The sequence below is a fragment of the Lactuca virosa genome, chromosome 5, assembly GCF_052849685.1.
Source record: "Lactuca virosa cultivar CGN04683 chromosome 5, Lactuca_virosa_CGN04683_v6, whole genome shotgun sequence".
Classification (NCBI taxonomy): domain Eukaryota; kingdom Viridiplantae; phylum Streptophyta; class Magnoliopsida; order Asterales; family Asteraceae; genus Lactuca; species Lactuca virosa.
The window spans coordinates 173,562,771-174,716,203 of record NC_136430.1 but is presented as its reverse complement, the minus strand read 5'-3'; the positions used below and the strand labels follow the sequence as shown (position 1 = coordinate 174,716,203).

General features: G+C 38.2%; 6 protein-coding genes, 2 non-coding genes and 2 pseudogenes across 9 annotated transcripts; 5 read left to right on the top strand and 5 right to left on the bottom strand.

Annotated features, from left to right (window-relative positions):
- Positions 1-109,045: 109,045 nt before the first annotated feature.
- On the bottom strand, positions 109,046-111,744 carry LOC145112431 (uncharacterized). Of its 2 annotated transcripts, XR_013710527.1 has the most exons (3): positions 111,024-111,744; positions 109,286-110,004; positions 109,046-109,213 (listed from the first exon to the last, which is right to left on the bottom strand). XR_013710527.1 is itself a non-coding variant. In XM_079048594.1 (2 exons), exons 1-2 carry the CDS (start codon positions 111,412-111,414, stop codon positions 109,943-109,945), a joined length of 453 nt encoding a protein of 150 aa, XP_078904720.1. In that variant the 5' UTR covers positions 111,415-111,744; the 3' UTR covers positions 109,046-109,942. The 2 variants fall into 2 exon arrangements, 1 of the variants encoding a protein (XP_078904720.1); XM_079048594.1 differs by having other exon boundaries at positions 109,046-110,004.
- Positions 111,745-232,577: 120,833 nt separating this feature from the next.
- On the bottom strand, positions 232,578-233,084 carry LOC145112050 (uncharacterized). Its single transcript, XM_079048262.1, has one exon. The coding sequence runs from the start codon at positions 233,082-233,084 to the stop codon at positions 232,578-232,580; it is 507 nt and encodes a 168-aa protein (XP_078904388.1).
- Positions 233,085-321,422: 88,338 nt separating this feature from the next.
- LOC145118327 (small nucleolar RNA R71) lies at positions 321,423-321,528 on the top strand. Its single transcript, XR_013713283.1, has one exon. It is a non-coding gene; the product is annotated as a small nucleolar RNA R71 (small nucleolar RNA).
- A 21,420-nt stretch (positions 321,529-342,948) lies between these two features.
- On the top strand, positions 342,949-346,831 carry LOC145112049 (dirigent protein 18 pseudogene; annotated as a pseudogene).
- A 132,682-nt stretch (positions 346,832-479,513) lies between these two features.
- Positions 479,514-480,111, bottom strand: LOC145116200 (flowering-promoting factor 1-like protein 3). Its single transcript, XM_079052553.1, has one exon. The coding sequence runs from the start codon at positions 480,073-480,075 to the stop codon at positions 479,752-479,754; it is 324 nt and encodes a 107-aa protein (XP_078908679.1). The 5' UTR covers positions 480,076-480,111; the 3' UTR covers positions 479,514-479,751.
- Positions 480,112-485,427: 5,316 nt separating this feature from the next.
- LOC145112048 (flowering-promoting factor 1-like protein 3) lies at positions 485,428-487,015 on the bottom strand (annotated as a pseudogene).
- Positions 487,016-858,961: 371,946 nt separating this feature from the next.
- LOC145115270 (ubiquitin carboxyl-terminal hydrolase 18-like) lies at positions 858,962-863,410 on the top strand. Its single transcript, XM_079051531.1, has 11 exons — positions 858,962-859,545; positions 859,912-860,065; positions 860,150-860,238; positions 860,326-860,411; positions 860,505-860,667; positions 860,760-860,883; positions 860,967-861,124; positions 861,199-861,283; positions 861,394-861,606; positions 861,776-861,837; positions 862,451-863,410. Exons 1-11 carry the CDS (start codon positions 859,238-859,240, stop codon positions 863,145-863,147), a joined length of 2,139 nt encoding a protein of 712 aa, XP_078907657.1. The 5' UTR covers positions 858,962-859,237; the 3' UTR covers positions 863,148-863,410.
- A 58,170-nt stretch (positions 863,411-921,580) lies between these two features.
- Positions 921,581-925,701, top strand: LOC145113395 (putative cyclic nucleotide-gated ion channel 14). Its single transcript, XM_079049496.1, has 7 exons — positions 921,581-921,852; positions 921,961-922,507; positions 922,609-922,821; positions 923,085-923,386; positions 923,511-923,622; positions 924,257-924,493; positions 924,695-925,701. Exons 1-7 carry the CDS (start codon positions 921,824-921,826, stop codon positions 925,460-925,462), a joined length of 2,208 nt encoding a protein of 735 aa, XP_078905622.1. The 5' UTR covers positions 921,581-921,823; the 3' UTR covers positions 925,463-925,701.
- A 7,138-nt stretch (positions 925,702-932,839) lies between these two features.
- LOC145118058 (small nucleolar RNA R71) lies at positions 932,840-932,946 on the bottom strand. Its single transcript, XR_013713042.1, has one exon. It is a non-coding gene; the product is annotated as a small nucleolar RNA R71 (small nucleolar RNA).
- Positions 932,947-934,784: 1,838 nt separating this feature from the next.
- LOC145112044 (uncharacterized) lies at positions 934,785-935,972 on the top strand. Its single transcript, XM_079048256.1, has one exon. The coding sequence runs from the start codon at positions 934,785-934,787 to the stop codon at positions 935,970-935,972; it is 1,188 nt and encodes a 395-aa protein (XP_078904382.1).
- The last annotated feature ends 217,461 nt before the right edge of the window (positions 935,973-1,153,433 follow it).

Genomic DNA, 1,153,433 nt, shown 5'->3' with positions numbered 1-1,153,433 from the left:
ATTTCCATTATGGTGAAAATTGCCCTTGTTGCACTTGGGGAGATTACCAGCATAAGGCTTAGCTGGTGCAGGGTTAGCAGGAACAGCAGCAGGTACAGTAGCAGCATTGACTGCTACTAGTTGTTGCTTCTTTGAGGATTTCCGTGAAGACTTGCCCTTCCTCTTGTTCCATCCTTTCTTCTTGCTGTTGTTGTTGTTATTGTTGTTGTTGTTGTTTCCCTTTGGTTGTTCTGGTGAAGCAACCACCGAGTTTTGACGGGCTCCGTGGCCAATAAGAGATTGTGCCAGCTCTTTGGCACAGTCAAAGGTAACAGGCTTTGAAGCTAAGACACTTGATTGAATCTGGGGCGACAATCCCCGAATATATCTCTCGATCTTTTTGCTCTCTAGAGCAACCATTTCTGGACAAAGAATTGCCAAGTCATAGAATCTATTGGTATAGGTTGTTACGTCCGAACCAACCATTGTAAGACCCCAGAGCTCTTGCTCGAGTTTATGAATTTCCCCTCGCGGACAGTATTCCCGCATCAGCATAGTTTTTTAGTTCTCCCAGCTTATCGAGTTAGCCACTACCAGAGTCAGTGACTTAACATGACCATTCCACCATGTTAAGGATCTATCCGAAAAGGTACAAACAACGAACTTAACCTTACTACCCTCCGGGTAGGAGCATATTTCAAAAATTGCTTCTGTCTTCTCAATCCACTGTCTTAACGCCATAACTCCTCCAGTCCCGTTAAAGGTCCTGGGTTTGGCGTTCGAGAAATCTTTATAAGTACACTCTCTCGAGTGCCCACGAATCTCACCATGATTAGAAGGATGTGCACCAGCTCCTGACCCACTAGCACCAGGAGTGTTGATATGAGACATGGCAGCTGCAATGGCTGCCGTGACCGCCGCTTGAAACATAGTAGCGTCGAATTGAGGAGGTGGTGGCGGAGGTGGTGTCGGTGCTTCATTGACATTGTTACGTCTTGGATTTCTCCGAGGAGGCATCTTTTACTATAAAAGTTAAAAGATAAAAAAGGTAGTAAGATATCAAGAGTGAATATGAATTTGATATCTCTGAACTTAAACATTTAGTTCAACATGAATCTTGTAAGGAATCAGATATAGAGTCTACTACAAGTACAACTTGCAATAGGATGATATGAAATTGAGTGGTTATTTTTCAAGGGAATTCCATGATTCTCTTCTAGCTCTGCATCTTGTCCTTGATGGGGAAAGTACGGGTCTCCAGGTAGATGAAATCCAGCCATTGTTATCTAAGAGAGAATAGGGATAAGAGATATAGAATATAGTTAGTAACGATAGCTTAAGGATACAAGTTTCTACGAGAGAGACTTACAGTTAACAAGTAATGTATTATGTATGACTTGTTCTAGCTATTACTATAACTATAAAGTGTATACTAATTATATATAACTTGGGTATAATCGACCTTCGATTAAATGACCCGGCTCTAAATCCACAACCAAACAAGGAACAAGAAATGAAGCTAGATCACATATTCTAAGTCTATATAACTTTAATTATATATAACTGTAATATACCCTTAATATTTATAGTTCTACCCTCAATTGTTCTATTGTTTTCGCATGTTTGTTATTAGTACATAGTGCCTAAAATACCCCTATAGTATTTTAATATTTATGTTCTGTTCTATAGTTCTTCTGAATATGTATGGTTGGTAAGTTTTAGACATGCCGCAACACCACTATCACTCCCAAACACATGTTGGTCATATCTCAAATCAATATAGTTGACCAGGCTATATTAATCCTAGATATGATTACATAACTGCCCAGGTTTGACTGTAATGTCCAACATCCAAATACTTTTAAGTTCTTATGACTGTGATACTGTACTTGTAGGTATGAGTGTTAGTATACTTCTTGTAAAAATACTTAAATTTTTAAAAAGTATAATTGTAGTCAGAGCTCTCAGCCCCATTGTATTTATAGTCTATATATCTTTTATGGATTGATATACTGAGTTCACTATAAACAATGCTCTGATACCAATCTGTCACACCCCCAAACCAGACGGCGGAAACGCCCGGGGGTGGATGACTTCATTTCTAGTATCACAACACATGCAATATAGTAATCAAAGTACAAACAACCATTGTAATTAAAAAGTATAAGTATTTACATGTGTTTCATCATTATATATATTGAAACCAAAATAGTTTTACACAAGAAGACTAGACTCAAAATAGCTCCATCTTCTCAAAAGCTCGGGGAGTATCTGTCTACTGGTTCCCTGAGAATACAAGTAATTTGAAAAGAGAGTATCAACATAAAGTTGAGTGATCCCAAAAATCATTTATGTTTGAAAGAATGTTTTCTGTTTCTTGAATATGTATACTGTTCCAGAAAATCCTGTATTTTCTACTGTATATGAAAAGTAGTTTTAATCTCATAAAACCGATCTATTTGTAAACCAATGTTCTGTATTAGTATTCCTTTTGTAAAACTTGTAATGTGAGTGCGTCTGGCTTCACCAGCTGTTATTGTAAACTGTAATATAATACTGTAAATTGTATCTTCTAAAACTAGTACTTTTAAAATGTACTTATGTTTAGTTAATTACACACTAACGTATTGTTAATATCTTTTTAATGAATTATTATAACCATACTGACTAGATGACCTGACCCAACACATTGAAGGCGTTGAAAGCTGTTTATAACAACTGTCACTCGTAGGCGTGTATGCCTGACTGTAGCTAGCAGTCTGAGTGCGGGGTTGTTAATCCCAATATAGATCTATACACACATTGTTTCGATCCCCGACTGGATATTCTGGTTATAATGTCAGGACTTTAACTATATTGTTTAATTGAATTAAACAACCTGTATCAAATGACTCATAAAAAGCATATAAACGTTACATGTATAATAGTTCGGAAAACCCAATCATTCTGAAATAAATGATTGACAGTATGTTCTTGAATTAGTATTCTTAACATGTATATGAAAGATCTATACTCTTGTTTAGTTTTGAATAAACCTTTGTTCTTGTAAAACAATGTACTTTAGTATAATTGAATCGTGAATTAATGTTCTGTGAATCATAAATTATACCTATTATAATTTATATGTACTTTCTGAATTGATACTGAGTATTCATGAATGCAACCCCTTGCTCAACACGTTACAAAGGATATTTGAACTGAATGAAATAGATTTTTTACTTATATACATATACAAATATATATAAGTAAAATTTAAATGACACTCGGACAAATAATCGATACTTATAATCCCACATCCAAACAAGGAAATGGAACCAAATGGGTTATCAGTCCTAAGCCTTTTAAATTTTATTTATATAAATATATATATATATATATATATATATATATATATATATATATATATATATATATATATATATATATATATATATATATATGTATCATTTCTGGGAAAATATAAGTTTATAAAAACATTTAAAAGAAATTTAATATTTTGAATACTTTTGATGATTTAATGTCATTTTAATACAATCTTTGAAACCGATTGAATTAATGATAATTGAAATTTATTTTGATAAGATATTTGAAACCTTTTGTTTATAACACAAAATCTTTGTGTTAGACTTGTATCCCCCCCCCCCCTAAAAACAGTAATAACTATGAAAATATGGGGGTCTGAACTCACCTTTTGGAGGGTGATTCAAATGATGATTTGTTATTGAATGTTTAGTTCCACAAGTGAAATCCCACAACAAAACAAGTCTTATATAGTTATTTGTATAACATATATGCATCCAATTAGCTAATATAATCATAGGAATGATTGGAAATTGGACTAATTTGTAAGTATAACTTACAAATTGCAGTGTTAGAAGCTAAAATGGAATCTGATAGGTGTTCACGGCCAAGAGAGGGGTGTTCACGGCCCTAGCTTGAAGGGTTCACGGCCCAATGTTCTTGAATGATTGAAGAACACTTGATGATCCTAAGCACGTTTCTAAGAAGATTCAATGGTTTTCAGGTGCTTGTTCTTCGTGTTCTTCGCGTGTTCTTCGTGAAAAGTAGATTAATTTAACGAGTTTCAATCTAATATAAGAAGATTGAAAGAAGTTCTTGAAGTGTTAACAAGATCAAGAAATGATACCTATTAGATCTTGTGAAGAACTAGTGATTATTGCTTGAATATGATGAGAAGGGATGAATATAACATGTTCTTGAGGAGAGAGGTTGTTCTTTGTGTTCTTGGCTGATGATACTTGAGAGAAAATGGCTTGGAAGGGTGTTTGATACTGTAAAAAATGAAGAAAAATCGGTTGAAATGATTATATATGCGAGGGTTCACGGTCCGAGGGGTTCACGGCCGTGAAACTCGTATACGGTTCGAAGTCGGTTGGCCGAGAAGAGTTTACGATTGCGAGTTTGCAGCCCGAAGCCGTTCACGGCCTCGTTTATGGGTGAAGTGTTCCCGGTCCGAGGTGGGTGTACGGTCCGAAGGAAAAGAATACAATGCATGCGAGACTTCTCGGTTTTTAAGCATTTCTCTTCCTAATTGAACCAAAATTATTTTAAGGATTTTTAATAAACAAAGGTTATTATTTTAACCTTAATAAAAACCCAAAACAATAACGAAGACTTTAGTTGACCCAAGTTTGACTTTGGATGACTAGAGTTGACTTTACAAAGAGAAAATAACGGGATGTTACAAATGTGAACTGTACGAAACTGAGTTCTTATGGTAACCAAAGGCCGTAGGTTACCAGACTTATCCTGGCAAGGACTTTCGAATAGTCTACAAGGGATCGTGCTCCTGGTGTCCTAGAAGTTGAGTTTCTGGGCCTTAAGAGTTGGCTCTATAGTCGCCAAGGTTGAGGATGCGTGTGGTGTAGCTGACCTTATGAGTCTTAGGTTACCTTGGGGGTTTTCTTCCTATGGAATCCCAAGCTAGAGGTAGGTCGACCTCTACCGTTCGTTGATGTTGGACGAACTAGTCTCTGATTCGGGGTAGGGAGTATCGATTCTTGAGGATGAGTTTTGTTTGACTTCTTAGTAGTCAGTGGTGCTATGGGAAATTCGTCTTTCCTCCTTATGCGTCAGATAGGTGTTTCCTGTGGTTAGGGACTTGGTCTGATGTTTCCTTTATCTATTATATCGTTCTTGTGATCAGACACTATCTGTTTTTGTGACCGTGCTAAGTGGTATCGAGGGTTTGGTTATTGGGGTGGTTCCAGGAGTCGGGGTGATTCTAACTCCGCTTAGCACATGGTTGAGGTTTCCAAAGGGATTCTGGGAATATCTGGGGGAAGGTTGTAAGCCTTTCGGATTCCCTTGATGTCTTTTGTTTCTTGATTTCAATATTTATTAGGGCTAGGAAAGAGCGTGGTATTTCTTACATACAGACTTATGCGTCTGGTTGCTAGGGATTTGTCGTTACCGGTTGGAAGAGTTTTGTTATCCGGTTGTGTAAGACATAAGTTTCTTTGCAGTGCTCGAAGTTTGTAAGGTGAGAATCAAGCCAGTCTGTGCCAGTTGATGACATTGGACTCCTTATTATAACAGGTGTTACGTCGATTGGGAAGTAATGGTTGTTAGGAATGACAGGGTGTTCTACGTTCATGTTCTTATCATTACTTGTTTCGTTTTTGTTGTTACTATTGCGTCTATTTTGTTTCTGCTTTCTGGGTGTTTTAGAAATACGAGAGCGCTGATATAAAGCAATGGGATTCGTAATCTAAATTATGCTAGGTTTTTCTATTATAGATGGGTGTGACCTAACCATACATACTTAGGATTTAAAGGATAATCGACTGCGTGGTCCTGTCCTAATCATCATACAGACCAGGTACATGAAAATAAGGCGGGATCACACACTCTTAGTTTGTGGGATCCTAACTATATATGATACTAACGTTCATATGGAAACATCATGGTCCACTCGCATGGATCTCTAGCCTCTCCGTGATTTACAGGATTTGCTCGAATGAGGAAATAGTTTTCGATTATGTTTTTAATTGGAAAAACCTTTTTGTGAAAGTTTGATGCATAAAGTTTATCGTTTGAAACGTACCAAAATCTCGGTAGGGTTCCTTGTCGCCTCTTCTTGTCTAGTTGTCAACTCCTCCGTCATTCATATCTGTGGGACAATCTCTCTTGAAATGTCCTGCTGCACCACATTTGTGACATATTGGACTTACGTCTGAGTTGAGGATCGGAGTGACGCATGGGGCCGGGGCCCTACAGTAGCGGAGGGTGTGCCCCATCTTGTTGCACCTTCTGCAACGAAATTTCTGGCAGGCTCCCCGATGATGGTATTTGCACTTGTTGCAGCGTGGAATGTTCCCAAGATATGATTTTCTCGATGTGGGAGGAGTAGGGTTAGTAGGGGTAGGGACTGCTCCCGCTTGTTGCCTTTTGGTAAGCCTCTGAGTCGAACTGCCTCCTTCTTCGAACTTTCGTTTCGTGTTCTTAGGTTTACGTTTTGGAGTGCATTGGTGAGTTGTCCTTCGTTGGTTTCCTTGGCTGTTGTTACGGTTGAAATTATAGACACCGCTTCCATTTTTTTTTGTGTTGATGTCATTGAAATGTGCCATGACAGCTGCCACGATAGCTGTTACAGTGGCTTGGAAAGTGGCGGAATCTATTCGTAGAACCGATGCATCGTCGGGGTGCTGGTTATTTCCATGAGAACACATGATTCTGTTGCATGCGAGAAGTGAGCTTCTAAGTAATCGTGGTTAATTCTAATAGAGTTTACTCTTATAATCTTAACGTGTTGGTGTATGATGCTCAATGCGTCGACCTACATCCCCATGATGTAGTTATGGTAGAGAATAGAAATATATATATATATATATATATATATATATATATATATATATATATATATTGTACGGTGTTAAGTTTATCAAAATAGCACATAGTTAGCAATATAGTTAGCGGATTTGATTATATGGGTTCTTCGAGGGCGTACTCCTCTTGGCTTACTACTACTGGATGTGGTTTAAGACGTTATAAACCTAGGGCGAGTAGTGTGGTGATTTCCTTATGCTGAAATGGTGCACAAAGTGCTCGGGCATTTTACTCATTTCATGCGCGAATGCTTTCCGCTCTTTGTTTTGCTAAGGTTGTCCTAGTCTCATTTGTACTCGGATGTTCGTCTCAGGGTGGTCACTTCCTCCTTTTTGGAGTGTAGTCGGTCCGTGCGGTTCTCTAGTTCTACTTGTTGGTCCCTGATGAGATTAAAACGTTTAGATCGATAAGATTCTTAAATAAATAAATCGAGAACACAATGAAAATAATAACACTAGCTGAATCAATGCTTGTGTCGAATGATTAATCAGTCACGACCTCAGAAGAACTCTATGAAGAATTGCTACTGTAGAGGTGTGCTAGCGTTACAATACGATCAAAAGAGTAAAAACTATGAAAAGCGTACATACTAAGGTGCATGTATGCACTATATAAAGTAAACCCTAATAAATGTAAACGGCTGGACAGGCCCATAACCGAGAACATAATAGACCTAGAGAAAAGGCCCAATGACGCAACACTTCAAGACCCAACAATCTCCCCCTTTGCGTCAATTGAGGCGAGACATTACTTCTGCTGAACCTGTGTGGTCTTCTTTACGGTTTTGAACAGCTTCGGTATGATAGCAAGAATAGTGCGTTGAAAGTTGATATACCACCGAAGCATGTCATTGAAAATCTTATTCTCTGCATCATCATTTGATTTACATCTGTTGATTATATCCATAATATGTTCGAGAGCAACAGTGGAAAACAAATGTTTGTCTGTCAAGGCGAACATGCACTTTAGTGGAGTAGCCGAACCTCCAATATCTTTAGTAAGCATCACTGTTAGATGTTCAATGTCAATCTTGCCCATACGCATCTTATTCACATCACTAGCTTTACCAATGGGTTTGACAATGGGGTTCTTCCTCAGAGCAGAAGTGTCACACCTCCGAACCAGACAGCGGAAACGTCCGGGGGCTCGTGTGACTAACAATTGAAAAACCATCACAATGAATATACATGAATCATAACACGATCATCACCAACATTACATAATACAACTAGCATTGTTTACATCAAGTACATTGTTAAATTACATAAGTTCAAATTGTTAAAAGTACGATAAGTGCTATTACATAAAACAAAACCATGCACACTTGCAAATCTTCCAGCTTAACGATTACCAGAGAATACGAGTTATTTTGAAAACGGTCAACATATATAATGTTGGTGAGTTCATAAGTATTCTTGAGTAAAAGTCTTTGTATCTTTCATAAAAACCCAGATAATCCGATATTTTTCTATAAAATGTCTGAAATGTTGTGAAAATCAAGTATAAATGCATGTGTGAATTTCATAGTTATAGCTTATAAAAGAGTAGTTTAGTTTCATTGTATTGTGAATAAATAATAAATGTATATGAATAATTTCCCCCAGAAAATCCGATATTTTCTGTTTTATAACAATGTCTAGATTCCTGTATTGTTAAATAAGTTGTTTTGCATTGACACAATTGAAGAGTTTATCTTCGAAAGTTTACTTTTGGTATTGAATCCGTATATGAGCCATTATAACCATGCATGATAATGTCTAGGTCGTCCGTCTTGGTATTTTTCCAAATGTCGGTCTTGCTAAGGATGTTGTCGCCCTAGACTGGCCTAGTCTAGCTGTAGCCAACAGCTAAGGCATGGGGGGGTCACCCCGTATAGATCTATACACAAACTCCTGCTTAACATGTAAGTGGTAAATGGGCCACAAAAGCCCAATAAACATGTAATCCATAACTTAGGCCCAAATTTATATGTAAGTGGGTCGCAAGACCCAATAAACATGTCATGGAAAAACATTGGGCTCAATATACACTTAATTGGGCCCTTAGGGTCCAATGGCCAAGTAACGTGTATATTAGGCCCAATAAATAGTTATTGTTGTATTACGCTCGTTTTGTTTTATTCCGTTGTTTGTTTTGGCTCGAAGTCCACTAGATTGGTGATAAAAATCTTCTTTTTGTAAAAACGACGTTTTTGGCCAATAATCCTCAAAATTTTAAATTAGGCCCAAAGTTTTGTAAAAATGACACTTTAGTCCATAATTTATAAAAGTTTGCAAGTTTGTCCCAAATGTCTATAAATTTACGGCTTTAACCCAAAATGTTATATTTTCACATTTAGAACCCTGTTTCGCAGAAAAATACATTTTCAGCCCCTTGTTTGTAAAAGTTTACACTTTCGGCCCAATTTTTGGAAAACTTTACATTTTTGGTCCAATTTGAAAGTAAATGATATTTTCACCTCTAAATTTGGTTTATTTACGTTTATGACTCAAACTTTGGCCAAATAACATTTTTAACCCCAAAACTTCATTTTTTTCGCAAATTGGACCCAAAACCGTGAGGCCCAAAATTTTTGGCCCATTAAGCTCAAATTTTGCATTTTTGGCCCTTTTCAAAGTATGTTTTGCATAAAAATACCTTTTTATACATGTAGGACCTGTTTGGCCCTTTTAAAAACAAAAATTTTCACTTTTTACCCTTATCTTTTGTTTTCTGGACAATTTTGACCTTTAACAAGGTTTTTATTGAATTCTTTTGCATCTTAAACATGTATTCACTTTTGGCTTGATAATGTAATGTATATCATGTCATAGTTCGTAGACCTTTGTTAAATAATACTTAAAGTTTCGAGATTTGCTAAGATCTAACCCATTATTACCAAACAAACTAAGAATTCACACAAAACATGCATATAACACATACATCTACACATTTTACTTGCATTCTCCCCCAAAAAATCATATGAAAACCGAAAACAAGGGGGTATGAACTCACCTTTTGCTTGATATTTCGGTTTTTGAAGAAGAAGTGGAAAAGATGAAGTGATTTCGGCCCTAACAACTCCCTTGAGTAGATCTCGAACTTAAGAAGATTTCTAGGAGTATGATCACCAAAAACATTGTTTAAAAGAGTGATATATCATGAAGATGGAGTTATAAAACTTGAATGTGTAAAGGCTTACCAAGAATTATGATTATCTTCTGAAAATCCTCTTGAAACCTAAGCAAAATCTTGAGAATTTTGGAGGAAGTAGATGGATGATTCTTGAGAGAAATGGAGAGAATTTGGTGTAATGTGTGTGTGTGTGTGTGTTTGTTGTCTTCGGCCGAGAGTAGAAGAGGAGAGGGGAGAGAGAGGGGTGAGGTGACTAGCTTGGTCACATGGTGGTTTTAAGCCTTGATGCATGTTGGATATTATGGAGGTGGAACCTCCAAAGTCAACCCCCTTAATTCTCCTCTTTTTTTTGTTCATACATGGGCCGAGATTTTGGGCCAAGAAGAAAGGGTGGAGTAGATTGGGCCCATTAACTTTAGCTAGGATATTTGGATCCTAAACATAAAACTTTTCAGCACATTGGGCTCTTGGAAGCATTCACGGCCCAATTAGAATAAAAGAATGGGCTTATGGCTCACTAAGGTTAATTAGATTAGTTATGGCCCAATAAGGCCCATTAGGGTTAGAATGAATCATTCTAGACCCAAATGGTCCAAACTGTTTTAGATTTATGAATTGGGTCCAATTAGGATCCAATTAGGGCTTCTAAGTCCAATAAAGTTGAATTGGGTACTTATTGGTCCATTAGGCCCAATAAGGAACTCCTAGTCCAATATGGACTTAAACCATTGATTTTAGGACTTCAGACTCTTTGATGAACATGAATGGTGAATCTAAATGAGCATTGAGTGAGATTTACTTAGAGTATATGTTTTATAATAGATGAATGGTGACACATGAATAGAAATTCCTAGCTAAAATGCCAGTTGTGACATCACCCCCCGTTAGAGGGAATTTTGTCCCGAAATTCTTTTGAAAACTAGGATCGTGAAGGAAGGAATAAGTGAGGGTGCTTTTGCTTCATCTGGTCTTCACGTTCACACGTGATTTTCAGTCCGCGTTTTGCGCTCCATCGAACCTTCACGATCGGGATGCCACTTTGCTTTGTACGCTTCACCTCCCTGTCCATAATCTCGACTGGTTCTTCGACGAAGAGGAGATTCTCGTTTATCTCTATCTCTTCCAAAGGAACAACAAGGGTTTCATCTGATAAACACTTTTTCAGATTCGAAATGTGGAACACTAGGTGCACGTTGCTGAGCTCGATGGGTAGCTGCAGCTTGTAAGCCACTGGACCAATCCGGGCAAGAATCTCGAACGGTCCAATGTACCGCGGGTTCAGTTTTCCTCTTTTCCCAAATCGAATCATTCCTTTACAAGGAGAGACCTTTAACAACACGCGATCCCCGAATTGAAATTCTAGCGGCTTTCGCCGCTTGTCAGCATAGCTCTTTTGTCGGTCTCGCGATGCTTGAAGTCGAGCTTTAATTTTGACTATCTTCTCGGTTGTTTCACAAATGATTTCGGGTCCTATAAGAGCACTGGCTAGCGATTGCCCTTTTGCTAGTTGAGTGTTACCCACCTCGGCCCAGCATAGGGGCGATCTACATTTACGACCATAAAGAGCCTCGAAGGGAGCAACCTTGATGCTCGTATGGTAACTGTTGTTATAAGAGAATTCGATCAGAAGCAAGTGGGAATCCCATGATTTGCCGAAGTCAATCACGCAAGCTCGGAGCATATCCTCGAGTGTCTGGATGGTACGCTCACTCTGACCATCCGTCTGTGGGTGGTAGGCGGTGCTAATATCTAGTTGTGTTCCTATTGCCTTCTGAAGAGATTGCCAGAATCTTGAAGTAAATCTGCTATCTCGATCCGAGATAATAGGTACTGGCACTCCATGGAGTTTCACGACCTCCTTGATGTAGATTCGGGTCAGCTTTTCCATCTTGTAGGATTCTTTTATTGGCAGTAAATGAGCGGATTTTGTTAACCTATCGATAATTACCCAGATAGCATCCAATCCGTCTGTTGTCTTTGGAATTTTGGTCACGAAGTCCATAGTAATCCTTTCCCATTTCCAATCGGGTATCATTGGTTGTTGCAATAGTCCCGAGGGCTTTTGGTATTCCACTTTCACCTTGGCGCAAGTAAGACACTTGCCCACGAAAGTAGTTATCTCTGCCTTCATATTAGGCCACCAATATTGCTGCTTGATATCCAAATACATTTTATTTGACCCCGGATGAATAGAATATCGCGTCTTGTGGGCTTCATGCATGACTATCTCTCTGAATCCCCTAATTTTGGGAACCCAAATTCTATTCATGAAATAGTGGGTTCCGTTGTCTTTAACTTCGAGCTCCTTCTCCATTCCTCGTAGCGATTCACTATCGACATTCTCTGGCTTCAATGCATCCAATTGAGATTCCTTGATCTGTGAAACTAGATGAGATTGGATGGTGATTGACAGAGTCTTCACACGACGATTTGAATACTCCTTTTTGCTCAGGGCATCAGCTACCACGTTAGCCTTGCCGGGATGATATTGATCTCACACTCATAATCGTTTAACAACTCAACCCATCTTCGCTGCCTCATGCTTAGTTCCTTTTGATTTAGAATGTGCTGGAGGCTCTTGTGATCTGTAAAGATGGTGCACTTGGTACCATAGAGGTAGTGCCTCCAAATTTTTAAGGCGAAGACCACCGCCCCCACTATCAAATAGGATGCATGCATACGAGTTGTTAAGTAGGAACGTACCGTGACAACGGCTGGGTCCTGCACTACTTCACCCTGACCCATTGTCAGCACTCTCCCTACTACTTCTGCCCCTTGATTGTTCGCGTTGGGGCAGTTTCGCCTGAAATTACTGGTCTTCCCACATCAGTAACAGGTATAGCTGGCTCCAGCATTGGTGTTGTTGTTATTGTTGTTGTTGTTGTTGTTGTTGTTGTTTGTCATCTGGTTCTGTCGGAGTTGAGTCCTACAATACTTTACAGTATGGCCCTTCCGGTTGCACCTTGTGCAACTCATCTCTGTGCACTCTCCATGATGGTGGAAGTTGCATTTGTTACACTTGGGAAGAATTCCTGAATACTGCTTTGAATTATTTGGCATGGATGAGGCTGGAGCATGTGGTGTGGTGGTAGCTTGTGTTGCAGCATGGACAGACACCGTTTGTTGCTTGTTAGACAATTCTGAGTTTTGCTTTCCTTTTCTCTTGTTGTTTCTCCCCTTCTTGTTATCTTCTTCCTTCTTAACCTCCGCTTCCACTGTTTTGGCACCCTTCTTATTGCCATGATCAAACAGTTTCTTGGCCAGTCTCTTGGTGGTATCAAACGTCTCAGGGTTTGCCGCAATGACATTCCCTTGGATAGGTGCAGTCAATCCCTAGATAAACCTCTCAATATTTTTCCCTTCTGAGGTGATCATTCCGGGACACAGAAGAGATAGTTCGCTAAACCGGGATATGTATGCGTCGATATTGGAGTTTTGAACCGTGAGGTTCCACAACTCTTGTTCCATCTTCTGAATCTCACCTCTAGGACAGTATTCCTCTAACAACATCTCCTTCAGCTCTTCCCAGGGCATCGCGTTCGCCACCGGAAGTGTCATGGCCTCTACGTGGCCATTCCACTAGGAGAGAGCTTGGTCAATGAACGTGCAGGCTGCGAACTTGACCTTACACTCATCCGGACATTCGCAGATTTCGAAGACGGATTCTACCTTCTCGATCCATCTCTTCATGGCTATTACGCCTCCTGTCCCATTAAAGGTCCGAGGTTTGGTGTTGGTGAAGTCCTTGTAGGTGCATGCTCGTGCGGCTCCGTGGTTTGACCCTTGATTGGTGCTTCCGGCTCCCTACCCGTTGCCTTCTCTGTTGTTTCCATTGCGAATCTGCGCAAGTGTTGCAGTGACAGCAGCGGACACTGCTTCGTGGAATGCAATTGAGTTTATCTCAGGTGGGGTCGGTGTTTCGTTGTTTCCACGGTTGGGTCTTTGAGGCATCTTTCTGTCATGGAATGGAAAGATGTTGAGTGCCTATTGTTTTGCATGTTTGTGATCCTATATACTAGGGGTATAGCGTGTGCATTTAAGTAATTTCATGCATTAACATAAAACAAGGGAAATAAAACAAATAGCAGATGACAGCGTCATGATAAATCATTTTCATTAATACTAATAGTTTTGATACATGAAAATTTGCCAGAAGGCATACAGTACATGAGGAAAATATAAAATCTGGCAGCATAACGATTCTATGAGTAGTGTGATCACTTAAACATAGAGTCGGTAGTACATGACATAGTATGCCTAAGAGAAACCTAATACTAACGATAGCTACTGCTGGTACTACTCATGGTGGGATGTGCCAGGGGGTGGTGCTGAGGAAGTGGAGGCTCCCTGAAGGCGAGCCACCTGTCGCTCTGCGTCTCGAAGTCGAGCCTCCCGCCTCACCTACCTCATGTGGAACTCCCGGATAACCTCTCGCGTTTCCCTCAAACTCATAGTCGGTATCGGTGTACTCGTCGGGTCCCACGTCATGGGCTCCCCTTGTCCCCCTTGAGGACCCTCTTCAAGCACTCCTTGAGCCACTAGTGCTTGGTAGAAGTGCACCCCTTGATGTTCATCATCCATGGTGACTGCATGAGAGTGCGGGAACAAGTCATGTTTTGATTATTCCTATAGTATATTTTTAGTTATTTAAGTTTTGGGTTCCCTAGAGTTTTTGGAGAGTAAGGTAGGCTATTGGATTCATTTCCCGCTATGATTACTCCCGAACACATGTTGGTCATATTCTGAATAAATATAGTTGATCAAGCTATATTTATCCCTAATATGACTACATAACTGCCCAAGTTTAATCATAGTGTTCCATTTCCTCCAGAAGCTTTTATTAGATGTGGTTAGATTATTATCCTAGTATGCGCACATAAGTGTGAGATTTATGTTTTGTTCAGAGTTATTTAGTCCCATTGTGTTAATAGTTCCATATCATGTATGGTTAGATATGCTAGTTCACTATAAACATTGCTCTGATACCAACCTGTCACACCCCCGAACCAGACGGCGGAAATGTCCTGGGGCTCGTGTGACTAACAATTGAATAATCATCACAATGAATATACATGAATCATAACACGATCATCACCAACATTACATAATACAAGCAGCATTGTTTACATCAAGTACATTGTTAAATTACATATGTTCAAATTGTTAAAAGTACGATAAGTGCTGTTACATAAAACAAAACCATACACACTTGCAAATCTTCCAGCTTAACAATTACCTGAGAATACAAGTTATTTTGACAACGGTCAACCTATATAATGTTGGTGAGTTCATAAGTATGTTTGAGTAAAAGTCTTTGTATCTTTCATAAAAACCCAGAAAATACGATATTTTCTGTAAAATGTCTGAAATGTTGTGAAAATCAAGTATAAATGCATGTGTGAATTTCATAGTTATAGCTTATAAAAGAGTAGTTTAGTTTCATTGTATTGTGAATAAATAATAAATGTATATGAATAATTTCCCCTAGAAAATCCGATATTTTATGTTTTATAACAATGTCTAGATTCTTGTATTGTTAAATAAGTTGTTTTGCATTGACACAATCGAAGAGTTTATCTTCGAAAGTTTACTTTGGGTATTGAATCCCTATATGAGCCGTTATAACAATGCATGATAATGTCTAGGTCGTCCGTCTTGGTATTTTTCCAAATGTCGGTCTTGCTAAGGATGTTGTCGCCCTAGACTGGCCTAGTCTAGCTGTAGCGAACAGCTAAGGCGTGGGGGGTCACCCCGTATAGATCTATACACAAACTCCCGCTTTCCTACCAAGAAACTATGATTATAACTACAGGCTACGATTGTACACTCAGAGGTGCCAACCGATATGTCTCACTAGATTCTCAACCCCTTTTTGTATTATGTTTATTGTTTACGTATAGGTGGTATGTTTTTGTATTCGAAAGGTACATATATAGGTATATGACTTTTAATGATTACACAAAGGATTAGTTACGGCATACTAACAAGTGAAGTTTCCATTCCAAGCCCTATTAGCATGTAAATAGACGACAAAGGCCCAATAGCATGAAAAATGGTAATTTAGGCCCAATAGGCATCTAAATGGGCCACAAAAGCCAAATAAACATGTAATCCATAACTTAGGCCCAAATTTACATGTAAGTGGGTCGCAAGACCCAATAAACATGTCATGGAATAACATTGGGCTCTATATACACTTAATTGGGCTCTTAGGGTCCAATGGCCAAGTAACGTGTATATTAGGCCCAATAAATAGTTATTGTTGTATTTCGCTCGTTTTGTTTTATTCCGTTGTTTGTTTTGGCTCAAAGTTCAATATATTGGTAATAAAAATCTTCTTTTTGTAAAAATGACGTTTTTGGCCAATAATCCTCAAAATTTTAAATTAGGCCCAAAGTTTTGTAAAAATGACACTTTAGTCCATAATTTATAAAAGTTTGCAACTTTCTCCCAAATGTCTATAAATTTACGGTTTTAACCCAAAATGTTATATTTTCACATTTAGAACCCTGTTTCGCAGAAAAATACATTTTCAGCCCCTTGTTTGTAAAAGTTTACACTTTCGGCCCAATTTTTGGAAAACTTTACATTTTTGGTCCAATTTGAAAATAAATGATAGTTTCACCTCTAAATTTGGTTTATTTACGTTTACGACTCAAACTTTGGCCAAATAACATTTTTAACCCCAAAACTTCATTTTTTCGTAAATTGGGCCCAAAACCGTGAGGCCCAAATGTTTTGGCCCATTAAGCTAAAATTTGCATTATTGGCCCTTTTAAAAGTATGTTTTGCATAAAAATACCTTTTTATACATGTAGGACCTGCATGGCCCTTTTAAAAACAGAATTTTTCACTTTTTTCCCTTATCTTTTGTTTTCTTGACAATTTTGACCTTTAACAAGGTTTTTGTTGAATTCTTTTGCATCTTAAACATGTATTCACTTTTGGCTTGATAATGTAATGTATATCATGTCATAGTTCGTAGATCTTTGTTAAATAATACTTAAAGTTTCGAGATTTGCTAAGACCTAACCCATTATTACCAAACAAACTAAGAATTCACACAAAACATGCATATAACACATAGATCTACACATTTTAGTTGCATTCTCCCCCAAAAAATCATATGAAAACCGAAAACAAGGGGGTATGAACTCACCTTTTGCTTGATGTTTCGGTTTTTGAAGAAGAAGTGGAAAAGATGAAGTGATTTTCGGCCCTAGCAACTCCCTTGAGTAGATCTCGAACTTAAGAAGATTTCTAGGAGTATGATCACCAAAAACATTGTTTAAAACAGTGATCTATCATGAAGATGGAGTTATAATACTTGAATGTGTAAAGGCTTACCAAGAATGATGATTATCTTGTGAAAATCCTCTTGAAACCTAAGCAAAATCTTGAGAATTTTGGAGAATGTAGATGGATGATTCTTGAGAGAAATGGAGAGAATTTGGTGTAATGTGCATGTGTGTTTGTTGTCTTCGGCCGAGAGTAGAAGAGGAGAGGGGAGAGAGAGGGGTGAGGTGACTAGCTTGGTTGCATGGTGGTTTTAAGCCTTGATGCATGTTGGATATTATGGAGGTGGCACCTCCAAAGTCAACCCCCTTAATTCTCCTCTTTTTCTTTTTTTTTTGTTCATACATGGGCCGAGATTTTGGGCCAAGAAGAAAGGGTGGAGTAGATTGGGCCCATTAACTTTAGCTAGGATATTTAGATCCTAAACATAAATTTTTTTGGCCCATTGGGCTCTTGGAAGCATTCACGGCCCAATTAGAATAAAAGAATGGGCTTATGGCTCACTAAGGTTAATTGGATTAGTTATGGCCCAATAAGGCCCCTTAGGGTTAGAATGAATCATTCTAGACCCAAATGGTCCAAACTGTTTTAGAGTTATGAATTGGGTCCAATTAGGATCCAATTAGGGCTTCTAAGACCAATAAAGTTGAATTGGGTACTTATTTGTCCATTAGGCCCAATAAGGAACTCCTAGTCCAATATGGACTTAAACCATGGATCTTAGGGCTTTAGACTCTTTGATGAACATGAATGGTGAATCTAAATGAGCATTGAGTGAGGTTTAGTTAGAGTATATGTTTTACAATAGATGAATGGCTACACAGGAATAGAATTTCCTAGCTAAAATGCCAGTTGTGACAAGAAGCAATTTCCTGGTCAAGCTTTGCTACTTCATGAATATACGAAACCAACATTCTCTTTATGTGATCAAGAATGGGTTCGTACTTCTGCTCATTTGACAACAAAATGTTAGTCAACAGAATCTAGTCATGAGGATTGAGATTCGGTAGATCAGCAAGAGAAATGTCATGAGCCGAATCTTCAGAACCATGAGTAACCCGGAATTTCACATTGATGAATTTCCCCGCGGCAACAGGCTTCATAACCTTGACCAAAGTAATCTTCTTTTCGCTCCAGGTCAAATACTGAGGTTGCGAGAAAGCCAGATAATAATCAATCAAGTCTCTGTCAACCTTCGGGTCAGGTGAAGGAACTACAACAATTGGCTCAAAACAGTGAAAGAAGAATGCCCTTTGGATGATCGGCATATCGAATTTCAAGTCTTTAGAATTTACCAAGTCAAACGAGATGACTGGTTCAAGCCAATGAGTACTTGGGGATTCAATCGCTTCTTTCAGCAGATTTTCCAATGTTCATACTGGAAAGAGAGATTTACGTCGTTCCAAAATGTCATGGGCATCTTTATCTTTCCTTTCCCTCTCTTTGGTTTCACGGGTCTGATTTAACAACTCATTTTGATTCACATCTTCTTTTTCTCTACTTTCACCAACAATCTTCTTTCCTTTATCTTGAACAGTTGAACCCGAAGCCTCATTATCCTTCGGTTCTGTGGTGACACTTGGTTTAACAGGAGGAGGTGGAGGATTTTTGGTTGTTGGAGTTTGGCTTTTGGGGTTTTGTTTTGGTGGATCTTGACTTGCTTCTCCCCTTGTTTTGGAGGAACGTCCGCCTCTGAAACACCCTCGATTCTGCAGAGAAGTGCAAGAGTTGGACGTAACTTTTCAGCCAAACGTATCCTGATGGTGATGGTGACAACCGTATCATGAGCATCCAGGAGATCGACCAGAAGAGTATGAACATCACTAACATAGGTTTTCACCACTGCACGTTCGGCCTTGAGATCATCAATCTCCTTCTTCGCTTGTAAAAGCTTGACAGATTGAGTTTTGATCAGAGTAGTTTGTCGATCTAGCTCATCCATCACTTTATTTTCAAAAGCTAGATCAGCCTGGAGTTTGTCTAAACAAGAGTTGATAGACGTAGTGAGTTCCAAGTGATCATTTTGGATGTCAGAGCGAAGAGATTCAAACTTAGTTAGTTGGGCTTGGAGAGACGAAACAAGCCTTTCGACAGAAGAAGTCACTATGGTTACATGTTGCTGTGACTCAGCTTTTAGAGACTGTAAGTGGATACTAAAGCTTTGATAGCAGCATCAGAATATGCCGAAGAAGAGGACTGAGATGAAGAGGCGAGCAAAGTATCAAGCTTCTCATTTAACTCCTTGAGATACCTCTTGGTGACAGGAGCATCATCATCGTCATCACTTTGAACAGTTTAGGGACTGTAGTAAAAAGTGTCAAACTCCATATCAGCTCCACCGAGAATAGTATCAGATTCGTCTGAGTGGATTGGTGATAAACGTTTTGAGGTAATGGGGGTTTCAACACCTAAAGTTTTTGCCCCTGCATCAGATGCCTTGACAGGAGGTGTAGGTACAGTAGAAGTGGTCATGGTGGTTGATTCGGTGAATAATGGTGGTGGTAGAGGTGTAGAGGTAGGAATTTGAGTGGAAGTTGGAGGAGGGCATGGAGCGATTGAAATCGGAACAATAGTGTGCTGAGGAGAAGGAGGTGGAGATGGAACAGTGTTAGTAAGAATTACCTATGGAGAGACTTCTCGGACCGAATCATCAGACTTATCTTGCTCTGGGTCTTGTTCAACTTCAACATCTTGATTTGAAGGAATGTAGTCACTGTCACTAGAGGATGGAGTCTTCTCCTTGGCTGCCATCTTTTTCAGCTTTCGATTCTTAGGAGTCGAAGGGTCTACAGTGGAACCCTTTCTCTTCTTTGGTGTGACAGGTTTAGAAGAAGGCCCTTCTTGAATTTCCTTCCTCGAATCCCCTTTCTTGTCCCGTTTGGTTGGTTTATCAGCCATATCAAGCGATTATTGCATCTCTAAGGTTAACGTTCTTGGTCTTGAGGATGGAAGCTTTTTGTACTCATTGATTAGCTTGCTGGCCTTTGAAACACACTGATACATGGACTTCGGAATTGAACTGACAAAAGCAAATTTGGTGAAATCAGCCACAATGATTTTTGTGGTGTGAAACGTAACAATTGTAGACTTTAAGGAATCTGCCATAACTGGAACTTGGAACTTCTCCATTGCTCGCTATGTGATAAGCATCCAGAATCTCCCACAAGAAATCTTAGTGTGACGAGATGAAGAGTTCAAACTTTGAATCAACTGAGCCCAGAGAACCGACCCATAGTCAAGGTTGATTCCATGATACAGACCATAGAGAATGGTCATGAAACCCTTGCTAGCCCCATCAGAACCTACAACATGTTCAGAAAAACTCTTCGATAGAAGAGTGAACAATCCATTCCATTGAGGAGGAAGACAGGATTTCTTAACCTTGGTAATTGTAGTGATAATGTCGTTGTACCCCATGTTATAGAATGTCACACCCCCAGACAAAAACGACGGAAACGTCCGGAGGCGGGTGACTTCATTGTGCAATATCATAACAATTGAATATAAATGAAACATGGCAAATGCACACATCATACATCAATATCACAAACTTACATTGTTTTTACAAATTGTTCATGTTCTTGAAATACACAAAGAGACAACATTGAATAAATTCCAAATTACAACAAAATGATCTTAAATCCTCATGTCACTGAAATGCTTATTGATTTCCTGAGAATACAAGTCGTTTGAAAAGCGTCAACATAAAATATTGTGATGAGTTCATAAGCATTTTGTATAAAAATCTGTAGCAGTTGGAAAACCAGAAAATCCCATATTTTCTTATCAAATGGTTGTAAGTCGTGCTTCTAATCAAGTATAGTTGCATGTGTGTTTTAGTTTATCGTTCTACGAAATCGTATAAAATTGTTTTCCCCCAGAAAATCCTATATTTTCTGATGTATAGATGGTGGTCTTAAAACCCTAAGACTGTGTGACAAAAGCTTTGTTTATATTACTCAGAACAATAGTTGTCAATAATCGAAAAGTGCAACTTGAGTAATTTTCTAAAAGCATACTGTTATATTCTTAGTGAGTCGTTATAACCATACTAATATGACGGAGTGCCTGTTCTGACGTTCTTCAGGCGACGGTTTTCTTTAAGACATTTTTCACCCTAGACTGGCCGGTCTAGCTGTAGCGAACAGCGAAGGTGCGGGATGTCAACCCCGTATAGATCTATACACAAATTCCCGCTCCCCCTCCAGGAGACTCTGGTTATAACTCTTACAGGACTTTAAGCGTACACTATTATTTATATATATATAGGCACTATGAAGATTCGTCTGACTAGAATACTAACAGATTTTTGGGCAATCGTTGTAATCCATTATTTATTACATAAATAACAATGGTGTACTTGTTGACTAGATATTTTGTTTTCGTTTATGGAAAATATTCCTTTATAAATCAGGCTTGTCAAAATGACTCAAATTCTTGATGTTGGCAAAATGGTCCTTCAATTTATAATTTATCAAATAAGACTCATATTTGTCAAAAGGTGGTGCAAAGCTATGTGATTTGTTGGAAGTGGTCCATTTCCTCCAAAATACTCGTTTAAGCAATTTTTGGTGTAAGTACTTAGGATTTTTGTCATAAAGTTTTGTAACTGGTATTTTGTAACATTCTAGTTCTCATCTCTTATACATAAGTTGTGAAATAAGCATTAAAATCTCGAGACTTGCTCAAGTTTTCGAGTGCTAGGAGCCTTCATAATTTTTATACATATTAATTAGGATACATGCATAGTAAGCAATTAACTCAAAGTTTAAAACATGGTTTTGACTTGAATTCTCCCCTCAAAAACAAATAAAATCTCGAAAAAGTAGGGGTATGAAGCTCACCCTGAGTTGGTTGATGAATTGGTTGGAGTGATGGGATGAAGATCTCAAGCCTAAGCTCTTGGATGAGTTGAGGAACTTCCTGGGAAGGAATGTTGTCCTAAGGGTTTTTATCACATATTATTTTGAATAAAATAATATGACTTTTTCTTGCAAAAGATGTAAAATACTAGATTAATGGAATATCTTACCTAACACCTTAAGGAGCACTGGAAGAGTTGAGCTTTAACAAAATCCTTGCTTTTGGTCTTGGATGAAGTATTTGAGAGAATATAAGGGAAGTTGGTGAGTGACTTCCATTTGAGGCATCCACATTATTGGTGCTAGGCTCTCAAACTCCAAGCAATCAACCACTACTAAAAGGTATGTAACTCTACTAGCTTATTATGTTTTTAAAGTTCCTCATGCCATGCTAGTTAGGTTAAGAACCTTGGAAAACAAATTTGCATGTATCTTAGTAAAATATAGACCGAAGGTTTCTAGGGTTGCATGTACACCATAGGAGTGTTAAAATGCTCAAAACCCATCAGTGGTATCAGAGCCTAGGCTTGTTTTCTTGATACTTGATGCAAATTGTTGAAAAAAGTGGTAAAATATGCAGTCTGCTAAAGGAACTGGCCGAGTCCATGGGGGGACTCGACGAGTCCATGCCTAAAATCATCCTACTTGTCGAGTAGGCTCATGCACTCGACGAGTAGAATGCCTAGAATGCAGCTTTTCGAGTTTTGCTCCTGGAAATGGACTAGAAACATTACCCTAAACTGTTTTGGTCTTATAAAACTTGTTTTAGATGGTGTAATGGTTATGCTAATCCATTTTCAATAGCTATTATCAAAATTTCAAGTCTTATATGTGTTTTTTATGATTCTTGAAATTGTTGATATGAACATTCATGCACTTATGAGTTTAGAAGATCATAGGAATTATTTGCAACTTGCTTGGTAGTTTAATTCTTGATCATTATGTGTTTTAATGGAATCCATAATTTGTCCTCAAGTTATGGATTACCAAAAGTCATTCTTTTAAGGTCCATTAATAAACACATAGGTTATATAAAATGAAAAGTCTCTCATTTTAATAAACCATTAACTCATAAGTTATGAAAGATGAAAAGTTTTGAAAGTTACAAAACTTGCCCTCAAGTTTTGGAACATGTAAAGTCTCACACATTTTAGTAAACTTTAGTTCCAACCCCTAGAATTTTAAAAGTTAAAATTCAACCCTTATACTTTATAATATTATAAGTTAATAATATCTATATATGTATAAGAACAAGTCGTTTTACCGTTAGTAGGCCTCTTCACGAAGCCGGTCTATAAGGGGGGTATAAGGTTGTTGCCTATAAAATGGCAGCTTAATGAGTGTCCACTCTCACCCACCGCTTCATTGACTGGTGGAGGTTCGTTAGCCGAACGGGTAGCACAATGACTTTAATCCTCATTAAAATTATGATGAATGTAAAGTAACTAAATATTTTATAAATTCCCAATCTTAGTTACTTTAGGAAAATGTGAATAAGGTGCTAACCCATGAAATTACACTTTGCACTTTGATTAAGTCATTAGTGGAGCGTGTGTGGTTAACCGGCACATTAACTTGGACTTAACAAGGTAGGAAAAGGGTGTCTTCAGGTTTATCATAGGTCGATGGAGCGCGTGAGGTTAACCGGCACATCGATTTAGTGATAAACATTAAGAGTACCAAGTAATTTGCATGGTTACTTCACACCTTGTTTTGTGATCCTCGGCATCCCAGTCACAAAACTTGAAGGGAACACTCGAGATTGAAACATGCCATTGAAAAGTTCAATGAATCTCAAAGAATCTAGGAGTTTCAAAACCAATTAAAACCTAATAATTTATTTCGTTTTTCATGGTGGAAATTGGTGAATCGGCATTCACCTACCTTCAAATATTTTATAGCTTGGATTACGACATCTCTCTTCTAAGTTATAAAATATTGTATTGGGTCCTAGCCTTAATATTACATTTGGGTGTGTTATTAAGGACTATCTTTATATCTAATCTAAACTTGTCTTTCTTCTTTTTCAGATGTCTTCCAACAATGCTGCTTCTGGCTCAAACCATACCGGCTCCTTCTCTCTCATGAACCTCTTTGGGAGAGTCATCTTCGATGGTCCAACTTTATGGATTGGATCCAGAACATCAGGATGGTCACCCGTTACGAGGACAAGGAATATGTCCTCGACAAGGAGCTTAAGGAACTTAATGAGTCGACTTCTACTCCTGAGGAGATCGCTGAATACCAGGCACATGAGAGAGATGCCACCAAAGTGGCATGTATCATGTTGGCCACAATGACAGCCGAGCTCCAAAAGTCATATGAGGACTATTACCCTTTTGAGATGCACCAGGACTTGATCGACCGCTACCATCATAGTGCTCGTCAAGAGCGGTATGAAATCATCTCCTCCATGATAACAACCCGGATGAAGGATGGTGAACCCATCACGGGCCACATGCAGAAAATGCAAAGGTATGTGGACTGTTTGCTGAAACTGAATGTGAACTTCCCAGAGGAGTTGGCAATTGATATCATTTTGCACTCCTTATCTTCGTGTTATGATCAATTCCGAATAACATACCACATGAACAAGGAGTAAGTTACACTCAGCAAACTTCAAGGACTTCTGAAGACCTTCGAAAGTGGTCTTAAAGGTAAATCGTTTGTTACTACTTCTACTCCTACCAATGCACCTGTTATGGCTATCGGGAGAGGTAAAGGGAAGAAGAGGAAGAGCCCTTCGAAGGGTACCAAGGGAAAGTCCCTTGATGGCTCCTCTTCAAGTGGAACCAAGAAAGGTTCTGTCACTCCTTCTGCCAACCCTAATGAGGCTGAATACTTCTATTGCCATGAAAAGGCACACTGGAAGCGAAACTGCCCAAAGTACTCACAAGATGTTAAGGATGGGAAAGTGAAACCCAACCATCCAGGTATTTACACTATATTGTCTAATAACTCACCCTGTTCTAACTCTTGGTTCCTTGATACAGGTTGGGGTATTCACATATGTTCTGATTTGCAGGGACTAAGAAGAAGTGAGAATGTGGAGAATGGGAAGATAAACTTGATCATGGGGAATAGGAAAGTTACACCTGTCACCAAGATTGGAGTTTATTCTTTATTGCTAAGTAGTGGGTTAACATTAGATTTGAATAAATGTTGTTACTCGCCTGAAATGGCAAGAAATATTATTTCCTTTCATGGTTTGTACAAACAAGGTTTTAGCTTTTCGTTTGATAATGAATGTGGTGGTATTAATGCTTTCTTTAATAATGTTCTTTATTTTAAAGCATTACCTTATGATGGTGTGTATGAAACTGTGTCGGTTGTAGATAACCTAGGAAATAATGTGTTGTGTATCGATTCTTCCACTAGTTTGGATAAAGAAACATTATGTCATTATCGTCTTGGACATGTAAGCAAGAAACGCATAGGCTAACTCCAAAAGGATGGATTCTAGGAGTCATTTGACCTAAAGTCGGATCATAGTTGTGAATCTTGTCTGCTTGGGAAAATGACAAAGTCACCCTTCACTGGTACTTGTGCTAGGGGTGAAGGTTTGTTGGATCTTGTACACACAGATGTGTGTGGACCCTTCAGAACCTGCACACGGGATGCTAACCTCTTCTATGTGACTTTTAGTGATGATTTTAGTAGATATGGATATGTCTACTTAATCAAGCATAAGTCAGAAACCTTTGAAAAGTTCAAGGAGTTTAAACATGAAGTGGAGAATCAGTTGGACAGGAACATTAAGATGCTGCGATCCGATCGAGGTGGTGAGTATCTTAGTAGAGAGTTCCTTGACTATGTTAAGGAATGTGGGATTGACTCACGATTGACACCTCCCAGGACACCGCAGTTGAATGGTATGGCTGAGAGGCGTAATCGAACCTTGTTGGATGTGGTTCGTTCCATGATGAGTTCACCTTCACTACCAATCTCATTTTCGGGGTATGCCTTAGAGACTGCTGCCCATATCCTTAATCTAGTCCCTATAAAGAAGGTTGCCAAAACACCTCACGAGATGTGGACTGGAAAAGTTCCCAATCTAGACCACATCAAGATCTGGGGTTGCGAGGCTTTCGTGAGGCGTGGGAATCACGATAAGCTCGAACCTCGAAGTGAGAGGTGTATTTTCATCGGCTACCCACAGAGATCATTTGATTACCTTTTCTACAGACTCAGTGATAATGTGGTCTTTGTAGCAAGGAGAGTAGTCTTTCGAGAGAGAGAGAGTTCATAAGCCAAGGAAACAGTGGGAGGCAAATTGACCTTGAATTAATTCAAGAGTCAAGTGGTGAAGGAACCTCAAACCCTAGCAATCAACCTGAGGAGGAAACTCCTATTGATCTGACAGGTGAGTCTGTACCTCTGAGGCGTTCCACGAGAGTTAGGAATGCACCTGAGCATTACTATGGTTTCCATATTACTGTGGAAGGTGATACACTTATCAGTGATAGCACACTGGTAAGTCTGGATAAACCTAACAGCTACACGAAAGCCATGGCAGGCCCTGAAGCTACTAAATGGAAAGAGGCTATGGACAGCGAGATACAATCCATGTATGACAATCAAGTTTGGAACATGGTTGACAATGTACCAGGTCGAAAGACAGTCGGGTGCAAATGGATCTTCAAGAAGAAGACTGACATGGATGGTAATGTGCACACTTATAAGGCGCGACTGGTTGCAAAGGGATTTTCTCAAACTCCGGGAGTTGATTATGATGAGACCTTTTCACCACTAGCAAAGATTAAGTCTATTAGGGTTATGTTACCCATTGCTGCATTTCATGATTATGAAATATGGCAAATGGATGTCAAAACCGCTTTCCTTAATGGAAAGTTGCTTGAGGATGTTTACATGAGTCAGCCAGAGGGTTTTGTCAGTACAGAGTACCCTAATAGAATGTGTAAGCTTGAGAAATCCATCTATGGATTGAAACAAGCACCTCGCAGATGGAATCTTTGTTTCGATGAGAAAGTCAAAGAGTTTGGCTTTTCGAGGAGCGAAGATGAGTCTTGTGTATATGTCAATGCTAGTGGGAGTATAGTTAGCTTTTTGGTATTGTATGTGGATGACATACTACTCATAGGAAATGACATCCCAACTCTGCAGGAAGTGAAGTCCTGGCTTGGGAAGTGTTTCGCTATGAAGGACCTTGGTGAAGCTGCCTATATCCTAGGGATAAGGATTTTGTGAGACAGGAGTAAAAGATTAATTGGACTTAGTCAGAGCACCTATGTGGATAAAGTGTTGAAAAGGTTCAACATGCAGAACTCCAAGAAAGGTGAGTTACCGATCCAGAGTAATGCCAGACTGAGTAAGACTCAGAGCCCGAGTACAAAGGCTGAGATAGCAGAGATGAGTCGAGTTCCGTATGCTTACGCTGTAGGCTCGATCATGTATTCTATGACTTGTATTCGTCCTGATGTGGCCTTTTCATTGAGCATGGTCAGCAGATATCACGGGAATCCTGGCAAGGATCACTGGACTGCGGTAAAGAACATTCTCAAGTACCTGCGGAGGACTAAGGATTGGGTCCTTACACTCGGTGGGAGTGATGACTTGAGAGTAATAGGGTATAGGGATGCTAGCTTTCAGACTAATAAGGATAATTTCCGCTCTCAGTCAGGTTGGGTCTTTACCTTAAACGGAGGAGCAATTTCTTGGAAAAGTTACAAGCAGGAGACAGTGGCTGATTCAACTTGCAAATCAGAGTATATAGCGGCAAGCGAGGCAGCAAAGGAGGCTATATGGCTAAAGAACTTCATTGGAGACCTTGGAGTTGTACCAACTATAAAGGAGCCTATGGAGATTTTCTGTGACAGCAATAGTGCGGTTGCCTTAGCCAAGGAACCAAGAGATCATGGCAGATCCAGACACATTGACAGAAAATATCACTTCATCAGACATCGAATAGAAGAAGGACTCCTCGTGGCAAAGAGGGTATCATCGGATGAGAGCCCAGCAGATCCCCTCACGAAGGGACTGAGTAGGGTTAAGCATCGCCAGCATGCGAGGCGCATAGGGCTGAAGGATGATATTAGTTTTAGTAATTAGATAGCTTTAAAAATTTGTAAAGTGTAATTCACATTTGATGATAAATAAAAGTTGTTGTTTATTTATAAGTAAAGTGTTGCTATCTTCTGTCAATCATTTACTATCATTTCATTTTACATGTTTTGACTTCTAGAATAATTATGTTATGGTATATCATATTATTCAAATTCTCCACAGTCGGTCATATGTTGGAAGTAGATATGAATCAAGACTGTCATGAGTTCGCTTGTAGATGTCTAAGTTGTTGGACATAGCAAGAGTTGCTATAACACTCATGAGTGCTCATAAGTTCTGAGTATTGGATTCAACCCACGCTCACTTGTATCACTTCATGAAATTTATCTCGAGTGATCGTGAGACGGTAATATCATATAAGTCTTCAAACCTAGAGATATGAGTTATTGACTATGAGTTGGTTATACATTGATTGTATGAAAACACATTGGTAACTCGATGTTATAAAACGTGCCTTTGTGTATGATTCAACAAGTAGTAGAACAAGCATATGAGTCGAAGTTTATTTGTTCCTTCTTGGATTAGAAGCGATATCTAGGCCCCTCGATGATTTTGTGTTGACCCATGTACCGGGCCCGGTCAGAACTAAATTGATTTGTTCAGTTAAGTTCTATGTCAAACAAATAGGAAATCGGGAAACAAACTGTTGTACAATAAGTAAGACATTGTTCCATGTATTTGTCCGGCTGATATCTAGAACAGAGGATTATATGATCCCTTATCTAAAAATGGCGCTTCATAGTTCATCGGAGTTTTAAGAGCTATGATTGTCGGTCGGTTCCTGAAGTCATGCTTGCGATTATAGTTATTAGACTTATCCAAGTGGGAGACTGTTGGATAAGGTGTCTAAGTCCATAACTATATTTGAGATGTACTTGACCCGACCTGGCATGATCCATTTGGGTTGCACTTCACCCGAACAATTTATATGCATAATCTTTTGAGAATAGTATAAGTTATGATTTATTAATATATTATAAATTCTAATATATTAATATGAAATCATATTATTTAACTAGTATTAATCTAAAATTAATTTAGAATTAATTTGGTGATCAAAAGTGTGACTAATTAAATATGGACTCTTGTATTTATATAGTGTGGGCTAATGCTTATTTAGAATGGGCTAGGCTTGCATGGTATGTCCATGGATAGTCCATGGAGCTTTAACCCATTGATCTCATGGAAATGAAAAGTCATGGGTATTAGGGTTTACATGGATGTAACCCTAATCCACCACACTATATAAAGGAGTCCTTGGCACTTGATTTGGCACTAGTTGTGTGTAAGAACTAAGGGTGGCGATTTCTAGAAGTGTTCTAACTATTCTCTCAAGTTTCCACGGTTTGTGGTGATTTGTGACTTCCATTTGAGGCATCCACATTATTGGTGCTAGGCTTTCAAACTCCAAGCAATCAACCACTACTAAAAGGTATGTAATTCTACCAGCTTATTATGTTTTTAAAGTTCCCCATGCCATGCTAGTTAGGTTAAGAACCTTGGAAAACAAATTTTCATGTATCTTAGTAAAACATAGATCCAAGGTTTCTAGGGTTGCATGTACACCATAGGAGTGTTAGAATGCTTAAAACCCATCACTTGCATGGGTTACTGTGAACTGCATGGGAAATGGGAATTACATCCCATCATAAAGTCAACCCTCTTCTCTACCTTAGGATTCCTTTTATAAACATTGGATTTTATTTTATGTAAATATGTTTTAAATAATGAAATTTGGAATAAAATAGGGGTTTAAGGGGTCTAAGTTATGAAAAATACGAGTTTGGTGGGATTCCCAACGTCAAAATACCTCAAAATGATGAAATGGTCCGGAATGGTTTGAAATCCAGAGCCAAATGGTGAATTCCGGAGTCAAGGCATGAGTTCCAAAGTTAAACCCATTGTTCCGGAGCTCCTCTGGGATTTCTGGAGTCGCCAGCATCTTCCGGAGTCGAGGGTTGCGAAGTCAGACTCTATCCGGAGTCCTTTTCCTGCGCGCGCTCCGAAGTGTACGAGGCATTCCGGAGTGGATTCCCTTCCGAGAGAGCTGGTCCGGATCATGCGAGATTGTCCGGCTGAGGAAATTCCGGAGCCAAATCTGAAGGTTCCGAAGTGGGGGTCCGAATTCGCTCATCACATTCCGGAGTCAATAGAGGGTTCCGGAGCAGGTGAAGTTCCGAACTAGGGTGGGTTCCGGACCGAGAAAGGAGACTCCGAAATGAAAAGTGTATTCCAAAATGGGCTCGATCTTTCAAGTTTTCCCCTTTCATTTTGAGTTGATTTTGACTAAGGAAAACTACATAGGGAGATTTGAGATACATGGAGAGATTTGAGATACATGGAGAGATTTGGGAGAGATTTGAGATACTTAGAGAGATTTAGGAGAGATTTGAGATACTTAGAGAGATTTGGGAGAGATTTGGGATATGAAAATGCTTTGCATTATAACAATACATGGTTCACTAGGATCCTTAATGTAAACTTATATGTTAGCACAAGTCTTACAACAGTTGATGTTTACGTGAGAAATAGAATTTCCTAGCTAAAATGCTAGTTGTGACATCATCCCCCCGTTAGAGGGAATTTCGTCCCGAAATTCTTATGAAAGGTAGGATCATAAATGAGAGAGTAAGTGAGGTTACTTCTGCTTCATCTGGTCTTCGCGTTCCCAAGTGAATTCCGGTCCACGCCTAGCGTTCCATCGAACCTTCACAATCGGAATGCGACTCTGTTTTGTGCGCTTTACTTCCCTATCCATTATCTCGACTGGTTCTTCGACGAACAGGAGATTCTCGTTTATCTCAATCTCTTCTAGAGGAATAACAAGGGTTTCATCTGACAAGCACCTTTTCAAAATTGACACGTGGAACACGGAGTGTACGTTGCTGAGCTCCGATGGTAGCTGCAGCTTATAGGCCACCGGACCAATTCGGGAAAGAATATTGAATGGTCCAATGTATCGCGGGTTTAATTTTCCCCGTTTCCCAAAATGGATCATCCATTTCCAGGGAGAGACCTTTAATGGCACTCGATCTCTGACTTGGAACTCCAGGGGTTTTCGTCGTTTGTCAGCGTAACTCTTTTGTCGGTCTCGTGATGCTTGGAGTCGGGCTTTGATTTGGATTATCTTCTCTGTAGTTTCTCGAATAATTTCTGGTCCTGTAAGGGTGATACTTGATGATTTCCCTTTGACCAGTTGTGTGTCACCCACTTCAGCCGAACAGAAGGGCGATGTGTACTTCCGGCCATACAAGGCCTCGAAGGGAGCGACACCTATGCTTGTGTGATAGCTGTTGTTATAGGAAAATTCAACCAGGGGTAGGTGGGTATCCCAGGCTTTGCCAAAATCAATTACACATGCTCGAAGCATGTCCTCTAGAGTCTGAATGGTTCGCTCGCTTTGGCCATCAGTCTGAGGGTGGTAGGCAGTGCTCATATCCAGTTGGGTTCCCAATGCTTTCTGGAGCGACTGCTAAAAACTAGAGGTGAATCTACTATCCCGATCCGAGATAATAGATATGGGGACTCCGTGAAGTCTCACCACCTCTTTCAGGTATATTCGCGTTAGCCTTTCAATTTTGTATGTCTCCTTTATTAGTAGGAAATGGGCGGATTTTGTTAGTCGGTCAACGATCACCCAGATAGCATCCAGACCGTCTGCCGTCTTGGGTAATTTGGTTATAAAATCCTTTGTTATCCTCACCCATTTCCACTCAGGTATTTCGGGTTGCGGAAGTAGACCCGAGGGCTTCTGATACTCCACTTTAACTTTGGCACAAGTGAGACACTTGCCAACGTAAGTGGTAATCTCCGCTTTCATGTTCGGCCACCAATGATGTTGTTTGATATCCAGGTACATCTTGTCGAAACCCGGATGGATAGAGTACCTTGTTTAGTGAGCCTCATTCATTATCACGTCCCGAAATCCACCGAACATCGGTGTCCAGATTCGGTCCATAAGATAATAGGCCCCGTCTTCTTTGACCGTCAGATTCTTCTCCATTCCGCGTAATGCCTCATTGGCGACGTTTTCTGGCTTCATAGCTTCCCGCTGAGCCTCCTTGATTTGTGCGGATAGATGGGAATGGACGGTTATTGTTAACGTCTTTACTCAGCGACCCGAGTATCCCTTTCGACTTAAGGCATCGGCTACCACATTTGCTTTGCCTGGATGGTACTTGATTTCGCACTCACAGTTGTTTAGCAGTTCGACCCATCTCCGTTGTCTCATGTTCAATTCCTTTTGATTCAGAATGTGCTGGAGGCTCTTGTGGTCTGTGAAAATAGTGCACTTTGTACCATACAGGTAGTGTCTCCAAATCTTTAAAGCAAAAGACCACAGCTCCCAGCTCGAGGTCATGGGTGGTATCGTTTAATTCGTGGGTCTTTAGTTGCCTTGATGCGTAAGCTATCTCCTTTCCTCGTTGCATAAGCACACAACCCAACCCTTGATTAGAAGCATCACAGTATACTACGAAGGCCTCCGTTCCTTCTGGCAAGGACAGCACTGGAGCGCTGCAGAGGGCTTGTTTCAGGGTTTGGAAGGCAGTTTTTTATTGGTCATTCCAATGGAAAGGTACACCCTTCTGGGTGAGAGTGGTGAGAGGCTTGGTGATTTTAGAAAAATTCTGGATGAACCTTCGGTAATAACCAGCAAGGCCTAAAAATTGTTGGATTTCGGTTGGGGTTCCTGGGGTTGCCCAGCCCTCAATAGCCTTGATCTTGGTAGGGTCCACATGTATTCCCTCTTTACTGACTACATGACCCAAAAATTCCACCCTGCGAATCCAGAACTCGCATATAAAAAACTTTACGTAAAGCTTCTCTACTCTCAACGTTTCCAAAATTTTTCTTAAATGTTGGCTGTGCTCTTCCTTACTCTTAGAGTAGACGAGTATATCATCGATGAAAAAAATAACGAAGTTGTCGAGGAACGGCCGACAGACTCTGTTCATCAGGTCCATGAAGGCTGATGGTGCGTTTGTGAGACCAAAAGGCATGACTACGAATTCGAAATGCCCATAACGGGTTCAGAAGGCAATCTTTGGGATATCCTCCTCTCGGACTCTTAGTTGATGGTATCCGGACCTCAGATCTATCTTGGAAAAGTAACTGGCTCCTTGGAGCTGATCGAATAGATCATCGATTCGGGGAAGTGGGTATGGATTCTTGACGGTGAGCTTGTTTAATTCTTGATAATCTATACACATTCTGAAAGATCCGTCTTTCTTCTAGACAAACAGGACCGGAGCTCCCCAAGGTGAAAAACTCAGCCTGATGAATCCTTTGTCGAGAAGCTCGCTTAGTTGACTAGATAACTCTTGCATCTCGGCAGGAGCTAACCTGTAGGGTGATTTGGCGATTGGAGTGGCTCCAGGTACATGATCGATTCGGAACTCGTCCTGGCGCTCGGGAGGGACTCCTGGCAAATCCTCGGGAAATACGTCAGGAAAGTCACGTACTTCAGGAATGTCGTTAATGTTTTTCTCCTCCTTTGTTTTATCCACGACATGAGCAAGAAAGGCGTGATTAGTTTTATGCAAGCACTTTTGGGCTTGGATGCAAGAAACGAGCCGGAGGTTTGAGTCGGGTTTATCGCCATAAACTATTAGGGCTTTGTCGTTGTGTAGGTGAAGGCGAACGGCCTTCTCGTGACACATAATTTCAGCATGCTGGGGGCTTAACCAATCCATGCCAACAATTACATCAAAGCTTCTAATATTAACAGGCATCAAACTGATTGGGAAGGAGTGATAATTTAACGTTAGTGTGAAACCTACGTAGATATCGTTGGTTGATTCTGTTTTACCGTTGGCGATTTCTACCGTATAAGTTTCGTTCAATTTGTGAGGATTTTCATTGAGTAGGTGTTTGAATTCGTGACTTACGAAGCTTCGCTCAGCACCACTATCAAATAAAATGCACGCATAAGAGTTGTTGAGGGGAAACGTATCAATCACCACTGTTGGATCTTACACCGCCTCTCCTTGCCCCATGGTTAGGACCCTTCCAGCATTCTGATTGTTGTTCTTGGGGCAGTTGCATTTAAAATGGCCGGTTTCCCCGCATCCGTAACATGCGCAGCTGGCTCCGGCGTTGTTGTCATTGGGCTGCTTGTTTTGTTGTGGGGGCATCTTGCAATACCAGACAGTGTGTTCTTTTCAATTTCAGTTGGTGCATTGGAAATCCTTGCATGCCCCGTAGTGGTGATAGTTACACTTGTCACATTTGGGATTGGAACCCGCGTATGACTTTGTTGGCGCTGTTGTCGTTGAGGCTGGGACGATTGGGGCTGGTGCTGCTAGAGCGGTAGCAGAATGGACTGCTACTGTCTGTGGTTTCTTGGATGGCCCTGAATTCTGTCGCCCCTTACGCCTATTCTCCCAGTTTTTCTTGTTCCCACCTTCTTGTTTTCTTTCTCCCTCGGGTACCTTGGTACTTTTCTTATCGCTGTGATCATAAAGCTTTTTGGCTAGGCGCTTCGCACTGTCATAGGTCTTGGGTTTTGAGGCAATCACGTTACCTTGAATGAGAGGTGTCAATCCCCAGATGAAACGTTCGACTTTCTTTCCCTCAGAAGTAATCATACCAGGACACAAAAGCATGGGTTCATTAAACCTTGACATGTACGCGTCGATGTCCGAGTTCTGCACTGTAAGGTTCCACAGTTCTTGCTCGAGTTTTTGTGCCTCTCCTTGGGGACAGTACTCGGCGATTAATATTTCCTTGAGTTCTTCCCAGGACATGGCGTTTGCAACGGGAAGTGTCGTGGCCTCAATGTGTCTGTTCCACCATGACAATGCCTGGTCAATGAAAGTACAGGCAACAAATTTAACTTTACTCCCTTCCGGACATTCGCATATCTCGAACACCGACTCAACCTTCTCGATCCATCGTTTCAAAGCTATGACTCCTCCAGTCTCGTTGAAAGTGTGGGGTCAGGAATTGGCAAAGTCCTTATAGGTACAGGCTTTTACATGCCCTTGATTCATCCCTTGATGGGAACTTCCCGTCCCTTGGCCATTTCCACCACCATTATTTTCGTTTTGAATGTGAGCTAGAGCCGCTGTTACTGCAGCTGAAACTGCCGCTTGAAAGGCCGTTGAGTTCATCTCCGGCGGGGGCGGCGGTGGTGGTGTTGTGTTGTTATTCCTATGGGTTGATCTCCTCGGCATATTTCTATCATGGATCAGAAGGACAATGAATATCCAATATACTTTATTTCACGATTTCTTGTTTATAGAATAGTATCGGTGATTTGGTTGCGTACAAGCAAGTGTGTGCATAAAATCAACATGTAATAATAGTGATAAAGCACATAACAGGTAACACATCATAGGAAAATAGACACCTCCATTTTTCATTGATAATAATTCCTTGAGTACATGAAAAATTGCCTATATAAGGCATACGATACATGAAGTGAAATAAAATCTAATAGAGTAACGACTCCATGAGTAGTGTAATCACTTAATCATGTCGTCGGTAGTACATATAGTAGTGCACAGAAGAAAATTGATATGGTAGCAAATAAACAGGTACTAGTTGCGACGAGTAGGGTCTGGTGGTGCTGACGATGAGGTAGACGCGCCTTGAAGTCTCGCCAGATGGTGTTCGTCATCCCTAAGCCGGGCTTCCAATGCTTCCTGGCACGCTTGGTAGTCCCTAACTACCTCATGTTTCATCCTCTTCGCGCGCTCAACCGCAGCCCTCATGGCTACCATTTGGCCAGCGGTTGCCTGTGTCTGCTCGCCAATGTCGCGTGTCTTCCTTACTATCACTGGAAGGGCTCGGTCTGCTGGTCCACCATGACTCAGGTCGTATTAGTCCCGGTTCATCCCAAATGGAGGTCATACTCCTTTTGGACGACTCCACCTCCGAATCTTGTGCGCCTATGGAGGCGTAGGACCATTGGGACCCATCCTGTATGGGGGTACCCTTGCCATATAGGGCGGATTGATAACTTTGGACTCAGCGTCTGAGTCATATGCGTCGCTGCCATCCTCCTCCTCCTCCGAGTCGGCTACTGGTTCCGCTGGTCCTCCCAAAGGCTCCTCCTCCTCGGGCTCCTCTTCTGGTTCTTTATCGGGCTCTTCCTCTGGCTCCTCCTCGGGTTCTTCCTTGGGCTCTAACCATCCGCCATTCCCCTGATTGGGATAGTAAGGGTCTCCGGGGAGGTGATAGCCTGCCATGTCGTCTGTGCAAGAATATATGAGTACGTGAAAATAAATAGAATGTCAAAATACTTCTATAGTATTTTAATCATTTTAGGTTTGGTCCTTAAAACTTTAGGATAACGAGTTGGGAAGCTTTAGACTTTTTGCAACACCACTAGCACTCCCGAACACATGTTGGTCATATCTCAAATAAATATACTTGATCAGGCTATATTTATCCCAGAGATGATTACATAACTGCCCAGGTTTGACTGTAGTGTTCAACCTTTAAGTTATCTTGTTTGTTCTTGTTATTATATGGTCCTAGCAAGTATGTATACTTTTAGTTAGAGTGTTTTAGTCACATTGTATTTATAGTTGTATATCTTGTATGGCTATATATACTAGTTCACTATAAACAATGCTTTGATACCAATCTGTCACACCCCCGGACCAGAACGGCGGAAACGTCCGGAGGCGGGTGAATTCATTGTGCAGTATCATAACAATTGAATATAAATGAAACATAACAAATCCACACATCATACATCAATATCACAAACTTACATTGTTTTTACAAATTGATCATGTTCTTGAAATACACAAAGAGACAACATTGAATAAATTCCAAATTACAACAAAATGATCTTGAATCCTCATGTCACTGACCTGCTTATTGATTTCCTGAGAATACAAGTCGTTTGAAAAGCGTCAACATAAAATATGTTGGTGAGTTCATAATCATTTTGTATAAAAATCTGTAGTAGTTGGAAAACCAAAAAATCACATATTTTCTTATCAAATGGTTGTAAGTCTTGCTTCTAATCAAGTATAGTTGCATGTGTGTTTTAGTTTATCGTTCTATGAAATCGAATAAAATTATTTTCCCCCAGAAAATCCTATATTTTCTGATGTATAGATGGTGGCCTTAAAACCCTAAGACTGTGTGACAAAAGCTTCGTTTATAGTACTCAGAACAATAGTTGTCAATATTCGAAAAGTGTAACTTGAGTAATTTTCTAAAAGCATACTGTTATATTCTTAGTGAGTCGTTATAACTATACTAGTATGACGGAGTGCCTGTTTTGACGTTCTTCAGGCGTCGGTTTTGTTTAAGACATTTGTCACCCTAGACTGGCCGGTCTAGTTATAACGAACAAAGAAGGTGCGGGGTGTCAACCCCGTATAGATCTATACACAAATTCCCGCTCCCCCTCCAGGAGACTCTGGTTATAGCTCTTACAGGACTTTAAGCGTACACTATTATATATATATATATATATATATATATATATATATATATATATATATATATATATATATATATATATATATATATATATATATATATATATATATATATATAGGTACTGTGAAGATTCGTCTGACTAGAATACTAAAATTTTTTTGGGCAATCGTTGTAATCCATTATTTATTACATAAATAACAATGGTGTACTTGTTGACTAGATATTTTGTTTTCGTTTATGGAAAATATTCCTTTGTAAATCAGGCTTGTCAAAATGACTCAAATTCTTGATGTTGGCAAAATGGTCCTTCAATTTATAATTTATCAAATAAGACTCATATTTGTCAAAACGTGGTGCAAAGCTATGTGATTTGTTTGAAGTGGTCCATTTCCTCCAAAATACTCGTTTAACCAATTTTTGACGTAAATACTTAGGATTTTTGTCATATAGTTTTGTAATTGGTATTTTATAACCTTCTAGTTCTCATCTCTTATACATAAGTTGTGAAATAAGCATTAAACTCTCGAGACTTGCTCAAGTTTTCAAGTTCTAGGAGCCTTCATAATTTTTATACATATAAATTAGCATACATGCATAGTAAGCAATTAACTCAAAGTTTAAAACATAGTTTTGACTTGCATTCTCCCCCCAAAAACAAACAAAATCTTGAAAAAGTGGGGGTATGAAGCTCACCTTGAATTGGTTGATGAATTGGTTGGAGTGATGGGATGAAGATCTCAAGCCTAAGCTCTTGGATGAGTTGAGGAACTTCCTGGGAATGAATGTTGTCCTAAGGGTTTTTATCACATATTACTATGAATAAAATAATATGACTTTTTCTTGAAAAAGATTTAAATACTAGATTAATGGAATATCTTACCTAACACCTTAAGGAGCACTGGAAGAGTTGAGCCTTAACAAAATCCTTGCTTTTGGTGTTGGATGAAGTATTTAAGAGAGTATAAGGGAAGTGGGAGAAGTGGAGAAGTTTAAAATCTCCCACTGTCGTTGCTTTAAGAGGATAAGGAAAAAAGGGAGAAGCGATAGGTGCATGGAAATCTATTGGTTCAAACATTGTTATTTGGTGGTTCTTGCATGGGTTACTGTGAACTGCATGGGAAATGGGAATTACATCCCATCATAAAGTCAACCCTCTTTTCTACCTTAGGATTCCTTTTATAAACTTTGGGTTTTATTTTATGTAAATATGTTTAAAATAATCAAATTAGGCATAAAATAGGGGTTTAAGGGGTCTAAGTTATAAAAAATACGAGTTTGGTGGGATTCCCGACGTAAAAATACCTCAAAATGATGAAATGGTCCGAAATGGTTCAAAATCCGGAGCCAAATGGTGAATTCCGGAGTCAAGGCATAAGTTCCAAAGTTAAACCCATTGTTCCGGAGCTCCTCTGAGATTTCCGGAGTCTCCAGCATCTTCCGGAGTCGAGGGTTGCGAAATCAGACTCTATCTGGAGTCCTTTTCCTGCGCGTGCTCCGAAGTGTACGAGGCATTCCGGAGTGGATAGCCTTCCGAGAGAGCTGGTCCGGATCATGCGAGATTGTCCGGCTGAGGAAATTCCGAAGCCAAATCTGAAGGTTCCAAAGTGGGGGTCCGAATTCGCTCATCACATTCCGGAGTCAATAGATGGTTCCAGAGCAGGTGAAGTTCCGAACTAGGGGGGTTCCGGACCGAGAAAGGAGACTCCGAAATGAAAAGTGTATTCCAAAATGGGCTCGATCTGTCAAGTTTTCCCCTTTCATTTTGAGTTGATTTTGACTAAGGAAAACTACATAGGGAGATTTGAGATACATGGAGAGATTTGAGAGAGATTTGAGATACATGGAGAGATTTGGGAGAGATTTGAGATACTTAGAGAGATTTGGGAGGGATTTGGGATATGAAAATGTTTTGCATTATAACAATACATGGTTCATTAGGATCCTTAATGTAAACTTTAATGTGTTAGCACAAGTCTTACAACAGTTGATGTTTACATGAGAAACAGAATTTGCTAGCTAAAATGCTAGTTGTGACATAGAACATCTCAACGAGTTCTACAGTGGAAATCGAGTCGGGGTTTACCAGTGAATCCACAGAAGGTAGCCCTAAAAGTGAACAGAATCGAGCCTTCGAGACTGAAGTCTTCTTATCAAAAATCTGAAATAAAATTCTTTCATCTGCCTTGATTGATTTTGCAGAAGATTAAACTTGAGAAAGTAGTGACATTGGAACACTTTCGACTTTGGTAAGGGCATTCACCAATAGAGAGTATTTCAGACATTCGACTATCTATAGCATGTAGGGATCATAGGAGTACGGCACCAAGTTGATAACCAGATTCTGGTTGGGCTTGATTGAAAGGTAAGAAGATTGAGCCGTGTTGTCTTGAATGGAAGAAGAATCTGCCATTGATGAAGCTTGGGGAGGGAGATGAATAGTGTAAGAGAAGAAATTGCTTTGGGAAGGTTGTAAAGTTGAGAACAGAATGGAGGAAAATCCTTTATATGATTTCCAGAAGAGAGAAAGTTTCCTTAATGATGATGGCGTGACGTAGTGAAATGACGCCGAAAAAGTTGCGATTTGACAACTGTCGTTCACCAAATGGCATATCAGGCGGCGTGATGATAGGGTTGACGATTCAAATTCACGCGCCCTTTTTAAAATCTTATCCATTCATCTTCTCTTTAGAGCAACCAATCGTTTTAAATTCCCTATCGAAACCAATTCTCCCATTTCTCCTTATATGCCAAAAAGACTGATTGAGCAACTGTCACTTCTTTAATAATAAGACCACCATTATGTTGTAGAAGCAAAACAACAATTTAGAAAATTACCAATGAAACAACGAACCAGAATTTGGAAGATCATAAAGAACTTCGTGCAATAGTGTGCCAAAGAAAAAGAAATAAAGTAAGTTATTTATGTGGGATATTAGTGATGTCTTTTAAAGACACAAAATTGTGGATCCCGGGTACGAATCTCTTCCTTCAAAGTCAAGAGAGACTAAGAAGTGTCTGTGTGGTTTCCCATTGAAGTACGATCAAATGCTTGTTAAGAAGCAATGAAAGGCATCTTTTCAAGATTCGGTTATAAGGGTGGCTTTTGCTTCACCTGAACTACGGACCTTGATATAAGACCGAAAGTCAAGTGAAGTACTTGTGTGGCCAGTGTAGCCAAAAACATCAAGTACGTGGGTTCATTTTTCGGTGACTTGGTGATAGTTTAGAAATCTCAAAAAAAAAATTAAAACTGAATCTTTTGGGTAGATATGTCTTTGTGTTGGAACATTTCATTAAGATCTCATAAAGTAAAATAAATAGATTTCATGGTACCGACCACAAATGTGGTTTCGTTAATACATGGATGAAAGCTAGAACATTTGATTGTTCACCGTCAATTATGTTTAGGTATTTGATTGTGGGTTTCACTTAGTACGTGGTGAAACGAAACTAAGATTATTAACACAGATTTTGTGTAACCATAAACCTCAGTGCTAAATGCTGAGAGTCTCAGGGGTTACGATTATGAAGCGTAATGAGATGGAGAAAAGGATGAAGGTGGTTAAAGAACCGAAAGTACCTCTGCTATATAATTAGGACCGAGCAGATAACTCTTAACTCATGGAGAGAAGAGTAAGGTAGCTCGTGACTTAAGTGATATTTGTAGCCTGATTGGGAAGAAACGGTTTGTATATACCGAATCAGTAAGGCTTCACTTGGAGTCTGTGAGGCTTTGGTCAACATGCAGCAGCATGCTTCTAGGGACACTTAGCTAGTATACAGAGTAAGAATATATACCTTCCCCATGGTTCATGGTTGAGACACGCAACAATTTTGATAGAATCCAAAAAGAAATGAAATAATAAAAAATGTTTTTGAGTTTTTGATGACATAAAAACAAAAACGGAAAAATATTTTTGTATTTTGGATTTTTCTGTTAAAGACATAAAAAACAGAAAAAAAATATTTTTGTATTTTAAATTTTTCTGAAAAAGACATAAAAACAAAAAGGAAAAAATAAGGGTACAAAAAGTATACACAAAGAATCAGCCGAACGGTCCCCTTTGAATAGATGAGGCGAAATAGACCGAGCGTTCGGTTCAATTTGGTTACCGAAAAATCCTGAACCGAAATAGACCGAGTGTTCGCTCTATTTCGCTTGTTAAATTTTAAAGAGGCGAAAGCAAAAGTGAAGCTTAAGGAAGCGAAGATGGGTTCGGTACAGATTCAGCTTCCATCATTCCTAAGCCTTGGATAATTCTATTGAATGTTGCTTAAGGCAAAGCTTTCGTGAAAATATCAGCCAATTGATCAGCAGATCGAACAAAGTGAACTTCGACATTACCATCTTCTACGTGATCCTTGATGAAGTGATATCGCAATGCAATATGTTTCGTCTTAGAATCCTGCACTGGGTTGTGACAAATACGGTTTGCACCTTCCGAGTCACAATACAGGGGAATTTTCTTCATATATTCAGGCCATAATCCCTGAGTTGGCTTTGGATCCAAACGACCTGTGAGGTGCACGATGCTGCTGCAATGTATTAAGCTTCGGCAGTGTATAGGGATACACAAGTTTGTTTCTTCGACTGCCAGCTAACAAGTTTACCATCAAGAAATTTACAACCTCTAGTTGTGCTCTTTCGGTCTTGAACACATCCTCCAAGATCGACATCAGAAAATGCTTGAACAAAGAAGCCTTATTTTGATGGATACCATATTCCGAGAGACGAAGTTCGCTTCAGATATCTGAGGATGTTCTTAACATCCACCATGTGAGGTTCGCGTGGATTAGCTTGAAACCTGGCACAATAACAAACCGAAAACCTGATATCCGGTCTACTAGCTGTAAGATACATTAGTGAGCCAATTATCTGACGATAAAGGGTCATGTCAGCAGCTGGTTTTTCCAAGGATGGTGTCAGCTTCGTTCCGAAAGCCATTGGAACTTTCACTTTTGAGTCTCCCATCCTGCCGAACTTTGCCAGTAAAGTCTTTTTGTAAGCCTCCTGATTGATAAAAATGCCTTATGGTCCCTATCTTATGTTCATGCCAAGGAAAAAGTTAATTGGACCAATTGAGCTCATCTCAAATTTAGTCTCCATCAATTTTCGGAATTCAGCAGTTAAGCTGGGATTTTTGGAACCGAAAATGATGTCATCGACATAAATTTGGACTATCATTAGGTGGTCACCCTCTTTCTTGCGAAAGAAGGTTTGGTCAACCGAACCTTGTTTGAATTTAGACATTTTCAAAAAACGAGTTAAAGTTTCATACCAGGCTCGAGGGGCTTGCTTCAGACCGTAAACTGCTTTGTCAATAATGTAGAAATGATCATGATATTTCTCATTTATGAAACCCGGTGGTTGTTCAACATATACAATTTCTTCCAATTCCCCATTCAGCAAAGCACACTTAACATCCATTTGAAAAACTTCAAAATTCTTGTGTGCTGTGTATGCCAGAAAGATACACACGGATTCTAACCTTGCAACTGGAGTGAAGGTTTCTTCATAATCGATCCCTTCTTCTTGACAATAACCTTTCACTACCAGTCTCGCTTTCTTCCATATCACATTCCCTTCCTTATCCATCTTATTACGGAATACCCATTTTAAACCAATGACAGATGTATCCTTCGGAGTTGGAATCAGTCTCCAAACTCGTCTCAAACTTGTTGAGTTCGTCTTGCATAGCCTGTACCCAATCAGAATGATCAAGTGCAGTGTAGACAATTTTCGGTTCTATCTTGGAGACGAACGAATTAAACATGCAATATTCCACTTGAGAGAATAAAGCAGTTTGTTTCACTTTAATTTTAGAACGAGTGAGGATTCCCTCAGATGATTCACCAATCACTTGTGTTTTCGAATGATCCTTTTTCCATTTAGTGAGAGGAGGGTAATTGGGATCATAGGCAGGATCTAGTTCAGCATTTATTTCCTCTTCGAATTCCGATTGAAGGTCTGAATCGTCATTTGGATTTTGATTCTCCCCCTCGAATGATAAGACGGATTCAGCATCAGGTTCAGAATTCTCCCCCTCGAATGGACTATCATGGATCATGGATGGAGATGGGTTCTCCCCCTGGAGAGGCGAATCCGGTTTTCTTGATGGAGACGAATCCTCCCATTGCAGTGGCGTACTATCTTTTGGAGTGTTACCAGTTGGCGTGTTTGAAGCATGAGGTTCGGTTGGACTCTGGGGTTCGCTTTCCATGTCTTTTGCAGCGTCATCTATTATCTTCTTTAGGTTATCGATTTTGTTATTGGCTGCATTCGTTTCAGAGTGGATGGCCTTTTCTGGTTCGTCGAAAAGCATCATGTACTCTTCAAACATGTTGGATATCGGTACAGTGACTTTACCAGTAACAGGAAAAATTTCCTCCATTGTACCTTCGTTTGATTGAAATTTCTTCATGTAATTATCATCAAACGTGACATAATAGGTTTCTTCTATCTTCTTTGATCTTTTGTTGAGAACCCTATATGCCTTGGAGGTTAGAGAATATCCCAAGAAAATCCCTTCATCAGCTTTCACATAAAAAAAATTCGGTTCTCTTTGGAGTTGAAGATGAAACATCTGGAACCGAAGACATGAAAAAACTTTACGTTAGGTTTGCGATTATTAAGAATTTCATAAAGGATCGGTTCTGTGTATAGAAAGCAGCAGCGATAGCATTGGCCCAGAAATACAGAGGAAGAGGAGCGAAACTGAGCATAGTTCAGGCTGCTTCACACAAGGATCGGTTGCGTCTTTCGACAACTCCATTCTGCTGAGGAGTGTAAGGAGCAAAGAAATTGTGTGTGACTCCCTTTTCGGCTAGAAATTCTTCAAACTCTTTGTTCTTGAATTCCAATCCGTTTTCGCTTCTGATGTTACGAAGTTTCTTTTGCAACTGAACTTCTACTTGCCTTATAAAGTTCTTCAGCTTTGGAGTAGCCTCTGATTTCTATTTAAGAAAATATACCCAAGTGAAATGGGAAAAATCATCAACAATAAAAATTATAAACTTAATACCGCTGATACTCTCAATTGCAGATGGTCCACATAGGTCAATATGAAGAAGCTCAAGAGGCTCGACGATCTTTGTATTTACTAGAGTTGGGTGGCTCTTTCTGCTTTGCTTTCCCATTTCACATGCAGTGCATAGATGCTCCTTATCAAATTTTCAAGAGGGGAAAACCTCTCACATGATCACAAAGTACGCGCTTGTTGATATCTTTGAAGTTGAGGTGTGAGAGTCTTCGGTGACATAACCAGCTCTCATCAAAGTGAGCCTTAGTTAGTAGACATGCAGCAGGCTTCCCTCGCATCAGATTTAGATTCATTGGATACATCTCGCCTTTGCGCTGTGACTTTAGTAGAACCGTTTTTGTTTTCTTCTCTATAATTTCTGATCCTTCATCATCGAACGAAACGTTCAGACCCGTTCCCACAACCAATTGTGAAACACTGATTAGGTTGTGTTCTAATCCTTCCACATGGGCAACTTTGCGGATTGAGAAATCTCCATTTGTAATCATCCCGTAGCCTTTTATCGTGCCATAAGAATTGTTTCCATATTTAACACATCCACCATCTTCGAGAGACCGAAACTCCCTTAGCTCTTCCTTCCTCCCTGTCATGTGACGCGAGCAGCCACTATCAATATACCATTCTTTGTCGAACTGCTCGTCACGTATAATCTGCAAAAATCAAGCAGATTTAGGAACCCAAATTTGTTTGGGTCCTTGTGAGCCATTTACTGAACAAGGAAAAGCAACAGAAAGATCAACCATATACATTCGTTTTATTAAACTGGTTTCGTGTTTTCTCTTAATGGTAAAAACTTTTATTTTGTTATTTTCTTTGTTTGAATCATTTTGTTTTTCTTTATGTTGATTCTTAACAACTCCTTTCGTATTTTTCCTAGGGTTAGTAGCCTTCTTCTTTATTTGCTTTTCTGAATCGGAGACGAGCTTTCCCTTTCCTTTAACATCCTTGAGAGGAGTTTGATTCGGTTGAGAGCGAGGATGGTTGGTTATCGAAATGAGCTTTCTTGGTGATAATGACCTGTGAGCAAGTTGGCCCTTTTGTTTCTGTGAAGCACAAGAATGACAATGAGAGCACTGCTTGGGTTTCACCTGCGAATTTACTTTCTCCCTTTGGGAGGAAGACTTTTCTGTATGCACATAATTAGAGTTCTGGGATTGCCAAAACTGCTTCCTTTCGTTGAGATTTTTCTGATATCTCCTGTTTCGTTTACGCTTTTGCTCTGCAAGTTTTGTGGAAGTTTTGTGAATATTCACATTCGGTTTTGGTTTTCTTGCATGAGTTTCGCTCCTTACTGTCTGAGATTCGCTTGTCCTTTTGGTCTCGCTTTTAGCTTCTTTTCTACCACTTGTACTTCCTTTAGCAAAGCTATATGGCTTATTGATTGGTTCAGCCACGTATCTGCCTTTCACTCTCCACGAGGTTCGTTCTGATAATCCTTTCGTTTCATCAGCATTATCTATCGGGGCAGACCAAAAGTACTCTTCACAGCCATCAGCATTATCTTCATCTACCAAGGATGTTAGCTCAACAGTTTGCTTCTTGGTAACTCTGGTGGTGGTGTACACTTGATTTGGTACAGTTTGTACCTTTCGGTATACCACAGCCTTTTCTTTCAGTACTTTGTTCTGATCTTTAGACGATCGAGCGAACTCAACAGAGTTTTCAGATATAAGGACTTTTGCTGGTTCAGGTTCGGTTTTAACAAATTCAGAACAGTCAACCTCATCCTCTAGAGAAATTTCACTCATTTCATTGTCCTCGTCAAATTCAGATGTATTTTCAATATCAATCTTTTTATCTGAACTTAACCTTGAGCTCGATGAATCAAACTTTTGAACAGTTTCGGTCTTTATTTTTAATTTATCATTTTTATCCAGCAAGTTTCTAAGCATGTCCTTGTGGTCCTTAGACTTAATAAATGACTCAATTTTGTCCAGTCCAATCCTGTAGGCTTCAGAGGTTTCTTCTGGTGAAACGATTGATTCACATTTATAGCAATCAGCATCTATTTCGTCTTCCTTTAATTCAAGGAAAGGCAAAATCATTTTGTGAATCTTTTTGCCAATATCGCAATTTAAATGCAACTAAGTAATATTTGTTTAAAGACGTTTAGCAATTAAACAAAAAATATTTCTTTGTTTCAAAATTTTCAAATTGTCTCTTTGCAAATATATCAATTCATCTCTTACCCTAACCAACTCTAACTCCTTCTGCTCTATCCACATCCTTCGCTCCTCACTCTTGGACGACACCCTGCTAATTTGATCAGTTAGGTTAGCATTTGTGAGGCGAGTTTGTTTTAGGCTACCACTTAGATTAGAAAATTTAGATTTTAAATCATTTAATTCCTTTTCATAGTTAGAAACGGGTATTTTGAGTGTTATGAGAATAAAATTTACCTTCTTGATCAACTGATCACATTCGTTGATCTGCTCTCCAACTGGTTTTGCTATAAAGCATCTATCCTCCCTCTCTTTCGCTTCATCATCCCCTCCATCTGTAGTGTAACCTCTCATTTGTGACACTCCAGCCATCACCATTAGACACTTTCATGCTAAACCAGAACCTTCTTCTTTTGCTACGAATGCCTTGCCATAAGTGGGTTTGCATACTTCCTCATCTTTCGAATCAGTAGACCAGATCTCTACTCCACCGAACTTGTTTTCTTCAGCATTTTCCTGCACAATTAGCACATGCATGGATTTATCGTTAGACTTCTTTTTATTGGCTTCTTCAAGCTTACGAGTGTGGTAAGCTTCATCGTCTTCATTCTCTTTCTTCTCATTCATTCTTCTCAACATGCACTCTTTTTCTAGATGGTTTCTGCCATGACAATAATTGTAGTCATAGCCCAAATCACCCACAAGTTTGCTCTCTTTCTTTTCTTATTCTTTCTGAAGAGAACTTTTAATCTCCTCATTCGCCTTCTCCGAACTATAGCTTCCCTACCAGTTTCGGTTCTTGGCTAGGAACTTCTTTCTTGCAAACCGCTTGGGATTGGATACCATCAGTGCATATTCTTCATCTGTCAGATCACATTCAGAAAGGTTAGATTTTGTTTCTAGTTCAATCAAATTCTTACCCTTTGAGATAAGAGCTAATGATCCCATTCCGGAAACCACTTTCGTTTCCTTGGTCACAATGCTTTCATGAGACTTGAGAATTCCCACGAGCTTTGCCAAAGAATAAGATTTAAACTGTTCATGAGCTTTAACAATTGAAACCACAGCCATCCATTCTGGCTTCAGACCGTTCATAAAGGTGACTTTCTGCTTGATCACCTCTCTGCCAATTCCATGCTTGATCATATTGTTGAGTAGATGGTTGTAATGATCGAATGTTTAAATGAGACTTTCATCTTGGTTTTGCTTGAAGTCACCGAACTGTGAAAGCAGAAGAGTTTGAGTAGAATGTTCGAGATCCTCATCGGTGGAATACAACTCCTTAAGACGATCCCAAATCTCCTTTGCAGTGGTACATGCACTCACCAGATGAAAGGTGTCAGATTGTAAAGCGAATCTGATCATCCTCATTGCTTTTATGTTGCTAAGCAGCTTATCCTTCTCGTCTTGAGTAACTTCTTTCACGTCAATCATCAGCTGATTATACTCATTTTGAGTCTTGATGGTTCTTCTGGTTCCAGTATGAGAAAAAGGATCCACGGTTATTGCTTCCCAGATTAAATATTTGTTGTCCTCTGAACCCAGGACATAATCTTCAAAGTGAAGAGCCCAGACTTCATACTCTTGAGTATACAAGATTGGAATCCTTGTAGTCGATCCAATGCTGTTGGAGATGTTAATGGGATTAGTTTGAGATTCTTCGTGAGACATAATGACTTGATATGTTTACCTGTCAAGAATCAGACTTGTAAAGCGGTATTAGGGCAATATCGAGATCTATGAACAACGTCAATGAAGAGATGACGGCTCAACAGATTCAATAAAAGTGAAAACCCTAAAAATATTCTTTAAACAGAAGATATGCGTATGATTTACACAGTCTCCTGCTCTGATACCAATTGATGAGATTAAAACGTTTAGATCGATAAGACTCTTAAACAAATAAATCAAGAACACAATGAAAATAATAACACCAGATGAATCAATGCTTGTGTCGAATGATTAATCAGTCACGACCTCAGAAGAACTCTATGAAGAATTGCTATTGTAGAGGTGTGCTAGGGTTACAATACGATCAAAAGAGTAAAAACTATGAAAAGCGTACATATTAAGGTGCATACATGCACTATATAAAGTAAACCCTAATAAATGTAAATGGTTGGACATGCCCATAACCGAGAACAAAATAGACCTAGACAAAAGGCCCAATGACGCAACACTTCAAGACCCAACAGTCCCATAAAGCTTCGTAATGTTGTTCTTGTTATTCGTGGGGAAGTTGGATTTACATTGTCGTATATCGAACCTCGCCTTCGGTATCCATTTGTCCACAATGGAGAGTCGTAACTGAGAGTCTAGACGGATCACTTGTGGCCCATATGGGGTGGTACTGTGATTGTGAGGGTGTTGGGGATCGGAGCACGGTGTACATCGATTGTGGATGGGATTGGCTTTTGTGGGAATGCATCATGAACCTGGTAGGAGTCAATCACTAAGCTTGTCTTTGCGTGGGTATTGTTTTGTTACTAGGTACGTCTATTCCAGGGGCACCTATATTGGGTGTTTACGTATCAGGGAAGAGAGAGGTGAAGAGTCTCTTGCCTATTCTCAATAGGGTAAAGCTCGCTAAGGGTTTCGTCGGCGCTTTCATCCTTGCTTGGCTCCTAGTCGGAATCCTCCCTTCCATAATTCATCTCTTGGTATTCCTTAGGATCCACCTCTGAGTTTTCCCTATGAACTTCTTTTGGTCCCTCCTTGACCCATCCGCAAGTTACCGTGACAGGGTAGTAGAGGTCTTGGTGAGGAATTTCAACTATGTTGCTTGTGCGAGAATAGGGGTATGAGAAATACTGAGAAGAGTTAGGTGTGGGGGGTTTATGGTATCCTAAAATACTCCTATAGTATTTTCAATTTGATGTTCGATTCTAATGTTCTCTTGTATGTATAGTTGGTAGGTTTTAGGTTTGTTGCAACACCACCATCACTCCCAAGCACATGTTGGTCATATCTCAAATAAGTATAGTTGATCAGGCTATATTTATCCCAGATATGATTACATAACTGCCTAGGTTTGATTGTAGTGTTCAACCTTTAGTTACTTTTGTTTTCTTCTCGTTATGATATTGTGCTAGTAAGTATGTATACTTTTATAGAATACTTATATCTTTAAAGTATACTTTTAGGCAGAGTGTTTTAGTCTCATTGTATTTATAGTTGTATATCTTGTATTGCTAGATATACTAGTTCACTATAAACAATGCTCTGATACCAATCTGTCACACCCCCGGACCAAACGGCGGAAACGACCGGAGGCGGGTGACTTCATTGTGCAGTATCATAACAATTGAATATAAATGAAACATAGCAAATCCAAACATCATACATTCAGATAACAAACTTACATTATTTACATATCGTATTTGTTCTTCAAATTACACAAAAGAGACATAAGTAAATATGTTCCAACTATAGTAAAATAATCCTGAATCTGCGTCCCTTTAACCTGCTTACTAGATCCCTAAGAATACAAGTCGTTTTGAAAAGCGTCAACTAAAAAGTTGGAGAGTTCATAAGCATTTTTGTATAGAAATAGTTTTACACTTGTTTATAATTGTTCTCGTTGTACTTTCAGAAAATCCGATGTTTTCTATAAAATCGTTTGAAGTCTTGCTCTGAAATCATGGATATATGCATGTATGTCATTACTTTTTATTCATCCTTATAAGGAGTGATTTTTGGAAAGTAATATAATTTACAAAGGCGAGCTGTATTTGTGAGTAGTTCTTTTGAGTAGTAATAACAAATAGTTTCCAGAAAATTCCCTGTTTTCTAAAAGAAAGATAGTTGTAAATCTTGTTTTATTATCAAGTATAATTGAGCGTGCGTTTTAGTTTATCGTTTTCGAAATCGTATAAAATCGTTTACTCCAGAAAATCCTATATTTTCTTCTATAAAATAATCGTAGGTTCTGTTTCCAATTTAGTATCCTTGCATATGTGTGTGTTAGTTTATCGTTTTCAAAATCGTATACAATCGTTTTCCCAGAAATCCTATATTTTCTAATGTGTAATATAGTAGTATTAAAACCCTAATACTTGAGATGTGAAAGAAATCAACATGGCGATTGTGGACATTCCGCGAAATGTAAATGGACGGTCAACACAACAAATGCGGACAATCACTACCATGCATAGGGGCAGTCAACACAATGTGCCAATTTATTTATGAGGTTTTCCTTACATAAATTTCTAAATACATTAACATATTCTAGTGAGTCGTTAGAACCATACTAATATGACGGAGACCTGTCTTGGCGTTTCTTAGGCGCCCGCGTTTGATTAAAGACATTTGTCACCCTAGACTGGCCGGTCTAGCTGTAGCGAACAGCGAAGGTGCGTGGTGTCAACCCCGTATAGATCTATACACAAATTCCCGCTCTCCCTCCAAGAGACTCTGGTTATAACTCTTTACAGGACTTTAGACGTACACTAATATATTTATATTTAGGTACTTTTGAGACTCGTCTTCACTAGAATACCAACTGGTTTTCGAGCAAATCGATGAGATCCGTTATTTAATAAATAACATTAATTGTGCTAGTTGACTAGGTTTATGATTTTCGTTTATTGAGGATAATCTGCTTGGAATCATAATTATCGAAAATGACCCGAAATTATCGGTATTGGCAAAAATGGCCCTTCCTTTTATAAATTAGCAAATAAGATCCATTTTTGTCAAAAGGTGTCATAAGTGGTTCAAAACTAGGTGAATTGTCGAAAATGGCCCATTTCTTCTAAAATATTCATTTTAGACTTATATTTATGAAAATATTCAAAAAGGCCCTTGTTTATCCAAAAATTCCATTTTGGTCCGTTAAAATTTGAGATGTTCAATAATTCTTCAATTTTATTCCATTTTCCAAAATGGTCCTTATATATATGTGGTCGAAAATGGTCCCCAAAATATTATTATTTCCATATTTACCCACTTTCAAAATATTGTGTTCAACAACTTGTTTAAGCACATTTTTGAAGCAAATCCTTAAGGTTCTTGACATAACAACTTATGATCAATAATCCATAAACATAATAGTTTTTGTGTTCTAACATATAATTGGTGATATATAGTTCAAAACCTTGAGACTTGCTAAAAATCTCGAGTTCTTGAACCATTAGATGGAGTTCATAACTTTAAGCATATAAATCATAACATACATGCATAAACAAGCACTTATACTAAGATTTCACAAGACCCTTGACTTGTATTCTCCCCCAAAAACAATGAAAACTCAAAAGATAGGGGTATGAAGCTCACCTTGGGTAGAAGATGGTGTAGTTGAAGAGATGAGGTGAGAATTTGGAGCCTAGAACACTTGAAGTGTTGGATGAACTCCTTGAGGAAATTGCTATCATATGGTTATGAACACATAAATTTATGTGTGAGTAGAAGATTTAAAATGGCTAAATGTATGAAACATTTACTAAGCATGAATTTATTACCAAAGACTAGGAAGAATGGTGAAGAAATGGCTTCTGGAGTTCTTGGTTGATTTCTTGAGAGAGTCCACGAAGGTTTACAGAATGTGAAATGAATTTGTGAAATGAGGGAGGGAGTTTACGCTCTATTATGTGGGAATATGAAATGGGATGTGATGTTTGCTTGGTTTACTACTGGGTAATACATAGATTACTGAGTTTTGTATTGGAAATAGCCACTTACAGCTAATAAGCACTGTAAACGTATTTGAGTTGAAAGGAGTTTATGGTCTAAATGGACCATAAACTAAGGTTCACGGCCAAGATGCCTCCTAGTGAGGTGTTCACGGTCATATACTTCATATCCTTAAAGTGTTTATGCACTTAAAGTGATTCCCTTTAGAGTTCACGGCCAAAAGCTTTCCTAGGGTGGTTCTCACGGCCTAGCTTTGGCTTCTTATGGTGTTCACGGTCTAGACTAATGACCTTAGGGTGGTTCACGGCCAAAAGGGATCCACTAGATGTAGTTTACGGCCATGGAATCTTCTTGGGGTGTGTTCATGGTCAAGAATGTATATAATACTTTAATGTATATGACCAATATTTTGACGTAATTTAAATCTCTTATTATTTGCGTTAGCTTAGGAGGCTTTAGGGTAGTATAATTCTCAAAAACATTATATTACCAAAGCATAATAATAGCATAGCTACAACTATTACATATACGGGACTCCTATTGCTTGGTTTCTAGACTTGAAAATTTCCAGTTGTGACAGACTTGATTCGTGAGGTCCATAAATGCAGCGGGGGCATTTGTTAGACCGAAGGGCATCACAACAAATTCGTAATGACCATATCGAGTTCGAAAGGCGGTGTTTGGAATGTCCTCTTCCTGAACTCGAAGTTGGTGATCACCGGATCTCAGATCTATTTTTGAGAAATAACTAGCCCTTTGAAGCTGGTCAAATAGATCGTCGATTCGTGGAAGTGGGTACCGATTTTTGATGGTGAGCTTGTTCAGTTCCCTATTGTCAATGCACATCTTGAGGTCGATTCGAAATTCGACTTGCCTTTCTGGGGGTATTCCCAGAAGATCTTCAGGAAATACATCCGGGAAGTCGCATGCCACTCGAATATCTTTAATGTTTACTTCTTCCTTGGTCTTATCCACAACATGAGTGAGGAATGCGTAGTTTTTCTTGTGTAGGCACTTTTGTGCCTTGATGCACGAGATAAGGCAAAGATTGGCGCCAGGTTTATCACCATAGATTATTAGGGTTTCGTGATTGGGGAGATGAAGGCGAACGACCTTCTCGCGACACATAATATCAGCATGATGAGGGCTTAACCAATCCATGCGGATTATCACATCAAAACTCCTAATATTTACTGGCATCAAATCTAATTGAAAAGAGTGATTGTTTAGTGTTAATGTGCACCCTACATAGATATCTTTGGTTGTTTCAGTTTTTCCATTAGCCATTTCCACCGTGAAGGCTTCGTTGAGCTTCTGGGGTTGTTGATTTAGTAAGTGTTTGAATTTATTACTAACGAAACTTCGCTCCGCCCCACTATCGAATAAGATGCATGCGTATGTGTTTTAAGTAGGAACGTACCAGTAACAACTGTTGGGTCCTGAACTGGTTCACCTTGACCCAATGCCAATACCCTTCCTGATGTTCCTCCCCCTGGTTGTTTGCTTTGGGGCAGTCGCGCTTGAAATGACCAGTTCCTCCACACCCATAGCAGGTGTAACTGGCCCCAACATTGTTGTTATTGCTACTGTTGTTGTGATTATTATTGTTGTTGTGGTTTGACTGTTGGTTCTGTTGAGGCTGAGTTGTACAGTATCTTGCAGTGTGACCCTTTCGGTTGCAACTTGTGCAATGCATCTCCCTGCATTCTCCGTGATGGTGGAAATTGCATTTGCTGCACTTGGGTAGGGTCCCTGAGTATTGTTTGGGAGCATTTGGTGTGGATGAGGTTGGAGCATGTGGTGTTGTGGTAGCTTGAGTAGCAGCATGGACAGCCACTGTTTGTTGCTTCTTTGATGACTCTGAGTTTTGTCTCCCCTTTCGCTTGTTGTTCTTACGCTTCTTGTTATCACCTTCCTTTTTAACTTCCGCTTCCCCTACTTTGGCACCCTTTTTGTTGCCATGGTCGTATAGTTTCTTGGCTAGTCTCTTTGCACTATCATACGTGGTCGAGTTTGCTGCTATCACATTCCCTTGGATTGGCGCGGTCAATCCCCAAATAAATCTTTCAATCTTCTTCCCTTCAGATATGATGATTCCTGGACACAAGAGAGACAGCTCACTAAACCTTGATATGTAAGCATCGATGTCAGAGTTTTGAACTGTGAGGTTCCACAGATCTTGCTCTATTTTCTGGATTTATCCCCTTGGACAGTACTCGGCCAACAACATTTCCTTAAGCTCCTCCCATGGCATAGCGTTTGCCACCGGGAGTGTCATGGCCTCCACGTGACCATTCCACCAAGAGAGAGCTTGATCGGCGAATGTGCAGGCCGCAAACTTGACTTTGCACTCCTCTAGACATCTGCAGATCTCAAACACTGATTCCACCTTTTCTATCCATCTTTTCAGTGTTATTACGCCTCCCGTCCCGTTGAAGGTTCGAGGCTTGGCGTTTGTGAAGTCTTTGTAGGTACATGTTCTTGTGGGTCCGTGATTTGTTCCCTGATTTGTGCTTCCAGTTCCCTTCCCATTACCTCCACCGTTGTTTCCGTTTTGAATCTGTGCCAGTGTTGTGTGACCGCAGCTGACACTGCCGCTTGGAATGCGGCTAAGTTTATTTCTGGTGGCGTCGGTGTCGTGTTGTTTCTGTGGTTTGGTCTTTGAGGCATCTTTCTGTCATGGAACGGAAAGATGTTGAGTATCCAATGTATTTAGTTTCACGATTTCTTGGTTATAGCACAGTGTCAGTGATTTGGTTATTTATAAGTGAGTAAATGCATATAATCAACATGTAGTAAAAGTAATAGAACACATAGAAGATAACAACATCATGATAAAATATATAGCCGTTTTCATTTATGATAATCTTTGAGTACATGAAAATTTGCCTACATAAGGCATACAATACACGTAGTGGAATAAAATTTGACAGAGTAACGACTCCATGAGTAGTGTAGTCACTTAATCATGTAGTCGATATACATAAGGTAGTACATAAAAGAAAACCATAACGGTGGTACGTGAATGGGTACTAGTTGTGACGGGATGTGTCTGGTGGTGCTGACGAGGTAGATGCGCCCTGAAGTCTAGCCAGGTGGTGTTCGGCGGCCCGAAGCCGGGCTTCCAATGTTGTCTGGCGCGCCTGGTAGTCCCTGACTACTTCATGTGTCATCCTCTCCGTGCGCTCAACTGCGGCTCTCATGGCGACCATCTGACCAACAGTTGCCTGCGCCTGCTCACCGATATCGCGTGTCCTCCTTACTATCACAGGCAAGGCTCGGTCGACGGGTCCACCGTGACTCAAGTCGTAATAGTCCTAGTTCATACCAAATGGGGGTCGCACCCTTTGCTGGCAGCTCCATCTCCAGTTGTCGTGTGCCCATGGGGGCGTAGGACCATTGGGGGCCCATCCTGTATGGGGGCACCCTGGCCATGTACGAAGGATTGATGACTTCGGACCCCGTGTCCGAGTCATCAGTGTCGCTACCATCAGCCTCCTCCTCGTCTGAGTCAGCTACCGGTTCTCCTATAGGATCTTCATCGGGCTCTTCCTCTGGTTCTTCCTCTGGCTCCAACCATCCACCATTCCACTGGTTGGGGAAATAAGGATCTCCAGGATGATGAAATCCGGCCATAGTGTCTACACGAGGGGTAGGAGACGTGTAAGAAGAGTACGTATATAACATTTTAAAATACTCCTATAGTATTTTAATTATTTAAGTTTGAGTTCCTTAGAGGTTTTGGATACGAGGTAAGCTTCTAGATCCATTTCCCGCCATAATTACCCCCAAACACATGTTGGTCATATTTTGAATAAATATAGTTGATCAGGCTATACTTATCCCCAATATGACTACATAACTGTCCAGGTTTAATCACGGTGTTCAATTTCCTCCAGAGACTTTTAGTGTTATAGTTTTAATGTATACCTGGGTATCATTTTATTCAGAGTGTTTTAGTCCCATTGTATTTATAGTTGCATATCGTGTATGATTAGATATGCCAGTTCACTATAAACAATGCTCTGATACCAATCTGTCACACCCCCGAACCAGACGGCGGAAACGTATGGGGGCTTGGGTGACTTCATCTTGTAATATCATCACAATGTATATAACTGAAACAAGACAACACCATCGTCATATATATCAAAATACAACCAACATTGTTTACATCAAGTATAGTATCATAAATTACATGCCAAAATATTCAATGTATGATGGTAACAAAATACGACAAATTCCACATGTTCTTGTTGACCTTTCTGCTTAACGATTCCCTGAGAATACAAGTTATTTTGAAAATGTCAACATACATATTGTTGGTGAGTTCATAAGCATGTTTGAATGAAAAGTTTTGTATTATTCGTAAAACACCAGAAAATCTGATATTTTATGTAATATGGTTTGAAAGTGATGTATCAAAATCAAGTATTAATGCATGTGTGTATTCTGTTTTTGTGGAATGTATATAGACATTTAATCCGAAAAAAATATTCCTGTATTTTCTGTTGTAAGTAGAAGGTATTGTTTAACTGTATGTTTCCCCAGAAAATCCGATATTTTCTGTTTATAAAAGTGTCGTGGTCTCAAAACCCTAAGACCGATTATCAGTGTATGTATGTTTTCGTTTCGACAAGATTTTATATGTATTCCGTAAAATTATGATGTAGAGAATCTCTATGTGAACCGTTTTAACCATACTTGATTATGACGAATTCACATGTCGTGGCGTTTTCAGGCGCCGGCCTGTTTAAGGTAAGGTTTGTCACCCTAGACTCGCCTAGTCTAACTGTAGCGAACAGCTCAGGTGTGGGGTGTCACCCCTATAGATATATACACAAACTCTCGCTCTCCCTCCACGAGACTCTGGTTATAACTACAGGCTACGATTGTACACTCGCAATGTGTCAACCGACATGTCTCACTAGATCCTTAACTAAGTTTACATGAATATTGTGTTATGTTATGTATAATGTTTCCGTGTACGTTTTATGATTGAAAACTCCAACGAGTATGTATGTGAATGTACGAGGCCCAACAGACATGTAAAACGACAACTAGGGCCCACTAAACATGTAAGTTATTTCCAGGCCCAATAAGCATGTAAATGGACCACTAAGGCCGAATAAATATGTAATGTATAGTCCAGGCCCAATAAGCATGTAAATGGACCATTAAGGCCCAATAAACATGTAATGTATAGTCCAGGCCCAATAATCATGTAAATGGGCCACTAAGGCCCAATAAACATGTATTGTATACTCTAGGCCGAATAAGCATGTAAATGGACCACTAAGGTCCAATAAACACGTAATGTATACTCTAGGCCCAATAAGCATGTAAATGGACCACTAAGGCCTAATAAACATGAAATGTAAGTATTAGGCCCAATAATCATCTAATCGATGTATTTAGTTAGTTTCTTATTACATTGTTTGTTTTAGCTCGATTGTTTTCCAAAATGAAATAAAAAGCCCACTTTTTGTAATGATGACAGTTTTGGCCCATTAAGCCGAAAATTTACAATTTAGGCACCTTTTTGATAACATTGACACTTTAGGTCCCTTAAGACCAAAAGTTTACATTTATGGGCTTATTTCTATTAAAATGACATTTTTAGCCCACTTTTGTTAAGAATAACATTTTCGGCCCAATATTATATAAAAATTGCTATTTTTGGCCCAATTATATAAAAATTGACATTTTCGGCCCATTTTTATAAAAATTGACATTTTCGGCCCAATTTAATAAAAATGGCAATTTCAGCCCTTTTTAACCGAAAAACAACATTTTTGGCTCAAATTTGTTTAAAATGACAATTTAGTCCACAAAAGTCATAATTTTTCCAAATTTGGCCCATAAAACCGTGAAGGCCCAATTTAAGCCCATTTTGTGAAACATTTACTCTTTTGGCCCTTTTTAAAACCATAATATCATAAAGACCCATTTTTATACAAAAATGACTCTTTGGTCCTTGAAAAACCGTAAGTATCATAAAAGCTTCATCTTTTTGTTCATTTGTCAAAAATGGTCCCTTTACAAGATTTTGTTTAGTTTTTCAACATCCTTAACATTTTTAACACTTTCATCTTTATGGTAAGTTGCATAAAGTGTTTTAGTTTACAAATATTGTCAAGATTTGATAGAGTTTTCGAGACTTATGAAGTTTCTTCACATAATCACAATATATAACTTAGAAAACACACATAAACATGCACAAATACATAGATATATCACATAAACAACTTGTATCCTCCCCCAAAACATAGTAAAACTGAAAATAAGGGGTATGAACTCACTTTTGGTTGTTGTTCTCGGTTTGATGAAGAGTTTGAAGAAGGTTTTCGGCCCTAGATGATTCATTGAGGAGATTTTCGAAATCAATGAAGGTCAAGAGCATAGATCATGAAATGATGTGGGTTAAGAAGAGATTTTTGATGTAATCTTGAAGTTAAACCATAGGTTTAAACAAGAACTTACCAAGAGTGATGAACTTTGATGAAGAGCTCTTGATCTTTCACAAGGCACCCTCGAAAATTTGGAGATATGGGGAGAGATTTCTTGATGTTCTAGAGAGCTTTTTGGTGGAGTTGGAATGAAACAAAATGAGGGTGGTGGGACTAGAAGAAGAGAGGGGAGAAAGATTAGTGGCTATTACATGGTGGTTAACAACCTTGGACCTAGAAACATGGGGGTTAATGTGCATAGATTGCCATTACACAATAATGATGTGTCAAGTTATTAATAATCTTATTTTTTTTATAAAAAACGAGAATGGAAGGGAGGGAAAAAGAAAATGGATCTTGGGCTTGAATTTGGTTCATGACCGAGAATTTGAAGCCTAACAATAAAATTTTCGGCCCATTAGGGCCCAATAGGAGCTTACGGTCCAAAAGAGGCCCATGAATATAGTTTACGGCCCATTAGGGCTTATGAAACCATCTATGGCCCATCATGGCCCATTAGAGATAAAATGAATCATTCTAGGCCAATATGGACCAAAATACTTTAGTTTCGAGGCTTGGGTCCAATTAGAGCCCAAAATAGGGTTCCTTGGTCCGAAATAGTCAAATTGAAGGTTTATTGGTCCATTAGGCCCAATAAGAGGATCCTAGTCCATAATAAACTTGAAATGGAATTTTTAGGGTTTTAAACCCATAGTTGACTATGTGAGATGTATTGAATTAGGTTTTGGACTTCACGAGCGAGTTTTGATTCAATGCTTTGCTTTTGGAATGAACATTTGTACATAATATCAAATTAGAACTTCAGTTGCATAAGAGTTCATTACTTGAATACAGAATTTCCTAGCCAAAAATGCTAGTTGTAACAGTTTAAAAAGTACAAAAAAGCATGAATTTTGATATATTTTTTAATTTTTTTCTATAAAAAAATAGACCTTAACTTTTCAACAAAGAAAATGAAGTGAGTTTTTTTCTATATCATCAGGGATCTCTTTGGAAAAAGGACGAAAAATCGTGAACAATGGTATACTCGGTTTTTTTTTGAATAAAAAACATGGCCTAAAAAAATTTTAAACGAAAAAAAGGAAGTGAGTTTTGTTATAATCTGGTGCATGTGCGTCCATTCTAAAAGTCTACAACCATTTATTTTGTTGTTGATCGCTTTAAATTTCGACGCTTTGGATTGGTTCCCTGGTTCCTTGATTAATAATGGTTCTCTATTGAACTTTTTCCTATATATATATATATATATATATATATATATATATATATATATATATATATATATATATATATATATTGGATTAGGTGTCTAAGCCCATAACTATTTTGGTATGTACTTGACCCGATTGTTAGCATGGTCTTTTTAGGTTGCCTTCACCATGGAAACTGATAGGATGAATTAAGGAGAAAGAGGATTAATTATGATTTATTAATATATTATGAGAATAATATATTAAAGGAGAAATCATATTGTTTAATTAATATTGGTCAAAAATTAATTAAGAATTAATTTTGTGGTCAAAAGAGATTAATTGAACTTAAGGGACTGGAGTTGTAATTATAAGATAATTGCAATTGGGCTATGGATCACCTTGGAACATAGGTTGGACAAATTCTATGGGAAGCCCATAAGGAATTCGTCCAAGGGGTGTTCTAGAAGGAGTCCATGGGCTGCTTAGGGCCTAAGCAGTCAAATTAGGGTTTCCTAGTTGAAAACTGTAATAGCCTACCTATATAAGGAACCCCTAAGTCCCCAAAAACATGGCTGACTCTTGGAGAAAACCCTAGAACGTTTTTATGCCTCCTCATTCTCCTTCTTCTTCATCCTTATTGCTTATGGTGTTTGTGACTACATTAGAGGTGCAACATTTGAGGCACTAAGCTTTCAGAAGTCAAGATCAAGAAGGATTCTGATTGTTATTACTACAAAACAATCAAGGTAAAGATCTAAACCCATTTATTATGATGATATCGATTATTATATTCGAGATCTAGGGTTTATGATCTTTGGATAATTATTGCATGTTCATTAGACAAACTAGATCCAAAGCTTTAGGGTTTGCATGTACACCATAGGATTGATGTAGTGCTCAAAACCCATCAATGGTATCAGAGCCTAGGCTGTTTGTTTGATGTATTTAATGCTTAATTGTTTATTGCTTGCTTGAAAATCAGTTTTTAAGGTTTCTGACTGGCAGACTCGCCGAGTCCATGAATGGACTCGATGAGTAGGTCCTACTCGACGAGTTCCATTGTGGACTCGACGATTCCAGGGCTCTGGTGACAGGATTTTCGATTTTTCTGCCAAATTTTGTTGAGGATAATTGCCAAAACTCGTTTTTCTTGCCTAAATCCAATTTTTTAAATTTGGAATGGTTATCCTCATCAAAATTGATGGATTTGGTTAAATATGGATAATATAGGATTATTATAAGTCAAATATTTAACCTAGCAACATTGAAAAGTTTCAATTTACACCCTTTAGGTTTTATAGTTTAAATTTGAACTCAAAAAGTTTTAGTTTTGAAATTTAAATAGTTAGACCCTAATATTTTGAAAGGTTTCAAAATTTGTCCTCAAGTTTTGGAATTTAAAATTTAAATTAAAAGGTATTAATTTTGAAATATTAAATTCTAAGACCCTAGATTTTGAAAAATTCAAATTACGCCCTTATGGTTTTATTAAGTTAATTAAGTGTATAATTAAAAGAGAGTTAATAAATCCATAATGATTTGGTTTATATTTAATTAAATTAAAAGTATAATTTATTGAATTAGACCACCTAGTATTTTAAAAGTGTAAAATACACCCTTATACTATATATAAAATTAAAAGTCTAATATTATATATGTATGAGTAAAGAGTCAGTCTTACCGTTAGTAGGCCTCATTCACGAAGCTGGTCTATAACAGGTATTTAAGGAAGCGGCCTATAAAATGACCGCCATTGGGTATCCATTCTTACCCACCGCACTCTTGACTAGTGGAGGGTCGTTAGCCTAACGGGTAGGATAGGACACAACCTGCCATTATAAGTATAATGAAATACGAAGTAACTAAACGCTTTTATAAATTCCCAAATCGTAGTTACTTTAGGAAAGGTGAATTTGATGAAACTCCATGGAATTACACTTTCTACCCTTGTTGAGACAATTAGTGGAGCGTGTGTGGTTAACCGGCACACTAAGTTAGGAATGGCATTGGTATCGAAGGGTGACTCGATGTTTGTCATAGATCAATGGAGCGTGTGTGGCTAACCGGCACATTGATTAGGTGATAATGAAATTGAGTGCACCACGTACATTTGCATGGTTATTCACACCTTATTTGTGATCCTCGGCATCCCAGTCACAAATGAAGGCATAATCGAGATTAAACATGCCATTGAAAAGTTCAATGAATCTCAAAAGATCTAGGAGTTTCAATTCATTTAAAACTTAAACCTTCAATTTTCGTTTTTCATGGTGGAAATTGGTAAATCGTCATTTACCTACCTTCAAATGTTCTGCGATTTGGATTACGGCATCCCTCTTCCAAGTTGTAGAATATTGTGTTGGGTCCTAGCCTTAGTATCTCATTTGGGTGTTTTATTAAGGACTCAATCAACTAACTTGAATTTCTCCCGTTTTGTAGATGTCAAAATCTAACAACTATGGTCTTCCTGAATCCATTGGAAAACGTTTTCCACTTGAAGATGGTGTTCCACGATTGGATTGTGGAAATGGAAATCATGCTTCACTTCCTCCACCTCCTCCAATAATTCTCCCTAACCTACATGTTTGAAGACTTGAAAAGTTCAAGGTCACTCAAGCCCTATTGGCGAGCAAGCATGAAGATGGAAAGTTTGTATGTGCTCATGTCTTGGATATGAAGTTGCATATTGATAGATTGGGAATGTTGGGTGTCGAAGTCTCTAGGAAGCTGGCTGTTGAATTGGTTCTTCAATCGCTTCCTGACTCATATAGTGAGTTCATTAGAGAGTACTATATGATGGACCACGACATGACCCTCATTGATTTGACTTATTTGCTTGTTGATGCTGAATCATAAATGATCTGGCGGACTGGTCAAGAAAATTTGTCTGGTAAATCAATGTCTCAACCTTCTATGGACAATGGCAACATTGGAAGTCCAGAAACGTTTTCTCTATGCAAGAGAAAGGCTAAGTCTGAAATAGTCCATTTGTCACACCCCAAAACCGGAACGGCGGAAACGTTCTGGGGTGGAGGACGTCATGTTTAGTATCACAAGTCATGCATGTTGGGTTATGAGCATTCTAACACTCCTAAGTGTACATGCAACCCTAAATACATTGGATCTATGTTTTCTCTATTATACATACAATTATGAACATCCAAGGTATTATCCTAATCTAGCATACAAAATAATAAATATAACAAGATAGAATACATACCTCTTTGATGTAGAATGTCTTCATGAAGCTTGAGTGCCTAATGCCCCAAGTGTGACACCTCAAATGGTTCACACAACAGCAAATACACTTGGAATAACTTGAGAGAAACTTGAACACTCCTTAAAATCGTCTAGCCCTCACACTCACACATTAGTGCACGATTTCTTGAGCCATGGGATTCTTTTATATGGTGGCTATTAGGGTTACACCATGTAACTCATAACTTTACCCATTCCTTATGCTCCATGGAGTATACATGGGTCACCCCATGGACTTAGTCCAACATAAGGAATCTTGGATCACAAGCCCACATATATAAGAATGAATGATTTACACAATCAACCCATATATTTAATTAGTCTCCTTTTGATCACTTAATTAATTCCAAATTAATTCTTGATCAATACTAATTAAATAACCTTATTAACATATTAGAACTTATAATATATTAACAAACCTTAAGTGTTATTTCTCTCATTATAGTCTATCCAAATGCATGATGCCATGCAACCCAAATGGACCATGCCGGGTCGGGTCAAGTCTTACCAATTATAGTTATGGACTTAGACATTAATCCAGCAGTCTCCCACTTGGATAAGTCTAAAACTATTATTGTGTATGACTTCAGGAACCGATCAGCAATCGTAGCTCTCAAAAGCTTCTGTCGAACTCTGACCTTGTCAATGAACTCTGACCTTTGTCAATGACTTGTCCATTAGATAAGGGATCATATATTCCTCCATTCTAGATATCATATGGACTGAGACATGGATTATCAATCATTCTCTCTGTCCATTTGTTGTTTCCCGATTTCCGATTCATGATGACTGACTGATTGAACAAATCAAATCAGTCCCGGCTTGGCCAAGCACTCACATGTATCATCTTTAAATCATCGAGGGGCCCACAGATATCGCTTTTATCCCGAAGGTAAATGGAATGGATAAACTTCGACTCATATGGCTTGTTCTACTACTTGTTGAATCATACACAAAGGCACGTTTTATAACATCGAGTTACCAATGCGTTTTCGTGCAATCAATGTATAACCAACTCATAGTAACAACTCATATCTCTAGGTTTGAAGAATATAAGATATTATCGTCTCATGATCACTCGTGATAAAATCCATGAAGTGATTCAAATGAGCGCGGGTTGAATCCAATACTCAGAACTTATGAGCACTCATGAGTGTTGTAGCACCACGTTGTCCACCAACTTGGACCTCTACAAACCAACCCATGACAGTCTTGATTCATATCTACTTCCAATATATGACCGACTGTGGATGGTTTGAATAACTTAATCATTCAGGAAGAGCGACTTAGTTATTCTGGAAGTCAAAACATGCAAAGTGAAACACAAGAATAAATGAATCAAATATGGTATCAAACCCTATGAATATAAATAAACACTTTTATTTATCACCATACTGATTACTCATTATTCATTGTTTCGGTTTTATCAACTTTATACTTGAATTTAAAACAATAGTTGTCCCATGCTCCAAGCATGTACACTATGTTTTCTAAACACTAGTCATGCCATACACCAAGTATGCATACTATGTTTGTCTATGATCTTTACTTTGTAAAATAGATCAATTGAACATCACTCCAATGATCCTCTTTTCACAGTCCCAAATCCTTACTGCAAATGCAAGAATTCCAAATTCATGCCATTTACTGAAATCTGTTAGATTCTAAACTTATATGCATTGATATATGCATTGATCCTCTTAATGATTATGCACGAAGTCAGAAAGACTTGACAACAATCATTACAGAGCATTCCAAAGGAGATCAGCTCCTTGGAAATATCCTTCTTTCATTAAGTTTCCTAATCTTACACAGATTGAATAATTTCTAACTTTGAAACATTTCCATATTCCATTTTGACTATCACTTCTGAACAAGAGTTGCCTCCTTACAGATTATGTCAATATGGTCCTTCCAGAATTAACATTATACTTCCAACTGTCCTTGAGCAACCAATCTTTGGTAAACCTTAGATTGTCCTCGACAATTGCTTAATCATTTTAGTCATATCCAATTCTAGACCTTTTCCCTTCATAATGCCCCAGGCATTTGGAAAATTTTAGAAAGGATGAATATAGCACATGTAATCGATCCTATATCCGAAGCATATGGGACACGATTCATGATGTCTCACATAAAGACTAAACCAGTCTTTTGCTATAATATTTCCATTTCAATTTGCCAAGTTCTCAATATTCAGATTATGAAAAGGGATGTCGTAATCATAATCAAATTTTAGAATGCAAATAATGGACCCATATATAGAATTTCCTTATGTTGAGCCATTCCAACATGAAATTCATATATATATCCTTGATTAAATACGATTAAAATCTCAATCTAAGCTTTTAGAATTGAAATGAAGTATAATTTCCTCTCCCTTAATTATAGCAAAACAACTTTTTCAACCCCTGCAACCTCACGAATTGAAACTTTTGTTTTCTATAATTAACATTGCTAACTTGCAACCTTTGTCATAATTATCATGCTCCCACTAACATGATGATTATTAGCATAACACTTATGCTCCCACTAGCTTTGACATGTACTGACTTTCTTACCAAAGTTCAGATTTCTGATACTAGATTGTTTTGATAAAACTTTATCAAAATCATACACCTCTCTTAGATAGCTCACATGTGTGTCTAAACAATTTTAGAACTATGAAAAGGGATGCCGTAATCATAGTCTCAATTGTTTAGACCTTTGCCACTTCTCACAAGTCCATGTTAGTGTGTCGGTAAACCACACACGCTCCACTAACGACTTTGAGAATGCAAATATCACAATTGCTATCTAGCTAAAATCTACTTAGTGAAAGTGTTTCCTCACCATCATTTTCATGAATCGGAGAGAAACCTTATGACCCTTAGATTTAATAGTGTATGTGTTCTTATCCATGTGAATTTGTCAAAACCATAATCACAAGACAAGGTTAGTGACAAATCCAAACTCATATTGATTAAACTTGTGCAATCTTAAATTCTTGCCATTTGGCAGCTCAGGTGCCTGCCATTGCTTCCAAGTAGTTGTGCAACCAATTCAGAACTCTCAGAACTCCTATGCAAAGCCAACTTGAATAGGCACAGAAATTTCAACACGATAGGTTATAAACCTCAAGTCGTGTGCTAGTGAAGGACTTTAGGTTTTATTCTTGATTAAGTGTTGAAACTTTCAAGAGCTTTAAGACTCCCACTGTCCTCTTGACATATAAGACTCCCTTGTCAAATATTCAAGAGGTAGTGCGGATTCTTTATCAAGACTAACACTTTACACAATTGGCCTAAGTTGGTCTCTGTTTTATCCAAAACATCACAACTTACCAATTTCAAATGTACAAGAGTAGATAACCTTTTACTCTTACATTTGACTAGTGTTAACAAACTCTCTTTAAGATATGTCACTCAAGTTACAATCTTGGAGTATGACTCTAAGAATTGTTTTGGAACGAAGTATGACTCATCTTTTTGATTTAACCATTTCAACAATTCATGACTCCTCTTCTTAGTCATAAGAATGCACTAAGATGACTTTAGAGGACCAATTGTGATATGGTATCTTAATCATTAAGATGATCATAAACATGATACTAAAGTACTCTCCCATCTGTTCAGATTTGAGAAACTTTTATCTTTCTGCCATACTTTGATTCTTCTTATTCGTTCTGTCTCACATTGAAACTTCTCCAATGCTACAGACTTATACTTAAACTTATAAGTATAACCATATTTACTGAACTTAAGTAAATCATGACGAATAGTCTTCTTGATCTTTTGTGGTGGACTTGACCAGTGCACAAGAATGTGTACTCGATCCCTTAGTCCTTTCCTTATTCACATAAGGAATTAGTCTTAATTCTCCAAGCTGAAAGTTCTCATTCATCATACTATACAACTTGCATGATTCCAAGTTTCGGTCCAATTGAACCTTGGGTGATGAGAATCTTTCCTTATTTGGTAATATTAGACACTACCACAACCGAAAGAATCAAATCCATTTTTCCAATATTGCTATCACATATTGACAAGTCGGGAGAGTTGGGTGTCAAAGTCTTGAGAAAGTTGGTGGCTCAACTACTTTCTAAGTCACATAGTGAGTTCTTTTGGGAATCCTATGAAACAGACTAAGACAAGACCCTTAATGATCTTATCTATTTGCTAAGATCAACTTCCTAAAACGCTATGGACATTGACAATGATGACATTGGATATCCAGTAAAGCTCTCTCTTCCTAATGGAAAGGGATCGGCCATAGTCAACTCGGTTGACCCAATGGTAAAGAGAGAGGCGAAGTCTGAGATAGTCCCATTATCAAGGGTCCATAGGTAACTATTGCCAAAGGAAGGGGCATTGGTTACGAAGCTGTCAAATTTACCTAAGGATGTTAAAGTCAATAAGTTTGGCTCTACTTCAGGTAAAGTCCATTGTCTAACTCTATTAAGTACATGCTGATTCTGATCGCGAAGATGGATTTCAATCGCATGGTTCGGTGATCAGAATTTTGGGCTATTACTTAAGAGTTATGATATTTATATTGCTTAGGAATAGATAGCAACAAGGTTTTCATATGGATTGTAAGGATAAGTTTTTCCGCAAAGTTTTAAAATAAAAGAAAAAGGTTTTGATTTTATTTATTTTAAGTATCCTTACAATGGCATTTGTGAAAAGTTGTTGCTTATAAGATTCCATTGATAGCAATATAAATATCATAACTCTTAAGTAATAGCCCAAAATTCTGATCACCGAACCATGCGATTGAAATCCATCTTCGCGATCAGAATCAGCATGTACTTAATAGAGTTAGACAATGGACTTTACCTGAAGTAGAGCCAAACTTATTGACTTTAACATCCTTAGGTAAATTTGGCAGCTTCGTAACCAATGCCCCTTCCTTTGGCAATAGTTACCTATGGACCCTTGATAATGGGACTATCTCAGACTTCGCCTCTCTCTTTACCATTGGGTCAACCGAGTTGACTATGGCCGATCCCTTTCCATTGGGAAGAGAGAGCTTTACTGGATATCCAATGTCATCATTGTCAATGTCCATAGCGTTTTAGGAAGTTGATCTTAGCAAATAGATAAGATCATTAAGGGTCTTGTCTTAGTCTGTTTCATAGGATTCCCAAAAGAACTCACTATGTGACTTAGAAAGTAGTTGAGCCACCAACTTTCTCAAGACTTTGACACCCAACTCTCCCGACTTGTCAATATGTGACTACATCTCCAAGATGTGATCACACCTAGACCTTGCCTTGCCAATAGGGCTTGAGTGACCTTAAACTTTTTAGGAACTTGTGGGTTAGGGAGAATATTTGGAGGAGGTGAAAGAAGTATGATATCCATGGGACATCATCTTCATTTAGGAAAGCTTGTTTCAAGAGATTTGGGAAGATCATAAATGTCTAGACCAGACATCTTTTTGGGAGATATTCAAGATAGTTGATTTAAAGTCCTTAATATGACACCCAATATGAAATATTAAGGCTAGGACCCAACAAACTATTTTATAACTTAGAAGAGGGATGTCGTAATCCAAGCTATAAAATATTTGAAGGTAGGTGAATGACGATTCACCAATTTCCACCATGAAAAACGAAATAATTTATTAGGTTTTAATTGGATTTAAAAGTCCTAGATCTTTGAGATTCATTGAACTGTTCAAAGGCATGTTTCAATCTTGAGTGTGCCCTTCAGGTTTTGTGACTGGGATGCCGAGGATCACAAAACAAGGTGTGAATAACCATGCAAATATACTTGGTACCCTTAATATTTACCCCTTAATCAGTGTGCCGGTTAACCACACATGCTCCACCGATACTATGATAAATATTAAGTTACCCTTTGCCTACCTTGTTAAGTCTAGGTTAGTGTGCCGGTTAACCACACACGCTCCACTAACGACTTAAGCAAAGTGCAAAGTGTAATTTCATGGGTTAGCACCAAATTCACATTTTCCTAAGTAACAAAGATTGGGTATTAATAAGAGTTTAGTTACTTAGTATTTATCATTAATACTTTTAATGAAAGGAGAATTATAGTCCTTGTCCTACCCGTTCGGCTAACGACCCTCCACCAGTCAAGGAAGCGGTGGGTGAGAGTGGACACCCATTAAACTGCCATTTTATAGGCAGTAACCTTATACCCCCCTTATAGACCGGCTTCGTGAATGAGGCCTACTAACGGTAAGACTGACTTTACTCTTATACATATATATAAATATTATTAACTTATAATATTATAAAGTATAAGGGTTGAGTTTTAACTTTTAAAATTCTAAGGGCTAACTTGGAATTAAAGTATTCATAAGTGAAAACTTTTCAAATTCCAAAACTTGAGGGCAAGTTTTGAAACTATTCAAAACTAATTAATTCCATAACTTATGAGTTTAAAGTAGTTTTAATTAAAAAAAAAACTCTTCAAGTTCCATATCTTGAGGACAAGTTATGGAAGACTTTAAACTAATTAATAAAAAAAAAATTGTAACTTATGGAACTAATTAAGGTTACACTTTTTTTTTAATTTAATGAAGAGACTCTTGAACCTCCATAACTTGAGGACAAGTTATGGAGTCATAAAACCATTTAAGTAGAACTAGACTCTTCATTTTGTAACATTTGCCAACTTTTATGAGTTTTATGATTCTTAAATGTGACTTTTCATATAACTTGAGGACAAGTTACAAAAACACACTTTGGAATCAACTCTTAGATTAACATGGATTGAAAACAACTATTTCACACAACTTTTCTATTAATCTAAGAACCTCATAAGAACAAGATAATTCAAATCATCAATCTTCAAGAAATTAGCATGAACATACAAACTAATACAAATCTTGAAATTATGACAATTATCTTAGAAATTGGATTAGCATGAACATTACCACATCAAAAACAAGTTTATAAGTCCAAAAACATCTTAGGGTAATGTTCCTAGTCCAATTCCAGCCAAAACAATCGAATATATGCATCCAACTCGATTTTTCAGCTACTTTTGCAAGTATAACAAGAAAACAAGCCTAGGCTCTGATACCACTGTTGGGTTATGAGCATTCTAACACTCCTAAGTGTACATGCAACCCTAAATACCTTGGATCTATGTTTTCTCTATTATACATACAATTATGAATATCCAAGGTATTATCCTAATCTAGCATACAAAATAATAAATATAACAAGATAGAATACATACCTCTTTGATGTAGAATGTCTTCATGAAGCTTGAGTGCCTAGTGCCCCAAGTGTGACACCTCAAATGGTTCACACAACACCAAATACACTTGGAATAACTTGAGAGAAACTTGAACACTCCTTAAAATCGTCTAGCCCTCACACTCACACATTAGTGCACGATTTCTTGAGCCATGGGATTCTTTTATATGGTGGCTATTAAGGTTACACCATGTAACTCATAACTTTACCCATTCCTTATGCTCCATGGATTTTAACCTCCATGGAGTATCCATGGGTCACCCCATGGACTTAGTCCAACGTAAGGAATCTTGGATCACAAGCCCACATATATAAGAATGAATGATTTACACAATCAACCCATATATTTAATTAGTCTCCTTTTGATCACTTAATTAATTCCAAATTAATTCTTGATCAATACTAATTAAATAACCTTATTAGTATATTAGAACTTATAATATATTAACCAACCTTAAGTGTTATTTCTCTCATTATAGTCTATCCAAATGCATGATGCCATGCAACCCAAATGGACCATGCCGGGTCGGGTCAAGTCTTACCAATTATAGTAATGGACTTAGAGATTAATCCAACAATGCATCATAGTAAGCAAAGTTATAAACAACCATTTCATTAGAAAGAAGTGTTTACAAAGTATGTGATTCACATAAGATAGAATACATAGCAATTAACAAAAAGACATGAAGCTATACTGCTCCATCTTCTGAATCCCAGTGCGCGAACCTGTCTACTGGTCTCCTGAGAATACAAGTTACTTTGAAAGCATAGATCAGCATTTAAGCTGATGAGTTCATAAGATTTTAGTGATGTAAGTGAGTAGTAAGAAAGTTGTAGAAAGTTGTAGTAAGTTGTAGTAAGTTCTGTTTAGAAAAGTTTGTCTGTTCCTCCAGGAAATCCTATATTTCCTGCTTTGATGAAAGATAAGTAAAAATGACTCTACAGTCCTTTCTGTGAGTACTAAATGGATACAAGTTATATAAAACCCAGAGTAAACAAACAATCGATTGTGTGTATCTGCCCTAAGCCCATAACCAAAAAGGAACAGGAAATGAGGCGGAAGACACACATCTCATTGTTTGTTAGATCATCGTTGTATATAACCCTGGCGTTTCCACTTGGTACTCACGGAGTTAACTGAAATAGTTCCTTTAGTTTGATGAAAAGATTCCTTAAGAAAACCCTTATTTCTTAATATAAAATGGTAACCACAATAGTTCCTTCTATAATCACTTAGTTTATACTAGCTATATATAATCTAATATCGACAGATAGTTAATTGTGTGAATCTGCCCTAAGCCCACAACCAAACAAGGAACAGGGAATGAGGCGGAAAAGCACACATCAGACTACCTATCGGATATTGATTATATATAACCCTGGTGTATAAACTAGGGTATTATAGAATTAACCACTTAAGGTCCTTTAAGTTATATTGGTTTAATCAAAATGGATTAAACCCTTTACTGGTAAGTTTCTAGTTTTGTATACCAAAAGTTCTTGTTTGAAAAGTATGTTTGTGTATTAGAAAACGGTGTATTGAATTAGTGTCCTATGACCTGGACCATACCCGGTACCCCTTATGATTACTTAGTGTATACAGAAACATATATATCTAAGATCAGATAGATAGTAGGCTGGGTGTATCTGCTCTAAGCCCACAACCAAACAAGGAACAGGAAATAAAGCGGAAAGCACACATCCTACTACATGTCGGATCCGATTAATATATATCCCTGAATGCATACACTAAGGAATCATAAAGTTAGCATTATAGGCCCCCTTCTATTGAATGTACTAGACTCGACTGTTCTGTGTGTCGGTTGTAAAATGTAAGTTTTCCCTAGTTTATAACTATCTTGACTCGAAAATAGTTTATATCAACTTTCAAGAGGACCGTCACAAAATGAAAGTATTTGGAAAAATATAAGTACACAGTTGTCTTTTGAATTGACATCCTGACGTACTTATTACCTTAAAACATGTTTGTTTTATTAAGGTCATAATGTGATGAATAGAACCCATACTATACGCTCTCCCTGCAAGAGATTCTGGGAACCAAACACGACTTCCGCAAACCAGTTGATAGGCCGTGTAAATCCACATTAAAGTTATTTGATCCAGTATACCCAATATAACTATCACTAATTGCCTAGAACAATGAGTTAGTGATTCATTAGTATTATTAGATCCTGTAGTTGTCCCATGCTATAGCACCTTATTATGTTGTTCTGTTATAGTATCTTAGTATGTTCTCGTTATAGTATCTTAGTATCCTCTACTATCTAGCATCTTAGTATCTTCTAGTTATAGTATGAACTGAACCCCTAAACTATACCCCTTATAGTTTACTAGTAATTTACTTGGACTGTTGTTGAAAAGACTCATTTTTCTACTAAGTTATCTGGTACTTTAAAAATGGAGTTTTGTTAAACTATAAAGTAACATAACTTTAAAAGAGTTTTTGAAATGTTTTGACCACTTATAAATGACATAAGCAATCCTTTTTAAAATGTTTATAACAAACAATTACACAATTATCATTGTGTTCAACTTGTATGCCCCCCCCCCCTTAAAAGCATTTAAAACAGTTTAAAAGATTGATTACAGGGGTATGAACGCACCTTATGTGGGTGATTCAAAGGAATATGCGCGTAAGGATGAGAAGTTCCACGAATGAAGTCTCGAGACTTAAGGAGTCCTAAATGACATATAATGGCATATATATTGACATAAATATGGTGTTTAGAAGCAACCAAATGCAAGAAAACACCTTACGGGACTAGGAAACACTTTGACCAAGCGTTGGAATCACATGTGATTCCATTTAAGGGAGTGTACGGCCACTTTGAGGAGTGTGCGGCCATGGGTGTGCGGCCAGGGAATGTGCGGCTGCACACTCGTGGTAATGAGTGCATAAAAACTTTTTCCAATGGTAGGGAGGCTTGTAGGACTAATGCTCATCAAGTGTTGAAGCTAGAAAGGCACTTTGGAGGCCCTTAAGCACTAAACAAAGAGGTGTACAGCCACATGGAGTGTGTGCGGCCGCACACTCCTTGATGATCATGGTTTGGACGTTTTCTAAGGGTCATATCTAGTAAGTAACAAGCTCAGGGGATGGTACTTACAATATAGAAGCCTTTAGAGGTGTTTTTAGGGTGTTTTGAGGGGTGTACGGTCACACCTGGGTGTGCGGCCGCACACACCATATGTTCTTGAGTTCTGGGCATTTTTAAGGACTTAAACTAGTGTTCTAAACAAGATTCAAGCATAAGGGAAGAGTAATTACGATCCGGAGGCTCGAGAAGGCTCAAAATCACCAAGAACAAGTGTGTGTTCTTGGTGAAATGGATGAAGATTTGAAGATCTAGCCAAAATATGATTTTCAATGGATGAAATCAAAGGATGTTATTAGTTTAAAACGATTAACAACAAATCAAGGGAAGAACACTTACAATCTTGAAGATCTAGGTTGAAAATCGGATGGTAGTTGAGAGAGAAATCGAGTTCTAGGCTTAGGAGTGTGAAAAGGGATGAAAGAAGGCTGAGTTCTACTTTTGTACACGTGAGTGTGCTTCCAGGAGAGGGGTGTGCGGCCGGACACCCAAGAGTGCGGTCGTACACTCCTTATGTTGGAGTGTAAGGCTTGATTTTGGTGCTAGAAGTGTACGTGATCCATTCCTATACTCGAGACGTGAATGTATTGATCTTTGAACCTTTAAACGGACTCTAATCAAGGCTAAACGATAGCAGAAATGAGTCTGACACTCAGCTGAGTTGAATGGCTAAACTGATAAAGCAAAACAATTTCGGGTTGTCACATCATCCCCCCGTTAGATGGAATTTCGTCCCGAAATTAGCTTTCTTAGCCGTACAACTGGGGTTGCGCTCCTCTGATTTGCAGAATACCCACTCGTAGACCTGACAACTTTGCCCTAATGTCCATGATAGGATTCATACTCGGTCCATCTATCATTACCTCATGTATACAAGTCGTAAATAATTAGGATTAGTTAGACGGTCGGATGTGCGACTCTGCCCCAGGTCCACAACCAAACAAGGAACAGGAGATAGGGCGGAAACACACATACTAGATCTGCGTAATCATAATCATATACCAACCTCGTGTATACACTAAATAGTGATAGGTGGGTTGTATTCGTCCTTAGCCTCTATGCTCGAACTTGGTCAGCTGGACGAGTGGTATTTCGGAAAGGTCTGTGGGACATACGACGGCAAGGTTTCGGAAGACAAAGTACTCTTCGCATGAGTACCTCGGGGTTTAGAATACGAAAGGCAAAACTGGGGTTTAGGTCAGACTGTCGTTACGAATGACGAAGGTTTCGTGAACTTGACGGTCGAGGTGATATGAACATATGAACTTAGTATGGTGAGGACCACGCCGACTCATCACGAATGGTAGTAACAGACTCTTTATTGAACAAAGTTTTGGCCTATTTGAAAGAAACGTTTGTTATACGATGATGTACTTCCCTAGTGTGTTCGAAAATGTACTCTTTGTAACTGTTCTAGTGCTTTCTGTTTTCCTCTTGTTGTTAACACTTCTACGTATCGTACCGCGATGTGCGCGTACATACCGTGAAAGTGCTTTGATAACTAGTGTCGATAATTTAAACTACGATCCTCCTTGGTACCACTACGATCGCCTGGAATATACAAGTTATGAATAATTAAGATGAATTGGACGGTCGACTGAGTAACTCTGCCTCAAATCCACAACCAAACAAGGAACAGGAATTAAGGCGGAATCACTCACTCTAAGTCTATAAAATCTTAGCTATGCACAACCCTAACGTACATACTAAGCCATCATAGCTTCTCAGAACAGATCCCTTAGTTCTCTTGAATACTGTGACTTATTTCAATAAGTGAGTTATTATAATTACTTTTACATGTTATCCCCAAGTTTTAATCTTATATAAATATAAATAAAATTTTCAAAGTAATTACTATTTCGAAAACATACCGCTGCTCGCTGGCGACTCCGAGGTCGATTCTTCTGCGGTGATCATCAGAATTCGTCCATCCGCTCCTGAGTTCCTTGTTATCGGGCAGTCCTCTTGGTAGTGTCCAGTCTCACCACAGCCATAGCAGGCTTGGTTTTCTTCAACTCCGGGGACTTGGGAGATCGGTTGAGCCGGTGCCCTACAGAAACGGACTGTGTGTCCCTTTCTGTGGTAGTTCAGGCACTGCATTTCCCAACATACTTCGGTGTGGTGATAGTTGCACTTACCACACTTCGGGAGGGTTCCAGCATATCGACTGACAGGTGCTGGAGTAGCAGGTGTTGTGGCGGCGTACATAGTACTCGTTTGTTCCTCCTGCGGGGTGTCCTGTGTTGTTCGCTTCTTCTTCCTCTTGTTCCCCGACTTCGATTTATAGTCCTCTTCCCTCGATGACTCAGGAACGGGGACTTCCACACCATGGCAGACTCTGTGGTCGATGAGTCGCTGAGCCAGGCATTTAGCACTATCGAATGTGGTTGGGTTAGAAGACAACACATCTCCTTGGGTCGGGGGAGATAGACCCCATATGTATCTTTCTATCTTCTTGCTCTCCGGGGTAACCATCCGGGGGCATAGTGCCGCTAGATCGCTGAACCGGTCAGTATAGGCCACTATGTCTGAGCCGACCATCGTGAGCTCCCACAGTTCTTGTTCCAGCTTTTGAACTTCGCCCAACGGGAAGTATTCTGCCAGCATTAACTCTTTTTGGTTCTCCCAACCTATTGAGTTAGCCACTGATAGGGTCAGTGACTTTATATAGCTGTTCCACCATGTCAGGGCTCTGTTAGAGAAGGTGCAGGCAGCAAACTTCACTTTGCTCCCTTCAGGGCACAAACAGATTTCGAAGACCGAATCTGTTTTCTCGAACCATCGCATCAGAGCTATGACTCCGCCATTCTTATCGAAGGAAATGGGTTTGCAGTTTATGAAGTCTTTATACGAACACTCCCTTAGGTGTTCGTGAGAAACTCCGGGGCTGGTTACGTGGGTACCGCTTCCAGATCCGAGGGTACCACCTTCGCCGAAATGAGCTAGAGCAGTTGCCACTGCGGAGGATATCGTTGCTTGAAGAGCAGCAGGATCGAATTGCGACGGAGGAGTTGGAGTTATCGGAGTAGTGCGTCTGTTTGGTCTGCGAGGAGGTATCTTTGCTAAAAGAATACTAAGATGAGATGGAATAAGTCTAAAGCAGTGGACATAAGCCGAAAGTTGAAAGACAAGGTTATCCTAGTTCTGAGTGTATCGGGTCCTGACTTCCACAGGGTTTTGGGAATAATTCATAAAAGAGTCTATACCAAATAAACTTTATGAATTTGAAATGGCTATCCTGGAATGAATATTTGTTACCTGAATAACTGTTACCAGCTGCATGTAAGAAAATAATCCTAACACATAATGTGAGCAGTGTTTCCACTAACTCATTAAGTTAACAAGATTATTATTTATTAGTGTGACGCATAAGACGTTTTGGTTACTTCGGTTGATCCTTCTTTGAAAGCTTCTCCTGAACCTGATCTTGTTCCTCTCTGGCTCTTCTGTTGTCTACTATGAGGAAGTGGTTACATCTATCTGGGTTTGTCATGCGAGAATGGATGTGTATAAAGAATCTATGAGATTAAGGGAAACATTATGGGGTGATCCTTACAGAGTCCTCCTATAATTACGCAATGTATACAAGTTTCATATAATTCAAGACTAAATAGACCTTCTAATAAGTGATCCTACTCCAAAACCACAACCAAACAAGGAACAGGTAGTGAAGCGTAGATCACAAATTCTAAGTCTATAAAACCTCAATTATATATAACCTTGGGAGTATACATTGCAAGATTATAGACCTATCCGTAAGGGTCTTTTAAGTTATCACATAAGTTATTCATATAGTGCCTAAAATACTCGTATAGTATTTTAATGTAATGAACTTGGTATGTTTTAAACTTGTTATCGCGTTATAGTATCATAGAATACTCCTATAGTATTCTAACTCTATGTACTTGATCTAGTATTCTCTTGACTAGTATTAGGTAAGTTTTAAGCCCGCTGCAACACCACATCACTCCCAAACACATGTCGGTCACATCTCGAATGAATATAGTTGATCAGGCTATATTGATTCTAGCTATGATTACATAACTGTCTAGGTTTGACCATAGTGTTCAACCTTTAACTTCTTCTGTTCTGTTCTTCTTGTGATACTTGTTCTAGTACGTATATATGTATAAGCAAGTACGTATAATTTTATAAGGTATACTTATATATTTAGAATATATTCTTATCCAGAGCAGTTCGGCCCCATTGTATTTATAGTTGTATATCTTTTATCGGTTGATATACTTAGTTCACTATAAACAATGCTCTGATACCAATCTGTCACACCCCAAAACCGAAACGGCGGAAACGTTCTGGGGGGAGGACGTCATGTTTAGTATCGCAAGTCATGCATCATAGTAAGAAAAGTAATAAACAACCATTTCATTAGAAAGAAAGTGTTTACAAAGTATGTGATTCACATAAGATAGAATACATAGCAATTAACAAAAAGACATTAAGCTATACTGCTCCATCTTCTGAATCCCAGTGCGTGAACCTGTCTACTGGTCTCCTGAGAATACAAGTTATTTTGAAAGCGTAGATCAGCATTTAAGCTGGTGAGTTCATAAGATTTTAGTGATGTAAGTGAGTAGTAAGAAAGTTGTAGAAAGTTGTAGTAAGTTGTAGTAAGTTCTGTTTAGAAAAGTTTGCCTGTTCCTCCAGGAAATCCTATATTTCCTGCTTTGATGAAAGATAAGTAAAAATGACTCTACAGTCCTTTCTATGAGTACTAAATGGATACAAGTTATATAAAACCCAGAGTAAACAAACAATCGATTGTGTATATCTGCCCTAAGCCCACAACCAAATAAGGAACAGGAAATGAGGCGGAAGACACATGTCCCATTGTTTGTTAGATCATCGTTGTATATAACCCTAGTGTTTCCACTTGGTACTCACGGAGTTAACTGAAATAGTTCCTTTAGTTTGATGAAAAGATTCCTTAAGAAAACCCTTATTTCTTAATATAAAATGGTAACCACAATAGTTCCTTCTATAATCACTTAGTTTATACTAGCTATATATAATCTAATATCGAACAGATAGTTAATTGTGTGAATCTGCCTTAAGCCCACAACCAAACAAGGAACAGGGGATGAGGCGGAAAGCACACATCCAACTACCTATCGGATATTGATTATATATAACCCTGGTGTATAAACTAAGGTATTATAGAATTAACCACTTAAGGTCCTTTAAGTTATATTGGTTTAACAAAATGGATTAAACCCTTTACTGGTAAGTTTCTAGTTTTGTATACCAAAAGTTCTTGTTTGAAAAGTATGTTTGTGTACTAGAAAACGGTGTATTGAATTAGTGTCCTATGACCTGGACCATACCTTGTACCCCTTATGATTACTTAGTGTATACGGAAACATATATATATATCTAAGATCGGATAGATAGTAGGCTGGGTGTATCTGCTCTAAGCCCACAACCAAACAAGGAACATGAAATGAAGCGGGAAGCACACATCCTACTACCTGTCGGTTCCGATTAATATATATATCCCTGAATGCATACACTAAGGAATCATAAAGTTAGCATTATAGGCCCCCTTCTACTGAATGTACTAGACTCGACTGTTCTGTGTGTCAGTTGTAAAATGTAAGTTTTCCCTAGTTTATAACTATCTTGACTCGAAAATAGTTTATATCAACTTTTAAGGTCAGAATGTGATGAATAGAACCCATACGCTCTCCCTGCAAGAGATTCTGGGAACCAAACACGACTTCCGCAAACCAGTTGCTAGGCAGTGTAAATCCACATTAAAGTTATTTGATCTGGTATACCCAATATAACTATCACTAATTGCCTAGAACAATGAGTTGGTGATTCATTGGTATTATTAGATCCTGTAGTTGTCCCATGCTATAGCACCTTATTATGTTGTTCTGTTATAGTATCTTAGTATGTTCTCGTTATAGTATCTTAGTATCCTCTAGTATCTAGCATCTTAGTATCTTCTAGTTATAGTATGAACTGAACCCCTAAACTATACCCCTTATATTTTACTAGTAATTTACTTGGACTGTTGTTGAAAAGACTCATTTTTTTACTAAGTTATGCTGTTACTTTAAAAATGGAGTTTTGTTAAACTATAAAGTAACATAACTTTAAAACAGTTTTTGAAATGTTTTGACCACTTATAATTGACATAAGCAATCCTTTTTAAAATGTTTATAACAAACAATTACACAATTATCATTGTGTTCAACTTGTATTCCCCCCCCCCCTTAAAAGCATTTAAAACAGTTTAAAAGATTGATTACAGGGGTATGAACTCACCTTATGTGGGTGATTCAAATGAATATGCGCGTAAGGATGAGAAGTTCCACGAATAAAGTCCCGAGACTTAACAAGTCCTAAATGACATATAATGGCATATATTGACATAAATATAGTGTTTAGAAGCAACCAAATGCAAGAAAACACCTTACGGGACTCGGAAACACTTTGACCAAGTGTTGGAATCACATGTGATTCCATTTAAGGGAGTGTACGGCCACTTTGAGGAGTGTGTGGCCATGGGTGTGTGGCCAGGGAGTGTGCGGCCGCACACTCATGGTAATGAGTGCACAAAAACGTTTTCCAATGGTAGGGAGGCTTGTAGGACTAATGCTCATCAAGTGTTAATGCTAGAAAGGCACTTTGGAGGCCCTTAAGGACTAAACAAAGGGGTGTACGGCCACATGGAGTGTGTGCGGCCGCACACTCCTTGATGATCATGGTTTGGACGTTTTCTAAGGGTCATATCTAGTAAGTAACAAGCTCAGGGGATGGTACTTACAATATAGGAGCCTTTAGGGGTGTTTTTAGGGTGTTTTGAGGGGTGTACGGCCACACCTGGGTGTGCGGCCGCACACACCATATGTTCTTGAGTTCTGGGCATTTTAAAGGACTTAAACTAGTGTTCTAAACAAGATTCAAGCATAAGGGAAGAGTACTTACGATCCGAAGGCTCGAGAAGGCTCAAAATCACCAAGAACAAGTGTGTGTTCTTGGTGAAATGGATGAAGATTTGAAGATCTAGCCAAAATATGAATTCCAATGGATGAAATCAAAGGATGTTATTAGTTTAATAGGATTAACAACAAATCAAGGGAAGAACACTTACAATCTTGAAGATCTAGGTTGAAAATCGGATGGTAGTTGAGAGAGAAATCGAGTTATAGGCTTAGGAGTGTGAAAAGGGATGAAAGAAGGTTGAGTTCTACCTTTGTACGTGTGAGTGTGCTGCCAGGAGAGGGGTGTGCGGCCGTACACTCCTTATGTTGGAGTGTAAGGCTTGATTTTGGTGCTAGAAGTGTACGCGATCCATTCCTATACTCGAGACTTGAATAGACTGAGCTTTGAACCTTTAAACGGACTCTAAACAAGGCTAAACGATAGTAGAAATGAGTCTGACAATCAGCTGAGTTGACTGGCTGAACTGATAAAGCAAAAAAATTTCGGGTTGTCACACCCTTGTGCCATTCCCAAAGAATCTGTGTGTTTCTACTGCCAAGAGAAGGGGCATTGGTTACGAAGCTGCCCTAACTACTTGAGAGATCTAAGAGATGGGACAGTCAAGATGTATGACTCTACTTCAGGTAAAATCCACTATCTAACTCTATTAAGTTCCTGTTTATAGATATTTAATACATGATGTGATATGATTACATTTTGATGTTTTGTAGGATCGAAGAAAAGAAAGGAAGCTTAAAGGAAGAGTGAGCTGAATTTGATCGCGAAGAAATGGATTTCGATCGCATGATTCGATGATCAGATTTTTGAGCTGCTGCTTAGAGTTATGATAGATTGCTTAGGAATGTGTAATAAGCATAGTTTTCATTTGAATTGCGTTGTAAGGACAAGTTTTTCCGCGTTTTATAAATAAATGAGATTTTGAATTGTATCTTATTTATTTATCCTTGCAATGTTATTATTGAAAATTGATGCTTGTGTGTTTCTACTATAAGCAATATTAAATGGATGTGATTCTTAGTTGTGTTATTTATGGTAGTGTCGTAATTTTCTAAGTAAGGAAAGATTCTCATCGCCCAAGTTTCAATTGGACAGAAGCTTGGAATCTGTAACGCCCGTGTTTCTAGGCTAGGCATTAATATTGACGTAATAGTCTAGGTTAACCTTTGTAACTCGTTTCGAAGAAATGAAAAGGAATTATCTGATTATTATGTGAATATTATGTGTTTTATGCTTAATTATTAGGATTTAATTAATTAAGAATAAAAATGAGCGTCGAAAATAAATATTAGATAAAGCCGATATCTATTAAGAAAGTTGTAGTGGTCGTGACAAGGATTTCAGATATATAAAGAATACCGAAATCCGAGTTATAACGAAGAAGTTATGACCTGTCGAAGTTCCGCGACAAAACCAGCACGGTGCCGAATGACGTAAAAAGTGAGTTTTTTGATAAACTACTTTTTAGCCTTAGTGATCTAAATGAAAGTCGAAGTGTTCGTTAAACCGAGAGTATGCATAAAATGAACGCCCAAATCTGACTTCGTATGAGAAAGTTGTGATTTTTCTAAGTTTCAGCTTAGCAGTAGACAGCTAAGAACTCGAATTTTAGATCGAGTGATTTTTAGCTGACACAACCTAAACGAGAATCGAAGGTCTCGTCAATAGTAGTACAACGGTAAAAAGACAGACGAAAACGGACTTCGGATGAAGAAGTTATGAATTTTTAACGGATTTCCTGTCCCGGTCTATTAAAAATAAGAATATTAAAATTAAATTCAAAATTAGCCGAAGAAGTCTAAACGAAAGTTGTAGAGCGTAAATTTACCTACACGTGCATATAAAGAACGTCAAAAACGGAGCCCGTATGCGAAAATTATGGATTTTAGAAGTTTTGGCACAAAAATCAAGAAAAAACATGAATCCGAGAAATTTCGCATGGTCATGCTTCGGCCACGTCACCCTCGCTCGTAGCGCGCCACGTCTCCGAATTGCTTAGTCACCCGAGGCCAGCTGGCGAGGCGTGTCGCATTCTTCCCGGGTCCGAGCTCGGTCCAGTAGGCGTCCGACGTGTGTCGCGGTGACTCCTCGCATCCGAAGCCGCCTCGCCTCCGTCCGACGCGTGCCCTCCTGACGTGTTCGAGCTTCACAGGCGCGCCACCTTCCACTCATCGGACCATAGACCTCGGTCCAATCAGAAGCCAACACCTGGAGCCTCGCACGTGCGCGCCACCTGCCCCTCGGATCTGCTGACACTTGTTCGCTTCTCAGCCCTCGGATCAGAAGCCTCGCCCCTATAAATAGAATGGTGCGAGACCTCCCAGGTATATTTTGGAAAAGTATCATTTTACACCCCTTAAACAATATTTCTTCGATTCCAACTTCCCCCAAAGCCCCGGTATTATACCAAACACCCAAAACACATCCCGAAGTGCCGGAGAAGCCCGAGAAATTTATCTTTTCGGTTTTGAAGCCCAACCCTCGCAGAGTCCGGTTTCTCAATAAAACTCCCGGTTTTATTAGAAACGATTGTTTTAGGAAACGAAGTGCTGCCCGATTATCATTAAATCATGTGAGTGTATAGTCACTTTCATCTTACACATAGATATGAAGTATTTTATATAAAATACGTGCTATGTGAATATATATTGTTTGTTTTTTTGAGATAGATGTTGAAGGAATGATTTATACAGGTTTTTAAATAATTTAAACTGTATATGTATATTTTTATGTACAAAAATGTTGGGTAAAAAATGGGTAGATGAAATAGTTGGTATGTGATAAAAGATGAGTTGGATAAATGAGATGATCGGTGATATAGATCATGAGATGAGGATGAGTGGTGAAATATGAGAGAATCACTTACCCAAACGTTGGCCCCCGTCATTCAACAGAGTATGGATGACAACCATGGACTATTCTAGATGATCTGTGGAACAATAGCAGGCTCGCAACCTGTAAGTGTGTGAACTATATGTTCATCGGTTGTACTCTAAAAACCCATTGACATGTTTTGCAGGGAGATTCCTGTGAATAATACTGTCGATAAATAAGAGCTATGGACTTAGCACATGTTGTATAAACCCTGGCAGCTATGGACTTAGTGCCTGTTGTATAAACCCTGGCGACGATGTGATTTCGTGCCTATTCCTTAGGATGAATCCTTAGGAATGATTGATAGTTGATTCTTAGGGTAAATCCTTAAGAAATAAATAAGATAATGGGGTTGGGTAATTTGGTTGATTGTTTGATGTTTAAGCATAATAAATTTATTTATTGTTGGTTGAAAACCCTATATGCTCACCAGGCTCCCAAGCCTGACCCACTCAGTTTGTTTGTATCACAGGTATCAATACAAAGTTACTTTACACTGAGAGATTAAAAGAGATGTAGATCACTAGTGTAAGTGAATGTAAGTTCTGTTTATGCTTATGTTTCTGTATTGACGATGATATCCCAATGGTTTAAATGAATAAAATACATTTCTTCGGAAATGATTTGATAATATAATCATCATATTTTTATGGGAACAAATTCCGCAACATCTTTTAAAAGGATTACTCTTATTTTATTTTAAAAACTTAAATTAAATCGGTCTTTTCTGGCCGAGAAATTAGGGGATGTCACAGTTGGTATCAGAGCATTAGTTTAAGCGAACTAGAAATTTGTAGGATTTCTAGACTTAAACTTAGAATGCTAAGTGATGATCGTGAGATGAGTGTCTACCATATTTTAGACACGAGCACTTGTATATTTTAGGAAAGATGCCTAAGATGCTTTTATGTGCTAAATGCTATATGTTTGCCATATATAATATTATTTGTTCGGATCTATGGTCTGTTGCCGACCGGCTCTGGAACCCTTATGTGTTTAGGATTCTAAACGTATGACTATGATATTAGAACTAAAATGTAAACGTTTCGGAGTGATAACGAAGATTTAACGTCTATCAAAAATAAAGATCTAAATTCACCTACGATTGGTGTATAGATCAAAATTGCGAGTACTCAAAGTGGATTCGGAAACGATAATCCGCAGCCTGAGCCAATCACGATGGCTGGGGTACAGGCAATGGTGCGTACGATGTTGGATCAACAGATGGAAGAGACAAAAAGTTTACTTCAACAAAGTAAGGACGAACTTACTGTGCCAGTATGTCAGGAATCTGCTCTTGAGGCAACTATCTGGGTTGCTAAGTCTATTGAAGAAATGATCAATGACAGGACCGCCAACAAGGTTGAAGTTGGCAAGAAGAGGAAATTTGAGGGGTCTTCAAGGTCCAACAAGAGCAACATATTCTCAAAGTCTGGCAAAAGAGGAGGTAGAGGAAAATGGTGTGGGAAGTACAAAAATAAACACTCTAGGAATTATGGTAGGAAGGTGAATTGCTTCAAGTGTGGAGAAATTGGGCATTACGCCGATGAGTGTACGATTCCCAAGGGGGTGTGTTACAGATGTAAGGAAGAAGGCCATATTTCTAAGGACTGCCTGAAGAAAAATGAAATAACAAGGCCAAGCGCACCGCCAACGCCAAGGGAATTTCAGAATATCCTCGATGAAGCAAATAACAACGCTAGGAATTAGAAGTAAAGACTTGATACCCGAAGATCAATTTATGAAGTAGTAATGTGAATAGTAACAAGTGGTTTAGCCTATTAGAGGTATAGTATAGGGTAAACTTGAACCTCTGTGTAATCATATCAAGAAATAATATAAACCCTGGTTTTGTCATCTGATGAATTGAATGACTATGTGAAATTCTTGTATGGTGACTTGGAGAACTGCGAGACAATACTTGGGACGAGTATGAGTAGGTGTGAATGGTAGTAGAGGCCTATACTACCGGAAGCACAGGACTCGTACTTGGATCAGGGAAAGTCACAAGGCTACCAAGGAGCTAGTAATTGATTCCGTCTTGTTCTAGTCTGTCGTTACCATCGTTTCGGTAATGACTAAGAAGATGATTGTTATTCCGACCCTAGAGGTCATATCGAATCGAGTCCGACTAAGATGAGTATGTCACGTGGTTCAAAGGACCAAGTTCGATGTAGCATTTGACTTAAGCCAGAAGATTGAAGTGAAAGATGATCAAAGCGATCAATAGAAGTATCGCGCTCGTTGTTAAAAAAAGTTGGTAGTTAGAAATGATACATGTTGAAATGTGATTGTATCACATTAGAACATGAAGGAAGGTATAGTATGTTCCGGAATTTGTCTCTAAGAGACCTGAGTCTAAGCATTGCATTATACGATGATAGATCATTAGAACATGACCCATCGGTCTGTTACAATAAATGAAGGAAAGTACTCATTCTAAAAAGAAGAAGGAGTCCTCAATAAGGATTTATTTTTTAACTCGAAGGTTACGATTGAAAGTCCTACGGAGATCTGAAGCTTTTTAGGATTAGCTGGATATTACCGAAGGTTTATCCAAGGCATTTCCTCGATCGCTACTCCATTAACAGCTTTGACCCACAAAGGAGCTACTTATACTTGGAATGAGAAGCATAAGGAAGCTTTTAAGAAGTTAAAGAAGAAATTGTGTGAAGCACCGATTCTTTCTTTACCTGAAGGAGTTGATGACTTCGCAGTTTATAGTGATGCCTCTGGAGTTGGGTTAGGTTGTGTTCTAACCTAAAGGGATAAAGTGATAGCGTATGCATCGAGGCAATTAAAAGAGCATGAAAAGAACTACCCCACTCATGATCTGGAGTTGGCAGCGGTAGTATTCGCCTTAAAGATATGGAGGCATTATCTTTATGGTACTAAATGCAAACTTTTCACTGATCATAAGGGTCTTCAATATCTCTTTAATCAGAAGGAATTGAACATGAGGCAACGACGCTGGCTAGAGTTACTCAAGGACTACGACTGTGAGATACTTTACCACCCTGGTAAAGCAAATGTTGTTGCTGATGCTCTCAGTCGGAAGGTAAACCTTGAAAAGAAAAGGCCAGGAGCGTTGAGAATTGAAGTTGTCTAGACAATTGTGGAAAGTATAAAGAAAGCTCAAGAGGAAGCTTTAGAGAAAAATGACCGAAAGGAAGAACGTTTGGGCAAAACGTTAGTGTTTGATACAAACGGTCAAGGACTGAAAGATAGGATTTGGGTACCTAAGACTGGAGGAGTAAGAGATCTTCTAATGGAAGAAGCTCACAAGACCATGTACTCGATTCATCCCGGCAACACGAAAATGTATAGGGATCTAAAACCTTACTACAGGTGGCAGACGATGAAGATCGATGTTGAAAAGTATGTAGCCGAGTATGTAATATGTGCTAGGGTTAAGGCACAACATTAGAAACCGTATGGGAGTTTAGAACCTTTACCTTTACCTATGGGTAAATGGGAAGACATCACTATGGATTTTGTCACTAAACAGTCCAGAACAAAGAACGGTCACGACATGATTTGGGTGGTCGTTGATCGCTTCACTAAGAGTGCGCATTTCATAGCAGCCAACAAGAAATGGTCTATGTATAATCTTGCAAATTCTTATGTGAAGGAAATTGTGAGGCTTCACGGTGTTCCGTTAACGATTGTATCAGATCATGACATTCGTTTTACCTCAAGGTTTTGGAGGAGTCTACAAGAGGAATTGGGTACCAAGTTGTGTTTGAGTACAACTTACCATCCGCAAACCGATGGTCAGAGCGAACGAACAATTCAAACGTTTGAAGATATGCTGAGAGCGTGTACCCTGGAATTCCAAGGTAACTAAGATGAACACTTACCTCTAGTAGAATTTTCCTATAATAATAGTTTCCACTCGAGCATCAAGATGGAACTTTACCAAGCTTTGTATGGAGAAAAGTGTCGAACGCCGTCATGTTGGCTGGAAGCTGGGGAAAAGCAGTTTTTGGGACCTGAAATAGTCCATCAGACTGCTGAAAAGTTGAAAGTGATTAGGGAAAGGATGTTGGCAGCTCAAGATCGACAAAAGAGCTATTCTTACAAGAAAAGACAACTGATATCATTTGAAGTTGGATATTCGGTTTTACTTAAAGTCTCTCCGTGGAAGGGACTTATAAGATTTGGTAAGAGGGGAAAATTGAGTCCAAGGTTTATTGAACCGTTTAAAGTTCTTCAGAGGATTGGGAATCAAGATTACAAGCTAGAATTACCAAAAGAACTAGAGGGTATTCATAATACCTTTTATGTGTGTTATTTGAGAAAGTTCACGGGAGATGTGCCCGACATAATTCCAATTTCTGAATTAAGGTTGGATGAAAACAAGAGGTTAATTGAAGAACCAGAGGCAATCGTTGACCGTAAGACTGAGAAGTTGCGATGCAAATGGTCGATTTAGTGCTTGTGCGTTGGAAACATACGAATGGGCCAAATCTCACATGGGAAACGGAGAGTGACATGATGAGTCGCTACCCGCATTTGTTTGCTGATGTGTGATTCCGGGGACGGAATCATCCTAAGGGGGAGAGAATTGTAACGCCCGTGTTTCTAGGCTAGGCATTAATATTGACGTAATAGTCTATGTTAACCTTTGTAACTCATTTTAAAGAAATGAAAAGGAATTATGTGATTATTATGTGAATATTATGTGTTTTATGCTTAATTATTAGGATTTAATTAATTAAGAATAAAAATGAGCGTCGAAAATAAATATTAGATAAAGCCGATATCTATTAAGAAATTTGTAGTGGTCGTGACAAGGATTCCGTATATATAAAGAATACCGAAATCCGAGTTATAACGAAGAAGTTATGACCTGTCGAAGTTCCGCGACAAAACCGGCACGGTACCGAATGACGTAAAAAGTGAGTTTTTGATAAACTACTTTTTAGCCTTAGTGATCTAAATGAAAGTCATAGTGTTCGTTTAACCGAGAGTATGCATAAAAAGAACGCCCAAATCTGACCTCGTATGAGGAAGTTATGATTTTTCTAAGTTTCAGCTTAGCAGTAGACAGCTAAAAACCCGAATTTTCTAAGTTTCAATTTAGCAATGTAGCAATATTAATTATAGAAAACAAAATTGCAAGGGTTGAAAAGTTGTTTTGCTATAATTAAGGGATAGAATATTATACTTCGTTTCAAAATCTAAAAGCTTGGATCGAGAAATTTTATTCAAATTTAGTCAAAGGACATATATGGATTTTATGTTGAAAAGATTCAACATAAAGGAATCCTATATATGGCAATATTATAGCAAGAAATTGGTAAAGTATCATTTTTTTCGCTATGAATCGTGTCCCATACGCCTTGGGTATAGGATCGATTGCATATGTCATAATACCCAACCATTCTGATTTTCCAAATCCTTGGGGCATTAAGAGGGAAAAGGATCAGAACCAGATTTGACTAAATTGATTAAACAACTGTCAAGGACAGTCTGAGGTTCGCTAAGTATTGTTCGCTTGTGCGCAATTGGAAATAAAATATTGAATGGAACATATTGACGTTATTATGAATAGATAAGACTCTATTAAGAATGAGTTGTCATATGGCAAATATGGAAATGTTTCCATATTGGGAGTTGGACCATAAGAGTTTATGTCTAGATTAGAAAACTTTTATGCAAGAAGGATGTTCAAAGGAATGTACTTTGAATGTGAGACTTCATAGAGTACATTGCAATTTCATTGGAAAAGTTAGAATCTAACATATTCTAGTAGTGGCGAGAATTTTGTGTTCTTACACTAACGATAAGGATTAGGAGTTGTGAAATGAGCATCATTGGAAATGTTTTCAATTGATCTATTTCACAAAGTATGGACCATAGGTAAACAGAGTGTACATGCTTGGTGCATGGGACAACTGTTGTTATAACTCAAGTAATAAGTTGATTATCCGAAACATTATACAATGAATAATGTGTAATCAATATGGTGACTAGATAAAAGGAGTTTTATTTATACTCAAAAGTTTGGGGCCATATTGTATTCGATTATTATTGTGTTTCACTTTGCATGTTTTGACTTCCCAAATAATAAGATTATTCAAACCATCCACAGTCGCTCATACTTTGGAAGTAGGTATGAATGAAGACTGTCGTGAATTGGTTTGTAGATTGTCTAAAATGTATTAGACATAGTAAAAGTTTGCTACAACGTTCATGAGTGCTTATGAATTGAGATTTTTGAGCATTGGATTAAACCCACGCTCGCTTGGATCGCTTCATGGATTTTATCACGAGTGATTTGTGAGACGATAATATCTTATATTCTTAAAACGGAGACGTGTGAGTTATAATTTACAAGTCGGTTGCACATTGATAATATGTAAACGCACCAGTAACTTGGTGTTATAAAACATATTGTTGTGTGTGATTTGATGAGTAGGTACAAGCGAGCATTTGAGTCGAAGTTTATCTGTTCCCTTTACCCAATGTGGGATAAAAGCGATATTTGTGGGCCCCTCGATGATTTAGTGAAGACACCCTAAGCGCTTGGCCAAGCCTGGACTAAAATCCATGTCTCTGTTCATACGATATCTAGAATGGAGGAATATATGATCCCTTATCTAAAGGATACGTTTATGATAAGATCAGAGTTCGACAACGGCTTTTGAAAGCTACGATTGCTGATCAGGATCTGTAGTCATATGCAAAATAGTTATTAGACTTATCCAAGTGGGAGACTATTGGATTAGGTGTCTAAGACCATAACTATTTTGGTATGCACTTGACCCGATTGTGAGCATGGTCCTTTTGGGTTGACTTCACCATAGCAACTGATAGTATGAATTAAGGAGAAAGAGGATTAATTATGATTTATTAATATATTATGATAATAATATATTAAAGGAGAAACCATATTGTTTAATTAATATTGGTCAAGAATTAATTAAGAATTAATTTTGTGGTCAAAAGAGATTAATTGAACTTAGGGGACTGGAATTGTAATTATAAGATAATTGCACTTGGGCTATGGATCACCTTGGAACATAGGTTGGACGAATTATATGGGAAGCCCATAAGGAATTCGTCCAAGGGGTGTTCTAGAAGGAGTCCAAGGGCTGCTTAGGGCCTAAGCAGTCAAATTAGGGTTTCCTAGTTGAAAACCCTAATAGCCTACCTATACAAGGAACCCCTAAGGCCCTAAAAACGTGACTGACTCTTGCAGAAAACCCTAGAACGTTTTTGTGCCTCCTCCTTCTCCTTCTTTTTCATCCTTATTGCTTATGGTGTTTGTGACTCCATTAGAGGTGCAACATTTGAGGCACTAAGCTTTCAGAAGTCAAGATTAAGAAGGATTGTGATTGTTATTAATACATAGCAATCAGGGTAAAGATCTAAACCCTTTTAATATGATAATATCGATTATTATATGCTAGATCTAGAGTTTATGAGCTTTGGATAATTATTGCATGTTCATTAGACAAACTAGATCCAAAGCTTTAGGGTTTACATGTACGCCATAGGATTGATGTAGTGCTCAAAACCCATCAATATATATATATATATATATATATATATATATATATATATATATATATATATATATATATATATATATATAGAGAGAGAGAGAGAGAGAGAGAGGAAGGATCATTTGAGAACCTATATATTCATGAGAACCCGAGAACTAAATTAGGATCGTCGGATCAAAATAATAGAAGGTCAAGATGTCTTGTGACATTTTTGTAAATAATAGAAGAAAAAAGAAACGGGGGTATGTTTATAAAATGACACAAGGGACATTTAAGGAACAACATAATTCATATCCCTTTAATCAGATTAAACTTGTAATCTCCTCTTCTGTCTTCTCTCACACACACACACACACACTCTCTCTCTCTCTCTCATTCTCTCTCTCAATACACGATCTGCCATCATCTTCCGATGACTTGGACTCCGGCGAATTGATCGTCGTTTTCTTCTCTATTCAGAGAAGCTCTATTAAAAAATCCTTCGTTCTTCACCTACTAGAATCTGTTGCAGCAAACCCTAGGTTGAACGAGTTATGGATTTGTTTGGTAGTTCTAGAAATAGAAGTTCACAAGAATCAAACGATCTGCAAAAGTTTATAGCAATCAGATCTAAGTTATTCTCGAGGTCAAACTCATGATCTCTTGTGTATATTCCGAACGACAAAAGTTTACATCGATCTGATCAACTGCAATCTCTAAAATCGAAAAGCTATAATGAAATCGGTAACTCTCTCTCTCTCTAACTCTCACTCTCTCTATCTCTCTCTATCTCTCTACTAAAATTGATTCATGATTTCAGTTTCATTTGATCTCGTCGTCGTCAATCATCTTCCCCCATAGAATGAATCTTCAATTAGCTACCAGATCCTCTACTTCAGTTGCCTGCTCCTCCGCCTCACCTCATCAGGTATACACAAACTACTGTAAAAATGTCTTCGTTTCTTGATTAATTATATGTGTTCTATCGAGTTTATTTTGTAAAAAACTCGATAGCTTAGATGTTAAAATGTCTTTGTGTCTTGATTATATGTTTTAAAATGTCTTAGATTCGTTACCTTGATGTTAACCATTGGTACTGGGTTATTGTTTTAATTTTAAGCATTAGAAACATGCAATGATCTGTGTTTATGTTTTATAGGAAGACATATTAATTGAAATCCAAGTAAAGAGACTGGAGTTCATAATATGACACTAGGAATCAGAGAGATTAAATGACATTCCATTTCATGGCTAATTAATGATGTATTAGAAGCCTAAAATGCCATAGTTGTCAGATCATGAAAAATGAAACTCTAAATCATATTTATCGTCTTTAAAATGTTGATTAAAAATTATATTTATTTTATTAGGTGTTCAGGTGTGCGACCAGCCTCATCTTGTACATGTGAAAAATATGTTAGGATATATTATATAAGGAAAATTTAATGATGATTATTCTGGTATGAAGCAACTTTATGATTTGGGATATTCACCAACTGATTTCACCACTACCCTTTTCAGAATCATAAAGAATCATGACATGGCAGAGTATCTGAAGCCGAAATTTATGAAGTTAACAACTTCAATTTTTAAAAATGTTAAAAGCTTTATTTATAAAATATAATAAATTGAAGGGAACTAGATTTGCACATATGAGGATTTGTGAGGGAGTTGGTTCATATCTTCAATTATGTGGTCTGCTTTCAAAGCTCTATATTGCTTGTATCACAGCTAAAGCAGCATAAGAGCAAGGCAATCACAAAAAAAACTTTCTTTCATGTACTTTCTTTATTTTTTTTATTTGACATTGCGTCTTTTTCTAACGTCTGTAAGTGATCTCAAACTCTAAATCAAGATTTTATTTATACAAAATGAATACCGCAGATTGCTGCAACATTAACATTTATGTAGTTTGTTTATTTCTTGATTTAATATTAGATTTTTGACTACATTCATTACCTGTTTATTCATTTCTTGATTTAATATTAGATTTTTGACTTTTGACTTTTTTTCTCATGGCTTGGGATTCATTACTTCCATTATCATGCTACTTTAATGTTTGTAGTTGTTTTAAATTATCATCGAATAACTGCAGTAGCTTACATTCTTCTTGATGTGGTTTTGTATCACATTGGAGACTTCAACCAGGTCTTGATTTATTATTTTTATTAATACATAATGTAGATATACTATTTTGCTGTTTTGTTTGTCTTTCAAGCTCTCAAATTCATTGGATTGAATTGCAGGCCACAATCTACCAACAGAAAGCCTTAGACATCAATGAGAGAGAACTTTTCATGGATCATCCCGACACCATGAAAAGTTATGGTGACTTGTTATGTTTTATTATCGCCTTCAACATACAAAGTTGGCTCTCAAGTATGTTTTATTTTCATATTTTTGTTCCCGTTATACAACTTGGTTTTCTTACTTACTACAATATTAGGTATGTAGTGATTCACATGTAAATCACAAGTGAATCATATATGAATCACACGTGATTCACATGTAAATCACACGTGATTCACATGTAATTCACATATGAATCACATGTAAATCACAAGTGAGTCAAATATGATTTACATGTGATTCACATGTAAATCACAAGTGAATCATATATAAATTTCATGTGATTCACATGTAATTCACATATGAATCACATTTAATTCACATGTAAATCACAAGTGAGTCAAATATAAATTACATGTGATTCACATGTAAATTACATATGATTTACATATTAATCATATTTGATTCACATGTAAATCACATGTGAATCATATGTGATTCACATATGAATCACATGTGATTCATATGAAAATCAAATGTAATTCACATATAATGTCATATGTAAATGTGATTTATATGTGAATCGCATGTGATTTATATGTGAATCGCATGTAATTCATATTTGAATCACATGTGATTCATATGTTATGCACATGTATTTTTGCGAGTGTTTTTGCATCAATAACTTTTTTTAATTTTCTTGTAGATTTGGAAGAAATCGTTGTGGATATTGAAGAGGTGAAAATGATAAATTGATAAAAATAAGGAAATATTGACACGAAGACATTAAAACGCTTTGAAATTTGTAGTATTTTTTATATTTTATTTTTTATCGAATAAAATACTTGTACTATTACTTTTATAGATTAATTAATAAAAATGAGATTTTTTTATGATTTACTTATGAATATTATAGTATTTTATTGATTTTTAAAAATTTACTTTTTAAAACAAATGCAATTTTTTTGAAAAAATTGCAGTTTTTATTTAAAATGCAGTTTTTTTTTTAAATAATTTCAGTTTTTTCTTTTGAAAAAATTAAAGTTTTCTTTAAAAAAAATTGCATTTTTTTTGAAAAATTTGCAGTTTTTTGAAAAAAATGCTATTTTTTTTTTAAATTGCAGTTTTTTTTTTTGTAAAAAATGAAGTTTTCTTTAAAAAAATTGCAGTTTTTTTTTTTAAAAAGTGAAGTTTCTTTTGAAAAAATTACAGTTTTTTTTAAAGATGCAATTTTTTTAAAAAAAATGTAATGATTTAAAAAAAAATACAGTTTTTTAAAAAAATATTTTTTTTCAATTTTTTTTTAAAAATTCATGTTTTCTGAAAAAAAAAATCTCTATTTTTTTAAAAAAATAATCTGAAATTTGATTTATTATGTTAATTTTTAGAACATTTTATTAATACTTCTAATAACAAAAAAAATTAAACATTAAATGAGATCGATAAGATGAGGATCATGTCCTTAATGACTTAATTTTGATCTAACGCTCCACATTTAGTTCTCGAGAAACTATGAGTTCTCAACCGATCTCACCGCTATATATATATATATATATATATATATATATATATATATATATATATATATATATATATATATATATATATATATATATATATATATCAGTGTTGTAAAAATCCCGACTAGGCCCCGATTAATCTCCGATTAATCCCTAGGCGCTATTCGACCGATTAGAGGATGTGTAGCGATTAATCCATGCATACATAATGAGTGAAGTTGTAGAAAACATCGGAATTTTAACACTTTGAACAAACTTTATCTTAATAGAAAATATTTGATGAATGATTAGTGTTGTATTATTCATATCAACCTATTTTGTTAGTATATTAGTGGTATTTACAAACTTTTGTTATGTTATTAGCATGTTTTATCTTTTACAATTCAAAAAATTTGTAATTAATGGTACCCGATAAATCCCCGCCTAGCCGATTAATCCCTTAACCCTCGTCCACCGATTAGCTAACGTCGAGCGTTTTTTACAACCTTATATATATATATATATATATATATATATATATATATATATATATATATATATATATGGTGAGATTCAATAGAGAAACATAATTACCAAGGAACCAAGGAACCAATCGTGAGCGTCGGAAATCATAATAATCAACGGTCAAGGAAATGGATGTACACTTATGTTAAACGCACACACACCGAATTATACCAAAAAATCCACCTCTTTATCAAAAAACTCACCTCTTTGGTTTTGGATTCATCTTACAAACATACAAGTTTTTTTTGTGAAACTTGTAGGGTTTTTGAACACATGGTGTTGATTTGATGATTTGTTGGAGGAGAAAAACAAGGTATATGGTTTGCAGTTTGAACCATTTTCTAATTTCGTATTATATATGTGTCATATCACACAACCATTTTCTGGAGTTATTTTTGAAAGAGATTGGGGATCTCAATATGGCTTTATCAATGTATAAATCAACCATAATTCGTGAAATTTTTTCTAATTTATCCACATAAGGGCAAATTCGTCCAGATCAGCCACTTTTCCATACTGAACCAATTCCTCCATTTATCCAATAGTGGTAAAAGCTTTCAATTCCCTCTATAAGTTAGACTTTTTGAATTTGTTGATTCTTTAAGACATAATGGACTGAATCGGGTAAAGAGCTTGTTGTTTTGGCTAATTGTTGCGTTTAATAATTGTTTTTTATTAATACATTAACCAATTTCTGATTCTGATCGTGTGTAATATCTATTATAGAACTTGTGTGAAGTGGATTGATTTTACATATATTTATGCAGGTTTTGAAGCGAAGCTCTCGGTCTTGAGTGAGTACACGGATAGTCAATAATTTTAGTATTCATCAAATTTACCCTTTTTGGAATCCAAGCTACTACCATGAGACATTAACAAGGTTTGAAAATGCAAAGTTCCCAAATTGCCCCTCTTGATTTAAGTGGGTTGTTGCCATATGTATGTGGATGTACATGGTTGGGTATTTGAGGTTTTATGTCAGGTAGCAGATCTCGATTAGGATATGACACTAAGATTATTTTGGGTAAGTGATAATTTATTCTATCACATTTTTGAGTTTTGACTCTGTATTTAAATGTAACTGTTGGCTGAATGTGCAATACAAGATTATTTGTATTTGAGTGTCAAGGTAAGCTTGTATTTGGATATCCATACATGTCTATCGGTTGATCTAGATCTGGATGTAATGAAGCTTCGGATCTACATTTTAGTTCTGCAAGTGGTTAATGGGTAAATTTCATGTTTTATTATTCAGTAGTTATAGAAATGCCCTGATCTATATATTTTCTTCATTTGTATAATTTTTTTCTGCTCTGTCGTCAACGTTAACACATAAATGTTCATTTGTTTGTTCAACTAAAGTCAAGTGGGAAGATTTTGTTTTTTATTGAAGGTGTACTATAATATTTTGTATATGATGCAATTTTTAAGTTAAGGTTTATCAATTTTATTTAATTTTTTTCAAATATATTGACTGGATTGTACATGTGTTTTGTAGGTGACTTGGAACGTTTTGTGTCAACGCTGATGGTGGATACAGTAGGCAACTTGTAACTTTTGCCTTCTGTTATGAAGATTTTACTGAATTGGAACTTTTGTGTTAATGACGTGGGTTTTACTGACCCAACAAAAGCAATGTACTTACAATTTTTACTAAAATTAGCAATATGTAACCCATAATGACAATATACTCACATTTTATTAAACAGAGTAGCATCATTCTTACATAATGGTTATACGTATTTTTGGTTATAGTTTTAAAGATTGTATTAACCGCCATCATTCTTACATTTTATAATACATTTTCCATTTTTAATAATAATATGCACAAGTGTGATGCATATTTTTGGTTATAGTTTTGTAAGATTGTATTGAAACAAATGTTTAGATTTTCTATAACCAAGTTGGAATTTAGGCATTCTTCTTCATATAAGATGAATGTATTTTTTTTTATCAAATTTTAATTACTTGATTATATAATTAAAATTTTAATTTACATAATTAATTCATTACATTAGTTGTTGTCCTTCGTTTTCAATGATTGTTCTCGTATTTTGAAGTATATAAACATGGCACATTTCCTTTGACAAAGTTTACATTTTTAATAAACGAGGAGAATATCATGATCATTTTAGGATGGCATCAAAACCATTTAAGAACTATATTAAGGACATCCAACATTAATTTTATTTTTTAATAAGTAGAAAACATTTTTTATGTTGAAAAGTTTAAACTACCAGTAAAAAAAATTAAGGGTATTTAACTGCATACCCTTTTTATAATACAAGTTTGTTCATAACCGTAAGTATGACACTTTATATCAACAAAGGCAAACAAATATAAATGAACGAATATAAACGATTATTAACGAACGAAAATAGACGAATATAATTGCATTCATTGAAAGAAAACTAACTGTCCAAAGAAAAAATAATTGCCCAAATGGAAACTAATCATTACCTCCGCGTGTCATGACCATTAGTACCATATTAACCAAAATGAAATTCCAACAAACACAGATGCGATCAAATGAATTGTCTAACAAACTACTATGTAATACAAATATTTTTAAATAACAATCTTCTTTTACTTTTTAGCCAAAATGTTTATGCACTTTCATTATTACCCATAATATCAAATTACTAACATTTAATTTCATAAAAACAATAGCATACTTATAATTTTTCTCGAAGCAAATTTATAGCCAAAAGGAAAATATTTGCGGTTGCCATTTATATTAATCTATGTCTATCACTTAATAGTAAATGATATTTGTAGATTCATTACATATATTTTTTTTAAAACGGCCTACACATGCACACGAAACACACGATACTGTAACTCCTAAACCTACATATTTTGTCCTTTGTGGGACTTGGACCCTAACCTTTAGTTGAGGGACATCTATTCGTCAACTCTTGATACCATTAGGCCAATTACTCTTTTGTTATTCATTACATTTTTAATAAAACATGTTTCCGAAAAGAAAACTATTTTCCAAAATGAAACTATGTAATCGATCGCCAACTGACGGATAGCAACTAATCGCCAAAATGAAAATATTCAACCCACCGCAATTGTCATCCGCTGCATCGCGCGGGTACCCAACTAGTATATATATATATATATATATATATATATATATATATATATATATATATAAAGCATTTTCTATTTTCATCAACTACAAAGTCTTTAAAGTTGACTTCAACACAGAACCATACCGAATCTCCATGCACATTTAATACAAATATTAATTATCGTCTTTATCACAAATAAATATATAAATTTCCGCTAACTAGTAACGGAATAAAGTCATAAACTATATAACTCTTTTATTATTTAATTGATGGTTTTTCTTTGGAGCTGATAGAAAGAAAATTTAGTTGGTTATACATTTAAGCGTTTTATTTCCCTAATTTATCACTTACCAAAATTAAATTGTTTTTCCAGAAAAATTAAATATTTTCTTACATTTTATTCCTACTATTCTCCTACACATATTAAATGGTGACAAATGGAATAAAATATTGTCATTTTCATTAAATGTGATACATATTAACATTTGATATGATAGGTATATAAATAGAAATAAAATTTATGAGAATATTTAATTTCTTTTATCATAAACTCATCTCTCATCCATTAATCTAATTAGGTGGTTTTTTTTTCTTATTTATCATTTAAACATAAAATCTAACGTAAAATAATTTATTTTCTTATTTATCCATTAAACATAAAAATGCTAAATTGGTGCATTTTTCACAATAATTATTTTTTTATTCTAACCATACACTTAAAAACATCCCTATCAAAAATATATTTTTAATATATTAATTACTAAATACTTTTTTTTGTATTTTTAAATATTTATTTATAAGTTCATTAGTGATATTATTATCTTTAAAGAATTCCAATTTCTATTCACCGATTGCGATGGACACTGCCTAAAACCAATGTTTTCATTCTTTAGTTTTGCTACTAAATTGATAAGTCTTTGTTGCCAATATCCAATATCAAATTTTATTTTTGCTATATCTTAGGTGCGTGTTTACATTACAGTTTATAAACTCCAAAATCAGAAGAAGAATAAATTATCGATGATTCGAAATTCTTAAGTGATAATATGAAACTTAACTAGAATGAATGTTTTTATATCGTCAAATCTTTCTTTTTAATGTCAGTGTTATTTGAGTATATTTGTTTGGAAATGATTTGATATATATTAGTTTGAAACAAATTAATTTTATATAAATATGTATTAGTTATTGGGATTGATAGATAAAAAAAAAGATTAATTTTGTTAGATTTTATATTCAAAGTGACAAATAAGAAAGAAAGAAAAAACACAATTAAATGGATTGATGGATGAGACTTGAGAAGCTTAACTTAGTGGTTGATGAAAAATAAAAAACCACATTAACTTTGTTAACTGATTAATAAGGCGGAGAAAAGGTAACGCTTAATCTAGGTTAAAGTCTCATAATATACTTTTAAGTTTTGAATATGTGAAAAAAAAAATCAAAACAATTTTATTATAAGTCAACGCAAAAGGTTGATGCTCGCAACCCTAACCAGGCCTATCGAACCCGGTCTTCAAGGGTATTCGATGAGGGGGCGTATTTTGACTCACTCAATGAGGGAATCTTGGGGATGTCATGAATGGAACTTACGACCTATCTGTTATTAACTCAAGTCTCCCTCATGTCTTACCAACTAAGGTACACGCTAGACGTTTTTAATAACCAACAAAAAAACTCCTTTTTTTTATCAACGAAAAATTTATAACCAACAAAAAACTAGTGTGATATTAACAAAAAAACACTAACCATCAATTAAATAAAAATAAATCTATGATTATTTTTGAAAAAAAAAAAAAGAACGAGTGCGACTGGAAACTAACGCTTCTAGAACTAGAAACCACAACGAATATGGATTTGAAGCAAAAATCTCAGCTAAAATAGGTTAAGGATGGTGAAAAGAATTTTTGTAACGATCCGATTTTCAATATAAAATTTTCATTTTTATTGGTTCAAATATATTAGAGTATAATTACATTATGTGCAAAACATGATATGAATGCGCGTGTGTACAGTTGAGCCTGAACCTTCTCACAATCCGAAGAAGTACCTGAAAACATTTATAATCATCTCGGTAAACACGAGGCTTAGTGAGTTCCCCAAAATACCATATATCACAATACATATTCATGCTTACAAACGACTCACAACCTTTCACCGATCAATCAATAATATGTGTATTTAGACTTACGTCATGCCTGCCATGTCGTCTTCAACACACGGGTCTATAGGCTCCCGACCTGTCTCCGTTCTGCCGTCAACCTCTATTCTAACCGTAACGAATAATTCAAGTACAATAACATTTAATAACATAGAGGCTATACTTCGACTCTTCTAGTATAGGCACATGGAAACTATCGGTTCTACTCTACTAGCTATTATGTCCTAACATATATATATATATATATATATATATATATATATATATATATATATATATATTGTAACACATAGTATAGTAAGATAACTCACATGGACAGTTACTCAGACGACTAACAGCTATCCCTCCGGCGATACAGGTAACTCGTCTAGCAGGGATTAACCTATAATATTATTATTTATTAATTTATATGAAAATCTGGTATAAGTTAGATTCTTCACTAATTCCAAATATAGTTTCATGGCTATCAAATAAGGATCAACCAGGAAGGACAGTTGGCAGACATGACCATTTCGACATATACCTTTTCTAAAATCCAACAACCAAACCAACGTGTACGTTCTAGACACCTTTCCCATAATTAGACCAAAACAGAGTATTTAACTGGAACTAATGACTAATTTGGTATTTATAGGTTCCTAATAAAAACTATAATTATAAGTTACCCTAAAATCCTAGTAAGCGTAGCTTAACTTACAAAGTTTCTAGTGAAAACCCGGAAATTATGCGGCAGAACACTGACCTGAAAGCTCCTCTTAGTCGGGCTCCAAGATATCTCAGAGCCCCGCTAAAATGCTCAAAAGTCCGAAAAAGTCGGGCTTCTAAAACCAGAGAGAGATGTGAGAGTTGGTGTGAGGAATAAGGGAGGACAATACAACTATTTATAGGAATATGAAGGGGAGGGGGAGGGGGGGGGGGCATCATGCCTATGCGTGGTGATGGCCTATCAGATTCTTGTCACGTGTCACTTGCTGATTTGTCCACATTTCCTTCTTCTAGAACATGCCACGTGTCATTATCTTTGTGGCGCCACATGTCACCCTTATGTGGTGCCACATCGGCTAGTCGGTGGAAGAGCTCGACGCTTTCTTTTCCACGTGGCGCCTCCTGGTGGTGCCATTCATCACAGCAGGCGTTTTCTTGAAATCTTCAAATGGCCATAACGTTCGCATACAAGCTCCCTTTTTGATGTTCTTTATATTCCCGAAATCCTGTCGACGAGCTCTACAACTTTCCTTAAGGTCTCAATAGCTAATTCTCACTCTATTTTAAATTCATTATTTTTATAGAGATTAGGCTATTAAAGTCTGTGCAAAATTCATAAGTCCTTCATGCGAACTCCGTTCTTGACTGTCTCTATATCGATGGATTCGTATATTCAACTATCGTTTAGATTGTTTTGGCTAGTAATCAACCGATTTGATCTTCAATTTCTGTGTCCACACTGTTGCGCCAAAATTTTCAAAAATCGTAACACCCTCATACGAAGTCAAATTTAGACATTTTTTATAAGCACACCCTCGATTTTACAATTACTATGACTTTCGTTTAGATTGCTTGTAACACCCATAAAATTCAAGCCAAATTAAAACTTTTTAATACATTTTAAAACCATCAAGTTATTATAGTTTGTTTTCAAAATAGTTTAGACATACAAACATAACCATATCATATAACCTGAAACTGTAAGCCCGAGAGCTTAGTGAGTTACCCTAAAATACCAACACCATACAAACATAACCATATCATATAACCAATATAGAACAGCATGCATAATGAGTCATCAGCCTGACTGGACTGCCTCACAGGCCTTCAGTCTATCTGGACTGCTCTTCGAGCCTTCGGCACGTCGGGTATGTTGGCCTACAGCACAAAGCAGAACCGCCTCAACCCAACCCCCAATCAAACAAACATGTGCACATAAATATCATACGCTAGCTCATTTCATATAATAGTAAAACCGATCTAACAGATCACCAATCATAGCAACATCCCAATAACCGGGATACAGACCTAACCGGTCACTAACATAGCATCATCCTATAACCAGGACAATAATGCGCACACAGACATCATATAACACTAGCATGTATATATATAACAGTCAAACCGATCTAACAGATCACAAAGCATAGCAACAATGCTATAACCAGGATATCGACCTAACAGGTCACTAACATAGCATCATCCTATATACCAGGTTACCGACCCAACCGGGTCACTAAAGCATAGCATATCACCATCCTAACTACCAGGATATAAATTAGTAAGCATAACATGCAATAATCCGAATACAATCCATAAAGGGCCGGCCTTGGTGCCTTAGACCCTATTGATAAGTGAGGAGAACTCACCTGGCACTGCTGAAGTCCCGCCGATAAAACTCCAGCTGCTGGTTGACAGATTCCCGAACTGTCAACATCAAACAACACCCAATTAATAATTGGGTTCCAAGCCCAAAGTCCAACTCACACACTAAAGGCTCAATAGTCAAGCAATGGGCCAAAGCCCAACATATGGCCCAATTTTCCAAATTGGGCCCACACCCTCATATGGGCCTTACCCTAAGCCCATCAACATATTCTAGTCCATATGATTATTCTTGGATGGCCCATTAATAATCCGATTACCAAAGCCCAAAGGAAAGGCCCAACACAAAGCCCAAGTGAAATTAGGGTTTCATATAAAATGACAATTAGGGTTAAGTGTTTCTCACTTAACCCATTAAGGACTTAATCCATTAAGTCTCTCACTTTACTAAATAAGTCATATGGTGTGATTGGGCTTAATACACAATTCCATTCCAATGGCCCAAATGTGGGTCCCGATAAGTCCAAGCCCCTAATCCTAAAATTAGGGTTTCCACATGAAATTATGATTAGGGTTAAGTGTTTCTTACTTAACCCATTAAGGACTTCATCCATTAAGGACATAATCCATTAAGTCCATTATTGCCTTGAGCTAGTTTGTCAATGATTATTAATTATTATTTTAGGTTTTTAAATAATCTCGTGTGTGTCCCGATTAATTCTCAAAAATAAGGTTTTAAGCCATTAGGATTTTCCAAATCCAAATTAGGGTTTCCTACCCAATACTAGCCCATTAGTCAACCGGTTGGGCTTTTAGGTCACTTTGGGCCTCATTGGTCCCATTAAGATTTTATTAGGTCAATTAGGGCTTTATTGGGCCCCATTAAGCCCACTAGAGTTTCATTAAGCCCATTAGGGTTTCAAGCATCCCAACGAATCAATACCACAATGCAAAGCACACCGCCACCCGACACGGCGGCCAGTGGCGGCAGGAGGCGGCAGCCACCACCTCACGGTGGTGGTTAGGGTTTTCTTTTCCATTATTTCACTTTCTAGTTACATGTTACAATGCTTATACCCAAAATATTCACACACACACTAAATAGACAAACATACACACAGCCACCCTATGGTGGCCGACGGTGGTGCATGGCGGCAGCCACCACCTCACGGTGGTGGTGGTGGCCTTCTTGTGAAATCCGACCAAAAACCACAGCCAAAAACACATACACACATCCTTCTGTTGCGAGATAAACCTAGCCAGCCACCTAGCAGCGATGGTGACACAAGAAGTCTGGCAGCAGCGGCTTAACGGCAACGTCGGCGGCAGCAACGGCTTAACGGCAACGTCGGCGGCAGCAACCACGAACCCCGCAACCGCAAACACGACCGGCTTCTCTCATGTCTACAGCGTTGGTCTTCTTCTTCTACCACCACGGAAATGACGACATCTGATGGCAGCGATGAAACAGTACCAGCAGCAAAAGATCGGTTAGCGGCGGCGCTCGACGGCCCTAGCGATGATGGGGGCATGGCTGAAAGGCGGGGCAGGAGAAGAAAGAGAAGAAGAGGCGTCCGAGGACGCTATCAAACTGCCCAGACGTCGCTCTAGTCGGCTTTCTTCGTTCGTGCATGGCGTCACCGGCAGCAAAGGTGTGACGGCTTCACAATGGGGAGGCAGCAGGCTGCGGTCACAGCAATGGTTCTCCGATCCCTACCCGGTGCAGCTACCCTTGACAGCCCTCGGTGGTCTCTCCCGGCTATGCACAACAACCGGCGACGAATGATGGTGATGATCCGATGGCAAGACGACAGGCGACGAGGTGGCGGCCAAGAAAGAGGATGGAGATGGCGGCTGGTGCTTAGAGGCTTAGGGTTAGGGTATGGACGGGAATGAAAGGCTATATACCCGGCTCCATTAATCTTTGGCCCAAAATGACACAAATGGTCCCCCATTCTCATCTTTTCTTTCAAGCTAATCCATAATTTACGATTTCAACCCTCATCCTTAAAATCCATTACACATTAAGTACGAAATTTACCAAATAGCCCCTATGCCTCCAAAATCTCTTCAAGTGAAGTCCCAATATTTACCCCTTAGTTCCTGCCTTAATAAATATTTGCAAAACTAACCCGGGACTTACATTTTAACCCTTGACTTCTATAAATCTTTACAAAATAAATCCCAGAATTAAACTTTGATCCCCAGAGATTCAAATCCTGCCACTTGGCTTCCGGAAATAAACTCCCAGCTAATTGTTATTTGATTTTGGGCCATAATGACATATAATAATAATACGATTTGCTTCTCGGGTTCCAGCTTATCATTTAATTATTATATTCTAAATGGGATGTTACAATTCTCCCCCACTTAAACCTGATTTCGTCCTCGAAATCGTTGCTTATCATTCCTTACGTGCCAAACAACTTGAACTACTTGGCTACATCCCCGAGCGAAACTCTAGCCTCTCCAAGGCAATCATGTCCAACCCTCGCAGGGTTCTAAAACCAGGAAAATAAACGAACCCGTTAAATTATGACCACATTTATCCAATCCGGAATCTGGAGTCTCGAGATGGTCTGGCTTCTTGTCAGACCGCCCACACTGGATCATTGTCGAGTTTATTGCACTTATCTCCCAACTAGCTACTTAACTGCTAAGATCTCTGGGTTCCCACTCGAAAGCAGATTCACAAACCCCACACTGCTAACTATGATCCCGTTTTTAGATCAACAAGACAATGTTTCCTTTAGTTCCCGAACCATATACATATAATAATCGGCTCATAAGCACAAATACTCATACCTGGCCCAATTAGACGGGTCCAGTCATCCCTAGGATGGAATACCCTTGTATCACACACATGTTTGGTCCAATCAACCCTCGGGTTGAAATATCAAACACGTCAGGTCCACTCAATCGTAGGGTCCGGTCATCGTCACGATGGAATACCCTAGATTGGAATACCACTATATACATAACTCGGGTCTAACCCATAACTTGAAATCCAAGGACCTATCCTTGCATCTCATCCAAAAGTCCTCTGATTCGCCACCACCGAGTAGCACTCATCTGAAATACCGGGTACCGGCCTGGTCGCGGAGCTAAAGGACTCCCACAAAGTTGCCTCACATGACTTCCAAACAAAATCCTTCCCTGGAACTAGTTGCCACTAGTTATCATGCCACTGTGGCTCTAACTACCTCCCGATCCAACCGATCGGGTCCATACGTCGAATCCTGACGTCATCAAGCCCATGCTAAAAGTGATTGCTACCTAACCGATGGTAGCCTTATATCACAAACAATCTTATACGTTCCATTGCTTCCTTGATCCCATAACTATAGTGGCACTCCTACAGTCCTATCACTGTCTCAACCTGATCTAATCCTTCTGGGTAAATCCGAAATCCAATCCGTGGATTTCCATGTCCTCAATGTTGCACCCGAGCTGGTGGGTACTACCGTCCCTTTCACGATCTAACAACGCGCTCATGCTATCTACCAACCAAGTGAAGGCTGTGGCTATACCCACAGTCTTACATCACTCAAGCACTGTCTGCTGCTAGTGAATGCTACGGCTACCCCCGCAGTCTTACAACACTTTCCATATTACCTGATCACTAGTGAATGCTACGGCTACCCCCACAGTCTTACAACACTTTCCACACTACCTGATCGCTAGTGAATGCTACAGCTACCCCCGCAGTCTTACAACACTTCCCACACTACCTGATCGCTAGTGAATGCTACGGCTATCCCCGCAGTCTTACAACACTTTCCATACCAGTCGAACACGCACTCGACCTAACACACAACTGAACTTAATTCATGGCTAGAATCCCAACCTGATCCCTAAATTCTGCTATTAAGCACCGAGAAGACGCGATTCCCATGCTGGGAAGTCTTACCGAACTCCCAACTCACACAACACTCTAACCAAACCGCCACTAGGGTTGTCTTCCTTCCTGAAAACGATGCGAAACATATCCCAGTTTCAAAGCAGATCCTGCTTCTGTATTCCGGGACGATTCTCCCCCACTTAGCTTTGACTAAGTCTTCACAATACATGATAATTTGGAGAATTCCAGACCCTCCTTACTTTCCAACGATCGATCCGATGACAACCAGACCTTTCCAACTAGTGCTTCATTACCAGCCAATCGCAAGTGATCACATACTTCTAAGAACTAGCTGAACACTTCCTGAATCCCAGGGAAACCGACAGTCCCTAAAACTTGAATGATCCCACACTCAAAGCTTGAAGTCCAAAAGATAGATGCTCCAACTAGCATCTCTGCAACGAGCTACTTCCATTGGCGTCGTCCTCCGCTATCAAATAACGGTTACTGAACTACTGAATCCTGACGATGCTGAATAACCATCATGTGGGACCCTGTCTGCAGACCTCCCACATAATACCCCGCTTCCCAAAGTGTTTCAACAATTTTCCCGATTTGGGTCCAGGAATCATATCATTCAGGGCCTCGCACCCTGACTCACTCACCAACTCGATCATCCACAACTGAACCACAATAGTTGAAACAACCTTTGCCCTAAATCGGGCTACAAATTTCTCCCAAGACATAGCCTCCAGTACCAAAGTGCAATAGATTGTACAATCAATGCTTACCGTCCGATACTAGAGATCCAATCCGAACCGGACCTCACAAGATACTCATGCCACATCGACCCACCCGTGCTCACCAGCGCTGAACTACTGTCGCCAATCCCGGCGACCAACTGAACCCGAGCTGAAACACAACCTGATCCTAGGGTCCCAAGTCTGCTCACTCCTTCGAGCTCGAAAACTGAAAGGGCAAAATCCTTGCCCTGGAAGACAACATTCCAATCCTATCAATTAACCATTCTAATTCCAGCTGCATAACTCCAGCTGAACATAATCATTAATCCTTTCCGGAGTCCCCGCGACTCACATTCCGGCCTCGAGCAAACCCCCGAAGCCTCAAATCTAGAAACTAATGTGCTAGACTCTCCCGCTTAACCTGCAGAATGTAACAAGTACAGAACATCTCCCTGATCCCAAGTAACAGCAACCCTCGATTCATCAGAATATGCCCCAGTAACAAGTCCCGGTACTGAAAAGCTTGACCAGCTCCTCCCCCTGCCGTCGTTACAGCTGCTATAGTTGCTGCGGCAACCATCTCGGCAATAGCTGCATAGCGCTCGTTGAAATACTCAACCATGACGGTCTTGATAGACCCAAACATCTCCGGCAACTGTTCCCTGACGACCCCGATCACCTCCTCCGGGATGATCTCACTAACACGGTCCTCTGACAATGCTGGCCTATCCCGGCTGCCAGCTCCCGATCCTGACCCGGATCCGGTCTCAAGACGTCTCGTAATCACCATTCTGATAATACACCAGAGAGATCTCTGATAATCCATACAAATAGAGGGAACCTACTCCCAACCAAACCCTAGGGGTTGTGACTTCCTTGCTACGCGTATGGATCCTGTGCTTTCAGTAGTACGGGCCCATACTACCTTCCACACCTACCAATATTTGTCTCAAGTGTCATCACAACGCCCTAATCAATATACATAATCATGGCGAGCGCTCAATCCTCACTCCTATAGGAATGCTAAATATCTCGTAACTGGCCTACTGGCCTCACACAACCCACCCATCCATGAAACTTCCACCAACCCTGCAGCACTAGTGTATGCTAGCCATACATAAGGCTGGACCCTATAGACTTTCGAATATCCAATCTTACCCTAAGCCCCGATCAATAAGAACAAAACATAAGGCCAAATCAAACATTCTTGGGCTATAAGATATTAGTTATGTACAGCCGTGATGCATACACTAAACAACTACAATAATGATGTCAATCTCATATAAGGAAACCCTAGGCTAGCAGACATCATGTAATCAGGCAATTCTATCATGCAATTCCTGAAGATCCCTAGCCTAGTACTAGCATGTTGTTCTAACATATCACATAATCAAATAACTGTATGGTATTTTGGGGTCTACTTACTGGCTCTGGCTGATCGTACACCCTGCATCCACCTTTACTTATTTTGAAAACCATTTAAAAATTCATTTTAAAATACTTTTCTTGATTTGAGACTGGATTCACACGAGTGTTCCTCCAATTCACTTAAACTAAGGCTCTGATACCAACTTGTAACACCCATAAAATTCAAGCCAAATTAAAACTTTTTAATACATTTTAAAACCATCAAGTTATTATAGTTTGTTTTCAAAATAGTTTAGACATCAGAGTATCCCCAGAATCAATTCATAAAACCATAAAATATGAAGAGCTGTACGATCACGCCTTTTCCTTCCTGCGATCATCTGATGTACCTGAAACAATAAACTGAAACTGTAAGCCCGAGAGCTTAGTGAGTTACCCCAAAATACCAACACCATACAAACATAATCATATCATATAACCAATACAGAACAGCATGCATAATGAGTCATCAGCCTGACTGGACTGCCTCACAAGCCTTCAGTCTATCTGGACTACTCTTCGAGCCTTCGGCACGTCTGAACCGCCACGCAGGGCCTACAGCCTATCCGGACCGCTCGCCGAGTATGTTGGCCTACAGCACAAAGCAGGACCGCCTCAACCCAACCCCCAATCAAACAAACATGTGCACATAAATATCATACGCTAGTTCATTTCATATAACAGTAAAACCGATCTAACAGATCACCAATCATAGCAACATCCCAATAACCAGGATACAGACCTAACCGGTCACTAACATAGCACCATCCTATAACCAGGACAATCATGTGCACATAGACATCATATAACACTAGCATGTATATATATAACAGTCAAACCGATCTAACAGATCACAAAGCATAGCAACAATCCTATAACCAGGATATCGACCTAACAGGTCACTAACATAGCATCATCCTATATACCAGGTTACTGACCCAACCGGGTCACTAAAGCATAACATATCACCATCCTAACTACCAGGATATAAATCAGTAAGCATAACATGCAATAATCCGAATACAATCCATAAAGGGCCGGCCTTGGTGCCTTAGACCCTGTTGATAAGTGAGGAGAACTCATCTGGCACTGCTGAAGTCCCGCCGATAAAACTCCAGCTGCTGGTTGACAGATTCCCGAACTGTCAACATCAAACAACACCCAATTAATAATTGGTTTCCAAACCCAAAGTCCAACTCACACACTAAAGGCTCAATAGTCAAGTAATGGGCATAAGCCCAACATATGACCCAATTTTCCAAATTGGGCCCACACCCTCATATGGGCCTTACCCTAAGCCCATCAACATATTCTAGTCCATATGATTATTCTTGGATGGCCCATTAATAATCCGATTACCAAAGCCCAAAGGAAAGGCCCAACACAAAGCCCAAGTGAAATTAGGGTTTCATATAAAATGACAATTAGGGTTAAGTGTTTCTCACTTAACCCATTAAGGACTTAATCCATTAAGTCTATCACTTTACTAAATAAGTCATATGGTGTGATTGGGCTTAATACACAATTCCATTCCAATGGCCCAAATGTGGGTCCCGATAAGTCCGAGCCCCTAATCCTAAAATTAGGGTTTCCACATGAAATGATGATTAAGGTTAAATGTTTCTTACTTAACCCATTAAGGACTTAATCCATTAAGGACTTAATCCATTAAGTCTATTATTGCCTTAAGCTAGTTGGTCAATGATTATTAATTATTATTTTAGATTATTAAATAATCTCGTGTGTGTCCCGATTAATTCTCAAAATTAAGGTTTTAAGCCATTAGGATTTTCCAAATCCAAATTAGGGTTTCCTACCCAATACTAGCTCATTAGTCAACCGGTTGGGCTTTTAGGTCACTTTGGGCCTCATTGGGCCCATTAAGATTTTATTAGGTCAATTAGGGCTTTATTGGGCCCCATTAAGCCCACTATAGTTTCATTAAGCCCATTAGGGTTTCAAGCATCCCAACGAATCAATACCACAATGCAAAGCACACCGCCACCCGACACGGCGGCCAGTGGCGGCAGGAAGCGGCAGCCACCACCTCACGGTGGTGGTTAGGGTTTTCTTTTCCATTATTTCACTTTCTAGTTACATGTTACAATGCTTATACCCAAAATATTCACACACACACACACACTAAATAGAGAAACATACACACAACCACCCTACGGTGGCCGGCGGTGGTGCATGGCGGCAGCCACCACCTCACGGTGGTGGTGGTGGCCTTCTTGTGAAATCCGACCAAAAACCATAGCCAAAACCAAATGCACACATCCTTCTGTTGCGAGATATACCTAGCCACCCACCTGGCGGCGATGGTGACACAAGAAGTCCGGCAGCAGCGGCTTAACGGCAACGTCGGCGGCAGCAACCACGAACCCCACAGCCGCAAACACGACCGACTTCTCTCACGACCACAACATCGGTCTTCTTCTTCTTCTTCTGCCACGGAAATGACGACATCTGATGGCAGCGATGAAACAGTACCAGCAGCAAAAGATCGGTTAGCGGCGGCTCTCGACGGCCCTAGCGACGATGTCGGCATGGCTGAAAGGCGAGGCAGGAGAAGAAAGAGAAGAAGAGGCGTCCGAGGACGCTATCACACTGCCCAGACGTCGCTCCAGTCAGCTTTCTTCGTTCGCGCATGGCATCACCGGCAGCAAAGGTGTGACGGCTTCACAATGGGGAGGCAGCAGGCTGCGGTCAGAGCAATGGTTCTCCGATCCCTACCCGGTGCAGCTACCCTCGAAAGGCCTCGGTGGTCTCTCCCGGCTACGCACAACAACCGACGACGAATGATGGTGATGATCCGATGGCAAGACGACAGGTGACGAGGTGGCGGCTAAGAAAGAGGACGGAGATGGCGGCTGGTGCTTAGAGGCTTAGGGTTAGGGTATGGACGGGAATGAAAGGCTATATACCCGGCTCCATTAATCTTTGGCCCAAAATGACACAAATGGTCCCCCATTCTCATCTTTTCTTTCAAGCTAATCCATAATTTACGATTTCAACCCTCAGCCTTGAAATCCATTACACATTAAGTACGAAATTTACCAAATAGCCCCTATGCCTCCAAAATCTCTTCAAGTGAAGTCCCAATATTTACCCCTTAGTCCATGCCTTCATAAATATTTGCAAAACTAACCCGGGACTTACATTTTAACCCTTGACTTCTATAAATATTTACAAAATAAATCCCAGAATTACACTTTGATCCCCGGAGATTCAAATCCTGCCACTTGGCTTCTCGAAATAAACTCCCAACTAATTGTTATTTGATTTTGGGCCATAATGACATATAGTAATAATACGATTTGCTTCTCGGGTTCCAGGTTATCATTTAATTATTATATTCTAAATGGGATGTTACATTGCTTAACCTAATAAGTAACCTATCTTTGATTCACTTTTTACGACACGCTTTACCATATAGGGCGGAACGCAAAACTTCGAACAATCATTACTTCTTTATACGAAGTCAGATTTAAGCATTCGATATAATACGTAAATCATATTGACATCTACTACAATTTTATGATGCTTACTTTGGCTAAAAACTAATATATTTCTACCTCGAATTTTATAAACAAACGATTTATATTAAATCCTACTGAAGGGTGAAAATAGAGTGTTACGATTCTGATATCTTTTATGGTATAACAAACCAAACAGTGCAAGAAATGGAATAAGTGGGATTTTGGTTAATTGGGGTATGGACTACTGAACCGATTTTAATTAAAAATAAACTTAGAAGATTTTTTTGGTGAAAATTTCTCAGAAGACAATCGTGAAAGTCCGAGACTATCCCTTAATCTCTTGAAATTCCTTTCTTTAGAAGAGGTTAGCCTTGGAGATCAAGTCGACATTATGTAGTTGTGGTGGTGATCATACCCACTGCCCGGGAGGCTTCACATTTAAATTCCTTAGGCTCTGCTTCAGAATTCACTAACGGAAAGAAAAGAAAGAAAGCAAAAGAAAAGAAAAGAAAGGGGATGATCTTTCTTTCCTTTCTCTCTAATTCCTCCCGACTTGGGAAGACAAATTATAAGGGAAATTAGTATTTTTTTTCCCTTTCTTTTCTCTTTATTTCAATAACTAAACTCAGGAGCAATAATTTTTTTTATAATCCTCCAACTTCCTTTCATTTATCTCCTTAAATGAAAATCGAGAGCAATGTGTTATGCAATATTAGAACATCTTTGAGGTTGACTCTGTGAATATTTTCACCGAATTTCAAGCATCTGACTCTTCTAATAGGGGATGCAACTACTTCTTTATTACCTTATTCCAAAGATAAAAGACTTTCTCTCACTTTCAGATTATATACATATAAACTTTAATGGTTGTATTTATGAAGTTGTTGCTAAAACCTTGGCAAACAGACTCAAGTTGGAGATTAGCTCGGTGATCACTGAAGTTCAGTTTGCTTTCACTAAGGCTTATAACATTGTTGATAGGCCTTTGTTGGCATCGAAACCTTGGCAAAGAGACACCCCTCTCTTTCTTTCTCTTTCTCTTTCTCTCTCTCTCTCTCTCTCTCTCATTTCTTATTTATCATCGCAATGGAGGCTTTACATGTTGTTATTCTTAAAGCGAGAACTCTTATATTTTTTATGGGATCATAACCTCAAATCAAGGCCCTATCGTCCCACATCTTTTCTATGCAGAGGATGATATATTCATTGGTGAGTGGTGTCTATCAAATTTCAAGAATCTTGCTAGAATTTTACATTGTTTCCAACTAGCATCCGAGCTAGAAGTGAACTTCTTTTAGAGAAAGGATTATGGTGTTGGTGTTGATTCATTCCAATTATATCCCATGGCCCAAATTCTTCTTTGTCAACCCACATGATTTTCATTTAGGTAATTAGTGTTTTCTAGGGCAAATATGTTCCTATTAAAGAATTGGTTACCGGTGATTGAAATTTTCCAAAACAAAATTTCATAATGGAAATCTAAAACGCTATTGTTTGGTGGTAGGCCCAATTTTGGGAAATTAGTTCTCGAGATTTTTCCGCTATGCTATTTTTCTATATTCAAGGAGCATTTAAAAGTAATTGAGAAGTTTAAGAGCATTATAAGGAAATTACTTTGGGACGGTACCGGTAAAAGCTTAATAGTTGGGTGATGTGGAAAAAGATTATGGCTCCTAAAAGCAAATGTGGATTACGGGTGGAAGCTTAATGGAATCAAAACATATCCTTACTCACCAAATGCTAGTGGAAACTCAAAACGCAACCATATTGCCTTTGGGTCCAGTTGGTTGAAGCCATTCATGGGTCAACAATATTTACTAAGATTATTTATGATCTCTCTCTACATTCAATATTGATATTAAAGTTTTTATAAATATCAGAGTGGGGCAAGGCAACGCTGCCTTTTTCTACATAATGATTACATGGGATATAGGTCATTGTCTACTCATTTTCCTCAGATGTATAGTTTTGAGGCGGATAAAATAGGAACATTGGCTAGAAAAGAGATATTGTGGGTGACCCCAATTGTTGGATTTGGTCTTGGAAAAGAGAGATCAAGTTGGGAATTAAACTATCCCAACTAATGCATTGTTTAAGTCTAATAAACAAAGTAAGTTTTAGTGATCTTCTGGATAAATGGTTTTAGACAGAAAATTCTTTAGGAGCTTGCTCAATTAAATCTTTAAGAAGATAGTTGGAAATCAAGTCTTGCACAATTGGATATGACATATCTTCTTGGGGTGATTAGGCCACTCCAAATGAAGCACCCCTCTTTTGGTTTTATGTTTAAAATCCATTTTTATCCCATTTCAAAATAATTAAAACTTCATTTGCAGAAGTTTTTCAAAGAGGTTTAAGGGGAGGGTTAACAATTCAAATACCATACATAAGAGAAGTAACCACTATAAATAGTGGCCTTCAAAATGCCTCGAATCATTTAGTCCTTATTCACAACTAGAACTTGAATACATGTTAAAAAGTAGTGGGTTAGACATTGGGAATGCCTAGTTAGTAAGACTGGGACTTCACCACGTTTGTAGTCATGGATTAACTCAATCCTTAAACTATGATGAATTCCCCAAATATCTTTTCAAAAAACATAACTATTTATTGTTAAAACTCTTAATAGCATCTTTTGAATCTTTGAAAATCATTACTCTTAACTCTTCAAAACATTTATCATATATGAACATTTAAATTTCATCATATAGAAAGAATGCAATGCAACATGCAACTACACCCATTCTCATTCTTTTCTTTGTCCTGCTTACCGTTCTTGTTTTGATAGCAATGAAGACTATGACATAGTTAGCACATGCCACCCTACATCATGACTTCTCAAATTTCACCTTATTCTCTTACTGGTCATGGGTGGATTACTAATTCATTAATCACATACAAGAGGTATCTAGCCTCTTATACAACTGGACATGTATAGAATACCACACTACACCTTAGCTCACATGTATAGAATACCACACTACACCTTAGCTCACCTGAACACATTTTTCCATGGACTTTGGAGGGAAGCACAAGTGATTTCCCATCTTAAATGAATGCATAATTATTCATTCTAAAACTCCACTAAAACATTTGACCTTTTTCTCTTTATAAAACTATTCGATGAAATTATTTCCATGAAATGCACAAGTAAATAAGCACATATGTAACACATATTATGTAAGTATGAAAACTGTTTAACTAAATTTCATTATAAAAATATTAAAGTTTTGTTGTTATGGAACATGTATTCGATACTACTCACATTTAATGAAATCCAAGTTATTCTTCCCTCGTTAAGCCTTATACACCTCTTAAATACCACCTACTGTCATTAACACCAATTTGTTATAAATTAAGCAAAATATCTAACACATTTGAGATCATTTCTAATCTTATTTCCCTTATATAAGCTTACACTAAAAATTTGGAAGAAATCGGAGATCAAATGCTAAATTTTTCAAAAAGTTGAGTTTACCAAACAATAGTTTTCATATGCGGTGTGTGAAATAGACTTGATGACCATGGTTCATGGGGTGAGTTAAATGTGCAGGTACCCAACACATGAAGTTTTTCTCATTTGATCTATATACAATGCACTCATGACCTCAAATCACCACCACACTTTACCAATTGACTCATACAGACTAATTAAAAGTTATTAGATTTAGATATATTGAATTAATTCATTCCTTCATTATTAGCTAATCATTAAGACCTATAAATGTCACATAAGATTTACTGCTGGTTATATGAAAAGAACAACACAGCCAAATATCTTAATAGCTTCGAATGACCAATTCATCACAATGACTTATTCAAACTCTTAATTCATCCATAATTCTTCATCTAATACACTTATAAGTTTATAGAGCTCAATAATTGAAATCCATGGGATGGAATTGGGGAATCCATCCATGAAATTACTCAGAAAGCTATATCAAACAGAGGTTGCTTAATTTGATTCACTACATGATTTTTAATGAACAAGAAACACTCTAAATCATATGGGATTTGATTTGAATCATTGAAATCATTGAAATCATGAAATCATACAACTTCCCAAATCAAGGTTCATGGAGTTTTTCTTCCATAAATGGATCTTGAAGCTCAACATATCTAGCAAAACTTCGTTAAAACTAAATTGGAGTTGATTTAATGAAGAATGGGAGTTCTAACATCAAAATAATCCATGAACCTAAAATTTAACATCAGATTATTCACCATTATTAGTTTAGGGTTCAAAGCCAAGCCTTAGGTTCAAAATATAAAGAAAATGAAAGGAGGAGATGATACATTCAAGTGTTAGATCAAAACCCATAGCTTCGCAATAATTTAAATGCTTCGAAATCAATCATGAATTTTCTTTTCCTCATCAAAATCGCCAAGAGTGCTCCACCCTTCTCCAAACATTTTCCCCAAGCAAATGACTGAAGAGACCTCTAACTAGCTCTTATCTTTCACCTTTTAGCATAAATGGCCCCTAACATTCCATTTCCACATTTTTTACACCAGTTAACCAATTTTCTACTAGAACTTCATTTATTCGTACTCAGACCACAATATCACTTACTTCATAGCTATATGCTCCTTGACAAAGTCAACTTTAGTTATTATGTTTGCAAGTTGGAAAAACTATCCCCTCTACATTTAGAATCTAGGTAAAAGCTTCATATGAATTTTACTTTCAATCTTCTTAATAATCATTTAAACTTTTCATGACAAATATTATTTTAATTTATTAAGTTTTACATTTGTTTATTTTATTTATTATTTAATTAAGATTTAAAATTATCCCAAATTAAGGATGTTATAATAAAAGCTAAATATTTTGTGTGGCGGTGTGATCTAGACAGGATCCCTTCCTTACATGATCTTAAAAAGAGAGGGGTCAACATCAATCATTATTGTTGTTGTCTTTATGAAACTGCGGTTGACACTTTGATTCATGTGTTCCTCTCTTTCCCCTTCTTGAAATCACTATGAGAATAAATTACCATATGATGCATCTTGGATGTTGGAATCACTATTAATTCCATCAAAGACCTTCTAAAATTTCCCATGCCAGTAAGTAAATCGGTCTTCAAAAATATGGACATGTCCATAATCATGATTTCTTCTTGGTTGATTATCTAGAGAACTCGGAAATTAATAGCCTTTAACAATAAATCTGCCTCCTTAATGATGCTATTGGAAGATATAAAGACAATGTCTTTTGTTTGGGTGATGAAAAGCACGCATTAAAAAACATCAACTGGAATCTTTGGTTTATTTTTCCTTTTCACGTGCATATAATGTAATCTCCATATTTCTAGCAGCATGTTTGTTTTGTTTTTTAATATATATTTTTCGTTCAAAAAAAATTAGATACAGTACAAAAAGGTTTAAAACAAAATTAACACCAATATAACTAAACGTATTCTAAAAAAATATACTCTAAATGCAGCAATTCAGACACCAAAGGTTGTTCAAAGATTTGGATTAAAGTATTGTATTGAAAAGAATTCCAGACACCAAAGGTGTACTCCTTATATGTATAGATACAAGCAAGATACTTATATATTTGTATCAATTAAGACAAAACTAAGATTCCAAAGATCTCCACGGGTATTGAAGGGTCAAAAGTGGAGATGAGACTACACTACGTCCACAGAATATGTAACACCTATTTTTAGGTATTATTCTTTTGGAAATTAAATTATCTTAAGTCTCGAATTTGTGATTTTGACTGGCCGTGGCGCGGTGGTGGAGATCCATCGCGGCACAACCACATCATAAATTGGCAGCACGGTCAGGTGTCTAAAACAACGCGGTGGCGACTGGGGTCAAAATTCTAAATCTTGGGCCTTGTGCACTATTTAAGCAGAGGAATGGTTAGCGTTTCATCTCATTCTTAGTCTCCACCCTCTAGAGAGAAACCCTAGTTGTTTGTGTGTTCTTGGTGTCTTAGTATATGTTTTCTTGGTCTCTCAAGATCTTGAGTGCTCTTGGAAGAAGAAGGAGGTGGTCATTCTTTGTTGTTGGATTTAGTTTTTATTAGGAGCTGTTCTTCTAAGCATTCTAGGCTTTTAAAAGCTATAAATTTTATACCTTTCTCCTTATTTGGTTGTTGGGCATGCTTAGATGTCCCTTTATGGTAGTTGGAGGAAGATTCTTAGGGTTTTGAGAAACTCCAATACCTTGGTGTGAATTAGTGATGGTTCATAGACATTATGGTCCCATAAAGTCGAGTGCTTGAACTCAAATCAGCTGTGCAAAGACATTTAGGTTATTTTGGTCCCTTTTAGTGGTAGGGTTCAAGATCTATGTCATTAGAGTTTAAGGGATGGATAAAGTTGGAATCTTTATCTATGCATGGATTAAGTCGATTCAAATCTAAGCTTTAGAGCTCTGTGGTTAAGGGTTAAGAGCTTAATACATTAAGCTATCTGGGATGTAAACTACAGCACGGTTATAGTCTGGCCACAACGCGGTTGACTGATGAGACCCATGATTGTTTTATCTATTAGTGACTACGGCACGACCAAAGGGATTGGCCGCAGTGCGGTTGTCGATACTGGTTGACAGTTGACTTTTACTGTTGACTAGTGACTTTTTGACTAGTTGACTTTTAGTCGAACTTAGTAGGTTAAGTAGTAGACTGAGGTTAGGCCTCTATTTGGTTTAATTAGTGTGTGTAGCTAATTCGGTGTGACCGTGAGGATTGTCTTTTCAGCTCTTGGTTCAGGTGAGTCTTCTCACTATATTGTAGGACACCAGGTTTCATGTTAAGCTTGTTGTCTATGTGACTCTTGCATATTGTTATATACTTGTTGGGCTATATCCTTATCGGGTTAGGCCCGAATGTATGTTGGGTTTGGCCGGCTTGACAAAAACATAACTGTTGAACTGTATGTAGTATCTTGGGGAACTCACTAAGCATTGTACTTACGATTTTAATTTTTAAATGTTTATGGTACTTCTGGTAGTAAAGGGAAGGCCACGACGTGATTGCATCACATTTGCTTTTATGGTTTTTACATGTTCTGCACTTTTGATTTTATAACTATGATATTGAATGTCTAGATAATTGGATATTTATTCTTATAAGAATGAAATCAATATGGTTTTCTTTTACTTAAAAAAAATGAAAATTTTGGGTTCAAAATTAGGATGTTACAAATTGGTATCAGAGTCTTGGTTTGATGGATTCAGGTTAGAATTGGGTACGTCTGAACTCAAATTGAGGACTGAGAGAATATTTTTACAAAATGTTTTTCTAAAAAGATTTTCTAAAAAAAGGAAAAGGATGTGATGTGTGCAATCAAGTGGAGCTCAAGTAAGTGATTCTCGGAATAACCATACATGTTCTTATGTTATATGTTTTATAATATGGTATGCATGATTGAAGTTAGAGTAAGGAACTGCCAAAGATTTCATGTTAGAATTCCTTCTTAGGAAAGATGCCTTTTGTGCTTATTATTTTAACTATTAGAGATGCATGGTAGTGTGTAAGTGTAACGTCCCAAATTATAGAATAAAATTTTCATATTTTAAAACAAAACAAAACAACACATTCATTCTGAAAGAGTAATCATTCCACAAGTTTAATAATAAAATTAGAGTAATAAATTCATAGGCATAACATGTCAAAAACATAAATATCGATGCAGTTCGATCATGCCAGACTCTTCCCCTTGCTACCAGAAGTACCTGAAACATTTAAACTTCAAACCATAAGCAAAAATCTTAGTGGGTTCCCCAAAATACCACATACCATATAATTTAGGAACCTAGCCTAACAATAGTGTCCTTCATGCATTCGGGCCCAACCCAACATTCATGCATTCGGGCCCATTCTATTAAACATGTAAACGGTCCTAGCGCAACAGGCCCAACCTAACAAGTATACAAACAAACATGCAAGAGTCACAAACACAATTAGCATAACCTCACGCATAGTGTCCTTCTATATAGTGAGAAGACTCACCTAAATAAAAAGTTGGATATCAATACTCTAAGTCACGCAAAATCAGCTACATGAACCACTTATAAAAATTAGAGGCCACACTTCATTATACCAACTAAAACCACCATGTTTGAATAGAGATCAAAGGAGATTGGTTATCAGTTATCAAGGGTTTGAATTAATTGAATAATTCTAAGTGTGGTATAAGTGTTGTCCTTATATGGATTTGTTTAAGCTATCTTCAATTGTGAAGGTAAGAAAAGGGGATACTGAAAAGGCAAACTTCGAGATAGATCATGGTTGTTAAGGTGAGAGTAAAACCTTTCGGGGCTACTTAGATCAGCAGTATTTGTGACATATGGATTTTAAGGGTTTGCTCATTTTCAATAGAATTGTTATATTGTTCTTTGTCAGATGATTTTGTTTGAGAATCTTTAGCGTGATATAATGAAGGTTTTGGTAAGGTGTAATGTCCTTTCCAATTGGGTAAGTTATGCTTATCCAAACTCATGGGGGATTGTGCACTCAATTTGTTCGATTGTGGAATTGATGTTTCTAGCGGCCAATTTTTTTTAATCGTTTCTAGGTATTAGAAGCTCAGGTGTCATAAGGACATTTTTGAAGTTCCGTATGTATGAACTTATGTTTGCATGAAGTTTAGTGTTGGAATTTCATATCATCAGGGATAGGAGGCTAGGTCGATCCAACCAGGGTTCGGTCTGTGTTGTTTTGGGTAATTTTAGAGTTTTCCTCCGAATTTGGAGATTTCTGTGAGTTAGATGGGCATTGTCGTAAATTTGATAGGATTGTCCAAGTTTTTAATTTTGTTTCATTTGCTAATGAAAGTTCTAGCTTTAGTAGTTTGACGATCTTTGGTTATTTAAATACGATGGCTATACCATATTAGACTTCAGTTGGATGCTGCAAGGAGACTTCATAGGATATATTAAGGTACCAATTTTCAATGTACTTCCTCTTCCAATAGAATGGAAAGACAAGGAATGTTGAGATTCATGGTAACTAGTATGTCCTCTTAGTGAGATACATTGAGGGTACGTGGGAAGTGAGGCAACATATAAGTAAGGTTGTGGTCGGTCCTCGGTAACTTACTTATTAGTAGAATATATTAGATATTTGGCAGGATGTGTTCAACTAATTGGCAGGGGTAGTAAGGGATACCGAATGAGTTTTTGTAGGTTTGTGGGATGACGGTCGAGTACTTATAGGCCCACTGAGTATCTGGCTGTGAGTATTCAGTCCAATAGTGAAATGATGATAAGATCGATGTTATACAGTAAGCTTATCATTCTAATAGGTTAGATGGTTCACGATATATCTTGAATCAATGAATATATGATTTATAAGGGTTGGACCTGATGGTCATGTGTTTGAGACTTTTAGGTCTCGATTCGTTAGTCTTGTTAGCATGGTTGGGTGTTAGGGTATTATAGAAATACTGGAGGCTTAATGTTTAGTTAGTTTTAAATCATGTATTTAATTCGAACAAGGAAGTTTGTTGTACATCTCATGGATGATTTATCAGATGGTCATGCACCTAAGTTGATTTGGGGGCTGGATAACCTGTGAGATGTTGGTTAGTCCATAGTTACGCTCGTAGTAGCGTTGGGTTAGTGATGACATGTCATGAAGTGAAATGTGCATCTTAGGTCTTTTGGGCTTGAATTCCCAGATCTAGGTTTTGTTGGACTTTATGATCAGAATGTTTGAGTGCTCGTTTTAGCATGATATGGTGGTGTTTTTAGTCACGGGCTAGGGGTAGTTATATTCGGTAGAGGATTTTCTGTCCTTATGTATGATTTCTGAGGTTTCAGACCGATGGGTTCCGGTCTTTAGAATTTAGAGTTAGGCTGGATATTGGTTTTAGTATAGATCGCTCAGTTTGAGCGACCTATTAAGGATTTTGGATGTGTCATAAGTACAAAGAAGGGTAATGATTGAGAATTATATAAGTTCAGATGTGGGAATTGTAACGACGTTGTACATGTTATGAGTGATCTCAGGAACCATTTCTTTTTTTAGAGCATAAATTTCAAGTGGTTGGATTTGCGTTGGGTTACTTTCCGTAGTTTTAACCAAAACAAATTTCAAGGAAGAAATCCAATTTAAGTAGGGGAGAGGTGTAACACTTGATTCCAGGAATCATTCTCTTGGAAATTTAGTTATCTTAAGCCTCAAATTTGTTATTTTGAATGGTCTGGCGTGGTCACATCATAAATTGGTGGCGCGGTCATGTGTCCACCGCAGCGTAGTGGCGGCTGCGCTTAGAACCCTAAATCTTGGGACTTGTGTCATATTTACACGATGGGATGACTAGGGATTCTTCACATTCTTAGCCTCCACCATCCAAAGAAAAACTCTAGATGTGTGTGTGTGTGTGTTCTTGGTGTCTTAGTGTGTGTTTCCTTAGTGTTTCAAGATTTTGAGTGCTCTTGCAAGAAGAAGGATGTGGTCGTTCATTGTTGTTGGATTTGGTTGTTGTTAGGAGTTGATCTTCTAAGCATTCCAGGCTTCTGAATGGTTTAAAGTTCATTTATTTCTCCTTATTTGGTTAATGAGCATGCTTAGATGTCTCTTTATGGTCTTTGGAGGAAGATTATTGGAGTATTGAGAACCTACAAGACCTTGGTTTGAATTATTTATGGTTTCTAGAACTTATGGTCTCATACAACTCAGCCGTGCAAAGACTTTTAGGTCATTTTGGTCCCTTTTGGTGTTAGGGTTCAATATCTTGGTCATTAGATGGTAACTGATGGATAAAGCTGGAAAATTTATCCATGTTTGGCTTGAGTCAATTCAGATATGGAATTTGGAGCACTAGAGTTCAGGGTTAAGAGCTTAATAGATTAAGCTGTCTGGGACATAAACCGCATCGCGACCATGGTCCGGCCATGGCATGGTGAACTGATGAGTCCCATGATTCTTTTTTCCTTTAGTGACCATGATACGAGCAAGGGGATTTGAAATATCCAGTTTGCATGTATTTTTTTTATAAGTTAATTATTTAAAATTTTGGAAATTTTGTATGGTAACAACGTGGCCTTGGGTGAGCCACAATGTGCCATTAGCTGAGTAGAAACGCGCTTTTGTGGGATGCCACAAAATGGTAGTATGTTGCCACGACGTGGCATCCAATTTGGGCCAAAACCCTAATCGGGATTGGTGCCCTATTTAAGGGCACTAACTCCTAGGTTTGCCTCATTTAGAAGCCTCCACCCTCTGAGATTTTATCCCATCCAAACTCTAGCCTCCATATGTGTGTTTTAGGTGTGTGAAGTCATCCTTGTGAAGGTTGACGAAAGAAGGAGCTCATCTTGGTGTTTAAGTGCTTGGTTCTAGCATAGATCTTGCATATTCACTTCATTTATGACCTTTTTGGAGGTATAAAGTCTATGCCTTTCTCATTAAAGCATGTTAGGTCTAGGTTTTTACCCACTTGTCTCCATGTTTAGGTTGAGAGGAGTGCATGGATCCCATAAGGTTAGCAACTTTATGGGTAATTAAGGTCCCTTGGTGTATAAATGTCTCAGATATGGTGTTTGTTGGCATATTGATATTCACGCATGAGATTGTGGTGTTATTTCCACATTTTGACCTAAGTTAGAGCTCTAGACTTGCAATAGACATGCATGGTTGAAAAGCATCAATCTTTGTGATTCATTATACCTTAGGAAGCCTTCTGGAAAGTTGGAAGGAGTGGCTTAATGGATTAAGAGCTGAATACATTAAGTTATGGAAGCCCAATTCCCACGACATGACATTCTGGCCGCCACGACATGATGACTTGGGGGTTGCCGATTGTATTGTTATGTAGCACCCACGACGTGGCATATGAGTGGCCACAGTGTCGAGACCTGTCGAGGTTGATTTTGACTGTTCACTTAGACCATTGACTTTGACCATGGTTGACTTTTGATCAATTTAAGCGTTTTAGGGTGTAGACTGAGAGGGTACTCTTTATTCTTGATAGGTGCCTTGTAGGGTCGATCTTCGTTGTGTGAGAGTTGATTTTGACTGCTATCTGTGAGGCGAGTCTTCTCACTATATTTACATGTGTGGTAGTGTATACATTGGACCAACTGGGTCTTATTTTTTAATTGATGTTATATTTGAGATTGAGTTGCTGATAATTCATGCACTGTTGTGAGTCCGTGGGGCTGCTATCAGTCCCTAAGGTTGCTAATAACTCGTAAGGTGTGCTGTTAATCCACAGTGCATGCTGTTAGCCTATTGGCATTGCTGATAATCCCTAGGGTTGGTGAGAGCGCATAGTTTTTATTATGTTTTGTTGTATGTGACACTTTGGGAAACTCACTATAATTTGTGCTTACAGTTGCTGTGTTGAGAGAAAAACTTGGAGACACACTTGAACAAAAGTTAGAACAAGTATAATGCGGAAGAGTTAATCTCAAAGGATCTAAAAGCTCAACAATAATATAGTTAGATAGTTAGAGAGTTAGTTGCGGAAATGTAACGGAAATGGAAATGACAGCAATTGTTATATCAAGAAGACACTTAAGCTGATTCATAACAAGGAATGCATTCACTCCAAGTTAATAAGTAAGATCAAGCTTAGTGATTAAGTCTTAAAGACTTGCTCCGAAGAGGGATTATGACCAGCAGAATTATGATAAGATTTAAGTAAGAAGAGATGAGTGAAGAAAGATAGAGAGATAACTTCAGAATGTGTATTCAGGTAGAATTCATAAGTTATCGGTTCTTCCTGTCCTTGAATACAAAGAGAGTAAGTCTATTTATAGAGACTTAGGAACTACACTAGATTACAACTCTATAAGTAGCCGTGCAAGGCATACTAGATAATAGAGTGTATTACATAAAAGACAAATAAAGTAATCTAGTTAAGTTGACTGCGGTAGCTGACTCCGGTTGCTGATGAACAAGATTGACTCCGGGTGCTGAACCGTTGCGGTAGAAAGATGGTTGCGGTAGCTGAGTTCAAGAGGGTCACTTTTATGATTCAACATGCTGATTAAATGTGTTTCGGGTACTTCAGATGATCGTGAGAAGGCGATGGATTGACTGTACACTCCAACTTACGTCTTTTAAGATTCTGCATGTTTGATACACTGATTTGAGATGATTGTATTTGATACACTTGAGGTTTATCGACTTGGTTTTTATAATAATTGATGTTTTATTTATATTAAAAGTTGAAATATTTCATGGTAAAAATGGGACATTAGAAGTTGGTATCATAGCCCTGGTTTGAAGGATTTTGGAAGAATATTTGTGGGGTTCCAAACCCAAACTAAGGATCTGAATGTTTTATATACCTTACTTCTTTCCCAACAGGGACCCTCAGACAACTCTATCCACATAAGTAGCATACCATCCCTGTCCGACAGGGACCATCATGACTCTTACCGCACTTGCTACATGTGCAGCTCCTCTGACCTTCTGATCTTGAATCAGCGGGTTTGAACCACTTAGTCACCGGTTATGACTAGACTGTCACACCCCCAAACCGGAATGGCAGAAACATTCGGGGGTGGATGACTTTACGTAGTATCATAAAAGTTGAATATTTGTAAAGAAAGTAAACCCAACCATCATAAATATAATAAAACGTTACATTGTTGCATGAATACATGTTTCAAAAGAATATTACAAATATGATGATTTAAAATGTTTTGATAACAGACGCCTTAGCGTTCCTTCTCTAAAAGCTGATGGTTACCTGTATTACGGATTCCCTGAGAAATACAAGTAGTTTTGAAAAAAAGTGTCAACAATTAAGTTGATGAGTTCATAAGCGTTTTTGTACTAAAATTTGTATGTCTTTCGGTAAAAATTACTGAGCGTGTTTTCCAGAAAATCCAATATTTTCTATGTATGTATGATAGTTTGAAAAAGTTCCAAATGCTGGAAGGCAATAGTATCTTTCGTGCTAAAATGATGAAAGTGGATTTATACATATATAATGTAATTACTGAATGCATTTAAGAGTCTCGTAAATCAAAAATATTTCGATACTCCATGTTAGTTTTATAACCATGTTATTGACCCAGACTGCCTGTAACAACGTTCTTCAGGCGTTGCAGTGTTATGACGTTTGTCACCCCAGACCTGCCGGTCTAACTGTAGCTAACAGTTTAGGTGCGGGATTGTCAATCCCGTATAGATCTATACACAAGTATCACGCTCTCCCTACAAGAGATTGTGGTTTATAATACAGGACTTGAAATGCATACTTGAGAGTACGGTGAAGCCGAATGTCTCACAAAAATTTGTATCAATAGATTTACGGAATGAAAAGTCCACATTTCTTGTAAATAAAAGTATTTCCTTTTTATTGTGTTTATGTAAAGATGTCATGAATATTTCGTAAACTATACCTATTATAGTTTTTCAAAAGTGTATTCCATTAGGTGATAAAAACTCGACGTAATACCAACTTTGCATGTAAAGTGTAACGTTGGCATTAATGTTGTTTAACATTTATAAACAGAATGTAGGTAAAGTATTTGAAACCATATATAACGATGTGTATTTGAACATAAGTTTTTCTCGTGTTTCACTTATATTCCTCCCCTAAAACATTAAAAAGACGTGAAAATGTAGGGGTATGAACTCACCTCGAAAGTGTGGTGATTTGAAGAAAACAAGATTTTCTCGGGTGGCACTTCGACCGGAAAGTGGTATATTCCTCGGGAATCTCGGAGCTTCGGACCTTCGTCGGGACTCGGGTACGTAACCGGGGCGTCGGGATAGTTTCGGTAGGCTTGAGAGGGAGTGAATATGGGAGAAAAGGTGTGAAATGGAAAAAGAAACCGGAACCCTCGCATCCTATTTATAGGGGGGCTGCCAGGCTTGGTACGCTGGGCGTACTCCGAAGTACGCGGGGCGTACCTCGTACGCTGGGCGTACCCTCGTACGCGGGGCGTACGTCAGCGATGACGTCACCGGTCTCTGGTCTTCGGATGGGACGGTAGTAGAGGGTGTAGGGGCGATGTTGCCGATCCGAGGCCGTGAATTGGGTACGATGGGCATACTCCGTAGTACGCGGGGCGTAACCCTTCGGATAAGCCTCAAAGTGTGTGCCCAAAACTTTGAAAATCCGTAACTTTTGCATACGAGCTCCGTTTTCGACGTTCTTTATATCCACGCGTAGGTGAGAATATACTCTACAACTTTCGTTTAGACTCCATCGGCTAATTTTGACTTAAATTTTTAATATTATATTTTAAATAGGCCGGGACAGGATAAATCCGTTAAAAATTCATAACTTCTTCATCCAATGTCCGTTTTCGTCTGTCTTTTTACCGTTGTACTACTATTGTCGAGATCTTCAATTCCCGTTTAGGTTGCGTCGGCTAAAAATCGATCGATGTCTATTTCGAGTTTTTAGCTGTCTACTGCTATGTCCGAAACTTAGAAAAATCATAACTTCCTCATACGAAGTCAGATTTGGGCGTTCTTTTTATACACGCTAACGGTTTAACATAATCTACAACTTTCGTTTAGATATCTAAGGCTAATAAGTATTTTATTGAAATTTCACTTTTTACGCTTAACCGTGTTTTACCGGTTGTGTCGCGGATTTTCGATTGGTCATAACTTATTCGTTATAACTCGGATTTGAGTGTTCTTTATATTTATGAAAACCTTGACACAATATCTAACATTTTATGAATCCCAATTGAGACTTTAGAACACTTTATTTTTGACGCTATTTTTAATGATTCCAAAATAGATTACAACATTTGACCTTTGAACAATACATTGACTTGGAATATCGGGTTGTCACATCATCCCCCCGTTAGAGGGAATTTCGTTCTGAAATTTATTCTACATTAAATATTTAATGACTAGGGAAAATATGCGGGTATTTTTGTTTCACTTGATCTTCGCGCTCCCTGGTGTATTCAGGTCCCCGCTTGGCATTCCAACAGAACTTCACAATGGGTATGCGACTTTGTTTAGTTCTTTTAATTTCCCGATCCATGATTTCTACTGGCTCTTCTACGAAGTGGAGACTCTCGTTGATTTCAATTTCGTCCAGGGGATGACGAGGGTCTCATCGGACAAGCACTTCTTTAGGTTCGATACGTGAAAGGTAGGGTGTACGTTATTGAGTTCCTGCGGTAATCGAATTTGTATGCCGCCGGGCCGATCCTGGCAAGGATCTTGAATGGTCCGATATACCTTGGGTTTAGTTTCCCATGTTTTCCAAAACGTATTAATCCCTTCCAGGGTGAGACCTTCAATAGCACCCGGTCCCCAACCTGGAATTCCAAGGGTTTCCGTCTTTTATCCGCATAACTCTTTTGTCTCTCTCTTGAAGCCTTTAGTCGTTCTCCGATTTGGACAATCTTCTCGGTAGTTTCCCTTATGATTTCCGGGCCAGTGAGAGCGCTGTCGAGTACTTGACCTCTATCAAGTTGCGTGTCACCCACTTCAGCCCAACACAGGGGTGATCTGCACTTACGGCCGTAGAGGGCTTCGAATGCAGCAACCTTGATGCTAGTGTGATAGCTATTGTTGTACGAGAACTCAACCAATGGTAAATGGGTATCCCAAGCTTTACCAAAATCGATCACACAAGCTCTTAGCATATCTTCCAAGGTTTGAATGGTTCTCTCACTCTGACCGTCGGTTTGCGGGTGGTAGGCGGTACTCATGTCCAGCCTCATTCCTAGAGATTTTTGTAGTGACTGCCAGAACCTCGAGGTGAATCTACTATCTCGGTCCGAGATAATGGATATTCGTACACCATGCAGTCGTACAATCTCCCTGATGTATGTTCTAGTTAGTTTCTCCAGCTTATCCGTTTCCTTTATTGGTAGGAAGTGTGCAGATTTGGTTAGCCTGTCGACGATCACCCAGATGGTGTCAAGTCCGCTTGCCGTCTTGGGTAACTTGGTTATGAAATCCATGGTTATCCGATCCCACTTCCACTCGGGTATTTCCGGTTGTTGCAATAATCCCGAGGGCTTTTGGTACTCCACTTTGACTTTGGCGCAAGTCAGACATTTGGCTACATAGGTAGCGATTTCAGCTTTCATGTTTAGCCACCAATACAGTTTCTTGAGATCCAGATACATCTTGTCATAACCGGGATGTACGGAGTATCGAGTCTTATGGGCTTCATTCATGACAACATCTCTGAATCCGCCAAACTTCGGCGTTCAGATCCGATTCATGAAGTAACGAACTCCGTCATCCTTGACTTCAAGATTCTTATCCATTCCTCTTAAGGCCTCCCCCGTCACATTTTCGGATTTCAAGGCTTCTATTTGATCTTCCTTGATTTGCATGGACAGGTGTGATTGGATCGTCATGGTTAAGGATTTCACTCGGCGGCCCGAGTATTCCTTTCGGCTGAGGGCATCCGCTACTACATTAGCTTTTCCAGGATGATAACGAATTTCGCATTCGTAATCGTTTAGTAGTTCTACCCATCGTCTTTGCCTCATGTTGAGTTCCTTTTGATTGAGGATGTGCTGGAGGCTCTTATGGTCGGTGAAGACTGTACATTTCGTGCCGTAGAGATAGTGTCTCCAGATCTTTAGAGTGAAAACGACTGCTCCTAGTTCGAGATCGTGCGTGGTATAGTTGACCTCGTGCGTGTTGAGTTGTCTCGAGGCGTATGCGATGACCTTCCCTCGTTGCATTAGGACGCATCCAAGTCCCTGGTTTGACGCATCACAGTAGACTACAAAGTCTTCTGTTCCTTCTGGCAAAGATAATATAGGTGCGCTGCATAGGGCTCGCTTTAGTGTTTGGAATGCAATGTCTTGTTTTTCTCCCCAGCTGAAGGTTACACCCTTCTGAGTCAGATTGGTAAGTGGCTTAGCAATCTTTGAGAAGTTTTGTATGAACCTCTGGTAATACCCAGCGAGGCCCAAGAATTGTCGGATTTCCGTTGGAGTCCTTGGAGTTGTCCAGTTCTTGATTGCCTTGATTTTGGAAGGGTCCACGTGTATCCCCTCCTTGCTGACCACGTGACCTACGAAATCTACTTTCCGAATCCAAAATTCGCACTTTGAGAATTTCGTGTATAGCTTCTCTGTCCTTAATGTTTCCAAGACCTGTCGGAGGTGTTGGCTATGCTCCTCTTTACTCCTTGAATAGATGAGTATATCATCTATGAATACGATCACAAATTTGTCCAGGAAAGGACGACATACTCGGTTCATCAAGTCGATGAATACCGCCGGTGCGTTTGTCAATCCAAAGGGCATCACGACAAGCTCGTAGTGACCATAGCGAGTTCGGAATGCCGTTTTGGGAATGTCTCCTTCTAGGACTCGCAGTTGGTGATACCCAGATCTTAAATCGATCTTCGCGAAGAAGCTTGCTCCTTGTAGTTGGTCGAACAGATCGTCTATGCGCGGTAAGGGATATCGGTTCTTGATCGTGAGTTTGTTCAGTTCCCGATAGTCGATGCACAAGCGAAAAGATCCATCCTTCTTCTTTACGAACAGAACCGGTGCTCCCCAAGGTGAGAAGCTTGGTCTGATGAATCCTTTGCTTAGAAGCTCGTTCAGCTGGCTGGATGATTCCTGCATTTCTGCCGGTGCTAGACGGTATGGCGATTTTGCTACTGGGGTAGCCCTGGGGATCAAGTCGATTATGAACTCGACTTGATGTTCTGGTGGAACTCCTGGAAGATCTTCAGGGAAAATGTCGGGGAAATTGCAGACTTCCGGAATGTCTTTAATGTCTTTCACTTCTCGTTTCTTGTCTACCATATGGGCTAGGAAGGCATGATATTCTTTGCGCAGGTATTTCCGGGCTTTGACGCAAGAGATGATTTGTAAATTGGTACCGGGTTTGTCACCATAGATGACAAGAGTTTCGCCACTTGGCAGATTAAGGCGAACGACCCTTTCGTGACACAGTATATCGGCATGGTGAAGGCTTAACCAATCCATACCGATGATGACATCAAAGCTTCTTATGATGATCGACATTAGATCGATTTGGAAAAAAGTGTTCATTTAGAGCTAGTGTGCAACCTACATACAAATCGTTTATGCTTTCTGTTTTATCGTTTGCCATTTCTACTGTAAATATCTTATTAAGTGCTTGGGGTTTTTGATTAAGTAAGTGTTTGAATTTATGACTCACGAAACTTTTCTCTGCACCACAGTCAAAGAGTATGCATGCATAAATGTTGTTGAAGATAAACGTACCCGTAACCACTGTGGGATCGGCTATTGCCTCGTTCTGCCCTATTGCCAACACTCTTCCTACGCCGCCAACATTCTTTGTCTTAGGGCAATCCCTCTTGTAGTGCCCAGTTTCCCCACACCCATAACATGCCTGGCTCACTCCAGCACCAGGAACTTGGGTGATTGGTCGCGCCGGTGCCTTACAGAAACGGGCAGTGTGCCCTTTCCTGTCGCAGTTTTTACAGTGCATCTCCCGGCAATTCCCGTGGTGATGGTAATTGCATTTGTTGCACTTTGGTAGGTTCCCAACATATTGTTTTACCGGAGTAGGGGTAACAGGGACAGTAGTGGGGGCAGTAGCGGCATGGACCGCCACTATTTGTTTCTTTGATGGTTCTTGCGAAGTTTGACCTTTCCTCTTGTTCCAATACTTCTTCTTGTTGTTGTTGTTGGCATTGCTGTTATTGTTGTTGCTTCCTCTGGTTGGTTCCGGGACGACGATCGTGACATCTTGGTAGACCCCATGATCAACGAGGGACTGTGCCAGTTGTTTGGCACTGTCGAACGTCGTGGGTTTGGAAGCTAGCACACTTCCTCGAAGCTGGGGCGACATCCCCCAGATATACCTTTCCACCTTCTTGCTTTCTAGGGCCATCATCCCTGGGCAAAGTATTGTCAAGTCACTGAACCTATTCGTATAGGTTGTGATGTCCGAGCCCACCATAGTCAGGCCCCAAAGCTCCTGTTCAACCTTCTGAATCTCGCCCCTTGGGCAGTACTCTCGCAGTAGAATTTGTTTCAGGTTCTCCCAACCCATGGAGTTTGCCACCACCAGATTTAGTGACTTAACGTGGCCATTCCACCACGTTAGGGCTCGCTCGGAGAAAATACATGCAGCAAATTTTACTTTGCTCTCTTCGGGGCATGAGCAGATTTCGAATACGGCTTCTGTTTTCTCTATCCATTGGGATAGAGCCACTACTCCCCTGGTTCCATTAAAGGGGATGGGTTTGCTGTTGGAGAAGTCCTTGTAAGTACATTCCCCGGAACGACCCTGGTTTTGGCCATTAGTAGAGCTATTTATTCCTCCTCCTGATCCGTTGTTACTCATTTGTGCCATTACTGCGGTTACGGCAGCTATTACAGCAGCCTGAAAGGTAGTAGCATCCATTGATGGAGGTGGTGGTGGAGGTGGTGTTGGTGCTCCTGTAGTATTGATGCGTCGAGGATTCCTTCTTGGCGGCATGATTCTGCCATAAGTTAAGATACGAATTCTTGATAAGTCTTCAGAAATGAGTATGGAAAGTCTTAGTATTATATGTTTTGCGTTCCGAACATTACCGAAATTTGTAAGTTAATGGAAACTTTCAATAATAAGTGTATGATTTCCTTTGTGTTTTAAGAACTTAATGGAATACTCAAAGAAATAATAAATGCGTGTCAATCTCATTGATATTAATATTTGATACAACGATCAGGAAAATTTGACCTTACTTGGGTCTAGGGTACATCAATGAGAATGGGAAAATTTGACAGCATTCGGGCCCCCGAATTGTGCACTCACAATCCGTCGGGTTTACAAAAAAGAAAGAGTAGCACCAACACTTAGTCGATAAGTATATATACATAGCGCCAGAAGTACACGCTCTACTCTGAGCGGGTAGCACGCTGCGGACCATGGAGTTGTGGAAGTCTGAGCTCGGGCTACTTGACGTTCAGCCTCGATGATGCGCCTCTCCATTGCGGCTTGGATTTTATGGATCTCTCTCACTTCGGCTCTAGCAGCAGTGATGTCCTTATGAAGGGAAAAGGTGTGCTTTATTGTTCGCTCATGGTCTTCGTCCAGACGACGAAGACGTACCGCAGTGACAGCAGCGGTGGCCCCAATGTCCAAGAGTTGGCTGGCATTCGCTCTTGCTTGCTCGCCTTGGTTGGCGATGCGACGAACCATGACAGGGAGTGCCCTGTCAGCCGAACCCCTGTTGCTGAGGTTATAAAAGCCTCGTGCCATGCCGTAGGGTGGGCGTTGCCCTTGTTCCCTATTCCATCGCTTCAGATCCACAGCCCAGCGAGGCGTCGGGCCCTGAAAGTTCCTTTGGGGATTTGCTGCTCCTCGGGGAGGATTGTAGATCTCTGGTTTCGAGTCAGTGCTCCCACCATCTCCTTCCTCTTATGAATCTTCATCTGGGTCTTCCTCGGGATCCTCTTCGGAATCCTCTTCTGGCTCTTCCTCGGGAATCTCTTCGGGATCTTCCTCTGGGTCCTCCTCAATCCATCCTCCATTACCATGGTTAGGGTAGTAGGGATCCCCGGGAATGTGAAATCCTGCCATTATGTCTGGTCGAGAATAGAGGCAAGAGAATTATATAAAAACTTGGGAGTAAAAAGGTAATTTTTGGTAAGTAAAATTTTTATTTATTTGACGATTCCTAATTTCAACTAAATATCGAGGTTCGCACGATTATTATAGTTCTTATGGTTTTATAAAATACTCCTATAGTATTTCAAATTTGTAAGTTTGATTCTACTATTTTCTTTGGTAAGTTTTTGACTTGTTGCTCACTACGACCATTCCTCGACATACGTTGGTCACATCCATGAAAAATATAGTTGATCAGGCTATATTTATTCTCGATCTGATTACATACCCCGAGGCCTAACCGTAGCGTCACAACTTGCCTTAATACTTTTTCTAAAATTTTTGGCTATGATACTAGACCGATGCATGTGTGTACTTATACTTTTATAAAACTAGCATTTTATTTTCTTAAAAGTATAGTTTGCGAAAAAGTTTTGTCAGAGGGTTTTAGTCCCTTTGCATTTATATTTTGTATATCTTATGTGGTTCGATATACTTAGTTCACTATAAACAATGATCTGATACCAATCTGTCACACCCCCAAACCAGAATGGCGGAAACATTCGGGGGCGGATGACTTTACGTAGTATCATAACAGTTGAATATTTGTAAAGAAAGTAAACCGAACCATCATAAATATAATAAAAAGTTACATTGTTGCATGAATACATGTTTCAAAAGAATATTACAAATATGATGATTTAAAATGTTTGATAACAGACGCCTTAGCGTTCCTTCTCCAAAAGCTGATGGTTACCTGTATTACGGATTCCCTGAGAAATACAAGTAGTTTTGAAAAAAAGTGTCAACAATTAAGTTGGTGAGTTCATAACCGTTTTTGTACTAAAATTTGTATGTCTTTCGGTAAAAATTATTGAGCGTGTTTTCCAGAAGATCCAATATTTTCTATGTATGTATGATAGTTTGAAAAACTTCCAAAGGCTGGAAGGCAATAGTATCTTTCGTGCTAAAATGATGAAAGTGGATTTATACATATATAATGTAATTACTAAATGCATTTAAGAGTCTCGTAAATCAAAATATTTCGATACTCCATGTGACTTTTATAGCCATGCTATTGACCCAGACTGCCTGTAACAACGTTCTTCAGGCGTTGCAGTGTTATGACGTTTGTCACCCCAGACCTGCCGGTCTAAATGTAGCTAACAGTTTAGGTGCGGGATTGTTAATCCCGTATAGATCTATACACAAGTATCACGCTCTCCCTACAAGAGATTATGGTTTATAATACATGACTTGAAATGCGTACTTGAGAGTACGGTGAAGCCGAATGTTTCACAAAACTTTGTATCAATAGATTTACGGAATGAAAAGTCCACATTTCTTGTAAATAAAAGTATTTCCTTTTTATTGTGTTTATGTAAAGATGTCATGAATATTTCGTAAACTATACCTATTATAGTTTTTCAAAAGTGTATTCCATTTGGTGATAAAAACTCGACGTAATACCAACTTTGCATGTAAAGTGTAACGTTGGCATTAATGTTGTTTAACATTTATCAACAAAATGTAGGTAAAGTATTTGAAACCATATATAACGATGCGTATTTGAACATAAGTTTTTCTCGTGTTTCACTTGTATTCCCCCCCTAAAACATGAAAAAGACGTGAAAATGTAGGGGTATGAACTCACCTGGAAAGTGTGGTGATTTGAAGAAAACAAGATTTTCTCGGGTGGCACTTCGACCGGAAAGTGGTATATTCCTCGGGAATCTCGGAGCTTCGGACCTTCGTCGGGACTCAGGTACGTAACCGGGGCGTCGGGATAGTTTCGGGAGGCTCGAGAGGGAGAGAATATGGGAGAAAAGGTGTGAAATGGCAAAAGAAACCGGAACCCTCACATCCTATTTATAGGGGGGCTGCCAGGCTTCGTACGCTGGGCGTACTCCGAAGTACGCGGGGCGTACCTCGTACGCGGGGCGTACCCTCGTACGCGGGGCGTATGTCAGCGATGACGTCACCGATCTCTGGTCTTCGGTTGGGACGGTAGTAGAGGATGTAGGGGCGATGTGGCCGATCCGAGGCCGTGAATTGGGTACGATGGGCGTACTCCGAAGTACGCGGGGCGTAACCCTTCGGATAAGCCTCGAAGTGTGTGCCCAAAACTTTGAAAATCCGTAACTTTTGCATACGAGCTCCGTTTTCGACGTTCTTTATATCCACGCGTAGGTGAGAATATACTATACAACTTTCGTTTAGACTCCATCGGCTAATTTTGACTTAAATTTTTAATATTATATTTTAAATAGGCCGGGACAGGATAAATCCGTTAAAAATTCATAACTTCTTCATCCGATGTCCGTTTTCGTCTGTCTTTTTACGGTTGTACTACTATTGTCGAGATCTTCAATTCCCGTTTAGGTTGCGTCGACTAAAAATCGCTCGATCTCTATTTCGAGTTTTTAGCTGTCTACTGCTATGTCCGAAACTTAGAAAAATCATAACTTCCTCATACGAAGTCAGATTTGGGCGTTCTTTTTATACACGCACACGGTTTAACATAATGTACGACTTTTGTTTAGATATCTAAGGCTAAAAAGTATTTTATTGAAATTTCACTTTTTACGCTTAACCGTGTTTTACCGGTTGTGTCGCGGATTTTCGATTGGTCATAACTTCTTCGTTATAACTCGGATTTGAGTGTTCTTTATATTTCTAAAAACCTTGACACAATATCTAACATTTTATGAATCCCAATTGAGACTTTAGAACACTTTATTTTTGATGCTATTTTTAATGATTCCAAAATAGATTACAACATTTGACCTTTGAACAATACATTAACTTGGAATATCGGGTTGTCACATAGACTGGATTCATGTCTCTCCTCTGCGACTCCACCTTAGTCTCTCTCACCTATATCTCACACTCAATCTCCCTCCTTCGAGCATTGGACTTCAGATCAGCCAATATTCGGTACTGAGAGTTTATCCCAAACTCTCTGATATCCCTATTGAGTATGATCAAATACCGGGTCATTGGTGTCTACTCATAGGATGCATGCTCAGGGAAGAACAAGGCTCTCTGGTGGAACATCCTAGAGATCTCAATCATCGACTCTATCATCTATCTGAGCGATAGGTACTCCTAGGAACTAAGATTGCTAGGGTTGAAACTAAGATTGCTATTTGCTTTGTGTATACTATATAGTTGTACATAATTAGGATTATATACCAATTGTACATAAGGATCTGGTTTAAACTTACTTCCTGTTCCTTGTCTGGTTGTGGATTTGGGGTGGAGTCATTTATTCGACTGTCTACAAGTTTGGGTTATGTACAATTGGTATATGTACAACCATTGGTGAGATTAGCGGAGACTTCTTGCTGAGCGGAGCTATGGATGAGAAGGAACATAGGATGAGTACCTAGGAGTTTAGATGTGGCTTCTTTGAGCACATAAGTGTATGTATATCATTGCACTGAGAGCCGAGTGGTTTTCTGACCTAGCACCTTGAGAGGAAGTCTGAGTCAACTACAGATAGGTGTCATATGTAGTATGGGTCCGTACATTTGAAAGCAGAATATCCATATGCGATTTAGAATGAATCTCGAGGGTACTGAGGAAATACTTGGGGTGCGTATAGTCTATGTGTAAGCTTTAGCCTGGTTTTGGCCTTTTCCTTTATGTATTTTAGCATGGTGGTTACTCGAGGTTCAGGCTCTAACAATCCGGAGAGACCAGGTAACTGTGATGATCAGATCCGTAGGATCATTGCCGCAAATATGGCCGTGACGGTTAGGGAGGCTATCTCGAAGGCGTTTTGATCTATCAAGACCTTGATGATCGAGCTGTTTGATGAGCGCTACACTGTCGTTACTGAGGATGCTTCTGCCTTAGCCAACGCAACTGTTTCCATCGTGAGACCGCATGGGGGAGATTCGATGCAGTATCAGGAGTTCAACATTACAAAGCCCCTATATTTTGACGGGTTCAAGGACCCAATTGCGACCATAAGGTCGATTTATGATGTTGAGGGATGCTTTTACACCTGCCCGTGTCCGGATGGTCTGAATGTTCACTTTGTGCTGAACCTACATTGCTTTGGAGTGAAGGACTGGTAGAAGTTTGTGACTGCCGGTTACTCACCCGCGGAGCGGGCCACTTGTGACATCCCCAATTTCACGGCCAGAAAAGACTGATTTGTTTATGCTTTGTTTTAAAATCAGAGTAATCGTTTAAAGATAACGGTTGCGGAATTTGTTCCCAAAACAAAATATGATCAGAATTTATCCAAGCATTTCTTTAAAGAAATGTATTTTCATTAAATAACAAAATCTCGGGATGTCATGTTCCGATACAGACCAAAAGCATAAACAATATAAAATAGACCTTACAACAGTTATTTGTAACTACTGATCTATTATCCAAAATCTCTCGTCAAGTCCACCAACTTGTACTCTTGTGCCATTACGTGTAATGAAAAGAAAACTGAGTGGGTCAGGCTTGGGAACCTGGTGAGCATATAGGATTTTCAACCCACAATGATATAATTATTATATTGAATCATCAAACAATCAACCCAATTACCCATCCCCATTATCTTCTTTATTTCTTAAAGATTACCCTAAGAATCAATTAATCCTCGTTCATTTATTCCTAAGGATTATCCTAGGGAATCGGCATGAAATCCATCGTTGCCAGGGTTTTCTCAACAAACACTATATCCGTAGTTACCAAGCGCTAACTCCATAGTCGCCGGGGTTTATCTCGTTTATTGACAGTATTGGTTCCGAGACATCCTCTAGCAATACATATCAATGGGTTTTTAGATTACACCGGTGAACATCAAGTCCACAACACCTACAAGTTGTGAGCTTGCTAGTGTTCCACAGGATTGTCTAGAATAGTCTGTGGTTGTCATCCCTACTCTGCTGAATGACGGGGGCCATCGTTTGGGTAAAGGTTTCGCTCATTTTTCACCTGTCACCCTCATCTCATGATCTATATCATCTTTCGTCTCATCCTCAAACTCATCTTTCCTCACACACCAACTATTTCATTTACCCATGTTCTACCCAACATATTTGTAGATATAAATTACATATATAGTTTAAATCATAAAAAAAAACCTGTATAAAACATTCATTGAACAACCATCTCATGTAAACAAACAACGTATAAACACATATCACGTATTTCATAGCAAATACTTCATATCTATGCGGTAGAAGAAAGTAACTACACACTCACTTGATTAGACGATTCTCGGATAACACTACGGCTCGTAAAGTAGTATTTCTTCGGTGAAACCGGGGGATCTTCACAAAAACCGGGCTTCTCGCGGGCAGAGTTTCGGCTCGAAAACTTTACTTCTCGGGATCTTCGGGGCTTCGGGTCTCGGGATGATACCGGGGCTTTGGGGGTATAAATTGCACGCAAATCGAGGCAATAAGGAGTGAGAGAGAAGAAATGAGCAACAAATCCCGGAGACCTTGCATTCTATTTATAGGGGGAGGCTGACCCTCCGAACGCAGTGCGTTACCTGAATGAACGCTGCGCGTTCCGCCGTGCGTCATTGCTTACGAACTTCGGACTTGACAGGCGACGAGACAGGCTCTGGGCTCCGAACGCGGGGCGTTCCCCAATTGAACGCGGGGCTTTCCCCCTTTGGGATGCGCGCCTCGAACGTCAGAAAATCATAACTCTCGCATACGATCTCTGATTTTGACGTTCTTTATATCCACGCGTAGGTGAGATTATGCTCTACAACTCTCGTTTAGACTCTGCCGGCTAATTTTGACTTTATTTTTTTTATATTATTTTTAGTAGGCCGGGACACGAAAACTCCGTTAGAAATTCATAACTTCTTCATCTGACGTCTGTTTCCGTCTGTCTTTTTACCGCTGGACTACTAACGATGAGATCTTCGATTATCGTTTAGATTGTTTCGGTCAAATATCACTTGATCTCAATTTTGAGATTTGGGCTGCATACCGCTAAGTCGAAACTTAGAAAAATCATAACTTCCTCATACGAAGTCAGATTTAGACGTTCTTTTTATGCACACTCTCGGTTTAACGAACTCTACGACTTTTGTTTAGACCACTAAGGCTAAATATCTCTCTATCATAAATTCACTATTTACGTCGCGTTGTGTCGTGCCGGTTCTGTCGCGAAACTTCGACAAGTCATAACTTCTTCGTTATAACTCGAATTTCAACATTCTTTATATATTCGGAAACCTTGTAACGTATACTATAACTTAGTTAAGATTAATCCTTTTAAATAATCTTCCATCAAAAAGTCATTTTTTATGCTTATCGTCTATAAATTGACTAGCCCGGATCTACGGGCGTTAAAATTATCTCCCCCTTAGGATGATTATGTCACGAAATCATCAACGAAAATAGGACTTGTATAATGATTCTATACGTTATCTTTTCATCCTAGGTAACTTCTATTTTTCTTCGAATGAGTATTTAACTCTAGGGCTTCCTAACTGCAGACGATGCTCAATCTTGCATCTGCTTTTCGTACTATGTTGGAATTTCAATCATAACTTTCAAGTTACACAATAAGTCCTTATTGTGGACTCCTTCGTCTTCTTAGGATAAATACTTTCCTTTATCTATTGTAACAGACTGATGGGTCATGATCTAATGATCTCTCATCGTATGATGCAACGCTTCGACTCAAGTCTCTTAGAGTCAAATTCCAGAATGGAATATACCTTCCTTCATATTCTAATGCGATATAACCACATTTTAACATGTAGTATTTCTAGCTACTAACTTCTTTAACAACGAGCACGATATAATTGGTCGCATTGATTTCACCCTTCTGACTTAAGTCAGATGTTACATCGAGCTTGGTTCTCCGAACCACGTAACAAACTTATTGTAGTCGGACTCAATTCGTTATGACCACTAGGGTCGAAATAACAACCATCTTACTAGTCATTACCGAAACAATGGTAATGACATACTTGAATAAAACGGAATCAATTACTAGCTTCTTGGTAACCTTGTGACTTTCCCTGATCCAAGCGTGAGTCCAGTGCTTCCATTAGTATAGATCTCTACTACTATTCACACCTACTCATACTCGTCCCAAGTATTGTCTCGTAGTCCCCAAGTCCTAAAATCACAAAACAATTTAACACATACGAATGTGTCCAATTAATCATAAAAATTTTCCTAGACTCTACTAGGACTTCTTCCATGCGTATCTTCAATCATCAATTCTACTTTAACTCGATTGGTGATGGAAATTCCAGACGATGGGACAACTTCGAGAATTTCACCAATCGTTCCACCATCCTGCGAATCGAAGGTGTACCTTAGACGTACCGTACTCCTCTAAACGTTCCGTTATTTTATCAGACATATTCTAAAGGCAAGATACCACCTTCGATATCTTTCGATAGGTGTCACTCAATACATCATAAGCCTTTCATTTCCTCCATTTACTCAATTCTCTATGATTCTTCACCATAACGTTCTATACACCAAAGCAGACGTTCGGTGTATTAAGACGAGAATATAGATAGAGGAAGGTTTAGACGTGTACTCCTCCTTATTATTCCGAAAAATTACATGCCAGTTCTAATATCGTAATTAAACGTTTAGAATCCTGAGGACATAAAATTTCTAGATCCGGTCAGCAACAGACCATAGATCCAAACAAATAATAGCATATAAGGCAAACATATAGCATTTAGCATATAAAAGCATTTTAGGCATCTTTCCTAAAATATACTAGTGCTCGTGTCTAAAATATGGTAGACACTCATCTCACAATCATCGCTTAGCATTCTAAGTTTAAGTCTAGAAATCCTACAAATTTCCTAGTTCGCTTAAACTAATGCTCTGATACCAACGCTGACATCGCCAATTTCACGGCCATAAAAGACCGATTTGTTTATGCTTTGTTTTAAAATCAGAGTAATCGTTTAAAGAAAATGGTTGCAGAATTTGTTCCCAAAACAAAATATGATAAGAATTTATCCAAGCATTTCTTTAAAGAAATGTATTTTCATTAAATAACAAAATCTCGGGATGTCATGTTCCGATACAGACCAAAAGCATAAACAATATAAAATAGACCTTACAACAGTTATTTGTAACTACTGATCTATTATCCAAAATCTCTCGTCAAGTCCACCAACTTGTACTCTTGTGCCATTACCTGTAATCCAAAGAAAACTGAGTGGGTCAGGCTTGGGAGCCTGGTGAGCATATAGGATTTTCAACCCACAATAATATAATTATTATATTGAATCATCAAACAATCAACCCAATTACCCATCCCCATTATCTTCTTTATTTCTTAAAGATTACCCTAAGAAACAACTATTCCTCGTTCATTTATTCCTAAGGAATCGGCATGAAGTCCATCGTTGCCAGGGTTTTCTCAACAGACACTATATCCATAGTTACCAAGCGCTAACTCCATAGTCGCCGGGGTTTATCTCGTTTATTGACAGTATTGGTTCCGAGACATCCTCTAGCAATACATATCAATGGGTTTTTAGATTACACCGGTGAACATCAAGTCCACAACACCTACAAGTTGTGAGCTTGCTAGTGTTCCACAGGATTGTCTAGAATAGTCTGTGGTTGTCATCCCTACTCTGCTGAATGACGGGGGCCATCGTTTGGGTAAAGGTTTCGCTCATTTTTCACCTGTCACCCTCATCTCATGATCTATATCATCTTTCGTCTCATCCTCAAACTCATCTTTCCTCACACACCAACTATTTCATTTACCCATGTTCTACCCAACATATTTGTAGATATAAATTACATATATAGTTTAAATCATAAAAAAAAACCTGTATAAAACATTCATTGAACAACCATCTCATGTAAACAAACAACGTATAAACACATATCACGTATTTCATAGCAAATACTTCATATCTATGCGGTAGAAGAAAGTAACTACACACTCACTTGATTAGACGATTCTCGGATAACACTACGGCTCGTAAAGTAGTATTTCTTCGGTGAAACCGGGGGATCTTCACAAAAACCGGGCTTCTCGCGGGCAGAGTTTCGGCTCGAAAACTTTACTTCTCGGGATCTTCGGGGCTTCGGGTCTCGGGATGATACCGGGGCTTTGGGGGTATAAATTGCACGCAAATCGAGGCAATAAGGAGTGAGAGAGAAGAAATGAGCAACAAATCCCGGAGACCTTGCATTCTATTTATAGGGGGAGGGTGACCCTCCGAACGCAGCGCGTTCCCTGAATAAATACAGCGCGTTCCTCCGCGCATCATTGCTTACGAACTTCGGACTTGACAGGCGACGAGACAGGCTCTGGGCTCTGAACGCGGGGCGTTCCCCAATTGAACGCGGGGCGTTCCCCCTTTGGGATGCGCGCCTCGAACTTCAGAAAATCATAACTCTTGCATACGCTCTCATATTTCGACGTTCTTTATATCCACGAGTAGGTGAGATTATGCTATACAACTCTCGTTTAGACTCCGTCGGCTAATTTTGATTTATTTTTTTTATATTTGTTTTAGTAGGCCGGGACACGAAAACTCCGTTAGAAATTCATAACTTCTTCATCTGACGTCCGTTTCCGTCTGTCTTTTTACCGCTGGACTACTAACGACGAGATCTTCGATTCTCGTTTAGATTGTTTCGGCCAAATATCACTCGATCTCAATTTCGAGATTTGGGCTGCATACCGCTAAGTCGAAACTTAGAAAAATCATAACTTCCTCATACGAAGTCAGATTTCGACGTTCTTTTTATGCACACTCTCGGTTTAACGAACTCTACGACTTTCGTTTAGACCACTAAGGCTAAATATCGCTCTATCATAAATTCAGTACTTACGTCGCGCTCTGTCGTGCCGGTTCTGTCGCGAAACTTCGACAAGTCATAACTTCTTCGTTATAACTCGAATTTCAGCATTCTTTATATATTCGGAAACCTTGTAACGTATACTATAACTTAGTCAATGTTAATCCTTCTAAATAATCGTCCATCAAAAAGTCATTTTTGATGCTTATCGTCTATAAACTGACTAGCCCAGATCTACGGGCGTTACACCACTATAACATGGGAATGATTTGCTGAGATATTTGTGATGAGTATGTTCCTTTGGTGTAGAGGGAACGGCTGGCCCAGGAGTACCTGTTGCTCAGATACACGACAGAGTCGGTGACTGAGATCACTAGGATGGTCCACGATATTTCCCTGTTCTATCCTGAGTACGCATCCTCTGAGTAGACATGGATGAGTTGGTATTTCAGCATGCTCAAGAGGGATATCAGAGAGTTTGAGACGAATTTCCAGGACCAGACATTAGTTGAGATGCAATCCAATGCTAGGAGGAGCGAGATTGATTTGGAGATGATGGTGAGAGAGATTGAGGTGGAGACACAAAGGAGAGCCAGGAGACCAGTCTAGTTGCAGCCGATGACTAAGTGGTTCAAACTCACTGATTTGAGGTCTGGTGGTCAGAGGAGCCTCACTTTCTAACACCCGTGTTGCAGATTAGTTTAGCTTTACATTTTTAGGGGCTAAATATGGATTTTTGGGAAAAAAAACTATATGCCACGACGTGGTGCAAGGATGCCCACGACATGGCATCAAGTAATTGGTTGTGTGTTATATTAAACCGTCACGGCATGACCAAGGGTTTCCATGACGTGGTAGTTGTTCTGGCCCAGTCCCATGATTATTTTAGGGTTTATTCCGTATTTAAACCTCTCTACCTATCCAAGACTAGAAATCCTAACCCTAGCCTCCCTTGTTAAGTGTTGAGCTCTTTGAGGTGTTTTTTTGTATTTTGAGGTGAAACGAAGAAGGTGTTAGTCTAAGGATCAAGCAAAAACTCCTCTCCATATTGGGAATCACTCTCTGGACCATTTATAAGTCCTCGGGTTTCTATCTTGATGATCATATGGTCGTAGATCTAGTTTCTTAGCATATTTTGGTCCATAAGAAAATGGTTGGTGGGTTTAAAATGATAAATGTTGCTACTTTATGACTCTCTTGAGTCCCATGAACAACATATCTTGTAGATCTAGACTCTGCTTGGGGTTCTTGACCTTACATGCGTTTTTGGTCGCTTTTGGCTCATTTTGACCTAAAATGGATCCTAGGCATGTATTGGACATACATGTCTATAAAGCAATCACATGTATGCTAAATCTGGTATTAGAAACTCTTCTGGAGTGGTTAGAGTTTTGGTCAAATTTCTATTTTTTAGAAGGTAGACTTAGAGTTTACCTTGTCTGGATTGTTAAGAGGTGTTTAGCACCCATCTTTTGGCAGTGAGAGCTGTTAGTTGTGGTCAGCGCAACATTGAGATGGGGTTTAGTCAGAACTGTGAATCAGGTGAGTCTTCTCACTATACTTATGGGTCGAAGGCACTAATGTAGGCCCACTATATTGTGTTATGTAGGATGATAGTTGTCTTTATGACTCTTGCATGTATGATTGGGTTGAAATATACCCCAGGGCTGGGCCCATGATTGTATGTTTGGGTTGAAAGAAACCCTAGGGTTGGGCCTATTATTGCATGTTTGGGTTAAAACATACCACAAGTTGGGCCGCAGGGATGGGCCCATAATTGTATGTTGGGTTGGAATATACCATAGGGTTAGTGTAACGTCCGCAATTCCGGGCTAGTCAATTTAGAGACGATGAGCATCAAAAATGAGTTTTTGATGGAAGATTATTTAGAAGGATTAATCTTAACCAAGTTGTAGTATATGTTACAAGGGTTCCGTACATATAAATAACGCCGAAATCCGAGTTATAACGAAGAAGTTATGGCTCGTCGAAGTTTTACGGCAAAACCGGCACGACACCGGGAGACGTAAATAGTAATTTACGGTAGAAGACGTTTTAGCCTTAGTGATCTAAATAAAATTTGTAGTATACGTTAAACCGAGAACATACAAAAAAAGAACGCCCAAATCTGATTTCGTATGAGGATGTTATGAATTTTATAAGATTTGGCATAGAAGTGCACGACCCGAAACTCGAATTTTAGTTCGAGCGGTTTTTGGCCTACGCGACCTAAATGAGAGTTGAAGATCTCATTAATAGGAACTCAACGGTAAAAAGACAGATGAAAACGGAGTCCGTATTTAGAAGTTATGAAATTTACGCGGACATTTAACAGTATAATCTCCTCCTACTGTTAAATTTAAGAGCGGTCGAGAATTAGCCGACGGAGTCTCAATGAAAGTTTTAGATCTTGTTTTTACCTACGCGTGGATATAAAGAATGTCGAGAGTAGAGCTCGTATGTTAAAGATATGGATGAAACTTGGTCCTTACTCTTCGAGTGCGATAAATTCGATACAGTTTTGTAAATCTGAGATAGAATGAGAACTAGCTGACGGCGTCTAAATGAAAGTTGTAGTACTTATAAATACCAACGCGTGGATATATAGAACGTCAAAAATGGAGTTCGTATGAACAAGTTACAAATTATAATATCATATTTACGTATTAAAATAAAGTATAAATCATATATACGTACATATCATTAGAAAGGTATCGACGATGCGGTTATTATAAGACTAGTGTTGAGTACTTTCGACGTTAGTTTAGTACAAATATCGTTAAATCTATTTAAAATAGTATTATGAAGGGGTGTTTAGTCGTTTATATAACTATAAAGTCATTAAGTAATTATGGAGGGTAGTTTTTGTAAATTCAATTACTATAAATAAGGGGCTTGGGCTCTCATATTTCTTGCACCATTCTCTTGATTCAAGAGTCTTTCTCTTCTTACCCCCCGAGCATTTCGGTCCCTCGTGATTCGACTTCTCTTTCTGTAGTTTTAGTATAGTGAGCGCTGAAGCGCTGCACGAATCTTTCTTAGAAAGATTCAGCGACGAAGTTCTGCCCCTACAGAGCCCGACTCCTAGCTAAAACCCCCTTGTAAGTAAGTTATGCTTATCTATTTTAATATAGCTTATATTTAAAATTAGTATTGTTATTATGAACTTATAATAAATATTTGAGCTATTATTATGACTTATATAAGTGTCGTTATAATATCTTTTTAGCTACTCGCGGTACGGGGAATCTGGTTTAAAGGGCCGCATAGGGTTGTTGGATTTCAGAAGTGCTATATGCCAAAATGGTCGTGCCCTCCGGTGTTTTATGTCTGGCCCCTGTCTGTACATAGTGGTTGGAAAGTATTGTTTAAACGCTTATATAATAATAATAATAATAATAATAATAATAATAATAATAATAATAATAATAATAATAATAATAAGACTAATAATTAGTCACGGTAAATATTAGACTAAAATCTAGTGGTAATAATACTAGGTTTCGTCGAAGGAAATTATTTTAAAAGTAAACGAAGCGTTGTCCGAGTACCGAGTCACCACCTTATCAAGTGAGTGCATAGTTACTTTCATCTTACACATAGATATGAAGTATTTTATATAAACTACGTGCTATGTGTGCATATTATCTGTATACTTGTTATCTATGCTGGATGAACGATTTTATACAAGTTTTATATGATTTAAATTGTATATGTATTTATATCTACATAATATGTTGGGTAAAACATGGGTAGATGAAATATGAGTTGGATGATGAGTTGAGAGGTGATATAGACCATGAGATAAGGGTGAGAGGTGGATGATGTGAGAAGCCTTGTTCCCAAATGATGGCCCCGTCATCTAGCAGAGTATGGATGACAACCACGGACTATTCTAGACAGTCCAGTGGAACACTAGCAGGCTCGCAACCTGTAGGTGTTGTGAACGATGTGTTCACCCGGTGTAATCTAAACCTTGCCGATCATGCAGACTTTGTGCCTAAACCTTGGCGATCATGCAGACTTGGTGCCAAAACCCTGGCGACTATGCGGACTTAGTTCCTGTTGTATAAACTCTGGCGACTATGCAGACTTAGTGCCTAAACCCCGGTGATGATGGATTTCGTGCCGATTCCTTAGGATGATCCTTAGGAATGAATGAACAAGAGATAGTTGATTCTTAGGGTAGATCCTTAAGAGTAAATAAGATAATGGGGATGGGTAATTGGGTTGATTGTTTGATGATTAAACATAATAATTATATTATTGTGGGTTGAAGACCCTATGTACTCACCAGGTTTCCCAACCTGACCCACCCAGTTTATTTGTATCACAGGTGTCGATATGAAGTTACTTTACACTGAGAGATTTAAAAGAGATGTAGATCACTAGTGTATATGAATGTAACTTCTGTTTATGCTTATGTTTATGTATTGACGATGACATCCCAAATGTTTTAAAATGAATAGAAGTACATTTCTTCAGAAATGCTTTGATAACGTATTTATCATGTTTTTCTGGGAATAAATTCTGCAAGATTTTTATTAAAAGAAGTACTCTGATTTTTATAAAGCATAAACAAAATCGGTCTTTTCTGGCCGTGAAAATGGGGATGTCACAGTTAGGCCCAACTGTATGTATGGTACGTGGTATTTTGGGGAATTCACTAAGCTTTATGCTAAAGGTTTTGTGGTTTTAACATTTTTAGGTGCTACTTGTTTCAAAAGGAAGGGCCTGACTTGATCGCACTGCATCCCCTGGAGATTTATTTTGCATCGATTGTTCATGATTTTACTTGGATTTTATGAGAATACTCTTACTCTGATTCTCTTTTGGGATAATGAATGAATATTTTTGACTTATTTAAAATGAAAATTTTACTCGGTATTTTTGGGATGTTACACACTTGCAGCAAGTGCGGAAAGGGTCATGAGGGTCTCTGTTAAGAAGGGATGGTATGCTACTTGTGTGGCAAGGAGGGGAACTTTGTGAAGGGTTGCCCAAAGGCTTTATGCGCATATTTTAGCTGCAACCAGATGGGCCATATAAAGGCTGCGTGTTCACTACTTGCATCGAGGTCAATTCAGACTCCTGCTCCTACGACCCTGCGCATTATCAATGTTCGTCAGGGGAAGGAGGAGGCTCCAGAGGCCCTAGTTCAATCCTTTTAGTTAACTGCAGAGGAAGCCAGGGCGGCACCGGATGCCGTTGCTGGTATGTTTTTATTTACATTTATGTTGAGCTATTATATGTATATGCTTATATTAGGCTCATTTTTGGTACTTTCCATGTGAACTATGTACCTGTTTTAGAGCTGTTTGACTCGGGTGCGAGTCGGTCTTTTGTGTTGGCATCCTTTTGTTAATACTTTTGTATTGCACGTAAGGACTTGGATCGACCTTTGAGGATTTACATAGCTGATGATTGCACAATTTCGGCTTCTGATATATATCGGGATTGTGTGTTGGAGATTTTGGTTTCGGATTCACAGATCTTATCCATATTGTGATGGGGAATGTCTGTGTGATTGCCGGTATGGATTGGTTGAGTCGGTTCAAAGCATTGATTGACTGTTAGAGACAATTGGTGACGGTTCGTGACCCTAGTGGCGGACTGCTAACTATTTATGGTGAGGGTACAAGAGTTGGGTCTGATGGGTTTTGATACAAAATATAAGTATGTTTTCATAAAATTCGGTCAATAGAAGCGTTAAAAATAGGAAGTTTATTTTAAGTTTGTAACAAAACCAAACCATCTAGGATCAATTTATAGATGTTAGAATGATACTAAAAAAACAACTAAATAGTGTTTTAGAATGACAACCTTTGAAGCCTTTAAACCCACTTGGTTTTAGGGTGTTGATGAAGATAACAAAAATTCAAGAAAAGAATTTCTCTATGTCTATCCACCATCAAGAGTAAGGCACTCAGAATGCTAGTTCCTTCTTGTATTCTTGAGTGTCTTAAGCCTTTAAGTACTTAACTTAAGTAAGCACTAATGGAGACAAATCAAGAGGGCTTCTAATTCACCAAACATGCTTCAAAAGAGAGAAAGGTGTAGGAAGAGAGCTAATTTTGTTAATAAAAGAGAAGAGAAGAAAAACTAGTGAAAACTAGCCAAAAACCCATGCAAGACACTCTCTTATATACTCATGCAAAAGAAAAAGCAATCCGTTATTATAATGTAAAGTAATGACCTTACTTTAGGGTCATGGGGGACATAAAAAGAAAGTTGACAAGAAACCTCTCTTCTTATAATAATAATTTTGGCCATGCCTTCAAAAAGGCAAACTTGTCTAACTAGTAAAGTAGAAGAATTGTTTAAATTTTATAAACTCAAAGTTTATAAAATATAAACTTTGTCTTTAGGTAAGAGACAAAAGAATTCAACTAGTCCAAAAGTTTTTACATGATTTATTAAATCATACCATATAATATAATAACTAGTTATATTCTATTCTAATTATTATTTTCATAAAACAATAATTATTCCCTAATTAAATACAAGAATTGAAATCATTTATTAATAATCATATTAATAATAAATATACAAAATGTCCCAACTTGATAAAGGTGTGACCCTATATGATCATATATTATTAGCATTGTCACTCAATAATGATTCTTGGGCATATAGATTCAACAATCTCCAACTTGCAAAAGATTCATTTCAAACTAATATAGACAATCAGTGACGTCTAGCAACGGGCTACTGCCCCTAACAATATGTGAAGGGTGTCAAATCATCAACAACCAATTCCAGGAGCTTTAAGCTACAATTGTTACTAAAGGTGTGGTATTAGTTATTCCTTTGTATCAGACATCATGTTGAAAATGAGATATCAATTGCGATCAATCTCATTTACTGTTCAACTTTTAGTAAGACCCTAGATGTCTAACTCTCAACGAATTAGAGGAATAAATCCCATCTTGACTAAATACGCCCATCGTGTAGTCATATCATACCCAACGATGGCCCTTATGACTGCCTTTTATGGAATAACGTTAAACCATGTCAAAGCACTACAATTCCTTCACTTCAAGTCCCAAATATGTATCTCAGGTATAAGAATACAAAGATACAACCTTGATCAAAAATCACTCATGACTACGATCCATAAAGTGATTTTGATGCGGGTCATGTCCAATACTTATTCTCCTAATCAACTGTTGAATCTATATGCCCAAGAATCATTATCGAGTGATATTGCTATTAATAGATGATCCTATAAGGTCACACCTTTATAAAGTTGGCACATTTTGTATATTTATTATTAATATGAGTATTAATAAATGATATCAACTCTTGTATTTAATTAAGGACAATTATTGTTTTGTGAAAATAATAATTATAAGAGAATATAACTACTTATTATGTCATATGATATGATTTAATAAGTCATGTACAAAGTTTTGGACTAGTTGAATCCTTTTGTCTTTTACATAAAGACAATGTTTATATTTTATAAACTTTGAGCTTATAAAATTTGAATAATTCTTCTACTTTACTAGTTAGACAAGTTTGCCTTTTTGAAGGCATGGCCAAAATTATTATTATAAGAAGAGAGGTTATTTGTCAACTTTCTTCTTATGTCCCCCATGCTCCTAATGTAAGGTCATTACTTTAAATTACAGTAAGGGGTTGCTTTTGCTTTCGTATGATTATATAATAGAGTGTCTTGCATAAGTTTTTGGCTAGTTTTTCACTAGTTTTTCTTCTCTTCTCTCTTATTAATGAAATTAGCTCTCTTCCTATACCTTATTCTCTTTTGAAGCAAGTTTGATGAAATATAAGCCCTCTTGAGTTGTCTCCTTTAGTGCTTATTTGAGTTAAGTACTTAAAGGCTTAAGATACTCAAGAATACAAGAAGTAATTATCATTTCAAGTGCCTTACTCTTGATGGTGGATACACATAGAGAAATTATATTCTTAAATTTTTGCTATCTTCATCAACACCCTAAAACCAAGTGGGTTCAAAGGCTTCAAAGGTTGTCATTCTAAAACACTCTTTGGTTTTTTTTATTTCATTTTAACCTCTATAAATGGATCCTAGATGGTTTGGTTTTGTTATAAATTAAAAATAAACTTGTTATTTTTTAACACTTCCGTTGACCGGTTTTTATGAAAAACACGCTTATATTTTGTATCAAAACCCATCATCAAGTACCTACGAAGTTGGTAGCAGCTCTTGCTATTCTCCTTTCTATGAGAATCAACCAATCCACTCATATTAGTCTTACATGATAGATTCTCCCACAACTATGAACGACTATGGACATTTAGAATAACCTAGTTATTCAAGAGTTTAAACATGCTAGTATAGAACACAACAATTATTTAATGAAAGACTCATATCCAATATATCAACTCATTACAATATATGTTGCTTGTATTGTTCCAATATCCAAATACTAAATTTCAATCAAATACATCTACTTATACCAACAAGGCCCTATAACACCGGCTTGGCTTTCATGCTTTAGCTAATGTAGGAGATTTGTTAAGTAGATTTGAAAAACTTGATTTGTATAAACTTCACGAATACCTACATTTCCTGTTATATATATATATATATATATATATATATATATATATATATATATATATATATATATATAAAGAAAACTACTTAACAATGTATTAGATTCTTAAATATGACTTAGATACCAATACTTGCGTAATAGGACTACTCATAATGATAATGAACTATACATTAAGCATCTTTGTATGTGGTTCTCCAAAACACAATGTACTCTAACTCTGATGTATAACTGTAATTAAAATCGACATGAACACACTATCCTTGTAACTTTTCCTTCATTCATGATGAGGACACGCTCAATTGTAACTGAGAGTCATATCAATCTATTTAAAAGTTTAGCACATGTGTAATAGCTTTAAGCATAGCTTTCTTTCAAATACTTTGCAAATTTGGAGTGTTTCTCTAGTTCTCAAAAGTACTTTAGAATAATCATATAAGTTACAATGACATATTCTCGAATTATACTGGTATCAATCAACATGCTCTAAGCATTCGAAATATCTAGTCTTTATGCATGATTATGACAAATATGATTAATCCAGTTGCAACAACATATAGAATAAAATAATATAATCTGGTTCAAAACATTGTACTAGAATTTTAAGGACTGCTCAAAATCATGTTATCTGGTATTTGACAAGATGACTCTCTCAAAGTCCTTTATCTTAAGCTCTTTAAGATCCTTCAAAATTAATCCAATTTTACTTAATCCTTTAAGTTTCCATGATCTATCTATATAGATATTTATTCCAAGAATTAGTATGTTAACTACATATATGACTAGGAATATTACTGCGCTCCCACTAGCTTTATAGAAAACAAAAGATTCATCGTAATTTATAATTAAATCACATTATGTAATTATCTTATAAGAAAGAAGATTCTTACTTTGAGATGTCAGCTTAAATCTAAAAAGATTTTCATTCATGTATGCTTTCTCCTTTGAAATCTCACTTACTCTTTATATTCATAATATATCAAGGAAGATTAATCAAGACCATACTTGATAATCATACACGAATGCATCTTTATTGTGTTTTATTAGTTTTTGATCAACTATTGAGCAGATTTAGCAATAGTTGAAAACTTGATAGTTCCAAACTATGATGCATTTAAATTATGGTTCTTTAGTTCTTAAAGTTCCATATTGCTCCCATTTAGAAAGATAACTTTCTAAGCACTTGTATTCTAGAATGACAATTAATGGGATTGTAGAAACTTCATCCTAAACAATCATTTAGGATAATCTACATAAAAATACAGTTAGTAGATGCTAGAGTGGTTAAGCTTATTGTCTTACAGAAGCTCCATAACTCCATACCATTTAGATAAGGATAAACCACTACATCCTTAGTCTAATGAAAGTATTTAATCTACTTCTTTGGTTGGAAATATATATATTCAATACATATTTGTTGCATTGAGCATAATTCAAATTTTTTTATAAAATAAATAGTTCCTTTAAAAAACATCATATAATGTATTACAAGGTCTATGTTTTATCCTTTTCAAAAACTTGTACTACTGACATTCAACCTGTGGCCAGGTGACCCTATTCCACTAGAGAATTCGAAGGCCACCTCGAACATGAAAACGATAGATCCTAATGACTTGATGATCATGTGCCACAAGAACCATACTAATGACGAGCGAGGGTTTTTGATGGAATGAGTTGTGAATCGATTCCACAAGTCCTAAGATGTTCCAATAAGACTTGGTTTACAAAAATTATTTTCTTTATCACAACGAAAGGTTAATGATGGTGTAATTAAGTTGTATCTCAATCTTCACCATGAAATAATTTGAGCAAATCAAAGGTTTCAACAATAACGAATAAAAGTCGTCAGTGTAATTGACTAAGCATCTATCACCAAATCTATTCATGGATTAAAAAGATTACATATATCACTCATGTATAATACTTTTTCAAATCTTTTGTTCTTTAAGCACTAATAGTTAAAGACACTTGCAAATCATCTTCCTATATAAATAGGTGAAGGGTCCAGTTAGTGGTTTGGTCTAGGCTTTCATTGTAATAGTTTATTTTGAGTCTTTAGTGCATTTAGTGGGTTGTTAGTGTGTTTACGGCCAGCTGGCGAGTTTACGGCCGTAAACCCTGTTTGCGGCCCAAGTCTAGTATAAATAGAGGAGTTGTAGGTCATTGTAAAGTTGTTGATGCCACAGAGTTCACGGTCCATTGTATCGAGTTGTACTAGACGGTTTACAGCAATCAACGTGTGCAAGCTTGATTTCTCTTCTTATGCTACTCTTATTCTGATTGCTTTTGATTGTTTGATTGCTTGATCATTGGTAAAGATCCGTTTGAGGACCGTACAATTGGTATCAGAGCGAAATCGGTGTCAAAGCTTCACTCAATCGAGTTTTCAGTCGTTTGAACGTATACTCTTCACTGTTCGAGATTGGTTTTAGTGTTTTCGTTGTTAAAGGGATTGAATCTACTCCAAAAATCGCGTTTTTGAAGACCTTCTGGGAGTTTACTGCCGACCGTAAACCCAGTTTACAGCTGTAAACTCAAGAACAACCACTGTTGTCGATCGTTTTGACAAAGAACCAGCACAGGCTCCGAATGTCGTGGCGTTAAAACGTGCTAAACTGGCCAAGTCTGCTGAGAAGGGTCAGTTTTTGTTCAAAAGGAGCTCGGATCAGAATGCTCCCGGGGATCAACCAAACATCACCTTTACAGATCTTGGAGAGAATCGCTTCAGGGACGTATATGGTGATAGGTCAGGAATCATCTCATGGGGATTCCACGACGCTCTAAATATGTGGATCGTGAGAAGAAAGAGTGGTAATACTGAACTGTACAAAGATGCTCATGACTTCCACTCTTGGACCAGGATTGACCTTACAGAGTTATCTAAGGCTCCTTTTGCAAATCCTTCCAATGATCCCAAGGCGACACATTTCAAGTTATTTTTGGAAGATCAAGTGGCAAAGGGCTTTCCCTCTATGAAGACTGCAGAGTCGATTATCAAGATATACCCAAGTGTCATTGATCCCAAAACCAATCAACCTCTTCGGTCTGTGATGTGGCCCGCTACTGATCAAGTTAAGCAGATTCCTATCCTTCAGAATCATCCAGATGGATCTCTAAAATCCATGCAATACTAGGTGTTTGATGAAACTACAACTTCTTCTGTCATCAAGCTTAAAGAGGGTTGTATCCGCTTGTATGATAAGAGAGATCTGCTACAGTTCGGAAAGTGGGATATACATCAGCTCTCTCATCATCAGATCAAGGTTGCTAAAGACATTTTTGAGTCCGTTGGTAAGGAGTACACTGCCATGGTTGCTGACATTATCAGAAAAGAAATATGGTATGGAGCTATGGGAAAGTCAGACGTGCTCGTGGTTGATAAAGACTAAGTCCAAGCTAGCACCAAACCAAGGGGGAGATTGAAGGGTCCAGTTAATGGTTTGGTCTAGGCTTTCATTGTAATAGTTTCTTTTTGGATTTTTCAAATTTTCTGAAAAAATAAAACAGAAACAAAATATTTTTGGAATTTTTTAATTTTTTGATTTTTGTTTGGTTTTTGTTTATTTCTCCCCCTAAATTTGTGCATGGGTGAGAATGAAATCACTAAAATGCGCAAATTTAAACTAACCTAACCAAAAAAAAAAAATTAATCCTCAAACCGAATCATTTTCAAAAATCCCACAAGCACATCGAATCGAGCTTTGTTAAAGGGCTTGGTGAACAGGTCTGCTACATTATTAGCAGATGGAACCTATTCTAGCCGAATGAGCGAGCGCTCATAACAGTCTCAGATAAAATGAATTTTGATATCAATGTGCTTGGTTTTGGAATGTTGGACATGATTTTTAGTAATTTGAATCGCAGCCTCATTATCACAATGAATGGGGGTTTCTAGATAGTTCAAACCGTAATCCAACAGTTGATGTTGGATCCAAATAACTTAAGAGCGACAAGCAGATGCAACAACGTATTCCACTTCTGCTGTTGAGGTCGAGACGGTTAGCTGTTTCTTGCACTGCCACGACACCAGCCTATCTCCAAGGAATTGGCACCCTCCTGAAGTAGATTTCCTGTCAAGCTCACAGCCTCCATAATTACTGTCAGGAAAATCATATAAATCAAATTCGGAATTTTTCGGATAACAGAGACCCAATTTTGGGCTGCCTTTGATATACCGAAAAATCCTTTTGACAGCAATAAGATGTGAAAGTTTAGGATTAGCCTGATAACGTGCGCATTGACAAACTGCAAACATGATGTCGGGACTACTTGCAGTAAGATACATCAACGATCCGATCATCGATCTGTAGTGTGTCTGATCTACGGATTCGCCATCAATATCTGGATTCAGCAGCGGTCTTTCGGCCATTGGTGTTGATGCAGGTTTAGCGTCTTGAAACCCGAACTTCTCAAGAATATCTTCCACATATTTAGCTTGATGGAGCAGGATTCCGGTTGAATTTGTTTGACCTGAAGCCCCAGAAACATGGTCATTTCTCCTAATAAACTCAAGAACATTCATCAACCGTAAACTGTGTTCTTGGACCGTAAACAAGGCATCTTCAATAACCGTAAACTAAGCTTCAATAACCGTAAACACTTAGACCGTAAACACCCTAACCGTAATCATCTGACCGTAAACTCAGTTTACGGCCGTAAACATATCAACCGTAAACTCAGTTTACAACCGTAATCATATCAACCGCAAACACATTTCTGATATTATTTTGCTTTAATTTCTGATGGATTCTCAAAGTCAAACCCATTTTCATGAACTGGATACTGTCACGGGTACAACCACACGTATTCCAAGACTGATGTCTGCAGATGGTTTTCCTGAATGGAAATACCGGATTGAAAAGTACATTAAAATGAAAGATTTCAAAGTCTGGAGAAGCATCATCAAAGGTCCTGTCAGAATTACTATGACAGTTGGAGGACAAGTGATTGACAAAGCTGTTGAAAACTACACAGACGATGAATTTGAGAAAGTTGAAGAACAGGAAAGTGCTTTGGCCACTCTGACCATGGCTTTATCTCCTGATATAGCTCAATGTTTCAGAGAGTATACTTCAGCTAAGGATTTGTGGGAAGCCCTGATTGAAGTGTATGAAGGAAATGAAGACATGAAGACATGAAGGAGAGCCGCCAGGATATGTTGCGACAGAAATTCAACATGTTCAACTACATTCCCGGAGAAACCCTGGAGGCACAGCTGCAGCGATTCACAACTCTCACTACTGACATGAACATACATGGGATCTTCTTGACCAAGTCCGAGATAAACAAGAAGCTACTGAATGCTCTCCCAAAGTCATGGGACATGAATGTTGCTGTGATTAAGAAGACCAAGGATCTGAATCGCCTTACTCTTGCTGAAACAATGGCGATCATCAAAGCTTGTGATATTGATGATAAACAGCGAGAGATTAACCATGCGAATTCGTACTCGACTGCAAATCTCGGGATTTCCTCTAACAATGCTCTTTCATCAATCATATCTTCACCAAGTCAAGGATTTGCTGTTGAACAACCTCAAATTCAAACCTTCACTGCTGCATCATCCATGCCTCACCCTCAAAGCCAGCCATTCGTCACACCACAAGCTGTTCCCTCCCCAAATGTGCCAGTTGTAGCCTCTTCCTTAAACACAAAGGAAAGTAGATTGAAGGGTCCAGTTAATGGTTTGGTCTAGGCTTTCATTGTAATAGTTTATTTTGAGTCTTTAGTGCATTTAGTGGGTTGTTAGTGTGTTTACGGCCAGATGGTGAGTTTACGGCCGTAAGCTTGTTTACGGCCGTAAACCCTGTTTGCGGCCCAAGTCTAGTATAAATAGAGGAGTTGTAGTTCATTGTAAGGTTGTTGATGCCACAGAGTTCACGGTCCATTGTATCGAGTTGTACCAGACGTTTTACAGCAATAAACGTGTGCAAGCTTGATTTCTCTTCTTCTTCTACTCTTATTCTGATTGCTTTTGATTGTTTGATTGCTTGATCATTGGTAAAGATCCGTTTGAGGACCTTACAATAGGATTCACATATATCAAATAAATCCAGCTCATTTGCTTTCAAAAATTCCATCCTTTTGAAGTCGATATATGTATTTCTTACTTATATAGTCTTGATGATTATGACATAGATAAGTTTTAATCAAATATCATTTGATTATTTAGGTGTTATGATTAGAACTATAAATTTAGTGAAAGCTTATAGATTTACTACATAAATAACATTATGAGAAAATATTCTTTAACACATAATACATCATTTCAGAACATGAATGTGAACATCAATTAAGTGATAAGTAAATCTAGATTTATTCATATATTTAAACTGTTACATGTTCCTATAAAATAGGTACAAAACATCTATTGTTCAAATAAAGACTATAACAACACTTATTATATCTTCAACACGAAATGCCATTTGTTTGTAATGACTTGATTATTTCTTCCGATCATCAGCACATACTATTAATTATTAGTGTCACCTGAAGTATTACATACTCAAGTGAATTATGGAAAAAAATAAATAGTTCTATCATATAGATATCTGAAGTCTTGTCCAAGTCAGACTTCTCCAGCTCGATGAGATTGGAGAAGCAGTTTCTCTTTTAATGTCTAGTTTCTTCGACAATAGAAACACCATTAATCATTTAAATCCTCTCTTGATTTATGGGTTTATGTTGAAACACTTTTTACTGTTCTGATTGAATATCTACTTCACTTGATGAGACATCTGATATGTTCCATAATTATCCAAGACTTTCTGCATGTGAAGGTTAATTACTCCAATATGATTTGAAACACATCAATATCATCACAATAATACATCCATCAAAGTATCATGATCAGAATGACTAGCTTGCAGAGGTTATTCAGGTATGGGATCTTTCAGTATATACAATTTATATTTATCCTTAAGATAGAACCTCAATATATTATACAAGTTATAGAAATTATAACCATCAAATGTTACTGTCTCTTCAAACTCAACAAGAGAGAGGTTTTGCAGGGCGTAAGAGTATTAACAACTACATATATAACTTAACAAAGTTTCATTTAGTATTTTCAATATTAAGTCTTTAAAAACTAATACCTTTTACTGTTTCTAAAACATTAATTTACTAAAGTCTAGGATCCAAGTAATGAAACAAGTAAATAGTTAGGTGACCTTTATCCCATAAACTTAATCAAACTCGGTACATAGCAATTACCAATTGCATACGATATGTAACTCCTAGATTATGCGGTCGTAAAAAACTATTGCTAAACTTGACACGTTATCCCATTTATGCCTCAGACCTCTCATCCGTAGGTGACCTTTATCACACAAGATTCTGATCAAGTCATCCAAATTCAAAACAACTTGTAGTATTTCAACTAACCAATGACATGGTGACCCTGTAGTAACCAGAAACTACAAAACTACCCTGATCATCATAATACAATCCTAATGACCATGTGACCCTGTGCCACCAAAACCATATAAATGATACTGAGTGTTCTTCAAAAGGACGACCATGACTTGCATTTTTAAGGAAAGGTTTTATATATGTTTTACAATTATAGTTTATAAAAACATGGTCTCGTAAATATTGCATGCATCTAACAATTCTTGTACCCTTTTGTAAAAATTGAAATCGCTTGTTATTGTTGGGTTTTGAGCATTCTAACACTCCTAAGGTGTTCAAGCAACCCTAAATACCTTGGATCTATGTTTTCACTAATTATACATACAAATGGTTTCCAAGGTATTAAACCTACAACTAGCATGCATTTGATATAAACCATATAATATACTAGTTAGGATAACATACCTTTTGATGGATCTTGAAGTCTTGATGTATCTAGCCTTAAGCGCTTAGCCCCAATACTGTGGAAGCCTCAAGTGTAATCACAACACATCATGAACAAAGGATGAACTTGAGAGATAATCTCCATGCACCCAAAACCACCATGAACTCCAAGAATACACTTCTAGCGATTTTGGGCAATGAAGTATGTATTTATATGTGGGATTTCTAGGGTCATGGATATAACCCAAATCCATACCCATGGGTCTTATGATCCATGGTTCATGTGGCCCAACTCTTTACGTATCCATACATAAACTTGGTCCAACATGGATCATAAGCCCAACATATATAAATATAACTAATTGTCATAATTAGTCCCCATAGATTTAATTAGTCTCTTTTGATCACTAAATTAATTCCAAATTAATTCTTGATCAATACTAATTAAAACATATGATTTCATATTAATATATTATAACTTATAATATATTAATAAACCATAAATTACCTTCTCTCAAAAGTCCATCCTAACAAATTGTCCTGATTATATGCAACCCAAATGGACCATACTAAACTCGGGTCGAGTACATACCAATAATAGTTATGGACTTAGACATCTAATACAAAAGTCTCCCACTTAGATAAGTCTAAAACCAAAATACATGAAAAATTGTTATATATAAAATAAACAATTTTAACCAGGAAGTTGCCAAAGACGACATATATGGATATTTCTTTACCAAAAGAAATCCATGCTTGTTTTTCAAAAACCAAAGATTATCAAACATAAAAAAAATTGTAACGTATAAAAGATGGCTCTAATACCACTTGTGGGTCCTTTGAAGGCTTTGAACCCACTTGGTTTTGGGGTGTTGATGAAGATAGAAAAAATTCAAGAATAAAATTTCTCTATGTCTAGCCACCATCAAGAGTAAGGCACTTGGAATGTTAGTTCCTTCTTGTATTCTTGAGTGTCTTAAGCCTTTAAGTACTTAACTCAAATAAGCACTAAAGGAGACAACTCAAGAGGGCTTCTAATTCACCAAACTTGCTTCAAAAGAGAGAAAGGTGTAGGAAGAGAGCTAACTTCATTCATAAGAGATAAGAGAAGAAAAACTAGTGGAAAAATAGCCAAAATCCCATGCAAGACACTCTCTTATATACTCATGCAAAAGAAAAATCAATCCCTTATTATAATGTAAAGTGATGACCTTACTTTAGGGGCATGGGGGACATAAGAAGAAAGTTGACAAGAAACCTCTCTTCTTATAATAATAATTTTGGCCATGCCTTCAAAAAGACAAACTTGTCTAACTAGTAAAGTAGAAGAATTGTTTAAATTTTATAAACTCAAAGTTTATAAAATATAAGCTTTGTCTTTAGGTAAAATACAAACGGATTCAACTAGTCCAAACTTTTGTACATGACTTATTAAATCATACCATATGATATAACAACTAGTTATATTCTCTTATAATTTTTATTTTCACAAAATAATAATTATTTCCTAATTAAATACAAGAATTGATATCATTTATTAATAGTCATATTAATAATAAATATACAAAATGTGCCAATTTGATAAAGGTGTGACCATATAAGATCATATATTATTAACAATGTCACTCAATAATTATTCTTGGTTATATAGATTCAATAGGGTCTGCTTTCTGTTCTGCCGTCAGGGCGAGGCAGTGTCTTCAGCATGGATGTATGGGGTATCTCGTATATATGGTCGATACACGGGTTGAGGAGAAGAAGCCAGTTTCCGATTTTTCGATTGTGAAAGTGTTTCATGATGTTTTCCCTAAGGATTTGCCTAGTTTGCCTCCTGACAGGTAGGTGGAGTTTAGGATCGATCTGATCCCTGGTGCTGCCCCGATTGCCAAGGCGCCATAACGCCTTGCGCCACTCGAGATGCAGGAGTTGTCTTCTCAACTCTACGAGTTGTTGGGCAATGAGTTTATTCGGTTGAGAAGTTTGACGTGGGGGGCACCGATCATTTTGGTCAAGAAGAATTATGGTTCACACCGGATGCGCATTGATTGTCGGGAGTTGAAGAAGCTGACGGTGAAGAACCATTACCCATTTCTGAGGATTGCCGATCTTTTTGATTAGTTGCATGGAACATCTTGGTTTTCCAAGATTGACTTGAGGTCAAGCTACCATCAGATAAGGGTTCATGATGAGGCATTCCGTAGATGGTCTTCCGAACTCGTTATGGGAATTATAAGTGTATGGGGATGCCTTTCAAGCTCACCAACGTACCGGCAGCGTTCATGGATCTCATGAACCAGCTTTGCAGGAATATGTTGGATTAATCATTGATCATTTTTATCGATGATATCTTGGTCTATTCTTAGACCAAGGAGCAGCATGGGGAGCACCTTCATGAGATTCTTGGGGTTCTTAGGGCAGAGAGGTTGTACGTAAAGTTTTCTAAGTGTAAGTTTTGCTTGTGCGAGGTCCGGTTCCTGGCGCACCTCGTCAACTAGAACGGTATTTTGGTCGACCTAGAAAAGATCGAGACGCTTATTCAGTGGGAAGTTCCAAAGACTGCATATAAGATTCGGATTTTCCTTGGACTGGCAGGTTACTACAGGAGATTCATTTGTGACTTCTCCAAGATTGCATTTCCTCTCACAAGGTTGACGAGGAAGGACGTCACTTTTTGTTGGGGGCCTGAGCAGTCGGCATTCGAGACTTTACGACAGTAGCTTTGCTAGGCGCTGATACTTACCCTTCCTAAGGGAGTTGAAGATTTTGTTGTGTACTGTGACACATTGATATTGGGTATGGGTGCAGTTTTAATGCTGAGGGGGTAGGTGATCATTTACACTTCGAGGCAACTGAAGCCTCATGAGGCCATTTATCCTATTGATGATCTTGAGTTAGGGACTTTAGTTTTCGCCCTAAACATTTGGCGGTATTACATGTATGGAGTCCGGTGTACGATTTACACAGACCAAAAGATTATGAGGTATCTCATTGTAATGTCCCAAAATAAGACCCAAAAATTTCATTTTTAATTTAATAAAATTAGTATTCCAAAAACAACATCAATACAATCCCAATAAAATAAGTGTATCAAACATCATCTCGAATCAGAGTAAAACACAAAAGGCAGAACTAGGTGGTGGGTGCTCTCCAATAATCCCGAGCCCTTTCCCTTGGAACTGGAAGTACCTAAAACATAAAATGAAAACCGTAAGCACAAATCTTAGTGAGTTCCCCAAACTACCCCATATTATACATAATAAATCACATACTGGGCCCCCGTGGCCCGCCCTCTATCGGGCCCCGTCCGGTATCGAGTCACACTCGTCTTCGGGCCCCTCCTACCATCGATCCCCGCTCAGTATACAAATCTGTTATTCTTAGTTCCCCGCCTGACATCGAGCCCCGACCGCTATTCACATAGACATACATCACATAATCATACTAACACATATAATGATGCTAAAACAATAGCATACGCTATAATCATCGTGCCTCGCCCGATATCAAACACCGCCTGGTATACATAGCAGCACATATCTCATGAAAGGGTCACGCAGAATCCTAGCATCCTAACAAAAATAACAAGGGCCAACATTGGTGCCTTAGACCCGCTAAACCCAGTGAGGAAACTCACCTCGACTGCTGAATCATACGACTAAATCTTTGGCTGCTGTCCGACGAATCCCTGAGCTATCAATACCAAATAACATACAATTAATAATTGGATTCCAATCCATAACTATCAGTCCATAATTAGGGTAAAAATACCATTTTACCCCTTGCCTAGTTTGGACCAAGACTTAGGCCCAAACCTATAATCCAAAAGGCCCCAAAAAGCAAGTAATCATTTAAGGCCCATACTTGGCCCAATTTTCCAAATTGGAGCCAAACCCTTACATGGTCATTACCCCAAGGCCCACCAATTTTCCAAGTCCAAACACTTAAATTTAGATGGCCCAACAAAACCCTAAGCATCTAAGTCCAAAAGAACGGCCCAAATTCAAAGCCCAAGATGCAAAGCCCATCAGACTGAGTACGCAGGGCGTACTCAACTATACGCTAAGCTTACACGCTTTGCAGCTTGTATGCTACGCGTGCTGGCTTATACGCTTAGGATACTCCTCCTATTCAGCAATCCTTCACATTTAGCCCTTAACCCCTTAAGACATTGCTCCAAAACGTAGATCTGAATTCCTTGAGCTAGATTATCATGTAAAGTTGCTAAATTTACATTCATGCTTGGCTAAATGAAGCTCCTAAGCTTAAAGAGGACGTAATAGGTGACTTAATGCATGCATGTGACGAAAAATCCCATAAAGCTTGCACCTTTATGCCTAAGGAGTCCATAATAAGCTCAGATCTAAAAGAATAAGTCCTTAAAACGTCCCAACTCCTCAAACCAACCCAAAAAGGGATCAAAAGCATAAAAACTAAGATATGAAGAGATCTAAGCGTAGAGAAGACAAGGTTTGAACTTGATACCTGAACAAGCTTGAAACAAGGGTGATGATTCTGGATATATAACCTTCTCACCAAGCAAAATGACCTTCAATCTTCAATACATCCTTCACAAGGAGCAAAACAACCACCAAATTCTTCTGAAGGAGTCAAATGCACAACAATGGAGGCTAAGGGACGATTCTAGGGTTTTGGAGGCTTAGAGACTGGTAAAGAGGACAACCTTAATGACTTAAGGTGCTTATATAAGGAGTATCGCCTTAAATTAGGGTTTCATTAAGTCGTACGTACGCCCCGCATACATAAGTGTACGCCCCGCGTACGTGCCCGGAGTCTCGATCACGCCTCACATCAGTACGTTAAGTGTACCATGTGGTACGTACCACGTACTGGCTTCTCGGCTAATACACTAAGCGTACCATGTGGTATGCCCTGCGTACTACCCAAGAACCAAAAGTATAACTTTTAAAAAATAAAGGGCAATAATGAATTATACCAAGATACAAGTGTTACAATTCTCCCTCACTTGAATCAGACTTCGTCCTCGAAGTCCGCTGCCCGTACAACTCCAGATAGTGCTCCCTCGTTTCATCCTCGGGCTCCCAAGTCCACTCCGAACCCTTGCGGTGCTGCCATTACACCTTCACCAGCTCGACAACCTTGTTCCTCAAGGTTTTCGTCTTCCGATCCAGAAGCGCCACCCGTCTCTCAAAATAATTCAGGCGGTAATCCACCTGAATATCCTCCAATGGTACCACTGCGGAATCATCCACTAAGAAATTCCACAGCTGCGAGATGTGGAACATGCTATGAATCTAACTGATCTTATCTGGAAGATCCAAACGATAAGCAACCCGGCCCACCCGAGCTAAAACCCTGAAAGGACCAATATACCTTGGGCCCAGCTTGCCCCGCTTCCTGAACCAGACGACACCTTTCCATGGTGACACCTTCAAGATAACCATATCCCCCACCTGGAACTCTAAATCTGACTGGCGCCTATCAGTATAACTCTTCTGCCGACTCTGAGCTGTCTGGAGCCTTCTCCTAACCTGATGAATCAGCTCAGTGGTCTTGAGTACCACTTCGGTACCTCCCATAACCCGCTGACCGACCTCGCCCCAACAAATCGGGGTCCTACACTTCCTCCCATAGAGCATCTCGAAAAGAGGTTGATTAATGTTGGCGTGATAACTGTTGTTATATGAAAATTCAACTAACGTAAGATACGTATGCCAACTCCCACTAAAGTCCAGAGCACACGCCCGCAACATATCCTCTAGGGTCTGAATAGTCCACTCACTCTGACCATCGGTCTGTGGATGGAATGCTATGCTGAAATGGAGACGAGTGCCCAACTAATCATGAAACTTCTTCCAAAACCTGAAAGTAAATTGGACATCTCTGTCAGAAACCACCGATACCGACATCCCATGACGTGCCACAACCTCCCTGATATCAATCTTAGTCAACCACTCTGCAGATATACTCTCCTGAATCAGGATGAAATGTGCGCTCTTGGTCAAACGATCCACGATGACCCAAATCGAATCCACTCCGCGCGCAGTCTGGGGTAGCTTTGTGATAAAATCCATGGTGATATCTTACCATTTCCATACGGGAATCTCCAATGGCTGCATCTTGCTGTGAGGTCGCTGGTGCTCGGCCTTGACTTTCCTACAAGTCAAGCACCGCTCCACATACCAAGCCACATCTCGCTTCCTGCAGGGCAACCAATAATTAGGACGAGGATCCTAATACATATTCGTCGCCCCAGGATGAATGGAGAACCTCGACTTGTGAGCCTCCTCCATCAGAATCTGACATACACTGCCACAATACAGAACCCAAACTCGCCAATGTAGAGTCAAGAATCCACGATTATCATAATCGAAAGAAACCAACTAACCCACAATATGCTCGCTCTTTTGGTGCTCTTCCTTCATAGCCTCGACCCAAGCCTCACGAATCCGCTCCAATAATGGAGTAATCATGGTCATCCTCAAACATATTTCTCTGATCGGAGCCGCAACCGCCTTGCGGATGAGAGCATCAGCCACCACATTGGCCTTCCACAGGTGATAAAGGATCTTGCAATCATAATCCTTCACCACATCCAACCATCGACGCTGCCTCATATTCAGATTCGGCTGATCATTCAAGTACCTCAGGATCTTGGGATTCGTGTAAAAAGGACAACGGACCCCATAGAGGTAATGCCACCAAATCTTGAGGGCGAAAACCACGACCCCTAACTTCAAATCTTGTGTCAGATTATTTACCTCATGAGGCCTCAGCTACCTCGAAGCGTAAGCGATCACGCGACCCCTCTGCAACAATAATGCCCCTAATCCTGTGATCAAAGCATCACAATAAACCACGAAATCATCAACACCCTCCGTCAGGGTCAGAATCGGCGCCTAACACAACCGTTTTCTCAAAAGTCTCGAAATCTGCCTGCTACTCAGACCCCCAGTGAAATGTAACCATCTTCTTGGTCAGTCGGGTCATGGGAACAACTATCTTGGAGAAATCCTAGATGAATCTCCGATAATAACCTTCCAAACCAAGAAAACTCCAAATGTCAGATGGAGACCTCAGAACCTCCCACTGCATCATGGCCTCGACCTTGGCTTGATCGACTAGAATACCCTTATGGTAGACAAGGTGCCCCAGGAACTGCACCTCGCACAACTAGAAGTCTCACTTGGATAACTTTGCGAAAAGTCTCTCCTCCTCAAAGTCTCCAGCACTTCCCTCAAGTGCTCCTCGTGTTGCTCCTAACTCTTGGAATAAAACAAGATATCATCGATGAATACAATCACATACTGATCTAGCATCGACTTGCACATGCGGTTCATGAGATCCATGAACGCGGCTGGAGCATTGGTAAGCCCAAAAGGCATCACCACGAACTCCTAATGACCATAACGAGTCCAGAAAGCTGTCTTCTGCATATATTCATCCTGACCTGCATCTCATGATAACCCTGATCGCAAATCAATCTTAGAGAACAAAGATGCACCATAAAGCTAGTCAAAAAGATCATCAATCCTCGGGAGTGGATAACAGTTTTTGGCTGTTATCTTATTCAGCTCCCGGTAGTCGATGCACATACGGTGTGATCCATCCTTCTTCTTCACGAACAAGATTGGTTCTCCCCAAGGCGAACTACTTGGTCAAATAAATCCCTTGTCTAACAGCTCCTGCAGCTGTGTAGACAAGTCCTGCATCTTGGGAGGAGCCAAACGATACAGTGCTTTGGCTATAAGAGCCGCACCAAGAACCAGATCAATCATAAACTTGACCTGCCTCTACGAAGGCACCCTAGGAAAATCCTCCAGAAATACATCCGGGTAGTCTCGCACAATCGACACATCATCCACGGTCACCTTACCCTTATCCCGGGTATCCATGACATAGGCGACATAAACGGAACAACCCTGCTGAAGATAGCGTCTGGCCCTCGCTGCTGAACACAAAATCGGTCCACATTGAGATCTCTCCCCATGAACCACTAACTCTCCCCGACTTGGGGTCTGAACCCGTACCAACTGCTTCTCACAATCGATCACTGCCCTATTAGGGCTCAAGCAATCCATGCCAACGATAACCTTGTTCCCACACAATGGAATGGGAACCAAATACTGCTCACTGAATAACTGAAGAGTACAACTCCGATGAACTCTTGCAACCCGAACAGACCTAACGTCAGTAATCTCAAAATCAAGAGGAAAATCTAGCTTCCCCGGAGCTCCAGCAAATCTCTTGCTAAGCGTAAGCTATACAAAAGATCGGGTAGCCCCCGAATCAAACAATACCAATGCAGAAATACCGTTTACAAGGAACGATCCTAAAATAAAACACATAAACATAAGAAAGCAATTCAGTATAAATAAAGAGATAAGGAAAATATACATACTCTTCACCACATCGGGAGCTGCACGAGCCTCCTCGGCTGCCAGCTGAAAGGCCCTGCTCTTCACAGAAGGCGTATTTGCCCGACCCTGGTGGTTGTCAGTAATATGAAGAGTTGCAAGAGCAGGTAATGACATCGGTCCTGCTGCAGCCAAACTAAGAAAATGGGTCTTCTTGTTTCCCCTCTGATTGCAATGAAAGCAAATCAGATCAGATCCCGGGGTGGTGGTAGCAGTATAATCCCTGCTATAATAACCCGTCTGGCCGCACTTGAAGCAACCAGAACTACCAACCCTACATGGTCCCTCGTGCGCCTTGCCACACTTGCCACATCAGCTACGGCCCTAATGGCCTCTCGATCTAGAATCAGCTACCTTGGATCTTTTGCCCGAACCCTCAGCACTCAGCACAAAATCTGGCTTCCTTTTCTTCTCCATCTCCAGATCAATCTCCCTCTCCCTAGCTCGTGTTATCATATCCTGCAGCTTCTTGTAGCTGGATCAGCTCACAAACTGCGTAATGTCACTCCTCAACATCTCATGATATCAGAGCTTCTTTATCTTCTCATCCGCCACATACTACGGAACAAGAAGCGCCCTCTCCCGAATTATCACAGTGATCTCAGCCACCGTCTCCATAGTATAGCGAATATCCAGAAACTCTCGCGCTAACTGCTACACCTCAATCACCGGTGCAAACTCAGCTCGGAACCTAGTCGAGAAACCATCCCACGTCATCGTATCAACAACATCATCACCTACCGCACCTCCTACCTCCTCCCAACAATCTTGTACCATGTCCTTCAAAAGACAGGAGGCAAGCCTAACCTTTTCCTCATTAGGGAAACTGCTGGTGTGGAAGGCGTTAGCTACGTCCGCTAACCACCTCCGACTCGGTATCGGTTCCTTCTTCCCGTGGTAGTCCAGAGCCCCACATTCCCAAAACTCCCTGAATGTCAAAGAACATGCTCCTACTAGTGCCACCACCTCAGAACGAAATGAGCTCAACCGCTCATCTAGAATCTCCAGAATGCCCTCCTTGACCATGTCAAAGATCATAGGAGTCTGCTCAAGAATGCAACGAGCAATCTCAGACGAGATGAACTCCCTAGTCTGATCATCTAGTTGCTCGACTCTAGAACCTAAGCCCGAGCCCTCTCCAGCACCAGAACAACCAGCAGGTCTGCCTCGCAATGTCACCATACTGAAAATAGACCATATAAACCATTAGAATACGCATCAATATATATATATATATATATATATATATATATATATATATAGGGATGAAGACTCTACAAGCTCCCTGGTTTCATCACAGCTCAAGTACGAATCCTCTGCTTCCAGTAGTACGAGCCTACACTACCATCCACATCTATCCGTACTTTCCTCAACGTTTGCCTTAACTCTACCAAGTCTCTTTATATCCATACAACTTCCCCTATAGATAAGGCACCCAACACTAGATCTCATCCTAGATTTTCTTGGGGCAAACTCCATACCACTCTCCGCCATCCTTTGTAGAAGGAATTCCTGTTGGATAAGGTGTCTAAGTCCATAACTATATTTGGTATGTACTTGACCCAAAAGTTCTATGGTTCATTTGGGTTGCATTTCACTAGAACAATTTGTAAGGATGAACTTTTGAGAAGAGGTTATTTATGATTTATAAATATATTATAAGTTCTAATATATTAATATGAATTCATATTATTTAATTAGCATTAATCAAGAATTAATTTGTAATTAATTTAGTGATCAAAAGAGACTAATTAAATGTAAGGGGTTGATTTGGTAGATCAATGATTCTTAGTGTGGGCCTATGGTTATTTAGGTTGGGCTAAACCAACATGGTTGTCCATGGATAGTCCATGGAGGTTTAACCCGTGGAGCCTAAGTAAGATGAAAGGTCATGCACATTAAGGTTTACATGGATGTAACCCTAATCCTTGCCACAATATATAAGAAGCCCCTTAGCATATGAAATCGGCCACTAGTGATCTTTGGAAGAGCATAGCCGATTTTGTGTGCAAGTAATCTTCTCTCAAGTCCTCCATTGTTGGTGGTGTTTTGTGAAGCATTTGAGGCATCACATTTGGGGTGCTAGGATCTTAAAGGTCCAAGTTAACAAGCTACAAGAAAGGTATGTCATCTAACTAGTTTTTGTTATACAAGTGCTCATGCTTTGTATGCTAGTTAGGATAATGCTTTGGAAAATCAAATTGCATGTATAATTAGAGAAAACATAGATCCAAAGCATTTAGGGTTGTATGTGCACCTTAAGGTTGTTAAAGTAGTCCAAACCCATCAATTCCCGCTAACTCCCTCTAACTAGCTCACGAATACAATTACATACTACTAAAACCATATAATTCTTCGAATGAAAGGTCTCACACTACAACGGTTGGACCCAAACAAGAGTTTCTCAATAGAGTTAACACATAAACTTCTAAAATTATTTAGTTCCCATAGTATGTAACTTAGCATATTCGCTTCCTAGTTAGCTGGAGTTAGTAAGAACTCCTAAAAGCATAAAGCAAGCAACATTCAAGCGTCAAGTAACAAAAATCAAGCATCACCTAATCAAGACACCCTATCACTGGCTAATCAGTACTAGCATGCAAGTCTACAAGCTCATACAACATGCATACAAAGGCATCTCTCCTAGCATTCTATCATGCAAAACTGAAGACATTGATAGTGGGTATGGTTGCAGTTTTAATGCTGAGAGGGCACGTGAACGTTTACACTTCGAGGAAACTGAAGCCTAATGAGGCAATTTATCCTACTGATGACCTTGAGTTGGGGGCTTTAGTTTTCACCCTCAAGATTTGGCGCCATTACATGTATGGAGTCCGGTGATGCATCTGTGTGCAGAATTTCGAGTTTCTTGGCCAAATTGGATTATGATAACTACCCCAAACTGTTTTTTTGAACCATGAAATCTTTTTCTGATATGGTAGTGGTCATGCTTGTCCAATTAAAAGATAATTGTCATAATTTCAAGATTTGTATTAGTTTATATGATTAGGCTAATTTCTTGAAGATTGATGATAGACAAAATTGAAAAAATGGTCCTTATGGTATGCATTTTTTTTGGGGTTTTAGTCCAAACCCCGGCTTTTTTGGCATCGTGGTCCTTTTGGCCATGTTTGTATGCAGATTTGGTCCCTCGTAAAATTAAAATGACTAAAATGCCCTTATTAGATTTATTTTCCATTTTTTTTGTGTAACTATTTTTATATATTAAATAAAGATATGGGCTCTCTCTCTCTCTCATTCTTCTTCTTCTTCTTCTTCTTCTTCTTCTCTCTCTCTCTCTCTCTCTCTCTCTCTCTCTTGTTCATACCTCACCAGACCAACCTTCCCCTTCCTTCTTCTTCTTCACTTATAACCAAGAACCACGCCATCGGAGCAGCTCCCTCCGCTACTCCCATGCCATGGTAAAAACCCACCAACATCGTGTTTATTTTGTCGAGTACAAGAGCCCCAAACATCCCCGACCCTTACTCCTTCCTCCCCTTGTATCAATTTCTTACAGGTTAGTTTCTAAATGTTTCAATTCTTGATTTTCGTATAATAAAATAATTCTCAGATCTTGGTGTATGAATCTTGCAGGATTGTCTCCAGATACTGATTGATTGCAAAGTATGCTAACTCAACAACTGTAAATATACAGCTTCGATGTACTGCTATTATAACTGGTAACCATAAAAGAACCACAGGAAGGAAATGAGGATATGGATCTAGCGGAAGGGGCATGGAGGTATTTTAGCGAAGAGAACTCCATGGATGAAGCTTTGGACCCAGAAATCAAGCGGGCTAATAGTTTCATGGAAGAAATCACCTTAGTTTTCAAACACGATCATTTGCACAAGCTAATTCGGAAACTGATGCTACCCCCACAGCTGATTTGGGTTCAATACACACACACTGAAAAATTAAAAGACACACACCCATACTCGATTTTGTTTTCTGGGTTTTGGAAGAATCTGAGCAATCTTTTATTTGGGAACATGATTTAATAATTTGCGCACCACAACTGGATGGGTAGAGAGTGCAGGTGAGGAATACGAAGACGAAGAAGAATGGGTTGGGGAAGTGGGTTTTTTAGAGAGAGAGAGATAGAGAAAGAGATGTGGGCCCTAAATTAGTTAATTATTTTATTTTTCGTTTAAATTAAATAGAAAAATCATAAAAAAATATATCATAAGGGCATAATAGTCTTTTCAGTTTACTGGGGGACCAAAAACGCAAAGAAACTAGCTCAAAAGGACCACCAATCCAAAAAAGTCGTGGTTTGGACTAAAACCCCAAAAAAAATGCATACCACAGGGACCATTTTTACAGGTTTGTCTTGATGATATGAATTATCTTGTTCTTATGAGTTTAACTAGATCATGTATGTATTATTTGATTATTGTGTTAATTAATATTATGATCTAAATGGTTTTAATGGACTCCATAACTTGTCCTCAAGTTATGGAAAACCAAAACTCTTTTCTTTAAAAGTCATTAAACTCATAAGTTATGGAAATGAAAGGTTTCGAATATTTTCAAAACCAGCCCTCAAGTTTTGGAATTTGTAAAGTCACACTTATGAATACTTTAATTCCTAACCTTAGAATTTTAAAAGTTTAAAATTCAACCCTTACACTATTATAAAATTATAAGTTTAATTATTATTATTATATATATATATATATATATATATATATATATATATATATATATATATATATATGTATAAGACAAGTCAGTGTTACCGTTAGTAGGCCTCATTCACAAAGCCGGTCTTCAAGGGGGGTATAAGGTTACTGCCAATAAAATGGCAGTTTATTGGGTGTCCACTCTCACCCACCGCTTCCTTGACTGGGGAGGGTCGTTAGCCGAACGGGTAGGATTGGACATTAATTCTCGTTAAACGTATAATGAAAATTATAAAGTAACTAAATGTTTTATTAAATTCACAATCTTAGTTACTTTAGGAATAATATGAATTTGATGCTATCCATGAAATTGGACTTTGCACATTGCCAAGTCGTTAGTGGAGCTTGTGTGGTTAACTGGCACACTAACATGGACTAGTAAGGGTGGTAAAGGGTAGCTTGATGTTTGTCATAGATCAATGGAGCGTGTGTGGTTAACTGGCACATTGATTAGGTGATAATTGACTTCAAGTGTACCAAGTAAATTTGCATGGTTATACACACCTTGTTTGTGATCCTCGGTATCCCAGTCACAAACTTGAAGAGGCATAATCGAGATTTAAACATGCCATTGAAAAGTTCAATGAATATCAATAGAAGCTAGGAATTTCAATCCAATTAAAACTTATTAATCAATTTTGTTTTTCATGGTGGAAATTGGTAAATCGTCATTTACCTAGCTTCAAATATTTTGCAAGTTGGTTTACGGAATCTCTCTTCCAATTTGTAAAATATTTTGTTGGGTCCTAGCCTTAATATTTCATTTTGGGTGTTATATTAAGGATTATTATCTAATCTAAACTTTGTCCTTCTTTTTTAGATGTCTTTCAACACTGCTTCTGGCTTAAACCCTAGTGGCTCCTTCTCTCTCATGAACTTGTGTGGGAGAGTTATCTTTGATGGTACCAACTTCAATGACTGGATTAGGAACATCAGCTTGGTCACTCATTATGAGGACAAGGAATATGTCCTCGATAAGGAGCTTAAGGAAATTGATGAGTCTTCTGCTACTCCTCAGGCGATCGCTGAGTTTAGGACTCATGAGAAGGATGCCACCAAGGTATCTTGTATCATGTTGGCCACTATGACAGCTGAACTCCAAAAGTCCTATGAGGAATTCTACCCTTTTGAGATGCACCAAGACTTGATGGAAAGATACCATCAGAGTGCTCGTCAAGAGAGGTATGAAATCATCGCCTCCATGATAACAACAAAGATGAAGGATGATGAACCCATCACGGCCCACTTGCATAAAATGCAAAGATTTGTGGACCGTTTGCTAAAATTGAATGTGAACTTCGATCAGGAGCTGTCTATAGATATCATTCTACACTCCTTACCTCCATGTTATGATCATTTCCGCATGACCTGTCATATGAACAATGAGGAGGTCACACTTAGCAAACTTCAAGGGCTTTTGAGGACTACTGGAACTAGACTCAAAGGTAAATCGGTTGTTACTACTCCTACCACCGCCCCTGTTCTGGCAATCGGACAAGGGAAGGGGAAGAAGAGGAAGGCTCCCTCTAAGAGCCGCGAGGGAAAGTCTCTTAATGGATCCTCTTCAAGTGGCACCAAGGCTGGTTCTACTTGTAACGCTCTGTTCCGAATTGACTCCTAGTATGAGGTTATGGCTCGAAGGTCGGTCACTGTAAGGATTATGACTCTTCGGAAGATAAGATCTTGGCCCATTTGGGTGCGGGTGATGTATTAGAAGTGATCCGGGTGTTCGGTTCGTGTTCTGGAAGCCTAGGGGTATTTCGAAATGTCTTAAGAAAGGTTTAAGTTGTTAGAAGTGTAGGGCTTATTGTCACCTTTCCGTGGATATAAGGATCGTCGGAATCGAGTTTATAACGAAGAAGTTATGGCCTTCGGAAGTTTCGTGGTTTTTAGGCTTAGCCGAGTATGCGGGGCTTACTAGTGAAGAAGGCAGTACGTTGAGCGTACCTTGGAGTACCCTGGGCATACTCACCAGGCTGGTCGCGAAGGTTCCCAGGAGTACGCTGGGCGTACCATATGTACAATGGGCGTACTCCAGTCAGATCAGAACCCTATTTTAGGGTCTTGGACCCTAATTAAGCTCCTTATCTCATAACCTAACCCTAACCTCTTCAGCCTCCATCCCTCTAAACCCTAGAAATCGACCCTTAGCCTCCATTTGAGTGATTCTTGAGCTTTTTGGTGATTTAGTGGGTTTTTGGGTGCTTATTATGGAAGAAGGATTTCCTTGAGGAAGCATTGCTTGGCTTGAAGCTTGTGGATCCAAGACCTAATCATATTGATCTAACTCCAGAAAGTATAAAGTTGAGACCTTGGTGGATTTCTCATGTGGATCTAGTTGGGTTATGACTTGTTATGTTTGGACCTTGAAGAAGAAGGAACTTGGTGATCAAGCTATGGTTGGAGTCAAGCTTCTAGATCTAGAACCTTCATCAACTTTGCAAGATTTTAGAGGTATAAAGTCTCAACCTTGACAAATCTTTCATGTAGATCTAGCTAGTGGTTTTTGGTTATGGTTTTGGTCCCAAGGATGAAGCTTTATGGTTCAAATTCGATTTTTAGGCTTAGGGTTGCCACCCTTGGTGCTAACTAAGTCTCTAAGGCAGAAAGTTGCCATCTTGGAGGTCTTAATGGATTCATGCAAGAGTTATGGTCATTTTCATGGAAGTAGATTGTTATATTTTGATTTTGGTTTCATGTGGGTCATATAAGTCACCAAGTCAGTGACTTTATGGATTAATACGTTAGATAAAGCTCAGATCTGTAATTTGGTCCTTTGGTTTGAAGCACTAAGCACTAAATGGATTTTGTGCATCAGTCATTTGTACGCTTGGCGTACAATGTTGTGCGCAGCACGTACAACCCTTTTGCCCAGTATGCGAAGCGTACAGAAGAGGTACGCTGGGCGTACGCTTTCAGGAGGACTTGGGCCTTAGTGGACTTCGGACCTTTGGGCCCTAATGGTTTTGGGCCTGGACTTGCTGTTTGTTGGGCCTGAATGTATCTTGGGCCAATATTGGATGGGCCTTGTGGCCCAATATAGAAATGGACATCACATTGTAGGCCTTGGTTTGGGCCAATTCTTGGATTAGGTTGTTGTGGGCCTTCGTGGGCCAATTGAGGTCAGGATTATTGACTAAGGAGAATATTGGGCTTTAGAATAAGGTCCATTAGAAAGGTTCGGGCCCAATTTGGAAAATTGGGCCATTGATGGTTTTATGGATATTATTGTGTTGGGCTTTTGTTTTGTTTTGGGCCTTAGTTTTGGATCATACTGGGCCATGGGTAGAATGGTAATTTTACCCCATGCATGGATTAAGGACTATGGTATGGGACCCAATTACTAATTGGGTATATTGATTGGTATTGATAGCTCGGGAAGTGGACAGGGTAGCACCTAAGGATTTCTTTCGGGAAGCTTCTGCATTCGAGGTGAGTCTCCTCACCATACCAATGGGTCTAAGGCACCAAGGCCGGCCCATTATGCATTATGTGATATACTAGTTGATTTCGTGTTATGTGGTATGCTAGTTGATTTCGTTGTATGTGATATGCTACTTGTCTTTGTGATGCTTGCACGGAAGACCTCGGGGGGTTCCCGATGCACTAGGGTGTAAGACCTTGGAGGGTTTCTATGGCATCCTTAGTCAAGACCATGTGAGGGTTTCCATGGCATTGGGCTAAGACCATGTGGGGGTTCCCATGGCACCCGGAGTAAGACCGTGGAGGGTTTCCAGGGCATCCTTATATGTTGTGTGCATGGCTTATGTGATTGATATGGTTTATGTAGCTATTATAGCTAATATGGATTATAGCTAATATGTAGCTATTATAGCTAATATGGATTATGTGGTTATGTGGACTGTGTGGGGTATGCTCTGGGGAACTCACTAAGCTTCATGCTTACGGTGTTTAATTTTGGTTTCAGGTACTTTGTTTTCAAAGGAAGGGAGCCGGCTCGATCGCAGCGCATCACACCATGTTTTCCGCACATGAGATCCTTGGGATTACACTCTGATATTATTTCATGATAACATGTTTTGATTACCGACACTTTAGTTTTGACGTGAGATGTTATTACAGATGTTTTTATACTTATGGTTTTATAATAACTTATTTAAAAAACGAAATTTTTACCCCTGATTTTTGGGTCGTTACAAGTTGGTATCAGAGCCTTGGTTTGAGGGATTCGGACATACTTTCGGGTGAGTCTGAACTCAAACTGAGGATCTGTATAGTTTTCAAAAGGAAATGTTTTTAAGTAAAGAATTTCTAAGAGCTTGAGCGAGGGAGTTATGACTAGTTTTCAGTAGCCTTACTATTTATGTTTAGAAGAGCCCTCAGGATTGCCGAGGGAAGAGAGAGTTGTTGCTGAGGATTTGATTGGACTATCCGTTCGTTGGACTCTGAGGTCTGAGCGTGACATCGCCTTCAAGCATTTGAAGTCATTGATGTTGTTGGGATACAAGAAGTGTTAGCTGGATTTCAGGAAGTGTGCTATTTGGACAGGGATATTTTTGGCGTGCTAGCTTTGGTAAGCACCGGCCGTCAGCAAGGCGAACATTGGAACGTAATGAGGATTGGAATCCTATAATTTTCGTGTGCCGAGTGGACTTAGTTGAATCTAAGTGGGGAGAACCGTCCAGGTATCTAGGTCAGAAGCAAGGGTGAAAGTGATGTAAGACTATGGGGGAGCCGTAACATTTACTAATGGTCAGTTAGGGTATAGTGTTGTAAGACTGCGGAGGAGCCCTAGCATTCACTAGCAGTAGAGAGTGTTGTAACACTACGGGGGTGTCGTAGCTTTCACGGATTCTTTCAGATGATACGGACTAGGGTAGGCTAGTTCGCAAGGTTGTGGGGGATCCACAACTTAGTCAGCATCAGGACCAGGGGTGATTGACCGATCAGTTATCGGGGGTAGAGCCCGGATGGTTATGGGAATTCATGATGGAACCAGTAGAGACTGCTGAGCCAAGGGTTGGATCTTAAGATACAGGATCATGTGGATGATTATTGCATGTCTCAGTAGGGCTATGGATGGGTAGCCCTGATTTTGGATCTCATAAGAACATGGTGGTTGGACCGGGTGCGAGAGTGGTAGTCTCAGGGAATCGGCTAAGGTATTTATTAATTGGTCGAGTAAAGAATGATGGGAAGTCGTGGTACATTGTGCAAATTCCGATTCGAGGATCTCTGGATAGGAGCAGAGTAATAATTCGGATTTGGATAGGAACCCAAACCGTAATTCGTGCAGGATTTTGTTTCAGTGAGATGGGTTGTGGGGCATCTATATGATAAGGGCATCGAGGGCAGAATTTTAGGGTGATGAACGGGTTGGTTTGATGGTAGTTTAAGCCATTTTGATGTGTCTCGGGTGACTCTATCAGTAATGGAGCGACGACATGTCGGGATCAGGAAACGGTAGGTCGAGGGAGACCGGGTATGATGTAAGACTATAGTTATTCTGGTGGTATTCACATTTTTCCGTCAGGTTGTCAGCCTATCACGATCGGATGGATCAAACGGATTGAAGGAGATAGGGCAGTTATGGCTAGACGAGGTATCCTTTGGAGGTCGTAGGGGACTACCACGTGTGTTTTTGGCTTAGCAATTGGGTAGGTTTCCGGTGTTCCGGACAGTTGGCAGACAGGTTGGGACCAGGGAGGTCCCCGGGTGTTCTCCTGGAAAGCATCCATGTGGCAGCAAGAGGAGGACCGACTTCAGTGATTTGGGGTCTGTGTGTGGAATTGCTTGTTATTCGGTAGACGCAGCTGATCGGTGATTTTGTTCTTTAGGAAGCCTCAGAGTATTATGGGTGGAAAGTATTTTGGTTAGCTGGTTTTCCTTTTGGAATCAGTTCGATGATGATTCAATGTGAGCAGTCTGTCAGGGAGACAGACCATCTCGAGACTTCAGATTTTAGATGGAGCAGATGTGACCAGGTTGCAAGGTATTCATTCATCTTTGGGTTCTAGAACCCTGCGAGGGTTGGTTTCAGTTTCCTTGGGAAGGTTGTGGTATTCTCGGGTTTGTGGCGGTGTTGCTCAGGTTGTTTGGTATGACGGGGATATTAATGCATGATTTCGAGGATGAAATCTAATTTAAGTGGGGGAGAGTTGTAACGCCCTGTTCCGAATTGACTCCTAGTATAAGGCTATGGCTCGAAGTTCGGTCACTGTAAGGATTATGACTCTTCGAAATGTAAGATCTAGCCCCATTTGGGTGCGGGTGATGTATTAGAAGTGATCCGGGGTGTTCGATTCGTGTTCTGGAAGCCTATGGGTCCTTCGGTAAAGTGGTAGTTCAGGCTTTTGGGGAAACTAGATTTTTGTTCGGAAGGTCTTAAGAAAGTTTTGAGTTGTTAGAAGTATAGGGCTTCTTGTCACATCTCTATGGATATAAGGATCGTCGGAATCGGGTTTATAACGAAGAAGTTATGGCCTTCGGAAGTTTCGTGGTTTTCAGGCTTAGCCGAGTACGCGGGGCATACACAAAGCGTACGTGGGGTGTACACAAAGCGTACGTGGGACGTACTAGTGAAGAAGGCAGTACGCTGGGCGTACTGACCAGGATGGTCGCGAAGGTTCCCAGGAGTACGCTTGGCGTACCATATGGATGTTGGGCGTACTCCAGTCAGATCAGAACCCTATTTTAGGGTCATGGACCCTATTTTAGCTCCTTATCTCATAACCTAACCCTAACATCTTCAGCCTCCATCCCTCTAAACCCTAGAAATCGACCCTTAGCCTCCATCCCTCTAAACCCTAGAAATCGACCCTATTTTAGCTCCTTATCTCATTTGGGTACTTATTATGGAAGAAGGAGTTCCTTGAGGAAGCATTACTTGGCTTGAAGCTTGTGGATCCAAGACCTAATCATATTGATCTAACTCCAGAAAGTATAAAGTTTGGACCTTGGTGGCTTTCTCATGTTGATCTAGTTGGGTTATGACTTGTTATGTTTGGACCTTGAAGAAGAAGGAACTTGGTGATCAAGCTATGGTTGGAGTCAAGCTTCTAGATCCAGAACCTTCATCAACTTTGCAAGCTTTTGGAGGTATAAAGTCTCAACCTTGACAAATCTTTCATGTAGATCTAGCTAGTGGTTTTTGGTTATGGTTTTGGTCCCAAGGATGAAGCTTTATGGTTCAAATTCGATTTTTAGGCTTAGGGTTGCCACCCTTGGTGCTAACTAAGTCTCTAAGGCAGAAAGTTGCCATCTTGGAGGTCTTAATGGATTCATGCAAGAGTGATGGTCATTTTCAGTGACTTTATGGAATAAGATGTTAGGTAGAGCTCAGATCTGTAATTTGGTCCCTTGGTTTGAAGCATTAAGCACTTAATGGATTTTGTGCATCATTCGTTTGTACGCTGGGCGTACAATGTTGTACGTTGCGCGTACAACCCTTTTGCCCAGTACGCTAAGCGTACAGAAGAGGTAAGCTTGGCATACGCTTTCAGGAGGACTTGGGCCTTAGTGGACTTCGGACCTTTGGGCCCTAATGGTTTTGGGCCTGGACTTGCTGTTTGTTGGGTCTGAATGTATCTTGGGCCAATATTGGAATAGTTGGGCCTATTGGGCCTTGTAGCCCAATATAGAAATGGACTTCACATTGTAGGCCTTGGTTTGGGCCAATTCTTGGATTAGGTTGTTGTCACACCCCCAAACCAAGGACGGAGGAAACGTTCAGGGGTGGAGGACTTCATGTATAGTATCACAACAACGAGTATAATAGTGCGCATAGTAAATACAACCATCATAAATATAATTGAAAAAGTTACACCATAGTATGAGTTTACATGTTTCAAAATGAATTATATTATGATGTCAAAAATGTATAATTTGACGTCTCGCGTCCCATCCTCAAAATGCAGTTGATTACCTGTTTCACTGATTTCCTGAGAATACAAGTAGTTTTGAAAGAGTGTCAACAATTAAGTTGGTGAGTTCATAAGCTTTTGTGTGAAATGTTGGAAGAACCTTTATTGGTAAAATGTACTGTATACATAAGAAAAATCCAATATTTTCCTTATAAAATATTATGCAGTCTTAAATCCTAAGACCAAATGCATGAGTGTGTGTTCGTAATTTAAACGAAGAATGCAGTTTTAAATAGATAAAACCCCTTTTTGTTTTCCTTTTTAATGTAGAATTTCCCGTAAACTTTAAGTGATGTTAACTCCCTATGTGAGTCTCTATAACCATACTACAACCGGATGACCTGTTACAACGTTTTTCAGACGTTAAAATTTGTTATGACTTTTATCACCCGTAGACCTGCAGGTCCCGCTGTAGCTAGCAGCAAGGTGTGGGGTGTCAATCCCAATATAGATCTATACACAATTATCACGCTCTCCCTACAAGAGATTCTAATTATAACTTACAGGAATTTTTAACCCGTACTCTAAGAGTACATTGGAAGTATTGTCTCACAACTTACGTTAACGAGTTTACGTGTAATGTTTGAGTAAAAACCTTTTCTGTGGTGGGAGTGAAATCCCCCTTTGTGTACCAAATTTGTGATATGAATTTCCTAAACCATACCTATTATAGTTTATCATGTAGTAGTTGAAACTCCGATAGTATTGTGGTGAGACCCTTCATGTATATATAATAGTTTAACCAATACATAACTATACTTATTATATTTCATCTTGCATTATTTGTAATTACAAAGGACCCTTATACATGATAGAGTATTTTTTGTTATATAAACATATCACAACAGATAAACACATGCAAAATACAAAGCCATCAAAGGTTACACTTTGCTCAACATGTTACAAAGTGTTATGAATATTGTAAGTTGTTAACTTGTTTTTAACTTTTCTACACTGTTTTAGAAAAGTCATAGAAAAATCATACGAAGTCAAAAACAGAATCCGTAAACTATGAGAGTTTAGAAAATGTGTCTAGTTTATTCATAATTTTTATTATGATTTTTAGAAGTCTCTAACTTGAGTGAAAATGTACAGATTCACAGACTGGTCCGAATTCGTTTCTGAAATGATAGACAGTTTTGTAAAAATCACCATAAATTGTAGAAAAATCCTATGGAGATTTGCAAGTAGTCATTTTAAAGGTATTAACCTGAACTATTTTCATATTAAACAGTTTTGAATGATATTAAGGTTAATATGGTCAAAACAGTCCGTGAATGGAACCAAACTTTCCTGTTGAAAGCTGATGTTTGAGTTTAGTTAAATTTGTGGTGTTTTAACTTGTATTCTCCCCCTAAAACTTGAAGAAAAACATGAAAATGTGGGGGTATGAACTCACCTTGAGTTATTCCCTGAGATGAAGGTGGAAGAAGAAAGGTTTCCAAGTCAAGAACACTTGGGAGATACTTGAAGATTCGAAAATCCTAAGCACAAATATGACGATATTTGTATAAGAGATTCATAATTTGAGTGAAGGAGTGTAGAGTATTCAAATGTAGGATGAATATACTTACCAAGACTGAAGTGAAAAGCTCAAGAACAGCCTTGAAATCTCGAGTTCTAGAGAGGGAAAGTGAGAGAGAGACGTGTTTGCTTTTTGGTGAGAGAGAGTGAGTAAAGTGAAAGGAGATATGAGAGTCTCCAGCTTTTGACGAAGCTATGCAGCTGGAGGAGGGGTGTCAAAGGACAAATAGTTGACTAGGTAGGGAGGAATAGTGACTGAGGGTTGTCCTATGAGGGCATGGGTGTTAACTTGTGTCATACTCTAGATAAAGTCAACACTCCAACACCATATCTTTCTCAAAAGATATTATACTTAGTTTAGGATCTGTAACGCCCGTAGATCCGGGCTAGTCAATTTATAGACGATAAACATCAAAAATGACTTTTTGATGGAAGATTATTTAGAAGGATTAATCTTAACTAAGTTATAGTATACGTTACAAGGTTTCCGAATATATAAAGAATGCTGAAATTCGAGTTATAACGAAGAAGTTATGACTTGTCGAAGTTTCGCGACACAACCGGCACGACACAACGCGACGTAAATAGTGAATTTATGATAGAGCGATATTTAGCCTTAGTGGTCTAAACGAAAGTTGTAGAGTTCGTTAAACCGAGACTGTACATAAAAAGAATGTCTAAATCTGACTTCGTATGAGGAAGTTATGATTTTTCTAAGTTTCGACTTAGCGGTATGTAGCCCAAATCTCGAAATTGAGATCGAGTGATATTTGGCCAAAACAATCTAAATGAGAATCGAAGATCTCGTCGTTAGTAGTCCAGCGGTAAAAAGACAGACGGAAACGGACGTCAGATGAAGAAGTTATGAATTTCTAACGGAGTTTTCGTGTCCCGGCCTACTAAAAATATTATAAAACAAATAAATCAAAATTAGCCAACGGAGTCTATACGAGAGTTGTAGAGCATAATCTCACCTACGTGTGGATATAAAGAACGTCGAAATCGGAGATCCTATGCGAGAGTTATGATTTTCTGAAGTTTGAGGCGCGCATCCCAAAGGGGGAACGCCCCGCGTTCAATTGGGGAACGCCCCGCGTTCGGAGCCCAGAGCCTGTCTCGTCGCCTGTCAAGTCCGAAGTTCGTAAGAAATGATGCACGGCGGAACGCACTGCGTTCATTCAGGGAACGCGCTGCATTCGGAGGGTCAGCCTCCCCCTATAAATAGAATGCAAGGTCTCCGGGATTTGTTGCTCATTTTATCTCTCTCACTCCTTATTGCCTCGATTTGCGTGCAATTTATACCCCCGAAGCCCCGGTATCATCCCGAGACCCGAAGCGAGTCCCGAAGCCCCAAAGATCCCGAGAACTAAAGTTTCCGAGCTGAAACTCTGCCCGCGAGAAGCCCGGTTTTTGTGAAGATCCTCCGGTTTCACCGAAGAAATACTACTTTACTAGCCGTAGTGCTATCCGAGAATCGTCTAATCAAGTGAGTGTGTAGTTACTTTCTTCTACTGCATAGATATGAAGTATTTGCTATAAATTCGTGCTATGTGTTTATACGTTGTTTGTTTACTTGAGATGGTTGTTGAATGAATGTTTTATACAGATTTTTAAATGATTTAAACTATATATGTAATTTATATCTACAAATATGTTGGGTAGAACATGGGTAGATGAAATAGTTGGTGTGTGATGAAAGATTAGTCTGAGGATGAGACGAAAGATGATATAGATCATGAGATGAGGGTGACAGGTGAAAAATGAGTGAAACCTTAACCCAAACGATGGCCCCGTCATTCAGCAGAGTAGGGATGACAACCACGGACTATTCTAGACAATCCTGTGGAACACTAGCAAGCTCGCAACTTCTAGGTGTTGTGGACTTGATGTTCACCGGTGTACTCTAAAAACCCATTGATATGTATTGCTAGAGGATGTCTCGGAACCAATACTGTCAATAAACGAGATAAACCCCGACGACTATGGAGTTAGCGATTGGTAACTACGGATATAGTGTCTGTTGAGAAAACCCTAGCAACGATGGATTTCATGTCGATTCCTTAGGATAATCCTTAAGAATAAATGAACGAGGAATAGTTGATTCTTAGGGTAATCTTTAAGAAATAAAGAAAATAATGGGGATGGGTAATTGGGTTGATTGTTTGATGATTGAATATAATAATTATATTATTGTGGGTTGAAAACCCTATATGCTCACCAGGCTCCCAAGCCTGACCCACTCAGTTTTCTTTGCATTACAGGTAATGGCACAAGAGTATAATTTGGTGGACTTGAAGAGAGATTTTGGATTATAGATCAGTAGTTATAAATAACTGTTTTAAGGTCTATTTTATACTGTTTATGCTTTTGGTCTGTATCGGAACATGACATCCCGAGATTTTGTTATTTAATGAAAATACATTTCTTTAAAGAAATGCTTTGATAAATTCTTATCACACTTTGTTTTGGGAACAAATTCCGCAAATCTTTTAATCAAAGGATTACTCTGATTTTATTAAAAGCATAAATGAAACCGGTCTTTTCTGGCCGTGATTTTGGGGATGTCACGGTTGGTATCAGAGCATTAGTTTAAACGAACTAGGAAATTTGTAGGATTTCTAGACTTAAACTTAGAATGCTAAGCGATGATTGTGAGATGAGTGTCTACCATATTTTAGACACGAGCACTAGTATATTTTAGGAAAGATGCCTAAAATGCTTTTATGTGCTAAATGCTATATGTTTGCCTTATATGCTATTATTTGTTTGGATCTATGGTCTGTTGCCGACCGGATCTAGAAATTCTATGTGCTTAGGATTCTAAACGTTTAATTACGATATTAGAACTGGCATGTAATTTTTCGGAGTAATAAGGAGGATTACACGTCTAAACCTTCCTCTATCTATATTCTCGTCTTGATACACCGAACGTCTGCTTTGGTGTATAGAACGTTATGGTGAAGAATCGTAGAGAATTGAGTAAATGGAGGAAATGAAAGGCTTATGATGTATTGAGTGACACCTATCGAAAGATATCGAAGGTGGTATCTTGCCTTTAGAATATGTCTGATAAAATAACAGAACGTTTAGAGGTGTACGATACGTCTGAGGTACATCTTCGATTGGCAGGATGGTGGAATGATTGGTGAAATTCTCGAATTTGTCCCATCGTCTGGAATTTCCATCACCAATCGAGTTAAAGTAGAATCGATGATTGAAGATACGCATGGAAGAAGTCCTATTAGAGTCTAGGAAAATTTTTATGATTAATTGGACACATTCGTATGTGTTAAATTGTTTTGTAATTTTAGGACTTGGGGACTACGAGACAATACTTGGGACGAGTATGAGTATGTGTGAATAGTAGTAGAGATCTATACTACTGGAAGCACAGGACTCACTCTTGGATCAGGGAAAGTCACAAGGTTACCAAGAAGCTAGTAATTGATTCCGTTTTATTCAAGTATGTCGTTACCATTGTTTCGGTAATGACTAGTAAGATGGTTGTTATTCCGACCCTAGTGGTCATAACGAATTGAGTCCGACTACAATAAGTTTGTTACGTGGTTCGGAGAACCAAGCTCGATGTAACATCTGACTTAAGTCAGAAGGGTGAAATCAGTGCGACCAATTGTATCGCGCTCGTTGTTAAAGAAGTTATTAGCTAGAAATACTACATGTTAAAATGTGGTTATATCGCATTAGAATATGAAGGAAGGTATTTTCCATTCTGGAATTTGACTCTAAGAGACTTGAGTCTAAGCGTTGCATCATATGATGAGAGATCATTAGAGCATGACCCATCGGTCTGTTACAATAGATAAAGGAAAGTATTTATCCTAAGAAGAAGAAGGAGTCCACAATAAGGACTTATTGTGTAACTTGAAAGTTATGATTGAAAGTCCAACATAATACGAAAAGCAGATGCAAGATTGAGCATCGTCTGCAGTCAGGAAGCCCTAGAGTTAAATACTCATTCGAAGAAAAATAGAAGTTACCTAGGATGAAAAGATATAGTATGGAATCATTATACAAATCCTATTTTCGTTGATGATTCCGGGACATAATCATCCTAAGGGGGAGATAATTGTAACGCCCGTAGATCCGGGCTAGTCAATTTACAGACGATAAACATCAAAAATGACTTTTTGATGGAATATTATTTAGAAGGATTAATCTTAACTAAGTTATAGTATACGTTACAAGGTTTTCGAATATATAAAGAATGCTGAAATTCGAGTTATAACGAAGAAGTTATGACTTGTCGAAGTTTCGCGACACAACCGGCACGACACAGCGCGACGTAAATAGTGAATTTATGATAGAGCGATATTTAGCCTTAGTGGTCTAAAGGAAAGTCGTAGAGTTTGTTAAACCGAGAGTGTGCATAAAAAGAACGTCTAAATCTGACTTCATATGAGGAAGTTATGATTTTTCTAAGTTTCGACTTAGCGGTATGCAGCCCAGATCTCGAAATTAAGATCGAGTGATATTTGGCCGAAACAATCTAAACGAGAATCGAAGATCTCGTCGTTAGTAGTCCAGCGGTAAAAAGACAGACGGAAACGGACGTCAGATGAAGAAGTTACGAATTTCTAACGGAGTTTTCGTGTCCCGGCCTACTAAAAATAATATAAAAAAAATAAATTCAAAATTAGCCGACGGAGTCTAAACGAGAGTTGTAGAGCATAATCTCACTTACGCGTGGATATAAAGAACGTCGAAATCGGAGATCATATGCGAGAGTTATGATTTTCTGAAGTTTGAGGCGCGCATCCCAAAGGGGGAACGCCCCGCGTTCAATTGGGGAACGCCTCGCGTTCGGAGCCCAGAGCCTGTCTCGTCGCTTGTCAAGTCCGAAGTTTGTAAGCAATGACGCACGGCGGAACGCGCTGCGTTCGGAGGGTCAGCCTCCCCCTATAAATATAATGCAAGGTCTCCGGGATTTGTTGCTCATTTCTTCTCTCTCACTCCTTATTGCCTCGATTTTTGTGCAATTTATACCCCCGAAGCCTCGAAGATCCCGAGAAGTAAAGTTTCCGAGCCGAAACTCTGCTGGCGAGAAGCTCGGTTTTTGTGAAGATCCCCCGGTTTCACCGAAGAAATACTACTTTACGAGCCGTAGTGCTATCCGAGAATCGTCTAATCAAGTGAGTGTGTAGTTACTTTCTTCTACTGCATAGATATGAAGTATTTGCTATGAGATACGTGCTATGTGTTTATACGTTGTTTGTTTACTTGAGATGGTTGTTGAATGAATGTTGTATACAGATTTTTAAATGATTTAAACTATATATGTAATTTATATCTACAAATATGTTGGGTAGAACATGGGTAGATGAAATAGTTGGTGTGTGATGAAAGATTAGTCTGAGGATGAGACGAAAGATGATATAGATCATGAGATGAGGGTGACAAGTGAAAAATGAGTGAAACCTTAACCCAAACGATGGCCCTGTCTTTTAGCAGAGTAGGGATGACAACCACGGACTATTCTAGACAATCCTGTGGAACACTAGCAAGCTCGCAACTTGTAGGTGTTGTGGACTTGATGTTCACCGGTGTACTCTAAAAACCCATTGATATGTATTGCTAGAGGATGTCTCGGAACCAATACTGTCAATAAACGAGATAAACCCCGGCGACTATGGAGTTAGCGCTTGGTAACTACGGATATAGTGTCTGTTGAGAAAACCCTGACAACGATGGATTTCATGCCGATTCCTTAGGATAATCCTTAAGAATAAATGAACGAGGTGTAGTTGATGCTTAGGGTAATCTTTAAGAAATAAAGAAAATAATGGGGATGGGTAATTGGGTTGATTGTTTGATGATTCAATATAATAATTATATTATTGTGGGTTGAAAACCCTATATGCTCACCAGGCTCCCAAGCCTGACCCACTCAATTTTCTTTGCATTACAGGTAATGGCACAAGAGTATAAGTTGGTGGACTTGACGAGAGATTTTGGATTATAGATCAGTAGTTATAAATAACTGTTGTAAGGTCTATTTTATACTGTTTATGCTTTTGGTCTGTATCGGAACATGACATCCCGAGATTTTGTTATTTAATGAAAATACATTTCTTTAAAGAAATGCTTTAATAAATTCTTATCACACTTTGTTTTGGGAACAAATTCCGCAACTCTTTTAATCAAAGGATTACTCTGATTTTATTTAAAAGCATAAATGAAATCGGTCTTTTATGGCCGTGATTTTGGGGATGTCACAGGATCCCCCTCCTCAAAATGTGATTAATATATGATAATATAGGGTCTCTTAAGTCAAAACACGAGTTTGGGTGAAAATCCCGCGTTAAAATCACGAAAAACGGGTTTAAAACAAAGTTGGGGTCGAAAACCGGGAAGAAGCGGCGAACAGCCGAAGTCAGGAGGCAAGGTTCGGTCCATGGTGCTGAACAACCGAAAGCAGGTTCGGTCCGAGAAGGGTTCAGTTGCGAGGTTAGGACCGAAGATGGTGGGAAGCGAAATAGACCGAACTCTGAAGGAGCGAAATGGACCGAGAGGCGCGCAAGGAGCCGAACCCGAAGGTGACTTCGGTTCTAATAGGGACTTCGGTTCTAATAGGTTTCGGTTCTAATAGGTTTCGGTTCTTTAGCAGTTCGGTCCAGGCAAGTTCGATACTCACTAGGAGTTTCGGTCCATGAGAGGGGTTTCGGTCCAAGAGGCTTCTTAGGGTTTCGCTTCTTAGGGTTTCGCCTCTAAGAGGGTTTCGCTCCTATAGAGCTGTTTTTCTGTTTATCTTCCCGTTTCGAGTTGTTTTTGACTAAATTAAGGGTCGGGATGTCCCGAGTGATTATAAAAAGTTGAGAGAGATTTTTGAGAGAGATTTGGGAGAGATTTCATATTCTTGGAGAGATTTCACATACTTAGAGAGATTTGGGAGAGATTTCACATACTTGGAGAGATTTCATATACTTAGAGAGATTTGGGAGAGATTTCACATACTTGGAGAGATTTGGAAGAGATTTCATATTCTTGGAGAGATTTCACATACTTAGAGAGATTTGGGAGAGATTTCACATACTTGGAGAGATTTGTGAGAGATTTAAGATAGAGAGAGATAGAGCGAGAGAGATTTGAGAGAGACTTCGTTTGTGCCCTTTTTGGATGTTTAGCTTCGCCACCCAAGGTTTGTAAACCTCGCTAAGCCTCGTTATGAATGTTATACGCTCCCGAGGGGGTACATAATAGTGTTTTACCAAGTAGTTTCATCCCTTATCCTGATTAGGGTTTGAGAATTTTGAACATATGAATTTTTCAAGTGGTAACTTCCTATTAAAATAGCGAGTTGTACAGTAATAACATAATGTAAACCCTAACATACAAGGTTAATTGAGTTGACCGGTTTGACTTGTTGACTTTATTTGACTTTAACTTGACCAGAATTTGACGGTTGTCACATCATCCCCCCGTTAGAAAGAATTTTGTCCCGAAATTAACGTTTTGACTGGGACTTCAAGAGTTGGGGAAAAGATGCGGGTATTTTTGTTTCATTTGATCCTCGCGTTCCCGGGTGAATTCAGGTCCTCGTTTTGAATTACAACGGACCTTCACAATAGGAATACAACTTTATTTCGTCCTCTTGATCTCTCGATCCATGATTTCTACCGGTTCTTCTATGAAGTGGAGACTCTCGTTGACCTCGATTTCCTCGAGTGGGATCACAAGAGTCTCGTCATACAAACACTTCTTTAAATTTGACATGTGGAAGGTCGGGTGTACGTTGTTAAGTTCCTGGGGTAGCCGAAGTTTGTAAGCTACCGGGCCAATCCTGGCAAGGATTTCGAACGACCCGATATATCTTGGGTTTAGCTTACCACGTTTACCAAAACGTATCGTTCCTTTCCATGGTGAGACCTTCAGTAGCACCCGGTCCCCAACCTGGAATTCCAAGGGTTTGCGTCGCTTATCGGCGTAGCTCTTTTGTCTATCTCGAGATGCTTTCAGTCTTTCTCGAATTTGAACAATCTTTTCCGTAGTTTCCCTTATGATTTCAGGGCCAGTGAGGGTGCTGTTAGGGACTTGCCCTTTTGCTAACTGTGTATCTCCCACTTCAGCCCAGCACAGTGGTAATCTGCACTTGCGGCCATAAAGAGCTTCAAACGGCGCGACCTTGATGCTGGTATGATAGCTGTTGTTGTATGAGAATTCAATAAGTGGTAAATGGGTATCCCAAGCTTTACTGAAGTCTATCACACACGCTCTTAGCATATCTTCCAGGGTTTGAATAGTTCTTTCGCTCTGCCCGTCAGTTTGAGGATGGTAGGCCGTACTCATGTTTAGCCTTGTCCCTAGAGCTTTTTGTAAGGACTGCCAGAATCGTGAAGTGAATCTACTATCTCTATCAGAGATAATGGATATCGGCACACCATGTAGTCGTACAACCTATTTGATGTACGTCCTAGTCAACTTCTCCATCTTGTCGGTCTCCTTTATTGGCAGGAAGTGCATGGATTTAGTCAATCTATCGACGATTACCCAAATGGTATCAAGACCACATGTTGTCTTAGGCTGTTTGGTTATGAAATCCATGGTTATTCGTTCCAACTTCCATTTGGGTATCGCAGGTTGCTGTAGCAAACCCGAAGGCTTTTGGTACTCTACCTTAACCTTGGCACAAGTCAAACACTTGCTCACGTATGTAGCGATTTCGGCTTTCATGTTCGGCCACCAGTAGAGTTTCTTCAGGTACAGGTACATGTTTTCTGAACCGGGATGTACGGAGTATCGCATTTTGTGTGCTTCATTCAGGACGACGTCCCGGAACCCGCCGAATCTCGGTGTCCAAATTCGGTCCATGAGATAACGAGCTCCGTCGTCCTTGACCTCTAGATTCTTATCCATTCCTCTTAAAGCCTCACCTGCCACATTCTCAGGCTTCAAAGCTTCTAGCTGGGCCTCTTTGTTTTGCATGGATAGGTGCGAATGGATTGTCATTGTTAATGACTTTACTTGGCGACCCGAGTATTCTTTTCGACTTAAGGCGTCAGCTACCACGTTGGCCTTTCCTGGGTGATAACGAATCTCACACTCATAATCATTCAGTAATTCTACCCACCGTCTCTGCCTCATGTTGAGCTCTTTTTGATTGAGGATGTGTTGAAGGCTTTTGTGATCGGTAAAGATGGTACACTTTGTTCCGTAAAGGTGGTGCCTCCAGATCTTTAGGGCGAATACTACTGCTCCCAATTCGAGGTCATACGTGGCATAGTTGACCTCGTGCGTTTTTAATTGCCTCGATGCGTAGGCAATGACCTTTCCTCGTTCCATTAACACACACCCCAGACCCTGGTTTGATGCGTCGCAGTAGACCACAAAGTCTTCAGTTCCCTCGGGTAGGGACAAAATCCGGGCGCTGCACAGGCTTGCTTTAATGTTTGGAAAGCGGTTTATTGTTTCTCTCCCCAGCTGAAGGCCATACTCTTTTGGGTTAGGGTGGTAAGTGGTGTGGCAATCTTGGAGAAGTTCTGGATGAACCTGCGGTAGTAGCCAGCAAGGCCTAAGAATTGGCGGATTTTTGTAGCCGTCCTTGGTGCTGACCAGTTCTCAATCGCCTTGATTTTGGAGGGATCCACGTGTATCCCTTTCTCTCGAACCACATGACCGAGGAAGTCGACTTCTCGGATCCAAAATTCACACTTCGAAAATTTTGCATACAATTTCTCCACCCTTAGAGTCTCCAATACCTGTCGTAGGTGTTGGCTATGCTCTTCCTTACTCTTGGAATAGATCAGTATGTCGTCTATAAAGACAATCACGAACTTGTCTAGGTAAGGCCGGCACACCCGGTTCATTAGATCCATGAATACTGAAGGTGCGTTTGTTAATCCGAAGGGCATTACTACAAACTCATAGTGACTGTACCGAGTTCTGAACGCTGTTTTGGGAACATCCTCCTCCTGAACTCGTAGCTGATGGTATCCCGACCTCAGGTCGATCTTTGAGGAATAAGATGCTCCTTGGAGTTGGTCAAATAGGTTGTCGATTCGGAGCAACGGGTATCGATTTTTTATGGTAAGTTTATTTAGCTCGCGGTAGTCGATGCACATGTGAAACGATCCATCCTTCTTTTTCACAAACAGAATTGGTGCTCCCCAAGGCGAGAAGCTGGGTCTAATGAACCCTTTGCTCAGCAGTTCGTTTAGCTGGCTGGATAGTTCTTGCATCTCGGCTGGCGCTAGACGGTAGGGCGCTCTGGCTATGGGGGTAGCTCTGGGGATTAGGTCGATTCGGAATTTGACTTGTCGTGCGGGTGGAACTCCGGGAAGGTCTTCTGGGAATATGTCAGAGAAATTATAGACCTCTGGAATGACCTTGATGTTTTTCACCTCTTGTTTCTTATCCACGACGTGGGCTAAGAAGGCGTGGTATTCCTTGCGGAGGTACTTTTGGGCTTTGACGCAAGAGATGATTTGTAGGATCGCACTAGGTTTGTCGCCGTAGACGACAAGATTTTCGCCACTCGGCAGATTAAGGCGTACGACCCTTTCGTAACACAGAATGTCAGCACGATTTGAACTTAACCAATCCATGCCAATGATGATGTCAAAACTTTTTATTGAGACTGGCAATGGATCGATTTCGGATGAGTGATTGTCTAGAGTGAGGGTACACCCTGAGTATATGTCATTAGTGCTTTCTGTTTTTCCATTAGCCATCTCTACTACGTATGTATCTTTTAGTGACTGGGGATCTTGTTTTAATAATTGTTTGAATTTGTGGCTAACGAAACTCCTCTCCGCTCCACTATCGAATAATATGCATGCATATGAGTTATTGAGGAGAAACGTACCGGTAACCACCGTGGGATCCTCCCTTGTTTCTCCTTGCCCTATGGCCAAAATCGTTCCGACACCGCTGATGTTTGCATTTCTAGCCTTTAGGCAATCCCTCTTGTAGTGCCCAGTCTCCCCGCAACCGTAACAGGCTCGGCTTGCTCCGGCGTTGGCGGACGGGTTGGCTTGTTGGGCAGATGCCCTGCAGAAACAGGCGGTATGCCCCTTTTTGTTACAGCGGTTGCAGTGCATTTCTCAGCAAGGACCGTTGTGATGAAAGTTGCACTTGTTGCATTTGGGAAGGGCTCCAGCATATTGTCTCAGTGGTGCTGGAGTGAAAGGAGTAGTGGCAGCATGGATGGCAACAGTTTGCTGCTTCTTTGCGGGGCCCTACGCCGGTTGCTTCTTTTTATTATCCCAGAATTTCCTCTTGTTGTTCCCTCGTCGTGCTTGATCGGTGGTGGTTGTCACAGTGGCATGGCTGGCCCGATGATCAATGAGTTGTTGTGCCAACTCCTTCGCATTCTCGAAAGTAGTTGGTCGTGAGGCCAACACACTATTTTGAATCTGGGAAGATAATCCCCAGAGATATCGCTCCACCTTCTTGCTTTCCGGAGTGACCATCGACGGGCAGAGGAGTGCTAGATCATTGAATCGGGAAGTGTAAGCTGTGAGGTCAGAGCCCGTCATCTTGAGGCTCCAAAGTTCCTGTTCTAATTTCTGCACTTCACCCCTTGGGCAATACTCCTTCAGCATCATGGTTTTCAAATCTTCCCAGCTTATCGAATTAGCCACGGCAAGAGTTAGGGATTTTACGTGGCCATTCCACCAAGTAAGGGCCCTGCCGGTGAAAGTGCGAGCTGCGAATTTGACTTTGTTTGCTTCGGGGCATGCACAGATTTCGAAGACATATTCGGTCCTCTCGAACCACTGCATCAAATCGATGACTCCTCCGCTTCCATTGAACGAATCGGGTTCGCCATTAGTAAAGTCCTTGAAGGAACACTCCCTCGAACGCCCTTCGCTATCTCCTTGAGTGGACTTATTAGGACCGCTCTCGGTTCTTCTGGAACCGTCGGTGCTGATTTGGGACATAGCAGCTGCCACCGCAGTTGTGACCGCAACTTGGAACATTATCGGGTCATACTGGGGAGGCAGCGGTGGTGGATTTGTTTGCGTTCCGCCAGTGCGTCTAGCAGATCTACGAGGCGGCATTTTTTCTATTATAGAATCTCAAAGACGAAGTGAGTATATGTCTTTTAGTAATCGTTATCAGTCGGGAGACGCAAAACTAAGTTATTAGTTTTCAAGTATAGTATTTTCCCGATTTTTTTTAATGTTTCAAACAATTCATAGCAGAAGTCTATATAAATAAACTTATGAATTTAGTAGTAATGATTCAAATGAAATCTTGTAATCTTTGTTCCATGCCTGGCCCACTCATAAGACCACCTAATGTATACTAGTTGTGTATAACTAAGGTCCAACAGACCGTCGAACTTAGTGAGTCTGCCTTGAGCCCACAACCAAACAAGGAACAAGATCCAAGGCGGCCTTACCATTTCTAAGTCTATCGCCTCTTGATTATACATAACCTCGAGGTATATATTAAATAATCTCAGAGTTACCGTAAGTAAATCGTTTGTTAATACCATGTTATGCAATTTGAGGTGAACTCCCAATAAAATAAAATGCATGCCAATTTTCATTGATATAATTTAGTACATGATTTTAGGAAAATTTGACCTTATAGAAGGTCTACATTATATCAACGTAACAGAGAATTTTTACAGCACATAGACCCTTTGACTAGTGTAATCACTTAGACGCAGGGTCAAACCTACTTACAGGAAAGAGTAGTCCCAACACATACTCGTAAACCTAGTTTATAACAAAATGTGAGTAGTGCAAGCACTACTCGAGGCGGGTGGTATCAGCTGGTCCATTGTGGCCTTGAGACGAGGTCGAGGCTCCCTGAAGCTCCGCAATTCGGCGTTATGCCGCGATCACTCTCTCCTCGAGAGCCGCTTGCCTTATCTGGTACTCCCTTACTTCCACTCGAGCAGTGGTAAGTTCCTCGATGAGTTGGTCCATGGGGTAGAAGTCTCTTTCCAGGTCCCGGGTACGAGCATCAGATGCATCCACAACAGCGTTGAGGTCCCGAACTTGATTCGCCGTATCTCGATTCTGGTCCCCAAGATTCGTGATCTGCTGGATCACGACTGGGAGGGCTCTGTCAGCTGGTCCCCCATGACTGAGATCGTAGTAACCCCGTTGATCGCCAAATGGTGATCGTTGTCGTTGTTGACGGCTCCATCTCTCGATCATTGTTGCCCAACAGGGCTCGGGCCCGTTGTATCGAAATCGGTTCGCAGGCACCCTGGCGATGTAAGGAGGGTTGATGACTTCCTCCTCCGGCTCCTCTTCTTCTTCTTCGTCCTCCAATTCCTCTTCTTCATTGTCCTCTTCGGGGTCTTCTTCGGGTTCCTCCTCGAATACTTCCTCGGGATCCTCTTCTGGTTCTGCTTCCAACCAACCACCGTTCCCCTGGTTTAGAAAGTAGGGGTCTCCGGGTAAATGAAATCCTGTCATGTCGTCTGTACGAGCAAAGGGAGTGTAAGAGGTACATAATGGATCTTAGAAATATTGTGCTTAGTTAACAAAAATACTCCTATAGTATTTTAACGGTTGTGTTTGATTCTTAACGTGTTTCTTGTATGGATGTTGGTAAGTTGATAGACTTGTTGTCCAGTATAACTATCCCCTGGCATATACTAGTCACTTCTCGGATGAATATAGTTGATCATGCTATATTCCTCCCAGACTTGATTACATATCCCCAGGCATATTCACATTGCACAACTCCTCTATTTTTAACTTTTGCATTTTCCTTAGACGTGATACTATATCGGTATGCATGTATGTACTTATACTTTTTCATAAAAATAACGTTTTTTTATTATTTTTAGAAGTATACTTGTAGGGAAAATCTTTAAATCAGAGAGTCTTAGTCCCTTTGTGTTTATAGTTTGTATATCTTATGTGGTTTGATATACTATGTTCACTATAAAAAATGCTCTGATATCAATCTGTCACACCCCCAAACCAAGGATGGCGGAAACGTTCAGGGGTGGAGGACTTTATGTATAGTATCACAACAACGAGTATAATAGTGCGCATAATAAATACAACCATCATAAATATAATTGAAAAAGTTACACCATAGTATGAGTTTACATGTTTCAAAATCAATTACATTATGATGTCAAAAATGTATAATTTGACGTCTCGCGTCCCATCCTCAAAATGCAGTTGATTACCTGTTTCACTGGTTTCCTGAGAATACAAGTAGTTTTGAAAGAGTGTCAACAATTAAGTTGGTGAGTTCATAAGCTTTTGTGTGAAATGTTGGAAAACCCTTTATTGGTAAAATGTACTGTATACACAAGAAAAATCCAATATTTTCCTTATAAAATATTATGCAGTCTTAAATCCCAAGACCGAATGCATGAGTGTGTGTTCGTAATTTAAACGAAGAATGCAGTTTTAAATAGATAAAACCCCTTTTTGTTTTCCTTTTTAAAGTAGAATTTCCCGTAAACTTTAAGTAATGTTAACTCCCTATGTGAGTCGTTATAACCATACTACAACCGGATGACCTGTTACAACGTTTTTCAGACGTTAAAATTTGTTATAACTTTTGTCACCTGTAGACCTGCAGGTCCCGCTGTAGCTAGCAGCAAGGTGTGGGGTGTCAATCCCAATATAGATCTATACACAATTATCACGCTCTCCCTACAAGAGATTCTAATTATAACTTACAGGAATTTTTAACCCGTACTCTAAGAGTACATTGGAAGTATTGTCTCACAACTTACGTTAACGAGTTTACGTGTAATGTTTGAGTAAAAACCTTTTCTGTGGTGGGAGTGAAATCCCCCTTTGTGTACCAAATTTGTGATATGAATTTCCTAAACCATACCTATTATAGTTTATCATGTAGTAGTTGAAACTCCGATAGTATTGTGGTGAGACCCTTCATGTGTATATAATAGTTTAACCAATACATAACTATACTTATTATATTTCATCTTGCATTATTTGTAATTACAAAGGACCCTTATACATGATAGAGTATTTTTTGTTATATAAACATATCACAACAGATAAACACATGCAAAATACAAAGCCATCAAAGGTTACACTTTGCTCAACATGTTACAAAGTGTTATGAATATTGTAAGTTGTTAACTTGTTTTTAACTTTTCTACACTGTTTTAGAAAAGTCATAGAAAAATCATACGAAGTCAAAAACCGAATCCGTAAACTATGAGAGTTTAGAAAATGTGTCTAGTTTATTCATAATTTTTATTATGATTTTTAGAAGTCTCTAACTTGAGTGAAAATGTTCAGATTCACAGACTGGTCCGAATTCGTTTCTGAAATGATAGACAGTTTTGTAAAAATCACCATAAATTGTAGAAAAATCCTATGGAGATTTGCAAGTAGTCATTTTAAAGGTATTAACCTGAACTATTTTCATATTAAATAGTTTTGAATGATATTAAGTTTAATATGGTCAAAACAGTCCGTGAATGGAACCAAACTTTCCTGTTGAAAGCTGATGTTTGAGTTTAGTTAAATTTGTGGTGTTTTAACTTGTATTCCCCCCCCAAAACTTGAAGAAAAACATGAAAATGTGGGGGTATGAACTCACCTTGAGTTATTCCCTGAGATGAAGGTGGAAGAAGAAAGGTTTCCAAGTCAAGAACACTTGGGAGATACTTGAAGATTCGAAAATCCTAAGCACAAATATGACGATATTTGTATAAGAGATTCATAATTTGAGTGAAGGAGTGTAGAGTATTCAAATGTAGGATGAATATACTTACCAAGACTGAAGTGAAAAGCTCAAGAACAGCCTTGAAATCTCGAGTTCTAGAGAGGGAAAGTGAGAGAGAGACGTGTTTGCTTTTTGGTGAGAGAGAGTGAGTAAAGTGAAAGGAGATATGAGAGTCTCCAGCTTTTGACGCAGCTATGCAGCTGGAGGAGGGGTGTCAAAGGACAAATAGTTGACTAGGTAGGGAGGAATAGTGACTGAGGGTTGTCCTATGAGGGCATGGGTGTTAACTTGTGTCATACTCTAGATAAAGTCAACACTCCAACACCATATCTTTCTCAAAAGATATTGTACTTAGTTTAGGATCCCCCTCCTAAAAATGTGATTAATATATGATAATATAGGGTCTCTTAAGTCAAAACACGAGTTTGGGTGAAAATCCCGCGTTAAAATCACGAAAAACGGGTTTAAAACGAAGTTGGGGTCGAAAACCGGGAAGAAGCTGCGAACAGCCGAAGTCAGGAGGCGAGGTTCGGTCCATGGTGCTGAACAACCGAAAGCAGGTTCGGTCCGAGAAGGGTTCGGTTCGAGGTTAGGACCGAAGGTGGTGGGAAGCAAAATAGACCGAACTCTGAAGGGGCAAAATGGACCGAGAGGCGCGTAAGGAGCCGAACCCGAAGGTGACTTCGGTTCTAATAGGGACTTCGGTTCTAATAGGTTTCGGTTCTTTAGCAGTTCGGTCCAAGCATGTTCGGTTCTCACTAGGAGTTTCGGTCCATGAGAGGGGTTTCGGTCCAAGAGGCTTCTTAGGGTTTCTCTTCTTAGAGGGTTTCTCTCCTATAGAGCTGTTTTTCCGTTTATCTTCCCGTTTCGAGTTGTTTTTGACTAAATTAAGGGTCGGGATGCCCCGATTGATTATAAAAAGTTGAGAGAGATTTTTGAGAGAGATTTGGGAGAGATTTCACATACATGGAGAGATTTCATATACTTAGAGAGATTTGGGAGAGATTTCACATACTTGGAGAGATTTCATATTCTTGGAGAGATTTCACATACTTAGAGAGATTTGGGAGAGATTTCACATACTTGGAGAGATTTGTGAGAGATTTAAGATAGAGAGAGATAGAGCGAGAGAGATTTGAGAGAGACTTCGTTCGTGCCCTTTTTGGATGTTTAGCTTCGCCACGTAAGGTTTGTAAACCTCTCTAAGCCTCGTTATGATAGTTATACGCTCCCGAGGGGGTACATAATAGTGTTTTACCAAGTAGTTTCATCCCTTATCCTGATTAGAGTTTGAGAATTTTGAACATATGAATTTTTCAAGTGATAACTTCCTATTAAAATAGCGAGTTGTACAGTAATAACATAATGTAAACCCTAACATACAAGGTTAATTGAGTTGACCAGTTTGACTTGTTGACTTTATTTGACTTTGACTTGACCAGAATTTGACGGTTGTCACAGTTGTTGTGGGTCTTCGTGGGCCAATTGGGGTCATGATTATTGACTAAGTAGAATATTGGGCTTTAGAATAAGGTCCATTAGACAGGCTCGGGCCCAATTTGGAAAATTGGGCCATTGATGGTTTTATAGACATTATTGTGTTGGGCTTTTCATTTTGTTTGGGCCTTAGTTTTGGATTATACTGGGTCATGGGTAGAATGATAATTTTACCCTATGCATGGATTAAGGATTATGGAATGGGACCCAATTGCTAATTGGGTATATTGATCGGTATTGATAGCTCGGGAAGTGGACAGGGTAGCAGCTAAGAATTTCTTTAGGGAAGCTTCTGCATTCGAGGTGAGTCTCCTCACCATACCAATGGGTCTAAGGCACCAAGGTCGGCCCATTATGCATTATGTGATATGCTTGTTGATTTCGTGCTATGTGGTATGCTAGTTGATTTTGTGGTATGTGATATGCTAGTTGTCTTTGTGATGCTTGCAGGGAAGACCTCAGGGGTTTCCCGAGGCACTAGGGTGTAAGACCTTGCAGGGTTTCCATGGCATCCTTAGTCAAGACCATGTGAGGGTTTCCATGACATTGGGATAAGACCATGTGGGGGTTCCCATGACACCCGGAGTAAGACCTCGGGAGGTATGCTCTGGGGAACTCACTAAGCTTTGTGCTTACGGTTTTTAGTTTTGGTTTCAGGTACTTCGTTTTCAAAGGAAAGCAGTCAGCTCGATCGCAGCGCATCACACCATGTTTTCCGCACATGAGATATTTGGGATGACACTCTGATATTATTTCATGATAACATGTTACGATTACTGACACTTTAGTTTTGATGTGAGATGTTTTTACAGATGTTTTTATACTTATGGTTTTATAATAACTTATTTAAAAAATGAAATTTTTACCCCTGATATTTGGGTCATTACAAGTTGCTATTAGAGCCTTGGTTTGAGGGATTAAGACATACTTTCGGGTGAGTTTGAACTCAAACTGAGGATCTGTAAAGTTTTCAAAAGGAAATGTTTTTAAGTAAAGAATTTCTAAGACAAGAAAGGGTGTGGTGCATGCAATCAGTCGAGCTTAAGTAAGTTTCCCCAGGATACCCATATTTGTTATATGTTATGATTTGATTATGAATCTGTGAATCGCATGCTAGTTAGGGCTAGGGGAGATGCATGTATATGTTGTATGAGCTGGTAGACTTACATGTTAGTGCTGAGTAGTTAGCAATAGCTTGGCCTGATATGGGGTGCTTGTAGCCATGAGGATATTGGATGTCATGCTGGAATGAGAGTGATAATTGGTATTTGTAATTGCAATGTGTATGTTTTGAAAATTATATACGGTTAGGATCTTATAGCCTTAGAATGATTGACTTGGCCTAATTTCCTGTTCCTTGTCTGGTTGTGGTCCTAGGGTAGGGTCTATTATTCGACAGTCTATTAGATCTTATTCTGTGTATAATTTGCATACATAAGGCAGCCGGCAACGAGGGTGGATGTGGACAGCATGGGTCGTGGTTTATGGGCCGAATGTTCTATGATAGTTCGTGGGTCGGGGGTTACCCTAGGGTAAGCCAGGACGAGATTAGTGACATGAGTTACCTGATTGCGAATTGTATATATAGGTAGAATTGTTTGTTTGGAGTATGTGGTTAGTTTTCCGTTGTCTGAATGCTGCTTGCTTTGTGCTTTGTGGGACTTCTAGCAATGCGAGCTAGCTACTAAGTGAATATGCTAGGTCACATGTGGTACAGGTTGGATAATCTCAGAGTGATGGATTTGGCCCTATTGTGCAGCTCTTGTTTGAGTCTAACCGTTCTAGGATTGAGTCTTTTACTTGAACGATTATCTGATCTCTGCTACATGTGGCTATATTCATAAGGTAGGTAGTTGACATTTCTGGGAATCTTTTAGCAGCTGAGGACTGGGTAGGTTGGGAACCTAGGGGGAGCCTAGGAGGTGCTTCGGTGGATATTGTGCTGTTGTTTAGCAGACATTTGGTACATCATGGGAGTAGGTGACTTAGGAGATTCAGGATGATTCCGGCGGAAAGTATGGTTAGGTGTGGAAGGTAGTATTGGGCTCGTACTACTGAAAGCACAGGATCGATACTCGAATCGGGAAAAGTCTTGTAGAATCTAAGAAGCCTGGGAAGGAGAATTCTTGGTTATGATTGGACTGTGGGGATAGCTGCTATGCAAAATGCGGATGAGCACGCAAGGGGAAGGACCAGAGTTTGGTCCCGGCTCCAGTGGTAAGCCAGTTAGCGGAATGATTGCCAAGATTTCGAGTTCGCCTTGTATCCCTTGTATCAGGCGGCAAGGGTTGATTGTGCGACTTATTGCGCATTCGGATTTGAAACTATGTCTGGGAATAGTTTATAGTGTGTTTAGAGTAGAGGTTTCTCCAGCTTCTGTAGTTCAACCGTTGGCGTTTGAGCTGGCGAGTGTGTCAGGGTGCGAGACCCTGAATGATATGGATCTCAGAGCCAAGGACGGAAGATTTATTAAGAGTAACTTAAGGAGAGATATTCAGGTCAGGTGAATTTATTGGAGGGTCTTGGGCGGAGACCCAAGAGTTTGGACCAGCCTTTGAGAGGCCAGCAGGGTCGGATCCAGTGCAACATTTCCAGAAAATGCACGACGAAGTTTCGTTCCAAGGGTTTGGATTGTCATTGGAATCGGAATGAAGTGTTTCATCATGTTCTCAGGGTGGTCGAGGTGACCCAGCAGGAGGTGGTCAGGATCCAACTAGATGTTTGTGAATATTCTATCTTCGACCATTTCCGGTGGATATCGGGTATTTGTATCGCTTGGGAATTGTGATAAGTTGGATCTCGGGTCGGTTTTCTGCTATTGTCTGGATTAGTAAGGGTTGTCAGATGCCATTCAGCATGTCCAGGAATCTTTGAGAGATCTTCAGACGGATGTATCTCACGGAGCGGAATCCGCGTGCACCGTGATTGCTCCGAGTCGTCGTCGGAATCTGTTCAGTGATTTGGGTTGCTACGAGTGTAACAGGTTTGATCACGTTTCAGGGATTGCCCTTAGGGAGCAAGCCGTTATATGTTTTGTTTAGGTGGACGATAAGGAGGTCGACTATCTGACGATTAGGGAGGAGCGGTGAGTGCACCTGCTCCAGTCAATTTCGGAATTTGTTCAAGGGCTTGAGCGAGGGAGTTATGATTAGGTTTCAGTAGCCTTAGTATTTATGTTTGGAAGAGCCATCGGGATTGCCGAGGGAAGAGAGAGTTGTCGCCGAGGATTTGGTTTGACTATCCGTTCGTTGGACTCCAAGGTCTGAGCATGACATCGCCTTCAAGCGTTTGAAGTCATTGATGTTGTTGGGATACAAGAAGTGTTAGCTGGATTTCAGGAAGTGTGTTGTTTGGACAAGGATATTTTTGGCGTGCTAGCTTTGGTAAGCACCGGCCGTCAGCAAGGTAAACATTGGAACGTAGTGAGGATTGGGAATCCTTTAATTTTCTTGTGCCGAGCGGACTTAGTTGAATCTAAGTGGGGGAGAACCGTGCAGGTATCTAGGTCAGAATCAAGGGTGAAAGTGATGTAAGACTATGGGTGAGCCGTAGCATTCACCAATGGTCATTTAGGGTATAGTGTTGTAAGACTGTGGGCGAGCCGTAGCATTCACTAGCAGTAGAGATTGTTGTAAGATTGCGGGGTTGTCGTAGCTTTCACGGATTCTTTCAGATGATACAGACTAGGGTAGGCTAGTTTGCAAGGTTGTTGGGGAGCCCCAGCTTAGTCAGCATCAGGACCAGGGGTGATTGACCGATCAGTTATTCGGGGGCGAGCCCGGATGGTGATGGGAATTCATGATGGAACTAGTAGAGACTGCTGAGCCAAGGGTTGGATCTTCAGATACAGGATCATGTGGATGATTAGTGCATGTCTCATTAGGGCTACGACTGGGTAGCCCTGATTTTGGATCTCATAAGAACATGGTGGTTGGACCGGGTGCGAGACTGGTAGTCTCAGGGAATCGGCTAGGGTATTTATTAATTGGTCGAGTAAAGGATGACGGGAAGTCGTGGTACATTTTGCAAATGCTGATTCAAGGATCTCTGGATAGGAGCAGAGTAATAATTCGGATTTGGATAGGGACCCAAGCCGGAATTCGTGCAGCATTTTGTTTCAGTGAGATTGGTTGTGGGGCATCTATATGCTAAGGTCATCGAGGGCAGAATTTTAGGGTGATGAACGGATTGGTTTTGTCACACCCCTAGCCATCGGCGAAAACACCGGGTGGTGTAACGTCATTCTTCGTATCACAGTTATATAACATACATTGAACAGTACTAAAGAAAATACATACCTTTATTGATAATTGAAAGTGACGTAACTGTTTTTCTAGAACCTATTGCATAATATCCGACTATGGCATACTTCTTAATGAACAGAAAGGTAATAGTAAAACTTCTCATGTTCGAATACATACCAGCTTTTCAAGTTCCTGAAAACACATGCATTTTAAAATACGTCAACATAAAGTTGGTGAGTCCACAGGTTTTGACTCCGTATAAAAATAATACCTTTTCCAAATTCAAAAGTATAGTTTTGAAAGTATCCTTTTGACTCTCCAACATTTAGTATGTATATTAGGTATAATAGATTACTTATCAATTAAGTATTATACCTAAACATTCCTTGAACCTAAGGTATAAGTAGGGGGAAACTTATACTTAACATTAATACTTGTATACGACAAAGTATAATGTTTCTAACAATTTGCTACCATGAGCCTGTAACCGCTGCTATGACATAATACCTCTAATAAAACACACTCATGATTTCCATGATAAATAACACACTCATGATTTCCATGAGAAACAACACTCATGATTTCCATGAGAACAACACCGTACGCTTCATCGACGCCGAAACAATAACAAGTAAAAGGATAGTTCGTCACTTGCTTATGGTTGACTATAGCTAACAATCACAAGTGGGGTGGTCAACCCGTACACTAATTATACACGACTTCCTCGCTCACACAGGATTAACGGTTACAGTTCAGTGGATTTCCGCTAAGATCCCTAATCTTAGTTGATGAATACAATTACTCATGTAGACTTCGACGACTTCCTATAGCTCTAACAACAAAAGCATTTTCATGTCTAAAACCCTAAGTTACTAGACTATGCTTTTAAACAGTACTCCTAACTTCATAACATTTAGGCTGTATAACAACTATAACTTGAAGTAAAACCAGGTTTTATCTTGACATAAAACCAATAACAACAACAACATATAATATACCAAGTTTTATCTTGTCATAAAACTAACAATAACAACATACTTTATAAATTAACATATAGAACTTCCGAATATAACTTCGGAACTATATCGCACACAACATATATATAGAATCCTAAGTATAACTCAATATCTACATAATAACATGCTAACAAGTTGATAATAGTTGTATATATTCAAAATATTATATTTAGAATAACTATATCCCGGTTATTATAACTATCTACGTTGATACTAATAATAACGTATATACAACATTTAGCATGCATTTTACCCCAAAATATTAGAAAGTGGGGCCATGAAACTCACCCTAGTAGCGTGATTTTATGTAATCTAAGCAGAAACGGTCAGCGTACGAGGTCGTCGGGGCTCGGGATGCAAGAGGGCTTCAGCAAATGAGAGAAAGGGAAGAAGTTCAGGTGTAAGAATAGCTGAAGTTGGACCTGCTATTTATATTAAGGATTTTGGACTCTCACGTCGTGAGTTTTATAAGACTCACGTCGTGAGTTATGCATGATCATCCCGTAGACTTGCCATTTACGTCCCTAGCTTCGGAATGTGTCCCTTTGACTCCTCACGGCGTGAATCAATTCTTGATCATGTCGTGAGTTTGGATCTTATCCCCTCGTCGCCTCGTCACACCTTCTAGATTCCGAGATGTGGCAAAATGACTCCTCACCTCGTGAACATCTATGCTCACCTCGTGAGTTTAGTCAGATTAGGGTTTATGACAGCTGTATTTTCGGAAGGTCGTAACTTTTGCATACGAACTCCGTTTTTGACGTTCTTTATATGCACACGTAGGTATTTACGAGTACTACAACTCTATTTTAGACTCCAATAGCTAATTCTAATTCTATTTTAAATTCCTCTTATTATATAGATTTATAGTGTTCGGTTTATCATAACTTCTTCATGCGAAGTTAGATTCAGACGTTCTCTATATTTTTGGAATCGTATGGACGTATACTTTGAGTTGTATCATAAAGAAAGTTCATATTTGTATTAGAGTTTATCATAAACTACATAGCACTCTTATCACACTACTAGTTTAACAAAATCACATTACATGATTGGCATAATCACATGTGATTGTCTATTGAACTATTTTGACTGGTGCTACATTCTCCCCCCGTTAGAATAATTTGGTCCCAAAATTTCTCTTATGGATGGGGTTTTGTCAAACAGTTGGGGGTATTTTTCTTTCATTTGATCTTCACGTTCCCAAGTAAATCCAGGTCCTCGTAAAGAGTTCCATCGAACTTTCACTATGGGAATATGACTTTGCTTTAATCGTTTGACTTCTCGATCCATGATCTCAACAGGTTCTTCTACGAAGTTGAGTTTCGTATTGACTTGTATCTCTTCGAGAGGTATAACAATAGTGTCATCGGATAGACATCTTTTGAGGTTTGATACGTGAAAAACATCGTGCACATTACTTAGTTCTTGAGGCAACTTGAATTGGTATGCGACAGAACCAATTCTTGCTAGAATTTCGAAAGGTCCTATATACCGAATCGAATTATGCCTTTCCAAGGAGAGACCTTCAACATTACTTTACCTCCAACTTGGAATTCTAAAGGCTTATGTCTTACGTCATCATAGCTCTTTTGACGATCACGTGCAACCTTTAATCGATCCTTAATTTGCAATATCTTTTTAGTTGTCTCGTGGATTATTTTTGTCCAGTACGTAGGGTATCGCCGGTACATTCTCTAGCCATCTGTGTATCTCCAACTTCTGCCCAACATATTGGGGAGCGACATTTTCGTCCATACATAGCCTCAAACGGTGCAGCCTTGATGCTGGTGTGATGACTATTGTTGTAGGAAAACTCAATTAACGGTAAATGAGTATCCCACGCATTTCCAAAGTCTATTACACAGGCTCGGAGCATATTTTCTAAAGTCTGAATGGTTCTCTAACTCTGACCATCAGTCTGTGGATGGTAAACTATACTTATATCCAGGCGTGTTCCTAAGGATTTTTGTAGAGATTGCCAAAACCGTGAAGTGAATCTACTATCTCGGTCAGAAATAATAGAATTTGGAACTCCATGCAATCTGATAATTTCCTTAAGATAAACTCTATTCAGCTTCTCCATCTTGTCGTTCTCCTAAATTGGTAAGAAATGGGGGGACTTAGTCAATCTATCGACTATTACCCAAATAGTGTTGAACCCACTAGGAGTTTTAGGTAACTTAGCGATGAAGTCCATTGATATCTGCTCCCATTTCCATTCAGGTATTTCCGGTTGTTGAAGTAAACCTGAAGGCTTTTGATGTTCTGCCTTTACTCTAGAACAAGTCAAACATTTGCTCACATAAGTAGCAATTTTAGCCTTCATGTTTGGCCACCAATAATGTACTTTTAAATCTAAGTACATTTTGTCAGAGCCTGGATGCACGGAGTATCTGGACTTGTGGGCTTCTTCTAAGACCAAGTCCCTGACTCCACCGAACTTAGGCGTCCAAATTCAGTTCATAAAGTGTCGCGTTTCGTCATCTTTTTGTATAAGTTTCTTTTCCATTCATCGCAAAGCTTCGTTCTTGATGTTTTCTTCTTTTAGATCCTCAAGTTGAGCTTCTCTAATTTTTGCGGTAAAGTTAGAATGTATAGTTATAGTTAATGCTCATACCCTACGGGGTTTAATATATTCTTTCCAGCTCAAGGCATCTGCAACCACGTTTGCCTTTCCGGGATGATAACGAATCTCACATTCGTAATCATTCAACAATTTGACCCATCTTCGTTGTCTCATATTAAGATCTGTTTGGTTGAAGATGTGCTGGAGACTCTTGTGGTTGGTAAAAATAGTACACTTAGTACCGTATAAGTAATGTCTCCAAATTTTTAATGCAAAAACTATAGCTCCCAATTCAAGATCATGGGTAGTGTAATTATTCTCATGCACCTTAAGTTCTCGTGATGCATAGGCGATAACTTTTCCTCTTTGCATCAACACACATCCCCCGGTGTTCTCCAGGAAAGCAGCCATGTGGCAGCAAGAGGAGTAGGAGCGACTTCAGTGATTTGGGGTATGTGTGTGGAATTGCTTGTTATTCGCTAGACGCAGTTGATCGGTGATTTTGTTCTTTAGGAAGCCTAAGAGTATTATGGGTGGAAAGTATTTTGGTTAGGCTGGTTTTCCTTTTGGAATCAGTTCGATGATGATTCAATGTGGGCAGTCTGTCAGGGAGACAGACCATCTCGAGACTTCAGATTTTAGATGGAGCAGATGTGATCAGGTTGCAAGGTATTCGTTCATCTTTGGGTTCTAGAACCCTGCGAGGGTTGGTTTTAGTTTCCTTGGGAAGTTTGTGGTATTCTCGGGTTTGTGGCGGTGTTGCTCAGGTTGTCTGGTATGTCGGGGATATTAATGCATGATTTCGAGGATGAAATCTAACTTAAGTGGTGGATAGTTGTAACGCTCTGTTCCGAATTGACTCCTAGTATGAGGCTATGGCTCGAAGGTCGGTCACTGTAAGGATTATAACTCTTGGGAAGGTAAGATCTAGGCCCATTTGGGTGTGGGTGATGTATTAGAAATGATACGGGTGTTCGTTTCATGTGCTGGAAGCCTACGGGTATTTTGGTAAAGTGGCAGTTCAGGCTTTTGGGGAAAATAGATTTTTGTTCGGAAGGTCTTAAGAAAGGTTTGAGTTGTTAGAAGTGTAGGGCTTCTCGTCACCTTTCCGTGGATATAAGGATCGTCAGAATCGGGTTTATAATGAAGAAGTTATGGTCTTCGGAAGTTTCGTGGTTTTCAGGCTTAGCCGAGTATGCGGGGCGTACACAAACCGTACGCGGGGCGTACTAGTGAAGAAGGCAGTACGCTGGGCGTACCTTTGAGTACACTGGGCGTACTGACCAGGATGGTCGCGAAGGTTTCCAGGAGTACGCTGGGCGTACCATATGTACGCGGGGCGTACTCCAGTCAGATCAGAACCCTATTTTAGGGTCTTGGACCCTAATTAAGCTCCTTATCTCACAACCTAACCCTAACATGTCCAGCCTCCATCCCTCTAAACCCTAGAAATCGACCCTTAGCCTCCATTTGAGTGATTCTTGAGCTTTTTGGTGATTTAGTGGGTTTTTGGGTGCTGATTATGGAAGAAGGAGTTCCTTGAGGAAGCATTGCTTGGCTTGAAGCTTGTGGATCCAAGCCCTAATCATATTGATCTAACTCCAGAAAGAATAAAGTTTGGACCTTGGTGGCTTTCTCATGTGGATCTAGTTGGGTTATGACTTGTTATGTTTGGACCTTGAAGAAGAAGGAACTTGGTGATCAAGATATGGTTGGAGTCAAGCTTCTTGATCCAGAACCTTCATCAACTATGCATGCTTTTGGATGTATAAAGTCTCAACCTTGAAAAATCTTTCATGTAGATCTAGCTAGTGGTTTTTGGTTATGGTTTTGGTCCCAAGGATGAAGCTTTATGGTTCAAATTCGATTTTTAGGCTTAGGGTTGCCACCCTTGGTGCTAACTAAGTCTCTAAGACAGAAAGTTGCCATCTTAGAGGTCTTAATGGATTCATGCAAGAGTTATTGTTATTTTCATGGAAGTAGATTGTTATATTTTGATTTTGGGTTCATGTGTCATATAAGTCACGAAGTCAATGACTTTATGGATTAAGACATTAGGTAGAGCTCAGATCTGTAATTTGGTCCCTTGGTTTGAAGCATTAAGCACTTAATGGATTTTGTACATCAGTCGTTTGTACGTTGGGCGTACAATGTTGTACGTTGCGCGTACAACCCTTTTGCCCAGTACGCTAAACGTACAGAAGAGGTATGCTAGGCGTACGCTTTCAGGAGGACTTGGGCATGAGTGGACTTCGGACCTTTGGGCCCTAATGGTTTTGGGCCTGGACTTGCTGTTTGTTGGACCTGAATGTATCTTGGGCCAATATTGGAATAGTTTAGCCTATTGGGCCTTGTGGCCCAATATAGAAATGGACTTCACATTGTAGGCCTTGGTTTGGGCCAATTCTTGGATTAGGTTGTTGTGGGCCTTCGTGGGCCAATTGGGGTCAGGATTATTCACTAAGGAGAATATTGGGCTTTAGAATAAGGTCCATTAGAAAGGTTCGGGCCTAATTTGGAAAATTAGGCCATTGATGTTTTTATGGACATTATTGTGTTGGGCTTTTGTTTTGGTTAGGGCCTTACTTTTGGATCATACTGGGCCATGGGTAGAATGGTAATTTTACCCCATGCATGGATTAAGGATTATGGTATGGGACCCAATTGCTAATTGGGTATATTGATTGGTATTGATATGCTAGTTGATTTCGTATTATCTGGTATGCTAGTTAATTTTGTGGTATGTGTTATGCTAGTTGTCTTTGTGATGCTTGCAGGGAAGACCTCGGGGGTTCCCGAGGCACTAGAGTGTAAGACCTTGGAGGGTTTCCATGGAATCCTTAGTCAAGACCATGTGAGGGTTTCCATGGCATTGGGCTAAGACCATGTGGGGGTTCCCATGGCACCCGGAGTAAGACCCTGGAGGGTTTCCAGGGCATCCTTATATGTTGTGTGCATGGCTTATGTGATTGATATGGTTTATGTAGCTGTTATAGCTAATATGGATTATGTGGTTATGTGGATTGTGTGGGGGTATGCTCTGGGGAACTCACTAAGCTTCGTGCTTATGGTTTTTAGTTTTCGTTTCAGGTACTTCGTTTTCAAAGGAAAGGAGTCTGCTCGATCGCAGCGCATCTCACCATGTTTTCCGCACATGAGATCTTTGGGATTACACTCTGATATTATTTCATGATAACATGTTTCGATTACTGACACTTTAGTTTTGACGTGAGATGTTATTATAGATGTTTTTATACTTATGGTTTTAAAATAACTTTTTAAAAAATGAAATTTTTACCGCTGGTTTTTGGGTCGTTACACTACTGCTCCCTCTTCCATTCCTAACGAAGCAAAGTGTTTCTACTTTCATGATAAAGGGCACTGGAAGCGAAGCTGCCCAAAATACTTGCAGGATGTAAAGGATTGGAAGGTTAAACCCACCCATGCAGGTATTTATACTATTCTATCTAGTAACTCATCACATTCTTGTTCTTGGGTCCTTAATACAGGTTGTGGAATTCACATTTGTTCTGATTTGTAGGGACTACAAAGAAGTAAGGATGTGGATCACGGGAAGATGAACTTGATCATGGGGAATAGGAAGGTTTCACCTGTCACCAAGATTGGAGTTTATTCTTTATTGCTTAGTAGTGGGCTAGAATTAGATTTGAATAATTGTTTCTACTCGTCTGAAATGGCAAGAAATGTTATTTCCTTTCATGGTTTGTACAAACAAGGTTTTAGTTTTTCATTGGATAATGAAATTGGTGCTATTAATGCTTTTTATAATGGTGTATTTTATTTTATTTTAAAGCATTGCCTTGTAATGGTTTATATGAAATTGTGTTGATTATAGACAACTTAGGAAATAATGTGTTGCACATTGATTCTTCCAATGATTTGGATAAGGCATGCTTGTGGCATTGTCGTCTTGGACATGTCAAAAAGAAGCGCATAGGCCAATTCTAAAAGGCTGGAGTCTTGGAGTCATTCGACTTAAGGTCGGATGACACTTGCGAATCTTGTTTCCTTGGAAAGAAGACTAAATCACCCTTCACTGGTACTTGTGAAAGGGGTGAAGGTTTGTTAGATCTCATACACACCGATGTACGTGGACCTTTCAGAACTGCCATAAGGGATGCTGACCGCTTTTATGTGACTTTTACTGATGATTACAGCAGATATGGTTGTATCTACTTAATCAAACATAAGTCAGAAACCTTTGAAAGATTCAAAGAGTTTAAAGAAGAAGTGGAGATCAGCTGGGCAGGAAGATAAAGATGCTCCGATCCGATCGGGGTGGTGAGTATCTTAGTATCGAGTTCCTAGACTATCTTAAGGAATGTGGGATTGTTTCACAATTGACGCCACCTAGGACACCACAGCTTAATGGTGTGGCTGAGAGGTGCAATCGAACCTTGTTGGACATGGTTCGTTCCATGATGATTCGAGCTTCGTTACCTATCTCGTTCTGGGGGTATGCCTTAGAGACTGCCACCCATATCCTTAATCTAGTCCCAACTAAGAAGGTTGCCAAAACACATCACGAGATGTGGATAGGGAAGGTTCCCTCGTTATCACACATCAAGGTTTGGGGTTGCGAGGCTTTCGTGAGACGCGAGACTCACGACAAGCTCGAACCTCGTAGTGAGCGGTGTATTTTCATCGGCTACCCACAGAACTCCTTTGGATATCTCTTCTACAGACCAAGTGACATTGTTTTCTTCGTTGCAGGGAGATGAGTATTTCACGAGAGAGAACACATAGGCCAAGGAAACAGTGGGAGGCAAATTGACCTTGAAGAGCTTCAAGAGTCAAGCGGTGAAGGAAGCTCAAACACTACCAGTCAACCTGAGGAGGAAACTCCCGTTGATCCAGTAAACGAATTCGTACCTCTGAGGCGTTCCAGTAGAGTTAGTGTTCCACCTGTATTATATGGTTTCCATATAGCATCTGAGGGTGATACATTTATCAGTTATAGCACACTGATAAAATTGGATGAACCTAACAATTACAAGGAAGCCATGGCAGGCCCCGAGTCTGCTAAATAGAAAGAGGCGATAGACAGCGAGATTCAGTCCATGTATGAGAATCAAGTGTGGAACTTGGTTGACAATGTACTGGGTCGCGAGATTCAGTCCATGTATGAGAATCAAGTGTGGAACTTGGTTGACAATGTATTGGGTCGTAAGACAATCGGGTGCAAATGGATCTTCAAGAAGAAGACTGGCATGGATGGGAAAGTACACACATATAAGGAGCGACTGGTTGCGAAGGGCTTTACTCAAACTCCGGGAGTTGACTATGATGAGACCTTCTCACCAGTGGCAAAGATTAAGCCTATTAGGGTTATGCTATCCATAGCTGCATTTCATAATTATGAAATATGGCAAATGGATGTCAAAACCGCTTTCCTTAATGGAAAGTTGGCTAAGGATGTTTACATGAGTCAGCCAGAGGGTTTTGTCAATGCAAAGTACCCTAATAGAGTGTGTAAGCTTGAGAAATCCATTTATGGATTGAAACAAGCATCTCGCGGTTGGAATCTTTGTTTCGATGAGAAAGTCAAAGAGTTTGGTTTTTCGAGAAGCGAGGATGAGTCCTTTGTATATGTCAAGGCTAGTGGGAGCATAGTTAGCTTTTTGGTGCTGTATGTGGATGACATACTTCTCATATGAAATGATATCCCAACCTTGTAGGAGGTTAAGTCCTGGCTTGGGAAGTGTTTCGCTCTGAAGGACCTCGGAGAAGCTGCCTATATTCTGGGAATAAGGATATTGAGAGACAGGAGTAAAAGACTAATTGGACTTAGTCAAAGTACCTACTTGGATAAGGTGTTGAAAAGGTTCAACATGATGGATTCCAAGAAAGGTGACTTACCCATCCATGGCAATACCAAACTGAGTAAAACTCAGAGTCCGAGTACAGAGGCCGAGAAAGCCGAGATAAGTCGAGTACCATATGCTTCGGCAGTTGATTCGATCATGTATGTTATGACTTGTACTCGCCCTGATGTGGCCTTTGCTTTGAGCATGGTCAGCAGATATCAAGGGAATCCTAGTAAATCTCATTGGACTGCGGCTAAGAACATTCTTAAGTACCTGCGGAGGACTAAGGATTGGGTCCTTACCCTCGGTGGGAGTGATGACTTGAGAATGGTGGGGTATAGTGACACCAACTTTTAGACCGACAGAGATAATTTCTGCTCTCAGTCGGGCTGGGTATTTACCCTGAATGGAGGAGCAATAACTTGTAAAAGTTCCAAGCAAGAGACAATAGCTGACTTAATGTGCGAATCAGAGTACATAGCAGCAAGCGAGGCGGCAAAGGAGACAATATGGCTGAAGAACTTCATCGGAGACCTTGGACTTGTACCGGCTATAAAGGAGCCTATGGAGATTTTCTGTGATAGCGAGAATGCAGTTGCCTTAGCCAAGGAACCAAGGGATCATGGCAGATCCAAGCACATCGACAGAAAATATCACTTCATAAGACATCGAATAGAAGAAGGACTCATCGTAGAAAATAGGGTATTGTCAGAGGAGAACCCACCAGATCCCCTCACGAAGGGAATGAGTAGGGTTAAGCACTTACAGCATGCGAGGCGCATCGAGCTGAAGGACGATATTAGTTTTAATGATTAGATAGAATTTTTTATAACTTGTAATAGTTGAAATGTAATTGAAATTTGATGATTAAATAAAAGGTGTTTTTTTATTTATAAGTAATGTTACCATATTGTGTCAATCATTAACTATTGTTTCATTTTTTCATGTTTTGACTTCCAGGATAATTAAATTATTCAAAATGTCCACAGTCGATCATACTTTGGAAGTAGGTATTGAGGCAAGACTGTCATGAATTTGGCTTGTAGATTGTCTGAACTGTATTAGACATAGCAAAGTTTGCTACAACATTCATGAATGCTCATAAGGTATGAGTATTGGATTAAACCCTCGCTTACTAGTATCATGTCATGGAGTTTATCTTGAGTGATCGTGAGACGATAATATCATATAAGTCTTCAAACCAAGATATATGAGTTGTTGACTATGAGTTGGTTGTATATTGATAGTGCGAAACCGCATTAGTAACTTGATGTTATAAAACTCACTATTGTGTATGATTTAACAAGTAGTTAGTACAAGCATATACTGGCGAAGTTTATCTGTTCCTTTTAGTCCTTGGAGGATTAAAAGCGATATCTTGGGCCCCTCGATGATTTTGTTTTGACTTATGTGTCGGGACCGGTCAGAACTCAATTGATGTGTTCGATTAAGTTCTATGTCAAACAAATCGGAAATCGGGAAACAAATGTTGGACAATAAGATTGACTATGTTCCATGTATTTTTCTGGCTGATATCTTGAGAACAGAGGATTCTATGATCCCTTATCCAAAATGGCGTGTCACAATTCGATAAAGGCTTTTAAGAGCTATGATTGCTAGTCGGTTCCTGAAGTCGTACTTGCAGTTATAGTTATTAGACTTATCCAAGTGGCAGACTGTTGGATAAGGTGTCTAAGTCCATAACTATATTTGGTATGTACTTGACCCAAAAGTAGCATGGTCCATTTGGGTTGCATTTCACCAGAACAATTTGTAAGGATGGACTTTTGAGAAGAGATTATTAATGATTTATTAATATATTATAAGTTCTAATATATTAATATGAAATCATATTATTTAATTAGTATTGATAAAGAATTAATTTGGAATTAATTTAGTGATCAAAAAGAGACTAATTAAATGTAAGGGGTTGATTTGGTAAATCAATGATTCTTATAGTGTGGGCCTATGGTTATTTAGGTTGGGCTAAACCAACATGGTAGTCCATGGATAGTCCATGGAGGTTTAACCCATGGAGCCTAAGTAAGATGAAAGGTCATGCACATTAGGGTTTACATGGATGTAACCCTAATCCTTGCCACACTATATAAGAAGCCCCTTAGCATATGAAATCGGCCACTAGTGGTCTTTGGAAGAGCATAGTCGATTTTTTGTGCAAGTAATCTTCTCTCAAGTCCTCCATTGTTGGTGGTGTTTTGTGAAGCATTTGAGGCATCACATTTGGGTGCTAGGCTCTTAAAGGTCCAAGTTAACAAGTTACAAGAAAAGTTATGTCATCTAACTAGTTTTTTGTTATACAATTACTCATGCTTTGTATGCTAGTTAGGATAATGCTTTGGAAAATCAAATTGCATGTATAATTAGAGAAAACATAAATCCAAAGCATTTAGGGTTGTATGTGCACCTTAAGGTTGTTAAAGTGCTCCAAACCCATCAATTCCCTCTAACACCCTCTATCTAGCTCACGAATACAATTACATACTACTAAACCATATAATTCTTCGAATGAAAGGTCTCACACTACAACGGTTGGACTCAAACAAGAGTTGCTCAATACAGTTAAAACCTAACCTTCTAAAATTATTTAGTTCCCATAGTATGTAACTTAGCATATTCGCTTCCTAGTTAGCTGAAGTTAGTAAGAACTCCTAAAAGCACAAACCAAGCAGCATTCGAGCGTCAAGTAACAAAAATCAAGCATCACCTAATCAGGACACCCTATCACTGACTAATCAGTACAAGCATGCAAGTCTACAAGCTCATACAACATGCATACAAAGGCATCTCTCCTAGCATTCTATCATGCAAAACTGAACACAATGATATTGGTTATGAGTGCAGTTTTAATGCTGAGGGGGCACATGATCGTTTACACTTCGAGGCAACTGAAGCCTCATGAGGCAATTTATCCTACTGATGATCTTGAGTTGGGGGCTTTAGTTTTCGCCCTTAAGATTTGGCGCCATTACATGTATGGAGTCCGGTGTACCATTTACACAGACCAAAAGAGTCTGAGGTATCTAATTGTAACACCCCAAAATAAGACCCAAAAATTTCATTTTTAATTTCAAAAAATCAGTATTCCAAAAAGAACATCAATACAATCCCAATAAAATAAGTGTATCAAACATCATCTCGAATCAGACTAAAACACAAAAAGCGAACTAGGCGTTGTGTGCTCTGCAATCATTTCGAGCCCTTCCACTTGGAAGTGGAAGTACCTGAAACATAAACTGAAAATCGTAAGCACAAAGCTTAGTGAGTTCCCTAAACTACCCCATACTATACATAATCAATCACATATTAGGCCCCCGCCCGGTATCGATACCCACTCGGCTTTGGGCCCCGCTCGGTATACAATCTGTTATTATTAGGCCCCGCCTGACATTGGGCCCCGCCCGCTATACATATAAACATATGTCACATAATCATACTAACACATACAATGACCCTAAAACAATAGCATACGATACAGTCATCGGGCCTCGCCTGACATTGATCCCCGTTTGGTATACATAGCAGCGTATATCTCATGCAATAGTTATGCAGACTCCTCGCATCCTAACATAAATAACAAGGGTCGGCATTGGTGCCTTAGACCCACTAAACCCAGTGGGGAAACTCACCTCGACTGCTGAATCACACGACTAAATCTCTGGCTGTTGTCCGCAGAATCCCCGAGCTATCAAAACAATTAACATCCAATTAATAATTGGATTCGAATCCATAACTATCAGTCCATAATTAGGGTAAAAGGGCCATTTTACCCCTTACCTAGTTTGGCCCAAGACTTAGGCGCAAACCTATAATCCAAAAGGCCGAAAAACCAAGTAATCATTTAAGGCCCATACTTGGCCTAATTTTCCAAATTGGGCCCAAACCCTTACATGGGTCTTACCCCAAGGCCCACCAATTTTCCTAGTCCAAAAACCTACATTTAGATGGCCAAGCAAGACCCCAATAATCTATGCCCAAAAGAATGGCCCAAACTAGAAGCCCAAGATGCAAAGCCCATCAAACTGAGTACGTAGGGCGTACTCATTTGTACGTTATGCGTACATGCTTTGGGGCTTGTATGCTGCACGTACTAGCTTGTACGCCCAGCGTACTCCTCCTATTTAACCCTCCTTCACATTTAGCCCTTAATCCCTTAAGACATTGCTCCAAAACGTAGATCTGACATCTTTGAGCTGGATTATCATGTAAAGTTGCTAACTTTACGTTCATGCATGGCTCAATGAAGCTCTTAAGCTTAAAAACGACTTAATGGGTGACTTAATGCATGCATGTGACCAAAAATCCCATAAAGCTTGCACCTTTATGCCTAAGGAGTCCATAATATGCTCAGATCTAAAAGAATAAGTCCTTAAAAGGTCCCAACTCCTCAAACCAACCTAGAAAGGGACCAAAAGCATAAAAACTAAGACTACAAGCGCTTTTGCTAGGGAAGGGCGCTATGGAACATATTTTCGTTGTTAATCTGCAATGGATCGTGCTATGGAATGTAGTTCCATAGAAAGGTTGCTACCACATTGTCTACGGAATTAAGTTCCGGTAGCGAGCATGGGTCTTGCTACGGAAACTGTTACCGACTCCAAATCCGTTGGTATTATGCTACCGATATTTCTATAGAAAAAACATTCATAGGAATTTTGCAACAACATCTTTTACGAAAACACTTTCCGTTGCTGCTGCTATGTAATTAATTATCGTGGTTAATATGCAACATAAGTTTTCAACGGAATAAAATTTCATAGTTGCTTTGCTATAGAAGTAGCATTCGTAGCTATTTGTTTGGGAATTCTACTATGGAGTTTGATTTGTGTTGCTTGTTTTGCTATGGAAAAAAAAATTCTAGCTAAGTTGTTAGGCACTAATTTTTGTTAGTTATTTTACATTATAATGTATTATTATGGAATTTATTTTCATAAAGCAGGCCTTCCAACACTCATTCGCAAACCAACAAGCAAAAGAAGAGAAATCAAGGCAAATTGATGTCGTCGTCTTTAAGCAGTAATGTGACACTGTGCGGATGTGCAGATCCTGTTGGTATGTGGACGACATGGACACGAAAAAAATGCTAGTCGGAGGTTCATTGGTTGCACAAACGACAATAATGAAGACATAAATTTTTTAGTTTTTTCATTGGATTAACCCACAACTCCCAAACAAGTGGTATAAATAGAAGATGTATGAATTGAGAGCTCAAGTCAATGATGAACATGTCTTTAATTTAAGTAATTCATGCTTCAAAAATGAAAAACACGACAAAAATAATATTAAAATTCATTTTGTTTACTTAATTCATGCTAAAAAAACGACTAACACGATAACATAAAACGGTACTAAATATCTTCATTAATGTGACAATAACATAAAATGGAACTGAATGACTTCAAATATGTGACAATAAAAGTGCATTCTACTATTCGTATGTATTCTTGTTATCCAATTCCCATTATATCATCAATAAGCTCCAGTAAACATAGCTCTTCAATCATGTGGTGCTTCAAAGAACTTCAATATTGTTTAAAAACACATCATTGTCATCAAGTTCTTCTTCAAGATCAACATCCTGAAACAAAATATTTAAATATGCAAACATTTAGGTATATAATGGAATAAAAAAAACTAATGAAATTGCTAAAATGTAATGAATTAAAAAGGTAATAAAAGGTTGAATTACCTGTAGAGACACAACTACACCATGTGGGTTTGTGATATCAAGTTTTTCCTTATTCATAACTGAAATTCTATAACACAAAGTCAGAAATAAGAAAAGGAATCCAAAATGGGACATAAATTCAGAAATTAGAACATGTAACAAAAATCATTACAACAAATCATTTATGTAATTAAGAGCATAACAGAGGCGGAAATCACTAAATCATAACAACAAATCAAAGTACTTATACAACATCAGATTTATAGCAAAATAAAATCAAAGAAAATAGAAAACTTCGAAAAATGTCAATTCAAGAAATCATGATAACAAAGCTCAAAATATAGATTTATAAAAAAAACACAAAGGCATATTTCAAATCAAAAAAGTCAAATTATATGATGGAATAGATTGAATAGGGAGCACAAAAAGCATCAAAAGTTCAAAAACCAGAAACCACATATAGTGAAAATCAAGATAATCATAACTGCAAAGAACTTAAGTAGATTAAATACCACAATCCAAAAGAAATACAGTATTGTATGATTGTGGGATAACTACAACAAAACTCGAACCACAATAACTTATGTGTCTGCAATAGCAGACGAACAAGCAGCAAAAATTTCAAAAAATAATAATAACTTATCCTAATCGTGATAACTGATGATGAATTTCCAATAAGTCATGATGAAGAAAGCGTCAATTAGTGGATACTCGATTTTTAAAGGAATAGCTGATTAGGGAGTAAGCAATCTGGCCAAGAAGTCGTTAACTAAAGATTAAAGAGAGCGACACATGTATGGAAATACTCAAACTTATAAAGCAAACCATCGATCAATTACTCAAACTTTGAAGTTTTTTCTTATTATGCATTACTCTTTGAAGGAAATTTATAAACAAAATAAATTGGCATTATAAGGAAACAGATGGTCGAAATTACCACTTCCGTCCATGGTACTTTGACAGTTTTAGGATTAATAACTTTTTTTCAATGTTCTAAACACGAACAAATACATCTAGCTTCACAAAGTAAGAATAGAGCAAAGCAATGGCGCCTATCAATGTCAAAAAAGAAACGGAGAGTCGGGTCGCTACGACCCTAGATCTTTCAATAATGTTCCCTAAATAGTGAAAATAGTCAACATATTGCCTATTGTTTTCCTTAATCACTTGAACCTTTTTCGTAATTTGGCGAGGATCTGTGTTTCTAATAGAGATGTGAGAATTTAATGAGGACATGGTTCATCATGCTGGAGTTGTTGATTTGCCTCTTCATCTTCTCTTCTAAGCGCCCAATATCCCTCTTATGTTTTTGTTTACCGCTTCAATTCTACATATAGATCGACCATTTGAGAAAATTTGGCTGAATTTATGTAGATATCAACTATACCTATGCTTAAACGTATGCCCCCAAAATATGTTGCTTAGGTTGGCTCTACTAATGATGAAGGATACAATAAAGGCGTTGTGAGTCACTAACTTACAGCAGAAGCTAGGGCATAGATGGTGAGGAAGACGCTATAAGAAAAATGTAGTTGTTGTGGTGCTCATGGTGGTAAGCATGATAGGCGATGACGATTAGGGCTTTTTTCAATTAGTCCTTTTGGTGTGAAAATTGAAATGACATTTGTTGGAAAAAAGGCTCTATTTTTCAATTCATTTGCCGTATCAGATGGCGAGTTGTGGAGGAGGGAATAAAATTTGATGAAACGGTTAAAACTTATGGGTAAGAAGTTGGAATGAAAATTGATCTAAAATAGTGGAATTGGTTGAAAATAAGAATGAAAAACATATATTAAATTTTATGTTTGCCATTTCTAATTATTATGCCACTAGGAAATATGGATCTTTAACTACATAAATTGTTAAGTATTATTAAATTTATTATTATTTTTAGTGCTTAAGGCTTAGGTTTATGGTTTATTAAGCCATAACCATATGATTATTTCTTAGGTAGGGGTGAGGTATTGGGTGGCAGGTTGTGGTGGTAGGGATGGGGGTGGGGTGTGTTGGGTAGGGGTGACACTTCATATTAGACAACAGAGATTGATTGATGTGGTGAAAGATACATGTACTTAACCCCTAAACGATAATCCTTAAGCCATAAGACTTAATCTATAAACCAAAATCCATAAGCACTTAACCTATAACCCCTAAGCCTAAGCCTTAAGCCTTAAACCATAAGCCTTAAAGGCCTATAACTTAGCTCATGGATTAAGGCTTATGGTTCACGATTGAATGCTTAAGGCTTATGGCTTACGACTTTAATCTTTAAAGCTTAAGCTTATGGCTTATAGCTTATAGTCATGGCTTAAGGTTTTACCCTACCATTGCCTACCCCCACCCTTAACTTATACCTACCCCATACTTACACATATACATACATATATGTGTGTGTATGTGTGTGTGTGTATATATATATATATATATATATATATATATATATATATATACATGTATGGGTTATAACTTAGAGCTTAAAGCTTATGGCTTAAACCTTATGGTTTATTGTTTATAACTTATAGCTTGGGGCTTATGTTGTATAGTTTAGAGATTATGAATTACGGTTTATGGATTAGTTTTTAAGGTTTATGGCTTAGGGCATGTAGCTATATGGCTTATGGCTTGTGGGTTATAGCTTTAAGTTTATGGCTGAGGGCTTAAAGCTTGTTGCTTGTGCTTTATAGGTTATGGTTTATAGCTTGTAACTTATGCTTATCACTTAACGCTTAAAGCTTATAAATTATTATTTGATCTTATGGTTTATGAGTTAGGACTTATGGGTTAAAGCTTATGACATAGGACTTATGGCATAGTGTTTGTGACGTATGGCTTAGGGGTTATGGATTATGTATTATGGTTTATATAGCCTAAGGTTTATAGATTAGGGCTCAAGACTTATGGCTTAAGGCTTCAGGCTCGGGGCTTGTGGCTTATGGATTGTGACTTAGGGCATAAGTCGTATGGCTTAAATCTTTTTGCTTATTATTTATGGTTTATGCTTATGGCTTAAGGCTTGTAGCTTGTGGACTATATGACATATTGAGTTACATTAACTCTACGTTGAAAAGGGGGGGGGGGGGGGGGAGGGTCGTAGAGTGGAAATTATGGATCATGACTTAGGGCTTAAAGCTTAGTGTTTGGGGATCATGAATTATGGCTTATGGCTTATGACATATGGTTCACGGCTAAAGGTGTAGGACTTAAGGCTTACGATATGACTTATGACTCATGGTTTAAATCTTAGGGTTTATGGCTTAACGTTTAGGGCTTATCGTTGATGGATTAAGGTTTAATCCTCAATTGAAGCCTAACACATTAAGGCTTAAGGCTTATGGATTCTGGCTTTTGGCTTAATGCTTAAGGCTTATGAGTTAGAATTATAACTAAGGGATTAAGGCATATGGCTTGTAAGGCTTATGACTTAGGGCTTAGAGTTTAAAAACGGTTCTGACAAGCCCACGCCTACCCTAAGCCACTTCCACCACACGCCTACTCACACATCTACCCATTCCTAGAAGCATACACCCACGCCCATGCCGATGCCTACTCCACCTCACCCTTACACCACTATTCTACCAATTTGCTCCGCGCCCATACACATATGCCTACTACACCTCACCCTTACACTACCCCACCCTAACATCCTTACTCCCATACGCCCATTCCACACCCACCTTATACGATATGACTTATTTAATAACACAAAATATGAAAATTTCATTTTGAATATTATTAAAAAACAAATATTGTGTTTTAAAAAAAATCATAACTTTTACAAGAAGTATCATATATATTTTTGTGACAATGATATTATTTTTTTATATAAGTTTAAAACGTTGACTTTTATAAGTTGTTGCATAAAAATTATTAATATATAAAAAATAATTTTTTTCTTTATATATTACCTTTAATACAATTATAATTTAAAAAATAAATTATTTTAAAAGTCCCGCCTCTCAATCCCTCCAAAATATTTCATCATTTGCACGATATCACGATATCAGTTCCTAATTCACGCCTCAATTATAGGAATCAGGTTTTTTTTTGGTAATCGGTATCATAGGTGTAATCGTGTAGATTGGAATTGAGAAGTCCGGTGAGTTGCTTCTATAGGATCAATCGACCACCACCACTCAACCAGTCAACTTGCAAACTGCGATTAATTAAGCATTAGCGATTCTCCTTTCCCACCCTTCTTCTTCTCTTCTCGCCATTATCGATTAGTTCCACCAAATCCGCAACTCCTCAAATCAATATTGGCAAAGCATTCGCCACCCTATTTTTCATACTATCTTCACGAGTTTTACCCGCAATTAGCATCACGAACCATACCCACCTGATTGTGCAATCCAAATCGATTGAGAAGTGGTCGGAGTTCACCTTCTTCTGGATTTCTAGATCTGCTAGCACATGTTCGTATCAAATTTCTTGCAAGTATTCCTTTTACTTTGTGTTTGTTGCTACTCTATTGATTTATTTTCTCTATTGAGATTCTTTTTCATATGTTTTGCTTGCTGTTGTATAGGTTGTATTTTTTTTGCTGCCCCTATTTTGTGTTTTTCACGTGCTTCTTGTTTCTATTGTTTGATTGGAATAAATCTAATTACACGCGTTCATTGAAGGTACTAATTTCATATGTACATTGTGGAACATTGGTATGCATACATCCTATTTGTTTAAATGCCTAAGTGAGGGTACAGTGGCCACAGAAAGAAAATTTTTAATGGATTAAGAAAGGTGTCATAGTGTATGAGTATCCAAGACACGCATTTTTATCATCTTGTTGTTGACCTATGTTATAGCTTAGGGGTGCGTCAGTTTATATTTTTGTTTGATTTTGTGCTTTTTATACCATCTTTATTAGTATTGTTATTATTTATATGTATTTAATGTATTACATCTTTCATCTCATGTTTGTGTTAGTGTGTGTAGAGAAAGGAAGAGATGGAATGAGTCAATTATTTAACATTCTTTAGACAGGATTGTTAATGAGCTAATTATGGAGTTCATATATTTATTTTTCTTAATGCAGGTGCTTGCTACTTTTTCTCAGTTTGAAATGTTGGTGGAGTCAACAATTTACAATACAATTGAAAGGGTCAATGGTATTGTAAATTAGCATGTAGGGGTATCATTCTTAATCGGTTTCATCTGAGATGTTTGGATATGTTTTTGCTCTGGTGGTGTCATCAAAATTTGTGGGTTTTGATTGGATCGTATATTAAATTCGTTTGTTGTTCTATGCAGATCATTGCTTTATTGGTTTGATGCTTTTTTGGTGAAGCCCCAAAAGTTAATGCCTTTTTGCTATATGTCCCCACAATGGAGTAGTTTTGGTTGCTGTTAAATTTAGAAGTGTCAATTGATTTTTAGTTGGTTACTATTAGTTTGATTCCGTTTACATTCCTGCTACATGCTAATTTTATTTTATTTGTATTTGGCTCATTTGAAAAGGTGATTCCGATGATTAATGGTACAATGGAACTATGCTATATTCCGGAAAAAAATGATGAATTAGAAGAATTGAGGGAGTTTCAGAGTAAACAAAAAGGGAAAAACGAAGAACTTATGGAAATAATGAAAGCCAAAGATCAACAACACAACACAAAACACGATCAAATTGAATGGCAACTACAATCGGCAAAGACGGTTATTAATGCTTTTAAAGAACTGCAAAAATAGTAGATAATGGAGTGTTGAAACCATGGAATCTACTATGGAATATAAACCATGGATTTTGTTAGGGATTCATTACAATGGATTTAGCTAGAGATTTATCACTACGGATTTTGCTAGGGATTCATCACAACAGATTTAGCTAGGGATGATCCAAAAGAATTGGTTTTGCCATCCAGAAAGGGCTAGCGGCGCAGCTTGTTGCCCATTTTCCTTCAATCGATATGTATTGAACAATTATAATTAAGGGAAACAATGATCCAAGCTAGGGATTCATCATCATGGATTTAGTTAGGGATTCATCACCACAGACTTAGCTAGGGATTCATCACCACAGATTTTGCTAGAGATTCCTCACAACAGATTTTGATAGGGATTCATCACAACAAATTTTGCTAGGGATTAACTACAACATACTTTGTGATGGAAGAAGTACATAAAATTTGTGATGGAATCCTACTACGTAATACACGACGAAATATCATCTACAGCGGATTTCATTCCGTTGTTACATTTGCAACGAAATGATTGTTTCCCTAGCAAAACCTCGCTACGGGGTTTTTTGGGACAGAAATCGGTCGTCGCAAATTTCGTCTCTATTTGTCTTTTGCAACAGAATTTCAGCTTTTTGCAACGGATTCCTTCCCTATAAAAATCGAGTTTTTCTTGTAGTGTAAGATATGAAGAGATCTAAGCATGGAGAAGACAAGGTTTGAACTTGATACCTCAATAATCTTGCAAAAAGGGTGATGATTCTGGATCTATAACCTTCTCACCAAGCAAAGCACCTTCAATCTTCTATACTTCCTTCACAAGGAGCAAAACAACCACCAAATTCTTCTTAAGGACTCAAATGCACAATAATGGAGACTAAGGGATGATTTCTAGGGTTCTGGAGGCTGAGAGACTGGTAAAGAAGCCAAACCAAATGAATTAAGGTGCTTATATAGGGTGCATCACCCTAAATTAGGGTTTCATTAAGTCGCACGTACGCCTCACGTACGTACCTGGAGTCCCGATCAAGCCTCGCATCAGTACGCTAAGCGTACCATGTGGTATGCCTCGTGTACTGGCTTCTCGTCTAGTACGCTAAGCATACCATGTGCTACGCCCTACGTACTACCCAAGGACTAAAAGTGAAACTTTTAAATAATAAAGGGCAATAATGAAACATACCACGATCCAAGTGTTACACTGATGGACCAGCCCAACTTGAATATGAGACAATGGAGATGGCTTGACATGGTGAAAGATTATATTAGACAACAGAGATTGATTGATGTGGTGAAAGATATGATTGAGAAATTTTGTACCACCCCAATAAGGCCAACGAGGTGGCCGATGCTCTGAGCCGCATGGCAGTTAGTGCCCCAATTCGGGATCTATGTTTGCAGATGACAGTTGTGACTCTGGTATTGGAGAATATTAGGGATGCGTAGTTGGAGGCTATCAAGGGGGAGACTCAGAAGAGTGAGTGAGTGGTTGGTCAGGTGTCAACTTTTGATATTGATAGCAAGGGTTATTGACGTTACATGGCATGATTTTGGTACCTTATTTTGATGGGACCCGGCAGATTTTAATGGATGAGGCACACAAATTGAAATTTTCTATTCACCCAAGCATAACGAAGATGTATCATGATATGATACACGGCTACTAGTGGCCATGTGTAAAGAGAGATATATCCTGGTTTGTGGAGGGGTGCAGATTTTAATGGATGAGGCACACAAATCACCATGGATTTCATCACGAAATTACTAAAGACTACAAAGGGATTTGATTCTATCTGGCTGATTGTCGATCTTTTGGCCAAGAATGCTCACTTTCAGGCTATTCGGGAGAGTTCTTCGGCCGAGAAATTGGTCAACATCTATGTTTGAGAGGTGGCTTCTCGTCATGGTTTACCTACTTTTATTATGTCAGACCAGGATGTTCATTTCACTTCCATATTTTTGAAGAGGTTCCATGAGGAGTTGGGTACCCAGTTGCATTTCAGCACTGCCTATCATCCACAAACGGACAGGTAGAGTGAGCGAACCGTTTAAACGCTCGAGGATATGTTGATATTTTGCATCATTGACTTTGGTAGGAGTTTTGACTCCTACGTTCCCTTGGTTGAGTTTTCATACAACAACAACCATCATGCCAGCATCGGTATGCCTCCCTTCGAGCTTTTCTATGGGAGGAAATGTCAAACCCAGATTTGTTGGGAAGAGGTTAGACAGAGGGTCATGGAGAACACAAAGATAGTGCTCAATATGATGGAGCTCATACAACGATTCGGACAGAGATTGCAGACAACCCAAAGCCGATAGAACAGTTACACTCACCAATGACTATCGGAGTTGGAGTTCCAAGTCGGGGATATAGTACTCCTGAAGGTGTCGCCTTGGAAGCACGTTATGAGATTTAGGAAATGGGGCAAGATGGGCCCCAATTATATCAGTCTTTTATGGGTTATAGCTAGGGTAGGGAAAGTAGCCTACCGATTAGATTTACCGGATGAGCTCAATCAGATTCATAGCACCTTCCATGCTTCTTAACTTTGGAAGTGTCTCACCAACGAGATAGCTATAGTTCCACTGGATGATATTCAGGTTGATGATCACTTGAATTATGTTGAGCGCCTGGTGGTGATTCTTGACAGGAAGATGAAGGCCTTGCGTAACAAAGAGGTGGTTTTGGTAAATGTGTAGTAGTAGCACCAAAATGGTTCTGAATAGACGTGGGAACCCAAGGAGGAGATGTGTACCCATTACCCTGATTTGTTTACTATAGAGGATTTCGAGGACAAAATCTTATTCAAGTGGAGGAGAACTGTAACATCCATTTTGTGGGTATTCTTTTTGATTAGTTAATCATTTAAAATTTTGGAAATTTTGTATTGCCACGACATGACGTTGGGTGAGCCACGAGGTGGCATTAGTTCAGAAGAAATGCACTTTTTGTGTGATGCCACGATGTGGCAGTATGTTGTCACGACGTGACAGCCAATTTGGGCCAAAACCCTAATTTCAGGATTTGTGCCCTATTTAAGGGAAGTAACTCCTAGCCTCCATATGTGTGTTTCGAGAGTGTGAAGCTATCTTTGTGAAGGTTGAATAAAGAAAGAGATCATCTTGATGTTTGAGTGGTTGGTTCCAGCATAGATGTTTCATCTTCACTTCATTTATGACCTTTTTGGAGGTATAAAGTCTCTCCCTATCTCATTAAATCATGTTAGATTTAGGTTTCTACCCACTTGTCTCCATGTTTGGGTTAAGAGGAATGAATAGATCCTATAAAGTTAGCAACTTTATGGGTTATTGAGGTCCCTTAGTATACATATGCCTCAGATCTAGAGTTTGTTGGCATATTAAGGTTCATGCATGAGATTGTGGTGATATTTCCACATTTTGAAATAAGTTGGAGCTGGACTTGCGTTGGACATGCATGGATGAAAAGCATCAATCTGTGTGATGTATTAAACCTTAAGAAGCCTTCTAGAAAGTTGGAAGGAATGGCTTAACGGATTAAGAGTTGAATATATTAAGTTGTGGAAGCCTAGTTCCCATGACGTGGCATTCTGGCCGGCATAACCTGGCGGCTGGGAGGTTGCCGACTCTTTTGTCGTGTAGCACCCACGACTTGGCATATGAGTGGCCACGGCATGGAGATCTGCTAAGGTTGACTTTGACCGTTGACTTTGACCATGGTTAACTTTTAGTCAACTTATGGGTTTTAGGGTGTAGATTGAGATGGTAATAATTATTGATGTTAGGTGCCTTGTAGGATCCGTCTTGGTTGTGTGAGAGCTGTCGTTTTAGCTGATATCTGCTAGGTGAGGCTTCTCACTATATTTACATGTATGGTAGTGTATACATGCAGACCAGTTGGGTCTTATTTGTTAATTGCTGTTATATGTGAAACCGAGTTGCTAATAATTCTTAGATTGTTGTGAGTCCATGTAACTGCTGACAGTCCCAGGGTTGCTAATAACCCGTGAGGTGTGTTGTTAATCCATAGGGCATGATGTTAGCCCATTGGGATTCCTGATAATCCCCAGGGTTGCTGAGAACCCATAGTTATTTATTATGTTGTGTTGTATGTGATATTTTGGGAAACTCACTAATCTTTGTGCTTAAGTTATGGATTAAATGTGTTTCAAGTACTTCAGACGATCGTGGGAATGCTAAGGCTTGACTGTACACTCTAACTTACAGATTTATGATTATGCATCTTTGATACATGATATGCACAAAAGTACCTACTAGTTTTAAATTTATAACCTAACTAACTTAACTAACTTATGCACCTATAGGCAGTGTACCTAGTCGGATTATAGAATACCTTAGGTAAGTCGGGTGTCGAACACATGGAATGAAATTTAATTTATAAAATATTCAATTTTAATTAGACTAAGAAAACAAACTTAAAGTGGGGGGGGGGGTTACAGAATTTGCAAGCAAGATCATAGGAACTTAATTCAAATTATTACCAAATTAACAAATAAGCAAGCAAATAAAACAAAATTACTTCAAGATAAAAGAGTACTTCTGTTCAGATCCGATTTCCCCTTCTCCTATGTTTGATTTCTAGCGGATGAAATATATTGGTTACCAATTCATTAACTAGTTATTATGATCAAATACCTATATGTATCAATTTATGAATTACCATAAAATGGCCAAGCACGGGTTAAACACAAAATCGATATAACAACAAATTGGACTATGAATGATAAATATAATAGCTACTTTCCTATGATCAAGTTAAACAACCAAGCATAAATTACCATTAATTATGTTCTCTACACTATTACATTTACTATATTTTTTTACTTGATGTAAGATGTGATTAACCCTAGCTCTGATTATTTAATGATCATAAACAATTAGGTAACAAATTCATGCAACTAGATTGATCATCTATCACACAGAACTTGATTAATAAGGAATATAAACAACAACTTCAACATGCTAGGATTTTAATTATCAAACACAAGTAAAAATCAACATATATCATCCATGAATCGAAATCAATGCATAAGGATCCGATTCATCGACACGAAACAGAAGTATAAGGTTTTTAGTCTCTCATAATATCAGAAAAACACACTTAATCAATGCAATTTAAACAAGTAATGAGTAATGCTTAGCAAACTGAATAGATCTATGTAGAATTCTTCTATATCTCTTCAACTCTTTAGCTCCAATCGATTCCTGATCTTCTCCAAGGTTTCCAGAGGGTTGTAGTCGCAATCCCTCTCAGAAAATCCCCCAGAAATCTCTCCATTCAACCTAATGTTCGGATATATATATATATATATATATATATATATATATATATATATATATATATATATATATATATATATATATATATATATATGTTCCATAAACCTGATCACCATGACGTGGTAAGTAGGCACCATGTCGTGGTCTTCCACTAAATCCTGTATTATCCGAGTCAACTCATTGGTTGAGAATCTTCCATTTACCACGTCGTGGTGGATGATCGCCATGTTGTGGTCTTCTGTCTTCAAGCCTTCTATGTATTCGTTTTTTCTTAGCCCACATTTTCCTGTTTCTAGCTCCTCGTTTGCTTCCTTTTCATCCTGAGCATGTCTTTGCTACTACAAAACATATTTCAAATATAATAAGTACCTTATATCCCAAAATAAGCAAAATGGTAGCTAAAAGTATTAAAATATGCACAAAATACATGGTAAAATATGCACATATCAAAATAGCCCACACATGGCTTTTGCTTGCCCTCAAGCAAAACTGATTTTATTATCCTATCATCACATTAAAACCCTAGCTACCAAAATTGCACAAGAGAATCCATTTTGAGCTTCTTCATTACATCAAGACCGCAACGATTTGTGTCTAATTTCCTAAAAACCTCTCCAATCCTAAATACTCACAATCTTCATAAACACTTCCTCACTTCTTTCGAACAACATTCATTTTATGCATCCCTCCTAATATATCCTCATAAATCTTTCTTAACTTCAAGGTAATTTTTGGTTAAGCCCCTAGGCATACATATGGAAAATAACCTAGAAATAAAAAATTACAATAAATAATTACTTGGACAATTGCCTTATTCTTGAGTCTTTGATTTTTGAACTTTTCATCATGATATTTCTTGATCTTCATAGCTTTGTAGACTTTTATTCTCTCAAACTTTTGCAACTATTTTTTTCATTTTTTTTTCACTCAAAACTAAAAATCCTATAAAAACATATGCTTAAGAAAGGGAGCTTAACTTTAACCCTTATTGGTTATAGTTATTAGTATAAAGTGAAATGACTACATAAGCTCTCCTACATACATTTTTGGTACACGAAGCTAAACATATTATGTCCCTCAAACTAAGCAAGGTCGTGTTTTTGTTCCATGATTTCACTAGGATAGGGAAGCCACAAATACACTAGAACATATGTAAACATCGAAACTCGTATTGGATTGTCGCATATAACACTAGCAACCTAGGTCTCAACACAACAATATAGCAAATTGTTTTAAAAAGATTCAGTTTTTTATTACTATTTCAAATCTTTCTATAAATTTTTTCGTAGTCATTTTTAATATTTTTTATTGGTATGCTTGCATTCCTATATTCAACCGCCTACACCACACTTAATTGATGCAATGTCCCCATTGCACACTTAAACAATCAAAGAACATAAAAATAAAGAGGAGGAATTGGAACAAACTCCCCTGAGATAGTAGTAGCGAGATCGAATTCTAAAACTTGTGTGGTTGACATCTCGTATAATGGCTGGAAACAGTACTTCTGAGCCTTCGTCCCGTGAATAAAAATGTACCGGATATAAGTAAACCAAAGAACCATCTTCTAGTAGTGTGCTGAATGTGGGCCGCGACGTGCGAAAGCAACACCACATCATCTTTTCGAGTAAGAAGTCGTTGTGATCGTGAAAAATAAGACGCCACGACGTGGTCTAGTGATGCCATGTCGTGGTGACCGGTCTGCAAGAATTTTCGATTGGGATAGAATCAAATACCACGGCTTGGTCTAGTGATGCCACGGCTTGTTGACTTCTCAGAAGGTCTTCTAGATCCAAAATTTTATGCATCTTTACTTCTTAATGACTTAAGACCATTTACTACCTTTCTTGTTGTAGAATTCTTCAAACTATTCTCTTCATCTTATAGGAACCCCACACATATTCCAAAAATATGGTCTTCAGTTATAATCTTCAAAAATATCTCGCCTTTTATTTTCTTCGATTAAGCTCCTTCATTCTTCACTTTCTTTCAATACTACAAAATAAAATCAAAAGACTAGAGAAACACATCATCATTCGGTTAAACTAAACTAAAGATAAAAATGAAAACAAAAACTAAAAAGAAATCAATTAGAAACAAAAATGCAGACTCTTAAAACTTTGGGTTGCCTCCCGAGAAGCGCTTCTTTTTGAGGAGTCGTAAGTCGGACTCCTTCCCACTCTACGTTGTTGATGCGGTCGGGAGTGAGATCTCCCTTTGCTCCTTTTTATATTTTTATCTTCTCTTGTAAGCTTGTACCCTTCATATGTACGCCTTCTTCGAGTTTTCTTTCTTCTTTTGATCGACGCTTTCTTCATGTTTTCATTTCACCCCTTTGCTTTTTCCTTTCATCTCTGTATACTTCTTTTCATCTTCTTTATGCTCCTCTTTGTCTAACTCCATCTTGGAAATTTGTGGATCTTTTATTTCCTCCTCCCTCTCCTTATCATTTATCTCCCCAATATCACCCGAATCGCTTTCTTCTTTGTTAATTGCTTCCTCTTAAATTGTGGTCGTAGTGAACGCAAACACCTCAAATGTCATAGGAATTGAAGTTCTTGGTTTTGAACATTTTACTTTTTCCACTTTAGGCTTCTACCAAGCTTTCAATTCTTCCTTTATCAATTTCTCTATCCCAACTAGCTCGTTAAGATTTTCTTCTTCCAAAGCATTCACCCCTAACACTTCATCACTAGGCTTGTCATAATTCACTTTTTGATTCATTTCAAAAGTTATTTTTTTCATCTTCTACACGAAGTGTGAGCTTTGAGTCATGGATGTCTATAAGTGCTCTTGCGGTGCTCAAGAATGGTCTTCCTAAGATTATGGGCAGTTCTTCATCTTCTTTCATATCCAATACCACAAAATCAACTAGAAAAATAAATTTTCCAACCTTCACCAATAAATCTTCAATGATCCTGTGTGGATGAATGATTGAGTGATCCGCCATTCGAAGTGTCATCCTTGTGTTTTGTAGTGGTAGTAGATCGAGCTTCTTGTAAAAAGAACAGGGCATAAGATTAATGCCAGCCCCCGAATCGGCTAAAGCATTTATTGAAGTAGAATTGCCAAATTCATAAGGGAAAGTTAATTGGCACGGATCATCCATATTTATTGGCAATCCATCAATTATTGCTGCTGAACATATCTCATTAACCATGATTATGGATGCTTTCTCCAATTCTTTTCGATTATTCATCACATCTTTAGCAAACTTAGGAAGCTTAGCCATGGAATTAAGGAATGGAGCATTAATTGAGATAAATAATATTTGTTACATGAACTTCTTCTGTTCCAGCTCCAGATTATGCTTAAGAGCTCGATATGGGAATGGAAAAGAAGGCTGGTACGAATTTAAAGGAGAAGAATTTTGGTTCTCCAGTAACCACAGCATGGCAGGGTCACCACGACGTGGTGAAGGAACAGAACTCGACTCAGATTTTGCTTTTTGTTCTTCAGGCTTCTCTTCTTCCAAATATGGATCGGGCTGTGTAGTAGCTGCATCATGGATCACTAATGGCTCATAATTAACTTCTTTCTCATTGTAAATCGTCATTACATGAGGTTGTTATTTTTGGTCGGGATTTTTAAGTGGTAACCTCTCATTAACAAGTGTTGTTAATTTCCCAAATTGAGTCTCAATGTTTTTTATGGAAGCTTGATAATTTATCATGGTAGAATCAGTAGCATCATGCCTTTTTTCATAGGCTTCCATAAACCTATTAAGCATTGACTCAAAATCCATCTTCCTCTCACATGGTGGTTTTTCTTTTTGGTAGTTGTTCTATTTGGTAGTAGCCTCGACCGAATTGCCTATACTTCTCGTCCTTTTGCTTCATGTACTCGTTATAAGGCTACCAATCCTTCTTCTTCTTTCTCCAGTCTTCATCATATTTATCACCACTAGAGTAAAACACTTGCGCTTTCTTATTCCCGTGCTTATCCAAATCGCAATCCTTCGTTAAATGCAGTCCATTGCAATTGTCATATCCAACTCTTATGACGTGTATAGATTGATCCAATTTCATCATTTGCCTATCCATATTCTGTAGTTTAGCCATGATTGCAGCTACGTTCTCGTTCCCTCCATCTCCTTTACCTCTTGTAACATCTTTGTGTGGATTATGGTATTCTCGTTAGTGTTTTGAGAATTCTTCAATTAGCTCTTTAATGGTGTCCGGTTCTTTCTTTGTCATTGGTGCTTGAGCATCAAGGAGTTGCCTTGGTGTAACATTCACCCCATCATAGAAAATAGAGAATTCTTGTTTCACTTTCAAGTCATATTGAGGATAATTTCTTAGAAGGAATTTATATCTTTCCCGCGCTTCGTATAATGACTCTTCCATTTCTTGTTGAAAGTTGGCTATCTTCTTCTTGAGTTTAGATAGCTTTGAGGGAGGACTAAATTCCTCGATAAACGCTAAACGAAGGTTGTCCCAAGTCCTTATTGTTCCAGGAGCTAATGACTTCAACCATATCTTTGCATCTCCAGTAAATGTCACGGGAAGCATTCTCAGTAATATTGTATCTCTTGAAACATTTGGGACAGTGAAATAATTAGCAATGTCCAAAACTTCATCGATGTACTTGAAAGCATCTTCATAATCTTTCCTGGAAAAAGGAATGTCCTTGTGCCCCTTGATCTCAAAACCCCTATCAGTTGGAATCTCAGGTGGCACAAGACCTGGACCGTTGTCGTTACGCAACCTTTTCTTGTACTCCCCCATCGTCATGGTCGTGATATCTGACATCTCTTCAACTTCGCTTATTATGTCTTCTTCGGATTTGTCTTCGGTTTCTGGCTCGCATCCTACTTCATTCTTATTTGGAGTTCTTTCGAAGATTTCAAATTTGTCAGATTGGAAAGTGTTGCTAGACTTGCCACCTTTCTTTCGTTTCTTCTTGTGGTAGTTGATTCTGGATCTGGAATTGGAGGAACTATTTGAGTTTTGCATCCTCGGGTCATAAATTACTGAAACGAAAACAAAATAAAAAAACACGTGAAACGAATAACAACAAATAAACTAAAAACTGACTGAAACGTGACGACCACGTGGCAAAGATGACCACGACGTGGTAGCTACTCGGACAGAAAAATTAAAATAAATGCAAAAGTATAACTTTTTGGGGGGTTTTACCCCGCAAAAAGGATCGAATAACTAAAAACAATTAAACTAAAATCAAATAAGCCATTCTCCGGCAACGGCACCAAAAATATGATGTGCACAAAATTACCTACTAGTTTAAAATTTATAACCTAACTAACTTAACTAACTTATGCACCTATAGGCAGTGTACCTAGTCGTATTATAGAATAGCTTAGGTAAGTCAGGTGTCGAACACATGGAACGAAATTTAATTTATAAAATAGTTACTTTTAATTAGACTAAGAAAACAAACTTAAAGTGGGGGTTTTTACTTATTTTCCAAGCAAGATCATAAGAACTTAATTCAAATTATGACCAAACTCACAACTAAGCAAATAAAACGAATTTCTTCAAGATATAAGAGTACGAATGTTCAGATCCGATTTCCCCTTCTCCTATGGTTGATTTCTAATAGATGGAATATATCGATTACCAATTCGATAACTAGTTATTATGATCAAATACCTAGATGTATTAATTTATGAATTACCATGCAATGGTCAAGCAAAGGTTAAACACAACATCGATATAACAACAAATTGGACTATGAATGATAAATATAATAGCTACTTTCCTACGATCAAGTTAAGCAACCAAACACAAATTGCGACTAATTATGCTCTCTACACAGTTAAAGTTACTAGCTTTAATTACCTAATCTAAGATGTGATTAACCTTACCTCTAATTATTTAATAAATATAAACAATTAGGTAACAAATTTATGCAACTAGATTGATCATCTATCACACAAAACTTGATTAATAAGCAATATAAACTAGAACTTCAACATGCTAGGATTTTAATTATCAAACACAAGTAAAATCAACATATATCATCCATAAGTCGAAATCAACACATTAGGATCTGGTTCATCTTCACCAAACACAAGTATAATGTTTTTAGCCTCTCATAGTATAAAAAAACACACTAAATCAATGCAATTTAAACTAGACATGAGTAATGCTTAGCAAACCAAATAGATCTATGTAGAATTCTTCTATATCTCTTCAACCCTTGAGCTCCAATCGATTCTTGATCTTCTCCAAGGTTTCTAGAGGTTTTAGTCGTAATCCCTCTAAAAAAATTGGCCAGAATTAAGTCTCTCCATTCAACCTAATGTTCGGATATATATATATATATATATATATATATATATATATATATATATATATATATATATATATATAGGGCTAGGTTTTAATGTGGATGGACAACTATTGTGTGGACGTGTGGATAATGCTATTTTATGAGAATTACTAAGAGAATATGTTATTTACTAATGTGAATACGTTCAATCTTACAGAACTATTGTTATTTTAATGGATTTTCACTAATTCTAATTTATTTTTGTTCTCATTCATCATTTTTCATTTATTTTTATTCTTACAGAATACGACTCAATAAACATCCTGATTAAATTCTGACAGAATGATAATAATTAAAAATAGTCTATAATAACCTTATAGACGATTTAATTAGTGAAAATGTGTAATAGTTACAATAATTATATAAGATTGAAGGTATTCATATTATCAAACAACAAATTTTCTTTGTCATTTTCACAGAATAGCATTATCCACACGTCCACACAATAGATGTCAATCCACATTTGAACCTAGCTCTCTCTCTCTCTCTCTCTCTCTCTCTATCTATATATATATATATATATATATATATATATATATATATATATATAGGAGTAGGATCAAATGAGAACACCTAAAAGGTTGAGAACGCGAGAACACATCTGGCCCATTTAAATAATTAAATCTAAGGCTATTATCAAACGAGCAATTTATGTAAAATTCTAAAAGTTATAGGTATTAAAGTGTAACTTTAAATGGTGATAAGGGTATTATAGTAATTGGACCTATACCACCGTTAGTTAATTCCTGTAATTCCTCAATCACTCACCTATTTCCTTCCATTTCCCGTCTCTCTCTTCATCTCTCTGTAAACCTAGGTACACCTCCACCGTCTCCATCTGTTCATCATCATCATCTCATCCATACGCCACCAATTTTGCACAGCCCTACATCATTGATCCACAACCATCGCTAGCATCGGGTTTAACCATCAACCTCCATCATCATCTTCGATTCAAGATGAGAAACCCATCAATGTTAAAGATATCTTCATCTCTTAGCCTACCTCCACTACACCTTCGATTTTCGTATCCCTAATCAGACCTGCAAGTAGATTTCCAGTCGGCCTCCTGTAATTCGATCTCAATCAGACCTCCAATCAATTCATGGAAAACTGAGAGGGAGGTGTGTACCTGGTTCAAATCGCAATCGGATATCCGTCTTGAAACACACAAGAAGATGAAATCATTCTGCCTTTCTCTTTCGAACTAGCTATTGTTTCCTGATTTGGGACTCAGATTCATCATTGCTGAAGACAGGTGAAATCCTTCCTTCTTTTGTTCGCTTATATCATTTCAGTTGTAGCATCAATTGTTGGTCGTTTGGTTTAGTTTGATGGCTGGAGTGGTTTAACCAATTAAACTTGCCTTTGGATGATTCATGGATGAATTTGGACATCCTGTACTTCTGAAAGACAATTAAATAAAGGTTGTATTAACCTTTTGTTCACTTATTTTATTGTCAAATAATCTAAAGTTCTTAAGATATAATCTCACACCCACATTATTGTTTCTAGAACTCAGATTCATCATTTCCGAAGATGAAATCATTCCACCTTTCTCTTAAGATTGCAATCAGACATCCATCTTAAACGACACAGGAAAATGAAATTGTTCTTCCTTCAATCGGAATACATTTCAAGCTGCTCTGAGACCGCTTTAATTTGAAAAGATGGTGAGGTTTATAAAGAAGAAAGAGAGAAATGTTTTTCTGAAGATGTGAAGGGATTGTTTGATGAAAGGTTTCAAATTTAGATTTATGAAGGTTTTTGCATGTTCTGTTAAATAAGGGTATTGTACTTGTTAATGATAGAATGTGTATTTATTTATGAATAGCAGTGTATTTATGAATAGCAATGTATTCATGTGTGAATGGTTGTACGTATTTATGAATTTTAGTGTATTCATGTGAATGAGTGTATTTATTTATGATTAGAGGTATGCATTTTATGATAGAATGTGTATTAATTTATGAATAGCAGTGTATTCATTTGTGAATAGAAGTGTATTAATGTATAAATGATTGTATTTATTTATGAATAGTAGTGTATTCATTTCAATTGATGAAAAAGGCATTGAATTATTTGTAATTTGATGTGTATTCATTTGTGATTGGAGTAGTATTTGGTTTTTTGAAGAAACATTTCGTTTGTGAATACAAGTGTATTCATTTGAAATTGGATTTCTATTCATTTTTTTGAAAAACAAAAACGTGAAATAGGAGAATAAAATGATTTTTTTTAGATTTATTTTAAGATTTTAAATAAATTTGACTAAAAACGTTTTTTATATTCCATTAATAAAAAAATAAAAAATTGAATATTTCTTTGTTTTTTGGTAACCGATCCTAAATTTAAGGCAATTTGATTGTATTTGATTTAATTTTAATTTAATTAAAATATACAGTTACTAATATGCCCTTATATATTAATTGGTCCAGAACTGTTCTCGCGTTCTCAACCTTTTAGGTGTTCTCATTTGATCCTCTCCCTATATATATATATATATATATATATATATATATATATATATATATATATATATATATATATATATATATATATATATATATATAGTTTCCATAAAATTGATCACCACGACATGGTAAGTAGGCACCACGTCGTGGTCTTCCACTAAATCCCGTATTCTCCAAGTAAGCTCATTGGTCGAGAATCTTCCATTTACCACGGTATGGTCTTCTGTTTTCAAACCTTCTTTGTCTTCTTTTTGTCTTATCCCACATTTTCCTGCTTCCAGCTCCTCGTTTGCTTCCTATTCATCTTGGGCATGTCTTTGCTACTACAAAATAGATTTCAAACATAATAAGTACCTTATGTCCCAAAATAAGCATAATTGTAGCTAAAAGTATTAGAAATATGGACGAAATACATGGTAACATATGCACATATCAATACCCTGATTTGAGGTGATTGTATTTGATACACTTGGGTTTTATCGACTTGGTTTTTATAATCAGTGGTGTTTTATTTATACTAAAATTTGAAAATTTTAAACGTAAAACCGGGACATTACAAGATTAGTTGCGGCGCGGTCATCGATGGTGATTGATCGTTGACTTTAATTGTTGACCGTTGATTCACATGAATCAAGAGCTGAAAAGATAATCCCCACGGTGACACTGAATTAGCTACACATACTACCTAAACCAAACAGAGGTCTAACCTCATTCTACTACTCAACCTCCTAAGTTTGACTAAAAGTCAAACTAGTCAAAAAGTCAACAGTCAACAATCAAAGTCAACGATCAACCAACACTGATCACTGTGCCGTGTTTGCTGAGTGTTTGCATTCATGGATCCCTGCTTGCTTTTCTGGGTTGTTTGTTAGGAGTTTGATTACCAGTGTTGGGTGTTGGTTTTGAAACTTCGAACCAGGAAGTTTGTTGTAAATCTCTTGGATGATTTATCAGGTGGTCGTGCACCTGAGCTGATTTGGGAGTTGGATATGCTTATTGGGCTGGGCCCGAATGTATGTATGTCTCGGCCCGCTTAACTGAAACATAATCGTTAGGCTATGATCGTTATCTTGTATGGAATGTGGTATCTTAGGGAATTCACTAAGCTTTGTGCTTACAATTTTAAGTTTTAAATGTTTCAGGTACTTCTGCTAGCAAAAGGAAGGGCGCAACGTGATTGCATTACATCTGCTTTTATGGTTTTGAGATGTTCAACACATTTGATTTTATAACTCTGATATTAGATGTCTAGATAATTGGTTATTTATTATTTTAAGAATGAAATCAGTATGGTTTTCTTTTGTATTAAAAAATGAAAATTTTGGGTTGAAAATTGGAACATTATTGAATAGGAACCTTGGACCCAAACTAAATGGCATCTTCATGTGGAAACCTCTAGGAACATAGAGATATAAATTAGTCAAATAAAACCAACATGAGCAACATCATCTCTCATTAATAATGGAAGCAGAAGCACACCAACATCATACACATCTATCACCAGGAATGAACTTGTGAGTTTATTTTCACCTTAAATATAAAACCTATGAGAAACACCTCTGAATTAGAATAACACAATGAAAAATGTTGCACACACCAAGATTAAACCACCCTTATGAACAATCACAAAAGAACACTAACGCCAAGAACATATCATCATACATAATGTGAATCCCTACATGATTTCTAACCCTGAAAAGAAACCACACACCAAACTCAAACTAAAAATATACTATGTGTAAAATATGTCAAAAAAACACAAAAGATTATGAAAAAGTAATCCCTAACCACCCACCTTACGTAAAGCCGCATATATGAGGCGAACAACGCTAAAAGTTCCATTCTAGACTTGGAATTAGGGATGTAAATCGGTCCGGAATTGACCATAACCAGACCGAAACTGGAAGAACCGAATATCGGTTAAGAAAACGAATACAACTAAACGGTTTCAGTTCGGGTTCGGTTCTCTTTTACTATGAAATGTGTTATCTAAGAAGGAGTTCGGTGTTAGAATCAGCTCGGATCGGAACTGAAAGAACTAAAAACCGAAAATGATGGATTGGGGGAATCATACGAAAACCACTAATCGGATCCAACCTGTTATGGTTTCTGTTACGATTCAAATTTGGTTTTCCGGTTAAAACGTTTATCCCTAATAGGAATTTTTACTCAAAACTTAATCCAACTGAATATAGTTAATTGAATTTCATCGGATGTTTTCATTGGACTGGGTCGCCTTTTATTGAATAAAATTGTATTCATCGCCTTCCAAATTGACTAGATGACCATGCGAAACAAGGTCCATATTAAGTTTTTGTTTTTTTGGGTCGTATAGTTTGATCACGAAGCTATCAATTAACTGTTGAAGGTTTTAAAAATGCCCAAGATTGATCTGCTCCAACTCAGTGTCCAATTCCAAATCTGTTTTGAGAAATCACACCTGAAAATGAGGGTGTTAATCCTATTTTGTTTAAATCTCCGGGAAATGAAAATTACTTTGTTTGGTACCCAAGAGTTCCACTTTAACGCGTACCGGTAAGAAATCCTAGTCGAGGAATTACTTCTCTCAAATATTTAAGAGAAAAACAACCATCGTTTCCTCCTAGCCATCGCCAACTATCACTTGTAAAAAGAAAAGTTCTCAAATCATTATATTTGAAAATTGACTTTCTTCCGGTCCATCATTTTTGCTTATTTTCCAATTCTAAGAGGGTGTTTGAGATTGTTTTTCAAAACAACTTATGTGTTTTTGAAAAAACCAATAAGTGAAAAAAAAATATTTGGCAAACTTAAAATCATTTTTTTTCAAAATAACTTTTCTATTAGCTTCAAGAAAAGGATTTTAAAAAGCATGTAGAACATTGACTTTTTAATTTTTTTTTACCGCAATAGTTTCAAAAAGATATTTTAAGTCAATCACTTTTTAACTTATTGACTTATTAGATTTTTTCACCGTAATATATAATTCAAACATTTTTTTCTAAACTTATTTTTATCATCTGTCAATAAACATTTTTAAACTTATTTTTATCATCTGTGAATAAACATTTTTGCCGAAAACAATTTTGGAGTTTAAAGAGCAATCTCAAACACCCTAAGTATACAAACATGAACAGGAGCAATCATTATGGACATGTATTGTATCATAGACTAAACAATAGTTTTCTTTTTCAATGTTGTACAAGAGAGGGAATCAATCTTTAAGGGGAGAATTTCGATCCATGTGTCTTACTAAAAACGAGTTTTTGAGCCATTTCCAACCTTTCTCAAATAAATCAAACATATCAATTCTCATTTCTAAGTCTTCCTGAATCAATACAATAGACCGCCAAACTCCATTATATGACTTTTTTGCAATTGCACCATTATCTTGACCAAAATATTTATGTGTCGAACGAATAACAGAAGACCAAATAGAAGAGCCATTCAATTCGTTCTAACAGTTAGCGAGAAGACAAAGATGTCCACCCATGCCACCCAATAAATCTTTTTTTTTTAGCTTTCAACGAATTAAATTTAGTGACTTGTTTTTTTCTTGTTCTCAACATGCCACCAAAAGGTCAAAGTACGTGAGGATGTTATCATGGATTAGTTTTATTTTAAAGTGTTTCGTATATATTAAGTGGTAATAAGTAGATCATCTTGATTGTGGTACTCAATAACTTGTTTATATGACGGATGTATACAGTTTCACTAAAATATCCAACGAAATAATTTTTAACAATTTATGGAACTATGCGTTAATCTATTATTTGCATACATAATTTTTTTTAAATGTTTGACTTAATTCAATAAATGAATAAACAATTACTAACAAGTTATATGTTATTATATAAATCAGTAAGCTGCCTATTTTTTGATTCATAATTTCAATAATTTAATTACAAAAAATTTCATCGATATTCTTAATTTCAATACTTTAATTACACAAAATTTCATCGATCCTCTAATAAATATTTAAAATATTATCAATAAAAGTAAGTTTAAGCCTCTGAAAAATCACAATCTCTTTACATAAAGTTGTTTCTATTCCTTCTATTTTTTAACTCTATTGGGTATATCCACTGCGATGGAGACAAAAAAGAACATAGGTTTATAGTCAACTTTTGGATGGAACTTAAAAGTCAAAGTAGACAGGGGTTTTAATACGGAATGAGAAAACCAACCTTTTGGAAATGCTGAAATCTTGAAAGATAGAAATAGAAGAAAAATAGGTCAAATGAAGTCTAACGGGAAGTGGGAACCGATTCATCAAATTATTATAATAATATAATATGCACATTAGAGGTTAAACTAAAAAGTATTCATAATAATTTCATATTTTTAAGGATATTATTAAATTAACTATTAGAAGGTTAATAAGAATAACTCTCATTTTTATTTTTTATAAAATGGTTATTTTAATTTAAATAGCTCATTTCAGACTTATTTTTAACATTTCATTGACTAAAAATATTTAATATGTACATATTTTTTATTTTTATAAATTTTTCCAGTTTTTTATTTTTTCATGTCCAAAATATCTATTTCAAAATGTTATCACCCTATTCTAATCAAATTGTTGATTTTAAGCACTTATATCGTTTATATTTATCACTTGGTATGTTTTTTTAACTTTTGAATAAATCACACGAATAGTCTGTGTGTTTTGGGTATTTCGCATATATGATCCCTAACAAATTTGATTAATTTGAATGGTCTTTATGGTTTATTTTTGTCTGTGATGTAGTCTATATCAAATCTGAAATAACTAATTCACCCTTATCAACTTTCTTTTAAATTTATTTATTAGTTGTCTTTTACTTGCACTTTTAAAAAAAGTTTGGTCCATAACCTCCATACCCTAAGTGATATCATTTTCATTGCATCTCACCTAGGTGTGTTCATAAATATCCGCATCCAAATATCCGATTCGAAAAATCCGAAAATCCGATCCAAAATTTCGGATATCCGGTTTTTTGGATATTCGAAATTCAGATATCCTTTTATTCAGATTCGGATTCGGATAATGATTTAAAAAAAAATCGGATATTTCGGATATCCGAAATACATATATTCATAATTTTAGTTATTTTTCAATATCTACTATAATAAATGAAGATAATTTTGCCACATGTCAATCTCTAATGAGTTTTGACATTTGTCATTTTGTGATATTTCTTAAATAAATAATATCCATGTGTCATTTTATGGTTTTTTTTTTCAATTTTTAAAATTAAAATATCATATAATAGTTATACTTATATCTGTAAAGTATCAAATGTAATAAATATTATACTAAATTGTAATTAATATGTTTCTTCATTCCTTACTTCAATATTTTATTTTAAAAAATATTTATTATTTACATTTTAATATTGTATTTTTTTTAATCAACCAGTGTAATATACGGGTTGTACACCTATTTTTTTAATCAATGACTTTCATGTATATTGCAAAATGGCTAATTAAATAAAAAAAGCTAAAGGATTCGTATTTTGATATTTATGGTTGATATCCACGTTAAACCATCATGAGAACATCATTCATCCATACGCTTTTTATATAAAATCAAATTAATCTTTCTAACCTCATGATTTTTACCATTTATCTATTATTTGACAAATCTATATCTATTAGGAATTGAGTGATTAACCAATCAATATATTGTAAAACTTGAAGAACATGTATGATGTTATAAATTATCATGTTTCTTTGTTTTACATATCTCATGTAAATCTAAAATTTTGGAGTCTAAACTTGTGGAGTCCATTATTTGGTTAGTCGTTCTTTTGATGTAGATTTTGTTGATTTATTAGTTAATTTCTTTGATCAGGAATGGTGTTATGGTTTTTAATTTGTTTCATAGTTAATCGTTGTTATTATTTTATAGGTTTGTACTTAATTGTTCTAAAATTACAAATTTCGGATATACGATTTAGGTATCCGAATCTGTATCCGAAATTTTGGATACAGATTCGGATATCAAAAATCCACTATCCGAAATTTCGGATATCCGATTTTGAACACCCCTAATCTCACCCGTTCTATACCTACATGATATATTAATCTCTCTCTCTCTCTCTTTCTCTCTCTCTCTCTCTCTCTCTCTCTCTCTCTCTCTCTCTCTCTCTCTCTCTCTCTCTCTCTCTCTCTCTCTCTTCAAGCACATTAAAATCATCAAAGACATCGGAAACCTCCGTTGACGACTGCCCCTGAAAATCTAACCGTCACCATAATGTTACTCTGCCTCTCTCTCTCTCTTCTCTCCCTCCCTCCCTCCCTCCCTCCCTCTCTCTCTCTCGCTCTCTTTATTTATTTCTTTTTTTTTCTCTCTCTCTCTCTCCCAATATTTTTTACCCCTAAAAGTTCAACGACCACTGTCACTACCTCAATCATCGTCCATCCTTACCAAATTGTGAAACCCTTCACCGTCATCGTCCATCTAGAGCGTCACTTCCAATGTCAGAAAGAACAGATAGTGAGATCTGCAATCAAAATCTATAGAGCGTTTATGTACGCTAATTTCTAAAGGGGGAAAAGTGAAAAAGAATAAAAGAAATATGACAAAGAGAAGGAAATCGAAATTCCAGAAGGTGTCAATATCGAGAATGTATCTTATGACGAAGAATATAATATCCCTTATCCTTCCTCGAAGAAGACTCCCACATCATCTCCAAAGAAGTGTGGCCTAATTATTCCTACTGCTCCCCTGGTGGGGTCTAAATGGAATGGACCATAACAAGGTTTAAATGCAAGCGCCCCTAATGGCTCCTTATGTAGCGAAATCAATGTAAAGGGCTTTATATAACAAAAAAAAGTTCAATGAACTATATAGTACAAAATCAATAACAAAAACACAAAATAATGTTGTCGTCAATCTTATACAAGGTCGGTCCTAGGGAGGTATCGGGTGTACGACCACACATGGCCTACATCGTGAAGGGCCTGAATCTTTAACTTGTTGCTAATTCGTCACTAATCAATTGTTAATTTGTTACTAATCGGTCACAACTCATCGTTATCCGTTTCTAGTATGTTGCAAATTTTTCGGTATCCGCATTAATCTATCATTATCCATCGCTAATTTTAAATTTTTTGGGCCCACTATCACTATTTGCACAATGTCTTTAAAATCAACAGACCGACCATGGTCATAAGTGATCGTTTCTGTGGAAACCCTTTGATTAGGGTACATGTAGTGAGAATATATATATATATATATATATATATATATATATATATATATATATATATATATATATATATATATATATATATATTACAAAGAAGCCCCTATACTATATAAAAAGTGTATAAATAGCAAAAATTACTAATATATAACCATATAACACACCCCCATAGTTGGAGTAGGAGGGCTAGAAACTATCTCTAAAATCCAGGAATAGTTATGGAAGAAGACCCTTTGTAATATATCTACATACTGACTGGCGGATGGTACGTATAAAACATGCACATGACCAATCGCAACATGTTCCCTAACAAAATATAAGTCTATTTCCACATGCTTGGTTCTTTGGCGCTAAAGTGGGTTGAAAGATAAGTACATGGCAGTGCCATTATCACAAAAGACTACAATGGCACGAGAAATGGGGTAATATAACTCAAGAAAGAGGTTTTGAAGCCAATCAGTTTCAGCAACCACATTGGCTACCCCCAGTGCTCGGTTTCAATGCTAGAGCGAAAGACAACATGTTATCGTTTGGAGGACCAGGAGACGAGATTATCGCCAAGAAAGACACACTACCCATATGTGGCCAATGACTAGTGGGACAACTGGCCCAGTCAGCATCGAAATAGGAAACCAAACAAACAACGGATGACGGACGAATATGAAGACCAAGTTAAAGAATGCCCTGAAGGTATTGTAGAATATGCTTGGGATCCAAGAAATGCGGTACCCACAGATCATGCATAAAAAGGCAGACTTGTTATACAACATAAGAGATATCTGGATGAGTAAAAATCAGATATTAATGAGCTTGTACAAGGCTTCGATAAAGAATCAGAACATAAACAAGTTCTCCATCAGCAGAGAGTTTTGATTTTATGTCAGTCAGAGTGCAACATAGATTACACAAAGCCGTATTAGTATGCATAAGAATCTCCTAAGCGAAAGAAGTTTGTGAAACAAAACAACCCAAAGGAATTGTGAGAGGTAGCATTGTCTAAAAAGAAGGATAAAGATCCTAAATTAGACATGGGAAATTCAAAGGATAACTATGAGATGACAGTGGATATGTGAGAAGGATAAGAGGTAGTGAGAATGATGTCATCTACATATAAGAGAAGGTATATAGTGTCAGACATGTCATGGAAATTGAATACAAAGTTGTGTGACTTGCTGCTAAACAACCCAAGAGAGGAGATATAGACAACAAAATGTTGATACCAAGTAAGAGGAGCTTGTTTGAGCCTAAAGAGCCATGCACTGACAACACACATGATCGGGAAACTAAGGGTTGATAGAGCCATGAGGTTGGCTCATATAAACAGTTTTTTCCAGATCGCCATGAAGGAAAGCGTTTTTAACATCAAGTTGGTGAACAATAAATTTGTGAGAAATGGTGATACTAAGAATGGTGTCAATGGCGGATGGTTTGACAACATGACTAAAGGTGTCATTAAAATCAAGATCTGGTTGTTGAGAAAATACTTGAGCAACAAGGAGGCCGTTATAGCGTTCCAGGGAAGATGGAGCTATCAAATTTATGACAACAGAGCCATCGACACCCGATGATGTTGGAAGTTGGACGTTTAGGTACCAGATCCTAAGTGTGGTTAGAGTGCAGTGCTGGCATCTCAGAATCCATGACAAATCGCTAGCAAGGATAACACATGTTGTGAATGGATATGCAAAATAGGAGATACATTAGACATGATAAAAATGCTAAATATTTGCTTTGGTTCCAGAGACCTAATACGGGATCGAGTAACCATATGATCACTGGAGGTAGGAGGTGGCGAAGAAGTTGTGGTAAAGTGTTAGGTCGTTGGAGTTAATGCAGTAACCATAGGATAATTTTAGGTATAAGGTGTTATAATAGCAAGAGAAGAGGATGGAGGAGAAGTGTTAGTTGGAGCAGGCAGAGTAGCTGAAAAAATAGGCAGTTGAGGCAGATCATCATCAGGAGTGAAGAAGTCATTGGCAAATGTAGATGTGGAAGGATGGAAGTCACAATACGGAAAGTGATTTTTATAAAATATGACAGGTTGAGAAATGATAACCTTTTGAGTGATGAGAGCATGAAATATGTAGTCGCGATGATCAGTGTTGAGACTAAGATAGACAAAAACAGAGGAGTGAGCGCAAGTTTATGAGGAGACATGTAATTAGTGTTAGGATAATAAAGACAATCAAACACCCAGAGATGAGCATACGAGGGAAAAAACCAAAAAGAATTTTAGACAGTGTTTAAAACTTGATTGTTGTGGTTGGAAGAATTTTGAAAGTGTGAGTAACGAAATAGAGGGCCTCTACCCGAAACGTGGGTGGTAGAGAGGCGTGAAGGAGAGATGTATGAATGATGTTGTTGAAGGTTCTTATAGTTTGTTCAACTTTCCCATTTTGTTGGGACTCAAAGGGACAATAGAAACATATTTTAATGTCATTAGCTTGAAAAAGATCAAGAAGGGGTTGATTTTTAAACTATCGACCATCATCACATTGGAAAACTTGAATATTTGTTTTAAATTGATTAAGTACATAAGCATGATTTAAAAAAAAATAAACATTGGATTTGACATGTAAAGGAAAAGCCCATAAGAAATGATAAAAACATCTAGAAAGAGAACATAAAACTTAAAACCACCAACAGGTGAAGTCCAGAGATCTGACTGAATAAGTTCAAACGCACGAGTAATTTTAGTGCATGTCAAAGTAAATGGTAAATGTCAATATTTCCCTAACTAGGAAGTATTACATAACGTATATCTACAACTAGAACATGAAATCAAGTTACATAACTAAAGAAAATGAAAAAACAGACAAGCCCGAGAAACCAAGACGATAATGTCAGAGGTCAAAGAAAATCGGAACAAGGGTAGAGGTAGATTCAAACTGAACTGATGAATGGAGAACATGATAAAGATCAGAATCCTTATTGTCACAATGTTGGATCACTTTACCTGTGTTAAGATCCTTCACAATAAAGCCAAGTGGGTCAAATTTGACAGAGACAAAGTTATTAATCGTAAAGCAACAGACAGAAATGAGATTTTTAAATATTTTGCGAGATACGAGAACATTTTTTAACAACAAATGGTTATTTGAGATGGGAAAGAAGTTTGAACAGAAAAATATAACAGGAAGAACAACACCATTTCCAACCATTATATTGAAAGATCATGTATGCTCAAGAGTCATATTAATTTAATATTGCTAATTAACATATGATCTTAAAAAGTTACACTAACAACAACTTGATACAATTGATTATTTATTAGAAATTGATTTTAATAAATATTCATAAAACTCTTTTAATTAGTTAGGAATTATTTATTTCATGAAAATATTAATTTTCAATGGCATATAACATAATATACATCATAAGGTATGATTTATTAAGTCATGTACATTATTTTGGACTATAAAGACTCTTTCGTCTTTTTGCTAAAAGTTGAAGTTTATATCTTATAAGGAGTTATAAGATTTTTATAAACTTCTATTCTCTTTTATACAAAAAAAAAAGATGAGCTAGTTTCTAGAAAACAAGACATGACCTTTTGAATATAATAAGGGAAAGTAAGCATGACTTAAAAGGCATGGGAGACATGTAGATTTTAGGGTATTGAGTGCTTAAAGTGTTAGGAACTCTTGGGTAATAATTTAGCTTTATGAAGACTTTTATACCTTCATTTTTTGGTGGAATTAGCTTTCCCTCCCTCACTCTCTCATTGTTCTTCCAAAGTGTTAGAATAAGTTACTTGCTCTCTTTAAGTCAAATTTTGGATTTGGCTTAAAGCTTAAGAGTTGTGACTAGCATCTCTTCAAGTTTATTCATTGTTGGTGTCTCAAAGGTTCCACATTCTTCATCAACTTCAAGCCTCCCCTTAAGGACCCAAAGAACAACAAAGGTTGTTATTTATTCATCTCCTCTATGGTTGTGCTTTTATCTTTCTATAACTTGCAAGATGATCCTTAGTGGGTTGTAACTTGTTTATTATGTTCGAAAATTTAAGTCTTCCGTTCCCATTTTATGAGTTTATGAATATATTTTTGAACTAAAACCCAACAGTTGGTATCAAGATCCACCTTGCAAGTTTGGTTAGATTTTATGATTTTTTTGAAATCTTAGTTTTTGAAGAATATGGATAACTTGTTTTTGTATAAAAAATAAGTTCATACATATTTTCTTTGACAACTTCTTAATTATTATTTTATGTGACAAAAACTTACATGCACTTTAATTTTGTCACTTAAAGGTGTCTTAGAAAAACAAAGGTTGTTTTATGCTTATGTTTATATGTATTTTAGAGTGTATAAATAAGCATTGGACCATTTGTGTTGTTGTTTGTGTGATTTGGTTAAAAATGGTTTCTAATATTCTTTTATTCATAAAGTATGTAATAAAAGTAGCTAGCTTTTATTCTTGTTATTTTTATGTAATACATTAGTTTTAGACTAGGTTTATTTTATGAAAAATGTAACAAGACGAAGATGGAGGCCATTTCTTGAAAATCCAAGGAGACCCATGGTTTTATGAAGTTTTTATAAAAGTTCATAAATTTTATAAAAATCTTATAAAATTGCAAAAACTTGGTTGTCATTGCAAGTGGGAGCTTGAAGAGCACATGAAAAACAACTTGTATTATTTGGTCCCTTTGTCCATTAGGAAGGACTTGACACTTTTATGTTGGCTCACAAAAGTGTTAACTAGATCAATGTTTGTTTATGTCAAATGCATGCTTGTGTTGTTTATTTTTTATGCAAATATTTTGTATGATTGATAAATTAGATTGTCTATAACTCAAACTATTTTTTTGACAAAATAAACATCATATGGAGTTTGTTTTTCAATTTACAAAATGAGAACATAAGATAATACAAGTTATAACTTTAAAATAAAATCGGTTTTATTAAATCGTTTGAAATAAAAAAATTTGAAATTGTAAAATTAAGTGTAAAATGGTGATTTTATAACTTACTCAAACTCCAAAATATTAATAATAAAAAAGAAGTTTTATTAAGTAATAAATAAGGTACTATATTGCTCAAACGGAAACTTAATATTAGATCTTATCGTTAAAATTGAACCACGTCAAAATATAAAAACAGGATTTTATATTTGAACCTTAAATGTGATTTTTTGAAATTGATATCATGATCTATTGGATGCATGAAATTGTCATGCTCTCATATGTCTTAAAATGGAATAACAAAACATAAAAATCCTTTTCAAAAAGGCAAGTCTATGTCATCCAACTTTAGAAACATTTGCGCACCATTTGTATAATGTTTAGGGGATAAAGGATACCTAACCATTTGTGATATCTTTCGGTGGCCAAAGTATTTTTGCGATTTCTATAACCAATGTATAGGCCAATTATACAAGTCTCTCTACTAGGATGACTTGATTGGAAACCTCTTGTGATAATGTTCACCTAAGCAAGAGTGTTCCAAGGAATAGAAGATACCAAACATGTCAAATTAACAAATAGATTGATAACAGTCTCATACATCTGGGAATTACAAGTTCTGTAATTAATAAAAGCGGTTTACCTTGTTAAAATTAATTAAGTGGGATAAATGTCACCTAACCATTTATTTAATTTGTAACTTAGATCCTAGACTTTAAATAAATAATGTTTTTGGAAACAAAAGGGTATTATTTTTAAAGAATTCAATACTAAATAAAACATTGTTAAAATTTTGTAGATAGCTCCACCAACTACTATAATACATCATCACCCAATGAACATTTGATCTGTACCCGAAAAAGAAAAATTGGGCCACTCAAAGTTTTTGGATTGGCACATAAATTTGACTATCATTTTGAAACAAGAAAAGAAAGAATATGTCCTTGAATCACAAGTCCCCGAAGAACCACCCTCTATCCCAAAGGTTGCACATGATGTTTGGCTTAAGCATGTGGACAACTTACGTGATGTTTCATACCTTATGCTTGCCATAATAATTCCTGATCTTCAGTGGGATCTGAAACTCTTCATTGCCTTTGACATGATTGAACATATCAAGTAGATGTTTGGTCAGCAAGCTAGAACAAAGAGTTTTGAAACTATTGAAGCGCTCCATAGCTGCAAGAAGGAGGAAACTGGGAATGTGAACACACATGTTCTCAAGATGAAAAGCCATCTGGATCACTTGGAGATATTAGGATCTATGTATCGATTAGACTTGGCCATAGACATAATTTTGAATTGCGAATTCATTGCCCAAGTGCTATGATACTTTCATCATGAACTACAACATGAATGGGTGGGATAATCCTATCTCTGAGTTATACGGGATGCTCAAAACTGTGGAGAAAAACATCCCAAGAAACCCCCCACCCCCAAGTGCTTATGATTCGGGAGGGACAAGTCAAGAAGAATAAACAAGGAAAGAGCTTCAAATGGTAGCCACAAGCTGGCAAGGGCAAAGGGAAGAAAGCTCCCCAAAACCCACCACCAAAGAAGAAGGAAAAGGTTGTTAAACATGACACATGCATCGAGTGTGGAGTTGTTGGGCAATGGAAAAGGAATTGTACTAAGTACCTGCTGAGTTGAAGAACAAGAAGGTCGGAGAAGGCACTTCAGATATATCCATTTTCATGATTAAAATGCGATTACCTACTTTTTTGTCTAACACATGGGTATTTGATACTGGTTGTGGAACTCACATATGTAATTCCTTATAGGGGTTTTGAAAGAGTAGGGAACTGGATACAAATAAGATGGTGTTGCATGTTGGCAATGGAGCACGCGTTGTAGTCCAAGAAATAGGAAATTTTGATTTATGTTTACCATTTGGTCTGTATTTGACATTAAACAATGTGTGTTTGATTACTTCTATCACTAGAAATATTATGTTAGTTTCCCGTTTAAGAAAATCTGATTTTAGTTTACAATTTATTGATGATAATATCCATTCCTTCTTGGATGGAATATTCTATTTTGAGGCTAGACCAATAAATGGAATTTATGAATTAAACCTTGATGAAAATTTAAACAATAATTCCCTTTATCATGTTAACACCACAAGGATAAAACAAGGTTTGAACCAAACAAATCTATGGCATTGTTTCCTTGAACACATAAACAAGAAGCGCATATCCCAACTCTAAAAGAGTGGACTTTTGGGTGCTAATGACACTAAGTCATTTGACATATGTGAATCTTGCTTATGTGGCAAGATGAAAAAGTCCCTTTTCTCTGGCACTAGTGAAAGATAAAGTGTTTTATTAGGCATCGTACACACCGATGTGGTCCTTTCAAAAAAATGTCAAGATATGGTGAGAGATATTACATCACCTTCACTAACGACTTCAGTCATTTTGGATATGTTTATTTGATGAAACATATGTTGGATTAGGTGTCTAAGCCCATAACTATAATTTGTATATACTTGAATTGATAGTAGCACAGTCCTTTTGGGTTGCCGTCAAAACTAGCAACTGGACATGATGACTTTTAGAGAGAGAGGATGAATTTATTATTTGGTTAATAAATTGAAATAAATGATTTAGTAATGTATTATGGAAATAATATATTAATTAAAAATCATGTTATTTAATTAATAATTAATTAGAAATTAATTTGGAATTAATTTTGGGATTAAAGGAATTAATTAAAAGTGTAGGGGCTAAAGTGCAATTGTTCAATAGATGAACAAAGGGTTCCAAAACCTTCCCCAAAGGTGGTGGACGGTTTTGGAGGGTATTTTTAGGGTTCCTAGAATATCCTCTAAGATAATTAAAGAGGGGATAATTACCAAATTTGAATTAATAATATTATATTCAAATTAGGGTTATCCATGGCATCCTATCTATACTATAAATAGACCTCTACACCTTGTGATTTTCGGCCACTCTAATCTTAAGAAGGATAGCCAAAATTCTCAAGCCTCCTCACCTCTTTCCTCTTTCATCCTCTTGCTAGTGTTGGGTGTGAACCATTAGAGGCACGACATTTGTGGTGCTTGTTCTCGAAGCTTCAATAACACTAAGAATTTGAATTGTTATTACTATATAACAATCAGAGGTATGTTTACTAACCCTAGAAGTTAATTTTGAAAATTATATAAAATTCCTACGGTTTCCAAATTGATGTTCAAATACTTGTATGTTCAATTAGAGAAAACCTAGATCGGGACAATTATGGTTGCATGCACACATAGGATTGTTTGTTATGCTCAAAACCCATCAGTGCTATCAGATACTTGGCTTGTTTTCTATTGAATTTGATTGCAATTTGTTTGAATTTGATAAATTGGGGTTTATGGCAATTAAAGCCTTTGCACTTAGGGTTTTCGCAATTTAGGGTTTCCTAACCCTAGATTTCAAAATTTTAGATAAGGGTTGTTGTTAGGTCATAAGTTGTGGTTTATACTTTGCTTTTCTTAAGCTATTAGAGTTCTCGGTCTAGGACCGAAAACACCATGTTTGGTGTTGTTTTGAATGAAATCACATGTGATTTCGGTTAGGCTTAATGTTGTTTTGTTTGGGTTTTGGGTTGGGCCTTTGTTATTAAGTCTAGGTATATATTGTGTTATTTTAGCCTTGTAAAGGGTGAGAGTCGTTTTAGGGTGTTACCATAAGCTAAGCACGTGATTTACAGATAGAAACGGAGAGAACTGACGAGTAATCATAATCTTATGTACCAGACTATCATTGAATATAGTGTGCATTGAAGATTCATCTTGTGTTCATTAATCTATATCACCTTTTGTATCATTCACTTGATTGGGATTTCGCACCAGCATAGTGAATCCGATTGATACATAGAGATTTTGGGTTTTACAATTGGTATCAGAGCTAAGGATTGGTATGAATCGGGTTATTGAAAAATATTAACGGTTCTTCTTGGAGCTTCTTGGTGTTTTTGATTTATTTTTGACAAAGTTTATGCCATTGTTCTTCGTGTTCTTCACTATTTTAGGGAGTTTGATCGAATTTGGGAACAAATAATTGAAAATTTTGTGTTTTTAGCAAGTTTTGAGTGTTTTTGGTCAAACATTTGCAAGATCTTGGCGGCAGCTTTGGTCCTGGGTCAAACCCTAGGAGAGCTCAGCGGCCAGCAGCGATTTCGGTCATCATTTTAGGGTTTGCGAAGTTCTCGGTCTCGTCCTCGGTCCACAACCTCATTCTCGGTCCGCAGCCTCGCAGTTCTCGGTGAGGAAAACTTCGGACTTCTCAGCCTTGCTTCTCGGTCAGACTTCTCGGTATTCAGGCTTCTCTGTTTTTAGGATTTCGGTTGAGTGTATTAGGTGCGAGCCTTCTCGATTAGGATTAGAAGCCTCGCATTCTCGGTCTAAAAACCAAGTTTTCGGATTAAAAACCTCGTTTTCGATCCAAAAGCCACGTTTTCGATCAAATAACCTCGTTTTCAGTCCCAGAGCTTCGTATTTGGTCAAAAAGCCACGTATTTGGTCAAAAAGCCACGTATTCGGTCAAATACCCTCGTTTTTGATCTTGAAGCTTCATTCTCGATCTAGAAACTTTTGTTCTCGGTCAAGGTTATTCTTTGGACAAAAAGTTGGACATTTAAGTTTGACATTCAAGTTTGACCCTCAAGTTTGACTTTCAAGTTTGACCCGCAAGTTTGACCTTCACGTTTGACTTTCAACTTTGACTTTCAAGTTTAACCCTCAAGTTTGACTTTCGAGGATTCAAGTCAAAGGGCATTTATTCTGGTTTTTGGTTAAAAACAAATTACTAAATCATATTCATTTTGCTAAATTATGAGTTCTTAAAACAACACAAAAGAGGTAAGTGAAACTTCCTGTACTCAAGCATGTAGTGATAAAATTAAGCATTATCGCGATCAACATGAGTTATTAATTAGGGAAATTGAGGACCTTAATTATGAAGGATACACTCGCAGAAAGGCCCAAAAACCTCTAAAAGAAAAATTAGAGGCCCAAACAAAAGATTTAAAAAGAATTAAGGAAGTATACAACATAAAATGTGAACATTATGATTATGCTCAAGAAAAAATTACCAGTCTAACTGCCGAATTTGATGCATTAAAAGCTAAATATAAAGATGCTGAATTTAACTTTAAGAAATTTGACATGTCAAGTGAGGTAGTTGTGTCTATGATAGAAAAACAGTTAAAATTTAAAGATAATCGGAATAAGAGTCTAGGGTATCACAGTGTTCCACGTCCTTACAATTATAACTACACCCCGCCTCTTGAAACCAATGAGGTAGAGATATCAGCTCAGTTTGGCCAGCCCCCTGTACCAGCTTCAGTTAAGACTGAACAATCCGGCCCAACTGAGAGTATTGAGGTGAGAGATACAAATGCTTCTACTTCGTGTGCAGGTAAAGTAGTGGAAGATGAGAACAAGGAGAAAATAAATAATTATAGTAATGTTAATTCTGTTGATTGTCTAACCAATGCCTCTTTGAACTCTGAATCCGATTGATACATAGAGATTTTGGGTTTTACAATTGGTATCAGAGCTAAGGATTGGTATCAATCGGGTTATTGCAAAATATTAACGGTTTTTCTTGGAGTTTCTTGGTGTTTTTGATTTATTTTTGACAAAGTTTTTGCCATTGTTCTTCGAGTTCTTCACTATTTTAGGGAGTTTGATTGAATTTGGGAACAAATAATTGAAATTTTCGTGTTTTTGGCAAGTTTTAGGTATTTTGGCAAGTTTTGGGTGTTTTTGGTCAAAAATTTGCGAGATCTCGGCGGCAGCTTTGGTCGTCAGTCAAACCCTAGGAGATCTCGTCGGCCAGCAGCGATTTCGGTCATCATTTTAGGGTTTGCGAAGTTCTCGGATTCGTCCTCAGTCCGCAACCTCGTTCTCGGTCCGCAGCCTCGCAGTTCTCGGTGCGATGGTTCTTGGTGAGGTAAACTGCGGACTTCTTGGCATCGCTTCTCGGTCAGACTCCTCGGTATTCAGGCTTCTCAGTTTTCAAGATTTCGGTTGGGTGTATTTGGTGCGAGCCTTCTTGGTTAGGATTAGAAGCCTCGCATTCTCGGTCAAAAAACCAAGTTTTCGATCCAAAAGCCACGTTTTCGATCAAATAACCTCGTTTTCGGTCCTAGAGCTTCGTATTTGGTCAAAAGCCACGTATTCGGTCAAATACCCTCGTTGTTGGTCTTGAAGCTTCATTCTTGGTCTAGAAACTTTTGTTCTCGGTCGAGGTTATTCTTTGGACCAAAAGTTTGACTTTTAAGTTTGACTTTCAAGTTTGACCCTCAAGTTTGACTTTCAAGTTTGACCCTCAAGTTTGACTTTCAAGTTTGACCCTGAAGTTTGACTTTCAAGTTTGACTTTCAAGTTTGACTTTCGAGGATTCAAGTCAAAGGGCATTTATTCTGGTTTTTGGTCAAAAACAAATTACTAAATCATATTCATTTTGGTAAATTATGAGTTCTTACAACAACACAAAAGAGGTAAGTGAAACTTCCTGTGCTCAAGCATGTAGTGATAAAATTAAGCATTATCGTGATCAACATAAGTTAATAATTAGGGAAATTAAGGACCTTAAATATGAAGGATACACTCTCAGAAAGGTTCAAAAACCTTTAAAAGAAAAATTAGAGGCCCACACAAAAGATTTAAAAAGAATTAAGGAAGAATAAAGCATAAAATGTGAACATTATGATTATGCTGAAGAAAAGATTACCAGTCTGACTGCCGAACTTGATGCGTTAAAAGCTAAATATAAAGATGCTGAATTAAACTTTAAGAAATTTGACGTGTCAAGTGAGGTAGTTGTGTCTATGATAGAAAAACACTTAAAATTTAAAGATAATCAGAATAAGAGTCTAGGGTATCACAGTGTTCCACCTCCTTTCAATGATAACTACACCCCGCCTCTTGAAACCAATGAGTTAGAGATATCAGCTCAGTTTGGCCAACCCCCTATACCAGCTTCAGTTAAGACTGAACAATCTGGCCCAACTGAGAGTATTGAGGTGAGCGATACAAACGCTTCTACTTCGTGTGCAGGTAAAGTAGTCGAAGATGAGAACAAGGAGAACATAAATAATTATAGTAATGCTAATTCTGTTGATTGTCTAACCAATGCCTCTTTGAACTCTGAATCCGATTGATAGATAGAGATTTTGGGTTTTACAATTGGTGTCAGAGCTAAGGATTGGTATCAATCGGGTTATTGCAAAATGTTAACGGTTTTTCTTGGAGTTTCTTGGTGTTTTTGATTTATTTTTGACAAAGTTTTTGCCATTGTTCTTCGAGTTATTCACTATTTTAGGGAGTTTGATTGAATTTGGGAACAAATAATTGAAATTTTCGTGTTTTTGGCAAGTTTTGGGTATTTTGGCAAGTTTTGGGTGTTTTTGGTCAAAATTTTGCGAGATCTCGGCGACATCTTTGGTCGTCAGTCATAACCTAGGAGACCTCGGCGGCCAACAACGATTTCGGTCATCATTTTAGGGTTTGCGAAGTTCTCGGTCTCGTCCTCGGTCCGCAACCTCGTTCTCGGTCTGCAGCCTCGCGATTCTTGGTGCGAAGGTTCTCGGTGAGGTAAACTTCGGACTTCTCGGCCTCGCTTCTCGGTATTCAGGCTTGTCAGTTTTCAAGATTTTGGTTGAGTGTATTCGGTGCCAGCCTTCTCGGATAGGATTAGAAGCCTCGCATTCTCGGTCTAAAAACCAAGTTTTCAGATTAAAAGCCTCGTTTTCGATCCAAAAGCCATGTTTTCGATCAAATAACCTTGTTTTCGGTCCTAGAGCTTCGTATTTGGTCAAAAAACCACGTATTCGGTCAAATATCCTTGTTTTTGGTCTTGCAGCTTCATTCTCGATCTAGAAACTTTTGTTCTCGGTCAAGGTTATTCTTTGGACAAAAAGTTTGACTTTCAAGTTTGACCCTAAAGTTTGACTTTCTAGTTTGAGCCTCAAGTTTGACTTTGAAGTTTGACTTTCAAGTTTGACCTTCAAGTTTGACTTTCAATTTTGATTTTCGAGGATTCAAGTTGTAACGACGTAATTTTTCAAAACAATTTTTCATTTTTAAATCATACTTCCAATCACATGGTAATCACAAAACATAATGTATCACTGTGTCAATACAAAACATGTCCCCAGAATCTCAATAACATGAACTCTATGAGTGTGTACGGATCATGCCGGCGCCTTCCCGCGATCCTCGCTCGTACCTGAAACACATAACATAACAACTGTAATCATAAATGCTTAGTGAGTTCCCCAAAATACCACATACCACACATACGCCTTTGCAGGCCATAACTCTGTAGGATCTTCCGATCCATGTGTCTCAGGGACTTCCGTCCCAATTCCGGTAGACCTTCCGGTCCTACCCGTATCGACCTTCCGGTCTGTAACCTCTTGACCTTCCGGTCCATATCATCTTGACCTTCCGGTCCATATTATCTTGACCTTCCGGTCCATATCATCTTGACCTTCCGGTCCATACCATACATAACATACATAGCACATACATATCACATAACCGCATATAGCACATACATCTCATAGCATACAAGACCTTCCGGTCACCCATATCAGATAACCGCGTATAGCACATACATCATAGCATACAAGACCTTCCGGTCACCCATATCACATAATCGCGTATAGCACATACATCATAGCATACAAGACCTTCCGGTCACACATAGGTACCCTTCCAGGTACAGTATAGTGAGAAGACTCACCTCGGGTAACTCGGTAATCTCGAACTCGGTAAAATCTGCTCTAGCCTCCGCCTAATCACATGGAATAAGCACTCTAATCAATACAACTCTCAAGGCTAGACTGTTCCCTCTCTTAGCACTATCAGAAGGCTAAAAGACCATTTTACCCCTCAACGGTCCCAAAAGTCCAATTGTTTGACCAAACCCTAAAAGTCAACAAAAGTCAACTCTCCGGGTTACGCTGCGCGTACCGAACCTGTACGCGGGGCGTACCCGACGACCTTACCGAAACGGGGAACACGACCCCCTACGCCGCGCGTACTGGGATTACGCCCAGCGTAACTCTCAGTTTCAGACTCCTTAGCTTTTGGGGTCTTAAACAGTTAAGACACACGTGCAACTTTCAGATCTGACTACCCCTTAGCCTCTTAATCCATAAAGTTGGTGACTTTAAGCCTTTGCATGGCTGTAAGAGTCACCAACACCCAAATCATTCCACTTCCAACACTTTAAAGCCCATAACTCAAACACGACTCCCTAATGACGACCAAGTTGGGATTTTTATGGATCTACAACACATATATCACTGAAATGGGACAGATCTAGGTCCATGGAGTCCCTTATGCTCATAAAGTCTCCACCTTTGGGACTTTAACCCTAGAAATGGACCATGAAACACCAAACCAAAATAAAGAGGAAAGTTTTGAGCTTCTTACCTCTAAGTGAAGCTCCTTCCTCTGAAGAACTCAGATCCAAGCTTGCACTCCAACTTCTAGCCTTCACAAGAACCTCCTCTTCTTCTTCACTAACACATAAAGGCACTTTTAGCTCAAAACACTCACACACAAGCTTTAGGACGAAGGAAATGCTCTCTTAGGGTTTCTCTCTTTGAAATGGTGGCTGAGGATAAGGCCATATCATTCCTTATATAGTGCACAAGTCTCATTTAGGGTTTGCAGCTGGACCAGTTACGCCCAGCGTAACTTTGGTATGCCCAACGTACCTTAAAGGGTCCGCGTCCATTTCAAGCGCATGAGTACGCGCAACGTACTCTCCAGTACGCCCGACGTACTCATTTGCAACTTTTCCCACTCAGGGACTAATCTTGACAATCTTGACAAAAGAGAATGGTCAAATAGTTGTTCCTGAATTTTGGGATGTTACAATTCTCCCCCACTAGAACCAGACTTCACCCTCGAAGTCTCATGCTGTAAACAACTTCGGATGCTGCTCCCACATCTCTGACTCTGTCTCCTAAGTCAGCTCAGACCCCCTCCGATGTTGCAACTGAACCTGAACCAGGGGCACCTCCTTGTTCCTCAGAACCTTGATCTTCCGATCCCGGATCGCGATTGGTCTCTCAGCATAATTCAGGCTCGCATCCACCTGAATATCCTCCAGCGGTACCACCGCCGACTCGTCGGCTATACACTTCCTCAACAGAGACACGTGGAAGGTATCATGAATCTGGCTCAACTCCGCAGATAGCTCCAACCAATATGCTACCTTGCCCACCCTCGCAGTCACCCTAAACAGACCGATGTACCGGGGCCCCAGCTTGCCCCTCTTCCTGAATCGGATCACTCCTTTCCAAGGGGACACTTTCAGGAGTACGAAGTCCCCCACCTGGAACTCCAGCTCGGATCGTCGCCGATCCGCATAACTCTTTTGACGACTCTGATCCGTCAGTAACCTCTGTCTAACCTGCTGTATCTGCTCTGTCGTCTGAAGCACTATCTCAGTGCTACCCGTCACGCGCTGTCCGACCTCTCCCCAACAAACGGGAGTCCGACACCTCCTCCCATACAACAACTACCTCGGCCTAGTGACACTTAAGTCACGAAGTTCGCTTAACCCTAAGCAAATGCTACCTTCCCAACTGGAGATCGACTCAACCCCGACCTCTATCATCTGATACCTATCGTTCCATGCAACTTGCGGTACCACCCGTAGCTGAGTACTGAACGATACAGGTCTAAGACATCATATGACAACAATATTCCTCAACATGGAACCCACCTCAGAATGCAGAATCTCATCTCGCCTATCCAACGCACCACCAGAGCCAAACTCAACTCGAGAGTTTGGTCCGTCCAAGAGTTGGAACCACTCGTCCCAACGAAGCACTCAACTCAGAACTCATTTCTCGTAACCCATGCGTACCTCACTTATCCCTTTTTTTCGGATTGTGATGACCACACCTCACTCCGACCATAATGACTCCCTATCATTGAGGAGACCCCGGTCTCGCCCCTGGTCCAACCACCAGGTGCCCAAAAACTCATAAATTAGGGCCATCCCATGCCTAAAACTCTTCTGCACCATGCTCTGATCAAAGAGTACTTTATAATGACAACTTCTCGTTGACTAGCATGAACTACGTTTTCCCCGTAGCATCACATCAACTTCTCATTGACTGGTGAGTACTACGGCTTCCTGCGGTATCACCACAACCTCTGACTAGCTAGTACTACGGCTTCCCATAGCATCATAACAACCTCTGACTAGTGGGTACTACGGCTTCCCGTAGTATCATAACAACCTCTAGCATCACAACAACCTCTGACTAGTGAGTACTACGGCTTCCCGTAGCATCACAACAACCTCTGACTAGTGAGTACTACGGCTTCCCGTAGCATCACAACAACCTCTGACTAGTGAGTACTACGGCTTCCCGTGGCATCACAACAACCTCTGACTAGTGAGTACCACGGCTTCCCGTAGCATCACAACAACCTCTGACTAGTGAGTACTATGGCTTCCCGTAGCATCACAACAACCTCTGACTAGTGAGTACTACGGCTTCCCGTAGCATCACAACAACCTCTGACTAGTGAGTACTACGGCTTCCCGTAGCATCACAACAACCTCTGACTGCAATCGTCATTACATAACACCCTTCCCCAGTAGCTCCTGAAGCTGCAAGGATAACTCCTGCGTCTCTGGTGGCGCAAGGCGATAAGGCGCCTTGGCGATAGGCGCTGCCCCCGGTACCAAATCAATGCGGAACTCTACCTGCCTCTCGGGAGGTACACCCGACATCTCCTCGGGAAAAACATCTGGGAACTCACGCACTATCGGAACGTCATCCATCGAACTTGGCCTCCCAGCGGCCTCTCGTGTGTCCATCACATAGGCTACAAACCCGCTGCAGCCCTGCTGCAAACTCTGTCTCGCTCTGGCGGCAGCACAAAACGCCGACTCACATCGGGTACCCTCGCCGTACACCGTAAGTACTCCCCCACTGGGGTCTCGTATCGTCACCAACTGTTGCTCGCAGTCTATGACAGCCCCAAATCGGCTCAACCAATCCATGCCCACTATGACACATACGTCCCCCAACGCCATCGGGACCAGATCTATCGAGAACTCAACGCCGAAGATCTCGAGTACACATCCTCAAATCACATCCGTAGCATACACCGCTCGCTCGTCAGCTATGGAAACTCGTAAAGGTTGTCTCAACGCCTCTCGTCGGCTACTGATGTGTCGACTAAACGCTATCGACACAAATGATCGACTCGCACCCAAGTTAAATAACATTAAGGCAGGTACAGAACTCACAAGAAAAGTACCTATGCATAGCACAATATCTCATCCCATCATAAATCAATAAAGAATACATACCAACCACAACATCGGGTGCTGCGCGGACCTCCTCCGCTGTCAACTGGAAAGCTCTCCCACGAGCCTTCAGTGCCTCGGCCTTCGCTGGCCGAACCTCGGTAACCCTAGCAGCAAGTGCAGATCCTTGTGCTGATCCCTGATGTAGCTGCGGGCACTCGGCCTTTCGATGGCCAGTCTGGTTGCAATGAAAGCAAATCATAAATCCCTTGGGGCAATCCTTGGCGATATGCCCTTCCTTGCCACACTTGTAGCAAGCACCCGATCGACAGACCCCATCATGTCCCTTACCGCACTTCACATAAGTGCGGCCCTTCTGGCCTCCAGATCTCGTATCAGCGGACTTTGCCCGCTTGGTTGCCGGCTGAGACTGTGCCGGCCGCCGATCCATCCTCTGAGACTCGGCCTCCTCCCTGGCCTGAGTCTCCAACTCAATCTCCCTCTTCCGGGCATTTGCCTGAAGCCCAGCAAATGTCCGGTAAGTCGAGTTCGACACGAACTCCCGTATATCCCTCCTCAAATCGCCCAAATACCGGCTCATGCGTGCCTGCTCAGTAGACACCTGCTCAGGGCAGAACATCGTCCTCTCATGAAACTTCCTGGTAACCACAGTAACCGAATCAGTACCGTGCTTGAGGGTCAAGAACTCCTGAACCAACCGTTCCCTCTCCACAGGGGGAACATACTCATCTCTAAACATGATGGTGAACCTCTCCCAGGTCACCGTTGAAATCTCTGCAAGAGTGAAGCTCGCCGTCACGAACTTCCATTAATCCTTCGCTCCCAAGCGAAGCTGGTTCAACGCGAACCGTACCCTCAGATGCTCCGGACATGAACACGTGTAGAAGCATCCCTCGATATCAGCAATCCATCTCATCGCAGCGATCGGATCCCGCGTCCCATCAAACTCTGGTGGCTCCGTGTTGCTGACCCTCGAAGCAACAACGAGTCACCTCCCTGAGGTCTGGCAGCAGCCACTGCTGCAGTAGCCGCAGCCTCAGTCACCGCTGCATACCGCTCATCAAAAGTCTCAATCAATGTGGTCTTGATAGACCCAAACATCTCCGGAATCTCGGCTCGAATCGCCGCTGCCACCTCATCGTGGATCATCTGACGAAGCTCCTCGTCACTCACGCCACTTGGCTCAGGTCTGTGACGTGTCCCAACCATGAGGTCTCTCAATACAACATAATAATATAAGAGACTCGCTCGATCATACTTGCACTCGATCACTCAACCCTACTTGTTCTCTAGTACCCAAAGGATTCTTACTTAGAGTGCGTACTGCTCCGGTGTCTTCAGTAGTACGGGCCCTATACTACCGTCCACACCGCATCAGTATTCAGCCTAAGTCCTCCTCCATGGATCCTAGATCACAAGTACTCTATATCTTATTGGCATAGGCTACCCTTCGGTAGACCTCTCTTCATCTCCTCACTGCTACCTACTCGCTCTCAAGCATCACATAGCAGCAAAATCCTTCCTAGGCTAAGGCATCACAAATCAGGCCACTCTAGTCCTAATATGAATACCTATAGCCTACTCTAGCATGCATATCATATCATAACATATCTCATAACACATAATGTAAGGGTATTTTGGGAAATCACCGTTCAGGCGCTGGCTGATCGTACACACTGCTTCCTTCTGCCTTTCTCAAAATCTTTTACTCTTTTAGAAAAATTGTTTATTTTATGAAAAACTTTCTCAATTCCTCAGTTTGAGTTCAGATTCATCCGAAGATGCACCCGAATCCCTCAAACCAAGGCTCTGATACCAACTTGTAACGACGTAATTTTTCAAAACAATTTTTCATTTTTAAATCATACTTCCAATCACATGGTAATCACAAAACATAATGTATCACTGTGTCAATACAAAACATGTCCCCAGAATCTCAATAACATGAACTCTATGAGTGTGTACGGATCATGCCGGCGCCTTCCCGCGATCCTCGCTCGTACCTGAAACACATAACATAACAACTGTAAGCATAAATGCTTAGTGAGTTCCCCAAAATACCACATACCACACATACGCCTTTCCAGGCCATAACTCTGTAGGATCTTCCGATCCATGTGTCTCAGGGACTTCCGTCCCAATTCCGGTAGACCTTCCGGTCCTACCCGTATCGACCTTCCGGTCTGTAACCTCTAGATCTTCCGGTCCATATCATCTTGACCTTCCGGTCCATATTATCTTGACCTTCCGGTCCATATCATCTTGACCTTCCGGTCCATACCATACATAACATGCATAGCACATACATATCACATAACCGCATATAGCACATACATCTCATAGAATACAAGACCTTCCGGTCACCCATATCACATAACCGCGTATAGCACATACATCATAGCATACAAGACCTTCCGGTCACCCATATCACATAATCGCGTATAGCACATACATCATAGCATACAAGACCTTCTGGTCACACATAGGTACCCTTCCAGGTACAGTATAGTGAGAAGACTCACCTCGGGTAACTCGGTAATCTCGAACTCGGTAAAATCTGCTCTAGCCTCCGCCTAATCACATGGAATAAGCACTCTAATCAATACAACTCTCAAGGCTAGATTGTTCCCTCTCTTAGCACTCTCAGAAGGCTTAAAGACCATTTTACCCCTCAACGGTCCCAAAAGTCCAATTGTTTGACCAAACCCTAAAAGTCAACAAAAGTCAACTCTCCGGGTTACGCTGCGCGTACCGAACCTGTATGCTGGGTGTACCCGGCGACCTCACAGAAACGGGGAACGCGACCCCCTACGCCGCGCGTACTGGGATTACGCCTAGCGTAACTCTCAGTTTCAGACTCCTTAGCTTTTGGGGTCTTAAGCAGTTAAGACACACGTCTAACTTTCAGATCTGACTACCCCTTAGCCTCTTAATCCATAAAGTTGGTGACTTTAAGCCTTTGCATGGCTGTAAGAGTCACCAACACCCAAATCATTCCACTTCCAACACTTTAAAGCCCATAACTCAAACACGACTCCCTAATGACGACCAAGTTGGGATTTTTATGGATCTACAACACATATATCACTGAAATGGGACAGATCTAGGTCCATGGAGTCCCTTATGCTCATAAAGTCTCCACCTTTGGGACTTTAACCCTAGAAATGGACCATGAAACACCAAACCAAAATAAAGAGGAAAGGTCTGAGCTTTTTACCTCTAAGTGAAGTTCCTTCCTCTGAAGAACTCAGATCCAAGCTTGCACTCCAACTTCTAGCCTTCACAAGAACCTCCTCTTCTTCTTCACTAACACATAAAGGCACTTTTAGCTCAAAACACTCACACAAAAGCTTTAGGACGAAGGAAATGCTCTCTTAGGGTTTCTCTCTTTGAAATGGTGGCTGAGGAGAAGGCCATATCATTCCTTATATAGTGCACAAGTCTCATTTAGGGTTTGCATCTGGACCAGTTACGCCCAGCGTAACTTTTGTACGCCCAACGTAACTTTTGTACGCCCAACGTACCTTAAAGGGTCCGCGTCCATTTCAAGCGCATGAGTACGCGCAGCGTACTCTCTAATACGCCCGCCGTACTCATTTGCAACTTTTCCCACTCAGGGACTAATCTTGACAATCTTGACAAAAGAGAAGGGTCAAATAGCTGTTCTTGAATTTCGGGATGTTACACAAGTCAAAGGGAATTTATTTTGGTTTTTGGTCAAAAACTAATTACCAAATCATATTCATTTTGGTAAATTATGAGTTCTTACAACAACAGAAAAGTGGTAAGTCAAACTTCCTGTACTCAAGCCTGTAGTGATAAAATTAAGCATTATCGAGATCAACATGAGTTATTAATTAGGGAAATTGAGGACCTTAAATATGAAGGATACACTCTAAGAAAGGCCCAAAAACCTTTAGAAGAAAAATTAGAGGCCCAAACAAAAGATTTAAAAAGAATTAAGGAAGAATACTGCTTACAATGTGAACATTATTATTATGCTCAAGAGAAGATTACCAGTCCAACTACCGAACTTGATGCATTAAAAGCTAAATATAAATATGCTGAATTTAACTTTAAGAAATTTGACGTGTCAAGTGAGGTAGTTGTGTCTATGATAGAAAAACAGTTAAAATTTAAAGATAATCATAATAAGGGTCTAGGGTATCACAGTGTTCTACCTACATTCAATGATAACTATAGCCCGCCCCTTGAAACCAATAAGGTAGAGATACCTGCTCAGTATGGCCATCCCCCTGTACTAGCTTCAGTTAAGACTAAAGAATCCGACCCAACTGAGAGTATTGAGGTGAGCGATACTAATGCTTCTACTCCGTGTGCAGGTAAAGTAGTGGAAGATGAGAACAAAAAGAACATAAATAATCCTAGTTCTGTTAATTCTGTTGATTGTCTAACCAATGTCTCTTTGAACTCTGTATCCGGTTGATACATAGAGATTTTAGGTTTTACAATTGGTATCAGAGCTAAGGATTGGTATCAATCAGGTTATTACAAAATATTAACAATTTTTCTTGGAGCTTCTTGGTGTTTTTCATTTATTTTTGACAATGTTTTTGCCATTGTTCTTCGTGTTCTTCACTATTTTAGGGAGTTTGATCGAATTTGGAAACAAATAATTGAAAACTACATGTTTTTGGAAACTTTTTGGTGTTTTTGGCTAGTTTTGGGTGTTTTTGGTCAAAAATTTGCGAGATGTCGGCGGCAGCTTAGGTCCTCGGTCAAACCCTAGGAGATCTCGACGGCCAGCAGCGATTTCGGTCATCATTTTAGGGTTTGCAAAGTTCTCGGTCTCGTCCTCAGTCCGCAACCTCGTTCTCGGTCCGTAGCCTCGCGATTCTCGGTGCGATGGTTCTCGGTGAGGTAAACTTCGGACTTCTTGGCATCGCTTCTCGGTCAGACTCCTCGGTAGTCACGCTTCTCAGTTTTTAAGAATTCGGTTGAGTGTATTTGGTGCAAGCCTTCTTGGTTAGGATTAGAAGCCTCACATTCTCGGTCAAAAAACCAAGTTTTCGATCCAAAAGCCACGTTTTCGATCAAATAACCTCGTTTTCGGTCCAAGAACTTCGTATTTGGTCAAAAGCCACGTATTCGGTCAAATACCCTCGTTTTTGGTCTTGAAGCTTCATTCTTGGTCTAGAAACTTTTGTTCTCGGTCGAGGTTATTCTTTGGACCAAAAGTTTGACTTTGAAGTTTGACTTTCAAGTTTGACCCTCAAGTTTGACTTTCAAGTTTGACCCTGAAGTTTGACTTTCAAGTTTGACTTTCGAGGATTCAAGTCAAAGGGCATTTATTCTGGTTTTGGTCAAAAACAAATTACTAAATCATATTCATTTTGGTAAATTATGAGTTCTTACAACAACACAAAAGAGGTAAGTGAAACTTCCTGTGCTCAAGCATGTAGTGATAAAATTAAGCGTTATCGTGATCAACATAAGTTATTAATTAGGGAAATTGAGGACCTTAAATATGAAGGATACACTCTCAGAAAGGCCCAAAAACCTTTAAAAGAAAAATTAGAGGCCCACACAAAAGATTTAAAAAGAATTAAGGAAGAATAAAGCATAAAATGTGAACATTATGATTATGCTGAAGAAAAGATTACTAGTCTAACTGCCAAACTTGATGCATTAAAAGCTAAATATAAAGATGCTGAATTTAACTTTAAGAAATTTGACGTGTCAAGTGAGGTAGTTGTGTCTATGATAGAAAAAACTATTAAAATTTAAAGATAATCACAATAAGAGTGTAGGGTATCAGAGTGTTCCACCTCCTTTCAATGATAACTACACCCCGCCTCTTGAAACCAATGAGGTAGAGATATCAGCTCAGTTTGGCCAGCCCCCTGTACCAGCTTCAATTAAGACTGAACAATCCGGCCCAACTGAGAGTATTGAGGTCAGCGATACAAACGCTTCTACTTCGTGTGCAGGTAAAGTAGTGGAAGATGAGAACAAGGAGAACATAAATATTTATAGTAATGTTAATTCTGTTGATTGTCTAACCAATGCCTCTTTGAACTCTGAATCCGATTGATACATAGAGATTTTGGGTTTTACAATTGGTATCAGAGCTAAGGATTGGTATCAATCGGGTTATTCCAAAGTATTAACGGTTTTTCTTGGAGTTTCTTGGTGTTTTTGATTTATTTTTGACAAAGTTTTTGCCATTGTTCTTCGTGTTATTCACTATTTTAGGGAGTTTGATTGAATTGGGAACAAATAATTGAAATTTTCGTGTTTTTAGCAAGTTTTGGGTATTTTGGCAAGTTTTGAGTGTTTTGGTCAAAAATTTGCGAGTTCTCGGCGGCAGCTTTGGTCGTCAGTCAAACCTTAGGAGATCTCGGCGGCCAACAGCGATTTCGGTCATCACTTTAGCGTTTGCGAAGTTCTCGGTCTCGTCCTCGGTCCGCAACCTCGTTCTCGGTCTGCAGCCTCTCGATTCTTGGTGCGAAGGTTCTCGGTGAGGTAAAATTCAGACTTCTCGGCCTCGCTTCTCGGTCAGGCTTCTCGGTATTCAGGCTTGTCGGTTTTCAAGATTTTGGTTGAGTGTTTCGGTGCGAGCCTTCTCGGATAGGATTAGAAGCCTCGCATTCTCGGTCTAAAAACCAAGTTTTCAGATTAAAAGGCTCGTTTTCGATCCAAAAGCCATGTTTTCGATCAAATAACCTCGTTTTCGGTCCTAGAGCTTCGTATTTGGTCAAAAGCCACGTATTCGGTCAAATACGCTCGTTTTTGGTCTTGAAGCTTCATTCTTGGTCTAGAAACTTTTGTTCTCGGTCGAGGTTATTCTTTGGACCAAAAAATTGACTTTCAAGTTTGACCCTCAAGTTTGACTTTCAAGTTTGACCCTCAAGTTTTACTTTCAAGTTTCACTTTCGAGGATTCAAGTCAAAGGGCATTTATTCTGGTTTTTGGTCAAAAACAAATTACTAAATCATATTCATTTTGGTAAATTATGAGTTCTTACAACAACACAAAAGATGTAAGTCAAACTTCCTGTACTCAAGCATGTAGTGATAAAATTAAGCATTATCGTGATCAACATGAGTTATTAATTAGGGAAATTGACGACCTTAAATATGAAGGATACACTCTCAGAAAGGCCCAAAAACCTTTAGAAGAAAAATTAGAGGCCCAAACAAAAGATTTAAAAAGAATTAAGGAAGAATACTGCTTACAATGTGAACATTATTATTATGCTCAAGAAAAGATTACCAGTCTAACTGCCGAACTTGATGCATTAAAAGCTAAATATAAAGATGCTGAATTTACCTTTAAGAAATTTGACGTGTCAAGTGAGGTAGTTGTGTCTATGATAGAAAAATAGTTAAAATTTAAAGATAATCATAATAAGGGTCTAGGGTATCACAGTGTTCTACCTACATTCAATGATAACTATAGCCCGCCCCTTGAAACCAATAAGGTAGAGATACCTGCTCAGTATAGCCATCCCCTTGTACCAGCTTCAGTTAAGACTAAAGAATACGACCCAACTGAGAGTATTGAGGTGAGCGATACTAATGCTTCTACTCCGTGTGCAGGTAAAGTAGTGGAAGATGAGAACAAAAAGAACATAAATAATTCTAGTTCTGTTAATTATGTTGATTGTCTAACCAATGTCTCTTTGAACTCTGTATCCGATTGATACATAGGGATTTTAGGTTTTACAATTGGTATCAGAGCTAAGGATTGGTATCAATCAGTTTATTGTAAAATATTAACAGTTTTTCTTGGAGCTTCTTGGTGTTTTTCATTTATTTTTGACAATGTTTTTGCCATTGTTCTTCGTGTTCTTCACTATTTTAGGGAGTTTGATCGAATTTGGGAACAAATAATTGAAAACTTCATGTTTTTGGCAAGTTTTTGGTGTTTTTGGCTAGTTTTGGGTGTTTTTGGTCAAAAATTTGCGAGATGTCGGCGGCAGCTTCGGTCCTCGGTCAAACCCTAGGATATCTCGACGGCCAGCAGCGATTTCGGTCATCATTTTAGGGTTTGCAAAGTTCTCGGTCTCGTCCTCAGTCCGCAACCTCGTTCTCGGTCCGCAGCCTTGCGGTTCTCGGTGCGATGGTTCTCGGGGAGGTAAACTTCGGACTTCTTGGCATCGCTTTTCGGTCAGACTCCTCGATATTCAGGCTTCTCGGTTTTCAAGATTTCGGTTGAGTGTATTTGGTGCGAGCCTTCTTGGTTAGGATTAGAAGCCTCGCATTCTCGGTCAAAAAACAAGTTTTCGATCCAAAAGCCACGTTTTCGATCAAATAACCTCCTTTTCGGTCCTAGAGCTTCGTATTTGGTCAAAAGCCACGTATTCGGTTAAATACCCTCATTTTTGGTTTGGAAGCTTCATTCTTGGTCTAGAAACTTTTGTTCTCGGTCGTGGTTATTCTTTGGACCAAAAGTTTGACTTTTAAGTTTGACTTTCAAGTTTGACCCTCAAGTTTGACTTTCAAGTTTGACCCTCAAGTTTGACTTTCAAGTTTGACTTTCAAGGATTCAAGTCAAAGGGCATTTATTCTGGTTTTTGGTCAAAAACAAATTACTAAATCATATTCATTTTGGTAAATTATGAGTTCTTACAACAACACAAAAGAGGTAAGTGAAACTTCCTGTGCTCAAGCATGTAGTGATAAAATTAAGCGTTATCGTGATCAACATAAGTTATTAATTAGGGAAATTGAGGACCTTAAATATGAAGGATACACTCTCAGAAAGGCCCAAAAACCTTTAAAAGAAAAATTAGAGGCCCACACAAAAGATTTAAAAAGAATTAAGGAAGAATAAAGCATAAAATGTGAACATTATGATTATGCTGAAGAAAAGATTACCAGTGTAACTGCCAAACTTGATGCATTAAAAGCTAAATATAAAGATGCTGAATTTAACTTTAAGAAAATTGACGTGTCAAGTGAGGTAGTTGTGTCCATGATAGAAAAACAGTTAAAATTTAAAGATAATCAGAATAAGGGTCTAGGGTATCACAATGTTCCACCTCCTTTCAATGATAACTATACCCCGCCCCTTGAAACCAATGAGGTAGAGATACCTCCTCAGTATGGCCAACCCCCTGTACCAGCTTTAGTTAAGACTGAATAATCCGACCCAACTTAGATTATTGAGGTGAGCGATACTAATGCTTCTACTTCGTGTTCAGGTAAAGTAGTGGAAGATGAGAACAAGGATAACATAAATAATTCTAGTTCTGTTAATTCTGTTGATTGTCTAACCAATGTCTCTTTGAACTCTGAATCCGATTGATACATAGAGATTTTGGGTGTTACATTTGGTATCAGAGCTAAGTATTGGTATCAATCGGGTTATTACAAAATATTAACGGTTTTTCTTGGAGCTTCTTGGTGTTTTTGATTTATTTTCTAGAAAGCATTTGTCATTGCTCTTTGTGTTCTTTACTATTTTAGGGAGTTTGATCGAATATGGGAACAAATAATTGTAAATTTCGTGATTTTGGCAAGTTTTGGGTGTTTTTGGTCAAAAATTTGGGAGATCTCGACGGCAGCATCAGTCGTCGGTCAAACCCTAGGAGATCTCGGCGGCCAGCAGCGATTTCGGTCATCATTTTAGGGTTTGCGAAGTTCTCGGTCTCGTCCTCGGTCCGAAACCTCGTTCTTGGTCCACAGCCTCGCGGTTCTCGGTGCGAAGGTTCTCGGTGAGGTAAACTTTGGTCTTCTCGGCATCGCTTCTCGGTTATACTTCTCAGTATTCAGGCTTCTCGGTTTTTAAGATTTCGGTTGAGTGTATTTGGTGCGAGCCTTATCGGTTAGGATTAGAAGCCTTACATTCTCGCTCTGAAAACCAATTTTTCGGATTAAAAGCCTCGTTTTCGATCCAAAAGCCACGTTTTCGATCAAATAACCTCGTTTTCAGGCCTAGAGCTTCGTATTTGGTCAAAATGCCATGTATTCAGTCAACTACCCTCATTTTCTACTTTGAAGCTTCATTCTCGGTCTAGAAACTTTTATTCTCGGTCAAGGTTATTCTTTAGACAAAAAGTCTGTCTTTCAAGTTTGACCCTCAAATTTGACTTTCAAGTTTGACCCTCAAGTTTGACTTTCAAGTTTGACTTTCAAGTTTAACTTTCAAGTTTGACTTTTAAGTTTGACTTTTGAGGATTCAAGTCAAAGGGCATTTATTATGGTTTTTGGTCAAAAACAAATTACTAAATCATATTCATTTTGGTAAATTATGAGTTCTTACAACAACACAAAAGAGGTAAATGAAACTTCCTGTACTCAAGCCTGTAGTGATAAAATTAAGCATTATCGCGATCAACATGAGTTATTAATTAGGGAAATTAAGGACCTTAAATATGAAGGATACATTCTCATAAAGGCCCAAAAACCTTTAAAAGAAAAATTAGAGGCCCAAACAAAAGATTTAAAAAGAATTAATGAAGAATACAACATAAAATGTGAAGATTATGATAATGCTCAAGAAAAGATTACCAGTCTAACTGCTGAACTTGATGCATTAAAAGCTAAACATAAAGATGCTGAATTTAACTTTAAGAAACTTGACGTGTCAAGTGAGGTAGTTGTGTCCATGATAGAAAAACAGTTAAAATTTAAAGATAATCAGAATAATGGTCTAGGGTATCATAGTGTTCCATCTCCATTCAATGATAAGTATACCCCGCCCCTTGAAACCAATGAGGTAGAGATACCTCCTTAGTATGGCCAGCCCCCCTGTACTAGCTTCAGTTAAGACTGAACAATCCGACCCAACTGAGAGTATTGAGGTGAGCGATACTAATGCTTCTACTTCGTGTTGATGTAAAGTAGTGGAAGATGAGAACAAGGAGAACAAAAATAATTCTAGTTCTGTTAATTGTCTTGATTGTCTAACCAATGTCTCTTTGAACTCTAAATCCGATTGATACATAGAGATATTGGGTTTTACAATTGGTATCAAAGCTAAGGATTGGTATCAATTGGGTTATTGCAAATTATTAACGGTTTTTCTTGGAGCTTCTTGGTGTTTTTGATTTATTTTTGACAAAGTTTTTGCCATTGTTCTTCGTGTTCCTCACTATTTTAGGGAGTTTGATTGAATTTGGGAACAAATAATTGAAAATTTCGTGTTTTTGGCACGTTTTGGGTGTTTTTGGCAAGTTTTTAGGTGTTTTTGGTCAAAACATTCCGCGATCTCGGCGGCAGCTTCGGTCCTCGGTCAAACCCTAGGAGATCTCGGCGGCCAACAGCGATTTCGGTCATCATTTTAGGGTTTGCAAAATTCTCGGTCTCGTCCTCAGTTCGCAACCTCGTTCTCGGTCCGCAGCCTCACGATTTCTGTAAGCGAATGTTCTCGGTGAGGTAACCTTCGGATTTCTCGGCCTCGCTTCTCGGTCAGACTTCTCGGTATTCAGGATTCTCGATTTTCAAGATTTCGGTTGAGTATATTTAGTGCGAGCCTTCTCGGTTAGGATTAGAAGCCTTGCATTCTCTGTCGAAAAACCAAGTTTTCAGATTAAAAGCCTCGTTTTCGATCCAAAAGCCACGTTTTCGATCAAATAACCTCGTTTTCGGTCCAAGAGCTTCGTATTTGGTCAAAAAGCCACGTATTCAGTCAAATACCCTCCTTTTTTGTCTTGAAGCTTCGTTCTCGGTCTAGAAACTTTTGTTCTCGGTCAAGGTTATTCTTTGGACAAAAATTTTGACTTTCAAGTTTGACTTTCAAGTTTGACCCTCAAGTTTGACTTTCAAGTTTGACCCTCAATTTTGACTTTCAAGTTTGGTCTTCAAGTTTGACTTTTAAGTTTGACTTTCATGTTTGACCCTTAACTTTGACTTTCAACTTTGACTTTCGAGGATTCATGTCAAAGGGCATTTATTCTGGTTTTTGGTCAAAAACAAATTACTAAATCATATTCATTTTGGTAAATTATGAGTTCTTACAACAACACAAAAGAGGTAAGTGAAACTTCCTGTTCTCAAGCCTGTAGTGATAAAATTAAGCATTATCGCGATCAACATGAGTTATTAATTAGGGAAATTTAGGACCTTAAATATGAAGGATACACTCTCAGAAAGGCCCTAAAAACTTTAAAAGAAAAATTAGAGGCCCACACAAAGGATTTAAAAAGAATTAAGGAAGAATAAAAACATAAAATGTGAACATTATGATTATGCTCAAGAAAATATTACCAGTCTAACTGCCGAAGTTGATGCATTAAAAGATAAATATAAAGATGTTGAATTTAACTTTAAGAAAATTGACGTGTCAAGTGAGGTAGTTATGTCCATATTAGAAAAACAGTTAAAATTTATAGATAATCAGAATAAGGGTCTAGGGTATCACAGTGCTCCACCTCCTTTCAATGATAACTATATCCCGCCCCTTCAAACCAATGAGGTAGAGATACCTGCTCAGTATGGCCAGTCCCCTGTACCAGCTTCAGTTAATAGTGAACAATCCGGCCCAACTGAGAGTATTGAGGTGAGCGATACTAATGCTTGTACTTCGTGTGCAGGTAAAGTAGTGGAAGATGAGAACAAGGAGAACAAAAATAATTCTAGTTCTGTTAATTCTGTTGATTGTCTAACCAATGTCTCTTTGAACTCTGAATCTGTTGCTTCTAATTCTGTTAATTCTAATAAACCTACTGTTGGTAAATACAGTCCACAAAAACAAGCGAAACAGACTGCTTGTTGTAAGTGTGCTTGTGGGAACAATTAGAGACAACGCATGGGCACGCTACTAGGGACAGGCAGAAACAACTTCTACGTGAAGAAACAGACATGTTTCCACTATGGAACACTTGGATACATTGCCAGAAATTGTCCAAATCGTGCGTATGTTCCCTACTACAAACAAGGTTGGGAGAATGTGCCAAGAGGGAGATTCTCCAAAAGAAACCCTTTGAGGTCACGTTCATGCAATGGTGACTGGAATGCTAAAAATGGCACAAATCAAACTCCCATGGACAAGATGCCAAATTCAAGAGATGGTTCAATTAAACAAAGATCGGTTAGGTCGAAGTTATCTCGACGATCGGTTTCAAGTTCTAAAACGAGTGTTGAGGCATTCATCCGATCAAACAAGAAATGGGTTAAACCAGACTACAGATGGGTACCAAACGTTCACACTCCTAAATTATCTAATAATTCTAACATTTCTTCATCTTTTGTGTCTGATAAACAGGATATGTCATGGGAAAGAATATCTTGTGTAGATAGCAATGGTCAACCTAGTTTCAAAATGGATTGGGTTCCAAAGACCAACTAATCCTCCACTCTGTGCTGGAGCAACTATGGAGGAATATCATCAGACTTCGGTAGGTTGATAGTAGCTCCAGACACATTACAGGAGACATCTCTCAACTACACGACATTCAGAACTTTAATTGAGGGTATGTGTCTGTTGCGGAAAGGAAGAAAGGAAAGGATCACAAATGGGGATCGTACTTAACGATGTGAGGAATTTTTGAACTTGTTAACTTCGTTCCAGAGTTGAAACACAGCTGTGGCTGAATACACTGCTGCATTTGCGTGCTGGTCTCAGGTCATCCGGATGCAACTTCAATTGTTGAATTACGGTTTGAATTCTGTCGACTCTCCTAATTTTTCTTAAAATGATTCGTTTTGAAGTCAATTTTTTAAGTTTGCGCATCTATTTTATGTTATTTCTTCCCCATGCACAAATTAAGGGGGGGGGGGGGGGGGAAATCAAAAATAGAAAAAAAAAATTAAAAAATTCATATAAAAGTTATAAATTAAAAATACCAAAATATGTTTTCTTTCATAAGTGTTCTTGGGAAGTGATATGAAGTTTAATGTTAAAGGGCAATCTGAAATATGTGTAACGCACTAAAACTAAATGGTTTAGACTCTATGTTGAATGTGCTGGTAGGCACGAAGGATTCAAAATGAAAGGACTGGACACTATTGACAATGAAAGGACTTGACAATGTTAACTCATTTGGACTTAGATAGTTACATTTGGACTGACCATATGACGCTCGGATAGATTGAGCAGTGATATAAACAAGGGAGCCTACGAGATACATTAAAGTTACCCATCATCTAGAACTGTGGCTCAACACTTCTTCGAAGTACATAATTATGTCCTTAATTCTGGTACTGATAGGGTGACTGGGGGGTTCTGATAAAGTAGGTTGGTGTGAATTTTTTTTCTTTCTTATCCTCTATGTCAGTCATATGTTGCCCCCTTTGCGTGATTGGAAGAGATCTGACCTGGGACGCAACATATGCACCTCTATTTCTATACATCTCTCTCTTTGCATCTCTCTATCTATCTATGTCAGTCATATGATGTCCCCTTTGCGTGATCGGAAGATCCGATCTGGGACACAACATATGAACCTTTCTATCTCTCTAACCCTCTATCTATGTTAGTCATATGTTATCCCTTTGCGTGATTGGAAGAGATCCGACCTGGGATACAACATATGCATCTTTATATCCATATTCTCTCTCAAATAATTAAGCACACACCTAAAGTAAAGAGCTCTTTTGAATTCCTTGATTGCTAGGGTATGTCGTGAAGTGGGGAACACATTTTAGTGAGCTTAAAATTGAATTGGTTCATGATTAAAAGTTGTATGTAGATCTCGCGGCTGAATTTAAGTGGACAACAATATCCTTGGTCGTCGTAAGCAAAATGGTCCATTTAGGAATATTATTTAGGAATATAATTATAATGTCTTGTCATTTATGATCTGTCCAACTTGTCAATATCCTTTGTGTTTAACTAGACCACAATATTGGTGATTGACCAGAGTTAAACATGCAGGTGTGTGCTGATAAACGATATTGAACTGCTGGCAACTTTGATCCCAAAAAGTTTTAAATTTGGTTATTATTTTTGTTTTTGTTAAACTTGTTCATATTTTTACTCTATGCACAAATTTAGGGGGAGAATTAAAAAAATCAAACAAAAATCATAAAATTTAAAAAATCCAAAAATATGTTTATTTCTGTTTTTATTTTTTTGAAAAAAAATCAAAAATCCAAAAATATTTTATTTTGAGTGTATTTTTAATTTTAATTTTATTTCTTAATTAATTCTATTATGTGCTAAGTTTATTATTACTTTTATTTTTTATCTCAAAGTTTCATTTGTCTTAAAAAAACGAATTCAAAAAAGGGAAGAAGAGACTCAATGAGGTTGTATCAGAATTTTTTGAGCAAGGAGAAGAAACTTGGAAAGGAGTTGATGGTCATTACACTTCAATCTATTTTCACAAGGAATTAAAGGATTAAAACTGTACAAATTGTCAGTTAGGCAGTATCTTTCTAAGAACTGTCGTATTTAAGGAATTAAAAGTTTGAAACTGTACAGATGTCATGGCACCAGGCGATGCACCTCGCAAGGCACGATTATCGTTGAACGTCTCACCAAGGGCCAAGTTAACTTGTTTAACTTGAAAAACTGTATTGAGATCTCTGATCTAGGATATACAAGGGCTAACATCAAAAAGGCCATGAGTAGTTCTACGATACTCAACAAATCGTTGTGCGTTCTTCCGTGTTCACACAGATACTGCGAGTAGTCTCATTTTGAGCCAAGGTTGGGTCCTTGAACAACTGTGATGAGAAGGGTCTTTATGATTCTATGATCCACAAGGACCGTTTAGTCGTAGTTACTTTTCAAGGCGCAACGGTGGTCATTAAAGAACTTTCATTCAAAGGAACTGGAAGTGAAGATTATTTTTCAACATACAACTTTTCAACCCCAGAAGCAAGGTGAAGCTGTATTTGAAGTTATGTGACGAATTGCATTGAAGCCTCCTCAATCAATTTGTTGCTATCTATGAACTTGCTGAAGTGATCTAGAAGAATCAGTCTTTCTGTTATTTTCTCTGAAGTATTTCAAAGCTGAAAGTGTTGATTTTAAAGAACCTTTACAAGAAGCCTCTACACCCAATGTGCGTTCCAAGTCAAATTCTTAAAAGGAAGTCCGACTGGTCAATATGAAGTCATTCATGCATAAATTTATATGTTCATCTTGAATTTGGGAAGAAATCGAAGATAAAAGATGAAGTCAAGAACGAAGAGAAGATTAAAAAGCAAAGAAAGCTATAAACCAAGGGGGAGATTGTTAGGTCTTAAATTGTGGTTTATACTTTGCTTTTCATAAGCTATTAGAGTTCTCGGTCTAGGACCGAAAACACCATGTTCTGGTGTTGTTTGGACCGAAATCACATGTGATTTCGATTAGGCTTAATGTTGTCTTGTTTGGGTTTTGGGCTGGGCCTTTGTTATTAGGTCTAGGTATATATAGTGTTATTTTAGCCTTGTATAGGGTGAGAGACGTTTTTGGGTGTTGCCATAAGCTAAGAACGTGATTTACAGAGAGAAACAAAGAGAACCGAAGTGTAATCAGAATCTTTTGTACCAGACTATCATTGAATATAGTGTTCATTGAAGATTCATCTTGTGTTCTTTATGCTATATCACGTTTTGCATCATTCACTTGATTGTGATTTCGCACCATCATAGTGAATTCGATTGATACATAAAGATTTTGGGTTTTACAGTTGTAATCCTTTCCCTTGACCTACAAGATTTCGATTTTAGGGTTTCCTAAACCTATGATTTTTCAAAATTATGGAAAGGATTTGAAATCCTTGCCTTCCTCCCCAAGATTTGCCAAATTTTCCAAATTAGGGTTTTGGTATGGATTTCTTAATTTTGGCAATTAACTCGTTATTTGATTAACTAGATAACTGCAAGATTTTTTTGATCCCTGCCATATTTTCGAAAATTGTTAGATATGATAGAGATTTTTTATTTTTGGTAATTATCTTCTTAATTATTTAACTAGATAATTGCAAGATTTTGTGGATTAGGTTAAATTATGTTGCTTAATTTAATGGATAATCCTAAAATTAATTTAATAAATTAATTAAATGTTTAATTAACAAATAATTATTAAATCATTTGGTTTAATTTTAAATTAAAATTAAAATTGTTATAATTTTTGAAATTTAGGAATTAAACCTAATATTTTGAAATGTTTATAGTACACCTTATATTATATATAAAATTAAATGTTTAATATTTACTATATGTATAAGACAACTCAGTCGAACTGCTAGTACGCCTCATTCACGAAGCCGATTTATAAGGGGGGTATAAGGAAATTGTCTATGAAATGGTAGTTGAATGGGTGTCCACTCTCACTCACCGCTTCCTTGATTGGTGGAGGGTCGTTAGCTGAACAGGTTTGATAGGACAAATAATTCTCATTAATAAGTATAATGGAATTAATAAAGTAACTAAATGTTTTTATAAAATTTCCAATCTTAGTTACTTTAGGAAAAATGTGAATTTGATGCTAATCCATGAAATTGCACATCGCACTTTATATAAGTCGTTAGTAGAGCGTGTGTGGTTAAACGGCATACTAATATGGACTAATAAAGGGTGGCAATGGGTGTCTTGTAAATTATCACTGGTTTATGGAGCGTGTGTGGTAACCGGCACATTGATTAGATGATAAATGATATCGAGAGTACCAAGCTAATTTTTATGGTTATTCACATCTTTTTTGTGATCCTAGTCATCCCAGTCACAAAGTGAGAGCATAATCGAGATTAAACATGCCATTGAATACTTCAATGAATCTCAAAGATCTAGGAGTTTCATGAGATTGAAATTCGTAAAAGCTTTACCTACCCAAAATAGATTCGAATTTGATTACGGCATCCCTCTTCAAAGTTCGAATCGAAAATATGGATCCTAGCCTTAATTTGAATTTTGAGTTAATATTTAAGGATTAAAATCAACTAACTTGAATTCTCTTTTCTACCTTTATAGATGTCGAGTCAAGACAACCATGGTCTTCCGAATTCTTCTGGAAATGGTATTCCTTCTCTATCTGAAGACGATCTTCCACATGTTTGTTGGGTATTTTGTGTTGCGTCATGGGCTTAGTTTTTGTATATCCGGATTGGGCCTGTCCATCCGTGATTATTAATTAGGGTTAAGCTATATATAGGGCATGCATGTATGCCTTAGATACGATCGTCATTATTATTATTATTGCTTTGTAACCCTAAACACCTCTACAGTCGAAGTTCTTAATCGAGCTCTTTTGAGGTGTTAAAGCTTAATCATTCGACATCAGTTGAACCATTCCTGTGTTCTTTATTACGTAATTTATCGCTTTTCTGCTTAGAATCAATCGATCCTACTAGAACATTGTTCTAACAATTGGTATCAGAGCAGCAGATTGTGTAATCAATACACATTCCATTTGTTTGAAGAATTCTTAAGGGTTTCCGCTTTTATCGAATATAAAGAAGCCGTCTTCTTCCTGTCGACGGTAACTCTTGTGTTTGATAAAACCCTAATCTCAAGTTTACAGGTCTGATTCTAGAAGTTCCAAGGAAAGGCTCATCATGTCTCACGACGATTCACAAACTAATCCCATCAGCATCTCCAACAACATTGGATCCACTACAAGGGTTCCCATTCTTTACACTCAAGACTATGAAGTGTGGGCGCATCACTTTGAAGATTACGTAGTTGGATCTGAAGATAATGGTTATCTTATCTGGGAAGCTATCACGATTGGGCCGTTTGTTCACTGTGGAACGAACAGGACAGTGAAGACTCAAAAAGAATATAATCAGCTTGTGGCGGACGTAGATAAGATGCCACAAGATGAAAAGGACAAGGTGCTATGTAATGTGAAAGCCATGAGAATGATCAGATTCGCATTGCAATCTGACACTTTTCGTTTAGTCGGTTCATGCACAACGGCTAAAGAAATCTGGGATAGGTTAAAAGAACTGTACTCAACCGATGAGGATCTAGAACACTTGATCCAAACCTTGATGCTATCAGAATTTGGAGTTTTCGAACAGAAACCTGAAGAGAAACTAATACAAACCTTCGATCGCTTCAATCATCTCCTTAGCAAGATGATCAAGCATGGTATTGATTGAGCAAAAGGTGACCTTCATGAATGGTTTAAGACCAGAATGGATGGCAGTGGTTTCAACAGTGAAAGCTCATGAACAATTTAAATCATACTCGCTAGCGAAATTGGTGGGTATTCTTAAATCCCATGAAAGCATGGTAACCAAGGAGGCGAAGATAGTTTCGGGTGTGGGATCGCTGGCCCTTGTCTCAAAAGGCAAAAGTGTTGCAGAAGAAGAGGAGGATTCAGATATGTCTGAGTGTGACCTTACAGGCGAAGAATATGCAATGATGGTCACCAACCCAAAGAAGTTTGCACGAAAGAAGTTCCCTGTCAATAAGAACAGAAACTGGCAAGGCAGTTACAGCTCTGAGAAGGTGAAAGAAGAAATGAAGAACACCTCTCAAAAGGATGACGACAAAAAGGAAAGCAAACTTGTAGGAAACTCTGGATTTGATTGCAATTATTGTCATGGAAAGAACCACTTTGCCAAAGATTGCATGTTGAGGAAAATGACTGAGAAAAGGGACGGAGAAGATGATGAGGTGTATTACATGCGAAAGTTGGAAGAAATAAAGAAAAAGAAAGCATCTAATAGCTCAATGAATGCCTTGATTGTGTAGGAAAATATGGATGAAGATGAGTTCGGTGGTGTTGAAGTCTAGTCAACCGATTCTGAGGATGAAGAAGTGAGAAAACCCACACATGGAAGAGCTTACGTGGCGAACGATACTGGTTCGGCTGGAAAATGTTTGATGGTTACTGCTGGAAGACCAACCGAAGGTGAGCTTAAGGAGCCGAACCTAACTGAGGACAAGTGCTTTGCAGCCAAGCCCGTGAGTGAGAAGATCAACGATTGTGATCGGCTGATCAAAAAGGTACAATCCATGCTTGAATCACTTAAAGTTCCCGTAACAAACTATGAAGAAGAATTAAATGAACTAAAATTTAAATTCTCTAACTTAAGTGGTAGTCTCATGCAAACTCGCTTAGCGAACTCTAACCTAACTGACCAACTCAGAAGGGTGTCTTCGAAGAGTGAGGAGAGAAGGATGTGGATTGAGCTGAAGGAGACGGAGTTAACTAGGGCTAGGGATGAAATTATTTATTTGCAACGAGACAATTTAAAGTTTTTGAAACAACGGAATGTTTTTTGCGATTGCTAAACGCTTATATACGAATATTACTCAGTTGCACTTAAATTGTGAAATAGGAAAAAAGATTCACAAGATGATCTTACCCTTCGTTGAATTTAAGGAGGATGAGGTCATCGCTGAGTGTGAATCCATAATGTCCTCAAAAGAGACTTCCATCACTTATAAAATCATACTAGACAAGATAGAGACCTTTATTGACTCTAAGGAACATAAATGTATGCTCAAAAATCTTTTAGATGAAAATGATAGGTTGAAATTTAAGTCCGAGACCATTAAAACATTTGACTCATCTAACGCCAAATTAATTTTAGAACATAAAATGAATATAGAAAACACTTCTGAATTTGATGAGGAAAGTGAGATGAGCGAAATCTCGGTGGAAGATGTGGTTGATTGCTCTGAATTTATGAAGAGCGAAACAGAGAATGAAAAACCACTCATATCTGAGAACTCGGTTGAATATGCTCGCCTGTCAAAGGACAAGCCGCAGAAACTCAAAGAGAAAGCAATGGTCTATCAGAAAGTTCAAACAGTGCCAAATCAAGTATATGCTGTTACAGGGGTCACTGAAAAACAAACAGCAGAATTGAAAATCTTGGTCGACACAGACAATGCTGAAGGGTGCGACGATTATTTCTGGTCAGCCCCTATTGATAATGCAGACGAAACCATCGGCTTATCGGAGCAAACCTCGTGGAGGGTAAGAGGTAGATACGTTGTTGAACCCATCAACAAACCCTCATGTTTTGATAAACCAAGCACGAGTGGAATAAAAGAGATACCAGAAGAACCAATGAAAGCATCTAATGTACCTTCCAAGACAACCAAAACTCAAAAGGAGAAGCCAAAATCAAGCTTCAATATTCATAAATCTCAAAAGCGGTTGGCTGAATAGAAACGCCAAAGAAATCAGAGATACATGAAGAATCTGAATGAGCGAAAACGGTTTTGGCAATCTCAAAACCCTAACCACGTTCCTTCCAAGAAAGAGTCAAATGTCAAAGAAAGTAACAAGCCAAACGGAAAGGAAAGTTTTAGTCCAAGCTCCTATTATTCCAAAGCTCAGAACCGAACATCTAGTTTCGGTTCCAACACCAGAGCTCAGAACCGAACATCCAGTGTCGGTCACAACATCAAGGCTAACAACCGAAAGCCAAGCTTCGGTCCTTCTTGCTACCAACAAAAGCCGAATTCAATGAAGGACATCAAAGGAAAGGGAAAGCTTGATTCAAATTCTGATATCAATAATAAGAAAAAGTCAGCTAACCCTAGGATTCAAAAGAAGATTCCAAAACCATCTAACAACACACCAACTGATACACCACAATTTAAACAAGATAAAAACAAAATCAAGGTGTATACCATCAAAAGAAAAGACGAAACCACTCTAATAAAAAAAACTTATTTTGTTGATCTTTCTGTTGCTATTCCTGTTTCTGTAAAAGACTCACCAGGGCCCAAGAGACTTTGGGTTCCTAAATCTGCTTGAATTTGCAGGTTATAAGTGACGAGCAGTTCGATGACGAATGATACATTGACAGTGGTTGCTCTCGTCACATGACAGGAAGGAGGGAAGAGCTGAGGGAGTTTTGGTCCATTAAGGATGGTGGATGTGTGAAGTATGGAAATAATTCTTTTGGCACAATCAGAGGATATGGAATGGTAACTCACGGATAATTCACAATTCGAAAAGTGGCTTACGTGGAAGGATTGCAGCACAACCTCGTCAGTGTATCTCAATTGGTTGTGGGAACTGGTTTGAAAGTTTCATTCGATGATGAGGGATTAGAAATTATTGAAAAGCAATCCAAAAGAGTTCTGTTGAAGTCTGAACGCAAGGGAGATATGTATCCTTTAAATCTCAACCCAATTCGAGGAAAACCAGCAATATGCCTGCTGTCAAAAGCGAACTCTGATGAAAGCTGGTTATGGCATCGACGCCTATCGCACCTGAACTTCAAAGACATTAATAATTTGGTGCTTGGTGATCATGTTCGAGGCCTTCCTCTTCTCAAGTTTGATAAGGAACACCTGTGTGCAGCGTGTGAGATGGGCAAACAAAGCAGAAAGAGCCATCCTACACGTATCAATACAAAGATTGTTGAAGCTCTTGAACTTCTGCATATTGACTTATGTGGACCTTCGGCTATCGAAAGCATCAGTGGTAGTAAGTTCATTCTTGTCATAGTAGATGATTTTTCACGCTTCACCTGGGTTTTCTTTCTTAAACAGAAATCAGAAGCGACTCCCAATTTGAAGGCGTTTATCAAGCAAGTTGAACTACAGCTGCGAAAGCTGGTGAGGAATATTAGAAGCGACAATGGGCTTGAATTCAAGAATAAAGATTTTGAAGATTTTCTGGCTGAAAAGGGGATATCTCACAACTTCTCGGCCCCCTATACACCACAACAGAATGGAATTGTTGAGAGACGAAACCGTTCCTTATGTGAGGCAGCCCGAACCATGCTAAGCTTCGCTTCTCTTCCGCTATACTTCTGGGTCGATGTAGTTGTAACCGCGTGCTATACTCAGAACCGATCCTTACTTAACAAATGATTCGCCATCACTCCATATGAGATTCTGAACAATCGAAAGCCCAACGTTAAGTTTTTCCATGTGTTTGGTTCAAGATGCTTCATTTTCAATTCTAAAGAGAACCGAAACAAGTTCGACGTCAAAGCCGATGAGGGAATTTTTCTTGGTTATTCACTCAATTCAAAGGCATATAGGATTTTGAATAAACGCTCCAAACGTATTGAAGAATCCTACTATGTAACCTTTGATGACAATTACATGAAGAAAGTTCAAACAAGCGAAAGTACCATGGGGGAAATATTTCCACAATCCGGACAAGTCTCAGTTCCCATTTCCAACTTGTTTGAAGAGTACATAAGACTATTTGATGAAACAGAAAAGGCCATACACTCAGAAGCGAAAGCAACAGACAACAAAATTGACAATCTGAAAAAGATCATCGATGAAGCTGCAAATAAAATGGAAAATGAACCTCCTAAGCTGACTGGTGGTCAACCCTCAACTAACCCTCCAAACAACAACTCAACATTCAAGGGGGAGGGTTTATCTGTACCAAAAACAACCGATTTGTCTTTCGAGGGGGATAATCCAACTCCAACCCCAACCCATAATAGTCCAATCGAGGGGGATAATCCAACATCGACCTCAACCCATAATAGTCCAATCGAGGGGGAGAATCCAACTCCAACCGATGGTGAAAATCCTGAACCTGACATGGCATACGCTTCGCCATTTGAGGGGGAGAATGAGAATACAAATGACGAAGGTGATCAATCAGAATTTGAAGAAGAGGTAAATGCAGAGTTGGATCCTGTCTATGACCCAAATTACCCTCCTCTAATGAAATGGACTAAGGATCATCCCAAAACACAAATAATTGGTGAATCATCTGAGCGAGTTCTCACACGTTCTCAATTGAAAGCGAAACAAACTGCCTTATTCTCTCATGTTGAATTCTGCATGTTTAATTCGTTTGTCTCGAAAATTGAACCAAAGACGGTTAATGCTGCACTTGATCACACTGATTGGGTACAAGCAATGCAAGATGAACTCCATGAGTTTGAACGTAATTGAGTTTGGAGACTGATTCCCACTCCAAAGGATGTTTCTGTGGTCGGCTTAAAATGGGTCTTCAGGAATAAGTTGGATAAAGAGGGCAACGTAATTCGCAATAAAGCTTGGTTGGTGGTAAAGGGATATTGCCAAGAAGAAGGGATAGACTATGAGGAGACCTTCGCTCCTGTAGCAAAGTTGGAATCCGTTAGAATCTTTTTGGCATAAGCTGCAAATAAAAACTTCGAAGTTTTCCAGATGGATGTGAAATGTGCTTTCTTAAATGGAGAACTAGAAGAAACAGTGTATGTTGAGCAACCACCTGGGTTCGTGAACGAGAAATACCCTAATCACTGCTATGTGTTGGATAAAGCTGTATATGGTCTGAAGCAAGCACCGAGAGCCTGGTATGAAACATTAACTCGCTTTATTAAAATGTCGAAATTCAAGCAACGTTCGGTTGACCCAACCTTCTTCCGAAAGAAAGAAGGCGAACATCTAATGATAGTTCAGATTTATGTCGATGACATCATCTTCGGCTGCACGAATCCTAGCTTAACGGCTGAATTCAGGAAGTTGATGGAGACTAAATTTAAAATGAGCGCAATGGGTCCAATTAACTTTTTCCTTGGATTGAATATAAGACAGGGACCAGAAGGCATTTTTATCAACCAGGAGGCCTACACGAAGAACTTGCTGGCGAAGTTTGGTATGACGGGAGATTCGAAGGTGAAGGTTCCCATGGCGTTTGGCACAAAGTTAACACCATCTCTGGAAAAACCTACTGTTGACGTAACACTCTATCGTCAAATGATAGGGTCTCTTATGTATCTAACAGCTAGTAGACCAGACATTATGTTCTCTGTTTGTTATTGTGCCAGGTTTCAAGAAAATCCAAGAGAACCTCATATGGTGGCAGTGAAAAATATTTTCCGTTATCTGAAGCGAACCTCTTCTCTCGGTCTTTGGTACCCTGCTAAATCCAGATTCTTTGTTCAAGCCTTTTCTGACGCCGATCTTGGAGGATGCGGTCTGGACCGAAAAAGCACAACTGGAGGATGCCAATTCCTTGACGGTAAACTTGTTAGCTGGCACTCTAAGAAGCAAACCTGTGTGTCTCTTTCAACAGCCGATGCTGAGTACATAGCTGCAGCATCCTGTACCTCACAAGTGATATGGATACAATGCCAACTAAGAGACTACGGACTGAGTATGAAGAAAATACCTCTCTATTGTGACTCTGAAAGCGCGATAAGAATATGTCACAATCCAGTGCAACACTCAAAGACAAAGCATATTGCACTAAGATACCATTTCATCAAGGACCATGTTGAAGATGGAAACGTGGAAGTACATTTCGTTCGGTCCTCTGATCAAATGGCTGACATCTTCACTAAAGCCTTACCAAAAGCAAGCTTCAATAAAATTCTACAAGGTTTGGGAATGATGGAATCAGAATTGGTACCGAACCCTCAAACCTCTCTCTAAAAATTAGACAAGCGAAATAGAGCGAACGCTCGGTCTATTTCGGTTCCGGATTTTTTGGGAACCGAAATGAACCGAACGCTCGGTCTATTTCGGCTCCATAATTTTCGGGAACCGAACGCTCAGTTTATTTCGGCTCTGAAATTTTAGGGAACCGAAATGAACCGATCGCTTGGCTTATTTCGCTTCATTCCTTTTAAGGTTTGATTTCGGCTGTATACTTTGTAAACACTCTTTTAAATCTTTTTCTTGCTATATTTTCTCTTTTATTTTTTTTTCCAAGAGTTTTTAACATTAATTTCATTTTGTTTATTTTTTTGTTTTTATTATTTTTCAGAAACTTCAAAAATCCAAAAATATTTTGTTTTTATTTTTTTCAGAATATTCAAAATTCCAAAAGGATTTTTCTTTTATTTATCTCTTATTTATCTTCTGTTTCTTTTGTTATGTTTGTTTTGTTTGTGTGGATTGTTTGTCTTTGTTTATTCTCTTTATTAGGTACCAAGTACATTGTTGCTACATAAATTGGAGCTAGGGAAGGTACGACCATTTTAATTTGAACTAGTTAAGTATCCCTAGAAGCATGCTGCTGCATGTAGACCGAAGCCTCTAAGACTATGAGTAAGGCCCTAATGATTCGATCTATACCTATCGTTTCTTCCCAATCAGGCTGCTAAATTCACTCAAGTCATGAGCTACCTTACTCTTCTCAAATGAGTTAAGAGTTTTCTGCTTTGTCACTTTTATATATAGTAGGGGTACTTTCGGTTCCTTAACCACCTCCTCTACCTTCTCCATCAACTTTCGTTTCACCAAGGTAACCCTTGAGACTCTCAGATATTACCACTGAGGTTTATGATTACACAAAATCTGTGTTTATGACCTTAGATGCGTACACCACGTGCTAAGTGAGATCCAAAATCCAACACCAATAATGAATTGACGGTGAATATTTATATTCAAGATCTTACTTGTTACCTAACGAAATGTCATTTTTTTAGTGGTCTTTATGAAATTGTCTAACACCAAGGCATTTCTTCCCAAAAAGATCCAGTTTGGTTTTTGTTTTCGAGATTTTTATACCATCATTAGTCGCAACAAATTATATCCAACCTACTTGTTCAACAGACCACATCGGTCTCACAAGTACTTCATCCAACTTTCGGTCTTATGTTAAGTATCGATGTTCGGTTGAAGTTAAGCCACCCTTTAAACCTATTATTTAAAACGAAGCCTTTCGGTGTTTCTTTACAAACACTCGATCGTATTTTCTCGGGGAACCACACAAGCACTTCAAGTCTCTCTTGACTTTGAAGGAAGAGATTCTTGCTCGGAATCATCTGCTTCATGTCTCATTAAAGACATCACTCACATCCTATACATATTTTGCTTTATTTCTTTATTTTTGACACACTTTTACACGAAAATTCTTTATGATTTTCCAAAATTCTGGTTGATGTTCCTTATGACCCGTTTAAAATTTTGTTTTGGAGCGAAAGTAAATTTGAAAAGACGATATGTGGATAAGCTTTTGAATCATGTCATCAGATAACTATTCAAATTTGGCACGTGAATTTGAAACGACTTCTAAACCCACGGTTCATGACGTCTATCTGGGGAAACCAACCTGTCACATCTCGCTTTTTCAGGCGAGATTTCAGTGATCGTATCATCATTACGGAGATTCTTTCTCTCTCCTGGCAACGGTATATAAAGGGTTTCTCGCACCAATTGTACCTTCTTACCTTCTTCAAACTCTCTCAAATGCACAAGGCGATCTGCAACTGTTCATCTTCTTCCTTACATCAACAATGGCGGAATCATCATCTGTTCAAGATCAAACTGCTTCATCGTCATTTCTCGTGATCAAACCTAATCAGAACATGATCATTCAACTAAACCCCTTTTTGTATAATTCGTACATGCTCCACATTGTTGAATGTCTCAAGTACTCCCCACTGGTTATCGCTCTTACGCAAGTGGAATCTGTTCCCATGTCTCTGCTGTCACAAGTGTATACTACTGCGTCTTACGACAAGAACAAGGAGAGGATCTATTTTCAAATCTTCACTCACAAGGCATCAATTTCGAAAGGCCGATTCTGTTCCCTGTTAAGGCTTGCCGTCGATGCTTCTGTCATCTCTCCTGATTTCATCACTACAACCCAGTTGTTTATGATGCTTTATGAGATGGGGTATACTGATGTTCTTACCACAGTGACGAAGTTTAAGAAGTCGTGTTTGCCGCCACAATGGAATGGGTTACTTACTCTTATCAACAAAGGTTTAGCGGAACTGGTAGCTGGGTCAGATGGCACGAGTAAGGGTTTTCTGACCATTCTCTATGTTCTCTACAATGGTATTAATCTGGATTATGGCTCGATTATTTGGTCGCAACTGGTGCAAAGTCTCAACACCTCAACTAGACATTCAGAGATTTCCTGTGGTCGTTACTGGACCATCGTCACCCGACGGGCCATTGACAACTTACAGATTCCAGTTATGAAAGATGCATTGGTCTCCTCTGTGGCTACTTTTCATACAAAGAAGATTATCTTCTCAGATGCCACCAAGTTTTCTCACATTGGTTCGATACCTGAACCAATGTACATGTGTGTGTCGAGTGAAAGTAATGTGATGGCTGACTACCGGAAGCTTACTCCCAAGGCCCCAAGAGAACTGACTCCTGAACAGAAGGCTGCCTTAGATGATGTGGAAAAGCCAGCAAAGAGAAGGAAGAGGGCAGATCCCAAAAAGGTGGAAACCGAAGGTCCTTCTTCTAAGCCTGTCAAGTCCAAAAAGCGAAAGGCTGAAAAGGCTGATTCTTCGGCTCCAAAGAAAGTTAGGAAGATGGCAAGGAAATCAAAGAGTCCTTCTCCTTCAAGTTCAGATCATACTGAGGAGAAATCGGCTGATGAGGAAGAAGAGGTTCAACATCATGGTTCACCAAGAGGTAATACACATCCTCGTTCTCCAACTCCCACTGAACCACTCAATGACGAAATTCAAACTCCTCTATCTCCACCGAAGACTACTGTTCCAGTTTCGGTTGCTCCAGTTCCACCACCACCACCAGTTAGTACCGTACCAATCTCTACAACTCCTTTACTCCCTCCCATCTTTTCACAAGCAACTACCACAACTACACCTATTTCCACCACTCTAACCGAACCTCCAGTAAACGTCAACGTATCTGATAGGGGGGCTAATACTGAAACCGAAACCCCTGTTACATCCAAACCTCTTTCACCCTCACCCTCAACTGATTCTGGTGCTACTCTCGGTGGTGACAATCTTGAGTTTGACTCAAACTATTACAGTCTTTATTGACTTCCCACTGATGAAGATGAAGAGGCTCCAGTAACCAGACAACAAGTGCAAAGTCTCAATGAAAAGCTTCATCAATTGCTCGCTTCTTCTTCGAAGTATAATGATGTTGTGCTGAAGGCTTTCCTGGACACTGCTTTTGAGCAGTATACATGAGCAATCGATATATCCACAAAGGCGGTTGAAGCATCCGCATCTTCATGTCAGAAGGTTACTACAGGTGTTGCTGAACTCATTCACAGTTCTCAGATCTTTCTTGAATCCCTTAAGGGTCATGCTGATGCGAATGCAGCTAAAGTGAATGCTTCAGTTGACTCTCTCTTAAAGTCACTACAAGGGGAGCAAGCCAAGTTCGAGACTGTTCGTTCTGAAATTCAAGCTGAGAACACTTCTCTTCTTAGTTCAGTGAATTCTCGTCTTGAAAACCTCCATGCTAATTTAGCAAAGGAGAGCGCATTAAGGGAGGATCTTGCTCGTCAAACATCTACCATTGAAGTCCAGAAGGTTCAATTGGCTCAAGTTGAACGGGAGATTTCATTGTTGAAAACTGAGCGTGCTGTTTTTCGGAGTTGTGCTGGCGACGTTCAGAATATGCTGCACAATGTTCTTAATGATCATGATCCGATTCTTATACTGACCATCCGGAATCACCTGACCTCCAAGCTTCTTCCTGCCCTTGAACTTCTACATGAGATGATGGGTGTTTCGGAGCGATTCGTACCTCCAAAACAAGGGGGAGAAGGTGCTCAGAAAACTCAACCAAGGGTCACTATCAAAACAGAACCGAAGGGTAATGAAGCTTCGGGTTCTGGGAATCAAGAAAAGAAGAAAGGACTTGCTGATGATAGTGATGATGAAGAAACTATTGCTGATGCCCTGAAACGGAAGAAAAGGGATAAGGAGTTAGATGAAAACCTTCGGGTTGCAAAGGAAGCAGAAGAGAGGGAGCGAAAGAACAAGGAAGAGCATGATGCCTTAGTTTGCAAAAAGGCTTTGTTTCCTCCTTGGACTAGGGAAACGCTCATCAAAGAAGCGATAGAGTTTCCTAGCATGTACTGGCTGGAACTTGTAGCTTCGTTTGATTGTGAGAATACGAGGGACTCATAGTTTGATATGCCTATAACACGAAAGGCATTTACTTTTCACTGCTTTAATTCAACAGTTCAAGTTCCCTCACCTCACCCTCAAGTTGATCGTGAAATTATCGATTTTTATCTCAAGTTCGGTCAGCCTCAGTATCTGACTTGGAGTGCACAGAAGATTACAACAGTCAAGGTGCTGAAACCTTCGCCTGCAGGGAAGTTTGTTAATGTTAATTTCAAGATAACCCGAGGTTCAGACAACTCGGTTTCTGTGATTTCCCTGGAAGATCTTCCTAACTTGAATCCTCATGATTGGATCTTATTGTACAACATTTTGCTCACTAATGCGAAGGAGTATGAGCCGATCCTAGATCATCTGAAGAGGATGTTGGCTTCCTATGTCCATGAAGTTGCTACAATGGATCAGGAGATTGCTAATGTTTTGAAGAAGAAACCAACTGTGAAGCCAACCGCAAAGCCTGGAGATGTGAACAAGATGAATCTGGGTCAAATTGATTCTACACATCTCACAGTGATGTTCACAAGAGGCGAAGCTAACATATTTCTTTTCGCTCTTGTTGATAAGCATATGTTCTCAACTGACTGCTTGGAGCATATAATCAATATTATCCATCGATGCAAGCAAAACACTGAGTCAGATAAGAAGAACTTCACTAACATGCTTCGGTGGTATATTACTTTTCGTCATACTCTACTGGCCATTATACCGAAGGTGTTCAAGACTGTCAAAAAGTCTTCTATAGCTCAACCAAACTGAGCTCTCGGCTCCATTGACGCAAAGGGGGAGATTGTTGGGTATTTCGTGTTGCGTCATGGGCTTAGTTTTTGTATATCCGGATTGGGCCTGTCCATCCGTAATTATTAATTAGGGTTAAGTTATATATAGTGCATGCATGTATGCCTTAGATACGATCGTCATTATTATTATTATTATTATTGCTTTGTAAACCTAAACACCTCTACAGTCGAAGTTCTTAATCGAGCTCTTTTGAGGTGTTAAAGCTTAATCATTCGACATCAGTTGAACCATTCATGTGTTCTTTATTACGTAATTTATTGCTTTTCTGCTTATAATCAATCGATCCTACTAGAATGTTGTTCGAACAATGTTGATCAAGGTGAAAGAATGTTCCCTTCTTCGAGCAATGGTGGAACTCTAGATCATGATTCTCCAACTCTTCCTCCCCCTCCTCCTCCTCTAGTGACTCTCCCTAAATCATCTTTTCTTCAAGCTGAAAAATACGAAGTTACTCAAGCCATGTTGTCATGTAAACATCAAGATGGAAAGTTATTGTGTGCACATGTTCTGAAAATGAAAGTGTACACTGACAAATTGGGTATGTTAGGCGTCGTTTTCCCAAGGGAGCTAACTAATGACTTGGTTCTGCTTTCGCTTCCTGAGTCATATAGTCAATTCATTAAAGACTACTATATGACTGACCATGACGTGACCATAAATGTTGATTGTTGCTGAAGCAGAAATGCTTAAGGACACAAGTCAAGCAATAATGTTTCAATGATCTGTCTCCTAAATTTCCATGGACATTGACAATGGTCGTCCAAAAGAGGTTTATCTTCCCAATGGAAAGGGATCAGCCATGGTCAAACCGTTTGACCATATGGTAAAGAGAAAGGCTAGTTCTGAGATAGTTCCATGTGAAAATCCAAAAATATTTCTATTACCAACTGAAGGGACATTGGATGTGAAGATGCCCTGACTACCTGAAAGATTGTAGAGATAGTAAAGTCAAGTCGTATGACTTTACTTCAGGTACATCCACTATCTAACTCCATTATTATTTTCCTATTCATAGATTCTTAATAGAAGATGTGATACTCACATTTTGATGTTTTGGAGGATCTAAGAGAAAGAAGGAAGCTTAAGAAGAGTAAATTGAATATGATCGTGAGATATGGATTTCTGTCACATGGTCCGAAAAATCAGATTTTGGATATGACAGTAGATTGCTTAGAAAATGTCTAGATACATAGTTTTCACTTTATGCATTGTAAGGAAAAGTTCCAAATTTTTCCGCTTATTATTAATAAAAGTGAATTTTTTATTTATCTAATTCGCTTATTGTATGTTTCCGTACAATGGCTTTTATGAAAATTGGTGGTTACATTTCTAGCAATGTTAAATATGGATTTGATTCTTAATTATATCATTTGTGGTAATGTCATAATTGACCAAGTGAAAAGGAATTCTCATCACCTAAGTTTCAATTGGGCAGAAACTTGAAGTCATACAATTCGAATTGTGTGATGTATGAGAACCTTGATCATTAGAAGATCATGACTAATTTGTTGATCACAAGTTTATGTGAGTCAAGTGGAGGACTAAAGGATCCAGTACACATTGATGTGGACTATTTAGATCCACCACAAAGGACGATAAGTCTATTCGTCATGGTTTACTAATGGTTCTATAAATATGGTTGTGTTTATAAGATTAAGCATAATTCTAACACTTTGAAATGTTATAAACGTGTAATACAACGAATAAGAAGAATCTGTTAGGCAGAAAGATAAAGGTTTCTCCAATCGGAAAGGAAAGGATAGTATTTTAGTATCATGTTTTATGATCCTCTTAACGATTATGGACCCATGTCACAAATTGATCCTCGAAGAACATCTTTGTACAATTGTTTAACTAAGAAGTGAAATCGGATATTGTTGAAATGGTTCAATCGAGAGATGAGTCATACTTCGTTTCCAATCAAGTTTTAGAGTCATACTCTAGTAACTATAAATCATATCTTGAAGCTTGTTTTGTACTAAGTAGGTTTATAACACCTCATAAAATGTGGAGTAATAATGTTTTCTTACTTTGGCACATTTTGAATTGGTAGTTGTGATGTTTTTGGATTTAAAACAAAGGATGAACTAAGACCTATTCAATGAAGTGTTTTCTTGATAAGAATCCACACTAACTTTTGAATATTTGTTTTGCTCGTCAAGGAATGCACCTTGAGAGAGAAACTTATATGTCAAGAAGTCATAGGGAGTCTTATTGATCTTGAAGAGTTTCATGAGTCTGTCAAGAATAAACCTTTTAGTTATCACTGGTACACGACCTGAGGTTGATAACCTATCGTGTTCAGTTGACACATTCTTGTTTATGTGCACCTTCTTGTTGTGTTGGCAATGCTTATGAGTTCTATGGTTCTCAATTGACTACAAAAGGCAGAGCACGTTGGTTAGTGAAAGTACATTGATCAATATGGGTGAACTGTTTAACGAATAGGAAGCATTGGTAGGCCTTTGTACTACCAGAAGGCAAGGAATTAAGAACAAGTAAATTTCATTCCATGAAAAATAAATTAGAATTTGATTTTTTCATAAAACTTGTCTTATGAATGTAGGTTGGAAATGATAGATTCACATGGATGGGAACACATACACCACAAAATCTAGGTGGCAAAAAGTTTCTCTCTAATTCATGAAAATGATTATGAGGAAAACACTTTCGCTAGTAGATTTTAAAGATTTGATAAATATCATTATGGTTAGTAGTTGTGATAGTTGCAATCACCAACTCGCAATATGATTACGGCATCCCTTTTCATAGTTCGAATTGTGAAAAGTGGAAATGAATTGTTTGAATGTTCAGGACTTATAACTATAAGTTCTGAAAGGGTTTAAACACACACACATACACTATCTAATGAAAGGTGTAAAATCTTGAGAAGTCTAGTTGAATGCTTATCGAAGCATCACGTATCAGAAATCTATACTTTAGTAAGGAAGTTAAAGAGTATTGATTTCTATAAGTCCACCTGATTTCTGGATACATGTCAAAGCTAGTGGGAGCATAATTGTTGTGTTATTGGGAGCATAATTGTTATGCTAAGTGTTGTAAGTTGGCAATATTATTCGTAGGAAACAAAGTTTTCAAATTTGCAAGTTGCAAAGTTTGGAATTGTTTCACTATGATAAGCTTAGGGGAGAGGGAACACATACTTCATTTCAAATTTAAAAGTTTAGATTGAAGTTTTAATAATACTTAGCCTTGGACATATATGCATATCGCGTTGAAATAATTCAACATTGGAAATTCGATATATGGAAATATTATCGCAAGAGGCTGATCAGATATCAGGCTTTATGTAAGAAATTATGTATCGAGTCTCATATGCTTCTGATATAGGATTGATTACATATGCTATAATATTCACCTGTTCTGATTTTTCCAAATGCTTAGGGAATTAAGAGGAAAAAGGACTAGAACTTGGTGTAACTAAAGTTGTTAAACAACTGTCTAGAATATTCTGAGGTTATACCAAAGGATTGGTTTCTTGTGGACAATTGGAAATATAGTATTGGTTGGAAGGACCATAGTGACATGCTTTAGATTGGGATGATTCTTGGTCAAAATTGATGGTCATATGGGAATATGGAAATGTTTCCATAGTGGAAGTTGATGATAAAATCTATATGTGAGTTAGGAACTTTAATGCAAGGAAGGTGTTCAAGGAGTGTATCTTGAATTTGAGACTTCATTACCTTGAAATCGTTTTTAGTTACAAAGTTTCAATGGAGCCTTTTATTGGCATAGTTGGCTAAGTCTCGGTGACTTTGATGTCATGTCGTCACAAAAGGATATTGCATGTAAGGTTGGACTCAAACACATTTATAAGTGACAAGAATTCGGAATTCTTACACGTTCCAATAAGATTTTGGAATTGTGAAATAAGCATCGTTGGAATAATGTCCATTCGATCTGTTCACAAAGGAAGGACCTTCGAGAAACACAATATGCATGTTTATTACATGGCATGACTGATGTTTAATTCAAGTGTTTAGTTGATTACTTGAAACATTATATAATAAATAAAGTATAGTTAATATGGTGATTAAATAATAAGAGTTTTATCTATATTCAATAGTTTTGAGACCATAGTTAATTAGGTTATTATTGTGTTTCACTTCACAGGTTTTACTTCCCGAATAATTGGATTATTCAAACATCCACAGTCGATCATACTTTTGGAAGTAAGTAGTGAATCAAGATTGTCATGAATTGAATTGTAGATTGTCTATGGGGATTAGACATAGCAATGGTTTTGCTACAATGTTCATGAGTACTTGAAAATGGGGATTTTAAGTATTGGATAAACCCACGCTCAGAGAATTACTTCATGGATTTTATCACGAGTAATTTCGAGAAGATAATATCTTATATTCTTGAAACTGAGATATATTAGTTGGTGTTTACAAGTCAGTTGTGCATTGATAATACGTAAACGCATCAGTAACTTGATGTTATAAAACGTATTGTTGTGTATGATCTGATGAGTGAATAGTGCAAGCATACAAGTAGAAGTTTATCCGTTCCTTTTCCCTAAAAGGAAAAGCGATATTTGTGGTCCCCTCTATGATTTGATGATGACATCTAAAGTGCTTGGCCAAGCTTGGACTGAATTGATGTGTTCAATTGGTAGTCTGAATCAGTCGTCATAAATCAGAAATCAGGAAACAAAACTTGGACAATGAGATTGATTATAATCTATGTCTCATGTCCTTACGATATATTGTAGAATGGAGGAATATTTGATCCATTATCTTAGGACACGTAACTGACTGGTTCAGAGTTCGACAACGGCTTTAAGAGCTACAATTTGCTAATCAGTTTTTGAAGTTATATTGGCAACTATAGTTATTTGACTTATCCAAGTGGGAGACTGATGGATTAGGTGTCTTAGCCCATAACTATAATTGGTATATACTTGAATTGATAGTAGCACGGTCTTTTTGGGTTGCCCTCAAAACTAGCAACTCGAGAGGATGACTTTTGGAGAGAGGGGATGAATTTATTATTTTGTTAATAAATCGAAATAAATGACTTATTAATGTATTATGAAAACAATATATTAATTAGAAATCATGTTATTTAATTAATATTTAATCAGAAATTAATTTGGAATTAATTTTGAGATTAAAGGAATTAATTAAAAGTGTAGGGGCTAAAGGGCAATTGTTCAATAGTTGAACAACGGGTTCCAAAACCTTCCCCAAAGGTGGTGGGCGGTTTTGGATGGTATTTTTAGGGTTCCTAAAATATCCTCTACGATAATTAAGGTGGTGGATAATTACCAAATTTGAATTAATAATATTATATTCAAATTAGGGTTATCTAGGGCATCCTATCTGCACTATAAATAAACCTCTACATCTTCTGATTTTTTGCCACTCTAACCCTAATAAGGATAGTTGAAATTCTCAAGCCTCCTCACCTCTCTCCTCTCTCGTCCTCTTGCTAGTGTTGGGTGTGAACCATTAGAGGCACGATATTTGTGGTTCTTGCTCTCGAAGCTTTAACAACACCAACGATTTGAATTGTTATTACTATATAGCAATCAAATGTATGTTTACTAACCATAGAATTTAATTTCGATAATTATATAGAATTCCTAGGGTTTCCGAATTGGTGTTCAAATACTTGTATGTTCAATTAGAGAAAACATAGATCGGGACAATTTGGGTTGAACGCACGCATAGTATTGTTTGTTATGCTCAAAACCCATCAACATAAACATGAAGCATTTGAAAAGTTTAAATTGTTTCAAGTTGAAGTTGAAAATTAACTTGAAAAGACAATCAAAATCCTTCATTCGGAAAGAGGTGGCGAGTACTTGAGCCAAGAGTTCCAAGATCATCTTAGGAGTTGTGGGATTATCTCATAACTTACTCCACCTAGAATACCACATCTTAATGGTGTGACTGAGAGGAGAAATCGGACCTTACTTGATATGGTTTAATCCATGATGAGGATGAGTAGGCTCCCTTTATCTTTTTGGAATTATGCCTTGCTTATCGCAGCTCGTATCTTGAATATGGCGCCAACTAAGAAGGTAGACAAGACACTTTATGAGATGTAGTATGGAAAATCTCCATACCTATCTTATATGAAAGTTTGGGGTTGTGAAGCCTATGTTAGACAAGAAGATTTCAACAAACTCGAGCCTATGTCTACCAAATGCATCTTTAAAAGATATCCTAAGGATTTTTTAGGATATTACTTACACATCCCTAGTGAGAATAAGTTCTTTATTGAATGAAAATCTGAATTCTTAGAACGCAAGTTTCTAATAGATGAAGCAAGTGGGAGGCACGTGGAACTTGAAGAAGATCAAGAACAATAACCCGATGCGACTCAAGTCGGCACTAGTACTAAACAAGAGGTTGTTGAAGATGAAGAGACCATTACTCTTCAACCTGTTGTGTCACACCCCCAAACCAAGGATGGCGGAAACGTCTGGGGGTGGGAATGACTTCATGTACAGTATCATAACAACGAGTATAATAGTGACCAAAGCAAACACAACCATGATAAATATAATTGAAAAGGTTACACCATAGTATGAATTACATGTTTCAAAATCAATTAAATTATGATAAAAAAATGTATTAATTGACGTCTTTGCATCCCATCCTCAAAAGCAGTTGGTTACCTGCTTCACTGATTTCCTGAGAATAAAAGTAGTTTTGAAAGAGTGTCAACAATTAAGTTGGTGAGTTCATAAGCTTTTGGATGTAGAGTTTGAAAACCTTTGTTTGTAAATGTAATGTATACTCAAGAAAAATCCAATATTTTCCTTATAAAATGTTATGTAGTCTTAAATCCCAAGACCGAATGTATGTGTGTGTTTCGTACTTGTAATGATGTATGCAGTTTTAAATATATTTGAATCCAACCCGGTAGATATCGATTATTAATTATATCTTGCTATATAATTTGTAGATTTATGAGATCGATAAAACCCATTTTTAAAGTAGAAATTCCCGTAAACTATATGTGTTGTTAACTCCCTATGTGAGTCGCTATAACCATACTATAACTAGATGAACCTGCTACAACGTTTTTCAGACGTCAGAATGTTATGACATTTGTTACCCGTAGACCTGCAGGTCCCACTGTAGCTAGCAGCAAGGTGGGGGGTGTCAATCCCAATATAGTGTTGGATTAGTGTCTAAGTCCATAACTATTTTGGTATGTACTTGACCCGATGGTGCATGGTCCTTTTGGGTTGCCTTCACCAAAGCAACTTGATAGGATGAACTATGGAGAGAAAGGATTAATTATGATTTATTCATATATTATGAGAATAATATATTAAAGGAGAAATCATATTGTTTAATTAATATTAGTCAAGAATTAATTGATAATTAATTTTGTGGCTAAAAGAGATGATAATTGCATTTGGGCTATGGATCACCTTGGAATAATAGGTTGGACGAATTCTATGGGGAAACCCATTAGAAATCATCCAAGGGATATTCTAAAAGGGTCCATGGGCTGCTTAGGGCTTAAGCAGTCAGATTAGGGTTTCCTAGTTGAAAACCCTAATAGCCTACATGTATATATAGTACCCTTAAGCCTCAAAAACGTGGCTAAGAGTTCCACTAGGGTTTCTGGACGTTTTGGGCAACCTCCTCTCTCTTCATTCTTCATCCTCTTGCTCTTGGTGTTTGTGAGCCATTAGAGGAGTGACACTTGTGACTCTAAGCTTTCTAAAGCCATTACAAGGAGGATTTGAGATTGTTATTGCTACATAACAATTAAGGTATGATCTAAACCCTAATTCATATGTTAATATTGATTATCACATGCTAGATCTAGGGTTTAAAGTCTTGGATGAATTGCATGTACAATAGAGAAACCTAGATCCAAGCATTAGGGTTTGTATGAGCACATAGGATGTTCTTATGGCCTAAACCCATCAGTGGTATCAGAGCCTTGATTGGTTTCTATTGTATTGATGCCTTGGTTATTTGTTCAAGCTTTAAAATCGATTTTTTTGGCTCCCTGACTGATGAACTCGGCGAGTTCCAATGTGGACTCGGCGAGTTGCTCCAACTCGGCGAGTCCATAGAGGAACTCGGCGAGTTCGAGCGTCAGAAAGAGGGAAATTCGGGATTTCTTGCTGTTTTGCTTGAGGATACTTGCCTTAATTGTTTTGGATCTTTAATATTCGAATTTTATCTTATATTTGAGAATATCCTTGATTAAACAAAAGATAATTACCAATTGATTAGATAATAACTTCCTTATATGATTAAAGATTAATTATTTGTATTAATTGGGTAACTTATCTTGCAAGAAATTGAAATTATGTCAAATTTAGATAATCATTAAATTAATTGTTTAATTTAAATTATTTGCTATTTGATCCTTATGTTTTTGAAATGTTTCAAATACTTGCCCTCAAGTTTTGGAATTTAAATTTTGATTAAAAGGTTTGATTTGAAATATTTAAATTCTAAACCCTAATGTTTTGAAATGTTTCAAAACTTGCCCTCAAGTTTTGGAATTTAAAAGTTGATTAAGAGTTTAATTTAGAAATGTTAGATTCTAAAACCCTACTATTGTTTTTAAAAGTTCAACTCACACCCTTATGGTTTTATTAATTAATTAAAGTGTATAATTAAGAGAGATTTAATAAATCCATAAAAGTTTTGGTTTACAATTTAATTAAATTAAAAGTGTAATTATTAAATTTGACCACCAAGTATTTTAAAAGTGTAAAATACACCTTATACTATATATAACATTAAAACTCTAGTATTATATATATATATATATATATATATATATATATATATATATAAGTAAACAGTCAGTCTTACCGTTAGTAGGCCTCATTCACGAAGCTAGTCTATAAGGGGTGTTTAAGGAAATTGCCTATAAAATGGCGATTGAATGGGTATCCACTCTTACCCACCGCAGTCTTGACTAGTGGAGGGTCGTTAGCCGAACGGGTAGGATAGGGCAAACCCTTTCCATTAAAAGTATAATGAAGTATTAAGTAACTAAATGTCTTATACAAAATTCCCAATCTTAGTTACTTTAGACAAAAGTGAATTGATGCAATTCCATGAAATTACACTTTGTGCCCTTGCGAAGACATTAGTGGAGCGTGTGTGGCTAACCGGCACACTAAATGGTACTAAGCAAAGGTAGCAAAGGGTGACTCATTGTTTGTCATAGTTCGGTGGAGCGTGTGTGGTTAACCGGCACATCGAATAGGTGACTGTAACATTGGGGGCACCATGTAAGTTTGCATGGTTATTCACACCCTGTTTTGTGATCCTCGGCATCCCAGTCACAAATCGAGGGGCATATCGAGATTTAAACATGCCATTGAAATGTTCAATGAATCTCAAAAGATCTAGGAATTTTCAATAGATTTAAAACTTAAATTTCTTTTTCGTTTTTCATGGTGGAAATTAGTGAATTGTCATTCACTTACCTTCAAATGTTCTGCAATTTGGGTTACAGCATCCCTCTCCCAAGTTGTAGAGTATTGTGTTGGGTCCTAGCCTTAATATCTCATTTGGGTGATTTATTAAGGACTCAATCAATCAACTAACTTGAATTTTTCTCCCGTTTTGTAGATGTCAAAGTATGACAACTATGGTCTTCCCAAATCCCGTGGAAAAAGCTTTTCACATGAAGATGATATTCCACGATTCGATCGAGGAACACGAGATCATGCTTCACTTCCTCCACCTCCTCCTATTGTTCTCCCTAACCCACAAGTTCAAAAGATTGAAAAGTTCAAACTCACTCAAGCCCTTTTGGCAAGTAAACATGAAGAAGGAAAGTCAGTGTGTGCACACGTCCTAGAGATGAAGTCACACATTGATAGGTTAAGAATGTTGGGATCTATTGTCTGTGAGGAGCTGGATGTTGACTGGGTTCTTCAGTCACTTCCTGACTCATATAGTGAGTTCGTAAGAGAGTACTATATGATGAACCACGACGTAACCCTCATCGATCTCACCTATATGCTTATTGCTGCTGAATCAGCAATTATTTGGCGCACTGGAAAAGCAAAGTTGATTGGTGGATCTGCCTTCCAGACCTCTATGGATATAGGCAATGGCAACGAAAGGCATGCCATGATCGAAAAGTTTGATCATAAGAGAAAGGCAAAGTCAGAAGTAGTTCCGTGTGTTGTTCCAAAAGAGTCAATTTGCTTTTATTGCCAAGAGAAGGGGCATTGGAGACGAAGCTGCCCTATTTACCTAAGAGATCTAAGAGATGGGAGAGTCAAAACGTATGGCTCTACTTTAGGATCGAAGAAAAGAGAGGAATCTTAAGGAAAGAAGTGAGCGGAATCTAATCGTGAAGAAATGGATTTCGATCGCATTACTTGAAGATTAGAATCTTAAGCTACTACTTGGAGTTAGAATAGATTGCTTAGGAATATTTAACAACATAGTTTTTCAGTTGAATTGCATTGTAAGGACAAAATTTTTCCGCAATAATATAAACTTTGATTTTATATTATTTATTTATCCTTGCAATGGCGTGTATGAAAAATTGATGTAAGTTTCTATTATTAGCAATAATGGATTTGATTCTTAATTATGTTATTTGTGGAAAGGTCAAGAATTTACCAAATAAGGAAAGTTTCTCATCGCCCAAGTTTCAATTGGATAGAAACATGGAATCATACAACTTGGTTGCATGATGAATGAGAAATTTCATATTTGGAAATTAGACTAATTCATTGACAAAGTGTTAAGTGAAGGACTAGGAGATCGAGTACACAAGGTTGTGTGTTGATCAAGTCCACCACAAGAGTAACAAAGATATTCGTCATGATTTACTAAGGTTAATTAAATATGATTATACTTATGAGATTAAGTGTAATTCTCAATTGATTGAAAGAGTTTCAATAAATAGCAGAACGAATAAAAAAAATCAAGTAGGCAGAAAGATAAAAGTTTCTCTATTCTAAGAAGAAGGGAGAGTACCTTTTATTATGTTTTATGATAGGTCTTAATGATTAAGAACCATATCTCAATTGATCCTCTAAGTGAGTCTTAGTGCAATTGTATGTCTGAGAAGAGGAATCAAGAAGTGAAGAAATGGTTAAATCAAGAAGTCAATCATACTTCGTTCCAAAAACAAGTCTTAGAGTTAAGATTGTGAATTGAGTGACAAGTCTTAAGAAGGTTTATAACATTCATCAAATGTGAAATTTGAAAAGGTTTTCTTATTCTTGCACAATTGGAAAGTTGTGATGTCTTGGATAAGACAAAGACCAACTAGGGCCAATTTAGTGAAGTGTTTTGTCTTGATAAAAGCTACACTAACTCTTAAATATTTGTTTGTCGAGAAATGTTTATTGACAAAAGAATCTTATATGTCAAGGAGTCAATGGGAGTCTTAATGGTCTTGAAAAGTTTCAAGAACTAATCAAGAATAAACCTTATCGATCATCACTAGCACACGACTTGAGGTTTACAACCTATCGTGTTGACATTATTTTGTTTCTGTGCCATTCCAATTGAGTTAACTATGCATGTGAGTTCTATGAGTTCTCATTTGAATGCATAAAAGGCAAGGACCTTGATCAATGAAAAGTATATTGATAGGAAAGGGTGAGTTGCTTAACTACTTGGAAGACATGGTGGACACTCGTGTTACCATAAGGCAAGAAATCAAGATTGAGAAAGTTCGGTCCATATGAGTTTGGATTTGTCGCAAACTTTGGTTTTGACAAATTCGCATGGATAGGAATACATACACCATTAAAATCTAAGTGTCATAAGATTCCCTCCTTCATGAGAATGACTGTGAGGAAATGCTTTCACTAAGAGAGATTTTAAGAAGATAGTGATTGTGAAATTGTACTCTCGAATTCGATTATGGTTACGGTATCCCTTTCCATAATTCGAATTGTGAGATTTGGCAATTAGTCTGAATTGTTTAGACACACATATGAGCTATCTAAGGCAAAGGTGTATAAGATTAAGAAGCTTAGATAAAGGATTATCAAATCATTAGGTATTAAAAATATGAACTTCAGAAATTCAATAAGTATTGTTTTCTGGAAGTTCAGTTGTTTTCTAAAACATGTCAAAGCTAGTGGGAGCATAAGTGTTATGCTTATATGATAATAATCATCATGATAGTGGGAGCATAAATGTTGTGCTTGTATGATTATTAAGTCAAGTATTGCAAGTTAGCAATATTAATTATAGAAAACAAGAGTTATACTTTGCAAAGTCGTAAGGATTGAATAGTTGTTTTGCTATAATTAAGGGAGAGAATATTGTACTTCGTTTCAAAATCTAAAGCTTAGATTGAGAAATTTTAATAAATTTAGTCAAAGGATACATAGTGTGTTCTTAAATTTCGATTATGATTACGGTATCCCTCTTCATAGTTCGAATTGTAAGAACGAGACACATAAAATAATTATGACAGAAGATTGATAAAGTATCATATCTTTATGTAAGACATTATGCATCATGTCCCATACGCTTAGGGTATAGGATTGATTGCTAGTGCTATTATATTTGACCATTCTAAAATTTTCCAAATGTCTAGCACATTTAGAGGGAAAAAGGACTAGAATCGGTTTTGACTAAAATAATTAAACAACTATCAAAGGACGATCCAAAGCTCGTTGAGGATTGATCGCTTGTGAGTAGTTGGAAGTATGGTATTGGATGACATTATTATGAATAGATAAGATTCTATTAAGAATGAATTGTCATATGGCAAATATGGAAATGTTTCCATATTGGGAGTTGGATATTGAGAATCTGTATCTAGATTAGAAACTTTTATGCAAGAAGGATGTTCAAAGGAATGTACTTTAAGTGAGAGACATCATATCTATAGAATTGTTTCTGATAGAGATTGGCCGAGTCTTGATGATTTTGAGCTGTGACTTTACGAAAGAATCATTGCATAAAATGTTAGAATCTAGCATAAGTAACAAGAATTTGATATTCTTATACTTGTGATAAGGATTGGGAGTTGTGAAATAAATATGATTGGAAATGTGTTCATTTGATCTATTTCACAAAGAAAGGACCATAGGTAAACATTGTGTGCATGCTGAGAGCATGGGACAAGTGTAGTAATAATTCAAGTAAGAAGTTGATTACCCGAAATAACAAATAATGAGTAATCAATATGGTGATTAAATAAAATGTTTTATTTATACCCAGAGTTTGGGGCCATATGGGATTAGTATTATTCTTGTGTTTCACTTTGCATGTTTTGACTTCCTGAATAATTAAATTATTTCAGAATAATCAAATTATTCGAATGGTCCACAGTCGTTCATATGTTGGAAGTAGGTATGAATGAAGACTGTCATGAATTGGTTTGTAGATTGTCTAAAGTGTATTAGACATAAGCAAATGTTTGCTGCAACGTTCATGAGTGCTTATGAATATGATTTGAGCATTGGATTAAACCCACGCTCACTTGGATCACTTCATGGATTTTATCACGAGTGATTGGTGAGACGATAATATCTTATATTCTTGAAACCGAGATGTGTGAGTTGTATCTTGTGAGTCGGTTACACATTGATAATATGTAAACGCACCAGTAACTTGGTGTCATAAAACATATTGTTGTGTGTGATTCGGTAAGTGAGTGCAAGCAAGCATTGAATCAAAGTTTATCCGTTCCTTTTATCCAAAGTAGGATGAAAGCGATATATGTGGGCCCCTCGATGATTTAGTGATGACACCTAAGCGCTTGGCCAAGCCGGGACTAATTTGATGTGTTCATTTGTAGTCTGTTGTCAGTCGTCATAAATCGGAAATCGGGAAACAACTCATAGACAGAGAGAATGATTTAAATCCATGTCTCAGTCTATACGATATCTAGAATGGAGGAATATATGATCCCTTATCTAAAGGACACGCTTCTGATAGGATCAGAGTTGACAGCGGTTTTTTGAAAGCTACGATTGCAGATCAGGATCTGAAGTCGTACGCAGAATAGTTATTAGACTTATCCAAGTGGGAGACTGTTGGATTAGTGTCTAAGTCCATAACTATTTTGGTATGTTCTTGACCCGATGGTGCATGGTCCTTTTGGGTTGCCTTCACCAAAGCAACTTGATAGGATGAACTATGGAGAGAAAGGATTAATTATGATTTATTAATATATTATGAGAATAATATATTAAAGGAGAAATCATATTGTTTAATTAATATTAGTCAAGAATTAATTGATAATTAATTTTGTGGCTAAAAGAGATTAATTAAACTTAAGGGACTGGAACTGTAATTATAAGATAATTGCATTTGGGCTATGGATCACCTTGGAATAATAGGTTGGACGAATTCTATGGGGAAACCCATTAGAAATCGTCCAAGGGATATTCTAAAAGGGTCCATGGGCTGCTTAGGGCTTAAGCAGTCAGATTAGGGTTTCCTAGTTGAAAACCCTAATAGCCTACATGTATATATAGTACCCTTAAGCCCCAAAAACGTGGCTAAGAGTTCCACTAGGGTTTCTGGATGTTTTGGGCAGCCTCCTCTCTCTTCATTCTTCATCCTCTTGCTCTTGGTGTTTGTGAGCCATTAGAGGAGTGACACTTGTGACTCTAAGCTTTCTAAAGCCATTACAAGGAGGATTTGAGATTGTTATTGCTACATAACAATTAAGGTATGATCTAAACCCTAATTCATATGTTAATATTGATTATCACATGCTAGATCTAGGGTTTAAAGTCTTGGATGAATTGCATGTACAATAGAGAAACCTAGATCCAACCATTAGGGTTTGTATGAGCACATAGGATGTTCTTATGGCCTAAACCCATCATATAGATCTATATACAATTATCACGCTCTCCCTACAAGAGACTCTGGTTATAACTTACAGGAATTTTAATCCCGTACTCTAAGAGTACACTGAAGAATTGTCTCACAATTTACGTTAACGAGTTTACGTGTGGTTTGAATGTAAAACCTTTTCTGTGGTGGAAGTAAATCCCCTTTTATGTAGTATGTTTGTAATATAAAATCCATAAAGTATACCTATTATAGTTTATTGTACGTGTTCGAAGTGAATGAAAAACCCTTATCATGAATGACTAATTTCTTTGTATGATGTTAAACTAACAAGAAATACATTCAATATTTACAAACTTATTGTTATACACTTTGCTCAACATGTTACAAAGTGTTGTTAATATTGTAAGTTGTTTAACTAGTTTTTAACTTTTCTGCACTGTTTTAGAAAAATATCAGAAAAATCATACAAAGTTGAAAACTGAATCCGTAAACTCTGAGAGTTTAGAAAATGTGTCTAGTTTGTTCATAATTTTTATTATAATTTTTAGAAGTCTCTAACTTGTGTGAAAAGGTTCAAGTTCACAGACTGGTCCGAAGTTGTTTCTGAAATGATAGGCAGTTTTGTAAAAATCGCCATAAACTGTAGAAAAATCGTATGAACATGTGCAAGTAGTCATTAGAAAGGTATAAACCTGAACTATTTTCACCTTTTACAGTTTTGAAACTAAAGAGTTTAAGATGTTCAAAACAGTCCATGAATGAAACTAAACTTTCCTGTTGAAAGCTGATGTTTGAGTTTAGTTAAGTTTTTGGTGTTTTAACTTGTATTCTCCCCCTAAAACTTGAAGAAAACATGAAAATGTAGGGGTATGAACTCACCTTGAGTGATTCCCTGATATGGATGTTGGAGAAAATAGGTTTCCAAGTCAAGAACACTTGGAGAAAGCTTGAGGATTTGAAGATCCTATGAACCATTAGGACGATATTTGAATAAGAAATCCGAGATTTGAATGTAGGAGTGAAGAATATTCAAGAGTAATGATGAAGAACTTACCAAGAGTGAAGTAGGAACAATTGCTTCCTGGGGAAAATATCGAGTTCTAGAGAGAAAAATGGAAGGAGAAAAAGTATGCTTTTGGAGGATATGGGTGGGGTTTTATAGGTGAAGGTTGAAGATCTATGGATTTGAGTAACAAAATCTGGTGGAGTGTTGGAAGAAAGATATGGATTTGACTAGCTACTTTGGGAATAGTGACATAAAGTTGTCATAGAGTGGGTGATTACCTCTTGAATAAAATCATGAGTCTTAGATATTTTGTAAGAAAAGGTGTTCTAACTCTTCAAGGTTGGCATAAAATAGGAGTTTGGAGAGTTTAAGTCATGAAAATTGCAAGTCTGAGGAAATTTCCGGAGTCAAAATCACTTAAAATCACTAAAAAGTCCTTAATTGACAAAAATCCGAAATGGGGTTCGGATCTGCGAGGGTTCCTGAGTCAATTTGCCAATTCTGAAGTCAAATATGTAAATTCTGAAGCTCATCCTTGGTTCCGGAGTGGAGGTGCGGAGTCAACAGCTTCCGGGGTCGTCTGACTCTTCCGAGATGCAAAGCTTCCAGCGTGCGAATCTTTCCGGAGCGAGGTCTTCCGGAGTTGGGAGGGTTTCTGGAGCATGCGAGATTACCGCTGTTCTCCTTAGAAAGTCCGAAGTCAACAATGTTCTGGAGTCAGGAGGTCCGGAGCGGGATTGTCCGGTTCTTGAGAAGGCATTCCGGACTAAGAGGATTCCGGATCAAGAGGGTTCCGGACCAAGAGGAGAGGCTCCGGAAATGAATAGTGTATTCCAAAATGAGCATGTTCTTTTGGGTTTTCTCCATCCGTTTTGAGCCATTTTCAACAATGGAAGAGATGGGTTAATGTCGGATTTTATGGGAAAGTCTGAGAGAGATTTGGGAGAGATTTGGGAGAGATTTGGGAGAGAGAGAGAGAGAGAGATAGAGATAGAGAGATTGAAAGAAACTTTTCTTGTGTCCTTTAATGGAGTTTTGCTATGTAGCTCTACGATTTTAAACACCGTTACGCCTTGTTATGAATGTAATACAACCCCGAAGGGTACTTAAAGGTGTTTTATCGAGTTATTACATCACTTACTCCTCTTAGGATTTAGATTTTCTGAACATTGGAAACCTCTAAGTGATAACTTTGTATTAAAATAAAGAGTTGCACTTTAGTAAACGTAAAGTTTGCCCTACAATACAAGCACTAGTTGGGTTGACCGGATTTGACTCGTTGACTTTGTTTGACCAAAATTTGATTGTTGTCACATGTTGAAACACAAGGCGTTCGCAGATCCGGTAGAATTCATCAAGAACCTGAGAGATATAGATTTCTCATTGATGAATGTTTCATGATGATGAATGCTGATGAGCCCGTCACCTATTGAAATGAAATGGCAGATCCTGAATCTAACAAATGGCTTGAAGCCATGAGTGTAGAGATGAAATCCATGAGAGAAAACCAAGTCTTGGATTTGGTTGAACTTCCTCCCCAATGTAAGACTGTAGGGAGTAAGTGGGTCCTCAAGAAGAATACAGACATGGATGGCAATTTACACATATTTAAAGAAAGACTTGTTGCTAAAGGATTCACACAAACCAAAGTGATTGATTATGATGAAACCTTTTCACCAGTTGCTAGGATTAAATCTATTAGGATACTACACGCCATAGCCGCATATCATGACTATGAGATATGGAAAATGGACGTAAAAACTGCTTTTCTAAATGTACACTTAGAAGAAGATGTGTATGTGGTTCAACCCGAAGGTTTTGTTGACCAAAAGCATCATAATAAAGTGTGTAAGCTCAAAATATGTATTTATAAGTTAAAGAAAGCATCTCGAAATTGGAATCATTATTTCGATGATGAAATCATAAAGTATGGTTTTGTTAGAAATGAAGATGAATCTTGTGTTTATATGAAAACTAGTGAAAACTCAGTGACCTTCTTGGTTCTATATGTGGATGACATACTTATCATGGGAAATCACATTCCAACTTTACAAGGTGTAAAGGCTTTGTTAGGAAAGTGATTCTCAATGAAGGATCTTGATGAGGCTTAATATATTCCTGGAATCAAATTCTATAGAGATAGATCAAAATGATTAATAGGTTTAAGCCAAAACACATACATTGATTAAGACTTGAAACGTTTCAAGATCGAAAACTCTAAGATAGAATTTGTACCTATGGCACATGTAACTGTACTGAGTTTATCTCAATGTCCTAGCACAAAGGTTGAGCTAGACAAGATGAAAGATGTTTCATATGCTTTGGCAGTTGGATCCATCATGTATGCCATGAATTTCACTAGACCTGATCTTGCTTATGCTATTAGCATGGTAAGAAAATACCAACAAAATCCATGGGAGATTCATTGGATAGTTATGAAGAATATCCTTAAGTACTTGCGTAGAACTAAGGACACGTTCCTCATCTATGGAGGAGTTGAAGAAAGCTTAAGTGTAAAGTGATACATTGATGCTTCATTCACAACAGATTGAGATGATTGTAAGTCACAATCAGGATATGTGTTCATTGTCAATGGGGGTGAAGTGTCTTAGAAGAGCTCTAAGCAAAGTTTTGTAGTACAGTCCACAACAAAGTCAGAATATATCGTTGCTTCGGAAGCTACAAAAGAAGCTGCTTGGATGAAGAAATTTATTGGAGATGTAGGCATGATTCCTTCCATTCAGGATCCCCTGTAAGTCTTTTATGACAATGAGGGTGCTATTGCTTTGGCAAAAGAACCAAAATCACACAAGAAGACTTGGCACATTAGTCGAAGATTCAACTTCATTCGGTATAAAGTTGAAGATGGTGAAATCAATATATGCAAAGTTCACACTGATCAAAATTTGGCGGACCCTTTCACGAAGCCCCTTCCTCAAGCAAAGTTTAAAGGTTATACTCAAGGAATCGGACTTCACTATTCTAGTGATTGGCTTTGATCTTTGTATTAGTGTAGTGGTGTTGATTATGATGGCATGTGCAGAATTAGAAAGATCTAGTGAATCATCATGTAAAATCAAGAACACAAGGAGTAAATAAATCTGTGTAAGCTCATATTAGATCTAGAAAGAATATACAAATGGGTTTGTACAAAGTTTCTCTCTCTAGTCTAACACTCCAAATGGTTCCTTACATAATGGGAGTCACTCACTTCCTATTTATAGGAAAGACTCAACCCATTTACACATATTAGAGGGTAAGCCTAAAACACTACATCCAAGAGTGACTTTGCACCCTAACATTCTCCCCCTCAAAGTTAGGATTGGATGTCCCGGCTTCAGTCTCCAACGAGCTAGCGCGATCAAGACCAAAATCCCCCTCGAAGTAACACCGGTCTTCAAATCCGTAAATGAATATTCGACAAACCCAAGAAGCTTCGAATACCCATCATTAGTTTTGACTATTAGAACATTATGTAACACCATCTATTGTACTGACTATGATATATATGACATATGATCTTTTCATTAAATATTTTTTGTGCTCTTTTTTTAACATGTTTAATCCTTGAGTAAATTTATTCACTCTAATATCCATAGTTGGTTATTAGTGGGGGAGTAATAATGTAGTAAGACTAATATAAATTGGAATGGTTGATAAAGTGTTGTAACCAGTTTCGTAGGTACTTGATAGATAGAACGTATTGGATTGACCCATTCAAGATCACTTCATGGATCGTTATCATAAATGATACGTGATAAAAGGTAATATCTATATATCCTTAACACATGAGATGCATATATAGGACTCGAGTGTGGGGAGTGTTATGCTTTGATGTAGTCAAATGTTATTCTTTAATCAGGCACTTATGAAAGCTATTACCAGGTATGATGTGAACCATGCAAAAGGCGTATGTAGTCAAAACGGGATTTGTTCATCTTATTCATTAAGACTTAGACATCTAAGGCCTGATGTAAAGTTGATCACTTATATGAGATTGACTGCAATCTAGATCTCATGTTCAACATGATGTCTGTAGCAAAGGGATAACTGATAGAATTACCTTATACACCAATTGTAGCTTTGAGCTTCTGGGGATTGGGCTTTGATAGAATTTCACAAAATTTGTATGTTGTTGGGGGCAGTGAAATGTTGCTAGACGTTCACCACTGTCTATATCAATCTAATATGAGTCTTGAGCAAGTGGGAGATTGAAAGATCTTGTATGCTAAAGAGTCATATTAAGATGAAATTGTTGATTAACATATGATCCTATAGAGTCACACTAACAAGAACTTGATAAAATTGATTATTTATTACAAACTGATTCTAATAAATATTTATAATCCTCTTTCAATTAATTAGGAATTGTTTATTTCATGAAAATATTATTTTCAATGACAATTAAGATAATATATATCATAAGGTATGATTAATTAAGTCATGTACATTGTTTTAGACTATAAAGATTATTTTGTCTTTTTTCTAAAAGTTAAAGTTTATATCTTATAAAGAGTTATAAGAATTTTATAAACTTCTCTTCTCTTTGTATACAAAGAAAATGAGCTAGTTTCTAGGAAACAATACATGGTCTTTTGAATATAATAAGGGAAAGTAAGCATGGGTTAAAAGGCATGGGAGACATGTAGGCTTTAGGGTATTGAGTGCTTAAAGTGTTAAGAACTCTTGGGTAATGATTTAGCTTTGTGGAGGCTTTCATGCATTCATTTTTTGTGGCAAACCATAGCTTTCCCTCCCCCTCTCTCATTGTTCTTCAAAAGTGTTAGAAGAAGTTAGTTGCTCTCTTTAAATCTTAAGAGTTGTGACTAGCATCTCTTAAAGTTGGTTCATTTTTGGTGTCTCAAAGGTTCCACTATCTTCATCAACTTCTAGCCTCCCCTTGAGGATCCAAAGAACAACAAAGGTTGTTATTTCTTCATCTCCTCTATGGTTGTGTTTTTATTTTATATAACTTGCAAGATGATCCTTGGTGTGTTGTAGCTTGTTTATTATATTCAAAAATTTAAGTCTTCCGTATGCCATTTTATGAGTTTATGAAACTATTTTTGAACTAAAACCAAACATATATTTTATAGTTATGTGGTGCTAGAGAGTGCATTATACATTGATTAAAAGTCATGTGCGAGCTAGCTCTAGAGTACCTGTAATAGTTGTTGTCTTAGAGAGGTTGAACCATCACATCTTGAAAGGTTGATGCTAGATCGATGTATTTTTGTTAACCAAATTGAGCGGCATGACCTATAAAAGATGCATTTTGTTGATGTTGTGAATCTAGCTGAGTTGGGGCTGGAACAAGAGCATATTGGGGCTGAAAAGCAGATGTGTATAGATGTTGTTGATGAACATACAACTTGATATATTATGACTGTTATAAGGCAGCCAGATAAGTGGGGTGGTGGAGGCTAAAAAGGCTTGTAAGCAAAAGTAAAAGGTTGTTATACAACATCACTAATAGGGGGTGTAGGGTCTACCGAGCTGCTCTAAAGGTACAGGATGGTTGTGGTGGTGGTCCTAGAAGGTGTCGGGGCTATGAAGAGGTTTTCTTGGTATTATTCAGAGCTCCAAAATAGGCTTGAAAGTGTCTCGGAGTAACTTGATCATCTAAAAAATGGTAGACTTAGAGGAAACATTAGTATTACCCCTACAAGCAAATTCTCATTATTTTTTCCATTACTATATTATTTTTTTCGATTTTCCATGAAAGGAAGCGGAGGAGTATAATGCGGTCGTAGATGAAAGAGGAGCATCCATGGAGGGATCAGTTATTTCTTCACACGACTAGTGGATAAGTATGATATTCTTAATCGGGTTGTGCAAAAGTCGGTTTCGACCTAAAACTGAACCCAACCCGAAAATGATCGGTTTCTAAAGTATTGAACCCAAACCGAAACCCAACCCAATGGGTTCGGTTTATCGTTTTTCGGTTTTGGACTCGGTTTCAGGGTTCGGGTTCATTTTTAATTTCTTAAACCAATCCTCACACCATTTCTTAACTCACCTCCAATAATCATTTATCTAAACTTGATGATGGCTACTTTATTGGCCCCTCAAGCGATGTGGGATACAAACCTAAGAGGTAAATAAAGGCTAAAGGTGTGTGTTTACATAGGAGAGTAGATTAGTTGAGTTTAGATATAGGCTGCGATGTGGGATGTTAGACGTAGCTGACAAAAAAAATTGGAGAATACAAATTCGAACCTATCACTTGTCGCATAACGCTCATGTGCCTTAACCAACAAACCACGCTTTTTTGTGTTTAAAACTATAGGAATATATATATATATATATATATATATATATATATATATATATATATATATATATATATATATATATATATATATATATATATATATATATATATAGACACACACACACACAACGCAATACATATATTATATAAAGTTTGGTTTGGTTTAGTTTCTCTCGGTTTTGTACAAACCTAAAACCGAAACGGAACCGAAATTTTCGATTTGTAAATAATACCAACCCAAACCGGCTGTTTATACTTCAGTTTCGGTCTCATCCGTTTTGTAGGTTTTTTGGTTTTCGGGTTTGGTTTTGCTCACACCTAATTCTTAACCATGAGGAAGGATTAAAAAGGATTTGTATTAGTGATCATGTCAACAATACTGTGATACAAAGGCAGAAGTTGTCAAAGAATTTGCATAACTAATTCGACTTCGTCAATTTTTAAGTCACAATCAGCAAGTGCATCTGCTAGATTGTTGAGAGCATGACAAAACTCAGTAATAGATGATGAGCCTTTCTTGGTGTTAAGAAATTATTTTTGCAATTAAAGCATCCCTGACATCTTACTGTTGAGAAAAAACTCATCTAACTTATCCCATGAATCTTTTGCGGTGCAGTTATCACTATAGATTATCTGCAGAAGTTTAGCATCACAAGTAGTATAAAACCAAGATTTAATATAAGAGTCAATAACCGGACGATCCTCTTCATCATCACCTTGAGGTTGGGATTTACCGGTAATATGACCATAAAAGTTGGCTCCCATACACATGTCAAGAAAGTTAGGCGCTAAAGTTTGTATTTGAACCCATCTACGTATAAATTGAAACTGAACTGAGAGTACACATTTGTGAGGAAAAATACCAGTTAACTATTGATGTGCACAAAAGTACCTACTAGCTTTAAATTTATAACCTAACTAACTTAACTAATTTATACACCTAAAGGCAGTGTACCTAGTCAGATTATAGAATTGCTTGGGTAAATCGGGTGTCGAACACAGGGAACATAATTTAATTAATTAAAATAACTACTTTTAATTAAACTAAGAAAACAAACATAAATTGGGGTTTTTACTGATTTTGCAAGATCATAAGAACTTAAATCAAACTATTATCAACTAAACAAGCAAAGAAAACAAATTTACTTCATGAAATAAAGAGTACTTATGTTCAGTTCTTATTTCCCCTTCTCCTATGGTTGATTTCTAGTGGATGGAATATATTGATTACCAATTTGTTAACTAGATATGATGATCAAATATCTGGACATACCAATTTATGAATTACCATGCAATGATCAAGCATAAGTTAAACACCAAATTGATAATGAGCATCAATTGGACTATGCATAATAGTAGTTTCTTTCTTATGATCAAGTTAAGCAACCAAGCACCAATTAAGATTAATTATTCTCTCTAATAAGGTTAAAGATACTAGCTTTAATTACTTTATCTAAGATGTGATTAATCCTAGCTCTAATTATTTAATGATCTTAAACAATTAGGAGACAAATTCATGCAATTAGAATGATCAACTATCACACAGAACTTGATTAATAGGCAATAAAAACTATAACTAAAACATGCTAGGGTTTTAATTATCAAACACAAGTAAAATCAACACTAAGCATCCATAAATCGAAATAAACATGATAATATTAAGTTCATCTTCACCAAAGAGAAGTATAAGCTTTTTAGCCTCTCATAGTAGCAGAAAAACACACAAAATTCATGCAAATTAGATTAGACATGAGTAATGATTAGAAAACCGAATATATCTATGTACATTTCTTCTAAATCTTCTTCAACTTTTGAGCTCCAATTGATTCTCGATATTCTTTTGAGTTTCCAGATGTTTTTATTCACAATTCTCCTCATAAAATCGGTTGGAAGTCTCTCCATTCAACCTAATGATCGAATATATATAGTTTCCTTATGTATGGTCACTACGTTGTGGTTAAGAGTCACCACATTGTGGTCTTCATGAATATCCTATATTCTCCAAGTCAACTCATTGGTCGAGAATCATCCATATGCCATGTTGTGGTTGTCTGTCTTCAAGCCTTCTTTGTCTTGTTTTTACTTTAGCTCTCAATTTCCTGCTTCCAGCTCCTCGTTTGCTTCCTTTTCATCCTGAGCATGTATTTACTACTACAAAACATATTTCAAACTTAATAAGTACCTTTTTTACCAAAATAAACATAATTGTAGCTAAAAGTAATAAGATAGTGTATGAAATATATAGTTAAATATGGACATATGAAAATACCCCACACTTGGCTTTTTCTTTCCCTCAATCAAACCTGATTTTATTGTTATCATACCATCACATTAAAACCCTAGCTACCAACATTTCACAAGACAATCCATTTTAAGCCTCTCCATTACATCAACACCGCAATGCATTTATTTGTGTCTAAGTTTTTCTAAGAACTTCCCCAATCCTAAATACTCACAATCTTCATAAACACTTCCCCACTTCTTTTGAACAACATTCACTTTATGCATCCCTCCGAATATATCCTCTGAAATCTTTCTTAACCTCAAGATAATTTTTGATTAAGCCCCGAAGCATACATATGGAAAAATAACCTTGAAATAAAAATTACAATAAATGACTTATCAAATTGTCTTATTCTTGAGTCTCCGATTTTTGAACGTTTCTTCATGATATTTCTTGATCTTGATGGTTTTGTATACTTTTATTCTCTCAAACTTTTGCAAAAAAAAAAATTTTACTCACTTTTTTCTCACTCAAAACTAAAAATCCTATAAAAAAACATATGCTTAAGCAAGGGAACTTAACTTCAATCCATATTGGTTAGAGGTATTAGTCTAAGGTGCAATGACTACACAAGCTCTCCTGGATACATTTCTAGTACACGATGCTAAACATATTATGGCCCTCAAAATAAGCAAGGTCATATTTTTGTTCCATGATTTCACTAGGACATGGAAGTCACAAATACACTAGAACATATATTGGCTCAAATAAACATCAAAACTCGCGTCGGATCGTCCCACACAATGCTAGCAACCTAGGTCTCAACACAACAATACAACAATTTTTTAACTAGATTTAATTTTTAGTTTATTATTTCAAATCTTTCTAATATATTTGTTTAAATCCTAGTCATTTCAATTTTTTATTAGTATGCTTACATTCCTATATTCGACCCCCTACCCCATACTTAAATGATGCAATGTCCCCATTGCATACTTAAACAATTAAAGAACATAAAATTAAAAATGAAGAATTGGAATAGACTCCCATGGGATAGTAGTGGCGAGATCAAATTCTTGAAAGTGTGTGGAAAATCTTGGACATCTCGTATAATGAATGGAAATAGTACTTCTAGGCTCTTCTCTCATGAATATAAATGTGTCGGATTAAAATAAACCAAAGAACCATCTTCAAAAAGTGTGTTGAACCTCAACAACGACATGGTAAAGAAACGCCACATCGTGGTTTCAATAAAGAATTTGTCATGGTCGCGAAAAATAAGAACGCCACGACATGGTGATAGGTTAGATGCAGTCGTCATAATAACCAATGCCACGACGTGGAGATAATGGCCACATCGTGGTGAATTCTCAGAATGTCATCAAGAGCCAAAATTATGCATCGTTTCTTCTTAATGGCTTAGGACCATTCTCAACCTTTTCTTTCTGTAAAATTATTCAAAACTCTTCTCTTCATTAAGTGGGAACCCCACACTTATTCAAAAAAAAATGGTCTTCAATTATAATCTTCTAAAAATCTCATGGCTTCTTCATCAAATAAGCTTCTTCACTGCTTTACTTTCGTTTAACACTACAAAATAAGATTAAAAGACTTGAGAAACACATGATCATTTGGTTAAACTAAAAATAAAAACCAAAAACTAAAATCTAAAAGCTAAAAAGAAATCAAAAGGAAAAGAAAATGCAAACTCTCAAAACATCGGGTTGCCTCCCGAGAAGAGATTCTTTTTGAGGAGTCATGAGTCGGACTCCTTCCCACTCTACATTGTTGCGGTTAGGGAGTGGGATCTCACTTTTCTCCTTTTGATCTTTCCATTTGCGTTTGTATGCTTGAACTCGTCGAATGTAGGCCTTATTCGAGTTTTCTTTCTTCTTTTGACTGGAGCTTGCATCATGTTTCCTCTTCACCCCTTTTCCTTTCTTTTTCATCTTTTTACTCTTATTCTCATATTCCTTATGATATTTATCTAACTCCATCTTTGTTAGAAATGACTTCTCTAATTCCTCACCCATTTCTTGATCCTTAGGTGTAGTGAACGCGAACACCTCAAATGTCATAGGAATTGAAGTTCTTGGTTTGGAACATTTTACTTTTGCCACATGAGGTTTCTCCCATACTTTCAACTCTTATTCCATCAATTTTTCAATTTCTTCTAGCTCATTAAGGTTTTCTTCTTCCAAATTAGTCATCATTAACACTTTATCTTTTAGTGTGCCATAACTTAACTTTGGATACATTTCAAAAGTAATTTATTCATCTTCCACTCGAAGTGTGAGATTTAAGTCATGAATATCAACGAGGGCTCTTGCGGTACTCAAGAATAGTCTTCCCAAAATTATGGGAAGGTCTTCATCTTCTTTCATGTCTAGAACCACAAAGTAACCGGAAAAAGAATTTTCCCCACTTTCACCAACAAATCTCCAATGATTACACATGGGTTAATAATCGAGTGATTTTCCATTCGAAGTGTCATCTTTGTGTTTTGGAGCATTGGTAGACCGAGCTTCTTGTAGAAAGAATATGGAATAAAATTGATGGTTGCCCCTAAATCAGATAAAGAATTTATGGAAGTAGAATTGCCAAATTCACAAGGAAAATTTAGTTGGCTCGGATCTCCCATTTTGATTGGAAACCTATTGATGATTACACCTAAACATAACTCATTTAGCACAATGTTTGATGCTTTTTCCAAGTCCTTTTGATTAGTAATCACATATTTAGCAAACTTAAGAAGCTTGGCCATGGATTTGAGGAATGTAGCATTAAATGAGAGGGATAGGACTTGTTCCATGAACTTCTTCTATTCTTGCTCCAGATTATGATTAATGGCTCAAGATAGGAATGGTAAGGGAGGCTGATACGAATTTAAAGGAGAATAATTTTTATTTTCCAATGACCACGACGTGGCAAAATCACTACGATGTGGTGAATCATCAGAATACTACTCATATTTTGATTTGATCTTCTCTTCTTCCAACTATTGACCAGGCTGCATAGTAGCTGTAGTATGGATCATGAGTGGCTCAGAATGAACTTCTTCATTAAAAAGCCACCATAACATGAGGTTGTGATTTTGGATCGGGATTTCTAGGAGGTAACCTCTTGTGAACAAGTGTTGTTAATTGGCCTAGTTGATTCTCAATGTTCTTGATGGAAGCTTGATCATTTCTCACATTAGCGTCAGTAGTATTATGTCTTTTTTCAGAGGCTTCCATAAACCTATTAAGTATTGACTCAAAATCCAATTTCTTTTCGGGTGGTGGTTGTTCTTTTTGGTAGTAGCCTTGACCGGTTTGTCTATATTTATCTTTTTTTTGCTTCTTGTACTCATCATAAGGCAACCACTCCTTTTTCGGCTTCCACCAATCCTTATCATATTTGTCACCACTAGAGTAAAATACTTGCGCTTTCTCATTCCGTGCTCATCCAAATCGTAATCCTTCGTTAAATGTGGCCCGTGGCAATTTTATGGCGTGTATAGATTGATCCAATTTCATCATTCTCCTATCTATAGTCTCTAGTTTAGTAATGATTTCATCCATGTTCTCATTCGTTCCATCTCCTTTGCCTCAAGTAACATCTTCTCGTGGGTTATGATACTCTCTCGAGTGCTTTGCAAATTCATCAATCAACTCTTTAATGGTGGTTGGTTCCTTCTTTGTGATTGATCATTGAGAGTCAAGAAGTTGCCTTTTTGTGACATTCACCCCATCATAGAAAATTAACACTTCTTGTTGGACATTTAGATCATGTTGAGGACAACTCCTAAGCAACCCTTTGTATCTCTCCCATGCTTCATATAATGATTCTCCAAATCCTTGTTGAAAATTAGCAATCTTTTTCTTCATCTTTGAGATCTTTGAAGGTGGACAAAATTTCTTAATGAAAGAGTCACGATGATTGGCCCAAGTAGTAATGGATCCGGACGCAAATTATTTTAACCAAACTTTGGCTTCGTCGGTAAATGTCACCGGAAGCATCCTAAGTAACACTGATTCTCGTTGCACATTCGGAACATTAAAGTAGTTTGTAATGTCCTTTACTTTATCGATGTGTTTGAATGTGTCTTTGTATTCTTTCCCGAAGAAAGGTATGTCCTTGAGCATTGATAGAATGTGACCCTTGAGCTCAAAATTCTTTCAGTTGGAATTTCAGGTGGTACAAGACCTGGTCCATTATCCTCATGTATCCCTTCTTGTAATCTCCCATAGTCATTCTCGTGATATCCGCCATTTCTTGAACCTCAATTTTTATGTCGTCGACCGTATCACTTTCTGTTCCCCAGCAACGACGCCAAAAACTTGGTGTGCATAAAAGTACCTACTATATTTAAATTTAAAACCTAACTAACTTAACGAATTTATGCACCTATAGGTAGTGTACCTAGTCATATTATAGAATAGTTTGGGTTAGTCGGTGTCCTCTCGAAACTTTTAAAACGCTTATCTGATTGAAAATTGCTACTTGACTTGTCGACCTTCTTGTCTCTCTTCTTATGAAAAGCTAATTCTGGATCTTGAAGTGGTAGAACTATTGGAGTTTTGGATCCTCGAGTCATAAATCACTGAAACAAAACAAAATAGAACATGTGAAATGAACAAAAATAAATAAACTGAATATTTAACTGAAACATAACCACGATGTGGTGAAGATGACCATGACATGGTTGTTGCTTAGATAGAAAACCAAGTGCAGAAAAATAACTTTTTGCGGTTTTTACCCCTCAAAAAGGATCGAATAACTAAAATCAATTAAACTAAAAATAAAATAAGTCGTTCCCCAACAACGGTGCCAAAAACTTGAGGTGCAAAAAAGTACCTTCTAGCTTTAAATTTATAACCTAACTAACTTAACTGATTTATGCACCTGTAGGCAATGTACCTAGTCAGATTATAGAATAGATTGGGTAAGTCGGGTGTCGAACACAGGGAACATAATTTAATTAAATAAAACAACTACTTCTAATTAAACTAAGAAAAAAAACTTAAATTTGGGTTTTTACTGATTTTGCAAGATCAGAAGAACTTAAATCAAACTATTATCAACTAAACAAGCAAAGAAAACAAATTTACTTCAAGAACTAAAGAGTACTTCTGTTCACTTCCGATTTCCCCTTCTCCTATGGTTGATTTCTAGTGGCTGGAATATACCGATTACGAATTTGTTAATTAGCTATTATGATCAAATATCTAGACATACCAATTTATGAATTACTATGCAATGATTAAGCACAAGTTAAACACCAAATTTATAATGAGGACAAATTGGACTATGAATGATAGTAGTTACTTTCCTATGATCAAGTTAAGCAACCAAACACCAATTAAGATTAATTATGCTCTTTAACACAGTTAAAGTTACTAGCTTTAATTACTTTATCTAAGATCTGATTAATCCTAACTCTAATTATTTAATGATCATAAGCAATTAGGAGACAAATTCATGCAATTACAATGATCAACTATCATACAGAACTTGATTAATATACAATATAAAATAGAATTACAACATGTTAGGGTTTTAATTATCAAACACATGTAAAATCATCTTTAAGCATCCATAAATCGAAATCAACACAATAAGATTAGGTTTATCTTCACCCAAAAGAAGTATAAGGTATTAGCTTCTCATAGTAGCAGAAAAACACACAAAATTCATGCAAATTAGAATAGACATGAGTAATGATTAGCAAACCGAATAGATCTATGTACATTTCTTCTAAATCTTCTTCAACTCTTGAGCTCCAGTTTATTCTCGATCCTCTTCTGATTTCCAGAGGTTTTTAGTCGCAATTCTCCTCAGAAAATTGGTTGGAGTCTCTCCATTCGACTTAATGATTGGATTATATATAGTTTCCTTATATCTTGTTGTCACATCATGGTTAAGAGCCACGACGTCGTGGTCCTCATGAATATCTCATATTATCTAAGTCAGCTCATTAGTCGAGAATCTTCCATATACCACGTCGTGGTGGACCATCACCACTTCGTGGTCGTCTATCTTCAAGCCTTCTTTGTCTTATTTTTGTTTTAGCTCTTAAATTCCTGGTTCCAGCTCCTTGTTTGCTTCCTTTTCATCCCAAGCATGTCTTTGCTACTACAAAATATATTTCAAAATTAATAAGTACCTTTTGTCCCAAAATAAACATAATTATAGCTAAACATATTAAGATAGTGTATGAAATATATAGTTAAATATATACATATCAACTATCCATATGTATAATTGCAATAGAGGAGCTTGACGATGACAAAGTGGTCATGAAGCTCGGAGAAAATAAAAAAACAAAGTATAATAGAAAGCAGAAAATAAGAGGTAATAAACTAAGCATGTGTAGATAGAATAGAAAGCTCCAGTAGTCTAAACCACTATAAAAAGTCTTGAACAAGATAACGGTGTTGTCGGTATGTAACGCCCGCAGATTCGGGCTAGTCAATTTAAAGACAATAAGCATCAAAAATGACTTTTTTATGGAAGATTATTTAGAATTAATAATATTAACCAAGTTATAGTATATATCACAAGGGTTCCATACATATAAAGAACGCTGAAATCCGAGTTATAACGAAGAAGTTATGACCTGTCGAAGTTTCGCGACAAAACTGGCACGACGCTGTGTGACGTAAAAAGTGAGTTTGACATAAAGTACTTTTTAGCCTTAGCGATCTAAACAAAATTCGTAGTATACGTTAAACCGAGAGCGTGCATAAAAAACGTCCAAATCTGACTTCGTATGAAGAAGTTATGATTTTTCTAAGATTTAGCACAACAGTGCACAACCCAGAATTCGAATTTTAGATCGACCGAATTTTAGCCGACACAATCTAAACGAGAATTGAAGATTTCATTAATAACAACTCAATGATATAAAGACAGACGAAAACGGACGTCGGATGACAAAATTATGAACTTTTAACAGACTTTACCTGTCCAGGCCTGTTAAAATATAACTTTAAAATTAAATTCAAAATTAGCCGACAGAGTCTAAACGAAAGTTGTAGACTACGTCGCCACCTACGCGTGGATATAAAGAATGTCTAAAATGGAGCTCGTATGTGAAAGTTATGGAATTTAGAAGTCGGGAATAAACTGTTGCGAAGGAGGGTGACGTGGCCAAATCTCAGCCTTTGCTTTCTCCCCATTGCCTCGCTTCATATCAGTGATACATGCCCTCCTCGTATGCAGAGCGTAGCCTTGTATGGGCAGCATACTACAAGGAGTACGCCCAGCGTACCTGCGCAGCCCATCCTATAAGTAGCATGTGAGGTTCACTCCTTTTCTTCACACCTTAAGCCTTCTCTCCCTCTCTCTTTCTCTAAACCTCTACCAACCTTTATTACTTCCCAAATGCTAACAGTTGAGTTCCGGAGTGCCAGAAGGCTCCGAGAAGAAGATCTTTTCAGCTCGGAGGTTCTGCCACCGTAGATCCCGGTTCCTAGCCAAACCTCCCGGTAAGTGAGTTAGGCTTACCCTACTTTAAGTATAGCTTATGTTTAAGTTCAATACCGTTATTATGAACTTATAAACAATAAATATTATAAAATATAATATACAAAGTGTTATTATAATTACTTTTAGCTACTCGTGGTACGGGGAATCTGCTTTGAAGGGCCGCATAGGGTTGTTGGATTTCAAAAGTGCTATAATGCCAAAATGGTCCTGCCCTCCGGTGTTTCATGTTTGGCCTCTGTCTGTATATATTGGTTGAAAAGTATTATTTAACACTTATAAAACAATATCGCTCATAAATAGTCGCTATAAATATTAGACTAAAATCTAGCAGAAATGATACTAGGTTTCGCCGAAGGAAAATAGAATTGTTAGAAGCGAAGCATTGCCCGAGTTTGGAATCATCACTATTTAACAAGTGAGTGCATAGTTACTTTCATCTTACACATAGATATGAAGTTTTTAATATAAATTACATGCTATGTGTGCATATTATCTGTGTTTTTTATATCTATGATGGATGAACAAAATATACACGTTTTACTTGATTTAAACTATATATGTACTTTTATACCTATAAATATATTGGGTAAAGATAGGTAGACAAAATATGCGAAATTAATGATGATATAGATGATTAAATTTGAAAGATGATGAGGAGCCTTGACCCAAATGATGATCCAATCATCTAGCATAGTATAGATGTCGACCACAGACTATTCTAGACAGTCCAGTGAAATGCTAGCAGGCTCGCAACCTGTAGGTGTTGTGAACTATGTGTTCACCAGATGTACTCTAAAAACTCTGGCAGCTATGGACTTAGTGTCTTATAAGTGAATGTTGGCAGCTATGGATTTAGTGCCCTATATATGAACTATGGACTTAGTGCCTAATAGATAACATCGGCAGCTATGGACTTAGTGTCTGTTGGATAAACCTTGGCAGCGATGGACTTCGTGCCTATTCCTTAGGACAATCCTTAGGAAAGAATGAATAAAGAATAGATGATTCTTAGGGTAGATCCTTAAGAATAAAGAAGTTAATGGGGATGGGAAGTTGGGTTAATTGTTTGATGAGTAAACATAATAACTATATTATTGTGGGTTGAAAATCCTTTTTACTCACCAGGTTTCCCAACCTGACCCACACAGTTTATTTGTATCACAGGTGTCGATACGAAGCTACATTACCCTGAGAGATTAACGGAAATGTAAATCATTAGTATAAATGAATGTAAGGTCTGTTTATGCTTATGTTTATGTATTGACGATGACATCCCGATGTTTTAATAAAAACGAAATACATTTATTCGGAAATGCATTGATAATAAACTTATCATGTTTTCTGGGAACAAATTCCGCAATATTATTCTTTAAAATGAATACTCTGATTTTCAAATAAAGCATAAATAAAATTTTTAAAATGACCGTGAACCTGGGGGTGTCACAGTTGGTATCAGAGCATTAGTTTAAGCGAACTAGGAATAAGGATTTATTTCTAGACTTAAACTTATAATGCTAAGCGATGATCGTCAGGAGTGTGTCTAATATATTTTAGGTAGTACACCTGAATAGACACAAGCACTAGCTTATCTAGAGAAGATGCCTAAAATGATTGTATGTGCTAAATGATTTGTGATGCTTTATGATGCTATCGTTTGATCGGATCTATGGTCTGTTTCCTACCAGATCTAGAAACTTTATGTGTCAGATTTCTAAACGTTTAATTACGGTGTTAGAACTGGCATGTAACTTTTCAAAAATATAAGGAGATTTATACGTCTACCATAAATAAAGATTTCCCTATCTAAATTCTCGTGACTGTACACCGAACATCTGATTTGGTGTATAGATCAACATGGTGAGAACTCGAAGTGGATTGGAAAGAGGTAACCCGCAGCCTGGGCCACAAGTGATTGAGCGTGCACCAGAAGTAGCAGTTTCACCCGAGCCAATCACGATGGCAGTAGTATAAGCAATGATTGTAGGAACCCATTTTATCGATTGGATCGGTGCGGAAGATATTACCAAAAAGATAATCGTGTATGAACATGAAGAACATAATATGTGAGTAAAACTGTAGTAGATAAATAGAGAGACATCAAATATTACAAGAACACTCATGGTTTGGGAGAGATAATTCTCCCTTGGTGGGAGAGATCCCACCTCACTCTCTCTAATCTACAAGTCTACATAGTGAACACTAATACTCTAAAATGACCATTACTTCCACTTTATATACTAGTGGAGGGAATATGCTTTTCAGACAAGGGAACATTCTAACCTAATAGACACTCAACATTGTAGAGCATTTTCATGCTCCAACAATCTCCCCCTAAATGCTCGGAAATGGTGAGGGTAAAGCAGTGATAAAAGGCAGAACATCCGACAGGCAGGTCCGGTAGGTCTGGTGCTGAAGTGTCTCGGAAAAACTGAAGCAGTCGTGATCTCGGAATCTGGCAATGGAATCTCTAGCATCAAAGAACAAACAGAGAAACCCCAATCTCTGAATAAAAGTATGAAATCCCAATCTTCGAATGTGATCAGTCCCCAAAAACCAATCATGTTCATAGTCTCCCCCTCGACTGTTGAACCGAAGAGCACAATGTCGAATCACACAACGTCTTCAATATTCCGAAATCGAATGATAATGCACCAAATAATATCTGAAGAACAGCCTGCTGAAAATATGAAGCATCCAAAAATAAAGTCTGAATGATAAATAATGTGAATCCGAAGACATGGTCTAGCAATGCAAAAAATTTGATCGGAAGATCAAAAATAAGTGCCACGCCGCATCGCTAAAATAATCACCGTCTTCAAAATATCGCATATCCAAACTCGATCAATCATAAGATCGGAACCGGATGCAAACACAGATGAGACATCCCAAAGTGTAGAGTCTGGAGATAAATAATAATAATCCGAAGAACCATATAGTAGTGCCAAAAATTCGATCTGTGAAGATCAAAAATCAGTGCCACATCACACTACTAAATCAATCTCCGTCTTCAAATGTCTCTAACGTCAAAACTCCAATAGTAACCAGAATAGATGCTCATGATTCTCTGCCTATTTTTGATCGACCATGCAATAAAGATCAAAAATAATCATGAAACCGGGAAAGAAAATATGTCGGATATGATGGAGCATCGCACGCTCCCCCTTGATGTGAGCATCTACCCCTAAAAACGAGGATATTATTTTTTTGGTCATGGGTAGACATGGTGATGTATTGCCGAACTGAACAAACACTGTAGAATATATATGATAAACCCGCTGCTGAAAAATCATAATGCTGAACCGAAGTAATGCCGAAAACCGAAATGCAAACCCGAACTCCCAAATGACGAGACCATATATAAATAGTCCGAAGGGAGTAAAAATGCGAGTAGCTCGGTAGAAGTAAGACACAAAAATAATAATCTTTGAACCAACTGTGTCGTCACTCATAATCAGCAAGAAGAATGAAGCCTTGAACCATGGGGCTAAAATTGGTGTTAAAAAAATGGTTTTAAAAAAATTGGTTTTAAAAAAAATAATTGGTTTTAAGAAAAATAATTGGCATAAAAAATAATGGGTTTAATAAAAATAATGAGTGTTAAATAAAATTAATTGGTTTAAAAAAAACTTGAAAAGAAATGGGTTAGGGGGTGGATCCATAATGAAAATGGATTCACTCCTGAAAATGGGTTAAGCTGAAAAGGGTAAGGAGTGGAAAAGGTTAGGAGTAGAAAAAAGGTTAGGAGTGAAGATTCAGGTGTGAGAAAAAATAAGGTCAGGAATGAAAAACGTAAAGAGGTTAAGGTTCGGAATTTTTTTTTTTTATTCCGGAAATATGGAGTCCGGAATGGAAGGGTGAGGCCGAAATTTTTTTTGAGTTCGGAACTTTTTTTTTATGAGGAATGGTTGGGTTCCTAAGAAAAAAGAAAAGGGTCTAAAATTGGTTGATTTCCGAAGTGGGTTTTAAAAGAAAAAAGGTTTTGACTCCGGAAGAGTCAATTGTGAGAACAAAATCTATGCAGTGACCAAGTCCAGCTCTGATACCAATTGTGAGAACAAAACGTTCCGTTTGTTGAAGAAATGATCAAAGGCAGAATCGCCAACAAGGTTTGTTGAAGAAAACGTTCCGTTTGTTGAGGCAACCATCTGGGTTGCTAACTTTGTTGAAGAAATGATCAAAGGCAGAATCGCCAACAAGGTTGAAGTTGCCAAGAAGATGAAATTTGAGGGATCTTCAAGGTCCACCAAGAACAACATGTTCTCAAGGTATGGAGGAAGAGAAGGTAAAGAAAAATGGTGTGAGAAGTGTAAAAAGAAACACTCTGGAAAATATGGAAGGAAGGTGACTTGTTTCAAGTGTGGGAAGACTGGGCATTACGCCAATGAGTGTACATTTTCCAAGAAGGTGTGTTACGGATGTAAGGAAGAAGGGCATATTTCTAGGGACTGCCCGAAGAAAAATGAAGCAGCAAGGCCAAATGCACCTCCAAAACCAAATGCAAGAGCATCTCCGATGATCCTTGATGAAGCAGGTGACAATGCAAGGGATCAGGAGTGAGGATCTATATATATCCAACGATCGGGATATGAAGTATCCATATACATAGTATCATGTGCTATAGCCTATTATAAGAGGCCTGGTATAGGGTGAACTTGAACATCTATGTAATCGTGTCAAGAAATAATATAAAGCTTGGTTATGTTATCCGATGTGTTAAATGACTATGTGAAATTCTTGTATGGTGACTTGGAAAAACTGCGAGACAATACTTTCGCCGAGTATGTGTATGTGTGAAAGGTAGTAGAGGCCTATACTACTGGAAGCACATGACTCGCACTTGGATCAGGGAAAGTCACAAGGTTACCAAGGCGCTAGTAATTGGTTCTATTTTGTTCATGTATGTCGTTACCATTATTTCGGTAATGACTAAGAAGATGATTATTCCGACCCTAGTGGTTATATCCAATCAAGTCCGACTAAGACGATTATGTTACGTGGTTCAGAGGACCAAGATCGATGTAACATCTAACTTAAGCCATAAGATTGAAGTGATAGATAATCGAATCGATCAATAGAAGTATCGCGATCGTTGTTAAAGTAAGAAGCTTGTAGCTAGAAGTGCTACATGCTAGAATGTGGTAATATCACATTAGAACATGAAGGAAGGTATATTCCATTCTGGAATTTGACTCAAAAAGACATGAGTCTAAGCGTTGCATCATACGACGAGAGGTCATTAGAACATGGCCTATTGATCTGTCATGATAATCGAAGTTAAGAACTTCTCTTAAGTTAAGTCTGTTTAAGGAGAAGAAGGAGTCTCCAATAAGGATCGATTTTGTAACTCGAAGGTTACGATTGAAAGTCCAACATAGGATAAAGAGCAGGTGCAAGCTTGAGCACCGCCTACAATCAAGAAGTCTAAGAGTTAGATACTCATTCGAAGGAACGTATCGGTTATTACCTAGGATGAAGATATAACGTACGGAATCATTATATAAGCCCTTTTTCGTTGATGATTCCGGGACGTAATCATCCTAAGGGGAGATAATTGTAATGTCGTAGATTCGGGCTAGTCAATTTAGAGACAATAAACGTCAAAAATGAATTTTTGATGGAAGATTATTTAGAATGAATAATGTTAACCAAGTTATAATATATATCACAAGGGTTCTGTACATATAAAGAACGCTGAAATCCGAGTTATAACGAAGAAGTTATGACCTATCGAAGTTTCGCAACAAAACCGACACGACATTGTGTGACGTAAATAGTGAGTTTGCGATAAAGTAATTTTTAGCCTTATCGATCTAAAATAAAGTTGTAGTATACATTAAAAACGAGAGTGTGCATAAAAAGATCGTCCAAATCTGACTTCGTATGAGGAAGTTATGACTTTTCTAAGATTTAGCATAGTAGTGCACATCCCAAAATTCGAATTTTAGATCGACCTACTTTTAGCCGACACAATCTAAACAAGAATCGAAGATCTCGGTAATAACAACTCAACGATATAAGTACAGACGAAAACGGACGTTGGATGACAAAGTTATGAATTTTTAACAAACTTTACCTGTCCAGGCCTATTAAAATATAACTAAAAAAATAAATCCATAATTAGCCGAAAGGGTCTAAATGAGAGATGTAGAGTACATCACCACCTACGCGTGGATATAAAGAATGTCGAAAACGGAGCTCGTACTCGAATTTTACGGAATTTAGAAGTCGGGAATAAACTATTGTGAGGAGGGTGACGTGGCCAAATCGCAGCCTTTGCTTGCTCACCACGGCCTCGCTTCGGATCAGTGAAACCTTCCCCACTCGTACGCATAGCGTAGCCTGGTACGCACAGTGTACAGAGTATACGCAGCATACTCCACAGAGTACGCCCAGCGTACCTGCGCAAAAATAACATGCGAGGTTCACTCCTTTTCTTCACCGATTAACCCTTCTCTCTCTCTCTCTAACTTCTCTCTAAACCTCTCCCACACCTTAGTACTTCCCAAGTGCTAAGAGGCGAGTCTAGGAGCATCAGAAGGCTCCGAGAAGAAGAGCTTTTCGGATCGGAAGTTGTGCCCCCGCAGAGCTCGGTTCCTAGCCAAACCTCCCGGTAAGTGAGTTAGGCTTACCCTACTTTAAGTATAGCTTATGATTAAGTTCAATATTGTTATTATGAACTTATAAATAATAAATATATTATAAAATATAATATACAAAGTGTTATTATAATATCTTTTAACTACTCGCGGTACAAGGAATCTGGTTTGAAGGGTCGCATAGGGTTGTTGGATTTCAGAAGTGCTATAATGTCAAAATGGTAGTGCCCTCCGGTGTTTCATGTCTGGCCCCCGTCTGTATATATTGGTTGAAAATTATTGTTTAACACTTATAAAACAATATCTCTCGTAAATAGTCGCTATAAATATTAGACTAAAATCTACCGGTAATGATATTTGGTTTCGCCGCAGGAAAATAGAATTATTAGAAGGGAAGCACTGCTCGAGTTTGGAATCATCACTTTAACAAGTGAGTGCATAGTTACTTTCATCATACACATAGATATGAAGTATTTAATATAAATTACATGCTATGTGTGCATATTATCTGTGTTCTTGATATCTCTGTTGGATGAACAAAATATACATGTTTTACTTGATTTAAACTATATATGTACTTTTATACCTATAAATATATTGGGTAAAGATAGGTAAACGAAAGATGAGAAATGAAAGATGATATAGACGATGAGAGGTGAAAGATGATTAGAAGCCTTGACCCAAGTGATGATCTAGTCATCTAGCAGAGTATAGATGACGATCACGGACTATTCTATACAGTCCAGTGGAACGCTAGCAGGCTCGCAACCTGTAGGTGTTATGGACGATGTGTTCACCAACTGTACTCTAAAAACCCTTGCAGCTATGGACTTAGTGCCTTATAAGTGAACGTTGGCAGCTATGGATTTAGTGCCCTATAGATGAACATTGGCAGCTATGGACTTAGTGCCTAATAGATAACATCGGCAACTATGGACTTAGTGTCTGTTGGATAAACCCTGGCAGCGATGGACTTCGTGCCTATTCCTTAGGACAATCCTTAGGAATGAATGAATAAAGAATAGATGATTCTTAGGGTAGATCCTTAAGAATAAATAAGATAATGGGGATGGGAAGTTGGGTTAATTTTTTGATGATTAAACATAATAACTATATTATTGTGGGTTGAAAACCCTTTGTACTCACTAGATTTCCCAACCTAACCCATACAGTTTATTTGTATCATAGGTGTCGATATGAAACTACATTACACTGAGAGATTAACGGAGATGTAAATCATTAGTATAAATGAATGTAAGGTCTGTTTATGCTTATGTTTCTATATTGACGATGACATCCCAATGTTTTAATATAAACAAAATACATTGCATCCGAAATTATTTGATAATAAACTTTTCATGTTTGCTGGGAACAAATTCTGTAATATTATTCTTTAAAATAAATACTCTGACTTTCAAATAAAGCATAAATAAAATTTTTAAAATGATCGCGAATATGGAGGTATCACAGTTGGTATCAGAGCATTAGTTTAAGCGAACTAGGAATAAAGATTTATTTCTAAACTTAAAATTAGAATGCTAAGTGATGATCGTGAAGAGCGTGTCTAATATATTTTAGGTAGTACACCTGAATAGACACAAGCACTAGCTTATCTAGGGAAGATGCCTAAATTGATTTTATGTGCTAAATGATTTGTGATGCTTTATGATGCTATCGTTTGATCGGATCTATGGTATGTTGCCGACCAGATCTGCATACTTTATATGTTCAGATTTCTAAACGTTTAATTACAGTATTAGAACTGTCATGTAACATTTCGAAAAGATAAGGATGTTGATACGTCTACCATAAATAAAGCTTTCCCTATCGAAATTCTCGTAACTGTACACCGAATGTTTGGTTTGGTGTATAGATCAACATGGTGATAACCAAAGTGGATTGGAAAGAGGTAACCCGCAGCCTTGGCCACATGTGATTGAGAGTGCACCAGAAGTAGCAGTTGCACCCGAGCCAGTCACGATGGCAGGAGTACAAGCGATGATGCAAATGATGTTGGATCGTCAGAAGGAAGAGACAATGTGTTTACTTCAACAAAATAAGGACGAACCTACTGTTCCAATACGCCAGACACTAACTCTTAAGGCAACCATGTGTGTTGCTAAGTCTGTTGAAGAAATGATCAAAGGCAGAATTGCCAACAAGGTTGAAGTTGCCAAGAAGGGGAAATTTGAGGGATCTTGAAGGTCCAACAAGAACAAAATTTTCTCAAGGTATGGAGGAGGAGAAGGTAAATAAAAATGGTGTGAGAAGTGCAAAAAGAAACACTCTGGAAAATATGGAAGGAAGGTGACTTGTTTCAAGTGTGGGAAGACTAGGCATTACGCCAATGAGTGTACATTTTCCAAGAAGGTGTGTTACGGATGTAAGGAAGAAAGGCATATTTCTTGGTACTACCAAAAGAAAAATGAAGCAGCAAGGCCAAATGCACCTCCAAATCCAAAGGCAAGAGCAACTCATATGATCCTTGATGAAGCAGGTGACAATGCAAGAGATCAGAAGTGAGGATCTATATATATCCAAAGATCGGGATATGAAGTATCCATATAGATAGTATCATGTGCTATAGCCTATTATAAGAGGCCTAGTATAGGGTGAACTTGAACATCTATGTAATCATTTCAAGAAATAATATAAAGCTTTGTTATGTTATCCGATATGTTAAATGACTATGTGAAATTCTTGTATGGTGACTTGGAAAAACAGCGAGACAATACTTGGGACGAGGATGAGTATGTGTGAAAGGTAGTAGAGGCCTATACTACTGGAAGCACATGACTCACCCTTTGATCAGGGAAAGTCACAATGTTACCAAGGCGCTAGTAATTGATTCTGTTTTGTTCATGTCTGTCGTTACCGTTTTTTCGGTAACGACTAAGAAGATGATTATTCCGATCCTAGTGGTCATATCAAATCGACTCCGACTAAGATGAATATGTTATGTGGTTCAGAGAACAAAGATCAATGTAAAATCCGACTTAAGCCAGAAGATTGAAGTGAAAGATAATCGAAAAGACCAATAGAAGTATCACGATCGTTGTTAAAGTAAGAAGCTTGTAGCTAGAAGTGCTACATGCTAGAATGTGATTGTATCACATTAGAACATGAAGGAAGCTATATTCCATTTTGGAATTTGACTCAAACAGACCTGAGTCTAAGCGTTACATCATACGAAGAAGGGTCATTAGAACATGGCTCATTGATCTGTCATGATAATCGAAGTAAAGAACTTCTCTTAAGTTAAGTTTGTTTAAGGAGAAGTAGGAGTCTCCAATAAGGATCGATTTTGTAACTCGAAGGTTACGATTGAAAATCCAACGTAGGATAAAGAGCGGGTGCAAGGTTAAGCACCGCCTACAGTCAAGAAGTCTAAGAGTTACATACTCATTCGAAGGAACATATTGGTTATTACCTAGGATGAAGAGGTAACGTATGGAGTCATTATACAAGACCTTTTTCGTTGATGATTCTGGGACATAATCATCCTAAGGGGGAGATAATTGTAACGCCCGTAGATTCGAGCTAGTCAATTTAGAGACAATAAGCGTCAAAAGTGACTTTTTGATGGAAGATTATTTAGAATGAATAATCTTAACCAAGTTATAGTATATGCCACAAGGGTTCCGTATATAGAAAGAACGCTGAAATCCTAGTTATAACGAAGAAGTTATGACCTGTCGAAGTTTCGCGACAAAACCGACACGACACTGTGTGACGTAAAAATTGAGTTTGTGATAAAGTAATTTTTAGCCTTATCGATCTAAAATAAATTTCTAGTATACGTTAAACCGAGAGAATGCATAAAAAGAACGTCCAAATCTGACTTCGTATGAGGAAGTTATGATTTTTCTAAGATTTAGTATAGCAGTGCACAGCCCGGAATTCGAATTTTAGATCGACCGACTTTTAGCCGACACAATCTAAACGAGAATCAAATATCTCGTTAATAACAACTCAACGATATAAAGAGAAACAAAAACGGATGTCGGATGACAAAGTTATGAATTTTTAATGGACTTTACCTGTCAGGCCTGTTAAAATATAACTTTAAAACTAAATTCAAAATTAGCATATGGATTCTAAACGAAAGATGTAGAGTATGTCGCCACCTATGCGTGGATATAAAGAATGTCGAACACAGAGCTCGTATTCGAAAGTTACGGAATTTAGAAGTCGGGAATAAACTATTGTGAGGAGGGTGACGTGGCCAAATCTCAACCTTTGCTTGCTCACCACGGCCTCGCTTTGGATCGGTGACACCTGCCCCCCTCGTACGCAGAGCATAGCCTCGTACGCATAATGTACATAGTATGCACAACCCAGCCTATAAATAGCACGGGAGGTTCACTCCTTTTCTTCACACATTAACCCTTCTCTATCTCTCTCTAACTTCTCTCTAAACCTCTCCCAACCATTAGTACTTCCCAAGTGCTAAGAGGCGAGTCTAGGAGTGTCATAAGGCTCCGAGAAGAAGAGCTTTTCGGCTCGGAAGTTCTGCTCCCGCAGAGCCTGGTTCCTAGCCAAACCTCCCGGTAAGTGAGTTAGGCTTACCCTACTTTAAGTATAGTTTATGTTTAGCTTCAATATTGTTATTATGAACTTATAAACAATAAATATATTATAAAATATAATATACAAAGTGTTACTATAATATCTTTTAACTACTCGTAGTACGAGGAATTTGGTTTGAAGGGCCGCATAGGGTTGTTGGATTTTAGAAGTGTTATAATGCCAAAATGGTCTCGCCCTCCAGTGTTTCATGTTTGGCCCCTTTCTGTACATATTGGTCGAAAAAGAATTGTTTAACACTTATAAAACAATATCGCTCATAAATAGTCGCTATAAATATTAGACTAAAATCTGGCGATAATGATACTATGTTTCACCAAAGGAAAATATAATTGTTAGAAGCGAAGCGCTGCCCAAGTTTGGAGTCATCACTTTAACAAGTGAGTCCATAGTTACTTTCATCTGACACATACGTATGAAGTATTTAATATAAATTACGTGCTATGTGTGCATATTATATGTGTTCTTGATATCTATGCTCGATGAACAAAATATACACGTTTTACTTGATTTAAACTATATATGAGCGAACGTTGGAAGCTATGGACTTAGTGCCTTATAAGTGAACGTTGGCAGTTATGGATTTAGTGCCCTATAGATGAACATTGGTAGCTATAGACGTAGTGCCTAATAGATAACATCGACAACTATGGACATAGTGCCTATTGGATAAACCTTGGCAGCGATGGACTTCGTGCCTATTCCTTAGGACAATCCTTAGGAATGAATGAATAAAGAATAGATGATTCTTAGGGTAGATCCGTAAGAATAAAGAAGATAATGGGGATGAGAAGTTGGGTTAATTGTTTGATGATTAAACATAATAACTATATTATTGTGGGTTGAAAACCCTATGTACTCACCAGGTTTCCCAACCTGACCCACTTAGTTTATTTGTATCACAGGTGTCGATACGAAGCTACTTTACACTAAGAGATTAACGGAGATGTAAATCATTTGTATAAATGAATGTAAGGTTTGTTTATTCTTATGTTTCTATATTGACGATGACATCCCAATGTTTTAATATAAAAAAATACATTTCTTCGGAAATGCTTTGAAAATAAATTTATCATGTTTTCTAGGAACAAATTCCGCAATATTATTCTTTAAAATGAATACTCTGATTTTCACATAAAGCATAAATAAAATTTTTAAAATGACCGCGAATCTGGTGATGTCACACGGTAGTAGCAGGCAAGGGACGAAATTGCCAGAAGATCGATGGCATCAATTTGTTACCAGAGGAAGAATACCATACAGGCTGACAGGAACATAAGGAGTACTTGAAGAGCATAAAAAATAGGGTTCCTAGATCAAGTTTATGCCGTTGTGATGGGCTAGATACCACGCTCGTTGTTGTGGAGACCTCTTGATTAGACGTGTATTTAGAATCTATATATATATATATATATATATATATATATATATATATATATATATATATATATGTGTGTGTGTGTGTGTATAATATATATATATATATATATATATATATATATATATATATATATATATATATATATAAGATTTATCCTTTTAGTCTCTAAACTATTCTCGTAGCTTTATGAGGGAATCAACTCGTGGCTACGTGATATTTTTAGCCCCATTTACATGCTTTAGCCACTTTGAGTGACATATAGATAAAAACTTGGGGGCCATCCCTCTCATGTTCATCATCTTCCTCTATGTAAGAACTGATTTTAATGAAAAAGATTAAAACCCTTTACAAGTTGAATATATGTCAAAAATGACAACTTTAAGTTAGACCAACTCCATTTTCTTATTTATACTTTTGTCTGTTGTATTTGGTATTTAAGCACCACCTCCATACCTCCATAACCATCCAAAACGACTAGTTTCCATCTCTCTTTCATTCGCTCACATACAACCTTCAAGATGTCGAAGCAATTTTTCTCATTGGTCTTCATGATCATGGTAATCTTGAGTCTGTCCTCAGTAGATCCAACACTGGTGGTAGCAGGAGGAAGAGGATGAGGAGGAGGAGAACATGTTTTTCAGCTCTACATGCATGATATTCTTGGTGGCAGCAACCCAACAGCTAGACCAGTAACACGTCTACTAGGTAACATATACAACTGTCAAGTCCCGTCCGCTAGACGAATAGGTTTCCGGGCACCACAAGGGGGTGGCGATCCCTAACACCAATAGCGTTATTCCAACCATAAAAGCCAACGTGATTCCTACTTGAAAATGGCTTGGTTGGCAGCCAATTAGCCTGAAACGTGAACCAAAAACATTTTCAAAACTAGATTGCTGCCCATTTGGGACTAGATGGGCAGGGGCTAGGGTTCAGAACCATAACAGTTACCGACAATGTTCTGACCATTGACCCAAAATTGGGATCATAGTTGTTAAGGAAAGCACAAGGAGTTTACGTTGTAAGCTCGGCGGGGGAAGTAGACAGATGATGACATTCATGGTGATGATGGAAGGAGGTGAGTATGGAGATAGTATCAAGTTCTTCGGAATTTACCATATTGGAAGTATGATGTCTAAGTTATCAGTGACTATGAAGATTAGGGTTTGACCACACTCTTGGAAGTCAATATTCCATAAATAAAGAGCTAGCAGATAAGACCTTTCCCGTTCTACACACTATGCATTATAATATACACATAGTGATTGTGAAGTTTGGTAATTCAACAACAAGCAACCATTGAAAACAATAGAAAAAATGGAATACAGTAGAACAAAAGCATTTAGATTTATGAATATTGATGTTGTTCTACTAATTGATTCTTTATTGACTGATCAGGCATGGATGAGAGGAAGAAAACAATGGTGGGAATGAGAAATGCACGAGCTTAACATAGAGGAAGATGATGAACATGAGAGAGATGGGCCCCAAATTTTGTGTATGTGTCACTCAAACTGGCTAAAACAAGTAAATGGGGATAAAAAGAAAGGTTGCCCAGGAGTTAGTTCCCTCATAAAGCTACAAAAATAGTTTAGGGACTAAAATGACAAACCCTAGAAAGTTTGTAGGACATTCGTCATTTCCCATATATATATATATATATATATATATATATATATATATATATATATATATATATATATATATATATATATATATATATATATATATATATATATATATATCAGCCCCTAGAGAGGCCACATGGCCGGATTTTCCTTTTCATTATCGTTTTTTTCTTTTAATCTTTTTGTTTTTATCACTTGTACCGTTCAAACAATTAACCTTGCCCGGAAATTATCAAAATCTCGCAATTAGTTACGAAAATGTCATATCATCTTGCGAGATTTTGACGATAAATAAAATCAAATCCTAGCCATTTATTTTTTCAACCATAAGGTCAAAAATAGTCCTCAAGGTTTCTATCAACTTTTTACTCATACTTGATATATATATATATATATATATATATATATATATATATATATATATATATATATATATATATATATATATGTTGGGCGGTATTGTATGGAAAACAAAAAAATCTTAAAAAAACTCTAAAAATCATAAAAATGCATAAAAAAATACTTAGAGATCACAAATCTTTTTTTTTTTGAGTTTATATTCTTAAAAACCGCAGGTTCTATTATAAATTCTTTGAAAAAAAATTAAAAAATCGATTTTTTGATATTTTTTTGTTATAAAGAACGCTGAAATCCGAGTTATAACGAATAAATTATGACCTGTTAAAGTTTCGCAACAAAACCGACACGACGTTGTGTGACGTAAATAGTGAGTTTGCGATAAAGAAATTTTTAGCCTTATCGATCTAAAATAAAGTTGTAGGATACGTTAAAACGAGAGTGTGCATAAAAAGATCGTCCAAATCTGACTTCGTATGAGGAAGTTATGACTTTTCTGAATTCGAATTTTAGATCGACCTACTTTTAGCCGACACAATCTAAACAAGAATCGAAAATCTCAGTAATAACAACTCAACGATATAAAGACAGACGAAAACGGACGTTGGATGACAAAGTTAAGAATTTTTAAGGAACTTTACATGTCCAGTCCAATTAAAATATAACTTAAAATATCAATTCATAATTAGCCGATGGAGTCTAAATGAAAGATGTAGAGTACGTCACCACCTACGCGTGGATATAAAGAATGTCGAAAGCAGAGCTCGTACTCGAAAGTTACGTAATTTAGAAGTCGTGAATAAACTATTGTGAGGAGCGTGACGTGGCCAAATCTCAGCCTTTGCTTGCTCACCACGGCCTCGTTTCGGATCAGTGACACCTTCCCCACTCGTACACATAGCGTATCTTGGTACGCACAGTGTATAGAGTATGCACACAATACTCCGAGGAATACGCCCAGCGTACTTGCGCATCCCAGCCTATAAATAGCATGCGAGGTTCACTCCTTTTCTTCACAGATTAACCCATCACTTTCTCTCTATAACTTCTCTCTAAACCTCTCCCACCCATTCGTACTTCGCAAGTGCTAAGAGGCGAGTCTAGGAGCACCAGAAGGTTAAGAGAATAAGAGCTTTTCGGCTCGGAAGTTTTGCCCCCGCAGAGCTCGGTTCCTAGCCAAACCTCCCAGTAAGTGAGTTAGGCCAACCCTACTTTAAGTATAGATTATGTTTAACTTCAATATTGTTATTATGAACTTATAAACAATAAATATATTATAAAATATAATATACAAAGTGTTATTATAATAACTTTTAACTACTCGCGGTACGGGGAATCAAGTTTGAAGGGTCGTATAGGGTTGTTGGATTTCAGAAGTGTTATAATATCAAAATGGTAGTGCCCTCCGGTGTCTCATGTCTTGCCCCCGTCTGTACATATTGGTTGAAAAGTATTGTTTAACACTTATAAAACAATATCTCTCGTAAATAGTCGCTATAAATATTAGACTAAAATCTACCGGTAATGATTTTAGGTTTCGCCGAAGGAAAATAGAATTGTTAGAAGCGAAGCGCTGCCCGAGTTTGGAATCATCACTTTAACAAGTGAGTGCATAGTTACTTTCATCCTACAAATAGATATGAAGTATTTAATATAAATTACATGCTATGTGTGCATATTATCTGTGTTCTTGATATCTATGCTGGATGAACAAAATATACACGTTTTACTTGATTTAAACTATATATGTACTTTTATCCCTATAAATATATTGGGTAAAGATGGGTAGACGAAAGATGATATAGACGATGAAAGGTGAAAGATGATGAGAAGCCTTGACCCAAGTGATGATCCAGTCATCTAGCAGAGTATAGATGACGATCACGGACTATTCTAGACAGTCCAGTGGAACGCTAGCACGCTCGCAACCTGTAGGTGTTGTGAACGATGTGCTCACCAGGTGTACTCTAAAAACCCTGGCAACTATGGACTTAGTGCCTTATAAGTGAACGCTGGCAGCAATGGATTTAGTGCCCTATAGATGAACATTGGCAGCTATGGACTTAGTGCCTAATAGATAACATCGGCAGCTATAAACTTAGTGCCTGTTGGATAAACCCTGGCTGCCATGGACTTCGTGCCTAATCCTTAGGACAATCCTTAGGAATGAATGAATAAAGAACAGATGATTCTTAGGGTAGATCCTTAAGAATGAATAAGATAATGGGGATGGGAAGTTGGGTTAATTGTTTGATGATTAAACATAATAACTATATTATTGTGGGTTGAAAACTCTTTGTACTCACCAGGTTTCCCAACCTAAGCCACACAGTTTATTTGTATCACAGGTGTCGATACGAAACTACATTACACTGAGAGATTAACGGAGATGTAAATCATTAGTATAAATGAATGTAAGGTCTGTTTTTGCTTATCTTTTTATATTGACAATGACATCCCACTGTTTTAATATAAACAAAATACATTTCTTCGGAAATGCTTTGATAATAAACTTTTCATGTTTTCTGGGAACAAATTCTGTAATATTATTCTTTAAAATGAATACTCTGATTTTCAAATAAAGCATAAATAAAATTTTTAAAATGACCGCGAATATGGAGGTGTCACAGTTAGTATCAGAGCATTAGTTTAAGCGAACTAGGAATAAATATTTATTTCTAAACTTAAAATTAGAATGCTAAGCGATGATCGTGAAGAGTGTGTCTAACATATTTTAGGTAGTACACCTGAATAGACACAAGCACTAGCTTATCTAGGGAAGATGCCTAAATTGATTTTTTGTGCTAAATGATTTGTGATGCTTTATGATGCTATCGTTTGAGTGGATCTATGGTATGTTGCCAACCAGATCTGCAAACTTTGTGTGTTCAGATTTCTAAACGTTTAATTACAGTATTAGAATTGTCATGTAACTTTTCGAAAAGATAAGGATATTTATACGTCTACCGTAATTAAAGCTTTCCCTATCGAAATTCTCGTAACTGTACATCAAACGTTTGTTTTGGTGTATAGATCAACATGTTGAGAACCGAAGTGGATTGGAAAGAGGTAACCCGCAGCCTTGGCCACATGTGTTTGAGAGTGCACTAGAAGTAGCAGTTGTACCCGAGCCAATCACGATGGCAGGAGTACAAGCGATGATGAAAATGATGTTGGATCGTCAGATGGAAGAGACAATGTGTTTACTTCAACAAAATAAGGACGAACCTACCGTTCAAATACGCCAGGCACTAACTCTTAAGGCAACCATGTGGGTTGCTAAGTCCGTTGAAGAAATGATCAAAGGCAGAATTACCAACAAGGTTGAAGTTGCCAAGAAGAGGAAATCCGAGGGATCTTCAAGGTCCAACAAGAACAAAATTTTCTCAAGGTATGGAGGAGGAGATGGTAAAGAAAAATGGTGTGAGAAGTGCAAAAAGAAACACTCTGGAAAATATGGAAGGAAGGTGACTTATTTCAAGTGTGGGAAGACTGGGCATTACGCCAATGAGTGTACATTTGCCAAGAAGGTGTGTTATGGATGTAAGGTAGAAAGGCACTGCCCAAAGAAAATTGAAGCATCAAGGCCAAATTCACCTCCAAATCCAAAGGCATGAGCATCTCAAATGATCCTTGACGAAGCAGGTGATAATGCAAGAGATCTGGAGTGAGGATCTATATATATCCAACGATCGGGATATGAAGTATCCATATAGATAGTATCATGTGCTATAGTCTATTATAAGAGGCCTAGTATAGGGTGAACTTGAACATCTATGTAATCGTTTCAAGAAATAATATAAAGCTTTGTTATGTTATCCGATATGTTAAATGACTATGTGAAATTCTTGTATGGTGACTTGGAAAAAGTGAGTTTGTGACGTAAAAAGTGAGTTTGTGATAAAGTAATTTTTAGCTTTAACGATCTAAAATAAATTTGTAGTATACGTTAAACTGAGAGAATGCATAAAAAGAACGTCCAAATCTGACTTCGTATGAGGAAGTTATGATTTTTCTAAGATTTAGCATAGCAGTGCACAACCCGAAATTCGAATTTTAGATCGACCGACTTTTAGCTGACACAATCTAAACGAGAATCAAATATCTCGTTAATAACAACAACGATATAAAGAGAGACAAAACTGGACGTCGGATGACAAAGTTATGAATTTTTAACGGACTTTACCTGTCCAGGCCTGTTTAAATATAATTTTAAAAATAAATTCAAAATTAGCATATGGATTCTAAACGAAAGATGTAGAGTTTGTCGCCACCTATGTGTGGATATAAAGAATGTCGAACACAGAGCTCGTATTTGAAAGTTACATAATTTAGAAGTCGGGAATAAACTATTGTGAGGAGGGTGACGTGGCCAAATCTCAACCTTTGCTTTCTCACCACAGCCTCGCTTTGGATCAGTAACACCTGCCCCCCTCGTACGCGGCGCATAGCCTCGTACGCACAGTGTACAAAGCATGCGTAGCCCAGCCTATAAGTAGCACGGGAGGTTCACTCCATTTCTTCACACATTAACCCTTCTCTATCTCTCTCTAACTTCTCTCTAAACCTCTCCCAACCATTAGTACTTCCCAAGTGCTAAGAGGCGAGTCTCGGAGTGCCATAAGGCTCCGAGAAGAAGAGCTTTTCGGCTCGGAAGTTCTGCACCCGCAGAGCCCGGTTCCTAGCCAAACCTCCCGGTAAGCGAGTTAGGCTTACACTACTTTAAGTATAGTTTATGTTTAGCTTCAATATTGTTATTATGATCTTATAAAAAATAAATATATTATAAAATATAATATACAAAGTGTTATTATAATATCTTTTAACTACTCGTAGTACGAGGAATTTGGTTTGAAGGGCCGCATATGGTTGTTGGATTTTAGAAGTGTTATAATGCCAAAATGGTCCCGCTCTCCGGTGTTTTATGTCTGGCCCGTTTCTGTACATATTGGTTGAAAAGGAATTGTTTAACACTTATAAAACAATATCGTTGCATAAATAGTCGCTATAAATATTAGACTAAAATCTAGCGATAATGATACTAGGTTTCACCGAAGGAAAATAAAATTGTTAGAAACGAAGCGCTGCCCGAGTTTGGAATCATCACTTTAACAAGTGAGTGCATAGTTACTTTCATCTGACACATACGTATGAAGTATTTAATATAAATTACGTGCTATGTGTGCATATTATCTGTGTTCTCGATATCTATGCTCGATGAACAAAATATACACGTTTTACTTGATTTAAACTATATATGAGTGAACGTTGGCAGCTATGGACTTAGTGCCTTATAAGTGAATGTTGGCAACTATGGATTTAGTGCCCAATAGATGAACATTGGTAGCTATGGACGTAGTGGCTAATAGATAACATCTGCAACTATGGACATAGTACCTATTGGATAAACCTTAGCAGCGATGGACTTCGTGCCTATTCCTTAGGACAATCCTTAGGAATGAATGAATAAAGAATAGATGATTCTTAGGGTAGATCCGTAAGAATAAAGAAGATAATGGGGATGGGAAGTTGGGTTAATTGTTTGATGATTAAACATAATAACTATATTATTGTGGGTTAAAAACCCTATGTACTCACCAGGTTTCCCAACCTGACCCACTTAGTTTATTTCTATCACAGGTGTCGATACGAAGCTACTTTACACTGAGAGATTAACGGAGATGTAAATCATTAGTATAAATGAATGTATGGTCTGTTTATTCTTATGTTTCTATGTTGACGATTAAATCCCAATGTTTTAATATAAAAAAATACATTTCTGCGGAAATGCTTTGATAATAAATTTATCATGTTTTCTAGGAACAAATTCCGCAATATTATTCTTTAAAATGAATACTCTGATTTTCACATAAAGCATAAATAAAATTTTTAAAATGACCGCGAATCTGGGGATGTCACACGGTAGTAGAAGGCAAGGGACAAAATTGCCAGAAGATCGATGGCATCAATTTGTTACCAGAGGAAGAACACCATAGAGGCTGACAGGAACATAAGGAGTACTTAAAGAGCATAAAAAATAGGGTTCCTAGATCAAGTTTAGGCTGTTGTGATGTGGCTAGATACCATGATCGTTGTTGTGGAGACATCTTGATTAGAGAACGTGTATATATAGGATTGATCCTTTTAGACTCTAAACTATTCTCGTGGCTTTATGAGGGAACCAACTCGTGGCTACGTGATATTTTTAGCCCCATTTACTTGCTTTAGCCACTTTGAGTGACATATAGATAAAAACTTGGGGCCCATCCCTCTCATGTTCATCATCTTCCTCTATGTAAGAACTGATTTTAATGAAAAAGATTAAAACCCTTTACAGGTTGAATATATGTCAAAAATGACAACTTTAAGTGAGACCAACTCCATTTTCTTATTTATACTTTTGTCTGTTTTATTATTTGGTATTTAAGCACCACCTCCATACCTCCATAACCATCCAAAACGACAAGTTTCCATCTCTCTTTCATTCGCTCACATACAACCTTCAAGATGTCGAAGCAATTTTTCTCATTGGTCTTCATGATCATGGTAATCTTGAGCCTGTCCTCAGTAGATCCAATATTGGTGGTAGCAGGAGGAAGAGGATGAGAACATGTTTTTGAGCTCTACATGCATGATATTCTTGGTGGCAGCAAGCCAACAGCTAGACTAGCAACACGTCTACTAGGTAACATATACAACTGTCAAGTCCCCTCTGCTAGACGAATAGGTTTCCGGGCACCACAATGGGGTGGCGATCCCTAACACCAATAGCGTTATTCCAACCATAAAAGCCAACGTGATTCCTACTCGAAAATGGCTTGGTTGGCACCCAATTCGCAAGACACCTGAACCAAAAAAAATGTTCAAAACCAGATCGCTGCCCATTTGGGACCAGATGGGCAGGGGCTAGGGTTTGGAACCATAACAGTTACTAACAATGTTCTGACCATCGACCCAAAATTGGGATCATAGTTGTTAAGGAAAGCACAAGGAGTTTACGTTGCAAGCTCGGCAGGTGGAAGTAGACAGATGATGACATTCACGGTGACGATGGAAGGAGGTGAGTATGGAGATAGTATCAAGTTCTTAGGAATTTACCATATTGGAAGTATGATGTCTCGGTTGTCAGTGACTATGAAGTTTAGGGTTTGACCACACTCTTGGAAGTCAACATTCCATAAATAAAGAGCTAGCAGATAAGACCTTTCCCGTTCTACACACTACGCATTATAATATACACATAGTGATTGTGAAGTTTGGTAATTCAACAACAAGCAACCATTGAAAACAATAGAAAAAATGGAATACAGTAGAACAAAAGCATTTAGATTTATGAATATTGATGTTGTTCTACTAATTGATTCTTTATTGACTGACCAGGCATGGATGAGAGGAAGAAAACAATGGTGGGAATGAGAAATGCACGAGCTTAACATAGAGGAAGATGATGAACATGAGAGAGATGGGCCCCAAATTTTGTGTATGTGTCACTCAAACTGGCTAAAACAAGTAAATGAGACTAAAAATATCTCTTAAGTAATAATTTATTTAAAATAATTAACTAATAATTTTTATTTTTTTGACGATAAATAAAATCAAATCCTAGCCATTTATTTTTTCAACCATAAGGTCAAAAATAGTCCTCAAGGTTTCTATGAATTTTTTACTCATACTTGATATATATATATATATATATATATATATATATATATATATATATATATATATATATATATATATATATATATATATATATATATATATATATATATTGGGCAGTATTGTATGGAAAACAAAATAACCTTCAAAAAAACTCTAAAATCATAAAAATGCATAAAAAATACTTAGAGATCACAAATCTTTTTTATTTTTTTTGAGTTTATATTCTTAAAAACCGCAGGTTTTATTACAAATTCGCTGAAAAAAAATTAAAAAATCAATTTTATGATCTTTTTTTGTTATATATATATATATATATATATATATATATATATATATATATATATATATATATATATATATATATATATATATCTATTCTAATAAAAGAATAGTTTTTAATCTCCTGTTGACAAGTGTCATAAAATTAGAACTCATCATTAATGTTATATATCACTTATCATGTCTATTGTCAACCTATTAATAATCAATTTGAAATTTCAAATTTGAAATTTCCACTCTAATTACACTAAATTAACAATTGATTATCCATTTCAAATTTTGAATTTTAAATTTTCTCACACTAATTACATTAAATTAATAATTGATTCTTAATCTTAAATTTTAATTTTTTATTTTTTTCACTCTAATTATATTAAATTAATAACATTTGATTGAAAAATAAAATAAAATTAATACATATTATAAGATGATATAGTTCACATAATTATTTAAATCAACGATTAGAATTTTATATAATTAAAAAATATCTCTTAAGTAATAATTTATTTAAAATAATTAACTAATAATTTTTATTTTTTTGATATGAAAGTTTAATTAATTTTATAACCGTTGTTCTCACGGGTTATAAACTAGTATATATATATATATATATATATATATATATATATATATATATATATATATATATATATTTGAAGGCTAAAAGACATTTAAATATTAAACAAAAATTAATACAAATACAAACCCAAGCCTTAAAATGTATGGTTTTAAACTATCCACTTTAATTAATTGTTTTTCGACAGTATGGTTTCGAAAATGAATCCTGAAATAAAATATATTTATTTTTATGCCATTTATGCACAATGTTTTTATTTTATTTTATGTCATCTTGCTCACCGGTTAAAAACTATTCATTTTAACCCGTCATTTATATGATACCAAAGTTAACTTATAGACCCTTAAATGTACATTTTAAATAGATATAATCAAACTTTTGAAATTTTAACCACTTAATATTTTGTAATTATTTTTTTATATTTCTTGACTCGTCTAACCCATTTGACCTCGTTAACTTAACCAAAATTTCAAATTTGTCATTTAATACAATGTTAAAGAAAAAACTATAAATTCAATTAACTGATTTATAAAATAAAAATTATCTTTAGAGCCTTTAAAATAATCCTTAAGTCCAATAAGTCTAGGCTACTGATCCGACCTATTAATGGGGATTGACCTGGGATCAATCAAATAATCACAGGGCTCAAGAATAGAACTTTCCTCTATTGTTTTTTTCACCCAAAATGAAGGAAACGAGAATTTTAGTTGAAATATGATTTTGGACTAATAAACTATAGTTTATTTAAATTAAGGTTAAAAAGATAAATCAGGACGTAAGTCTATTTTTATTTAAGAAAACATATTACACTTACCTTTATTTATTTTAGAAAATATTTAGAACATATGCGTTTTCTTGCAAAGAATTTGCCCAGAAAAATTATATTGTTTGTCAGCACTAAGAGTTGGACAAAAAGGCTGGGCTTTGTATTGGGCCGGGTAAGGACCACGCTTTCCCGGGCTTTTTCAGCATTAAACGGGACCTAGTAAGTATAGCGGTCTTTTAGGTCCTCTATTCTTGCTTTGGGCCGTCAAATCTTTTTGGACCTTATTAGATTGTGGTAACGTATGTGCCGGGTTTTATCCGGCCCTTTTTTAGTGTTGGACCAAGTTGAGCTTTATGATTTTAATGAAATAACTCTCAAAAAAAAATATAGATACTAGCTCAATTTATAACAGTCTAAGTAAACTTGAAACATATGTAATAGAAACTAGCATAATTTTATAGTTGTTTAAGTTAATTTGAAACATATCGTTGGGTTAATTTATGATTACCTTAATTTTGTAAAATTTAAATTTTAAACCAGGACAATACTTGTAGGCTTTTTCGGACCGTATTTTCATTTTTAAAGATAAAATCAGCTTTTTAAAGTTGTCCTGGACTGTTGTTTCGCTCGTGTAAGCATCAATGCCTCTAACAATGATACTTGTATTTTTGTCACAAAATAACCATTAAAGTGCTTGGATATCAAATTTTGGTGTTCTACATTGTAAAAACTGACAAATACAATGATTAAATAACTCATTTAATCATACAAATAGTAAAATATGTCACATTAATAGTATTTGAATATCAAATTTGTAATATCCATATTTTAGGCCTCGTTTTTTTCTTATACTTTTAGTAAAATTAAAACTTTTGGAAAGTAAAATAAATAAATCAACTTAAAAATAAACAAATAGATAAACTATGGAAATAAATAAATAGTAGTGAATTTGAAAATTTTAAGGTGATGTGAAACTAGTCTTCCGGTGCGACGGAGGTGGCCTGATTGAATATGTTCCGGAGGTGGCCTGAATGAATATGTTCCGGAGGTGACCTGTATTTACAACAACAGAAAGTTGGCCGCCATTCGGTCTCCGGGAGGTGGTCCGGGAGTATGCTCTGATGATCAAAGTCAGTCTCTTGGAGAGATATTTACCGTTGAAGGCATGTAACAATTTATAGTGATGATCTAGGCACGGATCCCTGTCGTGGAGACAAGAGTGTCAGACCTTGATCAGGGCATGGGCGCTGATTGGTAGATCGTACCGTTCTCCCATGTCAAAGCCGTGATTGGCTTTGGCCTGGTAGTGGTATGTGCACCTTCACTGGAGTTGATAGGTGTCGGTTTGTCGTCTCTCGATTTTCCCACGTAAGTTCTAGGCTAGAATCTGGATACTGAAGGGTAATTCGTTGTAGGCTGGAATGGGTGTTAGGCGATAAGGATGGTCGGTTGGCCTAGCAATGTGGCAAACGTATTTGGAGCTTCTGGCGTGTCTAGGAGGCACGCTATCAAGTCTCCATAGTCTTATATGTTGTGACGTATGCATGCTTAGTTGCAACGGATGGGACTAGCCTTTAATGACATGTCTCGTTGCGCTTGGTTGTCGTCTTTGCAGTTGCACGTCGCAACGGTTTCCAACAATGACATCAGCTATCCTCATTAGGGTTTTCAAATTTCCCGCCCATTCATGCTTTTTATGGTTTCTGCTTCTCCCATTTTTCTTACTCTTATTCCTCATCTTACTTTCTTCCGTGTTTACTCTTTTCTCTGTTATGTATTCTCCGATCAGTGTCGTTCCAACCCCTAATCAGTTTGTCGCTCTTCAAGAGAAATATGAATTTCAACTGGAGGACGGTGTGATGTTCCACGGTGAGCATGCCTGTTTTATTAATCCTCAGGAGGGTAAGATCGGCATATATGTGAATCATTTTGACGCCGGGTATCGTCTCCCTTCGTCGGATTTTTTCCGAGAAGTTCTTGGTACTCATAAAGTTCATATTAACTAGTTGGTTGCTAACTGTATAAACAAAGTGAGTTCTTTTGAGATGTTATGTTGTTCCAATGGAATCAACCCTGACATTCGGGTCTTGTGCCATTTTTCCATTTTGCTTCTGCTTCATCTGGTGAAAGTTATACCTTCGATGTCTGCAAGCATAGTTATGTTTTGAGTAGAAGAATTCTCGAAGAACTGGGTGAGCCGTTATTATTGGTTTAATGTTGCGTGGGATTCATGGAGCATCGTACAACTTCCATCTGTGATCAGTCTTTTACTCTTTATTCAGATAAGGAATAGATGGCTAGTGTTCTTCGATGTTTTCACGTTCTAGCCGATGACTTTCCAGAATATGTGCTTGTTGGGGTTGGTATATGTAACGTTCCATTTTCACAACCAAAATTTTTTCATTTTTTTTAAAGTAAAGCTTCCCAATTATAATCCATTACGAAGACAACCATTTATTCTAAATTCATTTATTGAAAATTAGAGTAATATCAAAGTTCGAACACTTCGTTGTTGCTGATGAATATGTACAGTCACGCCTTCACATTCCCATGATTCCTAAAACAATAAACAACTGATTAAGCATAAAGCTTAGTGAGTTTCCTCGAAAATACCCCATATGACAAACATACAAGCATGCATAATGTCACAACCCCAAACCGAAACGGCGGAAACGTCCGGGGGCGAATGACTTCCTCTTGTAATATCATAACAGTGTATATAAATGAAACATAGCCATCATCATCATACATATAAGATAAAAACATTCATGGTTTACATCATTATGTTTGTACATAAAATTACATCCCAAAAATATCCAGTGTATGGTGAAAAACAAAAATACTACAAATATCCAAGTCCCTTAGTTTCCAACCTGTTTAGTGAGTTCCTGAGAATACAAGTTATTTTGAAAAGCGTCAACATAGAATGTTGGTGAGTTCATAAGCATGTTTATTTGAAAACCTTGCATTAGTTTGTAAGCTTCCAGAAAATCCGATATTTTTTGTAAAAATAGTTTATGAGTTTTGTTTCAAATCTTGTCTTATAGCATGTGTATTCTTGTTATATCTTGTTTGAAAATGTATAGAGAGTGATCCCCAGAAAATCCTGTATTTTCTGTGTTATGAAAAATTGTAGCCTTAAACCCTAAGACCAGAGTGATGTGGATACTACAAAATAATCAACACAATGTTTATACTTTGCAAAACTGAGTGGTGTGTAATTCAGTGTAAATCTTATAATAGTTTTGTCATTCTCTATGTGAGTCGTTATAACCATACTAATATGACGGAGTGCCTGTCTTGACGTTCTTCAGGCGTCGGTTGCTGAGAAGACATTTGTCACCCTAGACTGGTCTGTCTAGCTGTAGCGAGCACCTCAGGTGTAGGGTGTCATCCCCGTATAGATCTATACACAAATTCCCGTTCTCCCTCCAGAGACTCTGGTTATAACTACAGGGCTTACGGTGTACACTAAGATAGGTACGGTGAAGGTGCGTCTCACAAGAGCCTTAACGAAATTTACGCTAATATTGAGTTTCATTATTTAACGTTATAAATAATGTTGTGAGTGTATATTTTCGACTACGGACCGTAGGTGATAAAAATATAATTGTTTTTTATCGAAAATGTCAAAATATTTCATTTTCACTGTTGTTATCATAAATAGCTCTTTGTTCCCCAAAGTATCATGAAAGTTTCGAGTTTATTAGAATCATCACTAATGGCTCAATTAACATAAATGTGTCATATAAGGCCCAATTAGAATAGAGTTGCCACATAAGGCCCAAATTTTGTCCAAATTGTTATAAGTAGCCCATTTTTGCTAAATAATTCATTTTCGACCCATCTTATATAAAAATGTCATATTTGGCCCAATTTTGTTAAATAGTTCATTTTCGGTCCATTTTAAATGAAAATGTCATAAAAAGCCCATTTTTACCAAAAATGACCATTTTAGCACAAAAATACCGTAATTGACATAAAAGGCTCATTTTTATCAAAAATGACCATTTTAGCCCAAAAATACCGAAAATGTCATAAAAGGCCCATTTTTTTTTATCAAAAATGACCATTTTAGCCCATTAACACCGAAAATATAAATAAAAGGCCCATTTTTCACTCTATTTCCAAATATGGTCCTTTTTTTATATTTTCTTTAGTTTCATGGTAAGTTTGTGGACATATTAAACACATCCAACCATCTTAAGGAGTTACATAAGGTAACTTGTTTCCTAATAACTTCAAAACTTGGATGAAATCTCGAGTTCATGGGTGTTTGTCATGATTTCATAACATTTCACACACCATATCATGTAAACATACACATGCAAGCATACATACAAAGATTTTATAGAAACTAAACTTGTATTCTCCCCCTAAAGATAGAAAATCACGAAAACAAGGGGTATGAAGCTTACCTTGGGCTTTTTCGGTTTTGAATAGGAAGAATGGAGTGAGTTTTCGGCTTTAGCTAGCTTCTTTGAAGAGATTTGTGGAGTTTTCGTGTTCTAGAATCATAATCACGAAAATGATGTGGTTTGAGACTTGATCTTAGTGAAACTTGAAAATAAACAACTTGATTATGATTACAAACTTACCAAGTTAGTGAAAACTTGAAGAGAATCCCTTGAAGACACACACACTTCACATGATTTTTGAAGAAAGAAGAGAGTGTTCTTTGTGTTTAAGAGAGAGATGAGAGGATTATGTAATCTGGTGAAGGTTGAAAAATGAAATGAAATGGGGATGGTGGTGGTATGTTCGGCCGTATGTAGTGAACGAGAGGGGAGAGAAAGTTTTGGATGTTTGATGGACAATAGAGTTTGTTCTAGATGTATGGAGAGTAATACCTAGATACATGTCATATAAAGTTGAGGTGTCAAGCACAAGTCATCCCTCTTTAATTTGGTTTTCTCTTTTTTTTTTAAATAAATCTGATCGGCCCAATAGAAGAGGGGAGGAAGAAAAGATTTTTGGGCTTGAAGGCATTTCAAGAATATATTGGGCCCAAAAAGGATTTTCGACCCATTAGAGCCTGTATATGGGTTTTCGGCCCAAAGAGGTTCAATGGAAGGGTTTTCGGCCCAAGAAGCTCGAAATAATTCTTCATGGCCCAATAAGGGTCTTATGGCCCAATATGGTTTTAAATAAAGATTTTTGGCCCAAATATGGCCCAAAAGTGGGTTTTTCGGCCCACGGGAGCCAAGTTGAGGGGTTATTGGCCTATTAGGCCCAATAAGAGAGTTTTGGCCCATTTAGGGGTTGGGACCAGGAAGACTTGGGTTAAGGCCCAAATTTGGATGGACTTAGCTTATTAGGTTAGGTTTTGGGCTTACACGAGGTGGTTTCGACTTGAATCACGACTTTTGGATGAATCAACTTAGATAACATTGAAATTAATTTATACCACATGTAGTGTCACTTAATTACAGAAAGAAACTATTTGCACATGGATAGAAATTTCTAGCCCTAAAATGCTAGTTGTGACATCATCCCCTCGTTAGAGGGAATTTCGTCCTGAAATTCTTTCGTAAGCTATCCTTAGGAACTAGAGAAGAGGTGAGGGTACTTCTGCATCATCTGATCCTCGCGCTCCTATGTGAATTCAGGTCCGCGTTTGAAACTCCATCGACCCTTCACAATTGGAATGCGGCTTTGTTTCGTACACTTCACTCCTTTGTCCATGATTTCAACCGGTTCTTCAATGAACATGAGTTTCTTGTTCACCTCAATCTTGTCGAGTGGAGCACTGAGGGTTTCGTCCGATAAGTATTTCTTTAGGTTTGATACGTGGAAGACAGGGTGTACATTGATGAGTTTCAAGCGATAGCTGGAGTTAACAAGCCATTGGACCAATCCCTAGCAATGATTTTTTTTGTCCGGTGTGCCTTCGGTTCAATTTCCTATGTTTTCCCAAAGCGTGTAATCTCCTTCCAAAAGGAGCTTTTAGTAGTGCACGGTTACTGACTTGGGGTTCCAATGGGCTTCTGTCGTTTACTTGTATAGTTCTTTTGTCAGCTTCTAGATGCCTCTAGTTATGCTCGAGCTTAGAGGGTCTTTTCGGTTGTCTCCCTGGTACTTTCAGGGCCGGTGACAGGGTCGTAGGGCACTTGCCCTTTTGCTAGCCGTGTGTTGGTCACCTCATCTTACACGGGGTGGTCTGCATTTACGTCCTCTTTAGTGAGGTAAATGGATGGTTGGAGTTAATGAGGATTGATTACTTGACGCCCCCAAAAGTAGTGTCTATAACCCTAAGGCGAACACTATTACCACTAAGGTTAAGGTCGTGTGATGTGGTTGGTCTTAAAACTCTTAGGCTGTCTTGGGAGTTTCTTACTATGGGGTTCTAACTAATGGAATGTCGATATTTGCTTGTTTCTGACGGTAGGTTGAGTAAGTCTTCGATTCGGGATTGGGGATATTGATCCTTGAGGATGGGTTTGTTTGAATCTTAGTAGTCAGTGTTCCTATGGACACTTAGCCTTTACTCTTTATGGTTCAGATGGGTGCTCTCGGAGGTACGAGTATTGGTCTGATAATTTCTTCACTCATTGGGTCATTCCATCGATTGGATACTTTCCGTGTTTATATTGGTGATAACTGGTCTTGTTGGTCTGGCTATGGAAATAGCTTTGTGAATTGGGTTGATTTCCGAACCCAGCTTGGTACGTAGGCGATATTCCCGAAGGGACTTCGGGAACATCTCAGAGGGGTTATAAATTTCTGAGGTTCCTTTGAGGTTTTTTTGCTTCTTGTGTCCAAATTCTATTGTGGCTAGGAAGAGCGTGGTATTTCTTACATATGTATTTAGGAATCTAGATGTTAGGGATGATTCGAGGATTTGTCGTTATAAGTTTTAGGGGTTTCGTTAATCGGTTTGTTAAAGCGAAAGGTCTCTTTGTGGCACATGAATTTTGTATGATGAGGATCAAGCCAGCCCATATCAAATGACGCTGTTGGGCTCCTTGTTGTAATAGTTGTTGGATTGATGTGGAAGGAATGATTGTTTGGGATGTTAGTGTGTTCTATGTACACGTTTTTAATGCTACCAGTTTCGTCCTTGGTATCACTGCTGCGAACGTTTTTTTTGTACCACGCTTAGCTAGTATTAGCAGTATAGGTGTTTTGATTACTAGTGATGAACATTGATGGTATGGTCCCTACCAGGCCCCTCTATAATAGCTTGGTGTATACGAGTCATCGTAGGTCATCTGTAAGGACCCTTGGTTTTTATATGAATGGTTTATTTCTTTCGGACGAGAGAGTAATTTATAATTAATGACTAGAGTCTTTTGATATCTCTTTTGGGAAAATGTACCGCTGCTTATAGGTGATTCCGGGAGGGTCTCTCCTGTAGCGATGGTCAGCACCCTTACCTCCCTGCCAGAGTTTCTTGTTATTGGACAGTCCCTCTTGAAGTGTCCAGGTTCGTCACACTCGTAACAGGTCAGACCTATTTTGGTGCTGGGGGTCTAGGAGATCGGTCGTGCCGGTGCCTTGCAGAAACGGGTAGTGTGCCGCTTCATATTACAGTTCTTGCAGTAAAACTTTCAGCAGGCTCCATAGTGATGGAAACTGCACTTGCGGCATTTTGGGCGAATCCCAACATATGGGGCTCTTGGCATTGAGGTAGCAGGGTCAGTGAGGGTAGGGGCTGCTACAGCTTGCTGCCTTTTGGTAGGTCTTGGAGTTGAAATTTCCTTTCTCTTGTTACAAGACTTTCGCTTCTTGTTCTTGGATTTGTGCTTTGACCTACATCCCGATGATGCATTTATGGTAAAGAGTAAAAACAGACATTGCACGAATGCTAAGTTTATCATAGTAGAATATTGCTAACAATATAATTTAGTGAATTTGGATTACATGGGTTTTTGGGAGGGCGCACCTCTCTTGATTTTACTACTACTAGTTATAACAAAATACATAGTAAACCTAAGACATAGCGCGAGTAGTGTAATAATGCTCATATGCCAAAATAACGCACAAGGAACTCGGCCAATTCACTCATCTCACGAGTGGTCTCATCTACCCTCTTCTCTGCTTGTATTTCCCTAGCTTCAGATGCAAAGAGTTGCTGCTTTAGGGTGGCCACTTCCTCCTCTAAGGAGTATAGACCGTCGGTAGGGCCCTCCTGCGCAGTGTGCTGGTTTGGTATTGTTCCCGATGGGTAAGGCTCGCTAAGGATCCCTTTGGGGTCTTCATCCTTGTCTGAATCCTCATCAAAACTTTCCCATTCGTAGTCCATTTCTTGGTATTCTTCGGGACCCACTACTGGGTTTTCCTCTTGAATCTCTTCTGGCACCTCCCCGATCCACCCATTGGCTATTCCGACAAGGTAGTAGGGGTCTTCGTGGTGGAATTCGGCCATGTTGTCTGCATGAGAATGGAGGTGTGAGAAACAGGTAGAAGGTTTAAGTGTGAAGGTTACATGGTATCCTAAAATACTCCTATAGTATTTTGAACTTCATGGTTGATTCTAATGTTCCTTTGCATGCAAAGTGGGTAAGTTTTAGTCTCGTTGCAACACCATTATCACTCCCAAACACATGTTGGTCGTATCTTGAATAAATATAGTTGATCAGGCTATATTTAGCCCAGATATGATTACATAACTGCCCAGGTTTGACTGCAGCGTTCAACATCTAAGTACTTTGGTTTTGTTCTTATTATGATACGGTTCTAGCAAGTAGGTATACTTTTATGAATTACTTATATCTTTAAAGTATAATTTTAGTCAGAGTGTTTTAGTCCCATTGTAATTATAGTTGTATATCTTGTATGGTTAGATATACTACTTCACTATAAGCAATGCTCTGATACCAACCTGTCACACCCCCAGACCGGGACGACGGAAACATCCAGGGGCGAATGACTTCCTCTTGTAATATCATAACAGTGTATATAAATGAAACATATACATCATCATCATCATACATATAAGATAACAACATTCATGGTTTACGTCATTGTGTTTGTACATAAAATTACATCCCAAAAATATCCAGTGTATGGTGAAAAACAAAAATACTACAAATATCCAAGTCCCTTAGCTTCCAACCTGTTTAGTGAGTTTTTGAGAATACAAGTTATTTTGAAAAGCGTCGACATAGAATGTTGGTGAGTTCATAAGCATGTTTATATGAAAACTTTGCATTAGTTTGTAAGCTTCCATAAAATCCGATATTTTCTGTAAAAATAGTTTATGAGTTTTGTTTCAAATCTTGTATTATAACATGTGTATTCTTGTTATATCTTGTTTGAAAATGTATAGAGAGTGATCCCCAGAAAATCCTGTATTTTCTGTGTTATGAAAAATTGTAGCCTTAAACCCTAAGACCGAAGTGATGTGGATAGTACAAAATAATCAACACAATGTTTGTACTTTGCAAAACTGAGTGGTGTGTAATTCAGCGTAAATCTTATAATAGTTTTGTCATTCTCTATGTGAGTCGTTATAACCATACTAATATGACGAAGTGCCTGTCTTGACGTTCTTCAGGTGTCGATTTCTGAGAAGACATTTGTCACCCTAGACTGGCATGTCTAGCTGTAGCGAGCAGCTCAGGTGTGGGGTGTCATCCCCGTATAGATCTATACACAAATTCCCGTTCTTCCTCCAGGAGACTCTGGTTATAACTATAGGGCTTACGGTGTACACTAAGATAGGTACGGTGAAGGTGCGTCTCACAAGAGGCTTAACGGAATTTACGCTAATATTGAGTTTCAATATTTAACGTAATAAATAATGTTGCGAGTGTATATTTTTTACTACGGACCGTAGGTGATAAAAATATAATTGTTTTTATCGAAAATGTCAAAATATTTCATTTTCACTGTTGTTATCATAAATAGCTCTTTGTTCCCCAAAGTATCGTGAAAGTTTCGAGTTTATTAGAATCATCACTAATGGCCCAATTAGAATAGAGTTGCCACATAAGACCCAAATTTTGTCCAAACTGTTATAAGTGGCCCATTTTTGCTAAATAATTCATTTTCGGCCCATTTTATATAAAAATGTCATATTTGGCCCAATTTTGTTAAATAGTTCATTTTTGGTCCATTGTAAATGAAAATGTCATAAAAAGCCCATTTTTACCAAAAATGACCATTTTCACACAAAAATACCGTAATTGACATAAAAGGCCCATTTTTATCAAAAATGTCCATTTTAGCCCAAAAATACCGAAAATGACATAAAAGGCCTATTTTTATCAATAATGACCATTTTAGCCCATTAACACCGAAAATATAAATAAAAGGCCCATTTTTCACTCTATTTCCAAATATGGTCCTTTTTTTATATTTTCTTTAGTTTCATGGTAAGTTTGTGGACATATTAAACACATCCAACCATCTTAAGGAGTTACATAAGGTAACTTGTTTCCTAATAACTTCAAAACTTGGATGAAATCTCGAGTTCATGGGTGTTTGTCATGATTTCATAACATTTCACACACCATATCATGTAAACATACACATGCAAGCATACATACAAAGATTTTATAGAAACTAAACTTGTATTCTCCCCCTAAAGATAGAAAATCACGAAAACAAGGGGTATGAAGCTTACCTTGGGCTTTTCGGTTTTGAATAGGAAGAATGGAGTGAGTTTTCGGCTTTAGCTAGCTTCTTTGAAGAGATTTGTGGAGTTTTGGTGTTCTAGAATCATAATCACGAAAATGGTGTGGTTTGAGACTTGATCTTAGTGAAACTTGAAAATAAACAACTTGATTATGATTACAAACTTACCAAGTTAGTGAAAACTTGAAGAGAATCCCTTGAAGACACACACAGTTCACATGATTTTTGAAGAAAGAAGAGAGTGTTCTTTGTGTTTAAGAGAGAGATGAGAGGATTATGTAATAGGGTGAAGGTTGAAAAATGAAATGAAATGGGGATGGTGGTGGTATGTTCGGCCGTATGTAGTGAACGAGAGGGGAGAGAAAGTTTTGGATGTTTGATGGACAATAGAGTTTGTTCTAGATGTATGGAGAGTAATACCTAGATACATGCCATATAATGTTGAGGTGTCAAGCACAAGTCAACCCTCTTTAATTTGGTTCTCTTTTTTTTTTTTATAAATAAATCCGATCTGCCCAATAGAAGAGGGGAGGAAGAAAAGATTTTTTGGCTTGAAGGCATTTCAAGAATATATTGGGCCCAAAAAGGATTTTCGACCCTTTAGAGCCTATATATGGGTTTTCGGCCCAAAGAGGTTCAATGGAAGGGTTTTCGGCCCAAGAAGCTCGAAATAATTCTTCATGGCCCAGTAAGGCCCAATAAGGGTCTTATGGCCCAATATGGTTTTAAAAAAAGATTTTTGGCCCAAATATGGCCCAAAAGTGGGTTTTTCGGCCCAAAGGAGCCAAGTTGAGGGGTTATTGGCCCATTAGGCCCAATAAGAGAGTTTTGGCCCATTTAGGGGTTGGGACCGGGAAGACTTGGGTTAAGGCCCAAAGTTGGATGGACTTAGCTTATTAGGTTAGGTTTTGGGCTTACACGAGGAGGTTTCGACTTGAATCACGACTTTTGGATGAATTAACTTAGATAACATTGAAATTAATTTATACCACACGTAGTGTCACTTAGTTACACAAAGAAACTATTTGCACATGGATATAAATTTCTAGCCCTAAAATGCTAGTTGTTACACATAATGGCCCACAACCTCCTGCTTGGAATGCCCAGGCCCAATCAATCGTTGGACTGGAATGCCAACATGCAACATGTCCACTCAACCATCGGGTTGGAATACCCAAGGTGTTGGCCTACCACCTCAACTCAACCGCTCTTCTCGAGCCTCCGTGCCTACGACTTACAGCCGGCTCGTACTAGGTATGTTGACCTACAACATAAAGCCGGACCACCTCAACCCACTACTACCGTATGTCGACATATAAACAATCAAGGATCAAGCAGACACATAATACAGGCAAACATCAATCATACAACTCACTATGCCTACTAGTCCTCTCACAATACACTGTCTCGCTACTGGCTAACCTCCATGAAATGCGTAACCACAAGTAACCAGATGTGAGATAGCCACACGAACAAATGATCCTACTCTAGAGCCACAACCAAACAAGGAACATGCAAGAAAGCCTAGATCAAGAGTTCTCAAGCTATCCTACATGACTACATACAGTCCCTCGGGCACTCCACTAGACGATAGCCAGCAAGTACATGTAGACATATAGATCTACATATCACTACCGCATTGCAATATCCTATATACCAGGATACTGATCTAACATAGGAACATCCAATATATCAGGAAACAGATCTAACAGATCACTACAACATAGGAATATCCTATATATCAGGATACATATCTAACCGATTACTACTGCATAGAAACATACTAACTACCAACAATCCAAGGAATACATAACCCTATATACTCAGAGGTGAGATAGACACCCGTATATATGATCCTACTCTAGAGCCACAACCAAACAAGGAACAAGCAAGAAAACCTAGATTATGAGTCCTCACTTTATCCTACATGACTACATACAGTCCCTATGGCATCCCTCTGCTAAAAGATAACCAAAACTAGTGGGTCGGCATTGGTGCCTTTGACCCACAAATACAATGAGGCAAAAATTACCTGAAATGAAGAACCCAAAAAACTAAGTCATGTTTCCCTTTTTTGCACTGCGTGCTCCCATGAATCCGCTAATCACCAAAACCAAGTAAAACCTTAATTAATAGTCCAAAACCCTCAAGTTTGACCTAAAGTCAAACTTGGTCAAAAGTCAACGGTGAACAAAAGTCAACAAAGTCAAGGTCCATGGCAGCTGCGTACGCCCAGCGTACATGACCTGATCTTATTTCTCCATTAAGTACTTTATCATTTAAGTCCTTTTGTCCAAAGCTCAGATATAAAATTAAAACATCAATTTAACTCATAAAGTTTCCACCTTTATGACTTTCCATGCCTAAAAAAGGTCCAAACGCCAAAACCCTAACTTATTAATCCATTAAGACATCATAACTTTTGCATGGAAAGGATAAAAGGACCAATATCACATTTTTATGCTTCCCAATAACTCCATAATGGATAAAGTTTCCAACTTTATCCATTAGAATGGTCCAAACAACCAAGATCTAGTCTTTAAGTCTCAAAGGGACCAAAAGTACATCATTTTTGACTTAATCCATTAAGTCCAAGTCTCCAACCTTCAGATCTAAATAAAAATGATTAGATGGATAAAGTTGCCAACTTTATCCATAACAAGGTCACAAACTTTCACGATCTAAAATTTATGCACTTAAAGTGACCAAAAGCTCATAACACCCAAAACTAGCTAGATGTAACAATTTCATCATCAATATTCAAACTTTATACCTCTAGAAGAAGGATCAAGGTAAACAAGGTCTGGATCTATAATCTCCAATGCAACCAACACTTCTCCAATGAGCTCCCTATTCTCCAACATGCACCAAGATCACTTCAAGGCACTTAAAAACACCTCCTTTTTGCCTACAAGGCTCAAAATAGGGTTAGGGTTTCTAGGAAGGACGTTGAAGGGGTGAAGGCTGAGAATGGAAAGGGTTTGGGGGGGAGGGGGGTTAATGAGCTTAAATAACGCTCAAAACCCTCAAATTAAGGTTTGATACCTGATTGCGTACTCCCATCATACTCCTAGTACGCTAGACGTAATAGGTTGGATCTTGTGATCATTTTTACCTAGTACGCCCAACGTACTAGGCTCAACCCAAAACCCTACAAACTTCGAACGGTCATAACTTCTTTGTTCTAACTTCGATTTTGACGATCTTTATATCCCCAAAAAGGTATTGAAGAGCCCTACGATATTATCTAGATATCTTGGACTAAAACTTCTCGAACAAAAATCTAATTTTCATGCACGAACCCGGCGTATGACTTTTCCCTTTCTACCCTTCGACCCAAAAACACAATTCAAGGGTTAAATATCTCAACTATCATTACCTCCTTCCATAAGGACTAAACCTTGCCTCATTAAGGCATAAAGCATGACATAATCGACTTCCGGCCCATGACCCTGAAATAAGAAATGACAGGAAACAGGATGTTACAGTATGAGTATGTCATGGAGGCTTTGCGGAAAGATGCAGAGTTTTATGTTATGTCAAAAGGTTTATTTTGATTCTTTCCTTATTCATCTATTATTCTCTTATCCCCCCTTTTTTGTTCATCTAGTTACGCTCCGTAGGTGTTGAGAAGAAGGTTTATTTTCTAGACGTGTTGGTGAAAAATGGTCGGGCAGTCTCTGGTAACGTGAGGCAGATCTCAGTGATAAAGTGTTGCCCTCTTTCCCTTTTCATAACAAGTCTTTCATTACTCGTGTGTCTGTCATCCAAGATGTTGAGTGGCATGGTGCTGTTGTGAAGCCATCGCAATCAGCTTTGATTGACCCTGTTAGTGTGGATGTCAGTGTTGAGTCTTCAAGAAACAGACTTATAGAATAATAGTTCATGGAAGATATCAAGGACGGGGTTTCTTCCCTCAGTGAACAAGTGGAAAACGGCTTGGCAAAGTGTTAGTGGTCAAGATGTTAAAGGTATTGCTCTCGTACGACGTTTGCGTCCACGAAGGTTGGCCGGGGAATTTCGTGTGTTATGAATCTTCAAACCGAGGTGATTGATATTAATGTAATGTGGATAAAACTGTTTTTCCAGAGTCTGATACATGTGTGAATGTTGTTGAGTCTGATCCAGGTGTTGTGTTGGAAACTTCAGAGCGTTTGGTGGTTGGATATGGTGGGTGTAACGTGAAAAAAGGTTCTCATTTCTTACATTTTGGTCATGTTGAGTCTCCACTTGTTGGTGATAGTGGAGTGGGAGGTGCCAATGGTATGGAATTTCATCCTTCTTAGTATTTAAAAAATGATTCTCATATGTCCTTATTTGAATCTGTTGTTGATTTTGCTAAGAATGCACTTCAACTTAGCATAGAATCTGAGACGGCCAATTACTCCTTATTTAATCTTGTTGGGTCTTTTTATTTTTCTGTAGCTTAGAGTGCTAGTTTCTTTGCTGAAGGTATTAACTGGCTAGAGCGATTTCTTGCCGTTGACGGCGATCTTGCGTGTTTGGTAAAAGAAAACCATGCTCTTCGTTCGGAAAATGTTTTGTTGCAAAAGAAGGTTTTTGAGATTGTGGGGAATGTTTAGTGGTTAAATGCTCTTGCTGCTGAGAAGAAGATGTTAGAGGACAATATTGTAAGTATTGAATGTGACGAGCTTTCCTTAGGAGATGCAGTGGGCCAACTAAAACAGGGGAACGCGGGTTTGAGTATCCATATTGAGAGTCTTGAAAGGGATATTTATGAGAGAGAGAGAGAGAGAGAGAGCGGGTTGTGGAGGAGAAATCTGTGGCTTTAGGATATCTGGAGCGCGATGACCAATGGGTAATGAAGGAAGGTTTGTCCGGGGTAATTGACCATGTTTTGGAGAGTCTTGAGTTTGGTTATGGTGTTAACAAATTTCAGGATGTATGTTTGGCTGCTGGGAATGTATTGGGTATGCAAGAGGCCAAAGAACTTATTGGTGGTGGCAGTAAATTAGAAGATGCACTGGAAGATGATGTGGATCATGAGGCTATAATTGATGAGGCACTGGATGCTTTTGCATCGTTGGATTATGCTTCTGTTTTTGATTTGGAGAAGCTGAACGTGGAGAAGTTGAAGCAGATGGTGCAAGCGTATGGTTATGCTGGTCCTTCTTAGGCTTACGTAGTTTTGGTTTTCTTTTGTGTTAACTATGAATCTTTTTGGTTGTAAGCTGAGTTAGCCATTTTAACATGCTTTGGATTGGGTTGCTTTGCAATCGTTGTATGGTTTATGAATTACGTTTTTGTGTTATTCTTGCAACGTATAGCTTCGTGTTGATTTTTGGCTTGTCGGGTCTCTTTGATAACTTGATGTGGCAGGTATTTGTTATCTTGAACACTAGATTTTTGGTTCAGATGGTTTGGAATTGGGAGTTCTTGTAAATTGTAACACCCCATTTTCACCTATCTATAGGATTCAATATAAATCGTTGTTTATAAAATTTGAAGTAGAGATATAACACTCTTTAGCCCAAGTAATCATCATAAACATGTAGGAAATGTCGATATGATTTCCGTAGATATATAAAACGCTTAAATCCGACTTCGTATGAAGAAGTTATGCTTCTTCGAAGTTTTGCGATTAAATCGACACGACTCTATGTATCATAAAAAGTGAATTTTAGATAGGTTGCTTATTAGTCTGGACAATCTAAATGAAAGTCGTAGTAGTCGTCAAATCGAGAACGTGCATATAGAGAACGTCCAAATCTGAATTCGTCTGAGGAAATTATGATTATTAGGAGTTTCGGTATAAAAGTGCGCAACACAAAAAACCAAAATCAAGATCGGTCGATTGTTAGCCGAAACAATCTAAACGATAGTTGAAGATCACCTAGATACAATTCCGTCGATATAAAGACAATTGAGAACGGATGTCATATAAAAGAGATATGAATTTTAAACGGAGTTTAACAGTCTAAGCCTTCTAAAATAATAAATTAAAAGTAAAGTGAGAATTAGCCGATGGACTCTAAATGAAAGTTGTAGATCTCGTCGATAGCTATGCGTTGATATAAAGAACGTCAAAAATAGATCTCATATGAAGAAGTTATGAATTTACAAGATTCGTGTTTTGCGCCACGCACAAAAAGGGGCATCACGCGCAAGCTTTTAGAAGGTGCCACGCTTCTCCAGCTATTGAATGCCACATGTTGCAAGGAGGGCGGCAAACCAGATCCAGGGTATGGTGTGCCTCCAAAAAATGCAGCCTATAAATAGATGGTGCTGCCGACATTCCTCTCCGCACCTCTCAACTTTTAGGCTCGGTTTTAGAGAGTTTTCTTCAGGATTTCAAGAATATTTTAGTTAGCGGCGCTCTGGGCATCTAGGCTCAGCTAATTGAAGTGCTCGATATCGAATTTCTTTATGCGCAAATCCTGATTTTAGCTAGAAATTATCTGTAAGTTAGGCTACACTTACTACGCTTTAAGTGTAACTTGTATTTATATTCATAGTTGATGTCATGAATATATATATATATATATATATATATATATATATATATATATATACATATAATATTTATCAGTAATTCCAATTATAATATTGATTGATCTACTTATATGAGAGGTGTCTAGAATGGTCACGTTGGCTTGGTTATTGAATTTCAGAAAAGCTATATGCCGAAATGATCCTGCCTCCCAATTGTCCCACCTGGCTGATCCTTATTTGACAGAACTCTCAGTATATATTGGTATTAGTTAAAAATCTAGCCTTCTTTACCAAATTCCCATAGGAACTAATCAACTATGGTATTATAGGTTAATACTCGTTAGACGCGTTGCCCGCTGGTGGGATCGCCAAAAAGCTATTAGTCTTTTGAGAAACTTTCCAGGTGAGTTATCTGATTATACTATGTATTACAATACATGTCCATGTATGTTAGGATAGAGAGTTGGTAGAGTAGAGCTGATAGTATAGTCTCTATGTAAATGAGCGTCAACTGGTAGAGTAGAAAGTATAAATTTTCCTGTATTAGTAGAATCTAAAGTATAGTCTCTACGTGTGTAATTGTTGTGATTTCGACTTAATTAGGGGATGGTGGTGGAATGGTTAAAGAGTTCAGGAGCCTATATGCCCGCGTGTTGACAAAATGGCATGTAGACTGTAAGTACACAAAGACCCGTGTTGACAAAATGTCATGTAGGCCGTAAGTACACATTGACCCGTGTTGACAAAATGACATGTAGGCCGTAAGTACACATAGACATGTGTTGAAAAAAATGGCATGTCGGCCGTAAGTACACATAGACCCGTGTAAATTATTGGCACATCGTGAGCCATTATATGTATGCATGTATATGTATTGTGGTATATGGTATTTTGGGGAACTCACATAGCTTCGTGCTTACCTAGTTGATTATAAATATTTTCCAGGTACTTCATTGACTCGTAAGAAGGGCAAGGTTCAACTTCACACATGTGCATTCTCAACATGTTTCCGCATAATGTAATTATACTATGATATATTATAATAAATAAAAATGAAAATTCTGGGTTAAAAATTGGAACGTTACAAGTTAGTATCAGAGCCCTAGTTTGAGTCAACTAGATGAACACTCATTTGATTCCAGACTCAAACTAAGGATCTAAGTAATTAACAAATCTTTTCATAAAAAGAATAATACAAAAAGGAAAGAATGCGATGCATGCAGTCAACAAAGCTCGTAAGGGAAAGTGATTCCTAAAATATCCATATTCGTTATATTTGCTGATATATGAAATATTAGAAATGCATGCTAGTATATAGACTAAGGATCTCTTAAGGAATTGCTGGTTAGAATTCCATGATACTTAAGATGCCTTATAGTCTAGGGATTTGCTTATTATTTGCTTGTTAGAACCTATATTAATATTAATTAGTTATTGGACAAGTACGTTAGGTTGCATGTTCCCAAAATTAAATAGTTTTAGATTGTCTGATTTGGCTCTATTGTGCAGCTCTCGTTTGAGTCCAACCATTATAATGTCAGATCTTTTAGTTGACTGGTTGTTTGATTTTAGCGGCATGCAATTGTACTCGTCCGATAATTAGTTAATATTGGTAGAAGTTCTTCCTCTGTTAATAATACGGTGAAGTGGAAAGAAATCCTAGAAGGAGAGCTTAAGAATTTTAATATATGTTTGATAGGGCATGTATTCATAAGTGTAACACCTGGTTTCGAGTCGTTTCATTTTTCGGGGCTGTGGCCCGATCATCAGTTATCGTAAGGCTTAGGGCCCTGGGGAAGAAAGGATTTGGCCCTTTTTTGATGAGGGTGTTAAAGTCTAAAGTGATCCTAGTGTTCGATGGTGTTTCGGAGTCCAAGGCCATAATAGTAATTTGTTAGTTCGGGCCTTAATGAATTTTGGGTTTTGGTTCGGGAATTTGTAAGGCTAAGGCGAGTTGTTAGAAGTGTAGGGCTTCTCGTCACATTTCCGTGGATATAAAGTTCATCGAAAATGGACATAGATCAAAGGAGTTAGGGCCAAATGAAGTTTAGGGTTTTAAAGGGTTTGACAAGTACGCGAGGTGTACTCGTCATGTACATGGGGCGTACTAGTTAAATGGGTCGTGGGTGGTCCTTGAGTACATAGAGCGTACTAAGGGGTACGTGGGGCGTACTCCCTTCAGCCTTAAACCCTCATTTTTAGGGTTTTACCCCCCTATTTAAGCAAATTTTCTTCTTGAGCCTTGACCCTTATCAGCCTCCAAACCTTTTAAACCCTAATATGCGACCCTTAGCCACCATCTTGGAGTTCTTAAGCCTTTTTGAGTAATCTTGGAGTGTTTTGAGCATCTTGAAAAGATTGGGGCTTGTTGAAGAATCATCCTTTAGAGTAGGGCTTATGGATCCAGAAGTTTCTCATCTTTTGCAACCTATTGAAGGTAAAAAGCACTGATCTTGACATTTCGTTGGTTAGATCTTGTTTGGGGTGGTTTATGGAACATTTTGATCCCTTTGGTTTGTATTTCTGAGTTGAGCTTGCCCTAATAGTTGGACACTAGATCTGGATGTTTTAGGTGTCCCAAAGGCATACAAATGTGATCTTTATGGTGGTTTTGGTTTCATGCATGTATTAAGTCAAGTATTAAGCTCTTTTGAGCTCTAGAGTCCTATTTAGCCATGCATGCACATAAAGTTGGCAATTTTATGTGATTAACCACCTTGGGGAAGTCAGATCTGAGTTTGGATCCAAGTCTTATCGGATTAAGTGCTTAATTGGAAAGTTGGCTTTGGGCTGGTGAGTACGTTGGGAATACAAGTATGTACGTTTTGCGCACAAGCCTACCAAGCAGTATGCTAAGTGTATAGGCTGAGTACGCCTTGCGTACTCAGCAGACTTGGGCCTTGTTGTGTTTTGGGGTTCGGTCTGGGCTGGGCTGTGTTGGGCCACGTTGGGCCACCTGGATTTTTATTGTTGGGCTGTTTTATTTTGTTGGGCCTTCTTGGGCAAAGGTCCATGAAAGGAATTAGGCCCAATTTGGAAAATTGGGCCGTATTTGGGCCTTAGATGTTAGTCTTTGATTTTGGGCACTTGTTCGTCAAGTTGGGCCTTGGCTTTGGGCCATGCTTAAGGAAGGGTAAAAAGGTCTTTTACCCTAATTTGGACTCATAATGTGAGTTAGTGGCTAGATGTTGATGGGTTGTCATTTTGGTATTTGATAGCGCGTGGATTATAGCGGATCTGCAGTCAGAGATTATTCGTGGAATCAGCTGTTGATGGGGTGTTGTCTTGATGTTGATGGTTCAGGGAGCTGTCAGCCAATAGCCAGGGATCGTTTGTAGGATTCGGCAGTGCGAGGTGAGTCTCCCTCTTTGTACTTGCGGGTCGAAGGCACCAATGTCGGCCCTTTGGATTGTTATCTTGGTTTATTGTATGATTGAGTATTATGGTGATCTATTAGATCTGTATCCTGGTAGATAGGATGATGATATGCTTAATGATCTGTTAGATCTGCCTATTATCTATTTTGGGTATATGTTTACCGGTCGCATGTGTTGATGTAGTGTGGTTGGGTTGAGACTGTACTGCTTTGTGCTGCTAGTCAACAAACCCGATAATATTTATATTCGGTATGTTATATGTATGCTTATCTGTTATGTATATATCGACATAGTTTATGTGTAGTGTTGGGTTGAGGCGGTCCTGCTTAGTGCTGAAGGCCAACAGACCCAGGACAGTCCGGATGGGCTGTAGGCCAGTGGGGCGTACCAGTCCGGCTGAAGGCCCGGAGAACGGTCCAGATAGGCTGAACGCCCAACAAGGCGGTCCAGTCATGCTGAAGGTTTTGTGAGCAGTCCAGATAGTCTGAAGGCCCGATGAGGAGGTCCAGTCAGGCTGAAGGCTCTGTATGCATGTTGTTTATTGTATATGTTATCTGTTGTGTGTTTGTACTTTGGGGGAAACTCACTAAGCTTTGGGCTTATAGTTTTTGGTTTTTGGTTTCAGGTGTTTCAGAGATTTGTGGCAAGGCGAAGGCGTGAACGTACACATTTTGAGTTTATGTCATTGATCTTAGAAGGCACTGATTTTCAAATAATTTTTGAGAACAACATTTTGTAAACATTTTATTAATAAAAGGATCATTTTGAAAAGTTTAAAATTGTTGAAATTTTTGGTATGTTACAGTAAGATAGGGCATCGGTAGAGATGCAAGATCTGAGTGAAGTCTAGGAAAGATATAATTAGGTCCTTGAAACACTGTGTGTGAAAAGAACTATCAATAGCAGAGTGTAGTGAGTTGGAAACCTTGGAGCAATTCTTGGATCTGGTATGGATAGGTGTGGAAGGTAGTATGGGCCTGTACTACTGGAAGCACATGATCCATACATGAATCAAGAAACGCTACACAGTTACTAAGGAAGTGCGGAGGATTCGAATGTCATTCTAGAGATAGGTCGGTTCGTATTAACCTGTTCCCGTTACGCCTTCAACATGGTAATGATCACAAGAGCAAGCACGTCGGGTTTAGGATCCGAAGGTTCAGGACCAAGCAAGTCTAGGATATATGATTGGATAGGGGCAACCGTATCGGCAGCTGTAAGAGAGATAATTCCAGAAACATTCAGAACTATTAAGACTAAACTAATAGGCTTGTTTGATGAACGGTACACTATCGTTGCCAGTACCGTTGTCGCCGCGGCCAGTGCTATTGTCATTGCTGCAGCTTCACCTGAAGAGAAAGAGATACCTTATCAAGAGTTCAAAAACACTAAACCTCCTGAGTTTTACAATTTCAGGGTTCCACGTGTTTCCATGAGATGGATCTTGGATGTGGAAGGATGCTTTTACACTTGTGCTTGTTCGGAAAACCTAAAGTTTAGATACATATAAAAACCTTTTACGTCTAAGAGCAAAAGACCGTGGAACTTTGTCACCAAGAACTATTCACCTGCCAAGAAGAGCACGGTGACTTGGGAATAGTTTGTTGAGAAGTTCAAGGCAAAGTATGTTCAACCAATAGAAAGGGAGGATTCGAATGTCATTCTAGAGATAGGTCGATTCGTATTAACCTTTTCCCGTTATGCCTTCAACATGGTAATGATCACAAGAGAAAGCGGGTCGGGTTCAGGATATGAAGGGTCAGAACCAAGCAAGGCTGGGATATGTGATTGGATAGAGGCAACTATATCAGCAGCTGTAAGAGAGATAATTCCAGAAATGTTTAGAACTATTAAGACTAAACTAATAGCCTTGTTTGATGAACGGTACGTTGTCGTTGTCAATACCTTTGTCGCCGCGACCACTGTTGTTTTCATTGCTGTAGCTTCACCTGGAGAGAAAGAGATGCCTTATCGAGAGTTCAAAACACCAAACCTCCTGAGTTTGACGGTGTCAGGGTTCCACTTGTTTTCATGAGATGGATATCAGATGTGGAAGGATGCTTTTACACTTGTGCTTGTCCGGCAAACCTAAAGTTTAGATATGCGTAAAATCTTCTACGTCTAAGAGCAAAAGATCGTGGAACTTTGTCACCAAGAACTATTCACATGCCGAGAAGAGCGTGATGACTTAGGACCAGTTTGTTAAGAAGTTCAAGGTAGAGTATGTTCAACTAATAGAGAGGGAGTGACTTGCTCAAGAATATATGTCACTCAAACAGACCACTGAATCGGTGACTGAGATCACCAAGATTTTCATCGAGAGAGATTTGTTTTGCCCAAAATATGCCTCACCGGAACACATACAAATGTCTCGATACTTCAGTATGCTCACGACTGATATCATGGAGTTTGTAGCAAACAATCGATACAAGACCTTAGCAGAGATGCAATACCATGGCAGGAGAAGGGAAATTAAGTTGGAAACTCAATGAAATGAAAAGACGAAGACTCCAACTCCGTCTCAACCAATAGCCAAGAGGTCCATGCATGATGAATCAAGGCCTGGAGGATAGAGAGGTCCTCGGTGTAACAAATGTGGAAAGTTGTAACAACGTAAATTTCCAAAACAAATTTTCATTTTTAAAACATACTTTTATTCATAAGGTAATATCAAACATAATGTATCCAATGTTATCATCACAAAACATATCCCAGAATCTCAAGACATAAACTCCATAAGTGTGTACGGATCATGCCGGCGCCTTCCCGCGATCCTCGCTAGTACCTGAAACACATAACACAACAACTGTAAGCATAAATGCTTAGTGAGTTCCCCAAAATACCACATATGCACATACGCCACTCAAGGCTATAAGACCTTCCAGTCACTGTGTCTCAGAGGACTTCCGTCCCACAACCCTGGTAGACCTTCCGGTCCTACCCGTATTGACCTTCCGGTCCATATCATCTTGACCTTCCGGTCCATATCATAATGACCTTCCGGTCCTTAGCATTCATAACATACATAACACATCCATATCATATAACAGCATACAATACATACATCTCATAGCAAATAAGACCTTCCGGTCACACATAGGTACCACTCTAGGTACAGTATAGTGAGAAGACTCCCCTCGTATGAAGTCGGATAAACTCTCGTGCTTGACGTCCCGACCTAGCCTCTTCCTTTCATACGAATAACATTCCTGATCAATACCCTCTCATAGCCTCATCTCTAAAGATTAGGTAGAAGGCCATCCTACCCCTCCCTGAACTCTCCTGAATCAGCTTGACCAAAACCCTAAGGTCAATTGAAGTCAACGGTCAAACTTTGACCCGACTCGTCGAGTGCACATGGGCGACTCGGCGAGTCCGTGCGGGTCCTCAGAATCCTTCAGCCTCACTTGGCACGTCGAGTCATCCCTTCACTCGACGGGTTACACCTGTCACGAATCGCGGGGCAACCCCGACTCGACTCGTCGAGTCCACTTATGGACTCGGCGAGTAGCGTCCATGGCAACACTCAAATGACCTTCTGAGGTCAGATCCGCTTCTCTAACCTATAGATCTGCCCTCCCCATTCACAATAATCACGTAAAGGTCCGACCTTTACACTCATGCAACACATATAAGGCTCTCTTTGGTGAAATCATCTCTAAAAAGGCAACCTAAGATCATTTCTTCCATGGAACAACATAAAGCAGGTTGGATAAGGCTCTTTGGACCTCTAAAGGTCCAGATACAGAGTCTAACACTCAAAGGGACAATATACTCATCATTTCAAGCCAATAAAAGGGTATAGAAAACCCTAAATTCAAGGATCTCATACTAAACAAAAGAAGGGATCAATTTACTACCTCAAAGTTGCAGATCCAAGGTGGAAATCCACAGAATAGCGATCCCCTTGACCTCCTCTTGCTGGAAACACCTTCTTCTTTGCAAAATCACACTAAAAAGGATAAAAAAGGCTCTCTCTCTTATACCACTCGATCAAGCTCTCTAGGGTTTCTATCTCTGGACTGGTAGCCGCAATTGAGGGCTATAAGGACTCTTAAATAGGGCACAGGCCCAAAGATTTAGGGTTTCTGTCCACAGCGCGGACTCGTCGAGTCCACCCATCGACTCGTCTAGTCCCTTCATTAGTCCAGTCAGCAAATCACGATCCTACTCGACGAGTCTAGGCTTCAACTCATCGAGTCCCTCCTCATAACTCGAAATAAATGAATAACATAGAATACCTGGGAATTCGGATGTTACAATTCTCCCCCACTAGAATCAGAATTCGCCCTCGAAATCTCGCTCGGCAAACAACTCTGGATGCTGCTCCCGCATCTCTAACTCCGGCTCCCAAGTCAGCTCGGACCCCCTCCGATGTTGCCACTGGACCTAAACCAAGGGCACCTCCTTGTTCCTCAGAACCTTGATCTTCCGATCCAGGATCGCGATCGGTCTCTCAACATAATTCAGGCTCGCATCCACCTGAATATCCTCCAGCGGCACCACCGCCGACTCATCGGCTATACACTTCCTCAACTGAGACACGTGGAAGGTATCATAAATCTGGCTCAACTCCGCAGGTAGCTCCAAACGATACGCTACCCTGCCCACCCTCACGGTCACCCTGAATTGACCAATGTACCGGGGCCCCAGCTTGCCCCTCTTCTTGAATCGGATCACTCCTTTCCAAGGAGACACCTTCAGGAGTACAAAGTCTCCCACCTGAAACTCAAGCTCGGATCGTCGCCTATCCGCATAACTCTTCTGGAGACTCTGAGCTGTCAACAACCTCAGCCTGACCTGCTGTATCTGCTCAGTCGTCTGAACCACTATCTCAGTGCTACCCATCACGCGCTGCCCTACCTCTCCCCAGCAAATGGGAGTCCGACATCTCCTCCCGTACAACAAATCGAAGGGAGGCATACCAATACTCGAATGGTGGCTGTTGGTATAGGAAAACTCAGACAACGGCAAGTACGTGTCCCAGCTTCCTCCGAAGTCCAACACACATGCTCGAAGCATGTCCTCGAGCGTCTGAATCGTCCGCTCACTTTGTCCGTCCGTCTGTGGGTGGTAGGCGGTACTGAAATGCAACCTCGTATCCAACTCCTCATGGAACTTCTTCCAGAACCTGGAAGTGAAACGCACATCTCGATCTGACACAATCGAGGTCGGTACTCCATGACGCAATACCACCTCTCTCACATACAACTCGGCCAGCCTCTCTGCGGAAGAGCTCTCACTGATAGCAAGGAAGTGAGCGCTCTTCGTCAGCCGGTCAACAATCACCCAAATTGCATCGACACCCCTCGCTGTCCTTGGCAATTTGGTGATAAAATCCATGGAAATCTGTTCACACTTCCACTGGGTAACCTCAAGTGGCTGCAACTTGCCATGCGGACGCTGGTGCTCGGCCTTAACCCGGCGACAGGTCAAGCACCTCCTAACGAACCATGCAACATCCCTCTTCATACAGGGCCACCAATAGTCTTTCTTCAAATCCAAATACATTTTAGTGGCTCCGGGATGGATCGAGAACCTCGATCTATGCGCCTCCTCCATCAGAATGGTACGTGCCCCGCGTGTATACGGCACCCAAATCCGACCTTGAAAGGTCATCATCACTCGGCTATCGGTAACGAACTCAGACACCTGCCCAATCACTCGCTCCCTCTTGCGGTTCTCTGGTATTACGGCCTCTGCCTGGGCTTCCCGAATGGTGTCCAACACCGGAGTCATCACCGTCAAACGCATACAAGTGTCTCGAATCGGGGCACTCTCTGCCCTACAGCTCAGAGCATCAGCTACAACATTAGCTTTGCCCGGGTGGTACAGGATCTCACAATCGTAATTCTTTACCACATCCAAACATCTCCTCTGGCGCATATTCAGGTTGGGCTGATCCATCAGATACTTCAAACTCTTGTGGTCCGTATATATGGTACACCGAACCCATACAGATAGTGACGCCTGATCTTGAGGGCGAACACCACTGCCCCCAACTCCAGATCGTGGGTGGGATACCTCGTCTCATGAGGCTTCAGCTGTCTCGATGCATACGCTATCACATGCCCTCTCTGCATAAGCACCACACCCAACCCCTATATCGATGCATCGCAGTACACCACAAAATCCTCCATTCCCTCTGGAAGGGATAACACCGGGGCTTCGCACAACCTTTGGCGAAGAGTCTCAAACGAGGTCTGCTGCTCCGGACCCTACGAAAAAGCAACGCCCTTCCGGGTCAACTTGGTGAGAGGCACGACAATCTTGGAGAAATCCTTGATAAATCTCCGATAGTAGCCGGCCAACCCCAGAAAACTCCTGATCTCGGTGGGTGATCTCGGCACCTCCCAACTCATCACAGCCTCAATATTGGCTGGATCGACCAATATCCCATTCTAGTTGACGAGATGCCCCAAGAACTGGACCTCCCGTAACCAGAACTCGCACTTGGAGAATTTGTCATAGAGCCTCTCCGATCTCAAAACTCCGAGAATCTCTCTCGGATGCTCCTCGTGCTGCTCTTTAGATCTCGAATAGACCAGAATATCGTCGATGAATACAATCACCGACCTGTCCAACATCGGTCTGCATACCCTGTTCATGAGATCCATGAACGCTGCTGGTGCATTGGTGAGCCCAAAAGGCATCACTACAAACTCGTAGTGCCCATAACGAGTCCTAAACGCCGTCTTCTGGATATCCTCATCTCGCACCCTCATCTGGTGATATCCAGACCTCAAATCTATATTGGAGAACCAAGATGCCCCCTGCAACTGATCGAACAGATCATCAATCCTCGGCAGTGGACAACGGTTCTTGACCGTCAACTTGTTCAACTCCCGGTAATCAATGGACATCCGGTGTGAACCATCCTTTTTCTTGACAAAAAGGATCGGCGCTCCCCAAGGTGAGCTACTCGGTCTGATAAGTCCTTTCCCCAACAGCTCCTGAAGCTGTGAGGATAACTCCTGCATCTCTAGTGGCGCAAGGCGATAGGGCGCCTTGGCGATAGGCGCCGCTCCCTGAACCAAATCGATGCGAAACTCCACTTGCCTCTCGGGAGGCACACCCAGCAACTCTTCGGGGAAAACATCCAGAAACTCACGTACTATCGGCACATCACTAACCGAACCCGGCCCCTCTGCGGCCACCCGTGAATCCATCACATAAGCCACAAACCCGCTACAGCCCTGCTGTAGGCTCCGCCTCGCTCTAGCAACCGAACAAAATGCTGACCCATAACGGGTACCCTCGCCGTACACCGTAAGTAATCCCCCACTAGGGTCTCATATCGTCACCAATTGTCGCTCGCAGTCTATAACAACCCCAAATTGGCTCAACCAATCCATGCCCACTATGACACACACGTCCCCCATCGCAATCGGGACTAGATCTATCGGGAACTCAACACCGAAGATCTCGAGTACACATCCGTAGCATACACCGCTCGCTCGTCAGCTATGGAAACTCGTAGAGGTCGACTCAATGCCTCCCGCTGGATACTGATGTGCTGACTAAACGCTAACGACACAAATGACCGACTCGCACCCGAGTCAAATAACACCAAATTTGGTACAGAACTCACAAGAAAAGTACCTACGCATATCATAATATAAGCACAATATCTCAAACTCAGCATAAATAAATGAAAGAATACATACCAGCCATGACATCGGGCGCTGCGCGGACATCCTCCGCTATCAACTGGAAGGCTCTCCCGCGAGCCTTCGGTGCCTCGGCCTTCATCGGCCGAACCTCAGTAGCTCGCACGGCAGCAGAGGCAGATCGCTGTGGTGCTCCCTGTGTTGTCCCCCGCAGCTGCGGACACTCGGCCTTCCGGTGTCCGGTTTGGTTGCAATGAAAGCAAACCATGAACCCCTTGGGGCAATCCTTGGCTATGTGCCCCTCCTTGCCACATTTGTAGCAAGAACCTGATCGACAAACCCCATCATGTCCCTTGCCGCACTTCCCACAAGTACGGCCCTTCTGGCCTCCAGATCTCGAATCGGCGGGCTTTGCCCGCTTGGCTGCCGGCTGAGACTGTGCCGACCGCTGGTCCCTCCCCTGAGACTCGGCCTCCTCCCGGGCCTGAATCTCCAGCTCGATCTCCCTCTTCCGGGCATTTTCCTGGAGCTCAGCAAATGTCCGGTATGACGAGTTCGCCACGAACTCCCTGATATCCCTCCTCAAAATGCTCAAGTATCGACTCATGCGTGCCTGTTCAGACGACACGTGCTCATGGCAAAACAACGCCCTCTCATGGAACATCCGTGTGATCACAGTCACTGACTCCGTCCCCTGCTTGAGGGACAAAAACTCCTGTGCCAACCGTTCCCTCTCCACCGGGGGAACGTACTCATCTCTGAACATGATGATGAACCTCTCCCAGGTCACCTCCGAAATCTCTGCAAGAGTGAAGTTTGCCGTCACAAACTTCCACCAGTCCTTCGCTCCCAAGCGAAGATGATTCAGTGCAAACCGAACCCTAAAATGCTCCGGACACGAACAGGTGTAGAAGCATCCCTCGATATCAGAAATCCATCTCATCGCAACAATCGGATATTGCGTCCCATCGAGTGACCCCCCTGAGGTCTAGCAGCAGCAACAAGTGCAGTAGCTGCAGCAGCCGCAGCCTCAGTAACCGCTGCGTACCGCTCATCAAAGGTCTCAATCAATGTGGTCTTGATAGACCCAAACATCTCCGGAATCTCGGCTCGGATCGCCGCAGCTACCTCATCGTGGATCATCTGACGAAGCTCCTCGTCACTCACGCCGCTCGTCTCAGGTCTGTAGCATGTCCCAACCATGATGTCTCTGAAATACAAACATAAAATATCAGAGACTAATTCGAGTATACTCGCACTCGATCACTCAACCCTACTTGTTCCCTAGTACCCTAAGGATTCTTACTTGGACTGCGCACTGATCTGGTGCCTTCAGTAGTACGGGCCCTATACTACCGTCCACACCGCATCAGTATTCACCCCAAGTCCTCCTCCTAGGATCCCAGATCACAAGTACTCTACATCTCGCTAGCATAGGCTACCCTTCGGTAGACCTCTCATAAGCTCCTCACTGCTACCTACTCACTCTCAAGCATCTCATAGCAGCAGAAATCTTCCTAGGCTAAGGCATCACAAATCAGGCCACTCTAGTCCTAATATGAATACCTAGCCTACTCTAGCATGCGTAACACATCATAACATAACTCATAACACATAATGTAAGGGTATTTTGGGAAATCACCGTTCGGGCGCTGGCTGATCGTACACACTACTTCCTTCTGTTTTTCTCAATTTCTTTTACTTTTTAGAAAAATTGTTTATTTTATGAAAAACTTTCTCAAATCCTCAGTTTGAGTTCAAATACACCCGAAAGTGCATCCGAATCCCTTAAACCAAGGCTCTGATACCAACTTGTAACAACGTAAATTTCCAAAACAATTTTTCATTTTTAAAACATACTTTTATTCATAAGGTAATATCAAACATAATGTATCCAATGTTATCATAACAAAACATATCCCAAAATCTCAAGACATAAACTCCATAAGTGCGTACGGATCATGCCGGCGCATTCCCGCGATCCTCGCTAGTACCTGAAACACATAACACAACAACTGTAAGCATAAATGCTTAGTGAGTTCCCTAAAATACCACATACGCACATACGCCACTCAAGGCTATAAGACCTTCCGGTCACTGTGTCTCAGAGGACTTTCGTCCCACAACCCTGGTAGACCTTCCGGTCCTACCCGTATTGACCTTCCGGTCCATATCATCTTGACCTTCCGGTCAATATCATAATGACCTTCCGGTCCTTAGCATTCATAACATACATAACACATCCATATCATATAACAACATACAGTACATACATCTCATAGCAAATAAGACCTTCCGGTCATACATAGGTACCACTCTAGGTACAGTATAGTGAGAAGACTCACCTCGTATGAAGTCGGATAAACTTTCGTGCTTGACGTCCCGACCTAGCCTCTTCCTATCATACGAATAACATTCCTGATCAATACCCTCTCACAGCCTCATCTCTAAAGATTGGGTAGAAGGCCATCCTACCCCTCCCTGAACTCTCCTGAATCAGCTTGACCAAAACCCTAAGGTCAATTGAAGTCAACAGTCAAACTTTGACCCGACTCGTCGAGTGCACATGGGCGACTCGGCGAGTCCATGCGGGTCCTCAGAATCCTTCTAGCCTCACTTGGCACGTTGAGTCATCCCTTCACTCGACGGGTTACACCTGTCACGAATCGCGGGGCAACCCCGACTCGACTCGTCGAGTCCACTTATGGACTCGGCGAGTAGCGTCCATGGCAACACTCAAATGACCTTCTGAGGTCAGATCCGCTTCTCTAACCTATAGATCTGCCCTCCCCATTCACAATAATCACGTAAAGGTCCGACCTTTACACTCATGCAACACACATAAGGCTCTCTCTGGTGAAATCATCTCTAAAAAGGCAACCTAAGATCATTTCTTCCATGGAACAACATAAAGCAGGTTGGATAAGGCACTTTGGACCTCTAAAGGTCCAGATCCAGAGTCTAACACTCAAAGGGACAATATACTCATCATTTCAAGCCAATAAAAGGGTATAGAAAACCCTAATTCAAGGATCTCATACTAAACAGAAGAAGGGATCGATTTACTACCTCAAAGTTGCAGATCCAAGCTGGAAATCCACAGAATAGCGATCCCCTTGACCTCCTCTTGCTGGAAACACCTTCTTTTTTGCAAAATCACACTAAAAAGGATCAAAAAGGCTCTCTCTCTTATACCACTCGATCAAGCTCTCTAGGGTTTCTCTCTCTGGAGTGGTAGCCGCAATTGAGGGCTATAAGGACTCTTAAATAGGGCACAGGCCCAAAGATTTAGGGTTTCTGTCCACAACGCGGACTCGTCGAGTCCACCCATCGACTTGTCGAGTCCCTTCATTAATCCAGTCAGCATATCGCGATCCTACTCGACGAGTTTAGGTGTCAACTCGTCGAGTCCCTCCCCACAACTCAAAATAAATGAATAACATAGAATACCTGGGAATCCAGATGTTACAAAAGTCCCACGAAGGAGTTTGTTGTTCTTTAATATGTTGCAAGTGTGACAAGGAGGGACATTACAACAGATACTATAAGCAAGGAGCATAAGGAATGCATATCTGCTTCCACTGCAACTAGATAGGTCACATCAAGGCCAACCGTCCTCTTTTGAATCCAACAGGTTCAATACACGCTCCAACACCTACAACTTTAAGTATAACCGATGGACAACCCGACATAGTTGAAGCCCCATGGGCCAAATGACGAGCCTTTCAACTTATGGCGGAGGAGGCAAGGGAAGCACCGAAGGTCATGGCTGGTTGTTCTTCTGAGTAAGGAAAAGATCCATCATGAATGTGATCGCATCAGAGAGATTAATAATGCTTTTAGAATTTAGCTAAAACCCTATGTAGTAAATATATTGCGATAAATTTATAATAGAGATGGAATGTTAACTTTATGTTATGGCTAGTATTAAGTTAGTACATTTCAAGACAACATTGTGGTTGTCATGATCTTATCATGTTTTGGTCGTGTTATGAGAAGATCACTTGCATTGTGAACAAGTAGTAGTACTATGATAGGAACATCGTTCAATGCAACATGGTTTTAATTCCCATGTTTCGCTAGTCCAATGAGTCCTTTCTAGGGAGAGAATTTTAATAGTACATTCTCACCCACCTCAAACACCATTAGTTTGTTCCTTGAATCCACATAACTCTTTTAATCATTTTGGGCTGCCAACTAAATTCTCTAAAATTTCTTCCACAAAGTGCCTTACATGGTGTCATATTTATGGTGGCATGGTATTTGTTGTATGAAACCCCAACACAGGAAAACGGTAATCACAAATCCATGGAAACTTCTACTTGCATGCTTGAAGCATGTCCTCTAAAGTATAAATAATATAGCATATAAGAGGAGGAACTACTCAAATTTGTTCTGAACTTGTTGGATTTTATTTAGGATTACGTTTCCTAACTCATAATTATCTTTTGTTTATCTTTTTTCCTAAGTTATCTTTATTCATGTTTCCTCATTTATCTAGTTTTCCAACTATATATGTAGGCATTTGTAATCTTTCGTTTATTGAATAAAAACAAGAAATATTCACTATCAAATTTACTATGGTATCAAAGTAGAGATCTATGGTAAACCGAAGATTCTCATAAGATGATAAGAGGAGAAATTCATGCGTTGTCATCATCGACTGAAAAACCCATCGACATACCACATCCATACTTTCTTTCATCGGTTGATCATCCAGACGTAAACTTCGTTGGTGATAACCTATTAAGCTATGGGAGCTATAAAGATTAGGTGAATGAGATGATGAATGCTCTTCACGCCAAATTTTTTTTGTGTGCGTTGATGGTTCACTTATGAAACCAGAAGATGGATCAAAACACGTCATTAATTGGAAGAGATGTAATGCTATGGTTCTAGGATGGCTTGTTAGTTCCATGCAAAATGAAATCAAGAATATTGTGAAATTCGTTGTTACTCCTCAAGAGATATGGGAAGATTTGAAAGAAAGATTTGGGAAGGAGAATGCTCCAAGAGCATATGAACTCAGAAGATCCACCACTATGATTCAAAAGAATATTGGATGAGATACAGTCCATATATCCAACACCAACTTGTTCGTGTCAAGGATGTTCTTGTGATATCGCAAAAGAGATTAATGCGATGCGTGAAAAGGAATGGATGTACAACTTCTTCATTGGTTAAGTGAGAAATATAGTTTGCTAAGAACTCAAATACTAAGCATTGATCCTCTTCCCACCTAAGGAGTTGCATTCCACCTTATCAGTCAATATTAACAATAAAATCAAATTGGAAACTCACGTGAAATTACCAATGACTCTGTTGCGTTTCAAACATCAAAGAATTACTCCAAGGATTAGAATATACGAAACACTAATCAAACAACTAACAAGAAGAGGAATGATGATTGTTGGTGTACTCATAGTAAAAAATCGGGACACAACATGGAAGGATGCTTCGAGTTGATTGGATACCCAGAATGGTTGACACCAAGAGCACCAACTACAAACACTTATGCTGGAAATCCAAAGGTGTAGCCACATGCAGCAACCACTATTGTTGAAGATCCTCAAATTCAAGGTCTTGGTCTTACAAAAGGTGAGTACGAGAAGATGATAAGGATGATCCGTGATACTAAAACAAACAACACGACTCCCACCATAAACATGACAGGTAAAACTAAAACTCATGGTCAATGGATTATAGATTCTGGTGCTAGCGAATATGTTACTCACAACAAGGCGTTATTCAAAACAATGAAAGAAGATCTAAACAACACATATTTTATAATACCCAATGGGAATACGGTCAACATCAAAGGAGTTGGTAACATACATATACCAAATGGTTTTGGTTTGAATGATGTTTTAAATGTGCCCAGATTCAAGTACGTGTTATTTATTATCTGTTAGTAAATTGGAAAATGACTTACAATGTTCACTAACCATTTTGCCTAAAACTTGTTTCATACATGACTTACGTACGAGGAACCTGATTGGGACGGGTAAGGAAAGAGATGGGTTGTACTATCTTCAACCATTCAAAAAGACAAGGAGTGGCGATGATGGTATGGACAAAGCATGAAATTTGGCATAGAAGGTTGGTTCACGTGTCAGAGGGAGTTATCAAGAAAATACAACAATTAGGAAGCTTAGGTACACCAAAAAAAATTTGTGATTCATGTATTAGGGCAAAGCAGAGTAGATTACCTTTTCCTACTAGTTTTTCAAAAACAAGCAAACGTTTTGAGTTAATTCATGTTGATATTTTGGTTTGTTACTGATGGGTTTTTAGGATTACAACAAGTTCAATGCCATAAGCGGAAAACTAATCAAAAACAATTTGAACTAATTAGGGCACATGCAACCTAAAAGGATCTATGTCTTTCACACATAACAACATACTATGAATGGTTATCCTACAAAACTTTTATATGAAGAAACTATTCATAAGATAAGAAAACTAACCTTAAAGATTGTTATAGCAAACAATCTTGAATTCTTCCTTGAAAGACTCTTGGAAGGAAGCGCCATAAGTGTCGCACCTCTAATGGTTCACACCCAAACCCTAGCAACCAAGGAGCTTGAAGAGAGAGAAGAGGAGAAGAAGAATTTCGGCCCTAAGCCTCTAGGAAGAGTCATGAAATAAATTCTTAACCCATAGGGGTTTATATAGGAGTCTAGGAAGGTGATGGATAAGGTAGGTATCTCCAAGATAACCCTATGTAACATCCTAAAATTCAAGACCAAAAATTTCATTTTTAATTTAGTAACTATAAAACCAATAGCCTGAAAACATCCATAGTGTCATCCAATATCAAAACCAATATGTCAATAATCAAAACATGTCATAATAAAACAACATCAGAGTTTAACTCCCAAAGATCTCATGTGCAGAAAACATGGTGTGATGCGCTGCGATCATGTCGGCTCCTTTCCTTTCGAAGAAGAAGTACCTGAATCCAAAATTGAAAACCGTAAGCACGAAGCTTGGTGAGTTCCCCCGTCATACCACATACCATACAATAAACATACTTCCTAGCATATCCGGGTGCTGGCCTACCCCTTCGGTCACTTTCAACCGTTACTGCCTAGCATATCAGGGTGTTGGCCTACCCCTTCGGTCTCTTTCAACGGGTAACTGTCTAGCATATCTGGGTGTTGGCCTACCCATTTGGTCTCTCTAAACCGGTTACAGGGTCTATTTCTCCCCCTACCACTACCATATAACAGCATACATAATCATATTTAAACATACTGTCAGGAATATATGGGTGCCCGACCTACCCCTTCGGTCTTATCAACCAGATACGGGGTCTATTTCACGCCCTACCACTACCACATAATATCATAGAATACTAGCACATAAATCATAACAGATAATGGCATACCATACAATTAACACAAAGACAATCATATAACTACAAACTCCTACTAGTGGCCAACCTTGGTGCCTTAGACCCACTGCTACCGGGAAGGTAACTCACTTCGAAAACTGGAAGTGGCTGAACAATCCCCGGCTCTGGATATCAACCCAACTCAAACCCCTACACATAAAGATTTCCTTAATTACCCTTTCATACTCATAACCCCTTAAGGGTCAACTTTGGTCAAGTCAAAGTCAAAGTCAACACCCTGGTCAAAGTCTAAGTCAACTCGCCGAGTTACCCTTCAACTCGTCGAGTTTCCATAAATCACATAATCGTGATATCACGATCCATCTTGTCGAGTTTTTCCTACACCTTGTCGAGTTCCTATTTTTCCAACAGAGTCGGGACACTTCCAGAACAACTCGTCGAGTTCTTTTATGAATTCGTCAAGTTCTTCAGTCCGTCAACCTTCTTAATGCATTAAGTCCCTATTCTTCAAATCAAGACCCTATCTTCTGAATCCAAGCTAGAAATACGTCTAGAAGGGTAAAGTTTCCAACTTTACCCACTAAGGATCTCTCCCCAACGCATAAAACTCAAACCCTAACCCAAAATAGCTTAGATCCAACTTCAAAAGCCATCAAAACTTCAGGATAGACCATGAGGTCATAGCTCTGGACTCAAGGGCCAAAGTGGCCACGTAAAGCTCTTATCTTTACTCGCATGCAAGACCTAATAGGGCTTAAAAGACCAAAATTATGGTCTAAAAGTTGCATGGGATTTCCATAGCCATAAATTTGGCACCTTTATGCCATAAAGTCCCCTAAAGACCCTAGATCTGAAGGGTTTTCCCAAATGGGACGTCCAAATCCCAACCATCAACATACTTGGACCAAAACATGAAGCAAAACATCCTAAGACTAGATCTAAGCATGCCATGGACAAGGTTCAAGCTTTATAGCTCAGATGAATCAGAAATGAAGCCCAACTTCTGGATCTACTCTCCTCCCACACGTTCTTGCTCCTCCTTCAAGTTTCTTCTTCTTCAAACTCACCAAGAATGCACAAGATTAGCTTACAATCACCAAAAATGGCTTAGGGTTTCGAGATTAGGATTTTGGACAGTGGAGACTGGAGATGAGGCCAACACCTGGGGGTTAAGGTGTTTAAATAGGGTGCAAAACCCCAGAATTAGGGTTTCATTTCTGCCAGCCTACTCGTCGAGTTGAGGCCTCCCAACTCATCGAGTAGGTTTCCAAACCTACAGTCCAATTCCTCTCTACTCGACGAGTTTGGGGCCTCCAACTCATCGAGTTTCTATATAAAAGTGAATAATTATAAATTAGATACATACCAGGAACCAGGCGTTACAATTATCCCCCACTTATCTCAGACTTCGTCCTCGAAGTCTGCTGCGGCTGGAAATAGCTCTGGGTAGTGCTCCCTCATCTCATCCTTTGACTCCCACATCCATTCCGTGCCCTTGCAGTGCTGCCACTGCACCTTCACCAACTCTACCCCCTTGTTCCTCATATCCTTCGTCTTCCTGTCGAGGATGGCTACTGGTCTCTCGATGTAGTTAAGACTTTCATCCACCTGAATATACTCCAAAGGAACAACTGCGGTATCATCGACTCTTTCCCCGTTTTCTGAAGTGGATGACACCTAACCAAGGTAACACCTTTAGAAGGACCATATCCCCGACCTGGAACTCCAAGTTCGACCGGCGTCTGTCGGCATAGCTCTTCTTCCGACTCTGGGCCGTTTGGAGTCTACTCCGGACCTGCTGGATCTTCTCCATCGTCTGTAGTACCACTTCGATTCTCCTCATGACCCTCTGACCAACCTCACCCCAGCATATTGGGGTCCTGCACTTCCTCCCATGACCCTCTGACCCGTCCTTCTTTTTCACAAACAAAATCGGGGCTCCCCATGACGAACTGCTCGGCCTGATAAATCCCTTGTCTAACAGCTCCTGTAGTTGTGTAGACAACTTATGCATCTCGGGAGGAGCCAACCGATATGGTGCCTTGGCTATCAGAGTCACACCCGAAACTAGGTCAATCCTGAACTCTACCTGTCTCTCCGGAGGTACCCCAAGCAAATCCTCTGGGAACACGTCCGGATACTCCCGCACAACTGGCACATCGCTCACGATTGCCTTACCCTCCTCTCGGGTATCCATAACGTAGACGACAAAACCTGTACATCCATGATAAAGGTAGCATCTGGCTCTCACTGTTGAACACATGACAGGTCCACGCTGCGGTCTCTCACCCTGAATCACCAGCTCTCCCCCACTCCTAACCCGAACCAACTGTTGCTCGCAGTCGATCACCGCCCCATTAGGGCTCAACCAGTCCATGCCTATGATGACCTTGTTCCCACGCAAAGGCATGGGAACCAAATCCATGAGATAGTGCTCGCCACACATACTCAAAACACAATCCCTATAAAGCTCTGATGCCTATACGGATCGATCGTCCGCAATCTCGACCTCTAAAGGACAATCCAACGTGCATGAAGACTTAGCAAACCTCTTGCTGAGTGCAAGAGATACGAATGATCGGGTAGCCCCCGAGTCAAATAATACCAATAATGGGATGTTGTTCACATGGAACGATCCTAAACCAAACACATAGGATATAAATATAAAAAATGACATATAATAAAAGTTAGGGAGAAGAAAACATACTCGTCACCACATCCGGTGTGGCACTCGCCTCTTCGGCAGTCAGCTGGAAGGCTCGGCTCCTCACCACAGGAGCATCTGTCTTACACTGGCGCCCATCTGTGATCCGCAGGGTCGCTGGAGCTGGCGCCGCCACTGGCGCCTGATACCAATCTCGGGCAGTTGGCATTTTTATGGCCTCGCTGATTGCAGTGAAAACAAAGCATGTTTGATGTCTGAATGGTGGGGGTAGGGACAATACAATCCCTGCTAAAGTGCCCCAACTTTCCGCACTTATAGCAGCCCGATCCCCCTAACCTGCAAACTCCCTCATGCGTCTTTCCGCATTTTCCACAACGGCTCCGGCCGAATCCTTTGGGTTTCTTCACCGAATCCCCAGTCGTCTGCCTAGTCTCCGCCTTCCTCTTCCTAACGTTCTCTATGTCAATCTCCCTCTCTCGTTCCCTGGCTATCATGTGATCCAAAGTCGGGCACGCCGAATAGCTGACATATTTTCGTATGTCAGCTCTCAGCATATCATGGTACCGGGTTTTCTTCATCTCCTCATCACCCGCGTACTGAGGCACCAACAAGGCCCTGTCCCTGAACTTGGCGGTAATCTCCGCCACTGTCTCCGTAGTCTATCTCATATCCAAGAACTTCCTGGCTAGCTGCTGAACCTCCACAGCCGGCACAAACTCCGCTCGGAATCTTGTCACAAAATCTGACCAGGTCATGGACTCAATAGCTGGGCTCCCAAAGTATCACTGAATGCCTCCCACCAGTCTCTAGCTCGCTCCCTCAAACAACCAACAGCAAACCTGACCTTCGACCCCTCCGGGCAAAATCTTGTCAACTGTGCAGACTCGATGTCTACAATCCATCTCCTAGCCAAAATGGAGTCCTTCACCCCGCAGAAGTCTGGTGCTCTACATCCCCTGAAGTCCTTGAAGGAGAGTGTGCGATTCCCTGACTGGCCAGGTGCCATTTCACTCCTGAATGCCCTCAGGCGATCCTCCAACAGCTCAATGATACCTTCCTTGATCCACCCAGAAATCACCGGGGTCGACTCAAGGATGCCTCTCGTAATCTCGGATGCAATGAACTCCCTCGTCTAATCATCAAGCTGCCCGGCTCCAGAGCCCGAGCTTGATCCCTCACCGACTCCATAACTGCCAACTGGTCTAGTATGTAGTGTCACCATACCGAAAATACACCATAACAATCATCAAAATACTCATCATAACTTGAGGGATCACACACACTACAAGTTCCCTGGTTCTATCTCAGCCCTCCTTGACTCAAGTACGGATCCTCTGCTTTTAGTAGTACGGGCCCATTCTACCTTCCACATCTATTCGTACTTTCCTCAATGATTGCTTTGACTTCACCAAGTACTTTTCACTACTATTGCTTGCTGCACTAATCTCATCCTAGGTTTACCCCAGGGTAATCTCCGACTCACTCTCCGCCATCAGCTACATAAGAAGTCCCTGCTATCTCCCCTAACTAGCTCGCGAATACCATTACATATTACTAAGACCAGATAATTCTTCGAATGAGAGGTCTCTCCCTACAACGGTTAGACTCAGACAAGAGCTGCGAAATAGGGCTAAACCTAACCTTCTGAAATTATATAGTCCGCATAATATGTAACTTAACTTATTCGTTTACTAGTTAGTTAAAGATAACTAGAACTCCTAAAAGCACAAAGCAAGCAGCATTCGAGCATTGAGTAACCAAAACCAAGCATATCCTAATCAGGCCATCATATCACTGGCTAATCAGTACTAGCATGTAGTTCTATAAGCACATACAATAGGCATACCAGGCATCCTCCCTAGATCCTTAGCCCTAACCTAGCATACAGTTCTCATACACATACAGTAGGCATACAAGGCATCCTTCCTAGATCCTTATCCCTAACCTAGAATGCAATTCTCATAATCATATCATATATCATAGCAAAGATGTATGGTATCTTAGGGAAACTTACTTGAGCTCGGCCGATTGCATGCATCACATTCCTTGTTCTTTCTCAAAAACCCTTAATTTTAAATTTTAGAAAAATTAATTTTCTTTTAAAAACCTTTCTAACCCTCGATTTGAGTCCAGACACCCCCGAAAGTGTGTCCGAATCCCTCAAACCAAGGCTCTGATACCAACTTGTAACATGGAAAAATTCAAGACCAAAAATTTCATTTTTAATTAAGTAATTATAAAACCAATAGTCTGAAAACATCCATAGTGTCATCCCATATCAAAACCAATATGTCAATAATCAAAACATGTCATAATAAAAAAACTTTAGAGTTTAACTCCCAAAGATCTCATGTGCGGAAAACATGGTATGATGCACTGCGATCATGCCGACTCATTTCCTTTCGAAGAAGAAGAACCTAAAACCAAAACTTAAAACCGTAAGCATGAAGCTTAGTGAGTTCCCCTATCATACAACATACCATACAATAAACATACTGCCTAGCATATTCGGGTGCCGGCCTACCCCTTCGGTCTCTTTCAACCGGTACTGCCTAGCATATCAGGGTGGTGGCCAACCCCTTTGGTGACTTTCAACCGGTAACTGCCTAGCATATCTGGGTGCTGGCCTACCCCTTCGGTCTCTCTGAACCGATCACGGGGTGTATTTCGCCCCTACCACTACCACATAACAGCATACATAATCATACTTAAACATACAGTCAGACATATCTGGGTGCCCGACCTACCCCTTCAGTCTTATTAACCAGATATGTGGTCTATTTCACCCCTACCACTACCATATAATATCATCGCATACTAGCACATAAATCATAACAGATAGTGGCATACTAGACAATTATCACAAAGCCAATCATCTAACTACAAACTCCTACTAGTGGGCCGCCTTGGTGCCTTAGACCCACTACTACTGGGAAGGTAACTCACCTCGAAAACTGGAAGTAGCTGAACAATCCCCGACTCCGAATGTCAACCCAACTCAAACCCCTACACATAAAAGATTTCCTTAATTACCCTTTCATACTCATAACCCCTTAAGGGTCAACTTTGGTCAAGTCAAAGTCATCATTCCGAGTTGACTCAACTCGCCGAGTTACCCTTCAACTCGTCGAGTTTCCATAAATCACATAATCGTGATATCACGATCCAACTCGTCGATTTTTTTCTACAACTCGTCGAGTTCCTCTTTCTCTAACAAAGTTGGGACGCTTCCAGAACAACTCGTCGAGTTCTCTTATGAACTCGTCGAGTTCTTCAGTCCATTAACCTTCTTAATGCATTAAGTCCCTATTCTTCAAATCAAGGCCCTATCTTCTGGATCCAAGCTATAATACGTCTAGAAGGGTAAAGTTTCCAACTTTATCCACTAAGTACCTCTTCCGAACGCATAAAAATCAAACCCTAACCCAAAATGGCTTAGATCCAACTCTAAAAGCTATCAAAACTTCAAGATAGACCATAAGGTCATAGCTCTGGACTCAAGGGACAAATTGGCTACGTAAAGCTCTCATCTTTACTCGCACGCAAGACCTAATAGGGCTTAAAAGACCAAAAAGATGGTCTAAAAGTTGCATGGGACTTCCATGTCCATAAATTTGGCACCTTATGCCATGAAGTCCCCTCAAGCCCCTAGATCTAAAGGGTTTTCCCAAATGGACCGTCCAAATACCAACCATCAACACACTTGGACCAAAACATGAAGCAAAACATCCTAAGACTAGATCTAAGCATGGCATGGAAAAAGTTGAAGCTTTATAACTTAGATGAATCAGAAATAAAGCCCAACTTCAGGATCTACTCTCCTCCCACATGTTCTTGCTCCTCCTTCAAGCTTCTTCTTCTTCAAACTCACCAAGAATGCACAAGATTAGCTTACAATCACCAAAAATGGCTTAGGGTTTCGTGATTAGGGTTTTGGACAGTGGAGGCTGGAGATGAGGCCAACACCTTGGGGTTAAGGTGTTTAAATAGGGTGAAAAACCCCGAAATTAGGGTTTTAATTTCTGCCAGCCTACTCGTCGAGTTGAGGCCTCCCAACTCGTCGAGTAGGTTTCCAAACCAGCGGTCCAATTCATCTCTACTCGATGAGTTTGGGGCCTCCAACTCGTCGAGTTTCTATATAAAAGTGAATAATTATAAATAAGATACATACCAAGAACCAGGCATTACAATTATCCCCCACTTATCTCAGACTTTGTACTCGAAGTTTGCTGCGGCTGGAAATAGCTCTGGGTATTGCTCCCTCATCTCATACTTCGGCTCCCACGTCCATTACGAGCCCTTGCGGTTCTGCCACTGCACGTTCACCAACACTACCATATTGTTCCTCAGATCCTTCGTCTTCCTATCGTGGATGGCTACCGGTCTATCAATGTAGTTCAGGCTGTCATCCACCTGAATATCCTCCAAAGGAACCACCACGGTATCATCGACTATGCACTTCCGCAGCTACGAAACATGAAAAGTGTTGTGGATTTGCCTAAGCTCTTCCGGAAGATCCAACCTATACGCCACCTTGCCCACCCGGTCTATAACCCTGAGAGGTTCGATATACCTAGGGCCCAACTTGCCCCGTTTTCTGAAGCGGATGACACCTAACCAAGGTGATACCTTTAGAAGGATCATATCCCTGTTTTCTTACTAAAGTGCAGATTTCTGCTACGTGGTGCTTTGATAATTATCCAACTAGACTTCTTAAGCTTATACACATTAACTAGATAACATGTGTGTGTGTGTGTTTAAACCCTTTCAGAACTTATATCTATATGTCCTGAAATTTCAAACAATTCCTTTCCATTTCTCACAATTCGAACTATGAAAAGGGATGTCGTAATCATATTCTGAATTTGAGAGTGCATTTATCATAACTACTAACCATAATGATACTTATCAGATCTTTAAAATCTACTAGCGAAAGTGTTTCCTCATAATCATTCTCATGAATTAGAGCGAAACGTTTTTGCCACCTAGATTTTATGGTGTACATGTTCCCATCCATGCGAAACTATCATTTCCAACCTACAATCATATGCCAAGGTTTATGACAAAACCAAATTCAAATTTAGCTTTCAATGACTGAACTTTGTTTATTCTTGATTTCTTGCCATCTGGTAGCACAAGGTGTAACACACATAAAATTCAAGCTAATTTAAAACTTTTTAAAACATTTAAAACCAATAATTATTACAACTTTTTTTTCAAAATAGTTTAAACATCAGAGTATCCCCGGAATCAAATCATAAATATATAAGGAGGTGCACGATCACACCTTTGCCTTCCCGCGATCATCAGAAGTACCTGAAACATAATCAACAACAGTAAGCCCGAAGCTTAGTGAGTTCCCCCAAAATACCAACGCCATATAAATATAACCATATCATATAAAAAACAACATGCATACTGAGCCATCAACCCGATTGGACCGCCTCACAGGCCATCAGTCTATCTAGACCACTCTCCCAGCCATCGGCACGTCTGGACCGTCTCTTAGGGCCTTCAGCCTATTCGGACCACTCGTCGGGCCTTCAGTCTGACTAGTATGCCCTAACCAGGTCTGCAGTCTATCCGGTCCGCCCTGGGTATGTTGGCATAAACACAAAGCATGACCGCCTCAACCCAACCCCCCAATCAAACAATCATGTGCACATAAATATCATACGCTAGCTAGCATGTACAGATAGTCATACAGATGTAGCATATCACTAATATGGAAACCATCCTATAACCAGGATACCGATCTAATCGATCACTAACATAATAACCATCCTATAACCAGGTTACCGATCTAACGGATCACTAACATAGCATAATCCTATCACCAGGATACCGATCTAACAGATCACTAACATAGAAACCATCCTATAACCAGGATACAAATCATAAAGGGCCAGCCTTGGTGCCTTAAACCCTGTTGATATAGTGAGAAGAACTCACCTCACGATGTTAAACTGTAGTGATAAGATCAAACTCCCGAATCACAGCCACAAACTCCACCACCTACAACCACCATAGGACCAAATCCATCAAAACCCCAAATTACCAAAATACCCTCAAAAGTCCAACTGGTAAACCCTTGGTCAAAGTCAAAGTCAACGGTCAAGGTCAACAGTCCATGTTGACCCAACTCGTCGAGTGTAGCTTACTGACTCGTCGAGTTCTTCCAGAACTCGAGAAACTGTGAAAACCCAAATTGAATCACCGAGTTTCCAGACAACTCGTCGAGTCCATGCGGGGTCTAAATATCGGGAAAACCCTAATTAACTCGTCGAGTCAGTTTACTGAATCGCCGAGTCCATGCAGAAACCATAAATGGCCAATATTCATCTGACTCGTCGAGTTGACCATGCAACTCGTCGAGTCCCTTCAGTCCATTTCGCATTCAGACGTTTTAAGCTATTCCAACGCTCCAAATTGCAGATCTAGCTTCCTAAAGCATGCTTACCACGTAAAGTTGCAAACTTTACGTGCATGCAAGGTCTCAAAGGCCAAAACCAAGCTAAGGAAGAGGTTTTTGTAGGAACCCAATTTTATACGAACGGTGGATGCGGAAGAAATAATATCTCTAGATTTATCGTGTATCAAAATATAAAGATATGAAGAACATGACGAGAATTCTTAGAAGATGAGAAAGAAAGAGACATAAAATATTATTCCATGAAGAACATTGGTGGGAGAGAGAAACTCTCCCTGGGTGGGAGAAATCCCACCAGTTTCTATCTTTAAGATTACATTGTGAGAAAAGTGCATACTATGAAATGACCACCTCTCCCTTTATATATGAAGGAGAGACAAATACACCAACAATACAATAAAGGGAAAAATACAACCTAACTACCACTCAATATTTGTTGAGCATTTCCATGCTCCAACATTCTCTCCCTAAATGCTTACAAATGATGAGAGATACAACAAGTGATACCAGGCTATAATACAGTAATCCGACTAGCAAGTGTGGTAATAAAAAGACACATAATGAGAACCAAATGTTGAAATGTCTCTGAAACTCTGAAGTGTCTGTGAAGACTGAAACTAGCCATGAATCTCTAAAAATGAAGGTCTTCGGCTTCAAAGCACCACCAATGGAGTAGAAAAATTAGATCCAAATCTTCAAACTAGTCATAATCACCAGAAGAAGAAGATCGCCATGAGCAAGTAGAAGATCTAATAAAAGAAACACTTCGGCTTCAAAAAGTCTGAAAAACATCTCGAGTTCTCGAATCATAATACACCAAGATTCTTCAAAGAATAACCTGCTAAAAATGTGAAGCATCCAAAAATGAAGTCCCGATAATAAATAATGTGAGTCCAAAGACATAGTCCAACAATGCCAAAAATTTGATCAAAATATCAAAAATAAGTGCCACGTCACAACGCCAAAATAATATTTGTCTTCAAAATATCACAAATCCAAATGAGAGAAATCATAAGATCTGAACCGGATGCAAACACAAAATTATCCTGTGGTGGAGTCCGAATAATAAGTACTTTGGAGCCGGTAAACATCTAGTAATGCCAAAAATTTGATCCGTGAAGACCAAAAATCAGTGCCACATCACATCACTAAATAAATCATCCTTTTCAGAAGTCTTCAAAAAATCCAAACTCAAACAATCATAAAACCATATCCGGATGATATCATAATATTCTCTCCCTATTTTTGATAGCCAAAGACCGGATATCAAAAATAAATATATCATCGAGATGGAGAGTGTCGGATACCAAGAGCTAAGAAGGCTCTCCCTAGATGTATGAAGGGTCTCGATAAGACACGAGAAATCCAGTAAAGAAGATACTCTGTGGTCATGAGAAGCTGGGTGATTCAGTTGCTGGAAGCTGCTCGAACAAATACCAAAGAAAGAGGAATAACTCTGCATGAAAAATCGCTACTGTGCCGAAAAGATACCAATATACCCAAACTGCGGTGCCGGAAACTCTCGAAGTGGTCTTCAATAGAAAATAAAGTCCACATGCTCAAGATACATGATTCGTCAACCGAAGATCAAGAGCGACAAGTCATAAAAATCTCATAAAGTGAAGAATGCGAAACAACTTTGTTGATCAGTCGCCGTTGCGGTGCAAACGTCACAAAGAATAATATGAAATCCGACTGCAGTATGGAGTAATCTTCCAAAATAACCGGCATGAAGTAAACCAATGTGACTATCCAAGGTTGGGTTGTTGAAAAAAAAATTGATGTTAAAAAATAATTGGTTAAAAAAAATAATTGGTTTTAATAAAAAAAAAGGCTAATAAAAAAATTGGTGTTAAAAAAAATGAGTGTTAAATAAAATAATGGGTATTAAATAAAAAGCTAAATTGGTATTAAAAAAAAGTGAAAAAAATGGTTGGGAAAAAAAATTGGACTGCAGTGGTAAAAAAGCGTCAAAAAGTTGTTAAGTTGAGGACCCACTGCAGTGGGGACCGAAGTTTAGAGGGTGAAGGGTGAAGTCTTCGGTGTAGGAGGGGCTACTCTGTGGTATGTACCGAAGTGTAGGGGCTAAAAATATAACTCCGGTGGGGAAGTCGCTAACTACGGTGTTTTGTTTTTTTTAGTTTTTTGGTTACAAATGGTCTCTGGTATTGGGTTGAAGAAAGAAAATGGGATCGTAGTGCTTTGCAAGGAGTTGTGGTACCAAGGTTTGTTTTGTCTTGGGTTTTGAAATGGGTGAAAGAAAAATAAATAACCCATTTTTATACGAACGGTGGATGCGGAAGAAATAATATCTCGAAATTTATCGTGTATCAAAATATAAAGATATGAAGAACATGATGAGAATTCTTAGAAGATGAGAAAGAAAGAGAGATAAAATATTATTCCATGAAGAACATTGGTGGGAGAGAGAAACTCTCCCTAGGTGGGAGAAATCCCACCACTTTCTCTCTCTAAGATTACATTGTGAGAAAAGTGCATACTATGAAATGACCACCTCTCCCTTTATATATGAAGGAGAGACAAATACACCAACAATACAATAAAGGGAAAAATACAACCTAACTACCACTCAATATTTGTTGAGCATTTCCATGCTCCAACATTCTCTCCCTAAATGCTTACAAATGATGAGAGATACAACAAGTGATACCAGGCTATAATACAGTAATCCGACTAGCAAGTGTGGTAATAAAAAGACACATAATGAGAACCAAATGTTGAAATGTCTCTGAAACTCTGAAGTGTCTGTGAAGACTGAAACTAGCCATGAATCTCTAAAAATGAAGGTCTTCGGCTTCAAAGCACCACCAATGGAGTAGAAAAATTAGATCCAAATCTTCAAACTAGTCATAATCACCAGAAGAAGAAGATCGCCATGAGCAAGTAGAAGATCTAATAAAAGAAACACTTCGGCTTCAAAAAGTCTGAAAAACATCTCGAGTTCTCGAATCATAATACACCAAGATTCTTCAAAGAATAACCTGCTAAAAATGTGAAGCATCCAAAAATGAAGTCCCGATAATAAATAATGTGAGTCCAAAGACATAGTCCAACAATGCCAAAAATTTGATCAAAATATCAAAAATAAGTGCCACGTCACAAAGCCAAAATAATATTTGTCTTCAAAATATCACAAATCCAAATGAGAGAAATCATAAGATCTGAACCGGATGCAAACACAAAATTATCCTGTGGTGGAGTCCGAATAATAAGTACTTTGGAGCCGGTAAACATCTAGTAATGCCAAAAATTTGATCCGTGAAGACCAAAAATCAGTGCCACATCACATCACTAAATAAATCATCCTTTTCAGAAGTCTTCAAAAAATCCAAACTCAAACAATCATAAAACCATATCCGGATGATATCATAATATTCTCTCCCTATTTTTGATAGCCAAAGACCGGATATCAAAAATAAATATATCATCGAGATGGAGAGTGTCGGATACCAAGAGCTAAGAAGGCTCTCCCTAGATGTATGAAGGGTCTCGATAAGACACGAGAAATCCAGTAAAGAAGATACTCTGTGGTCATGAGAAGCTGGGTGATTCAGTTGCTGGAAGCTGCTCGAACAAATACCAAAGAAAGAGGAATAACTCTGCATGAAAAATCGCTACTGTGCCGAAAAGATACCAATATACCCAAACTGCGGTGCCGGAAACTCTCGAAGTGGTCTTCAATAGAAAATAAAGTCCACATGCTCAAGATACATGATTCGTCAACCGAAGATCAAGAGCGACAAGTCATAAAAATCTCATAAAGTGAAGAATGCGAAACAACTTTGTTGATCAGTCGCCGTTGCGGTGCAAACGTCACAAAGAATAATATGAAATCCGACTGCAGTATGGAGTAATCTTCCAAAATAACCGGCATGAAGTAAACCAATGTGACTATCCAAGGTTGGGTTGTTGAAAAAAAAATTGATGTTAAAAAATAATTGGTTAAAAAAAATAATTGGTTTTAATAAAAAAAAAGGCTAATAAAAAAATTGGTGTTAAAAAAAATGAGTGTTAAATAAAATAATGGGTATTAAATAAAAAGCTAAATTGGTATTAAAAAAAAGTGAAAAAAATGGTTGGGAAAAAAAATTGGACTGCAGTGGTAAAAAAGCGTCAAAAAGTTGTTAAGTTGAGGACCCACTGCAGTGGGGACCGAAGTTTAGAGGGTGAAGGGTGAAGTCTTCGGTGTAGGAGGGGCTACTCTGTGGTATGTACCGAAGTGTAGGGGCTAAAAATATAACTCCGGTGGGGAAGTCGCTAACTACGGTGTTTTGTTTTTTTTAGTTTTTTGGTTACAAATGGTCTCTGGTATTGGGTTGAAGAAAGAAAATGGGATCGTAGTGCTTTGCAAGGAGTTGTGGTACCAAGGTTTGTTTTGTCTTGGGTTTTGAAATGGGTGAAAGAAAAATAAATAACCCATTTTTATACGAACGGTGGATGCGGAAGAAATAATATCTCGAAATTTATCGTGTATCAAAATATAAAGATATGAAGAACATGATGAGAATTCTTAGAAGATGAGAAAGAAAGAGAGATAAAATATTATTCCATGAAGAACATTGGTGGGAGAGAGAAACTCTCCCTAGGTGGGAGAAATCCCACCACTTTCTCTCTCTAAGATTACATTGTGAGAAAAGTGCATACTATGAAATGACCACCTCTCCCTTTATATATGAAGGAGAGACAAATACACCAACAATACAATAAAGGGAAAAATACAACCTAACTACCACTCAATATTTGTTGAGCATTTCCATGCTCCAACATTCTCTCCCTAAATGCTTACAAATGATGAGAGATACAACAAGTGATACCAGGCTATAATACAGTAATCCGACTAGCAAGTGTGGTAATAAAAAGACACATAATGAGAACCAAATGTTGAAATGTCTCTGAAACTCTGAAGTGTCTGTGAAGACTGAAACTAGCCATGAATCTCTAAAAATGAAGGTCTTCGGCTTCAAAGCACCACCAATGGAGTAGAAAAATTAGATCCAAATCTTCAAACTAGTCATAATCACCAGAAGAAGAAGATCGCCATGAGCAAGTAGAAGATCTAATAAAAGAAACACTTCGGCTTCAAAAAGTCTGAAAAACATCTCGAGTTCTCGAATCATAATACACCAAGATTCTTCAAAGAATAACCTGCTAAAAATGTGAAGCATCCAAAAATGAAGTCCCGATAATAAATAATGTGAGTCCAAAGACATAGTCCAACAATGCCAAAAATTTGATCAAAATATCAAAAATAAGTGCCACGTCACAAAGCCAAAATAATATTTGTCTTCAAAATATCACAAATCCAAATGAGAGAAATCATAAGATCTGAACCGGATGCAAACACAAAATTATCCTGTGGTGGAGTCCGAATAATAAGTACTTTGGAGCCGGTAAACATCTAGTAATGCCAAAAATTTGATCCGTGAAGACCAAAAATCAGTGCCACATCACATCACTAAATAAATCATCCTTTTCAGAAGTCTTCAAAAAATCCAAACTCAAACAATCATAAAACCATATCCGGATGATATCATAATATTCTCTCCCTATTTTTGATAGCCAAAGACCGGATATCAAAAATAAATATATCATCGAGATGGAGAGTGTCGGATACCAAGAGCTAAGAAGGCTCTCCCTAGATGTATGAAGGGTCTCGATAAGACACGAGAAATCCAGTAAAGAAGATACTCTGTGGTCATGAGAAGCTGGGTGATTCAGTTGCTGGAAGCTGCTCGAACAAATACCAAAGAAAGAGGAATAACTCTGCATGAAAAATCGCTACTGTGCCGAAAAGATACCAATATACCCAAACTGCGGTGCCGGAAACTCTCGAAGTGGTCTTCAATAGAAAATAAAGTCCACATGCTCAAGATACATGATTCGTCAACCGAAGATCAAGAGCGACAAGTCATAAAAATCTCATAAAGTGAAGAATGCGAAACAACTTTGTTGATCAGTCGCCGTTGCGGTGCAAACGTCACAAAGAATAATATGAAATCCGACTGCAGTATGGAGTAATCTTCCAAAATAACCGGCATGAAGTAAACCAATGTGACTATCCAAGGTTGGGTTGTTGAAAAAAAAATTGATGTTAAAAAATAATTGGTTAAAAAAAATAATTGGTTTTAATAAAAAAAAAGGCTAATAAAAAAATTGGTGTTAAAAAAAATGAGTGTTAAATAAAATAATGGGTATTAAATAAAAAGCTAAATTGGTATTAAAAAAAAGTGAAAAAAATGGTTGGGAAAAAAAATTGGACTGCAGTGGTAAAAAAGCGTCAAAAAGTTGTTAAGTTGAGGACCCACTGCAGTGGGGACCGAAGTTTAGAGGGTGAAGGGTGAAGTCTTCGGTGTAGGAGGGGCTACTCTGTGGTATGTACCGAAGTGTAGGGGCTAAAAATATAACTCCGGTGGGGAAGTCGCTAACTACGGTGTTTTGTTTTTTTTAGTTTTTTGGTTACAAATGGTCTCTGGTATTGGGTTGAAGAAAGAAAATGGGATCGTAGTGCTTTGCAAGGAGTTGTGGTACCAAGGTTTGTTTTGTCTTGGGTTTTGAAATGGGTGAAAGAAAAATAAATAACCCATTTTTATACGAACGGTGGATGCGGAAGAAATAATATCTCGAAATTTATCGTGTATCAAAATATAAAGATATGAAGAACATGATGAGAATTCTTAGAAGATGAGAAAGAAAGAGAGATAAAATATTATTCCATGAAGAACATTGGTGGGAGAGAGAAACTCTCCCTAGGTGGGAGAAATCCCACCACTTTCTCTCTCTAAGATTACATTGTGAGAAAAGTGCATACTATGAAATGACCACCTCTCCCTTTATATATGAAGGAGAGACAAATACACCAACAATACAATAAAGGGAAAAATACAACCTAACTACCACTCAATATTTGTTGAGCATTTCCATGCTCCAACATTCTCTCCCTAAATGCTTACAAATGATGAGAGATACAACAAGTGATACCAGGCTATAATACAGTAATCCGACTAGCAAGTGTGGTAATAAAAAGACACATAATGAGAACCAAATGTTGAAATGTCTCTGAAACTCTGAAGTGTCTGTGAAGACTGAAACTAGCCATGAATCTCTAAAAATGAAGGTCTTCGGCTTCAAAGCACCACCAATGGAGTAGAAAAATTAGATCCAAATCTTCAAACTAGTCATAATCACCAGAAGAAGAAGATCGCCATGAGCAAGTAGAAGATCTAATAAAAGAAACACTTCGGCTTCAAAAAGTCTGAAAAACATCTCGAGTTCTCGAATCATAATACACCAAGATTCTTCAAAGAATAACCTGCTAAAAATGTGAAGCATCCAAAAATGAAGTCCCGATAATAAATAATGTGAGTCCAAAGACATAGTCCAACAATGCCAAAAATTTGATCAAAATATCAAAAATAAGTGCCACGTCACAACGCCAAAATAATATTTGTCTTCAAAATATCACAAATCCAAATGAGAGAAATCATAAGATCTGAACCGGATGCAAACACAAAATTATCCTGTGGTGGAGTCCGAATAATAAGTACTTTGGAGCCGGTAAACATCTAGTAATGCCAAAAATTTGATCCGTGAAGACCAAAAATCAGTGCCACATCACATCACTAAATAAATCATCCTTTTCAGAAGTCTTCAAAAAATCCAAACTCAAACAATCATAAAACCATATCCGGATGATATCATAATATTCTCTCCCTATTTTTGATAGCCAAAGACCGGATATCAAAAATAAATATATCATCGAGATGGAGAGTGTCGGATACCAAGAGCTAAGAAGGCTCTCCCTAGATGTATGAAGGGTCTCGATAAGACACGAGAAATCCAGTAAAGAAGATACTCTGTGGTCATGAGAAGCTGGGTGATTCAGTTGCTGGAAGCTGCTCGAACAAATACCAAAGAAAGAGGAATAACTCTGCATGAAAAATCGCTACTGTGCCGAAAAGATACCAATATACCCAAACTGCGGTGCCGGAAACTCTCGAAGTGGTCTTCAATAGAAAATAAAGTCCACATGCTCAAGATACATGATTCGTCAACCGAAGATCAAGAGCGACAAGTCATAAAAATCTCATAAAGTGAAGAATGCGAAACAACTTTGTTGATCAGTCGCCGTTGCGGTGCAAACGTCACAAAGAATAATATGAAATCCGACTGCAGTATGGAGTAATCTTCCAAAATAACCGGCATGAAGTAAACCAATGTGACTATCCAAGGTTGGGTTGTTGAAAAAAAAATTGATGTTAAAAAATAATTGGTTAAAAAAAATAATTGGTTTTAATAAAAAAAAGGCTAATAAAAAAATTGGTGTTAAAAAAAATGAGTGTTAAATAAAATAATGGGTATTAAATAAAAAGCTAAATTGGTATTAAAAAAAAGTGAAAAAAATGGTTGGGAAAAAAAATTGGACTGCAGTGGTAAAAAAGCGTCAAAAAGTTGTTAAGTTGAGGACCCACTGCAGTGGGGACCGAAGTTTAGAGGGTGAAGGGTGAAGTCTTCGGTGTAGGAGGGGCTACTCTGTGGTATGTACCGAAGTGTAGGGGCTAAAAATATAACTCCGGTGGGGAAGTCGCTAACTACGGTGTTTTGTTTTTTTTAGTTTTTTGGTTACAAATGGTCTCTGGTATTGGGTTGAAGAAAGAAAATGGGATCGTAGTGCTTTGCAAGGAGTTGTGGTACCAAGGTTTGTTTTGTCTTGGGTTTTGAAATGGGTGAAAGAAAAATAAATAACCCATTTTTATACGAACGGTGGATGCGGAAGAAATAATATCTCGAAATTTATCGTGTATCAAAATATAAAGATATGAAGAACATGATGAGAATTCTTAGAAGATGAGAAAGAAAGAGAGATAAAATATTATTCCATGAAGAACATTGGTGGGAGAGAGAAACTCTCCCTAGGTGGGAGAAATCCCACCACTTTCTCTCTCTAAGATTACATTGTGAGAAAAGTGCATACTATGAAATGACCACCTCTCCCTTTATATATGAAGGAGAGACAAATACACCAACAATACAATAAAGGGAAAAATACAACCTAACTACCACTCAATATTTGTAGAGCATTTCCATGCTCCAACATTCTCTCCCTAAATGCTTACAAATGATGAGAGATACAACAAGTGATACCAGGCTATAATACAGTAATCTGACTAGCAAGTGTGGTAATAAAAAGACACATAATGAGAACCAAATGTTGAAATGTCTCTGAAACTCTAAAGTGTCTGTGAAGACTTAAACTAGCCATGAATCTCTAAAAATAAAGGTCTTCGGCTTCAAAGCACCACCAATGGAGTAGAAAAATTAGATCCAAATCTTCAAACTAGTCATAATCACCAGAAGAAGAAGATCGCCATGAGCAAGTAGAAGATCTAATAAAAGAAACACTTCGGCTTCAAAAAGTCTGAAAAACATCTCGAGTTCTCGAATCATAATACACCAAGATTCTTCAAAGAATAACCTGCTAAAAATGTGAAGCATCCAAAAATGAAGTCCCGATAATAAATAATGTGAGTCCAAAGACATAGTCCAACAATGCCAAAAATTTGATCAAAATATCAAAAATAAGTGCCACGTCACAACGCCAAAATAATATTTGTCTTCAAAATATCACAAATCCAAATGAGAGAAATCATAAGATCTGAACCGGATGCAAACACAAAATTATTCCGTGGTGGAGTCCGAATAATAAGTACTTTGGAGCCGGTAAACATCTAGTAATGCCAAAAATTTGATCCGTGAAGACCAAAAATCAGTGCCACATCACATCACTAAATAAATCATCCTTTTCAGAAGTCTTCAAAAAATCCAAACTCAAACAATCATAAAACCATATCCGGATGATATCATAATATTCTCTCCCTATTTTTGATAGCCAAAGACCGGATATCAAAAATAAATATATCATCGAGATGGAGAGTGTCGGATACCAAGAGCTAAGAAGGCTCTCCCTAGATGTATGAAGGGTCTCGATAAGACACGAGAAATCCAGTAAAGAAGATACTCTGTGGTCATGAGAAGCTGGGTGATTCAGTTGCTGGAAGCTGCTCGAACAAATACCAAAGAAAGAGGAATAACTCTGCATGAAAAATCGTTGCTGTGCCGAAAAGATACCAATATACCCAAACTGCGGTGCCGGAAACTCTCGAAGTGGTCTTCAATAGAAAATAAAGTCCACATGCTCAAGATACATGATTCGTCAACCGAAGATCAAGAGCGACAAGTCATAAAAATCTCATAAAGTGAAGAATGCGAAACAACTTTGTTGATCAGTCGCCGTTGCGGTGCAAACTTCACAAAGAATAATATGAAATCCGACTGCAGTATGGAGTAATCTTCCAAAATAACCGGCATGAAGTAAACCAATGTGACTATCCAAGGTTGGGTTGTTGAAAAAAAAATTGATGTTAAAAAATAATTGGTTAAAAAAAATAATTGGTTTTAATAAAAAAAAGGCTAATAAAAAAATTGGTGTTAAAAAAAATGAGTGTTAAATAAAATAATGGGTATTAAATAAAAAGCTAAATTGGTATTAAAAAAAAGTGAAAAAAATGGTTGGGAAAAAAAATTGGACTGCAGTGGTAAAAAAGCGTCAAAAAGTTGTTAAGTTGAGGACCCACTGCAGTGGGGACCGAAGTTTAGAGGGTGAAGGGTGAAGTCTTCGGTGTAGGAGGGGCTACTCTGTGGTATGTACCGAAGTGTAGGGGCTAAAAATATAACTCCGGTGGGGAAGTCGCTAACTACGGTGTTTTGTTTTTTTTAGTTTTTTGGTTACAAATGGTCTCTGGTATTGGGTTGAAGAAAGAAAATGGGATCGTAGTGCTTTGCAAGGAGTTGTGGTACCAAGGTTTGTTTTGTCTTGGGTTTTGAAATGGGTGAAAGAAAAATAAATAACCCATTTTTATACGAACGGTGGATGCGGAAGAAATAATATCTCGAAATTTATCGTGTATCAAAATATAAAGATATGAAGAACATGATGAGAATTCTTAGAAGATGAGAAAGAAAGAGAGATAAAATATTATTCCATGAAGAACATTGGTGGGAGAGAGAAACTCTCCCTAGGTGGGAGAAATCCCACCACTTTCTCTCTCTAAGATTACATTGTGAGAAAAGTGCATACTATGAAATGACCACCTCTCCCTTTATATATGAGGGAGAGACAAATACACCAACAATACAATAAAGGAAAAAAATACAACCTAACTACCACTCATTATTTGTAGAGAATTTCCATGCTACAACAGTTTTAGTTAAAGACAAGGCCATAACTTGCTAAAGACTAGAACTTTATGACTATAAGGGGCTAGAGGAGTCCAGATCTGAAGTTACAACTTTAGATCATGCCTAAAACCAGAGATGGCTCCATAACCAACTAGAAATAGCTCTAAACCTTTGCATGAAGAGATCTAGCTAGAGAAAAGTCAATGTAACGACTTGTTACCTTCCAGATGATGCTAAGATGAGGTAGAAATCAGATCCACACGCTTCTCCTTGCTCCAAGCTCCTTAGACTTCATGCCCTCTTCACAAAATCCACCAAAACACTCTTTAAGCCTCACAAACACTCAAGAACAAGGTTTAGACTGATTAGGATTTCTTCTGGCCGTCAAAAGGTGGTAAGGGGCTGGAGGAAAGGACTTAAGGTCCTTTAAATAGGGTGCAAACCCTAAAAATTAGGGTTTCCATGCACAGCCTCTACTCGTCGATTCGGGGTCCTCCGACTCGTCGAGTAGGTGTCATAAACCATGCGGGCCAACTAGGTTCGACACGACGAGTTGGGGCCTCCAACTCGTTGAGTTTCCCTCAGAAAAATGAATATAAAACTTTTGAATATTATACTTGGGAGTCGGGATGTTACAATTCTCCCCCACTTGAACTAGACTCCGTCCTCGAAGTCTGCTGTGGTGAATAACTCGGGGTAATGCTCCCGCATCTCTGCCTCCGGCTCCCAAGTCCACTGTGATCCCCTCCGATGCTGCCACCGTACCTTTACCAAAGGTACTTCCTTGTTCCGTAGAACCTTCAACTTCCTCTCTAGAATGGTCATTGGTCTCTCCACGTAATTCAGGCGCTCGTCGACCTGTATATCATCCAGTGACACTTATGCCTCCTCATCTAATATGCACTTTCACAACTGTGACACGTAGAAAGTGTTGTGGATCTGACTAAGCTCCTCAAGGAGATCTAGTCTATACGCCACCTTGTTAACCCTGGCAGTGATCCTGAATGGCCTGATGTATCGGGGACCCAAATTCCCCCTCTTCCTGAAGCGAATCACACCCTTCCAGGGTGAGACCTTCAGGAGTATCATCTCACCGACCTCAAACTCCAACTCGGATCGGCACCAGTCGGCGTAACTCTTCTACCGACTCTGTGCGGTCTGCAACCGCTGTCTAATCTGCTGAATCATCTCGTTAGTCTGCAGGACTACCTCGGTCCGACCCATCGCCCTGTGACCAACCTCGCCCCAACAGACTGGGGTGCGGAATCTCCGTCCATACAACAACTCATAAGGTGGAGCACCAATGCTGGAGTGAAAGTATTTGCTATAGGAGAACTCTACAAGGGGTAGGCAGGAGTCCCAACTCCCACCAAAGTCAATAACGCAGGCTCTCAACATATCCTCGAGAGTCTTTATGGTCCGCTCACTCTGGTCGTCTGTCTGCGGATGATAGGCTGTACTGAAGTGCAGCCGTGTCCCAATTCCTCGTGATGCTCTTTGGTCTTGGAGTACACCAAGATATCATCTACAAACATGATGACCGAGCGATCGAGCATCGGTCTGCAGACCCAATTCATCATGTCCATAAATAATGCTGGCTCGTTGGTGACCCCAAATGTCATCACCACGAACTCGTAGTGTCCATAACGAGTCTGTAACACGGTCTTCTCCACGTCCTCCTCCCTAACCCTGACCAGATGGTACCCATACCTCAGGTGTATCTTGGAGAACCAAGATGCTCCCTGCAACTGATCAAAAAGATCATCTATCCTCGGGAGTGGATAACGGTTTTCACCGTCAACTTGTTCAACTCTCGGTAGTCAATGCACATCCGGTGTGAACCATCCTTCTTCCTGACGAAGAGGATCGACGCTCCCCACGGAGAACTGCTAGGACGAATGAACTTCTTACCCAACAGTTCCTGCAGCTGTGATGACAGCTCCAGCATCTCTAGTGGTGCCAATCGGTACGACGCCCTGGCGATAGGGAACGCACCAGGCACTAAGTCGATCGTAAACTCGACCTGCCTCTTCGGAGGCACTCAAAGTAACTCCTCCGGAAACACGTCGGCGAACTCCCTGACTACTGGAACCTCAGAAACTGTGGTCTGATCCCCGACCTGCGCATCCACCACATACGCTAAATAACCCGCACACCCGTGCTGAATGTACTGTCGAGCCCTGGAAGCTGAGCAAAACCCAGATCCCAATCTGGTGCCCTCACCGAAGATAACTAGTTCTCCCCCACTTGGGGTTCGAACTACCACCTGCTGACCCTCGCAGTCAATCATGGCACCGAAGCGACTAAGCCAGTCCATACCCATAATGACACATACATCCCCCATGGGAATCAGAATCAGATCTATCGGGAAAGATACCCCGAAGATCTCTAATACGCAACCCCGATAGACCGAAGAAGCGGAATCTCGTGTTCGTTGGCGATAGAGACTTGTAACAGACACTCTAGCTCTCCTACTGGCAACCCGAACTCCCTACTAAATGACTGAGAGACAAATGACCGACTCGCACCCCAGTTAAAATATACCAAAGCAGGTAAGGAGTTCACTAAGAACGTACCTAATCACAGGTACAACATATAAGCATAATATATATAATCAATAAGATAAAGGGTAGAAACATACCAGGAACCACATCCGGTGCTGTCTTGGCCTCCTCGGTTGTAAGTTGGAAGGCACGTCCCCGAGCCTTCGAAGGCTCTGCTCTACCCTGACCCCCGTCATTAATCCTCATTATAGCCAGTGCTGGAGCTTGCGATGGCCTGGAAGCGAGCTGTGGACAGTTGGTCTTCATGTGACCAACCTAATGATAGTGGTATCATATCCTCGTATCCTGACCCGGGGCCGGCTGGCGACAATCCCGAGCAAAGTGCCCCTCCTTGCCGCATTTGCGGCACGCGCTACCGGATCTACAAACCCCAGAGTGACCCTTCCTGCACTTGCTACAAGTGCGACCATGTTGGCCTCCCGACCTAGAATCAACGATCTTAGACCGCTTTGGCACCAGCTGTGACTGGGCCGAGGCCTGCCACTGATCCCTCAATTGCAGCTCAATAGCTCACGCCGCCTAGCGGGCTCCTGTAAATCCAACAATGTATCGCAACGTTGGGTAGCAACAAACTGACAGATGTCAGTCTTGAGCATGTTCAAATATCGTGTCATCTGAGCCTGCTCAGAAGCAAACTCCGGGCAAAACATCGCCCTCTCTATGAACATACGGGTGATCTTTGTCACCGAATCTGCATCCTGTCTCAAATCCAGAAACTCCGAGCTAGCCGCTCTCGCTCGACCCATGGAATGTAGCGTGCACGTAACATGTCCCTGAACTGCTTCCTAGTAACCACAGCTGTAACATCCAGATTCCCAGGTATATGATATTATTCATTATATTGAATTTAAGAAAGGGAGTCGGCGAGTAGGAACCCCGACTCGCCAAGTTGGATCGCGATACGAGTGCCCTGACTAAGGAGGGACTCGGCGAGTCCATACGTGGACTCGGCGAGTCGATACGTAGACTCAGCGAGTCCACGCTGTTTAATGAAACCCTAATTTCTCGGGATTGTGACCTATTTAAAGGCCCTTATGGCCTCCAATTGCGGCTACCAGTCCATAGAGAGAAACCCTAGAGTGCTTGAGCGTTTTGAGAGAGAAGGGAAGCCATTCTTGACCTTTGTGGTGTTGTTTAGCAAGAAGAAGGAGGTCCTAGCCAAGAGAAAGCAAAGGAGGTTGCTATTCTGAGGATTTGAAGCTTAGATCATTGCATTTGAGGTATTACTTCGGCTCTTCTTCTGTTTTATGAAGAATATATGGATTTAGGGTTTCTTGTGCCCTTTGCTAGGTTGATTTGATGTCCAAATAGTCCCTTCTGGTGATGAGGCTTTGGATCTGGATCCATAGAGGTCCAGAGAGCCTTACTCATGAAGCTTTATGAAGAACAATGGAGGTCATGACCTTGGGTTAAGGTATTTGGGGCCAAATCATCATATATGGTCATATGGATGTTGCATGTGCATCAAGATTGAGACTTTACGTGATTATAGTGGTTGGAAAGGCCAGATCTATGGATTAGAGGAACAGATCTGACCTCAGAAAGTCGTTTGAGTGTGAGCATGGAATGTACTCGCCGAGTCCATGAGAGGACTCGACGAGTTGAGTCGGGTTGCCCCGCGACTCGCGATCTGTGACGACCCGTGGAGTATAGGGTTGACTCAGTGAGTCAAGAGAGGACCAGGGGCGAAGAGGGCATGCGTGTACTCGCCGAGTCACCTTAGTGCACTCGGCGAGTAGGGTCAACTGTGACCGTTGACTTCCGTTGACTTTTAGGGTTTTGGTCAACAGTTGGACTTTTGAGTCAAGGAGGGGTAAAATGGTCTTTTACCCTTCTGAGAGATCGTAGAAGGGGGTTTAATCTAGCCTTTGAGAGCCATTACTTATTGAGGATATTTCGTATGTGATTAGGCGGGGGCTAGATCAGTAGATTCGTGTGCGAGATCATCCGAGATACCCGAGGTGAGTCTTCTCACTATACATTACCTAGAGTGGTATTTATGTGTAGACTAGAGGGTCTTTTATGCTATGTGTATGTATGAGATTATGTGCATTGTGTTATATGTATGCTATGTTTTGTATAGACCGGACCGGAGGGTCCAACGATATAGACCGGACCGGAGGGTCCAACGATATAGACCGGACCGGAGGGTCCAACGATATAGACCGGACCGAAGGGTCCAACGATACAGACCGGACCGAAGGGTCCAACGAGCTATGACCGGACCAGAGGGTCCAACGAGCTACGGGACTGGAGGGTCCCGCTGAGACACATCGGACCGGAGGGTCGTATTGTAGCCTCGAGTGGCGTATGTGTTGTATGTGGTATATTGGGGAACTCACTAAGCTTTTATGCTTACAGTTGTTGTGTGATGTGTTTCAGGTACTAGTGAGGATCGCGGGAAGGCGCCGGCATGATTCGTACACACACAGAGGATTTATTTATACGAGATCTTGGGACATGTTTTGTGATGATACGGAGATTTATTATGATTTTGTGATTTTTATGTGGTGGAAAGTATGTTTTGAAATGAAAAATTGTTTTGAAAAATTGGGTGTTACAAGTTGGTATCAGAGCCTTGGTTTGAGGGATTCGGGTGCATCTTCGGATGAATCCGAACTCAAACTGAGGAGATGAGAAAGTTTTCATAAAATAAACAATTTTTCTAAAAGAATAAAAGATTTTGAGAAAGGCAGAAGGAAGCAGTGTGTACGATCAGCCAGCGCCCGAACGGTGATTTCCCAAAATACCCTTACATTATGTGTTATGAGATATGATGTGATATGATATGCATGCTAGAGTAGGCTAGGTAATCATATTAGGACTAGAGTGGCCTGATTTGTGATGCCTTAGCCTAGGAATGATTTTGCTGCTATGTGATGCTTGAGAGCGAATAGGTAGCAGTGAGGAGCTGTTGAGAGGTCTACCGAAGGGTAGCCTATGCCAGTGAGATATAGTGTACTTGTGATCTGGGATCCAAGGAGGAGGACTTAGAGTGAATGCTGATGCGGTATGGACGGTAGTATAGGGCCCGTACTACTGAAGACACCGGAGCAGCGCCCACCTTAAGTAAGAATCCATTGGGTACTCAGGAACAAGTAGGGTTGAGTTATCGAGTACGAGTATACTCGATCGAGTCTCTGGTATCTTCATGTTGTGTTTCAGAGTCATCATGGTTGGTACACCACACACGCCGGAGGGCAGCGGTATTAGCAATGATGAGATTCGCAGTATGATTATGACGAAATGACCGCGGCGATCCGGAAGGCTATCCGGAGGATTTTGAGTAGCGAATTGAGGAGTGATGTCATGGTTCGAGTACCATGATAAGTAGCGGATTGAGGAGTGATGTCATGGTTTGAGTGCCATGATAAGTAGCGGATTGAGAGGTGATGTCATGGTTCGAGTACCATGATTGATGGCAGATCGAGAGTTGATGTCATGGTTCGAGTACCATGAATGGTAGCAGATCGAGAGGTGATGTCATGGTTCGAGTACCATGATTGATGGCAGATCGAGAGTTGATGTCATGGTTCGAGTACCATGAATGGTAGCAGATCGAGAGGTGATGTCATGGTTCGAGTACCATGAATGGTAGCAGATCGAGAGGTGATGTCATGGTTCGAGTACCATGATTGGTGGTAGATCGAGAGGTGATGTCATGGTTCGAGTACCATGAATGGTAGCAGATCGAGAGGTGATGTCATGGTTCGAGTACCATGATTGGTGGCAGATCGAGGGGTGATTTCGTGGTTCGAGTACCATGATTTGAGGCGGGTTGAGAAGAGAGGATATGGTTCGAGTTCCATGAAATGTGGCGGTGAGTGCTTCTGGTTTTGCCGGTTATTCTGCAGCGATTATCTAGTCCAAGGTCGGATGTGAAGGAGTATGGGCCCAGAAGGCCAGGGAGAACGAGTTTTAGTGGAGCATCCCTCGATAGGGAAAACGAGTTAGCTCTAAGGGATTGTTGGTGATATGCCAGTGGAGTCACAAGACTAAGAGATGAGTAGGGACGGTGCGTTATGGAGGGGTACAGTCTGAGCTGGAGAGCCGGCCGATAGTAGATATGTCACTTTCCGTGACCCGAGTGGTGCCATTTCCTTTTCTTGCGGGAGACGTAAGGGGTGATGAGATTTCGGTTTCTGAGTTGGGGTGAGCCCTGTGGGATCGCACGGATGGTGACTTTTCAATCAGAGTATCCGGCAGTAGGTCTGTCGCGAGGAAGTGATATAGCTTGAGCAGGTTGACAGTGGAGACTGAAATGGTCAAGGATCAGGATACACCCTATTTGAGTATAATAGGGCAGGTGTTAGCTGCAGTGTTGGGCGATCAAGAAAGGTATATCAGGGCAGTGACTCCTATTGTTTTTGAGAGGTATAAGGGGTGGAAATGTGGTTTCTGCTCTTATGATAAGGGGCATGTTGGAACGTTGGGCAAGGAGTCAAGGATGAGGAGTATGATGGTTCATTATTTCCAGATCCAGAGTTAGTGTTAACACGGGACAGTTGGGAGGTCCGGTGAGGGTATAGTGCGAGATCCTGAATGACTAGAGGCAGTCACGATGGTAAGTTCTGAAGGTTGCATACGAGACCCTGGTATCTGGAGTTGTTTGATCCTTGTCAGAGAGATCATCGAGCGTTGCGTAGCACCTTGCGGAATTAGGTGCAATGTTACTGGTGGAGACAGCCTGGGGGATAGAGTGTTGCTGCACCAATTGGTGATGGTTCGAACCCCAAGCGGGGAAGAACCGAGTATTTTATTTGAGGAATCCGCACCTGCTGCTAGAGTTACCGAGGTTCGGCCGGCGAAGGTCGAGGCACCGAAGGCTCGCGGGAGAGCTTTACAGTTGACAGCGGAGGAGTTCCGCGCATCGCCCGATGTTGCGGCTGATACTTTTTATGGGTTCTGTACCTGCTTTGGTGATATTTGACTCGGGAGCGAGTCGATCATTTGTGTCAATAGCGTTTGGTCGACATATCAGTCGCCGACGAGAGGCGTTGAGTCGACCTCTACGAGTTTCCATAGCTGACGAGCGAGCGGAGTATGCTACGGAGGTGATTCGGGGATGTGTACTCGAGATCTTCGGTGTTGAGTTCCCGATAGATCTGGTCCCGATAGCGATGGGGGACGCATGTGTTATGAGGGGGGCATGGATTGGTTGAGCCAATTTGGGGCTGTCATAGATTGCGAGCGACAGTTGGTGACGATACGAGACCCCAATGGGGGAGTACTCACGGTGTACGGCAAGGGTACCCGATGTGGGTCGGCGTTTTGTTCAGCCGCCAGAGTGAGACAGAGTTTACAGCAGGGCTGCAGCGGGTTTGTAGCCTATGTGATGGGCACACGAGAGGCCGTTGGGAGGCCAAGTTCAATGGATGATGTTCTGATAGTGCGTGAGTTCCCGGATGTTTTTCCCGAGGAGTTGCCGGGTGTGCCTCCCGAGAGGCAAGTAGAGTTTCGCATCTAGTTGGTTCCGGGGGCAGCGCCTATCGCCAAGGCGCCTTATCGCCTTGCGCCGCCAGAGACGTAGTAGTTATCCTCGCAGCTTCAGGAGCTGCTAGGGAAGGGTGTTGTGATGCTACGGGGAGCCGTAGTACTCACCAGTCAGAGAGAGAGTGTTGTGATACTACGGGAAGCCGTAGTACTCAGAGGTTGTTGTGATGCTACAGGGAGCCGTAGTACTCACCAGTCAGAGGAGGGCGTTGTGATGCTATGGGGAGCCGTAGTACTCACTAGTCAGAGAGAGGGTGTTGTGATGCTATGGGGAGCCGTAGTACTCACTAGTTAGATAGAGGGTGTTGTGATGCTACGGGGAGTCGTAGTACTCACCAGTTAGAGAGAGGGTGTTGTGATGCTACGGGGAGCCGTAGTACTCACCAGTCAGAGAGAGGGTGTCGTGATGCTACGGGGACCGTAGTACTCACTAGTCAGAGCAGGGCATTGTGATGCTACGGGGAGCCGTAGTACTCACTAGTCAGTGGGAGGTTGTGGTGATGTTATGGGGAGCCGTAATACGCACTAGTTAGCGAGAGGTTGTTATGAGGAAGCCTTCTTGATCAGAGTATGACACAGGAGGGTTTTAGGCTTGAAAAGCCCTACGCATGAGTTTTGGGAGCCTGGTGGTCGGACCAGGGGTGAGACCGGGGTCTCCTCAATGATTGGGAATCATTATATTCTGAGTAAGTGTGGACATCCAATCCGAAGGGATTGGATAAGTAAAGTACGCATGGGTTGCGGGTCACAAGCTATGAGTTGAATGAGTCATTGGAACGAGCGATTCCAACTACGGGTCGGACCAAACTCTTGAGTTGAGTTGAGTCCTGGTGGTGTGTGGAATAGACCGGACCGAAGGGTCCAACGATGAGCATTAGATGATAGAGGTCGGGGTTGAGCCGATCTCCAGTTGGGACACGTATTTACCATTGGCTGAGTTTTCCTATAACAACAACCATCATTCGAGCATTGGTATACCACCCTTTGAGCTGTTGTATGGGAGGAGGTGTCGGACTCCCGTTTATTGGGGAGAGGTAGGACAGCGTGTGATGGGTAGCACTGAGATAGTGCTGCAGACGACATAGCAGATACAACAGGTTAAACAGAGACTACTGACGGCTCAGATTCGTCAGAAGAATTATGCGGATCAACGACGATCCGAACTGGAGTTCCAGGTGGGGGACTTCGTACTCCTGAAAGTATCTCCTTGGAAAGGAGTGATCCGATTCAGGAAGAGGGGCAAGCTGGGGCCCCGGTACATCGGTCCGTTCAGGGTGACCGCGAGAGTGGGCAAGGTAGCTCATCGGTTAGAGCTACCTGCGGAGTTGAGCCAGATTCATGATACCTTCCACGTGTCCCAGTCGAGGAAGTGTATAGCCGACGAGTCGGCGGAAGTACCACTGGAGGATATTCAGGTGGATGCGAGCCTGAACTATGTTGAGAGACCGGTTACGATCGTGGATCGAAAGATCAAGGTTTTGAGGAACAAGGAAGTGCCCCTGGTGCAGGTCCAGTGGCAACATCGGAGAGGGTCCGAGCTGACTTGGGAGCTGGAGCGAGAGATACGTGAGCAGCATCCAGAGTTGTTTGCGGAGTGAGACTTCGAGGGCGAAGTCTGATTCTAGTGGGGGAGAATTGTAACATCCGGATTCCCAGGTATATGATATAATTCATTATATTGAATTTTAGAGAGGGACTCGGCGAGTAGGAACCCCGACTCGCCAAGTTGGATCGCGATACGAGTGCCCTGACTAAGGAGGGACTCGGCGAGTCCATACGTGGACTCGGCGAGTCCATACGTAGACTCGGCGAGTCCACGCTGTTTAATGAAACCCTAATTTCTCGGGATTGTGACCTATTTAAAGGCCCTTATGGCCTCCAATTGCGGCTACCAGTCCATAGAGAGAAACCCTAGAGTGCTTGAGCGTTTTGAGAGAGAAGGGAAGCCATTCTTGACCTTTGTGGTGTTTTTTAGCAAGAAGAAGGAGGTCCTAGCCAAGAGAAAGCAAAGGAGGTTGCTATTCTGAGGATTTGAAGCTTAGATCATTGCATTTGAGGAATTACTTCGGCTCTTCTTCTGTTTTATGAAGAATATATGGATTTAGGGTTTCTTGTGCCCTTTGCTAGGTTGATTTGATGTCCAAATAGTCCCTTCTGGTGATGACGCTTTGGATCTGGATCCATAGAGGTCCAGAGAGCCTTACTCATCAAGCTTTATGAAGAACAATGGAGGTCATGACCTTGGGTTAAGGTATTTGGGGCCAAATCATCATATATGGTCATATGGATGTTGCATGTGCATCAAGATTGAGACTTTACGTGATTATAGTGGTTGGAAAGGCCAGATCTATGGATTAGAGGAACAGATCTGACCTCAGAAAGTCGTTTGAGTGTGAGCATGGAATGTACTCGCCGAGTCCATGAGAGGACTCGACGAGTTGAGTCGGGTTGCCCCGCGACTCGCGATCTGTGACGACCCGTGGAGTATAGGGTTGACTCAGTGAGTCAAGAGAGGACCAGGGGCGAAGAGGGCATGCGTGTACTCGCCGAGTCACCTTAGTGCACTCGGCGAGTAGGGTCAACTGTGACCGTTGACTTCCGTTGACTTTTAGGGTTTCGGTCAACAGTTGGACTTTTGAGTCAAGGAGGGGTAAAATGGTCTTTTACCCTTCTGAGAGATCGTAGAAGGGGGTTTAATCTAGCCTTTGAGAGCCATTACTTATTGAGGATATTTTGTATGTGATTAGGCGGGGGCTAGATCAGTAGATTCGTGTGCGAGATCATCCGAGATACCCGAGGTGAGTCTTCTCACTATACATTACCTAGAGTGGTATTTATGTGTAGACCAGAGGGTCTTTTATGCTATGTGTATGTATGAGATTATGTGCATTATGTTATATGTATGCTATGTTTTGTATAGACCGGACCGGAGGGTCCATCGATATAGACCGGACCGAAGGGTCCAACGATACATACCGGACCGAAGGGTCCAACGAGCTATGAACGGACCAGAGGGTCCAACGAGCTACGGGACCGGAGGGTCCCGCTGAGACACATCGGACCGGAGGGTCGTATTGTAGCCTCGAGTGGCGTATGTGTTGTATGTGGTATATTGGGGAACTCACTAAGCTTTTATGCTTACAGTTGTTGTGTGATGTGTTTCAGGTACTAGTGAGGATCGCGGGAAGGCGCCGGCATGATTCGTACACACACAGAGGATTTATTTATACGAGATCTTGGGACATGTTTTGTGATGATACAGAGATTTATTATGATTTTGTGATTTTTATGTGGTGGAAAGTATGTTTTGAAATGAAAAATTGTTTTGAAAAATTGGGTGTTACAACAGCACTCTGATCATCTGAATACGACCCCGTCATCAACCTCCACCAGTCCTTTGCCCCAGACCTTATCAGGTTCAGGGCACATCTGACCTTCTGGTCAGTAGGACATGAACATGTAACGAAACATCCCTCCACATATGATAGCCACCTAATGGCTACAATCGGGTCATGGGTCCCATAAAAAGTCGGGGGCTTCGTGTTATCGAAGTCCCAGTGCTGAAATGCCCGACTAGCTCCTCCTCCTGCCTCCGTTATAGCTGCTGCGGCAGCCATCTCGGTGAGGGCTGCGTAACGCTCATCGAAATACTCCATCATATCGGTCTTGATAGACCCAAACATCTCCGACAACTGAGCCTAGAACATCGCAACAACCTCATCATGCAAGATCTCCCGAATCCTGGCGTCCATCTCTTCTGGCCCCATATGGCTGATAATCTCGGGCAGTGCTGGTGCCTCCTGTTCACCACCTCCTGATCCTGACCCGGATCCAGTCACAAATCGTCTAGTAACCACCATGCTGAAAATATACTATGAAGATATCAAATATTCCATACAATAATCCGGGAACCAACTCCCAACAAAACCTTAGGGGTTATGACTTCCTTGCTACGCGTATGGGTCTTGTGCTTTCAGTAGTACGGGCCCATACTACCTTCCACACCTACCCATATTTGTCTCAAGTATCATCACAACACCCTAACACTATACATAAGCATGGCATGCACTCAATCCTCACTCCTAGAGGAAGGCTAAATATCTCATAACTGGCGGACTGATCCCACACAACTCATCCATGAAACTTCCACCAACCCTGCAGCACTAGTGTATGCTAGCCATACATAACGCTGGACCCTATAGACTTTCGAATACTTGATCCTACCCTAAGCCCTTCATCAAAAAAGAACAGGAAATAAGGCCAAACCAAACATTCTTAGGCTATAAGATCTTAATTATGTACAACCGTGATGCATACACTAAGCAACTATAGTAATGATGTCAATTTCATATAAGGAAAAACCCTAGGCTATCAGACATCATATAATCAGGCAATTCTATCATGCAATTCCTGAAGATCCTTAGTCTAGTACTAGCATGTTGTTCTAACATTTCACAAAATCAAATAACCCGTAAGGTATTTTGGGGTCTACTTACCGGCTCCGGCTAATCGTACACTTGCATCCTCCTTTAGTATTTTGAAAATCATTTGAAAAATCATTTTAAAATCTTGTCCTCAGTTTGAGATTGGATACACACGAGTGTTTCCTCCATTTCACTCAAACCAAGGCTCTGATGCCAACTTGTAACACCCACAAAATTCAAGCCAATTTAAAACTTTTTAAAACATTTAAAACCAATAATTATTACAAATTTTTTTTCAAAATAGTTTAAACATCAGAGTATCTGCAGAATCAAATCATAAAAATATAAGGAGGTGCACGATCACACCTTTGCCTTCCCGCGATCATCATAAGTACCTGAAACATAATCAACAACTGTAAGCCCGAAGCTTAGTGAGTTCCCCCAAAATACCAACACCATATAAATATAACCATATCATATAAACAACAACATGCATAATGAGCCATCAACCCGATTGGACCGCCTCACAGGCCATCAGTCTATCTGGACCACTCTCCCAGCCATCGGCACGTCTGGACCGCCTCTCAGGGCCTTCAGCCTATACGGACCACTCGTCGGGCCTTCAGTCTGACTAGTATGCCTTAACCGGGTCTGCAGTCTATCCGGTCCGCCCTGGGTATGTTGGCATAAACACAAAGCATGACCGCCTCAACCCAACCCCCTATCAAACAATAATGTGCGCATAAATATCATACGCTAGCTAGCATGTACAGATAGTCACACAGATCTAGCAGATCACTAACATAGCAACCATCTTATAACTAGGATACCGATCTAACCGAACACTAACATATCAACCATCCTATAACCAGGATACCAATCTAACATATCACTAACATAGCATAATCCTATAACCACGATACCGATCTAACAGATCACTAACATAGCAACCATCTGTTGGTGCATGGAAATGCTCCACAAATAATGAGTGTTTATTAGGTTGTATTTTCCCTTTATTGTATTTTAGGTGTAAATACTGTCCCTCCTATATAAAGGGAGAGTTGGTCATTTATTACTTTAGCTAGCTCAGTTCTTTTCTTAGATTAGAGATTACTTTTCTTACAATGTAATCTCTAGAAAGAGAGAAAGTTGGTGGGTTCTCCCACCCAGGGAGAGTTTCTCTCCCACCATGTTCTTCATGAAATATATTATTCTCTCTTTGTTCTTAGTCTTCTTCAACGAACTCATAATATGTTCTTCGTGTTCATACTTACAAAAACACAATTAATCTCATAATATGTCTTCGTGTTCATACTTACAAATTGTTCCAGGAGGTATCTGTTCTTGGAAATGAGAAGACACAAATTTAATGGGCCTATTATTCTTGAAGAAAGTGGAGAAAAACATTTTTTTTTTTGGAGATTTTATCTTCCAGCAACTTTATCATTGTGAGGTATGAAACTCTTGATTCTCATATTTTTAGTTGCTGTAGATCTTCAATTTGAATTGTTTGGACGTAATGTATTGTTTACATAAAGCATATTGTCCTTGTTACTCTTTTGGGTAAAGAGTACTCCACTATTTACTCCCTCAAAAAGACAAAAACCATGTGACATTGTCATTTCCCATCACATTTTGTCCCTAAAACCCCCTGCACACTCTTCCTTTTTGCCTTCCCAAGACCCACCTTTGACTTAAAATGCTTTATAAAAAGATTCCCTTATTAAAATATGAATAAATGGCCTTTGCGGTACCATTTTTCATGAAAAAATAGCATTTTTCGTCACCTGTTCAGCCCTTTCCGGACCCCAGAACCGCAGCCAAAAACTGCCTACCGGAGTCCCCTTAGAAGCCTACCCGCAACCATTCTTAGCCTTGGTACCGCAGCCCCTCTCAGGCCTAAGTACCGCAGTCCTCTTAGTCTAAATCCGAGGACCACAGTCTTCTATCTTGGTTCGGACCGCAGACGCTCCACTGCAGTCTCGAACCGCTGCTAGCTTACCTCCCTTGCACCGCATCGCCTACTGCAGCCAGCCCCATCCGCACCTAGCTTACCATCCGCACCCAAGACTCCTACCGCAACCACCTCCCACCCAAATCACCTCTCACCCAGCTTCCTCCAACCGCAACCAGCCTAGCCTCCCACCGCACTCAGCCTAGACCCGCACCCAGCCCTTGCACCCAAGACTCCCTTCCTACCGCAATCACCTCCCACCCAAATCACCTCTCTCACCCGCAGTCACCTCCTACCGCAATCACCTCCCACCCAAACCACCTCCTCTCATCCGCAAGGTACTAGACCCGCAACCACCCTCCATTAGCACCCTCCTTCCTTCCACCAGACCTTCCCTCCTCCCTTCTCCACCCTCCTTCAGCCCCTCTCCTCCTCCCCTCTCTTCTTCCTTCTTCCTCCTCCTCCACCCTCCTTTCCTCCTTTTCTTCCTCCTCCTCCCCCCCTCCTTTCCTCCTTTTTTTCCTCCCCCCCCCTTTTTTCCCCCTTCCTTTTTTTTAAACCTTTTTTTTTCTAGAATTATTTTTTTATTATTCAAATTTTTTTTTCTGCATTATTTTTTTTAATTAAAATTTTTTTTACACCAATTTTTTTTTATTTAGCCAATTATTTTTTTTAACACCAATTTTTTTTATTTTAGCCAATTATTTTTATTCAGCAATTTTTTTTATTAAAACCAATTATTTTTTTTACACCAATTATTTTATTTAACACCAATTTTTGCCACAACCGCACCCTTGGATTGTCACATTGGTTCCGTGTTTCTCCATGTATTCCGATTTGCAACTTTTGTTCAAGTGTGTCTCCATGTAGCAGTAGACCCATTTTTATAACGAACGGTGAGTGCGGAAGAAGGATATCTCGAGATTAATTGTGTTTTTGTAAGTATGAACACGAAGAACATATTATGAGTTCGTTGAAGAAGACTAAGAACAAGAGAGAATAATCATAATATTGCATGAAGAACATGGTGGGAGAGAAACTCTCCCTGGGTGGGAGAACCCACCAACTTCTCTCTCTAGAGATTACATTGTGAGAAGTGTATTCTCTAATCTAAGAAAAGAAATGAGCTAGCTAAAGTAATAAATGACCAACTCTCCCTTTATATAGGAGGGAGAGTATTTACACCACTAAATACAATAAAGGGAAAATACAACCTAATAAACACTCATTATTTGTGGAGCATTTTCATGCACCAACATTCTCTCCCTAAATGCTTACAAATGATGAGAGATCCAATAAGTGATACAAGGCTATAATACAGTAATCCGACTAGCAAGTGTGGTAATAAAATGAAATCAAGTGCTGAAATGTCTCTGAAACTCTGAAGTGTCTGTGCAGTCTGAAACTGGTCATGAATCTCTGAAAATGAAGGTCTTCGACTTCAAAGCACAACCAATGAAGCAGAAAAAAAAATAAGATCCAAATCTTCAAACCAGTCATAATCACCCGAAGAAGGAGGTCACCATGAGCAAGTAGAAGATCCAATAAAAGAAACACTTCGTCTTCAAAAATCTGAAAAACATCTCGAGTTCTCGAATCATAATACACCGAAATTCTTCAAAGAATAACCTGCTAAAAATGTGAAACATCCATAAAATGAAGTCCGGATAAAAATAATGTGAGTCCAAAAACATGGTCTAGCAATGCCGAAAATTTGATCCAAGGACCAAAAATAAGTGCCACGTCACATTGCCAAAATAATCTTCGTCTTCAACATATCACAAATCCAAACTCGTGAAACCATAAGATCTGAACCGAATGCGAACACAAAATCATCCTGTGGTAGAGTCCGAATAATAAATAATCTGAATCGGAAAACATCGAGTAATGCCAAAAATTTGATCCGTAAAGACCAAAAAGAAGTGTCACATCGCATCACTAAATAAATAATCGTCTTCAGAAGTCTTCAAAATGCAAACTCAAACAATCATAATAACCAAATCCGGATGATATTCTCTCCCTATTTTTGATAACCAATGACCGAATATCAAAAATCAACAAATCATCGGATGGAGAGTGTCGGATACCAAGAGCTAATAGAGAAGCTCTCCCTAGATGTATGAAGGGTCTCGATAAGAAACGAGACAAAGTAAAAGAGATACTCTTGCGGTCATGAGGAGGCGGGTGACATAGTTGCTGAAACTGTGCTGAGAATAATCTGTTGTGCCAAAAATATATCCAAATATCCAAACTGCGGTGCCGGAACACTTGAAGTGGTCTTCAATAGAGAATAAAGTCCACATGCTCAAGATACATGATTCGTCAACCAAAAATCAAGAGCGACAACTCATAATATCCCATAAAGTGAAGAATGCGAAACAACTTTGTTGATCAATCGCCGTGGCGGTGCAAGCATCACAAAAATAATATGAAGTTCGACTGCGGTAGGAGTATTCTTCCAATAATAACCGGCATGAAATGAACCAATGTGACAATCCAAGGGTGCGGTTGTGGCAAAAATTGTTGTTAAATAAAAAAATTGGTGTAAAAAAAAATGGTTTTAATAAAAAAAAATTGGTTTAAATAAAAAAAAATTGGCTAAATAAAATATTGGTGTTAAAAAAAAATAATTGGCTAAATAAAAAAATTTGACTGAAAAAAAAAATTTAACTAAAAAAAAATTAATGCAGAAAAAAAAATCTGAATAATAAAAAAATAATTCTAGAAAAAAAAAAGGGTTTAAAAAAAGGAAGGGGGAAAAAAAGGGGGGGAAGGGAGGAAAAAAAGGAGGAAAGGAGGGGGGGAGGAGGAGGAAGAAAAGGAGGAAAGGAGGGGGGAGGAGGAGGAAGAAGGAAGAAGAGAGGGGAGGAGGGGAGGGGCTGAAGGAGGGTGGAGAAGGGATGAGGGAAGGTCTGGTCGAAGGAAGGAGGGTGCTAATGGAGGGTGGTTGCGGGTCTAGTACCTTGCGGATGAGAGGAGGTGGTTTGGGTGGGAGGTGATTGCGGTAGGAGGTGACTGCGGGTGAGAGAGGTGATTTCGGTGGGAGGTGATTGCGGTAGGAAGGGAGTCTTGGGTGCAAGGGCTGGGTGCGGGTCTAGGCTGAGTGCGGTGGGAGGCTAGGCTGGTTGCGGTTGGAGGAAGCTGGGTGAGAGGTGATTTGGGTGGGAGGTGGTTGCGGTAGGAGTCTTGGGTGCGGATGGTAAGCTAGGTGCGGATGGGGCTGGCTGTAGTAGGCGATGCGGTGCAAGGGAGGTAAGCTAGCCGCGATTCGAGACTGCAGTGGAGCGTCTGTGGTCCGAACCAAGATAGAAGATTGCGGTGCAAGAACTGGAGGGAATGCCTGCGGACCGAGGCCGCGGTCCGAGACTGCTGTCGGTCAGGCTTGCGGTAGGGAGTCCGGACTTCGGTCTGAAGGCAAGAGGGAGGCTGCGGTCCTCGGATTTAGACTAAGAGGACTGCGGTACTTAGGCCTGAGAGGGGCTGCGGTACCAAGGCTAAGAAGGGTTGCGGGTAGGCTTCTAAGGGGACTCCGGTAGGCAGTTTTTGGCTGCGGTTCTGGGGTCCGGAAAGGGCTGAACAGGTGACGAAAAATGCTATTTTTTTTCCATGAAAAATGGTATCACAAAGGCCATTTATTCATATTTTAATGAGGGAATCTTTTTATAAAGCATTTTAAGTAAACATGTGGTCTTGGGAAGGCAAAAAGGAAGAGTGTGCAGGGGATTTTAGGGGACAAAAGGTGATGGGATTTGTCATAGTCACATGGTTTTTGCTTGGGAAGGCAAATAAGAGTGAATTACTCTTTACCCAAAAGAGCAAAAAGGACAAAGTGCTTTATGCAAACACATATTACGTCCATTTTTCCTTCAATTTAAGATTTACAGCAAGAAAATGAGGAATAAAGAACTTCATAACTCAAGAGGATTTTCAAGCTGCTGGGTAAAAAAAAGAGCACCACTTCAAAGAAAATAAGTCCATTAATTGTGTCTTCTCATCCAACAATAAGAGAACTCCCTGGAACAATTTTTTCAACAATTTGGAGACCATCAAAGTTAATTTCTTCTCCCATTTTTCTTCATTTCTTCAACAGTAAAAATAATAATCTTGTAAGAACATCTTTTTCCAGCAATAAAGAGAACGATCAGTAGCAGCAACTTTTATTTTTGCTAAGATAGAATCACCCGGAAGATAGAAATAAGAAAGAACATCATAAAAAATATTCCGGTTTGCAACCCGAATTTTTTTTATTTTTTTTTGCAGAAACACGGAATCATGTAGCAGTAGACCCATGTAGCAGTACATGGAGACACACTTGAATAAAAATGGGTCTACTGCTACATGGAGACACACTTGAGAGAAAAACTTGGAGACACACTTGAACAAAAGTTAGAACAAGTATAATGCGGAATAGTTAATCTCAAAGGATCTAAAAGCTCAACAATAATATAGTTAGATAGTTAGAGAGTTAGTTGCGGAAATGTAAAGGAATGGAAATGACAGCAATTGTTATATCAAGAAGACACTTAAGCTGATTCATAACAAGGAATGCATTCACTCCAAGTTAATAAGGAAGATCAAGCTTAGTGATTAAGTCTTAAAAGACTTGCTCCGAAGAGGGATTATGATCAGCATGATTAAGATAAGATTTAAGTAAGAAGATATGAGTGAAGAAAGATAAGAGAGATAACTTCAGAATGTGTATTCAGATAGAATTCATAAGTTATCGGTTCCCCTTTTTTCTCTCTCTCTCTCTCTCTATGAATACAAAGAGAGTAAGTCTCTATTTATAGAGACTTAGAAACTACACTAGATTACAACTCTATAAGCAGCCGTGCAAGGCATACTGGATAATAGAGTGTATTACATAAAAGACAAATAACGTAATCTAGCTAAGTTGACTGCGGTAGCTGACTCAGGTTGCTGATGAACAAGATTGACTCCGGGTGCTGAAGCGGTTGCGGTAGAAAGATGGTTGCGGTAGCTGAGATGGTTGCGGTAGCTGAGTTCAAGAGGGTCACTTTTATGATTCAACAATTTCCCCCTAAGTGACCTCTTTAACTCCGGTTCAGCTATCAAGTTTGAGGAACTTGATCAGAATCCACCAGAACTTCCTGATGTTTTCCAACCATGTAATTCTTCTTGTGATCTCGAACTTGACTTCTGCAGTAGTATGCTTAGATCTTTCAATTGCAGTCCGGCAGATGTCAAGTTGTTTCTTGGTCAGGCGGTGCATGGCAGTCATAGGAATGAAATATTTGACGTTGTCAGTCTTCCTTTTGAATATGACTCCAAGTTCAGGGTAGTTTGTTGCGCCTAGAGATCTTTCTTGGAAGCCTTCGGAAGGCATTGGCACAGGTTCAAAAGGTGGGAGATCAAACTTCTTGAGGATGGTGGGGTAGATATCTGCATCTATCTTGGCAAAGTCACAGACCGTATCCCTGAGAAAAGAGTTGGCTTTTTCAAGCGCTATCTGCATTTTAGGGTGCTTTTTTGACTTGTTTTGGAACACCCTGGCAATAAGGAAGATTTCTTCCGGATTCATACAAGGAAAGTCTGCCTGGGTGCGGATGTAGTCATGCTCCCTTCTGGTGAGGGTATACTGGATGCAGTCAGCCTTCATAAATTTCCTGACTTTGTAGTTCTTGACTGCGGATGGTCTGTCGTTAGACCATATGTTTTCAATGGAAGAGGCATGTTTAGCATGAAAAAGACTTAAGTCTCTCAAACTCCATTGGCAGTCTCTTGTGATCTGGAAGGCTTTGGTCAAACTGCTCAAATATAGTGAAGTACTTGGCATTTGGAGAAATTGGTATATCCCAGTATCCATCAGCAGGGGGTTCAGCATAAGTGAGGTGCGGTCTGTAATCTTCGTCTAGGAGCCTGCGGTGCGGATTGATCCAAGAATTGATCAAGGACTCATCCATCATGGTGTCAAACCCGCATTCTCTCCAAATTAACTCTGCCAGCTTGGCTGCTTTCCAATCATGCTTCCTTTGAGCGGTGGCAGGGGAGTCTGTGGTGCTAGGAGAAGACATGTTTTCAGCCAAGTTCTTGAAGTGCGGAGGAGTCTCTGGCTTTTTGGGAGTATCTTTTGGAGGTGAAGTGTGAGGAGATGGAGTATGTTGAGATGGTTGCGGTGGTGTGGGAATTTTTTCAGTGATGATGGGGGGACTCTGATGAATAGAAGTATCAGAGTGATGGACTTCTTGTTCTTCATCACTTCCCCCTCTTGAGGGATGCAACCCCGGTGCTTCCTCAAGCCATTGCTTAAGTCCATCCACCTTGTTGAAGACTTCTTGGAACTGAGCTTTGAGAGCTTCTGCCAAATGTTGGTTGTTTGGAGTGGAGGAGCTGAAGAGCAACTTGTGGATTTCTTTGGTGCGCTGGAGGATCTCAGGGCCATGGAAGTTGGAGGAAAGGGATTTCTGCAGTCTGTTGATGGTTGCTTGAAGAACAGAGATAGTGGACTCATAAGCAGTATGAGTCTCATCTATCAATATCTGAGACTGAGAAGCTTGATCCGCGATGGCCACTTGAAGATCCGTTTTGATTGCGGTCACCTCAGTGATGAGGCGTTCCGCTGCAGCCATGAAGTCCTTGTGGTCAGCCTTGCGGTTATTGTCAAGGGACCGGATTCCCATCTCTACTTTGAGAGAGATTCGTTCAGCAGCCATGCGTTCCCTTGTTTCCAGACGCTCTATTCTTTCAATCAGTGACTGCGGTCCTGAAGTGTCTTCAGGTTGCGGTTGAGTAGGCTGGACCGCAGCCAGGATCTGATCGATTTTGGCTTGAAGGCTCATGAACTCCTTCCGGGTGACAACATTCTTCTTTTTCTTCTTCTCTTTAGGCTTGGAAGTCGAATGTTGAGAACCGCTGGACTCCTCTTCTTCAAACATCATGAGGTCATCATCAGAAGGGCTTGGCTTGTTTACTTCTTGGATGTCTTCATCATCAAGACCGAAGGTGGGAGCTGAACTGAGTTCGATTGCAGGTTCTTCGTCTTGTGATGGATTGACTGTAGGAGTGGGAGATGGAATGGGAGTTGGAGTAGGAGGAACTTTAGAGGTACCTGCGGCTGCACCTGAAGCTTGAGCTTTGGAAATTGTTTCAGCCATCTGATCCATCCAGTTCTGAATTTTTTGAATGGTGGCTACGGTACTGGCATTGCTGATGGCATTTGCCCAATATCTAGCCACGGACTGGATCTCCTGTTCTTTCTGTTGTTGCTGCTTGATTTGTTGTTCCTTGCGGGCTTGGAAAGCCCTTTGGAACGCAGCATACTTCTTCTTGTCTGACTCAGTTACCGGATTGTACTGTAACCAAGAGTCATTGGATGCATCATGGTCAAATCCTTCAAAGCGCACCGAAGTGTCCTTCGGGTCCACGGATCCTTGCATATTTGTGCTCACCGTGCCTAAACCACCTGTAAAAGATGAAAGCAGAGTACGATTTCCTGAGCTTCCTCGGTCTCCTTGACCCGTGGTCAAGTGTGGCCTCTGCTCAGTTCTGGCATGGGCGAAAGAAGTGCCCTGCGGTTTGGAAGGTGTTTGTAGTGTTTGGGTGACAGAAAGAAGGATGGAGCGCAACTCCTCTGGTGAAAAGAAATGCAGTCGGGAAGCCCTGGAGACCTTAGGGCGTGAACCAGTGTCGTCCTCTTGGGAGTGCACTGGGGGGGAGTCTCCACGTAGTTGTGAATCAGACTCACTTTCTGAGTCTGACTGGAAAATGATGGTGGTGTCGAATGGGTGTGCGGGCACCCCAAGGACTACTGGAGCCTGTTGAGAGGCTTCAGCATCGGTCCGGTCACGCATATGGATAGTGGTATCAGTTGTTTTCCTTTTCTTGAGGATAGAGATTGGATGCCTATCCTCATCTGAATCACTGCCAGATATGATTGGGGCAGGTTTTGTTTTGCGTTTCTTGGTGGGTGCGGTTCGTTTAGGAGCATCCTTCTTGGGTGTTCTTTGTTTCTTGGTTGCCAACTGCTTTCTTCTTTGAGAAAGATTGGATAGTGTAGTGGAAGAGGGGACTGCGGTACCCTCAGGGATAATGGCTGCGGATGGAAGAGGCGGGGTAGGAGGGTATGGGGCAATACCTTCCGTAGCCTCAATGTGGTTTGAGACATCAGCAGTCTCAAGACCAAGAGAAGAAAGGATATGAGTAGGGAGTCTGCGGATCGGTCCAAATATCGTTTGATCAGAAGAAGGGTTGTACCTTTTAAGATCCTTAGTGACGAAAAAGTTGATGTCACTACCCATGTCTATTCCAGCATCCGCATGTAAGTCTGAGATGCAGAGTGACCAAAACCGTGCAAATGTGAGCTCGGTTGGGTTCTCCCTTGGGTGCTCTTTGGGAATGTATTGGAGGAAGTCGTCCCAAAGGATTTGTCCATAGTTTACGTCGTGGCCTGTGTAGATGCTCCATACCAATTCCAGTAGCTTCAGTCCCATGTTGTCGATGCCTCCGGTTCTGCCGGATAGGCAGCGGATGACAAAATGACACACAAACTGCCATACCGCAGGCAACTGATTCTTTTTGAACTCACCAATCCCTCGAATTGGTTTCTGATACCCCATCTGGTAGAGTGCGGATGTCACGTCTGCCATTGAAGGTGAGAAAATCTTGATGGAAGGGTGAACCAGAAGATTAATGGCATTTAAGAACTTTTCTTTGGACAAGATGACCAAAGAATCGTTCATGAGATTGAGGTGAACTTCTTGGGGGTTTTCCATTGGGCGATATGCAGAGAATGCACATTTGAATAGAGTAGAAACTGGAACAACATCTGTAAATGCATCGAATGGACCAAACAGAGGGTGGTTCCTGAGAAACTTGATCATAAGCTTGATGGGAGCATTATATGAAGGGTGATCTTCAAATATTGCTCTGAAATTACTTGAAGCGATCGTTGGAGAGTCGGAACCTGTTGGATTTACAGAACCTGAAGCCTTGGATTGCTTCTTTGATGCACCTGATTTCACCATTGTTGAAGATTTGAGAGAAGAAAACAGAGTTCTTAAAAGTTTTGAAGGTTTTGAGGAATTTGGGAGAAAGAATCGATATTCAGGAAATGTAAAGTATTGTTGGGGAAGAAGATGAGTTTATAAAGGGGGGTGAAAAAGTGTTTAACCCTAGGTAAATGGTAAGAATAGGGCAAAACGTCGATTGGGGTTTTGGGGGGAATCTATGAATTTTGGATTAAATCTCAGCCACACATAATTAAAACGGATTTGAAGAGATTTTGGGAGATTTCCAAAAGGGGTTTTGCATTTAATGTAAAGTCAGACGCATGTCAATACGTCAGGTGATCGAGGGGGTGATGGGAGAGGAAGTTGTAACGGATGGGACGTATTGGGGAGAGGAAAGGACAAATTAAGGATGAGTTTATTGAAAAACGTTCTTTTTGTCATCATCCCTAAAATAGGTCTGATACAAGGATTATTCAGAAAGAGAATGTGACAGTTTCTAAAGAGAATGTTTTTTTTGTCTTTAATGTTTAATTTAATGAAGGATCATTAAATAGCACACAAAGATTCAAGAGTTGATAAAACTGTTGAGAAATTATCATGATGATCGCGGATGGAAAATTCATTGCAGTTGGAAATGTCATTGTGGATGGAACTTTCATTGCGGTTGAGAAACGTCATTGCGGATGAACAAGGAAGGACTGTAGTGAGAAACTGAGGAAAACACTTGTACAAAGATTAGTAATAACAGACCATAAAGACCCATGAGAGATACGTATGATATATGGTTGCGGTACCTAGACAGCGGTACCAAAACCATCTATCCCATGTAATTCTCAGTTAGAACCGCAACGGAGGCCAAGGATGGTCTGCGGTAGCTAACAATTCAAAAAGAATTGCGGGTCTGGATTCATCATTCCTAACATTTGCAGGAAGATGTTAAGCTTTGTTGAATCGAGCGCTTTTGTGAACACATCAGCAAGAACTACTGCTACATGGATTCATCATTCCTAACATTTGCAGGAAGAGGTTAAGCTTTGTTGAATCGAGCGCTTTTGTGAACACATCAGCAAGACACACTTGAGACACACTTGAAGACACACTTCAACATATCACAAATCCAAACTCGTGAAACCATAAGATCTGAACCGGATGCGAACACAAAATCATCCTGTGGTAGAGTCCGAATAATAAATAATCTGAATCGGAAAACATCGAGTAATGCCAAAAATTTGATCCGTAAAGACCAAAAAGAAGTGTCACATCGCATCACTAAATAAATAATCGTCTTCAGAAGTCTTCAAAATCCAAACTCAAACAATCATAATAACCAAATCCGGATGATATTCTCTCCCTATTTTTGATAACTGGTCACAAAGAATGGAAAGGTACTTGAGAAGACTGGGTAGATCAGCAGGATTAAGATAAGATTTAAGTAAGAAGATATGAGTGAAGAAAGATATGGATAGTGGAGTTGAACAAGAACTACTGCTACATGGCAAAGGATGGAACACTAAGCATCGTCGAACAGGTAAAACTCATGATCCAAACTCTAAACTATAGCATGCATGACTGTCAGCCTTACATAGATGATCTTAATGACACTTGTGCTGCCGTCCTTACAGACTATAATAAAGTCTTAGATGAGAAGAACATTGCGTCCCAAGAAATGTTCCACGTGAGAGGACGACTGGATAACAAAAGACTTAAGATGGCTATGTTAGAGAAGGACCTAGAGTTAGAAAAGGATGCAAGAATGTTAAGTGAAACCCAATTAGAGATAGCTTTGAACCAGAGAGATTTAGCTAAGAGAGAAATTGTACGCTTAAATCTCTTAATTGAAAAGTTGTTTAATGAAAGTGAAGCTATTGAAAATTTGGTAAACAATGGAACCGTGGACAATACATACAATTGGGGTTGGTCAAATGGATATCCTACCTCAATGGTTTCTTCACCCTGGTTCAACAAAGACAGACTGTATGTCCCTCCAGACCGAGAATTTCATTTCCCTGTCAATGACAAGACTTTTCCCGAAGATATTAAAACTCACTTCGGTAGACTGCACAACTTAAGCAATAATTGTGTCATTGAGGAAATTGTGCCGGAGGTTTCGGGTCACACATGTGATCAAATTCCTATCTGTGGCACCATCTATCCAAATTCTCAAACTTCATCCCTAGTTGACGAAGAGATTGTTGTTGAGGGCCCCGAAGTCTCAAAAGACTTTCCATCTCTGTCCTCAGACCGCAGTGTCTCTCACTGTAGTCAAATGTCCCACAAATGTCCCACCGAAGTCCCATCTAAGACTTACTCAGCGGTAGTCAAGTCATCCCTACCGCAATCATTAGTTCAAGGAACTATAACTCTTCAGCCAATATTTCATGAACTACCTATAGAAAATTTTGAAGTAGGTCAATGTTCCCAAATTCCTGAATCCTCAAGCTCTGATGACTCAACTCCACGTTCTCAAAATCATTCCAAGAATTCCAGGAAACCGCAGTTGAACAACAATGACTGCGGTTCACCAAAATCTTTGGCAAAAAAGGCTTTTAAAGAAGAAATCAGATCTCGCGGTATTAATAGACAAATTTTTTCAAAAAACAAGAAGCAAGTCAGATTTCCTAAATCCAAAAGTCCTAAAAAATTTGTTTTCTCTCACTACATTTCAAAAAACTCTTCCTTCAAGAAAACAAACAAAAAGGAAAGTTCAGTTTCAAAAGTCATTCCTACTCCTTCTGACACAACTCAAAAGGTTGTTCAATCTTTTCAAAACTATGTTTTTCAGGTCTATTCTTCAAATGATCCTAAATGGAAAGATATTTTACCCACCCCAACACTTTTAAAGTCACGTCAAAATTTCAAATGGAAGGGTATCTTACCAAATCCATCAAAAAGAATTCAGAAATCTACACGTGCTAAAACCTTTCATAAACAGACTTTTTCAAAACCCAAAAACACTCGTGTCAGGAATAACCCATCTTGGACCGGTAACAGATCCAAAACATCCTTAAAACCGCTGACCAATCACAATGTTAGATCAAAAGACAAAATCTCCTTTTGTAAATGTTAGTGTAGTTGTCAAAAGGTTTTATCTCATGTCAAATCGAGTTAGAGTCAGAAACCTCGTATTTTTTCAAAAAATCACAACACTCCAAATCTACTCAAACACCCAGGACTAGGCTCAAAAGTTGACAAGAGACCTGTCCCTGCAACCTCGGACCATGCATCACTCAGAAACACATCAATTGTCCCAGGCTCCAAACTTGTTTGGATGCCTAAACTAACCGTGTAATTCTCAGGCTTTGTACAAGGAGGAACAAGAAGAAGAGTGGTTAATTGACAGTGCCTGCTCCTTGCACATGACCGGAATGTTAGAGTACCTTCGGGATTTCAGGCCTATATGCAATGGTGGAAATGTCACGTTTGGTAACAATGCAAACGGTGTTATCCGAGGTTACGGTGTTCTCACTACGGGGAACTTTTCCATTCAGAAGGTTGCTTATGTAGAAAGCCTTAAACACAATCTCATCAGTGTTGGCCAACTATGTAAAGCAGGACATCGTGTTGAATTTGATGATCAGTTTTGCTACGTAATGACGAGTGATAGAAACACTTGCCTGATCAAATCTCGATCCGAAGGTACCATGTACCCTTTGGATGTTTCTCTAATCATTGGTAAACCGCAATTGTGTTTCTTGTCCAAAGCTGTATCCAAAGTCAGCTGGCTATGGCACCGTAAGCTAGCTCATCTCAACTTCCGGTACATCAACAACTTAGTCACTGGAGAACTAGTCCGCGGTCTCCATATTCTCAAATTTAGCAACGATACTCTCTGTCCGGCTTGTGAATGTGGTAAGCAGTCTAAAGCAAGTCACCCTCTGATAATGGACTCTTCTATTTCTGAACCACTGGAGCTATTGCACATTGATCTCTGCGATCCATCAACCGTAGCCAGTCTCCACCACAAGAAGTATATACTGGTTATTGTTGATGACTATACACGCTTCACATGGGTCTTCTTCCTCAGACTCAAATCAGAGACACCGCAGATCTTCATCAACTTCATCAAAGAAATCGAACTTCAGATCAAGCTTCCAATTAGACGCATCCGCAGTGATAATGGAACCGAGTTCACTAATCATCTTCTTAACAGTTTCTTGGTGTCCAAAGGCATTTCTCACAACTTCTCAGCACCCTACACACCACAACAAAATGGTGTAGTAGAAAGAAGGAACCGCACACTAGTAGAAGCAGCCAGATCCATGCTTAACTTCGCCCAACTTCCTCTCTACTTCTGGGCTGAAGCAGTAGCAACCGCATGCTTTGTCCAAAACCGAAGTATCGTGTGCAAATGCCTCAATAAAACACCATATGAGGGCCTTAACAACCGCAAGCCCAATGTTCGCTTCTTTCATATTTTTGGGTGTAGATGCTTCGTGATCAACAACAGAGATCAGCTCAACAAGTTTGCACCGAAGTCCGACGAAGGAATATTCCTTGGGTACTCCACTAACAAGGTTGCTTATCGAGTGCTCATCAGGCGAACAAGGCTGATCATTGAAAGCTTCGATGTGAAATTTGATGATTTTCACATCCGCGACGCCCCTCCATCTACTGAAACCACCGCAATCATGGAAAGTGACATTCCTGCCTCTTCAGGTCCCTTGAATCTAGTTGAAGTCAACTATGAGGATCTTTTCGATCCTATTGAAACGGCGAAACTATCCGAAGTTCTTGTGTCACCCGCGGCTCAACAACAAAATGCTGATGTTTCTGGACCATCTCTATCTGAAGTAGCCTCTCTCAATACTTCCACCTCTCCGGTTGAGGGGGAAAGATCTACTCCGGATCTAGCCGCAACCGTCGAGGTCCCAGTACTTGATGTTGTTCAAATTCCTGTCCGCAGAGAAGCATTACCATCAAACGTATCTTCGGATTCGGATGATGAACTCATAGAAAATATCGACACTAGAACTGATCCAAAGATTGTCACTCTCCCATCCGCAGTCCAAGGGGAACCTTCTCAGGTTCCAGAGGAACTCCTATCTGCAACTAGTCTTCTTCGAGACCCTTCATACATCTAGGGAGAGCTTCTCTATTAGCTCTTGGTATCCGACACTCTCCATCCGATGATTTGTTGATTTTTAATATCCGGTCATTGGTTATCAAAAATAGGGAGAGAATATCATCCGGATTTGGTTATTATGATTGTTTGAGTTTGGATTTTGAAGACTTCTGAAGACGATTATTTATTTAGTGATGCGATGTGACACTTCTTTTTGGTCTTTACGGATCAAATTTTTGGCATTACTCGATGTTTTCCGATTCAGATTATTTATTATTCGGACTCTACCACAGGATGATTTTGTGTTCGGATCCGGTTCAGATCTTATGGTTTCACGAGTTTGGATTTGTGATATGTTGAAGACGAAGATTATTTTGGCAATGTGACGTGGCACTTATTTTTGGTCCTTGGATCAAATTTTCGGCATTGTTAGACCATGTTTTTGGACTCACATTATTTTTATCCGGACTTCATTTTATGGATGCTTCACATTTTTAGCAGGTTATTCTTTGAAGAATTTCGGTATATTATAATTCGAGAACTCGAGATGTTTTTCAGATTTTTGAAGACGAAGTGTTTCTTTTATTGGATCTTCTACTTGCTCATGGTGACCTCCTTCTTCGGGTGATTATGACTGGTTTGAAGATTTGGATCTTATTTTTTTTTTCTGCTTCATTGGTTGTGCTTTGAAGCTGAAGACCTTCATTTTCAGAGATTCATGACCAGTTTCAGACTGCACAGACACTTCAGAGTTTCAGAGACATTTCAGCACTTGATTTCATTTTATTACCACACTTGCTAGTCGGATTACTATATTATAGCCTTGTATCACTTATTGGATCTCTCATCATTTGTAAGCATTTAGGGAGAGAATGTTGGTGCATGGAAATGCTCCACAAATAATGAGTGTTTATTAGGTTGTATTTTCCCTTTATTGTATTTTAGGTGTAAATACTCTCCCTCCTATATAAAGGGAGAGTTGGTCATTTATTACTTTAGCTAGCTCATTTCTTTTCTTAGATTAGAGATTACTTTTCTTACAATGTAATCTCTAGAAAGAGAGAAAGTTGGTGGGTTCTCCCACCCAGGGAGAGTTTCTCTCCCACCATGTTCTTCATGAAATATATTATTCTCTCTTTGTTCTTAGTCTTCTTCAACGAACTCATAATATGTTCTTCGTGTTCATACTTACAAAAATACAATTAATCTCAAGATTTCCTTCTTCCGTACTCACCGTTCGTTATAAAAATGGGTCTCTACACCATCCTATAACCAGGATGTGACATCCCCATTTTTACGGCTGGAAAAGACCGATTTCGTTTATGCTTTTTAATAAAAATCTGAGTAACTTCTTAAGAAAAGTGTTGCGGAATTTGTTCCCAAAATAAAATATGATAAAAATTTATCAAGCATTTCTTAAAGAAATGTATTTTCATTACATTAAAAAAACTCGGCATGTCAATCATCGATACAGATCATAAGCATAAACCAAAAATATCATAGGCCACAAAAACACAATCTGGCCTCAAAACAACATAGGCCTTACAACATTCCATTTATTTTCTACTGGCCTAAAATCCATAATCTCTCGTAAAGTCATCCAACTATGCTTTTGCCACTACTTGTAATACAAGAAACTGAGTGGGTCAGGCTGGGAAGCCTGGTGAGCATATAGGGTTTTCAACCCACAATAAATAAGTTTATTATTTTCAACAATCATTAAACCCGATTACCCGTTCCCGTTATCCTCACCTTACGTCCCTAAAGCATCTCTCATAAGGGACCTATTGATGAAGTGATGAATCGAGTATGAATCAAATCAGAGTAAATCAAATGTAATTTGAACACGAGAAGTAAATATAATGTGGTTTCAGCTCTATTACTTCCGATGAACACAAGTACAGAACGATAGTAAAAAGGGTGAACTTATTACAATCACTCTCTGACTCTTACCATCTGCTTAATGCTCAGCTCCTATTTATAGGAAACAGGAAGTACAAAAAATACTAAGGCTTAGACGTTAAGCTTCGTACAAAAGACACCTTAGCAAATACATAACAAAATATACGAAGTGAACAAAACATACAAAGAGTACAAATAAACAGACTTCGACTGTTTACAATATATTTCGACCCTATAATCCCCCCCTTTGTAAACAAGTCGAACTTCTCAAGTTGATAGAATCTCTGCAGCAAACAATATCACTCTTCGTATCTCCGTATACCATGAGATAATCTTCTTCAATTCCTTCTTATCTCCAAGATTGTTTTTCAAATAGTTATTCATACGGACAATAAAGTTCGTATACTGGGACGTAGTGTATATCTCCACTTCGTTCGCCTGGAACAAAAATCTTTTTGCCTTCCCATTTTTGTCCTTTCCTGTGAAGACCAATCCAAATGGCTTTAAGCAGATCTCCCCATCAGCAAACTTCTTCAACTCAGGTTGAGTCTTCGGGACTTCCATTGGAACTTTCACTTCCAACCCCTTCGCAGTAGCCAACTCCACATCAGTTAGGGTCAAACACTCATAGTAATTATCTATGAATATTTTGATGTGGGCAAGACCAAGTCTAAACACTTTTGTGTCCGTTCCTTGAAGATGCGAAGCGTTCTTATCTTTCAAAAGAAATGCAACTTGTATAATATCATACAATTTCATTAAAGGAAAATCTGCTACAGAGAAATCACAGATTTGACCATTCGCCCTTGCAACATGAAATCGAAAATTCTACATCAGGTTTTCGAATAAATCATCCCTTGTAATACTGATCACTTTCTTTATCGTTATCAAAGACCAAATCTCCTCTGGAAGTTTCCCAAGAACAACATGAAACCTAAGTTTCATATACATGTATTCATCATCATTATCAAACTTTTCAGCAATTTTGTATTGAGCCATGATGAACACCATCTCATTCACAGGGAAATCCAGTTGGTTCATGTCTGAATTAGCAACAGCATAGCTTTGTTTCGATTTCTTCAGAAAGGCATACATATGATTATATGCAACTTTTGCTTCGATCGTTTCATAGTTGTAATGCTTGCTTGGATCACCCTTGTTCATTCCAGGTGGATCACTTGCACGAAGTCTGATAATACTCTGAATAACCCTTTGTTTCTCCATTTCAGCTTCGACTTATGCTTTCTTTTCTTCTTTTGACTTCTCCACAACAATTGTTTTCCCTTTGTCTTGTTTTGAAAAGTCATCAACAACCTTCGTTTGTTTTGAACTACTACCACCTTCACCAGAAGAATCAATCACAATGCCTTTGGCAATTGGCTTTGTAGTTACTACTGTCGAAGTCACCGGAGCAGCAGTAGAAACAGTTGGCTTTGTTGGAATTTTCGTTGAGAAAACTTTTGCAACAACCTTGACCTCTTCATGCGAACCACCCTCAACAACCTTTCTTTCTCCCCCTTGCACCCCTGTGACAACAGGCGGGGCATCCGTTGGTAACAAATTCGAAATTTTGAACAATAGAGCTAACTGTTTGTGCAGAACAGATTCAAATTGAATAAACTTCTGGGACAGGAACTCGGGAGTAATGATCGAATATGGAGCATGCTTGTCCATGAGTTCTTTCAACTCCTTTAACAAACGAAGAACTTCCACAAAGCTTTGACTATCATCCGTAGAAAGTTGAGTAATTTGAGGAATCAAACTTTCGTACAATTTTACAAACTCTGTGACTGCATCACAAATGATATCCATCTTTTGATTGAGAGACGCATAATCTTTCTGAACAATAGGAATCTCTTTCACCATGTCTTCACGAAGTTCTTGAAGCTTGAGGTTGACATCTTCTCGCACCTTCTTCGCATCTGGAATAAACAAGACATGTCGGTCTTTATCCATCCTTCGAAAATCTTGAACTTCGCCCATAAAATTCGAAGATTGAGACTTCATCCATAACTCATTACACTTATCATTCTAGTCCAACGTCTCCATTAGTCGTGATTCAGAGTCTGAAATCAATCCAGAACATTTTGTAATCAGTCTAGCTTTGACAGCTTTGATCATACCATCAATTTCCATGCTGGACACAGAGTTACTTCCCCCCATATCAGCTTGAGATTGAATAATCGAGTTCAACTTCTTGTTAAGAATCTTGAATTTCTTCATAGACATTAACATATGATCTAGAAAATTTTCTTCCTCATCATCAAATTCCAAATCATCGAAAGTTCCTCCAAAACCTCTTTCGCCCGTATCAGTTTCAGTTTCATCAACAGGTTTGGGTGGATCAGTGGATTGGGATGAGAAAAGTGTGGTAAATGGATTTTGGATAACATACTCAAAAGTAGGTGAATTTGTAGTGTTCGAAACAGGGATGATACAAGGTGGTAATGAAACAGAAGTATCCATGTAAGATAATATAGGAATACATGGAACTGATACTGAAACCTCTTTATGTGAATCTCCTTCACCCATGTTGACATTTACATTCGTATCAGATATGTGTGTAGTGATGTCTGAAGTTCGAACCTCCTCAGGTACTGACTTGGTTAATGAAACTTCGGGTGGTATGACCTCAGTCTGCTCAGGAGTCGATGTTGATTTGAGAATAGTAGCTTCAGGTGTTTCAAGAACTTTCTCACCTTCGGACGATTCCTCTTGAAGAACCAACTTTCGTTTCTTTATCTTCTTCTTGGAAATAAGTTTGGCCACATCTTCAGCTCTTCGTTTCTTTGATGAAGGAGAAATAGGAACTGGAACCTCACAAATGAGGATCCCTTGGTGATTAAGATGTGGTTTCCGAATCATGGTAGGAGAAAACCTAGAAGATCCATCTGGAGAGTTTCGTGAACCACGAATTTGTTGTTTTATTCTTCGAAAAACACCAGACTTCGATGGAATTGTTTCCTTATCTTGATCATTAACAGCAGGCTCAACATGCTTTGTCACAACATGCGAAACTTGTTCCTCCGTCGTAGACTGTTTCTTTGGAGACTTCTTTGGCTTGGGTTCTTGCACAGGCTTCTCAGGAGTATCCTTTGCATCCTTCTTCGAACGTTTCGATTTCTTAGAAGGACCAGCATCCTCTTTTAATAACAATTTTCCAGTTTCATCATCAGGATTAATAGTCTTCAAATATTCTATCAAAACAGGATTCAGCAGATCAACATGTTTTAACATTGCATCAGGAATTCGTACAATGTTGGGAAACTCTTCAGCATTATCTGTAACCTCCTTTGGAAAGTGATACTTCAAGAAATCCGCTTTCTCTTCATCTGCTGGTACTACAATCCCTTCTTTGTCATAGACATAACGAAGAACCAAACTCCAGTATCTTGCACAAGATATTCCTTGAACCACATTGGTGTTCTCCACACTTTTCTGAAATTCCTTCCACATCTGAGTAGAATAATCAACTGGAATATCATAGTACAGACCAGCAACCATGGCATACACTTCCATTCTCCCTTTATCCAATCCAACACTGCGACTAGTCAAGCAGCGAAGAAAAATACCAAATAAGAAATCCAAATACTTGGAAGTCCAGACTTCTTGAAATCACTGATCTTGGTGAGTAGGGGTTGATGACCCATCTCATTGAACATATATATGACTTGAGCAAACGAAAGATCAGTGTACGGTGGAGAATTAGGAATTTCAAAAATCTGACAGAATAACTTCTTGGATAATCGAACCTTCTTATCGTTTACCAGATTAAACGTAATGACATCCAGAGCTTTGCTGTATGATGCAGTAGATCCTAGTATGGATAGCCAGGATAGAGGAACAACAAATGAGTTGAACATGGCAGTAGAAAGAACAGAGCTTTTCAATGCGACAATCAACATCTTCAACTCTTCTGGATACAGTGAAACATCCCCCTCGACTTGATAATTAGTGCTTTGAATCTTCATAATCGGCTAGGAAGTGATATCTTCAATTGTTTGGGATGCAGAATCAACACCAGTAGGAGCAACCATGATTAGGGTTTTGAAGCTTTGAAGAACAGAGACAATTTGGGAATTTTTCTTTTGTGAGCGTAAACTGATAAAGAACCCTTGAATCCCCTTTTATATGTAACCTTGGAATTTGAATTTAACGCGGGATAAGCATTAAATGATATCCGACGTGGCACTTTGAAACTCGCACCACTCTACCGATAAAGTAGCCATGCGTCAAAAAGTAACTGTCACATCGCCTTGAAACCCGGACTGAATACAAAACGTCTTGTCAAACAGTCTATTCGTTTCTCCCAATAGAAGTATAACCATCACAAACCTTCGGATGGAGGTAAAGCTCTTTCGTCTTTGGGTTTAGAGACGAAGTCATTTGCTAGACTTTGGAAATCATCAGCCTGAGTTGGTAGTACACAGAACCTCAAGGATTTCGTGAGTGCAGTGTGCCAAAGATAAGATAAGAAACAAATTAACGAAAATTTTGGAACTGTAATGTCGAAAAACAAATTTTCGACACAAAGGCAGATAAACGTCGGGCAAAGGTTGCTTCGTTAATTATCAAGAGAGATAATCAACTGCTTGTGTATGTTCCCATGAATTTCAATCGAATACTTATAGAGAAGTATTGAAGGGCTTCTTTTGCAAGGCTTCGTGGGTGGTTTACAATTTCGTTACATATCAACCTAAACATAAGGTGAGAAATAGTAACAGAAATTACCTGTTTGACCAGTGTACTCAATGACAAGTATGCTTTGAATTATTTTGTAGGTGACTTAGAAAGCAAATGAAACTCACACTGAAATCACATTCAAGAAAATAAAATTTGTGTGGTGGATCTTGTTGGGTAACAAATATCGTGGGATTCGAATATTTGATCAAGACCACTCGAATTGAATATGATTTGGAGTTTCGAAAAATGGTACAGAAACAACTGTTTCGTTAAAACTGGAACATAGTTCCCCGTCAATTCCTAAAATGAGTTCGTAAGATTGGGTTTCACTTTCATCACGGTCTCACGATGTTAGATCATTAACACAGAAGTTGGATATGCCTAAGTCATGATTAGTTTGATCAATGACCTCTCGGACATATGTCATTGTGTGTGAAATGTGTTAGAATTTTGAGATGAAAAAGATTGGTTCACGAAGTCAATTGTACCTCTGTTATGATTGGACCAAACAGACAACTCTTAACTCATTTGAGAAGAGTAAGGTAGCTCAGGAGACTAATGTGAATGCCAGCCTGATTGGGAAGAAATTTTCGTACGAAAAATTTCATTAAGGCTTTCGAAATCACACATTGAGTCAATAGAGGCTTGGGTCGACATGCTGCAGCATGCGTCTAGGGACAGTCTAACTAGTACAAAGTTGTCGAAATTTTTATCTTCCCATAGAAATGCAAGCATGACCCTTGTAAACCTTTCGTGAAAGCCCAAAACCAAAATCCGCAATGTGTCGAACTCGAAGCGTTGACTATGAACAGTAACCTCTGAATGGTTAATACTGTCAGCCTCTGAATGAAACATTATTGCCTCTGAATCGACACATTTGTATAACACTTCTTTGTTATACATTCGAAATCATCCCTGGAACTGAACTTGCTTCGATCATTCCCAAACCTGTCAAAATTTGAACAAATGATTTTTTATCCAAAGCTTTTGTAAAAATATCAGCAAGTTGATCAGTTGTTTTTACAAAATGGACTTCAATGTTGCCATCTTCAACATGATCTTTGATAAAATGATAACGAAGAGCAATATGCTTTGTTTTCGAATGTTGTACTGGATTATGACAAATGCTTATAGCACTTTGTGAATCACAGTATAATGGAATCTTTTTCTTATTAATGGCATAATCTCGCAACTGACTCTGGATCCAAATAATTTGTGAAGTACAAGCAGCACCTGCAACATATTCAGCTTCAGCAGTAGAAATCGAAACACACGTTTGCTTCTTCGACTGCCAACTAAGCAACTTTCCATCCAGAAATTGACATCCACCACTTGTGCTTTTTCGATCCAAAGTACATCCTCCTAGATCTACATCTGAAAATGCCTGAATAAAAAATTCTGATTTCGAAGGATATCACAATCCTAACGAAATTGTTCATTTGAGATAACGAAAGATATTTTTCACAGCAGTTAAGTGTGGTTCTCGTGGATTTGCTTGATACCTAGCACAATTACATACAGAAAACATGATATCAGGTCTACTTGCAGTAAGATAAAGCAATGAACCTATCAAACTCCTGTATAAGGTAAGATCAACCGCAGGCGTTTCTAACGAAGGTGATAGCCTTGTTCCAACCACCATTGGTACTCTTAACTTCGTGCTATTTGTCATTCCAAATTTTTCGAGCAATTTCCTTGTATATTTTTCCTGATTGATGAAAATTCCTTCTCTGCTTTGATAAATGTTTAAGCCAAAAAAATTATTAATTTTACCCATCATGCTCATTTCGAATTGGCTTTTCATCAAGTTTTCGAATTCACTAGACAAAGTAGGGTCAGTAGAGCCAAAAATAATATCATCGACATAAATTTGAACAAGCATTAGATGATTCCCAACTTTCTTTTTCAAAATAATGTGGGGTCAACTGATCCTTGTTTAAATTTCGATTGCTTTAAGAAACTGGTCAGAGTTGCATACCATGCTCTTGATGCTTGTTTTAACCCATAAACTGCTTTATCTAAAATATACACATGATCAGGATATTCTTCGTTAATGAAACCTGGAGGTTGTTCAACGTAAACTGTTTCTTCGAGTTCACCATTTAGAAAAGCACATTTCACATCCATTTGTTAAACATCGAAATCATTGTGAGTTGCATAAGCCAAAAATATTCGAACAACCTCGAGTCTTGCGACAGGGACAAAGGTTTCTTCATAATCGATACCTTCTTGTTGTGAATATCCTTTTACGACTAATCGTGCTTTATTTCGTACAATATTTCCCTCTTCGTCGGTTTTGTTTTTGAAAATCCATTTTAATCCGACAATCGAAACATTTTCAGGTTTAGGAATTAATCTCTAAACCTTGTTTCTATCAAACTCAGCCAGTTCGGATTGCATTGCAACAACCCAATCTGAGTGTTCCATTGCAACCTTAACTGTCTTTGGTTCAATTTTCGAGATGAAAACATTAAACATTCAAAATTCTCGATGAGTATTTAATACCTCATTCTTTGCACGAATTTGAGCTCTTGTCAAAACTCCATATTATGGATTTCCAATGACTTGCTCTTTTGGATGATTGCTTGTCCACTTTTCCAATGGTGGATATGTTGGATCAAAGTCTAAAGGTGCATCTTCGTACATCTCTCCATTTTCTGATCCTGCAACAGAAACATTATCATTTAGATCATGAAATTCATCATTTTGATCAATATTTATTGTTTCAGTCTCATCATGCTCCCCCTCGAAATGATTGTTATTCTGATGCTCCCCCTCGACAACATCATTCAAACTGCTCTTCTCCCCCTCGAAAGGATGCTCCCCCTCAACATTTGAAGGAATATTCAAGTGCTCCCCCTCCACTTGAGCATCTAACATACTTTCGCCATCAGGAGTTGTATCGGTTGTTATTGTCGAATCATCAGTATGTTTCGAAGATTCAGGAGTTTGATTATCAGCAGCATTTACTTCAGCATCAGCTGCCCTGTCTGGAACACCAAAAATTAAATCATAATCAAAATCTGTTGAATTAGAACTTTCAGACTCATTATTCGATTCATTAAGAATTGGTTTTGTTCAAATTGTTTTGCAACTTGTTTCATGAAGTAATCATCAAAAGTCAGATTAAACGTTTCCTCTACTTTACGAGTTCGTTTATTTAACACTCTGTATGCAACCGAATTTGTCGAATATCCCAAAAATATTCCTTCATCAGCCTTAGCTTGAAATTTCGAAAGATTATCTTTGATATTATTGATAAAACACCTGCAACCAAAAACATGAAAGAATTTGACATTAGGTTTTCGGTTATTGATGATTTCATACGGAGTGATATTAAATCAACGATGAATAAAAGATCTATTATGAGTGAAACATGTTGTCGAAACTGCTTCTGCCCATAGATATTGAGGAAGATTCGCATATGTCAACATAGTTCTTGCTGCTTCGCAAAGTGACCTATTCCTCATTTCAACCACACCATTTTGCTGAGGTGTATAGGGGGAAGAAAAGTTATGCAAAATTCCTTTTTCCGTTAAGTACGAATCCATCACTTTGTTCTTAAACTCAGAACCATTATCACTTTCGATTTTTCGAACGTTCTTCTTTAGACTCAACTCAATTTTCTTGATAAATTCGATCATTGTTTGAGCGACTTCAGATTTTAACCTGAGAAAATACACCCATGTGAATCGTGAAAAATCATCAACTATAACCAAAATGTACCATTTCTGGTTGAGGGTTTCAACAATTGATGGTCCACAAAGGTCAATATGAAGAAGTTCCAACGGTTCACCAATTTTCGAATCTATGACAATTGGATGACCTTTGCGATGTTGTTTTCCTTGTTCACAAGCTGCACACAAAGTATCATTATCAAATTTTAGTACTGGTAAACCTCGAACAAGATCATCAACGACCAATTTATTTAAATTTCGAAAGTTTAAATGTGATAAACGTCGATGCCATAACCAGCTGACATCTGAGGAGGCTTTCGAAAGTAAACACACTGAGGGTTTATCGATGATTGGTTTGATATCAAGAGTAAACATGTCACCATATCGTTTGGACTTGAGCAAAACTTCGTTAGTTTCAACATTCGAAATAATGCTGCCTGCTTTGTTAAAAACCACTTGATTGCCAGAGCCCACAACAAGTTGTGAAACACTTATCAAGTTATGTTGAAGACCTTCTACATAGGCAACACGATTAACAGTGAACATCCCATTTGTGACTTTGCCATATCCTTTTACTTGACATTTGTGATTGTTCCCGAACTTCACAACTCCAACATTTTCCAAACTTCGATAATCTCTTAAATTCTCCTTTCGTCCAGTCATGTGACGAGAGCAACCACTATTAATGTACCATTTCTCATCATATTGCTCGTCACATAAAACCTGCAATTAATGAAAGAATTTAGGTACCCGAGGCTGTTTGGGTCCTTGGTTATTAGCTTTGAAAACCGAATGAAATGAAGAACCTAAAACCCAATTACAAACTTTGGATTTGAAAGAGTCAATTAAGTCAACATCATTAGGTAAATGAGCATAAACATAAGTTTTCGAAGGTTTAGATTTGTCACTGACATTCGCCTTTTTGTTCTCAAATTTATCTTTCGAAACTGGTTTCCATGTTTTCACAGGAATATTTGATTCTTTGGAAGAACTTCCACTTGAAGAAGCATTCAAATATTGCTCATATGCGTCGTGAATCTGTTGTTGGGAATACTGACGAGATTGAAACATCTTCCCTTGTCCTTCAAGCCAATGATCGATATTCTTCACACTTGACGAACCCTTTGTGTATGACACTTTCGAATTCCGCTTCCCACACGGATTTGGAAAATTCAGTTTTTGTGGAACGAAATCAACATTTGATTTAGGACGAAATGCCATGGCATATCGACTTCCAACATTATTTCCAACGCTTGTATTTTGAGAAAATTGATTGTGGAATTTTCGTTTTTGAGAAAATCTTTGTTGTTGATTAGAAGAAAATTGTTTTGTTGAGGGTTGATTTTGAAATCTCTTTGATGTATTTTTGAAAATTGTGGAAAACGTTGTATTTTGAACTTTCAAAGAATTTGTTTTTGGATAAAATTCAGATTTTGTGATGTTTGATTAAGCGGGATTTTTCTTTTGGTCTGAATAAGATGCTGAATTTGAAGACTTCTTCTCAACAGATTTAGTCTTTGTGTTTTCAGACGTTTTCAATGTCAAACCGTTTTGTTTCTTTCGAGACTCAACAGTTTTCCAGAAAATTTTCTTTCGTGCTTGTCTTTTTGAAATTTCATTTTCTTTTAAAAACTTTTCTATTTGTTCTTTAAATTCTTTTTCAGCTTGTTTTCCACAACAACTTGTTTTGAAACTTCTTTCTCAGCTTTTTGTTTTTCAACCCATTTTCGTTGAGGTTTTTGTCTTTGAAAAACATACGAATTCTTTGTTAGATTATTTTCGACAGTGCTTTGATTTGAAAAGAATCATTCGTCTGTTGTTTTCTTGTTGTCATTTTCGACCATTTTGTTGAATTCTGGTTTAATGTTTTCAACATTTCCAGTAGTGACAAACACTTGATTTGGAAAAACAACATCATCTGTACACTTGAAATTTGGATACACCACTTGATTTGCTTCCAAATAATGGGCTCCTTTTTCAGACAAAACTTTGTCGAAATTTCAGTGTCCCCAAACACTTGATCAGCAACAACACGTGGAATGGTTGGTTCGTTTGAAACAGGTTTGTCAGGCTTAGATTCATTTGAAACTTGGGCTTCATCCTCATCATCACTACTATCTGTTTAAATATCTCTGACACTCACATTGTCGAAATCACAAACTTTCGAAGTTGAGGGTTTCTCAGTGTCATTCTTAACCAACGAATCATAGATTTTTCTTTTCCTTTAGACTTAGATATGACATTAATGACAGACAACTGTGAACAATCGACACTTTCCTCTTCCTCAATTTCATTGATTTCGCTGAAACTATCAGAATTATCATCGACATCAGCGAAATTGGATTGAGAGTCAAGTTTCGAATTCTCAGTTCTTTTCAAAATTTTGATTTGTTCATTCTTGGTTAAGGTATCATTCAAAATTTCAACAAGTTCATCAGCATTCAAATATTCATCTATCTTAACAATACCATAAGCAAATCGATTATCAGGCACTTTATCGAATTATGCTATGGTTTTCTCACAATCATAAGACACGCTATCAATTTTCTCTCTTTTGAAAGCAAGAAAAGGTAATAGCTTCCTATGTTGTTCTTTGCTAATATCTGACGAATGATGTAAAGCAGTCAATTTTGCATATAAACGCTTTGCAGAATTACAATATATATTTCTTTTAGCTAATAACATTTTAACATCACTGCTTAATGAATCCCTATCACACATGATGTTTGTAATTGGCAATTCTAAACTCTCAAGTCTTATTTTCTTGGCATCTAACTGCTTCTGTACTTCTATCAACTGAGAAGTTAATTTCTTAGCCTCATTGCTAGCAGAGATAACCAAAGCATCGAAATAAGCAACAGTATCATCAAAAGCAAATAATTCAGAATCATATGCACTTAAAGGAATATTGAAAGACTGAAGAATAGTACGTACCTTGGTAGTCATTGGAGATTTATCAGCACTTTTGGTCATGAAGCAATGACCAGTCACCTCTTCGTCAGAATCTTCCTCCAGCTTCGCGAACATGGCACCATGCGTAGGATTACGCATTTCTTCATCATCGGATCCGGAAGACCAAATCTGATATGTGCCTTCTTCCTCCTGTTCACCTCTAGCCACCAATGATAAATTTTTCGCCTTCGAACGCACCTCTTCCAATCTCTCCACATAATATGCTTCTTCCTTTATCCTATTCTTTTTCTCCTCCTTCTTGAGAAGCATGCAATCATTTGCTAGATGATTTGCTCCATTGCAATAATGACAGTCAACACCCGAATCTCCTTTCAGTTTCTTCTCATTCTTAACCACAGTCACCTTCTCAACATTCTTTTCAAACTTCTTCTTCTTTTCTCCTGCAGACTTGTTCACAAAACTTCCTATTTCCTCACTCTGCTTCATCTTCGGATTAAACGGTTTCCTGAAAAACTTTTTAACTCTGTTGTTTGAGTAAAAAGCTACTACCTCATCATCCGAATTCATTAAAAACCCCTCTTCATCAGAATTCTCTTCTTCAACCTGTTCCTTTTCTGAAACTTTCGAAACTAAAGCCAATGGTCCACCCAAGCTTAATTTCGATTCTTCAGCCATTTCATTTACCTCTCCTTCGTGAGTCTTTAGCAGATTATACAAATCATTCAATGATGATGTGTCGAAAATCTGTTGTGTTTTCACCATTAAAGTAACATTACTCCATTCCTTTCGTAGACCCATGATGAATGTCAAATTGAATTCCATTGTTGTCCTTGTAATGCCATGACGATGGCATTTATAGATCAACTCATTCAGCCTATCATAGTAAACTTCAATTGACTCACCATCTTTTTGCTTGAAATATTTTAATTCAATCAAACAGTGCTTAACTGAATTAATTTTCGTCTTCTCGCTTCCTTGAAACTTTTCTTTGAGATTATTCTAGATTTCTTTTGCAATTGTACAACTTCTGACATAGTTATACACAACTAGAGGCAATGCACCGCGTAACTCCCTTATGCATCGTTTTTCAAGTTTCTTCATACGATCAGATTGAGCATCAACACTCGTAGTACCAGATGAAGATCCAATTGGTTGAAGATTTTTCAGAAGAGTAACACTCCCTGTGATGCATGACCAAAGCTCTTCATCGATTCCATTCAAGTAGTCTTGCATACGATCATACCACTGATCGTAGTATTCCGGAATGAGCATAGGAATCTTAGTTGAAGATCCTAGCAGACGAGAGTATGAAGTCATTGAGTTTAAGTTGAAGTTCGCCATTGATGTACGGATTGAATTTTTCTAAGAAATCAAAGAGAATTTGAATGCAAATTGCTGAATTGAACAGAAAAATAAAGTAGAACACTCGATTCAACAAATCAGATGCAGAATCAAATCACAACTGAAGATCTAGAACACTTTTCACTTCAAAAGGTGAGGAAACTTTTTGAATCAGAATTTGATTCAAAACCTTTTGAATTAGAGTGAAAATCAGATCGCAGATTATGATTCCTGCTCTGATACCAATTGATGAAGTGATGAATCGAGTATGAATCAAATCAGAGTAAATAAAATGTAATTTGAACACGAGAAGTAAATATAATCTGGTTTCAGCTCTATTACTTCCGATGAACACAAGTACAGAACGATAGTAAAAAGGGTGAACTTATTACAATCACTCTCTGACTCTTACCATCTACTTAATGCTCAGCTCCTATTTAAAGGAAACAGGAAGTACAAAAAATACTAAGGCTTAGACGTTAAGCTTCGTACAAAAGACACCTTAGCAAACACATAACAAAATATACGAAGTGAACAAAACATACGAAGAGTACAAATAAACAGACTTCGACTGTTTACAATATATTTCGACCCTACACCTATCCTAAGGAATTTCATCGGGATGGACACTACTGCTAAGGGGATTCCTCAGCCATATGTGTCCATAAGGCAACCATGGGGGCATGGAGTACACCGGTGAACACATCGTTCACAAACACCTACAGGTTGCGAGCCTGGTAGCGTTCCACTGGGCTTCCTAGAAAAGTCTGTGGTCGTCATCCATACTCCGCCAGATGACTGGATCAACGTCAACATCGAGGCCTCTCATCATTTTATTTCACCACACACCAACTATTTCATCTACCCATGTTTTACCCAACATATTTGTAGATATAAAATACATACACAGTTCAGATATGAAAAAAAACAAAATTTAAATCTTTCATACAGCATAGATCTCAAAGTATAAAACATACATACACAGTTTAGATCTGAAAAGTTTAGATCTAAAGTGATCAAGTCTAGATCTGAAGGATAAAGGTTCAGACCTGGAATAAAAGATTAGATCTGAAAGAAAAAGTCTAGATCTGAAGGAAAAAGGTTCAGATCTGGAAGAAAGAGGTTCAGATCTTTTATCCAACATAGATCCCAAGTAAACAGACAATATATATACACATAGAACATAATTTATATAAAATACTTCATATCTATGTGTAAGATGAAAATGACTATCCACTCACCTGATACGGAGTGACTCGGACAGCACTTCGCTTCTTAAAACAATCTTATTTGACGAAACCGGGAAGTCTGTTTGAAAATCGGGCTCTGCGCGGGCAAAGTTTCGAACCGAAAAAATCTTTTTCTCGGAGACTCCGGGCTCTCCGAGGATTTCTTCTAGAGCTAGAAAGGTTTCCTAGCCTTTGGGGTGGATTAGGGGCTAGAGAGAGTGTGTAGAGAGAGAAAGAAAAGGTTGAAAGTTGTGAGGAATGAGGTTGGCCTCGCTGCCTTTTATAGCCTGCGAGGCCTCGGTACGCTGGGCGTACCTCGGACCTACTCTGGACGTAATGGCTCGTTCGTACAACACGTGTCGCAGCTTTGGTGGATCATCGTGGCTCAATATGGACCGAGGAAAGTTAGACCGTTGGGCGTACCAGGTTCGGACGCGGGGCGTACTTCGCATGCAAGGCGTCCTTCGGTTAAGCTGGGCATTCTTAGATTACGCTGGGCGTAACCCTCGCAACAGGTGTCATCATCCGAAGCGAGGCTTTGGGCAACAAGCAACGGATGGGATCGTGCCACGTCATCGGTTCTCGCAACAGCTTCGCAAATAACATACTTGACTTCTAAAATTTGTAACTTTTGTATACGAGCTCCGTTTTCGACGTTATTTATATCCACGCGTAGGCGGGACTGTACTCTACAACTTTTGTTTAGACGCTGTCGGCTAATTTTGATTCTATTTTTAAATTTATATTCTTTAATAGACCGGGATAATAAAGCCTGTTAAAATTTCATAACTTCTTCATCCGAGGTCCATTTTTGTCTGTCTTTTTACTGTTGTGCTGCTATTAACGAGATCTTCGATTCTCGTTTAGGTTGTGTCAGCCAAAAATCGACCAATCTAATATTCGAACTTCGGGCTGTACACTGCTGATCCGAACTTAGAAAAATCATAACTTCCTCATATGAAGTCAGATTTGGGCGTTCTTTTTATGCACGCTCTCGGTTTAACGAACACTAGGACTTTCATTCAGATTGCTAGGGCTAAACAGTCCTCTATCGTAAATTCACTATTTACGTTGCGCAGTGTCGTGCCGGTTCTATCGCGAAACTTCGACAGACCATAACTTCTTCGTTATAACTCGGACATCGGCGTTCTTTATATCTCCGGAATCCTTGTCACGACCACTACAACTTCCTTCATAGATATCGGGTTTATCTAACTTTTTATTTTTTATGCTTATTTTTATCCTTTATTTATTATATTATTATAAACAAGTAATAAGCACACAAAAACACATAATTCACATAATATTCAAGTAATTCATCTTTATTACTTTAAAATGCGTTACAACGGTTGACCTAAACTATTACATCAACATTAATGCTTAGCCCAGAAACACGGGCGTTACAGTTCTCTCCCCTTAGGATGATTCCGTCCTTGGAATCATGCATCAGCATACAAATGCGGATAGCGACTCATTTTGTCACTCTCCGTTTCCCAGGTGAGATTTGGACCATTAAAATGTTTTCATCGCACAAGCACTAAGTCGACCATCTTGCGTCGTAGCTTCTTCGTCTTACGGTCAACAATCGTCTTGGGCTCTTAGATTAGCCTCTTATTCTCATCCATCCTTAACTCTGAAATTGGAATTATGTCAGGAACTTCTCCCGTGAACTTCCTCAAATAACACACATGGAATGTGTTATGAATTCCATCTAGTTCTTCTGGTAGTTCTAGCTTGTAAGCTTGGTTCCTAATCCTCTGAAGAACTTTGAATGGTCCAATGAACCTTGGACTCAACTTTCCTCTTTTCCCAAATCTTATAAGTCCCTTCCACGGTGAGACTTTAACCAAGACCGAATCTCCAACTTCGAACGTCGTCGGTCGTCTCTTCTTGTCAGCATAACTCTTTTGACGATCCTAAGCTGCTAACATCCTTTCTCTAATCACCTTCAACTTTTCAGCAGTCTGATGGACTATCTCGGGGCCCATAAACTGCTTTTCTCCGGCTTCAAGCCAACAAGACGGCGTACGGCACTTTTGTCCATACAAAGCTTGATAGGGTGCCATCTTGATGCTCGAATGGTAACTATTGTTGTAGGAAAATTCTACCAGAGGTAAATGTTCATCCCAGTTACCTTGGAATTCCAGGGTACATGCTCTTAGCATATCCTCCAACGTTTGAATCTTTCTTTTGCTTTGACCATCGGTCTGCGGATAGTAGGTTGTACTTAAACACAACTTTGTACCCAATTCCTCTTATAGACTCCTCCAAAACCTTGACGTGCAACGAGTATCACGATCTGATACAATCGTTAAAGGAACACCGTGAAGTCTTACTACCTCCTTCACGCAAGCATTGGCAAGTTTATCCATAGACCATCTTTCATTAGCTGCTATGAAGTGTGCACTCTTAGTGAACCGGTCAACGACCACCCAAATCATGTCGTGACCGTCCTTTGTTCTGGGCATTTTAGTGACAAAATCCATGGTTATGTCTTCCCATTTACCCATGGGAATAATGTAAGGTTCTAAACTCCCATACGGTTTCTGATGTTGTGCCTTAACTCTCGCACATGTCACACACTCGACCACATACTTTGCAACAACGAGCTTCATTGTAGGCCACCAGTAGTAGGGTTTCAGATCCCTATACATTTTTGTGCTGTCGGGATGAATTAATTACATGGTCTTGTGTGCTTCTTCCATCAGAAGACCTCTTATTCCTCCCGTCTTAGGTACCCAAATCCTATCTTGGAATACCTTCAATCCTTGATTATTTGTACCAAACACCAGCGTTTTGCCCAAACACTCTTCCTTTCGGTCATTTTTCTCTGAATCTTCTTCTTGAGCTTTCTTGATACTTTCCACAATCGTTGAGACAACTTCAATCATTAATGCCCTTGGCCTTTTCCTTTGAAGGCTCACTTTTCGACTTAAAGCATCAGCTACGACATTTGCTTTACCAGGGCGGTAAAGTATCTCGCAATCGTAATCTTTAAGCAACTCTAGCCAGCGTCGTTGTATCATATTTAATTCCTTTTGATTGAAGAGATACTTAAGACTTTCATAATCAGTGAAAAGCTTGCACTTCGTGCCGTAAAGATAATGCCTCCATATCTTTAGTGCAAATACTACTGCTACCAACTCCAGATCATGAGTGGGGTAGTTCTTTTCGTGTTCTTTCAATTGTCTCGATGCATACACTATCACCTTATCCCTTTGGGTCAGAACACAACCTAACCCAACTCCAGATGCAGCACTATAAACTGCAAAGTCTTCAAATCCCTCGGGCAGAGAAAGAATCGGTGCTTCACACAACTTCTTCTTTAGCTTCTCGAATGCTGCATCGTGCTTCTCACTCCAAGTATAACTAGCTCCTTTATGGGTCAAGGCTGTCAATGGAGTAGCTATCGAAGAAAAGCCTTGGATAAACGTTCGGTAATATCCGTCTAATCCCAGAAAGATTTGAATCTCTGTAGGACTCTTTGGTCGCTCCCACTTCATCACAGCTTCAATCTTCTTTGGGTCAACCATGATCCATCCTTGGTTAACTACATGACACAAAAATTGGACTTCTCGAATCCAGAAATCACATTTGGAGAACTTTGCGTACAACTTCTCCTTTTTCAGAACTTCTAACACTTCTCGCAGATGCTTGCCATGCTCCTGCTGGCTTTTTGAGTAAACCAGAATGTCATCTATGAACACTATTACATATTATCGAGGAACGGTTTACAAACCCTTTTCATCAAATCCATGAATGTCGTTGGAGCATTGGTGAGTCCAAATGACATAACCAAGAACTCATAGTGTCCATACCTTGTTCTGAACACGGTTTTCTCAATATATTGTTCTCGCACCTTCAGCTGATGATAACCTGAGCTAAGATCGATCTTAGAGAAATAGCTCGAACCTTGCAGCTAATCGAACATGTCATCAATCCTTGGCAATGGATATTTGTTCTTCACTGTTGCTTTGTTCAGCTCTCTGTAGTCTATACACATCCTCATGCTTCCGCCCTTCTTTTTCACGAATAACATCGGAGCTCCCCAGGGTAATGAACTAGGTCTAATGAAATCATAGTCCAAAAACTCCTGAAGTTGCGTCATAAGCTCCTTCATCTCCGTCGGTGCTAATCGGTATGGTGCTTTTGCTATTGGGGTCGTTCCTGGTAACAAGTCTATTCGGAACTCCACTTGTCTATCAAGGGGCAATCCAGGAAGATCTTCGGGAAAGACTTCCCGATAGTCACACACCACTGGTATAGTTTGCATCTCCTTCTTTTCTTTCTTAGCATCGATCACAAATGACAAGTATGATGTGCATCCTTTAGACAAACATTTTTTGGCTTTCATTAGGGAAATGATCCCAGAATTCACTCTACGTTTGTCCCCATACACAACAAATGACTCTTTTCTAGGCGGGTTTACCCTTACTATCTTCTTCTTGCACAATATCTCTACATCATTGGCGCTAAGCCAATCCATTTCGAATACGATGTCGAAACCATTCAACTCAATAGGTAACAACTTCTCATGGAATTCGTTTCCATTCAAGTCGATGACGATATTCCTAATGTAATCGCTAACAGGTATGAATTTCCCACTGGCAATTCTACAACTAGAGCATCATCAAGTTTTTCTATAGGCAATGCTACTCTTCCACCAAAATTTTGTGATATAAAGGAGTAATTTGCTCCAGAATCAAACAATATATTGGCAGGCAATCCATTTACTAGAAAGGTACCTGAAGCGACGTCCGATGCTTCCTTCATGGCTTCGAGTGTCATTTGGAAAGCTCTGGCTTTTGGCTTCGGTGGGACATTAGGCCTTGCTGCCTCCTTCTTCTTCGGACAGCCCCTCAAAAGGTGTCATTCCTCATTATAACCATAACAAACTTTCTTGTTGAACGTGTAGTCGTTGGCATAGTGCCCAGGCTTCCCATATTTAAAACAAGTGACCTCCCCGTCACATTTCCCATGATGTTTCTTTTTGCACTTTTCGCACCATTTCGCTTCGACTCCTCCTCATCTCGATCCAGACTTCGAGGATTTACTTTTCTTGTTGGATCTCAAAGATCCCTCGAACTTCCTCTTCTCACCCACCTCAGTTCTCTCCAGACCATTTTCTTTTAACTGGGTCTCAACATTCTTGGCTGCTCTAACGACTTCCTTCAACGTGCTTGCCATTTTGATTGTTGGACCAAAGTTTAATGGCAATCCGTTAGCAAATTTCTCTATCTTGGCGAGTTCAGTCGGCACCAAGTAAGGAAATAGATTCATCTTCTCAGTAAACACAGTAGCATAGTCATCAATGCTCATTTCCCCCTTTTTCAAGTTCTGGAACTCATTGTTTAGATCGATCAGATCTATCTCAGAGCAGTACTGCATCTTCAACTGTCCCATGAACGCTTCCCAAGACATCTTCAAAGCTTCTCCTCGTGGCATCGTATTCGCCAACAATTTCCACCTGCTCAAGACTCCGGTCTTTAGTTGTCGAACCGCAAAGACGGTTGTCTGCTTATCGCTATAGTTACAGCTTTCAAATACCATCTCCATTTCGGAGATCCAGTCCATAATCTCCACAGGCTTTGGGTTTCCGGAAAGACTTGGTGGTTTGGCACCCAAGAATTTCTTATACATATGCCCATCTTTGTCGATTACCCTCTCCAGGTCATTCCTTCTCACCACGGGGGGTTCCACTTGACTGACAGTGCGGCTGTTATTCCCTTCTCCAGACTCTCCGTCATTCAGTTCTGGTTGTTCAACAGGCATTGAAGGTTCATTTTTGTTATTCATCAACAGTTGTCTCATTTCTTCCCTCTGTTCAGCCATCATAGCCCGAATCATGGCTTGTACTCCAGCCATTGTGACTGGCTCAGGTGCAGCTTCTACTATCGGCACCTGTTCAATTACTTGGGGTTGAGGTCGTTGATTCCTGTTTCCACTTGTGTCTCCAACTCCACTTTGGGTTCTTGCCATCTCGATCTATACACCAAATTAGGTGAATTTAGATCTTTATTCACGATAGACGTTTAAATTCTCCTTATCACTCCGAAACGTTACATGCTAGTTCTAATATCGTATTCGAATGCTTAGAATCCTAAACACATAAGGTTTCCAGATCCGGTCGGCAACATACCATAGATCCGAACAAATAATAGCATATACGGCAAACATATAGCATTTAGCACATAAAATCATTTTAGGCATCTTTCCTAAAATAAACTAGTTGCTCGTGTCTAAAATATAGGAGACACTCACCTCACAATCATTGCTTAACATTCTAAGTTTCAGTCTAGAAATCCTACAAATTCCTAGTTCGCTTAAACTAATGCTCTGATACCAACTGTGACATCCCCATTTTTACGGCCAGAAAAGACCGATTTCGTTTATGCTTTTTAATAAATATCAGAGTAACTTCTTAAGAAAAGTGTTGCGGAATTTGTTCCCAAAATAAAATATGATAAAAATTTATCAAGTATTTCTTAAAGAAATGTATTTTCATTACATTACAAAAACGCGGGATGTCAATCATCGATACAAATCATAAGCATAAACCAAAAATATCATAGGCCACAAAAACACAATCTGGCCTCAAAACAACATAGGCCTTACAACATTACATTTATTTTCTACTGGCCTAAAATCCATAATCTCTCGTCAAGTCATCCAACTATGCTTTTGCCACTACCTGTAATACACGAAACTGAGTGGGTCAGGCTAGGGAGCCTAGTGAGCATATAGGGTTTTCAACCCACAATAAATAAGTTTATTATTTTCAACAATCATTAAACCCGACTACCCGTTCCCGTTATCCTCACCTTACGTCCCTAAAGCATCTCTCATAAGGGACCTATTCTAAGGAATTTCATCGGGATGGACACTACTGCTAAGGGGATTCCTCAGACATATGTGTCCATAAGGTAACCATGGGGGGGGGGGGATGGAGTACACCGATGAACACATCATTCACAAACACTTACAGGTTGCGAGCTTGCTAGCGTTCCACTGGACTTCCTAGAAAAGTCTGTGGTCGTCATTCATACTCCGCTAGATGACTGGATCAACGTCAACATCGAGGCCTCTCATCATTTTATTTCACCACACACCAACTATTTCATCTACCCATGTTTTACCCAACATATTTGTAGATATAAAATACATACACAGTTCAGATCTGAAAAAAAAAACAAAATTTAAATCTTTCATACAGCATAGATCTCAAAGTATAAAACATACATACACAATTTAGATTTGAAAAGTTTAGATCTGAAGTGAGAAAGTCTAGATCTGAAGGATAAAGGTTCAGATCTGGAAGGAAAGTTTAGATCTGAAAGAAAAAGTCAAAATCTGAAGGAAAAAGGTTTAGATTTTGAAGAAAGAGGTTCAGATCTTTTATCCAGCATAGATCCCAAGTAAACAAAAAATATATACATACACATAGCACATAATTTATATAAAATACTTCATATCTATGTGTAAGATGAAAGTGACTATACACTCACCTGATACGGAGTAATTCGGACAACACTTCGCTTCTTAAAACAATCTTATTTGACGAAACCGGGAAGTCTGTTTGAAAACCGGGCTCTGTGCGGGCAAAGTTTCGAACCGAAAAAATCTTTTTCTCGGAGACTGCGGGCTCTCCGAGGATTTCTTCTAGAGCTAGAAAGGTTTCCTAGCCTTCGGGGTGGATTAGGGGCTAGAGAGAGTGTGTAGAGAGAGAAAGAAAATGTTGAAAGTTGTGAGGAATGAGGTTGGCCTCGCTGCCTTTTATAGCCTGCGAGGCCTCGGTACGCTGGGCGTACCTCGGACCTACGATGGGCATAATGGCTCGTTCGTACAACACGTGTTGCAGCTTCGGTGGATCATCGTGGCTCAATGTGGACCGAGGAAAGTTAGACCGCTGGGCGTACCGGGTTCAGACGCGGGGTGTACTTCGCATGCAAGGCGTTCGTCGGTTAAGTTGGGCGTTCTCAGATTACGCTGGGTGTAACCCTCGCAACAGGTGTTGTCATCCGAAGCGAGGCCTTGGGCAACAAGCAACGGATGGGATCGTGCCACGTCATCGGTTCTCGCAACAGCTTCGCAAATAACATACTTGACTTCTAAAATTTGTAACTTTTGCATATGAGCTCCGTTTTCGACGTTATTTATATCCACGCGTAGGCGGGACCGTACTCTACAACTTTTGTTTAGACTCCGTCGGCTAATTTTGACTTTATTTTTAAATTTATATTCTTTAACAGACCGGGACAATAAAGCCTGTTAAAATTTCATAACTTTTTCATCCGAGGTCCGTTTTTGTCTGTCTTTTTACTGTTGCGCTACTATTAACGAGATATTCGATTCTCATTTAGGTTGTGTCGGCCAAAAATTGACAGATATAATATTCGAACTTCGGGCTGTGCACTGCCGATTCGAAACTTAGAAAAATCATAACTTCCTCATATGAAGTCAGATTTGGGCGTTCTTTTTATGAACGCTCTCGGTTTACCGAACACTACGACTTTCGTTCAGATTGCTAGGACTAAAAAGTCCTCTATCGTAAATTCACAATTTACGTCACACAGTGTCGTGCCGGTTCTGTCGCGAAACTTCGACAGGCTATAACTTCTTCGTTATAACTCAGATTTCGGCGTTCTTTATATCTCTGAAATCCTTGTCACGACCACTAAAACTTCCATCATAGGTATCGAGTTTATCTAACATTTTATTTTTGACGCTTATTTTTATCCTTTATTTATTATATTATTATATACAAGTAATAAGCACACAAGAGCACATAATTCACATAATATTCAAGTAATTCATTTTTATTACATTAAAATGGGTTACAACGGTTGACCTAGACTATTACATCAACATTAATGCTTAGCCCAGAAACACGGGCGTTGCACAGGATACAAATCATAAAGGGCCAGCCTTGGTGCTTTAGACCTTGTTGATATGGTGAGAAGAACTCACCTCACGATGTCAAACTGTAGTGATAAGATCAAACTCCTGAATCATAGCCTTGAACTCCACCACCTATAACCACCATAGGACCAAGTCCATCAAAACCCCAAATTACCGAAATACCCTCAAAAGTGCAACTGGTCAACCCTTGGTCAAAGTCAAAGTCAACAGTCAAGGTCAACAGTCCATGTTGACCCAAATCGTCGAGTGTAGCTTACTGACTCGTCGAGTTCTTCCAGAACTCGAGAAACTGTGAAAACCCTAATTGACTCACCGAGTTTCCAGACAACTCGTTGAGTCCATGCTGGGTCTAAATGTCGGGAAAACCCTAACTAACTCGTCGATTCATTTTACTGACTCGCCGAGTCCATGTAGAAACCATAAACGGCCAGTCTTCATCTGACTCGTCGAGTTGACAATGCAACTCGTCGAGTCCCTTTAGTCCATTTCTCATTCAGATGTTTTTAAGCTATTCCAACGCTCCAAATTATAGATCCAACTTCCTAAAGCATTTTTACCATGTAAAGTTGCAAACTTTACGTGCATGCAAGGTCTCAAAGGCCAAAACGAAGCTAAGGAAGAGGTTTTAGTTAAGGAGAAGGCCATAACTTGCTAAAGACTAGAACTTTATGACTATAAGGGGCTAGAGGAGTCCAAATCTGAAGTTACAACTTCAGATCATGCCCAAAACCCGAGATGACTCCATAACCAACTAGAAATAGCCTTAAACCTTTGCATGAAGAGATCTAGTTAGAGAAAAGTCAAGGTAACGACTTGTTACCTTCCAGATGATGCTAAGATGAGGTAGAAATCAGATCCACAAGCTTCTCCTTTCTCTAAGCTCCTTAGCTTCAAGCCATCTTCACAAAATCCACCAAAACACTCTTTAAGCCTCACAAACACTCAAGAATAAGGTTTAGACTGATTAGGGTCTCTTCTGGATGTCAAAAGGTGGTAAGGGGATGGAGGAAAGGACTTAAGGTCCTTTAAATAGGGCACAAACCCTAAAAATTAAGGTTTCCAAGCACAGCCTCTACTCGTCGAGTTGGGGTCCTCCGACTCGTCGAGTAGGAGTCATAAACCATACGAGCCAACTAGGTTCGACACGACGAGTTGGGTCCTCCAACTCATCGAGTTTCCCCCAGAAAAATGAAAATAAAGCTTTTAAAAATTATACATGGGAGTCGGGATGTTACACAAGGGCCTACCAAATCTTCCATGTTGTTAAGCAGTTCACCCATATTGATCAATGTACTTTCACTGACCAACATGCTCTACCTTTTATAGTCAAATGAGAACCATAGAAATCATAAGCATTGACAACCCAACTGGAAGGTGCATAGTGTCGCACCCCAAAACCGGAACGGCGGAAACGTTCTGGGGCGGAGGACGTCACGTACAGTATCATAACAACGCATAATAGTAAACAAGCAACAACATCCATTGCATTAATAGAATAATTAAATACATGTGTGTTCTTTCGTAAAGTTTAAATGACACCAAAAAATGTATAAACAAAATAAAGACGAGTCTTGGATCCACTCCGTCCTTCAAAAGCTGCATGAGTGTACCTGTCTTACTGGTTTCCTGAGAATACAAATTATTTTGAAAGAGAGTATCATCATAAAATGCTGGTGAGTTCATAAGTATTTAGTGTCATTGTTTGTATGAAAATGTTTGTAAGTTTGACGACAATGTTTGTAAGTTTTCAAAGTAAATGTTTGCAGTAAATAATTGTATCTCCTAGAAAATCCTATATTTTCTACTAAAAGTAGCCTTCTACCAAGGCATCAAATGTTATGTATGTTTGTTTCTTGTAAAAGTGTGTATTTTCCCAAGTATGACTATCATTAACTAAATATAGTTTATACATTAATGAATCTGCGAGAAGATCACAAAGTAAATGTAATAGGGAAAATAATGTTTTACCTCAGCAGTGACATTGTTGGCTATAAAGTGATAAAATACAGACTCCATGTAGTATTAAATGTACAATACCCCTCGGGGAGTCTTTTTGCCTTTAATCCTTAGTCGGTTAATTAAAGGTTTAAATGTGAACTCGTTTGTAACCATGTTGATCGACGACTGAATAACTGATGACCTTCCGGTGTCATAATATAGTAAGGTGACATTTTGTCACCCCTTGGCCTTATCGGCTGGGACTGTAGCTAGCAGTCGGGGTGTGGGAGTGTCTGTCTCGTATAGATCTATACACACGATGCCCGCTCTCCCTCCAGGAGACTCTGGTTACAATATGATACAACACTGTCTTGTTGTATTCTTAAATAGTATGTCACATTCTAGTTATCGTATTCTAATGTTTGTATAGTATATTATTATGTATAGTATGGTGTAAGTTTCCTCAGTTTCAATTCATAGTATGTTCTATTGTATAGTGTATAGTATGTATTGTTTCTCGTTATAGTATTTGTATATGATAGTATTCTCCTAAACTATACCTATTATATTTTACTGGTAATTTCTGTAGTTTGAATGACTGAAGGTATGCCTTTGCTACTCAAAGGTACTGAACTGATTGATAGTACTTTTATATCTACATATGTATACTTAATGTATAACTAATTTTTAGATGACATTCGGACAAATAACCGATACCCTAAGGCCCCATCCAAACAAGGAAAAGGAAATAAAGCGAGTTATCAGTCCTAAGTCCTTTAAACATTACTTATATAACTATACATATATAGGCATGCATTTGACAATATATAAGTTTAAAAAGAAGTTTTGTAAAACATTCGGAGAGTTTAATTAATAAATATTGATGACTTGATGTCAGTTTATAAAACGATTTAAAAGCAATTTGATTGACAAGACAATTTAAAGTATAAGAAGATCTTTTGTTTGGAACGCAGTTAAAGTATAAGTAATCCTTTGTTTGAAACACAGTTAAAGTATAAGAAATCCTTTGTTTGAAACACAGCTATAAATCACATGTGATTGATTATATAACTATATGTTTTCTACTTGTATTCCCCCCCCCCCCATAAAAGCATTTAAAATTATTTAAAAGGTAGATTAAGGGGTATGAACTCACCTGTAGTGCGTAACTCGAACGAAAGATCGATATAGGATTGTTGGGTGTCAATTAGAGTCTTGAGCACAAACGAATCCTATTTAACATATAATTACAGATATATGAATACATTTAATGTATATAACCCCTAATGGTGATAGGGACACGCTTTAGGGACATAAAAACACTTAGAATTAAGTGTTACCAACACCTACGGTTGCATATATGGGGTTTATGGCCCTATATTAGAGTGTAAGGCCACAAAACTATGGTTTTTATGTGTGTGCGGCCAGGGTGTGCGGCCAAGTGTGTGTGCGGCCACACACTCCCTATGAAGTGTGTCAAAAACGTGATTCCAAGCCTTAGGAATGTTCTAGGGAAGGTGTTTGATGCTATCTTGGACCTTTAAAAAGTTGTGTGCGGCTAAACATGGTGTGTGCGGCCGTACACATGGTGTGCGCGACCGTACACACTTGAAGATCATATGAAATGGCGTTTTTCATGAATAAATTCAAGGGTTCTTAGCTTATGACAAGCTATTGCAAGTGTATACCCGATTTAGAGGCTAATATGCACCAAACAAAGGGGTGTACGGCCACATGAGGGTGTACGGCCGAACACTCCTTGATGATCACGATTTTGGACAATTTTTAATGCCATAACTAGTAAGTATCAAGAATGGGAAGGAGTACTTACGATATAGAAGCCTTTAGAGGTGTTTGGGGTCCAAGAACTTAGTAGGTGTTCTTGGTGTTTTTGGTGAAACGGAAGAACACTTGAAGATCTACCAAAATGGAGTGATTTCATGGATGAAATCAGTGATTCATACAGAAAAGAGGAAGAATCAACCATTCAACCGAAGAAATACTTACAATTTTGGAGATTTAGGTGCAGAATTTGATGATAGTTGAGAGCATATTCAAGTTCTTGGCTAAGGGAGGTGAAAAGGGTTGAATGAAGACTAAGTCCCCCATTTATAGATCAGAGTGTACGGCCAGAGGGGGGGTGTACGGCCGTACACTCCTCCTGATTGAGTGTATGGCCATTTTGTGAAGTGTTTGGACTTGTGGGGCCCTTTTCCACACCCTAACTTGAATATACTAGGCTTAGAACACTCTATTTGACTCTAAACGAGTCTAAACTTGATTGATTGGAATAATTGTACAAGGTAGAAATTTCGGGTTGTCACATCATCCCCCCGTTAGAGGGAATTTCGTCCCGAAATTAGAGTTTAAGCAGTTAAGTTGTTACAAATAACTAATCGAACAGATGAGGATATATCAGTTTCTTTGATCCTCTCGCTCCTAAGTGAATTCAGGTCCTCGCTTGGCATTCCAGCGAATCTTCACTATTGGGATACGGCTTTGCTTCGTTCGCTTGACCTCACGGTCCATGATCTCTACAGGTTCTTCCACGAAGTTGAGGCTCTCGTTGATCTCGATCTCGTCGAGTGGGATTACAAGAGTCTCGTCGGATAGGGACTTTTTCAAGTTCGAGACGTGGAAAGTAGGATGTACGTTACTAAGTTCGCGAGGTAGGTTGAGTTTCTAAGCCACAGGGCCGATTCTGGCGAGAATTTAGAAAGGGCCTATGTATCTTGGATTGAGCTTTCAACGCTTTCCGAAGCATATCAAGCCCTTCCAGGGTGAGACTTTCAAAAGGACTCGGTATCCCACCTGGAATTCCAAAGGTTTCCTTCGTTTGTCTGCGTAGCTTTTCTGTCGGTCTCTAGAGGCTTTCAATCGTTCACGAATCTGAACGATCTTCTCTGTCGTTTCCCGAATGATCTCCGGACCTGTGAGAGTGTTGTCAGGAACTCGTCCTTTAGCTAATTGTGTGTCGTCCACCTCAGCCCAGCACAGAGGGGATCTGCACTTACGGCCATAGAGGGCCTCATATGGAGTAGCCTTTATGCTTGTGTGATAACTATTGTTGTAGGAAAATTCGACAAGGGTTAAATGAGTATCCCATGCCTTCCCAAAGTCGATCACACAGGCTCGCAACATATCTTCCAAGGTTTGGATAGTTCTCTCACTTTTTCCGTCGGTCTGTGGATGGTAGGCTGTACTCATGTCCAGCCTCGTTCCTAAGGAACTTTGTAGCGACTTCCAGAACCTCGAAGTGAATCTACTATCTCTATCGGAGATAATAGATATAGGAACACCATGCAGTCGTACGATCTCCCTAATATATGTTCTTGTGAGCTTCTCCATCTTGTCAGTTTCTTTGATGGGCAGGAAGTGTGCGGACTTGGTCAATCTATCGACGATGACCCAAATGGTATCAAGTCCACCCGTTGTCTTGGGCAACTTGGTTATGAAGTCTATTGTGATCCGCTCCCACTTCCATTCCGGTATCTTCGGTTGTTGAAGTAGACCTGATGGTTTCTGGTATTCGACCTTGACCTTTACGCAAGTAATACATTTACTTACGAAGGTAGCAATCTCTGCTTTCATGTTAGGCCACCAGTATAACTTTTTAAGATCCAGATACATCTTATCTGAACCAGGGTGGACGGAATATCGAGTGTTGTGCGCTTCGGTCATGACCAAGTCTCTAAAGCCACCGTGTTTCGGTGTCCAGATCCGGTCCATGAGATATAAGGCTCTGCCACCCTTGACTTCCAAGTTCTTATCCATCCCTCTCAGGGATTCACCCGCCACATTTTCGGGTTTCAAGGCTTCAAGTTGAGCCTCTTTGATTTGCGTGGACAAGTATGAATGGATAGTTATAGTCAGAGATTTGACTCTCCGACCAGAGTATTCTTTCCGACTCAGGGCGTCAGCTACCACATTGGCCTTGCCGGGGTGATAACGAATTTCACATTTGTAGTCATTGAGTAGCTCGACCCACCGTCGTTGTCTCATGTTGAGTTCCTTCTGGTCGAATATATGTTGTAAAATTTTGTGGTCTGTAAAGATAGTGCTTTTCGTACCATACAGATAGTCTCTTTAGATCTTCAGAGCAAACACGACTGCTCCTAGATCAAGATCGTGTGTGGTGTAGTTGACCTCGTGTGTCATCAGTTGCCTTGAGGCATAGGCGATGACCTTACCTCGTTGCATCAGAACACAGATGAGCCCCTGGTTGGATGCATCACAGTATACTACGAAGTCTTCTATCCCTTCGGTGAGGGATAGTATCGGTGCGGTGCATAAGGCTCGATTCAGCGTTTGAAACGCCTTCTCTTGTTTCTCTTCCCAGTCAAAGGCCACACCTTTCTGGGTCAATGTCGTAAGAGGTTTCGCAATTCGAGAGAAGTTCTGTATGAACCTGCGGTAGTAGCCAGCGAGGCCTAGAAATTGACGAATTTCTGTAGGCGTCTTCGGTGCTGACCAGTTCTCGATGGCTTTAATTTTGGAATGGTCCACGTGGATTCCTTCTTTGCTAACCACGTGACCTAAGAATTCGACTCTGCGGATCCAAAATATGCATTTAGAGAACTTCGCATAGAGCTTCTCCGATCGTAAGGTTCCTAGGACTTGTCGTAGATGATCACTATGTTCCTCCTTACTTCGAGAGTAGATAAGTATGTCATCGATGACGACGATGACGAACTGATCCAAGTAAGGACGGCATACCCTATTCATTAAGTCCATGAATACTGCGGGCGCATTAGTCAATCCGAATGGCATCACTACGAACTCGTAGTGTCCGTAATGAGTTCGGAAGGCTGTCTTCGGAACATCCTCCTCAAGCACTCGTAACTGGTGATACTCGGATCTCAGTTCAATCTTAGAAAAGTAGCTCGCCCCTTGAAACTGGTCGAATAAATCGTCTATGCGAGGAAGAGGGTAACGATTTTTGACCGTAAGTTTGTTGAGTTCCCTGTAGTCAATGCACATACGGAACGATCCGTCTTTCTTCTTCACGAATAAGACCGGTGCTCCCCAGGGTGAGAAGCTTGGTCTTATAAAGCCCTTGCTGAGCAGTTCGTTAAGTTGCCCGGGCAGTTCTTGCATCTCTGCAGGTGCTAGACGATATGGCGATTTGGCTACGGGGGTAGCCCCTGGAACTAAGTCGATCCTGAATTCGACTTGACGTTGGGGAGGTAAACCCGGTAGTTCTTCTGGAAAAACATCGGGGAAGTCGCGTACTATGGGGAGGTCTTTTAGGTCTTTTGTTTTCTGGTTCACATCGACTATATGAGCAAGGAACGCACGATATTCCTTTCGTAGGTATTTCTGGGCTTGCATGCACGAGATAATACGAAGGTTTGTATTGGGTTTGTCTCTGTAGATCAAAAAGGTTTTGTTATTCGGTAGGTTTAGACGGACTGCTTTCTCGAAACACAGAATATCGGTACGATGAAGACTCAACCAGTCCATGCCTACAATGACGTCGAAACTCTTGATTGTCACGGGTATGAGGTCGATTGGAAATGAATGATTATCTAGTGTGAGGGTACAACCTTTGTAAATCTCGTTAGAACTCTCTGTCTTCCCGTTAGCCATTTCTACGACGAAGGTTTCTTTTAGTGCTTGTGGTGCTTGATTAAGTAAGTGTTTAAATTTTTGGTTCACAAAGCTCCTTTCTGCCCCACTATCAAATAAGATGCATGCATATGAGTTATTGAGGAGAAACATACCCGTGACTATTGTGGGGTCTGCCACTGCTTCATTGTGGCCAATAGCAAGTAGTCTCCCCGCTCCTCCCGCATTCCCTGCCTTAGGACAGTTTCTTTTGAAGAGCCCTGTCTCGCCACACCCGTAGCAGGCCCGGCTTACTCCTGTACTAGGGACCTGGGTGATGGGTCTTGGTGGTGCTTTGCAAAACCGGACAGTATGGCCCTTTCGGTCGCAGTTGGTGCAGTGCATTTCCCGGCAGGGGCCATTATGATGGAAATTGCACTTAGTGCACTTGGGTAGGTTCCCTGCATATGGCTTTGTTGGTACAGGGGCAACCGGAGTTGTGGCAGCACGGACAGCCACAACCTGTTGGTTCTTGGAAGAGGATTGAGCTGATTTACCCTTCTTTCGGTCCCAACGCTTTCTCTTGTTGTCGGCCGCTTTGGTTGGTGCTGAGACAACAGTTGTAGTTGTTGTTGGAGGAGAAGGAACCTCGTGATCGATAAGCCTTTGGGCCAACTGTTTGGCGCTATCAAAGGTTGCAGGGTTCGATGCTAGGACGTTTCCTCAATACGGGGGTACCAAACCCCAGATGTATCTCTTGATTTTCTTGCTTTTGGTGGGGATCATGTTGGGACATAGGGTTACTAGGTCGCTGAACCTGGCTGTATAAGCCACTATGTCGGAACCCTTCATCTTAAGGTTCCACAGTTCCTCCTCGAGTTTCTGAATCTCACCCCTCGAGTAGTACTCCTTTGCCATCAGATCCTTCAGTGTCTCCCAGCCCATGGCATTAGCCGCTACCAGTGAGAGTGATTTGACATGGCCATTCCACCATATCAGGGCCCTTTCAGTGAAGGTGCAGGCAGCAAATTTTATCTTGCTTCCTTCAGGACAAGACCACATCTCAAAGACTGCTTCTTTTCTTTCGATCCATTGGGACAGTGCCATGATCCCTCCGGTTCCGTTGAAGAACACTGGTTTGCAGCTGATGATGTCTTTATAGGTACACTCCCGTGTACACGGTTGGCTTTCATCATGGTTAGAGTTGGTGCCCGTTCCAGCTCCACTGGCACCACCAGAATTTACTTGAGTCATGGCTGTGGCCACAGCTGCGGTCACAGCAGCCTGAAACATCACCGCATCGAACTGCGGAGGAGGTGGTGGTGGTGGAGTTTGATTTACAGGCGTGCCTCTGGTCGGACGCTTGCGGGGCGACATCTTTTACTGAAAATTCATAGAGATGGTGATAATAGTAAGAATCGATTGTATGTATGATGAGAGTGATCCATGGGCTAATCGCCATAGTCCAACTACTAGAATGCTTGAAATAGAGACGCCACAATAGAATAGGGAAACGCAAGAGTAAACACTTTCCAATATATTTGCTAACTGTCAATATTACTGGTATTAATGATGTAAATGAGTTCGGGAAAAATGACCTAATAGTAGGTCTTACATCAAACCATATAGGGAAAATGTTGACAGCTTAGAAGTCTAGTTAAACTTCTTGAAAGATAGGAATATTTTATAGACAAGTGCTTAATAGAGCATAGATGAGAAAGGCTATTCCTCTAAACCAAAAGAAAGTAGGACATCTTCTACCGGCGACGGGTATCCCTCGGGCGAACCCTTAGATCTGCCAATTGGCGTACAACTTCTTGAAGATGTCGCTCATGCGCCCTCTGACGCATTCGGAGTTCCATGACTTCAGCTCGGGATGCAGCTAGCTGCTGCTGCAGAGCCTCATTGGTTCTCCTAGTCCTTTCCATAGCCTCTTCGAGTTGGCCAATGCGGACCGTGTTAACGCCAGAGTTGGCATCAATTTCCATGACTCGGTCGATGGCTGCTCGACCTTGCTCCACATTCCAAGCAATCCTGCGGACCATAATGGGCAGGACTCGGTCAGCTGAGCCTCCCTCGCTTATATTGTAAAAGATTCGATCTCCATTGAAGGTTAAAGGTTGGTCCTGTTCATGGCTCCATTGGTTCAAGTTTGTCGCCCACAAAGGTGTAGGGCCTTGAAACACTGGTCGTGGGTTGAGATTTGGGACTTGAACCTCTTGGGGTAGGTTGTTGACTTCTGGCTCGGAGTCAGAACCATCCGAAAAGCCTTCTGTGAGGTGATCATCCAAAGGGATTGGGTGATCATCTTCTGGCTCTGCTTCAAGCCATCCAACATTGTCTTCATTTGGGAAGTACGGGTCGCCGGGTGGATGGAATCCAGCCATGATATCTACGCGAGAAAAAGGGGTATAAGAATCTTAAATCTAAATAGATGTATTACCTAAGATAATTATAAGATGATCCTTACTAGTTACTTCAATACTTGCATAGTGCATACCAGTTATATGAAATCAAAACGGGATAGACCTTCGAATAAGTGACCCTAACTCTAAATCCACAACCAAACAAGGAACAGGAAGTAAAGCAAAGGTCACAGATTCTAAGTCTATAACATCTTAGTCACATATAACCTTAGCATATCCACTTAGCAACTATTGATCTACTTAGTAAAGACCTTTTTAGTTCTCAAATAAGTAATTATAGTAATACAAAATACTCCTATAGTATTTTAGGTTTATGTTCTGTTCTAATGTTCTCGTTGTAGTAGTGTTGGTAAGTTTTTAGACTTGTTGCAACACCACAACCATTCTTAGGCACATGCTAGTCACTCCTCGGAAAATATAGTTGATCAGGCTATATCCTCCCAGGTTTGACTATATGTCTCTAAGCCTAATCGTGTCGTTCAATAATCGTAATACATTTGTTTTGTCCTAATGACACCGATTTTAGTATGAATGCAGGTATGTATACTTAGTTAAATATTTTATTATTTAAAATTATAAACTCTTGGTCAGAGTATATTAATCCAGTTGCGTTTATAGTTTGTATATCTTTCATGGGTTGATATACTCGATTCACTATAAACAATGCTCTGATACCAATCTGTCGCACCCCAAAACCGGAACGGCGGAAACGTTCTGGGGCGGAGGACGTCATCTACAGTATCATAACAACGCATAATAGAATAATTAAATACATGTGTGTTCTTTCGTAAAGTTTAAATGACACCAAAAATGTATAAACAAAATAAAGACGAGTCTTGGATCCACTCCGTCCTTCAAAAGCTGCATGAGTGTACCTGTCTTACTGGTTCCCTGAGAATACAAATTATTTTGAAAGAGAGTCTCAGCATAAAATGTTGGTGAGTTCATAAGTATTTAGTGTCATTGTTTGTATGAAAATGTTTGTAAGTTTGACGAAAATGTTTGTAAGTTTTCAAAGTAAATGTTTGCAGTAAATAATTGTATCTCCTAGAAAATCCTATATTTTCTACAAAAAGTAGCCTTCTACCAAGGCATCAAATGTTTTGTATGTTTGTTTCTTGTAAAAGTGTGTATTTTCCCAAGTATGACTATCATTAACTAAATATAGTTTATACATTAATGAATCTGCGAGAAGATCACAAAGTAAATGTAATAGGGAAAATAATGTTTTACCTCAGCAGTGACACTGCTGGCTATAAAGTGATAAAATACAGACTCCAGGTAGTATTAAATGTACAATACCCCTCGGGGAGTCTTTTTGCCTTTAATCCTTAGTAGGTTAATTAAAGGTTTAAATGTGAACTTGTTTGTAACCATGCTGATCGACGACTGAATAACTGATGACCTTCCGGTGTCATAATATAGTAAGGTGACATTTTGTCACCCCTTGGCCTTATCGGCTGGGACTGTAGCTAGCAGTCGGGGTGTGGGAGTGTCTGTCCCGTATAGATCTATACACAAGATGCCCGCTCTCCCTCCAGGAGACTCTGGTTACAATATGATACAACACTGTCTTGTTGTATTCTTAAATAGTATGTCACATTCTAGTTATCGTATTCTAATGTTTGTATAGTATATTCTTATGTATAGTATGGGGTAAGTTTCCTCAGTTTCTCTTCATAGTATGTTCTATTGTATAGTGTATAGTATGTATTGTTTCTCGTTATAGTATTTGTATATGATAGTATTCTCCTAAACTATACCTATTATAGTTTACTGGTAATTTCTATAGTTTGAATGACTGAAGGTATGCCTTTGCTACTCAAAGGTACTGAACTGATTGATAGTACGTTTATATCTACATATGTATACTTAATGTATAACTAATATTTAGACGACATTCGGACAAATAACCGATACCCTAAGGCCACATCCAAACAAGGAAAATGAAATAAAGTGAGTTATCAGCTTTAAACATTACTTATATAACTATACATATATAGGCATGCTTTTGACAATATATAAGTTTAAAAAGAAGTTTTGTAAAACATTCGGAGAGTTTAATTAATAAATATTGATGACTTGATGTCAATTTATAAAACGATTTAAAAGCAATTTGATTGACAAGACAATTTAAAGTATAAGAAGATCTTTTGTTTGGAACGCAGTTAAAGTATAAGTAATCCTTTGTTTGAAACACAGTTAAAGTATAAGAAATCCTTTGTTTGAAACACAGCTATAAATCACATGTGATTGATTATATAACTATATGTTTTCTACTTGTATTCCCCCCCCCCCATAAAAGCATTTAAAATTATTTAAAAGGTAGATTACGGGGTATGAACTCACATGTAGTGCGTAACTCGAATGAAAGATCGATATAGGATTGTTGGGTGTCAATTAGAGTCTTGATCACAAACGAATCATGTTTAACATATAATTACACATATATGAATACATTTAATGTATATAACCCCTAATGGTGATAGGGACACACTTTAGGGACGTAAAAACACTTAGAATTAAGTGTTACCAACACCTATGGTTGCACATAAGGGGTGTATGGCCCTATATTGGAGTGTAAGGCCACACAACTATGGTTTTTATGTGTGTGCGGCCAGGGTGTGCGGCCAAGTGTGTGTGCGGCCGCAAACTCCCTATGAAGTGTGTAAAAACGTGATTCCAAGCCTTAGGAATGTTCTAGGGAAGGTGTTTTGACCATTGCCTAGCCGGAATGGAAGTTTGATGCTATCTTGGACCTTTAAAAAGGTGTGTCCGGCTAAACATGGTGTGTGCGGTCGTACACATGGTGTGCACGACCATACACACTTGAAGATCATATGAAATGGCGTTTTTCATGAATAAATTCAAGGGTTCTTAGCTTATATCAAGGTATTGCAAGTGTATACCCGATTTAGAGGCTAATATGCACCAAACAAAGGGGTGTACGGCCACATGAGGGTGTATGGCCGTACACTCCTTGATGATCACGATTTTGGACGATTTTTAATGCCATAACTAGTAAGTATCAAGCATGGGAAGGAGTACTTACGATATAGAAGCCTTTAGGGGTGTTTGGGGTCCAAGAACTTAGTAGGTGTTCTTGGTGTTCTTGGTGAAACTGAAGAACACTTGAAGATCTACCAAAATGGAGTGATTTCATGGATGAAATCAGTGATTCATACAGAAAAGAGGAAGAATCAACCATTCAAGGGAAGAAATACTTACAATTTTGGAGATTTAGGTGCAGAATTTGATGATAGTTGAGAGCATGTTCGAGTTCTTGGCTAAGGGAGGTGAAAAGGGTTGAATGAAGACTAAGTCCCCCATTTATAGATCAGAGTGTACGACCAGAGGGGGGGGGGGGGTGTACGGCTGCACACCCAAGTGTACGGCCGTACACTCCTCCTGATAGAGTGTATGGCCATTTTGTGAAGTGTTTGGACTTGTGGGGCCCTTTTCCACACCCTAACTTGAAGATACTAGGCTTATAACGCTCTATTTGACTCTAAACAATGCTAGAAGATCACAAAACGAGTCTGAACTTGATTGATTGGAATAATTGTACAAGGTAGGAATTTCGGGTTGTCACACATAGAAACAAGAATGTGTCAACTTAACACGATAGGTTATCAACCTCAGGTCGTGTGCTAGTGATAACTAAAAGGTTTATTCTTAATTGAAACCTGAAACTCTTCAAGATCATTAAGACTCCCACTGACTTCTTGACATATAAGTTTCTCTCACAAGGAACATTCCTTGACGAGTAAAAATAAATATTCAAAAGTTAGTATGGATTCTCGACAAGAAACAATTCATGGAATTGGCCTTAGTTCATCCTTTGTATTAACCAAAACATCACAACTTCTAATTCCAAATGTGCTAGAGTAAGAAAACATTATTACTCCACATTTCATGAGGTGTTATAAACCTACTTAGTATAAAATAAATTTCAATATACGATTCAAAGTAACTAGAGCATGACTCTAAAACTTGATTAGAAAATGAAGTATGACTCATCTCTTGATTGAACCATTTGAACAATATCTGATTCCTCTTCTTGCACTAAGATGTTCTTCGAGGATCAAATGTGATATAGTTTCATAATCATTAAGATGATCATAAAACACGATACTAAAGTACTCTTCTTTACTTTCAGATTGGAGATACTGTTATATTTCTGCCTAATAGATTCTTCATATTCCTTCTACTACTCTTTGAAAAACCCTTTTCAAAATATTAGAATTACACTTAATCTTATAAACACAACCATATTTACTGAATCATCAGTAAATCATGACCAATAGAATTTTCATCCTTTGTGGCAGATATGAATCGTCCATATCAATGGACTAGATTCATTAGTCATTCACTTTGACTCACTTAAAACATGTGATCAACTAATTAGTCACAATCTTCCAAATATCAAGATTCCCATACATCACACAATTCAAATTATATGACTCCAAGTTTCTATCCAATTGGAACTTGAGTGATGAGAATTCTTCATCACTTAGTCAATTATGACATTTACCACAAGTAATATAATAAGAATCAAATCCATAATTAATATTGCTAATAATAGAAATGTAACCAACACTTTCATAGATGCTATTACAAGGAAATATAAAGTAAAAAAACTATATAAACCAAATTTCAGTTTTATTAATAATAAACAAAAATTTGGAACTTGTCCTTACAATGCATAAAATGAAAACAATGTTTCTAAACATTTCCTAATCAATCTATTAATTATCATAACTCTTAAGTAGTAGCTTCCAAAATCGGATCATCGAACCATGCGACCAAAATCCATATCTCACGATCGGATCCAGCTCACTCTCCTTAAGTTTCCTTCTTTCTCTTAGATCCTTCAATATCATCAAAATGTGATCATCACATCATGTGTTAAGAGTCTATAAATAGGAACTTATTAAAATAATCGAGTTAGATAATGTAGCTGAAGTAGAGTCACACGACTTGACTTTACCATCTCTAAGATCTTTCAGGTAGTCCGGGCAGCTTCACAACCAATCTCCATTCAATTAGCAATAGAAACATATGGACCTTTTAGGTTTAGCACATGGAACTATCTCAGAACTATCCTTCCTCTTTACCATAAGATCAAACGGTTTGACCTTGGCCAATCCATTTCCATTGGGAAGAGAAGCATTTTTTGGACCACCATTTTCACCATTGTCAATGTCCATGGAAACTTTGGAATTAGATCATTCAAACACTTTCACATTAATTGTGCTCTTAAGCATTTCTACTTCAGCAACAATCAACATATGTGTCAGATCAATTAGGGTCACGTCGTGGTTGCTCATATAAAAGTTCTTAATGAACTGACTATATGAGTCAGGAAGCGAAAGGAGAACCAAATCAATGGCTTGCTCCCTTGGGAAAACGACACCCATTATATCCAATTTGTCAATGTGCGATTTCATTTCCAGAACATGCGCACACACAGATTTTCCATTTTGATGTTTACATGCCAATAGGGCTTGTGTAGTTCCGTATCTTTTGAGTCGAGGGAATCATGACGTGGGGAGAGTCACTGGAGGAGAACGAGGAAGAGTTGGAGAAGCATGATATCCATTTCCACCATTACTCGAAGAAGGGAACATACTTTCACCTTGATCAGAATGTGGAAGATCATCTTCAGAAGGAAGAGGAAAACTATTTCTAAAAGGATGAGGAAGACCATTATTGTCTTGACTTGACATCTATAAAGGGAGAAAAGAGAATTCAAGTAAGTTGATTTAATCCTTCATTATTAACCCATAAATTTAAATTAAGGCTAGGATCCATATTTTCGATTCGAACTTTGAAGTGGGATGCTGTAATCAAATCCGAATCTATTTTAGGTAGGTAATGCTTTTACCAATTTCAATCTTATGAAACCCCTAGATCTTTTGAGAGTCATTGAATCTAATCACATGCATGTTTAATCTCAATTATGCTCTCGCTTTTGTGGCTGGGATGCCGAGGATCACAAAAGAGATGTGAATAACCATGCAAATTAGCTTGGTACTCTTGATGTCATTTATCATCTCGTTTTAGTGTGCCAGTTAACCACATGTGCTCCATTAATCAATGATAATTTTCAAGACACCAATTACCAACCTTTATTAGTCCCCCATTAGTGTGCCGGCTAACCACACACGCTCCACTAACGACTCAGAAAGTGTAATGTGCAATTTCATATATTAGCATACAAATTCACATTTTCCTAAAGTAACTAAGAGTGGGATTTTAGAAAATAGTTTAGTTACTTTATATCATTATACTTTTAATGAGGTTATGTCCTATCAAATCCGTTAGACTAACGACCATCTACCATAAAAGAGAGCGGTGGGTAAGAGTGTATACCCAATGCCTATCATTTTATAGGCCGCTTCCTTAAACTCCCTTTATAGTATGGCTTCGTGAATGATGCATACTAGCAATTTGACTGACTATTATTATACATATAATATATATTAAACTTTTAATTATATATACATAGTATAAGGTGTATTTTAAAACATTTAAAAATAATTAAACTTTTAATTTAATTAAATTTAAACTATTTTATGGATTTATTGATTATCTTTTAATTAGTTACTTAATTAAATTAATAATAAGATACATAGGGATGTATTTTAAACTTTTCAAAATACCAAATATTATTTGAAACTAATTATTAAGTTAAATTAATATCTACATTTATTATTTATACACTTAAAAAATCAATCATATTAATCACAAAATAATTAATCAAGTTAAATACTAATCTCCTAACTACTAGGCTTTTATATTAGATACACCATAATCGGATTTGAGGATAAACATAGCAAGTAGATATCACATAAAAGCTGTTAAGGCAGATTAGGCATAAAATATCGTCCAGACTGAGCTCACGTCGTGAGCTGCGACGGATCCAAAAGAAGTTTCTTTTCGGATTAACCAATGTGCAAATACATGAAAGACAACCCTTGGCTCTGATACCACTGGTGGGTTTTTAGGGTTACAAGTTCCATTTCATAAGCGGAAAAATAATCAAAAACAATTTCAATTAATTAGGGCACATGCAACCTAAAAGGATCTATGTCTTTCACATATATCAACATACTATGAATGGTTATCCTACAAAATGTTTCTATGAAGAAACTATTCATAAGATAAGAAAACTAACCTTAAAGATTGTTATAGCAAACAATCTTGAATTCTTCCTTGAAAGACTCTTGGAAGCAAGCGCCATAAGTGTTGCGCCTCTAATGGTTCACACCTAAACCCTAGCAACCAAGGAGCTTGAAGAGAGAGAATAGGAGAAGAAGAATTTCGGCCTTAAGCCTCTAGGAAAAGTCATGAACGAAATTCTTAACCCTTAGGGGTTTATATAGGAGTCTAGGAAGGTGTTGGATAAGGCATGTATCTCCAAGATAACCCTAATCTCTTAGCTTCCTCCCTAATGCATTCAAGGCACCCTAGAAGGCCTATAGATTTCGTCCCCCCCCCCCCTTTATGGGAGGTTCTAGAATTCCTCAATGCTCAACTATTGAACGTTCTCACATTTAGTCTTCCTACTTTTAATTAATTCCAATTAATTTCTTATTAATTATTAATTAAATAATACTATTTCCAATTAATATATCATTTTCATAATACATTAACAAATCATTTATTTTGATTTCCAATTAATTTATTAACCAAATAATAAATTAATAAATCATTCTCTCTCTGTAAAAGTTATCATATTCAATTGCTAGGTTAGAGGGCAACCCACAAGGACTGTGTTACTATCAATTCAATTTTATACCAATTATAGTTATGGGATTAGACACTCACTCCAACAGTTACGAGTATGCTTCACTTGATGGTTCTCATTATTTCCATTCTATCGTTGATGATCATAGTCGTGAAGTATTAGTATAGCTTATGAAAAACAAATCAGAAGCTTCATAACATTTGATAACATTTTATAAATTGATTAAAACTCAATTTGAAAAAAAAAGATCAAGCATATAAGAACAGATAATCGGTATGGTTTCAATCTCGAAACGCGATTGAGTTTTATAAAGAAAATGGAATTCTACTTGAAACTTCATGTGCTTATACACCACAACAAAATGGTTTGGTGGAAAGAAAACACAAATATTTGTTAGAAATGGATAGAACTTTGCGGTTCCAAGCATCACTAGCCATTGAATTTTGGGGAGAATGTGTGATGACAGCAGCATACATTATAAACAAACTGCCAACTCCTGTTCTTGAAAACAAGACTCCACATGAGATTCTACTTAAAAAGATAGCATCCTATGAACATTTTAAAGTTTTTAGATTTCTTGCCTATTCTCATGATAACATGAAAGCGGGTGATAAGTTTGATGAAAGAGAACAACCATGTGTTTTTATTGGCTATCCAATGGGCCAAAAGGGTTACAGGTTGTATGATCTTAAAAACCAAAAGGTTTATACCACCTGAGATGAGACTTTTGTGGAAACAAAATTCCCGTTTGGAGAAGATTATGAAGGTCACAAAACAATCAATAATGAGTATTTGGTTGATGCTTTGGAAGAAATACCAAATTTTGATCATGAATACTAACAAAGAGATACTACTGAAAGTAGCCCAAATAAAGAGACCAACGAAAATTAGGATCACAGTACATAAGTTGATAATGAGGCACAACAATCAGGCAGTAATGATCCAGAAACCACGATAAATGTTGAGGGATCCGATAATAGTATTCCAAAAACACTAGTGACAAATGATAGGTCCGATAATCAACGTCACTCTCTTCGACATGGTACCTGGATTGGATTTTAGCCCAAACATATGAAAGAATATGTCACTAACTTGTCGTATCTCTTCAAGATTCCTTACCTTCTCCTGAATCAAGCTCTCGTACGATATTTCCTCTCTCTCATTTAGATAATAAGTTTTCTAATAATCATCGAGCTTTCGTGGTAGCCATCACTTCGCTTGATGAGCCTAGAAGTTTTGCAAAGGCTTGTAAAGATCCAAAATGGCAGGAAGCTATGATGAGAGAAATAAAAGCCTTGGAAGCGAACAAGACGTGGACCATTACCAAACTTCCCCCAGGAAAGAAAGCCATAGAGTCTAAATGGGTCTATAAAATAAAATACAAACCAAATGTAAAAGTGGAGCGATATAAAGCACGTCTAGTTGTAAAATGATATACACAAATAGAAGGTATTGATTTTCGTGAAACATTTGCTCCAGTTGCAAAGTTGGTGACAGTAAGGTGTGATTTGGCTGTTGATGCAAAGAAAGGATGGGAAGTGCACCAACTTGATGTAAATAATGCATTTTTACATGGTAATCAAGAAGAATGAAGATACCACAAGCATTCAAGAACATAGAATAAACTCGTGTATGCAAATTAGAGAAGTCCATCTATGGTCTAAAGCAGGCCTCCATAAACTGGTACCAAAAATTTACTAAATCTCTTACTAGTCATGATTTCTTATAGTCCGAGGATGACCATTCGATGTTTGTTTACAAAGAAAAGGATACACATACAACCGCTTTGATATATGTTGATGATGTCCTTTTAATGGGAAATAATGATAACAAAATCAAAGAAGTCAAGGACCAGTTGCAAATACAGTTAAGTATTAAAGATCTTAGATCTCAAATACTTCCTAAGGATTGAAGTTGCACGTTATTCAGAATGTTTTGTTATAAGTTATAGAAAATACACACTTGATATACTTGAAGATTGTGGTGTTCAAGCGTGCAGACTGAGTGATTTTCCTATGGAACAACATTTCAATCTCACTAAAAACGATGACAATCTTCAGGTTGACGCTTCACAATCTTCGTGAACAAGTCAACAGTGGAGAAATAAAGACTTATGCTATTAGTTCAGAGTTACAACCCACAAATATTTTTACAAGGGCCCTTGGGGCGAAACGTTTTCAATGTTTGCGTTGCAAGTTGAGTGTTCGAAATCTTCACAGTCCAACTTGAGATGGAGTGTTGGAGTTTATTTAGGATTACGTTCCATAGCTCATAGTTATCTTTCGTTAATCTTTTTGCCTAAGTTATCTTTATTTAAGTTTCCTAGTTTATCTAGTTATCTTTTGAAACATTTGCTCCAGTTGTAATAGTGTTTGTGTACTCCCCATGATGTGACGATTTATGTGCGTAAGAGGGATACATATAATAACACCCATTTTCTATCCAATAAATCTAGCTAGTAGTCTAAACCTACATAGTCAAAAACATCATATTCCGACATTATGATTCAGAGTGGAAAGACTAATGAGATTTCTAGTTAAAATGATGCATTTTCTATTATTGTATCTTAACTTATTTTTAATTATATTTATTTACAAATGGGTCAATTAAAAGCTTGTGTCTTAACATATTGTTTAATTATATTTATTTACAAATGGGTCAATTAAAAGCTTGTATCTCACATATTATTTTTAATTATCAATATTTCTTACTTTAAATCGTGTTGAAGTTATTAAAGATGAGATTAAGTGTAATTAAATTTCCATTTTGTGCTATTTTGAATAATTTCTAATTTAATAATGTACTAACTACATAATTTTGAACACAGAAAACAACTTTTATAGCACTACCAAAGAATTAACCAAAAACTAATGTTACATATGAGCCAAAGTTAGATAATGCAGCTAATCCAACTTACAATCCTTACTTCTATTCGGTCTTTTAAAAACCGGTTTGAACCAGCCGGTCGAACCGGTTGGACCGGAAACCAGGAAAGGAGCGGTTCAACTATCACCGGTTTTACACCAATTTTCTAAACCGGATTGAACCGGTCATAATAAACCGGTTAAACTAAATAAAAATACATGGAAAAAACCATTTTCAATAATAAATTTTGGTGGTCTTTTTCATATCTATTTAGATTTCTCTAAATAAAAACAAATGGTAAATGTTATAAAGTTTTTTAATGCACTTGTATTCATCTAAAACTATATTTTGTTTCGGTATTATACTTTATTTTCTTTTTGACGCATGTCAAATAATGTAAAACTTATAGTTATGTGTTGTTTTAATGTATTTAGATTGATCTACAATTTATTTTTATATGTATTTTTAATGTTTGAACTTGTAGAAATCAAATTCATGATTTATGTATGTATGCATGTGTAGAAAAATAAGAAAAAAAAAAGATGAAAATTATAGAAACCGGTTGATCCGGCGGTCGAACCGGGAACCGGTCGCAATACCGGTTTAACTAAAAAACCGATTTTTAAAACATTGCTTCTATTCGCTATCCATCTAAAGGATTGCACTCTATACATAAGATAAAACTCGAAGTGAATAGAAGTGGAAATGACCGCATCAAACATTCAAACCCTTTTCTTTAACGACCGTTAAGCTGAGACGCATCAACACTCAGGGCCAATACATATTGCAAAACTTTAATTCAAGGAAACCGGCAATTAGCAAACATGCGGTCCACTGTCTCAACAACTATATCGCAAACGAGACATGGGGTTAAGTTTTTAGTGCCAATCCATATTGCAATGAGAAGAACCAATTAAACTTTACGTTCAAAACATATGTAATGAAACAATAACAAAAAGTACACATTATTTGATAAGTTATTAATAATGATGTTATCATCAACTCATTTTTTATAATTCTAGTGTTTGTTAAGACCGTTCATTTACTGTACAAAAGAGATGATATGTAGTTTCTGAAAGAAAAAAAAAAGTAATAGCAATTTTCGTTAATGGTTTATTTTAGAAGCATCTCATATCTAGATGTATATTTAATGCAAATATCGAAAATTAAACACCTTACATTCATATTTCACCCAATAACATAATTGTATACATTCAGGGAAAACCAAGCAAACCCTTCCTAAACTTAGAAAACACACTCCAACTTTATGACTAAAACGTGGCACACGAATAATCAAATTTCGACAGAATATAGTAACTAACAAAGACACATATTAAAATAAAATATGTAAAACTGGCCATGGCTGCATGATCAATGATAAAATCAGATAATTAAGATAATTATGAGTTTCGTACTTCAAACACATTGCGATTCTTGACCACAATATCATACATGTGCATTGACTTGAGCTTCTTGAAGTCTTTAGGGAGAGATATGAGGTGAACGGTGGATCTTTTATGAAATTGAAGAAGGCTCGGATCATCATAGTACCTTTCCCACCCGATAGAGGTGAGCATTCTTTCAAGAACCTCATATGAAGTAACAATTTCGTTGGTGGGTAGATGCATCAGAAACTTCCCACGAGACGCACCTTGGAGAGAAGCAGCACCGGGGTTCTCCACTAGTCTAACCACGCCATTTTTGAACACCCAAACACCAGACATGTCTTTCTTGAAATGTTGTGGAAATATTGGGAAAGAAAGAATAAGAATGTTGAAGATAGAAAAATTCCTAGGGGAATGAAGGTTTATATAGCCATATAGAAGGAAAGCTGAGGTAAAGGCATATATTCTACTATCCATATAAATAAAATAAAATAATATATATATATATATATATATATATATATATATATATATATATATATATATGTCTTAAATAAGATCCGCAGGGACGGACGCAGGAATACATTGCAGGTGTTGCCGGGATGAATAGGTGTTGTCGATACATGAAAAATAAGTAAAAAAATCGAAAAATCGAAAATTTTTCCACTGCGGCCAGAAAAGTTAGGGGTTGCCGGTGCGATACCGGGAACCCCTTAAAACCGTCCCTGAAGATCCATAAAAACTTGAAATTTTATAAGAACTATGAGGATTAATATTCACCACTTGATAAAACAAATTAACTGTTGTGATTAAATTAAATAAATAAATAAATAAAACTTTATGATCATGCTAAATTTTAGTGAACTTCCTAAAAAGAGCATAACAAATTTATAGGTGAAAATGACAATTTGCTACGTAATGCCTGCTTCACTAGAGCTCTCCCACTCTTGTAACTCTTAAAGGTGTATTTAACACATACCCTTTTGGAGCATCTAACTTTTTGTATTTAACAAATCGTTCCGTTTTTAACAAAAAGTTTCGTTTGCCACTATAAGATTTTAGTGTTTAGTTTAAACAAAACGTTTTAAATCTAAAAGTTATCACACGTTATGTTTACCAAAACGCTATCAGCTACTAACTAGTTTTATCAAAACATCTTTAATGTCATTAACTTGTCACATTATATTATTTCAGTAAGTTCTTAAAAATAAATTTTCAAAAATACTACAGTTAAGGGCTCATATGGTTCTTTAAAACGATGAATGTTTTTATGAAACAAAGAGATAAATGTTTTACAAATGAAATTTTGTTGTGAAGTTTCTTATATATTCTATAATAATTAACAAGCTTAAAATGATTAAAAATAAGATTGTATAAATGTCATCTTCTATTTAACAAGATTTCAAAGTTATTTTTTTAAATAAGATTCAAATGATAAGATTCAAAATATTATATTATTATTTAGAATCATACTATTTTAAATCATACTATTTTAAATTATATTATTTTCGGATAAAAACATATTCAATATTATAAACCACATTTTGACTTAATAATAGAAAAACTTATTAAATGTTATATATATATATATATATATATATATATATATATATATATATATATATATATATATATATATATATATATATATATATATGAAAAACAAATGATAAGATTCAAAATATTATATTATTATTTAGAATCATATTATTTTTATTTTAAATCATAGTATTTTAAATTATATTATTTTTGGATAAAAACATATTCAATACTATAAACCACATTTTGACTTATTAGTAGAAAAGCTTATTAAATGTTTTATATATATATATATATATATATATATATATATATATATATATATATATATATATATATATATATATATATATATATATATATATATATATATATATATATATATATATATATATATATGAAAAACAAATAAATAATAAATAAATAATAAAGACTTAAAAGAACCAAGATTCCATTATGATATATGGACGTATCAACATGTAATTGTATCATTGAGGAATCGTTTCGATTTATGTAAGTTTGTCATGTTTGAGATTAGGTTTTATATTTTTCTATTAATAAAAATGATTGGTCAAAAAATGTCTTTGGCATTTTTACTTTCTTTGGGTTTTCATCCGGATCGAGGACGAGTTCATGTTAGAAACACAATTTTTTTATGATGAGGGAACCATTTGCGACATACATTTCGGAGAACCCTCTTTTCGGTATTTTTCACATCTGTTTTTTTTTTTATAAAAAAGGTCATCATTCTAATTAAATATTTGAATATGTATTTATCATCCTATTTAATTGGTTGTATATCATACTTTTCACTAAACGCCTGCTTATGAGAATGAAAAAAACATTGTAACCCTCTCTTTATGTATGGCCCCATGATTAATGGACATCATTACTTTTAATATGAACATTACGTATGAAAAAAAAAAGATAATGGGTTGCGAGAGGTGAGTAGCAATTTTAGATTAAGTGGATTCGTAGGGTGTCTTTGTGGTTTAATATATGGAGTTCCATATATGTAAAGATAATTGGTCATTTTGTGTTCAATTTAGGAATGATCGGGTGTTCAATGGAGTTTTCCATACTCCCACTTATCGTGCAGAGGCAATTAAGTCATTGATGTTCTTTTGGATAAAATGCAGGGGCTAAAAGGCATTGGTGATTAGGAAAATTGGAAAGCTTCTCCATTTATATTTTAAGTTCATACTAATGTATCTTATTCCATGAAAGTTTTTGCTTCCCCTGCTAGTTACTTGCTGGTAGAGGTTTGTTTTTAATAATATTCGCCGTTTCCAAAAAAAATTAGTTGTTTTGTAAAAAACTTAAATAAATAATGGAATTTAAATTCTTTGCCAAACCTGTAAGAATGATATTAATCATGCGCAAGATTGCAATTCAATTCCGTCTTTTTGATAACCAAACGTTGTTACGTAATAAAAACTACCTTTTCTTTTTTTAAACGGCAATCTAACATACTCCTAAAGTATACATTAAATCCACATATGTCTACGACGGGATTTGAACCCTCAACCTCATAAGGGAGGGCAACACCAGATATCGTCAGGCTAGAAGGCCTTTGGTAGAAACTACCTTCTAATTCCCCAAACCAAAGGTTCCATTATACTTAATGCGTGTTTATATTCTTCAAAGAATGTGAAGCGAGCGTTACATAGGTTGTTTAAGAAATACATTAAGTTCATTTTTTTTTATTCAAAAGCAAAAGGATGTAATTGAAAATGTTTCTCGATAGCGAACATTATCAATCACTCGTCTATGCTTATCAACAACTGGTTTATAAATGGTAACCAGATAACTTGGAAGTGTTAGATTAATATTCCATCATCTATCTAATTACGTAACTTGCACGCTTGTTTATTTGCTTACATATATTATATGTAGTAAGAACCTATGACATCAATTCGTCAAGTAACCACTCCTTACATATTACAATTTCGGCAAATGGGTGTTCGTTGGATTTGCACAAAGGGAAAAGTTTGAGATATTAAAATGAAAAGCTAAAAATTTGGTTAAACATCATTAATTAGGTTAAAGGAATATTAAGAAGAGAATAAAGGCCTAAACACTTGCAAATGCGGATCAATCCCTTTTATTTAAACATAAGCATACCAAAACTCATAAATCTTCACATGGTGTACGAGAATGTTCTAACTTTATATATATATAGGTTATAATGTGGATGGACAATTATTGTGCGGACGTGTGGACGGTGCTATTCTATGAGAATTACTAAGAGAATAAGTTCTTTAGTAATGTGAATACGTTCAATTTTACAAAAATATCGTCATTTTCATGCATTCTCACTAATTTTTATTCATTTTTGTTCTCACGCATCGTTTTTCACTCATTTTCATTCTAACAGAATACGAATCAATAAACATTCTAACAGAATGAGAATAATAATAATAATAAAAAGTCTATAATAACCTTATAGACGATTTAATTAGTGAGAATATGTGATAATGACAATAGTTGTGTAAGATTGAACGTATTCATATTATCAAACAACATATTTTATTTGTCATTCTCACAGAATAGCATTGTCCACACGTCCGCACAATAGATGTCAATCCACATTTGAACCTAACTCTCTCTCTCTCTCTCTCTATATATATATATATATATATATATATATATATATATATATATATATATATATATATATATATATATATATATATATATATATATATATATATATTGTTGACGTAATTCTAATGTGAATATTAACATTTAATTATTCATATATTCATTATAATATTATTATTCGATTATAAATTTTGTGTATGTGAATTATTGTAGTAATTTCTTAAATTAGTTTTAACGTGTCATTATTCATTTATTCATTGCTGAATAACGATATAAAACAGTAAATACAAAATTCGTTGCAAAATAATAATATAAAAGTAGTGTTTTTACATTTCCACACTATTTATTGTTTTTATTTGAACCATATATATATATATATATATATATATATATATATATATATATATATATATATATATATATATATATATATATATATATCAAAGTAGAAGTGACCGCGTCGAACCCTTTTCTTTAACGACCTTTAAGCTAAGACATACATGGCATCGACAACGCATTGAACTCCATAGAGTTCTATGGATTGTCACATCATTTTTTTTTAAATTCGATACAACTCTACCAAATTTTTTCTAGAATGCATTGAACTCTACAAAATTCAATAGAAAATTACAAAAGCTAGTTTATAGTATATATATATATATATATATATATATATATATATATATATATATATATATATAAGAAGTAAAAACTTATATTTTTCCCATTGAAGAGTTCAGTGTCCATTGAACTTCAAATTTATTAAATGTCAATATGACATCTCACAATGATAGAGTTTAATCTATTAAATGACAAATAAACTTGCCAACTCATTCAACTCTCATTAAACTCACCATTATGGATTCCATAAGGGCCAAATCCATTATGCAAAACTTTAATTCAAGGAAACTGGGAAATTAGCAAATATGTGGTCCATTGTCTCAACAGCTATATCGCAAACGGGACATGGGGTTAATCTCAAATTTACTCACGGTTGATCCATATTGCGATGAGAACAACCGATAAACTTTACGTGCAAAACATATCTATTGAAACAGTAGCACAAACGACACATTATTTGATGAGTTATTAATGATATTATCATCAAATCATCTTTCACTAGTAATTCCAAACGTCAAAATAAGATGGTATTTTTTTTTTTGTAATTCCAATGTTTATTCATTCAGACTGTTCATTCATTGTATGTTGTTTCTGAGAAAAAAAAAGTTGATTGCAATTTTCATTAACGGTTTATTTTAGAAACATCTCATATCTAGACATATATTTAATACATACAACAAAAAAAATAACAACTTACATCCAAATTTTAATCACCCAATGACTTAATGTTATACATTTTCGAAAACCATATAAACCTTTAAACAAACAATAATACTTAAACCTAGAAAACACAGTCCAACTTTATGGTTAAAACGTGGCACACGAATAATAAAATTTCGACAAAGTATACTAACAAAGACACATATTAAAACAAAATATGTAAGAAAGAAACTGCCCATGGCTGGATGATCATGATAAAATAGATAACTATGAGTTTCGTGCTTCAAAGACATTACGATTCTTTACCACAATATCATACATATGCATTGACTTGAGGTTCTTCAAGTCTTTAGGGAGAGATATGAGGTAAACGATGGATCTTTTATGAAACTGAAGAAAGACTGGATTATCGTAGTACCTTTCCCACCCGATAGAGGTGGCACACATTCTTTCAAGAACCTCATATGAAGTAACAACTTCATTGGTGGGCAGGTGCACCAGTAACTTCCCACTAGATGCACCTTGCAAAGAAGTAGCACCAGGGTTCTCTACTAGTCTAACCACACATTTTTGAACACCCAAACACAAGCTATGGCATTCTAAAAATATTAAGAAAGGAAGAATAAGAATGTTCGAGATGGAAAATTTCCTAGGGGAATTAAGGTTTATATAGCCATATAGAAAAGCTATTGAGGTAAAGGCTTGTATTCTACTATCCATATAAATAAAATAATACATCTCTCTCTCTCTCTCTCTCTCTCTCTATATATATATATATATATATATATATATATATATATATATATATATATATATATATATATATAGTAGGCGAATTCTCGCACATTACACAAGATTATAATTATATAATTAGAATAATAAATTATAATTCAGTATTTATATATGAAAATCCGATGTTCATAGCTAAACAAACATATATTGATGTGCATAGCAAAACAAACATATATTTAACCTTATGTTTATTAATTGTCACAGTTTAAACTAATTGGTTATGTCTACTATTAATTGAGTATTTTATATGTCGTTTTAAGTTGTATAAATTGTATATCACACATATATTAATTTCTTTTTATAAGGAATAACAAATTATAAGAAAAAAAATAAATACTACAACTTTTGGTTATTTTATACACCGTTTTAAGTTGGGTAAATTTTATATCAGACATATGATGCTTTCTATATATAAATAATAATATATAGCATGAAAAAATGTTATAACTTTTAATAACATAAAAACATTACAACATTTACTATAAAATGTATATCAAAAAGAACTTATTAAATACTTATAAATCATACAAAAACAATAGATAGAAATCAACATACATTTGATAAGGAGAAACACTATTATTCCAACAAAAAAAATTTATTACAATAATCATTGATGCACCAAAACTTATTTTTTTCAACTATTCATATTTGAATCACGAATCGCTTTAAATACATGATTTTCTTATAACCAAAATTTACTTATATATTACTGAAATATCTACAATGTGTATACATATGTGAAAAATAAAAAGACATTACCAATTAATAACCATAAGCTAATTGGAAAATATTCTCAGAGTGAATTAAATAGTTTAACTAATTAAATGGTTAAATATTCATTAATCAATAGTTGGTTAATCAGGAATGTTCCAGAACCCTTATGGGATTATGGTTTGGATGAAATCCCTCTTGGATAAGAGGGAATTTCGGAATTGGTTCCTTGTCACACATGGGATGGAGTACAAAACTTAAGAAGTAATCCAAGACTATATAGGGCCTTAGGGATTTCATTCTTCCTTGCACCTTGGCTTGAAGTTTTTCCAACCCTTTTTACTCTCCCCATAGGGATAATTTCTAAACCTATTAGGGTTTGTGAAATTGACCATTCTCGTATCTATTTTTATTCCACTCTTTGGTGTCATTGGGTATGATACCATTAGAGGGATTTTGGTTTCGGTCCTCTCGTCCAAGCAACTTTGAGGATGGCAAGATCTCAAGCATGGAGGTTACTGACTACATAAGAGGTATGTTATTCTTCTTTATGTTTAATGTTCTCATAGAGTAGCTGTAATTAGTATGAAGCCATAGATCCTTATATGGCATGTACACTTAGGTATATCATAGACTAAATTTTCTACTACCTAGTTTAAGTGTATTTAATGCATAGAAAACACAAAAAAAGCACTATCGAAGTAAGAGGTAAATTCTTTGGATATTCGTTTGGATGGTCTAGGTAGTTGCGGATGTTGCGACAAGTATGGAATACGCAAGTGGGTTCTTGTGGTATGGTTGCCGCGAGATATTTCAGATGTGGATAATATACTCATTTCAGTTAAGACTGTAAAAGGATAGATCAAGGGTCTACTTTCTTTGAAATCAATTAGGTCATGTTCTAGCTAACTGTTTCAAGTAATCAGGATAAGTAATTAGTGACCGACAATTTCTGTTGTATTTGGCATCTCCCGACTAGAAGAATGATGCCTCTAGTATTCTTGTTTATTCTTGCAATGAGTTATTTGATGGTAATTTGTAGGCGAGGTGGGTGGTTAGTCCATTTGTAGATAACTAGATAATTAATGATATGTTGGGACTGTCGGAGTTATTACTTGTGCATCTGCATGAGCTTTTTAATGTTATGGAGGCGGTAATGTTGGGGAAGGTTTCTGAGGTCTCCATCTGAGATTCAAAGTTCCCTTATGATTGGTTGGTTATTATATGAAGGTTTGTCATATTCCATATTATGCACTCTGAGAGTCTAGGTTGTTAGGTATCTGGTTGAGCCAGTCTGAATCTTTGTTGTTTGCAGATGTCATTCGGTGGTAGTTTGAACCCTAAGTAGGGAAAAGTTGATTATTATGATCGGAGGATCAATAGACTGTTTAGTTTGTGGTTTTAGTACAATGAGTTAAGGGAATCTATGGTTTAGGTATGGAAGGTTTTGGTTTAAGTTTATTGTTGCATTAGAGAAGGAAAGTAGGATACCATTGAAGTGCTCGTGGTTAGGAAGTTTTATCGTTTTGTTTCTCAAGGATCCATCGAAGTCCTTCATGGTCACGGAGAATTCAAGGATTGGTTAGATCGTGAGTGTAGAGCAAGTTCTCGTTAGGTCTATGTCTTTAGGAGCGCATGTATTATGCTTACAACAAAATGTTTTAGGGCAAGGAACTCGTTGTGGTTAGTATTTCCTTTCGGAAGCGCCAAGGATCTTGATAAAGGAGTGTTTGAGTTTCTCAGGTTTTGTAACAGATAAAGAGAGCATGGTCAGCTCGTGGGATGGGTCGGTTATCTTTGGTCAAGATGGACAGTGGTTGATCTGTTGGTCAGCTTTAGAGTTTGGTATGTATGTTTCCATATGGGATTTGTTCAATAGTATATGAGTAATGGGTCATTAGGGTTACAACTACAATGCTCTAAGCGGAAAAACATTTAAACAATTAAATGATTAGGGCACATGCAACCTAATAAGGATTTATATCTTTCACATATATATGCAACATACTATGATTTGTCATCCTACAAAACTTTCCTATGAAAGACTAACTCATAAGAACAATAAACTTACCTTGAAGATTGTTTTAGCAAACAATCTTGAATTCTTCTTCAAAACTTTTCGCAATGAACACCACAAGTGTCGTGCCTCTGATTGTTCACACCCGAACCTTAACAACCAAGGGACTTGAAGAGAGAGAGAGAGAGGAGAAGAGTAGAATTTTCGGCCAGATATTCTTAGGGGAAGGAGTGTCAAAAATATGAAGGGTATGTCCCTTTATATAACTGAGTTAGCTTAGTGTCGAAGCTAGGGTTTAAGGAGGAAACCCTAATCCTTTTGCTTGGTGACCAAGCAGCCCATTCCCTCCTCATTCAAGGGCTTGGACGGAAACTCCTTGGGCTTGCCCAAGTGATTTTCGTCCACCTCATCCACTGAGGTCCATGGGCTCCTTTCCTCAACTCTCAATAAATAACCAAACAGACTCTGCACTTTTAATTAATCAAATTAATCCCAAAATTAATTTCAATTAATTTTTGATTAATTATTAATTAAATAATACTATTTCCAATTAGTATATTATTCTCATAATATATTAACAAATTATTTATTTTGATTTCTAATTAATTTATTAACCATATAATAAATTAATAATTCAGTCTCTCTCTCTCTCTCTCTCTCTAAAAGTTATCCTATTCAATTGCTAGGTTTGAGGGCAACCCAAAAGGACTGTGCTACCATCAATTCAAGTTTATACCAATTATATTTAATGACTTAGACAACTAATCCAAAAGTCTCCCACTTGGATAAGTCTTTAACTATAAATGCCAGTATAACTACCGAAATGATCAGCAAATTGTAGCTACCAAAAGCCGATGTCGAACTCTGACCCAGTCAGTTACGTGTCCTAAGATAAGTGATCAAATATTTATTTGTTCTATAGGATGTCATATGCACATGAGACATGGATTGAAATCATTCTCATTGTCTAAAATTCTATTTCCCGATTTATGACGACTGAATTCAGACTACTAATTAAACACATCAATTTAGTTCGGGCTCGGCCAACCACTTCAGATGTCGACACCAAATCATCAAGGGAACCAAAGATATCACTTTTCCCGTTAGGGAAAAAGGAACGAATAAACTTTGACTTATATGATTGTACTATTTACTCATCAAATCATACACAACAATACGTTTTATAACATCAAGTTACTGATACGTTTACGTATTAACAATGCACAACTGAGTTGTAAACTGTTGGATTAGGTGTCTAAGCCCATAACTATTTTTGGTATGTATTTGATTTAATTATGAGCATCGTCCTTTTGCGTTGTCTTCACTCATTCAACTTGATAGGATGACAAGAGGAGAGAGAGTAGGATTTATTATATGAATGATAAATTGGTACTCAAAATGGTTTTATTAATATATTACAAGATTAATATATTATTTGGAAATCATATTATTTAATTAGTATTAATCAGAAATTAATTTGGAATTAATTTGGTGATCAAAAGAGACTGATTAAACTAAGGGGCTGATATTGCAAATCACTGATAATTGCAATTGGGCGGATGGATCACCTTGGAATTAAGGTTGGACGAATTCTATGGGAAGCCCATAAAGAATTCGTCCAAGGGCTATTCTAGAAGGTGTACATGGGCTGCTTAAGGCTTAAGCAGTCATATTAGGGTTTCCACCTAAAACCCTAGCAGCCACAAGTATAAATAGACCCTTTGCCTTGTGAAAATCGGACCTATGCTTCAAGAAACCCTAGAGGGCCGATTTCATCCTTTCTCCTAAGTCTTCCTTTGCAAGAGTGTTTGTGACTCCATTAGAGGTGCAACACTTGGGGCACTAGGCTTTCAGAAGTTAAGGAGTTCTTGTTATTGCTACATAACAAGTGAGGTAATGTTCTAAACCCTAATTTCATATGTGATTTCAAATTGGTATGCTAGTACTTAGGGTTTACAAGCTTTGGATGATTATTTGCATGATAACTTGAGAAAAACCTAGATCCAAAGTATTAGGCTTGCATGTACACCATAGGATTGATGTAATGCTCCAAACTCATCAGTAGTATCAGAGCATAGGGTAGTTTTTCTGTTATATGATGCAAAAGTACAGTTTTCAAATTTGAATTTTTTTTCGTTTTTGTTCTGAACCATGTTCACGACGTGACAAAAGCTTGTCACGACGTGAAGTCGGTTCTGACAGTGAAATTCGAAATTTTTTCTCTAATTTGATTTGGATAATTACCATAAATTATTTTGCAAATTAAAATCTGATTTTTTATTATGGTAATTGATATCCTAATCAAATTAAAAGAGAATTGTCAAATTTTAAGATAATTGCAAGATTATAAGATAAAATAATTATTTGTAAATTTGAATTGAATTATCTTACCATATAAAGTAGATTAGGTCAAATTTTTGATAGAGATAAAAATTATATGATTAATTTAATTATTTTAAATTTGATCTAGAAGTTTTTGAAAGGTTTCAAAATTTTCCCTCAAGTTTTGGAATTTAAAATTTGATTAAAAGTTTTAATTTTGAAATATTAAATTCTAAAACTCTAGTATTTTGAATAGTTCAAATTACACCCTTATGGTTTTATTAAATTAATTAAGTGTTTAATTAAAAGAGAGAATTAATAAATCCACAATGACACGGTTTAAATTTAATTAAATTAAAAGTCTAATTTATTAATAGATTAAACCACTTAGAATTTTAAATGTATAAAATACACCCTTATACTATATAAAATTTAAAGTCTAATATATTATATATGTATAAGTAAAAGTAAGTCTTACCGTTAGTAGGCCTCATTCACGAAGCTGGTCTATAAGAGGTGTTTAAGGAAGTGGCCTGTAAAATGACCTCCATTGGGTATCCACTCTTACCCACCGCACCCTTGACTAGTGGAGGGTCGTTAGCCGAAGGAGTAGGATAGGACAGAAACTTCCATTATAACTATAATGAAATACGAAGTAACTAAATGCTTTTATAAATTCCCAAATCTTAGTTACTTTAGGAAAATGTGAATTTGATTCTAACCCATGAAATTGCACATTGCACCTTATTGGTTGTTAGTGGAGCGTGTGTGGTTAACTGGCACACTAATATGGGACTAATGAAGGATGGCAATGGGTAGCTCGTAGATTATCATAGATCAATGGAGCGCGTGTGGTTAACTGGCACATTGATTAGGTGATAAACGTCTTCGGGAGTACCAAGATAATTTGCATGGTTATTAACACCTTTTTTGTGATCCTCGGTATCCTAGTCACAAACTTAAAGGGCATAATCGAGATTAAACATGTCATTGAAAAGTTCAATGAATCTCAAAAGATCTAGGAATTTTAATTCATTTAAAACCTAATGTTCATGGAGGAAATTGGTAAATCATCAATTACCTACCTTCAAATATTTTGCAATTGGATCACGACATCCCTCTTCCGAATTGTAGAATATTATGTTGGGTCCTAGCCTTAATATTTCATTTGGGTGTTATATTAAGGATTTAAATCAACTAACTTGAATTTCTCCCTTGTAGATGTCTAGTTCTGACGACTATGGTATTCCCGAATCCTTTGGAAAAAGCTTTCCTCCTGAAGATGATATTCCACGATAGGATCGTGAAAATGGAAATCATACTTCTCTTCCTCCACCTCCTGCAATAGTTCTCCCTGACCCACGTGTTCGAAGACTTGAAAAGTTCAAGGTCACTCAAGCCCTATTGGCAAACAAACACGAAGATGGAAAGTCTGTATGTGCTCACGTCTTGGAGATGAAGTTGCATATTGATAGGCTGGGAATGTTGGGTGTCGAAGTATCAAGGAAGCTGGCTGTTGACTTGGTTCTTCAATCACTTCCCGAATCATATAGTAAGTTCATTAAAGATTACTATATGATGGACCACAACGTGACCCTCATTGATCTTACCTATTTGCTAATTTTTGCTGAATCAGCAATGATTTGGCGCACCGGTAAAGCAACTTTGACTGGTAGATCAACCTCCCAAACTTCCATGGACATTGATAATGGCAACATTGGAAGTCCAGAAAAGTTTTCTCTTCCCAATGGAAAGGGTTTGGCCAAGGTCAAACCGTTTGGCCAGATGGTAAAGAGAAAGGCTGAATCTGAGATTGTCCCATGTGCTATTCCAAAAGCATCTGTTTGCTTCTACTGCGAAGAGAAGGGGCATTGGTTGCGAAGCTGCCATACTTACTTGAAAGATCGCAAGGATGGGAGAGTCATGATGTATGACTCTGCTTTAGGAAAATACACTATCTAACTCTATTGAGTTACTATTTTTAGATTCTTAATACATGATGTGATAAGATTGCAGATGTTTTGTAGGATCAAAGAAAGGAAAGGAAGCTTAAAGGAAGAAGTAGGCTGAGTCTGATCGCGAAGATATGGATTTCAATCGCATGGTTCAATGATCAGATTTTTTGAGCTGCTACTTAGGAGTTATGATAGATTGCTTAGGAATATTTAGTGACATAGTTTTCATTTTTAATTGCATTGTAAGGACAAGTTTTTCCACACTTTTATAAATAAAGAAAAAATTAGATTTATCTTATTTTGTATTTCCTTGCAATGACATTTGTGAAAATCGATGTTTGTATGTTCCTATTGTTAGCAATATTGAAAAGGATGTGATTCTTAGTTATGTTATTTGTGGTAGTGTCAAAAATTACCAAATAAGGAATGATTCTCATCACCCAAGTTTCAATTGGATAGAAACTTGGAATCATGCGACTTGTATTGTGTGATGAATGAGAACCTTCGTCTTTGGGAAATTAAGACTAATTCCTTGTTCACATGTATATGTGAGTCAAGTGAAGGACTAGGGGATCGGGTACACTTGGTTGTGCACTGGTCAGGTCCCCCACAAAGAACGATAAGACTATTCGTCATGATTTACTAAAAGTTTAGTAAATATGGTTATGCTTGCAAGATTAAGTGTAATTCTGAATCATTGAAAAGGTTTCAATGTATAGCAGAACGAATAAGAAGAATCAATTAGGCAGAAAGATAATAGTTTCTCCAATCTGAAAAGAAAGGAGAGTACTTATGTATCATGTTTGATGATCATCTTAGTAATTATGAAACCATATCACAATTGATCCTCTGAGAACACCTTAGTTCACTTGTATGGCTAAGAAGAGGAATCGTGAATTGTTGAAATGGTTAAATCAAGAAGATAAATCATACTTCGTTCCAAAATCAAGTCTTAGAGTAGTACTCCAAGATTGTGCCTTGAGTGACACATCTTTAGTAGGTTTATAACACTCATCTAATGTGGAGTAGAAATGTTTCTTACTCTTGCACATTTGAAATTGGTAAGTTGTGATGTCTTGGATAAGACAAAGACCAACTAAGACCAATTGTGTGAAGTGTTTGTTTTGATAAGAATCCGCACTAACTCTTGAATATTTGTTTGTTAAGGAATGTTTCTTGACAAGAGAAACTTATATGTCAAGAAGTCAGTGGGAGTCTTGAAGATCTTGAAAAATTTCAAGAACTTATCAAGATTAAACCTATTGTTTATCACTAGCACGCGACTTGAGGTTTGTAACCTATCGTGTTGACATATTCTTGTTTTTGTGCCCATTCCTGATAAGTTAACTATGCATGTGAGTTCTACGAGTTCTCAATTGACTGCATAAGGCAAAACATCTTGATTGGTGAAACTTCACTGATCTGTGTGGGTGAGCTGCTCAACAACCTGGAAGCAATGGTAGGCGCTTGTGCTACTAGATGGCAAGAAATTAAGATTGAACAAGTTCAGTCCATATGACTTTGGATTTGTCACAAACCTTGTCTTGTGATTATGGTTATGACTAATTCACATGGATAGGAACACATACACCATAAAATCTAAGTGACATAAGGTTTCTCTCCGCTTCATGAAAATGATTGTAAGGAAACGCTTTCACTAAGTGGATTTTAAGGAGATAGCAGTTGTGTAACTTGCATTCTCAAATTCGAGTATGATTACGACATCCCTCTTCATAGTTCAAATTGTGAGAAATGGAAAATAGTTTGAACATTTAAGAGTTATTGTTGTAAGTTATGAAATTATTTAGACACACATATAAGCTTTCTAATAAAAGGTGTATGGGCTTGAGAAGCATAGATAAAGGTTTATCGAAGCATGTCGTCTCATAAATCTGAACTTTATAAAGAAAGTCAACAATTATTGAATTTCTAGAAGTACATCTGATTCATGGGTACATGTCAAAGCTAGTGGGAGCATAAGTGTTATGCAGGAAAGAAAAAAATTATTATACTAGTGGGAGCATAATTATTATAAGTATTGCAAGGTAGCAATGTTGATTTATAGGAAACTAAAGTTTTAATTTGCAAAGTCGCAGAGTTTGAAAAGTTGTCTCGCTATAGTATGGGAGAGGATACTTATACTTTATTTCAAATCTAGAAGTTTAGATTGAAGTATTAATCAAACTTAGTCATGGACGTATATGAATATCATGTTGAAATGTTTCAACATTGAGAATTCTATATAAGGAAATATTATAGCAAGAGACTGGTAAAGCATCATGTCTTTATGTAAGACATTATGAATCGTATCCCATACGCTTCAGGTATAGGATCGATTGCATATGATGTAATATTCGACCGTTCTGTCTTTTCCAAATGCTTGGGGCATTAAGAGGGAAAAAGGACTAGAAGAAGATATGACTAAGGTAGTTAAACAACCGTTAAGGACAATCTAAGGTTCGCTAAGGATTTGTCGCTTGTGGGAAGTTGGAAGTATAGTAGTGAATGTACTATATTGACATTATTATGAATAGATAGGATTCTATTAAGAATGAGTTGTCATATGGCAAATATGGAAATGTTTCCATAATAGGAGTTGGATATTAAGAATCTATGTGTAGGTTAGAAACTTTTATGCGAGAAGGATGTTCAAAGGAATGTACTTTGAATGTGAGACTTCATATCTATGGAGTTATCTTGTAACAATCTCAAATAGAGCACTTTGTAATATCATTGGCAAAGGCTTTGTGACCTTGGTGTTATGACATTACAAAAGGATCATTGCGTAAAATGTTAGAATCTAACGCATTCTAATAATGGCAAGAATTTGGTATTCTTACACCTGTGATAAGGATTGGGAATTGTGAAATGAGTATCATTGGAAATGTGTTCAATTGATCTATTTCACAAAGAAAGGACCATAGGTAAACATAGTGTGCATGCTTGGAGCATGGGATAACTATTGTTTCAATTCAAGTATTTAGTTGATTGCTCGAAACATTATACAATGAATAATGTGTAATCAATATGGTGATTAAATAATATGTGTTTTATTTATACTCAAAAGTGTTGAGACCATATTGGATTCGATTATTCTTGTGTTTCACTTCGCATGTTTTTACTTCCCGAATAATAAGCTTATTCAAACTATCCACAGTCGATCATACGTTGGAAGTAGGTATTGAGGCAAGATTGTCATGAATTGGCTTGTAGATTGTCTAAAGCGTTTAGACATAGCAAAATTTGCTACAATATTCATGAGTGCTTATGAAATAAGATTTGAGTATTGGATTAAACCCACGCTCACATGAATCACTTCATGGATTTTATCACGAGTGTTTGTGAGACGATAATATGTTATATTCTTGAAACGGAGAGATATGAGTTGTTGTTTACAAGTCGGTTGCACATTGATAATACGTAAACGCATCAGTAACTTGATGTTATAAAACGTATTGTTGTGTGTGATTTGATGAGTAAATAGTACAAGCATATGAGTCAAAGTTTATCTATTCCTTTTACCCTAAGAGGGATAAAAGTGATATCTGTGGGCCCCTCGATGATTTAGTGATGACACCTAAGCACTTGGCGAAGCCTGGACTAAGTTGATGTGTTCAATTGAAGTCTATTGTCGGTCGTCATAAATCAGAAATCAGGAAACAACACATGAACAGAGAGAATGATTATAATCCATGTCTCAGTTCATATGATATCTAGAATGGAGGAATATATGATCCCTTATCTAAAGGACGCGTTATTGATAAGATCAGAGTTCGACAACGGCTTTTGAGAGCTACGATTGCGAATAAAATTCTGAAGTTGTACTTGAAATAATAGTTATTAGACTTATCCAAGTGGGAGACTGTTGGATTAGGTGTCTAAGCCCGTAACTATTTTTGGTATGTACTTGATTTGATTATGAGCATGGTCCTTTTGGGTTGCCTTCAGTTATGCAACTTGATAGGATGACAAGAGGAGAGAGAGTAGGATTTATTATATGAATGATAAATTGGTACTCAAAATGGTTTTATTAATATATTACAAGATTAATATATTATTTGGAAATCATATTATTTAATTAGTATTAATCAGAAATTAATTTGGTGATCAAAAGAGACTGATTAAATTAAGGGGGCTGATATTGCAAATCACTGATAGTTGCAATTGGGCTGATGGATCACCTTGGAATTAAGGTTGGACAAATTCTATGGGAAGCCCATAAAGAATTCGTCCAAGGGCTATTCTAGAAGGTGTCAATGGGTTGTTTAAGGCTTAAATAGTCATATTAGGGTTTCCACCTAAAACCCTAGCAGCCACAAGTATAAATAGATCCTTTGCCTTGTGAAAATCGGACCTATGCTTCAAGAAACCCTAGAGGGCCGATTTCATCCTCTCTCCTAAGTCTTCCTTTGCAAGAGTGTTTGTGACTCCATTAGAGGTGCAACACTTGGGGCATTGGGCTTTCAGAAGTTAAGGAGTCCTTGTTATTGCTACATAACAAGTGAGGTAATGTTCTAAACCCTAATTTCATATGTGATTTCAAATTGGTATGCTAGTACTTAGGGTATACAAGCTTTGGATGATTATTTGCAAGATAAATTGAGAAAAACCTAGATTCAAAGTATTAGGGATTGCATGTACACCATAGGATTGATGTAATGCTCAAAACCCATCATAAACAACAACTCATATATCTTCATTTCAAGAACATCAGATATATCATCTCAAAATCACTCGTGATAAAATCCATGAAATAATTCTCTGAGCGTGGGTTTATCCAATACTTAAAATTCCCATTACTAAGTACTCATGAACATTGCAATAAAACTATTTCTATCTCTAATATCCATAGACAATCTACATATCAATTCATGACAGTCTTAATTCGCTACTTACTTCCAAAAGTACGAGCGACTGTGGAATTTCGAATAATCAAATTATCCAGGAAGTAAAACATGCAAAGCAAAACACAATAATAACCTAATTAACTATGGTATCAAAACTATTGAATATAAATAAAACTCTTACTATTTAATCACTATATTAATTAAGACTTGTATAATCTTTCGAGTAATCAACTAACCACTTGAATTATACATTAGTCATGCCATATTATGAACATGCATACTATGTCTCTCTATGGTCATTCCTTTGTGAACAGATCGACTGGACACTATTCCAATGATGCTTATTTCACAATTCTAAATTCTTGTCACTACTAAAAGTGTTAGAATTCCAACCTTACATGTACTGTCCTTTTATGATGTCGTGGCGTCAAAATCACCGAGACTTAGCCAACAATATTACAAAATGCTCCATTGGAACTTTGTTACTAAGAGCAATTCCATGGTAATGAAGTCTTAAATTCAAGATACACTCCTTGAACACCTTCCTTGCATTAAGTTTCCAAGTCACATGTAGATTTAATAATCAACTCCCACTATGAAAATATTTTCATATTCCCATATCATCATCAATTCTGAACAAGAGTCACCTCCATCCAGAATTATGTCAATATGGTCCATCCAAATTAATACTTATACTTCCAACTGTCCACAAGCAACCAATCTTTTGGTATAACCTTAGAATGATCTTGACAGCTATTCCTGAACTTTAGTCGCGCAAAGTTCTAGTCCTTTTTCCCTTATCAATGTCCAAGGCATTTGGAAAAATCAGAACAAGTGAATATTATAGCATATGAAAATGGTCCTATATGTGAAGCATATTGGACTCAATTCATTATGTCTTACGTAGAGACTTTGTATCTCCTGCTATAATATTTCCATATATCCAATTTCCTATGTTGAATCATTTCAACATGATATTCATATATATATATATATATCCAAGACTAAGTTCTATTAAACCCTTCAATCTAAACCTTTAGATTCGAAAGGAAGTATGAGTGCCCTCTCCCTTAAGTCTAAATATAGCGAAACAATTTCAAAACTTTGCAACTTGCAAATTTGTAAACTTGGTTTCCTACAAATAGTATTGCCAACTTGCAACATTTAGGATAACAGTTATGCTCCCACTAGCTTTGGCATGTACCCATAAATCAACTAGACTTCTAGAAATCAATACTCTTGACTTTCTTACTAAAGTGCAGATTTCTAATACGTGATGTTTCGACAAGTCTTCAACTAGACTTCTCAAGCTTATACACCTTCATTAGATAGTATATGTGTGTGTGTTCAAACCGTTTCAGAACTTATAACAATATGTCCTCAAAGTTCAAACAATTCCTTGTCAAATCTCACAATTCAAACTATGAAAAGGGATGTCGTAATCATATTGCGAATTTGAGAATGCAATTATCAGAACTACTTACCATAATGATATTTATCAGATCTTTAAAATGTACTAGCGAAAGTGTTTCCTCATAATCATTCTTATGAATTAGAGCGAAACCTTTTGCTACCTAGATTTTATGGTGTACATGTTCCCATGCATGTGAATCTATCATTTCCAACCTACAATCATAAGATAACGTTTAGGACAAAACCAAACTCAAATTTAGTTTTCCTTTCATGGACTGAACTTTTCTTATTCTTAATTTCTTGCCATATGATAGCACAAGGGCCAACCAATGCTTCCAGGTTTTTAAGCAACTCACTCATATCGATCAATGTACTTTCACTGACCAACGTGCTCTTCCTTTTGCAGTCAAATGAGAAACATAAAACTCATAAGTATTGCAAACTCAACTAGAAGGTGCACAGAAACAAGAATGTGTCAACTTAACACGATAGGTTATCAACCTCAGGTCGTGTACTAGTGATAACTAAAAGGTTTATTTTTCAATTGACTCCTAAAACTCTCAAGATCAATAAGATTCCCACTGGCTTCTTGACATATGAGTTTTTCTCTCAAGGAACATTTCTTGACGAGCTAAAACAAATATTCAAAAATTAGTTTGGATTCCTGACAAGAAACACCTCATGAATTGGTCTTATTTTATCCTTTGTTTTAACCAAAACATCACAACTTCCAATTCCAAATGTGCTAGACTAAGAAAACATTATTACTCCACATTTCATGAGGTGTTATAAACCTACTTAGTATTAAATAAGTTTTCAAGATATGATGTGTAGTAACTTTAGCGTGGCTCTAAAACTTGATTAGAAACGAAGTATGACTCATCTCTTGATTGAACCATTTCAACAATATCCGGTTTCTCTTCTTAGTCAAACAATTTCACTAAGATGTTCTTCGATGATCAATTGTGCTATAGTTCCATAATCATTAAGATGATCATAAAACACAACACTAAAGTACTCTCCTTTCCTTTCAGATTGGAGAAACTTTTATCTTTCTGTCTAATAGATTATTCTTATTCGTTCTGCTACTCTTTGAAACTTTTCAAAGCATCAAAATTATGCTTAATCTTATAAACACAACCACACTTACTGAAACATCGGTAAATTATGACAAATAGACTTATAGACACAACACTAAAGTACTCTCATTTACTTTCAGATTGGAGAAACTTTTATCTTTCTACCTAATAGATTATTCTTATTCGTTCTGCTACTCTTTGAAACTTTTCAAAGCATCAAAAATATGCTTAATCTTATAAACACGACCACACTTACTGAAACATAATTAAATTATGACGAATAGACTTATCGTCCTTTGTGGTGGATCCGAATAGTCCATATCAACATGTACTAGATCCATTAGTCCTTCACTTTGAGTCACATAAACATGTGATCAATGAATTAGTCATAATCTTCCAACGATCAAAATTCTCATACATCATGCAATTCAAATTGCATGACTCTAAGTTTCTGTCTAATTGAATCTTGGGTGATAAGAATTCTTTATCACTTAGTCAATTATGATGTTACAATAAGCAATATAAGAAGAATCAAATCCACATTTAACATTGCTAATGATATAAATGTCACCACCAATTTTCATAAATGCCATTGTAATATAAAGTAAGCCAAATATATAAACCAAAATTTCACTTTTATTGACAATAAACGAAAACTTTGGAACTTGTTCTTACAATGAATAAAATGAAAACTATGTTTTTAGACATTTCCTAAGCAATCTATTAAATTTTCATAACTCCTAAGCAGTAGCTTCCAAAATCTGATCATTGAACCATGCAACCGAAATCCATCTGTCACAATCAGATTCAACTTATTCTTTTTAAGCTTTCTTCTTTCTCTTTGATCCTACAAAACATCAAAATGTGATCATTACATCATGTATTAAGAATCTATGAATAGGAACTTGTTAAAATAATGGAGTTAGATAATGGATGTACCTGAAGTAGAGTCACACGACTTGACTTTTCTCTAAGATCTTTCAGGTAATCTGGTCAGCTTTCCAACCAATGTCCCTTCAATTGGCAATAGAAACATATAGACTCTTTAGGGTGAACTCATGGAACTATCTCAGAACTAGCCTTTCTGTTTACCATACGATCAAACAGTTTGACCTTAGCTGATCCCTTTCCATTGGGAAGAGAAATATTTTATGGACCACCATTGTCACTATTGTCAATGTCCATGGAACTTTGGAATTAGACCTTTCAAGTACCTTTGTTTCACTTGTGCTCTTAAGCATTTCTGCTTCAACAACAATTAACATATGTGTCAGATCAATTAGGGTCACGTCGAGGTTCCTCATATAAATGTTCTCAATGAATTGACTATATGACTTAGGAAGCGAAAGTGGAACCAAATCAATGGCTTGATCCCTTGGAAAACGAAACCCATTCTATCCAGTTTATCAATGTACGATTTCATTTCCAGAACATGCACATACACAAAATTTCCATCTAATGTCTACATGCCAATAGGGATTGAGTAGTTTCGTATCTTTCAACTTGAGGAACACGCAACGTTGGGAGAGTTACTGGAGGAGGAGGAAGAGTTGAAGAAGCATGATGTCCAGTTCCACCATTCCCGAAGAAGAGAAAACATTTTCACCTTTATCTGAAAGTGGAAGATCATCTTCAGAAGATAGAGGAAACTATTTCCAAAAGAATGAGGAAGACCATAGCTATCTCATTCTAACATCTATAAAAGGGAGAAAAGAGAATTCAAGTTAGTTGATTTTAACCCTTAATTATTAACCCATAAATTTTAAATTAAGTCTAGGATCTATATTTTTTATTCGAACTTTGAAGAGGGATGTCGTAATCAAATTCGAATCTAGTTTAGGTAGGTAAGACTTTTACCAGTTTTAATCTTATGAAACTCCTAGATCATTTGAGATTCATTGAATCTAATTAATGGCATGTTTAATCTCAGATTATGCTCTCACTTTTGTGACTAGGATGCTGAGGATCACAAACGATATGTAAATAACCGTGAAATTAGCTTGGCACTCTCCATGTCATTTATCATCTCGTTTTAATGTGTCGGTTACCCACATGCGCTCCATTAATCAACGATAACTTTCGAGACACCCACTACCACTCTTTATTAGTCCCTATTAGTGTGTCGGTTAACCACACAGGCTCAACTAACGACTTATAAAGTTTAATGTGCAATTTCATAGATTCGCATACAAATTCACATTCTTCCTAAATCAACTAAGAGTGAGATTTTAGAAAATAGTTTAGTTACTTTATATCATTATACTTTTAATGAGATTATGTCCTATCAAATCCATTCGGTTAACGACCCTCCACCACAGAGGAGAGCGGTGAGTGAGAGTGGACACCCATTCAACGACCATTTTGTAGGCCGATTCTTTATACCCTCTTTATAGCATGGTTTCGTGAATGAAGCGTACTAGCGATTTGACTAACTTTTCATATACATAAAATATATACTAAACTTTTAATTATATACATAGTATAAGGTGTATTTTAAACATTTTTAAAATTCCAAGGGTTTAATCTTTTAATAACTTAAACTTTTAATTTTAATTAAATTTAAACCATTTTATGGATTTAGTAATCATCTTTTAATTAATTACTTAATTAAAATAATAATATGATCCATATGGATGTATTTTAAAATTTTCAAAATACTAGGTTTATATTAATTTATAAAATAAACCAAATAATATTTGACATTAATTATTAAGTTTAATTAATATCTAGATTTATTATTTATACACTTAAAAAAATCAATCATATTAATCAACAAAACAATTAATCAAGTCAAATACTTATCTCCTAACTTCTAGGCTTTTATTTTATCATCATAAATACACCAATATCGGATTTGGAGGATAAATATAGCAAATAATTCTCACTTAAAAGTTGATTAGGCAGATTAGCACAAAAACTCGGATCTATCTGAGCTCATATCGTGAGCCTCATTGCTCACGTCGTGAGCAGCGACAAAACAAAACCGGGTTTCTTTTTTACGATTCACCAATGTGCAAATACATGAAAGAAAGTCATATGCTTTGATACCACTGATGGGTTATTAGGTTTACAACTACAATGCTCTAAGCGGAAAAACATTTAAACAATTAAATGATTAGGGCACATGCAACCTAATAAGGATCTATGTCTCTCACATATAGGCAACATACTATGATTTGTCATCCTACAAAACTTTCTTATGAAAGAATAATTCATAAGAACAAGAAACTTACCTTGAAGATTGTTATAGCAAACAATCTTGAATTCCTTCTTCAAAACTTTTGGCAGCAAGCACCACAAGTGTCGTGCCTCTAATGGTTCATAAGCGAACCTTAGCAACCAAGGGGGGAGAGAGAGAGAGAGAGAGAGAGAGAGAGAGAGAGAGAGGAGAACAATAGATTTTTTGACCATATCTTCTTAGGGAAGGAGTGTCAAAAATATGAAGGGTATGTCCGTTTATATAGCTGAGTTAGCTTAGTGCCAAAGCTAGGGTTTAAGGAGGAAACCCTAATCCCTTTGCATGGTGACCAAGCAGCCCATCCCCTCGTCATTCAAGGGCTTGGCCGAAAACTCCTTGGCTTGCCCAAATGATTTTCGTCCACCTCATTCAATGAGGTCCATGAGCTCTTCCTCAACTTTCAATAAATAACCAAACATACTCTACACTTTTAATTAATCCAATTAATCAATTAAACACGCTCTTCTATGAGGTCCATGACAAAAACTCCTTGATATGCTCTTCTATTTGCGACTTGGATACCGAGGATCACAAAAAAGATGTGAATAACCATTCAAACACGCTTGGCAATGTCGAGGTTTGTTATCATATTAAGTTGATGTGTCAGTTAACCACACACGCTCCATCAACAATGATAATTTCCAAGATGCATATCATGTCTCTTTATAGTCCCTATAAGTGTATCGTTTAACCACACACGCTCCACTAACGACATATAAAACATGATGTGTGTTTCCATGGATTAGCATACTTTTCATATTTTTTCTAAAGTAACTAGAGTGGGATTTTAAAGAAGGTTCTAGTACTTTCATATCATTATACTTTTAATGAGGTTATGTCCTATCGAACACGTTCTGCTAACGACCCTCTACGATACAAAGGAGCGGTGGGTGAGAGTGGACACTCATTTAATGGCCATTTTATAGGTCGCTTCCTTATACTCCCCTTATAGTATGGCTTCGTGAATGAGGCATACTAGCGATTCGATTGACTTATTCTTATACATATAGTAATTCACTTTTAATAATAATATATATAAGGTGTATTTTAAAACATTTCAAAATACAAGGTGTAAACTTTTAATTATATAAATTAAATGCAAACCAATTTTGATTTAATCTCTATCTTTTAATTAAACTTTAATGAGATTAATTTAAATCATTAGGGATCAAATAATTATTTTCTATTAAAAAATTAATGAAATAATTCAAATTTAATCCCAATACAAAACCCTTCTAATTTTTGAAAATTAGGGTTTTAGGTTTATCCAATTTACTTATTCAAATTTTAAGGCTATGAAAATAATAATTAAGGAAACTAGGAAACCCCGAGGAAACCCTAGGATTTTCAAATTTTAGGGTAGAGGCTAGGTTTTCAAGAACCCTTGCCATTTGCAAAAATTCAAGGCCTTTAAGGTTTAATTTATATAAACCCTAATATTGATCTATTCACGATTATGCACAATCAATTAGAAAACTATGGCTCTGATACCACTTATATGTTTTATAGGTTATAATTTAATGCATGAGGTGAAATAACTTAACGCTTAAGTTCACATGCAACCTATTTGGATTAATGTTTTCTCTATTCATAGCTATAATCTATGAACATCAAAGAACCCTAGCTTATCCTACTATTATCTAAAATAACAAGGATTAAGGTTTACATACCTTTTTATTATTATTGTAAATAACCAAACATTTCCTTTCTTAAGGTCTCTTCGAAATCTAACACCAAAAGCTTGATGTCTGTAATGGTTTGTAACCAAACGCTAGCGATAGAAGACTTGAGAGGAGAGAGAAGAGGTGAGCAGAATTTCAGCTCTTCTTGCTTTAGGCATGCTTGGAAGAAAATGGGGAACCTAGAGGGTCCTATTTATAGCTAATAGGAAACCCCTAGATAACCCTCATTTAAAATAAAATAATATTATTTCAAATGTGACTTTATTTAGTTTCCTTATTGTCCACATGGAGCAATCTGGAAACCCTAAGAGGCTCCCAAATATCGACCATCACAAGAATATTACAAAATCTCTCTCTTGCTTAAGTCCTTGCATTATTAATTAATTCCAATTAATTTCTAATAAATTATTAATTAAATAATACTATTTCTAATTAATATATTAAACTCATAATATGTTAACAAATCATTTATTGTTATTTACTAATATTATAATAAATCAATAAATCAATCTCTTTCGCTCACTCTTAAATTTATTCTAGTCAATTGCTAGTTTTGAGGGCAACCCAAAAAAAGACTTTGCTTTTAATTCAAGTACATACCAATTTAGTTATTGTCTTAGACACCTAATCCAACAGTTTGTTGGCATTAGTTGGGTTCCGATTCGTTTATCAAATTTTTATGGATGTTTTGATTTTATAAAGTGGTTGGAGGAATCGCATGGATTGTGTTGGTGTTGTTTTTAAAAATTTCTAACCGCGCCAGATTTCGAGGACGAAATCCATTTTAAGTAGGGTAGAATTGTAACATCTAGTTTTGGGATAACGGACCGTAATTTGATCGATTAAACGTGTTGGACTTCAAGAGAATGAAGTTTAGACGTTATTGGATGTTGATAATGTTGGTTAAGTGATTTAGGCTCTTGAATTGTGCTTTGGAGCCAAAGGGTAGATGGGAAAATTGATATTTTACACTCGATACATGTAGTAATGAATTAAGTTTCTAATTCATTAAGTCAAAAATAATTAGATAGAATTATGGGGCTTATTCTTACCTTTGTGTGCATGTAAATATCACTGAAAACGAATTTGAAACAAAGAAGTTATGATTGTTTTATGTTGGAATGGAATAAGTAAAACCCCGTGACCACGACGTAGTGAGAAGGTCATCATGGCATGCTGAGTTGTGCAACCAAATCCCATGAAATCAGGGTTTCCCCTATATTTAAAGACCTTACCTCCATGTTTTAGGTCATTTTGTAGCCTCCATCACATCAAGAGCTCCTTGGGAGCAAACCTTAGCCTCCTTTTACATATATTTAGCTCCTCCTATTTCATCTCATCCATTTTGATACTCATTTGGTAACCTTTAGTGCTTTAAAGTTATGGTATCAATAAATTTTGATGTTTGAAGCCTTGCAACTGAAGTTTTTAGCTCTCATACTACTTTTGGACCCTTATAAGTACTAATGTATCAAGCTTTATTGTGTTTCTTCATTAGATATATGAGTATTTACTGGTATGGTCCGTTTTAATGAGTTTCGGTACTTTTGAGGCTTGTTCCATTGATTTTGGAGAAGTCTTGAGCTTTTGATAGATGTTTGGGCTGAGATCTGGTCATTATGTGGAGTAGAGTCCATGCAAGAGCTCTCTTTACTCTATGCATGAAGAAAAGTGACTTTTGGACATCTTATGATTTAGAGCATTAGATATTTCTTGGTTGGAGCTTCTTAATGGATAAAGTTGGAAACATTATCCGTTTAGCCATTATAGGGAATCAAATCTAAAAGTTGGAAGCTTGGACTTAATGCATTAAGTCTTCTTGGAGCTGCTAGAGCATGATAACCGTGACGCAGTTGTTTAGGGTCCACGACTTGATTTCTGAGTTTTTGATGTGTGCCTACTAGTGAGAATACGTGACTATTTTGTCCTTTTGTGACCATAGTGTAGTCAAGGGGTTTGAAAGCGGCATGGTGGTCACTGATAGTTGACCATTGACTTTTTGACTAATTTGACTTTCGGTCAAACATGTATAGAATTTAGTATTTGACTAAGGAATGATCTCAGTTTGGCATTAGGTAGCTTATGTTAGCTGTTCTATTAAGCTTTGTTGTTGAGCTTCTGCTGGTTAGATCAGGTGAGTATTCTCATTGTATTACTTATATCATGTGATTGATGTGAGTCAGTTCTGGCTCGAGGTCGCTGATAACCTGAATATGTTGTATGTGAGTTGCTGATGCTCGGGGTTGCTGATGATAGGTTTTGAGCATTCTAACACTCCTAAGTGTACATGCAACCCTAGAAAACCTTGGATCTATGTTTGTCTAAAATACATGCAAAATACTTTTTCCAAGGTTCATAATCCTATCTAGCATACATGGGAACTTTAAACATAAAAGATGGCTAGAATTACATACCTTGTAGTTGATTTGATTCTTTGAAAAACCTTGAGAGCCTAGCACCCCAAGTGTGATGCTTCAAATGTTTCACACAACACCAAGTGCTTTGGAATGACTTTGAGAGAATGTAGAACACTTCTAAATTCGGCTTGCCCTCTATTCTTTTTAGTGTAGCCGATTTTGGTGGATGTTATGTTCCTTATATAGTGTGTTACACTTAGGGTTACACCATGTAAACCCTAATGTAACATGGCTCTTCATTTCCATGACCCATGGGTTTGTAACTCCTATGGAGCATCCTATGGACCTTAGCCCAACTTGACAATCCATGAAGCCGTTAGCCCACTATACAAGTTATGGATGATTTACATAATCAACCCATATATTTAATTAGTCTTCTTTTGATCACTTAATTAATTCCAAATTAATTCTTGATCAATACTAATTAAATAATACTATTAATATATTAGAACTTATAATATATTAATAAACCACAAGTGTTATTTCTCTCATTTAGTCTATCCAAATGCATGATGCCATTCAACCCAAATGGACCATGCCGGGTCGGGTCAAGTACATACCAGAAATAGTTATGGACTTAGACACCTTATCCAACAGTCTCCCACTTGGATAAGTCTAATAACTATAACTGCAAGTATGACTTCAGGAACCGATCAACAATCGTAGCTCTTTCAAGGTCTCTCGGAACTGAGAAGATGATGATACGCCATTTAAGATTTGTCCAGCAGTTTGTTTCCCGATTTCCGATTTGTTTGACATAGAACTTAATTGAACACATCAACTTAGTTCTGACCGGGCCTGGTACATAGGTCAAAACAAAATCATCGAGGGGCCCAAATATCACTTCTAATCCAAGAAGGAACAGATAAACTTCGACTTATATGCTTGTTCTACTACTTGTTAAATCACACACAAAGGCACATTTTATAACATCGAGTTACAAATGCCTTTTTCGTACGATCAATGCATAACCAACTCATAGGCAACAAGTCATATCTCTAGGTTTGAAGACTTATAAGATATTACCGTCTCACGGTCACTCGAGATAAATTCCATGAAGTGATACCAGTGAGCGTGGGTTGAATCCAATACTCAGAACTTATGAGCACTCATGAAGTGTTGTAGCATCTCTTGCTATGTCTAACCACATAGCCTCTACAAGCCAACTTCATGACAGTCTTAATTCATATCTACTTACAACATATGACCGACTGTGGATAATTTGAATAATATGTAAAACATAACATAAATATTCTGGAAGTCAAAACATGCAAAAGAAATAATAGTAAAGGATCGACACAAGATAGCAACACTTTACTCATAAATAAACACACCTTTTATTCATCATCAAATGTTAATTACACTTTACAAATTTCAAAGTTATCTAACTACTAAAACTAATATCATCCTTCAGCCCTATACGCCTTGCATGCTGGAGATGCTTAGCCCTACTCAGTCCCTTCGTGAGGGGATCTGCTGGGTTCTCATCCGATGATACCATCTTTTCCACGAGGAGTCCTTCTTCTATTCGATGTCTGATGAAATGGTATTTTCTTTCAATGTGTCTGGACCTCTCGTGATCCCTTGGTTCCTTGGCTAAGGCAACTGCACTTTCACTATCACAAAAAATTTCCATAGGCTCCTTTATAGCTGGTACTACTCCAAGGTCTCCAATGAAGTTCTTCAGCTATATTGCCTCCTTTGCTGCCTCGCTTGCCGCTATATACTCTGATTCGCAAGTTGAATCAACCACTGTCTCCTGCTTGGAACTTTTCCAAGTAATTGCTCCTCCGTTCAAGGTAAAGACCCAGCCCGACTGAGATCGGAAATTATCCCTATCAATCTGGAAGCTAGCATCACTATACCCTACAAATCTCAAGTCATCACTCCCACCAAGGGTAAGGACCCAGTCCTTAGTCCTCCGCAGGTACTTGAGAATGTTCTTTACCGCAGTCCAGTGAGCCTTTCCAGGGTTCCCCTGATATCTGCTGACCATGCTCAAGGCAAAAGCTACATCAGGGCGAGTACAAGTCATAGCATACATGATCGAGCCTACAGCAGAAGCATAAGGTACTCGACTCATTTCTGCTATCTCAGCCTCGGTACTCGGGCTCTAAGTCTTAGTCAATCTGGCGTTACACTGGATAGGTAACTCTCCCTTTTTGGAATCCTGCATGCTGAACCTCTTCAGCACCTTATCCAAGTAGGTACTCTGACTAAGTCCAATTAGTCTTTTACTCCGGTCTCTCAGAATCCTTATCCCTAGAATATAGGCAGCTTCTCCTAGGTCTTTCATAGCGAAACACTTCCCAAGCCAGGACTTGACTTCCTGCAAGGTTGGGATGTCATTTCCTATGAGTAGTATGTCATCCACATACAGTACCAAAAATCTAACTATACTCCCACTAGCCTTAACATATACACAAGATTCATCTTCACTCCACGAAAAACCAAACTCTTTGACTTTCTCATCGAAGCAAAGATTCCATCTGCGAGGTGCTTGTTTCAATCCATAGATGGATTTCTTAATCTTACACACTCTATTAGGGTACTATGTACTGACAAAACCCTCTGGCTGACTCATGTAAACATCCTCAGCCAACTTTCCATTAAGGAAAGCGGTTTTGACATCCATTTGCCATATTTCATAGTCATGAAATGCAGCAATGGCTAACAATACCCTAATAGACTTAATCTTGGCTACTGATGAAAAGGTCTCATCATAGTCAACTCCCGGAGTTTGAGAAAAGCCCTTTGCAACCAGCCGCGCCTTATACGTGTGTACATTACCATCCATATCGGTCTTCTTCTTGAAGATCCATTTGCACCCAACTGTCTTACGACCTGGTACATTGTCAACCAAGTTCCAAACTTGATTGTCATACATGGACTGTATCTCGCTGTCCATTGCCTCTTTCCATTTAGCAGACTTGGGGCCTGCCATGGCTTCCGCATAGCTATTAGGTTCATCCAGACTTACCAGTGTTTCATCACTGATAAGTGTCTCACCTTCCGCAGTAATATGGAAACCATAGTAGTGCTCAGGTGCATTCCTAACTCTCGTGGAACGCCTCAGAGGTACAGACTCGTCAATTGGATCAACAAGAGTTTCCTCCTCAAGTTGACTGCTAGGGTTTGAGGTTCCTTCACCACTTGACTCTTGAATTTCTTCAAGGTCAATTTGCCTCCCACTGTTTCTTTGGCTTATGAACTCTCTCTCTCTCTTGAAAGACACCCCTCCTTGCTATAAAGACCACATTCTCACTAGGTCTGTAGAAGAGGTAACCAAAGGATTTATGTGGGTAGCCGATGAAAATACACCTCTCACTTCGAGGTTCGAGCTTATCGTGAGTCTCGCGTCTCACGAAAGCTTCGCAACCCCAAATCTTAATGTGGGCTAGATTAGGAACTTTTCCAGTCCACATCTCGTGGGGTGTTTTGGAAACCTTCTTTGTAGGGACCAGATTAAGAATATGGGCAACAGTCTCTAAGGCATACCCCCAGAATGAGATTGGTAGCGAAGCTCGACTCATCATGCAACGAACCATGTCCAACAAGGTTCGATTACGCCTCTCAGCTACACCATTCAACTGTGGTGTCCTGGGAGGTGTCAATTGTGAGACAATCCCACATTCCCTAAGATAGTCGAGGAAATCTGTACTAAGATACTCACCACCTCGATCGGATCGAAGCATCTTAATGTTCCTGCCCAATTGATTCTCGACTTCCTGTTTGAACTCTTTAAACCTTTCGAAAGTCTCTAACTTATGCTTAAGTAAGTAGACATATCCATATCTACTATAATCATTTGTGAAAGTCACATAATAACGATTAGCATCCCTTGTGGCAGTTTTGAAGGGTCCACACACATCTGTGTGAACTAGATCCAACCAACCTTCACCCCTTTCACAAGAACTACTAAAGGGTGACTTTGTCATTTTTCCAAGTAAGCATGATTCACAACTATCATATGACTTTAGGTCAAATGACTCCAAGACTCCATCCTTTTAGAGTTGGCCTATGCGTTTCTTGCTTACATGTCCAAGACGACAATGCCATAATGATGCTTTATCCAAGTTATTATCATTAGTAGAATCAATACACAACACATTATTTCCTAAGTTATCTACAACAGACACAACTTCATACACACCAGCACAAGGTAATGCTTTAAAATAAAACACATTATTAAAGAAAACATTTATTCCACCAACTTCGTTATCAAAAGAAAAGGTAAACCCTTGTTTGTACAAAGCATGAAAGAAAATAATATTTCTTGCCATTTCAGGAGAATAAGAACATTTATTCAAATCTAAAGTAAACCCACTACTTAGCAACAAAGTATAAACTCCAATCTTGGTGACAGGTGAAGCTTTCATATTCCCCATGATCAAGTTTATCTTTCCATACTCCACATTCTCAATTCTTCTTAGTCGCTGCAAATCAGAACAAATATGAATACCACAGCCAGTATCAAGGACCCAAGAGTTAGAATAGGGTGATTTATTAGATAATATAGTGTACATACCTGCATGGTTGGGTTTCACTTTCCCATCCTTCAAATCTTGTTGGTACTTTGGGCAGTTCCGCTTCCAGTGCGCCTTTTCATGGCAAAAGAAGCATTCAGCCTCTTTTGGATCAGAAGAAGGAGTGACGAAACCTTTCTTGGTTCCGCTTGTAGAGGAGCCATCAAGGGTCTTACCCTTGGTACCCTTCGAAGGGTTCTTCCTCTTTTTCCCTCTACCTTTCCCGATTGCCAGGACAGGTGCAGAGTTTGGAGTAGGAGTAGGAGTGGTAACAACCGACTTACCTTTAAGACCACTTTCGGCGGTCTTCAAGAGTCCTTGAAGTTTGCTGTTGGTGACTTCTTCCTTGTTCATGTGATATGTCATGCGGAATTGATCATAACACGATGGTAAGGAGTGCAAAATGATATCTATTGCTAACTCCTCGGGGAAGTTTACATTCAGCTTCATCAAACGGTCCACATACCTTTGCATTTTCTGCATGTGGCCCGTGATGGGTTCACCATCCTTCATTCAGGTTGTTATCATGGAGGAGATTATTTCATATCGCTCTTGACGAGCATTCTGATGGTAGCGGTCCATCAAATCCTGGTGCATCTCAAAAGGATAGTAGTCCTCATAAGACTTTTGGAGCTCGACTGTCATAGTGGCCATCATGATGCATGCCACTTTGGTAGCATCTCTTTCATGTGCCTCATATTCAGCAAGCTCCTCAGGAGTAGCAGTCGGCTCGGGTACCTTAAGCTCCTTGTCGAGAACATATTCTTTGTTCTCATACTGAGTGACCATCCTGATGTTCCTGATCTAATTTGTAAAGTTGGATCCATCAAATATGACTCTCCCACAAAGGTTCATGAGAGAGAAGGAGCCGATAGGGTTTGAGCCAGAAGCAGCATTGTTGGAAGACATCTGAAAAAGAAGAAAAGACAAGTTTAGTTTAGAGATAAAGATAGTCCTTAATAAAACACCCAAATGTAATATTAATGCTAGGATCCAATCACAATGTTTATAACTTAGAAGAGGGATGCCGTAATCTAAGCTAAAACATATTTGAAAGGTAGGTGAATGACGATTCACCAATTTCCACCATGAAAAACGAAATATATAAATTATTAGGTTTTATTTGGTTTTTAGAAACTCCTAGATTCTTTTGAGATTCATTGAACTTTTTAATGGCATGTTTCAATCTCGAGTATGCCCTTCATGTTTTGTGACTGGGATACCGAGGATCACAAAACAAGGTGTGAAGTAACCATGCAAACTACTTGGTACCCTTAATGTTTTTCACTTAATCGATGTGCCGGTTAACCACACGCGCTCCACCGACCTATGAAAAACCTTAAGTCACCCTTTGCCTACCTTGTTAAGTCCAAGTTAGTGTGCCGGTTAACCACACACGCTCCACTAACGACTTAATCAAAGTGCAAAGTGTAATTTCATGGGTTAGCACCTTATTCACATTTTCCTAAAGTAACTAAGATTGAGAATTTATAAAAACATTTAGTTACTTTATAATAATCATTATACTTTTAATGAGAATTTTAAGTCATTGTCCTACCCATTCGGCTAACGACCCTCCACCAGTCAAGGAAGCGGTGGGTGAGAGTGGACGCTGCCATTTTATAGGCAACAACCTTATACCCCCCTTATAGACCGGCTTCGTGAATGAGGCCTACTAACGGTAAAACGACTTGATCTTATATATATATATATATATATATATATATTATTAAACTTATAATATTATAAAGTATAAGGGTTGAATTTTAACTTTTAAAATTCTAGGGGTTGGAACTAAAGTTTACTAGATGACTTTACATGTTCCAAACCTTGAGGGCAAGTTTTGTAACTTTACAAAACCTTTCAATTCATAACTTATGAGTTATTAAAATGAAGACTCTTCATTTTTGTAACTTATGTGTTCTTTTAATGGATTCAATAGAAAGTGACTTTTGGTTATCCATAACTTGAGGACAAGTTATGGACTCCATTAAAACACATAAAGATCATGAAATCAGCATTAAACAAGTAATTCCTATGAACTATCAAGAACTCATAAGAACATAAATAATCATATCAAAATTTCTAGAACATATGAACACATATAATCATGTAATTTTGATATTAGCCATTGTAAATGGATTAGAACAACCATTACACCATCTAAAACAAGTTTTAAAACACCAAAACAGTTTAGGGTAATGTTTCTAGTCCATTTCCAGCAGCAAAACTCGAAAAACTGCACTCACGGGCTCCTACTCATCGAGTAAAAGAACCTACTCGACGAGTAGGATGAGTTTACTCATGGACTCGTCGAGTCCCCCCATGGACTCGGCGAGTTCATGCTTCAGAATGCATAAAAACGAGTTTTTTCACAATTTTACATCAAGTATCAAACAAACAAGCCTAGGCTCTGATACCACTGATGGGTTTTGAGCATTCTAACACTCCTAAGTGTACATGCAACCCTAGGAAACCTTGGATCTATGTTTGTCTAAAATACATGGAAAATACTTTTTCCAAGGTTCATAATCCTATCTAGCATACATGGGAACTTTAAACATAAAAGATGGCTAGAATTACATACCTTGTAGTTGATTTGATTCCTTAAGAAACCCTGAGAGCCTAGCACCTCAAGTGTGATGCCTCAAATGTTTCACACAAACACCAAGTGCTTTGGAATGACTTTGAGAGAATGTAGAACACTTCTAAATTCGGCTTGCCCTCTATTCTTTTTAGTGTAGCCGATTTTGGTGGATGTTATGTTCCTTATATAGTGTGTTGCACTTAGGGTTACACCATGTAAACCCTAATGTAACATGGCTCTTCATTTCCATGACCCATGGGTTTGTAACTCCCATGGAGCATCCATGGAGCATCCTGTGGACCTTAGCCCAACTTGATAATCCATAAAACCTTTAGACCACTATACAAGTTATGAATGATTTACATAATCAACCCATATATTTAATTAGTCTTCTTTTGATCACTTAATTAATTCCAAATTAATTCTTGATCAATACTAATTAAATAATACTATTAGTATATTAGAACTTATAATATATTAATAAACCACAAGTGTTATTTCTCTCATTTAGTCTATCCTAATGCATGATGCCATGCAACCCAAATGGACCATGCCGGGTCGGGTCAAGTACATACCATAAATAGTTATGGACTTAGACACCTTATCCAACAGCTGATAACCCGAATATGTTGTATGTGAGTCGTTGAATGCTCAGGATTACTCATAGCCCACATATGTTGTATTTAACTCAGGGTTGCTGAAAGTTCATAGTTCTTATATATGTTTAGATGTGATGTGTTGTATGTTATATTTTAGGGAACTTACTAAGCATTGTTCTTAATGTTTTGGATTAAATGATTTTCAGGTGCTTTGTTAGATCGTGGATGTATCTTTACGATAATGGGTGTTTATTCTATTTTAAACATGACAAATATATTATGGAAATCGGGACATTACAAGAAGCAACATATAAGCCCTTATATCACGCAACACATTGCAAGACAAATAGATGACAAGTGTAAGAAAAACTATGTTGTTTTGCTCACTTACACTTCTTTATATACTACCATATATGTACAAGAGCATCATCCCTTTAAACAAGTTAAAGCATGGTCTTACAAAAGGTATGGTATGCAAAAAATGTAACACCCCATTTTTACTACTCCCATAAATGGTAATAACAAGTGGTTATTATAAAATACAAAGTAGAAATACATTACTTTTATGCCCAAATAATCCTCTTCATTATATCGAAAACATAAGTACGATTTCCGTGTGTGTATATATATATATATATATATATATATATATATATATATATATATATATATATATATATATATATATGTAGAGAACACGTAAATCCGTTTTCGTATGAAGAAGTTATGCTTTTTTCGAACTTTCATAATTAAACCGACACGACTATGCGCGTCGTAAAATACGAATCAAATATTTATTACTTATTATCCTTAATGATCTAAACAAAAGTCGTAGTAGTCGTCAAACCGAGAGCATCCATATAGTAAACGTCCAAATTTGACCTCAATTGAGGAAGTTATGATTTTTAGTAGTTTCAGTGTAGCAGTGTGCAACACATAAAACAAATTTGAGATCGGTCGATTGTTAGGAAAAACAATCTAAACGAGAGTCGAAGATCTCGTCCATACCTATATGTTAATATAAAGATAGTCGAGAACGGATATGGTATGAGAGAGTTATGATTTTTACAAGGACTTTAATAGCTTAAGCCTGTAAAAATATAACTTAAAAAATAAACTCGAAACTAGCTGACGAAATATAAATGAAAGTTGTAGATCTCGTTGATAGCTGCGCCTAGATATAAAACCCATCAAACACAGAGTTCTAACATAGAAGTTATGCAATTTTTAAGAAATCAGAATTCCTCAAGCGTAGCCATGCGCACCAACTAGATCCATGGCGTGCCTGATACCTCCACCCATTGCTTGACATGTGTCCCCAAGGCTATAAATACCTTCATTTTCTGCTTAATTTCTCCACATCTCATCCCATATTCTCCCAAATTCTCTAGAACTTTCGAGTATCAGTTTTAATAGTTTTTAGGTGCTTATAGCGAAGCCCTGAGGCATCAGAAAGTCGGAGAAATAGAAGTGTTCATAGTATCAGGGTCCTGCCCATGACATTTTGGATCTTTCGCTAGGAATCTTCGTAAGTGAAGTTACGGTTACTAGGCTATTGAGAATAGCTTATATTCATAATTATAGACGTTATTAGGAACCTATAAATTCTAGATTTGTCATTAATTCAAAGTTATAATAGTGATTGATCTACTTACAGGGGAGGTGTCTAGAATGGTCGCATTGGCTTGGTTGTTGGATTTCAGAAAAACTATATGTCGAAATGGTCCTGCCTCCCAACTGTCCTGCCTGGATGATTCTTATTTGATAGAGATATGGGTATTTATTGGGATTAGTGATAGGTCTAGCCTACATTACCAGATTTCCCTAGGGATTAATAAGCTCTAGTATTATAGATTAACACATGTTAGGTGCATGCTCATCAATTGGATCACTTGTTTAGCTATTAACCATCTGAGAAACTATCAACGTGAGTTCTTCTCACTATATTGTTGTATAATCCACCATGTATCCTTTCTAAGTTACGATATAGTTTCCATGTAATATGCAAATAAGCATTTAGACTAGGATACTTAGATGCCTGTTATGTGAACTGTTGCTATGTTAATATATATATATATATATATATATATATATATATATATCATTATTATATATGAAAACCTTATTTTTCTGCTTCCGTCTACAATAATTTCGCACGGTTCTCTTTACAACACGTATTCTATCTTCTGAACGACACATAATACCAAAACATCTCCTCTCTTCCACCACAACGTTTCATATGTCCTACACTGAACAACCCATCCGCACAACGATTCCCCCTTCCTCTACGCGCCACTCCGGGGTTTCCCCAAAAAGAACGCCGAAGATATCATCCCTAGAAAACCCTTATTTAGCGGCCAAACAATTCCTTCTTTCATCTCTATCGCGTGATGATTGCTTCCCTTCACTATTTCTTCAATTAAAGTTCCAACGACATCATCCATAGAAAAAACCATATGAACTGCCCAGATTTTGTCAATTGACACATCTTTCTGAATTGTTCAAGAGAGGTTAGACTTCATTTATTTGACTTGAATCAAATGCTTTCGTTATATTTTTACACTTTCTTGATTCTATTAAATTCTTATGCAACCCCAACAATAAAATAAATTCGAAATGACAATAAAAATAGAATTCATGATGATACGCAGCAGGTTCCTTGCTATCTTCAAATTTACCTGTTTTTTCCAAAATCCTCCAATCCATCATCTCTCAGCAAGTAACTAATCATCACAACTATGGTCAACATTTGTATTAAAATGCTCACTCCTTAAAAATTTGAAACAGCCTCTACAATGTCTCATCTTATATTGAAAAGAGTATTACCAATATTTTTTTAACATCACATATGGTGTTAATGGTGTTTCACATTTACTACTCAATCACTTAAAAGTATTGAAATGTTCATGCACCCAATTTGTTATTATCCATTATAAAGATCTATTAAAAAAAAACATCAATCACTTACTTTTGTCAAAATTAGGAAAATTCGACTATATAGTAACCAATATTCATTGTTATTTCATCGCTTGAATTCAAAAAGTTACTATATACAAAATCTCAAATATATCAATAATATTGTGATTTGCCAGATTAACAAATATATAAGGTGTAAGGTTGATCGATTGGGCCCTAAACCACGTTGTGATATTGTCCCTGAAGCTCTTGTTATTTCATATTAAGATATTTCCATGGAGGGTTGAAGTGGTGATAAATTATGGGTGTTGAAGAAGTAGGAAACACAAAGGGTATGTTTTTTCTTTAAGATTAACTGTCGCCTTTTGAAAAATCCTTCCTATAATGTGTGCTTTCTTATCTAATTCTCCTATTTATAAGTTGGAAAGAAACTTAGGGAAGGGTGGTTTTGGGAAATTATATGTTGGAAGGAAGGTAAGTGGTGGGGTACATAAAGAACAGTCGGGATGCAATTAGGATACAATCAAACAATAAATGAAGGCATTTCATAATAACTATTTCTTTGTGTTACCATTTTCATCTTTTTATGTTTTACTTTTATAAGTAACAATTAAGTTTGAGCATCATAGTAGTAAAGGTTGCAACTATGGCACGTGTAAAAATAATCAATCGTAATCGTCATCACTTACAAAATAAGAGGCTATTGATCAGTAATGCTTCTGACATATCTTGTGACCAACAACCAACTTGTTGATGGGTTTTATGCATAAGAAACAATCCTATGTGCTCATACAAACCCTAATGCTTGGATCTAGGTTTCTCTATTGTAGATGCTTTGAATCCAAGTCTTGCAAACCCTAAACTAGCATACATATTATCAAAATAACAAACAACATCAGATCTAGATGTTTACCTCTTCAAATAGCTTGAATCTTCTTTGCTTGAGCTTAGAATCACAATTGTAATTCCTCTAATGGATCACAAACACCAAGTAGCAAAAAGGCAATAAGAGAGAGGAGGGAGGATGCTAGAAATCGGCCTAGGGTTTCTCTTGGAATAATGTCTAGCTGATTTCCATAGCCTAGGGGTCATATTTATACTTGCAGGCTACTAGGGTTTCAGTCTAAACCCTAATGGACAGCTTAGCCACCAAGCAGCCCAAGGAACCTTCTGGAATAGGGCCTTGGACGAAATATGATGATCCTTTCATCATATTTTCGTTCCCCCTCTAGTCCATTAGGTTTCCTAGCCCAAAATCCAACTATCACACATTTGACAGTTTATACCCCTTTATTTAATTAATCTCTTTTAGTCACCAAATTAATTCCTAATTAATTTATGACTAATACTAATTAAATAAATATGATTTCTCCTTTAATATATTATTCTTATCATATACTAATAAACCATAATATACTCTCTCTCATATCAAATTACCTTGTCAAGTTGCTTTGGTGAAGGCAACCGAGAAGGACCATGCACAACCGGGTCAAGTACATACCAAATATAGTTACGGGCTTAGACACTAATCCAACAGTCTCCCACTTGAATAAGTCTAGTAACTATATATCACATACGTCTTCAGAATCCGATTAGCAATCGTAGCTCTTATACGCTTCTGTCACTCTGATCAAAATCTTGTCCTTCAGATAAGGGATCGTATAATCCTCTGTTCTAGATATCATGCAGACAATACTTATTGTCTAGCATTTTGTTTCTCGATCTCTGATTCGTTCGACATAGAATTCAGTTGAACACATCAACATCATCCTGACCGGGCCCGGCACATAAGTCAAACCAAATCATCGAGTGGCCAAGATATCGCTTTTATCCTCTTAGAATAAAAGGAACAGATAAACTTCGACTTATATGCTCTTATTATCTACTAGCTAAGTTACACACAATAATACATTTTATAACATCAAGTTACTGATGTGTTTTCGTATTATCAATATATAATCAACTAGCAAACAACAACCATATCTCTAGGTTTTAAGATTATATGATATTATCATCTTGCGATCACTTATGATAACATTCAAGAAGTGATACTAGCAAGTGCGGGTTTATTCCAATGCTCAAAACATATTTCATAAGCACTCATAAACTTTGCAGCAAACCTTTGCTATGTCTAAAACCTTTTAGACAATCTACAAACTAATTTATGACAATCTTCTTTCATATCTACTTCCAACATATGATCGATTGTGGACTGTTCGAATAATCTTATTATTCAGGAAGTCAAAACATGCAAAAAATTGAAACAATAGATAAATAATCAACATAGGATAGTAACTTTCTTATAAATAAAACACCTTTATTTAATCATCAAATGTTGAATATAAAATTATCTATTACAAGTTTCCTACCTATCTAATCTAAACTAATATCGTCCTTTAGCCCAATGCTCCTAGCGTGCTTCAAATGCTTGACCCTACTCAGTCCCTTCGTAAGGGGATCTGCTGAGTTATCTTCTGACGATACCCTCTTCACAACGAGGAGTCCCTCTTCTACCCGATGTCTAATAAAATGATATTTCCTATCGATATGTCAAGATCTGCAATTATCCCTTGGTTCCTTGGTCAAGGCAACCGCTCCTTCATTATCACAGAAAATTTCCATGAGCTCCTTTATGGTTGGCACAACTCCAAGGTCTCCTATGAAGTTCTTCAACCATATAGCCTCCTTTGACGCTTCGCTTGCCGCAATGTACTCCGATTCGCACGTTGAATCAGCTACGGTCTCTTGCTTGGAACTCTTCCAAGTCACTGCTCCTCCATTCAGGGTAAAGACCCAGCCCGACTGTGATCGGTAATTATCCCGATCTGTCTGGAAACTAGCGTCACTGTACCCTCGCACCCTTAAGTCATCACTCCCACCGAGGACTAGAAACCATTCCTTGGTCCTTCGTAGGTACTTAAGAATATTCTTGACAGCAATCCAATGTGCTCTACCGGGGTTCCCTTGATATCTGCTGACCATGCTCAAAGCGAAAGCCACATCAGGGCGAGTACAGGTCATAGCGTACATAATCGAGCCAACTGCAAAAGCGTAAGGTACTCGGTTCATATCTGCTATCTCTACCTCTATACTTGGGCTCTGAATCTTACTCAGTTTGGTATTGCATTGGATTGGTAACTCCCCTCTCTTGGAATTTTCCATACTAAAACGTTTTAGTACCTTTTCCAAATATGTATCCTAACTGAGTCCTATCAGTCTCTTACTTCTATCTCTCACTATCCTTATTCCTAGAATATATGCAGCTTCTCCGAGGTCCTTCATAGCGAAACACTTCCCAAGCCAGGACTTTACTTCCTGCAAGGTTGGGATGTCGTTTCCTATGAGTAGTATGTCATCGACATACAATACGAGGAAGCTCACTATACTCCCACTGGCCTTGACATACACACATGACTCATCCTCGTTTCGCAGAAAACCAAACTCTTTGACTTTCTCGTCAAAACAAAGATTCCATCTGCGAGATGCTTGCTTTAATCCATAAATGGATTTCTCAAGCTTGCATACTCTATTTGGATGCTTCGCATCGACGAAACCCTCTGGCTGATTCATGTAAACATCCTCAGCCAACTTCCCATTTAGGAAAGCGGTTTTTACGTCCATCTGCCAGATTTCATAATCATGAAACGCAGCTATTGCGAGCATTACCCTAATAGACTTTATTTTGGCAACTGGCGAAAAGGTCTCATCATAGTCAACTCCAGGAGTTTGAGTAAAGCCCTTTGCGACCAATCGCGCTTTATAAGTGTGCACTTTCCCATCCATGTCTGTCTTCTTCTTGAAGATCCACTTGCACCCGACCGTCTTACGACCTGGTACATTATCAACCAAATTCCAAACTTGGTTGTCATACATGGACTGAATCTCGCTGTCCATTGCCTCTTTCCATTTATCAGACTCTGGGCCTGCCATGGCTTCCTTGTAGCTATTAGGTTCGTCCAGATTTACTAGTGTACTATCACTAATAAACGTATCCCCGTCAGTAGTAATATGGAAACCATAAAACTGGGGTGGAACAACAACTCTACTTGAACGTCTGAGAGGTAAGGACTGGTCAATTGGTTCAACAGGAGTTTCCTCCTTAGGTTGCATGCCAGTGTCAGAGGTTCCTTCATCTCCTGACACTTGAAGCTCTTCAAGGTCAATCTGACTCCCACTGTCTCTTTGACTTATGAGTTCTCTCTCTCTGAAAACCCCTCTCCTAGCAACAAAGACAACATTGTCACTTGGTCTATAGAAGAGATAGCCAAAAGACTTCTGTGGGTAGCCGATGAAATAACACTTCTCACTATGAGGTTCTAGCTTGTCGTGAGTCTCTCGTCTTACGAAAGCTTCACAACCCCAAACCTTGATATGTGCTAACGAGGGAGCTTTCCCTGTCCACATCTCGTGAGGTGTCTTGGTAACCTTCTTGGTGGGAACTAAGTTAAGGATATGGGCGGCAGTCTCTAAGGCATACCCCCAGAATGAGATTGGTAACGAAGCACGACTCATCATAGAGCGAACCATGTCCAACAAGGTTCGATTACGTCTCTCAGCCACACCAATCAATTGTGGCGTTCTAGGAGGCGTCAATTATGAAACTATTCCGCATTCTTTTAGATAGTCGTGAAACTCAAGACTTAGGTACTCTCCTCCTCGATCAGATCGAAGCATCTTGATTTTCCTGCCCAACTGATTCTCCACTTCATTCTTGAACTCTTTGAACTTTTCAAAGGTTTCTGACTTCTGTTTGATTAAGTAGATATATCCATATCTGCTATAATCGTCTGTAAAAGTCACGTAGAAGCGACAAGCGTCCCTTGTGGTGGATCTAAAGGGTCCACATACATCTGTATGTATGAGATCCAATACACCCTCACCCCTTTCACATGAGCCAGTAAAGGGTGACTTGGTCATCTTCCCAAGCAAACAAGACTCGCACACGTCATCGTCCCTAAGGTCGAATGACTCCAAGACTCCATCCTTTTGGAGTTGGGCTATGCGTTTCTTGTTAACATGGCCAAGGCGACAATGCCACAAGCATGCTTTGTCCAAACTTGTGGACGAATCAATATTCAAAACATCATTTCCTAAATTACCAATAACTAACACAGATTCATAAATCCCATTACAAGGTAATGCATTGAAATAAAAGACACCATTCAAATAAGCATTAATAGAACCATTACTATTATCAAACGAATATCTGAAACCTTGTCTAAACAATCCATGAAAAGAAATGATGTTCCTTGCCATATCTGGCGAATAGCAACAATTATTTAAATCTAGTCCTAACCCATTACTCAACACTAAGGAATAAACTCCGATCTTGGTTACTGGTGAAGACTTCTTGTTTCCCATGATCAAGCTTATCCTTCCATGCTCCACTTCCCTACTTTTTCTTAGCCCCTGCAAATCAGAACAAATATGGTAACCACATCCTGTATCAAGGACCCATGAAGTAGCCAGTGATGAGTTATTAGATTTAATTAAATACATACCTGCGAAGGTGGGCTTTATCTTCCCATCCTTGATATCCTGCAGATACTTGGGGCAACTTCGTTTCCAGTGGCCCTTCTGGTGGCAATAGAAGCACTCTGCTTCCTTGGGGTCAGAAGAGGGTTTAATAGAACCTGCTTTGGTCCCACTAGAAGAGGAACCATCTTGCGTCTTACCCTTATGGTGGCTCTTGGAAGGAGCCTTCCTCTTCTTACCCTTTCCTTGGCTAATTGCCAACACAGGAGCAGCTACAGTAGAGGATGATGCAACAGATTTGTCCTTGAGGTTGCTCTCAGCTGTCCTCAGGAGCCCTTGGAGTTTACTCAGGGTGACCTCTTCCTTGTTCATGTGGTAGGTCATCCTGACTTGGTTGTAGCAGGAAGGCAAGGAGTGGAGGATGATGTCGATAGCCAAATCCTCGTCAAACTTAACATTAAGTTTGTGAAGACGATCAACATACCTTTGCATTCTTTGCAAATGAGATGTCAGGGATTCTCCACTTCCCATCCTAGCGGTGATCATGTTGGTGATGATCTCATAGCGCTCTTGCCTCGCGCTCTGGTGGTACCTGTCCAGCAAATCTTGATGCATTTCATATGGATACATGTCCTCATAGGACTTTTGGAGTTCAAGGTTCATGGTGGCCAACATGATGCAATGAACTTTCGTTGCATCACGCTCGTGGGCCTCAAAGGCGGCCAGCTCTTCAGGAGTAGCTTCTTCTGGGTTAATCTTCTCTAGCTTCTCGTCGAGGACATATTCTTTGTCCTCGTAGCGAGTTATCATGCGAATGTATCTCATCCACTCGTTGAAGTTCGAGCCATCAAATGTCACCTTTTGACACAGGTTCATCAACGAGAACGACCCAGAAGTGTTGTTGTTTGCGTTTGCATTAGACATCTGAAATAGAAAGGAACAAGGTTTGATTAGAAATGAATCCCCAATTAAACACCCAAATGAGAAATTAGGGCTAGGATCCAACAACATTATATACAACTTAGAAAAGGGATGTCGTAATCTAAAAGTAAATAATATTGAAGGTAAGTGAATGACGATTCACTAATTTTCACCATGCAAAACGAAAAGAATTAAGTTTTAAATGTATTTGAGAATTCCTAGATTTCTTTTGAGATTCATTGAACATTTCAATGGCATGTTTAAATCTCGATATGCACTTCAGATTTGCGACTGGGATGCCGAGGATCGCAAATAAGTTTGTGAATAACCATGCGAATCTACATGGCGCACTCAATGTCTTCATCACCTAATCATTGTGCTGGTTAGCCACGCACGCTCCATTGATCTATGATAAAACCTCGAGCCACCCTTTGTCACCAATGTCAATCCCAAATTAGTGTGCCGGTTAACCACGCACACTCCACTAACGTTTGATAGGGGTACAAAGTGTAATTCCATGGAGTAGCATCATTTTCACATTTTACCCTAAAGTAACTAAGATTGGGAATTTATAAAACAATGTAGTTACTTTAATATTTCCATTATACTTATAATGATGAATTAAATGCCCTATCCTATCCGTTCGGCTAACGACCCTCCACCAGTCAAGCAAGCGGTAGGTGTGAGTGTACACCCATTAAGCGCCATTTTATAGGCAGCAACCTTATACCCACCTTATAGACTGGCTTCGTGAATGAGGCCTACTAGCGATAAGACTAGCTTATTCTTATACATATATATTAATTAATCTTGTAATAATATAATAGCATAAGGTTGAATTTTAAGCTTGTAAAATTCTAAGGGTTTGAAATTTAAATTTTCAAATTAAACTTCTAATCACAAAATTCAAATTTCAAAACTTGAGGGCAAGTTTTGAACTTTTCAAAACATAAGGGATCAAATAACACATAATTTAAATTAAACAATTAATTTCATAATTATCTATATTTGATCTAACTTTATTTAGTCATTAGATAATTACCAAATAATTTTAAATAATCCATATTTATATAAACAACCAATATTCAAAAGATTTGAAATTATCTATTGTTTTGGTAAGGATAATCATTTAATTAAGATAAAATTCGGATTTTAACTTCAAAAAACGATTTAGGCATTGTATCCAAGTCAAAACAGCAACTAAATCCCGAAATATCCTGTGTCTGACGCTCGAACTCGCCGAGTCAGCTCTGAACTCGCCAAGTAGGGGACAACTCGCCGAGTCCAGATACTGACTCGCCGAGTTGAGTCGGGCAGAGGCAAAAAACTCGATTTTCAGTAAGCAAAACAGTTAAGCATCACATACAATTGAAACCAATCAAGGCTCTGATACCACTGATGGGTTTTATGCATAAGAAACAATCCTATGTGCTCATACAAACCCTAATGCTTGGATCTAAGTTTCTCTATTGTACATGCTTTGAATCCAAGTCTTGCAAACCCTAAACTAGCATACATATTATCAAAATAACAAACAACATCAGATCTAGATGTTTACCTCTTCAAATAGCTTGAATCTTCTTTGCTTGAGCTTAGAATCACAATTGTAATTCCTCTAATGGATCACAAACACCAAGTAGCAAAAAGGCAATAAGAGAGAGGAGGGAGGATGCTAGAAATCGGCCTAGGGTTTCTCTTGGACCAATGTCTAGCTGATTTCCATAGCCTAGGGGTCATATTTATACTTGCAGGCTACTAGGGTTTCAGTCTAAACCCTAATGGACAGCTTAGCCACCAAGCAGCCCAAGGAACCTTCTGGAATAGGGCCTTGGACGAAATATGATGATCCTTTCATCATATTTTCGTTCCCCCTCTAGTCCATTAGGTTTCCTAGCCCAAAATCCAACTATCACACATTTGACAGTTATACCCCTTTATTTAATTAATCTCTTTTAGTCACCAAATTAATTCCTAATTAATTTATGACTAATACTAATTAAATAAATATGATTTCTCCTTTAATATATTATTCTTATCATATACTAATAAACCATAATATCCTCTCTCTCATATCAAATTACCTTGTCAAGTTGCTTTGGTGAAGGCAACCCAGAAGGACCATGCACAACCGGGTCAAGTACATACCAAATATAGTTACGGGCTTAGACACTAATCCAAGACTTGTTACATCACCTAAAGAAAGTATGATGTTATAACACACAATTAAATGAAAATATGTTGTTATTTCTTGCATTAATGGCAATAACTGTTAAAAATAAAAAAAATTAAAATAAAAATAAAAAAATAAAAAAATAAAAAAGTAAAACTTTTTACTGCAGATCCAGTTAGTGGCAAAAACTGCAGAGGTATTCTATGATTAAATTAAAGTACAATTATACAAGGACGAAGTGGTTTAGCTCATGATTAAGAAGAAAGTAAGAGAATGCCTCTTTTTAATGATAATGAGATCAGAAAATTTCTCTATGGAGGCTTTTGGATAGTGAATACTTGTTTTTACGTGTAGATGTAATTGAAGTGGTAAATAATAAAACTGAAAAAATATTTCTATTATTATTAGTTTTTGTATATTGATCCAGGTTAACTCCAAGCTCATTAGCAATATATTCATAACTGCACTTTCAGCAGAGAAATAAATTTATAATTATTTAATAAACAAAATTAATAATTTGAAAATTTCATTTTCTGAATATTATCTGGTGAAATTGATTTTGTCCCTTTAACACGTTTTAATACTTTACAGGGGCAGTGAGGTCTAGCAGTGATGTTGGAAAAAGTTGTGAACTTAATGAAATGACATAGCTAAATTGTAAGTGTTGAATTTGATGAAAACTTTAGTCTTTCAGATACAAATTATGGAGAACTATTATCGCTTTCTATGTCGTTTTAGCTGTAAAAGTGAATTATGAATTTTGTTTGAAGTGAAAATTAATTTTCTTTTCAGATCAATTTTTATGTTAAAGGTCCGAAGTTTGTTAAATTTTTGTTAAGTTGAAGGGTTGGTAATATGTATACTTGCATTTTAGGTTATGATTTGTTGAAGAGATGATAAAAATGGTTAATTGAAACTGCTATATTTTGCATAAGCCTAAATGTAGTAGTAGTAAAATCCTTGGGACCTACCTGGCTTGTATGAACATCTTAACCGTTTACATTGCTGATGTTGTGGTTTACAAAATTAGCGCTTCATAAAGATACCCAACTTACCCTTTACGGATCGTGCTTAGCACGGGCCTCAAAAACTTTTCTAGTATATATATATATATATATATATATATATATATATATATATATATATATATATATATATATATATATATATATATATATATATATATATATATATAAAGAGAGAGAGAGAGAGAGAGAGAGAGAGAAAGAGAGTTGAGGGCGGACCATCGTTATGCTAAAGGCCAAAAGAAATCAGACCAGCTACATGCTCAACGCCAAGGTGCGGACCAGCTATTAAGCTGAATGCCATTATGTGTATGAGTTGTATGTATATTGTATTATGGAATATTTTGAGGGAATTCACTAAGCATCTGCATATAGTTGTTGCATAACTCCTTTACAAGTTGTTCTATAGATCGAGGTAAGGCTTCTGCATGACTGTATTTGCATCGAAGACAATAAATAATATTTGGGACTTATTGTAAGACTCTCTTTTATAATTAAATATATAATATAACGCATGTAAGACTCATATTCAAATAAATAAAAATTAAAAAATTGCCTTGAAAATTCGAGACGTAACAAGTTGGTATCAGAACCCTGGTTTATGAAAATTGGATGAACACTCATGTGATTCTAGACTCAAACTAAGGATATTAATATCTTAACAAATCTTTTTAGAAAAGAAATGGTACAAGAAGGAAAAAGATGTGGTGCATACAGTTAGGCAGAGCTTAGAAAGGAAAGTGATTCCCAAAATATCCATACTTTTCTTATCTACTGATATATGATCTATTAAGAATGCATGCTAGAGTATGGCTAAGGATCTTTTCAGGAATTATTAGTTAGAATTGCCTAATCTTTAGGTATTGCTTTGTTTGATTAGATGTCTAAGACCATAACTATTATTGGTATGTACTTGACCCGAGAGTAGCATGGTCCATTTGGGTTGCATATCATCAGGACAATTTGTTAGGATGGACTCTTGAGAGAAGGTTATATATGATTTATTAATATATTATAAGTACTAATATATTAATATGAAATCATATGGTTTTAATTAGTATTGATCAAGAATTAATTTAGAATTGATTTAGTGATCAAAAGGAGACTAATTAAACCTATGGGGACTAATTATGTTAATTAGTTATATTTATGTGTGTTGGGCTTATTATCCATGTTGGACCAAGTTTATGTATGGATACATAAAGAGTTGGGCCACATGAATCATGGATCATAAGACCCATGGGTATGGATTTGGGTTATATCCATGACCCTAGAAATCCCACATATAAATGCATACTTCATTGCCTAAAATCGACACAAGTGTATTCTTGGAGTTCATGGTGGTTTTGGGTGCATGGAGATTCTCTCTCAAGTTCCTCCTTTGTCCATGATGTGTTGTGATTCCACTTGAGGCTTCCACACTATTGGGGCTAAGCTCTTAAGGCTAGATACATCAAGACTTTAATCTCCACCATAAGGTATGTTATCTTAACTAGATTCTTGTGTGGTATATGATAATTGTATGCTAGTTATAGGTTTAATACCTTGGAAACACCATTGCATGTATAATTAGTGAAAACATACATCCAAGTTATTTAGGGTTGCATGAACACCTTAGGAGTGTTAGAATGCTCAAAACCCAACAGTGGTATCAGAGCCTAGGCTTGTTTTCAAGTTATACATGTTGAAATAGCTTAAAAATCAAAAATTCTGGCTTCCTGGGCACTGGACTCGCCGAGTCCACTGATGGACTCACCGAGTCGATGAAGAAATTCATCCTACTCTTCGAGTAGGTTCATACAATCGACGAGTAGAAGCCCCTGACAGCATATTTTCGACTTTTAAGGCTAGAATTGGTTTAGAATCATTACCTTAAACTGTTTTGGACTTATAAAACCTGTTTTTGATGTGGTAATGATTATGGTAAACCAATTTCAAAGTTATTATCAAAGTTTCAAGTTTTATATATGTTTATATGATTCTTGAAAATTGTTGATATGGATTGTTCATGCTTATGAGTTTTGGTAGATCACAAGAATTATGTGCAAATTGTTTGTTAGTGTAATTTTTGATCTCAATGACATTGGATGGACTCCATAACTTGTCCTCAAGTTATGGAACACCAAAAGTTTTCATGTTACCTTGTTTTATGAGTTAATTTAGATTAATGGAAAAAATATGTGTTAGTTGTTTTCAATCTAAATTGATCTAAAAGTAGTTCATAAAATGTGTTTTTGTAACTTGTCCTCAAGGTTATATGAAAAGTCACATTTATGACTCTTAAAACTCATAAAAATTGCCATAGGTTACAAAATGAAGAGTCTTTTTGTCATAAATAGTTTTATGAACTCCATAAATTGTCCTTAAGTTATGGATGTTCAAGAGTCTCTTCATTAAAGTTTTTTTAAAACCTTAATTAAACTCATAAGTTATGAAAATCTAAGAGTTTTGAAAAGGTTCAAAGCTTGCCCTCAAGTTTTGGAATTAGCAAAGTTACCTCCCCATGTATACTTTAATTCCAAATTAAACCTTAGAATTTTAAAAGTTTAAAATTCAACCTTATACTATTATAATATTAAAAGTTAATGATTATGTATATATGTATAAGAGTAAAGTCAATCTTACCGTTAGTAGGTCTCATTCACGAAGCCAGTCTCTAAGGGGGTATAAGGTTCATGCCTATAAAATGGCAGTTTAATGGGTGTCCACTCTCACCCACCTCTTCCTTGACTGGTGGAGGGTCGTTAGCAGAACGGGTAGGATAGGACTCTAATTCTCCTTTCATTAAAAGTATAATGATAAATACTAAGTAACTAAACTCTTATAAATTCCCAATCTTAGTTACGTAGGAAAATGTGAAATGGTGCTAACCCATGAAATTACACTTTGCACCCTTGTTAAGTCGTTAGTGGAGCGCGTGTGGTTAACCAACACACTAACATGGGGCAGACAATGTGTGGCAAAGGGTGACTTAAGTTTTATCATAGATCGGTGGAGCGTGTGTGGTTAACTGGCACATCGATTGGGTGATAAAATTAAGGGTACCAAGTCAATTTGCATGGTTATTCACACCTTGTTTGTGATCCTTGGCATCCCAGTCACAAACTTGAGAGGGAACAATCGAGATTTAATCATGCCATTGAAAGTTCAATGAATCTCAAATGATCTAGGAGTTTCAATCCAACTAAAACTTAATAATTTATTTTGTTTTTCATGGTGGAAATTGGTAAATCGTCATTTACCTACCTTCAAATATTTTGTAGCTTGGATTACAGCATCCCTCTTCCAAGTTATAAAATAGTTTGTTGGGTCCTAGCCATAATATTTCATACTGGGTGTTATGTTAAGGACTTAAATCAACTGAAACTTGAATTTCTCCCTCATAGATGTCTAAGTTTAGACAACTATGGTCTTCCTCATCCTTTTTGGATAGAACTTCACTTCCTCCACCTCCTCCAATAACTCTCCCTGACCCACAAGTTCAAAGTCACTCAATCCCTATTTGGCAAGCAAAGTCTATATGTGCTTACATCTTGGAGATTAAGTCACATATTGGCAAGCCGGGAGAGTTGGGTGTCAAAGTCATTAGGAAGTTGACTGTTGACTGGGTTCTTCAATTACTTCCCAAGTCATATAGTGAGTTCTTTAAGGACTGCTATGTGACAGACCATGACATGACCCTTAATGATCTTACATATTTGCTCGATGCTACTGAATCAACAATGATTTGGAGCAATGGTAAAGCAAATTTGATTGGAATATCTACTTCCCATGCTTCCATGGACATTGGTAATGGTAACATTGAAAGTCCAATAAAGCTTTCTCTTCGCAATGGAAAGGGATCGGCCATGGTCAAGTCATTTGACCTAATGGTAAAGAGAAAGGCTAATTCTGAGAGAGTCTCGTGCACCATTTCCAAAGAGTCCATATGTTTCTTGTTGCCAAGAGAAGGGACATTGGTTGCGAAGCTGCCCATTTTACCTGAAAGATCATAAGGATGGTAAAGTCAAAAAAGGGTTTGACTCTACTTCAAGTAAAGTCCACTATCTAACTCTATTAAGTTATTATTTGGAGATTCTTAATACATGATGTAATGTGATACATTTTGATGTTTTGTAGAATCAAAGAAAAGTAAGGAAGCTTAAAGAAAGAGTAAGCTGATTCTGATCGCGAATAGGTGGATTTCGATCGCATGGTTTGATGATCAGAATTTTGAGCTGCTGCTTAAGAGTTATGATACATTGCTTAGGAATAGATAACAACATGTTTTCAGATGTATTTGCATTGTAAGGATAAGTTTTCCGCAAGTTTTAAAATAAAAGAAAAGTTATGATTTTATTTATTTTAAGTATCCTTACGATGGCATTTGTGAAAAAATAGTTGTTTATATGATTTCATTGATAGCAATATTGGAAAATGGATTTGATTCTTTCATTTGTGGTAGTGTCACAATTTTCCAAATAAGGAAAGATTCTCATCACCCAAGTATTAGTTGGATAGAAACTTGGATTCATGCAACTTGTATTGTATGATGAATAAGAATTTTTCCATCTTTGGGAAATTAAGACTAACTCCTTGCTCACATGCAAGTGTGAGTCAAGTGATGGACTAAAGGATTGGGTACACTTGGTTGTGCGCTGGTCAGGTCCACCACAAAGATCGACGAGATTATTCGTTATGATTTACTAAAGTTTAGTAAATGTGGTTATAATTCTGAAACATTGGAAAAGTTTTAATATATGGCAGGACGGATAAGAAGAATCAAATAAGGCAGAAAGATAAAAGTTTCTCCAATCTGAAGAGATGGGAGAGTACTTGAGTATCTTGTTTTATGATTTCTTAGTGATTATAAAACCATATCACAATTGATCCTCTAAAGATACCGTAGTGCATTTGTATGGCTAAGGAGAGGGATCATGAACTGTTGAAATGGTTAAATCAAAAGATAAATCATACTTCTTTCCAAAAAATCAAGTCTGAGAGTCATACTCTAAGATTGTAACTTAAGTGACATAATTCTAAGAAAGGTTTATAACACTTATCAAATGTTGAGTAACATGTTTCTTACTCTTGTACATCTGAAATTGGTAAGTTGTGATGTTTTGGATAAAACAGAGACCAACTAAGACCAATTGTGAGAAGTGTTTATCTTGATAAGAATCCACACTAACTCTTGAATATTTGTTTTGTCAAGGAATGGTTCTTGACAAGAGAATCTTATATGTCAAGAGGTCAGTGGGAGTCTTAAAAGATCTTGAGATAGTTTCAAGAACTAATCAAGAGTATTGTCAATCACTAGCCCACGACTTGAGGTTTGTAACCTATTGTGTTGACATATTCTTATTTTTGTGTCTATTCTATTTAAAAGTTGACTATTCTTGTGAGTTCTATGAGTTCTTACTTGTTTGCATAACAACCTGGAAGCAATGGTAGGCCTTGCGCTACTAAGTGGCAAGAAAATGAGATCGGGCAAGTTCAGTCCATATGAATTTGGATTTGTCACTAACCTTGTCTTATGATTATGGTTTTGAAAAATTCTCATGGATAGGAACACTTACACCATAAAAAAAATCTAAGTGTCATAAGGTTTCTCTCCGATTCATGAAAATGATGGTGAGGAAACTCTTTCACTAAGTAGATTTTAAGTAGATAGCAATTGTGATATTTGCATTCTCAAAGTCATTAGTGGAGCGCGTGTGGTTAACCGGCACACTAGCATGGACTTGTGAGAATGGCTGAAGGTCTAAACATTATGATTACGTCACCCCTCTTCATAATTGTTTAGACACACATGTGAGCCATCTAAGCAAATGTGTATGATTATGATAAAGTCTTATCAAAGCATCTCGTATCAAAAAACTAAACTTTGGTAAAAAAAAGTCAATAAAGTATTGATTTCTAGAAGTCCAGCTGATTTCTGGGTACATGTCAAAGCTAGTGGGAGCATAAAGTGTTATGCTGGTTAAATTATAATTATCATGTTAGTGGGAGCATGATTATTATGTTACGTGTTGCAAGTTAGTAATGTTAATTATAGAAAACAAAAGTTTGAATTCGCTTTGAAAAGTTGTTTTGCTATAATTAAGGGAGAGGATTTTATACTTTATTCCAATTCTACAAGCTTAGATTGAGATTTTAATCAACTCTAGTCCAGGATATATATGAATGTTATGTTGGAATGGTTCAACATAAGGAAATTCTATATATGTGGCGTTCTCAAAATTTGATTATGATTACGACATCCCTCTTCATAGTTTGAATTGTGAGAACATGGCAAATAAATTTTTTTATAGCATGAATTGTGTCCCATATGCTTCGGGTATAGGATCGATTACATCCATTCTAAATTTTCCAAATGCTTAGGGCATTAAGAAGGGAAAAAGGAATCGAACCGGATATGACTAAAATGATTAAGCAATTGTCGAGGACAATCTGAGGTTTACCAAAGATTGGTTGCTCGTGGACAATTGGAAGTATAGTGTAAACTTTGGAAAGGACCATATTGACATATTCTGAAAAGAGGCAACTCTTGTTCAGAAGTGATAGTCAAAATGGTAATATGGAATTGTTTCCATAGGTGGAAGTTATTCTCTGAATCTGTGTAAGATTAGAAAACTTAATGCAAAGAAGGATGTTCAAAGGAATGTACTTTGAATATGAGACTTCGTTTCCATGGAATTGATCTCAATTGGAATACTTTGTAATGTCTGTTGCCAAGTCTTTGAGACTTTTGTGCATAGTCATTACAAGAGAATCATTGCATATAAGTTTAGAATCTAACAGATTACAGTATATTGCAAGAGTTTGGTATTCTTACATTTACAAAAAGGGATTGGGATTGTGAAATGAGCATCATTGGAGTCGTGTTCAATTGATCTATTTCACAAAAGAAGGACCATTGGTAAACATAGTGTGCATGCTTGGAGCATGGCATGACTATCGTTTTAATTCAAGTATTAAGTTGATAATTCGAAACATTACATGAATAATGAGTAATCAATATGGTGCTTAGATAAAAGGTGTTTTTTATTTACTCTCAAAGTGTTGGGGCCATATAGGATTAGTATTATTCTTGTGTTTCACTTTGAATGTTTTGACTTCCCGAATAACTAGGTTATTCAAACCGTCCACAGTCAATCATACTTTGGAAGTAGGTATTAAGGCAAGACTGTCATGAATGGGTCTGTAGTCTGTCTAGGTGGCTAGACTTAGCTGCAATATTCATGAGTACTCCTGGAATAAGATTTGAGTATTGGATTAAACCCACACTCATTTGAATCAGTTCATGGATTTTATCACGAGTGAATCGTGAGACGATAATTTCTTATATTCTTCAAACCTAGAGATATGAGTTGCTGACTATGAGTTGGTTATACATTGATTGTACGAAAACGCATCAATAACTTGATGTTATAAAACGTGCCTTTGTGTATGATTCAACAAGTAGTTAGTACAAGCATATGAGTCGAAGTTTATCCATTCCTTTTACCTCATAAGGATAAAAGCGATATCTGTGGGCCCCTCGATGATTTAGTGATGACACCCCTAAGTGCTTGGCCAAGCATGGACTAATTTGATTTGTTCAATTAGTCAGTTGTCATAAATCGAAAATCGGGAAACAACAAATGGACAGAGAGAATGATTATAATCCATGTCTCAGTCCATATGATATCTAGAATAGAGGAATACATGATCACTTATCTAATGGACGCGTCATTGATTTGTTCAGAGTTCGACAACGGATTTAAGAGCTACGATTACTAGTCGGGTTATGAACTCGTACTTGCAATAATAGTTTTAGACTTATCCAAGTGGGAGACTGTTGGATTAGATGTCTAAGCCCATAACTATTATTGGTATGTACTTGACCCGAGAGTAGCATGGTCTATTTGGGTTGCATATCATCAGAACAATTTGCTGGATGGACTCTTGAGAGAAGGTTATATATGATTTATTAATATATTATAAGTACTAATATATTAATATGAAATCATATGGTTTTAATTAGTATTGATCAAGAATTAATTTAGAATTGATTTAGTGATCAAAAGGATACTAATTAAATCTATGGGGACTAATTATGTTAATTAGTTATATTTATGTGTGTTGGGCTTATGATCCATGTTGGACCAAGTTTATGTATGGATACATAAAGAGTTAGGCCACATGAATCATGGATCATAAGACCCATGGGTATGGATTTGGGTTATATCCATGACCCTAGAAATCCCACATATAAATGCACACTTCATTGCCCAAAATCGACACAAGTGTATTCTTGGAGTTCATGGTGGTTTTGGGTGCATGAAGATTCTCTCTCAAGTTCCTCCTTTGTCCATGATGTGTTGTGATTCCACTTGAGGCTTCCACACTATTCAGGCTAAGCTCTTAAGGATAGATACATCAAGACTTCAATCTCCACCATAAGGTATGTTATCTTAACTAGATTCTTGTGTGGTATATGATAATTGTATGCTAGTTATAGGTTTAATAACTTGGAAACACCTTTGCATGTATTATTAGTGAAAACATAGATCCAAGGTATTTAGGGTTGCATGAACACCTTAGGAGTGTTAAAATGCTCAAAACCCAACATGCTTTTCATATGCTACTTGAACCCTGGACTAATATCATATAACTACTAAGTGTATGCTTTAGAGTTATAGATAACTAGGATTTTATAGCCTTAGAATGATTAGTTCAGCCTTACTTACCGTTCCTCGTTTGGTTGTGGACATAGGATATAATTAACTATTCAACTGACTATCCAATCTTGGATTACGTATGACTGGCATACACAAGGCGACTATCTGATATTAGGAACGACTTCCTATAATATAAGAACTCAGATAGAATAAACCCTAGTGAAAAGTCTAGGAAAACATGTAGTTAGGCCCTTATAACACTAGGTGTGTGGAAAGGCCTATCGATAGAAGAGTGTGGTGACTTAGAAACATTAAGAGTGTGGATAGAGACATCAGTAGCATCATCCGTAAGAGGGATGATTCCAGAATTGTTTGGAACCATCAAGACTGAACTAATTACACTATTTGATGAACAATATGTTGTTGTTGCCAGTACTTCCGTCTCGTATGGAGATAAGGACATGCCTTATCGAGAGTTTAATAATGCCAAGCCCCCAGAGTTTAACAGTGTAAGACACCCAATTGATACAATGAGAGGGATCTATGATATGGAAGGATGCTTCTACACTTATGCTTGCCCGACTAACCTGAAGTTTAGGTATGGGCAAAATCTCCTCCGTCATGAGGTGATGGACTGGTTGAACTTTGTCACAAAGGATTACACGCCGGTAGAGAAGGATGCGGTAACCTAGGAACAGTTTGTGGAAAAGTTCAAGGAGGAGTATGTACCCCTAGTGGAAGGGGAGCGACTAGCTTAGGAGTTTTTGTCGATCAAGCAGAAAAATGAAATGGTGATGGAATACATCAAAAGGTTCACTGAGAGAGCCTTTTTTTGCCCCAAGTATTCATCATCTGAACAAGTGAATATGTCAAGGTATCTAAGTATACTCAAGACTGACATCAGAGAGTTTGTAGCAAACAATAGCCAGTAGACCTTGGCAGAGATGCAAGATCACTCTAGGAGGAGAGAAGTAGATTTGGAGATCCAAAAAAAAAGAGAAGAGGCAGACTCCAGCTCCATCACAGCCGACAGCCAAAAATTTCAAATATACAGGTTCAAGGTTTAGAGGTCAGAAGGGACGTGTAACATCCCAAGAATTAACATAAAATTTTCATTTTTAAATTTTAATTAAAATCCATAATATTTTACAAAACATTGTTCCCAAAAGTAATAATCACATATGAGAGTGTCCCAAAATGAATTATCATGAAATTCGAAGGATGTGTACGATCACGCCTTTGCTTTCCCTCGATCTGAAGTACCTGAAACATAAACTGAAAATGTAAGCCAAAGCTTAGTGAGTTCCCCCAAAGTACCACACACAACCAAACAAATATACAATTATGCATGCTAGGTCTAATCAGTCATCAGACTGGAATACCCTCGAGCCCACAGCCATCAGGCTGGATTACCCCGGCCTAATCAGTCATGGGACTAGAATGCTAATACGCAATAGGTGTAATCAGTCATTGGACTACCATACCCTCGGGTACATAGCCAATCAGGTTGGATAACCCCTGGTCTGTTGTCTCACACACATAGCAGTAAAGCCTCAACCCAAAACCGTACTATGTCGACATATGCAACAGATAAACATATAACCAGTTAGCAGTCAAACAGAAAAATCTACAAATCACTACCGTGCGGCAACATCATATAAACTAGGATATAGATCTAACAGATCACTACAGCATAACAACATACCATATACTAAGATACATAACCCTGTAGGCCGGTATTGATGCCTTCGACCCATAAGTACGGTGGGGAAGACTCACCTCACAGTCTGACGAAATAGTTGAACAATACACTATTTCGAATACCAACTCTACCGGTCATTTTTACAACAAACACTGACCGAATCTCAAAACTCAGCTCAAAATACCCAAAATACCTCTAGGTCAAACTTGGTCAAAATCCTAGTCAAATTCAAAGGTCAAAAAGTCAACTGGGTCAAATCAGGTTGAGTACACCTAGCGTACTCAGCATGTACGCACGACATACGCACTATCCAGAAAATGGGACTAAAGGAAGTATGTGCAGCGTCCTGAAAAGTACGCCCGACATACTTAGCTGAGGTGTAACCCTTCTATTAAGTGCTTATTCTCGTAAGACGATAATATCTTCTATTTTTCAAACGGAGATACATAAGTTATAATTTATGAATCAGTTTTGTATTGGTATTACGTAAACACATTAGTAACTTGATGTTATAAAACGTAGTATCATATATGATTTGGTGAGTAAAGGTTACAATTATTTATTCAAAGTTTATTCGTTACTTTTGCCCTAATGGGAAAAGCAATATCATTGGGCCCCTCGATGATTTGATGTTGATATTATAGGTGTTGGGACCAGCCACCACTAATTGATGTGTTAAATTCATAGTCCAATAAAGTCTTTACAAATCGGAAAAGCGAGAAATAGAATCTTCGACTAAGAGATTGATTACGATCCATGTCTTAAGTCCATACGATTTCCTAAAGAACGAAGGAATAGCTAATCACCTACCTTAGGGTCGACAGCTGATTTGAATCAGAGTTTGGAAATGTCTTAGGAAAGCATACTTTGTTGTTTACTTCAAGGTTTATACTTGCAAATGTAGTTAGAGAGTTATCCAAGTGGGAGACTGTTGGATTAGGGTGTCAAAGCCAATAAATAGATTGGTATATTCTTGAATTAGAAGGAAAATCCTTTTTTGGATTGTCCTCAGAACTAGCAACTGAGAAGGATTGCATTTGGAGAGATATGATAATTTGTTAGTTTATTATATGAATAACAAATTAACTGCAAATTGAAATAAATGACTTATTAATATATTATATGATTAATGTATTAATTGGGAATTTCAATTATTAACTTAGAATTATTCAGAAACTAATTGGAATTAATTTTGGGATTAATTATAATTAAGTATGGTGCAAGGACTTTAGTTGACAATGTTAAAAACTTGAACATGGAAAGGGTTTCAGAACCTTCCCTTGTGGATGGTTTTGGAGTGCCCATATGTGGCATTCTGGATGCGTATTTGATATAACGAAATCGGATAACTACCTGGATTAAGTATATTATTATTTTATTCCAGTTTTGGGTTTTCATGGTTATCCTATCAGCTATAAATACGACCCCTTGGGTTCACAATTTTCCTACACTCCTACCTATAATCAGAAGAGTCAAATTTCTGCTTCCCTCTCCTCTCTCCTCTTGTGTTCTTGTTGCTAGGGTTTGGGTACAAACCGTTAGAGGCATCATCTCCTTGGTGCTAGGATTTCCATGTTCAACAACTACAAGGATTGGTGTGATTTGTTTGCAATAACAAATAAAAAGGTATGTAACCTTAAACTATGGTTTTCAATATCTGCTAGGTTTAGTTATTCATTGTATGTTACCTTCAAGGTGTATGATATAGACCCTTTATAGATACATGTAACCTATTAACTGTTAATTGTTTTCCGCATTCTACACGTCTTGTTTTCTATAAAACTCATCATTTTATTCTCATAAGGAGTGTGAAATATTGGCAGTTCAATAAATATTTTTGTGAGGGATGTATGTGGACTAAGTAAGATGGCCTGAGAACACTTGGTCTGACTTTATGGCATGATTATTTTTTGATTTATTGCTCTCGAGCTGGAACAAGCGTTCAATTTTCTATCTTATTTTCTCGTCATGTTCAATCATGTTGTAACCTAGTGTTGCATCAGTGGCAGTCTAGACTGTAGTGGGGGTTGAATTTTATTAAGTTGTATGGTTCATGTGGTGGTTGGAAATTGCTAGGATGGATGGTGAATGGGTTCCTACCATTCGGTGGGATGATGGTTGTGTGCATATAGGTCTACTGGGGTGCTGGTCATGAGTCTTCAGGCCCGTGGTTGGATCATGGCAAGAACGATGTAGAATCGTGAGCTTATTATTCCAATGATTGGATGGTGTCACGACATACAACGAACCAGTGTGGTTACGAATTAAGTAGATGGGGTCTTTGGGTATTGGTTCATTAGTCATTTGGCATGGTTAGGTGCTATAGCAGTATGGTGTTGCTACTGGTGGCTTAGTGGGTGTTAGGTTTGGTCCGGGCATTTGTAGGATATTGACTGGTTGGAAAAGTCACTGTTGTTTATCGGTAGTTCCTTGTTGAGCTTCTTCTTAGTGAATCCTTATTTGTTTTTGTGAGAAAGGTTTCGTGTGAGGTAAGTTACCAATGATAGATTTCGTTGTTGGTCTCTTGGGAGATTTGTCAGATTCTTGTGCACCTAAGCTATCATAGGAGTCTGGATGCCACACAAGATTTTTTGGATTGACCATTGTTATGCTCCTGGGAGTGGTGGGTTAGTGATAACTTGTCAGGAAGTTAAGTGTGTATTTGAGGTCTTTTGGGCATAATTTCTGGATTTGGGATTGGCTGAATTCAAGATCGATATGTTTTGAGTGTTTGTTCTTCAAGGTTCGATGGTCTTCATAGTCAGGTACTAGGGGTAGGTAAGATGAATGGCTGGCCATTAGTCTTTTGGTATGGTTTCTGGAGTTTAAACTTATGGGTTCCCGATTTTGTTAAGTATATTGATGGAGTTGGTTTGTACTTCCAGTTTTAAGAGTTTCCTAGTTTTAGTGGTTTTCGCAATGAGTTAGGTCTTACAGTTGGGGAAAGGGAGGTAGTTGTTGCAGCTGAGTGTTTTCAAGTGATTGAGTTGTTTGTTGATAGGTTTTTTAGGTTATAATTTAATGCATGGGGTGAAATAACTTAACCCTTAAGTTCACATGCAACCTATTTGGATCTAAGTTTTCTCTATTGATAGCTATGATCTATGAACATAAAAAAACCCAAGCATATCCTATTATTATCGAAAATAACAATGATTAGGGTTTATAAACCTTTTGATTATTATTAAAAATAACCAAACAATTCCTTTCTTGAAGTATCTTGGAAAGTTAACACCAAAAGCTTGATGTCTCTAATGGTTTGTATCCAAACCCTAGCAATAAAAGACTTGAGAGGAGAGAGGAGAGGTGAGCAGAATTTTGGCTCTTCTTGCTTGAGGTATGCTTGGATGAAAATGGGGAACCTAGAGGGTCCTATTCATAGCTGATAGGAAAACCCTAGATAACCATAATTTGAAATAAAATAATATTATTTCAATTTTGAATTTATCTAGTTTCCTTATTATCCACGTTGAGCATTCTAGAAACCCTAGGAGGCTCCCAAATTTCAACCACCATAGGAATATTTTAGAATCACTTTCTTGTTCACTTTTGAATAGTTACAGCTTATGTACTTGCACTATTAATTAATCCAATTAATCCTAAAATTAATTCTAATTAATTTCTGATTAATTATTATTTAAATAATACTATTTTTAATTAATATATTAACTTCATAATATATTAATAAATCATTTATTGCTATTAATTAATCTTATAATAAATCAATAAATAAACATCTCTATCCAAAAGTCATTCTAGTCAATTGCTAGTTTTGAGGGCAACCCAGAAATGACTTTTCTTTTAATTCAAGTATATACAAATTTAGTTATTGGCTTAGACACCTAATCCAACAGTCTCCCACTTGGATAAGTCTATAACTACAATTGCAAATATAACTTCTAAATCAAACAAAAAAGTGTGCTTTCCAAAACAACTGCCAAACTCTGGTCTGATCACTAATTGGCCCTAAGATAAGTGATCAAATATTGCTTCGTTCTTCAAGATATCATATGGACATGAGACATGGATTACAATCAATTTCTTGTCCAAAATTCTATTTCCTGATTTTTGATTTGTGATGACGTCATTAGACTACTAATTGAACACATCAATTCAATCCTGGTTGGGCCCAACACTATAATGCCAACACCAAATCACCAAGGGTCCCAAAGATATTATTTTTCCCGTTATGGAAAAAGGAACGAATCAACTTCGACTTATATACTTGTGTATTTTACTCATCATACCATACATGATACTACGTTTTATGACATCACGTTACTGATTTGTTTTCGTAATACCAATGTATAAACGACTTGTAAATTACAACTTATATATCTTCGTTTAAAGAAACAAGATATTATCGTCTCAGAATTACTCATGATATAATCCATGAAGTAATTCTCTGAGCGTGAGTTTATCCAATACTCAAAATCCTCATTTTCTAAGTACTCATGAACATTGTAGGAATTTTATTGCAATGTCTAATCCCCATATACATTCTATAATTCAATTCTTGATATTCTTAATTCACTATATGCTTGCAGAAATATGATCGACTGTGGAATATGGATAGTCAAATTACCCAGGAAGTAAAACATGCAAAGCAAAACATAAGAATAAACAATTGAAAAAGGAAGTAACCATCTCATAATTAATCTCTATTATTTAATCACCAAAATCAATTACATTTTTTATACAATTTTCAATCTATCAACTAACTACTAAAACTAATATCATCTCTCTAGCCTATTCTCCTAGCATGATGTTTATGCTTAACCCTACTTAGAGCCTTTGTGAAAGGATCTGTAGGATTGTCTTCTAAAGATACTCTCTTCACCAGGAGATGACCTTTTTCAACCCTATGTATGATGTAATGGTACTTTTTGTTCATATTCTCAGATCTGCCATGATCCTTAGGTTCTTTAGTAAAAGCAATCATGCCTTTATTATCACAGAAAAGTTCCATTGGCTCTTGAATGCTCGAGACTACTTCGAGATCACCCATAAAGTTCTTCAACCAAACCGCTTCCTTTGATGCCTCACTTGTTGCGATATGCTCTGATTCACAAGTACAATCAACCACCGTTTCCTATTTGGAACTCTTCCAAGTAACCACTCCACTGTTTAAAAAAAACACCCAGCCCGACTGAGAACAAAAGTTGTCTCAATCTGTCTGAAAGTTAGCATCACTATATACACTCACTCTCAATGTATCACTGCCACCAAGGACTAAAACATTTCCTTCGTCCTTCACAAATACTGAAGAATGTTCTTCACTACAGTCCAATGAGCTCTGCCAAGATTTCCATGAAATCGACTAACCATGCTCAAAGCATAATACACATTAGGGCGAGTACATGTCATAGCATACAGATCGAGCCTATAGTCAAAGCATATGGGACTCGAATCATGTCAATTATCTCTTCATTTGTACTGGGGCTTTGAGTCTTACTCAACTTATCAGTACTATGAATGGGTAGATCCCTTTTCTTGGATTTTTCCATACTAAACCGTTTTAGTACCTTGTGCAAGTGTGTACTCTAACTAAGAACAATAACTCTTTTCTTTCTATCCCTCAGAATCCTTATCACAATAATATAGGCCGTTTCCACTAGATCATGTTGGATTAGTGTCTAAGTCCATAACTATAATTGGTATGTACTTGACCCGATTTGGCATGGTCCATTTGGGTTGCATGGCATCGGAACAATTGGATAGACAAAATGAGAAAAAGGATACTTATGATTTATATTAATATATTATAAGTTCTAATATATTAATATAAATCATAAGTATCCTTTTTCTCATTTTGTCTATCCAATTGTTATGATTCCATATTAATTCTTGATCAATACTTATGATTTATATGTGCAACTAAGTTTAGTGAAATCTAGAACCGACTCGAATTTTAACGGTTGTCACAGTCTCCCCCGGTTGAAAGGATTTCGTCCCGAAATTCAATTCGTGACGTATTCTATTAGAACTCAGTCGAATACAATTGTATAGTTGGAGAGGTGGTGACTTGAAAAGCTCTTTGATTGTTTTGGGTGAATTCCTCAAGGGAAGAGCCCAATTCTTTATCTATAATCAAATTAGTTTTTCCTTAATTCGAGTTCTACAGTCTAGATTGTGGGAAATTAGGATCATGGAAAATCATGATCCAACCATGGCGACCTAGTAGAAAAAGATCGTCTAGTTAGATATTATCTTACTTAAAAGAGCGCTATAATTTTTTTTTGAAGCACCAACTGCATTTAACGTTAAGTCCGCATTGATCCTTAAGTCGCGTTCTAAATCAACACTATGTGTAAATTTTTCGCCTAATAACGAAGATATTAGTAGCAATTTGTTCGCTTCCGGGTTGGCTACTAAATCTGGAAAAGATATATTTCGAAATAAGAAGGGGTAGCACGAATGAAAGAGAAGCGATTGAGGGTAAGTTCCTAAAGATACGTACTAAGGTTAGGCAACAGAGTTTTGGTACATCACAAATGTAAAGACTATATAAGTGTCGTCTACCAAAGAAATTACGAAATGGCCAAAGATTTCTGAAGCTATATTTACTACTACTGGTACTCTCTCTACAATAAAATCGTATTCGAAGAATATATATATTTAGAGTTAAAGCAAGTTGTCAAAACATTTTAGCGAGAATATGGCTTACATTGTTAGGAAAGGTCTGGTAAGTTGTATGAAGTGGTTATAAAGTATTGTATTGATGATAAATAAAACCGATGAAGCGAAATAACTTTTCAATGGAAGATTAAGAAGTAAGGAATAGGTGGGTTAGTGTAGCTGATCATACCTAAATACTAAGGCGAATACAAGGTGAGTATAAGGCGAGTACCGATGTATTTTCCCTATATAAAGGGCAAGAAAATTTGTTTGTAAAATGTTTTAAGGTGCAAATGCAGTTTCGCGGCCTTTTATAGAGGTCAAAGGTTAAGTTATGGGTTTGGCGTCTGGCTCGCGGCTTAAGAGGATGTAATCCTTTATAACGATAGGAATGTTAGTAATGTCGATAAGGCTCAAATGAATGTATGTAAACAATACGGTTTGAAGGAGGATTCGAAATTTGTAGGAAGGATTCGTACAACGAAGTAGTGCGATGTTTGATCGGGTATAAAAATTTAAGGTTGGTGTTGGGTGTGAAACATGTTAGAAATTTAAAAGTGTAAGATGATTGTATACTCGATATAATCAGTAGTGTATCTGGGTGTCTCGAACTAAGCCTTGTAAATTTTGCCATAAGGGGAATGGCTTGTGCTTGAATACAAAGTAAAGATGTTAAGGTAAGAATCGCCAAAGATAAGATTTAGAATCAAAGAGGTATCCTAGACTAAGTTTTAAGTTTAAGATGGAAACAACGGATAACTAAAATCATAGCGTAGAAGGGAAGTCTCACGTATCAGTAGTAATGGGTTAAACCTCTATGTCTCCTCGTGAGTTGAATCGAGAATGCTCGCCAATTGTATTCATGTGACTACTCGTGGCGACTCATCTACCTTCTAACACGATGCTACAATTCTCATTCGTGTCGGTATCGGAACGCTTTCCTAGTTGTAACTCTAGTATGAAGACGATGAAGAGGTATTGAGGAATAATTGGTATTGTAACACCCAAAATCAGGAAGATCAGGAAAGGAAAGAAAAGCTCTAAGTCAAAGGAGTCAACTCGTCGAGTCCAAGGAGGAACTCGACGAGTCGGAGCGTGACCCGTGTCGCGGAGTAAGTGACCGACTCGGCGAGTCAGGGAGACTGACTCGGCGAGTCTGGTCTGGGTTGGGAAACCCTAATTTCGGGACTTGGCACCCTATTTAAGCATCTCATTCCCATTTCTAGGGCTTCATTTACAGCCCCCACTGTCCAGAGCGAAACCCTAGTGTCCTCCATGAAAGGGTGAGCTATTATTGTGTGTTCTTGAGTGAGTTGAAGTCTAGAAGAAGAAGAAGAAGGAGTTGGAAGAGCTAAGGAGTGATTGTAGATCCAGAAGGAGTCCCTCTTCCTCATCACTTTCTAGTAATCAAGCTCTTACCTTGATCTATGGTACTTAGATCTCTTCATGTCCCTTTTATGAGACTTTTGGGACCATTCCCAAGGCCAACCCGTGTATTGAGCCTTTGAGGACGAATAGAGACCAGATCGGAGCATCTTTGAGCCTTAGGAGCTCTGAGGAAGAAGCTTTTCTCAGCTATGGTTTCCTTTCATGGATTAGACCTCCATTATAGTTTGGATTTGGTGTTCTAGCCTCATAACCCCTTGCATGCATGTAAAGTCAACAACTTTACGTGCAATGCTAGCATAAGGAGTCCAGATCTATGAGTTTGAAGTGTTGGAATAGACTGAAAGAGACAGAATAGAGTTGTCACAAGGAGGACTCGGCGAGTCACGTCGCGAAACCCAAACCCATCCGTTTATGAGTCGGATCAGTGGGTGGGGTTAGAAAAGGACTCAGCCAGTCTGTGTCCGTGATGGACATGAAGATCATGGTACTCGACGAGTTCAAGGAGAAACTCGGCGAGTCCAAGGCCATCTTCTTAGCTGATGAAGATGGACTCAGGGAGTTGTAGAACAACTCGGCGAGTCGGTTGAAGATAGTCCCGAAGCGTTAAATTAAGGAGAACTCGTCGAGTTCTCGCTAGACTCGACGAGTGGAGTAGAGGTTGTTTGGGATTTGTGGAGCATGGACTCGGCGAGTTGGTAGAACAACTCGGCGAGTCGAGTCAACTGGAAGGTTGACTTTGACCAGGACTTTGACCATAGTTGACTTAGTTGACCTCTGGAGGACAGTTTAGGCTAAGTTCTATTATTTGGTGTTGGTAGCTCCGTGAGCTAGGAGAGCAGCGCTTCAGAAAATAGTCGATTAGCAGCCAGAGGATTATCAGCAGAGTTCAGCAGTGCAGGTGAGTTTCCTTCCAGTAGGAACGGGTCTACGGCCATAGTGCCGGCCCGTTTAGTTAGCAGTAGTCCCGGACTTCGGTCCGATGCAGTAGTTCAGTGTGCTTGATGTCTTTGTGATTCAAGCATGTCTTTGTGTTATATGTTCCGGACTTCGGTCCGATGCAGTATGCAGTATATGTGTTTATGCTAGTAGTTATGATTATGCTATGCTATGTTCAGTCAGTTTCCGGACTTCGGTCCAACGCAGAGGGCAAGGCCCTGGTTAGTTCCGGACTTCGGTCCGATGCAGTTTCCGGACTTCGGTCCGATGCAGAGGGCAAGGTCCTGGTTAGTTCCGGACTTCGGTCCGATGCGGTTTCCAGACTTCGGTCTGATGCAGAGGGCAAGGCCCTGGTTAGTTCCGGACTTCGGTCCGATGCAGTTTCCGGACTCCGGTCCGAGGCAGTGGGCAAGGCCCAATATGTGTTTATATGTTATTGTATGGTATGTGGTAGTTTGGGGGAGCTCACTAAGCTTCGTGCTTACAGTTTCAGTTTTGGTTTCAGGTACTCAGTTTTCAAAAGAGGAGCTCGGGAGGATTGCAGTGCACACACCATTTGTTCAGCCTGGGATATTTATACTCTGATATTTTGACAATTGTTACGATATTTTGAGATACACTGTTTATGATTTTCATATGATGTTTGATGACTATGGTTTTATTATTAAATTAAAACGAAATTTTTAGACTGTATACTTGGGATGTTACAAGTTGGTATCAAAGCCTTGGTTTGAGGGATTCGGGCACACTTTCGGGTGTGTCTGAACTCAAACTAAGGAAGTGGTATAAAGTTTTCAAGAGAAAAACCATGTTTACAAAAGGATTTTGAGAAAAGAAAACAAATTTTAGAAAAAGTATAAAGAAAAGAGTTTTAGAAAAAGCGAAAAGAATTTTGAAAAGAGAAAAGGGTGTGGTGCATGCAATTAGCCGAGCTCAAGTAAGTATTCCTAAATTACCCATACAAGTTTATGTTATGATTATCAGTTTCAGTTTCAGTAGGACAGCATGCTAGAATAGTGTTGGATTAATGTCTAAGTCCATAACTATATTTGGTATGTACTTGACCCGACCCGGCATGGTCTATTTGGGTTGCACTTCACCGGCACAATTTATATGGATAGTCTTTTGAGAATAGTATATTTATGATTTATATTAATATATTATAAGTTCTAATATATTAATATGGAATCATATTATTTAATTAGTATTGATCAAGAATTAATTTAGAATTAATTAAGTGATCATAAAGAACTAATTAAATATGGACTCTTATATATATGGAATGGGCCAAGTTCATTTAGGTTGGGCTAAGATTTCATGGATGGTCCATGGAGCTTTTAACCCATGGATCCTATGTAAATGAAAGGTCATGGGTATTAGGGTTTACATGGATGTAACCCTAATCCTCCATAATATATAAAGGGGTCCTTGGCTCACAAAATTGGCACAAGTGTGTGAAAATAAGAGTGGGCCGATTTTAGTGTGCATACATATTCTCTCAAGTTCTTCCAAGGTGTTTTGGTGATTTGTGATTCCACTTGAGGCTTCCACACTATTGGGGCTAAGCTCTTAAAGTTCAAGACTTCAAGCTTCATTAAAAGGTATGTATTCTAACTTGTTATATTACCCAAGTATCAATGATTGTATGCTAGATAGGGTAATACCTTGGAATATTCATATTTGCATGTATAATAGAGAAAACATAGATCCAAGGTATTTAGGGTTGCATGTACACCTAGGAGTGTTAGAATGCTCAAAAACCCAACAAATAGGACTAAGGATCTAGGAGGATGCCTTATGTGCCTGCTATATGTGTTTCAGCTTTATGAGAATTGCATGCTAGTATTGAGTAGACAGTAGTAGGATAGCCTGTTTAGGTTATGCCTGATAGTATGAGCTTAGCATTGTATGCTAGTACAGTTTCTCGTTATGAGAATAGATTTGCTTGAGTAGTTTCCTGTGTCCGAATGCTGCTTGCTTTGTGCTTTGTAGGACTCTGAGTGATAGGAGTTAGCGATCAGGTGAATACGTCACGTCACATGTGATCAGGGTTGAATAATCTCAGAGTGTTGGATCTGGCCCTATTGCGCAGCTCTCGTCTGAGTCTATCCATTGTAGGGATGAGTCTTTTACTCGAAGGATTATCTGAGCCTCGTCACATGTGATGGTATTCAGGTGGTGGCTAATTGGCATCACAAGGAGGCCTTCAGCAGCTGAGGATTGGTTTGGGTGGGGTCAGAGATTTTCCCTAGGGCAAGCCTAGGATGAGATTAGCAGAGATCAGTGGCAGTAGAAGGGACTTGGTAGAGTCAAGGCAGTTCTTGAAGAAAGTACGGATAGATGTGGAAGGTAATATGGGCCCGTACTACTGAAAGCAGAGGATCCGTACTTGATTCAAGAGGGGCCAAGACAAAGCCAGGGAACTTGTAGTGTGTATGTGTAATCCCTCAGCAGTGAAGTGTATTTTGATAGTTATTGTGATATGATTTCAGCATGGTGACGTTGCGTGAAAGGCCAGTGGGCGGATCAGGCGCCAGAGAGGGATCAGGCTCGGGTTTAGGGACCGAGCAGCTCGAGGAGCGTATGAGAGAGTTTGTATCAGCTGAGATCACGCGCAGTATCTTAGACCAGACTCATGAGATCTTTGGCACGGTGAAGGAGGGTATACTAGAGATGTTGGATGAGAGGCTTGGAGCCTTTCGCGCAGAGATGATGGCTTTGCTAGGAGCGCGTATGTTGACATTTCGAGAGTTTAGAGCTTGTGGAGCACCAGATTATCATGGGGATAGGGACCCCATTGCTAGCAGCAGATGGTTGGCAGATGTTGCCAACACTTTCCGCGCAAGCCAGTGTTCCGAGGGGGACAAGGTCAGACTCGCCTCCTGTATTCTGAAGGGCAGAGCGCAGGATTGGTGGGAGGAGGTTGTTCATGCCTTGGGGGATGATGCCGCGTTGGACGCGATGTCATGGAGTGATTTCTCGACTAGGTTCAGGGCTGAGTTTGCATCAGCTATTGAGGTGCAGCAGTTGGCACGAGGGTTCCAGGATCTTCAGTAGACTACTGAGACGGTGGCAGAGATCACCGCCAAGTTCAGGGAGAGGGCTCTCTTGGTTCCGCAGTATGTGGCGGACGAGGAGATGAAGAAAGCTCGATATCACGAGATGCTGAGGAGTGACATCAGGCAGTTCGTGAGCAGGTCCAGCTGCAAGACGCTAGAGGACATGATTGCACGAGCTAGAGAAAGGGTGATTGATTTGGAGGCAGAGAGGAATAGGAAACCGGAAGAGGTTCAGACAGCCACAGGTTCAGGCAAGAGGCCCAAGGGGCCAGATGGGAGATCGAGGGATTTTCGGGGCCGCAGTCATTGTGGCAAGTGTGGCAGGACGCATGAGGGTGTATCTAGGAGTGGTAGTGGTGGTGATTCTGGCTGCTTCAACTGTGGCCGGACTGGTCATTTCAGTAGGGATTGTACTACTATCACCACTCAGGGATCAGACCTGATATATTTTCACTGCATTCAGAGGGGCCACAAGAAGGCCCAGTGTCCGAGTTTGCTTTTAGCAGGACAGGTGGTGGCATCTGCCCCTGCGACTTTGAGGATCATCGACGGCCGTCAGGGCAGCGTGGAGGCGCCTGCAGTGGGGAGGAAGGCTTTTCAGTTGTCTACAGTAGAGCCGCGAGCACTTATTTCAGGACAATTGGGAAGAAGTGAAGAGTCATACTCAGCTGACTTGGGTGTTGGAAATCGGGAAGAACTTGAGGTGTGTGGTAAGTGTGGAGGAACTCATGGGTTTGCTTGTCGCAAGTTCAGGTGTTTCAAGTGCAGGGAAAGGGGGCATGTGTATCGGGATTGTAAGAAGGATCAGATATGTTTTCATTGCCACCAGCCTGGTCATTTCAAGTCTTGCTGTCCGGTTTTGGTGGTGGAGAGAGTCCAGGTTCAGACACCCATTGTTCTGCAGGAAGTCAAGATCGAGCCGCACTAGATCGCAGGTATGTCGTTTGAATTCTCCCTTTTGTAATAATTCTATTGTTAAGGTTCTGCATCAGTAATGATAATGATACTTCAGAATTTTGTGGCCTGCTTGCGATTGAGTGATATGCTATCTGTATATCTTGGATTTTAGAATGATAGTTGGAGGACATCACCTGTAGAGCAGGTTACTTCGGATGCATTAGCGGTAGCAAGTATGTGTGAGACTCGGTAGCATCTCACTACCTTCGGGAAGGTGTTGTTCGGGTATAGGTGGGTTATATTCCAGCACGGGGAGCACCTGAGAGAGGTGCTAGAGACTGTGAGGAGGGAGCGACTTTTTGCAAAGTACTCCAAATGTGAGTTCTGGTTGTGCGAGGTGCAATTTCTTGGGTACCTTGTCAATCAGAATGGTATTCTAGTCGTTCCGGCTAAGATAGAAGCCGTGATGCAATGGGAGTTTCCGAGGTCTCCATTTGTGATTCGGAGCTTCCTGGGTCTAGCGGGTTATTACTGGAGATTTATTCAGATTTTTCTTTTAGAAGTTGTGTGATCTTTTGGACTAGCTGGTGTTGAAAACACTAGCAATGGTAAGTCTAGTTTCTAGCAGATTGGTCATGGGTGGTGAGAAGGATTGGGAATTCTTCCCGTTTTATGTGCGGTAAGGCATTAGCTGAATCAAAGTGGGGGAGAATCGCCCAAGGATTCAGAAGCGGGAGCAGTTTTGAGACTAGGATAAGTTTTGCATCGTTGTCAGAAAGGAAGACAACCTAGGCAGCTGTGTGGTTTGAGGATAGTGTGAGATGGAAGTTTGGAAAAAACTAGTCAGAAGGGAGATCGCATTCCCGTAATGGTTGCCAGCAAGCCTTAGGGAATCAGGTTGGGGATTCCAGTCAGGACCTGGGTCCAGTCTTGAATGATACGTTGTATGTATACTAGCAGTAAGATAGTTTTAGAGTGTTGTAAGTCTACGGGTGTAGCCGTAGCATTCACTAGCAGTTAGATAGTGTTAGAGTGTTGTAAGTCTGCGGGTGTAGTCGTAGCATTCACTAGCAGTCAGATAGTGTTAGAGTATTGTAAGTCTGCGGGTGTAGCCGTAGCATTCACTAGCAGCCAGATAGTGTTAGAGTGTTGTAAGTCTGCGGGTGTAGGCGTATCATTCACTAGCAGTCAGATAGTGTCAGAGTGTTGTAAGTCTGCGGGTGTAGCCGTAGCATTCATTAGCAGTTAGGTAGTGCTAGAGTGTTGTGAGACTGTGGGCGTAGCCGTGGAATACACTTGGCTGGTAGACAGCATGAGCGCGTTGTTAGGATGCGGAAGGAACATTAGCCCCCCCCCCACCCAGTTCGGGCGTAGCAGTGAGGATGTGGAAATCCACGAGGTGGATTTCGGAATTATCTGGATGGATTAGACCTAGTTGAGCTGCGATAAGACTGTAGGAATGCCACTACAACTTTGAGATCGAGGAAGCAATGGATTGCTTCAGGTTACATGTTATATAAGGCTACAATTGGTCATGTAGCAATCACGCTTAGCCGCGGGTTGGTAACATCAGGATTCGACGCTCGGACCCGATCGGTTGGATCAGGAGGTTGTTAGAACCTCAGTGACATGATAACTCGTGGCAACTAGTTCCAGGGAAGGTTTTTGGTTCGGAGGTCGTGTGAGGCGGCTAAAATAGGGAGTCCTTTGGCTCCGCAGTCGGGTTGGAACCCGATATTTCAGATGGCTGACGAATGAATTGAGACCAGGAAGGTCTCGAGAGATGTTGGAAAGCAGCCATGTAGCAGCATACTGTTCCAGGCAGTTTAGTGATCAGGCAGTTCAGTGTTCCAGGCAGATCAGTGTTTCAGATAGTGTTGGGTCTCCAACGGTAATGGTATTTTGGATTTTCATTTATAGCTCGGGGAGTGGCAAGTCACTCATAGCACGATTATCTGAGTTATGGCCAAGTATAAGTGGATCGCAGGGATAAGTGGATCTGTGAATTCTGTTGTTCTAGTGGGAACCTGGAGTAGCCAGCATGTAAGGAATGGTAAGGAATGATAAGGAATGATTTCGAGGATGAAATCTAATTTAAATGGCTGGAGTAATGGATAGCGTGATAGGAATGTTCTTTGTAGTGGCAGGGGAGATGGTTAGTTATGGAGAGTTGCCTTGGGGAAGCCAGAAAACGCTCAAGGAAAAGAGGGTGAGTCCCTAGGATGTTCATCATAAGTACCCGGGGAGTGCCAGATGGATGGTCAGTTGGGTAAGTTGTGTTCTCAGGATTGTTGAGAATTAGAGTGCACTCAAGGTGATTAGCTACAAGAACTATTTTTATTCTGAGTGACCGAGCGGAAGGTCCAGGGAAGTGGTCGGCCGGAGTTATACTCATCAGGCAAGGGTGATGCGAACGAAGTCTAGTTTAAGTGGGGGGGAGTTGTAACACCCAGAATCAGGAAGATCAGGAAAGGAAAGAAAAGCTCTAAGTCAAAGGAGTCAACTCATCGAGTCCAAGGTGGAACTCGACGAGTCGGAGTGTGACCCGTGTCGCGGAGTAAGTGACCGACTCGGCGAGTCAGGGATACTGACTCGACGAGTCTGGTCGGGGTTGGGAAACCCTAATTTCGGGACTTGGCACCCTATTTAAGCATCTCATTCCCATTTCTAGGGCTTCATTTACAGCCCCCACTGTCCAGAGCGAAAACCTAGTGTCCTCCATGAAAGGGTGAGCTATTATTGTGTGTTCTTGAGTGATTTGAAGTCTAGAAGAAGAAGAAGAAGGAGTTGGAAGAGCTAAGGAGTGATTGTAGATCCAGAAGGAGTCCCTCTTCCTCATCACTTTCTGGTAACCAAGCTCTCACCTTGATCTATGGTTACTTAGATCTCTTCATGTCCCTTTTATGAGACTTTTGGGACCATTCCCAAGGCCAACCCGTGTATTGAGCCTTTGAGGACGAATAGAGACCAGATCGGAGCATCTTTGAGCCTTAGGAGCTCCGAGGAAGAAGCTTTTCTCAGCTATGGTTTCCTTTCATGGATCAGACCTCCATTATAGTTTGGATTTGGTGTTCTAGCCTCATAACCCCTTGCATGCACGTAAAGTCAGCAACTTTATGTGCAATGCTAGCATAAGGAGTCCAGATCTATGAGTTGGAAGTGTTGGAATAGACTGAAAGAGACAGAATAGAGTTGTCACAAGGAGGACTCGGCGAGTCAGTTCATGGACTCGGCGATTCGGGTCGCAAAACCCAAACCCATCCGTTTATGAGTCGGATCAGTGAATGGGGTTAGAAAAGGACTCAGCCAGTCTGTGTCCGTGATGGACATGAAGATCATGGTACTCGACGAGTTCAAGGAGGAACTCGGCGAGTCCAAGGCCATCTTCTTAGCTGATGAAGATGGACTCGGCGAGTTGTAGAACAACTCGGCGAGTCGGTTGAAGATAGTCCCGAAGCGTTAGATAAAGGAGAACTCGTCGAGTTCTCGCTAGACTCGACGAGTGGAGTCAAGGTTGTTTGGGATTTGAGGAGCATGGACTCGACGAGTTGGTAGAACAACTCGGCAAGTCGAGTCAACTGGAAGGTTGACTTTGACCAGGACTTTGACCATAGTTGACTTAGTTGACCTCTGGAGGACAGTTTAGGCTAAGTTCTATTATTTGGTGTTGGTAGCTCCGTGAGCTAGGAGAGCAGCGCTTCAGAAAATAGTCGATTAGCAGCCAGAGGATTATCAGCAGAGTTCAGCAGTGCAATTGAGTTTCCTTCTAGTAGGAACGGGTCTACGGCCACAATGTCGGCCCGTTTAGTTAGCAGTAGTCCCGGACTTCGGTCCGATGCAGTAGTTCAGTGTGCTTGATGTCTTTGTGATTCAAGCATGTCTTTTTGTTATATGTTCCGGACTTCGGTCCGATGCAGTATGCAGTATATGTGTTTATGCTAGTAGTTATGATTATGCTATGCTATGTTCAGTCAGTTTCCAGACTTCGGTCCGATGCAGAGGGAAAGGCCCCTGGTTAGTTCCGGACTTCGGTCCGATGCAGAGGGTAAGGCCCTGGTTAGTTCCGGACTTCGGTCCGATGCGGTTTCCAGACTTCGGTCCGATGCAGAGGGCAAGACCCTGGTTAGTTCCGGACTTCGGTCCGATGCAGTTTCCGGACTCCGGTCTGAGGCAGTGGGCAAGGCCCAATATGAGTTTATATGTTATTGTATAGTATGTGGTAGTTTGGGGGAGCTCACTAAGCTTTGTGCTTACGGTTTCAGTTTTGGTTTCAGGTACTCAATTTTCAAAAGAGGAGCTCGGGAGGATTGCAGTGCACACACCATTTGTTCAGCCTGGGATGTTTATACTCTGATATTTTGACAATTGTTACGATATTTTGAGATACACTGTTTATGATTTTCATATGATGTTTGATGACTATGGTTTTATTATTAAATTAAAACGAAATTTTTAGACTGTATACTTGGGATGTTACAAGTATAGGTTTCGACTTAAGATTATTACTAGTGTATATCTAGCTACTAATCTTACATCTAAAGTCCATAGCTACCGATGAATACCCATTCTCAGTACTAAGTGCATTGCTCCTAGAGTGGCTAGTGATATAACCTAAGTGGTTAATCTAGCACTTGATAAGGGATAAGAATATTTCTAAATAAAGGCATTGTTATAAAAGTGCACTTAGTTTCTAAATGTATCTAGATGAATGCCTATAATATGCAATGCCCGTATGCACACCAAAAAATTTTGTTTTTTTAAAGTTTAAGTTGAAAATTGTTTTGAACATAATTCTACAATAACCATTTCCAGCCTCACATTAACTTTCCTTAATTAAGCATAGTTGGCCAGGCTATACTTAATTAAAGTCCAATAATGCGTACTCGAACTAGTTATACCAGTAGTATGTTCTGTATTTTAAAAATGTTTTAAATTTTTTTTGGCTATAGTTGTGGTTCTCCAAAGGAAAACCGCTATTCTCTATAACCTTCGGCTCTGATACCATTTCTGTCACACCCCGCTAATGTGGAAACACGAGGCGTGGCAGTACAAAGGATTTCATAGCAAAAGATAAAAGACAACACCAACCATAGTTTTAAAAATCATTACAAATTTACAATGAGTTTGAACAAATATTTAAATGAAATTATAATGTAAATTGAAATACAACACATGTGAATGCTCCTAAAAGTGAAGTGTCCCTAAGTGCCACTTACTCGATGATTCCTGAAAAAGCATGTAAAATGAGCGTCAACTATAAAAATAGTTGGTGAGTACTCACAAGTTTATAACATAATATAGTTTGAAATCATGATAATCAGAATATTGATAACAGTTTCCATAAACAATGTTCATTTCTAAAATAAGTAAATAAGTTTTCATGAAAAGAAGTTCGTTGCTAAAGAGTAATAGAGTTTCCATAGATAGAAATATATTGCAAAAAAAAGTAAATAAGTTTGCATAAACAAAGTTCGTTGTCATCATGAGAGATAAAGTATGTTGCCCAAATGAGATGCAACGTTCATATTCTCATGGGAAATAAAGTTTCCATAAATAGAAATATCATGCAAAAATGAGTAAATAAGTTTGCATAAACAAAGTTCGTTGTCATCATGAGAGATAAAGTATGTTGCCCAAATGAGATGCAACGATTATATTCTCATGGGAAATAAAGTTTGTTGCTAAAACGAGATACAAGGTTCGTATGTGCATAATGATTATATCATGAGCTCACAACCCAAGCCTAATGACCGAGGGTGCCCTCTTCTATGGCTATCGCTAACATATGGAAATATGGTAAAATGCACTCAAGCGAATCGTGCGAGTGAGGAGTTGTCTACCTCCTAATAGCGCTATCCATAATGACCATAGGCTCAATTGAGTTAATGAGTTGTGTGAACTGATTCCAGGGACTTAATCGCGATAAGGCCTCATGAGTTAGCAATAACATACACATACACAACAAAATATAGCAACCAAGTTTGATACAAGTCAAATAAAATACAACGAATAATAAACAATTTTTCGGACATTTTTTTTCCACCCCAAAACATAAAAACCGAAAATAGGGGGAGTCGTGAATACTCACAATGTTTCAAGTAGCTACAAGTGGTGCCTCGGAATACACCAACGCCTTACTATCAGGATCATACGACATCAAACACACGCTAGTGAGTTTCTATGTCGAAATCTAATGCTAGTATACTAAATTCTACATATAGAGAAATGCCAAATTTTTGTTCTAATATTGGTTTTATATTAAATGGGTATCAATTTTTCTGAAATGGTGACATTTTATAACTCATGTGATTAGGATAATTTTGGATATTATTTTCCAGATTTTTGTAATATTAATTGAGAGTATTTCAATACATTTAAAGGTGTTTTAAATTCCTAAAATCCAAAAATATTATCAAACAGTTTCCAAAATTCATCAAATTTTACATTTTTGTTCCAATTACGGTAGATGTCTTCCATAAATTTTCCCTTGAATTTTTGATGTGATTAACTATTTTTCCAAATTTTTAAGCCTTCATAACAATATAAATGCGTGAAAAATAGTATCCAGATAATAAAAATTCCCAAACGTTTTATAATACTGCTATTAAACATAGTTAAGCTGGGAAAAAATATAAAAATGAGTTTCAAAACAGTTTAACCCGATTTTATGATTTTTATGCATTTATTCTAACAAAAATGGAATAAATAGAAGAAAGTTTCCAAAATTGCCCACACTTTTGGAAACACTGTTATTATACATATAGAAGCTGTGAAAATATAAAAGATATTTTTCAGTTAGTTTTGCTATTTTTCTTTGTTTTATACACTTAAATAATCATTAATTCGTGAATAATTATCAAACAGTTAAAGTAAATAACCAAAATTTTTGTAAACTTCATTTACAGTGTACATAATCCGGGAAAAATACCAATGATGATTTTTATATAATGTAATCCGATTTTGTGGATTTAAGTGTAAATAATCTTAGAAAATAGAAGAAAAATAGCATACTGAATAGAAAAATCATTCGAATTTTTATTTAAACTTATAATATATTATAAGATTTTCTGGTATATTTTCATGAAATTTGGATTAGTAGAACTATTTTTCCCATTATTAGTCCATTATAAATACAAAAATCGGGGAAAACTAGGTATGCATTATGAAAAATTCTACAAATCTTTTTCTGCGTATTACACATGAGGTAGGATCTGCGAAAGATCTTATATAACCTTTTCACATTCCCTAAAGTGGTTTTATGATTTATTTTAATTAAACAAAAAGAAAATTCAAAACCATATCAAACAGTAACCAAAATCAATGAAACTCACTGAGACGTCATCATTTACTTTAGGGGTCATTCGCAAATTTACCTAGGATTTATAGACCTCAGAAAGTATTTTATATGAATTATTCCCCTCTTTTCTTGCAATAATTATAATAATTCGAGAAAAATGAATTGTTTTCTGAAAATTTGTAGAACATCCCATTTTGTTGGTGGAATTATGGGAAAAATCGGATTTGATCAGAAAAGAAGTTTTAGATATTTATTTGGGAATAAATTCTTTATAAACCTATTTGAAAGCTTTGAACAACAAACTTTCATCATCTAGCATCTAAGCTTGAATCTCTTCACATGCATGTTGGTTTGAAGACCATTCATGAGTTTGAAATGGTCAAAAAACGTTTGTGAAATAAAACTTAGGGTGCATGTGGTGATTTTCCTCCAAAACTTATTGAAAAGTGCATTATGTTGATTTTGACTTTGGTATTGGTCCTTGGATTTCACCATTTACAACATGCATGTTGTTTTTGGGTGAAATCCTACCACAATCATCATCAAAACCGTGAGTGTGAGAAAGTGTTCATGATTTTACAATAGAATGGAGTAGAAGAAGGAGAAAGTGCAAGAAAATAGCAAAACTTGAAGGAAAAGTGAAGTAAAATGAAAGAAAATTCGTGATTACCTTCAAGATTACTTCAAACGATGAAGATTTAGAGTTTTAAGGAGTGTTTTTGGCTTCATTTTCTAGAAAAAATTTGTGGTTATAGAGAGAGGAAGAAAGAAAATGGTGTTGGGGGAATTGAAGAGTGAGAGAGAGAGAGAGAGAGAAGTGAAGAAGATAGAGTGTGTAGGTTGGAAAATTGATTATGTGTGTTGGGAGGAGGAGAGATATGGGGAGAGAGATCCGAATTTTTCAATGAGGATAGAGACTCCCCATCTCTTCCCTTTATTTTATATAAATTTCCCTCAATTTTTATAAAATTTTCAATATTTTTATTAAAGTTGCATTTGTCTAGTTTTTGTTTATAAAAATCCTTGATTTTCTTTTTACCTTATAAATTAGGGATAAATGTTAATGTTATAAATTTTACTTTCCTTGAATGCATTTTCATAATTTTAATTATTATAAGATCATATTATAAGGTTCATAACTATTTTTATAGAATTTTTAAGGTTAAATTTCATAAATTTAGGTTTTTAGAGCATTTAGGGTTTTTGAGAGTTTGTAAATCTTTGGATATCAAAATAAATAGAATCTTTGAGACTTCAAATTATCTTATGGTGTTATAACTCTTTTATAGTTATAAATAATGTTTGTAATTCCTTTTTGTTGGTTTATTGGCATTTATATGTAGTGGTTCCGAGATTCAAATGAACTTGAAGAACCAAGTATACTAATTTCTACTACTAGGTCAAGTGCATAATGTATGTGCATGATTCATGAAAAGGTGTTCGAGTCAAAGAGTGACCCGAATATGGATAGTCTCTACTGGTAAGTAGTTGTAGAATTCACATAACAATGTGAAACCTAAGTACACTGTCCATCGTTTCTAATTGTTTCCAAGTTTCTAGTAGATTATAACTTATCTTCTAGTTACTAAGTCTAGTATGTGTCGTGCCTATATGTGCAACTAAGTTTAGTGAAATCTAGAACCGACTCGAATTTTAACGGTTGTCACAGTCTCCCCTGGTTGAAAGGATTTTGTCCCGAAATTCAATTCGTGACGTATTCTATTAGAACTCAGTCGAATACAATTGTATAGTTGGAGAGGTGGTGACTTGAAAAGCTCTTTGATTGTTTTGGGTGAATTCCTCAAGGGAAGAGCGCAATTCTTTATCTATAATCAAATTAGTGTTTCCTTAATTCGAGTTCTACAGTCTAGATCGTGGGAAACTAGGATCATGGAAAATCATGATCCAACCATGGTGACCTAGTAGAAAAAGATCGTCTAGTTAGATATTATCTTACTTAAAAGAGCGCTATAATTTTTTTTTGAAGCACCAACTGCATTCAGCGTTAAGTCCGCATTAATTCTTTAGTCGCGTTCTAAATCAACACTACGTGTAAATTTTCCGCCTAATAACAAAGAGATTGGGAGCAATTTGTTCACTTTCGGGTTGGCTACTAAATTTGGAAAATATATATTTCGAAATAAGAAGGGGTAGCACGAATGAAAGAGAAGCGAATGAGGGTGAGTTCCTAAAGATACGTACTAAGGGTAGGAAACAGAGTTTTGGTACATCTCAAATGTAAAGACTATTTAAGTGTCGTCTACCAAAGAAATTACGAAATGGCCAAAGATTTCTGAAGCTATATTTACTACTACTAGTACTCTCTCTACAATAAAATCGTATTCAAAGAATATATATATTTAGAGACTCATTTTTGCAAATGGAGGCGATGAAAGTTTATGATAAATTAAATCATATTATGTAGATAGCATTTTGAGCATTTAGAAATGATAGGAAATCCTACTGTTATTAAAATGTATAATAATTTCAAGAGAATAAAGATACATGAGTGACAATTAATCGAAGTAGTAAAAAAATAAAAAGATAAATTAAAGTTAAAGGTTTAAGTCGCCAATAAGGTAATTTATATAGAAATATTTAGTTTACTCTCTTTGAAAATGGTTTAATTGTTTACGTCAAAACAATAAAAGTTTACGAGGAGTCACGGTATTTATGAAAACAAGTTTGAGAGTTTAGGAACTCAATGGAAAATCCAAAGTACAATGCTATTTTTGAGGAAGGTATCAAATGTCGATTATTGAAAATGGTGCATTCTTTATTTAGTGATTCTACCAAAAACAATAATTTGAAGGATAGATAATCCTAACATTTAAAACTTTTTATGCTCTTAAAGAAAAGAAGAAACATAATAAAATGTGTTCTTTCACATATATTTTCTGGATTTAGAAAAATGATAAGATTAAGGGTAGTCGCCTTGTGTATTAATTATAAGGAAAAATACAATGAAAATTGCATTTTAAATCAAGTTTCCGAATTTAGAACGAAATAGCAAATGTAAATACAGATTACCTACTTACTGTAGATTTCATAATAAAAATAAAATGTATGTGATAAAAGGCGTAATTGAATATATCAAAGTTGACTAAATCAAAATTATGTCTCACGACTATACACGTATGAATTGCTCAAAACGAAAGGGTAGACTTCTAGTCTGCATGTGTAAGAACATGGTACCAAGAGAAGCAAAATAGACCGAAACAAAGTTAGAGAATATATTATGTTATTATTATGGGTGTTCAAGATTTGAAATTAGAAGGAGAGCAAGAAATCAAGTGCGGTGGAAAGAAAAAGGAAGGTAGCAGCAATATTTGCTATTGTTAAATTTTTAAGATCAATAATTATATGTAGATTTAAAACTAGGATGAGATGCAATTTGAACTTCAATCCTTGATATATGTTGATGATTAAATAGACATGTGGAAGTTTTAAAGTGTTTGCCAAAAATCATGAGTTATCTTATTAAGTTAAACTCCATTTGTGAAAAAGAAGAAGCACCAAAACTAGTAATTAAAAATATTAAAATTTGACTTTTTAGGATGGAGTCCAACAATGGTTAAAACGGATAAGGTAAAGACTTAACATATTTAGATGAATAATTGTGCATTGTCGAAAGTGCGTTACTGGAAGTTTAAAAGTGAACACTAAGTTTTGCAATGCTTTAAATTTTAGAAACTTTACAAATTATAAAACTAATTTGAAATGAAATAAACAAATGAGGTACGTTGGAAATGTAGGAATTAGAGATTTCTTATAAACATGTTTGAATTAGAAAGTTGTAAAAATACCATGTTGGGTTTCAAGAAAACACATTTAAGTAAAGTACAATGCTTAAATGAGAAAGTGGTCAACCAAAACAAAAGTGGTTTGTTGATCCGATGAAGCTTTTACACATAATATGAACTTTAATGTCATATGTTTAAGTTTTATAGCATAGAGTTTAAACACTTTTATAAAAGAAAATGTTTCTAAGTTTTTCGAAAACGTGCCAAAATGGTAAGCAAGGTTAAAAATGGTTTATATGTCCTTAAAAGTACATTTATCCATTGAAATGGATTTGAAATGAAATTGAAATAGCAAGTTTAAAACCAATATTGGTTAAATTGAGTTTTGAAGAAAAGTGTTAAGTTAAAGCAAGTTGTCAAAAGATTTTAGCGAGAATATGGCTTACATTGTTAGGAAAGGTCTAGTAAGTTGTATGAAGTGGTTATAAAGTATTTTATTGATGATAAATAAAACCGATGAAGCGAAATAACTTTTCGATGGAAGATTAAGAAGTCAGGAATAGGTACGTTAGTGTAGCTAATCGTACCTAAATACTGAGGCGAATACAAGGTGAGTATAAGGCGAGTACCGGTGTATTTTCCCCAAACAAAGGACAAGAAAAATTGTTTGTAAAACGTTTTAAGGTGCAAATGCAGTTCCACGGCCTTTTATAGAGGTCAAAGGTTAAGTTATGGGTTTGGCGTCTGGCTCGCGGCTTAAGAGGATGTAATCCTTTATAACGATAGGAATGTTAGTAATGTCGATAAGGCTCAAATGAATGTATGTAAACAATAAGGTTTGAAGAAGGATTCAAAATTTGTAGGAAGGATTCGTACAACGAAGTAGTGCGATGTTTGATCGGGTATAAAAATTTAAAGTTGGTGTTGGGTGTGAAACATGTTAGAAATTTTAAAAGTGTAATATGGTTGTATACTCGATATAATCAGTAGTGTATCTGGGTGTCTCGAACTAAGCCTTGTAAATTTTTACATAATGGGAATGGATTGTGGTTGAATACAAAGTAAAGATGTTAAGGTAAGAGTCGCCAAAGATAAGGTTTAGAATCAAAGAGGTATCCTAGACTAAGTTTTAAGATCAAGATGGAAACAACGGATAACTAAAATCGTAGCGTAGAAGAGAAGTCTCACGTATCAGTAGCAATGGGTTAAACCTCTATGTCTCCTCGTGAGTTGAATTGGGAATGCTCGCCAATGGTATTCATGTGACTACTCGTGGCAACTCATCTACCTTCTAACACAATGCTACAATTCTCTGATGTGTCGGTATCGGAACGCTTTCCTAGTTGTAACCCTAGTACGAAGACGATGAAGAGGTATTGAGGAATAATTGGTATAGGTTTCGACTTAATATTATTACTAGTGTATATCTAGCTACTAATCTTACATCTAAAGTCAATAGCTACCGATGAATACTCATTTTCAGTACTAAGTGCATTGCTCCTAGAGTGGCTAGTGATATAACCTAAGTGGTTAACCTAACACTTGATAAGGGATAAGAATATTTCTAAATAAAGGCATTGTTATAAAAGTGCACTTAGTTTCTAAGTGTATCTAGATGAATGCCTATAATATGAAATGCCCGTATTAACACCAAAAAAATTTGTTTTTTAAAAGTTTAAGTTGAAAATTGTTTTGAACATAATTCTACTATAACCATTTCCATCCTCACATTAACTTTCCTTAATTAAGCATAGTTGGTCATACTTAATTAAAGTCCAATAATGCGTACTCGAATTAGTTATACCAGTAGTATGTTCTGTATTTTAAAAATGTTTTGAAATTTTTTTGGCTATAGTTGTGGTTCTCCAAAGTAAAACCGGTATTCTCTATAACCTTCGGCTCTGATACCATTTCTGTCACACCCCGCTAAAGCGGAAACACGAGGCGTGGCAGTACAAAGGATTTCATAGCAAAAGTTAAAAGACAACACCAACCATAGTTCTAAAAATCATTACAAATTTACAATGAGTTTGATCAAATTTTTAAATGAAATTACAATGTAAATTCAAAATACAACACTTGCGAATGATCCTAAAAGTTAAGTGTCCCTAAGTGCCACTTTCTCGATGATTCCTGAAAAGGCATGTAAAACGAGCGTCACCTATAAAAATAGTTGGTGAGTACTCATAAGTTTATAACATAATATAGTTTGAAATCATGATAATCAGAATATTGATAACAGTTTCCATAAACAATGTTCATTTCTAAAATAAGTTTGCATAAACAGAGTTCGTTGTCATCATGAGAGATAAAGTATGTTGCCCAAATGAGATGCAACGTTCATATTCTCATGGGAAATAAGGTTTCCATAAATAGAAATATATTGCAAAATGAGTAAATAAGTTTGCTTAAACAAAGTTCGTTTTCATCATGAGAGATAAAGTATGTTGCCCAAATGAGATGCAACATTCATATTCTCATGGGAAATAAAGTTTCCATAAATAGAAATATATTGCAAAAAAGAGTAAATAAGTTTGCATAAACAAAGTTCGTTGTCATCATGAGAGATAAAGTATATTGAACAAATGAGATACAACGTTCATATTCTCATGGGAAATAAAGTTTCCATAAATAGAAATATATTGCAAAATGAGTAAATAAATTTGCATAAACAAAGTTCGTTGTCATCATGAGAGATAAAGTATGTTGCCCAAATGAGATGCAACGTTCATATTCTCATGGGAAATAGAGTTTCCATAAATAGAAATATATTGCAAAAATTAGTAAATATGTTTACATAAACAAAGTTCGTTGTCATCATGAGAGATAAAGTATGTTGCCCAAATAAGATGCAAAGTTCATATTCTCATAGGAAATAAAGTTTCCATAAATAGAAATATTTTGCAAAATAAGTAAATAAGTTTGCATAAACAACGTTTGTTGTCATCATGAGAGATAAAGTATGTTGCCCAAATGAGATGCAACATTCATATTCTCATGGGAAATAGAGTTTCCATAAATAGAAATATATTGCAAAAATGAGTAAATAAGTTTGCATAAACAAAGTTCGTTGTCATCATGAGAGATAAAGTATGTTGCCCAAATGAGATGAAACGTTCATATTTTCATGGGAAATAAAGTTTCCATAAATAGAAATATATTGCAAAAATGAGTAAATAAGTTTTCATAAACAAAGTTCGTTGTCATCATGAGAGATAAAGTATGATGCCCAAATGAGATGCAACGTTCATATTCTCATGGGAAATAAAGTTTGTTGCTAAAAAGAGATACAAGGTTCGTATGTGCATAATGATTATATCATGTGTTCACAACCCAAGCCTACTGACCGAGGGTGCCCTCTTCTATGGCTATCGCTAACATAGGGAAATATGGTAAAATGCACTCAAGCAAATCGTGCGAGTGAGGAGTTGTCTACCTCCTAATAGCGCTATCCATAATGACCATGGGCTCAAATGAGTTAATGAGTTGTGTGAACTGATTCCAGGGACTTAAACGCGATAAGGCCTCATGAGTTAACAATAGCATACACATACACAACAAAATATAGCAACGAAGTTTGATACAAGTCAAATAAAATACAACGAATAATAAACAGTTTTTCGGACATGTTTTTCCACCCCAAAACATAAAAACCGAAAATAGGGGGAGTCATGAATACTCACAATGTTCCAAGTAGCTACAAGTGGTGCCTCGGAATACACGAATGCCTTACTACCGGGATCATACGACATCAAACACACGCTAGTGAGTTTCTATGTCGAAATCTAATGCTAATATAATAAATTTTACATATAGAGAAATGCCAAATTTTTGTTCTAATATTGGTTTTTTATTAAATGGGTATCAATTTTTCTGAAATGGTGACATTTTATAACTCATGTGATTAGGATAATTTTGGATATTATTTTTCAGATTTTTGTAATATTAATTGAGAGTATTTCAATACATTTAAAAGTGTTTTAAACTCCTAAAATCCAAAAATAGTATCAAACAGTTTTCAAAATTCATCAAATTTTACATTTTCATTCCAATTACAGTAGAAGTCTTCCATAAATTTTCCCTTGAATTTTTGATGTGATTAACTATTTTTCCAAATTTTTAATCATTCATAACAATATAAATTCGCGAAAAATAGTATCCAGATGATAAAAATTTCCAAACGTTTTATAATATTGCCACTAAACATAGTTAAGCTGGGAAAAATATAAAAATGAGTTTCTAAACAGTTTAACCCGAATTTATGATTTTTGTGCATTTATTCTAACAAAAATGGAAATAAGTACAAGACAGTTTCCAAAATTGCCCAAACTTTTGAAGCAATGTTATTATACATATAGAAGCTTTGAAAAATATAAAAGATATTTTTCAGTTAGTTTTGCTATATTTCTTTGTTTTATACTCTTGAATAATCATTAATTGGTGAATAATTATCAAACAGTTAAAATAAATTACCAAAATTTTTGTAAACTTCATTTACAGTGTACATAATCCGGGAAAAATACCAATGGTGATTTTTATATATGTAATCCGATTTTGTGGATTTAAGTGTAAATAATCTTAGAAAATAGAAGAAAAATAGCATACTGAATAGAAAAATAATTAAAAATTTTATTTAGAGTTCTAATATATTATAAGATCTTCTGGTAAAGTTTCATGAATTCCGGATGACTAGAATAATTTTTCGCATTATTAGTCCATTATAAATACAAAAATCGGTGAAAACTAGGTATGCATTATGAAAAATTCTGCAAATGTTTGTCTGCGTATTCCACATGAGGTAGGATCTGCGAAAAATCTTAGATAACCTTTTCACATTCCTTAAAGTGGTTTTGTGATTTATTTTATTTAAACAAAAAGAAAAATCAAAACCATACTAAACAGTAACCAAAATCGATGAAACTCACTGAGATGTCATCATTTACTTTAGTGGTCACTCACGAATTTACCTAGGATTTATAGACATCAGAAAGTATTTTATATAAGTTATTTCCCTCTTCTCTTGCAATAATTATAATAATTCGAGAAAACTGAATTATTTGCTGAAAATTTGTTGAACTTCTCATTTTGTTGGTGGAATTATGGAAAAAATTGGATTTGATCAGAAAAGAAGTTTTAGATATTTATTTGGGAATAAATTCTTTATAAACCTATTTGAAAGCTTTTAACAACAAACTTTGATCATCTAGCATCTAAGCTTGAATCTCTTCACATGCATGTTGGTTTGCAGACCATTCATGAGTTTGAAATGGTCAAAAATCGTTTTTGAAATAAAACTTAGGGTGCATGTGGTGATTTTCCCCTAAAACTTGTAGAAAAGTGCATTATGTTGATTTTGACTTAGGTATTGGTCCTTGGATTTCACCATTTACAACATGCATGTTGTTTTTAGGTGAAATCCTACCACCATCATCATTAAAACCGTGAGTGTGAGCAAGTGTTCATGATTTTACAATAGAATAGTGTAGAAGAAGGAGAAAGTGCAAGAAAATAGCAAAACTTGAAGGAAAAGTGAAGTAAAATGAAAGAAAATTCGTGATTACCTTCAAGATTACTTCAAATGATGAAGATTTAGAGTTTAAGGAGTGTTTTTGGCTTCATTTTCTGGAAACATTTCGTGGTTATAGAGAGAGGAAGAAAGAAAATGGTGTTGGGGGAATTGAAGAGTGAGAGAGAGAGAGAGAGAGAGAGAGAGAGAGAGAGAAGTGAAGAAGATAGAGTGTGTAGGTTGGAAAATTGATTATGTGTGTTGGGAGGAGGAGAGATATGGGGAGAGAGATCCGAATTTTTCAATGAGGTGAGAGACTCCCCATCTCTTCCATTTATTTTATATACATTTCCCTCAATTTTTATAAAATTTTCAATATTTTTATAAAAGTTGCATTTGTCTAGATTTTGTTTATAAAAATCCTTGATTTTCTTTTTACCTTATAAATTAGGGATAAATGTGAATGTTATAAATTTTATTTTCCTTGAATGCATTTTAATAATTTTAATTATTATAAGATCATATTATAAGGTTCATAACTATTTTTATAGAATTTTTAAGGTTAAATTTTGTAAATTTAGGTTTTTAGGGCATTTAGGGTTTTTGAGAGTTTGTAAATCTTTGGATATCAAAATAAATTGAATCTATGAGACTTCAAATTATCTTATGGTATTATAACTCTCTTATAGTTATAAATAATGTTTGTAATTCCTTTTTTTTGGTTTATTGGCATTTATATGTAGTGGTTCCGAGATTCAAGTGAACTTGAAGAACCAAGTATACTAGTCATAGTTTCAACTTTGACTTAAGTTCCACGAGACTCCGACGTAATTTCTACTACTAGGTCAAGTGCATAATGTGTGTGTATGATTCATGAAAAGGTGTTCGAGTCAAAGAGTGACCCGAATATGGAAAGTCTCTACAGTTAAGTAGTTGTGGAATTCACATAACAATGTGAGACCTAAGTACACTATCCATCGTTTCTAATTGTTTCCAAGTTTCTAGTAGATTATAACTTAGCTTCTAGTTACTAAGTCTAGTATGTGTCATGCCTATATGTGAAACTAAGTTTAGTCAAATCTAGAACCGACTCGAATTTTAACGGTTGTCACAAGATGGAAGCTTTTTGTACTCCTCCAAAATTTTACTTGCAGTTGGCACACATCGAAACATTGTCTTCGGAATAGAGCCAACAAAGGGAAACTTCGTGTTGTCAGCAATGATGATCTTGGTTGTGTGAAAAGTGGCAATCGAGGATATCAGTGAATCTTTCATCATTGGGATTTGGTGTTTTTCAATGGCCCTTTGAACAACAATGGTCCAAAATCAAGCACAGGAAATCTCACTGTGTCGAGTCGTGGAGTGATTACTTTGCACCAGTTGAGCCCATAAAACGGTGTCATAATCAAGATTGATACCATGGTAAAGACCATACATTAGAGTCATAAACAGATTACTGGCACAGTGTGACAACTGTCAATTTTTGGCCAAGTCAAAGTCAACTAAAGTCAACAAGTCAAACCGGTCAACTCACCTAACCCTTGTATATTAGGGTTTCCATTATGTTTCTTATTGTACAACTCGCAATCTTAATACAAAGTATCACTTAGAGTTTTCACGTGTTCGGAAATTTTAAACCCTAATCAGGACAAGTGATGAAACTACTCGATAAAACATTATTCCTTAAACCTCGGGGGCATATAACAATCATAACGAGACTTAACGAGGTTTACAAACCTTGAGTTACAAAGCCAAACACTCAAAAAGGTCACAAAAGAAGTCTCTCCCAATCTCTTTCACTCTATCTCTCTCTACCTCAAATCTCTCCAAGAATGTGAAATCTCTCCCAAATCTCTCTCTGTAGGAGAAATCTCTCCAAGTATGTGAAATCTCTCCCAAATCTCTCTTTGAATGAGAAATCTCTCCAAGAATGTGAAATCCCTCCCAAATCCTAGTCAATCATTTTCCTATGGACAAGGACACAAGCAACCTCCCCATACCTTCATAGTACAACCCTAGTCACTATTCACCCATACCTAGTCAATCATTTTCCTTTTCCCACTCTTTTTCAGCCATAATCTCGAACAAAAGCTGGAGATATCCTTATCTCTCCTCCCACTTTATTCACTCTTTCCCAAGAAGAACAAACACCTCTCTTCCACTTTCTCTCTCTAAAAATTCGAGATTCAAAGGCTGGTCTTGGGTTTTTCTGCCACATTTGGTAAGTATCTTCCTCCTACACTTAGATATTCTGCTATACTTCATCCAAATCATAGATTGCTTACACAAATATCGTCATATTTGTTGTTAGATCTTCAAATCTTCAAGCATCTCCCAACTGTTCTTGAGTTGAACACTTCTTTTCTCCATCATCCATCTACTGAAACCACTCAAGGTGAGTTCATACCCCTACATTTTCATGTTTTCTTCAAGTTTTAGGGGGGGGGGGGGAATACAAGTTAAAACACCAAGAACACAACTAAACTCAAATAACAGCCTTCATCAGAAAAGTCGAGTCTTATTCACGGACTGTTTTGAATATCTTAAATTAATATCTTTCAAAACGGTTTAATATTAACATAGTTCAGGTTCATACCTTTAAAATGACTACTTGCACATATCCATACGATTTTTCTACGATTTATGGTGATTTTTACAAAACTGCCTATCATTTCAGAAACGAATTCAGACCAGTCTGTGAATATGAACATTTTAACACAAGTTACAGACTTCTAAAAATCATAATAAAAATTATGAATAAACTAGACACATTGTATGAACTCTCAGAATTTACGGATTCAGTTTTCGACTTCGTATGATGTTTCTATGATTTTTATAAAACAGTGCAGAAAGGTTAAAAACTAGTTAACAACTTATAACTTTCATAACACTTCGTATTATGTTGAGCAAAGTGTATAACAATAAGTTCTAAATATTGAATGTATTTTCTAGTTAGTTTATCATCATAAACTGAAATTTAGTCATTCATGATAAGGATTCTTCATTCATTTCGAACACATATAATAAGCTATAATAAGCATAGTTTATGGATTTTTACTACATGAAAAAGGTTTTACTCTCAAAACAAATGGGTTTTTCATATATTACATGATAAACTATAATAGGTATAGTTTATGATTCCATTAACACAACAAACATAGTTCAGAAGGTTTTATTCCCACAGAAAAAGGTTTTACACTCACACACACCACACGTAAACTTGTTAACGTAAATTGTGAGACATTCCTCTTAGTACTCCTAGAGTACAGGTTAAAATTCCTGGTAGTTATAACCAGAGTCTCTTGTAGGGAGAACGTGATAGTTGTGTATAGATCTATATTGGTTTGACAAACCACACCTGAGCTGCATGCAACAAGTAGACCGGCAGGTCTGAGGTGACAAGTGTCATTATCTTTTTCGACGCCTGAGAAACGTCTTGGCAGGTTCATTAGTCATAGTATGGTTATAGCGACTCACATAAGGAGTTAACAACACATAAAGTTTACGGGGATTTTTCTCAAATCAAAAAGGGTTTTATGTCGATTTAAAATCATTTTTTATATCACTAAGTATGGATAGTACTATACACTTTCAGTCTTGGAATTAAAGACAACACATCACTTTTATAAGGAAAATATTGGATTTTCTTTGGAAACATATTTCTATTAAAATTACATTTCGTCTAGAATTGTTAGACTTAAGCTATAATTGCTAAGTGTATATGCTAGAGCTATATAAGAATCTAGTCACAATCGACTTAGAATTGGTGGGCCCGCCTTATCTCTTGTTCCTTGTTTGGTTGTGGACCTAGGGCAGACCCATTATATTCAACGGTTTATTTAACTTAAATTTTATATAACTTATATACGCTGGGCGATTATAGAAGGAATCTATGGGTCCTTTTAGGGTACATTATCGTATAACATAGAAGCATTCATGTCACACTTAATAAAGAAAATATTGGATTTTCTGGAAACATACTCTGTCGCTTTTACAAGGAAAATGGTTTCTTTCTGATACAAAACTCTTATGAACTCACCAACTTAATTGTTGACACTTTTTCAAAACTACTTGTATTCTCAAGAAATCAGTGAAACAGGAAAACCAACAGCATTTTGAGGATGGGACGATAAATCGTCAAACAGTTCATTTTGTCATCATAATGTAATTGATTTTGAAACATGTAAACTTATTCTATGGTGTAACCTTTTCAATTATATTTATGATGGTTGTATTTACTTTGAGCACTATTATATTCGTTGTTGCGATATTATACATGAAGTCCTCCACCCCGGACGTTTCCGCCATCCTTGGTTTGGGGGTGTGACAGATTGGTATCAGAGCATTGTTTATAGTGAACTAAGTATATCGAACCACATAAGATATACAAACTATAAATGCATTGGGACTAAGGTCTCTGATTTAACATATTCAAATAGCTATGCTTTTATAAATAAATAGTTTCTTGTTAAAAGTACATAGATGCATACCAGTTAGTGTCATGTCTAAGGAAAACGCAAAAGTTAAAAATAGAGGAGTTGTGCAATGTGAATATGCCCTGGGATATGCAATCAAGTCTGGGAGGGATATAGCATGATCAACTATATTCGTCCGAGAAATGACTAGCATGTGCCGGGGGATAGTCATGGTGGACAACAAGTCTATCAACTTACCAACGCCCATACAAGAAAATCGTTAAGAACCAAACATAATATTAAAATACTATAGGAGTATTTGGTGATACTATGATCAACTTATGTGAAAACTAAAGACCTCTATCAGTAGGTCTATAATGACTAAGTGCATACGCTAAGGTTATACATAATTAAGGATATTATAGACTCAGAATCTATGACTATTGCCCTACTTCCTGTTCCTTGTTTGGTTGTGGACTTAGAGTAGAGTCATTTATTCGAAGGTCTATTCTATCTCAGATTATGTATAACTGGTATGCACTATGTGATTATAGACGTGACTAATAAGGATCACCCCTATAAGTAATTATAGGATTAGACGTCTATTAATTATCTCTTCCACCCCTATTCTCGCACGAGCAACATGATGGGAAAATCTTAACGCCCGTACAAAACCTACTGCTACCCACTACCATTACTCCGTCTTAGGGACGTTAGCAGAAACACCGAGAATAGTTCAGTAAAGTGAGAAATTTATATATGTGTATATAAATGGTAAGGATATAACCAGAGATAATCATCCCTACTCACGACATCATTTCTCCCCATGCAACAGGGTTATGTCTTCACAAGAAGGTAACCAACCAGCAAGCAAGGCAGCAATCCTGCAGATAGACCCCGCTACCTTTCAAGCTGCAGTCACGGCAGCCGTGACAGCTGTCATGGCGCAACTCAATGCTAACAATGCCGGCAAAGATGGAAGCGGTACCGACGATACAAATCGCTGTAACAATCTGGAACACCGGCGGGTGTCTACCAACGAAGGTGCCTCAGGCCACAAACCTAAGAACAAGAAACGAGAGTTTTGGAATGAAAAGAAGTGTAACTTGCCTCAAAAATTTGCTAGAAGACAGCAATCCGTGGTTGTCCCTGCCATTACAACAGCAGTCACGACACATGCCTCGGCACTAGCCACAAGGTCTGTCACCCAAGCACCGGTCAGACAATATATGGGAACACTCCCAAAGTGTAACAAGTGTGGCTACCATCACAATGGGGTTTGCCGGGTGATGCACTGTAAAAACTGCATCAAGAACGGACATACTTCCCGCTTCTGCAGGACCCAGACCCAATGCATCGCTTCAATCCCAATGCAGTGTAAGTCCAGTATGCCACCTATGCGGTGGAATGGGACACTTCAAGAGATACTACCCAACTGAGAAGAATGACAGGGAAGCAGGAGGAGTGTGATGAACAAAACAGCAGGAGAAACAAGGAAACCTTATTAGGACTTTTGTAATGTTTCCAACAAACAAAAACGTTTAAGTACCATATGTTTGTAATGAATTTAGTATGCTTGCTAAAATTACCGTCTTCCAAAAAGTAGTTAAAATACTCTCTCGTTCAAATCAAATAAAAAACGCTCATATATGACCTTAGGATCATTACCGGTGAGCTGTGACGACTTTGTGCCTACATCAGGGTTAATTATAATCAAAATACTAAAGACTTAAAGCGAATAATTCCATCCTGACTCCTGTTCCATGTCTAGTAGTGTGGTTAGGGTGGATCCACTCACTCGACGATTTCACCAGTATCAAATTATATGCGACTTACATATACCGCTCGATCATAGAGTGACCTGTCAGGGATCATGATATCACGTATCATTACTAGCTATCAGAACGCACTCACTACCAGTGCTAGCTGCTGTGTTATGAATCATCTGCGGTAATAATAACATCGAACAAAACGGAACATACTGAAAAGAAACACAAGATAATCTATCACTCTAACGAACATCTCTTGCGAATACAGCTTAACACATGTTTTACCTAAAAAGATACTGTTGTCATCATTCAAATTCGATTGGTATAGTCCTCACCTCCCCGATTAAACATCTACGAACGGACCCTTCACTTAACCCACTGAATATCGAAACCTTCGTCTCCCATAAACAAATCCGACATGGACCTCCGGGTCATCTCTCGCTGCGAAACCCCAAAACACTAACCAGAGGAGTATTATACCTTCTGAAACCTTACCACAAGTATTTCCAGAAGACCCTTCGGGAATGTCACGCATGCAGCAGATAAGGTTCAAGCACAGAAGCTTGGGACGAATACGGTTAGTCTACCACTACTAAGTGTATATGCGAGGATAATGTATAATTAATATTCTACGGACATTGGATGTGTGTTTCCGCCCTATTTCCTGTTCCTTGTATGGTTGTGGACCTGGGGCAGAGTCACCCATCCAACTGTCTTGCCAACCTTAAGTACATACGACCTATATGCGCAAGTTGATGATAGATGGACCAGGTACGAGTCCTACCACGAACTTCGGGACAAAGCTACCCAGGAGGGCGAGTGAACGTCCTATCATCCGAATAAGGTTAGTCGTGTAAACCGAACCCATATGTTCCCTACCGATCTAATCAAACGAGAAAAACTAAGGCAGACCCTATGCAGCGCTCCGAGGAGAAGTTATCACTTATGACTTAGTAAAAATTCGAGAAAGGCTGAAAGCACTCTAGAACACGGCAAAACCCGAATAAGTCTTATCATCTATATAAAAATGCAGGGTTTTTACTAGTGAATCTATGACGGCTAGTGTAAACATTTGTTGGATATAATGTCTAAGTCTATAACTATATTTGGTATGTACTTGACCCGACCCGGCATGGTCCATTTGGGTTGCACTTCACCCGAACAATTTATGGATAATCGTTTGAGAATAGTATAAGTTATGATTTATTAATATATTATAAGTCCTAATATATTAATATAAAATCATATTATTTAATTAGTATTGATCTATAATTAATCTAGAATTAATTTAGAGATCAAAAGTATGACTAATTAAATATGGGCTCTTGTATTTATATAGTGTGGGCTAATGCTTATTTGGAATGGGCTAGGCTTGCATGGAAAGTCCATGGATACTCCATGGAGCTTTAACCCATGGATCTCATGGAAATGAAAAGACATGGGTATTAGGGTTTACATGAATGTAACCCTAATCCACCACACTATATAAAGGAGGCTTTGGTTCTTGAAATCATATGAGTTGTGGTGAGTAAAGTAAGAGGGCCGATTTCAAGAAGGTGATTACTATTCTCTCAAATTTCCAAGTTTGTGGTGATTTGTGATTTCCATTTGAGGCATCCACACTATTGGTGCTAGGCTCTAAAACTCCAAGCAACCAACTACAACTACAAGGTAAGTAATTCTACTAGCTTTATTTGATTCAAGTTCCCCATGCCATGCTTGATAGGATAAGAACCTTGGAAAAATAATTATTTGCATGTATCATAGTCAAACATAGATCCAAGGTTTCTAGGGTTGCATGTACACCATAGGAGTGTTAGAATGCTCAAAAACCCATCAGTGGTATCAGAGCCTGGTTTGTTTATTTGATACTTGATGCAAAAAAAAAAAAAAAAAAAAACTTGAAAATCGAAGTTTTGTTCAAAAGCTCGTATCAAAATTTCAAGTTTTGTATATGTACTTACGATTCTTGAAATTTTTATATGAACACTCATAAACATATGAGTTTAGAAGATCATAGAAATTATGTGCTAATAATTGATTAGATTAATTCTTGATCTTTATGTGTTTTAATGGAGTCCATAACTAGTTCTTAAGTTATGGATAACCAAAAGTCACATTTATAAATAACCATTAAAAGAACACATAGGTTACAAAAAATGAAGAGTCTTCATTTTTAATAACCATTAACTCATAAGTTATGAGAAATGAAAAGTCTTGAAAGTTTACAAAACTTGCCCTCAAGTTTTGGAACATGTAAAGTCATATTAAAAACTTTAGTTCCAACCCCTAGAATTTTAAAAGTTAAAATTCAACCCTTATACTTTATAATATTATAAGTTTAATAATATTTATATATGTATAAGATCAAGTCGTCTTACCGCTAGTACGCCTCATTCACGAAGCCGGTCTATAAGGGGGGTATAAGGTTGTTGCCTATAAAATGACAACTTAATGGGTGTCCACTCTCACCCACCGCTTTCTTGATCGGTGGAGGGTCGTTAGCCGAACGGGTAGGACAAGGACTTATAAATTCTCATTAAAAGTATAATGAAAATACTAAAGTAACTAAACTTTATTGAATTCCCAATATTAGTTATTTTAGGAAAATGTGAATAACGTGCTAATCCATGAAATTACACTTTACACTTTGTTTAAGTCGTTAGTGGAGTGTGTGTGGTTAACCGGCACACTAACTTGAACTTAACAAGGTAGGTAAAGGGTGACTTAATGTTTATCATAGTATCGATGGAGCGTGTGTGGTTAACCGGCACATCGATTGAGGGGTAATACATTAAGGGTACCAAGTAATTTGCATGGTTACTTCACACCTTGTTTTGTGATCCTCGGCATCCCAGTCACAAAACTTGAAGGGCACACTCGAGATTGAAACATGCCATTGAAGAAAGTTCAATGAATCTCAAAGAATCTAGGAGTTTCTAAACCAATTAAAACCTAATTAAATATTTCGTTTTTCATGGTGGAAATTGGTGAATCGTCATTCACCTACCTTCAAATATCTTATAGCTTAGATTACGGCATCCCTCTTCTAAGTTATAAAATACTGTGTTGGGTCCTAGCCTTAATATTACATTTGGGTGTTTTGTTAAGGACTATCTCTATATATAATCTAATCTATTCCCTCTTCTTTTCAGATGTCTTCCAATAACAATGCTTCTGGCTCAAACCCTACTAGTTCCTTCTCTCTCATGAATCTTTGTGGGAGAGTCATCTTTGATGGGTCCAACTTTACAGATTGGATCAGAAACATCAGGATGGTCACTCGGTATGAGAACAAAGAATATGTTCTCGACAAGGAGTTGAAGGTACCCGAGCCAACTGCTACTCCTGAAGAGCTTGCTGAATATGAGGTACATGACAGAGATGCTACAAAAGTGGCATGCATCATGATGGCCACCATGACAGCCGAGCTCCAAAAGTCCTATGAGGACTATTATCCTTTTTAGATGCACCAGGACTTGATGGACCGCTACCATCAAAGTGCTCGTCAAGAGCGATATGAAATAATCTCCTCCATGATAACAACCCGAATGAAGGATGGTGAACCCATCACGGGCCACATACAGAAAATGCAAAGGTATGTGGACCGTTTACTGAAGCTGAATGTGAACTTCCCTGAGGAGTTAGCAATATACATCATTTTGCACTCCTTGCCATCGTGTTATGATCAATTCCGCATGACATATCACATGAACAAGGAAGAAGTCACCCTCAGCAAACTTCAAGGACTCTTGAAGACCGCCGAAAGTGGTCTAAAGGGTAAGTCGGTTGTTACTACTCCTACTCCTACTCCAACTGCGGCCAATGTCTTGGCAATCGGGAATGGCAAAGGGAAGAAGAGAAAGAACCCTTCTAAGGGTACCAAGGGTAAGACCCTTGAAGGCTCCTCTTCAAGCAAAACCAAGAAAGGTTTTGTCACTCCTTCTGCTAACCCTAATGAGGCTGAATGCTTCTATTGCCATGAAAAGTCGCACTGGAAGCGAAACTGCCCAAAGTACCAGCAAGATTTGAAGGATGGGAAAGTAAAACCCAACCATGCAGGTATATACACTATATTGTCTAATAACTCACCTCATTCTAAGTCTTGGGTCCTTGATATAGGTTGTGGTATTCACATATGTTGTGATTTGCAGGGACTAAAAAGAAGTGAGAATGTGGAGCAGGGAAAGATAAACTTGATCATGGGAAACAGGAAAGCTTCACCTGTCACCAAGATAGGAGTTTATTCCTTAGTGCTAAATAGTGGGTTTATATTAGATTTGAATAAATGTTATTATTCTCCAGAAATGGCAAGAAATGTTATTTCCTTTCATGCATTGTATAAACAAGGTTTTTACCTTTTATTTTGATAATAATAATGGTAGTATTGATGCTTTCTTTAATAATGTTCTTTATTTTAAAGCATTACCTTGTGATGGCGTGTATGAAACTGTATTTGTTGTAGATAATCTAGGAAATAATGTATTGTGTATTAACTCTTCCACTAGCTTAGATAAAGCATCCTTATGGCATTGTCGTCTTGGACATGTAAGCAAGAAACGCATACGTCAACTCCAAAAGGATGGAGTCTTGGAGTCATTTGACCTAAAGTCAGATGATTGTTGTGAATCTTGTTTGCTTGGTAAAATGACAAAGTCACCTTTTACTGGCACATGTGCTAGGGGTGAAGGTTTGTTGGACCTCATACACACGGATGTGTGTGGACCCTTCAGAACCGCCACAAGAGATGCTAATCGGTTCTATGTGACTTTTACTGATGATTTTAGTAGATATGGATATGTCTACCTAATCAAGCATAAGTCAGAAACCTTTGAGAAATTCAAAGAGTTTAAGCAAGAAGTGGAGAATCAGTTGGGCAGGAACATTAAGATGCTTCGATCCGATCGTGGTGGTGAGTATCTTAGTACTGAGTTCCTTGACTATCTTAAGGAATGTGGGATTGTCTCACAATTGACACCTCCTAGAACACCACAGTTGAATGGTGTAGCTGAGAGGCGCAATCGGACCTTGTTGGACATGGTTCATTCCATGATGAGTCGATCTTCGCTACCAATCTCATTTTGGGGGTATGCCTTAGAGATTGCCGCCCATATCCTTAATCTAGTCCCTACAAAGAAGGTTGCCAAAACACCTCACGAGGTGTGGACTGGAAAAGTTCCCAATCTAGACCACATCAAGATTTGGGGTTGCGAGGCTTTCGTGAGACGCGAGACTCACGATAAGCTCGAACCCCGAAGCGAAAGGTGTATTTTCATCGGCTACCCACAGAAATCCTTTGGTTACATCTTCTACAGACCCAGTGATAATGTGGTCTTTGTAGCAAGAAGAGGATTCTTTCGAGAGAGAGAATTCATGAGCCAAGGAGACAGTGGGAGGCAAATTGACCTTGAGGAAATTCAAGAGTCAAGTGGTGAAGGAACCTCACACCCTAGCCCTCAACCTGAGGAGGAAACTCCTGTTGAGCCGACTGAAGAATCTATACCTCTGAGGCGTTCCACCAGAGTTAGGAATGCACCTGAGCATTATTATGGTTTTCATATTACTGCAGAAGGTGAGACACTTATCAGTGATAACACACTGGTAAATCTGGATGAGCCTAACAACTATACGAAAGCCATGGCAGGCCCTGAGGCTGCTAAATGGAAAGAGGCTATGGATAGCGAGATACAGTCCATGTATGACAATCAAGTTTGGAAATTGGTTGACAATGTACCTGATCGTAAGATAGTTGGGTGTAAATGGATCTTCAAGAAAAAGACCGACATGGATGGTAATGTACACACTTATAAGGCACGACTGGTTGCAAAGGGTTATTCTCAAACTCCGGGAGTTGATTATGATGAGACCTTTTCACCAGTGGCCAAGATTAAGTCTATTAGGGGTTAGCCATTGTTGCATTTCATGATTATGAAATATGGCAAATGGATGTCAAAACCGCTTTCCTTAATGGAAAGTTGGCTGAAGATGTTTACATGGTTCAGCCAGAGGGTTTTGTCAGTACAGAGTACCCTAGTAGAGTGTGTAAGCTCGAGAAATCCATTTATGGATTAAAACAGGCACCTCGCAGATGAAATCTTTGCTTTGATGAGAAAATCAAAGAATTTGGCTTTTCAAGGAGTGAAGATGAATCTTGTGTCTATATCAAGGCTAGTGGGAGTATACTCAGCTTTTTGGTACTGTATGTGGATGACATACTACTCATAGGAAATGACATCCCAACCCTGCAGGAAGTAAAGTCTTGGCTTGGGAAGTGTTTCGCTATGAAGGACCTTGGAGAAGCTGCCTATATCCTAGGGATAAGGATTTTGAGAAACAGGAGTAAAAGACTAATTGGACTTAGTCAAAGCACCTATGTGGACAAAGTGTTGAAAAGGTTCAACATGCATAACTCCAAGAAAGGAGAGTTACCCATCCAGAGTAACGCCAGATTGAGTAAGACACAAAGCCCTAGTACTGAGGCTGAGATAGCAGAAATGAGTCGAATACCTTATGCTTCAGCTGTAGGATCGATCATGTATGCTATGACGTGTACTCGACCTGATGTAGCCTTTGCTTTGAGCATGGTTAGCAGGTATCAGGGGAACCCTGGCAAGGCACACTGGACTGCGGTAAAGAATATCCTCAAGTACCTACGGAGGACTAAGGACTGGGTCCTTACCCTCGGTGGCAGTGAGGACTTGAGAGTTGTAGGGTACAGTGATGCTAGCTTTCAGACTGACAGGGATAATTTCCGCTCTCAGTCGGGCTGGGTCTTTACTCTAAACGGAGGGGCAATTACTTGGAAAAGTTCCAAGCAGGAGACAGTGGCTGATTCCACTTGTGAATCAGAGTATATAGCAGCAAGCGAGGCAGCAAAGGAGGCTATATAGCTAAAGAACTTCATCGGAGACCTTGGAGTTGTACCAGCTATAAAGGAGCTAATGGAGATTTTCTGTGACAACAATAGTGCGGTTGCCTTAGCCAAGGAACCAAGAGATCATGGGAGATCCAGACACATTGACAGAAAATATCACTTCATTAGACATCGAATAGAAGAAGGAATCCTCGTGGCAAAGAGGGTATCATTGGATGAGAACCCAGCAGATCCCCTCACGAAGGGACTGATTCGGGCTAAGCATCTCCAGCATGCTCGGAGCATAGGGCTGAAGGATGATATTAGTTTTAGTAGTTAGATAATCTTGAAATTTGTAAAATGTAATTGACATTTGATGATAAATAAAAGCTGTTATTTATGAGTAAAGTGTTGCTATCTCTTGTCAATCGTTTACTATTATTTCTTTTTGCATGTTTTGACTTCCAGAATAATTATGTTATGGTTTATATCATATTATTCAAACTCTCCACAGTCGGTCATATGTTGGAAGTAGATATGAATCAAGACTGCCATGGGTTGGCTTGTAGAGGTCTAAGATTTTAGACAAAGCGGGGCTACAACACTCATGAGTGCTCATAAGTTCTGAGTATTGGATTCAACCGACGCTCACTTGTATCACTTCATGGAATTTATCTCGAGTGATCGTGAGACGGTAATATCATATAAGTCTTCAAACCTAGAGATATGATTTGTTGCCTATGAGTTGGTTATGCATTGATTGCACGAAAATGCATTGGTAACTCGATGTTATAAACCGTGCTTTTGTGTGTAATTCAACAAGTAGTAGAGCAAACATATGAGTCGAAGTTTATCTGTTCCTTCTAGGATTAGAAGCGATATCTGGCCCCCTCGATGATTTTGTTTTGACCTATGTATCGGGCCCGGTCAGAACTAAATTGATGTGTTCAGTTAAGTTCTATGTCAAACAAATCGGAAATCGGGAAACAAATGCTGGACAATAAGCAAGACCATGTTCCATGTATTTGTCTGGCTGATATCTAGAACAAAGGATTATATGATCACTTATCTAAAATGGCACTTCATAGTTCAACAGAGTTTAAAGAGCTACGATTGATGATCGGTTCCTGAAGTCATACTTGCAACTATAGTTATTAGACTTATCCAAGTGGGAGACTGTTGGATATAGTGTCTAAGTCCATAACTATATTTGGTATGTACTTGACCCGACCCGGCATGGTCCATTTGGGTTGCACTTCACCCGAACAATTTATGGAAAATCGTTTGAGAATAATATAAGTTATGATTTATTAATATATTATAAGTCCTAATATATTAATATAAAATCATATTATTTAATTAGTATTGATCTATAATTAATCTAGAATTAATTTAGAGATCAAAAGTATGAATAATTAAATGTGGGCTCTTGTATTTATATAGTGTGGGCTAATGCTTATTTGGAATGGGCTAGGCTTGCATGGAAAGTCCATGGATACTCCATGGAGCTTTAACCCATGGATCTCATGGAAATGAAAAGACATGGGTATTAGGGTTTACATGAATGTAACCCTAATCCACCACACTATATAAAGGAGGCCGATTTCAAGAAGGTGATTACTATTCTCTCAAAGTTCCAAGTTTGTGGTGATTTGTGATTTCCATTTGAGGCATCCACACTATTGGTGCTAGGCTCTAAAACTCCAAGAAATCAACTACAACTACAAGGTAAGTAATTCTACTAGCTTTATTTGATTCAAGTTCCCCATGCCATGCTTGATAGGATAAGAACCTTGGAAAAATAATTATTTGCATGTATCATAGTCAAACATAGATCCAAGGTTTCTAGGGTTGCATGTACACCATAGGAGTGTTAGAATGCTCAAAAACCCATCAACATTGTGGCCATATATCATTAAGATTCTATGGACTTAGAATGTGTAATTCCGCCTTATTTCATGTTCCTTGTTTGGTTGTGGGCGTAAGGCGGAGTCACTCATTCGAATGCCCTTGCAATCTAAATGATACATGAATAGTTTACACCAAGAGATTATAAAAGATCTGGTAGGACTTATATTGCAAATTTCATCACAAACTGTTAAAGCATTCGTAATACCAATACTCACTAACTACATTATAAAATATTCATAGTGGTAACAACAAGGATAAAACAGGGAGCATAAAGGCACACATTGAATACACTATCATTCCAAAACAATAACTCATTTTAAATCGACTCACCATAATCAATTTCTTGTACCACGAAAAGTTCCCCCATCTTTCCTCCAAATTCTTGAAGTCCCAGTCGAAACACTAATTTCGGGACGAAATTCTTTCTAACGGAGGGGGAGGGGGGGTGATGTGACAACCGTCAATTTTTGGCCAAGTCAAAGTCAACAAGTCAAACCGGTCAACTCACCTAACCCTTGTATATTAGGGTTTCCATTACGTTTCTTATTGTACAACTCGCAATCCTAATACAAAGTATCACTTAGAGTTTTCACGTGTTCGGAAATTTTAAACCCTAATCAGGACAAGTGATGAAACTACTCGATAAAACATTATTCCTTAACCCTCGGGGGCATATAACAATCATAACGAGACTTAACGAGGTTTACAAACCTTGCGTTACAAAGCCAAACACTCAAAAAGGTCACAAAAGAAGTCTCTCCCAATCTCTTTCACTCTATCTCTCTCTACCTCAAATCTCTCCAAGAATGTGAAATCTCTCCCAAATCTCTCTCTATAGGAGAAATCTATCCAAGTATGTGAAATCTCTCCCAAATCTCTCTCTGAATGAGAAATCTCTCCAAGAATGTGAAATCCCTCCCAAATCCCTCTCTGAATGAGAAATCTCTCCAAGTATGTGAAATCTCTCCCAAATCTCTCTCTGTATGTCAAATCTCTCCAAGTATGTCAAATCTCTCCCAAATCTCTCTCAAAATCTCTCTCAACTTTTTATAATCACTCGGGGCATCCCAACCCTTAATTTAGACGAAAACCGCTCGAAAACGAAAGTTTACGCGAAAAACAGCCTTAAGGAGCCGAACCCTCTTAAGGAGTCGAACCTCTTAGGAACCGAACCTCTTAGGAGCCAAACTTGTCAGAAGCGAACCTCCCACTCTCGGACCGAACATGCATCAGAACCGAAACCCTCTCAGCCGAAATGGACCGAGGGTTCGGTCTATTTCGGTTCCCTAGCTACTTCGGACCGAGGCCTGACCTTCGGCCCTCCCCCTCGCACCTTCGGTCCTCCCTTCTTCCTCTCGGTTCCTTCCTTCTCTACTCTCGGTTATCACTCACTTAGAGCCGAACCTCGCAGGTTCGGTCCAGATTGCTGGTTTTTGACCCAAACTTCGTTTTAAACCCGTTTTTCGAGATTTTAACGCGGGATTTTCACCCAAACTCGTATTTTAACATAATAAACCCTAAATATTCATATTTTAACTATATTTTGGGGAAAATCCTTGCCTAAGAATAAAATATTTTTGGTGAGATATTTAGGTGGAGTGTTGACTTATGCTTTGGACAAGGACACAAGCAACCTCCCCATACCTTCATAGTACAACCCCTAGTCACTATTCACCCATACCTAGTCAATTATTGTCCTTTTCCCACTCTTTTTCAGTCATAATCTTGAACAAAAGCTGGAGATATCCTTATCTCTCCTCCCACTTTATTCACTCTTTCCCAAGAAGAACAAACACCTCTCTTCCACTTTCTCTCTCTAAAAATTCGAGATTCAAAGGCTGGTCTTGGGTTTTTCCTCCACATTTGGTAAGTATCTTCCTCCTACACTTAGATATTATGCTATCCTTAATCCAAATCATAGATTGCTTACACAAATATCGTCATATTTGTTGTTAGATCTTCAAATCTTCAAACATCTCCCAAGTGTTCTTGAGTTGAACACTTCTTTTCTTCATCATCCATCTTCTGAAACCACTCAAGGTGAGTTCATACCCCTACATTTTCATGTTTTCTTCAACTTTTAGGGGAAGGGGGGGGGGGGGGGGAATACAAGTTAAAACACCAAGAACACAACTAAACTCAAACAACAGCCTTCATCAGAAAAGTCGAGTCTTATTCACGGAATGTTTTGAATATCTTAAACTTAATATATTTCAAAACTGTTTAATATGCAAATAGTTCAGGTTCATACCTTTAAAATGACTACTTGCACATATCCATACGATTTTTCTACGATTTATGGTGATTTTTTACAAAACTGCCTATCATTTCAGAAACGAATTCGGACCAGTCTGTGAATATGAACATTTTAACACTAGTTAAAGAATTCTAAAAATAATAATAAAAATTATGAATAAACTAGACACATTTTATGAACTCTCAGAATTTACGGATTCAGTTTTCGACTTCGTATGATTTTTCTATGATTTTTCTAAAACAGTGCAGAAAGGTTAAAAACTATTTAACAGCTTATAACTTTCATAACACTTTGTATTATGTTGAGCAAAGTGTATAACAATAAGTTCTTAATATTGAATGTATTTTCTTGTTAGTTTATGATCATAAACTGAAATTTAGTCATTCATGATAAGGATTCTTCATTCCTTTCGAACACATATAATAAGCTATAATAATCATAGTTTATGGATTTTACTACATGAAAAAGGTTTTACTCTCAAAACAAATGGGTTTTTCATATATTACATGATAAACTATAATAGGTATAGTTTATGATTCCATTAACACAACAAACATAGTTCAGAAGGTTTTATTCCCACAGAAAAAGGTTTTACACTCACACACACCACACGTAAACTTGTTAACGTAAATTGTGAGACATTCCTCTTAGTACTCCTAGAGTACAGGTTAAAATTCCTGGTAGTTATAACCAGAGTCTTTTGTAGGGAGAACGTGATAGTTGTGTATAGATCTATATTGGTTTGACAAACCACACCTGAGCTGCATGCAACAGGTAGACCGGCAGGTCTGAGGTGACAAGTGTCATTATCTTTTTCGACGCCTGAGAAATGTCTTGGCAGGTTCATTAGTCATAGTATGGTTATAGCGACTCACATAGGGAGTTAACAACACATAAAGTTTACGGGGATTTTTCTCAAATCAAAAAGGGTTTTATGTCGATTTAAAATCACTTTTTATATCACTAAGTATGGATAGTACTGTGCACTTTCGGTCTTGGAATTAAAGACAACACATCACTTTTATAAGGAAAATATTGGATTTTCTTTGGAAACATATTTCTATTAAAATTACATTTCGTCTAGAATTGTTAGAGTTCAACTATAATTGCTAAGTGTATATGCTAGAGCTATATAAGAATCTAGTCACAATCGACTTAGAATTGGTGGGCCCGCCTTATCTCCTGTTCCTTGTTTGGTTGTGGACCTAGGGCAGACCCATTATATTCAACGGTTTATTTAACTTAAATTTTATATAACTTATATACGCTGGGCGATTATAGAAGTAATCTATGGGTCCTTCTAGGGTACATTATCGTATAACATAGAAGCATTCATGTCACACTTAATAAAGAAAATATTGGATTTTCTGGAAACATACTCTGTCGCTTTTACAAGGAAAACAGTTTCTTTCTCAAACAAAACTCTTATGAACTCACCAACTTAATTGTTGACACTTTTTCAAAACTACTTGTATTCTCAGGAAATCATTGAAACAGGAAAATCAACAGCATTTTGAGGATGGGACGATAAATCGTCAAACAGTTCATTTTGTCATCATAATGTAATTGATTTTGAAACATGTAAACTTATTCTATGGTGTAAGCTTTTCAATTATATTTATGATGGTTGTATTTACTTTGAGCACTATTATATTCGTTGTTGTGATACTATACATGAAGTCCTCCACCCCCGGACGTTTCCGCCATCCTTGGTTTGGGGGTGTGACACACAGTCTGAACCAGTGACTCTTTCAGAAAAAGCTTTGAAAAGAAGAGTAAATAGACCATTCCATTGAGGAGGCAAATTGGGTTTTCTAAACTTGGAGATAGAAGGAATGAGTTCTTTGTACCCCATCTCATAGAACATCTCCACAATATCTGCGATGAAGATTGAGTCTGGATTAACCATGGAGTCATCGTATGCAAGCCCTAACAGAGAACAAAACCTTGACTTGGTGATAGAAGTTTTCTTGTCAGAGATTTCAAAGGTGATGCGTTCTTCTTCCTTGATGTATGATGCTGAGGAATAATCCTTCGAGAGTAGAGACATCGGGACGCACTCAACCTTAGTTAAGGCATTGACCAGAGGGGAATACTTCAAGCATTCAATGATTGGTAGCATGAAAGAATCGTACTTGAAGGGAGACAAATCAAGAATCATGTTTTGATTTTGTTTGATGTTAAGTAGTGACGAGTGAGCGGTCTGATCATGAACTGATGAGGAAATAGCCATTGTTGCACGTTGACGAAGAAGAAGAACAATAGAGAGAAATCACCATTAGGGTTCTTGAGAGAATTGGTAGAAGTAAAAAGTAACTTTGTGAATGAAAATTCCTTTTATACGCTTACGCAAAAGAGAGAATTTGAATCGTCGATTGATCGATTTCCTCTGAAACGACGCTTGAAAAAGAGGGATTTGACAAATGTAGCCCTGATAAAGGTGTCAGGCGGTGTGATAAGTGGAAGCATTTCAAATTCCACGCACCTAAATTTTGAAATTTTATCCACCAACAGCCGCGTCATCATTATCTTGTTCTCATCCTTTCAATCTCCAATCTTTTCAGTAAATACTCATACGCCCGTTTGCATTTGAGACACAAGGTAACTTGTGTGTATAAAATCGAGCATCATTGAATCTGCGAAACTGAAAATCCCATAAGTACCTTGAACAAGACTTTTAGGAAAATTAGAGAGATTTTCGTGCAAGAGTGTGCCAAAGAAAAAGAAATAAAGCAAGATATATTTGTAGGCTATTAGTGATGTCTTAAAAGACATGAAACTATAGATCCCGGGCAACGATCTCTTCCTTCAAAGTCAAGAGAGACTAAGAAGTGTCTGTGTGGTTTCCCGTTGAAATACGATCAAGTGTTTGACAAGAAACTTTGAAAGGCATCTTTTAATTAGGCTTAATGGGCGGCTAACTCTCCAACCAAACAACGAACTTGATATAAGTATGAATGTTGGATGAAGTACTCGTGTGACCAGTGTAGTCAGTTGAACGAGTAGGTTTGGAATTATTTTAGTGACAAGATTAAACTTTTGAAATCTCAAAAAAAAAAAATTTAAAACTGGATCTTATGGGAAGAAGTATCTTGGAACCAGAACACTTCATAAATATCTCGCAAAAGAAAAAGAGTTTCCTTGATACAGACCACGAAAGTGGCTTTCGTTAATTCCATGGTGAAAATCTAGAACATTTTATTGTTCACCGTCAATTCATCTAAGTGTGTTAGATTTGGGATTTCACCCAGTTCGTGGTGAACGAAACTAAGATCAGTAACACAGATGTTGTGTAACCATAAACCTCAGTGGTATAGTTGAGAGTCTCAAGGGTTACATTTATGAGTGCGAGGGAAATGGAGACTTGTGAAGGTGGTTCCAGAGAAGCGAATGTACCTCTGCTATACGAAAGTGGCTAAGCAGATAACTCTTAACTCAAAGTGAGAAGAGTAAGGTAGCTCATGACTAATGTAAATTTAGCAGCCTGATTGGGAAGAAACGATTGGTGGAATCGATTCATTAAGGCTTCACATCGAGTCAATTGAGCTTTTGGACAACATACAACAGCATGCTTCTAGGGACACTTAGCTAATACATAGATAAAGAAACTTATACCTGCCCTTTCACACGAATTGAGATAGGAATCTGTGCCTCCGTGATCTTCTTAAGATATTTTTGGTGTTGTGAAATTTGTGAAAATAAAAGAAATAAAAATAAACACAAACAAAATATTTTTATATTTTGAGATTTTCTAAAAAAGAAATAAAAACAGAAAGAAAAAAATATTTTTGAATTTTGAATAAAATAGAATTTAAAGACATAATGTACAAAGGAAAACAAAATAATGCCAAACAAAATAAAAAGAAATAAAAAAAATATTGATGCGAATCAGGGCGAACGTTCGTGTCAATTCGTGTCCCGAAAAAATTGGAAACGAATTAGAGCAAGCGCTCGTGCCAATTCGCGTGATAAAAATAAAATTGAAAGCGAGCAAAAAATAATTTAATGAGAATTAAGGCGAACGTTCGTGTCAATTCGTGTCCCGGAAAAATCGGAAACGAATTAGAGCGAGCGCTCGTGCCAATTCGCGTAACAAGAATAAAAACGAAAGGATACAAAGAGAGAGAAAAAAGAACAAATATTTTTGTATCTTTGGATTTTTCAAATAAATGATTTTTGAATTTTTTTTAAAACATTATACATAAAGTACAAAAGGATATTGGTAAAACCGAACCACAAATGAACAGTGGACTGCGAGTCACTGCGAGCGTTCGCATCGATTCGCGTCGACAACTTTTTTAAAGCGAAAGTGGTTTTGATACAAATTCAGCTTCCATCATTACAAGGCGTTGAAGAATTCTGTTGAAGGTTGTTTTAGACGAGGCTTTTGTGAATATATCAGCCAACTGATCAGCGGATCTCACGAAATGAATTTCAATGTTGTCGTCTTCTATGTGATCCTTGATGAAATGATACCTCAGTGTTATGTGTTTCGTCTTTGAGTGTTGCACTGGGTTGTGACAAATGCGAATAGCACTTTCAGAGTCACAATATAGTGAGATTCGTTTCATGCTTAATCTATAGTCACGAAGCTGACTTTGAATCCAAATGACTTGAGATGTGGATGAGGCAGCAGCTATATATTCAGCTGCAGGTGTTGACAAGGACACACACATTTGCTTCTTGGATTGCCAACTGAAAAGTTTGCCATCTAGAAATTGGCATCCTCCAGTTGTGCTTTTTTTATCTAATCCACATCCCCAAGGTCAGCATCCGAAAATGCTTGTACGAAGAAGCCTGATTTCGCAGGGTACCATATGCCAAGTGATGAAGTTCGTTACAAGTATCTGAATATATTCTTGATGGCCACCATATGAGGTTCACGAGGATTTGCTTGGAACCTAGCACAATAACAAACGGAAAACATAATATCTAGTCTACTAGCTGTCAGATACATCATGATCCTATCATTTAATGATAAAGTGTCATATTAGCAGCTGGTTTTTCCAGAGATGATGTTAGTTTCGTTCAGAATGCCATTGGAACGTTCACTTTAGAGTCTCCCACCATGCCAAACTTAGCTAGTAAGGTCTTCGTATATGCTTCCTGATTTATGAAAATACTTTCTGGTCCCTGGCTTATATTCAATCCAAGGAAAAAGTTAATTGGACCCATGAAGCTCATCTCAAATTTAGTTTCCATCAACTTTCGGAATTTCAGCTGTAAAGTTGGGATTCGTAGAACCGAAAATGATGTCATCAACATAAATTTGGACGATCATCAAGTGGTCACCCTCTTTCTTGCAAAACAAGGTTGGGTCAACCGAACCTTGTTTAAATTTGGACATTTTAAGGAAGCGGGTGAGTGTTTCATACCAGGCTCTTGGAGCTTGCTTGAGACCATATACTGCCTTGTCTAAGATGTAGCAGTGATTGGGATACTTCTCGTTTACGAACCCAGGAGGTTGTTCCACGTATACAGTCTCTTCTAATTCTCCGTTCAAGAAAGCACAATTAACATCCATTTGAAATACCTCGAAGTTCTTGTGGGCTGCGTATGCCAAGAAGATGCGAACAGATTCCAACCATGCAACAGGTGCGAAGGTTTCTTCGTAGTCGATGCCTTCTTCCTAAGAATACCCCATGACCACGAGTCTCGCCTTGTTTCTTATAACATTCCCTTCTTTATCCATTTTGTTGCGAAACACCCACTTTAAACCTACAACCGATGCATATGGTGGAGTTGGAATTAGCCTCCAAACTTTGTTTCGTTCAAACTCGTTGAGTTCGTCTTGCATCGCTTGCACCCAATCAGAATGATCAAGAGCAACATTGACCATTTTGGGTTCTACCTTGGAAAAGAATGAGTTAAACATACAATATTCTACTTTAGAGAATAATGAAGTTTGTTTCGCTTTTTCCTGAGATCTCGTAAGGACTCCTGCAGAAGATTCACCGATTACTTGGGTTTTAGGGAGATCTCTGGTCCATTTGGTTAGTGGAAGATAGTTTGGCTCATAAGAGGGATCCAGTTCAACATTTACTTCTTCGAATTCTGATTAAACGTGCGAATCGTCATTCACATCCTTATTCTCCCCCTCGAATGACGAGTGGTCCTCTTCTTCAGGAATTGAAGTATATCCTATGAATGGAGGTTCAAGAGACATTGTGGTAGGTGAGTCACTTGTATCAGATGGTGGATCAGAAGAAAGATACGAAGTGTAACCCTCCCCCTGCAATGGAAGGTTCGTATCTTGTGGAGTAGATTGCTCCCCCTGAGGACGTGCATTGGAGTCAGATGTCTCCCCCTGGAATGTAGTGCTCGTGTTTTGAGGTACTTTCGCACTTGATGGCTGATTGTGCATATATTTCGCAAAATCATCAATTATCTTTTTCAATTCATCTACTTTATTGTCAGCTGCTATCGCTTCAGATGTGATAGCCTTTTCGGGCTCATCAAAGAGTAGCATGAATTCGTCATATAGATTGGAGATTGGAACAGTGGCTGGACTTGGCTTAGGAAAGATTTCCTTCGATTGACTCTCATTCGACTGAATCCTCTTCAATTAGTTGTCATCAAACGTGAGATAGTAGGTTTCTTCGATCTTCTTTGATCGTTTGTTGAGAACCCTATATGCCTTGGAGGTCAGTGAATACCCCAAAAATATACCCTCGTCAGTTTTCGCATCGAATTTGTTTCGTTGTTCCTTGGAATTGAAGATGAAACACCTGATACCAATTGTTAGGATTAAAATCCTCAATGATTGATTATTTAAGATTTCATAAGGAGTAATAGAGAATCTCTTATACAGGATAGATCTATTTTGGGTGAAACAAGCAGTTGCAATTACATCCGCCCAGAAATATAGAGGCAGACATGTGAACGTGAGCATAGTTCGTGCAGCTTTGCACAAAGAGCAGTTTCGTCTTTCAACTACATCGTTCTGTTGTGGAGTGTAAGGAGTAGAAAAGTTGTGTGAGACTCCCTTATCAACAAGAAATTCTTCAAACTCTTGGTTTTTGAATTCTAGCCCATTGTCGCTGCGAAAATTGCGAACCAGCTTTCGCAGTTGAAGCTCAATTTGCTTTATAAAATCCTTGAGTTTAGGAGTAGCTTCAGATTTCTGTTTAAGAAAATACACCCAAGTGAAACGTGAAAAATCATCAACTATTACAAGAATGTACTTACTACCACCAACACTCTCAATTGCAGAAGGTCCACAAAGGTCGATATGTAGAAGTTCCAATGGTTCGATGACTTTCGTGTTTACTATTATTGGATGACTTTTCCTGCTTTTCTTCCCCATCTCACAGGCTGCACACAAATGGTCATTATCATACTTCAAGATAGGAAGCCCTCGCACATGATCACCAAGAACAAGTTTGTTGATGTCTTTGAAGTTGAGGTGCGAAAGTCTTCTATGTCATAGCCATCTATCATCAGAGTGAGCTTTCGTAAGCAAGCATATGGCATGCTTCCCTCGTATTGGGTTCAAATTCAAAGGTTATATTTCTCCTTTTCGCTGCGACTTTAAGAGAACTGCTTTCATTTTCTTTTCTATTATCTTAGATCCTTCATCGTTAAAGGATACTTTCAAGCCCGTCCCTACAACCAATTGTGAAACACTAATTAGGTTGTGTTGTAAGCCTTCCACATACGCCACCTTACAAATCGAAAAATCTCTGTTCGTTATCATCCCATCGCCTTTGATCTTTCCAAACGATTTGTTTCCATACTTTACATTTCCACCATCTTTGAGAGCTCGAAACTCTCGCAACTCATTCTTCCTCCCAGTCATCTGACGTGAGCATCCACTGTCGATATACCATTCAGAATCGAACTGCTCGTCACGAATTACCTACAACAATCAAGCAGATTTAGGAACCCAAAGTTGCTTGGGTCCTTGTGAGCCTTTTACAGAACGATGAAAAGTAATTGCAATATCAACCATATAAGTTCGTTTAACTAATGTGGTTTCATCTTTTTTAGTTATGGTGAAAACTTTTACTTTTTTATTTTTCCTTTTCGTTTCTTTTGAATCAGATCATTTTTGTTTGTTTTTGATTTGATTCTTGACGAATTCTTTCTCAACTGTCTTTGGGTTAGCAGTCGAAGCCTTCGTGGGTTGAGAATGATGAGATTTTGGTTTCTCAATGGACTTCTTTGAAAGAGAGGGTTTTTGAGCAGAGTTCTTTTTGGGTTTCTGTGGATTGTGAGAATGACATTGCGAGCATTGATTGGGATTCGCATACGAACGAGCTTTCGCATTTTCATTGGAAGATTTTTCTTTGCGAACATAGTTGGAATTTTGGGATTGCCAAAATTGCTTCCTCTCATTAAGATTTCTCTGATATCTCAGATTCCTTTCACGTTTTTGCTCTGCAAGTTGCTTAGAGGACTTGTGAATATTCACCTTGGGGTTAATTTTTCTTGCATAAGATTCGTCCTTTACTGACTGAGGTTCGCCTGTACTTTCCTTTGTTCCACTAGAACTTCCTTTCTCATAGCCTGAACGATTGTTCAGTGGTTCTGCCACGTATCTTCCTTTCACTCTCCACGAGGTTCGTTCTGACAGACCCTTCGTTTCATCTGCGTTGTCTATGGGAGCGGACCAAAAGAACTCGTCGCAACCATCTTTGTTGTCTTCGTTGACGATGGACGTTAGTTCGACTGTTTGATTTGTGTCCAGTCCATTAGTAGCAAACACTTGATTATGGATAGTTTACACTTTGGGAAAAATGGTTGCTTTAGCTTTTAAACTTTCAGGTTTGTTTTGAGAAATACGTGGGATTTCAACCGAATTTTCAGAAATCAAAGGTTTCGCAGGTTCATTTTCGCTTTTAACAAACTCTGAGCAATCCACCTCATCCTCTATAGATATTTCGCTGATATCACTGTCCTCATCGAATTCAGATGTGCTTTCAACATTTATCTTATTTTCTGAACTCAATTTGGTACTCAATGAATCAAATTTCTGTATAGTATCAGATTTGATTTGCTTTTTATCGTTTTCTTCCAAAAGCTGTTTTAACATGTTTTTGTGATCTTTGGACTTAATGTACGATTCAATTCTTTCCAGTCCTACCCTGTAAGCATCAGAAGTCTCGTCATATGAGACGATGGATTCGCACTTATAACAATCGACGTCAATTTCATCTTCCTTTAATTTAAGAAATGGTAAAATCATCTTGTGAATTTTCTTACCAATCTCACAATCAAGGTGCAACTGAGTAATGTTAAAGTAAAGCCTTTTAACAATCAAACAAAAAATGTTACGTTGTTTTAAAAGCTCAAATTGTCTTGTTGCAAGTAAATTAATTCATCACTTGACTTAAACATATCCGACTCGATCTTCTCAATCCACATTCGCCTCTCATCGCTTTTTGACGAAACCCTCCTGATTTGATCAGTTAGGTAAGAGTTTGTTAAACGGGTTCGTTTTAAACTATCACTAATGCTTGAAAAAGTGAATTTTAGGTCGTTTAATTCAGTTTCGTATCTAGACACAGGTATATTGTGAGATTCAAGAATCATATTTACCTTGTTGATCAGCTGTTCGCATTCATTGATTTGTTCACCAACCGGTTTCGTAGTAAAATAACTATCATTCCTTCTTTCACTCCCAGTAGCATTCTCCTGCGTATGTGACCCATCACTTCTGACCATCAAACACCTTCCTATGAACCACGAACTCTCCTCTTTCGCAACGAACGCCCTGCCATGTGTGGGCCTGCGAATCTCGTTGTCTTCCGAGTCTGTTGACCAAACCTCAACTCCTCCAAACTTATTTTCAACCACATTTTCCTGCACAATCAAAGCAGGCATAGAGTTATCAGTAACCTTTTTCTTCTTGATCTCCTCCAACTTTCGCATGTGATAAGTCTCATCATCTTCTCCTTCTCTTTTCTCATTTAACCTTCTCAGCATGCAATCCTTTGCCAAATGGTTTTTGCCATGACAATAGTTGCAGTCATAGCCGGAGTCACCCATGAGCTTTTTCTTCTTCTTTTCTTCTTCCTTTTGAGAAGCGCTTTTGTTCTCCTCTTTCACCTTTTCTGAGCTGTAGCTGCCCAACTAGTTTCGGTTCTTGTTTGATGGAAATTTCTTTCTTGCGAACCGCTTGGGATTTGAAACCATTAAAGCACATTCTTCTTTTGTAAGATCACATTCAGAGTGATCAGACTTAGGCTTATCCTCTGCAACTATCTTGCCCTTCACAACAAGAGCTAGAGATCCCATGCCAGAGACAACTTTCGCTTCTTTCGACACCTCACTTTCATGTGCCTTAAGAATCCTAACAAATTTGGCTAAGGTGTAACTTTTTAACTGCTCGTGCCCTTTTACAGTAGAAACCACTGCCATCCACTCAGATCTAACCCCATTCATGAGAGTAACCTTTTGCTCGATCACTTCACGTCCAATACCATGTTTCATCATCTTGCTAAGAAGATGATTATAACGATTGAATGTTTGGCTCAGATTTTCTTCTGGGTTTTGTGCAAAAGCACCAAACTCTGAAAGCAGGAGTGTTTGTGTAGAATGCTCACGATCTGCGTCAGCGGAGTAAAGTTCTTTGAGCCTTTCCCAGATGGCTTTCGCAGTATCACACGAACTAACTAGACGAAAAGTGTCGGCCTGCAAAGCGAATATAATGATCCTCATTGCTTTGACGTTGTTGATTAGTTTATCTTTCACGTCTTGAGGAACATCCTTCACATCAAGAAGCAGCTGGTTATATTCCTTCTGAGTTTTGATAACTTTTTTGGTTTCTGTGTGAACAAATGGACCGAGAGTAATGGCTTCCCAAATTAAATAACCATTATCATCTGACCCAAGAACATAATTGTAACATACACGTTCAGTTATCGTGTAATGTAATTTTAAAAGTGAATAATATTATGAAATATTATATAATTATGAGTATTGAGTTCTAACGGATAGTTTTTACTAGAAATGAAGTAAAACTATGTTTGGAATCACTCGAAAAATATTGAAAGCCTTATGAGATTCCAATCAAAAGGCAAATATTGAAATTTAACGAAAATATAAAATTTGAAATAAGTAGAATTTTATTATTGAAAGTTGTAAAGAATATCGTTAGAAACATTTAGGCGAAAACTTCATCAAAATCCGAGTTATAACGAAGAAGTTATGACCAATCGAAGATCCGCGACAAAACCGGCACGGCGCCGAATGACGTAAAAAGTGAGTTTTTGATAAACTACTTTTTAGCTTTGGTGATCTAAACAAAAGTCGTAGTATTTGTTAAATCGAGAATTTTTTTAAAAAGAACGCCCAAATCTGACTTCGTATGATGAAGTTATGATTTTTCTAAGTTTCAGCTTAGCAGTAGACAGCTAAAAACTCGAATTTTAGATCGAGTGATTTTTAGCCGACACAACTTAAACGAGAATATAAGGTATCATCAATAGTAGTACAACGGTAAAAAGACTGACGAAAACAGACGTCGGATGAAAAAGTTATGAATTTTTAATGGATTTTCCTGTCCCGGTCTGTTAAAAATAATAATATTAAAAATAAAGTCAAAGTTAGCCGACGGAGTCTAAACGAAAGTTGTAGAATATATTCCCGCCTACGCGTGTATATAAATAACATCAAAAACGGAGCTCGTATGCGAAAGTTATGGATTTTAGAAGATTTTGGCACAATTTCCGAGAATTTTCGCATGGATAAGCCTCATCCGGACAGGCCACGTCACCTCGCTCCGAGCATGCCGCGTGTCCGACGTCGATGAGCTGTGCAGCCGAGAATCCGACACGCGTCGCTATCCGATTCGATCGAAGTCGCGGCCCTCTCCCCTTCCGATGTGTGACGTCGCGTTGTAGCCTCTAAACTCGGACGCGTGCCTCCGTCCGAACCGAGCCACCTGTCGTCCGAACCTCGCCCCTTCTGCCACGTGTACCGAGCCTCACAACCTCGCGCCACCTGTCCTCCTTTCCTCTTGCTTCAGATCCAAGGCTCGCACCTATATAAGGGTGCGAGACCTCCCGGGTAAATGTTGGAAAATTGTCACTTTTCACCCTTAAACTCATATTTCAACTACTTCCACTTCCCCCGAAGCCCCGATATCAATTTTAACACCCAAAATACTTTCCGAAGTGCCCGAAGAACCCGAGAAATTTATCTTTTCGATTTGAAGCTCAACCTTCGCAACGCCCGGTTTTCAATAAAGCTCCCGGTTTTCAACAAAGAAAGCTATTTATTATAACGAAGTGCTGAACAAATTACTATTTTAACCCCCGATTATTTCACGGTGAGTTTAATATATAGGAACAATTGTATGTTATGTGTTATATGTGCTATATGCTTTCCTGAGTTATTTTGGTTTTTATACTGTTGATTATGTAGAGCATGACTCGTATAACTTCTTGTATTGGCTTTGAGCCTCTGGCCATGTAGAGCATGTCTCGTATTATTCTGGTATCGGATTTATGCCTTTTTCCATGTAGATCATGTCTCGTATCACTTCTGGTATTGGCAATGTGCCTTTGCCCATGTAGAGCATGACTCGTATAACTTCTGGTATTGGGCCGAAGGTTTATTGATCGTATATCTTTGTATCAAATGATTGATTGATATGGAAAGTTTGTCACATGATTCACATATGCCTTTGTTGTTTCTTGTTCCTCTTTTCTTCTGCCATATTGAAGTATATATATATGGCATAACGTTATATTGTATCTATTATTGAACTCACTAAGCGTCACCGCTTACCCCTCTCAATGTTTAACAATTGCAAGAGATAAGTAACCAGTATAGTCGTATACTGTTGGAAGGTTTAGAATAGTTATAATATTACTTTTGTATTTAGGGATCATGTAAGTATAAAAGTATAGTATCCTGGGTAGTTGTATAATATATAAGACTTTTAATAGTCGGTTTGTATCCAGTCTTTTGTAATCACACTATCAATGTAAGATATTATTTATGAATATGCATGTAGCATGTCTTGGAGTAATAATGTTTTTAGTATGAAAGTTTGGGGTCTTTCAATCATGGTAGCAAAACACTAGTTTAAGCGAACTAAATATCACGGATTGATATTTAGACTTAAACTGTCTAACGTTCAATATATGAACAGAGTCATTTGTAAGTATATGGATACAAACCATAGGAAAGATTTAAGTGGGGTATTGGGTAGTGATAAACCCTAGTATTTTAAAATATTAAGTTACTTCAAAAATTTTAGAGAATTAGTTTAACTGAACTAGGAATTTTGAGAATTTCTAGACTTAAACATGAATTGCTAAGGGATGATGATACGATGTGTGCCTAGTATATTTTAGGTTGAATACCTAAATGAACACAAGCACTAGAATATTAGAGGAGATATGACTTATATTCTAAAATGTGTTAAATGATAAATGGATATAGCATGCCTTAGGTTGCTTACTTATATGCTATTACTTGATTGGATCTATGGTCTGTTGCCGACCGGATCTAGAAATTTTATGTGTTCAGGATTCTAAACGTTTAATTACGATATTAGAACTGTCATGTAACTTTTCAGAGTAATAAGGAGGAATACACGTCAAAACCTTCCTCTATCTATATTCTCGTTCCGATAGGCTGAACGCCTGTTTTTGTGAATATAACGTCATGGTGAAGACTCATAGTGAACTGAGTAAATGGAGGAAATGAGAAGGCTTACGATAGTGAATGATACCTATCAGAAGATATCGTAAGAATGGTATCTTGCCTTTAGAATGCATCTAAATAAAATAAAAGTACGTATAGAGGAGTACGGTACATCCGAATGTACACATTTGATTGGCGGGATGATAGAACGGTTGGTGTAATTTCTGAAGTTGTCTTATCGTCTGGCGTTTCCATCACCAACCGAGTTGAAGCACAATTATGTTGAATATATGCATGGAATAAGTCCTAATGGAGTCTAGGGAAATTTTAAGATTATTTGGACACATTCGTATGCGTTAAATCGTTTTGTGATTTTAGGATATAAGAACTTGGGGACTGCGAGACAATTCTTGGAACGAGTATGAGTAGGTGTGAATGGTAGTAGAGGCCTATATTACCGGAAGCACATGACTCACACTTGGATCAGGGAAAGTCACAAGGTTACCAAGAAGCTAGAAATTGATTCCGTTTTTGTTCGAGTATGTCATTACCTTCGTTTCGGTGATGACTAAGAAGATGATTTTCGTTCAGACCTTAATGGTCGTAAAGAATCGAGTCCAACTAAAATAGATCTGCGAAGTGAGGTGATTGGTTCAGAGAACCATGTCTCGTGTAGTGACGAAATTTCAGTCAGTGAATTGAAGAAGGAGATGGTCAGATGGAGAGAACAATTCAAACAGTAGAAGATATGCTTTGTGCATATGTCTTAGAGTTGGTGCATGTCGAGTGGAAACACCATCGACGCCCAAATTATAATTAGGAAAATAAGAATGAGATAAGAGCGAAATATTCCCAGTCATCTTTATCGTTATGATTTCGGGGACGAAATCCTCAAAAGGAGGAGGTATTTGTAACATACACGTTCAGTTATCGTGTTATGTAATTTTAAAAGTGAATAATATTATGAAATATTATATAATTATGAGTATTGAGTTCTAACAGATAGTTTTACTAGAAATGAAGTAAAACTATGTTTAGAATCACGCAAAAAATATTGGAAGTCTTATCAGATTCCAATCAAAAGGCAAATATTGAAATTTAACGAAAATATAAAATTTGAAATAAGTATAATTTTATTATTGAAAGTTGCAAAGAATCTCGTTAGAAACATTTAGGTGAAAACCTCATGAAAATCCGAGTTATAACGAAGAAGTTATGACCAATCGAAGATCCGCGACAAAACCGGCACGGCGCCGAATGACGTAAAAAGTGAGTTTTTGATAAACTACTTTTTAGCCTTGGTGATCTCAACGAAAGTCGTAGTATTTGTTAAACCGAGAATTTTTATAAAAAGAACGCCCAAATCTGACTTCGTATGAGGAAGTTATGATTTTTCTAAGTTTCAGCTTAGCAGTAGACAGCTAAAAACTCGAATTCTAGATCGAGTGATTTTTAGCCGGCACAACTTAAACGAGAATCGAAGGTCACATCAATAGTAGTACAACGGTAAAAAGACTGACGAAAACGGACGTCAGATTAAGAAGTTATGAATTTTTAACGGATTTTCCTGTCCAGGTCTGTTAAAAATAATAATTTTAAAAATAAATTCAAATTTAGCCGACGGAGTCTAAACGAAAGTTGTACAATATATTCCCGCCTACGCGTGCATATAAAGAACGTCAAAAACGGAGCTCGTATGCGAACGTTATGTATTTTAGAAGATTTTGGCACAATTTCCGAGAATTTTCGCATGGATAAGCCTCATCCGGACCGGCCACGTCACCTCGCTCCGAGCATGCCGCGTGTCCGACGTCGATGAGCTGTGCAGCCGAGAATCTGACACGCGTCGCTATCCGATTCTACCGAAGCCGCGACCCTCTCCCTTTCCGCTGCGTGGCGTCGCGATGTAGCCTCTGAACTCGGACGCGTGCCTCCGTCCGAACCGAGCCACCTGTCGTCCGAACCTCGCCCCTTCTGCTGCGTGTACCGAGCCTCGCAGCCTCGCGCCACCTACCCTCCTTTCCTCTTGCTTCGGATCCGAGGCTCGCACCTATATAAGGGTGCGAGACCTCCCGAGTAAATGTTGGAAAATTGTCACTTTTCACCCTTAAACTCATATTTCAACTATTTCCACTTCCCCCGAAGCCCCGGTATCAATTTTAACACCCGAAATACTTTCCGAAGTGCCCGAAGAGCCCGATAAATTTATCTTTTCGGTTTGAAGCTCAACCTTCGCAAAGCCCGGTTTTCAATAAAGCTCCCGGTTTTCAACAAAGAAAGCTATTTATTATAACGAAGTGCTGCACAAATTACTATTTTAACCCCCAGTTATTTCACGGTGAGTTTAATATATAGGAACAATTGTATGTTATGTGTTCTGTGTGCTACATGCTTTCCTGAGTTATTTTGGTTTTTATACTGTTGATTATGTAGAGCATGACTCGTATAACTTTTGGTATTGGCTTTGAGCCTCTGGCCATGTAGACATGCCTCGTATTATTCTGGTATCGGATTTATGCCTTTGGCCATGTAGAGCATGTCTCCTATCACTTCTGGTATTGGCTTTATGCCTTTGGCCATGTAGAGCATGACTCGTATAACTTCTGGTATTGGCATAGGGCTATGTAGGGCTGAAAGCCTGTATATTCTAGCAAAATGTTTAAATCAGAAAGTGTATGTCTTCTGTGCCATTTGGGCCGAAGCTTTATTGATCGTATATCTTTGTATCAAATCATTGATTGATATGGAAAGTTTGTCACATGATTCACATATGCCTTTTTTGTTTCTTGTTCCTCTTTGCTTCTGCCATATTGAAGTATATATATATGGCATAACGTTATATTGTATCTATTATTGAACTCACTAAGCGTCACCGCTTACCCCTCTCAATGTTTAACTAGTGCAGGAGATAAGTAACTAGTATAGTCGTATACTGTTGGAAGGTTTAGAATAGTTATAATATTACTTTTGTATTTAGGGATCATGTAAGTATAAAAGTAGAGTATCCTGGGTAGTTGTGTAATATATAACACTTTGTAATTGTCGGTTTGTATCCAGTCTTTTGTAATCACACTATCAATGTAATATATTATTTATGAATATGCATGTAGCATGTTTTGGAGTAATAATGTTTTTAGTATGAAAGTTTGGGGTCTTTCAATAATGTTCAAAATGAAGCGCCCATACTACATATTCATGAGGAAAGAGAATCGGGATCCTTGTTGTTGATCCAATACTGCTTGAGATATTAATGGAGTTGATGTTAGAATCGTCGTGCTGCATGATGATATTTTCTTTGATACCTGTAGAGAATCAGACATGTAAACTAAGACAGGTTATAGGGTAATATCAAGATCACTTTATGCCGTCAAGATGACAATGAGGACGACGAAACCAGATCCTATATTAACGGAAACTCTAAAACTTTGTAAACAGAAGAGATGCGTATAGATTACACATTCTCCTGCTCTGATACCAATTGTTAGGATTAAAATCCTCAAAGATCGATTAGATTCAAAACAAGTAAAGCAAGAACAAAACGATGATTCAACTAATACTGAATGATTAAGTGTCACGCCTCAGAAGAACTCTATGAAGAATTTCTATTGTAGAGGCGTGATTAAGGTTACAACGTAAAGATCAGAGTTAACTATAATTCGATGCATGAATACACCTTAAATACTCTAACCCTAGAAATAAATACGAGTGGACAGGCCCAACTCGTTAATACAAAAGACTAAATTAAAAGCCCAATGACGCAATAATACCCAACAGTTCCTAATTCCAAATCTGCTTCTTGACTCCATCAGCCTCAGCCTCCCTAATCAAGTCCAAAAGCGGCGAATCAAACGAAATCCTCATACATAAGCTCCCAACAGAAGAACAAGCCGACTTGCAGCTCAAAGCATCAATGACCACATTCGCTTTCCCTAGGTGGTACTGAATCTCGCAGTCATAATCCTTGACCACGTCAAGCCACCTACGTTGTCTCATGTTTAGATTCGGCTAATCCATCAGATATCTAAAGCTCTTGTGATCCGTGTAGATGATACATCGAACCCCATAAAGATAATGTCCCCAAATATTGAGGGAAAACACCACCGCCCCCAACTCCAGATCATGCGTCGGATGCCGAACCTCATGCGACTTTAATTGCGTGGAAGCATAAGCAATAACCCTCCCTCGCTACATAAGAACTGCCCCCAGAGCAGTGGTGGATGCATCACAATACACAAAAAAATCCTCAATACCCTCAGGGAGGGTCAACACTATGGCGTCATATAACTTCTGCATCAGAGTCTCGAATGTAGCCAACGGCTCAAGCCCCGAACGAAAATCCATGCCCTTCCTTGTCAGACGAGTGAGGGTTACAATAACGTTGGAGAAATCTTGAATAAATTTCCGATAATACTCGACTAAACCCAGAAAACTTCTGATTTCCGATGGAGACTTCGGGACCTCCCACTGCATGATAACCTCAATCTTGGCTGGGTCGACCAAAATTCCGTTCCGGTTAACGAGGTGCCCCAAGAACTGCACCTCCCGTAACCAAAAACTCACACTTTGAGAACTTTGGCATACAGTCATTCCCGCCTAAAAACTCCTAGAAGCTTTCGAAGGTGCGCCTCATGCTGCTCTCTGGTCTTGTAATTGGCCAGAGATGTCGTGGGTGCATTGGTGAGTCCAAACGGCATGTGACATCCCCAAATTCACGGTCATTTCAAAATTTTATTTATGCTTATTTTAAAATCAGAGTATCCTTTTTAAAGAACAATGTTGCGTAATTTTGTTCCCAGAAAACATGATAAAGGTTTTATCAAAGCATTTCCAAAGAAATGTATTTGTTTATATTAAAACATTGGGATGTCATCGTCAATACAGAAACATAAGCATAAATAGACCTTACATTTTTTTACACTAGTGATTTACATCTCCTTAATCTCTCAGAGTAATGTAACTTCATATCGACACCTGTGATACACATAAACTGAGTGGGTCAGGTTGGGAAACCTGGTGAGTACATAGGGTTTTCAACCCACAATAATATAATTATTATGTTTAATCATCAAACAATTAACCCAATTACCCTTCCCCAATATCTTCTTTATTCTTAAGGGACTACCCTAAGAATCATTTATCCTACATTCGTTCAATCTGAAATCCATTGCTTCCAGGGTTTATACGACAGACACTAAGTCCATAGCTGCCAATGCTCGTTCGTAAAGCACTAAATCCATAGCTGCTAAAGTTCATTTAGCAGGCACTAAGTCCATAACTACCAACGTTTATCTAACAGGTACTAAGTCCATAGCTACCAGCGTTTATCTAATAGGTACTAAGTCCATAGCTACCAACATTTATCTAACATGCACTAAGTCCATAGCCGTCGATGTTATTTATTAGGCACTAAGTCTATAACTGCCAATGTTTACTAATATCATCTTTCATCTCTCATCGTTCATCTACCCATGTTTTACCCAACATATTTGTAGATATAAAATACATATACAGTTTAAATCATTTAAAACATGTATAAAATCTTTCATCCAACATAGATAGCAAGTATACCAATAATATGCACACATAGCATGTAATTTACATAAAATACTTCATATCTATGTGTAAGATGAAGGTAACTATGCACTCACTTGTCAAAGTGATGATTCCAAACTCGGGCAGCGCTTCGCTTCTAACGATTCTATTTTTGCTTCGACGAAACCTAGCATTATTATCGCTAAGTTTTAGTCTAATCTTTATTGCGACTAATTAGTAGTCTAGATTCATCATTAACTCAAAGTCTACTTTCATGATCTATCAAGTAAGGAACAACCAGGTAGGATCATATCGGAGGTAGGGTCCGTTTGGTATACGGAGTATACTGTTTGGAAATCCCACTTTAAACACCTCACTAAATCACAACCTAGACATCATCCCTGTAAGTAGATCAATCAGTATAACGACTTTGAATGATTGATAAATCTTATTTATATGTTTATAATAACGATATTATATTTAAGCATAAGCTATATTTAAAGTAGGGTAGGCATAACTCACTTATATTGGAGTTTAGCGAAGAACCGGGCTCTGCGCGGGCAGAAGTTCTGAGCCGAAAGCTCTTCTTCTCGAGGCCTTGTAGCGCTCCAGGACTCGCTTCTAACTCCTAAGAAAGGCTAGAGAAAAGCCTTGAGGCTTTCGGGGTATTTGGGAGAGAAGTTGAGAAAAGGTGTGAAGAAAAATGAAGAAAAATGCCTTTATTTATAGGCTGCCAGCGTCAAGTACGCTGAATGTAATGGGTTTTTAAGGGTTATGCTAAGCATACTCATAATTATGTTGGGCGTAATGTGGCACGTGTCGCGATCTCATGCAAAGCCGTGGGGAAGAAGGTGCGGCTCAAATTGCGCTATGTATCACTCGCTGGTTACTCTAAAAACTAATTATCTTTTAAAATCCTTAACTTTTGCATACGGCTCCATTTTTGACGTTATTTATATCCACGCGTAGGAGGGATCATACTCTACACCTTTCGTTTAGATTTCGTCGGCTAATTTGGATTTAGTTTTAAAGTTATATTTTTAACAGGCCGGGACAGGAAAAGTCCGTTAAAAACTCATAACTTCTTCATCCGACGTCCGTTTTCATCTGTCTTTTTAGCATTGAGCTACTATTAACGAGACCTTCGATTCTCGTTTAGGTTATGTCGGCTAAAAATAGGTCAATCTAATATTCGAATTCCGGGCTGTATACTGTTATGTGAAATCTTAGAAAAATCATAACTTCCTCAGACGAAGTCAGATTTTGACGTTCTTTTTATGCACGCTCTCAGTTTAACGTATACTACAACTTTCCTTTAGATATATAAGGCTAAAAATTAGTTTATCAAAAATTCACTTTTTACGATTCCCGGTGCCGAGCCGGTTTTGCCGTAAAACTTCGACAGGTCATAACTTCTTTGTTTTAACTCGGATTTCGGCGTTCTTTATATGTACGGAACCTTTGTGACATATACTATAACTTGGTTAAGATTATTTATTCTAAATAATCATATCTAAAAAAGTCATTTTGGACGCTCATTGTCTCTAAATGGACTCGACCGAATCTGCAGGCGTTACAATTATTTCCTCCTTAGGATGATTACGGCCCGGAATCATCAACAAAATAGGGCTTGTATAATGACTCTGTACGTTATCTCTTCATCCTAGGTAATAATCGTAACTTCTATGTTCCTTCGAATTAATATCTATTTCTTGGACTTCTTATTACATACGGTGCTCGGTCTTGCACCCGCTTTCTATCTCATGTTGCACTTTCAATCATGACCTTTAAGTCAGAATCTCGATCCTTATTGGAGACTCCTTCTTCTTCTTAACAAACTTAAGATAAGTTCTTTCCTTCAATTACCATAATATACCGATGGGTCATGTTCCAATGGTCTCTCATCGTATGATGCAATGCTTAGATTTATGTCTTTTAGAGTCAAATTCCAGACTTGAAGACAACTTACTTCATGCTCTAATGTGATATAATCACATTGTAACATGTAGCACTTCTAGCTACAAGCTCTTACAATGATCGTGATACTTCCATTGATCGTTTCGATTATCTTTCACTTCAACTGTCTGGCTTAAGTCTGGTGCTACATCGAACCTGGTTCTCTGAACCAGGTAACATACTTATGTTAGTCGGACTTAATTTCACAAGACCACTAGGGTCGGAATAACAATCATCTTCTTAGTCATTACCGAAATAATGGTAACGACATACACAAACAAAACGGAATCAATTACTAGCTTCTTGATGACCTTGTGACTTTCCCTGATCCAAGTGCGAGTCCTGTGCTTCCAGTAGTATATGCCTCTACTACCATTCTCACCTACTCATACTCGTCCCAAGTATCATCTCGCAGTTTTCCAAGTCACCATACAATAAAATCACATATAAGAACTTAACACACCAGATAACAAAACGAAGGTTTTATATTATTCCTTGAAATGATTACATAGGTGTTCAAGTTCAACCTATACTATGCCTCTAATAGGCTACACCTCCTGGATACTTCATATCTTGATCTTTGGATATGAAGTCCTCATCCTTGATTCCTCGCATTGTTATCTGCTTCGTCGAGGATCATGTGAAATGCCCTTGGCCTTGGTGGTGTATCTGGCCTTACTGCTTTATTTTTCCTCGGGCAGTCTTTGGACATGTGCCCCTTGCCACCACATCCGTAGCATACCTTATCATTATGAATGAAGTCCTTGGAATAGTGACCGGTCCTCCCACACTTGTAACAAGTTACTTCTTTGTTGCATCTCCCAAAATGCTTCTTCTTGCACTTATCACACCATCTCGCTTCTCCTCTTCCTCCTCCTCCAAACTTCGAGAGTTTTCTCTCCTTGTTTGACCTTGAAGATCCTTCAAACTTCCTCTTTTCTCCTCCCTTATCTTTTTCTAGGCCCTTTTCTCTTATCTGGGTCTCTACATTCTTAGCAGCTCTAACAGCTGTTTTCAAGGTAGTTGCCATTTGACCATTGGGCCAAAGTCTGTGGGCAGTCTATTAGCAAACCTATCTATCTTGGAGAGTTCAGTAGGCACCAAGTAAGGGAATAGCTTCATCCTTTCGGTGAATGTGGTGGCATACTAATCAACACTCATCTTCCCTTTCTTCAGTTGTTTAGGTCTATCAAATCTATCTCTGAGCAGTACTGTATTTTTAACTACTCCGTGAATGCTTCCCAAGACATTCGTATGGCTTCTCCTCGTGGCATTGTATCTGCCAACAACTTCCACCAACTTAACACTCTGGTCTTTAGTTGTCTGACTGCAAAGACGGTCTTTTGCTTATCGTTGCAGTCGCAGCTCTCAAATACCATCTCCATCTTGGAGATCCAGTCCATAATCTCCACTGGTTTTGGGCTTCCAAAGAGACTTGGTGGTTTGGCACTCAAGAAGTTCTTATATATGCGCCTATCCTTGTCATTCCTTCGGTCCGGGTTGTTTCTCCTGCCCACTCGGGGTCCAACTTGACTCACCGTACGACTGTAAATTCCCTCCTCTGACAACTCTTCATTCAGTTCGGGCTTTTCAATAGGTATCGTAGGTTCGTCCCTATTTTCCTACAACATTTGCCTCATCTCTTCTCTTTGCTCAGTCAGCATAGCCCGAATCATGGCTTGTACTCCAGCCATTGTGATTGGCTCAGGTCCAGCTGCTACTACTGGTACTTGCTCAATTACTTGGGATTGATGTCACACCCCGCTAAAGCGGAAACACGAGGCATGGCAGTATAAAGGGTTTCATAGCAAAAGTTAAAAGACAACACCAACCATAGTATTAAAAATCATTACAATTTTACAATGGGTTTGAACAACTTTTAAAAGAAATTACAATGTAATTTGAAATACAACACATGCGAATGCTCCTAAAAGTGAAGTGTCCCTAAGTGCCACTTACTCGATGATTCCTGAAAAAGCATGTAAAACGAGCGTCAACTATAAAAATAGTTGGTGAGTACTCACAGATAAACAAAATAATATTGGTTCCATGAATTGAAATCAAAGTTTTGATAAAAGTTTCCAATAATAAAAGTATATTGTTAAAATGAGTAAATAAGTTTGTAAAAACAAAGTTCTTTGTCATCATGAGAGATAAAGTATGTTGCCCAAATAAGATGCAACATTCATATTCTCATGGAAGATAAAGTTCGTTACTCAAACGACTAAACAAGTTTCATTGCTAAAACGAGCAATCAATTTCGTTGCTACAAGGAACAAACAATTTCATTGCTAAAACATGTATATAAGTTTTCAGTAATAAAAGTTCGTTGTTGTAATGAGAAACAAAGTTCATTTCTATAATTAATAACAAGTTTATTGCTATAACGAGAAACGAGTTTGTATGTGTATGAGCAAACAATGAGTCTCAACCAAACCTATGACTGAAGCCCTATCAAGATCTATGCTTATCGTTCCATAGATGAATATGGTATCATGCACTCCAGCAATAGGGCGAGGGAGGAGTTGTCAATTCCTAATAGCGCTATCCATAATGACCATTGGCTCAAAGAGTTAATGGTTAGAGATAAGGGAAGGGCCTTAGTACGATAAGTTCTCATGTTCCGTGTTGCATAGACATACATAGAGAGACATAGCAATAAAATAGCAATCATGTTTGATACAAATCAATTTAAATACAACATTCAAATAATAGTTTTTCGGGACATGCTTTTCCACCCCAAAACATAAAAACCGAAAATAGGGGAGTGCGTGAATACTCACAATATGCAAAATATAGCAACCAAGTTTATACGAGTCAAATAAATACAACGAACATAAATAGTTTAGGACATGCTTTTCCACCCTAAAACGTAAAAACCGACAATAGGGGAGTGGTGAATACTCACAATGCATTTAGATGATGCAAATGGTGCCTTGAAATGTTAATATTTAACATTTTAGAGGTGTTCCAATGATTAAATATTCAAAACTAAATCAATTTAGTTCTAAACTTTCCCAAACTTTGCATTTAAGTTTTAATTGAAGTCAAAGACCTTAAGATAAATTTTCTTGAATTTTTGATTTGTCTGACTATTTTTCACGATTTTAGTTTCTTGAATAACCATAAAATCATGAAAAATACTAAACAGTTAATAAAAATTACCAAACTTCATATTTTGGTTCTAAATATACTAAAAGACTTCTAGATAAATTTTCATGGATTATGAATATGCATAACCATTTTTCACATATTTAATTCTCTAAATTGATACAAATTCATGAAAAATAGAAATCAGTTATGAAAATACCCCAAAATTTTTAGAACAATGTCATTACACATACTTAAGCTGGGAAAAATATAAAAAGGGGTTTCTAAACTTTTTAACCCAATTTTATGATTTTTATGCATTTATTCTAATAAAAATGGGGATAAATAGAAAACAGTTTCCAAAATTACCCAAACTTTTTGTGATATTGTTACTAAACATTCTTAAGTTGGGAAAAATATAAAAATTGATTTCTAAACTGTTTAACCCAATTTTATGATTTTTGAGCATTTACTCTAATAAAAATTGAAATAAATAGAAAACAGTTTCCAAAATTGCCCAAAATTTTTGTAACACTTTTATTATACATGTAGAAGCTGTGAAAAATATAAAAGATATTTTTCAATTAGTATTTCTATTTTTCTTTGTTTTATCCTTTTAAATAATCATTAATTGGAGAATAATTATTAAGAAGTTAAAGTAAATTACCAAAAATTTTGTAAAGTTCATGTACAGTGTAAATAATCTGGGAAAAATCCCAAATGTGGTTTTTATCTACTAGAATCCGATTTTGTGTATTTAAGTGTATTTAATCTTAGAAAATAGGAGAAAAATAGTATACAGAAGGGAAAAGTAATCAAAATTTTTATGTAGCCTCCTAATGTACTACAAGGTGTTCTGGTAAAGTTTTATGAATTTTGGATAAGCAGAACTATTTTTCCTGTTTTTAGTCCATAATATACACAAAAATCGGGGAAAAATAGGAATACATTATGAAAAATTCTGAAAATATTTTTCTAAGTCTTCCACAGAGAGTATAAGCTGCGAAAATTATTATATAACCTTTTAAAATTATCTAAAGCAGTTTTATGATTTATTGGGGCTAAACAAAAAGAAAATTCAAAACCATATTAAACAGTAACAAAAATCGATGAAACTTATTGAGAGATCATTATTTAGCATAGGGGTCGTCCACGAATTTAACTAGGATTTATAGACCCCAGAAAGTATTTTATATGATTTATTGCCCTATTTTCTTGCATTAATTATAATAATTCTAGAAAAATGAATTATTTCCTGGAAATGTACAGATCATCTTATTTTGTTTATGGGAATCTAGTAAAAATCGGATTTGGTCAGAAAAGGAGTTTTAGATATTTATTTGGAAATAAATCCTTCATGAACATATTTGAAAGCTTTTAACAACATACTTTGATGATCTAGCATATTAGCTTGAAGATCATCACATGCATATTGGTTTGAAGATCATTCATGCGTTTGAAATGTTCAAAAATCGTTTTTGATAGAAAACATAGGGTGCATGTGGTGTTTTTCCACCAAAACATATAGAAAAGTGCATTTCCATGGTTTTGACTTAGGTTTAGGTCATGGATCTTCACCATTTTGTAACATGCAAGATGTTTTTGATGAAAATCTACCACCATCATCATCAAAACTGAAGTGAATGAATATTCACACAAATTTTTTAAGAGAAAGGTGTAGAAGAAGAAGTAATGCAAGAAAAACCTTGAAAACATGGAGGAAAATGAAAGGAAATCGTGTTCTACCTTAATGAACACCACTAGATGATGAAGATTTTGAGTTTGAGGTGTGTTCTTGGACTTATTCTCTGGAAAATTTCGTGGGTATAGAGAAATGAAGAGAGAAATGGAATGGTGGTGATGAAGAGTGTGAGAGAGAATGAGGGGTAGAGTGAGAGAGAAGATGGAGTGTGAGGGTGAAGTGAATGATTAAAAATTTTGGGAAGAGGGTGCCTAGGAAAGAGGGGGGACGAATTTTGATGAGGAGAGAGGTTCCCTCACTCTTCCATTTTTATAAAATTCTAATTATTTTATAAAAACACCAAATTTTTATAAAATATGCACCTTAATATAGTTTTTACTCATAAAATATTGATTTTTGACTTATAAATTAAGGGTAAATGTTAATGACTTAAATTTTTATTTCCTTGATTATATTTCCTTGAATTTAATTATTTTAAGATAATATTATAAGTTTCATAACTAATTTTATAAAATTCTTGATGTTAAACTTTATAAAATTTAGGTTTTAGGGCTTTTAGGGTTTTGGAGTTTAATAAACTTTGAATATCAAAATAAATTGAATATTTGAGACTTCAAATTATCTTATGGTATTATAACTCTTTTATAGTTATAAATAATGTTTGTAATTTATTTTTATCGGTTTATTGGCATTCTATGTAGTGATTCCGAGATTCAAGCGAAATTGAGGAATCAAGTATACTAGTCTTAGTCTTCAACTTTGACTTAAGTTTCTATGAGACTCTGACCTAATTTCTACCACTAGGTAAAGTGCATGATGTGTGTATATGATTCATGAAAAGGTGTTCGAGTCAAAGAGTGACCTAAATATGGATATTCACTACAGTTAAGTAGTTGTAGAATTCACATATCAATGTGAAATCTAAGTATACTATCCATTGATTCTAATTGTTTCCAAGCTTCTAGTAGGTTATAACTTAGTTTCTAGTTACTTAGTCTAGTATGTGTCGTGCCTATACGTGCAACTAAGTTTAGTCAAATCTAGAACCGAATCGAATTTTGACGGTTGTCACAGTCTCCCCCGGTTGAAAGAATTTCGTCCTGAAATTCAATTCGTGACGTATTCTATTAGAACTCAGTCAAATACAATTGTATAGCTGGAGTGGTGGTGACTTGAAGTGTTCTTTGATTATTTTGGGTTTATTTCCTCATAGGAAGAACCCAATTCTTTAGCTATAGTCAAATTAATGTTTCCTTAATTCGAGTTCTTTCGTCTAGATTATGGAAAATTTGATTCATGGAATCATGTTCCAACCACGGTGACCTAGTCGAAAAAGATCATCTAGTTAGATATTATCTGAATTAAGAGAGCGGTATAAGTTTTGATGAAGCACCAACTACACTAAGCGTTAAATCCGCATTGATCCTTAAGTCACGTTGTAAATCAACACTACGTGTAAATTTTCCGCCTAATAACGAAAAGATTAGGAATAATTTGTTCGCTTCCAGGTTGGCTACTAAATCTGGAAAAAGATATATTCCAAAATACGAAGGGGTAGCACGAATGAAAGAGAAGCGATCGACGGTAAGTTCCTATTGATACACATTAAGGGTAGGCAACGAAGTTTTGGTACATCTCGAATGTAAAGGCTATTTAACTCCCATCTACAAAAGAAATTACGAAACGATCAAGGATTTCTGAAGCTATAATTTCTACTACAGGTACTCTAACTATAATAGAACCATGATTGAAGAATACAGTTAGAGAGTCATTGTTTCTAATGAAGGCGGTGAAACTTTATGATATTTTAAATCACATTATTTAGGTAGCATTTTGAGCGTTTAAAATTATAAGTAATCTCACTGCTCTCAAAATGTGTGTTTAGAAATGATAATTAATTTCACTATTATCAAAATGTGTAATAATTCCAAGATAATGAAGATACATGTGTGACGATCAAACGAAGTAGTAAAATAATATAAAGATTAATTAAGGTTAAAGGTTTAAGTCGCCATTAAAGGAATCTGTATAGAAATATTTGTATTATTTTTTTTTTTGAGAAATTATCCAATTGTCTAAGTCAGGACAAATTCAAGTTTACGAGGATTCAGAATACTTATTAAAACAAGTTTGAGAGTTTAGGAATTCACTGAAATTTGCAAAGTAAAATACTATTTTAAGAAAGGTGTAAAAATGTCGATCATCGAAAACACTGCATTCTGAATTTAGTGATTCTACAAAAATATTCATTTGAAGGATAAATAATCATAACTTTTAAAACTTTTCATATTTTTAAAGAAAAGATGAAACATATGAAATGTATTCTTCACATATATTTTCTGGATTTTGAAAATGATAAGAACAAGGCGGTCACCTTGTATATTAATTGTAAGGAAATACAATGAAAATTGTGCGTTTAATCAAAATTTTAAATTTAGAGCAAAAGGAGCAAATGTAATTAAGGATTACTTGTTTATTGTAGATTTCAAAATAAAAAAACAAGATGTATATGATAAAAAGCGTAATTGAATATATCAAAGTTGACTAAATCAAAATTATGCCTCACAACTATACACGTATTAATCGCTCAAAACGCAAGGGTAGACTTCTAGTCTTTATGTATACAAACATGATACTAGGTGAAGCAAAATAGACAGAAACAAAGTTAGACAATGTATTATGTTAATATTATGGTGTGCGACATCTAAAGTCAGAAGGAGAGCGAAAAATAAAGTTCGGGGGAAAGAAAAAGTAAGGTAGCGGCGGCAATGATTGCTATTGTTAAAATTATAAGAACAATACATATAGGTAAATTTAAAACCAGGTTGAGATATATTTCAAACTTCAATATTTTATGTATATTGATGATTAAATAGAAATGCAGAAGTTTCAAAGTGTTTTCTAAGGTTTGCTTAAAATTCACGAGTTATCTATTAAGTTAAACTCCATTTGTGAAAAAAGAAGAAACACTAAAACTTGTAATTGAAAATCTGACAATTTTGACCTTTTTGACTGGAGTCTAACATTGGTTAAAACGGATAAGGTAAAGACTTAACATATTTAGATGAATAATTATGCATTGTCAAAAGTACGTCGCTGGAAGTTTAAAAGTGAACACTAAGTTTTGCAATGTTGTAAGTTTTATAATAACAGATTATAAAACTAATTTGAAATAAAATAAACAAATAAGGTGTGTTTTGAAATGTAGGTATCAGTGATGTCTTGTAAACACATTTGGATTAGAAAGTTGTAAAAATACCATGTTAGGTTACTAGAAAACACATTTAAGTTAAGTACAATGCCTAAATGAGAAAGTAGTCAAAAGACTTAAAACAAAAGTGGTTTGAAGATCCGATGAAACTTTTACACATACTATGAACTTTAATGTCATATGTTTAAGTTTTATAGCATAGAGTTTAAACACTTTTATAAAAGAAAATGTTTCTAAGTTTTTCGAAAACGTGTCAAAATGGTATGCAAGGTTTAAAATGGTTTATATGCCATTAAAAGCACATCTATCCATTGAAATGGATTTGAAATGAAATTGAAATAGCAAGGTTAAAACCAATATTGGTTAAGTTGTGTTTTAAAGAAAATGTTAAGTTAAAACAAGTTGTCAAAAGTTTTTAGCGAGAATACGACTTACATTGTTAGGAAAGGTCTAGTAAGTTGTATGAAGTGGTTATAAAATATTTTATCGATGATAAGTAAAACCGATGAAGCGAAATAATTTTTCGATGGAAGATTAAGAAGTAAGGAATAAGTATGTTAGTGCAGCTGATCGTACCTAAATACTAAGGCGAGTCTAAGGCGAGTGCCGATGTCTTTTCCCCCAAGATAAAGGACAAGAAAAATTGTTTGAAAAACGTTTTATGGTGTCAATACAGTTTACGACCTTCTATAGAGGTCAAAGGGACATCCTATGTTAAGTTTTAAGCTCAAGCTGGAAACAACCTAAAGCTAAATTCGTAGTGTAGTAGAGAAGTCTCATGTATGGGTTAAACCTCCTTGTGTCTCCTCGTTAGTCGAATCCAGAATGCCCGCCAATGGTATCCAAGTGATTACTTAGTGGTGACTCATCTACCTTTTTACGCGATGCTCTGATTCTCATCCGTGTCGGTATCGAAACGCTTTTTCCTTAGTTGTAACTCTAGTACGAAGACGATGAAGAGGTATTGAGGAATAATTGGCATATGTTTCGACTTAAGATTATTATTAGTGTATATCTAACTACTAACCTTACATCTAAAGTCAATAGCTACCGATGAATACTCATTCTCAGTACTAAGTGCATTGCTCCTAGAGTGGCTAGTGATATAACCTAAGTGGTTAACCTAGCACTTGATAAGGGGTAAGAATATTTCTAAATAAAGGCATTGTTATAAAAGTGCACTTAGTTTCTAAGTGTATCTAGATGAATGCCTATAATATGCAATGCCCGTACGCACACCGAAAAATTTTATTTTTCAAAAGTTTAAGTTGAAAATCGTTTTGAACATAATTCTACAATAACCGTTTCAAGCCTCACATTAAGTTTCCTTAATTAAGCATAGTTGGCCAGGCTATACTTAATTAAAGTCTGATAATGCGTACTCGAATTAGTTATACCAGTAGTATGTTCAGTATTTTAAAAACGTTTAGAAATTTTTTGGCTATAGTTGTGGTTTTCCAAAGGAAACCGGTATTCTCTATAACCTTCGGCTCTGATACCATTTTCTGTCACACCCCGCTAAAGCGGAAACACGAGGCGTGGCAGTATAAAGGGTTTCATAGTAAAAGTTAAAAGACAACACCAACCATAGTATTAAAAATCATTACAATTTTACAATGGGTTTGAACAACTTTTAAAAGAAATTACAATGTAAATTGAAATACAACACATGCTAATGCTCCTAAAAGTGAAGTGTCCCTAAGTGCCACTTACTCGATGATTCCTGAAAAAGCATGTAAAACGAGCGTCAACTATAAAAATAGTTGGTGAGTACTCACAAATAAACAAAATAATATTGGTTCCATGAATTGAAATCAAAGTTTTGATAAAAGTTTCCAATAATAAAAGTATATTGTTAAAATGAGTAAATAAGTTTGTAAAAACAAAGTTCATTGTCATCATGAGAGATAAAGTATGTTGCCCAAATAAGATGCAACATTCATATTCTCATGGAAGATAAAGTTCGTTACTCAAACGAGTAAACAAGTTTCATTGCTAAAATGAGCAATCAATTTCGTTGCTACAAGGAGCAAACAATTTCATTGCTAAAACATGTATATAAGTTTTCAGTAATAAAAGTTCGTTGTTGTAATGAGAAACAAAGTTCATTGCTATAATTAATAACAAGTTTATTGCTATAACGAGAAACGAGTTTGTATGTGTATGAGCAAACAATGAGTCTCAACCAAACCTATGACTGAAGCCCTATCAAGATCTATGCTTATCGTTCCATAGATGAATATGGTATCATGCACTCCAGCAATAGGGCGAGTGAGGAGTTATCAATTCCTAATAGCGCTATCCATAATGACCATTGGCTCAAAGAGTTAATGGTTAGAGATAAGGGAAGGGCCTTAGTACGATAAGTTCTCATGTTCCGTGTTGCATAGACATACATAGAGAGACATAGCAATAAAATAGCAATCATGTTTGATACAAATCAATTTACATACAATATTCAAATAATAGTTTTTCGGGACATGCTTTTCCACCCCAAAACATAAAAACCGAAAATAGGGGAGTGCGTGAATACTCACAATATGCAAAATATAGCAACCAAGTTTATACGAGTCAAATAAATACAACGAACATAAATAGTTTAGGACATGCTTTTCCACCCCAAAACGTAAAAACCGAAAATAAGGGAGTGGTGAATACTCACAATATGCAAAATATAGCAACCAAGTTTATACGAGTCAAATAAATACAACGAACATAAAAAGTTTAGGACATGCTTTTCCACCCCAAAACGTAAAAACCGAAAATAGGGGAGTGGTGAATACTCACAATGCATTTAGATGATACAAATGGTGCCTTGAACTACGTTCCACGTGTACCACTACCGATTCCTACAATAATGGTATTCGCTAGTGAGTCTCTAATCGAAATCTAACACTAGTATACTTACTACTACAATAGAATTATGCCAATAATGTGTCAAAATTTAATATTAATAAGTTACAAATATTTTTCTGTGGAAATTAAGTTTCAAAGAATCAATTGTTATATAACAATTTAAGTGGAAAATTTCCATTATTGAAATGTTAATATTTAACATTTTAGAGGTGTTCCAATGATTAAATATTCAAAACTAAATCAATTTAGTTCTAAACTTTCCCAAACTTTGCATTTAAGTTTTAATTGAAGTCAAAGACCTTAAGATAAATTTTCTTGAATTTTTGATTTGTCTGACTATTTTTCACGATTTTAGTTTCTTGAATAACCATAAAATCATGAAAAATACTAAACAGTTAATAAAAATTACCAAACTTCAGATTTTGGTTCTAAATGTACTAAAAGACTTCTAGATAAATTTTCATGGATTATGAATATGTATAACCATTTTTCACATATTTAATTCTCTAAATAGATACAAATTCATAAAAAATAGAAATCAGTTATGAAAATACCCCAAACCTTTTATAACAATGTCATTACACATACTTAAGCTGGGAAAAATATAAAAAGGGGTTTCTAAACTGTTTAACTCAAATTTATGATTTTTATGTGTTTATTCTAATAAAAATGGGGATAAATAGAAAACAGTTTCCAAAATTACCCAAACTTTTTGTGATATTATTATTAAACATTCTTAAGTTGAGAAAAATATAAAAATTGATTTCTAAACTGTTTAACCCAATTTTATGATTTTTTGAGCATTTATTCTAATAAAAATTGAAATAAATAGAAAACAGTTTCCAAAATTGCCCAAAATTTTTGTAACACTTTTATTATACATGTAGAAGCTGTGAAAAATATAAAAGATATTTGTCAATTAGTCTTTCTATTTTTCTTTATTTTATCCTCTTAAATAATCATTAATTGGAGAATAATTATTAAACAGTTAAAGTAAATTACCAAAAATTTGTAAAGTTCATGTACAGTGTAAATAATCTGGGAAAAATCCCAAATGTGGTTTTTATCTACTGGAATCCGATTTTGTGTATTTAAGTGTATTTAATATTATAAAATAGGAGAAAAATAGTATACAGAAGGGAAAAGTAATCAAAATTTTTATGTAGCCTCCTAATGTACTACAAGGTGTTCTGGTAAATTTTTATGAATTTTGGATAAGCAGAACTATTTTTCCTGTTTTTAGTCCATAATATACACAAAAATCGGGGAAAAATAGGAATACATTATGCAAAATTCTGAAAATATTTTTCTAAGTCTTCCACAGAGAGTATAAGCTGCGAAAATTATTATATAACCTTTTCAAATTATCTAAAGCGGTTTTATGATTTATTGGGGCTAAACAAAAAGAAAATTCAAAACCATAATAAACAGTAACAAAAATCGATGAAACTTAATGAGGGATCATTATTTAGCATAGGGGTCGTCCACGAATTTAACTAGGATTTATAGACCCCAGAAAGTATTTTATATGATTTATTGACCTATTTTCTTGCATTAATTATAATAATTCTAGAAAAATGAATTATTTCCTGGAAATTTACAGATCATCTTATTTTGTTGATGGGAATCTAGGAAAAATCGGATTTGGTCAGAAAAGAAGTTTTAGGTATTTATTTGGAAATAAATCCTTCATGAACATATTTGAAAGCTTTTAACAACATACTTTGATGATCTAGCATATTAGCTTGAAGATCATCACATGCATGTTGGTTTGAAGATCATTCATGAGTTTTAAATGTTCAAAAATCGTTTTTGATAGAAAACATAGGGTGCATGTGGTGTTTTTCCACCAAAACATATAGAAAAGTGCATTTCCATGGTTTTGACTTAGGTTTAGGTCATGGATCTTCACCATTTTGTAACATGCAAGATGTTTTTGGTGAAAATCTACCACCATCATCATCAAAACTGAAGCGAATGAATATTCACACAAATTTTTTAAGAGAAAGGTGTAGAAGAAGAAGGAAATGCAAGAAAAACCTTGAAAACATGGAGGAAAATGAAAGGAAATTGTGTTATACCTTAATGAACACCACTAGATGATGAAGATTTTGAGTTTGAGGTGTGTTCTTGGACTTATTCTCTGGAAAATTTCGTTGGTATAGAGAAATGAAGAGAGAAATGGAGTGGTGGTGATGAAGAGTGTGAGAGAGAATGAGGGGTAGAGTGAGAGAGAAGATGGAGTGTGAGGGTGAAGTGAATGATTAAAAGTTTTGGGAAGAGGGTGCCTAGGAAAGAGGGGGGACGAATTTTGATGAGGAGAGAGGTTCCCTCACTCTTCCATTTTTATAAAATTCTAATTATTTTATAAAAACACCAAATTTTTATAAAATATGCACCTTAATATAGTTTTTACTCATAAAATATTGATTTTTGACTTATAAATTAAGGGTAAATGTTAATGACTTAAATTTTTATTTCCTTGATTATATTTCCTTGAATTTAATTATTTTAAGATAATATTATAAGTTTCATAACTAATTTTATAAAATTCTTGATGTTAAACTTTATAAAATTTAGGTTTTAGGGCTTTTAGGGTTTTGGAGTTTAATAAACTTTGAATATCAAAATAAATTGAATATTTGAGACTTCAAATTATCTTATGGTATTATAACTCTTTTATAGTTATAAATAATGTTTGTAATTTATTTTTATCGGTTTATTGGCATTCTATGTAGTGATTCCGAGATTCAAGCGAAATTGAGGAATCAAGTATACTAGTCTTAGTCTTCAACTTTGACTTAAGTTTCTATGAGACTCTGACCTAATTTCTACCACTAGGTAAAGTGCATGATGTGTGTATATGATTCATGAAAAGGTGTTCGAGTCAAAGAGTGACCTAAATATGGATATTCACTACAGTTAAGTAGTTGTAGAATTCACATATCAATGTGAAATCTAAGTATACTATCCATTGATTCTAATTGTTTCCAAGCTTCTAGTAGGTTATAACTTAGTTTCTAGTTACTTCGTCTAGTATGTGTCGTGCCTATACGTGCAACTAAGTTTAGTCAAATCTAGAACCGAATCGAATTTTGACGGTTGTCACAGTTGAGGCTCCTGATTCCTATTTCCGTTTGCGTTTCCGACTCCACTTCGGGTTCTTGCCATTTTGGCCTATACACCAAATCAGACGTTTGGTGTGTAATGACGAGAATCAAGATAGGAAAGATTTTATTTACGATCGACGTGTAAATCTCCCTATCACTCCGAAAAGTTACATGCCAGTTCCAATACCATAATTAAACGTTTAGAAATCTGAACACATAATATTTCCAGATCCGGTCAGCAACAGACCATAGATCCGATCAGACGATAGCATCATAAAACATCACAATTCATTTAGCACATAAAAGCATGTTAGACATTTTCCCTAAATTAGCTAGTGCTTGTCTCTATTTAGGTGTACTACCTAAAATATATTAGACACACTCCTCACGATCATCACTTAGCATTCTAACTTTAAGTCTAGAAATAAATCATTATTCCTAGTTCGCTTAAACTAATGCTCTGATACCAACTGTGACATCCCCAAATTCACGGTCATTTAAAAATTTTATTTATGCTTATTTTAAAATTAGAGTATCCTTTTTAAAGAACAATGTTGTGAAATTTTGTTCCCAGAAAACATGATAAAGGTTTTATCAAAACATTTCCGAAGAAATGTATTTGTTTATATTAAAACATTGGGATGTCATCATCAATACAGAAACATAAGCATAAACAGACCTTATATTCTTTTACATTAGTGATTTACATCTCCTTAATCTCTCAGAGTAATGTAACTTCATATCGACACCTGTGATACAAATAACCTGAGTAGGTCAGGTTGGAAAACTTGGTGAGTACATAGGGTTTTCAACCCACAATAATATAATTATTATGTTTAATAATCAAACAATTAACACAATTAGTGATTTACATCTCCTTAATCTCTCAGAGTAATGTAACTTCATATCGACACCTGTGATACAAATAACCTGAGTAGGTCAGGTTGGGAAACTTGGTGAGTACATAGGGTTTTCAACCCACAATAATATAATTATTATGTTTAATAATCAAACAATTAACACAATTACCCATCCCCAATATCTTCTTTATTCTTAAGGGTCTACCCTAAAAATCATTTATCCTATATTCGTTCAATTCGAAGTCCATTGCTTCCAGGGTTTATACGACAGGAACTAAGTCCATAGTTGCCAATGCTCGTTTGTAAAGCACTAAATCCATAGCTGCTAAAGTTCATTTAACACGCACTAAGTCCATAACTACCAACGTTTATCTAACAGGTACTAAGTCCATAGCTACCAACGTTTATCTAATAGGTACTAAGTCCATAGCTACCAGCGTTTATCTAACATACACTAAGTCCATAGTTGCCGATGTTATTTATTAGGCACTAAGTCTATAGCTGCTAATGTTTACTCATATCATCTTTCATCTCTCATCATTCATCTACCCATGTTTTACCCAACATATTCGTAGATATAAAATACATATACAGTTTAAATCATTTAAAACATGTATAAAATCTTTCATCCAACATAGATAGCAAGTATTCCGACAATATGCACACATAGCACGTAATTTATGTAAAATACTTCATATCTATGTGTAAGATGAAGGTAACTATGCACTCACTTGTCAAAGTGATGAATCCAAACTCGGGCAGCGCTTCGCTTCCAACGATTTTATTTTCCTTCGACGAAACCTAGCATTATTATCGCTAAGTTTTAGTCTAATATTTATTACGACTAATTAGTAGTCTAGATTCATCATTAACTCAAACTCTACTTTCATGATCTATCAAGTAAGGAACAACCAGGTAGGATCATATCGGAGGTAGGGTCTGTTTGGTATACGGATTATACTGTTTGGAAATCCCACTTTAAACACCTCACTAAATCACAACCTAGACATCATCATCGCAAGTAGATCAATCAGTATAACGACTTTGAATCATTGATAAATATTATTTATATGTTCATAGTAATGATATTATATTTAAGCATAAGCTATATTTAAAGTAGGGTAGGCATAACTCACTTCTATTGGAGTTTAGCGAAGAACCGGGCTCTGCGGGGGCAGAACTTCTGAGCCGAAATCTCTTCTTCTCGAGGGCTTGTAGCCCTCCTGGACTCGCTACTAACTCCTAAGAAAGGCTAGAGAATAGCCTTGAGGCTTTGGGGGTATTTGGGAGAGAAGTTGAGAAAATGTGTGAAGAAAAATGAAGAAAAACGCCTCTATTTATAGGCTGCCAGCGTCAAGTACGCTGAGCGTACTCAAGAATTATGCTGAGCATAATGGGTTTTTAAGGGTTACGCTAAGCGTACTCACAATTACGCTGGGCGTAATGTGGCACGTGTCACGATCTCATGCAAAGCCGTGGGGAAGAAGGTGTGGCTCAGATTGCGCTATGTGTCACTCGCTGGTTACTCTAAAAACTAATTATCTTCTAAAATCCGTAACGTTTGCATACGAGCTCCGTTTTTGACGTTATTTATATCCACGCATAGGTGGGATCATATTCTACAACTTTCGTTTAGATTTCGTTGGCTAATTTGGATTTAGTTTTAAAGTTATATTTTTAACAAGCCGGGAAAGGAAAATCCGTTAAAAATTCATAACTTCTTCATCCGACGTCCGTTTTCGTCTTTCTTTTTAGCGTTGAGCTACTATTAACGAGACCTTCGATTCTCGTTTAGGTTATGTCGGCTAAAAATAGTTCAATCTAATATTCGAATTCCGGGCTGTATACTGTTATGCGGAATCTTAGAAAAATCATAACTTCCTCATACGAAGTCAGATTTTGACGTTCTTTTTATGAACGCTCTCGGTTTAACATATACTACAACTTTAATTTAGATATATAAGGCTAAAAAGTAGTTTATCAAAAATTCACTTTTTACGATTCCCGGTGCCGAGCCGGTTTTGCCGTAAAACTTCGACTGGTCATAACTTCTTCGTTATAACTCGGATTTCGGCGTTCTTTATATGTACGGGACCTTTGTGACATATACTATAACTTGGTTAAGATTATTTATTCTAAATAATATTCTATAAAAATTCATTTTTGACGCTCATTGTCTATAAATTAACTAGCCCGAATCTGCAGGCGTTACACGACATCACCACGAACTCGGAATGACCATAGCGAGTCTGAAACACATTCTTCTCCACGTCCTCCTCTCTAACCCACATCTGATGATACTCTGATCTCAAATCGATCTTGGAGAACCAAAACACACCCTGCAATTGATCTAAGAGATCATTAATCCGTGGAAGTGGTTAACGGGTCTTCACAGTAAACTTGTTCAACTCCCGATAATAAATATACATGCAATCAAAACCATCCTTCTTCTTCACAAACAAGATTGGTGCTCCCCAAGGCGAACTGCTCAGTCTGATAAACGTTTTGCCCAATAGCTCCTGAAGCTGAAAGGACAACTCATGCATCTATGGTTGTGCCAATCGGTACGGTGCCTTAGCAATCAGGGCCGCATCAGGTACCAAATCGATCCTGAACTCAACCTTCCTCTCTTACCACGGGCACATCCAAAACCGAAACCTCCATCCTTATGCGAGTATTGACCATATACGCTAGATAACCCAAACACCCATGATGAAGATACCATCGTGCCCTGGATGCAGAACAAAAGGTTGATTAAACCTTGCTACCCTCTCCCTAAATAATCGGTTCTCCCCCACTTGGGGTTTGAACTACCACCCGCTGACCCTCACAATCATCATCGCACCAAACCTGCTCAACCAGTCCATCCCTACTATCACGCATACATCCCCCATAGGGATAGGGATTGGATTAATTAGGTAAGAAACCCCGAAAATCTCCATAACACAACCCCAATAAATGCCCGATGCAGAAATCTCGTGTTTGTTGGCGATAAAAACCCGCAACGGACACTCCAACTCTCCAATAGTCATATCAAAACTCCTACTGAAAGACTGAGACACAAAAGACCAACTCGTACTCGAGTCAAAAAGCACAAGAGCAGGCAAGGAGTTCACTAAGAAGGTACTTAGCAGAATTATAAACATAAGCATACCATAAATAAGTGACAAAATAATAAATGAAGACATACTAGTATGACGTCCGTAACCACCTTAGCCTCCTCCTCTATGAGCTGGAAAGCACGACCCTGAGCCCTCGGGGACTCCACCTTGCCCTGTGATCCGTCCGTGATCCTCAAAATAGTCGGCGCTGGATCCTGTGCCAGTCTTACAGCGAGCAAGGGACAACTGGTCTTTACATGGCCAACCTGCTCACAGTGGTATTAAATCTTGGTGCTCACCGGCGGAGCCTGCTTACAACAATCCCTAGCAATGTTGCCCTCCCTACACCCTCATGAGCATTGTCGCACTTGCCACAAATGCGGCCCCTCTGTCCCCCAGATTGCAAATGAGTGGGCTTGAAGCGCTTCGCTGTAGGCTGTGACTGAACGACAGCATGTCGCTGCTCCCTCTTCTGGATCTCCATCTCAATCTCCCACCTCCTCGCTACATCCTGAAGCTCGACGAGGGTACCATAACGTTTAGTGGAGATGAACTACCAAATATCTGTCTTGAGCATGCTCAAGTAGCAAGTCATCTGGGCCTGCTCCGAAGCAGCAAACTTAGGGAAGAAAACAACCATCTCCGTGAACATCTTGGTGATCTCCGTCACCGTCTTAGTCGTCAATATAAGATCTAGGTACTCCGTAGCCAATCTCTCCGTCTCCACCAGTGGAACATACCTCGCACAGAACATCCCCCAGAACTCCTACCAACTAACAACATCCCTCTACTCAGTAGTATACGAATCGGTCACCAATCTCCACCAAACCTTTGCCCCTAACCGGAGAATGTTTAAGGCGCACTTGACGTTCTAGTCATTCGGGCATGAACATGTGAAGAAACAACCCTCCACATCAAACTTCAGGGGATTCATGTTGTCAAAGTCCCGATACTAGAATGATCTCTCCCTTCGAATCCTCGCAGCAGCAACAACCACAGTAGTGCCAACAGCAACAACCTCAGCGAGGGCAACATAATGATCATCAAATATCTTAATCATAGCGGTCTTGATAGACCGAAACAACTCCGGAATAGAACCCCGAACAACAGTAGCCATCTTGGCGGCAATCATCTCTCGTATCTGGTTGCAGTCAACCCCATCCTATCCTAGCCACCCGCTCCAGATCCAAAACCAGATCCTCTCATGAACACCATACTGGAAAAAAAATGAACCAAAATATATCAGAAATGCCACAACTCATACCATCACAGATAGACTAAACCCTCGGAGTTTGTGACTTCCTTGCTACGTGTACAGATCCCAATAGTATGAGCCCATACTACCTTCCACACCTACCCGTATTTGTCTCAATGGATCATCACAAACTGCCCAAAAAAAAAGCCCACAACTAGGATACACATATATCATATGCTCACTCTTTTGATAGTGGCTAATCATTCCTCAACTGGCCTGCTACACCCACATACTCACTCATGAAACTTCCACCAACCCTATAACCGCTCGTGCATGTTAATCATACATAACATTGGATCCCATAGATAGTCGAATACTTGATTCTACCCTAAGCCCACAACCAAACAAGGAACAAGAAATAAGGCTAAATCAAACATTAATCTTACTCATGTATAACTACGATGCATACACTAAGCAACCATAGTAATGATGCCAATTCCATCTAACATATAAGAAGTCCTCCTAGGCCATCAGGCATCATACATTAGGTAATTCTATCATACAATTCATGAAGAGCCCTGACCTACCACTAGCATGTAGTTCTATTATAATCATCAATAACAAATAATAGTGTGGGTAACTAGGGGTATACTTTCTTGCTCCAGCTGATCATACACATCTTGTCCTTCCTTGGTTACTTTTGAAAAAAAATGAAAATCATTTCGAAAAAACTTATAGATCCTTAGTTTGAGTCTGGATTCACACGAATTCTCATCCAATTCTCTCAAACCAGGGCTCTGATACCAACTTGAAACATCCCAAAAATCAAGGTAAAATTTTCATTTTTATAATTCAACTAAAAGCCATACATGTTTACAAAACATTGTTCCCAAAAGTAATAATCACATATCAGAGTGTCCCAAAATCAATTATCATGAAATCAGAAGGATGTGCACTTTCATGCCTTTACTTTCCCCCGTTCATACTTGAAACAAAAAACTGAAATTGTAAGCCAAAGCTTAGCGAGTTACCCCAAAGTAACACACTCAACCAAACAAGTATACAATTATGCATGCTAGGTTCAATCAGTCATCAGAATGGAAAACCCTCGACCCCACAGCCATCGAGCTGGTTTACCCCCGGCCCAATCAGTCATCAGACTAGAATGCAAATATGCAACGAGTCCAATCAATCATCGGACTGCCATACCCTCAGGTCTACAACTATCAGGCTGGATTACCCCTGGTCTGTTCGATCACACACATATCAGTAAAGACTCAACCCAAAACCGTACCATGTGGACATATGCAACATATAAAAATATAACCAGTCATCAGTGAAACAGACAAATCTACAGATCACTACCGCATGCAACATCCTATAAACCAGGATACATATCTAACAGATCACTATAGCATAACAACATCCCATATATCAGGATACATAACCTACTGGACCGACAACGGTGCCTTTGTCCCGCAAGTACAGTGAGGAAGACTCACCTCACAGTCTGAAGGAATAGTTAAACAATATGCCGCTCTAAATAACAACTCTACTGGTCACATTTACAACAAATAGTGACCAAATCTCAAATATCAGCTAAAAATACCCAAAATACCCCTAAGTCAAACTTCGTTAAAAACTTTGTCAAAGTCAAAGGTCAAAAAGCCAACCGGGTCAAATCAGGTTGAGTAGACCGAACGTACTCAACATGTACGCATGGCGAACCCTTCTATTAAGTTCTTATTCTCTTACGTCCTTTTGTCTAAAATCTAGATCTAGTCCCAAATTGTGTTCTAAATAATAAAGTTTCCAACTTTATGACCTTGCATGGCTATTAAGTGCCCATATCTTAAAACCCTAACTTCTTAACGTATTAAGACATCATATCCTTTGCATGGTAGGAAAAGAAGGGCTAAGATCCCATTTTTATCACTATAGACACTCTAAAACGTCCAAAAGGACAACTCATTTGATGTGGAGTAGCTCATACCCAAATGGACCGAGATTATGGGGCTAATAAGCACAAAACTTCACATCTAACAAGATCTAAAGCAATAACCAACAAGTTTAGAGCTTTATACCTTGCTCAAGGAGTGACAAAATAAGTTCTACCAAGCTTGGAGTTCTTTCATTGCTTTACACTAAATATGAGCTCAAAAAACCACCAATGGAGATTAATTAGGGTTTGAAAGGGACGAAGTGTGCAATAGAGGTTGATGAGGGAAAGAGGTCGTGGGAGATAATGGTGCTTAAATAGGATCCAAACCCTAAAATTTAGGGTTTGAACATTCACCATGTACACCAAGCATATGTTGGGTTTTGAGCATTCTAACACTCCTATGGTGTACATGCAACCCTATAAACCTTGGATCTATGTTTTCTCTATTATACATGCAAATATTAACTATTCCAAGGTTTCATCCTAACTAGCATATTATGAAGCACCTATACTACAAAGTTCTAGTTAGATGACATACCTTTTGATGTAGCTTGATGTCTTCAAGCTTTAAGAGCTTAGCCCCAATAGTGTGGAAGCCTCAAATGGAATCACAAATCACCAAAACACCTTGGAAGAACTTGAGAGAATATGTATGCACACTAAAATCGGCCCACTCTTATTTTCACACACTTGTGCCAATTTTGTGAGCCAAGGACCCCTTTATATATTATGGAGGATTAGGGTTACATCCATGTAAACCCTAATACCCATGACCTTTCATTTACAGAGGATCCATGGGTTAATAGCTCCATGGACCATCCATGAAAGCTTAGCCCAACCTAAATGAACTTGGCCCATTCCATATATATAAGAGTCCATATTTAATTAGTTCTTTTTGATCACTTAATTAATTCTAAATTAATTCTTGATCAATACTAATTAAATAATATGATTCCATATTAATATATTAGAACTTATAATATATTAATATAAATCATAAATATACTATTCTCAAAAGACTATCCATATAAATTGTGCCGGTGAAGTGCAACCCAAATGGACCATGTCGGGTCGGGTCAACTACATACCAAATATAGTTATGGACTTAGACATTAATCCAACAGTCTCCCACTTGGATAAGTCTAAAACTATTATTGAGTATGACTTCAAAACCTAACTGGCAATCGTAGTTCTTAAAGCCGCTGTCGAACTCTGACCTTGTCAATGACTTGTCCATTAGATAAGGGATCATATATTCCTCCATTCTAGATATCATATGGACTGAGACATGGATTATAATCATTCTCTCTGTCCATTTGTTGTTTCCCAATTTTCGATTTATGATGACTGACTGATTGAACAAATCAAATCAGTCCTGGCTTGGCCAAGCACTCACATGTCTAGTACCCTATCTTGAGCAGGAAAGTGTTCAGTAGGAAAAGACTGGAAGAAATGGTGTGTCATCGCTAAATCATCGAGGGGCCCACAGATATCGCTTTTATCCCGAAGGTAAAAGGAATGGATAAACTTCGACTCATATGGCTTGTTCTACTACTTGTTGAATCATACACAAAGGCACGTTTTATAACATCGAGTTACCAATGCGTTTTCGTGCAATCAATGTATAACCAACTCATAGTAACAACTCATATCTCTAGGTTTTAAGAATATAAGATATTATCGTCTCATGATCACTCGTGATAAAATCCATGAAGTGATTCAAATGAGCGTGGGTTGAATCCAATACTCAGAACTTATGAGCACTCATGAGTGTTGTAACACCACTTTGTCCACCAACTTGGACCTCTACAAACCAATCCATGACAGTCTTGATTCATATCTACTTCCAACATATGACCGACTGTGGATGGTTTGAATAACTTAATCATTCAGGAAGAGCGACTTAGTTATTCTGGAAGTCAAAACATGCAAAGTGAAACACAAGAATAAATGAATCAAATATGGTATCAAACCCTATGAATATAAATAAACACTTTTATTTATCACCATACTGATTACTCATTATTCATTGTTTCGGTTTTATCAACTTTATACTTGAATTAAAAACACTAGTTGTCCCATGCTCCAAGCATGTACACTATGTTTTTCTTAAACAATAGTTTTGCCATACACCAAGGATGCACTCTATGTTTGTCTATGATCCTTACTTTGTGAAATAAACCAATTAAACGTAATTTCAATGATTCTAATTTCACACTCCCAAATCCTTATCGGAAAATGTGAGAATTTCAAATTCCTATCATTTATCGAAATCTGTTTAGATTTTAAACTTATATGCACTGACCCTCCTTTAATGAATATGTACAAAGTCACAAAGACTTGTCAACAGTCATTATAAGGTATTCCAATGGAGATCAACTCCATGGAAACTGAGTCTCATATTCAAAGTACATTGCTTTGGACATGCTTCTTGCATTAAGTTTTCTAATCTTACACAGATAACTTCCACCTATGGAGACAACTCCATATTCTCATTTTGACTATCACTTCTGAATAAGAGATGCCTCTTTTCAGAATATGTCAATATGGTCCTTCCAAAATTAGCACTATACTTCCAACTGTCCCTGAGCAACCAATCTTTGGTAAACCTCAGATTGTCCTCGACAATTGCTTAATCATTTTAGTCATATCCAATTCTAGACCTTTTCCCTTCTTAATGCCTCTGGGCATTTGGAAAAATTTAGAAATGACAAATATTATAGCACATGCAATCGATCCTGTACCCAAAGCAAATGGTACACGATTCATGATGTCTCACATAAAGACATGATTCTAGACCAGTCTTTTGCTACAATATTTTTATTTGCCATGTTTTCAAAATTTGACTATGAAGAGGGATGCCGTAATCATAATCGAATTTTGAGAACGCAATATATAGAATTTCCTTAAGTTGAACCAATCCAACATGAAATTCATATATATATTCTTGACTAAAGATGATTAAGGTCTCAATCTAAGCCTTTAGAACTGAAATGAAGTATATCCTCTCCCTTAATTATAGCAAAACAACTTTTTCAATCCCTGCAGCCTTACGAATTGAAACTTTTGTTTTCTATAATTAACATTGCTAACTTGCAACACTAATAATAATTATCATGCTCCCACTAACATGATGATTATTAGCATAACACTTATGCTCCCACTAGGTTTGACATGTACTCAGAAATCAGCTGGACTTCTAGAAATCAATACTTTATTGACTTTCTTACCAAAGTTCAGATTTCTAATACGAGATGCTTTGATAAAACTTTATCAAAATCATACACCTTTCCTTAGATAGCATGCATGTGTGTCTAAACAATTTCAGAACTATGAAAAGGGATGCCGTAATCATAGTCTCAATTGTTTAGACCTTTTGCCATCTGCTTCAAATCTACTTGGTGGAAGTGTTTCCTCACTATAATTTTCATGAATCGGAGAGAAACCTTATGACCCTTAGATTTTATGGTGTATGTGTTCTTATCCATGTGAATCGTGTGTTCTTATCCATGTGAATCGTCAAAACCATAGTCACAAGACAAGGATAATGACAAATCCAAACTCATATGGACTGAACTTATGCAATCTTAACTTCTTGCCACCTGGCAGTACAGGGCCTGCCATTGCTTCCAAGTTGTTATGCAACCAATTGAGAACTTTCAGAACTCCTATGCAAAGCCAACTTTAACTGGAATGGGCACAGAATATGTCAACACAATAGGTTATAAACCTCAAGTCGTGTGCTAGTGAAGAACCTCAGGTTTTATTCTTGATTAGTTCTTGAAATTCCTTTTAGGATCTTTAAGACTCCCACTATCCTCTTGACATATAAGACTATCTTGCCAAATATTCAAGAGATAGTGCGGATTCTTTATCAAGACAAACACTTCACACAATTGGCCTTAGTTGGTCTTTGTTTTATCCAAAACATCACAACTTACCAATTTCAAATGTACAAGAGTAGGACACTTTTACTCTTACATTTGACAAGTGTTTTAAACCTTTCTTTAAGATATGTCACTCAAGTTACAATCTTGGAGTATGACTCTAAGAATTGTTTTGGAACGAAGTATGACTCATCTTCCTAATCTAACCATTTCAACAATTCATGACTCCTCTTCTTAGTCATAAGAATGCACTAAGATGACCTTTAGAGGACTAATTGTGATATGATTTCTAAATCATTAAGATGATCACAAACATGATACTAAAGTACTCTCCCATCTTTTCAGATTTGAGAAACTTTTATCTTTCTGCCTAATTTGATTCTTCCCATTCGTTCTGCCATACATTGAGACTTTTCCAATGTTTCAGAATTATACATAAACTTGTAAGTATAACCATATTTACTAAACTATAGTAAATCAAATAGTCTTAACGAGCTTTGTGGTGGACATGACCAGTGCACAAGAATGTGTACTCGATCCCTTTAGTCCTTCACTTGACTCACACATCCATGTGAACAAGTAATTAGTCTTGATTTTCCAATGCTTGAAAGTTCTCATTCATCATACTATTCAACTTGCATGATTCCAAGTTTCGGTCCAATTGAAACTTGGGCGATGAGGAACTTTCCTGATTTGGTAAATTTAGACACTACCACAAATGAAAGAATCAAATCCATTTTCCAATATTGCTGTCAGTGGAATCATATAAGCAACAATTTTCCACAAATGCCATTGTAAGGATACTTCAAATAAATAAAATTAAACAATTTTCTTTTATTTTAAAACTTTGCGGAAAAACTTATCCTTACAATCCACATGGAAAATTGTTGTTATCTATTCCTTAGCAATATATCATAACTTCTTAAGCAACTGCTCAAAATTCTGATGCGATCGAAATCCACCTTCGAGATCAGAATCAGCATATACTTCCTTTAAGATTTCTCTCTATTCTTTGATTCTTAAAACATCAACATGTGACCTAGTCACATCATGTAATGAGGATCTCAGAATAGAACTTAACAGAGTTAGATAATGGGCTCTACCTGATGTAGAGTCAAACTTATTGACTTTAACATCCTTAGGTAAATTTGGCAGCTTTGCAATCAACGCCCCTTCCTTTGGCAAAATAAACATATGGACCCTTTGGTAATGGGACTATCTCAGACTTAGCCTTTCTCTTTACCATTTGGTCAACCGGGTTGACTATGGCCAATCCCTTTCCATTGGGAAGAGAATGCTTTTTCTGGATTTCCAGTGTCACCATTGTCACTGTCCATAAGTTTTTGGGAAGTTGATCTTCTAATCAAATTTGCTTTACTATCGTTCCAAATCATTGCTGATTCAGCAGCACCAAGCAAATAGATATGATCATTAAGGTTCATGTCATAGTCTGTTTCATAGTAGTCCCAAAGGAACTCACTATGTGACTTAGAAAGTGATTGAACATTCAACTTTCTCAAGACTTTGACACCCAACTCTCCCGGCTTGTCAATATGTGACTTCATCTCTAAGATGTGATCACACATAGACCTTGCTTGCCATTAGGGCTTGAGTGACCTTGAACTTGTGGGTTAGGGAGAATAATTGGAGGAGGTGGAGGAAGAGAAGTATGACTTCCATGAGCCAAACTCCATAAGTCATATTCATTAGGAAAGCTTGGTTTGGGAAGATCATTGTTGTCTAAACCAGACATCAACAATGGGAGAAATTCACGTAAAGTTGATTTAAGTCCTTAATATAACACCCAATATGATATATTAAGGCTAGGACCCAACAAACTATTTTATAACTTGGAAGAGGGATGCTGTAATCCAAGCTATAAAATATTTGAAGGTAGGTGAATGACGATTCACCAATTTCCACCAAGATAAACGAAATGTATTATTAGGTTTTAATTGGTTTTGAAACTCCTAGATTCTTTTGAGATTCATTGAACTTTTCAATGGCATGTTTCAATCTCGAGTGTGCCCTTCAGGTTTTGTGACTGGGATACCGAGGATCACAAAACAAGGTGTGAAGTAACAATGCAAATATACTTGGTACCCTTAATATTTACCCCTCAATCGATGTGCCGGTTAACCACACACGCTCCAACGATACTATGATAAACATTAAGTTACCCTTTGCCTACCTTGTTAAGTCCAGGTTAGTATGCTGGTTAACCACACATGCTCCACTAACAGCTTAAACAAAGTGCAAAGTGTAATTTCATGGATTAGCACCTTATTCACATTTTCCTAAGTAACTAAGATTGGGAATTTATAAGTGTTTAGTTACTTAGTATTTATCATTATACTTATAATGAAGGGAGAATTATAGTCCTTGTCCTACCTGTTCGGCTAACGACCCTCCACCAGTCAAGGAAGCGGTGGGTGAGAGTGGACACCCATTAAACTGCCATTTTATAGGCACTAACCTTATACCCCCCTTATAGACCGGCTTCGTGAATGAGGCCTACTAATGGTAAGACGACTTGCTCTTATACATATAATATATTAAACTTTTAATATTATAATAGTATAAGGGTGTATTTTAGACATTTAAAATACTTGGTGGTTTAATCTATTAATTAAACTATACTCTTAATTTAATTAAATTTAAACCATGTCATTATGAAATTATTAATTCTTTTTTAATTAAACACTTTAATTATCTATTAATAAAGTCCATAAGAGTTAATTGAATTATTCAATAAAAACATCATAATTCCAATTATTAAATTCAAAATTAAAACCATTTAATTAATTGTTTAAGTTATGAACCCAAGAGTTTTAGAATTCAATTTTTTTTATCATAAAAAAACTTTTTCCAAATTCCAAAACTTGAGGGCAAGTTTTGTAACTCTTGAAAACTTTTGGATTCCATAACTTATGGAGTTAAATACTTGTTTTATGATGAAACTTTTCATGTTCCATAACTTAAGAACAAGTTATGGAATTCTTTAAAACATTAAGACCAAGTTTTGTAACTCCATAAAAAACTTTGAATCAATTTTTTTTAAAAACCTTTTCATATCCATAACTTATGGAGGTTTCAAAAAACTCTTTAGATCAAACTTTTAAAACTAATTAAATAATCATATCATTTTATCTTTTACTAAATTTGACCTAATTCAACTCATATAGCAAATGATTCAAATTTTACGAATAAATAGTTTTTCACAAAAACATGTAATTATCTTAAAATTTGACAAACGTCATGTTTTTTTTCCTTTTTTTTCAACTTGAAAATAAAACATTTGCATCAATATAACAGAAAACAACCCATGGCTCTGATACCACTGTTGGTTTTTGAGCATTCTAACACTCATATGGTGTACATGCAACCCTATAAACCTTGGATCTATGTTTTCTCTATTATACATGCAAATATTAACTATTCCAAGGTTTCATCCTAACTAGCATATTATGAAGCACCTATACTACAAAGTTCTAATTAGATGACATACCTTTTGATGTAGCTTGATGTCTTCAAGCTTTAAGAGCTTAGCCCCAATAGTGTGGAAGCCTCAAATGGAATCACAAATCACCAAAACACCTTTGAAGAACTTGAGAGAATATGTATGTACACTAAAATCGGCCCACTCTTATTTTCACACACTTGTGCCAATTTTGTGAGCCAAGGACCCCTTTATATATTATGGAGGATTAGGGTTACATCCATGTAAACCCTAATACCCATGACCTTTCATTTACATAGGATCCATGGGTTAATAGCTCCATGGACCATCCATGAAAGCTTAGCCCAACCTAAATGAACTTGGCCCATTCCATATATATAAGAGTCCATATTTAATTAGTTCTTTTTGATCACTTAATTAATTCTAAATTAATTCTTGATCAATACTAATTAAATAATATGATTCCATATTAATATATTAGAACTTATAATATATTAATATAAATCATAAATATACTATTCTCAAAAGACTATCCATATAAATTGTGCCGGTGAAGTGCAACCCAAATGGACCATGCCGGGTCGGGTCAACTACATACCAAATATAGTTATGGACTTAGACATTAATCCAACAGCATACGCTTGAGTATGCCCAACATACGCTTGGGTACGCCTAGTGTATGCATGCAGCCTGTGTTTCTCATTTAAGTTCCAAGGAACCACTTAGCAAACAATTATACACTAAGGGATCAAAGATGTAAATTACCTAGATAATGAATGTTATAGGACGCACTTGCAATAAGTGTGGAAGGTTTAATGACGGTCCTTGTAGAGCATGACCGGGATGCCACAAGTATGGCACAAAAGGGCACTATTTCAGGTGTTGCAAACAGAACATGCATGTCTGCTTCAATTGTAACCAGCTCAGATACTTCAAGGTTGAATGTCCTCTCCTAAAGCAGACGGGAGCGATGCAGGCTCTAGCACCCGCAACCCTGAGGATAACTAATGGACATAATGGAGATCTAAAGCCCCCATTCCTAAGGGGCAAGCCTTTCAACTCATGGCAGCGGAAGCCAAAGAGGCACCTGACGTCGTAGCCGGTACATTTCTAGTCAACTCCATGCCTTCATTAGTGTTATTCGATTCTAGAGGAAGTCATTCTTTCGTATCACTTAGGTTTAGAAAAAACTTTAATCATGCCATTGGAAAGTTAGATCATCCCTTAAAAGTAGAAATAGCTAACGATCGAAGGATTAATGCATCGAAAGTTTACAGTAGTTGTGCCTTAGAAATCAGTAACGATAGTTTCCAAATAAACCTTATTCCCATTCCTACGCGAGAGATGAGCATAATAGTAGGCATGGATTGGTTGAAAGAGTTTGAGGCACTAATTGATTGTAGGCAGAAGATAGTACTAGTTTGGACCCCAAGTGAGGGAGATGTTACTATTCAAGGTGAGAGTACTACAAGTAATTCGGCGTTTTGTTCCGCCGCGAAGGTCAAAAAATGCCTGCAGCATGGATGCGAGGGATTCTTAGCCTATGTAATCAACACCTGAGAGGAGAAAAAGGGAACCTTAGCAGAAGTGCCAATAGTTTGTGAGTTCCCTAATGTGTTTCCCAAGGACCCGCCTCTTGTGCCTTCAGCGCATCAAGTAGAATTTAGGATCGACTTAGTTCCTAGTGCGACACCTGTAGCCAAGGCACCTTATCGTCTTGCACCCCCAGAGATGCGGGAATTGTATAAACATCTTCAATATCTGATGGACAAGGGGTTCATTCGACCAAGTAGTTCTCCGTGGGGAGCACCGATTTTTTTTGTTAAGAAAAAGGATGGGACATACAGGATGTGCATAGACTATAGAGAGCTTAACAAACTCACGATGAAGAACCATTATCCCTTACCTAGGATCGATAACCTTTTCGATCAACTTCAAGGATCGTCTTGGTTTTCCAAAATTGTCTGCGTTCAGGATACCACCAGATGCGTGTAAGAGAATAAGATATACCAAAGACTACCTTCAGAACAAGGTATGGTCATTATAATTTCATAGTGATGCCTTTTGGGCTTACAAATGCACCCGCCGTATTCATAGACTTAATGAACCGAGTATGTAGACATATGCTTGATCGATCGGTACGTTTTTCGATTATATCTTTGTCTTTTCAAAGACTCAAGAACATCATAAAGAGCATCTAGGAGAGGTACTCCAGTTCCCTCGGCATCTTGTTAACCTAGACGGGATTTTAGTAGATCCAAACAAGATTGAGGTAGTAATGCAATGGCCAGTCCTGACTACTCATTCAGAGATTCGAATCTTCCTAGGTTCAGTGGGATATTATAGAATATTTATTCAAGGGTTATCCAAGATTCCGGTACCAATGACCTATTTAACAAAGAAAGAAGTTGATTTTCGCTGGGGCCCCGAGCAACAATTGGCGTTTGAAACACTAAGGCAAAAGTTATGTGAAGCTCCAATGTTAACCCTCCCAAAAGGTGTTGATGACATGGTAGTTTACTCGATGCATCAATCATAGGTTTTAGAGCTATCCACATGTAGAGAGGATGAGTAATCGCATATTCCTCAAGGCAGTTGGAGCCTCACGAGGCTAATTATCTGACTCATGATTTGGAGTTAGGAGTAGTGGTCTTTGCCCTCAATATTTGGAGGCATTACTTATATGGAGTACAGTGCACCATCTACATAGACAATAAAAGCTTAAGATACCTAATGGATCATCCCAATCTAAATATAAGGCAACGTCAATGGTTGGATGTAGTAAAGGACTATGACTGCGAAATCTTGTACACCCAGGTAAGGCCAACGTAGTAGCTGATGCATTAAGTCGGAAAACGACTAGTACACCAATGAAGGGTGTCCGTTTAAGAATGACAGTGATCACTTTAGTACTTGAGATAATCAAGCAAGCTCAGAGTGACGGATTCAAGGAAGAAAATATGAAAAGCAAGAGAATTGTATGGCAAATCTCAGGTTTCGACATAGATAGTCATGGATTGTTGACTCTACATGGCAGAGTTTGGGTTCCTTACTTAGGAGGAACTCAAAAAATACTAATGGATGAGGCACACAAGTCCAAGTTCTCCATTCATCCTGGAGATACAAATATGTACATGGACCTCAGGCATAGTTATTGGTGGCCTTGTATGAAAAGAGATGTAGCATGGTATGTCGAATGGTGTTTGACTTGTCGGAATGTCAAGGCCAAACATCAGATGTCACATGGAAAATTCCAACCTCTTGATATCCCGATTTGGAATTGGGAGCAGATAATAATGGACTTCACCACCAAGTTGCCAAAGACTCCTCATGGAGTAGACATTATCTAGGTGATAGTGGATAGATTAACCAAGAGTGCCCACCTCGTGCCTATCCAAGAAAGCTCCTCAGTTGAGAATCTTGCACAGATTAAGGAAGTAGTATCGGTATGAGCCTCAATAGTCTCTGATAGAGATGTCCGTTTCACTTCTCGGTTTTGGAGACAGTTCCATGATGAGCTGGGCACCCGATTGCATATCATCACAACTTATCACCCCCATACCAATAATTAGAGCAAAAGGTCTATTCAAACACTTAAACACATCTTAAGGACATGTGTTCTTTATTTCGGTTGGAGTTAGGATGCTTATCTACCGTTAGTGGAATTATCATACAAAAACAAATACCATTCCAGTATCGGTAGACCCCCATCCCTTAGAAATGCTTTATGGATGGAAGTTTCGAACCCCCATATGATGGGGAGAAGTTAGCCAACGAGTCATGGGGAGCACTGATGTGGTCATCAAGACCACCGACCTTATCTAGCAAGTGCGAGAAAGGATGAAGACTCCACAAAGTCTGTAGAAGAGTTATATGGATCGACCAAGATTGGATCTTGAATTCCTAGTAGGAGATTTAGTATTACTTAAGGTTTCTCCATGGAAAGGTGTCATTCGGTTTAGGAAAAGGGGCAAGTTAGGCCCAAGATATATCAGACCTTTTAGAACCATTGCTCAAATAGGCAAGGTTGCCTACCTTCTGGATCTTCTAGACGAACTCAATCAGATCCACAATACTTTTCATGTCTCCCAATTAAGGAAGTGCATTATGGACGAATCCTCAATTATGCCTTTGGAGTACATTCATGTAGATGACCGTCCGAACTACGTAAAAAGACCAATATCAATCCTAGATAACAAAACGAAGACCTTACGTAATAAGGTAATCAGTTTGGTGAGAGTCTAGTGGCAACATCGAAAAGGGTCAGAATGGACCTAGGAAATAGAAGAAGAGATGAGGAGCAACTACCTAGAGTTATTTAGTTAGATTTCGAGGACGAAATGCTTGTAAGTGGAGAAGAGTTGTTACACCCCATTTTTACTACTCCCATAAATGGTAATAAAAAGTACTTATTATAAAATACAATGTATAAATACATTACTTTTATGCTGTTGGGTCAAAATTATGGTTTATACTTTGCTTTTCTAGGCAATTCTATTTTTATGTAATATTTTATGAGTTTACGGTCAGGTTTACGGCCAGGGAGGTGTTTACGGCCGTAGGAGTTACTGTTTCAGCCACTTGTTTAGTAGTAGGAGGCATAGATTCAAGAACGTCTTCTGTTTCCCGTATCTCCGTTGCTGGATGAGCAACATTATTGATATTGTCAAGCAGCGAGTTGAGATTTTCACTTGACAAGAAATCTTCATTACTTCCAAAATTCAGCGGAATTTCATCCTTATCGAAGCCAGAAAGATCAAGATCTTCGTACAAATCAGTCTCAGTCACATTCTTTGAAGACCCTTCATTATAATCACTTTGAACTGGAACTGATGTCAGATCATGTTCCTCTGCCACATGAGCATTTGGAGTTACTGTCTCTTCTCTTTCTTCTTGATCTGACACAGTGATAACATCCTCTTCTGAAATCACTCTTTCTAAAGAAGTAGCCTGAGAGGATACTTTATCAGAAGATCCATGAGACTCGGATGCTTCGTTTAGCTCAGCAAATTTTCCAAACTTCACAAGCGGATACAGTCCTTGGAAAATGACCTTTCCTTTGCGATTCTGCTTTATAAGCCCAACAGTATGGGGACCTAATGAATTCATATCTAGGGTATCTCCCTCCTTGACCATCTCCGGAAATTGAATATCGATGAACAGTTGGATGAACCTAGGATACATTAAGAAAGTATCCCGGGTTATTGCGTTGATGTTCACCACGAACTCGTCTAAGTGAACTTCGAGAAATTGAAGTCTATTCCGGCAGCAAGAGAAGCAAAGGCTCTAGTGTTCCTTAGAGAAATCTCGTCAGCTCCAGACCTTCTCCAAGAAATGCAGCTCACAAATACATGAGCTAAGAATCTCCAGTACGGTGGCAGAAGCTTTTTCACAGAGGGAGGAAAGTTGCCCTCGTAACCCATCTTCTTACGAACCTTCTGGGCATCTTCAATCCCAATCTCAGTAGGAAAGCCAGGTTGATCATCAATCAGCAACGCTTCTCTGATGAATTGTTCAGTAATTACAATCTTGCAACCCTTCACAACAGATTCAACAGTAACTGCTCCATCATTATATGTCTTCATTTTGGCAGTCCTCCAAAATTCCCTGATGATATTCTGATAAATCACAGGATTCACAGTAATAGCAGACGCCAAGCAGCAATCCCTCAGCCTGTGGATCATCAACCTGAATTCTCCATGAACAGCAGGAGGATCAGCCAATATGATGGCCAAGTTGTGCATGTCGGCGAACTTTAAATTTTCCATTTGATCTGCACTAAAACAAGCCAAGTAAGAAAACAAAAATATTTGAGAAATCAATGTTTTAAGTTTTCTTAATTAATCGATTGAATTTTGGCCTTTTAAAAAAATATATTGACCAAACTGGAGTTTACGGTCAACTAGTGGTTTACGGCCGTAAACCCATGGCCGTAAGCTCATGGTCGGAGACGGAGTTTATGACCGTAAGCTCATTGGTCGTAAGCTCTTGAAATCCATTTTTCTTCGATTAAAACCCTAAGATTCGTCGATTTTCATGATCAAAACACATATTCACTGTCGGAAACAGAGTTTACGGCCGTAAGCTCATTGGCCGTAAGCTTCGACCGTAAGCTCCGACAGATTGTTTTTCTTCGATTAAAGCCTCAAAATCCGTCGATTTGATGAACAAAACACATTCCCACGGTCGATTTTGTTATACCTTTGAGATGAACCGAACGATTTCACAAAAAAACGAGAAATTTTTTTCGAGAGGAGAGAGAATGGGAGATAGTTTACGGCCGGAAGGAGGAAAAATGAGGAGTGGAAGGGTTTCCGGCTCTAAACCTACCTTTTATACCCTGTGCGATTTTACCTGTCTTCCACACAGTATAAGGCACAGTCCAAATCCCAAATATTTTTCAAAAATAAAACTTTTTGAGGATTTTAAAATTTTAAAATTAAAATTAAAATAAAATAAAATTAAAATAATTTCTAAAATTTAAGAATTTTAAAAAAGTTTAAATTTTGACAATTATAAAAATAAAATAAAATAAAATAAAAATAAAAATAAAAATAAAAGTAAAAGAAGACTAGATTTATCTTAACAAAAACTGAATATAATTTTGTGACATTGGGATCAAAGTTGTTAGACAACCTTAATCCACTTGTCGGTACCTCTACCTTCATGTCTATGTCTGGTCGATCGCCGGTATTGTGATCCACTTAAACACGAAAAATTTGTGATAAATTTGGACAAGCTAAGAAAGACAGGACATTTTTGATCCTATATACTTAGATAAATTTCCTATGGACCATTTAGCTAACGACGACCAGGGATATTGTTGTCCACCTAAATTGAGCAGCGAGATCTACAGACAATCTGTAAATTTTTAATTTTAAATGTACTAGAACATGTTTCCCGCTTCCTGATATGCTCCAGTAATCAAGGACTTCCAGAATATTCCTTACATCGGGTGAGCAGACAATTATTAAGAGAGAAGATGGATTTAGAATGCATATGCTATACACCCAGGTCGGATCTCTTCCAATCTCGCAGAGGGTGAAACATATGACAAACTGAAGTTTTAGAGGGATTGAGAAGAAGAATGATGCATATACTGTGTACCAGGTCGGATTGTAAGTCACGCAAAGGAGACAGTATATGGCTAACAGATAGAAAGAATTGCATAGATAGAAGATGCATAGAGATAGAGTTGCATATGTTACAGTCCAGGTCGGATCTCTCAATCACGCAGAGGAAGCAACATATGACTAACAGACAGAGAGAAAGAAAATAATCTTCTACAGACCTAACTTATCGGAATTCCCCAGTCACCCCATCAATACCGGAATTAAGGACGAAATCCGCACACCAAGGAAAAGTTAATCCACAGTTCTAGATACGAGTTCTTTAAATGTGACCAGTAGATTCCCATGTATATCTCCCTGCTTAACCTATCCGAGCGTCGTATTGTCAAGCTAAACGGATCTAACTAGGTCAAGATTTGTCAAGTCTTTGAATTCCTTAAGTTCAACTCTGCCTAGTCAAGTCCATTTAAAATCTTTCGTGCCTACCAGCGCATCGAATCACAGAGCATAGACAATTTAATTTTGGTACGTTATGCAGATTCAGATTGCATGTTATCACTTGATGATATCACTTCCCATCACAACACCTACAAGCAAAACTATTAGCAACATATATTTTTTTTTTAAATTTCTGATTTTCTAATGTTTTTGGATTTTTTTTTATTTTATCAAAGATTAAAGCAGAAACAAAATATTTTTGGATTTTTTGAAGTTTTGAATTTTTGTTTGGTTTTTGTTTATTTTTAATTCTCCCCCAATATTTAAATTAGAAGAAACTATGAACAAATTTAACAAAAATAAAATGATATCTAACTTTAAGAGTGATTTGGGATCAAATGAAGAAAGGCTTTACTGCGATGAGGACTGCAGAGTCAATCGCCATAGAACACCCTGACATACTTGATCCCAAGACAAATCTTCCTATCCAGACGGTGATGTGGCCTCCCACAAATCAAGTGAAACATGTTCCTGTATTGAAGAGGCTTGGTGATGGAGTTCTAGAGAATATGCTTTACTGGGTATTTGATGATGCTACAGCTTCTGCTGTCATCAAACTCCCAAATGATTGCATTCGATTATATCACAAGCATGATCTTCTACAGTTTGGGAAAAGGGATATACATCAGCTTTCTCTTCATCAAATCAAGGTCACTAAAGACATTTTTGAGCCTGCTGCTAAAGAATACACATCCATGGTTGCAGAAATTATTAGAAAAGGAATGTGGTCTGGAGCTATGGGGAAGTCAGACGTTCTGGTGGTTGATAAAGACTAAGTCCAAGCTAGCACCAAACCAAGGGGGAGATTGAAGGGTCCAGTTAGTGGTTTGGTATAGGCTTTCAATGTAATAGTTCTTTTGAGTCTTTATTGTGGTTTAGTGGGTTATTTGGTAGTTTACGGCCGTAAGCCTGTTTACGGCCATAAATCCAGTTTCCGGCCCAAGTTCCCTATATATAGAGGGGTTGTAGGTCATTATTGGTTGTTGATGCCACAGAGTTCACGGCCAAGTATATCGAGTTGTACCAGACGTTTTTTTTGTAATAAACGTGTGCAAACTTGATTTCATTTCTTCTTCTACTCATATTCTATTTTCTTTCGATTGCTTGATTGCTTGATCATTGGTAAAGATCCGTTTCAGGACTTTGTCACACCCCCGAACCGTCGGAACGGACGGCGGAAACGTCCGGGGACGGGTGACGTCATGCGTAGTATCACAACAGTTGTATCATAGTAAGCGAAGTAAACACAACCATTACATTATAATAAGAATATTTACATTGCTTGAAAACATAGTTTGTTCATAACAGTATATAACAAAAGTAAAAGACGTGACTCCAAAATGCTCCGTCTTCTCCAAAAGTTGGCAAGAGTACCTGTCTATTGTTGCCCTGAGAATACAAGCAATTTTAAAATATGAGCATAAAGCTGGTGAGTTCATAAGCATTTAGTTCTGGTGAAAGAAATGTTTCTTTGATCCTTTGAAAAGTGTTTCCCAAGAAAATCCTATATTTTCTTTTGAAAGATGTTTGATTATCCATTCGTTGTTTGTTTAACAGCCTGTTTATGTAAGGTTGAGTTATCCCAGGAAAATCCTATATTTTCCTTAAAAGTTGATAGTTGGTTATCTGTTCTTGTCTGAGGTGTACAAATATCTACCATACTTGTATCGTTAGATGTAGTTTCCTTGAAAAACCCTGTTTTCTCTCTGTGAGGTGTATTAGCCTTATTACATAAATAAAACTAATAAATAAGTGGTGAACTAAATCCTAAGGGTATTATTAATACCCTCTAGTAATCAAATCGGTTATTACTTTGAGGTTAGTTCACTTGTTTCATTATTACAAAAGTAAATTCCCTTATCTAAGTTGCGAGTGGCATAACCGTACTTAGACTTGATATGGCACGTAACGGGGCCAGTATCTTTTTATGACTTTGTCACCCGTAGACCTGACGGTCCCACTGTAGCTAGCAACGATGTGCGGGATAGTCAGTCCCGTATAGATCTATACACAACAGTCATGCTCTCCCTACAAGAGATTCTGGTTACAAGTGTTAGTCCTACACTCTCGAATTCGGTGGAGTGTTACCAAGGACGTGTCTCCAACTAAAGACTAACAATTTGCATGTAATAATACCGAAAATCCTGTTTATGTTTTGTATGAATCCTTTGTAAAAATCACATTTTATGATAAGATTCACAAGTTCATTGCTTTAGTTTTGAAAACTGTTTCTAGGAGTTGATTTCTTAATCGTTTGGTAAAACTGTTTTCTGTGTTAAAAGCATACTGAAACTATAATTATTTTAAACAAAATAATATACTTTGAGCACAAGTTTCCTTGTACTTTTGCTTGTAGGGGTATGAAGTTTAGGATTAGCCTGGTAACGTGCGCATTGAGAAACTGCAAACATGATGTCTGGACGGCTTGCAGTAAGATACATCAACGATCCGATCATCGATCTGTAGTGTGTCTGATCTATGGATTCTCCATCAGTATCTGGATTCAACAGGGGTCTTTCGGCCATTGGAGTCGATGCAGGTTTTGCGTCTTGAAACCCGAACTTATCAAGAATATCCTCCACATACTTAGCTTGATGGAGTAGGATTCCGGTTGAATTTTGTTTGACCGGAAGCCCCAGAAACATGGTCATTTCCCCTAACGAACTCATCTCAAACCTCTTTTTCATCACGGCTTCAAACTCTTTGCATAGCTGTGGACTGGTAGACCCGAAGATAATGTCGTCAACGTAAATCTGGACTAGAATCTGATCATTACCAACATGCTTGATGAATAAAGTTTGATCGATAGTGCCACGAGAGTATCCATGATCGAGCAAGTGCTTTGTGAGATTCGCGTACCATGCTCGAGGAGCTTGATGTAACCCACACAATGCCTTGTCCAACTTATAGACATAATTAGGAAACATCGAGTTAACGAACCCAGGGGGTTGATCAACGTAGATTTCTTCCTTCACCTTGCCATACAAGAAGGCTGTGTTGACATCCATTTGGTAAACCGTGAAGTTCATGTAGAAAGCATATGCAAGGAAGATAGGAATAGCCTCCAAGCGAGCCACTGGAGCATAAACCACAGTATAATCAAGACCCTCGACTTGACGAAACCCGCGAACCACCAATCTTGCTTTATTGCGCACTATAACACCAGAATCATCCTGCTTGTTTCGATAGACCCAGCGTGTGTCAAGAGACTTTTTGCCCTTTGGTAACTCAACCAATTTCCAAACCCCGAGCTATTCAAATTGATTTAGCTCTTCATGCACAACATCTACCCAGCTGGGCTCATTCAAAGCCATTTCAACATTCTTGGGCTCTATTTGAGAGATAAAGCAAGAATAGAGACATGTATTGATATCTCCACTCTGACTTCTGGTTCTAACTCCATCACCCAGCTGACCAATGATGTTTTCGATCGGATGATCGCGTTGAAATCTTGAAGGTATGTCTTGGCTGATATCATTGAGCGAAACGGGAAGAGTGTGAATGTTGAAACCTCCATCATTTGCTGATTGATACACATTAGATGAATTTGCTACAAACTCATTAGCAATTTCTTCAGGAAAGAGTAGTTCCATAAACGTTGGAGTGACAGCGGAAGCATCTCTAGACATGAACTCTCTTTCAACCGGAGTAAGAGGTGTAGCATCAGCATCTGGAGTGTCAATTCCTTGGAGACAGGCTGGTGTCATGGCAGTGCAAGAAACAACATACCGTCTCAACCTCAACAGCAGAAGCGGAATACGTCGCTGCATCTGCTTGTTGCTCTCAAGTTATCTGGATCTAACATCAGTTGTTGGATTACGGTTTGAATTATCCATAAACCCCCATTTACTGTGATAATGAGGCTGCGATTCAAATTACTAAAAATCCTGTCCAACATTCCAAAACCAAGCACATTGATATCAAAATTCATTTTATCAGAGACTGTTATGAGCGCTCGCTCATCCGGCTGGAACAGGTTCCATCTGCTAATAATGTGGCGGATCTGTTCACCAAGCCTTTTAACAAAGCTCGATTCGATGTGCTTGTGGGATTTTTGAAAATGATTCGTTTTGAGGATTAAGTTTTTTTAAAAAAATTTGCGCATTTTAGTAATTTCATTCTCACCCATGCACAAATTTAGGGGAGAAATAAACAAAAACCAAACAAAAATTGAAAATTTCAAAAAATCCAAAAATATTTTGTTTCTGTTTTAATCTTTGATAAATAAAAAAAAATCCAAAAATATTAGAAAATCAGAAATTAAAATATATATATATATATATATATATATATATATATATATATATATATATATATATATATATATGCTGCTAATAGTTTTGCTTGTAGGTGTTGTGATGGGAAGTGATATCAAGAAAGTGATAACGGGCAATCTGAATCTGTATAAGAGACTGAATCTGAATTGTCTAGGCTCTGTGATTCGATGCGCTGGTAGGCACGAAAGATTTTAAATGGACTTGACTAGGCAGAGTTGAACTTAAGGAATTCAGAGACTTGACAAATCTTGACCTAGTTAGATCCGTTTAGCTTGACAATACGATGCTCAGATAGGTTGAGCAGAGAGATATACATGGGAATCTACTGGTCACATTAAAAGAACTCGTATCTAGAACTGTGGATTAACTTTTCCTTGATGTGCAGATTCTGTCCTTAATTCCGGTATTGATGGGGTGACTGGGGAATTCCGATAAGTTAGGTCTCTAGAATATTATTTTCTTTCTCTCTATCTGTTAGTCACATGTTGCCTCCTTTGCGCGATCGAGAGATCCGACCTGGACTGTAACATATGCAACTCTATCTCTATGCATCTTCTATCTATGCAATTGTTTCTATCTGTTAGCCATATACTGTCTCCTTTGCGTGACTTACAATCTGACCTGGTACACAGTATATGCATCATTCTTCTTCTCAATCCCTCTAAAACTTCAGTCAGTCATATGTTTCACCCTCTGCGTGATTGGAAGAGATCCGACCTGGGTGTATAGCATATGCATTCTAAATCTATCTTCTCTCTTAATAATTGTCTGCTCACCCGATGTAAGGAGTATTCTGGAAGTCCTTGATTACTGGAGCATATCAGGAAGCGGGAAACATGTTCTAGTACATTTAAAATTGAACAATCACTAGGTTGTCTGTAGATCTCGCTTCTCAATTTAGGTGGACAACAATATCTTTGGTCGTCGTCAGCTGAATGGTCCTTAAGGAATATTATCTAGGATCTTAGGATCACATTGTCTTGTCACTTATAGTATGTCCTAATTTTCTCACAATCTCTCGTGTTTAAGTGGACCACAATACCGGCGATTGATCAGATCTATTCATGAAGGGAGAGGTACTGATAAACGGATAAAGGCTGTCTAAAAACTTTGATCCCAAATCACTCTTAAAGTTAGATATCATTTTTATTTTTGTTAAATTTGTTCATTGTTTTCTTCTAATTTAAATATTAGGGGAGAATTAAAAATTTTGAAAACCAAACAAAAATCAAAAAAATTAAAAATATTTCTGTTTTATTTCTTTTTCAGAAAATATGAAAACCCAAAAATATTGTGTGCTAAATTTTGTTCTAGTTTTGTTTTGTCTTGAAAAGTGAATTCAGGTGAAGATGAAACTCATGGAGTTTGTGTCGAAGATTTTTGAGCCAAGGCTTCATCCGTGATCATCGAAGAATTCTCATTCGAAGGAGCAAGAAATGAAGATTATTCTTTCAACATTCAATCCTTCAACCCCAGTAGCAAGGTGAAGCTGTACTTGAAGATTATGTGACATATTGCATTGAAGCCTCCTCAATCAGTCTGCTGCTATCTTGAACCTGCTGAAGTGATCCAGAAGATATATTCTCTCTGATGTTCTCTTTGAAGATTCTCAAGCTGAAAGCGCTATCTTTCAAGAATCAGTACAAGAAGCCTCCTCATCCAATGTGTGTTCAATGTCAAATTCTGAAGAAAAGCCCAACTGCTCAAGATGAAGTCATTCATTGAAGATTCATCAAGTTCATCTTGAAGTTGTGAAAAATTTGAAGATTAATGCTGAAGCCAAGCTCTCGATGAAGATTGATAAGAAAAGCCAGCTACTTTTTAGGGGGAGCTTGTTGGGTCAATTAAGAAAATAAAGCTACAAACCAAGGGGGAGATTGTTGGGTCAAAATTATGGTTTATACTTTGCTTTTCTAGGCAATTGTAATTTTATGTAATATTTTATGAGTTTACGGCCAGGTTTACGGCCGTAAACCCATTTATGGCCCATATTCCCCAAGTATATATATAGGTGTTAGGTGGTTAAGGAGGGATTGATGAATAGAAAAGGAGTGTACGGCCAAGAGAGAGAGAAAGGAGTATATGTGTGTAAGTGTGTGAATCTTGTGTAAGGGAACATCATTCTAATCAATACATTCAAGATTCATCATCTTCTTCTTCTCCTTCTCTTCTATTTGATCTGACATCATCCAATTGATTGGGATTCCGCACCATCAATTGGATCTGATTGATACACAAGCAGATTAGGGACTTACATATGCCCAAATAATCCTCTTCATTATGTTGAAAACATCAGTACGATTTCCGTATATATATAGAACACGTAAATCCGACTTCGTATGAAGAAGTTATGATTCTTCGACATTTCGTAATTAAACCGACACGACTATGTGCGTCGTAAAATACGAATAAAACATTTATTACTTGTTAGCCTTAGTGATCTAAACAAAAGTCATAGTAGTCGTTAAACCGCGAGCACGCATATAGAACACTTCCAAATCTGACTTTAATTGAGGAGGTTATGATATATAGTCGTTTCAACGTAGCAGTGTGCAACATAGAAACTTAATTTGAAATCGGTCGATTGTTAGGAAAAACAATCTAAATGGGAGTCGAAGATATCGTCCATACCTATCCGTAAATATAAATACAGTCGAGAACATATATGGTATGAGAGAGTTATGATTTTTACACGAATTTTAACAGCCTAAGCTTGTGAAAATATAACTTTAAAAATAAATTCAAAATTATCCGACGGAGTCTAAATGAAAGTTGTAGATCTCATCGGTAGCTACATGTGGATATAAAACCCGTCAAAAACCAAGCTCGTACGGAGAGGTTATGAAATTTTTAAGAAATAAGAAATCCCCGCACGCAGCTGTGCGCACCGACCACATGCGTGGCGTGCCTAACACATACATTAATCGATCGAAACATGTAACCATAAGGGAGCTTCCACGACATCAACCCCGACCAAATGTGTGGCGTACAGGGACCAGGTGCGCGGCGTACAGCCTCCCCAAGGCTATAAATACCTTCGATTCCTGCTTAAATCCTCCACAACTCATCCTATATCCTCCAGAACTTTCAAGTATCAGTTTTAATAGTTCTTAAGTGCTTATAGCGAAGCCCTGCGACATTAGAAAGCTGAAGAAATAGAAGTGTACTCAATATCAGGGTCCTGCCCATGACTTTTCTGGTCTTTTGCTGGGAATCTATGTAAGTGAATCTACGCTTACTAGGATTTTGAGAATATCTTATATTCGTAATTATAGTCATTATTAGGAACCTATAAATGCTATATGCATCATTAATTCCAAGTTATAATACTGATTAATCGACTTACGGGAGAGGTTTCTAGAATGGTCATGTTGGCTTGGCTGTTGGATTTCAGAAAAACTATATGCCGAAATGGTCCTGCCTCCCAACTGTCCTGCCTGGTTTATCCTTATTTGATACAACTATCGGTATTCATTGTGATTAGTGACACGTCTATCCTACATTACCATATTGCCCTACGGATTAATAAGCTCTAGTATTATAGGTTAACACATGTTAGGCGCGTAGTCACCAATTGGATCAATCAGTTAGCTGTTAACCATCTAAGAAACTGTCAAGGTTAGTTCTTCTCACTATATTGTATACTTCAGTATGTATCCTCTGTATGTTAGGATATAGTTTCTCTGTAATATGCAAATAGGCAATTAGACTAGGATAGTTAGATGCCTATTATGTGAACTACTGCTATATATATATATATATATATATATATATATATATATATATATTGTAACATCCCGTTTAAAAGATAATTCTTAAATAATAAACCCGGAACCCCGAGAAGTAAATATTATTATTATTTTATATTATTATAGTCCAAAATCAAATAATAATTATCGGGATGTTAGTTCAGGGGTTAAAGTGTAATTTCAGGACTTATTTTCTAAGGATTGTAGAAGGCAGGGTGTAATTGGTAACTTTTGGACTCATTCTGGAAGGATTTATGGGAGCTGGGGTATAAAGGGTAAATTACGGACTTCATCTGAAAACAATTTTGTAGAGGATGGGCCATTTGCTAGCATTTGGACTTGAATTGTTAAGAATCTTGAATGTTGGGGGCTGTTTTGTAAATTATAGGTTTAATAAGCTAAAGATTCTAAGGGGAGGGACTAGACTCATTAAAAATGCAAAGTTGAATATCGACACGGGATAAACCCCTCACCCTCCTTAACCTATATATATATATATATATATATATATATATATATATATATATATATATATATATATATATATATATATATATATATATATATATATATATATATTCCATATAACTTATGTGAAACCCTAACCCTAACTTAACTTATAGCTGCCACCTTATGCCACCGGATCCTCCAAGCCGCCACCTTTACTCCCCCCTAACCTCCAGCCATCTCCACCCCCCCCCCTCTCTCTCTCTCAACCGCCACCACCGTTTCACTCGTTTCCGATCAGTCAGGCCGTTGGGCATCGCACCTTCCCACGAGAACAAGTCGTAAACATGAACGTTGGGTACGTCTGCCACCTACCTTCCTCCGTGTCTTCTTCTCCTGTCTTCTGTCGCCATTCTCAGGCGCACCACGACTGTCGTCTGTGCTTCTCCGACCTCCTTTCACCATCGGTTAACGCCCTATCGTCGTGAGTTGCTGCCTACCGTCGTGACTGCCGCATGCCGCCGTCAAGACCGTTGTTGTCTCTTCCCGTGCTGCTACTGCCCGTTTTCTTGTGCCACTCCCGCCGCCTAGCCGATAGTTGGGAGTCGTGGGCTCGTGTTGTGCATGGCTACGTACGGCTGATGAACCCGAGACGCCTTGTCCGTGTATTGTTGGCCGGTAACTGAAGAAAAGAACCACCATGGCCGCCAGCCATGGTGGCCGCCGCCTGTTGCCACTTATCGTCACCACCAGCCACCGTGGAAGGTGGCTGTGTGTGTATTTTCTGTGTGCTTTAGGTGTGTGTGGTGGTATTGCGTTAATTGTGTGTCGTGTGTGTGTGGTTGTCTTCGCCGGAGTCACAAGAGGGCCACCAACACCACCGTGAAGTGGTGGCTAGCACCTCCGACCACCACCTGCCGCCACAGTATGGTTGTGTGTGTGTGTTTTTATTAATGTATGTGTTTTCATTAGTTTGTGTGTGGGTGTTATTCCGATTGGGTTATAAAGTGTAATCGGTATAAGAATAATAATATAAAAACTCATAACCACCACCGTGAGGTGGTGGCTGCCGCCACCAGCCGCCGTGTTGGGTGGCGGTGTGCCTCGTTTGCGTTTTGATTCGTTTGGGGATGCTTGCAAAAAGTGGGCCCAATGAAACCCTAATGGTCCCAATGAAACCCTAATGGTCCCAATGAAACCCTAGTGGGCCCAATGAAACCCTAATGGGCCCAACGAATCCCTAATTGACCTAAAAGCCTAACCATTTGATTAGTGGGCTAGTATTTGGGTTGGAAACCCTAATAAACGTTTGGAAAACCCTAATGCCTTGAAACCCTAATTTTGGGATTTATCGGGACCGCACGAGAATTATTTATTAAACCAAAAATAATAATTAATAATCAGGTGCAAATTAACCTAAGGCAATATTGGACTTAATGGATTAAGTCCTTAATGGAATAAGTCCTTAATGGGTTAAGTAGGAACACTTAACCCTAATCGTCATTTCATGTGCAAACTCTAATTTCACTTGGGCCTTGATTTGGGCTTTCCTATTGGGCCTTGGTAATTGGACTATTGAGGGGCTATCCAAGAACAAGTAAATGGACCAAAATAATTGGATGGGTTTTAGGGTAAGGCCTGTGTGAAGGACTTGGGCCCAATTTGGAAAATTGGGCCATAGGTGGGCCATAACTGGGCCTTTATGATTATGTGATATTGGACCATGGGAATACCAAGAGTTTGGACTAGAATAATTGGAAGGGACTTAAGGAAAGACCATGTAGAGGTCTAGGCCCAATTTGGAAAATTGGGCCATATGTTGGGCTTTGGCCCATTACTTGACTTTTGGGACTTTGGAGTGTGAGTTGGACCTTGGGCTTGGAACCCAATTATTAATTGGGTATTATTTGATGTTGACAGTTCGGGAATCTGTCAACCAGCAGCTGGAGTGTTATATGCGGGACTTCAGCAGTGCCAGGTGAGTTATCCTCACTATACTAAAGGGTCTAAGGCACCAAGGCCGACCCATTGGATATGATAACCTAGTAGTTGGTAGTATGTTGAGTATGAGTTAGTGTTGCATGCTAGTTGTTATGCCAGTTAGGTAGATATGTAGGACTACCTGTGTTATTATTATGTGATTACTTGTATGCGCATTAGTTGTGTTATATGTCGACATATTATGTGGGGTGGGTTAAGGTGATGTTGCTCCGTGCGGTAACCAACAAACCCACGAGCATTCCAGATACAAGATGAGGGCCAGGTGGGGCATGCCAGACTCGTACTGTGGGCTCGGGAGCATTCGAGATACGAGCTGAGGGCCAGGTGGGGCATACCAGTCTCGTACTGTGGGCTCGATGGCAATCCAGATGTGAGTTGTGGGCCCGGAAGGCAATCCAGACTCACACTGTGGGACCAGGGGTAATCCAGTCTGTAAAGCTGTCGACCCATTTCAAAATAACTTGTATTCTCAGGTCACTAGTAGACATGTACACTGGACCAGGTTTTGAGAAGACGGAGCATGTTCAAGACTCGTCTTTAATTTTGATATATATATATATATATATATATATATATATATATATATATATAATATATATATATATATATATATATATATATATATATATATATATATATATATATATATATATTTGGTGTCTTACAAATACATTCAGAACACACTTGTATTAAATTATATTATTAATGCAATGGATGATGTTGTTGCTTGTTTTACTATTGTGCATTGTTATGATACTGTACATGACGTCCTCCGCCCCCGAACGTTTCCGCCGTTCTGTTTGGGGGTGTGACACCAAACGCTAAAGCGAGCCCAGTGCAGCGCACCTATTTTCTCTCTACCAGAAGGGACAGAAGACTTCGCAGTGTATTGCAATGTGTCTAACCAAGGGCTTGGTTGTGTTCTTATGCAGCGAGGAAAGGTCATATCCTATGCCTCGAGACAGATTAAGACACACGAGGTCAACGATACAACACACGAACTTGAATTGGGAGCAGTGATATTTGCTCTGAAGATCTGGAGACACTACATATATGGCACGAAATGCACAATATTCACAGACCATAAAAGTATTCAGCATATCTTCGACCCAAAGGATCTGAACATGAGACAACGACGTTGGGTGGAGCTACTAAATGATTACGAATGTGAAATTCGTTATGACCCTGGCAAAGCCAATGTAATAGCTGATGCCCTCAGCAGAAAAGAATACTCGGGATTTCGAGTAAAGTCGTTGACCATGACTATCCATTCACATCTGTCCACACAGATCAAAGAGGCTCAACTTGAGGCCTTGAAACCCGAAAATGTGGCAGGTGAAACTTTGAGAGGAATGGACAAAAACTTCAACATCAAAGGTGATGGAGCCCGATACTTTATGAATCGGATCTGGACACCAAAGTTTGGTGGTTACTGAGAGGTTGTCATGAACGAAGCACATAAGACGCGATACTCCATTCACCCAGGTTCAGACAAGATGTATGTGGACCTTAAGAAACTTTATTGGTGGCCAAATATGAAGGTTGAGATTGCTACCTTTGTGGGCAAGTGTCTTACTTGTGCCAAAGTTAAGGTAGAGTATCAAAATCCTTAAGCTCTATTACAACAACCGGTAATCCCCGAATGGAAGTGGGAGCGGATTACGATAGATTTCATAATAAAGTTACCCAAGACAACGGGTGGTCATGATACCATTTGGGTAATCGTCGATAGATTAACCAAATCCGCACACTTCTTACCAATAAAGGAAACAGACAAGATGGAGAAGCTAACTGGAACATACATTAGAGAGATTGTTAGACTGCACGGTGTTCCAATATCTATTATCTCTTACCGAGATATTAGATTCACTTCTCATTTCTGGCAGTCACTACAGAAATCTTTGGGAACTAGACTGGACATGAGTACAACCTACCATCCACAAACCGACGGACAGAGTGAGAGAACGATTCAAACGTTAGAAGACATGCTTAGAGCGTGTGTGATCAACTTTGGTAAAGAATGGGATACCCATTTACCATTAGTCGAGTTCTCGTATAACAACAGTTACCATACTAGCATTAAGGTTGCTCCATTTGAAGCTCTCTACGGTCGCAAGTGCAGATCACCTCTATGCTGGGCTGAAGTGGGTGACACACAACTGGCTAGAGTTCAAATTCCTGACAGTACTCTCACTGGTCCGGAGATCATTCGAGAAACTACTGAGAAGATAGTACAAATCAGAGAACGACTTAAAGCTTCCAGAGACCGAAAGAAAAGTTACACTGACAAGAGAAGAAAACCCGTGGAATTCCAGGTTGGTGACCGTGTCATGTTGAAGGTCTTACCCTGTAAGGGAATGATACGCTTTGGAAAGCGTGGCAAACTGAACCCAATATACATTGGACCATTCGAGATTCTTGCTAGAATCGGTCCAGTAGCTTACAAACTCCGACTACCTCAAGAACTCAGCAACGTACACCTTACCTTCCACGTATCCAACCTAAAGAAGTATCTATCTGATGAGACTCTTGTTATCCAACTCGATGAAATCAAGATCAATGAGAGCCTCAACTTCGTGGAAGAACCAGTAGAAATAATGGATAGGGAAGTCAAGAAAACAAAACAAAGTCGTATCCCAATAGTGAAGGTTCGCTGGAATGCAAAACGAGGACCTGAATTCACTTGGGAGCGAGAGGATCAAATGAAACATAAGTATCCGCATCTTTTCCCTGATTCCATCTGTATCTCTTAGACTTAATTTCTAGATGAAATTCCGTCTAACGGGGGGATGATGTGACAACCCGTAATTTCAAATCTTGTAAAAGTCAATCTTGGTCAACGAAAGTCAAACAGATCAAATAAAGGTCAAAATTATTTCTTTAATTATCTTAATATGGTTAGATTAATGAGTTATAGGTGTATAAACCTTGTATTCAAAGGTGTTGTGTGTTTCAGAAGGAAAACACTTGCAACCGAGAACCTTGTCTGAACCGCAAACCCTCGCATGGGCCGCAAACGGCTCGCAGACCGCAAACGAGGTTCGTAACCGCAAACGGGTTCACAACCGAGAACTCACTCCTCGGACCACAAAAACTCTCGGACCTTATCTCCTCGAGTAGTGTTCACAGCCTTATCCTTCCTCGGTTAGAGTGCAACAGCAAACCCTTAGTCGGTTTGAGTTTACGGCCAAGAACCGTTTACAGCCGCAAACTCACATATATATATATATATATATATATATATATATATATATATATATATATATATATATATATATATATATATATATATATATATACATGATATCCGAAATCTTTCCTCGTTCTCTCATAGTTCAACTTCAAACTCAACATTTTCTCTCAAATATCATCACCGAAACCTCCTCTCTCCTCTCAAGAACACACGAAAATCACTTGTATCTTCATAGAATCTTGCAAGAATCATTCCTTGATCTTGTTTTCATTTCAAAAACACCTTCCAATCATCATATATTTGGTCGTAAACACCTAATTATAACACACGAAGAACACAAAAAACTATTCTAAGGATTATTGTAAGTCTTTTTACAAAACTTTAGTGTTCTTTAACACTTTAAACATCATTAGATTATCTAATTTATACTTAAATTTATATTAATATAAATTAGGATTCGGTCATTATCATGAGTTTTAACTTGTGGATTGAGCTCTACTACACCGTATGTACAACCGGAAATTCACAAAAGGTGAGTTCATACCCCTGGATTTTTACCATTTTTCACTATTTTAGGGGGGATACAAGTCTAAAACAGGAATATTGTGTTTACAATCAAATAATTTCTAAATATTCTAATACGATTTTAAACTACTAAAAATCTTTTAAATATTGTCAAACTCTTTTAAATGTTTTAAAAATTATTTTAACTTATATTTGTGCCAAAATCATATTCATATGTTTATATTTATATAAATAAGATTTAAAGGGCTTAGGACTAATAATTCGCTTTATTTCCATTTCCCTTGTTTGGATGTGGGCTCAGAGTAGAATTATTTGTCCGAATATCGTTTCAATTTTAATTATATTATAATATATTATATTATATTATATATATATATATATATATATATATATATATATATATATATATATATATATATATAAGTTATTTCAATCAGATTCATATTCCATTTGTAACATGTCGAGCAAAGGGGATACTTTCGTGAATATTACATATCAAACAGAAAACACATATAATAAATAATAGGTTTAATTTATGGAACTTTCAAACTATTATCACGAACCAGTTATACAAAGTTTAATAGACTACTCTTCTACAAATGCTTTACATTTCAGAATACCAGAGAAAGATCATACTATCAGTTTATCATTTCTTTAAAAACGACTTTTAATCATTTGTTATATATGTAATCGTGAATATGCTTTTTGTGAGACAATGTTGAGTTGCTTATTCATTTAGGCAATACAATTAGAGTCCTAATATTATAACCAAAATCTCCGAATAGAGAGCGAGACAAATGTGTATAGATCAATACGGGATTGACAATCCCGCACTCAGACTGTTAGCTACAGTCGGGCAGGCATGCTTCTGAGTGACAAATGTCGTTAACAATTCTGACGCCAACAAAGCGTCATAGCAGGCAGCTAGTCATAGTATGGTAATAATAACTCACCAAAAAGATATGAACAAATACGATTAGTATATAATTAAACCAGAGAGTACGAATACAAAGTACTGGTTTTTACAATAATACGATTTACAATATTACATTACAGTTTACAGTTGATGGAGTTAGGCATACTCACTTTTACAAGGTTTTCAAAGAGTAAAATTACACAACTTGGAAAAACATAAACAATACAGAAAACATTCTTTATACAGTTTTATGGTATTAAAACTATTTTTCAGTTATATTAGAAAATATTGGATTTTCTGAAACAATAAACATGGTTACTATTTCAAGTAACAAACAGTAAACTTTTAAACATAAATACTTATGCACTCACTCAACTTAAATGTTGATACTCTCTTTTCAAAATACTTGTATTCTCAGGGAACCAGTAGACAGGTACATCCCCTGGATTTTGAGAAGACGGAGGTGTATAGAGTCATGTCTTCTATCTTTTGTTATAATACTTTTGATCTCATATACACAATGACTTGAAAACAGATGTGAAACTTATACATTGTTAATGCAATGTTTGTTGTACTTTGATTACTATAATGCATGTGTTGTGATACTTAACATGAAGTCATCCACCCCGAACGTTTCCGCCGCTCCGGTTTGGGGGTGTGACACTACAAACCCTAAAAGGTATGATTTTTTGCATAATCAAGTTGCATTAGATAGCTTAATGGCCACGATGTGGCCATTAATTCCTAAACCGCCAGATGTTAGTTCCCACGTTGTGGAGGCATAATGGTCATGATGTGGCGATGTTGCTTATAGCAGAATCAGATTCTTGCCTCCTTTGTTCAAGGTATTTTATGGATTGGTTGTTGTCGAGTGTTGCTGATATGAGTGCTTTGGGTGCGACTACGAAAGAGGAGTTCTACATTGGACTCTTAGCTCTCATCAATCAATTGATGATCTACAAGGGTTTCTACAAACCCGAAAAGGTATGACTTTCTACATAATCAAGTTGCATTAGATAGCTTGTTCATAGATCTAATTCTTAGGCCTATTTAGGATTAAATGTAATTCCTGGTCTCTAGTACGCATTTATTTACAATTATTCATTTTTATAAAGCTACTCAACGAGTTGGAAGCCCCAGACTCGTCGAGTAGAATTGAGTTTTTGGACGCGGGATTTCAGCCACCTACTCGACGAGTCAAGAGCCCTCAACTCGGCGAGTAGGCTTGTCAGAGTGAAACCCTAATTTCGGGGTTTTGCACCCTATTTAAGCATCTTAATCCCCACCTTTTGGCCTCATTTTCAGCCTCCAAGTCCTAAACCCTAATCCACGAAACCCTAGAGTATTTTGTGAGTGTGTGAGCCATTCTTGAGTGATTTTGTGTGTTCTTGAAGCTAGAAGAAGAAGAAGGAGGAGCTAGAAGGTTCAAGGAGATGATAGTAGATCCATGGATTTCCTTCCATCCTCATCACCTTCTGGTAATCAAGTCAGTTAGGTCATATTTTGTTGGTTTGGGCTAGGCATCCATCTGTATAGGTCCTGTTAGTCTTTATTTGGGTATTTATAGTGTTTACGGTTGGGTGAACCGAAAACAAGGTGTTTTCGGTTCAGTTGGTGTTTGCGGCCATGAACTGTTTACGTTTACTGTTACCTATATATATACATACATACATATATATATATATATATATATATATATATATATATATATATATATATATATATATATATATATATATATATATATATATATATATGTATATATATATATATATATATATATATATATATATGTCATCGTTGTCAAAACAGTTAATAGTTGTATGTGTGTGTTCAATTGTACCAGACGTTTGCGGTTGAATATAAACGTGTGCAATTTGGATCATTCTTGCTTCTACTCCTTCTTTTTCTTATTGATTATAGCTTGTTCTTGTGTTTGATCACTAGTTGGTTCCAGATTTGGGGACTTACAATTGGTATCAGAGCCATACTAGTGTCAAAACTGTTCAAGTTGTGTTTTCGGTTGGAGTGTTCTTCATTTTCGTGGTTATTCAAGCTTGGTTACTGAGTTTCTACTGTTGATCGTGATTTCAAGGCCAAAGGAATCGAAGATCTTCTCGAAATCAACTATTTTCAACAAATTTTGGGTGTTTTCGGCTGTGAACTGTTCATCAGTTTACGGCTGTAAACTCGTATTCGGCCGTAAACCTCCTTGTGTTTACGACTATAAACTGTTTTTGACTGCAAACTTGCTATCTTCGGCTATGAACCCTTGTTTTCGACTATAAACTGCTCTTTGACTGTAAACTGATGTAAGCCGTAAACTATTCTCAACCACAAACCCGTATACGGCCGTAAACACTTTTCGGTCGTAAACCTTCTTTAGCTGTAAACCTTGTTCTCGGTTGTGAACCCCTTTTCGTTGTGTTTTCTTAACAAGTTTTGCTTTCAATCAATTAAGAAAATTTAAAGAAAATTAAAAAAAATGGAACCACAAAACATGACAGCTCATCAGGAGTTGGATGCAATCATGGGAACTACCACAAGAATCTCGCGTCTTCTGTCAGCTGAAGGATTTCCTGAATGGAAGTACAGAATGGAGAAATACATCAAAATGAAGGATTTCAAAATTTGGCGCAGCATTCTGAAGGGTCCAGTTAGAATCACAACCACTCTTGAAAATGGAACCATTATCGACAAAGATTTTGCAAATTACATAGATGCGGATTTCGAGAAAATTGAAGAGCAAGAAAAGGCTCTCGCAACACTTACAATGGCTTTGTCTCCGGAAATTGCACATGTATTCAGGGAAGATGTCTCAGCCAAAGCTCTGTGGGAAGCATTAATTGAAGTTTATGAGGGAAATGAATACATGAAGCAGAGCCGACAAGACATGCTCAGACAGAAGTTCAACATGTTTAATCATATTCTTGGAGAATCATTGGAGGCTCAATTACAACGATTTATTACTCTTACTACTGAAATGAGTTCTACTGGAATTTCAGTGCCATGATCCGAGATTAACAAGAAACCGCTGAATTCTCTTCCTAAGTCATGGGACATTAATTTCTCTGTTATCAATGGAAATCATTAAAGCTTGTGATCTTGATGGCAAGCAAAGGGAAATTAACCATGTGAACTCCTATTTGACTGCAAAACTAGTGATTTCTTCAAACAATGCCTTTTCATACTTTACTACTCCACAAAATCAAGCTTTTACTATTTCACAACCACCATCCCATGTTGTTCCTGTTGGATTAGTGTCTAAGCCCGTAACTATATTTGGAATGTACTTGACCCGGTTGTACATGGTCCTTTTGGGTTGCCTTCACCAAAGCAACTTGATAGGATGATTTATAGAGAGAGTGAGAGGTTGTTATGGTTTATTAATATATTATATGAATAATATATTAAAGGAGAAATCATATAGTTTAATTAATATTAGTCAAAAATTAATTGAGAATTAATTTTGTGGCTGAAAGAGATTAATTAAATAAAGGGGACTGGAACTGTCAATTGTGTGATAGTTGGTTTTGGACTGTGAACTGTCTTGGACATAAGGGGGACGAAATTAGGAGTAGGAGCCCACTCTAATTTCGTCCAAGGAGGCCTTATTCCAGAAGGTTCTCAAGTTGCTTAGGGCCTAAGTCATCCAATTAGGGTTTTGACTGAAACCCTAGCAGCTCAGCTATTTAAGGGACCCCAGGGCTTCATTTTCGGCAACACCAAGAAACCCTAAGGTTACTATAGCCGAAATTGTGACTCTCTTCTCCTCTCTCCTAGATCATCTTCTTGCTTGTGGTGTTTGTAAGCCATTAGAGGTGTTACACTTGTGACACTAAGCCTCTTGGAGATCAAGGATTCTTGCAACTATTGAAAGGTATCATCTAAACTTTTTGTATTCTAGATTTTGTTTTTAATAGTATGCTAGATTAGGGTTTCAAGCTTTGGATAAATTTGCATGTACAATAGAGAAACCTACATCCAAATCTTTAGGGTTTTGCATGTGCACATAGGATGTTCTTTTGCTCAAAACTCATCAGTGGTATTAGAGCCTTGCTTGGTTTCTATTGTATTTGATGCATTGTATAATTGTTCATTGCTTGAATTCGATTTTTAGGCCTTCTGTCTGACAGACTCGTCGAGTCCCAAAGACGACTCGCCGAGTAAGATGAACTCGACGAGTCCAGTAAGGGACTCGGCGAGTCGGGCTGTTAGGCAGAGGAATTTTCCAGATTTTATGCCTATTTTGCTGTGGGATAATTACCAAAACGTTTTTAGTTGATAAAATACGAATTTTATTGATATTGTGTGATTATCCTTACCAAAATAAAAGATAATTTCCAATTAATTAAATAATTATTTCCTTATATGATAAATATTAATTATTTGAATTATTTGATCAATTATCTTGCATGAAATTGGATTATGTCAAAATTAGATAATCACCAAAATTAATTGTTTAATTATTTATTTGAATTTTGATCTAGTTAGTTTTGAAATGTTTCAGAACTTTCCCTCAATTTTGGAATTTAAGTTTTGGATTAAAAGTTTAATTTTGAAATAATTAAATTCCAAACCCTAGAATTTTACAAGTTTAAAATTCACCCTATACTATTATAATATTATACGAATAATTATTATATATGTATAACATAAATGCTAGTATTACCGTTAGTAGGCCTCATTCACGAAGCCGATCTATAAAGGGGGTATAAGGTTATGGCCTATAAAATGACCGTTTAATGGGTGTCCACTTTCACCCACCGCTTCCTTGATTGGTGGAGGGTCGTTAGCCGAACGGGTAGGATAGGGTAACCCTTTCCTCATTAAAAGTATAATGATTTATAAAGTAACTAAATGTTTTTACGAAATTCCCAATCTTAGTTACATTAGGCAGAATGTGAATTTGATGCTATTCCATGAAATTACACTTTGTACCCTTGCTAAGACGTTAGTGGAGCGTGTGTGGTTAACCGACACACTAATTTGGCTCTAAGCAAAGGTGGAAAAGGGTGACTCGATGTTTGTCATAGAGCGATGGAGCGTGTGTGGTTAACCGGCACATCGATTAGGTGACTGTAACATTGGGGGCACCATGTATATTTGCATGGTTATTCACACCTTGTTTGTGATCCTCGGTATCCCAGTCACAAACTTGAAGGGCATATCGAGATTTAAACATGCCATTGAAAAGTTCAATGAATCTTAAAAGATCTAGGAGTTTCAATACATTTAAAACTTAATTACCTTTTGTTTTTCATGATGAAATTAGTGAATCGTCATTCACTTACCTTCAAATTATTTGCAATTTAAATTACGACATCCCTCTTTTAAGTTGTAAATAATGTTGTTGGATCCTAGCCCTAATTTCTCATTTGGGTGTTTAATTGGGGATTCTTATCAAACCAAACTTTGTCTATTTTCCTTTTCAGATGTCGCACTCAAACAACGCTCAAGGCTCGAAATCTTCTAGCTCGTTCTTACTCATGAACTTGTGTGGGAGGGTATTCTTCGACAGAAACAATTTCAATGATTGGATCCGCGACATAAGGATGGTTACCCGATACGAGGACAAGGAACATGTCCTTGACAAGGAGCTGAAGGAGATAAACCTCGAAACTGCTACTCCCGAGGAGATTGCTGCTTATGAAACTCACGAGCGTGATGCCACGAAAGTCCATTGCATCATGCTCGCTACCATGACCGCAGAACTCCAAAAGTCCTACGAGATGTATCAAGATTTGATGGATTGGTACCATCAAAGAGCGAGGCAGGAGAGGTATGAGATCATCACTTCGATGATCACGACCCAGATGAGAGACAAACTCTCTTCACTGAAGTCCACATTTAACTTCTGCAGGCGGTCAACATATCTTTGCATTTTCTGGAGATGAGCAGTGATCTAATGATTCATCACATGCTATTTCTTGGGTACTTGATACAGGATGTGGTTTTCACATTTGTTCTGATTTGCAGGACCTAAGAAGAAATAGGGATATGGAGCATGGGAAGATAAAATTGATCAGGGGGAACAAAAGATCGTCGCCTGTCACCAAGATTGGAGTTTACTCTTTAGTGCTTAGTAATGTATTAGGACTAGATTTGAATAACAGTTGCTATTGGCCGGATATGGCAAGAAACATCATTTCTTTTCATGGTTTGTATAGACAAGGATTTAGATATTCATTTGATAATGAAAAGGGTTCTATTAATGCTTATCTTAATGGTGTTTTCTATTTTTAAGCATTGCCTTTTAATGGAATATATCAAACTGTGATGGTTGTAGACAATTTAGGAAATGATGTGTTGTGTATCGGTTCTTCCAATAGTTTGGACAAAGCTTGCTTGTGGCATTGTCATCTTGGACATGTCAACAAGAAACGCATAGGCCAACTCCAAAAGATGGAGTGTTGGAGTCATTCGACCTTAGGGACGATGACGTATGCAAGTCTTGTTTACTTGGAAAGATGACCAAGTCACCCTTCACTGGTTCTTGTGAAAGGGGTGAGGGTTTATTGGATCTCATACACATCGATGTGTGTGGGCCCTTTAGATCCACCACAAGGGATGCAAGACGCTTCTATGTGACTTTCACCGATGACTATGGTAGAAATGGGTATATCTACTTAATCAAGCACAAGTCAGAAACCTTTGAAAAGTTCAAAGAGTTCAAGCAAGAAGTGGAGAATCAGTTGGGCAGGAAAATGAAGATGCTTCGATCCGATCGAGGTGGAGAGTACCTTAGTCTTGAATTCTAGGACTACCTCAGGAATGCAGAATCGTTTCGCAATTGATGCCACCTAGGACACCGCAGTTGAATGGTGTGGCTGTGAGGCGCAATCGAACCTTGCTCGACATGGTTCGTTCCATGATGAGTCGTGCTGCGCTACCTATCTCATTATGGGGGTATGCCTTAGAGACTGTCGCCCATATCCTTAACTTAGTCCCTACAAAGAAGGTTGCCAAATCACCTTACGAGATGTGGACAGGGAAAACTCCCTCGTTGGCACATATCAAGGTTTAGGGTTGCGATGCTTTTGTAAGACGAGAGACTCACGACAAGCTCAAACCTCGTAGTGAGCGGTGTATTTTCATCGGCTACACATAGAAGTCCTTTGGTTATCTCTTCTATAGACCGAGTAACAATGTTGTCTTCATTGCGAGGAGAGGGGTTTTCCGAGAACGAGAACTCATAAGCCAAGGGGACAGTGGGAGGCAAATCGATCTTGAAGAGCTTCAAAAATCAAACGATGAAGGAACTGTTGGATTAATGTCTAAGTCCATAACTATATTTGGTATGTACTTGACCCGACCCGGCATGGTCCATTTGGGTTGCACTTCACCGGCACAATTTATATGGATAGTCTTTTGAGAATAGTATATTTATGATTTATATTAATATATTATAAGTTCTAATATATTAATATGGAATCATATTATTTAATTAGTATTGATCAAGAATTAATTTAGAATTAATTAAGCGATCAAAAAGAACTAACTAAATATGGACTCTTATATATATGGAATGGGCCAAGTTCATTTAGGTTGGGCTAAGCTTTCATGGATGGTCCATTGAGCTTTTAACCCATGGATCCTATGTAAATGAAAGGTCATGGGTATTAGGGTTTACATGGATGTAACCCTAATCCTCCATAATATATAAAGGGGTCCTTGGCTCACAAAATTGACACAAGTGTGTGAAAATAAGAGTGGGCCGATTTTAGTGTGCATACATATTCTCTCAAGTTCTTCCAATGTGTTTTGGTGATTTGTGATTCCATTTGAGGCTTCCACACTATTGGGGCTAAGCTCTTAAAGCTTGAAGACATCAAGCTACATCAAAAGGTATGTCATCTAACTAGAACCTTGTAGTATAGGTGCTTCATAATATGCTACTTAGGATGAAACCTTGGAATACTTAATATTTGCATGTATAATAGAGAAAACATAGATCCAAGGTTTATAGGGTTGCATGTACACCATAGGAGTGTTAGAATGCTCAAAACTCAACAGTGGTATCAGAGCCATGGGTTGTTTTCTATTATATTGATGCAAATGTTTTATTTTCAAAGATGGAAAAAAAAAGAAAAAAAAACATGACGTTTGTCAAATTTTAAGATAATTACTTGTTTTTGTGAAAATCTAATTATTTGTAAAATTTGAATCATTTGCTATATGAGTTGAATTAGGTCAAATTTAGTAAAAGATAAAATGATATGATTATTTTATTAGTTTTAAAAGTTTGATCTAAAGAGTTTTTTGAAACCTCCATAAGTTATGGATATGAAAAGGTTTTTAAAAAAATTGATTCAAAGTTTTTTATGGAGTTACAAAACTTGGTCTTAATGTTTTAAAGAATTCCATAAATTGTTCTTAAGTTATGGAACATGAAAAGTTTCATCATAAAACAAGTATTTAACTCCATAAGTTATGGAATCCAAAAGTTTTCAAGAGTTACAAAACTTGCCCTCAAGTTTTGGAATTTGGAAAAAGTTTTTTTATGATAAAAAAAAAGAATTGAATTCTAAAACTCTTGGGTTCATAACTTAAACAATTAATTAAATGGTTTTAATTTTGAATTTACTAATTGGAATTATGATGTTTTTATTGAATAATTCAATTAACTCTTATGGACTTTATTAATAGATAATTAAAGTGTTTAATTAAAAGAGAATTAATAATTCCATAATGACATGGTTTAAATTTAATTAAATTAAGAGTATAGTTTAATTAATAGATTAAACCACCAAGTATTTTAAATGTCTAAAATACACCCTTATACTATTATAATATTAAAAGTTTAATATATTATATGTATAAGAGCAAGTCGTCTTACCATTAGTAGACCTCATTCACGAAGCCGGTCTATAAGGGGGGTATAAGGTTGCTGCCTATAAAATGGCAGTTTAATGGGTGTCCACTCTCACCCACCGCTTCCTTGACTGGTGGAGGGTCGTTAGCCGAACAGGTAGGACAAGAACTATAATTCTCTCTTCATTATAAGTATAATGATAAATACTAAGTAACTAAACACTTATAAATTCCCAATCTTAGTTACTTAGGAAAATGTGAATAAGGTGCTAATCCATGAAATTACACTTTGCACTTTGTTTAAACTGTTAGTGGAGCGTGTGTGGTTAACCGACACACTAACCTGGACTTAACAAGGTAGGCAAAGGGTAACTTAATGTTTATCATAGTATCGCTGGAGCGTGTGTGGTTAACCGGCACATCGATTGAGGGGTAAATATTAAGGGTACCAAGTATATTTGCATGGTTACTTCACACCTTGTTTTGTGATCCTCGGCATCCCAGTCACAAAACCTGAAGGACACACTCGAGATTGAAACATGCCATTGAAAAGTTCAATGAATCTCAAAAGAATCTAGGAGTTTCAAAACCAATTAAAACCTAATAATACATTTCGTTTATCTTGGTGGAAATTGGTGAATCGTCATTCACCTACCTTTAAATATTTTATAGCTTGGATTACGGCATCCCACTTCCAAGTTATAAAATAGTTTGTTGGGTCCTAGCCTTAATATATCATATTGGGTGTTATATTAAGGACTTAAATCAACTTTACGTGAATTTCTCCTATTGTTGATGTCTGGTTTAGACAACAATGATCTTCCCAAACCAAGCTTTCCTAATGAATATGACTTCCCGAGTTTGGCTCATGGAAGTCATACTTCTCTTCCTCCACCTCCTCCAATTATTCTCCCTAACCCACAAGTTCAAGGTCACTCAAGCCCTAATGGCAAGCAAGGTCTATGTGTGATCACATCTTAGAGATGAAGTCACATATTGACAAGCCGGGAGAGTTGGGTGACAAAGTCTTGAGAAAGTTGGATGTTCAATCACTTTCTAAGTCACATAGTGAGTTCCTTTGGGACTACTATGAAACAGACTGTGACATGAACCTTAATGATCATATCTATTTGCTTGGTGCTGCTGAATCAACAATGATTTGGAACGATAGTAAAGCAAATTTGATTAGAAGATCAACTTCCCAAAAACTTTATGGACAGTGACAATGGTGACACTGGAAATCCAGAAAAAGCATTCTCTTCCCAATGGAAAGGGATTGGCCTTAGTCAACCCGGTTGACCAAATGGTAAAGAGAAAGGCTAAGTTTGAGATAGTCTCATTACCAAAGGGTCCATATGTTTATTTTGCCATAGGAAGGGGCGTTGATTGCAAAGCTGCCAAATTTACCTAAGGATGTTAAAGTCAATAAGTTTGACTCTACATCAGGTAGAGCCCATTATCTAACTCTATTAAGTTCTATTCTGAGATCCTCATTACATGATGTGACTGGGTCACATGTTGATGTTTTAAGAATCAAAGAATAGAGAGAAATCTTAAAGGAAGTATATGTTGATTCTGATCGCGAAGGTGGATTTCGATCGCATCAGAATTTTGAGCAGTTACTTAAGAAGTTATGATATATTGCTAAGGAATAGATAACAACAATTTTCCATGTGGATTGTAAGGATAAGTTTTTCCGCAAAGTTTTAAAATAAAAGAAAATTGTTTAATTTTATTTATTTGAAGTATCCTTACAATGGCATTTGTGGAAAATTGTTGCTTATATGTTTCCACTGACAGCAATATTGGAAAATGGATTTGATTCTTTCATTTGTGGTAGTGTCTAAATTTACCAAATCAGGAAAGTTCCTCATCACCCAAGTTTCAATTGGACCGAAACTTGGAATCATGCAAGTTGAATAGTATGATGAATGAGAACTTTCAAGCATTGGAAAATCAAGACTAATTACTTGTTTACATGGATGTGTGAGTTAAGTGAAGGACTAAAGGGATCGAGTACACATTCTTGTGCACTGGTTATGTCCACCACAAAGCTCGTTAAGACTATTTGATTTACTAAAGTTTAGTAAATATGGTTATACTTACAAGTTTAAGTATAATTCTGAAACATTGGAAAAGTCTCAATGTATGGCAGAACGAATGGGAAGAATCAAATTAGGCAGAAAGATAAAAGTTTCTCAAATCTGAAAAGATGGGAGAGTACTTTAGTATCATGTTTGTGATCATCTTAATGATTTAGAAATCATATCACAATTAGTCCTCTAAAGGTCATCTTAGTGCATTATTATGACTAAGAAGAGGAGTCATGAATTGTTGAAATGGTTAGATCAGGAAGATGAGTCATACTTCGTTCCAAAACAATTCTTAGAGTCATACTCCAAGATTGTAACTTGAGTGACATATCTTAAAGAAAGGTTTAAAACACTTGTCAAATGTAAGAGTAAAAGTGTCCTACTCTTGTACATTTGAAATTGGTAAGTTGTGATGTTTTGGATAAAACAAAGACCAACTAAGGCCAATTGTGTGAAGTGTTTGTCTTGATAAAGAATCCGCACTATCTCTTGAATATTTGGCAAGATAGTCTTATATGTCAAGAGGATAGTGGGAGTCTTAAAGATCCTAAAAAGAATTTCAAGAACTAATCAAGAATAAAACCTGAGGTTCTTCACTAGCACACGACTTGAGGTTTATAACCTATCGTGTTGACATATTCTGTGCCCATTCCAGTTAAAGTTGGCTTTGCATAGGAGTTCTGAAAGTTCTCAATTGGTTGCATAACAACTTGGAAGCAATGGCAGGCCCTGTACTACCAGGTGGCAAGAAGTTAGGATTGCATAAGTTCAGTCCATATGAGTTTGGATTTGTCATTATCCTTGTCTTGTGACTATGGTTTTGACGATTCACATGGATAAGAACACATACACCATAAAATCTAAGGGTCATAAGGTTTCTCTCTGATTCATGAAAATGATGGTGAGGAAACACTTCCACCAAGTAGATTTGAAGCAGATGGCAAAAGGTCTAAACAATTGAGAATATGATTACGGCATCCCTTTTCATAGTTCTGAAATTGTTTAGACACACATGCTTGCTATCTAAGGAAAGGTGTATGATTTTGATAAAGTTTTATCAAAGCATCTCGTATCAGAAATCTGAACTTTGGTAAGAAAGTCAATAAAGTATTGATTTCTAGAAGTCCAGCTGATTTCTGAGTACATGTCAAAGCTAGTGGGAGCATAAGTGTTATGTTAATAATCATCATGTTAGTGGGAGCATGATAATTATTGTTAGTGTTGCAAGTTAGCAATGTTAATTATAGAAAACAAAAGTTTCAATTCGTGAGGCTGCAGAGATTGAAAAAGTTGTTTTGCTATAATTAAGGGAGAGGATATACTTCATTTCAGTTCTAAAGGCTTAGATTGAGACCTTAATCATCCTTAGTCAAGAATATATATATGAATTTCATGTTGGATTGGTTCAACTTAAGGAAATTCTATATATTGCGTTCTCAAAATTCGATTATGATTACATCATCCCTCTTCATAGTCAAATTTTGAAAACATGGCAAATAAAAATATTGTAGCAAAAGACTGGTCTAGAATCATGTCTTTATGTGAGACATCATGAATCGTGTACCATTTGCTTTGGGTAGAGGATCGATTGCATGTGCTATAATATTTGTCATTTCTAAATTTTTCCAAATGCCCAGAGGCATTAAGAAGGGAAAAGGTCTAGAATTGGATATGACTAAAATGATTAAGCAATTGTCGAGGACAATCTGAGGTTTACCAAAGATTGGTTGCTCAGGGACAGTTGGAAGTATAGTGCTAATTTTGGAAGGACCATATTGACATATTCTGAAAAGAGGCATCTCTTATTCAGAAGTGATAGTCAAAATGAGAATATGGAGTTGTCTCCATAGGTGGAAGTTATCTGTGTAAGATTAGAAAACTTAATGCAAGAAGCATGTCCAAAGCAATGTACTTTGAATATGAGACTTAGTTTCCATGGAGTTGATCTCCATTGGAATACCTTATAATGACTGTTGACAAGTCTTTGTGACTTTGTATATATTCATTACAGGAGGGTCAGTGCATATAAGTTTAAAATCTAAACAGATTTCGATAAATGATAGGAATTTGAAATTCTCACATTTTTCGATAAGGATTTGGGAGTGTGAAATTAGAATCATTGAAATTATGTTCAATTGGTTTATTTCACAAAGTAAGGATCATAGACAAACATAGAGTGCATACTTGTTGTATGGCAAAGCTATTGTTTAAGAAAAACATAGTGTACATGCTTGGAGCATGGGACAACTAGTGTTTTTAATTCAAGTATAAAGTTGATAAAACCGAAACAATGAATAATGAGTAATCAGTATGGTGATAAATAAAAGTGTTTATTTATATTCATAGGGTTTGATACCATATTTGATTCATTTATTCTTGTGTTTCACTTTGCATGTTTTGACTTCCAGAATAACTAAGTCGCTCTTCCTGAATGATTAAGTTATTCAAACCATCCACAGTCGGTCATATGTTGGAAGTAGATATGAATCAAGACTGTCATGGGTTGGTTTGTAGAGGTCCAAGTTGGTGGACAAAGTGGTGCTACAACACTCATGAGTACTCATAAGTTCTGAGTATTGGATTCAACCCGCTCTCATTTGAATCACTTCATGGATTTTATCACGAGTGATCATGAGACGATAATATCTTATATTCTTCAAACCTAGAGATATGAGTTGTTACTATGAGTTGGTTATACATTGATTGCACGAAAACGCATTTGGTAACTCGATGTTATAAAACGTGCCTTTGTGTATGATTCAACAAGTAGTAGAACAAGCCATATGAGTCAAAGTTTATCCATTCCTTTTACCTTCGGGATAAAAGCGATATATGTGGGCCCCTCGATGATTTAGCGATGACACATGTGAGTGCTTGGCCAAGCCAGGACTGATTTGATTTGTTCAATCAGTCAGTCATCATAAATCGAAAATCGGGAAACAACAAATGGACAGAGAGAATGATTATAATCCATGTCTCAGTCCATATGATATCTAGAATGGAGGAATATAGGATCCCTTATCTAATGGACAAGTCATTGACAAGGTCAGAGTTCGACAGCGGCTTTAAGAGCTACGATTGCTAGTTAGGTTTTGAAGTCATACTTAATAATAGTTTTAGACTTATCCAAGTGGGAGACTGTTGGATTAATGTCTAAGTCCATAACTATATTTGGTATGTACTTGACCCGACCCGGCATGGTCCATTTGGGTTGCACTTCACCAGCACAATTTATATGGATAGTCTTTTGAGAATAGTATATTTATGATTTATATTAATATATTATAAGTTCTAATATATTAATATGGAATCATATTATTTAAATAGTATTGATCAAGAATTAATTTAGAATTAATTAAGTGATCAAAAAGAACTAATTAAATATGGACTCTTATATATATGGAATGGGCCAAGTTCATTTAGGTTGGGCTAAGCTTTCATGGATGGTCCATGGAGCTTTTAACCCATGGATCCTATGTAAATGAAAGGTCATGGGTATTAGGGTTTACATGGATGTAACCCTAATCCTCCATAATATATAAAGGGGTCCTTGGCTCACAAAATTGACACAAGTGTGTGAAAATAAGAGTGGGCCGATTTTAGTGTGCATACATATTCTCTCAAGTTCTTCCAATGTGTTTTGGTGATTTGTGATTCCATTTGAGGCTTCCACACTATTGGGGCTAAGCTCTTAAAGCTTGAAGACATCAAGCTACATCAAAAGGTATGTCATCTAACTAGAACCTTGTAGTATAGGTGCTTCATAATATGCTAGTTAGGATGAAACCTTGGAATAGTTAATATTTGCATGTATAATACAGAAAACATAGATCCAAGGTTTATAGGGTTGCATGTACACCATAGGAGTGTTAGAATGCTCAAAACCCAACAGGAACCTCTGACACTGGCACTCAACTTGAGGGGGAAACTCCTGTTGAACCGATTGACGAGTCCATACCTCTTAGACATTCCGAAAGAGTTAGTGTTCCACCCCAGTTTTATGGTTTCCATATCACTACTGAAGGGGATACGTTTATTAGTGATAGTAAACTAGTAAATTTGGATGAACCTAACAGCTATAAGGAAGCCATGGCAGGCCCGGAGTCTGCAAAATGGAAAGAGGCTATGGACAGTGAGATTCAGTCCATGTATGACAACCAAGTTTGGAATTTGGTTGACAATGTGCTAGGTCGTAAGACGGTCGGGTGCAAGTGGATCTTCAAGAAGAAGACGGACATGGATGGGAAAGTACACACTTATATGGCGCGATTGGTTGCGAAGGGCTTTACTCAAACTCCCGGAGTCGACTATGATGGGACCTTCTCACCGGTTGCAAAGATAAACTTTATTAGGGTGATGTTAGCCATTGCTGCATTTCATGACTATGAAATATGGCAAATGGATGTCAAAACCGCTTTCCTTAATGGGAAGTTGGCTGAGGATGTTTACATGAGTCAGCCAGAGGGCTTTGTCGATGCGAAGCATCCCAATAGAGTGTGTAAGCTTGAGAAATCCATTTATGGATTGAAACAAGCATCTCGCAGATGGAATCTTTGTTTCGACGAAAAAGTCAAAGAGTTTGGCTTTCTACGAAGCGAGGATGAATCATGTGTATATGTCAAAGCCAGTGGGAGTATAGTTAGCTTCCTCGTATTGTATGTCGATGACATACTGCTCATAGGAAATGACATCCTGACTCTGCGGGAAGTTAAGTCCTGGCTTGGGAAGTGTTTCGCTGTGAAGGACCTCAGAGAGGCTGCCTATATTTTAAGAATAAGGATAGTGGGAAACAGGAGTAAGAGGCTAATAGGACTTAGTCAGAATACTTACTTAGACAAGGTACTAAAGCGTTTTAGTATGGAGAATTCCAAGAAAGAGGAATTGCTGATCCAAAGTAATGCCAAGTTGAGTAAAACTGAAAGTCCGAGTACCGAAGTCGAGATAGCAGAGATGAGCCTAGTACCTTACGCTTCCGCAGTTGGCTCGATCATGTATGCTATGACTTGTACTCGCCTTGATGTGGCCTTCCCTTAGAGCATGGTCAACAGATATCAAGGGAACCCTTGCAGAGCACATTGGACCGCAGTCAAGAATATTCTTAAGTACCTTCAGAGGACCATTGAATAGTTTCTAGTCCTCGGTGGGAGTGATGACTTAAGAGTGCGAGGGTATAGTGATGCCAGTTTTTAGACTGATCGAGACAACTACCGATCTCAGTCAGGCTGGGTCTTTACCCTAAATGGAGGAGCAGTGACTTGGAAAAGTTCCAAGCAAGAAATTGTAGCTGATTCAACGTGCGAATCAGAATACATAGTAGCGAGCGAAGCGTCAAAGGAGGCAATATGGTTGAAGAACTGCATTGGAGACCTTGGAGTTGTTCCAACCGTAAAGGAGCCTATGGAAATTTTCTGTGATAACGAAGGCGCGGTTGCCTTGACCAAGGAACGGAGGGATCATGGCAGATATCGACATATCGACAGGAAATATCATTTTATTCGACATCGGGTGGAAGAGGGCCTCCTCGTAGTTTAGAGGGTATCGTGAGAGGATAACCCAGCAGATCCCCTTACGAAGGGACTGAGTAAGGTTAAGCACTTGCAGCACGCTAGGAGCATTGGGCTGAAGGACGATATTAGTTTAGATTAGATAGTTTAGAAACGTGTAATAGATAAATTGTATTTAACATTTGATGATTAAATAAAAGACTATTATTTATGAGTAAAGTTACTGTCTTATGTTAATTATTTACCTATTGTTTCACTTTGCATCTTTTGACTTCCTGAATAATAAGATTATTCGAACAGTCCATCGTGGCTTATACTTTGGAAGTAGGTATGAAAGACGACTGTCATGAATTTGGTTGTAGACTGTCTAAAGTGTATTAGACATAGCAAAGGTTTGCTGCAATGTTCATGAGTGCTTATGAATAAGATTTGAGCATTGGATTAAACCCACGCTTGCTGGCATCACTTCATAGACTTTATCACGAGTGATCGCAAGACGATAATATCATATAGTCTTTAAACCTAGATATATGGTTTATTGTTTGCAAGTCGGTTGTGCATTGATAATGCGTAAATGCATCAGTAACTTGATGTTATAAAACGTATTTTTGTGCGTGATTCGATAAGTGAATCGTAAATGCATATAAGTCGAAGTTTATATGTTCCTTTTATCCTAAGAGGGTAAAAGTGATATTTGTGCCCCTCGATGATTTGGTTTGACTTATGTGCCGGGCCAGGTCAGGACTGAATTGATGTGTTCAATAAAGTTCTATGTCAGACAAATCAGAGATCGAGAAACAAACTGTTGGACAATAAGTATGACTATGTTCCATGTAATTGTCTGCACGATATCTAGAATGGAGGACTATACGATCCCTTATCTGAAGGATAGGTTATTGATAAGATCAGAGTTCGACAGCGTCTTTAAGAGCTACGATTTCTAATCGGATCCTGAAGTCTTAGTTGCATTTATAGTTACTAGACTTATCCAAGTGGGAGACTGTTGGATTAGTGTCTAAGCCCGTAACTATATTTGGTATGTACTTGACCCGGTTGTGCATGGTCCTTTTGCGTTGCCTTCACCAAAGCAACTTGACAGGATGATTTATAGAGAGAGAGAGAGGTTGTTATGGTTTATTAATATATTATATGAATAATATATTAAAGGAGAAATCATATAGTTTAATTAATATTAGTCAAAAATTAATTGAGAATTAATTTTGTGGCTGAAAAAGATTAATTAAATAAAGGGGACTGGAACTGTCAATTGTGTGATAGTTGGTTTTGGGCTGTGAACTCTCTTGGACATAAGGGGGACAAAATTTGGAGTGGGATACCACTCTAATTCCGTCCAAGGAGGCCTTATTCCAGAAGGTTCTCAAGCTGCTTAGGGCCTAAGTCATCCAATTAGGGTTTTAACTGAAACCCTAGCAGCTCAGGTATTTAAGGGACCCCAGGGCTTCATTTTCGGCTACACCAAGAAACCTTAAGGTTACTATAGCCGAAATTGTGACTCTTTTCTCCTCTCTCCTAGATCATCTTCTTGCTTGTGGTGTTTGTAAGCCATTAGAGGTGTTACACGTGTGACACTAAGCCTCTTGAAGATCAAGGATTCTTGTAACTATTGAAAGGTATCATCTAAACTTGTTGTATTCTAGATTTTGCTTTTAATAGTATGCTAGATTAGGGTATCAAGCTTTGGATAAATTTGCATGTACAATAGAGAAACCTAGATCCAAAGCTTTAGGGTTTTGCATATGCACATAGGATGTTCTTTTGCTCAAAACCCATCAGTTCCACCATTCATGCCTTATCCACATGTAGCCTCCTCCTCAAAAGCTCCTGTTAGCACCTCTGCTCCCAAAGAAGCCAAAGAGAACATGGCCCTAGCCTCTGGCCTGGTGCATTGCTACAATGCCTTTGTGGCTGGAGAATTGCCTCCTCATATTTCTTTCGCTGATCTTAATCAGATTCACCCAAAGGATGTAGAAGAAATGGACATTACCTCGAAGATCGCAATGGCGGTATTCAGGGCTAAGCAATTTGGCAAGAAAACTGGAAAGAATAATTGGGGCATGAATGCATAGAAGAATGTTTGTAACATACACGTTCTGACATCGTGTTATGTAAATTAAAAAGTTAATAATATTATGAAATATTATGAGAAATTGAGTGTTAAGTTCTAACAGATAGTTTTTACTAGAAATGAAGTAAAACTATGTTTAGAATCACTCAAAAAATATTGGAAGTCTTATGAGATTCCAATTAAAAGCCAAATAGTGAAATTTAGAGAAAATATAAAATTTGAAATAAGTAAAATTTTATTATTGAAAGTTATAGATAATCTCGTTAGAAACACGTAGGCGAAAACCTCGTCAAAATCCGAGTTATAACGAAGAAGTTATGACCAATTGAAGATCCGCAATAAAACCGGCACGGTGCCGAATGACGTAAAAAGTGAGTTTTTGATAAACTACTTTTTAGCCTTAGTGATCTAAATGAAAGTCGTAGTATTCGTTAAACCGAGAATTTTGATAAAAACACGCCAAAATCTGACTTCGTATGAGCAAGTTATGATTTTTACAAGTTTCAGCTTAGCAGTAGACAGCTAAAGAAGTTATGAAAGTCGTAGTCTTGTCATTAATAGTACAACGGTAAAAAGTCTGACGAAAACGAACGTATGAAGAAGTTATGAATTTTTAACAGATTTACCAGTCCCGGTCTGTTAAAAATAATAATATAAAAATAAAGTCAAAATTTTCCGACGAAGTCTAAACGAAAGTTGTAGAGCATAATTTTCTCTACACGTGCATATAAATAACGACAAAAACAGAGCTCGTATGAGAAAGTTATGGATTTTACAAGATTTGGCACAACTTTCGAGAAAAATCGCATGAATAGTACTGCCACGTCACCCTTCGCATGCGAGGGTTCCACGTGTCGGACACGTGTTCGCTGCTGATTGGACCGCAGTACGCGTGTCACCCGATGATTGGTCTGAAGTCGTCATAGGCGCCTCCTGATTGGACCGAAGTCCGGTCCTCTCCTGGTCTGACACGCATCCGAGGTGGCCACTCTTCTCGCTTCTCCTTCTGACGCGTGGCTGCTGACTCGCCTTCGCAGATGACTCCTCCGGATCCGAGCCTCGCTCCAGCTGCCGCGTGTCCTTCTTCCTTCGGCCGAAGATCCGAACCTCGCTACTATAAATAGTAGCTGCGAGACTTCCCGGCTAACTTTGGAAATTTCACACTTTTTCACCCTTTTTCAATATTTTTACTATCCCGACATCCCCCGAAGCCCCGGTACTTATTCCAAATCCCGAAACGTGCCCCAAGATTCCCGAGAAGCCCGAAAAAATTATTTTTTCGGTTTCGAAGCTCTACCTTTGCAGAGCCCGGTTTTCAAGAAAACTCCCGGTTTTCACCGACGAAAGTCATATTTAGAGCCGAAGTGCTGCCCAAATTATTATTTTGACCCCTGGTTAATTCACGATGAGTTTAATACGTAGAAACAATTGTATGTTATGTGTTATATGTGCTATGTTCTTTTCCATGTTATCATCTCGAGTTGTTGTATCCGCTATTTTTATAGCAAGGCTGTATCTCTGACTTGAAGTGTATGACATAGGCATCACTTGGGTATTGGTATGAACCGTTGACCATGAAGTGTATGACATAGGCATCACTTTGGCTTCGGTAGAATGTTATTCCTGAGTATTTTCCCGTGTTATTTTTATTTCTGCTATTTATGATAGCAAAGCTATACCTTTGACCATGTGATCAGTTTAAGAACTCAGATTCACAGTGGTACTGGTATGTAGCCTCTGGCCATGTAGAGCATGTCCCCCAATAAGTGAATGACTCTATTCTATGGCATTGGCATATGGTTACACAGGGCGTGAAAACCTGAAATCTACCTTAATGTTAATCAGAAATTGTTTGTCTTCAGTGCCATTTGGGCCGAAGCGTTATTGATGTTTATCAAGTATGGAAATTGTTATATCTCATTGATTGTATATCTTTGAATCGAGTCATTGATTGATATGGAAAGCTTATCACATTATGCGTTTGTTGTTCCTTGCTCTTATTTGCTTCTGCCATATTGGTATATATATGGCATAACGTTATATTGTATATATTATTGAACTCACTAAGCGTTATCGCTTACCCCTCGCAATGTTTTAACATAATGCAGGCAATAAGCACCCAGTATAGTTGGAAGACTTAGAATAGTTGTAATATTATTTTTGTATTTTGGTTTAGGTTTGTATAGATTTACAATATCCTGGGTAGTCATGTAAAATCTCAAAACATAGTCGGTTTGTATCCAATCTTTTATAATGACTTTATCAATGTAAAAATATTGTTTTATGAATATGCATGTAGCATGTTTTGGAGTAACTATATTGTAAAGTATGAAAGTTTGGGTCTTTTAGAAATATGAAAGTATAGAAAGGGGTTCTTTCAATGTTGGATTCAACAACGGAAAATTTAGGTGCTTCAACAGCCACGAGCCTGGTCATTTTGCTCGTGATTTTCCAAAGCTTGGTAGAAGAGTAAACCATAAAAGGACAATGGTGCCGGTTGGAAATAACATAGGAACTACTGCTAACAACGAGACTGCAAATCTGGTGGTGGTAGCTCAGTCATTTGATTGGGAAGACCAAATTCAGGCCTTGAACACTTCAGGACCTGAAAATGCACATTTGGCCCAGATAAGTGAAGCTACCGAGGAAAATGTTGGAGGGGATCCTGAAGAATAGATGATGGAGTTTCAGTTTGCCTTAATGGTATCCACTACCCCTGAGCCTGAGAAAAAGGTGGTCTGTCAAATTTTTTGTTCTCAAACATGCAATGATACTGCTAAATTTTTACGTGAACAAATCGAATTAGTGCGTAGAGAGAATGAGGACGTTAAGTACGAAGGTTATAACCTTAGGAAGGGCCAAAGACCACTACAAGAACAATTAGAGGCCAAAACTAATCATTTTAGGAAATTACAGAAGAGTATAGCAACAAGTGTGAGAACTACAATTTTATCAAGAAACAACTTGCCACTGTGACAGACGAGCTTGACACATTAAAAATTTGATTTATAAATGCTGATTTTTAATTTCAAAAAATTTGATGTGTCAAGTGAGAGAGTTGCAACCATAATAGAGAAACAAATGAAATGGAAAGACAAGAAGCAGGTAGATCTAGGATATGAGAGTGTCCCTCCTCCTTTTAATCACAATTACACTGCTATTCCTATGACCCAGGAAGAGATGAACAGAGAGGAACATCTTGTGTATGGCAAACATGTTGTACCTGTGCCGGAATGTAGTGCTAGGGAAAGGATACTAACATTTCTACTTCCTATGCATATTCACCTTTAAGTCAAGGCAAGCAGGCTTCTAAAGAGAGTGTTTCTAATAATAATCTTGTTTCAAAATCTGATGTTTCTATTTTAAACAATGATGCTTTTGTTTCTAATTCTAAAACTAATGTTTTGGTTTGTGATGATTATGTGTCAAAATCTGATGATTCAAATATTTTTGTTAAGTGTGGTGATGTGTTTTATAAATCTGATGTTTCTGTCACAAGCAAATCCACTCCACCTACACACCTATCACACAACCTGAATCTTGTACATGCACTTGTACGAAGAGTAAGGGAGTCAATAAGAACACTAGACCAGAAAAGAGCGGTACCAGTTTTTATGCTAAGAAACAGACATGCTTTAACTATGGAACTGCTGGTCATATTGGTCGAAATTGTCCAAAAGTCTCATTATGAAATTCTCGAGATTTTGTTCTCATGATGATGATTGGAATATCAATAAAGACAGAAAACAGGTTGAGCTTAAAAAGAATAAACAGGTTTTACATGAAAATGCCATAGGTACTTTAACGAAACTGAACGTGGCTAAGCCAAGATCGGGTTCGTCAAAGTCTTCGTCTGGGTCTTCGGCTAATCTTAGACGGAAACCCAAACGATCAAAACCAAAGAAAAATGTTTCAAAATCACCTGTAAATGTTTCTAAACCTAAATATCAATGGGTTCCCAAACATTTAAATGTCCAATCATCTCAATCTTCTTTATGTGCGTCTGGTATTCAATCAAATTTAAAAATTGAAAAAGAAATTTATGTTGCTAACAAGAGAAAACCCAGTGTTTCAATGATCTTGGTTCCAAAAACTAATTAATCTTGCGCATCGTGCAGGAACAGCTACGGAGGAATGTCGTCACACCCTGTTATGTTGACAGTGGTTGTTCCAGGCACATGACAAGAGACATCTCCCAACTGCATGACTTTCAGAATTTTAATGGGGGATATGTTTCCTTCGCGGGAGGAGAAGGCGGGAAGATCACTGAGAAAGGAACTGTCACAAACGGAATGCTTAGCTTTGAGAACGTCAATTATGCTCCCGAGTTGAAGCACAGTCTTTTGAGTGTCTCACAGATCTGTGACAAAGGCTATTCAACTCACTTCACTAACAAAGAGTGCCTCATCTTGAAGCCTGGAATTATTATCCCTGAAGATTGTACTTGGTGAAATTGAAGAGGGATGGAAATGCATACATCATTGACATGAATCATAATATCCCGGAGCAAGTTACTTGTCTCTTCTCTAAAGTCTCTGAACACAATTCCATGCTATGGCATCGTCGTCTCGGCCATGCGAATGCCAAGAACCTGCATCGTCTTGCTAAAAATGAGATCGTGCGTGGCCTTCCTGTCAAAGAATTTATCACTTTTGAAAAATGTGTGGCGTGTGCTCAAGGCAAACATCATCGCAAGCCCCATTTGCCAAAGACTATTAACTCAATCAGCAAGGTTTTCCAATTGTTGCACATGGATTTATTTGGTCCGGTCAATGTTCTCAGCATAACCAAGAGCTCTTATTGCATGATTGTGATAGATGACTACTCGCAGTTCACGTGGGTTTTCTTCTTATCCAACAAGAGCGGGATCGCTGATCTGATCAAAAAGCTTATTGTGATGATTGAGAATCAAACTAATGAGAAAGTGAAGGCGCTCAGAACTGATAATGGCACGGAACTCAAGAACGTTGTTCTAGATCATTTCTATGCCGAAAAGGGAATACTATGTCAGTATAGTGCTGTTCGTACACCTCAACAATATGGTGTTGTTGAACGGCACAATCGTACTCTGATAGACACTGCAAGGACGATGCTCTGTGATTCTAAACTACCGGTATTCTTTTGGGTAGAGGCGATCAACACTGCCTACTACGTCCAGAACCGTGTCCTGATTAACAAAGCCCAAATGAAGACCCCATATGAAATTCTATATAATCACAAGCCATTAGTTGCTCACTTTCGAATATTTGGATGTCCTTTTGGGTTTTGAGCATTCTAACACTCCTATGGTGTGCATACAACCCTAGAAACCTTGGATCTATGTTTTCTCTAAAATACATGCAAATTTGATTTCCAAGGTTTACAACCTAACTAGCATGTTATGGGTACTTGTAATACAAAACTTTAAGTAGAATAACATACCTTTCTTTGTGGTTTATTGCTTGGAGTTTTAGAGCCTAGCACCAATAGTGTGGATGCCTCAAGTAGTGTCACAAATCACCCAAAACAACTTGGAAATACTTGATAGAATATGATGCTTACTAGAATCGGCCCACCCTTGTTTCTCACACACACTCTAGTGCCAATTCTAGAACCAAGGCCCTATTTATATAGTATGGAGGATTAGGGTTACACCCTAATACCCATGACTCTTCATTTACCTAGGATCCATGTGTTAAAAGCTCCATGGACTATCCATGGACTATCCATGGACTTCCATATACTCTTAGCCCATCCTAAATAAATCTTAGCCCATTCCATAAATATGCAAGAGTCCATATTTAATTAGTTCCATTTGATCATTGAATTAATTCCATAAATCAATTCTTGATCAACACTAATTAAATAATATTAATATTTTATAACAAATAATATATTAATGGATCATAAACATCTTATTCTCAAAAATATATCCATACAAATTGTTAGGTGAAGTGCAACCCAAATGGACCATGCCGGGTCGGGTCAAGTCATACCAAATATTGTTACGGACATAGACACCTTATCCAACAGTCTCCCACTTGGATAAGTCTGATAATTATACCTGCAAGTATAACTTCAGGAACTAACCAGCAATCATAGCTCTTTTAAAACTCTGTTGAACTATGAAGCGCCATTTTAGATAAGTGATCATATAATCCTCTGTTCTCAAGATATCAGACAGACAAATACTTGGAACAATGTCGTACTTATTGTCTAGCAGTTGTTTCTCGATCTCTGATTTGTTTGACATAGAACTAAATTGAACACATCAATTAGGTTCTGACCGGGCCCAGTACATAGGTCAAAACCAAATCATCGAGGGGCCCAGATATTGCTTCTAATCCTAGAAGGAACAGATTAACTTCGACTCATATGCTTGTACTGACTACTTATTGAATTATGCAAAAAAGCACGTTTTATAACATCGACTTACCAATGTGTTTTCGTACAATCAATGTATAACCAACTCATAGTCAACAACTCATATCTCTAGGTTTGAAGATTAATATGATGTTACCATCTCACGATCACTCGAGATAAATTCCATGAAGTGATACCAGTGAGTGTGGGTTTAATCCAATACTCAGAACTTATGAGCACTCATGAATGCTGTAGCAACCATTGCTATGTCTAATACACCTTAGACAAATCTTACAAGCCAGATTCATGACAGTATTAATTCAATACTTACTTCCAACGTATGACCGAATGTGGAGAGTTTGAATAAAATAATTATTCTGGAAGTCAAAACATGCAAAAGTGAAACAATAGTAAACGATCAACATAGGATAGTAACACTTTACTCATATATAAATAACAACTTTTATTTAATCATCAAATGTTAATTACATTTTACAAGTTTCAGAAAACTATCTAATTATTAAAACTAATATCGTCTCTCAGCCCGATGCTTCTCGCATGCTACAAATGCCTAACCCTAGTCAGTCCCTTCGTGAGGGGATCTGCAGGATTCTCTTCCAAGGATACCCTCTTTGCCACTAAGAGTCCTTCTTCTATTTTGTGTCTTATGAAGTGATATTCTCTGTCAATGTGTCTGGATCTACCATGATCTCTTGGTTCCTTGGCTAAGGCAACCGCACTATTACTGTCACAGAAAATCTTCATAGGCTCCTGTATAACTGGTACAACTCCAAGGTCTCCAATGAAGTTCTTCAGCCATATCACCTCCTTTGCCGCTTCACTTGCTGCTATGTACTCTGACTCACAAGTAGAATCAGCTACTGTCTCCTGCTTGAAACTTTTCCAAGTAATTGCTCCTCCATTTAGGGTAAAGACCCAACCTGACTGAGAGCGGAAATTATCCCTATCAGTCTGAAAACTAGCATCGCTATACCCTACTACTCTCAAGTCATCACTCCCACCGAGGGTAAGAACCCAGTCCTTAGTCCTCCGTAGGTACTTGAGAATATTCTTTACCGCAGTCCAGTGAGCCTTGCCAGGGTTCCCTTGATATCTATTGACCATGCTCAAAGCAAAGGCCACATCAGGGCGAGTACAAGTCATAGCATACATGATTGAGCCCACAGCGGAAGCATATGGTAATCGACTCATCTCAGCTATCTTAGTTTCTGTACTCGGACTCTGAGTTTTACTCAGTCTGGCATTATGCTGGATTGGTAACTCTCCTTTCTTGGAATTCTCCATGTTGAACCTCTTCAACACTTTATCCAATTAGGTACTCTGACTAAGTCCAATTAGTCTTTTACTCCTGCCTCTCAGTATCCTTATCCCTAGGATATAGGCAGCTTCTCCAAGGTCCTTCATAGCGAAACACTTCCTAAGCCAGGACTTAACCTCCTGCAAAGTTGGGATGCCATTTCCTATGAGTAGTATATCGTCCACATATAACACCAAAAAGCAAACTATACTCCCACTAGCCCTAACATATACACAGGACTCATCCTCGCTCCTCGGAAAACCAAACTCTTTGACTTTCTCATCGAAGCAAAGATTCCATCTGCCAGGTGCTTGTTTCAATCCATAAATGGATTTCTCAAGCTTACACACTCTATTAGGGTACTTTGCATCGACAAAACCCTCTGGCTGAGCCATGTAAACATCCTCAGCCAACTTTCCATTAAGGAAAGCGGTTTTGACATTCATTTGCCATATTTCATAATCATGAAATGCAGCAATGGCTAGCATAACCCTAATAGACTTAATCTTTGCCACTGGTGAAAAGGTCTCATCATAATCAACTCCCGAAGTTTGAGAAAAGCCCTTTGCAACCAGTCGCGCCTTATAAGTGTGTACATTACCATCCATGTCGATCTTCTTCTTGAAGATCCATTTGCACCCAACTGTCTTACGACCTGGTACATTGTCAACCAAGTTCCAAACTTGATTGTCATACATGGATTGTATCTCGCTATCCATAGCCTCTTTCCACTTAGCAGCCTCAGCGCCTGCTATGGCTTCCGTGTAGTTGTTAGGTTCATCCAGACTTACCAGTGTACTATCACTGATAAGTGTATCACCTTCCGCACTAATATGGAAACCATAGTAATGCACAGGTGCATTCCTAACTCTCGTGGAACGCCTCAGAGGTATGGGCTCATCTATCGGATCAACAAGAGTTTCCTCCTCAGGTTGGTTGCTAGTGTTTGAGGTTCCTTCACTGCTTGACTCTTGAAGCTCTTCAAGGTCAATTTGCCTCCCACTGTCTCCTTGGCTTATAAATTCTCTCTCACGAAAGACTCCTATCCTTGCCACAAAGACAACATTCTCACTGGGTCTGTAGAAGAGGTAACCAAAGGATTTATGTGGGTAGCCGATGAAAATACACCTCTCGCTTCGAGGTTCGAGCTTGTCGTGAGACTCGCGCCTCACAAAAGCCTTGCAACCCCAAATCTTGATGTGGTCCAAATTGGGAACTTTTCCAGTCCACATCTCATGAGGTGTTTTGGCAACCTTATTTATGGGGACTAGATTAAGGATATGGGCGGCAATCTCTAAGGCATACCCCCAGAATGAGATTGGTAACGAAGCTCGACTCATCATGGAACGAACCATGTCCAACAAGGTTTGATTGTGCCTCTAAGCTACACCATTCAATTGTGGTGTCCTAGGAGGTGTCAATTGTGAGACAATCCCACATTCCTTAAGATAGTCAAGGAACTCAATACTAAGATACTCTCCTCCCCGATCGGATCTGAGCATCTTGATGTTCCTGCCCAGTTGATTCTCCAATTCCTGCTTAAACTCTTTGAATTTCTCAAAGGTCTCTGACTTATGCTTGATTAAGTAGATATATCCATATCTACTATAATCATCAGTAAAAGTCACATAATAGCGATTAGCATCCCTTGTGGCAGTTTTGAAGGGTCCACACACATCAGTGTGTATGAGATCCAACAAACCCTCACCCCTCTCATAAGTACCAGTGAAGGATGACTTTGTCATTTTTCCAAGTAAACAAGACTCGCAACTATCATCTGATTTTAGGTCAAATGATTCCAAAACTCCAGCCTTTTGGAGTTGGCCTATGCGCTTCTTGTTGACATGTCTAAGACGACAATGCCACAAGGATGCTTTATCCACAGTAATAGAAGAATCAATGTGAAATACATTATTTCCTAAATTGTCTACAATCGACACAGTTTCATATACACCATCACAAGGTAATGCTTTAAAATAAAACACATCATTATAAAAAGCATCAATAGCACCAATCTTATTATCAAATGAAAAGGTGAATCCTTGCTTGTACAAACTATGAAAGGAAATAATATTTCTCGCCATTTCTGACGAGTAACAACAATTATTCAAATCTAACATTAACCCATTATTAAGCAATAAAGAATAAAATCCTATCTTGGTAACAGGTGATGCTTTCTTATTTCCTATGATTAAGTTTATCTTCCCGTGCTCCACTTCTTCACTACTTCTTAGGGCCTACAAATCAGTACAAATGTGAATACCACAACCTGTACAAGCACCCAAGAGTTAATATGCAATGAGTTTTTAGACAATAGAGTGTAAATACCTGCATGGGTGTGTTTAACTTTCCCATCCTTTACATCCTGCAAGTACTTAGGGCAGCTTCGCTTCAAGTGCCCCTTTTCATGGCAGTAGAAGCATTGTGCTTCCTTTGGGTTTGAAGAAGGAGGAATGGGACCTTTCTTGGTTCCACTTGAAGAGGAGCCATCAACAGACTTTCCCTTGGTACCCTTCGAAGGGGTCTTCCTCTTCTTCCCCTTTCCCTGCCTAATTGCCAGAACAGGGGCTGTAGTAGGAGTAGGTGTAACAGCTGATTTACTTTTAAGACCACTTTCAGTGGTCCTTAAAAGTCCTTGGAGCTTACTTAGTGTTACTTCCTCCTTGTTCATATGATAAGTCATACGAAAATGATCATAACTTGGAGGTAAGTAATGGAGAATGATGTCAATCGCCATGTCCTCAAGAAAGTCTACATTAAGCTTCAATAACCGGTCCACAAACCTTTGCATTTTCTGCAAGTGACCGGTGAGGGGTTCTCCCTCTTTCATCCTAGTTGTTATCATGGAGGAAACGATTTCATACCTCTCCTGATGAGCACTCTGATGGTACCTATCCATCAGATCCTGGTGCATCTCAAAAGGGTAGAAATTTTCATAGGATTTTTGGAGTTCTGCTGTCATTGTGGCCAACATGATGCAAGACACCTTAGTGGCATCTTTCTCATGGGTAGTGTACTCAACAATCTCCTCAGGAGTAGCAGTTGACTCATCGATAACCTTTAGCTCCTTATCGAGGACATACTCTTTTCCCTCATAGCGAGTAATCATTCTGATGTTCCTAATCCATTCATTGAAATTGGAACCATCAAAAGTGACTTTCCCACACAAGTTCATTAGGGAAAAGGAGCCTGTAGGGTTTGAGCCAGTAGCAGCGTTGGAAGACATCTGAAAAGAAAGAAAGACAAGTTTTAATTAGATAAGAAGTCCTTAATAAGTCACCCAAACTGAAATATTAAGGCTAGGACCCAACAAACTATTTCATAACTTGGAAGAGGGATGCCGTAATCCAAGCTATAAAATATTTGAAGGTAGGTAAATGACGATTTACCAATTTCCACCATTATAAATGAAATAAATTATTAAGTTTTAATTGGATTTGAAACTCCTAGATCCTTTGAGATACATTGAACTTTCAATGGCATGTTTAATTCTCGATTTTGCCCTCTCAAGCTTGTGACTGGGATGCCGAGGATCACAAACAACGTGTGAATAACCATGCAAATTGACTTGGTACCCTTAATTTTATCACCTAATCGATGTGCCGGTTAACCACACGCACTCCACCGATCTATGATAAAACTTAATTCACCCTTTGCCACTCTTACTTGTCCTTGTTAGTGTGCCGGTTAACGACACACGCTCCACTAATGACTTGGTAAGGTACAAAGTGTAAGTTCATGGGTTAGCACCTATTTCACATTTTTCCTAAAGTAACTAAGATTGGGAATTAATAAAGGTTTAGTTACTTTATAATTTCATTATACTTTTAATGAGGATTAAGGTCCTATCCTACCCGTTTGGCTAACGACCCTACACCAGTCAAGGAAGCGGTGGGTGAGAATGGACACCCATTAAGCTGCCATTTTATAGGCAACAACCTTATACCCCCCTTATAGATCGGCTTCGTGAATGAGGCATACTAACGATATGACTTACTTATTCTTATACATATATATAATAATTAAACTTTTAATATTATAGAAGTATAAGGGTTGAATTTTAAACCTTTTAAAATTCTATGGTTCAATTTGGAATTTAAAGTATTAATGTGTGAGACTTTACAAATTCCAAAACTTGAGGGCAAGTATTGAAACTATTCAAGACTTTTCATTTCATAACTTATGAGTTTAATGGTCCATTAAAGTGAAGACTCTTCACTTTATGTAACCTCTTATTCTTTAATGACACTTTTAAATAAGTGACTTTTGGTTATCCATAACTTGAGGACAAGTTATGGACTCCATCATTACGCATTAAGATCAAGAATCAATTATCACACAATTCAGCAAATAATTCCTATGATCTAACCATAACTCATAAGAACATGAACATTCATATCAAAATTTCAAGAATCATATTAACACATATAAAACATGGAATATTGATATTAGCCATTGTAAATGGATTAGCATAAGAATTACACCATCTAAAACAAGTTTTAAAACACCAAAACAGTTTAGGGTAATGTTTCTAGTCCATTTATAGCAGCAAAACTCGAAAATCTGCATTCAGGGGCTCCTACTCGTTGAGTGCAAGAACCTACTCGATGAGTAGGATGAATTATCACATGGACTCGGCGAGTCCCCCCAGGGATTCGACGAGCTCATGCTGCAGATAGCAGATTTTTGAGCTTTTTCAACAAGTTTGCATCAAGTATCAAGAAAACAAGCCTAGGATTTGATACCACTATTGGAGTTTGAGCATTCTAACACTCCTATGGTGTACATGCAACCCTAGAAACCTTGGATCTATGTTTTCTCTAAAATACATACAAATTTGATTTCCAAGGTTTACAACCTAACTAGCATGTTATGGGGTACTTGTAATACAAAACTTTAAGTAGAATAACATACCTTTCTTTTTGGTTGATTGCTTGGAGTTTTCGAGCCTAGCACCAATAGTGTGGATGCCTCAAGTGGTGTCACAAATCACCAAAAACAACTTCAAAATACTTGAAAGAATATGATGCTTGCTAGAATCGGCCCACCCTTGTTTCTCACACATACTCTAGTGCCAATTCTAGAACCAAGGCCCTTTTTATATAGTATGGAGGATTAGGGTTACACCCTAATACCCATGACTCTTCATTTACCTAGGATCCATGGGTTAAAATCTCCATGGACTTCCATATACTCTTAGCCCATCCTAAATAAATCTTAGCCCATTCCATAAATATGCAAGAGTCCATATTTAATTAGTTCCATTTGATCATTGAATTAATTCCATAAATCAATTCTTGATCAACACTAATTAAATAATATTAATATATTATAACAAATAATATATTAATGGATCATAAACATCTTATTCTCAAAAATATATCCATACAAATTGTTAGGTGAAGTGCAACCCAAATGGACCATGTCGGGTCGGGTCAAGTCATACCAAATATAGTTACGGACTTAGACACCTTATCCAACACTTGCACCCTCCTTCACTTAGAATCCAACCCCAAGTTCAACTCGAAGGCTGATGACTGCTACTTTGTGGGATACGCCGCGCGCAATGCTTATCGCGTATACAACAAGAAAACCAAGCAGATTGTGGAATCTTTCGAAGTGCGCTGGCTGGAAGAGAATGAGACAGATGCCTGAGTCGGTCCTGACTGGTTATTTGATTACGCTTCTTTATTTAAATCATTTATTATGTTTTCAGATGATGTGTTAGGTTCTTGCTCATGTATGAAGGTTGTTATTGAAGATGAAGAGGAAGATGTTGTGTACAGACCACCTTTGGTGCCTTCTACGACTCCTTCGGTGGATGACCCTGTTCCAAGTACTTCTTCAGATTCCCCAAGTCAAAGAATCAATCCTGATGCTGAAGCCACTCCTCTTATTCCTGCTGAAAGAGAGTTCATGACCAGAGATACTTCCGCTGCTACTCAATCTTTCATGGAGCTTCTCTTTCCCGAGCCAATAGCAAATTAGTACGTGGAAAGTGATGGGTTTTGAGCATTCTAACACTCCTAAGTGTACATGCAACCCTAAATACCTTGGATCTATGTTTTCTCTATTATACATGCAAATATGAAATTTCCAAGGTATTACCCTATCTAGCATACAATACTTGATACTTGGGTAATCAAATGGATAGAATACATACCTTTGTTTGATGTAGCTTGTCTTCATGAAGCTTTAGTGCCTAGTGCCCCAAGTGTGACACCTCAAATGGTTCACACAACATCAAGTGCACATGGAATGACTTGAGAGAAATGGAACACTCCTTGAAATCGTCTAGCCCTCATATTCACACACTTGTGCACGATTTCTTGAGCCATGGGATTTTTATATGGTGGCTATTAGGGTTACACCATGTAACTCATAACTTTACCCATTCCTTATGCTCCATGGATTTTAACCTCCATGGAGTATCCATGGGTCACCCCATGGACTTAGTCCAACATAAGGAATCTTGGATCACAAGCCCACATATATAAGAATGAATGATTTACACAATCAACCCATATATTTAATTAGTCTCCTTTTGATCACTTAATTAATTCCAAATTAATTCTTGATCAATACTAATTAAATAACCTTATTAATATATTAGAACTTATAATATATTAACCAACCTTAAGTGTTATTTCTCTCATTATAGTCTATCCAAATGCATGATGCCATGCAACCCAAATGGACCATGCCGGGTCGGGTCAAGTCTTACCAATTATAATTATGGACTTAGACATTAATCCAACAGTCTCCCACTTGGATAAGTCTAAAACTATTATTGCGTATGACTTCAAGAACCGACTGGCAATCGTAGCTCTCAAAAGCTTCTGTCGAACTCTGACCTTGTCGATGAACTCTGACCTTTGTCAATGACTTGTCCATTAGATAAGGGATCATATATTCCTCCATTCTAGATATCATATGGACTGAGACATGGATTAAAATCATTCTCTCTGTCCATTTGTTGTTTCCCGATTTCCGATTCATGATGACTGACTGATTGAACAGATCAAATCAGTCCTGGCTTGGCCAAGCACTCACATGTATCATCATTAAATCATCGAGGGGCCCACAGATATCGCTTTTATCCCGAAGGTAAAAGGAATGGATAAACTTCGACTCATATGGCTTGTTCTACTACTTGTTGAATCATACACAAAGGCACGTTTTATAACATCGAGTTACCGAATGTGTTTTCATGCAATCAATGTACAACCAACTCATAGTAACAACTCATATCTCTAGGTTTGAAGAATATAAGATATTATCGTCTCATGATCACTCGTGATAAAATCCATGAAGTGATTCCAATGAGCGCGGGTTGAATCCAATACTCAGAACTTATGAGCACTCATGAGTGTTGTAGCACAACTTTGTCCACCAACTTGGACCTCTACAAGCCAACCCATGACAGTCTTGATTCATATCTACTTCCAACATATGACCGATTGTGGATGGTTTGAATAACTTAGTCATTCCGGAAGAATAACCTAGTTTATTCTGGAAGTCAAAACATGCAAAATGAAACACAAGAATAATTGAATCTAATATGGTATCAAAACCTATGAACATAAATAAAACACCTTTTATTTATCACCATATGATTACACATTATTCATTGCATACTGTTTCAGCTATCAACTTTATTCTTGAATTGAAACAATAGTTGTCCCATGCTCCGAGCATGTACACTATGTTTTTCTAAACAATAGCTTTTCCATACACCAAGTATGCACTCTATGTTTGTCTATGATCCTTACTTTGTGAAATAAACCAATTGACCAAACTTTCAATGATTCTAATTTCACACTCCCGAATTCTTATGGCAAATGCAGGAATTCCAAATTTATGCCATTTTACCGAAATCTGTTAGATTCTAAACTTATATGCAATGATTCTCTTGTAATGATTATGCACAAAGTTACAAAGACTTGACAACAAACATTACAGAGTATTCCAAAGGAGATCAACTCCTTGGAAACATCCTTCTTGCATTAAGTTTCCTAATCTTACACAAATTTATTGAACAACTTCCACCAATGAGATCATTTCCACATTCCCCTTTTGACTATCACTTCTGAACAAGAGTTGTTTCTTTTCAGAATATGTCAATATGGTCCTTCCAACAATTAACACTATACTTCCAACTGTCCCTGAGCAACCAATCTTTGGTAAACCTTAGATTGTCCTCGACAATTGCTTAATCGTTTTAGTCATATCCAGTTCTAGACCTTTTCCCTTCTTAATGCCCCAGGCATTTGGAAAATTTTAGAAAGGATGAATATAGCACATGTAATCGATCCTATATCCGAAGCATATGGGACACGATTCATGATGTCTCACATAAAGACTAAACCAGTCTTTTGCTATAATATTTCCATTTCTATTTGCCAAGTTCTCATAATTCAGATTATGAAAAGGGATGCCATAATCATAATCGAATTTTAGAACGCAAATAATGAACCCATATATAGAATTTCCTTATGTTGAGCCATTCCAACATGAAACTCATATATATTCTTGACTAAATTTGATTAAAATCTCAATCTAAGCTTTTAGAATTGAAATGAAGTATAATTTCCTCTCCCTTAATTATAGCAAAACAACTTTTTCAACCCCTGCAGCCTCACGAATTGAAACTTTTGTTTTCTATAATTAACATTGCTAAATTGCAATACTTATCATAATTATCATGCTCCCACTAACATGATGATTAGTAGCATAACATTTATGCTCCCACTACCTTTGACATGTACTCAGAAATTAGCTGGACTTCTAGAAATCAATACTTTATTGACTTTCTTACCAAAGTTCAGATTTCTGATACTAGATTGCTTTGATAAGACTTTATCAAAATCATACACCTTTCATTAGATAGCTCATAGGGGTGTCTAAACAATTTAAGAACTATGAAAAGGGATGCCGTAATCATAGTCTCAATTGTTTAGACCTTTGCCACTTCTCACAAGTCCAGGTTGGTGTGCCGGTTAACCACACACGCTCCACTAACGACTTTGAGAATAAAAATATCACAATTGCTATCTAGTTAAAATCTACTTAGTGAAAGTGTTTCCTCACCATCATTTTCACGAATCGGAGAGAAACCTTGTGACACTTAGATTTAATGGTGTATGTGTTCTTATTCATGTGAATTGTCAAAACCATAGTCACAAGACAAGGGTAATGACAAATCCAAACTCATATGGACTGAACTCAATCTTAATTTCTTGCCATCTGGCAGCTCAAGGGCCTGCCATTGCTTCCAAGTTGTTATGCAATCAATTGAGAACTCTAAGAACTCATATGCAAAGCCAACTTTAACTGGAATGCGCACAAAATATGTCAACACGATAGGTTATAAACCTCAAGTCGTGTGCTAGTGATAAACTTACAGGTTTTTACTCTTGATTATCCTTTCAGGATCTTCAAGACTCCCACTATCCTCTTGACACATAAGACTCACTTGCCAAATATTCAAGAGATAGTTTGGATTCTTTATCAAGACAAACACTTTACACAATTTGGCCTTAGTTGGTCTTTGTTTTATCCAAAACATCACAACTTACCAATTTCAAATGTACAAGAGTAGGAAACTTTTACTCTTACATTTGACAAGTGTTTTTAAACCTTCTTTAAGACATGTCACTCAAGTTACAATCTTGGAGTATGACTCTAAGAATTGTTTTGGAATGAAATATGACTCATCTTCTTGACTTAACCACTTCAACAATTCATAGCTCCTCTTCTTAGCTATCAGAATGCACTTAGAGGATGAATTGCGATAAGGTCTCTTAATCATTAAGATGATCATATGACATGATACTAAAGTACTCTCCCATCTTTTCAGATTTGAGAAACTTTTATCCTTCTGCCTAATTTGATTCTTCTTATTCGCTCTGCCATACATTGGAACCTTTTCCAATGTCTCAGAATAACACTTAAGCTTGTAAGTGTACCCATATTTACTGAGCTTTAGTAAATTATGACGAATAATATTATCGATCTTTTGTGGTGGACTTGACCAGTGCACAAGAATGTGTACTCGATCCCTTAGTCCTTCACCTGACTCACATATACATGTGAACAAGGAACTAGTCTTAATTTTCCAAAGATGAAAAATTCTCATTCATCATGCTATACAACTTGCATGATTCCAAGTTTCGGTCCAATTGAAACTTGGGTGATGAGGATCTTTCCTTATTTGGTAAATTTAGACATTACCACAAATGAAAGAATCAATTTCATATTTCCACTCTTGCTATTAATGGAATCATATAAGCAACAATTTTTTTCCTCAAATGCCATTGTAAGGATATTTTAAAATAAATAAAATCATCATTTTTCCTTTTATTTTAAAAACTTTGCGGAAAAACTATCCTTACAATGCAAAAGAGCATGAAAACTGTGTTGTTATCTATTGCTAAGCAATATATCATAACTCCTAAGAAGTAGCTCAAGAATCCGATCTTCAAACTATGCGATAGAAATCCATCTACGCGATCAGATTCAGCATATTCTTTCTTTAAGTTTCTTCACTTTTCTTTGATTCTTACAAACATCAACATGTGACCCAGTCACATCATGTATCAAGAATCTCAGTATAGAAACTTAGCAGAGTTATATAGTGAATTTTACCTGAAGTAGGGTCAAACTTATTGACTTTAACATCCTTAGGTAAAATTGGAAGCTTCGCAACTAATGCCCCTTCCTTTGGCAATATAAACATATGGACCCTTTGGTAATGGTACCGGTACTATCACAGACTTAGCTTTTCTCTTTACCATTTGGTCAACCGAGTTGACTATGGCCGATCCCTTTCCATTGGGAAGAGAATGCTTTTTCTGGATTTCCAGTGTCTTCATTGTCAATGTCCATAAAGTTTTTAGGAAGTTGATCTTAGCAAATAGATAAGATCATTGAGGGTCTTGTCATAGTTTGTTTCATAGGAGTCCCAAAAGAACTCACTATGTGACTTAGAAAGTGATTGAACCACCAACTTTCTCAAGACTTTGACACCCAACTCTCCCGGTTTGTCAATATGTGACTTCATCTCCGAGATGTGATCACACCTAGACCTTGCCTTGCCAATAGGGCTTGAGTGACCTTGAACTTTGTGGGTTAGGGAGAATAATTGGAGGAGGTGGAGGAAGTGAAGTTCCAAGAGATTTGGGAGGATCATAGATGTCTGAAGTAGACATATTTTGGGAGATATTCAAGATAGTTGATTAAAAGTCCTTAATATAACACCCAATATGAAATATTAAGGCTAGGACCCTACAAACTATTTTATAACTCGGAAGAGGGATGCCGTAATCCAAGCTATAAAATATTTGAAGGTAGGTGAATGACGATTCACCAATTTCCACCAAGATAAACGAAATGTATTATTAGGTTTTAATTGGTTTTTGAAACTCCTAGATTCTTTTGAGATTCATTGAACTGTTCAATGGCATGTTTCAATCTCGAGTGTGCCCTTCAGGTTTTGTGACTGGGATACCGAGGATCACAAAACAAGGTGTGAAGTAACCATTCAAATATACTTGGTACCCTTAATTATTTACCCCTTAATCGATGTGTCGGTTAACCGCACGAGCTCCATCGATACTATGATAAATATTAAGTTACCATTTGCCTACTTTGTTAAATCCAGGTTAGTGTGCCGGTTAACCACACACGCTCCACTAATGGTTTAAACAAAGTGCAAAGTGTAATTTCATGGGTTAGCACCAAATTCACATTTTCCTAAGTAACTAAGATTGGGAATTTATAAAAGGTTTAGTTACTTAGTATTTATCATTAATACTTTTAATGAAGGGAGAACTTATAGTCTTTGTCCTACCCGTTCGGCTAACGACCCTCCACCAGTCAAGGAAGTGGTGGGTGAGAGTGGACACCCATTAAACTGCCATTTTATAGGCAGTAACCTTATACCCCTCTTATAGACCGGCTTCGTGAATGAGGCCTACTAACGGTAAGACTGACTTGCTCTTATATATATATATATATATATATATATATATATATATATATATATATATATTATTAACTTATAATATTATAAAGTATAAGGGTTGAACTTTAACTTTTAAAATTCCAAGGGCTTAACTTGGAATTAAAGTATTCATAAGAGAAAATTTTTCAAATTCCAAAACTTGAGGGCAAGTTTTGAAACTATTCAAAACTAATTAATTCCATAACTTATGTGTTTAAAGTAGTTTTAATTAAAAACTCTTCAAGTTCCATAACTTGAGGACAAGTTATGGAAGACTTTAAAGTAATAAAAGAATGTACCTTTTTCTTTATTTTGTAACTTATGGAGTTAATTAAGGTTACACATTTTATTACTTAATGAAGTGACTCTTGAACCTCCATAACTTGAGGAAAAGTTATGGAGTCATAAAACCATTCAATGAAGACAAGACTCTTCATTTTGTAACCTTTGCCAACTTTTATGAGTTTTAAGAAACTTTAATGTGACTTTTCATGTAACTTGAGGACAAGTTACACAAACACATTTTAGAATCATCTCTTAGATTAAAATGGATTGAAAACAACAATTTCTAATAATTTTCTATTAATCTAAGCAACTCATAAGAACAAGATAATTGGAATCAAACTTTTTCATGTAATTAGCATAACACTTAAACTAATACAAAACATGAATCTATTGACAATTATCTTTGAAATTGGATTAGCATGAACATTACCACATCAAAAACAAGTTTATAAGTTCAAAAACAACTTATGGTAATGTTCCTAGTCCATTTCCAGCCAAAACAGTCAAATATATGCTGTCAGGGGGTCCAACTCGTCGAGTGCATGAACCAACTCGGCGATTTGGATGCATTTAGCCTTGGACTCGTCGAGTCCCTTTATGGACTCGGCGAGTCCGCTGTTCAGACAGCAACAAAATTCGATTTTTCAGCCATTTTTGCAAGTATAACAAGAAAACAAGCCTAGGCTCTGATACCACTGATGGGTTTTGAGCATTCTAACACTCCTAAGTGTACATGCAACCCTAAATACCTTGGATCTATGTTTTCTCTATTATACATGCAAATATGAAATTTCCAAGGTATTACCCTATCTAGCATACAATACTTGATACTTGGGTAATCAAATGGATAGAATACATACCTTTGTTTGATGTAGCTTGTCTTCATGAACCTTGAGTGCCTAGTGCCCCAAGTGTGACACCTCAAATGGTTCACACAACATCAAGTGCACATGGAATGACTTGAGAGAAATGGAACACTCCTTGAAATCGTCTAGCCCTCATATTCACACACTTGTGCACGATTTCTTGAGCCATGGGATTTTTATATGGTGGCTATTAGGGTTACACCATGTAACTCATAACTTTACCCATTCCTTATGCTCCATGGATTTTAACCTCCATGGAGTATCCATGGGTCACCCCATGGACTTAGTCCAACATAAGGAATCTTGAATCACAATCCCACATATATAAGAATGAATGATTTACACAATCAACCCATATATTTAATTAGTCTCCTTTTGATCACTTAATTAATTCGAAATTAATTCTTGATCAATACTAATTAAATAACCTTATTAATATATTAGAACTTATAATATATTAACCAACATTAAGTGTTATTTCTCTCATTATAGTCTATCCAAATGCATGATGCCATGCAACCCAAATGGACCATGTCGGGTCGGGTCAAGTCTTACCAATTATAGTTATGGACTTAGACATTTATCCAACAGAAAGCACCTCTCACGGTTCCAGATCGTCTGAGGAGGATGATTCAGCAGATGACGGACTCATCAACATCAACAACCTTCCTATCACACTCAATTACATCAGCCATGACATTCCCACCACTTCAACGCGATCATCCGATCGAAAACGTCATTGGTTATCTAGGCGACGGAGTTAAAACGAGGAGTCAGAGTGGAGATGTCAATACATGTCTCTACTCTTGCTTTATTTCTCAGATCGAGCCAAAAAATGTGGAAATGGCTCTGAATGAGCCTAGTTGGGTTGATGCGATGCACGAGGAACTTAATCAATTTGAGAAACTGGGGGTATGGAAACTGCTTGAGCTGCCAAAGGGCAAAAAGTGTTTGGACACGCGATGGGTGTTTCGTAATAAGCAAGACGATTGTGTGGTGATTGTGCAAAACAAAGCACGTCTAGTTGTTCGTGGGTTTTGGCAAATTGAAGGCCTTGACTACACTGAGGTGTATGCTCCTGTAGCGCGCCTTGAAGCTATCCGTATCTTCCTGGCTTATGCTTCCTACATGGGGTTCACCGTTTATCAGATGGACGTTAACACCACCTTTTTATATGGAGCTGTGAAAGAAGAAATTTATGTTGATCAACCTCCTGGTTTTGTCAAGTCAAAATTTCCAAATCATGTCTACAAATTAGACAATGCTCTGTATGGGTTACATCAGGCTCCTCGAGCTTGGTATGCTACTCTAACAGATCATTTGCTTGAGCATGGTTATACCAGAGGCACGATTGATCAGACGCTCTTCATCAAGCATGTGGATGCCGACCTAATTCTTGTACATATATATGTTGATGACATCATTTTCGGGTCGACGAGTTCAAAGCTGTGCAAAGATTTTGAGGTTGTTATAAAGAAGAGATTTGAGATGAGCTCTTTGGGAGAAATGACCATGTTCTTGGGTTTGCAAGTTAAACAAGATTCAACCGGAATCCTTTTACATCAAGGAAAATATGTTGAAGACATGCTTGAGAAGTTTGGGTTTAAAGATTCTAAAGTTTCTTTGACACCGATGGTTGAACGTCCCTTGTTGACTCCGGATCCTGATGGAGAACCCGTAGATCAAACAAAGTATAGATCGATGACCGGATCCCTGATGTATCTGACTGCGAGCAGACCCGACATCATGTTCGCTGTCTGTCAATGCGCACATTATCAGGCTAATCCTAAACTCTCTCATTTAATTATTGTCAAAAGAATTTTTAGGTATCTCAAAGGTAGCCCAAAACTGGGTCTTTGGTATCCTAAAAATTATGATTTTGATTTATACGCATTTGCTGACAGCAATTATGGATGTTGTGAACTTGACAGGAAATCAACTTTCGGGGGATGTCAATTCTTAGGCGACCGTCTGGTGTCTTGGCAGTGCAAGAAACAACAAACTGTCTCTACCTCAACAGCTGAGGCAGAATACGTTGCTGCCTCTGCCTGTTGCTCTCAAGTGATCTAGATTCAACATCAATTGTTGGACTACGGTTTGAATTTCTAGAAACCCCAATTTTTTTTGATAATGATGATGCAATCCAAATAGCTAAAAATCCTGTCCAATACTCCAAAACCAAGCACATCGACATCAAAGTTCATTTTATTAGAGATTGTTATGAGCGCTCGCTCATCCGTTTGAAACAGATTCACACTGATAATAATGTGGCGGATCTGTTCACCAAACTGTTCAACAAAGCTCGATTCGACGTGTGCTTGTGGGCTTTCTCAAAATGATACATTTTGAAGACTGATTTTTGTTTTAGGCATTTTAAATTTGTGCATTTATTTTCCTTTCTCCTATGCACAAAATTAGGGGGAGAAATAAAAACAAAATAAAAATCATAAAATTCAAATATCCAAAAAAAATGTTCTAATGGAGGTTGTCTGCAGGTAATTAGTTGGGAAGTGATATCAACCAAGTGATAACAGGAAATTTTAATTTGTGTAAGGCACCAACGCTGAACTGAGTAGGCTCTGTGTTCAATGCGCTGGTAGGCACGAAATATTTCAATGGACTAGACTAGGCATAGATGGACATTTAAAAGGACTTGACATGTATTGACTTAGATAGTTCCGTTTGGTCTGACAATGCGACGCTCGGGTAGATTGAGCAGTGAGATATACATGGGAATCTGGGGGATACACTAAAGTAATTTGTATCTAGAATTGTGGCGTAACTTTTCCTCTATTTATGGACGCATGTCCTTAATTCCGGTACTGATAGGGCGACTGGGGAATTCCGATAAAGTAGGTCTGTAGATGGTTATTTTCATACTTTCTTTCTGTCAGTCATATGTTGCCTCCTCTGCGTGATTGGAAGAGATCCGACCTGGACTGCAACATGTGCAACTCTATCTCTATGCATCTCCTTTTATATGCAATTCTTTCTGTCTGTTAGTCATATGTTGTCTCCTTTGCATGATACGTTCTTATCCGAACTGGAACACAACATATGCAACATTCTATTTCTCAATCTCTCTAATTCCGTTAGTCATATGTCAATCCCTCTGCGATATTGGAAGATCCAACCTGGGAATAAGACATATGCATTTCTAAATCTGACTTCCCTCCTAATAATTGTTTGCTCATCTAAAGTAGGGAGTACTTTGGAAGTCCTTGATTACCGGGGTATATCAGGAAACGGGAACCACATTCTAGTACATCTAAAATTGAACATTGAATAGGTTGTCTATACATCTCGCTGCTAAATTTAGGTGGACAACAATATCCGTGGTCGTCCTCAGCTAAATGGTCCTCTAGGATTATTATTTAGATATCTAGTTCAAAATTCTTGTCAATAGTAACATGTCCAAATTCGTCACAATCTTTCGTTTTTAAGTGGACCACAATACCGGTGATTGACCAAATCTATTCATGAAGGTGGAGGGACTGAAAAACAGATTAAGGATGTCTTAAAACTTTGATCCCAAAATCACGAAAATAATATTAGCAATGGTGAAAATAAATGAGTGTTATTTTATTTTTATTTTTATTTTATTTTATTTTCTAAAAAATTAAAAATTTTAAAAAAATATTAGGTTGAATTTAATTTTTAGATTTTATTTTTATTTTATTTTTAAGTCTTCCAAAACGTTTTCATTTATTATTAAAATTGGATGTATTCGGCTTGGATTTGAGGCATTTGAGTTTGCAGCCCATGGACTATGGTCCGAGAATGGTCCAGGGTATATAAAGATTGGTTTCCGACTGTAAACCCCTTTCACCTTCATTTAGAGTTATCAGCCGCAAACGCAAACTCCGTTTCTCTCAACAGTTCAAATCGATTCTTCTCTGATTCGTCATCAAGTTGTTGTTATTTTCTTAAATAGACCTCTAAATCTTTTAGGTACATAAAAGGCGAACCCCACACAGTTGCTTTTCATGCGAATCGATTGCGTTTTGATGGATTATTGAAGCGAAAACGTGTTTCGGCGATGAACAGCGTTTACGGTCGCAAACGCTTTACAGCCGTAAACCGTCTACAGGCGTAAACACGTTTACAGCCGTAAACTGATTTTTTATCCAAATTAAATTAAATTGAAGCCTAATTAATTGATAAATGAGAAAAATTAATTTTAATTGATTAAATCATTAGTTTTCTCACTTGGCTCGTTTGGTGCAGATCAAATGGCAGATTTGAAATTTTCTGACAACCACAACATAGCTGCTTTCCTGTTTGATCCACCAGCTGCACACCAAGAATTCAAGTCCATGATTCATGGACTCAAAAGATGCTGTCTTGCACATGCCTTCAGGACAAATCCCATCATATATCAAGACTTGATAAAGCAATTCTGGAACAAAGCCTCTGTGCACAAAAGAGAAGATAGTGAAGATACAGTGGAATCAGTTATTAATGGAAAGAAGATCGTGGTGTCTGAGCAAACCATTCATGAGGTGTTGCAGATCAATGACCAGCCCGGGTTCCCAACTGAGATTTCCATGGAATAAACAGAAGAAATTATCGAGAAGATGGGCTATGAAGGAGTGTTTCCTCCTACTGTGAAGAAGTTCTTGCCTCCTTATTGGCGATTTCTTGCTCACTGCTTCATAATCTGCATCTCAGGCAGGAGATCTGGTGCTGATGAGATCTCACTACTAAACACTAGTGCTATTACTGCTCTTGCCACAGGTCTTGATTTCAACCTCTCAAGATACATTCTGAATGAGATGATGAGCAATCTGGAAGGAAAGAGGAAGGATAAATTTCTGATGTTCCCAAGGTTTCTACAAATGATATTTGACAGTAAATATCCAGAGTTGGAAAGAAAAGGAGAAACTTTGTACTTGAAGTCCTTGGGAGCAAATACTTTTGGGTTGATGAAACAAAACCACAAGGGTACAAACTATGAATTCAAATGAAAATACCCACTGGAGAAATTTGGCCTGTTCGCGGAGATTAATGATGCATCAGAATCAGAAAGCTCATCTGACGATGAAGATATTGAAGACGATGTTATTACAGCTTCTGAACATGAAGAAGAACATGTTCCTCCTGTTACAATCATTTCCGAGGAACATGTACAAATGAATAATGTGGAGGTGAATGATGATGATGAGGATGATGATCAAGATGATATGGATCTACGTGGTGATCTATATGGATATGATAATGATGATTTATTCTTCGACATTGAGCAGGATAATGATTTAAGGCTAAGTAATGAGGATCTCGATGCTTTCTTTGAGAATGCCCATGATGTTGTACAACCTGCAACGGAGACAGAGGGAGTTAGTAGTACTCTCAAAGTGACGTCTCCAACTTTTGATCAGATGGCCGACACTTCAGCGAATCTGGATACAACTTCAAGGATTCCTCCCCTTCCAGTTGCTACTCCAGCCTCTTTGCCATCTGAAAATGGTCTTATTATGACACAAGCCTCCCAGCCTTCATTAAAAAGGAGAAGGGCCGATCCAAGGCCGGGAGTGCTAATCAGGGAACAAGCACCGCCTGCCCAACAATCTTCTGCAACTACTGCACCAACCCAACCAACCCATGAAAACAGTTAAGTTTTGAAAGAAGGACCAAGTGTTTTTCGATCTTCTTATGAAGCCGGGAGCTCTTCAGCTCCTGGGGGTTCCTCTCCACCACAACCTGCGCATGATGTTGCCTCCGAGAGGCTTGCCAGGTTTTTGACGCAACAAGATTCTGACCCTTCAACCCGAGGCAAAGGTATATCTATAGATGAAGGAAGTTCAGGGGGAGCGGACCCATCGATTTCAGAACTTAGAGCAGATATTGGAATATTAAATCAGAAGATTATCTAGAAGGACGTTTTGATTGGAAATCTCGAAATTCGAGTTTCCGAGCATGAGGAAGAAAATTCACAAAAATCAAAACAAATTTCTGCTCTACAGCTCAACCTTGGAGCATTGACTGTTGGGTTCTTCAACCTGAAGAACAAACTGATAGTAGAATTTGGCGACAAATTCAAAACAACTGTCGAAGAACCAAGTGCAGTCGAGACTTCTCAAAGTACCCCTGCCAATACATCTCAACAATATCCTTTTGTTAATCCTCAACCAGTCAGAACCACAACAATTGTTGACCGATTTGAGACCGAACCAGCCCAAGCCAATCCAAGAATTATTCTCAAACAGGCTAAGAAACAGGTATCTTCACAAAGGAAGGGGAGATGGCTCTTCATGAAAAATTCAGATCAAAATGTTCGTGGAGACCAGCCCTAACTGACTGTGACCGAGCTTGGAAAGAGGCGATTCAGAGATAAGTATGGTGACCGGTCAGGAATTCTTATGTGGGATTTTCATGACAGATTAAATTGTTGGTTGGTGAAGCGAAAGAGTGGAAATGTGTAATATTACAAGCATAAGAATGATTTTTCTTCTTGGACGAAGGTGGACCTCACTGAGCTTTCTGAAGCTCCATTCTCCAACCCAGCCAATGATCCTCGCGTAACTAATTTCAAACTTTTCTTGGAGAATCAAGTTAAGAGGAAATTTGATGGGATGAAAACTGTCGAATCCTTCGTGAAAAGAGTCAAAGGTCTTCTTGACCCTAACACCAACAAGACCTTAAAGTATGTAATGTGGCCTGCTACAAAACAGATGACACAGATTCCTATTGTTAAGAATTTTTGTGATGGATCGCTGAACAATATGGAATACTGGGTTTATGATGAAGCCACAGCCTCCGATGTCATCAAATTTCTAGATGGCGTCTTTCGTATCGTTTATAAGAAGGATTTGCTACAGTTTGGTGAATGGGATATTCACACCTTGGCTCGCCATCAAATTGTATGCAAGCATGAGATCTTTGAGGTTGCTGCGAAAGAATTTACAACCATGATTGCAGAGATTATTGAGAATAAGATGTGGTTGGGTGCGATGGGAAGGTCAGACGTGCTGGTCATAGAAAAAGACTGAATTCATGCTAGCCTCAAACCAACGGGGAGACTGTTAGGTCATATTTTGTTGGTATGTGCTCGGCATCCATCCGTATAGGTCATGTTAGTCTTTCTTTGGGTATTTATAGTGTTTACGGTTGGGTGAACCGAAAACAAGGTGTTTTCAATTCAGTTGGTGTTTGCGGCTGCAAGGCTGTTTGCAGCCGTGAACTATTTACGGTTCACTGTTCCCTATATATATGTGTCAGTCTTGTCAAAACAGTTAACGGTTGTATGTGTGTGTTCCATTGTACCAGACGTTTGCGGTTGAATATAAACGTGTGCAATTTGGATCATTCTTTCTTCTACTCCTTCTTGCTCTTATTGATTATAGCTTGTTCTTGTGTTTGATCACTAGTTGGTTCCAGATTTAGGGACTTACAATTGGTATCAGAACCATACTAGTGTCAAAACAGTTCAAGTTGTGTTTTCAGTTGGAGTGTTCTTCATTTTCGTGGTTATTCAAGCTTGGTTACTGAGTTTCTGCTGTTGATCGTGATTTTAAGGCCAAAGGAATCGAATATCTGCTCGAAATCAACTGAAAATTTTTTAGGTAAACATAAAAAATAAAAGTAAACTTAGCACACTAAGAAATAAAAATAAAAGTAAAATACGCTCAAAAACAATATTTTTGGATTTTTGATTTTTCTGAAAGACAAATAAAAATATTTTTTGTATATTTTTGAAATTTTCTGATTTTTGTTTGATTTTTTTTAATTCTCCCCCTAAATTTGTGCATATAAGAAAATATGAACAAATTTAATCAAAAACAAAAGAAAAATACAAAATGCTTTTGGGATCAAAGTTGTCAAGCAATTTAACTTGCCCTTTATCACAAAATCTCATATCATTTCCCAACTAATTACTTGCAGACAACCTCCATTAGAACATTTTTTTGGATTTTTGAATTTTATGATTTTTGTTTTGTTTTTATTTCTCCCCCTAAATTTGTGCATAGGAGAAAGGAAAATAAATACGCAAATTTAAACTAACCTAAAACAAAAATTAGTCTTCAAAACGTATCATTTTGAGAAAGTCCACAAGCACATCGAATTGAGCTTTGTTGAACGGTTTGGTGAACAGATCGGCCACATTATTATCAGTGTGAATCTGTTCCAAACGGCTGAGCGACGCTCATAACAATATCTAATGAAATGAACTTTGGTGTAGATGTACTTGGTTTTGGAGTGTTGGACAGAATTTTTAGCTATTTGGATTGCAGCATCATTATCACAAAAAATTGGGGTTTCTAGAAAATTCAAACCGTAGTCCAACAATTGATGTTGAATCCAGATCACTTGAGAGCAACAGGCAGAGGCAGCAACGTATTCTGCCTTAGTTGTTGAGCTAGAGAAAATTTGTTGTTTCTTGCACTACCAAGACACCAGACGGTCACCTAAGAATTGACATCCCCCGGAAGTTGATTTCCTGTCAAGTTCACAACCTCCATAATTGCTGTCAGCAAATGCATATAAATCAAAATCAGAATTTTTAGGATACCAAAGACCCAGTTTTGGGCTACGTTTGAGATACCTAAAAATTCTCTTGAAAGCAATTAAATGAGAGAGTTTAGGATTAGCCTAATAACGTACGCATTGACAGACTGCGAACATGATGTCGCTCTTGTTGGCTAAGAAGAAAACCTATGTGAACCGCGAGTAGTCATCTATCACAACCAGGAAATAAGAGCTCTTGTTGATGCTGAGAACATTGACCAGACCAAATAAATCCATGTGCAACAATTGGAGAGCTTTGTTGATTGAGTTGATAGTCTTTGGCAAATGGGGCTTGTGGTGATGTTTACCTTGACACACGCCGCACATTTTTCAAAAGTGATAAAGTCTTTGACAGGAAGGCCATGCACGATCTCGTTTTTACCAAGACGATTCAGGTTCTTCGCATTCGCATGGCCGAGACGGCGATGCCATAGCATGGCATTGTGTTCAGAGACTTTAGAGAATAGACAAATAACTTGCTCCGGGATATTATGATTCATGTCGATGATGTATGCATTTCCATCCCTCTTTGATTTCACCAAGATCCAATCTTCAGGGATAATAGTTCTAGGCTTCAAGATGAGGCACTCTTTGTCAGTGAAGTGAGTTGAATAGCCTTTTGTCACAGATCTATGAGACACTCAAAAGACTGTGCTTCAACTCGGGAGCATAATTGACGTTCTCAAAGCTAAGCACTCCGTTTGTGACAATTCCTTTCTCGGTGATCTTCCCGCCTTCTCCTCCCGCGAAGGAAACATAGCCCCCATTAAAATTCTAAATATCATGCAGTTGGGAGATGTCTCCTGTCATGTGCCTGGAACAACCACTGTCAACATACCAGGCTCTGACGACATTCCTCCGTAGCTGTTCCTGCACGATGCGTGGGATTAATTAGTTTGGGCTTTCCCTTGTTAGCAACAGAAATTTCTTTTTCACTTTTTAAATTTGATTGAATACAAGACGTACATACAGAAGACTGAGATGATTGGACATTTAAATGTTTGGGCACCCATTGATATTTTGGTTTAGAAACATTTACAGGTGATTTTGAAACACTTTTCTTTGGTTTTGATCGTTTAGGTTTCCGTCTAAGATTACTCGAAGACCCAGACGAAGACTTTGACGAACCCGATATTGGCTTAGCCACGTTCGGTTTCGTTAAAGTACCTGTGGTATTTTCATGTAGAACATGTTTATTCTTTTTAAGCTCAGCCCATTTTCTGTCTTTATTGACATTCCAATCATCATCACGAGAACGAGATCTAGAGAATTTTCTAATGAGAGATCTTCCTCGTGACTCGTTCTCTCTTCTCTGTGCATAAAAAGCAACAAATGCCCGATTTGGACAATTGCGAGCAATATGACCAGCAGTTCCACAGTTAAAGCATCTCTGTTTCATAGCATAAAAACTGGTACCGCTCTTTTCTGGTCTAGTGTTTTTATTGACTCCCTTACTCTTCCCACAAGTGCATGTGCAAGATTCATGTTGTGTGACAGGTGTAGGTGGAGTGTATGTGCTAGTAACAGGAACATCAGATTTATCAAACACATCACCACACTTATCAAAAACATCTGAATCATCAGACTTTGACATAGAATCATCACTAACCAAAACATCAGTTTTAGAATTAGAAACAAAAGCATCATTGTTTAAAACAGAAACATCAGATTTTGAAACAAGATTATTATTAGAAACACTCTCTTCAGAATCCTGCTTGCCTTGACTTAAAGGTGAATCTACATAGGAAGTAGAAATGTTAGTATCCTTTTCCCTAACACTACTATCCGACACAGGTACAACATGTTTGCCATACACAGGATGTTCCTCTCTGTCCATCTCTTCCTGGGTCATAGGAAGAGCAGTGTATTTGTCATTAAAAAGAGGAGGGACACTCTCATATCCTACACTTACTTGCTTCTTGTCTTTCCATTTCATTTGTTTCTCTATTATGGTTGCAGACATTGATCTTAAGCATTTATTCAAGTTTTGAGTTTTTAAACCTTGTCCCTGCGCATCAGATCATTTTGTTCTCTCAATTGGTATCAGAGCTTGAGTGGTTGTCCTTTGAATCCATAAGATCAGATTATAGTTGGTTTGAACATACCTTGGTATTTCAATCATTTATGTGTTAAGGATAAAAGTTCTTTTATATACCACTTTTGCTTGAAGATATCTTAACTTCAATGGCTGCTTCTAATCCTCAACAAATAATTTCAATGCAAATCGCAAATAGCCTGGGTGGCCCTACACGTGCCCCACTGCTAGTTGTGGAAGAATATGATCAGTGGAAAGTTAGAATGGAAAGATTTTTACTAGCTAAAGAGAAAGGTGAAGAGATTTGGAGATCCTTCAAAGAAGGTCCTCATGTTCCTGTAAGAACGGTTATGAGAGATGCTGTTGCACAGCTTATGGGTCAAGATGAAACTCGTCTAGCTCCTCTAACTACAGATGATATTGAAAAGTTGCATGCTGATCAAGTTGCTTTCTCAGAAATGGTGTTTGGTGTTCCTCCTTCACTCTTTGAGCACATTAAATTGTGAAAATCAGCAAAAGAGATTTGGGATACTCTCCAAGACCTGATTGAAGGTTTGAAAAACATGAAAGACAAGTGTTTCACCTCAGTTGTCAATGATTTTGACACATTCACTACCACTCCTGGTGAATCAGTGGCCTCATCCTCTAACCGTTATCGAATCTTAGTCAACAACATGACTTCTCATGGGATTGTCCGAACTCCCTTAGAGTACAATCTCAAGTTCATAAACAGTCTTGGTAAAGGATGGGGAAATGTGAAATCTTGTCTCCAAAGTAATGGTTCTTTAAACAATTTAAAGCTTTATCAACTTTTTGATGAACTTCAAGGAAATGAATCTAATGTTGCTCAGATCATAAGGGAACTCTCCGGAGGCCCTCTTGTTTTTGTTATTTCCTTTGAACCAACCCTTCTAAACACATCCACTTCGGACCTTTTCAAACTAATTATTCCATCTGTTCAATCCTCCTTGTCTGTCTTACCCACACCAAACTATCCAGTTGATGATTCTGAAGCCATGGACTCTGAACTCCTTTTCCAACAGGAGTTTGCTTTCATCTCCATGAAATACAAACGTCCTTTCAATCCCTCTTACAAACCATACCAAAATCGGTTCCATGCTCCTCACCAAAAAAATCCTCAAACATACTCAGCTCCAGAACCACAACCAACTCCGGAAAATCCTCCCTCATACAAACCGAACATCTCAAAACGAAACTCTACCTCGGAACCACAGCAGAATCCAAAATCCGACAATCCAAAAATTGTGTGTCACAAGTGTGGACATGCAAATCACTTTGCAAAAGATTTCTTGGCTGAAGCTCCACAAAAACCAAAGATCAAGGACTCTGCATACTACGCCCGAAGAGCTCAAGAAATGGCTGAAAGTGAAAAAGCTTTCGTAACAATTGTATCAAGGGATGTTGAAGGATATTGGTCATCCGAAGATAATGATGACGTGGTGACTGGAAGAAACATGTGCTTCATGGCAAGACAATCTGTTGAAAGTGATGAAGGCTATTGGTCCTCCGGTTCTGAAGATGAAGATGATGTTGCTGAACCACACAACTGCTATATGGCCACCAATGATCCACCTGGTCGAAGCATCGTTCAGCAGGTAAAATCTATGATTACCGATAATAATTTTGATCTATCTCTTTGTGAACCTTATCTGACCCAGATCCAAACAGATATGAGCACCATTTATAAAGCCTATGAGTCTGCCATAGAGGCCAGTGAGAAGAAGGAGTGTGAACTAAATCGTCTTTGGTTGCGTTTTGAGGATAAAAAATTGAAAATCGAGTCTTTAGAGCATGAGCTTGTAATGTCTAAAGATGAATGTATCATTTTGAAAGACAAATGTGAAATTACCTAATCTGAAAGAAATATCTTGATTTCTGATAACAAACATCTCAATGCTAAGATAGATGCTTTGCATAATTAAATTGACATACTTGAATCGAATCTTCAGATGAATCATAATTTTCGTCATCCATGGTCAAAAGCTCCCGGCCTCGGAAGCGAGTTTCCGAAACCAATTGTTTGTCCCTTAAAGGAATTGCAAAATTTGACATTTATGGGAGAGGTTCCGAACATCAAACATTCGGATACACCTGTCTCTCCCTTGTCACCCCTTCATGAGACCACATACCATTTTGAGTCCTTAATTCCTGAGTTTCAACCGATTGTTGTCAAGTGTCCCGATTCCACGGCTCTTCCGCCTCTGATAAACCTGGACCTGAATCGGACCACGGAGTTCCATCACAGTGTTTCAAATTGTATAGATTACATTCCAAAACATAATACTCCGAACAACTGTGTTGTTGAAGAAATTTTTCCGGTGACAATTGAAACTGTTTCTTCTGAGGTTGTATGGGCATCCTTAGATGATCAAGTTGAAATCTGAAGCTGTGTCTCCTCTGATTCTTGTGAATCAAACTCTTTAGTAATTTCAAAAACAAGTTTGGTTCCCATTGATCCCAAGTTTAGCAATCCGTCTGTAGGGCAAAATTCAAAATCCTCATCTCACCCCAAGAGAAAACCAATGTTAAATAGAAAGGATATGGTGGATCCCAAAGTGGAGGCTCGGAATGCTCATAAAAAGGAAGTTAAGACTAGACAAAATTCCAGGTTCCTTAAGAACTCCAAAAAGAGTGTACCTCGGAATCCTCATTCATCAACCCATAGTCAAAACTCATTCACACCCACTAAGATCCTCAAGAGACCTTCTAACTCTCTCAGTTCTGTAGAACCAAAGAAAGTGGTCAGTACCACTCAGCCTAAATCTCGTGTGAATACCATGTTTGTCCAAAACACGTCTCCTCGGACTGTTTCATCCGCTTTTATTGCTAAATCTGATGGCACAATTTTTAAACCCAATTTTTCAAAAACAAATGTGTCATCAAGCAAATCAAAAATTGTTGAGAAAATAAATTTTTCAAAATCTTCAAAAAGGCATCTTGTATGGAAAGTCAAATCTCACATTGATGAAACAACAGTTCCGGAAGTTACAAATGTTTCCACCACTCCTGAAGTCAAGAAAAATATTCCTAATCCTCAACTCATTGAATATGACTACTGGATAGTTGAGAAGACATTATCCTTTTGTCTGTTTCCTAAGAACTCAAAAGTACTCTTAAGAAACACAAAGTTGTTCCGAAGTCACAATCCAAGTCCAAAGCCCGTGCCTATGACCCTAGATCTAACTCGGAGCCTAAAAACTCCATCACTCACTAATTTTGCAGGCACTTTGTGCTTCAGAGCAATAAACAATATGGTATATTGATAGTGCTTGCTTCATGCACACGACGGGGCAGAAAGACTTTCTGCGGGATCTCAAGCTTTCTCCAAATGTTGGTTACGTGACATATGGAAACAACTCCAACTCTCAAATTCGTGGTTATGGAATTCTCACCAATGGAAATTTCTCTATCTCAAATGTGGCTTATGTAGCTGATCTGAAACATAATTTGATAAGTGTTGCTCAGCTCACTGATTCAAATCGACGTGTCGAGTTTTACCAGAAGCACAGCTATGTCATGACTAAAGACCGAAAAGAATGTTTAATCAAGTCCAACCGCAACAAGAACATGTACCCACTCGACATCAACATGATTGTTAGAAAACCACAACTCTGCCTCCTCTCCAAAGCCGTTCCTGACGTCAGTTGGTTATGGCACCGAAGGCTTGCTCATTTGAACTTTCGGTACATGAATGATCTCGTATCTGGTGAAATGGTGAGAGGTTTACCTCTTCTCAAATTCGAAAATGATCATTTATGTGCTGCATGTGAGTGTGGAAAGCAATCAAAGAAGGGTCATACTGTTATCATCGAAAAATCAATCTCGGAACCATTGGAGCTCCTGCACATTGATCTTTGCGGACCATCCACTGTAGAGAGTCTTCATCATAAGAAATACATTCTTGTGATTGTTGACGACTTTACAAGGCTCACTTGGGTTTTCTTCCTCAGACTAAAGTCCGAAACAGCCTCTAAACTCATCAACTTCATTAAAGGAATTGAAGTCCTCGTCAAACTTCCTGTTAGGCGTATCCGAAGTGATAATGGTTTGGAGTTCACCAATGCAACCATTGAGAAATTCCTCACCGAGAAAGGAATTGACCACAACTTCTCAGCACCGTACACTCCACAACAGAACGGTGTAGTTGAAAGACGCAATAGAACTCTTGTTGAAGCTGATCGATCAATGCTTAACTTCGCAAATCTACCACTCTATCTTTGGGCTGAAGTCGTATCAACAACGTGCTTCACTCAAAATCGGAGTATCATCAATCGTCGCCTCAACATGACTCCATATGAAGAAATGCATGGTCGGAAGCCAACGATCTTGTTCCTTCACGTTTTCGGATGCAGGTGCTTCATCAAGAACAACCATGATCAGCTTACCAAGTTCCAACCTAAAGCAGATGAAGCCATCTTCCTCGGTCACTCTTCTAAATCAAAGGCTTATAGAGTTCTTAATCGAAGAACTCGTGTTTTGGAAGAAAGCTTTGATGTTACATTCGATGATAATTTCGTTCGGAATTCTGTCCCAACTCATGTTACAACTCACATTATGGAGTCTGATGCTCCAGCGCCAGGCTGTCCAAACCAGCAAACCATCCTTGAAGTCAACTTTGAAACTCTCTTTGGACCTTCCGAAACCGCCATTGATTCGGAATCTCGAACAAGGCAAACTTCAACTTCGGGAGCTCCTCTTTCTCAACCTGTTTCTGGTCCTCTTCCCTCTCTTTCTCCATTTGATTTCGAACCGTTTCAACCTTCTCCGGTTGAGGGGGAGAATGTTCATCCCTCACTTGAATCAAATGTAGATGGATTCCTAGATGCACCTGCTGACTTTGATAACTCCTATCCTATCAACATTGATGACAACGAAAATTTCTTTGAGTTCCCTTCTGACGATGACGTCAACCTCTTTGGTTCAGAAGTTCAGGGGGGGCATCATCCTTATATTCAAACCATTCAGGGGGAGAAACTCAATCCTACTGTTGATATTGGGTCGACTGCTGCACATGAACTCCCAAGGTTACACGTCTGGACAAAGGATCATCCTCCGATCCAAGTTATCGGAAACCCTAATGCTGGTGTACAGACTCGTTCTACTGCAAGTATTCAAAACAAATGTCATTTTTCGGCATTTATCTCCATCGTTGAACCTAAATCCATAAAGGAAGCATTAGATCATGCTGACTGGATTACAGATATGTAAGAAGAATTGGCAGAATTCGATAGAAATGAAGTGCGGACTCTCGTACCTCCTCCTCAGAATCATCTCATTGTCGGTACGATATGGGTATTTTGCAACAAGTTAGATGACGCAGGAGTTATTATTTGAAATAAAGCTAGATTGGTGGCAAAAGGATTTACACATATTGAAGGGTTCGACTACGATGAGACCTTTGCTCCTGTTGCACTTCTTGAAGCCATCGGAATCTTTCTTGCTTAGGCTGCTCACAAAGGCTTCAAAGTTTACCAAATGGATGTTAAGAGTGCTTTTCTTAATGGTGAACTTGACATTGAAGTATATCTTCAACAACCCCTAGGGTTTTGTTAATCTCTCTTTTCCGAACTACTGTTACAAACTCCGGAAGGCAGTCTATGGCCTCAAGCAAGCTCCTCGTGCATGGTACGAGACCCTCACATATTTTCTCAAGCGCTCCGGTTTCCAAAGAGGTATCCTAGATCCTACACTGTTCCAAAGATCAAATGGAAAGCATCTCATGTTGGTTCAAATCTATGTAGATGACATCATTTTTGGATCTACGGATTCATCTATGGTTACTGACTTTGCTAAACTAATGATCAATCGATTCCAAATGAGCATGAATTGGGAGTTAAGCTTCTTTCTTTGTCTCCAAGTCAAACAGACTAACAAAGGAATTTTCATTCACCAAGAGAAGTACATTTCGGAACTCCTCAAAAAGTACTCAATGGACACCTGTGCCTCAGCCAAGGTACCAATGGGCTTCAGACACAAGATCTTTGTCGACCCTTCTGGTGTAGCAGTTGATGAAAAGAAATATAGAGGAATGATTGGATACCTGCTCTATCTCACAGCAAGTCGTCCGGATATCATGTTTTTCACATGTTTGTGAGCCAGATTTCAAGTCAACCCAAAGATGTCTCATCTCTTGGTTGTAAAACAAATTTTCTGATACCTCAAAGGTACAAAGAGTCTCGGAATCCGGTACCCAGCAAACGAGAGCTTCCTACTTCAAGCATATTTAGATTCAAACTATGGTGGTCTTCAACTTGATAGAAAAATCGCATCAGGTGGTTGTCAATTCTTAGGTGGTCGTTTGGTTAGTTGGTCATCCAAGAAACAGAACTGCATTGCACTTTCTACAGGCGAAGCCGAATACATTGTTGCTGCCAGCTGTGCCTCTCAAGTTCTATGGATGAAATCTCAACTTTTGGATTATGGTTACCGCTTTCAACGCATTCCTATCTATTGTTATTCTCAAAGTGTCATTGCGATTTCACACAATCCAATTCAGTACTCCATGACGAAGCACATTGACATAAGGTACCATTTTATAAAAGATCATGTTTTAAATGGTAACATTGAACTCATTTTTGTTCCATATGATGATGATATTGCTGATGTCTTTACTAAGGTATTAGACGAAACCAAATTCAATGGTTTTCTGAACAAGATGGGCATGATGATGTCAGATCCTCAGTTCTTTCAAGAGACTTGCTCTCTTTGATGGAAGTATTCGGAAGAAAATTGGTTCCAATCTCAAAATAACTTTTCATCTCGGAACTATTCTCTCCCGGAATACATACGATCATTTTACTTGTCTTTATTTCGGACCATCACTTGAGTTTAAGTTGTACAGCTCATCTGATCATTTGTTGTTCTAAGTCCACATAGTCATCTTGATCACATTTTGCATCTCGGAATATACTTCATAATGGCATCCCGGAATTCCACTCTGGAAATGTATTGTATTCTATACTTCGGAATTTTCAAAATTCACTCCGGAAGTTTTTCTCAAATTTTGTTTCGGAATGTCTTACAAATCCTTTTCAGGAAATTCTTTCAATCTTTCACTCCGGAACTTAAATCATCCCTTCGGAATTTTACTTCGGAATCAAAACAATTTTTGACTCTGGAATCGCAAACTCTTTTTGACTCCGAAAAATTTAAGCTTCACTCCGGACTGATCTCATTCCGGACCATTTCTTAAACTCTTCATAATCCGGAACTCAACCTTTTACTCTCCGGATCTCAAACTGTCCGAAATCGATCATTCGTAAACCCAAGAGTCAATAAGATGAAACGTTTTCATCATTACCTTTTCTAACCCGACCCGTTTCACTTACCTATAAAAACCCTTCTAAAACCCCTTTTACCTCTTTACGCGCTCAAACCGTCAAAAACTTCAAAATCTCTCTTTGTTCATCGTGTTCTTGAAGATTTCATAACAACTCATCAATGGTGTCCCAATCTTCAACTCAACAACCTCCTGCCACTGATTCATCACCAAAGAAGGCTGCCACCAAGAAGAAATTATCCAAAGGATCATCATCCTCTTAATCGGCTGAACCGTTTCTTAGGGATACGACCCAACTGTTTTCGATTGATCCCATGGATTTTAATGAACCAATTCGAGTGATGATCGAGTTCATTGCTCATCATCCCATTGCCATTCCACTTACCAAAGTTACAAAACCACCACTTCCACTTCATCTGTTGCATACTGCTTTCTCAAGGATCAAGATTGAAGATGGTATTTTAGAAACAAAGTTGACTGGTGATAGGATTGTGCCCATTCACAAATCAACTTTTCTTAGGGCTATTGGAGTGAAAGAAAATCCCAAGGGTTTCAAGGTTCAAGAACCAACTCCAGAAGAATTCCAGCTGTTTTTGAACCACATTGGGTACAACCACGACTATAGGGAAAAGGATTTCAAGAAGTCGGTTGTCTCCGGCTTATGGACTGTGTTGATGCACTTCATTATTCGTGGGTTATCCGGCAAGCACTGAGGAACAGATACTCTCAGCAAATATTGGTTGTATGTTGTATACAACATCTATTCTGGACGCGACAATGTTGTTGATCTTCCGGAGGTACTATTGCAGGATTTCCGAAAATTTGCAATCAAAAGGAAGACCAACGAGATTTCAAGCCCTAGGTTTTGGGCTCTGACGATTCAGGAACTCTACAAAGAAAGATATGAACCCATTCCGGTTCCAACCATTCCGAAAGAGGTATATGTTCCTTTTCGCGCAATCAAACATTATTGGATTCCGGACCAATCATCTTTTGGTCCTGTTAGAAGACTTCCGGACCATATGTTGGCCCTCATTCCTTCTGGATCCATTCACTTAAAAAATCATTTAGAGACTTCGATTATGTTTAACCCAACACAACCTGCCCCAGTCTCTGTTGAGCCCACTCCGGAAGAGGCCAATCCTTCCGGGTCCGAACCCAAAACCAAAAACTCTACCAAAAGGAAGACTTCTCCTTGAAAGCTAAAGCCTAAAAAGAAAACCAAAGTCAGTTCCTCCTCTCAACAGGAAGGAACACATAACATTCAGGCTGATTCTGGCCTTCCGCACACCACTCCCATCCACTCATCTGAGGCACCCCTCGATGTTTCAAAAACACATGCACACACTCACGGGGAGTCTCCACATAATCCACCCTCACCTTCTCAAAAAGGTGATGCCGGTGTTGAACAAAGTTCCTTGCCCCTGGAAGAAACCCACGTGTCAAATTTGATATCCCACTTTTTTCTTCACGCACACACTCTGGAACCCTTGTTCCGGACCCTAAGCATTCTGAGGCTCGAGTTGTCCCTCCAACCTCTGGTGCCTCAACTGGCCTGATACCCAGAAAGGGTACAAGACGACCAGGTGTAAATGATCCTTTGTAGGAAGATTTTGTAAACAGGGCACACTCACGACATTCGAAACATACAAGATCCCAAGTGGAAGCCACGCTCATCTCCATGCGGAACCGGGCCATTCAAAGCAACCTTCCTTATGTTTGACATACTGATGAGCTTACTGATCTTGAATTCACATCCGGAGAAAATCCAAGGCCTGATCCTCATGCTTCCAACCCTCAAGCTTCGGATGATGAAATATCTGAAGAAGTACTGTTGACAACAGATGATGCACACGTTGCTGATGCTAACGTATTTTCCTTAGTTCAACTTCATCTTAAGCCATCTTCGTCCGAGCCAGCATTTGATTTCGGATCCTCCTCCTCAACTCAGCATGAATCCGAATCAACACAAAGGCTTCATGATGATGCCACCAACAAACCTGAGCCTTCTGTCACTCCAATCACTCCGGAATCCCCGAAACACACTCCTCAACCTTCCAGCAGACAACGGATCCTCAGCCGGAAATCATATTGATCTGTTTGCTATGTTGGATATCCAATCAAATGTTTCGGACACAATGAAGAAGGTTACCACTCTTGAAACATATGTGGTCGAGATCAACTCCAAGATTGATACAAAGTTGTACGGACTGGACTCCAAGCTTGACGCCATTCTCCAGTCCTTATCAAATAAGTCTGGACCCTCTGTTGCTAAAAGAGAAGCTCAATTAGATCAACCGATCTCCATCCGGCTCAAGCATTCGATCGAAGAAGTTGAAGCGAAGTATGATTGTTCAGTTGAGTACTATCTTGACACCATCACCACAATGCTCAAAGTCCATGACGACTTGGTTGCTGCTACCAACGATCTTATCAAGCAAACCCATGTTCGCCATGAGAAACAGATTCAAAGGTTGGAGAAGGAAATCAAGAAAAAGGATGAAATGAATCTGATCATCCAGCAAGTCCTCATCAAACATCTCCGCTCCACTTGGAACATTGTTGACGTTCCGAATCGCAAGTTTGATGAGATGCTTGCTATCCTTGGACATCTATTCGATCATCTCTCCTCCCAAGCGCCAACTTCCAAAGCTTACGATGTGCTTACTCGTCAACTCAACACTGGTCTTTAAAAGGTGTTTACCAAGTTTGATGATCTGAAGGACTCATTGCTACTTGCACCGGTTCTGAAAGCCACCGATGCAAGAGGGGAAGAAGGTCCAAGTCAACCATGGAAGCATGCCTCGTTTTTTCAACTCCGAGATGAAGATCTTAATTCCGATGATGAAGTTCAAGTTGTTTTCGGACTTCTAGGAAACAATTTTGATGATGATGAAGACAGTGATGAAGAGAAATATGTCACCAAGGGAGTTATGGCTATTGGAGCTCCTCGGAAGCTTTTTCCTAAGCAAATGTCTAAGGAGGAGAAACGAATTTGGTCAGCAGTCTCATGGCCATCTTCTTTACTGGATGTTCTTCAAAGAGGTATTCAAATGGCTAAGGCCAAATCCTTCCTCACTGCTCAAGCCTTCCAAGCCACTCCTTCCATGTTACCACCTATTCCACAACCAAAAATCACTCCAATTGATGAAGGTTCTCCTCTCCGGACTCCAGATGACATTCCAGAAGAACCTCTTCCATTCTCCCCTCCCAAGTCATTGTGGATGAGAACATGTTGCACGTAATCTCAGTCCTAAACAAAAGCAAAGACAAAGGAAAGAAGCCTATCACGGAATCCGGACCTCCAACAAAGCGAAAACTTGGATAGTCTCAAGAATAAATTAACAAGGCTTTAGAGGACAGCATCCGGATCCAAGCGCTCAACGACAATTCTGATCCGATGCGTGGCATTTCTCCTCTCTTCCGTGAAGGCATTCTTAAGGATGTCGATTTAGTACCCTTTATGTACTACGACATCCCTTCCGATGATTTCGAACAACTTGATCTTCCTCTCTCTCCCTTCAGCAAATGTTACATCAAGTTTGCTCCTCTCCATACCAACGACAATCCGGAGGTCACCATCCAGACAGAGCGTGAAAGGCTTAAAACCTTCTATGACAAGAATGCACTTCCTTTTAAGGAAGTATGGACGAGGAAGAAGATTACCAAAATTTCTAGGTACGAAAGAAAGTTCCTCATCAAGTTTGACCTTAACTGTCCACTCTTCCGATACCATGATATCAGAAACAAACCACCTTATGAATCCATCACTGATGCTGACTTCCCGGCGATGAATCCGAACGACATTCTTACTTTAGCTGCTCACTTCCGAGGACTTCAAAAAGATGATATCAGTATGGGTGCTTACCATGCTGCTCTAAGCTTCCTAAAAGACTATGTTGCAGAATTATGTAGACGAGACTACGAGTTGAAGCTAAACTTTTAGTCGAAGGCCCTATTGATGATCCGGTTCTAGGGTTTGTGTACAAGACCAAGAAGACAAACAAGGACTTTTTCCGAGTCCTTGACAAACACCTGGTTCCTACAAAAGCACTCAAAAAGTTCATCAGCTGTGGAACAAATTTGATGCTCCGGAACATATTAAAGCAAAGTTTGTGAGTCAGCTGTCATGGTATATTGAAGTCCGAGAATGGTTGTTCAGGGCCTACATATTCATCAAGGAAGAAGATATCTAGATGAATTGATTGCTAAGTTCACTTAGGGGAGATTGTTTGAACCTGAAAGTGAACCTCTAGCAATCCTAAGTCCCAATGTCATTCCGAAGTCAGATGGTGGTCCGAAGTGAAGATTGGTCCGGAATCTGTTCATGTCCGGACTTGAAGATATGTTGGTGATAAGGAGATCGAGAGTGAAGGCATTCCGGAATGGATGTTTATGTCCGGAATGTTTGTTGTTCCGAGATCAATATTTTGTCTTTGTGCATTTAATGTAATTTGTCTTTTGTTTGATTTAACATGTCATAGGACTTAGCTTTATTTGTCAAACACGGATATTCAGAGTGTCAGATGTGTAACTCTTTTATCCAGTCCTTTGATTGTAATTGGTTAGTACCATGTTTCATGTACTCCTATTTATAGGAGCTTTCAATGTTAAATCAATGATGGATCATTTTCTCACCCACTCTTAGTAATATCCTAGTTACTTCATCTTTCTGAATATTCTCTCAAACATTCTTCTTGTTCTTCATTTGTTATATTTACCTTGATTCTCATTCTTCATTTATGGCTTGATTATTTGTTGAATGCATTAACTCAGACTTGACTGGTCTATCCAGGATTGACTAGAACATTTATTAGTAAGCAAACATTGATCTTAAGCATTTATTAAAGGTTTGAGTTTCAAACCTTGTCCCTGCGCATCAGATCATTTTGTTCTCTCACACACTTGTTGCTATACTATAACATCCCAAAAATACAACCCAAAAATTTTTGTTTGAAAACTTTACTAAACCATAATATAAATTATTATAAGATAAAACCATGACTCGTGTATCTCAAAATGTCATAATAAATTTATCAAATCGAAACTAGTGTCAAGATCATATCAAAATATCAGAGTCTAACTCCCAGGCTAAAATTGTGGCGTGTGCCATGACATCATCCCGAGCCCTTCCCTTTGCTAGCTGAAGTACCTGAAACCAAAACTGAAACTGTAAGCACGAAGCTTAGTGAGCTCCCCCAAACTACCACATACCATACAATAACATATAAAGCACATACTGGGCCTTGCCCACTGCATCGGACCGAAGTCCGGAACTGACTAGGGCCTTGCCCACTGCATCGGACCATAGTCTGGAACTGACTAGGGCCTTGCCCACTGCATCGGACCGAAGTCCGGAACTACTAGGGCCTTACCCACTGCATCAGACCGAAGTCCGGAACTAACTAGGGCCTTGCCCACTGCATCGGACAGAAGTCCGGAACTGCATCGGACTGAAGTCCGGAACTGACTGAACATAGCATAACATAATCATAGCATATAATATGAACACATATACTGCATACTGCATCGGACCATAGTCCGGAACACATAACACATACCATGCCTGTATCACAAAGACACCAAGCATACTGAACTACTGCATCGGACTGTAGTCCGGAACTACTGCTAACTAAACGGACCGGCATTGTGGCCGTAGACCCGTTCCTACTGGAAGGAAACTCACCTCGTAAGGCTGGCTGCTGAAATGCTCCTCGGGAACTGTCTGACTGCTGTTCTGGTAACTCCCCGGCTACAATTCCCAAAAGACACTTAATCAGACACTGATAACTAATCTTAGGGTAAAATGACTATTTTACCCCCTGGTCAAAGTCAACAATCCGTTGACCTGACTCGCCGAGTTGGGCCGCCAACTCGTCGAGTCCCTATCTTTCCTTCTACTCCCTTTCCCGACTCTACTCGTCGAGTTTAGCGAAGACTCGACGAGTTCTCCTTCTATAATAACATCGATTTAACCTTTATCTAACTCACTGAGTTGTATGAACAACTCGTCGAGTCCTCCTTCATCATATGAACACGTCCAGTCTATGACTCGCCGAGTTGTATGAACAACTCGTCGAGTCTGTTCTTGTGGGAAGAAGATTGTCTTGGACTCGCCGAGTCAGGGCGTAGACTCGCCGAGTCCCTCTACACTCAGATCCATGTGTTAACTCACTGAGTCTTTACTCCACTCGCTAAACACACTCGCTTCTACTGAACAGGGAATCTAAGACTCGCGTCCTGACTCGTCGAGTCCGAAGAACGACTCGTCGAGTCCTTTGCATGCAGATTCTATTCAGTCGATTCTAATCAGTTTCAGTGCATCTAATTCATAGATCTGGGTTTCTGGGACAATCTGAACACGTAAAGTTGCTAACTTTACGTGTATCTATGATGCAATGAAGCAATAAGACTCAAACTTGGCTATAATGGGGGTTACGTGTCTAGAACAAGGCCATGGCTGCTAAAAGGTGGCCTTCTTGAGCTCCTGGAACTCAAGAGAGGCTAGATCCGAGAAATGGCTTGATTACAAAGCTTCATCACTAGGGATTTGGGGTTTTTGATCTCAAAACCATCAATTTGGGGATAAACTAGATCTAGCAATACAATAACCAAGATGAAAGCTTTATTACCAGAAAGGATGGCCAAAGAGGAGTATAATCTCGATCTACTTCTTCTTCCTTGAGTTCTTCTACCTTCTCCTTCTTCTTCTTGCTCAACAATGCACCAAGATTCCTTCACAAGGGCAAAAATCACTCACACACACTTTAAGGAGGCTAGGGTTTCGGGAATAAGTCTCTGAGAGGTGAAGGAGGCTGGTTTGGGGCTATAATGGTGTTTAAATAGGGTACACTCCCTAAAATTAGGGCTTCATCCAGACTGGCGGACTCGCCGAGTCCGGAATATGGACTCGTCGAGTCGCCACGCCTACTCCACGTGCTAACTCGCTGCTACTCGACGAGTTAGGGCGACTGACTTGTCGAGTAGCTTCTAAAATAAAAAGAAAAATAATGTTTTAAATTCATACCAGGAACGGGGCGTTACAACTCTCCCCCACTTATCTTAGACTTCGTCCTCGAAGTCTGCTGCTACTGAATCTGAAAATAACTCTGGATAATGCTCCCTCGTCTCCTCCTCGGACTCCCATCTCCATTCCGAACCCTTCCGGTGCTGCCACTGCACCTTCACTAGCTGAACCACCTTGTTCCTCAAGGTCTTCGTCTTCCGATCCAAGATCGCAACTGGTCTCTCGATCTAATTCAGGCTGCTGTCAACCTGAATATCCTCCAACGGTACAACTGCTGACTCATCCACCAAACACTTCCGTAATTGAGACACCTGGAAAGTGTTGTGGATCTGGCTAAGTTCTGTTGGAAGATCTAACTGATAAGCAACCTGACCCATCCGGGCCAAAACCCTAACGGGACCAATGAATCTAGGGCCCAGCTTGCCCCTCTTCCGGAACCTGATGATACCCTTCCAGGGTGACACTTTCAGGAGGACCATATCGTCTACCTTGAACTCCAAATCAGAACGCCTCCTATCGGCGTAACTCTTTTGCCGACTCTGAGCAGTCTGGAGCCGGCTACGGACCTGCTGTATCAACTCTGTGATCTTAAGCACCACTTCAGTTCTCCCCATGACTCTCTGACGGACCTCGCCCCAACAGATTGGGGTCCTACACTTCCTCCCATAAAGCATCTCAAAGGGAGGCCGATCTATACTGGAGTGGTAACTGGTGTTATATGAAAATTCCGCTAATGGAAGGTACGTATCCCAACTGCCACCAAAATCTAGGACACATGCCCGAAGCATGTCCTCGAGAGTCTGAATCGTCCTCTGGCTCTCCCCGTCCGTCTGAGGGTGGAAAGCGGTGCTGAAAAGGAGACGATTCCCCTTCTCGTCCTGGAACCGCTTCCAAAACCTGGAAGTAAACCGGACGTCTCGATCTGATACTACTGAAACAGGCACTCCATGACGTGCCAAAACCTCTCGCACATAAATATCGGCTAACTTCTCGGCCGATATGCTCTCCTGGATCGGTACGAAATGCGCGCTCTTGGTCAACCGATCCACTATGACCCAAATCGAATCAACTCCACGTGCAGTCCTGGGAAGCTTAGTAACAAAATCCATAGTGATATCCTCCCACTTCCACACGGGAATGTCTAATGGCTGCATCTTGCTGTGGGGTCTCTGGTGCTCTTCCTTGACCTTCCTGCATGTCAGGCATCTCTCCACGTACCAAGCTACGTCCTGCTTCATGCACGGCCACCAATAATCGGGTCGAAGATCTCTGTACATCTTCGTCGCCCCTGGGTGGATGGAGAACCGAGACTTGTGGGCCTCATCCATCAATACTTGCCGTACTCCTCCCCAGTACGGCACCCAAACTCTCCCATGAAGGGTCAACAATCCTCGACTGTCATAATCGAAAGAAGCTACTCAGCCCACGATCCTCTCGCACTTCTGTCTTTCCTCTTTTAGGCCCTCAACTTGTGCCTCTATAATCTGCTCCAATAATCGAGTAATCAATGTCATCCTCAGATATATATCTCTGATCGGGGCCGTCATCGCCTTGCGGCTCAGGGCGTCGGCCACTACGTTGGCCTTGCCCCGATGATAAAGTATCTCACAATCATAGTCCTTAACCACATCTAACCACCGACGCTGCCTCATGTTTTGATTCGGCTGATCCATAAGGTACCTCAGACTCTTGTGATCCGTGTAAATGGTACAACGGACCCCATAGAGGTAATGCCTCCAAATATTGAGGGCGAACACCACTGCCCCCAGCTCTAAATCATGTGTCGGATAGTTAGCCTCATGAGGCTTCAACTGTCTAGAGGCATACGCTATCACATGCCCTCGCTGCATCAACACTGCTCCCATACCTGTGATCGAAGCATCACAGTAGACTACGAAGTCATCCACTCCCTCTGGCGGGGTAAGAATCGGTGCCTCGCACAATCTCTGCCTGAGGGTCTCAAATGCTGCCTGCTGCTCAGGCCCCCAGCGAAATGCCACCGACTTCCTGGTCAGTCGAGTGAGTGGAACTGCTATCTTGGAGAAATCCTGGATGAATCTCCTGTAGTACCCTGCCAAACCTAGGAAGCTCCGAATCTCAGATGGAGACCTCGGGACCTCCCACTGCATCACGGCCTCTATCTTGGCCGGATCTACTAGTATACCCTTCTGGTTGACGAGGTGTCCAAGGAACTGCACCTCGCGCAACCAGAACTCACACTTGGAGAACTTTGCGAAACGTTTCTCCCTCCTCAGTGTCTCTAGCACCTCCCTCAGGTTCTCCTCGTGCTGCTCCTGAGTCTTGGAATAGACCAAGATGTCATCGATGAACACTATCACAGACCGATCTAACATCGGTCTGTATACGCGGTTCATGAGATCCATGAACGCGGCTGGTGCGTTGGTGAGCCCAAATGGCATCACCACGAACTCATAATGACCATAGCGGGTCCTAAAAGCGGTCTTTTGTATGTCCTCACCTCTGACCCGCATCTGATGATAACCAGAGTGCAAATCAATCTTGGAGAACCAAGATGCTCCTTGGAGCTGATCAAACAAGTCATCTATGCTCGAAAGTGGGTAACGGTTCTTCACCGTCACATTGTTCAACTCCCGGTAATCTATACACATACGGTGTGACCCGTCCTTCTTCTTCACAAATAGGATTGGGGCTCCCCATGGTGAACTGCTCGGTCTGATAAACCCTTTGTCTAGCAGCTCCTGCAGCTGCGTAGACAACTCCTGTATCTCAGGAGGAGCCAACCGGTATGGTGCCTTGGCTATTGGAGCCGCACCAGGAACCAGGTCAATCCTGAACTCAACCTGTCTCTCAGGAGGTATCCCAGGGAAATCCTCTGGAAATACATCCGGGTACTCGCGTACTACCGGTACATCGTCAACTGTCGCTTCGCCCTTCTCCCGAGCATCTAAAACATAGGCGACGTACCCCGCGCAACCCTGCTGAAAGTAGCGCCTCGCTCTCGCTGCTGAACACAGAATCGGTCTGTGCTGTGGCCTCTCGCCCTGAATCACTAACTCTCCCCCACTAGGAGTGCGAACCCTCACTAACTGCACTTCACAATCAATCACTGCCCCATTGGGGCTCAACCAGTCCATACCCACTATGACCTTATTCCCTCGCAGGGGAATAGGAACCTGATCTACTGAAAACTGCTCATCAAATAACCGCAGCGAACACCCCCTATGTACCCTTGCGACCCTGACGGTCCTGTCATCAGCTATCTCAACCTCAAGTGGATGGTCCAGCTCCCCCGGAGCTCTGCTAAACCGCTTGCTAAGCACAAGCGAGACAAACGATCGGGTGGCCCCCGAATCAAACAATATTGTAGCTGAAATGTCGTTCACTAAGAACGACCCTGCATACAAACACATAACCATGAGAAATAATCAATACCAAATACATAGAGAAAAAAGAAATACATACCGGTCACCACATCAGGAGTCGCCCGCGCCTCCTCTGCTGTCATCTGGAAAGCTCTACTCTTTGCCACTGGCGTCTCAGCCCGACCCTGGCGGCCGTCTGTAATCCTCAAAGTAGCAGGGGCAGGTGCTGCCACCTTCCCTGTTGCTGCTAAACTCGGGCACTGGGACTTTTTATGTCCCCTCTGATTGCAATGGAAGCAAATCAGATCAGCTGCTGTGGTGGTGGTGGTGGTGGCTGTACAATCTCTACTCATATGCCCGGTCCGACCGCACATGTAGCAGCCGGAGATCCCTGCCTTGCACGCCCCATCGTGCAATCTCCCACACTTGCCACACCTACTGTGGCTCTGCTGTCCTCTGGATCTGTGATCCGATACCTTGGGCTTTTTGCCCAAACTCCCTGTGCCAAATGCCGCCTCTGGCTTCCTCTTCTTCTCCATCTCCAAATCTATATCTCTCTCACGAGCCCTCGCAATCATGTCATCCAGCCTTTTACAGCTGGACCGGCTCACAAACTTTCTGATATCACTCCTCAACATCTGATGATAACGAGCCTTCCTCATCTCCTCATCAGCCGCATACTGAGGAACGAGAAGAGCCCTCTCCCTGAACTTGGCGGTAATCTCCGCCACAGTCTCAGTAGTCTGAGTAAGATCCTGAAACTCCCTCGCTAACTGCTGCACCTCAATAACCGGTGCAAACTCGGCTCTGAACCTGGTAGTGAAATCAATCCAGGTCATCGCATCGAGAGCTGCGTCATCTCCCATGACATGTCCGATCTCCTCCCACCAATCTCGTGCCCTGTCCTTCAGGAGACAGGATGCTAGTTTGACCTTGTCCCCCTCGGGACATCTACTGGTGCGGAATGCATTGGCGACATCCGCCAACCACCTGGAACTCGCAATGGGATCCCGCGCCCCATGGTAGTCTGGAGCTCCACATGCTCTGAACTCCCTGAAAGTGAGGGTGCGCGACCCCATCATGGCCGCCACCTCAGCACGGAATGTGCTCAACTACTCGTCCATCAGCTCCAAAATACCCTCCTTGATTGAACCGAGGATCACAGGAGTCTGCTCGAGTATGATGCGAGTAACCTCTAAGGAGAGAAACTCCCTAGTCTGCTTATCCAAATGCTCGGCCCCCGAGCCTGATCCCGATCCCTCACCGGCACCTGAACTGCCGACTGCTGGTCTAGGGCGTAAAACCACCATTATTGTAAACACATAATGACAATGTCAGGAATACATATATATCTCGAGGGATCGCTACTACTACAAGTTTCCTGGTCTCATCTCAGCCTTCCTTGATTCGAGTACGGATCCTCTGCTTTCAGTAGTATGGGCCCATACTACCTTCCACATCTATCCGTACCTTCCTCAAGAACTGCCTTGACTCCACCAAGTCCCTTTTACTACCACTGCTCTCTGCTACACTCATCCTAGGCTTTCCCTAGGGTAATCACCAACCCACTCTCCGCTATCAGCTGCACAAGAAGTCCCGGCTACCTCCCCCTAACTAGCTCGTGAATACTATTACATATCACTAAGACTAGATAATTCTTCGAATGAGAGATCCTACCCTACAACGGTTGGACTCAAACAAGAGTTGCGCAATAGAGCTAGACCTAACCTTCTAAAATTATTTAGTCCTCACCATATGTAACGTAACATATTCATTTACTAGTTAGTGAATGATAACTAAGACTCCTAAAAGCACAAAGCAAGCAGCATTCGAGCATCGAGTACTCATAATCAAGCATATACTACTCTGGCTATCATACTCACAATTCTGTAGAGCTGAAACACATATAACAGGCACATAAGGCATCCTTCCTAGATCCTTAGTCCTAATCTAGCATGTTGTTCTAATAAAGCTGATAATCATAACCTAGCATAAACTTGTATGGATAATTTGGGAGTACTTACTTGAGCTCGGCTAATTGCATGCACCACACCCTTTTTCTCTTTTCAAAGTTCTTTTCTTTCAAAAAAAAATTTCTTTTTGCTTTTCTAAAACTCTTTTCTTTTGAAAACTTTATACCACTTCCTTAGTTTGAGTTCAGACACACTCGGGAGTGCGCCCGAATCCCTCAAACCAAGGCTGTGATACCAACTTGTAACATCCCAAAAATACAACCCAAAAATTTTTGTTTGAAAACTTTACTAAACCATAATATCAATTATTAAAAGATAAAACCTTGAATCGTGTATCTCAAAATGTCATAATAAATTTATCAAATCGAAACTAGTGTCAAGATCATATCAAAATATCAGAGTCTAACTCCCAGGATAAAACTGTGGTGTGTGTCATGCCATCATCTCGAGCCCTTCCCATTCCTAGCTGAAGTACCTGAAACCAAAACTGAAACTGTAAGCACGAAGCTTAGTGAGCTCCCCCAAACTACCACATACCATACAATAACATATAAACCACATACTGGGCCTCGCCCACTGCATCGGACCGAAGTCCGGAACTGACTAGGGCCTCGCCCACTGCATCGGACCGCAGTCCGGAACTGACTAGGGCCTTGCCCACTGCATCGGACCGAAGTCCGGAACTACTAGGGCCTTGTCCACTGCATCAGACCGAAGTTCGGAACTAACTAGGGCCTTGCCCACTGCATCGGACAGAAGTCCGGAACTGCATCGGATCGAAGTCCGGAACTGACTGAACATAGCATAACATAATCATAGCATATAATATGAACACATATACTGCATACTGCATCGGACCATAGTCCGGAACACATAACACATACCATGCCTGTATCATAAAGACACCAAGCATACTGAACTACTGCATCGGACTGTAGTCCGGAACTACTGCTAACTAAATGGGCCGGCATTGTGGCCGTAGACCCGTTCCTACTGGAAGGAAACTCACCTCGTAAGGCTGGCTGCTGAAATGCTCATCGGGAACTGTCTGACTGCTGTTCCGGTAACTCCCCGGCTACAATTCCCAAAAGACACTTAATCAGACACTGATAACTAATCTTAGGGTAAAATGACTATTTTACCCCCTGGTCAAAGTCAACAATCCGTTGACCTGACTCGCCGAGTTGGGCCGCCAACTCGTCGAGTCCCTATCTTTCCTTCTACTCCCTTTCTCAACTCTACTCGTCGAGTTTAGCGAAGACTCGACGATTTCTCTTTCTATAATAACATCGAGTCAACCTTTATCTGACTCGCCGAGTTGTATGAACAACTCGTCAAGTCTGTTCTTGTGGGAAGAAGATTGTCTTGGACTCGCCGAGTCAGGGCGTAGACTCGCCGAGTCCCTCTACACTCAAATACATGTCTTAACTCACTGAGTCTTTACTCCACTCGCTAAACATACTCGCTTCTACTGAATAAGGAATCTAAGACTCGCGTCCTGACTCGCCGAGTCCGAAGAACGACTCGCCGAGTCATTTGCATGTAGATTCTATTCAGTCGATTCTAATCAGTTTCAGTGCATCCAATTCATAGATCTGGGTTTCTGGGACAATCTGAACACGTAAAGTTGCTAACTTTACGTGTATCTATGATGCAATGAAGCAATAACACTCATACTTGGCTATAATGGGGGTTACTTGTCTAGAACAAGGCCATGGCTGCCAAAAGGTGGCCTTCTTGAGCTCCTGGAACTTAAGAGAGGCTAGATCCGAGAAATGGCTTGATTAAAAAGCTTCATCACTAGGGATTTGGGGTTTTTGAGCTCAAAACCATCAATTTGGGGACAAACTAGATCTAGCAATACAACAACCAAGATGAAAGTTTTATTACTAGAAAGGATGGCCAAAGAGGAGTATAATCTGGATCTACTTCTTCTTCCTTGAGTTCTTCTACCTTCTCCTTCTTCTTCTTGCTCAACAATGCACCAAGATTCCTTCACAAGGGCACAAATCACTCACACACACTTTAAGGAGGCTAGGGTTTCGGGAATAAGTCTCTGAGAGGTGAAGGAGGCTGGTTTGGGGCTATAATGGTGTTTAAATAGGGTACACTCCCTAAAATTAGGGCTTCATCCAGACTGGCGGACTCGCCGAGTCCGGAATATGGACTCGTCGAGTCGCCACGCCTACTCCACGTGATAACTCACTGCTACTCGACGAGTTAGGGCCACTGACTCGTTGAGTAGCTTCTAAAATAAAAAGAAAAATAATGTTTTAAATGCATACCAGGAACGGGGCGTTACATATACTCTTCCTGTAATTTCCTAAAATCCTTAGTTTTGGCCTCTAATTGTTCTTTTAGTGGTTTTTGGCCCGTCCTAAGGTTATAACCTTCGTACTTAAGGTCCTCGTTCTCTCTACGCATTAATTTGATTTGTTCACGTAAAAATTTAACAGTATCAATGCATGTTTGAGAACAAGAAATTTGACTGACCACCTTTTTCTCAGGCTCAGCGGTAGTGAAAAAAATGAAGGCAAACTACAACACCATCATCTCTTCTTCAGGATCCTCTCCAACATTCTCCTCAGTGACTTCACTTACCTGGGCCAAAAGTGCATTTTCAGGTCCTAAAATGTTCAAGGCCTGAATTTGGTCTTCCCAATCATATGACTGAGCTACCACCGCCAGATTTGTAGTCTCGTTGTTAGCAACAGTTCCTCTGTTATTTCCAACCGGCACCATTGTCCTTTCATGATTTACTCTTCTATCAAGCCTGGGACAATCACGAGCAAAATGACCAGGCTCATGGCAGTTGAAGCAACTCAATTTTCCTTTGTTGAATCCAACCTTCTTCTCTGCATTCATGCCCCAATTATTCTTTCCAGTTTTCTTGGCAAATTTCTTAGCCCTGAATACCGCCATTGCGATCTGCCAGGTAATGTCCATTTCTTCTACATCCTCTGGGTGAATCTGATCAACATCAGCGAAAGAAATCTGAGGAGGCAATTCTCCAGCCACAAAGGCATTGTAGAAATTCACCAGGCCAGAGGCTAGGGCCATGTTCTCTTCGGCTTCTTTGGGAGCAGAGGTGGTAACAGGAGCTTTTGAGGAGGAGGCTACATGTGGATAAGGCATGGATGGTGGAACAACATGGGATGGTGGTTGTGAAACAGCAAAAGCTTGATCTTGTGGATTAGTAAAGGATGAAAAGGCATTGTTTGAAGAAATCCCTAGATTTGCAGTCGAATAGGAGTGCACATGGTTAATTTCCCTTTGCTTGTCATCAAGATCACAGGCTTTAATGATTTCCATTGTTTCTGCAATACTGAGTCGGTTGAGATCCTTTGTCTTCTTGATAACAGAGACATTCATGTCCCATGACCTAGGAAGAGAATTCGGCAATTTCTTGTTAATCTCAGATCGTTGCACTGGAATTCCAGCATAACTCATTTCAGTAGTAAGAGTAATAAATCGCTGTAAAGCCTCCAATGATTCTCCAAGAATATGATTAAACAAGTTGAACTTCTGTCTGAGCATGTCTTATCGGCTCTGTTTCATGTCTTCATTTCCCTCATAAACTTCAATCAATGCTTCCCACAGAGCTTTGGCTGAGTCATACTCCCTGAATCCTTGTGCAATTTCCGGAGATAAAGCCATTATAAGTGTTGCGAGAGCCTTTTCTTGCTCTTCAATTTTCTCAAAATTCGCATCTGTGTAATTTGCAAAATCTTTGTCGACAATGGTTCCATTTTCAAGAGTGGTTGTGATTCTAACTGGACCCTTCAGAATGCTGCGCCAAATTTTGAAATCCTTCATTTTGATGTATTTCTCCATTCTGTACTTCCATTCACTAAATCCTTCAGTTGACAGAAGACGCGGGATTCTTGTGGTAGTTCCCATGATTGCATCCAACTCCTGATGAGCTATCATGTTTTGTGGTTCCATTTTTTTTCTTTAAATTTTCTTAATTGATTGAAAGCAAAACTTGTAAAGAAAACAAAACCGAAAAGAGGTTCACAACCGAGAACAAGGTTTACAACTAAAGAATGTTTACGGCCGAAAAGTGTTTACGGTCGTACACGGGTTTGCGGTTGAGAACAGTTTACGGCTCACAGCAATTTACAGTCAAAGTGCAGTTTATAGTCGAAAACAAGGGTTCACGGCCAAAGATAGCACGTTTGCAGTCGAAAATAGTTGACAGTCGTAAACACAAGGAGGTTTACAGTTGAATACGAGTTTACATTTGTAAACTGATGAACAGTTCACAGCCGAAAACACCCAGAATTTGTTCAAAACAGCTGATTTCGAGCAGATATTGGATTCCTTTTGCCTTGAAATCACAATCAACAGCAGAAACTCAGTAACCAAGCTTGAATAACTACGAAAATGAAGAACACTCCAACCGAAAACACAACTTGAACAGTTTTGACACTAGTATGGCTCTGATACCAACTGTAAGTCCCAAATTTTGCTTGATGTATCAATCAGATCCACTTGATGGTGCCGAATCCCAATCAAGTGGATGATGCAAGATCAAATATGGAAGAAGGAGAAAAAGAAGTAGATGAATCTATGATGTATTCAATAATATGAATGATGCTCCATAGATATAAGATTCTCACACACACACACACTCTTCTTCTCTCTCACTTTCTCTCTCTAGAATACCTTGATTTACACACACTTAGCCCCCCTTTCTTATGACTCTACTGACACTATATATATATATATATATATATATATATATATATATATATATATATATATATATATATATATAGGGAACAGTGGCTGTAAACACGTTTACAACCGTAAACGTGTTTACAGTCGCAAACAAGTTTGCAGCCGCAAACACCACATGAACCGTAAACCCAAGGTTGTTTTCGGTTCTAGACCAAAAACTATTAAAGCCTAGAATCGCAAATTATAAACCATATTTTTAGACCGAACAAAGTCTCTAACTTGATCATTCATTCATTAGATCTACTTACTTCCATTTTTATGAGGGTTTTTGTTCAAGAACCTTGGTCTTTGGGATTTGGACATCCCAAGTGACTTACAATTTAGATCTGGGATCTAGAAGGGGTTCTATGGCATAAAGGTGAAAACTTTATGACCATGGAAGCCCCATGCAAGCTTAAAAGCGTTATTATGGTCTTTTTAGCCCTAAAAGGCAATGCATGGAAGGAAAGCTTGGATCTTTAGGTGTACAACTGATGTCGAAGGCCTAGATCTAGTATTGTGTGTTTTGGTTTATAGTATTATGGCTTGTGGACCAAGATCTATGTTCTACAGAGTTAGGGTTTGAGCTAAACCCATATAGAAGGACTAATAGCGGGTAAAGTTGGAAACTTTACCCTTAAAAGTGTATTCCCAGTGTGTAGGTGAAGTATGGAGTTTAGATCTAAAGGGTAGGAGCTTAATCCATTGAGATGGCTCAATAAAACAGAGGAACTCGGCGAGTCCATAGAGGAACTCGACGAGTTGAGTTGGTTTGTCCCGTTTTAGCTTAAGGTAGAACTCGACGAGTCGGTGAAGGGACTCGACGAGTTAAATCGGTAGATCGCGACTATGAGTACCCTGGGAACTCGACGAGTCAGGGGGAGACTCGACGAGTTAGATCGCGATTTCAGGTTCTAGTACTTGACGAGTTGATGGAGCAACTCGGGGAGTTGGGTCAACCAGAAGGTTGACTTTGACCCAAGCGTTGACTTTGACCAGGGGTAAAATGGTCATTTTACCCTAAGAAGGATTATCATAATTTTAATTATGTGTTATTATGAAATTGATAGTCGGGGAGTCGTCGGAGCAGCAGTCAAGGATTCCTCACACGAAATTTCACAGCTAGCATACGAGGTGAGTTTTCTTCAGTAGGAATGGGTCTACGGCACCAAGGTCGGCCCGTATATGTGATATGTTAGTAGCTTAGTGTGGGCGGGGCCCGAATCTCATAGTAACCGAGTGTAGGCGGGGCCTGAATCTCATAGTATTATTTGAGTATAGATATGTAACTGCTTGATAGGAACAGATATACTAGTTGTCTGTGTGATACTTGTATGCATGTTAGTAGCGGAGTGTGGGCGGGGCCTGAATCTCCTAGACAACGGAGTGTGGGCGGGGCCCGAATCTCTTAGACAACGGAGTGTGGGCGGGGCCCGAATCTCCTAGACAGCGGAGTGTGGGCGGGGCCCAAATCTCTAAGACAACGGAGTGTGGGGGGAGGGGGCGAATCTCCATGAGAGTGTGCGGGGCCCGTATTTCCTAGTTGCATGATATGTGTATGGTATGTGGTAGTTTGGGGAGACTCACTAAGCTTCGTGCTTACAGTTTTCAGTTTTGGTTTCAAGTACTTCCGGTAGCAAGCGGAAGGGCTCGGGATGATTACAGTGCACACACCATTTGTTCAGCTTGGGATATTTATACTCTGATATTTTGATATACATTGATATGATGTTTGAGATATTATGACATGTGTTTTGGATAACTATGGTTTTATTAATAATTAAAAACGAAATTTTTGGTTTGTATTTTTGGGATGTTTCAAGTTGGTATCAGAGTCTTGGTTTGAGGGATTCGGGCACACTCTCGGGTGTGTTTGAACTCAAACTAAGGACTTGGTATGAAAATTTCAAAAGAAAAGCATTTTTACCAAAAAGAATTTTGAAAAAAGAAAAGAACTTTTAAAAGAGAAAAAGGGTGTGATGCATGCAATCAGCCGAGCTCAAGTAAGTACTCCGAAATTACCCATACAAGTTTATGCTATGATATGTTTATGAGAACTGCATGCTACATTAGGACTAAGGATCTAGGAAGGATGCCTTATGTGCCTATTATATGTGTACCATCTTTAAGAAAATTGGATGCTAGATTAGGACTAAGGATCTAGGAAAGATGCCTTATGTGCTTGTATTATGTATCTCAGCTTTATGAACCGCATGATAGTACATATTAGTCAGGGATCGCCTGAGAGAGATATGCCTTATTATGTTTACTCGATGCTCAAATGCTTCTTGCTTTGTGCTTTTAGAAGTTCTAGTTATCTTTTACTAACTAGTAAATGAATATGTTAAGTTACATATTGCAAGGACTAAATAATTTAGAGGGTTACGTCTAGCTCTATTGCGCAACTCTTGTTTGAGTCCAACCGTTGTAGGGTAGGATCTCTCATTCGAATAATTATCTAATCTTTATGATATGTAATAGTATTCACGAGCTAGTTAGGGGAAGATAACAGGGACTTATTATGCAGCTGATAGCGGAGAGTGGGTTGGTGATTACCCTAGGCCAAGCCTAGAATGAGTTTAGCATGAGATCAGCAGTAGTAGTAGAAGGGACTTGGTGGAGTCGAGGCAGTTCTTGAGGAAAGTACGGATAGATGTGGAAGGTAGTATGGGCCCGTACTACTGAAAGCAGAGGATCCGTACTCGAATCAAGGAAGGCTGACATGAATCCAGGAAACTTGTATTGTGATAGATCCCTCGATATATGATGAGTATACTGATGTTTCTTATGGTGTATTTTCAGTATGGTGACGCTACGCACTAGAACAGTTGGCACTTCAGGCACTAGTGAGGGATCGGGCTCGGAATCTAGAGTCGGGCAGCTTGACGAGCAGACAAGGGAGTTCATCTCGTATGAGATTACACGTACCATTCTCGACCAGACTCCTCTGATCTTTGGTTCGGTCAAGGAGGATATTTTGGAGCTTCTGGATGAGAAGCTGAGCGCTTTCCGCACCGAGGTGGCAGCCATTATGGGGTCGTGCACACTGAATTTCAGAGAGTTCAGGGCTTCTGGAGCTCCCAATTACCATGGGGCTCGGCACCCCATTGCGAGTACCAGATGGTTGGCGGATGTCGCCAACGCATTCCGCATCAGCAGATGTCTCGAGGGGGACAAGGTTAGACTTACATCCTATATTCTGAAGGATAGGGCACGTGACTGGTGGGAGGAGCTTGGGAGAGCCATTGGAGATGACGTAGTTTTGGATGCGATGACCTGGAGTGATTTTTCGATCACGATCAGGGCTGAGTTTGCACCTGTGATTGAGGTGCAACAGTTAGCGAGGGAGTTCCAGGATTTGGAGCAGACGACAGAGACTGTGGCAGAGATCACCGCCAAATTTAGGGAGAGGGCCCTTCTCGTTCTACAATATGTGGCGGACGAAGAGATGAAGAAGGCCCAATATCATGAGATGTTGTGGAGTGATATCCTCCAGTTTGTGAGCCGCTCTAGCTGCAAGACGTTGGAGGACATGATTGCTAGGGCTCATGAGAGAGAGATTGATTTAGATATGGAGAGGAAGAGGAAGCCAGAGTCTATGTCTGGCATGGAGGGCTCGGGAAAAAAGCCCAAGGTAGATTCCCGAGGGAAGGGCCAGCAGGTCTAAGGCCGTTGTGGCAAGTGTGGCAGTGGGCATGATGGGCCGTGTGGGGCTGTTAGTTCGGGCTGCTTCAAGTGCGGCCGAACTGGGCATGTCAGTAAGGATTGTACTGCTACCACCACCATCACATCATCTTATCTGATTTGCTTTAAGTGCAATCAAAGGGGCCACAAGAGGTCCTAGTGTCCGAGTTTGGCAGAAGCAGGGAAGGTGGCGGCACCCGCCCCTGCTACATTGAGGATTACAGACGACCATCAAGACCGGGCAGAGACACCAGTGGCGAAGATCAGAGCCTTCCAGTTGATAGCATAGGAGGCACGTGCAGCTCCTGATGTCATTACGGGTATGTATCTTCTCCTTGTCTCTTTATTTGTATTGATTATTGCTTATGTTTATGTGTTTTTTATAGGATCATTCTTAGTGAACGGTATATCAGCCTTGGTACTGTTTGATTCGGGCGCCACCCGATCTTTTGTGTCGCTCACGCTCAGCAAGCGATTCGTAGGAGCTCTGGGGAGCTGGATTGCCCAATTGATGTGGAAATAGTAGTTGACAGGACCGTTAGGGTTGCGAGGGTTCACAAAGGTTGTACACTACAGTTATTCAATGAGCAGTTTTCAGTGGATCTGGTCCCTATTCCCCTGCAAGGGAATAAGGTTATAGTTGGTATGGATTGGTTGAGCCCCAATGGGGCAGTTATCGATTGCGAGTAGCAGCTAGTGAGGATTTAGACTCCTAGTGGGGGAGGGTTAGTGATCTAGGGCGAGAGGCCACAGCATGGACCGACTTTATGTTCAGCAGCGAGGGCGAGGTGTTACCTTCAGCAGGGTTACGCAGGTTACGTTGCTTATGTTATGGATAACCGGGTCAAGGGTAAGGCGATAGTGGATGATGTACCGCACGTGCGAGAGTACCTGGATGTATTCCCAGAGGATTTGCCTGGGATACCTCCGGAGAGACAGGTTGTGTTTAGGATTGACCTGGTCCCTGGTGCGGCTCCGATAGCCAAGGCACCATATCGGTTGGCTCCTCCCGAGATGCAGGAGTTGTCTACGCAGCTGCAAGAGCTGCTTGACAAGGGATTTATCACGCCAAGTAGTTCGCCATGGGGAGCCTTGATCCTATTTGTGAGGAAGAAGGATGGGTCGCATTGGATGTGTATAGACTATCGGGAGCTGAATAACATAACGGTGAAGAACCGTTATCCCCTCCTGAGGATTGACGATTTGTTTGACCAGCTACAGGGTGCATCTTGGTTCTCCAAGATTGAACTGCGATCAGGTTATAACCAGATGCGATTCAGGGATGAGGATGTGCAGAAGAGAACTTTTAGGAGTTGCTATGGTCACTATGAGTTCATGGTGATGCCTTTTGGGCTTACCAACGCTCCAGCAGCGTTCATGGATCTCATGAACCGAGTGTGCAGGCTGATGTTGGATCAGTCTGTGATCGTTTTCATTGATGATATATTAGTCTATTCCAAGACTCAGGAGTAGCATGAGGAGCACCTGAGGGAGGTGCTGGAAACACTGAGGAGGAAGAGACTTTTCGCAAAGTTCTCCAAGTGTGAGTTCTGGTTACGCGAGGTGCAGTTTCTTGGGCATCTTGTCAATCAGAAGGGTATTCTGGTCAATCTGGCCAAGATAGAGGCCGTGATGCAGTGGGAGGTTTCGAGGTCTCCAACTGAGATTCGGAGTTTCCTTGGTCTAGCGGGTTATTACCGGAGATTCATCCAGGATTTCTCCACGATTGTTGTTCCTTTGACCCGACTGACCAAGAATTCGGTGGCATTCCGCTGGGGGCCTGAGTAGCAGACAGCCTTCGAGACCCTTAGAGAGCGGTTATGCGAGGCACCGATCTTGACGCTGCCCGAGGGAGTTGATGACTTCGTGGTTTATTGTGACGCTTCGATTGCGGACATGGGTGCAGTTTTGATGCAGCGAGGTCATGTGATAGCTTATGCTTCGAGGCAACTGAAGCCTCACGAGGCTAACTACCCGACACATGATTTAGAGTTGGGAGCGATGGTGTTCGCCCTCAAGATTTGGCGGCATTACCTCTATGGGGTTTGTTGTACCATTTACACGGACCACAAGAGTTTAAGGTACCTCATGGATCAGCCGAATTTGAACATGAGGCAGCATCGGTGGTTAGATGTGGTGAAGGATTATGACTGTGAGATCCTTTACCACCCGGGCAAGTCCAATGTGGTGGCCGACGCCCTGAGTCGCAAGGCAGTAGCGGCTCCAATTCGAGACATGTGTCTGCGGATGACGGTGATTACTCCATTGTTGGAGCAGATCAGAGAGGCATGGGTTGAGGGCATGAAGGAAGAGCACCAGAAGTGCGAGCGGATCGTAGGTCGGGTGGCCTCATTTGATTATGATAGTCGAGGGTTGTTGACCCTGCATGGGAGGGTCTAGGTTCCGTATTGGGGAGGAGTATGACAGGTTCTGATGGATGGGGCCTATAAGTCGAGGTTCTCAATCCATCCTGGGGCGACGAAGATGTACCGAGATCTTTTCTTTGATTATTAGTGGCCTTGGATGAAGCGGGACGTGGCTTGGTACGTAGAGCGGTGTTTGACCTGCAGGAAGGTCAAGGTCGAACATCAGCGCCCCCACGGCAAGATGCAGACACTAGACATTCCCGTGTGGAAATGGGAAGATATCACTATGGATTTCATTACCAAGCTTCCCAGGACCGCACGTGGAGTAGATTCGATATGGGCCATCATGGATCGGTTGACCAAGAGCGCTCATTTTATCCCGATCCAGGAGAGTATCTCGGTAGAGAAGTTGGCCGAGATATACGTGCGCGAGATAGTAGCACGACATAGAGTGCCTGTCTCGGTGGTGTCAGACCGAGATGTTTGTTTCACTTCCAGATTCTGGAAGCGGTTTCACGAGGAGATGGGTACTCGTCTCCACTTCAGCACCGATTTCCACCCTCAGATGGACGGGTGGAGCGAGAGGACGATACAGAATCTCGAGGACATGCTACGCGCATGAGTTTTAGATTTTGGTGGCAGTTGTGATATGTATCTTCCGTTGCTACGCGCATGTGTTTTGGATTTTGGTGGCAGTTGGGATATGTATCTTCTGTTGGCGGAATTTTCGTATAACAACAGTTACAACGCTAGCATAGACCGACCTCCCTTTGAGATGCTCTACGGGAGGAAGTGTAGGACCCCAATCTGTTGGGGTGAGGTCGATCAGAGAGTCATGGGGAGTACTGAGGTAGTACTCAAGACTACAGAGCGGATCCAACAGGTCCGGAGCAGCCTCCAGACTGATCAGAGTCGGCAGAAAAAGCTATGCCGACAAGTGGCATTCAGACTTAGAGTTTCAGGTGGGCGATATGGTCCTCCTGAAGATGTCACCTTGGAAAGGTGTCATACAGTTCCAGAAGCGGGGCAAGCTGGGCCCCAGATACATTCGTCCTTTTAGGGTTATAGCCCGGGTGGGCAAGGTGGCGTATCGATTGGATATTCCAGCAGAGCTCAGTCAGATCCACAACACTTTCCACGTTTCCTAGTTGTGGAAGTGCTTAGTGGACAATTCAGCGATTGTGCCCTTGGAGGATATTCAGGTTGACGACAGCCTGAACTACATTGAGAGACCGGTGGCGATTTTGGATCGCAAGATGAAAACCTTGAGGAACAAGGTTGTTCAATTATTGAAGGTGCAGTCGCAGCACCGCAAGGGTTCAGAGTGGATGCGGGAGCCCGAGGAGGAGATGAGGGAGCACTACCCGGAGTTGTTTTCAGATGCAGCAGACTTCGAGGACGAAGTCTAAGACAAGTGGGGAGAATTGTAACGCCCAGTCTCTGGTACACATTTATTTACACTAATTCATTTTTATAAAGCTACTCGACGAGTTGGAAGCCCCAGACTCGTCGAGTAGAATTGAGTTTTTGGACGCAAGATTTCAGCCACCTACTCGATGAGTCAAGAGCCCTCGACTCGGCGAGTAGGCCTGTCAGAGTGAAACCCTAATTTCGGGGTTTTGCATCCTATTTAAGATTCTTAATCCCCACCTTTTGGCCTTATTTTCAGCCTCTAAGTCCTAAACCCTAATCCACGAAACCCTAGAGTATTTTGTGAGTGTGTGAGCCATTCTTGAGTGATTTTGTGTGTTCTTGAAGCTAGGAGAAGAAGAAGGAGCTAGAAGGTTCAAGGAGAAGATAGTAGATCCAAGGATTTCCTTCCATCCTCGTCACTTTCTTGTAATCAAGTCTCTAACTTGATCATTCATTCATTAGATTTACTTACTTCCATTTTTATGAGGTTTTTGGTTCAAGAACCTTGGTCTTTGGGATTTAGACGTCCCAAGTGACTTACATTTCACATCTGGGATCTAGAAGGGGTTCCATAGCATAAAGGTGCAAACTTTATGACCATGGAAGCCCCATGCAAGGTAAAGTTGGAAACTTTATGGTATTTTTAGCCCTAAAAGGGAATGCATGGAAGGAAAGCTTGGAACTTTACGTGTCCAACTGATGTCCAAGGCCTAGATCTATTATAGTGTGTTTTGGTTTAGAGTATTATGGCTTGTGGACCAAGATCTATGTTCTAGAGAGTTAGGGTTTGAGCGAAACCCATATAGAAGGACTAATAGCAGGTAAAGTTGGAAACTTTACCCTTAAAAGTGTATTCCCAGTGTGTAGGTGAAGTATGAAGTTTAGATCTGAAGGGTAGGTTCTTAATCCATTGAGATGGGTCAATCAGATAGAGGAAATCGTCGAGTCCATAGAGAGACTCAACGAGTTGAGTTGGTTTGTCCCGTTTTAGCTTAAGGTAGAACTCGATGAGTCTGTGAAGGGACTCGACGAGTTAAATCGGTAAATCGCGACTGTGAGTAGCCTGGGAACTCGACGAGTCAGGGGGAGACTCGACGAGTTAGATCGTGATTTCAGGTTCTAGGACTCGACGAGTTGATGGAGCAAATCGACGAGTTGGGTCAACCATAAGGTTGACTTTGACCCAAGCGTTGACTTTGACTAGGGGTAAAATGGTCATTTTACCCTAAGAAGGATTATCATATTTTGATTAAGTGTTATTATGAAATTGATAGTCGGGGAGTCGTCGGAGCAGCAGTCAGGGATTCCTCACACGAGATTTCACAGCTAGCATACGAGGTGAGTTTCCTTCAGTAGGAATGGGTCTACGGCACCAAGGTCACCCGTATATGTGATATGTTAGTAGCTGAGTGTGGGCGGGGCCCGAATCTCATAGTAGCCGAGTGTGGGAGGGGACCGAATCTCGTAGTATTATTTAAGTATAAATATGTGACTGCTTGATAGGAATAGATATACTGGTTGTCTGTGTGATACTTGTATGCATGTTAGTAGCGGAGTGTGGGCGGGGCTCGAATCTCCTAGACAGCGGAGTGTGGGCGGGGCCCGAATCTCCTTGACAACGGAGTGTGGGCGGGGCCCGAATCTCCTAGACAACGGAGTGTGGGCGGGGCCCGATTCGCCAAGAGAACAGAGTGTGGGCGGGGCCCGAATCTCCATGAGAGTGGACGGGGCCCGTATCTCCTAGTTTCATGATATGTGTATGGTATGTGGTAGTTTGGGGAGACTCACTAAGCTTCATGCTTACAGTTTTTAGTTTTGGTTTCAGGTACTTCCAGTAGTAAGGGGAAGGGCTCGGGATGATTGCAGTGCACACACCATTTGTTCAGCCTGGGATATTTATACTCTGTATTTTGATATATATTGATATGATGTTTGAGATATTATGACATGTGTTTTGGATAACTATGGTTTTATTAATAATTAAAAACGAAATTTTTGGTCTGTATTTTTGGGATGTTTCATTAAAATTATTGCTTCCGCTGTCCCATTAATGTTGTTTAATGATCCTCAAAATCCATTAGAAATATCCATGGGCCGTGTTTTTATGGCCGCACACACGCAACTCAATTTTTCTCAAAATAACACTCTACTTTGCATAGTTCTTGAAGACCCTTTTGAAAATCACTTTTTCCCACTTTTATAGGTTCTCACACATGGTTAGGAGATGTTTTTCATCCAAATGCACCCCGGTTAATCCAACAAGTTCTCATTTAAACCTTTAAGATCATGATGATCCTTAAGCTTTAAATGGAGGGTTAATTAGTCTAGTTTCTAATTGCACATTATAAAACTCACATAGTTTGTTCCTAACTCATTTAATACCCATATGCAAGTTTTAAAGCATATAGAACCACCATTAATCTCATTATAAGACATAAACTAACAATGGAGTCCTCAATTCCATTTCATGTTTCCCAAATTGCCTTTTAGGACAAAACAATCACTAGAGCTAAAACTTCACTAGAATCCCTCATGTTTATGTTCCAATATCATCTTTAGAGTTTCAATTCATATTAATGAATGTCATTCACTTCTTATACGTCAATCTTCATGTAATTATCAATATCTTTCCCAAAGTGCCCTTATGGCTACATATTCCATAACTCCAGCTAAAGATCATTCAAATATTCATATTTTTACATTTAAATCAAATTTATAGTATCAAATAATGCTAATTAGAATCATATTCTCATAAAATGCTCACATACAAAGGATTTCATTGTTTTCATCATAATTTCTCCCAAAACCATCTAAAACCCATGCTTATGCTTGATTCTACCATCATGGATGAATTTGAGCATCCATGTTGGATTTTTTGTTATAAAATATCATCTAGTTCATAGAATCCAATCCCATTTCATCATAATTGTAATATCCTTAAATTGGGTTTTCTAGGGCTCATGGATATTTTTACCTAAATCATCAAATCATTCAAAGGGGTGATTAGATTGAGGTTATAACCATGGAAACCACTCAAGGGAGGTTACAAAACCAAACCATAATATTTTTTATCTCATCAATTTCAACATCAGAATTTTAAACATTCATAAACTCGATTTCTTGGTTGAAGGGAGAGAGAAATTATATTTTACAACACTTGATTTCTTCACAACTTGCACCAATTGAACCAAGAAAACTTTAAATTGAATCCTAGGAGCAAAGAAATATGAAAATAGCCATTGGGGCTACTCTTTGATAAAAAACAAGACTAGAATGATATGAGGGAAGGGAGAGTTCATCCTATTTTCTAATTGTTTACCATTTGGTCCCCCAAGTTTGCTTATTTTGTCAATTCCCACCATGAACTCAGATTTTGTGATTTTAACTTATGTTTTGACATAATACATCCTTCCTCATCCATTTTATAGCTTTGGAAGTCCTTTCCATTAATAAAGCCAACCCTTTGGTCAACTCACTTTCCTAACTTGGCACTTTTGGACCTTTAACTTTTATAATGTTATTATTTCCACTTTTAACTTTCTAACTTTATATCAATTAATGATATGATTAACCCATAATTTTTTATTTATATAAATCATTTTTCATTTACTTACTTCATTAATTTAAGAACCGAGTCATATATTTTTGGATGTTACAATTTACTCACCTTAATTGTGTACACGATCCTCTAATGAATTCTTTAAAGCTATATAAGGGATACTGAAAACATATATGAACTAATTAACTTTCCAACATGATAATTAGGCTCATCATAAGGAAACAATAGGAGAAATAAATGACCACCCAATACACCCAAGGTAAAAATATGATAGACTATGACATTTGATAGCATAAAAATATGACTCGTGTTATTTAGGCATGATAAGTATGGCCTATGCTTTTGCCTAAATAAGCACTTACAAGAAAAAAACTGATAAATGACCACCCGACTCATTTAACTTGACTTTAACCCTTCCGATTCGAATTCTAATGAACTTGGATGGTTAAGTAGATTTCAAAACTTTGTCCAAACATAAAACTATATGATGATTAATATTATTACTATAATCAGATCATAATTCTACAATATCATCACATAATTTCCAGTTTAGACTTCCAAAACTTCAAAGTTGATTTAACTAATTTTCATTTTTGCTTTTAAATTAGAATGAATATGCCTAACTCCAAAATATAACTAAACTATATTAACAAATCTCAATTAACATCCAATGAACTCAATAATAATCTAAACAAGTATGACCCAAAAACTCCATTAAAACATTATAGATCCATCATTGACCAAATTAGAGATTTCAACACCATGAATTAGAGTTTTACAACAATAAAATTACATAAAGTTCATGCTCAATTGAGCTTATTCTATTCTTGAACTTTGAATTCACATAGGTCTATGGATAATTTCATTAAGGTGTGGTTTCAAAACAACCATTAAAGCTTCATAAACTCAAGTTTGACAATGAATATGAGATTATATCACTATATTAGCAACAAAATGATAAAATATAATATAAAACACTTTGAGTCAATAAGTTTCAACATCATTTTGTGATTAGTGAACCAAAGACATGGTTCATCGTTAATGGAAACTTCAACTCTTCAAGTAAGAATAAAAATATAGAATAAAACTACCTCAAGGTCTTCACTATAAAGACTTGTTGCTAGAATTTTACTTGTATTGATAATTACTTCATACTTTATAAATGTATATACAACTCAAGTTATACCTTTCATTTATAGGTCCATATGAATCTCAAATGAGGGAGAAAGAAAATAGGGTGTTCTTAGATTCAATCTTTCACCATTTGGCCACATTGGTCCCTCAACTTTTTAAATTTTGACTTAACTTCAACAAAACATCCATTTAAAATTTCTAACCTAGTAATCTTCATTTAGATCCTAGAAAGTTAATATCTTCATAGTTTAAGTCCAAATTCTAGTTAAATAGATTAAGTCAATAGTCATACCTTAACCACAAATTTTGAAAAGTTGACTCCTATTCATAAAGTTTTTTATTTTAATTCTAACTTATCTATTAATTAAATAATAATTTAATTACTTCAATTAAAAAAATTTAGGATCTAAGTAAATTATTAATATTTGATTAATTTTTGGTTTAGTTTTTTTGATTAAAAATCATACTTAACGATTAAAACTTTTATCCCAAATCTCATGTTTTACATTGTTAATTGCACATCTAGTTCACAATTCCATCAAAATAGGGCCATTAATGTATTAAAAGTGACAATCTAGATGAATTAAAGTTATGAAGTACATTTAACTTCAACCAAAATGGCTCGCTTGACCTCAATGAATCTTTGTAAGTCATGTGTAACACACCATTTTTACTAATTCCGTAGATTGTAATAAAAAACGATTATTATAAAACACGAAGTAGAAATATATTTTTTTTTATCCAAAGTAGTCATCTTAAACATGTAGAAAATGTAAATAGGAATTCCATAGATATAAACAACACTTAAATATGACTTCGTATGAAAAAGTTCTGATTGTTCGAAGTTTTGCATTCATCCATATACGGCAAAGCGTGTCGTAAAAAGTGAATCGGAGAGAAATCACTTATTATCCTTAGTAATCTAAACAAAAGTCATAGTAATCAAAAAAGAGAAAGCATGTATATAGAGAACTCCCAAATCTTACTTCATATGAGGAAGTTATGGTTATTCAAAGTTTCAGCGCAACAATGTGGACCCAGATATCGAAATTTAATTCGATTGATTGTCAGCTAAAACAATCTAAATGAGAGTTGAAGATCTTGTGAATATGAACCCATAAATATAAAGATAGTTGAGAACGAATGTCGCATGAAACAGTTATGATTTTTATAAGGGTTTTAACAGTATAAGCCTTTTAAAAATATAACTTAAAAAATAAAGTGAAAATTAGCTGACAGAGTCTAAATGAAAGTTGTAGTACTCGTCAATAACTAGGCTTGGATAAAAATAACATCAAAAATGGATCTTGTGTGAGAAAGATATAGTTTTTTGAAAACTGCCATAACCTGCCACGTGTCATGAATTTGTAGGCCAACCGTACCGACCAAGAAAGGGCGCAGCGTGCTTATATTGCTATATTTATACATATATTTATGTATTATTTTAATACATTTGAGTTATAAAATTTTACTATATTTAGATATATGATACTTAATATGCTTGAAAATGTTCAAATACAGTTAAAATGGAAGCTGAGATGCAAAAGAAGGAGAACGGAGCTGAAAAAGACACAAAAATACGTAAAAAATGATGGTGCTGACAGCTTGACCCTTCGTTAGCGTTGTGATCATATCTCATGACTCGTAACTATGATTAACGAGATTCAAGATGTTTCGGAACTAGATAAAATGTCATACTGTGACAACCTGAAACTTCTAACTTGTAAGATCAGTTAATGTTATCAATATTAAACTCGATTTTATCGTCATTTAACACCGTTTAAGGGTGTAATGATACCTTCTAAGCCTCGTACAATCAAAGGTTGAGTTCTAGGTCGAGTAATAACAAGTCGTAGTACAACATTCGGGCCATACACTCTATCAGGAGGAGTGTACGGCCGTACACATGGGTGTGCGGCCGCACACCCACCCTCCAACCGTACACCCTCCTCTATATAAAGGAGGAGACCCCTTCACTCATTCCTTTCCTTTGGCTGCACTCTACTTTCTCTCACTACTTTATCTCTCTAAAAACTTCATCCAAGAACACTCTAAAGGCCTCAAAAACGTGAACTACTTCATCATTCAGCTTGTTATATTGGTAAAACACTTGAATCTAAGCCTAAAACTCATAGTGTTCTTCGTGCTCTTCATCCCTTGAAGGTGTACGGCCGCACACCTTCATGAGGTGGCCGCACACACCTTAAGACTCTCCAAAGTGAAGAGTTTGGCCTCCATTTGCTAGTTGGACTTGGTATTAGCACTAGAACACCTCAAAATCGACATTTCGGGCACAAATGAGGAGTGTACGGTCACACACCCCTGTGTACGGCCGCACACCCTCTCTGTACGACCGCACACTCCCATGTACGGCCGCATACGCCCCCTGTACAGCCGCACACTTCTTTATTCAACCGCACACACAGGCTGATCGCACACCCTGGCCACACACACACTCCTTTGGCCGTACACCTCGCTTGTTTGATCATATAGGGTCCCGACAAGCATTTCCAAGTCTTTAGGGTGGTTTCCCGTCATGTTTAGTCATGAAACACCCTAATTATAACACACATATGTGTTATCACATGTTAATAGGATCCACTTGCGTACGAAACACCGGTTGACACTCAGCATTCGTAACCGATCATACACCCAGATCCTACATCCAACAGTGAGTTCATACCCCTACGCTTTTCCGAGTTTTTCATGTTTTCAGGGAGGGAGGGGGGGAATACAAGCAAAAGTACAAGGAAACTTGCGCTCAAGTTATATTATTTTGTATAAAATAATTATATGTTCAGTATGCTTTTAACACAGAAAACCGTTTTACCAAACGATTAAGAAATCAACTCGTAGAAACAGTTTTCAAAACTAAAGCAAGGAACTTGTGAATCTTGTCATAAAATGCGATATTTTACAAAGGATTCATATAAAACATAAACATGATTTTCAGTATTATTACTTATAAATTTGTTAGGCTAAGTTTTGAGACACGTCCTTGGTAACACTCCACCGGATTCGAGAGTGTAGGACTAACCCTTGTAACCAGAATCTCTTGGAGGGAGAGCGTGACTATTGTGTATAGATCTATATGGGACTGACAATCCTGCACCTTTGCTGCTAGCTACAGCGGGACCGTTAGGTTCAGGGGTGACAAAGTCATAAAAAGATACTGGCCCCCGGTACGTGCCATATCCAGTCTAAGTACGGTTATGACACTCACAACCTAGATAACAAGAATTTACGTTTGTAATAATGAAACAAGTGAACTAACCTCAAAGTAATAACCGATTTGATTACTAGAGGGCATTAGTAATACCATTAGGATCTAGTTCACTACTTATTTATTAGTTTTATTTATGTAATAAGGCTAATACACCTCACTGAGAGCAAACAGGGTTTTTCAGGAAACTACATCTAACGATACAAGTATGGTAGATACTTGTACACTTCATTCCAGAACTCTTAACCAACTATCAACTTTTAAGGAAAATATAGGATTTTCCTGGGATAACTCAACCTTACATAAACAGGCTATTAAGCGAATAACGAATGGGTAATCAAACATCTTTTATAAGAAAATACAGGATTTTCTAGGGAAATACTTTTTAAAGGATCAAAGAAACATTTCTTTCACCAGAACTAAACGCTTATGAACTCACCAGCTTTATGCTGATATTCTTTCAAAACTGCTTGTATTCTCAGGGCAACAATAGACAGGTACTCTTGCCAACTTTTGGAGAAGACGGGGCATTTTGGAGTCACGTCTTTTACTTTTGTTATATATTGTTATGTATAAACTATGTATTAAACAATGTAAACCTTTTTCATGTATGTATTAAATGTCTGGTTGTGTTTACTATGCTTACTATGATACAATTGTTGTGATACTACGCAATGACGTCCTCCGCCATGGAACGTTTCCGCCATCGGTTTCGGGGTGCGACACATACGACTTTCGTGTTTGTGAAAAAGTCAGATTCCCGGTTCCCACATCGTGGCAAAGCCATTTCTACGACGTGGCAAAACAAAAAATTCAGTGGACGCAAAGATTCCATCTCCCACAGCGTGGCAAGACTTTGACCATGTCGTGGAGCTAAAGAATCTATAAAAACACAAGATTTCCAACTGTAATCAGTGTAAATGCTTTGGCAGCCTATAGGTGTGACTTTTATTTCATTTTGAAGTCCAAAAACCCTCAATCGGTCGATTATGAGGCTAGAGATTCGATTGGATCAACGATTTTAAGATTCAAGCGCTATTGTATCAAAATTTCACTTCGGGTTTGCTTATCAAATCATTTTTAGCAATATTTTGGTGATGTTTTTCTACTTTAGTTTACTGATTATGGTGTAAATGTCACACCCCGGCCGACGGCGGAAATGTCGAGCTTGTGCGACGTCATCATGGTTCACAGTTATTGATTACATTGAACAGTATAACACAAATGATATTTTTATATTACAAATTATATTACATATCATACTATGTTTTTAGAATACAAGAAACCAAAAATTACAAGTAGTGCTAAATCAGATAAGTACAATATAGATAAAAAAGTGCTCCGGCGATCCCATGAATATTTTCCCAAAAGATTGATACGGCCGACTCTTATTTTCCTGAGAATACATGTGATTTAAAAATGTCAATATAAAGTTGGTGAGTTCACAGGTTTGTATATTTGTATTAACGTACTTTTTACTCCAAAGAATATTTTTTATTGTATATAAGTATTTTCAAACTTATATTTATATGTGTACTTTATTTCCAAAAGTACTTGTTTCTATCGTATATAAGTATTTTCAAACATATATTTGCTTTTAGGCGTGATTATCAATGTTACATGAGTTCCCATAATCGAGCTACAAACGAGTTGTTGCCCCTCACGTCGCTTCATCGGACGTCGTAGTGTTTAGACAGTTATCACCCGTGACTTGACCGTCGTTGGTTGTAGCTAGCAACCGCGGGTGGGGTGTCAGTCCGTATAGATCTATACATAACTCTCCCGCTCACTTAAGATTTAACGATTATAGGTAGGGTACTTTACTAAGTATTACACTTAGGTGATGAATGTGTCTCATGTAAACCATTGAATGAGTAGCACTAAAAGTTGTAGTCTTGTAACTTTACATGTTTATGTTTATCGGGTTTATGTTATATAATTATAAAAATATTTTTATAATTATATCATTAAATAATTTTCTAAAACTTAAATATGCAGAGTAACAACAATGTGTAATAAATTATTCACAGATTAACGGCAATGCATAATAAAATTTTATATTATGTGGGTATAGTAACGGCAATACATAATATAATTTTATATTATGTGGGCAGAGTAACGACAGTGCATAATATAATTTTATATTATGTGGGCATAGTAACGGCAATGCATAATATAATTTTATATTATGTGGGCAGAGTAACGACAGTGCATAATATAATTTTATATTATGTGGGCATTGTAAATTATATTATGTGGGCAAAGTAACGACAGTGTTTACTAAATTTTATATATGTAAACGACTGTTTTAACGGTAATTTGTTATAAAAATTATGTAACTAAATTGTATAAGCGATATAAACAATTTACGATTTATATAAACAAATAATATAAAACATGTATCCTCCCCCGAAAATGATAAAAGTTTAAAATGGGGTCGTGAAACTCACTTTCAAAGCGTGTTTTTATGATAAACTTCTGTTAGAGAGCGGTCAGAAACTTGGACAATCAGCTTCAAGGGTCGAGTGAATTTTATTTGAGAGAGTTGAGATTTTTGTGTAAAGAAAATTTGATCATTTGCATTCTATTTATATTAAATTTTTAACCGCTTTAGGTAAATTTTAAATGTTTATCTACTTCCTTTGGTACATATCCATATTGAGTGGGTCGCTAATAAAATTTCTCACCTACACTACACGTACTATATATGTAATCCAAATGAATAACCTTTTGTTTGGATAGAATTTATAAGGTTCATTGTAATAAATTTTATTTGGTCATGTGATTAAATTTGTTCTCATAATATCTATAGCAAATGAACGCAATTTAATATATATATATATATATATATATATATATATATATATATATATATATATATATATATATATAAACATACGTCTGTTTCAATATTTACCATACAAAGGTTGATTGATATATATATATATATATATATATATATATATATATATATATATATATATATAATCAAGCGTTATATGTCGATTTGTCATTATATAAGAATAAAATTTTACCAATTATATATTAAATATTATTTAATGATTAATTTAATTTTTTTTAATAATCGGTAATTTACGCCGTAAAATATAAGTAGTTAGTTATTGTTGAAATTACGAGGGTTACAACTGTTATGTAAACAAAATTTGTATTTTCATTAAAAGTTGTTTAAACATTACAAATTAAATCTATTATATTTGATTTGCGTCACGTTCGCGAGTGAAGCTTGTTGACTTAATTTGACTGTTGTCACAGTAAAAACCTTTACTTTCACTAGATCTTGATGGAGCCTAGTTGAATATGTTTTGATTTCGTTAAATGGGTTACATGAGTTTGGTTACCTTTCATGTTAAAGTTATGATTTTTTTGCCTATTGATGAGTTATATGTAGTTGAGATGACCAATCTAATTACATTAACTTGAATCTTAATTAGTTTATGACCATTAAACTGTTAGGACTAGAGATTGACCATATCATAGGGTTAGGTAATATTAACCGGTAACTTTAATTGTGTTAGAGAGTATTAGATATTCATGCTATGCTTTGATTGATTGTCATGACCATTGACAAGAAATCACTAGATCATATCGTTCATAGTTCAAATATATTTAATTAATTATGTGTTCACAAATTGCATGACCATTGTGTTATTTGTTTATTAATTATTACTACTAGAAAATTCGACCAAGATAACTATTCATATTACAATTCGATAATCAACTCATTAATCAATTGCACTTCTAATTAATCAATCATAGAAACTTGGAGTATTCATATTCTTGTGGAAGTACTTCTTATATAGTGTTTTCATTTAGTTCTTTAGTTTCGTTTGATTACTTAAGTGTTAAAACAAGTTAGTTAGTTTAAACAACAAAAACCCCATTTTTACTTTTCTGTAATTAATTTAATTAACATTTGAATTATTTGATCAAAACCATTATCGTTTCATGTGTTCGACACCCTTTCTTACCATAAACTATATTACTTAACGTCTTGGTACACTGCCTATTTGTGTTTAAGACTAGTTGAGATTTGAAAGGGCTTTATAAATAAAAAAACTAGTTCATAAAAACACATCAAGTTTTTGGCGCCATTGTCGGGGAACGGTTGCGTTTAGTTCAGATTATTTATTTGTTGATTAAATTTTATTTTTTTAGTTTTATTTATATTTATTTTTAAATGAATACGATTGATGCTATTCTTAAGCGTGAATTACATGCACTTGATGATCTATTCGATCCAGAAAAAAGATTTGGAGGAGCTGGAGAGGTTGCTAGTAGAAGACTCGGACAAAGAACAACAACAAGTTGAAAAGCAGGAATCGTGTCGTGGTTTAATCATTACCATGACGTGGACCCCTGTTTTTCTGGTTTGTGTTTCGAAGCATGGGGTGATGATTCCAATATTGGAACCACGCCCTAGTTTAATCATTATCACAACGTGGAACCTTGTTTTTCCGATTTATGCTTCGAAGCATGAGGTGGCGATTCCAATTTTGAAGAAAGTTTTTATGTGAGATTCATTTCTGATGAGTGTCCAATCGGTTCTAACCCTTGCCAACATTCTTGGATTTTATGGATTCAAGCTCGGTCGGCCGATTTTCGAAAGAAAAAGTCAAATCTTACAAATCGGTCCAAAAGAATATTAAATGCAACGAATGGATTGACATCGATTTTATTAGAAGTTTATTAAGTTGAGAGTTTAGCTCAAGACTCTTACAAAAAGAAGCGCTTATCGAGAGGCAATCCGACTTTTAAAGTAGTTTGCATTTTCTTTTCGTTTTAGTTTTTATTTTTATTTTTTATTTTTAGTTTTATTTTGAATAAAAGTGATTTAGATGATTCTTATTTTTGTTGCAAGAGAATTTTTAGCTAAGAAATTGACGATGGACAAAAATGCAAGAGTGGGTGGATTATTACGAGAAGAAAAGGAAGAGGCATGGCTCACAAATAAGTGTGGGGTATACATTCGACATGGAGAAAAAATAAAACGAGGAGTCTATTGAGCTTTCAATGCTACATATAGGAAGACACGTATACGATAGACTAGTTGAGAGCTTGATCACCTTCCGATTTGTTGATTTTTTTTCTTTTTTGCGATGAAGAATTTAGAGTTTTCATGAAGACGCAACGCGAGCATAGCTACCTCAAGACGCGACTTTTTAATACATCACGACTACTTTCTTGCCATTTGAAGACCATGGCGCGCGCACCAATTCTCATTGTACGTTGTAACAGTGATTTTCTTGCAGGTTCTAGATTTTATAGGGACCACATCGTGACCAACAACTTGCCACAACATGGCAACGCCCCAATCAGATTTTCAAACTATGAAGTTTAGTTGTCCACCTCATATTTATTTTGTTGCCAACAATCCATTATTTTCAACAAGGATGTTCAGATTATGGAGTGTTCCAGCAAACAAACTCAAGCAAGCTATCATATCAACCCACGACAGTCATCCTATCTCGCGACTATATAACCAAGGCGAGTTTGTTCATTTTCTCCCTCTTTTGTTTTATAAGTTTCTAATTGTTTTTATACAACGATGGCATTGTATAATTTACGTGTGGGCCAGGGGATCAAATAAAGGAAATAACATGCTAGATTGAAATAAAAAAAAATTCTAGATTTGAAAAACAAAATTAATTGAAAAAATAAAGAATTGAAAAAATGGTCAAAATTAGAAAAGTCTACAAAATTTTAAATTTTTGCTTGTGTTAGAACTAAGTTCGCTAGTATTGTGTGAGATAATTTGATGCGAGTTTAAAGGTTTTGCTTAGCTAATTTGTTATAGTATATATGTGGCTTCCCAGTTCAAGTGAAATTATGAGACAAAAACGCGAACTTGTATAGTTGAGGGGCATAATATGTTTTGCATCGTGTACTGAAATGTATCCAGGAAAATTTATGTAGTCATTGCACTATAGAATAATGTCTTTAACTAATAAGGGTCGAGGTTAAGTTCTATTGCTTAAACATATGTTTTTCTTTTTAGGTTTTTGGTTGAGAGAAAAAAAAATGAGTTATGAAATAAAAGAAAAAAAAAGTGAAACAAGTAGGAAAAAAATAGAAAAAAATAGAAAAAAAAAGTTGTAAAAAGTAGTTGAGTGAATAAAAGTTTGCAAAGTATGAAGATCTTGCAGAAAGTGAAGAATAAGGCAACAACCAACGACTATTGATTGTAATTTTTCTTTCTATGTTATTTTACCATATGTATGCTTGGGAACTTAACAAAAATATCTTGAGGTAAAAAAAGTTTTTTGAGGATGTATTCGGAGAGATGCAGAAATGAATGTTGTTCAAAATGAGTGGGAAACGTTTATGAGGATTGTGGGTATTTAGTATTTGGGAAGTAGTTAGGGTTTTAGACACAAATATATGCATTGAGGCGAGACATAACTGGTGAATTCAAATTGTATTATTCTATGTGATGTTGGTGAGCACACGACTCCCCAAAAATCCGCCTATAAATAGTGATTTTCCGCTCTTCACTTCTCACACCAGTTCCATACATCTCTCTCTACTTCTGATTTTCCGGAGTATTTTCAGAAATCTGAGAAGTTTCACCTTAGTGAAACTCTGAAGCATCAGAGAGCCCAGAGAAATAGAAGCTCTCGGGTCGAAGTCCTGCCTGCGATCTTCCCGATTTTTGCTAGAGTTCTTGTAAGTTAATTTGCACTTACTACGCTTTAAGTGTAACTTATATTTATGTTCATAGTCATTATTATGAATGTATAAATACGATATATCAGCGATTCCAGACATAATAATTATTGATCTACTTACGAGACAAGTGTCTAGAGTGGGCATGTTGGCTTGGTTGTTGGATTTCAGAAAGCTATATGTTGAAATGATCCTGCCTCCCAACTGGCTTGCCTTGCTGATCCTTATTTAATATAACTCTCAGTATTCATTGGGATGAGTGAAATATATATCCTTCATTACTCAGCTAGCTTGTTAGGTTAATACTTGTTCGGCATGTTGCTCGCCAATTGGATTACTCAGCTAGCTGTTAATCGTCTGAAAAATTGTCTAGGTGAGTTTTCTCACTATAATGTACACTCCAATGTGTATCCTCTGCATGTTAGGATATATGTAGCACTCCAAAAATCATAGAAATTTTTAAATCAACCTAACAAACATTGTTCACAAAAAGAGTCATTGTTTCAAAAGTATTATTCAAAATCAGAGTTTTCCCAAGACCCAATAACACAAAATAGGAAGATGTGCACGATCACGCCTTCACTTTCCCGCAATCATCCGAAGTACCTGAAACAATAAACTGAAACTGTAAGCCAAATCTTAGTGAGCTCCCCCAAAGTACCATCACACCACATATAGAAATATAGAAATAAGCATGTTGGATCTACAACCTCGAGGTTGGATAACCCTGGCCCGCAACCTCCCAGTTAGATTTCCTTGCATACTGTATACTGGGTCCACAACCTCCTGGTTGGCCTACAACCTCCCGGTTGGAATGCCCTAGCCTACAACCTCCCGATTGGATTGCCCCGATCTGTTGACTGAAAGCACTAAGCAGTAGTGTCAACCCCAACGTAACATGTCGACATATAAAAGATAATTTACATATTCAGCAGACAGATAATTATACAGTCAGTAATCACAGGTAGTACTACAGATCTATCAGTCTAACACATATCAGTAACTATCCGATAATTAAAACATTCTATCGCATGCTCAGCATATCGTAACTTAGTATCTAACAGGATATCACTCCATTGGGCCGGCCTTGGTGCCTTCAACCCATAAGTATAGTGAGGAAAACTTATCCCTTAGTCCGAAGTGAATGCTGAACAGATACAGCTCTGAAAGTCAGCACTACCGATCACCTAAACGGAACCGGGACTTAAGCTTAGATAACAATCCCAAGGCCCAAAGTATTCAAACCACTCTTAGGTCAACATTGGTCAAAGGTCAAAGTCGACAACTCAGCCAAGTCAACCCAGCAGAGTCAGCCTAGCTGAGTATGTTGGGTGTACTTAGCAAAATGCGGGGCTTGACCGTGTACGCGCAGCGTACCAATTGGCACACCCAGCGTACACAGTTGAACTTCTTTTTAATGTAATAAGTGCTTAATACTTAATCTTGTATGACCCAATTGCAGATCCAAGTCCTAAATATCGTTCTTAACCATAAAATTTCCAACTTTATGGTCTTGCGTGGCCAAAAAGTGCTAAATACTAGAAACCCCAACCTCTTAACCCATTAAGACCACCAAGCACATGCATGGGGAAGAATTAAGAGCCAATACCCAATTTTTATGCTTCTAAACTTCTCAAAACATCTAAAATGACAGTTTAAAAGGGCTGGAACATGCTATACTCAAAAGTTCAAGACTTGGGACCAAAATGCTCATGAATCAAGAACTTAGGAAGATCTAAGGAATTACAAACCAAGTTTAAAGCTTTATACCTCTTGGAGGTTTCTAGATAGGTGAAGATCCCAGATCCATAGCTCCTTCAAGCTTCCAAGGCGGTTCTACTTCCTTTCGTTATCCTTCAAGACCACCCAAAACACACACAAGGGTCAATAATGCTCAAACAAGAAGCTAGGGCTTGCTAAGATCGTATGGAGATGTTGGAGGCTGGTGAGAGATGAGGTTTGGAAGCCATAAGGTTGGTTAAATAGGGTCCAACCCCTAAAAATTAGGGTTTGTGGCTCAGACACGTACGCCCTGCATACGTGAGCCCGCCACCATAATTAAAAAAGTTGCCACTATGGGCCATTTTGCAAACTTTCTCATGCATAAGGGCTAAAATGCAATACCTCTACATACTTAGGGTTAAAATTGAAAATACCTCATCATTGAAATGTTACAATTCTCTCCCACTTGAACTAGACTTCGTCCTCGAAATTTGTCACAACTAGGAATTTAGGGTTTAAGATGTGAAGCTTGTTCACAACAAATTCCTCTATGTAACCTTGTTGCATCTTATCAATAAAATTCAAACTACAATGTTATTAGAATTCATACGTGCATACATTGTGATTCAAGTTGGAATAGCCTCATGCAAGCCCAAAAACTTGATCCAATAGCTAAGTCCAATCCATTTTGGGTTTTGGTCCAAGAATTCTCGGACCAACACCCTATTGGGCCGAAAACCTTTCTTTGGGCCTTATTGGGCCGATAACCCTTCATTGGGCCTTATTGGGCCAAAAACTTCTATTGGGCCTTCCATTGGGCCGATAACCCTTCATTGGGTCTTATTGGGCCGAAAACTCCTATTGAGCCGAAAACTCTTTTTGGGCCAAGCCAAAAACCGAAAACCATTTCATTTGGGCCTTTCCTTGGACCGAGAACCCTATAGTGTTCGGTTATGGTTGAACAAAAAATGAGAAAAAGGAATGGGAAAGAGGAGTTGCCACCTCATTTTTACTCAGCATACACCAAGGCTTTGGACCCCCATGTATCCATACATGTATCCCATCAAACTCTAGAAAATTCAACTCCTCCCTCCCCTCTCTCTTATTCATCGGCCGATTCCCCACAACACACGCACCAAACTTTTCTCTCAAACTCACTTCACTCTCAAGTTTCTTTCATCCCCATTCTCTCTCAAAAATTTTCGTGTGTGGGTGTACCATTTGCAAGGATCCCTCTTCAAAAACTCTTAAACTTGGTAAGAACTTCATGTAACCCTTGTAAATCTAAAACATTTTTATGATACCAACTTCTTGTTTACACATTTTTTATGTGTTAAACTCTTAAAAACACTTGAAATTTTCGAGAATATCTTCAAGTTGTGCAAGGCTAGGCTCGAAATCATCTCACTCTCATCTCTTCTACCACACGAAATCTTCAAGGTGAGCTTCATACCCCACTTTTTTCGTGTTTTTCATCCTTTTGGGGGGGATACAAGTCAAGTTTTGTTTAAACTTCGGATATATTTGCATGCATCTATGTGTTTATGTAACAATTTGTGCTTAAAATGTTGATTACTCCATGTTAACCCACCATAAACTCGAGATTTACAAGGCTCATGTTGCTAGATTAAGTTTATCATTTGGATAATTTCGTGTAACATAGTCATGGTTTGAAGATGAAACAAGTTCTCAACTAAAAAGGTTCTTAATATATGTTAAAAATCATAAAGTATATGTTAATAACATCTTTGTGTTATAAAAGTTTTGTGGCCATGTTTATCCACCCAAAATTGCGAAAATAAGGGTTTTATACTCAAACATGTTAACTTTTGGTTATATATGTTTAACACTTATACCTACACAAATATTTGAATAAAATAATTTTCAAAGTTATTTTATGTGTTTTGTAGAAAACGTGACATGTTAGAGTCACAAAAAATAGAACACTTTGTGTTACAAAACCCTCAATGAAGTTTTAGTGTGTTAAACAAACTACAAAAGCTTGATATTTTGCTAAAAAAATAATTTTATTAGTAAAATAGTCGTAACTATGTTGTCACTATTTTGATGGCTTAAAACTGGAAATATTATGGTATTTTCATAATTTATGTTACAATTAGATATGTTCACTAATGATTATTTATAAAAAGTATTATAAATAATTTAACCAAAATGGTATACAGAACATAATTCGTAACAGAAAGATCCGTGTAAATCTGTTAAGGCTCTTGTGAGACTTTCCTTCGTCGTACCTACCTAGCATACACCGTAAGTCCTGTAGTTATAACCAGAGTCTCCTGGAGGGAGAGCAAGGTAATTTTGTATATATCTATACGGGTTTGACACCCGCACACCTGAGTTGTTCGCTACAGCTAGACGAGGCCAGTCTAGGGTGACAAATATCTTACCAAAACTGACGCCTGAAGAACGTCATGACAGGCATATCAGTCACATCAAGCATGGTTGTAACGACTCACATAGGGATTAACATCGTTATTTTGGATTTACGGAAAGTATACACTTCATTGGTTTTATAAAATACAAAACTACGCTTCATTTTTTTGTACGCTATTATCACCACTCCAGTCTTAGGGTTTAAGACTACAATTTTTCATTCAACAGGAAATACTGGATTTTCTGGGAACCTACACTTTGCAATTACTAATAAAAATAAAGGACATGCATGCAATTATTCACAGTTCTGGAACGAGACTTACAAACCACTTTTCAATAGAAAATATCGGATTTTCTGAAGTTTTACAAATTATTACAAACAAAGATGTTACAAAGTTTTTCGTACAAATATGCTTATGAACTCACCAACAAAATATGTCGACTTGTATTCTCAGGGACTCAATGAGCAGGTATTTGGACCATGGATCTCGGATATTTGCTACATTTTAGATTTAATTATTGTTGTGTCGCTTTTGTGTATTGATAAACAAATACAACATGTAAACAATGTATGTTAGTATCATTTAATGTATGATGTTTGGTTGCTATGTTTCATTCATATTCAATTGTCATGATACTACACAATGATGTCATCCGCCCCTGGACGTTTCCGTCATCCTGGTTCGGGGGTGTGACAGATTGGTATCAGAGCATTGTTTATAGTGAACTAGTATATCCAACCATACAAGATATACAACTACTAATACAATGGAACTAAAACACTCTGACTATAAGTATACTTTAAAAGTATAAGTATTTTATAAAATTGTACATACATACATGCATATGAGAAATAATAAAAAGGTGTTTAGAGGAGTTGGACATCGTGACTAAACTTAGATAGTTATGTAATCATATCTAGGGTAAATATAGTCTGATCAACTATATTTATTCGAGATATAACCAACATGTGTTTAGGAGTGGTCAAGGTAGAAAACAAATCTAAAACTTACCAACTTTAAAACCAAAAGGGTCTAAGAACAAAACTAAAAGAAATACAATACTATATGGGTATTTTGACATTCTATCTATTTTCTCGTACTTATATATTCTCGTGAAGACGACATGACAGACTTCCACCAACCAGGTGACCATTTTCCCCCCAATCAAGGAAATGGAGGATGGATAGAGGAGGACCCGGAGGAAGATCCGGAAGAAGTCATGGAAGAATTTGAAGAGGAGGACAACGATGAGGAGGAGGTCGACGAGGAGGACGAGGAGGAGGATGATTCGGACGCGGAGTCCGAAGTCATCGACCCTCCCTACATTGTGAGGGTACCAACGCATCGATTGGGCCATAATGGCCCTACGCCCCCTTGGGCATACGATTTGGAGCGATGGAGCCAGCACCAGGGACAACGTCCACCGTTCGGAATAGAGCGAGAGTTCTATGACCTTCGCCACGGAGGACCAGCCGACCGAGCCTTACCGGTTATGATTCGTCGCATCTCTGACATTAGCGTTCAGGCCTAGACGATAGCAAATAAAGTCATGGAGATAAGAGTCGCAGCCTCACTTACGGACGCACGCACTCAAGATCTCGAGAGGGACTTCTATCCTATGGATCGGCTCGTTAAGGACCTTACTACCACGCGAGCGGAAGTGAGGGAATACCAGGAGCGACATGCTGCTCTGGAGGAGAGGGTGCGGATCGCCGAGCGCCGACTAGCCGAGCTCAGGGTGCTTCTACCTCATCACAGGTACCATCAGGGACTACTCGTCGTGAGTAGGACTTATCCTACCCACCGTTTTCCGTATATTAGGTTATGGGTATGTGTTGGTGCTACCCCTTTTCTTTTCTCTATGAATGTAGGATCGACCCTACGTTTAAGTGATTACACTACTCGCAGGGTCGTTATGCTGTAAGATTTTATCCTCGATGTACTGTAGACCTTTTCAAAGGTCAATTTTCACGCATTATGTACTAAAATTTTATCATTTATGAAACAAATATGTGTTTTATTTGTGATGTTGTTATCTGCTATGTTCTCTCTTTCCATTTTTATTTGATGTTATACAGTTTCGATTATAAGTACAATCAAATCACCATAACCGTTAGAAACAAAGGGTTTCCACAAACTTATTGTCATTCCTACTTTATGGCAGAAGATGCCCAGAAGATACATACACAAAAACAACACAACAACACCACCACCACCGCCGCCTCCACCAGAAATGAATTCGGCTGCATTCCAGGCGGCAGTTTCAGCCGTAGTTACTGCAGCACTAGCACATATCAACAACAATGGCACAAACGGAGGAGGAAATGGAAATGGGACGGGGAGTTCCAATCACGGTGATAATGCATGACAACAGAGAACATGCATGTTTAAGTATTTCACCAACGGAAAACAAAGACCATTTACCGGGAGTGGGGGTGTGATAGCTCTCACCCGATGGTTTGAAAAGATCGAATTTGTCTTTGAAATCTGAGGATGTCCTGAAGAAAGTAAAGTGAAGTTCGCAGCTTGTACATTTTCCGACAGGGCCCTCTCATGGTGGAACGGCCATGTCAAGGCTCTAACCCTACCAGTAGCAAACTCCATGGCATGGGAGGACCTCAAAATCCTGATGCTTGATAAGTACTGCCCCAGGGACGAAGTACAGAAGCTTGAACAAGATCTATGGAATCTTACTATCAATGACTCCGACATCGAGGCTTACATTGCCAGGTTCAGTGATCTGGCGCTCTTGTGTCCAGGAATGATCACCTCTGATAGTAAGAAGGTCGAACGCTTCATTTGGGGGCTAACTCCCCCAATTCAGGGGAATGTGATTGCTGCAAACCCCTCAACATTCGACAGTGCCAAGCACCTGGCACAAAAGCTTTATGACCATGGAGATCAAAAGGGCACGAAGACTTCCGGCACCGAACCAAAGAAAGGGGAAGATAACAAGAAAAACTGGGGAAAGAAGAGGAAGGGGCAACAAACTCAAGAATCATCAAAGAAGCAACAAATCGTAGCAGTTCACGCTGCTACCACTCCTGCTACATCAACACCAGCTGCACCAGCGCCTACAAAGCCATATGCAGGCTCTCTCCCAAAATGTGACTAATGTAATTTCCACCATAACGGCGCATGCCAAGATCTGCAGTGCACCAACTGTAACCGGAGAGGGCACACCGCCCTGTATTGCAGAGCACTGCCACAACAAAACAGCCAACCCAACAATGCTAGAGCAAGTCAAGCATGTTACGGGTGTGGGGAGACTAGCCATTACAAACAAAACTGTCCCAAGGCCAACAATCGGAATGCAGGGGGAGCAAGCAGAGTCCTAGCAATGGAACAAGAGGAGGCTGTGCAGGATCCAGCGGTAGTCACTGGTGCGTTCCTCCTCAACAACATCTATGCATGCATTTTATTCGATAGTGGAGCAGAAATAAGTTTCGTGAGTCATAAATTTAAACGCTTACTTAGTCAAAATCCCCAAAAATTGAACGAAACTTTCACTGTGGAAATGGCTAATGGGAAAATAGAAACAACCAATGACGTATTCATAGGGTGCATGTTAACACTAAATAATCACTCATTTCAAATCAACTTATGTTGGTTACTATTAGAAGTTTTGATGTGATCATCGGTATGGATTGGTTAAGCCTCCACCATGCCGATATTATGTGCTGTGAGAAGGCCGTTCGCCTTCACCTACCCAACGACGAAACCCTAATTATCTACGTTGATAAACCCGATGCAAACCTCCGTCTCATCTCGTGCATCAAGGCACAAAAGTGCTTGCACAAAAAGAACTAAGTCTTCCTAGCCCACATGGTGGATAAAAAGAAGGAAGAGAAGAGCATTAAGGACATCCGGAGGTGTGCAATTTTCCAGACGTGTTTCCTAAAGACCTCCTGGGAATACCCCTTAACAACAGGTCGAATTTCGGATTGACCTGGTACCCGGAGCTACGCCAATTTCCAAATCACCGTTTATATTAGCCCCTATAGAAATGCAAGAGCTCTCCAGCCAATTGAGCGAGTTACTAGACAAAGGGTTTATAAGATCGAGCTTCTCTGCTTGGGGAGCTCCGGTTTTGTTTGTTAAAAAGAAAGATGGTTCCTTTCGCATGTGTATCGATTACCGTTAACTCGACAAGCTCACCGTCAAGAATCGATACCCTCTTCCTCGGATCGATGATCTGTTTGAACAGTTACAAGGAGCCAGTTACTTCTCGAAGATAGATCTAAGGTCCGGATACCACCAACTGCGAGTCCGAGAAGAAGATGTCCCCAAAACCGCCTTTCGAACTCGTTTCGGGCATTATGAATTCGTGGTAATGTATTTCGGTCTGACAAATGCACCCGCGGCATTTATGGACCGAGTCTGCCGACCTTTCCTTGGCAACTTCGTGATAGTCTTTATCGACGAAATACTAGTTTATTCTCGGAGCAAGGAAGAGCACAGCCAACATCTGTGTCAGATTCTAGAAACGCTCAGAGCGGAGAAACTTTACGCGAAATTCTCCAAGTGCGAGTTTTGGATTCGCAGAGTGGATTTTCTAGGACACGTAGTCAGTGAAGAGGGGATACATGTGGACCCTTCCAAGATCAAAGCAATTGAGGGTTGGGCAACCCCGAGAACCCCGATGGATATCAGGCAATTCTTAGGCCTCGTTGGTTATTACAGGAGGTTCATTCAGAATTTCTTCAAGATCACCAAGCCACTCACCACTCTAACCCAGAAGGGTGTACCCTTCACCTGGGAGACGAAACATGAGGCTGCCATTCAAAGCCTGAAACAAGCTCTCTGCAGTGCTCCGGTGTTGTCTCTTCCAGAGGGAACGGAAGATTTTGTGGTATATTGTGACACTTCCAATCAAGGGTTAGGTTGTGTGCTTATGCAGCGTGGGAAGGTTATAGCCTATGCATCCATACAACGGAAGACCCATGGGGTGAACTATACCACTCACAATCTAGAGTTAGCAGCTGTGATCTTCGCTCTAAAAACTTAGAGGCACTACCTCTACGGGACGAAGTGCACCATTTTCACAGACCACAAAAGCCTCCAACATATCCTGAACCAGAAGGAACTAAACATGAGGCAGCGGCGATGGGTTGAGCTGCTGAATGACTATGATTGTGAGATCCGATATCATCCAGGCAAGGCCAACTTGGTGGCCGATGCCCTAAGCAGAAAAGAATACTCGGGTCGCCGAGTGAGAACACTAACAATGACCATCCATTCCCACTTGGCTTCACAAATCAAGGAGGCTCAGCTGGAAGCCTTGAAACCAGGAAACGTCGCAAACGAAGCTTTGCGAGGGATGGACAAGAACCTCACAATCAACGATGACGGAGCCTACTACCTCATGGACCGGATTTAGACACCGAAGTTTAGTGGATTCAGAGACGTGGTCATGAACGAAGCCCACAAGACAAGATACTCCGTCCATCCGGGTTCCGACAAGATGTACCTGGATCTCAAACAACATTATTGGTGGCCGAATACGAAGGCAGAAATTGCTACCTACGTGGGCAAGTGCCTGACTTGCGCCAAGGTGAAGGTAGAGTATCAAAAGCCCTCGGGACTCCTTCAACAGCCAGTGATACCCGAGTGGAAATGGGAATGAATAACAATGGATTTTATAACCAAATTGCCCAAGACGGCAGACGGATTGGATGCCATCTGGGTGATTGTCGACCGATTGACCAAATCCGCTCATTTCCTGCCAATAAAGGAGACGTATAAAATGGAAAAGCTGACCCGAATCTACATAAAGGAGGTTGTGAGGTTGCACGGCGTGCCAAAATCTATTATCTCTGACCAAGATAGCAGATTTACATCGCAGTTTTGTCAATCACTCAAGAGGTCATTGGGAACCCAGCTCGATATGAGCACTGCCTATCATCCCCAAACAGATGGCCATAGTGAGAGGACCATCGAAACCTTGGAAGATATGCTCCGAGCATGTGTGATAGATTTTGGCAAAGCATGGGATACCCATTTGTCCCTAATCGGATTCTCGTACAACAATAGCTATCACACAAGCACCAAGGTTTCCCCCTTTAAGGCCTTATATGGGCGAAAATGCAGTCACCCCTTTGTTGGGCTGAAGTAGGGGATACTAAACTGGCAAAAGGGAAGGTACCAAACATCACTCTCACCGGGCCCGAGATTATCAGGGAAACAACTGAGAAGATCGTTCAGATCAGGGAGCGACTCCAGGCATCTCGAGACCGACAGAAGAGCTACGCTGACAGATGACGGACGCCCCTAGAATTCCAAATCGGTGATCGCGTACTGCTAAAGGTCTCTCCATGGAAAGGGATGATATGCTTTGTAAGGCGGGGAAAGTTGAATCCAAGATACATCGGACCATTCGAAATCCTAGCCAAGATTGGTCCGGTGGCTTACAAGCTGCAGTTACCACCAGAGCTCAGCAATGTACACATATCTTTCATGTGTCAAACCTGAAGAAATGCTTATCTGACGAGACTCTCGTTGTCCCGCTTGATGAAATTAAGGAAAATCCCCATTTCGTTGTGGAACCAGTTGAAATCATGGATAAAGAAGTGAAACGAACAAAGCAAAGTTGCATTCCCATTGTGAAGGTCCGATGGAGTGCCAAACGAGGACCAGAGTTCACCTGGGAATGCGAAGACCAGATGATGCAAAAGTACCCCCATCTCTTCTCTAGTTCTTAAGGGCTACTCTCGAGCGAATTTCGGGACGAAATTCCCTCTAACGGAGAGATGATGTCACAACTATCAATTTAGGGTTTAAGATGTGAATCTTGTTCACAACAAATTCCTCTATGTAACCTTGTTGTATCTTATTAATAAAGATCAAACTACAATGTTATTTGAATTCATACGTGCATACATTGTGATTCAAGTTGGAATAGCCTCATGCAAGCCCAAAAACTTGATCAAATAATCCATTTTGGGTTTTGGTCCAAGAATTCTCGGCCCACCACCCTATTGAGCCGAAAACCTTTCTTTGGGCCTTATTGGGCCGATACCCTTCATTGACCTTATTGGGCCGAAAACTTCTATTGGGCCTTCCATTCGGCCGATAACCCTTCATTGGGCCTTATTGGGCCGAAAACTCTTTTTGGGCCAAGCCAAAAACCGAAAACCATTTCTTTTGTGCCTTCCCTTGGACCGAGAACCCTATATGGTTCGGTTATGGTTGAACAAAAAAAAGAAAGAGAAAAAGGAATCGGAAAGAGGAGTTGCCACCTCATTTTTACTCAACATACACCAAGGCTTTGGACCCCCATGTATCCCATCAAACTCTCGAAAAGTCAACTCCTCCCTCCCCTCTCTCTTATTCATTGGCTGATTCCCCACAACACACCCACCAAACTTTTCTCTCAAACTCACTTCACTCTCAAGTTTCTTTCATCCCCATTCTCTCTCAAAAAATTTCGTGTGTGGGTGTGCCATTTCCAAGGATCCTTCTTCAAAAACTCTTAAACTTGGTAAGCACTTCATGTAACCCTTGTAATTTCAAAACATTTTTATGATACCAACTTCTTGTTTACACATTTTGTTGTGTGTTAAACTCTCAAAAACACTTGAAATTTTCGAGAATGTCTTCAAGTGGTGCAAGGCTAGGCTCGCAATCTTCTCACTCTCCTCTATTCTACCACACGAAATCTTTAAGGTGAGCTTCATACCCCACTATTTTCGTGTTTTTCATCCTTTGGGGGGGATACAAGTCAAGTTTTGTTTAAACTTTGGATATATTTGCATGCATCTATGTGTTTATGTAGCAATTTGTGCTTGAAATGTTAATTACTCGATGTTAACCCACCATAAACTCGAGATTTACAAGGCTCATGTTGCTAGATTAAGTTTATCCTTTGGATAATTTCATGTACCATAGTCATGGTTTGAAGATGAAACAAGTTCTCAACTAAAAAGGTTCTTAATATATGTTAAAAATTATAAAGTATATGTTAATAACATCTTTGTGTTATAAAAGTTTTGTGGCCATGTTTGTCCACCCAAAATTGCGAAAATAAGGGTTTTATACTCAAACATGTTAACTTTTGGTTATATATGTTTAACACTTATACCTACACAAATATTTGAATAAAATAATTTTCAAAGTTATTTTATGTGTTTTGTAGAAAACGTGACATGTTAGAGTCACAAAAAAATAGAATACTTTGTGTTGCAAAACCCTCAAAGAAGTTTTAGTGTGTTAAACAAACTCCAAAATCTTGATATTTTGCTAAAAAAAATAATTTTATTAGTAAAATAGTCGTAACTATGTTGTCACTATTTTGATGGCTTAAAAACAGAAATATTATGCTATTTTCATAATTTATGCTACAGTTAGATATGTTCACTATTGATTATTTATAAAAAATATTAGAAATAATTTAACCATATACAAAACAGAATTCGTAACAGAAAGATTCGCGTAAATCTGTTAAGGCTCTTGTGAGACTTTCCTTCGCCGTACCTACCTAGCGTACACCGTAAGTCTTGTAGTTATAACCAGAGTCTCCTGGAGGGAGAGCGAGGTAATTATGTATAGATCTATACGGGGTTGACACCCCCACACCTGAGCTGTTCGCTACAACTAGACGAGGCCAGTCTAGGGTGACAAATATCTTACCGAAACTGACGCCTGAAGAACGTCATGACAGGCATATCAGTCACATCAAGCATGGTTGTAACGACTCACATAGGTATTAACAACGTTATTTTGGATTTACGGAAAGTATACACTTCACTGGTTTTATAAAATACAAAACTACGCTTCACTTTTTTTTGTACACTATTATCACCACTCCAGTCTTAGGGTTTAAGACTATAATTTTTCATTCAACATGAACTATTAGATTTTCAGGGAACCTACACTTTACAATTACTAATAAAAACAAAGGACATGCATGCAATTATTCACAGCTCTAGAACGAGACTTACAAACCACTTTTCAATAGAAAATATCGGATTTTCTATAGTTTTACAAATTATTACAAACAAAGATGTTACAAAGTTTTTCGTACAAATATGCTTATGAACTCACCAACATTCTATATTGACACTTTTCAACACAACCTGTATTCTCAGGGAATCAATGAGCAGGTATTTGGACCATGGATCTCGGATATTTGCTACATTTTGTTTTTAATTACTGTTATGTCACTTTTGTGTATTGATAAACAAATACAACATATAAACAATGTATGTTGGTATCATTTAATGTATGATGTTTGGTTTCTATGTTTCATTCATATTCAATTGTCATGATACTACACAATGATGTCATCCGCCCCCGGACGTTTCCGCCATCCTGGTTCGGGGGTGTGACAAAGTTCGTTGATGCGAATAACTCTGGAAAATGCTCACGCATCACTGACTCAGGTTCTTAAGTCTATTCGGAACTCTTCTGATCCTGTCACTGAACTTTGACTAACGATACCACCTTGTTGCGCAAAGTCTCCATCTTTCGGTCCAGGATTTCCACTGGTCTCTCCACATAATTCACGCGATCATCAACCTAAATATCCTCTAAGTGAACAAATGTCGAATCATCTGTCACACACTTTCGAAGCTGCGTAACATGGAAAGTGTTGTGGATCTGGCTAAGCTCCTAAGTCAAATCCAATTTGTATGTTACCTTGCTAACCCTGGCTACCTTCCGAAATGGCCCAATATATCGGGGCCCCAAGTTACCCCTCTTCTTGAAGCGTATTACACCCTTCCAGGGTGATACCTTCAGTAAAACCATATCTCCGACCTAGAACTCCAACTCGGATCTCCGCTTGTCAGCATAACTCTTCTGCCAACTCTAAGCTGTCTGAAGTCTCTGTCTGGTCTACTGAATGAGCTCTGTCATTTGAAGGAACACCTCAGTCCTTCCTTTTACCCTATGACCAACCTCTCTCTAACATACTCGGGTACGACACTTCCTCCCATAGAGGAGCTCGAAAGGCGGTGCACCGATACTAGAGTGGTAGATGCTGTTGTATGATAAATCAGCTAAAGGAAGGTAGGAGTCCCACTTCCCACCTAAATAAATGACACAAGCTCTCAACATGTCCTCAAGTGTCTGAATGGTCTGCTCACTCTGACCGTTCGTCTGCAGATGATAAGCAGTGTTGAGATGCAATCTCGTACCCAGTTCCTCGTGGAACTTCTACTAGAAACGAGATGTGAACCTAACATCTCGATCAGATACAATGGAGGCTAGAATACCATGTTGAGCAACGATCTCGCTTACATACAAGTCGGCCAATTTCTCGACCAATGAGCTCTCTTGGATAGCTAAGAAATGGACACTCTTGGTAAACCGATCCACTGTCGCGTAAATTTCATCATGCCTCTTAGCCGTCTGAGGTAGCTTGGTGATGAAATACATAGTAATATGTTCCCATTTCCAAATGGGAACCTCCAATGGCCGCAACTTGCCATGCGGCCTCTAGTGTTATACCTTGACCATCCGACAGGTCAAGCACCTCTCGACACACCAAGCTATTTCCCTTTTCATGAACGGCCACCAATAACTGATCCTTAAATCCTGATACATCTTGGTGGCTCTGAGGTGTATCAAAAACCTGGACTTGTGTGCCTCCTCCAGCATATTCTATCTGAACCCACCGAAATCTGGAACCTAAACATGTCTATACTGTAACGCCCGTGTTTCGAGGCTAAGCATTGATTTGATGATGTAATAGTCAAGGTCAACCATTGTAACCTATTTTAAAGTAATAAAGATGAATTACTTGAATATTATGTGAATTATGTGAATTTATGTGATTATATACTTGTTTGTAAAGATATAATAAAAATAAGCATCAAAAATAAAATGTTATATAAGCCTGATATATATGAATAAATGTGTAGTGTTCGTGACAAGGACTCCATACATATAAAGATTGCCGAAATCCGAGTTATAACGAAGAAGTTATGGCATGTCGACGTTTTACGGCTAAACCGGCACGACACCGCGTAACGTAAAAAGTGAATTTTTGACAAATTACTTTTTAGCCTTAGCGATCTAAATGAAATTCGTAGTATACGTTAAACCGAGAGCATGCATAAAAAGAACATCCAAATCTGACTTCGTATGAGGAAGTTATGAAATTTCTAAGATTTAGCATAGTAGTGTACTGCCCGGAATTCGAATTTTAGATCGATCGATTTTTAGCCGACACAACCTAAATGAGAATGTAAGATCTCATTAATAGGAACTCAACGATAAAAATACAGTCTAAAACGGAGTCCGTATGTAGAAGATATGAATTTTACACGGTCGTTAACAGTGTAATCTTCTCATACTGTTAAATTTAAAAATCAGTCAAGAATTAACCGATGGAGTCAAAAGGAAAGTTGTAGATCTTGTCAATACTTACGCGTGGATATAAAGAACGTCAAAAACAGAACTCGCATGCGAAAGTTATGATTTTTTTAAAATTGGTTGTTTTACTACGTCTGGCGCCACGTATCAGCACCAGGCAAAGCCTTGGTGCCTACGCAAAGCTCACGACATGAGAGCCAAGTCTCACGACGTGAGAGGCCCCAGATAGCCTATAAATAGAGGCATAGATCACCCCCAAAACTCACACCAAAACCATTCTTTCTCTCCCATTACCTTCAAAACCTCTCTTCCATTCCCTAGTACTTCCTAAGTGCTAGAAGCGAGTTCCGGAGCGCCCGAAGGCTCCAAGAAAAAGAGATTTTCGGATCGAAACTCTGCCCCCGTAGAGCCCAATTTTCAAGTAAACATCCCGGTTTCGTCGAAGCAAAGCACTGTCCAAGTTGAAATCACCACCTTATCAAGTGAGTGCATAGTTACTTTCATCTTACACATAGATATGAAGTATTTTATATAAATTACATGCTATGTGTGCATATTTACTTGAGATCTGTCCTAGATGAAAGATTTAAACTTCTTTGTTTTTTAGATCTGAACATTTTCTTCGGATCTAGACTATAGATGTATTTTGTTTTCAGATCTTAACGTTTTCCTTCAGATCTAGACTGTAAATGTATTTTGTTTTCAGATCTGAATCTTTTCTTCAGATCTAGATTGTAGATGTATTTTGTTTTCAGATCTGAACCTTTTCTCCAGATCTAGACTGTAGATGTATTTTGTTTTCAGATCTGAACCTTTTCTTCAGATCTAAACTGTAGATGTATTTTGTTTTCAGATCTGAACCATTTCTTCAGATCTAAAACTATAGATGTATTTTATATCTACAAATATGTTAGGTAGAACATGGGTAGATACATGATGAAGGATGAAAGATGATATAGATGAATATTGGTAGTTGCGCCACAACCTGTAGATGTTTTCGAACTACGATGTACTCTAAACATCCTAGCAGCTGCGTAAAAGGATAATATCGGCAGCTGCGCCTAATAGAGAATGTCATAATCCTGGCAGCTGCGCCTAAATGATAATATTGATAGCTGCGCCTAATAGATAACATTGGCAGTTGCGCCATAGGCAAAGATGGACTTTGTGCCTATTCCTTAGGAGAATCCTTAGGAATGAAAAAGTGAATGATAGATGATTCTTAAGGTAGATCCTTAAGAGTAAAGAAGATAATGGGGATGGGTAATTGGGTTGATTGTTTGATGTTTAAACATAATAACTATATTATTGTGGGTTGAAAACTCTATGTACTCACCATGTTTCCTAACCTGACTCACTCAGTTTATTTGTATCACAGGTGTCGATATAAAGCTACACTACACCGGGAGATTAAAGAGATGTAGATCACTAGTGTAAATGAATGTAAGTTATGTTTATGTTTATGTTTCTGTATTGACATTGACATCTCAAAGTTTTAAAATGAATAAAATACATTTCTTCGGAAATGCTTTGATAACATATTTATCATGTTTTTTTGGGAACAAAATTCCGCAACACTTTTCTTTAAAAGTATACTCTGATTTTAAAAATGAAGCATAAACAAATCTGTCTTTTATGGCCATGAAAATGGGGATGTCACATATACCAGGTCAATAACCACTGACTATCAGTAGAAAACCTGTCAATCTTACCCATGAGTCTCTCCTGCTTCCAATTTTCCTTCTTGACTCCATCGGCCTGAGCCTACCTAATCATATCCAACAATGGAGAATACATCAAAATCCTCATACATAAACCTCCAATCGCAGAACTATTTGTCTTGCGGCTTAAAGCATCAGCCACCACATTGGATTTCCCGGGATGATATAGAATCTCACAGTCACAATCCTTGACCACATCAAGCCACCTACTGTGACAACCCGGAACTTAGGGCAAAAATTATAACCGGCCATTTAACTGTGAATCTTGTGTAACTTGACTTATTAAGTTTTAGTGTATCTTAAGTAAAATAAATAAGTGCATTTTAACTATTATATGATACCTGATGATATCATACTTTCAAATATACAACGAATCAAATCGCACAAACTGTAACCCTAGGAATACGTCTGAAAAACTAAAAATTCGTAAAAAGTCATTTTAAACAAAGAAATTATTCTAGTCTCATAGTATGTGTTTATCTGTTTCCGAAAATATAAAGAACGTCCAAAACGGAGTTCGTATGCAAAAGATACGACAGTTTAAAAAAACATACAGTAAAACTATGTTTTTCTTTAATCGCGTAAAACCGAGTCGATCCGTTAAGCCACCGTGAAAATCACCAGCAACCACCGTCCTCTACTCCTGCTAATGCTTCGTAAGCCACCACCTCCCTTTTATATATATATATATATATATATATATATATATATATATATATATATATATATATATATATATATATATATATATATATATATATTGATGTTCATTCAATGGTAAACTGCCCAAAAAGAAAATCATTTTTTTTGGTATGGTATGCATTCGTCGATCATACAGGAGGTGATCGACTTCCCCTCATTAATACATACTCTATTCCATCGATCGTTCCTACGTAAGACCATCTATCATGTTGTAAAATAATTTTCAAGTTTTTCTTTAAAATTTGAACTAATTGATAGTGCTTCATAGGGGAAGCATTCAAGCAATCATGTGGCTTTATTTAAACCAAAACCATGAATGGTTTACCTCAAATTAGAAGGACAAGCCATGCAAACCTTGGTTTATTGATCGTATATATGGTTTAAATTCTAATAAAAGGGGCTTTGTTGTTAACATCTTTTGTTTCAGATTTTATATAGTAATATCATCAAATTGATGTTACGGGATTCCATGGGCTCAATACAAGGGTCGACAAGGTAATTTTTACATTCTGGTGAGTTTTGACTTTGAAATTTGTCATACTTTTTCATCTGTACTAGAAAATTTCTATCTTTATGTAGTATAGTGAGAACTTATGATTTTTTTTAGGCCATGGACATTCTTGGAGTGAGTCTTTGACTTTTGAATTTGTTTATTTTCCAAATTAAGTAAGGCTTTTGTTCTTCAAGGGAGTATCCACTTTCTGCTTTATTTCTTCTATATGTTTTCACTATGTTGTGTATCCACACGGTATTTACCTATTTACCCTTACCCCTCTTTGATGACAACTTTGATGCTTGTATTTGCTTCTGTTTTTTAGTTCTCAAATTGTCATAAATAGCATATGATAGTGAAGTGTGGTGTTATCAAAATGATAAATTTTGACCAAAACTCATTTATTTATATGATATATTGCAGACCGAAGAAAAAGTGAGGCTAAATGGGATATACAAACGCCTACTCTCAAATGCAGCAGTCAAACTTTTTGAAGGAGAGGGTAGATTTGTGGGCCCTAATGAAGTGGAAGTGATACAATTAGATGGAACTAAACTCTCATATTCAGTAAACACATACTCATAGCAACTGGCAGCAGGGCACATCGTCCAAATATCCCTGGACAGGTAAAATTTTCATACCAAATACAATGTCCTTGGGGGAGGGTGAAATGACCATTTTACCCTTTTTCACATCATATTGTTTGTGTGTGTGTGTGTCAATTTAGGAGTTTGATATAACCTCAAATGAGGCTTTGACCTTGGAAGAGCTACCAAAGCGTGTAGTTATACTTTGGGGAGGGTGAGTTGCCCATTTTACCATTTTACCCTTTTCATCTATATTTTTAGTTTCTCAGCTTTCATGAGATGACTAAATTTTTATATATTGGATCATGTATATTGCTGTTGAGTTTGCTTCAATTTGGCATGGGATGGGTCCATTATGAATCTATGCTTCAGAAAGGAACTTCCATTAAGGTTATATATATAAAACTTTATGAACTCTTCCTGTTTGAATATTTGATTTTAGGCCAAAAAAAAAACCCAGAAAAGTAATTGTACTTTAACTATTTTATTGATTTAGCTACGTAACTACTTTATATAGTGATTGATTCATTATATTTTTTTAGACTGTTTAAAAATACCATTTTATCAGTTTAACCAATATATCAATTTTCTACGGTTGTTAACCCATTATTCTCTTTTTTACCATTTATAAAGACCATTATTCCTGGTTATCCGGTTTTATTAAAAGAGAAAAAAAAAAGCATGATACTTTCACTTTTATCAAAATTTAGTCATTGAACTATATTTTTCTTGTCGATTTATACAAATTTTTATAAAATAATTAATAGTTCACGGTATAAAATCGATAAAATTGTGAGTATACATTGTTTTTTCTTTATTTTTTCTTTTATCAAAATTGGTAACCTGGAAAATTGGTTTTTTAAACTGTCAAAAGAAGAATAATGGTTTAATGTACAAACATTAGTAAAGTGGAAAAAGTAAATAAAATTAGTGAGAGTAAATTGTGGTTTTCTGTATTTTTCCCTTGACATTTTCCAAAATTTTATAAACTATTGTTGCAGGGGTTTGATGATGAAATGAGAGCTCCTGTGGCCAGAAATCTTGAAGGAAGAGACATAATTTTGCATCCACAAACAAATATAACACATGTTCTTTTAATCTTTTTGTTCAATAAAATTATTAATCATGTCACATTATTTTCGAGCAAATTCCAGGAAATCTTGGAAAGTATGTTGTTATTTCTTTTGTAATTGATTGGGTACGTATTTTGTAATTTGCAATTGACTGTTTATATTGTTGCAAAATGAATATGTAAGACATTTAATGATTCAGACCACTATGTGGATTTGATTAGTCATTATGATTTTGAGTTATGATTAGTATTTTTCTTTATCAACTGTGGATTCCACGGGTTTAAATCTAGTGTGCGTATATATATATATATATATATATATATATATATATATATATATATATATAGGGTTGAGATCGATTGAGAACTCAAAGTTTCCCGAGAACCCGAGAACTAAAAGTAGAGCGTTGGATCGAAATTAATTCATTAAGGACATGATCGTCATCTTACAAATATTATTTAATGTTTAATTTTTTTTGTTATTGGAAAGATTAATAAAAGTTCTAAAAATTAACAGAAAAAATCATATTTCATATTTTTTTTTAAAAATAATTTTCGTCTTTTTTCAATAGAAATTTTTTTAATTTTTTCAGAAAAAATGGATTTTCAAAAAAATGATTTTTTTTTAAACTGCAATTTTTTCAAAAAAACTACAATTTTTTCAAAAAAACTACAACTTTTTTAAAAAAAACTGTTTTTTTTTTCAAAAAAACTGCAATTAAAAAAAACAGTAATGTTTCCAAAAAAAAAAACTGCAATTTTTTTTAAAAAAAAATGCAATTTTTTTTAAAAAAACTGCAATTTTTTTAAATATACTGATTTTTAAAAAGTAAATTGCAGTTTTTATAAAAAAAATTGCAGTGATTCATATGTGAATTTCATGTAAAAACTGCAGTATTTTTTATTAAAAAGTAAGAACTACAAAAAACCTGCAGTATATTTAAAAATCAGTATATTTAAAAAAACTGCAATTTTTATTAGAAAGTAAATTTTTAAAAATCAGTATATTTAAACAAAACTATAATATTTAAAAAAAAATTCTAATTTTTTAGCAAAAAAATCAACGTTTTAGGTGCATATATGCATATTTTTTCAAATGCATATATGAATATTTTCTTATACAATCATATTCGTAAGTAAATCATAAAAAATCTTAATTTTATTAATCAATCTATAAACATAATACTACAAGTATTTTATTCAATACGAAATAAAATATAAAAAAAAACTACAACGATTCACAATACTATCATTTCTTCATATCAAGATTTTCATATTTTCTTCAATTTATCACTTTTCACCTCTTCAATATTTTCCACAAATTCTTCAAATTCTACAAGAAAATTAAAAAAAAATGATTAATGCAAGAACACTCACAAAAATGTACATGTATATATCATGTAAGATTCACATGAGATTATATCATGTGATTATATAATGTGTATCTTTTAACTATCATGTGATTGTATCTTTTAAGATTCACATGAGATTATATCATGAGATTATATCATGTGATTATATAATGTGATATTCACATGTGATTCATATGTGAATTACATGTGATTTACATGTGAATCACATGTAATTCATATGTGAATTATGACTTACATGTTATTTACATATGAATCACATGTAATTCATATGTTTTTCACTCGTGATTTACATGTGAATCATATGTAATTCATATGTGAATTACATGTAATTTAAATGTAATTCCTATGAGATTCACTTGTGATTTACATGTGAATCACATATCATTCATATATGATTTACATATGATTAATATGTGAATCACATGAGATTTACATGTGAATCACATATGATCTACATGTGAATCACATATAATTCACATGTAAATATATGAATCACATCCAAATTAATACAATGGATATTATATACGGCAAAATAATTAAATTTGGATAATAATGTAACGAGTTGTTGCAAGATAACTAATTATTGAGATATATGTAAAATTTCCTAACTATCCCTATCTTTTAGCAAATGATTACTCATTTTTAAATTTCACATCCAAAAACTATCTAGGACCCATGTCATAAATAAAAGAAAAAACCTTAATAGGTGTAGTGCATAAATACAGAGAGCTGACTCTTGAGTTTTCAGGGAAGCAGGTTGAATGCTGAAAACAATAGACTATCAGGTCTATTTTTTATCCCAAGATGGATAAAAATTGCAGCTTTTTGTCCCACCTAAAAAGGTGGGACAAAAAATATGTTCTCAAAATTATTATACTTTAAGAAATATATGAAATTATAGAAATGCATTTTTTATTAATTAATTAAGAAATGGAAGTAGGATGCTATAATTATAATAAACAAATTAACAAAAGTAGAAAATACAAATGATAAGAACCTGAAATTGGCAGGGGAGAAAACTCCAATCCAGTCATCATTTGATGGGTTCAAATTGCTGATGTGCACATTCACCCATTCAGAATTTTGCTACATATACTACAAATTAAATACCCGAGTTTGCTTGTTGGGCCCTCAATGCTACATGGATTAAAAAACAAATGGCTTACATTAACAAAAAATTTGGCAATAAAGACTTGTAGTTTAGGTTTCAATCCAGGTTAAGCTTCCCATTAATAAGAATTTGCTCGGAAGTTCTCCTCCTGGTGGAGCTAGATATGTCATTTTCTTCCTGAAATTGTAAATACAACACAAAATTAATTTGTATTCTATATTTAATATTTAATAAGTTCAGAGCTCTCAATCAAACCTTGGAATATCAATATCAGTGATCCAAATAAACCCAGCTATGTTGCTACATTCCAGGCAAATAAACCAAAACAATAGTAAGCTCCATATATAATAAGTTCTATTAAAACAATTTTAAAGAATACCTTGAAATAATCTGATCTTGCTCTTTTGCAAAAGAGACAGCAAGAACTAAATTGAGCAAATCCCTGTTGATGTTTACAGGAACTTGTGAGCTGCCTTCTTCTAAATCATATAACTTAAACTTCAAGTTTGAACATAAATTAATTATATTTCCATTTCATTTCTTTATTAGGATTATGAGGCCAGGAGATATATTGATCAGCCAGTTGAAGTTCCTGTAAGTTGAATATTTGTTCTATAAATTCTGTTATTTGTGCTTATTATGGGATTTACACATTTTTATTATGCTGTCAACAGAGTCGAATCACAACAGAGGAGTACTTGATGAAGCTGGATGAAGCACTTGAGGTAATTAAGTTTTTTTTAAGTATGAAAATCACTTGAGGTAATCACTACTTTCTGTTCTTGAAATCGAATGAATAAGTATCTTAATCAGCAATTTGCAGAGGCATAGAAACAAAATAGTTCAAATCAAACGGACTAACTAAAACCTATCACTTTGGCATTGGGCTTAATGATGAACAAAATTTGATTGAATATATACAGAGGAGGCATTAAGATGTACCTTAGAAGACTAATTCGAGTCTAGATTAACACATCTCACCAATCGAAAAAGGAACTCGTCTGTTAGGGGATCGTGAGAACCACCGAGTAAAATCCTCTCCGGTCCAAAAATACAGTTTCAGTGATTGAAAAAGTGAAGAAGATACTAGAGATGGTGTCGACATGTACCGAAGGACGGACGACGATTTCTGAAGACGAGAACTGTGTAACAGCGGTCGTACACCGGCTGATGAAAGTATCACTGGCGGTGACAGATCACGGAATTGGAGTGATCTGGAGCTCGTGTTACATGTCAAGAGATCGAATGGCTCAGGAATCTGCAATGAGGAACAATGGATTGACAAAGGTGTTGCTCGTGATGCAGAGTAATTGCTCCGACACGGCAAGGCAAATCGGTGTGTCGTTCATAATCGCAACAAAGAACTGCAAAATCAAAAGTTCAAATTCATAAAACTAGGAATACTAATTGAACTTACCTGAGTTGCGATGAGCAATAAATGACTTTATGTGTGTGATTTTGATCACCTGTGCTAGAAATCGATGGTGATTTCATTGAAATCGGCGATGATTTTGTTGAAAATCGACAATAACTGTGGTCCTTCATCGACCTTCAGCGCATGTGTGTGAGTCTGATCTTCAGTGGGGATCTCTTTCTGTACGATGTGATTACACATACTTCGGCTATCAAAGATCCATCATAGAATATTCAGGTATTTGGCAATCTATTATCGCAATTGAAGATGAAAACTAATGACATCGATCTCTTAGCTCGTGGATTCACCATCGATGATACGGAGGATAAGGACCATGGATTAGTAGTCTTCACCTTACCTGATTCAATAAATAGCGGAGACATTTGACGGAGGAAACCATAGATGTCAGGCGATGGTTCTGGATTGGGGAAGGATCGACGATGAAGTTGTAAGAGAAAGAGGGATGACGGACAAAGACGATGAGGGATTTGAGAGCGGCATCGATTGATTTGGGGGATAATCTCTTCAGTGCCATAAATGCCCTTCGATTAATTTCAGAACCATACCCCCGTGTTTAATTTTCTCATTTATTTACAAAAACGCCACCGAGCATCCTAGCCTTTTATTATTTTGATCTAACGGCTCACAATCGGTTCTCGGGAAACTTTGAGTTCTCAAATTATCCTTCCTATATATATATATATATATATATATATATATATATATATATATATATATATATATATATATATATATATATATATATATATATATATACTTCATTTGTTTCGTAAACCATCAAGAACCAACGACTACATGTATATATATATTTTTTTTTAATACAGTGCATGCGATCAAACAGGGGGAAGCTCCTTCCAAACTTCATTTCCATATAAATGTTTTAGACCCCTTTACAAATCAGGTCCTAAACTCCTCAAACTCCAATTCAAATTAAATAAAGTCACCCCTCCTTTTAAAATAGATTGCAAAACAAGCCCCATCCTCCATATATATATATATATATATATATATATATATATATATATATATATATATATATATATATATATATATATATATATATATATATATATATATATATATATATATATTCGAGAACATTTCTTATTGCGAGAACATTTGAGAACAAAATTGAAACATACAATTTTTTTAAATTAAAATCATCATATAATATTAATATAAATAAAAAAATAAGTAAACAAAATTAAAAATCCCACTAACCAATATCACTCATCACCCAAACAATATCATCCACCACCACCACCCGTCACCGCAACCCACCTCCACCACCCACAAAAACCACCACCCAACATCATCACCACCACCCACCACCGCCAACCACAACCACCATCCACCACCACTACTCATCACCACCACCACCCATCACAACCACCAACCACCCACCATCACCACCCATCACTACCACCCACCCACCACTATGACCACCACCTGCTACTACCACCAACCACCACCCACCACCCATCACCACCACCCGTCACCACCACCAACCACCACTACCGGCCACCATCACCCCCACCCACCACCCACCACAACTGTTGGATATAGTGTCTAAGTCCATAACTTTATTTGGTATGTACTTGACCCGACCCGGCATGGTCCATTTGGGTTGCATGGCATTGCAATACTTGGATAGACTAAATGAGAGAATAAGGCACTTATGATTATTAATATATTATAAGTTCTAATATATTAATAATAGTATTATTTAATTAGTATTGATCAAGTATTAATCTAGTATTAATTTGGTGATCAAAGTGAGACTAATTAAATATATAGGGTTGATTATGACAATCATCAATTCTTTTATGGTGGATTAATGATCCATGGTTTATGGGTTTGGTTATAACCATATGGAGCTCCATGGATAGTCCATGGGAGTTACAAACCCATGGGTCATGAGAAATCAAGAGTCATGACAATTAAGGGCATTCATGTGTAAACCCTAATTGTGACAACACTATAAAAGGAACCCTATGGCTAGCAAAATCGTGACCTAGTGGACCTAGTGTTACTAGAGAGGGCATAACCGATTTTGAGGCTAAGTGACATTCTCTCAAGTTATTCCAAGTCTTGTGGTGTTGTGTGAAGCATTTGAGGCACAACATTTGGGGTGCTAGGCTCACAAAGTCTTGAAGGAATCCAAGCAACAACAAGGTATGTATTTCTACTAGTTTTATGTTTTATGTAATCCCCATGCCATGCTAGTTAAGAAATAACCTTGAAAAAGTAATTTGCATGTATATAGAGAAAACATAGATTCAAGGTTATTAGGGTTGCATGTACACTTAGGAAGTGTTAGAATGCTCAAAACCCATCAGTGGTATCAGAGCCTAGGATTGTTTTCTGTATACTTGATGCAAAACTGCTTAAAAATCGAAAATTCTGCATTCTGACGACTAGACTCGCCGAGTCCATGGGGAGGACTCGCCGAGTCCATGAACAAATTCATCCTACTCGGCGAGTAGAATAATGCACTCGGCGAGTAGGAGCGTGCTGGGCAGTTTTTTCGAGTTTTGTTGCTGGAAATGGATTAAGATCATTATCCCAATCTGTTTTGGACTTGTAAAATCTGTTTTTCAAAATGATAATGATTATGTTAACCCATTTTACATGGCTTTTATCAATTTTCAAGTATTGTATATAGTTATATGATTTCTTGAAATTGCTTAATATGAATTTGTGTTCTTATGAGTTTTTAGAAGATCATAGGAATTATGTGTAACCACCATGTGTGTTTAATTCATGATCTTAATGGCTATGATGGTGTCCATAACTTGTCCTCAAGTTATGGATAACCAAAAGTCACTTCTTTTAATTATGATTAAAGAACTAAAGAGGTTTCATAAAATGAAGAGTCTTCATTTTTATGAACCATTAAAACTCGTAAGTTACAAATTGAAGAGACTTGGAATAGTTTCAAATCTTGCCCTCAAGTTTTGGAATTTGAAAAGTCTTATACTTTAATACTTTAATTCCAAATTAAACCTTAGATTTTTAAAAAGGTTTAAAAATCAACACTTATACTATTATTATAATTTTATTATATAGATATGTATAAGAATATGTCATTCTTACCGTTAGTAGGCCTCATTCACGAAGCCGGTCTATAAGGGGGGTATAAGGTTGTTGCCTATAAAATGGTGACTTAATGGGTGTCCACTCTCACCCACCGCTTCCTTGATCGGTGGAGGGTCGTTAGCCGAACGGGTAGGATACGACTTTAAATACTTGTTAAAAGTATAATGAATTATAAAGTAACTATACATTATAAATTCCCAATCTTAGTTACTTTAGGAAAATGTGAAATTGGTGCTAGCCCATAAAATTACACTTTGTACCTTACCAAGTCGTTAGTGGAGCGTGTGTGGTTAACCGGCACACTAACATGGACTAGTAAGAGTGGCAAAGGGTAACTTGACTTTATTATAGATCGGTGGAGCGTGTGTGGTTAACCGGCACATCGATTAGGTAATATTGTTGAGGGTACCAAGTCAATTTGTATGGTTATTCACACCTTGTTTGTGATCCTCGGCATCCCAGTCACAAACTTGAGAGGGCACAATCGAGATTCAAACATGCCATTGAAAAGTTCAATGTATCTCAAAAGATCTAGGAGTTTCAAAACCAATAAAACCTAATAATAAAATATTTCGTTCTTATGGTGGAAATTGGTAAATCGTCATTTACCTACCTTCAAATATTTTATAGTATGGATTACGGCATCCCTCTTCCAACTATAAATAGTTTGTTGGATCCTTGCCTTAATATTTCATTTGGGTGAATTATTAAGGATTCCTAATCTAATGAAACTTGTCTTTCTTTCCTTTCAGATGTCTTCCAACAATGCTTCTGGCTCAAACCCAACAGGCTCCTTTTCCCTTATGAACTTGTGTGGTAAGGTCATCTTTGATGGATCCAATTTCAATGAGTGGATCAGAAACATCAGAATGATTACCCGCTACGAGGACAAAGAATATGTCCTCGATAGGGAGCTTAAGGTTGTGAATGAAGCCACTGCTACTCCTGAAGAGTTTGCGGAGTTTGTTGCACATGAAAAGGATGCTACTAAAGTAGCATGCATCATGATGGCCACCATGACTCCTGAACTTCAAAAATCCTATGAAGATTTCTACCCCTATGAGATGCACCTGGATCTGATGGAAAGGTACCATCAGAGCGCGCGTCAGGAGAGGTATGAAATCATCTCCTCCATGATAACCGCAAGGATGAAGGATGGTGAACCCATCACCGGTCACTTGCAGAAGATGCAAAGGTTCGTTGACCGGTTGCTGAAGCTAAATGTTGACTTTCCTGAGGAAATGGCGATTGACATCATTCTCCATTCCTTACCTCCAAGTTATGATCAGTTTCGTATGACTTATCATATGAACAAGGAGGAAGTCACACTTAGCAAACTTCAAGGACTCTTAAGGACAGCTGAAAATGGCCTTAAGGGTAAAGCGGTTGCTACTTCTACTCCTTCAACAGCCCCTGTTCTGGCTATTGGGCAGGGAAAGGGTAAGAAAAGGAAAAACCCTTCGAAGGGTACCAAGGGTAAGACTCTTGATGGTTCCTCTTCAAGTGGGACGAAGAAAGGTCCCATTACTCCTTTTTCAAACCCAAAGGAAGCACAGTGCTTCTATTGCCAGGATAAGGGACACTTCAAGCGAAGCTGCCCTAAATATCTGCAAGATGTAAAGGATGGGAAGGTTAAACCCACCCATGCAGGTATTTACACAATATTGTCTAATAAATCATCTAATGCTAATTCTTGGGTGCTTGATACAGGTTGTGGTATTCACATCTGTACTGATTTGTAGGCACTAAGAAGAAGTGAGCAAGTGGAGCACGGGAAGATAAACTTAGTCATGGGCAACAGGAAAGCATCACATGTTACCAAGATAGGAGTTTATTCTTTATTGCTTAAATATGGGTTAATGTTAGATTTGAATAAGTGTTGTTACTCGCCCGAAATGGCGAGAAATATTATTTCTTTTCATGGCTTGTACAAACAAGGTTTTTCATTTTCATTTGATAATAAAAATGGTGCTATTAATGTTTATTACAATGATGTATTTTACTTTAAAGCATTACCTTGTGATGGTGTATATGAAGCCGTGAATGTTGTAGACAATCTAGGAAATAATGTGTTGTATATTGATTCTTCAGATAGCTTGGATAAAGCATCCTTGTGGCATTGTCGTCTTGGACATGTTAACAAGAAACGCATAGGCCAACTCCAAAAGGTTGGAGTCTTGGAATCATTTGACCTCAAGTCAGATGATAGTTGCGAGTCTTGTTTACTTGGAAAAATGACAAAGTCACCCTTCACAGGTACTTGTGATAGGGGTGAAGGTTTGTTGGACCTTGTACACACGGATGTGTGTGGGCCCTTCAGAGTTGCTACAAGGGATGCTAATCGCTATTATGTGACTTTTACTGATGATTACAGTAGATATGGATATATTTACTTAATCAAGCATAAGTCAGAAACCTTTGAAAAGTTCAAAGAGTTTAAGCAGGAAGTGGAGAATCAATTGGGCAGGAACATCAAGATGCTCCGATCCGATCGGGGAGGAGAGTATCTTAGCATTGAGTTCCTTGACTATCTTAAGGAATGTCGGATTGTCTCACAATTGACACCTCCCAGAACATCACAGTTGAATGGTGTAGCTGAGAGGCGCAATCGAACCTTGTTGGATATGGTTCGTTCCATGATGAGTCGAGCTTCGTTACCAATCTCTTTCTGGAGGTATGCCTTAGAGACTGCCGCCCATATCCTTAATCTAGTCCCTACTAAAAAGGTTGCCAAAACACCTCACGAGATGTGGACTGGGAAAGTTCCCAATTTGGACCACATCAAGATTTGGGGTTGTGAAGCTTTCGTGAGGCGTGAGACTCATGATAAGCTTGAACCTCGAAATGAGAGGTGTATTTTCATCGGCTACCCACAGAGATCCTTTGGTTACCTCTTCTACAGACCTAGTGATAATGTGGTCTTTGTAGCAAGAAGAGGAGTCTTTCGTGAGAGAGAATTCATAAGCCAAGGGGACAGTGGGAGGCAAATTGACCTTGAAGAGCTTCAAGAGTCAAGTGGTGAAGGAACCTCTAATGCTATCGACCAACCTGAGGAGGAAACTCCTGTTGATCCGATAGATGAGTCTGTACCTCCAAGACGTTCCACTAGGGTGAGGAACACACCTGATTTTTATTATGGTTATCACATCACCACTGAAGGTGATACGTTTATTAGTGATAGTACACTAATAGATTTGGATGAACCTAATAACTACAGGGAAGCCATGGCAGGCCCTGAGTCTGCTAAATGGAAGGAGGCTATGGACAGCGAGATTCAGTCCATTTATGACAATCAAGTTTGGAACTTGGTTGACAATGTACCAGGTCGTAAGACAGTTGGGTGCAAATGGATCTTCAAGAAGAAGACCGACATGGATGGAAAGGTACATACTTACAAAGCGCGACTGGTTGCGAAGGGCTTTACTCAAACTCCGGGAGTTGACTATGATGAGACCTTCTCACCAGTAGCGAAGATTAAGTCTATTAGAGTATTGTTAGCCATAGCTGCATTTCATGATTATGAAATATGGCAAATGGATGTCAAAACCGCTTTCCTTAATGGAAAGTTGGCTGAGGATGTTTACATGGCTCAACCAGAGGGTTTTGTCGATATAAGATACCCTAATAGAGTGTGTAAGCTTGATAAATCCATTTATGGATTGAAACAAGCATCTCGCAGATGGAATCTTTGCTTTGATGAGAAAGTCAAAGAGTTTGGCTTTTCTAGGAGTGAGGATGAGTCTTGTGTGTATGTCAGGGCTAGTGGGAGCATAGTTAGCTTCTTGGTGTTGTATGTGGATGACATACTTCTCATAGGAAACGACGTCCCAACCTTGCAGGAGGTTAAGTCCTGGCTTGGGAAGTGTTTCGCTATGAAGGACCTTGGGGAAGCTGCCTATATCCTAGGGATAAGGATATTGAGAGATAGGAGTAAGAGACTAATTGGACTTAGTCAAAGTACTTACTTGGATAAGGTGCTGAAGAGGTTCAGCATGCAAGAATCCAAGAAAGGAGAATTACCAATCCAGAGTAATGCCAAGCTGAGTAAGACTCAGAGTCCGAGTACAGAGGTTGAGATAGCTGAAATGAGTCATATACCATATGCTTCCGCTGTGGGCTCAATCATGTATGCTATGACTTGTACTCGCCCTGATGTGGCCTTTGCTTTGAGCATGGTCAGTAGATATCAAGGGAACCCTGGCAAAGCACACTGGACAGCGGTAAAGAACATTCTCAAGTATCTACGGAGGACTAAGGATTGGGTCCTTACCCTCGGAGGCAGTGATGACTTGAGAGTGGAAGGATATAGCGATGCTAGCTTCCAGACTGATAGGGATAATTTCCGCTCTCAGTCAGGCTGGGTCTTTATCCTAAATGGAGGGGCAATTACTTGGAAAAGTTCCAAGCAGGAGACAGTAGCTGATTCTACTTGTGAATCAGAGTACATAGCAGCAAGTGAAGCAGCTAAGGAGGCGATATGGCTAAAGAACTTCATCGGAGACCTTGGAGTTGTACCAGCTATAAAGGAGCCAATGGAAATTTTCTGTGACAATGAAAGTGCGGTTGCTTTGGCTAAGGAACCGAGAGATCACGGGAGATCTAGGCACATTGACAGAAAATACCATTTCATCAGACATCGAATAGAAGAAGGACTCCTCGTGGCTAAGAGGGTATCATTAGATGAGAACCCGGCAGATCCCCTCACGAAGGGACTGAGCAGGGTTAAGCATTTACAGCATGCGAGACGCATTGGGCTGAAGGATGATATTAGTTTCAAAAATTAGATTCCTGAAACTTGTAAAATGTAATTGACATTTGATGATAAATAAAAGTTGTTATTTATTTATGAGTAAGGTGTTACTATCTTGTGTTGATTATTTACTATGTTTCAATTTTGCATGTTTTTACTTCCAGAATAATTATGTTATTATTCAAACCATCCACAGTCAGTCAAACTTTGGAAGTAAGTATTGATTTAAGACTGTCATGAATTTGGCTTGTATGATTTGTCTAAAAGTGCTTTGGACAATGCAATGGTTGCTATAACATTCATGAGTACTCATAAGGGCTGAGTATTGGATCCAACCCACGCTCACTTGCATCACTTCATGGAATTTATCTCGAGTGATCGTGAGACGGTAATATCATATAAATCTTCAAACCTAGAGATATGAGTTGTTGACTATGAGTTGGTTATTCATTGATTGTACGAAAACGCATTGGTAACTCGATGTTATAAAACGTGCCTTTGTGAATAATTCAACAAGTAGTTAGTACAAGCATATCAGTCGAAGTTTATTTGTTCCTTCTAGAAATAGAAGCGATACCTGGGCCCCTCGACGATTTGGTTTTGACTTATGTACCGGGCCCGGTCAGAACCTAATTGATGTGTTCAATTTAGTTCTATGTCGAAACAAATCAGAGATCGAGAAACAAATGCTGTACAATAAGTAAGACCATGTTCCATGTGTTTGTCCGGCTGATATCATGAGAACAGAGGATTATATGATCACTTATCTTAAATGGTGTATCATCATCATCTCAGTTCCGAGAGACTTTGAAAGAGCTACGATTGCTAGTCGGATTTTGAAGTCATATTTGCAAATATAGTTATTAGACTTATCCAAGTGGGAGACTGTTGGATATAGTGTCTAAGTCCATAACTTTATTTGGTATGTACTTGACCCGGCCCGGCATGGTCCATTTGGGTTGCATGGCATTGCAATACTTGGATAGACTAAATGAGAGAATAAGGCACTTATGATTATTAATATATTATAAGTTCTAATATATTAATAATAGTATTATTTAATTAGTATTGATCAAGTATTAATCTAGTATTAATTTGGTGATCAAAGTGAGACTAATTAAATATATAGGGTTGATTATGACAATCATCAATTCTTTTATGGTGGATTAATGATCCATGGTTTATGGGTTTGGTTATAACCATATGGAGCTCCATGGATAGTCCATGGGAGTTACAAACCCATGGGTCATGAGAAATCAAGAGTCATGACAATTAAGGGCATTCATGTGTAAACCCTAATTGTGACAACACTATAAAAGGAACCCTATGGCTAGCAAAATCGTGACCTAGTGGACCTAGTGTTACTAGAGAGGGCATAACCGATTTTGAGGCTAAGTGACATTCTCTCAAGTTATTCCAAGTCTTGTGGTGTTGTGTGAAGCATTTGAGGCACAACATTTGGGGTGCTAGGCTCACAAAGTCTTGAAGGAATCCAAGCAACAACAAGGTATGTATTTCTACTAGTTTTATGTTTTATGTAATCCCCATGCCATGCTAGTTAGGAAATAACCTTGAAAAAGTAATTTGCATGTATATAGAGAAAACATAGATTCAAGGTTATTAGGGTTGCATGTACACTTAGGAAGTGTTAGAATGCTCAAAACCCATCAACAACAACCACCCACCCATCACTACCACCCACCCGCCACCCCCACCCATCACCACCACCCGCCACCACCGACCACCATCACCCCCACCCATCTCCACTACTCATCACCACCACCCACCACCCACCACAACCACTCATCACCACCACCACCCATCACCACCGACCACCACCACCGGCCACCATCACTCCCACCCACCACCATCATCACCACCCACCACCCATCACCACCACCCGCCTCTACAACCCATCACCACCACCCATCACCATCATCGACCACCACCACCCATCATCACCACCCACCAAAACCATTGACCACCACCCATCACCACCACCCACATTCACCACCCATCAAAATCACCAGCCACCACCACCCCACCCATCACCCACTAAAACCACCATACACCATCACCACCCACCTACCCACCACCACCACCTATCACCATCACCCGTCTCCACCACCCATCATCATCACCCACCACCGCCACCTGCCACCCATTATAATCACCACACCTATGACCACCCACCATCCTACATGTCACCCCACCACCCTTTACCACCACCACCACCTACCACCTACCACCACCAAACATCACTACACACCACCACCACCCATCACCACTACCCGTGATTATGTGCATATAATCACATGTGATTATATGTATCTAATCATATATGATTTATATATACAATATTCTTTTTTGTCCATATAAATCATGTGATTAGATACATATAATCACATGTGATTAGATATATTTAATTAAATGTGATTAGATATATTTAATCGCATATATCATTATAGCTCTCTCGATTCAATAATTCTTTTTTTGTCAACTTTAATCATATATGATTAGATACATATAATCACATGTGATTATATGTATCCAATCACATATGATTTATATGAACGATATTCATTTTTTAGTTTTCGTTTCAATAATTTTTCTCCTATATTTAATCATATGTGATTATAAGTATTTAATCACATATGATTAACATGGACACATATTTGTTTTAATGTTCTTGATTCAATAGTTCTTCTCGTGTATATAATTACATGTTAATATATATATATATATATATATATATATATATATATATATATATATATATATATATATATATATATATATATATATCATCACATATGATTTATTGAATCAAGAACATGAAAACATATCTTTTTCACATAAATCATATGTGATTAAATACACGAGACAAACTATTGAATTAAAAACGCAAAAATGAATATTGTTGACATAAATCATATGTGATAAAATACATATAATCGTATGTGATTATATGTACCTAATCACATATGATTTATGCGGACAAGACTCATTATTTCTGTGTCAATTCAATAGTTGTACTCATGTACTTAATCACATGTGATTATATGTATCAAATCACATATGATTTATATTGATAATATTCGTTTTTGCATTTTTGATTCAATATTTTATCTCATGTATTTAATCATATGTGATTGTATGTATTTAATCACATATGATTAATGTGGAAAAAGAAAACTATTGAATCGAAAACACTAAAATGAATCTTGTATACATAAATCATATGTGACTAAATGTACAAGAACAAATATTGAACGAGAATGCAAAAACAAATATTGTCTTCATAAATCATATCTGATTAAATACATATAATCTCATGTAATTAAATACACAAGAACAACAACTGAATCGAGAACGCGAAAATGAATATTTTCCACATAAATTTTATGTGACTAGAAACATATAATCACATGTGATTATATGCATTTAATCACATATGATATATGTGAACAATATTTATCTTTATGTTCTCGATTCAATAGATATTCTCATGTATATAATCATATGTGATTATATGTATCTAATCACATATGATTTATATAGACATCATTGTTTTTTGTCCATATAAATCATATGTGATTAGATACATATAATCACATGTGATTAGATGTATTTAATCGCATATGATTAAAGTTGATAAAGAACAATTATTGAATCGAGAACGCGATAATGAATCTTGTCCACATAAATTATATGTGATTCAGTAGTTGTTTTTGTGTATTTAAATACATATAATCACATAAATCATATGTCATTATATGTATTTAATCCAATAAATCATATGTGATTAAATACATATAATCACATGTGATTATATGTACCTAATCACATATTATTTATATAGAAAAGCTTTGTTTTCCATTTTTCGATTCAATAATTTTCTCATGTACTTAATCATGTGTGATTATATGTATTTAGTCACATATAACTAAGATGGACAAAGAAATTTTTTTGAATCAAGAACGAAAAAACAATTTTTGCACATATAAATCATATGTGTGTTGATACATGTAATCACATTTGATTAAATACACGAGAACAAATATTGAATCGAAAACACAAAATGAATACTATTCATATAAATCATATGTGATTAGATACATATAATCTAATCATATGTGATTAAACAATGAAAAACAACTATTAAATCGAGAAAGCAAAAATGAATAGTGTCCTCATAAATCATATGTGATTAGATACATATAATAACATTTGATTACATATATTTAATCACATGTGATTAAAGTTGACAAAGAACAATTATTGAATCGAAAACACGATAATGAATCTTGTCCACATAAATCATATGTGATTGGATACATATAATCACATGTGATTATATGTATTTAATCAAATATGATTTATGTGGATGATATTTATTTTCGTGGTTTTGATTTAATAATTGGTCTCGTGTATTTAATAACATGTGATTATATGTACTTAACAACATATGATTTATGTAGACAAGATTTCTTTTCACGTTCTTGATTCAATAGTTGTTGTTTTGTGTACAGAATCACATGTGATTATATGTATTCAATCACATATGATTTATATAGAAAATATTTGTTTTTTCTAAATACAATCATATGCGATTAGATACATATAATTAAATGTGATTAATTGTATTTAATCACATATTCTTAATGTGAACAAAGAGCAATTATTGAATCGAAAATGAGAAAATGAAACTTGTCCATATAAATCATATGTGATTAAATACATATAATCACATGTGATTATATGTATCTAATCACATGTGATTTATGACGACAATATTCATTTTTGTGTTCATGGTTTAATAGTCGTGATCGTGTACTTAATCATATTTGATTATATTTATACGATCAAATATGATTTACATGTGATTAAATGTATATAATCACATATGATTAAAGCGGACAATGAACAGCAATTGAATTAAGAAATTGAAAATAAAACTTTTGTAGATAAATCATTATGATTAAATACATACAATCTCATGTGATTATGTGTATTTAATCACATATGATATATATGGACAAAATTCATTTTCGAGTTTTCAATTCAATAATTTTTCTCATATATTTAATCACATATGATTATATGTATCTAATCACATATCATTTATATGGATAAAAATGAATCGATCTTGTCCACATAAATCATATATGATTAGTTACATATATAAACATATGATTAAATATATGAGAACAACTATTGAATTGAGAACACAAAAATGAATATTTTCCACATAAATCATATATGATTAGACCGGTTGTAGAACCACTATGGGGACAATAATGCTACCTAAAAACAGGAAAAAAAAAACAAGCACAAGAATACAAACAAGTAACTGCAATTTGCCAACCGTTGGAATTCACAAACTCTCCTTCATTGTTATCCATTAAACAATCAAGATCATAATATTAGGGGTGTTTATTGGGTATAACTTTCGGGTTTCGGGTAGTTCGAGTTTTTTCAAATAAAAAAGTTAACCAATAACCAAACTATATTAAATTCGGGTATAAGTAATTCGGATATTAGGTCGGATTCGGATATATCGGGTACTACCCAAAAAAATAAAAATAAAATATTAGGAAAAAATATTCGGCATGTTATCTAAACTGTAAGGACTAATTGTATAACTATATTTTAATTAAAAGAAAGAAACAATAAGAATGATGCATTCACCAATTTGAAAACATGTAGTGAAATAGGATAACCGTTTTTATACATGATGCAGTGACCACTTTTTTATTGTGAAAAAGTAGCATATAATTGTGAGAATTTAGAAATCAAACTGTCACATATAATCACATATAATATTTATATATTATTTTTAAATTATTTAAAATCAATCTCCTCTTTAACAAAAGAGAATAGTAAATTAAGTAAATCATGTGAAGAAAGTCGGTAAGAGTAAGAGATGCACATATTAAACAAATGAGTGTTTTTTTTTGTGAAAAAACTAGTTATTCGGGAAATACTCGAAACCCAATATACATACTTTATACTTGAACTTATATAAAATTGGGATAACCTAATACCCAAAACAAGAATAACTCGACCTAATATACCTGAATTCAGAACGGTTCGGTCCATTATTTTGGGTATTTTTTATTTCGACATGCTTATATAATATGAATCAAAACATTATAGTTACCTTCTTGTATGCTAACTTCTTAACACAAAGGAAACATACCCGATACGAGAAATTTAGCCAACCCAATGGAACCAGTAGAAGTAGGAACACTGTTGGCCAAGCATACTAACAAGTGAAGATGATAATACTAATTATTGTTATGTACATAGCAAGAGTCAGGTTCATCATAAAACGGAAGGAACACATGGATGTTTGTTTGATCCCTTGATGCCTGAAATGATTGAACAAATAAGCATAAGAATAGTTTGTGTACATGTTAACAGTTAGTCCAACAAAAAGTTACCCACAATGGAATGTAATTAAGGAACTTTACCCTACTAGTAAGAACCATTCCTGAAGGTGTAGTGTCAAAAATGACATTGGAGCATGAAGTATGTTGTGAAGTATTTGTTTAAAGAAACTATATGAGGTTTTTAGCCCAAGGATTGTTGATGTATATGGGTGACATCAATGCTATAGGTCTAATGTTAATTAGTTAGTGAAGAATGTAAGATTCTTTGGTATGTTGATGGCAACAGAATTAGATCAGAATCAATATGGGAAAATCCACGAGTGGATATGTCTTCAAATTTAATAGATTTACAGTAACCTAGAAAGCTTCATTATAGTCTGTGGTGTGACACTATCAGTTACTGAACCTGTGAAAATTAAGTTGCTCAAAGGCTTGGTGTAGAACTTGGTGTGAATATTAAAAGGACAATCAAGTGTGATAACCAAAAACACCAGTAATGGTTGTGGCAATATGCCGAACACCTGGCGTGCATAATCCTAGTTGTTGCTTTTTTTAAGATGACACAGAACATTGAAAAACCAAATTTGATCACTGAAGTGGTGATATCCTGTGATGGCTTTAAGATGTAAATACCAACATTTGTTTTTGTTTAAAGTCATGACAATATGTGAAAATATATGAACCTGGTTATATTAGGGGTAACGCATCAAATGCTTGTTGAAATGTCTCATGTAACTTCTTCAAAATCGTTGTCATGAAGTTAGTTTGTAATGAAACCCACAACCAATAATTGGATTTCATCTTGTCTGGTTGTAATTGTCCATAGGATTGAGCTGCTTTTGTGATCATGATGAAATTAAACTATCAACTAGAGGACTGAGATGTTGAGCTTCGGCTCTAGTAATTGTTGATTTGGCCAAATCGTGACACCACCCTCGAAGCAGTATGTATACTTGCTGAGATTTGTGTGTATCGGGACTGAGCTTCTTGAATCCCTAAAAACGAATTAGCATTAAGGATGAAGTATTTTTCAACGAACGATGAGATGGAGCTTGCGTTTGAGGTTTAGGGATTTAGAATTGACAATAAGCATGCGTATGGAATCGATCATTACGAAGATTTGAACTTGTAATCGATCCAAAAAGTTGATAACTACGCTAACTTCTCATTTCGTCGATCTAGTGAGCTTGAGAGAGAGAGAGAGAGTTAAAGTACCTTCAGATGGATCATATTGCCGAGTTTGAGCATTGGATTTATGGAACAAGTATCGAGAATAGGTGAAAAGAGTGTAGGAAGCAAAAAAGCACAATGTGAGATCGTTTGATGAGGAGCATAGCGGTAGGAAGCGGTGCTCGGCGGAGGGCATATCGGAGTGAGGTGTCGTTGATTTTCTACGTGAAGAAGCACAGCGTGAATCGTTATGTTAAAGTACACATAGACCCCTCTAATTATTAGAACTTAAAGGACGCACGTGTTGAACCAAATTTGTTCTCAATTGTTCTCATTTTAAGAAATGTTCTCGTTTCAATATATATATATATATATATATATATATATATATATATATATATATATATATATATATATATATTGTTTCTTACCTTCTTCCGTAAAAGGCCAGTAACACATCCTTTACTATTCCAACTTCGTTTCACAATTAATTCCAAAGACCCTATCCTAAAAATTCTTTCAAAACAAGTCCTAATCATTTAACTATCAATTCTTTTATTTAGTTTAAACCCTTCCATGGAATTTCATTATAAAATAGGTCATAATCCCAAATATTGATTTAAAATCAACCATTTCAGTCCCTCTACTAGAAATGGTTGGCAAATATGTCCTAATTTGGGAAAACTTATATTTCAATTAAATATGTGTAAACCATTTTGATATTGTTTTACAAAATCGATCCCATTTATAAACTCGAGTTCCAAATTGCTTATTTCAGCCCCATTATTAATTAATTTAGCAAAGCCAACCTAGTACTTGATAATTAATACCAAAACTACCCTTTGGTTAATTAGGTAACGATTATAATCCCAGCGGTTCGTTTTAGAAGCGACACTTCTTGGTTTCTCGCGTCAAGTACTCGAAACTAATCGACAACCACACGATAAGGTGAGTGTTACGGCCCACTTTTACATATTTTCGGGGGGGGGGGGGGGGGGGATACATGTACTACTTGTAATACATATTATATATATTTTTTCCTAAATGCTTTGTTTATACAAACAACATCACCATTTTTTATGTCATATAAATCACACAAAAATATTATTTATTACGCTACTACTTACGGTACGGGGAATCTGGTTTGAAGGGTCGCATGGGTTGTTGGATTTCAGAACAGCGTAATTGCCAAAATGATCTTGCCCTCGGTGTTTCATGTTTGGCCCTCGTCTGTACATGATAGTACGTGTACTAAGTAATATTTATCATACAAAATACATATAAAATATCATTGTTTTGTGTAAATACTTTACCAGTTTTAGAAATAATTGTTTAAACGCTTACATGTTAAGTAAACAAAATCGTTTTAAACATCAATATTTACATATGTTATGTTGTTAAGATAATACAACTAATAAAAATAACATATATATTCCGACTACAATTGTGCTATGACTGTATAGACGGTTATCAAACTTGGTAGTTCCAATATATCTCACACATACACTAAAATATATAGGTATATATTTATTTATATGAGTTGCAGAACTTTTATCTTAGGCTCATTTATTTGTTTGTACTTTAAGTTTTATCAATTGTTTAAACAAGTGTAGTACGTTCTTACACTTACGCTTATCAAATATACTTGTCATCCATCTGTTTATCCGAATCTGCGGCCGTTAAATACAACATTGGCAGATAACTCTATCCGTCTATCCGTACCATTTCGTTACTATAAACTTAACTATATGTTTATTACCTAGAAACCATAGTTTATATGTATACCTGTACAAATTCGTTACTATAAACTGGACTAGACTTTTATTACCTAGCAACCATGGTTTATATTTCTGTCTTTATCAAACATGCTACCAAACACAGTTTTCTTACAAAGGCAATACTTTTTAGACTTTTTAAAAGTATTATACTGTGGTTAAGCAGAAAACCTGTGACACTCACCAACCTTTGTGTTGACCCTCAAACTTACATGTATTCTCAGGAGATCAATAGACAAGCTTCCAGAGAGAAGATTAGTCGTGGATTACAGACGACTTAGCTATCTAGTTTTTGGTTATCTGCCTACTTGTATAAGGCAACTACTATCTATTATCACTTATAAGAACCTTGTATTCAAACCTTATGATGAGATATATATGTTGTTTTGTTTATCGGTGTACTTGTGCTATATATTCAGTTTATATGTGATCCATGAACTTAGTCGCACTCCCGGCATGTTCCGCCCTTGTCGGGGGTGTGACACCTACGCTGTCTCATGTTCAGATTCGGCTGATCAATAAGATATCACAAACTCTTGTGATCTGTACAGATAGTACACCGGACCCCATACAAGTAGTGCCACCAAATCTTGAGAGCAAACACTACTTCCCCGAACTCCAAATCATGAATCGGATAACGGACCTCATGTGGCTTCAGTTGCCGAGAAGCATACGTAATAACTCTCCCACACTACATAAGCATTGTGCCCAAACCTATGATGGATGCATCACAAAACACCACAAAATCCTCAACACCCTCGGGGAGGGTCAACACTGGGGCCTCACACAATCTTTATCTCAGAGTCTCAAATGCCACCTGTTGCTCAGGGCCCCGCCGGCAATCCACACCCTTCCTCGTCAGAAGAGTGAGGGGTATTGCAATCTTGGAGAAATCCTGAATAAATCTCCGATAATATCCTGCTAAACCTAAGAAACTCCTGATATCTGAGGGAGATTTCAGAACCTCCTACTGCATCACGGCCTCAATCTTGGACGAATCGACTAGAATCCCGTTTTGGTTAACGAGATGTCCCAGGATTTGGACCTCTCGTAACCAAAACTCACACTTCAAGAACTTGGCATACAGTGTTTCTCGCCTCAACACTCCCATAAGCTCTCGAAGGTGTTCCTCATGATGCTCCCTGGTCTTGGAATACACCAAGATGTCATCAATAAAAACAATGAATGATCAATCGAGCATCAGTCTGCATACCCGATTCATCAAATCCATAAAAGTTGTAGGCGCATTGGTGAGCCTAAATGGCATCACCATGAACTCGTAATGACCATAACGAGTCTGAAACGTGGTCTTCTCCACATCCTCCTCTCTGACCCTCATCTATTGATCCCATAACCTCAAGTCAATATTGTATAACCAAGACGCACCATGCAACTGATCGAAGAGGTCATCAATCCGCGGAAGGGGTCACCGTTAACTTTTTCAACTCCCGGTAATCAATGCACATCCGGTGTGAACCATCCTTTTTTGACAAAAAAAATCGATTCTCCCTACGGCGAACTACTCGATCTAATAAAATGCTTGCCCAACATCTCCTAAATTTGAGAGGACAACTGTTGCATCTCAGGTGGTTCCAAACGGTATGACGCCTTAGCAATAGGGGTTTCACCCGGACCTAAATCAATCATGAACTCGACCTGCCTCTTCGGAGACAGACCAGGAAAATCCTCCGGGAATACATCAGTAAAGTCTCTAACCACTGGCACCTCTGAAATCCAAACCTGCTTCCCAACTCGGGCATCAACCACATAAGCAAGATAACCCATACACTAGTGTTGAATATATAGTCGAGCTTTGGCAGTAGAAGAAAGGTTGATCCCAATCTGGTACCCTCTCCATAAATAACCAGTTCTCCCCCACTTGGGGTTCGAACTATCACCCGCTGACCCTCGCAGTCGATCATAGCCCCGAATCTACTCAGTCAGTCCATCCCCACAATCACACACACGTCTCCTATGGGAATTAGGGTCAGATCAATCAAGTAAGGCACCTCAAAACTCTCTAAAACACAATCGTGGAAAACACTCGATACATAAATCTCGTGTTCGTTGGCGATAGAAACCCACAACAGACACTCCAACTCTCCATGTTTCATATCGAAACTCCTACTAAAGGACTGAGATACAAAGGGCAGACTCGCAACCGAGTCGAATAACGCAAGAGCATGCAAAGAATTCACTAATAAGGTACCTATCAGAAGCATAAACATAAGCTTACCATAACATAACTGGCAGAAGAGTAAATAGAAACATACCACTAATGATTTCCAACGCCGCCCTGGCCTCCTCTGCAGTTTGCTAGAAAGCACGACCTCGAGCCCTCTAGGGCTCCGCCCTACCCTGGCATCCATCTGTAATCATCAGGGTCGCAATAGGTGGTGCCTGAACTGGTCTAGCAGCAAGTAATGGACATTGGGCCTTTACTTGACCTAACTGCTCACAATGATAGCAGATCCTACTACTCAGCTAAGGAGCCGGCTGACGACAGTCCTTTGCAAAATGTCCCTCTCGGCCGCAAATGTGGCATGCAAAAGAAGAAGAACGACAAACACCCTCATGAGCCTTACCGCACTTGCCACAAGTGCAACCCCTCTGTCCCCCAGATCTCGAATCAGAGAGCTTCAACCGCTTCGCCGCAGGCTATGACTGCACAGGAGCCTACTTCAGCTCCTTCGCCTAGAGCTCCATCTCAATCTCTCGCCTCCGCACGGCCCCTTGCATTTCCATAAGTGTACCATAATGTTGAGTGGACACAAACTGGCGGATGTCTGTCTTGAGCATGCTCAAGTACCGGGTCATCTAAGCTTGCTCAAAAGCAGCAAACTCAAGACAAAACAGAGCTCTCTCATTAAACATCTTGGTGATCTCAGTCACCAACTCACTCCCCTACCTCCGGTCCAAATACTCTTGGTCCAGCCTCTCCCTATCTACCAATGGAACATATATCATGCAAAACATCTCAGAAAACTGCTCCCATGTCACAGCAGCCCTCTGCTTAGGAGTGTACGAGCCAGTCACTAATCTCCACCAGTCCTTCGCCCCTAACCGAAGAAGGTTCAGGGCGCACTTGACCTTCTGGTCAGCAGGGCAGGAGAATGTAAAGAAACACCCCTCAACATCAGATAACCACCTCATCGCAATGATCGGATATTCAAACAGTTCTATCGCATACTCAACATATCGTAACTCAATATCTAACAGGATATCAATCCATTGGGTCGGCCTTGGTGCCTTCAACCTGCAAGTATAGTGACGAAAACTTATTCCTCAGTCTGAAGTGAATGTTGAACAGAACGCAACTTCGAAATTTAGCACTACCGATCACCTAAACGGAACTGGGACTTAAGATTAGATAACAACTCCAAGGCCCAAAGTATTCAAACCACTCTTAGGTCAACATTGGTCAAAGGTCAAAGTCGACAACTAATTCGAGTCAACCTAGCCGAGTATGTTGGGCGTACTTAGCATAATATGGGGCGTACTCGATAGTTTGACCAGGAACGGGGCTTGACCGCGTACGCGCAGCGTACCAATTGGTACACCCAGCGTACGCAACTGAACTTTTTTCATATTGCAATAAGTGCTTAATACTTAATCTTTTACGACCAAATTGCAGATCCAAGTCCCAAATATTGTTCTTAACCATAAAGTTTCCAACTTTATGGTCTTGCGCGGCTAAAAAGTGCTAAATACTAGAAACCCCAACCTCTTAACCCATTAAGACCACCAAGCACATGCATGGGGAGGAATTAAGAGCCAATACCTTATTTTTATGCTTCTAAACTTCTCAAAACGTCTAAAAGGACAGTTTAAATGGGCTGGAACATGCCATGCTCAAAAAGGTCAAGACTTGGGACCAAAATACTCGTGAATCAAGATCTTAGGATGATCTAAGGAATTACAAGACAAGTTTAAAGCTTTATACCTCTTGGAGGTTGGTAGATAGGTGAAGATCCCAGATCTAAAGCTCCTTCAAGCTTCCAAGGTGGTTCTACTTCCTTCTTTATCCTTCAAGACCACCAAAAATACACACAAAGGTCAAGAATGCTCAAACGAGAAGCTAGGGCTTGCTAAGATCGAGTGGAGGTGTTGGAGGCTGATGAGAGATGAGTTTTGGAGGCCATAAGTTTGGCTAAATAGCGTCCAAACCCTAAAAAATAGGGTTTGTGGCTCAGACACGTACGCCCTGCGTACGTGATGCGAATAAATCCATAAAATGCTCACGCATCACTGACTCGGGTTTCCACTAGTCTCTCCACATAATTCAGGCGATCACCTTGTCGCGCAAATTCTTCGTCTTTTGGTCCAGGATTTCCACTAGTCTCTCCACATAATTCAGGCGATCATCAACCTGAATATCCCCTAAGGGAACAATTGTCGAATCATCTGCCACACACTTTCGAAACTGTGTAACGTGGAAAGTGTTGTGGATCTGGCTGAGCTCCTTAGGCAATTCCAATCTGTATGTTACCTTGCCAACCCTGGCTACCGCCCGAATCGACCCAATATATCGGGGCCCCAACTTGCCCCTCTTCTTGAAGCGTATTACACCCTTCCAGGGTGATACCTTCTGTAAAACCATATCTCCGACTTGGAACTCCAACTCGGATCGCCGCTTGTCAGCATAACTCTTTTGCCGACTCTAAGCTGTCTGAAGTCTCTGTTTGATCTGTTGAATGAGCTCTGTCGTTTGAAGGACTACCTCAGTCCTTCCCATGACCCTATGACCAACCTCTCCCCAACATACTCGGGTGCGACACTTCCTCCCATAGAGGAGCTCGAAAGGCGGTGCACCGATACTGGAGTGGTAGTTGTTGTTGTATGAGAACTTGGATAAAAGAAGGTAGGAGTCCCAACTCCCACCAAAATAAATGACACAGGCTATCAACATGTCCTCAAGTGTCTGAATGGTCCGCTCACTCTGACCGTCCGTCTGCAAATGATAAGCAGTGTTGTGATGCAATCTCGTACGTTGTTCCTCATGGAACTTCTACCAGAAACGATATGTGAACCTAACTTTTCGATCAGATACAATGGAGACTGGAATACCATGCCAAGCAATGATCTCGCTTACATACAAGTCGGCTAATTTCTCGGCCGATGAGTTCTCGTTGGTAGCTAAGAAATGGGTACTCTTGGTAAACCGATCCATTATCGCCCAAATTGCATCATGCCCCTTAGCCGTGTAAGGTAGCCTGGTAATGAAATTATTGGATTAGGTGTCTAATACCATAACTATAATTGGTATTCACTTGACTCGATAGTAGCATGGTCCATTTGGGTTGCATTCACCAGAGCAATTTGATTGGAAGTATATTTGAGAAAGAGGTTATTTGTGATTTATTAATATATTATAAGAATAATATATTAATTGAGAAATCATATTATTTAAATGGTATTCATCGAGAATTAATTTAATGATCAAAAGAGACTGATTAAATTAACAAGGCTGATTATGTAAATCAGTGATACATATAGTTTGGGCTAATGATCCATGATTGATTAGTGATGGACTAAGCTTATGTGAGAGTCCATGAAGTGTTAGTCCAAATGAATGATTGGATCAAAAGCCTAAGTGAATGGATTAGGGTTTACAAATGACCCTTGGAATTCTACACTATATATGTAACCCCTAAGCCCCTAAAATCGGTACTCAAGTATTCTAAGAAGAGTATAGACGATTTTGGTGCCTCCTAAACCTCTCTCATAATCCTCCATTTGTTCTTGGTGTTTTGTGACTTATTTAAGGCATCACATTTGAGGTGCTAAGCTCTTGTAAGGCCAAGTTCTACAAGCTACAACAAAGAGGTAATCATCTAACTCGTTTTTATGTTTCAAATATCAATGTCGTATGCTAGTTAGGCTTCATGCTTTGGAAAATGAAAATTACATGTATAACTGGAGAAAACTTAGATCCAAAGCATTAGGGTTGTATGTGAACCATAGGGATGTTATAGTGCTCAAAACCCATTAGTGGTATCAGATACTAGGGTGTTTTCTGTTATATTGATGCATTTGGTTAATTGTTCAAAGCAAAAAAATCATTTTTTTGGAATCTGCCTGGTGACCACGACGTGGTGGCTCGTCAGTTAGCAAATTTTCGAGTTTTTGGCCAAGTTTTGGATTATGATCATTACCATAAACTGTTTTGACTGATAAAAATCATTTTTTATGATAAGGTAATGACTATCTTCATCCAATTGAAGAATAATTGTCATATTTTGAGATAATTAATTGTTTATGTGATAAATTGATTATTTATATTATTTGATTTGAAATTATCTTGCTATATGAGTTAAATTAGATTAAATTGGTAAATGATAAAAATATGTGATTATTTTACTTGTTTAAAATTTGATCTAAATGGCTTTGGAGAGTTACAAAACTTGCCATCAAGTTTTGGAATTCAAAAGGTCTTGAAGAGTTATAAAACTTGTCATCAAGTTTTGGAATCCAAAAGGTTTTGAAGAGTTTTAAAACTTGCCCTCAAGTTTTAGAATTTGAAAAGTCTCATTTATGAAACATTAAATTCCAGAACCCTAGTAATTGAAAAGGTTTCAAAAGGTGCAACTCTTGGTTTCGCAACTTAAAAATTAATTAAATAGTTTTAATTTTGTTTTTTTTAGAACCTTGATGTTTTTGAATAGTTCAAATTACACCTTTATGGATTTTATTAAATTAATTAAATGTTTGATTAAAAGAGAAAATTAATAAATCCATAATCATATGGTTTAAATTTAATTAAATTAAAAGTCTAATTTATTAATAGATTAAACCACCAAGTATTTTAAATGTGTAAAATACACCCTTATACTATATAATATTAAAAGTCTAATATACTATATGTATAAGTAAAAGGTCAGTCTTACCGTTAGTAGGCCTCGTTCACGAAGTTGTTCTATAAGGGATGTTTAACGAAGCGGCCTGTAAAATGACTACCAATGGGTATCCACTCTTACCCACCACACCCTTGACTAGTGGAGGGTCGTTAGCCGAACGGGTAAGATAGGACACAAACTTCCATTATAAGTATAATGAAATACCAAGTAACTAAATGTTTTATAAATTCCCAATCTTAGTTACTTAGGAAAAATGTGAATTTGGTGCTAATCCATGAAATTGCACATTGTACATTGTTGGTCGTTGGTGGAGCGTGTGTGGTTAACCGGCACACTAATATGGGACTAATGAAGGATGGAAATGGGTAGCTCGTAGGTTATCATAGATCAATGGAGCGTGTGTGGCTAACCGGCACATTGATTAGGTGATAAATGACTTCGAGAGTACCAAACTAATCTGCATGGTTATTCAGACTTTGTTTGTGATCCTCAGTATCCCAGTCACAAACTTGAAGGGCATAATCAATATTAAACATGCCACTGAAAAAATTCAATGAATCTCAAAAGATCTAGGAGTTTCATTTAAAAACCTAATTCGTTTAAAATTTTCGTTTTCGTGGTGGAGTTGGTAAATCGTCATTTACCTACCGACAAATAGTTTACAATTGGATTATGGCATCCCTCTTCCGAATTGTGAATTATTGTGTTGGGTCCTAGCCTTAATATTTCATTTGGGTGTTATATTAAGGATTAAATCAACTAACTTGAATTTCTCCCTTTTATAGATTTCTAGTTCTGACAACTATGGTCTTCCCGAATCTTTTGGAAAAGGCTTTCCTTATGAAGATGATGTTCCACGTTTGGATCGTGAAAATGGAAATCATACTTCTCTTCCTCCACCTCCTCCAATTATTCTTCCTGACCCACATGTTCGTCGACTTGAAAAGTTCAAAATCACTCAAGCCCTATTGGCAAGCAAACATGAAGATGGAAAGGATGTATGTGCTCACGTCTTGGACATGAAGCTGCATATTGACAGGCTGTGAATTTTGGGTGTCATGTTCCCAAGGAAGCTGGCTGTTGACTTGGTTCTTCATTCACTTCCTGAGTCATATAGTGAGTTTGTTAAAGACTACTATGTGACAGATCATGAAGTGACCCTTATCGATCTTACCTATTTGCTAATTGCTGCTGAATCATAAATGATTTGGCACACTGGTAAAGCAAAATTGATTGGAAGATCTACTTCCCACGTTGCCATGGACATAGGAAATGACATAGATATCCCAGAAATGATTCCTTCTCTTAAGGGAAAGGAATTGGCCATGCTCAAAAGATTTGATCATAAAAAAAGCCAGTTCTGAGATAGTTCCATGTGTGAATGCCAAAGAGTCCACTTGTTTCTACTGCCATTTGAAGGGACATTGGAAGCGAAGCTGCCCTGACTACCTGAGAGGTCTAAAAGATGGTAAAATCAAATTGTATGGTTCTACTTCAGGTAAGTCCACTATCTAACTCTATTAAGTTCCTATTTATAGATTCTTACTACATGATGTGATAAGATTGCATTTTGATGTTTTGTAGGATCGAAGGAAAGAAAGGAAGCTTAAAGGAAGAGTAAGTTGATTCTGATCGCGAAGAAATGGATTTCGATCGCATGGTTCGATGATCAGATTTTTTAGTTGCTGCTTAGTTATGATAGATTGCTTAGGAATAATTAGTAACATAGTTTTCAATTGTATTTCCATTGTAAGGACAAGTTTTTCGCATTTTATAAATAAAGAAAATTTTGATTTTGTCTTATTTTATATTTCCTTGCAATGGCATTTGTGAAAATTGGTGTTCATATATTTAATAGCAATATTGAAAAATGGTTTGATTCTTAGTTATATTGATTGTGGTAGTGTCATAATTTTCTAAGTAAGCAAAGATTCTCATCGCCCAAGTTTCAATTGGATAGAAACTTGGAATCATATGATTTGAATCATGTGATGTATGAAAATCTTGGTACTTGGGAAATTGAGACTAATTCCTTGTTTACATATGTATGTAAGTCAAGTGAAAGATGAAAGGATTTAGTACACATTGATGTGCACTGGTCAGATCCACCACAAAGGACGATAAAGGATATTCGTCATGATTTACTAAAGGTTATACTTACAAGATTATGTGTAATTCTGATGTATTGAAAAGTTTCAATATATAGCTGAACGAATAAGAAGAATCAAATTAGGCAGAAAGATAAGAGTTTCTCCGATCAGGAAGGAAATGAGAGTACTTTAGTATCATGTTATATGATCATCTTAGTGATTATGAAACCATATCACAGTTGATCCTCTAAGGACACCTTAGTACACTTGTATGGCTAAGAAGAGGAATCAGGAAATTGTTGAAATGGTTAAATCAAGAAGATGAGTCATACTTCGTTCCAGAATCGAGTCTTAGAGTAATACTCCAAGATTGTGCCTTGAGTGACATAATCTTAAGTAAGTTTATAACACATCATGAAATGTGGAGTAGAAAGGTTTCTTACTCTTACACATTTGAAGTTGGTAATTGTGATGTCTTGGATAAGATAAAGACCAACTAAGACTAATTACATGAAGTGATGTCTTGATAGGATCTCACACTAACTCTTGGCTATTTGTTTGTCAAGGAATGTTTCTTGACAAGAGAATCCTATATGTCAAGAGGACAGTGGGAGTCTTAATGGTCTTGAATAATTTCAAGAAATAATCAAGAATAAACCTATTGTTTATCACTAGCACACGACTTGAGGTTAATAACCTATTGTGTTGACATATTCTTGTTTCTGTGCCTATTCCAGTTAGGTTGACTATGCATGTCAGTTTTATGAGTTCTCATTTGAATGCATAAAGGCAAAGCACTTTGATTAATGAAAGTACATTAATCTGTATAGGTGAGCTGCTAAACAACCTGGAAGCAATGGTAGGCCCTTGTGCTACTAGATGGCAGGAAATTAAGATTGAGCAAGTTCAATCCATATGAATTTGGAATTGTCATAAACCTTGTCGTGTGATTGTGGTTTTGACAAATTTACATGGATAGGAACACATACACCATAAATTCTAGGTGACAAAAGGTTTCTCTCCATTTCATGAAAATGATTGTGAGGAAACGCTTTCACTAGTAGAGTTTAGAGGATTAGAGTTATCAGTTGTGATAATTGCATTCTCAAATTCGAGTATGATTACGGCATCCCTCTTCATAGTTCGAATTGTGAGAAATGGTAATTAGCTTGAACATTCGAGACTTGTTGCTATAAGTTTTTGAAAGGTTCGATCACACACTTGTGCTATTTAATCTTAAAGTGTATGAGCTTGAGAAGTCTAGGTAAAGACTTATCGAAGCACCAAGAATCAGAAATATGAACTTTGGTATGAAAGTCAATTAGTATTGATTTCTAGAATTCCAGCTGATTTCTAGGTACATGTCAAGGCTAGTGGGAGCATAAGGGTTGTGCTAATGTAAGCAAAATTGTTATGCTAGAGAGAGTATAATTGTTAAGCTAGTGGGAGCGCAACTATTATACTAAGTATTGCAAGGTTGTAATGCTATTTATAGGAAACAAAGGTTACAAATTTGCAAAGTTGCAAATTTGGATATTGTTTCGCTATAGTAAGTCATAGGGAGAAAATACTCGTACTTCATTTCGAATCTAAAAGCTTAGATTGAGATTTTAATTTAGTCATAGGCATATATGAATGTTATGTTGAAATGTTTCAACATTGAAAATTCTATATATGGAAATATTATAACAAGAGACTGGCAAAGTATCATGTTTTTATGTAAGACATTATGTAACGTATCCCATATGCTTCAGGTATAGGATCGATTACATATGCTATAATATTAATTTGTTCTAATTTTCCAAATGCCTGGGCATAAAAGGGAAAAAGGACTAGAACGAGATATGACTAAAGTTGTTAAACAATTGTCAAGGACAATCTGAGGTTCGCTGAGGATTGGTCACTTGTGGACAGTTGGAAGTATAGTATAATTTTGAAAGGACCATATTGACATGTTCTGAGAAGAGGTAACTCTTGTTCAGAATTGATAGTCAAATTGGGTATATGGAAATGTTTCCATAAGTGGAAGTTAATCATCAAATATGTGTAAGATTAGAAACCTTAATGTAAGAAGGATGTTCAAAGGAATGTACTTTGAATATGAGACTTCGTTTCCATGGAATTGCTCTTCATTGGAATACTTTGTAATATCTTTTGCCAAGTCACTGTGAATTTTGTCCATAATCATTACAAAAGAGATAATTGCATATAAGTTTAGAATCTAACAGATTACAGTAAATGGAAAGAATTTGGTATTCTTACATTTATGATAAGGATTTGGAATTGTGAAATGAGTGTCATTGGAAATGTTTGCAGTTGATCTATTTCACAAAGTAAGGACCATAGGTAAACAGTGTGCATGCTTGGAGCATGGGATAACTATTGTTTTAATTCAAGTATTAAGTTGATCATTCGAAACATTATACAATGAATAGTGTGTAATCGATATGGTGATTAAATAATAAGTGTTTTATTTATATTCAAAAGTGTTGAGACCATATTGGATTCGATTATTCTTATGTTTCACTTCCCATGTTTTACTTCCCGAATAACTAGGTTATTCAAACATCCACAATCAATCATACTTTGGAAGTAAGTAATGAGGTAAGACTGTCATGAATCCGACTGTAGATTGTCTAAGTGCTTAGACATAGAACAAGTTTGCTGCAGTGTTCATGAGTACTCCTGTAATAAGATTTGAGTATTGGATTAAACCCACGCTCATCTGAATCACTTCATGGATTTTATCACGAGTGATTATGAGATGATAATATCTTATATTCTTAAAACGGATACATATGAGTTGTAGTTTACAAGTCGATTGTACATTGATGATATGTAAACGCACCAGTAACTTGGTGTTATAAAACGTATTGTTGTGTGTGATTTGATGAGTAAATTAAGCAAGCATATGAGTCGAAGTTTATACGTTCCTTTTACCCTAAGAGGATAAAAGCGATATATGTGGGCCCCTCGATGATTTAGTGATGACAAACCTAAGCGCTTTGCCAAGCCTGGACTGATTTGATTTGTTCAATTAGTCAGTCATCATAAATCGGAAATCGGGAAACAACACATAGACAGAGAGAATGATTATAATCCATGTCTCAATCCATACGATATCTTGTATAATGGAGGAATATTTGATCCCTTATCTAAAGGACGTGTTATTCATCAGAGTTGACAGCGACTTTTGAGAGCTACGATTGCTAGTCGGTTTTTGAAGTCGTACTTGCAGTTATATTTATTACACTTATCCAAGCGGGAGACTGTTGGATTAGGTGTCTAAGCCCGTAACTATAATTGGTATGTACTTGACCCGATAGTAGCATGGTCCATTTGGGTTGCATTCACCGGTGCAATTTGATAGGAAGGATATTTGAGAAAGAGGTTATTTGTGATTTATTAATATATTATAAGAATAATATATTAATTGAGAAATCATATTATTTAATTGGTATTGATCGAGAATTAATTTAATGATCAAAAGAGACTGATTAAACTAACAGGGGCTGATTATGTAAATCATTGATACATATAGTTTGGGCTAATGATCCATGATTGATTAGTGATGGACTAAGCTTATGTGAGTGTCCATGAAGTGTTAGTCCAAATGAATTATTGGATCAAAAGCCTAAGTGAATGGATTAAGATTTACAAGTAACCCTTGGAATTCTACACTATATATGTAACCCCTAAGCCCCTAAAATCAGTACTCAAGTATTCTAGGAAGAGTATAGACGATTTTGGTGCCTCCTAAACCTCTCTCATAATCCTCAATTTGTTCTTTGTGTTTTGTGACTTATTTGAGGAATCACATTTGAGGTGCTAAGATCTTGTAAGGCCAAGTTCTACAAGCTACAACAAAGAGGTAATCATCTAACTCATTTTTATGTTTCAAATATCAATGTTGTATGCTAGTTAGGATCCATGCTTTGGAAAATGAAAATTGCATGTATAACTAGAGAAAACTTATATCCAAAGCATTAAGGTTGTATGTGCACCATAGACATGTTATAGTGCTTAAAACCCATCAGAAATACATAGTAATATGTTCCCATTTCCAAATGGGAACCTCCAATGGCTACAACTTGCCAGGCGGCCTCTGGTGTTATGCCTTGACCATCCGACAGGTCAAGCACCTATCGACATACCAAGCTATTTCCCTTTTCATGAGCAGCCACCACTAACTGAGCCTCAAATCCTGATACATCTTGGTGGCTCTAGGGTGTATCGAAAACTTGGACTTGTGTGCCTCCTCCAACATAGTCTGTCTGAACCCACCGAAATCTGGCACCTAAACACGTCTATACTGGGTCAATAACCCCCAACTATCAGTAGCAAACATGTCAATCTTACCCCTGAGTCTCTCCTGCTTCCAATTTTCCTTCTTGACTCCCTCGGCCTGAGCCTCCCTAAGCATATCCAACGATGGAGAATCCATCGAAATCCTCATACATAGACCTCTAATCGCAGTAACACCTCAGCAGAAATCAACTCCCTTATATGTTCCTCGGTCAACCCCGGCCTATCCTGGCCGCCCGCTCCAGCTCCTGAACCTGATCCCCTCGTGAGCACCATACTGAAAATAAACCATAAAATATCAGATAAGACGAATTTCATACCATACGAGCTATTCTAAATAACGAAACCCTAGGGGTTGTGACTTCCCTGCTACGCGTATGGGTCCTGTGCTTCCGGTAGTACGGGCCCATACTACCTTTCACACCTACGTGTATATTGTCTCAGAAGATGATCACAACGAACCTAACAGCACACACTAGGATACGTATACATCCTATTCTCTCTCCCTTGAGAATGGTTTAACATTCCTCAACTGGTCGGCTGCTCACACATAAACCCATCCATCAAACTTCCACCAGCCCTGTAGCACTCGTGTATGCTAATCATATATAAAACTGGAGCCTATAGAAAGTCGAGTACTTGATTCAGCCCTAAGCCCTTCATCAAACAAGAACATGAAATAATTCCAAACCAACCATTCTCAGGCTATAGAATATTAGTTACGTACAACTATGATGCATACACTAAGAAACTACAGTAATGATGTCAATTCCATACAAGAAATAATCCTAGGCTATTAGGAAATTCTATCATGCCATTCCTGAAGATCCCTAGCCTACCATTGGCATGTTGTTCTAACACAAACATGATATTAATAACAGTGTGGGTAACTTGGGGTATACTTTCTTGCTCCGGTTGATCGTACACATCGCATCCTTCCTTGGTTACTTTTGAAAACAATTTGAAAAACATTTTAAAAACTTTTTTAGTTTCATAGTTTGAGTCTGGATTCACACAAATGTTTATCCAATTATCTCAAACCAAGGCTCTAATACCAACTTGTAACACTCCAAAAATCATAAAAATTTTAAAATTTTAAAATCAACCATTAACCAACATTGTTTACAAAAAGAGTCATTGTTTCAAAAGTATTATTCAAAATCAGAGTTTTCCCAAGACCCAATAACACAAAATAGTAAGATGTGCATGATCACGCCATCACTTGCCCACGATCATCCAAAGTACCTGAAACAATAAACTGAAACGGTAAGACAAAGCTTAGTGAGTTCCCCCAAAGTACCATAACAGCACATATAAAAATACATAAATTAGCATGTTGGGTCCACAACCTCCCGGTTCGATTACCCTGGCCCACAACCTCGCAGTTGGATTTCCCTGCATACCACATACTGGGTCCACAACCTCCTGGTTGGATTACCCTTGGCCCACAACCTCCCGGTTGGAATACCCTGGCCCACAACATCCCGGTTGGATTGCCCCGGTCTGTTGACTGACAGCACTAAGCAGTAGTCTCAAACCCAACGTAACATGTCGACATATAACATATAATATATATATTCAACAAATACATAATTATACATTCAGTAATCACAGGTAGTCTTACAGATCTACCAGTCTAACATATATATCAGTAAATATCTTATATTCAAACAGTTCTATCGCATACTCAGCACATCGTAACCCGGTATCTAACAGGATATCAATCCATTGGGCTGTGATGAATGATATCAATCCATTGGGCTGTGATGAATCAATGAATCGAGTATTGAATGAATCAGAGTATCAAATCAAGTAAGAATATGAGATTGAACACCGGATGTAAATATGATCTTGTTTCAGCTCTATTACGCTTTCGAATGTTTACAGAGTACAAAGACATGTCTGCAAAAAACTCTTATCTAACTCTAGTAAATATCCCTATTTATAGGGAACAGAAAGCGTACAAAAAATATACTAAGACATAGACACTAAAGTTTCGAATAAAAGCGCCTTAGTAAAATACTTTACAAAACATTCGAAGAGGCAAAATATATTTCGACAAATTACAACATCTTATCCCATACAATCTCCCCCTTTGTAATCATAGTCGAACATCTTAATTCGTAAGAATCTGGATGGAATACAGCATTACTCTTCGAATTTCCGTGTACCAGGAAATAATCTTTTTAAGCTCTTTCTTATCTCCTTCATTGTTCTTCTTACAATGATTCATACGAAAAATTAAGTTCGTATATTGAGACATTGAATACCTTTCCACTTCGCATGCCTGGAACAAGAAACGTTTTGCCTTTCCAGCTTTGTCTTTTCCTGCGAAGACCAATCCAAAAGGCTTCAAGCAGATTTCACCATCAGCATACTTCTTTAATTCTGCCTGAGTCTTCGTAGGAGCCATTGGAGCTTTAATTTCCATACCTTTAGCCATAGCTAACTCCACATCTGTTAGAGCCAAGCACTCATAATAATTTTCAATGAAAATCTTGATGTGAGCAACCCCAAGCTTAAATTCATCAGGTTCCGTGTTTTGAAGATATGAAAATGATTTGTCTTTTAAAATCAATGCAACTTGTATAAGATCATACAAGTTCATTAATGGAAAATCTGCAATTGTAAATTCGCAAATATTTCCATTTGCCTTGGCAACCACATACTTGATATTTTGGACTGTGTTTTCGAATACCACATCCTTTTTCATATTGATCACTTTCTTGATCTTAATCAATGACCACACTTCCTCAGGGGCTTTTGCAAGAACAGCATGAAATCGAATTTTCATGTGTGTTCCATCATCCTTATCTTTGAAATTACCTTCTGCTTTAAATTGAGGCATGATGAACATCATTTCATTTATAGGAAAATCCAGCTGACTTGAATCTGTATTTGTAACCATATAGCTTTGTTTTGGTTTCTTCTCAAATGAATACATATGATTAAAAGCCACCTTGGCCTCGATTGTTTCATAATTGTAATGTTTGGCCGGATCACCCTTGTCTATTCCCTTCGGATCACTTGCACGCTGAGTCATTATGCTTTGAATCAATCTTAGCTTTTCGATTTCAGCTTCTACTTCGGCTTTCCTTTCTTCTTTTGATTTTTCCACCACTATTGATTTCCCTTTATCTTTCACAACTGAATCATCTTTCACCTCCATAGTTTTCGAACTACTACCAACAGTATCAGTGGGTTTACCAATCACAATTCCTTTCGAAATTGGTCTTGTAATTGGCATTGTTGTTATGACAGTTGAAGTAATCAGCCCAGCAGATGCTATAACTGGCTTTGTTGTTGGGATCTTTGAAGAAAACATCTTTCCTACCACCTTCGCATCATCACCACTAGCCTTCGAGTCACCAATTTTTCTTTCTCCCCCTTGCACCCCTGTGAAAACAGGCGGGGCATTTGTTGTTGGAAGAAGGCTTGAGATGCGAGAGAGAGGAGCAAGTTGCTTGTTAAGAATGGCTTCGAATTGTATGAACTTTTGAGATAAAAATTCAGGAGTAATCAGGGAAGAAGAAACCGGCTGGACAGAGAGTTCTCTTAATTCCTTAAGCAAAGCAATCACTTCCAAAAAGTTGGCACTTTCAGATGATGAAAGTTGAGTAAGTTGAGGACTCAAACTTTCATAAAATTTGACAAATCTTGTGACAGCGTCACAAATGATATCAACCTTCTGATTCAGAGATGCATAATCTTGTTGAACATTTGCAATCTCTTTTTGCATATCTTCACGAAGTTCATGAATCTGCAAATTGACATCCTCCCTGACTTTCTTTACATCTTGAATAAAGAGAATATGCCTTTCCTTTGTTGCATTCTTTAATTCTTTCAAATCTCTGGCAAACTTCGAATTTTGAGAATTAATTTGTAGTTCATTGTTTTGATCACTATGATCAACTTTCTCCAAAATTCGAGATTCAGAGTCTGTAATCATCCCTGATACTTTACTTACAACTCTGGCTTCAAACATTTTCAACAATGAATCAACCTCTAAACTGGAAACAGACGAACCACCCCCCAGATCAGCTTGAGATTGAATTATAGAATTCAACTTTTGATTCAAAATCTTAAATTGCTTCATTGTCATCAGCATATGATCTGGAAAATCCTCTTCTTCATCATGAAACTCTAATTCTTCAAACATCCCCCCAAAACCCTCATTATTAGTTTCTGTCTCCATAAAAACAGTTTCTTGAGCGGTTCAATTAGGTGTGGGTGTATCAGTGGATTGAGAAGAAAAAATCGAAGTAAAGGGTTGATTGATAATATGTTCGAATGTAGGAGAATCAGTGGTTGAAGTAATGGGTATAATTGGTGAAGGTAAAGAAACAACATGTTCGAAAGCTATAGTAGTTGGATGACCTGAATCGTGTTTCTTCGAATATCCTTCACCCATATTGACATTTGCATCTGTATCATATACGTTTGCAGGGATGCCTAAAGTTCGTACCTCCTCAAAAACTGATTTGGCAACCGAATCTTCGGGTGGTATGACTATGGTCTGCTCAGGAGCTGAACTTCCTGCGTGAAGAGTTACCTCTAGTGTTTCTGGAATTCTTTCACCATCATCTTCTGTTGACTCAGTAGAAATCACGAGCTTTCTGGTCTTCTTCTTTTTCTTCTTTGACAGATGTTTTGCCATATCCTCAGCCCTTTGTTTCTTGGACACCGGAGAAACTGGTGCTGGCACTTCTCTAATTAAAACACCTTGATGAGTGATTTGAGGTTTTCGAACCACTTTATGTGTTGGAGACTTGCTTTTATGGGTTGACTTCATTTTGATTCTTCGAAACATACCGGTCTTCGAAGGAATGATTACATGCTCTTGTGTTTCTTCAACAATAGGCTCACTCAATTGAGTCTCAGCAACAGACACTGCAACTGTTTGAGGCTTCTTCTTTGGAGATTTCAAAGATTTCAACTCTGTGAGTTTGTCATCATGAGAAGTAGTTTCAGTCTTCTTTGACCGCTTGGATTTCGTATCTTCCCTTTCCAATAATATCCCAGTTTCGATTGTAGAATCAATAGTCTTCAAATATGCCACTAAAACAGAATTCAAAGGATCAACTCTTTTGAGCATTGCATCTGGAATACGAGCAACAGATGGAAAAACCTCAGCACTATCTTTGACATCCTTCGGATGGTGGTACGATTGAAAAACTGCTTTTTCTTCATCATCTGGTACCAAAATCCCTTCCTTGTTGTAAACATGTTGCAAAATCAAGCTCCAGTATCTTGCACACGAAATACCATGAATAGCATTCGTGTGTTCTACACTCTTTTCGAATTCCTTCCACAATTGTGTAGAATAATCCACTTAAAGATCATAGTATAGCCCAGCAACCATGGCATATACTTCCATTCTTCCTTTGTCAAGACCAACTGTTCGTCCAGTTAAATATCTCAAAAAGATACCAAATAAGAAATTCCAGATACTTGGAAGACCAGATTTCTTAAAATCACTGATTTTGGATAGTTGAGGTTGATATCCCATCTCATTAAACATATGAACTATTTGAGGAAATGTGAAAGTAACATATGGAGGGGAATTCGGAATGTCAAGAATCTGGCTAAAGAGTTTCTTTGATAATCTGACCTTTTTGTTATTCACCAAATGAAAAGTAATTGTATCAGAAGCTTTGTTGTAAGTAGCAGTTGATCCTGCTTGAGAAAGCCATGACATTGGAACTGAGAATGAATTAAACATCGCCTTGGATAAAACAGAACTCTTCAAGGCAACGGTTAACATCTGCAATTCTTCCGGGTATTTAGAGACATCACCCTCCAAGTAATAGTTAGTTGCTTGAATCTTCATGATTGGTAAAGAAGAGACATCTTCAGTGGTATGAGAAGGATCAACATCAACATGAACAGAAGTCGCCATTGTTAGGGTTTGAAAACTTTGAAGATCAGAAAATTTGGGAATTTGTTCTTTTTGATCGCGTAAACTGATAATGAACCCTTGAATCCCCTTTTATATGTAACCCTGAAGTTTGAATTTGAAGCGGGATGAATATTTAATGACATCTGACGTGGCACCTTGAAAATCGGGCGTCAAATAGTGTCTGTCACATCACCTTGAAATTCGGACAGAATACCATACGTCATTAAAAGAAAAGCCTGTATTGAACCCCCCAAGAAGATTGTAACCGTCAGAACCCTTCGGTTGGAATCAAGGCTCTTTCGCTTTTGGGATGAAAAACGAATTCATATGCCATATTTTTGAAATCATCAGCCTGAGTTGGTATTACTCAGAACCTCAAGGATTTCGTGAGTGCAGTGTTCCAAAGAATTTAGAAAAGAAACAAAGATAAGAAAATTTTGGAATACTGTGATATCAAAATATAAATTTGACACGAAGGCAGATAAAATCCCGGGCAAAGATTGCTTCATTAATCATTAAGAGAAATGATCAACAGCTTGTGTAGGTTCCCGTGAAATACAATCAAATACTTGTAAATAAGTTATAAAGGGCTTCTTTTATAATGTTTCGTGGATAGTCAAAAAATTTTGTTACATGTCATCCTAGACATAAGGTGATAAATTGTAACAGAAATTACGTGTTTGACCAGTGTAGTCAGTGACAAGTTTGTTTTGATAAATTTAAAGTGACATTGAAGATCAAATGAAACTCACACGGAAATCATATTCAAGAAAAAACTTGTGCTGGATCTTGTTGGGTAACAAACATCATGGATTTCGAATGTTTGATCAAGACCACTCATACGAAATGAATATGATTTGGAGTTTCGAATTTTGGTACTGAACCAAATGATTCGTGAAAATCTGGAACATAGTTTCCCGTCAATTCCTTAAAAGTTTAGAAAATTGGGTTTCACTTTCATCATGGTCTCATGATTTCAGATCATAAACACAGATCATTGATATATCTAAGTCTCGATGGGTTTGATCAGAGACCTCTCGGATATATGTCTTCGTGTGTGATCGTGTAAGAACTTTATAGATGAAAAAGATTGTTTTAAGACACGAAATATACATCTGTTATATATGGACAAAATAGTAAACTCTTAACTCATTTTGAGAAGAGTCAGGTAGCTCAGAGACTAATGTGACTATAAGCCTTATTGGGAAGAAATTTCCATATGAACAATTTCATTAAGGCTTTTGTACATACACATTGAGTCATTGGAGGCTTCGGACAACATACAGCAGCATGCTTCTAGGGACATCTTAACTATTTCAAAACGTTGAAAATTTATTGATTCGTACAAAAAAAATGTACCTGACCCTAGAACTGCAAGCATAATCCACTGTGTATCTTCTTGAATATCTGCAACAAAGTGCTAAAAAGAAATAAGAAACAAAATATTTTTGTTGTTTTGATTTTTCGAAAATAAAGACAAAGTACTAAAACGAAATAAGAAACTAGAAGAAAACAAAATATTTTTGGATTTTTAAATTTTCGAAAATTAAATGACAGAACAAGAACAAACGAAAATCTTTTTGGATTTTTAAATTTTTGAAAATTAAATGACAGAACAAGAACAAACGAAAATTTTTTTGGATTTTTAAATTTTCGAAAATTAAATGACAAAACAAAAACAAACGAAAATATTTTTGGATTTTTTTAGGTTTTCGAAAATTAAATGACAAAACAAAAACAAACAAAAATCTTTTTGGATTTTTAAATTTTCGAAAATTAAAACTAACTGTACTTGTTGCAAATACACGAAATTTTATCATCCCCTGATAAGTGACAAATGTACGAATTCGAAGGGGTTCGAAGCGTTGACTATGAACAGTAACCTCTGAATCAACCCTTAAAATATATAATAAATTTACGAATTCGAAGGGGTTCGAAGCGTTGACTATGAACAGTAACCTCTGAACGTTGACTGTTATTGCTTTGTCTTTCATTCAGCGCCTCTGAATCATTCCTGGGCTCTCATTCTTCTCCTTTTTCGCATGGAACAAAATTTCCATCTATCATTCCAAGTCCTTCTAAAATTTTCACAAAGGATTTTTCATCTAAAGGTTTCGTGAAAATATCAGCTAACTGATCAATTGTTTTCACGAAATGTACTTCAATATTTCCATCCTCCACGTGATCCTTGATGAAATGATAACGAAGAGCTATATGTTTAGTCTTCGAATGATGCACAGGATTATGACAAATTCTTATTGCACTTTGAGAATCACAATATAATGGAATCTTTTTCATATTAATTTCATAATCACGCAATTGACTTTGAATCCATATAATTTGCGATGTGCAAGCAGTGGCAGCCACATATTCTGCTTTAGCAGTTGAAATTGATACACATGTTTGCTTTTTCGATTGCCAGCTCACCAATTTGCCATCGAGAAATTGACATCCACCACTTGTGCTTTTTCTATCAAGATTACAACCACCCAGGTGTGCATCCGAATAAGCTTGTACAAAGAACCCCGTTTTCGAAGGATACCACAATCCTAACGAAATTGTTCCTTTAAGATAACGAAATATATTCTTCACTGCAGTGAGATGTGGTTCTCGTGGATTTGACTGATACCTAGCATAATTACACACAGAAAACATGATATCAGGTCTACTTGCAGTAAGATAAAGTAATGAACCAATCATGCTCCTGTAACGAGTGAGATCAACTGCAGGTTTATCTAATGAAGGTGTCAATTTTATGCCAGTTGCCAAAGGAACTCGTAACTTTGTGTTATTCGTCAATCCAAACTTCTCTAGCAGATTCTTCGTGTATTTTTCTTGATTTATAAAAATTCCTTCTTTGTTTTGTCGAATATTTAGTCCAAGAAAATTATTGATTTTTCCCATCATGCTCATTTCGAACTTACTTTTCATCAGATCTTCGAATTCTCTAGATAAGACAGGGTCAGTTGAGCTAAAAATAATATCATCAACATAAATTTGAACAAGCATTAGATGATTCCCAACTTTCTTTCGAAATAATGTGGGGTCAACAGATCCTTGTTTAAATTTAGTTTGTTTCAAAAATGAAGTAAGAGTTGCATACCATGCTCGTGGTGCTTGTTTTAAACCATAAACTGCCTTATCTAAAATATAAACATGATCAGGATTTTCTTCCTTAATAAAACCTGGGGGTTGTTCCACGTAAACTGTTTCTTCAAGCTCTCCATTTAAAAATGCACACTTCACATCCATTTGATAAACATTAAAGTCTTTGTGAGCTGCATAAGCCAGAAATATGTGAACAGCCTCGAGTCTTGCGACAGGGGCAAAAGTTTCTTCATAATCGATTCCTTCTTGTTGTGAATATCCTTTAACAACAAGTCTGGCTTTGTTTCAAACAATATTTCCATCTTTGTCGGTTTTGTTTTTGAAAATCCATTTTAACCCGACAATCGAAACATTTTCAGGTTTAGGAATTAATCTCCAAACCTTGTTTCGTTCAAATTCAGACAATTCAGATTGCATAGCAACAACCCAATCTGAGTGTTCCATTGCAACCTTAACTGTTTTTGGTTCAATTTTAGAGATGAAAACATTGAACATGCAAAATTCTTGATGGGTATTCAATACCTCATTCTTTGCACGAATTTGCGCTCTTGTTAAAACACCTTCTTGTGGATTTCCAATTATTTGATATTTTGGATGATCTTTTGTCCATTTTTCCATTGGCGGATAAGCTGGATCAAATTCCAAAGGTGCATCTTCGTATAAATCATCATTCTCTGAACCTGCAATCGAACAAACATCATCAAAATCATTATTATTCTCATTATTTTCTAAATGCTCCCCCTCAACATTCTGCTCCCCCTCAACATCAGCATTCAATCTTTCATTCTCCCCCTCGAAAGAATGCTCTTCCTCAATTAGTGTGTTCGAATCCAAGTGCTCCCCCTCCACTGGATTATTTTGCATATTTTCACCTTTCTCTTGAGAAGTTGATGTTGAATCATCAGTAAGCTTCGTTAATTCAGATATATTATTATCATTTGCATTTATTTCAGCATCAACAGCATGATCTGAAATACCAAAGATTAAATCATAATTAATATCTAAGGTTTGTGAAGATTTAGATTCATCTTGTATTTCTTTTAGAATGGGATGATTTTCAAAATACGTTTCAGTTTGTTTAATATAGTAATCATCAAATGTAAGATTAAAAGTTTCTTCCACTTTTTGTGTTCTTTTGTTCAACACCCGATATGCGACTGATTATGCGAATATCCCAGGAAAATCCCTTCATCTGCTTTAGCTTGAAATTTTGTAAGATGATCCTTGAGATTCATAATAAAGCACCTGCATCCGAAAACATGGAAAAATTTTACGTTAGGTTTTTGATTGTTGAGAATTTCATATGGAGTGATGTTAAAGCGTCGATGAATGAAAGATCTGTTTTGAGTAAAACATGCGGTGGATACTGCTTCAGCCCAAAGGTATTGTGGAAGATTCGCATATGCCAGTATAGTCCTTGCCGCTTCGCATAGTGACCTATTTCTTCGTTCAACAACACCATTTTGTTGTGGTGTGTATGGAGATGAAAAATTATGCGAAATTCCTTTGTCCACCAAAAATGAATCAAGAACATTGTTCTTAAACTCAGTTCCATGATCACTCTTAATTTTTCTAACAATCTTCTTCAATTTTGTTTCCATCTTTTTGATAAAGTCAATCATGATTTGTGCAACTTCGGATTTAAGCCTGAGAAAATAAACCCACGTAAATCTTGAAAAGTCATCAACAATTACTAAAATGTACCGTTTCTTGTTGAGTGTTGAGACTGTTGATGGACCACACAAATCAATATGTAAGAGCTCCAGAGGTGCGACAATTTTCGAATCTATCGTAATCGGATGACCTTGTTTATGTTGCTTTCCAACTTCACAAGTTGCACATAAAGAATCATTATCAAATTTAAGTACATGTAAACCTCTTACCAGATCTTGTACCACAAGTTTATTGATGTTTCGAAAGTTGAGATGAGAAAGTCTTTGATGCCAAAGCCAACTTAAATCGGATGTTGCTTTCGAAAGAAGACAGATAGCAGGTTTCCCTACTATCGGATTGATGTCCAAAGTAAACATGTCACCTTTCCTTTTGGATTTAAGTAAAACTTCGTTAGTGTTGACATTCGAAATAATACTTCCTTCTTCATTGAAAAGAACTTGATTGCCAATGCCTACAACAAGTTGAGAAACACTTATCAAGTTATGTTGAAGACCTTCAACATACGCAACACGATTCACTGTGAATTGTCCATTCGTGATCTTCCCATATCCTTTGAATTGACATTCTTGATTGTTTCCAAACTTCACAACTCCAGCATTCTTTAGGCTTCGAAAATCACGTAAATTCTCCTTCTTCCCAGTCATGTGACGAGAGCAACCACTATCAATGTACCACTTATTATCATATTGCTCGTCACATAGTACCTACAATTAGTGAAAAAATTTAGGTACCCAAGGCTTTTTGGGTCCTTGGAAATTAGATTTCAATTTCGAATGTAATGAAACACTTTTAACCCAATCACAAACTTTGATTTTGAGACTATTAATTAAGTTCTCATCTTCATTTAAAGGAACCGAAACATAAGATTTTGATGGTTTCGAATGTTCACTGACATTACCCTTCGTATTCTGTGTTTGTGAATGAACTTTCATTGTTTTGATTACTGGTTTCCATGCTTTGACTGAGATGTTCGAATCCTTAGATGATAAACTTCCATTTGATGAAGTATTTACATACTTTTCATAGGCTTCGTGAATTTGCTCCTTTGAATATGTATTTGATTGATACATTTTTCCTTTGCCTTCAAGCCAATGATCAATGTTCTTCCTTGAAGTTATTCCTTTTTGATGTGACATTTTCAATGTTTCTTTCTTTGTATGATTAGGAAAATTTGGCTTTTGAGGAACAAAATCAACTTTTGGTTTAGTTAGAAAAGATTGACCATAAGATGTATCAACAGTGGATTTAAAATGTTGACGTTGAAAGAATTTTTGATTTGGATTTGATGTTTTTAGAAAATTTGGTTTTGTAACTTTCGAAAACTTTGGTTGTTTATTCACTTCAGACCTTGAATTTTTAGCTTTAAAAACATTTTTGGATGATTGTGGTTCAGACATCTTTTGAGACTCAATAATCTGCCAAAATATTTTCTTCCTAGCTTGTCTTTTTGAAATGTTATTTTCCTTCGAAAAATTTTCAATTTGTTCTTTGAATTCCTTGGAGTTTAGTTTGACAACTTTTTCACTTTCCTTTACAACTTGTTTTGAATTTTCTTTTTCAATTTTTGATTTTTCAACCCATTTTCTTTGTGGTTTTTGAAGATGAAAAACATACGAATTCTTTGTTAGGTTGTTTTCAACTGTGCTTTGATTTGCAAAGAAACCTTCATCAGTTGTTTTCAAATTGTCTTCTTCAACTAACTTCTTTAACTCTTGATTGATATTCTCAACATTTCCAGTAGTTACGAAAACTTGATTTGGAAAAATGACATCATCGGTACACTTGAAATTTGGATAAACCACAGTATTCGTTTCAAGATAGTGAGCACCTTTTTCATTCATTACTATTTCGAACTTTTGTGTATCTCCATACACTTGATCAACCACAAATCGAGGAATTTCTTCTTCCTTTGAAGATTTCTTTTCCTTCGAAATTTTCTCTTCATTTTCATCATCACTATCATCAGTTTGACTATCTCTGACATCCACGAAGTCCATATCACAAACTTTCGAAGTTGAGGGTATATCAGTTTCTTTCTTAACCATCAAATCCTTAACTTTTTCTTTCCCTTTAAATGTTGATTCAACATTAACAACAGACAACTGAGAACAATCAACATCTTCAAGATCACTAATTTCACTAATATTGTCAGAATTATCTTCAATATCAGCAAAATTAGATTGAGAATTTGATGTTGAATTTTCAGTCTTTTTCAAAATATGAATTTGTTCAGATTTAGTCAAAGTATCATTCCCTATGTTAACTAATTCATTCGCATCAAGACATTCATCAATTTTGACAATTCCATATTTATATCTATCATCAGGAACTTTGTCAAAATCAGCTATTATTTTCTCACAATCATACGAAATATTATCTACCTTAGCTCTTTCGAATGCTAGAAAAGGTAGTAATTTTCTATGTTGTTCTTTACTTATTTCACATGAATGATGTAAATCAGTTAATTTTCCATAAAGTCTCTTAGCAGAATTACAGTATATGTTTCTCTGTGCTAGCAAAAGTTTGACTTCATTGAATAAAGTATCCCTATCACACATAATATTCGAAATCTGTAATTCTAAACAATCAACTTTACTTATTTTCATGTCTAATCGGATTTTAGTCTCTAATAACTCCATGGACAACTTGTTGGCCTCATTGCTAGTAGACACAACAATTGAATCAAAATAAGTAACAGTCTCATCAAAAGATATTAGTTCAGAGTCATAAGCATGTATAGGAATATTAAAAGATTCGAGAATTTTACGTACCTTTGTTGTCATTGGAGATTTGTCTGCTGTCTTGGATACGAAGCATCTTCCTTTCACTTCGAATTCCTCTTCATCTGAGTCCTCCTCCATCTTTTCATACATTGCTCCATGTGTTGGATTCCTCATTTCTTCATCGTCTAACCCGGATGACCAGATTTGATAAGTTCCATCCTGCTCCTGTTCACCCTTTGCAACCAGTGATAAATTCTTGGCTTTCGCACGAACCTCCTCAAGCCTCTCTGCATAATAAGCCTCATCTTTGACTTTATTCTTTCTCTCATCCTTCTTTCGAAGTATACAGTCATTTGCAAGATGATTGGCTCCATTGCAATAATGACAATCAATACCAACATCACCTTTCAGCTTTTTCTCACTCTTTCCTTCAGACATTTTCGAATCTTTCTTCTCAACATTCTTTTTCTCCTCAACAATAGTTTTACTCACAGCATTACCTTTTACTTCAGCAAGCTTAGCCTTCGGATTGAACGGCTTTTTCAAAAACTTCTTGACCTGATTATTCGAGTAAAATGCTATTGCCTCATCATCCGAATTCATGATGAATCCCTCTTCTTCCTCAGAATCACCATTTTCAGCTTCTTTCTCAGATAACTTTGACACAAGTGCTAACGGTCCTCCCAAATTCAGCTTCGATTCTTCAGCAATTTCATTTACCTCAGTTTCGTGTGTCTTCAACTGATTGTACAAATCATTGAGAGTTGATGTATCAAAACTTTGCTGATTCTTCACCATCATACTCACGCTTCTCCATTCTTTTCGAAGACCCATCACAAAAATAAGATTGAATTCCATTGAAGTCCTGGTAATTCCATAGCGATTACAACGATAGATTAACTCGTTCAGTCGATCATAGTAAACTTCAATTGTTTCACCTTCTTTTTGTCTGAAATCTTTCAGCTCAACCAAACACTGTTTAACTGAATTGATTTTCGTCTTCTCACTTCCTTGAAACTTATCTTTCAGATTGTTCCAGACCTCTTTTGCAGTTGTACAACTCCTTACATAATTGTACACAACTGGAGGTAAAGCTCCTCGCAATTGCCTCATACACCTTTTCTCCAGTTTCTTCAGACGATCAGTTTAATTATCAACACCAGAACTTGTTGAAGATGATCCAATTGCTTGAACATTCACCGGAGCATTGACGTTTCCAGTGATACATGACCATAATTCTTCATCAAGACCATTCAGATAATCCTGCATACGATCAGACCATTGATCATAATATTCAGGGATTAACATTGGAATTTTGGTTGATGATCCTAACAAATGAGAAAACGAGGTCATCGAATTGAGATTGAAACTCGCCATTATTGTACAGAAGATGATTTTGAAATTTTTTTAAGAAGATTTGGACGTTTAAAATCAAACTAGTTGAATCAAATCAGAATTTCAATAAGAACACTCGATTCAGCAATTCAAGTGCAGAATCAAATCACAATCTAAAATCTAGACAAATTTTTCACGATCAAAAAGTGCGGAAACTTTTGAACCAAAAAAGTGTTTCAAAAACTTTTTGAATGGATGAAAATCATATCACAGATGTGATTCCTGCTCTGATACCAATTGATGAATCAATGAATCGAGTATTGAATGAATCAGAGTATCAAATCAAGTAAGAATATATGAGATTGAACACCGGATGTAAATATGATCTTGTTTCAGCTCTATTACTCTTTCGAATGTTTACAGAGTACAAAGACAGGTCTGCAAAAAACTCTTATCTAACTCTAGTAAATGTCCCTATTTATAGGGAACAGAAAGCATACAAAAAATATACTAAGACATAGACACTAAAGTTTCGAATAAAAGCGCCTTAGTAAAATACTTTACAAAACATTCGAAGAGGCAAAATATATTTTGACTAATTACAACATCTTATCCCTTACAGGCTGGCCTTGGTACCTTCAACCTACAAGTATAGTGAGGAAAACGTATCCCACAGTCCGAAGTGAATGCTGAACATAACGCAACTCTGAAAGTCAGCACAAACTGAAATGAGACTTAGGTCAACATTGGTACCTTCAACCTACAAGATTAGATAACAATCCCAAGGCCCAAAGTATTCAAACCACTCTTAGGTCAACATTGGTCAAAGGTCAAAGTCGATAACTCAGCGGAGTCAACCCAGCCGAGTCAGCCTAGCCGAGTGTGACAACCCGATATTTCGAATCAATGTAATGATCTAAAAAGTCAGGAATTATAATCTCGTTTGATTTAAATAATTAGCATCAAAATTAGAATGTTCAAAAGTTTCTATTGGGTTGCATAAAATGATAGATATCGTTTCAAGGGTTTCAGAAATATAAAGAACACTAAAATCCGAGTTATAACGAAGAAGTTATGACCAATCTAAGATTCACGGCAAAAACCGGCAATACTGGTAAACGTAAAACGCGAAGTTTCAATACAATAATTATTAGCCTTATGTGTCTAAATTAAAGTTGTAGATATCATTAAACCGTAAACGTACGTAAAAAGAACGTCCAAATCTGACTTTGTATGAGGAAGTTATGATTTTTCCAAGTTCCGGATATAGCAATAGACAGCTAAAAACTCGAAATAGAGATCGAGAGACTTTTGGGCCGAAACAACCTAAATGAGAATCAAAGATCTCGTCAATAGCAGTACAACGGTAAAAAGTATGACGAAAACGGACGTCGGATGAAGAAGTTATGAATTTTTGACGGAGTTTTCCTGTCCCGGCCTACTAAAAATATATATAAACAATATATTGATAATATAAAAAAAATAGAGTCAAAAATTGCCAATGGAGTCTAAACAAGAGTTGTAGAGGATAATCTCGCCTACGCGTCGATATATAGAACGTCGAAAACGGAGCTCATACGCGGAAGTTACGAATTTTACAAGTTCGAGACATAAAATCTGAGGCGGTCAGGCTGGCCACGACGTGGGGCCCTGATTGATGGGTTTTCAGGCTTCGCAGCAGACGTCTCGTCCATGGAAGAGGATAGGATCAACTCCACGACGTGGGCAACCCTTTTGCCATGACGTGGGACCCAAACATTGGGCTATAAATAGAGCTCAAGGGGTTCCGGGTTTCATTGCTCAATTCTCTTCTTTCTTGTGCCGAAGCTCTGCGTTTTAACCCCCGAAGCCATCCCGAAGCCCCGGTCTTCGCATCCAAGTTCCGAAGGAAGGTCTTACACTATCGGGGATTCCCGAGAATCCCGAGAAAACCCGCTTTCTCATGTCGAAGTTCTGCTCGGTTTTCATCTCACCATCTTCACTCTATCAAGTGAGTTCATACCCCTACAACTATGTTTTCAAATACTTTGTAAATGCTTTTATACACTTTTAAGGGGGGGGGGGGGGGGAATACAAGTAAACACACGATTATCCTCGTGTGAAAAACATAAATCTTTGCTATACTTTTTGTTATTAAATCAATCATATGTGATTTATAACTGTGTTTCAAACAATAGGATTTCATATACTTCAAACTGTGTTATCAAACAAACTACTTTTAAATCATTTTATAAATTGACATCAAGTCATCAATATTTATTATTAAACTCTTCAAAAGGTTTTACTAAACTTCCTTTTTAACTTATATATCGTCAAAATGCATGTCTATATATGTATAGTTATGTAAGTAATGTTTAAAGGACTTAGAACTGCTAACCCAGTTTATTTCCTTTTTCTTGTCTGAATGTGTACTTAGAGTAATCGGTTAGTTGTCCGAAGGTCGTCTAAACATTAGTTATATATTATGTATACATATGTAGATATAAAAGTACTATTCAATCAGTTCAATACCTTTGGGTAGCAAAGGTATACTTTCATTCATTCAAATTACATAAATTACTAGTAAGCTATTATAGGTATAGTTTGGGAGAAATACTATCATATACAAACACTATAATAGAGAATACTATGACGGAGAATACTATAACAGAGAATACTATAACGGAGAATACTATAACAGAGAATACTATAAATAGAAATGTGATTTATTTACAAGTATGCATTCTTCATATCAAGGATAATCTTTTCATACAAAAGGTATTTCATTATATTACTCGTGAACTTGTTGTTAGCAATCATGTGAGACATATGGCTTTGTTTGTACCAAACGAAAGTCCCCATCTTTGACCAGAGTCTCCTGGAGGGAGAGCGCGAATTTGTGTATAGATCTATATGGGGTTGACGACCCCGCACCTAAACTGTTAGCTACAGTTAGACCGGCAGGTCTGGGGTGACAAATGTCGACATTAGTACTACTTCTAGTTTGGTTATGAGAAACTCACAAACCGCGGAAACAACAACTCTTGTACGTAGTAATATATATTTAACTCAATCATGCTCAGGGGGTAATAACTATACAATGAAGTATTATTAGCATGTTCATAATTCGGGATAAACACCCTTTTAACCAGTTTTACTTAAACATAAAACTCTACATTCTTCATCCTATGCATGGCATATTTGCTTACAGGTTACAGTCGTGGTTATTAAGACTGCTTCTCACTTATAAGAAAATATAGGATTTTCTAGTAGATCATTCAAACTTATTCAATTATCAAGGAAGATACTCTCTTAAACAAAATACTTATGAACCCACCAGCTTAAATGCTGACCTACGCTTTCAAAACAACTTGTATTCTCAGGTCATCGGTAGACAGGTACAGTCGACCAGGTTTTGAGAAGACGGAGCACGTTCAAGACTCGTCTTTTACTTTGATTAATTAGTTTGGTGTCATATTACTATGAAAGAACACACATGTATTAAACTATACTATTAATGCAATGGATGATGTTGTTGCTTGTTTACTACTTTGCATTGTTATGATACTATACATGACGTCCTCCACCCCCGAACGTTTCCGCCGTTCTGGTTTGGGGGTGTGACAGATTGGTATCAGAGCATTGTTTATAGTGAATCGAGTATACCAACCCATAAATGATATACAAACTATAAACACAGCGGGATTAAAATACTCTGACCAAGAGTTTATATTCTTAAATAATAAAATATTTAACCTAAGAATACATACCTACATTCATACTAAAATCAGTGTCACGAGGACAGAACAAAAGTATTACGATTGTTGGGCAACACAACTAGACTTAGAGACATATAGTCAACCCTGGGAATGATATAGCCTGATCAACTATATTTTCCGAGGAGTGACTAGCATGTGCCTAAGAGTGGTTGTGAGGTTGCAACAAGTCTAAAAACTTACCAACAATACTACAAAGAAAACACTAAAACAAAACATAAACTTAAAATACTATAGGAGTATTTTGTGTTACTATAAATTACTTATGTGCGAACTAAAAAGGTCTCTATCAGTAGGTCAGTAGTCGCTAAGTGGATACGCTAAGGTTATATGTAACTAGGATGTCATAGACTTAAAATCTGTAATCTTTTCTTTACTCCCTGTTCTTTGTTTGGTTGTGGGTTTCGAGTTAGGGTCACTTATTCGAAGGTCTATCCTGTTTTGATTACATATAACTGGTATGCACTAAACAAGTATTGAAGTAACTGATAAAGATCATCTTATAATTATTATCTAATTAGTACGTCTATTTTAGTTATTTCTTATACCCCTTTTCTCGCGTAGATATCATGGCTGGGTTCCATCTCCCCGGAGATCCATACTTCCCAAACGAAGGCAATGTTGGATGGCTTGGAGAAGAGCCAGAAGATGCTCATCCAATCCCTTTGGATGATCACCATGCTGAAGGCTTTTCTGATGGTTCTGACTCAGAACCTGAAGTCAACAACCCACCCCCAGTAGCTCCAAACCCGAACCCTCACCCAGCATTTCAAGGACTCACACCTCTGTGGGCAACAAACTTGAACAGATGGAGTCAGGAATAGGGTCAACCCATGCCCTACAATGGGGAAAGAAGCTTTTACAATCTAAGCGAGGGAGGTTCAGCTGACCGAGTCCTACCCATCATGGTCCGTAGAATTGCTCGGAACACCGAGCAAGGTCGAGCAACCATCGACCGAATCGTAGAAATTGACGCCAACTCTGGTGTTAACACAGTCTGCATTCGTCAGTTAGAGTCTGCTCGTGAAAGAACTCAGAACCAGAATGCAGCCCTGCAGAGAGAACTTACTGAAACCCAAGCGGAAGTTAGGGAGCTTCGAGCTCGACAGGCAATGTCAGAAAGGCGCATAAGAGACATGGAGTGTCGTCTGTCAGAATCAAGGACTCACTCTAGTGGCTCTCGTCGTAGATAGAGCCTACTCAACTTTCTCTTTTGGATATAACTTAGTTTATGTAAAAACTCTAGTTTAATTTCCTACCTTTGTGAAGACCTTAGATCTGTTAAGTCATGATTTGGTCTTAGTTCTGTCAGAATTTTCCATCTTGGTTTGACGTAAGACCTACTCCAAGGTCATTTTTCCCAAACTTATTACATCTTAAATATCAATGATGTGACAGTCGGCTAGTTCCCGAAAAACCTTTGTCCAAATACTTTCATCCTTTTAACGTTAGAACTCTATCTAAATCTCACCCTAGTCAATTTATTGAACTATGGTAACTTAGCTCATGGATCACTTCCAATTCTTTTTGAATGTTGGATCATGTTATCCACCAACCAATGATAGCCAAGTTCGAAATAGCAATCGTCTAGTGACCATTCTACGAGCTTACTTCAATTCTTTACCAAGTACTGCATCATAGGGATGTAGGTCAAACCACCGAGAACAGTTTAACAGAATGAAAAATATACATTTACATGAATGAGTAGAATACATCTAGGACTGACCATAATCGCTCACGAACTCCTTTTCTTGTCATATAACAGAATCATGTCATCATCCAGAAATAGTCAGTCGAACGACGAAACCCCGATCCTTCATATAGACGCCGCCACCTTCCAAGCCGCTGTGACAGCTGTCCTAGCATAATTGCATGCTAGTAGCGCGAACAAAGATGGAAACGGAGTTGGCAATTCAAATCGTAGTAACAATCCGGGAAATCAACAAATGATAACCGTCACAAACACCCAAAGCCACAACTCTAGGTTTAAGAAACGAAAGCGTCAAGCTCAAAAGGAGCACAAGCGATTTCAAAGACTTGCCATGCGACGGAAACAAGTGGCGACTCCTGCCACTTCAGCACCGATCAAACGATATGAGGGAACACTCCCAAAGTGTAACTTTCATCATAACGGAGTTTGCCGTAAATTGCAATGCAGCGATTGCAACAGAATGGGGCACACTGCTTGTTTCTGTAAGGCACCGGCACGACCAATCACCTAAGTCCCTGGAGTCGGTGTGGGCCAGGCGTGTTATGGGTGCAGTGAGGCTGGACATTTCAAGAGGGACTGCCCAACAGAGAAGAGTGACTGGGGAACAGGAGGAGTTTGACCTCAGAATAACAAAAAGGCATCAAAGTATCCTGCTGTAATATGGGTACACTTCTGAATCACAGTAATTAATTACACTTATAATTATATCCTCGGTCAAATCAAATCTTAACACTTGTATAAAACTAGTGCAACTCGAGTCATATCTCTCTGCGAGGTTCCATCAGTTCAAGGGACTCTCGTGCCGCTTGTACTTGCTTTTACGCAGTATAACTTATTCACAGCAACAACATCTTAGGTAAAACTAAAGTACTGAAACTCCTTCATAAGTCGCACAGTAGTATTCTTGTAACACCGTTCTGAGTTAGTCTAACGCCAGTTATTCCGAGTAGTCCAACATTGTCATTTGACATGAGTCGATTCGATCCTCACAGTGCCAGTTTTGTACGAAAATCCTTCTCCCTGTAATCGACTTTCTAGCAAAGCCGAAGTTCCAGAACTCCGAGACACTCATGCGTAGATTGCCTTATGTTTCATAGATTTCTCGAAGTAACCTCAGAAAACCTCCCCGGAATACCACTTGTATAGTACATCAAGTTCAATCTGAAGGCCCATGCGGTTAATCTATCACTGAGGAATGTATACTCAAGGGTGGTACATAATCAAGGTTCTACCGGTTTAGAATTGATGACTCTGCTTTAACTTCTTTTCCTTGTTTGGATGTGAGCTTAGAGAAGATTCATTTATTCGACTACCTTTTCAATCTTAATTATATACGACTCGTATACCCAAGACTGTGATTGATGAACCAGGTATGAGTTCTACTATGAACTTCAGGACGGAGACCACCCAAGACTGTGAGTGATCGTGATTCCGTGAGAATAAACTTAGAAGTACCTATCCTTTTCCTTAATTCATGAGTAATCATACTTTCTTTTAGATCTTCACGACATCTAATCCACCCTAAGGTTTTGACGTCATAATCGGTATGAATTGGTTGAGTCTACATCGATCCGACATCATGTGCTTTGAGAAAGCAATTCGTCTTAACCTCCCTAACAACGAAACTCTAGTTATTTACGGCGACGAATCAAGTGCGAACCTTCGCATCATTTCGTATATGCAAGCTCAGAAGTGCTTACGAAAGGAATGGCATACATTCCTTGCACACATCGTCGATACGAGCCAAGAAGTGAAAGACATTCAGAACATTCCAGAAGTACACGATTTTTCCAACATCCTTCCAGAAGAACTACTAGGATTACCACCGCAGCGCCAAGTCGAGTTTCAGAATCGACTTAGTTCCAGGAACTACCCCAGTAGACAAATCGCCTTATCGTCTAGCTCCAGCTGAGATGCATAAACTTTCCAGTCAACTTAACGAACTTCTCAAGAAGGGATTCATTAGGCCAAGCTTCTCACCATGGGGAGCATCGGTCTTGTTCGTGAAGAAGAAAGACGGATCGTTTCATCGATGACATCCTTATCTACTCCCGAAGTAAGGATGAGCATAGTCAACACCTCCAAATAGTACTATATTCACAGACCACGAGAACATGCAACACACATTTGACCAGGAAGATTTATCACCCCAGTAAAGGCAAACAAAAGAAACAAAGTCGTACCCCCCGATAGTGAAAGGTTCACTGGAATGCCATGCGAGGACCTGAATTCACTTGTAAATGCGAGGATCAAATGAAACAAAAGTACCCACATCTCTTTCCCTAATCCACAAATATTTACCTTACATTAAATTTCGGGACGAAATTCCCTCTAACGGGGGGATGATGTGACAACCCAATATTTCGAATCAATGTAATGATCTAAAAAGTCAGGAATTGTAATCTCGTTTGATTTAATGAAATTAGCATCAAAATTAGAATGTTCAAAAGTTTCTATTGGGTTACATAAAATTATAGATATCGTTTCAAGGGTTTCAGAAATATAAAGAACACTAAAATCCGAGTTATAACGAAGAAGTTATGACCAATCTAAGATTCGCGGCAAAAACCGGCAATACTGGTAAACGTAAAACGCGAAGTTTCAATATAATAATTATTATCCTTAGGTGTCTAAATGAAAGTTGTAGATATCATTAAACCGTAAACGTACGTAAAAAGAACGTCCAAATCTGACTTTGTATGAGGAAGTTATGATTTTTCCAAGTTCCGGATATAGCAATAGACAGCTAAAAACTCGAAATAGAGATCGAGAGACTTTTGGGCCGAAACAACCTAAATGAGAATCAAAGATCTCGTCACTAGCATTACAACGGTAAAAAGTCTGACGAAAACGGACGTCGGATGAAGAAGTTATGAATTTCTGACGGAGTTTTCCTGTCCCGGCCTACTAAAAATAATATATAAATAATATATTCAAAATATATTCAAAATAAAGTCAAAATTTGCCAACGGAGTCTAAACGAGAGTTGTAGAGCATAATCTCGCCTACGCGTCGATATATAGAACGTCGAAAACGGAGCTCGTATGCGGAAGTTACGGATTTTACAAGTTCGAGACACAAAATCCGAGGCTGTCAGGCTGGCCACGACGTGGCACAGATGGCCACGATGTGGGGCCCTGATTGATGGGTTTTCAGGCTTGGCAGTAGACGTCTCATCCACGGAAGAGGATAGGATCGACTCCACGTCACGGGCAACCCTTTTGCCACGACGTGGGACCCAAAAATTGGGCTATAAATAGAGCTCAAGGGGTTCCGGGTTTCATTGCTCAATTCTCTTCTTTCTTGTGCCGAAGCTCTGCGTTTTAACCCCCGAAGCCATCCCGAAGCCCCGGTCTTTGCATCCAAGTTCCGAAGGAAGGTCTTACACTCTCGGGGATTCCCGAGAATCCCAAGAAAACCCGCTTTCTCCTGTCGAAGTTCTGCTCAGTTTTCATCTCACCATCTTCACTCTATCAAGTGAGTTCATACCCCTACAACTATGTTTTCAAATACTTTGTAAATGCTTTTATACACTTTTAAGTGGGGTAATACAAGTAAACACACGATTATCCTCGTGTGAAAAACATAAATCTTTGCTATACTTTTTGTTAGTAAATCAATCATATGTGATTTATAACTGTGTTTCAAACAATATGATTTCATATACTTCAAACTGTGTTATCAAACAAACTACTTTTAAATCATTTTATAAATTGACATCAAGTCATCAATATTTATTATTAAACTCTTCAAAAGGTTTTACAAAACTTCCTTTTTAACTTATATATCGTCAAAATGCATGCCTATATATGTATAGTTATGTAAGTAATGTTTAAAGGACTTAGAACTGCTAACCCAGTTTATTTCCTTTTTCTTGTCTGAATATGTACTTAGAGTAATCGGTTAGTTGTCTGAAGGTCGTCTAAACATTAGTTATATATTATGTATACATATGTAGATATAAAAGTACTATTCAATCAGTTCAATACCTTTGGGTAGCAAAGGTATACTTTCATTCATTCAAATTACATAAATTACTAGTAAGCTATTATAGGTATAGTTTAGGAGAAATACTATCATATACAAACACTATAACAGAGAATACTATAACAGAGAATACTATAACAGAGAATACTATAACGGAGAATACTATAACAGAGAATACTATAAATAGAAATGTGGTTTATTTACAAGTATGCAATCTTCATATCAAGGATAATCTTTTCATACAAAAGGTATTTCATTATATTACTCGTGAACTTGTTGTTAGCAATCATGTGAGACATATGGCTTTGTTTGTACCAAACGAAAGTCCCCATCTTTAACCAGAGTCTCCTGGAGGGAGAGCGCGAATTTGTGTATAGATCTATACGGGGTTGACGACCCCGCACCTAAACTGTTAGCTACAGTTAGACCGGCAGGTCTGGGGTGACAAATGTCGACATTAGTACTACGTCTAGTATGGTTATGAGAAACTCACAAACCGCGGAAACAACAACTCTTGTACGTAGTAATATATATTTAACTCAATCATGCTCAGGGGGTAATAACTATACAATGAAGTATTATTAGCATGTTCATAATTCGGGATAAACACCCTTTTAACCAGTTTTACTTAAACATAAAACTCTACATTCTTCATCCTATGCATGGCATATTTGCTTACAGGTTACAGTCGTGGTTATTAAGACTGCTTCTCACTTATAAGAAAATATAGGATTTTCTAGTAGATCATTCAAACTTATTCAATTATCAAGGAAGATACTCTCTTAAACAAAATACTTATGAACCCACCAGCTTAAATGCTGACCTACGCTTTCAAAACAACTTGTATTCTCAGGTCATCGGTAGACAGGTACAGTCGACCAGGTTTTGAGAAGACGGAGCACGTTCAAGACTCTTCTTTTATTTTGATTACTTATTTTGGTGTCATATTACTATGAAAGAACACACATGTATTAAACTATACTATTAATGCAATGGATGATGTTGTTGCTTGTTTACTACTTTGCATTGTTATGATACTATACATGACGTCCTCCACCCCCGAACGTTTCCGCTGTTCTGGTTTGGGGGTGTGACACCGAATATGTTGGGTGTACTCAACAGAATGCGAGTTGTACTCGATAGTTTGACCAGGAATGAGGCTTGATCACATACAAACAACGTACCAATTTATACGCCCAACGTACGCAACCGAACTTCTTATTAACAAAATAAGTGCTTAATACTTAATCTTTTACGACCAAATTGCAGATCCAAGTCCCAAATATCGTTCTTGGCCATAAAGTTTCCAACATTATGGTCTTGAATGTCCAAAAAGTGCTAAATGCTCAAAACCCCAACCTCTTAACCCATTAAGACCACCAAACACATGCATGGGAAAGAATTAAGAGCCAAGACCCTATTTTTATGCTTTTAAACTTCTCAAAATGTCTAAAAGAACATTTTAAATGGGTTGGAGCATACCATGCTCAAAAAGGTCAAGACTTGGGACCAAAATGCTCATGAATCAAGAACTTAGCAAGATCTAAGGAACTACAAGCCAAGTTTAAAGCTTTATACCTCTTAGAGGTTTCTAGATAGGTGAAGATCCCATATCCAAAGCTCCTTCAAGCTTCCATGGTGGTTCTACTTCCTTCTTTCTCCTTCAAGACCACAAAAACACACACAAGGGTCAAGAATGCTTAAACAAGAAGCTAGGGCTTGCTAAGATCGTATGGAGGTGTTGGAAGCTGATGAGAGATGAGGTTTAGAGGCCATAAGGTTGGTTAAATAGGGTCCAAATCCTAAAAATTAGGGTTTATGGCTCAGACACGTACGCCCCGCATACACTAGGTACGCCCAATGTACATGAGCCCATTTCCATAATTACAAAAATGCCAATATGGGCCATTTTGCAAGCTTTCTCATGCACAAAGGCTAAAATGAAATAACTCTACATACTTAGGGTTAAAATTGAAAATACCTCATCATCAGAATGTTACAATATAGTTGCCATGTCGTATGCAATTAGGTCATTAGACTAGCTTAGTTACTTGTATGTCGTGTTGAACTATTTGTCTCTATATATGTGTTGATATATATATATATATATATATATATATATATATATATATATATATATATATATATATATATATATATATATATATATGGGGGAGTTGAGGGCGGACCAGCCTCATGTTGAAGGCCAATATACTTGGGCGAACCAGTGTTACGCTAAAGGCCAAAAGGGCGGACCAGCTTTACACTGAAGGCCCAAAGGGCGGACCAACTTTATGCTAAAGGTCATTATGTGTATGCATTGTATATGTATTGTGGTATATGGTATTTTAGGGAACTCACTAAGCCTCAGCTTACAATTGTTGAATAACTATTTTTTAGGTTGTTCTTTTGATCAAGGGAAAGCTCACGCATGACTGTACTTGCATCAAATAACATTAATATTGTTTTCAGAGCTCTGCTAAAATTCTTTGTAAAACCCGTATATTCGGTCTAATCAATTAAGATATAATAAACGTAAAAAACGAGTTTTTGATAGAAGATTATTTAAGATAAATAAGATTAACCAAAGTTATAGTATATGTGGCAAGGATTTCGTACATATAAAGAACTCTGGAATCCGACTTCTTATGAATAAATTATGTTTCTTCAAAGTTTCGCGATTAAACCGACACGGCTCTGTGTATCGTGAAAAGTGAAATTTTGATAACTTTATTTTTTAGCCTAAGTGATCTGAACAAAAGTCGTAGTATTCGTAAAGCCGAGAGCGTGCATATAAAGAACGCCTCAATTTGACTTCATGAGAGGAAGTTATGATTTTTAAAAGTTTCAACGTAGCAGTATGTGACACAGAAACCGAAACTAAAATCGGTTAATTGTTAGGAAAAACAATCTAAACGAGAATTGAAGATCTCGTTAATAGGAGTCTTTCAGCATAAAGACAGTCGAGAGCGACTACCATACGAGAGAGTTATGAATTTTTAATGGACTTTAACAGTCTAAGTCTGTTAAAAATATAACTTTAAAAATAAAGTCAAAATTAGCCGACAATGTCTAAATGAAAGTTATAGATCTCATCGATAGCTACGCATAGATATAAAGAACGTTGAAATCGGAGCTCATATGAAGAATATATGAGTTTTTAAATATTTATAAAATTTTGCGCGCACCCACGCGCAACAACAGAGCGCACGACGTGCACTAACACCATCCAGAAGTTGCCACGTGTCACTACCCTGATGACACCATGGTAGCACCTCCGAACAAGTGTGTAGTGCGTACCGACCAAGCATGTGACGCGCAATCCGAAAATGCCCTATAAATAGGATCCAAGCCTCATTAAATTTCCCACACCTTCCAACTTTCTCTCTCGTGTCTCCATTTTCGTTAGAAATCATCTTTAGAATTAAGTTTTGGTGAAACCCGGAGGTCCCTATAAGCCCGACAATTAAAAGTTCTCGGGTCAAAGTAATGCTAGTGCAATTTCTGACTTTTCGCTATAAGCTCTATAAGTTAAGCTACACTTAGTGTAACTTTTAATTATAATCATAGTCGTTATTATGAACCTATAATTAAGATTTATTATTGATTCTAAGTCATTATATTGATTGATCTACTTACAGGGATGATGTCTAGGTTGGATTTAGTGAGGTGTTTAAAGTGAGATTTCCAAATAGTATACTTTGTATGCCAAACGGACCCTACCTCCGATATGATCCTACTTGGTTGTTCCTTACTTGATAGATCTTGATGTAGAGGATTAGTGAGGAATCTAGACTAACATTAGTCGACAGGAATATAATTCTAAGACTTTGTAATGTAAACCTAGGTCACGTTAGAGGAAAAGCTAAAGTACTAAGGCGAAGTTCTGCCCAAATTCCGAGGCATCCACTTTTATCAAGTGAGTGTACAGTCCCCTTCATGACCATAATTTTAATACTAGTATTAATTAAAGTATTCAAATATATGTCAAAGAGTTATATGTGAGCTATATGCTTATTTCCTGGAATATGTGTTAGAACCATATTTGATAATATACAACATGCGAACTAGATATGGTTTTATATGTGTTAATATGTATATCTATTATTTCATGATAACAAGAATAAGAGTATTATTAGAAATAGTGTAATAATACATAAAATATTCCTTGTCAAGAAATCACACTAAGGTAGAATAGAGTTACCTAAAACGGAGTTGATATTTGGAGTTGAGTGTTTTAGTCTTACCATGAGATAAGATAAGACTTGTAAATGAGGTTAGGTTTAATTAAGATGGAGATTGGGTAGCATCTTCTTATGAGTACGTGTGAGACATGAGCGGAGAGTAGAACTCTGACATTCCTGATCCAAGAATAAGGATTAGATATAGTCATTCATTACCAATCCGAGAGTATGGATCAAGTAAATCCATTCATTCCTTATCCGAGAGTATGGATTAAATATTCATCACTTATCCGAGAGTATGGATTAGATATAGTTATTTAATCCTGATTCGGGAGTATGGATTAGGTATAGTAATTCATTCCTTATCTGAGAGTATGTATTAAATATTCATCACTTATCCGAGAACATAAATTAAATATAGTCATTCATTACCGATCAGAGAGTATGGATTAGGTATATTCATTTATTTTTGAATCCGAGAGTATGGACTAGGTCGTTATAAAGGACATGCTTATATGAGATGTATTTGTGTTAATGATCTTATATATATATATATATATATATATATATATATATATATATATATATATATATAAGCATTGTGGGATTGAAAACCCTATGTACTCACTAAGTTTCCCAATCCTGACCCACTCAGTTTCTTTGTATCACAAGTAGCGGTACAAAGGTAAATGAATGATAAGGGATTCAAGGAGATGTAGATTGTTAGTCTAAGATATTGAAAAGCCTATTTATGCTTATGTTTTGTATCGGTAATGACATCACAAGTTTTAATGAGTTAATGAAAAACATTTCTTAGGAAATACTTTTACGGGACCAAATTCTGCATTTATAAATAAACTCTATTTTAAATAAGCATAAATAAAAAGTTTTAAACTGTCATAAAAATAGGGATGCCAACTTCCCTGTGTGAAACCCTAATCGGCCATTGGAGCTAAGAGAGAGTGAGAGAGCTTATATTAAGTGTTTTTGGTGAACCATTGGAAGAGAAGAAGAGAGATTCAAGTAAAGAACGAGGAAAGGCTGTGGGATCCGGTGTTCTTTCACTTGGAGCTTTTGTTGGAAGGTAAAAGTCATCACCTTGCTCATCATATTGTTTAGATCTTTTTAATGAGGAACTTTTGGGGCTTTTTCCATATTTCCCTTGAGATTTTGTGTGACTTGTGCTTGCTAAGCATTGAGAGATCAGATCTGGACCTTGTGAGGTCCATAGAGTCCAAAGGTCCCAGCTTTATCCAACCATAAAAGAGTTCTTGTGCTTAAACACCTTAGTTAGAGATTGTAGTGGCATTATGGAGCAAATATTCCATGCATGCACGTAAAGATCGAAGCTTTACGTGACATTCGAACGATAGGAGTCTAGATCTAGAGTTTGGAGTAGCAGATCTGCCTTAAAACGCCTGAATGAGAAGTTGACTTAAGGGACTCGACGAGTCGATGAGCTGACTCAATGAGTCGGCTAGTGTTTTCCCCGATGAGTCTGGATATGGGTAACTCGGCGAGTCGACGAGGCGACTCGACGAGTTAAGTTGGGTTTTCGCGATGTTCTGAGGAACAATGGGGACTCAGCAAGTCACATAGGTGCACTCGGTGAGTTAGGTCAAAATGGACAGTTGACTCGAGTGTTGGCTTTTGTTGACTTTAGGGTTTGGTCAAGGCAGGACTTATGGAGACCATGGAGGGGTAAAATGGTCTTTTACCCATCCTAGGAGCTAAAGAGGGACTATCATGAGTTTATTTGGAATTATGATCTTTAAGTGTTAATTAGAGATGCTTGTTACATGTAGGTGGGGGTTAGACTGTTCGAGGGGTATTCAGTTTTCTTGTTGGCTTACGAGGTGAGTCTTCTAACTATACTTACCTAGAGTGGTAACCTTTGTGTGACCAGAGGGTCTTATGTGCTTATATTGAGTATTGTGATATCCTGCATTATTTCTTTGTTATTTATGTTGTGTATTATTTTTATGCCTTATTGAGTTAGGACTGGAGGGTCCAAACCGAGTTGTGAGACCGGAGGGTCTTCACTGAGATACCGGACTGGAGGGTCCACCCGAGTTGTGGGACTGGAGGGTCCCACTGACACATATTGAACGGAGGGTCTTATTGAGCTATAGACATGAGAGGCTAATGAGATATGTGTGGTATTTTGGGGAACTCACTAAGCTTCGTGCTTACCGTGTTATGTGTTATGTGTTACAGGTACCTCTCAGGACCGCGGAAAGGCACCGTCATGATTGTACACACTTGATCGAGACTATGTTGAGGATTCTGGGATTTGACTTTATTTGTGGATTTATGTTGATATTTTGAGACACTTGTGCTTTTATGAAATACAATACATGAGTTTTATGTGTTTTTAAAAATGAAAATTTGGTTTGAAAATTTACGGTGTTACAATTTGGTATTAGAGCCTTGGTTTGAGGGATTCGGATGCACCTTCGGGTATGTTTGTACTCAAACTGAGGATTTGAGACAAATTTTCAAAAGAAATGATTTTTCTAAAACCGAGTAAGAGTTTCTAAGAGAAAAACGAGAAGGAGCAGTGTGTACAATCAACTAGAGCCCGAACGGTGGTTTCCCAAAATACCCTTAGTTGTTTACTTTATGAGATATTTATGAGATGTTTATGAGATATTAGAAATGCATGCTAGAGAATAGGCTAGGTATTTCATATTCTAGGGCTAGATTTTCTTGATTTGTGATTCCTTAGCCTAGGGTATGCTACTGAGTGATCTTCTCTGTTATTTGCTCTGTGTGGACTGAGTAGCAGAGACATAGAAGGAATCTTTTAGAGAGAGAGAGTGATCTAGTAGAGATACCTAGATGAGCATAGAGAAATCTACTGAGAGAGTAGTTTGATATCCGTGAGGGATAGAGTATTGTGAATTAGGATCCTAGGAGGAGGACTTGGGATGACTATAGGTAGGTGTGGAAGGTAGTATTGGGCCCGTACTACTGATAGCACCGGATATGTATGCAACCCAAGTAAGAATCCTTAGGATACTAAGGAGAATGTAGGGGCGGGAAATCGAGTGTGAGTATGCTTGAATGAATCTTTGATTATTTTCGTGTTGTGTTTCAGAGACATTATGGTGAGTACACGCAACAACCCAGGGAGCACCAGTGGTACCAGTGACGAGGAGATCCGTAGGATCATTCATGCTGAGGTGGGCGCAGCTATCCGAGAGGCGATACCGGAGATTTTTGGGTCTATTAAGACCACATTGATTTAGACTTTTGATGAGCGCTATGCGGCTATTACTGAGGTTGCTGCTGCCGCAGCCACCACAACCCTAGCTTCTTCGAGACCACAGGGATGTGACTCGTTGTTGTTCCGGGAGTTCAGCAACACGAAGCCACCAGAGTTTGATGTGACATAGGATCTGATTGCTGCCATGAGATGGATCACTGACATTGAGGGACGCTTTTATACGTGTTCATGTCCAGAGCATCTGAGAGTCCAGTTCGCGCTGAACGCTTGGGAGCGAAGGACTAGTGGAAGTTTGTGACGACTGATTTTACCCTTGCAGATCATGTTGCGGTGACCTGGGAGAGGTTCACCAAGTTGTTTCGAGATGAGTATGTTCCCCGGGTGGAGAGGGAACGGTTGGCATAGGAGTTTCTGTCTCTCAAGCAGAAGACAGAGTCGGTGACTGAGATTACTAGGATGTTTCATGAGAGGGCGATGTTCTGCCCTGAGCACGTGTCCACGGAACAGGCACGTGTGAATCAGTATTTGAGCATCTTGAGGAGGGATATTCGGGAGTTCATGGTGAACTCGTCTTATCGGATATTGGCTGAGTTGCAGACCAATGCCAGGAGAAGGAAGATTGAGTTGGAGATTCAGACCAGAGAGGAGGGGGAGCAGCAGGGGAGAGATAGGAGACTGACACAGTCGCAGCCGGCGGCTAAGCGTGCTAAGCCCGCTGATTCGAGAGCTGGAGGCCAGAAGGGCCGCACTTGTAGCAAGTGTGGAAAGACCCACGAGGGATCTTGTCGGGCAGGGATTTGCAATAAATGCGGCAAGGAGGGGCATATGGCGAGGGACTGCCCCAAGGGATTTTCTATTTGCTTTCACTGCAACCAGACAGGCCATCGGAAGGCCGAGTGTCCTCATCTTACCCAGGGATCCGCCCAGACTACCACTCCTGCTGCTTTGCGTGTTACTGATAGCCGGCCAGGGAAGGCCGAGCCTCTGAAGGCTCGTGGGAGAGCATTTTAGCTGACAGCAAAGGAGGTCCGCGCCGCGCCTGATGTTGTTGCTGGTATGTATCTCCTTATGTATGTTGTTTTAAATTTTTTTATACTTACATTGTGCTGTGTATAAGTACTTTTCTTGTGAGTTTTGTACCTGCTTTAGTGTTGTTTGACTCGGGTGCGAGTCGATCTTTCGTGTCCTTAGCTTTTAGTCGCCACATCAGTGTCTGACGTAAGGCGTTGAGTCGACCTCTGAGAGTTTCTATAGCCGACGAGCATATGGTTTTTGTTACTGATGTATTTCGAGGGTGTGTACTAGAGATCTTCAGTGTTGAGTTCCCGATAGACCTGGTACCAATCGCGATGGGTGATGTCTGTGCCATAGTGGGCATGGACTGGTTGAGCCGGTTTGGAGCTGTGATCGACTGTGAGCATCAGATGGTGACTATACGAGACCCTAGTGGGGAAGTGCTTACGGTATATGGTGAGGGTACCAGATCTGGATCAGCTTTCTGCTCTGCTGCCAGAGCGAGACAGAGTCTACAGCAGGGTTGTATTGGTTTTCTGGCGTACGTGATGGATACGCGGGTTGCTACAGAGAGGCCGAGTTCTATCTCTGAGGTCCCGATAGTGTGCGAGTTCTCTGATGTTTTCCCTGAGGAGTTACCGGGTGTGCCTCCCGAGAGGCAGGTAGAGTTCCGGATTGATTTGGTTCCGGGTGCGGCGCCTATTGCCAAGGCACCTTATCGCCTTGCGCTGCTAGAGATGTAGGAGTTATCCTCACAGCTCCAGGAGCTGCTGGGGAAGGGGTTCATCAGACCGAGTAGCTTACCGTGGGGAGCTCCAATCCTTTTTGTCAAGAAAAATGATGGTTCACACCGGATGTCCATTGATTACCGGGAGTTGAACAAGCTGACGGTCAAGAACTGTTGTCCACTTCCGAGGATCGACGATTTATTCGATCAGCTGCAGGGGGCATCTTTGTTCTCCAATATTGATTTGAGATCTGGATATCATCATATGAGAGTTTGCAAGGAGGATATTCAGAAGACGGCCTTTAGGACGTGCTATGGGCACTACGAGTTCGTGGTGATGCCTTTCGGGCTCACCAACGCACCGGAGGTGTTCATGGACCTCATGAACCGGGTATGCAGGCCCATGTTGGATCGATCGGTGATCGTGTTCATCGATGATATTCTGGTGTACTCGAGGTCCAGAGAGCAGCACGAAGAGCATCTTAGAGAGGTTCTTGGAGTTTTGAGGTCGGAGAGGCTTTATGCCAAATTCTCCAAGTGTGATTTCTGGTTACAAGAGGTCCAATTCTTGGGACAGCTCGTTAATCAGAATGGGATATTGGTCGAACCGGCCAAGATTGAGGCAGTTATGAGTAGGGAGGTGCCGAGATCTCCGTCCGAGATTAGGAGTTTTCTGGGTTTGGCCGGTTACTATCGTATATTTATCAGAGATTTCTCCAAGATTGTTGTTCCTCTCACCAGATTGACCCGGAAGGGTGTTACTTTCGCTTGGGAGCCCGAGCAGTAGGCCTCATTCGAGACTCTACGCCAGAGATTGTGCGAAGCCCCGGTGTTAGCCCTTTCCAAGGGAGTGGAGGACTTCGTAGTTTATTGTGATGCTTCTATATCCGGGATGGGAGCGGTGTTGATACAGAGGGGACATGTGATAGTGTATCCATCGAGGCAGTTGAAGCCTCATGAGACGAGGTATCCCAGCCATGATTTGGAGTTGGGGGCGGTGGTGTTCGCCCTCAAGATCTAGAGTCACTATCTATATGGCGTCCGGTATACCATATACACGGACCACAAGAGTCTGAAGTACCTCATGGATCAGCCCAACCTGAATATGAGACATAGGAGGTGGTTGGATGTAGTGAAAGACTATGACTGTAAGATCTTATATCATCCGGGAAAGGCTAATGTGGTAGTCGACACCCTGATCCGCAGGGCAGAGAGTGCTCCAATCCGAGATGTGTGTATGCGGATGACAGTGCTGACTCCAATCTTGGATACTATTTGAGAGGCCCAGGTAGAGGCCGTGAGACTGGAGAATCGAAAGAGGGAGCGGGTGATTGGGCAGGTTTCCGAGTTTGAGATAGATAGTCGTGGGCTTATGACCTTCCGAGGGCGGATTTGGGTGCCCTATACGCGTGGAGCTCGGCGTATACTGATAGAGGAGGCACATAGATCTAGATTCTCGATCCACCTAGGGGCCACTAAGATGTATTTGGACCTGAAGAGAGATACTGGTGGCCCTGTATGAAGAGAGACGTGGCATGGGTAGTTGAGAGGTGCTTGACTTGTCGTCGGGTTAAAGCGGAGCACCAGCGTCCACATGGCCCGTTGCAGCCTCTAGAGATTCCCCAGTGGAAGTGGGAACAGATTTCGATGGATTTTATCACCAAGCTACCGAGGACTGCACGTGGGGTTGATGCGATATGGGTGATTGTAGACCGGTTGACGAAGAGTGCTCACTTCCTCGCCATCAGTGAGAGCTCTTCTGCAGTGAGACTGGTCGAGATGTATGTGAGAGAGGTGGTAGCACGGCATGGGGTGCCAACCTCAATAGTGTCAGATCGAGATGTGCGTTTTACTTCCAGGTTCTGGAAGAAGTTTCATGAGGATTTAGGTACTCGGTTGCATTTCAGTACCGCGTACCACCCGCAGACAGACGGGCAAAGTGAGCGGACGATTTAGACGTTCGAAGACATGCTACGTGCATATGTTATGGACTTCGGAGGAAGTTGGGATACCTATTTGCCCTTGGCTGAGTTTCCTTACAACAACAGCCACCATTCCAGTATTGGCATGCCTCCCTTCGAGCTCTTATATGGGAGGAGGTGTCGGACTTCCATCTGTTGGGGAAAGGTAGGGTAGCGAGTGATGAGTGTCACTGAGATAGTGCTGAAGACGATCGAGCATATTCAGCAGGTCAGACAGGGGTTACTGATAGCCCAGAGTCGCCAGAAGAGTTACGTAGATCGGCGGCGATCCGAGTTGGAGTTCCAGGTTGGAGATTATGTACTCTTGAAGGTTTCCCCATGGAAAGGGGTGATCCGATTTAGGAAACGGGGCAAGCTGGGGCCCCGATACATTGGTCCTTTCAGAGTGATCGCCAGAGTGGGTAAGGTAGCTTACCGGCTGGAGCTACCTGCAGAGTTGATTCAGATTCATAACACATTCCACGTGTCTCTAGTTGAGGAAGTGTGTAGCCGATGAGATGGTAGTGGTACCATTAGAGGACATTCAGGTGGATGCGAGCCTGAATTATATTGAGAGGTCGATCGCGATCTTGGATCGGAAGGTGAAGGTTCTGAGGAACAAAGAGGTGCCCCTAGTTCAGGTTCAGTGGCAACATCGGAAGGGGTCCGAGTGGACTTGGGAGCCGAAATCCGAGATGCGTGAATAGTACCCAGAGTTATTTCCAGAGCATGACTTCGAGGGCAAAGTCTGATTCTAGTGGGGGAGAATTGTAACATCCTGATTCCGAGGTATAACATATATATATATATATATATATATATATATATATATATATATATATATATATATATATATATATATATATATTTATGAGTTGACTGGGTCACTCGACGAGTTGGTGCCTTAACTCGTCGAGTAGGGACGAAATGGCCACGTGGGTTTAATGATCGACTCGACGAGTCAGAGAGCCGACTCGTCGAGTTGGCATTGTGTGATGAAACCCTAAATCTTCAGGGTTAGGACCTATTTAAAGGACCTTATGTCCTCATGTCCGCCTCACCAGCCACCCAACTTCCTTGTGTGAAACCCTAATCGACGAGTCGATGAGCTGACTTCAGGGACTCGCCGAGTTGACTTAAGCGACTCGACGAGTCGATGAGCTGACTCGACGAGTCAGCTAGGGTTTTCCCCGATGAGTCTGGATATGGGTAACTCGGCGAGTCGACGAGGCAACTCGACGAGTTAATTTGGGTTTTCGCGATGTCTTGAGGAACAATAGGGACTCGGCGAGTCACATAGGTGCACTCGGTGAGTCAGGTCAACATAGACAGTTGACTCGAGTGTGTTAATTTTGTTGACTTTATGTGACATCCCCATTTTCACGGCCAGAAAATACCGATTTGTTTATGCTTCATTTTTAAAATCAGAGTATACTCTTATTGAAAAGTGTTGCGGAATTTTGTTCCCAGAAAACATGATAAGTATGTTATCAAAACCTTTTTCGAAGAAATGTATTTTATTCATTTTAAAACTTTGGGATGTCAACGTCAATACAGAATCATAAGCATAAACAGAACTTACATTCATTTACACTAGTGATCTACATCTCTTTAATCTCTCAGTGTATTGTAGCTTTATATCGACACATGTGATACAAATAAACTGAGTGGGTCAGGTTGGGAAACCTGGTGAGTACATAGGGATTTCAATCCCACAATGTTATATCATATATATATATATATATATATATATATATATATATATATATATATATATATATATATATATTAGAACTCACAAAATATACAATTTCACCATATATAAGCAACTTTACCCCACCCCGTCGATCCTCACAACGAGACGATCCATACTCTAAAGTTAACCTCTTTACCTAATCCATACTCCCAGATCCAAAATTTACCTCTTTACCTAATCCATTCTCGTAGATCTAAAAGTTACCTCTTTACCTAATCCATACCGGATCTAAAAGTTACCTTTTTACCTAATCCATACTCCCGGATCTAAAAGTTCCCTCTTTACCTAATCTATACTCCCGGATCGGATATGTTTGATCCATACTCCCGGATCTAAAATTTACCTTCTTACCTAATCCATACTCTCGGATCGGGTATGTCTAGTCCTTACTCCCGGATCTAAAATTTACCTCTTTACCTAATCCATACTCCCGGACCGGGTATGTCTGATCCATACTCCCAGATCTAAAAACAAGTAACTATGTCCTAACCATACTCTCGGACTAAGGACAACTGACTAAGTCTAATCCATACTCTCAGATAGATGACAAGTTTTAAAGTTATCCCCTCCGTGTATATGTCATTTGTACTCACAAGGAGATACTACCCAATATCCATCTTAATTTATTTAGGTCTACTCTGTATCCTAAATCATCATATATTTATCAGATATGCTCTTAACACATATTTCAGGCAGTATCAAAACCAACTATTTCATTTACCCATGTTCCACCCAACATATTCGTAGATATAATATACATATATAGTTTAGATCTGAAGAAAAAGTTTAGATCTGAAAAGAAATTACATATACGGTTCAGATCTGAAGAAAAAGGTCTAGATCTGAAAAACAAAATACATCTACATGCTAGATCTGAAGAAAAAAATGTTCAGATCTGAAAACAAAATACATCTACAGTCTAGATCTGAAGAAAAGGTTCAGATCTGAAAACAAAATACATTTGCAGTCTAGATCTGAAGAAAAGGTTCAGATCTGAAAACAAAATACATCTACAGTCTAGATCTGAAGAAAAGGTTCAGATCTGAAAACAAAATACATTTACAGTTTAGATCTGAAAAACAAAGAAGTTTAAATCTTTCATTTAGCACAGATCTCAAGTAAACAGATAATATGCACACATAAACTCTTTAACAAATATTTAACTCTTTAACATATATTAATACTTTAATTACTACTTGTATTAAAATCATGTTCATGAAATGGACTATGCACTCACCTGATAAGGAGTGATTCGGACAGCACTTCGCTTCTTAAAACAATCTTCTTTGACGAAACCCGGAAGTTTGCTTGAAAACCGGGCTCTGCGCGGGCAGAGTTTCAAACTGAAAAACTATTTTTCTCGGAGCCATCGGGCGCTTCGGGGCTTTCTTCTAATGCTAGGGAGGTTTCTTAGGCTTCGGGGGTGTTTGGGAGGCTAGAGAGAGAGTAGAGAGAGAAAGAGAATGGGAAATGAGTGAAGAAAATAGGCTGCCCTCGGCCTCCTTTAATAGCTGCAAGGCCTCGGTTACGCTGGGCGTAATCCTCGGGTACGCTGGGTGTACTCCGGTGCGCAAGGCTAAGTCTTCGGTACGCTGGGCGTACGTAGCGAACACGCGCCGAACAATGGCTGCGACTACGTGGTCGCTTCGGAACCGCAGAAGGGGAGTTCGCTGGGCGTACCGGGTTCGGACGCAGGGCGTACTCGCTATGCTGAGCGTCCTTCGATTACGCTGGGCGTTCTCGGATTACGCGGGGCGTAGTCCTCGCACCAGCTTCGTGCTTTGCCATCCCGACTTCAAAAATTCATAACTTTTGCATACGAGCTCCGTTTGACGTTCTTTATATCCACGCGTAGGCGGGACCGTACTCTACAACTTTCGTTTAGACTCCGCCGGCTAATTTTGACTTTATTTTCAAAGTTATATTTTTAACAGGATGGGACAGAGAAAAAAGTCCGTTAAAAATTCATAACTTCTTCATCCGATGTCCGTTTTCGTCTGTATTTTTATCGTCGCGATACTATTAACGAGATCTTTGATTTTCGTTTAGGTTGTGTCGGCTAAAAATCGCTCGATATAATATTCGAACTCCGGGTTGTGTACTGCTAAGTTGAAACTTAGAAAAATCATAACTTCCTCATACGAAGTCAGATTTGGGCGTTTCTTTTTATGCACACTCTTGGTTTAACGTATTCTATGACTTTCGTTTAGATCGCTAAGGCTAAAAAGTCTTCTATCGCATATTCACTATTTACGTAATGCAGTGTCGTGCCGGTTCTGTCGCGAAACTTTGACAGGCCATAACTTCTTCGTTACAACGCGGATTTCGGCGTTCTTTATATGTACGGAACCCTTGTGACATATACTACAACTTAGCTAAGATTATTTATTCTAAATAACCTTCTATCAAAATGTCATTTTCGCCGCTTATTGTGTCTTAACTGACTAGCCCGAATCTGCGGGTGTTACACTTTAGGGTTTGGTCAAGGCAGGACTTATGGAGACCATGGAGGGGTAAAATGGTCTTTTACCCATCCTAGGAACTAAAGAGGGACTATCATCAGTTTATTTGGAATTGTGATCTTTAAGTGTTAATTAGAGATGCTTGTTACATGTAGGCGGGGGTTAGACTGTTCGAGGGGTATTTAATTTTCTTGCTGGCTTACGAGGTGAGTATTCTCACTATACTTACCTAGAGTGGTAACCTTTGTGTGACCGGAGGGTGTTATGTGCTTATATTGAGTATTGTGATATCCTGCATTATTTCTTTGTGATTTATGTTGTGTATTATTTATGTGCCTTATTGAGTTAGGACCGGAGGGTCCAAACCGAGTTGTGATACCGGAGGGTCTTCACTGAGATACCGGACTAGAGGGTCCACCCGAGTTGTAGGACTGGAGGGTGGGGTCCCACTGAGACATATTGACCGGAGGGTCTTATTGAGCTATAGCCATGAGAGGCTAATGAGTTATGTGTGGTATTTTGGGGAACTCACTAAGCTTCGTGCTTACCATGTTATGTGTTATATGTTACAGGTACCTCTCAGGACCGCGGAAAGGCACCAGCATGATTGTACACACTTGATCGGGACTATGTTGATGTGACATCCCCATTTTCACGGCCAGAAAAGACCGATTTTGTTTATGCTTTATAAAAATCAGAGTACCTCTTTTGATAAAAATATTGCGGAATTTGTTCCTAGTAAAACATGATAAATATGTTATCAAAGCATTTCCGAAGGAATGTATTTTTATTCATTTTAAAACATTTGGGATGTCATCGTCAATACAGAAACATAAACATAAACAGAACTTACATTCATTATCACTAGTGATCTACACCTCTTTAATCTCTCAGTGTAATGTAACTTCATATAGACATATGTGATACAAATAAACTGAGTGGGTCAGGTTGGGAAACCTGGTGAGTACATAGGGTTTTCAACCCACAATAATATAATTATTATGTTTAAACATCAAACAATCAACCCAATTACCTATCCCCATTATCTTCTTTACTCTTAAGGATCTACCCTAAGAATCAACTATTCCTCGTTTATTCATTCCTAAGGATCATCCTAAGGAATCGGCACGAAGTCCATCGTCACCGGGGTTTAGGCACTAAGTCTGCATAGTCGCCAGGATTTATACAACAGGCACTAAGTCCGCATAGTCGCCAGGGTTTGGGCACTAAGTCTGCATGATCGCCAAGGTTTAGGCACCAAGTCTGCATGATCGCCAGGGTTTATACAACAGGCACTAAGTCCGCATAGTCGCCAGGGTTTTGGCACCAAGTCTGCATGATCGCCAAGGTTTAGGCACCAAGTCTGCATGATCGCCAGGGTTTAGAGTACACCGGGTGAACACATCGTTCACAACACCTACAGGTTGCGAGCCTGCTAGTGTTCCACTGGACTGTCTATAATAGATCGTGGTTGTCATCCATACTCTGCTAGATGACGAGGCCAGCATTTGGGAACAAGGCTTCTCACATCGTCCACCTCTCACCCTTACCTCATGGTCTATATCACCTCTCAACTCATCATCCAACTCATATTTCATCTACCCATGTTTTACCCAACATATTATGTAGATATAAATACATATACAGTTTAAATCATTTAAAACTTGTATAAAATTGTTCATCCAGCATAGATAGCAAGTATACAGATAATATGCACACATAACACGTAGTTTATATAAAATATTTCATATCTATGTGTAAGATGAAAGTAACTATGCACTCACCTGGTAAGGTGGTGACTCGGTACTCTGACGGCACTTCGTTATCTCAAAACAATTTTCCCTTGACAAAACCTAGTATCAATACCACTAGGGTTTAGTCTAACGTTAACCGCGACTAATTAATAGTCTAGCTATTATTACTATTCAATAAGCGTTAAGCAACACTCTTATATAACTTATAATAATAGCCCAAATAATTATTATAAGGTCCTAATAACGTTACTATAATTAATTAAAAGCTATATTAAAAATAGCGTAGGCGTAGCTCACTTACAGCGGATTTTCTCGAAAACTGGGCTCTGCCGGAGCAGCGTTCCCGAGCTGAAAGGCTCTTTTATCGGGACTCCGGGAGCCTCGGGGCTTCCTTCGGGTGCTAGGGAGGTTCCCTAGGCTTTTTGGGGGGTTTTGGGGGCTAGAGAGAGTATAGAGAGAGAAAAGTGAAGTTGGGATGGTGTGAAGAATGAGGGAACCCGGCACCTCTATTTATAGGCTGGAAAATAGCTCTACTCGTCGAGTAGGTCCTCCTACTCGTCGAGTCCATGCCACATGTCACCTTCTGGTGGCTTGCCTTGGGGAGAAAGCCTTGGCCCATATTCAGCCACGTCACCCGATTTCGCGCAGCACCCTGCCGACTTCTAAACCCCGTAACTTTCACATACGAGCTCCGTTTTCGACGTTCTTTATATCCACGCGTAGGTAAAAACAAGATCTACAACTTTCATTTAGACTCACCCAGCTAATTCTCGACCGATCTTAAATTTAATAGTAGGAGGAGATTTGACTGTTAAATGACCGCGAAGAATTCGTAACTCCTTCATACGGACTCCTTTTTCGTCTGTATTTTTATCGTTGAGTTCCTATTAATGAGATCTTCAACTCTCATTTAGGTTGCGTAGGCCAAAAACCACTCGAACTAAAATTCGAGTTTCGGGTCGTGCACTGCTATGCCAAATCTTAGAAAATTCATAACTTCCTCATACGAAGTCAGATTTGGGGGTTCTTTTTTTGTATGTTCTCGGTTTAACGTATACTACAACTTTTGTTTAGATCACTAAGGCTAAAAAGTCCTCTATCGTAAATTCACTATTTATGTTTCCCGGTGCCGTGCCGGTTTTGCCGTAAAACTTCGACGGGCCATAACTTCTTCGTTATAACTCGGATTTCGGCGTTCTTTATATGTACGGAACCCTTGAGACATATTCTACAACTTGGTTAAGATTATTTATTCTAAATACTCTTTTGTTGAAAAGTCATTTTTGACCCCTATTATCTTTAAATTGACTAGCCCAGATCTACGGGCGTTACAATTATCTCCCCCTTAGGATGATTACATCCCGGAATCATCAACGAAACAGCGCTCACATGATGACTCCATACGTTATCTCTTCATCCTAAGTAATAACCGTAACTTTGATGTTTCTTCGAACGAGTATCTAACTCTAAGATTTTCCTGACTGCAGGCGGTGCCCGATCTTGGACCCGCTCTCTATCTCATGTTAGACTCCAAATTATGACCTTCAACTCACAATCTCGATCCTTACTGGAGACTCCTTCTTCTTCTTAAGAGACTTAAGATAAGTTCTTTTATTACTACAATGGATCGATGTGTCATATTCTAATGACCTATCAGCGTAGGTTGCAATGCTTGGACTCAGGTCTTTTAGAGTCAAATTCCAGAACAGACTATACCTTCCTTCATGTTCTAATCATATCTTAAAAGGTAGCGTTTCTAGCTACAAGCAATTATCACGATACCTCTACTGATCGCTTTGATTTCAATCTTCTGGCTTAAGTCAGATGTGACATCGAACTTAGTTCTCTGAACCACGTAACATACTCATCGTAGTCGGACTCAATTTGATATGACCACTAGGGTCGGAATAACAATGATCTTCTTAGTCATTACCGAAACGATGGTAACGACATACTTGAATAAAACGGAATCAATTACTAGCTTCTTGGTAACCTTGTGACTTTCCCTGATCCAAGCGTGAGTCATGTGCTTCCGGTAGTATAGGCCTCTACTACCATTCACACCTACTCATACTCGTCCCAAGTATTGTCTCGCAGTTTTCCAAGTCGTTTATCACAAAAAAACAATTTTAACACATATAAATGTGTCCAAACAATCATAAAATTTTCCCTAGACTCTACTAGGACTTCTTCCATGCGTATCTTCAATCATACATTCTTTTTCAAATCGGTTGGTGGTGGAAACTCCATACGATGGGAATTACACCAATCGTTCCATCATCCCGCCAATCTAAGGTGTACTTCGGGTGTACCGTACTCCTCTAAACGTACTGCCTGACATATTCTAAAGGCAAGATACCACTCTTACGGTATCTTCCGATAGGTGTCATTCACTATCATAAGACTTTTCATTTCCTTTATTTACTCAATTATCTATGAGTCTTCACCATGACATTATTTTCATGGAAGCATGCATTCAGTGCATCAAGACGGCAATATAGATAGAGAAGATTTAGACGCGTAATCCTCCTTATTACTCCGAAAACTTACATGCCAGTTCTAATACCGTATTTAAACGTTTAGAAATCTGAACACATAAAATTTCCATATCCGGTGGGCAACAGATCATAGATCCGATCAAACAATAGCATAAAGCATCACAAATCATTTAGCACATAAAAGCATTTTAGGCATCTTCCCTAATTAAGCTAGTTCTTGTGTCTATTCAGGTGTACTACCTAAAATATATTGGACACACTCCTCACAATCATCGCTTAGCATTCTAAGTTTAAGTCTAGAAATAAACCCTTATTCCTAGTTCGCTTAAACTAATGCTCTGATACCAACTGTGACATCCCCATTTTCACGGCCAGAAAAGACCGATTTTGTTTATGCTTTATAAAAATCAGAGTACCTCTTTTGATAAAAATATTGCGGAATTTGTTCCTAGTAAAACATGATAAATATGTTATCAAAGCATTTCCGAAGGAATGTATTTTTATTCATTTTAAAACATTTGGGATGTCATCGTCAATACAGAAACATAAACATAAACAGAACTTACATTCATTATCACTAGTGATCTACACCTCTTTAATCTCTCAGTGTAATGTAACTTCATATAGACATATGTGATACAAATAAACTGAGTGGGTCAGGTTGGGAAACCTGGTGAGTACATAGGGTTTTCAACCCACAATAATATAATTATTATGTTTAAACATCAAACAATCAACCCAATTACCTATCCCCATTATCTTCTTTACTCTTAAGGATCTACCCTAAGAATCAACTATTCCTCGTTTATTCATTCCTAAGGATCATCCTAAGGAATCGGCACGAAGTCCATCGTCACCGGGGTTTAGGCACTAAGTCTGCATAGTCGCCGGGATTTATACAACAGGCACTAAGTCCGCATAGTCGCCAGGGTTTGGGCACTAAGTCTGCATGATCGCCAAGGTTTAGGCACCAAGTCTGCATGATCGCCAGGGTTTATACAACAGGCACTAAGTCCGCATAGTCGCCAGGGTTTTGGCACCAAGTCTGCATGATCGCCAATGTTTAGGCACCAAGTCTGCATGATCTCCAGGGTTTAGAGTACAACGGGTGAACACATCGTTCACAACACCTACAGGTTACGAGCCTGCTAGTGTTCCACTGGACTGTCTATAATAGACCGTGGTTGTCATCCACACTCTGCTAGATGACGGGGCCAGCATTTGGGAACAAGGCTTCTCACATCGTCCACCTCTCCCCCTTACCTCATGGTCTATATCACCTCTCAACTCATCATCCGACTCATATTTCATCTACCCATGTTTTACCCAACATATTATGTAGATATAAATACATATACAGTTTAAATCATTTAAAACTTGTATAAAATTGTTCATCCAGCATAGATAGCAAGTATACAGATAATATGCACACATAGCACGTAGTTTATATAAAATATTTCATATCTATGTGTAAGATGAAAGTAACTATGCACTCACCTGGTAAGGTGGTGACTCGGTACTCGGACGACACTTCGTTATCTCAAAACAATTTTCCCTTGACAAAACCTAGTATCAATACCACTAGGGTTTAGTCTAACGTTAACCGCGACTAATTAATAGTCTAGCTATTATTACTATTATATAAGCGTTAAGCAACACTCTTATATAACTCATAATAATAGCCCAAATAATTATTATAAGGTCCTAATAACGTTACTATAATTAATTAAAAGCTATATTAAAAATAGCATAGGCGTAGCTCACTTACAGCGGGTTTTCCCGAAAACCGGGCTCTGCCGGAGCAGCGTTCCCAAGCCGAAAGGCTCTTTTATCGGGACTCCGGGAGCCTCAGGGCTTCCTTCGGGTGCTAGGGAGGTTCCCTAGGCTTTTTGGGGGGTTTTGGGGGCTAGAGAGAGAGTAGAGAGAGAGAAAGTGAAGTTGGGATGGTGTGAAGAATGAGGGAACCCGGCACCTCTATTTATAGGCTGGAAAACAGCTCTACTCGTCGAGTAGGTCCTCCTACTCGTCGCGTCCATGCCACATGTCACCTTCTGGTTGCTTGCCTTGGGGAGAAAGCCTTGGCCCATATTCAGCCACGTCACCCGATTTCGTAAAGCACCCTGTCGACTTCTAAACCCCGTAACTTTCGCATACGAGCTTTGTTTTCGACGTTCTTTATATCCACGCGTAGGTAAAAACAAGATCTACAACTTTCATTTAGACTCACCCGGCTAATTCTCGACCGATCTTAAATTTAATAGTAGGAGGAGATTTGACTGTTAAATGACCGCGAAGAATTCGTAACTCCTTCATACGGACTCCGTTTTCGTCTGTCTTTTTATCGTTGAGTTCCTATTAATGAGATCTTCAACTCTCATTTAGGTTGCGTAGGCCAAAAACCGCTCGAACTAAAATTCGAGTTTCGGGTCGTGCACTGCTATGCCCAATCTTAGAAAATTCATAACTTCCTCATACGAAGTCAGATTTGGGCGTTCTTTTTTTGTATGTTCTCTGTTTAACGTATACTACAACTTTTGTTTAGATCACTAAGGCTAAAAAGTCCTCTATCGTAAATTCACTATTTACGTTTCCCGGTGCCGTGCCGGTTTTGCCGTAAAACTTCGACGGGCCATAACTTCTTCGCTATAACTCGGATTTCGGCGTTCTTTATACGTACGGAACCCTTGAGACATATTCCACAACTTGGTTAAGATTATTTATTCTAAATACTTTTTTTTATAGAAAAGTCATTTTTGACCCCCTATTATCTTTAAATTGACTAACCTAGATCTACGGGCGTTACAGTTGAGGATTCTGGGATTTGACTTTATTTGTGGATTTATGTTGACATTTTGAGACACTTGTGGTTTTATGAAATACAATACATGAGTGTTATGTTTTTTTAAAAATGAAAATTTGGTTTGAAAATTTACAGTGTTACACATAAGCACAAAGCTTAGTGAGTTCCCCCAAAATACCCATACACACAATAATACACATATAATCACAAACAGCATACTATGGGTCCAATCAACAATCAGGTTGGAATACCCCAGGCCCTCAACCATCGGGTTGGAATGCCAACATACTTTGGGTCCAGTCATCCTCGGGATGGTATACCCTTGGCCCACAACCATCGGGTTGGAATGCCACACACTATGAATCCAATCATCCCCGGGATGGAATACTCACGGCCCACAACCATCGGGTTGGAATGCCCACACAATATGAGTCCAATCATCTTCGGGATGGAATACTCACGCCCCACAACCATCAGGTTGGAATGCCCACACAACATGAGTCCAATCATCCTCGGGATGGAATACTCACGGCCCACAACCATCGGGTTGGAATGCCCACACAATATGAGTCCAATCATCCTCACGATGGAATACTTACGGCCCACAATCATCGGGTTGGAATGCCCACACAATATGAGTCCAATCATCCTCGGGATGGAATACTCACGGCCCGCAACCATCGGGTTGGAATGCCCACACAATATGAGTCGAATCATCCTCGGGATGGAATACTCACGGCCCACAACCATCGGGTTGGAATCCCTAGGTCTGTTGACTCTCGTACAAAGCCGATGACCTCAACCACCAATCAAACATGTGCACATATAACAGATAGTCACATAACAGTCTATAGATAGACAAAACCGATCTAAAGGATCATAACAACATAATAACATCCTATCTACCAGGATACTGATCTAACAGATCACAATAACATAATACCATCCTATCTACCAGGATACTGTTCTAACATATCATAATAGCATAATATCATCCTATCTACCAGGATACTGATCTAACATATCATACTAGCATAACATATCAGGATAACAATCCAAAAGGGCCGACCTTGGTGCCTTAGACCCTTGAGTATAGTGAGGGAAACTCACATCACACTGCTGAAGAACTGCAGATAAAACTCCAGCTGCTGGTTGACAGATTCCCAAGCTGTCAACATCAAACAACACCCAATTAATAATTGGGTACTAAGCCTAAGGTCCGACTCACACTCCAAAGGCCCAAAAGTCAAGTAATGGGCCAAAGCCCAACATATGGCCCAATTTTACAAATTGGGCCCAAACCTCTACATGGTCTTTCCTTAAGGCCCATCCAATTATTCTAGTCCAAACTCTTGGTATTCCCATGGCCCAATATTACATAATCATAAAGGCCCAAATATGGCTCATCTATGGCCCAATTTTCCAAATTGGGCCCAAGTCCTTAACATGGGCCTTATTCTAAATCCCATCCAATTACTTTGGTCTATTTATTTGTTCTTGGTTAGCCCATCAATATCCCAATCACCAAAGCCCAATAGAAAGGCCCATCTGAAATTAGGGTTTTCACATGAAATGACGATTAGGGTTAAGTGTTCCTACTTAACCCATGAAGGACTTAATCCATTAAGTCCAATATTGCCTTAGGTTAATTTGCAAATGATTATTAATTAACATTTTCAATTTAGTAATTAATTCAAATGCGGGTCCCGATAAATCCCCAAAATTAGGGTTTCATGACATTAGGGTTTTCCAACCCAAATACTAGCCCATTAGTAACATGATTGGGCTTTTAGGTCAATTAGGGCTTCATTGGGCCCATTAGGGTTAAACAAGTCAGGCACCACCCACTACCACCTCGGGTAGTGGTGGTCAATGGCGGCTCACGGCGGTAGCCACCACCTAACAGTGGTGGTGACAGATTTTCCTTACTATTCCGATTGATTACAATGTTACAACACGATATCAAAATAAACACACACACAAGAACACATACACACACACACACACCCAGTCACCCTTGTGGCGGCAGGCGGTGGTTGGAGGTGGCAGCCACCACCTCACGGTGGTGGTGGTGGTTGTTCTCGGTTTTCCGGCCAAACAAACCACACACACAACACACACACTACAACAGAATACACCCAGACTCTCGGCTTGTGAGTCACGAATGCAGTCTCTCTTCACGACGGCATGCGACGGTCCTAGTGATTGGCAGCAACCCTTGGCGACCGTTCTGAGCGGCGGCAACGACACAGAATGGCGGACAACAGCGGCGCTTGCGGCGGCGGCGAGCCACAATGACAGCAACGGTGGTCGGCGTAGCTTCTTAACGGCCATTTCGGGATACCGACGAACAGAGGAAGAAGAAGAAGGTAATAGGAGAGGGGTAGCAGCGGACTTTCACAGCTTCGTCGGCGGTCTTCATTGGCTCCTTCCCGGTGGCCCTCGTTGGCGATTGGAGCGACGACGTCGCTGGAAACGACAGTGGCGGAACTAAACGGTCCGGCGACCCACCGAACCGACGTCACATGTGACTCTTCATCTCTGTCGTGGTTGCACGACGATAGGCTTCGATGGGCGGCACCGGTTGGGCTAGGAGGCGACAGCCGGACACAGCAGCAATGGGAGTGGCGGCTGGAGGGAAGTGAGGTGAGGGTGGCGGCTGAACATCCGATTAGGGTTAGGGTTTAGAGGGTGATGAGTTTTAGGTTATATACCCGTTCCATATAAAGATCGCCCCATAATGACGCAAATAGTCCCTCATTCTATTCTTTTCTTACAACTCAAGTCCAAATGTTACCAAATGGCCCCTCCTCTACAAAATTGTTTTCAAATGAAGTCCGTAATTTACCCTTTATACCCCAGTTCCCATAAATCCTTCCAGAATGAGTCTAAAAGTTACCAATTACACCCTGCCTTCTAAAATCCTTACAAAATAAGTCCCAAACTTACACTTTAACCCCCGGAGGTTCAATTCTTGTCATTTGGCTTCCCGAAACCAACACCCCGCTAATTATTATTTGATTTTTGGGCTATAATAATATAAAATAATAATAAAATTACTTCTCGGGGTTCCGGGTTTATTATTTAATTATTCTAATTTAAACGGGATATTACACAACTCATCTAATGGACCTATTTAAGGTTGCTAATTTATCGTCAACTTGAGTCGCTTGGACTTATCTTTCAATGCAAAATGGTTACAAACCCACATATCCTCTCTTGACACCTTGCTAATAGCTACACGTAATTATATCATCATGTTACTACTTTCTTGGAAGGTTCAAAACTTGACTTGCCTCTAATACAACTTGACTTGCCTATAATACTGCTTCTAATAAGGTTAAAACTTGTGATATGTACAACACTTGGTGATCTTGCTACCAGGGGCTTGTAAGTCATAACAAAGTAGTTAGAAATATGTACTCGAAAATATAATTTAGGCTAAATATGCAAATAGATGTTTTCAGTAGTAGGATAATGTTATACTATTGCTATTGATCTCCAAGAAAAAACGAGCACAAGTGAGAAAAGGAAAGCATGTTTGCATTCAAGTCATCCCTTCATGTATATAACATAGGAGTAGTTATTGAAACCAATAAGTATCATCTAGAATATGCAAGGAGATAAGTAGCCATCCATATAATACTTTAACTGTTGTTTGGGCTTTCCCTTTTAGACTGAGCCCCGACTTTAAGGTTGCAACACTAAGCTACCATTGAGTTTGAAAGCGGAGGTTAACACCACAACTGAGACTAACATACATGATAGATTAATATAACAAATGATGTTGTTTTAGCAAGGTAAACGATATATAGTTGTTAAACATAAATCAGCCTTTATGTTAGTCTTTTAGACCGATTGGTAAGTGAGCATAAGTGTGACATTTATTATGTCCGATCATCCACATCCTAGTTACAAGGATGGGATACTCTATAATTTACTTCTCATATTCAAGCATCAACATCCACGAATTTTGTACTTTACCATTCCTATGTTGGCATTGAAAATGGTGGGAACTTCGAAAGTAAACATAACACAATAACACCAAAGCTAAGAGCGTCAACATATAATGTGAGGAAAATTAGGAATGATTCTAATGCAAAACAAAATAAAAGTGTAGAATTCTTACGAAGAGTTTTCGGAGAATAAGTTTGTGTCTCGATATGAACTTAAAGATCAGGTGCAGAAGGGTAAAAGAATTAATCGGAAGATAAACCAAATTGTTGTGACAAATAGAGTATACACAATCAAAACTGTTTACAGTATTAAATCCTTAAAGAAAAATGAAAACAAAAAGATATCAATGACTATAAGAAGAGAAATTAAATATTCTCTTATATTTTCTTTTTACACATTCTCCTACTCATGTTAAATGTTAAACATGTGTCACATTTAATGAAATTAATAATACTTCAATACACTTGCCTCAATTTAACATAGATAAGTAGATAGTTAGAAATAAAATATAAAAAGATATTTAATTTCTTTTAGAAAAAAATGAATTCTATTTCGATCTCTATTAAATTTAACAAAAAATAAAAAATACAATTTGTCTAGATTCAAAATAAGATCATTATGTTGTAGGTGAGTGGTTTGATGTTGTTCAATTATTATCTTTTTTACTATTAATAGATTTTACTTTCGATTGTTTATCCCCGAATAAATGTTATTCCCCTTCCGATATTTAATAAACATAATTGGTAGGACTGTTACGACGTCGTCGCCATTATTTATTTTCTAGTTTGTTTTCCCTTTGGGTTTGGCAATGCAGCCATTCCATGATTATCGGAAGAAATCTCAAGAGCTTATTCGACAAAACGAACGATCGTGAGAAGGAAACCCCTCAAAGTTTCCTGATTCGTATCGAATTCGATCACCAGTAGACTACTAGTACAAGGGTGTGCTGTTTCTTGGCCACAATTTCTAATGAATCATCGATGAAAAACCCTAATAATTCAAATAAGAATCAGCAGAATCGTCGTCGATGCATGAATATAATTCGCTGGATCTCAATTGGTATCTTAAGTTCGGCATCACAGCTTTCGCTGTTCTCTTTGGATTGATTTACCTAGTGAAGAACACTGCTGCCAAGTACTTCGTTGTTGACGGAGACGACGACGCCCGTTTCGATTCCCATTCTCAATCTTCTTCTCCCACCGCTTCATCCGACTCTATTGTATCCCCTTCGTCGTCGTCGTCGATGCCGGGTATTGTTGCAATCAGTGACTCATGCGTTGTCTGCGGTAGCTTGACGAAGAAATATTGTTCCCGATGCAAAGGGGTCCGATACTGGTACATACGCACTGTTGATATTGGTTTTTTATTCATTATTATACAACATTCTCCATCATAGACGCTAATTCGTCTTTATGTTTCTATCTATTTTGTTGAATTATGATATGTTATTGGTATACTGTTCTTGTTCTTATTTTAGGTCGTCCAATTCTGTTGAATTAATCAAGCAAAAAATTTAATCTTTAGTGTACATTCCCTATCGTATATCTATGTTATGAAGTAATTCCTTGATAATTATAGGCTATGGCAGGTTCCTAGTGGCTGATTACCTCTTTTAGTGCTCCAAAACCTTTCAATTGTTTTGTATTTTCTTCTTTTCTTCTTTTTTGCTTTAGTCTTAATCTCTTTTTTATCATCTTTCAGCTCAGAATCATGTCAAAGATCTCATTGGTTCTCTGGGCACAAGGAAAAATGTGAAGAAATTCGGCTGTCTAGCAAATCAAGTTTGCAAGGAAGGAGAAACCCTACTGGGATTACACTAGTTTCTAGCACAGGGAATTCTACCCAAATAAAAAAGGTCCAAAATTGATGTCTGTTTTCTTGACCTAATTGATTTTGATCATATCATAGCTAATATTCAGTCAAACTTTTTTGCTTTCAGATTCTTTTCCCCTATGACAAATTTGTGGAGCTATTCAACTGGAAGAAACAAGGCTTCCCCCCTTGTGGGCTTCTCAATTGTGGAAACAGGTGCATCCATTTGTTTTCTTCTGTTCATGTTATTTGGTCAACTTTAAGGTCAACCCGTTTATGTAATGGTTGTGTTTCTTTTCACAGCTGCTTTGCCAATGTAGTATTACAATGTTTAGCATACACTCGACCACTTGCTGCCTATTTGTTGGAGAAAGGCCATCGTAGGGAATGTAATTGCTACTCTCTCTCTCTCTCTCACACACACACACACACACAAATACATAATAATTTATCAGAAAACTTTTGACACCTTTGTTTATCAGGCAGGAGAAATGATTGGTGTTTCTTGTGTGAACTTCAAGCTCATGTGGAAAGAGCTAGCCAAAGTCACCATGCTTTTTCACCAATCAATATTTTATCAAGATTGCCTAATATTGGTGGAAATCTTGGCTATGGAAAACAGGAGGATGCCCATGAGTTCATGAGGTTTCTATGCTTTTTACATAACTTTGAAAAAGTTCAACTCTTTTTATATGATAATATGATTACTGATTACAAAACTTTTTAACATATGTTAGGTTTGTAATTGATACAATGCAATCAGTTTGTCTTGATGAATATGGTGGTGAAAGAGCAGTGCATCCTACTTCTCAAGAGACAACTCTTATTCAACATATATTTGGGGGTCGCCTCCAATCTCAGGTATCATCTTTATATTATTATTCCCATTAATTCCCATTTTTTATATTTTTAAAGGCTAACATTTATCTCTAATGTTTTTAAAGGTGATATGTACAAAATGCAATAACGTGTCAAACCAGTTTGAAAATATGATGGATTTGACTGTGGAAATTCAAGGAGATGCTGCATCTCTTGAGGAATGCTTAGACCAATTTACAGCAAAAGAATGGCTTGAAGGAGATAATATGTACAAATGTGATGGGTAATTTTCTTTTTCTTTTCTTTTTTTTCATTATCAACTTTATTTTCTTCTTGGACTCATTTCTTGTTTTGCAGATGTAATGAGTATGTGTTAGCATGGAAACGCCTAAGCATTCATATGCCTCCAAATATTCTTACAATTGCATTAAAGAGGTTTCAGGTTTGTGAAATTGGAGTTACCTTTTTGCAAATACACTTCTGTAATGATATTGATTATTGATTTGGGGAATCCTTTATTTATTATTATTATTTTTTTTTTTTTTTGTGAAGAGTGGAAGATTTGGGAAACTTAATAAGAGGGTGACATTCCCTGAGACTTTGGATCTTAGTCCTTACATGAGTGAAGCTGCAGATGGAAATGATAAATACAGGCTATATGCAGTTGTTGTCCATGTTGATATGCTCAATGCATCATATTTTGGTCATTACGTTTGTTATACCAAGGACTTTTCTGGAAATTGGTATAGAATTGATGATTGCAAGGTCCATTCTCTCTCTCTCTCTCTCTCTCTCTCTCTCTCTCTCTCTCTTATAATTACCCAACTTCTATTCTTGAAATGCATAGTATGCATGGTGTTATCTGTTTATGTCATTCATACAAGTATTAAAATTCTCGATTGACTTAAAATTTACTTATACGTATTTCTTGCAGGTGGATACAGTTGAACTGGATGAAGTGCTCTCTCAAGGGGCCTATATGCTTCTGTATAACAGGTAGTGTTTTCCAGCTTTAGTATTTGTCTAATTTACTGTTTTGCCCTATTTCAATAATCATATTCTCTAAGATTTACTGTTACACTTCCAAAATTACTTGAGAAAAACGAGTTTGTGGAAATATGGAAATAACTTAAAAAGTATTCCAAACACACTTTTAGCCCGACTTTATTACGTATAAGCCACTCTGAAGTCTCTATCTGAAAACTAGAAAGTGAAGCATGTTTATATATATATGCAAATTCTGACTTGACAAGATAGGGACTGAGAATTTACCATTTTGCCCATTAGCAATTATTACAAGATATTATGGGAAATTGATTTTAGTTATATGTCAAGTCAACATTGCATCTTTCTGGGAAAAGTCTAAACTTTAATTGTAATGTGAGATTTTGTGATTAAGTTAATTGAATCTATATCATTATTATATATCAAATATCATTAATTAATAAGTGTTACATAATTTTTTTTATATATTCTTTGTTATTTAGAATTGACGTTTTGTAACAGTTATAAAATAGGTAGTAATTTCTTATTCAACATTAATTCCATACAGAAGGGTAAAATGGTCATTTACTGTCATTCAGTTGACTAAAGCAACAGTCTTTTTCAGGGTCTCTGCCAGAGAATCATGCTTAAATCCAATCAAGGAAACTTCTAGAAAAGAAGAGCTTGAAACACCGAATTCCTCCCAACAAAAGACACCTGTCGAATGCTCATTGGCTGCAGAATCCATTGATCCTACTAACAATAATTCTAATAATCCTTTGTCACCAATTTCCATGTCTCAAAACTCATCCGACCCTACCATGGACATCGATACACCAGATTCAAACCCCAATTCCCCTGTTTCAGTGGATGCCGGAGATCTTGCCGGAAACTGTAAGGATTCCGGCGACCGGACCGCCACTTTTCCGGTTGAAGATACCGAACCGCCACCAGTGGTTTGCCCTAACGAAACCGATATAACAAAAAAGCCTGATTCTGTTCATGTCAACGGAAACGGAATGGAATCCGTAACTTTGGAATGCGATCCCGGAAAATCCGATTCCATTCTGGAGGACGATTCCGCGAAACTGTTGAAGACAAATTCTTCAAAATTGAAACCGCTAATCTCCCCGGGATTCTTCGGGAAACGACCTCGGAAAATTCTAAATAATACCAAGAAAGACGAGAATGCCCTTGGTGAAAAGGAACAGGCCAATGGGGATTTGACACCTGGCAAAGAGAAACATTGCTTCAAGAATAATGGTTTGATATCATCGGTGGAAAGTGAATCGATTGTGGTTAATGGAAGCTTGAGTGATTGATGTAAGGAGTAAGGAAGATGAGTCTTTGGGTTAATGAAGTTGGAGGTTATAACATTATTTAAGAGGAAAAAGAATTGGAAATAGAGGGATGGGTGTGTTGATGTTTTGGTTTATTTTAATTTAGGGTAAGAAATAGCAATGTAGTTTTGAGGGGCATTCTTTTGACTTTTTAATTATTTGGTTGTATTCTTGAAGAGACAAGAGTATTATTATGGGTCTTAATGATTCAGTCAATAAGAACTTCTATTTATGGACTTCTATTATTATTATTATTATTACTTTATTGCATGAATCAAAATTATTAGCAAATAACCGTTAAGTCACTTCGATAATTTTATAAGGCCAAATAGCAAAAAGTCATTATAATATATAGAATTTTGATTTTGACATTGAGTTACTATTATTTTTTTCTCAATTATGTCATTGTATTTACAGTTTTGTTGCAATATTAACCAAATGACCGGTTACCCTTGTTCTCCCGGTAACCATTTTTTCCGAATTGCAATAAAGTCATTAAGTTTACCAAAATTTTGATTTTGACACTAAGTTTCAAATTGCAAGAAAGTTACTATATTACCACAAAATTTTGATTTTAACATCGAGTTTTTTTTCTCCATTATGTCATTACATTTTGATTAGAAGTTTGATTTGTAGAACAAATATATGAAGACCCCTACAAGGTCGATCTAGGAGATGCTTAGTGAGTTTGAACCACTAAATCGACCTTCTAGGGGTCTTCATTTATTTTTTGTACAAATCAAGCTTCTAAACCACAATAACATCTCCTGAAAGGGTGACTATGTCTTTTTTGTTGACTTGTAAGTGAGTTTGAACCGTTGGACCTACCTTCATTTGTTTGTTATACAAATCGAGCTTTTAAACCACAATAACATTTCCTGAATCATTCAATTGATTGAGATTGCAACAAAATTGTAAATGTAATGATATAATTGAGAAAATAAAAATTCAGTGTTAAATCGAAATTTTGTGGTAATATAGTGACTTTCTTGCAATTTGAAACTCGATGTCAAAATCGAAATTTTGGTAAACTTAGTGACTTTATTGCAATTCGCAAAAAATGGTTGCTGGGAGAACATGGAAAACCGGTCATTTTGTTGATATTGCAACAAAATTGTAAATATAGTGACATAATTGAGAAAAAATAACTCAGTGTCAAAATCAAAATTTTATGATAACATAATGATATTTTTTTGCTATTTGCACTTTTTATAATCCAATAAGTTTTGGGTCACGTATGCCTACCAAACTTGGTAAGTAACCAAGGTTTTTTGTATTTTTGAAGAATAGTAAGTTTTTTCCTTTTGTATTTTATAATAAAATAAAGAAATGTGTGTTTGATTGGAATAAAATTTTGTTAAGATTTTTTATTAATTAATAAGTTTTATTAAATAAAGATTATAAAACCATGCATAAATTTTGTTTTTGGTTTTTGAGTATAGCCGATTTTCTTAGTTTTTGGTGATGAAACATATTCTCTTACAAATTTGGTTTTTATTTAAGGTTTCACAAACAATTTTTTGTTCTGATCTAAGTAAATGACTATTTTTAGGAACAAAATTGCAAAAATCATTTATATTTATAACTTGTATAAAAAAAGTAAATCACAAGATGCTTAAAGCAAGGAATGTGATGTTTGTGCTTGAAGGTGGGATGCCACTTATGGATTTTCACGTCACTACCACTAGGAATAAAGAATTGAAAAACACACAAGAAAAAGATATAAAGAAAAATAAGAACACATGTAATCAATGTGATTTACAGGATCAGAGTGATTGTGCCACTCCACGAACGAACAAGAGGGATTTTTGTTGACTTGTAAGTGAGTTTGAACCGTTGGACCTACCTTCATTTGTTTGTTATACAAATCGAGCTTTTAAACCACAATAACATTTCCTGAATCATTCAATTGATTGAGATTGCAACAAAATTGTAAATGTAATGATATAATTGAGAAAATAAAAATTCAGTGTTAAATCGAAATTTTGTGGTAATATAGTGACTTTCTTGCAATTTGAAACTCGATGTCAAAATCGAAATTTTGGTAAACTTAGTGACTTTATTGCAATTCGCAAAAAATGGTTGCTGGGAGAACATGGAAAACCGGTCATTTTGTTGATATTGCAACAAAATTGTAAATATAGTGACATAATTGAGAAAAAATAACTCAGTGTCAAAATCAAAATTTTATGATAACATAATGATATTTTTTTGCTATTTGCACTTTTTATAATCCAATAAGTTTTGGGTCACGTATGCCTACCAAACTTGGTAAGTAACCAAGGTTTTTTGTATTTTTGAAGAATAGTAAGTTTTTTCCTTTTGTATTTTATAATAAAATAAAGAAATGTGTGTTTGATTGGAATAAAATTTTGTTAAGATTTTTTATTAATTAATAAGTTTTATTAAATAAAGATTATAAAACCATGCATAAATTTTGTTTTTGGTTTTTGAGTATAGCCGATTTTCTTAGTTTTTGGTGATGAAACATATTCTCTTACAAATTTGGTTTTTATTTAAGGTTTCACAAACAATTTTTTGTTCTGATCTAAGTAAATGACTATTTTTAGGAACAAAATTGCAAAAATCATTTATATTTATAACTTGTATAAAAAAAGTAAATCACAAGATGCTTAAAGCAAGGAATGTGATGTTTGTGCTTGAAGGTGGGATACCACTTATGGATTTTCACGTCACTACCACTAGGAATAAAGAATTGAAAAACACACAAGAAAAAGATATAAAGAAAAATAAGAACACATGTAATCAATGTGATTTACAGGATCAGAGTGATTGTGCCACTCCACGAACGAACAAGAGGGATTTTTGTTGACTTGTAAGTGAGTTTGAACCGTTGGACCTACCTTCATTTGTTTGTTATACAAATCGAGCTTTTAAACCACAATAACATTTCCTGAATCATTCAATTGATTGAGATTGCAACAAAATTGTAAATGTAATGATATAATTGAGAAAATAAAAATTCAGTGTTAAATCGAAATTTTGTGGTAATATAGTGACTTTCTTGCAATTTGAAACTCGATGTCAAAATCGAAATTTTGGTAAACTTAGTGACTTTATTGCAATTCGCAAAAAATGGTTGCTGTGAGAACATGGAAAACCGGTCATTTTGTTGATATTGCAACAAAATTGTAAATATAGTGACATAATTGAGAAAAAATAACTCAGTGTCAAAATCAAAATTTTATGATAACATAATGATATTTTTTTGCTATTTGCACTTTTTATAATCCAATAAGTTTTGGGTCACGTATGCCTACCAAACTTGGTAAGTAACCAAGGTTTTTTGTATTTTTGAAGAATAGTAAGTTTTTTCCTTTTGTATTTTATAATAAAATAAAGAAATGTGTGTTTGATTGGAATAAAATTTTGTTAAGATTTTTTATTAATTAATAAGTTTTATTAAATAAAGATTATAAAACCATGCATAAATTTTGTTTTTGGTTTTTGAGTATAGCCGATTTTCTTAGTTTTTGGTGATGAAACATATTCTCTTACAAATTTGGTTTTTATTTAAGGTTTCACAAACAATTTTTTGTTCTGATCTAAGTAAATGACTATTTTTAGGAACAAAATTGCAAAAATCATTTATATTTATAACTTGTATAAAAAAAGTAAATCACAAGATGCTTAAAGCAAGGAATGTGATGTTTGTGCTTGAAGGTGGGATACCACTTATGGATTTTCACGTCACTACCACTAGGAATAAAGAATTGAAAAACACACAAGAAAAAGATATAAAGAAAAATAAGAACACATGTAATCAATGTGATTTACAGGATCAGAGTGATTGTGCCACTCCACGAACGAACAAGAGGGATTTTTATTAGACTTGTAGAAATACAATCGTCATACACACAATTTTTGCTTAGGGTTACAAATGTACAATGAGATTTATTTATACCGACTAGAGTTGCACTAATACTATTTGTGGGCCAATCCCAAAACGTCGCCATTTGAAACATGCATATTGGTACGAGCACCACAAACCTCCTTCTCATGCACCACAATCCTGTTGCTCGAGCACCGCATACATTACATCATAAGTGCACCACAGTTGCAGCCTTGGCACTGCAAAAAGCGGAACTCCATTGCTAAGTTTCAATAGTGGCAATGAGGTCAAAGTGCAAAGTGGACTCCACAACTCAACATGTAGATCCAGTCCCACACTAACATGTGGTGATGTAGGAGATAAATCATGCAGTCTGCTAGTCCCTATAGCAAGGAAGGCGGTGTCAAAACTTGAATCTGAGACTTGTGTAGATTCTTATCTCCTTACCTCTACATGCAAACATGGGCAGACCTAGAAAAAAAATCAGGGGTTGCATAATTTTTTTTAGGGTTGCATAATTTTTTTTAGGGTTTATGTCCACGGCTATCGAGATCGGGATTTTATCTAATATTGTTTTACATTTTGTAAGATCATGATCATAAGATCCGAAGATCCTACCAAAATGAATCCATATTCAAATTTCCTCGCAAGGTCTTTGGTGTGATGTAGACACTATAACTTGATTTTGATTAAGATGTCGATTGTGGAATCAAATTGAATTTCTTAATCATGAACCATAATTTTCTTTGCTCAAAACCGTAAAGATTAGGAAGAAAAGATATTAATTAAAACAAGAAACAAGATCATTCGGGTCATGTATAACTAAAGGCATAAGATCACAAATGGAATATCATGACTGATGAGTGTACTTTGTCTAATTCGAGAAGAACCAATGAAGTGGTGATGCTCTATGAGACTTCTTGCAAGTCGCGACGTTTGATTTTAAGTTGAATAAATGAATTTTTGAGGTACAACTATATAGAAAAACTAAAGTGGTAGGATTAGATCGTGATAAGATCTTAATATCCTAGCCGGGATCTTAAAATCATAGATCTTGGCTCAGATAAATCTTAATATGATCTAGATTGTTTTTCGCTTGTAGGATCTTAAAATCTTAAGATCAATATCCGAATCTTAACGACCATTACACTTATATATAAAATAAATCCAGCAAAACTTACACTTGATAGGAAAATTTGAGGGAGTCTGGGTGACCTCGAACACTACAGTAGATCTGTAATCATACGAAGATTAAAAGGTATGTAAACTGTAACCCCCCCCCCCCCCCCATTATTGGTGTTGGTAAGATATTAATAGTAAGAGATGAAAAAATGAAATGACAACAAGCGACATTTCCATGTGAATATACTTAAAAACTAAATGCACAGTGTACTTGATGTCCCAATGGGACCAATATTAAAGAAAGATGTTGAGTTGCCTTATCATATTCTTGAACTAAATTGTACATGATCTGATATTCAGTTTATTAGTTTTACTCGTTTCTTTTGTATGTTTGTATATAAATAAATAAATAATAACAATGACGCTAGAGTAAGATTAAATTTTACATTTGGAGATGAGGAATAATAATCCAATCATCCTAAAAAACGTAACTTGCACCAAAATCAATTTTATCAATGGCATAGTGTTTCTAATGAAAGGTTTTTATTAAAAGTTTAATAAAATATAACCATATAAAATATTTTTTACCAATTCAAGTAGCTTTGGTATTATTTTTTGGGAAAATAATACATTAGCCCAACAATGTTTTTGAAATTTGTCTAGTCAGTCCTATTTTTTTTAATGTTTTATGGAGGAATAAAATAAGTCTTGACATGTTGATTTGGTCACCTAACCTAATACAACCGGTTTAATATATCACATAAACACTTGTGTTTGTTGACCTGTCTAGTCATACTTGATGATGTGACTTTTTTAATATAAAAAATTAAAGAAAATTCCGAATAAATCCATTTCATGCTTATGCTTCTCCTCCGCCCCTCCTTTTGGTTTTCTCCACCCATGGTTCTTCTTGTATTTAAGAATTACCTTGGAGTCGTGTGATTCCTTTTCCAAAGGTGAAATTGAACAACGGAGTCTCTTGTATCGATCAAATAATGGGTAATCAATGGTGGCACCACTCATATCTTCTATAACCATTGAAGCCACATTTATATCCCTCATAGTTTCAAGCACAAATGCACCCTTCTATCGTCTTGACTCGCTTCTCAACAAATTCAAGTAAAGTCTCTTCACTTGAAATCAATTTTTCATATCAAAAATTGTCTTTTTATAATAGTAATTGAACTTGAGATTGGAAACAAGAAACTTACATGTGGTTCTACTCTAACGAAGTCGTAAGTGTCCAACGGTTGTGGTTCTTCTTTCTCGGACTACGGAGGAATTGATGACAAGTCAAATACATGGACGGAGGTAAATCCATACGACATTATCGTCGGAGGTATGGTATTATACAGAGAGATAGACAACATATGTGTGAGTTTTTTGGAGGTCACTTGGATGGGATGAAGAGGACTTTAAGCTACAACTTGTAGGTCCACCCCCAATGTTTATGTGGCAACGGGTAACTAGGTTACCCCTTCAAAATGTTCAAAATGACCTTTTAGATCCAACAAAATCAACTTAATGCCCCATAAAGCAGCCAAAAAAAAACTTAACACTTTAGGGACTGATTCAATAAATTTCTAAAACATTGTTGGACTAATATGTCATTTTCCTTGTTTTTTTTATTATTCAAGTAGCCTTTTTGCTTAATAGCTTTTAAGTCTAGTCAATATTTCTATGTTAAATATTTTCGAGGAATTTTTATAAAAAAACATTAATATTTGCTAAAAATGTTCGATTTTATCTAAATCCGTTTTTATGTTCATTAATACCATGACATTTGCTAGAAATATTCCGTTCTACTTTTTATTTTTCTTTTTTTTTTTTTTTTTTTTTTTTTTTTTTTTTACATTTGATAACATGTAAGCAGGCTACCATGATATTAAATTCACAAGAAACCCTTAAGTTTATAATGTTTTTACGTTTTTACCCTAAATATTTTTTTTCTTCGTATTATAAGTATTCAGGCAGAAAAATATATTCATATACGAAAAAATATTTAATTAAATTTTATATTTACATTCTTTTTAAATGTTATTTCCATATATATATATATATATATATATATATATATATATATATATATATATATTGTAACATCCGAATTTCCGATGTATGATATTTTTTTTTAAAAATGTATATTTTGAAAACCTGGTTGGCCACGACGTGGTGAAGGTATCACCACGAAGTGGTAAATTGGTTTGGAATCGCACAATTTAAATAAGTGCCACGGCGTGGCAACTGTTTTTGACTAAACCCTAATTTACGGGCTTTAAGCCCTATTTAAAGGAAGTGATGGCTAGGGTTTCCTCAACCCTCAGTCTCCATAACCTTCAGACGACCCTTTGTCCAAACCCTAGCTCTTTTGAAGTTCTTGTGCTCATTTTGCAAGTTCTTGGTGGTTTTAAATGAAGAAAAAGAAGAGTTGGTGTCTTGATTCAACAATCAAATCTTTCCCTCACTTGTGTGCACCTTATGAAATCTTTGTAAGTCCTCAAGTTTCCATCTTTTGATGCTTTCTCTTTAGATCTAGGTTTTAAGTCATATTTTGGTCCCTTTGATGTGGTTTGCATGGGTTGAAGAGATAAAGTTTACAACTTTATGGTTTCTCTATGTCCCAAGAGCATTATATCCCATAGATCTACGTAGTGGTGGTGATTTGGGAACCTTGCATGAAATCTAGGTATTATTGCATCTTTTGACCTAGTTTGGGAAAGGACATGCATGGGGCATGCATGTCCATAAAGTTTGCATTTTTAGGGATCATTAGGGTCCCTAAATCCCTTCTGGAAGTTTTGGGCTGAAGAATTCACAGATTAAATGCTTAATGGTAAATTTCATGCGTTAAGTTGCCTTTTTGGACCTTAGAAGTTAGATCTAGGCTTAGAGGGATGTCTCAATGGATAAAGTCAGAAACTTGATCCATTAAGACCATGAGAAGTATCATATCTGAGTTTTGGAGCCCAAGAAATGGATGGAAAATGGCTTAACCCATTAAGTTGTTGAACTTAATTCCCACGACGTGGAGTTTGGTTGCCACAACGTGGCGACTGGGGAGGAAGCATAACTGTTTTGTTGTATTAGGTCACGTTGTGTGACATCCCCAAATTCACGGTCATTTTAAAAATTTTATTTATGCTTAGTTGAAAATCATAGTATTCATTTTAAAGAATAATATTGCGGAATTTGTTCCCAGAAAACATGATAATTATATTATCAAAGCATTTCCGAAGAAATGTATTTTGTTTATATTAAAACTTTGGGATGTCATCGTCAATACAGAAACATAAGCATAAACAGACCTTACATTCATTTACACTAGTGATTTACATCTCCTTTAATCTCTCAGTGTAATGTAGTTTCGTATCGACACCTGTGATACAAATAAACTGAGTGAGTCATGTTGGGAAACCTGGTGAGTACATAGGGATTTCAATCCCACAATTATATATATATATATATATATATATATATATATATATATATATATATATATATATTAGAACTCACAAAATATACAACTTCATCTTATATAAGCAATTCTTATCCCACCGCATTGATCCTTACAACGACACGATCCTACTCTCGGATCTAAAATTAACCTCTTAACTTAATCCATACTCCCGGATCAAGTATGTCTAATCCATACTCTCAGATCAATAACTGTGCCCATTCCATACACTCAGACTAGGGACAATTGACTATGTCTCAATCCATGCCCCCGGATTAATGACAAATAACTATGTCCTCTCCATACTCTCGGACTAAGGACGAATGACTAAGTCAAATCCATGCTCTCGGATCAATGACAAGTTTTAAAGTTCTACTCTCCGTGTATATATCACTCGTACTCATAAGGAGATACTACCCAATATTCCTCCTAATTAATTTAGGTTTACTTTGTATCCTAAATCATCATATTTTATCATATATGCTCTTAACACGTATTTCAGACAATATCAAATATTTCACACACAACATATATTTATTACTTTAATCAATACTTGTATTAAAATCATGTTCATGAAAGAGACTATGCAATCACTTGTTAAAGTGATAATTCCAAACTCGGACAGCGCTTTGCTTCTTGACAATATAACTTCCTTCGACGAAACTTAGTATTATTACCACTAGATTTTAGTCTAATATTTATCGCGGCTATTTACGAGAGATATTGTTTTATAAGTGTTAAACAATACTTTTCAACCACTATGTACAGACAGGGGCCAGACATGAAACACCGGAGGGCAGGACCATTTTGGCATTATAGCACTTCTGAAATCCAACAACCCTATGCGACCCTTCAAACCAGATTCTCCGTACCGCGAGTAGTTAAAAGATATTATATTAACACTTTATATATAATATTTTATAATATATATTGTTTATAAGTTCATAATAATGATAATAAATTTAAACCTAAGCTATACTTAAAGCAGGGTAAGCATAACTCACATACCGAGAGGTTTGCTAGAAATCGGGCTTTGCGGAGGCAGAACTTTCCAAGCCGAAAAGCTCTTTTTCTCGGACCTTTCTGGCGCTCCGGGGCTTTCCTCTTAGAAGTAGGGAAGTACTAGATCTTGGGAGGGCTTAGAGAGAAGTTAGAGAGAGAAAGAGATGGTTTTTGGTGTGAGAAATATGGCTGCTATCGCACCTCCTTTTATAGGCTCTAGTCCTCGGTCTACGCAGGGCGTACCTTCGATGGTACGTTGCGTGTTCTCGGTGCGCAGGGCGTACCTGCTTACGCAGCGCGTACGGAGAGACAGGTGTCCGAAGTCTGCTGGGGTGACATGGCTGATCTGAGGCCAAGCATGTGAGAACGCGGGGCGTTCCGGCTTCCTACGCGGGGCGTTCATGAGCAGTTTCGCATTTCACACACCCGACTTCGAAATTCTGTAACTTTCACGTACGAGCTCCGTTTTCAACGTTCTTTATATCTACGCGTAGGTGGAGACGTACTCTACAACTTTCTTTAATAGGCCGGGATAGGTAAAGTCCGTTAAAAATTTATAACTTTGTCATCCGACGACCGTTTTCGTCTGTCTTTTTACCGTTGATCTCCTATTAATGAGATCTTCGATTCTCGTTTAGGTTGTGTCGGCTAAAAATCGATCGATCTAAAATTCGAATTCTTGGCTGCATACTGTTATGCCAAATCTTAGAAAAATCATAACTTCCTCATACGAAGTCAGATTTGGACGTTCTTTTTATGAAAGCTCTCAGTTTAACGTATACTACGATTTTCGTTTAGATCCCTAAGGCTAAAAAGTAATTTATCAAAAATTCACTTTTTACGATTCCTGGTGTCATGCCAATTTTGCCGTAAAACATCGACGGGTCATGACTTCTTCGTTATAAATCGGATTTCGGTGTTCTTTATATGTACGGACCCCTTATGACATATACTATAACTTGGTTAAGATTATTTACTCTATATAATCTTCTATCAAAAAGTTATTTTTGACGCTTATTGTCTCTAAATTGTCTAGCCCGAATCTGCGGGCGTTACACGTTGTGACCATTAGAAGGTCATGACGTGGCGGCCCTTTAAACTCAACTTTAAATAGTTGAATTTGACCATTGCTTTGACTTGGGTTGACTTTTGATGAAAGTACTAGTTCTAGGGCATAGTCTATGGTTGGATCTTGTCTAATTGATCAGGTGAGTTGTAGCAACGACTTCGTGACAATGAGTTGTGGTTTATCTGACTTGTGAGACATGTGAGTCTTCTCACTATACTATGTAGGGTGCTAGTTGTCTTTGTGATACTTGCATGGAAGACCCCGGGGGTAGCCCATGACATTTGTATGAAAGACCATAGAGGAAACCCATGACACTTGAATGTTAGACCATAGGGATAGCCTGTTGTGGCCCATGACACTTGGTTGTATGAACATGGGGATAGCCCATGAAATTTCAGGGAAGAGACCATGAGGGTAGCCCATGGAAATTAGATGTATGGTATGTGATATTTTGGGGAAACTCACTAAGCTTTGTGCTTACGGTTTTTCTTTAAATGTTTTTCAGGTACTTCCAGTTCCAAAGGGAAGGGTTCGACATAACTGCATCGCATCCACTAGAGATTTCGCACCTTTGATTTTATCATTACTTCGATGTTGTTTTATGAACACTTTTGATACTTGAATACCTTTTGATGAATAAATGATTTTGCTTGTTTATTAAAAAGAAAAATTTTACCTGATGTTTTAAGATGTTACAACTTGGTATCAGAGCCTTGGTTTGAGGGATTTAGACACACCCTCGGGAGTGTCTGAACTAAAGTTGAGGAATTGGTAATGTTTTTGAAAGAAAATGAATTTTCTAATTTTTTTTAAAAGGGGTGCGTTGCGTACAATCAGCCTAGTTCAAGTAAGTGATTCACATAATATCCATACATGTTGATATGTTATATGTTTTATCGAATGTTTACATGCTAAAAGTTAAAAAAAAGGATATGTTCAAGATTTCATGATAGAATGCCTATTAGGAGAGATGCATATAAGGAAGGATACTTGTTGATGTTTGATGGCCTATTGAGTTTTACTGCTCGAATGTTGCGTGTTTTGTTCTTTGTCGGGTTCATATTGGCGTGGGTTAACTATTAAATGAATACATTAAGTTATATGTGTTCGGTTTTGAGCACTATAACACTCCTATGGTGCACATGCAACCCTAAATACTTTGGATCTATGTTTTCTCTAATTATACATGCATTTTCAATTTTCCAAAGCATTCTCCCTAATTAGCATACAATTGAACAAATGAACAATACAAATAGTTAGATAACTTACCTTTTAGTAGGACTTGTAGTCCTTGGCCTTCAAAAGCTTGAGCACCTCAAGTGTGATGCCTCTAATGGTTCACAAACACCAATATGCAAGAGGAGGCTTGAGAGAATAAGTTACTTTGCACAAAATCAATATCAAACTCATAGAATGATGGTGTCCAATGGTTTAACGGATTTTGGCCATGAGGGGTTCCTTTTATAGTGTTGCAAATGCTAGGGTTACACCTTGCAAACCCTAATGACCTTTCATATTACTTAGGCTCCATGGATTAAACCTCCATGGACTATCCATGGATTATCTCATTGATTTAGCCCATCCTAAATAACCATGGATCATTAGCCCACACTATAAGAATCATTGATTTACATAATCAATCCTCACATATTTAATTAGTCTATTTTGATCACAAAATTAATTCCAAATTAATTCTTGATCAATACTAATTAAATAATATGATTTCTCAATTAATATATTATACTTATAATATATTAATAAATCATAAATAACCTTATTCTCAAAAGTCCATCCTATCAAATTGCACTGGTGAAGGCAACCCAAAAGGACCATGCTACTATTGGGTCAAGTACATCCCAGTTATAGTTATGGGCTTAGACACTAAATCCAACAGTCTCCCACTTGGATAAGTCTAATAATTATAACTGCCAATGCAACTCCAAAACCCGATTAGCAACCGTAAGCTTTCAAAAGCCGTTATTGAACTCTGACCCAGTCGGTGACTCGTCCTTCAGATAAGGGATCATATATTCCTCTGTTCTCAAGATATCTATGCGGACAAATATATGGAACATAGTCATACTTATTGTCCTGCAATTTGTTTCCCGATTTCCGATTCGTCTGACATAGAACATAACTGAACACATCAATTTAGTTCTGACCGGGCCCGACACATAGTCAAAACAGAATCATCGAGGGGCCCAAGATATCGCTTTTAATCCTCTTAGGATAAAAGGAACAGATAAACTTTGACATTATATGCTTGTACTAACTACTCATAAAGTCATGAACAACGATACGTTTTATAACATCAAGTTACTGATGCGTTTTCGTATCATCAATGCACAACCAACTCGTAGTCAACAACTCATATATCTTAGTTTGAAGATTATATGATATTATCGTCTCATAGTCACTCGTGATAAATTCCATGAAGTGATTCAGGTGAGCGCGGGTTGAATCCAATACTCAAATCTTATTTCAGGAGCACTTATGAATGGTGTAGCAAACTTTTGCTATGTCTAACGCCTTAGACAATCTACAAGCCAACTCATGACAGTCTAGCCTCATTACCTACTTCCAAAGTATGATCGACTATGGATGGTTTGAATAATCTTATTATTCGGGAAGTCAAAACATGCAAAGTGAAACACAAGAATAATACTAATCCTATATGGCCCCAAAACTTTTGAGTGTAAATAAAATGCATTTTATTTAATCACCATATTGATTACACATTATTCATTGTATATTGTTTTGATTTATCAACTAATACTTGAATTAAAACAATAGTTATCCCATTCTCCAAGCATGCACACTATGTTTACCTACGGTCCTTACTTTGTGAAATATATCAATTGTAATCATTTCCAATGATACTCACTTCATAATTCCAAATCCTTACCGTAAGTGTAAGAATACTAGGTTCTTGCCACTTACTGTAATTTGTTAGATTCTAAACTTATAAGAAGTGATCCTTTTGTAATGACTATGTACACAAGTCACAGAGACTTTGTCAATTACAAAACTTTCCATTGGAGATTGTTGCAAGACAATTCCATAGATCCGAAGTCTCATATTCAAAGCACATTCCTTTGAACATCCTTCTTGCATAAAAGTTTATAACTTTCTCATGGATTCTTGATATCCAACTCCCATTATGAAAACATTTCCATATTTTCCATATGACAACTCATTGTAAATAGAATCCTGTCTATTCATAATAATGTCAGTATGGTCCATCTGTTACTATACTTCCAACTATCCATAAGCAACCAATCTTTGGCGAACCTTGGATTGTTCTTAGAAGTTGTTTAATAACTTTAGTCATATCCAGTTCTAGTCCTTTTTCACTCTTAATGCCCTAGTCATTTGGAAAATTAGAACACATGAATATTATAGCATATGTAATCGATCCTATACCCAAAGCATATGGGATACGATTCATAATGTCTTACATAAAGACATGATACTTGACCAGTCTTTTGCTATAATATTTCCATATATAGAATTTCCAATGTTGAAGCATTTCAACATGGTATTCATATAAATCCTTGACTAAATTTGATTAAAATCTCAATCTAAACTTTTAGAATTGAAATAAAGTATAAGTTCCTCTCCCTTAATTATAGCAAAACAACTTTTCAACCCTGCAACTTTGTGAATTGAAAACTTTGTTTTCTATAACTAACATTGATAACTTGCAACACTTATCATAATAATTATGCTCCCACTAGCATAACAATTATTTTGTTACTTGCATAACATTTATGCTCCCACTAGCTGTGACATAAATCCAGAAATCAGCTGGACTTCTAGAAATCAATACTTTATTGACTTTCTTACCAAAGTTCAGATTTCTGACACGAGATGCTTCGATAAGCCTTTATCTAAGCTCATACACCTTTTATTAGAAAGCTCATATGTGTGTCTAAACAATTTTAGAACTTACAGTGATAAGTCTAAAATGTTTAGACCTTTTTCCATTTCTCACAATTCGAACTATGAAGAGGGATGCCGTAGTCATAATCGAATTTGAGAATGCAAATATCATAATTGCTAACTCTTTAAAATCTACTTAGTGAAAGCGTTTCTTCACAATCATTTTCATGAATTGGAGAGAAACCTTATGACACTTAGATTTTATGGTGTATGTGTTCCTATCCACGTGAATTTATCATAACCATAATCACAAGACAAGGTTAGTGACAAATCCAAACTCGTATGGACCAAACTTGTTTAATCTTAATTTCTTGCCACCTGGCAGCACAAGGGCCTGCCATTGCTTCCAGGTTGTTATGCAAACAATTGAGAACTCATAGAACTCACCCGCATATTCAACTTCAACTGGAATGGGTACAGAAACAAGAATATGTGAGCACAATAGGTTACAAACCTCAAGTCGTGTGCTAGTGATTAACAATAGGTTGACTCTTGATTAGTTCTTAAAACTTTTTCAAGATCTTTAAGACTCCCACTAACCTCTTGACATATAAGATTCTCTTTGTCAAGAAACATTACTTGACAACAAATATTCAAGAGTTAGTGCGGTTTCTTATCAAGACAAACACTTTTGACAATCGGTCTTAGCTGATCTTTGTTTTATCTAAAACATTACAACTTACCAATTTCCAATGTACAAGAATAGAAAACATTTTACTCTACATTTGTTGATATGTCACTCAATATACAATCTTGGAGTATGACTCTAAGATTTGATTTGGAACGAAGTATGATTCATCTTAATTGATTTAACCATTTCAACAATTCCTGATTCCTCTTCTTAGCCAAACAAATGCACTAAGGCGTCCTTAGAGGATCAAATTGTGATATGGTTTTCATAATCATTAAGATGATCATAAAACACGATACTCAAGTACTCTCCCATCTTTTCATATTGGAGAAACTTTTGTCTTTCTGCCGACTTTGATTCTTCTTATACGTTCTGCTATACATTGAGACTTTTCAATGACTCAGAATTATACTTAATACTGTAAGCATAACCATATTTACTAACTTTAGTAAACCATAACGAATAGTCTTATCATTCTTTGTGGTGGACCTGGCCAACACACAACCAAGTGTACCTGATCCCCTAGTCCTTCACTTGACTCACATTTACATGTGAACAAGGAATTAGTCTTAATTCCCCAAAGATGAAAGTTCTCATTCATCACACAATACAACTTGCATGATTCCAAGTTTCTGTCCAATTGAAACTTGGGTGATGAGAATCTTTCCTTATTTGGTAAATTTAGACACTACCACAAACGAAAGAATCAAATCCATATTGCTAAAATAAAAAAAATGCAAACATCAATTTTCACATATGCCATTGCAAGGAAATATAAATAAGATAAAGAATCAAAATTTTATTTGTTTATAAAAGGTGAAAAAAAACTTTTCCTTACAATGCAATTACAAATGAAAATTATGTTACTACATATTTCTAAGAAATCTATCATAACTCCTAAGCAGCAGCTCAAAAATCCGATCATCGAACCATGCGATCGGAGTCCATCTCTTCGCGGTCAGACTTTGCATGCCTTTCCTTTAAGCTTCCTTTGATCCTACAAAACATCAAAATGTAATCTTATCACATCATGTATTAAGAATATACAAACAGGAACTTAATAGAGTTAGATAGTGGACTTACCTGAAGTAGAGTCAAACCTTTTTGACTTTACCTTCTCTTAGATCTTTCAGGTATTCAGGGAAGCTTCGCTTCCAATGTCCCTTCAAATGGCAGTAGAAACAAGTGGAATCTTTGGCATTTGCACATGGAACTATCTCAGAACTGGCTTTTCTCTTATGGTCAAATCTTTTGACCATAGCCAATTCCCTTCCCATGGGAGAAAGGATCTTTTCTGGACAATCTATGTCATTGCCTATGTCCATGGCAGCTTGGGAAGTAGATCTTCCAATCAAATTTTCTTGACCATTGCGCCTAATCATTTTTGATTCAGCAGCAATAAGCAAATAGGTAAGATCAATAAGGGTCACGTCGCGGTCTGTCATATAGTAGTCTTCAACAAACTGACTCTACGACTCAGGAAGTGACTGAAGAACCAAGTCAACAGCTAACTTCCTCAGGAAAACGACACTCAACATTCCCAGCTTGTCAATGTGTGACTTCATATCCAAGACATGTGCACACACAGACCTTCCATCTTGGTGTTTACTAGCCAATAGGGCATGAATGACCTTGAGCTTTTCAAGTCTTCGAACTTGTGGGTCAGGGAGAATAATTGGAGGAGGTGGAGGAAGTGAAGTATGATATTGTGGAATATCATCTTCATGTGGAAAGCTTTTTCCAATAGATTCGGGAAGACCATAGTTGTCTGAACTAGACATTAACAAGAGAGAAATTCAAGTTAGTTGATTTAAGTCCTTAATATAACACCCAAAACGAAATATTAAGTCTAGGACCCAACACAATATTTTACAATTGCGAAGAGGGATGCCGTAATCCAATTGTAAAATATTTGAAGGTAGGTAAATGACGATTTACCAATTTCCACCATGAAAAACGAAATAGATTATTAAGTTTTAAATGGATTGAAGTTCCTAGATCCTTTGAGATTCATTGAACTTTTCAATGGCATGTTTAAATCTCGATTGTGCCCTTCAAGTTTGTGACTGGGATGCCGAGGATCACAAAAAAGGTGTGAATAACCATGCAAATTAACTTGGTACACTCAATGTTACAAATCACCTAATCAATTTGCCGGTTAACCACACACGCTCCATTGATCTATGATTAACATCAATTTACCCTTTGCCACACATTGTCTGTCCCAGATTAGTGTGCCGGTTAACCACACACGCTCCACTAACGACTTAACAAGGTGCAAAGTGTAATTTCATGGATTAGCACCATTTTCATATTTTCCTATAGTAACTAAGATTGGAGATTTAATAAAAGTTTAGTTACTTTATATTTATCATTATACTTTTAATGAGAATTAATGTCCTATCCTACCCATTCGGCTAACGGCCCTCCACCGGTCAAGGAAGCGGTGGGTGAGAGTGGACACCCATTAAACTGTCATTTTATAGGCAGTAACCTTATACCCCCTTATAGACCGGCTTCATGAATGAGACCTAGTAACGGTAAGACTGACTTGTCTTATATATATATATATATATATATATATATATATATATATATATATATATATATATATATATATATTAAACTTATAATATTATAAAGTATAAGGGTTGAATTTTAACTTTTAAAACTCTAGGGTTTGGAATTAAAGTTTCATTTGTGAGACTTTACAAATTCCAAAACTTGATGGCAAGTTTTGAAACTTGTCAAAACTCTTCATTTCTATAACTTATGAGTTAATGTTGGTTTTATGAAAAAACTCTTGATTTTCCATAACTTGAGGACAAGTTATGGAGTTCATTAAAACATTTATGATAAGACTTTTCATGTTCCATAACTTGAGGACAAGTTATGGAGCCCATTAAAGAACATTTAGATCAATTCTAACAAGGAAAATTATCATATAATTTTTTAAATCATGATCTAAAACTAACTCATAAGGCAAAATAGTTTCAAATCAAATGATACAAGTAATTATCTTAACATAACAACTATCATAAGAATTTTGACAACTATCTTTTGATGACTCATGGAATTCATAACTTATGAGTTTAATGTTATTTTAATGATGAGACCTTTCATTTTCCATAAGTTGAGGACACGTTATGGAGGTCATTAAAAATCATTTAAGATCAACATTTTAACTAAAAAAAATTATCAAGTAATTTATCTATGATCTAGTTAAACTCATAGGTCAAGATAATTCACATCAATAATTTAAGAAATTAGCCTAATCATATAAACTAATACAAATCTTGAAATTTTGACAATTATCTTTGAATTGGATGAGCATGATCACTACCATATCAAGAAAACAGATTATATGTTTCAAAAACAGTTGGTGGTAATGATCCTAATCCAATTCTGTCCAAACACTCAAAATTCTGCACCCAGAGACTTCTACTCGACGAGTGCATGAACCTGACTCGTCGAGTTGGTCATTTACTGAGTGGACTCGTCGAGTCAGCCAGTGGACTCGGCGAGTTCATCAGTCAGAAGCCAGAAAATCCATTTTTTCAACTTTGAAAAGCAATAAGCATCAAGTATAACAGAAAACAATCATAGGCTCTGATACCACTGTTGGGTTTTGAGCACTATAACACTCCTATGGTGCACATGCAACCCTATATACTTTGGATCTATGTTTTCTCTAATTATAAATGCATTTTCAATTTTCCAAAGCATTCTCCCTAACTAGCATACAATTGAACAAATGAACAATACAACTAGTTAGATAACTTACCCTTTAGTAGGACTTGTAGTTCTTGGCCTTCAAAAGCTTGAGCACCTCAAGTGTGATGCCTATAATGGTTCACAAACACCAATATGCAAGAGGAGGCTTGAGAGAATAAGTTACTTAGCACAAAATCAATATCAAACTCATATAATGATGGTGTCCAATGGTGTAACCGATTTTGGCCATGAGGGGTTCCTTTTATAGTGTTGCAAATGCTAGGGTTACACCTTGCAAACCCTAATGACCTTTCATATTACTTAGGCTCCATGGATTAAACCTCCATGGACTATCCATGGATTATCTCATTGATTTAGCCCATCCTAAATAACCATGGATCATTAGCCCACACTATAAGAATCATTGATTTACATAATCAATCCCCACATATTTAATTAGTCTCTTTTGATCACAAAATTAATTCCAAATTAATTCTTGATCAATACTAATTAAATAATATGATTTCTCAATTAATATATTATACTTATAATATATTAATAAATCATAAATAACCTTATTCTCAAAAGTCCATCCTATCAAATTGCACTGGTGAAGGAAACCCAAAAGGACCATGCTACTATCGGGTCAAGTACATCCCAGTTATAGTTATGAGCTTAGACACTAAATCCAACACTATGCTCCAATGGTTAAATAATTTTAGAATAATTGATTCGGATCTATTGCGCAACTCTTGTTTGAGTTCAACCGTTGTAGGGATGGGTCTGTTGGTTGAAAGATTATTTAAGCCATGTTGCATGTAATTGTACTCACACAATAGTTAGCTGACATTAGTAGAGGCCTTTCAGCAGCTAATGGCAGGGTGAGATGGGGAATCCTATGAGAGCCTAGGAAGTGCTTTAGTGTTAGTGGTGCGCTGCCTAGCGTGTAACATCCCAAAAATATAGATATTTAGAAAGTGAGAAAGAAATGGAAATAAGTTGGAAATTGACAAATGGTAATAAAGAGTAAACTGGTTATTTTACATAACCAACAATGGATATTGTCACACCCCCGGGCGGCGGCGGAAGCGTTGGGTTGTGCGACGTTAGAATGTCGGATTTCAGGCCATAGTCATACATTGAATAATACACTAAGATATCATACAACATAACTTATTATTCATTAGGTAAAATATATTACAAAGTTGTTCGAGGTACCAAATAGTTCACAAGAGCAAAGTGCAATAGTAAAGCATATAAACTTTGCGTTGCATCACCGAGGTTACTTCTTTCCTCCTCCAGACTCATTCTCTTGAGAATACATGTGGTTTGGAAGGTCAACATAAAGATGGTGAGTTTACAGGTTTTATTGTTATAAAAACGTGTTGTGGTTGTTCTGTTATCTTAGTTATCCTGAGATTGCTCCTTCGAGTTGAGTGTATTATCACTACTTTATTAGGTCATTTCCTAGTAGTAGTCTATGATAGTTAGTTTTTAGTTTATCTTAGTTATTCTGAGCTTTCTTCTTCAAGTTGATAGTATAATCACTACTTTCTTAGCTTATTCCCTTCTAAGATATTTTTTAGTTTAACAATGTTACGATGAGTTCCTATAATCGAGCTATGACTATTGAGTTCCTCGAAAAACCACGACACTTCATCGGATTTCGCAAATGTGTTTATAAAGTTATGCCTATTTCGACTTGCTGCCAGGTTGTAGCTAGAAACCACGGGTGGGAGTGTCAATTCTGTATAGATCTATACATATCTTTCCCACTCATTTAAGAATTAACGATTATTGGTCGGGGCTAGTGGAAAGTCTTTCAGCGTGTTGATGAATCGTGTATCGTCTAACTCTTGTTATGGGGGTCTCCCCTGGTCGGTCGTGTTTTTATTCCTTGTTGTAATTATATGAGTTACTTATATATATATATATATATATATATATATATATATATATATATATATATATATATAATCAAGTTAGTGTGTTTTGCGTATCCGCATATTTGGGCAGAGTAACCACTAGCACTAAGCTTATCCAAAGGGTGGCTATAATAACGACTAGAGTATCGACGTTTCCTGGCAACTCGCCATCGTAACAACCAAATATGATATTTTCCATCAGTGTGAGTCAGTATAAAAACTAGGCATAGTATTAGCTTATATGAGGTGAAATTGTATATATTGTGAGTTCTAATATATATATATATATATATATATATATATATATATATGATATAACATTGCGGGATTGAAATCCCTATGTACTCACTAGGTTTCCCAACCTGACCCACTCAGTTTATTTGTATCACAAATGTCGATACGAAGCTACATTACACTGAGAGATAGACATTTCTTAAGATTTGACACGTGGAAGACGGGATGAATGTTGCTAAGCTCTTGGGGTAACCGGAGTTTGTAAGCTGCGGGACCAATCCTAGCAAGGATCTCAAATGGTCTGATGTATCTTAGATTCAGCTTTCCACGCTTTCCAAAGCGTATCATGCCCTTCCAGGGTGAGACCTTCAACAGAACGCGGTCACCAACCTGGAATTCCAAGGGTTTTCGTCTTTTGTCGGCGTAGCTCTTTTGTCTATCTCTGGAGGCTTTTAGTCGTTCTCGGATTTGTACGATCTTTTTTGTGGTTTATCGAATGATTTCAGGGCCAGTGAGAGTGCTATCAGGGACTTGACCTCTAGCTAGCTGTGTGTCACCCACCTCAGCCCAACACAGAGGGGATCTGCACTTACGGCCATAGAGGGCTTCGAATGGAGCAACCTTAATACTAGTGTGATAGTTGTTGTTGTTGGAAAACTCGACTAGGGGCTAATGGGTGTCCCATGAATTGCCAAAGTCGATAACACATGCTCTCAGCATGTCTTCCAGGGTTTGAATGGTTCTCTCACTCTGCCCATCTGTTTAAGGATGATAAGTTGTACTCATGTCCAAGTTAGTTCCAAGAGCCTTCTGCAGTGACTGCCAAAACCGCGAGGTGAATCTGCTATCTCTGTCCGAGATAATGGATACATGCACCACATGCAGTTGTACTATCTCTTGGATGTAGGTTCTAGTCAGTCTCTCCATTTTGTATGTTTCCTTGATTGGCAGGAAGTGGGCCGATTTGGTTAATCTGTCGACGATTACCCAAATGGTGTCATGACCACCCGATGTCTTGGGTAACTTGGTAATGAAATCCATTGTGATCCGCTCCCACTTCCACTTAGGTATCTCTGGCTACTGAAGTAAACCTGAGGGCTTTTGATATTCCACCTTCACCTTGGCACAAGTCAGGCACTTGCCCACGAAGGTAGCAATCTCTGCTTTCATGTTTGGCCACCAATAAAGTTTCTTGAGATCCATATACATCTTATATGAACCTGGGTGAACGGAGTATCGATTTCTATGACCTTCGTTCATGACCACCTCTCTATAACCACCGAACTTTGGTGTCCAGATCCGGTCCATGAAATAACAAACCCCGTCACCCTTCATTTCGAAGTTCTTCTCCGTTCCTATTAAGGCTTCATCTGCCACATTATCTGGCTTCAAGGATTCTAGCTGAGCCTCTTTGATCTGTGTGGCCAGATGCTAATGGATTGTCATGGTTAGTGCCTTCACCTTACGACCTGAATATTCCTTCTGGCTAAGGGCGTCAGCTATTACATTGGCTTTACCTGGATGATAGCGAATTTCATACTCGTAATCATTGAGTAGCTCTACCCATCGTTGTTGCCTCATATTAAGCTCATTTTGGTCAAAGATATGTTGGAGGCTTTTGTGGTCGGTGAAGATAGTGCACTTGGTACCATACAGGTAATGTCTCCAGATTTTCAGCGTGAAGACCACTGCTCCCAACTCAAGATCGTGAGTAGTATAATTGACTTCATGTGTCTTTAGCTTTCTCGAGGCATATGCAATAACCTTTCCTCTCTGTATAAGTACACAGCCTAGCCCCTGATTGGATGCGTCGCAGTAAACTACGAAGTCTTCTGTCCCTTCAGGAAGAGACAAGATAGGTGCGCTGCACAGGGCTTGCTTCAGAGTCTGGAACGCAATGTCTTGTTGTTTTCCCCAACTAAAGGTTACTACTTTCTGAGTCAGGGCGGTAAGAGGCTTATCAATCCCGGAGAAGTTTTGAATGAACCTGCGATAGTAGCCAACAAGACCCAAGAATTGACGGATTTCTGTGGGCGTCTTCGGTGCTGACCAATTCTCTATTGCCTTAATTTTGGAAGGGTCCACATGTATGCCTTTTTCGCTAACCACGTGACCCAAGAAAGTTACCTTCCTAATCCAAAACTCGCACTTAGAGAATATCGCGTAAAGCTTTTCAGCTCTCAGCGTTTCTAGAACTTGTCTTAAGTGCTAGTTGTGTTCTTCCTCGCTTCGCGAATAGATAAGTATGTCGTCTATGAATACTATCACAAACTTGTCTAGGAATGGACGACACACCCTATTCATCAGATCCATGAATACGGCGGGTGCGTTGGTTAGACCAAAGGGCATCACTACAAACTTGTAGTGACCATACCGAGTTCGGAAGGCTATTTTCGGAACATCACTCTCTTGGACTCGTAGTTGATGGTACCCTGATCTGAGGTCTATCTTTGAAAAATAGCTCGCTCCCTGAAGTTGATCAAAAAGGTCGCCGCTTCTTGGAAGAGGGTAGCGGTTCTTTATAGTGAGTTTGTTGAGCTCACGATAATCTATGCACATCCGGAAAGATCCATCCTTCTTCTTAACGAACAAGATCGGTGCTCCCCAGGGTGAAAAGCTTGGTCTAATGAATCCCTTGTTGAGTTGTTCGTTAAGTTGGCTGGATAATTCTTGCATTTCAGCTGGAGCTAGACGGTAAGGGGATTTGGCTACGGGGGTAGCTCCGGGAATTAAGTCGATTCGGAACTCGACTTGACTCTCGGGAGGAACTCCGTGAAGATCCTCAGGAAAGATATCGGGAAAGTTATAGACTTCGGGGATGCTCTCAAGGTCTTTAACTTCTTGCTTTTTGTTTACGACATGGGCTAAGAGTGTGTGACACTCTTTTCGTAGGTATTTTTGGGCTTTGATGCACAAAATGATACGAAGGTTCGTGCTGGGTTTATCGCCATAGATAATGAGGGCTTTGCCAGATGGCAAATTGAGGCGAATGGCTTTTTCGTAACAGAGAATATCAGCACGATTGGGGCTCAACCAATCCATGCCGATAATTACATCGAAGCTTTTTATGGAGATTGGCATAAGGTCGATTGGAAAGGAATAATCGTTTAAAGTGAGGGTGAATCCTACGAATACGTTGTTAGTACTCTCTTTCTTTCCGTTAGCCATCTCGACAGTGATTGTTTGGGTTAAAGGTTGGGATTTGTGTTTGAGTAAGTGTTTAAATGCAAGACTGACAAAACTTCTCTCCGCACCACTATCAAAGAGAATACATGCATAAGAGTTGTCGAGGAGGAATGTACCCGTAACTACGGTGGGATCAGCCACTGCCTCCTCCTGGCCCATTGCTAGTACTTTCCCTGTGTTGGCAGCAGTCGTTGCTTTCGGGTAATTCCTCTTGTAATGCCCGGTCTCTCCACAACCATAGTAGGCTTGGCCTACTCCAGCTCCAGGAGCCTGATTGGTTGGTTGGAATTGTGTTGGAGTCTTGCAAAGACGATCTGTGTGCCCCTTTTTGCCACAGTTGTTGCATTGCATATCATGGCAGGGTCTGTGATGATGAAAGTTGCACTTATCACACATTGGGAGGGTACCAGCATATCTACTGGCAGGCGCTTGAGCAGTAGGAACAGCAACAGGAATAGTAGCATCGTGGACTGCCACCATATGTTGCTTCTTGGAGGGCTCTTGTGAAGACTGGCCCTTGCGCTTGTTTCAGAACTTTTTCCTTCCACCGCTCTCCTTAGGTGGTTCAGGAACGGCTACTACGGGTTCATGACTATCTCCGTGATCTATTAGAGTCCGCGCCAGACACTTGGCGCTGTCAAATGTGAGAGGTTTAGCAGCCAAAACGTTCCCTTGAGTTGGGGGTGTCGCTCCCCATATGTACCTCTCAACTTTCTTGCTTTCTGGGGTGACCATCCCGGGACACAGAAGAGCCAAGTCGCTGAACCTAGCAGTGTACGCAACAATGTCGGAACCTTTCATCTTCAGGTTCCAGAGCTCTTGCTCCAGCTTTTGCATCTCGCCCCGCGGGCAGTATTCAGCCAGCATCAGTTCCTTTAAAGTTTCCCAACTCATGGCATTGGCCACCGGTAGAGTTAGGGATTTGACTCGGCTATTCCACCAAGTTAGTTCTCTATCCGTGAAAGTGCAGGCAGAAAACTTCACCTTGCTTACCTCGGGGCACACACAGATCTCGAAAATTGATTCGATTTTATCAAACCAACGAGTTAGGTCAACGACACCTCCATTTCCGTCAAAGGATTTGGGCTTCGCGTTCATGAAGTCTTTGTAGGAACACTCCTTCAGGTGTCCCTGGCCACCATCGAGATTGAGGGGATGGGTACCACTACCCGATCCGTTAATGCCGCTAGAATTGATCTGCAACATAGCGGCAGCCACAACGGCTGTAACTGCTGCTTGAAACACAGAAGGGTCGAACTGAGGAAGGGCGGCGGTGGAGGATTGTTGTTCTTTCGACTGGACTTCTTCTTCAGAGGCATCTTTCTCTAGAATAATTTAAGAGAAAAATGAAGATAAGTCCTCTATAGAGGTCGGAAGTCAGGTGATATTGAACAGGATATATCTTAACCTGATAGATAAAGTGTTCTATTAAGCGATTTTACACAGGAAGTCTACTAATACAAGTAAACAATCGCTAGAAAAATAAATAGCAACACTTGGAATGAAATGTCTACAATATGTTTGGCTCTAGATAAAATACTCCTATAGTATTTTAGGTTGTGTGTTCGGTTCTATTGATTTCTTTTGTATGGAGTTTGGTAAGTTTTAGACTTGTCGCGACACCACTATCACTCCCAAACACATGTTGGTCGTATCTCAAATAAATATAGTTGATTAGGCTATATTTATCCCAGATATGATTACATAACTGCCCAGGTTTGACCACAGTGTCCTACATCTAAATACTTTTGTTTGATTCTTCTTGTGATATTGGTTCTGGTATGTATGTATACTTGTATACTTCTTATAAAATACTTAGATTTTAAAAGTATACTTTTAGTTCAGAGCGCTTCGGCCCCTTAGCGTTTATAGTTGTATATCATGTAAGGTTTGATATACTTAGTTCACTATAAACAATGCTCGGATACCAATCTGTCACACCCCCAAACCGGAACGGCGGAAATGTTCGGGTGCGGAGGACGTCATGTACAGTATCACAACAATTGCATCATAGTAATCAAAGTAAAAACAACCATTACATTGAATAAGTAAAATATTTACATCTGTTCGATACATAGTTTGTATACAACAACAGTATAACAAAGGTATAAAAGACGCGACTCTAGAAGTTCCATCTTCTCTTAAACCTATGGGTGTACCTATCTATCGGTTCCCTGAGAATACAAGCGGTTTTGAAAGAGTATCAGCATTTAAGCTGGTGAGTTCATAAGTATGATTTTGTATTGAAAACCTGTCTGTGAATCTGTAAAATGTTTGCATGTTCTCAAGAAAATGCAATATTTTCTTTAGTAATGAAAAGTAGTCTTAAACCCTAAGACCGAAGTGTACGTTCGTTACTGTATTCTGTGGTAGTATATGAAAATGTTAGTTTGTCTGTCTGCTTAACACTAGTTGTATTGTATAGTATGTTCTGTATGAAAACCTTTGTATAGTATATTTTGTATGAAAACCTTTGTATAGTATGTTCTGTATGAAAACCTTGGCTATCACCAGTATGTATAATACGTTCTGTATGAAAACCCTGGCTACCACCAGTATGTATATGTGTTCTGTATGAAAACCCTGGCTACCACTGGTATGTATAGTAGTTTTATTACTTAAAATAAAACCATGTATTTGTATCCCCTGGAATCCTCCAGTTGTAGTATATGATAGTTCTATTAATGAAAATAAAACTATTTGAAGAATTGAAATCCCATAAACAAATGGTTAGTTTATACTGTTGTGAGTTTGGTATAACCATGCTTGATATGACCTAGTGACCTCTACTACGTTCTTCAGGCGTCGGATGTTATGATATTTGTCACCCCAGGCATGCCTGCCTAACTGTAGCTAGCAGTTCAGGTGTAGGATTGTCAGTCCCGAATAGATCTATTCACAAATCTCACGCTCTCCCTCCCGGAGACTCTGGTTATACCGTGTTAGGATTTTGTTCCGCACCCCGAAGGGTACAATTGAAGTAGTGCCTCACAACTCTGTATTAACTGGTTTACGTGTAGTGTCGTAGTGTTCTCTTGTACTCGAAACTGTATGTATACATGTAGAATAAAATAATTATACTTAAATAATTATTTAGTATTGTACTCTTGTTCTCAGAAAGTAGTAATGTATGCCATAAACTATATCTAACATAGTTTATATGTTTGTTAATGTATAAGCTCTGGACTTGATAGAATCGTGTGTTGAATCCCAAACTATACCTATTATACTTTGCATGTATGTTATGTATTCGGTTCATGTATTGTACTAAAAGCTTTGCAATTATGGTTGTATGTTGAAAAACTTCCCTCATGCTCAACATGTTACAAAAGGGATAAAATATCTAAATATTTTATAAAATGTGGTGATCTCTTGCTTGTATCAATTGCATAAGTTTTAATCCTTTTGATATCCTTTATATAAGAACACAAAATTCCTTTGTTTTTTGCTTGTATTCACCCCTGAAAACGTTAAAAACAGTAAAAGTGTAGGGGTATGAACTCACAGTTGATTATGTGTACGAGCTCGACAGCAAAACCGGAAAGATGACCCTCGATTTGCAGTACACGGAATTAATGGTATCCTAATGATAATTAAACATATAATCGTATTTAAATTAGCGAATCCATTAATTAAAGTGTTAGAAAACACTTGCTTTTGGGTTAGGAATGTTACCGAGACTTGTATTTGTGGAAAACGAGGATTTGTAGTCAAGGTTCACGACTCAAGGCTGTTTGCGGCCGTGAACTGAGTTTGCGGTTGCAAACGGGTTTGCGGCTGTGAACGGTTTGCGGCTGTAAACGGTTTGCAGCCTTTGAAGATTTGAAGGCTGTTCTTGGTGAAAAACTTGAATATTTGAAGGTTCGGTCTTGACGATTTGAATGTTCTTGGGAGATTCTTGAGAGCACTTTGAGAGGATTTTCGAGTGAAAAAGATGAGAAATGAGGAATCTCTCTGGGAAAAACTTTTATACCGGTTGGGTTTACGGTCGGAAACGGGTTTACGGCCGTAAACGAGTTTACGGCCCAAGGGTTTACGGCCGTAAACACTTGGCTGAACGATTTTTGCTGATTTTTCGAAGGAAACTGGATTTTTCGAGTGTTTTTGGTTCCGAAAACTTATATAAACTTTATTTATATATATTAGATTATTTCCTAACCCACAAGAGCTTAACGGAATAAACAAAATTCGACATTTTATTTAACGGAAATTGACTTTTGTTGACTAGAAAGTATCGGGTTGTCACATTTAAGTTAAAAGTAATTAGGAAGGATTGTTGGGCTCTTCAATACCTTACTGTGCATATAAAGAACACTGAAAACGAAGAAGTTATGGTTGTTTGAAGTTAGGCAAATGGAGTCTAGCAGTATGTTGGGCGTACACTAGCTAGTACATTGGGCGTACTAGGCTGAAGAAATGCGTTTTTAGGGCATTCTGTTTGGCGTAATTTTAGGTACGCTAGGCGTACCGTCGCAAAGTAAAACCCCTATTTTCATGGTTTGAGCCCTATTTAAGGTCTCTAACCCCTTGTGGGTCCTTCCTGTCATGAGCCTCCGCCCTCTTGAGCCTCTAACTCGAAACCCTAGCCTCATCTCACCTATTTTGAGCATTGGCATCATTTATGAACTTATTTCTCTATTAAAAGGTGGGATCATGAAGAACAAGGTGGTAGCAAAGTGTATGGAAGAAGGATTCAAGCATAGATCCAACAAGGTTACATTATTTCTAGACCTTTGTGAGTAAAAAGCTTCAAACTTGCTCATTAGTTTCATAAATCTTGCTAATTTTCATATTTGTCACTTTTTGGTCACTTTAGTGCATAAAGTTTTGATCTTGAAAGTCTGTGACATTATACTTTATCCATCTAAACATCATATTGATTCAGATATGAAGGTTGAAGACTTAGAATTAATGGATTAAGTTGAGAAAGATGCATTTTTAGTCCATTTGAGACTTAAAGACTAGATCTTGGTTATTTGGACCATCCTAATGGATAAAGTTGGAAACTTTACCCATTATGGAGCTATGAGTAACCATAAAAATGTGATCTTTGTCCCTTTCTTCCCTCCATGCAAGAGTTATGATGCTTTGGTTCGTGTATTAAGTTAGGGTTTTGGTGTATGGACTCCTTTTATCCATGGAAAGTCATAAAGTTAGAAACTTTATGACTTAGAATATTAGTTAGGACTAGATTTGAGCTTTGGACATGAGATCTTAATGGAATAAGCACTTAATGAAGGAAAATGGAACTGGATGAGTACGTTAGGCGTACCTGGTGGTACGCTGAGCGTACCAGGCTGGATCCTCGTAACCAGGAAGGGATCTACTACATTGAGCGTAGTGACTGAGTACGTTGTGCGTACTTAGTCTGTGTTGACCTCCTTTGATTTCTTGACTCTTTGACAAGGAATTTAACCAAGTATGAATAAGGGCATTTTGGGTATTTTGAGCAGTAGTTTGAGGTTAGGTCACTGTTTGTTGTATAGGTGACCTGTAGAGTTGTGATAGTTTCGTTTTTATTACTTCTTTTCATAGTTTATTTTTAGTTAAAACCATCTCATTTTAGTTAATCTTCATGCATATTTTCTCTTTTTATTATTTTTCTCCTTTACCGGGTGCTTTCCAGTCTTTTGAGCTTATTTGCAGGATTTATCGAAGACTTTTTATTATTGGAGGCATTGAAGGAGTGCGGGACTGCTGGAGACTTGCAATTTGTTCATGTACTTGAAGTGGTGCAACTGGGCTTGGTGTCAACATAAACAAGAAAGCGCGTCAGACTTAAATTTCGGGCGGGACGACGAGAATTCAAGCTATAAAAGTTTAAAAGAGCATTGGAGCACCTTGGAAGAGCTTTGGAATGGCACAATTGGGCTATCAAGAACTTGCACAAATGGGCTGGAGCATAAATTGGAAGATTGGGCCGGATGGTATTTGAAATGGGCCAAAGCATGCATTCAGCGTGACCCACGCGGTCCGCGTGGATCCACAAGCGGTCCGCATGAAGAGTGGAGAATTGAACCTGGGTTTTGACTTGTTGACCTTATTTGTGGAAGGTTGGTGGGTGGCTTTTAGGTACTTTTTGAATCCGGAAATGACATCCTTTTACTGGAGATTTGAAGCATTTTTGCATGATGAACACTTAGAGAAGAACTCCATTTTGCTCTGAAGAAGGATTTGGAAGAGTTGGATGATTTAGAAGATTGGTGTAATTTCTTTCCATATTGCAACTAGAACAATGTTTGGTATCATTAAACTCTCTTGTTTTTCTTTCCATATTTCAATCTTAGCCATATTGCAACTAGAACAATCTTTCCATATCTATGATTATATTTTCTATGAAAATTTCCTTCATGTTTATATATCTCTAGCCATGAATATTGATATGTGAATGTTATTTTTGTTGGTTAAATTCTTGGCTAAGTAATGAGTCTTCAATTTAACAAGCAACAATTAGTTTAGATGTTTGTTTTCATTTCATTTAGACTAAAAAAATATTTTCTCCATAGTGGTAATGAAAGCATTAGATTACTCTTTGGATTTGGTGACTCTTAAAACCTAATGCTAATTGATTTTTACAAAATTGCATGTTTCATTAGTTTTGTGACTTTGATTTAGGAAATGTGCTATGAGCTTCTCTAGTCATTTTAATACAAAAGAAGAGTTGAGGCAAGTTATGCTTATAAATTGCTATAGACAAGTTAGATTATAAACACAAGTATTGCACCTTGGTATTCTCATGATTATTTAACCAAATGTTCAAGTGATGAAAGTCCAAAGTCAACCACCTTGGTATTGCACTTATTGATTTTACATCAAACTTTGCTTTTGTTGAATTGTGTTTTTAAATCTTAGTGTAATTCTAGTTTTCGTTTAAACATATCAAAAGATCAAAATCCCCCAATTTTATTTTATTTTAGTTTTACAAGTATTTGTACAACAAGATTATCATAGAGTTAAAAAATTGAACCAATCTCCGTGGATACGATCCCTTTACCACTATACACTATTTTAGTGTGTAATATTTAGGGTTATTAATTTTGTTGGCCTCGACAACCACCAAATTTTGGCGCCGTTGCCGGGGACGGAACCATTTTTTTTTTGGACAACAAAACCCCAAAGACATGTTACAAATACAATAACTTAAGACACAAAGAGGAAAACGCTAAAGCAATATATAATTACATTCGTATTTTATGATTGCGATAATATCCGATTTTTCAAAACCTTTTTTTTCAGCTAGAACCAGCAAACATAAGGTTCAAATTTCACGAAAGATCAAAAATTGACTTCTCCAAACAAGTTGGTTACATATGGAATCTCACGTACACGAACTAAATACTAGACTTTATTGAAATTTTTGGGTGAATTGATGCAAAAAATATTTTTTTTATTTTATTTTTGTTTTCGAACAACACTTTTTAAAAATTTACGTTTGACTCACAAAACAAAACTAGAAAAGGGGTAGTTGTCTCTTTTTTAGCTCACTTTTTTGGTTTACCACAGGAGTTTTACAAGTATAGCCTGAAAATAAAAATACAAAACTATATACAATTATAAGCAGAATCTAAGTCTAACCCAAACAAGAGGCCAAACGAGCACAACTACACTAAGGCTAATTCGAGATCAAGTGGGAAAACATGTCTAAATCATAAAGTAATGAGATATGATGTGAATTGTAGCAGTTAGACACTAAAGATCTCAAAATAGCACAATCTAGTTTTTATTCCTTTCTTTGGGGTTTGATTGTGGCTTGTGAGAAAAATGCAAGTGAAGGACTAGTCGGCTCGAGGCTAAGTTGTCCCCTTTCTTATGCCACACTTGACATAGGTCGGTTCATATGCATAACTACTTGCACTCTCTCCCCACGTATATATAAGAGAAGAAGCAACAACTGAAAGTCCCTAAGAGCGATTCTTATTTGTTATGTGAGTTTCCAAAAGAATTGTATTTAAGGTGTGTCGTGTCTTTCAAGTAAAGATGTTCGGAGATGAGAATAAAGAGATAACAAAAAAAATGCATGAATGCTAATGCCCTAAGCTAAATGTCATGTAAAAATAAAAAGTGAAAAAGAAGAAAATAAAATCTTTTTGGAGTTTTATAGAAAATAAAAAAAAGAATGTAATTTAAGGCTAAAATGCTATGCAACCTAATTAAAATGCATGAGAAATCAAAAAGAAAAGGGAATACCCCACCCCAAGCTTAAGAACAAGCATTGTCCTTGTCACACCCCCAAACCAAGGATGGCGGAAACGTCCGGGGGTGGAGGACTTCATGTATAGTATCATAACAACAATTGTAATAGTAATTGAAGCAAACACAACCAACATATATATAATTGAAAAAGTGACATCATTGTATGAATTACATGTTTACGAATCAATTACAATATGTTGACAAAATATGAAATAGTAGACGCCTTAGCGCCCCATCCTCAAAAGCACTTGGTTACCTGTTTAATGATTTCCTGAGAATACAAGTTGTTTGAAAAAGTGTCAACACAAAGGTTGGTGAGTTCATAAGCTTTTGTTTGGTATTATTAAAAGCCTTTCGTTTGTAAAAGTAGTATTTGTGTTAGAAAATCCAATATTTTCCTTAATGTGTAAATGTAGTCTTAAAACCCAAAGACCGAAATGTACAAGTAATTTGTCATATTTATAGTAAAACAATGCAAATTTAAATCGACATAAACTTGTTAAATTTTAATGAAGTTCCCGTAAATTCCAATGTTTATTAATACTTTATGTGAGTTTATTATAACCATACTATGACCAAGGTTGCCTAAAACGACGTTCTTCAGGCGTCGGAAATGTTATGACATTTGTCACCCCAGACCTATCGGTCTAACTGTTGCATGCAGTTTAGGTGTGGGTTTGTCAAACCCAATATAGATCTATACACAACTATCACGCTCTCCTTCAAGGAGACTCTGGTTACAATACAGGACTTAATGGTAGTTTGAAGTAAATGTCTCACAAAGTCATTAACGGAATTACGTGTTATGAAAACTTGGTACCGTATGGCCGTACCTTGCTTAATGAAAATATCCTTTGTATAAATGTACCCTTTTTAAATGTATGTGTTATGTAATGTATCATAAACTATACCTATTATAATTTATCAACCAAGGGTAGTACGTAGTAATGTATGCAAACTATATTCAAAATAGTTTATTAAATGTTTGAATGTATCGGTTGTACTTTGATTATAATCACTTGTTATTCTTTATATTTTATATGTCCAAATCCATTTGTAAACTGATGTGTGTCTAAATATTAAGATGAAATGTCATATATTGCAATAACATATAATCACATAAAGATATATACCTTGCTCAACATGTTACAAGGTGAAATGAAATTGACAGCAACTTTTCGTCGAATATAGTTTCTGTTACTGTTCTTAGAAAATTTATAGAAAAATCATCAAAGCTCTAAATCCAAATCCGCAAATTCTGAGAGTTTGGAATATGAGTCTAGTTTGTTCGTAAATTTTATCATGATTTTTAGTGATCTCTAACAGAGGTGAAAATGTTCATAATCACAGACTGGTCCGGGTTTGCCTCTGAAATGACAGGCAGTTTTGTAAAAATCACCATAAATTGTAGAAAAATCATATGGAGATGTGCAAGTAGCCATTTTAAAGCTACGAGTTTGAACTACTTGCACCTGGAACAATTTTGAAAACTAAAATATTTAAGTTGACCAAAACAGTCCGTGATCGAAGTTCATCTTTTCTGATGTAATTTGATAGAAAAAGTTTAATTGTGTTCTTGATGATTTTACTTGTATTCCCCCCTTAAAACTTAAGAAAAACATGTAAATGTAGGGGTATGAACTCACCTTATGTGGTTTCAGTAGATGAAAGTGAGAGAGAGGAAGTATTCAACCCAAGAACACTAAGAAGATATCTTGATGATTCGAGAATCTAACATCGAATAAGATGGAATTTGTGTAAGATATCAATGATTTGAGTAGAATGGAGTGTAATAATTATATGAATGATGAAGATACTTACTAATTGAAGAAAGGAATCCCTGAAGAAAGCCTTGAAGTTCTTGAAGTTGAGAGAAAAGATGAGAGAATTTTGGAGAGTGTCCTTTGGTTGCTAAGTGTAGAATGAAAGAACTTTATGGAGAATGAGGAGAGAGGATCAATCCTCCAGCTCTTAGAACGTGGGAAGAGCTGGAGATTGGGTGTAAAGGTCCACTAAGGAGACAAGGGGTAGTGGGAAAGAGTGGCTGATCATAGAGTGAGGTGGTGGTTGTTTGCTTTTGCCATAAATTAAGGAAAAGCAAATATTCCCTCAATAATTAGTTCAACCACTAATTCTTTTAATATATTTTTATAAAAACCCTGGAGATTTATATATTTTGGGGCCTTAGTTTATAAAATAAAGTTTTGGGTGAAAATCCCACGTTAAAATAATGAAAAACGGAGTTAAAACGAAGTCGTAGTCGAAAAACCGGTAAAAAGGGGCCGTCTGCGAGACCCCACGCATGGAGGCCGGATTCGGACCCTCGCATGCGAGGCTGCTGTCTGATGGCTTCGGATTCGGTCTCCTGAGAGGCTTCAGCTTCGGTCCTGATGAGAGGCTTCGGATCCGAGGCCTCGGATGAGAGGCTTCGGTCCTGAAGCTTCAGTTCCAGGTCCTTAAGGCTATTTTACCCGTTTTTACCCCGTTTCAAGCGATTTTTGACCCGGTTAAGGGTCGATATGACCCAAATGATTACAAAAAGTTAAAGTAACTTTTGAGAGAGATTTGGGAGAGATTTCAAATAGAAAGAGATAGAGTGAAAACGATTTAGAGAGGTTTCGTTTGTGATTAATTTGAGTGTCCGGCTTCACAACGCAAGGTTCGTAAACCCCGTTAAACCGTGTTTTAGTGTCGTACACAATCCCGATGATTATGCAATAGTGTTTTATCGCTTTGGTTCGTTGTTTAGCACTGTTAAGGCTAAGGAAAATCAAACACATGAACTTTCCAAATGATGATTTCTCATTAAAATAGCGAATTGTATAGTGATTACATAACGTAAACCCTAACATACAAGGGTTATTGGAGTTGACCGGTTTGACTTGTTGACTTTGTTTGACTTTGACTTGACCAAAATTTGACGGTTGTCACATCATCCCCCCGTTAGAAGGAATTTCGTCCCGAAATTTTTATTTCGACTGGGATTTCAAGAGTTTGGGAAGAGATGTGGATACTTTTGTTTCATCTGATCCTCGCATTCCCAGGTGAATTCGGGTCCTCGTTTAGCGTTCCAACGGACCTTCACGATGGGAATACGACTTTGTTTTGTTCGTTTGATTTCCCGATCCATGATTTCGACTGGTTCCTCCACGAAGTGGAGATTTTCGTTAACTTCGATTTCGTCGAGTGGTATTACGAGTGTCTCATCAGACAAACACTTCTTTAGGTTCGACACGTGAAATATGGGATGTACTTTGTCGAGTTCCTGAGGTAATCGAAGTTTGTATGCTACTGGCCCAATCCTAGCAAGGATTTCGAATGGCCCGATGTACCTTGGATTTAGTTTCCCGCGTTTGCCGAATCGTATCATTCCTTTCCAAGGGGAAACTTTTAGTAGTACACGATCACCCACCTGGAATTCCAAGGGTTTGCGTCGTTTGTCTGCGTAACTCTTTTGCCGATCGCGAGACGCTTTCAGTCTTTCTCGAATTTGAACGATCTTTTCTGTGGTTTCCCTTATGATTTCAGGGCCAGTGAGGGTGCTATTAGAGACTTGCCCTCTAGCTAGCTGTGTATCCCCCACCTCAGCCCAACACAGGGGTGATCTGCATTTGCGACCGTAAAGAGCTTCGAATGGAGCGACTTTGATGCTAGTATGATAGCTGTTATTGTAGGAGAATTCGATAAGCGGTAGATGGGTATCCCATGCTTTACCGAAGTCTATCACACAAGCTCTTAACATGTCTTCCAACGTTTGAATGGTTCGTTCGCTCTGTCCGTCGGTTTGTGGGTGGTAGGCCGTACTCATGTCAAGCCTAGTTCCCAATGATTTTTGTAGAGACTGCCAAAACCGTGAGGTAAATCTACTATCTCTATCGGAGATAATGGATATCGGCACACCATGGAGTCGTATAATCTCTCTGATGTACGTTCTAGTCAGCTTCTCCATCTTGTCGGTTTCTTTTATCGGTAGGAAGTGTGCTGATTTGGTCAATCTGTCTACGATTACCCATATGGAGTCAAGCCCGCCCGATGTCTTAGGCAGCTTGGTTATGAAGTCCATGGTTATTCGTTCCCACTTCCACTCAGGTATATCCGGCTGTTGTAATAGCCCGGATGGTTTCTGGTATTCGATTTTGACCTTGGCACAAGTCAGACACTTGCTCACATAGGTAGCAATCTCAGCTTTCATGTTCGGCCACCAGTATAATTTCTTGAGGTCCAGATACATCTTATCTGACCCGGGATGGATGGAATATCGAGTCTTGTGTGCTTCATTCATGATGACGTCTCGGAGTCCACCGAACTTCGGTGTCCAGATTCGATTCATGAGATAACGTACTCCATCATCCTTGACTTCTAAGTTTTTATCCATTCCCCTTAATGTCTGTCCTGCCACCTTTTCTGGTTTCAAAGCTTCTAGTTGAGCTTCCTTGATTTGTATGGTCGTGTGGGAATGGATCGTCATTGTTAAGGATTTTACTCGGCGGCCCGAGTACTCCTTCCTGCTTAGAGCATCAGCCAGTACATTGGCCTTGCCCGGATGATAATGAATTTCGCACTCGTAGTCATTCAGCAACTCTACCCATCTCCTCTGTCGCATGTTGAACTCTTTCTGATTGAGGATATGCTGAAGACTTTTGTGATCAGTGAAGATAATGCATTTCGTGCCGTAGAGGTAGTGTCTCCAGATCTTCAAAGCGAATACCACTGCTCCTAATTCCAGGTCGTGCGTAGTATAATTAACCTCGTGCGTCTTAAGCTGTCTTGATGCATACGCGATAACCTTCCCTCTCTGCATGAGCACACATCCGAGGCCTTGATTCGAAGCATCACAGTACACTACGAAGTCCTCGGTTCCCTCTGGGAGAGACAAGATCGGTGCGCTGCATAGGGCTTGTTTTAACGTTTGGAAAGCAGTTTCTTGTTTATTTTCCCACTTGAATATCACACCTTTCTGCGTCAAGGTGGTGAGTGGTTTCGCAATCTTGGAGAAGTTTTGTATAAATCTTCGGTAGTAGCCAGCAAGCCCAAGGAATTGTCGAATTTCGGTTGGCGTCTTGGGTGCTGACCAATTCTCGATTGCCTTGATCTTGGAGGGATCCACATGTATGCCTTTCTCACTTACCACATGGCCAAGGAAATCCACTTCTCTAATCCAGAATTCACACTTAGAGAACTTAGCATAAAGCTTCTCCGCTCTTAGTGTCTCTAGCACTTGGCGTAGATGTAGGCGATGCTCTTCTTCGCTTCGCGAGTAGATCAAGATATCGTCGATGAATACGATTACAAACTTGTCTAGGTAGGGTCGACACACTCTATTCATTAGGTCCATGAATACCGCAGGTGCGTTTGTTAAACCGAAGGACATCACCACAAACTCGTAGTGCCCATAGCGAGTTCTGAATGCAGTTTTGGGAATATCTTCTTCTTGAACTCGTAGCTGATGGTAACCTGACCTTAGGTCGATCTTTGAGAAGAAATTTGCTCCTTGGAGTTGGTCGAAAAGGTCGTCGATTCGGGGTAGAGGATATCGGTTCTTGATGGTGAGTTTGTTTAGTTCCCGATAGTCGATGCACATGCGAAAGGATCCGTCCTTCTTCTTTACAAAAAGGACTGGTGCTCCCCAAGGTGAGAAGCTTGGTCTGATGAACCCTTTGCTCAAAAGCTCGTTCAACTGACTGGACAACTCTTGCATTTCTGTTGGTGCGAGGCGGTATGGAGCTCTGGCTACGGGGGTAGCTCCGGGTATTAAGTCAATTCTGAAATCGACTTGTCGTGCGAGTGGTACACCAGGAAGATCTTCTGGGAACACATCCCGGAAGTTACACACTTCGGGGATGTCTTTGATGTCTTTCACGTCTTGTTTCTTGTCTACTACGTGGGCCAAGAAGGCGTGGTACTCCTTCCGGAGATACTTTTGGGCTTTGATGCATGAGATGATTTGTAAATTCGCACTAGGTTTGTCACCATAGATGAGAAGGGTTTCGTTATTTGGTAGATTGAGGCGAACGGCCCTTTCGTAACATAGAATGTCGGCACGGTGAGGAACTAACCAATCCATCCCGATGATTACGTCGAAGCTTTTTATGGTGACCGGCATCAGGTCAATTTTAAATGTATGGTTGTCTAGAGTGAGAGTACACTCTGAGTATATATCGCTAGTGCGTTCTACTTTCCCATTTGCCATTTCTACTACATAAGTATCCTTTAGTGATTGGGGATTTTGTTCAAGTAATTGTTTATATTGGTGGCTCACGAAACTCCTCTCCGCTCCACTATCGAATAGTACGCATGCATAAGAGTTATTGAGGAGAAACGTACCGGTAACCACCGCGGGATCCTCAACTGCTTCCCCATGTCCTATTGCCAGGATTCTTCCTACTCCACCAGCATTAGGGGCTTGTGCTTTGGGGCAGTTTCTTTTGAAGTGACCTGCGTCTCCACAGTTGTAGCAGGTTCGGGTTGCCCCCGTACTGGCGACTTGGTTGATTGGTCGAGCCGGCGCTTTACAGAAACGAGCAGTGTGCCCCTTCCTGTCGCAGTTGTTACAGTGCATCTCCCTACAAGCACCATTGTGGTGAAAGTTGCACTTATTGCACTTGGGTAGGGTTCCAGCATATGGCTTCGGTGGTGCAGTAGTGGCAGCATTAGTGGCAGCATGGACAGCAACAGTTTGTTGCTTCTTAGCGGGGTCCTGTGCTGGTTGGCTCTTCTTTTGGTTCCAGAACTTCCTTTTGTTGTTTCCTCCTTTTGATTGATCGGTGGTGGTGGTTGTAGTATTATGACCGGCTCGGTGGTCAACAAGTTGTTGTGCCAGCTCCCTGGCACTGTCAAAAGTAGTTGGCCTTGAAGCCAGGACACTACTTTGCACTTGGGGAGACAGTCCCCAAAGGTATCGCTCCACCTTTTTCTCCTCCGGAGTAACCATTGTTGGGCAGAGGAGAGCCAATTCATTGAATCGGGTGGTGTAGGTTTCAAGGTCGGAGCCCGTCATCCTGAGGTTCCAAAGTTCTTGTTCCAGCTTTTGAATTTCACCTCTCGGGCAGTACTCCTTCATCATCAAGGTTTTTAGTTCTGCCCAGGATATGGAGCTAGCCACTTCGAGAGTAAGTGAATTAATCCGACAGTTCCACCAAGTAAGGGCCCGGCCGGTGAAAGTGAAGGCTGCGAACTTAACCTTGCTCGCTTCGGGGCAAGAGCACACTTGAAAGACTACTTCAGTATTTTCAAACCATTGCATTAAAGTGATGACTCCCCCGCTCCCATTGAAGTTGTCGGGTTTGCCATTGGTGAAGTCTTTGTAGGAACACTCTCTTGTACGCCACGTACTGTCTCCGTGGTTAGAGTTTGTAGCACCCGATCCAGAACCACCAGCTCCGTTTGTCCCTATCTGCGATATTGCGGCCGCTACGGCTGATGTTACTGCAGCCTGGAACATCGCATGATCAAAATGTGGAGGCAGCGGCGGAGGAGGTGTTGCTGTGTTGCCGGAAGGTCTTGGTCTTCTCCTTGGCGGCATGGTTCTGTCATAAGTCGTAAACCAATGTACTTTTAGTAAAAGTATATTTATAGGAAGAGAAATCTTTTATACATAAAGTATATTATTACGTTGTTTTCCGGTATGTTTACGATACATACGATTTTATACTTTTAATTGACCCAATACATTGGGTTATGAGGTAAAATGAAAGTATAAAATATTTTATTTGAGTTTCCTTGTTTCCAAGTATATGACTGTTTGTAAAAGTTTCACATATACTAATTTAGTCGGGACATAATTAATATATTATATTTTAAAATGATCTTTATCGGTTACTTAATTAGTTGCAAAGTGCATACCAGTCATATGTGATTAAGATATAATAGTCCTTCGAATAGATGACCCTAACTCCAAGACCACAACCAAACAAGGACAGGAAGTGAAACAAAGATACATAAATTCTAAGTCTATAGCATCTTAGTTACATATGACCTTAGCGCATCCACTTAGCAGCTATTGATCTATAAATAAAGACCTATTTAATTCTCAGATAATTTATTATAGTAACACAAAATACTCCTATAGTATTTGTAAATGTTTAGTTTTGAGTTCTTAAAGTATCCTTTTGTAGTGTGTTATTAGGTTTGTTAGATTTGTTGCCCATCCTGACCATCCCCCGGTATATGCAAGTCAATTCCCGGACAGATATAGTTGATCAGGCTATATCCTTCCCAGATTTAATCCACATATACTAAGGCATACTCAAAATGTTCAACTCTTCTTCTTTTACTTTATGTTTTCGCTAGTTATGATACCATGCGAGTATGTAATGTATGTATGTATACTTTAATCAAGAAAATCATTTATTTTCTAAGAGTATATTTATTTGAAAAATGCACAAATCAGAGACTATTAGTCCCAATTGTGTTTATAGTTTGTATATCTTATGTAGTTTGATATACTTAATTTACTATAAACTGTGCTCTGATACCAATCTGTCACACCCCCAAACCAAGGATGGCGGAAACGTCCGGGGGTGGAGGACTTCATGTATAGTATCATAACAACAATTGTAATAGTAATTGAAGCAAACACAACCAACATATATATAATTGAAAAAGTGACATCATTGTATGAATTACATGTTTACGAATCAATTACAATATGTTGACAAAATATGAAATAGTAGACGCCTTAGCGCCCCATCCTCAAAAGCACTTGGTTACCTGTTTAATGATTTCCTGAGAATACAAGTTGTTTGAAAAAGTGTCAACACAAAGGTTGGTGAGTTCATAAGCTTTTGTTTGGTATTATTAAAAGCCTTTCGTTTGTAAAAGTAGTATTTGTGTTAGAAAATCCAATATTTTCCTTAATGTGTAAATGTAGTCTTAAAACCCAAAGACCGAAATGTACAAGTAATTTGTCATATTTATAGTAAAACAATGCAAGTTTAAATCGACATAAACTCGTTAAATTTTAATGAAGTTCCCATAAATTCCAATGTTTATTAATACTTTATGTGAGTTTATTATAACCATACTATGACCAAGGTTGCCTAAAACGACGTTCTTCAGGCGTCGGAAATGTTATGACATTTGTCACCCCAGACCTATCGGTCTAACTGTTGCATGCAGTTTAGGTGTGGGTTTGTCAAACCCAATATAGATCTATACACAACTATCACGCTCTCCTTCAAGGAGACTCTGGTTACAATACAGGACTTAATGGTAGTTTGAAGTAAATGTCTCACAAAGTCATTAACGGAATTACGTGTTATGAAAACTTGGTACCGTATGGCCGTACCTTGCTTAATGAAAATATCCTTTGTATAAATGTACCCTTTTTAAATGTAGGTGTTATGTAATGTATCATAAACTATACCTATTATAGTTTATCAACCAAGGGTAGTACGTAGTAATGTATGCAAACTATATTCAAAATAGTTTATTAAATGTTTGAATGTATCGGTTGTACTTTGATTATAATCACTTGTTATTCTTTATATTTTATATGTCCAAATCCATTTGTAAACTGATGTGTGTCTAAATATTAAGATGAAATGTCATATATTGCAATAACATATAATCACATAAAGATATACACCTTGCTCAACATGTTACAAGGTGAAATGAAATTGACAGCAACTTTTCATCGAATATAGTTTCTGTTACTGTTCTTATAAAATTTATAGAAAAATCATCAAAGCTCTAAATCCAAATCCGAAAATTCTGAGAGTTTGGAATATGAGTCTAGTTTGTTCGTAAATTTTATCATGATTTTTAGTGATCTCTAACAGAGGTGAAAATGTTCATAATCACAGACTGGTCCGGGTTTGCCTCTGAAATGATAGGCAGTTTTGTAAAAATCACCATAAATTGTAGAAAAATCATATGGAGATGTGCAAGTAGCATTTTAAAGCTAAGAGTTTGAACTACTTGCACCTGGAACAGTTTTGAAAACTAAAATATTTAAGTTGACCAAAACAGTCCGTGATCGAAGTTCATCTTTTCTGATGTAATCTGATAGAAAAAGTTTAATTGTGTTCTTGATGATTTTACTTGTATTCCCCCCTTAAAACTTAAGAAAAACATGTAAATGTAGGGGTATGAACTCACCTTATATGGTTTCAGTAGATGAAAGTGAGAGAGAGGAAGTATTCAACCCAAGAACACTAAGAAGATATCTTGATGATTCGAGAATCTAACACCGAATAAGATGGAATTTGTGTAAGATATCAATGATTTGAGTAGAATGGAGTGTAATAATTATATGAATGATGAAGATACTTACTAATTGAAGAAAGGAATCCCTGAAGAAAGCCTTGAAGTTCTTGAAGTTGAGAGAAAAGATGAGAGAATTTTGGAGAGTGTCCTTTGGTTGCTAAGTGTAGAATGAAAGAACTTTATGGAGAATGAGGAGAGAGGATCAATCCTCCAGCTCTTAGAACGTGGGAAGAGCTGGAGATTGGGTGTAAAGGTCCACTAAGGAGACAAGGGGTAGTGGGAAAGAGTGGCTGATCATAGAGTGAGGTGGTGGTGGTTTGCTTTTGCCATAAATTAAGGAAAAGCAAATATTCCCTCAATAATTAGTTCAACCACTAATTCTTTTAATATATTTTTATAAAAACCCTGGAGATTTATATATTTTGGGGCCTTAGTTTATAAAATAAAGTTTTGGGTGAAAATCCCACGTTAAAATAATGAAAAACGGAGTTAAAACGAAGTCGTAGTCGAAAAACCGGTAAAAAGGGGCCGTCTGCGAGACCCCACGCATGGAGGCCGGATTCGGACCCTCGCATGCGAGGCTGCTGTCTGATGGCTTCGGATTCGGTCTCCTGAGAGGCTTCAGCTTCGGTCCTGATGAGAGGCTTCGGATCCGAGGCCTCGGATGAGAGGCTTCGGTCCTGAAGCTTCAGTTCCAGGTCCTTAAGGCTATTTTACCCGTTTTTACCCCGTTTCAAGCGATTTTTGACCCGGTTAAGGGTCGATATGACCCAAATGATTACAAAAAGTTAAAGTAACTTTTGAGAGAGATTTGGGAGAGATTTGGGAGAGATTTCAAATAGAAAGAGATAGAGTGAAAACGATTTAGAGAGGTTTCGTTTGTGATTAATTTGAGTGTCCGGCTTCACAACGCAAGGTTCGTAAACCCTATTAAACCGTGTTTTAGTGTCGTACACAATCCCGATGATTGTGCAATAGTGTTTTATCGCTTTGGTTCGTTGTTTAGCACTGTTAAGGCTAAGGAAAATCAAACACATGAACTTTCCAAATGATGATTTCTCATTAAAATAGCGAATTGTATAGTGATTACATAACGTAAACCCTAACATACAAGGGTTATTGGAGTTGACCGGTTTGACTTGTTGACTTTGTTTGACTTTGACTTGACCGAAATTTGACGGTTGTCACAGTCGTCAATGCTTAAGGCGAGGTGGAAGTACCTAGACCGGGGGATCGGGAGGAGGATATGGGTATTGGGGGTAGGGGTAAGGGTAAGGTGGATGTGGATAAGGGTGGGTGGGTGGAGGGTATGGATAGGGAGGAGGAAGTGGGACATTCTCGACATGGTTTTGTGATTGGTGCCACCCCCATATATGGTGCATCTGCTGGGACATGATTTGGTTGGAGACACAAAGAGCCTCGAACCGTTCGACAAAATTGGGGGGAAGCGGGTAATATCCGGGAGGTGCTTTGGGCTGGGCGTGCTGTGGACCATGGGTGGGCTCATCGTCGGGCTCGTCATCCACATGCATCTTGTCATCATCTTGATCCTGGAGCGCATCCTCATTGACTGACTGAATGATGGTCCTCGTGAGTCTCCACTGAGTGCGATCGTGGAAGGTGAAGTTGGTGACTCGAGGGTCGGGAAGAATGAGATATCCGACCCCTTGATGATAATACCATGTGAAACTCCTCCTGTTCCTACGACGGATGTGATGCATGTTCGTGAGAACACGCTCATCCAAAAGATTTTTATTGTAAACATGTTGGTATTCGTCTGGGAGCTCGATGTCAAGACCGCGGGCTAAAAGGGTGACAAATCCACCAATGCAAATATCACCGGACGCTTTGGTTCTCATGAGTGCGCATTTATGGAAAAAAACGAAGCAAAGTCCGGGATTGGTGGGTTTTCACGTCGTGTCATGCACCAAAGGAAGAAAAGCTCATTTTTTGTGACCTGGCCGGCTTCTTTGCGGGCAAAAACAGTGCACACCAAGATATGATGGGCAATACGGAGGCACGGGTGAATGATGGAGGTTGCTTTATCTCGACCGGCGCACGAAAAGATCCCTCCGATGATCTCCGTCCAAAAGGTCCCGTGGTTGAACTCGGCAGGCAAGATGTCGAAAACCGTGGATGTGTTCGAGGAAGGTAAGCCCAAGATGTCGTTTATTGTTGCAAAATCAATATACCTTCGGTCCCCCAGAAGTTGGAATGCGGCTTTTTTCTTTTCGCTATCTAACCCGCAATCGGCAAGAAACTCTCTATTAGGGAGCTCGTAAGTGTGTGCCATGAGATTGAGAAGGTTTTCCCACCCGATGTTACGGAACAATTAGGTGACCCCTTCAAGAACCCCTAATGAGATGAGCGTGGGTTTGCACACAAATTTGGTGGATGCGACCTTTCTAGGCAAACTCTTCATGTAATTTTCGGCCGCCTTGGCATCCCGAAATCTTGGAATGTCGGGTGCATCATTTTGAGCTCTGGCGGGGGCTTTTCCTCGGGCGGCAGCCGGGCGTTTTCTAGACGTGGACATGGCCTACCCGTGATATTTTTGCGCGCGAAAATTCGGGATTTGAAAATCTTGCAACTCTCCACCCCAAGCTTTAAGCTTTGTTCAATACCCCGTGAGAAAAATTTTACCGCGAAAACCCGAGAAATCCGGAAAAGGCTTGAGATTCCGGTGAAATTTTCCGGCGAGCTTTGAGAGATATTTTTAGTGGGGTTTGTAGCCTTGACCAAGAGGATCGCAATGGTGGTGTCGGAATCGCGAGAGGCGGCCGGAGTTGGCAGGAAAATGGCCGAAAAGTGGTGAGATGGTGGTGGTGGCGCCCGGAATTTTAGCAACGGATCAGACCGGATTTTAGGTGGGGTTTGTAGAGCTCGAAAAATGGGAGAGAATGGTGGTGGTTTCACGTAATTCCGACCGGCGGTTTGACGGGAAATCGAGTTTTAGTGGTGGAGATGGAGGTGTTCTAATGGAGTTTGGAGAAAGAGGAGTGGAAGTGGGGAAGAAGGAGGGTCGTCTGGTGCTTTTGATAGGTTTAAGTTGTGGTCAAAGGTGGTCAAAACCGGGTCAATGGAAGTCAACATCCCACGCGGACGCGTTCGCGAGTACACGAATAAGCTTGGAAAAATACTGTTTTGCATTCTTTACACGCGGACGTTTCTAGGGATCATACGCGGTCCGTTTGTATAAACACGCGGTCGAACCCACGAGTACACGCGGTCCGCGTGTGGATGTTGAAAACGGTCCATTTGTTCGACTGTTCACGCGGTCATCTTTCCGAGTACACGCGGTCCGTTTGTATAAACACGCGGACAGACCCATGAGCACACGCGGTCTGCGTGAAATAACATGAAATCCTTCTGCCTTTTTATGTTGGACGCGGACATTTTTGGGAACCACACGCGGACCATTTGTTTATTAACGCAGACACACCCCCGAGTACACGCGATCCGCGTGTATCCTGCAGCAATTTCCTCAATTTTTGCCCTTTGACCAAAACGAACATCGGGCCTTAAAATCCAACACTCTTTTATTGCAAGAAGGAAGAAGAAGAAATATGAAATGCAAAAAGCATCTATCTACGACATTTATTCGGAATTAGAAAAGATGAAAACTTGAAGTATACCGGGGCATTTGTTTATTAACGCAGACACAAAAGGACGTCTCGCCCTTCTTTAACGTCTTTGGCGAGACGTCCTTCCCTTTCGATTTCAGTATACCGGGGCATCCAATTGGATGACATCTAATACATTTGCGTTAAAACCTTCATAGAAAGGTTTCAACCGATGTCCATTGACTTTAAATATTTGCCCCGTTTCTTCACTCTGGATCTCAACCGCTCCGTGCTCAAAGACATTTAGCACAACAAATGGACCTATCCATCTTGACCTCAACTTTCCGGGAAATAATTTCAATCTCGAGTGGTAAAGCAAAACCCTATGTGCTGGCTCAAAATGCTTGCGGGTAATGGACTTTTCATGGAAGAGCTTCGTTTTCTCCTTGTAAATTCTCGAGTTTTCATAAGAGTCGTTTCTCAATTCTTCCAACTCTTGAAGTTGAAGCTTCCTATGCCTTCCCGCCTCATCGATGTTGAAGTTGCATTGCTTGACCGCCCAAAATGCACGGTGTTCCAATTCCATGGGAAGATGACATGGTTTTCCAAAAACTAACCTAAATGGAGACATTCCTATCGGGGTCTTGTACGCGGTCCGATAGGCCCACAAGGCATCATCAAGCCTCGAACTCCAATCTTTCCTGGAAGGATTCACCGTTTTCTCAAGAATACTCTTCACCTCACGATTTGAAATTTCCGCTTGACCGTTTGTTTGAGGGTGGTAGGCGGTAGAGACACGATGGGTCACGTTGTACTTTTTCAGCAAGGCCTCCATCATCTTATTGCAAAAATGCGTCCCTCGATCACTAATTAAAGCCCTAGGCACACCAAATCTCACAAAGACATTAGATTTAGAAAAGTCGATAACCGTTTTGGCATCATCCGATCGTGTGGCTTTGGCCTCAACCCACTTAGAAACATAGTCAACCACAAGCAAGATATAAACGTTGCCAAATGAGACGGGAAATGGACCCATGAAATCAATTCCCCATACATCAAAAATTTCACAAACAAGGATTGGATTTTGTGGCATTTGGTTCTTTTGCGAAATGTTCCCCGTCCTTTGGCACCGTTCACAGCTTTTGCAAAACAAGTAACAGTCGCGTGACATGGTTGGCCAAAATAGTCCACACTCAAGGACCTTTCTCAAGGCCCGGCTAGGTCCGAAGTGTCCCCCACAAGCAAATTCATGACAAAATTGCAATATGGATTGATGCTCTTGTTGGGGTACACATCGCCTAATAATTTGATCGAGACAATGTTTCCACAAATAAGGTTCATCCCACACATAGTATTTTGCATCACTTTTCAATTTATCTTTTTGAGCACGTGTGAATGTGTCGGGATACCTTTTCTTGACCAAAAAGTTAACGATATCGGCATACCAAGGAGTAGATTGAGTAAGGGAAAAGAGATGCTCATCCGGAAACTCGTCCCGCAACGGGAGAGGAGTCTCATTCGAAGTGATTCGGCTTAGGTGATTGGCAACAGGATTCTCGCATCCACTCTTGTCCCAAATTTCCAAATCAAATTCTTGTAATAGTAAAATCCACCGGATGAGTCTTGGCTTTGCATCTTTCTTTGTCATTAAGTATTTGAGAGCTGCGTGATCCGAATACACAATAACTTTGGTGCCAAGTAGATATTGCCTAAACTTCTCCAAAGCGAACACTATGGCCAATAGCTCCTTCTCTGTGGTAGAGTAGTTGCTTTGAGCATTGTCTAGTGTCCTGGATGCATAGTAGATCACATGGGAGGCTCTTCCATTCTTTTGACCCAAAACAATGCCTATTGCATAGTTGCTTGCATCACACATGATCTCAAAGGGGAGATCCTAATTTGGTGCTTGGATGATGGGAGCGGATGTAAGCAACTCTTTGAGCTTGTCGAAAGCTTCTTTGCACGCCTCATTGAACTCGAAATCAACATCCTTTTGCAAGAGTTGGCACATTGGTCTTGTTATCTTTGAAAAGTCCTTGATGAATCTCCGGTAGAAACCTGCATGGCCCAAAAAAGAACGAACTTCCCGAACACAAGTCGGGTAAGGTAAGCTTTGAATAACATCAATCTTGGCCTTATCTACCTCAATTCCTTTCTTTGACACAATGTGACCCAAAATAAGACCTTGACTCACCATAAAATGACATTTTTCAAAGTTTAAAACCAAATTCGTTTCAATACATATTTTCAAAATTTTGGTGAGATTGGTCAAACACTCTTGAAAGGAGTTTCCATATACCGTAAAATCGTCCATGAAAACTTCAATTATATTTTCAACATATTCTGAAAAGATACTAACCATGCAACGTTGGAAAGTGGCCGGGGCGTTACATAATCCGAATGACATTCTCTGGTATGCAAAAGTGCCAAATGGACATGTAAAGGTTGTCTTTTCTTGGTCTTCCGGTGCCACCGGGATTTGGTGAAAACCGGAGTACTCGTCTAGACAACAATAATGGGATTTCCCGGCCAACCTTTCTAACATTTGGTCAATGAAGGGTAATGGGAAGTGATCTTTTCTTGTGCTTGCATTGAGTTTGCGGTAGTCAATACATACTCTCCACCCATTTTGCACACAGGTGGGGACCATCATACCTTTGTTGTTCTCAACCACCGTGATCCCCGTCTTCTTCGGCACGACTTGGACCGGGCTCACCCATTTGCTATCAGAGATTGGATAGATCATTCCCGCATCTAGGAGCTTCAAAATCTCTTTCTTGACCACTTCCATCATTGGCGGGTTCAACCTTCTTTGCGCGTCCCGAATCGGCTTGCATTCATCCTCCATCAAAATATTGTGCATACAAGTGGAAGGGCTCAACCCTTTGATATCCGCAATCGTCCAACCCATTGCTTCTATATTTTCCTTCAATACTTTGAGGAGTTGCTCTTCTTCACACTCGGTTAAGTGAGTTGAAATGATGGCCGGAAGAGTCTTGTTGTTTCCCAAGTACGCATACTTCAAGTGTTGAGGAAGGACCTTCAATTCTAATTTCGGCGGTTGAACAAGGGAGGGTGGCAATCTTGTGTGAGTTTGAGGTAATTCAATTTGATTCACACTAAATTGAGTGGTTTTCTTGATCTCCAAATTGTTAACCAATCTTTCAACTTCGGGGTCTAGTGAGTAGAGCTTCAACTTCTTGGCTAATTTTCCACAATCAAACCCTTTGCTTAAAATCATCTGCAACATGTCACCATTAGACAACAAGAACAACTCTTGGGTTAATGGTTCAATAACATCAACAAAAAACAAAGATGAAACATCACTAGGATATCTCATAGCATCATAAATGTTAAAACTTATTGTTTCCCCATCAAACTCCATCGTTAAGCTTCCCGCATATACATCAATCTTTGTTCTAGCCGTCTTCAAGAATGGTCTCCCAAGTAAAATTATACCCGACTTTGAGGACACTTGTTCATCTAGATCAATCACATAGAAATCCGTCGGGAAGACTAATTGGTTCACTTGCACTAGGACATCTTCCAAAACACCTCTAGGAAAGACACTTGCTTTATCCGCAAGAGAGATTATGACACCGATTTCACTTAGAGGACCAACATTCAATGATTCATACACCGAATAGGGCATGACATTAACAGAAGCACCAAGGTCAAGCATGGCACTACTAAAAGTGACATCTCCTATCTTGCAAGGAACCATAAACATTCCCGGATCTTTGCACTTAGGTGGAAGCTTCCTTTGTAAAACCGCGGATGCATTTTTGTTATCTGTTTATTCTCATCCCCCTTGGATGCCATGGAACAGGTTCATAGTTATTGTATCATTATTGGTCCAGAATGTTGTTGTAATCTCACCCATCGAACCGGGACCACTAGCTGCAGTTTGGGACTTCATACTTGGGATCAGATGATGGAAGCTTAAAGGGGTAAGTGATCATGGTCAGGTAGTTTCATGAAGAATTATGCATGCATTACTAACAACTGTAGGATATACTATAGCAATGGATGTTCTTAGCCTTGCGGTCACTACCGCCGAGAGGATCACACTTGATCATGTTTGAACCATTAGGATGAAGCATTGGTGCTTGTCCGCGAGTAGAATCCATATCCGGTCTCCTTGCATCACCATATTCTTTTTGCGATTTTCTTAGGATTCTAGAGAGCCTTTTAGTCCACATTTGGACATTTTCATTATTTTTGAGAAATCACAAGTTTGAAAAGGAGCTTGCATATTTACGCTCCACACATGGTCATTCTCAATTCTTCCAACTCTTGAAGTTGAAGCTTCCTATGCCTTCCCGCCTCATCGATGTTGAAGTTGCATTGGTTGACCACCCAAAATGCACGGTGTTCCAATTCCATGGGAAGATGACATGGTTTTCCAAAAACTAACCTAAATGGAGACATTCCTATCGTGGTCTTGTACGCGGTCCGATAGGCCCACAAGGCATCATCAAGCCTCGAACTCCAATCTTTCCTTGAAGGATTCACCGTTTTCTCAAGAATACTCTTCACCTCACGATTTGAAATTTCAACTTGACCGTTCGTTTGAGGGTGGTAGGCGGTAGAGACACGATGGGTCACGTTGTACTTTTTCAGCAAGGCCTCCATCATCTTATTGCAAAAATGCATCCCTCGATCACTAATTAAAGCCCTAGGCACACCAAATCTCACAAAGACATTAGATTTCAAAAAGTCGATAACCGCTTTGGCATCATCCGATCGTGTGGCTTTGGCCTCAACCCACTTAGAAACATAGTCAACCACGAGCAAGATATAAACGTTGCCAAATGAGACGGGAAATGGACCCATGAAATCAATTCCCCATACATCAAAAATTTCACAAACAAGGATTGGATTTTGTGGCATTTGGTTCTTTTGCGAAATGTTCCCCGTCCTTTGGCACCATTCACAACTTTTGCAAAACAAGTAACAGTCGCGTGACATGGTTGGCCAAAATAGTCCACACTCAAGGACCTTTCTCAAGGTCCGGATAGGTCCGAAGTGTCCCCCACAAGCAGATTCATGACAAAATTGCAATATGGATTGATGCTCTTGTTGGGGCACACATCGCCTAATAATTTGATCGGGATAATGTTTCCACAAATAAGGTTCATCCCACACATAGTATTTTGCATCACTTTTCAATTTATCATTTTGAGCACGTGTGAATGTGTCGGGATGAGATCTTAATGGAATAAGCACTTAATGAAGGAAAATGGAACTGGATGAGTACGTTAGGCGTACCTGGTGGTACGCTGAGCGTACCAGGCTGGATCCTCGTAACCAGGAAGGGATCTACTACATTGAGCGTAGTGACTGAGTACGTTGGGCGTACTCAGTCTGTGTTGACCTCCTTTGATTTTTTGACTCTTTGACAAGGAATTTAACCAAGTATGACTAGGGGCATTTTGGGTATTTTGAGCAGTAGTTTGAGGTTAGGTCACTGTTGTTGTATAGGTGGCCTGTAGAGTTGGCAATTGGAGCAATATACATTTATGCTATCTTTCAGACTGTGAGGTGAGTTTTCCTCACTGTATTTGGGGGTCGAATGCACCAATGCCAGCCCAATAGATGGTGTATTCTGGTTTGAATTGTTGTTATACTGTGGTGAACTGTTAAGATCTACATTATTATCTGGTTGTTGTTATGTGTTTTATGTATTATATATATCGACATAGTGTGGTTGGGTTAAGACTGTACTGTTTTGTGCTGCCAGTCAACAAACCCGGGCAATCCAACCGGAAGGTTGTGGGCCAGGGGTAATCCAACCAGGAGGTTGTGGACCCAATATGTATTAGGCAATCCAACCGCAAGGTTATGGGCCAGGGCAATCCAACCGGAAGGTTGTGGGCCAGGGTAATCCAACCGAAAGGTTGTGGGCCCAGTATGTGTTTTGTACATATTCTGTTGTGCGGTGGCACTTTGGGGAACTCACTAAGCTTTGACTTAAAGTTTTAGTTTTATGTTTCAGGTACCTCAGATGATCGGGGCAAGGCGAAGGCTTGATCATGCACATCATCCTAGATTTTTATGATATTATGATTTTGGGATACTCTGATTCATGTTTATGACTTTTGGAAACCATGATTTGTAAACACTTATAGTTTTTGGACTGGTTTCAAAAATAAAAAATTTTACATTCATTTTTGGGATGTTATATATATATATATATATATATATATATATTAAAAGTATATTAACATGTTATTTTGAAGTATAAATACATATATTTATGTTTTTTTAAGTATATAGATACATTTTCTAAAAGTATAAATACACATTTTTACGTTTTTTAGAAGTAAAAATATATTTTTGAGAAGTATAAATACATAAATTCATTTTTGTTTTGCATATAAACATGGTTTTGATATATATATATATATATATATATATATATATATATATATATATATAATTCTAAAAACATATTAATAATTTAAAAGAAATATAAAAATGAGTATTTGTACTTCTAAAGAATATAACTATACTCTTAATATGTATTGATACTTCCAAAAAACATATAAATATGTATTAAAGAGTATAGTTATATTCATTAGAAGCATAAATACATAAATATATACATATATATATATATATATATATATATATATATATATATATATATATATATATATAGGGGTGGGGATAGTTCAAATAAAAACAGTAAATAGTGTGAGAACGTAAAAACACTATTTTTTTATTATTATTCTGCATTGAATTTTGTATCTACAGCTTTATGTCATTATTCAGCAATGAATAAATTAATACTCACATGTTAAAACTAAAATTAGAATTTACTATAAAAATACAGATGCATAAATTTATAATAGAATAATAAAATTCTAATGAATATATGAGTAATCAAACGTTAATATTCGTATTAGAATTACTTCAACAATACATATATACAACATTTATTACAGAATAATAATATAAATATAGTGTTTTTACATTCTCACACTATTTACTGTTTTTATTTGAACTTACTTATATATATATATATATATATATATATATATATATATATATATATATAATATTAGAAAAGAACTTAAATATAACATTTTATTAAACATTTTTCTTATATAAATACGTTTTTTCTGTATGGATATGTATACTATGAAAAAAAAATATTTATGATAAAAACGTTAAAAAAAATTATAAATTTAAGGGTTTTCTTGCAAATTTAATATCATTGAAACTTAGAAAACCTGTTATCACAGGTAAAAGAGTAAGAGCGAACATTTTTTTGCAAAATTCATTGTAATGCCTACTTTTTGCGTATGTTTATATTAATTTTTACTTAATTCAAAGTACTTAAGAAAGGAGGGTTTGTAAGGAAAGCAAAAACACGATGCAACAATGTTTGATCGTGACACGGTGAAAACCCCTAAGCCGTGGCGTGACCTAAGTGAGGTTCGTGGTGCGACGCCTGCTTTTTTCACAAATTCAAAAAACTCGGACCTTAGACCCTATATAAGGAAAAGAACCCCTAGTGTTGCCTCATTTGGTAGCCTTCATTCTCAAGAATCACTACCTACGAAACCCTAGCCTCTATTTCTTTATTTACTTGAGTTTTTGCCACATTGGTGTGTAGCTTGAAGGAGAATGAAGCTTATTTGGTGTAAGAGAGCATAAATCCAGAGAAGACTTAACATTCTCAACACATTTTGGACCATTGTAAATATTAAAGTATATTGTTTGTTGTGTTTCTTGCTTAGATCAAGGTGTTGGTTTAGTTTTTGTTACTTTTGGTCTCATTCTCTTGATATTTTTGGAGGTTGGGAAACTCCAAAGCTTTAGACGTAGTTCTTAATGTATTCTGGTCATTTAGTGGAGAAAAAATGCCTGTTTGTACTCTCTTGGCTACATGCAAGAGAGATTTTATCACTCGTGGACTTCGTTTTGACATAGAAGTTAGGGTTTGTTGCATAAAGTTTTTTTGTGGATAAACTTGGAAAGTTTATTCATTGAGAACACTAATAGAACGGGGTTTGGAAAGTTTGAACCCTTGTCTTAATGGATTAAGTTCTTAACAAGAAAATAATACGCCTTGAAAAACGCGACACGACCAAAAACATTTGCGCCACAAATTAGAGACTGAAATCGCGACTTAAAGGAATATCATTTTAAAATTTTAAATACTATTTTTAATCAAACATTTTTTTTCATATATAAACACGTTTTTTTCTGTATATATACGTATAATGCGAAGAAAGAAAAACATATTTAAAGTAAAAATGGGAAAGATTTATAAACTTAAGGTTTTATTTTGAATTTATTTCATGATAACCTGAAAACCTATTAATAATTAATAAGGATAAAAGTAGATTTTTGTACGAAATTCTGGTTTTAACGCAAAAAAAAAAAAATAGTGTTAGAATAAAATGTTATTTAAAAAAAAAGACTTAATTTTTTATGTTGGGTTGTAAACGACCTGAACGTTCAACGAACCGTTCTTTGGATATTCATTTATGCTCGTTTATTTAATAAATGAATGAACACAAACACAAATTATCATTCGTTTAGTTAAATGAACGACCATGATCTTGTTTGTCCATTTATATTCGTGAATGTTCGTTTAAGTTTTTTATGTTTATATATGTTCAATTATTTTTTTATTAATGTATATGTTTGTTTATGTTGATATATGTTCAATTATGTTTGTATATCTTCGTTCACTTATTTTTACTTAGCATGTTCACGGACATAAATATACGAATATAAATAAAAAAACTCATTTGTTTATCTGTTCGTTTATTCGGCTAAAACGAATATAAACAAGTTTTTATTAATTTTCGTTTCATTCTTGTCGACATCACATAAAAAAAAGTTAGGATTAGTTAGGGGTGGCAAATCGGGCCATCGTGTCGTGTTTTTGTCTGACACGACACGACACGACAATGTTTTATGTAACACGAACACGACACGATCTCGGATTTTTTCTAACTAACACGAAAACGAACCGATTAAAAAACGACAAACACGACACGACACGACAAATATAACATGAAATAACAATTAATGTATTTAATTCATATTTATTCATACATAACACGAAAAACACGACAAACACGAAAAACACGACAAAAAATGTTAAATCGTGTCAAATTTTGAACACGAACACGACACGACACGATGTCGTGTTTTTTACACTTGACACGAACATGAATTCGAATTTCAGTTTCGTCTCAATTCGTTTCGTATCGTGTATTTTTGTCGTGTTGTGTCATCAATTGTCACTAGTTAACAATATTAACCCACCTAAAAATTATATTTTATTTTAATATGACGAGTAAGATTTTGTCGTTTTGCACGAAAGAGTGCCGCAGGTTGTGCCGTTCACGACCCCTCTTACCTCCCTGCTTGTCAACACTGTGAGCTGTTTTTAGTTTTGTTTTATGTTTTCACAACTTACATGACCACCCCCTATATTTCTACAATATAGCATATTTATTCCGGCATCTTTTTAATAATAAGTTTTGTATACAATTTTTTTGATGTAAATTGTAAAACCAATCAAATTCAAAATTGTCATAATATGAGTCTCCCACCTCAAAATCGTAATCAAAAGTGGTTGAGAGACCAACAACACAAATTAACCCCATCCTAATATTTGTTAGATATATAAATCGACTAAAATATCTTATTATTATTAATCAAACTATTTAAAATATCTTATAACAATGAGAAATAAATAAATTGTTGAATTAAAATAAAATTCCTAATAATTTATCCTAACTTACGAAAAAATTTCAAACTAAAATTTATTTACGAAAAAACATGAATTAGCGATAAAAATAACGATTTGACCTATTTTTTCCGGTTTAACAGTTTTATTACTTACTTAGCTCCATTAAAGTCTCATTATTTTACCCTAATTTACGAATAAGTCACAAACTAAAATTTAGCGATGATTTGACAATTTTCTCCATGTAACATACATTTTACCGGTTTCATTGCTGACTTGGACACCTAGTCATTAAATTAGCTGATAAGATGGATACGATGAATTATATAATGCTACATTTACTGTAAAGTTTGATATCCATCTCATCGGCTCATTTATGACTATGTATCTAAGCCAACAATAAAACAGGTAAAATGTGTGTTTTCAGGAAAAAAATGGCAGGAAATGAGTCGATGTCTTATAAGATTGATATATTGGGTTGCATAAGATTCTATAGACAATTTGAAATTTCTTATAAACGTAAAGAATGACGAAGTTGTTGCTAGTTTATGTAATTATTGCAGTCTTCGTGGGATACATTTTATATTCTAAAAAATATACAATACATCAGGATATCAAGTTTTATGGTAAACATAACATTATATAACCCAACATATTTATCTCATCAGTTCATTTAATGATTAGGCGTCCAGGTCAGCAATGAAACCGGTAAAATGTATGTTACAAAGACAAAATAGTCAAATCATTACTAAATTTTAGTTTGAGACTTATTCGTAAAATATAGTAAAATAATGGAACTTTAATGGAACCAAGTACGTTATGAAACCGAGAAAAATAGGTCAAATCATCATTCTTATCGGTAATTCATGCTTTTTCGTAAATAAATTTTAGTTTGATATATTTTTTTTTTGTAAATTAAAGTAAAATATTAAGATTTTTCTAAAGATTTCCAATTAAAATATATAGTAACTTTAAGCATATTTAATTTAGGTGTCTACAATCCTAATGGATGAGATCTCTCTTTCACACATATGTTTATTTTAGTTCACCTATAAGATCTAGAAGACAAGTATATATTATTGGATAAACTATGTTTTATTTAACTGTAACTAAAATCAATATAAATAATGTAATTCGGTTTCAAGTTCCAAAAAAAGAAAGATTAATTCTATATGTACCAAGGTTGTTAAAATCTCGATTTTGATATTACGATTTTACGATCTTAAGATCCTACAAGTGAAAAAACGATCTCGATCAAACGATTCCGATCTCACCTCGTTAGTTTTATTATATAGCCGAGTATCAAAAATTCATCTATTCAACTCGAAACCGAGTGTCACAAGTTGCAAGAAGTCTTCTAGAGCATCACAATTTTATCAATTCACCTCGGGTTAGGGAGGGCACATACATAATAATCCCCTTGTGATCTTATGTCTTACTTGTACATGATCAAAATAATTTTATTTCTAATTAAGATATTTTATTCTTAATGTTTACGGTTTGTAGCAACAAAAATTACGGGTAATGCTTAAGAAGTTAAAACTGATTACACTATCTTGCGGGTAAATTTAAATATGAGTTCATTTTGGTAGAATGTTACGATCTGGATCCGATCTTACGATCATGATCTTGCAAAACGTAAAACGATTTTAAATAAGATCTTGATTTTGACAACCTTTATATGTACCTCCAACTGTTTATCGTACCACCAACATTTGTCTTTTTGGTGAGTGAGGGGACCAAAAAAATTGAGATATATCCATTATGCACAAACCAAGTCTTATTTTTGTCGCATGCATATAGTCATATACCACATTCGGTCCATGCAAGCTTGGAGATAGTTTTGTGGACTAAAACTGCAAATTAGGGATACTTGAGGAGAATTATGTATATTTGTTATTTCGTGTCTACTTTTACCAACTTAAAGTCAACCACCGGCAAAAAAACATTTTATTAGACTAAATTACAAAAGTGGTCCCTTCACTTTATATCATCATCATGTAATTTTATTTTTTAAATGGTAGGTCTCTCAATAAACATGGGTAAAACATGGCTGCAATAATAGGAGTTCCAAGTGATCATTCATCCTAGTACATAATTCTAATTTGTTGATTTTTTCTCGTTTTGAGATTTTTGTTTAGAGTTGTTGATTCATGTTGTTTAGTTCCTACGGACAACTAACCATTTTAGATATTCTTATGATATTATAGTCCACTTTTTCTTTATTACTTTTTCACATGAATTTGTTGATTTATAAATAAAAAACTTAAATAAATTTGCAATATTTAAAAGACAAAAGTATAACTAAAGTCTAAACATATAGGCTAAATGAAATTTCACATTTTTACAAAATTCAAAAGATTAATTTAAGAATGAAGTTGAAGGATGAAAAGAGGTAAAGGATGTGAATTGACAAGAATGTATCACACTTGTAGCCTTTTACATGCGAAGACTTGTAAATGATGTATATTAGTTTGGACTAAAATAACAAAGAATGCACTCAATTAGTCAAAATATGTAGAATAATGTATAGTTCAAGGACTATTTTTGTAATTTACCATTTTCTTTCCAAAACACAGTTTCAGCTCATTCAATTCCTACAAGGTCCTCTCTCTCCTCCACTCTGCTCAAACACGATTTTTTAGATTCCCAAAATCTCGTTGGGTTCCTGCATTGTGATTGATCAATCCATATACAAATGCATCTTCATATACATCATAAAAAGGTTCGAAATACATCAGCCACAAGAAAAAACCGCAGTTTCTGAAGTAAAAAAATGCAACTTTTCCATCTGGGTTTTGTTCTATCTTCGCTCTAACACTAATTTTTCACCCAAATTCACCATCATGGACTTCATGAAAGAGAAGCAAGTCAGGTTAATTTCTGCACATTTCACTCTCAATTTACTTATTCATACATCTTCTACAATCACGTATCAAACTTCCATCAAACAATTGCTGAAATTTTCAATCGAATCCAATAGGTTTTACACCGGCGAAAATGGAAAGTCAAACTTCGAACATTCATGGCAAATCCCAGAAAAGCAAATACCAGAACACAAGATTTCATCAGCCCCATTGCTAACGAATGGCGCTAAAAGTCATATGGGTGTTATTAAATTGGGGAAATCGAGAGTTCACCCAGAAGAAGCCACCGATTTAAACGGAAAAAGGGTTTTAGATCCTGGAAGCGAAGTGATCTTACAATGGAACAGAATGTTTCTTTTCTCTTGTTTAGTCGCCCTTTTCGTTGATCCCTTGTTTTTCTACCTCCCTTCAGTACAAATCAATGGTGGTTCTTCATGTATGCTGTCTGATTTGAATTTGGGGATTGTTGTTACTTGTTTACGAACAATTGCAGATATATTTTACATGTTGCACATATTTATAAAGTTCAGAACAGCTTATGTGTCTCCAAGTTCACGAGTTTTAGGAAGAGGTGAACTTGTTATGGATCCTGAAAAAATAGCAAAAAGGTACATGAAGTCGGATTTCTTCATTGATCTTGTTGCCACTTTGCCTCTTCCTCAGGTCTTTCATTTACTTGTTTATCATAACTTATAGCATCATACATTCATTTCTTCCTATTATAACATTCTAACTTTGAATTCTTTTTGAAAATGTTCATTCAGATTGTGATATGGTTTATTATTCCGGCTATTAGAACACAACATGCTGATCATACCACAAATGCCCTTGTATTAATTGTGCTCCTTCAATATATTCCAAGATTCTATCTTATTTTTCCATTGAGCTCTCAAATCATTAAAGCTACTGGAGTTGTCACCAAAACTGCTTGGGCTGGAGCTGCATATAATCTTGTGTTGTACATGTTAGCTAGTCATGTAAGCAACCCTTTCTTATTAAGACATTCTACTTTTTATTTCATTTTTCTTATAAAGATTAAAGACATTATATTTTGAAAAATCTACACATTTATAGTAGTGGAAATTTCTTTGTATTTCAATGACATTGCTATATTTGGGTAAAATTTTCAAAGTACAATGTTATAGTAAGAAGAAGTGAAAGTACATTGCTATTTCTTACATACAAAGTATGCATACAACATATGATTTTTAGCTAAATCATTTGACATTTATTTTGGTAGGTTTTAGGGGCATCATGGTACTTGTTGTCTTTTGAAAGACATGCAACATGTTGGAAATCCACATGCAGAAATGATGATGTTTCAATAAAATGTTTTCTTCCTTATTTGGATTGTGGTTCTTCAAATGATGATGAAAGGATAAAATGGGCAAATGGGACAAATCTTTTTAGTATTTGTGATCCTGATAACCCTGAAGGTTTTAATTATGGGATATTTGGAGATGCTGTTTCAAAAGGTGTTGTTTCCTCTAACTTTGTTGAAAAGTACTTCTACTGTTTATGGTGGGGCTTACAAAATTTGAGGTATTGTTCCACTAATATTTTGTTAAAATGATGATGAAAGTTCCAAGTTTTTTTGTTTTTTTTTTTTTTGTATTTTTCATAGAGTTTAATGTAAAAAGTAATGATTGGTTTTTATTGCATGCAGTTCGTATGGACAGAATTTGTCCACAAGCACATATATTGGAGAAACATCTTTTGCCATACTCATTGCCATTATGGGGCTCGTATTATTTGCACATTTAATTGGAAATATGCAGGTAAATATATTGCACTTTTTTTTTTCAAATAAATCGATGTAATTCTAATCCATGTGTAAGATACTTTATATCTTAGTTGTATACTTTTATTTTGTTCTATTACAACATCGTACTTCAAAAAAACAAATAGCATTGTGTTTTGAATTTTTATTTCATATCAGGACATTATACTTTGAAAAATATATTCAATTATAACAGCATAAATTTCTTTGTATTTGAGTATTTCTATAATTGGGTAGATTTTTCAAAGTACAATGTTGTAATAGGGTGAAATAAAAGTAGGGTGCTATATTAAATAAATTAATGTAAAAAAATGCAATAAATGGGTAGATTTTTCAAAGTACAACGCCTTGATAAGAAAAATATTGGAACTACAATGCTATATAAAAAGAAACGAAGTACAATTCTATAATAAACAAATACATAAAAGTACGTTGCTATTTCTTGCATCTAGCCCATAAAAATATGAACGAAACTATATTGGAATGACATTGCTATAATTAGGTAGATTCTTAAAGTTTACCGTTGTAATAGGACGAAATGAAAATAGGTTGCCATAACAAACAAATAAATGAAACTACATTGTTATTTATCACACTTAATCCTATTTTTAACAAACTTTACATTCTTGTAGACCTACCTACAATCCATCACGGTAAGGCTTGAGGAGTGGCGGCTGAGGCGGCGAGACACCGAGGAATGGATGAGACACCGCCAGCTCCCAAACGACTTACAAGAACGTGTCCGCAAGTTCGTACAGTATAAATGGCTCGCAACACGCGGAGTTGATGAAGAATCTATTTTACGCGCTTTACCGTCCGATCTCCGTCGAGATATCCAACGCCACTTGTGTCTCGATCTCGTTCGACGTGTAAGATTTGCAGTTCCGACATAATCATCAAATTACGTGTCTTATATGTCTGCTAGACATAAATATCTGCTAGACACTGGCTTTGATACCATGTTAAAATATATAGTGTCTTTATTAGACTCCAATATATATATAGAGACAGACAGGACTGTGTCTAGCTGATGTGGGACGCTAATAGTGTCATATCTTCTTTGTTTGTAGGTCCCGTTTTTCTCACAAATGGATGATCAACTACTCGACGCGATATGCGAGCGATTAGTCTCGTCGTTAAGCACCCAAGGCACGTTCATAGTACGGGAAGGCGATCCGGTTTCAGAAATGCTTTTTATCATTCGGGGAAGACTCGATAGTTCAACAACTAACGGAGGCCGAACTGGTTTTTTCAATTCGATTACTTTACGGCCCGGTGATTTTTGTGGCGAAGAGTTGCTTGCGTGGGCCCTACACCCGAAATCGACCCTAAATTTACCATCTTCAACGAGAACCGTAAAAGCCCTAAGCGAAGTGGAAGCGTTTGCATTACGTGCCGAGGATCTAAAGTTTGTTGCTAATCAGTTCCGGCGATTACACAGTAAAAAACTTCAACACACGTTTAGGTTTTACTCGTATCATTGGCGGACATGGGCGGCTTGTTTTATTCAGGCGGCTTGGCGGCGGATTAAGAAGCGGAGAATGGCGTGGAATCTTAGTATGAGTGAATCGTCGTATAGGCCCGATGATGATGATGATCATCATCATGGTTATGATGATGATGATGAGCGGATGGATGAAATGGACCACCACGAGGAGGCGGCAGCGGAGGCGGTGTATGATGGGAATCCGGCGAAGCAGAATTTGAATGTTACGATATTGGCTTCGAGATTTGCAGCGAATACGAGGCGAGGGATGTTGAAAACGAAGGATGTTGAGTTGATTAAGTTACAGAAGCCGGATGAACCTGACTTCTCGGCCGATCCTGATGACGATTAGTTATACTGGATACGGATACTGATATGGATACGGATAATATGATACAAATGCAGATATGGGTGCATGATACATGATACTTGTGTAGTTAGTGGTATGTGGGTATTTATGAAATACTTCAATAGCGTGTCAATATGTACTATTAAGTGATCGATTAAGCATGATTAAACGTTCCGATATGATTGAATATTGACTTAACGAATAACAAATGTTTAATACGATTTAAACTAATTGCTTGACAAGATTTTTCCGCACCATGATGTATTATAGATTGTGCTGGATTCAAATATGAGTACATTTTTTCGTGAATTGTTTACATTAAGATCTTATATGGAAGTGAAAGCCCAAACTGCCAAACTGTTTTAAATGCGGGAAATCTACACACAACTCTTGCTATTTTATATTTTTTGGCAATATTGTATTAGGTTTATGTCACTTTTTGGCATCAGGGCTACCATGGAAAAGAGAAAGGGTGGAATTGTCTTGCTAGTTTATTATTGGAATTTATAGTTGAGTAAGGATATGTCCAAGATTTCACTCATCCAACTTTTAAAGTTTCGAGTCAAGAATTAGGTCCTATAACTGATTATCCCGAACCCCGAAAGTTTGAGGTCCGGACTCATAGAGTCCGGAGGCAAGAGCGTTGTTATAGGTTTATGGGCTTTGAGCCAGCCGGACCCTTAGTGGGACAAGATGATGTATCCACAACACCATCGAGTATCGACCCTACTACCCCATCACCATCGACCCCAATTGGAACTAAAAAGAAGTCTATAATTAGAACAAATAACATAAATTTCTAAATTATAATAGTCTGGCCAAAAAGAGCCATAATCCTATTTTATTTTGTACCATGCAAAACATGTCTTTTATGTCAGCCAGTTTAGGGTTTATGGTGTTGTGAGTGCTTTGGAATTGTTTCATGTTATATTGGGTAATGTTGTGATCTAGACAACAATTGGCAGTCTAAACGGTACATGTGTATGACGGTTGCATCATGGCTATTGATGATAAGGCCTTCGCGGTTACTTTATGTCTATGCTGTTAGCCGATTTGAGATGGTGTTAGGAATGAATTCATTTGAAACCAATGGTCGAAATTTTGTATGACGAAGATAATTAATGAAGTATAATGACAAAAGTTATCATGAGAATTAATTGTCTAGATTAAGAAAAAACACTATTTTTTTTAATTGTTTTGAATTTAGAGGAAATTATAATTTAAATTGGAAATGTTAAATAAAACAAAATAGTATACTTTAAATGATCTTGTCGTAACATGTTAATATCGGAATATGTGTGCGAAAAAATTATACTAACTGATTATATATGAGATTATGTCGCACACTAAAAGCCTTAAAAGATTTGAAATAAATAATAAGTATTTTTTCTTTTTGATAAAATTTATTAGGGTTTTTGTCATGAAAACCCCATAAAGTTAGACTTTTGGTCGTAAATGGTCAGTTAACATTTTTTTTTGCACCTTTTAAATAATTTAACTCAAAAACTACCCGTCCCAATTGCCATTTTTCGAAGAAAAAAAGAAGGTTTGTCGGTATTTTAAGTGACATGGACCTTGACTGATTGAATTGCCCTTCTCCTTTGTCCACATCACTTATTCCACCAGTGATGAACTTAAAAAAAATTGTTTAACCCTCTTTCGATTTCAATTACATGGTACTCAAAGAGAAAAAGCATCGATATGTATTAGTAAAAGAGAGGGACGACAACTAAAGTTTACAAAGACGACATTTTCTCTGTAAGTGTTTGTTGATCTCTGGTTTTTTCATAGTATGTTACGTGAACTAAACTGCATGGCAAATAACAATCCAGATGGTATTTATCTGAAAGTAGATCTAAACTTTAATGGTGTTTTTGTCATATCCCCACGTTCTTATACTGGAGGTGATAATTTCTTGTTTATCGATGTTGATTTTGTCGGAATGGATTTGGGTGGGTGTGCTGAGCTCCTTCAACGATTCATAGGAGAAGTTATTAAGAAACTTTACTAGTGCCTAAGGAACCGACCTTTATCATATGGCATTAGGTCCATAGAAAATGAATTAGATTACGTCCATTTTCTAGATATAACTTATGAAGAACCCGAAATATCAATATACATATATTTGGACCATATTGGGGATGGTTTGGATGACTGGTTTGACTCAAATAATAATGAAATTGGGTCTATAATATAAGGTAAGGATAAGTAAGTTGGCGAGGATAAAGAACTTGGTGAGGGTAGAGAATTGGCGAGGATAGAGAACCTACAGAAAAATCCTCTATGTTTGAAGATGAAATCATTCAAGATGATATTACTTAGTTAAACAAGAGCATTGATGATGATTTTCTAGCTAAGTTGTGTCCTAATGTAGGAGAGAATGTAGTAAATGATGAGAAATAATAGAATGTAAATGAGGAAGTCCATGCTACATTTAATCCAACCCTTACACTGGAAACAACAAAATCCGATTTTAGGGATGAGATTTGAGAACCCTAAACAGCTTAAGAGCGTGTTATGAAATTATGATGTTGCAAATGGATATCAACTTTGTTTCTCCAAAAATGATAGTAAAAGTTTAGATATAATATGAAATTCCTAGATCATTTGAGATTCATTGAATTGTTCAATGGCATGTTTAATCTCAGATTATGCTCTTCAATTTGTGATTGGGATGTCGATGATCACAAACAAGATATGAATAACCATGCAAACCCGCGTGACATGCTCGAGGTCATTTATGATCTCGCATTGATGTGTCGGTTAACCACACGCGCTCCATCAATAACCATAAATTCGAGTATGTGCCCTCATTTCATATTTGTAGTCCCACATTGCTGTGTCGATTAACCACACACACTCCACTAACGACTCACAAAGAAATGATGTGCGTTTTCATGGATTAGCATACAATTTCATATTTTTCCTAAAGTAACTAGAGTGAGATTTTATAGAAGGTTCTAGTATGTTATACATTATACTTTTAATGTGATTATTTCCTATTAAATATGTTCGGCTAACGACCCTCCACCATACAAAGAAGCAGTGGGTGAAAAGGACACTCATTCAACGGTCATTTTATAATTCGTTTCTTTATACATCTCTTATAGTATGGCTTCATGAATGAGGCGTACTAGAGATTCGACTGACTATTAAGTTTTAATGATACATATAGTATTATACTCTTATACATATGTATAAGGTGTATTTTAAAACTCTTTAAATTTCAAGGTTCAAATCATATTAATTCAATTAACCTTTAATTAATTAATATTTGAACAAAATAAGATATATGAATTATCCTTAATTAAACTTTTAATTAGTTAATATAAATATTATCAAAGGATAACTATATTATCTTACAATTGGAAAATTACCTTATTCAAAACTTATTTTTATTTAAATTAGGATTTCTAATTATCTAGTTATAATATTCAGATTTTAAACATTTAAAATAAGATGTATTAACTAATAATAATCCTATCTTTTGAATAAGGCATGATAATCTCAAAATCAAATTTCAAGCAGTTTCCACGACGTAGCAGAGGGCTACCCATGTCGTGGCCAGAAGAAATTGTCGAATTTTTTTTGTTTTTTTTTTGTTTCATCTATTATGCACTATCAATTCAAAATGCATGGATCCGATACCACTATTGGGGTTTTTAGGTTACAATTCAATTATACATGCGAAATTTCACTTAACTTTTAAGGGTACATGCAACCTAAATTGGATATATGTCTTTTCACTATTAATAACAACAGACTTATGAAACAAAAACTATAAACCCTATGAAATTAAATTCATGAATAGAACCACATACCTTTTGCTTGATTTGAAACAAGTTAATCAAAAACCCTTTGTAGTTTCTTTGGAAAACTAGCTCTAAAAGTATGGTAGCCTCTAATGCATCACACCTAAAACTCAAGAAACCCTATGATTGAAGAAGAGATGGGAAAGGAAGGAGAATTTTTAGAATTCCCTTGTGGAATAGGTTAGCCAAAAATACAAGGGTTAATCCCCTTTATATAGCTGCTTGATAATCCCAGAATCCCTAGATTTGAACTTAAAATAATAATATTTCAAATCAGTATTTATCTAGTTTCCTTTTATCAGTTGGAGGCTTCCAGGAGACCTATCCAAGGGTGTAAAAATGGTCCACCCCTTAGGAGGGTTCTAGATCCTCTCTTTTGTTCAACTATTGAACAATTACAACTCAATCCTTGTACCTTTAGTTAAATCTAATTAACCCAAAATTAATTTTGATTAATTCTTAATTAATTATTACCATTTCTGATTAGTATATTAATCATATAATATATTAATAAATCATTTATCTCTTTCCTTTGATCAATCCAAACCATTTCCTGGTTATGAGGGCAACCCCAAAAGGACTTTACTTTTATTCATCAATATTATACCAATTTAGTTAGGACCTTAGACACCTTAATCCAACAGTTAAAACTAAATTAGACTTAGCAGATGCCCTAAAAGCATATCAAACAGTCGTAGATAGCCGAGAGGAAATTCATTGATCCTATCACTCACGGAGCTTCAGTCAAAGATAAAAGGAAAAAGTGTGGCAACATGGCAGTCATATAAGATAAGTCCAAAGAAGTCACTTCAACAGTCCAAGGACTTAAATAGAGAAGAGCAAGCTCAACTTGATAGGGCATTGAAAGAAAGTATATTTTATCAACAGGTTAAGGAGCAACCTTATTTCCTTCCCGTAATCTCTCCCTTTAATCATCAGACAAGGATTTTTTTATCACCACCTAACACCCCTCAAAACCTACAAACTTCTTACAATGGATTTTAAATAGTTGGATCTACCAATTTCTCTATTATCTCACTACTATTAAAAATTTCAAGGTTTCCTAACGCACCCGTTAATGGTCAAATTTTAAATGAAAATAAACGACTTGACCAATTTCACAGTACTCATGCCAAGCCACAAAACAAATTTTGGTCAATCCATTAAATAATTTTCATTTCTAGATGTGGAAAGAAGAACTTTGTGTGTCTATCTCAAAAGCTTTCTTTCATTCTTAGAATATCATATGAGGTGATATGTGCATATTTAACCATATATTTTGGTTAATATCTTAATACTTTTTGGCTAATTTGTCTTAATTACTGAACAAAAAGTATTTAATTATGTTTAAATTGTATTTTTAGCCTAAAAGACATGCCCGAGTTGAAAAGGAAGCAGGATTAGCAAACGGAAGCTCGGGAAATAAAGAAAGAAGAAATTAAGCAAAAAGAGGGAAGGACTCGGCGAGTTGGTCCTCAACTTGTCGAGTAGATAGGAATATTCGCGAACCCTTGAAGACTTGTCGTACACAGCTTTTAAGTGATGGACTCGCCGAGCCGGTCTATGGACTCGACGAGTCGCCCCTGTTTTCAGAAAACTATATAAAGGGCACAAATTCACGAGACAAGGACTTCTCTCTGGAACTTTGGAGCGTCTAATCTGTGAGGAAAAGGATTCTTGGAGCTCTGAAACTCGAGATTGCACCCTAGATACCAATTTGGAAGAGATCTAAAGGCAAAATTCATTCTCTTTCCCTTAATCTTTTGATTAGAATATGTTTTTAGTTTTTTGAGATGTTTTCTGCTATAAATATGAGCTAAAAATCATAACTTCTATTTAGGCTAGATGAATTTATAACTATGGTTTGATTTTATGGTTGGATTAATTAGATTTGGTGAATTTGTCTTGTTGAGCCTGTTAAAGACCCTTATGTATTGATTATGATTATTTTTCTGTTAATAGTCAAGTTATTGAGTTGCATGAATATCATCTTAATTGCTTGAATCATACGGATTTGTGAACACAATATTGTATGCCTAGTATTAGTTATTATGAACCTAGGATTAACTAGAAAAATAAGTAAATCAATGTGTAAGCATGTATGATGAACAACCATACATGAGTTAATTAAACTGATAAATTTAGTTAATATTACAAGTCTCACTTGATCCGAATTTGTAATCTAGTAAGCTTGTTAGTTTAATTAATTGGTCACTTTTTAAATTAATTAGTTTGCTAAGGATTAGTAATAATGAATATGAACCTAATCACATTAAATCGGTAGCCATTGACAAATTAATCCATTGCACTTGCCATGAAATCAACCATTGGAATAAATGATTCGAACCTGAACATAAGTCTCTTTTAATATTGAATCTAGTGACCTTTTATTTGCATTAGTTGTTAGTTATTTTAGGTTGAGTGTTAGTCATGTATTTAAGTTTCTAGTCTTGCAAAACTAGAGAAAACCATTCTTTTTATTGTTAGTTTTAATTAGATAATTTTAGTAGTTAGTTTAATTATTACCATTCCCTGTGTTCGATACCCTACTTGCTTAAACTAAACTGCTATCGATAGGTACACTACCTGCGTGTGTTTGTTTTTATTTGAGTTTGTTAGGATTAAAACTAGTTCGCTCTACACACATCAATTTTTTGGAGCCGTTGTCGGGGAACGATTTTAAATAGTTATTTTAATTGATAGAGTTATCGATCCTTTGTGTAAGATTTATCTTGCACAAAGTTACCATTTTAGCAAATTAGTCATTTAGTTTAAGTTCTAGTTTGTCTTAAAAAAATTTAGTTTTTAGTTTCTGTTTTACCATTTGAACTGACTCGACGAGTCCATCACATTTTTTATTTTCGTTTTTCGTTTTCATTTTGTTCTTTTTACGCATGTTTTTCTGTTTTCTTTCAGGTATTTTATGACCCGAGGATCCAACTCTTCATTACTTCCACCACTTGAAGACCTGGAATCAACTTTTCTCAAGAACAAGGACAATACCGAAGGAAATACCCCAAAGAAATCACCTTTTAAGAGTCTCAAATCGGTTTTTGGAAAGAAGAAGGGAAAGAAAGTGGGGGAATCCAGCAACACAAAGGAGGACACCGAGTATGAAACCGAGAAGGAAGAAAGCGGATCTGAATTTGAAGGAAGCGACATAGAAGGCGAACTAAGAAACACCATGGCTGATATCGGAGAAATACCAATGGGAGATTACAAGAGAAGAATGCGTGACGACACCAGGTCGGGACTCGTGCAACCCACGATTCCAGCGACTGCTAAATTTGAACTAAAAGGCCACATACTCGCCCAACTCAAGGAAATCCCATTCTACGGGAAACATCACGAAGACGCATACAAGCATATCGAGGAGTTCAACGACATAGCCGACTACTTCAATATTCCTAATGTACCTCGGGAGACTGTCTTGCTTTGTATGCTACCAGTTACATTTAAGGGAGTCGTGAAAGATTGGCTGAAATCACTCCCTCCAGGGTCTATCACCACATGGGCTAAAATGCTTGAAGAATTCATCGATCAATTTTGCCCCCCCTCCAAAATAGAAAAATTGAAGAAGGCAATTGCAAACTTTGAACAACAAGTGGGAGAGTCACTTTATGAGGCGTGGGAAAGGTACAAAGGCTTGTTAAGGAATTGCCCCCACCATGATCTTAACATTCAACAAGAGGTCTCCATTTTCTATGATGGAGTAAACGTGACGACTAGGCAACTCCTTGATTCCCAAGGACCACTCACGAAGAAAATTTTTGGTGTTATAAAGGAGCTAATTGAAGAATTCTATAAGCATTCTAGAGAATATCATAATCAAAGGAACGACTCAGCTCGAGGGGTAGTGAACTCAGTCAATGATAGTATGGCATCCGTGATGGCTAAATTAGAAAGTATGGACCGAAGAATGACAAAGATGGATTAATCCATCCATGCCATCCGGGTGGGATGTGAAAACTATAGCGGGCCTCACCATACTAAAGATTGTGATCTAGACGAACATGGGAACCGGAAAGTGCAAGTATGTTACTCAAGTGGTGATAGATATGACGAGGATTGACGAAAACCGAAAAAAGAGTTGCTACCTATGACGAGTACAAGAATGCAAAGGATAAGAAGTATAGGATGAAGACAAGAGGGTTCTATCAAAAGGAGGAGCAGGTGCAAGAAAAGAAATTGGACTTTGAAGATATGCTCACAAGATTTGCAGCTGCATCTGAGAAAAGGCACAACGACACCGATACTGCAATAAGAGAACAACAAGACATGATGAAAGAGCAACAAGCATTGATGAGAAATTACCAGGCCTCTATTCTAAACATTGAAAAACAGCTGGGCCAACTTCCGAGCAATACCGAGAAATACCGAGAAAAATCCAAGAGGAGCTCAAATCAACATTGTGACTGATGGGTTTTGAGCAAAAGAACATTCCTATGTGCACTTGCAAAACCCTAAAGCTTTGAATCTAGGTTTCTCTATTGTACATGCAAATCATCTAAAGCTATAAAACCCTAGATCTAGCATATGAAATTCGAAATCAATAATCAAAACAAGTTTAGATGATTACCTTTCACAAGTAGCAAGAATCTACAGCTTCAAAAGCTTAGTATCACAATTGTAATACCTCTAATGGCTCACATACACCAAGGCAAGAAGATGATATTGAAGAGAGGGAATGTAGGCTCCAAATTCGGCTCTAGAACTCTTAGGAATAAGTGGTAGCCGATTTGGGTGCCCTGGGGTCCCTTATATAGGTGTGCTGCTAGGGTTTCAGTCAAAACCCTAATTGGATAGCTTAGGCCTTAAGCAGTCCAAAGAACCTTATGGAATAAGGCCATGGACGAAATCATAGTGGGCTTCCACTCTAATTTTCGTCCCCCTTATATCCATAAGGATATACAGCCCAAAATCCAATTATCTTATAATTGCAATTCCAGTCCCCTTTATTTAATTAATCTCTTTTAGTCACAAAATTAATTCTTCATTAATTATTGACCAATATTAATTAAACAATATGATTTCTCTTTTAATATATTATTCTTATAATATATTAATAAACCATAATATCCTCTCTCTCCATTAATCATCCATTCAATTTGCTTTAGTGAAGGCAACCCAAAAGGACCGTGCTACTATTGGGTCAAGTATATACCAAATATAGTTATGGTCTTAGAAACCTAATCCAACAGTGACGACTAGAAGTGGGAAGATAATTACCCCTCTGACACCTATAATGAATGAGAATACAAAAGAAGTGCAGGAGGAGCAAAATGAAGACCCGAAATCCCAAACAGTCGACCCTACTCGTTGAGTCAGGGATAAGGACTCGACGAGTCCACAGTTTGAGCAAAAAAAATGATCCCCCTTTGAAACCTTATCAAACTCCATTGCCATTTCCAAGCCGGTCTAGACAAGAGAAGCAGAATGAAGATTATCAAAAGTTCTCGGAACACATCAAAGCCCTCCAAATCAATAGTCCTTTCATCGAAGCGGTTGTACAAATGCCCAAGTATGCAAAATTCTTAAAGGAGCTACTTACTAATCGAAAGAAGTTGGAAAAGGTGTCCAAGGTGGTGCTTAATGAGGATTGTTCAGCCGCAATGTTGAACAAATTACCAAAGAAGATGGGGGACTCGGGTAGCTTAACTTCGCCATGCCAACTCGGGAACCTGGCTACTAGTTATGCATTAGCGGATTCGGGGGCTAGTGTTAATCTCATATCATACTCTTTCTTTAAGAAGTTGAACCTTCCGGAGCCAAAACCAATCCGTATGGCAATTCATTTAGCAAATAAGATGGTGACATTTCCAAGGGGAATATGCGAGGATTTATTGGTCAAAGTTGATAAATTCGTATTCCCCGCAGACTTCATAGTTTTAGATATGGAAGAGGACCACCAAGTACCGATCATTATTGGAAGACCTTTCCTAAACACCGCAAGTGCCATAGTAGATATGAGAGAATCCAAGCTCACCCTTCGGGTGGGAGATGAGTCAGTTACATTTGGAGTTGATCAAGCCATGAAGCATTCCAAGTGTAGTGATGACACGACATTTTCGGTGGACACATTGGAAAAACTAATGGAAGAATGGAAAGACGACCACCCAAACGAACCCGCCCTTGCCTTTAAAGAAAATTTTGATGCTGAAAAAGACTTAAAGGAGATAGAAAAACTGCTAGAAGAAGCTGAATATGAAGAAATAATCAGAAATGCAGAAAGATCGACTCGCCGAGTCGCAGGAACTGACTCGACGAGTCCGCTTAAAAAATCGCGATCAGATGGGGATTTTGGCCTGGACTCGACGAGTCCCCTCTCTGGAATCGACGTGTTCAGTGTACAAAATACAAAATTAGAGCTGAAAACTCTGGCTGCACATTTGGAATACGCATTTCTTGAAGAAGGTGATGAAAAGCCAGTTATCATTGCTTCTGACCTCACCAAAGCTGAAAAAGAAGAGTTAGTTCAAGTTTTAAAGAAAAGGAAGAATGCCATCACATGGAAAGTTACCAATATAAAAGGAATAAGTCCTTCATATTGTTCCCATAAGATAATTCTTGAAGAAGGTGCAAAGCCGGTAGTGCAACACCAAAGGCGTTTAAACTCGAACATGCAAGAGGTGGTCAAGAATGGCTATTCCCGTTCAAGTAGTGCCAAAGAAAGGAGGGATGACGGTCGTCACAAACGTTAAGAACGAGGTTCTACCTACACGAATGGTAATCGATTGGCGGGTATCCATCGATTACCGAAAGCTAAACGATGCCACTTGCAAAGACCACTTTCCTCTCCCTTTTATTGATCAAATGCTTGAGTTTTTATCGGGCCATATCTATTATTGTTGTTTAGATGGGTTTTCAGGCTATTTTCAAATCCCCATAGACCCAATTGATCAAGAGAAGACCACTTTTGCTTGTCCAAGTGGAACATTTGCTTATCGACGCATGTCTTTTGGGTTATGCAATGCGTCGGTGACCTTCCAAAGATGCATGACGGCGATATTCCATGACATGATGGAAAAATTCATGGAAGTATTCATGGATGATTTTTATATTTTTGGCTCTTCTTTTCATGATTGTCTTACTAACCTTGATTTGATGCTTGCTAGGTGTGAAAAGACCAATCTAGTATTGAATTGGGAGAAATGTCACTTTATGGTGAAAGAAGGCATTGTATTAGGCCACAAAGTACCCAAGGTGGGGATTGAGGTGGATCGGACGAAAATTGACACTATTGCTAAATTTCTAGGTCACGCGGGTATTTTTCTAGGTCACGCGGGTATTTACCGCCGCTTTATTAAAGACTTTTCAAAAAATTACTAGACCTCTAACTCAACTACTTTTGAAAGATGCACCTTTTAATTTTTCTAAAGAATGTTTAGCTTCTTTTGAAATTTTGAAAGAAAAATTGACTAACGTCCCGATCATTATCGCCCCGAATTGGAACTTACCATTTGAAATAATGTGTGATGCAAGCGACTTTGCCTTAGGAGCTGTACTTGGCCAAAGGGTTGACAAGCACTTTCAACCCATTTACTATGCCAGCAAGACCCTAAATCCTACCCAAGAAAATTACACCACAACGGAAAAAAAATTATTAGCCGTGGTGTATGCCTTTGACAAATTTCGTCCCTATTTAATTTTGTCTAAGACTACTGTGTTTACTGACCATTATGCTATTAAGTACTTGTTTGCCAAGCAGGATGCGAAGCCGAGGTTGATCCGATGGGTGCTGCTACTTCAAGAATTTGACATCAGGATCAAGGACAAAAAGGGGATGGAAAACGTAGCTGCTGACCATCTTTCCAGATTAGAAAATCCGGAAAGAGAAGAAATAGATGAGAACGGTATTGAAGATAGCTTCCCAGAAGAATACTTGATGGTGATTATGGGGGAAGAACCGTGGTATGATGATATTGCAAATTTCTTGGCTGGAGACTTTCTTCCAAAAGGGCTCACACAACAACAAAAGAAGAAGCTTTCTCATAAATTAAATATTATTTCTGGGACGAGCCTTATCTTTTTAGGAGTTGTGCGGATGGGATTATTAGAAGATGTGTATTTGGCAAGGAAATCCGTGACATTCTAGAGCATTGCCACAATGGGCCGGCAGGAGGACATCATGGTGTACAATTCACTGCTAAGAAGGTATTTGATGCGGGGTTCTATTGGCCTACTATTTTCAAGGATGCTGCTACATACGTGAGGGAATGTGATGTTTGTCAAAGAACGGGTAAGATATCAACAAGGAATGAAATGCCTCAAAGTAGTATTCAAGTTTGTGAAGTCTTTGATGTTTGGGGTGTGGATTTCAAGGGACCATTTCCTTCATCCAAAGGCAATAAATACATACTTGTGGTGGTGGATTATGTGTCAAAATGGGCAGAAGCGCAAGCATTACCAACTAATGATGCTAGGGTGGTGGTAAAATTCCTAAAGAAATTATTTTCTAGATTTAGAGTGCCAAAAGCTTTGATTAGTGATAGAGGAACCCACTTTGCTAATGATCAACTAGAAAAAATATTGCAAAAATATGGTGTGCACCATAGATTTCAACACCGTATCATCCACAAACAAATGGGAAAACCAAAATTACAAATCTGGCACTTAAAAGGATTTTGGAGAGATCAGTGGGTAGCAATAGAAAAGATTGGGCGGATAAATTGGATGACGCACTTTGGGCCTTCCGAACTCCATTTAAGACACCCATTGGAACCACACCCTATAGGCTAGTATATGGTAAGAATTGTCATTTAGCCATGGAGCTTGAACATAAAGCCTACCGGGCTTTAAAAACATGCAATTTTGAGCCAAATGAGTTGCGTGCCAATCGACTATTGCAAATGAATGCTTTGGAGGAATTGAGAAATGAGTCTTACACTAACTTATTGATTTATAAAGACAAGACTAAAAGATGGCATGATGCATGGTTGAAGGGTAATAAGGAGTTTGAAGAAAGGAAAAAAGTTCTTTTGTACAATTCAAGACTAAATCTCTTTCCGGGAAAATTGCGCACTCGTTGGTCTGGGCCTTTTACAATCAAGCATGTATATCCATACGAGGTGATTGAGTTATGGAGCAAGGATGGGTTGAGATTTAAAGTCAATGGGCATAGGATCAAGAGATATGAAGAAGGAATTCCAAAGGATGAAGGACTAGAAGAAGGGTTGGACTTGGAGAAAGCCGCTGCCACGTAGAGCGGGAAGGAGTCCAGCTAAAGACTCCTAAAAAAGAAGCACTTACGGGAGGCAACCCGCTGCTTGAGTTTGCATTCTTTTCACCTTTCCTTTCCTTTTCATTTTGTTTTCTTTTGTGTGGTTTTATTAGGATCTCTTCAATCTAAATCTTCTCATCCATCTAAAATGATTGCTTGAGGACAAGCAAGGTTTGAGTGTGGGGTGTGGTAGAAGTATTTAAAAAAGAGTAAAAAATTTTAATTGTTTTTCAAACAGAATGAAAAACTCGCCGAGTCAGGATACCTGCTCGATGAGTCCATTTCGAAATGAGTCAATTAAACCGCGATGCTACTCGCCGAGTCGGGACACCTACTCGACGAGTAGACTTTTTAACTGAAAAAAAATTAACTTTTAAACTCTGTGAATTAGGGTTTTAACCCTAATAGTAAAATTATTTTTCATTCAGCCACCACAGCCTACCACTTGACGAGCAAGTTTTCTCTCAAGCAAGCATCCCCAATTTTCATGATTTCTTCAATTTCTCACCAAAAGGTAAGACCTTTTACTCCTAATCCTGTTAAAGGTTCAATATTTGGTAGCTTCATGACTTAATTTGTTAGATTCCCGATTTTTGAACTTCACATGAATTTTAGGGTTTCGATTTTGGTCAATTTAGGGTGTTATAGTTGAAATTTTTTGTGAATTAACACTTGGTATACAACCCTAGACAAACCCTTGAAACGAATTTTGAGTACACATGGCTGATTTGTTCCGAATCAGGTTCGATTTCCACGAACAGTTCATCTGACTCGCCGAGTCTGTTCATGGACTTGACGAGTCCATGCTGCAACTGTCCAGATTTTTAATTTTGAATGTTTCTGTGGTGTTGTTTTGTATTGATTTTGCAGAAAATGTTCAGAGTAGGCCAAAGCTCAAGGGGAATTCCCGTGGTTTAATTTTCCACAATCCGTTCCAAAGTCCACTTGGTTAGGTGGAAGAAGAAGCTCGAGACACTCAAGGCAAAGGATATTTACGTACCGAATGAACTGAACTGGGAATTGATGGTGCAAGTAGGTTTGATGGAGGCGTTAAATCCTTATTTAACTAAGGTTTTTGTTCAAAATGGGATCTCAATTACTTGCAATGGATGGAGGAGGTTGTTCCAAATTCAAGAACCAATGTACCCGGAGCTTTGCCTGGAGTTCTTTGCCACAGTATCATTCCAGGGAGGGAATGGTTTTTATAATCAAAATGTCTTAACTTTCCACCTTGGAGGTGAATACCGTGAATGCAGTATAGCGGAGTTGGGTTGGAGACTGGGTATCTATGTTGAATATGAGGTTATGACTGAAGCTTTTGAGTTGTTTTTGGAGAATTGTCACAAAGATCTTCCGGAGGGAACAATAAAGATCTACCGGAGGGAACAGTTGGTGCAAATTGGTGGAATACAATAGCGAATAGAGTCTATATTCCTTCGGCGGCTCAAGAGGGGAGCATAAGATCCCCCATTCACCATTTGATTCACCGCTTGATTGCTAGTACCATAAACATGCGGAAAGATGACGACAATGTCCTGACCCTTGATATCTTCTACTTGTGGTGCATTATTATGCCAAATACATTTTGCAATCTTCCTTATTGTTTGGCGAAATATTTGGGAGAGGGAGCGGTGAAGAATCAGACTACTTCAAAGATAAATGGTGGAATGTTTGTGACCCGCTTGGCAAGGTCGTATGGTGTGTTAGAGAGAGGAGCCGAAAGTATGTTGACAATGTTACCAAGACCTCAATTTAGTGTTATGCTTTATAGGAGCGCAAGAGTTGTGGAAGATTATGGTGGTGGTCACTTTGGAATCCCGGATGATGATGATGTTGTTGGATAAGATGTCTAAGTCCATAACTTATTTGGTATATACTTGACCCGACCCGGCATGGTCCATTTGGGTTGCACTTCACCCAAACTAGTTATGGATAGTTTTATGAGAGTTGTATACTTACGATTTATTAATATATTATAAGTTATAATATATTAATATAAAGTCATGTTACTTAATTAGTTTTAATCTTGAATTAATTATGAATTAATTTAGTGATTAAAAGGAAGACTAATTAAATCATGGGCTATTATATGGTGTGGGCTAACACTCATTTGGGAATGGGCTAAGCTTATATGGAAGTCCATGGAGCTTTTACCCATGGATCCTTGGAAGAGGAAAAAGACATGGGTTATTAGGGTTTCACCCTAACCATGAACACTATATAAACAAGCTTATGTTGCATGAAAAACACCCTAAGTGTGTGTGTAAGTGTGGTGGCCAAAATCAAGAGTTAGTATACTCTCTCATACATTTTCCAAGTTTGTGGTGATTTGTGATTTCCATTTGAGGCATTCACATTATTGGTGCTTGGCTCTCAGACTCCAAGGAATCAACAATCAACAAAAGGTATGTAATTCATCTAGTTCTTTTATGGTTAAAAGTACCCCATGCCATGCTAGATAGGTTATAAACCTTGGAAAATAATATTTTGCATGTATCTTAGACAAACATAGATCCAAGGTTTAATAGGGTTGCATGTACACTTAGGAAGTGTTAGAATGCTCAAAACCCAACAGTGGTATTAGAGCCTAGGCTTGTTTGTTTGATACTTGATGCAAAATAGTGATAAAAAGTCGATTTTTTGCTGTCTGACTGATGAACTCGCCGAGTCCATGGGGGGACTCGCCGAGTTCATGTGTAAACTCATCCTACTCGCCGAGTAGGTTCGTGCACTCGGCGAGTAGGAGCCTCAGAATGCAGATTTTCAACTTTTGCTGCTGGAAATGGACTAGAAACATTACCCTAAACTGTTTTGGTGTTTTAAAACTTGTTTTAGTTGGTGTAATGGTTGTTCTAATCCATTTACAATAGCTTATATCAAAATTTCATGCTTTGTATGTGTTCATATAATTCTTGAAACTTTGATGATCATGTTCATGTTCTTATGAATTTAGAAGATGATGAGAATTATTTGCTGAATTGTTTAGGATTAATTCTTGATCATTTATGTGTTTTAATGGAGTCCATAATTTGTCCTCAAGTTATGGATATCCAAAGGTCACTTCTTTTAAACACACACTTAAAACACATAAGTTACATGGAAATGAAGAGTCTTCATTTTTATGAACCTTTAATTCATAAGTTATGAAATGAAAGGTTTTGAATAGTTTCAAAACTTGTCCTCAAGTTTTGGAATTTGTAAAGTTACACACACTTTAATATACTTTAATTCCAAACCCTTAGCGTTTTAAAAGTTAAAATTCAACCCTTATACTATTTATAACATTAATGGTTAATTATTATATATATGTATAAGATCAAAGTCGTCTTACCGCTAGTACGCCTCATTCACGAAGCCAGTCTATAAGGTGGGTATAAGGTTGTTGCCTATAAATTGGTAACTTAATGGGTGTCCACTCTCACCCACCGCTTGCTTGACTGGTGGAGGGTCGTTAGCCGAACGGGTAGGACAAGGACTTATAAATTCTCATTAAAAGTATGATGAATATTATAAAGTAACTAAACCTTTTATAAATTCCCAATCTTAGTTACTTTAGGAAAATGTGAATATGGTGCTAACCCCTGAAATTCACACTTTGTACCTTACCAAGTCGTTGGTGGAGCGTGTGTGGTTAACCGGCACACTAACTTGGACTAGTAAGGATCACGAAGGGTGACTTAATGTTTATCATAGATCGGTGGAGCGTGTGTGGTTAACCGACACATTGATTAGGTGATAATATTAAGGGTACCAAGTGAATTTGCATGGTTATTCACACCTTGTTTTGTGATCCTCGGCATCCCAGTCACAAAACTTGAAGGGCACAATCGAGATTGAAACATGCCATTGAAAAGTTCAATGAATCTCAAAAGAATCTAGGAATTTCAAAAACCAATTAAACCTAATAATTCATTTCGTTTTCATGGTGGAAATTGGTGAATCGTCATTCACCTACCTTCAAATATATTATAGCTTAGATTACGGCATCCCTCTTCTAAGTTATAATATATTGTGTTGGATCCTAGCCTTAATATTACATTTGGGTGTATTATTAAGGATTCGATATATCTAATCTAAACTTGTTTTCTTCTTTTCAGATGTCTTCCAACAACAAAGCTTCGGGCTCTAACCCTACTGGCTCCTTTTCCCTCATGAACCTTTGTGGGAGGGTCATCTTTGATGGTTCCAACTTCATGGATTGGATCCGGAACATCAGGATGGTTACTCGTTACGAGGACAAGGAATATGTCCTCGATAAGGAGCTAAATGAGCTTGATGAGTCCACTGCTACTCCTGAGGAGGTCGCTGAGTATCAGGCACATGAAAGAGATGCCACCAAGGTGGCATGCATCATGATGGCCACCATGACAGCTGAACTCCAAAAGTCCTATGAGGACTATTACCCTTTTGAGATGCATCAGGATCTGATGGAAAGGTACCATCAGAGTGCTCGTCAAGAGCGGTATGAAATAATCTCCTCCATGATCACTACCCGTATGAAGGATAGCGAACCAATCACGAGCCACATGTAGAAAATGCAAAGGTATGTGGACCGTCTAATGAAACTGAATGTGAACTTCCCTGAGGATTTGGCAATTGATATCATTTTGCACTCCTTGCCATCGTGTTATGATCAATTTCGTATGACATACCAAATGAACAAGGAGGAAGTCACACTCAGTAAGCTTCAAGGACTTCTGAAGACTGCCGAAAGTGGTCTTAAGAGTAAGTCGGTTGCTACTCCTACTCCTACTACTACCCCTGTTTTGGCTATCGGGCAAGGCAAAGGGAAGAAGAGGAAGCACCCTTAGAAGGGTACCAAGGGAAAGTCCCTTGAAGGCTCCTCATCTGGAACCAAAGGTGGTTCTATCACTCCTTCTGCCATCCCTAAGGATGCTGAATGCTTCTACTGTCAAAATAAGGGGCACTGGAAGCGAAACTGCCCAAAGTACTTGCAGGATGTCAAGGATGGGAAAGTGAAACCATCCCATGCAGGTATTTACACTATATTGTCTAATAACTCACCATATTCTAATTCTTGGGTTCTTGATACAGGTTGTGGTATTCACATCTGGTGTGACTTGCAGGGCCTAAGAAGAAGTGAGGATGTGGAGCACGGAAAGATAAACTTAATCATGGGGAACAAGAAGGTTGCACCTGTTACCAAGATTGGAGTTTATACTTTGTTGCTAGATAGTGGGTTAAAGTTAGATTTGAATAAATGTGTGTACTCGTCTGAAATGGCGAGGAATATTATTTCCTTTCATGCTTTGTACAAACAAGGTTTTACCTTTTCTTTTGATAATGAAGTTGGTAGTATTAATGCTTTCTTTAATAATGTTCTTTATTTTAAAGCACTACCTTGTGATGGTGTGTATGAAGCTGTATCAGTTGTAGATAATTTAGGAAATAATGTATTATGTATTGATTCTTCTACTAGCTTGGATAAAGCATCTTTGTGGCATTGTCGTCTTGGACATGTAAGCAAGAAACGCATAGGCCAGCTCCAAAAGGATGGAGCCTTGGAGTCGTTCGACCTCAAATCGGATGATAGTTGTGTGTCTTGTCTACTTGGAAAAATGACAAAATCACCCTTCACTGGTACTTGTGCAAGGGGTGAGGGTTTGTTGGACCTTATACATACGGATGTATGTGGACCATTCAAAACCGCCACAAGGGATGCTAATCGCTATTATGTGACTTTTATTGATGATTTTAGTAGATATGGTTATGTCTACTTAATCAAACATAAGTCAGAAACTTTTGAAAGGTTTAAAGAGTTTAAACAGGAAGTAGAAAATCAATTGGGCAGGAACATTAAGATGCTTCGATCCGATCGAGGTGGTGAGTATCTTAGTACTGAGTTCCTCGACTATCTTAAGGAGTGTGGGATTGTCTCACAATTGACACCTCCCAGGACACCATAGCTGAATGGTGTAGCTGAGAGGCACAATCGAACTTTGTTGGACATGGTTCGCTCTATGATGAGTCGAGCTTCGCTACCAATCTCTTTTTGGGGGTATACCTTAGAGACTGCCGCCCACATCCTTAATCTAGTCCCTACAAAGAAGGTTGCCAAAACACCTCATGAAATGTGGACTGGGAAAGTTCCCAATTTGGACCATATCAAGATTTGGGGTTGCGAGGCTTTCGTGAGGCGCGAAACTCATGACAAGCTCGAACCTCGAAGTGAAAGGTGTATTTTCATCGGCTACCCACAAAAATCCTTTGGTTACCTCTTCTACAGACCCAGTGAGAATGTGGTCTTTGTGGCTAGGAGAGGGGTCTTTCGAGAGAGAGAATTTATAAACCAAGGAGACTGTGGGAGGCAAATTGACCTTGAAGAAATTCAAGACTCAATTGGTGAAGGAACCTCAGACACTAGCAATCAACTTGAGGAGGAAATTCCTGTTGATCCATCTGACGAGTCTATACTTCCGAGGCGCTCCACAAGGGTTAGGAACACACCTGAGTTTTATTATGGATTTCATATTACTACGGAAGGTGATACATTTATCAGTGACAGCACACTGGTAAATCTGGATGAACCTAACAGTGTTAAGGAAGCCATGGCAGGCCCAAAGTCTGCTAAATGGAAGGAGGCTATGGACAGCGAGATACAGTCCATGTATGACAATCAAGTTTGGAACTTGGTTGACAATGTACCAGGCCGTAAGACAGTCGGGTGCAAATGGATCTTCAAGAAGAAGACCGACATGGATGGGAAGGTGCACACTTATAAGACTCGACTGGCTGCGAAGGGGTTTACTCAAACTCAAGGTATTGATTATGATGAAACCTTTTCACCAGTAGCAAAGATTAAGTCTATTAGGGTTATGCTAGCCATTGCTGCATTTCATGATTATGAAATATGGCAAATGGATGTCAAAACCGCTTTCCTTAACGGAAAGTTGGCTGAGGATGTTTACATGAATCAGCCAGAAGGTTTTGTCAGTGCAGAGTACCCCAATAGAGTGTGCAAGCTTGAGAAATCCATTTATGGATTGAAATAAGCATCTCGAAGTTGGAATCTTTGTTTCGATGAGAAGGTCAAAGAGTTTGGTTTCTCAAGAAGTGAAGATGAGTCCTGCATGTATGTCAGAGCTAGTGGGAGTATACTTAGCTTTTTGGTACTGTATGTGGATGACATACTACTCATAGGAAATGACATCCCAACCTTGCAGGAGGTTAAGTCTTGGCTTGGGAAGTGCTTTGCTATGAAGGACCTTGGAGAAGCTACCTATATCCTAGGGATAAGGATATTAATAGAAAGGAGTAAAAGACTAATTGGACTTAGTCAGAGTATCTACTTGGATGAGGTGTTGAAAAGGTTCAACATGCAGAATTCCAAGAAAGGAGAATTACCGATCCAAAGCAATGCCAAACTGAGCAAGGCTCAGAGCCCGAGTACAGAGGATGAGATAGCTGAGATGAGTCGATTACCTTATGCTTCCACTGTTGGTTCGATCATGTATGCTATGACTTGTACCCGTCCTGATGTGGCCTTCGCTTTGAGCATGGTCAGCAGATATCAGGGGAACCCTGGTAAGGCTCATTGGACTGCGGTAAAGAATATTCTCAAGTACCTGCGGAGGACTAAGGATTGGATCCTTACCCTTGGTGGGAGTGATGACTTGAGAGTAGTAGGGTATAGTGATGCTAGCTTTCAGACTGATATGGATAACTTCCGCTCTCAGTCGGGCTGGGTCTTTACCTTAAATGGAGGGGCAATCACTTGGAAGAGTTCCAAACAGGAGACTGTAGCTGATTCGACTTGTGAATCAGAGTACATAGCAGCGAGTGAAGCGGCAAAGGAGGCGATATGGCTGAGGAACTTCATCGGAGACCTTGGAGTTGTACCGGCTATTAAGGAGCCTATGGAGATTTTCTGTGACAGCAATAGTGCGGTTGCCTTAGCCAAGGAACCAAGAGATCATGGAAGATCCCGACACATTGACAGAAAATATCACTTCATAAGACACAAGATAGAAGAGGGACTCCTCGTGGCAAAGAGGGTATCGTCAGATGAGAACCCTGCGGATCCCCTTACGAAGGGACTGACGAGGGTGAAGCATTTGCAGCATGCGAGGCGCACTGGGCTGAGGGACGATATTAGTTTTACAGATTAGATAGCCTTTTCTGAAACTTGTAAAATGTAATCGACGTTTGATGATGAATAAAATTTGTGATTTATTTATGAGTAAAGTGTTGCTATCATTGTCAATTATTTACTATTGTTTCAGTTTTGCATGTTTTGACTTCCAGAATAATTAATTTATTCAAACTCTCCACAGTCGGTCATATGTCGGAAGTAGGTATGAATCAAGACTGTCATGAATTGGGATTGTAGATGACTAAAGGTGTTTGGCCATAGCAATGGTTGCTACAACATTCATGAGTACTCATGAGTTATGAGTATTGGAATAAACCCACGCTCACTTGTATCACTTCATGGAATTTATCTCGAGTGATCGTGAGACGGTAATATCATATAAGTCTTCAAACCTAGAGATATGAGTTGTTACCTATGAGTTGGTTGTGCATTGATTGCACGTAAACGCATCAGTAACTTGATGTTATAAAACGTGCCTTTGTGTGCAATTCAATAAGTAGTAGAACAAGCATATGAGTCGAAGTTTATCTGTTCCTTCTAGAAATAGAAGCGATATCTGGGCCCCTCGATGATTTTGTGTTGACCCATGTACCGGGCCCGGTCAGAACTAAATTGATGTGTTCAGTTAAGTTCTTTGTCAAACAAATCGGAAATCGAGAAACAACTGCTAGACAATAAGTAAGACATTGTTCCATGTATTTGTCCGGCTGATATCATGAGAGCAGAGGATTATATGATCACTTATCTAAAATGGCGCTTCATAGTTCACAAGAGTTTTCGAGAGCTACGATTGCCGGTTGGTTCCTGAAGTAATATAGGCAAATACAGTTATTAGACTTATCCAAGTGGGAGTCTGTTGGATAAGATGTCTAAGTCCATAACTTATTTGGTATATACTTGACCCGACCCGGCATGGTCCATTTGGGTTGCACTTCACCCAAACTAGTTATGGATAATTTTATGAGAGTTGTATACTTACGATTTATTAATATATTATAAGTTATAATATATTAATATAAAGTCATGTTACTTAATTAGTTTTAATCTTGAATTAATTATGAATTAATTTAGTGATTAAAAGGAAGACTAATTAAATCATGGGCTATTATATGGTGTGGGCTAACACTCATTTGGGAATGGGCTAAGCTTATATGGAAGTCCATGGAGCTTTTACCCATGGATCCTTGGAAGAGGAAAAAGACATGGGTTATTAGGGTTTCACCCTAACCATGAACACTATATAAACAAGCTTATGTTGCATGAAAAACACCCTAAGTGTGTGTGTAAGTGTGGTGGCCAAAATCAAGAGTTAGTATACTCTCTCATACATTTTCCAAGTTTGTGGTGATTTGTGATTTCCATTTGAGGCATTCACATTATTGGTGCTTGGCTCTCAAACTCCAAGGAATCAACAATCAACAAAAGGTATGTAATTCATCTAGTTCTTTTATGGTTAAAAGTACCCCATGCCATGCTAGATAGGTTATAAACCTTGGAAAATAATATTTTGCATGTATCTTAGACAAACATAGATCCAAGGTTTAATAGGGTTGCATGTACACTTAGGAAGTGTTAGAATGCTCAAAACCAAACAGATGTGATAGCTCCTGAGGAACCGGGTAGGCGGGTTAGAACAAGACAAGAACGTGCACATTAAGACCCACCGGTAATCCCGGTGGAAGAAGAATTACCAATGGATTGGTACAATGTGGAGTTGAGACGGTATCAAGATGATATTAGACAAGGTGTAAACTACAATTATATGGCTCTTACCCATATGATGAACCACATGCACATTCCACCGATGGACGGACCCGTGTACTCGCATATTAGGAAATGGGAAGAAAGGGTAAATGCGAGAAGGAGTGGAGCTGGGGGAAGCGGAGTTGGAGATGATGAGGAGGAAGGAGATGAAGATTAGTTTATCCTTTTTAATTTTATTTGTTTGGTTTGTTTTAAAACTATTTTATTTGGTTTGATTTGTTTTTATTTTGGTTGATGTTTGAAACTTGTAGTAATTAGGATTTTTAGTTTTCTTCCTTTTTTATTACATGTGTTTGTTTTTGGTCTTTTCAGTTTAAGGGTGAGGGATAAGTGCAAGAGTAGAGTCAAGATTAACCAAGAAAAAATCAACTCTAGGCAAGAGAAATAGAAGTTTTGAGTCCGAGTATGAGTCCGGTCATGAAAAGGGTTAAATAATGCTTATTTACTAAAGAAAAATGAGGGGGAGTGTCACTTTAATATTGCCCAAATACACCAGAAACGGACCTGAAGCATAAGATAATTTTTTACCATACAACGCCTACTCGTCGAGTGCCCATCTACAACTCGACAAGTCCAAGTGAAAAAACACGACTTTTTCTGCTTTTATAACTATAACTCGCCGAGTCAGTACATGGATTCGACGAGTTTCTCAACTTCTTATTTTCCGCTTGATGATTCGATGCCCTTTGACGCTAGTTTTGGCTATATTATTTGAAGATTGTTTTCCAAGCATTTCCAAGAGCTTGTTCTTTTATATTTGGAGCTGTACACACGAGATTTGACGCCCGAGGTATGGATGAGTTGTTCCCATTCCTAAAGTCAATTGAAGATGGAGCTTTAAATGAAGAAGATTAACATCACCACTACTATCCCAGGTGAGTTTGTTCCAATTACCTCTTTACTTTTTATATTTTTAGCATGCATAATATGCAATGGTGACATTGCATAAATTAAGTGTGGGGTAGGGGGTTGGTTACATATTAGTGAATTTAGAATTTTAGACAATTTTAAAAATTTCGCATAAACAATTGCTAGGGGTAATTTAGGAAATCTTGGTAAAGCAATTAGGATTCATGCTAGAATTGTGTTTGATGATCTTATGAGGACCCAAATGTTTAGTTGAGCCTATACACACTATAATGCATTTGTGGCCCCCTTTATTCTAGTGAAATCATGGGACAAAAACATAATCTCGCTTAGTTTGAGGGATGCAATATGTTTAGCATCGTGTACCAGAAATGTATCCAGGAAAACTTAATACCTTAACCAATAAAGGATGAAGTTAAGCTTGTTGCTTAAGCATGTAGGGTTTGAGTGTCTAAAAAGGTGAGGAACATGTACAAAGAGAGAGAGAGAGAGAGAGAGAGAGAGAGAGAGTGAGATAGATAGATAGATAGAGAGAGAGAGAGAAATTACCAAAAAGTTCAAGAATTTTGGAGCAATTAAAGTATGAAGTATGAAGATCAAAATTCAAAAGTTGAAGATACCAAAACCCAAACAAAGAAGGTGGTGAATTCAAAGAGATCAAAGATCAAATAAGTGAAGAATTCAAAGAGCTCCATTGTGGTATCAAAGTTGTAATTTTTCTATAAATTATGTATGCTTGGTAGTTTAACCAAAAATGACTTGAGGTTCAGAAAGTTTTCCATGGATGGGTTCGGAGGGATGCATAAAATGAGCATTGTTCAAAAGAAGTGGGCGAGTGTTAATGAGGATTGTGAGTATTTAGGATTAGGGGGGTCCCTAGGAAAAATTTTAGACACAAATTCATGCATTTTGGTCTTGGCACAATGGGTGGGTTTGATTATAATTGTTTTATGTGGTACTAGTGTGTTAAAATTCAGTTTTGCTTGGGGGCAAGCAAAAGTCAAGTGTGGGGTATTCTGATATGTGCATATTTAGCCATATATTTCTGTTAATATCTTAATACTTTTTGGCTAATTTGTCCTAATTATTGAACAAAAGGTACTTAATTGTGTTTAAATTGTATTTTCAGCCTAAAAGACATGCCCGAGTTGAAAAGGGAGCGGGATTAGCAAACGGAAGCTCGGGAAATAAGAAAGAAGAAATTAAGCAAAAAGAGAGAAGGACTCGACGAGTTGGTCCTCAACTCATCGAGTAGATAGGAATATTCGCGAACCCTTGAAGACTTGACGTACACAGATTTTAAGTGATGAACTCGCTGAGTCAGTCTATGGACTCGACGAGTCGCCCCTATTTTCAGAAAACTATATAAAGGACACAAATTCACGAGACAAGGACTTCTCTCTGGAACTTTGGAGCGTCTAATCTGCGAGGAAAAGTATTCTTGGAGCTCTGAAACTCGAGATTGCACCCTAGATACCAATTTGGAAGAGATCTAAAGGCAAAATTCATTCTCTTTCCCTTAATCTTTTGATTAGACTATGTTTCAACCATTAGGTTTAGTTTTTGAAATGTTTTCTGCTGTAAATATGAGCTAAAACTCATAACTTCTGTTTAGGCTAGATGAATTTATAACTATGGTTTGATTTTATGGTTGGATTAATTAGATTTGGTGAATTTGTCCTGTTGAGCTTGTTAAAGACCCTTATGTGTTGATTATGATTATTTTTCTGTTAATAGTCAAGTTATTGAGTTGCATGAATATCATCTTAATTGCTTGAATCATACAGATTTGTGAACACAATATTGTATGCCTAGTATTAGTGATTATGAACCTAGGATTAACTATAAAAATAAGTAAATCAATGTGTAAGCATGTATGATGAACAACCATACATGAGTTAATTAAATTGATAAATTTAGTTAATATTACAAGTCTCACTTGATTCGAATCTGTAATCTAGTAAGCTTGTTAGTTTAATTAATTGGCCACTTTTTGAATTAATTAGTTTGCTAAGGATTAGTAATAATGAATATGAACCTAATCACATTAAATCGGTAGCCATTGACCAATTAATCCATTGCACTTGCCATGAAATCAACCATAGGAATAAATGATTCGAACCTGAACAGAAGTCTCTTTTAATATTGAATGTAGTGACCTTTTATTTGCATTAGTTGTTAGTTATTTTAGGTTAAGTGTTAGTCATTTATTTAAGTTTCTAGTCTTGCAAAACTAGAGAAAACCCTTCTTTTTATTGTTAGTTTTAATTAGATAATTTTAGTAGTTAGTTTAATTATTACCGTTCCCTGTGTTCGATACCCTACTTGCTTAAACTAAACTGCTATCGATAGGTACACTGCCTGCGTGTGTTTGTTTTTATTTGAGTTTGTTTGGATTAAAACTAGTTCGTTCCACACACATCATGATGTGATTCCACTGTGACCACTGTCTCCAAAGCATACTTTACACTGATTAATCATGCATATATCCTTACTATTGCCTACCATTTTGAGAGCACGCATTGTTGGGTGCAAAGCTCTCCATTTGGTGATGATTGAAGGCTTCACCCCTTTTATGACATGTGTAGGAATAGCCTTGTGACTTATGGGTTGAGCTTACCTATATATAGTAGTTTAATATTTTTTGCAGGGTGAGAGAGCTCCTATTTTGTATATATGAGTAGAATAGTTAGAGAGAGAGAGAGAGAGAGTATTATAGGAGCAAACACATGCTACTACAAATTTTGTTCTACCCCATTTTATTTATACAATTGTGCTTAAACGTTAAGTCGTTTCTTTCGATTATGTACTTCTACATTCCGCAATGTTAAATCAAAGCTTCATGTCGTGACAAATGGTATCAGAGCCAAACCATGAAGATTCAAGAGATCATTTCATGGAATGGTTCATGATTTAACTACATTCATGTGTAATCGATTCAAGATTCGAAATCTTTGGTGAGTCTCTCCAATTCTCTAAATTGTGTAAATCTTTCTTTGAAATTCGTGCTTATAACGATTTTACGGTTGGATCTCTTTCGTTTCAAGCCAAATTTGTTGATCCAATCAAATTTTCTTTGATTGATTTATCCCAAAAGGAATTAAAATCATTTTGATCCGATTTATTTCATTCAAGAGCCCAATAAACATTGAATTAGGCCAAACCTTATTGTTGGTCACTGTTCATCGATTTATATCAACTTTGAGCCAAAAAAATTATTGATTAATGTTCATCGATCCATTCTTTTTGGCCCAAATATTCAATCACTTACTGTTCATATCCATATTTTGAGCCCATAATTCATTACATACTGATTTGTCTGATTTCTCTTTTCTGTTCATATATCCCCTTTTTATATTTTGATTGCTTAATCTATAAATCAATCTTCTCGTTTGATTTAATTTTTGAAATTTCTTTTCCCATCTGAATCCAATTTGTTCTGACATTTGCTTCACATGTCACTAATCGAGAGATTGAATCCATTTGTAATTCTTTTGATCTATTTTACACAATCTCTTTCGATTTGATTTTGTATGCTATCGATTTGTTCTTGAATCTGGTTTTTCATTTGTTTGCTCAATCGATCTTCATCTATTCTACTTCATATTTGATTTGAAGACATTATTTAGCTCGTTAATGGAATTTTACATATGTCGATTTTATGATTTGATCTGAATCAATTCATAGTGAATGAGTTAATTGAAGGATTGAATAATATTTAAATTGTTTTTTTTGGATTCCACTGATGAACACATTCAAGAACTTGATGAAGAACATTGAAGATGGTGATGTTTTTGGTAGAGTTGGGTGTTTGATCTAAAAAGGTTTCATGGGTGAGGAGAATTCGACATCTGCTATCGGCACTTCAACTGTTCCACCACCACCACCTTCGTCAGCACTACCAACATCAACTATCATACGAAGAACAGTTCCTGATGTTTCTCCTACATTCCAGGGTGTCATCAATGAACCTGTCACTTCCTTATTCTCTTCTCAATCAGCAGATCAAGAGACACCGAATAACGAAGAAGAAGATGAAATGGTTGGATTTGCTAAGTCATAGTTTAATCATGAAGAGGATAATGTTGATGACAATGCAATTATGTCATGCAAGCAATACAAAATCCTTAACTCTAAACTCAACACCATTCTTTAATTTTTGAAAGATACTGCTGGGAAATCCTCTTTGAATGGTGAAGAGGTTGAGTTTTTGTTAAAGTCCCAAGAGTCAAGAACAAGGACTTTGATAGATAATGTTGTTACAAGTTTCGAAGAACGTCTTGCTGCTCAATCTAATTCTTACAAACATGAAGTCCATGAGTTATAGAATGTTGCTTGTGAGCGACATGAAATTTTTGAGAAGCTTGTGAACTCTTCGAAAAAGTCCATTAAATTGAAGCTCAAGGATTTTGTTGATTTGTTTCAACTGAAGTGACGAAGCTGGGTAAGTTTTGTGTGGGAATCAAGGAAAAATTTGATGTTCTTATGGATGCAACTCAAACCTTGATTGAAGAAATTAGTGCCTTCAATAAGGAATATGTTGGCGACTTGAAGCTTAAGAAGGAATTTGATGGAAAAGCTTTTACAACAATCGAGAACTCGCTTACTATTTTTCATGAAACATTATCAAAGTTTGATTTTCCATCACCAACTTTGATATATCAAGAGCAAATTTCCTCTATGGTTTCGTCATTGGAATCAAGTTTAAAATCTCAAATTGTGTCGATATTGGATCTGGTTCTTCGTGTAACATCCTATTTCTTGTCATTTCTTATTTTAGGGTCGTGGGTCGGAAGTCGATTGTGTAAAGGCTTTGGGCTTTAAAGATGTAAAGTTTAGTCCTTGTGGAAGGAGGTAATGATGGTTAAGAGATTTAACCCTTGAACTGTAACGTCCTGTTCTGAATTGTTTCTCATTTGGAGGCGGGTGATTTAATTTGGATGATCCGGGTGTTCGGTTTGTGTTTTGGAGCCAAGGGGTATTTCGGTAAAGTGTCAGTTAGGGTTTATGGAATTGGATTCTTGTTCGGGAAATTTTATGGCATGTATGAGTTGATAAAAGCGTAGAGCTTCTCTTTACCTTTTTGTGGATTCAAGGATCGTTGGAATCATATTTATAACGAAGAAGTTATGGCCTTCAGAGCGTTTTAGGGTTTAAGAGGAAACACTAGTACGTGGGGCATACATAGGGAGTACGCAGGGCGTACATAGGGAGTACGTAGGGCATACTGGTGCGAAGTGTAGTACGTGATGCATACTTTGGTGTACGCTTAGCGTAATGCGAAGGATGGATCGGGAGTACGAGGCCTTGTACGCTTGGCGTACGAGGATTACGCGGGGCATGTGAGGAATAGTGGAAACCCTAATTTTTAGTGTGTGCCTATTTAAGTGTAATGCACTGATTCTCAGGTACTGATTTTGATATAATATTTTCTTGATTTCAAGGCCTACTCGACGACTTGGTTGCCCTACTCGTCGAGTAGCAGCGAGTTGGTCCACATGTTTTAGTGCGACCTACTCGCCGAGTCCAAGAAGGGAGTCGACGAGTAGGAGCTGGCAGATGAAACCCTAAATTCCGGGGTTTTGCACCCTATTTAAAGGATCATTGGCCTTCCCCAGCCTCCTCTTTACAGTTACTTGACACCCTTAAACCCTAATTCGTGTGAGTGTACTCCATTTGTGTTCTTAAGCTTGGGAAGAGGATTTTTGGTGGGAAGAAGCTTGGAGATCAAGGGACTAGGAGCAAGGGACGTGTGGAACCAGAAATCTACCTCAGTTGGCATCCTTTTTGGAATGTATTAAGCCGTTATCCTAACCCCCTTTCCATTCTAGATCTATTTTGGGTGGATTTTAGGGCTTTTCTAGCTTATTAGGAAGCCTTTCTTGTGTCTGAGCTCAGATATGAGGTTGCAACCGCAGATCTGAACTCTCTTGGGTCTCTAAGTCCATAAAGTTGATGGGTTTTGAGCATTCTAACACTTCCTAAGTGTACATGCAACCCTAATAACCTTGGATCTATATTTGTCTAATTATCATGCAAAGTTGAATTCCAAGGTTATATTCCTATGTAGCATACATGGGGAACAAATTTTAACTTGCATGAAAGATAGAATAGCTTACCTTGTTGTTGCTTATGATCCTTGAAACCTTGTGAGCCTAGCACCCCAAGTGTGATGCCTCAAATGCTTCACACAACACCAAATGCTTTTGGAGTAAACTTTTGAGAGAATATTACACTTGCAAAATCGGCTCTAGCCCTCTTGATTCTTGTGTGCAGCCTATTTTGGTGGAGAATGAGTTTCTTATATAGTGTTGACACATCTAGGGTTACACCATGTAAACCCTAATGTGTCATGACTCTTCATTTCCATGACCCATGGGTTTGTAACTCCTATGGAGCATCCATGGAGCATCCTATGGGTGGAACCCAACTTGATAATCCATGGAGCCTCTTAGCCCACTATATAATATATGGAAGATTTACATAATCTACCCATATATTTAATTAGTTATCTTTTGATCACTTAATTAATTCTTGATCAAACTAATTAAATAATATTATTAATATATTAGAACTTATAATATATTAATAAACCATAAGTGTTATTTCTCTCATTTTAGTTTATCCAATTGCATGGTGCCATGCAACCCAAATGGACCATGCCGGGTCGGGTCAAGTACATACCAGAAATAGTTATGGACTTAGACACCTTATCCAACAGTCTCCCACTTGGATAAGTCTAATAACTATAACTGCAATACTTCGGGAACCGATCGGCAATCGTAGCTCGTTCAAGGTCTCTCGGAACTGAGAAGATGATGATACGCCATTTAAGATAAGTGATCATATAATCCTCTGTTCTAGATATCAGCCGGACAAATACATGGAACAATGTCTTACTTATTGTCCAGCAGTTTGTTTCCCGATTTCCGATTTGTTTGACATAGAACTCAATTGAACACATCAACTTAGTTCTGACTGGGCCCGGTACATATGTCAAAACAAAATCATCGAGGGGCCCAGATATCAGCTTCTAATCCAAGAAGGAACAGATAAACTTCGACTCATATGTTTGTTCTACCACTCATTGAATTATACACAAAAGCACGTTCTACCACTCATTGAATTATACACAAAAACTCATAAGTAACAAATCATATCTCTAGGTTTGAAGACTTATATGATATTACCGTCTCACGATCACTCGAGATAAATTCCATGAAGTGATTCTAGTGAGCGTGGGTTGAGTCCAATACTCAGAAGTTATGAGCACTCATGAGTGTTGTAGCCATGTCCAACAACTTAGACCTCTGCAACCAATCATGACAGTCTTGATTCATACCTACTTCCGACATATGACCGACTGTGGAGGTTCGAATAATATGATATACCAAACATAATTATTCTGGAAGTCAAAACATGCAAAAGAAATATAGTAAACGATCGACAAGAGATAGCAACACTTTACTCATAAATAAAACACCTTTTATTGATCATCTAATGTCAATTACACTTTACAAATTTCAAGGTTATCTAACTACTAAATCTAATATCATCCTTCAGCCCTATTCTCCGAGCATGCTGGAGATGCTTAACCCGAGTCAGTCCCTTCGTGAGGGGATCTGCTGGATTCTCATCCGATGATACCCTCTTTGCCACGAGGAGTCCTTCTTCTATTCGATGTCTGATGAAATGGTATTTTCTGTCGATGTGTCTGGATCTCCCGTGATCCCTTGGTTCCTTGGCTAAGGCAACTGCACTTTCACTATCACAGAAAATTTCCATTGGCTCTTTAATAGCTGGTACAACTCCAAGGTCTCCAATGAAGTTCTTCAGCCATATCGCCTCCTTTGCTGCCTCGCTAGCTGCTATATACTCTGATTCGCAAGTTGAATCAGCCACTGTCTCTTGCTTGGAACTCTTCCAAGAAATTGCTCCTCCGTTTAAGGTAAAGACCCAGCCTGACTGAGAGCGGAAATTATCCCTATCAGTCTGAAAGCTAGCATCACTATACCCTACAACTCTCAAGTCTTCACTCCCACCGAGGGTAAGGACCCAGTCCTTAGTCCTCCGTAGGTACTTGAGGATATTCTTTACCGCAGTCCAGTGTGCCTTGCCAGGGTTCCCCTGATACCTGCTAACCATGCTCAAAGCAAAGGCTACATCAGGTCGAGTACACGTCATAGCATACATGATCGATCCTACAGCCGAAGCATAAGGTATTCGACTCATTTCTGCTATCTCAGCCTCAGTACTAGGGCTTTGTGTCTTACTCAATCTGGCGTTACTCTGGATGGGTAACTCTCCTTTCTTGGAGTCCTGCATGCCGAATCTCTTCAACACCTTATCCAAGTAGGTACTCTGACTAAGTCCAATTAGTCTTTTACTCCGGTCTCTCAAGATCCTTATCCCTAGAATATAGGCAGCTTCTCCTAGGTCCTTCATAGAGAAACACTTCCAAGCCAGGACTTAACTTCCTCCAGAGTTGGGATGTCATTTCCTATGAGTAGTATGTCATCCACATACAATACCAAAAAGATAACTATACTCCCACTAGCCTTCACATATACACAAGATTCATCTTCACTCCTAGAAAAGCCAAATTCCTTGACTTTCTCATCAAAGCAAAGATTCCATCTGCGAGGTGCTTGCTTTAACCCATAAATGGATTTCTCAAGCTTACACACTCTATTAGGGTACTCTGTGTTGACAAAACCCTCTGGCTGACTCATGTAAACATCCTCAGCCAACTTTCCATTAAGGAAAGCGGTTTTGACATCCATTTGCCATATTTCATAGTCATGAAATGCGGCTATGGCTAACAGAACCCTAATAGACTTAATCTTGGCCACTGGAGAAAAGGTCTCATCATAATCAACTCCCGGAGCTTGTGAGAAACCCTTTGCAACCAGTCGTGCCATGTAAGTGTGTACATTACCATCCATGTCGGTCTTCTTCTTGAAGATCCATTTGCACCCTACAGTCTTACGACCTGGTACATTCTCAACCAAGTTCCAAACTTGATTGTCATGCATGGACTGTATCTCGCTGTCCATTGCCTCTTTCCACTTGGCTGACTCAGGGCCTGCCATGGCTTCCGTGTAACTGTTAGGTTCATCCAGACCTATCAGTGTCTCATCACTGATAAGTGTATCACCTTCCGCAGTAATATGGAATCCATAGTAATGCTTAGGTGCATTCCTAACCCTTATGGAACGCCTCAGAGGTACAGACTTGTCAATTGGCTCAACAGAAGTTTCCTCCTCAAGTTGAGTGCTAGGGTTTGAAGTTCCTTCACCACTTGACTCTTGAATTTCTTCAAGGTCAACTTGCCTCCCACTGTCTCCTTGGCTTATGAACTCTCTCTCTCTCGAAAGACAGCCCTCCTAGCTACAAAGACCACATTTTCACTAGGTCTGTAGAAGAGGTAACCAAAGGATTGTTGTGGGTAGCCGATGAAAATACACCTCTCACTTCGAGGTTCGAGCTTATCATGAGTCTCGTGTCTCACGAAAGCCTCGCAACCCCAAATCTTAATGTGGTCTAGTTTGGGTACTTTACCAGTCCACATCTCATGAGGAGTTTTGGCAACTTTCTTTGTAGGAACTAGATTAAGGATATGGGCGGCAGTCTCTAAGGCATACCCCCTAAATGAGATTGGTAGCGAAGCTCGACTCATCATCGAATGAACCATATCCAACAAGGTTCGATTACGCCTCTCAGCTACACCATTCAACTGCGGTGTCCTGGGAGGTGTCAATTGTGAGACAATCCCACATTCCCTAAGATAGTCGAGGAACTCTGAACTAAGATACTCACCACCTCGATCGGATCGAAGCATCTTAATGTTCCTGCCCAATTGATTCTCGAATTCCTGTTTAAACTCTTTAAACCTCTCAAAAGTCTCTGACTTATGCTTGATTAAGTAGACATATCCATATCTACTGTAATCATCAGTAAAAGTCAAATAATAACGATTAGCATCCTTTGTGGCATGTTTGAAGGGCCCACACACATCTGTGTGTATAAGATCCAACAAACCTTCACCCCTCTCACAAGAACCTGTGAAGGGCGACTTTGTCATTTTTCCAAGTAAGCATGATTCGCAACTATCATCTGACTTTAGGTCAAATGACTCCAATACTCCATCCTTTTGGAGTTGGCCTATGCGTTTCTTGCTTATATGTCCAAGACGACAATGCCATAATGATGCTTTATCCAAGTTATTATCATTAACAGAATCAATACACAATACATTATTTCCTAAGTTATCAACCACATATACAGTTTCATACACACCATCACAAGGTAATGCTTTAAAATAAAGAACATTATTAAAGAAAGCATTAATCGAACCAACTTCATTATCAAATGAAAAGGTGAAACCTTGTTTATACAATGCATGAAAGGAAATAATATTTCTTGCCATTTCTGGCAAATAACAACATTTATTCAAATCTAAACTAAACCCACTACTTAGCGATAAAGTATAAACTCCAATCTTGGTGTCAGGTAAAGCTTTCCTATTCCCCATGATTAAGTTTATTCTTCCATGCTCCACATTCTCACTTCTTCTTAGTCCCTGCAAATCAGAACAGATATGAATACCACAACCGGTATCAAGGACCCAAGAGTTAGAATGGGGTGAGTTATTAGATAAGATAATGTAAATACCTGCATGGTTGGGTTTAACTTTCCCATCCTTCACATCTTGCTGGTACTTTGGGCAGTTCCGCTTCCAATGTGACTTTTCATGGCAATAGAAGCATTCAGCCTCTTTAGGGTCAGAAGAAGGAGTGACGAAACCTTTCTTGGTTCCACTTGAAGAAGAGCCATCAAGGGTCCTAGCCTTGGTACCCTTCGAAGAGCTCTTCCTCTTCTTCCCTCGACCTTTCCCGATTGCCAAAACCGGGGCGGAGTTTGGAGTAGGAGTGTTAACAACCGACTTACCCTTAAGACCTGTTTCTGCGGTCTCGAGGAGTCCCTGAAGTTTGTTGTGTGTGACCTCTTCCTTATTCATGTGATATGTCATGCATAATTGATCATAGCACAATGGTAAGGAGTGCAAAATGATATCTATTGCAAGCTCCTCAGGGAAGTTCACATTAAGCTTCAGCAACCGATCCATATACCTTTGCATTTTCTGCATGTGGCTCGTGACGGATTCCCCGTCCTTCATCATGGTTGTTATGATAGAGCATATGATTTCATACCTCTCTTGTCGTGCACTTTGATGGTATCTTTCCATCAGATCTTGGTGCATTTCAAAAGGGTAGAAGTCCTCATAGGACTTTTGGAGTTCCGCTGTCATGGTGGCCAACATGATGCATGCAACTTTTGTAGCATCCCTTTCATGTGCTCGGAAGTCAGCGATCTCCTGGGGAGTTGTAGTGGTCTCATCAATCTCCTTAAGCTCCTTGTCAAGGACATATTCTTTGTCCTCGTAGCGGGTAATCATCCTGATGTTTCTGATCCATTCATTGAAGTTGGATCCATCAAAAGTGACTTTCCCACACAAGTTCATAAGGGTAAAGGAGCCATTAGGATTAGAGCCAGAAGCAGCATTGTTTGAAGACATCTGAAAGAAGAGAACAAGATGAGTTTAGATATTAAGAGAGTCCTTAATAAAACACCCAAATGTAATATTAAGGCTAGGATCCAATCACAATATATTATAACTTAGAAGAGGTATGCCGTAATCCAAGCTATAACATATTTGAAAGGTAGGTGAATGACGATTCACCAATTTCCACCATGAAAAACGAAATATGGATATTAGATTTTTAATTGGTTCTTAGAAATTCCTAGATTCTTTTGAGATTCAATGAATTTTTTTTCCAAAGGCATGTTTCAATCTCGAGTGTGCCCTCCAAGTTTTGTGACTGGGATACCGAGGATCACAAAACGAGGTGTGAAGTAACCATGCAAATCACTTGGTACCCTTAAAGTTTATCACTCAATCGATGTGCCGGTAAACCACACACGCTCCACCGATACTATGATAAACCTTAAGTCACCCTTTACCTACCTTGTTAAGTCCAAGTTAGTGTGCCGGTTAACCACACACGCTCCACCAACGACTTAAACAAAGTGTAAAGTGTAATTTCATGGATTAGCACCTTATTCACATTTTTCCTAAAGTAACTAAAATTGGGAATTTAATAAAAGCATTTAGTTACTTTATAATATTCATCACACTTTTAATGAGAATTTATAAGTCCTTGTCCTACCCGTTCGGCTAACGACCCTCCACCGATGAAGGAAGCGGTGGGTGAGAGTGGACACCCATTAAGTTGCCATTTTATAGGCAACAACCTTATACCCCCCTTATAGACCGGCTTCGTGAATGAGGCGTACTAGCGGTAAGACGACTTGTTGTTATACATATATATATTAGTAACTTATAATATTATAAAGTATAAGGGTTGAATTTTAACTTTTAAAATTCTAAGGGTTGGAACTAAAGTTTTAATCAAGACTTTACATGTTCCAAAACTTGAGGGCAAGTTTTGTAAACTTCCAAAACTTTTCATTTCTTATAACTTATGAATTAATTGAGTAATAAAAATAAAGACTCTTCATTTTTATAACTCTCGTGTTCTTTTAATGGCTTTAATAAAAGTGAGACTTTTGGTTTTCCATAACTTGAGGACAAGTTATGGACTCCATTAAAACACATTATGATCATGAATTAAACTACCATGAAGGTTACAAACAATTCCTATGATCATCTAATCTTCATAAGTTCAAGAACATGAATATGAACACTTTCAAGAATCAAAAATTACACTTAAAAAACAAACTTGGAATTTTAATAATTGCCATTGTAAATGGATTAGCATAAACATTACACCATCTAAAACAAGCTTTAAAACATCAAAACAGTTTAGGGTAATGTTTCTAGTCCATTTCCAGCAACAAATGTGCAAACTTTCATACGAGCAGAAAACAGAAAAACGATTTTTTTTCCAAGCTGTTTGCACACAAAAAAAAACAACAACAAACGAACCAGGCTCTGATACCACTGATGGGTTTTGAGCATTCTAACACTTCCTAAGTGTACATGCAACCCTAATAACCTTGGATCTATGTTTGTCTAATTATCATGCAAAGTTGAATTCCAAGGTTATATTCCTATCTAGCATACATGGGGAACAAATTTTAACTTGCATGAAAGATAGAATAACTTACCTTGTTGTTGCTTATGATCCTTGAAACCTTGTGAGCCTAGCACCCCAAGTGTGATGCCTCAAATGCTTCACACAACACCAAATGCTTTTGGAGTAAACTTTTGAGAGAATATTACACTTGCAAAATCGGCTCTAGCCCTCTTGATTCTTGTGTGCAACCGATTTTGGTGGAGCATGGGTTCTTTATATAGTGTTGACACATCTAGGGTTACACCATGTAAACCCTAATATGTTATGACTCTTCATTTCCATGACCCATGGGTTTGTAACTCCCATGGAGCATCCATGGAGCATCCTATGGGTGGAACCCAACTTGATAATCCATGGAGCCTCTTAGCCCACTATATAAGATATGGAAGATTTACATAATCTACCCATATATTTAATTAGTTATCTTTTGATCACTTAATTAATTCTAAATTAATTCTTGATTAAACTAATTAAATAATATTATTAATATATTAGAACTTATAATATATTAATAAACCATAAGTGTTATTTCTCTCATTTTAGTTTATCCAATTGCATGGTGCCATGCAACCCAAATGGACCATGCCGGGTCGGGTCAAGTACATACCAGAAATAGTTATGGACTTAGACACCTTATCCAACACTTCCAACATATGACCGACTGTGGAGAGTTTGAATAATATGATATAAACCATAACATAATTATTCTGGAAGTCAAAACATGCAAAAAGAAATAATAGTAAACGATTGACAAAAGATAGCAACACTTTACTCATAAATAACAGCTTTTATTTATCATCAAATGCCAATTACATTTTACTAATTTCAAGATTATCTAACTACTAAAACTAATATTATCCTTCAGCCCTATGCTCCGAGCATGCTGGAGATGCTTAGCCCGAGTCAGTCCCTTCGTGAGGGGATCTGCTGGGTTCTCATCCGATGATACCCTCTTTGTTACGAGGATTCCTTCTTCTATTCGATGTCTAATGAAGTGATATTTTCTATCAATGTGTCTGGATCCCCACGATCTCTTGGTTCCTTGGCTAAGGCAACCGCACTATTGCTGTCACAGAAAATCTCCATTGGCTCCTTTATAGTTGGTACAACTCCAAGGTCTCCGATGAACAAGTTATGCACTCCATTAAAACACATTATGATCATGAATTAAACTACCATGAAGGTTACAAACAATTCCTATGATCATCTAATCTTCATAAGTTCAAGAACATGAATATGAACACTTTCAAGAATCAAAAATTACACTTAAAAAAAACTTGTAATTTTGATAATTGCCATTGTAAATGGATTAGCATAAACATTACACCATCTAAAACAAGTTTTAAAACATCAAAACAGTTTAGGGTAATGTTTCTAGTCCATTTCCAGCAACAAATGTGCAAACTTTCATACGAGCAGAAAACAGAAAAACGATTTTTTTCCAAGCAGTTTGCACAAAAAAAAAAAACAACAAACAAACCTAGGCTCTGATACCACTGATGGGTTTTGAGCATTCTAACACTTCCTAAGTGTACATGCAACCCTAATAACCTTGGATCTATGTTTGTCTAATTATCATGCAAAGTTGAATTCCAAGGTTATATTCCTATCTAGCATACATAGGGAACAAATTTTAACTTGCATGAAAGATAGAATAACTTACCTTGTTGTTGCTTATGATCCTTGAAACCTCGTGAGCCTAGCACCCCAAGTGTGATGCCTCAAATGCTTAACACAACACCAAATGCTTTTGGAGTAAACTTTTGAGAGAATATTACACTTGCAAAATCGGCTCTAGCCTTCTTGATTCTTGTGTGCAGCCTATTTTGGTGGAGAATGGGTTTCTTATATAATGTTGACACATCTAGGGTTACACCATGTAAACCCTAATGTGTCATGACTCTTCATTTCCATGACCCATGGGTTTGTAACTCCCATGGAGCATCCATGGAGCATCCTATGGGTGGAACCCAACTTGATAATCCATGGAGCCTCTTAGCCCACTATATAATATATGGAAGATTTACATAATCTACCCATATATTTAATTAGTTATCTTTTGATCACTTAATTAATTCTAAATTAATTCTTGATCAAACTAATTAAATAATATTATTAATATATTAGAACTTATAATATATTAATAAACCATAAGTGTTATTTCTCTCATTTTAGTTTATCCAATTGCGTGGTGCCATGCAACCCAAATGGACCATGCCGGGTCGGGTCAAGTACATACCAGAAATAGTTATGGACTTAGACACCTTATCTAACAAAAGTTTCCAGATCTTGCAAGAATGAGACTCTCCTAAGGTGTAAAGCTCCATTAGAAGCTTTAGATTGGTCATTTAGAGTCTCTAGGGCCTTGCATGCACGTAAAGTTTGCAACTTTACGTGATAAACATGCCTTAGAAGCTTGGATCTGCAATATGGAGCCGTTGCATGGCTTAAAAAGTACCTGTAGGGATGAAGGTCTGAAGGGACTCGACGAGTTGCATAGTCAACTCGGCGAGCCACATGAAGATGGTCCTGTACTCGACGAGTTGGATGAATAACTCGGCGAGTCTGATGAAGATTGCCTTGGGCTCGGTGAGTCAGTCGAATGACTCGGCGAGTCGGCTAGGGTTTTTCCTAACCTTTGGGCACACATGAAATCGGTTAGTTATAAGGGAACTCAACGAGTCAACCAAGGATTTCACGACTTCTCGAGTTCAGGACGGACTCGACGAGTCGGTGAACTAGACTTGACGAGTCGAGTCAACATGGACTGTTGACTTTGACTTTAACCAAGGATTGACCAGTTGACCTCTGGGGGCATTTTGGTAATTTGGAGATTTATGGAAAAAGAGTTTTATGTTAACTATAGGTGGCAGAGTTCGTGTTGGTGAGTCGAGAGTTTGAGCCTATCATTTTCAGTGCGACATTGTGAGGTGACTTTTCCTCACTATACTCAAGGGTCTAAGGCACCAAGGCCGGCCCTTTGGATTATTATCTGGTTATGTTATGCTAGCATGATCTGTTAGATCGGTATCCTAGAGGGTAGGATAATATTATATGATATGTGGTATGATCTGTTAGATCAACATCCTGGTAGATAGGATGGTGTTATGTGCTATGTAGTATGATCCATTAGATCAGGTATTGTCTATAGACTGTTATGTGATTATTTGTTATATGTGCACATGTTTGTTTGGCGGTTGAGGCTCATCTGCTTTGTGCGAAAGCCAATAGACCTGGGCATTCCAACCTGTTGGTTATGGGGCGTGAGTATTCCATCCTGAGGATGATTGGACTCATAGTATGTGGGCATTCCAACTTGTTGGTTGTGGGCCTGGGGTATTCCATCCCAAGGATGATTGGACCCATAGTATGTTGGCATTCCAACCGGATGGTTGAGGGCCTAGGGTATTCCAACCCGATGGTTGATTGGACCCATAGTATGCTGTTTATGATTATATGTTTATTGTTGCGGGTATGGGTATTTTGGGGGAACTCACTAAGCTTTCGGGCTTACAGTTTCAGTTTATTGTTTCAGGTACATCAGGGGATCGCGGAAAGGCGAAGGTGTGATCGTACAGCTCCTTACTTTTTATGTTTTTGTTTCTGGGATACTCTGATATTATACATTTTGAAAACAAAGTTGTAATGATTTTTAATGGGTTGAAATGTTTTAAAAGTTTTAAATTGGCCTGAATTTTATGGGTGTTAAAAGTTGGTATCAGAGCCTTGGTTTGTGTGAATTGGAGGAACACTCGTGTGAATCCAGTCTCAAATCAAGGAAAGATTTTCAAAATGATTTTTAAATGGTTTTCAAAATAAGTAAAAGAGGATGCGAAATGTACGATCAGTCGGAGCCAGTAAGTAGACCCCAAAATACCATACAAGTTATTTGATATTATGTGATATGTTAGAACAGAATGCTAGTAATAGGATAGGGATCCTCAGGAATCGTATGATAGAATTGCGTGATCTTTGATGCCTTATCTTATGTAGAGTACCTCAACTGATTGTTTGTGACTCTTTCGCGTGTGAACAAACTATTGGGTGAATACTCTAAATCACATACTACATGGGTTAAATGGTCTTAGGGTAAGGGATTTGGTCCTGCTGCGCAGCTCTTGTCTGATTCCAACCGTTGTGGGATTAAATCTTTTACTCTAAGATTGGTTAAGCCGTGTGGTATGTGATTGTATTCATGCAATAGTTAACTGGCACCAATGGAGGGTCGTGTGGCAGTTGGTGGATGGGTGGGTAGTGAGAGGCCGGGAGGCCAGTTATGAGATATTTAGAATTGCTCTAGGATTGAGGATTTATTGCTTGCTATGTATATGCATATTGTAGGGTGTTGTGGTGATACTTGAGACAAACATGGGTAGGTGTGGAAGGTAGTATGGGCCCGTACTACTGAAAGCACAGGACCCATACGCGTATCAACGAAGTCACAACCCCTAGGGTTTGGTTGGGAGTAGGTTCCCCGTCGTGTATGCGAATTATCTGATATCTTCATGGTATATGTTCAGTATGGTGATATCAAATCGATTTGAGGCGGGATCCGGATCAGGATCGGGAACGAGTGGCCAGGATAGGCCAGTATTGTCCGTCGATCAGATACGGGAGATGATTTTCGTTGAGGTTTCTCAGATTTTGCGAGAAGATTTGTTCGGTGTCGTGGACCGAGTCACCGCCAGGGTGATCGCCAAGTTCGAGGAGCAAGTTGCAACGTTGCAATCTGTGAGAGATGTTGCTACCGGGATGACTACTCGGGGAGTGTCGGTGGTGGGGTCACAACTAGGAAAGAGGAGGAGGGACTTTTCAGCAGAGGACGAAGAGTTGGAGACAGCTAACCTAAGTATTGGAAGTCAGGATGGTCAGGAGGTGTGTGGCAAGTGTGGAGGAACCCACAAATTTGCTTGTCACAAATTTAGGTGCTACAAGTGTGGGGAGAGAGGGCATGTGCAACCGGATTGCAAGAAGAATCAGATATGCTTTCACTGTCACCATCCAGGTCATTTTAGGTCCAGCTGTCCTGCGTTGAGGGCGGAAGGAATTCAGATTCCAGCGATCATCGTTCCTCAGGAGGTCAAGGTCGAGCCACAAGAAGTGTTTGGTATGTAATTGGAAAACCCCATTCTGTAATAAAATTGTGGTCAAGTCGTCCGTGATCGGTATTTATTTTGTCTTGGAATATTGTTGAGTATGGATAAGCAGTAATTTCGAGTTAGTTACCTGTTCTGTCTGATCTATGTGTTGCGGAGTTTCATGAGTTGTTAGGCCATCGGAGGTGTCAGGAGAAATTTTTTATCAAAGGATTGTAGGTGATTAGGGTTCAGGGATTCATTAGAGGATGGGAAGTAGAGTGGTTGATTAGAATTTTATCATCTATGGCAAGGGTTGTGCCCTTTCAATTTTTCGAGCTCAAAGGAGTGAGCAGGCTTGTGACCCCAAGATCGGGCTGTATTCCAGCTCGGGGTCAGGTGGTTGCAGGGATTGGCGATATTATTTCAGCGCAGGTGGGTCAATGTGGCATAAGTATTTTGTGAGGTCCGGTTTGCCTTGGATTTCTTGTATAGTGTGGTAAGGATTGATTGTGCGGCCTATTGCAATTTTAGGATTATAGACTATGTCTTGGGAATGTTTTGTAGCCCGGTTTAGGGAAGAGGTTACTTGCTACTACAGTTCAGCTGTGAACGTTTGAGCGGGAAACTCGTTTGGAACACCTTTGGATAAAGGGGTAGTATGTGGGAGGTCTGTGGTTAGGGTCCCACAGAAGGGTTATTCAACATTGTCAGGGATCAGTGGTTTTGGCAACCGTTCGTGATTGACGGACGAAAGCACCAAGGGAAGTAGCTCGTCGCCGAGGTATTAGTTGGAGCGCTAGTTAGAAGAGTGGGTTGTTATCGGATTGATCGTTGGACAGTGAGAAGGATTGTGAATTCTCCAATTTTCATGTATTGTGAAGACTTAGTCGAATCTAAGTGGGGGAGAATCGTCCCGGGATACAGAAGCACGAGCGGTGTTGAAAATGGGTTAAGTTCCGCATAGTGGTCAGGAAGAACGGCGGCCCAGGAGGCTGTTTGGTTTAAGGGTTGTGTGAGTTGGGAGTTCGGTAAACTTCCCAACATGTGTATCACGTCTTCTCGGTGCTTGATAGTTGAATTTGGGGAATCAGTTTGGGGTTCCAGTCATAAATTGAGTTCAGTTCGGGTGTTCAGTCGGGTGTGCGATAGACTCTGAGGGTAAGTGGATTGATAGATTGAGGGTAAGGTATCAAACTAAGTTTGTGTTAGAACGAAAGTGTTGTAAGACTACGAGGGTGGTCGTAGCATACACAAGCGATCAGATAGTATAGAAAGTGTCATAAGACAACGGGGGTTGCCGTAGCATTCACTAGCGGTCAGATGGTGTGGGAAGCATTGCGAGGATGCGAGATGATTCGTAGCACGGATTCTTACGGATGATCAGGTCAGGTTGGGCCTGTTCGCAAGATTATGGGTAGAACATAGCATAATCGGAATCATGAAAAATGGTAGGTCGTTGGAGACCGGATATGATGTAAGACTACAGTATTCTGGTAGCGATCTCTTTTCATATCTGATTCGATGACGTCAGGTTGACAAGCTACTATGATCAATGGATCAAAAGGATTGATGGAGCCATGAGTGGCGATATAGTTAGGGCGGTTATTGCTAGACGAAGTTCCTTTGGGAGTCGTGTGGGGCGACTGTGAGATTACCATTGGCTCCGCAACCGGTCAGGACTTCGGTATTCTAGATAAGTTGGGACCGGGGACGTCCCAATGGACTTCGAAAGCAACTGTTTCCTTCGGTTCCTGTGTTCAGGGAGATATTAACGACTTGGGTTTTCAGGTGTGCGAAAAGCGTTTGTATGCGTTTGTAGATCTATGTGCGGGTATTGAGTATGTTGCTATGCTATATCAATCAGTAGGTCTGTCCCAAGTAGTAAACATGCTGATGGAGTATGCTGAAGAATGTGTATGGGTTTTGTTAGTTATGTGATCAGGTTCTGAGAATATATGTGTTATGCAGTAGCAACTTGTTCTGCAAGTGGATAGTGTAGGGTGAGGTTTCAACATTGTGACGTTTGTTGGTGTTGTGAAGGACATTGTTTAGGCCCTTTTGGGCAATGGAGGAGGTGAGTGCCTCCAGGATGAAGTGCTGGGCATCTGAAGCGATGACAGCGGTGTCGATAGGTTATCGGAAGCATTCCAGTCATGAGCTGAGGGCCGGAGAGGACATACCAGGCTCATGTTGTGGGCTCAGAGGCAATCCAGACCAATGCTGAGGACCATGTAATGACATTCCAGTCATAGGCTGTGGGTATAAAGATTGTGTTGGTTATGTCGTTGGTAGGAGCGCGTTCGGATTGAATGTATTGTTGAGATTCAGGGGAGTTGCACTCGGTTGTGACGAATCAGAGGATGGTGGATGAGACGCAAGGATAGATCCTTCGATCTCAAGTTATGAAGAGACCCGAGTCATGTCATAGAGGTATTCCAATCTAGGGTATTCCATCCTGAGGATGACCAGACCTTATGATTGATTGGACCTGATATGTTTGGTATTCCAACCCGGGGGTTGATTGGGCCAAACATGTGTGGGGATATGAGGGTATTCCATCCTAGGGATGTCAGGACCCGTCGTAGGCATGCCTGGTATTCCAGCCCGAGGCTGATTAGGCCAGGCATGAGTGTTCGTGTTTATTAGTAGATTGATTGTAGGATATTTTGGGAGCTGGAGGACGCTTTATCTTGTCAGCACAAAGGGGTTCGCTTTAGGAAGAGGGAAGTTGGGTTTCCGATACTTTGAATCATCAGGATTTTATCTGATTGGCCGGTAGTAGTAGGTACGTTGTTGGTGGTAATCACTTGCGGGACTGTACACCATGGATGTTACAAGTTTATGGATGTTGTGGACGATAAGAAGCGGTATGGCAGATTATCGTCGGTATTATGTGGACATCTGATCCGGATTGTCTATTAGGTGGCATGATGTGCTTGATCGGGGTGAGGCGGTCCTGCTCTATGCAGTAGGCCAAGATACCCGGTGCGGTCCCGTTGTGAGTCGTAGGCTCAGGGGTTCAACAAAATATGACCCATGATTCTATTTTCGGGTAGGAACTTCAGGATCCCAAGGTTGAACAATCAGATAGTAGTGTTGAGAAGGGGACTAACGATGGTTAGTACGAGTGGTCTGTCAGGGAGCCAGACCGATTTCAATTTTCCAGATTGTAGGTTTAGGTAGAGTAAGACTGTGTGTTGCATGGGTTTATGGAATCATCTTCTCTGGAATGAAAAGATTCCCATTGGATTTAGTCTCCTTTGGAAGTCGTCGGCAGTCATGGGTATGAGGTGCCCCTCAGGATGTCGGGTTGTCGGGAATGGTAAGGAATGATTTCGAGGACGAAATCGAATTTAAGTGGGGGAGAATTGTAACGCCCCGATTCTCAGGTACTGATTTTGATATAATATTTTATTGATTTCAAGGCCTACTCGACGAGTTGGTTGCCCTAATCATCGAGTAGCAGCGGGTTGGTCCACATATTTTAGTGACCTACTCGCCGAGTCCAAGAAGAGATTCGACGAGTAGGAGCTGGCAGATGAAACCCTAAATTTCGGGGTTTTGCACCCTATTTAAAGGATCATTGGCCTTCCCCAGCCTCCCCTTTACAGTTACTTGACACCCTTAAAACCTAATTGGTGTGAGTGTACTCCATTTGTGTTCTTAAGCTTGGGAAGAGGATTATTGGTGGGAAGAAGCTTGGAGATCAAGTGACTAGGAGCAACGGATGTGTGGAACCAGAAATCTACCTCAGTTAGCATCCTTTTTGGAAGGTATTAAGCCGTTGTCCTAACCCCCTTTCCATTCTAGATTTATTTTGGGTGGATTTTAGGGCTTTTTTAGCTTATTAGGAAGCCTTTCTTGTGTTTGAGCTCAGATATGTGGTTGCAACCTCATATCTGAACTCTCTTGGGTCTCTAAGTCCATAAAGTTTCCAGCCCTTGCAGGAATGAGACTCTCCTAAGGTGTAAAGCTCCATTAGAAGCTTAGATTGGTCATTTAGAGTCTCTAGGGCCTTGCATGCACATAAAGTTTGCAACTTTACGTGATAAACATGCCTTAGATGCTTGGATCTGCAATATGGAGCCGTTGCATGGCTTAAAAAGTACCTGTAAGGATGAAGGTCTGAAGGGACTCGGCGAGTTGCCAAGTCAACTCGGCGAGCCACATGAAGATGGTCCTGTACTCGACGAGTTGGATGAACAACTCGGCGAGCCCGATGAAGATTGCCTTGGGCTCGGTGAGTCAGTCGAATGACTCGACGAGTCGGCTAGGGTTTTTCCCAACCTTTGGACATGCATGAACTCGGCGAGTTATAGGCGAACTCGACGAGTCAACCAAGGATTTCACGACTTCTCGAGTTCAGGAAGGACTCGACGAGTCGGTGAACTACATTCGACGATTCGGGTCAACATGGACTGTTGACTTTGACTGTGGACTTTGACTTTGACCAAGGATTGAACAGTTGACCTCTGGGGGCATTTTGGTAATTTGGAGATTTATGGAAAAAGAGTTTTATGTTAACTATAGGTGGCGGAGTTCGTGTTGGTGAGTCGAGAGTTTGAGCCTATCATTTTCAGTGCGACATTGTGAGGTGAGTTTTCCTCACTATACTCAAGGGTCTAAGGCACCAAAGCCGGCCCTTTGGATTATTATCTGGTTATGTTATGCTAGCATGATCTGTTAGATCGGTATCCTAGAGGGTAGGATAATATTATATGATATGTGGTATGATCTGTTAGATAAACATCCTGGTAGATAGGATGGTGTTATGTGCTATGTAGTATGATCCATTAGATCAGTTATTGTCTATAGACTGTTATGTGATTATTTGTTATATGTGCACATGTTTGTTTGGCGGTTGAGGCTCATCTGCTTTGTGCGAAAGCCAATAGACATGGGCATTCCAACCTGTTGGTTATGGGGCGTGAGTATTCCATCCTGAGGATGATTGGACTCATAGTATGTGGGCATTCCAACCTGTTGGTTGTGGGCCTGGGGTATTCCATCCCGAGGATGATTGGACCCATAGTATGTTGGCATTCCAACCGGATGGTTGAGGGCCTAGGGTATTCCAACCCGATGGTTGATTGGACCCATAGTATGCTGTTTATGATTATATGTTTATTGTTGCGGGTATGGGTATTTTGGGGGAACTCACTAAGCTTTCGGGCTTACAGTTTCAGTTTATTGTTTCAGGTACATCAGGGGATCGCGGCAAGGCGAAGGTGTGATCGTACAGCTCCTTACTTTTTATGTTTTTGTTTCTGGGATACTCTGATATTATACATTTTGAAAACAAAGTTGTAATGATTTTTAATGGGTTAAAATGTTTTAAAAGTTTTAAATTGGCCTGAATTTTACGGGTGTTACATTAAGCATCTTAAGTCTTTAGGGCTGGCCTCTTTACCACCCCCCACGCCTCCTTAAACCCTAAATCGACCCTTAGCCTCCATTTGTAATAACCCAATTTTTCAAAGAAAATTTTCATTTTTGATTAGTCAAATACATTTCCATATATTAAGAAATCCATTCATAATTGTTTTCAAAACATATATCAATTACAACTTTTATTCCAAACATCAGAGTGTCCATAAAACGCCTAGGGGAGAGTACACGCTGCGTCATAACGCCTTGCCCTTGCCCTTGGGATCTGAAGTACCTGAAACAAATCCACAACATGTAAGCTAAATGCTTAGTGAGTTTCCGAGAGCATACCGCACACACAATACACAATACACATATCCTGTTATCTATAAAAGCTACCTATAACACATAAGCCATGCATACATAAACCTGTAAGGATGCCATGGGCTCCCTCAGGGTCTTACACTTTCGTGCCATGGGCTACCCCACATGGTCTTTACCTAGGAATGTCATGGGCTACCCCACATGGTCTTACATCCAACGTGCCATGGGCTACCCTACATGGTCTTTACCTAGGAATGCCATGGGCTACCCCACATGGTCTTACATCCAATCGCCACGGGCTCCCCCCGGGGTCTTCCATGCAATAACACACAATCACATAGCATAACAATCACAGAAATGACTAACACGTATACCATAATCACATAATGGGCCGTGCTTGGTGCCTTAGACCCATGGGTATGTTGAGAAGACTCACCTCTGTCCGAAGAATCCGAAACTGCTCTCCTAACTGTCCGTAACCTCTCATGTTGAATAATAACATTAACCCATGTTAGGACATCACATAATCAAAGGGTACCCAAACCCCAAGTCCTTCCATGAAGGCCCAAATATCCTTCCTTTGTTAATGGGCCCAAAGTTCATGACCAAAAATCATTAATGGGCCTCTTGGCCCAATAAGACCCTACCATAACACCAATGGCCCAATAAAGATAAAATGGCCAACTATTTACTGAATGCAACCAAGTCCAATAACCAAATGAGGCCCAACAGATCAAAGGCCCAAAATAGATCCAAGCCCATCTGATGCGTACGCTTAGCATACCACCCTGGTACGCACAACGTACTGGGGCTCTGGGACTTACGCGCAACGTACACTGGGTTACGCCCAGTGTACTAACAGATTAAGCACTTTTTCCATTAAGTGCTTAATACTCGATTCTTTTACGACCAAAAGTCAGATCTACGTTTATTAAGACGACCTAGGGCATAGAGTTGGCAACTTTATGCCTTTGCATGCCTCATATGTTCCCAACACCCCCATTAAGACCTTTCTAAAGTTCTTAACCCATGCATGAGGTCAAAACACCCACCAAGACTCCATTTTTATGTTGAAAAAGGACCAAGGGACCTCAGATCTATCATTTCCATCTTCTGGAGTTGCTTAACTCACAAGTGGAGGTCCAAAATCAACCCAAGGGACAAAACTAGAAAACCCTAGCTAGATCTAGAGATTAAATGGAAAGGTCCAAGCTTTATACCTCTAGAAGCTCCTGAAGGTCGACTATATGCAAATTCTTGAAGCCAAATGACACTCCAAGATTCCTTGACAACTTCTCCTTCTTGAAAAAACACTATAAGGACCACAAATGCACTCACAAATGGTATTAGGGTTTTCAGAAAGGTTTGAAGGTGAAGGAGGTTATCTAGGGTGAGGCTCAAATGAGTTAAGGGTGTTTATATAGGTCTCAAGTCTGGATTTTAGGGTTTGGACATCCGGCACGTACGCCCAGCGTACTCCTGGTACGCCCAGGGTACGTGCTGCCCCTCCGCGATCCTCATTGTCATGTATGCTAAGCGTACTCATAAGTACGCCCAGCGTACTTAATGGCTTCTTATGTTATATTTGAGATACTTCAAGGGCTACAAGGTCATACCTGATTTGGAGTGTTACAACTCTCCCCCACTTGAACTAGACTTCGTCCTTGAAGTCCATAGCTACGAATAGATCGGGATAATGCTCTCGCATCTCTTCCTATGGCTCCCATGTCCATTCGGAGCATTTTCGGTGCTGCCATTGCACCTTTACAAGATTCACTTCCTTGTTCCAAAGACCCTTTGTCTTCCTGTCTAAGACGACAACCGTCCTCTCTATGTAGTTCAGGCTCCCATCTACCTGAATATCGTCTAGTGAAATGACTGCGGACTCGCCTGTGACACACTTCCGAAGCTAAGACATATGGAATGTGTTGTGAATCTGGCTAAGTTCCTCCGACAGATCCAAGCGATATGCCACCTTGCCCACCCGGGCTGTGATCCTGAACGAGCCTATGAACCGAGGCCCCAGCTTGCCCCACTTCCGAAACCTGATAATCCCCTTCCAGGGCGACACCTTCAGCAACCCAAAATCTCACACCAGAAACTCAAGCTCCGGTCACCGTCGGTCAGCATAACTTTTCTGACTGCTCTGCGCGACCCGCAGCCGGTCGCGCACCTACTGAATCAACCCGATAGTCTTGAGCACTACTTCAGTGCTTCCCATGACCCGGTGCCCAACCTCGTCCTAACAAATTGGAGTCCTACATCTCCTGCCATACAACATCTCAAATGGAGGTCGGTCGATACTGGCATGGTAACTATTATTGTATGAAAATTCAGCCAGTGGGAGGTACGTATCCCAGCTTCCTCCAAAATCCAACACACATGCTCGCAACATATCCTCCAGTGTCTGAATTGTCCTCTCACTCTGGCCATCTGTCTGAGGGTGGTACGCCGTACTAAAATGCAGCTGAGTGCCCAGTTCCTCGTGGAACTTCTTCCAGAACCTGGATGTAAACCGAACATTCCTGTCAGAGACTACTGATACCGGCACCCCGTGTCTAGCCACCACCTCTCGCACATAAATATCCACCAACTTTTCAGCGGATATAGTCTCAGAAATCGGGATGAAGTGGGCGCTCTTCGTCAATCTATCCACGATCACCCATATGGTGTCCACACCCCTCGCCGTGCTCGATAACTTCGTGATGAAGTCCATAGAGATATCTTCCCACTTCCACATGGGAATGGGTAGTGGCTGGACCTTGCCATGAGACCGCTGATGCTCGGCCTTGAGCTTCCTGCAAGTCAAGCACCGCTCCACAAACCAGGCGATCTCCCGCTTCATGCAGGGCCACCAATAACTCAGTCTCAGGTCTCTATACATTTTCGTAGACCCTGGATGCATACAAAACTTGGACTTGTGCGCCTCCTCCAATATCTTCTGCCTCACTCCCCCAGTCATCGGTACCCATACCCGGCCGCACTGTGTCAAAAGACCATGGCTATCCTTAACAAACAAAGGATACTGCCCCTGAATTTGCTCTATCTTCAGATTCTCCTTCTTCACCCCCTCGACCTGAGCCTCTTTGATCATATCCAACAAAGGAGAAACCACCTTCATCCTCATACAAATGTTCCCAATCGGGGACCCCGCCGTCTTGCGGCTGAACGTATCGGCCACCACGTTGGCCTTCCCTGGATGGTATAGGATCTCACAATCATAATCCTTCATGTGACAACCCGAAAATTTCTATCTTGTAAGTCAATTCAATCAATCAAAAGTTAGACTTGTTTCTGTTGCCTTTTAGCCTTGTTAAGGGTCATTTTAAGAGTTTCTAAGCCTAGTACCCTCAATGATTGTGTGTTAGGAAGTGTTAGCTTGAGATCATTGAGTTGTAATCGATCCGGAAACACCCTCACAAGTAGTTCACGACCGTGAACCCATCTTGGGCCATGAAGTCATGCTATATACATGAGTTTTAGCCATTTTTGATTCATTTCTCACCTCTTGGCCGTGAACCTCTCAAGTCTCTCTCAAGTATCATCCACAAGAACTTCAATCTTTCACTCTTAAACACCCCTTTCCTTTACTACCCCATAGAAGCTTACTAGGATCTTCAAACACTTGCCAAAACACCAAGATCTTCTAGTGTTCTTCATATTTTGGGCCGTGAACATCAAGTGGGCCGTGAACCACTCATCATTTGGGTCGTGAACATCAAGTGGGCCGTGAACCACTCATCCTTGGGCCGTGAACACATCATGTGTTCTTGGGCCGTGATCATACCATAGGGCCGTGAACGCTCCTTCAACCTACTAACTTGCTTCTAGCACTCCTTTGGTGAGTTATTCTTGCACCCTAGGTTGTTTCCCAATCACCTTTGTAGTTAGATTCACTAATTACATTCCAATATGTATCATTATATGTCATTTAGGACTCGTTTGTGCCTCGGGACTTCATTCGTGGAACTTATCATCCTTACTCAAATCTTCAATTGAATCACCCACCTAAGGTGAGTTCATACCCCTATAATCTATCTTTTAAATATTTTTAAATGCTTTTAGGGGGTGGGGGGGGGGGGAATACGAGTTGAACACAATGTTATTGTGTTAATATTTACCTGTGATAACCATCACATTAAACGATTCTTATGCTTTTGTAAGTGATCAAATCAATTCAAAAACTCTTTTTAAAGATGTTAGTTTGTTGTTTATAAAACTTCCTTCTTAAAGTACATGCTTAACTCAGTAGATAATTAACTCTTTTCTACAGGCCAGTAACAGTTCAAACAAACATACTAGTAAACTATAATAGGTATAGTTTAAAGGGTTACTACTTACTATTTCTAGAATAGTGAAACTTACATGAGTCAGTTCATACATAAGTCAGTTCAAACATACTATAACTAGAACAGGAAGGAACATACTATAACAAGAACAGAAAGGAACATACATACTATAACAAGAACAAGATAACAATAATGTGAAACTACTACTTCACGGCATAACAATATACTTGTTATGTCGCTTTTTGTAACCAGAGTCTCCTGGAGGGAGAACGGACATTGTGTGTTTATATCTATATGTGACTGACAATCCCACATCCCAACTGTTAGCTACAGTCCGGCAAACAATCCAAGGGGTGAAAAATGTCACATTAGTTTCGACGCCAGCAGGTCGTCGTGTTAAATACTAGTCAATCAGCATGGTTATAACCACATCACATTTTAACCTTAATTAAACTTATCGGTTTTAAGGTAGTTAGTGCTTCAGTAGGGTATTTTTATACAAAACTATTGTACATCTTCATTTTCCATTACACTCATATAGTGATATTCTCACAACGAGTAATCTAAACTATTTTCTAGTAAAGATAGTTATAAACTTGGGAAAACATACATTCTTACGAGAGAACAAATAAACAAAACAGTCGGGTCTTGGTACATTCAGTTAGAAGGGGGCCTATAATGCTAACTTTATGATTCCTTGGTGGATACAGTAGAAATATATATTAATCGGATCCGACAGGCAGTAGGATGTGTGCTTTCCGCTTCATTTCCTGTTCCTTGTTTGGTTGTGGGCTTAGAGCAGATTCACACAATCTACTATCTATTTGATCTTAGCTATATATATCCTGTATACACCAAGTAATCATAGGGAGTAACATGTACGGGTTAGGTCATAGCATACAAATTTAGTATACCACTTTCTAGTACAAAAACATACTTTTCGGATAGTACATTAAGTAGGTGAAACTAGAAACTTATCTGTAAAAGGTTTGATACGCATTATTAAACCCGTATAACTTAAAGGACCTTAAATGGTTAATTCCATAATACCTTAGCTTATACATCAGAGTTATATATAAATAATATCCGATAGGCAGTGGAATGTGTGCTTTCCGCCTTACTTCCTGTTCCTTGTTTGGTTGTGGGCTTTGGGCAGATTCACACATTTAACTGTCCGTTCGATATTAGATTATATATAACTAGTATAAACTAAGTGACTATATAAGGAACTATTGTGGTTACCATTTTACCAAAGGAAATATATGATTTTTTTAAAGAATGTTTTCTTCAAATATAATAGAGCTATTACAGTTAACTTCGTAATTACCAAATGAATACGCCAGGGTTATATACAATGAAGATCTAACAAACAATGGGATGTGTGACTTCCACCTCATTTCCTGTTCCTTGTTTGGTTGTGGGCTTAGGGTAGATTCACACAATCGATTGTCTATTTATTTGTATTCATTTAGTACTCATATAAGGAATTGTAGAGTCATTTTTACTTATCATTCATCACATCAGAAAATATAGGATTTTCTAGAGGAACAAGCGAACTTTTCTAAAAGAACTTATACTATACTCTTTACAACTAAAATACTTATGAACTCACCAGCTTAAATGTTGATCTACTCTTTCAAAATAACTTGTATTCTCAGGAAATTAGTAGACAAGTACGCGCTCAGGGATTCAGAAGATGGAGCATAGTAGCTTCATGTCTTGTTTTGTTATTTACTTTGGAGTCAATCTTTTGTGAATCTAATACATTGTAAACACTTTAATATTAATGCAATGGTTGTTTGTTACTTTGATTAATATGATGCATGTGTTGTGATACTAAGCATGACGTCCTCCACCTCGAATGTTTCCGCCGTTCCGGTTTGGGGGTGTGACAGATTGGTATCAGAGCATTGTTTATAGTGAACTAAGTATATCAACCTATAAAAGATATACAACTATAAATACAATGGGGCCGAAGTCTAACTAAAAGTATATTTTTAAAATATAACAATATTCTTATAATAGTATACATACCTGAATACATATATACATACTAGAACAAGTATCACAAGAAGAACATAATAGAAGTATTTAAAGGTTGGACGCTACGGTGAAACCTGGACAGCTATGTAATCATATCTGGGATCAATATAGCCTGATCAAATATATTTATTTGAAATATGACCAACATGTTTTTGGGAGTGATGTGGGGTTGCAACAGTCTTAAAACTTACCTAACTCTATATGCAAGGGATTTCTAGATCAGAACATAAAGGTAAAATACTATAGAAGTATTTTATGATACTATAAGATAACAACAAGTTTAAAACTTACCAAGTTCATTACATTAAAATACTATAGGAGTATTTTAGGTACTATAAATAACTTATGTGAGAATTTAAAAGACCCTTACGGGTAGGTCTATAATTTTGGAATGTATACTCCCAAGGTTTTATATAATTGAGATTTTATAGACTTAGAATTTGTGATCTATGCTCTACTTCCTATTCCTTGTTTAGTTGTGGTTTTAGAGTAGGATCACTTATTCGAAGGTCTAATTAATCTTAAATTATATACAACTTGTGTACACTGTGCAATTATAGGAGGACCCTGTAAGCATCACCCCATAATGTTTCACTTAATCTCATAGATTCTTTAAACACTTCCATTCTCACACGACAAACCCAAATAGATGTAACCACTCCATCATAGCAGTCCGTAGAGGAGTCAAGGAGGAACAAGAAGAGGTTCACAGGGAGTTTTCCAAGGAGGGATCAGCCGAAGAAACCAACACGTCTTATGCGTCACACTAATAAATAATAACCTTGATTGACTTAGTGAGCTAGTGAATACATTGCTCACATTATGTGTTAGGATTATTTCTTTTTCGTGCAACTAGTAACAATTATTCAATTCACAAAAATTCATTCGAGGATAGCAACTTCTGATTCATAAAGTTTATTTTATAAAGACTCCCATTATGAATTGTTTTCAGAACCCTATGAAAGTCAGAACCAAATACACTCAGAACTAGGATAAGTTAGTTATTCAACATTCGACTTATAACCACTGCTATAGACTTATCTCCGTTTCATCTTTGTATTCATTCTAGCAAAAGATGCCTCGTGGTAGACCTGTAAGGCGCGTAGTCAATACTACAACAGAGAATCCACCACCGCCTCCACCACCACAATTTGATACTGCTGCTCTCCAAGCAGCAGTAACAGCCGCAGTAATAGCTACTATAACTCATATTCGCGCAAGTGGTACCAGTGGATCTGGTAGCGGTACCCACCTAACTATCCCTGGAGTTACCCACGGACACCCACAGGAGTGTTCGTACAAGGACTTCATGAACTGCAAACCCAAATACTTTAATGCAAATGGGAGAGTCATTTGTCTGATGCGATGGTTTGAGAAAACAGATTCGGTCTTTGAAATCTGTCTGTGCCCAGAAGGGAGAAAAGTGAAGTTTGCTGCCTGCACCTTCTCCGACAGAGCCCTAACATGGTGGAATAGCTATGTTAAGTCACTGACCTTATCAGTGGCTAACTCAATGGGTTGGGAGAACCTGAGAGAGATGATGTTGGAAGAATACTGCCCTAGGGGCGAAGTTCAAAAGCTGGAAAAAGAGCTATGGGAGCATACCATGGCTAGCTCAGACATAGTGGCCTACACTGACAGGTTTAGCGACCTGGCAACACTGTGCCCCGAGATGGTTACCCCAGAGAGTAAGAAGATAGAAAAGTACATCTGGGGTTTATCTACCCCGATTCAAGGGGATATACTGTCTTCTAACCCACCTACCTTCGATAGCGCCAAGCGCCTGGCCCAGAGACTCATTGACCATGGAGTCCGCCATGGCGTGGTAGTCCCCGTTCCCGAGCCAATAAAGGAAAGGGACAATAAAAGAAATTCGGGGAACAAGAGGAAGGAACGAACGACACAGGAACCCCCGCAAGAGCAACAAGTAGTTACTGAACACGCCGCCACAACACCCGCTACTCCAGCGTCTGTCAGTCGATATGCAGGAACTCTCCCTAAGTGTGGTAAGTGTAACTACCACCATACTGGAGTATGCCTGGAAATGCAGTGCATGAATTTCCGCAGGAAGAGGCACATTGCCTGTTTCTGCAGGGCGCCGGCACAACCGATCTCCCAAGTCCCCAGAGTAGACGTAAACCAGGCCTGTTACGGGTGTGGCGAGACAGGACACTACAAGAGGGACTTCCCGATAACGAAGAACTCGGGCGGTGATGGATAAATTCTGGTGATCACCGCAAGAGAAACTACCCCGGAACCACCAGCGAACAGCGGTACGTCTCCTAAATAAAAATTTCTTTAAAAATTTAAGTTTATATTAATATTAATATTAAAACTTGGGGAAAATTTAAAAGTAATTATAAATTATTAACTCGTCTGAACAAGTCACAACATTCATAAGAGAACTAAAGATCCGTACAGGTGAGATATGATGGCTTAGTATGTACATCAAGGTTGTGCATAGCTAAGATTTTCCAGACTAAGAGTGAGTAATTCCGCCTCATTTCTTGTTCCTTGTTTGGTTATGGATTTAAGGCAGAGTCACTCAATCGACCGTCTTATTCATCTTAATTATACATAACTTGTATATGCCACACGATCATAGAGGCACCGAGGAGGATCTTAATATAGAGTATCGACACTAGTTATCAAATCACTTTCACTGTTAGTACTCACTTATCGCGGTATGATATGTGATAGTGGTAATATCAAGGAGAAAACCGAAAGCACTAGAAAGCCTACACAAAATACATTATCGAGCACACTAGGGATACACCATCATATAACAAACGTTTCTTTCAAATCGGCCTAACATTTGTTTCTATAAAGAGTCTGTCGTCATCATTCGTCGTGGATTGGCGTGGTCCTCACCATACCAAGTTCATGTGTTTCAAAAATTTATCTCCTTAACCGACAGACTAACGAAATCCTCGTCACTCGTAACGACAACCCGACCCAGACCTCACAATTGTCTCTTGTCTTCTAAACCCCGAAGTACTCATGCGAGGAGTACCTTGCCCTCCTAAACCTTGCCACCGTATACTCAGCAGACCTTCCCGAACTACCACTCGTCCGACAAATCAAGTTCAAGCACAGAGGCTAAGGACGAATACGACCAACCTATCACTATTAAGTGTATATACGAGGGTGGTATATAATTATGATTATGCGGATTTAGTATGTGTGTTTCCACCCTATCTCCTGTTCCTTGTTTGTTTGTGGACCTGGGGCAGAGTCACACATCCGACCGTCTTACTAATCTTAATTATATACGACTTGTATACACGAGGTGATGATAGATAGATCAGGTATGAATCCTATCATGAGCGTCAGGGAAAAGTTTCCCAGAATTTTCTGGAGGAACAGGTGAACTTTTCTTAAAGAACTTATAGTATACTCTTTACAACTAAAATAATTATGAACTCACCAGCTTAAATGCTGATCTACTCTTTCAAAATAACTTGTATTCTCAGGAAATTAGTAGACAGGTATGCGCTTAGGGATTTAGAAGATGGAGCATAGTAGCTTCATGTCTTGTTTTGTTATTTACTTTGGAGTCAATCTTTTGTGAATCTAATATATTGTAAACACTTCAATATTAATGCAGTCGTTGTTTGTTACTTTTATTACTATGATGCATGTTGTGATACTAAGCATGAAATCCTCCGCCCCTGAACGTTTCCGCCGTTCCGGTTTGGGGGTGTGACACTTCAGCACATCCAGCCACCTCCTCTGTCGCATATTGAGGTTCTGTTTATCCATCAAATACTTCAAACTCTTGTGATCGGTATAAATGGTGCACCACACTCCATACAGATAGTGCCTCCAAATCTTGAGGGCAAACACCACTGCCCCCATTTCCAGGTCGTGAGTGGGGTAATTCGCCTCATGAGGCTTCAACTGCCTCCGGGCGTAAGCTATCACATGCCCCCTCTAGATTAGCACCGCACCCATCCCTGAAATCGATGCGTCTCAATACACCACCAAATCATCTAACCCCTCGGGTAGTACTAGAATCGAAGCCTCACATAACTTCCATCTCACGGTCTCAAAAGCCAACTGATGATCCGCACCCCATCTAAATGTCACATTCTTCTTGGTCAAGCGGGTCAAGGGCACAACAATCTTGGAGAAATCCTGTATAAATCTCTGATAATAGCTCACTAAACCCAAGAAGCTACGGATCTCGGAAGCATCCTTCGGTGCTTACCACTTCATCACTGCGTCAACCTTTGCTGGATCAACCGAAATACCCTCCTGGTTGATGATGTGCCCCAAAAACTGTACCTCCCGTACCCAGAATTCATACTTGGAGAACTTTGCATAAAGCTTCTCCGCCCTCAGGGTCTCCAATACCTCACTCAAATGCTGATCATGCTGCTCCCTGGTCTTAGAATAGACCAAAATATCATCAATAAAAACGATAACCGACCGATCCAACATCGGTCTACACACCCTGTTCATGAGATTCATGAACGTTGCTGGGGCATTGGTGAGCCCAAACGACATCACCACAAACTCATAATGCCCATACCGAGTCCTGTAAGCCGTATTCGATATATCCTCTTCCCGAAGCCTCATCTGATGGTATCCCGATCGAAGATCAATCTTGGAAAACCAATACGCACCCTTAGCTGATAAAAAAAATCATCAATCCTTGGCAACGGATAACGGTTATTCACCGTTAGTTTGTTCAACTCCCTATAATCGATGCACATCCTGTGTGACCCATCCTTCTTTTTCATGAAAAAGGGTCGGTTCTCCCTACGGGGAACTGCTCGGACGTATGAACCCTCGGTCTAGCAGCTCCTGAAGCTGCGTAGATAACTCCTGCATCTCAGGCAGTGCCACCGGTATGGTGCCTTTGCTATCGGGGCGGCACCCGACACGAATCGATGCGAAACTCCACCTGCCTCACCGAAGGCACTCCTCGTAACTCTTCGGGAAAGACATCTCGAAACCCCTGTGCTACCGGTACACTGCCCACATCCATCGTGGTTTCTACTCTCGTATCTGAGATATAAGCCAGAAACCCCGTACAACCCTGATGTAGAAACCTCCTGGCCCTTGCAGCCGAACCGAGAGTTGGCCCCTACGAGGCTCTCTCACCATGAATAACCAGTTCTCCCCACTTGGGGTTCGAACCCTCACCAGCTGGTGCTCACAATCAATCATGACCGCATTGGCCCCCAACCAGTCCATCCCGACAATCACCTTCAGCCCTCGCAATGGTATCGGGACCAGATCCACGTGAAACCTCTCGCCCAACACATTTAGGATGCAATCCTGATACACCCTCGCAGTGCTCACAGTGCGGTCGTCTGCAATCTCTACCTTGAGCGGGGAATCCAAAGTTCTCGGCGCGTCCCGGAACTTCTTGCTAAGCGCAAGTGATATGAAAGATCGGGTAGTACCCAAATCAAACAAAACATGAGCAGACATACCATTGACAAAAAAGGTCCCTATACATAAGCACAATGCACATATAAGCAATACAATAAATAGTTAGTAGAGAAGAATAAACAAGTACCAGCCACAACGTCTGGCTCTGCCTGAGCCTCCTCGGTAGTCAGCTGAAATGCGCGGCTCTTCACCGCTGGAGCATCCGCCTTAGTAGGGCGGCCATCGGTAATCCTCATCGTGGCGGGCGCAGGCGTCGCCACTGCTCCTCCGCCTCTCTGTAACCTCGGACAATCGGCGTTTTTATGGCCATTCTGGTTGCAGTGGAAACATATCAAGCCCTTCTTGGAGCAATCCCTGCTCATGTGGCCCTGCTGACCACAAGAGTAACATCCTGATATCTCGGATGTCCGTCAAGCCCCACTGTGAAATCTCCCGCACTTGGCACACTGGCCCCAACCCTGCTGGAAGTGTCTGAAGTCTTAGGATTCTTAACCTGACCCACTACTGTTTGTGCCTGCTCCGGCTTCCGCTTGGTGCGGAAGTCCAGCTCCATTTCCCGTTCCCAGGCCTTCTCTACCATCTCATTCAGGGTTTTACACCCTGTAAAGCTCACAACCACTCGAGATTCATCCCTCAGCATGGAATGATATCTCGTCCTGCGCATATCCTCGTCAGTAGCATACTGAGGAATCAACAATGCTCGCACACGAAACTTGGTGGTGATCTCCACCACAGTCTCGGTGGTCTGCTAGAGTTCCTGGATCTCCCCCACCATCCTTTGCACCTCAATGGCTGGTGAAACTCCAAGTCAAACCGCCGCCCGATCCGGATCAAGACCCTGACCCCCCTGTCCAAAATCGTGTCACCACCATGCTGAACTGAAATGTCATAAACCATAATAATCAGGATATATATATATATATATATATATATATATATATATATATATATATATATATATATATATATATATATATATATATATATATATATATATATACAGGGGATCTTCCCACACCGATCCTCCTTAGAGCTGTTAGATCTAACATTGGTTCGGGTACAAGTCCTGTGCTTTCAGTAGTACGGGTCCAATACTACCTTCCACACCTACCTGTACCTTTTCACAAGGATCTACCTGATAACTCCAATTTGTCCCAAAATAAATCATATACCACAAACCACTGTATAACCCAAATCCCAGGTTGTCCTAAGATTTACTCTACCCATATTGTGACATCCCCTAATTTCTCGGCCAGAAAAGAACGATTTAATTTATGCTTTTTAAAATAAAATTAGAGAAATCTTTTTAAAAGATGTTGCGGAATTGGTCCCCAAAACAAAACATGATAAAAGTTTGTCAAAACCCTTCTTTAAGAAATATATAATTTCCTTTTTATATCAAAACCTCGGGATGTCATGTTCCGATACAGATCAAAAGCATAAACAAGACATTATAAGTCTTACAACAGTTATTTATAACTACTGGCCTATAATCCAAAAATCAATCATCATCATCATCCGACTATGATCGGGGTCCACTACATGTAATATAAAAAGCTGAGTGGGTCAGGTTTGGATGCCTGGTGAGCATATAGGTTTTTCAACCCACAATAAATTATAAACTCTTTAAGTTTATCAATCAACAAATAATTTATTAATTTCATCAACCAAAAACAACCCTAATTACCCTTTCCCATTATCCTCACCTTACGTCCCTAAAACAACTATCACAAGGGACCTAGCCTAAAGATTTTCATTAGGGGTGACAACATTGCTTTGGGGGTTCCTCAACAATTTATGTCAAATAAGACAACCAATGGGGTGACAACACTGCTTTCCGCAGCAATTTATGTCAAACAAGTCAACGTAACATAAAACAACCAATAAGGTAACAACATTGCTTTCTTCAGCAATTTATGTCAAATAAACAACCAATAGGGTGACAAAATTGTTTTCCTCCGCAATTTATCTCAAATAAGGCAAACATCGGGGTGACAACATTGCTTTTCCCTCAGCAATTTATGTCAAATAAAACAACCAATAAGGTGACAACATTGCTTTCTTCAGCAATTTATGTCAAATAAGACAACCTGACATAAAACAATCAATATGGTGACAACATTGCTTTCCTCAACAATTTATGTCAAATAAAACAACCAACGTGGTGACAACACTGCTTTCCTTAGCAATTTATGTCAAATAAAACAAACACCGGGGTGGCAACATTGCTTTCCCTCAGCAATTTATGTCAAATAGGCACTAAGGCATGAAGTCACATAGTCGCCAAGGTTTACACAACAAGCACTAAGTCCATAGCTGCCCACGTACTAAATCCATAGCTACCGACGTACATCTATACTGTACTAAATTCATGGCTACTAACGTACATCTATACTGTACTTTTATCCCTCATACTTTATCTACCCATGTTTTACCCAACATATTTGAAGATAAAATATTTATACATTTTAAATCATTTTAAACATGTATAAAACATTCATTCAACACCCATCTCGAATAAACAAACAACATATATACACATAGCACGTATTTTATATAAAATACTTCATATCTATGTGTAAGATGAAAGTGACTACACACTCACCTGATTTAATGAAAATCGGGCAGCAATTCGTTTCCTAAAACGATCGTTTCTAATAAAACCGGGAGTTTTATTGAGAAACCGGGCTCTGCGAGGGTCGGGCTTCGAAACCGAAAAGATAAATTTTCCGGGCTTCTCGGGAACTTCAGAACGTATTTCGGGCTTTAGAAATGATACCGGGGCTTCGAGGGAAGTCAAAATGATAAAAAGGATGAAAAATGGGTGAAAAGTGGCAAATTTTGGAATCCTACCCGGGAGGTCTCGCAGCCACCACTATATATAGCAGCGAGGGTTGGATCTAAAGCAAGGAGGGAGGGGCTCGCGTCTGCGAGGCTCGGACCAGCTGGCTGCTTCGGCGAGGCTCGGATCCGAGGATGCTACGTGCCGGCTTCGGATTGGGCCAGCACCTCGGACACGGGGCATCAGCAGCGATGCGCGTCAGAAGTCCATTGGACCGCACCCTCGGTCGAATTAGCATGGGACACGCGAGTCGGGCACGAGTCAAGCATGCGAGGATCACGTGGCCTATGCGAAATTTCTCGGATTTTGAAATAATTTCTCGATTTTCGCGCCAAAACTTCTAAAATCCATAACTTTCGCATACGAGCTCCGTTTTTGACGTTCTTTATATGCACGCTAGGTAAAATTACGCTCTACAACTTTTGTTTAGACTTCGTCGGCTAATTTTGAATTTTAATTTTTATATTATTATTTTTAACAGACCGGGACATGAAATCTGTTAAAAATTCATAACTTCTTCATCCGACGTCCGTTTTCGTCAGACTTTTTACCGTTGTGCTACTATTGACGAGACCTTCGATTCTCGTTTAGGTTGTGTCGGGTAAAAATCACTCGATCTAAAATTTGATTTTTTAGCTGTCTACTGCTAAGCTGAAACTTCGAAAAATCATAACTTCCTCATACGAAGTCAGATTTGGGCGTTCTTTTTATACATACTCTCGGTTTAACGAACACTACGAGTTTTGTTTAGATCACTAAGGCTAAAAAGTAGTTTATCAAAAACTCACTTTTGACGACATTCGGCACCGTGCCGGTTTGTCGCGAAACTTCGACAGATCATAACTTCTTCGTTATAACTCGGATTTCGGCATTCTTTATATATCCGTAATCCTTGTCATCACCACTACAACTTTCTTAATAAATATCGGATTTATATCATATTTATTTTCGACGCTCATTTTTAATCTTAATTAATTAAATCCTAATAATTAAGCATAAAACACACAAAACACATAATATTCACATAATTCCTTTTCATTTCTCCAAAATGAGTCACAAAGGTTAACCTAGACTATCATGTTAATATTAATGCCTAGCCTAGAAACACGGGCATTACAATTCTCTCCCCTTAAAATGATTCCGTCCCCGGAATCACACATCAGCAAACAAATACAGGTAGCGACTCACCATGTCACTCTCCGTTTCCCCAAGTGAGATTTGGCCCATTCGTATGTTTCCAACGCATCAGCACTAAATCGACCGTCTTGCGTCACAACTTTTTAGTCTTACGGTCAACGGTTGCCTCAGGTTCTTCAATTAACCTCTTGTTCTCATCCAACCTTAATTCAGAAATGGGAATTATGTCGGGCACGTCTCCCGTGAACTTCCTCAAATAACACACATGAAAGGTTTTATGAATACCCCCTAGTTCTTCTGGTAATTCTAGCTTGTAAGCTTGACTCCCTATCCTCTGAAGAACTTTAAACGGTCCAATAAACCTTGGACTCAATTTGATATGACCTCTAGGGTCGGAATAACAACCATCTTCTTCGTCATTACCGAAACGAAGGTAATGAAATACTCGAACAATAACGGAATCAATTTCTTGCTTCTTGGTAACCTTGTGACTTTCCTTGATCCAAGTACGAGTCATGTGCTTCCGGTAGTATAGGCCTCTACTACTATTCACACCTACTCCTACTCGTCCCAAGTATTGTCTCGCGGTTCTCCAAGTCACCATACAAGAATTTCACATAGTCATTCAATTCATTAGATGACAAAACCAGGGTTTATATTATTTCTTGAAATAATTACACAGAGGTTCAAGTTTACGCTATACTACGCCTCTAATAGGCTACACCACGAGTTATTAACCGCATTACTACTTTATGTTTAGTTTTGGGAATATAAGGTCCTTACTCCTGATCCCTTGTATTTCCATCTGCTTCATTAAGGATCATTTGGAATGCCTTTGGTTTTGGTTTTAGTGGAACATTGGGCATTGCTGCCTCTTTCTTCTTTGGGCAGTCTTTTGAAATGTGCCCTTCCTCGTTACATCGATAGCACATCCTCTTGTTCGACGGACACTCGTTGGCATAATGCCCAGTCTTCCCACACTTGTAGCAGGTCACCTCTTCGCTACATTTCCCGAAGTGCTTGTTTTTGCACTTCTCGCACCATTTTGCTTCGCCTTCTCCTCCAACAGACTTCGAGAATTTTCTTTTCTCGTTGGACCCTGAAGTCCTTTCAAACTTTCTTTTCTCGCCAACTTCAATCTTATTGATGGCTCTTCCCTTAATCATATCTTCTACAGACTTGGCAGCCCAGATAGCTGCCTCCAAAGTAAGTGCCTGACGTACTGGCACCGCATACTCCCATGGAAGTCCCTTTGCGTACCTATCAAATTTTGCCAGCTCATCTGGGACAATACGCAAAGCAGACTCCATTTTGTGTGTGAAGTTATTCGTATACTCGTCAACGGTCATACTCCCCTTCTTCAATGTTAGAAATTGGTTTTCTAACTCAAATACGTTTTGGGCCGAGCAGTACTTACGCTTAAAGTGCACCAAGAACTCTACCCAAGTCAGTTGCAGTGGCTCATTAGGGCTTAGGGTTTTCCCCAGAGTGCTCCACCAACGAGCAGCACTACCCCTGAACCGACGTACTGCAAATGTGGTCTGTAACTTGCCTTGGCAACCACAAGTCATGAAAGCCAACTCCATTTCCGAGATCTAGTCCATTACTCCGACAGGATCTTCTTTTTCAGTGAAGGTCGATGGCTTGCAAGTCATAAAGTCCTTATACTTGCACCCATTTCTCTCCACTCTATCCTTGTGGTTATTTCTCCCAACCAGAAGCGGTTCACTATGACCAACCGATCTGCTGTTGTTCCCTTCTTCAGATCGATAGTCATTTAATTCACGTTGTTCAACAGGAACTGAAGGTTCATCCCTGTTGTTCAGCAACATTTGCCTCAATTCCTCCCTTTGTTCAGCCAACATGGTCTGAATCATAGTTCGTACTCCGACCATAGTGATGGGTTTTGGTGCAGCTCCTACTATAGGCACCTGTTCCACCACTTGGGGTTGAGGTTGCTGATTTCTATTTACATTTCCAGCTCCACTTCGGGTTCTTGCCATTATAATCTATACGCCAAATTAGGTGAATTTAAACCTTTATCCACGACAGGTATTTAAATTCTCCTTATCACTCCGAAACGTTACATGTTAGTTCTAATATCGTAATCGTACGCTTAGAAACCTACACACATAAGGTTTCCAGATCCGGTCGGCAACACACCATGGATCCGAACAAATAATGGCATATATGGCAAACATATAACATTTAGCACATAAAATCATTTTAGGCATCTTTCCTAAAATAAACTAGTGCTTGTGTCTAAAATATGGTAGACACTCATCTCACAATCATCACTTAGCATTCTAAGTTTAAGTCTAGAAATCATACAAATTCCTAATTCGCTTAAACTAATGCTCTAATACCAACTGTGACATCCCCTAATTTCTCGGCCATAAAAGACCGATTTAATTTATGCTTTTTAAAATAAAATTAGAGAAATCTTTTTAAAAGATGTTGCGGAATTGGTCCCCAAAACAAAACATGATAAAAGTTTGTCAAAACCCTTCTTTAAGAAATATATAATTTCCTTTTTATATCAAAACCTCGGGATGTCATGTTCCGATACAGATCAAAAGCATAAACAAGACATTATAAGCCTTACAACAGTTATTTATAACTACTGGCCTATAATCCAAAAATCACTCATCATCATCATCCGACTATGCTCGGGGTCCACTACCTGTAATATAAAAAGTTGAGTGGGTCAGGCTTGGAAGCCTGGTGAGCATATAAGGTTTTCAACCCACAATAAATAATAAACTCTTTAAGTTTATCAATCAACAAATAATTTATTAATTTCAACAACCAAAAACAACGCTAATTACCCATTCCCGTTATCCTCACTTTACGTCCCTAAAACAACTATCACAAGGGACCTAGCCTAAGGATTTTCATTAGGGGTGACAACATTACTTCGGGGGTTCCTCAACAATTTATTTCAAATAAGACAACCAATGGGGTGACAACACTGCTTTCCTCAACAATTTATGTCAAACAAGACAACCTAACATAAAACAACCAATAAGGTAACAACATTGCTTTCTTCAGCAATTTATGTCAAATAAACAACCAATAGGGTGACAACATTGCTTTCCTCCGCAATTTATGTCAAATAAGGCAAACATCGGGGTGACAACATTGCTTTTCCCTCAGCAATTTATGTCAAATAAAACAACCAATAAGGTGACAACATTACTTTCTTCAGCAATTTATGTCAAATAAGACAACCTGACATAAAATCAATATGGTGACAACATTTCTTTCCTCAACAATTTATGTCAAATAAAACAACCAACGTGGTGACAACACTGCTTTCCTTAGCAATTTATGTCAAATAAAACAAACATCGGGGTGACAACATTGCTTTCCCTCAGCAATTTATGTCAAATACGCACTAAGGCACGAAGTCACATCGTCGCCAAGGTTTACACAACAGGCACTAAGTCCATATCTACCCACGTACTAAATCCATAGCTACCAACGTACATCTATACTGTACTAAATTCACGGCTACTAACGTACATCTATACTGTACTTTTATCCCCCATACTTTATCTACCCATGTTTTACCCAACATATTTGAAGATAAAATATATACACATTTTAAATCATTTTAAACATGTATAAAACATTCATTCAACACCCATCTCGAATAAACAAACAACATAGATACACATAACACGTATTTTATATAAAATACTTCATATCTATGTGTAAGATGAAAGTGACTACACACTCACCTGATTTAATGAAAATCGGGCATCAATTCATTTCCTAAAACGATCGTTTCTAATAAAACCGGGAGTTTTATTGAGAAACCGGGATCTGCGAGGGTCGGGCTTCGAAACTGAAAAGATAAATTTTCCGGGCTTCTCGGGAACTTCGGAACGTATTTCGGGCTTTAGAAATGATACCGGGGCTTCAGGGGAAGTCAAAATGATAAAAAGGATGAAAAATGGGTGAAAAGTGACAAATTTCGGAATCCTACCCGGGAGGTCTCGCAGCCACCACTATATATAGCAGCGAGGGTTGGATCCGAAGCAAGGAGGGAGGGGCACACGTCTGCGAGGCTCGGACCAGCTGGCTGCTTCGGCGAGGCTCGGATGCGAGGATGCGGCGTGCCGACTTCGGATTGGGCCAGCACCTCGGACACGGGGCATCAGCAGCGATGTGCGTCGGAAGTCCATTGGACCGCACCCTCGGTCGAATCAGCATGTGACACGCGAGTCGGGCACTAGGCAAGCATACGAGGATCACGTGGCCTATGCGAAAATTCTCGGATTTTGAAATAATTTCACGATTTTCGCGCCAAAACTTCTAAAATCCATAACTTTCGCATACGAGCTCCGTTTTTGACGTTCTTTATATGCACGTGTAGGTAAAATTACGCTCTACAACTTTCGTTTAGACTTCGTCGGCTAATTTTGACTTTAATTTTTATATTATTATTTTTAACAGACTGGGACAGGAAATCTGTTAAAAATTCATAACTTCTTCATCCGACGTCCATTTTCGTCAGACCTTTTACCGTTGTGCTAGTATTGACGAGACCTTCGATTCTCGTTTAGGTTGTGTCGGCTAAAAATCACTCGATCTAAAATTCGAGTTTTTAGCTGTCTACTGCTAAGCTGAAACTTCGAAAAATCATAACTTCCTCATACGAAGTCAGATTTGGGTGTTCTTTTTATACATACTCTCGGTTTAACGAACACTACGAGTTTCGTTTAGATCACTAAGGCTAAAAAGTAGTTTATCAAAAACTCACTTTTTACGACATTCGGCACCGTGCCGGTTTGCCGTGAAACTTCGACATGTCATAACTTCTTCGTTATAACTCGGATTTCGGCATTCTTTATATATCCGTAATCCTTGTCACAACCACTACAACTTTCTTAATAAATATCGGCTTTATCTAATATTTATTTTTGACGCTTATTTTTAATCTTAATTAATTAAAATCCTAATAATTAAGCATAAAACACATAATATTCACATAATTCCTTTTCATTTCTCCAAAATGAGTCACAAAGGTTAACCTAGACTATCATGTCAATATTAATGCCTAGCCTAGAAACACGGGCATTACACATATCAATCAGACCAATCATAACAAGTTGCCTTTATGCATGCAAATTACATACATAAAAGGATCAAATAGACTTTGGAATAAAAGATTCTACCCTAGGACCACAACCAGACAAGGAACAGGAAATAAGGCCAAATCAATCATTCTAAGGCTATAAGCTCCTAACCGTATACAGTTTTAGAAGCAAACACATAGCAAGTTTCATACTATTATCAAGCTCAAATATTAATATAACATGGCTAACACATTGGGGAACTACTTACTTGGCTCGGCCGATCACGCGCGTTGCACTCTCTTATTTTCATTCCTTAAAAGCTTTTTAACTTTTATTTTTTTGAAAAGAACTTTTACCATTTCCTTAGTTTGAGTCTTGACACACCTGAGAGTGTGCCTGAATCCCTGAAACCAAGGCTCTAATACCAACTTGTAACGACCCACTTTTTCAAAGAAAATTTTCATTTTTGATTAGTCAAATACATTTCCATAGATTAAGAAATCCATTCATAATTGTTTTCAAAACACATGTCAATTACAACTTTTATTCCAAACATCAGAGTGTCCATAAAACGCCTGGGGGAGAGTGTACGCTGCGCCATCACGCCTTGCCCTTGCCCTTGGGATCTAAAGTACCTGAAACAAATCCACAACCGGTAAGCTAAATGCTTAGTAAGTTTCCCAGAGCATACCGCACACACAATATACATATCACATATCCTTTTAGCCATAAAAGCTACCTATAACACATAAGCCATGCATACATAAACCTGTAAGGATGCCATGGGCTCCCCCCAGGGTCTTACACCTTCGTGCCATGGGCTACCCCACATGGTCTTTACCTAGGAATGCCATGGGCTACCCCACATGGTCTTACATCCAATCGCCACGGGCACCCCCGGGGTCTTCCATGAAATAACACACAATCACATAGCATAACAAATCACATAAATGACTAACACATATACCATAGTCACATAATGGGTTGGCCTTGGTGCCTTAGACCCATGGGTATGGTGAGAAGACTCACCTCTGTCCCAAGAATCCGAAACTGCTCTCCTAACTGTCCATAACCTCTCGTGCTGAATAATATCATTAACCCATGTTAGGACATCACTTAATCAAAGGGGACCCAAACCCCAAGTCCTTCCGTAAAGGCCCAAATATCCTTCCTTTGTTAATGGGCCCAAAGTCCATGACCAAATATCATTAATGGGCCTCTTGGCCCAATAAGAACCTACCATAACACCAATGGCCCAATACAGATAAAATGGCCCACTATTCACTGAATGCGACCAAGTCCAATAACCAAATGAGGCCCAACAGATCAAAGGCCCAAAACAGACCCAAGCCATCTGATCTGTACGCTTAGCATACCACCCTGGTACGCACAACGTACTGGGCTCTGGGACTTACGCGCAACGTACACTGCCTTACGCCCAGTATACTAACAGATTAAGCACTTTTTCCATTAAGTGCTTAATACTCGATTCTTTTACGTCCAAAAGTCATATCTGCATTTATTAAGATGACCTAGGGCATAAAGTTGGCAACTTTATGCCTTTCCATGCCTCATATGTTCCCAACACCCCCATTAAGACCTTTCTAAAGTTCTTAACCCATGCATGAGGTCAAAACAACCACCAAGACTCCATTTTTATGTTGAAAAAGGACCAAGGGACCTCAGATCTGTCATTTCCATCCTCTGGAGTTGCTTAACTCACAAGTGGAGGTCCAAAATCAACCAAAGGGACAAAACTAGAAAACCCTAGCTAGATCTAGAGATTAAGATGGAAAGGTCCAAGCTTTATACCTCCAGAAGCTCCTCAAGGTCGACCATATGCAGATTCTTGAAGCCAAATGACACTCCAAGCTTCCTTGAGAACTTCTCCTTCTTGAAAGAACACTATAAGGACCATAAATGCACTCTTAAGGCTCAAAATGCACTCACAAATTGTATTAGGGTTTTCAGAAACGTTTGAAGGTGAAGGAGGCTGTCTAGGGTGAGGCTCAAATGAGTTAAGGGTGTTTATATAGGTCTCAAGTCCGGATTTTAGGGGTTGGACATCCGGCACGTACGCCCAGCATACGTGCTGCCCCTCCACGATCCTCCTTGCCATGTACGCTAAGCGTACTCATAAGTACGCCCATCGTACTTAATGGCTTCTTATGTTATATTTGAGATACTTCAAGGGCTACAAGGTCATACCTGATTTGGAGTGTTACACCATTAATGTGCATTTGAGCTCTTGAGGAGAATTTGGTGTTGTTTTGCTCCTTTTTAAAGAGATTGAAGAAGGAGGAAGGTTCATAGCTTGGTGGGGAACTTAGAGATCTAGAATCATTCATCACTTTGCAAGCTCCTGGAGGTATCAAGTTCAAATCTTGACTTGTTCAAGCTTAGATCTCTTCTTGTCTTGATTTTCATGCTTTTGGGTCCCTTTTTGGGTTGATTGATGAGTTAAGTTGTTTGAAGGACTTATTCTTTTGGATCTGAGTTGTTATGACGTTCTTATGCATAAAGGTGCAAGCTTTATGAGGTTTAAGTTGACATGCATGTGTTAAGTCACCCAATAAGTCCTGTTGAGCTTTAAGCGCTTCATTTAGCCCTGCAGAACATAAAGTTAACAACTTTACATGATTATCCAGCTCAAGGAAGTCAGATCTATGTTTTGGATCAATGTCTTAATGGACTAAGGAAGAAAAATGATTTTGGGCTGAATGGAAGAGTACATTGGGCGTATAAGCCTATACGCACATCGTACAAGCCCTTAAGCCAGTATGCTTAGCGTAGATGATGAGTACGCCCTGCATACTCAGCAGGATGGGATTTCGGTGTTTGGGCTTCGGTTTGGGCCATCTTTTGGTCTTTGTTATTTTGGTCCCTGTTGGGCCATCAGGTTTTGGACTGATATTTGTGTGTAGAGGCCTAATATGGGATTTGGGCCCAATTTGCAAAATTGGGCCATGATTTGAGCCTTGGGTGGCTAATTTGGATTGGGTCATTCGATTGTTGAATTGGGCCTTAGCCTTGGGCCAAGTTATGAAGAGGGTAAAAAGGTCTTTTACCCTAGTTTGGACACTTAATATGGGTCAGATCCGATTATTGATGGATGATTAAGTTGTGATTGATAGCGCGGGGAATTTAGCGGGCCAATAGCCAAAGATTTATCTGCGGGATTTAGAAGTGCAAGGTGAGTTTCCTCACTAGGTTTAGCGGGTCGAAGGAACCATAGTCAGCCCATGGTTTATATGTTAGGATGCTAGATGGTTGCGTGACTCTTGCATTTGTTGTGTGATAGTATGCTTACCTGGGAAGCCTCGATGCCAAGCGGGGCCTGATGAGTATATTGTATGCTAGTTATCGGTATGTGTTTCTATGCTTATCGGGTGAGGCCCGATGTCGTGCGGGGCTCGATGACTGTATGGTATGATATGGTCATTGTGATTATTGCATGTGGTAGTAAGAATATATGTTTTTATGGTTATATGGTTATATGATTATATGTGTATCGGGAGGGGCCCAATGTTAGGCGGAGCCTGGTGATTGACTGATCTGTAATCCGAGCGGGTCCCGAAGCCAAACGAGGCTCGATACCGGGCAAGGCCCGATGGAGGGGATCTATGTATGTGTGGCATGTGGTATCTTGAGGAACTCACTAAGCTTTGTGCTTACAGTTTTTAGTTTATCTTTCAGGTGATTTTTGTTTCAACGGTAGGAGCTCGGGATGATTGTAGGGGACACACCACCTCGTTCCGTGTTTTGTGATTTACTTTGATTTCATAGGTCGATTAATACACTTGTTTTATTGGGATTTTATTGATGATGTTTTTAGAATACTAATTTTATTAAATTAAAATGTAACAGCCCAAATTTTACAAAAAAAAAATTAACTTTTATAATCATAAATACCAACCACAATTGTTTCCAAAAATCCCATTGCATGACCATAGTGTTTTAAAAGATCAGAGTATCAAAAATAAATGTGAAAATATGGGAGAATGCACGTTGCGCCATCAAGCCCTTAGAACTAGAACTACCTGAAACATCCAAAAAACTGTAAGCACACGCTTAGTGAGTTTCTCAATCCACAAAAAACATATAATCACATAATGCCATGCACACATACATATAAGTTTGCCATGGAGTCCCTCCATGGTCTTCATTTGGAATGTCATTCGATACACCCATGGTCTTCTATCCCCGAGCCATGGGCTCCTCCCATGGTCTTGCCAAGTGCCATGGGCTCCTCCCATGGTCTTCACATAAGTCCACATATAGATCAAATAGAAAACAGTTACATACTCCATTACTAATCATCTCATAACAATTAATGGGTCGGCCTTGGCGCCTTCGACCCATGAGTGTAGTGAGAAGACTCACCTTAGTCTACTGAACACAAAAGCTGCTCGTCTAACAGTCTGAAACCACACACTGAACAATGATACAATTAACCCGAAATTAGGATTATAACACAACCTAATCAAAGAGTCTAAACACCTAAGCCTAAGTCCTTCCATAATGGCCAAAAAGTCTTCCCTTTGCTAATGGGCCCAAGATCCAAGATAAAAGTCATTAATGGACCACATGGCCTAATAAGGTCTAACCAAAACAACTATGGCCCAAATCAGAATAACAACCCAAAACTCTAAATGGGACCAAGCCCAAAACTGAATAAAGCCCAATAAGGTTACAATCCCACACAAAGCCCAAACCTAACTGGAGTGCGTACGCCCTGCGTACCACTCCAGTACGCTCAGCACACCAGACCCTTAAGTTGTACGCGCTACGTACATAATATTATGCACGGCGTACAAGCAGGACATGCATCAATCGACCATTAAGTGCTTAATTTGGGATTTCAACGTCAAACTTTAGATCTGAGTCCATTAATATGTCCTAAGGCATAAAGTTGGCAACTTTATGCCCTTGCATGTCATGAGTGACCCCAACACTTCATTCTTCCCATTAAGACCTCATTTAAGACCTCCAACTCATGCATGGAGTCAAAACAACCTTCAAGATGTAACCTTTATGCATCAGACTTGCTCAAGGAGCTTAGATCTAGCAATCCTAATCTCTGGAGTTGCTCAACTCACAAGAGAAGGTCCAAAAGCCAAAAAGGGACTCCATAACAAAACCTTAGCTCAAACAATCAAAAGAGATGACAAGGTCATGACTTTATACCTCCAGAAGTTCTTCAAGATGAATTAGATGTAGGATCTAGAATCTCAATGACACCGAAGGCTTGATCACCACCTTCTCCTTCTTGAATGCTCTCTAAAATGGCCACCAACACACTTTCTAAGCTCAAGAATACTTAAGGACGTTAATATAGATCTCAAGCCCGGATATTAGGGTTTTGGTCTTTAGTCACTTACGCCCCACGTACCCCTTGGTATGCCCAGCATACGTGACGAACCTCCACGATCAACCATCCTTAGTACGCTAAGCATACTCCTTAAGTACGCCCAACGTAAGAAGGGACCACTATTGCAACAAATTTTCATACTAAGGGTAAGAAATGCAAATACTTGGATCCCGACCGTTACAAATCTCCCCCAATCGAACTAGACTTCATCCTCGAAGTCTGGTGATGCAAAAAGATATGGATAATGTTTTCTTATCTCGTCCTCCGGCTCCCAGGTCCATTCGGAGCCTCTTTGGTGCTGCCATTGCACCTTCACTAGCTTCACCTCTTTGTTACGAAGAGCCTTAGTCTCTCTATCCAGAACTACAATGGGCTTCTCAACATAATTTAGGCTCTCATCCACCTAAATGAAATCCAATAAAATAACTGCAGTCTCATCTGATACACACTTCCGAAGATGAGACACATGGAAGGTGTTATGGATGTGACTGAGCTTGTCCGGAAGATCCAACCGATAAGCAACCCTGCCAACTCGGGTAGAAATCTTGAATTGTCCAATGTATCGAGGCCCCTGCTTACCCCTCTTCCGAAATCGAATGACACCCTTCCAAGGTGACACCTTTAGCAACACAAAATCACCCACTTGGAACTCAAGATTTGATCGACTCCAGTCAACATAACTCTTTTGACGGATCTGTGCAACCCTCAATCTATCACGCACCTGCTGAATCAACTCAGTGGTCTTAAGCAATACTTCGGTACTTCCCATAACTAGATGTCCAACCTCACCCTAACAAACTGGAGTCCTACACCTCTGACCATGCAACATCTCAAACGGGAGTCGGTCAATACTAGCATGATAACTATTGTTGTATGAGAACTCTGATAGTGGAAGGTAAGTATCCCAACTCCCTCTGAAGTCTAATACACATGCCCGAAGCATATCCTCGAGCGTCTGAATCATCCGCTCACTCTGACCATCGGTCTGGGGGTGGTAAGCAGTGCTGAAATGCAATTGAGTACCCAACTCGTCATGGTACTTCCTCTAGAACCTGGAGGTGAAACGAACATCACGGTCCGAGACCACCGATACCAGCACCCCGTGCCTGACCACCACCTCCTGCACATAAATATCAGCTAATTTATCGGCGAAATACTCTCTAAAATTGGAATAAAATGCACACACTTAGTCAACATGTCTACAATAACCCAAATGGAATCCACACCCCGCATCATCCTAGGTAACTTCGTGATAAAATCCATGGTGATCTCTTCCCATTTCCAAATGGGAATAGGTAGCGGCTGAACCTTCCCGTGAGGCCTCTGACGTTCGAATTTGACCTTCCTATAGATTAAACACCGCTCAACAAACCACGAAACCTCCGGCTTCATGCAGGGCCACCAATAGCTCAATCTCAGGTCTCGATACATCTTTGTGGCCTCTGGATGAATAGAAAATTTGGACTTGTGCGCCTCCTCTAAGATTCTTTGCCTCACACCCCCGAATGTTGGAACCCAAACTCTACCACATTGAGTCAATAACCCCCGACTATCTCGAACAAACAAAGGAATTTACCCTTGAATCCGCTCAATTTTCTAGTTCTCCCTTTTCAAACCCTACACCTGTGCCTCCTTAATCATATCCAATAAAGGTGAAATCACTATCATCCTCAAGCAGACATCTCGAATTGGTGCACTTTCCATATTACGGTTCAAAGCATCAGCCACCACATTGCCCTTCCCGGGATGGTACAAAATCTCACAGTCATAATCTTTTACCACATCTAACCATCTCCTCTGCCTCATATTCAAATTCTGCTGATCCATCAAATATTTCAAACTCTTGTGATCAGTGAAAATGGTGCATCAGACCCCATATAAATAATGCCTCCAAATCTTGAGGGCAAACCACCGCCCCCAATTCCAAATCATGAGTGGGGTAATTCGCCTCATGAGGCTTTAGCCACCTCGAGGCATAAGTAATCACATGCCCCTCTACATCAGAACAACTCCTAATCCCGAAATAGAAGCATCTCAATACACTAAAAAATCATCCAATCCTTCGGGTAGTGCTAGAATCGGGGCCTCACATAATCTCTGTCTCAAAGTCTCGAAAGCCGATTGCTGATATGGACCCCACCGAAAGATCACACTTTTCTTGGTCAAACAGGTCAAAGGTACCGCTATCTTGGAGAAATCCTGAATAAATCTCTTATAGTAACCCGCTAGACCCAAGAACACCGAATCTCGGATGTGTTCTTCAGAACCTCCCAATGCATTACCGCCTCAATCTTGGCCGAATCAACCAAAATACCCTCTTGGTTGATGATGTGCCCCAGAAACTTCACCTCTTGCAACCAAAAATCGCATTAAGAGAATTTGGCATAAAGCCTCTCCCTCCTCAAGGTCTCTAACACCTCCCTCAAATGCTGCTCGTGCTGCTCCTTGGTCTTAGAATAGACCAAAATATCATCAATGAAAACAATCACAGACCGATCCAACATCGGCCTGCAAACCCGGTTCATGAGATCCATGAATGCTGCTGGATCATTGGTGAGCCCAAATGGCATCACCACAAATTCGTAATGACCATAACGAGTTCTGAACGCCGTCTTCGGTATGTCTTCATCCCTGATCCTCATCTGATGATACCCTGACCGAAGATCAATCTTGGAATACCAAGATGCACCCTGAAGCTGATCAAACAAACCATCAATCCTCAGAAGCGGATAACGGTTCTTCACTGTTAGCTTGTTCAGCTCCCGATAATCAATACACACCTTGTGTGACCGGTCCTTCTTTTTCAAAAATAGGATCGGTGCTCCCCACGGGGAACTGCTCGGACGAATGAATCCCAGGTCCATCAGCTCCTGAAGCTGCATAGACAACTCGTGCATCTCAGGCGGAGCTAGACGATACGACGCCTTGGCTATCGGAGCCACACCAGGCACTAAATCGATACGGAATTCCACTTGCCTCTCGGGAGGCACCACATGCAATTCCTCTGGAAATACATCAAGAAAATCTCGCACAATTGGTACCCTACTCATATCTGGCGTGGCCTCCACCCTCACATCAGAAACATAAGCCAAAAACCCAGAAAAACCCTGCTGAAGGAGTCTCCTAGCCCTCGGAGCCGAACAGAGAGTTGGCCCATGCGAGGCTCTCTCTCTCCATGAATAACTAGTTCTCCCCCACTTGCGGTTCGAACTCTCACCAACTGAAGCTCGCAATCTATCATGGCCCCATTGGGCCCAAACTAGTCCATCCTGATGATCACCTTCAATCCATGCAAAGGAATCGGAACCAAATCGATAGGAAACCTCTCCACGAACATATTCAGAACACTCCTCCGAAATACCCTTGCAGCTCTCATGGTGCGGTCATCCGCAATCTCCACCTCGAGTGGGGAATCCAAAGTCCCCGGAGCATCTCGAAACTTCTTGCTGAGCGCAAGAGATACAAATGACCTGGTAGCTCCCGAATCGAAAAGAATCTGAGCCGACAAACCGTTGACCAAGAAGATCCCTATATAAGATCATAACAATATAAGCATAAAAATAAAATAAACAATAGAGAAATATATCTCATACCAGTTACGACATCTGGCACTGCTCGGGCCTCTTCTGTAGTTAGTTGAAATGTGTGGCTCTTCACCACGGGAGCTTCCGTCTTGACCGGGCGGCCATCGGTAATCCTCATTGTGGTGGGTGCAGGCGGCGCCATTGCTCCACCTCATCTAACCATCTTCGGACAATCGGCCTTTTTATGACCAGTCTGGTTGCAGTGGAAACAAATCAAGCCCTTCTTGGGGCAATCCCTGCTCATATGGCCCAGCTAGCCACAAGCATAACATGTCGATCCTGCTACCCGAAAGGGTCCACTGTGCGGCTTACCGCACTTAGCACATCGGTCACGACCCTGCTGACCCCTGCTAGGAGGATCGGAGGTCTTAGGATTTTTAGCCTGGCCCACAACCACTTAAACCTGCTCCGGCTTCCGCTTTGTGCGGAGCTCTAACTCAATTTCCCGTTCTCAGGCCTTCTCTACCATGTCATTCATGGTCTTGCATCTTGAAAAGCTCACAAACTCCCTGATATCATCCCTCAACATGGAATGATACCTCGTCTTCTTCATTTCCTCATATGCAGCGTATTGTGGGACCAATAGCGCCCTCTACCGAAACTTGGCGGTGATCTCCGCCACAGTCTCGGTAGTCTTCTGCAAATCCTGAAACTCTCTCACCAAACGCTTCACCTCAATGGATGATGAAAACTCCTGATCAAACCTCCTCACAAACTCCTCCCAAGACATCTCAGCCACACCCGCTAATCCCACCTCATAGGTAACCTCCTCCCACCAGTCTCGTGCTCGATCCCTCAACATACAAGATGTGAACCCTACCTTTTCCGCCTCGGGGAAAAAGCTCGTGTGTTGGGCATTCTCCATGTCTGCCACCCAGCTTCGACTAGTGATGGGATCCCTGACCCCAAAGAACTCAGTTGCTCCATACGCCTTAAACTCCCTGAACGACGGAGTTCGGGCCCCAATATGGCCTACAACAATCTCGGCTCGGAAAGTCCTGAGCCGCTCCTCCATGATCTCCATGATGCCTTCCTTAACGGTACCAAAGATTACCAGGGTAACATCAAGAATGCCACGAGTAACCTCATCCACGATAAGATCGCGCAGCCTCTCATCAATGGGCTATGCACTAGAGCCTGAACCTGATCCTGATCATGAACCCAAACCTCGCGTGATCATCACCATCCTCAACTGAAAATATCACAAATAATAATGATAAGGAATTCGAAAGGGATTCCTCCTCACCGGACTCCTAAGACCTATCAGATCTGTCATTGATTCATGTATAACTCATGTGCTTTCAGTAGTACGGGCCCAATACTACCTTCCACACCTACCGATACCTTCCCCAAGGCCATACCTGATATCCCTAAATCATCCAACCACAAATGATGACCCATAAATACAACACTAACTTAGATCCAAGACTATTCCCTGATTCTCAATCCTCATCAAACCAGAAACTCAGATCAATCATAGTAGGTTGCCCTATGCATGTAAGTTATACACAAATAGAATCACATAGACTGTCAAATAAAGCTTCTACCCTAAAGAACAACCAGACAAGGAACATGAATAAGGCAGATTCCCTCATTTTAGGGCTATGCAATTCTAAGCATGTACAACTTTGAAAGCATACACTTAGCAAATAATCCATCCAACATCAATTTCCATATATATTATAGCATGGCTAAAACATTGGGAACACTTACTTGAGCTCGCCCGATTACGCGCATTGCACTCTCCCCTTTTTCTTACAAAAATCGTTTTCAGGAAAAAATTTAACTTTTGGTTTCTTTTTGAATTTTTTTTTACCATTTCCTCTGTTTGAGTTCTGACACACCCAAGAGTGTGCCCGAATTTCTCAAAGCAAGGCTCTGATACGAACTTGTAGCATCCCAAATTTTATAGAAAATTTTAGCTTTTATAATCATAAATACCAACCATAATTGTTTCCAAAAATCCCATTACATGACTATAGTGTTTTAAAAGATCAGAGTATCAAAACTAAATGCGAAAGTACTGGAGAATGCATGCCACGCCATCAAGCCGGACCCTTTCCCTTAGAACTAGAAGTACTTGAAACATCTAACAAAACTATAAGCATACGCTTAGTGAGTTTCCCAAACCACACAAAACATATAATCACATAATGCCATGCACACATACATATAAGTTTGCCATGGACTCCCTCCATTGTCTTCATTTTGAATGTATTGGGCTACCGCAATGGTCTTGTATCCCCGAGCCATGGGCTCTTCCCATGGTCTTCACATAAGTCCACATATAGATCAAATAGCAAACAATTACATACTCCATTACTAATCATATCATAATAATTAATGGGTCGGCCTTGGTACCTTCGACCCATGAGTGTAGTGAGAAGACTCACCTCAGCCTGCTGAACACAAAAGCTGCTCGCCTAACATTCCGAAACCACATACCGAACAATGATACAATTAACCCTAAATTAGGATCATAACACAACCTCATCAAAGAGTCTAAACACCTAAGCCTAAGTCCCTCCATAGTGGCCCAAAAGTCTTCACTTTGCTAAAAGGCCAAAGATCCAAGATAAAAGTCATTAATGGACCACATGGCCCAATAAGGCCCAACCAAAACAACTATGGCCCAAATAAGAATATCAGCCCAAAACTCTAAATAGGACCAGGCCCAAAACTGAATAAGGCCCAATAAGCTTACAAGCCCACACAAAGCCCAAACCCAAGTGGAGTGCGTACGCCCTGCATACCACTCCAGTACGCTCAGCGTACTAGACCCTTAAGTTGTACGCGTTGCGTACACAATGTTATGCACGACGTGTAAGAAGGACATGCATCAATCGACCATTAAGTGCTTAATACTTGGGATTTCAATGTATAACTTTAGATCTGAGTCCATTAAGATATCCTAAGGCATAAAGTTGGCAACTTTATGCCCTTGAATGTCATGAATGACCCCAACACTGCATTCTTCCCATTAAGACCACTTTTAAGACCTCTAACTTATGCATGGAGTTAAAACAACCTTCAAGATGGCACCTTTATGCATCAATCATGCTCAAGGAGCTTAGATCTAGAAATCCTAATCTCTGGAGTTGCTTAACTCACAAGAGAAGGTACAAAAGCCAAAAAGGGATTCTATAACAAAACCCTAGCTCAAACAATCAAAAGAGATGACAAGGTCATTACTTTATACCTCCAGACGTTTTTCAAGATGAACTAGATGCATGATTTAGAAGCTCAATGACACCCAAGGCTTGATAACCGCCTTCTCCTTCTTGAATGAGTTCTAAAATGGCCACCAACACACTTTCTAAGCTCAAGAATCACACTTACAAGGAAATCTGAGGTTAATGTACGAAATGAGGCTATGAAGGCTGATTTGGGTTTGGTCTAAAAGGCTTAAGGACGTTTATATAGGTCTCAAGCCGGGGTATTAGGGTTTTGGTCTTCAGTCACGTACACCCCACATACCCCTTGGTATGCCCAACGTACGTGACGAACCTCCGCGATCAACCATCCTTAGTACGCTAAATGTACTCCATAAGTACGCCCACCGTATGAAGTGACCAATATTGCAACAAACTTTCATATTAAGCGTAAGAAATATAAATACCTAGTTTCCGACCGTTACATAAAAATGAAATTTTTGGGTCTTATATTTGGGATGTTTCAAGTTGGTGTCAGACCTTTGGTTTAAGGAATTTAGACACACTCTCGGGTGTGTCTGAACTCAAACTGAGGATTTGTTAAAGTTTTTCAAAAATGAAAGAAAAATGATTTAAAAAGGGAAAAACAAGTTTTCTAATACAAGAAAGGGTGTGGTGCATGAAATCGACCGAGCTCAAGTAAGTTTATCCCAAAATACCCATACATGTTATCTGATATGACTGATTTATGAATCTGTGAATCGCATGCTAGTTAGGGCTAAGGATCTGCTCAGTTTTCGCATGGTAGAATGCTAGGAGAGATGCCTTTGTATGCCTGTTGTTTGAGCTTGTAGACTTGTATGCTAGTTCTGATTAGTCAATGGTAGATTGGCCTGATATGTGATGTCTTGTACCTAGGAAGCATGGGATTCTAGATTGGGTATAATTTGTATACGTAAGGCAATCAATAGTAGGAGTGGGAGCTGCCAGTATGAGTTGTAATATGTGAGATTGGATGCTCGTGAGTATTCTGTGGATTGGAATGTTACTGCACGAATGCTGCTTGCTATGTGCTTTGTGGAACTCATAAGTGATGTGAGTGGGATATTAAGTGAATATGTCAAGTAACATGTGGCAAAGGTTGGATAATCTCAGAGTGAGGGATTTGACCATATTGCCCAGCTCTCGTTTGAGTCTAACCGTTGTAGGGATAAGTCTGTTACTCGAAGGATTATCTAAGATTTTTTGCATGTAATTGTGTTCATGAGGTAGCTAACTGACTTTATGAGGAGTTCTTCAGCAGCTGATGGCAAGGTGAGGTCGGGACCCTAAGAAAGCCTAAGGATTGCTTCAGCGGGTTTTGTTGGCCCATGTGATATCTCCTGACCCTCACAGTTGAACAAAGAGTTGGCCCATGTGAAGCTACCTTGCTAGGAATAACCAGTTCTCCCCTACTTGGGGTTTGAACTCTCACTAGCTGGCGCTCACATTCGATCATGGCCCCATTGGAACCCAACCAGTTCATCCCGATGATAACCTTCGATCCTTGTAGAGGAATCAACAACAAATCAATAGAGTACCTTTTGTTGAACAGGTTCAGGACACACTCACGATGAACCCTCAAAGCTTTCACAGAACAATCATCAACAATCTCGAACTCCAATGGATAATCTAGAATCCTGGGAGCATCACTGAACTTCTTGCTAAGCGTGAGAGATACAAAGGATCGGGTAGCATCCGAATCAAACAGAATATAATCAGTCATACCATAGAGTAAAAAGGTCCTTAAACAAGATCAAATATAATCATAAGCATGAATAAGGGGAGAAATAAAATATATAAATAAGACACATACCAGTAACCACATCCGATACTGCACGAGCCTCATCGGTGGTCAGCTGAAATGCCTTGATCTTCACCACAGGTGCCTTCACCTTGCGCTAGCGGCCATTAATAATCCTCAGGGTGGGTGGTGCAGGCGCCGCCACTGCTCCTCCTGACAATCTCGGACAATCGACCTTTTATGGCCGGTCTGATTGCAATGAAAGCAAATCAGAGCACTCCTGGGGTAGTCCTTCTCATGTGGCGGCTGAGCACATCTGAAACATACTGAACCCGACAATCGACATGCTCCACTGTGCGGCAAGCCGCACTTACCTTAATGGATTTGGCCCTGCTGGCCTCTGATGCGTGAGTCAGAAGTCTTAGGCTTCTTAGCCTGGCCCACCGTTGTCTGCACCTGCTCCGACTTCCACTTCGTCCAAAGCTACAACTCAATCTCCCGCTCACGAGCCTTATCAATCATATCCTTCAAGGTTTTACACCCCAAAAAGCTCACAAACTCCCTGATATCCTCTCTCAGCATGTCATGGTATCTCGTCTTCTTCATCACCTCATCTGCAGTGTACTGCGGAACCAACAGAGTCCTCTCCCTGAATTTGGCGGTAACCTCCATCATGGTCTTAGTAGTCTGGCGAAGTCCTGAAACTCCCTCGCCAACTGTTGCACCTTAATAGCCGGTTCTGGAACCTCAAAATAAAATCCTCCTAAGTCATGACTGCCACTGACTCTAAAACTCGACCAACCTCATCCCACCAATCTCGTGCTCGATCCCTCAGTAGGTAGGATGCAAATCCCACCTTTTCCCATCAAGGAAAAAACTCGTTCGTTGAGAATTCTTCATGTCAGTGATCCAATGTCGGCTAGCGATGAGGTCCTTAGCCCAAAATAACTCAGGATCCCTACAAGCCTTGAACTCCTGAAACGAGGGAGTCGGTGCTCCTAACTAGCCCACAACAATCTCAGCCCAAAAAGCCTTGATTTGCTCCTCAATAAGCTCCACAATACCCTCCTTGATGGTACCGAACATCATAGGAGTAACATCCAAGATACTACGAGTAACCTTGGCTGCTATGAGCTCTCACAACCTCTCATCAATTGGTTTTGCACCAGAGACAGGACCAGAACCTGAACCTGAGCTAGAACCTCCTCCTCGAGTGATCTCCACCATCCTGAAACTGAAACACAAATATATAAACAGTCAGGATAAGACTCGAGGGGACTCTCACTATACTGGTCTCCTTAGAGTCTCCAGGTTTGTTCTTGTCTCAATTACAGATCTTGTGCTTCCAGTAGTATGGGCCCAATGCTACCTTTCACACCTATCTGTACCTTCCTCAAGATCTTTCCTGATTCATCTAAGTCACCGCACTAGAACTATATACCAATCCTATGCTAAACAACATACATATCCAAGACTTTCCTAGGAATCCTCAACCTCCACCGCTCGCAATACTGAGAACCTCAATCAACACCATTGGTTGTCTTATACATGCAAGTTATGTTGGATTAGGTGTCTAAGCCCATAACTATAATTGGTATGTACTTGAACCGATAGTAGCATGGTCCTTTTGGGTTGCCTTCACCGGAGCAATTTGATAGGATGTATTTTTGAGAAAGAGGTTATTTGTGATTTATTAATGTATTATATGAATAATATATTAATTGAGAAATCATATTATTTAATTGGTATTGATCAATAATTAATTTGGAATTAATTTAGTGATCAAAAGAGACTGATTAAGTTTACGGGGACTGATTAGGTAAATCAGTGATACTTATAGTTTGGGCTAATGATCCATGTTTATTAGGCATGAACCATACCTATATGAGAGTCCATTAGGGTTTAGTCCAAAGGGCCATCAAAATGTGAAGATTCATGGTGAATTAGGGTTTACATGTAAGAAACCCTAGGAATTCCAAGCTATAAAAGTAACCCCTAGCATCCTAAAATCGGCCACAAGTGTTCCAAGGTGAAACCCTAGCCGATTTGGGCTTCCTAACCCCTCTCATAAGCCTCCTTTTGCTTTTGGTGTTTGTGACTCATTTGAGGTATCACATTTGAGGTACTAAGCTCTTGAAAGGTCAAGAACTACAAGTTACAACTAAGAGGTATTCAACTAACTAGTTTTTATGGTGTATATCTCCAATTGCATGCTAGCTAGGGTGTATGCTTTGGATGAAATGAAATTGCATGTATAACTTTTGAAAACTTAGATCCAAAGCATCTAGGGTTGTATGTGCACCATTGGGATATTATAGTGCTCAAAACCCTTCAGTGGTATCAGAGACTAGGGTGTTTTCTGTTATATTGATGCAATTGTTTGATTTTCAAAGCTGAAAAAATGTCATTTTTGGCCACTGATTGCTGGACTCGTCGAGTCCCATAAGGGAACTCGACGAGTTGCATAATATGTGATGAATTCATCGAGTCCATGCCATGAACTCGACGATTAGGATCATCTGTTTGCAGATTTTTGAGTTTTTGGCCAATTTTGGATTAGGATCATTACCACAAACTGTTTTGAATGATAAAATTTGATTTTTCATAAAAGGTAATGAGAACCTCATCCAATTGAATGATGATTGTCAAATTTTAAGATAATTATTTGATTTTGTGAAATGTTAATTATTTGTTGAATTTGATTTGAATCATCTTGCTATATGAAATTAGAATAGGTCAATTATGTGATATAGTTAGCTATAGGATTAATTTAATTGTTTTCAAATTGATCCAAAGAGTTTTAAAAAGTTTCAAAATTTTCCCTCAAGTTTTTAAATTTGAAAAGTTGATTAAAAAGTTTTAATTTTGAAATATTTAAATTCTAAACCCTAGAGTTTTAAAAGTGTAAATTTCAACCCTTATACTATTATAATATTAAAATCTTAATACTTATATATATGTATAAGACAGTCAGTCTTACCGTTAGTAGGCCTCATTCACGAAGCTGGTCTATAAGGGGGGTATAAGGAAATTGCCTATAAAATGGCGATTGAATGGGTGTCCACTCTCACCCACCGCTCCGTTGACTAGTGGAGGGTCGTTAGCCAAACGAGTAGGATAGGACATTAATTCTCATTAAAAAAGTATAATGATAATTATAAATGTAACTAAATGTTTTTCATAAATTCTCAATCTTAGTTACTTTAGGAAAAATGTGAAATGGTGCTATTCCATGAAATTGCACTTTGTACCTTGTCAAGTCGTTAGTGGAGCGTGTGTGGTTTACTGGCACACTAATTTGGACTAACAAGGGTGGAAAAGGGTAGCTTGATGTTTTTCATAGATCAATAGAGCGTGTGTGGTTTACCGGCACATTGATTAGGTGATAAATGACATCGAGAGTACCAAGCATATTTTCATGGTTATTCACACCTTGTTTGTGATCCTCGGTATCCCAGTCATATACTTGAAGGGCATAATCGAGATTAAACATGCCATTGAAAAGTTCAATGAATCTCAAAGAACTAGGAATTTCATAAAACTTAATTCTTTTAAATTTTAGTTTTTGGTGGTGAAATTTGGTAAATCGTCATTTACCTCCCTTTAAATAAATTACAATTAGATTACGACATCCCTTTTCTAAGTTGTGAATTATTGTGTTTGGGTCCTAGCCTTAATATTTCATTTGGGTGTTATTAAGGAATTTCTATCTAATAAAACTTATTCTTCTATTTCAGATGTCTACTTTAAACAACGCTTCTGGCTCCAACTCTTCTGGCTCTTTTTCCCTCATTAACTTATGTGGGAGGGTAATCTTTGATGGCTCAAACTTTAACGATTGGATTCGTAAAATTCATAGGTCCATTCGATACGAGGAAAAAGAATATGTCCTCGATAAAGAGCTAAAGGAGATTGATGAAGAAACTGCTACTCCTGAGAAACTGGCTAAGTATAGGGCACATGAGAAGGACGTGACAAAGGTGTCGTGCATCATGCTTGCCATTATGACTTCTGAGCTTCAAAAATCCTACGAGGACTTCTGGACTTTCGAGATTCACCAAGACATGATGGAAAGGTTGTTGGGTTTTGAGTATACTACACTCCTATGGTGTACATGCAACCCTATAAACCTTGGATCTATGTTTTCTCTATTATACATGCAAATATTAACTATTCCAAGGTTTCATCCTAACTAGCATATTATGAAGCACCTATACTACAAAGTTCTAGTTAGATGACATACCTTTTGATGTAGCTTGATGTCTTCAAGCTTTAAGAGCTTAGCCCCCATAGTGTGGAAGCCTCAAATGGAATCACAAATCACCAAAACACCTTGGAAGAACTTGAGAGAATATGTATGCACACTAAAGTCGGCCCACTCTTATTTTCACACACTTGTGCCAATTTTGTGAGCCAAGGACCCCTTTATATATTATAGAGGATTAGGGTTACATCCATGTAAACCCTAATACCCATGACCTTTCATTTACATAGGATCCATGGGTTAAAAGCTCCATGGACCATCCATGAAAGCTTAGCCCAACCTAAATGAACTTGGCCCATTCCATATATATAAGAGTCCATATTTAATTAGTTCTTTTTGATCACTAAATTAATTCTTGATCAATACTAATTAAATAATATGATTCCATATTAATATATTAGAACTTATAATATATTAATATAAATCATAAATATACTATTCTCAAAAGACTATCCATATAAATTGTGCCGGTGAAGTGCAACCCAAATGGACCATGCCGGGTCGGGTCAAGTACATACCAAATATAGTTATGGACTTAGACATTAATCCAACAGTCTCCCACTTGGATAAGTCTAAAACTATTATTGAGTATGACTTCAAAACCTAACTGGCAATCGTAGCTCTTAAAGCCGCTGTCGAACTCTGACCTTGTCAATGACTTGTCCATTAGATAAGGGATCATATATTTCTCCATTCTAGATATCATATGGACTGAGACATGGATTATAATCATTCTCTCTGTCTATTTGTTGTTTCCCGATTTTCGATTTACGATGACTGACTGTTTGAACAAATCAAATCAGTCCTGGCTTGGCCAAGCACTCACATGTGTCATCGCTAAATCATCGAGGGGCCCACAGATATCGCTTTTATCCCGAAGGTAAAAGGAATGGATAAACTTCGACTCATATGGCTTGTTCTACTACTTGTTGAATCATACACAAAGGCACGTTTTATAACATCAAGTTACCAATGCGTTTTCGTGCAATCAATGTATAACCAACTCATAGTAACAACTCATATCTCTAGGTTTGAAGAATATAAGATATTATCGTCTCATGATCACTCGTGATAAAATCCATGAAGTGATTCAAATGAGCGCGGGTTGAATCCAATACTCAGAACTTATGAGCACTCATGAGTGTTGTAGCACCACTTTGTCCACCAACTTGGACCTCTATAAACCAACCCATGACAGTCTTGATTCATATCTACTTCCAACATATGACCGACTGTGGATGGTTTGAATAACTTAATCATTCAGGAAGAGCGACTTAGTTATTCTGGAAGTCAAAACACGCAAAGTGAAACACAAGAATAAATGAATCAAATATGGTATCAAACCCTATGAATATAAATAAACACTTTTATTTATCACCATACTGATTACTCATTATTCATTGTTTCGGTTTTATCAACACTATTTGTCCCATGCTCCAAGCATGTACACTATGTTTTTCTTAAACAATAGCTTTGCCATACACCAAGTATGCACTCTATGTTTGTCTATGATCCTTACTTTGTGAAATAAACCAATTGAACATAATTTCAATGATTCTAATTTCACACTCCCAAATCCTTATCGAAAAATGTGAGAATTTCAAATTCCTATCATTTATCGAAATCTGTTTAGAATTTAAACTTATATGCACTGACCCTCCTGTAATGAATATGTACAAAGTCACAAAGACTTGTCAACAGTCATTATAAGGTATTCCAATGGAGATCAACTCCATGGAAACTAAGTCTCATATTCAAAGTACATTGCTTTGGACATGCTTCTTGCATTAAGTTTTCTAATCTTACACAAATAACTTCCACCTATGGAGATAACTCCATATTCTCATTTTGACTATCACTTCTGAATAAGAGATGCCTCTTTTCAGAATATGTCAATATGGTCCTTCCAAAATTAGCACTATACTTCCAACTGTCCCTGAGCAACCAATCTTTGGTAAACCTCAGATTGTCCTCCACAATTGCTTAATCATTTTAGTCATATCCAATTCTAGACCTTTTCCCTTCTTAATGCCTCTGGGCATTTGGAAAAATTTAGAAATGACAAATATTATAGCACATGCAATCGATCCTTTACCCAAAGCAAATGGTACACGATTCATGATGTCTAACATAAAGACATGATTCTAGACCAGTCTTTTGCTACAATATTTTTATTTGCCATGTTTTCAAAATTTGACTATGAAGAGGGATGCCGTAATCATAATCGAATTTTGAGAACGCAATATATAGAATTTCCTTAAGTTGAACCAATCCAACATGAAATTCATATATATATTCTTGACTAAAGATGATTAAGGTCTCAATCTAAGCCTTTAGAAATGAAATGAAGTATATTCTCTCCCTTAATTATAGCAAAACAACTTTTTCAATCCCTGCAGCCTCACGAATTGAAACTTTTGTTTTCTATAATTAACATTGCTAACTTGCAACACTAACAATAATTATCATGCTCCCACTAACATGATGATTATTAGCATAACACTTATGCTCCCACTAGCTTTGACATGTACTCAGAAATCAGCTGGACTTCTAGAAATCAATACTTTAGTGACTTTCTTACCAAAGTTCAGATTTCTGATACGAGATGCTTTGATAAAACTTTATCAAAATCATACACCTTTCCTTAGATAGCATGCATGTGTGTCTAAACAATTTCAGAACTATGAAAAGGGATGCCGTAATCATAGTCTCAATTGTTTAGACCTTTTGCCATCTGCTTCAAATCTACTTAGTGGAAGTGTTTCCTCACCATCATTTTCATGAAACGGAGAGAAACCTTATGACCCTTAGATTTTATGGTGTATGTGTTCTTATCCATGTGAATCGTCAAAACCATAGTCACAAGACAAGGATAATGACAAATCCAAACTCATATGGACTGAACTTATGCAATCTTAACTTCTTGCCACCTGGCAGTACAGGGCCTGCCATTGCTTCCAAGTTGTTATGCAACCAATTGAGAACTTTCAGAACTCATATGCAAAGCCAACTTTAACTGGAATGGGCACAGAATATGTCAACACGATAGGTTATAAACCTCAAGTCGTGTGCTAGTGAAGAACCTCAGGTTTTATTCTTGATTAGTTCTTGAAATTCTTTTTAGGATCTTTAAGACTCCCACTATCCTCTTAACATATAAGACTATCTTGCGAAATATTCAAGAGATAGTGCGGATTCTTTATCAAGACAAACACTTCACACAATTGACCTTAGTTGGTCTTTGTTTTATCCAAAACATCACAACTTACCAATTTCAAATGTACAAGAGTAGGACACTTTTACTCTTACATTTGACAAGTGTTTTAAACCTTTCTTTAAGATATGTCACTCAAGTTACAATCTTGGAGTATGACTCTAAGAATTGTTTTGGAACGAAGTATGACTCATCTTCCTGATCTAACCTTTTCAACAATTCATGACTCCTCTTCTTAGTCATAAGAATGCACTAAGATGACCTTTAGAGGACTAATTGTGATATGATTTCTAAATCATTAAGATGATCAAATAGTCTTAACGAGCTTTGTGGTGGACATGACCAGTGCACAAGAATGTGTACTCGATCCCTTTAGTCCTTCACTTGACTCACACATCCATGTGAACAAGTAATTAGTCTTGATTTTCCAATGCTTGAAAGTTCTCATTCATCATACTATTCAACTTGCATGATTCCAAGTTTCGGTCCAATTGAAACTTGGGTGATGAGGAACTTTCCTGATTTGGTAAATTTAGACACTACCACAAATGAAGGAATCAAATCCATTTTCCAATATTGCTGTCAGTGGAATCATATAAGCAACAATTTTCCACAAATGCCATTGTAAGGATACTTCAAATAAATAAATTTAAACAATTTTCTTTTATTTTAAAACTTTGCGGAAAAACTTATCCTTACAATCCACATGGAAAATTGTTGTTATCTATTCCTTAGCAATATATCAAAACTTCTTAAGCAACTGCTCAAAATTCTGATGCGATCGAAATCCACCTTCGCGATCAGAATCAACATATACTTCCTTTAAGATTTCTCTCTATTCTTTGATTCTTAAAACATCAACATGTGACCCAGTCACATCATGTAATGAGGATCTTAGAATAGAACTTAACAGAGTTAGATAATGGGCTCTACCTGATGTAGAGTCAAACTTATTGACTTTAACATCCTTAGGTAAATTTGGCAGCTTTGCAATCAACGCCCCTTCCTTTGGCAAAATAAACATATGAACCCTTTGGTAATGGGACTATCTCAGACTTAGCCTTTCTCTTTACCATTTGGTCAACCGGGTTGACTATGGCCAATCCTTTTCCATTGGGAAGAGAATGCTTTTTCTGGATTTCCAGTGTCACCATTGTCACTGTCCATAAAGTTTTTGGGAAGTTGATCTTCTAATCAAATTTGCTTTACTATCGTTCCAAATCATTGCTGATTCAGCAGCACCAATCAAATAGATATGATCATTAAGGTTCATGTCATAGTCTGTTTCATAGTAGTCCCAAAGGAACTCACTATGTGACTTAGAAAGTGATTGAACATCCAACCTTCTCAAGACTTTGACACCCAACTCTCCCGGCTTGTCAATATGTGACTTCATCTCTAAGATGTGATCACACATAGACCTTGCTTGCCATTAGGGCTTGAGTGACCTTGAACTTGTGGGTTAGGGAGAATAATTGGAGGAGGTGGAGGAAGAGAAGTATGACTTCCATGAGCCAAACTCGGGAAGTCATATTCATTAGGAAAGCTTGGTTTGGGAAGATCATTGTTGTCTAAACCAGACATCAACAATGGGAGAAATTCACGTAAAGTTGATTTAAGTCCTTAATATAACACCCAATATGATATATTAAGGCTAGGACCCAACAACCTATTTTATAACTTGGAAGAGGGATGCCGTAATCCAAGCTATAAAATATTTGAAGGTAGGTGAATGACGATTCACTAATTTCCACCAAGATAAACGAAATGTATTATTAGGTTTTTATTTGGTTTTGAAACTCCTAGATTCTTTTGAGATTCATTGAACTTTTCAATGGCATGTTTCAATCTCGAGTGTGCCCTTCAGGTTTTGTGACTGGGATACCGAGGATCACAAAACAAGGTGTGAAGTAACCATGCAAATATACTTGGTACCCTTAATATTTACCCCTCAATCGATGTGCCGGTTAACCACACACGCTCCAACGATACTATGATAAACATTAAGTCACCCTTTGCCTACCTTGTTAAGTCCAGGTTAGTGTGCCGGTTAACCACACACGCCCCACTAACAGCTTAAACAAAGTGCAAAGTGTAATTTCATGGATTAGCACCTTATTCATATTTTCCTAAGTAACTAAGATTGGGAATTTATAAGTGTTTAGTTACTTAGTATTTATCATTATACTTATAATGAAGGGAGAATTATTGTCCTTGTCCTACCTGTTCGGCTAACGACCCTCCACCGGTCAAGGAAGCGGTGAGTGAGAGTGGACACCCATTAAACTGCCATTTTATAGGCAATAACCTTATACCCCCCTTATAGACCGGCTTCGTGAATGAGGCCTACTAATGGTAAGACGACTTGCTCTTATACATATAATATATTAAACTTTTAATATTATAATAGTATAAGGGTGTATTGTAGACATTTAAAATACTTGGTGGTTTAATCTATTAATTAAACTAGACTTTTAATTTAATTAAATTCAAACCATATATTTATGGATTTAATAATACTCTTTTAATTAAACGCTTTAATTAACTATTAATAAAGACCATAAGAGTTAATTTGAACTATTCAACAAAACATCATAATTCCAATTATTAAACTCAAAATTAAAACCATTTAATTAATTGTTTAAGTTATGAACCCAAGAGTTTTAGAATTCAATTCTTTTTTTCATAAAAAACTTTTCTCAAATTCCAAAACTTGAGGGCAAGTTTTGTAATTCTTGAAAACCTTTGGATTCCATAACTTATGAAATTAATGGTGTTTTATGATGAAACTTTCCATGTTCCATAACTTAAGAACAAGTTATGGAATTCTTTAAAACATTAACACCAAATTTTGTAACTCCATACAAACTTTGAATCAAATTTTTTTTTTAAAAAACTTTCATATCCATAACTTATGGAAGTTTCAAAAACCCTTAAGATCACAACTTTAAAAAAAACTTTTGAGCTCCAAAATTTTATGACAAAATATGTAACTCCTTAAAACATTTAGATCAAACTTTTAAAACTAATAAAATAATCATATCATTTTATCTTTTACTAAATTTGACCTAATTCCACTCATATAGCAAATGATTCAAATTTTACAAATAATTAGTTTTTCACAAAACAAATAATTATCTTAAAATTTGACAAACTTCATGTTTTTTTTTTTTTTTTTTTTTTTAACTTTGAAAATCAAACATTTGCATGAATATAACAGAAAACAGCCCATGGCTCTGATACCACTGTTGAGTTTTGAGTATACTACACTCCTATGGTGTACATGCAACCCTATAAACCTTGGATCTATGTTTTCTCTATTATACATGCAAATATTAACTATTCCAAGGTTTCATCCTAACTAGCATATTATGGAGCACCTATACTATAAAGTTCTAGTTAGATGACATACCATTTGATGTAGATTGATGTCTTCAAGCTTTAAGAGCTTAGCCCTAATAGTGTGGAAGCCTCAAATGGAATCACAAATCACCAAAACACCTTGGAAGAACTTGAGAGAATATGTATGCAGACTAAAGTCGGCCCACTCTTATTTTCACACACTTGTGCCAATTTTGTGAGCCAAGGACCCCTTTATATATTATGGAGGATTAGGGTTACATCCATGTAAACCCTAATACCCATGACCTTTCATTTACATAGGATCCATGGGTTAAAAGCTCCATGGACCATCCATGAAAGCTTAGCCCAACCTAAATGAACTTGGCCCATTCCATATATATAAGAGTCCATATTTAATTAGTTCTTTTTGATCACTAAATTAATTCTTGATCAATACTAATTAAATAATATGATTCCATATTAATATATTAGAACTTATAATATATTAATATAAATCATAAATATACTATTCTCAAAAGACTATCCATATAAATTGTGCCGGTGAAGTGCAACCCAAATGGACCATGCCGGGTCGGGTCAAGTACATACCAAATATAGTTATGGACTTAGACATTAATCCAACAAAGGTACCATTAGAGTGCCCGTCAAGAAAGCTATGAAATCATTGCCTCCATGATACCAACAAAAGTGAAGGATGGAGAGTCCATCACGACCCATTTGCAAAAGATGCAGAGATATGTGGACCGATTGCTAAAGTTGAATGTCAATTTCGACAAAGAGTTGGCTATTAACATCATCCTACACTCTTTACCTTCTTGTTTTGATCAGTTCCGAATGAATTATCATATGAACAAGGATGAAGTCACTCTAAGCAAGCTTCAAGGCCTTCTGAGAACTGTTGAAAGTAGTTTGAAAGGCAAGTCTATTGTATCCACTCCTACTGTTGTTGCCCCGGTCCTGGCAACTGGACATGGTAAAGGGAAGAAAAGGAAAGCTCCTTCAAAGAATCACAAGGGAAAGTCTTGTGATGGATCCTCTTGTAGTGGGTCCAAAGGTGGTTGTGCTACTCCCTCATCCAATCCAAAGGAAGCAGAGTGCTTCCATTGTCATGAAAAAGGGCACTAGAAACGAAGCTGCCCCAAATACTTGCAGCACATTTAGGATGGGAAGATAAATCCCACCTTCATAGGTATTTACACTATTCAATCTAACAACTCATCACATGATAGTTCTTGGGTTCTTGATACAATATGTGGTTTTCACATTTGTTCTGATTTGCAGGGTCTAAAAAGAAGTAGGGATGTGGAGCAAGGGAAGATGAACTTGATCATGGGGAATAGGAAAGCGTCGCCTGTCACCAAGATTGGAGTTTATTATTTATTGCTTAGTAATGGGTTAGGGCTAGATTTGAATAATTGTTGCTAGTCGTCTGATATGGCGAGAAACATTATTTCTTTTCATGGTTTGTATGAACAAGGTTTTATATTTTCATTTAACAATGAAATTGGTTCTATTAATTCTTTTTATAATGATAAATTTTATTTTGAAGCATTGTCTTGTAATGGTATATATGAAACTGTGATGGTCGTAGACAACTAAGGAAATAATGTATTGCATATTGATTCGTCCAATGGTTTGGACAATGCATGCTTGTGGCATTGTCGTCTTGGACATGTCAACAAGAAGGGCATAACCCAACTCCAAAATGATGGAGTGTTGGAGTCATTTTATTTAAAGTCGAATGACACATGCGAATCTTGTTTGCTTGGAAAGATGACCAAGTCGCCTTTCACTGGTACTTGTGAAAGAGGTGAAGGTTTGTTGGATCTCATACTCAGAGATGTGTGTGGACCCTTCAGATCCGCCAAAAGGGATGCTAACCGCTTCTATGTAACCTTTACCGACGACTAGAGCAGATATAGATATCTCTACTTAATCAAGAACAAGTCGGAAACCTTTGAAAAGTTCAAAGAGTTTAAGCAAGAAGTGGAGAATCAGTTAGGCAGGAAAATGAAGATGCCCCGATCCGATCGTGGTGGTGAGTATCTTAGTATTGAGTTCCACGACTATCTTAAGGAATGTGGAATTGTTTCACAATTGATCCCACCTAGGACACCGCAGTGTAACAGTGTGGCTAAGAGGCACAATCGAACCTTGTTACATATGGTTCGTTCCATAATGAGTCGGGCTTCGTTATCTATCTCATTCTGGGGGTATGCCTTAGAGATTGCCACCTATATCCTTAATCTACTCCCAATTAAGAAGGTTGCCAAAACACCTCACGAGATGTGGAAACTGCTACTCTTGAGCAACTGGCTAAGTATAGGGCACATGAGAAGGACACGACAAAGGTGTCGTGCATCATGCTTGACACTATGACTTCTGAGCTTCAGAAATCCTACGAGGACTTTTGGCCTTTCGAGATTCACCAAGACTTGATGGAAAAGTACCATTAGAGTGCCCGTCAAGAAAGCTATGAAATCGTTGCCTCCATGATAACAACAAAAGTGAAGGATGGAGAGTCCATCACGACCCATTTGCAAAAGATGCAGAGATATGTGGACCGATTGCTAAAGTTGAATGTTAATTTCGAAAAAGTGTTGGCTATTGACATCATCCTACACTCTTTACCTTCTTGTTTTGATCAGTTCCGAATGACTTATCATATGAACAAGGAGGAAGTCACTCTAAGCAAGCTTCAAGGCCTTCTGAGAACTGTTGAAAGTAGTTTGAAAGGCAAGTCTATTGTATCCACTCCTACTGTTGTTGCCCCAGTCCTGGCAATTGGACATGGTAAAGGGAAGAAAAGGAAAGCTCCTTCAAAGAATCACAAGGGAAAGTCTCGTGATGGATACTCTTGTACTGGGTCCAAAGGTGGTTCTGCTACTCCCTCATCCAATCCAAAGGAAGCAGAGTGCTTCCATTGTCATGAAAAAGGGCACTAGAAACGAAGTTGCCCCAAATACTTGCAGCACATTTAGGATTGGAAGATAAATCCCACCTTCATAGGTATTTACACTATTCAATCTAACAACTCATCACATGCTAGTTCTTGGGTCCTTGATACAGGATGTGGTTTTCACATTGGTTCTGATTTGCAGGGTCTAAAAAGTAGGGATGTGGAGCAAGTGAAGAAGAACTTGATCATGGGGAATAGGAAAGCGTCGCCTGTCACCAACATTTGAGTTTATTATTTATTTCATAGTAATGGGTTAGGGCTAGATTTGAATAATTGTTGCTATTCGTCTGATATGGCGAGAAACATTATTTCTTTTCATGGTTTGTATGAACAAGGTTTTAGATTTTTATTTAACAATGAAATTGGTTCTATTAATGATTTTTATAATGATAAATTTTATTTTGAAGCATTGCCTTGTAATGGTATATATGAAACTGTGATGGTCGTAGAAAACTAACGAAATAATGTATTGCATATTGATTCGTCCAGATATGGATATCTCTACTTAATCAAGCACAAGTCGGAAACCTTTTAAAAGTTCAAAGAGTTTAAGCAAGAAGTGGAGAATCAGTTAGGCAGGAAAATAAAGATGGTCCGATCTGATCGTGGTGGTGAGTATCTTAGTATCGAGTTCCACGACTATCTTAAGGAATGTGGAATTGTTTCACAATTGATGCCACCTAGGACACTGCAGCTTAACGGTGTGGCTAAGAGGCGCAATCGAATCTTGTTAGATATGGTTCGTTCCATGATGAGTCAAGCTTCGTTAACTATCTCATTCAGGGGGTGTGCCTTAGAGATTTCCGCCCATATCCTTAATTTACTCCCAACTAAGAAGGTTGCCAAAACACCTCACGAGATGTGGACAGGGAAGGTTCTCTCGTTAGCGCAGATCAAGGTTTGGGATTGCGAGGCTTTCGTAAGACGAGAGACTCACGACAAGCTCGAAGCTCGTAGTGAGCGTTGTATTTTCATCGGCTACCCACATAAATACTTTGGATATTTGTTCTATAGACCTAGTGAGAGCGTGGTCTTCGTAGCACGAAGGGGTGTCTTTCGTGTAAGAGAAATCATATGCCAAGAGGATAGTGGGAGGCAAACTGACCTTGAAGAGCTTCAAGAGTTAAGCGATGAAGGAACCTCTAACACTAGCACTCAACCTAAGTATGAGACTCCTGTTGACCCAGTTGACCAGTCCTTACCTCTGAGAGGTTCAAGTAGAGTTAGTGTTCCACCTGTGTTATATAGTCTTCATATAACAAATGAAGGTGATACATTTATCAGTGATAGCACCCTCGTAAATTTAGATGAACCTAACAGCTACAAGGAAGCCATGGCGGGCCAAGAGTCTGCGAAGTGGAAAGAGGCAATGGACAGAGAGATTCAGTCTATGTATGACAATCAAGTTTGGAACTTGGTTGACAATGTATCAGGTCGTAAGATGGTCGGGTGCAAGTGGATCTTCAAGAAGAAGACCGGCATGGATGGGAAAGTAAACACATATAAGGCGCGGTTGGTTGCAAAGGGCTTTACTCAAACTCCTGGAGTTGACTATGACGAGACCTTCTCACCAATAGCAAATATCAAATCTATAAGGGTTATGCTAGCCATAGTTGCGTTTCATGATTATGAAATATGGCAAATAGATGTCAAAACCGCTTTCCTTAATTGGAAGTTGGCTGAAGATATTTACATGAGTCAGCCAGAGGGTTTTGTAGATGCAAAGTACCCTAATAGAGTGTGTAAACTTGAGAAATCCATTTATGGATTAAAGCAAGCATCTCGCAGATGGAATCTTTGTTTCGATGAGAAAGTACATACTTGGATGTTCCAACCTTGCAGGAAGTTAAGCCTTGGCTTGGGAAGTGTTTCGCTATGAAGGACCTCGGGGAAGCTGCTTACATACTAGGGATAAGGATAATAAGAAATAGGAGTATTGCCTACCCAAAACAATACCAAATTGAGTAAGACTCAGAGTCTGAGTATCGATGCAGAAATAGCATAAATGAGTCGAGTACCATATGCTTCCGCCGTTGGCTCGATCATTTATGCTATGACATGTACTCGCCCTGATGTGGCTTTTTCTTTGAGCATGGTTAGTCAATATCAAGGGAATCCTGGTAGGACTCACTCGATAGCAGTAAAGAACATTCTTAAGTACCTGCAGAGGACTAAGGACCGGGTCCGTACCCTCGGTGGGAGTGATGACTTGAGAGTAACAGGGTTTAGTGACGCCAGCTTTCATACCGACAGAGATAATTTCCGCTCTCAGTCGGGCTGGGTATTTATCCTTAATGAAGGAGCAATAACATGGAATAGTTCCAAACAGGAGACTGTGGCTGATATAACATGCAAATCATAGTACATAGCAGCAAGCGAAGCGTCGAAGGAGGCAACATGGCTGAAGAACTTCATCGGAGACCTTGGAGTTGTACCAGATGTAAAGGAGTCTATGGAAATTTTCTGTGACAACGAGGGTGTGGTCGCCTTAACCAAGGAACCAAGGGATCATGGTAGATCCAGACACATCGATAAAAAATATCACTTCATAAGACATCGATTAGAAGAGGAACTCATCGTAGTGAAGAGGGTATCTGTTGGATTTAGTGTCTAAGCCCATAACTATAATTGGTATGTACTTGACCCGAGAGTAGCATGGTCCATTTGGATTGCATGGCACCAGAACAATCTGAAGGATGGACATCTGAGAAGAGGTTATTTATGATTTATTAATATATTATAAGTTCTAATATATTAATATAAAATCATATTATTTAATTAGTATTGATCAAGAATTAATTTGGAATTAATTTAGTGATCAAAAGAGACTAATTAAATATATGGGGATTGATTGTGTAAATCATTGATTCTTATAATGTGGGCCAATGATCCATAATTCTTTAGGTTGGGCTAAACCAATGTGATAACCCATGGATAATCCATTAGGTTTAAACCCATGGAGCCTAAGGAATATGGAAGGTCATGCACATTAGGGTGTACATGGTGTAACCCTAGTTTTGCCACACTATATAAGAAGACCCTAAGCTCCTAAAATCGGCACCTAAGTAGTATTTGGAAGAGCTATAGTCGAATTTGGTGCAAGACATTCTCTCTCAAGTTCTCCATTGTTGGTGTTGTTGTGTGAAGCATTTGAGGCATCACATTTGGGGTGCTAGGCTCTTAAAGGTCCAAGGAATCAAGCTACAAGAAAAGGTATGTCATCTAACTAGTTTTGTTGTACAAGTACCCATGTTTTGTATGCTAGTTAGGATAATGCTTTGGAAAATCAAATTGCATGTATAATTAGAGAAAAAATAGATCCAAAGCATTTAGGGTTATATGTGCACCTTAAGGTTGTTAGAGTGCTCAAAACCCATCAGTGGTCCAGTGTGCAGATTTTCGAGTTTTGGCCAGAAAATGGGATTAGGATCATTACCCCAAACTATTTTTTGAACCATGAAATCTGTTTTTCCATAAGGTAATGATCATGCTTGTCCAATTAAAAGATAATTGTCATAATTTCAAGATTTGTATTAGTTTATATGATTAGGCTAATTTCTGGAAGATTGATGATATGAATTATCTTATGCTTATGAGTTTAACTAGATCATGTATGTATTTTTGATTATTGTGTCAATTAAATTAATGATCTTAATGGTTTTAATGGACTCCATAACTTGTCCTCATGTTATGGAAAACCAAAAGTATTTTCCTTAAAAGTCATTAAACTCATAAGTTAAGAAAATGAAAAGTTTTGAATAGTGTCAAAACTTGTCCTCAAGTTTTGGAATTTGTAAAGTCACACTTATGAACACTTTAATTCCAAACCCTAGAATTTTAAAAGTTTAAAATTCAACCCTTATACTATTATAATATTATAAGTTTAATAATTATATATATGTATAAGACAAGTCAGTCTTACCGTTAGTAGGCCTCATTCACGAAGTCGGTCTATAAGGTTACTGCCTATAAAATGGCAGTTTAATGGGTCTCCACTCTCACCCACCGCTTCCTTGACTGGTGGAGGGTTGTTATCTGAACGTGTAGGATAGGAAATTAATTCTCATTAAAAGTATAATGATAATTATAAAGTAAATAAACTTTTATTATTCCCAATCTTAGTTACTTTAGGAAAAATGTGAATTTGATGCTAATCCATGAAATTGCACTTTGCACCTTGCCAAGTCGTTAGTGGAGCGTGTGTGGTTAACCGGCACACTAACATGGACTAGTAAGGGTGGCAAAGGGTAGCTTGGTGTTTATCATAGATCGGTGGAGCGTGTGTGGTTAACCGTGAAGGGTTTTGAGCATTCTAACAATCCTATGGTGTGCATGCAACCCTAGAAACCTTGGATCTATGTTTTCTCTATTATACATGCAAACTTTCATTTTTCCAAGGTTTCGTCCTAACTAGCATACTATGAAGTATATGTAATACAAAATCTAGTAGAATGACATACCTTTTCTTGTAGCTTGATTCCTTAAGCCTTTAAGAACTTCGTGCCCCAAGTGTTTCACCTCAAATGGAATCATACAACACCACCAACAATGGAGGAACTTGAGAGGAGGTTACTTGCACTCATAAAATCGGCTTGCCCTCTTGTGTAACCACTAGTGCCAATTTCATGAGCTAGAGGGGTTCTTATACAGTGTGGCTAAATTTGGGCTACACCATGCAAACCCTAATGTGCATGACCTTCCATATTCCTCATGCTTTATGGGTTTAAACCTCCATGTATCATCCATGGGTCACCACATGGGTTTAGCCCAACATAAGGAACTATGGATCATAAACCCACATTATAAGAATGAATGATTTACATAATCAATACCCATATATTTAATTAGTCTCTTTTGATCACAAAATTAATTCTTGATCAATACTAATTAAATAATATGATTTCATTTTAATATATTAGATCTTATAATATATTAATAAACCATAAATAACCTCTTCTCAATTATCCATCCTTCAGATTGTTCCGGTGCCATGCAACCCAAATAGACCATGCTAATCTCGGGTCAAGTACATACCAATTGTAGTTATGGACTTGGCACTAATCCAACAGTCTCCCACTTGGATAAGTCTAATAACTATCATTGCAAGCATGACTCCATCCCGACTAGCAATCGTAGCTCTTAAAAGCCGTTGTCGAACTCTGACCTAGTAAATGACATGTCCATTAGATAAGGGATCATATATTCCTCCATTCTAGATATCATATGGACTGAGACATGGATTATAATCATTCTCTCTGTCCATCTGTTGTTTCCCGATTTCCGATTTATGACGACCAACTAATTGAACAAATCAAATCAGTCTAGGCCTAGTGTCATCACTAAATCATCGAGGGGCCCACAGATATCGCCTTTATCCACATGGGGTAAAAGGAACGGATAAACTTCGACCCACATGCTTTCTTGTGCTTACTCATCAAATTGCACACAACGATATGTTTTATAATATCCAATTTACTAGTGTGTTTACATATGTCAATGTGCAACCGAATCGCAACTACAACTCACATGTCTCCATTTCAAGAATATAAGATATTATCGTCTCATGATCATTCGTGATAAAATCCATGAAGTGATTCAAATGAACGTGGGTTGAATCCCATACTCGAATCTTATTCCAGGAGTACTCATGAACACTGTAGCAAACTTGTGCTATGACCAAAACACCTCTACAGACCCATTCATGACAGTCTTGCCTCAATACCTACTTCCATAATATGATCGACTGTTGATGGTTTGAATAACCTAGTTATTCGGGAAGTCAAAACATGCAAAGTGAAACACAAGAATAATACTAATCCTATATGGCCCCAAAACTTTTGAGTGCCATACTGATTACTCATTATTCATTGTATAATGTTACAAATAATCAACTTAATACTTGAATTAAAACACTAGTTATGCCATGCTCCAAGCATTCACACTATGTTTGTCTAAAAAATAGTTATGCCATGCACCAAGCATGCACACTATGTTTGTCTATGGTCCTTAATTTGTGAAATAGATCAATTGAAAAACATTTCAATGATGCTCATTTCAAAATTCCAAATACTTATTGCAAGTGTAAGAATTCCAAATTCTTGTCACTGCTAGAAAGTGTTAGATTCTAAACTATCATGCACTGATTCTTTTGTCATGTCTAGGTGCCAAAAGTCAAAGAGACTTGACCAATGATATTACAAAATATTCCTTTGGATATTGTTACAAGACAATTCCACGGAAATGAAGTCTCAAATTCAAAGTACATTCCTTTGAACATCCTTCTTGCATAAAAGTTTCTAACTTTCTCATCTATTCTTCAACTCCATATATGGAAACATTCCATATTTTCCATACAAAAACTCATTATTAATAGACTCCTGTCTATTCATAATAATGTTAATATGGTCCTTCCATTACTATACTTCCAACTATCCTTAAGCTACCAATCCTTGGCGAACCTTAGATTGTCCTTAACAGTTGTTTACTGTGACATCCCTATTTTCACGACCAGAAAAGAACGATTTTGTTTATGCTTGTTTGAAAATCAGAGTAACATTTTAAATAAAAGATTTGCGGAATTTGTCCCAATACAAAAATATGATAAAGATTTATCAAAAGCATTTCCATAGAAATGTATTTCATTAAAAGACTCGGGATGTCATGTTCGATACAGATCATAAGCATAAACAGTACAACATAAACCTTACTACATTATTTTGTATTTACAGGCCTATAATCCCTTATCTCTCATCCAAGCATCTATGCTCATGCGCCACTTCCTGTAATACAAGAAACTGAGTGGGTCAGGCTTGGGAGCCTGGTGAGCACATAGGGTTTTCAACCCACAATAAATAAGTTTATTATTTTCATCAACCAAACAAACCCGATTACCCCTTCCCGTTGTCCTCACTTTACGTCCCTAAAACATCTAACAAAAGGGATCTAGTCTAAGGACTTTCATCGAGGTGACAACACATGCTTCGGGGGTTCCTCAACAGTTCATGTCAAATAAGGCAACCATGTGGGGGATGGAGTACTTCTGGTGAGCACACAGTTCAAATAAACACCTACAGGTTGCGAGCCTGCTAGCGTTCCACTAGACTGTCTAGAATAGTCCGTGGTCGTCATCTATACTCCGCTGGATGACTGGTTCATCAATAACATTTATAACGAGGCCTCTCATTATTTTATTTTTTCACACAGCAACTATTACATCTACCCATGTTTTACCTAACACATTTTGTAGATATAAAATACATATACTGTTTAAATCATTTAAAACATGTATAAAAATCGTTCATCCAACATAGATAGCAAGTATACCGATAATATGCACACGTAGCACGTAATTTATATAAAATACTTCATATCTATGTGTAAGATGAAAGTAAGTATGCACTCACTTGATTAGGTGGTGACTTGGTACTCGAACAACACTTCGTTATCTCAAAAGAATTTTTCCTTGACCAAAACCTAGTATCAATACCACTAGGGTTTAGTTTAAGGTTAACCGTAACTAATTAATAGTCTAGCTATTATTACTATTATATAAGCATTAAATAACACTCAATATAGCTCATAATAATAGCCCAAATAATTATTTTAAGGACCTAATAACATTACTATAATTATTTAAAAGCTATATTAAAAATTGCGTAGGCGTAGCTCACTTACAGTGGGTTTTCTTAAAAACTGGGCTTTGCTCGGTGCAGCGTTTCCGAACCGAAAGACCCTTTTTCTCGGGACTCCGGGAGCCTCGGGGCTTCCTTTGGGTGCTAGGGGTTTTTCCTAGGGTTTAGGGGTGGTTTGGGATCTTAGAGAGAGAAAGACACTAGAGAGAGAAGTGATTTTGGTGTGAAAAATCCGGAAAGGTTCGCAGCCTATTTATAGGCGCTGGACTTCGGACCTACGCTGCGCGTTCAGCAAGTTATGCGGGGCGTAACTTTGGATAGGGGACAGGTGGCGAGGCCTCGGTGGGGCTATGTGGCCATCTCTCAGACCGCACAAGATCGAGTACGCCGGGCCTACCCAGATTCGGACGCGAGGCGTAATGCGAGGCGATGTGTCATCCATCCGAAGCGAGGCGTGATCAGCAAGCAACGGCTAGGATCTTGCCACGTCATCGTTCTTGCAACTGACTTCGCAATTTCTCATTCCGACTTCAAAAATTCATATCTTTCGCATACGAGCTCCGTTTTCGACGTTCTTTATATCCACGCGTAGGCGGGAACGTACTCTACAACTTTCGTTTAGACTCCGTCGGCTAATTTTGAATTTACTTTAAAAGTTATATTTTTAATAGGCCGGGACAGGATTGGTCCGTTAAAAATTCATAACTTCTTCATCCGACGTCCGTTTTCGTCTGTCTTTTTATCGATACGCTACTATTAACAAGATCTTCGATTTTCGTTTAGGTTGTGTCGGCTATAAACCGCTCGATCTAATATTCGAACTTCGGGCTGTACACTGCTAAGTCAAAACTTCGAAAAATCATAACTTCCGTTAAGACCGCTAAGGCTAAAAGTCACTTTATCATAAATTCACTATTTACGCTTCCCGGTGTTGTGTCGATTCCGTCGTGAAACTTCGACGAGTCATAACTTCTTCGTTATAACTCGGATTTCGGCGTTCTTTATATCCCCAGAATCCTTGTTTCGACGACTAAAACTTTATGTAAAGATATCGGGCTTATCTCACACTTTAATTTTGACGCTTATTTTTATTCTTTATTAATTATACCTTTATAATTTAGTAATAAGCACACAAATACACATAATTCACATAGTATTCAAATATTTCATCTTTATTACTTCAAAAAGAGTTACAATAGTTGACCTAGACTATTACATCGTCTAAAAATGCTTAGCCCCGAAACCCGGGCGTTACAATTCTCTCCCCCTTAGGATGATTCCGTTCCGGAATCATGCGTCAGCAAACAGATGCGGATAGCGACTCATCATGTCATCCTCTGTTTCCCAAGTGAGATTCGGCCCATTCGAATGCTTCCATTGGACTAGCACTAAGTCGACCATCTTACGTCGTAATTTCTTAGTCTTACGGTCAACAATTGCCTCGGGTTCTTCAATCAGTCTCTTGTTTTCATCCATTCTTAACTCTGAGATTGGAATTATGTCGGGAACTTATCTCGTGAACTTCCTCAAATAACACACATGGAAGGTGTTATGAATACCATCTAGTTCTTCAGGTAATTCGAGCTTGTAATCTTGGTTCCGAATCTTCTGAAGAACTTTAAACGGTCCAATAAACCTTGGACTCAACTTTCCTCGTTTTCCGAATCTTATAAGTCCCTTCCACGGTGAGACTTTAACCAATACCGAATCCCCAACTTCGAAGGTCATCGGTCGTCTCTTCTTGTCAGCATAACTCTTCTGACGATCCTGAGCTGCTAACATTCTTTCCCTAATCACCTTCAACTTCTCAGCAGTCTCATGGACTATCTCGGGGCCCATAAACTGCTTTTCTCTGGCCTCAAGCCAACAAGACGGCGTACGACACTTCTGTCCGTATAAAGCTTGATAGGGTGCCATCTTGATGCTTGAGTGGAAACTATTGTTGTAGGAAAACTCTACCAGAGGTAAGTGCTCATCCCATTTACCTTGGAACTCAAGGGTACATGCTATCAGCATATCTTCAAGCGTTTGAATCGTTCTTTCGCTCTGACCATCGGTCTGCGGATGATAAGCTGTACTCAGACACAACTTCGTACCCAGTTCCTCTCGTAGACTCCTCCAAAACCTCGATGTGAAACGACTATCACGATCGGATACAATTGTTAGAGGAACACCTTGAAGTCTCACAATTTCCTTTACGTAAGTATTTGCAAGCTTATCCATAGACCACCTTTCGTTGGCAGTTATAAAGTGTGTACTCTTTGTGAAAGCTTTTCCTCACCATCATTTTCATGAATCAGAGAGAAACCTTATGAAACTTAGATTTTATGGTGGAAGTGTTCCTATCCATGTGAATTTGTCATAACCATAATCAGAAGACAAGGTTAGTGACAAATCCAAACTCATATGGACTGAACTTGTTCAATCTTAATTTCTTGCCACCCGGCAGCACAAGGGTCTGCCATTGCTTCCAAGTTGTTATGCAAACAACTGAGAACTCATAGAACTCACATGCATAGTCAACTTTAACTGGAATTGGCACAAAAATAAGATTATGTCAACACGATAGGTTATAAACCTCAAGTCGTGTGCTAGTGATAAACAATTGGTTTTATTCTTGATTAGTTCTTGAAGCTTTTCCAAGATCTTTAAGACTCCCACTGCCCTCTAAACATATAAGATTCTCTTGTTATGAATCATTCCTTGACAAATCAAATATTCAAGAGTTAGTGCGGATTCTTATCAAGACAAACACTTCACATAATTGGCCTTAGTTGGTCTTTGTTTTATCCAAACTCATCACAACTTACCAATTTCAAATGTACAAGAGTAGAAAACTTTTACTCACTCAAGGTTACAATCTTGGAGTATGACTCTAAGACTTGTTTTGGGTACAAAGTATGAGTCATCTTCTTGATTTAAACTATTTCAACAATTCATGATTTCTCTTCTTAGCCATAAAAATGCACTAAGATGTCTTTAGAGGATCAATTGTGATATGGTTTTTTTCATAAACTTTAAGATGATCATTAAACATGATACTAAAGTACTCTCCCATTTTTTCAGATTGGAGAACCTTTTATCTTTCTACCTAATTTGATTCTTCTCATTCGTTCTGCCATACATTGAACCTTTTCCAATGTTTCAGAATTATACTTAAACTTGCAAGCATAACCATGTTTACTAAACTTTAGTAAATCATGACGAATAGTCTTATCGATCTTTGTGGTAGATCTTGACCAGCGCACACACAGTGTACCCGATCCCCTAGTCCTTCACTTGACTCACATATACATGTGAACAAGGAATTAGTCTTAATTTACCAAAGATGAAAATTCTCATTCATCATACAATACAACTTGCATGATTCCAAGTTTTTGTTCAATTGAACCTTGGGTGATGAGAATCTTTCCTTATTTGGTAAATTTTGACACTACCACAAACGAAAGAATCAAAACCATATTGCTAACATAGAAACATACAAACATCAATTTTCACTAATGCCATTGCAAGGAGATATAATAAAAATAAAACCAAAATTCTTTTTATTTATAAAATGCGGAAAAAACTTTTCCTTCCAATTACAAATGAAAACTATGTTATTACATATTTCCTAGCAATCTATCATAACTCCTAAGCAGCAGCTCAAAAATCCGATCTTCTAACCATGCGATTGAAATCTATCTTCCCGATCAGATTTAACATACTCTTCCTTTAAGCTTCATTCCCTTTGCATGATCCTACAAAATATCAAAATGCAACCTAGTCACATCATGTATTAAGAATCAACAATTAGGAACTTAATGGAGTTAGACAGTAGACTTACCTGAAGCAGAGTCAAACTTTTCGATTCTACCTTTTCTCAGATCTTCCAGGTAGTCAGGGCAGCTTCGCAACTAATGCCCCTTCTCTTTGCAATAGAAATATATAGACTCTTTGGGAATGGTACACGGGACAATCTCAGACTTAACCTTTATCTTTCCCTTGGAAAGAGAAATCTTTTCTGGACTTCCAATGTTTCCATTGTCAATGTCCATGGAAGTTTGGAGAGTACATCTTCCCATTAAGTTTGCTTTTCCAGTGCGCCACATCATTGTTGATTCAGCAGCAACAGGCAAATAGTTAAGATCAATAAGGGTCATTTCATGGTCTGTCACATAGTAGTCCTTAATGAACTCACTATATGACTCATGAAGTGATTGAAGAACCCAGTCAACAGCCAACTTCCTTGAGACTTCGACACCCAATACTCTCATCCTGTCAATATGTGACTTCATCTTCAATACGTGAGCACACACAGGCCTTCCATCTTCATGTTTCATTGCAAGTAGGGCTTGAGTGACCTTGAATTTTTCAAGTCTTTGAATTTGTGGGTTAAGGAGAATTATTGGAGGAGGTGGAGGAAGTGAAGTATGACTTCCACGATCCAACCGTGGGACATCATCTTCAAGAGGAAAACTTGTTCCAAAGGATTTTGGAAGACCACAGTTATCTGAACTAGACATCTACAATGGGAGAAATTCAAGTTAGTTGATTTAGTCCTTAATATAACACCCAAATGAAACATTAAGGCTAGGACCCAACACAATATTTTACAATTTGGAAGAGGGATTCCGTAATCCAAACTGCAAAATATTTGAAGGTAGGTAAATAACGATTTACCAATTTCCACCACGAAAAACGAAAAAGAATTTTAGGTTTTAAGTGAACTGAAACTCCTAGATCCTTTGAGATTCATTGAACAATTCAATGGCATGTTTAAATCTCGATTGTGCCCTTCAAGTTTGTGACTGAGATGCCGAGGAACACAAACAAGGTATGAATAACCATGCAAATTAGCTTGGTACACCAATGTTACAACCACCTAATCAATGTGCCGGTTAACCACACATGCTCCATTGATCTATGATTAACATGAAGCTACCCTTTTCCATGCACTGTCAGTCCAAATTAGTGTCCCCGTTAACCACACACGCTCCACTAACGACTTAACAAGGTGCAAAGTGCAATTTCAGGGGTTAGCACCATATTCACATTTGCCTAAGTAACTAAGATTTGGGAATTTATAAGTGTTTAGTTACTTTATATTTATCATTATACTTTTAACGAAGGGAGAATTAGAGTCATATCCTACCCGTTCGGCTAACGACCCTCCACCAGTCAAGTAAGCGGTGGGTGAGAGTGGACACCCATTAAACTGCCATTTTATAGGCAGTAACCTTATACCCCCCTTATAGACCGGCTTCGTGAATGAGGCCTGCTAACGGTAAGACTGGCTTTGTTCTTATACATATATATAAATATTAAATGTATAATATTATAATAGTATATGGGTAGAATTTTAAACTTTAAAATTCTAGGGTTTGGAATTAAATGTTTCAAAAGTTAGACTTTCACATTTACAAATTCCAAAACTTGAGGTCAAGTTTTGAACTATTCAAAAACTTTTGGAATCCATAACTTATGAGTTTAATATAGGTTTAAATGAAAAGACTCTTGAAAATCAATAACTTGAGGACAGTTTATGAAGTTCATAAAACCATTTATGGGAAAGGACTCTTCAAGTTCATAACCTATGATTGTAATGATCTCTTTAAAAGAAAAACTTTTCATTTTCCATAACTTGAGGACAAGTTATGGAATTCATCAAAAAAAAACATTTAGACCAAAAATTGTAACTTACAAAAAAAACAAACAATTTGTCTATGATCTAAATTAAACTCATAAGAACAAGACAATTCATATCAAACAAATTTCATATAATTAGCCTAACCATATAAACCAATACAAAACATGAAAATTTGACAATTATGTTTTAAATTGGATAAGCATGAACATTACCCTCTTGAAAAACAGGTTTCTAGGTTCAAAAAACAGTTTAAGGTAACGATCCTAATCCAATTGCAAGCCAAAACTAGAAAATCTGCTCACAGGTGCATGGTAAAAGCTGCCACGTCGTGGTGAGCAGTCAGATGCGAAAATGATAGATTTTCTAACTTTGAAAAACAAGTAGCATCAAGTATAATGGAAAGCAAGCCTAGGATCTGATACCACTGAAGGGTTTTGAGCATTCTAACACTCCTATGGTATGCATGCAACCCTATAAACCGTGGATCTATGTTTTCTCTATTATACATACAAACTTTCATTTTTCCAAGGTTTCATCCTAACTAGCATACCATGAAGTATATGTAATACAAAATCTAGTAGAATGACATACCTTTTCTTATACCTTGATTCCTTAAGCCTTTAAGAACTTAGTGCCCCAAGTGTTGCACCTCAAATGGAATCACACAACACCACCAACAATGGAGGAACTTGAGAGGAGGTTACATGCACTCACAAAATTGGCTTGCCCTCTTGTGTAACCACTAGTGCCAATTTCATGAGCTAGAGGGGTTCTTATATAGTGTGGCTAAATTAGGGTTACACCATGTAAACCCTAATGTGCATGAACTTCCATATTCCTCATGCTCCATGCGTTTAAACCTCCATGGATCATCCATGGGTCACCACATGGGTTTAGCCCAACATAAAGAACTATGGATCATAAGCCCACATTATAAGAATGAATGATTTACATAATCAATCCCCATATATTTAATTAGTCTCTTTTGATCACAAAATTAATTCCAAATTAGTTCTTGATCAATACTAATTAAATAATATGATTTCATATTAATATATTAGAACTTATAATATATTAATAAACCACAAATAACATTTTCTCAATTATCCATCCTTTAGATTGTTCCGGTGCCATGCAACCCAAATGAACCATGCTACTCTCGGGTCAAGTACATACCAATTATAGTTATGGACTTAGGCACTAATCCAACAAACCGACACATCGATTAGGTAATAAATGACATCAAGTGTACCAAGTTAATTTGCATGGTTATTCACACCTTGTTTGTGATCCTCGGTATCCCAGTCACAAACTTGAAGGGCATAATCGAGATTTAAACATGCCATTGAAAAGTTCAATGAATCTCAAAGGAATCTAGGAATTTCAATCCAATTAAACTTAATAATCAATTTTGTTTTTCATGGTAAAATTGGTAAATCATCATTTACCTACCTTCAAATATTTTGCAAGTTGGATTACGGCATCCCTCTTCCAAATTTTAAAATATTGTGTTGGGTCCTGGCCTTAATATTTCATTTGGGTTTTATATTAAGGACTCTTATCTAATCTAAACTTTATCTTTCTTTCTTTTCAGATGTCTTCCAACACTGCTTATGGCTCAAACCCTACTGGCTCCTTCTCTCTCATGAAGTTGTGTGGGAGAGTCATCTTTGATGGCACTAATTTCAATGACTGGATTAGGAACATCAGGATGGTCACTCGTTATGAGGACAAGGAATATGTCCTCAATAAGGAGCTTAATGAAATCAATGAGTCGTATGCTACTCCTCATGAGATCGCTGAGTTTAGGACTCATGAGAAGGATGACACCAACGTGTCTTGTATCATGTTGGCCACCATGAAAGCTAAACTCCAAAAGTCCTATGAGGACTTCTACCCTTTTGAGATGCACCAGGACCTGATGGAAAGATACCATCAGAGTGCTCGTCAAGAGAGGTATGAAATCATCGCCTTCATGATAACAACAAAGATGAAGAATGGTGAATCCATCACGGCCCACTTGTAGAAAATGCAAAGGTTTGTCGACCATTTTGCTAAAATTGAATGTGAACTTTGATGAGGAGATGGATATAGATATCATTCTACACTCCTCACCTCCATGTTATGATCACTTCCGCATGACCTATCATATGAACAAGGATGAGGTCACACTTAGCAAACTGCAAGGGCTTTTGAGGACTACTGAAAGTAGTCTCAAAGGTAAATCGGTTGTTACTACTCCTACCACCGCCCCTGTTCTGGAAATTGGACAAGGGAAGGGGAAGAAGAGGAAGGCTCCCAGTAAGATCCTCAAGGGAAAGTCTCTTGATGGATCCTCTTCAAGTGGAACCAAGGCTAGTTCTGCTTCTCACTCTTCCATTCCTAAGGAAGCAGAGTGTTTCTACTGCCATGATAATTGGCACTGGAAGCGAAGCTGACCCAAATACTTGCAAGATGTCAAAGATAGGAAGGCTAAGGCCACCCATGCAGGTATTTATACTATTCTATCTAAGAACTCATCACATTCTTGTTCTTGGGTCCTTGATATAGGTTTTGGAATTCACATTTGTTCTGTTTTGTAGGGAATAAAAAGAAGTAAGGATGTGGAGCACCAGAAGATAAACTTGATCATGGGGAATAAGAAGGTTTCACCTGTCACCAAGATTGGACTTTATTCTTTATTGTTGAGTATAGGGTTAGAATTAGATTTGAATAATTTTAGCTACTTGTCTGAAATGGAGAAAAATGTTATTTCGTTTCATGGTTTGTACAAACAAGGTTTTAGTTTTTCATTTGATAATGAAATTGGTGTTATTAATGCTTTTTATAATGGTGTTTTTTATTTTAAAGCATTTCCTTGTAATGGTGTATATGAAACTGTGATGGTTGTAGACAAATTAGGAAATGATGTGTTGCACATGGATTCTTCCAATAAATTGGATAAGGCATGCTTGTGCATTGTCATCTTGGACATGTCAGCAAGAAGCGCATAGGCCAACTCCAAAAGGCTGGAGTTTGGGAGTCATTCGACTTAAGGACGGATGACACTTGTGAATCTTGCTTACTTGGAAAGATGACCAAGTCACCCTTCATTGGTACTTGTGAAAGGGGTCAAGGTTTGTTGGATATCATACACACCGATGTGTGTGGGCCCTTCAGGACCGCCGCAAGGGATGCTAATCGCTTCTATGTGACTTTTACTGATGATTACAGTATATATGGCTATGTATACTTAATCAAACATAAGTCAGAAACCTTTGAAAGATTCAAAGAGTTTAAGCAAGAAGTGCAGAATTAGCTGGGCAGGAAGATAAAGATGCTTTGATCCGATCAGGGTGGTATCTTAGTATCGAGTTCGTAGACTATCTTAAGGAATGTGGGATTGTTTCAAATTGATGCCACCTAGGACACCACAGCTTAATGGTGTGGCTGAGAGCTGCAATCGAACCTTGTTGGACATGGTTCGTTCCATGATGAGTCGAGCTTCGTTACCTATCTCATTCTAGGGGTATGCCTTAGACTCTGCCGCCAATATCCTTAATCTAGTCCCAACTAAGAAGGTTGCCAAAACACCTCACGAGATGTGGACAGGGAAGGTTCCCTCGTTAGCACACATTAATGTTTGGGGTTGTGAGCCTTTCGTGAGGCGTGAGACTCACGATAAGCTCGAACCTCGTAGTGAGCGGTGTATTTTCATCGGCTACCCACATAAATCCTTTGGTTATCTCTTCTACAGACCGACTGACAATGTTGTCTTCTTTGCGAGGAGAGGAGTCTTTCGCGAGAGAGCTCATAGGCCAAGGAGACAGTGGGAGGCAAATTGACCTTGAAGAGCTTCAAGAGTGAAGAGGTGAAGGAACCTCAAACACTAGTAATCAACCTGAGGAGGAAACTCATGTTGATCATATTGACTAGTCCGTACCTCTGAGACGCTCTAGTAGAGTTAGTCTTCCACCTGTGTTATATGGTTTTCATATAACATCTGTGGGTGATACATTTATCAGTGATAGCACACTGGTAAATTTGGTTGAACCTAACAATTACAAGGTATCCATGGCAGGCCCCGAGTCTGCTAAATGGAAAGAGGCTATGGACAACAAGATTCAGTCCATGTGTGACAATCAAGTTTGGAACTTGGTTGACAATGTACCGGGTCGTAAGACAGTCGGGTGCAAATGGATCTTCAAGAAGAAGACCGACATGAATGGGACATTACACACATATAAGGCGCGACTGGTTGCGAAAGGCTTTACTCAAACTCCAGGAGTTGACAATGATGATACCTTCTCACCAATAGTGAAAATTAAGTCTATTAGGGTTATGCTAGCCATAGCTGCATTTCATGACTATGAAATATGGCAAATGGATGTCCAAACCACTTTCCTTAATGGAAAGTTGGCTGAGGATGTTTACATGAGTCAGCCAGAGGGTTTTGTCAATGCAAAGTACCCTAATAGAGTGTGTAAGCTTGAGAAATCCATTTATGAATTGAAACAAGCATCTTGCAGATGGAATCTTTGTTTCAATGAGAAAGTCAAAGAGTTTGGCTTTTCGAGAAGCGAGGATGAGTTATGTGTATATGTCAAGGTTAGTGGGAGTACAGTTAGCGTTTTGGTGTTGTATGTGGATGACATACTACTCATAGGAAATGAAATTCCAACCTTGCAGGAAGTTAAGTCCTGGCTTGGGAAGTGTTTCGCTATGAAGCACCTTGGAGAAGTTGCTTACAACCTAGGAATAAGGATATTGAGAGACAGGAGTAAGATACCAATTGGACTTAGTCAAAGTACTTACTTGGAAAAGGTGTTGAAAATATTCAGCATGATGGATTCCAAGAAATGTGACTTACCGATCCAGAGCAATGCCAAAATGAGTAAAACTCTGATACCGTGTATAGAGGATGAGATAGCCGAGATGAGTCCGATACCATATGCTTCCGTTGTTGGCTCGATCATGTATGCTATGACTTGTACTCGCCCTGATGTGGCCTTTTCTTTGAGCATGGCCAGCAGATATCAAGGGTATCCTGGTAAGGCTTAGTGGACTGCGGTAAAGAACATTCTCAAGTACATACGGAGGACTAACGACTGCGTCCTTACTGTTGGATTAGTGTCTAAGTCCAAAACTATAATTGGTATGTACTTGACCCGACCCGACATGGTCCATTTGGGTTGCACTTCAACGGGATAATTTGTATGGATAGAATTATGAGAAAAGGATATTTATGATTTATTAATATATTATAAGTTCTAATATATTAATATGAAATCATATTATTTAATTAGTATTGATCAAGAATTAATTTAGTGATCAACAGAGACTAGTTAAATATGGACTCATATAGTATGGGCTAATGTTATTTAGGATGGGCTAAGCCTACATGGAAGTCCATGGATAGTCCATGGAGCTTTTAACCCATGGATCCTAAGTAATATGGAAAGTCATGGGTATTAGGGTTTACCCTAATCATGCATACTATATAAAGGAGTCCTTGGCTCATAAAATTGGCACTAGTGTGTGTGTAAGAAGCTTGGCCGATTTTGTGAAGAAAATTTCTCTCTCTCTCTCTCTCTCTCTCAAGTCTTCCAAGTTGTTGATGGTGATTTGTGATTCCAATTGAGGCATTCACATTATTGGTGCTAGGCTCTTAAAGCTCCAAGTAATCAACTACAAGAAAAGGTATGTATTCTATCTAGTTTTGTTATGCAAATACATATGATTATATGTTAGTTAGGGTAATACCTTGGAAACTTCAAGTTTGCATGTATAATAGAGAAAACATAGATCCAAGGTATTTAGGGTTGCATGAACACCTTAGGGGTGTTAGAATGCTCAAAACCCATAAGTAGTATCAGAGCCATGTATTGGTTTTCAATTATACTTGATGGAATTGCTTAAAAATCGAAAAACTGGCTTCCTCGACAGTGGACTCACCGACTCCACTGGAGGAATCGCCGAGTCCATGAGTAAATTCATCCTACTCGTCGAGTAGGTTCATACACTCGACGAGTAGGAGGCCCAGAGTGTAGATTTTCGACTTTTAAGGCTGGAATTGGACTAGATTCATTACCCTAAGCTGTTTTTGAACTTATAAACCTGTTTTTGATGTGGTATTGATCATTCTAATCCAATTCCAAAAGATAATTGTCAAAAGTTTCATGTTTTGTATTACTTTAATGGTTAGGCTAATTACATGAAAATTGTTTGATTTGAATTGTCTTGTTCATATGAGTTTAATCTAGATCATAGTTTTTCTTGACATGTTTCTTTGTTTATTAGATTATCTAAATGGCCTTTAATGAATACATAACTTTTCCTCAAGTTATGGAAAACCAAAAGCCTTTCTTGTTAATGAGTCATTAAAAGTCATGAGTTATGTTTTTGAAAAGTTTTTTCCATAAATTGTTTTATGACATCAGTAACTTGTGACATCCCCATTTTCACGGCCAAAAAAGATCGATTTTGTTATGCTTTGTTTAAAAAAATCAGAGTAACATTTTAAATAAAAGTGTTGCAGAATTTGTTCCCAAAATAAAATATGATAAAGATTTATCAAAGCATTTCCGTAGAAATGTATTTCATTAAAAACCTCGGGATGTCATGTTCGATACAGATCAAAAGCATAAACAGTACAATATAAGCCTTACTACATTTATTCATATCTACAGGCCTATATCCGTAGTCTCTCATCCCAAACATCATATCTATGCTCGTGCACCACTACCTGTAATACAAGAAACTGAGTGGGTCAGGCTTGGGAGCCTGGTGAGCACATAGGGTTTTCAACCCACAATAAATAAATTTATTAATTTCATCAACCAACAATAACCCGATTACCCATTCCCGTTATCCTTACATTACGTCCCTAAACACCTATCATAAGGGACCTAGACTAAGGATCATCATCGGGATGGACACTACTGCTAAGGGGGTTCCTCAGCAATAAATGTCCTAAAGGCAACCATGAGGGGGATGGAGTACACCGGTGAATACATCGTTCACAAATACCTACAGGTTGCGAGCCTGCTAGCGTTCCACTAGACTGTCTAGAAGAGTCCGCGGTCGTCATCTATACTCCACTAGATGACTGGATCACCAACAACATCGAGGCCTCTCATCATTTTATCACACATCGTCTTATTACATCTACCCATGTTTTACCCCAACATTTTTGTAGATATAAAATACATATACAGTTTAAATCATTTAAAACATGTATAAAATCATTCATCCAACATAGACATCAAGTATTCAGATGATATGCACACATAGCACGTAATTTATATAAAATACTTCATATCTATGTGTAAGATGAAAGTAACTATGCGCTCACCTGAAAGGTGGTGACTCTGCACTCGAACAGCGCTTCGTTATTTCAAAATAAGTTTCCCTCGACAAAACCTAGTATCAATACCACTACGGTTTAGTTTAACGTTAACTGCGACTAATTAATAGTCTAGCTATTATTACTATTATATAAGCGTTAAATAACACTCAATATAACTCATAATAATAGCCCAAATAATTATTTTAAGGACCTAATAACATTACTATAATTATTTAAAAGCTATATTAAAAATTGCGTAGGCATAGCTCACTTACAGCGGGTTTTATAGAAAACCGGGCTTTGCTCGAAGCTGTGTTTCCGAACTGAAAGACTCTTTTTCTCGGGACTCCTGGAGCCTCGGGGCTTCCTTTGGGTGCTAGGGGTTTTATCTAGGGTTTAGGGGGGGTTAGAACCCTTAGAGAGAGAAAGAAATTAGAGAGAGAAAAGATTTTTGGTGTGAGAAGTCGGAACACATTGCAGCCTATTTATAGACACAGCTCCTCGGACTTATGCTGGGCGTCGGACTCAGCTACGCTGGGCGTAGTTCGGATAGGGTTGCCAACTGCGTCTAGCAGTATCGCACTTCGGAGCCGAATAAGAATTGGAGTACGCGGGGCGTAATCGGCCTCGGACGCGGGGCGTAATTGCGAGGCTACGTGGCGTTCATCGGATGCGAGATCGTGGGGAGCAAGGGAAGGCTGGGATCATGCCACGTCATCATATCTCGCAGATACACATCCCGACTTCTAAAATTCATAACTTTCGCATACGAGCTCCATTTTTGACGTTCTTTATATCCAAGCGTAGGCGGGAACGTACTCTACAACTTTCGTTTGGACCCCGTTGGCTAATTTTGACTTTATTTTAAAAGTTATATTTTTAACAGGCCGGGACAGGATTGGTCCGTTAAAAATTCATAAGTTCTTCATCCGACGTCCGTTTTCATCTGTATTTTTATCGTTATGCTACTATTAATGAGATCTTCGATTCTCGTTTAGGTTGTGTTGGCTAAAAACCGCTCGATCTAATATTTGAACTTCGGGATGTATACTGCTAAGCCGAAACTTCGAAAAATCATAACTTCCTCATACGAAGTGAGATTTGGGCGTTCTTTTTATGGACGCTCTCGGTTTAACGTATTCTACGGCTTTCGTTTAGATTGCTAAGGCTAAAACTGGCTCTATCGTAAATTCACTATTTACGCTTCCCGGTGTCGTGTCGATTTCGTCGCGAAACTTCGACGGGTCATAACTTCTTCGTTAATAACTCGGATTTCGACGTTCTTTATATCTCCAGAATCCTTGTTTCGACCACTACAACTTTTTGTAGAAATATCGGGCTTATCTCACACTTTAATTTTGATGCTTATTTTTATTCTTTATTTATTATACATTATAAATAAGCTTAAAACACACAAATTCACATAATTCACATAATACACAAATATTTCATCTTTATTACTTCAAAAGAGTTACAATAGTTGACCTAGACTATTACATCATCTAAAATGCTTAGCCCCGAAACCCGGGCGTTACATAACTTGTCCTCAAGTTATGGATTTTCAAGAGTTTTGCCATTAAAGAAACATTAAACTCATATGTTATGAACATGAAAGGTTTTGAATAGTTTCAAAACTTTCCCTCAAGTTTTGGAATTTGTAAAGTCTCAGACACATCAATACTATAATTCCAAAAACCACCTAGAATTTTAAAAGTCTAAAATTTAACCCTTATACTATTATATTATTGAAAGTCTAATTATATATATATATATATATATATATATATATATATATATATATATATATATATATATATAATTAAAGTAAGTCTTACCGTTAGTAGGTCTTATTCACGAATCCGGTCTATAAGGGGGTATAAGGTTACTGCCTATAAAATGACAGTTTAATGGGTGTCCACTCTCACCCACCGCTTCCTTGACTGGTGGAGGGTCATTAGCCGAACGGGTATGACAAAACATTAATTATCCCTTCATTAAAAGTATAATGATAAATACTAAGTAACTAAACACTTATAAATTTCCAGTCTTAGTTAGTAAGGAAAATGTGAATTTGGTGCTAACCCATTAAATTGCACTTTGCACCTTCTTAAGTCATTAGTGGAGAGTGTGTGGTTAACCGACACACTAATCTGGGACTGACAATGTGTGGCAAAGGGTAGCTTGATGTTAATCATAGATCAATGGAGCGTGTGTGGTTAACCGGCACATTGATTAGCTGGTTGTAACATTAAGTGTACCAAGTTAATTTGCATGGTTATTCACTCCTTGTTTGTGATCCTCGGCATCCCAGTCACAAACTTGAAGGGCACAATCGAGATTTAAACATGCCATTGAATAGTTCAATGAATCTCAAAGGATCTAGGAGTCTCAATCCGATTAAAACTTAATGAACAATTTCGTTTTTCATGGTGGAAATTGGTAAATCGTCATTTACCTACCTTCAATTATTTTGTAGCTTGGATTACGACATCCCTCTTCCAAGTTATAAAATATTGTGTTGGATCCTAGCCTTAATATTTCATATTGGGTGTTATATTAAGGATTTAAATCAACTTAACTTGAAATTCTCCCTAATAGATGTCTATTTCAGACAACTATGGTCTTCCCAAATCTTTAGGAACAAGCTTCCTAGTGAAGATGATATCCCACATGGCAATCAAGGTGAAAGATTGATCCCTTTGTTGTGCATTAATGGGACTGGAAATTATACTTCACTTCCTCCACCTCCTCCAATTATTCTCCCTATCCCACAAGTTTCAATACTTGAAAAGTTCAAGGTCACTCAATCCCTATTGGCAAGTAAAGTCTATATGTTCTTGGGTCTTGGAGATCTAGTCACACATTGACAGGCCGGGAGAGTTGGGTGTCGAAGTCTCGAGGAAGCTGGCTATTGACTGGGTTCTTTAGTCACTTCCTAATGACAGATCACGACATGACCCTTATCGATCTTACCTATTTGCTTGTTGCTGCTGAATCAACAATGATTTGGAGCACTGGTAAAGCAAATTTGATTTGAAGGTCCACTTCCCAAACTTCCATGGACATTTACAATGGTAACATTAAAAGTCCAGAAAAGCTTTCTCTTCCCAATGGAAAGGGATCGGCCATGGTCAAGTCGTTTGACCCAATGGTAAAAAGAAAGGCTAAGTCTGAGATAGTCTCATGTACCATTTCCAAAGAGTCCATATGTTTCTTTTTCCAAGAGAAGGGACATTGGAAGCGAAGCTGCCTTGACTACCTGAGATATCTAAAAGATAGTAAAGTCAAAAAGTTTGACTCTACTTCAGGTAAAGTCGACTATCTAACTCTATTAAGTTACTGTTTGGGGATTCTTAATACATGATGTAATGTAATTAAATTTTGATGTTTTGAAGAATCAAGGAAAAGTAAGGAAGCTCAAAGAAAGAGTAAGTCGATTCTGATTGCGAAGAGATGGATTTCGATCGCATGGTTCGGTGATCAGAATTTTGAGCTGCTGCTTAAGAGTTACGATATATTGCTTAGGAATAGATAACGACATGTTTTTTCATATGTTTTTGCATTGTAGGGATAAGTTTTTCCGCAACTTTTAAATAAAAGAAAATTTTTGATTTTATTTATTTTAAGTATCCTTACAATGGCATTAGTGGAAAATTGTTGTTTATATGATTCCATTGATAGCAATATTGGAAAATGGATTTGATTCTTTCATTTGTGGTAGTGTCATAATTTACCAAATAAGTAAAGATTCTCATCACCCAAGTTTCAGTTGGATAGAAACTTGGAATCATGCAACTTGTATTGTATGATGAATGAGAATTTTCATCTTTGGGAAATTAAGACTAATTCCTTGTTCACATGTAAATGTGAGTCAAGTGAAGGACTAAAGGATTGGGTACACTTGGTTGTGCGTTAGTCAAATCCACCACAAGGATGACAATATTATTCGTTATGATTTACTAAACTTTAGTAAATATGGTTATGCTTACAAGTTTAAGTGTAATTCTGAAACATTGGAAAAGTTTCAATGCAAGGCAGAACGAATGAGAAGAATCAAATTAGGCAGAAAGATAAAAATTCACCAATCTGAAGAGATGGGAGAGTACTTTAGTATCTTGGTTTATGATTATCTTAGTGATTATAAAACCGTATCACAATTGATCCTCTTAGGACATCTTAGTGCATTTTTATGGCTAAGAAGAGGAATCGTGAATTGTTGAAATGGTTAAATCAAAAGATCAATCATACTTCGTTCCAAAATCAAATCTTAGAATCATACTCCAAGATTGAGCCTTGAGTGACATAATCTTAAAAAGGTTTAAAACACTTGTCAAATGTAGATTAAAATGTTTTCTACTCTGGTACATTTGAAATTGGTAAGTTATATGTTTTGGATAAAACAAAGACCAACTAAGACCAATTGTGTGAAGTTTTTAACTTGATAAGAATCCGCACCAACTCTTGATTATTTGTTTTGTCAAGGAATGATTCTTGACAACGAAAATCTTATATTTCAAGAGGTCAGTTGGAGTCTTAAAAGATCTTGAGATAGTTTCAAGAACTAATCAATAATATTGTTAATCACTAACCCACGACTTGAGGTTTGTAACCTATCGTGTTGACATATTCTTATTTCTGTGTCTATTCCATTTAAAAGTTGACTATGCTTGTGAGTTCTATGAGTTCTCAATTGTTTGCATAACAACCTAGAAGCAATGGTAGGCCCTTGAACTGCCAGGAGGCAAGAAATTAAGATTAAACAAGTTCAGTCCATATGAGTTTGGATTTGTCACTAACCTTGTCTTGTGATTATGGTTATGACAAATTTACATGGATAGGAACATATACACCATAAAAATTTAAGTGTCATAAGGTTTCTCTCCGATTCATGAAAATGATGGTGAGGAAACACTTTCACTAAGTAGATTTTAAGTAGATAGCAGTTGTAATATTTGCATTCTCAAAGTCGTTAGTGGAGCGTGTGTGGTTAACCGGCACACTAACATGGACTTGTGAGAAATGGAAAAAAGGTCTAAACATTATGATTACGGCATCCCTCTTCATAAATGTTTAGACACACAGGTGAGCTATCTATGGAAAGGTGTATGATTTTGATAAAGTTTTATCAAAGCATCTCCTGTCAGAAATCTGAACTTTGGTAAGAAAGTCAATACAATATTGATTTCTAGAAGTCCAGATGATTTTTGGGTACATGTCAAAGCTAGTGGGAGCATAAGTGTTATGCTAATAATTATCATGTTAATGGGAGCATGATTATTTTGTTAACTGTTAGCAATACTAATTATAGAAAACAAAAGTTTCAAATTTGCAAAGATGTAGGGTTTGAAAAGTTGTTTTGCTATAATTAAGGGAGAGGAAATTATACTTCATTCCAATTCTAAAAGCTTAGATTGTGAGTCTTTAATCAAATTTAGTCACGATTACATTATTTGCGTCCTAAAATTCGATTATAATTACGGCATCCTGTTGGGCCAAAAATATGGTTTATACTTTGCTTTTCTAAGCATTTATTGTTTTTATTATGTGGGCCAAAAATAGTATAGGATTAATTGTAGCTTGGACCGAGCATTGGATTATTTGTATTTTGGGCTTGGCCTTAGGTCCATATATATATATATATATATATATATATATATATATATATATATATATATATATATATATATATATATATATATATATATATATATAGGGTGAGGAGTGCATGTGATTGATGAACACATAGAATAGAGGAGCTTAAGTGTGTGCATTTCAAGGTGTTCTAGAGAGAGAGAAAAGAGAGTGTGTGTTAGTGTGTGTGTGAATCTTGTATCCAGATCTTCATTCATATCAATACATACAAGATTCATCATCTTCTTCTTCTCCTTCTCTTCTATTTGATCTGACATCATCCGTTTGATTGGGATTCCGCACCATCAAACGGATCTGATTGATACACAAGCATATTTGGGGACTTACAAGTGGTATCAGAGCTTGGATTGTATCACTCATCTTTGTCAGATCTGGAGCCGATTTGATCTTATTTTGGAAATATTCTTGCGTTTTTGGATAGATCTCTGAAAATTTGGGGGGGGGGGGGTTTGTTCTTAGCGTTTTTCGTAAAAACGAGTTTTTGATCGAGTTTTGGAGCAAAAATGGTGAAAAACGCCGTTTTTTTCGCGATCTGAAGCTGTGTTTACAGTCTTTGAAGGGTTTACAGTCTTTGAAGGGTTTACGGTCGCTGGAGTTTACGGCCGTAAACGTGTTTACGGTCGCCGGAGTTTGCGGCCTCGGCTCGGAATTCGGTAGCGGCTCGGTGAACAGCTTGAAGGACGGCTCGGTCAGCAGCAGTTTCCGGTTCGCACGCGGTCAGCAGCATCCTCGTACCAGGTCCTCGCCTTCGCACTTCGGACTCGCATCTCACATCGCAGCAGCACCCTCGCATCGCAGCAGCCTCGCCTTCGGACTTTAAAAATTGAAACGGATTTTGGGGGTGTCGGGGTTCGAACTCGGGACCTCTGATTCATCAACATCTGCGTCTTACCAGTTGATCTACCTATCACCTTGCTACAAACCTTTGCAATTTAATTCATAAACACTCCCTGTGGCATCCAGTTTCGAAATTTTGTCACTTTTAACCCCAAAATTCAATTTCTTTTATTTTAAAATTCCATTTTCATCCAAAAATTTTAGTTTTTAATTTTTGACTTTAATTTTTGACTTTTTACTTAAAATTTTGACCTTGACTTTAAAGTTTGACCTTTGACTTTAAACTTTGACTTTCTCGTTTGACTTTTAAATTTTCAAATTTAGCTTTTCGGTTTGACTTTTAAGTTTGACTTTTTAAATTTGACTTTTGAGGTTGACTTTTGCGTTTTTAGTCAAAGGGCATATTTAAAAAAAACAATGAGTTCTTCAAACGTTCCAGTCAATAAAGTTTCATGTTCTCAATCTTGTGAAACTACGATTAAATTTCTTCGGGAACAAATTGATTTATTAAAAAGAGAAGTTGAGGACCTGAGATATGAAGGATATCAACTCAGGAAAGGACAGAAACCCCTTAAGGCCCAGTTAGAGACAAAAATAAAAGATTTTAAAAGAATTCAGACAGAATACTAAGAAAAATGTGAGCTTTATGATTATGTTAAGAGACAAAATGATGAGTTAATTACCGAGCTTGATACATTGAAAAGACAATTTGAAACTGCAAATTTTGATTTTAGAAAATTTGATGGATCAAGCGAGGTAGTTGCCAACATGATTGATCATTGCATGCAGTTCAAACGAAACCAACAAAAGGGCTTTGGATATGATAGTGTACCTCCTCCTTATAATCATACATATCAGTATCAACCCCTATCCAAGGATGAGATTGCCAACGAACCATTTATGGTTTATAGAAAGCCGTCTGGTTTCGTTTCAGGCGGATTTATTAATGTTGAAAGTACTAACATTTCTACTTCCCCTGCAGATCAATCCTTAGATCAGTCAAAGCACGAAGTTGAAGGATCTGTTTCTGATAACAAAACTGAGTCTGAACCTGATGTTTCTGTTTCGAATGAAAACTCTATTGTTTCTGATGTTAAAGTTGATGATACATCTTGTGATGCCTTTGATGCTTTTGCATCGGATCATGTTGAGTTAAATTTTTTTGACATATTTGATTATTTGTTTGAAAATACTGATGTTCCTGTTTCTAGTACATCTACTTCATGTGCAGGTAAAGTAGCAGAGGATGAGAACAAGGAGAACACCACTAAACAAACCAACATCTCCTTGAGCTCTGAATCTGTTGCTTCGAACTCAGCTGCTTCTGATCAACCTGCTGTTGAGAAATACAGGCCACCAAATCAAGTGAAACAACCGACGGCTTGTTGCAAGTGTGCATGTGGGAAAAATCAGAGACAAGGCAAGGATACGCCACCAGGGGCAGGAAGAAACAACTTCACAGTGAAGAAAAAGACTTGTTTTCACTGTGGAACACCTGGACACATCGCCAGATATTGTCCTAATCGTGCATACGTTCCCTACTATGCACAAGGGTGGAAGAACGCGCCAAGAGGGAGATACTTCAAAAGAAACCCCTCAAGGTCACGTTCAGACCATGGTGACTGGAATGTGCAGAAGGCCAAGAATCAAACCTACAAGGCCAAGAATCCGAATCCCAAGGGCAAGAAGGGAATGTCGGCCAAGAAGCAAAATCCAAGAGATGCTCCCGTGAAGCCAAAGTCAAAGTCATCTCAACGGCCGACATCAAGTTCAAAATCAAGTACCGAGCCACCCATCAGATCGAAAAAGAAATGGGTTAAACCCAACTACAAATGGGTTCCAAAGGCTCACTCTCCCAAATCTTCTAACGATTCTAATATTTCTACATCTTCTGTTTGAGATAAGCAGGACATGTCATGGGAGAGAGTACTATGCAAGGATGACAAAGGTCGACCCAGTTTCAAAATGGACTGGGTTCCAAAGACCAACTATGGAGGCATATCATCAGACTTCGGTTTGTTGGTAGTGCCTGTTCCAGACACATGATAGGAGGCATCTCTCAACTGTACAACACTCAGAACATTGTTTGAGAGTATGTGTCCTTTGCGGGAAGGGAAGAAAGGAAGAAATCACTCAGAACATGGTTTGTTGGTAGTGCCTGTTCCAGACACATGATAGGAGGCATCTCTCAACTGTACAACACTCAGAACATTGTTTGAGAGTATGTGTCCTTTGCGGGAAGGGAAGAAAGGAAGAGATCACTCATGGGGTTAGTGCTTAACGATGTGAAGAATTTTTGGATCTGTTCTGAGATTACACGTGCTGTTCTCAGACCTTCTGGATGCAAATTCAATCGGTGACTTACGGTTTGAGTTTTCTTCTTTATACTCATGAGTTTTTCGTAAGCTGATTCGCTTTAAAGACTAATTTTTGTTTTAGGATAGTTTGAATTTGCGCATTTTCTTTCGTTTCTCTCCTATGCACAAATTTAGGGGGAGAAATAAAAACAAAACAAAAAATTAGAAAGTTTTATAAAAAAAATCCAAAAACATTAAAAAAATCAGAAAATCAAATATATGGTGTTAATTAAATCTGCTTGAGGGAGATGTTTTGGGAAGTGATATAATCATGTGATAACAGGCAATCTGAATCTGTGTAAGGGGCTGAATCTGAATTGTCTAGGCTCTGTGTTCGATGCGCTAGTAGGCACGAAAGATTAAAATGGACTTGACTAGGCATTAATGAACTTAAGGAATCTAGAGACTTGAAAAATCCTGACCTAGATAGATCCATTTATCCTGACAATACGACGCTCGGATAGGTTGAGCAGGGAGATATACATGATAATCCACCGGTCACATTAAAGTAATCCGTATCTAGAACTGTGGTTTAACTCTTCCTCGATGTACGGACTTTGTCCTTAATTCCGGTATTGATGGGGCGACAGGGGAATTCCGATAAAGTAGGTCTGTAGGAAATTATTTTCTTGCTTTCTTTCTGTTAGTCATATGTTGCCTCCTCTGCGTGATTGAAATACATCCGACCTAGAGTGTAACATATGCAATTCTATTTCTCTGCATCTTCTATCTATGCAATTCTTCCTGTCTGTTAGTCATATGCTGTCTCCTTTGCGTGATTGAAATACATCCGACCTGGTACATAGCATATGCACCATTCTACTTCTCAATTCATCTAAATCTGGTTAGTCATATGTTTCACCCTCTGCGAGATTGGAAGAGATCCGACCTGTGTGTATAGCATATGCATTCTAAATCTGACTTCTCTCATAATAACTGTCTGCTCACCTAAAGTAAGGAGTACTTTGGAAGTTCCTGATTATTGGGGTATGTCAGGAAGCAGGAAACATGTTCTAGTACATTTAAAATTGAACAATCACTAGGTTGTCTGTAGATCTCGCTGCTCAATTTAGGTGGACAACAATATCTTTGGTCGTCGTCAGCTGAATGGTCCTTAAGGAATATTATCTAGGAACTTAGGATCACATTGTCTTGTCACTTATAGTATGTCCTGATTTTGTCACAATCTCTCGTGCTTAAGTGGACCACAATACCGGCGATTGACCAGATCTATTCATGAAGGGAGAGGTACTGATAAACGGATAAAGGCTGTCTAAAAACTTTGATCCCAAATCACTCTTAAAGTTAGATATCATTTTATTTTTGTTAAATTTGTTCATAATTTTCTTCTAATTTAAATATTATGGGAGAATTAAAAATTTTAAAATCCAAACAAAAATCTAAAAAAAAAAAAAAAAAAAAAAACAAAACAAAAAAAAATCCAAAAATAGTGTTATTTCTGTTTTATTTCTTTTTTAGAAAATATGAAAAATCCATAAAATATTGTGTGCTAAATTTTCTTTTAGTTTTGTTTTGTCTTGAAAAGTGAATTCATGTGAAGATGAAACTCATGGAGTTTGTGTCGAAGATTTCTGAGCCAAGGCTTCATCCGTGATCATCGAAGAATTCTCATTCGAAGGAGCAAGAAATGAAGATTATTCTTTCGACATTCAATCTTTCAACCCCAGAAGCAAGGTGAAGCTGCAATTGAAGATTATGTGACGGATTGCATTGAAGCCTCCTCAATCAGTCCGCTACTATCTTGAACCTGCTGAAGTGATCCTGAAGATTAGTTCTCTCTGATGTTCTCTCTGAAGATTCTCAAACTGAAAGCATTATCTTTCAAGAATCAGTACAAAAAGCCTCATCACCCAATGTGTGTTCAATGTCAAATTCTGAAGAAAAGCCCAACTGCTCAAGATGAAGTCATTCATTGAAGATTCATCAAGTTCATCTTGAAGTTGTGAAGAATTTGAAGATTAAAGTTGAAGCCAAAGCTCCCAATGAAGATTAACAAGAAAAGCCAGCTACTTTTTAGGGGGAGCTTGTTGGGTCATTTAAGAAAAGAAAAGAAAGCTATAAACCAAGGGGGAGATTGTTGGGTCATTTAGAAAAGAAAGCTATAAACCAAGGGGGAGATTGTTGGGTCAAAAATATGGTTTATACTTTGCTTTTCTAGGAAAATGTATTTTTGTGTCTTGGACCGTAAACAGCTTGGTGTTTACGGTCGTATACGTGTTTACGGTTGTGTTTACGGCCGTAAACAGGTTTACGGCCCATGTTCACCAAGCCCATGTTTCTTATGTATAAATATAGGTGTAAGGGGTGAGGAGTAGAGGGATGAACACATAGAATAGAGGAGCTTAAGTGTGTGCATTTCAAGGTGTTCTAGAGAGAGAGAGAAAAGAGAGTGTGTGTTACTGTGTGTGAATCTTGTATCCGGATCTTCATTCATATCAATACATACAAGATTCATCATCTTCTTTTTCTCCTTCTCTTCTATTTGATCTGACATCATCCGTTTGATTGGGATTCCGCACCATCAAACGGATCTGATTGATATACAAGCATATTTGGGGACTTACAAGTGGTATCAGAGCTTAGATTGTATCCTTGGGCACAGGACACACACTTCTCAAATGTAATAAAGACTCTGACAGGTAAGCCTCGGACCATCTCATTCTTAGCAAGTTGATTCAGGTTTTTCGCATTAGCATGACCAAGTCGTCGGTGCCACAGCATTGCGTTTTGTTCGGAGACTTTTGAAAATAGGCAAGTGACTTGTTCAGGGATGTTGCTGTTCATGTCAATAATGTAAGCATTCCCATCCCGCTTAGATTTGACAAGAATCTACTCTTCCGGGATGACAATGCCTGGCTTGAGAATCATGCATTCTTTATCGGTAAAATGGGTAGCATAGCTTTTGTCACAAATTTGGGAAACACTCAACAAGCTGGTGAAGGCGCTTCATACTGACAATGGAATTGAGTTCAAGAATGCGGTTCTTGACCATTTTTGCATAGAAAAGGGTATCGTGCGTCAATACAGCTCTCCTCACACGCCTCAACAAAATGGTGTTGCTGAAAGGAGAAATAGAACTTTAAAAGACGCTGCAAGGACAATGCTATGTGATTCAAAATTACATGTTTTCTTTTGGGCCGAGGCGATTAACACTGCTTGCTATGTGCAAAATCGTGTTCTAATCAACAAAGCACAGATGAAGACACCGTACGAGATTCTCTATGGACACAAGCCTTCAGTCAGCCATTTCTGTGTATTTGGCTGCCCTTGCACCCTTCTTCAGTTGGAATCCAACCCTAAATTCAATGCCAAAGCCGATGATTGTTACTTTATATGATATGTTGCGCGCACCGCGTATAGGGTTTACAACAAGAAGACTAAGCAGATTGTTGAATCCTATGACGTGCGCTGGTTGGAGGAGAATGAAACAGACGCTCGAGTGGGTCCTGACTGGTTATTTGATTACACATCGCTTTTTAAATCCTTAAATGTGTCTTCAGATGGCTCAAATGGATCCTCTTCTGGTTTGAAGATTGTTTCTGAAGACGAAGACGAAGAAGTTGTTTACAGACCTCCAACAGTTGAGGGGGAGTCCTCTGCTCCATCTGAGGGGGAGTCCTCTGCTTCACCTGAGGGGGAGTCATCTGATCAACCTGATAGTCCAGAGTCTAAAGTTCAAGATGGAACTCCTGATGCTGATGATACACCTCTTACCCCTATTGAAAGAGAGTTCATGTCTAGAGATGCTTCCGCTGTCAATCCAACTTTTATGTAACTACTCTTTCCTGAAGAAATTGCTAATGAGTTTGTAGCAGATCCATCCAATGTGGATCAATCAGCAAATGATGGAGGTTTCAACATTCACACTCTTCCTGTTTCACTCAATGATATCAGCCAAGACATTCCTTCAAGAATTCAACGCGATCATCCGATCGATAACGTCATTGGCCAACTGGGTGACAGAGTTAAAACTAGAAGTCAGAGTGGAGATGTAAATGTATGTCTCTATTCTTGCTTTATATCTCAAATAGAGCCCAAGAACGTTGACATGGCTTTGAATGAGACCAGCTGGGTAGATGCGATGCATGAAGAGCTAAATCAGTTTGAAAAACTCGGGGTTTGGAAGTTGGTTGAGTTACCGAAGGGCAAAAGGTCTCTTGACACACGTTGGGTCTATCGTAACAAGCAAGACGATTCTGGTGTAATAGTGCGCAATAAAGCAAGGTTGGTGGTTCGCGGGTTTCGACAAGTTGAGGGTCTTGACTATACTGAGGTTTATGCTCTCGTGGCTCGATTGGAGGCTATTCGTATCTTTCTCGCATATGCTTCCTACATGAACTTCACGGTCTACCAAATGGATGTCAAGACTGACTTCTTGTATGGCAAGGTGAAGGAAGAAATTTATGTTGATCAACCCCCTGGGTTCGTTAACTCCAAGTTTCCTAATCATGTCTACAAGTTGGACAAGGCATTGTATGGGTTACATCAAGCTCCTCGAGCATGGTATGCGACTCTAACAAAGCATTTGCTCGAGCATGGATACTCCCGCGACACTATTGATCAAACTTTATTCATCAAGCATGTTGGTAATGATCAGATACTAGTCCAGATCTACGTTGACGACATTATCTTCGGGTCTACCTGTCCACAGCTTTGCACAGAGTTTGAAGGTGTGATGAAAAAGCGGTTTGAGATGAGTTCACTGGGTGAAATGACCATGTTTCTGGGGCTTCAGGTCAAACAAAATTCAACCGGAATCCTACTACACCAAGCTAAATATGTGGAGGATATTCTTGAGAAGTTCGGGTTTCAAGACGCAAAACCTGCATCGTCACCAATGGCTGAAAGACCCCTGCTGAATCCAGATATTGATGGCGAATCCGTAGATCAGACACATTACAGGTCGATGATTGGATCGTTGATGTATCTTACTGCAAGTCGTCCCGACATCATGTTTGCAGTTTGTCAATGTGCTCGCTATCAGGCTAATCCTAAACTCTCTCATCTTATTGCTGTCAAAAGAATTTTTCGGTATATCAAAGGCAGCCCAAAATTGGGTCTTTGGTATCCGAAAAATTCTGAATTTGATTTATATGCTTTTGCTGACACTAATTATGGAGGCTGTGAGCTTGACAGGAAATCAACATCAGGAGGGTGCCAATTCCTTGGCGATAGGCTGGTGTCGTGGCAGTGCAAGAAACAACATACCGTCTCTACCTCAACAGCAGAAGCGGAATACGTTGCTGCATCTCCCTGCTGTTCTCAAGTTATCTGGATCCAACATCAGCTGTTGGACTACGGTTTGAATTATCTAGAAACCCCAATTCACTGTGATAATGAGGCCGCAATTCAAATAACTAAAAATCTTGTCCAACACTCCAAGACCAAGCACATTGATATCAAAATTCACTTTATCAGAGATTGTTATGAGCGCTCGCTCATTAGGCTAGAACAGGTTCCCACTGCCAATAATGTGGCGGATCTGTTCACCAAGCCTTTTATCAAAGCTCGATTCGATGTGCTTGTGGGATTTTTAAAAATGATTCGTTTTGAGGATTAAATTTTTGTTATTCATTAGGTTAGTTTAAATTTGCGCATTTTAGTGTTTTCATTCTCACCCATGCATAAATTTAGGGGGAGAAATAAACAAAAACCAAACAAAAAAATTGAAAAATCCAAAAACATCTTGTTTCTGTTTTATTTCTTTCAGAAAACATTCAAAAATCCAAAAAAAAAACATTAAAAATTCAGAAAAATCAAAAATATTGTCGCTTTCAGTTTTGCTTGTTGATATAGTACTGGGAAGTGATATAATCATGTGATAACAGGCAATTTGAATCTGTGTAAGAGACTGAATCTGAATTGTCTAGGCTCTGTGTTCGATGCGCTGGTAGGCACGAAAGATTCTAAATGGACATGACTAGGCAGAGTTGAACTTAAGGAATTCATAGACTTGACAAATCTTGACCTAGTTAGATTCGTTTAGCCTGATAATACGACGCTTGGATAGGTTGAGCAGGGAGATATATATGGGAATCTACTGGTCACATTAAAGAACCTGTACTTGCAACCGTGGATTAACTTTTCCTCGATGTGCGGATTCTGTCGTTAATTCTGGTATTGATGGGGTGACTGGTAAATTCCGATGAATTAGGTTTGTAGAAAATTGTTTTCTTTCTCTATCTGTCTGTTAGTCATATGTTACCTCCTCTGCGTGACTCAAAATCCGACCTGGACTGTAACATATGCAATTCTATTTCTCTGCATCCTCTATCTATGCAATTCTTCCTGTATGTTAGTCATATGTTGTCTCATTTGCGTGATTGAAATACATCCGACCTGGTACACAACATATGCCCAATTATGCTTCTCAATCCCTCTAAATCTGGTTAGTCATATGTTTCACCCTCTGCGAGATTGGAAGAGATCCGACCTGGGTGTATAGCATACGCATTCTAAATCTGATTTCTCTCTTAATAATTGTCTGCTCACCCGATGTAAGGAGTATTCTGGAAGTCCTTGATTACTGGAGCATATTAGGAAGCGGGAACCATGTTCCAGTACAATTAAAAAAAATTGAACACTTACAGATTGTCTATAGATCTCGCTGCTAAATTTAGGTGGACAACAATATCCCTGGTCGTCGTCAGCTGAATGGTCCTTAAGATATAGTATCTAGGAACTTAGGATCACTTTGTCTTGTAACTAATAGTATGTCCTAAATCTGTCACAATTTTTTTGTGTTTAAGTGGACCACAATACCGGCGATCAACCAGTCAAAGACGTGAAGATTGACGGTACCGACAAGTGGAGTAAGGCTGTCTAACAATTTTGATCCCAGTATCACAAGATAATTTTCAGTGAATTTTGAGATAAATTTTGTCTGTGTTTATTCTAATTTTATTTTTATTTTTATTTTATTTTTATTTTATTTTTATAATTGTCAAAAATTTAATTTTTAAATCTTTTAATTCTTAAATTTTAGAAATTACTTTATTTTATTTTTAGTTTAATTTTAATTTTACTTTTATTTTAATATCCTCAAAAGTTTTATTTTTGAAAATTTAATCGGGATTTGGACTGTGCCTTACACTGTGTGGGAGACAGGTAAAATTCAAGGGAGGTATAAAAGGTGGAGTTTACTGTTGTAAACCATTTTCACCTTCCCCTCTCCCTTTACAGCCGCAAACTCTTTCTCTCTCTACTCTCTCTCATCCTCGAAATTTTTGTGAAGATTTTGCGAAATTAGTTAGTCCACTTCGAAGGTATGCTAAAACCGACTGGGGAAAAGCTATTGGTTCATCGATTCGACTGAAACTGGAGAATTAATCGTCGTTTATGTGTTCATCGGCGTTTACGGTTTGGGGAGGGTTTAAGGTTTGGGGAGATTCAAGAACCGTAAACTCCTTCTGGGCTTACGACCGTAAACTCCTTTTGGGCTTACGACCATAAACTCCTCTAAGTTTACGACCGTAAACTCAGTTTACGGTCAGGTGACCATTGCAATGGGTTTACGGCCGTAAACCCACTTTGGACCGTAAACTCTTGTTTGACCAATATTGACCCTAAACTCATTTTTTTTAAATATTTTTTTTGTTTAAAATAAAATTGTTTAATTAAGAAAACTTAAAGCTCTAACCGTTTAAATACTTTGTTTTCTTACTTGGCCTGGTTTAGTGCAGATCAATGGCGAGTCTTAAGTTTGCTGACATGCATAACCTGGCAATTGTGTTGGATGAACCTCCTGTTACTCATGGAGATTTCAGATCAATGATCTACAGACTAAGAGAATGCTTCCTGGCTTGTGCCATCACTGTGAATCCAATCATTTATCAGAACATTGTCAGGGAGTTCTGGTAGACGGCCAAGATGTCAAAAAACAATGGTGCGTTCGCTGTTAAAGCTGTGGTTAAAGGATGCAAGATCATAATCACTGAGCAGTATATCAGAGAAACATTGCTGATCAATGATCAACCCGATTTTCCTACTGAAATTGGGATTGATGATGTTCAAAAGGTTCTCAAAAGGATGGGATATGAGGGCATCTACCCTCCCACGGTGAAGAAGCTTCTGCCTCCCTACTGGAGATTTTTGGCGCATGTGTTCGTGAGCTGTATCTCGGGAAGGATATCAGGAGCTGATGAAATCTCTCTCAGGAACACAGGGGCAATCGTTTCACTGGCTGCTGGCATCAAATTCAAGTTCTCGAAGTTCATTTTGGATGAGTTCTTGGTAAATATCAACGCTATAAGCCGGGAGACCAGAGATGCATTCTTGCTATATCCGAGATTTATTCAGACGTTCATCGACAACCAATTCCCAGAGATGATAAAAAATGGTGACAAGCTGGATATAAAGTCATTAGGCCCGCAAACGATTGGTCTCATTAAGCAGAATCGAAAGGGCAAAGTCGTCTTCCAAGGCTTACATCCTCTCGTGAAATTTGGAAAATTTGCTGAAATAGATGAATCTTCCGAATCTCATGGAACATCTGACAAGATGTCTTCTGAGCCCACTTCCTCCGAGAGAGTTGTTTCTGAAGATGTCATCACAGTTTCAGATCATGATGAAGAAGAAACTCCAGCTGCTAATGCTCAAGTAGCTGAGGAACACAAATTGACATCTGTTCAGGTACAAGGAGATTACAATGAGGGGTCTGGAACGGAGACTGATTTGTACGAAGGCCTCGACCTCACAGGATTCGATAACGATGAAATTCCTCTCAACTTCGGTAGCAATGAAGATTTCATGACCGGCGTAAACCTCAACACACTGCTTGAAGATATCAATGAAGTTGCTCATCCAGCAACGGAGATAAGGAAAAAGAAGACGTTCTCGAAGCCACGCCTCCTCCTACCAATCCAACGGCGGAAATAGCAATTCCTATGGTGACAGTATCAGGGATTCCTCCCCTTGATGTTGTTTTACCTACATCTGAGCCATTGGAAAGTGATCACCCAACTACACATGCCTCTCAACCTCCTACAAAAAGACAAAGACTTGACCCTAGACAGGGAATTCTTGACTCGGATACACTTCAAAGTTTTACAGCTCCACCAACAACAACTCCAGTTATTGTCTCATCTGAACCTATCAGTGAAGGTCCTAGTACCTTCTATGAAGCTAGTGGCTCTTCCTTCCCCACAGATTTCTCTCCTCCCAAGCCAGAGCATGATGCTGCCTCGGTTAAGTTAGCCAGGCTTTTGGCCAGAGAATAACTCACAACGCCTCCCTCACGCGGCAAAGGAATTTCTATTGGGGGTGGCAGCTCAGGAGAAGAGAATCCTTCACTTCTTGGACTCCAGAAAGAGATCGATGCTCTGAATCAGAAAAATGTTGATTTAGATCAGAGAAATATTGAACTGGATATCAAGGTCGCAGACCTTCAGACTGAAAATACAAAGCTCAATATTCAAGTGGCCGAACTTATCGAAGATAAAGCTCTGAAGACGAAACAGATTACGGATCTTCAGACACATTTTGGCTTACTGACCGCCAGCTACTACGATCTAAAGAAGAAGCTGGAAGAAGAATTTGGCGACAAATTCAAGTTATCCGTTGACGAGCCAAAGATCTATCTTCCTGACCAAGATGCTCCCATAGCTCCACGACCTACAAGAACAACCACCGTTGTTGACCGTTTTGAAAAAGAACCGGCTCAGGCTCCAAGTATAATGGCATTAAAAACACGCTAAATTGGCCAAGTCAGCTGAAAAGGGTCAACTTCTATTCAAAAGGAGCGCAGATCATAATGCCCCCTGGGATCAACCACAGATCACTGTTACGGATCTGGGCGAACATCGTTTCAGAGACGTTTATGGTGATAGGTCAGGAATCATCTCGTGGGGATTCCATGACACTATGAATATGTTTATGGTGAGAAGAAAGAGCGGCAATACTGAATTATACAAAGATGCTTACGATTTTCATTCCTTTACCAGGATTGATCTTACAGAGCTGTCTAAAGCTCCTTTCTCAAATCCATCAAACAATCCCAGGGCGACTCAGTTCAAATCATTTTTGGAAGATCAAGTAGCTAAGGGTTTCCCTTCAATGAAGACTGCATAGTCTATTATCAAGATTTACCCTAACGTTATTGATCCCAAAACAAGTCAGCCTCTTCGGTCAGTGATGTGGCCCGCTACTGCTCAAGTAAAGCAGATCCCCGTTCTTCAAAATTATCCAGATGGATCTCTTGCATCCATGCAATACTGGGTGTTTGATGAATCTGCTGCTGCTGCTGTCATCAAGCTTAAAGACGATTGTATCCGCTTGTATGACAATAAGGATTTGCTTCAATTTGGCAAGTGGGACATACATCAGCTCTCCATTCATCAGATCAAGGTAGCTGAAGACATTGTTGAGCCCATTGCAAAGGAATACACTTCGATGGTTGCTGAGATTATCGAGAAGGAGATGTGGAACGGAGCTATGGGAAAATCTAATGTGCTGGTGGTCGACAAAAGCTGAGTTCAAGCTAGCACCAAACCAAGGGGGAGATTGAAAGGTCCAGTTAATGTGGTTTGGTCTAGGCTTTCACATCCCTCTTCATAGTCCGAATTGTGAGAACATGGCAAATAGAAAAATTATAGCAAAAGGCTGGTCTAGTATCATGTCTTTATGTGAGACATTATGAATCGTATCCCATATGCTTCGGGTATAGGATCGATTACATATGCTATTATATTTCCATGTGTTCTGAATTTTCCAAATGCCTAGGGCATTAAGAGGGAAAAGGACCAGAACTGAATATGACTAAAATGATTAAGCAATTATCGAGGACAATCTGAGGTTTACCAAAGATCGGTTGCTCATGGACAGTTGGAAGTATAGTGTAAATCTTGGAAGGACCATATTGACATATTCTAAAAAGAGGCAACTCTTAGTCAGAAGTGATAGTCGAAATGGGAATATGGAAATGTTTCCATAGGTGGAAGTTATTCATTAAATCTGTGTAAGATTAGAAAAACTTAATGCAAGAAGGTTGTTCAAAGGAAGGTACTTTGAATGTGAGAATTCATTTCCATGGAATTTGCTCTCCATTGGAATAGTTTGTAATGTCTGTTGCCAAGTCTTTGTGACTTTTGTGCATAGTCATTACAAGAGGATCAATGCATATAAGTTTAAAATCTAACAAATTTCCGAAAATGGTAAGAATTTGGTTTTCTTACATTTATCATAAGGATTTGGAGTTGTGAAATGAGCATCATTGAAATGTCTTCAATTGATCTATTTCACAAAGTAAAGACCATAGACAAACATAGTGTGCATGCTTGGAGCATGGCATAACTATTGTTTTAATTCAAGTATTAAGTTGATAAATCAAAACATTATAAAATGACTAATGAGTAATCAATATGACTCAAAAGTGTTTGGGCCATATAGGATTAGTATTATTATTGTGTTTCACTTTGCATGTTTTGACTTCCCGAATAACTAGGTTATTCAAACTCTCCACAGTCAATCATACTTTGGAAGTAGGTATGAATCAAGACTGTCGTGAATTGGGCTTGTATATGTCTAAGGTGTTTAGACATAGCAAAAGTTACTGCAACATTCATGAGTGCTCCTGGAATAAGATTTGAGTATTGGGTTAAACCCACGCTCATTTGAATCACTTCATGGATTTTATAACGAGTGATCATGAGACGATAATATATTATATTCTTCAAACTGAGAGATATGAGTTGCAGTCTACAAGTCCGTTACACATTGATTATGTGAAAACGCACCAGTAACTTGGTGTTATAAATTGAATTTTTGTGTGTGATTTGATGAGTAAATAGAGCAAGCATATGAGTCGAATTTTATCCATTCCTTTTACCCTTGGAGGGCTAAAAGTGATATCTGTGGACCCCTCGATGATTTTGTCACACCCCGCTAAAGCGGAAATACGGGGCGTGGCAGTACAAAGGGTCTCATAGCAAAAGTTAAAAGACAACACCAACCATAGTATTAAAAATCATTACAAATTTACAATGAGTTTGAACAACTTTTTAAAAGAGATTACAATGTATTTAAAAGTCAACACATGCAAATGCTCCTACAAGTGTTGTGTCTCTACGTGCCTCTTACTAGATGATTCCTGAAAAAGCATGTAAAACGAGCGTCAACTATAAAAATAGTTGGTAAGTACTCACATATTTAAAAATAATATTGGTTTCATAAATCGAAATAAAAATTTTGATAAAAGTTTCCACGAATAAAAATATATTGCCAAAATAAGTAAATAATTTTGCATAAACAAAGTTCGTTGTCATCATGAGAGATAAAGTATGTTGCCCAAATGAGATGCAACGTTCATATTCTCATGGGAAATAAAGTTCGTTACTAAAACGAGTAAACAAGTTTCGTTGCTAAAATGAGTATATAAGTTTCGTTGCTAAAATGAGTATATAAGTTTCGTTGCTAAAATGAGTATACAAGTTTCGTTACTAAAATACGATATAAGATTTGTATATGCATCAAGTTTCCATTCATGAGTTCACAACCCAAGGCAAATGACCGTTCTTGCCCCATTCCATCATGTCCATGGTTCCCATGATGTCAGTTCATGGAAATATGCACTCGCGGTTCCGGGCGAGTGGGGGCTGTCGACCCCAAATAGCGCTATCCATAAGACCATCGGCTCGAATATGAGTTAATAGGTTGTATCGGTTCTCCGGGGACTTAACATACAAGTTCATATCACCAAATTCATAGTACAAGTTCATAATAAAAGGTTCATACAACAAAGTTCACATCATGAAGTTCATAACACAAGCTCATAAAATAATGTTCATAGAAATTGTAGCATGTTTTCCACCCAAAAAGATTAAAATGTAAAATAGGGGCTGTGAATACTCACAATATGCAAAATATAGCAACCAAGTTTATACGAGTCAAATAAATACAATGAACATAGATAGTTTAAGACATGCTTTCCCACCCCCAAAGCATTTAAAAGAAACCGAAAATAGGGGAGTCGTGAATACTCACAATGCATTGAGACGATGCTATTGGTGCCTCCAACTACGTTCTACTCGTACCACTACCGATTCCTACAATAATGGTATACGCTAGTGAGTCTCTAATCGAAATCTAACACTAGTATACTTACTGCTACAATAGAATTATGCCAATATTGTGTCTAAATTTAATATTGATAAGTTACAAACATTTTTCTGTGAAGTTTAGATTTCTACAAATCAATTTCTTGTATAACAAATTCAAGTGGACTTTCCCATTATTGTAATGTTAAAATTTAACATTTTAGGAGGTGTTCCAATGATTAAATATTTAAAAACCAAGTCAATTTAGTTCCAACAATTCCCAAACTTTGCATTTCAGTTTTAATTGAAGTCAAAGACCTAAAGATAAATTTTCTTGAATTTTTGATATGTCTAACTATTTTTCACTATTTAATTCCTTGAATAATCATAAAATCATGGAAAAATAGTAAATTATCATGAAAATTTCTTATAATTTTTTTGTAACTGTTTTACAGTGTACGTAATCTGGGAAAAATATTAATATGTGTTTTCAAAAAGTTTAACACAATTTTTCTGATTTTTGTGTATTTATTCTATAAAAATAGAAATAAATAGATAACAGTTTCAAAAATTCACCAACCCTTTTTTTTACAAGTGTTATTACACATACATAAGCTGGAAAAAATTATAAAAATGGATTTCTAAACTGTTTAACCCAATTTTATGATTTTTGTGCATTTAAGTGTATTAAATCTTGGGAAAATAGAAGAAAAATAGCATACAGAAGCGAAAAATCATCAAATTTTTATATGGTATTCTAATATATTATAAGAATAGAAATAAATAGATAACAGTTTCAAAAATTCACCAAACCTTTTTTTTACAAGTGTTATTACACATACATAAGCTGGAAAAAATATAAAAATGGATTTGTAAACTGTTTAACCCAATATTATGATTTTTGTGCATTTAAGTGTATTAAATCTTGGTAAAATAGAAGAAAAATAGCATACAGAAACGAAAAATCATCAAAAATTTTATATGGTATTCTAATATATTATAAGAGTGTTTGGTAAATATTCATGAATTTTCGATGAGTAAAACTCTTTTTCCTGTTTTTAATCCTATATAAACACAAAAATCATGGAAAAATAGATATACATTTTGAAAAATTCCCAAAATATTTTTCTCACTCTTAAACATTAGTTAGAAGCTGCAAAAAATAAGAAATAACATTTTCACATTCCCTAAAGTGGTTTTATAATTTATTGGAGCTAAATAAAAAGAGAATTAAAAACCATACTAAACAGTAACAACAATCGATGAAACTCCATGAGAGATGTTTATTAACTTAAATGATCATCCAAGAATATTTCTAGAATTTATTTACTAGCGTAAGTATTTTATATGCTTTAACACTCTATTTTCTTATTATTTTCATGTAAAAATAAAGAAAATATATATTGAGCTGAAAATTTCCATAATGCATCTCCAAACAATTTAATAACAACGAAAAATCGTTTTCTTATTTTTGATGTCGAAAAACATGCTTAAAGGCTCAAACAAATATAGAGAAAACTTGGTTCTTGTGATTTTGGTAAAAATTATTGATGTTATTTTGAGAATTTTTGCAACATGTTCCAAAGACTTTTGAATCAAGATCTTTTTGTACCTCTTAATACATGATGTTAAGTGCTCAAATTAATTTTTCTTAGAATTTTAGTGAGGAATAAGACCTTTGAACATGCAATACAAAACTAGTATTCACAAAAAGGTGCTGATTGAGCAATAGTTTTGTAAAAATTGCTAAAAATCTAAATTTTGGAATTTTCCAGTGAGGTTAGATGGGTTTGAAAGATAACTCAAAATATTATATTTCAGAAAAATAATCTCGAATTTTAGTTAAGAAATGAGTGAGATATGGTAGTTTAAAGTCAGGTAATGAAATCTGACAGATTGCATGCATGATGATTGGTTAGAAAAGTGAGTTTTCATCATTTCTTTGAGTAAATCTTTTGAAATATTTTAAAGATATCATGATCCATGCATGTTATGATCATGTTTCCAGAGATCAAATATATTTAAAAATCATAATTTACATACATGCATTAAAAATACAAAAACCTTATTTCTCAAGAACTCTTAAAAATGAGTTTGATGTTTTGATCCTTAAAATCGATTTTTGCACTAAAATCATTAACATGCAACCTTGTTTAACATACATGCATGGTGTTAAAACACATCCACGATTTTATAATTACAATTTTAACAAAAAGAAAACAAGTTTGAAGAAGATGAAGATATAGAAGTCGGTTTTTGAAGTAAAATGCACATGCATGGCTTAAATCATTGTTGTGGATCTTCAAGAGATGTATGTTCTTTACCTTAAATTTATTTGTGGCTTGAAAAACCCTTATGAAGCTCCATAATTTCATGGTTAAGAGGCTGTGGTTGTGGTGTTTGGAGAAAAAAAATTAGAGAGAAGGTAGAGATAGTTTTCTAGAGAGAGAAGGAAGAGAGATGTGTGTGTGTGTTGGAGAATGAGAGTGTGAGAGAGAGATATGGGAAGAGAGGGGTCCGGAATTTTGAGTATAATACCCCTTTCTCATTCATTTTGTTTTATAAAATTTAAGTTCTTTTATAAAATATCTAAATTTTATATAAAATGTGCACTAAAATCAAGTTTTTATTCATAAAACCTTGATTTTTGATTTATAAATTAAGGGCAAATGTTAATGAGTTAAATTTTATTTTCCTTGAATGCATTTTTATAATTTTAATTATTATAAGATCTTATTATGAGGCTCATAACTATTTTTATAGAATTTTTAAGGTTAAATTTCATAAATTTAGGTTTTTAGGGCATTTAGGGTTTTTGAGATTTGTAAATCTTTGGATATCACAATCAATAGAATCTTTGAGACTTAAATTTATCTTATGGTATTATAACTCTTTTATAGTTATAATAATGTTTGTAACTTATTTTATCGGCTTATTGGCATTCTATGTAGTGGTTTCGAGATTCAAGCGAAATTGAGGAAATCAAGTATACTAATCCTAGTTTTCAACTTTGACTTAAGTTCCTACGAGACTCTGACCTAATTTATACCACTAGGTCAAGTGCATGATGTGTCTATATGGTTCATGAAAAGGTGTTCAAGTCAAAGAGTGACCTAAATATGGATAATTACTACAGTTAAGTAGTTATAGAATTCATATAAGAATGTGAAATCTAAGTATACTGTCCATCGTTTCTAATTGTTTCCAAATTTTCTAGTAGATTATAACTTAGCTTCTAATTACTAAGTCTAGTATGTGTCGTGCCTATATGTGCAACTAAGTTTATTCAAATCTAGAACCGACTCGAATTTTTACGGTTGTTACAGATTTAGTGATGACAACCCTAAGTGCTTGGCCAAGTCTGGACTGATTTGATTTGTTCAATTAGTCGGTCGTCATAGATCAGAAATCGGGAAAAAACAGATGGACATAGAGAATTATTATAATCCATATCTCAGTCTATATGATATCTTGTAGAATGGAGGAATATATGATCCCTTATCTAATAGACGCGTCATTGATTTGTTTAGAGTTCGACAGCGACTTTAAGAGCTACGATTGCTAGTCGGGTTGTGAAGCCGTACTTGCAATAATAGTAATTAGACTTATCCAAGTGGGAGACTGTTGGATTACTGTCTAAGTCCAAAACTATAATTGGTATGTACTTGACCCGACCCGGCATGGTCCATTTGGGTTGCACTTCACCGGGACAATTTGTATGGATAGACTTATGAGAAAAGGATATTTATGATTTATTACTATATTATAAGTTCTAATATATTAATATGAAATCATATTATTTAATTATTATTGATCAAGAATTAATTTGGAATTAATTTAGTGATCAAAAGAGACTAGTTAAATATGGACTCATATAGTATGGGCTAATGTTATTTAGTATGGGCTAAGCCTACATGGAAGTCCATGGATAGTCCATGGAGATTTTAACCCATGGATCCTAAGTAATGTGGAAAGTCATGGGTATTAGGGTTTACCCTAATCATGCATACTATATAAAGGAGTCCTTGGCTCATAAAATTGGCACTAGTGTGTGTGTAAGAAGCTGTTCGATTTTGTGAAGCAACTCTCTCTCTCTCTCTCTCTCTCTCAAGTCTTCCAAGTTGTTGATGGTGATTTGTGATTCCACTTGAGGCATTCACATTATTGGTGCTAGGCTCTTAAATCTCCAAGTAATCAACTACAAGAAAAGGTATGTATTATATCTAGTTTTGTTATGCAAATACATATGATTATATGCTAGTTAGGGTAATACCTTGGAAACTTCAAGTTTGCATGTATAATAGAGAAAACATAGATCCAAGGTATTTAGGGTTGCATGAACACCTTAGGAATGTTAAAATGCTTAAAACCCATCACTTACCCTCGGTGGGAGTGATGACTTGAGAGTGGTGGGGTATAGTGACGCCAGCTTTCAGACCGACAAAGATAATTTCCGCTCTCAGTCGGGCTGGGTATTTACCCTGATTGGAGAAGAAATAACTTGGAAAAGTTCCAAGCAGGAGATAGTAGCTGATTCAACGTTCGAATCAGAGTACATAGCAGCAAGCGAGGCGGCGAAGGAGGCAATATGGATTAAAAACTTCATCGGAGACCTTGGAGTTGTACCAGCTATAAAGGAGCCTATGGAGATTTTCTATGATAGCGAGAGTGCGGTTGCCTTAGCCAAGGAACCAAGGGATCATGGCAGATCCAGGCACATTGACAGAAAATATAACTTCATAAGACATCGAAGAGAAGAAGGACTCTTCGTAGCAAAGAGGGTATCGTCAGAGGAGAACCCATCAGATCGCCTCACGAAGGGACTGAGTAGGGTTAAGCACTTACAGCATGCAAGGCGCATCGGGCTGAAGGACGATATTAATTTTAATGATTAGATAGAATTTTAGAAACTTGTAATATTTGAAACGTAATTGACATTTGATGATTGAATAAAAGGAGTTTTTTATTTATAAGTAATGTTACTATCTTGTGTCAATCATTTACTATTGTTTCATTTTGCATGTTTTGACTTCCAGAATAATTATATTATTTAAACTGTCCACAGTCGATCATACTTTGGAAGTAGGTATCGAAGCATGACTGTCATGAATTCGGCTTGTAGATTGTCTGAAGTGTATTAGACATAGCAAACTTTGCTACAACATTCATGAGTGCTCATAAGGTCTGTATATTGGATTAAACCCACGCTCACTTGTATCACTTCATGGAATTTATCTCGAGTAATCGTGAGACGATAATATCATATAAGTCTTCAAACCAAGATATATGAGTTGTTCACTATGAGTTGGTTGTACATTGATAGTGTGAAACCGCATTAGTAACACCATGTTATAAAACGCACTATTGTGTATGATTTAACAAGTAGCTAGTACAAGCATCTACTATCGAAGTTTATATTTTCCTTTTAGTCCTTGGAGGATTAAAAGCGATATCTTGGTCCCCTCGATGATTTTGTTTTGACTTATGTGTCGGGCCCGGTCAAAACTCAATTGATGCGTTCGATTAAGTTCTATGTCAAACAAATCGAAAATCGGGAAAAAAATGTTGGACAATAAGAATGACTATGTTCCATTTATTTGTCCGGCTGATATCTTGAGAATAGAGGATTATATGATCGCTTATCTAAAATGGTGTGTCACAGTTCGACAGAGGCTTTTAAGAGCTACGATTGCTAGTCGGTGTTTTAAGTCATACTTGCAATTATAGTTATTAGACTTATCCAAGTGGGAGACTGTTGGATTTAGTGTCTAAGCCCATAACCATAATTGGTATGTACTTGACCTGAGAGTAGCATGGTCCATTTGGGTTGCATGGCACCAGAATAATCTGAAGGATGGACATTTGAGAAGAGGTTATTTATGATTTATTAATATATTATAAGTTCTAATATATTAATATGAAAGCATATTATTTAATTAGTATTGATGAGACATACCACTTGGGCCGTAAACTCCATGAGACATACCACTTGGGCCGTAAACTCCTCTTTGTGACCGTACACTCCCCTTTGATCAATCACATGTGATTCAACACTTCATTCCAAGTGTTTCCTAGTCCCTAAAGGTGGTTCATTGCATGTGGTTGCTTCTAAACACTATATTAATGCCAATATATGCCATTATATGTCATTTAGGACCCGTTTGTGTCTCGGGACTTCATTCGTGGAACTTCTCATCCTTACGCGCATATTCGTTGAATCACCCACACAAGGTGAGTTCATACCCCTGTAATAAATCTTTTAATTCATTTTAAATGCTTTTAAGGGGGAATACAAGTTTAACACAATGATAATTGTGTAATTATTTGTTATAAATAAATTTCAAAAGATGCTTATGTCCTTTATAAGAAATCAAACCATTTCAAAAACTCTATTAAAGTTATGTTACTTATTGATTTATAAAACTCTGTTTTAAAGAATAATCATAACTTGGTAGATAAACAACTCTTATTTCAAGGTAATAACAATTCAAATAAACATACTAGTAAACTATAATAGGTATAGTTTAGGGGTTCAGTTCATTCTATAACAAGTACAGAGGGTCATTCTATAACAAGTACAAAGAGTCCATTCTATAACTAGTACATAGATTTCATTCTATAACAAGTACAGAGAGTCCATTCTATAACTAGTACAGGGAGGAACATACTATAACTATAACAGAAGAACAAATCATGAAACAGAGTAATACATCATACCGAGTTTCAATGACAACGGTACAAATTCAACGTACCAGGGTTAGCAAACTTGAAGTATGACACCTATGTCATACCGAGTTTCAATGATAACGGTACAAATTCAACGTACCAAGGTTAGCAAACTTGAAGTATGGCACATACAGTTTACTGAGTTATTACTAACAAAGGTACAAATACAACGTACTGGGATTAGCAAACACAAGTATGATACATGGTACATCTACAAAGTACCGGTTGTTAATAACAGAATACATACATACATACATATATATATATATATATATATATATATATATATATATATATATATATATATATATATTCTGTATATACTAGGTAAATATAAGAAGTACCAAGTATAGGCCGGATCACAGTATACAAATTCAATACATCGTTTTCTAGTACAAAAACATACTTTCTGTTAGAACATTGAGTAAACTAAACTAGAAACTTAACAGTGAAAGGTTTAATCCATTTTATTAAACCAGTACAATTTAAAGGACCTTAAGTGGTTAATTCTATAATACCTTAGTTTACACATCAGGGTTATATATATTTAATATCCAACCGATAGTTAGATGTGTGTTTTCCGTCTTACTTCCTGTTCCTTGTTTGGTTGTGAGCTTAGGGCAGATTCACACAATTAACTATCTGTTCGATATTAGACTATATATAACTAGTATAATCTAAGTGACTGTAGAAAGAACTAATGTGGTTACTATATTTTTATTAAAGGAACTATTACAGTTAACTCCATGAGTACCAATTGAATGCACCAGAGTTATATATATAATGAAGATCTAACAAACAATGGGATGTGTGACTTCCGCCTCATTTCATGTTCCTTGTTTGTTTGTGGGCTTAGGGCATATTTACACAATCAATTTTTTGTTTGATCTATGTTCTATATAATTTATATTCATTTAGTACTCATAGAAAGGATTGTAGAGTCATTTAAACTTATCTTTCATTACATCAGGAGGTATAGAATCTTCTGAGGAACAGACGAACTTTTCTAAAAGAGCTTTCAACTTACTAATACATCACTTAAATACTTATGAACTCACCAGCTTAAATGCTGATCTACTCTTTCAAAATCACTTGTATTCTCAGGAAACCAATAGACAGGTACGCGCTCTGGGATTCAGAAGATGGAGCAGTATAGCTTCATGTCTTTTTGTTATTTGCTATATATTCTATATTATGTGAATCATGCTTTGTAAACACTTTCTTTCTAATAAAATGGTTGTTTATTACTTCTCTTACTATGATGCATTACTTGTGATACTAAACATGACGCTCTCCGCCCCAGAACGTTTCCGCCGTTCCGGTTTTGGGGTGTGACAGATTGGTATCAGAGCATTGTTTATAGTGAACTAAGTATATCAACCTATAAATGATATACAACTATAAATACAATGGGGCCGAAGTGCTCTGGATAATAATATATTTTAAAGGTATAACAATACCTTATAAAAGTATACATACATATTTATACATACTAGAACAAGTATCACAAGGGGAACAGAACAGAAGTATTTGAAGGTTGGACGCTGCTGTCAAACCTGAACAGTTATGTAATCACATCTGGAATCAATATATCCTGATCAACTATATTCATTTGAGATGTGACCGACATGTGTTTGGGAGTGATGTAATGTTGCAACAGCCTTAAAACTTACCTAATTCTATTCAAAGGATATTTAGATTAGTACACAAAGATAGAATACTATGGGAGTATTTTATGATACTATAAGGTAACAACAAGTATAAAACATACCAAGTTCAATACATTAAAATACTATAGGAGTATTTTAGGCACTACAAACAACTTATGTGAGAACTTAAAAGACCTTTCTGGTAGGTCTATAATTCTAGAATGTATACTTCCAAAGTTTTATATAATTGAGATTTTATAGACTTAGAAATTGTGATCTATGCTCCATTTCCTATTTCTTGTGGTCTTGGAGTAAGATCACTTATTCGAAGGTCTATTTAATCTTAAATTATATACAACTTGTATGCATTGCGCAATTATAAGGAAAACTAGAAAGGATCACCCCCATAATGTTACACTTAAACTCATAACTTCTTTAGACATTTCTATTTTCGTACGACAAACCTAGATGGATGTAACCACTTCCTCATAGCAGTGAGCAGAAGAGTCAAAGAGGAACAAGAAACAGATTTATGAGAAGTTTTCAGAGAAGGATCAGCCACAGAAACTAAAACATCCTATACGTCACACTAATAAATAATAACCTTAATTGACTTAGTGAGTTAGTGAATACACTACTCAAACTATGTGTTAAGATTATTACTTTTCTTGTAACCTGTAACAGATATTCAGTTCACAAAAATTCATTCGAGGATAACCACTTCCGATTCATGATGTTTATTTTATATATAGACTTCCATTATGAATTGTTTTCCAGAACCTTATGAAAGTCGGAACCAGATACACTAGGAAACAAGGATAACTTAGTTCGAATAACACACGTACAATACCCAGTTCTACATACTATTATGGACATATCTCAGAAATGTTAACTGAAACATTGAGAATAGTCCAGCAAAGCGTGAAATTGTTTAGTACATTTAAGTTGATGGGATACATCAAGTGATGACCATCATTACTCACGAGATCATTCTTCGCCATGCAACAGAATTATGTCTTCACAAGGAGGAAACCAACCAACAGGCGAGACACCAATTCTGCAGATAGACTCCGCTACTTTTCAGGCTGCAGTCACAGCTGCTGTGACAGCCATCATGGCACATTTCAAAAACACCAGCGGAAGCGGAAGCGGTGCCGATTATGCCAATCGCAGTAACAATCAAGGGAAACAACGAGTGTCGGTTGACAAGGACACCCCAGACCATAGACCTAAGAACAAGAAACGAAAGTTCTCGGATAAAAAGGAGAAAAAGTCGACTCAAGGTTCTAACAAGAGATGACAGCCTGTGACTACCCCTGTGATCACAATAGCAGTCTCAATATTTGGCACTTCATTTGCCACTACAACCCCCGTCAAACGATATGCAGGAAATCTCCCAAAGTGCAACAAATGCAACTACCACCATAACCGAGTTTGCCGAGAGATACAATGTAAAAATTGTAGCAGGAAGGGGCACACTGCCCGTTTCTGCAGGGGACCAGTACAACCAATCTTCCAAGTAAAACAGGTTTGTTTCAAGTTCGGCGAATCTGGACACTTCAGAAAGGAATGTCCAACGGAGAGAAATGACGAAGGAGTTCACTTCTATAGAACTCCGACTCAGCATATCACTTCAACCACCGATGCTAGTATAATTCAGGTATGTCATGCATGTGGTGAAGTGGGACATGACAAGAAAGACTGCCCAACAGAGAAAGGTGACAGAGGAGAAGGAGGAATCTAACGACTTGACATAAAGGAGTAACGAAAAACCCCGCTTTTGAAATTTTTGGTATATTTCTTAAAATAAAATTTCTTCAAAAATTTTATATTTATATAATATTTAAAACTTGGGGGAAAACATTTAAAAGTAATTATAATAACTCATTCGTCTGAACAAGTCATAGCATTCACAAGAGAACTAAAGATCCATTCAGGGAAGCTATAATGGCTTAGTATGTACATCAGAGTTGTGCATAACTAAGATTTTTCAGACTTAGAGTGAGTAATTCCGCCTTAATTCCTGTTCCTTGTCTGGTTGTGGATTTAGGGCAGAGTTACTCAGTCAACGGTCTTATTCACCTTAATTATTCACAACTTGTATATATCAGGTGATCATAGTGGTACCGAGAAGGATCGTAGAATAAAGTATAGACACTAGTTATCAAAGACTTTCAATGTATATACTTGCTCATCGCGGTACGATACGTAGAAGTGTTTATATCAAGGAGAAAACATAAAACACTAGAACCGTTACAAAGAGTACATTGTCGAACACACTCGAGATACATCATCACATAACAAGCGTTTCTTTCAAATCGGCCAAACTTCTGTTCAGTAAAGAGTCTGTTTCTATCATTCGTCATGAGTTGGCGTGGTTCTCACCATACTAAGTTCATATGTTTCCTACGCCTCGACCGTCAAATTCGCGAAACCCACATCATTCGTAATGTCAGCCCGACCCAGACCTCTGAATCGTCTGTCTCGTATTCTAAACCCCAAAGCACTCGTGCGAAGAGTACTTTGCCCTCCGAAACCTTATCGCCTTATACACCGCAGACCTTCCGAACTACCACTCGTCCACCAGATCAAGTTCAAGCACAGAGGCTAAGGATGAATACAACCCACCTATCACTATCAAGTGTATACGCAAGGGTGGTATATAGTTGTGATTATGCAGATTTAGTATGTGTGCTTCTGCCCTATCTCCTGTTCCTTGTCTGGTTGTAGACCTGGGGCAGAGTCGCACATCCGACCGTCTTACTAATCTTAATTATATACGACTTGTATACACGAGATAATGATACATGGACTAAGTATGAACCCTATCATGAGCATTAGGGTAAGGTTGCCCAGGTTTACGGGTGATTATCCTACCAATCAGAGGAGCACAACCCCAGTAGTACTATAAGAAAGCTAATTTCGGGATGAAATTCCATCTAACGGGGGGATGATGTGACAACCTGGAATTTTTTGCCTTATAAGTCAAGCTAATCAACCTTAATTCAGACTCGCTCCTGCTATCATTTAGCATTGTTTGGAGTCTATTTGAGTATTTTAAGCATGGTACATTCAAGGAATGAGTGTTAGGGAGTACCTGTTAGATTCACTGTACAACATTCATGCCCTAAACTCCATCATGTGGAGTTTACGACCGTAAACATGGAGTTTATGTCTGTAAACTCAACCAGGGCCGAAAACTCTCACCTATATATATAAGGGCACTTCATTTTTCTCATTCTTTCCTTCCTTGGCCGAAATCTCTCCATTCTCTCTCAAGTATCATCGAGATTTCATTCCCGATCTTCCAAAAATCTTCATCTTTCACCAAGAACACACACTTGTTCTTGGTGGCCGAAAACTCCTCAAAGGCCCTCAAACGTGAGTATTCCTTCCATACACTTGTTCTCTAGTAAAGGCCCATGATTTACATCTTTGAAATCATCCATTTCTCAAGAACAATAGGAAATTACGGCCAAGAGCATCTCCCTTGGCCGTAAACCCCTATAAAGGTTCCATTTTGACCATAAACTCTTCTATAAGCTAAGCTTGTGACCTAGAACCCTTCCTTGATGCAAATAGGACCTTATCACACACTTTGGTACATGATGCCTTGAGTTTACGGCTGTAAACTCATAGGGCCGTAAACCCTATGGCCGTAAACTCTATGAGACATACCACTTGGGCCGTAAACTCCTCTTTGTGACCGTACACTCCCCTTTGATCAATCACATGTGATTCAACACTTCATTCCAAGTGTTTCCTAGTTCCTAAAGGTGGTTCCTGGCATGTGGTTGCTTCTAAGCACTATATTTATGCCAATATATGCCATTATATGTCATTTAGGACCCGTTTGTGTCTTGGGACTTCATTCGTGGAACTTCTCATCCTTACGCGCATATTCGTTAAATCACCCACATAAGGTGAGTTCATACCCCTTTAATCAACCTTTTAATTCATTTTAAATGCTTTTAAGGGGGGAATATGTCACACCCCGAAACCAATGGCGGAAACGTTATGGGGCGGAGGACGTCATGCGTAGTATCACAACAGTTGTATCATAGTAAGCATAGTAAACACAACCATTACATTATAATAAGAATATTTACATTGTTCAAAAACATGGTTTATACATATCAGTATATATAGCAAAAGTAAAAGATGTGACTTCAGAATGTTCCATCTTCTCCGAAAGTTGGCAAGAGTACCTGTCTATTGATGTCCTGAGAATACAAGCAGTTTTAAAATATCAGCATAAAGCTGGTGAGTTCATAAGCGTTTAATTCTGGTGAAAGAAATGTTTCTTTGATCCTTTGAAAAGTGTTTACCAAGAAAAATCCCATATTTTCTTATGAAAGGTGGTTCATTATCCATTTGTTATTTGTTTAACTGCCTGTTCATGTAAGGTTGAATTATCCCAGGAAAAATCCTATATTTTTCCTTATGAAAGACGTTTGATTATCGATTCTGAAATGAGATGTACAAGTATCTACAATACTCGTATCGTTTGATGTAGTTTCCTTTCTAAAACCTTGATTGCTCGCTAAGAGACGTATTAGCCTTATTACATAAATAAAACTAATAAAATAGGTAGTGAACTAGATCCTAAGGGTATTATCAATACCCTCTAGTAATCAAATCGGTTATTACTTTGAGGTTAGTTCACTTGTTTCTTCATTACAAAAGTAAATTCTCGCTACCTAAGTTGTGAGTGCCATAACCGTACTTCGACTGGATAAGGCACGAACGGGGGCCAGTATCTTTTTAAGACTTTGTCACCCCTGAACCTAACGGTTCCGCTGTAGCTAGCAGCGAGGGTGCGGGATAGTCAGTCCCATACAGATCTATACACAATAGTCACGTTCTCCCTTCACGAGATTCTGGTTATAAGTCGTAGTCCTCCACTCACGAATCAGGGGGAGTGTTACCAAGGACATGTCTCAAACTTAGCCTAACGAATTTACAAGTAATAGTACGAAAATCCTGTTTATGATTTGCATGAATCCTTTATGAGACAATACATATTATGATAAGATTCACAAGTTCCTTGCTTTAGATTTGAAAACTGTTTCTACGAGTTGATTTCTTAATCGAGTGGTAAAACGGTTTTCTGTGTTAAAAGCATACTGAACATATAATTATTTTAAACAAAATAATATATTTGAGCACAAGTTTCCTTGTACTTTTGCTTGTATTCCCCCCCCCCCCTGAAAACATGAAAAACTCGGAAAAGTATAGGGGTATGAACTCACAGATTGACGTGGGATCCGAGTGTAAGTTGCTAGGAATTTTTGAGTGTCAATAAAAGCCTTGGACACAAACGGATCCTATTTAGCATGAAGAAGTTCATATATATACATTAGGTGAGGGCATAACACTATTTGTTATGGACGGAAACCACCTTAGGGACTAGGAAACACTTAAAACTAAGTGTTAGAATCACATGTGATTGAAAATGGGGAGTTTACGGTCGAAAAAAGGAGTTTACGGCTCATGGGCTTACGGTCCATGAGTTTACGGTCGTAAAAGGGGTTTACGGTTCATGGTTTTACGGCCGCAAAAGGGGTTTACGGTCCATGGGTTTACGGTCGCAAAAGGTGTTTACGGTCCCTGGGTTTACGGTCCAGGTGTTTACGGTCGTAAAAGGTGTTTACAGTCCAAGTGTTTACGGTCGTAAACATTTCGACGAGAAGTGCGATTTTCGGTGTTTCAAGGCCCTTTCTAGTCTTCTGGAAGTGTTCTAAGCTTAGTTTCTATGTTTAGGAGGGTGTTGTGGCAACTTTGTGCCACTTAAATAGAGTTTACGGTCAAGGGAGATTGCCTTGACCGTAAACACCCTTCTGGTCATGATTTCTAGATGTTTAACAAGTGATTCTTGTATCCAACAAGCTAAGGGTAGAGTACTTACGAAATAGAAGCTTGAAAGGGTGGTTAGAGTCCCAAAAACACTAGTGTGTGTTCTTGGTGAGAGAGAAAATCTAGAAAAATGATGAGATTTATGAGCTAAGAACATGGATTTGCCACTAGAAATGAGATAGAAACATAATCAAGGTGAAGAATCACTTACATTCTTGAGGATCTTTGAGAAAAATCGAAGTTTGTAGAGAGAGAGAGAGTAGAGAGAGAAAGCCTTCTGGAGTGTGTAAAGTGAGAAATAGAGGCCACTCATCCCTTATATAGGGGTGAGTTTACGGTCAGGAGGTGGGGGAGGGTTTAAGGTCGTAAACAGCGTTTGCGGCCGTAAACAAAGTTTACGGTCGTAAACCGGGTTTGCGGCCGTAAACTCCTTTTGAAGAGTCGTTTGGCCCGAATGCTATGTTTCGACTTAGAAAACTTCGTTTTCAAATACGGAAGTCGATCAAACTGAGTTTAGAATATTCCGTTAGACCAAAAATTATACTAACGTGAACGGAAATAAATTCGAAATGATTTATTTAAACGTAAAGTCCTTCCCAAACTATCAAATTTGATGGAATTAGATAAGAATCCAAATTTGATTAACGGAAATTTAGTAAGGATAACAGAAAAGTTTCGGGTTGTCACATTATCCCGCTGTTAGAGGGAATTTTGTCCCGAAATTCGAACATAGAATACAAATCATGGATTTGAAAAAAGATGTGGATACTTCTGTTTCATCTGATCTTCGCGTTCCCAAGTGAATTCAGGTCCCCGCTTGGCATTCCAGCGAACCTTCACTATCGGGATGCGACTTTGTTTCGTTCGTTTGATCTCTCTATCCATGATTTCGACTGGTTCTTCCACGAAGTTCAGGTTCTCGTTGATTTCAATCTCATCGAGAGGAATCGTAAAGGTTTCGTCAGATACGCATTTCTTAAGATTCGAAACGTGGAATACAGGATGAATGTTGCTAAGTTCATGCGGTAAACGAAGTTTGTAGGCTACGGGACCGATCCTAGCGAGGATCTCGAATGGTCCAATGTACCTCGGGTTTAGCTTTCCACGCTTTCCGAAGCGTATCATGCCTTTCCAGGGCGAGACTTTTAGTAGGACACGGTCTCCAACCTGGAACTCCAAGGGTTTTCGTCGTTTATCGGCGTAGCTCTTCTGTCTATCTCGTGAGGCCTTAAGTCGTTCTCGGATTTGCACGATCTTTTCGGTGGTTTCACGTATGATTTCTGGACCTGTGAGAGTGCTGTCGGGGACTTGTCCCTTAGCTAGCTGCGTGTCGCCCACCTCAGCCCAACATAGAGGGGATCTGCACTTGCGACCGTAGAGGGCTTTGAAAGGTACAACCTTAATGCTGGTATGGTAGCTGTTGTTGTAGGAAAATTCAGCCAAAGGAAGATAAGTGTCCCATGACGCGCCGAAATCGATAACGCAGGCTCTCAACATATCTTCCAATGTCTGAATTGTTCTCTCACTCTGTCCATCAGTCTGAGGATGGTAAGCTATGCTCATATCCAGCTTAGTTCCAAGAGCTTTCTGAAGTGACTGCCAGAACCTCGAAGTGAACCTGCTATCTCGATCGGAGATAATGGACACAGGCACACCATGCAGTCGAAATATCTCTTGGATGTAGATTCGCGTGAGCCTCTCCATTTTGAAGCTTTCCTTGATCGGTAGGAAGTGGGCGGATTTAGTCAGACGGTCGACAATTACCCAGATGGCGTCGTGCCCACTCGGAGACTTGGGTAATTTGGTGATAAAATCCATAGTAATTCTCTCCCACTTCCATTCAGGTATCTCTGACTGGTGGAGTAAACCTGAGGGTTTCTGATATTCGACCTTCACCTTGGCACAAGTCAGACACTTGCCTACGAAGGTAGCGATCTCTGCTTTCATGTTCGGCCACCAATACAGTTTCTTGAGATCGAGCTACATCTTGTCCGAACCTGGGTGAACTGAGTATTTAATCTTGTGAGCTTCGTTCATTACAACCTCTCTGTACCCACCGAACTTTGGGGTCCAGATCCGGTCCATGAAATAAAAGACTTCGTCTCCCTTGATCTCTAGTTTCTTTTCCATTCGTCTCAAGGCTTCACCCGGCATGTTCTCTGGTTTTAAGGCTTCCAACTGAGCCTCTCTGATGTGCACGGATAAGTGGGAATGGATAGTCATGGTCAGTGCTTTCACTCTACGACCTGAGTACTCATTTCGGCTGAGGGCATCTGCTACCACATTGGCTTTGCCAGGATGGTAGCGGATTTCGCACTCGTAATCGCTGAATAGCTCAACCCATCGTCGTTGTCTCATGTTCAGCTCCTTCTGATCGAAAATATGCTGCAGACTTTTATGGTCAGTGAAAATGGTGCACTTGGTTCTGTAGAGATAATGTCTCCATATCTTCAGTGCGAAGACCACTGCTCCCAACTCCAGATCGTGCGTCGTGTAGTTGACTTCGTGTGCTTTCAGTTGTCTCGAGGCATAAGCAATAACTTTTCCTCGCTACATGAGCACACATCCCAAGCCCTGATTGGATGCATCGCAGTAGACAATGAAGTCTTCCGTCCCTTCGGGCAGAGACAAGATGGGTGCGCTGCACAGGGCCTGCTTCAATGTTTGGAATGCAGTGTCTTGTTTTTCACTCCAACAAAAGGGTACACCTTTCTGAGTCAGATTTGTTAAGGGTTTGGCAATTTTGGAGAAATTATGGATAAATCTACGATAGTAGCCAGCGAGGCCCAAGAATTGACGGATTTCTGTGGGCGTCTTCGGTACTGTCCAATTCTCTATCGCTTTGATTTTGGAAGGGTCCACGTGTATTCCTTCCTCGCTTACCACGTGACCTAAGAAAGTTACTTTTCGAATCCAAAATTCGCATTTGGAGAATTTCGCGTACAACTTCTCCTTCCTTAGGGTTTCCAACACCGATTTCAAGTGTTGTCTGTGATCTTCCTCGCTTCTGGAATAGACAAGTATAGCGTCGATGAACACGAGGACGAACTTGTCCAGGAAAGGACGGCACACCTGGTTCATCAGGTCCATGAACACTGCCGGTGCGTTGGTTAGACCGAAGGGCATCACCGCGAACTCGTAGTGACCATATCGAGTCTGAAAGGCTGTCTTAGGAACATCATTCTCATGGACCCGCAGCTGATGGTACCCTGATCTTAGGTCTATTTTGGAAAAGTAACTGGCTCCTTGAAGTTGATCGAAGAGGTCGTCGATTCGAGGAAGAGGGTAACGGTTTTTTACTGTGAGCTTGTTCAGCTCTCGATAGTCAATGCACATCCGAAAGGATCCATCCTTCTTTTTCACAAATAAGATCGGGGCTCCCCAGGGTGAGGAACTCGGTCTGATGAATCCTTTGCTGAGCAGTTCATTGAGCTGACTAGATAACTCCTGCATTTCTGCCGGTGCTAATCGGTATGGGGATTTAGCTACGGGGTAGCTCCGGGGACTAAGTCGATGCGAAAATCGACTTGGCGTTCGGGAGGGATTCCCGGGAGGTCTTCGGGGAAAACATCGGGAAAATCGCAGACTTCGGGGATGCTCTCGAGGTCTTTAACTTCCTGCTTCTCATTAATGACATGGGCTAGAAATGCATAACACTCCTTTCGCAGGAGTTTCTGGGCTTGGATGCACGAAATGATACGAAGGTTCGAACTGAGTTTATCGCCGTAAATTACGAGAGTTTCATCAGAGAAAAGGTTAAGACGGATAACTTTTTTGTAACAAAGGATATCAGCATGATTGGAGCTCAACCAATCCATGCCGATGATGACATCGAAGATTTTTATGGAAACTGGCATAAGGTCGATAGGAAAAGAATGATCGTTTAAGGTAAGAGTACAACCTACGTATATCTCATTAGCGCTCTCTTTCTCACCGTTAGCCATCTCGACGGTAAATGTTTTAGTTAATGGTTGAGGTTTATGCCTAAGAAGATGTTTGAATGCATGGCTAACAAAACTTCTCTCCGCACCAGAATCGAAAAGAATGCATGCATAAGAATTGTCGAGGAGGAACGTACCCGTCACAACAGTGGGGTCTGCAACTGCCTCTTCTTGAGCCATAGATAGAACTCTCCCGGTGTTGCCAGTTGTTGCTGCCTTGGGGCAGTTTCTCTTGTAGTGCCCGACCTCTCCACAGCCGTAACAGGCTTGACCAACGCCTGCTCCCGAGGCCTGATCGGTTGATCGGACTGGTGTTCTGCAGTCTCGAGTCAGGTGAACCTTCTTGCCACAGTTGTTGCAGAGCATTTCACGACATAGGCCAGGGATGCGATGATGATAACTGCATTTACTGCACCAAGGGAGGGTGCCAGTATATCTATTGGTAGGTGCTTGAGTTGCAGGAGTAGCAACAGGAGTAGTAGCAGCGTGGACTGCCACCGTTTGCTGTTTCTTTGAGGGCTCCTGTCAAGACTGGCCCTTCCCCTGCTTCCAGAACTTTCTTTTCTCACCACTCCCTTTAGCTGGCTCAGGAGCGGTTGACACTTTATCAAGATCAACTCCGTGATCTATGAGAGTTTGCGCCAGACACTTAGCGCTGTCAAAGGTGTTTGGCCTAGCAGCCAAGACATTTCCTTTGGTGGGTTGTGTCAGTCCCCATATGTATCTTTCAATCTTTTTGCTTTCCGGGGTGACCATTCCCGGACAAAGAAGCGCTATGACTTCAAACCTAGAAGTGTAGGCAGCAATGTCGGATTCCTTCATCCTTAAGTTCCAGAGTTCGTGCTCTAGTTTCTGCATCTCGCCCCGTGGGCAGTATTCAGCTATCATAAGTTCTTTTAAGCTGTCCCAACCCATAGCATTTGCCACTGGTAGGGTTAGGGATTTGACCCGACCATTCCACCAGGTCAGTGCCCTGTTGGCGAAGGTGCAAGCGGCGAATTTTACTTTATTCAGCTCAGAACAGGAACAGATTTCGAAAATGGACTCGATCTTTTCGAACCATTGAGTCAAGGCAATAATACCTCCTTTGCCGTTGAAAGATGTGGGTTTCGCGCTCATGAAGTCCTTATAGGAACACTCCTTTTGGTGTCCCTGACCACCTTCATGATTTTGGGGATGCGTACCACCTCCCTGTCCACCAGATCCGCCAGGATTCATTTGTGACATCGCGGCTGCCATAGCAGTAGTAACAGTTGCTTGGAACATAACGGGATCGAACTGAGGGGGTGGTGGTGGTGGTGGAGCGTCATCATTTCTTCTGATGGGTCTTTCTCGAGGAGGCATCTTGTTCTAAAAACAGTCAGGAAGAAGAGGATGGTAAGTCCTCAAGATATATGAAACAAAATATATCTCATCCTGATAATAAAGTGTTCTACCAGACGACAAGCAAAGAAAGGTTACTAATATAAGTAAGTTATCGCTAAGAAACGAATAGGTAGTAACACTAGGAAGGAATTTCTACAACGTATTCGGTTCTGACTAAAATACTCCTATAGTATTTTAAGTTGTATAGATATTGGGTAAGTTTTAGGCCTGTTGCAACACCAAAGTCACTCCCAAGCACATGTTGGTCATGTCTCGAATAAATATAGTTGATCAGGCTATATTGACCCTAGACATGATTACATAACTGGGCAGGTTTAACAGCAGTGTTCAACATCCAAAATACTTTTGTTTTGTTCTACTCAGGATATTGTTTCTGGAATACGGGTATACTTGTATACTTTGTTATAAAAATACTTATATTTTTGAAAGTATACTTTTAGTTCAGAGCACTTCAGCCCCCTTGTGTTTATAGTTGTATACCATGTAAGGCTCGATATACTTAGTTCACTATAAACAATAGCTCTGATACCAATCTGTCACACCCCGAAACCAATGGTGGAAACGTTACGCGGCGGAGGACGTCATGCGTAGTATTACAACAGTTGTATCATAGTAAGCATAGTAAACACAACCATTACATTATAATAAGAATATTTACATTGTTCAAAAACATGGTTTATACATATCAGTGTATATAGCAAAAGTAAAAATGTGACTTCAGGATGTTCCATCTTCTCCAAAAGTTGGCAAGAGTACCTGTCTATTGATGTCCTGAGAATACAAGCAGTTTTAAAATATCAGCATAAAGCTGGTGAGTTCATAAGCATTTAATTCTGGTGAAAGAAATGTTTCTTTGATCCTTTAAAAAGTGTGTACCAAGAAAAATCCTATATTTTCTTATGAAAGGTGTTTGATTATCCATTTGTTATTTGTTTAACTGCCTGTTCATGTAAGGTTGAATTATCCCAGGAAAAATCCTATATTTTTCCTTATGAAAGACGTTTGATTATCGATTCTGAAACGAGATGTACAAGTATCTACAATACTCGTATCGTTTGATGTAGTTTCCTTTCTAAAACCTTGATTTCTCGCTAAGAGACGTATTAGCCTTATTACATAAATAAAACTAATAAAATAGGTAGTGAACTAGATCCTAAGGGTATTATCAATACCCTCTAGTAATCAAATCGGTTATTACTTTGAGGTTAGTTCACTTGTTTCTTCATTACAAAAGTAAATTCTTGCTACCTAAGTTGTGAGTGCCATAACCGTACTTCGACTGGATAAGGCACGAACGGGGGCCAGTATCTTTTTAAGACTTTGTCACCCCTGAACCTAACGGTTCCGCTGTAGCTAGCAGCGAGGGTGCGGGATAGTCAGTCCCATACAGATCTATACACAATAGTCACGTTCTCCCTTCACGAGATTCTGGTTATAAGTCGTAGTCCTCCACTCACGAATCAGGGGGAGTGTTACCAAGGACATGTCTCAAACTTAGCCTAACGAATTTACAAGTAATAGTACGAAAATCCTGTTTATGATTTGCATGAATCCTTTATGAGACAATACATATTATGATAAGATTCACAAGTTCCTTGCTTTAGATTTGAAAACTGTTTCTACGAGTTGATTTCTTAATCGAGTGGTAAAACGGTTTTCTGTGTTAAAAGCATACTGAACATATAATTATTTTAAACAAAATAATATATTTGAGCACAAGTTTCCTTGTACTTTTGCTTGTATTCCCCCCCCCCCCTGAAAGCATGAAAAACTCGGAAAAGTATAGGGGTATGAACTCACAGATTGACGTGGGATCCGAGTGTAAGTTGCTAGGAATTTTTGAGTGTCAATAAAAGCCTTGGACACAAACGGATCCTATTTAGCATGAAGAAGTTCATATATATACATTAGGTGAGGGCATAACACTATTTGTTATGGACGGAAACCACCTTAGGGACTAGGAAACACTTAAAACTAAGTGTTAGAATCACATGTGATTGAAAATGGGGAGTTAACGGTCGAAAAAAGGAGTTTACGGTTCATGGGCTTACGGTCCATGAGTTTACGGTCGTAAAAGGGGTTTACGGTCCATGGGTTTACGGTCGCAAAAGGGGTTTACGGTCCATGGGTTTACAGTCGCAAAATGTGTTTACGGTCCCTGGGTTTACGGTCCAGGTGTTTATGGTCGTAAAAGGTGTTTACAGTCCAAGTGTTTACGGCCGTAAACACTTCGACGAGAAGTGCGATTTTCGGTGTTTCAAGGCCCTTTCTAGTCTTCTGGAAGTGTTCTAAGCTTAGTTTCTATGTTTAGGAGGGTGTTGTGGCAACTTTGTGCCACTTAAATAGAGTTTACGGTCAAGGGAGATTGCCTTGACCGTAAACACCCTTCTGGTCATGATTTCTGGATGTTTAACAAGTGATTCTTGTATCCAACAAGCTAAGGGTAGAGTACTTACGAAATAGAAGCTTGAAAGGGTGGTTAGAGTCCCAAAAACACTAGTGTGTGTTCTTGGTGTTCTTGGTGAGAGAGAAAATCTAGAAAAATGATGAGATTTATGAGCTAAGAACATGGATTTGCCACTAGAAATGAGATATAAACATAATCAAGGTGAAGAATCACTTACATTCTTGAGGGTCTTTGAGAAAAATCGAAGTTTGTCGAGAGAGAGAGAGAGAGAGAGAGAGAGTAGAGAGAGAAAGCCTTCTGGAGTGTGTAAAGTGAGAAATGGAGGTCACTCATCCCTTATATAGGGGTGAGTTTACGGTCAGGAGATGGGGGAGGGTTTACGGTCGTAAACAGCGTTTACGGCCGTAAACAGCGTTTACGGCCGTAAACAGCGTTTACGGTCGTAAACCGGGTTTGCGGCCGTAAACTCCTTTTGAAGAGTCGTTTGGCCCGAATGCTATGTTTCGACTTAGAAAACTTCGTTTTCAAATACGGAAGTCGATCGAACTGAGTTTAGAATATTCCGTTAGACCAAAAATTATACTAACGTGAACGGAAATAAATTCGAAATGATTTATTTAAACGTAAAGTCCTTCCCAAACTATCAAATTTGACGGAATTAGATAAGAATCCAAATTTGATTAACGGAAATTTAGTAAGGATAATGGAAAAGTTTCGGGTTGTCACAGAATACAAGTTTAACACAATGATACTTGTGTAATTATTTGTTATAAATAACTTTCAAAAGATTGCTTATGTCCTTTATAAGAAATCAAACCATTTCAAAAACTCTATTAAAGTTATGTTACTTATTGATTTATAAAACTTTGTTTTAAAGAATAATCATAACTTGGTAGATAAACAAGTCTTATTTCAAGGTAATAACAATTCAAATAAACATACTAGTAAATTATAATAGGTATAGTTTAGGGGTTCATTTCATTCTATAACAAGTACACATGGTCATTCTATAACAAGTACAGAGAGTCCATTCTATAACTAGTACATAGAGTTCATTCTATAAAAAGTACAGAGAGTCCATTCTATAACTAGTACGGGGAGGAACATACTATAACTATAACAGAAGAACAAATCATGAAACAGAGTAATACGTCATACCGAGTTTCAATGATAACAGTACAAATTGAACATACCAGGGTTAGCAAACTTGAAGTATGACACCTACGTCATACTGAGTTTCAATGATAACGGTACAAATTCAACGTACCAGGGTTAGCAAACTTGAAGTATGACACATACAGTTTACTGAGTTGTTACTAACAAAGGTACAAATACAACGTACTGGGGTTAGCAAACACAAGTATGATACAGGGTACATCTACAAAGTACCGGTTGTTAATAACAGAATATATATACATATATATATATATATATATATATACATATATATATATATATATATATATATATATATATATATATATATATATATATATTCCGTATATACTAGGTAAATATAAGAAGTACCAAGTATAGGCCGGATCATAGTATACAAATTCAATACATCGTTTTCTAGTACGAAAACATACTTTCTGTTAGAACATTGAGTAAACTAAACTAGAAACTTAACAGTGAAAGGTTTAATCCATTTTAATAAACCATTACAATTTAAAGGACCTTAAGTGGTTAATTCTATAATACCTTAGTTTACACATTAGGGTTATATATATTTAATATCCGACCGATAGTTAGATGTGTGTTTTCCGCCATACTTCCTGTTCCTTGTTTGGTTGTGGGCTTAGGGCAGATTCACACAATTAACTATCTGTTTGATATTAGACTATATATAACTAGTATAATCTAAGTGACTGTAGAAAGAACTATTGTGGTTACTATATTTTTATTAAAGGAACTATTACAGTTAACTCTATGAGTACCAATTGAATGCACTAGAGTTATATATATAATGAAGATCTAACAAACAATGGGATGTATGACTTTCGCCTCATTTCATGTTCCTTGTTTGTTTGTAGGCTTAGGGCATATTTACACAATCAATTTTTTGTTTGATCTATGTTCTATATAATTTATATTCATTTAGTACTCACAGAAAGGATTGTAGAGTCATTTAATCTTATCTTTCATCATATCAGGAGGTATAGAATCTTCTGAGGAACAGGCGAACTTTTCTAAAAGAGCTTTCAACTTACTAATACATCACTTAAATACTTATGAACTCACCAGCTTAAATGTTGATCTACTCTTTCAAAATAACTTGTATTCTCAGGAAACCAGTAGACATGTACGCGCTCTGGGATTCAGAAGATGGACAGTATAGCTTCATGTCTTTTTGTTATTTGCTATGTATTCTATATTATGTGAATCATGCTTTGTAAACACTTTCTTTCTAATGAAATGGTTGTTTATTACTTCGCTTAGTATGATGCATTACCTGTGATACTAAACATGACGTCCTCCGCCCCAGAACGTTTCCGTCGTTCCGGTTTTGGGGTGTGACACAAAGCATATGGGGTTGTATGTGCATCGTAGGATTGTTATAGTGCTCAAAACCCTTCAAGCTATACATATAATGGGATCACATGGACTATCAAATGATAATTCTACCCTAAGTCCACAAGCAAACAAAGAATAGGAAATGAGGCTAAATCGATCATTCTAGGGCTATATGATTCTAATCGTATACAACTTTGAAAGCATACCCTTAGCAATTAACTGAGCCGATATCTATTCCAAGTAATACATAGCATCCAGTTCTCCTAGGCTATAAGGCATCACTCAAGTAATACTATCATATGATTTCTGAAGGTATCCTTAGCCCTATACTAATCATAACACATAGGTATGGGTAATTTGGGAACCACTTACTTGAGCTCGGATGATTGCATGCATCGCACCCCCTTTTTACTTATTAAAAATCTTTTCGAAAATCCAATTTTCTGACACACCTGAAAGTGTGCTCGAATCCCTCAAACCAAGGCTTTGATACCAACTTGTAACAACCCAAAAACAGTGATAAATTTTTTCATTGAAAGACTATCAATTTCATTCATTAAATTGTTTCAAAACCATCACCAAATATAATATTCAAAATATCATAATATAATTATTGAAAATGCGGAAATCATGAGGGGACGATGTTATGCCATCACGACGGGCTCTTCCCTTTTGAACCAAAAGTACCTGAACCCATAAACATAAACTGTAAGCACAAAGCTTAGTGAGTTTCGCAAAGTACCACATACCAATCATACAAATGGGATTAACCCTGGGGTGTGTTCCAACCCGATACGCATATATGGGCCCAACCCTAGGGCCTCACCTTTGAGTATATTTCAACCTGATCAACAAATATGGACCCCACCCTGGGGCCTCTCCCTAGGGTATCTTTCAACCCAATCATACAATAGTGGGCCCCGCCCTGGGGTCTATTTCAACCTGACGATGCTATTGTGGGCCCCGCCCTGGGGTTTGTTTCAATCCAACCATACAACACATATAAGTCACATAACAACTATCATCCTATGTAACACAGTAATAGGTTGGCATTGGTGCCTGCGACCCATGGATACAGTAAGAAAACTCACCTCACATACGAATAATAAGCTGAAACCACCCGCTGCTCCGAAACCAACTTTACCGGTCACTTTTACAAATAGCAGTGACTAAAACTCAGGATATAACTTAAAATACTCAAAATACCCCTAAGTCAAACTTGGTCAAAATCCTGGTCAAGGTCAAAAGTCAACCGAGTCAAATCCATTGCACAAAACCCTAACATAGGGTCTCACGTTGTGACCAATCCTTGGTCACGTCGTGAGAGTCGACCAGGTTCGATCCCAACAACTTGTCCCCGTCTCAGATAAATCAGCCAATAATTCTTACTAAATTAATCTCACGACATGGGAATCACAGAGTCACGTCGTGAGTTCCATGAACTCAACGATATACAAGGTCAATCTTTGGTCACGTCGTGAGACCTTATGTCTCACGTCGTCACTACAGTCTGAAGCCAAAAGTCAAGATTTGAAGTCCTTATTCCATTAAGCCCTTCAATTCATCTCATCTAGAAGCTAAAGGGGATCCCTAAGGTCCATAAAAATGTTTGATTTATGGTCATGCTTGCACCGTGCATGACCCAACCCATTATTGGTCAAAAAGTGGAAATTATGCATCAAACTCTCATGCATGGCTCTTATACTTCACAACCTTTCAGATCTAGACAATATGATGATCATGGAACCCTTAGAACCCATAAAGTTGCTAACTTTATGGATTTACTTCACTTAAGCATGCTTAACATGAAGAAATTGAAGGGATTTGAGCATTCTAACACTCCTATGGTGTACATGCAACCCTATAAACCTTGGATCTATGTTTTCTCTATTATACATGCAAATATTCAATATTCCAAGGTTTCATCCTAACTAGCATAATAAGAAGTATATACAATACAAGAATCTAGTAGAATGACATACCTTTTGATGAAGCTTGAAGTCTTGAACCTTTAAGAGCTTAGTGCCCCAAGTGTTGCACCTCAAATGGTTCACACAACACCAAGAACCCTTGGAATAACTTGAGAATAAGGATACTTGCACCAAAATCGGTTTTTCCCTCTTGTGTACTATATACTAGTGCACATTTCATGAACTAGGGACCTCTTTATATAGTGTGGAGGATTAGGGTTACATTTGTTGGATTAGTGTCTAAGTCCATAACTATTTTGGTATGTACTTGACCCGATTATGAGGATGGTCCTTTTGGGTTGCCTTCGCCATAGCAACTTGTAGGATGAATTATGGAGAGATAGGATTAATTATGATTTATTAATATATTATGAGAATAATATATTAAAGGAGAAATCATATTGTTTAATTAATATTGGTCAAGAATTAACTGAGAATTAATTTTGTGGTCAAAAGAGATTAATTAAACTTAGGGGATTGGAATTGTAATTATAAGATAATTGTATTTGGGCTATGGATCACCTTGGAATATAGGTTGGACGAATTCTATGGGAAGCCCATCAGGAATTCGTCCAAGGGATGTTCTAAAAGGAGTCCATGGTCTGCTTAGGACTTAAGTAGTCAGATTAGGGTTTCCTAGTTGAAAACCCTAATGGCCTAACTATATAAGGACCCCCTAAGGCCCCAAAAACGTGGTGAATGAATCCCTTAGGGTTTCTGGACGTTTTTGTGCCTCTCCTTCTCCTCCTTCTTCATACTTATTGCTTATGGTGTTTGTGACTCCATTAGAGGTGCAACACTTGAGGCACTAAGCTTTCTGAAGCCAATTACAAGAAGGAATAGATTGTTATTGCTACATAACAATCAAAGGTAATCTCTAAACCCTAATTTCGATTATAGTATATTAGATCTAGGGTTTATGAGTTTTGGATAACTTGCATGTACAATTAGATAAACCTAGATCCAAAGTTTTAGGGTTTTGCATGTGCACCATAGAATTGATGTAGTGCTCATAACCCATCAGTGGTATCAGAGACTAGGATGGTTTTCTAGTGTATTTGACGCAAAAGTTATGTTTTTCAAAGCAGAAATTTTTTTTGTTTTTTGCTTCTGCCTGATCACCACGAGGTGGTGGTCCATCACGAGGTGGTGTCGGGGCAGATGGCAGAAAACTCGGGATTTTGACCTATTTTGAGCTTAGATAATTACTAAAATTGTTTTTGATTGATAAAATCCGAATTTTATTAATTTGTTATGATTATCCTTGTCAAAATTAGAGATAATTGTCATTTAATTAGATAATTATTGCCTTATTTGATAAACCCTAATTATTTGAATTATTTGTTCTGAATTATCTAGTAAGAAATTGAACTAGGTCAAATTTAGATAATTACCAATTATTTGATTAATTTTAATTATTTGTAATTTGATCTAGATGGTTTTGAAAAGTTTCAAAACTTGTCCTCAAGTTTTGGAATTTAAATTTTTGATTAAAAGTTTAATTTTGAAATATTTAAATTCTAAACCCTAATGTTTTGAAATGTTTCAAAACTTTCCCTCAAGTTTTGGAATTAAAATTTTTTGATTAAAAGTTTAATTTTTGAAATTTTAAATTCTAAAACCCTAGTTTTGAAAAGTTCAAATTACATCCTTATGGTTTTATTAAGTTAATTAAAAGTATAATTAAAAGAGAGTTATTAAATCCATAATGATATGGTTTATATTTAATTAAATTAAAAGTGTAATTTATAAAATTAAACCACCTAATATTTTAAAAGTGTAAAATACACTCTTATACTATATGTAACATTAAAAGTCTAATATTATATATGTATAACTTAAACTGTTAGTCTTACCGTTAGTAGGCCTCATTCACAAAGCCGATCTATAAGGGGGTATAAGGTTATGGCCTATAAAATGGCCGTTTAATGGGTGTCAACTCTCACCCACCGCTTCCTTGATTGGTGGAGGGTTATTAGCCGAACGGGTAGGATCGGGCAAACCCTCTCCTCATTAAAAGTATAATAAATGTTAAAGTAACTAAATGTTTTACAAAAAAAAATTCCCAATCTTAGTTACTTTAGGCAAAAGTGAATTTGATGCAATTCCATGAAATTACACTTTGTACTCTTCCTAAGACGTTAGTGGAGCGTGTGTGGTTAACCGGCACACTAAATGGGTTCTAAGCAAAGGTAGCGAAGGGTGACTCGATGTTTGTCATAGTTCGGTGGAGAGTGTGTGGTTAACCGGCACATCGAATAGATGACTGTAGCGTTGGGGGCACCATGTAAGTTTGCATGGTTATTCACATCCTGTTTTGTGGTCCTCGGCATCCCAGTCACAAATCGAGGGGCATATCGAGATTTAAACGTGTCATTGAAAAGTTCAATGAATCTCAAAAGATCTAGGAGTTTTCAATATGTTTAAAACTTAATCTCTTTTTCATTTTTCATGGTGGAAAATTAGTGAATCGTCATTCACTTACCTTCATATGTTCTGCAATTTGGGTTACGGCATCCCTCTCCCAAGTTGTAGAGTATTGTGTTGGGTCCTAGCCTTAATATCTCATTTGGGTGTTTTATTAAGGACTCAATCAATCAATCATATAACTTGAATTTTTCTCCCATTTTGTAGATGTCAAAGTATGACAACTATGGTCTTCACAAATCCCTTGGAATAAGCTTTCCACATGAATATGATATTCCACGATTCGATCGAGCAACAAGAAATCATGCTTCACTTCCTCCACCTCCTCCTATTGTTCTCCCTAACCCACAAGTTCAAAGGCTTGAAAAGTTCAAGCTCACTCAAGCCCTTTTGGCAAGTAAACATGAAGAAGGAAAGTCAGTGTGTGCACACGTCTTAGAGATGAAGTCACACATTGATAGGTTAAGAATGTTGGGAGTCGTTGTCTGTGAGAAGCTGGCTGTTGACTGGGTTCTTCAATCGCTTCCTAACTCATATAGTGAATTCGTAAGAGAGTACTATATGATAGACCACAACGTGACCCTCATCGATCTCACCTATTTGCTTGTTGCTACTGAATCAGCAATGATTTGGCGCACTGGAGAAGCAAAGTTGATTGGTGGATCTGCCTTCCAAACCTCCATGGACATAGGCAATGGCAACGAAAGGCATGCCATGGTCAAAAAGTTTGATCATAAGAAAAAGGCAAAGTCTGAAGTAGTTCCGTGTGCTATTCCAAAAGAGTCAATTTGCTTTTATTGACAAGGGAATGGGCATTGGAGACGAAGTTGTCCTGTCTACCTAAGAGATCTAAGAGATTGGAGAGTCAATGCATATGGATCTACTTCAGGTAAAATCCATTAACTAACTCTATAAGTTCCTATTTTTTGATTCTTGATACATTATGTGATAAGATTACATTTTTTGATATTTTGTAGAATCGAAGAAAAGAAAGGAAGCTTAAAGGAAGAAGCGTGCTGAATCTGACCGTGAAGAAATGGATTTCGATCGCATGGATTCAAAAATCGGATTTTTTGAGTTGCTACTTTAGAGTTAGGATAGATTGCAAAGAAATGAAATAACATAATTTTTCATTTGAGTTGCGTTTTAAGGACAAATTTTTCCGCAATAAAATAAATTTTGATTTTGTCTTATTTATTTATCCTTGCAATAACATGTATGAAAAATTGCTATTTGTGTATTTCTATTATTAGCAAGGTTAAAATGGATGTGATTCTTAGTCATGCTATTTATGGTAGTGTCATAATTTTCTAAGTAAGGAAAGATTCCCATCGCCCAAGTTTCAATTGGTAGAAACTTGGAATCGTACAACTTGTATTGTGTGATGTATGGAAATCTTGGTACTTAAGTAATTAAGACTAATTCCTTGTTCACATAAGTATGTGAGTCAAGTGAAGAACTAAAGTAACTAGTACACAATGTTGTGCACTGGTCAAGTCCACCATAAATAATAATAACATTATTCGTCATGATTTACTAAAAGTCTAGTAAATGTGTTTATACTTACAAGATTAACTGTAATTCTGAATCATTGAAAGGTTTCAATGAATGGCAGAACGAATAAGTAGAATCAATGAAGGCAGAAAGATAAAAAGTTTCTCCAATCTAAGAAAAAGGGAGAATACTTTTGTATCGTGTTTTATGATCGTCTTAATGATTAAGAACCATATTTCAATTCATCCTCTAAGGACACCTTAGTGCACTAGTTTGGCTAAGAAGAGGAATCAAGAATTGTTGTAGTGGTTAAGTCAATAAGATGAATCGTACTTCGTTCCAAAATCAAGTCTTAGAGTCATACTCCAAGATTGTGACTTGAGTGACATAATCTTAAGTAGGAATGTTCTTACACTCGTGCATTTTGGTAAGTGATGATGTCTTGAATAAGACAAACACCAACTAGTACCAAATTGCGTGTAGGTTTTGTCTTGATATAGACACACACTAACTCATGGATATTTGTTTTGTCAAGAAATGTTTCTTGATAAGAGAATCTAATATGTCAAGAGGTCAGTGGGAGTCTAAAGATCTTGAAAAGTTTCAAGAACAAATCAAGAAGTAAATCTATTCAAACACTAGCACACAACTTGAGGTTTGTAACCTATCGTGTTGACAAAATTTTATTTCTATGTCATTCCAGTAAAGTTACTTATGCATATGAGTTCTACGTGTTCTCAATTGACTACATAAGGGCAAACACCTTGTTCAATGAAAGTACATTGACTGGCATAGGCGAGTTGCTAAATAACTTGGAAGCAATGGTGGGACCCTTGATAGCAAGAAATTAAGATTGAACAAGTTCTGTCCATAAGAGTTTGGATTTGTCACAAACATTATCTTATGATTATGGTTATGACAAATTTGAATGGATAGGAACACATGCACCATAAAATCTAAGTGTCATAAGGTTTCTCTCCTTCATGAAAATGATTGTGAGGAAACGCTTTCACTAAGAGATATTTTAAGGAGATAGCAGTTATGTAAATTGCATTCTCAAATTCGATTATGATTACGGGATCCCTCTTCATAGTTCGAATTGTGAGATTTGGCAATTGGTCTGAACATTTGGGACTTAGTAATATAAGTTCTGAATTAGTTTAGACACACATGTAAGTTGTTTGAGGAAAGGTGTATGAGTTTGAGAAGCTTAGATAAAGGCTTATCGAAGCACATCGTATTGGAAATATGAACTTTGGAAGTCAATAAGTATTGTCTTCTAAAAGTCCAACTGTTTTCTGAATACGTGTCAAAGCTAGTGGGAGTATAAATGTTATGCTGGAATGGATATAATCATCATGTTAGTGGGAGCATGATTATTATTTCATGTTGGCAATATTAATTATAGAAAAACAAAAGTTTCACTTTGCAAAGTTGCAGGGGTTGAAAAGTTGTTTTTGCTATAATTAAAGGAGAGGATGTTATACTTCGTTTCCAATCTAAAAGCTTAGATCAAGAAATTTTAATTGAATTTAGTCAAAGTAATATTTATTAATTGCATTCTCAAAGTTCGATTATGATTACGGCATCCCTCTTCATAGTTCGAATTTTGAGAACACGGCAAATAGAAATATTATGGCAATATTATGGCAAGAAATATGTAAAGTATCATGTTTTCGCCGCGAATCGTATACCATATGCTTTGGGTATAGGGTCGATTGCATATGCTGTAATATTCGACCGTTCTAAAATTTTCCAGATGCCTAGGGCATTTAGAGGGAAAAAGGGAATAGAACCGGATTTGACTAAAATAATTAACAACTATTAAGGACAATCTAATGTTCGCCAAGGATTGGTTGCTTGTGGACAGTTGGAAGTATAGTCATAGATGGACCATATTGACATTATGAATAGATAAGATTTTATTTAATGAGTTGTCATATGGCAAATATGGAAATGTTTCCTTATTGGGAGTTGGACGTTGACAATCTATGTCTAGATTAGAAACTTCTATGCAAGAAGGATGTTCAAAGGAATGTACTTTGAATGTGAAACTTCATGACTATGGAATTGTCTTGTAACAATCTTCAATAGAGCACTTTGTAATTTCATTGGCAAAGTCTTGGTGACTTTGCCGCTGTGATATTACGAAAGGACCGTTGCATAAAATGTTAGAATCTAACATATTCTAATTGTGACAAGAATTTTGTGTTCTTACACTAACGATAAGGGTTACGAACTGTGAAATGAGCATAATTTAAAATGTGTTCATTTGATCTATTTCACAAAGTAAAGACCATAGGAAAACATAGAGGGCATGCTAAGAGCATGGGACAATTATTGTTATAATTCAAGTAGGAAGTTGATTACCCGAAACAACAAATAATCAGTAATCAATATGGTGATTAAATAAAAGTGTTTTATTTATACTCAAAGGTTTGAGGCCATATAGTATTAGTATTATTCTTGTGTTTCACTTTGCATGTTTTGACTTCCCGGATAATAAGATTATTCAAACCCTCCATAGTCGCTCATACTTTGGAAGCAGGTAAGAAATAAGACTGTCATGAATCCGTCTGTAGATTGTCTAAAGTGTTTAGACATAGCACAAGTTTGCTGCAGAGTTCATGAGTGCTGCTATAAGATTAGAGTATTGGATTAAACCCACGCTCACTTGAATCGCTTCATGGATTTTATCATGAGTGGTTGGTGAGACGGTAATATCTTATATTCTTGAAACCGAGATGTGTGAGTTGTATCTTGCGAGTCGGTTACACATTGATAATATGTAAACACACCAGTAACTTGGTGTTATAAAACGTATTGTTGTGTTTGATTCAGTAAGTGAGTACAAGCGAGCATTGAGTCGAAGTTTATCCGTTCCTTTTACCCAAAGTGGGATAAAAGCGATATCTGTGGGCCCCTCGATGATTTAGTGATGACACCCTAAGCGCTTGGCCAAGCCGGGACTGAGTTGATGTGTTCAATTGTAGTCTATTGCCAGTCGTCATAAATCTGAAATTGGGAAACAACATATAGATAGAGAGAATGATTAAAATCCATGTCTTAGTCTATACGATATCTAGAGTGGAGGAATATATGATCCCTAATCTAAAGGACACACTTCTGATAAGATCAGAGTTAACAACGGCTTTTGAAAGCTACAATTGCTGATCAGGTTCTGAAGTCATGAAAAATACTTATTAGACTTATCCAAGTGGGAGACTGTTGGATTAGTGTCTAAGTCCATAACTATTTTGGTATGTACTTGACCCGATTATGAGCATGGTCCTTTTGGGTTGCCTTCGCCATAGCAACTTGTAGGATGAATTATGGAGAGATAGGATTAATTATGATTTATTAATATATTATGAGAATAATATATTAAAGGAGAAATCATATTGTTTAATTAATATTGGTCAAGAATTAACTGAGAATTAATTTTGTGGTCAAAAGAGATTAATTAAACTTAGGGGATTGGAATTGTAATTATAAGATAATTGTATTTGGGCTATGGATCACCTTGGAATATAGGTTGGACGAATTCTATGGGAAGCCCATAAGGAATTCGTCTAAGGGATGTTCTAAAAGGAGTCCATGGGCTGCTTAGTGCTTAAGCAGTCAGATTAGGGTTTCCTAGTTGAAAACCCTAATGGCCTAACTATATAAGGACCCCCTAAGGCCCCAAAAACGTGGTGAATGAATCCGTTAGGGTTTCTGGACGTTTTTGTGCCTCTCCTTCTCCTCCTTCTTCATACTTATTGCTTATGGTGTTTGTGACTCCATTAGAGGTGCAACACTTGAGGCACTAAGCTTTCTGAAGCCAATTACAAGAACGAATAGATTATTATTGCTACATAACAATCAAAGGTAATATCTAAACCCTAATTTCGATTATAATATATTAGATCTAGGGTTTATGAGCTTTGGATAACTTGCATGTACAATTAGATAAACCTAGATCCAAAGTTTTAGGGTTTTGCATGTGCACCATAGAATTGATGTAGTGCTCATAACCCATCAACATTCATATAAACCCTAATACCCATGACCTTTCATTCCCATAGGATCCATGGGTTAAACACTCCATGGACTATCCTTGAAAGCTTAGCCCAACCTAAATGAACTTGACCCATCATATATATATATATATATATATATATATATATATATATATATATATATATATATATATATATATATATATATATATATATATATAAGAGTCCATATTTAATTAGTTCCTTTTTTATCACTAAATTAATTCTAAATTAATTCTTGATCAATAATAATCAAATAATATGATTCCATATTAATATATTAGAACTTATAATATATTAATATAAATCATAAGTATCCTTTTCCTCATTTTGTCTATCCAATTGTTCTGATGCCATGCAACACAAATGGACCATGCTAAATCGGGTCAAGTACATACCAATTATAGTTATGGACTTAGACACTAATCCAACAGTCTCCCACTTGGATAAGTCTAATACTATTAGTGTGTATGACTCCAAAACCTGACTAGCAATCGTAGCTCTTAAAGCCACTGTCGAACTCTGACCTAGTCAATGACTTGTCCATTAGATAAGGGATCATATATTCCTCCATTCTAGATATCATATGGACTGAGACATAGATTATAATCATTCTCTCTATCCATTTGTTGTTTCCCGATTTCCAATTTATAACGACTAACTAATTGAACAAATCAAATCAGTCCAGGCTTGGCCAAGCACTTAGGGGTGTCATCACTAAATCATCGAGGGGCCCACAGATATCGCTTTTATCCCTCCACGGGTCAAAGGAATGGATAAACCTCGACTCATATGCTTGTTCTATTGGATATAGTGTCTAAGTCCATAACTTTATTTGGTATGTAGTTGACCCGACCCGGCATGGTCCATTTGGGTTGCATGGCATTGCAATACTTGGATAGACTAAATGAGAGAAAGGACATTTGTGATTATTAATATATTATAAGTTCTAATATATTAATAATAGTATTATTTAATTAGTGTTGATCAAGTATTAATTTAGAATTAATTTGGTGATCAAAATGAGACTAATTAAATACATAGGGTTGATTATGACAATCATCTGATCTTTTATGGTGGATTCATGATCCATGGTTTATGGGTTAGTTTATAACCATTTGGAGCTCCATGGATATGGGAGTTACAAACCTATGGATCATTAGAAATGAAGAGTCGTGACAATTAAGGGCATTCATGTGTTAACCCTAATTGTGACAACACTATAAAAGGAACCCTATAGCTAGCAAAATCGGTCACTAGTTGATTCTAAGAGGGCATAACCGATTTTGAGTGTTAGTGACATTCTCTCAAGTTATTCCAAGTCTTGTGGTGTTGTGTGAAGCATTTGAGGCACAACATTTGGGGTGCTAGGCTCACAAAGTATTCAAGGAATCCAAGCAACAAGAAAGGTATGTACTTCTACTAGTTTTTATATTACATATCCCCATGCCATGCTAGTTAGGAAGTAAACCTTGAAAAATCAAATTTGCATGTATATTAGAGAAAACATAGATTCAAGGTTTATAGGGTTGCATGTACACCATAGGAGTGTTAGAATGCTCAAAACCCATCAGTGGTATCAGAGCCTAGGATTGTTTTCTGTATATTTGATGCAAACTGCTTGAAAAATCGAAAAACTGTTCACTGTTCGACTGGACTCGCCGAGTGCAAGGGGAGAACTCGACGAGTCCAAGACAAAATTCATCCTACTCGTCGAGTAGGATAATGCACTCGACGAGTAGGTGTGTGCTGAGCATTTTTCCGAGTTTTGTTGCTGGAAATGGGCTAGAATCATTATCCCAAACTGTTTTGGACTTGTAAAATATGTTTTTAAAAGTGGTAATGATTGTGTTAACCCATTTCAAATGACTATTATCAATTTTCAAGTTTTATATGTGTTAAATATGATTTCTTGAAATTGTTTGATATGGATATTTGTTGTTATGAGTTTTAGAAGATCATAGGAATTGTGTGTAACCTACATGCTAGTTTAATTCATGATCTTAATGTTAATGATGGTGTTCATAACTTGTCCTCAAGTTATGGATAACCAAAAGTCACTTCTTTAAAAGTTGTCATTAAAGAATAGGAGGTTTCATAAAATGAAGAGTCTTCAACTTTATGAACCATTAAAACTCATAAGTTACAAATTGAAGAGTCTTGAAATAGTTTCAAAACTTGCCCTCAAGTTTTGGAATTTGTAAAGTCTTACACTTTCATACTTTAATTCCAAATTAAACCTTAGATTTTTAAAAGGTTTAAAAATCAACACTTATACTATTATTATAATCTTATTTATATAGATATGTATAAGAATAAGTCAATCTTACCACAAGTAGGCCTCATTCACGAAACCGGTCTATAAGGGGGGTATAAGGTTGTTGCCTATAAAATGGCAGCTTAATGGGTGTCCACTCTCACCCACCGCTTCCTTGACTGGTGGAGGGTCGTTAGCCGAACGGGTAGGACAAGACTTTAACTCTCATTAAAATTATAATGAATTATAAAGTAACTATACGTTATTAATTCCCAATCTTAGTTACTTTAGGAAAATCTGAAATAGGTGCTAGCCCATAAAATTACACTTTGTACCTTACCAAGTCGTTAGTGGAGCGTGTGTGGTTAACCGGCACACTAACAAGGACTAGTAAGTGTGGCAAAGGGTAACTTGACTTTATTATAGATCGGTGGAGCGTGTGTGGTTAACCGGCACATCGATTAGGTAATATAGTTAAGGGTACCAAGTCAATTTGTATGGTTATTCACACCTTGTTTGTGATCCTCGGCATCCCAGTCACAAACTTGAGAGGGCACAATCGAGATTTAAACATGCCATTGAAAAGTTCAATGTATCTCAAAAGATCTAGCAGTTTCAAATCCAATAAAACCTAATAATAAAATATTTCGTTCTTATGGTGGAAATTGGTAAATCGTCATTTACCTACCTTCAAATATTTTATAGCTTGGATTACGGCATCCCTCTTCCAACTATAAATAGTTTGTTGGATCCTAGCCTTAATATTTCCTTTGGGTGACTTATTAAGGACTCTTAATCTAATGGAACTTGTTTTTTCTTTTACTTTAGATGTCTTCTAACAATGATGCTGGCTCAAACCCAACAGGCTCCTTTTCCCTTATAAACTTGTGTAGGAAAGTCACTTTTGATGGATCCAACTTCAATGAATGGATCAGAAACATCAGGATGATTACCCGCTATGAGGACAAGGAGTATGTCCTCGATAGGGAGCTTAAGATTGTGAATGAAGCCACTGCTACTCCTGAAGAGTTTGCGGAGTTTGTTGCACATGAAAAGGATGCTACTAAAGTAGCATGCATCATGATGGCCACCATGACTCATGAACTTCAAAAATCCTATGAAGATTTCTACCCCTATGAGATGCACCTGGATCTGATGGAAAGGTACCATCAGAGCGCGCGTCAGGAGAGGTATGAAATCATCTCCTCCATGATAACAACCAGAATGAAAGATGGTGAACCTATCACCGGTCACATGCAGCAAATGCAAAGGTTCGTTGACCGGTTATTGAAGCTTAATGTGGACTTTCCTGAAGAAATGGAGATTGACATCATTCTCCATTCTTTACCTCCAAGTTATGATCAGTTTCGTATGACTTATCATATGAACAAGGAGGAAGTCACACTGAGTAAACTTCAAGGACTTTTAAGGACAGCTGAAAATCGCCTTAAGAGTAAAGTGGTTGTTACTTCTACTTCTACTCCTTCAGCAGCCCCTGTTCTTGCGATTGGTCAGGGAAAGGGTAAGAAGAGGAAAACCCCTTCGAAGGGTACCAAGGGTAAGCCCCTTGATGGTTCCTCTTCTAGTGGGACAAAGAAAGGTCCCATTACTCCTTCCTCAAACCCAAAGCAAGCACAATGCTTCTATTGTCAAGAAAAGGGGCACTGGAAGCGAAGCTGCCCCAAATACCTGCAAGATGTAAAGGATGGGAAAGTTAAACCCACCCATGCAGGTATTTATACAATATTGTCTAATAACTCATCTAATGCTAATTCTTGGGTGCCTGATACAGGTTGTGGTATTCACATTTGTACTGATTTGCAGGGCCTAAGAAGAAGTGAGCAAGTGGAGCACGGGAAGATAAACTTGGTCATGGGCAATAGGAAAGCATCACATGTCACCAAGATAGGAGTTTATTCTTTATTGCTAAATAATGGGTTAATGTTAGATTTGAATAAATGTTGTTATTCGCCTGAAATGGCGAGAAATATTATTTCCTTTTATGGCTTGTACAAACAAGGGTTTACATTTTTATTTGATAATAATAATGGTGCTATTAATGTTTATTACAATGATGTATTTTACTTTAAAGCATTACCTTGTGATGGTGTATATGAAGCTGTGAATGTTGTAGACAATCTAGGGAATAATGTGTTGTATATTGATTCTTCGAATAGCATGGATAAAGCATCCCTGTGGCATTGTCGTCTTGGACATGTCAACAAGAAGTGCATAGGCCAACTCCAAAAGGCTGGAGTCTTGGAATCATTTGACCTAAAGTCGGATGATAGTTGCGAGTCTTGTTTACTTGGAAAAATGACAAAGTCACCCTTCACAGGTACTTGTGATAAGGGTGAAGGTTTGTTGGACCTGGTACACACGGATGTGTGTGGGCCCTTCAGAGTTGCTACAAGGGATGCTAATCGCTATTATGTGACTTTTACAGATGATTACAGCAAATATGGATATATCTACTTAATCAAGCATAAGTCAGAAACCTTTGAAAAATTCAAAGAGTTTGAGCAGGAAGTTGAGAATCAATTGGGCAGGAATATCAAGATGCTCCGATCCGATCGGGGAGGAGAGTATCTTAACATTGAGTTCCTTGACTATCTTAAGGAATGTGGGATTGTCTCATAATTGACACCTCCCAGAACACCACAGCTGAATGGTGTAGCTGAGAGGCGCAATCGAACCTTGTTAGATATGGTTCGTTCCATGATGAGTCGAGTTTCGTTACCAATCTCTTTCTGGGGGTATGCCTTAGAGACTGCCACCCATATCCTTAATCTAGTCCCTACTAAAAAGGTTGACAAAACACCTCACGAGATGTGGACCAGGAAAGTTCCCAATTTAGACCACATCAAGATTTGGGGTTGTGAAGCTTTCGTGAGGCGTGAGACTCATGATAAGCTTGAACCTCGAAGTGAGAGGTGTATTTTCATCGGCTACCCACAGAGATCCTTTGGTTACCTCTTCTACAGACCCAGTGATAATGTGGTCTTTGTAGCAAGAAGATGAGTCTTTCGTGAGAGAGAATTTATAAGCCAAGGGGACAGTGGGAGGCAAATTGACCTTGAAGAGCTTCAAGAGTCAAGTGGTGAAGGAACCTCAAATACTATCGACCAACCTGAGGAGGAAACTCCTGTTGATCCGATAGATGAGTCTGTACCTCCGAGTCGTTCCACTAGGGTGAGGAACACACCTGATTTTTATTATGGTTATCACATCACCACTGAAGGTGATACGTTTATTAGTGATAGTACACTAATAGATTTTGATGAACCTAATAATTACAGGGAAGCCATGGCAGGCCGCAAGTATGCTAAATGGAAGAAGGCTATGGACAGCGAGATTCAGTCCATGTATGACAATCAAGTGTGGAACTTGGTTGACAATGTACCAGGTCGTAAGACAGTTGGGTGCAAATGGATCTTCAAGAAGAAGACCGACATGGATGGGAAGGTACACACTTACAAAGCACGACTGGTTGCGAAGGGCTTTACTCAAACTCCGGGAGTTGACTATGATGGGACCTTCTCACCAGTAGCGAAGATTAAGTCTATTAGAGTTTTACTGGCCATAGCTGCATTTCATGATTATGAAATATGGCAAATGGATGTCAAAACCGCTTTCCTTAATGGAAAGTTGGCTGAGGATGTTTACATGGCTCAGCCAGAGGGTTTTGTCGATGCAAAGTACTCTAATAGAGTGTGTAAGCTTGAGAAATCCATTTATGGATTAAAACAAGCATCTCGTAGATGGAATCTTTGCTTCGATGAGAAAGTCAAAGAGTTTGGTTTCTCAAGGAGCGAAAATGAGTCTTGTGTGTATGTCAGGGCTAGTGGGAGCATAGTTAGTTTTTTGGTGTTGTATGTGGATGAAATACTACTCATAGGAAATGACATCCCAACCTTGCAGGAAGTGAAGTCCTGGCATGGGAAGTGTTTCGCTATGAAAGACCTTGGAGAAGCTGCCTATATCCTAGGGATAAGGATAATGAGAGATAGGAGTAAGAGACTAATTGGACTTAGTCAAAGTACTTACTTGGATAAGGTGCTGAAGAGGTTCAGCATGCAAGAATCCAAGAAAGGAGAATTACCCATCCAGAGTAATGCCAAGCTGAGTAAGACTCAGAGTTTGAGTACAGAGGCTGAGATAGCTGAGATGAGTCATATACCATATGCTTCCGCTGTGGGCTCTATCATGTATGCTATGAGTTGTACTCACCCTGATGTGGCCTTTGCTTTGAGCATGGTCAGTAGATATCAAGGGAACCCTGGCAAGGCTCACTGGACTGCGGTAAAGAACATTCTCAAGTATCTGCGGAGGACTAAGGACTGGGTCCTTACCCTCGAAGGCAGTGATGACTTGAGAGTGGAAAGATATAGCGATGCTAGCTTTCAGACTGATAGGGATAATTTCCGCTCTCAGTCAGGCTGGGTCTTTATCCTAAATGGAGGGGCAATTACTTGGAAAAGTTCCAAGCAGGAGACAGTAGCTGATTCTACTTGTGAATCAGAGTACATAGCAGCGAGTGAAGCAGCAAAGGAGGCGATATGGCTAAAGAACTTCATCGGAGACCTTGGAGTTGTACCAGCTATAAAGGAGCCAATGGAAATTTTTTGTGACAGCGAAAGTGCGGTTGCTTTGGCTAAAGAACCAAGAGATCACGGGAGATCTAGGCACATTGACAGAAAATACCATTTCATCAGACATCGAATAGAAGAAGGACTCCTCGTGGCTAAGAGGGTATCATCAGATGAGAACCCAGCAGATCCCCTCACAAAGGGACCGAGTAGGGTTAAGCATCTACAGCATGCGAGGCGCATCGGGCTGAAGGATGATATTAGTTTCAATAATTAGATTTCTGAAACTTGTAAAATGTAATTGACATTTTGATGATTGAATAAAAGTTGTTATTTATTTATGAGTAAAGTGTTACTATCTTATGTTAATCGTTTACTATGGTTTCAATTTTGCATGTTTTGACTTCCAGAATAATTATTTTATTCGAACTCTCCACAGTCGGTCATATGTCGGAAGTAGATATGAATCAAGACTGTCATGAATTTGGTTTGTATGATGTGTCTAAAGGGTATTAGACATAGCAATAGTTGCTGCAACATTCATGAGTGCTCATAAGTTCTGGGTATTGGATTCAACCCACGCTCACTTGCATCACTTCATGGAATTTATCTCGAGTGATCGTGAGACGGTAATATCATATAAATCTTTAAACCTAGAGATATGAGTTGTTGACTATGAGTTGGTTATCTGTTGATTGTATGAAAACGCATTGGTAACTCGATGTTATAAAACGTGCTTTTGTGCATAATTCAACAAGTAGTCAGTACAAGCATATGAGTCGAAGTTTATCTGTTCCTTCTAGAAATAGAAGTGATATATGGGCCCCTCGATGATTTGGTTTTGACTTATGTACCAGGCCCGGTCAGAACCTAATTGATGTGTTCAATTTAGTTCTATGTCGAAACAAATCAAAGATCGAGAAACAAATGTTGGACAATAAGTAAGACCATGTTCCATGTGTTTGTCCGGCTGATATCTTGAGAGCAGAGGATTATATGATCACTTATCTTAAATGGCGTATCATTATTATCTCAGTTCCGAGAGACTTTGAAAGAGCTACGATTGCTAGTCGGATCCTGAAGTCATATTTGCAAATATAGTTATTAGACTTATCCAAGTGGGAGACTGTTGGATATAGTGTCTAAGTCCATAACTTTATTTGGTATGTACTTGACCCGACCCGGCATGGTCCATTTGGGTTGCATGGCATTGCAATAATTGGATAGAGTAAATGAGAGAAAGGACATTTGTGATTATTAATATATTATAAGTTCTAATATATTAATAATAGAATTATTTAATTAGTGTTGATCAAGTATTAATTTAGAATTAATTTGGTGATCAAAATGAGACTAATTAAATACATAGGGTTGATTATGACAATCATCTAATCTTTTATGGTGGATTCATGATCCATGGTTTATGAGTTAGGTTATAACCATTTGGAGCTCCATGGATATGGGAGTTACAAACCCATGGATCATTAGAAATGAAGAGTCATGACAATTAAGGGCATTCATGTGTAAACCCTAATTGTGACAACACTATAAAAGGAACCCTATAGCTAGCAAAATCGGTCACTAGTTGATTCTAAGAGGGCATAACCTATTTTGAGTGTTAGTGACATTCTCTCAAGTTACTCCAAGTCTTGTGGTGTTGTGTGAAGCATTTGAGGCACAACGTTTGGGGTGCTAGGCTCACAAAGTCTTCAAGGAATCCAAGCAACAAGAAAGGCATGTACTTCTACTAGTTTTTATATTACATATCCCCATGCCATGCTAGTTAGGAAGTAAACCTTGAAAAATCAAATTTTCATGTATATTAGAGAAAACATAGATTCAAGGTTTATAGGGTTGCATGTACACCATAGGAGTGTTAGAATGCTCAAAACCCATGATGTTCTACTACTTGTTGAATCATACACAAATGCACATTTTATAACATCGAGTTACCAATGCGTTTTCGTACATTCAATGTATAACCAACTCATAGTCAACAACTCGTATCTCTAGGTTTGAAGAATATAAGATATTATCGTCTCATGATTCACTCGTGATAAAATCCATGATGTGATTCAAATGAGCGTGGGTTGAATCCAATACTCGAACCTCATTCCAGGAGCACTCATGAATGTTGTAGCAACTCTTGCTATGTCCAACACCTTAGACATCTACAAACCCAATTCATGGCAGTCTTGACTTAATACCTACTTCCAACGTATTATCAATTGTGGATGGTTTGAATAACTTAGTCATTCGGGAAGAAAGACCTAGTTATTCTGGAAGTCAAAACATGCAAAGTGAAACATAAGAATAATCGAATCCAATATGGTCTAAGAACTTATGAATATAAATAGAACACCTTTTATTTTTCACCATATTGATTACACATTATTCATTTGATAATGTTTCAAAATAATCAACTTAATACTTGAATTAAAACAATAGTCATGCCATGCTCCAAGCATGCACACTATGTTTGTCCAAACAATAGTTATGCCATACACCAAGTAGGCACACTATGTTTGTCTATGATCCTTACTTTTGTGGAATAGATAAAATGAACATAATTTCAATGATTCTCATTTCACAATCCCAAATCCTTATCGTAAATGTACCAATTCCAAATTCCTGCCATTTACCGAGATCTGGTAGATTCTAAACTCAAATGCATTGATCCTCTTGTAATGACTATGCACAAAGTCACAAAGACTTGACAACAGACATTACAAAGTACTCCAATGGAGATCAATTCCATGGAACCAAAGTCTCAAATTCAAACTACATTCCTTTGAACATCCTTCTTTCATTAGGTTTTTCTAATCTTACATAGATTGAATAACTTCCACCTATAGAGACATTTCCATATTCCCATTTTGACTATCACTTCTGAACAAGAGTTGCCTCTTTTCTAGAATATGTCAATATGCTCCTTTCCAAGAATTTACACCATACTTCCAACTGTCCATGAGCAACCAATCTTTTGTAACACCTCAGATTGTCCCCAATCTTGTGTAACACCTCAGATTGGTCCCCAATCTTGTGTAACACCTCAGATTGTCCTCAACAATTGCTTAATCACTTTAGTCATATCCAATTCTAGTACTTTTTCCCTCTTATTGCCCTGGGCATTTGGAAAAATTTAGAACGGATGAATATTATAGCACATGCAATCGATCCTATATCCGAAACATATGGGACATGATTCATGATGTCTCACATAAAGACATGATACTAGAGTAGAACACATTTTACCAAAACATTTCACACAATTGACCTTAGTTGGTCTTTGTTTTATCCAAAACATCACAACTTACCAATTTCAAATGTACAAGAGTAGAACACATTTTACTCTTACATTTGACAAGTGTTATAAACCTTCTTTAAGATATGTCACTCAAGTTACAATCTTGGAGTATTACTCTAAGAATTGATTTGGAACGAAGTATGACTCATCTTCTTGACTTAACCATTTCAACAATTCAAGATTCCTCTTCTTAGCCATAGGAATGTACTAAGATGTCCTTAGAGGACTAATTATGATATCATTTCTTAATCATTAAGATGATCACAAAACAAGATACTAAAGTACTCTCCCATCTTTTCAGATTTGAGAAACTTTTATCTTTCTGCCTAATTTGATTCTTCTCATTCGTTCTGCCATACATCGAAACATTTCCAATGTTTCAGAATTATACTTAAACTTGTAAGTATAACCATATTTACTAAGCTTTAGTAAATCATGATGAATAGTCTTATCGATCTTTTGTGGTGGACTTGACCAGTGCACAAGAATGTGTACTCGATCCCTTAGTCCTTCACTTGACTCACATATACATGTGAACAAGAAATTAGTCTTAATTTCCCAAAGATGAAAATTCTCATTCATCATACAATACAACTTGCATGATTCCAAGTTTCTATCCAACTGAAACTTGGGTGATGAAAATCTTTCCTTATTTGGTAAATTATGACACTACCACAAAAGAAAGAATCAAATTCATATGTCCAATATTGCCAGAAGATGAAAATTCTCATTCATCATACAATACAACTTGCATGATTCCAAGTTTCTATCCAACTGAAACTTGGGTGATGAAAATCTTTCCTTATTTGATAAAACAAAGACCAACTAAGGTCAATTGTGTGAAGTGTTTGTCTTGATAAGAATCCGCACTTACCACAAAAGAAAGAATCAAATTCATATTTCCAATATTTCCAGAAACATACAAACATCAATTTTTCATAAATTCCATTTCAAGGAGATATAATAAGATAAAACAAAATTTTATTTATTTATAAAAATGCGGAAAAAACTTTTTCCTTACAATGCAACTTTAAATGAAAACTATGCTATTACATATTTCCTAGCACTCTATCATAACTCCTAAGCAGCAGCTCAAAAAATCCGATCTTCAAATCATGCGATTGAAATCCATCTTTGCGATTAGATTCAGAATACTCTTCCTTTAAGTTTCCTTCCCTTTGCTTGATCCTGCCATACATCAAAATGTCATCTAGTCACATCATGTATTAAGAATCAACAATTATAAACTTAACAGAGTTAGATAGTGGACTTACCTGAAGCAGAGTTAAAGTTTTTGATTCTTCCTTCTCCCAGATCCTTCAGGTAGTTAGGGCAGCTTCGCTTCCAATGTCCTTCTCTCGACAGTAAAGACATACAGACTCTTTGGGAATGGTATATGGGACTGTTACAGACTTAGTCTTTCTCTTTACCATTTGGTCAACTGGGTTGACCATGGCCAATCCCTTTCCATTGGGAAGAGAAAACTTTTCCGGACTTCCAATGTTACCATGAGAGGCAGACCTTCCAATCAAATTTGCTTGACCATTGCGCCAAATCATTGATGATTCAGCAGCAACACGCAAATAAGAAAGGTCTATTAGGGTCATGTCGTGATCTGTCACATAGTAGTCTTTAATGAACTCACTAAATGACTAAGGAAGTTACTGAAGAACCCAGTCAATATCCAACTTCTTTGGGACATCGACACCCAACACTCTTAGGCTGTCGATATGTGACTTCATCTCTAAGACGTGAGAACATACAGGCCTTCCATCTTCATGTTTCATTGCAAGCAAGGCTTGAGTGATCTTGAACTTTTCAAGTCTTCGAGCTTGTGGGTCAGGGAGAATAATTGGAGGAGGTGGAGGAAGAGAAGTATGATTTCCATGATCCAATCGCAGGACACCATCTTCATTAGGAAAGCTTGTTCCAAGAGATTTGGGAAGATCATAATTGTCTGAACCAGACATCTACAATGGGAGAAATTCAAGTTAGTTTATTTAAGTCCTTAATATAGCACCCAATATGAAATATTAAGGCTAGGACCCAACACAATATTTTATAACTTGGAAGAGGAATGTCGTAATCCAAGCTATAAAATATTTGAAGGCAGGCGAATGACGATTCTCCAATTTTCACCATGAAAAATGAAATAGGAATTACGTTTTAATTGGTTTGAAACTCCTAGATCTTTTGAGATTCATTGAACTATTCAATGGCATGTTTAAATCTCGATTGTGCCCTCTCAAGTTTGTGACTGGGATGCCGAGGATCACAAACAAGGTGTGAATAACCATGCAAATATACTTGGTACTCTTAATTTTTATCACCTAATCGATGTGTCGGTTAACTACACGCGCTCCAGCGATCTATGATAAACATTAAGCCACCATTTGCCAACCTTGTTAAATCCAAGTTAGTGTGTCGGTTAACCACACATGCTCCACTAATGACTTAAGCAAGGTGAAAAGTATAATTTCATTGGTTAGCACCAAATTCACATTTTCCTAAGTAACTAAGATTGGGAATTTACAAGTGTTTAGTTACTTAGTATTTATCATTATAATTTTAATGAAGGGAGAATTATAGTCTTGTCCTACCCGTTCGGCTAATGACCCTCCACCAGTCAAGGAAGCGGTGGGTGAGAGTGGACACCCATTAAACTGCCATTTTATAGGCAGTAACCTTATACCCCCGTATAGACCGGCTTCGTGAATGAAGTCTACTAACGGTAAGACTGACTTTGTTCTTATACATATATATAATTATTAACTATTAATATTATAATAGTATAAGGGTTGAATTTTAACTTTTAAAATTCTAAGGGTTTGACTTGGAATTAAAGTATTCATGAGGGGAAACTTTACAAATTTCCAAAACTTGAGGGCAAGTTTTGAACTATTCAAAAACTCTTCAATTCCATAACTTATGACTTTAAAGTAGTTTTAATGAAAAACTCTTCAAGTTCCATAACTTGAGGACAAGTTATGGAAGACTTTAAAGCATTTAAAAAAATGAGACTCTTCATTTTATAACTTATGGAAATCTTATGAGTTTTTTAAAAATCATAAATGTGACTTTTCATATAACTTGAGGACAAGTTACAAAAACACATATTATGAACAACTTTTAGATCAATTTGGATTGGAAACACATTATCACATAACTTTTCTATTCATCTAAATCAACTCATAAGAACAAGATAATTCAAATCAAACAATTTTCATGAAATTAGCCTAACCATTAAACTAATACAAAACATGAATCTATTGACAATTATCTTTAAATGTGGATTAGCATGAACATTACCACATCAAAAATAGGTTTATAAGTTCAAAAACAGCTTAGGGTAATGTTCCTAGTCCAATTTCAGCCAAAAACCTCAAAAATATGTTGCCAAGGGGTCCAACTCGTCGAGTGCATGAACCAACTCGACGAGTTTGATGAATTTGCACATGGACTCGTCGAGTCCCCTGTCCAGACAACAAAAAAATTGATTTTTCCAGCTTTTTTCAGCAAATTGCATCAAGTATAATTAAAAATAAGCTTAGGCGCTGATACCATTGATGGGATTTGAGCATTCTAACACTCCTATGGTGTACATGCAACCCTATAAACCCTGGATCTATGTTTTCTCTATTATACATGCAAATATTTAATATTCCAAGGTTTCATCCTAACTAGCATAATAAGAAGTATATACAATACAAGAATCTAGTAGAATGACATACCTTTTGCTGGAGCTTGAAGTCTTGAACCTTTAAGAGCTTAGTGCCCCTAGTGTTGCACCTCAAATGGTTCACACAACACCAAGAACCCTTGGAATAACTTGAGAAGAAGGATACTTGCACCAAAATCGGTTTTACCCTCTTGTGTACTATATACTAGCGCAAATTTCATGAACTAGGGACCTCTTTATATAGTGTGGAGGATTAGGGTTACATTCATGTAAACCCTAATACCCATGACCTTTCATTTCCATAGGATCCATAGGTTAAACACTTCATGGACTATCCATGAAAGCTTAGCCCAACCTAAATGAACTTGGCCCATCCTATATATATAAGAGTCCATATTTAATTAGTTCCTTTTTTATCACTAAATTAATTCTTGATAAATACTAATTAAATAATATGATTCCATATTAATATATTAGAACTTATAATATAGTAATATAAATCATAAGTATCCTTTTTCTCATTTTGTTTATCCAATTGTTCCGATGCCATGCAACCCAAATGGACCATGCTAAATCGGGTCAAGTACATACCAATTATAGTTATGGACTTAGACACTAATCCAACAGAAATATGGACAAAATCCTACATTTTTCCATAATGTTCAATAAAGTTTGAACGTTTGATACTTACAAGGGTCCAACAGCAAGAAAAGATGATAATTATGATGATGATAATTTGCTCACTCCGCCACTAGAGCACTTCTTTCCGCTTGTTATCTCCTTCTTCAAGCTAGAAAATGCACCAAAATTGACTAAGGGCTTCAAGAATGATTGATATCAGGGTTTTTGGAGGCTTAGAGTGTGATGGAGGATAAAGGTGAACAACCCTATCCCTTTCATTCCGTTAAATACCAAAAAATTAGGGTTTTTGGTCATCAGACCACTCTCACGTCGTGAGCAACAAGGTGCAACATCCCAAAAATATGGTCCAAAATTTTCATTTAAATTTGTAAATAATGCCATGGTAACCTGAAAACATCTCATAAAAGGTAAGTGATAGTATCTCAAAACATCATATCAGAAAACTGTATCAAAATCACATGTATAAATATCAGAGTGTATCCTCACAGGCTAAAAGTTGTGGTGTGTGCAATGCAGTCATCCCGAGCTCTTCCCCTTACTAGCGGAAGTACCTGAAACCAAAACTGAAAACTGTAAGCACGAAGCTTAGTGAGTCCCCCCAAACTACCACATACCATACACATAAACACATATAACATACATTGGGCCCCGCCATGCTACCTCGGGCACTACCCGACATCGGCCCCGCCCGGCATCTGGCCCCGCCCGGAATCGGGCCACGGCCAACATCAGACTGCATCCGGGAGCGGGCCCCGCCCAACATCGTGCAATGCTCGCATACATATGAGAATAACTACTAATACACAAAACATGAGCATAATCACCGAATTAGACATATAAACATTCCTCGGGCCCCGCCCGACATTGGACCGAAATCCGGAAGCATACAAACATTCCCCGGGAACCGCCCCGGCATCAGACCGTAGTCCGGAAGCATACAAATACAACACATGCAAGATTCACAAAGACATCAAGCATACCAACATTCTTCGGGTACCTCCCCGACATCGGATCGAAATCCGGAAAAACATGTAAACCTACATCGGGCCTCTCCCGACATCAGACCTTAATCCGGAACATACTAACATACATAAACGGGTCGGCCTTCGTGCCTTCGGCCCGTTCCTACTGGAGGAAAACTCACCTCATAAGTTAACTGCGAAATCTCGTGTGAGGAATCTCTGATCGCTGCTCCCACGACTCCCCGGCTATCATTATTACAATAACACTTAGTCAAAATCTGATAATCCTTCTTAGGGTAAAATGACCATTTTACCCCTGGCCAAAGTCAACCTTCTGGTTAAAGTCAACGTTCTAGGTTGACTCAACTCGCTGAGTTGACTCATCAACTCGTCGAGTTCTATAAATCAAAAACCCTGAAATCATGATCCAACTCGTCGAGTCATCCCCCCTGACTCGTCGAGTTCCCTGGCTACTCATAGTCGCAATTTAGCGAGTCAACTCGTCGAGTCATCCTCAGACTCGTCGAGTTCTATCATATTCAGAATCAGGACATAACGACACAACTCGTCCAGTCCCTTTCTGGACTCATCGAGTTCCTCAGTCTGTTTGGGCTATCTTAAAGGATTAAGCCCCTACTCTTCAGATCTAAACTTCTTGTTTCTGATATACACTGAAAATTTCCTTTTAAGGGTAAAGTTTCCAACTTTACCCACTACTACCCTCATTTGACGCGTTTAGCTCAAACCCTAAATCCTAAGGACTTAGATCTTGGTCCATAAGTTATCCATACTCCAAAATAAAGCATACAAATAGAGATCTAGGCCCTAAACATCATTTGAACACGTAAAGTTTCTGCCTTTACCTCCATGGATGGCCTTTTGGGGCTTAAAAGGCCAAAATAACATCTTAGAGCTTGCATGGGGGCTCCAATGGCCATAAAGTTTGCACCTTTATGCCATAACAGCCCTCTATAACTCCATATCTGAAGATATACTCACTTGGGATGTCCATATCCCAAAGATCAAGCTTCTTGGACCAAAAACCCAATAAAGTGAAAATAAGGAGATCTAAAAACTATTAAGCAAGTTAGAGACTTGATTACTAGAAAATGATGAGGATGAAAGGAAGTCATTGGATCTACTATCTTCTCCTTGAATCCTCAAGCTCCTTCTTCTTCCACAAGCTTCAAAACACACAAAGTTCACTCAAAAATGGCTCACAATGCATTAGGGTTTCTGAAACTAGGGTTTGGGACTTGGAGGCTGGAAATGAGGCCAGCAAGTGGGGATTAGGGTGCTTAAATAGGGTGCAAAACCCCGAAATTAGGGTTTCATCCTGGCAGCCCTACTCGTTGAGTTGAGGCTCTCAATTTAGCGAGTAGGTGACTTAAAATCTCGCGTCAAATCTGGTTCCTACTCGACGAGTTTGGGGCTCCAGACTCGTCGAGTTGCCCTGCAAAATCGAATAAATTATGATTAAATGTGTACCAAGAACCATGCGTTACAGAAGGGCTCACATCATGGGACTTAAGGAATGCATGTCAACAAGTCAACCATGACTAACGATGTGAGAGACATTTCTCACGTCGTGACTTCGCCCAAATGCTAAAGAAAACCTCGAAATCATTCACCTTAAAACTGATTGCTACAAATTTAAATAATCATCATGTTATTAGTTTGTTTAAAATTAAGTAAACATTATTTGTTTGGTTATGTGAAATTACTATTGTTAAAAATCCTATTAAACCGAACACAGTAAACTAAAACACACATATTGACAATGTTTAAAAACTATGTGTTGAGTTTTTTGTAGTACCTTTACACTTCTTTTGTGGCCAACCATTAAACTAAAACTAACAAGTAGCTGGCTTATCTACCTTCAATAAGATTGCATGGTACAAACAACTATAAAAAAAGTTAATTTGTTTATACCGTGAGTGGTAAAATAACATTATTAAATTATATGTTCGTTAGACTTTGAGATATTATTTTTATAATCCAAAAACACTTTTTTCCAATAAATTCCATCTAAGACCTACATATCACTAGAAGCTAATGAAACCCAAACATGTATATCTAAATATTTGAGTCGACTAGATATATAAAACCTTCGTAGTACTACCTTAGTAATTAACTAAATGAATCTCTAACATGCTTATCTATCATTTTAACCAATTATATATATATATATATATATATATATATATATATATATATATATATATATATATAGTAAATTACTGAAATCGTCCCAATGGTTTTGTCAAAATTACATGTTTGGTCCCTAACTTTTTTTTCGCACTCGGATCGTCCTTGTGGTTTGATTTTGTTGCGTTTTTCACCCCTTACATACATAAAGTTAGGGACCAAAGGTGCAATTTTGACCAAACCATAGGGACGAAAAACACAACAAAATCAAACCATAAGGACGATCCGAGTGCAAAAAAAAAAGTTAGGGACCAAACGTGCAATTTTAACCAAACCATCGGGACGATTTTAGTAATTTACTCATATATATATATATATATATATATATATATATATATATATATATATATATATATATATATATATATATATATATATATATATATATATAAATTTTGAGTTCCCTTAGGAACAGTGCTTTGTTCCAATTGGACCTTTTTTTTAAATAAAAGAGACCCCAAGGCTACATGTCATCTATATGTTATTCGCTTATCATTCCATGTTTCCTCCACCGACTCAATTCACCGCCTCAAAATCTATACTATAACACCCATAAAAAAATCATGCTAATTTAAAACTTTTTAAATCATTCAAAAACCAATAATTATTACGAATTTGTTTTCAAAATGATTTCATGTCAGAGTATCCCAGAATCAAATCATAAAAACAGAAGTAGGTGCATGATCACGCCTTCGTCTTCCCGCGATCATCAGAAGTACCTGAAACAAAATCAACAACTGTAAGCCCGAAGCTTAGTGATTTCCCACAAAATACCAACGCCATACAAACCATATCAATATCATATAAACAGCATGCATAATGAGCCATCAGCCTGACTGGACCGCCTCGCAGGTCCATCAGTCTATCTAGACCACTCTCCGAGCCATCGGCACGTCTGGACCGCCTCTCAGGGCCTTCAGCCTATCGGGACCGCTCGTCGGGCCTTCGGCCTGACTAGTATGCCCTAACCGGGTCTGTAGTCTATCTGGTCCGCCCGGGGTATGTTGGCACAAGCGCAAAGCATGACCGCCTCAACCCAACCCCCAATCAAACAATCATGTGCACATAAATATCATACGCTAGCTAGCAGATACAGATAGTCATACAGATCTAACAGATCACTAACATAGTATCATCCTATAACCAGGATATCGATCTAACAAATCACTAACCATAGCATCATCCTATATACCAGGATACCGACCTAAATGGTCACTAACATAGCATCATCCTATATACCAGGATACCGACCTAATAGGTCACTAAGCATCTCATCATGCAATAATCAGGATAACAATCTAAAAGAAGGGTCGGCATTGGTGCCTTCGACCCTGTTAGTATAGTCAGGACAAGTCACCTCACAAGTAGCTCGTCATGATGATGTCAAACTCCCCAAATACAGCTCCAAACTCAAACACCTACATCCATTAATGATCCACTTCTATAAATTTTCAAATTTACTAAAATACCCCCAGAAGTCAAACTGGTCAAAATCAACGGTCAAGGGTCAACAGTCCATGTGGACCCAACTCGTCGAGTGTAGCTTACTGACTCATCAAGTTCCTTCAGAACTCAAGAAGTCGCGATAACCCTAGTCGACTCACCTAGTTTCCAGACAACTTATCGAGTCCGTGTAGTGTCTAAAATGTCGGGAAAACCCTAACCAACTCGTCGAGTCCCTCTCTAACTTGCCGAGTTCATGCAGAATCCAGAAAGCGGGAAACCCTCATTCAACTCGTCGAGTTGACTATGCAACTCATCGAGTTCCTTCAGTCCATTTCTCATTCATATGCTTTTAAGTGAAACCAAAGCTCCAAACTGTAGATCTAGACTCCTAGGGTGTACTTATCACGTAAAGTCTCTAACTTTACGTGCATGCAAGGCTCCATGAAGCTAAAACACTCATAACTAGCCTTAAAAGAAGGTTTTGCACATGGAGGAGGGCCAAAGCTTCATAAAGCTTGAGGCTTTGTGTCCATAAGGGCCCAGAGGAGTCCAGATCTAAAACCACGCCCTTGTGACAAGCTGAAATCCGAAAGTGACCCCATTTTGCACCAAAATGTCCATATTCTAACATAAGAAGAGATCTAAGAAATGGAAGGCCAAGGTAAATACTTTTTATCTTCGACTAGATGCCTACACGATGTAGATACTGGATCTACAAGCTTGCCCCTCGTTCTAAGCTTCGTAATCTTCAAGCTTCTTCAACAAATGCACCAAAAACACACTTTAGCCTCTCACACACTCAAGAATAGGGTTTAGATCGATTAGGTTTGCTTCTGGCCGTCAAAAGGTGGTAAGGAGGCTGGAGGAAAGTGTTGGATTATGTGTCTAAGCCCATAACTATTATTGGTATGTACTTGACCCGAGAGTAGCATGGTTCATTTGGGTTGCATGGCATCGGAATTATTGGATAGACAAATGAGAAAAGGTTATTTATGATTTATATTAATATACTATAAGTTCTAATATATTAATATGAAATCATATTATTTAATTATTATTGATCAAGAATTAATTTGGAATTAATTTTGTGATCAAAAGAGACTAATTAAATATATGGGGATTTATTATGTAAATCATGCATTCTTATATATATGGGCTTGTGACCCATAGCCCTTCATGTTGGGCTTAACTCATGTGGTAACCCATGGATACTCCATGGAGGTTAAAACCCATGTATCATGAAGGAAATGGAAAGTCACGCACATTAGGGTTTACATGGTGTAACCCTAAATGAGCCACACTATATAAAGGACCCCATGGTTCATGAAATGAGACTAGTGGAGACACAAAGAGGGCAAAACCGATCTCATAGAGTGAACCAAGTAACTTCTTCTCAAGTTATTCCAATTGTTGGTGGTGTTGTATGAACCATTTGAGGTGCAACACTTGGGGCACTAAGCTCTTAAGGTCTAAGGAATCAAGCAACAACAAAAGGTATGTAATTCAACTATATTTTGTATTGTATATACTCCATAATATGCTAGTTAGTATGATACCTTGAAAAATTGATATTTGCATGTATAATAGAGAAAACATAGATCCAGTGTATATAGGATTGCATGTACACCATAGAAGTGTTAGAATGCTCAAAACCCAATAGTGGTATCAGAGCCTAGGCTTGTTTTCAATTATACTTGATGCAAATTGCTTAAAAAATCGATTTTTCTGCTCACTGTTCAGTGAACTCGCCGAGTCCATGGAGGGACTCGACGAGTCCATGTGAAAATTCATCCTACTCGTCGAATAGGTTCATGCACTAGACGAGTAAGAGGCATTGAGTGCAGATTTTTGATGTTTTTGGCAGGAATTGGACTAGGATCATTACCCTAAGCTGTTTTGATCTTATAAACTTGTTTTTAATGTGGTAATGATCATGCTAATCCAATTTAAAAGATAATTGTCAAAGTTTCAAGTTTTATATTAAGTTCATATGATTCTTGAAAATTATTGATATGAATTATGCATGCTTTTGAGTTATGTTAGATCATAGAAATTATTTGACATGCTTGTTAGTTTAATTGATGATCTTAAATGGCCTTTGATGAATTCCATAACTTGTCCTCAAGTTATGGAAAATGAAAAGTTTTTCTTTAAAAAGATTCATTAAACTCATAGGTTGTAGAAAAGTGAAAAGTCTTTTTCATAAATGGTTTTATGAACTCCGTAACTTGTCCTCAAGTGATGGATTTCCAAGTGTTCTTTCATTTAAACCTATATTAAACTCATAAGTTATGGATTCCAAAAGTTTTTGAATAGTTCAAAACTTGCCCTCAAGTTTTGTAATTTGTAAAGTTTCACTTATGAATACTTTAATTCCAAATTAAACCCTAGAATTTTATTAGTTTAAAATTCAACCCTTATACTATTATAATATTATAGGTTTAATATTTATATATATGTATAAGAGTAAAAGTCAGTCTTACCGTTAGTAGGCCTCGTTCACGAAGCCGGTCTATAAGGGTGGTTTAAGGTTACTACCTATAAAATGACAGTTTAATGGGTGTCCACTTTCACCCACAGCTTCCTTGACTGATGGAGGTTCGTTAGACGAACGGGTAGGATAGGACTCTAAATCTCCCTTCATTAAAAGTATAATGAAAATACTAAGTAACTAAACACTTATAAATTCCCAAATCTTAGTTACTTAGGAAAATGTGAATATGGTGCTAACCCATGAAATTTCACTTTGCACCTTGTTAAGCCGTTAGTGGAGCGTGTGTCGTTAACCGGCACACCAATTGGGACTGACAGTGTGTGGCAAAGGGTAGCATGATGTTAATCATAGATCAACGGAGTGTGTGTGGTCAACCGGCACATTGATTAGGTGGTGTAACATTGGGTGTACCAAGATAATTTGAATGGTTATTCACACATTGTTTGTGATCCTCGGCATCCTCGTCACAAACTTGAAGGGCACAATCGAGATTTAAACATGCCATTGAATTGTTTCAATGAATCTCAAAGGATCTAGGAGTTTCAACTCACTTAAAACCTAAAACTCTTTTTCGTTTTTCGTGGTGGAAATTGGTAAATCGTCATTTACCTACCTTCAAATATTTTGCAGTTTGGATTACGGCATCCCTCTTCCAAATTGTAAAATATTGTGTTGGGTCATTGTCACACCCCCAAACCAGAACGGCAGAAACGTTCGGGGGCGGAGGACGTCATGTAAGTATCACAACACATGCAATATAGTAATCCAAGTACGAACAACCATTGCATTAATAAGTATAAGTTTTACATAGGTGTTTATACATTACATATTCAAACATCAAAGTAGATACAGTAGAAGACAAGAGTCGTAGTACGGTACAAGGTAGTCTTCTCAAAAGGTTCGGGAGTGTACCTGTCTACTGGATTCTTGAGAATACAAGTTATTTTGAAAGAGTAGATCAACATTTAAGCTGGTGAGTTCATAAGTATTTTAGTTATATAAAGTATACTCTAAGTTCTTGGAAAAGTTCGTTGGTTCCTCCAGAAAATCCTATATTTCCTGATGTCATAAAATGATAACCTCAATAGTTCCCTCTGCAATTACTTAGTTTATACTAGTTATATATAACCTAATATCGAATGGACAGTTAAATGGGTGAATCTGCCCTAAGCCCACAACCAAACAAGGAACAACAAGTAAGGCGGAAGTCACACATTTCACTGTCAATCGGATATTACTTATATATAACTCTGATGTATAAACTAAAGAATTATAGAATTAGCCACTAAAGGTCCTTTATGTTATACTAGTTTAAAGAGAGTGAATGACTAAGTTCCATCTGTTAAGTAGTTTAAATCACCATAATACCGTTCTCATAAGTAGTTTTAAATCCCCATAAAACCGTTTCTGAATAGTAGTTTTAAATCCCCATAAAACCGTTTCTGAATAGTAGTTTTAAATCCCCATAAAACCGTTTCTGAATAGTAGTTTTAAATCTCCATAAAACCGTTCAGTTTTATTTATGGAAGGAGATTAATACAGTGGTATTTCTTAAAAATAAACTACCGATGACTAACTACCCTAATATTAACCTGGTTAATTAGGGTTTAAAATGTGATAAAGTTGTAACCATGCTGGACTAGAATGAACACGACCACCTACTGGTGTCGAAACTGAATATGTGACATTTGTCACCCCATGCCTGGTCTGCCGGACTGTAGCTAGCAGTCGGGATGTGGGATTGTCGGTCCCGTATAGATTTGTACACACAATGCCCGCTCTCCCTCCAGGAGACTCTGGTTACAAGGATGTAACATAGCCAGTATTGCTATGTCGTGAAGACGTACCATCACATTTTAGTTTGAGTAAAGATTGAATTATAACCTTTTCTTGACAAAGTAATTTAGATCTCGTATACTTATGTAGAAAATAGATTTCGCATTGTTTTCAAAAATTATACCTATTATAATTTATACGTTCTATCTAATTAGCATGATCTATCCTGAAAGTACCCCTTTGCTCAGCATGATACAAAGGTAATGATACCGAATGAAGTAACCTTTTATATATCCATATGTATAATATATATAATTAAGAAGGAAACGGTCTTCGGACAAATAACACCACCTTAACTCCACATCCAAACAAGGAAAAGGAAATAAGACAACTCATTAGTCCTAAGCCTTTTAAGTCTTATTTATATACTTATAGAAATATGAACATGCTTTTGACAATTATAAATTTAAAGAGTTATAAACACATTTAAAAGAGTTTATCGGTATTTTAAAAAGAGTATATGTGATTGTGAAAAGAGTATACATGACTTTAAAGATTTTAAATGACTTTAAGTCATTTTGGAAGCATTTGGTAATCTTTTATTATAAAAAAATAATTAAAAGCATAAGGAAATCGTTTATGTCATTGCTATCACATGTAATTATTAACACAATAAGCTTGTGTTCAACTTGTATTCCCCCCTAAAATCATTAAAAAGGTAGATTATATGGGTATGAACACACTTGATAAAGTGGTGATTCGAGCAACACTTCGTTGCTAGAAAAGGCTTTACTGCTGAAAACCGGGCTTTGCGAGGTTCGGGTTTAGAAACCGAAAGACTCTTTTCTTGCGGACTTCTGGCACCTCGGGATGTTCTTCAGGTGTTGGATATGATACCGGGGATTCAGGGGATTGTAAGAAGGTTTCTGGGAGTGACAGAAGTGAATATAAAGCAAATTTGGTGTGAAAATGAGTGAAGAACCGGGAGATCTCGTAGGGCCTTTATAGGGCCGAAGTCTCGGACCGAGGGAGAAGGCAGGCGAGACATGCGTCTCGGTTCGCAGGGACACACGCGACCGAGTTCGGAGGACGACACCACAACGCCACGCGTCAGAACCGGTGTGGTTGCACCTTCGGTCGAATCAGCAAGCGGACACGAGGCGACACGGGGCAGTCTCGCATGCGAGGCGACGTGGTCGGACATGCACCATGCGAAATTTCCCAGTTTCCAATTATTTCTTGGTTTTTGAGCCAAAAACTTGCGAAATTCATAACTTTCGCATACAAGCTCCGTTTTCGACATTCTTTATATGCACGCGTAGGTGCGATTATACTCTACAACTTTCATTTAGACTTCGTCGACATATTTTGAATTTATTTTTAATATTATTATTTATAATAGACCGGGACAGGAAAATCCGTTAAAAATTCGTAACTTCTTTATCCGAAGTCCGTTTTCGTCTGTCTTTTTACCGTTGTACTACTATTGACGAGACCTTCGATTCTCGTTTAGGTTGTCAGCTAAAAATCATTTGATCTTTATTTCGGGTTTTTAGTTGTATACTGCTATACTGAACTTTAGAAAAATCATAACTTCCTCATACGAAGTCAGATTTTGACGTTCTTTTTATGAAAGTTATCGGTTTAACATATTCTACAACTTTCATTTAGATTGTTAAGGCTAAAAATCATTTTATTGAAAACTCACATTTTACGCTGAACAGTGTTTTGCCGGTTTTGTCGCGGATCTTCGATTGGTCATACCTTTTTCGTTATAACTCGGATTTAAGTGTTCTTTATATTTTTGGAAACCTTGTTACAATCTCTACCACTTTGTTCATCCCAATTAAGATTATTGAACAATTTATTTTTGACCTAAATTTGACTAGTGTTACATTATCCCCCCGTTAGAGGAAATTTTGTCCCGAAATTAAGTCTAAGGCATACTCACGGACGAAGGGAAAAGAGGTAGATACTTATGTTTCTGATGATCCTCATGCACCCCAGTGAACTCAGGCCCTCGTTATGCGTCTTAGCTGACCTTCACCAATGGGGGTAAGGATCTGATTAGTCCTAATGATATTGTTGTCTAGGATTTCCACAGATTCATCCACAAATTTGAGGTTCCCGTTTACCTCGATCTAATCGAGTGGGATAACAAGAGTCTCGTCGGGCAAACAGGTGGAAAAATAAGGACATGGAAGATAAGGTGTATGTTATTGAATTCTCGAGGTAGTCAGGGTCTATACGTTACTAATCAAATCTAGTAAGAATCCCGAATGGTCTTATGTACTTTGGATTTAGTATTACATGCTTTCCGAAGCGTATCTGCCCTTCTGGGTGAGTCCTTCACATGGCGTGGTCAACAACCTAGAATTCCAAGGATTTTCTTTTATCGAAGGCGTAGCTTTTCTGTCTGACTCTGGGAGTTTCACATCGCTCTTGGATTTGTACTCTCTTCTTGGTAGTCTCTTGGAAGAATTCCGGTCCAACGAAGGTGATATCTGGAAATTAGACCTCTAGCTAGTTGCGTGTCACCAACTTTAGTCCAGTGCAGATAGGATCTGCACTTGCGACCACAGAAGGTTTCGAATGGAGCAACTTAAATGCTAGCATGATAAAGGACTTGACTAATTGGTAAATAGGTATCCCAAAATTTACCAAATTCGATCACATATGCTCTCAGTATGACTTCTAATGCGTGAATCATTCTCTTATTCTGCCTGTCGGTTTAAGGATGGTAGGTTATGCTCATGACTACTCTAGTTCCCAGAGATTTCTGAAGTGACTGTCTGAACTGGGAGATGATTATATCATCTCAACGGAGATAACAGATATTGGAACACCGTGCACTCTGACTAATCTCTCTAACACACGTTCTAGTTATCTTCTCTATTTGCATGTTTCTTCAAAATTTTAGGAAGTGCGCGGACTTGGCTAATCTGTCGACGATCACCCAAAATGGCATCAAGTCCACCTGTTGCCTTGGTAACTTGATTATAAAGCCCATTGTAATCCGCTACCACTTCCACTCAGGTATCTCCGGTTGTTGTAGTAAGCCTGCGGGCTTTTGCTTTGAAGTTCACGATAAGACTCATACTTGGCTCATCCATCGTCGCCTCGTGTATACGAGTTGTATATAATTTAGATAGAAAAAACATTCGGTTGGTTGGCTCTGCCCCAAGTCCACAACCATACAAGGAACAGGAGATAGGGCGGAATCATACATCCTAAATCTTGTTAAGTCTAAATTATATACCACTCTCACGTATACACTTAGCAGCGATAGATTAACCTAATGAGTTCTTAGTCTCTATTCTTGAACTTGACCTGCGGTACAATGATTTTCCTATGAGATCTATTGGGGTACTTCGGTGGTTACTGACTTCTGAGACTACTTCGGTGCTTTTCGTTTCAAGTTCCTATCTACTGAGTAGACTAGAAGGGCGTGGTAACCCCCGAAATGCGGTCTTCTCCATGTCCTCCTCCCTAACCGTGACCTGATGGTACCCGCACCTCAGGTCTATCTTGGAGAATCAAGATGCTCCCTGCAACTGATAGAAAAGATCATCTATCCTTGGGAGTGGATAACGGTTCTTCACCGTTAACTTGTTCAACTCCCGGTAGTTAATGCACATCCGGTGTGAACCATCCTTCTTCCTGACAAAGAGAATCAACGCTCCCCACGGAGAACTGCTCGGACGAATGAACTGCTTCCCCAGCAGTTCCTGTAGCTGTGATGACAGCTCATGTATCTCTAGTGGTGCCAATCGGTACGACGCCTTGGTGATAGGGGCCGCACCTGGCACAAGGTCGATCCTGAACTCGACCTGCCTCTCCGGAGGCACTCCGGGCAACTCCTCCGGAAACACATCAGCGAACTCTCTGACAACCAGAACATCTGAAACCGAAACCTGGTCCCTGACCCGCGTATCCACCACATACGTTAAATAACCCGCACACCCATGCTGAATGTACTTCTAAGCCCTGGAAGCTGAGCAAAAACCTGATCCCAATGTGGTGTCCTCGCCGTAGATAATCAGTTCTCCCCCACTTGGGGTTCGAACTACCACCCGCTGACCCTCATTGTCGATCATGGCATCGAAGTGACTAAGCCAGTCCACACCCACAATCACACATACATCCCCCATAGGAATCGGAATCAAGTCTATCGGGAATGATACCCTGAAGATCTCCAACACGCAACCCCAATAGACTGAAGAAGTGGAAATCCCGTGTTCGTTGGCGATAGAGACTCGCAACGGACACTCTAGCTCTCCTACTGGCAAATCGAACTCCCTACTGAATGACTGAGAGACAAATGACCGACTCGCCCCCGAGTCAAATAATACCAAAGCAGGTAAGGAGTTCACTAAGAACGTACCTAATCATAGGTACAAAAATATAAGCATAAAACAGATATAATCAATAAGATAAAGGGTAGAAACATACCAGCAACCATATCTGGTGTTGTCCTGGCCTCCTCAGCTGTAAGCTGGAAGGCGCAACCCTGAGCCTTCGGAGGCTCTGCTCTACCCTAACCCCCATCGGTAATCCTCAGTGTAGCAGGCGCTAGAGCCTGCGATGGCCTGACAGCGAGCTGTGGACAATTCATCTTCACGTGACCAACCTGATGGCAATGGTAGCAGATCCTCATATCCTGAGCCGGGGCTGGCTGGCGGCAATCCCTCGCAAAGTGCCCCACCTTTCCGCATTTGCGGCACGCTCTACTAGATCTACAAACCCCCCAGTGACCCTTCCCGCACTTGCCACAAGTGCGGCCATACTGGCCTCCCGACCTAGAATCAGCAGTCTTAGACCGGTTTGGCACCAGCTGTGACTGTGTCGGGGCCTGCCTCTGCTCTCATAACTGTAACTCGATCTCAAGCTCACGCTGCCTAGCGGCCTCCTGTAACTCCAGCAGTGTATCGCAACGTTGGGTGGCAAAAAACCGACGGATGTCAGTCTGGAGCATGCTCAGATAACGTGTCATCTGAGCCTACTCGGAAGCAAGCTCCGGGCAAAACATCACCCTCTCGGTGAACATACGGGTGATCTTCGTCACCGTCTCAGCATCTTGTCTCAACTCCAAGACTATACATAAGTATGGCATGCGCTCAATCCTCACTCCTAGAGGAAGGCTAAATATCTCATAACTGGCGGACTGATCCCACACAACTCATCCTTGAAACTTCCACCAACCCTGCAGCACTAGTGTATGCTAGCCATCCATAACGCTGGACGCTATAGACTTTCGAATACCTGATCCTACCCTAAGCCCTTCATCAAACAAGAACAGGAAAAAAGGCCAAACCAAGCATTCTCAGGCTATAAGATCTTAATTATGTACAACCGTGATGCATACACTAAGCAACTACAATAATGATCTCAATTTCATACAAGGATAACCCTAGGCTATAGGGCATCATATAATCAGGCAATTCTATCATACAATTCCTGAAGATCCCTACCCTAGTACTAGCATGATGTTCTAATATATCACAAAATCAAATAATCCGTAAGGTATTTTGGGGTCTACTTACTGGCTCCGGTTGATCATACACTTGCATCCACCTTTAGTATTTTCAAAACCATTTGAAAATCATTTTAAAAATCTTGTCCTTGGTTTGAGACTGGATACACACGAGTGTTTCCTCCAATTCACTCAAACCAAGGCTCTGATACCAACTTGTAACACCCATAAAAAACCATGCCAATTTAAAACTTTTTAAATCATTCAAAAACCAATAATTATTAAAAATTTGTTTTCAAAATGATTTCATGTCAGAGTATCCCAGAATCAAATCATAAAAACATAAGGAGGTGCACGATCACGCCTTCGCCTTCCCGCGATCATCAGAAGTACGTGAAACAAAATCAACAATTGAAAGCCCAAAGCTTAGTGAGTTCCCCCAAAATACCAACGCCATACAAACCATATCAATATCATATAAACAGCATGCATAATGAGCCATCAGCCTGACTGGACTGCCTCGTAAGGCCATCATTCTATCTGGACCACTCTCCGAGCCATCGACACGTCTGGACCGCCTCTCAGAGCCTTCAGCCTATCTGGACCGCTCGTCGGGCCTTCATCCTGCATAGTACGCCCTAACCGGGTCTGCAGTCTATCCGGTTCGCCCTGGGTATATTGGCACAAGCACAAAGCATGACCGCCTCAACCCAACCCCCAATCAAACAATCATGTGCACATATATATCATACGCTAGCTAGCAGGTACAGATAGTCATACAGATCTAACAGATCACTAACATAGTATCATCCTATAACCAGGATACCGATTTAACATATCACTAACCATAGCATCATCCTATATACCAGGATACCGACCTAACCGGTCACTAACATAGCATCATCATATATACCAGGATACTGACCTAACATGTCACTAAGCATATCATCATACAATAATCAGGATAACAATCCAAAAGAAGGGCCGACATTGGTGCCTTCGACCCTGTTAGTGTAGTGAGGACAACTCACCTCACAAGTAGCTCGGGATGATGATGTCAAACTCCCTAAATACAACTCCAAACTCAAACACCTACATCCACTAATGATCCACTTCTATAAGTTTCCAAATTACTAAAATACCCCCATAAGTCAAACTATTCAAAGTCAATGGTCAAGGTCAACAGTCCATGTAGACCCAACTCGTCGAGTGTAGCTTACTGACTCGTCGAGTTCCTTCAGAACTCAAGAAGTTGTGAAAACCCTTGTCGACTCTCCGAGTTTCCAGACAACTTGTCGAGTCCGTGCAGTGTCCCGAATGTCGGGAAAACCCTAACCAACTCGTCGAGTTACCTCTCTAACTCGTAGAGTTCATGCAGAATCCAGAAAGCGGGAAACCCTCATTCAACTCGTCAATTTTGACTATGCAACTCGGCGAGTTCCTTCGGTCCATTTTTCAATCAGATGCTTTTAAGTGAAACCAAAGCTCCAAACTGTAGATCTAGACTCTTAGGGTGTAGTTATCACGTAAAGTTGCTAACTACCACCCGCTAACCCTCATTGTCGATCATGACATCGAAGTGACTAAGCCACTCCATACCCACAATCACACATGCATCCCCCATAGGAATCGTAATCAAGTATATCGGGAATGATACCCTGAAGATCTCCAACACGCAGCCCCGATAGACTGAAGAAGTGGAAATCCCGTGTTCGTTGGCGATAGAGACTCGCAACGGACACTATAGCTCTCCTACTGGCAAAACGAACTCCCTACTGAATGACTGAGAAACAAATGACCGACTCACCCCCGAGTCAAATAATACCAAAGCAGGTAAGGAGTTCACTAAGAACGTACCTAATCATAGGTACAAACATATAAGCATAAAACATATATAATCAATAAGATAAAGGGTAGAAACATACCAGCAACCACATCTGGTGTTGTCCTGGCCTCCTCGACTGTAAGCTGGAAGGCGCGTCCCTGAGCCTTCGGAGGCTCTGCTCTACCCTAACCCCCGTCAGTAATCCTCAGTGTAGCAGGCGCTGGAGCCTACGATGGCCTGACAGTGAGTTGTGGACAGTTGGTCTTCACGTGACTAACCTGATGGCAATGGTAGCAGATCCTCATATCCTGAACTGGGGCTGGCTGGTGGCAACCCTCGCAAAGTGCCCCACCTTTTCGCATTTGCGGCACGCACTACCAGATCTACAAACCCCCCAGTAACCCTTCCCGCACTTGCCACAAGTGCGTCCATGCTGGCCTCCCCGACCTAGAATCAGCAGTCTTAGACCGCTTTGGCACCGACTGTGACTGTGTCGGGGCCTGCCTCTTCTCCCGTAACTATAACTCGATCTCAAGCTCACGCTGCCTAGCAGCCTCCTGTAACTCCAACAGTGTATCTGTGACATCCTCATTTTTCACGGACAGAAAAGACTGATTTTGTTTATGCTTTATAAAAAATCAGAGTACCTCTTTTAATAAAAATGTTGCAGAATTTGTTCCCAGAAAAACATGATAAATACGTTATCAAATCATTTTCGAAGAAATGTATTTTTATCCATTTTAAAACATTTGGGATGTCATCGGCAATACAGAAACATAAGCATAAACAGAACTTACATTCATTTACACTAGTGCTCTACATCTCTTTTAAATCTCTCAGTGTAAAGTAGTTTCATATCGACAACTGTGATACAAATAAGCTTGAGTGGGTCAGGTTGGGAAACCTGGTGAGTACATAGGGTTTTCAACCCACAATAATGTAATTATTATGTTTCAACATCAAACAATCAACCCAATTACCCATCCCCGTTATCTTCTTTACTCGTAAGGATCTACCCTAAGAATCAACTATTCCTCGTTCATTCATTCCTAAGGATTATCCTAAGGAATAGGCACGAAGTCCATCGTTTCCAATGACACATTTGTCAAGCACGACTGCTAATATTATCACTTAGGCGCAACTGCCATAATTGTGACATTCTCTATGAGGCGCAACTGTCGGTATTGTCCTTTAGGCGCAACTGCCATGGTTATGATGTTCTCTAGTAGGCACAACTGCCGATACTATCCTTAGAGTGCAGCTGCTAGGATGTTTAGAGTACATCATAGATTATAAACATCTACAGGTTGTGGCGCAGCTGCCAATGCTCATCTATAGGGTACTAAGTCAATTTCTGCCAATGTTCACCTATAGGGCACTATGTCCATACTGCTAATATTCCTCTATATCAGCTTTCATCATTGATCTACCCATGTTTTACCCAACATATTTTGTAGATATAAATACATATACAGTTTAAATCATTAAAAACATGTATAAAATCGTTCATCCAACGTAGATAGCAAGTATACAGATAATATGCACACATAACACGTAATTTATATAAAATACTTTATATCTATGTGTAAGATGAAAGTAACTATGCACTCACTTGATAAGGTGGTGACTCGGTACTCGGACAGCGCTTCGTTTACTTTAAAATAATTTCCTTCGACGAAACCTAGTATTATTACCACTAGATTTTAGTCTAATATTTACCGTGACTAATTATTAGTCTTATTATTATTATTATTACTATATAAGCGTTTAAACAATACTTTCCAACCACTATGTACAGACAGGGGCCAGACATAAAACACCGGAGGGCAAGACCATTTTGGCATATAGCACTTCTGAAATGCAACAACCCTATGCGGCCCTTTAAACCAGATTCCCCGTACCGCGAGTAGTTAAAAAGATATTATAACGACACTTATATAAGTCATAATAATAGCTCAAATATTTATTATAAGTTCATAATAACAATACTAATTTTAAATATAAACTATATTAAAATAGGTAAGCATAACTTACTTACAAGGGGTTTTAGCTAGCAGTCGGGCTCTGTAGGGGCAGAACTTCGTCGCTGAATCTTTCTAAGAAAGATTCGAGCAGCGCTTCAGTGCTCACCTTACTATACTCAAACTACAAAAAGAGAAGTCGAATCATGAGGGACCGAAATGCTCGGGGGATAAGAAGAGAAAGACTCTTGAATCAAGAGAATGGTGCAAGAAATATGAGAGCCCCACCCTCTTATTTATACTAATTGAATTTACAAAAACCACCCTCCATAATTACTTAATGACCTTATAGTTATATAAACGATTAAACACCCCTCCATAATACTATTTTAAATAGATTTAACGATATTTGTACTAAACTAATGTCGAAAGTACTCATGAGTAGTCTTATAATAACCGCATCGTCGATACCTTTCTAATGATATATACATTTGTATATATATGTGTACGTATATATGATTTATACTTTATTTTAATACGTAAATATGCTATTATAATTTGTAACTCGTTCATACGAACTCCATTTTTGACGTTCTTTATATCCACGTGTTGGTATTTACGAGTACTACAACTTTCATTTAGACTCCGTCAGCTAATTCTCATTCTATCTCAGATTTAGAAAATTGTATCGAAATTATCGCGCTCGAAGAGTAGGGACCAAGTTTCGTCCATATCTTTAACATCTGAGCTCTACTCTCGACATTATTTATATCCACGCGTAGGTAGAAACAAGATCTAAAACTTTCACTTAGACTTCGTCGGCTAATTCTCGACCGATCTGAAATTTAACAGTAAGAGAAGATTATACTGTTAAATGTCCGCGTAAAATTCATAACTTCTACATACGGACTCCGTTTTCATCTGTCTTTTTACCGTTGAGTTCCTATTAATGATATCTTCAACTATCATTTAGGTCGCGTAGGCCAAAAACCGCTCGAACTGAAATTCGAGTTTCGGGTCGTGCACTGCTATGCCAAATCTTAGAAAATTCATAACTTCCTCATACGAAGTCAGATTTGGGCGTTCTTTTTTTGTATGTTTTAGGTTTAACGTATACTACAAATTTTGTTTAGATCACTAAGGCTAAAAAGTCTTCTACCGTAAATTCACTATTTATGTCTCCCGGTGCCGTGTCGGTTTTGCCGTAAAACTTCGACGAGCCATAACTTCTTCGTTACAACTCGGATTTCGGCGTTCTTTATATGTACAGAACCCTTGTAACATATACTACAACTTGGTTAAGATTAATTCTTCTAAATAATCTTCCATCAAAAACTCATTTTTGGTGTTCATCGTCTCAAAATTGACTAGCCCGGATCTGCGGGCGTTACAATTATCTCCCCCTTAGGATGATTACGTCCCGGAATCATCAACGAAACAGGGATGTATAATGACTCTGCACGTTATCTCTTTATCCTAGGTAATAATCGTAACTTCTATGTCCCTTCGAAGGAGTATCTAATTCTTGGACTTCTTGACTACAGGCGGTGCTCGATCTTACACTTGATCCCTATCTCACGTTAGACTCCAAATTATGACCTTCAAGTCACAATCTCGATCCTCACTGGATACGAACTTAAGATAAGTTTTTTTTATTACTACAATGGAACGATGTGTCATATTCTAATGACCTATCATCGTATGTTGCAACGCTTAGACTCAGGTCTCTTAGAGTCAAATTCCATAATGGAATATACTTTCCTTCATGTTCTAATGTGATATAATCACATTTTAACCTGTAGCATTTCTAGCTACTAGCTTCTTTAACAATGATCACGATACTTCTATTGATCTCTTTGATTATCTTTCACTTTAATCTTCTGGCTTAAGTCAGATGCTACATCAAACTTGGTTCTCTGAACCACGTAACATACTCATCTTAGTCGGACTTGATATGATATGACCACTAGGGTCGGAATAACAACAATCTTCTTAGTCATTACCGAAACGATGTTAATGACACACATGAACAAAACGGAATCAATTACTAGCTTCTTGCTAACCTTGTGACTTTCCCTGATCCAAGTGTGAGTCTTGTGCTTCTGGTAATATATGCCTCTACTACCATTCACACATACTCATACTCGTCCCAAGTATTGTCTCGCAGCTTTCCAAGTTACTATCACAAAAACAATTTTAACACATAAAAATGTGTCCAATCAATCATAAAATTTTCCCTAGACTCTACTAGGACTTCTTCCATGCGTATCTTCAATCATCAATTCTACTTCAACTCGGTTGGTGATGGAAATGTCAGACGTTGGGATAACTTCATGGATTATACCAAAAATCTTTCTTTCTGCAAATCGAAAGTTTACTTCTCCCGTACTAGACGTATTATTTATTAGATGCATTCTAAAGGCAAGATATCATTCTTATGATATCTTCCTATAAGTACCATTCAGTATCGAAAGCCTTCTCATTTCCTCCATTTACTCAATTCACGACAAGTCTTCACCATGATGTTCTGTACACCAAAGCAATCGTTTGGTGTATTGAGACGAGAATAAAGATAGAGGAAGGTTTAGAAGCGTATTCCTCCTTATTACCTCGAAAAATTATATTTCAGTTCTAATATCGTAAATAAACATTTAGAAATCTGAACACATAAAATTTCCAGATCCGGTAGGCAACAGACCATAGATCTGATCAAACGATAGCATAAAGCATCACAAATTATTAAGCATATAAAAGCATCTTAGGCATCTTCCCTAATTAAGCTAGTGCTTATATCTATTCAGGCGTACTTCCTAAAATATATTAGACACACTCCTCACGATCATCGCTTAGCATTCTAAGTTTAAGTGTAGAAAAAAATCCTTATTCCTAGTTCGCTTAAACTAATGCTCTGATACCAACTGTGACATCCCCATTTTTCACGGCCAGAAAAGACCGATTTTGTTTATGCTTTATAAAAAATCAGAGTACCTCTTTTAATAAAAATGTTGCGGAATTTGTTCCCAGAAAAAGCATGATAAATACGTTATCAAAGGATTTTCGAAGAAATGTATTTTTATCCATTTTAAAACATTTTGGATGTCATCGGAAATACATAAACAGAACTTACATTCATTAAACTAGTGCTCTACATCTCTTTTAAATCTCTTAGTGTAAAGTAGCTTCATATCGACAACTGTGATACAAATAAGCTTGAGTGGGTCAGGTTGGGAAACATGGTGAGTACATAGGGTTTTCAACCCACAATAATGTAATTATTATGTTTAAACATCAAACAATCAAACAAATTACCCATCCCCATTATCTTCTTTACTCGTAAGGATCTACCCTAAGAATCAACTATTCCTCGTTCCTTCATTCCTAAGGATTATCCTAAGGAATAGGCACGAAGTCCATCGTTGCCAATGACACATTTGTCAAGCACGACTGCTAATATTATCATTTAGGCGCAACTGCCATAATTGTGACATTCTCTATGAGGCGCAACTGTCGGTATTGTCCTTTAGGCACAACTGTCATGGTTATGATGTTCTCTAGTAGGCACAGTTGCCGATACTATCCTTAGAGCGCAGCTGCTAGGATGTTTAGAGTACATCGTAGATTATAAACATGTACAGGTTGTGGCGCAGCTACCAATGCTCATCTATAGGGTACTAAGTCAATTGCTGCCAATGTTCACCTATAGGGCACTATGTCCATACTGCTAATATTCCTCTATATCAGCTTTCATCATTGATCTACCCATGTTTTACCCAACATATTTTGTAGATATAAATACATATACAGTTTAAATCATTAAAAACATGTATAAAATCGTTCATCCAACGTAGATAGCAAGTATACAGATAATATGCACACATAACACGTAATTTATATAAAATACTTTATATCTATGTGTAAGATGAAAGTAACTATGCACTCACTTGATAAGGTGGTGACTCGGTACTCGGACAGCACTTCGTTTACTTTAAAATAATTTCCTTCGACGAAACCTAATATTATTACCACTAGATTTTAGTCTAATATTTACCGTGACTAATTATTAGTCTTATTATTATTATTATATAAGCGTTTAAACAATACTTTCCAACCACTATGTACAGACAGGGGCCAGACATAAAACACCGGAAGGCAGGACCATTTTGGCATATAGCACTTCTGAAATCCAACAACCCTATGCGGCCCTTTAAACCAGATTCCCCGTACTGCGAGTAGTTAAAAAGATATTATAACGACACTTATATAAGTTATAATAATAGCTCAAATATTTATTATAAGTTCATAATAACAATACTAATTTTAAATATAAGCTATATTAAAATAGTTAAGCATAACTTACTTACAAGGGGTTTTAGCTAGGAGTCGGGCTCTGTAGGGGGCAGAACTTCGTCGCTGAATCTTTCTAAGAAAGATTCGTGCAGCGCTTCAGCGCTCACCTTACTATACTCAAACTACAAAAAGAGAAGTCGAATCACGAAGGACCGAAATGCTCGGGGGATAAGAAGAGAAAGACTCTTGAATCAAGAGAATGGTGCAAGAAATATGAGAGCCCGAGCCTCTTATTTATAGTAATTGAATTTACATAAACCACCCTCCATAATTACTTAATGACCTTATAGTTATATAAACGACTAAACACCCCTCCATAATACTATTTTAAATAGATTTAACGATATTTGTACTAAACTAATGTCGAAAGTACTCATGAGTAGTCTTATAATAACCGCATCGTCGATACCTTTCTAATGATATATACATTTGTATATATATGTGTACGTATATATGATTTATACTTTATTTTAATACGTAAATATGCTATTATAATTTGTAACTCGTTCATACGATCTCCATTTTTGACGTTCTTTATATCCACGTGTTGGTATTTACGAGTACTATAACATTCATTTAGACTCCGTCAGCTAATTCTCATTCTATCTCAGATTTAGAAGACTATATCGAAATTATCGCGCTCGAAGAGTAGGGACCAAGTTTCGTCCATATCTTTAACATACGAGCTCTACTCTCGACATTCTTTATATCCACGCGTAGGTAAAAACAAGATCTAAAACTTTCATTTAGACTCCGTCGGCTAATTCTCGACCGATCTGAAATTTAACAGTTGGAGGAGATTATACTGTTAAATGTCCGCGTAAAATTCATAACTTCTACAGACGGACTCCGTTTTCGTCTGTCTTTTTACCGTTGAGTTCCTATTAATGATATCTTCAACTATCATTTAGGTCGCGTAGGCCAAAAACCACTCGAACTAAAATTCGAGTTTCGGGTCGTGCACTGCTATGCCAAATCTTAGAAAATTCATAACTTCCTCATACGAAGTCAGATTTGGGCGTTCTTTTTTTGTATTTTTTCGGTTTAACGTATACTAAAAATTTTGTTTAGATCACTAAGGCTAAAAAGTCTTCTACCATAAATTCACTATTTACGTCTCCCGGTGCCGTGCTGATTTTGCCGTAAAACTTCGACGGGCCATAACTTCTTCGTTATAACTCGGATTCTGGCGTTCTTTATATGTACAGAACCCTTGTAACATATACTAAAACTTGGTTAAGATTAATTCTTCTAAATAATATTCCATAAAAAACTCATTTTTGGTGCTCATCGTCTCAAAATTGACTAGCCTGGATCTGCGGGCGTTACAGTATCGCAACGCTGAGTGGCAACAAACTGACGGATGTCAGTCTGGAGCATGCTCAGATAACATGTCATCTGAGCCTGCTCGGAAGCAAACTCCGGGCAAAACATGACCCTCTCGGTAAACATACGGGTGATCTTCGTCACCGTCTCAGCATCCTTGTCACACCCCCGGCTGAGGCGGTGGAATACGTCGGGTTGTGCGACTTAGTTCATGGATCACAAGCAAATTGAATATACATCGCAAGTTACAACCATAACGACATAGCAATTACATTCCAGTTTAAAGTTCGAATACAAGGGTCATACACATAATAATAGGTTCAGAAATTCGCCTTAACAAGTAGGCTGACATAACAAAAACTAGATGAGACTAGATTGCCCAAAAATCCATGAACAATTCTTCTGTTAAAGGCTGGTTCACTGATTTCCTGAGAATACATGTGATTTGAGGGTCAACACAAGGTTGGTGAGAGTTACAAGTTTTCTGCTAACTGCAGTAATGATACTTTATAAGTCTAGAAAGTATTTCTTTTGTGGTTAAAACCATGCTTGATAAAGAAAGAAATCATAAGTAAATTTGTGATTGAAATGTTTGTTAAAGAGATAAACCCTAAGTAAATCCATACTTAAAATGTTTGAATAATAGATAAACCTTAAGTAATCCATACTGAAAATGCTTGATAAAGAGTTAAACCATAAGTAAATCCATACTTAAAATGTTTGGTAAATAGATAAACCATAAGTAATCCATACTGATAATGCTTGATTAAGAGTTAAACCATAAGTAAATTCATACTTAAGAGTTAAATCATAAGTAAAGCCATACTTACAATGTTTGGTAAATAGATAAACCATAAGTAATCCATACTGATAATGTTTGATAAGCAGAGAAACCGAATCTGTGGTTTCTAGTTAAAGAGTCCAGTTAATGTCTATAGTGAGTCCTATAACCGAGCTATGTGACCCGTTATAATCCTTGCACAATGCTTCATTAGACGTCGTAGTTATACTAAAGATAATTATCACCCGCGTCGATTGATCAGTACGAGGTTGTAGCTAGCAACCGCAAGTGGGGGTGTCAACCTGTATAGATCTATACATGCATATCTCGCTCCGAGGATTAACGGTTATAGTTTAAATGGAAATACTATGTGGTTAAACTTAGGTAATGAATACTGTCTCGCTATAGAGGCCATTAACTAGGTTATACGGTAAATTTTCACTATAAAATCCGAGTAAGTTCGATAAATCCGTAAAAATGTATGTCACTCACTTAAATAGATAAAATGTTTCTTCACATGCATGAATGATTTCCAAGATATAATTGTTATAATTTGTACATATATAATTAATAAATATGTTTGTACATGCTCGAAGCAAGTGAAAAAAAATTATGCACAAGACTAATAATATTTTTAAACGCATGTATATCGTAAAGAAATCGGTTTATGATACATTATTTTGACAATAATAAGTATTAAAACTAGATATATGTTTTATATGTGTATTCCATAGCCGATATATGGATTAGCATGTTTATAAACACATTTCATAACCGGAAAATATATTTATATATATTTCACATGTATTCCCCCCCCCCCCAAAATAATAAAACATAAAAAGGGGACGTAACACTTACCCTTGAAGCGTGAACGAGTCTCAAGAGTGAAACTTGTCGTGAAAGTCGTTTCATGACATCTCGTGCCCTCAAAACGAATCATCGGTTTTATTTATTTTACCTAATAAAGCAAATGGGCAGTTTTGGTATTAGTTATTAGGTATGGAGTGGTCTATATTAAAGTAAATAAATTCTAAGGCTTTATTTTGTTAAAATTACTCAACAAGGGATTGTTCTTGTAATATATTTGCATGGCAGGGACTAAAAGTGTGCATTCTTAGCCTTAGTTACGATTTCGGACTCATATTGTTAATATTTTTCGAAGAGAAGGACTGTTAATGTCATCTTACTTGGCAGTTTGACCTAAATGGTGATCTATTTTCAAGAAGGGGACTTATTCTGCAAAATTAAGAAACCTAAGGGTTTAAATTATATAAAATCTAATGAAGTTTTAATCGATCGTCCTCCTCATCTGGACGTGATTTACAGACGAATGGAGGGAAACGATACCCATCTGTTGGGTCTCTAGGTCTCGGTTGTTCGTAAGGGCTAAAACACGAATAATGGTGTTGGCGGAAGGGCTTACAGAGTGTAGGCAGTGGTCGTGAGTGGTTAGCGTCGGCAGCAGCAAGTCCAACGATAGTGGCGATCGGCGGCGTTGAGCGGCAGGGGGTTGATCTGGCGACCTTCTGCTGCTTCGTCCTGGCTTATGCTTGACGGATACTGAGAGCGGAGGTAAGGGAGGGGGTGGTGGTGAATGGAAATAGCAGAACTACAGAGGAGGGAGCTGTTGGGTGATTTCTTCACCGGAAATGGGTGGTGGGTGGCGATTTCGAGTGGTTATCGGTGGAGAAGCTCCAATAAAACGATAGAGGCAGTGGGTGGTGATGTTTTGAGGGTACTTGGTTGTTGGCAATACAGGGAAAACTTTAAAGTAGTATGAAGACTTTTATGAGATAAAGCAAAAACAGAGGACAGTACAGAATGGGCAAAAGTTGTACTGTATTATTCACTTTCACAGTAAAACCAAAAGAAGACACACTACCAACGTACACTTTCACCCTTTTAAACTAATCAAATGCAGAAAAATAAGGAAACTAACTCACACTACCCTCTAGACTCGGTACTAAAGCCAACATGGCTGCATACTTATTCAAACCTACTTTTGACCACAACTTTAAGCAAAAATAATTAAAAAACATATATAAAATTTCTGGATTAAGTCAACAATCTCCCCTTAATCCAGAATTGGTCACCTGCTTGACTCCAATCAGCTGCCTTTTCTCTTTATGCTTTACTTTTCCCATCACTTTTGTAAGAATGTCTGCCCTCTGCTCCTTGCTGCGGACATGAGTCACCTTTACTTCACCATTTTCCACACATTCTCTAATGAAGTAGAATTTTGTGTCAATGTGCTTGCTTCTCCCGTGAAAGATCGGGTTTTTCATGAGGTATAAGGCTGACTTGTTATCAATGTGCAGAGTTGCAGGTGCTATTGTTTGTCTGGTTATTTCAGTGAGTAGGCGTCTTATCCAAATAGCTTGACATGTACCCATTGTGGCTGCCATAAATTCCGCTTCACACGAGGATAGAGCAACACTTCGCTGTTTTTGAGATACCCATGTAACTAGATTATTATTGATGTAGAATGCCACACCACCTGTGCTTTTCCTATCATCTACATCCATCGCCAGATCACTATCTAAATAGCCATCAATCTTGATTTATTTCTCACCTTTTGAATAGACCAGACCATAATCTAAGGTGCCCTTCACATACCTTATGATACCCTTTACTAACTGGAGGTGTTTTTCAGTTGGTTTTTCCATGAATCGGCTTACAACACCAACTGCAAATGAAAGATCGGGGAGAGTATGTGTTAAATACCTCAAGCTTCCCACAATGCTTCTGTACTCAGTTGGGTAGACCAGCTCACCATCTTCATCTTTTCTCAGCTGTACCTTTTGATCAATTGGGCACTTGGTGGGGTTGCAATCCTCCATTCTTGTTTTTGCTAGAATATTTCTTGCATATGCCTCCTGCTTTAAGGTGATCCCACCTTCAAATTGATTCACCTCTATTCCCAGGTAGTGAGATAGAAGACCCAAATCACTCATCTCAAACCGTCTGTTCATTTGTGTCTTGAAGCTTGTTATTTCTGACTTGCAATCTCTTGTCACCAGCAAATCATCTACATACACAGCGACTATCAAGACTTTCCCTTTCCTGTTTCGAGTATGTACTGAATACTCTTGAGAGCACCTTTTGAACTCTAAATCCTTCAGGTACCTGTCCAAACAAAAATTCCAAGCTCTGGGCGCTTGTTTGAGCCCATAAAGAGCTTTTGAGAGCTTGTAAACTTTGTGCTTTTCATCTGGTTTCTCAAAGCCTTCCGGCTGTCGTACATACACTTCTTCCTCCAGATTTCCATTCAAGAAAGCTGACTTAACATCTAAATGATGTACAAGCCATCCATGAGTTCCTGCAAGGGCAAGCAGAACACGTACCGTCTCAAGTCTGGCAACCGGTGCAAAAACATCCTCATAATCGATTCCGGGTTTCTGAACGTAACCCCATGCCACCAGTCTCGCTTTGTGCTTCAAAATTCTTCCATTTGGGTCTCTTTTCACCTTAAAAACCCACTTCAATCCAATAGCTTTTCGTCCTTTTGGGAGTTCAACCAGGTTCCATGTTCGATTTTTCTCAATTGAATTGAGCTCTGTCTTCATTGCTTCAACCCACTCTGATCACTTTCTTGCCTCTAAGTATGAGGTGGGTTCTTCTTCATCATGAACTAGCAACAATCGCTCAGTGTTTTCGTACAAATCAGTGAGTAGTCGGGAATCTCTTGGGAGCGCCACCACCAGTGGAGCTTGATGTCGTGCTTGATGAGCCGACAGAAGAATTTGGGGTTTCTGGCAACGTCAATTGTTGCTGCGATGGACTCCTAGTCGGACTAATCTGAATTGAATCAGTATCTGGCTATCATTTGGGTTTATGTGTGAGTCCATCTGGGGTGTATTAGGCTCCGGCCCACTTTCAGTCCACATATCATTGGATTGTGGTAGCCTGTCTTCACCTTCTTCAGGAGTTATTATTGATCCAACCTCATCTAAATCATTTAGGTCGTAACCATTTACTATAAAGCTCATACCTGGTATTTCTTTTATCTTGACCGCCTTTTCCCACTCCCATTCTTTATCTTCTTCGAACACCACGTCTCTACTCACACAAATTGACCCCGTATCTGGGTCTAGTAGTCTGTATGCCTTTGTTCCTTTCTCCACTCCAAGATGAACCATCTTCTTACTTCTATCTTCTAACTTCTTTAGATGTCGTTTGGCAATTTTCACATGGGCAACACAACCGAACACCATGAGATGTTCTACACACGGCTTTCTTCCAGTCCATAGTTCATATGGTGTAGCCTCCTTGAGTGGTTTTGTGTTTACTCTGTTCAGAATATACACAGCATGACTGACAGCTTCTCCCCACAGCACATCTGGTACTCTCATCGTCTTCAGATTGCATCTCACCATCTCCAAGACTGTTATGTTTCTTCTCTCCACAACACCATTCTGTTGTAGAGAAAATGGTGCTGTGAAATGTCTCTTGAGTCCACTCTCCTCACAATAAGTTGTGAAATGGTTCGAAAGGAACTCACCTCCTCGATCTGTACGGAATACCTTCATTCTTTCACCTGTTTCGTTCTCTACTGCTGCCCTGAAGTTCTTAAAAATATGGAACGCTTCATCTTTGGTCTTCATCAAGTAGACCCACATGGCTCTTGTATAATCGTCGACCAACAGCATGAAATACTTGTTCCCAGAGGGTATAGGAGGTGTGATGGGCCCACATAGGTCTCCATGTATCAATTCAAGTTTCTTCTTTGACTTATAAGAAGCCTTTGTTGGATAGGGTCTACTTGTTTGCTTCCCTGCGAAACAATCTTCACAGAGTTGTGTGGGTTTTGTCAACTTTGGCATTCTTTCAACAAGATTCTTGTCAGACATAAACTTCAATGAATCAAAGTTTATGTGACCCATCCTTTTGTGCCAAAGCCATATTGGCTCCATTATCTCACCAAGCAAACATCCTGATCTTACTTCATTCAGTGTAATCTTATAGAGTCGGTTTTGAGATCTTTGTACCTTCATAAGCAACTTTCCAGCAGCATCACTAACCCATAAAAATGGGTCCTTTATTCGAATCTCATCTCCTCCATCTGCCAATTGACCAAGACTTATTATATTAGAGCATAAGTCTGGTATATAGTACACTTCTTGGAGCTTTCTCTGTTCACCATTCTTGCACTGAAAGATAATCGAGCCTTTCCCTTCAATTCTCACTTTAGATCCATTTCCAAAACTGACTGAGCCCTGTATCATTTAATTGAGATCACGAAACTTGTTCCTGTCTCAGGTCATGTGGTTGCTGGCTCCCGTATCTAGATACCACAAGTTCGTTTGGCTCGTTTTATCACCAATTGTCTTTAGCCGTGGATTCACATTCTCTTCATTTAGATGGACTTCAACAATTTTATCAAGAACCGACAGTAGCAGGGCTAGTTCGTTGATATGCTCTTGAGACAAGTTTAAATCTTGGTTTCTTTCACGCCTTGGATTTCCACATTCAGCCGCATAATGACCGAAGTCTTGGTAATTGTAACATTGCACTTTGCTCTTGTCTTTTCTTTCAGATGGTTCACGGCTTTTCTGTTGGTGAGAACCACGACCGCCACGACCACCTCGGTTACTGGTGGTGCCTCTTCCGTGACCCCTGCCTCTTCCTCTTGATCCACTACAATCTCTACGGTTTCCTCTGTTCTTGGAGTCTTCTTCATTTTTCTTCTTGTTTCTTTCTGTCCACTCTTGATGAGTAAGGAGAAGTTTTCTTTCTTCACTTTCAACATGACCCTTCATGCGTTCTTCATGAGCTTTCAATCTCCCTACTACCTCCTCGACTGTCATTACATCCAAGTCTCCAAACTGCTCAAGAGTTGAAGCAATCTGTAAGAACTTGGATGGCACAGCCCTTAGCATCGTTTTCACTACATACGATTCTTCTACTGTATCTCCCAAGGCACGCATTGTGCTCACAATGTTGCTCACTTTCACAGCGAACTCATCAATAGCCTCCGACTCTTTCATGTTCAAAGCCTCAAATTCTGATTTTAAGGTTTGAATCCTTGCTGTCTTCACTCTCTCCTCCCCCATGAACATCACTTTCAAGGCCTCCCAGGCTTCTTTGGCTGATTGCTTCTCCGCTAACGCCAATAGTAAATCTTCTGGTATACCTTGATAGATGGCAGCCAGTGTCATCTTGTCTTTCTTGACTTCTACAACAGTATTTGCTGTTCTGGGTTCAACTGCTTCCCAAACCCCTTGAGCTTGCATGAACACTCTCATCTTTATAGCCCAAACAGCATAATTGTTTCTTGACAACATGGGGTAATGAAGTGTAACCTGCCCATCTTTTCCATTGTTGTTCCCTATCATTTCTATCACTCGTGGCTGATACTTGGGCATGCACCAGGTTGTACTCTGATACCAAGTGTTGTCAATACAGGGAAAACTTTAAAGTAGTATGAAGACTTTTATGAGATAAATCAAAAACAGAGGACAGGGACAGAATAGGCAAAAGTTGTACTGTATTATTCACTTTCACAGTAAAACCAAAAGAAGACACACTACCAACGTACACTTTCACCCTTTTAAACTAATCAAATGCAGAAAAATAAGGAAACTAACTCACACTACCCTCTAGACTCGGTACTAAAGCCAACATGGCTGCATACTTATTCAAACCTACTTTCGACCACAACTTTCAGCAAAAATAATTAAAAAACATATATAAAATTTCTGGATTAAGTCAACATTGGTTGTATGTATGCCCGATAATTTTAGGATGGTAGTTTTCTGGTGGTCACAAAGGTTGCGGCAGTGGGTGGTTCGTTTGCTTCGGTCAACAGATAAGAAATGGGAAACGAAGATGTTGGTGTGACTCATTGCTTTGCCGGAAAATGAGAAACAACAATTCCACCAGAGGTGTTCTTGAGTGTTACAAACAGAAAGAAGAACAAGAGATAGGATGGAATTGTTTGGGTATTTTTTTGCCTTGGTGAGCTTATGGTTATGTACACTACCCTTCCCAATACATAGTGGAAAATATGAAGTTTGAATTAGGTTGAGAGGACTGATCGACAATTGCTGGGTTTCTTTGTTTTTCTTTCACCATTAGAGTATGAAAATTTTGATCAGTTAGTAAAGTCTACTTGGACATTTCCTAAGGGGTTGTTTGGCAGGATCTAAATTTATAAGAGCTGAATTTTTAAGAGGTCTGAATTTCTAAGAGGGTCTGAATGTTTAAGATCTGAATTTTCAAATGCGGTTTGGTTGGAACCTCTGAATTACAGTGCTGAATTATAAAAATGACCATTTTACCCTTCTATGTTATTTTTGCTAAATTTAACGTTTTTTATAAAATAAGCGAATCAACTTCTTGAATAATTATAAAAAATTTACAAACACCATATAAAATCCAGATTAAACATAAATCCAAATCAGACATAACACTATCATTTCTTGATTATACCCAAAGCTCATGCTTTCGTTGCTTTGTGAAATCTTTTAGAACCTCCATCCATAACAAATCTAATGTTAATGAACTCTCTAAGCTTGTTGGTATGAAATATCCTCCACTAATAGACACCACCTGTTCAATATATAACATTGTACTTTCATTTAGTGAATCCATAACATGCTACTATTCATATTTCATCAAGCAAAAACATATGTCATACAAGAAACATAGAAAAAGAAAAATATATAACCGAATTAAGTATCTACAATCCACCCAATTTGTTGTATATCTGTACAACACCCATTTCTCTGTTTGTATTCAATCTCATACAATTTATCACTCTTTTATCAACAAAAAATTAACCAAAACTTTTAAGCACAAAACAATATAAATCATCCATTTAAGCAAGAATCACCCACATTAAACATTAAACATTTTAAGAGACTGAAATTGACGCTCCTAATAACAGCTTTATCAAAATTTATACATACATCAACACTTAAAACCAATCAAAATCTGTTAGAAGCAAAACATTCAAGAAAAAACAAATTCAAACCTTTATAATTAGATTTCTGATTTCACTATTTCAAAAGTTTGAAACAACATATGAATTCAGAAAATAAATGAAAATAAAAAAACCAAATTTTCTATAAAAACAGGAAAAAAATCGAGTTTCAGGGGGACCACAATAGATGGAGTGGAGGTGCTTGTGTGCATCGATGAGAAGAGAGAACAGGAGGAGGCGTGAGTTTGAGGAGAAAAAAACCGATTCATTGACCAATTCATTCATAAAAACAGAAAAAAAATCGAGTTTCGGGGGGAAAGAAGGAAGAAGAACGAACCTGGATTGTCGGGGTTGAAGGAGGCGATGTTGCAGGCGTCGGAGGAGAAGGCAGTGGCGTCGGAGGCGGCAGTGTTGGGGTACGGCGGCTTCGTCACAGGCGGTCGATTATTGGAGATCGGTGAGGGAGAAGAAGCGGGTGAGAAAGAGGAGAAGGGGGCGAGAAAGAGAGTACGCGTTTTGGGGTTAAGGGCATAGCGTGTCTTTTATTTTTTTCAGATGGAGTTCCAAATCTGATTCGGTAAGTGCTAAAATTCAGATTCGGGGAGGTAAACAAACGGTCTGAATCTTAAAGATTCAGACCTACCCCTTATTAAGAGGTATTAAGATGCAAACAAACAGGCCCTAACTATATCTATGTTGACTTTCATAAGAGTCCAAATAAGTGAAGGAGGGAGAGATATGGAGAGAGAAAGAGAGAGACGTAAGCTTAAGGCTGCATCCATAAAAAAAATTATTTCAGTGCATAACATTTCATTTAGCCTTAAAAACGGGTTTTTGATTCGCGTGTCCAATTGCTGACCTCGGGAAATTTTTCTGATACTACCAATTGATAGATTTTAATTGAAGGATTCTAAAAACCCGAACGGATAAATTTTTCGACTTATAGAACACTAGGGATTTGTGTTTAAAGTTTCGCGTCTAATTGGTTTGATATGTATGATTTTTCTGATTTTTACAAATATTTTACTAAAAATATTTCGAGTAGTAAATAAAATATTAGACCGTAGTCTGAGTTCATAAACGCTCTCAAAATTTCTATCTGAGGTGTGCAAGTGCCTTAACGGATCAATTCGGTTTATGAAATCGGATAAATGTAGTGTTATACCAGTGTGGTTTCTTAAAACGGTCATATCTTTTGCACACGAACTCCGTTTTTGGCGTTCTTTATATATTCGCGATCAGGGAAACATGTACTACGAGTCTAGAATATTTTCTTTATTTATAGACACTTAATACAATATTTTAGTTTTTCTGTCGTTAACCAGAGTTACATTTTGCGTTTTAAGTTTCGGTCAATATTTTCCATAACTTGAGATAAGATATAATTTCATATATTATTTTATTTGAAATGACACTATATTTCAACTAAAATATGCATTAAAATTCAATCGGTCAAGATACAAAAGGGTTTGTGGTGAACTAACCGTTTACATATTCAGACCTAAATTCTGAGATGTCACATTACCTCCCCATTAAAGGAAATTTTGTCCCAAAATTATCTTGTTTCTTCTATTATTTTGTTCTACTAGTGGAGGGAGCATCTTTGTTTAGTTGCGGGTACTTCTGCTTCATTTGGTCTTCGCATTCCCAAGTAAACTCTGGCCCTCTACGAGAGTTCCATCGGACTTTTACTGTAGATGTGTGGCCTTTAACCTTTCCTTGATCTGAACGATCTTCTCCGTGATTCCTGAATGATCTCGGGGCCAGTACGTAAAGTATCTCCAATGTGCTTTCTAGCCAGTTGGATATCTCCAACTTTTGCCTAGCATAGCGGAGAACGACATTTGCTTCCATACAAGGCCTTGAATGGGGAATCTTGTATGCAGGTGTGATAAATATTGTTGTATGAAAACTCCACTAGCGCTGAATGAATATCTTATGTATTACTGAAGTCTATCACACAAGCCCGGAGCATGACTTCCAGAGTTTGTGTCATCCTTTCGCTATGTCCATCTATTTGAGGATGATACGTAGTACTTATGTCTGGTTTGGTTCCTAGAGATCTCTGAACGTTTTCCAAGACCTGAAAGTGAATCTGCTATCTCGGTCTGTGATAATATATATTGGTACTCCGTGCAGTTTGACTACTTACTTGATGTAGGTCCTGCTGAGTTTCTCCAACTTGTCAGTTTCTTTTATGGCTAGTAAAATGAGCAGACTTTGTTAGACGTTCAGTCACTAGCCATGTGGTGTCATAACTGCTCGAAGTCTTCGGCAACTTCGCTATGAAGTCCATGGCTATTTGTTCCCCTTTCCATTATGGAATCAATGGTTGTTGTAGTATTCCCGATTGTTTCTAGTACTCTGCTTTGACTTTAGATCAAGTCAAGCATTTACTGGCATATGTGGCAATCTTTTCCTTCCTGTTAGGCCACCAATAAAGCTTCATAAGATCAAGATAAGTCTTGTCGGATCCCGATACGTATCGAATATCTCGGCTTATGAGATTTGTTTAAAACTAGATTTCTGACTTCACCAAACCTCGGGGTCCAAATGCAGTTCATCAAATGTTGTGTTCCGCCTTTCTTGGCTTCGAACTGCTTGTCCATTCCTTGCAGGTTTTCTTCTAGGATATTCTCGGGCCGAGTGCTTCCAACTGAGTGGCTTGAATTTGGGTGGTGAGATTAGATCGGATTGTTAGGGTTAGAGCCTTCACCTGAAGTGGTTTTGCTTGTTCCTTTTTGCTTAAAGCGTCTGCTACGAAATCAACCCTACCAGAATGATAACGAGTTTCTCATTCGTAGTCATTTAGAAAATCTACCCACCTTCGTTGTCTCATGTTGAGCTCTTGTTGATCGAAGATGTGTTGAAGGCCTTTATGGTCGGTAAACACAAAACTCTTCGTTCCGTATAGTTGTGCCTCCAAATATTTAAGGAAAACACTATAGCTCCCAATTGCAAGTTATGGGTAGTGTAGTTTGTCTCGTTTGGCTTAAGTTGTTTGGACGAGTATACAATGATTTTATCCCTTTGCATCAGCATGCATCCTAATCCTTGGCGAGAGGCATCGCAGAGTGCTACCAAGCCTTCCGTTTGCTCTGGGGAAGGGCAAGATCAGTGCACTGCACGATGATTGTTTCAACCTCTAGAAGACAGACTCTTGACTGTCTCCCTAATTGGATTTCTTGTCTTTCTGAGTTGGAGCGGTAGTAGGCTTGGCTATCCTAGAGAAATTCTCAATGAATCTTTGGTAATAGCCCGTAACCATTATAAATTAATGTACTTCAGTTGGCATTGTTGGTGCTTTTCAATCCCTAATCGCCTCAATCTTCGCAGGGTCAACATGAATCCCTTTGTTGCTGAACACATGACTGAGGAATTCCACTTTGTTGATCCAAAATTTCGCATTTTGAGAACTTTGCATGATGTTTCTCCTTCCTTAGTAGTTCCAGAATCAAACGCAAGTGTTGGCCATATTATTCCTTGGTTTGTGAGTCTATTAGAATATCATCGATAATGACGATCACGAACTTGTGCAAATGGGGTTTGCACACTCGGTTCATAAGATCCATGAATACTGTCGGTGCATGGGTCAACCCGAAGGGCATAACCAGGAACTCGCAGTGACCGTACCAGGTCATGAATGTCGTCTTTGGTTTGTCTTCTTCTTGAATTCTGAGTTGATGATAACTGGATCTCGGGTCGATCTTTGAGCAGTAACAGGATCCTTGCAGCTGCTAGAACTGGTCATCGATATTCGGGAGTGGATATCGGTTTTTTATGGTGATTTTTTCACTCTCGATAGTCGATGCATATCCTGAATGATCCATGCTTCTCTTTGACAAGCAACACCGGAGCTCCCAAGGTGAAAAGCTTGGCCGGATAAAGCCTTTGTCAATTAGTTCTTGGAGTTGGCCGGATAGTCCTTGCATTTTCGATGGTGCCAGGCGATAAGGAGATCTTGGCACTAGCGCTACACCCGGGATTAAGTCGATTTGGAATTCCACGTGGTTAACTGGGGGTAGTCCAGGTAGATCCTCTGAGAATACGTCCGGGCAATCGCACACTTGTGGAATATCTTTGATTTCCTTACCCTTTCCTTGCATATCCATCACGTGGGCCAAGAAAGCGAAGCATCTTTTTTTGTAAGCGCTTTCTTGCCTTCATGAAATAAATGGCTCTTAGGTTCTTCCCTAATTTATCTCTATGAATCACAAGAGTTTCTTCGTTGGGTATGGGTAATCGGACGACTTTCTCATAGCATAGAACTTCAGCTCAGAGAGGTGATAACCAATGCATTCCGATAATCTCATCGAAACCTTCAATGGTCATGGGTATTAGGTTGACGTGAGAGACGTGGTAGTTCAAGGTGAGGGGGAAATTGGTAAGTATTTCTAAGTTGCGTTCTACTTGGCCGTTGCAGGATTTATGATTTAGCATGCTTCTAAACTTATGGTCAATGAAGCTTATACTGACACTAGTATCAAATAGTACAGATGCATGTGTTTGGTTGACAGGAAATATACCAATAACAATTTCGTTATCGACAAGCACTTATGAGTCGTATCATATGGTAGTGTATTAGCGTAACTTATTCCAGAAATCCTACAAATTTCCAAATGATAGACAGATCGATCGATTTCCTAAATCCTAGATGTTCCTAAATGATAGAGAGAGAGTTAGGATCCTACCGATTTCAAATGATAGAGAGAGAATTGAAATCCTACGATTTCAAATGATAGGGAGAGAATTGAAATCCTACGATTTCTAATGATAGGGAGAGAATTGAAATCCTACAAATTTCAAATGATAGAAAGGTAGTGATCGATTTCGAAAATCCTACAGATTTCTAAATGATAAAGAGAGAACTGGTAATATATACGACCTTTGAAACAACTCGATAGCATAAACACGTGCATTCTGGTCACATATTGTCATACCCAGTTTCTAAACATGGGCAAGGTTAGTAATGGGAAAAGCTTCATCCACTGAGAGACATAGGAAGGATAAATGTTTGCATATAATCTCTTTTCCTATTATTTCTAACCTTGACCTAAGGGTACTAAGCTCCCTAGGTAAGCTTGTTAGAGATTTAAAATGACCGACTAGCAGATTGGCTAGCTCCTCGAGCTGGTTAGGAGTTTCATGCACCCTTTGGTTTGTTACAATCGTTGGATACCTAGTCTGTTTTAGGTCAGTTAGACTATATATTCTACAGTATATATTTTGCGGCCATAGGTAGTAACCTTTATTTGGTTAATTGACATGTTGGCATAGTGTATGGGCAGTGCCATTTTCATCATGTGGTTCTTTCTTGAGTTCTCTGACCTAGAGTGCAAGTGACGTATTCTACTATATTCATGTTGTCTATCATGCATTCAATTTGTTGTCTTAATTCGAACACTTTGTTCAATTGGGAGAAACACAACTTTATTGATAGATTTGTCGATAAGCGGAACAGACTTGGGGAGTGATGACTTGTCATTCTTGTTCCTCGAGACTATTAGTTCTCTCTTAGAGTGTTCATGAATCATCACAACTCTTGTAACGACGTTTGCTTCCTTTCGGTGGAAGTATCACATCGGGAATGAGGGGGAATCCTCTTTTTAGGGGTATCCGTGCGAAGCGTTCCACCTGAAATTGATCAATAGAGGTAGTACACTGGTGGCGTTTGAATGGTGGACTCTTCATCTGTTAGTCCTTCTCTTTCCATGTTTTCTTCAATTGGTTGTTTATCTTTGATCGTTCCCTTCTCTTCTTTAGATTCCTCCCCTTTAGTGGGTTCTATACATGGTTCATCTACGAATTTTCATCTTTGGAAGATAGGGGAGATAGAAGTTTGGAGACTACCGAATGATCGACTGGGGACTATAGGTTTTTCTGTTAACCAAGTCTATTGGTTTTTTTTTCTTTTTCATATTTAGGTAAATTAGAAAAAAAAATTGGATGTTATCCCAAACCTTTAAGTATTTTATGATTCTTAAGATGTATGTGTTGTCTGGGAGTTGATACGAGGATTTTTGGTATTAGATATATGTATCGAGTCTTGAGAACATCCTTCAATCTCTAAAACTCTCAACCATTGTAGTCTGTCAAACTCGTCGCTCAAGGTTGGTTGTTCACCAGCCCGACCATAAATAACATAGGCGCGCATTCCAGGTTAATTTATGGTATGGCCTATGCACGATACTAACCTTAGTTGAGGCTTTTGACCTAAAGGATTGAGTTGGTAGCTTTAGTTGAAGGCATGTCAGAATTTTTATTAAGTGTTCTCATCGCGGGTAAGAGTATATATATAACTCTTATATATTATTGTTGGTGAGGTTTGTAGTATTATTAAATTTTTGGTTTGTACTCCAAGACTACTAAGCACATATGAGGGTCAGACAGAAAACACCGGGGGCCAGGACCATTGTGGCAATTAAGCCGTTTTGAAGTCCAGTAACCCTAGCGGCCTTTCAAACCAGCTGCCTCTCCCGCGAGTAGTCGAGAAGTAGTATATTTATTAATAATACTTTTATTAGGAGCCTGTAGCTATAGTTGTATTTCCTCTTTCGAGGATATGAGTTCTCTATAGCCAATTTAGCTCTGATACCAATCTGTCACACCCCGGCCGAGGCGGCGGAATACGTCGGGCTGTGCGACTTAGTTCATGGATCACAAGCAAATTGAATATACATCGCAAGTTACAACCATAACGACATAGAAATTACATTCCAGTTTAAAGTTCGAATACAAGGTTCATACATATAATAATAGGTTCAGAAATTCGCCTTAACAAGTAGGCTGACATAACAAAAACTAGATGAGACTAGATTGCCCGAAAATCCATGAACAATTCTTCGGTTAAAGGCTGGTTCACTGATTTCCTAAGAATACATGTGATTTGAGGGTCAACACAAGGTTGGTGAGAGTTACAGGTTTTCTGCTAACTGTAGTAATGATACTTTATAAGTCTAGAAAGTATTTCTTTTGTGGTTAAAACCATGCTTGATAAAGAAAGAAATCATAAGTAAATTTGTGATTGAAATGTTTATTAAAGAGATAAACCCTAAGTAAATTCATACTTAAAATGTTTGAATAATAGATAAACCTTAAGTAATCCATACTGAAAATGCTTGATAAAGAGTTAAACCATAAGTAAATCCATACTTAAAATTTTTGGTAAATAGATAAACCATAAGTAATCCATACTAATAATGCTTGATTAAGAGTTAAACCATAAGCAAATTCATACTTAAAATGCTTGATAAATAGTTAAACCATAAGTAAAGCCATACTTACAATGTTTGGTAAATAGATAAACCATAAGTAATCCATACTGATAATGTTTGATAAGCAGAGAAACCGAATCTATGGTTTCTAGTTAAAGAGTCCAGTTAATGCCTATAGTGAGTCCTATAACCGAGCTATGTGACCCGTTATAATCCCTGCACAACGCTTCATTAGACGTCGTAGTTATACTAAAGATAATTATCACCCGCATCGATTGATCAGTTGAGGTTGTAGCTAGCAACCGCAAGTGGGGGTGTCAACCACTCAACCCGTATAGATCAATACATGCATATCTCGCTCTGAGGATTAACGGTTATAGTTTAAATGGGAATACTAAGTGGTTAAACTTAGGTAATGAATATTGTCTCACTATAGAGGCCATTAACTAGGTTATACAGTAAAGTTTCACTATAAAATCCGAGTAAGTTCAATAAATCCGTAAAAATGTATGTCTCTCACTTAAATAGATAAAATGTTTCTTCACATGCATGAATGATTTCCAAGATATAATTGTTATAATTTGTACATATATAATTAATAAATATGTTTGTACATGCTCGAAGTAAGTGAAAAAAAAATTATGCACAAGACTAATAATATTTTTAAACGCATGT

Excerpts from the sequence above, each read along its gene's own strand:
- LOC145112431 (XM_079048594.1), bottom strand. The coding sequence starts at position 111,414 with ATGCCGACATCGTCGCTAGGGCCGTCGAGAGCCGCCGCTAACCGATCT. Across the intron at positions 110,005-111,023 it reads CCACCGTAGGGTGGTTGTGT|TTCGGGAATCTGTCAACCAG; the intron begins GTATGTTTCTCT and ends TGATGTTGACAG.
- LOC145112050 (XM_079048262.1), bottom strand. The coding sequence starts at position 233,084 with ATGGCTAAGCTTCCTAAGTTTGCTAAAGATGTGATGAATAATCGAAAA.
- LOC145116200 (XM_079052553.1), bottom strand. The coding sequence starts at position 480,075 with ATGTCTGGTGTTTGGGTGTTCAAAAATGGCGTGGTTAGACTAGTGGAG.
- LOC145115270 (XM_079051531.1), top strand. The coding sequence starts at position 859,238 with ATGCATGAATATAATTCGCTGGATCTCAATTGGTATCTTAAGTTCGGC. Across the intron at positions 861,125-861,198 it reads AATATGTACAAATGTGATGG|ATGTAATGAGTATGTGTTAG; the intron begins GTAATTTTCTTT and ends CTTGTTTTGCAG. Across the intron at positions 861,838-862,450 it reads TATATGCTTCTGTATAACAG|GGTCTCTGCCAGAGAATCAT; the intron begins GTAGTGTTTTCC and ends AGTCTTTTTCAG.
- LOC145113395 (XM_079049496.1), top strand. The coding sequence starts at position 921,824 with ATGGACTTCATGAAAGAGAAGCAAGTCAG. Across the intron at positions 923,623-924,256 it reads ATTTAATTGGAAATATGCAG|ACCTACCTACAATCCATCAC; the intron begins GTAAATATATTG and ends ACATTCTTGTAG. Across the intron at positions 924,494-924,694 it reads GTCTCGATCTCGTTCGACGT|GTCCCGTTTTTCTCACAAAT; the intron begins GTAAGATTTGCA and ends CTTTGTTTGTAG.
- LOC145112044 (XM_079048256.1), top strand. The coding sequence starts at position 934,785 with ATGCCCAAGTATGCAAAATTCTTAAAGGAGCTACTTACTAATCGAAAG.